The sequence below is a fragment of the Python bivittatus genome, unplaced genomic scaffold (genome assembly GCF_059951505.1).
Source record: "Python bivittatus isolate LINGU-HERP-01145 unplaced genomic scaffold, Pbiv_v1 ctg000340_np1212, whole genome shotgun sequence".
NCBI lineage: Eukaryota > Metazoa > Chordata > Lepidosauria > Squamata > Pythonidae > Python > Python bivittatus.
The window spans coordinates 10,947,669-12,090,834 of NW_028277056.1; the positions used below are offsets into that span (position 1 = coordinate 10,947,669).

General features: G+C 39.6%; 3 protein-coding genes across 7 annotated transcripts; 2 read left to right on the plus strand and 1 right to left on the minus strand.

The window, feature by feature from the left end:
• The first annotated feature begins 460,490 nt into the window (after positions 1-460,490).
• On the plus strand, positions 460,491-938,090 carry FAT3 (FAT atypical cadherin 3). 3 transcript variants are annotated; one of them, XM_088140551.1, is made up of 28 exons: positions 460,491-460,623; positions 579,753-583,061; positions 687,874-688,188; positions 767,784-767,845; positions 802,790-803,104; positions 806,750-806,960; positions 819,312-819,451; positions 829,088-829,363; positions 830,452-830,662; positions 839,480-843,553; positions 854,111-854,307; positions 856,541-856,694; positions 858,096-858,329; positions 865,990-866,379; positions 869,894-870,108; positions 870,921-871,058; positions 877,001-877,144; positions 878,963-879,160; positions 880,622-881,420; positions 899,496-899,630; positions 901,662-901,819; positions 912,948-913,416; positions 918,796-918,949; positions 920,090-920,742; positions 923,087-923,200; positions 928,223-928,282; positions 935,942-935,977; positions 936,658-938,090. In XM_088140551.1, exons 2-28 carry the CDS (start codon positions 579,770-579,772, stop codon positions 937,278-937,280), a joined length of 13,767 nt encoding a protein of 4,588 aa, XP_087996677.1. In that variant the 5' UTR covers positions 460,491-460,623; positions 579,753-579,769; the 3' UTR covers positions 937,281-938,090. The 3 variants fall into 3 exon arrangements, with proteins under 3 accessions (XP_087996677.1, XP_087996676.1, XP_087996678.1); XM_088140550.1 differs by lacking the exon at positions 460,491-460,623 and adding an exon at positions 556,046-556,299; XM_088140552.1 differs by lacking the exons at positions 460,491-460,623; positions 928,223-928,282; positions 935,942-935,977 and adding an exon at positions 556,046-556,299.
• A 62,656-nt stretch (positions 938,091-1,000,746) lies between these two features.
• On the plus strand, positions 1,000,747-1,029,892 carry MTNR1B (melatonin receptor 1B). The gene is given in 3 exon segments (XM_088140847.1): positions 1,000,747-1,000,999; positions 1,029,023-1,029,816; positions 1,029,818-1,029,892. Coding segments are annotated over 3 exon segments (1,122 nt in total).
• A 36,309-nt stretch (positions 1,029,893-1,066,201) lies between these two features.
• On the minus strand, positions 1,066,202-1,126,961 carry SLC36A4 (solute carrier family 36 member 4). 3 transcript variants are annotated; one of them, XM_088140566.1, is made up of 12 exons: positions 1,126,883-1,126,961; positions 1,119,958-1,120,101; positions 1,112,868-1,112,985; positions 1,112,666-1,112,756; positions 1,111,116-1,111,204; positions 1,107,380-1,107,475; positions 1,105,795-1,105,879; positions 1,100,384-1,100,611; positions 1,099,798-1,099,896; positions 1,093,543-1,093,712; positions 1,089,544-1,089,713; positions 1,066,202-1,069,693 (listed from the first exon to the last, which is right to left on the minus strand). In XM_088140566.1, exons 3-12 carry the CDS (start codon positions 1,112,972-1,112,974, stop codon positions 1,069,386-1,069,388), a joined length of 1,443 nt encoding a protein of 480 aa, XP_087996692.1. In that variant the 5' UTR covers positions 1,112,975-1,112,985; positions 1,119,958-1,120,101; positions 1,126,883-1,126,961; the 3' UTR covers positions 1,066,202-1,069,385. The 3 variants fall into 3 exon arrangements, with proteins under 3 accessions (XP_087996692.1, XP_087996691.1, XP_087996693.1); XM_088140565.1 differs by lacking the exon at positions 1,119,958-1,120,101 and having other exon boundaries at positions 1,126,883-1,126,948; XM_088140567.1 differs by lacking the exons at positions 1,100,384-1,100,611; positions 1,119,958-1,120,101 and having other exon boundaries at positions 1,126,883-1,126,948.
• Between the last annotated feature and the right edge of the window lie 16,205 nt (positions 1,126,962-1,143,166).

Consider the following 1,143,166-nt stretch of genomic DNA (forward strand, 5'->3'; position numbering starts at 1 on the left):
CAAAAACAACAGAATATCTTGATGAATCTGTGTAATGTTTTCACTGCTATTACATAGAGGGAGTCTGCATTTTTTTCCTACCAGATTTCAGTTTGATAAAAGAGAATCTACATTAGGAATTGTTTCAAAGGAGTAGAGAATTTCAGATATATTCTTGCAGGAGGAATATAGCCCTCTGACATTTGTTAGTTAGGGGGAGACCAAGGGTTATATCTGTGAATTTCCCATCTTTCATTGTATGATAATATCTGCAGCAGTCTGCAGACTCCCTGGTTTCCCAACCATTCAAATAAATCACAAAGGAAGAACTCCTTGTGGGGGGATTTTTCAGTGCCATTGCCACTTTCACAACTAAGGAGAAATCATGCCCTTGAGAACTGGTTGGGAGAACTTCTCTTCTCCTGGAGAAAATCATTTATCCAATTTCTCTGCTCAGAATTGTAATGTATCTATTTTTTCTAGCCAGCCTTGGCTGATCTTTAAAAAAAAAAAACCTAAGCAAGGTCAGATCTGGTTACTTCTTGGATGGGAGATTAGAGGACATCCCAGTTCTGCAGGTTAGACTGAAAAGTCAAAAACACATCACAGAAGAAGCAATGGCAAGACATTTTCCTATTGCTGCCAGGAAAACTACATAAACATTCTAAGAGAACATCAAGAGTCAAGCTTGACTAAGGAAGATTACTTTTTATCGTTTTTCATGCCAGTTTAGTTGAATGCATGTACTGAGTGCATTTTAATAGTGTGCATTTTTTTGCACAAAAGTTTTCCTTCAATTACAGTTTCCTGATAAAATATGTTGTGTGTATGTGTGTTTATTCAATATGCACTTTATTTATAAAAAATTTAAATTGTGAACTATACAATTTGCATATACAAAATGAATGAATGAATGAATGAATGAATGAATGAATGAATGATCTGTGTATTGCAGATTCTGAAAATGCAGATTTTGGTGCACAAGTATGTTCTAAGATGTATAGGAATCTCAGCCGTCAGATATGAGTAAATGTATTAAACCAAATGGCTAGCCCAGAGAAAATATTAAATAGAAGGGCAGATTTAAAAGAAGGCAGATATATACTTTTTGTAAACTAATATGCACCCACTCATAGTGAGTTTATAGGAAGACAGAATGGCTGACAAACAACTGGATAAGTTTTACAAAGTCTTACTACTGCTTTATGGTTACCAGGACTCTACTAGTTGATAGAAGAAAAGAAAATGCTGACATTTTCCAGCTCTTTTCAAGGATTTTTTTTTAAAAAATCCCCTGAAGCACTCAGTATGTAATTTAAAGACTGCCTTAACCATTTCTTTTTAGTTTCCAAGAAAAGTTGTGTGTGTGATAAACATGGCAACCTCTCAAAGCTTAATAGTCCAAAAAGATAATTCATCTGCTGAGCAAAGTAAAACTTTGCCGAACAGAGTAAAACTGGCAACCTTTTTTCTATACTTTGCCTGTGTATTTTCCTCCAGAATCCTTTAAGAAACGTTCTTTTCTCATTTTGATTGGGCTGGCCACAACGCTAACTCAAATTGCTTGTACTAATTAAAACAACTTATTATGGTTTCTCCTTTCAAAAAAGAACATTTGTATAAAAATTACTGAACATCCAGTATTCTGTGTGAAGGACTAGAGCTTAGACATAGGAATGGCAGAAAAATAATACAGATTTCATTTGAACTTGAAATTACCAAATTACATATTTTCAAACTAATACATAATTGTAATTTAATTATCCTTGAAATCCACAGCTCTCTAAATTTTGCAATATGTGTGCCAACAATTAAAAATGCACATTTAGGAAAAGAGTGTCCAAAAATGCATGCATGCATTAACTTAATAGGGGGACGCGGTGGTGCAGCAACTTAATGATGCTGTAAGTTGCCGGCCAGAAATGGTTGAGACTTCAGCGGTTTGAGCCCAGCCTTCACGTAGCAGAGTGAGCTCCTGCTTCCTCCCCAAGTTCCTGTCAACCCAACAGTTCGAAAACTCACGTGAGTAGATAAATGGGTACTCTCACTCCGGTGGGAGGAAAAATGCTGGCGGCGCCTTTCAAAAGGAGTCGGGAACAATTGCCGGTAGCGCGGAACCCGTGCTCGCCCAAAAAAGGCGCGAAGCAACGGAAACTCTGCCTCCTGTGCTCGCCAGCTGGGCTCTGCTCTAGGAAGGAGGCACTGGCAAACTGCTTCCGAAACACCCTGCCTTGAAAACTGCAAAGGACTCATCCAAAAGCAGTCACTGCAGAGTCGGTAACAACTGAGTGCAGATAAAAAAAAAAAAAAAAAAAAAATTAACATAATGTCCAGAATGCACTATATTAGGAAAAGTATTTGCAAAAGATGTATGAATTAGACAAAATGGCAAAGAAATAAATACAGACTTGGAGAAATGTGCACAGGAGGAGGAGGAGGAGGAGGAGGAGGAGGAGGAGGAAATATGCTAATTAAGGGTATACTTTAAAAAAAATTCCCAAGTTCAACAGCCCAAAGTTTGATATATTCACAGAAATTAGAATATCTGGCGAATTTAGCCAGTCTCAATGGTGTAGTTTATGCTTTGCGTGCCAAAGGCTTAAGTTCAATGTCTGGTCTTTCTATTAAACAAACCATGTGACAGGAATTTGAAAGATCTTTAACTGATGTCCTTCCGGTCACTGTCAGCACAACTGGTCAACTATGACTAGATGAGTTAGAGAGATCAACAGTCATCTGCTTATCTCCTGAATCTTGAATGAGATTTCATGCAATGGAAAGTGGCTTTCTAATTTTAGCATATGTGCTGCCAAAGTGAGTATGACTTTTAATTTCAGAGCAAGGGAGAGATTTACTTTAGGGTTTACATCTGGTTGTCGAAGATATAGCTGTCTTTAGAAGCAGCAGCGATTTTTTTATTCCCCCAGAAGTTGTTCCTAAGCAGATGATCTTAATAATTCACAACACTTAAGCTGTTTCTGAGGTTAGTGGATGGTTCATTCATATCTTATTTACATCAAAAAGAATTCTGCATTTCTCTTACTGAGCTTCGTGTATCAGTCTAGAAGACAGGAGTTTATAAAATGGGACTCCAGTTTTGCCGGAAGACAAGGATTTTGTTTTTCCATACAAATATATTTCAGGAAACAAAGCCATTTAAATATGAAACAGAAACTGGGCTCCAGATTTGACACATTTCACAGATTTATTTTACAGAATGAAGAAGGACAGTGATTAACTATGCATCTGTACACATGGAATTTTGTGTGGGATTTGGCAAAATCTGACATTTGGAACAGACTAAAATCCAGCCTTCTCCTCCTTCTCCTTCTCAACAAAATCTCTTGCCCTTGTGGTTTCTTTGCTTCTATTTTTAAAAGAAAAGGTTGTCTATGTTGTCCTTCTTTATAAATACAATCAGTAGGAGAATGAGAAAGTAAAACCAAGCAAGATTAATAATACAACAACTGAATCCTAAAACAAATTATTATTTTTTTTGGGGGGGGGGGAGGTACAGAAACATTGGCCTGGAATAATAACCACAGCAAAATAAACAAATACATAGTAATAATGGGTGTGAAAAAAGCTCTGAAATCAAATACATTGCCCCAGCAAGCATTCCACTGACAAAATCATTTTCTAGGAATAGCGAAACATCCTGGATGAAGAAGGAAACATTGCAATGAAATACTGGCAGACTCATCAACTTCCAGGCAACAGAATACATGTGGGTGAAGGTGATTTTATATTCATCCATATGCTAACATCTTCTCTTCATTTCTGCTTGGGAGAAGCCTCCCGCTATGTGAAGTGAGGCACTGGCTAACAGGAGAGATGAGTGGTAATTTTGTTATCTTACCATGTTTCTTCAGAAACAGAATAGAATGACTCGAATGTGTTGTTTTTTTTAAAAAAAAAGAAGAAAATGAATAAATGCACCTCCATCCATTAAAGCAGAGAACTTTTGAATGCATCTACATACTATTAAAACTCTCATGTCTGTAACCTTCACTAGGTAAAACGATGCATGATAGAGCAACAGTTTTTGAACCAAGGTACCTCAAATGGGCTAACTTACAGTCTGCATCCAAAATCCGGGACCCATGACTCCCGTTGGATTGAAACTTGGGCATTTGTGGCTGCTTCAGTGCTACTATGCTGCTGTGCTGCAGTGGCCAGCCCAGGTCCCACCTTCCTCTGTCCGCTGCGCCCAATCGGCTGGCAGAAAGGCCTGATGGGCGAGGGGCAATTGGCTGCTTTGGAAACAAGGCAGAAATCTGAAATCTTTTAAAGGCAGTTGATGTTGAGGGAAGGATGAGGGAGTGACTTGGATGCCTGCTAATGAGGTATGGATGGCTGGGGGGGTGCTGGTGGTCAATGGATGAGCTCTCTTCCTCCCTCAAGAGAGGGGGCTCTTGGGCACATGCCAGAATGGAGAGCGGGGTGCAATTTTCCTCGTGGTTCGCAGCTCCCTTTGTTCCACCAGCTCCAAGTAAAGTGGCAGGCAGTTTCGCTGGTCAGTTGAGGAGGAGGCAAGGGCAGAGGAGGAGGCTTCATCAGAGCTCCCCTGGGGGTTGTGAGGGGATGGCAAATGGCACAAGCCTATATTATATGTGGAAAGGAAGGGAGGAGAGGAGAGGAGAGGAGAGGAGAGGAGAGGAGAGGAGAGGAGAGGAGAGGAGAGGAGAGGAGAGGAGAGGAGAGGAGAGGAGAGGAGAGGAGAGGAGAGGAAGGAAGGAAGGAAGGAAGGAAGGAAGGAAGGAAGGAAGGAAGGAAGGAAGATTTCTGCCAGCTTCCCACTAGCAACGTCAATGGGAAGGCCAGCAGCAAGTCGTACCTCACTCCCACTCCCACTGCCTTTTTGCTCTTGGTCATTCTGTTTCTCTGACTAGGTGACGAAATATCTCTGAAGCGATGACCCAACAGGTCACAGGTTGTCTAGCAGCTATTAAAAGTCCACCTTTGAATCTTAGTGCATTAATTCAACTATATTTGTACAGTAGATATGGAATTGCTACCTCCTTTTCTGACCAGTCCTCAGCTCTAGCAGCTACATGGCAGGGAGCACCAAATTAACCTCTCTTTTGGCTGGGAATTCTGAGAGTTGTAGTCCCAATGCCTCTGGATGGCCCCAGGTTGGCAGAAGATTGACATTCAGAATGGAGGCCATTTTGCAGGTTCTAAGATTTATGGACATATTTTTAGACCCAGTAGGAACAAAGAGTCAGGGGACGCGGTGGCGCAGCAGCTTAATGACACTGGAAGTTGCCGGCCAGAAATGGTTGACACTTCAGGGGTTCGAGCCCAAGCTCTGCACAACAGGGTGAGCTCCCATCATTCATCCCTTGCTCCTGCCCACCTAGCAGCTCGAAAGCATAAGCGAGTAGATAAATAGATACTCTCACCACAGTGGGACGAAAAACGCTGGTGGCGCCTTGCACGGGAAAACGGGAATCAGTTGCCAGTTGCTGGACACAATGCAATGGAAGACACTCAATTTCCTGTGACCACCAGCTGGGCTCCGCCCTAGGAAGGAGGCAATGGCAAACCACTTCCGAAAAAACCTTGCCGGGAAAACTGCAGGGACTCATCCAGGCAGTCTCCATAGAATCGGTCACGATTGAAAGCAGATCAAAAAAAGAGAGAGAACAAAGATGTTGAATCAGTGAGAATGTTTTGATGGTCAACAGCAGGCTTGGAAAGAGAAGCGTTTCATCTTCAGATAACCTCTGAAGACTTTGATTGAAACAAATGGCATATTGAAACTAACCAAGTGGAAGAGTGATTTTCAAAAATGTTTATGGACTGCCATGCCATGTTGCATCCAAAGCATTAAAGAAAAAGGGTGTGAAACTGGGAAAGCGGATAGGTAGGTAATGGGGAAAAAAAAAAAAAAACCAAGGTGGGGAATCAGTTCTGTGAAGGGAAGCCATTTATCATCATATTTAAGAATTTCAAGTGTCAGCTTCAATAAACGGAAAGGTCTGTTGGTGAAATTCTGCTTGACAGTGCATGGCTTGAATAAGTAATACATAATTAGTTGTGCTAGATTAACATTACTGTGTAAAGTGGTTTTTTTGCATTGAATAGAATGAGCAATTTATTAATAAAAACAGTAACCACAAAGGGCTACCCAGAAACTCGTTTCAAGTCACAGCTTTGCATTGCTGTGGCAAGCAGAATATCTGAATTAAGATAATCGCAGATTTAGCTAAACTTCAGCAGATTTATGGGCAAGCACTGAAACACACAGTTAAGTATCTTTTGGACACAACTCAGTAAATGCTTCTGTAAAACAATGGGAGTGGGAAAGTTAGTTTGTATCAAAGTTGCAAACACTAGAGCTTCTGGTGAGTGGAACAAAGGCTCAGTTGTTTTTCATATAATAATGTCCAAATATATCTTTTAAAAAGTTCTTCCTCTGGATCACTGGTACCTCTCAGTAGCCGTTGATGAAATGATTGATGCTTAGGGAGGTTTTGCCTCAAATCCTGCTAGAAGCCAGTGGAACTATGGCAGGACATATATTAGCAGCAATCTTCCCCTTTCCAAAATAAATCATTATTAACTCCTTTTTGGTATTGTAAAATAGTCTGTTGTGTACATCCAGCGATGCGTCTCCCGCAGGAGTCTCTGGAATGCGATCCCTTGTACATCTCACGAAGTAAGCCTAACACTTCTCTGCCCCCAAATTATCCAGATAAAATTTTCCCTGATGTTTTAAATTGCACATTTGGAGAATAATAGTGTAGGATGAAAATCCGCCTCCAAAGCGAACAAATAAACAGGACAGATCCATTTTATTCAACCGTACTTCACCTTCTTTTAAACTGGAACTCCCGATTGTTGCTCATCCCTCATCATGCGCTTTATTTAAAAATATTGGAACCACTGATTATTTTATCTAAAGGAGAAAAGTGAGGTTTTTACTCTTTTTCTGCTGGGTGGTGGTTGGAAGTTTGTAATTAGTAATGCCAGTTCAGCTCCACCATGAAAAAACAATAGAAGGCGTGAGAGTACCTCAAATTATATGCCACACTGAGAAAAGAAAAGTTACTTCAAGTTGGGCCACCTCAGAAATAGAAGCAATTCACACAACTGAACATAAAATCAATAAAATAGCAGAATGGCCTCATAAATTACTAAGTAGAAGCAAATCAAATGCTGTGAGTTGGGTTTAGAGTGGCTCTTCATGGAGACAGAGAATTTCTTCCTCCTACATTTTTCCAGGAGAGATCCAGAAGGAATCATAAAGTCATATGAGAAGTCAGAAAAAGTCCCATTCTTGCCTGCAAGAATTGGTTTCTATAAAGGATCCTCAGTGGAACATAGGAAGACTGTTAGAAAAAATAAATAAATGGTTCTACTCTAATATTCATATAAATATATGGATTCTAAATGGAAAGCAGTCCAGTTGCTGGAATTCTTGTAATCCCATTGCTTTCCCTTCAATAAATCTTGCTAAAGAGAACCCTGTGAAAATCTTATTTGGAAAATAATTACTTTTTAGGTGGTTGCAAAGAACCTAATGTTTCAAGTATTAGGGACATTTTACTAAAGGTAAGAATTTAAGACGATAAGAAGAAGCCCTTGCTAGATTTGGTTCAGCCTAGCATTTGGTATCACCCAGTGGCCAACTAGCTGCATCCCAAAAACCCACAAACAGGGACAGAAGGGCAATAGCATAAATGTGTCTTAAAAGCTTGCCAATCGTCCAATATTATTTACCATGATAAGGAAATATAGGCCACCTTGCCTTTCCTTGTGGAGCCAGTCAAAACAGAATCCAGAAAATGGATTAAAAGAACAATTATACACATCTATACTTTGTTTGTTTGTTGTTTAACTTACATTTGGCTGCCCATCTTGTAGAACACAACTCTGGGTGGCTCACAACAAGAATAAAACCAGAATCAAGAAAACCAAGAAAAACAGGCTCCTGACCCACAATCCCCCATCCATCAGATGATACAATCCTTGGCCCCCAACCTCACTCTAAGCCATTGCAAAATGCCCAGTGTTGAAAGTTACATAAAAAATCCACACAACTTCCTCACAGTAAGAACAGTTCAACAGTGGAACCAGTTACCTAAAAAAGGAGTTTGGTACCCTCTCATTAGATTTTTTGAAACACAGTTTGGATGGTCATCTCTCAGAGATGCTTGAATATGTAGTCCTTCACTGAGGAAGTAGTTGAACTTGATTGCTTCAGTGGCCCCTTCCAGTTCCATGATTTATGATTCTATAAACACACAATAGTAAAACATAAAGGAGGGAAAACCCTGTTACAAAAAACAGTCTCCAAATATATCAAACTTAAATGGCAATAGACTTTTAAAAGATTACTTAAGATAAAAATGTCAAGGGTCAATGGGATTCCATTCAATAGAAAAATAATTTAAAATGTGGAGACAGGGAGTTTCACATATGGGCACACACACACCCTCCTCCAAAAAAAGCTCTCTTGGGCCACATTCAGCTCTCAAAAAGATTCTCCCAGGTTGGGTGACATCAATTGTCAGGACTCCTTTCTACATTTCATGTTCAAAGCATCCAGGGTAGTTCTTTAACTTCCAAACTATGCTTGAAAATGCAACTGAATAGAAAGTGTTAAAACAGCTTAAAAGCTTAATTGTAATAAAATGGATGTGGATATAGTAGGGAAATCTCACAGCCCTGTGATGAGCTGGAGTAGAAAATTAAATGGCCAGGATTGAGCAAGCTTTGACTTTCTTCTGGCAAGAATGAACTTCATACCATTCACCCATGTCTTTATAGTATCTACAGCTATAGTATCTACAGATAAACTCTGGGTATACATGGGGAACTCAAGACTGCCCTAGACAAAATGAAGCAACTATCTCAGATAACAGATACAAAAAGGCAGCAGTTGTCGTTGTGGTCTCTTAAACTGGTATCAAATATGGCATCTTGCTCGCAACCGCGGAAGAACCTTTTAAAGGACATTAAGTTCACAAATCTCACTTTCTAATCACTTTTGGAAATTAACCATTTTAAAGCTATTAGAGACCTTCAGAATGACAAGTTTGAAAAGTCTTCATTGGGTGAGTTTATCTTCAACTCTGAACAAAAGAAAATTTAATTGTAACCTTAAGAATTTAAAGAATCTGAAATAAACAAGAAAAAGCTAAATAAGATTTTGATCTTAGAAAGTTATAAACAGACCAGATAAATTTGGAATATTTAAACTTTTACAATAAGATTTTGGAATTAATTATAAAGAACAAATAGCTTCTCATGGGAAAGAGAACTATTTTGGTTTTTGGAAGATATAACAGAGATAAGTAATTTCATGATTTAAAAACTGGACTAGAAGGGACTAAATATTTTAGGTAGAGGAAAAAATGCAAGCCTATAAAATACAAAACATTATAACAATGAAAATACTGAAGAAGACTTTTGAAGAATGGAATCAGAAATTAGTAGCCATAATATCAACAATGTCAGTAATGATGTCTGCTTCTCTCAATAGACTATATCCAAAAGATGTTATTGAAGAAATGACAGATGTAGAACACATTTTATCTGACAAGATAGAGATAGTATTGAAAGTAGATTTACAACTGACAGGCCAGGATGTTTCACTGGATTTACAAAAGAAATTGGCTGATGTTTTAAAATTTAAAAGGAAAATACAAATGATAAGCCAAGAGAGTGACCAGAACATTTTTTTTTCCTATTGGATTTACAAAAGAGGCTTGTTAAAGCCTTGAAGAACTCTGTGTGACGGGACAAAAAAGAAATGAAGAGAAATCAAATCCTATGACAATATTTGAATAAAATAAAGAAGTGAAGGGAATATTTGAATGAACTGTTCAATATTTGAATGAACTGTTAGAAGTAAAGGGAAGGAATATAAATTTGGATTATTTGATCAAGGTTAAAACAAGATATGTTGTTACTTCTGGCAATCCTTTATGGACTTTCTGTTGATACCAGGACTGAAAAGATGATGCTCTATGGATTTTTCTATAGATAAGGGATGGGATATGGGATGAAGAGATAATTGTAACCTTACAGGGGATGAAGAGTCACTAAATTTGCTTATACTTGTTGTAATGAAGGTTGGAAGTCACTTCTCTATATATTTCTTTTCTCTTTCTTTATTATATTCTTTTTTTCTTTCTTCTCTCTTTTTTCTTTTTCCTTGCACCTTTTATTCTTTCTTTCTCTTCTCTTTAAGTTTAGTTTGTATTAGATTTTACTATTATAATCAAAATTCTTAATAAAATTATATTCCTGAAAAAAAGGAAAACAAAATAATGAATTGAAATGAATGAGAACTGATGGAAAAAAAATCAGGAAATGTTTTATGTGCAATACTCATGTTATTCTAGCACCAACTGGGAAGATCCAATTGATAGTTTAGATGTTTTTCATAAGAGGGGGGCAGTGGCAGGGCAGAGGGAGATCATGCCATCTTGTCCTTCATCTCAGATTGCAAAATGCCTTAGGCTGACTCAAATGCAGCTCCACTGAAAGTCAGTGCAAAAGCTGCAGTTATTGTAAAATGTTGCAGCAGATAAAGAAAGTGAAGACCCATGCAGCTGCTTTTATAGTCTTAGCTCTGAATGCCATTTTGCTTTCAAGACCCAAGTTCAGTTTAAAGCCCTTTCTCTAGGCTATATAGGGACTACCTTATCTCTCCTGCTGTCTACATTCTGTAGATTGGGCCTTGATCCAAGTCCCTTCATTATATCTTTAAAGTCATGGCAGGAGACCGTGAAAATAATCTCCTTGAGGAAATAAGTCCCCCCCCCCCCCCCAGTCACTGCTTTCTGGCAAGGGTGTAAAATCCATTGGTTCCAGAAAGCACGATGAGAAAATAATTGGGGCCCTGGTTCCCAGGGACCCAAGGACAGTGAATCAAAATGTGTTTTAAGACCTCATAATTTGCTATAAATTCAGGCTCTGGAGGCCACTTTGTTTGGAATTTAACAGTTTTATGACAATACAGAGAAACAGAATGAGGGCCTCTTGAATTTGGAATTGCCAAACTTCTGCGGGAGATCATAACTCCCTTCGAATCTGAAGCCAGAGGATTGACAGCAGCGTATTTAGTCTTACATATACTGGGATTCAGACAACAAAGATCCTTGAAGATATGGAATTGTATCTGTCTGTCTGTCTGTCTGTCTGTCTGTCTGTCTGTCTCTCTCTCTCTCTCTCTATTTCTATCATCTTTATCTCTATCTATGTATCTATCCATCTATCATCATCATCTTTTATAATATCTATTTTTGTGAGTCTCATTGCAGCTGGGAAGAATATGTGCAAACTTAAAGATAAGCTGATACAGACACCCAGCAGAATGAACAATAAATGATAGCCCTAACAATTCATTAAGAGAAAGTTCCACTGAATAAAAAAGGCCAGCTTTCTCTTCCATTGCCATTAATTTGCTAGATAATAAGTGGTATGTCCTTCGAAAATTCAAATTCCTAAAGTTGCTTAATATATTTAGTTGGGGAGTGGGTGAGTGGAATAGTGAAAGATATGGTATATGATTGCATACAACACCAAGGACCCTTATGCACTAAAAAAAATATGAGGAAGGCAAATGGTTACCTCCCTATTCCATTAATTAATTAATTAATTAATTAATAACTAATGAGCCTGTCTGGTCTAGTGGTTAAGGCACCAGACTAGAAACCAGGAGACTGTGAGTTCTAGTCCTCTCTTTGGGCCTGTCACTTTCAGCCAGACCCACTTCACAGGATTGTTGTAAAATAGAGGCAGGAGTATTAGGTGTGGTACAGGGGACATACTGTATAGACAGAGATATCATCATCATCATCATCATCATCATCATCATCATCATCATCCCCCAGTGAGGCACTAACCTGACATGGTTGTGGGGCTTGCGTGCCCCGAGACAGATGAGAGCTATGCCAGAGGTTCAACCATACATCAGAGGAGCCAGACGAAGAGTGCCTCTCCCATAAGCAATATGGTGAGATGTAATTTACAGAAACTTGTACTGGATAGGTTGTCACCCGGGTCCACAAGGACTAGGTGTTCTAGTTCCTGGACATCTAGTTCCTGGAACACTAGGTGTTCTAGTTCCTGGACATCTGGGGACAAGTGGGCAACTTGTAATAACAGCAGAAATGGTGGAGAAAAGGACAAGGAAGATCAAGAATTGGCCAGCACCAGGTGAAGATGAATTGCATGGTTTTTGGCTGAAACATCTGACTGATCTACACCCACTCATTGCCAAGCAGTTTAACAACATGCTGCAAGGAGGTGAAATTGAAGATTGGTTAACATCTGGCAAAACCTACCTGATAATGAAAAATCCAGCAAAAGGGGCAGCATGAGGCAACTACAGGCCAGTTATCTGCTTACCAACAACTTTCACCTTGCTAACTGGTGTGGTAGCTGATGCAGTCCAACAGCATCCAGTTGAAAACCAGCTCTTTCCACCTGAGCAGAAAGGAAACCACCTAAACAACAGAGAGACAAAAGATCAACTCCTAACTGATAAGATGATATTGAAAAACTGCAAGAGAAGGAATGTAGCTTGGATTGATTACAAGAAGGCATTCAACTCCCTGCCACATGATTGGATAACAAAGTGCCTAGAAATAACAGGAGTCAGTAGAAACATCAGAAGGAAATACCACCAAGTCAGTTAACACCTGGGCAATTCCAGTCATTAGATACCCAGCTGGAATAGTGGACTGGACTCAAGCAGAACTAGAAGTCCTGGATAGAAAGACCCAAAAAATAATGACAATAAATCATGTCCTTCATCCACACAGTGATGTGACAGACTCTACTTACCAAGGAGCATAGGTGGGCTTGGAAGGTTGCAAATACATCAGACAGCTGAGGAAGAAAAAAAGGGCATTAGAAGAATATCTGCAGGACAGTGAAGAAGGTGTACTGAAGCTAGTACACTATGAAGGCTTACTGAATACTGAAGAGACCAAATTGACCTAAAAGAAAAACCAAATGAAGAATAGAAAAAAGACATGGTAAGGCAAAGTATTACATGGCCAGTACAAAAAAAAAAAAAACCTGGCAGGAAAAGCAGATAACAAGAAGATCTGGCAATGGCTAAGAGCAGAAAAGTTGAAGAAAGAGACAGAGGGGCTAATTCTGGCTGCACAAGACCAAGCCTTGAGAACAAATGCATACGAAGCCAGAACTGAGAAGACAGCAACAGACAACAAATGCCCTCTGCAAAGAAACTGAAGAAACAGTGGACAGTGTTGCAAAAAGATTGCACAGACTGACTACAAACAATGGCATGACAAAGTAGCAACAATGGTGCATGGGAATATCTGCAAGAAATACCATTTGCCTGCAAGCAAGAACCACCAAACAGACAAAGTGACAGAAAATGAAGAAGCTCAAGTGCTCTGGGCTCTAAAATTCAAACAGACAAGCACCTGCCTCATAACACCCCAGACCTAACAATTGTTGATAACAAAGACAAAAAAGTCTGGATAGTGGACATTGCAATACCTGGAGACAGAAGAAGAGAAGAGAAAGAACTGGAGAAAATCACAAAAGATAAAGACCTGCAAATAGAAATAGAATGACTGTGGCAAAAGAAAGCAAAGACAGCCTCAATAGTTATCGGCGCCTTGGGTGTAATCCCAGAACATCTGGAGCACCACTCGAAAACTATCAGCATTGACAAAATCACCATCAGTCAATTGCAAAAGGCACTTTTACTTGGAACAGCTTAGATCCTGTGATGATACCTTTAACCCCATCAGACAACAACATCTGCCTATCCCAGATCCCTGGGAAAGACAACAGATGGATAAAAATGCCAAATCCAGTCTAAATACCTGGCTGACTGTGTGACCAGCAATAATAACAACTGAATGTTGGAAGGAATTCTATGTGCAGAGAAAAGTTCATTCTTACAAAAGGTCTCTCTGTAATCAGGAGGAGCTTTTCATGTGGAGGAGTTTTAGAAAGTTACATCTTATTAGCTTACTACCTGGCTATCTCTTACAGCAGTGTTGTCCAAACTTGGCCACTTTAAGATGAGTGCACTTCAGCTCCCAGAATTACCCAGCCAGCCATGCTGGCTGGGGAATTCTGGGAGTTGAAGTCCACTCATCTTAAAGTGGCCAAGTTTGGACAACACTGTCTTACAGTATTCCCTTTTGCACATCTCTACCCCATAGATGTTTCAGTGTTGCAATGTTCACATTATGTAATTTCAGTTTAGTCAATGAGCGGGAGCGCTCCCCAACAACGGGCAATTGTTTCCAGGAATCCTATAAGTAATGCTGTTTCTCAATGGCACCACATCAAATGTATGTATTTCATTATGTCTATAGTTAAGAATTCTTGCTTGATGACAGGAATATATCAAAATGTACTGTTTCACAGCCGAACATAGTGCACCATTATTACTCCCAGCATGTTTGGAGAAGGGTGCTGGAAATTGTATGCCACCAAACTTTGTAGGATTCTGCCACATCTGGAAATCTCATTGACATTTGGTGACCTCTGCGTAAGCATGAAGATATAATGCTATAGCAGCTGAGTGCCTCTAAAAGAAACCAAACCCTCCTTGTAAAACCCTGCATGATGTCTGTATTACATTACAGAAAAATATACTGAAGCAAGCGTGGTAGTATAAGATCTGAAAGAGAAGTTACAAGAACTGGATATGCTTTATCTATCACAAATGCATTAAAAACACGTTTAATTATATGTCAGACAACCTTGTATATTTGCTTATGTTTTAGATTTATACCTCTTTTTTCCTCCAGAAACTTGAGGTGCCATATAAAACAGTCTCCTTCAATTTTCCCATGACAACAACCATATTCAATAGGGTGAGTTAAGAAAGAAGGACTAGACCAAATTTATCCAGACAGGTTCAGTGGCTGAGAGCTATATAGAATATATATACAGGATGCATGATATGTTCAATATCTTCAAGTTATTGCTGCTAAAGGTGGTTCTACAAGCTATTGAATCATAAGGTGTCCTTAGTTTTTCACACATGGCTTCTCCATTTTGGCTTTCTTTTTGTAAAATAAATGATGACATGGTGTAATATGTCACGTGTTGTTGTTCATCTGAGGTTGTATTTACCTGCTTTTGAGAACTGCTAAGGACCAGATGACCTTTATTATGTCCTGATACATAAAACCATAGAACTCAAAGAGGGTGTACTTTCTTTTTCACATGACTGTACACATGCTTAGACTTCATTCTGGCATCTTCTAACACATTTGATTAATTGGGCCACTAATAAATTGATTAGACATTTCAGCTGAAATAGGAATCCAATAAACAAAGACATCCATTTGAATAAACATAGCAGATGATCTGCTTAGAGTTCAATATTTTAAATTGATTGATTTCAATGGGAGAACTAAACATATGCAGTTTAAGTGCTGTTAAATTAACTTGCTCTAACTTTGTGTCCTCCAGAAGTGTTGGGCTGGAGTGTCCATTTTCTCTGACCCAGACTGAGGACATTTGGCCATATGATGTCCTTCTGCCTAAAAAAATAAGTTGTTCTCCATAATTAGTAACGGAAATGTATCTCCATCATTCTTTGCAATTGCTAATTAGCCCAGTATTCATATTTGTTTAGTTTCACTTTGGCACTTTCTGAAGCCAGCTCATTAGCTTATGATTGCTGCTGCCTACCATGGGGCATGTGTCTAATTCTAAATTAGTTACCGAAAGATTAATTTCATCTGTTTGATTACTGAAAGATTAATCTCATGTGTTTGATTATTGGAAGGAGAAGAAAGGAAATGGCAGTGCCTCTTGTTGATTCTAAGGAGAGGAGACAAAACAAAACGAAAACATTTGAAAAATATAATACAGGAAATAAATGGCAGATACCACCCAAGATTGCCTGACTAACAACTTCATTGTTGCTGGAGCATTCTGAGCGTGATGAAAGTATTCCTGAACGAGACGTCATAACTATAATAGAATGGAGATTTATGGGAAATATAGGGATAGGCAAAGCCCAGCAGCCAACTAATTACATTCATCCAGGAAATGAGTCAAAGAACATGTGTTCTCTGTGGGGAATCTGGGAAGAAAGACAGAAGGAAGTCATCTGTGATCAGCAATCTCTTACACGAAGAACAGGCAGAGTGATAGACAAAAGAGAGACACAGAGGAAATCCTTAACTCTCCATCTACACCCTGCTGCCCCTTGCAATCAATTAATCATGAAGTGCTGAAGAGTCAGCACCACTGGATCTACATCTCCAATCATTCTCAAAGTCTACTCGCTGAATGGTGCGCCTCCATTCCTCAGTCAGGGCAAATGATTCCCAGTTGACTTGCAAAAGGGATTCATCTGAGAGGGAGAAGCGTGCCTTCAAAGATCCACAACTTTTCATAGAAGCAGCACAGAATGGACCCACAATGGAGGAATAGTTGGTGAAGATGACAGAACTTGCAGAAATGGCAAAATTAACTTGCTTGATCAGGGAGAAGACTACAAGTACATTTATTAGTGACTGGAAACCCTTTATGGACTTTTTGCTGAAAATGGAAAAAAATGAACTGGTAACTTATGGATTTGATTATTAGAAAGAAATTAGAAAGGATAAAATATGGGAAGAAGGGAATTACGATGTAACCTTAAAGAGGGAGGATAGATGATAAATTTATTTGTGACTGCTATAAAGAAGATCGGAAGCCAATTCTTTATATATTTCCTTTCCTTTCCTTTCCTTTCCTTTCCTTTCCTTTCCTTTCCTTTCCTTTCCTTTCCTTTCCTTTCCTTTCCTTTCCTTTCCTTTCCTTTCCTTTCCTTTCCTTTCCTTTCCTTTTTTCTATTTACTTTTTCTGTTTATTCTCTTGTTCTCTATTTTTCTTTGTTCTCTTTCTTTCCTTTAAATCTGTATGTTTGTTTTTATTGCTGTATAAAATCCTTTAATACAATTTATTTAAAAAAAAAAGAAGCAACACAGAATGGGATTCAGAGTAATGTTGGACTAACATAAGGGAGATTAAATTCAAGTTGGACTTAGCCATGGAAACTCACTGAGTGACTTTGTCAGCTCAATTACTGTCAGCCCAGCATATCTCACAGAGTTGTTGTTATGGGCTTAAAGCTGAAGATAGGCATGAGGTCCCAGAAGGAAACTAATAAACAACTATCAAATAATCTGCATATGTTTCTGTGCACAGGATACAACTGGAGATGCATTCATGTAGAGAAGGGATATATAATTTTTGTACCTATAGAACCTTGGGTGTGGATGCTGGGGCTGAGGGCCTCTGCATGTGGGGGCTTCAGAAAAGTCAAGATGGCTGCCATGTCTATATGATTGAAGCCCCGCCCCCTTTTTACATGGTCATAACTGCAATCTTGCCTTTTTGGACACCCCCCCCCCCCCCGCAGACCCTCTGCCTGTGGCTCCTCTTAAAATTGGATAAAACTTTTTGGTGTGACAATATTTTTAAATATAAAAACAGTAAATCATAATAATCTAAGTACATTAACGTTAATGACATCGAATTAGACTTTGTCCTGTCTCATTCACTTCTTTTGTCCTGGCCCCAGCTAATCTTTACAGTGCAGATCCCCACCCCCCACCCCCGCCACGCACTATTGGAAAATTCCTGTGGGTAATTTCCTGTTTAGTTTGGCTCCAGCACACTCCCAGTTAATCTCTATATCTGGATCAGAGCAAGCACACACACCACTCAGTTCAGCTAGCCAAAAAATAGAGCTTGAGGTTTATTTATTAAGCATCAGCAAACAGCAAAAACAGCAAAACAAGGTAACAGTCAGGCAAGAGGAAGAAGAGAGAAGAATTTACATTCTATCTATCTATCTATCTATCTATCTATCTATCTATCTATCTATCTATCTATCCATCCATCCATCCATCTGAAAAGCTCAGACATTTCCAGAGCCACTGGAAACAACACTGTGGATAATTGGCATGGATAGTCCCATGGCCTTTGGTTGTTTCAGCTTTAACCCTTTTATGTATTTAGCAGTAGCAGAATAGAAATGGAAAGTAGGACACTTGGTGATCTCTCCTCTATTCTGCACCATGAAGAAACAATTTGGTGGACAGGGATGATGTTTCCAAAATACAATACTCAAAGACTGAGTCCTTCCTCAGTCTGAAAAGGAGAGTATACCCCCAAGAGAGGGGCCTGCCCTAAAGAAAAATGGGGGTGGGGAAGAGAAGAAATCATTCATAGATTTCTTTAAGATCACATGGCTGCATTCTGTCAAAGTGGATTCCATCTGAGTCCAGACAATAACAATGAACAGAGAACCAAGGATCAATTCATAATTTACAACCAATTGCTTACTTCCAGCTGCAGAATTGCTCACATGCGTTTATGAAAACAGAAGCTAAAATGCAAGTGCTATTCATCTGCCAGATTTAGTACATCAGTTTTGCCTTAAAAACAACCACCACTCTGAAGAATTTTTTAAAAAATCCAAAATAGCAGCCCTCTCTTCTTCACCATCATTGCGTTGCAGCCCCCCAAAAATGATGAAGGAAAGAAAGAACTGCCCTGTCTACAAAAAATTTCCCCTGTGGCCTAGTGGGAAATAGATTCTCATTGGGAGTCTCTTTTAGGAACTAACAAACAAACTTGGCTCCATCCTAAGTGCATATTCATATATCATGATAGCAGTAAGAAAAGCTTTGAAAATCAGCCAAGTCTGTCATCTAGTTTCCTGGAGTCTTCAGGGGATTCAGCATTTTTAGTATGGAATGATTATCCATCTGGGTTTAATGAAAGTCCAGCCATACCTTCTCCATGGTGTCCAAACAGTGACATTTTATGGGCACAATGCACATGCACAAGAGGGGCAGAGCTTCTTGCAAGATTCCTTTTGTCACTTTGACAGCAAGATCCTGCAGATTCCTTTGTCAACCAGATTCCCCTGGAAAACCAGATGTATTGGCAATACTATTCTTGTGGTATTGTTTCCCCCCCAATTGACAATCAGGCCAACTGAGAGAATGTTTTCAGAACCCTTAAAATTTCAGTATATAGTTGCGTGCTGTCACTGTGAATATCTAATGAAGTCTTACTGTTTATTATTATTATTTAAATTTATTATGGCTGTCCACTCCAAAAGGATCTGGGCAGCTTACACATCAGAATATACAATTGATTGCTTGATTACATGCCATCAACTCATCATTGACTCTTAGCGACCACATAGATAGATTTTCTCCATGATGATCTGCCCTTCAAGTCTTCCAATGGTGACCCCATCAGCTCTGTAACTGACTCCATCCACCTTGCTGCTGGTCATCCTCTTCTTCTCTGTCCTTCCACCTTTCCCAGCATTAGAGCCTTTTCCAGAGAGCTGAGTCTTCACATAATATGTCTGAAGTACAATAATTTGAGCCTGGTCATTTGTGCCTCGAATATGCAATTAAAACAGTTAAAAACATGATAACAAACATAATAGCCTGGATTAAAAAAAACAATGATAACAATCAAAAACACAACAGGGACTCTACACTCACCCCAGTCTTGGGAACAGGGAAGATGGTCAATTATGTAGAAAGCTCTGTCTGAAAAGAACAGTTGATATATTTTGGAGAACTCTACGGATTCCTTGGAACAGACTTTGAAAATCCACCACTTTAGATGCAAAGTAACTTATAGTGGGAAAAGTTTTTAATTGGCATTTGTGGACCTTATACCTTAGAGTTCAAGAATATTGTTCAAGTCTCTCATTGTCCTTTGTGCCAAGTAGTTTCCATATCTTTTCTTCTTGTTTGCTAAAAAAAAAATCACCTTCTCTTCCGCTACCACCAGATGGGATAACTTATTCACCTTTACTGGTCTGCTACCCCCTCACATTTTCCAAGCAGATGACAATCAGTATCTGCATATAAACTAGTCCTATGCAATGATGCTCGCAGTCCTTTCTATTAAAATGTCCTGTCAGCATCTCAGTGACATAGTAATCTGACATTAAGCACATTTTCAAAGTCTCTCACACCAAAGGGCAGTGCAGGACAAAAAAGTCCTTCTCTTGGACATGAAAAAGCAAAGAGCACTAAAGGGAAGAATAGCAGGAAGGTGACTGAGTCATAATGGCCAAATCCATCAGTGCAGAAAACTTTATCTGATTTCCAAATCAGACTCTTCTGTCTTTGTTTGGGGGAGGAAAGGTAACTGGACACTTCTTTTATACACTGATGACTTTGTTTTTAGATTGTTTCAATGCTAAATGGGGGAAGTTGGAAAGTTACAAACCTGGAAGAGAAGAGAAGAATAACAGATGATTGTAACCAATGGTCACCTGCAGGACAGAATAGCGCACATTGAAAAAAGAGTGAAGAAGGAGAACTCCACCTACGCCTAATAATGGGCCAGCTTTTCCCAGATATTTGTCTTTGTGCTGACAGTAAAACCCCATGGTTTTTCAATTCAAAGCTGACATTTTCAGAATATTCAATCCCCTGTCAAATACCACAGCCCACAGTCCCAACAGAAGGGGAAACTTGCTCCCTTCTAAGCGACCCCACTTATGAAAGTTGTGGGAATGCAAGGAAAGGAGGCATAAACTCCTTCAAGAATTTGCAGGGGCAGAAGAGGAGATAGCATTATCTTTTGGTGGTGGCCAAAGCAGCCTTTCTTTATTAACCCCCCCCTCCTTTTTTCCCCCTTATGAACCTATAGCACAGGCTTCCATCTGTATCTGTGAAAGTGTGATCACTTGGCTGTTGTGGGTAAGATGATCATGTTCTAAAGGGGACAGAGAAAGAAGCAGAGTCTCTTTGCAACTGCAAGCAAATGAAAGTGTGCTGCATTGTAAGAAAATAAAGGGAAGGAAGGGAGGAATGTTAAAACAAAAACTCCATCAGCTACCTCAAGAAAAGGTAAACCACCTCCTGATTTTTTTCCCCTGAGATTCTTTTATTCCCTGTGAAAGGTGCAAGATGCCTCTTTTGTAGAAAAGAAATGGTCTCCATAGACTTAGGGAGTTGGATCTGGCCTACCTTTACTAAATTCTGTGCCTGTTCTTATCTGAGCCATCAATTTTGCATTAAGAATGATGGTGCCTATCATACTGTACAATTAAGGAAGAAGAATGCCTTACAGCTACAGAGTGTGAATACAACAGCATGGACCATATGGTTGAAAGCCTAATGAAATGAAATGAAAATCATTATCTGCATTGTGATTTCAAAATTCCTTATTACATGATAAAGGATCTGGTTGACAAGAAGAAAAAGAAGACTCTGCAGGACATCTACAAACGTGTCGGTTTAGGCCAAAACTGACTTTGAAAAAAGAATAGCATCTGAATATAATATTTCAGTTCTGGGAACTAAATTGACTGCATGAGATAAACAGTCAGTAATGACTGGAGGTTATGATTTCAGCTCAGTGTATGGTGCGTCTTAAATAGAATGGCGGTCTTGCTAAATTTCCATGAATCCAGTTGGACAGGTTATTGAACACTTCCTTGTTAATCAGAAGCAGGCAGGAGCCTGTATTTCAGAATTACTAGAAACAATAGGTTCTAAGGTTTAATTCCCTCTGGCTTCCCTGTTTCTATTCCATACTGAGAGAAATTGGAGCACCCTGAAACCATTTCTGTTTGTAAGACTATCGTATCTGTCTATCAATCACTTTCTGTCTCTTAATGAAACTCCTTTGATAAGCCAAACTAGAGATCTGGCCTTGGATAGTCCAAAGCATCTGACATTCACTTCCATTTCATATAACTCCGGAGCTGGGCTTTCATCCATCTGGCTAAGCCATTTTGTGATTGTTTCATTTTGGCTTTGTTGGAATCTAGGCTTTGTGGTTTGGAAGCCATAACTAATTATTTTTTACAGAAATGTCTAACATGAGCTCCCAGGAGAGTCCACTGGAACTTTTGCTTTTATCAGAATGTCAAAGGCAGTGCAATACAGGTAGTCCTTGATTACTGACTGCAGTTGGGACCAGCAATTCTTTTGCTAAGCGACACAGTCATGAAGTGAAAAATCATTTGACCACACCCAACTTATGATGGCAGTTCTGGCTGCGATCATTAGCGAATCATCTGCGGTTGTTAAGCGTGACATCATGTGACCATGACTTGAGACTTCCTGCTGGCTTCCCCATTGACTTTGCTTGTTGGGAGCTGGCTGTGAGGGTCATAAATGGCAATCACTTGACTGTGGGATGCTGCGACCATCGTAAATGCACATCAGTTGCTGAGTACCTAAATCACAATCACATGATCGTGGGGAAGCTGTAATGGCTGCAACTTTATAAATCTCCTTATTCAGCACCATCATAACTTTGAACAGTCATTGAATGATAGTCGTTAAGCGAGGATTACCTGTAATGTTGCATACCCTTGGGGGGCAGTATCATGCAATGTTGCAATGCATACAGGAAAAGGTGGTGTTTGCATTGCAACACTATTATGCTGCTAACATCAGTTAGAAACACAGAGCCCCTAACCCCTGCAGATGCCACCATGAGTCCCATAAAATCCTTAGCTGTTGAGTGCTACCACTGAAAAGTTCAGAAAGATCAGTATACCTTCCATGAACAATGACTTGATCAAACCAGCATAGCTCTCTTTGAAATATTATTCTGTACCTCCAGCCAGAGAGATTAGAATCCTAGTATTTTTGTAGCTTGTATCTTGGGGGTCGGTGCATTTTGTATAATTATTACCACATATGTTCTCATCATACCTGCCTTGTTTTGCCTGATAGGAGGTGGTCGTTCCAGCTGTTCACAACCGGCCCCCATGGAGTCAATAAGCAGAACAGACTGGCTGCTATTCAAAGGTTTTATTTAATGTTATAACTAGCTTCTCAGATGTGATAATTGCAAACTGCAGCATCTTTGTCATTCGTGCCATCTATCATTTGTGTTTGTTCAGTTATTGGAGAAGCAGGAAATAGTTGCAGCTTATTTGACTGTTCATAATACAGGCCCAAAAATGGTCAATTAAGATCAAATAAAGAATCTGAGATCTGAAATCAGTTTGCTATTGGAAATTCAGCTTCCTCAGCACATTTTGATATCAGATGTTAACAACAGTTGTTCTCTGAACAGATAACAGTATTTGACAACCAATGACCAGAAGCTGAATATTTTATGTAAGACTTTCATATTTGATTTTCAGAGTTTAGTAGCTTAAATTGATTGCTCAGAATTTGCTTTGAACAATGAAAAAGAGGTAATTTTTTAATGAATAAAATCCCATCTAGGCTATTTTTTCCCTTCTGGTCTCAGTGTATATATTGCTTATGAAATTTGCACTTCTTGTGTTGGTGTTTTTAAATTTGGAGATATTTTCCTACCAGACATTCTATTTAATTTGAAAGAAAATGATTTTTAAAAAAATGATTATATGCCACTAAGTCAATGTCGACTCTTTGCGACCATGTAGGTAGATTTCTCCAGGAGTGAAATGAATTGATTTCAAGGGGGAAAAATCAATAGGAAAGAAAATTTCACTGAAATGTTTATGGCTTGGTTATTGGATTCTGGGTCTTACCACCAGGATAGTACATGGATGAAACAATCACCTGAAAGTTTCAGGGGTGTAGATTGAAAAGCTGAAAACACTTGCTGGAAGAAGGCAGCAGCAACCCACTATTGTATTATTCCCAAGAAAACTACATGGGCATCTCCATGAAGTTATCAGATGTCCACCTTGAACTGAAGAGCAATTTATCTTTACCTTCCCTTCTCTCAATTAAGAGGTGATCAAGGAGGATTATGTGAGCGAATGACCTTTATTTCATTGTATGATCAGTCATCTGTACTTCCCCAGCCTCTTGCACTTCAATTAGAGTCGCTTGAGTAGATGGCATGCAAAAAAAGGCATGTTAATTAATTAATGCCTTGGAAGAAGAAAATTGGTCATGGGCTAATTTCATCCTTGAGTCTTGTTTATTTGTTTACTATATTTTTTATATTGCCATGTTTCCCATGGACTCATGGTGGTGCACAATTAAAAGCAAAGCACATCACAACAACAGTTCAGTAAATCACTCTAATAAATTAACCAGTTAAGGAATATATTGGCAGTGGAATTAAAACGGATGTAAATAGTCAACCCCCTAACCCTTTCTGTTTTCAAGAAGTTCAAGAATTTTCTTGAAGCTTTAGAGTGAAGACCCCCTCTGGATCTTCAGCTGTTCCCAAAGTAGGCACTGTCACAGAAAAATGCTCACTGCTTGCTCTCCTCCAAAATGTCCTATGGGAAGGTTCTCACAGCATGTTCACCCAACACAAGCACACTGGATAAGCTGGGATCCATTTGAAATACTGTAGGTGGTCCTGCAGGGGCCAAGCAGGGAGGGCCAATATCATAAAAATGGAAGGTATATTGGGATGATCATAATCCTGTTCCATCCCTTTTTATGTGCATGTAATTGACTGGTTGACACCCACCATTTTGATATTGTTGACCTCCCCCAATGGACAACCCTGGTGCCAAGCCATATAGGACTTTCTAGGTTAATACCACCACTTTGAATTGTATCTGGAAGTTTATTGGCAGCCAATTCAAGATCTGCAATACATGTGTTTTATGTGAATCATGGTTCTTATCTGCTAGCACATGAGTTGCTGCATTTTGTATATAATCTTCAGGAAGTATGGCTAGCTGGTGAGACTGCACAGCAGTGCAATGACTCCGATTCCTGACCATTCCTGTCATTCAGACCAAGGTGGGGATCATTCTATATAGCCAACTAATCTGCCTTCTTCTTCAAAGTAATGAAGTTGCAAATCCATGTAGGGAAGAAACTGGATGCCTGTACTATCTCCCATCCCTCACATTGTGACTGCTGGTTTCTTCACAGCCAGGGGTTTTGCAGACTCTAGGAGGAGAATTGACAATATGGTGAACATCACTGAGCAATAGAAAGAAATAAAAAAATACATACATACCAATACAGGTTACAATAACATGAGCTCAAAATGGCCTTCCAAACAAAATCTAAAGTGCTTTAGGATGAGGATGAGACATGAGATCTTCCATGGAAAAATAAATCTCCATAAATTTCAGCCAACTCTTGACACAATCCCAGTAGTAAATTGGCCAACTTATTTTTTTAGTGGAGAACATTTATTTATTTATTTATTTGTGCCTTCAAGTCACTGTTGACTCCTGGCAACTGCCTGGACTGCCTGGACAGCTCCCTGCAGTTTTCTTGGCAAGGGTTTTCAGAAGTGGTTTACCACTGCCTTCTTCCTGGGGCTGAGAGAGAGTGAGTGGCCCAAGGTCACCCAGCTGGCTTTCATGCCTAAGGCAGGAGTAGAATTCACAGTCTCCTGGTTTCTAGCCTGGTGCCTTAACCACTACACCAAACTGGCTTTCAGTGGTTCCCCAGTCCTCATTACTTTTTCACAGTGGGGATCCAGGAAAATAAGTAGTTCATGTAGGAGATCAGGTCCCCAAACAGGTATTTCATCATGAAACACTTTTTAAAAATTGAAAATAATCCCCTAAGGATTTCAGTGGATGTTCTGCTGTTATGATACAGGAGATCCTGTGCAATTCATCAACCTTCAGTTAATGGGCTCCTGGAATGCAGGTATGCATGTCCATGCTGTGTTGCTTATTTTGAGAGACAATTTCAAGTCATGGCAATATCTAGATGCCACTGCCTCATTCTGGTGGATTCTATGCATACAGAAAAAAGAGAGTTTTGTTTAAATTAGTAGTCTAAAGTGTTTTATGTTTTTGAGAAAAATTCATGTAACCAGAAAAGTAGATGTGATTTGCTTGATTAGTTGTGCCCTTCCTTCCTTCCTTCCTTCCTTCCTTCCTTCCTTCCTTCCTTCCTTCCTTCCTTCCTTCCTTCCTTCCTTCCTTCCCTCTTCCTGATATACCTACAAAGAAAAATAACATGGACAAAGGATGTCTATGCATCCCCTATTTTATTGCTCTACCTCTGAGATACCTTATTCCTAATTTGTGACAGTTGACAGATTTGCCCCTAAAGGCAGTTTTCAAAGTTTCAAAGATCTAAGGGTTAAGTTTTCAGAATACTCAAAGATGACATACTGCTAGATAAGCACCATAAATCCAGAGCTTCAGCACAACGTGCATGATGCATCACACAAATAAAGCCCGACTGGGAAATGAGTAGATCTTTGGCACACTCCTGTCCCTGAAGCACCCCAACAATGAATCCCCTAATAGCACGGCACTTATCCAGCAGTCCTTCCTCCTTTCAAATGGCTTATCCAGCAGCAGCAGCAGCAGCAGCAGCAGCAGCAGGGCTATAATAGGATGGGAGAATTAACATGAACATGCAGTAGAAAATCCAACACTTTCAGTTGTCCTCAAGATAGTGCTGGGATGGGATGAGCAATTTTCTCTCGCTGTCTCTTCCTTATGAGGGATCATCTGTTGGAAGCTGAAACCAGAGCTGCATGGAGGGAGGGGCTAAAGCAAGTAGTAGGTGGGGCAGATCCAAAGGTGGGTGGACATACTCTCTAACATCCCCTTTTTCCTTCTCTTTCTCTCCCAAGCAGCAGGTTGCTGAAGAGTGAAAGGTAGCTTTTATCCAAGATTTAGGGTTTAGTGAAACTGAGGGTTAGGGATAGAGGTAGAGGAAAGGATAAGGAGAGGAAATGATCCATAAGCCTGGGAGTAAGGGTACAAGTAGGGGTAGGGGTAGGTTAACCTTGCAGAGCATGCTTTGGGTGATGGGATGTGAGTTTAACTCAGGGAAGGGAGAGAGAACTGCTGAGTCATTACACACAGACACACACGTGTATGTATGTGTATATATATCTGAGTTCCAGGAAAATAGAAAGCATGAGGAAGAAACTCAGAACAACTCCAGCTTGATTGTGTTAGGTATAAGTTAAATACAGAGGTCTTTGACTGGCTCAATTGCATTAAAGTACATTTCAAGACTCCTTGTGACATCTACGTCCTGATATTGCTTCGAAACTGAAAACAAGGGCCACCTATAGCCTGAGCATCATAGCTCACCCAACCATGATAAATTTTGGGTGGTAGTTCTTTTATAAAATGCAGCTGCTTTTCTTACAATAATGTCTGTTCCTTTTATATGTGGCAAAAAGGCTACACCAGAGTTTCAAGGGCTGATTACTATCTGCTGCTTTGACTAGCTAGTTGAGGGAAAGAAATAATTTAACATCTAAAACAAACCATCACGTTTGTGTGCTGCTTCTAATCATTTGAAGAGTCCTCTGACTTGACTCTCTTTTACTCTAGATTTTTTCTAAGTTTTTCTAAGATCAGCTCCAAACATGTCTGGCAGCTGCTGTATTTTTCTTAACTGTCGAGACAATTGACTAGAACTCTGATGGAGCCCCCACTCAGCCATGGAAGCTCACTGGGTGATCCTGAGCCTATGTCTGTCTCTCAGCCCAACCTACCTCACAGGGTTATTGAGGGTGGGGTGGGGTTGAAATGGAGATGAAGATACAATATATGTCTCCTGGAAGAAAATCAAGATATGAATAAAATTATAGATATATTTTATTTAATACATCTATTATTACTGACGTGTGGTTTGCATTATGTTGTGAGTGATAAACTATGGTGTCTGATTTACTGTCTTTACATAATGGCACCATGATCATTTCAGTCTATCACTGGTACATAGGTAGGTAGGTAGACTGATTGATAGATTGATAGACTGATAGATTGATAGATTGGTAGACAGACAAACACCTGTGATAGAAGGTGCTAGTTACAAAGCGGCAAGAGTGTTGGATTTTGGGAACTGATTATGTCAAGCTGTCTATTCTTCTGCCCTCACACATGTTTAACCAGAAATAGATGGTAGTTGAGAGGCCTTCTAGTCTGGCTTTTGATGATATCATCCCTTGTGCCCAAGAGTCTTCCACTGACATAATCCAGAGATCAGATTAATTTTCCATTTGTCAGTGAACATCTGGGAAATCAATCATTTGAACCTCGACTATTCCTGAAGAACTATTTTTTCCCCTCTTGGTGGGGGAAGCATCTGCCATCTCACACAGGTTCCTCCAGAGTTAACAAGCACAGGAGCGATAGAGATTGGTAGAACACACCTGACAACGAATGTTTGGAGAGACAATGGAGGAGGCCATCTGTTGATCATGAACCCAGAGAACAAAGATGTGACTTTGTGATCCGTTCCAGCCCCATCACAATGAGCAAATCCCAGGATGTCCCTAAATTTTAATTACAAATGCAGTAACCAGGAATAGAAGTTTAGTTTCCATCTGCCTGAGAAAAAGAGCAATGTGAGACCTGCTATTCTTTCCCCTTATGCTTGGTCCTAAATTCCATTTTAATTCACATTATGCCTTGTATCTGCACAGGAACTGAGGTCATTATAGTTGAACTGTGTAATTACACAGCAGATCTCTCAGTGGCACTAAATGTATAATTATGAAGTTCTGTAAAGTATAAGGACAAAAACAACTGTTCACAGTTGGTAACCAACAGAGTGGGGGTTATTTTATTTTCTTTCTTTCTTTCTTTCTTTCTTTCTTTCTTTCTTTCTTTCTTTCTTTCTTTCTTTCTTTCTTTCTTTCTTTCTTTCCTTCTTTTTTTTTACTGTATGTATTTTCCATAGCATGTAGCTTACTGCCTACTTAACTTCCCATAAAGTGTAATTAGGTCCCAGATAGGATTGGAAGACACATGCTGTATAATATATTAACCGTATTTCTTATTCATAGAGTAACAAAGGCGCTGCACCAGACAAATGCCAGGCATTTCTGTTAGAAATAATACAAATAATTTGTCACTGCTCTTAGGCCTTACATGATTAGAGCATGGTTGGATCTTGAAAAGGCTCTTAAAAAAATAAAAAAAATAAAATCTGGATGAGCTGATTGTTGCCTCAAGGCATTCTGGTTTTCCCTATCCCAAAGGCAATTAACTATCTAAGCATTGCAACTGGGAGGAAAAGAGAATAGGCTGCTTTTATTAGTGGTGTTGTTTGATTGGTGATTGGGTTTGTGCATATCGCTCCGTCTAAGTCTAGTTCTTTTGTGGGGAGTACAGCAACGGTGCTGAAAGGACAGGTGATGGCAAGCCCCTGGGACAAACTGAGATTTTCTGTTTTGTTCCTGGGTAATTTGGATTTGGGGAAATTACTTCCTTTTTTTTTTTCAGGGCAGGAAGGAGCGTTCATTGTTATTTTTTAATTGTTGGGCCTGTTGCACTAAATTCTCCGGTATTTCATTCCTCAGCATGAGGACTTATCCCACCAGTTTTCATCAGTGATGGTCTCCAGAACCATCCTGGGGTTACAAGGCACTGCCTTAGTCCAGCAGACTGAGAAAAACAGAGGAGAGCTAAACATGATAAAACGCATAAAGGTAGGGCCTCTTTCAAGTTGAGCTGACTCCTACTGACACCATGAGTGCATCCCTAATGATTTCTAGGCAACACTATGGAAACAGTTTGCCATTGAATTCTCCCCATTTTTCTTTCTTTCTTTCTTTCTTTCTTTCTTTCTTTCTTTCTTTCTTTCTTTCTTTCTTTCTTTCTTTTCTTTTCTTTTCTTTTCTTTTCTTTCTCTCCTTCCTTCCTTCCTTCCTTCCTTCCTTCCTTCCTTCCTTCCTTCCTTCCTTCCTTCCTTCCTTCCTTCCTTCCTTCCTTCCTTCAGCTGAGATTGCCTGATGGTATCTTTTCCAACTACTAACCCACTCCTACCCTCTGAGATTTTTCCAGTCCATCAATATGGATTGGGTACTACCTAGGTGGGTTGAGATAAGTGAGGGCATATGCATGCTTGATCCTAAAGTCCCTGTGCTTTTGGCCCTCTGCCTGATGTTTCTGTATTCATTGTGAGTATCTGCAAAGGATATTACAGACATGACTGGCCAAACACAGAGAGCTTCTGCATTTGGGAATTCTTATAAAGCAGTTGCAAGGAGTCTGTGAGTATGTTAAGTCAAACATGCTTACAGAATTATATGCAGGTCTAGAAGAAAACCAGAAATGTGAGCCAATTGCAGGAGACTGGGTTTACATACCTCAGCTTAAGCTGTTATACCTATATGTGATGTCTGGCTAAGGTTATGGCACGTTAGCATGCTCTGATTTTAATGACGTTCTTCCTAATTATGTAAGTGGTTAGTAAATCTGCTCATGCATTGTATATTTTCCTAACAGGAAAATGTAGAGGAGGAGGGGAAATTACTTCAATTAGCGTTTTAATCCTGACTTAGTGAACTGTATACTTTTGGAACCAATATTCAAACTGAAGCAGCGTACAGTTCAAGAATTTTGCGGGAGAGTGTATAAATACAACGGAATCAGGAGAGAATGTATATAATCATGTCGATATTTCCAAAACTAACGGAAACACATCATATTGATGGGGAAATTGCTAGGGAAAACTCCAGGTGCTAGAGACCAAACACTTCTATTTAGCTAAGCTTTTCAAAAGTAGTTTTGTACAATGGTGAGATCGTCTTCTCTCATTCTTTTGCTCTTTAGTTGTGCTGTATTATTTTGTAAATGGTTATGTCACATTTTGGGATATGCAGGCCAACCTTTAGGTGGTGGACTGGAGTCAAGTCCTCTCTCTGCCATAGAAGATCACGAGGTGACTCTGAGCCAGTTACTCTCTGTCAATCTAAGACTCAATGTGGTGTAGTGGTTATAATGTTGGACTAGGAGCTTATCATCAGCCACAGAAGCTCATTAAGTAACTGATCATCCAGTGACCCAATTTCTTGTTTCTCAGACCAACTTGAGTTTCTGTTGTGAAGATAATGTGTAAGCCACCTGGACTATTCAGAAAAAAAAAAAAATTACAGTAATCGGTTAGATGGAGAGCCAATTTGACATAGTGGTTAAAGGTACCAAGCTGGAAATCATGAGATCATGGGTTCTACTCCTGCCTTAAGCCAGCTGGGTGACTTTGGGCCAGTCCCTCTCTTTCAGCCCTAGCAAGAAGGCAGTGGCAAACCACTTCTGAAAATCTTGCCAAGAAAACTGGAGGGACTCATCTAGGCAGTCACCAGGAGTGAAGACTGACTGGAAGGTGCACATACACAAGCCCATACAATTAATTAGGTTAGACACCAGGTTTGACTTTGACTCCTGGTTTCCATGTGTCCTTTCAACAATGTTGGTGAGGGGGAGTATAAAAAAACAAAACAAAAACAAAAGATGGTAATTCTAGCAACACAGTCAAAAGCACACGTACAAAAGGCTTTGACTGTGCTGCTCTGACTGCCATCTTTTCTTTCTTGACAGACCCTACCCACTTCCCCCATGGACATTACTGTGTCCCTAGCAATAACTAATGCCATATTAGATTAGATTAGATTAGATTAGATTAGATTATTATATTATAATATTAGATTATTATATTATATTATATTATATTATATTATATTATATTATATTATATTATATTATATTATATTATATTATATTATTATATTATATTATTAGATTAGATTAGATTAGATTATAATATTATATTAGATTATATTATTAGATTAGATTAGATTATTAGATTAGATTAGATTAGATTAGATTATTAGATTATTATATTATATTATATTATATTATATTATATTAGATTAGATTAGATTAGATTAGATTAGATTAGATTAGATTAGATTAGATTAGATTAGATTAGATTAGATTATATTATTATTATATTATATTATATTATATTAGATTAGATTATATTAGATTAGATTAGATTAGATTAGATTAGATTAGATTAGATTAGATTATTATATTATTAGATTAGATTAGATTAGATTAGATTAGATTAGATTAGATTAGATTAGATTATTATTATATTATATTATATTATATTAGATTAGATTAGATTAGATTAGATTAGATTATTAGATTAGATTAGATTATTAGATTAGATTATATTAGATTAGATTAGATTAGATTAGATTATTAGATTAGATTAGATTAGATTAGATTAGATTATTATTATATTATATTATATTATTTTAGATTAGATTAGATTAGATTAGATTAGATTATTATTAGATTAGATTAGATTAGATTAGATTAGATTAGATTATTATATTATATTATTAGATTAGATTAGATTAGATTATTAGATTAGATTAGATTAGATTAGATTAGATTAGATTATTATTATATTATATTATATTATATTATATTATATTATATTATATTATATTATATTATATTATATTATATTATATTATATTATTTTCCCTGTGATATAATCCAGACATTCTAATAATTCACCATAACTATTGTCTTCACTTTCTACAACTTGCCTCCACCCTGCCAACTACAATCTTTTTTTTTTTTGCCACCTGTCGTCCAGTCCCATCACATGCTCAAAGAATATTAAATAACAGTAGGAACCACAACAATCATGGCTAAGGCAAGGTTGTACCTCGCCTTCAAGGCTGCCATTACCTTCGATCACAGAGAGAAATATTTTTCAAGCACAACCGTGCTAGCTTTGAGACAAACTTATAAGGCCGAGGAGAAAAATCTATATTCACTTCTTCTCTTTGTGGGAGTTTCTAATTCACATGAGGACATTCTTCAGTAGGGTTCAAATGTGTAATAGAAATATCAAAAATAGTCCAGAACTAATATATTCAAGTGTATTCTATAAAAAGTTATTGGATCATTTTCAAAGGAACCCAAAGGGAACAAAATGTGGGATAGGAGAGATATTTGTCTGGTGCATACATATTTACACACAAATGCATTTACTTGAAATGGCATGTGAACTAAAACTGAGCTTATCCTGTTAAATTCAAGCCTCTCCCATCAAAAATCCCCACAAACCTGTAAAGAAAAACAGGAAATGGAACAATGCCTTTCTATCAGTGAAAATATTGTTGATAAATACATAAACATGTACTTATTAGAGACATATGCATAAATGTGAGTAAAAATGTTCATGTGAGCTTTAACAGAAACATTCTCCAACTCATGCAGGCATAGGACCACTGAAATTAATGGGGAAAGCTGAGAAATGAGAGGAACCAGACTGATTCATCTATCACAGTTATTCAAGAATTGGACTGGACTCTGAAAGCTAATCCGGTAACCTTAAACGAACAAAACAATTTAAGACAGTTTGTTAAGCATATTCCCTTGCTACCCAGTTCACAATGCTGTTATTGTGGGAGAAATTAGAGAAGAAAGTGTTGTGTGTCCATTTCCCCTTCAGCTTCCAGAAAGAAAGTGGTAGCTAAATCTAATCAGCTTTCCTCAATGTAGGTGCCCTTCACATGTGTGTGGTTCTGCATACATGCATTCATATCCTACATGTCCTCTAGGAACCACTGTATTATCAAGCTACAACTTAAATATCTGATACTATACTGGTTCTCCCCTCCCAGTATTCTCCAACTGATATGGGCATTATTAAGAAACCTGGGAGATGAAGTCCATACTCCAGGAAGACACTAGCAGGGAGAAGTCTTTTTCTCCCTGGTCTTCCCTCCTCCTCCTTCTCCCCCCTTCCCCTTGCTTCTCTTCCTCCTCCTCCTCCTCCTCCTCCTCCTCCTCCTCCTCCTCCTCCTCCTCCTCCTCCTCCTCCTCCTTGTTGTCCTCGTCGTCCTCCTCCTCCTCCTCTGCTTTGTCCCTCTTCTTCTAAAAACAGAACAGCCTTGAATTAACTCTCTTTTTTATCTGCTTCCAATTGCATTTTGGCATCCCGTCAAAAATATTGTAGTTTTAGTTATTGCAGCCCAGCCTTATTAGTACAACAAAAACCCTGTCAAAAAATATTGGATTGACAATTACCCAACCAACAAGGGTTTGGTGAGCACATGGAAAGGAGAAGGGGATGCAGGCAACAACCTTTATTTTCTATCCACAACAAATTCATTTCAGCAAGCCTGGGAATTGATCTAGAAGGAAGGAAGGAAGGAAGGAAGGAAGGAAGGAAGGAAGGAAGGAAGGAAGGAAGGAAGGAAGGAAGGAAGGAAGGAAGGAAGGAAGGAAGGAAGGAAGGAAGTTTCTGTAATAATGGATGCAGCATGTAACTTCTAGGTATGTAGAGTCTTAAAACTTGAGAAATTCTCTAGTTTTCCATTATTATTTTCAGCACTATATTTGTATATATAATGAACAATAAAAAGTAAAGACCCCTTCAAATAGTTCCTAATGGTGGGTAACTTCATGGACTTTGCTAGAATACCAAAGTGCATAACCACTGCCTTCTTCAGGGTTACTATTTTCAGCTTCCCAGCATTGCCTACATCCCCAGAATTCCCTGGAGGGCTGTCACCCAACTTCTGACCAGGGTGTGCTTTGCTTAATTTCTGAGTTCAGACATGCTGAGTTCAGTACGTACTGCATCAGCTAGTAGGACTGTGAAGTTTTGCATAGGACATCCCACTTTGATGAAGGTTTAGTTGAAGTATCTTTAGCAACAAGAAACAGCTGGTCAAGGCAGATCAACCCTACATGCCTATGGACATTCCTGGCAACAGGAATCTACCTGAGTGATGATTAGTAAGGCAGGTTTTACAACTATAACAGAGATACATTAGACCAATGGCAGGCAGAGTGGTAGACAAAGAAGGGACATAGAGGAAATCCTTAACTTGCCATCTACATGCAGCTGCCCTTGTGGTTAGTGAATCATGGGATTCTGAAGCTTTATTAATGGACTCACACCTCCAGCTGTTTCAGAGTTTGTGATGTAAGCAATGAGATGGAGCTTATTGCTTCTACAGGGAAAAATGCCATTGTTGAAGTAGAATATGTTGCCTCCATAATACAAACTTCCCAGTCTTATGTTCACCCTATGAAAGAACTGAGTTTTGGTGACCTTACTAACTATGAAATAGCAGTCAATTTGCCTGCTGGGACATTGCACTAAATTACATGTTCCATAGCCTAAGTCACCTTTTCCCAACCTAGGATTTTCTAAATACATTGGGACTACAATTCCTGGAATTCCTGATCATCATGACTTGGGCCTTCTGGAAATTGTAATCCAATCACACCCAGAAAGCATCAAGTTGGGGAACGCCAAATTGGCAAAGATTAGCTTCAGTCCTCATTTTGTTCACACTATTAAAAATACTGCTCCATTTGACTTTATTCACCACATTCATAAATATAATGAAAGAAAGACATTGTTTTCTTCCAGTTGGGATCTTTAACATGAAAAAAGAAAAGAAGTTACTAAACCACTTTCTGTAATGGTCCTGCTCTAAGGTAGGGCAAAGTCATATTTTCAAAGCTTTATTGAGGAGGCAGGGTTAATTCTTTTCAAGGAATCATAACTCTATCCAAAGGTTAATAAATCAGTGTGCTAACAAAATTTAATGGTAAAGTTTCAGAGAACTCTGGGGACTGCGCAAAAGAGACTGCCCGCCTGTGATCTAAACTGCATGTCTTAAAACAGCAAACTAACTGCGGTTCTGGTTGTGAACTGGCTTAGAATTTAGCTTTTCTGGCAGTAGCTAACAAAAACAAAAATAAAATATCCCCATCGTTTCTTGTCAACAGGCAGACCTAGACAGAATATGCTCAAATTCCAGTCTATGACTACAGAAAAGTTTCAGCTTTTCCTTTTGGAATTGCATTTTGAGGGCTTTTTGAGAACAAATATGCAGTGGGTGTGTGAACCAGCCTTGATACTTGGTCTTGATGGGTTTTAAAACAATGCTAAGTGTCAGTTGGTTAAATTCAATATATTTTACTTTGGGGCAAAATGTGAGCCTAACATTGCATCCTGGGGGGGAAAAATTCAAATAAAGATTATGTCCCGTTTGAGTTAAAAGTGAGAATGTTTTTTTCTCCCAGATTAGTTTTACACCTGCATGTAATCCCTTATGTGGCTGCTTCTCTCTTCTCTCTGTAACGTAGACACAGAATTTTAATTCAGTCAACAGCCATTGTCACTTTCAGGGTCCGATGTGCTGTATACCAACACTTGCATATTAGTATAAAGTCATGGTTGCTTCAAGATGCCACAATATTGTGCGATAAATCAGGGACATGATTTTTAAGTCACGTACGGTATTCAGGTCAGCAGCTATGAAGATATCTATAGTGTGAATGGAGTCTGAAAATTCTCCATCCTATCTGTAGGCAAAATTCTTTAGGCAAGAAGAAAATCCTATAACAAGCTGTTCCTTTTGCTTGTTTTGTCTGTATGCTCATCTTTTGTAGAGGTGGTAAGCCAATACTGTTTCTTTAATTTTATTTTGCTGTTGTTCTTGTTCTTGTTATTTGCTTTATAAGAAGGAAGGACAGTGCGGGAAGGGAGAAGTAGCATTTGCACCAATTGCACGGATAGCCCAGACCTTATTTTGCATCTCACTACACCTCATTCTTGATCTAGTGACAACCCGGGCATTGGATAAGTCATCATTTTTCTTCTTTCTTTTCCAAGAGGCAAGGAAACAAAATCTCTGGAATTGCCTCAGAAATATCTCATCACAAGCATTTAGCCTAAAAAATGCACGATAAGCAACACTGCCATTTAAGCCAGAAGCTTGACTAGTCCAAGCAGGAATGTCTACACATGGGAATGAGGGAGAGGGTGTCAAAAAAGTCAGAGGGTGGCTGTGATATTATGCTTTCCTTTGCTCATAGGACTGATATTCAGAAATATTCTGCCTCCCTTTACGGGCAATAGCTATTTGTATTGATTCTTCAAGAGATGTTTATATTTCAAGGTGGGAAAATTTTGGTAGCTACCATGTCAATGAATTTTGGGTGGAAAAGGCAAGTGTGCTACAGTTAGAACAATTATTTTCTTTTTCTTTTTTTGTTCCTGAAGGTGCTGGGGGCGGGGATTTTGTTTTGTTTGGTTTAATTAAGCATCTTAGGCGTACATTAGATTTTCTCCCCCAAAATGAAAGGAAGCAGGAACCCTAATTTACTTATCTATTTACTGGATTAATATCCTGCCTTTCCTGCAGGAACCCAAAGCTGTGTACATACATAGTATACATCTCTTCCAGGAACACTTCCCACCACCATGATGGGCGCTGCAGGACTTGTAGGGGATAAAGACCACTAGTGAAGGAGAAATTACCACATCATGTAGCAGCCTGTTCCATTGTCTGACAACTTGAACAGGAAGGAAGTTCATTCTGATATCTAATCTTGTAATGAGAAGAGGAGTGGTCTTGAAGGATAGGAGGAAAAGCCACTACCAAGCAGTGGTCAGATAAGAGAGGTTTGAGCCCAGGACAGGAAAGTAACTTGAGAAAACATCTCCAACAAGCCCCACCCTAGTTCACATGAGGATAAAGTGAGGGAGGGGAAGCACATTCAGACATGCAAGATTCTCTTAGTATAGCTGTTACAATAAAAGTAGTCCAGACCTATATGGCATTGGTTTCTTAGTCTAGTTTGCCTGGTAGAGAGGACAAATCTTAGAAAGAAGTTGAGTCAGTCTGATTCACATTGTTGATTTAATGTGAAGAGCTTATTCAAATGGTTGAATTAGGTCAATCTAATTCTAACCATCCATTCCATTTGATGAATATAGTACATAAGCACCATCTCCATTAAAACACAGAACAGATTCAAAAGCATCCCGTTCAGTTTGTCCCATCAAATTGGTGATTCAGTTCAAAGATTCTATTTGAAGGGGTGATTTGTTCAAAATGTCTTTGAGTTAAAATTTTGCATTGGAGCTTTACACAACTTTACATTATTCCATTGGGCAATTAGCCCATTTCTGGGAAAGAGATTTCTTCTCTGCTGCTTGACAGAACTGCAATTTTCTGATTGTCACATTTAAGTATTAACAACAACTTAGTTTTACTGTCCAATGTTCATAGCACAGAAATTCTTCTGAATGCTACACAGAGACAAATAGCATAGCTGTATAAAGGAATAAGGTTAGCATATTATTTAATATTTTGGCAAGCCACTGTAGCTGCCTGTATTTCTGTTATAATACTGATTTTTCCAGACTTGCTGATAGTGCTCCCTACATACAGACAAATCTGTATCAAGGAATTGTGGAAATGTAAAGGGGGAAGGGATCACAGAGATCATCTAGCTCAACCCACTGCAATGTGCAGGAAAACCAATGAAATCATCAGCCCAGCTTCTTCTTTAAAAGTTGCCATTTTAACTTTCTACCATATCTTCTGTCTTTTAATCTCACAGTCTTTTGGCTTATGAAGCATTTTACAAATTTCAGTTAACTTTTTAAAGCTGGACTGTAAAAAAAATCTTATTTCTTTACATATACCAGATTCAGGAAGTAAAGTTATTCTCAGTCACTTGAGGACCACAGTGTACTTGTCCGCCATGTAGCTACTTATCCCTTCTCCCCAGAGCATCCACCCACTGAAGCCTCTGTTCCTTTTTATGTGAGATGTGCATGGGGTGGGGCTTTGATCATGCAGGCACCATCTTGACTTTTTTGACCCCCCCATACACATCGCTGGGGCCATTAAAGATTATAAGCCAACCCCCATTCAGCTTCATGAGCATGACTGAATACATAGTGATTGAAACTCAGACCTTAAAAGCTAAACCAACCTGAGAATTCTGGATGTTAAATCACAAATCAGGAAGGCTGAGCAAGACCAAGCGTATCGCTCAAAACACGCTGCCTAGAGAAGGTGAATCTGTCAGCTGGGTTTCTCCCCTCCTCCCATAACTGACTAAAAAAGAAGGATTCCAGGTTCTTCTAAATGATTTATAGGAAAAAAATTATATTGTGATAAATGCTTTATTTTAAAAAATGAACAAGGTTTTATGCATGTTTTAAAAGCCCCCTTTCTGTATGTTACAATATGCAAATACTCAACTTTTAATGAAACCCAAGAATGGAGAATAGAATATTTGCTCTTACATAAGACATGTTCCAAAAAACCATTCAAAGACATTGTAGATACAATGACTGAACATCATTTCCGGTATGTCACTGATGTACAAAACTTTATGGATGATTCTTCCACCATCCTGTTCAATTCATTTTTTTCCCCTTTGGGCTGGAGTGCTTTTGCTCTTGTTTATGTGCCTATCAGATGGATGCAATGATGTAGGAACTCAAGGTTTCTGGCAGGTACTTTTGATGCAACCATTTCACAAAGTGCTTTGGGTCTGTACGCATCCCCACCCTGAGCACTTTTTTTTTTTTTTTGGTAGCTCCTAAAGCCTTATCTGATCACAAATTTCAGGGGTGCATCAAGGTTTTCCTTGTTTTGAAGCAATCACAATAATATTGTGGTGTTAGCCTTCAATAAACTTATTCAGTTTAGTAAAACATATATGAAGCTCAAGGTTAACCTGTTGGGTTCTTGGTGTTCTCTGGATGTGGTTGTTTTCCTGCAGACGTTTTGTTACCAGGCTAGGTAACATCATCAGTATAGAGTAGAATTTGCTGGTTGTTTATATATAGTAGCTTGCCCTGCCAGTCTTGGGTGGGGTGCAGTTTCTTCTTTGAGTGTTTATCGAGCGCTGTTTCCTGCTTATCTGGGTGTTGGCTGCTGGAGAAAATGTGTTCTAGGGTGTTTGTTTCCTTCATAGGCTTTTGACTGTATCTTTTAAATGATATGTAAATGAGGTTTATCTCTCATAAACCTCATGTCTACTGATGGCCAATCTGCCTGAATGCCAAGCTTCCAGATTTGGGATTTGGCTTAATCTCAAACGTTGACAGTTTCCCAGCTGAAATTGTGGTTGGATTTGTTTATGTGTGGAGAGATTAAGGGATTTTCCTCATGTCCATTGCTCCTTTTAAATGAGACAGCAATGCTTACGTCACCCACATAGTAGTGTCCGGTTCTATTTCCTGAATCCCCAAGGCAGTATTTCCACAGCATCCTCAGGGAGATGTTCAAAAAATCAAGATGGCAGTCACAGCAGTGCAATCAAAGCCTTGTATTTTGCGCCTGCAACATCAACATTTGATCATCCTGCCACCATTGCTATCTGGATTCTGACTTTTTGCAGTTGCCACTAAGGTACATTGTTCTATATATCTCTATTTGTTTTAAATTCCAATTTTTAAGACCACAGTTACAGACATTGTAAACATATCTCTTTTACCATGATTGGCCGGTGAGTACTATACCAGTCTTGGTGGATTCTTTTTTTTAATGATTTGTATTTCGGTCTGCCTCCCAAACATTTATTCCATTATCCCTTTTCAAATGAATATATTAGAACAAATAAATTGTAATCCAGAAACTAGTTGGAACAGTGTCAGTCCATTCAATCTGTTTCAGAATTTGTGAATATCTTGTTCCTTCCCCATCCTTAGAGGAGTCCAGTAATGATCCAAAGGAGTCACTCCTTCACATCATAAAACAACTCAAAAGTTATGCTGGTATAGCCAGAAAACAAAAATGCAAAAAACAACCTATGCACATTTTCTTTGGCCAGTGTTTGTTGTGTTATTTTCCACTTCAAGCAGAATTTTAAAATCTAAGATGAAAACAGATCTAGAAACATTTGAGGTGGCATTCACCGTTTTTCAGTTTTGCGGGCAGATTTAAATCAAGAGGTATCCAAGGAAAACATCATATAACTGTCTGAACAGACTTGGAACGCTTCCAGTGGAGGAAATCCTTTTGTTTCAAACCTACAGTATCAAAGACACAATGCTCAAAAACCCCTTAATGTATTTTGCACATAGAAAATCAACTTAGGAAATAGGAAGTGTGCATCTAAAATTTCATGGCTACAACTCTCAGAGACTACAGATGTTTGGAAAGGATGAAGAAAAACTCTCAAGTTTCTCTAGACAGAAGCAGCGGAGATCTTATTAGCAAGAATTTACAAAACAGCAAATCAGAGAAGCTAAATAGCATGAAAGCAGGATGGGGAAAGCAACAATAGATCCTTCAAAACATGAGTAGAAGAGCACTCTGCTGTCAAGGCCAGCTCTTGTCAAGCTTTCTTATCCACCCAAGGCCTGTGACGAGAATCATACCATAGTAGGCCAGTACAGAGTATCCATATTTCATCTTGATAAGGCACTATGTACCAGAGGGGTGATACGACTTGCTTTGTCAAGATGAATCACATCGTTTTGAGGGCCTCCTCTGGCATTTCTAGTAATCGTAAAAGACTTCTGTATATGCATTGTACATACATGTATAGTAATCTCAGGTGGTCCTCAATGAAGCATTGGAAGAGACTTCCACAAAAACCTTGTTGGCTTTAGGAGATGTCAAAAGAGGCATTCAGGTGTCAGGAAGCAAAGCAATGCAGCAGTTGCATTTAGAAATCAGGGCCGTGTTGCTTTGTAACACAGCTTTGAAGCATCAAAGCAACATTGGTGAAACAGCCTTCTAAAATGTGGACAACCATACACTATAGTCACGCTTTCCATACAGAAGGTCTTCATTTCAGTCTTTGGGATAACTTTCCAGTCTTCCTGCTTGTCTCCTTGGAGTGTTGCAACCAGCTGAGGAATTATTACAATAGATGCACCAATTATACAAGGTGTCGTTTTGGCCACAATGTGGAAACAAGATGTTGAATAAAGTTGTCATTTGGCCTGACCCAAACGAAATGTTAGATGTTGAGATGTTTCCTTGTTATTTTACATGGTTTATCAGTAGTCTCCTCCTTTAGCCAAATCAGTAAAGTATGTGTAGCCTGATATCTTACTGCCATTCATATTTCCTAACAGTCCTAAATATGTTATTATGGACTATGCTGCCATGTGGTGGTGGTGGTGGTGGTTGCTGTTTTGCATTCTTGGTACTAATAGGCCATTAAGTTTACCCTTTCTGTAAATGAGCCAGATTTGAATGATAATAAGGTCTGCTTTGGGCAAGGGGATGAAAATAATTTACTCTGAAGAGGAGGTTCAGTGGAGAATTATATACATGTAATGTTGAAGTTTGAAGTTGTCTGATAGTATTGGCTAAGATCTTCCACATACGTAAATCCCCTATCCAGGGGCATCCTTGAGGGAGAGTTTGAAGGGAACAAATGACAAAAGCAGCATTCTGCCAACATGACAAACTGTGACCCCTTTTGTACATACATAATGATGTCCCATGCATGTATGAAGGATCAGAGCTTGCATCACAATGATGTACAGTAATGCTGCTTTCATCATCTGGTAGATCCTGTGAATGTCTTTGCCCGTATCCCATTCTTTCAAAGGAGAAGAGTGTTTGGCAGAAATTCTTATGAGCGAAGAGTGAGGCTCTTGGACTTACTAGGTTAAAAAGTTGGCATAGTCATCTTCATGTTATCTCTTGGTAACTAAATACTATGGCCTAGTTCACAAAACTAAAGCTTAGCAGAATATGGGCTTTGTGTAGCATGTCCTGTCTTATTCTCTGAAGGCCACAAAATTAGTTCTCCCCAAACTCATTTGTGTAGGGCAGAGGATCCAATGTGATGGAAATGAATTTTCTGGTATTCAGTTATAGTTTAACATTCAGCAGTTGGCACTCAAAGAACTTGGTCTAACAAATAATCACAAAAATTGCTTTTTGTGATTAGAAGCAGAATGCTATGCACCTTGATAATATCTATGCATGTCTGGGTATACATCTGTGGCTGACTGGTGATGCTCATCTGGATTCCCCTAAACTGCACCAATGTGTTCTTTTGTGAGACTAATATACAGGGTGTGACTAAAGAATACCAGAAATAGTTTGGTAGAATTTTGTGGGAGCATCAAAATCAACAAATTCTGAAATTTTCTGCTGAAAAAAAGCTTTCATTTCTAGTGTGAGAATACCATAGAGAAATCTCTGAGAAAATCTCTGGGAAAATTAGTATCCCTGCCCTAGATCTCTTAATGTTATATGAGAAAAGGTGAGATTTCTGAATGACAATCTGTTCATAGGTAATCTCTATCAATGGCTAATTGCAGTTCCATTGCTTTGTTGCACAAAATTTAAGGGAAAACAAAATAATTCCAAATGTCTGCCTACCTCTTCATCTGCATATGTAAATTTGTAGAATCTGCATATAGGCTTTGCCACAAATTTCAGTATTCAGTTTTGCAACTCCTTTTTCCATTACATTTCTAAAGTGCACATTTATTTGAGAATAACATCAGGAATGCAGTTTCAACGCATACAATATATGATTTCATTTTGCGTAGCATTTTACTGATTGCATGTGTTGATATTGTTAAAATGTCAACCCCATTCTTCATAACGTGAATAAAATTACCTAAATTGCTTTTGCAATTTTTGTTAACCAACATTCATGGGTGCATCAAAAAACATTGCACAAAAGCTTAACTGGGCTAATTACAAACTCAGCAGTGGCATTTTCGCAAGATGCTAGGTTTGGTTAGTCTTATCTGCGGTTACTTTTCTCTGTGTTGCTTATAATTTAAATATTCTGAAAACTGTTCAATTCAGTAAGTAGGTTAGGGCTGGTGAGTGAATAGAACTGATAAGGGTTTGCCTCCAATAGAAGTTTGGAATGATGTTTGACTAAACTTCAGGGGCTGAAATGCATATAAAGTCTTGATGCCCTTATAACTATAGTCAGAGAAATGTTTTATCAACACAAGTATGTACATGTCATTTGTAATAGAAAGTGTGTGGGGAGAGTGGAAGAGAGAGTGATAAACGCCTCCAGCAATATTCACCTACTGGGATAGTAACATTAATTTTTGAAAGTACCTTAATGAAACAAGGTCTTTTTAATCAACATAAGAGAAGAGAGAATATTCAGTCTTTATGGTCATTAATAGAAGCATGTAGAAAAAGTCTTCCATATGTTTATTTATATTTTATTTATGTTTCAAATCTGGACACTGCCCATCTCATGAGGAAGTGACCCTGGGCTGTTTACAGGAAAAAAACAGCCAATAAATATTAATCAAAATACAATAAAAATAGTATAAAATACAATAAAACCAAATACATACATAAATAATAATATTTTCCAAGGTGCTGGTGATCGAAAAGATATTAACATATGGGAATGTCTTCAGCTGTAGCTTCAGCTGTAGCTTCGGGATACTCTTCAAGGGTAGCCCCATGTACAGCCATTGCAATAGTCTATACGGGAGATGACTAGGGCATGAGTGACTGACTGGAGGGCCTCCTGATCCAAGAAAAGGCATAACTGGTGCACAACACATAGATGAGCAAAGGCCCTCCTGGCCATGACTGCCACCTGCTCTTCAAGCAGGAGTTGTGAGTCCAGGAGGACCCCCGGATTACATACCGGGTCTGTCTGGGTAGTGCCACCCCATCCAGAACAAAAGATGGTAAACTTCTGGATATAGAGGAGCCCCCAACCCACAGCCACTCCATCTTACCAGGGTTCAGCTGAAGCCTGTTGTTCCCCATCCAGACCCTCACAGCCTCCAGGCACTGCAAAAGGGTAGTCACAGTATCACTCAGATCACCTGGGACGGAGATGTATAACTGGCTATCATCTGCATATTGATGATACCTCATCCCATGGTGGCAGATGATCTCACCCAGTGCTTTCATGTGGATGTTAAAAAAGAGCAGGGAAAGTACCAAACCCTGTAGCCCCCCACAAAGAGGGGCCACAGGCTGGACCTCTCGCTCCCTATCAACACTGATTGGGACTAGCCCTGGAGGAAGGTGAACCAGCACAAGACTGCCACCCACCCTGAACCCCCTGAGCCAACCCAAAAGGATACCTTGGTTGACAGTATCAAAAGCCACTGAGAGGTTGAGAAGAGCAAGGATGGATGCACTACCCCCATCCTGCTCCTGCCAGAGATCATCCAAAAGTGTGACCAGTGCTGTTTCTCCCCCATATCCGGGCCTGAAGCCTGACTAAAAAGGGTCCAGATAATCCTTCTTCTTCTTCTAATCATCCTTAGATTATTCTTTCCAACCAAATGGAATGTTGGAAAATTATGTAAAAGGGTCAGGATGCTGTGTCTGTTTTTCTATCAGCAAGATCACTCTGCAAAACTGAACAAAACTTGACTGAATTTGGTGTAGGGGGAAAATCCAGCAAAAAAGGGGGGAAATTGAGCTGAAAGTGGGATGAAGCAGGCCAAGGACTGCTGAGAAAAATCTCTCTCTCTCTCTTTCTCTCTCTCTCTCTCATATCTATCTATCTATCTATCTATCTATCTATCTATCTATCTATCTATCTATCTATCTATCTATCTATCTAATATTATTTCTTATTATTATGTTAACCTTAATGTTGCATTTCTGGAGACTCTAAATAGCTTACAATATTAATATCAAAAGATTAAAAAATCAATTAATGCAATTATAGCCAATCACTCTGGATATCTACCCGTGCTTTCATCAAATCCCAAAGGAAGACCTGATAAGAGAAAACTTCCCATAGGTCATTTCAGACTGGGAAATGCTGGCAGCTTCAGGGAGGCCTTAGGATGATAGAAAGATGCATAACAGAAAACACTGCCATTAGTTGCTTCCACCACTGCCTTCAACAATCAAATTCAAGCACATTGTCCAGAGAAGTTCAAAAGAAATTCTCAAGCAACCTGAGGATAAACTAGAGAAACAGAAGCCTCTTTTTTTTTCAGAAAAATTTAAAAAATGAGAATTTGCAGGGCAGACTTTGGTGTACCATTAATCATTATTCTACTTTACGTCCCCTAGATCTCAACCCTTGTGCACATTTAATATGGAAGGGCTTGTCTCTGAGTAGATTTGCATAGAAATCACACCACACTGCAATTTTCCATTTTCATTTTATGATAAAAGCATTTCCTATTATTTTCTATTAAGTGATTGTTTTAAATTAACAATAACTTCTCAGTCGCTCACCAATAATGACTTTTCTTTTTCTTTCATCCTCTTCTAGGTGCAATCCCCAGATTATCTGATAATGTTGCAAAGATATCAGTTTATGCCATACATTTCATATACTGAAAATGTTTCCATAACAGGCAGCAGATGGGAGGAAAAACGATTTCGCTAAAATCAGAGCACTTAGCACCTTTCACATCCAATTCAGGTCCTGGGAGCCTAATTAAAGATCAGTGAACCAAGTGCTTGAAGATGCAACAAGTTTAATTGACGTAATTGTATGATTTAAATGAGTAATAAATCTGCTATTAATAGTGTAAATTAAATGTTCAACTTGTGCATTAAAAGTTAATTATGAAATAAGTGTAAAGGAGTGCTATCCAGAAGTAATGAAAGGAAGAAAAGAAGTTTGACAGGAACCAAATAATTTATAAACCAATTAATATCAGCATTCTTTTTGCCCACCCACCCACCCAAAAAAAGGGAGAGGAAAAGATCTTTCCTGCTCTCCTTAGCCTGAATTCAGAATAAGCAATGCATACCTTATTTAAAGTATAAGAAGGGCAAACAGAAGAGTTTGAATTTGCAAATACATCAAATGATCAGAACCTTCAGCTGGGGCAAAAGGGGCTGGGGGTATCAAAACAACCAAGATTGTGGGAAAGACCACACAAAAAAGGGCATATGGCTTTGATATTCATGGCTGCCATCTTGACTTTTGTTCCCCCCACACACAAACACACATCATTGGACGCCCATGAAATGATGCTAATACACATCACTATTTTTATCACATCCAGTTTGCAACTGGAACTTTTTCTTCTAATGTTTTATTGTTGTTTTCTTGTGAATGGCCAGAAGTGTGAGGAAAAAACATCGCAGAAACTGAAAGAGGGCAAAAATGGGGTAGGCTCATTCCTTGTTCAGATGGAGGGGGGGCACAACGGTGATCTGAAAACAAGGACATTGCTTCAGTCATCTCCAGAAAAATATACATTTTTTCCCATAGTTAAGATTCACACACACACACACACACACACACACACAACAAGATCCTCCCACCCTAGATCTGAATGGCCCCCACTCTGCTGTTCTTTAGAAGAGCCATGAAAACCTGGCTCTCCACCCAGGCCTTTGGCAAGGGAGAGAGGGAGACCCCTCACTCCATCGTGCTTGCCATCTTTTATATTATCTTTTATGTTTTATTGATTTTATTGTAATTTCTTTAATTGTTGTGAGCCGCCCAGAGTTGTTGAGATTTGGCCAGCATACAAGTTTAATACATTCTTGTTGGTCGCACAGTCAGCCAGTTGTTTAGACTGGTTTGGCATTTTTATCCACCTATTGGGTCCTTCCCAAGGACCTGGGATAGGCAGATGTTGTTGTTTGATGGTGTTGAAGGTATCGTCGCAGGATGTAAGCTGTTCCAAGTCAAGCTGCCTTTTGCAAGTGACTGATGGTGATTTTGTCAATGCTGATGGTCTTCAAGTGGTGCTCCAGATGTTTTGGGATTGCACCTAAGGTGCCTATAACTATTGCTACTATCTTTGCTTTCTTTTGCCACAGTCTTTCTACTTCTATTTGCAGGTCTTACTATTTTGTGGTTTTCTCCAATTCTTTCTCTTCTCTTCTGCTGTCTCCAGGTATTGAAAATGTCCACTATTCAGACTTTTTTGTCTTTCTTATCAACAATTGTTAGGTCTGGGGTGTTGTGTGGTAGGTACTTGTCTGTTTGAATTCTAGAGTCCCAGAGCACTTGAGCTTCTTCATTTTCTATTCCTTTGTCTGTTTTGTGGTCTCACCAGTTCTTGCTTGGAGGCAAGTGGTATTTCGTGCAGATACTCCAATGCACCACGGCTGCTACTTTGTCATGCCATTGTTTGTAGTCGGCCTGTACAGTCTTCTTGCAGCAGCTCACTAGGTGGTCCACTGTTTCTTCAGCTTCTTTGCAGAGATGACATTTGCTGTCTGTTGCTGTCTTCTCAATTCTGGCATTGTATGCATTTGTTCTTAAGGCCTGGTCTTGTGCAGCCAGAATTAGCCCCTCTGTCTCTTTCTTTGACTTTCCTGCTCTTAGCCATTGCCAGATCTTCTTGTCATCTGCTTTGCTTGCTAGTTTTTTTGTGTCCAGAAAAAAAAATATATATATAAAGTATAATATGTCATTACAACAGTAAACAGTTACAATTCTATATATAGTTATCTAACGCAAACATTATGCAAGTATATATGTATTTATTTCTAATACACTATAATACTAATACACTAGTAGGTTAAAAAAAGCTATCATGCTTTTTTTAACCTACTATGTATAAATGAGTCTCATATTTCATTATATAAGTCTACATCTATAGACAATCTGCTCATAGATGGCAAAACATTTATCTTTCTAATGTTTCAGAATGAGTCTTTTAGCCATAATAAAGGCACAGAAAATCCATTTATGTTGTCCAGTTGTCAAATTCCATGTACTAGGTATGTAATTCAAGAGAATATTATCCTCTGAAAATTTTAGCTTTTGTCACACAGTCACATTTATATGGTCCCCTACTTTCTCCCAAAACGTAGTAAATATAGGACATTGTAAAAAATACGTGTTTTAAAGAAGCATTGTCCTTATTACATTTCCAACAAAATGCTGTCTTAGACAGCCCTTTTTTGTACAAACATAATGGAGTCCAATAAATTCTAAATCTTATTTTTTGCTATATACAGTAAGTCATAGTTTAAAGTCCATCAACACTCTTGCTATAGAAGTTAAGACACTCTCCCATTGTCTAGGCAATATAGGAACCTCTAATTCTTTATTCCACTCATCTCTTGGCATCTGCATATCAAACAGATTTATTGATAACAAATATCTAGACAAATGAATAGTAGGTTTTTTTTAATTTTAAAGGATTTAACCAGTTGTTCTAATATCTCAGGTGTCTCAGAAGCTGAAAATGCTGCTAGTCCAAACAATGTTGTTAACCAATATTGTAACTGCAACTATTGCCATTGGGTTACATCTGATAGATATTTATCTCTTAACACAGCATGTGTTAAAAATTCATCTTCATCATCTATCAGTTGGTCCAAAGTCAATATCCCTGTTTCCATCAAATTTTTCCATATCACCATCTTTTTCCAAATTTTAAAGTTCAGTTTCCCCATCAAGTCAATTTAGCATGGGAAAAAGGATCGAACCTTTTTTTATTAGATATTCCATTCCATAGCTTTCTAACTGACATAACCGTTTCCAGAGATACTAGAGTTCTGTTGTATTTAGATCCTAATACTGTCCATCCAGCCAAACGTGCTATATATGTATATTCCAAAGTTGCCCAAATCGGAAAATTAACACCACTTCCAGTATTTAATACTTGACATATTTATAATACGCTTCCAATATTTAATACTTGACATATTTAAACCTTGATGATATAGCTCCAGATTCGGAAAACCAAAATCTCCCTCATTAATTGATAATTGCATTTTCTGTAAAGATATTCTTGGAATCGAAGAACCCCATAAAAATGTTCTAAACAAAGAGTTTATTTTCTCATAATATTTTCCAGATATTTGAACAGGAATTCCTCTCAGAATATAAATTAATCTGGGAATAATGTTCATTTTGAGAGCATTCACCTTTCCCCAAAGGGGGAGCTTTAATGACTCCTGTCTATTCATATCTGAAGAAAACTCTTTATATATTTTATTTATATTATATATTTATATTAAATCCATTAAATATTTAGGAATGTGCATACCAAAAGATATAACTGAGTTATATCTTTTGGTATGCACATACCTAAATATTTAATGGATTTGGTACAAATACAGAATTGATATACCTTAAATGGATGGATAACCAAATATTCACCTACTGGCATCAACTCTGATTTGTACCAGTTAATAGAATATCCTACTATTTTGCTAAAGGCACCTATCATTTGCATCAACACTAGAATAGTAGTGTGAGGTTTAGAAATAAATAAAAGAATGTCTTCTGCAAATAAAACCCAGTTTATGTTCAACTGAATTATGTACTACTCTGAAAGTCTCCTGATATTGTCTAATAGCACAAGCCAAAGGTCCCATATAAGTATCAAAAAGCAAGGATGAAAGTGGACATCCTTGTCTAGTTCCTCTAAATAATGAGAAAGTAGCAGTAAACATACCATTAACCTTTACTTTAGATGTGGGCGACTCATATAATAACTTAATCCATTTTATAAATTTCAAAGGAAATCCAAACCTGTTTAGTACAGCAAACACGTGCTGTCTATATATTTTGTCAAAAGCTTTTTCAGCATCTAATGATAAAATTACAAATTGGTCTTTATTTTTATTCAAGTCTATTAAATCTACAACTAACCTAATGTTGTCTGCTGTTTGCCAAGTTTTTATAAACCCTGCTTGATCATTCTTAATAACAATCGGTATCATTTGCTGTAATCTATTTGCTAGCACTGCTGTTAAGATCTTTGTATCAACATTAATCAGTGAGATTGGACAGTAATTAGCACATGGAGTATGATCTTTACCTGGTTGTGGCATAATTGCAACATAAGCCTGATTAAACGCGTTTGATAACATTCCCCATCAACTATCTCATTGTACAATTGACAAAGTTTTGGCACCAAAAGATCTATAAACATTTTATACCACTCTATAGGAAATCCATCCAGTCCTAGTGTTTTACCACTTGCCATTTTTAAAATTATTTGTTTAATCTCTACTTCAGATAGTGGAGCAAATAAAAGTTGCTTTTGTGTATCATCTGAGTGTGGTAGATTTATATTATTTAGAAAGGCCTTTGTATCCTCATTCAGTATATTCTCTGGTTTGCTATATAATACTGAGTAGACCCCTTCATGGATCACTGCCTTGTCGTGGCGAAGGGGCTTGCGTAACTCAGTGAAGCCATGAGCTATACCGTGCAGGGCCACCCAAGACGGACAGGTCATGACAGAGAGTTCTGACAAAATGTGGTCCACTGGAGAAGGAAATGGCAATCCACTCCAGTATCCTTGCCAAGAAAACCCCATGGACAATGTTAAAAGGCTAAAAGATATGACGCCGGAAAATGAGCCCCTCAGGTCGGAAGGTGTCCAATATGCTACTGGGGAAGAGCGGAGGACATTTCCAAGTAGCTCCAGAAAGAGTGAAGCGGCTGGGCCAAAGCCGAAAGGACGTTCAGCTGTGGATGTATCTGGAAGCGAAAAGAAGGTCCGATGCTGTAAAGAACAATATTGTATAGGTACCTGGAATGTAAGATCTATGAACCAAGGCAAGCTGGATGTGGTCAAACATGAGATGACAAGATTGAACGTCGACATCTTGGGAATCAGCGAACTGAAATGGACGGGAATGGGTGAATTTAATTCGGGTGACCATTATATCTACTACTGTGGGCAAGAAACCCTTAGAAGAAATGGAGTTGCACTCAGTCAATAAGAGAGTGGGAAAGGCAGTAATGGGGTACAACCTCAAAAACGACAGAATGATCTCAGTGCGTATCCAAGGCAAACCATTCAATATCACAGTCATCCAGGTCTATGCCCCAACCACTGATGCCGAAGAAGCTGAAGTTGACTGGTTCTATGAAGACCTACAACACCTTCTAGAACTAGCACCAAAAAAAGATGTCCTTTTCATCATAGGGGATTGGAATGCTAAAGTAGGAAGTCAAGGAGTAATCGGAATAACAGGCAAGTTTGGCCTTGGAGCACAAAATGAAGCAGGGCAAAGGCTAATAGAGTTCTGTCAAGAGAACAAGCTAGTCATAGCAAACACTCTTTTCCAACAACACAAGAGACGACTCTACACATGGACATCACCAGATGGTCAATACCGAAACCAGATTGATTACATACTTTGCAGCCAAAGATGGAGAAGCTCTATACAGACAGCAAAAACAAGACCAGGAGCTGACTGTGGCTCAGATCATGAGCTGCTTACTGCAAAATTTAGGCTTAAATTGAAGAATGTAGGGAAAACCACTAGACCACTCAGGTATGACTTACATCATATTCCTTGTGAGTACACAATGAAGGTGATGAATAGATTTAGAGGATTAGATTTGGTAGACAGAGTGCCTGAAGAACTATGGACGGAGGTCTGTAACATTGTACAGGAGGCAGCAACTAAAACCATCCCAAGGAAAAAGAAATGCAAGAAAGCAAAATGGCTGTCTGATGAGGCTTTACAAATAGCTGTGGAAAGAAGGAATGTGAAAAGCAAGGGTGAAAGGGAAAGATATAAGCAACTGAATGCAGATTTCCAGAGAATAGCAAGGAGAGATAAGAAGGCCTTCTTAAATGAACAATGCAAAGAAATCGAGGAAAACAATAGAATGGGGAAGACTAGAGATCTCTTCAAGAAAATTGGAGATATCAAAGGAACGTTTAGTGCAAAGATGGGCATGATAAAGGACAAAAAAGGCAGGGACCTAACAGAAGCAGAAGAGATTACGAAGAGGTGGCAAGAATACACAGAAGAACTATACAAGAAAGATCTTAATGTCCCTGATGTCCATGCTGGTGTGGTCACGGACCTTGAGCCAGACATCCTAGAGAGTGAAGTCAAATGGGTCTTAGGAAGCATTGCTAACAACAAAGCTAGTGGAGATGACAGTATTCCAGCTGAGTTATTTAAAATACTAAAAGATGATGGTGTTAAAGTGCTGCACTCAATATGCCAGCAAGTTTGGAAAACGCAACAGTGGCCACGGGATTGGAAAAGGTCAGTTTACATTCCAATTCCAAAGAAGGGCAATGCCAAAGAATGCTCAAACTATCGCACAATTGCACTCATTTCACATGCTAGCAAGGTTATGCTCAAAATCCTACAAGCTGGGCTTCAGCAGTACATGAACCGAGAACTACCGGATGTACAATCTGGGTTTCGAAGAGGCAGAGGAACGAGAGATCAAATTGCCAACATTCGCTGGATCATGGAGAAAGCACGAGAGTTCCAGAAAAACATCTACTTCTGCTTCATTGACTATGCAAAAGCCTTCGATTGTGTGGATCACAACAAACTGTGGCAAATTCTTAAAGAGATGGGGGTACCAGACCATCTTACCTGTCTCCTGAGAAATCTGTATGCGGGCCAAGAAGCAACAGTTAGAACCAGTCACGGAACAACCGATTGGTTCAAAATAGGGAAAGGAGTACGACAAGGCTGTATACTGTCACCCTGCTTATTTAACCTATATGCAGAGTACATCATGAGAAATGCCAGGTTGGAAGAATCACAAGCTGGAATTAAGATTGCAGGGAGAATCATCAATAACCTCAGATATGCAGACGATACCACCCTAATGGCAGAAAGTGAAGAAGAACTAAAGGGCCTCTTGATGAGAGTGAAGGAGGAGAGTGCGAAAGCTGGCTTGAAACTCAACATTAAAAAAACTAAGATCATGGCATCTGGACCCATCAATTCCTGCCAAATAGAATGGGTAGAAATGGAAGCAGTAACAGACTTCATTTATTTGGGCTCCAAGATCACCGCAGACGGAGACTGCAGCCATGAAATTAAAAGACGCTTGCTCCTTGGGAGGAAAGCTATGGCAAACCTAGATAGCATATTAAAAAGCAGAGACGTCACCTTGCCGACAAAGATCCGCATAGTCAAAGCTATGGTTTTTCCAGTAGTAATGTATGGCTGTGAGAGCTGGACCATAAAGAAGGCTGAGCGCCGAAGAATTGATGCCTTTGAACTGTGGTACTGGAGAAGACTCTTAAGAGTCCCCTGGACTGCTAGGAGGTCAAACCAGTCAATCTTAAAGGAAATCAACCCTGATTGCTCATTGGAAGGATTGATAATGAAGCTCAAGCTCAGATACTTTGGTCACCTAATGCGAAGAGAGGACTCCTTGGAAAAGACCCTGATGCTGGGAAAGATTGAAGGCAAAAGGAGAAGAGGACGGCAGAGGATGAGATGGTTAGATAGCATCACTGAAGCAATGAGCATGAAACTGAGCAAACTCAGGGAGGCAGTGAAGGACAGGAAGGCCTGATGCAATATGGTTCATGGGGTCACAAAGAGTTGGACACGACTTAACGACTGAACAACAAACTGAGTAGAATTTTAAAAACTGACAATTTATATCCTTTGAAGTTTTATCTATTTAATCTCTTTCACTTCTAATAATTGGAATCATTGCCATCTTTCTTTTGCTTTAAGTGATTAGCCAAAATTTGTCTAATGGTCTTTCACCATTCTCCCAATATCTCTGTGGTAAACATCTTAGCGTGAATTCTGTCTGCTGTGATATTTAGTATTTAGTTCACATTTCTTCATCTATATGTCTCTTTACAAGGTAGTAGATAGGCATCTGTGCCCATAAATGTTTCAATTCATCTTTCAAGTTATTTTCCCCTTTATTTTTCATCTTATTTTTGTATGATGCATAAGCAATAATTTGACCTCAGATATAAATTTTATATGCTTCCCATTAAAAAATTTGGGCACTTGATGTTTTTGAATTCAGATCAAAGTATTGCAAACTCTCCACCCTCATTTGTTGTACAAATTCTTTATCATTCAATAAGGAGACATTGAAATATCAATTTCTTGATACCTTGACCGGTTTCTGAAACACACAATTCAAAATAATTGCACTATGATCTGAGACATAACAAACATCAATATTACATTCTTGAGTTTGATGATATAGAGTTGATGATATTAAAAAATAATCAAGCCTAAAAAAATTCTGGTGCACACTTGAATAAAATGTATGTTCTCTTTTAGTTGGTTACATCAAATGCCAAGGGTCTATTAAATTCAATTCTTCCATATAGGTCTTAATTTTTTCCCTCACTAATGATTTTTTTTTTCATACCAATGCATTTCTATCAAGCTTAAGATCCAATATTTCATTAAATCTCCTATTACTATTTTATCATAAATGCACACATTAATTTACATTAATAAAACATAAGAGGAGACTCTAAATTAGGTTCATAAACATTAACTATAGCTATTAAAGTCCCTGTTATTTTAGCACCTAAAATTAAATAACACCCATTTATATCAGTAAAAACCTGTTGTACATCAATAGGAAATCCTTTTTGAACCAAACGGCCACACCTTTAGCTGTCATCAAAGTATCTGTGAGGTAAACCTGTCCCACCCAATCCTTCATTAATAGAGATTTATCCTGTTCCATTAGATGAATCTCCGGTAGATAAGCAATATCTGCCCTTAACCATTTTAAATATGCTAAAATTGCATTTTGTTTCTTAGTTTCAATATTCTCCCAGTACCAATTCATTTTATAACCTGTACCTTTTAACAAATATCTAGTATCTCCAATAGGTTCCTACAACATAAGCCAGGGTTATCAAGTTCTGTTGTAAACTGAATAGATTGGTGAATTTAATCCCACTTAATAGTCTTTCTTTTGATTCATGATTTGTTCCCAAGTCAGGATTCAGTCATTTTCTCCTTCACATTGAAGGAGAGTCAACACTGAACTTGACTTCCAAACAACAGTGCAAAGTCAACCTTCAGGTTGATTTCTGTCAACACAACTTCTAATGCTCCGCAAGTTTTCATTCACACTTATTACCACCCACATCTTTCATCATTTCCTTCTTTCCACAGATCTTAGCCCATTCATCCATGTTGTGCATATGGGAACCATTGATAGGCTGCATGTCTTTCCCTGAACAGCAAACAGAAGATCAGTCGCTTTAACAAATTGCACATCCTGTTTTCTCCGAATAGCTGTCCACAAGCTTAACAGCAAGCCAGATCTGAGAGTCTCAATTTGCAAGCAGCAGTAGCCCCTGAGTTCCCCCAAAGAGAAATTGACAGCCCTAATTCACACAGGCTTTTCACAGACCACCTTTCACGTACATCTAAAAATAAATGTTAAAACAGCTTGAAGCACATCAGATTGAAAACTTTTGCACCTGGACTGCTGAGAATTCTTCCACCCACGTTAATGCTGCAGAACTGTTTTCCCAGCAAAGATAAAGCAGCAGTTGTAACATTAAAGACAATGGTTTCATCAAAACAACTTTTAAAGGATAGGTGTCCATTTTCATTAATATTCAGATCTGGCCAGGTTCAGATCTACCATGAAGCAGAAAGAGGCAAATCTCAGAAGGCAGATTTAGGGAGTAGGGATTGGGGTGTAGGGGTGACTACAGCCATTTCAATCCATTCCTCCTGTTCCCATTCTTGGCAGTCCTATTTCTTGGAGAAGAAAGCAAAATCTGCCACATGAGCAATCTTATAATCCTCTTCTCAGGTTTGGTGAGAGAGCAGTCCAGTTGCATTCCCATTGCATTCTACTTCTACACGTGCAGTTTTGGCTTTTTCTGGAAGCAACAAATCTCTCCAGCTTCTCTGTGCACTTAGTTTGACACAATGCCAACAGATGAGCATCTAAAGCTAGTTTTGTGCTGTCTAGCCCAACTGATGAACCAGGGCCTTAAAAGTTAGAATCAGCATTTCTACTATCTAAAGGGACAATTCAGAACCTGTCCAAGACATCCTCTGCCTTCTACTGTGTCATTACATAATCCAGAAAGTAACCCCAAGTTAAGGATGTGCAGATAAACACAAATCTGTTAGAAAGTATTCATCTGCAGCATTTTAAGGCTCCATAAAGCACTATGTCCACATTTGTTCACAATTTCCACTAATACACAAAACTTGTCTATGTAAATTCTAATATTTCAAATTCTTATGGTCCCTTAATTTGTTTAAAACTTTATTTAACTGGTTCTTCTGGGTGAGTCACGGCTGACTGAAGGTGTCTCTGAGCAGCGGAGATGACACGACTGTGAAGAACAAAGGACCAGCAAGTAGACTGGCCCTTCAGAATCCCTCTGGAGAAAGGAGAGAATGGGAGATTGCCCATGAGCACTTTGAATGGCAGCTGCTTGTAAGAGACTGTAGAACAATGGTCTCCTGTGGGTCTGAGCACCAGAAGCCGAGGGAGATGACATCTTTGCTCTCAACAGTAGCAGAGCCTTTAAAAAGGACACTAAGCCAGCCAAACTCATTTTCTAATCACATTCAGAAATGTTCCATTTATCCATTTTATGGATAGTAGAGGCCTTCAAAATAATGAACTTAATTTAACACCTGGTGAGATTTACCTTCTTCTTTGGATTTAAGAAATTTTAAACAGAGACTTAAGAGTTTAAAATAATATACAATTGGCAAAAAGCAGAGAGGGAGAGAGAGAGAGAGAGAGAGAGAGAGAGAGATTGATTTTGATTGAATAAAGTTTTGAATGGACTGAGAGGCCAAAGAGATGTGGAATATTGGTTATTTTTGCTGTAAGATTTGAAAAACAAGTATATAATTTAATAATATACCAGTGGGAAATGACTGAAATGGAACTAAACCCATATTAGGAACTGAGCCTTGATGAAGGTTGCAAATGGACATTAAACGGAACTAAAGAACTAGGCAGAACAGAGTTGAAATGGCTAAGCCAGCTATAACCTTTTCTATCTTTTTTTTTCTATAACTGGACTGAGATATTAATAACTAAAATTTCAGAAAGGATACAGATTTCAGTGGATAAACCTTTTGAAGATAACGAGAACATTTAAAAAAAAAACTTTTACCTGACACAGACATTATAGAATTAGAAGGCATAGAAGATAACAAATTTGAGATTACCAAAATGGGAATGCAAAAGACAAATCAAGAAAAGGATCTAGACATGGAATAGCTGCAACAAGAAATCCTGGACGATGCCTCTTTATGGGATTTACAAAATAGGCTGGTGAAAGCTTAGAAGTCTCCTCCTGAATGCCAAAGATTTGAAAGATCAAATCCTGCGATGCCATTGGAATGAGTTAAAGGTTAAGATCTTGAAAAGCAAAAAGAAGGAATATAAAGTTGGACTATTTGATCAGGGATAAACTATTTGATTGATATTTCTGGTAACTCCTAATGGACTTTTTGCTGAACCCGGACTGAAAAAATGATGATTTATGGACTGTGCATAGATAAAAGTTAGGCTATGGGTAGAAAAGTGTGTGTTTTTTTAATTCGTAATTTTAAAAAAGGGTGAAAAGTTATTATATTAGCTTATGCTCAGTGTGATGGAGGCTGGATGCCCCTTCCTTATAATTGTCTTTGTTTCCTTTTTCTTTTTTCTTTTCTTTTCTCTTATACTTTTTTATTTTCCCTGCATCTTCTGAACTTTTTTTTCTTTTTCTTTTTTCTTCAAGTTTAGTTTGTATTAGTTCTTACTAGGTTTACTAAAAACTTCAATAACATTATTAAAAACAAAACTTTATTGAATTAAATTCTTATTTCGGTTTTTGCCATTTATTTTATATTCTTTACATTCTTTAAACGGTTACTTTTTCTTCTATTTGGGGATGAAGTTCTACTCACCAGGTAGTTCCAAACTTGTTGCTTGGAAGACTTCTTTTAACTTTAAAATCCAAAAGTGTTTAGAAAGTGAGGTTGGATGAACCCAGTGTCCTGACAGGCTCCACCTCAGTGGAGAGCTTGATGGCTTCCCTTGTCTCCCAGTGCTCAGACCCATGGGTCAACCACTTCCTGTGGTCTCCTCATAAGGAGCAGCCATCTGGAGCACAAGTGCTCAATCTCTTATCCTGTCTTTGTCCGGAGAGGTTCCATTGGACCAGGCTCATTGCCAGTCTTAGCCGTGTCATCATCTCTGCTCCTCCAGAGACATCTTAGCTCACCATTGTCTCACCCAGAAGTCCACCTTCAGGCTAATTTTCAAAAGTATCCATGCTTTGCTACAGGGAGGAAGGAAGGAAGGAAGGAAGGAAGGAAGGAAGGAAGGAAGGAAGGAAGGAAGGAAGGAAGGAAGGAAGGAAGGAAGGAAGGAAGGAATTTTGAAGAGACATTATCCCACCTGTTAATTGCACCTGGCCTAGACTTTCCACCTACTGTAAAGTAATCACTTGCAGAGTCCCTCCAGCTGATGCAGGAAGAAAAGAATATGCCAGTCCTTGGGATCTTATATACTTTGGGGCACCTTTATAAAGAATGTCAACATCCTGACTTTTGAAATTATATAAATTTCAACATTCTGACTTCTTAAAAGCAGGTTTTTGACACTAACAAAGAGAAATGTGGTTTGAAAAGGAATGAACAAAGCATGTGGGTGAGGAGAAGCTTCAGACACATCATTCTTCTGCTATAAAGCTGGAACACTGACATGACAGATATGGGGGAGGAATGGGGCCTATTATTAGAAGAAGAATGCAAGTATCTTTCAAAGGAAGGGGAGGCTAAAGATGTAGCTATTTATTGACTGTTATTAGTCTTTAATCATCTTTCCAGTCAAACAGTCTCTCACAGCAAAGCACAAAGCCACTTTAAATAGCAAGGTTTTCAGAAACTTATCACATTAAACAAATTCATAAGGGTCTCTATGAAGTGTCAGTAAGCATCTTAACAAAATAACAGTCTTAAACTATCAATGGAATACCCAGAATTTTACAGCAGGGCTGGATAACATATGCCTCCCCAAGGACCTCCCAAAATAGCTCTGAAATGGGCAGCATTTGGGCAAGTTCTGGCAACCAGAAGGGGAAAAATGAGGCATCCATTTTTACCCCTTAAAAAAAGTCATATACTGTCCCCCCAAATAACCCTGGGGCCCTCTCTTGTAATGTTACTGTATACTCCCCAGCCACAAAAAAGTTTATCAACCATAATATATACAAAGGAGTTTGGTTGTTTGCTAACAGACATTTCATTAGCCAACTAGGGAACATCATCAGTGCGAGGGAGGGTGGGGTTGGCTCCCTGTTTATATATAGTAGCTTGCCCTGCCAGAGTTGGTGGGGGTGTGGTTTTCTCCTTGGTAGTTCCTTGATTAGGGAATTGTTTTCTGCATGATAGTTTGTCTGGTGTTAATCCCTGCTTATCTGGGTGTTGGCTGCTGGAGGGGATGTGTTCTGGTCTTTTTGTTTCCTTCTTAGCATTTTTATTGTCTCTTTTGAATGGTGTGTAAATGTGGTTTATCTCCATATGTCTATTGATGGCTAAATAGGGAGCAAGCCCCACACTCACTAGCACTAATGATGTTACCCAGTCAGGTAAGGAGATGTCTGCAAGCAAACAATGTCTTGCATGCTCAGAGAGCACCAAGGACTCCACAGGACAATCCTGAGCTACAGATATTCTCTTCTATTGGATATACAAAGGAACTTTAAAAAACGAGAGCTACCACTGTGTGCCATCATATGTTTTAGCTGGATAAAAGGGAGACTGCAAATTGAACTGAAACTGAAAAAACTAAGATTTTATCAGCATAAATGGGAGAAGAGATGAACCCTTGCAGAATCATCTAGATAGTCTTTTGAGCAGTGCACTGTTTTAGATATGTTTTTGTGTGTTTGGCAGTTCCTACACAATCATAATATGTAATCTCAATACTATAAAACCTTTCGAGGATTTTAAATGAAATAAGATGTACAAGAATTACTGGTTTATGCAGCCAAAGCTCTGTCCTGAAATCCAATTTTAAGTGTTTCTAATAAAGGAATAGTGTAGTATACCTCCATTCTGTACTTTTTTAAAAAAATAGTGAAATACAAATGAAAACTTCTCTATATTTCTTAATTAGATTAGATTTCTTAATTAATATAGAGTACTTCTTAAAAGGACGCATCACATATTTTATTAATCCAATTCAACATCACATTAAATATAATATTTCTTCCCAAAATTATATTAACATACATGCTAATTTAAAACCAGAACAAAGCTATAGCACAAGACCAAATTATGTGAGTTAAAGAACTTTCAGATTTCTTACATCACCAATATGGGAAGTTTTTAAATATTCATTGAGCCTACCTCCCTTCTGTAACTGGTGGTTTCTCTATCTGCCTCTTTGTCTCTCTCTCTCTCTGTCTCTCTCTCTCTATCCATCCATCTATCTATCATCTATCCAGATTATTTGTATTCTACCTTTCTGCTTATTGGGTACATGAACAAGGTACAACACATTAGGCATTGTATAAAATGTGTATATTTTATGTGGGATCCCTGAGGAATTAGATCTTTGTATATTTTGAGAAAAATCTATTTGACTCTTTTGGGGTCAATGGTGTGGATGAGAATTCATTATTCCCTGATTTTTCACACTGCACAACATACACATCAAAATACATTTGAAACTCCACAATTGGGGAGATTCAAAAAGATGCGTTCAGTAAAGATGAATTATAAAGAAAATAAAACACCATGGCTGGAAACTAAGATCTTATAGAGAAAACAGGGTTACGAGAACTAAGACACAATTCAACCCATCCAACAATAACAAAGAATTCACTGGAATAACGTAGAATGCTTTTGAAACAATTCTTACCATTATTGCTGTGAAGATGCTATGTGGATGATGATGGTAGTAACAATGGCAGTGAAGAAGAGGAAGAGGAAGAGGAGGAGGAGGAGGGGAGGAAGGACTATGGTTGTTATTGGAAAAATAAATTGCTCCTCCAAAATAGAAGGGTCATCACATTCTGCTGGTTATGTTCAGGCTGCTGATGTTGACTGAGGCTGTACTTTGAGTTTCAGCTTTTTTTGAAGAAAGCTTGGATAGTCAGCTGCCTACTTACCCTTCTGACGTCTTTCTGCCATTCTGAATATGGTAACAAGAAATCTCCTACCAACTTTACATTAAACTGTAGTATTTGTGAGTTTTCATTCAGCCTTTGCTGACCACAATCTTGTTCAGCAATCCCTTCTACCAAAATACTTATACAGTGTCTTAGCTTTATATATAATTATATTTATGCTTATGGACTCCATAGTGCCCACCCACCCATACCCTGTAGTGCCCGTTCACCCATAGCACCCACCTGTCCATACTTTGAAACTCTGATCTGCCTGCCTGTAGCTCTCGCCCACCGGCCTGGAATGCAGTTTCAACTGCATAAGCAAGCACTTCTGGATTCCTGCCTCTTCCCACATCACAGTCATGTGAGGTCCTCATTTAATGACCCACACAGTCCTCACTTAATGCTGGGATTGCCATCACTAAGCGATGTGGTTATGTGATGTCGCACTTTACAACCACATTGCTGAGCAACGCAAATTCCGGTCTCAATTACTATCGTTAACCGAGGTCTTCCTGTACTAAACTCACCTTTGGTGAAGATTTAATGTATGTACAAAGAGCAATAACAATGGCTATGTGGGTCTGTGAGGACAATTAAATCCCCCATCCATAGTACAGCAATGCACATAAAAGAGCATGCAAGTTTCTGAGTTCTTCAGGTGCGATGTGACAAAAGGCAGAGAAGAAGGAAGGAAATCCAATGTTTATTATTTATTTATTTTCTTGGGGTTTATATACTGCTCCAGTCCCAAAGGCCACATGTTTCAGCTGCGAGGTCTGCAGATGAAAGCCTTAAGATGGAGATTGTGAAAGAGATTAGCCAGAGGTAGGGGCTGTTGGTGGCACATTACATCTGGCATCTGGGAACAAAGAATAATGGCTGACAACCTTCCACCCTTTCAGGAACTGAAAATATGCAGGCTACTGGTTCCCTCTCCATCTTCTGCCATAGCTGGAAGAGAGAGACAGATTTAAAGACATATCTCCATCTTTGGAAACGCTCAGGGTTGATTCTGATATGGTACTTCGGAGCACAGTGGCTGTTTTAACATATGGCCACCATGTGCTGCATTTGCACCTTTTTGGAACTAAATCCAAAGCATTGCAGAACCCTAATTTTCTACCAAAGAAAACAAGACCAAAACATAAAAACTTTGAATCAGTGTTGAATCCTGGCAACTGCCTGAACTAGTCCCTGCAGGGTTTTTTGGCAAGATTTTCTGAAGTGGCTTGCCATTGCCTTCTTTTTCCAGGGCTGAAAGGGAGGGATTGGCCCAAGGTCACCTCCAACTCACAGTCTTCTGGTTGCTAGCCCATTGCCTTAATCACTACACCAGGCTGGCTCTCTCTATCATGTGAAACAATAGTACCCTAGGTAAAAAGTCAATTAAGCCAACTTGGGCGCTATTATTGAATGATTGGTGGGAACAGTATTTCAAAATATAAAGTGTACTAAGGTAATAGGAAATTATTTTTCTCTGGATGTAGATTCTAGAACGGGTGGTTGAATGTGGAATTTTCTAAAGCATGTAAATAATAATAATAGTCTTGGGTGGGAAGCACATCTATAACAGAGCAATGTCTTTTTTTTTCTTTGCAGTCAAAGCTGGAATCACATAACTTCCTATCTTCTGCACACTCCACTGAGAGAAGCATACATGGATACCCAGGGTTGTAAATAATGAAATATGTATTACAACAAAAATTCCACTCCTTTTGTTTGTCCATTGTGATATCACCCATAAGTAAGTCAAGAGCAAAGCTTGCATACGGATGGCACGGTACACATTTCATCAACCTGACAAAATCTCAGATGGCTGTAGATGTCTCAAGACTGCTACTTCTGCAGCTGGCTGTATTCTTTCCGTAATAATATTACTAAATATAGACACAGTTTCTCTGCAGCTTCAGTAACACCATCATGGCCACTACCTGGACTTTTTTTTAACGACACCCTGCAAACATCCCTGGTCAACACAAAACAGCCATTTTCCTGGGCTGGTCTTAGACTATCTAAACAAGCACAAAATTCCCAAATCAGCCAGCCCACCCTTTCCAAAAGACATACAATGCCAGAAGCCACTCTTACATTAATAGAGCGACAACGCATAACACTAAGCCATTGTTTGCTTAAGTGTTGAATTGAATGATCTCCAATTAGCTGGTTTCACACAGTACACTAAAACATGGTTTACAAACCACAGTGCCTTGGTTCATAAATACTCTAAGCCCAAAAAACAAACAATGCTAAGGTGGCATATAAACTACTGTAGATGTAAGACCTGTTTACCATGACCAGAAATGAATCATCCACATACTTGACTTTTTAAAATAATTGGCACTTAAATGTCAAATGTTAAGTGCCAGAGATATGCAGCATTTCTAGGAAGGGTAGAAGGAAATTGCTAACTCTCCACTGGACTTAAACATAGAGATATCAATTTGGAGAGGGGAATGAGTTTTAACTCCTGTATTCTCTGAAGCAGCAGCAGCTATCAAGGGAAGAAAGTAGAAAACATCCAAATAAAGAAATTGGTAGTCCATTAAAACTTCCTTTGAGCTGAGCATAATTTCTGATGACCTCATGGATATTTCCATGTAGCCTTCATGGTAGTAATATGAAAGTGGCCTGTCAGGATCTTCTCCTTGGACGTTGATTTCTCAGTGTAGCCTGGGGGTTTCCTAATGCTGTCCCTTCCAAGTATCAACCAGATTGGATCCTATTTAATTTTTTTTAGTTCAGCCAAGGTGAGCTAACCAAATACCCATTCTATAGACTGCTCAAAAAATAGAGACATACAGAGCTGTCTTTCTCAGTCTTTTACACATTTTTGTAGCTTCAGCCACTTGAACCAGAAGAACCAGGTTAAGCAGAGATCAGATAAAAAAGAAAATCTTCCAGGAAAAAAAAAAAGTCTAAAATCATTCAGTTCTTTCTTGTTATTCTGTGCAGGTTGTTTAAAAAAAAAAAAAAAAAACTTTCAGCATGTAGGGTTGTAATACCTTTTTTCAGTTCTTTTAAAAACCATTGGTCATTCATTTCATCAAAATATTAAGGGGTCAAGGAAGTGCAAGCTCTGGTCATTTTCAACAGTTCCTGCAGTATCTTGCTTGGATAAAGGAAATTACTTGCAGTCTATCATGTACAACACATACTCTTTGCTCATTTCTTTTGAAGAATTTCATTACTAACAACCTGGCTCAGAGCAAAGATCCAGACTAGCATTAAAAATAAGTAAAATGTTGGGACTTTTTAAAAAATATACAAAAGGCAGAACAGTAATATCTAACAGAAAAACAGCTTATTTTTCAGCAAGACCTCTGTAAAAACTACAGCTGGAAGGAGTCTGACTTTATCTGGGTTCCAGAGCTAAGCAATTTCAAACTGGTTCGTTCTTGAATGAGAGATCATTAGGAAATTACAGACTAGATGTGGAAATCTATCTATTTATCTACCTAGACACCTATCCATTCATCCATCCTGGAAGAAAACAATGGAAAAAAATTGTTTGGTAACGTTGAAGAAGTCAATCAGACTCAAGGCTGACTCAGACCAAACCATCTTTTCTTAGACTAAGGCTTGGTCTACTCATTAGGCCAAGCCTCAATAACATTTTAGCTGTTATTAGTACAGAAGTCTACTCAAATGCATGATCTGTTGTGTTCAATGGGCCTTGTTCCCAGGTGAGTATGTACATGATTGTGGGCTATATGGTTCTCTTACTGAAGGTAGTGAGACTGCATTTTGTAGAAATATTTATAGGATTGCATTGCCCACACAACCAGGGAGTAAGCCCCACTGAGTGTGAAGAGAATTGCTTTTGAGTTATGTTTGTAGATTTATGATTAACTGAATGGCAGCTCTAGTCATTTAAAAACTGTGTTCAGAAGCTGCTGTTAAAGTCAGATTTTGAAGCAATCAAACATTTTTGGAAAGAGTATTGGTGACCAACCAACTGAACATAAGCAACAACTAAAAATGCCAATGCAATTTTGAACTTCATTAGCAGAAATATTATGTCCTAATCATGGGAGACAGGTAATAAATAATTCCATTGTACTCTGCATTGGTTAGACTACAAATGGACTACTGTGGCAATTCTGGGCATCATATATTAAAAAGAAAATGGAGAAGTTGGAGTAGATCCATAGAAAAGCCATAAGTTGGTTAAATAAGAAAGCAAGCTTCTTGGTTCTGGGTAATGGAGCAGGGCACTTTTAGCTTGGAAAAGAAATAGCTGAGTGGAGACAAGATGCCAGTCTACAAATCTCTAAAAGGTTGTCTTGTGCAAGAGGGGGTGGGCCTGTTTTCTAAGAATAGAACAAGGGCCAATGGGATGAATCAGAAGAAAGGAAATTTGAGCTGGGTATCAGGAGGAGTTTCATGATTGTAAGAGCTGTTAAGCAGAGCATCGGTGCTTCTTAAGCAATGGTCTCCTGGAGGTTATCAAGTGGGGACAGGATGGCCTATTTCAAGAATAATTTAGTGGATTCCTCTATGAGAAGGAGCTAGACTAGATGATCTGTAAACTCGAATTCCTATACTCTATGATAAGTTTGGCTAGCTTGACATATTTTTTATATTCCTAAATTGCTACCTAATTTTATATATTTCAGACTTTTTGAAGAATTTAGTGTTCCTTGATCATCTGAATCCCTGAAGAATAACATGGCTGGGGAAAAAGAATGAGTAAGCCCAGCCAACTTCCTGCAGGGAATCACACCTCCCAAATGTTAAATAACCGTACAATTTTGCAGTGCTGTAGAGGCTTTTAATTAACACACTTGGGTCATTTTATAAAGAAACAAACACCTTTTATCCACAGCAGAGTATTTATAGGAAATATGTTTGATTATACATTCTTGATTTCAATATTGTCGTCAACAGCTAGGGCTCAAGAGACCCTTGCTTCTAAAACACCATTTGAATGCTTCTTTGGCCATGAGTAAAATGGAAATTGACTTACATCCCTGCCCACCCTCTTCATTCAAACCAAAGGCCTTTTTTTAGTGAACTGAGTAAAAACCCTTAAATATCTAAAGTACACATGCACAGTGTGACTGCACACCTTGAATCCAACCCCTTGGCTAGAGCCTCGGCATTTCTCCAAAAGTGGCTGCAGATTGGAATTTTTATAGCCATAAAAGGGAAAGTTTATCAAATACAGGGGTGTAGTCTTAGCACAAGTACTTAAGGTATTTTTAATTCAAGTGACATTTAAATTAAATGACATTATATTTCATTTCTGTCCTGACCCTGCCCATTTTTCAAAGATGGTATCTAACAGGCCTTCAGCATATTTCACCTCCACTGACAAAGATGGGGAGGACCTATATAAAATGTAAGATATAGGGAGATATCCAGCAAAAGACTAGATGAGCATTGTAGAAAGTACTCATTCTTCCCAAAGAATGTTATATTTCCAGGTATATATTTTGTTATATACCTGAATGTTATATTTTCAGTTGGACAAGATCATGGTAACTCATCTCAATCACTGGCAGGCAGCCATTTCTCCAATTAAGTATCCCCCAAATACTAATGACCCAGCTATAAGTCTATAATATGGGGAAAAGTGGAAGGAAATAAAAGAAGAGGACAACCAGCAGCAAGGTAGATGGACTTGATTACAACATGAATGGGTACAGCACTGGAGACCTGAAAGGCCAGGCTGAAGGCAGAAGATCCACCTATCTGGTTGCTAAAAGTCAACATCAACTTGATGGCACATAATCAATCAATCAAATCTTTATTAGTTATGTTCAGGAATGTCTGTTGATCCTTGTGTAGCCAAAGTAGCTTCATTCATGTGAAACATGGAGGAACCAGAGCGTGTATCTATTACTATTCTGTAGGGAATGAATTCATATTGCTGGGCAGAAAAATTTGCCCATTGCTTTCTTCTTTAACAATTTTCATTCAATGTGATGAAAGGTAATTCACTTTAGATACGGTTTCAAAACAGATAATTTCTCTGAAATTCTCATGGGTAAAGTGTGTGGTGTTCCATTTATTTTATTTATTTCATTTATTTGTTGGATTTAAAGGCCATCCAACAGTAAAATTCCAGATGGCTTACAACATTAAGAGATAATAAAGCAATAAGAAACACAACTATGCATGTCTAGAAAAGACAATTCCTCAAACAATTTATAGTGGCTTGCCACCCATCCTAATCTAGGATGGGTGGCCTGGACCTGGCCTGAGTGAACAACCAGAGCTTTTCAAATACTTTTGAGCATCATCAGAATGGGTACCATGCAAATCTCTGGGGGCAGAAAAGGGATGCAGATAAACAGGGATTAACACCAGGATTAACACCAGACAAACAATCAAGCATTAAACAATATCCTAATCAAGGAACTACCAACTCAGACAAACAGTCAAGCAATAAACAACAGCCTAATCTAGGAACTACCACAGGAAGGAAACACCGCCTCCAACACTGACAGGATAAGCTATTTATGTAAACAGAGAGCAAACCCCGCTCCCTTCTAGCATTGAAGATGTTACCTAGTTGGGTAATGAAACATCTGCAAGAAAACAACCAAGCTCAGAGAACTCCAAGGACTCTGCAGAAAAGGGATGTTTCCTGGATCCTCATAGATGCCATTTATCATCCAGAGAGTTGATCAAATGTTGGCCATGGTTTGTGTAGAAATGTCCTGCATTTCTAGAAAGAATATCAGGAGGGAGCTTCTTCCAAGGAGCTTTCTCCACAGTGGTGCTACTTGTCACTGCCAAAAAGGATTTCTGTCCTGGAGAAATTGTTAGAGAATTTCTCCTACCTCTGGAGAAATTTGGAGAACTCACATGACCAGTCTACTCGGCTTACAAATTGAACAGAGGTTTTCAAGAGGCTGTTTAAGCTAAGCTAAGCTCTAGAAAGAAATACCCTCCACTAAGTTCAGTGAACACTAAACATGCCTGGTGTCAGCTTGGGAAAAGAAAACATGGGGGAAATGAATATTATGAAAGAGGTTAGGGCTGGCAATTGACCTTGTTAGAACATCAGGCAGAAACACTTCATGTGGAATCATTTTGTCATGCATCTTGTATGTTACTACCTATTCCAGAGCTTAAGTTTAAGTTTGTTAATTTTTTGCAGCTTTTGCTTCTGTGAATGCTGTAGGCTACATCCAACCTTCAGCTAACTAGCTTCCCCTCCTTATTTACTTATTTAACCTTATTTGTATGCTACCTTATCCAACAACTCTAGGCTCTCAACAAAATGAATGTATAAAAGGAAACCACAAATATAAATCCATCGCAACTGAATACAGCAGTATTTATTTATTTATTTATTTATTTATTTATTTAACTTGTCCCCACCCATCTCCCCACAACGGGGAACTCAGGGCAGCTTACAACAAACTAAAATCAGAAATACAATTAAAAGTTATAAAAACCAAACATTACAAAAATAAAAAAGCTAAAAAATCCAAGAGGCCGATAGGGGCCACACCAGGCCGCTAAGGGGCCAGCCAACCCCATTTCTGATATCCTCCCTCCCCGCCCCAGGCCAGATGGCAGAGCCAGGTCTTCAAATCCCTCTGAAAGGCCTGGAGTGAGGGGGCCTGTCTCACCTCCGGGGGCAAGATGTTCCAAAGGGTGGGGGCCACAGCAGAGAAGGCCCGCCTTCTGGACCCCGCTAGTCGAAGTTCTTTTACCATGGGGATCCGGAGCATGCCCTCTCTGTGAGCTCGGGTGGGACGGGTTGAGATCGTGGGGGCGAGGCGGTCCTTCAGGTAACCTGGCCCCATGCCATGTAGGGCTTTAAAGGTGATAACCAACACCTTGAATTGGACCTGGAAGCAAACTGGTACCCAATGCAGCTCACGGACCAGAGGTGTTATATGGGTCCTTCTTCGGGTCCCAAAAATTGCTCGCGCGGCCGCATTCTGGACCAGCTGAAGCTTCCGGATATTCTTCAAGGGTAGCCCCATGTACAGCGCATTGCAGTAGTCTATCTGGGAGATAACGAGGGCATGAGTGACTGTTCGCAGGGCATCCCGATCCAGGAAAGGGCATAACTGGTGCACAACCTGAAGCTGTGCAAAAGCCCTCCTGGCCACGGCTACCACCTGCTCTTCAAGCAGGAGCCGTGAATCCAGGAGGACCCCCAAATCCTTGATCAGTCACCCCACTGATTCAGGAATTACCACTAATCCTATCTCTGCCTTCTCTGAAGGTTCCCTAGAAAAGGTCTGCTTCTGCTGTTTTTTGGAATGACAGGACGGAAAAGGACATTCTAACATTGCAGGGCAAGAACAGGAGGGTGATATCCAAGAAATCTTGCTTTTGGACTCTCCTCTTTCATATCCCCTCTCAAACTGCGGGTATCAGGCAGACAGATTCTACCTGAACAGGCATTCTTGAGAATATGAAGGACCTAGACCATAAAAAGCTTTATAGGTAATAAATACTTCTCCATCTTTCTTGGTTCTCCCAAATTTTTCCACAGGCTCTTCCAAATTCCTTGAGCAGTTTTGGACTTTTAGAAGGAAAAGAAGAATGAGAACTCTTTCTCACAAGGAGATACTTTTTGATCAACAGGCAGTCACATGTGGTCTAACCCTTTGATCCAAGTCATAAGCTTGTGTTGAGTGTTTTTTTAATCCCTTCACTCCCATTCTGAGCTCTTCTACTGAATTTCCATAAATCTTTAAACTCCTTCAATTAGCTTGGAGGTATTTCCAGTCTCACCCTTATCTATGCTAACCAATCCATTTCCCAGTTAATGTTCACGCCAGACCCAACTCCAGGCATCAGTATATCTTTGATTTTTATTAATTACAGTGTGGGCAAAGCAGTGAAGCTACAACTTTATCTGACTTAGATGAGCAACATTCACATGTTCTCAGTGAGCAATATCCAACTTCTGTCCATCAGAAGCCAACATGCATGAGAAGAAAAGCCATTTTAATGGATACTTTTGAAAGAAATCATTATTCCCATCAACAATACTGACACACCATGCACTCTCGGTAAAGTCCAGACTAAGAAATTAGTTATTTATAAACCAGGTTGATATCTCATCTTCAAAGAATAAACTACACATTACATTAGGGATGTTTAAATTGGCCTCTTTTTGTTTATATCAGAAAGAAAGCAGTAAACAATATGTTCCATATCAGGACCCAAACCAACCTTCCTGCTAAAAAACTTTCCTTCCGCAAATTATTTGTTCTGAAAGCACCACTTCCTACAAAGAACAAAAAGACCAAACAGCAATTTATCCCCAGGAAATTGGCCCAAGATCCTGATATGACCTTGTGTTAGATCAGAAGCTCCATAAACACTTTCTCTTTACACTTAAATAGCTAGTTTGAGCCCACTTCTTAAAAGTGCAAATAATGCAATGAGACATTTGGTCCGGATCTCTTCCTAAATCATGAGTGAGCAAATGTTTGATGGCTGGGGCTGCATTCATCATTTTGTAGGAGGCCAAAGACTACAGTTTATTTATTTAATATTTAATAGCTATTTATTTATTTAATCCATGTATATAGCCACCAACTCACTAAGCCACTCTGGGCAATTAATAAGGGTTAACAAAATCCAGAAAAGGAAAATGTATATATAATAAAATATAGTAAGGTAAAACATCCTATGCCAGGGACCAGATACAGAATTCATATCATACAGCAGGCTCATCTGACTTCCTGTCCCAGAGTTTGGAGGAAGAAAAGGGTCTTCACGACCTTCTTAAAGGCCAGCAGGATAGGATCTCTGTTAATAGGATCTCTGTTCTGCCACAAATTTAACATATAAAACATAAATATAGCATATGGAGCATCCCTGCCCCATTCTAAGCCCAATGTCCCGTAACCTTAAATCTTTATCCATTAAAAGCTCTGTGAAAGATTTATGTCATCAGGGTCCTCTAGAATAGCATCAAGGAGGGCTCAAAGAGGCATAATGAAGCAGCAGGTTCTTATTCTTACTCCTCTGATCTCCTGTTGGGGTGGCACTCTTAACATCCCCATTCTGCCTCAATATCTAGATGGATTGGTTCAGTCTAAAGAAAGTGTTTCTTCAGATACCTAGGTGCCAACACATAAAAGGCTTTATTAGTAACAACTAGCACTGTGACCTGGACTCAGAAGCTCACTGGTAATCAAAGCAGTGCACAGAAGATGGTAGTATTGAGAGCTGTCATCCAACAGCAAGCAAGCTGCAGCTTCTAGGTAGTCTTCAAAGGCAGCACCATGTAAGGTGCTCTGCAGTAATCAATATGATGGGTAGAAAATGATACAAAATGAACATAGTTCATACAGTTGGGCAAGACTAAAATTGCCTGTATTTTCATTAGATAATGAAAATTAGATAAACCATGTAGGGGTTTTTTTTCCTTTTAAGGACTACATTTAGTCCATTTGGATGGACTATATCCAAATACATCAGAGCTTTTGTGGGTTTCCTGTCTCAAAACAGCAGGAAACAATGTCTTCCACTTTCAGTAGCTGTGGCTGGAGAAGACTCCAGGAGATTTACTAAAGTGTTCAAGGCCCACACCCAGTCTTGAGGATCAGGTTCTTCCCCCGGTTGTAAGTAGTGAGTTGTTCCTTCTTTGAACAGATATTGTAAAGGAGATGACAGATTCAACGGTTCAGCATCACTGCAAATATGCAGGATAAGATATTGCTGCTTAGAGTAAAAAGGATAAGAAACCTAGGCGTGCCTATAGTTTCTATATGCAGAAATATTTATACAAATATAATAATAATTTGTTTCTAATGTTATAGTAGCTGTGGGTGTATGTGTGGTAGATAAAGAGGCAGAAAGAGAGAGAAGATGTTTCATGGTTCTCCTGAGGAGTTTCCATCATAATTCTAGATGCCAACTATGGATGTTCTATAGCAGACAGAGGAATAGTACATATATAGTATAGCACTCTGTCAACCATGATTTTCTGTTTATATTACATACAGGTGGTCTTCGCTTAACAACATTTGTTCAGCAACCTTTCAAACTTGTGATAACGCTGAATGAGTGGGGCTTATGAGGGGTCCTCGAAGTTCCAGCCATTGCAGCATCCCGTGGTCATGTGGTCGCCATTTGCGACCTTCTTTGCAAAGTCATTGGGGAAGGCAGCAGTAGGTCACAAATGGAGACCATGTGATGTCCTCACTTAATGATGGTGCAGATTTCACTTAATGACAGCAACTGGAAAATGCCAAAATTGCTGTCACTAAGTGATGCAGTCATGCGATATTGTGCTTTACGATCGCATTGCTTAGCAGTGGAAATGCCAGTCCCAATTGCCACTACTAACCAAGGACTACCTATACGTTTAGAGTTTGCATACTGTCCTTCAAAACCAGGTTCTTACCTAGGCCTTCATGTGGTGTGACCCACAGAACCAAATTTAATGCCACCAATCTTGCAAGATTACCCCTGGTCCCTAAGTCCAGTTATTTATTTGTTAATTTGTAGCCAAAGTGACATAATAAATACTGGGGTAGGAATGCCTTCAGCTGAGCTGTGGGTAGGTAAATTATTTGCAAATCTAAAACATTTGCAAATAACTAGGCTTCTTAGAATTAGATACTTTCTTGAAGGGTCTTTCAAATGCTGTTGCTTTAACATGAACAAGTTTAGTACTTGGCCTTCATATTGTCTAAATTCCTTTCTAACTTATATTGGCAACTCCTCTTTTTCCTGAAAGTCCCTTCCCTTTATCTCCTCCTATCCTATAAAACATATTTCCAAAATCTCCAATAAATGGTAGAAATCACATATCACAGTAATCCAGAATGTGATTTATTTGGATTTGATTTAACATGCTGCATGAATCAAGTCACTGATGGATAGTGAGCCATACTTTGTGGCTTAGCATTTCATGAACACAACTTCTTCAAACCATGCTTAAAGAAGCCATGGTTTAATCTGATATGAGACACAGCAATGAAGGTGATAGCCAAGCTTATGTGACACACTTACTCACGGTTGGGTTATGAGTTGGATTATGGGTACCCAAATCTCCAGATTTGTACAATGCACTGCACCATGAATTAATCATACTGCCTGGCCTCATATAACACACTAGGCAAAATGTGGCTAATTTATGTGCAACATAACCTTTGTTGAGTCCAGCTCAACTAGGGTCTTGATATTCCAATCTTTGTTTTCCTTAGTCTGAAAATCTTGATTTCAATTTTTAGAACCTTAATGGCCAGTCCTGCAGATGACCTCTCCAGTGCCTGAGCACTTTTATTCTTGACCAGTGAAAGGAGTCCCTGTATGCTGTTTCTTCTAGTTCATTTTCATCTTCAGTTAATCATCTTCCATAAGACACTTGTGAAACATATCTTATTACAGAGAATATTTTCTCCTAGCCTGGCCCATAGCAATGAATGAAAACATGCCTTCTCATGACCTAGGTCTGAAAGAAAAGTGAGATTTGTGGGGAATGAAAGTGAGTGGGGAATCTCTGATTAAAAGTTAGAACAGGTGTAGGAGGAGCAAAGATCTACATAAGAGATCAGGGGGATGGACTCAATTACAGTGGGCACTGTTGGAAGACCTGAAGACCAGGTTAGGGACAGATTGTCTTGCAGAAAATGTATCTATGTGGTTGCTAAGAGTCAACACTGACTTGATGGCACATAATCAAAAAAGTCAATCAATCTGTACAAATTAAGACTACCCAAATACATGAGTTTTCACAAGTGATCCAGCATACATTAGATATCAATGATATTTTATTTACATGGCCATATACCTCTTAAAAACAAACAAATTGATATTTATCATATGGACATGCACTATGCAAATAGAATAATTTCACCTGACTCTAATTCTGTATAATGTGTACAGAATAGGGAGGAACATGAAGGTGTAACAAATACTCAAACCCTATATCTGGAATATGAAAAATCTTATTTGATAAGTGTTATTTGCATATGTTGAGAAATGTTGCTAATTTAATTTAATTTATTCAATTTAGACACTGCCTAACTCCAAATCAACTCTGGGCAGTGAACAATAAAACCAATGGAACAAAGAGAGGATACAATAAAGGAGGAGGAGGAGGAGGGGGAGGAGGAAGAGGAGGAGGAGGAGGAGGAGGAAGTACTGATGGCAAATCCAGCTAGCCATACCCCCAAGCCCCCTAACCCAAGGCATGGGAGAATAGCCACATCTTTAAGGCTTTCTGGCATGACAGAAGGGTGGAAACCACATGTATCATTCCAAAGGGCAGGTGCCACAACAAAGAAGACACACTGCTGGGGTTCCAATAGATGACTTGATTGAAGGGACCCAGAGCCCATCATTGCTTGTACTACAGCATTCTGGACCAGCTGAAGCTTCCAAATAGTATTCAAGGGCAACTCCATGTATAGCACATTGCAGTAGTCAAGATGTAAGATGGCTAGGGCATGAGTGTTTGTCTGAAGGGCCTCCTGATATAGGAAAAGGGAGAATTAGTGCACTAGATGAAGCCTTGCCTTCCTGGCCACAGCTGCCACCTGCTCATCTAGCAGAAGCTGTGAGTCCAGGAATACCCTCGTATTGCACCCTGCTCTTGAATGGGGAAGTGTGACCCCCTTCCAAGATGAAAGATGGAACATCCCTAGATCTAGGTGGCCCCAACAGCCACAGTCACTGGGCAGTTTGTGGCATTTCTGTGCTTCTCTGGGCATCACCCTGAATTCTCTGCTTTATTTATGTATGCTCTTTAAAATGTGTTCATTGAATGGCCAATAGTGTAAGGAATATTTCCGGAATTACAATTTCAAAATTATGAAATTGACTTTCTTTATCTTTCCCCTTCTCTTATATATAATTCCAGAAGCCTAGAATACATGTTCTATTGTTTCCCCACCTCCTCAAAGTTTTATATTATTGCATCTATCAGTGTCAGCCTGCTCTGATGGTTGATTCTGATCAGGGAATACAGAACTTGTAGTCTAAAATATCTGGAGGAGCCCCGATTGGCTGCCCTTGTCATAAACATTTGGATTTTATCAAAATTAAGCACTGCAAACAGATGTCAATGCAAAAGTTAAACATGTGTTCAAGTGTATCCCATATGGAAAATAATTGGTCTGTGCAGAAAAATTCAACATTTTTTACTATTCTATTCAATCTGATGGTAACAAATTGTGATTGATTTTTTTTTCAAAGAAATATACAGTAAAATTATCATGCATGGAGTTTTGTTGTCGTTCCTTGTACAATCATTTATTTTATGCTATATCCTGATGTATCTCCTGTCACTGACATTTTTTCAGACTGGGAAGCTGGAAATGTTTTTTTAAAAAATATTTATCAAATACAGTTGGTTCTCCTATGGTACCCACTAGACTCTTTTCCCACCTGCTTTTTGCATTAAAAATGATTTAACTGAAAAATGAGAAGCTACATGCTTCAATGCTTTACAATTGGTTGTGACTCACATGGCAGCCATTTTGTGAAAGGCCAAACCTTATGCATGAGCTCTCACACTATTAGGTTCAAAATTACCAATGGAAGAGAATATATGAAGCTCAGGGTTGAACTGTAGAGTCCTGGATGCTCTCTGAGCTTGGTTGTTTGCTTGCAGACATTTCATTAGCTGACTAGGTAACATCAGTGCTGGTGAGTGTGAGGTCTGCTCCCTATATTGGACAGTAACTTGTCCTGCCAGTGTTGGTGGAGGTGTGATTTTCTTCTTGGTATTGTTTTCTGCTTGATTGTTTGTCTGGTGTTAATCCCTGCTTATCTGGGTGTTGGCTGCCGGAGAGGATATGTTCTGATCTTTTTGTTTCCTTCTTAGCTTTTTTATTGACTCTTTTGAATGGTGTGTTTTACCTCTGTGTGTCTATTGATGGCTTATGTGTCCGAGTGCCAAGCTTCCAGGAATTCCCTAGCATTTTTGGATTTAACTTGGACTAGGATGCTCACAGTTCCAATAACCTCCATGACTTTGCAACAATATAGCAAGCCCAAGAATCTCCCCCCTCCCCACAAGGAATGGTTGAATGCACTCTGAAAATAAGGAGACAGAGACATCCTTCCTTGCAGCAAACAAAACATTTTGGGAAATTAGGGAAATTAGACAAATTTTGGCAGAGTACACCAGCTCTTAGATAGTCAAGAAAAGAAACAAATGGATCATAGAACAAATTAATACAGAGTTCTCACTCGAGGCACAAATGACCAGACTCAAATTATTATATTTAAGAGACATTATGTGAAGACCCAACTGCCTTGAGAAGCCTACAATGCTGGAAAAGGTGGAAGAAAAGAGAAGAAGAGGATGAACAATAGCAAGGTGATTGGACTGAATTACAGTGGCAATGGGTGAACAATTGGAAGACTTGAAGGGCCAGGTTAGGGACTATCTATCCATATGGTCTATCTACATGGTTGCTAAAAGTTAACACCCACTTGATGGCACATAATTAATCAATCAATGTGTCTTGATAGTATATAATCAATCAATCAACCAAAATTCCAGCTCTTGAACAGCCTTTTTTAAAGTACCATTTGTGGAGAATAACCATAAAATGTCCTTGCACGAGGGCAATCCAGATGTTGGAAACAAACAGAATTGAGTATTCATGCAAGCCTTATTTTTCTTTTCAGAAATGTTTATCTAAGGCTGGAACCCCATTAAAATGAAGTAGCATGTTTTATTTCTTCCATACCTGTGGAAGATGTATTTAGAAAATTCAAGCCCTCAAATCAGGAGCATTCTGACCTTTTCTCTCAGTATGTGGAAAAGGGAACCATGGTATTTGCCTCCCAGGTGCGGTCTTCATGATCCCAATTAAGGAGCCAGAGTGACAGCAATCAATTTGAAGTGACACAACCCCTTTCTCAGTGCATGTTACGTAACTCTATGCTGAGAATATTAATTCAGGAACATCATAAATGCGGGCGTTTGTGTGAAAATTATGCATAGGTTTTAAACTCCATAAAAAAGGTAGTAAAAAAATCTTGTGCAAACTCTTGCTGATGTAACAAAAAACATTTAAATCTTCATTAAGGTCCTCTGTTACTGATTTTTAACTCATTTATTTTAACATCTATGGGATTTCTGAATATTCTGAATAAAACAAACGGCTGGGATGTAGGACTCATATGGAAGTTTTCTGTTTCAATCTTTTGGAAATATTATGATTTACGATGGGATTATTTCTGGGCTAAAATGTTTCTGGAGATTCTTTGTAGCTAAAAGTCATAGAATACTATGAGAACAGATGTTTGGTTTTGATGGTGGCCATGGTCCTTGTGTCCCTGCTATAAAACCACAGAAAAAAACAGTATGATTTAAACCCCTGAGACTGTCTGCAACTCATGGTGTTAAATTCTTCTTCATGTTTAGCTGAAATCCCTATTCTATTAAGAAAAAACAACGCCCCAACTCCTTCAGTACTCACTCTGTATTTATTTATAGCTCTACTTAATTATAGGTACAAGGAATGATAGTTATTGTCACCATAGTTAGGAATTTAGTCCTTGTATTTAGCTATTGTTTGGCTACTTTAATAGAACTTAAACAACATGTAAGAAGACATAGAGGTAGGATACATCCAGGTCTCAGAAGTCTCTTGTATAGCCCAATATAAACACTAAGCCTGTGCACATTTTAAAAATGTTTTTTAAAAAGCATTTGTACCCTAATAGTAGTCTGCTACTAACAAAAGCTACTGTGTCTTTCTCGGATTTGTGTGCCGGTCTGAAAAAAATATGGGGCAGTTTTAATGAGTTGACTCATTACAATTATTCTTGAAGGAACAGCATCTTTTTTAGGCTTATGCAGAAAAATGATGTAGCTGCTTTAATAAGTGGCATTGAAGGGCTATGTTTGCACTTACACAAGTTCCCAAGCACTTTGAATCACTTTTCAAATGGGTACAGCTCAAACTGGCACCCTTTGTCACATTTCACTCCTAAGTCCCTCCATCGCCCCCATCACGTTATGCTTGGAATGAGAATGTTTGAGATTCATTCTCAAATAAACTTTCCTCATTTTCCTTAGGCATTAGGAGTCAGTTGACTGAGACTTCCCCCAAGGTTGTTCTGCTGAGCGCTTGGTTGCCATTTTACATTTTAGATTTCAGATTTTGTATTTACATGTTGTTTCTTTGTTGTTAGGTAGTTGTCTTTACTTTTTCTTCTTTTTGATTTATTCTGTGTGCATGTTGTACTCTGCCAGAGTCACACTGTCTGAGTTGGGTAGCCTTATAAATCTTGAAATAAATAAATAAAATCATAACTGGTTTTCTGACAACCCTCCAAATCATGAATGGGTCAAAAATGGAAATGCTGTCATGCACCATCTCCTTCAGCTGTCTTACCATCTCCTGTGCTGATTAGCACACAGGAAGCATTAAATCTCGGTACAGCATAAGGACTGTGGATTCAAACCTCCTCAAGTTAAGGGCTGAGATGGAAGACATGTCTTTATGCACAACATCTGAGTTTGTGTTTTTGCATGTGAGAGTTGTATACATGGCTCCATATATGTTGATGTGCATGTGGTAGCCTTTCATGAGAAAGTGAGGAGAGCCTGGATCAGGGAAACAGCCAGCATTCTGTGTCACACAGTGGCCCAGCTAGATAGCTTCAGGAAGCTCATACAAGAATAGAGAGAAGGGTGATAGAGTTTTGTACTTCTTGTTCCCAAGCAGCTGTTATAGAAGGGATGTCACTAGCAATTCCAAAGGTAGCAAACAGGCATCTAGGCTACCACCCACTGATAGTCTCCACGAATCTGTCCAGTCCCTTTTGAAAACCCTTGATATTGGTGGCCATCACCACATCTGGAGGTCACAAATTTCATAGCCAAGCTATATTCCAACCCATTTCCCATTTAGAATATGATTCTCAGGGGCAGAAAGGTATTAAGATAACTGACAGTTTCACATATCTCTATCTCCATATCTCCAACTACTATTGAGTACCTCAGTCCTATCTAATTTTTACAAGAAGTATTCCATAGAAGCCTACTATTCTTATTGGGGGCTCCAAATTCATGCAATATGTTGTGCAAATTTTGGAGAGAAGAAGAAGAAGAAGAAGAAGAAGAAGAAGAAGAAGAAGAAGCAGAAGAAGAAGAAGAAGAAGAAGAAGAAGAAGAAGAAGAAGAAGAAGAAGAAGAAGAAGAAGAAGAAGGAGGAGGAGGAGGAGGAGGAGGAGGAGGAGGAGGAGGAGGAGGAGGAGGAGGAGGAGGAGGCGGCAGCTACATAACACTATGCCATGCTGAGTCAGGGAAAGACACCCAGTGCAATTTTGTATTTGTAAATTACAATAATTCAGTGGCTGCCTTGATTCTTTCACTCGGTTGTTGACATTTGATTCCAGAGATTGCTCTCAGGTGTTAATCCACCTCATGAGGGAGGGAAGCGCTATTGTTGTTATCCCACCTTTTAATTAAATTGATGTTTAGTATATGAGCATGATTTGCAATAAACTTTAGTAAGTCTCTGGGCAGTAATGGGTGTTTTATTATTATTTAAATATAGAAGCCAGTTTATTTTGGGAAATCTTGGCATCCTTATGAGTTGCCTTGGCCACTTTGTGAATCCTCCACAATGGATGGATGGTAGAATTTTTGCCAGATTTCACATGAAGCAACAACTGAGAATAATCCGGAGATTTCTGCAAAGGCTAAAGAATGCTGAGAGAAGCAAAAGCATTTAATGATGTTACCACCAGGCTACCACTGAACTTTTTTGTCTGAAGTAACATTTGAGTCAAATGTCTGAGATTGCAGCTCTTGCACGAACAGCTGAAAACACTGAAATACGAGATTTAAGAGCACTTCTCAGCAGAGTTTTGGACATTCTCAATAATTCCAGAGTTTCTTCACAGACAAAATCCATTAATGGGATTTTTAAAATGTACAGTATATCTGCATTCTTGTATGTAAGGATGAACACGTCTCCTTTGTTACCACTTTTATTAATTAAAACTCCATTCCACTTTATTTTAATATTCCACCTGTGGTTACATTCAGTAGCAGCTTTTGTAATTCCAGATTACAAAACAGAGTTTCTCCACCATTCCAGATTCTTCTTTGGACACTGTGTACTGAAAAGAGGGAGACTGCACCTATATCACAGATTGACTAACGATGCTTAAGTTCTCTGTCCATCTGAAGTTGGGACCTGTGAACCTAACCATGAGACCAGTTTTTGGAACTGGAAACACTCATACTGGTGAACTGGTAAAATTGTACTACTTCCTCACAGTTCATTAAGAGCTGAGTCCAAATTCCAGCAAAATGTGGATCTGACTTGTGGTAATTTTCCCCTGCCCCTTTCCTTTAAACTGCAGAAATGCAATCACAACTGCCACTTAGCAATGTATTCAATGGTACCAAAATTAAGTTTGTAATCTTTGCTGTCATTGTAGCCTTTCCCACAACTCTACATTAGTTTTTTTAGGCAGAAATCTCCATCCCTATATGAAACGGCTTGCTTCTCTCCTTATTCACCAGATAGTGATATAGCCAGGAACCTCCTGTTAATTCTTGATATTTTCTTTCAGTTGAAATTTTAATGGTAATTCAATCTCTACAAGATAGGTTTGTAGATACAAGAGTCATAAAAATATAAAGGATCTAATGGCTTGGACCTAAGGACAACTAATCCAGCATCTTAATTCTAGAGTGGCCAACCAGATATATAAACACACTGATTCTATCTCTGTGACAATGTATGAAATTTAATTTTCATTCCATACTATTGTGTTTTAATTAATTAGAAGCTTATATTGTGGTTTACAAACACCATATTATATCATTTTAGGCTTTACACGAACTGCCCACCAAGCTTTTGTCACTGGTGCTTAGGATGAATTTATGAATGTATAAATATGAATAAATTTATATTATGTTCTTGGGAACCCTTTTATGCAATATATGCATTTGTGAAGAAGTGTTGTGTTTCAATTCATATATTACTCTGCTTTCCACTTGGACTACTGCAATGTGCTGTACATGGGGTTGCCCTTGAACACCACCCAGAAGCTACTATTGGTGCAATAACGCAATGATGCATGTAGTATCACTACATGGGTGGCACACCCATATAACAGCAGTATTTTGCAAGCTGTGCTGGCTTCCTATAGGCGTTTGGGTGTAATTCAAGTTGGTGGCTATCACCAAAAAAGCCCTCATGGCACAGGGCTGGGTTATTTGGAGGACCACCAACTCCAATTATACCTGCCCATGAGATACAACAGAGAAGGCATGCTTGAGGTTCGCTCCGTGAAACTAAAGGGACTCAGGAGGCATGCCCAGAGTTGCTAGCAGTTGGGTGGCATAAACATATTATTCTTTTATTCTTATTCTTATTCTTATTCTTATTCTTATTCTTATTCTTTTATTCTTATTCTTATTCTTATTCTTATTCTTATTCTTATTCTTATTCTTATTCTTATTCTTATTCTTATTCTTATTCTTATTCTTATTCTTATTCTTATTCTTATTCTTATTCTTATTGCCTTATCTGTTGCAGCACATTCCCTTTGGAACAGCCATGCCCCAAGATTCAGATGTCCGTGACTCTTTTGGCCTTTTGTAAGACTTTAAAGTCATGTGTTGTCCCCTGAGTTCTATTCCAGGACTTTGGATGAGCACATTTGGAGAATAGTTTAGGACCATGAATATGTTGTGTTTTGGGTTTCTATATGTGTCATTTTATGTTGTACTGTTTGGTTTTTATATCATTGTTTACCTTGTCTTGTTTTTAATCCTATGTTAACAGAATAGCAGTCTGTAAGCTGGATAACCATATAAACAGTGTAAATAAACCAGAGCCTTTCACACTGAAATGTGTACTGAATTCACCTCCCTTTTCTGATCAGATGGTAGCATAATAAATGCATATCCCAGAAGCCTTTACTTTAATTTTCACATGTAAAGCTCTTCTTGACTTGTAATGAATGTATTAATTTTACAGTTTTTTAATAAAATTCCACCTAAGACTACGATGGCTGTTCTTTTCCTGTCATTTGCATCTTGCTCTGACAATCAATATTAAAGATTTGCTCTTACAGGAGTTAAGAGACCTATTCTAAATGATTGAATTACTTCATTGTAATCTACTTGCCCTGAGCTACTATAAAACTGTAGTTAATACCATTGACTAAATGGCATTTGAAAATGATGCAGCTGTATAATTCATATTAATTTAATTGCCTTCAGATAGCTAACAAAAATGCTATATCCCTGATTAAGAAAAAAGAATATTTAGGATGATGATAAACATACTTTACTGCCAAGCTACTTATTACACTTACAGCACAGCATATAGCTGCAACTTTCTTCTTCTTCTTCTTCTTCTTCTTCTTCTTCTTCTTCTTCTTCTTCTTCTTCTTCTTCTTCTTCTTCTTCTTCTTCTTCTTCTTCTTCTTCTTTTCCTTAAATTAATTATAGGAATTAAGTGACATAGAGGACCACAGGTCCCAGAGATAGGAATTTACCCCTTTCTTTACCCCTTTCTACTATCGTCCCCCTAAACTCTCTTACAAAGTTATAATATTTGTAAAGATTAGGGATGTAGAGAGCCTCAAAAGTTTGTTTTGTTCCAATCAAGCTCCAAGTGAAACACTCCTCAAGGCAAATTGACTGCTTCCTTCTAAGTTGCAAAGCAGAGTATCTGCATTTTCCTTGAGTGACCTAAATTGCTCCTAGACATGCATAAATGTCACTCTCTTGAAGGGGGCTTCCAACTGATATGAAGTGTATCACCTGTGCTGCATACTGTAAAGCGAAGAGGCAAGGCAAGATGGAATGGGTTCATTTTGTTACTAAAACAATACGGACTAGAAATTCCTTCGCAATAGGACTAACCTGAATATACCCTGCCATTTATTGTGACTTTCCACATGATTCAAAAACTTTATTTCTGTAGTCCTGTGTAATCCTCCAAACAAGAGGTTCCTGGAGCATTTTAGAGGTCAGCGTACATGTATGATGGATTGTGGTCACCTTGTTCAGTCAGAGATCTCACCAGCAATGAGTGTGATTAAAAGCTATCATTCAGCTGCAGTGTCGGTTGAGAATAAAATGAGGCATTTTTCCACTTGATTGACTGAATTCCCTGTTTTTGCCAGGGCTATTCAGAATTACTTTATATAAACTCCATGTCTCTATAACTCAAAGTTGTAAAGCCATTTGATGAAATTCTATTTCAGAGATGTCCATGGGTGTTTGCGTGTGTGCATATGTGTGTGTGTCAGGCTCAGCCCAAGAACAGCAGGGAAACAATCCAACCAAGTTAAGTTCTTTTACTGCTTACACCTTATAGACAGAATCTTGCCAGACTAAATCTGTACTACGCTAACCTAGTGGTTACCTACCCTGGGAGATTCTAGGGAGTGGCTATTCTAGGGTGTTTCTTCTTTTTCCCACGCTCCTGCTCTGGACTGTGTTGCCTCTTGTTTCTACCCCCCCCACCCCCGGAATGTGCTCCCTCCTTCCTGAGAACCTGGTTCTCTATTGTATTCCATCACACCATGTGTGTGGGCCAGGGAGTGAAGGGAATGATGAAAGCAGCACTGCACTGACTTGACTCAGGCTCCTCCCATTTTATATGCATTGTGATGTCATCAAAAGGGGCAAATCTAGCATTGCTGCTGCTGCGTTCATAATTTTTTTTTAGAAAAATAGATTATGCAAATGCCTCACAATTGAAAACTGTGCATAGTTCTGAATGTTTGGAGGATAGAGGACAAGCAGGCTCATATTTTTTAACAGAAATTACTAAGCTAAGTAATGCCATTTCAAATCTATTCAGATGCCTACAGAGTTAGAAAATTAAAAGTTCCTTATCTGATGATGTCGGCTTTCTCATGTTTTGAAACTGATAAGAAGCATCAGGATTTTATTCTTGTTAACAAACATCGACTGAGTTGAAAAGGAAACTCTCATTTTGGCCTTGATTTTTATCACGATGTTAAAATACAACCAAGGCCAGGAAATTAAAAAGTCAAGCTTTTCTGACTAGAAAGTTTTTCAAAAATCTTACCGGGGTTTAACTCAACACGACTGCTCCTTTTAAAGATGTTTGTGAAAATTTGTACTGCAGGGGCATGTCAGGGAGTGAATGAGATTTTTTGCCAGAAGTTTTTTTTTTTTTTTTGAGCTTCCCAAACTGGATTTTGCACACAATAATATTTTTGCCAGATGGAGAATATACTACCTTTATCCATGAGGTTCCCATGAAAAGTAAAACAGAAAGAGGTTGGCAAGTGGGCATATGACTGTGTTTTCTCTGTGAGCGAGAGGGAATTGACATTGTTCTGTAGTCCAGTTTGGAATAAATTTCGTGGTGTAGCCCTGCCAGGTGGATGTCTGTTTTTAGCATAATTGTCAAGGTCTATGCATTTGTTAAAACAATATTTTTTTTCTCATATGTTCAGTATCTATACAAGGAAAAAAAGCCTTCTCTCAGTAGGATATGTGCTAAAGAACTGGAAACAGAGAGAGAAACATACAGTTTTTAAAAATGAATATGACATACACTGCAAACAAAACAAATATGCACTTTTTCCTAGTCTGTTTTCTTTGTTTTCAAGGCAGATGGAACTTTTCTGTCTGTTTTCAGTGTGTGCGAGCATTGAAAAGCAAGGTTCTCAAACTTCGTCAGCGCAAGCAAACGCTCCTTGATTGTCCTGAGGGCTGCTTAAATCGCAGACAGGAAAAAAGTGTTGAACACAGTGCACACAAGGTTGGTGCAAAGGAGGAGATACCTCACTATTTCAGTTAAGGGAAAGAAATCCATGATTCTTGGACATGTGAGGGCCAGTATGGTGCACTGGTTAAGCCAGTGTTTCTCAACCTTGGGAACTTTAAGATGTGTGGATGTCAACTCCCAGAGCTGGCTGGGGAATTCTGGGCATTGACGTCCACACTTCTTAAAGGCTGAGGAACACTGGGTTAAGTCATTGGACTGACTGACTGACACCAGGAAGAATCAGATTCAAGTCCACCCACAGCCATGGAAGTTCCCTGAGTAACTTTGGGCCAATCGTTCTCTGTCAGCCCAACCAACCTCACAGGTCTATATTGTCAGGAAGAGCACTGTATACTCTTGAGCTTCTGAAGGAAAGGGAGAATATACATAACACATCAATAGATAACTGAATTATAACAAGAAATACAGAAGGTACTAACAGCTGCAAAATATACACTTTTTCCTAGGACTAAGTCCAAGCCCTGATCTCTTCATTTTGAATAAGAATTAGGGCTGAACAATTCCTTACCCTTGAGAATGCTTACAGTAAAATAGGGAGGAAAGAACTGGATCCTGAGAAATTTTCCAGGCAGGGGTGTTTTCTTTTGCTATAGGTTTTCTCCTTCTTCTACTATTCCATTTTTCACAAACACACACAAACCTCAGATACTTCCAGACAGCCAGAGATAACTTTAAATACACCCAAGGATGAGAAACGTATGACCCTCAAACCACATGCAACTTCCCAGCTAATTTGTTATAGGTCTCAAGCTTTCCCCATCATAAAGAAGAGTTACTGAAATTCAGCAGCAAAATGCCAACATCTTGAGTAGGGCATCTTCATGGGGAGGAGGGGTGGTGTCAAAAAAAAAAAAAAATCAAGATGGCAGCCATAACCATGTAATCAACCCCCCCCCCCCCCATTACATTTCCTGCAATACATCCATGGCATCATTTTTGTTCCATGTACCTTTCACACCGTCATGGATGCCTCTGAACCGGAGATAATTCTTTTTACAGAGAATTAACTTTCCTATCAGAAGTTCAATCTTGGATAGGCTTAAAAGACCTACCTTATTTTAAAACATCCATTTACCACCCCCTTCGAGTAAGAAAACCCCAAAGTTCTATCCTCAATCCCCCCTTTTGGTCATTTCAAACAGTTGCATGCATGTCTCAGGAGCCATGAAGTCCAACAGCCAACCATAAAACATTGAGCAGTAAGAGATACCTCATCAATGAACTCCAGGATGACATCATGGAGGCCGATGTTAATAAATAAACCATCATGGCATTTCATAAATACATCACAAAGAAAAGAAAAGAAAAGAAAAGAAAAGAAAAGAAAAGAAAAGAAAAGAAAAGAAAAGAAAAGAAAAGAAAAGAGACAAAACAGAGTTTGCATTCTTTGAAACAGAGTACTCTTCTCCATAGAATAGGACTTATAGGCACCCCTTAAAATGCTAGGAGATTCTCTGACAGATGGAACAGAAAAAACGTGGGCAGATGGAAAAGTCTTACCTAACCTGAACACTTGCTACAAATATAGACCAATCTGCACTTTCATACAGGAAGCAGTAGGAAAATAATCATATTAGACGTATACCCCATTCCCCCAAAGAATTTCATTATTCTCAACCATACCATTTATTGTTTTAGCTGAAGAGGGACCTCTCAATTCTCTTTTCCACCCAAGTCAAATTGGCAATAAACCTAATGATGCCAGGAGTCTGAGCACAATTCTTTTGGCTTCTCTTTGATTTTCATGGTTCCTTTGCTAAACCAGAGGTAGTCTCAGGTGGACTCTTAAGAGTATGTAGTGGACCCATTCTCCAAATGATTGACCTGAGAGACACAGCGGGTCATAAAACACCCTTTTACCAGTCCCCCAGGATGCTCTCTTATCATCTTTCTGGAATTGTAGTGGGGCCCCAAGGCATTGTTACAGATAATCATGATGCTTAAAGGCTGATGTTTTGCTTTGGAACATGCCAACTTCCTAGCTTAAAAAAAAAAAAATGAGATGGGATTGTGGGATTGTAAGGTCCTGCTCTCTGCTTCCAAACCTTGCTTTTTACTGCCTGAACAATCAAATCCTATTCAAAGTTCAGTTAACACAAGTATTGCACACACCCTTGCCACCATATTTGCAGATGTAAGGCAAAAGAAGGGGAGATCTCACATGACTTTCCAACTGGGGAGTTAGAACATTTATATTGGAAAAAATAGTCAGTGGCTTTTCTCTCATTTTTTTAGAAACATTTCAAATAATGCACCTGTTTCAGGCAGAAGCAAAGTATGCTTTTCAAGTTGATTTTGTTCATTTTTTATTTTCTTTCAGCCTTCTGTTCATTCAGTCCTGTTTCTCCATCAACGTATGCTTTTACATCTATTTGTAAGCAACTTCATGAAGGTAGTATGTGCATTTTTTTAAAAAAAAATGTTTGCAGTGTCTTTTTTTTTTTTTGCAAAATGCATGGGAAAATTTGGAAAAAAGCAGGAACCAGATTATAAGAAAATATTTTAGTTCACTTTTAGCAGGAGTGAGAAGTTTCATTTTGTTTGTTTTCCCCACAGTGTTTCACTATGTGAAGCATAATAAAATTGAAGCAAAAGAACCAGAAGAGTTCATGATATCATATTCTTTATGACACACACTTGTGTTTCTTTTCGACATCTTTCCTGTCTCCAGCCACAGGTTGTGGAGAAGGGACAGAAAGATCTTAACATGCTTCCCCATAGAGGATTTTGAAATTAAGGTCCAAGTCATATGTAACATTAGATATGTAGGTTGCCCACTTCTGAGATTAAACAAATAACTACAAGCTCCATAGGTTGGTTTTAAAATATCCATCAGTCCCATCCATTTTTGGACAGAGATGGACATTTCCTTTTCGGACCTCCATTTTCAAAGTGTAGATTGACAACTGAAGAGTTGTCAAATGACAATCTTTGCCACTTGCTAAGTGATGCTCATCTTGGCTTGTTTGTGAAATGAGGAGGAAACTCCTCTTGGCAGCACTGTTCACTGTTTGGTAAATGCTACTAAATTCTAAGAACGTGCATGAAACAGAAATAATCATACCAATTTTATTTGTTAGGGTCAGGGCCTAGTTAACAAAAAAGAACACTTGTGAGAGAAATATAAACATCTTCATTTACTGTGGCCTAATGCTCAATAAAGCATCTAATGAATTACTTTGGTTCTCATTGTTATATTTGTAGCAATTGATCATGGAACAAGATGGCAAATGAAACAGAAAATAAATGTTTTGTTCCAACTTGGAACAAAACTGCCCCATTCAGAGCATTCCATTGGAACATTCTGCCTGGATTCTGTCCAAAATGAGCTTTGTGGCTCCAGGACAAACAAATTTGGGCACAAGAGGCTCTGTCTGCATTCCTGTTGTTCCAGATAATGAATACTTGAAACAACATGGATCAAAAGCACACTAAAACTTGAGGGGTCTTGTTCTGAATTTAAAACCCTTGAAATGGTGGTTCTGAACTCAGAACATTTTGTGGTTGGAGCATTTTGTACATTGATCCTACATTCCACTTCCTCCCTCAGCAATGAGTTTTTACAAGGAGGTATTTCTCATTTAGCCAGATTTTAATGCTCATTTTTGCAGCAACCAAAACTGACAGTAACTCTAAATCAGAATTCAGTTTACCTGCCACTTCTCATAGACCTCTGTGAAAATCTTAAGTTACATTTGTATGATTTCCTCTTATAATATTCTCTCAGCACACCTAAAATGCAGTGAAAAATCTTTATGATCAGTCTGGGCCTTGATAGAGATGGCCCCCTTTCCTCTTCTATCATGTTTTGAGCCTCACAGGGGAGCTGATCTAATTTGAATGCTTATTTTAATATAGTCCTATCACTATGTGGCTGTACTTCTTTCACATCATGCACAGCATAATTTTCCTCTTAATTTCTTACTTTTCCCCTAATATTTTAGCCTCTTTTATGCCTCTTTCTGAAGCAGTGTTGACATCATTAAAGAAAAATCACATGTGACCATTTGTTTTGTTTATATACCATTTATTTTGTTTGGATGAAGCATCATCACTTACAAAAAATGCATCTACAGCATGTTTAAATCCAGGAATATGAGCTCTATTTTTGTCAGGCCCAGCTCAAGAACAATGATGAAACAGTCCAGTCGTGTGCAGTTCCTTTATTTGCTTACACCTTATAGACAGAATTTTGCCAAGCTAAATCTATACTACAGCAATTAGTAGATATACCCCGGGAGATTCTAGGGAGTGGCTATCCTGAACCTTTCATTCTTCTCACGCTCCCCCTCTGGACTGTGTTGTTTTTTGCCTCCTTTCCCCTGCTGAAATGCCGCCCCTCCTTCCTGATAGCCTTGATCTCCCACATCACTCTCCTCCTCGTAGATACATTCCACCACCCTTTTTTTCCATGTCCAGCATACCACTGTTGAACATTATATTTCTGTAAATGTTAATCATGTGTGACTCAATGAATATTTGACTTGAATTCAAGATTTGGAGGTGACAAGGTTCAGTACAAACAGATTCAATGTTCAATTTGATAAAAGATTCTCCCATACATCTTAACAGGGAAACATCAAAACATCTGCAGCTTTTTGTTTGTTCACAGAATGGCATGGAAACAGCAAGGATGGTCGATTCTTTACAGAACAGAAAGCTGTAAAGTTTTAGCTAAATAGTTTCATGAGCTTCATCAGAACCCATTTTTGAAATATTCCCTCTGGATTTTTTTTAAAGTTTTTTTAAGCTTCAAAAATCATTTAAAAAGTAAGCTTCCACTAAAAAAATCAAAATTGCCCATCCTGGGACCATTGTTTTCAAGGCAGGTAGGGTTGTTCAAATTACTCATTGGCAAGGTTAGCCTCTTCTGGAAACAACATGGAAGGATGCCAAATCACCAGTCCTTTTCCAGATAGTCTACTTTTCCACTTTCTGATCACTTGATTTTTTGGCTAACAGACTTGGTATATATTCTTTATTCTCTGGCCTTTTGCAGATAGATACCCATTCTAAGTGCCCAAGTGTCAGTATGATATAAATTCCTTGGGTTCTGACTTGCTAGCAATACTCTACATTAAAGATCATGATAGTTGCTCTACTGATAGGACATTGCCCTTTTCCAACTATATTGCTTATAGAAGCCAAAAAATGCTGGTAGGCTGGCTTGCATTGTTGTGTTGCTGTAGACATTTAGAGTGTAGCAACTGCACACACTAGTATAGACTAGAACTGGCAGATTGGATGGTAGGCAGGTTTGTGTACTAATAGAAGCATTCAGAGTAGAACACCCATATTCAGTCAGAAGAGACACTGATGAGACAGACCCTCCCTCCCGCTGTTTCTCTTTTTGATCAATGGGATTGTCCTGGCATGATAGGTAGAGAAAGAGAGCCAGGCTGATAGGTAGGCTTTGAAAATGGAAGCAGATTAGCACGTGAAAGTTGCTTTCAGAGTTGAGCAACTGCATTGAGCAGACGCAAGAGGAAGTGGTAAAGTTGTCAGAGGAAAGCTAACAAGGCTTGCTCCTCCATGCTGGCTGAGGGAATTCTGGGACCTGAAGTCCACACCTCTTAAAGTTGCTGAGGTTGACAAACACTGCTCCATCTTCCATAAAAACAGGAAGTCTTTGGGGGCAAAGCCAACTTGCATTCCTACAACCCACTTCTTAGAAGAAGAAAGTCCTTGAAGAAAGACCCATTCATACCCCTTCCACTCTTCCCAGGAGAAAAACTCCTTAGGGACAGACCTCTTATCAGTTACTGTGTTCCTAAAAGCAGTAAGTATTTGGAGGCAAGGTTGATTGTCCATCAAATCTCTGAATCATCTTCCAATCTTTCTGGGGCAATCCAAAGGCTCTTGATTCAATTCAGTGCCTCAAAATCACCTCAGAGATTCAGTTCAAAGAAGTGATTTGAAGGGATGATTTGATTTAATCTTCTTCAATTGAATCAGCCATTCTAAGCCTTATACCTCCTACTGAGCATATTGTCTGTGATATTTGATTTCAATAATTGATCTCTGACAGGTTAAATATTTTGCATTTAGTACTTGGCAGTATCAGGAGCCAGTGTACCACTTCAAGAATGTTCTGTCTTCAAGAGAAGATTCCTGGGTTAGTATCTATCACAGAATTCCCCTGCATTGACAAAAACCTTGAGATATGTTTTAAGGCAAGGGTGCCAAAAAGTGTGGCCAGTGGACCATAAGTTGCCTGCCAGGAGCTTTTCTCTGTCCCCCAGAGCCCCACCAATGCAGATGAGCCTCCAAAATGACCAATTCTATTTCTAGGTTTTTCAGGGGAGGTTTTTAAGGGCAAGAAGGGCAGAGCCTTAACCGTTATTCTAGGATTTTCCCTAAGAATCCTGAAAAAACTCCAGAATTGTGACCCTGGCTCCATTCAGTCCCTCAACATGCCACACACTTGGACCCCTCAAGCTGAAGGCAGATGATCATAGAGGAATGTCAGTAGTGATGGGCAAGGTCACCCTTTAGCTAAATTTATTTTCCTTTACAGGCTACTGTTTGCTTGGATGAAATACACTAGTGCATCATAAAATCATAGAATTCCTGTGCAAGAGCAAATTTGTCCCTGTCCATTGGGAGAAATATAATCAGTTTTCCATGTGCCTTTGCACTTCCTTTTCACAAGCTTGGTGACCTGATCTAATAAAGCGTCTACTAACTCAAAGTTATGGTAGTTCAAAGGAGAGGAACACTTTCCCTCCCTTAGTTGACCAGTCATCTGAAAACCTCCAGAAGGGTCACCAAATTCCCTTCAACAGACATTGCTGGTTGACTCTTAATAGTAGTAACTCTGGTAATGTGACAGATAGATTAGGATGGACTAAATCCTGGGTGTCCCCAATCTTATTACATCACACTGCCTTTCCATGTGATATGCAACAATAATAATACTTGGAAGGGGGTGATGTTTAATTAATTGACTTCTTCATCACTTCTTGGAAATGAATTACAGTGGAAGTACCAATGCTCTCCTTTGCAATACTTTTACTATATTTTTTCATGGACATTGTGGCAGCAGAGAGAACAATTATCTGAAAGGCAAAAAACACCACTACCATGGTCTACTCTATAGGGGCATCTGCAGAGGATGTCAAAAAAGTCAAGATGGCAGCCGAGTCCATGTGTTTAAAGCCCACTCCTGTTTTATATTCATCACAACATGTGACAGTCCTGTTAGTTATTTTGACCCCCTTGTGGACACACCAATGCTACCATATTTATTTATTTGCTGGATGGACATCACATGTCACAACCAACAAGCCATATTCAACATGGATAATAAGTCACTGTCCCAAATATAACTGTACTAGATTTTCTCCTACTCTCCCTTCTCTGAGAAACTTCTTTGTTTATTTATTTACCATATTTACAACCCACAGGCTTCCAGCTGCAACTGAAAACGTTGCTTCACTTTTGCAACTTATAAAGGGACAAGCGGACAAGAACTCGGCACTAATTATATCATATTTGACAATGCTTGCTGGGTTGGGTTTTTTTTTTCCTTCTTGACAGCATTTGGATATCCATAGTAATTAGTATTTGACATTAAATGGCTTCCAAGATTTCATATTTTCAAACTGCTAAAATCAAAACAATCAAACAAATGAAGCATATTCTCAAGATGGCAAGGGCAGCAGGCCAGATACAATGGCACCACTGCAGCATTTCCTTGGACTTGTAATGCCAGCTTAACCCAGTAAAGCACATTCTGTCATCAAATACAGATGGTGCTGGTAGGATAACATCTGACATTGGACAACACACGCCAGCATTGTCCCATTGTTCTTGTACATTTCAACAGCCAATATGAGGATAAGCCATCTATTCCAGCAAGGGCAATTTCAGCTTAAAAATGATGCAACCATTCTGACAGTGGTGGCAGAAGCTTAGCTAATAGAAATGGAGTTGCCTTGGAACAACATAGGAATGTACCACAGTGCAATGTCTGCCAGTGTGAACCTTCTACGCGTTCAGCTGAACATATGAACAAGACTATGGTGTCTATAGTTTCCAAAATATGTCTGTTTTACATATTACAGTCACTATTTGGAGATGACAGACACCATAACTTTATTCAAGTATTCCAATGTGCAGATACTGTCACTAGGTAGATTTTTCTCTCCCTCAGACATCCAACCAGAGGTCTAAAAGATAGCTGGACTTACATTTTCTTGAACATGAATACAGCTATCTGGATGTCTTGATTGCATAAGTTGCTGTATTTCAGTTTAAGCAAATGTAAGTCTACTTCCTCTTCAACATCTGGTTGAAAACATAGTCCCAGATAGTACAGTATATGCCTAGGTTTATGGGCCTGGTTTCAACCTAGTTTAACCCTTCCACACAAGCAGTTGAAGGTCTTCTCAAAAGCACCTTCAGTGAACATATGTGGTTGGAATGGGACTTTACCCAACAGCCCAACAACTACTTTGCCTGATTGTCAGTGTGGACATTGGCCGCATTCATGGGTGGCATTAGGCGTTCAGTGAAGATGGGCACAGCATACTATGATCTCTTTGATGTGAGTGAGAATATAACCAATCAAGCTTTCAGGTTTCTCAAGAATTCACAGCAACATGCTGTGTTCAGAGGTAATAGAAGCATGGAAACACAAGGGCTAGTTTCTGATTACTGAGGCTGTTTGGAAAGCCCTGGGTATTGATTATGAAATGTGGGGTGCAGTCTTGCCCAAGTATCTAGTAAAGTGAATTAATAGTTGGCATGAACTCCTAATTAAGAACACTTTTAAAGCTAGTTTGCCCATTCCAAGACACTGAATTTCAAGTCAGTTTCTGCTAGCATGACATTATTGCTTGTCAGTAGGAAAGTGACAGTAGAGCTGCAAATTAACATTGGACTTTAGACAAGAACTGCCTCCAGATCTGGTAGTTTTTCTTTCTTTCTCTTTCTTACTTTTGTCATTAGAACTAGTAAGATAATGAAAAATGATGCTTCAGCTCTTATTACTGGAGAGTTTTTTTTATTTCCCAGCAATGGGTTGAATAAGTTGTGCAATGAATATTCACCAATTATTAGCTCAGTAAACATTTGTGAATAATGGAAAGGCAACGGAAGGAGAATGAGCATGCAATGAATAATGCATACAGGCATTATTGTAGAATGAGGTGAATAAATTGAGCAATAAATACTATTCCAGTTTACCAGCTTCTGTTTTAAGAGAAAGTAATGGTCCTTTATGGGGTTCAACCACATCAAATTGGAAAGGGAAAGGGGTAGGAGAGCATCCCATTTTGGAATCCTAGAGGTTTGGAAAACTCTTAAAAGACACAACTCATCCAGGATATACTATTCATATCACAGCAAGTTTGTTGCTCATATTGTACATCTCCTCTTGTATGGGCTAACTCAAAACCGACTTAGTATTTTGAGTTTTCTGATAAAGCATTTGGAAAGAGATTGTTTTTCTGTGGTGAGCAAAAAATGGATCCTCCTCCTCCTCCTCCTCCTCCTCCTCCTCCCCCCCTCTTTTCTTTCGCCTTCTTTTTCTTCTTCCCAAAATTTGAAAATTTCTTAATTAATGGGATGGAAACAAAGTTAAGATCACCCTTGTAAAGAAGCTGGAATAGAAACATAAGATTCATATGCCCTTTTCTTGTAATTTTTATAAGGATATGAGAGCCAGAGTTATTATTCCTCTAATAGTTAAATATCCGGTTAAAATGAACCAATGGAATTTCTGACCTTTTTACTTGATGATAATTGCAAAGATGTGGTTGCATCTATTGCAAACGTTTGACAGTAGCTTTGAAGACATGTAAAAGACTAATTTCTGATGGGACAGGAATGTAAAATTGCTTTATGATGCAATATTAGTAGCATCCTACATTATAATGACATTTACAGTAAAATCATCTAAACTTGAGAATGCTTATTTTAAAAATAGGAAGAAAAAGATTGATTTATTTTGGATTGTGTTTATATTTTATTTCATCTTTAAATTCCTTTTAAAGGTAGAAGGAGAATGCACCCTGATGTGATTTGCCAAACATACTTAATTTGGTTAATGAATTAGCTTATTTTCTAGGCTGGCATAATACATTGAAATAAAATTGGGTTAGGTTTGTACAGCAGGCTAAACTACAAGGCAACAAAGTGAAATTAAAACTATCCAAACTTAGCACACTGTATCAACGCAGCCACTATATTTTTAACTGAGCTGGTTAGGTTTGTTGTGTGAACTCAGCCACTTTATATGAGCAACTCCTTTGGCAAGATTGAGTTGTGTCTGTAAGTCTAAAGGACAAGGGTATAACAGTCTTTCCTGAATGGAGATGTTTTCAGCAATGCAATTCTGAAACATTTCTGTCACTCTGCATACTTTCATTGTAGCTCAGCCTTCTTGTCAATTAGAAATCTAATTTAATATCCTGAATCATTTCCTTCTAAATTCCAGGCAAAACAAGACCTCTGCTGGCAAGAAAAATGGTAGCATTGTCCCTTCACAGTGGGACTGAGGATGATATGTGCAGTAAAGTTAAATGAACATGAGGAGCTGTTGGCTCACTTTGTACAGTTTTGGAATAAGATATTTGCATGAACAGAAGTCCTCCGGGTTTTTATTCTGCTGTCTGGAACTTGCCACTGGCTTCCATTGCAAAGCAATGTCTCCCCGTCAAGCTTAACTCATCACTGGTCTCATCATTGTCATCTGTTCCTTTCAATTTAATATTCTGGATTTTTTGTTTTGTTTTGTTTTTGAAGTGGGTTTCACTCAGGGAAATGGAAAGGTTGGACAGGGAAATATTCAGACTCTTTGTTATGAAATCAAATGCCGTGATGTGTCTATACCTACAAAGATCAGTATTGTGCAAACTCTGTGACACTCTACAGAAGTGAAAGTTGGAGAAGCAGGATAGGAAGAATTTTGGTGCTTTTGAACTTTGGTGTTGGAGAAGACTCCTGAGAATACTGTGGACAGCCAAGAAAACAAACAAATGGATCATCAAACAAATCAACCCAGAGTTTTCACTTCAGGCACATATGACCAAGCTCAAATTATCCTATTTTGGACATGTTATACAAAGACCCAGCTCTCTGGAGAAGGCTCTAATGCTGAGAAAGATGAAAGGAAAGAGAAGAAGAGGACAACCAGTGGCAAGGTGGATACACTCGGTTACAATGGTAAACGGGGTGCCGTTGGAAATGCTGAAGGACCAGGTTAGGGACAGAATATCATGAGAAAATCTATCTATGTGGTCTCTAAGGGTCAACAACAACTTGATGGCATGTAATCAATCAACTGTTATGAAAAGATTGAAATACTGTAACACTGGCATTGAAGTTTAATTCCATGAAAGGCTTGCAGTAAATATGTTGATTTCAACCATCAAGAGAACTCTTGACATGCAGCCCACGATGGGTGGGCTGTGACTTCTCTTGGCATTGGCTTGTCAGAGAAAAGGTGGAACCCTTGCAGGGCTCCATGGAACCTATAGTTCTTTCCTATCCCAAAATGTTGCCCTATCTAGATATAAACTGTTCCACTATCCAAGTTCACAATAGAGATTTCATTTTTGAAACTGAACTGATGTATCCCTTTCAGGAACTGTGTAAATCTTGCTCTGTGCATTTGTGAAATTCCCAACTCCACTCAAAACAGGCATCAAGTACAAAAATTTGCTTATTTTTCACAGGATGGGGACATTTCTTTTAAAATGCACGGGGAAGGGAAGAAAGGGAAATACACTTTCCTTGGAGAGTACCTGCAGGAAATTATTTCATTTTTCTTTAATTTTACAAAATGCCCATGTGACTGCTTGAGTGGTCTGGGGACAGCTCCTTCTCTTTTCTTTTTCTTCCGTGGGCATGAAGTGCATATGCTTACTGGATCAACATTGCAAGATCACTGATCTCCCCTTCCCCTTCTAAATCCATACTCTTGGTTAATTGAAAGGCAGAGAAAATAATATATTATGCACTCATTTAAAATATCTATAGATACAGTTTGAAGAGCCCAAACCCTACCAATATCTACTTCATCTGTCCAAGAATAGAATATCATGCTGGATGGGATTAACCACCCTGTGAAGACTCTGGTTTACAATTTGGCTATACAACTCTATTCTCCCTGGGGGGTTAGTTTTCAGCAGTGACCAGGACTGATAGTTTGTGCCAAATCTGATCCCAGCTAGCTTATCCTGATCACAGGAGAATGGATGGGATGGGACAGAGGGCACAACGTATTCTATATGGCCTTGTCTGGTAAGCAAATATGCCACATAGGAATATAATAGAAATCAAGCAAAAACTCAAGGAGGACATTCCCTAGATCAGGTGGTGGACCGAAAAGTAATGTTGAGATTGAGACTGAACTATGAATCAAATCCCCATTCTCTGAGAAACAAACTAGGTGAATGACACAATATTTGAACAATCCTTTTGATCTATCTTTCAACATTTTATGTCTCAGCAGACAGTAGCACCTGACCAACTTTGTCAGGGCTGGAAAGCTAAACAGAGTATGGCCTGCTAAGTACTTGGGTGGGAGACCACCAGGGAAACTAGTGTTGTCAGCTAAAATGGAAAATTGTGAAATGAGGCAGTGGCAAAGCACTTTTGTAACACTGCAATAGAACTGCACCAGTATGTTCATGAAGTCACCAAGAGTCTAATTTAGATTGGAAGGAGAGTTTACTTGACAGCATGGTATGGATTACTGAAGAAATCCATGAATTATATTGGATATTTTAAAAAGATTCCCTACTTTTCTGTAAAGAAAGCTTTTAATAATGCAGGAAATAAGGTATTGAACAAAGTTTTTTTCTTAACCAAAGCTCAGCTCAGCATGACTGGTGACAACATATTTAAATCCTTTAATTGCTGAATGTTTGACAGCTTCCTTCCATTCATCAAGCAGTGATTTGCTTTTTGGGCTATCCTTATCATTAACTTGTGAATTTCCTAATGGAGTGTTAACACTCCCTATTTAATTTGTTCTAAGATGAGTCCATCTGTTCCAGGTGCTTTGTGCAGTCTTAATTTGTGTTTTCAGTTCTTGTTCTTATTCTGCTTCTGTTTCTATTTCTATTAGTTTGGTACAGTATTGTTTCTTTTGGAGAACCCCAGTTTAGCAAAGACTAGCTTCCTCAATTGTTTAATATTGCACGTTCACTTTCCCTATCTCCCCACTTTTTTTTAATCCTTCCCAATTAAGAGTGTGCAAGGAATGGGAAATATGCTTTGTTTCAAGCACAGAACAAACCAAAGTTCTACCCAACCATTTTGGGTCATCCATGGTTTGAAGGAACTGAAAACCAGACCTCTTCAGCTATTCCAGGTTGGGTCTGAAACAGATTTCAGGGCACACATTACCCCTTCTCCCCTTCCCTTTAGCCACTCCCACCACATCATATCCCACTGCTAACCCCAATCTTCCCACTACTTCCATTTCCTTCCTTCTGTGCCTACCATCAGCTACCAAGTCCTTGGCTTTTCCTACACTCTCCCCAGAATGTTTCTTCCCAGATGAAAACAGCACTATTTCATTCTGTACATGGATCAAAAGAGACCCGTTTCATTCCACACATAGACCAAAACATAGATCCATGTGTGCTTCAGGCATGGATCATTCAGAAATGGTTGGTTAGTACAGGGAACAGTTCATGCATGAAAGATTTTGCACATCCCTATTCACAGTCCTGCCAGGAAGATCTCTTGTGAAAAATTCCATTTTTCTCTTTCCATTCAATTTGGTAGGCTTTACATTAAAGCAACCAACATCCTAACCCCCAATTTCTGAAAAATATTCCCCCTCCCCCCTTTTTTTTCTTTTGATTCTTTGGGGTGAAGAAAATACCAAACTTTGCTAGATGGGCTTTTCCCCATTTACCTTACTTAATTTCACAAAGTGGACAAAGAATCTTCTCTTCCTTCTCATCCTTCTCCTTCTCATTCTCCTCCTTTCCATTTTTAAGTCCTGCAATTCTACACACTAGCAGATGGCTTTTTCACCATTTTCTGTTAGCTACATTTCCCAGATCGCCTGGAGATGTGATTCAGCTTCATTGTTAAGGTGCTCCCATAAGTGCAACCAAGAGTAATCTGTGGGGACAGCTTCATGCCCCTGTGAATAATTCAGAACTTTTAAACAAAATGCTAAAAAGAAAGAACATCAGAAAATCGTTTGCAAGGATAAAGTAATTTTCAGAACAATTTCTCAGTTTTAAACATCTCAAGGAGGCAGGGGATGGTGATTTGGCTAGCCCATAGAGGAAATATATATATATTTTTTAAAAATCGATGGCTGAGTTTTTTGGTTATTTAGATGTTGAAACTCCCTTTCCTTCAGGAGCTCAGGAAACTGTGTATGATACTCCCTCTTCCAGTTTTTTTTCCCCCTATAGAACAATCCTATGCAGTAGGATGGCTGAGGATAGATTTATTTTTATTTATTTTAGTTTACAATAAAACAACAAAGATGGTAAACTTCTGGATACAGAGAAGCCCCCAACCCACAGCCACTCCGTCTTACCAGGGTTCAGCTGAAGCCTGTTGTTCGCCATCCAGACCCCCACAGCCTCCAGGCACTGCGAAAGGGTAATCACAGCATCACTCAAATCACCTGGGATGGAGATGTATAACTGGCTATCATCTGCATATTATACCTCATCCCATGGTGGTGGAGGATCTCACCCAGTGGTTTCATGTAGATGTTAAAAAGGAGCGGGGAAAGTACTGAACCCTGCAGCACCCCACAAAGGAGGGGCCACGGGCTGGACCTCTCACTCCCTATCAACAACGATTGGGACTGACCCTGGAGGAAGGAGGTGAACCAGCATAAGACTGTGCTGCCCACCCCCAATCCCCGAGCCAACCCAAAAGGATACCTTGGTTGATGGTATCAAAAGCCGCTGAGAGGTCAAGAAGAGCAAGGATGGATGCACTACCCCCATCCCACTCCCACCAGGGATCATCCAAAAGTGTGACCAATGCTGTTTCCATCCCATATCCAAGCTTGAAACCTGACTGAAAAGGGTCCAGATAAATCTGTTTCATCCAGCATCCTCTGGAGCTGCAACACCACCACTTTCTCAACCACCTTCCCTAAAAAGGGGAGGTGGGAGACTGGACAAAAATTGTCCAGTACAGTGGGATCCAGTGATGGTTTCTTGAGGAGGTGGTGTACCAGCACCTCTTTAAGGGCTGCTGGAAACACTTCCTCTCTCAAGGATGAATTCACCATCACCTGGACCCACCCACACATCACCTCCTGAGCTGCCTTCATGAGCCAGGATGGGCATGGATCTAATTGACAGGTGGGGGCATTTATAGCCCAGAGGACCCTGTCTACTGGAGGACCCTGTCCATTTTAATCTAGGATTCTCTGGTTCTGGTTCTCTGGTTCTACTCCAACAGCTTTTATTTTTGAATCACTCTCTCAGCTTCTCATGTTGCCAACTCCTCCAACTTCCTCCCCATCTATTATACCTCTTCCTCTTTTACTCTGGCTATTCTTTTTTTGTTGAGAGCCAGTTTGGTGTAGCGGTTAAGGCACCAGGCTAGAAACCGGGAGACATGAGTTCTCCATGGGAATTAGATACAAAACCAGCTGGGTGACCTTGGGCCAGTCACTCACTCTCAGCTCTAGGAAGGAGGCAATGGCAAACCAGCTTTGCAGGGACTAGTCCAGGCAGTCACCAGGAGTTAACAATGACTCAAAAGCGCACACACAGACACACACACACACACAAAGTGGGGGGGGGGGACTTCCAGATTAAGGTTAAGCTTTGCCATCTTCCTACACATAAATCTCTCTGTGACCAGGTCAATTTGCCCTCTTCTTACCCTGTCTCTCCATATGCACTTCATGTCTGCTAATATAATTTGCAAATACTGTATACTCTAATAATATGGAACATTTGGATTTGGAACATGCTGAAATATAATTTATGTCTCCCTCATCTGTAAGTATTTTACAATATTTACTTGCTGCAACATATATTTGATATTTTCCAAATGCACACCTTTAAGTAGCATTTGCTGTTCTCAAGAACAACTTTCTGCTTATAGATTTATGTAAAATATTTCTAGGACACATTTGAGGGGAAAATCTAAATTGAGCAGAATCTAAAAGTAATACCACATACCACAAATAGTAAGAATTATAAGCATTAATCTATTAGCTAATAAAACCTGTAGGAAGCTTCCCCCTTCTTAAATCAGACACTGTTTCAGAAATCTGGATACACCAGCACCCTGTTTTTCAGTGCTGAGCATTTTCTTTCTTTCTCTTTCTCCGCGTTCTTTCTTCCTTTCTGTCCGTGGGCCTTTTTTTTTTTTTGGAACTCTCTTCTGAGAAGGAAAAAAAAAAAACATTTCCACCCATTATTAATTCCACCCAGCAGTCTTCCTTCCTTCCTTCCTTCCTTCCTCCCTTCCTTCCTCCCTCCCTCCCTTCCTTCCTTCCTTCTTTCCTCCCTCCCTCCCTCCCTCCCTCCCTCCCTCCCTTCCTTCCTTCTTTCCTCCCTCCCTCCCTCCCTTCATTCTTTCCTCCCTCCCTCCCTTCCTTGCTCCCTTCCTTCTTCCCTCCCTCCCTCCCTCCCTTCCTTCTTTCCTCCCTCCCTCCCTTCCTTGCTCCCTTCCTTCTTCCCTCCCTCCCTCCCTCCCTTCTTTCCTCCCTCCCTTCTTTCCTCCCTCCCTCCCTCCCTCCCTCCCTCCCTTCCCGCTGTGCCTGAATCTAATCATCTTTTTTCTCTATGTATTTGTCATTCAGAGGTGACCACAGATTCATATGCAGCCAAGGTGGTTGCATCCAAATTCAGGAAGGAAGCAGCAGAGGATATAAAAGAATTCCTCTTATGAATCCTGCCATTTCAATCCCATCAGACATCACCATGACATGAACACTTGGTTCACACCAAGCCTAACTAGTGTTGCATGCAAACAGTACTTACAATTTTTTTTTCAAAAATCTTACATTTGGGAAATTTGCATTTTAAAGCCTGTATTAGGGAAATATACATGTAAAAAAAAAAAAAATGGGGTGATTTGTTTAAAAAAGTGGATGGGCAGTTTATATTAACCGAAGAACATATATACAAAGCCCCAAGTTATGAGATGTTGCAAATGAAATACGGAATTCCTTTTTTCTTTTTTTAGTCTGTTTCTTTGGGTGGAGGACAATACAGAACTAAAAATCCTCTGTACTGACATTTCTTTGGTTTGTTTGTTTTGTTTTTAGCAGATTATTCATTCTTAAGTAGGAATAAAATCCAGGTAACCCAAATGCCTACAGAAGCATAGCATATTTAAAGTAGATATTTAACTTGGTATTTGCCTACTGCAAAAAAAAAAAAAGAAAAGAAAAAATTGGGGGGAGGGTAGCAGCTTTTCCCCATTGCAAAAAAGGAGGTTTTAGCAGCTACACTTTCCATAAGGTGTAGCTTTTGTTAGTTTTCTGTAGCAGGTACATTAACGAATAGATTTTAAGTTCTTTAACAACTGCTATCATCCCAGCGAATTGTATGTTGAACACTTTTCTTATTTTTAAGAACATGTCCAAATATAATTTATTTTCCCCCATTTATAAGGCATTTTAAAATAATTTTGTCTATTGTGGATGAGTCTGCCTCTGCTGAAGAAAACTGACTAAAGCTACACCTTAAAGGAACGGGTGCTGCTTTTATTATTTAAAGGTTGGTATGAAAATTCTGCCTTGGCTCATGAACATCTTTGTTGCTGATAGTTGGTGAATGTGTTAATGTGCCTTTGGAACATTCAAATGGGGGAAGGAAAAAAAAATCCTATCTAATTGCCTCATACATAGGACATTTGATTGGATCCAAGAGATCAAAGACAAATGATAATGTTATTCTTTTGTTGTCATTTTCTGGGAATATATTCCAGATTTGCTCATCAACAAGACTCATACTTCAAACCTTTTGATACATTGTTATAGCTGAAATCAAATCCCAAAAGAACTTTTGTCTTGCATGACCTGTTGTATTACTCAGCACCAATTGATTGACCCATAGTAATGTCCACAAAAAACACGATACCAGGTAGATCCAAATGATGTTTATCTTTCTAAATATTGTCCTGTAACTGGCCAGGTAAAAAAGGTTTTAGGATCATAATGGCTAGCTCGATGAAGACTTGGTATGTGGCAGCTGTAAAGGAGGCAAATTCCATTCTAGAGATCATTAGAAAAGAGCCTGAAAATAAAACTGTCAACATCGTAATGCCTTTAATGGAAAATCACATCTGGAATACTGTGTACATTTCTGGGTATCACATTTGAAAATGATTACAATAGAGCTGGAAAAAGACCAGAAATAGCCAGGTGGCTCAAACACTTTTTACATGAAAAAAGGCTAGAACATTTGGGACTCTAATTTAGAAAGAAGGTGCTTGAGGGAAGATATGATGAACTGTAAAAAAATAATGCATGGCATGGGGAAAGTGGACAGGAAGAAGTTTTTCTCCCCTTCTCAAAACACTAACACTAGGGGTCATCTTACGAAGACGATTGGGGAGAGATTTAAGACAGAAAGAAGCAAGACCTTCTTCATACGACACATAATTAACAGTGGAATTCATTACATTAGACATGAAGGTGACCCATACTTGGACGGCTATTAGCCCTGAAGACTCAGTATTACTTCTGGATTGGGTGCAAGATGCCTCAAAATATCAATCTGGGAGTAGAATATGTTGCCATCTTCTGCATGTAAGCATCCCAAAGGAATCTGGTCGACCACTATGAGAAACAAAGCGCTGGAGGATTCTCAGCAATTTAACAGGTATACAGACATTAATGGCCTAATAGTATAAAAAAATGCACTTTTTAAGAATATGACGGTTATGCCTACCATTGTTTTTTGGGGTTGTGGCTATTGTTTCATTGTACATATAATGAGATGCAGATTCTGGATAAGAAAAAGAAGGCGTGCGTATAATGCACAGATTATAGCTAAACTGGGTTTTAAAGTATCTAATTAAGTGTGACAAAATACCTTTAATTTGGAATAATGGCTCAGGTGCATAGTGTCAAATACATATTACGTTTCCATCAAGCCAATGAAATAAATCCCTTTTTGAATGACAACAGTGTAATGTAGTCATTCCCTAAAATGTATCTCACTTTATCCCAAAGATGGCAATTCCATTTTCTTTCAGGTTTCATAGGTTAATAAATCATAGTGAGGAAGGAAATGCTTCTTTAATTGTCTGTCATGATAGAATTGGATCTTTCCTTCCAGATCATTGCCAGATACTACAGTTAAATATAACATTAACACAGAATTGATTTAGCACAGACTTAGAGCTGACACTGAAAGAAAAAAACCCACTGACTTTAACTTGGTTGAATTTTAAGAAGGATTTGCACAGTTTCCCATCGCTCTGCCATTCCTCTAAGAAACGTTACTACACTGATGAAACTCTTTATTTTGAAGACGATATTACACAGGACACTAAATACATTGCAAAAAAACTAAAAGGGTTTTTTTCCCCCAAAAAGCTCATTCATTCATATGATTGAGTTTTACTAGGACTGTGGTAAAGGCAATTTCACTCTTCCTTCCTCAACTGGCACATCAACAACTACAAAAAACCCTCTTTCACACATCACAGTTAGCCTTAGAGGGGAAAAACAAAGCCGTGTTATGGTTGAAATCACTTCACAGAAATGTATATTCTCACATGATCCTTTCTCAATTTACTATGACTCTGCGTGCTTTGAAAATTATATACAAAAAGTATTTTGGATGTGGTGTGAATACAGGCAGAACACTTTTCTGCATTTATTAAAGTAGTCCTCTTTCCTGCAGCTTCCCCAAGAACTTGAAAAATGTGCTTCTGCTTTAAGCATTATTTGAATCGGCTCCTTAAAGCAGCTACCCCTTTTCAAGCTCGTGCAAAAGCCTGATAAGAGAGGAGCTGCTTTAATGAATGGTAGACAGGTCCTATGCTCAAGCAAGGTCTGAAGCACCTCTTCTAAACCATTTTCAAAGTGTGCACAGTTATATATTTTGATTTAATATACGGATTTAATTGTAGCAATATGAGCAATGAAATGTAACTATTTCTCTGCCCTTCTTGCATCTGTAGAGAGTCACCCAGAGTCCTTTTTTTATGTCTGATTCCTTGTTGGGGAGGGACGGTCCACAGGATTGCTTAGTGGGTCGCTGTGAAGAGTCTTCTGAACATCTAGTGGATGAAATCACTTAGATTCGCTCAGCATTAGTGTGAATGGGCAAGTAGGTTCCGGTCTGTTTTTCTGGGATGAATTTGAGTCTGTGACTCCTGAGGAAGTGGACAAAGTTCTTGGGCTGAAGAGCTTGGCCACCTTTAGATTAGATCCGTGTCCCTCCTGGCTGGTGAACATGTAAATTGTCTTTCATTAAATTGAATGAGAACTGGCAGGGGATGGGGAAGCAACATTATGCCAGCACTAGGTAGCATAGTTCTTGGGATAGGCTCTTAGCAATAAAACTAGAGACCTGGATTTGAAACCCATTTTATTCTCAAGTCACCGGTCATTATCCTAACCTGGTCAGCTGGAACCTGGATTACAGTCAAAACCAGTCACTCAGACCTTACTTGTCATAATTCATGAATGCAATCAGTGGATCCTTGAAGGCTTCACAGACCTTTCAGGTCAAAGACAACCCACTCTTAGTTTCTTGTAGAGTCCAAGATTTCTACAGCTCTTAGTTTAGCAATTCTTGGTACATATTAAGGGTAAAAAATGAAATATTTTCAAGGGAAGATATGATACTGTTCTCTACCACTATGTGTTGCAAATAAGCTTTCCCGTATACATATAATAGGATTTTTTTTTCTTTTTTCATGCCACCTTGCATGCAGCCAAATCAACAACAATATCTACAAAACGTTTCCTGGAAAACATTTCACCTGCTATTTATGTCTGTGTATTCTTCTGTCTTCCTAGACTTCACACCAAGAGGTAGCTCTTCCTATTGACTGGCTTAAATATTCTCTTTTATGTTATCATCCCATTACTCATAATTATACCCTTCCAGAGCAATTAATATTCTTCATCTTCTTCCCTGCTTATTATGTTCTTTAATGATTTGTTCTCCACTGTACTCCTACCCTCCTAAGGGTCGTTTGTGCTTTGTTTTAGCTCTTCCACTCATCCCTCATTAGTCAAATTTTAATTGTATGTTATTTTCTATAAAGTCCATCCAATTTTTTAGTATCTTCCCAGCATGGTGTCGCCTCTGCCTCCCAGCTTTATTCCTGCTTTACTAGATCAAATGAAAAGATGCCATTGATTCACAGTGGGCTCCAAGAATGGAAGTAATGTCGTGCTAGGTCAAGCTAATGGTTCCCAAGACCCCACCAACTTTCCCTGTAATGGCAAAGAGAATATCAGCATGAAATAATGACACTGTGCAGTGATCCATCCTGGATCACTCTTTTTGTGATGGAATGGAACAGAGAAATACTTAGATGAGCTCATATGCAGAAAGAGCTGGCAGTTAAGAGCTCTAGAAGCACCATGTGCATATTCCCCTTGGTATTTCATTTCTTTGTTGATTTAATTATTTACTTGATGTAGTTGCATAAACTCTGACTTCAACCCCCCCCAAAAAGATTTTTTTTTTTTAAAGAATTGGCAGCATTACAGGCATCCAAAATGGCATATAATAGGTATCCATCAGTCAAATGGGAAAGATAGCATCAAAAGAATTGGAGGACTTCAAAAGCCAGCAGGAAGACAAAAGCTTTTACTGGGTGTCATAAAGAGAATTCAGAGAGCAATCTGCAGCCCTGTACATAGGGACTCGCAATGGTAAAGCTCCACAACTGAAAAAAAGGACTTTCCTTTGATGTATATCACTTCACTTGAAACACTGGGTGAAAGAAGACCTTTCTGTGCCTGGCCCAATTGCACAGAAAAATCGGTGCGAATGTACATCAAGAAGAAAGAACAAAAATCGTAAATACCTGTAGTGCAGGCTTGAATTATTGTTATTATGGTTGGTCGCACAGTCAGCCAGATGTTTAGACTGGATTTGGCATTTTTATCTACCTGTCAAGTCTTCCCAAGGACCTGGGATAGGCAGATGTTGTTTGATGATGTTAAATATATTGTCACAGGATATAAGCTGTTCCAAGTAAAGGTGCCCTTTGCAATTGACTGATGGTGAATTTGTCAATGCCGATGGTCTTCAAGTGGTGCTCCAGATGTTTTGGGATTGCACCCAAGGTGCCTGTTACTATTGGTACTATCATTGCTTTCTTTTGCCATAGTTGTTCTACTTCTATTTGCAGGTCTTTCTATTTTGTGATTTTCTCCAGTTCTTTCTCTTCTATTCTGCTGTCTCTGGGTATTGCAATGTCCACTATCCAGACTTTTTTGCCTTTCTTATCAACAATTGTTAGGTCTGGGGTGTTATATGCCAGGAGCTTGTCTGTTTGAATTCTAAAGTCCCAGAGCACTTTAGCTTCTTCATTTTCTATTACTTTGTCTGTTTTGTGGTCCCACCAGTTCTTGCTTGCAGGCAAATGGTATTTCTTGCAGGTATTCCAATGTGCCATTATTGCTATATTATTATTATTATTATTATTATTATTATTATTATTATTATTATTATTATTTACAATTAGATTCACAGTCAAAGAAACTTCAGTAATCTGCACTACACTGATGACATTACTCTAATAATTGAAAATGCAAATAATCTGTAAGCACTAGTTATGAAACTCAAGGAGCACAGTGAAAAAACTGGAGCTAATATTAATTTAAAAGATGACCAAACTGATGACAACAGATGCAGCTTCCAGCCTTAGAATTGACAATGAAGATAACTGAAGTGGTGGATAACTTTTAGGATCAGTCATCAACAGTAAAGGAACAAGCAGTCAAGAAATAAACCACAGATTAGCATGTGGTATGGTAGCAATGAAGGCCTTGGAAAAGATATTCAGATGCTGTAATATGTCTATAACTACATACAACTGTAACTATAACTATAACTACAAAGATGAGGATCATGCAAGCAATAGTTTTCCTCTGATACTTTATGAAAATGAAGCTTGGACTTTGGAAAAGCAGGACAGACAGAGTATTGATACTTTTGAACTCTGGTATGGGAAAGTCTTATTGCCAAAGAAGACTATGGATCGCCAAGAAAATAAACAAATGGATCATAGAACAAGTCAAACCAGAATTCTCATGGGCAGTCCTGAGGTTGTATCACAACATTGTATGTACCTTCTAGTTGGTGGAATGAGGGCAACACTTTATTTTGCTTACAAGGTAATTTCTAGAGGTCTTAACTTGCTTAAAATAATGTGAGCATGCTTAGAGTAAATCTGGGGTTTTATTGCACTTGGCATACTGACCAAAATGTGCCCAAACGAAGTGGTATTGTTAATAATTTTACACAGACACACACACAATATTATAGTCATTAATTAATAATTATCAAAGTTAACAGGGAATACTGCAGGTGGCATGGGTGTGACTAAGACTGGTAGGCTTAATGTGAAAGCCTCAATTGACCAAAGTCATGATGGGAAAGAGTGGTCAATATCTATGGGCTCATCTGATGATTTCTTCCTTCTTCACTTTTCATAAGGTGCTAACCACAAAAGGGAATGGCATTGTTTGCAGAACAGCCACTTCTTCCCAGAGGCATTTAGTCAGCCACTGTGGGAACAGAAGCTAGATGGACATCTGTAGTCACTCAACATGCTTAACCCTCTGTATAGTTAACACAATACATTGAACTATACACCAACAAATGATCTATTAAAGGAAACAAAACTGAAGTTAATATTCCAAACTTAGCATGTTGTACAAATGAAACCCCCAGGTCTTGAACTGGCATAGTTAACTGTGTTGTGTGAACACAGCTGTCTACTTATCAAGTAAAATCGTTGGTCAAGATAGGTTGTGGGATCATTATCTTACACCAGCAGTGGATGCAGCTTGGAAGTAGAATATACTCTACAAGGGATGAAGCTGACAGAAGTGAGAGACTCTAGGAATGCTAGGAGAAGAATCAAAGGGAAAGTAATGATTAAAAAATTAAAAGAGAGAAGGCAAGTCTGATGACAGCTTCTCTCATACATAGTAACTCACTGAAGCTGTAGTTAAGTCCAATCTTTATTGACTCTTTCAAGATCAACCAAGGTTGGCTACATGCTGTTGTGTAGAATTATACATTGTGTATCAAGCAACAACATGATGATCTTTATCTGGTCAAAAAAAATCTCACACAATATTTGTCATGAATGTTTAGAGAGAAAGAGAGAGAGAAGAAGGTAGATAGATAGATAGATAGATAGATAGATAGATAGATAGATAGATAGATAGATAGATAGAGCCATAAAGTCAGTGGTGACAATATAGATAGATTTTCTCCAGGATAAGCTGTTCCCAACCAGATTCTTCAGATCTTCCAATGTTGCACCCATTGCAGCTATAACTAAGTCCATCCACCTTGCCCCCAAAACATACATTTCTGAAGCCTTCATTTTAAAAATGGGTAGATATTTGGGGGAAGGCGTGTTTACACAGATGAAAGTTACATGACAAAGAATGAATTGGACTTTGAGAGAAGGATTCCCCAAGGCAACACCAAGTCAGTTTTTGCTGATCTCCAAAAGGTAAACATAGTCAGACCTGCTGAGTACTTGGTGAGGAGAGCATCAGGAAATCCCAGGGTTGAAAGGTAGATGAGCACTTGGGGGAAAAAAAAAATCCTGAAAGATGGCACTAACCAACCATCAAGAAAACCACAAGGTTTTGAAGTCACCAGCTGTTAAGCTTGACTTGAAAGATGCTTTAGGTTCCTCAGGGAATTTAAAATACGAATTACATATTTGAAAGTTAATTATTGCATACTTGAAAGTTAATTTTATACAGAAATCCTGACTGTTAGGAAAACAAATGGGTGACAAAGATAGCCATTTTCTAACCCACCCACCCCCCGCTTTTGTGTAAAAAAAGAGCTATTAAAATACTCAAGCTCACCCAATAAGTGGAAATGAACAGCCTACAAAGCAGCTACTGATAGCTTCTCAATCGCTTTCTACCCACCAAGTCACTTTTGGATCTGAGCCATGCCATAGGTGGGAGATGAGTACATTTAAGATCATGCCAACCTTTTCTTTGTGAAGCTCCTCTCTGCAGAACGCTCTGCATTCCTAAGAGGGTTGGGCTACGCTGCATAGCGAAGGCTTTCTCTGGAAAGCAATAGATTTACAAAGGGGCTGTGTAATATTGCCAAGGCTCCACCAGCTCAGGAACTGCCATCACTTTCCCATCCCTTCCTTGATCAGATGATAATTACATACCTGTCATCCTACCTACTAGATTTAGAAATTGCACACATCCCCCCATCCCCACCCCAAGTAACCTACCATTTAGTGTTCTTCCATTTGTTAAATAGTGCTGACTGGTACTTTTTAATTAAGCTCTGACAGCTGGGATTTGCATTCAAAAAGCCAGCAGAAGGCACCCTGAATTAGGCTGTCTGTTAACTTCCTTCCTCTGCAATACGCAGATTCACATCTTAAAGGAAGTATTCCCTTCCAGCACATTCCTCAGCAGGAACTGAAGGGCATGTTGGCTACTTCTCCAAGACCACTGTGAAATTGGCATTTTGCAGGTTGATGTTCAGCTAATCAAGGGTAATTAAGCATGCCATGCAATTTGTGTAACTCCCGATTAAAATAAAAGTAGCTCTTGTCAGCTTAATTCCTACCTGTCGGCTCACAGGAGTTTCTCTTACCATCTGGATTGATTGCTTGTCACAATTGTGTTATCTAACAGTCCATTTGGTTGGACAGTGAAGGACGCCCAGTCTGTACACCTCCTGAAAATGGCAAGTATTGACTTGCAGAAGGAAGATAGCAACAGATTCCTGTCATTCTCAAGCTAAACTCCCGGTCAGGGTTTGCATGTTGCTTTAGCCACATTCAAATTGTCACACTTATAATTTTGCTCCAGCAGACTCAGCCTTGAAAACAGAGGTGGCTAACTTGTAGCCCTGGGGTCAAAAGTAGATTCTGAATCACCTTTTTGTGATCCTGAACAGCTCCTCTGACTCTAGCTATTAAAAATAATAGCACCGTTTTTCACATTTTTGAGAAGGGACATATGTGAAACTGTAATAGAAGTCCTAAAATAATTTTCAAAGCAAACAAAATTTCCTGCCCTCCTCCCAAAAGGTTTGTTTGGCATTGTCCACAGGTGTGACATTTTGTAGTACTTGAAGACTTCCAAAAGATGAGGTGATGTTCTTGTTTTCTAAAAGTTGGCTACCCCCATCCAAAAGGACTGCAATGGTTGGCTCCAGAAGTCAGGGAAGATGGAGAGTAAAAATGTGTGTGTGCGCGTGCACACACACACACACACACACACAGAATTGGTTCTAAGGTTAATCAGCTGAATTTAAGCTTCACTGAAATCAGTAGAACTTAAATCATAATTCAATGATGCCTATGATTTCAATGGATTTGACTAACATCATTTAGATATCATTCATTGTCCAGAGTTGGAAGCATCCATACATATAATTACAAGGAAGTTGCCACCAATGGTCATTGGCTTGGGAAAAAAGGCTTTCTCTGGAGAATTATACAAGAAGGCAGTAATGTCAGTCTGAGTGCCTAAGAAATGTTGTGCAGAAATGTTTCTTCTAACTGGATATTTTCAAGGGGACAAAATTATTCCAAGCTTCAGCCAGGGGTCTGAGACTTACCCTGATGACAGAATCTTTTTTTCCCCCTTTCACTTGAAGCAGCCAGTTAGTACTGGGCTGGAAGGTCCAGTGGTCTGACTCAGAAATAAATAGAATAAAAGTGATTTTAAAAAAAAAACTGAAGACTTAGAGCAGGAGTTGCCAGCCTTTCTCAAACTTCACTTTTTTTTACCTGGAGCTGGAAACAGCTCAGTAGGAGATATCATAACACCACTAGAATGAAAATGACTAATATTATTCAGCTTGATTTTCCAGCTTGATTTTCCATGTCGTCCTTAATCTCAAGACATTCATTTTGTCCCTTAAATCCCCCAATCAGCCTGATATTATGGAGGTCCGGTTTCAAGGCTGAATTATGTATTACAAGCTTCTTCCAGGCTTAGGAAACCCATTTTGGCCCATCAAAGGCATAAAGGAGGCCAAAACTGCCAGATCTTCCCATCCATGATGATGGAGGACCACAGGTGGCCCCTTGGTTTCAGTTGTCCATCCCTGCCCTAAAGTGACATAAGTAGGCAATCCTTAGTGATGTTGAGATATAGAGCCTGGTTTATATAGGTATGTCCCCCCACCCACCCCCCAAAAAGAGAAGTTAAGTTATGAGGAGGATTGAAATACCATGCACAAAACTCTCTCAAACAAAATCTTCAAATGATGGAATTGCTCCAGATTGCTGATCTGAGTTGCTTAAGAGCTTCTGGGAAGTGCAGCAAATGAATCAATGAAGAAGAGATGTGTTAATTCCCACAGGGCTACAAAACCACCCGGAGCAAAAGAGCACAGATTGAAAAGATACTGTGCGAAAAGAAAGAAAAAGGGGAAAGGAAAAAAAAAAAAAAAGGCTTGCAAAGGCAGGCATAATAAAAACACTTTGGATGAGATTGTTAAAGTCAGAATGGCTTTCACTGAGTTAGCCTGGATGGAAAGGAAGCAGCAGGAAACCTCACCAAGCTTTTCAGAATTGTAAAGAGGTCTCAGGAAAGACCCATCACAGCGCCTTCTTCTTCACTCTGCCCAGATTGCAAGAGCGACGGGACACTCAATTAAATGAAAGGGCAACCTATTTAAAACAACTGCTATTTTATGTAGCCTGCAAGTCAAACCTCTGGAATGTATTGCTACAGGAGATCATTAAATCAAACACGATGGGCAGGGTTTTCCCTCTCTCTCTCTCCCTCTCTCTCTTTTCTTCCTTTAGAAAAAGAGTGGAAATTTAACAGCTACTGACAACAAAGCCTAAATAATGCCATTCTCTCATAAGTATGCCCCAGGGAGTTGGTCAGATTGTAATGATCAATAGCCCTTTTTAATTGCCCCTGCTGTTTCAAAATGATTTGTAAATGCATTGGAAACCTCACAGAGCAAATCACAATGGTCACTGATGCCAGAAACACAACTCTGCCTTTAGATCAGGCTGTCCAACAGGTTGGGATGATCAAGCACATACCAGATGACCATATCAGGGGGGGGAAAAAAAATACACATCCTACCTGAATTTAACATCAAGTCATCAATTCAGTCTCAACTGAATGCTAGTACTATAAATTCTAATCACTGTTCCTGTAGCCCTGACAAGCCAATTAACGGAGATCATGAAAATAAAGGTGGAAATATGCTGCACATGGGATGGGCAAGATGTCAGATTGATTAAATGTCAAATATCTAAAGGGTTGCTGCACAGGAGAGAGAATGGGCTTATTCTCCATTGTCCCAAAGAGCAAGACCAGAACTAAGTCTCAAAGGAAACAAATGTAGACTAGACATCAGGAAGAAATCTCTGACTGTACAACCTTTCTGATGATGGAACAGGTTGCCACGTGATGTGATCAGTTCTCCAAAGAAAGCTGGATGGTCCTCTGTCGGAGATGCTCTGGTGGATCCTGCAGAGAGCATGGACCAGATGAGATGAACTCTATAGTAATTTCAACGCTGTGATTCTATGGTCATGTTCCATATGTCCTAAGCATGTGCAGACTGATATACTCCTTCTTAGTGATGTCCCTTGCATATTTGCTGTTATCTCATTGGGCATAGCCATTTACAGATGAACATGTGCATTGGTCACAAACAGCATGTCTGAGACTTCCTCTTTAGCATTTGTGAACTTAATTTTGTCTTGACCGCACCCAGCCTCCAAGGGTGCTTCAGCACTGAGACTTTCTCAAGATCGATGTATTGTCGAAGGCTTTCACGGCCGGAATACGATGGCTGGTGTGGGTCTTCCGGGCTGTGTGGCCGTGTTCTGGAAGTTTTGTTTCCTAACGTTTCGCCAGCATCTGTGACCGGCATCTTCAGAGGGCAGGAGCACAGACAGGAGCAGTTCTCTCTGTGCCCAGGATGATGTGACCCTTTTGTGGGTATTTATTCAATTCAAGCCCCTTACCATTTTGTGGTTTTCTCCTTTCCACATGCAGTCTGAATGGGGCAACTTTGCTAACAACTTCCTAGTGAGATGGGCGGTGACCAAATTTGAAAAATAAATAAATACATACATACATGCATAAATTTGTTGTTATATACAATTTCCTCTAATATGCACTTTTTGTATGCCGTTTTTGGAAATGTTCATGTTTATATGTAGTGTTTAGGCTAAAAAAGGTTCAGGATGGCCAGTGTCAGATTCCATCAGTTACATACTGTTTGGGCAATGACTGAGTCCACTTTGGCCAATCACATCATTGCACTTGAAAATCCACCCCATGAAGGATTTCTTCTCCCTTTCTAGCCATGGATTTCTCTGAGGGATCCCCTTCCTGTTGTGGACCCGCCCAGTTACTGAGATCAGCAGAAAAGACCCTGCCTGCTTTACAGAAGTGGGCCTTCTCTTATGTCTAAGTAATATTCTTCCAGGTATGTGTGATTGGCTCCCACTCCCTCAAATTTTGAAAATTACCACTTGATTGCCAAGTTTTAAATTGTTAATTAAAGTTGTTCCTTTTATTCTGGATGTCCTTTTAGGATGTTTATATTTTGTATTTATTTTAAATAAGCGTTTGCATACATAAAAAGGCAGGATGTAAATCTAATAATAAAAACATAAAAAGCTTTGCCCTCTTGTGCTGGAAACTCCATCCCACGCATCAAACAATCCTTCACCTTTCAAATAAGGTACAGATTGGCTGCACAAAGTGGGCTTAACAACCTGGAATTCAGACAAAACTTCAGAACAGGGGTATTTTGTTCTTCCCTTGGAACAGTTGAAATGCTTGTTCTGAGCTCATATTTCAAGCTCTGAATGATTTACACATTGCTAAGATATGACCTCACATCCCCTCAATTTCTAGGAGTGTTGCTTGTAACGCCTGAACACAGAAGAAGGAAATTTTGAGAAGTTAAAAGGTCTGCAGAAGGACCAAACATAGATGCACATACCTTCTGAACAAACCACTCAGTGAGGTCTTAACATATTTGATGGCTGTGGAATGTGATCTGGCAGCTTAATAGGAGATGGAAAATGGAATGGGAAGATTCCAGAAGAGTGATTCTCTAACCTGGAGTATGAAATACAGTATCTTGGTGAAGGATAATGAATAGAAATGTCATGGGCTCATGTGAGTAAGACCCTTCAGAGAAGGAAGATTGTTCAGGAGATTCCAGCAAGTTTTCTGCACCAGTTAAACCAGGCTCTAGCATTGAATGTGGAGCAGGATCTGCACCCACTAACCCCAATCCCACTAGGGATCTAACTAGACTCACTCAGCCATCCATCCAACCTAAGTGAACAAAGCCATCACAGTTGTATATCAGAAAGCAGGGAGGTGCTAAAAGTACCCGAGAGGTTCTTGGGAATGAAAGTGTACTCAAGAGTAACCCAGCACATCAGATTAGACTTAATGAACACAAACAAAGCACAAGCAGGGGACCTACAGCTTCTAATAAAATATTCTCTGCTTGAGAGCATATAATTTCTGGAAGCAATATTGACCGGCTGTAAATTGATGGATGTTCCTGGTGTGTTAACTTTGCATTGCCTGGATTATGACCTTTGCTTTCTTGCCTTCACCCTCTATAACCTTGCCTAGAACTCAAACAGGTTTGGCTTTTGGTTGCCGGACTGACTTATCACTCCTCTGTTTGTTTCTTTGGCAGTGCATAACCCTTTGGAGAATGAGGCCTTGCATTAAATAACTACACCTTTGTCACTTCCAATCCAAAGGACAAGGAATACACCATATTGCATTCTTTTGTTAGAGGCTTGCTTTGCTAATGATTAGATTAGTTGCTGGAGGGACATGAATAGGTGGACGGCTGGCTTGAGGACTTCTTAAAAGCATCCCACTGCACCAGAGGAGCTGGAGGCATTACATTAAGTTCAGTATACCAGAGCTCGTGTAGCTCATTGGAAAGCTCAAACTGTAGTTAGTTAGGCCAACAGTAATGGAGAGTTACTCAGATAAATTGTCCATTGACACTCAGTGCACAAGTGCAGGTGAAGGTAGGGAAGCAGGAAAACATGATACTCATCCAGCAGAGGAAAGTGTAATACAGAAAGCCTTTTATCTTCCACAATACTTGCCTGACGGGCATAATGAATAGATGCTTTACTATATAAACATGCCAATCAAAGCTTTCCCCACATTTTATAAAGGATAAAAGGATGGAGAAGGTGCTGGTGGTGTCATTGTCATGTTTTCCCCAACAAATCAATCACTAAAAAGAAATGTTCCTTCAGTATCCTGTGGTCTTTTTTTACTATTCATCTCTGTAGTATGGTAAAGTGTGTGTGTGTGTGTGTGTGTGTGTGTAATGAAAACCATGGTCTCCATGTCATGGAACAGACCTCTCCTGGAAGTTAGACTTCCGATAGCCTTCAAGAAGCAAGTTAAGATGGAGGTCTTTGGAGGGGTATAATTTAATTACTCTATAGGTCTACTTTTTTTCTGCATTGCTCTGCTTTTAACATGAATGGTGGTTATTATTTGTATCATGGATGTTTTATGTTTCATTTCTGTATATCACTAAGAGTTTTATGATTGGGGCAGTATAAAAACCTAATGAACAAAAAGACCAGGAATAATAATGGGTATGTCAATGATCAAAAAAGTTGAAACCAATGCTCAGGTTTGTTTAAAGCTTGTGCCATGTTTAATTGTTTAAAGAATGTCCAGCTGATGTTCCAAGAGGCATATAAATGTTTTTGGTAAAACCCAGTTGTTTCAGGATATGGCAATAAGCTATTTTCTGTGGCTTGATGGGGTAAAATGATATACTTAGTCTGCAGACCATAACTCTTGTGACACTGTTCTATGAACTACGAAATTGGTTGGATTTCACCTTATGAAACTGAAGGGAGATCTCCATGCTATGGGAGATACATATTCTAAAAGGGGGAGACCAGAAGAATCGAAACATCTTTAATAATGACTAAATCTCCTAGATTTAAAACTATAGAAATGAGATACATGTAACCTCGGTGTATTTTGTTTGTAGCTCAATTACTTATTTATTTAGACTTCTTTGACTTCATTGCTAATGTCCTAAAGACAAATGGTCCATCTCGAAATCATTCATGGACAAGAGCATGGTATCAGACAAAAGTCCTACAGTTCGGAGAGGATCATATTGGTGGAGCAATCCTCAAAACATTTTTTCTCAGACCACTCAGGGCACCAACTAAGAATATTTACAATGCTGCAGTCATTTTATGGAGAATTTCATAAAAGCCGGTTGGTTGGTTTTGGCTTGACATGCCTTAAACAGATACAGATTAGGGGAGATCACAGTAGACCTTATAGGATATTGTTTAATTAGTCATGAGAAAGTTCCTGGGAATAAGCAGGTAAGAACCACTGGAGAAAATGAATGATGTGTGCGAGAGAGAATATTTCTGACAGCAGGAATCTAGCCTGTGTGAGAATTAGAGAAACAGGTTCATAACTTTAATAGAAAGAAGGCTTATTTAAGGAAATGCATAGGAGGAGAGAGTGTGAGCAAAGTCTCCACGTGTGCATGTCTTGGAACAAAGAGAGAAAGAAGACACTGAAAATAGCAGTCTCATAGCAAAGGAGCAAACAGAGTGAAAAGGACATCCTAGCTTTCTCTTTATATGCACTGCTCCTTGTAGTCTGTGAGGTCCTGAAGATTCAGTGTCAACAAAGATTTCAGTGCTGAGTATCTAAGATCTCTGTTAAAATCCATAATCAGAATAAAGATCTTCTGTAGAAAAGAGATATTTTTTTCAATTCAGTGGCAAACACTGAGCCTTTCTCTAAGGCATAGTCTCCTTCCTTCCCTTCTTCCTTGACACACCCACACACAAGATAAGCTTGAATGGATCATATAAAACCAGATGTAGACAACCCTTTGGTACCTCAAGCTTCCTTTAATATTTGGGGGTGGGGGGGAGGACTGAAGTGTAGAAATAACATGACATGGGTGAGACCATGGATGTCTGCAGGTTCCTACTGCTTTGGTCAGAATGACGAAACCACCATGATGCCTTCATGCCACATCCTCTGCCCCTTTTGTACATGTATGTGACATCATGATGCCTGTACAAAAAGGGCAGGGCTTGTGTTGCAACAACCTGATGCTGCTTTCACCAGACTGACCTGTTTAACTCCTCCTGCAGATGCCACTGGGTGCAGGCATGCTCCATTCACCAGAAGTTAGGATTTTCTCCCTCACCTCCCTGATTTTTGGAAGTAGTTTAGACCTTCCTTCCTTCCTTCCTTCCTTCCTTCCTTCCTTCCTTCCTTCCTTCCTTCCTTCCTTCCTTCCTTCCTTCCTTCCTTCCTTCCTTCCTTCCTTTTTCAGCTTATTTTAGTCCTTGTGCTACTATATACATGTGTTTCCTGCCTTAAAATAGAGGGAAACTGTGTTATCAGTTTTCAGCATTAAAGAAATGGATTCAGGAGATGCCTGAAGCTGTCAAATCAGAGATGGCCACCCTTGATGAAAGACTAATAATGAAGCTGATTCTCTGAATTCTTGGATTCTTAAGTAATCAAATGCAACCATCTACATGCAAAAAGGATGTCACAGCAAGGTCAGAGAAGCAGTCAGGTTTGTAAAAGTTGGCGGGGGGGGGGAATGCTGAGAAAAAAATACTGATCATCTCCCATTTATCAGAAACAAGACTTCAGGAGTTTAGCCAGTATATTGGCGTTACAAACCACCCACAACGGAGAAGAACTTGAGTATACAGATTGCTTGCATCTGCTGCAGTTTACAATCTCTGGGTGGTGGAACAGAGAATATGTGAAGAAGTCACCCTCCCCAGTCAGAAAGTAAAGGCTGGGAGAGATGTGTAGGAAATGCCCACACCTCCAGAAGCAAACTCATAAGAATAACAATGAGCACCAAGGAGTTCACTATGTCTTCTTCCCACTTTACTTTGGGTGGCACTCAACTGATGGGGCATGGTCAAGTTGAAGATACGTAGAATTCCTTGAACATGGTTGATCTCATTGTTAGATATTAGTAAACACGATTCGATACCAAGACTCAAATGCACTGCAATGTTAGCTGCTATTGCATGCCAGCTCCTCTGTGCTGTTGGAACAGCACTTAAAGGTTGAAAACAAACATTTTAATGTAATAAATACAGATATGACATGCTTAGGGAGTGTTCACTGAGTATAATGAAAACCTTCACTCTCAACTTTTACAGAGAAGGTACTTGCAATTTGTAGGGATGCATAATAATTTCCTTTCTGCTCAGAAGGGGATAGCAATGTAAATGTAATGGTGTCATGAATGCTTTTTTTTTAATTCTTTTTTGTTGTAAATTTGATCTGCCACCTGGCATGGTGCATATGCAAGCTTTCCTTGTGATGGTAGAATTGCTCTTTTTCAAGTCTGTGTGAAACATCAAGACACCCATCTGTTGAAGAGTCATATTTTCCTTAGCTAATTTTCTAAATGTATAACCTTGTGGCAATGAGAATGCTGTTGAAAAATGATGAGAAAGTTGGGTAGACTGAGCAAGATCACAGGTGGCTGTTGGAGGCAGGGCAAGGAGTCACTAAGGGGCAGGAAATATAATGGGAAAAGTCTAGCATAGAGCTACTTTGGAGGGGGGGGGGGAACTGGAGGCTTTCCATGCTGTCTAGAGGCACAGAAGGCCCAGTCCTGTTATTATTATTTTGAAACAAAAGGAGTGTCATTCAAAGAAAGGAGCATTAGAATATTATAAAAGCTGTTGGGATGTTTACATCCACAATTCATTCTACTTTGTAGGCTGCATCTGCGCACCTCCATAACAATCAGTCGAAATGTTGGCCTAGGACATCAGAGATGATATTGGTGCAAACCAATGAATCAATGGCAGGGTGGTGGGTTTTTTAAAAAAAATCTTTTAAATATCTGCCATTAATGAGTCAGAAGTAGAATAGAAATCAGGCATAGCCTCAGATATACCCACCTGTATAGGCCCAGTGGAGCAGGTAGACATAACTGCATCTGGGTTACTGATCATTCAAACTTCTCTACTAGGAAAGCACAGTCCCAGATCTCTGGCTGAGTCTCCCATGGGGCTGAGAGGGTGAGATAGGACCTCATGTCTACCCATCATATTCAGGCAGACAGACCAACGGGTTGAAGTAGTTTGAAGCCCTTTTCCATGGTCCTTGGTTTCTGAGCCTTGATTGGCAGGGAGGATGGCAAACACGTAGATCAAAATACTGGCTGGGATTCTGAAATTTGGAGCTCAGCACTTATCTTGGGGGTAAGTGGGAGATGGTTGTGATAGGAAATCAGCTAGGTTCTCCCACCATTGAGTGGGCAGATGTTCTGGGAAATCTCCACCAGAGCTTTTCAATATAATTTATCCCTTATGCATACCACTAGAAACCTACTCCATTTATATCATTTATCCATTTGTTTGCATAATTTCTATACCACTTACTCCCCAAGAAATCCTACAGAGAGCGATGATGTTTAATCAACAGTCATTGAAAGGAGGTTTAAGAGCAGATCATGATCTATGGGAAGGAAAAATAAAGCCCTGCATTCCTGTGTGAAAAGTTTTTTTTTCTTTTCTTTTCTTTTCCTTTTTTAAGGTATCTTGGGGCCTCATTAAACTTTGTTTTAGTGCCTGACAGAAATAAATTCACAGGACATTGGTACGAGAGTTTGGTTTTAAGTATGGCTGATAGGGCCACCTCTATTAGGAGTTGCAAAAGCAAGAAATGATTCTCTAAAATACATATATTCACCCGTTTTCAAGATGGTAGATGATTTATGACTGTGATATCAGTGAAACCTTCCATATGCCCCTATTCCAATGATTTTATTCTCCTGAGATGCGCATTATTTGGTTGCTCACTTGTTTAGTTGTTACATTTATATCCAATTGTTCATCCAGGAAACTTGTTGGATAAATATCTGGGTTGGAATTTCTGGTCATATCAAAGCCATAAATCATCCTTCATCTTGAAAGAAACAGGGCTTTTTCACTTGGACAAGAAATGTCCTTATTTTCTACTGCAGCCTTATCAATTCCTTGGCTTTCATTGAATGTTTAATCAGTAGATTCCCAAAATCGGTTCATTAATACTGGGTTTTTTTCTGGGGGGCGGGGTGAGAATATGGAAAGAAAGCCAACAGTCTCTCTACTGATTAAATATCAAGAAAAAAATCCTTTATTATTCTTAAAGTTATTGTCAGTCCTAACAATCAAAATACAATTATTTTCCTACAGTTTTACAGATTGCTAATGGAGGAGCAAGGAATGTATCTAAGTAATAACACCTTTCAAAAGCATTTCATAAATGCATCCAAAAGCATTTCTTTCAATAAAGATTATTAGGGATGTTTTTGAAATTTCCCCATCTGAATTTCTCACTGCAATTAGTGTGGAAGCTTAATGCTGAATAGGACATAGAGGCACCACCACAAAAGATGTTTGAACAGTTTGAGTATGATAGATGCTTACCCTAAAAATGCAATTTAAAAAATTTACCCAGGAGTAGTTCAACTAACTTGGGTGAAACTTACTTCCTGTGTCTGATTTGATAAGAGAATGTCTTCCAGAGGATTTGCAATTTAAGATACACCTACTGTAAATCTTACAGCCAAAATATGCAGTTGATAACTAGAATTGGGCCACACTTTTCGGTTCAGCTGTTTCAGTAGAAAGAACAGAATTGCTATTGTTCTTGGCTTTAGGTTTGGAGGGGTTTTTTTTAAATTAAATTTTAACAGTGCCATTTTATATGGTATTATTATTGCTGTTGTTCTCATTATTATTCTGTGCTATTTACTAATGAATGGACTATTTTTGATAATTTTGGAATCCACCCAAAGTCCTCAGATAAAAATAGGTTATTTTTGCTATTATTGTTGCTTTACATGTATATGTATCATTTCAAACTAAGCAAAATTCACATGCAAGTTAATGAAGCTGTCATTCCTTTATTTGTGCAACTGAATCAAAATTGCTTGCTCCATACAGCTTTCTTTGTTGTGTACATCAAGGATGAGGGAAGCATTCAAATGAATTGGCAGAACAGCAAACAACGCCTGCTCTAGTTTGGGAATGAATTTAAGAAATGCTACTAGCTAAACCAGGTCATGAAATGCAGAGAAAAATGTAGGGCAGAATGAACTGAAAATATTACCAAGAAATTGGAATAGGACATGCCTAGTCATGATGAAACAAAAGGGATGCTTCAAAATCAGTAGTGTGGTACTGGATATTGTGCTTTGAGTTAGCTCAGTTTGAAGGGAAGATGGCCAGATTTAAAATATAAACCAACAGAAGGTAAATGAAGCTTAAATTTGATGATGGACAAAGTAGGAGGATGTGAAGTAGGCTTCCTAATGTCAAAATAGCCTACTCACATCCTAAAGATTTAGGGCTCCTCACTCTTCCAATACCTCTCCTTACTTTTTGTGCTTACAATAATCATGGGTTATTGTAGGTTAGGCATTGTTTTGCATTGTCAGGTAATTGTTGTGGATGAAAGAAAAGAAGGAAGAGGATGGTGAGAGAAACAAACGGGCAAGGTAGTAAGGCAAGGCGATTCCCCTGCAACTGGAATTCTTACCTGAGAGAGGGAAAAGACTGGTTCCTTTTGAAAGAAGGAAATAACTCCCAACATCAGAAAGAGGTTATACCATGTATTCATGCTACCCATAAAATAACTCCCTAAGCACAAGACTATCTTCTCCTAGAAGTTCAGATTTGCTGAGGGTTTCACATTGAGGAAATAGCCATTTAGCTAAGTTATAGTAGCCAAAGAGAAGGGATGGATTAAAATTCTCTGTTCTTAAACATTTGGGAGTTGAATTGGAATTTCCAGCTCTTTTTCCAGTTAGGCTTCTCATATTTAACAATTACCTGGGAGTCAAGTCTGGCATGGTTCACACCACACAGGAATAGCTGTGCCTATTGGATTTAGCTGGAGGAAATCTATCTATCTGGTCTCTAAGAGTCAACACCGCCTTGATGGCACGTGATCAAGCTAGTATAAATGTTTTGTTTGTTATAAAAAGTTATCACAATTCATATATTGTTTAAGTGGGATGGAAAAATACAGATTTTTTTAAAAAATAGAATGTCAGAGAAAACAAAACGGGAAGATCCATACAGGGAGGATCTTAGATGTTGGTCTGCCTGAGGAAATGGATCAGAAGCTTTGATATATACTATAGGAGACCAGACTGATAACTGAAACTTACTTCAACCCTGGTTCCTCCACTGCTCCACTCCTCCTGGCTCCTTCAACCAATTTAGGAGTACAGGGCAGGTCTTGTTGCTCAGATAGTTCCATTCTTTAAGGAAGAAGAATGGGTGGTAGAAGGCAACAGTTCAGGAACTACTGCTGTTATCAACATTAAATGCTACTTGAGGAAGTACCTTACTTTGTCTAAGTAGGAATGACCCTGGATTCACTTATCCCCACTACAGAAGTTGTAAAGTTTTGTAGCTGTAAAGCAAATATGCATGGACAAATATGAGCACTGACTCACTGATTCAGGCCAAGATCTTTGTAATACTGACCGGTTGGATGTTCATAGTAGGAAGAAGAGGGTGGGTTTTTTTTCTTCTTCTTGTAGATGCTTTCTAGGTTCTGACATATAGCAGAAGGGTTCTCTTATTTTCACACTGTTCCATCTACTATCAAAGTAATCAACCATGGAGAGATTTATCTCCAAAAGTTTAGTCTCTTAGCCACAACTATATCTTGCAACAATAAACTTTATTATGAGCTATATGAAAAAAAATTATAGCCTGGAGATCACTTGTTTTATAGACTCCCTATAGCTATATTCTATTAAAATTTTACTTTTGTAGAATTATAGGTCACACTGGGAAAGGCAAGCTGTTCCCCAAATTCATTTTTCTCGTTTGAGATAACTAAGCTAAGCTAGCAGAGATGGTGGCTGCCTGCCTGTTGACTGGCACTAACTGGCTTCACAGAGTAATTGCATCAGGAGCTGCATCAGTTGCTGATAGGCTTTTGAGCCCAACCTAAAGTGGTGGTCATTAGAACCTTTTCTAGCTGATCTCCATGCTACCTTTAGGACTTTCATCTCCAGGTGGAATCTGTCACCCAGATCATACCAAGCAAGAGGAGGGAGCACTGGAAGATGGAGGAGGAGGGGGTGAGGAGAAGGAGAAGGAGAGGGAGAGGGAGGGGAAGGGGAAGGGGAAGGGGAAGGGGAAGGGGAAGGGGAAGGGGAAGGGGAAGGGGAAGGGGAGGAGGAGGAGGAGGAGGAGGAGGAGGAGGAGGAGGAGGAGGAGGAGGAGGACAACGACGACGATATTTTGGTTGCATATGCAGTGAAGGATCACTCTAACAACGAAATACTTCCCCAGTTTTCAACATTATGTTGTTTTTGCAAAAGAGTGCCCCCTTTTAGTTCCACTTTGAAATTAGTTCTACTTCACAACTGTATACAAATTAGGAAATCTGCTTTATTTTTATTTCTGAGAAAGGAGGGAATTGATCAGTACAGAGAAGGTCCTAGGTTCAATTCCAAATCTAGTCCAAGTTGCACAGCTAAGAAATATTAAGTTAACGTTTCCCAATCTTGATACACTCCAGACTTTTGAATCTGAACAAGAATTCTTAGCAAGGGCTCTACTGGCATCTGGATAAGGTTTTTCTGATGAGATGTAGATCAGCAAGTGATGATAGTTCTGATCAGAATAGGCTAGATGGACTAATAGTTCATCTTAAAATTAAGAAGTCTCTTAATAAAAGAAGGTAGGTCTCTTCAGCTTCTAATGGGTAGCTGAATTTTATTCCTTTAATATCCATATGGCTTTAAAGTACACATGGAGTCTGGTAGCACAGTTAAGACAGACCGACATAAGCTTTGGTAAAAGCTTATGTCCTCATAAGGTTGATCCATTAAGGCTCCACGTGTTCAGTCTTAAAGGTGCTACCAGACTCCACATCTACTTAGTTGTATAGCCTAACCTGGTTCTTTCCCTTCAAATAGCTATAGGTTCCTCCATTTGTTTACAACAAGGAGTCAGCTCTTTAGGGCCTATCTTGCAGAAGAAGGACAAAACATCCCTGAAGCAATAAATATGTTGTAATACATTTCCAAATCTAGCCCTATCAAGAGACGCCCCTTTCATTTGTACTGTAACAAATCCATCCATCATGGCAGTGACAGGAAAAGAGCAAACAGAGGTGATGCAGAGCAAGTGCATTAGACGTACTCACTCTCCATGTCTACATACCTTTAGAAGTCCAAGGGGATTATTTTGCAGATGGCAAATCATCTGACATGGATGCAAGCTGACAACCCTCAATTATTACATAGAATCATTCTCAATTTAATGTAGAGGCTATAGACCTGGTAACTTTACTTTGGATTATTATTCATTGGCAGCTTGAGGGCAGGAAATACTTGTAAAATTGGAAAATGCATGATTACAATGGCTAGTTTACAGATTAGGAGTCAAGGAAATCAGGTGCTTCGGTATCTTTGGCTGTTCGGGTGAAGAGGCTAATCAGTCCCTCAGTAATGCTCAATGGATGCACACAGAAAAATAATACACAGTGAATTCTTTCATCTCTCTTGGGTAGTGGTTGATTTTTCTTCATCAAGACCTATAAGCAGCATCTGGATGTCCATCTAGCAAGGATGCAATAGTAGTGGAAATGTTGTATTGGTATGAAAAGTGTAAAAAATGAAATTACAGAAATTGGGCGGGCAATTAATTATTTTTTAAAATGCTAGCAAGAAAACTATATCATGAAAGCTACTTAGTAACCATTAGTTCTACTGAACCCTACTGTCCCATCAGACTTTTATGGATTTTGGAATATGGGAGGGAGTACATATTCCAACTCTCCAGCTATCTAGATCTGCAGTCTTGTGCCTTCTCTCTATTCAGAGAACAGAAGAAAGATCTGATGGATCTACATTTATGAAACCAAATACCTATGCTGTCATTGTACAATCTTGCATTGATTTCCTAGATAAAAACTGAGGACATGGTACATTATCTGTGCCTACATAGACATCAACTCTATTCAGATATTATCTGCACAGACTTTACTGGGATCCAGTGACTCTTAGAGGATAGATAGGTATGCTGAGTAGTATATTCTTTGCTCTTGTTCTTAATCTTACTTCCCAACATATGGAGGAGAACAATTGTCACTGTGTCATCCAAGCCAACTCTTAATCCACATTGCCTTCTCTTAATCAGCCCAGTCTTCTTTTCAAGGAGAACTCATGACAGATGTAGCTCTGGTATTACAAGCCATCCAAGACCTTGGCAGCAGTTCCAAGCCTAACAGACAAAATAAAAGGCAACCACTCAATCATTCATCATTTTACAGAAAGCACCTATAGGGCTCCATAAAACTGATCACAAGATGTGACTGTAGTCAACAGCAGCACATAAAAGGGACCAGAATGTTTTGTGAATATAATCCAAATTAGCTTGGAGAAATTGGGCTGTTATTGAGCTAACAGTAAATTCTGCCTTTGTGCAATGAATTAAAATTACACTGGGTTACAGCTACCATACTTCTCTGCCATTTGAATTTAATCTCAATGCTCCACAAAGGAATATTTCTGACTGCTAGCAGAACAGCAACAAACTAACAGCAGGTGTTTCTAAATAGATGGCACTCACAGGCAGCCAAGTTGCCTCCAGGGATCCAGGAATGTGCTTCAGAACAAAGGCTAGGATAAATCTCCTGACCAACTGCAGAGAAGAAAGGAACAGTCAAAGGCAAATGGCATTGAAGTAGGTCATTATCTCCATTATGTTTCTACAGCGTTTTCAGCTTAGACTCAGATGACCTTATCACGGGGTGGATTTTGCAATCGTTGGAGCAGTAACAAATTTGCTCACCCAACAGAATCTTCTCTGCAGATAGGGGTCTCTGCTTCTCCTTAGGACACCCTACACAAAACCAGGGAACTATAAATGACAACTTGTTATCCATCAAGGCATCATTGAGTTGGATCCACACTTAGTCACTCGTCCATTGGTAATAATGGACAAGCAGCTTAACCAGGTCTTAGTGTACATTCAGTCTCCATGCTAAAGCATAAATCCACAGGAATACAAATGACAGGGGCAGTAGCAAGTTCTTGTTCTGTATCTCCTCTGTATTGCTTCTTTTGTGGCACTTTCCTCCAGTTTTCCATGTTTTTCCATCTCTTTTCTGATTAGGCAAATGGATGATCTCATCCAATCAGGTGTCCCACAACACTAGGCAGATATTAGATTTGGTATCACCATGGCGGCATGGAGATTAGGTGGATGAATGACAAGGCATAGATATATAAGTGAGCAAGGGCAATTTTCACAAAGAATGGCCAAAACAAATTGTTTATAGTATGGTGTCTGGGGAAAACATTAAATACATTTAGCTCAGTTTTAATATTAATGTAAAAACTGTATGTTTTTAAAGGTATGGTGAATGGTAAGATAGTTCATACCTTTATATAGAAATATGTCTTGCATTGCACATAATCCAAGTTAATGATTAAAAAAATAATCCACTTTTAATCACTTTCCTCCTTCCATTTCTTAAATCTTTATTTCACTCCAAAAACTAACATTCAAGGAGACAAGCTGTTTTTTCCCCAAGGGGTGACAAGTAGCTTTCTATTATATTCTTATGTTCATTTAATCTGTTGTAAGTGAACCTAAAGATAATTTCACAGACAGAAGATTATGAATGCTAAATAGATTAATTCATTAGAAGGATTATTCTGAATATTAAATAGATTGATTAATTAATTACAGCTGTGAACAATTTTAAAACTTGGTCCCCCTTATGCAAGACTGGAGGGAATGAAATTGTCCCAAAGACTTCAAAGTGCCAAGACTCACATACTGTAATGGTCTGCAGGAATGACCTTGGGAGAAAGGAGGGAAACTGGACAACTGGTACATAAAAGATATCTTAGCCCACAGAAGGAGGAAGGGCATGAGAAATGTTTCAGAAGAGACCCTCCCCAATTTTCCAGAGAGTGAAAGGAAAGGAGGGGAGAAATACTTTCAGCCTTGCAAGTTTCTGTTAATGATGCCTTACAATAAAGATGGAGGTAGTACTCCTGGTTGTGCTTCTTGTCTGGACTATCTCAAAGGGCTAACATATATTGTTAGCCCTACAGAGTAGACCAGACTAAGAAATCAACACCATATGGGTCAGGGCTACTTGTAAAAACTATTGTAAAAGCTATTGTAAAAACTATAATAACAGAATCTTGTAAGTCTGAATGTGCTTCTCTTTCCTTCGTTTTATCTTCATGTGAACTAGAGAAGGACTTGTCTGAGATACTCTCTCACATTATTTTCTTGATCCAGGCTCAAACCCCTCTCATCTGACCATTGCCTTGGTAGTGGCTCTTCCTCCTGTCCTTCAAGGCCATTCCATCTTCCCTCTACACATAGCCTCCCTCCCCCCCTTCCTTCTTCTCTTAAAAAAGGGCTGCTTCAAAACTTCTTTCACTTCCACAACTAAATAGCCCATGGAAATAATATTCCAACAAGTAACTTTTATTTATTAATAGCTTAAAATAACTATACATAGTTTGTCAGGCCCATATTCACATTCAGTGCAGTAAAAAAAACCAAAGCGAAGCTGATAACATAGTAACAGGAGTGTCTGCAAGTTATAGTCAGAAAGTCAAGATGGCAGCCTCAGCAATACAGTTGAATCTCTGCCTGCCTGTGCAACATGGCCAAAAAACTGGTGGAATTTCAATCACACCATTGCAGCTGCCATCTTGATCTTTTTTACTATATCCTGTGGACACCCCTGCATAGTAAGACTGATTGTTAAAACTAAGAACCACATGTACTGGAATATCTGTCAGGATTTTCATTCTCATGGGAAAGGATTCATCCCGTTATCTTTACAACAATAACAAATAATATTTTGGCTATAGAGATCATGTGAAAAACACCTGTTATTGTGTGTTGTGTATTGTGCTATTTACTGCCACCTATTGGCGTGTGTATGCTAGTTACCCAGTGGGGGTGGCATAGAGCTATAATACAAGGAGAGGAAAATGTTCAGCCTCTCTGAGTAGTTGTTAGTTGTTTTAGTGTTAGCCACTATGTAGGTTTTATAGGCTACGTAGTTATAATAAATTACCAAGTAGTGTACCTCTTCTCTAAGAGTTTGTAGCTAGAGATTTTGTTAAGCTTGTGTTGCTAATAAGTCTTGGATGCTACAATATAATGAGAAGATGTGTTTTTCTTTATATTTTGTATGATATTTGCATTTTATGGAGTTTTTGCATTTTTATCAATAAACACCAGTTAGTATATATTTTTTGACTGGATTTCTTTGGGAAACAAGAAATGGACATTGCATTGTGTTTGCTTTCATGGCTAATATTTTCCTGGAGTTTTTGCTGCGCTCTGTACAAACAGGAGTGTTTGTGATTATCACTCTGCACGACAATATCACCCTTCTGAATTAAAAAGGCTGGGTGAGTAACAATGTTTTCAGCTGGTCCCTAACCTGTAATCAAACTGGCACATCCTTTAGTGAATGCTCTAGGATAAGGAAGTTGCACAACGTGTGTGCTACACAGGACACTAATCTTATGTGGCTTATTTGCGGGGGGGGGGAATGTATACTAATGAATTGCTGTGATAACTTAGGTTTTTTTAAAGAAAAAAGAAAAAAAACCTTTGGCACATCATAGCTTTGTGTATTTAAATAGTGTAAAGTAGTAATAATGTACTTATTCATTGTACTTTCATCCTGTTGAATAATAGCAGTTCTTTGATCAATATACAAACCAGTTAAATCTATTATAATTTTTTTTTTAAGCCAGCATAGAGAACAGCATGTGGTCAAGACAGAAATCTTCATCAAAAATCATAACGCCAATACATTCAACATGAAGTCTTGGTAATTAGTAGCATAAGACACTAAAGCTCAAAGAGAATAAAGCTGGGTTTTAAAATGCCTGGGAAGTTTAAGAAAAAATCTTCACCTGTCATCAGAAAGACATAATGAAGGTACCAGGAAAGTCTAAGGCCTATCATTATCCCTACAAAAGGCCTTGGAATTATGGGTGGTCTTCCAAAAATCAAATCCATTTTCAGGAGGAACTTCTAACTGATGAAAGGAAGCACTTCTTCACATGTCAAGTAATTCAGCTATAGCATTCATTATCAAGCGTAGGAATGGATACTAGTTTGGATAATTTAAAAGGAGGGTAGAGCTAGTAAGGGGAATAATTACTTCTCCAGACAACATGTCACAAATATGAGATGCTGCGAATTAAGTGGCCTATCATTTGCACACCCTGCTTATAAACTTCCCTGATTTTTCTGGTCAGCCCAAAGTGTGACTCACACTGCTGAGCCAATTAGGATGGTGACCGCCTTTGGCAGCCCTATTCCTTGATCTGTAATGGAGATCCAACCTTGTTTCTGGGTTTTCATCATGATATGGAGAACTGGGTCTCTAAATTACTTTGAAAGAATCCACAGATAAGGGAGGTGCTTCAATGCGTAGGCACCTTTGGAGTGTAATGAGCATGACAAAGGAGGGAAACTGAGCTAATATCTCAACCTTTTCCCCTAAGTCTGTGTATGATAATATGTTCTTGTTATTTATGACATGGCTGACATTTGACACCTCACCCCATAGACCTTTGATCTGCCATTCACCACACGTTTCTTCCTAAACCACGACTGTGATAAAGACTATCATCTTTTTAACATAACTTTTAAATGATGTCTTTAAAAAACCCTCAGCTACAGAACAACTGCCTTCTCTTTTTTCCAGTATTAAAAACAGGATGTCATCTCTGCTTCCTTGTTCAGATTTAATGAGGTGATAAGTTTTGAACAGTGGTGGTTATAGACGATTGTTTTCCAAGTAGACTTCATCACATTTCTGGGATTACAGTGAGCCAGGCAAAAGCTATCCCTGCTGTAAGATGCCATTCAGATGATAAACTTTACTGGTTTCCATTTGGATCAGAAATAGCTATTTAGTAGCCAGCACCTCCATCTCATAACTTTGGCTTTCTTCAATGACTTGGACAAGACATCCTTTGCTTAATGGAGAAACAGCTGATCTGGGAGTAGGAGATCAGGAGTTCAGTCTCCATTCCAGCCTCTCTGTTCAATGAAACTTTGGGCTAGATCCATCTTTACTTTTTCAATGCTTGGTAGGATTATTATTCATGTGACACCCTCAGTGTATATGGTGTATTACAGAATCCTGTAAACGATAAGAAGAACTTACAACCTAAACATAGAGAAGGAGAAAGGAAAATAACCAAGGGTCACTCCAGAAAGGGAAGCAAGGATAGTCAAAGGATGAATGGCAACAAGCATGCCATTACAAATATGAGCAAATCTGTAATGAGGTTTACTTTCTATTTAGGAGAGGAAAGACTGAAGTTAAACCAAAGAGGTGGTTTTTAAACTGGAGGTTGAACCAAAAAAATCATGGCACCAAGTGAGTATTCAGAAATGGAGTTTTACAAATACAAACAAGTAATGGAAAATTAGTCATTTTAGAAGTAGACTGAACAAGCTAGGACTTTGGGTGTATGAGGCTGCCAAATCCCATCCCCGTTCTTGCTGCCCAGACGCCCAGAAATTGAACCAAGAAGTAGGGATACAATTGTCCACATTTTTCACTGGGGGAAAAAAGTTTTATTTAGGTTTTATCAATTGGGGGAAAGCTCCTCCCAAAATGGGAGGAGAGTTCCAGCTCCTTGAACTGTAGTAGCATCTCCATGTCACTGTACTCTCACCACAGCCTTTTTAAAACATGCAATATCCAGCCAATGTCCACCTCTGTTGCAGAGACACGAGATCTTCAGACAATTCAGTGGAGCTGAGCTGGTGTAGAGAGTAGACAGGATGGCCTTCATGGAGAGAAGGAAGATCTGTAACCAAGGCGACAAACAGATAAATGTGGCATAAGCCCACATCAAGATAGAGATTTACAAAAATGCCTAAGGCAGCCCCCACCCACCCCCAATTCACATGATAAGATAAAAAAGGGAGGAAAGGAAGCACATTCAGACTTGCAAAATTCTGCTACTACAACCATTCTAATAAAGGTAGTTTTAGGCCTACTTAACATCTATTTCTTGACCTGGTCTACCTTAAAGGGCTCACATCTGGAAAGTAAAAGTCAATAGTCTGGATGTCTGCAGATACTATTGATTTATTTATTTGACTTACTGTCAATGTGCTTACACAAGTCATTTAATGAAGCAGCTATAGAACCAGCATCTACATTCACACCTTAACTTGTTTAGTCTGTGGGAAGGGACTTAGCCTTTGTGTGAACCCAGGTCCTTTGGTTGATTTATGATTCATTGTATTGTTCAATGGCCCAAATAGTGTGAATTCAATAATCAGGTTAAGAGTATCCTGAGAATGCAGCCACTGAGGGCAAACACACAGAAGGTGTCTGGTACAAGCCACAATGCAATCATATGTATCACAACATTATAACACAAATGATGCATGTGATGTCAACTACTCCACTCCAGCCCAGATTCTCATGCATAAGCAATACTATATTCTTCCTTCACCCATTGATGGCTCCCAGCTCAATACACAAGGAATATGCAGCTTTCTAAAAGTTGTGCACACCATATAGGCTACCTCAATATGGGATGAGTACAGGTGGTCCTCATTTAATGATCACTTGCTCAGTGACCGTTTGAACATACGACAGCACTGGACAAGTGGTAGTTATGACCGGTCGTCATACTTATGGCCGTCACAGCATTCCCATGGTCATATGATTACAATCCAGGCGTTCAGAGCCTGGCTCGCAAGTATGCTGTTGCAGTGTCCTGCAGTCATGTGATCACAATTTGTGACCTTCCCTGCCAACTTACAACAAGCAAAATCAATGGGAAAACTGGCCAGAAGTTGTGAATTGCAGTCATGTGAGGTCCTCACTTAAGGACCCGTGCAGTCCTCGCTTAACTATGGCAACCAGGACTGCTGGAACTGCTGTCGCTAAGCGGCACGGTCACATGGTTTTTTGACTTATGACTGCATTGCTTAACAATGGAGTTTCCAGTCCCAATTAGTGCCGCTAAGCAAGGATTACCTGTAATGGTCTGCAACCCACAGATTGTACTCTCAGAAAGATAGAAAAGCAGGCACAGATATAAACAAGGAGTTTGCATATACAAGTCTATGGTTGACTTCTTTCCAAAGACTTGAAATATTGCCCCCATATGAGAATAAATGTTGATGTAAAACACAAATACGGGGGATGTTGTTTTCTTAAGAAGACCATTAAAAGGCAGGTCTCCGGAAGAGCAACAGATGCTAAAGCACTTTATACAATACACTTCACTATGTCAGTTACAAAGCTAGCATCTGCAGTCATACATGCCAAACTTGGTTAGTATTAATCTTGGTTATTTTGTGCATTTGGCATGTCTGGACTGTTGCAATTCACTCCGCATGATGCTGCCCTTGAAGTCTGTTGGGGAGTTTCAGCTAGTTCAAATGCAGCAGCCTGGGTAACGTTGGGCTTGGATAGCTTTGCCATATGACACTTCTGCTATGGGAGATGCACTGGCTAATGGTGATTTTCCACATGCAATTCAAGTGCTATATGACTTAGGGCCTACCCCATATAGAATCTGCCAATCCAGTGAACTCTGTGAAGGAAGACAGTTTAAAGGTCCCACCTTCAAAGGAATGTCACCATCAGGGACCCCATGGATGAGCCTTGTCAATGATACACCCTGTCCTCTGGAACAGCTTGCCCCCAGAAAATTTTCAAAGAGCTGTAAAGACGTAGAATCCTGAATAGTGGGTTCTAGTGCAGAAAGAGTGAAAAATCTACCCTTTAATCTTTGTCATTTTCAGAGGCACAAGGTCCACAATAAATGAGGAAATTATGCAAGGTTGGAAGAACCATGACATCCACTGAATCTCATAGGACAAAACACTCATGGTCAACTAAAGTCCCACTGATTTCAACTGGCCTGCAAAGAGTACAAAGAAGTCTGGACATTATTATTTGGACATCTTTTTTGCAGGGGGGGTGGGGATTAATGGTTTTAATGAAAGAACTTTATTTATTTTATTTATATATCAAATTTGTCACTGCCCATCTCGTTAAAAAGTGATTCTGGGGGGTTTACAGAAGAGATAAAATCAATTGAAATACAATATAAAACAATCTTAAATAATTAACGAATAAATCCAAAGTGATGATAAAATTGGTGAACAGCTTGGGGAGTGTCATCAGAGTCCCACCCCTAGGATCAATTACAACTCTTGCCACCCCATGCCAGCTGACAGAGCCAGATCATAAGTCCTTTCTGGAAAACCGGGAGGGTAGGGGCCTGCCACACCTCTGTGGGGAGAATATTCCAAAGGGCAGGGGCAGTGGCAGAGAACTTAAACATTTTGGCAGTAGCACACAACATCTTGAAAGAGAGTTGCCCTTCCCTTCTCTTGTCACAATAAAGAATCTCTCTATTGCAGATTTTGCATGCTGAAGCCCATTTAAAACCTGATGGTGATGATGATAATGATTAATTTATTTAAATTTGTTATGGCTGCCTACTCCAGATGTAATGGGCTGTGAGAATAACTTTGGGAGACAGAAGAAAATGCTGCAGCCTAGATGAGAGTCAGATAAGAGATGTCTCAGCCCACAGAAGGAATGGGGGTAGAGAAAGTGTCTCCGAAGGCACCCTCCCTAGTTCTCTGGAAAGGAAAGGCCAGGGAGGTGGGAAGTGCTTTCAGACTTGCAAGATTTTGTTAGTGTAAAACCATACAATAAAGTTAGTATTAGTACTCGTGGTTTTGGTTTCCCGTCTGGAATAACTCAAAGGGCTGGCATCAGCAGACTCTGGGCAACTTACAAAATCCAAAACAATAAAAACATAAAACCACATAAACTGCACAGACTAAAAAAAACCATAATAGAAAAAAAAACCCACCACGGGGGCCCCATCAACATATTAATCCCAGGCCTGGGACCACAGCCAGTCTTAAGGGCTTTCTGAAACCCCAGGAGAGAAAAATGCCATTCCTCTCTCTGGGGGGAATGCTGTTGCAGAGAAGTCACATTTCCTTGGTCCCTCAAGATGACAGAGTTTAATAGAGGGAGCCTGGAGCACACCCACTCTGCTGGAACATACTGGGTAAGCAGAAGCCATTGGAGACAGGTGGTCCCTCAGAGATCCAGGCTCTATGCCATGAAGGGCTTTATAGGTGACCATCGATATTCTTTCATTTCTAGACAAAATAACGACAAAGTAATTGATATCCTGATTAATTCACAACATATGCCAAAACTTGCTGTCATTTTGTTCTTAAATTGGGCTGGATTGCACACACAGACTTTTGTTATTACAGCGTTGCACAAGGTTATTTTAAGGCCCTTGCTGGTTTCTTATTGTAAAAAAAACTCAGCATTGTTTCCACTTTAATCAACCCAGATTCATTAAACGGTTGTGCAAGACTACGGCTGTTTAAAGGTGGGGAGAAAAAGGATATGGGGAATTGTTAACTAAGTGCAGTCACCACACTTACTTGCAGTCACATGCAAGATGTTAAAGGTTCAGAGGGAATGAGACCTGTGGTTTGTAACAACATCACAAATTCTGTGAACAAAAAACATCTGCCTTCCCACCTGGGAATAGATAATTTCCTTCGAGAAGTGAATGAAAGTCAAGCATCTGTCTTTAGCTCAGTATTGCTGCTGGTAGTCTTTAATACCTTTTAAACAAAAGGCTTTAATGACCTGCTTCCCCAAACAAAGGTTCAATTAATCCCCCTGCCGTCAGAAACACCAGGGAAATTTCAGGAGAAACTCTACTCTGAACTGTAAATTAAGCCCCATGGAACGTCTTACCACCATGAGACTGATTTTTAATTTATTTGTTAGATTTATATCCTGCCTTTTCTGCAAGAGCTCAAGATGATTTAAATGGAGATTATTTTTATTTTATGGGCCAAGAGATGGACTGGCCCAGAGTCACCCAGGTAATGACTTTGGGCCAATCTATAGCTGATGGTAGACTTGATTTGGGTCCTCCAGTCCTAGCCTAACATCTTAACCATTGCAACATGCTGGGTCTTAGGATGTTCCCTGTTCAGGCCAGGCCTATGACAGCATTTTTTTTCTGAAACAGAGAGGAAGATACCTTCTATATCCTAGAAATGAATGGATTGGTATTTTGATATCCATGATATTAGAGGGCTTGCTTGGCATACTCAGGATAAAGAATGCGGCATGCAGTCCTTTTCTCCCCATATCTTGCCATCAGCTTCTAGCATCTATACCCTGGATCAGCCACTTTCCCCAAACATAGGCCAGCCCTGTGTCTTCTACTGACATAAGTGACTCTGGCAAGCTTCTAGCAGTTGGCAGAAGACTAGGGGTGTGTGACTGAGCCAATATTTAATTGGAAATCATTGGAATTGGAATTTATTGTTCAGTTCAAAGAGCCAGTTCAGTCTGGAATTTCAGATCCAATTCAAAAACCCTGACTGATTTATTGATTGATTATGTGTCATCAAGTTGTTTTCTACTCCTAGCGATCACATATTTATTTACCTTTTCGGTTCAAATCATTGAATCAATTTGATTTGAAGCTTCAATCTGAAAAAGATGGTGAGAATGCATGCACACAAATTATCTTCAAATTAATTCATAGGCAGCTGCTTTAATCTGCCAGTGAAGATTCAGTTTTAAGGGTTAATTTGGTAAAATCAGAATGAAACTTCCCTTTGCTAAATAAGGAGAATAAAGCGGGAAATTAGTCCATTCTATATATACTGCTAAGAGAGCCAGTTTGGTGTAGTGGTTAAGGCATCAGGGTAGAAACAGGGAGACCAGAAGTTCCAGTCCCACCTTAGGCACAAAGCCACCTGGGTGACCTTGGGTCAGTCACTTTTCTCAGCCCTAGGAAGGAGGCAATGGCAAACCACTTCTGAAAAACCTTGCCAAGAAAACTGCAGGGACTTGTCCAGGCAGTTTCCAAGGATCGGACACAATTGAACAGTGTGTATGTATATCGGAAGGACAGTGCTGATCATGAAAGACCCTCACAAGGGAACAGCACCATCCAATTACCGGCCAATAACCTACCTCCCCACAACATGGAAAGTCCTATCAGGCATCATAGCCGCCAAGCTATAAGACCCTATGGACCAGTACATGAACACAGCTCAGAAGGGCATTGGGAACAACACCAGAGGCTCAAAACACCAGTTGCTCATAGATAGAGCAGTTGCCCAAGACTCAACGTCTAGGCAGACCAATCTGAGCACAGCCTGGATTGACTACAGGAAAGCCTACAACTCAATGCCACACTCATGGATCTGTGAATGCCTGGCGCTATATAAAGTCAACAGGACACTAAGGACCTTCCTCAAGAACTCAATGGGATGGTGGAAGATAACACTGAAAGTCAACTCAAGACAGCTCACACAAGTGGCCATCAAGTGCGACATATGATGCACTGTCCCCGCTGCTGTTCTGCATAGGCTTAAACACCCTCAGCCAGATAATCAAAAGGACTGGATATGGGAACAAGTTCAAAAGGGAATCACCATCAGTCACCTCTTCTACATGGATGACATTAAGCTGTATGCTAAGAGTGAACGAGACATCGACTTACTGACCCAAGTACCACCAAAGGATAAGACAGGTCCTGAAGAGCCAGCTCATTGGGAAGAACAAGATCCATGCCATCAACACATACACCCTGCCAGTCATCAGATACCCTGCTGGTCAAAGGAGGACATGGAAGCTGCCAATGTGACCTAGAAGCTCCTCACAATGTATGAAGTTTCCACCCCAAGTCCAACACCCAGAGATTGTACACCAGACGCAAAGAGGACGGGCAGTGTCTGATGAGTGTTAAAGCCACTGTCCTGGATGAAACCCAGGGCATCAAGGAATATATCACTAAGATGGCACCCAAAGATGAGCTGCTCAGAGAATGCCTGAGGCAGCAGCAGACATGGGAGGAAGTCCAAGTGAAGGAAATACCATGGCAAGACAAGCCCTTGCATGGGATGTACCATCGACAGATAGCTGAGGTGGCTGACATTGGGAAATCCTATCAGTGGCTGGAAAGGGCTGGACTAAAAGATCATAGCAGCACAACAGCAGGCACTAAGCACCATGTCCATAGGAGCAGGAGTCTACCACACTAGACAGGACCCAAGGTGCAGATTGTGCAAAAGGGCCTCAGAGACAGTCCAACACATAGTGGCAGGGTATAAGATGCAGGCAGGAACAGCATACACTGAATGGCACAACCAAGTAGCTGGCATTGTGTATGGGAACATCTGCAGAGTGTATAGTCATTCCCAAGTCCAGATGGGAGATCCCACAGAAGGTCGTGGAGAATAACAGGGCTAAGATCTTGTGGGACTTCCAGATCCAGACAGACAGGCAGGTACTGGCCAATCAACCAGACATCGTGGTAGTAGACAAGGACAAGAAGACAGCGGTAGTGATAGATGTAGCAGTGCCAAGTGACAGCAATATCAGGAAGAAGGAGTATGAGAAGCTGGAGAAGTACCAGGGCCTGAAGGAAGAACTAGAGAGGATGTGGAAGGTAAAGGCCAAAGTGGTCCCAGTGGTGGTAGGAGCACTCGGGGCTGTGACTCCTAAGCTGGGAGAGTGGCTCCAATGGATCCCAGGAACAACATCTGAGCTCTTTGTCCAGAAGAGTCCAGTGCTAGGAACAGCTCAGATACTGCACAGAACCCTCAAACTCCCAGGCCTCTGATAGAGGACCCGAGATTGAGGAAGACACATACCACCCAGGGGTGGTGAAAGGGGGATTTTTTTTTTACACCCTTCTTTCAAAATACATAGCACAAGGTTTAAAGCATAATATTTTAGATTTAGTTCATGGCAACTGTAAATGAGATTTTCTTTTTTAAAAACTGCGTTCCTTAAACTAGATCTGCAATGCCTTTTTCTTACGATAAATGCTGATGTTTCTAGCTGATGGCACTTCTTTAAATATTAAAAATGTGCCAGCAGATTTGATCTCTTTCTTGATGCTCAATTAACTGAAAAAAGAAACAGTAGTTTTTACACATTCTTAGAGCTCAACTTTAAATGACTTTCAGAAGGAAGCAATAGTTCACGAACACCCTAATTATTGCTCATCATGTATCCTTCCAGATTAAAAGGTTCCTAACATCAAGTTACAGGAATGAAAAGAAATCTAAAGAGCTGAAAGCCCATCTCTTTACTGTTAGGCACAATATTTAAGTGCCTAATTTAGTCTAAACCAACCTTTCTTCAATATCATAGACATACATAAGAAATAACCCATGTTGTGTTTTCTGTTACTATGGAAAGGTGGCAAAGGCACTAAGCCCAACCTGTAAAGATGCAAATGTTACTAATTTACCTTTTTATTTTTCTTGTTCATCCATTCCTGTATAAGTACAATAAAAATAACCTGTTTCTTCCATTATCACCATTCACTGGAACTCGGTCCAGCAGAAGGGGCAGGTTTCAGGCCCCACTGGTCAAGGAATTCCGATTGGTGGGGTCTAGGCAGAGGACCTTTTCTGCTGTGGCTCCCGCCCTATGGAACATCTTGCCTCCCGAGGTCCGGTGTGCCCCCTCCCTCATGGCCTTCAGAAAAGGGGTTAAATCCTGGCTCTGCCAGAAGGCCTGGGGGCCGGATGGGGGCTCGCATCTGTGGAAACGGCTGGTGGGGTGATGGGGTTGGTTCTCCCCCCAGCATCTTGAAGGTTTTAGGGCTAAAAATTACGGGGGGGGGGGTTAGGACATTTTTAAGGCATGTTTCTATTTTAATTATTTATGGATTTTAGCCGTTGTTGGAGGGATTGGGGTGTTTTTTCCTTTTTTGTTATTGTGAGCCACCCAGAGTCACCCGTTGGGGTAGATGGGCGGCAAACAAGTTTAACAATAAATAAATAAACAAACAAACATAACAATTGTCACCAAGTGGATCCTGTGGATTCCTATCTTCATTACACACTCACAACAACCTAGGTGACACCAGTTAATGTTCTCTGATGTACATTTCAGTCCTTTTATTCATAATTAAGCCTACAGTTTCACTTTGCTGGATATATTCATCAGGTCTATCCCACAAGGTCAGATTACGTTCATTTTCATCCACTATTTATTTAATTCATGTTTAATATTAAACATTATTCAATTTATTAAATAATATTCCATTTATTATATGCTTCCAATTTCTTGTAATTTTACAGATACAAATATCTATTTTTATTTCATTTGTTAATTCACAATGTTTATCACAGGTATTCTTGTTCAAAAAATTATAATCACAGAATGATGCAGGAATCTGATAGAATGCATTTATGATTCTCAACACGCAAAATTCATGCTGAATGAATTTAGGTGGGGAAACAATTCCATTATACAGTCAGTTCTAAATCAAGCTGAAGGAATCTATTTGATTGTTGATTATATTCTGTGCCAAAGAGGAATTAAATCTATGTCTATATCACCATTGGTAGCTATTGAACCAATAAATATTGGAGCTGTTTTGGCTTCCTGGACCACAAGGTCTTCTGCTGAGACTCTCCTTGAGCCTCCCCTAGTCTGAGGTTCTCTAGATGTGTTGATGTTGCAACACCTAGAATTCTCAATGTATCTAGAAGATGCCAGGTGGAGGTTGGCCCTCCTCCTTATAGGAAATACATTACAAAATTGTACTAATTCCCCAGCTTTGGCATGCCTATCTATGATTTATAGTGACACTGATTTATAATCTCCAGATGGTTTTGTATTTACTAAGGCATGTTAATAAAGATAGTCAAATCTGTCCGCTTTAGTTTCTCTATTTCTTATTTTTCTAGCATTAAATTTCATTTGTCACAATTCTACATCAGCTTGAAAACTAGTTTACAAAAGAAAAAAGAAAAAAAAAGGCAAATCTCTATCTATTTCAATGCTCATTTGACCAAAATAAAGAGACAACTACAACTTGTACTACTACTCAATGCATATTTCTCTAAATGTAAATATTTTCCTATTATTTTTGTATAAAATAAGCATCATGGTAACTACATTTCTTTATAATATTGAATTATCTTTACTAATTTTCATCTTCTGTGCACTTCCCCCTCAAGTGCATATTTCTGTAATACTTTTTGACTGAAAAGCTTCTTTTCAGACTCTAGGAATACTAATGTTACATGATAACCAAGTTTCTGTTTGTAAATTCATCAAAATTAGCAACCTTCATATTGAAACAAATTAACATTCTCCCTTCTGCTTATCTTTTAATTTGTATAATACTTCCGTCTGCTATGTAAGTTTTACCTGCTGCCTTTTCTTACATCGTTTTAAACAATTTGTTTTCTCTGCATTCCGTCTCCGAATCTGACCTGATGAAGGAAATTACAGAAATATTTAAAAGAATGAATTCAGTTATGCAGACGTACCTTATTCATTACTCATACAGCATGTTAGTGTTTAACACTATCTGAAATAAAAGTGAGGAATTAGGGTGTAAATATATGCAGCCAAAAGCCAAAATAACCAGAAGCTTATATTTTTTAAAAAGTGCATTTTACACAGTTCTGCTATTGATGAAAAAGTGCAAACAGATGTAGGAAGAGACACTATTTGGGAATCATTTTATGAAAAGAAGCCAGCAAGAGGAGGAGGAGGAGGAGAGGAGGGGGAGGGGGGAGGGGGACAAGGGGGACAAGGGGGAGGAGAGGGAGGAGGAGGAGGGAATCTGCTCCACCACACTTTGCCATATAACTGGGAGATCTTGCAACAGAATTTATGAATTCTTTGAAATACTTTGGGGAAGCTACCAAATGAAGAATAATGAAGAATTGGGCAAAATTTCTTTGTCTATTATTAGTGAGCACTCATTGATGATTATCATTTAGGGGACTTGTCTACCTGCATTTTGGCCTGCACGAATCCGCAACATTTTGTCACCTAAAGAAAAGACAAGCTGATGGCCCCATTTCACACACAGAATCCAAGTTAGCAGATAAACCTTACTTAAGTCCCAGGGAAGGGACATTTCCATCATTACACAGTGGGTAGGAAGTTAGATGAAGGAAAATAGAACAAGCAAAATGTTGAGCATCCAGCCCTTGATGGTTAAGTCAACTACTTTATTCTTTTTAGAGCCTATCATTACTTTATTACCGGTATTCAAAATCCCTTGAATTTTTTTATGGTACAAAAGGAATTATTACTGGCAAGAAAATGTATCAGTATGAAACCACAATCATTGAATTCAGTTGACGATGATGATTACTTGCCATCAAGTTGTTGCCAACTCCTAGTGACCACATAGAAGATTTATTGAATTCGGACTCCATTCAAAAGTTAGCTAGAAGAAAGGTTTGTTAAGCATCTTGTTCTGATGCGGGTGTTTTAGATGAAGGAATGAATTATTTCACTTAATTTTCCTACTTCATCTTTTGTTGCAGGTCCCATAGCCACAAAGAACCATGAGACCCTCTAAACGAATACACACACACACACACACACACACACACACAAATAAATAAATAAATATTCTCTATGGCTCGCTAGCCAGTTCGTTGATATAAACCTCTCTAGGGGAAAATAGGGAAATGTAATCTGCCAAGAGAATGTGTAGTACTTAATCAAACACTATGGAGTTAATTTAATCTGCCGGCTTACATTCTAAGGTACGATATCCAATGTTGCAATTTGGAAAAACAATTGGTGGGAAGAAAAAACAGCCCTATTCTGCTCTGGAGCATGATAAATGACCTTGGGGCAGTTGCTCTCTCTCCAAGTTACCTGTTTCATAGGGTCATTGTGACACAAGCTTTTTTTTTCCTTTTTTTTTTTATCACACCAAGCTCATTGGAGAAAGGTTTGATAAATAGCTAGTAATATCCAATTCCAAAAATTCGGTTTCTTCAAAAGGACTCAGTGATTCTCAGTGGAAATATAGGGATATGCCAGGGTTATACAATGTCTGTCTACCTAGATGTAAGTTTCACTATATTCAATGAGACGTACTCCCATGATATTCTGCAGAGAACTATAATTGATGTTATATATAGCCTCCTTGGTTTACATTCTTTGCTCTGCTTACACTGAGCAGGGAGTTGGATTCAGAAGGAGTTGGATTCAGGGGCCTAAATGGCTTCTTCCAACTGTAGGACTGTATGAAACAAATGTCTCCCTTGAGAAAAAAATGGTCATTGAAATATCTCCATTAAAGACAATTTATGTCTAGCACTGCAGTATTTTCCACCCTGTCCCTAACAAAGATAGTCTCCCTTCTATTGTATCCTCCCCATTCCATTTCAGCCCCCAGCATGTCTGTATGCTAGTATATCCACTTCACTAATATGCTAGAGATCATTCAAGTCTTTTCTATTGCGAGAGTTCTCTTGGGGAATTTAGATCGCTAGCAAAAAAAAGTGGGACCAAGCATTCACAATGCTTTCTCCAGATGTGCGCACAACGCAACTGTTCTTACCTATTTCAGAGCAATCTGAGTGAGTGATAGGACAATGGTATGATTGTTTGAAAGGTCAGATGCATTGATGAGTTATATAACAGCCCACATGTAATAGCTCTTTATTCCCCAAGGTTGTTATATATGTCTCCAAATGTCAGCATTTCTTATCCTTTGGAACAGTAAATGCTTCGGTATTACATATTGTCATTTACTACTTCTAACATTAATGACCTTAAGAAGAGGAAAAAGATCCAATATTTTCCTTTATTTTGTTTCTGCTATATGAGAAGAAGGAGAAGGAGGATATGAGCTATAATTACTATAACAAATGAAAAAACCATAAAAATTTATTCTCTAACATGGGCAAAACACTTCCCATTAGATCTGCCCATTGAACCAGTGTGACCTTAGGACAAATCCCTCCCCTTCTTCTAAAGTTCTTCTCCTAAAGACCCATTCCTTTGCCCTATGAGTGGGGCTGAAGCAAGCTTTCAGAGATATGACATTTGCAGGTATTCCCAGCTATGGGTGTGTCCTCTTTGCTTCAGTCACTGCACATTTTCCTTGGACCTCCAGGTTTTTGTGAATGATGAAATCCATAATTTCTAGAAATGAATGGTTCTAAATAGATACTGCTTTCCCAAAAAGATAGAGACACAGGAAACTGCAAGACTGTAGGCAGCAAAAGACAATCATCTGTAGGCAACCAATCAATCTAGAGATGGCTAAGAGTATGTACATTTGCAGTGAATACTTGGAACATGGTGAGACCCTATAGAAAGGGTCTGTTCAAATATGAGAAACTTTCTGTCTGTCTGTCTGTCTGTCTGTCTGTCTGTCTGTCTGTTTGATTGGTCATCAGATCATTCCAGGAAGAGAGTCCTGCACTATTATAAGGTCACACAGGCCATTTTCATGTTAGAGACATCCCTTGGTTGTTTAACAAAGTAAATTTAATGTCTTCTGAACCCACTTGGTGAAGATTAAAACAAAATATTTTACTTTTTAAAAAGAGGGAAGAGTCTTTTTCATGGTGAGCAATGAGTTTACTGACAGTCGGCACCTTCTAAACTAGACTTCACGATCTGAACATTCTGGGCTGGACTGAACTGAACAGAGTGCAATTTGCACTGAAGCTGACACATTTTGCATCACTTCAAAATATCCAATATAAAACATGACTTGAAATACAACTCATGTCACTGTCTGTTACAATCAAAAGTAGAGCTGCTGCTTCTAATAGCAAATAGATACTATTGTCTGCAGTGCTGAGAAAATAATTTATTTGCATACCACAGAAACCAGTAAATACAAGTTTTCCAGCACTTCACTGAGGGGGGAAAATGTAGATTCCTCCCTAGTTCCAATAACTGATGGGTTTTCTTGCACAAATCATGAATTTGGCCCTCCAAAAAATCCAGCCATTAAATTAAAAGGTTACTAGAAGATGAAAATGTCCTTACATTCCATGACGCTGCTTCTGATGGCTGAGTAAAGAGAGAAACAGATTTATAATAGCCTGGCTGAGCTGATCTTATTATAGATCAGTTATAATTAATGAACTTCATATTTATTTCACCAATTATAGTTATAAATGCTGCTTCATGTTATAGTGTGGATTGCAAATGCAGAAATTATTCTGAGGTTACCCCATCACAGATTAAGCAGAAATCTATTTTATTTTTCCATGTTTTCATAATGAAGAAGAGGTAGTTATTTTGTATGCAAGATAAACTACTCTGAATTTTTAAAATCTTTTTTCACTCTCTTCTTATTTGCACAAAGCTATCTTTGTACAAGGTGCCTTTAAACTAATCTTGGCTGATCTCAGAAAGCTAAGTAGGGTCAATCTGGGTTTGTACTTGGATAGGAAATCCCCAAAAAGTTCTATGCTAGCTGGGGAAGTTGGAGAAACATCTCAGAAAAAGGCAACAAGAAACTATTTTTTTTATCATTGCCAAGAAAACTATATGGATGTATCCCTGAAGTAACCAAGGAGACTATAAGCAAAAATAACCATTTTGCTATAAAAATTTGGTAATATCACTTGCAACCAAATTTTGTAAGAAAACTGTGTCACCTAAGTTTGGCCAAAATGCTTCAGATCCTTTGGAGGCTCTATGTAAATCACAGCTGTCCACATCGGCTATAGCCATATAATAGGAACTGATGTTCTATGGGTCTATCCTATCTACCAGTTTCATCTCATCACTAAATAAGGTGTCATTGGAGGGGGGTGGGGGTATTGAAAGCTCCACTGTCTCAAAGGCAATAGATCAATACTACTTTCTATGCTGAACTCTCCCAGTACAAGTGGATAAAACCCAAACCAGCACCGTATAGACTGATACTCATTCCCAGGGATCCAGAAAGTCTGTTTGGTATGGGAGAATCAACAACATCAAGCAAAGGTTGTACAGACATTTGTCTGGGATCATATGAAGATTCCTCCTCTGGGCAGGTCTTGGACTAGAAAACCTCCAAGATATTTTCCAATCTTATTATTCTATTATTGTATTTCACTACCCCAGTTCAACTCATTCATGATGGCAGAGGTGGGTTGTGACCCATGGCCTTAGGGCCTTAGGGCCACAACTAAACCTGGTATCAATTTAAGTGGCCCTCCCTCATCTCTAACACTTTTTGCTCCCTTCCCCAGTAGCCTGCTGGGTGAGGAGCAAGAGAGAGATAAAACAGGCTGTCAGAGAATGAGGGCCAGAACATGCAAGTTCATGTCAGCACTCTGCACAACCCAGGCTCCCAATAAGACAGAATTCAGGATCATGCAGAGCCCTGGATTTAGGAACAAACATGAGTATAGCTCCCCTTCAGAGTTCCAAGCTGAATGTCTAAGTCAGGAAAAGTAAGGAATGGGCTGGACGGATGTAAGAACACAGGACATTTACACTGATCTTGTGATGGAATGGAATTATGAAGGCCAGGCTCAGGGAGATAAGCATTTTCTTAGCTTGCCACAGAAACGTGGGAACTACAAGAGGATGAGACTGGCACCTCCCTGAGGAATTCACACTGTTGTGGCTGGCTGACTTGGGGGGATGGGGTTTCAGTCTGGGAAGATTCTTGCTAGAGGTTGTAGCTAATAAACATAGCTGAACTGATTTTGCATTGTCTCTTGGAGTTCCTTGGGCTAGGCCTGACATCAATCTTCCCAGGCTCAAACCCCAGCTCCCAAGTCAGCCAGCCACAACAGTGTGAATTCCTCAGGGAGGTGCCAGTCTCATCCTCTTGTAGTTCCCATGCTCCTGCGGCGAGCTAAGAAAATGCTTATCTCCCTGAGCCTGGCCTTCACAGATTCCATCACAGATCTATCCTTTATTCAGTTTCCAGGCCTCATACATTCATACAAACACCTGAAGAGGGTTATTACCTCTTCCGTTAGGACCCATTAGTCAATGGGCTCAGGACCCAGGGTTGGTTGCCCCTCCCTGAGAATACTTTCTACCTCCCAGAATATACAGGTTGAAATTAAATGTTATCCCTTCCATTCTGTTCAAGTGAACAAAGAGCACTGCCTTTTTAATTTTTGGGTCGTTCCCCAGGAGCAGAAGCTGGATATGTTTTAACTGTTCCAGACAGTGTGCCACCCACTGTGGGAATTGTGACACTTCAGATGTAGAATCACAGCTTGATGCTTGGGCCCAGTACCAAAAAGGGATAATAAAATATCTGCTTTCAAGCTTGAAATTTTAGAAGGACAGTTAGAATGCTCATTCAATTTACAATTTATGCTTCAAGTTCAGAATAACCAGAAAGACCCTTTACGCTTGTTCTCAACAGGGTCAGGAAAGGTGTTACTTAACATACAATTTAAACATTGAAGTTTCATTTAGATGCTTGGAAGAAGTGCAGAATCACCTCTACTCTAAAATCCCTTGCTTTGCTGCATACATGATGTATTACCCTTTATTTTGTCGGTTAGTCATGCATAAGATGTTACTTTCTTTAGTTGTCCTCCTCCCAGCTTGTGGTCCATTTCAAGACTGAATTCTAACTTATTTAAATGTAAAGTCTCCTTTGAAAAAGCTTGATTCCTAGTGCTTGCATCAGTATCTCTGTTATTTTCTTGGCAACAATATGGAAGTAGTTTGTCATTGCCTTTTGATGGGATTTTTAAAAATTCCCAGTCTAGTCTGGAGCCTTCGATCTCCTGGTAGTTTCCCAAAACACTAATCAAAATACTTATTCTTCTTGGCTAGATGCTGTTACCTATAATGACCTTAACTAAATTACGCTAAAATAAAGGGGACATTCAGCTGAGATTCAATCCTACATTGGAGAAAACAGCTTATGAAAAAAGAGAATTGGGTTGTACATAACTTGTGTCCATTGAAAGACACAAGCCAGTGTTAGAAATAGGGCAGGGATGCTAGATTTGCAGAGAAAAGTCATATGGTGTCCTTATTTGTGCTCCCTTTTCATGCATAAGACAGCAATCAAAGAAAGCATCATCAAATCAGGGTCAAAGCCACAAACAAAAATGGCAAACGCATTCATTTCATTTGCTGATCCAACCAAGGTGTGGAGGAAAGAGACCGGACCTTTCTTTGAAATCTCCCTGTATTAATTTCTTCTCTGTAGTCAACACCTGATTAACCACTGAATTCTTTTAAAGGGATTGGGGCAAGGGGAGAGAGAGAGAGAAAGAAGTGCAAAATACATGACAATGTGATTTTTTGTTCTATTTCTTAGGCAATGCAGATCTTCAAAGGTGTACATTCCTTTTAAGAATGGTTTGAGCCCTCTGCCTTTTTGAAGAGCTTCTGAGCAGTTCCATTATGACCCCATTTCTAACTGGCAGAGTAGAGCATCTACCTCCCGCTTCAAAAAGCAACTTCTGAGCATTCCCAGTCCTTGGAGAAGACGCTTCTGTCCACAAGCGAGTGACCGAGGCAGAAGAGTCCTGCCTTAATATTTCATGGATGTGGGGAAGCTTGAACTCCATCTCCATGGCTTAATGTGTTTCACCACATTAGGGCAGAGCAATGTGCAGGATGAAGCATCTCATTGATAACAGGTGATCTGCAGAAGGCTACTCTTTACTCCATTCATATATTCACACCTTTGGGACTATGAAACCTATTGCCCATGGATGTAATGATGTTGCAGGAGTTTAGAGGGAGACTGGGTAAATTCAAGGAGGATTGGGATAGCAATGACCACTTAGCATGATGGCAGTTTACAGCTACCTGAATCACAGGCAGCGCAGCTTAAATTAACAGCTGCTGAGGGAATGAAGATGGAAGAGACCAGCTACCTCCCTTCCATCTCTAAAACTTCTGAAATGCATCTGATTGACCTGCATGATCCAGAATGCAGGGCTAGATGAATGCTTGCCCTGCTTCTTAGAAGAAACAGCCTTTCTCCTTTCATTTTTCCTGTATATACTGAAGCAGCTCATGGTTTAAAATATGCATGTCTGTATATATATGAATATTTATTTGTGAAAGTTTGAAATGCAGTCAAATACATCTTTAAATGAATACATTTATGCTTTTTTAAAGCTTGGATTAATGCAGAAAAATAAGAGAATGGGCTTATGAGAAAAAATAACATATCCATGTGATAGAGATCCCAGCCAATATCACTACATGTCTTTGCTTCATCAATATACCCATTCTCTACATCCCAATTATCCAATCTACTCTTCTTCTGTTCTTCCTCTTTCCAGGACTTCCAATCCAGCTTGCAATCTTTTCTTCACATCTCCTTAGTTTCTGAGCAGCTTCCATCCATGTCTCTCTCTTCTTTCACCTAATCTACCATATAACTCTTCTTCTCAACTTTCCACCATCTGTTTGTTCTTCTCTGGGCCACACTCTGGGGTCTGGTGGTGGTCAGGCTGGCCTTGCATTTTTTCTTCTAGTCTGCACAGCAGTTCTTTGCTTTCCCAGTGGTTGCTAGAATGCAGTGACCACAGTCAAAGAGTTATCCATCCATGGCAGCTCGTCATGGATCTATGAAAAGCAATCTCCTTCTTTTCCATTCTGCTGTCACCCCCATTGCCCACAATCTTCTAACTTGGGACAGCCTCTGCTTAACCAACCAGTCAACCACACACCTCATCCAGCTTTACCATCAAAGGTCAGTTTTGTCAAAACCAGGTAATTTCAGTCTCACTGTTTCTTCTATTTCTTCCATTTCCCCTTCACACTGCCCCTTTTCCTTCAGTTCAGACTTTGTCAGTCTCTTTCAGTCTTTGTACTTTGAAAGATTCTTTAACAAACTTTAATCCTTAAAACTGCCCTAGTCTTCCAAATTGGCTAAAATACTTTCTCTTCTTCCAGAGTCATCTTTTTTTTTAAAAAAAGCTTCACTGGATTTTGCAATTTGCCCCCAAAATACTTGCACTCCATTCTTTCTACCCCAAGCTGTGAGTTTCATTATCAACTGACTGCATAAATAGCCAACTGGCTTTAACAGCAGTATGACTGAATTACAAAAATATTCTACCTGGGAAACGTTTTTAAACTTCCTTTATCTCTTTCTCGCTCCTCAGCAAGCATCCTTATTTGGATTTTTCTTACCTAAACCTATGTGAGTTTCTGTCAATACCATAACTGCTTCCCCACAATACCCATTGCCTTCTATCATGTCAGTTATCAATGGTGCCCTTTAAACAGATCTTCTTCATCCTGTAAAATCTGCACTGCTTAAATCTTATGTTTCTGGCTGATGACCAAGGTGGTTTGATTGATTTCTTTTTCCCCTCCATTTTTTCAAACTAATTCCCAGCAAGATCAATGAACAGCTGAAATTCACCGCTGCATGTCTCCTTTCATCTCAGTAATCAGCAAAAAGGTTGGAACACACTGCATTTTAAGCGTGGAAACAAAAGAGATCATCTTTGGAGGAAAAGATATGATGTGCAGAGGCTTCATAACGCTGGCATATTAAATAGACTTAACCTCTATGATTTGTACATAACTATTATGGCAAGGCAGAGGTATATAGCCTGAGGCTTAACAGTCCAGAAAAGCTTTGAGGGTGGTCCTGGAGCCCGTCAAATATTTCCCCAAATATTTCCTGTTTAATGTGACTGGATGAAAAATTACAGGAGTCATCATCTTATTCTTTTTTTAGCTTGGAAGAAAGAGAGCGAGAGGAGACACAATGGAAACATTCAGAGGTGTCCAAGGAGTGGTCAAGGGGGTGGAAAGTGTGATGGAATGGAATTATGAAGGCCAAACTCAGGGAGGAAAACATGCTCTTTTGTCTCCTGAGGGACGAGGGAGAGATAAGAGGATGAGGCTGGCACCTCCCTGAGGAATTCACACTGTTGTGACTGGCTGACTTTGGGAACTGGGGTTTCATTCTGGAAGATTCTTGCTAGAGGTTGTAGCTAATAAACATTGCTGAACTGAATCTACATGGTCTCTTGGAGTTCCTTGGGCTAGGCCTGACAGAAAGGATCAAAACAGCATCAGGCCAACGTGGTGCAAATTCTCCCCTTTTGTACATGTGTTGTGACATCACATGCACATATAAAAGAGGCGGGGCTTATGCTACGAGGGTGCAAAGTTCCTTTCCCATATTCATGGAAGTTTTGAATCCTGTGGATGCCTTTGGGAACAAAAAAGTCATGCACGGCATAGATCACATGGCGAGAGGAACATTTTTTCTCCTCCTTTCACAGTGTTAGAAGTGGACCAAGAAAAATAAAGCCTTTTTCACCTAGCAGCATGTTATTAAAATGTGGAACTCACCGCATTCAATTGGTCATTGGAGAACACAGATTGATGGATCCCAGCAGCATCCATAGGAGGATGGCCTCAATTTGCATCGCATTACAATTGAAGTCCCACCCCTTTTGTATATGTGCGTTGATTCAGTACAGGGCTTGGATCGCAATATTGTGCCTGCCAACTTACAGATTTTGACTCAAGCAGACTCTGTGGATACCCATGCTGAACCTGACAGGCCTACAGTTTAATCCAACAGGACTCTTATATTAGCTAATTTAATTTAGTTTTGATTACATTTCATTTTATTTACACTGAATTCTATCAGATATCATCCTTGCCTTTTTTGCCCTTGTCGTCACCCTGTGTATGTGCTGCTAGGTCTTATTCACCAAACCATGCTTAAAATAATCATAAAATAAATCATGGCTTAGGATGATCTCTGGCATTCCTATTGTAGTAGTACACTGGGCAGTGGGTTGGGTTAGATGATCTCAAATGATCTTCCAACCATTACATTCTGTGATTCTGTGACGCTGTGTCAGCCCAAATATTCTTGGGTCTTCCATCATTTTACAATACACATTTTTTTTTTGTAGATGACATTATAGTCAAAGTCACTGACATTATAAGTTCATTATATTGTTAAGTGTGCCATATTTAATGGTGAAAGTCATGCTTAATGATGACAACTTCCCTGTTAACAATGAAAGTTGACTCAGTACATAAATAATCCTACCTTAATGGAATGTAAAAAAAAATTACCATCAAAGGAAATGACAACGTAATATACTGTCTTTACATTTTATTTACACTCGGTAGCATTAAGATCAGAAATGATCAAACATTCGTACAGTGCAAACAAGTAATGCCTTATTACTGTAAGTAAGGAATCCCCCAATATTTAAGCATCTTATTTGAATGGTTTCTTCTTTCTGCTTAATTCAGCTAGAACGGTATGTCTTTATGCATCTCTGCTCAGAAGTATGTCCCACTGAGGTCAATGAGGCTTACTCTCAGTTAAGTGTGTGGAGGAGTACAACCCATTTTCTGCACAAATGGGAGTCCAGCAAATCAAATTGCCTGAAGCAATTACAAGTTCATGCCTAGGAATGGAGAGGGCATTAAAATACATCCACTCTGCAACTTACTTCCCCACTGGTCCTACGCAATGCAAACCAGATATATGAATGATCTCAGTCTTGTGAATCCTGGAGAATCTGTCATGGCATGCTTGCAATTTAGTTACAGTTCAACCAAGGGCTAAATTGCTCATCCTGTACAATAGTTAGTGGAGTCCCTGGTTACCCACACTTCAGTTCAAGGGAAATACCATCAGGGGACACTTGAGATCAGCATATATGGGCAAACTGAGAAACTGCAAACAGAAGCAGATGTCTATAAACTTAAAATATGTTCGGTAGCATCCCAAGATAAAGTAAGCTGAAAAACACTATTGCAAGAAATTTTGAAGAAATTCTAAAGCTCCCTGTGCACAAGCTCAAAAAAATGGAAGTCTCTTTTACCTGAAAAGAAATTGCTGGAAAACTGGAAGAGAAGATTTGTGCAATATTAATTTCAAGTATATTCCTTCATGGTGCCTTTGGAAATACCCTGGTTTGCAATGTGCGTCATTGTTGTCTCATTACAGGCCAGTGGATTTTCATTTCAAGCAGAAATAATTAAAAGCATCATGCAGTCACCTTAGGGTTAATAGAGAAATCTTTCCCAGTGTGACAGTTTGGGGAGGGAAAAAAGATATTCATTTGATAAGAATTAATATACAGCCCTTTGAAGATTTTAAAACCCATTAATCCACTCTTACCTGCAGTTTAACTTTAGTAAGAAAGCAAATGAAAAATTATTATAAATCATGGATTAGTGTTTCAATATAACCAAGATTCTTGCCTTCAAATAAATTGATAGATATGTTCATAAACCTAAGTATTTAATATCCTTTGAACAGAAGCAGCACCCTTCCAAGGAACAAAAATAAGATTCTTTGACACAATATTTAGAATGAAAAATATTAGTTCCAGTTTATATTAAAATATGCCATAGGACCATAATCTCATGATTCCTACATTTTAACATTTTTTCCCCTCCAAGTTACTTGGTTTGCACATTTTGGCTAACTGCCTACTATTTATTTATTTATTTATTTATTTATTTATTTATTTATTTATTTATTTATTTACTATGCACAATAAGTTATCTGTCCATCACAGGTGAAATTACATGGCAGAAGCCAATGTTTGAGCAAGCATGTTTTAAAAATAGGCATTTGGCATGTCTATCTTTTTTGTATACAAAGCTAAGTCTCAATCATGCTGCACGTAAGGACATATATGAACTGTAAATGGATGAAGTAGCCAATTTTGGTTAATTGGAATCAATAGTATCATTCTATAATTAAAGAATATTGATTGCATTATGCAGAGGGCAGCCTGGGAAAGATAACGCTTAATGCGATTTCAGTTTGGCTTCTAAAAATATGTCAAAGGTCAGCTTGAACTTGGAGAAGGAACATCCTTTTCAGAGCTGTGTTCAACATGCTACTAACCGCCTTCTACACCATTTGACAGCGCGCAGCTGTGCAAAAACAGTTGAGTCCAAGAAAAATGTAATCAGAAATCATATGTTGATGTCCAAACCTACATTTTTTGCATTAGGAATTTCTCTTGACAATGGAAGCATCCAGTCAGTGTAGGTTTCTCTTTTCTATACAAGTGAGAAAGGTTTTAGAAATAGAAATGGATTAACTAGGCAATCTAAATGATTGTAAAGGATTTTTTTTTCTCGGAATGAAAAGCACTTGGAAAAGAAATGATGAGAAGGATTTATCAGTCCAATTTGGTCTGGAAGCATATATTTTTGTGAAAGATTGAAGCTTTCAAGCCTACCATGTTTATCATACATTCCAGTTTTTTTGGCAGGTCGATTTGTAGACCAACATTTCTATCAAGAATAATGTTTAGAACCTTCTCCTAAACCATTTATACCATAGGTTCTTTGTCTCTGAAGGCACCATTACTGAGAACTAGAGCAGTATATCTAAGCCTAGCAGAGATATTCATATTTCATAAATATAAATGTCCCTGCTTTACACCAGCAATATATCTGCAAATCCCATGTGGGATGGAAACTGGATGGATTTTAGTTGCTGGAATTTGTATTTACAAAAATGGGGGCTTTACTAAATCAAGTGCTTTTATGTCTGCTTTCTTTACTAGCATGCCGTAGCTGATTAACATCTAAACTATACTTCTACAGGCTCTTTCTCGTTCCACTTAAGAATACTCCCAGTACAATAATGGCTTTAACATCAAGCATCATTTCCCCCTCCTTTTTCTCCCAATTTTAAATAATATAATCTAATGAGCATTTTTAATAATAAAAAGCTTGCAAATATTTAAAATACGAGGTGCACCTCATAAAGCTATTGCCTTTGCAGATGATTAGCACTTCTGTCTTTGATCAGCTATATTTTTTCAAACATGCCCTTTTGTGACCACACAAACAATGCAATACTGACAGATCAACTACCCTTTTTCACTCAGAAGTCATTGGGATTTGTTTTCCTATTTTGTCTTAATGCCTTGCTACTTACTTTAGACCAGCAGATCTCAACCAGGGGCCCTCTGGGTCCCTAGGATATTTCAAGGGGGCCACAGGAGAAAAACATGGGTGGAAGGGGGCAATAGGCAAAAAGGTTGAGAAACATGGCTTTAGACTATCAAGTGGGATCTTCAACTGGTTTGGACAGTTACTTGCTAAACAATAACATGCCATGTTTATGCAAATCGTAATTAAATAAATACTATTAAAAAACCCAAGTTCTTAGCTCCTTAAACCTAAGAGAAGAAAGACATAAAAACCAAGAGTTCTGCTGTGTTGAATGTGAGCTTCTTGGATGCTGGATATTGTTTGATAACCAAAAAGGATACAGCTCTTACAAGCTGCCTGTGTCTGGACCCAGGCAAATAATCATGAAATCCTCTGATAATGAAATGGGAGAATTCTTTGCTGGGAGAATTTTAGAATAGTCGTTTTTTAAAAAAACACATTCCATTCTAGGACAGGCAGCAGCTATAAAAGAAATTGTTTGTCTTTTTTGTATAGTATACAAGGCAAGTGTTATATTTAAAATATAACAAACTTCAAGAAGAATAAAAACCTTCAGGATCTTCTATAAACTCCCATCATCATCATCATCATCAAATAAAGCAGACATTCCTTTTAAAAAATAACAAAAATATTGGAAAGGAGTATCTAACTTCTAGAAGGTAAGTAATGAACATTTTTTGGGAAAAAAACAATATATTTTATGTAGGAATTTTTGGCTTCTGCCAGTCCCAGCAGAGACTGTTGGAAAAAACATTTGAAGCAGCCAAGGATTCTGGAAAAAAATCTGCTTTGATGCTTCAAGTACGGTTCTTCACTTGGACCAACACAGTCGGTGAAGTGTCGCTTTTAGACACATTGCACAGCTCTAGAATATAGTGTCTGGGTTTATAGACGCAATGCACTAACTCATAAGTTAAGCAAATGGTCTGGCTTTGCATCATACTATAAGACATAAGAAAATTACCCAGGGTTAACCAAGTGTTGAGAGCTAGTTTGGGGTAGTGGTTAAGGCACCAGGCTAGAAACCAGGGGACCGTCAGTTCTAGTCCTGCCTTGGGCACAAAGCCAGCTGGATGCCCTTGGGCCAGTCACTCTCTCTCAGCCCTAGGAAGGAGGCAATGGCAAGCCACTTCTGAAATCTTGCCAAGAAAACTTCAGGGACTTGTCCAGGCAGTGACCAGAAGTCAAGACTGACCCAAAGGAACCAAAAAAAAACCAAAAAATCCACCAAGTGTTATGCTAGGGTTCTTGTTGGTCTGGTTCAGCATGTTGTGCAAAAACTAAACAGCATTTGATTTGTGCATGCTTGAAAACATTCCCTTTTCCTGCTTGCCTCTGCAAGGACTGCATGCAGCAGGATGCTCTCTGAATTAATAAGCCAAGGGTGGTGAAGAGAGGTTTTTCCTCACACCATATCTCAACACAGACTCAAGGTTCCTGACACAGAAAATACGTCAGCAAAAGAGCTTAATTGAATGGTCTTTGTGCTTTCAGAAACTGTTTGACAAGCAAAAGGAGATGAGAAAAGAAGGAAGAAAAAAAGCACAAAGAACTGAAGGCAGACAGCCGACAGCATCCATTTATTAGCAAAAACCTGTCATGGTGGAGTTTTGTGGCCAGGGATTCTGTACACCTAAATGGGCTTGAATATATTCTTGCCAACACATTGTATTACATCCACGGGTGCATCTAATCACTGCATTCCTTTGCCTTGAAGTTTCCAGTGCCCCCATTACATGTTTTACACCTGTGACCCCCTTGAAATATCCTAGGGGCCCCAGGGGGGCATGTACCTGTAGCTTCTGGTTGAGAACACTGATGCTTGACAAACACATAGAACCATACACAATAAAAATCATGCACATTTTCAGAGAATTATTGACTCCTCCTGACACATCACTCAGCTGCTCACCAAACTTCTAACTGCTTATTCTTACTTTTCTCATACTTTCTCACTGATTTTACTAGTAGAGAAGAAAGCTTCCTGATCCCCTTTGTAAATCTTGTGCGATTCTTTTCTGGGTGACAAGTGCTGTTGTTTACACCCTGGTGACATTTAAGCTTTGGGATCATAGTATGTCTAAAGTCTGCGCTTCTAAATCATGGAGAAAGGAGGTGGGATTTAAGAAAATGTGGTGTTTTTTGGACCCACAGACTTTCTGTTTTGGCTGCACCCACTAGCCTAATGCCTCCCATTTATGGCTTCAAAAATTGTGTCATGTTTGTTTTACACAGAATAGCCTGTTTTCCTGTGCCAAAGGAGACAGTATTTTAGTCTGCTCTAGATAACAGCTTAATAGCAGACATATGCTGGGATTCAAGAAAAATGTGGTGATTGTGTTTAAGTTGAAGAAGTTCAGGAAGAAGCACTTGAGGTGTAGCCACTGGAGTGGACATTTGAAGCCATGCAAGAGATGATGAGTGCTGGGGAAAAGAATCCAGTGACCCCTTAAGAAATGTAATTTCCCCAGAGGCTATTGCCATTCCCTTTGGCTTTTGATATATGCATCCTCCTTGTATGGAACATAAAACAGATGCAACTTAACCTTGAGTCCTCAATTGAAGATCATCTTCACTGGTAATAATTTTATGGAAGATGAAATACAATTCTATAACTCAACAACTCATCTGCAAGTCTTAGTCTTTCATGGGAAATGCTTGCAATGTTCTTTTTAAGGGCTGGCATAGCCAATTTTGCAAAACTATTTCATGTGGTCTGAAGAAGTTGAATGCCAGATGCTGTTTGAAGCATTATTATCAGGAAAGAAGCCATCATTGACTGTTACAGGCATTCATTCCACAGGGTTTTTTTTTTTCCTTTTAGTTTGCAAAATGTTTTATTTTGAAAGTTTATCTAGGTATTCCCAAGCATGGAACAGAATTAGCATTTTTCTATGCTCTAGTTGCCACTACATTTGAGGAAGGGGGATAGCTTCTGACCTGACCATCCAATTTGGCCTCAGTTATTCCTCCTACACTCTGCTTTTGTATTTGCCAATACCTGTCACATTTACTGAATGGTTTCCATTGAATTAGACCAGCATTCCTCAACCTAAGATTTCCTAACCTAGCAACCTAGGTAGAATTCATAACTCTCATAATTCTGCAAAAGCAAGGTTAAAGGCTGATTCAGATATTGGTGTATTATTTTTTTGTTTGTTTGTTTGTCTGTTTGTTTTCTGGTGATTCTGTCTCAGTGCTGGCCAAGTATTCTAATTCAGCAAAAAAACTGAGCTCCTAAGATTCCAAAAGGAGACTAACAAACAATAAGACCCAGCATACAGACAACTAAGGCTGGAACAGGGAATAAATCTATGGAATAACAAACGTCTAGATGCAACGGTTGTTCAACAAGAGTTTGAATTCAGGTGAACACTTAAATAGCAGATCAACCTGGGTTAGCTATAGAATCCCTGCCTATAATGATCAACAAAATTATAATACCAAAATCTATCAGCAAAAATTTGAAGGAATTGCTCCTGTAGGGAAACCTAAGCTGACTATCAAGAAAGTTGATGAACTCCAACTTCATCTGGAAAGGCTTTGATGGTGTTCAAATTTACAGCAATGTGAACTAGAAATAATTTCTTATTTAATCAGCAATGCCATTGCCTTTCCAGTATCATAATTAGCATCATTGATTGACTGATTGATTAAGTACCATCAAGTCATTGTCATCACTTAGTAACCACACAGGTAGATTCTCTCCAGAATGACCTGTCTTCAATTTAGGCTTTTAGATTTCTCAGTGATGTATTCATTACTCTTGCAATCACCTTCATCCACCTTGCTGCTGGTTATCCTTTTCGCTTTCCTTCAACTTTTCCTAGTATTATGGATTTCTCATGGGAACTGGGTTTCTGCATGATGTGTCCAAAAGATGATAGTCAGAGTCTGGTCATCAATGCTTTGAATGAGATTTGTTCTGCAATCCACTTGTTTGTTTTCCTGACATCACATACATTTAATTAATATTAATTTATGTAATATTAATATTATGTATTCATTTAAATCATTGGCATTTTACCACATAGAAAATAATAAGTTTCTTCTTATGATTTCCACTCATTTAATTTTTTTCTTCCTCCTTTCCCTTATTTCTTCGTTCAGTGAACCTGTATCATTTGCTAGAGCTGATCTACTGCCTCTCACCACTTGCCAAACTGTTGTGACCATCTCGTCAAATGTAGCCACTGGATTTATCTTCACTGTGGAGAGGATCTAAAAGTCTTTCACCTCCCAGCTGTCATTTTGGTGTTCGTCAGTTTATCTCAATGCATAGCAGAAGGCTCAGAAATACAACATAGCTTTATGGGCTAGATCCCAGCTGTTGGAGTTTGTGCTGAAACCAGAGTTCCAGAGAGAGAGAGAGTGCCCAAGGCTAATTATAATCTTACTAAATATGTCATCTTATATCCAGAATGTACAGCCTTGTCAGATGTTTTTGTGTGTTGTTGACTGGACCACCATCTTGTTCTTGTTCTTTATTTTTCTTGCTTGTTCTTTGTTTATTTTGTTTTTTGATTATTATTATTCATATTGTATTTTGTTGTTATACTGTGAGCTACTCAGAGTTATCTGAAGTCAGGCAGCACCAAAAGTGAATAAATTAAATTTAAAATAAATTAAAATATCTGAGCGTAGCAATCAGTGAAGATAGAAAGAGACAGAATGATGGCACAACAGCTGAGATGGCTGAACAAGTATTGTAATGTATTGGATTTCATGCCAAAAGATCTGGGTTTTCATGTTGTTCCTCAATCATGAACTTACCATCTAGCCTCAGGCAATTTCAATCTCACATAGGATTATAATAGATTTTATGGGTTTGTAATATATAGTTAATGCGTATATCTGAAGTTGCTCTGAGCATTATTACAACTTTTGGAATAAGCGATGGCTCAGTAGATAGCTTCTCATACATACCTATGGTGGAATGCATATGTGATAATGTAGATACTTAGGGTACAATTCTGCCCATATTACTATATTTTTACAGAGCATTTCTTGGTCAAAAGTTGTCAAATATTGTCAGATGGAAAGTATGGATAGGAACGAAGAGATACCCCACACATATATAGCTAACATGTGAATTCATCAGTGATTACAGAGCAGCCAGCTTGAGTGCCAAGCTTCACTAGACAGATGCTTCCCTCAGATGCAAAATGGCAGCTGCTCCAGGAAAGGCAATAAGGAAGGATAAGGACTTGCCTCTGATTCAACATTCACCTCAAAGCCTTCAACTCAGAAGCTGGGTTCACAACATACTAATTGCTAACAGAGTCAACAAAACACAAACGTTGTGTTCGCATTATGTGGTCCCAATTATGGCTTAAATTATGCTCATGACCCAATGTGCTTACACAATGACTGGGTTTCCCACAACAAGCCACACAGTCCCATTTTAGTCTAATCTGGTATATTATGGAAGAGGCCACTTCATTCTGGCACAGTGTCGTAACAAGACTTTACTATTTAGTTGTATAGCTCTATCTTCCCTTGTCTACTTTCTTCCCTACTGTTTATTTGTTTTTAACTTTCCTCCAGTTGGTGTTCTCTCTTTCTCTCTGTCTCTGTCACTCTCTATTTTTCAGAATATATCAGTTCTAGTGCTCTGTTGAAATATTTTTTATTTATCTGTTTGTCTGCTTGATTTTATGTGAGAGCATTTCAATCCTCAGTCCTGAAGAATTCTGGGTGGCAAAAAGCAAAAACAGAATCTAAGCAACAATATAATTAAACTAATACAATCAGTCAATACATCATCAAAAATCTTAAGAATAAAAAAGACAATGGTGCCCCCAATCAGCTCAGACCAAAGGCTCATGGGAAGAGATACTTTTCACTTGCTTTTTAAATTCAAGGGCAGTAGGAATCATATTAAGTATGATTTCATCTGTTCTGTGAAATAAAACCTTAATTGTCTTTCTTGAGCTAATTCCACCATTGTGTTGAAACAATCCTCTGTGTGTTCCCCGCTCCTTGACCCCATGACCTCCATCCCTCTTTTTCCAGTTTTTTAGGCTTAGAGGCTTAGTGTGTTTGCATATACATGTGGATGAGGATAAATTAATTAAACTTAATTTACTTTAAAAACTTAATTTAAATTAAAGACACATAGTAAGTTAAATTTCTTGCTGCATGGAAAGGGGATTAATTTATTTAAATTGCACTCTAGTCTGTCCTACATATCCACAAAAAGGGCATTTTTTAAAAAAATAAATAAATAAAATAATACAGCATAAAATATATAGAGACAAGAGATATACCCCGATTGTGCTTTAATGTGTCATTCATTTCAAATGGAAGACCAATTAGAAAGGTAAATGTCAATAGCATCACTTATCAATCTTTACTTGAAAAAAAAATTAAAAGATTTGATTAGCTATATAACCATACTTGCAATGTCATTTGCCCTGACTGATTTATCATTGTAGGTATGCATGATACAGCCCTAATACCATTGTTTCAACTGCTCTAATATAATAACTAAAATGAACAATCTTGACCCAATCCAATGCATGATGCCATAGAATAGAAAGCAGAGCAAGGATTTGTTGAAGTATTTATAAGACCAAAGTTGTAACCTGGTAGGGGATTCCATCTGCTTGTTTACATATGGGTTCTTTCTATGGAAAATGTCTGTACTTTCCTCTTGGCCATCCTTGGGCAGCCAATTTGAGCTGCAATAAAGGAATGCAGTCAACGAATGCTGAAAGGTTAACAATATTGTGAAGCGCACATTAAAATCAAATGACCTGAATGATTGCTTCTCCTGATCAGCATGCAAGAGATATTTCACATGAGTCAGCAGAGGTGGGAATGGAGGAGAAATACAGCATCATTATATTGTTCAAAATGGATAGGCAGAATGGATATTCACTGCACAGGCAGTTTAGAAAGGTTTTCTTTGTAGGCTCATTGGTATGGAACCAATGTCCTAAGGAGATTAATTGGATGATGCTACCAGAGAAGTAAATGAAGCAAGATAACGGAGTCTGACACAACATGGGGGGAGGGGGGAGAGACAGAGGAAGAAAGAGAGAGGGAGAAGAAGAATAGTACCTATGATGCTACACCGATCTTTTCTAGAGCCAAGAAAAATTTAAAACTTGGAGACCAGAAAGTTCTTGCTTACCCTCAAGATCAGTTGGAGATCAGACTCTTTCTAACTGGTCTTGACTTAGGAGTTTCACAGTGAGCCAAGACCACAAGCCTTGTCTTGCCATGACCTCAAGGAATCTTCCTTTTCCCTTTTGAAGCAGCTTTTCCTTCCTGAAGAAGAGGACAGAAAGATGATAGTTTAGTGGCAGTTAGCATGGCTTGTATGTGGAACTTCCAAGTCCAAAGAATCAGACAGAAAAAGATGGGAAAGCTCACATGATTTTGAAATCCCAAACAATGATTACAACTCTTTACCTAGCCTAGGTGCACAACCTGTGGTCTAGGCATTGCATAAAAGCTACCAGGGATTCAAATACAACTCCTTTTAGTTCCCTGCCCCCAATTCTATTGCCTCCAGCAATAAACTCCCATGCTTCTCTGGTTCCTATGTCTGAGATGGATGGATGGATGGATGGGAAGAAGGAAGGGAGGGAGGGAGGAAATATATATATTAACTCATTCTCTCATATATAATGGGATTTTTTATTTAGTTTTTCCTCCCAAAATTAATTCATTTAAACCTGTTAATAAAGTAATATGTGAGAGAATGAGGATAACTTTAAATTGTGAATGTGTGTATGTTAACATTTAACAGTTAAATAGCTAAACTATTTATTATATATTGATCAGATTAAGTACTATGTCCAGTTCTGAGCATGACATTTGAAGGACAGGACAAATTTGAGCTACATTAGAAGTATTTATCAAGGCATGGGAAGTCATTATTCATCTCTACTTGGCATTGGTGAAACCACACCTGGAATACTGTATACGATTCTTGGCACCCCTTTTCCAGAGCGATATTCATAAGTTGGAGAGGGTTCAGAGGAGGGCAACAAAGACTTTATATGGACTTAAGGACGTGCCATTTGAAGGAACTTGGGATGTTCAGTATGAAGAAAAGAAGACTTAGGTACATAAGTTCATGAACGTTAAGACTTAGATACCATGTTTAGGTGCATAAAGAAAAGCTACAGGAAAGGTAGAGTCAGGATGGAGTCTGGCGGCATATAAATTAAATAAATAAAATAGTCATGAACTATGATCATAGAAACAATGACATAAATAATGAGTACAAATTGTAGCTACCTAGATTTTGCTGAAATATAAGGGTAAACTTCCTGACAGTACGATCTGTATAACAGTCGAACAATCTACCTAAGGAGATTGTGGGTTCCCCATCTCTGAAAGTTTTAAGAAAAACTGGACAGTTATCTCTCTGGCTTAAGTGGTTTTCCTGCACATTGCTGTAGGTTGGACTAGATGATCCTTGGAATCCTTTCCAACTCTGTGATGATTCAGACTATGAAAAAGAGTAACAGGTATGATCAAGGACATAGAAACTGAGTCCTGTGAAGAGAAATTTGGAACCTGGAAAGTTTACCTCTGAAAGGAGAACACCAGCATGTGCCAGGGCAGGGATGTCAAAATCAGCAGGGTAGTATCATGATCCAAGCCCCATCCCTATTAAGAACATAAGCAGTGCCCTGTTGGATCGGACCCCTGGCCCATCTAGTCCAGCAGTTGGTTCTCACAGTGGCCAACTAACTGCATAAGGAAACCCACTAGTCTCCCAGCAGATGGCCTTCAGAGGCATCTTCAGATGGCCATCAGGGCTAATAGCCATTGATCCCCATGGCTTCCATGAGTTGGTCCAACCATTTTCGAAGCCAGACAAGCTGGTAGCCAGCACCACATCTCATAGCAACATCAAAACAAGTACAAAAGGGCAGGCTTTGTATAACCACTTTCCATCCACCATCTTGCTCATTTTGACCCCAACTCCAGCCTTGGAAGCTGTTGGAAGAGAACACTTTCAATACCTGAAAGAATCTCCAAAAGAAGACCTGTTCTCCATTGTTCCAAAGTAAAGGACACAAAAAATGGATTTGAGTTACAGGAAGACAGATTCCAAGTGAATATAAGAAAGAACTCGCTAACAATAAGAGCACTTCCACAATAAAACAATACTCAGAGCGTTTGTGGGCTCCTGTTCAAAAGATGTGTTCAGGCAAAAGCTAGACAACCCTCTGCCTGAGATGCTTCAATTTGGATTCTTTTAGAGGTTTGACTTAGTGGTCCCTCCCAGCACTGATTCTATGAAAAAAGTGTAGTATCCTGGACCAAATGTACCAAAAGTGTAGTATCCTGGCCCATTTCTTTTATCCATTGGTTCATGATAAATTGGAAGCATTATAAATGTTTCTTTTCCAGACAAGGAATTCATCTAGTTAATGTTAATGTCCACTTCAGGTCTAATGAAAAGAGTTCTTTTAGTTTTAAAGCCCTATTTGTAGTAAATAGGGAAAATGCTAGTGTAAAACTCATGACAAGACAGGCTTGGCATTTCAAAAGTGTTCTTCAAAATGTCAGTTTTCACCTCTTGAACTTCAAAGCAGGAAAAATCCATATTGTTGATATATTGACAAGTAGCCCAACCAAAGGTGGCAGGGATGTCAAAAGGTGAAAGGGATCTGAATAAGTACTGTTGACTGCTCAATTAAAAAGAGAACAAAAGGAAGATGGACATGGAAACACTAAACTATCGGACATGCTATGGACATGATCTATCCCTCACTGGAGAAAATGAACAAAGGAATTCAAGGTTGTTCTTTAGGAAACATCTACTTAGAGCTTTGAAATAAGAACTCTGAAATCCAGATCTTAGAATATCATCAATCATCAGACTTTGATAGGTCCTCATATTTTTTTGCCCAATGCCTCAGAATTTTCTTAATTAGAAAATACTGTTGTAAGTCCATTGTTGTAGTCTTAAAATTATAATTTGCTAGTTTCTCATGATGTGCTAACGAGGGTCATTACTTTCATCTGCTACCTAGGAAACATAAGTAGCACCCCTGCCAGTCCAGCATCTGTAAAAACTGACTGGGGAGCAGCCACAGCATAAATTTCCTCCTATATATCTCAGACCACCTCATGTGGTGAATCTAGTCAGCCCTCCTCCTAATTACCCCATTTCTCTAAACAAACATTATGGCCAGATTTAGCCATAGCAACAACTACAAAAATCCACATGCCAGACTGACTTCCCTCATGATTAGCCCTACGCTAAACAAATATTGTAGAAATGATTTGGAAAAAGTTGTCCCAAGTATTTATTGGTCAATTTGAATGTTCCTCCTTGAAAGTCACTCCCATGCCTCCAAGAGAGGGAAAAAAATGTTTATTGCAATGTTCATTGCCTTCAGGTGGAATAAATAACCAATAAATATCCTCACAGATTTAGGTTCCTGGTAAATTTAGATGCTTAAATCTATATTTCGTGTTGTTGTTGTTGTTTTAAAACCAACTGAGCATTTTAGACTTCTCTTCGCTTGTTTCATTAATTGATTAATTACATTGGAAACTGGAGCTGAGTTAGTCTCTTTGACTAGCCTGAAGAATGGACTTCACCAAGACCACATTCTTGGAAGTACATACTTAAAGAGTCATTAAGAGTCAGGTTAATACAATTTTAATACACTATGATGATAACAAAACTCTGGATAAGGGACCTCCTCTATAGGATTCTTGTGTGTTCAGGACAAGGTTTATTCATAATTATAGTTACATTAGTGGTAGAAGTGTGTAAAACACATGAAAAAGCTTAAGGGGTTCTAGCTAAGCGTAACTCTGTCCTATCTCATTAGGTTGGGTTGAGAAGTTACCCAAACTGTCATACTTCTTCTAATCCAAGCAACATGGAAAAGAAACACATTATCATGGTTCCATGTTGTGGACATAACATGAGAAAAGAACCAGTTTGCTACTGTGCACTTTGTAAAAAATTTGTGAACTCCTTTTGTTCATTTACCCTTTTATCATAATTATTTTTTTCCCAAAGGATAAATAAATAAATCTGTATTCATATACCTGTCACACTTTACTTACAATAAACAGGAGTAAAAGGGGGGGGGGAACCTACCATGAACATACTGAAATTTAATTTATCCTGTTTAAAATAAGACAAAGCATTATTTAATGGAACTTTTATTAATGGAAGTTGTATTATTATTATTATCATTATTATTTCAGTGCTAGGTTATGCCAGAAAAAAAAAAAGAATTAGTATTTGAAATGTTACAATCTACTGGAGTTACATTTGAGCATGGCCTTTTGTCAAGTGCATGCTTTTATAATGAAATTAAAATTACATAACTTCCTTTGCTTTAAATAAAGGATGTTTTCCCTCTCCACACAGTCATCGCCTGAACTCTTCTCAATCCGTACTTTATTAATAAACTAGGGTGTTTAAAATTTTAGTGCAGCTGAAAATTTATGCTTAAAAAAAGGGTGAATCTACAATAATGATAGTAATTAATAAGTCATCCACAGTAGAAAGATCCCTTAGAACTCGGTGGGGGATCTGAGATCATTCAAATTCCTATCAGCACTGAAAATGTGATTAATAATTTATTCTTCCTCTTGGTATCAACAGTGGAAGCAATAACGATGCCAAATATGAGATCTAGAAAACCAGCTGGAAAGATAATATTGCACCGTGAATAAAAGATTGGTTTTTCTGGGGTTGACCTATTCATCTCTGAAATTTAGTTCCAAAAATCTTGTAATGATCAGCAGCAGTGTTTTTACTATTTACTTATTTAGTTAGCTGTTTTAGAGCAATGTGGAGATACTCATTGCTATTGCTTAATTATTCTATTTATTGGAGGAAATTGCTTAAGTAACATAGCAAAACAGAATCCGATAGAAAAAGCTTGTCTGAAGGCAACAAAACTCATTCTCTCGCTGGCATGAAAAGAACAAAAAAAAATCTGATGGTTCTCAAGCCTCTGATTAAAATCCTCCAGTGACTTCAATCCTGTAGTTAGAAATTTGTGTATTTATGTGTACGTGTACGCACCCAAACATGCATGTGTAAAAACCACTTATGCTGTGCTGAAAATTTCTTCTGCATTTTCCCAACTATATTTAATATGATGGAGAAGAAATTGCTTTAAAGAAATTAAAAGCAGAAATGAGTGAAATTTCCCAGAGTCAGGGTTAGGGTTAGGGTTAAGGTTACCCTTAACTGAAGTGCAGGATTGCAGTACAGTTATAATGAGTTGTTGTGACAACAAAAAGACTTCCAGAATAAAATTGTTCAATAATTTGAAGCAGTTTGCAATTCATCTGTTGGTCATCATCCTGGTTTGAAAATATACACAAGATCATGTAATTTTACTGTCCTTAATGTCTTCCTCAACTTGTTTTAAAATCAGAGGTATAACATGCCAAGACAAGGGAAAGTTTGGGGTTGAGGTATAATTGGGGAACTGCAATCTAATCCCAGGAGGGAACACAGCCTCTTAGAAGATTCAGAACATCCATCAATATCAGATATAATGTTTATGGCTGCCCTTCTTGAAAGAAGTGACTCTGGGCAGCATACAACAAAGATATAAAACAATAAACATGTAAAAAAACAGTCATTATTTAAAAGTTTTAAAAAGCATAAGGCACACAAGAGATTAGATTAGCAAGGAAGCCACCTTAAGGTCTCCCTAGTCCCCTGAGACCCCCAGGCCTGATGACAAAGCGAGGTCTTTAGGGACTTGAGGAATGTTAAGAGGGATGGAGCTAACCTCACTTCGGAGGGAAGAACGTTCCATAAGGTGGGCACCACGGCAAAGAAGGCTCATCTCCTCAGGCCTGCCATGTGTAGTTCCCTAACAGATGAGACCCACAGAATGCCTCTTCTGCCAGATCTGAAGGGACAGGCAGATGTAATTGGGGAGAAGTGCTCCCTCAGATAATCTGGCCCCATGCCATGAAGAGCTTTAAAGGTCAAAACCAGCACCTTGAATTGGACTCTGAAGCAGACTGGCAACCAATGCAGCTTGTGGAGCAGAGGTGTAACATGTGCTGTTCTAGAGGCACACATAACTGCCCACACTGCTGCATTTTGCACCAGCTGAAACTTCCAGATATTTTTCAGGGGCAGCCCCATGTAGAGTGCCTTACACTAATCCAGTGTTGTCCAAACTTGGCCACTTTAAGATGAGTGGACTTCAACTCCCAGAATTCTTGGCCAGAAAGTGGCCAAGTTTGGACAACACTGCACTAATCGAATTGGGAAGTGACTAGGATATGAGTGACTGTGAGCAGAGACTGTCCCAATCCAGGAACAGGCACAACTGGTGCACAACACAAAGCTGTGCAAAGGCCCTCTTGGCCACAACTGCCACCTGCTCTTTTATGCTTGATTTGTCTGTTTTCTTGGCTATCTATAGTATTCCATAGTCTTCTACAAGTGTGTTTTATTTGATTGCTTGTGTTGATTTGTTTTACAGTTTTTGGTTTGTATACTATACCATTTCCAACTTTTCCAGCACAATCACCTCTCAAATGAATTAACAATGCCAACATTTTGTAACTTCAGTCACAGAGAGATTTATTCCACTTGCCACTTACATACTCCAGAAGATTTATCTGAGTAGATCATATCCCACAGCAAGCTCTAAAATACCTTGATGTCTTATTAATAAGTTAATTGAATTCCACAGTTACTCTGCTAATGTTAATGCATCTGTGCTTTGTCACTGACTGATAGGCAAAAATATCTACAAAGATACTTTAATAGCTGCTTTCATGAACAAATGAACACCTAGAGCTAAATTATTATAGAACAAGTATTAATAAGGGGCACTGATAAGCTGGCATTAGAAAATTGTTAGTGACAATAATGAATGCATCATGGATTCTGCTCCTGTTTCATTCTGCAACAAGGAACTTAAATGAAATATATATTGTTTTAAACATCCTATTTTGCTGGTAGGTTCCCACAGGGAGGAATAACAACAATTAATGTGGTGAACAAGATGTCAGACTTGGATCAAGGAAACCCTGGCTCAAGGCTTAATCAACCTTGGAGCTTACTGATTGACCTGGAGAGAATCCTTCTTTCTTATCCCAACATACATCATAGGTTTGTTAATGTGAGATAAAATCGGGAGATATCCCACCCCAACTTGTGAACCTTCAGTTTGGATAAATGCCAATTATTATGTTATTTGATAACATTATGGTGCACCCTCTCTTATTAACGACTCTAGTTTACATCTACCTTAGCATCAACCTAAGGCTCTTCCATAAGGATAGTCTTGGGAATGCCAAGCTCAAAGTGGAGCCTAAACCTGATACAAAGGATGGGATATGGAGAAGTCAACATTCCCCAAGAGTAAGCCAAGAATCCCAACCAAAATGTAGAGACTTGCCTACATTACCTGTCTGGGCTGAGAGGCCCTGAAGTGTGAGACTTCAAGGAAATACCAAAGAAGTAAAGACATATTTGTGAAATATCCACTGTCTTTAATTAGTTCAGTGAAATACACAGTGGTATTGTGCCTGAATAGAAAAAGGGAACTTGCAATACAAAAGTCTCTGGTTAGAAAAGACTAGAATTGAAACAATGGCAGTTTTATGATCTACGCCTTAACTCTTAGACTCTGCTTCTGGACCGTCTCAGACCACATACTTGTTCTTTGCATTCTCTAAATGTAGACCCTCAGTACCCTCAGATATTTGAACTCCCCATTGTGGGGAGATGGGTGGGGACAAGTCCACTAAATAAATAAAATTAAAAAATCATTCTGCTTTGATCCCTGAACTGCTGGATGATTGCATGAGACAAAACAATTGTAGATCCACTTTTTCAGGGATTGATCATATAGGAACAGGTGATCTGCAGCCTTGTCTAAAAAGGCACTTCTGATATTTCCATTCAGGATTTATAGGAGTTCATGATTCCCAAAGGGAAAAGAAGAAATCAGTCCTGCTGCTCTGACAGAATCTTAATTTACAGTAGGCCTCTTCCATCTTTGAGGTAGTCCTTGGCTATCAGCTATTATCCCATTCTTGGCCTCTAAATTGAGTTCTTTGCCCCTAAGAAGGCAAAGGATGGGAATCCAAACAAAATCAAGGTGGCTGGTCAGGCTTGGAAGAACTGTAGTAGGATCTCACATGACTGAGCAGCTTTGCTTTAACTGCTTCATCCCAGTTCCAGCAGTTCACTTCAACTCTGAGGCTCTTATGTTATGTATGCACAGATATTCTGCTTACAGGAAAGAATCAGATACCTGCCAATAAGTTTGAACCTAACAGACCAAGATGAATTGTTGTACTTAACTGTAGCATGCTGGCCTGGAGCCTTTCAGAGAGCTTTACTATAACTCAAATAGTTCTCGATGAATCATAGGAGCATTTCAGAACAAATTTGCAAAGGCATTCTTCTCCAGTTCCTTAAATTCACATACACAAGTCTTATACATATGCAAACATGTCCATCTGGATCATTTATACTAAGGCCAAATGTTCAGTTGCCAGTGTGGCTGGGGGGGCATGACCAATGGACATTAGTCTGCTCTCCCCTTCACATGTTAAATGAACTCACGGGAGACCTAAGATGCTTGTTCTTTTCCACTTATCATAATCCTTTCTCCAGTAGTCCCAAGGCTATAGATCATCATACCACCTAGATGTGAATTGCCATACTTAATTTTCAAGAATGTTTCTCCCAAGATAATCCAGTAACTCCTGATGTTCTCAGTTAACCCTGAGCTCTGTAAACACCACACCACACTAGCTGTTATTGAGTTGTTCCATTATTGTTTCTCTGAGTCACCAAGAGAAATGTTATTGGCTATTTGAGTTGTAACTAAGGTGATATATTTATTGGGATTGAGAAAAGTTTTGATTCAGAGATTCAGTTCAGAGCACATTTGAACACGTTTTCAGATCAAATTGGCTTGCTGAACTCAATAAGAAAGTTGAATTAAACTGAATGAGGAAAAGTTCTTTTTCTGAATTATTTTGTAAAATCAAATCAAAAGCTGAATTGACCCAATTCAACTTTTCAGACTGAAGCATTGAATTGAACCAGATTTATTCAAATTCTCAATTAGATCATATCAACAATCCAGACTGACTTGATGATTCAAAGCAGATGACAGCTGATCCACACAGTCCTCATACACATCTTCTTTCAATCTGTATCTCATGAATTTATCTCTGCCATATCTCTGAATCAATGCACAATTTTAAAAATGCATGCATTTTACTCTCTATTTCTTTCAAGACATATGAATTCTATGACTCAATTTCATGCTATAGTTTATCCTAAAATGTATGTGTTATAAAAGTTCTAATTGAATATTACTGTATATACAGTAACATATACAGATTAACTTCTAAATCTACAGATTAACTTCTAAATCATCCTGCTATGTGTTCTCTGAAGAAATATAGAAAGGAACTTTCTCCTTGTCCTTAGTTTCTCTTTCAGCTTCCCCCCTTCTGTTTTGAGAAACAAACAAGAGTTACCATAAATTAAGAATTCTTTCTCTTTAGCCAGACATGGGAAAAGTTTATCCTCTTTGCACTAAGTTGTTCATTAACATTTCCTTTTCATTCATAGATATTTTACATCAGATACAGAGATTAGAAATATGGGAGCCCTCCAGTGGACAGAAATGTTCTTTCGGCATAATGTGATCTGAACTGACCAACAGCTGAAAATTCACAAGACATAGAAAGGTTTGGACCATAAACTTCTGGTTTGAGGGCAAGATTATTTGGCTGAATTAAAACAGAAATTCATATGGGGTTGCCAAACCATAGAAAACATAGGCAATTATTCTCCCTTCTTAATCAATACATAGCATTAACAGGTGAAATCTTCATTTTGTCCATAAATACCCAAGCAGGCTAATTAACAATCTCGCAGCTAGTAATGATGTCATTACAAGAGGGCAAGGAACCACCCCACAGGATTAGGGACAGAGGTTTATTTAAAATATGTAATCCTTCAACTAGATTGCTAGATGAAAATGAATTCTTATTTTATTGAAGTCAGGTATCCTTCTGGCAGGCAAATCTAGGAAATCAAGGAAGGAGGGGAAAAATAGCAATAATAAAGTAATATCTGAGGAGGATATTTCCAGGAGAAATTATCTCGTGTGTTTCCTCCAAAATGAAAAGATAGTAATCTTATCTCCTGAAAAAGATAAGAGCATATAAATGTATCCTCTCCACAGTTTATTGAGCTAGAGATTCATTGTTGTCTAAATTGGCTATTATGACCAGTGACCAGTAATGACAGAAGTATATTAGGGCGGTTTGGTCATTCAGAGAGAATGAGAGAAGATCAAAAGACAGAACAAATATAGAAAGGAGTGCCTTGAACTGAAAGGAAGGGAAAGACCAAGAAGGTTGTATTGGATGGAGTTGATGAGATCCACAAAAAGATAGAAGCTTAAAGAACAAAAGCAATTATGAAGTCAATTATATAGACTTGGAGGAAGCAAACATGTTTTGGAAGGGTAGAAAGATATGGAAAGGTATAGCGAATGGCTTTGGTGCAAACTAAATATCATTATATTTCCATTCCTTTTCTCTAATCTCATTTTATTTTGAGATAAAATACTTCTCAACTGCATTCCAAGATGTTGTTCTCCCCCTCCCCCCGCAAATAAATCTGAAGCTAAGCATATTAGAGTTAAAAAATATCCCCTTAGTAATATTTTGCATTACTTCTTAGGGCCCCCCAAAAATGAGTAAATGAGGCTGTGGAATGGAGCAACTGCCTTGTGCATCAAAGGTATTAAGTAGCAGTCTTTTTAAAGTTTTGCTTTTATTACAGTTAGTGAGCACTGAAGTAATTTTTTAAAGCCATTACCGAGTACTCCTTGCTACTTTTTTCTAAATTACAATGGTTGTTTCAGATTGCAGGTGCTTTTTAAAACAAACACACATACACATAGGCCAGAAAAACCAGAAAAATCATAGGTCATTTGTTTCTAAAATGCCAACTTTCATCAGAAATGGATCCTGTAATTCAGATGGTCTTTACTGTCCTGGTCAGAGGTGTATGAATATTGATACTAGAAATACATAGTGAAGTTGTCAATTATTTAGGAACACGTAAACTGCATTACATCAAGTCAAGCTCAGTATTGCCTGTACCAGTTCTGGCACTCTACTGCCTAGATGAGAAGATGATCTTCAAGATCCCTCCAAGATCTTACATTCTGTGATTCTAGGTCTATGAATTCTGGGAGCTGCATGATGACAATGATGACGGTGATGATTTCTTCTTCTATCCTCCCTTAAACAACCTGAATGCACTATTTTAATCTATTCATGACAGCATCTTTCATGAATTCAATCTAGGTGTCCTCCATATAACTCTGATAAACCAGCCTCCACTTATTTAGAGATAGTCAAATATGGGTTTTGCAAAAGTTTCTTTCTGGACTGGGAAGTTTGGGTAGTTTCAAATGCTAGAAGCAAACAACAACTACAAGTAATGTTCATGCACTGCCAGGACACATGGAATGATAGTCTCTTTAATGTTCTTGACCTCTTCAAGGATTTGTCCCTGTGCTTAGAAAACTTCTTGTTGCAACTACTCAGGCTGTGCTTTAAGATGCTTGGCTGTGCAACACTGAGGTATCATATGCAACAATTTAGACTAGAAGTAGATAATCTGTAGCATTCCAGATTTTGGTGAACTATGACTCCAATTTCTCTAGAAAGAATGGCCAATGGTGAGGGATGCTAGAAACTGTAGTTTAGCAACATCAGAACTGCTCATATTGCTTATCCCTCCAGCCTGTTATGATTGGCCCCAACCTTCTGAATGCCTTCTTTGTGACTGAGGAGCTCCAAATTTCATCTTTCATCTATCAAACTTTCTTGAAGGCTGTAAACTCTATTTCAGAAGCTGTTAGATAGCCTATAATTAACCATATTTAACCATATGTAATTGCTTATCATGAACACTGCTTTTAACTGTGTTCATGAAAAGCAAAGAGAGGAAATATTTTTGTTTACATTAGGTAGTCTCCTTCCAGTCACAAGCCAGATTATAATCATTTTCCCCCAATGCTTGTGAGACATTTGGGATGAAGATGAACAGTCTGTTTGATCAGTCAAAGCATCTCCTTAGCTGGGCTTGAAGCAGAAGGCTGTTTTGTAGCAATCTTTCTAGCACTGTACTGGAACTGGATTTTCCAGCATTTTTCACCTTTGGCCATGACAGTTAAGGCAACATTTGGCTACTGTTTTTTAATATTGCTTCTGAGAAACTGTTATCCTATCTCAGCTTTCTCCAATTCAGTATCCTCCATTTCCCTTCATACAACTTCTTGTATTATTAATTATTGGCCACAGCTCATGGCCGATGGGACCTGTAGTCTTAAATGTCTGAAGATCATCATGTAGTAGAAAGATTCTTTATTCTCTGGCCATCAATCTGTAAGAGATTTCAAAATTCCAACTTGTTTCTCATTTTATTTAGCATCTACATCAGTGATTCTCAACCTATGATCCATGGACCAGTAGTGGGTCCATGAATAGGCTTCAGGTTACCCTGAATTCGTTCCCAATTAATTTTTATTTCCTTTATTTTTCTTCCTACTACTTAAAAAAAATTCCTCCATGGAATAAAAACATACAAATGATGTTATTAAGGTATTGCTTCACTCCAATCAAGTGTAGGGTGGCATTGGCTGCTATATTATATGGTTGGGGTAATAGTTAATTGTCATCGTTGCCATGTTATGATATCTAGAAGAGTTTCCAGTTGATAGAAATCAGAGAACTAGATGGTAGATTCTACAAGGTGCCCTGAAAAGGTGATTTCTCCTTCATTAGGAACTTATTGAAATGTTAAATATTTCATGAATGAGCAATAGTAATTACGGCTTCCATGATATTTAAGACTACATAAGTGCAGTGTAGTGTTTCAGCATTTACCAGACTTGATCACTGCCATCAACTATGTGAATACTTCATAGTATTTCTGTGGCTGTTTTGAGGCAGGTCAGAGCTGTGATTTTTCTACAATCATCTTCATATTTCTTCACAAGTGAACATGAATTTTGAAGAATCCTGCTCAAATAGTAGATCTGTAGCACTTTGGAAGACATTTAAATTTGTTTTTATTTATTTAAAATACTGTTTTCGTGCTCAAGTGGCTAACGAAAAGGTTATATTTTTAAAAAACCAATCAGTCCATTCAAACCCAAGATTTAAAAAATAAATAAATGCCTACATATAGCTTACACATTTGAAACATCAATCCAGAAGGATTGGAATCGTTTTTAAAAAAAACAGATCCAACCAAATAAAACCTGATGTTCACTCTTCCATCTAAAAACTGAACAGGCAGCTCTTAGTTCTTCAAAATAGGGCAGTGACTGAGAAACCTCTGTTGTGAATTTTTGGCTGTCCAATTGTTCTTCCAAAACAGATGGATTCATGCAGATACAGACCAGCATTACTTCTGTCTCAAGCCATTAAAGTTTTGAAGATCCTAATGTAGCATCTCCTGTTATGGCTTCGAAGCAAACTGCTCATTCACCTGTGGCCATGAATTTCCTTCTGTTGCATCTTACTTTTTCATTTGTTTGCCATTGATCATGTTTGAGTGTCTTCCAATTTTAAACCAAAGTAACCTAGCAATTTTTTTTTTCATCCCATGGAAATTTATTAGGAAGGGTCTGAAATTTTGAAAGAGGAAGCTGAGCTCATGTCTTTGCCCGAAAACTTTATAGAGCTAAGATGTCATTTTTTGAAAGGCTGTTGAGAGACAATGATTAGGGAAGTATATACAGGAAAGGGCACTCAATCTGATTTCTACACAAAGAGTCTGTTCCAAAACTGAGGAGTGAATGACACAGATAAACCACACAAAGAAAATTAAAGTCAGAAACCATTCACAAGGGAACATTTCTTATATTAAATATGGAATTGTATTTCAAATGTAATAGCTTAAGCTCATAATTACCAGTGATTACTGAAATATTACACTAATGGCATGCAAATTAGAATGCACTCTCTTATTAGATATGATCATTAGAGGAAAATTTATTCTATTAAATTGATGTCAATTTTTTTAAAGTGCCTAAATAGCACTATATGCATCCCAGTCCTAAACAAGTTAAGATATTCAATATGAATTTTAGTTCATCTGTGCAGGTTATACGGATTTTAGACTAACTTCCAAGCCTACTTTTTGACCCATCGAATACAATGGCAGAACCTCCATCAATACTCTACTCTACTTGTACAGTGAAGTACTTGATACTGTCCAGCTAAGTTGATATGGCAACATATAGTCTTACTGAAGGTTCAAATTATTTTCTTTGCAGTTCAGCTACCATGCAGAAAGATAGAGCAATCTGGTTGTCTGAGCTTAAACATTCACAGTGGTCCTAAAGGCCATAAATGTTATTCGGGCAAAAGTGAGGATTGGGAAGAGCTCCCCCAAAATAGGTAGGAGCTAAACTGAAGAAAGATATATGTAATATACATTACAGTGATACAGGACTACCTGGGTAAAGAATAAATAATGAAGAAACAAGCTTAAGTTCGCAAAAGAGAAAGAAACTATGCAAAAAGGATATACGTGCAAGAAAGAATGTTCAACCAAATGTTTAAAGTACGGGGAGAGAAAAAGATACGCCACAGATTGAAGGGAGTAACCTGAAAAAGCAGCAAATGGTTGCTACGAAAAAAGCAGGAGTCAGCAATACCTGCTTTCACCTATCACACATTCACATTATTGGATAGATGGAAGTGGGCAGGTGAGCTTAGAGAAATACATAAGGTGTGGGATGGGCAAATCTATCAGATTTTGTTTTGTTCAATTGTACATCTTTCCGATCTTCAACGTTACACTATTCTAAAAGCATTTTAAGTTGGAATGCTGGAGCTAAACCTCAGCCCTTGAGGAGTATTGAAGCTTTAGATTTTAAATTGGTCTCCCACACTTGCATACCAACATTTATACACGCACACCGACACATTTCAGATCAGCCCTTACAATATTCAGAGCTGGCCCAATCTGAAATGGTGCCTTGATTGAGTTTTGGATTCTGGATCAGCAGCCCACAGAGTACAATTTATATACTCACATTCATTGACATCCACAGAATCTGGAGCATTCTGACATCACAATACAAATACTGCCCCTTCTATACATGCATGCAATGTCACAACACACTTACAGAATGGATGGAATTTGCATCACAATGTTGTGATGCGTGTTTTGTCCTCTGTTTCCTTTGTTCTTCTCTCTGGACACCCATGCTTGAATTGCAATCTAGGACAAGAAGCCTGTTAAAGTGACAGTTTAAAATGAAGCAGTAAAGTCTTACAGGAACATATCCACAATGCACCAAAGAAAAGGCAAAATATAATTTGCACATAGTCAGCATAGCTCCCCAGAATTTTTAGTATAGCTTCTATAGCTAAACTTCCAACCACAGGAAAATTGAGCCACAAACCAGAAAAGAGAGGTGCTAGAAGAACTGAATAGTGCAGGAAGTTTGGTGATTTTGGAAAACAAATGAAGGGTTTAATGGGGCTGCTGGGAATGTGAGGAAAATAAATTCCATTACAGTAGGGGCCCTTGACAAGCTCAGCTGAAAGGAAGGTGCCAATCATGTATAGGGTAATTTTAAAAAAATTATCTCTTTGCTTTCAAATATTTGTAGGACTTGGGAAGAAGATGGGGAAAGATGCCTTAGATACAGCTTCCCAAAACAAAGCTTGTTTTGCTGTTTAAAACAATTTTGTAGAAGAAATCAAGAGATTGGCAGAACTCCTTTGACCTCAGATCTGATCACTTTTGACCTCCATTCAGTCACCATTAGCAGTTCAAGGCCTTTTTTTTGAGGGGGGGGGGGGAACCACTGGCTTACTAGAAGCATCAGTTTCAAATTATAATTAAAAGACTACTGCAGTGATGGGGGCAGCAGACGTCCTTGCAGAAGTTGACACACTTCAAATCCATGCAGTTCTAGCCAGTTTGGCCGATACTGAAGGATGTTGCTTAGATGATACTTCAGCAACATCTGGAAGGTCACAGTTTCCCCACAATGGGAATTTTTTTCACTCAAGGAAAATTGTGAAGTTTTTAAACTGGAGCAACAGATGGTGTTACCTACTAGTTAAGAAAATGAACTATGATCCCAGACAATGGCTTAAATATAATTTTAGGGGAAAAAAATTAGAAAAAAGTCACTATCTTTCTGTCTCTTATCCGCAATGTTGAGTTGATCAAACACACATGTACAATTACCAGAGAAGTTCATCTGAAATTAAACCATTGTGAATATAGAGGTCCTGATTTGAGCACAGCTAAAAATACTTTGAATAAAAGAGAGAAGTACTGTAAGACTAGCTCCATTCCTAAGGGTAATTACAAGCATCCCCAATGAGGAAGGAATATAAAAGAAGTCCAAGAAAATCTTTTCAACCAGATTCAACATACATCCTAACCAAACATTTGCTAAGATCATTATAATTACACAATGTTATAAGATATTGGAATATTTCTTAACGTGCATATTAAGCATGGTTCCCCTAACTGGACTGTCTTGGGGAGGAAGGTCAAAAGAGGATGGTGGTTGCAGCATTATGATCACAGCATGCCTTTTTTTTACATGTGTCAAGATCATATGTACATGTAAGGAACAGGGTTTCACTCACGTCACTGGAATTGCCATCTTGTTTGTTTTGACCATGTCTTGAGGCAGCTGCTGAGTATAACCATGTTAAAAACAAAACAGTATTGAATACAATAAAACAAAGACCTATATTGATGGCTCCAGAATCAACCCTAAAAGGTCCTCCAGAATGGGAGCCATCCATGCTTCTGAGGATAAGCTTGTCTACAGGAAGGGTGCCCCTACAGAGAATGCCTGCAACCTTAAGGAGAAGTAAGTAATATGTGGTACATATGAAAATTACAAAGAAGGAATTATAATGGAGTTTCCATCAACAGGATAGTTCACAGACTTTATCAGAATTTAGCTGAAAGATTCAGTGGGAACCATAATATTTACATTAAAAGTGGAATTTAAAAAGACATATGCAAAGGTCTAATTCCCCTGAGAAGGCTGGGAAAAGTGGAAGGAAAATAAAAAGGAGGACAACCAGCAACAAGGTGGATAGACTCAAATACAGAAGCAATGGATGCACCATTGGAAGATCTGAAGGACCAGGACAGGAACAGATCATCTTGGAGAAAAAATATCCATGTGGTTAAGAGTTGACCAGTGTTGCTAAGAGTCAGCACTGACTTGATGGCACATAATCAGTCAATCAATCACCTCATTTGCAGCTAGAAATGAAAGTCCAAGCCATTTGGAGTAATTGCAGAAAGAAAGCAAACTGAAGATCAGTGCTATATGCATAGTCTACAAAGCACAAGAATCTTAAGTTTACAAACAGGAGGTCTAAGCCACAATAGTAATCCATAAAGCCAAAGACCAACTGTTTACAATAGAGAATAGAAACAGAGCTGTTTTGTCCAATAGCTAACTGAACTCTTGAATGAGAGGTTAGAAACTCATAGATCTCCTGATATTAAAGAAATACACAGTCCAGCAGCCCAAGCTTAATTGCCAGTTAACTCCTATTGCATCCTTGGAGTTTTTCATCAATGACTAGAAGTTCCTGGGTCCTCCATTTGTGTTGTAAATATTGCAGCTAGGAATGCATCATTATGATTCCAGGGTTAAAGGCTTGCTTCCTTTGCCTCAAATGCTTGCTGGCTGTAGGCATGATGCTTCATCCTGTGCTTCTGAGTCTGAAAAAATACCTGAGATCTTCAGTTAGATGGTTATCCATACAGGAGTATGTATACCCCTGATCCCTGGATTGGTTTGTTCTCAGGCAAGTAGGAAGAAAGATCATCAGGTATTTTAAATGCAGTGCAAGGTATTAGCTGGAAAGGACAAAGCTCATTTCATTCCCCAAGGTCTACTTCCAGGAGGATGCAGTAGCAGATGCTGAAGACAAGTGAACAATTAAAAATATTACCTTCTCTCATGCAACTGTGATGAGCTCTGTTCTGCTAAGGTGATCATTTTGTTCAAACTTATTTTCTGCAGCTTTCTTGTCATCTAACTATGAGTCACTTTTAACTTACAGGGAAAGACCCAACAGTTTTGTTCAATCAATGCTCAGGTTTCACTTACCTTTGCTCTCTTAATATTCTGACATCATTATCTATGTAGTAAGGTTTAAAAAAATTTCCTTTTCCTTTCCTTGGAATGATGCGAGCATGACCCAGTAGAAATTATGTCAGCAGTATGTAGTTCAAGATCAGTTCCACCATACCCAGCTGCTCTGCTGAATAACCAGACCCCATAATATATAAAAATATTACTTAAAGTGACCCATCTAAAGAGGTCCCTAAGTGTAATTTTATCTTTCCAAGATGGTATGATGTTGCACGCTGTTGATCACAATGAAATTTCAGATGTTCCTCTTTTGATTATAAGAAGCGGAGCCAGCTGAAAAAACTAAAGCCAAGGCAGAGTGTATGCTTGGATTCAAAAACTGGCAGGATCAGGGCTTCTGCAAAGTAATATGATTTTTTAAGGGGAAAAGTATGATTTTTAAGGGGAAAAAGAAATCAGAAACACACAAAATTTTAAATGTTTTCAAATATTGTACATTAGTCAGAGAGCAACATAGGAGAAGTTAGAAACTAATATCTATAATGTTTTTAATAGCTGCTGCTGCTGCTGCTGCTTCTTCTTCTTCTTCTTCTTCTTCTTCTTCTTCTTCTTCTTCTTCAACAACAACAACAACAACAACAACAACAACAAATAGTGGAGATTTTACCATTCGGCTCAGACATTCAAATCCTTTCCCACATTGCTAAAATAATTTCACGTACTTTGATTTTAATGGTGAATTTCTCATCAATAGTATACTGAGCACTAACTGTACAATCTTAGTCATTCATTTGTCCACTTATTGATTTTATATTTCTGTATAGGAGGAATAATGGAATTCTCACAGTGGAGGAATGGATTGTGAAAATGTCAGAATTTGCTAAGATGGCAAAGCTGACCTGTTTGGTCAGAGAAAAAACAACAAAAACTTTTTTGGAAGACTGGAAACCTTATATGGACTTTTTGCTGAAAGAAGAAAAGAATTATATGATGATTTATGGGTTTGAGGATTGAAAAAGATGTGGACCAAGTGAGGAACTGAAGGGATTTTTATAACATCTAAGAGGGAAGAGGGATTATAAGATTGTAATTATCTGTTGAAGAGAAGTTGGAAGTCATTATATTTCAAAACTTTTCTTCTTTTCTTGCACCTCTTTCTTTTTTCTTTTCTTCCTTTTTCTTTAGATTTGCCTTTTACTTTATGTAAAATTCTCAATAAATAGAAATAGAAAAGATCTTAAATTTCTGTACCAACCATTTTCTTTCTTTTTATCCTTTTGCTTGCTCATCCATTTTTTTAATGATTAACAAGAAAGAAAGAAAGAAAGAAAGAAAGAAAGAAAGAAAGAAAGAAAGAAAGAAAGAAAGAAAGAAAGAAAAGAAAGCTCAGAATGTAACCAGATTGCAACATACATTTTCAGCAATAGATGTTCCAGGAAGAACCCAAGAGAAGAAGGGAAAACTTGATAGACTGCTACTTTTTGGAAATAGCCACATATCAGTCTTAGTCTCCTCTACTCTCCCAGTAGATATAGTCAAGGATATTGCTACCAACAGAGTGTTAACAATCTTGTAAGATTATTTCCCACATTCATCTCAAGAGAGGAACCTGAGCATTGCTCTAAAGCTAAGGTGTGCCATTTAGCACCCTCTGAGTGCTATGGTCTACTACTATTTTTTTTACTACAGGTTAGACAGACTGAGGATCTATAGGATACAGGATCTGTACATTAAGACAACACTGACTTTGGATAACCTTAGTGCTATGTCTATGACATCAAGCATTAATATTGCAAATGCCAACTCCAGATCCATCAAAAAAGTTGCTTTCTCCCATACTATATATCTATGAGTCATGGACTTTTATTGTACAGTACAGTACAGTATGAATTTATTGCAGTTATTGGCTAAAGTTCCACTAAAAAAAAAATGAGAGTTTAAAACAGACAAAGTAAAATAAAAAATACAGCAGAAATAGTTCTTTGTTTGTTTGATTTACATAGCCACTTACATACATAATTCTGGGCAGCTCGCAACAGTTAAGAACAAGATCAAAAACAATAAACAAAATACAAATAAAAACAACAAATATACAAAACCATATTAAAACCATTATAAAAACCGTATTAAAAAAACACAAAAACATAATCATAATCAGTGGCAGAATACGATCCATATATCACATTCAATACAAGCACTGAGTAAGCTCTACGCTACAGCTGGATTCCCAAGTGCAGTGGCAAAAGCACATTTTCATAGCCTCCCAAAAGGTCAGTAGGGTCAGGGCCAATCTAAACTTGTGGGATATGATATTCCAAAGGGCAGGCCCCACGGCAGAAAAGGGTCTCTTCCTGAGCCCCATCAGATAACACTACTTAGTGGACAGGACTCATAACATGCCTCTCCTGTTGGACCTGATGGGATGAGTAAATGTAACTGGGGAGAGGTGGCCCTTTAAATAACCTGGTCTCATGCCAGTAGGGCTTTATAGGTCATTCCCAGCACGTTGAATTGAACCTGGAAGCATACCAGTGGCCAATGCAGCTTGCAGAGCAGATCTGACATCTGCACTGATCAAGGAGTGCCCATATCCATGTGATTATGTCGCAGCAAATTTTACAAATGTAAAAACAGAATTTGGCCACATTTAAAGAAACTGAATCATACTGGCTGGTACAAAATGTAGCCAGGGCTGTCAGCAGTTGTGTAAGGACCCCACACAAAGAACTGTAGGAATTTCTAGAGACTTTAAATAATTTCAAGAAGGCCTTTTTTCTTCTTAATTTCAAAAATGCTTATCCTTTAAAGCTTGAAGGAGCACAAGTGTCCTTAAAATGTCTAGGGCTGTGCAGTGCTTCAGATTCAAAAGCAAAAGGACGCTTCAGAGTAAAAGGGGCAAATTGAAAGCCCTTAAACCAAACACTTATCTTCCAGCGATTGAACAATACGGTAGCATTGGAGCAAAGAGGAACTTGATCTGGTAGTAAAAATGGTTTTAAAAATAGAAATATCAGAAAGAATATAAGATTTAAAAACACCATCTTGGAGGTCATCAAAAACACTGTTCAACAGAGAATGCAGTGAAGATAGCTTTGCTGCAGCTATCACCCCTAGATTCTCCTCTGATTTAAAATATAGATAATTTTCAGTTTATTTACTCCAAACTAGCTTTACTTCCCTTTAAACTAAGGATGATGACCAGTTATTTTGCAACTGTTGGCTACACATTTTAAGATTAATTGATTGACTGACTGATTGATTGATTGATTGATTTAGACCTCCAAGGATTTCAGAAAACATGGTAGTAAAATGGTGATGTCATCATTGCAGCCAGGCTGGATTTTTTTGCCCCCCCCCCCCCTTTCTGGGCCTTCTGTGGTACAGGAAAATAAGATTATTAAATGTCATGGAGTCTTAATAGACTTATTTGGTGATGATTTTAATTTTTAAAAGTGTCATAATTTGGGAATTGGTATATAATTTCACCACTGTGACTTTAGTGGGCTGCAAAAAAGGGGTACCTTAGAAGAATTCAAAAAAGGACCTATTAGTTTCAAGCTGATAACCCCTTCTTTATGGTTCTTGTTTGAAATGATGGCTGCAACAATTAAAAATTGGATTCATATCTAATTAGTTTCTTTTCTTTTCTTTTCTTTTCTTTTTCTTTAGGTTTTTCTTTAACTTATGTAAAACTTTTAATAAATATAGATTTTAAAAAATGATTCAAGGACTTATTCCTCATTGTTTACCTTAGTTCAAAGACAAGTCTGAAAAACCAGTGCTTCTGAAACATATTGGGCAGAATGAGAATGAATCATGTTCAAAAAAGACTCCCACTGAAAACTCTGATCAAAATTTCTATAGATCTGCCTTCAAGAGTACTCCATTTGTATCCAGCTCACAAAGAACATTTTTAATGTTCCTATTTTTAGTTATATACTCAGTGGATGTGCTTTTGTTATTCAGGGCTTGCAATGAAAGTTGATGAATTTAATGTGATATGGTTATATCTATCCAACTTCTCTTTCCGTCTAGGTGGAAAAACAGAAGGGAATATTGAGTGAATAAAAAAGATAACCTTTCATTCAAATATAGGAGCCAGGAAAAAGCAGGCATCTAGCCCCTCTCCTCAAAGAACTCTCAGTATTTTTGTATTCAGTGCTTTTATTTGATATATGCTTATATCTAAGTGTAGTACAAGACCTAATTTTTCACCCCCAAACAATAACCCTGTGAGGTAGCTTGGGCTGAGAATGGGACTGGTCCATAGTCCTCCAGTGAGTTTTCATGGCTAAGAGTGAACCAGACTTGGGTGTCTCCTCTCCTAATCCAGCACTTTAACCAATATATGGCCTGGCCTGGCCCACCAAAATCACAGATACACTGGTAAGTCTTATCTCCTTGAAAAAGGTTGCTCTAATGGCAACTCTAATGGATTGTTCAAAAGGTTTGAACAATCAATCGTAGCCCCTCATGCCCAAAATACCCAGACCACAAAAAACTCAACCAGCTTAAATTAGAGGCAAGAAAGAGTTCAAATTGTAAATAAGGTACTAGAGGGTCAAACAAACGTGGTATGAGGTCTCAGGGTCCTTACTTGAGAAGGCAGGCAAGGGAGTGGAGGAACATGGTGGTGAGGTAAATGGAGAGTTGTCACCAACAGATCTGTGAGGCACGCAGCTCTCCTTATATAGGGGCAGCGTGGCCAGGGTTTGTTCTTTTGATGGGGCGATGTTCTTTCTGGCCAATAGGCTTGCTGAGTGCCTTTGTTCAGCCCTATTCTCTTCGCAGCAGGTCCTTGCATTGGGAGGAGGTGCTAATTCTGCCTCTTCATCTTCTGAGGCCAGCGATGGTTGCCTCTCCTGGTTGCTAGGCAATGCTGCTTTCCCTGCCTGTGACTCTTCCAGCTGAATCCCCTCAGACCGATGACCCTCCTGTAACCCCTCTTCATCTTCCGAGTCTGAGCTGGCCATGACAGTACACCAAACTGGCTCTCAGAATGTCCTTGAATGACAACATGATATCTGGTCAACCGTCCTAATAGATGATGTAGCCCATCAGTAAAGAAGCGTTCCAAACACATAAGCAAGAACCAGAGGAGGAAACATACCCTTTTTTCTGCTTTAAGGTACTAATACTTTCCAAAATGCAGTTGGATGGAAGAGAATTGTAGGATGGGATGGTCAGCTAAGAAACACTCAAACTACTGATTGTGTCCATGTGGTTCTACTATTCAAAGACATACCACCCTGATTAGAGCTGTACAAGTCTTCAGACTCAGTTCCAGAAAGGTGCTTCAGAGCTGCTATGACAGCTGAGGAGAGCTATTGTAGAGGGCAACTGTTTTAAAGAATTGCCAACTTGTACTGTGTAATTCTTTGTATCCCAAAGTACCTTTTTGGAGCCGAATCTGAGGCACTGAACAGTGGTCTAGTTTCATGTTATTCCATGTTTTTTTCAATTACTCAGAGAATATCAACCTTCCTATTTCACAGACTATTGCTCTGTGTTGGTATGTTGTTCTCCATAACATTGCAGCTATGGACAGGCAAATCAGTATAAATATGGGCCCCTATCAGTATAGTGAGTATTCCCAACCTTTTTCACCAGTGAGTAGATTTGGAACTTGACTTTTATATATATATATTTCAGAAAATACAATTATACATCCAGCCCAACATTATACTTATTTTATTTCTATCTCACATTCCATTACTAATCTCTCATATTTTCCAGAAATCTAATAATTTTTAAAGATGTGAACATGTCACTTGCACAACAAATAAAGCTGTGCCATTTCTTCATTTTGTTTAACCAACATATGTTTTTTTAGAAATCTTTTCAAGCGTAGTATTTGAACAAAAAGTTTAATCAAGTATTTTTGCCTCTGGGCAATAATCTGTTTAGTTATCAATACTGAGAACATCATAATTAAAAGGACATTATGAGCATTCTCTAAAATGGTTGTCAGTGTAAGCATGCGTGGAAAGGAAGGAAGATGACCTTTACTGAGCAAGTTTCTGTTATTATAGCCAATTGCAATAAAAGTAGTTTTAGCCTTTCAGCAGATTTGATTTCACGACCTGGTCTACTGAGCAGCACTTCTTCCCAACATCCCTTCTCTTCTCCCAAAATGCTCTCCACTGGTTCACCTGACCTTGCTTTCAGTTTTTTTAGTAGGAGTCACCTTGAGTAATAGAATGCCTTTAAGGTTATATGGGTTATGCTTGAGGAGAATGTTTTTCTTTATCACATGCTAGATTACCCCCTCCTTTTTTTTTTAATGAAAAGAATCTTTAAAAATCAGGTGGGCAAGAAGCCTAACAGACCTCAACAAAGATATCAGTAGGTACACAGAAGTGCATGAACATGGATTTGGAAACGCAGGCAGTAAGATATAACTTTATTGTTTTTTGTAAGTTTTATTGATTTTTTTTACAAAGATAAACACAAAACAATATAAAGAAAGAGTTAGAAACGAGAAAAGAAAAAAGTGTTAAAGCAATAAAAAGAGAAAAAAGAGAAAAAGACAAATAGAAAAATAGTTATGGAAGCAGTTTCTGATCTTCTTCACAGCAGTTATAAACATATTTAAAACCATTTCTCCCCTTCAAAATTATATAACATGGTTCCTGGTGGCTTCTGGTGAGGAACCAGACATCCTGGTGGCTTCTGGTGTGGAACCTGAAGGAGTGGGGACAGCATTACAATGGAGATTGGCAGCTAGACAGTGAATTCTGGCTGGCGCAGTCTTTCCAGATAAAGGAGAGATCATGAGATCACCCGCTTGCACTCTGGACAGCTGCTCCTCATGAGTAGACTGCAGGAACTGAGGTTTTTGCCTCAGTTGGTTTGGAATTGTCCCTTGTTTATTTTGGTTCTTGAAATACTAAATCAAGATATAACACAAGATGAGAGGATTGTGGGAGTAAAGATTAAAAAAGAAACATATAAGTTAAGGGCTCTTGCAGGTGATCTTGGTTTTGGAAGATCCTATAAAGGGAATTGAAATATTAATGAGCAAATTAAAAGAATTTAGTGCATTAGCAGGTTTCTTTGATCTGATGGACAATTTAGGGCTGGCTGATATATGGAGACAGAAAAATAGCAATTCAAGAGAGTATACTTACTTATCTGAAAGGCATAGATCCTTTTCAAGAATAGACATAATTTGGATTTCAATGAACTTGGCTACTAAAGTTTCTAAAATAGAGATATTACCAAAGACTTTTTCAGATCATAATTCTGTGAATTTGGTTGATAAAAGGAAATCTAATTATTTTAGATGAAGACTAAGTGAAATGTCACTGCAGAAAAAAGCAATAGTGGAGGATTGTAAAAAGAAATTAAAATAATTTTTTGAAAATAATTTAGGTAAAGGAACTGATTTAAGAATAGTTTGGGATGCAAGCAAAGATTTTATTAGAGGTTATTTTATACAAGATAATAGTGAACTTAAAAAGAAGAGTCAAGAGAAAACGCAAGCTATTTTGGATGAAATAAAGAGAAAAGAAGAAGAATTAAAGAAATTTCCAGAGAAGTTAAGTATTTCTCAACAAATTAAGCTTTTACAATGACAATTACTTATGTTAACAGTGAAAGAAATGGAAATGAAAATGAATTGTGTAAAGCAAAAATATTTTGAGTTTGCAAAAAAAGCAGAGAAGTGGCTAGTATATAAATTATGAAAAGAAAAAGAAAATAAAATGATATTGAAATTACAAGAGGGAGATACTGTAGTAATGGATAATATGGCCATACAAAAGGCATTGCATCGATATTATTCCAATTTGTATAAAGGAAGTGACAACTCTCTAGAGAAAATAGATGAATATCTAAAGAAACAAAATTTTCTGAGAATTACAAAGGAACAGAGACAGATTATGAACAGACTTGTAACAAGAAGGCAAGTTTCTGAAACTGTAAAAAAGATTAAACACAAATATAAAAAGATCTGTCCCTGGAACAGATGGATTTTCAGGTTCTTATTATAAATGTTTTGAGGATGAACTTTTACAACCTTTACAAAACATGATGAACTCCATCCTACAAGGAGGAAAGATGCCAGGGAGTTGGAAAGAGGCCAATATAGCATTAATATCTAAAGAGGGACAAGATTTGACTTTAACAGGAAACTATAGGCCAATATAATTATTGAATAATGACTACTAGTTGTTCACAACAATTCTAGCTGATAGACTGAAAATAATTTTGCAAGAATTGATTGATGAGGATCAATGTGGGTTTTTACCTAAAAGATAGTTAAAGGACAACGTTAGAAATGTGTTGGACATTTTGGAATATTTGGAGCAACCTAATGAAAAACAAGCCGTATTGATTTTCTTAGATGCAGAGAAGGCCTTCGACAATTTGAACTGGGCTTTCTTATTCAATGTTCTGGAAGATATTAATTCCAGAGAGAACTTTATAAAATGGATAAGATCCATTTTACACTTGACAGGAAGCACAAATAATCGTTAATGGAGACCTAAGAAAACCCTGTGAGATACAAAAAGGAACAAGACGGGATGCCCACTGTCTCCTCTCTTGTTTATTTTGGTTCTTGAAATACCGAATAGAGATATCAGGCAAGATGAGAGGATCATGGGAGTAAAGATTAAAAAAGAAACATATAAGTTAAGGGCTTTTGCAGATGCCTTAGTGTTGGTTCTGGAAGATCCTTTAAAGGGAATTGAAATATTAATGGACAAACTAAAAGAATTTGGTGCATTAGCAGGTTTCAAGATTAATAAACAAAAGATAAAGATGTTAACAAAAATGTGAAAATAGAAGATCAAGCAGAACTGATGAATAAAACAGGTGTTAAGACTGAGAAGAAGATAAAATATCTGGGTATCACTATGACAAATATGAATTGTATGTTATTTCAAAATAACTATGTTAAGACATAAAATGAAGTTTAAAAAGATATGTTAAGATGGGAGAAATTACAACTGTCATTGTTGGGGAGAATTTCTGTGATAAAAATGAATGTCTTGCCTAGAATTTTTTGTTTGTTTGTTTCAGACAATACTTGTTTTGACAACTGATGCACGATTTAAACAGTGGCAGAAGGATATATCTAAATTTCTGTGGCAGGGAAAAAAACCACTAGTTAAATATAAGGTGTTACAAGATGCAAAGGAAAGAGGAGGATTGGGTTTACTTGATCTGAAATTGTATTTTGCAGTTTGCTGTTTGGCTTGGATAAAAGAGTGGGTGTTGCTGAGAAATAGAAGGCTTTTGGGGTTGAAGGAAATAACCTGAGATTTGGGTGGCATGGATATTTGTGGTGCAATGAAGTCAAGGTTAATGTGGATTTTAAAAATCATTATGTTAGACATGCCATATTGAGGATATGGAATAGATACAAACCCAGGTTGTGTCCCAAAACACCTTTGTGGCTCTCAGCAAAAGAAGCATTTTATAGACAAGAAATAATAGGCAAACGCAGATGGCAAACCTATTGTGAGACAATAGCGTTTTGTAAAGGGGAATGTAAAATAAAATCAAGAAAAGATTTAAAGTTGACAAAATAATGTATGGTTTTAAACATTGTAAGACTGAGTTTGAATTGCGTACAAATAATGAACATGGAATTGCTAAAATGTATAAACTTTTACTGAAATTTGAAACGGATGAACAAGTGAAACAATCTGTGATAAAGTGGGCTAAAATTTTGGTTATAATATACAGATGGAACAATGGGAAAATATGTGGCTGAAAAGATTGAAATGTATACTGTGTTATAATCTTAAAGGGAATTTTTATTAAATGATATACTGTCGGTATATGTCACCAAAGAAATTGTCAAGAATGTATAAAGGCACTTCAAATTTATGTTGGAAATGTGAACAATAAGAAGAGACATTTTATCATGTTCGGTCGATGTATAAAAAAGCTAGAAAATTCTGGATTCAAATACATACACTGATTCATAGTATTTTAAATATTAATGTACAATTGAGGCCAGAGGTTTTTCTTTTGAAAATAATGGACAAACAGTTGGAAAAAGGTTATGGAACTTTGTTTTTGTATATGATAACTGCAGTGAAATTAATCTATGGACAAAGATGGAAAGATTACCCACAATGGAGGAATGGTTGGTGAAGACGATGGAACTTGCTGAGTTGATTAAATTGATGTCTTTGATCACAGAAGAGACAATATGGGGGACATGGGCAGCATATAAATTTAATAATATAAATAAATAAATAAATAAATAAATAAATAAATAAATAAATAAATAAATAAATGAGTTTATTGTTGACTGGAAAACCATTATAGACGTTTTGTGTGAAACAGGAAAAAAATGCACTTCTGATTTATGGTTTAAATGATTAGATAAGATAGATTATAGAAAGAAGAAAGTTATGTTTTAACCACACAGTAAGAGGTAAATTTATAACTGTACTTATAACTGCTGTAAAGAAGATCAGAAGCTTCTTCTTTGTAACTTTTTCTTTTCTATTTTTCTTTTACTTTTTTCCCTGTCTTACACTTTTAGCTTTCTCTCTTTCTCTCTTCTGCTCATTCTGTCAATATATTGGTGCTGTCCATGAGCTCAGCTTAATAACACTTTCTTTAAAAATATGGAGTAATGGCTTTTATTAATGCCAAAGGGGAAAAAAAATAATGGAATATGTTATATAAGCTCCGACCCAAAATTAGAGAAGATGAGTCTTTGTAGAGTTACATCAGTGGCTTGAAAGATATATACACGTTCCCCTTTCTATCACCAGAATCCATATAAACCTGACATTTGTGAATGACTGCATAATTCACTATGGCCAGAAAACTGCATGCAAGGCGTGTTTTATTTATTGTATAGGAAGGCATGCGCTTTCTAATCGCTGTAGAAAATCCCAATTTTAGAGTAAATTATGGTGAACAAACAATAAATTAAACACTTAATAACAAGGATACATTTCCTTCAGTTGGAAAAGATTTCACCACTCTGTGGTAAACTGAATTTATTTTTCATCTGTTTATTTTTTCTCTCTGACTAACATGGGAAATCAATGATCTGGTCCACCTTCAGTCATGGCACACACTGGGTGACTTTTGGCCACTAACTCTCTCTCAACTTCATTTATCTCACAAGGTTTTCCTGGAGATAAAATGTAGAAAGAGTGGAGCTCAGGATAAAAAATGAGATACAAATCTGACAAATAACAAACATGGTCAACCCTTGTTATTCACAGATTCTGTATTTGCAGATTTGCCTACTTGCTAAAATTTATTTGTAACCAGTTGTAATCAATACTCATGGTGCTTTCACGGTCATTTGCAGACATGTGCGGAGTGGCAAAAAATTTGAGTCGCCTGACGCACATATTCCCAGCTGAGGTCGAACAAGGTGACACTGTGCCTTCTTGTTTCAACTGTCATACTGTAAACAAGTGTCCTTCTCACAGTCTATTTAGTGCTACTTTTTGTGCTGAAATATATATTAAATAAGGTGACTTTAAACAGAAACATGCATAAAACAAGGTTATGTAGTGATAGGTTGACAAAATGTGACCAGAAGCTCGCAGGAACCTAACTCTGTATTTCCCCTAGGAGCAATGGTTCAGTATTGGTTTATTCAGTGTTCGCGGTGACTTTATAGAACATAATTACTGTGAATAATGAAAATTGACTGTAAATTGTAACAATAGTTTTTTTTAAAAAAAAAAAAAGATCCATTCAGCCAATTCAGTGATCCCAGATAGGTGCTGCACCACTGGTCCAAAATGTCCCTCTTCCCTTATGTTTCTAAACTATGAAGGGTAAATAGTTTTAACCAAAGGAATGAAAAAGTTCCATCACATCATGTTCCTCCATCAGATATTGCTGCTCTAAGAATTCCAGAAGTGGATGAAATCATAATGACCTGCTCCAAACCCTGAATGAACCAATTACGGATTGGAACATTCTGTGATGGAATGTCCCTCCCCCACTTTTCTTTTCTTTTCTTTTCTCTTTTAATTATTGGGAAGCAGGAGGAAGTACATTTTGAGGAACGGGGATCATGATAACTCATTGTACTCCAACAATAATGTCTCAACTATAATCTCTAACAATCTATTTTGTTTCCTCCATAATCCACCAGGTGTTCTGATGGACTTCCAAGGGCAGTGTTAATAATTGATGCTAGAAGCAGAGAGGAGTCAAAGGGAGTACTAATGAATTTTATCCAAGTTCTTTGATTCTACCCAGCCCAAAATGCAAAAGGAAGGAGACTGACTCACCCTAATGTATTTAATCTCACCCTCTCCTCGACTTTTCATTTACCTGGCTATGGAGCACAATGCCCACAGAAACCTCTGTGTACCTGGAAACTAAGGAGCAAACTTCATAAAGAGATGTTAAATATCTCTTTAAGGCTAAAATGCAACTGAAAATTGTATTAGATAGGGAGAAGGCTGATAATTAACAGAAACAAAATAACTGTGTAAAGGAAACTGTATCCTATCTTCTTCTGCTTTGTTCCTGAGGATAAGGATTCTTCTGAAAATAATGTTTTCTTTGCTAGATTTTAGCATCCATTCAGCTTATTCAGCAAACACAGGAACAGTGGGAGGGAAATGATTACTTTTATAGAGCAATTTCATTGCACGTTTATTCAGAAGTAAATCCTATTGCATTCAATAAGCTTAATCCTGGTGTAATGGTATGTGAAAAACATCTTGAAAGACGGGGAGAAGAGATGCTGCCTAGGGAATGGTCAGATAAGAGAGGGTGTAGCCCGCAACTGCATAATGGATGGGGAAAGAGGCTCAGAAGGGATCTTCCTGGCTTTCCAAGCTGTAAAGGAGACAGCAGGGGATTTGTGCTTTCAGACTTGCAACATTCTGTTAATGTAGCCTTACAATAAAGTAGAATTAGCTCATCTGGTCATGTTTCCTATCTGGCCTACCTGGGAAGGCTGAAACCTAGGGGTATGCATATGCAGAATATGCATAGTGCAATTCTATTCTCTGCATGTGTTTGTTGATTTTCTTCTTTCTGGTCATCCTCATTTAGTGACTGCCTTGTTTAGCAACCATTTGCAGTTACAACAGTGATGAAAAAGTAACTTTATGACCAATCTTCACAAAGTAAAGCTGAAGTAAGATCATAAGTACAGTCGTGATTTCACTTAGTGACCGCTTCATTTAAGAACTGAGTTGCCGGTCTGAATTGTGGTCACTAAACAAGGCCTACCTGTATATGAGGATCTTGAATTCCTGCTCTATAATTTTTTCTTTTGATTGTAGCAGAAAGAAAATAACTGTTTGCATTGCAAAATGTCTGAAAGACTCTGGCAGTTATTAATATGAAAGCCATCAAAAACTATCAGCGAGTGAAGCAACATAAAACAAAGAGAGCAAAAAGAAAATATGTGTGAGATACAATTAACAAAAGGAGACACTGCAATGTAAACAAAAGTAAGTCTGGCTCCAAATGTTTGATTGTCCCTGAAAGATAAAATTGTGAATGTTTAAGCCTCTTCCTCTAAATACGAGAAGAAATGTATATATTATGCCACCGATAGAAATAAATTTCTATTCCTGAAGCTGTAGCCATTACATTGTTGAAAATGAGTCATACAGAATGCCTATCTCAGTGTTTTGAGAGCTAAAGAGAATTAAATAGAAATATATCTTTACTGACATCCAGAAGTAAGGCTCTGTTTTGAAAGCCTAAGATAATGCTATTCAAACTGTTTTCAAGAGCACAGAGATATGCCTTGGAAGCTAGGTTTCTAAATGCCTTTTGCCCCATTCTTTCAGAAAAAGATTTTCTGTATATCAGAAAAAGCAATACGTGCACTCTGATAAATTCATCAAAATCATACATCAGCATCTACATTCAGCCTCAAGACAGATATTTTAAATTTGTTCTTATCCACATATTTGAGTCATGAGCGGTATCTCAGTAGTGCTAAATTTAGTGAATAGCAAAAGTTTCATTCTGCTTATCAGCCTAAGAAATGAGGGGTCAGGACATTTTTCTGCCAAGAATTGGACTTCGAAAAGATCCAATTCCTTGAACACCCTGAATTTTAATTCAGTTGCCATCCACACTTTAAAATCCAGTTTTGCACACTTCATCTGCAGAGTGCTAAAATGCAAATATACCTGGTGAAAAAGAACATATTGCGCCAATACTTTTGCTACTCTGTTGGCTTTCCAACTGAGCTCAGCGAACAAATATTGTTATTAAATATTGATTTTTTAAATTACTGGCTGCACCTGACCCTTTGTCTTGTGGAAATCATTTGCTCTGCATGCTCTGAATGATTATGGCTCTCACCTGAAACCTCAGAGCTTGTAGACAGATTGGACTTACATTTTCTTCAGGTTGTTCTAATTCAGCATTTGTTATTGCTGTTGTTCCAAAACAGCTCTGCATAATTTGTGGCCAGCTACAGCCAACAAATCTTTTTGCTGCCTGAGATAAAGAGGATCTCCTCCTTCATTTCCATTCTTGAAGACAACATGCCTCAGCAGCTACAATAGTAAAGAGAGAAATCAACAAAATGTTTCCTTAAGGGTGCCCTAGCCTAAAGGATTTATTAAGTAACTTTGTTCATGGTTCCTTGGAAGGGCATTTTTTAAAATATACATCTGCCATAGAATTTCTGTTGGGTTGAGCTAGGCAGCCCACTGCCTATGGGCCATATGTGGTCCCCAGTTTCATATCTGCAACTCCAGATTCCATTACCAGAATTCAGTGGCATCCTGAATTAAGCTGAATACACTTGAAGAGATTCTCAAGCAAAAAGAGGAGCAGAGAATGGTCACCTCCTCCCATAGCAAGGATATCTCCATATCCTTGCAATCCCTTGTACAGTTCGATGAAGCAGAGAAGAAAAAGGAGGAGGAGGAAGAGAAGAGTTACACAAAACATTGGTGGTACCTTTCCAAAGCTGGAAAATTGTGCTTTACAAGACAGAATGTAGACACTTTGCTGTGCTTGAAGCCTGCCCTACAAAACCTGTGATCTCTCTGTTGGTGCTAATGTAACTCATTAGTCACATACCATGGCTTTTTTCAGTCCCTGACAAGTATGATGAGGAGTTTTTTCTGCCACTTCATTCAATTAGGTGAAAGAGAATTTGCTTTCAACATTCCTTTCCAAGGAGAACAGCATTTCAGTGAAAATTCATGAGTGGATTGGAGTGTTCTTCTGCTTGCTTAGTTACAAGGTAGAGAACAGGAGTTTGTGAAAAATGTCCTGTCTTTCATTGTACAATCATCGCTCCAGTGAGCTGTAGCCTCCTTGGTTTCCCAAGACAAGACACCATGGGGAAACTCTTCCCACAAGGCTTTTTCAAATTAGAAACTGTCAACCAGGGAAAAACTAACAACCTCAGCAGAAGCATCATCTGCCATTACCTCCCACAGTAAAAATAACCACCACTGAGAGGAATTCAGAAAGTTCAGAAAGGTAGAAAAACTGAAAACCGTTTTGTAGGCAGATTTCTGCATGGGATTATTGACAGTTGTCTTCTCCACCCTCCTGCCCAACAAATCAGAAGATATATCAAAGCTTTGGTTAGGCTGCCAAATATAGTTGGTGAATACATTTACCTGTGTGGGTGTCAGCCTTCCCAAATAGACCAGGATGGGAACCTTGGACAGGAATCACAACCAGATGACTTAATTCTACTTTATTGTAAGGCTACGTTAACAGAATCTTGCAAGTCTGAAAATACAAATCTCCTGCTGTCTCTTTTACCAACTGATAAGTCAGGGAGTTTCCTTTCAGAGTTTCTTTCTCTTTCCATTATGCAGCTACAGGCTATGCCTCTTCTTATCTGATTGCCTAGGAAGCATCGCTTCCCCTGCCCCATCTCCCAAGGTTATTCCCATATACTATTACAGCTGGCCACAAAATCATAGAAGCTTGATGATACAGCTTTGGGAAACCTACCAACTGACAGTCAACTTGCTTTTACAATGCAAGATTGCCAACCCACTGATGTTTCTCAGGACCCTGTTGTTGATTTTGGAAGTCACCTATGGCCATCAAGGCTACTACAGTCAATATTCTCCACGGATGTGGCTAATGATCTTTTAAATCTATTTATGATCAGTACATTTGTAGTAGTGAATTCCACAGGAGGGCTGTGCCCACTTCAAAAATGAAACTGCTGTGGACCTTGAATAAGCGTCAGCTCAGTTGATCTCTGTTCTTCATTAAAGCAGCCTGTCATTTTCCAGGTTTCTACATGAGCCTGAAAAGAAATTGCTTCTCCTGTTAAAAGGTTGTGGTAACTTTAGGGATATGCAGCATTTTGGATCTGAAGCCTTGAAGGAAACAAAGGCATGCATGCTGCACTTAAGGAGCCTATGTCTTCTCCTGGGAGTTCATGGAAGGCATGCAGTCCCAGGAAGAAACACATTTGACATAAGGAGGCACCGATAGAACATCTGTGCCTTCTCCAAAGCATTTTGTGGCAACCTGTCAGTGCCTCCTTAACTCAAAAACACCTTTTTCTAGGATTGTGTGGCTACTGTGGCACCTCACAAAAAATATGCTGTTCCTTAAGGAGGTGTGACAGGCATGATATACGCACTGAAGGCTGCTCTAGAGCTTTGGTTCTGAAGCATTGCATATCCCTGACTAGCTTTCACAACTGGATGCCTGAAAAAAACTACAACTTTTTGGGAGGGCGGGGCTGATTTAATTAATAGTAGAAAAGTTCTGGACTCCCACTTATGCAAGGCCCCCCAAAAGCTTTTCTTCCCCAATTATTTTTGAAGCAGGAAACGTTAAGTGCTGTATTTAAGTATACATTGGGTGAAGGAGCATTTTCTTCTATTTGTCTAGATTTGGATACCATTCACATTCATTAAGTCATATTTGATTCAAGGAATAAAGGAACCAGGAATTTTCTATTCATTTTTTCCCAAACTGTGCCTAATTTTCTGTTATAAATCCCCTGAAGTCTTCACTAGCCAGTAGTATAACCATTTTAATGGCCAGTTCTATAATCCCTTGTAGTCTGTGGATCGTATCTTTCTGTCCGATATGACTAATATGAGCCTCTGTACATGCACCTGTGTATAAATATTTGATACAGTCTTTTCCTACTTAAAAGGAGTTCTCCATAATGTTCCACAAAGCATTTTCAAGCCTTCTGTCTGCACCATTGTTGTCAAAATTACTTGGCTACCTTTTTAAGCTTGCCTTTGATACAATCAGAAGCATCGGCGGGGGGGGCGGGGACTGGGGCCAAATGATGGTGACATCACACACAAAGGGAGAGGCTTCAGTTTGATGGAAGCACTGCGAATGCCTTCAGATAAAATAACTACATCTGATAATGGTACTCACATATTAACCACATAATATCTGACAAAAAGCGTATGCTAAGATTGATGGTTTGGAGTCCATGTTATACTGCTCATATTGATAATTACTTGAGCAGCCTAGTATAAATGCACTGGCTTCCTGTTTGCAAAATGACAGCTCAGAATAACCCTGATGGAATTTTACCTGTCAACCTTTGATGGAAATGCATTCCTTTTCATTGACCCAGAAACCTAAAAACCTACCAGAAAAGTTAAAGGAACAGCTCTGGTAACCAGGGGAAGGACACCAGAGTTTTGTAAAAAAACAAACGCTAATTTATATAAAATTACATGTAACCATTTCCTAGGTGTGAGGAAATGCTGCTGGGCTGTATTTAGACAGGAATTTGTATCACTCTATTAGTCATAATTAGTCATAATAATCGGAATACATGCATATCTTTCATCACCAATGCAAATTATCCCACAAGGACTGAAGGTTGGATACTAAGTAGAATATGTTGACAAAGGCAGTATTACATGCTGCTGGAATGGACCTTTGTGGATTCTGGTCCATGATGCTTCTTAAATCAGAAACAGGATCAGATGTTTTCATACAAATAATATTCATTTGGCAATATAGTAGCCTTCACACTGAATGAGGCCAAAGTTCTTTTCAGATCTTACCGTGATTATCAACTCCCTCTGCTACTTCACCGATTAGCAAAATTCAAAATCAGTTTTAAGAGTTCCTGCTCAAACCAAAAAGCTGAAGAGGATCAACAGAAAGAAGAGGAGGTTCAATATGTCTAGCAAAACATTTGTTTGTAAGATTCTATGGTTCCTCAGGTTGCTTTCAAATTTCATCTAAGTCAGAATTCAAAATTAATCAAAATTCATTCAGAATTAACCAGGGAAGCAATGGCGGACTGAAGGTGGCTTGGCTTTTGCGGAGCCAACAACTGCAGCAGAAGCTGATGAATGGATTGGAGCCTTGAAATTCCTCTCTGAATAAAAGGGAGAACCTGGGATTACCTTTAGTGCTTCATACACATGTTCCCTGCACGGTGGTCTCCAGTGGGTTTTAGCACTCTGGGAGGTGGGAGACTCAGTTTTACCCAAGCTGCAGCTCGGAGCCTTCAAAGGGACACTGGGTTCACCTATTTCCTCCTTAAATCACCTCTGGAAGGTCTGTAAATTGCTTTTTGAATATTAAGAACCTTCACAAGGACACGTTTCATCACACTGGGTGATTCTCCCTCAATTCTCAGTGAAAGAAGTTTCATGTAAGTTTAAGAACTTTTAAAAAAAAAATCAGAAATAAGCAGCAAAAGAGTGATTAGAACATTAATTTTGGAAAGTTAATAAACAGACTAAGGGGCCAGATTGACTGGAAATAAGATTTTGAAACTAATTATAAGAATCCTTCCTGTGGTTTGTTTAAAACCTATTAGAAATGTATGAAGACTTTGAATCTAAGTGTAAGAAATCTTTCCATGGGAAATGTTGTGGATTAGAGAAAAACATGATAAGAGGAGACCTTGAAAGCTGGTTACTAGAGGCAACCAAAGAGAACTAAAGATTAGTTTAAAGAAGACCCACTAACACAGAATGGAGAAAAGAATATTTGGCAACACTGTACTCAGAACTTACTTACTTACTTACTTTATTTATTTAAATATCAAATATGTCACTGCCCATCTCGTTGGAAGCGGCTCTGGGCAGTTTACAGAAGAGATAAAATCAATTAAAATACAATATAAAAGCAATCTTAATAATAAATAAATTCCAAGAATGATGGAGAATTGGAGAATAATTCAGGGAGCATCATTAGGGCACCAGAGTTGACTAGAGCTCCTGTCACCCCACCAAGCTGGCAGAGCCAGGTCTTTAATCTTTTCTGGAAAGCCGGGAGGGTAGGGACCCCCTGCACCTCTGGGGGGAGAATATTCTAAAGGACGGGGGCAACGGCAGAAAAGGCTCTCCTTCTGGACCCCACCAGCCAACATTCTCTCACTGACGGGGTCCGCAACCTGTTCTCTCTGCCTGACCGGGTGGTAAGGGTTGATGTAATGGGGATGAGATGGTCCCTCAGGACCATTCCAAGTAGGGCTTTAAAGGTGATAACCAACACCTTGAATTGGACCCGGAAGCAAACTGGCACCCAATGCAGTTCCCACAGTAAAAGTGTTATATGTGCCGTCCTTGGGGCAGCTAATATTATCCACACAGCTGCATTTTGAACCAGCTGTAGCTTCCACATACTCTTCAAGGGCAGCCCCATGTAGAGCGCATTGCAATAGTCTAGCCGAGAGATGACCAGGGTATGAGTAACTGACTGATTGTCTGCTACTATAAAAATAGGTTTAAAAGAGGAGATAGAAGAGGATACAACTGAGAATCAGGCTGTTTTGTATATGGATTTAAAATGACAGGCTACAAGAATATTGACAAAGACCCAGGACTTACAAATGAAACTGGCTGATATTTTAATAGCTAAAAGGGACACATGAATAATAAATCGGAAGAGTGACTTGGATGTGTGGATTTCAGCTCAAAAGAGTGACTTGGATAACTTTATTTTCTTCTTTTAGATTTACAAAAGAGATAAGTTATACTTATGAAAGAGTTCCTAAGAAAAGATAAAGAGAGAATTAAAAGAAATCAGCTTTTGGGACACTACTTAAAAGGAATAAACATTAAGAATTTTAAAAACAAAAAGAAGGATTATAAAGTTGGCTTATCTGATCAAGTGATCAAGTTAAAATATATGTGATTTTTTTTTTTTTTAGTAGCTTTTAATTGGTTTTTCTTGACCAGGACTGAATGATGAGGCTTTAAATATTTGTTTATAGGTAAGATAGGGGAAGAAGAGATTTTTTTGTGGTGTTTTTAGAGAAAGTGATAAGCAATGGTGTTAAAATTGAAGGCAAGTGTTAAACTTGCAAAGGAGTTTCTGAGAGGAGACAAAGAGAAAATGATTTTTTTTAGTAGCTTTTAATGCTTTTTTTTCCTTAACCAGGATTGAATGATGAGGCTTTAAAGATTTGTTTATAGATAAGATATTGGAAGAAGATATTTTTTTTGTTGTGTTTTTTAGAGAGAGTGATCAGTTATGTGAAGGAGTTTCTGAGAGGAGACAAAGAGAAAATGATAAGAAATTAATTTGTGGGATATTATTTGAAGGGATTAAAGATCAAGATTTTCAATATGTTGTTTCTGGTAGCTCCTAATGAATTTTTTCTTGATTAGGTTGATAGATGAGGCTTTAAAGATTTGTTTATAGATGAGAGAAGATATGGGAAGAAGATTTTTTGTTGTGCTTTTATTTTTATTTATTTTTTATTTTGTTGTGCTTTTATTTTAGAGAAAATAATAAGTTACTGAGTAAAGAAAAGGAATATGAAATTGATTTACTTGTTTAAGGGGTGTGTGTGTGTATATCTTAAACAAGTAAATATAAATTTGATATAAATAAATAAATAAAATTTCTGGTAACTCTTAATGGGCTTTTGCTGATTAAGATTAAATGATGAAGCTTTATTATTTGCTAATAGATAAAAGATGAGACATGGGATGAAGAGATTTTTGGATGAAATGTTAGAGACAGTGATAAGTTACTGAAATTGTACTTGTCTTGTCTTGATGAAGGGAAAAGTCATTTCTTTATATTTCTTTTTTCTTGACACTTTTTTCTCACCCCCCCCCTTTTTTCCCCCTCTCTGCACCTTTTCTTTTTTCTTTTTCTTTTTTATATTTTTCTTAGTTTGCATTCGTTTTTATCTTTTTATTTTTAAACTTCAGCAACAATTATTGTATAAAAGAGAATTCAAAATTCATCTCAGTTGTGTTAAACCAACCTTCTGCAACATCTGGAGGGCTGGATGCTGTAGACCACAGTTCCCATAATTCCCATTCAGTAAGGCCATGTTTGGTTAAAGGCAGCAGGCTGTAAAAGGGTGTATTACATTTCATTTGCAACCTTTGGGCAAAATCTATGGAGTACAGTTAGATTTGCCTCTGAATTAACATGTGTAAAACTGTAGTGTAAGAGTGAAAAAAAATGCTTTCATTTTGGTCCAGGCCACTTACACTGGTCCAGTTAAAAGATGTGACTTCATAAGCCTAGCTATAGCCTTGTGCTGAAATTACCTGCATGGGGATGTGCGTCTAATCAAGCAAACTGATACAAGTAGGCTGATTGTGGGATCTACAAACATTCCTGCCAAAATTTGCTAGATTAATTGAAATACATCTCTCAAACTTTCTCTAGAGCATCTTCAAATTTCCTCTGAGCCTTGCTGAGGTGAAATTATGGATTTGCAGATCTTCCCATGAGAAATGTATTAATTATGGAAGTAGTAAAGTAGTGAAATGAGGCATTAAGTACCCTATTCTTGACCCTCTGAAGCCTTGTTCAGTGTCTATTTAAATCCTGCAATTTCCCCATAAGCTGACACCAATTTTCAAGCTTATTTTCATATCCTTAAACTAAATACACCTTAAAATTTCACTCAAGATAAAGCTTAGTGGTAGCCCTAACTCTAAAGTCTATATTTTTTCTGGCATTGTAACCGTCCTGTTGGTTCCCCAAATCATCCTAAAGTACAAGAAAGGGCTTTTAAAGTAATATAGTCTTCTGGATGGAAAATGGAATGAGAAAGACAGCTGAATCTTGATTCATTGATTTCTTCACAAAAGTATACTGGTTTGTAATATTGGAGCATGCCAAATCCTGGCTGTTTGGTTTCATTCTGGATATTATCTTACCATGTAAGAAGGATATGAAGAAACCATTGATGTGTGTGATAGTTAAGGATCCCAAACTACATAATGTGCCATCAGTCTATCATGGCACAGCAGAGGGGAGATCTTGTTTATTTTAAGAAAGGGGGAGGCTGAGGCAGATCTTCCTTCATTTTCCCATTGAGGATAACAAAACAAAATCAAAACACACAACAAAAGTTCTGAACCAAATAACATTAGTTACCTTCTGTTCACAATTCTGAAATAGCTGAACAACAGGCCATTCTTTATTACTGGCTAGGAAATATCATCCTATTTCTCCTGGGACTTCCCAGTAGTTGATAGATCAACCATTCTTCTTCCCTATCCCAACTGTCTCCTGATTTTTATTCCTGACCTGTCCTATATGGAGAAATGTTTACATGTCTAAGGTCAGAAGTCCTGAATGTGTTCCCATCTATCTCATCAGATATAGGTGCCACAAAACATTCTTGTTCTTTTTCAGCTGTGTAATAACACAGCAACCAGCAGCAGTTTCCACCAAAGGGGACAGTCATGATAGGTCAGCAGCTCCTGAGATGTTTTGACTTTGGCTATTTACATAAAATAAAGATTACACCAAATTGGGAGATGAATATAACCTAAGGATAGTGCAAATGCTTTTGTGAGTAAATGCTCAGATTCAGTGTCCAGTGGTATCTTTATGTAGGACTGGAACATTCTTTTTTTATATCATTAGTATTGTTGATCAGAGGAAATAAACTGAGGAAACCCACAGAGGAACCTTAGTTCATGGCTAATATCATGTTTTCATTTCATATTCTGGAAGCAGAGACGGATTATTACTATTTCTGGTCCTCAGGTTATTTTTCATAATTGGACCGAAATTGTGATCTTATGGAAGATATATACCTTGGGTAAATTGTCACGTGCTTTTTGTGTGAAACACAAAGGAATTTGCTGCATTCCAGGAGGTTGAGAAGCTTGAGAGAATTATAATGAGTCAAGAGGGCTTGCAGAATTGTTATCAAGAAAAAGTTGGGTGCTATCCTGATCAGATCCTCAGCATTCAAGTCTAACCTTAAGCACACTGAAAAATCCAGAGCTACTGAAGGTACTTCTGAAATCTTTTCAAATCTTTAGCTGTCTTCAGTGTTACTGGCCATGTCTTAGAAATGATAAATCCTTGTCTGCAATAACTATGGGCTTTTAACCTAACCTTACAACTAAGAAAATAAAACATTGAAGTTTGGTTGGGAATTTTCACCTCACGGTCAGGAAACCTGTAATCCATAATGTTTACAGAGATCCTCTAGTTACTTGGTGACTAGAAAATAAATGTTTGCCTTTCGTCAAAAGCAGTTTATTCTATCTTTACTTCATAGATTCCAGGGTTAAGCTCTCTGACACTGGAATGTAGAAGGCCTGGTCAGTCATAGCAAAAATTAAGCCTTGCCTCTAACCATTCAAATTAAATAAAAAAGCATGCTTGTCTGCTTTTTTCTGTGAGGTCTAACTTTGACCCAGGGACAAACTGTGTTAGCAATATCATCCCATTTATTTTCTAGTCTCTCCTACAGTTTGACAATACACATCTACTCGATTTTTAGCATAACATAGTTGGTGTCAGTTGGAAAGCACAGAATTTTATGTTTTAGAAGCCATGTGGTATCTATGTGAGTTTATTGCTATATTATCTCCTGGGTTTTTTGTTTGTTTATTTTTGGGTTTTAGACCTTGGTCTGACTACTGCTGAAGTCAGTGGAAAAACATTTGATTTAATTGCAGGAGATCACATCTAAATGTAGAAAAGGGAAAAGAAACGTACACTGATATTTTTTAGTTTAACTTATTGCCAGTAACATAAAATGATTCCTGAGTTATTGTGTAGAAATGTTCTAAGTTCTTCCTGGACCATCTAAGCTCATACCTTTGTTACAACTGGAACCAGTCAGACTGACATGTTTGAGAAACTCACAAGCATACCAGGAAGAATCAGAGGTATGCAGTAGTCTTCTGAAGGCAAAAAAGCAATGTTAAAACCAATGTTAAAACTATTTAGCACTGACAAATTAATTGACAGTTAAAAACATTGCTAACTGTCAAGAGTACTTTATTTTCAGTAAATGTTTTTAAGCTTTTATTTGAACAAAAAGAAAAAAGAAAAAATACAGACAACAATCACATCTAATGATAGTGAATTACATAACCAAAGTCAAATCTGTTTTGTGATAGGATATAATTTAGAAGTGAGCCATAAATCAGAAAAGAATGCAGATCACATGACCCAATGATGTCATTCCCATAATGTGGATCCCCAAATGATTCCTTTAGGATTAGCTGGGAATTTTGCTTAATCCAGGTGTTTGGTCCTAAGGTATTACCCAAATGGGCACCTTTCTTTATCAATGGTCGAAAGGAATTTGAGATTAAGATGAGAAATTTATCTATGAAAGCAGAGTATCAGACTCCTAAAAATCCAATTCTACCCTTTCTCTCATCATTTCCTTTTCTTCAACTCAACTCCTCATTTTTAACTGGTACATGTCAGTACGTTCAGCATGATCCTGTCACTGCTGGCAATAGCTATTCTTATAAAATATTGTCAGAGCAGATTGGTAAGGACATACTCATTTCTGAGAAGTTATCAACATTTGCAAAGTTCTTCAAAAATAGAATAGAAAGGGAAGGCATTTGTTTTTAGCCACTCACATTTTACTTAGAGAAGCTTTAGGACTGGTTCACATATGATCACTATTTTCTACTCCTCCTTTCTAGGCACCAGGCTGATCTTTGGAAGAGCTATCTAGAACAGCCAGGAAAATCACCAAATTACCAAATCAGATCTTCCTACACAGTTTTCAGCTCCCATCCCAACGGAATATGCACTTTGTGATCCATGGAGATAACAGATAAAGAAAAACTTGCTATAACTTACAGGATATCATTATATATTGCAGAAAGTATTGTGGAGACTACTTTCTAATTTTCTGAAGCTTTCTTAGGGCATTTTCACAAAACAGCCTAAGCTGCTTGTTTCCTATTCTACTCCCAGCTTTTTTAAAAAGGCAGAACTTCAGAACTTTCAGTCCAAATTATGGACTGGGTTGATGGTAAGATTGGGCTGGTGCTCAGTCTTAACTAAGGCCAACACAGACCTGATTGCTTGTTGTCCATCCCATATGTGCTAGGAAGTCAAATTTGGATGGCTCTGGTGTGACCGGATCTCCCTGTGCCTGCTTTTTCCTTTTGGAGAAGGCCAATGGTACCCCATGTTTGTTTTCCCTTATGGATGCCCTTCCTTTTTGCCACTATAACTTTATACTTATCTCTTCATTTATTTATATCAAACCAGCATTGTCCAGATAAACTAAGGCTGTAGATTCATCCATCATTTCTTCAAAGGATCTGTTGCTGCCCTGCCTTTCCACTGGGCATTGTTCTGACACAAGAACACAGCACAGTTTATGCTAGGTCTCCTCTTGCTATGGGCTAGGCAATATGACTCATGAACAGCACACACTTTCCATTCTCTGGAATAAACCAGAGGATGGCTCTATGGCTGAGGAAGGAGAACTTCCCCCACCCACTAGAATGTGCAGGATAGCTCAGCTCCAGATGTCCCAAATGTTTTGTATTTGAAATAACAAATATCCAAGAGTTATGGAAAGTGATAACCAATAGGTGCTTGGTAGAATTTTAAAAAGCAGCTGTTACCATCTTCTTCAACTAGGATTTGCTGGAAATGGTCCCTCTGGATCTGTGATGGTCAATCTGTTGTCCTAAGTAGGTGCCAACATGGTAATGTTGATGATGTGTCCAGGTGCTTTATCTGTATATGCCTCCTCAGTGACAAAGTATGATGCAAAAGTGTGAGGAGGAAGTGTCATATATGACTCAGTAGTATTGTATCATGCCATTTAAGGCATGATTGGGATCAACCAGGAGTGGACACTGGGGGTAAAACTTGAAATGTGAGAAACAGGGCCCTTGCTTTCCTGAGTACCTGGAGGCAGCAATGCAAGGCATGGTCCAAACAGGCATTATACATACAAACTGGATTTATTTCCATCTGGATCATTTGCCACCCTTTGTCACATGCTGAGGTGATCCCTTCAGATCAAGCTATGGAATGAAATCAGTCTACAGGTGATCCAAAAAAAAACCTACTGTAAGCAATCACACATATGTTTTGCAGTTGTTCCTTGTCTAATTAACTTCCAGGAATCTAGTAGGAATCTTAGATCTATTTAAAAGATGCTGAAAAATAAAAGGGGGATGAAGGCAAGAAGAAAAATAAAAGGGGGATGAAGGCCAAAGCAGTAGGCAGGGCTTTTGATTAAAACCAATGAAATCTTCATAAATTTGTTTTCACTTTTCCTCATGAGGAAATGGCACATAATTTATTGAGCTGTCAATACCAGTCATGGTCATAAATATTCAACTTTTCTTTAATCACTGAAGTTAGTGAATTGAGAATTTGTGACATACAATATAGGAACAACCATTCTTAGTGTGAGCACGTTCTTCCCATTATTGTTAATAAGTGCTACACCAACAAGGTAAACTAAAAGCAGGTTTGCTCTGGAGCTAGATTAACACGTGGGCATGGAAGCTATTATGGTCTACTGGATCAATAATCCATTAGAAACTAAATATATGCTAGTGACTGGATGGCACAGGGGAATTGTAAATGGCCTACTGAGATTACTTAACTACTAATTGGAATGCAGATGAAATCAATGGTAAGCAAAGATAGCCACCTTTTTAAGGAACATGGTAATACAACATGTTGTAAAACAGAGCATCTTAGAGATGACTTCAGTTGTCTTTGATAGAATATATATAATACACACACACACAGAGTATATATATATATTTCTGATGACCTTTCTGCCTGACCACAGCAGTTAAACACTCAGGGCTTACAAATATACTACACATATAGTCCAGAAATTGCACACAGATGACTACTCTAGCTGAACTTCTCTAGACTGAAATACTCAATAACTGATGTATGCAGTCCTAGAGAAATTCTCTACTGTGATGGGTACAATCTGGGTGAAAAGACAGAATGGACATCTTTCCTAAAGAGCTGAATCAGACCCAGTGTTGGAATCCCACCAACATCTGGGTTTCCAAATACTGGGTCAGGGGAAGGGTTACAATAGCCCACTTCAGTTGACCTGGATTTATTTATTTGCTGGTTGATTAAACATTACTTCAATTTATGGCTGGCACTATGAAGAGAAGCGTTATGCTAGACAGCTAATCATGTGAAGTTGCTCCAATGCATACTGTGCAGAGTATGACTCAAAGATATTGGGAATAGCCATGGTCAAAGCAAGCAGTTCCAAGCAGGTTAAAAATACTGATAAAATGGAAGGGAAGGGAAGGGAAGGGAAGGGAAGGGAAGGGAAGGGAAGGGAAGGGAAGGGAAGGGAAGGGAAGGGAAGGGAAGGGAAGGGAAGGGAAGGGAGGAACATCAGTAAGCTGTTACATTTTACCATATTGGTCAGACAATGAGATGGTAGAGTTCCAATTTCCAGATTCCAGTCATTCCAGATGGACTACTTCCCAAGCCAAGGATCCAGAAGTGAACCCAGTCAAAGTGCTCCTTGGGCAGCCCTAATATTTAAGCTTGGTATCCTCTGTTAATCCGTGTATCACCTTGTAGAAATTAGTGACATTACTTCATTTTTCTGATGGAGAATTGCACTACATCTGGAATGCCAGCACACAGTAGAACTTCTTTTGAGCACTGTCAAAACAGTTATATTTAGCTGCTATTAAAATCAAATTTTAAAGTAGCTAAGAGCTCTATCAAATAAAAAAAAATAAGCAATCAAAATTTAAAAGTTTACAAGCCTTATTTTTAAGACAACCCAAACCTTGGATGTGGCAGCAAGTGGGGTATATAGACCCCATTTTGTTTGATATCTTGATTATTCCTCGTGGGTCCGAAGTTTTGTAATTGTAATTAATTTTGTAATTAGTTGTGTTGTTTATTTAGAGTTTTTCAACTTCTCTCCTGGATTGGAATGTCATATAAACCCAAATAAATAAATAAATAGGCAGCCTCTCTTTAAAGGAAATGGCTTTTGCACATGCTCAGAGGCCTCTTTGTTCAAGAGAAGTATCCGCTCTACTGCTTGGAAGCAAAGGGGTCACTTGGCTTCTTAATTCTTCCTTGAGAGGGGGCTTCCTCAGGTCAAAACCCTCCTCAAAATTCTAGGCAACCCTAAAGGTCTGTGTGTGTGTGTGTGTGTGTGTGTGTGTGTGTTAGGGCAAGGCAAAAACCTACAAAAGAAATGCATTTCAATCCTTCTTACTTGCTCACCTTGCAAAAGCGAGCTTATATTTTCAGGCACGGGGAAAATGCCAAAAAAGAATGTGTAATTACAGCTCTTAAGAGAACTCGCTTTAATGAGGCAGTCAGATACAAAGCTGTTATTAATATTTCAGTGAAAACTTATCTGATACAACCTTCACAATGTAACCATAAATACTGAAGCAAGGTTATCTCCAAGATCACCTCATCGCAGCAGGGATGGTGAGGAGACCTTCAAAACACTTTAGTAACCGAGACAGCTGCTGGCATATTGCGGGGGGCTGAAGTGACAGCCCAATTTTAGCAAAACTATAAAATTTCAAGGAGTGTATTGTGACAGCTGATAGTTAATTATCGCTTGTAACATCTAACTTCAATTGTACAATTATGTACTGTTCCACAGGAAGTTGATATCCCTGAATGTTGCATTGCTGTTAATGTGCGTGTGTCCATGCACGCCTGTGCCCTTCTGCCAAAAGTCCAGCATGCAAGTAGAAGAATGTTTAAAGAAGAGGGATTTGATATGAAAGTAGAACACATCTTTTGATCTTCTTCCATAGCTCATTCAAAGGGGAGGACAAACCCTTGAGGAATTAGTCTACTCTCAACAACTTTTTACAGCAGTTCAGGAATACATAGTTCAGGGAACTAGGGTCAAGAAAACTTATGAGGTTCTGTTGAATGCCAGCTGCAAAATGGGCAATGGTGTAAATTTACCCTCCATGTGCCAACTGTTGTGATTCTAACATACATGCACATTAAAAGTTCTTTACTCTTCCAAGAGAATTGGGAAGAAATCCTTTGGATCCCATATAAGCTCAACACTTCTTTGTCATTCCTTGAAGCAGTCAGGCCTTTTCCAACTCCTGCACATGTCTGGGGGAGAAAAGATGCCACTGTTTGAAGGAAAGTACTCTTGAACGTTCAAGTGACTCTTAAAGCAGGGGTACCTTTTTTTCTGTCTCACCCAGAAACCTGGAAAAAGTCAAGCTGCTTTAATGAATAGGAGAGAAGTTCTGCAAGATATAAAGCACTTCTTCTGGACTATGTTTGAAGGGTTTTTTGGGGGTGGGGGGGTCCCTTCAAATCAGAGTTGACTTCTGGTGACTGCCTGGACAAGTTCCTGCAGTTTTCCTGGCAAGATCTTGGAAGTGGTTTGCCATTGCCTCCTTTCTAGGGCTGAGAGAGAATGACTGGCTCAAGGTCACCCAACTGGTGTCGTGCCTATGGTGGGACTAGAACTCACAGTCTCCCAGTTTCTTGCCAGGTGCCTTCACCACTACACCAAACTGGCTGTCTTTTGAAGTCTGCATAGACCTAATACCCATATTGCTTATCCAGTACATTTGAATGACCACATAGAATACACCTGCAAAATGGGCATATCTTATTATTGTAACTGGAAATTTAGACTTAAGACTGTGCAACCAAACTCTTCAGTTCAAGAACAAGCCCTGCGAAAGGGGAGGGGAAGGCCCAGATAGAAACAGGGACCTACACAGACAAATGTCTACTTTAACACAAGTGATTGTGGGAATATTCAAACAAAGGTATAAAATGAGGTGCCCAGCAACATGTCCACACTTCTGCATAGCTCATATTTTCTGCACCTTAAAAAATATCCTGATCTTTTCTTATGCCACTATGTGGACAGAATTATACATTGAAGGCTTGAGAAAAAAAAGCAAAGTTGCATCAATAATAAATAAATGTAATGGCTTGCAAAGAAACTAGGAAAGCTTCTCATAGACTCTTCTTCCAAGTCACTCAGTTCCACCATCACAGCGCTTGCAGACAACCTCTCTTTTCCTTATTGGAGGTGGCAGATGAGGGCAGGTGGGTTGAGAAGGAGGGAGGGGTTGTAAATAGATTTGGAGGATAAATGGCAGGGGAGGGAAAACATTTCCAAACAGATCTATCTCTGCATATATTTTCTTTTACTTCCTAAAGATTTTGACGCATTTTCCAAGTGAGGAAAGTTTGCATTCTGAGCTCTCATTTGTAAGCACCGCTAGAAATGGAAGGAGTGATGAAAAGTTTCATTTAGATGTTTGTTGGGCCCTGGGGTATAAGGAGTTGAGGCCAGATTGAATCATATTGCCCTCCCCCCCCCCACTGCCCCCATCTCCCCTGCAGACAACACTGTACAGGGGATATTTTTTAAAACATATTTATTTATTTATTTATTTATTTATTTATTTAAATTAAATTTATATTCTCAATCCAGAAAAACAAATGAGGCAAGGCTTTATTATGTGAATAACTGCTGCTTCCTGTTTTCTGTGTACGTACGTCTGTATGTGTATCGGCGTGAGTATGTGTATGTGTGTGTTTGTGTGGTCTGTCCAGAAAAATCTTTCTTTTTAAGATGAATTAAAAATATAATAACAAAATAAATAATCTCGCTTAAAATCAGTGAATTAATGACCAGGATAGCCCACTTAACAGGTAAGGACTTACGCTGTTTTAAATACATACTTTGGAGATTGGGGTTTGCAAATCATTTGAAATTTGGTACGTATCAGTATCACAAGCTCTCGCATCTTTTTATCTGTTAGATGTGTATCCTGCCTTTCCATCAAGAGATCAAAGCAACATATATAGCATTCCCATCTCCATTTTTCCTCACAAGAACTTTGTGAGGTGGGCAGGCTGAGAGAGAATGATCATCCTAAAGATATCCCCCGAGCTTCTATGGCTGAAGGTAGACTTGAACCTGTGTTTTCACAGCTCCAAATATAATGGTAGAAAACAAAAGCATATCTGAGAGTTTCTTCTTTTCAAAGCGTAAAGTCTCTTCCCCGTCTCCTGAATATGCTTTCTTCCTCTAGACAGAAAGAAAAAAAGCCTTCCAAAAGGAAAGTCATAAATTACCTGTTTCATCAAGATCAGCACATATGTAAAGCTTGACAAGTTGGTGTGACTATGAAGTAGATAAACATGAAGTGATTCTGTCAAGCCATACATCAAGAGATGCCTCCACCTACGTAGATGTTTTCTATCTGCTGACTCAGGGTTTGCAAAAAGAAAAACCTTCAGGAGAGACCCAGACATAGTCAGCAGGAAACTTGTGCTAAGTAGCTTTGCTCATCCTTGAAGAATTGCCTCAACCTTGATCATTGGAGTGATCCAACTCAAGGCAACGCTTTCACTCCCAAAACTCAACCTTGAGCAAAGCATCAAAGTGGCCTGATTCAAGCAGGATAGCAGCTTCACTCTTCCAGAAATGACATTTTGTGCACTGTGCCAGAATGAAGAAGATAAATGCTATCTGCCATATGGTTACATGACCATTTGAATATATAAATGCATGTGGGCCTGGAAACAGCTGAGCAAAGAATAGATAAGAAGTTTCAGAGAGAGAGAGAGAGAGAGAGAGAGAGAGAGGAAGGAGAAAAAAATGACTAGCAAACAAATATGGAATTAGGCATTTCAGGCTGCTGAAGAGATGCCTGAAGAGTGATTCAAGACTGCTAAAGAGGATTTAGAATAAGATAAGGATGATGACGTGGCATAGAATATGTCTAATCTGCACCAATGTATATCAGGAGAAAAGAAACCAAAGAGAAAAAAAGAGAAGCAAATCAGAAAGAAGATCCAAGTGTTGCTCTATGTGAGAGGTTACCAGCTAAGTTGAACTGAAACCCTTGATTAACTCTTCAGGGAAATTAGTAGCAACTACATTTTAGAATTGGCATGCTGTTGTTTTAGTAGAAGCAACACTATTGCTGGCAGAGGGAAGTTATCTCTGAACTGTAGAGCAGTTAGGTTATAATGTAATTTACTACAATTTAGAGCAGTTAGGTTATAAAGTAATTTACTCAAACTCCTTTGCAAGTAGAGATGTGGGAGGGCAGGGTGGAGGAGAGATAACTGTAAGTGTCTTTTTTGGATTAGCTGAAATCTACCTGATTAGTTAAAGTGACACTTTTTAGCCTTGTCATGCTAAGAATGAAGGGGAGGGGAATGTAATGGTTTGCACATTGTGCTGAATTTTGCGTGATCTTGTGACATACAAGCACACCATCTATCCAGAAGCCCCTTTCAGCTCCAAATGGAAGCAGCCTGATTGCTCTGATCTGATGCTTTGAAGGGAAGTGTCACTTCAGTCCGGTGCTTGCTTTGAAAGGAAATAGGCAAGCAACTAAATAAAATTAAAATAATACATTACAAAATGTTGGGGTCTCACCCAATTTCAACATTCTTGCATGCAGTCTCATGACATTTTGGATAAGAATACCACAATCTTATAAAAGTTGAGCTTTTTAATGAACCATGTAAGATCATGGGGTTGAGATCTCTAACAAAATAGTAAGACTGGTGATTTTGCAAGATTTGGGGGAGTCAATGCTCTCATACAGAATTGCAGGATGGCACTCTGTGCATGAAAATATTGCCACCATCTGCTCTAAAAGAAATCTGCCATGGATTAAAAAGGAATCAGAATGGCACAAGTCACTGAAATGGATTCAGTTATGGCATAAACAAACTGAGTCTTCATCTATCAAACTGAGTCCAGCATCTATCATTTTCTACTCAGAAATGCATGCAAGCAGCAGATATTTTGGACAGATGTATCCACAATACCTCATGTATTTGGAAAAATACTATATTATGGGTTGTCAATTATGGAAAGTTCCAATTCTTTATACAGGTGGCTATAGTTATCCATTACCCTCAGTTTTGCATATCTGTGGTTGATAAATGTAAACTAGACCATTATCTGTAGTAAAGTTTTTCATATATCTCCATTTTGGGACACACAGTTCTGTCTTGAGGAGGATTTTTGGAGTGCTTGTGGGTATTTATTTCACACATGTGCAAAATGGCAGATGGGCTTTAGCATGTGGGTAAAATTACTCTTTTCAAGGTCTAATTATCCACAGCTCTGTTATCTCCATTGTTAGGCTAAAAGGAACCTCTACGAATATGAGTACCACCTGTGTTAGAGAAAATTATGAAACTTTGTATATTATGGAAAGTTTCCAAAACTGAGAGAACAAAATGCTGTGTGAAAAGCTATAGCACTATAAGCAGAATAGATTTCAATTGATTTACGCATCCTTAGGTGTCAACAAGCCTAAGATATAAGTACCTGACTGAGAATTTCAATCCTTTTTCCAAAGCTGAAGCTCTAAAAATGGGCTCTTTAACATCCTCTCAAGAAGTTAAACACAATGAAAGGCATTGGCAGAACTCTTAACTGATCAAATACTTCAGCAGCACACCCCCACATTTAGCCAAGATATGAGATGTTGGAGAATTTTCTTAAGCAAATGGTCCTAATTCAAGCATCCCAAACTAATTTATGGATGGAAAACAGTTTCTTTTTGGAATGATTTTGCAATGCAGCTTTTAGTTCAAAACATGTATTTGTATTTTTGGTTAATGATTCTACTCCTATAACTGCAGTACTCTTAATGATATACAAATCCATTAAAATGTATTATAAAAAAGACAGTGCAATAGAAAAATAGCACCATAAGCAAGATAAAAATAATTGCAGCAATAAGAGTAGCAACATATACAGCATAAAAATCAGAATAATAAAAGAACCAATAAAACTGTGATGATCTAAAAATATTAAAATGTTTTATAAGCGTGTGGCAATTTGTAAATAAAGGACCGTAATGGAGGTACCAATTGACCTTCTCTAAGTGCATATAATGTTCATGTTAGCAAAATATATATGTTAGAGAGAATGCATGCAAAACCTATGCTAAAATATTCCAAGAAATTCAAACAATTTAATTGTGGCATATTTGTACAGTGTTTTTGTAAAAAAAAAAAAAAGTACAGAAAGGGATGCTGGGTTTTATTTTCAGTGACCAACCAGATGACTTCGGGGTGCTCATGAGTGGGAAGTGGAGACATAAGTCTCCTCCATTGCTGTTCTCTTGCAACTGGTATTGGAGGCCTGCTAATCCCACTTAGAGTAACAATGAAGCTTCAACTAATAGCCCTTGGAAGAATAAATGTGAATTGAATACAGAAGTGGGTGATTGGTACAAAAGAAGTACATTTTGGTGCATTGGCCATATAGACAGAATGAATAAGAAAAAATAGCCAAAGAGATATATGAAGAAAGAATTGAATAGATTGGGAAGAATGCAAAGAGTGAGAAGATCTTAGCTGAATAATGTTCATGAGATAATTAAAAAGAAAGGTGAAGTTTAAAGAACATAAGGAATGGATGAATTTGTGCATGGATGTGATGGGAACAAGTATAGTTTGCAAGGATAGAAAGTTAAAGAAAGATACTGTATACTGAACGGTATTGGTGTAAATTAGTTTTCTTTTTCTTATCTTGTGCCTTTCATTTCTTTCTCTGGCTACATCATACTTCTTTTCTGCACTCTGCATAATGTTGCTGACCCTGAAAGAGAATAGCACAATGTGGGTATGTTGAAAAACAATAGTCAAAGATTACCAAAGGCGACCTGCGGGTATGTGTGTGTAATGCGTTAAGTCATTTTGCCAATCTCTATAACATGTTCTCAGATGCTTGGCAATGACTACTAGTAAAAAGCAATTTGATGTTAAGGCATCACAGTGGCTACAGAAATAAAAGAGCAGATGAAAACAGCAATATGAGAAGAGACACAGAAATCCATCTAAGATTACTGTTATTTTAGAGTCTATCGAATGAATTGCTTCTACATTTATCGAAGATGGGTAAGGTATATTGCTCATCCCACCAAACAGACTCTTTAAAAAATATTGTTGGGGATGCAGTGAGGGGAAATTCACTGCACATTTTCTTCTGAATGTTTTCCTCTCAGCACACTACTCATTATGATGCTAAAGTTTCTGTTTCATAGATGATGGATGGATGGATGGATGGATGGATGGATGGATGGATGGATGGATGGATGGATGGATGGGTGGGTGGAATGGTGGGTGGGTGGAATGGTGGGTGGGTAGATAGGTAGACAGATAGATAGATAGATAGATAGATAGATAGATAGATAGATAGATAGATAGATAGATAGATAGATAGATAGATAGATAGATAGATAGATTACAATCCTACCTTTGTACCTACACACATTCTCAAATATAACTATAACATAAAGAAGAAAGCAGTTGTGAATCTTCTCTTGATATTTATCATTCCAAAAATGTATAAATAATGATTTATTTTCTGTGCTTTGCCAATTAGAAAGGGTAGGCTCACATATTATAATTAATGTGTTATGTTATAATTAATATAAATGGAACAAGAACAACTAAACTAAACACAGAAAATAGATAAATGAAATACACAAAAATGAAAAAATAGGACGATATAAGGCCTTCCAAAAATTGCTGGATAATCATTCCCAGCATGGTTAATGATAAGGGATGGTGAAACCGATCTGCAAACTTTTAGAAGGCCATGTGTATTATATGATCAATATAAGTAGTACACAAGGGTTACAGAACATCAACCAACCTTGACAAAGCAACAGGATTTGGGGAGAAGGACAGAAATTATATTGGGATATGGATCAGATGCCCACCCTAAGTACCCAAGGGAAAAGAGAGACTTTGTACATAAGGAATTCATTTGAAATAGTATAGATTTTCAAGCAACATGTTCAAAGTTTTGGGAGCTGTTTTGTTTATGACATTATGACCAGGCTTTTTTTTAAGTGCTATGTTTATCTCTTTTGACTAATAGTAATAGGTATAGCAAAGAGATTGTTGTTCAAAGCCTCCTGAGAAAATTATGGGTTGCCAAGGAAATAAACAAGTGGATCATAGTACAAATTAAACCAAAATTCTCATTTGAGAAACAAATGACTAGGCTCAAATGATCATACCTTGGACATATTATGTGAAGACCCAGCTCTCTGGAGGAGGCTGTAATGTTGGGAAGGGTGGAAAGAAACAGAAGAAGATCACCAGCAGCAACGGTGATTGGACACCATTGGAAGTCCTGAAGAATCAGGTTGGGGACAGATCCTCTTGGAGAAAATCGACCTATGTGGTTAAGAGTCAGCCTATTTTGCTAAGTATCAACACTGACTTGCTGGCAGATAATCAGTCAAGCAGTTCTCTCTTTTGAAATTGTATTGATCCTTCAATGCAGCATGGTATGTATTTGTACTTTTCTTTTGGTTAATTACTTGAATACATTTTTTTGTCTTTTGCACAAATAAAGAGACCAAGTACCGTAAGAGAAACTTGCCTTTTGCATCACCTTTCAAATCGAGAACCAGCTTTACCTTCCCGAATTAAGCCTCGTGCTCATGCCTCCACCCCCCTGACAATGTAAGAATTTTACACTACTTTCCCCATTCGTTAGCAGAGCTGACAAATACCACAGTTTATGCTTCTGTACATTCAGCTTTGCTTCAATGTATTTTCCTCCATGGACTCACAGATCTCAAGATATATATTCACTTCTCAGCATGGGGTGACTGAAGCTCTCATTAATATTAATTGGTGTTGTGTATTATTTAGGTTTATATAGGAAATGACTTTCAGGCAACGACAGCTGTGGGTGTCTTTTGAAAATCTGCTATGGCTCACAACAGAGGTGGGCAGCCCACAAGCTGTATGCACTCCCAGCACTCCATTTGTCCCCCCCCCCCGCCCCCCCAACCCCTGCTATATTGCATTGCTGAAATTAAGGGGCCGTTTTCATCAGCATGAGCTTCATTTCCTTCCCATCCCTGATAAGGATGCGAATGAAATGGTGGCCCTGGGAAATAAACCATTCCCATTTTCACCCTTAAGCCCTCCAACCTTCTCTCCCCTACCTGAAACAAGCTGGAAAATGGCTGCTTAAAGTGGGCAGTGAAATGGCTGAATTTTAGCAGCATGCTTTTGGATCATGCTGAGCGGTTTCTACAGGGCCTTCCGGGTGGAATTGGAAAGCAACCTTTGACCTTCCACGTGGGGAGAACCACTTGCAGCCCCACCTAGAGCTGAAAGTGACTGAATGCAAACAAGAGTATCCCTGTGCAAACCCCTCTGTGATGCCGGTGTGGAGTAGCACTTGTGTAGTGACATTATTTCCCATACATAGACTCTGCAAAGCATATCTTGTTCTTTACTTGCTGGCAAAAAACAGGCCAGCCAGCTTGTTTTCTGCCAGTTCATTGTCAGATAAGATCAGCTGCTGAGACTGGCCTGTTTTTTGCTGGCAAGGAATGATTGAAGTACCTTGTTTGTTTGTTTGCTGCCCTCTGCTTGGATTCTTTTTTTTAATTTTCCAGGAATTAAAGCACAACACCAGCTTCTAGTATAATCTTCACTTTGATAAGGATGGAAATTCACCTTTATTTTCCGCAGCCCCCTTGGGGAAATGCAAATTGTGGGCGCTGCAACCCAAAATATCTTTGAAACTTGGGCTGTGAACTGCTTTGGATTCAGACCCACGGGTCTTTCACAACACATGAGAGCATGGGGGTCTGCAGGGGGAGTAGGAGAAGGCAAATGATGACATGATACAAAGCACGCCACTTAGGTTCTTGAGTGGGGTGCTGGCATGCAGGTATAAAAATCTGGGGTTTGCATCATCATGTCCTGAGGCTCATTTTGTCATTTCGGGGTTTGTAGGCACACCGACACATGTAAGCACCAAGCAAGGTATTCAAGCACTAGTTGCAGCCCTGTGAAGAAGTCCTGCAAAAAAGTGCTGTTGCTTTAAGGTGTCACACAAATGGGTATTTTTGGTGACTGGCCATATCGGCATTTGGCGAGCAGGCAAGCAAAGGAGTTCACAGAATCTGATGATGGAATCAGTGTTGCAGCGCAAGTTCCACACCAAGGATATCCATGGGAGGATCAATCTTGGCTTTTTTATCTCCCCCTCCCTCTGCAGATGCCCTGGCTCTACCCTTTGCAAACCTGCATCAGATGTCATGATGCACATATGAAAAGGCTGAATCGTGACACCCATTTCATCTTGCTCTTGCCTTCAGTTGCCTATGAAGACTCCTCTTCCTAGGCCACCCACTGTTTCTAGGAGTTCATAACATGTTCTCAAGACTGTAAATCGATCCCTTGGCCTAAAAGTGTTGTCTGCCCAAGGGACGAATTCACAAACATTGAACCTGAACATTGAACTAGCCCATTTTCTGGATTCACACAATATTGAAGCATAAGCTAACCAAGCAGGCTGGGTTTACACAACCTCTTAAGTACAAAATACAAAACAAAACTCTAACCAATATTAATCCTAACCTAGCTTTACACACAATGTAGCTACTAGGTCTTTCATTGACCTGGTTATGTGTCTTGTGGCAACATAGATGACTTGGCTAAGTTATGCTTCAGTGTCTTATAATGCTGTAGGCACTCTCCTCAATAAATATGGTTATGTCCATAAATACTTTCATTCAGAGAGAATCTTTCTGGATGCCAACATACTGGTGGCAGGCGAACATGGAAGACTACCAAATCTGAGCTGAAGAAATATGGATTACAGTAGATGAAAGCAAAATAGAGTTTTCTGTATCTCTTTGCAGTTGTCCAGATTTTTGTGGTGCAGGCCAGGTAATCCTATCTCATGGGAGTAATTTATGCCAATGCTCTCTCAGCATATCTGCAGGTTTCCTGCTTTGTAAAGGAACTTTCTTATACCAAATTCTCAGTCTATCCCATGATAGCTTTCTGGGTCATTATCATGATCAGATCCTTTTAACTGGAGATACTTTAAGAGACGCCAGGGATTTTAGAGGGAGTGACATTGCTCAGCTGTAAAATCTTTGACTGTAGATGAAAAGAGTCCCTGGTTCAAATCCAGTTGCTCCCTTGGTGTTACTAAAACTTTTCAAGGAAAGCTGTAGCTCAACAGTTGGTTTACTCTGTGATGTGATGTACTTTTATGTGCCCTTCAGTTATATTCCCAGGACAGTTTTCAAAAAGAACAAAACAACCCAAATATAAGTATGCCAAACAGAATAAACTGAAAGCCATAAAAGCATAAGAGAAGCATTAAACTGCCTTAAAAAAAAAACTTAGGAAACAAGAGGTTTTTTTAAGGTTCTTTTTCAGGCATCAGTACAGGAATAAGCAACATTCAGCTAGCTTGGTACCCTTGAATGCCACCAGTCTCCTCACAGGTGATGGGATCTCATCACCCCAATTGCATGCTTAGAAGCAGGGATGCTGTTAGAACTTGGAGATGGGATCAGTCCAGGACCCACTGAGCCCAGAGGATCCCCAGACTCAGTGACACAAGTCCCAGTGGGTGGGGAGAGTGGGGGAAACAAGTTCTCGATGGTTAAACTCAGCAGAGATCCCTCCTGGAGAAATGAAAGAAAATAATGGGGAAGGAAGGAAGGAAGGAAGGAAGGAAGGAAGGAAGGAAGGAAGGAAGGAAGGAAGGAAGGAAGGAAGGAAGGAAGGAAGGAAGGAAGGAAGGAAGGAAATATTGCCTTACATACAGCTATACTACTTATAGAGAGGGAGGGAGGATATCTGTGGGGGGAGGTGTAAAAAAAATCAAAATAATACCACACACAGTTGAAGCCCTGCCCCTTTTTTACGTAAGACTGGGAAAGATTGGAGAACCACTAACAGTAATGTAGCCACTCCTGCTACCTGCCAACACTAATAGTCTGATTCAGTACAGAGCAATTTCCTGTTTTCTGCAGGCAATGCATGATTTCTGTCCCTGAGCATCAAGACAGCAGCTGTAAAAAGCAGGAAGAGTTACAGCCTACAGCCAACCAAAGAATCAGGGAAGGCAACAGGCCAGCTGTCCTAGAATCACATTTTCCCATCTCTAATATCTGGCACGGTCTTAGGATGAAACCCTATTCTGTCTTTTTGAGTAATTCCACAGGTTACCCATGCTACTATTATTACAGTGATTACAGCCATAGGAAAATTTTTAAATCCATACTACAGATCCCTTGGGCAAGAAAGCATCTGTTATAAGTACAGACAAGAGGCAGCTGCTGAGAAATAGAAGACTTTTAGAGTTAGAAGAACATGACCTGAGATTTGGGTGGCATGGATATTTGTGGTATGATAAGGTCAAGGTTAATGTAGATTTTTAAAATCTTATGTTAGATGTGCCTTATTGAGAATATGGAATAGATACAAATCCAGGTTGTGCCTGAAAACACCTTTGTGGCTCTCAGCACAAGAAGCATTTTACAGACAAGAATTTTTTATTTATATTTATTTATATTTCAAATTGGTCACTGTCCATCTCCCTGTGGGGTGACTATGGCTGAATAATAGGCAAATACCAATTGTTAACGTACCATGAGATACTAGAATTCTGTCAAGGAGAATACAAAATAAAATCAAGAGAACAACTGATGACAGGGGCATATAGTTGTCAATGGTTTTCCTATTTACACTTATCAGAAAGAATTAAAGTAGACATAAGGATTTATGGTATTGAATACTGTAAGACTGACTTTGAAACGGAATTGTGTACAAGTGATAAACATGTGGTTGCTAAAATGTGTAAACTTGTACTGAAATTTGAAACAGAAGAACAAGTGGCAGAATATATGATAAAGTGGGAAACAATTTTGTTTATAATATACAGATGGAACAATGGGAAAAAACATGGTTGAAAGGATTAAAATTCACATTGTGTTCTAATCTTAAAGAGAACTCTTATAAAATGATGTACCGTTGGTACACCAGAAAAATTATCTAGCATGTATAAAGGTACTTCAAGTCTAAGTTGAAATGGGAACAACAAGAAAGGTCATTTTATCATACTTGGAGAACATGCAGAAAGGCTAGAAGATTTTGGGTTCAAATGCATACGCTGATTCAGAGGATTTTAAAGATGATGATGATGATTTTAAACATTTTTTTACTACAAAAAGAAAATTATATTTTAAAGATTAATATACAGCTGAAACTAGAACTAGAAAGTTACTACTTTATATCTTTTTTTCTTTCTTTTCTATTTTTCTTCTATTTTGATTCAGAAGAGAAGTGATTCAGATCCTGAAAGAAAACCGTCCCAAAGTTCATGTATATCATTATTAACATTAATTTGATGTTAACTTCTAGTGACATATTAAAGATTAAAATAAAGATTTTGAATTTGGAATATTGTTTTTTTTTTATTGTTTTGATCACATGGTTTGCTGAAGAGTATTGAAAAATGGAAGTAAACATTGTAATCAAGGACCAGTTCTGGGTATATCTGAACTGCTGGTGAGTTATCCACCAAATCTTGCTTCTCATCTGGAGTAGGAATGGCTTATCTGAGGCCCCAGGAGAGAATACAATTCCTGAACATATGTTTGTACCCATCGGAGTCCCTTCTTAATAATGATTGTCAAAAATTGCTGAGATGTTTTCCCACTTCGTTGAAACAAGACAACAAAACTATAGTAATCCTAGCATTACAAAATGGACAAAAGAACTAAAACACAGCCTCCAAAATCAGAAGACAGGAAGGTCCTGATCCCACCTAAATGCATGACATGAACACATCTGTGGTGGCTCTTGGTCTTCTAGAAATTGAAAGTCATCAAACGATTGCGAACCTAGTTCTGTCCTGCATAACATATAAGAACAAAATTTCAAATACTAAATTTCAAATGCTATGTTGGCTTTAGGCTAATTTTGAATGGTTGCCTAAATTGTAAAATCCACTTTAAGTATTTCCTTCATTAGGCCAAATGAAGAGTTACAAAATACTTGTAACTTCATGGATTTCCAAGATTTAGTCATTTAGGCAATTTAGGTAAAATATACAAAAGAAAATGGGAAGGGGAGAGAGAAAATATTTTGGCTGACAGATCTTGTCTGTAATATTGAGGAATCTCCTGATGCCACTTGCATCTTATTAGATGTGGAAATCATGCTGGATTGCACCAGAGATTCTCCTAAGGCTTCCTGGGAAGGAGAACCCAACAGGTAATTACTGTTACACATTTTCAGAAGTAGAAGCAGAAATGTTAGGCCATGGTTACACAGCTGTTTCCAGTGGTTATGAGTTGCTGTCAGCCCAACTAGGTAGACCAGACCAGGAAATAAACTCCACAGGAAGTCTAAGCCTACTTTTATTGAGATTGGCTATAATAACAGAATCTTGCAAGTCTGATTGTCCCTCCTCCTCCTTCTAGTTCAGTGAATTAAGGAGGCATCTGCTTGAGCTACTTCCAAACGTTATCTCATCCTGGACTTTAAAAACTTTTCAGCCTCTTTTGCCTAGACAATGGTTCCTGCATATCTCCATCAAGGTAATCTTCCTTCTTCTCTACAGTTGCACAGGATGGTGGAAAACAGAAAAGATCAGTTGGGTAATCTTTGTATTATTAGCTATTCAATTACAAATTGCTTGAGATATCTGTGTGTGGGTGTGGGTGTGAATATACTGTCTTTCACTGTGCAGTGATGTCTTCAATCCTCTGTGGGTCCTATGCCTGCCCCATAGCAGGAATTAAACCCCAAGGAAAGACGTGAAAAGGGAATTCTACCATGGGCCTTTTTTAAGTGGTGTTCCTACAATTGTAAGGGGAAGTTTTGCTTTTGAGAATCCTTCTTTTCCTGGGGACAGTCAGAGAAATAATCTACTCAGTTTTTCTACCTGTAGAAATAATGAAGAATTTCTAAAGGCCATTTCAAAATTTTGGTATATTTTAGTATATTTTATTCATAGTTTGTTGAGGAAGCCATAATGATCCAGTTTACACACAAGGCTATGATGTATGATTTACAGGTTATAATAGCTGAATTGACACATAATGCTAAGCCAAAATGAAACCACATTGTAGTTTAATGCAATTTGTGAACTCAGCCATAATCAATAGTTACAACAAGGGCGTGTGTAATTTTTAAAATAGAATATATGATCCAACTTGCCATTGTCAAACAATATCTTAAGTTTAGATATCCATAGAAAGTTTCAGAAATTGCCATTGGCCTGGTTCACATATTGTACTAAGCCATAATGTGGCTTCTTTGGGACTTAACACAATATGTGACCTGACTCATTATAAGCTAACATTATACATAAGCTAGGCCACTTTGGTTTATTCAACAAACCTTAGATTAGCAAAATGTAAGAATCAGTTAATGTTGATCTCCTGGAAAAAGAGTAAATGGTGTGTGAAGAATGTTCTTCATAGGTTCCTCCCCACATGTTTAGGGGCTTCTGTAATTACTGGATGAGTATTACTGGATGAGCCCCTAAACTAAATTAGAAGTGATCTTACAGTGACATGGGAAGATACATAAGAACCATGTAGATGAAGTTAGTTGCAACAGTGTGATCCTGTTAAAAGATAAAGTGTCCTTTAAATCAAGCTTGACTCCTGGTGATTTCACGGATATTCTTACTGCAATACCAAAAGTGCATTTATCCCCAGGAAAGAAGCAAGCATGAAATGGGATGGGGGGGGAAAAACAAAAAGAATCCTCTTATTTTTATTTTTTTCATTTCCCCCCCTAACATCCACCATTCCTTGAAGTAAAGTGCTATGTTTGGTCTCTTATTCTTATATTCGCCCCCCACGCCCCCGTCCAAGTTTCATTACATGGTCAACATTCAAAGTAACTCCTCTTCGGCTGCTATTATGGTCCCATCCGAGATGTAGACTTAAGTACGTGCTCAAGTGCGTAATGCAAAAAACCTTTCCATCCAAGTTCTTGGCAGCTTTAGGATCTAATTTCTCTCAATTTATCAGTTGCTGTGGTAACAGATCAGCTCCATCGACATTTTTATTTTATTTCATGTCTATTAAGAGAAGTTTAAATCTAATGCAAGTGCAACCCACGGCATGAAATGAAAGAACAGCTGAGGATTGGAACAGTGTCAGTTGACATGTCAGACAGTAGCAGACAAAGCGACGCAGGCACTGTCTGACCAAAACGAAAAAGCAGAACAACTGAAAGCTGTCAACAAAATCTGCAGTAGAAGCCAGCTGTTCACTTTCATCAGGAAAACATTCCAGGGCTGAGGATTAAATTCATGAATGGGGGTGTGCAGGGAGGAAGGTGGATTTGAATTGGAAACAGTTTGGCTCCATGTTCTGGCTGAAACGTGCATCCTTGGACACACTTAAACACATGACTTAAAGCACAGATGCCCCAAGGAATTGCCACACAGTCTTCAGATGTGCAGCCAAGTTGATTGTGTAATTTCATTGTTATCAGATGAGCGTTATTTCTCAAGACAGATCTACCTTCACTTCATATATAAGTTATGGAACACTGGGGAATGTCTTGTCCTTCGCTGATAGATCACTTGCTTTGCACGCAAAAAGCCCCAAGTTCAATCCTTAGCATGTTCAGGTTGGGCTGAAAAAAAACTCCAGACTAACATTTTGGAGAACTGTCTTCAGTCAGGGTAGACAACCGGGCAAGATAGATGATCACTGTAAAGTTTCCTGTCTGGATTCCGTCCATTTGGGGAAATGGTGAGGAGGAATGCTATATCATGAAAGTATGGCATTTGCAGATGGAGGAGGAAATAGAGGCAAGACACACTTAATTAATACAATTAACAACATCTCATGAGGACTCATCAGAAATTGGCCCTAAAGGTTCTGCAAGTAGTTAGGCTATGTGTTAATTGGGTGAGCCAGTTCTTGGAGATGTTGGGAATTAGCCTTCATCCTAGTTATACAATTAAGATTGAACCTTGAGCCAAAGTCAAGGGTCTATAGCCTATGGATGTCCAAATGACATCCACCCAGAAGACATCCAAGGATGGGATCAGAGGCAAACCATTTGATAATGTCATCAGGTACTAAAGTTTACACTCCAAAATCACCCACACTCAAAATATTCATCCCCCTCTTTTCTCTTTATTTTTTAAAGCCACTGTTGGCAACTTTTGTTGTTGTTATATTTTACAAATTATAATATTTTATTTTATGTAATGTATTATTTGGTATGCATATAAAAGTATATTTAGTGCATAAATTTTTTAAAAATATTGTTTATTCAAACCAGAATGATAAATGAATTTACTTTAAGAAGTTGTAGCTTTTCTTACCAGCTCAGCTGCAAGATGTTGAATTCTAAGCAGTAGAGCATTACTTCAGTGTTGCCAATTTAGGAAAGATAGGGAGAAAAACATATTAAGTATAAAAACAGAAGAAACCTGTAGCAATGAAATATAACAAATAATATTTTTAAACACAAATATTGTGAAATATATCATTTTCCCCAACTTCTCCAATTCGCAGAAAAAACAGAAACAAACAAACAAAGACCCACACCCAATTTTCCCCCCAGACTTTGATTACTAGAAGGTGCTCAGACTGTTCACATACCTTGTCTCTCTCTGATCATCTCTACCCTTCCTTGCCTAATGGAACCAAGTTAATTAAGCATCACCCTTCTACCTATTCCTAGCCCATGGAGATGGTGCATAATAGGCAATCCCCCCAAAAAATTAAAAAGGAGGTGGGGATTCAATCATGCAGTCCTGGCTACCACCTTGACTTTGGGTTCCCTGACCCCAGATGCCCCAGGAGAAGAAAGGGTTTGATTTCACTAAATGAAGCTCTCCTTCCAGATTGGCTTTCTAAGTTACTTCTATTATCTTCCTTCACGTCAGCATATGAATCTCCACCTGAGCTTGCTTGCTTGCTTGATTTATTTATTTATTTATCCCATTACTTGAATGCTACCTGCTTCACCAGATTCTGGGTATCTCACAATAATGACCCAACAATATAATGCTGATTACCTAATAGCTACACACATAACTTATAGTGCCCCAGGAAACCTAGCAACCTCCATTCCTTCAACCTGATCTCCAAAGTATCTGGTTTTCACCAACTTCTGGAATGCCACTAAGGAGTGGGGCAGTCTCTCCTTCAAGGGAAGAGAATTCCATTGAGTCAACCCAGCTATGGAGAATGCTTGTCTTCATATTGCTTTCCCACAGACTCCCCAAAGAGAAGGTATCATCAACAGTCCTTCCCTCATGAGCACACACAAGTTGAGAAGGTTCTATTTGGGGAAGGTAGTCCCATAAGCCCAGACGACTTGAGACACATACGGCTTTATAGGTAACAACCAGCACTTCAATTTGTGCCTGGAAATCTATGGGTAACCAGGGCAAGATGGGCATAATTGGACTGAACTGGGGATGCCCATCAGCAATCAGCTGCACTTTGAGCTAGTAGCAGTTTCTGAATAAGCTTCAAGGGCAGCCCCAAGAAGCTCATTGCAGTAACTTGGTCAAGAGGTGATGAGGACAGTCACCAAATGTTCAGGTCAAGCAAGAGAATGATCATAGTTACAAATGCATGAGATAAAGGTATTCTTTTTCTTTTCCTCTCCTTCCTCCCATCTCCCCTCCTTGACTAATATCATAACCCTCTCCTGATCCTCTTAGGAGTGTCTTTGGTTAAACAGCAAGCAAGGCGACTGATTTAACAAGAGAGTGCATTACATGAAAGTAGTGGCTAGTCTGCATTTTTCATCTCTTACATCAATAAATGGGATATAAATCACAGAGAAACACCACATGTCAACAGAAGAAAAAAAAATCTATATAATTATTTTAAGCAAAGCAAATTCCTGGTGGAATTCATTAGTGGTGGGCAACCTCTGGAGCATCACCCGGCTGATTTACTCAGGGTTCTTCCAAGATGAAGAAGCAACAGCAGCTGAGCTGGCAGGGATAAATAACTTTTTTTGCTGACGATAAATAAGTAATGATAGTGCTATACACTAATTGGATTCTTATGATGTCTGTTTAATATTCATAAGTGACATAAGCAACAAATGACTTATATAGTAGTATATAAAGTTTCATGATTATAGCAACATATAAACAGAAGATGTTAGAAAGTTAAATAAATGTTTATTGGCAACTTTGGGTCATTAAAAAATCTAAGCAGAGTCAGACATGGTTAGTATTTAAATGGGAGACCAGCAGGATATCCCAGGGCTGTAGATTGGGAAGTAAAAAAAAAAGCATTCTGGGAGTAGGGAGTGTATCATTGCCATGAACTCAACAAGAGATCCATTCATTTGGAAGGACATGAGGAAGAAATCTTGAGTTTAAACTTGGCAACATAGGCATGTAACGTCTCCTTTGCATTGCAATGGGCAAGCAAACACTGTGTTGGTGGCTTCATTCTTTTTTGCAATAAAGTTTCTAATTTTGGCCAAGTCATATGGGGGGGGGGTGTATGCAGCCAAATCTATCCAAGAGCTGAATTTGGAGTTAAGAGACTTAAGAGCTGTGCATTACTGTCAAACCCTGGTGTGAACCTGATGGAAAGGACTCCATCACCCGACACTCTCTGAATGGCCATTTCAATGAGGTTTCCATAGCATCATGATCCAGTTTGCTCCCCACCCAAAATAATCTCTTAGGCTATGCTTAACAAACCTGTATTGGCCAGCCAGCTATGGCTCTAACCATATAAGACCAAATATGAAATATCTTTCCCTAACCTAGAATGGTCCTATCAGCTGCTGCCTTGGGTGCACAGCCAGTGTGGACACTGAAGAATCAGACAGGTAGGGCCCCTGCTGCTTATGTACCTCCAAGGCAGCCACTGATTGGTCACTGATCACTTGAGGAAATATGTTATACTTTTAAATTATTCATGTATTTTATTTTATTTTATTTTGTTCACTTTGTAAGGCTACCAACTCTATAATGACTCGGAGGAGGGGCATACAATAAAATGCTGTAATACTAGATAAAACACAATGGGAAATGCCAAGTATCTGAAAAATATTCCAATCTGCTGAAAAATACAGAGGATCCACCATGGCCTGGAGGAAGAGCCATGCTTTCAATGTGGGGGCCAGATGAATCTTAGGAGAGATGGTGTTCCAGAGGGTAAATGTGGCAAAAGGGAAGACATCCTTCTTTGGTCCTGTCAGATGACACTGCTTAATGAAGGAGATCTGGAGCATGCTCACTTTCCCTAATCACACAGTCAGGCACAAATTATGGACAGCTGGTCCTATGCCATGAAGGACTTTATAGGTTATAACTAGCATCCTGAATTGCACCCAGAATTGGTGGGTTCAGTTCTACTGGTAATCAGTGCATTTCAAACCAAATAGCCTATAATTGTCCATGTCACTGCATTCTGCAGCTTTGGAGTAGCTTTCAAGGGCAACTCCATGTAGGATGTAATGAAGTAACCAAAGCATGAGTGACTGTCTGAAGGGCCTCCCGGTCCAGGCAGGGGCTCAATTGGTACATAAGATGGATTTGTGTGAAGGACTTCTTAGCTGCAGCTGTCATTGCTTCTTAAGAAAGAGAGATGAGTCCAAGAAGACTTATATTCACAGAGCTAAAGCTTGTTCTCAGGCAGCAGAGGACAAGGGATTGTCCAGCTGTGAAGAGGAAGAGGAGGTGGCCAGACAGTGGGTGTTAGGCAGTGAAGGAAAAGCAGAAACTGATTTTAAAAGGAAAGATGGTAACTGGGAGGTGGTTGATGCATCATGAGGGAGTGAGATCCAGGACAGTAGGCACATCCAGATACAACTCTGCTCAAGACCCCTCAAACCTGCTGGTACCACTGAGTTATGGGGGGAAAGAGTTATATGGTCCTAGACCTTCACCCTTGGTCCATTCCATACATTCCTTTATTTTTTAAAATAATAAAAATCTACATGGTGCAATGCTTAATTTAAGATGCCACCTGAGCACAGACAGTAAGCATCTTGAATATGCCTGGATATTTTGTATACAATTAAAGTTCCAACCTTAACGTTCAGAAAAGAACAATCTCTTGTCCTTCAGAAAAAAAAACTGTGAGATGATCTGCACAATATTTCCCTGCAAATGGGAGACAGATCGTGCATTTTGTTGCTGACTTGAAATGACCAATGTAAGCATTTACCCTTGACGATATTTGTAGACATCCTCCTTTTTAAAAATGATTAAAGTGGGCCTCTATTTCCTTTGACTTGGAGAACTATGTGTCTTTCTAAGCTTCATTCTTTACCGTGGAACTAATCCAATGAAGAAAAGACTTATTAAGTCAGCTGGCTGGGAATCAGTTAACAATTCCATACCCTTCAAGCTAGTCCAGCATTAAAATCAGACCCCCCTGTCTAATATCCACTAGAGATGCCCGCTCTGGGGAAAGAGAGGATTTCCCTGAGGCCTCTCAATTACAGCATCACATCTGCTGTATTTCATGGTGAAAAGTTTTAAGCGTTCAGCATTCAGAATATCTCAGAGACACCTGTGCCTGGCTAAGTCAGCTCCTAAGCTACATTACATCTCATTGCCTGTTGTGTGCATTGACTTAAAAGAATAGGCAATTGCTGGAGTTGAGAATTTGTTGGCTTTTAGGAAATAGGAAGAATGGTTTGCCCAAAGTGGTGCCAGAATTCTCTGCATGTTTCTAAGTCTTTTCCCCCAAACTAAGTATGATCAACAACTGGAGAGAGATCAATGAAGGATTGCTAGGTGAATGTACAGTATTCTAATTTGGAGAGACATGGCCAATCTGTTTCTTCTAGCCCCATAATAAATATGGTTGCATTACTGTATTTGATAACAAGCCACTCAAAATGGCCCTGCTCTTTTATAATTTGGGCATTTTAATAGGGATTTATGGGAAATATCTCACTAAAAGCTAAACTAGTGACTTTCCATCTCATAAGATCTAAAAGGGATTCTGAGCAAAGCAACATACACGCATGATGTTTACTTGACAGTGACATAGAATGCAGATATATCATAATCCAGGATAACTGAGAAAACTGCCATATTTACTTTGAACTAATTTGTATGAGATGTTAAATCATTGCTTAGCACTGCATGCATGAGCCTGAAAAAATGCAAACCGAGCCTCTGGATCCCACACTGGCCCTCTCACCTGCCTTCCTATGTGATTAGAAGCAATTTTCAATAGAACTGAATTCCAGTACATACCAAAACTGGCTTGTCATTGACCACAAGCAAAGCAAGTGGTTTGAAAACAACTCTAGCTAGTTTAAAGCAATGTCAATTTAATTCAGACATGCTTAATTAAATTGGATTTATTCTGAAACAGAGCCTTGGGTTTGAACATGACCATCTGTGAGAGAGGCAAGGGTAGAATTAAGATCATATGCACATCATGACATTATGCAAATTATGCAAAATGTATCCTATATGTCATTCATGTTATGACATCGTGACTCAATTGACACAAATTGCATTATTTACTTAATGAAATCATAATTATGTGCCACCATTATGGCTTTTGCCAAATGCCTATAAGTTTGAACAAATCCATGAAAAGTGAATTTCTGTTGAAGACCCTTTTCTGGTTGTGCAGGAGGAGAAAGCAGGAGAGAATATATGAATTTAAGGCATCAGTCAGGCTTGTTTCAATTAATATAATGCTAATTATGGTTGAGCATTATGCACAAACCAGCCCATACTTCTGATCATCTCTTTGAGAAGGTAGGTTCTGAAACAGTTCAAAGAATTTCTAGTGCACAGACATTCTCATGAAGTGTTTTCTATGGCAAAAATAATTTTTTGTCGAAAGTTGTTGTAAATCAGATTTCCACTGAGAATACATGGCTGAAACACACATTTACAAACTCACGTTTTAGGACATTCACGTTTTACCTTTTTGGGCATAAAAACGTAAAGATGGTCTTGAGTAAAACCCAACCGTGATTGAATGTCTGCATTCTGTTTTCTTAGCAATCTCATACTTACTCTTTACTTTCTTCTGGGATGATTTTTCAATTCTTTATCTAGCCAAAAGCCCTGGAGTTCCCAGATAGCCTCCACCCCCACCCCCAAATCTAAATAGTAACCAGATTTCTGACATCAGCCAAGATCAGCCAGATGCCATCACCTGCTACCTGGAAACAACAGGAGAAAAGGGCTTTAAAAGTAATGTGGAAATAAATTCGGATTTGCTGCCTTAATTACAGTTACAGTTCATTACATCTTTTGCCAGTTTCAGAGTAAGAAAGTACACATCCATTGCTAAGCAATCATAAGGAAAATGGCCACAATCACAAATGAAGCCTCTGGGAAGAGAAATATTGTCCATGGCAAGGACTGACCACTTTTCTGCCATAAAAGTTGCCTTCAAGTTTCAGCGAAGACTTTTGCTTAATCCAGTTTGGCTTCTCCAGCATTACTAAGAATAATCTGCTCCTGAGTAGCCTTCATTCTTCTAATTACCTGACTGTTGATATGAAGAACGAAAGCTAAGTTTCTTGAACTGCAGACTGACAAAAATGTGCTGATCTTCAGCAAAATCTTTTGACCTTTTCAACCCATATCATGAGAAGAAAAACTAAGAAGAATTAATAATGTGCCACAATTGCAGAAACCTTTCTGCAGAGGGTGGAATTAATTAGGGCTTTGCTCCCATGAAATTACCTTTTTTTATTAGTTTTCCAGCAGTAACCACCTCCAAGTAATTTCCCTGGGGGAGTTTCTTACATGGCAAGGGAAAGGTTGCTCTTGTCACTAGACAAAGAGAATCTAGTCTTCCAATATGAAAAAGGCAGGCAGCGTAAGGAATCATTTCTCTAACAGCCAGATAGCTTGAGACAGAGAAAGAGAGAAGGAGGGAGGGAGAGACAGAGAAAGATATGAAGTTATGTTCACCTACACACAAATGTCCATGTTCCATGTTATATCCCAACCATCTTTTTTCCTTTCTTCCCACAGTATTTTTTCCTTTCCACTTGCTCCATTAGTTATAGGACATAACTGAAATATGCATGTGAGAAATAGGTAAAAATGTAACTATTTCAAGATTAAAAAGAATTCTATCACATAGAATGGTGGAAGTGAGTTCAGTAGAACAAATTCATGATGGAACCATGGCAGGATGAATGCCAACCCAGGATGAAAGCCTACCAGTACTGATCCTTCTCCAGAAAATATCTGCAGTGGGCATAGAAAGGAGTTACTTTTACTTTCTAGACTTTATGTGGAAGGCAGAAACTTGACATACTAACCACCAGCAAGAGCTCTTGGAAATGGAGAGGTTTCTTCCTGGTGCAGCTGGGATTGGCCATTGACTGTGAAACATTGCTCAACGGCCAATCCAGGAAGTGATCACATGACTACTACAGGAAGTGCTGGGGGGGGGTGAGTTTCCCTCTTCAATGAACCCAGCAGTACTCTAGCTATGCCAGTCATTTAAACAAAAATAGTAGAAGAGATTTTTTGGGCACCTCATGAAGTTCATAAAGTAAGTACAACCTCCAGCTACTTCCAGGTTGAAATGAAATTTAACTCCAAAAGTAGACAGTCACATGAATGGAGCTACCTTAATTCATTAATCCTTATCAGCATCCCACATTCCATGTTTAATCTAAACAATTAGCTTCAGTGCCCACACAATGTTGCTTTCTCTCATAGGTTTTTATTTGCTTCTTTTCAAACCCTTGCCATCTCATTTATGAACAAGCTTTCAAATTTTGTTAAGTTCTTATTTTTAAAAAAATGAATCAAATTATTTTTTCCTTCCATCCCAGTTCCAACCTGATGTGGCTTTCCCCACTTTTCTTTCCCTTATGCAATTTAGTCATTTCCAACCATTTCAGATCCAGATGTAGATGAGATCAAGGAGGAAGGGCAACCTTCTCAACTCCCATCATAAATAGCTGTTTGTACAAATGGTGAAACTAGACAAAGAGGGTCCCGTCCTTCAATATGAAAAGATAGGCAGCATAAGGAATTATTTCTTCAACAGCTAGGTCGCTAAATGTATATATAGAGAGAAAGGGATGGATGGATGGATGGATGGATGGATGGATGGATGGATGGATGGATGGATACATACAGATGTCCATTTTCCATGTTATACCTCTGCTCTGCTTACTATTTCCCAACCATTTTTTTCCTACAATATTTCTCTTCCTCTCCACTCCAGTATTTATACTGCATAACTGAAATATGGACATGAGAGATGTAGAAAAATGTAACTATAAAGCATTTCAGGATTAAACAACACAAAAAAAGGTAAATCCAACCATCTCAGGCTTACTCAAACCCTTCCAGTCTGTTCCTGCTTTTTCATACTTTATTTCTGACAGGGTTACAATAGAGATCTCTCACATCTAACTCAGAGGTTCATTTCAGCATCCAATGTAATCTAAAACGGAACTCCTACTTGTGTCAAAATGGAAGGAAACAGAATACCACACTCACTGTCTGTGGGTGTATGTGAGGCACCCAAAGCATAATTCCTGACAAACTGTAATATGGCAGGGTAGAGTGGAAAGCCACATAAAAGTTTCATATTTGTAAGGAATGCTGGTTAGATGACTTCCATATGCTTATAATTCGATTTTGGAGGAGGCCAAGTGATTTGAGGTAGAGATTTAAGCAGGAGTTAGATATTCCTGACTCAGACTGAGACATCCTGCTCTTAAACACAACTGGAGGAAGCCAGCAATGAAACAGTTTGGGAAAAGTTTGGGGTTAGGTAGCCAAACTGAAAATCCCTGGAGAGTCCAGCAAATATTAAATAAAAATAATAATAACTTTTGGATTGCCCTCAAAGCTATTGATAAACCTGTCACCCCGTGACCACTTTTTCTTTTAATTCTAAGTAAGCAATAATCATGTCTTGTGATGGTGAGTTCTACATGTATTAAGTGAATACTTATTTTGCCTGCATTAAACTTATTGCCAAAGGCAATCCTATCTTGAGGCAAATTCTGAGGCCATGGATCATAACCTGGCAGTAGGTTCTTCCTCATAATTGTTGAATTTCACTATGAATTTCATTGAGACATAAATGTGAGAACTATGAGATTGTGACATGCATTCATCAATAGGCAATATTGATTTTCTACCTCAGGTATCAAAATAATTGCTCCCGTCTCTGAATTACTTAGAATTCTAATGCTGGAGCTTCAAGATCCAGTTTGGTGTAGTGGTTAAGGCACCAGAAACTGGGAGGCTGTGGCTTCTAGTCCCACCTTAGGCACAAGGCCATCTAAGTGACCTTGGGCCAGTCCCTCTCTTTCAGCCCTAGGAAGCAGGCAATGGCAAATTACTTCTGAAAAACCTTGGCAAAAAAACTGCAGGGGCTTGTTCAGGCAGTCACGAGGAGTCAGAGTTACCCCCTGACCCTACTAGAGCTTCAGCAAAATGTCAGCATGTGGATCACTCCTGGGTAGTGTGCTGTTTTTATCCTCTTCCCTACTGAATGTTCATGTTGAATTCTTCCAACATTAAGTCAGTATAAATAATAAGGCAAAGAAACTGAATGCATGGGATAAAAAAGACAAAGGGAAGCATAGCTAAAACTAGTTTACACCAACAGTATTCACTAAACCTCTCTGTACCTCCGTATCCTTGCAAACCATCCTTGCTTCCCCCATGTCTGTACATTGCTTCATTCGTTGCCTTTTGTTTTTCAGAACTTCTCACCTCTCTCCTTTTTAGGATCTCAAATTTATATGGCTGCCCATCTCATATACATGACTCTGAGTAGCTAACAATGAAAAACAAAATAAAAACGGGATAAAACCACAGTTTTTTTTAAAAAAAACAACATCTATAGCATGGAATAGCTGCTGAGAACATTCACAACATCCCACCTTCAAATCAGCTGTGAAATGGGCTCACTCATAGTGCCAGAACTCCAGGCTAGATGGCAAAGCAAGGTTTTTAATGCCTTGCAAATAAGTGAGCAGAGTGAGGGCAAGTCTAATCTCAGGGGGGATGATATTCCAGATGGCAGACCCATGGCAGAAAAGGCCCATATAGCATGTGTTGCAATAATCCAGTTGGGAGGTGACTAAGGCATAAGTGACTGTAAACAAGGCCTCTTCCTTCCTTTATTTCCTTGCAATTCCATCCTCATTTATTTATTCTGTATACCTCCTCAATATACTGCTTTTCTGTTGCTCACTTATTTTTGTATTCAGTCCACATTCATTCAAAGCCTCTTCATTCTTGATCATAGTTCTTGTTTTACTATACACTTCTTAAAAAGCCCATTCCCACTTCATTCATCTTACTCACACTCAGTTCTCCTCCCATAAAACAAATGGGTAGCAGCGTGTTCCTACACTCAGCTTTTGGCTTTTTATCAGCATCTGCAGATCATCAAACCTCTCCATCCATCTTTAAGGAACATTCTATCAAGATACATAAATACATGTGTTTGCTCTAGTTTTTCACCACCTATATATATCTTGCAATCATTCACTCCATTTTCCCTATCAAACACAACTACCTTGGTTTTTTATATGCTAATCTTCAGGTCCATATTCCTTATTATAGCATGCAATCTATCCAACATTTACTGCAAATCATGCTACAGAATTGAAGTTGAGGATCTTATGCAGTAATGGAAAACTCAAAAAAACACAGCACAGAGAGATTACAATTGCTTAAGCTATCCACACTCACACATTCATACTCACCAAGTTCTACTACAGTACTGGCCAGGTAATACAAGCAATGTTGGAGAAGATAGTGTACTGATAGATGATTGTGTGCATGGGTGGGTCTCTTGACAAATCCTTTGGATGGCCCTTCATTTAATCTCAAGCCAATGGTCCTCCATCACAGATTACCTTAGCTGTCATTTCCTTCATGTTCATTGGCTGTTGCTGTGGCTGCGTTAAGTAAGACTTGCTGCTTGGTGGCTTGGTGGTCACTTAAATTGTAGCATTCCTTGTTGACTGTCATCTGGTGTTATCTGGGTTTAACTGGTTTCACCTTGCTTGCTCCAGGCTATGTATGCTACTCTCTCTGGAGTTTTTCTCAGTCACTTCTCATTTCTGCTTCTCCAACATGGTATCTCTTTGGTTCTTATAGCAATCAGTCAAATTCTCAACAACTAACACAGCATTATCTTCATACGAACATCCACGTTCATTCATATTCTATCACTACCAGAATTTCTTATATAGTTATACCACTAAACAATTAGGGGAACTTAATGCATCCTTATCTTACTCCCTGCCCAATGATAGACCATTGATTAAGCATTCCATTTATTCTCACACATGCTCCATTTCCATCATAAACTATTCTTATTGCATTCAGCAGCCAAGCTTCAACGCCATACTTGGGCAAGACATTTCATAATTCAAGCCTATTTACTTTGTCACATGCTTTCTCTAAAACAAAAACAAAAACACTATAACAAACTTTCTTTCACACCGTGCTGCATTTCTCAGTGATCACCTGAAAAACGACAGTGTAATCTGGCACTCCTTCTCGGTCACTTCACTTTCCAGATTATTACATTGTCACCTCACATACCCTTTAGATCAGAATTGGGCCAAGCATCTTTCCAGGCACACTTAACAGCTAATCACCCATGAGTTTTTGCATTCATTCTTGCTACTTTTTGTCTCTATACAGGAGAAAAATAACGGCATTCTTCCAGTCATCAGACACCGTGCAGTCTTTGCTCACACATTAAACAAGTTATGCAGACACTCCATGTGCAATTCACATCCATCTTTTAATATTTCTCCAGTTACACTATCTACACCTCCAGACTTCCCATCTTTCAACATTTTCACTGAGTTTATTACTTCCTTTTCATCCATTTTTCTTTGACACCCACTTTCATTGCTGTACAGACCTCTAAAATACGCCTTCTGATATTCCCTCATTTCAGATTTATCCCAAATCACTTTGTCACTTTTATTTTTAATTCTATTCAGTTTGCTGGAGGTGGTTTGGATGGGGAAGAACAGATTTCATTTCAACCCTAGCAAGACTGAGTGGCTTTGGCTTCCAGGAACTTTCCATTTCTTGCTCTGGCTTCACTACCTCAAAGAGAAATGGTGTGTAATTTGGGGTTTCTCCTGGACTTGTGGCTCCTTTGTGAGAAATAGGTGGCATCTGTGGCCAGGAGGGTTTTTACACATAGTTGCTAGTATGCTTCTGGTTCAATTCAAGGTACTGGTGATTACCTATTAAGCTCTTCATGGCATGGGGGCTGGGTTATTTGCAGGTTCACCTCTCCCTGATTGTGTCCACCTGTCCCATTGGATCTGGCAGAAGAGGCATACTGCAGATCCTGTCATTTAAAGGATTTTGGAAGGAAAGAGGAAGACAGTCCTTCCATACTATCTGGAAGGAACCAGGAAGGCAGCCCTTTCTATTGTGGGCACCTGCCCTATAGAACTTCATCCCCTTGGAGATCCGATTGGCCCTGACCCTGTTGACCTTTCACAAGACCATGAAGATATGGCTATGTTTCCAGACAAAGAGGTCAGTGTGAAGTGTTTTTGTTGACAGTTGTTTGCTGTTTTATTTCAGCTACTGGTTATATATTTATTTGGTGTGCTGGTTTTGAACTGTTGTCAGCTACCCAGAGTCACTTTATGAGATGGACATCCATAGAAATTAAATAAATTAAATAAGTAAATAAATGATAGGCACAGCCAAAAAAAGAAGTCGTCCCTCTTTTTATGTGCTTGCAATGCATGTAATACACATTAAAAAGGGGCAGGACTTCATTCAGTGTGATGCTTTTGACAGACATCTCCAACTTAGAATCCTGTTAGGATTGAAGCAGTATAAAAAATCATCTTCCATCTGCCACACACACACACACAATCAGTCAATCAGGATATCTAGTTTTCTTTCTTCTCCTTCACTTAATTCATGCTTTTTATCATTTATTCCTCCTGCATATTCCAAGTCAAATCTTCCAATTCCAGGCGATCACCAGATGGTTCCATAATGATCTCTGCAGCTCATCGTGGCCATGTCAGCTGAGGCTTTCATCTAATGCTTTTTAGTAAGTACAGCAATTAGTCTAGGTTACCAATTAAAGCATACCCATGCAGCATGATATAAGTAGAACAACAAAGGTAAGGACAATATTATTCAATTTTGGCACATTTGGGCCAGTAAGCCACAAGCATAACCAAAGACCAGTTTTATCCCAGGCACGTTCATGCTGTTCAATGCAAGTTAGGATCTGTAATCTAGGAATTCCCTTGCAAGCCAACATACTGATTCCTGCATCCCATCAGCTGAAAGGTAGATGCAGTGTACTGACACACATTCAGGATGTGACTCATATATCTCCTCTGCCCCTGCCCCCCACTTCTGGAAATCTTGGTTATTCCTGAGTCTTCTTGTATGTTAATACTGTCCTTCAGGATATACAAAGGAAGTACAGTATCCTGAGCATCAAAAGAAAGAGGGAATTGAATTTCTGCTCACCCTATGGCAATTACAAGGAAAGTTGCCTCAAGTAACGCTGAATCCTCTGAAGAAACACATTCCCTTCCTCGCCTGCTGAACAGGTGGTCATGGCTTTTCTTATTTCTTTTCCAGAGGTCTCAACCCTACAGCATGTTATGTGGAAGAGCAGTATTCATAAAAGCCCTTTAATTCCTCAGGGATTGGCTGATAGAAGATGGAAAGAAACAGGTGCCTGCCATTTTTTGAGATTCCTGTTGAGAAGTAACTTGACAATTTTCTCCCAACTTTTTTTGAGAGGGACCTTCTTATCAAGAAAGGCTGGCACATTCTTCAAGATTTTCTTCCCTTTTTGTCTCCCATTGCACTGCTATCTGCTGAGAAAATGAAAACAAGGCTCTTTCCTCTGAAAAATAAACCCACATAGAAACCTACCATCTCACTACCATACACATACCACCTACCATGGGAATTGCAGATACTATAATGGCCATTACAGCAAATATTTCAGGCATTATTGTGCAAAATAAAAATTCTGTCTAGTTATCACAAAAGGAAAGGAAATCAAGCATCTTTTAGGAAGGAAAATATTACAATTCTTCCTTTATGGCCCAAACATGGAGGGGGGACATCCAAATATGTTTCATCTGAAATTAACTCATGGTTGTATATTTCTCACCCAAGGCAGAAAAGCTAACCAGTTAAAATAAAATCCCAAGAATCATTGCAGTATTTTGACTGTCCTGATATACTCCTTTTTATTGGACCATTGACATCCATGGACAAAAAAAGAGGAGAAAATAATGATGGGGATATAGAATGCAATGAGAAGAAAGAAGGTGAGGTCAAATAAATGCTATGTTGTTAGATCTATCAGGTTTGGTTAATAGTAATGTGTGAATGGGTTGCATGTTTAAGTGTGATTGTGTATGAAAGACAAAATGGGTAAATGGCCTGTGTGTAAGAAAGAAGGATTGGAAGAATGGATGGAGCAGTTAGAGAAATGGATTATAATTAATGATACGTGTGCTTGTATGAGTGTACACAATTGCATTTTTTGGATGTGAATGAGAGAAGGAAAAGAGGGGGCATCTATTGTATCCAGTGAAATGATATAGGTATAAAAGTATATGCGGAAAACTGAGAATTTAGATCAGTGCAATGATTTTATTGAGGAAAGCCTTTAATAGAGACCATTCAAAGTCACTAATCATCTGCCTAATTATCTTGAATATACAAATAACATAGAGATTCATTTCTCTTATCTGCACATTTTCCTTTGTTTTTCTTTTTTAATTACTAAGAAGGGGTGGTATTGAACCTAGAAGATCTATTTCTGGAAAAAGCAAGAGCCCAATTTCCCACACTAAAAGGAAGTGATAAACTTAAGTTTGGTTACATGCAGCATCAATAAGACTTGACAATGTGCCTTTGAGTTTTGATAGAGCTGCAACTTTGATCTATAAATAAAGGAAAGGAAAGTTTGTGGAAAACTGGTTGAGACAAAAAAATAGCTCCTTTTTTTGAGAATTCAAAAAGAGGGAGGAAAAAAATCACAATACAATAGTTCTTCTTCAAACGTGAGAACAAAAAGAACACTGCTTTATTGAAGGAAATCAAAGTAAAGATGGACATTCTCCATGACATAAAAAGGTCAATGTTGCATTGCCTCTGAAACTTCTGCAGATGTAGATGGTAAACTGAAAATCTATCCATACATGTTGGCCAGCTTTTCTTGCCCTTTGCAAGGGCTGTGTATATGTGTGAAATGTTAATTTTAAAAAATCAATTCAACTATTTATTCATAAATTCCATATACTGCCAATTCCCAACTGCTAGGTGTGTGTGAATGTATAGAGATAGTCCTCACTTACTGACTGCCTTATTTAGTGACTTCAAAGTTATGATGGTGTAAAAAAAAAACAGCTTTGCAAGCAATCCTCACACTTATGACCATTGCAGTGTCTTGCAGTCACCTGATCGCCTTTCACACGCTTCCCAACTGGCTTGGGTTTCAGTCACATGATGTTTTGCTTATTGACCAAAGGGGAAGTGATATTGTAAGCCTGTCACAGTCATGTTATTTTCCACTTAGCAACCACATTGCTTAGCAATGGAGTTGCTGGTCCCAATTGTGGTCACTAAATGAGGACTACCTGCATGTACAATTTTTATTTTGTTTGTTCATTGAACCTACATATCATCACTTCTTGTAATTCTAGGCAGTTCACATCGAATATACCATATAGGATTAAAGTATATATGGTAAATATATAACATTTAAGGTCATAATTAAAGTCAGCACATAACCATACAAACATGGTGAGTACACAGTTAACATCCCAAAGCCCTCCAAATAATTTAGTCTTAACTAACCTCCAGAAGTCTAGGTGATTGAGCCAATCTCACCTCCAGGGGCAGGTCATTCCAGAGGGCAAGGCCATAATGGAAAAACAATATCTCCAGCCTTAGGCCACCATCCCTTCCTGGAAATGGGGCACTATCAGCACCTTTTTTTTAGGAGAGTCAGTTTGAATGGTTGAATCCAGCTGGAGAAGGCAGTCCTAAAGGTAACATGGAGGAAAGGCATAAAAAGGATTTATAGATCAACACTTTGAATTGCACCTGGAAACCCACTGAAAACAGTACAGATCCTACAATGTAGGTCTAACATAGGGATAGCATCAAGTAGCTGACAATATGCAGGCTGCTTCATTCTGGTCTGATTGCAGCTTCTCAGTGGTTTTCCAATGTAGCCCCATCTAGTTTGCATTCCAATCGTCCAGCAGTGATGAAGATATGAGCAAGGTGCTTTCATTCCAAGTAGAAGCTCAACTGATACGCTATCTGGGAGTTGGGCAAAAAATCCTCCTGCACTTCCAGCAATAGTTATGGGTCCGGGAGGAACCAAGTCATAGACTAGCTTCTTCAGAGGCACCAGTGGAGCTAACAAAAAAACCACATTGGATAAAGAGCAATTCCATTTTGCTTGGGTTCAGTTTTAGCCTGTTTTCTCCCATCCAGACCTTAAAAATCTTCAGGCACTAGGACAAGACCTTCACCTTGGCCCAGGGTAGTGATGTATAATTGACTATCAACAGAATATTAATGATACCTCACCTCAAACTGCTGGCTTCATGTGGATGTAGAGGAGAGAGAACTAAATCCTTGCAGCAATCTATAAGGCAGCAACTACTAGGCCAATCCCCCCTCCCCTACAACCATCAACTGGTACCACCAGTATGGAAGGAGTAGAACAGCATAAAACAGTGGCTCCATTCCCCAACTTTTGCATGCAATGGTTGATTATGCTGAAGGTCACCAAGAGGTCTAATAAGATCGAGCACACTATCCCAAACTAGATTGTGAAGAAGATAATCCACCAGAGTATTTAACCAGGCCTGAAGCCCAGCTGAAAAGGGCCACATCTTCTAGGGCACTCCTGGATCCCTGCCATATGGTCAACAACCTTCCCTAAAAAGTTGTTTGAGGGGAAGGTAGGAGAACAGGGTGCTAGAGAAGGTAGAAAAGAAAATAGGACACAATCTTCATTTGTCATTTAAATCCTGTTTTCCTTCAATGTATCATACTTTAAATGGAAGTTTTGGGTGAGCATCAGTAATTATTGGTCTTACCTTGGTTAACATTCCACACATGACATTCAAAACAAGAACAACAATTCTTAATAATGTCACAAGGTTCTCCTAATTTTTATTAATCTTAAAATGCAACTATTGTATTTGTTCATAAAAATATATACAAGGATCTAATTTTTTGTTACTTACAGCTTACAAATATGTCTTTCGTTTAATCGTTTTGGTTTTAAGTGTTTTGCATGTATCTGTACAGTTCCCTTGATGAATGACTTAATTTTCTTTTATTCATTTTCAATATACAAATAATTCTTTTCAAGGACCTTGACTTTCTTAGCCACTGGATATCAGGTTTTCCTCAGCACCTAGAATTCAGCATATGAAGACCCTTCATGTATATGTTCAATTTATTGAAATGTTATGTTCACATAAGCACATTTTGTAATAGTACAAAATTTTATTCTTGCAAATGTTGACATAAAGTAATTTGTTCCATGCCTCTTGGGGATGAACATGCAATCAGAATTTAATCAGAACATGACCTTTTGGATTTCCTGAATGATGCAACACACCTTTCAGCTCCGGATATCAAAGTACTTTTAAAAAAATGCATATTTGTGAGAAATTTGGATCTACAGACTATTGTGGAAATTGTACAGAATGGATTTATAAATAAACTAGTAGAAAAGAGACTCAACTGTAAACTGAGTGATCATCTATCCCTAATTCCAAATCTGTTTACCAACTTCTGGCTGGGAAATTTGGGAGCTGTAATCCCAACATATTTGGAAGGCTCCAAATTATAGAAGGCTGAATTTACATGAAGGATTAATTTAGGGAAGGGCCCCATTCAAGACAAGAATCTTACCTGTGCACAACAATTTTTAAAAATGGCCAAATTTCATAGATCAGTGGAATAACAAAAGAACATATTTCAGAATTGCCTTTATTAAATTCTGACAAATTTCTTCTTCATGACTTCTTGCAGAACATATCTCATTTGATAGTTCTTTATTTTCATATGTTTGAAAAATGGAAGCAGGATGGATGGATGGACGGACAGACAGACAGACAGACAGACAGACAGACAGACAGACAGACAGATAGATAGATAGATAGATAGATAGATAGATAGATTTGCAATTCCAATATGATATTTGGGCAAGACTGAGGATGACCACTTCAATCTCATATTAGCTGATCAGCAGGTGAGGTTTTCAGATAATGCATCCAAATTCTGGATGCTGGCTATGATGGGATGTAAACATTGGCTTCAAGTGGGGTTAGTCTGAGTATTGTTTTATGTTAATATAAGTCTATTATATTGTTTTGGCTATATTATCTTTCAAATTTGATGCATGTATTTTATTGTTATTTTACTTTTACATTGTTTTATCTATGACTCTAATAACAAGCTATCATTGTTTCAGTTTTGTGCCTCCTTTTTATCTCATATTCTGACCTCATGAGACTATAGAACTGAAATCTGGATTCCAATTGTTCACATAGCATTAATTCACAAAATTCCATAGCCCATTATGTACAGCTATTTCAGTCTGAAGACTTCCCATTTAAAAACATGCTAGGAATAAGGATGAAAGTTCTTGGTGGTGTTCTCTGAGCTTGGTTTTACTCTTGCAGACTTTTCATTACCAGGCTAGGTAATGTCACCAGTGCTTTGATAACCTTCCCCACAATGGCATATGAAAGTCCTGTCACTGATTGCAGAGGTGTGACAGTGAAATGATGGGTTGATTAAAAGAAAATGTACAGAATGAAGAAGTCAAAAAGAGTTGCAGCTTAGCTTGTACAGCCAGCTATTGATCCTGTGATCAAATGGTAAAAGTGGTAGATCCTGAGCTATCTGATACCAGCAGAGCACTCAGGCCTTCCTAAGGTCAGATTGCTCCAAGGCTTAGCTAATCTCTGAAGGATTTCAGATACAAGAGTTTGTAATGTGGATTGGTCAGAGCCATGTTATAGATAGTGGTGATTTATGCTAGATAAGATTGTGTTGTCCTGCAGTCGGAGAGGCAACAGGGCAGAACACCTCAAGTTGCCTTGCTAACCACTTCCTTTTCTTTTCCTAGCCATTTCTTCCAGGCTTGGCTTGGTCAAGCTTATCTGTGTCATGTGAAGGCCCTAGCTTCTTGCCCCTAGGCTATTTCATGCACCCACAACTCCACATCTTTTATACCTCTAATGGAAGGCAAGGAGGATACTGGAAGGGAGGATCATGGTTATCATGAGGGAGGAGGAGCATTCCAGGAGAGGTTGCAGGGGAAGCAGGGAAAGCATTTTCTCAGCCCGCAGCAGGACCGTGAGAAGATGAAGAAGCTGAGACTAGCCCCTCCCTAGAGTCTCACGGGGTTTATCCACTAGTTGCTTTAGCATAGGTTTAGTCTGGTGAGATTCTGTCTATTGGGTGCAAGCTAATAAAGGAACTATACTGGACTGGACTGCCTCATTGTCGTTCTTGGGCTGGGCCCGACAATACCCTTTCCAAGCTCTAAGCGCAATGCCACACTGCAGGCTAAGCTACTTGTCTCCCTTGCTGCTCTCAGCTGTTTCTTAAGGCAACTTCAGAAATTCCACTTTGGATTGCAGCAAATTATGAAGTGGGCTGGACTGGTGCTCAGTCTGGACTATGGCTACTGCAAGAAATGATTGGTGCTTGTAGAGTCCTCGGTGCTCTCTGAGCTTGGCTGTTTGCTTGCAGACATTTCATTACCCAACTAGGTAACATCACTGATGTAATGAAATGTCTGCAAGCAAACAGCCAAGCTCAGAGAGCACCAAGGACTCCACAGTTCAACCCTGAGCTACATATATTCTCTTCTATTGATTGGTCCTTCTCCTGCACCTTGCCCTTCCCATCTGTGCAAGGAAGGCAAACCTTGCTGGTTGGCTCCTGTGTAGACCAGTCTGATACAGAATAGTCGCTCCTCCCTAGTCCCTATGCCTTTTCTCTTCTTTCCCAGAAGTTTGCACACAGTTGCCTTCATTACCCCTTCACATATTATCTCCTTTGACACCAACACAGATCTTTTTTCTTCTTCTTATGGCATTGTTGGGTGCTACAATAATCAATGTAATGCAGAACCGGCTATTTTTTCATTCCTAATTGCTCTGTAGGTCCAGGCAAACTTTGTGGCAAGAAAGAACCTACTTACTTATTTATGTAAATGATTTATAGAGTTACACATCTCGTAGCTTATAGAAACAAAATGGCAACATTCTTATATTGCAACTTAAAGATGTTAAAGAAACAATGGAAAGGGAAGAAGGTTTTGCACTGCTTGGGCAGTCAATGGGGAAACAAGGGGAGCGTGCTTCACCAGCCTAGGCAGAAACCCAAAGGATACCCACTAGGATATGTGAGAGCTGAATAGAGCATGATCTTCTAGGGTTGAAGATAATTCATTAACTTAACAGGCCATTATTGAATGAATTGCAAGATTATTTTTTTAAAAAACAGACCTGCCAATGAGTAAGCAGCCCAGGACCAGCCATTGAAGGGGAGGGGAGGGGGTGTACTTGGCAACCAATTGGACCTGGGCAGCTACTAAAATGGAACAAGACACTGGAGACCATCACCTCTGAAGGACGTAAGATGGCTTAGGGGAGAAAACAGCAGTTTTGAATCAAAGCTGAAAAAGCTGGGGGCTGGGTACATTTGAAATGGTCTTGGAAGGGGAGGCAGATGACTTCATTCATTGTTGCATTCAGGATCTGGTGAGTGGCCCATACTGGTGCTGGGCCAAGCAGAAGGAGTGGATCTGTCCTAAGTTTCATATTCTTTTTCCTTTCAGATCTTTAGGAGATCCTCTCCCTTTCTTTGGAAGGTCCTCAGTTCTGATTTCCTTGCAAGCAAGCTCCCCTTTCTCTGCTGAGACAAACTTTATCTTAGTCTGAGATCTAAATACCTTATTTCCCCCATTTTCTATCTTACACCCTCTTTTCTCTGTTTTGATTCCTGCTAATTACAAGCCCCAGGCACTCAGATTCCAAGGACACAAGTTCTTTCCTCACTTCTTGTGGCAAATCTGTTAGTCTGTACCATTTTCACTCATTTCTCCAACTTTACTGCAACTTAAAGCAAAAAAATAATTAATTTTGGCTTAAGGAAAATTTCAGTACAATACAAGCAGCTCCAATTATTATTGACTTCTTCGTTGCATCTACCCTTTTATGGTTTGACAGGGGCAATGCATGTTGGGAAGAGAGAAAGAGGTGCAGTGAACAAGCAAACAAATAATGATTTCCTATATGCAGCCCATTTCCCAAACAATGTCCTGATTTCTGATGGCTGTTGGCAAATATGGTATTGACAAGAAGAAAAGAATCATATATAAATGGAGAATACTTTCTGCTTTTTGGAGATTGAGCTTTTGTAAATGAATCCTTGTAACTTATTTGCTGACCAAACAAGCATTTTGATTTAAACAATTTGAATGCCTTATTGGATGGTTGGTTAACCTGCTGATCCCTCACTGTTTTCAATAGTTTAGAGGAATAAAAGTTCCGTCCCAAGACCAGAGAAGGCCAACCAGCATTCCAGTGGTTCTTCTGAAGCCACCTCTCAAAATAGACCCAGCCCGCACCCCCTTCCCCAGTTTTAGAGTGTGGCTCTTAACATGCCGGGCAAACCTGGATGCTTCCTTACAGCTGTTAGAAATTGTGCAGCTAAGGTCTTTTATAAACATGGATTCATGGTTGGCTTCCAAGTCTACTGCTCTGATTGTGTTTTCTTTCTGTGAAAAGCCTGCACAGCAATAACTGTTTTAGTTAAAACAGTGTGACAGCTTGCACAGTGTGTTTTCTATCCAAAGTCTCTCTGGTCTATTAATGATACAGTATCAGACATTCCACTAAAATATGTTTCCTTGGAAAGGGAAGGCTGAAATCTTAAAGATGTCATTTCAGAAGAAGCTTAGATGGAAATTGGTCAGGTAAGATGTTATAACCTCTGTTTTAAATACTGTACCAGTATGGGATTGAGCCTTCAACTTCACTTCAGCTAGTGATTCACAGAAATTCTCCTGAATCTTTTCTACCAGCTCCCAACTGGTAGAATGAAAGAAAATTTGCTCTTGAAATTTCTTTCAAGGGGGCCAAGACCTTTTGGTGAAATTCCCATGGGTGAAGGATGGTGTTCTTGGAGTTATTTCAATCTAAGGTGACCAAGGAGGGCATAAAAATGTTATCTCTTTCATTATACCACTGCATTCTCAACAGCTGTAGTTCCCCTGGCTTCCTACATTTCTGGTAAATCCCAATGGAAGACATTAGGGTTGAATTCTTCACACTGCGATTTTTTATCCTGGAAATTATGGGCACCCAAGAAGGTTTCAGGATGATAGAAAAAGTTGCAGCAGAAAACCATGCCAGTAAAGGCTTCCCTTATCACCTCCAATAATAAACTTGAAAGACACCATGAAGAGAAATTCAGAAAGAATTCTCAAGCCCACTGAGAATAAAGCAGAAACACAGAAGCTTCATTTTTAAGTGAAAATAACTTTCGGCAAATTCTGAAGCAAATTGCAGCATGGCCTTTTACTTCCTGTCTATCATTCTGTGATTGATTGATTGATTGATTGATTGATTGATTGATTGATTGATTATGTGCCATCAAGTCATTTTTTACTCTTAGCGACCACATAGATAGATTTTCTCCATGACAATCTGTCCCTAACTTGGTCCTTCAGCACTTCCAACAGTGCACCCATCACCACCGTAACTGGGTCCATCCACCTTGCTGCTGGTTGTCCTCTTCTTCTCTTTCCCTCCACCTTTCCCAGCATCAGAGCCTTTTCCAGAGACCTGGGTCTTTGTATAATGTGTCTGAAGTAGGATAATTTGAGCCTGGTCATTTTTGCCTCAAGTGAGATTTGCCTTTATCATGCACTGGAGGGAGTCAAACTAATCTTCTAACAGAAACTTTGTTTTTCCTACCTCTTTTTCAAGAGGGACCTACAGAAGGGGAGGTACATATTCTCTCTTACATTGGCATCTGAAGGATCCACTGCTTTTATCAAAATGATGAAAGCAGCATCACACCATCGCAATGCAAGTTCCTATTCTTTTGTACCCACATGTAATGCCCCAACCCACACACCAAAGAGCAGATTATGCATCGCATCACCATGATGTTGATTTCTGTCATTTGCCTAGCCTTGCCTTGCCTTCCCCGCCCCACCCCACCACAAATGCCAGTATCTTCTCAGTTTGTTCTTCCCTCATCTGCCATCTGAAGTCAAAAAAATATATCTTGCTCCTGGAAAGTGCCAGCCTGAAGCCTCAGGTGGTGTGTCAAAGGAAATGTAGTTGTAAAAATGTTGCTTAGTTTTTTGCAGTGACTGAATGTCAGGAGTGGTGCTGCAGGTTTTAATACTGTTCAATCACCAATTGACAGGTGCCCTCGAAATGTTAATATCCCTTTCCAATGGACTGTTACTATGATGAATGAAGAAAGACGTTTAAGACACTTTTCACCTAAACATGACTGATTATATAGAGCTGATTAATAACAACTTGGGGACCCGGATACAGTAGAAATCATTGGTAATTTTTAACCATCCAGGGGTGACATTGGGACTGAAGCAGATGGATTTCCCAGGTCTTTTGATAGAGCTCAGAAACGCAGGAGTGAATTTTAATCAAACAACAACATTCAGTATACCTTAAATTCTTATACAGGAGAAAGAAAGCAGGAAAAGAGGAACTCTCCATGTCAACAGTTCTAAAAACCTGATTAGATGAACAATAAGATGAGGTGAGACAATTGATCCTAGTAAGAGTTGGGTCATGTCTGAACAGGTAAGTATGCTCTGCTGTGCATTTGCAGTAAACCAATTAAACAGAAATCTCAGCATACTAGACATTTGCTTCTGCAGAGAAACACACTTCTTTGACTCTACTTGGTCTTTGAATGGTGTGCTAGGAATTCCATCAGTCACACAGAGCAATGGCAGCTAAAATAAATGTTGCAGCTCTTCTGGAAATGATAGGGTTTTGGTCTGAACCCTAAAAACAAATGAGATAATCCTCAGAACAGTGGAACTTTCTTTAGCAAGCAAAGTTATGAGGGTAGGCTTACACCTTGTTGTAGAAAGGACATTGAATGAACATGTGGGCTGGAGAATCAGGTTACTCCAGATCACAGGATTAAGTTCCTTCTGCAAAAGGAGTACTGTTGTACCTTTCCTCCAATATCATAAAGGGCAAGATGGTAAAGTGGGCTAAGGAAAAACTCTGTAGTGCACTAGGCCAGTAGTACTGAACAGATAATTTGCTGGTGTACATGTCCTGCCAAAATCACTTATCTAATTCGCCCTGCCCTACCTGGAGAGCTTTGGCTCTTGATAGCCCCCATGGTTAGGAAGGCTTCATATGAGAACCACACTGGCATAGATCACTCTCAGTTCTGCATTTCATGAAAAGGAAATGATATCAGCCAGGGAACTGCTGGGCTGAGTCAGAAATATTGCTGACCTATGCAGGTCCTCAAGTCCAGGGCAACTCTAGTTTCTAAATACTGCATTTGGCTCTGTTTACCTGCATTTAATGTTTATTTAATTTATTTATGAGAGTTTGCAACCTGAGTTGCAATTGATTCTAAGCAGCTTACAGTCCAGGAAGTAGATCCAGTTTTAACAACTGACAACTGAAAAACAATACCATAATAAACCCAGCACAAAAATGATCATCATAACCCTCCAGCAACAATCGTTCTTGGCAAATATTGATTCCCCTTCCCCCTCCAATCCATACATTGACACCTTTAAAATTAATTAATTCACTGCCACCTCCACCCATGCACTTTAAAATAAATTGATTGTCCCTTGGAGACTTCAGAAATTAAATGGTCTTCCAGACACACAGACACACAAGCATGTAATCCACCTCTTTAACATTGATTTTTCCCATTCTTTAAAAAAAAATCACACACACACACACACAATCTAATCAGTGAAGCTGTTCTCCATTCTGCACTGAGAAGGTCAACAGCACTGAGTTCCAGAATCCTATGTGCACTGGAGGACATTCTAGCATTCGGAATCAGAAGCAGGACATTTGAACGATTGTGAAGCAGGATGGCGGTAGGTAGTGCTAGTCATCTGTCCCCAATCCAGAGCTAAGGATCAGATGAAAGGGGAAGATTATGATGGCCCTGCACTTGGTAGCAGTGAAAAAGGGCCCATCCAAGTGTACCACAGAATCAAGAGTCAGGTAGAGAGTTGGTGAGATAGGTGATGTCACAGAACTCTCCAGATACTAGTTTCCCATTCAAACTGTATGGAAATAAATTGTTTGCATTGTTTTTCTATCAACTCTCAGTTTGGTGAAAGAGAACTTGTGTTTGAAAATTCTTTCAGAGGAGAAGGGAATTTCCCATAGATGATGTGAACGGTCGTTGCCTTAGTTAGTTACAAGGCAGACCGGGGACAGGTGCCCTGTCTCACTGCACAATTAACATATCGTCGCTTTACAGTTTCCTTGGCTTCTCATGCTTCAGTTCAATCCTAAGAGAAGATATCATAAAAAAGAAAAGAAAGAAAGAAAACTCCTCAGATGGGCCTGTTATAAACTGGAACATACAGGCATACAACATGACTCCAGAGTGATGGAATGATACATGACGAAAAACAACATCTCCATCATTTCCAACAATAATCTTTCCTAAATATTCATTTTTTGTATACAACTTGTCCCAAATTTTGTACAAATCATCAAACCATGACATATTTCTGAACAAAGATGAGTATATTCCATAAATATACATTTGTCATACATTTCAGCAAATATTTGGTTCCAGGGGGCCATATTTAATAAACTTGGGAGAACAAAGGTTGCATTGTAACTTTAAGTGAGCCACAGTAGACAGGACCATTTGTGTGCTGGATTTTTAACTAGGGTAAGTCAATTTTAGGACTTACACTGTTTCTTTGCATGTATTCCCCCTGAAAATGAAAGGAATCTATACTGCTGACTTTGAGCAATCATGCCTGCAAAATTAAGCTGCGTGTTTGGATAATGGCATAGGGGACACATGAAAATGTGGTTGATGGAATCCCATTAAACACTTATTTGCTTTATTTAATTCTTCGATCTAAAACACTGCTGACAATCAAGTCTTTTAGCCAACTAAAAAAAAAAATTAAAATGGAGACATAAAAAATCATGAAAATAAAATGCAGCATTAGGTCTGTAAGTTGCCTATCCCTGGTACAGATTTATGTCTCTCCTTCTGTCCTTCCTTTTCAGCTATTCAGTTCCCTTCCTTCTGTCATCCTATTATCTAATTTTTAGGGCAGTGTTGTCCAAACTTGGCCACTTTAAGATGAGTGGACTTCAACTCCCAGAATTCCCCAGCCAGCATGGGTGGCTGGGGAATTCTGGGAGTTGAAGTCCACTCATCTTAAAGTGGCCAAGTTTGGACAACACTGTTTTAGGGGGTATTATTTCCCATCTATATAGTTAATAGCAGCCTGTAGATATTTAGTCAACATTTAGTTGTTTAATGGAACTGCACTCATTGGGGTTCGCTCTTTGTATTTCCGAAAATCTGAAGGTTATCCTAAAATGTGTCTACTGACATTTTTAGCTACATGGCAATTACAGAAATGAATCATAACTAGAAATTAAATTGCTGTCTCTACCCACTACCATAGAGACAGTCTTAACCAATTAGGACTTGCTACTACCCACTTACTTTTTAAGAGAGGATTATTATAGATTTATACAACTACCTGGAATATTCTAATCTCAAAGCACTACATTCTTTGCTAATTCTCAATGAGTTATTTGATTGTTAGTTACCCATTCCAGCTATAGCATGTTAACCCCATTTTGTTACAAGTATACCCCTTTAGTATTATCATATGTAATCTGTATTTCACAAATTAATTTTACTTTTATTGTTCATCCAATGGGGATTATTGTTATTGTCTTCTGCTCTAGGAAGTAGCAATGAAGTTATGAAGTAGGAGTTTAAAAATAAAAGCAGCCTCTCCAATCATCATGTTATTTCAATAGGGCTACTTCAGAAGCATTATACCATTTTAATAATCACTGGGAGTCAGGCCGCATATAATTTTAATATATTATTGTTGGTCACACAGTCAGCCAGATGTTTAGACTGGATTTGGAATTTTTATCCACCTATCGAGTCCCTCCCAAGGACCTGGGAGAGGCAGATGTTGTTGGATGGTGTTAAAGGTATCATCGCAGGATGGAAGCTGTTCCAAGTCAAGCTGGCTTTTGCAATTGACTGATGGTGATTTTGTTAATGTTGATGGTCTTTAATGGTACTCCAGATGTTCTGGGATTGCACCGGAGGCACTTATTACTATTAGTACTTGCTTTCTTTTGCCACAGTCATTCTATTTCCATTTGCAGGTCTTTTATTTTGTGATTTTCTCCAGTTCTTTCTATTTTCCAGGTATTGCAATGTCCACTATCCAGACTTTTTTGTCTTTCTTATCAACAGTTGTTAAGTCTGGGGTGTTGTGTGGCAGGTGCTTGTCTGTTTGAATTCTAAAGTCCCAGAGCACTTTAGCTTCTTCATTTTCTATTACTTTGTCTGTTTTGTGGTCCCACCGGTTTTTGCTTGCAGGCAAATGGTATTTCGTGCAGATACTCCAATGCATCACTGCTGCTTCTTTGTCATGCCATTGTTTGTAGTCAGTGTGTGTGATCTTCTTGCAGCAGCTCACTAGGTGGTCCACTGTTTCTTCAGCTTCTTTGCAGAGATGACATTTGCTGTCTGTTGCTGTCTTCTCAATTCTGGTTTTATATACATTTGTTCTTAAGACTTGGTCTTGTGCAGCCAGAATTAGCCCCTCTGTCTCTTTCTTCAACTTTCCTGCTCTTAGCCATTGTCAGGTCTTGTTATCTGCTAGGTTGTTGTTGTTTTTTTTGTACTGGCCATGTAATACTTTGCCTTGTCCGTGCCTCTTTTCTATTCTTCATTTGGTCTTTCTTGTAGGTCAGTTTGGTCTCTTCAGTATTCAGTAAGCCTTCATGGTGTACTAGCTTCAGTGCATCTTCTTCACTGCCCTTCAGATATTCTTCTAATGCCCTTTCAACTGTCTGGTATACTTGTAACATGCCATGCCCACCTCTGCTCCTTGGTAAGTAGAGTCTGTCTACATCGCTGTGTCGATGAAGAGCATGATTCATTGTCATTATTTTTCTCATCTTCCTACCCAGAGCTTCTAGTTTTGCTTGAGTCAAGTCCACTATTCCAGCTGTGTATCTAATGACTGGAATTGCCCAGGTGTTAATTGCCTTGATGGTATTTCCTCCACTGAGTTTGGACATTAAGATCTTCTTCACTCTCATGATGTGTTCACTCCTAACCTTCTTCTTTACTTCAGTGTGCTTGATGTTGTCAGCTTGAAGGATGCCCAGGTATTTGTAGTGATCTTCTTCCTCCAGACTCTTGATGTTGTTTCCACTGGGCATCTTGATTCCTTCAGTTTTCACTATTTATCCCTTGTTGATGGTAAGGGCAGCACATTTGTCCAGTCCAAGCTCCATTGCAATGTTTTGGCTGTTTATTTGGATAGTGTTGAGCAACAATTCCATTTCAGATGGTGTTTTTCCATACAGCCAGATTGTCCATGTAAAGAAAGTGGAATAGCATGGCAGATGTTTTTGATGTTTGATAGCCATGGGCTGACTTGTTCAGTATTGTTGATAGAGGAATCAATGCAATGACAAACAGTAGTGGTGATAGTGAGTTTCCTTGAAAGATTCCTCTCTGGATATTAACCTCGCCAGTCTATCACCCTTGACCAGCAACTGTGTCTTCCATTGTGCCACTGATCTTTGCACAAAGCTTCTGATGTTTTTACTGACTCCTGTTATTTCTAGGCATTTGATTATCCAGTCATGTGACAGGGAGTTGAATGCCTTCCTGTAATTAATCCAAGCTACATTCAAGTTGCTCTTCCTTCTCTTGCAGTTTTCTAAAATCATCTTGTCAGTTAGGAGCTGATTTTTTGTTCCTCTGCTGTTTGGGCAGTTTCCTTTCTGTTCAGATGGAAAGACTAGATGCAGTTGGACTGCATCAGCTATCACAGCAGTTAGCAATTTGAAAGTTGTTCATCAGCGGGTAATTGTCCTGTAGTTGCCTGGTGCTGCCCCTTTTGCTGGATCGTGGCAGTTGTTGTTATTAATGCAGTCATCACCCAAAATATTTATCTGTATAGCCATTGACATTCAGAGGAACAGAATGACTATGTGAAAGATCTTTATTGCAGTAGCATATCACATAGATTTTTTTTTCTTTCTGAAAATTGTCTGATTAATATCATCACTTCACAGGTGCTAAGAAACCTAGAAGAGCACAAAATGTGGCAACACTGATTTTAAATGGTATCTGAAGATGATGGATGACTCTTTCACACACCTGGTTACACCTGCAATGGAATAAAACCGCTGTGCACATTTGAGTGGGTAAAGCCTATTTCTGTTATCATCATGTGAACAAGATGTGTCACAGTTGGCTAAAAGACACAAGTCTTACCTGATGGTGCATGAATATAAGGAACTGATAGTCATCTTACTTCTTTTTTTCCAGAAGGTCACCAAGGATTATTCTTCACTCATGTTCTTATTTGATTAATTGATCCTCTAGACAGAAAATTGCCTGACACAAAAAGGAGAGTCCTAGCTTCACCTTCTCTGCATACATATTTTCCATACAGTTTTTAGAATATACTGAATAAACAAAAACTTCATTATGTAAGTACCATCCTCTTTGACATGGATTGGTTCAGGCTAGAAACAAGTTTATTACCATCATGAAAATGAAGCTAAATATAGATAAGAGGGAGAAATACTTTTGGTTAATTAAAATTTAGCACCTTTCTTTGATCTATCTTTGGATAAGCCATATTATAAATCACAGATGGGTCTTGGTTACATAGAGCACATATGAATACAAAGGGCACCATACTGCTTTTGTGAGAATTGGGGGGGGGGGGTAAATTCAGCAAATCACCATAAAGTTACCAACCCAAGGGAGAGAAATTAAAACACCAAACCGTATCATCAGCTCAGACCTACAGGAAAACAGCTCAGAACTAAGAAACAGGTCATTTCCTCCCAACTCCTCAAAAAGTGTTGCAAATGAAATTACAGTGCTGAAGATAGAAGGGAACTTTCAAATGCTGTGCTGAGCAGGGACAGCTGGGCATCTCTTTAAAATGTCTTGACCCATAGAGATGAATGGGTAAATTTCAGTTATTCTTGAACATCCATCCTCTCTCCCATCTAAAGAAAAACTGCTAAAAAGGTAGCTGAAGAGTTGGACTCAGTGTTTCATCTTGGAGGAGGCGCATAAAAGCCACCAGGAGTCTGCTTATGATTGCAGGATATAAATGTGATTAATAAATAGATAAATAGATAAATAAAACACCCTTCCCTCTTAGCTTTCTGGTGTGTATTCTTTTTACCAGCCCAGAACATTTTATTAGAAGTGTAAGAATTTATTCAATTTTAGATTTCAGGTGCATAGTTCATCAAGTTTTAAAAAAGAATAGCACTATCCAATTTCACAAACCTGAACAAATTTTTCTATTGCAACTATTTTTGTCTAGGTGCTTATCATACTGATGTCCTGTATTTCCTTGAAGATTTCTAGGCAGAAAATATTATCCACCAAAAAAGTCCTGTGGAGTAACATGAACTCCCTGGATGAGTTGTCTGGATCTTCTTGACCATAGTCTAATATTTTAGCTATAATACTACATGAGCTATTTTCTAAGGAGAGAACACATGGCATTTCTGAGAAGTAAATAACAGAGGAGAGGTTTCTATACCTAAAAAAAAAAAAAAAAAAGGCTAGCCAGAAGAAAGCTTAATTGGATAGATGTTTTATTTCTACTTTTGCATTGAAAAATGCAGCACTTTCCTCCCTCAACTCCTACAGAAGAATCAATCTGTTAATATATTGAACATTTCCATCCCTCCCATTTCTCTAGTTGGAATCTGAACATTTACAAACACTTTTCAGAGAGAGCTGGATTTCACGGACAAAGAATATGAAACTTGCCATTCTTTCTCCAAGCTTGTTGAGATCTGATCCACATCTATGAAGTTCTGTACATGCTCTGTCCAATAGAAGAAGGAACCGCAAACTGTTCCTATCCTTTCTGGCCCACTGGTAATGTAAGTAAAGAGCAATTTTTTACACTTACACCACAGTCGTCTTCAGTGGGGAGTCTAGCATTATATGTGAACATTTCCATCTGAGCTGGAACCTTCATCATGAGAGAAGCTGCTCTCTGTTCCTCCTGTGTTGGGCTGAACACAGAAAGGTAATACCTGAATAGAGATTTTTTTAAAAAATATGGTGTTCTGTCCCATTTCTTCCACTCTTATTCAGTATCTTCTTCTAAGAATTTAGGAGCCTACTACTCATAACTGATCTCTTTGGGGATAAGTCTGGACTGGATGGATCTTCCTCCAGCTGTTTCTCTATCTCCTGTTTCTGTGCAGCGCAATGATTTAATTGTATTGCATTAGTGGCCCTGGGAGGGAAGAGGAGGGTTGCATCATCTAGAAAGTTCTGCACATGGCCCCAAATCATTGTGGCACCATTTCCAAATTCCATAACTATCATTCTGAATATTAATGTGCAAGAACTGATCTATTTCTGTACCACTGAAAAGCTTATTGTGATGAAACTTGCCTTTGCTCATCATCAGTCTGTCACTGAAGTTGAGAGGCTTAACTATATCTATACAACCATATCCTGTTTTCTAATTTGGAAAACCTTTACAGCAACAGAAAGGTTGCTGTAAAGCAGTGTTGTCCAAACTTGGCCACTTTAAGATGAGTGGACTTCAACTCCAGAATTCCCCAGCCAGCCATGCTGGCTGGGGAATTCTGGGAGTTGAAGTCCACTCATCTTAAAATGGCCAAGTTTGGACAACACTGCTGTAAAGCAACCTGACCACACAAAATGCTTAATTCTCATTTTGCCTTTCTTCCTGTGTGGCTCATTCTTGATCTCCAATATCTTGATGATCTTGGAGCTGTGCTATACTTCATGGTTGTTCCATCCAAACAGAAGTCCTTCATCACTTCATCCATATATAACACTGGGGGAAAATGCCTTCACATTGTGCTGATGTAATTATACCCATACTATTAATGGCTGTATCTTTCTCCTAAATCTTACACAGGCACATCTGTGCTTCAATTCAGCAATGTAAGTTAATGAAATTCCTGTATGATTCTGGAAGCAGACTGGAATGAATAATGCAACACAATATCCGTTGCTTCCCTGCCCACCCTCCTTTTCCCCTTTGTTTCTTTCGCATGGCTGTCAGATTTAGTTGTCAGTTCAATGAACCTAAAGTCCAGGTTGGATTATATAGCCAAACATTTCTCATTAATAACTGGCTGAACCAACTGGAGATAAGACACTTAGTTTTGTATCCTTGGAAATAATAGGAAGCTCCTGGCTTTATAACAACTTATCATTACAATTTCTGTGTTGTTTTAGGCAGTTGGGGATGAATGAATTTCAAGAGAAGTGTCTGAAATTCCATGGATCAGAAGTCTCCCCTCATTAGGATGAATATTCTTTACAGCTGCTGCAGAAGCTGACACAGAGCAAGTCCTACTGATACTTAAAGTGCGTCTGAATGAATAAATAATGCCAATTTGGGCATTTGTATATTTTGTATATATATATGTGTAAAAAGAAGGTAAAAAGGCCAAAGCACAAAATTTAGGTTTTCAAGCAACAAAAAAAGGATATATTAGATATACAGTAAGTACAGTAAGATATATTGCATAGGTAAGGAAGAAAAAAAAAACAAGGGGTGGAACTGGTGCTTGGAAAAGATGACAGAAAGGTAACAGGTGGTGGGGGAAAGGAAGAGCTTCTCACCTTCTACTTTGTTTTGGTCTTCTCAGAGAAGAACTATGTTCAAATAGAGCTAAGAATAAGTGACACAAGGAGTGGCAATCTGCATACAGTAAGTATAGAGGTATTTAGGGTACCTAGTAATCCTGAGTAAGCTCAGTTACATCCAAGAGTCTTGAAGGAGTTGGTGGATGTCATCTCAGAGCTCCTCCTTATGATCTTTGAGAAATCAGGGAGGACAGGCGAAATTCAGAAAGACTGAAGAAGAGCAAATATTCCTATCTTCAAAAAGACAAGAAAAAGGGGACTTGAGTAACTGCAGGTGATCCTCTTGATATCCATACCAGGCAAAATTGGATCAGGTTATTAAGCAGTTGGTTTGTGAGCATTTGGGGAAAAAATGCACTACTTGGCAGGAAACAGCATAGGACTATGTACTGTAGATTAGATGATGCCAAACTATTTGACCTTTTTGTTTTTGTTTTTTGTTGTGTTTTGTTTTGATAAATTGACCAAGAACAAAGTGGATATGGTACCTGAATTCAGCAAATCATTTGTCAAAGTCTCCTATGAGAACATGTTACAAAAAAGAGCAGAATGTGGGGAAACTATGCTACTATTAGAAGGATGCAGAAGTAGTTGAACAGTAACACTCAATGAGTGCACATTAATGAAGGAGGATGTTGAATGGTGTATCAGAGAATCTGTAAGTGCTGTCTTTTCCATATATTTATAAAAGATTTTGTTCAAAGGTTAGAAAACATGACTTTCAAAATTGCAGATGATATAAAGTTAGGGTGACAGCAAAATACCCTAGAGGACAGCATCAAGATTTAGAAGCATCTTGGCAAGCTAGAACATTGGGTAGAAACCAGCAAGGAACACTTCACCAAGGCCAATGTAAAGTTCTTCCCCGTTTTGCATATGGGAAGCAAAAATGGGAAATGCAAAAGAGGGCCAAGAGAGCTCTTAATGCCCCAGGGGGTAACTCAGGTTCCCTGCCCCATTTGATATCACCCTTTTAAAATTATTGTGAATGATTCAAAATAACAATAAATGGAAAACCAACATGTTGTGAAGTTTCAGTCTCCAACATCGTTTCTTGTCCTAAAGAATCCCTTTGGTGCCTATATGGGCCTTACCGACGTTTTTGGAAACAAAAACAGTTGGCAGGAATAATTGGATCCATTTGTCTTCTGGAAAACAAGCCCTGCCTGTGATCAATAATTTGGCAAACTGCACTCTGACAGCCGTGTTGTAACAGTGATCATGGCATGCTTACAAAATTGTAGATACATCCCTGGTCCAATAGTTCTGTTTACTCTTGATTTGGCCCAAAAGTAGCCATGAAGATGCCAAAATGTGCACTGTAATACATCTTTGTTGGGTATTGTGTAAGCTGTCAGGAGTCTGTTAGACTGCAGGAGGGTAAAATCATTCAATCAATCATGATACAAGATCCAGCCTTTTGTACTGGCATTGTAATATCTCAGACAAGTACATAAGGGGCAGAGCTTACATTACAATGCATGTTTCACCACTTGCTACCATCACCAATGCTCCCCACAAATTCCTATGTTGGCTAGTTTCAAATATGATCAGGGATTATACGTGCAGTTTTCAAAGCAATTATTATTCTCCAATGATAAACAACTTCCCTTTTCTCTTCCTGCCCTTTCTTCAATAATTATTTCCCATTCCTCACTTTATCTTCGAGGATAAAGGAAAGCCTTGGACAGAATTCAACTGGCTTAAAGTCAAAGAGAATAAGCATTTGAACCAGAATCTCCCGACTTTGCCAGCAAAGCTCATGATCAAGAATGATGGGAGTTGTAATCCAGTGTCTAGAAACCCACAGATTCCCTCTTGCCCCATTTCTAGCCCATATGCCACATTGGCACATACCAGAAAATTTCCAACTGTCCCTACTTCTATAGTTTACTGTGAAAAAAGAGTTTGGTTACCTTGATTTTACATAGTTCATTTTTTTTTAAAAGGCAGCAATTAATTATTAAAGCCCTCAAAAGAGAAATAAAAATTGAGAGTCATTTTTTCAGCTTGCAACTTGATTGCCTTAGATAGCGTCTGGTGATCCAATGTTCTGTAACAAATGTCTTTTTGTCACTTGGATATCAAAGCTGCCTTAACAGTTTTACAACTGTGCTTCTGATATAAGTGTAAAGAGCTAAATGGGGCTGCTAAGCAGTGTTCTTCTTTGGAAATCTGTTCCTAATTGAAGACCTGAAGTTAATGAATTGAGCAGGATTTTTAATTTTTAATTTAGAAAAAAAGAAGAAGAAAGAAGAAGAGATTTGACAAGCAAGTTCAGGATTAATCTCACAGGAGAATATCAAGCTCCCCTAATTGAAAACTTGCTGCTTTTATTCAGTGGCCATTAGGTCGACACACAGACTCCATGTTAGCAATTAGATTTGGGGGCAGTATTTTTCACTGGTTTGGGCTGACAGAGGAACCAGCTACATTTTCATCTGGGGAGTAGGAGGCTCAATAAACTGACAAATTCACCTACAATGTGTGTCACATGCCCAGAAAGGGAAAAAATGGAAACCATCCATTTCATAGGAGATATAAACAGGTCATTTCAGTCTCTTGGACTGCTGAGTATCCTATCTTGATCTTAATTTTCATATCCAAAATGCTTTTGGGAGTTCACTATTGTCTCTAATCTTTGGTCTTGACCATAGTTTATAATGGACTCAGTTAAAGCAACCATTAGTTGGTAGATCAGGATCTAAGACTAAGAACCATAGAATAGGATTGATTCCTTCCTACCTTCCTTCCTTCCTTCCTTCCTTCCTTCCTTCCTTCCTTCCTTCCTTCCTTCCTTCCTTCCTTCCTTCCTTCCTTCCTCTGAGTCCATCCAAACAAGGGCAGCAACTGTTTGAGGATGTAGTATCATCTCAGACAAAGTGCATAGCCAGTGCTGAACATCTAAACATAAGTAGGTAGAAATTAAGGAAGAACTCAAGTTTTTGCTAACAAGCAGACAGGTGTGCTCACCATGTACTGAAAACAGAGGGGGGCTGCCAGCAATGTATTTTATTCTACATTTATGTAGAATGCATGAAAGGATTTTTGTCACTTCAGAATCTGCAGGGAGCCCATCACTGATCGCATGACTTTTTACACACTCCTATTGGTCAGTTGGAGATGTGGCATGTGGGGTTTTAGTGGCCTGGCATGATTGCTGTTCCACTGGGCATGAGCAGGCTATTGGAATCAATAAAGGGGGAAAAAGAAGTTCAATTGTGGCCTTGACGGGCAGCTGTGCTGTCACAAGGGCTGATGAGCTGACCTGGCTGCTAACCAGGGCTGTTATGGTGAGATGTTGAGTCCCATTGGTCCAGCCTGGTATATAGGTGTTGGGGACTAGAGTCCTGGGGGGAGACACCCACCTCCTCAGTTGCTGGGGGACATGCTGCTGGTCTGACTAAAAATTGGAGAGAGAGAGAAGAGAAGAGAAAAAGTCTGTGCACAGATGATCCAATTGGCTGGAGAGAAAAGTTGGAGAGAGAAGTTAAGTGTGCGGAGCAGTTGTCAGTTCCTGGTCAGGAAGAGAAAAGAAAAGCCCACTGGTGGCTTCCCTGGAAGAAGGGAAGTGAAGACCCAGAGGGACAAGAGCTCCACCCAAGACCCAGAAACAGAAAGGAGGGACCTGGTTGGCTGCAGGCAGTGGCTTCATCCAACACCCAAGAAGGGAAGGAAGAGATTGGCTGTCGATGGCAAAGTCCTGGTCTATGGGGAAGGTCTGGGTAGAAGACCCTGAGATACGTTCGTCCCCCAACAGAGAAGCAGTAGGTGTTTGGCTGAGTGGATCCAGGAGAAAATCAAGTCATTCTCTGCACACTACAATAAATTCCAGCCCATCCCTTTCTTTTCACTCTCTCTCTTGTCAAGCCCAGAAATGGGGGAGGGAGACAGAGAGAAGGGGGGGGGAGCAGGAGTGATAGAGGAGGATAATCTCAGGGAGGGACACTTACGAGGAAACTGAAACTGGGTGAACACCACTATTGTGTTGTATATACCTATTGTAAATACCTGCTGTAAATAATATACTGTAAATATACAGTAAAAAGCATTAAAGCCTCCACAGTCTTGTTTTTCTGTGTCAGTTGCCACCCTTGCAAAACAATACACCTCCAGTTCAAAAAAGAACTCTATCACATTGTGACAGGAGGGAGCACTGATTGGCTCACAGGTTTCCCTGCACATTCCCAACCAGATTTGCAGAACTGAGGACAATTATAGGAAAGTTTCAGACTGTTCATGAGGGATTAGGGACAGGAAGCTGTATGGTGTGGAAGTACCCTCAGGTATATGTCCAAATATCCAGGATCTCTTTTTCCAAATAATATCTCTGGAACTGAATATCAAATCAGGATGCTTCACTGAAGAGGATGAAAGGATTAGTAGAAATCCATTTTAAAGAAGGAAGAAAAAAAGAATGCATCAGAATACCCTGAAGCAGACATGGGTAGTGCCTGAACAAAGAAAAAGATAGAATTCTGGATGGTTAGATCAACTGGAGTGTCTTTAGAATTGCAAAATGGATGGCTGCCCATTGTTCTGGATGCTGAGCGAGAAAATGTTTTATATATTGTTTTAAGTGTAATGAGGTAAGTGTGTCTCTAAATTTAGTCCAGAAATTACAAATATAGAATTGTGCCCCCAGATGAGAAAGTTTTGGGAGACTCTAAGGAAACAGCATGGAAATGAAGCACTGATGTCAACATTCTCACCAGAATGTTGAATCTCAGGCACCATCTGTTAGGGTTTAAAAAGCTATTTGCAAAAATGGATGAAGATACCCATGTGTCCAAATGTTGGGTTCTCTAAGTTCATGGAGTTAAATGGGTCTCAAGAGTTCATAGTTCATGTCCCTGGAAACAAGCACAGGATTCACTAAACTGAGGATGATCCAACTGAATTATATACCTGCAAAGCAATTTTACCTAGTTTCTGGTCAGCCTATCTAACTATTCAGGGAACTATGGATATTTTCCTTACTCCTTACATCTATATAAGTTTAAAAACATCCTTTCTCCCCACAAATATAGAGAGAATTATAATATCTCTTCCAGGGTTATGACTGCCCACTCCCATGCTTTCTACCATTTTGAAAACCTAATGCTTGGAAAGGCAGCACTTTGAGGCAAGACACATGCAGTCCCCAGATCTGTTTGGTCATCTCCAAACTCTAAGAATGTGCTAACAATGTTGCAGCAAATTGCTGGACAATGGTGGAATAACTTCATATTATATTAGCAGTTAAAGAAGTTAAAGAATTGTAAAAAGTGAAGGACAGATAGGCTTAACCAATCTCGAAAAATGGGGGAAAGGATCAACCTGCCCCCATGCTCTAAAAATGGTTAAAAACTCCTGGTCCCACTTCCTCCAACAACATAACTGTGTGGCCACCTAGTTGCTAGGGTGAATGAAAAAAAGGATCACCTCCAGTGTCCCAATGATGCCCTACTGCTTGGTAAGATTGTGCAGATAAACATCAGTCCAGTCCCTTTTAATGTACACTTTGGTAGAGCTGTTTTGTTTTAATGTGATAATTTTTAAAGAGCCATTAACAGCCATTTCTCTACCCAAGGGTTGGCCACTATGGATTGGTTGAAGACCTGGATGTTCTCATGATGTCTTCTGTTTGGGGGAGCTGAATCAATTATATCCAATAACATTTAGAATCCCACAGCCGAATTGGTACTGGCTTCACCTTGCCTTTGAATTACAAGTGTCCCGTTTGGGTGAGAAAGCTCTCACTGTGATTCTGCAGCTCTTGAGGATAGACCTTGCTGCCAGCCTTTGGGGAAGAATCCCTGTCTCATCTGCTCCTGGGAATAAGTCAGCCATTCCTTTCTTGTCCCACTGAAAACCTCTAATATCCTCTTTCTCAAACTTGAGTTTCCAATGTCTTTTCATATATTGCATTGTTTAGAACTACCTTTCTTCATCCCCCTCCCTCCCCAGTCCTTTATGGCATATAGTCTGGATACCTGAGGGACCACCTACCTCCAGCTGTTTCTGCCTAACTGGTATGCTCCAGGTCCCTTCACATAAATGTTGCCATCTTGTGGGACCAAGGAAGTGGGCCTTCTCTGTCACAGCCCCTGCCCTCTGGAACAGCATCTCCTTGGGGATACAGACCAGACAGTGCCTTCTCTCCCGGGGTTCTGAAAAGCACTTAAGATCTCACTTTGATCTCAAGCCTGGAGTGATGTGTTCGTGGGTCCCCTCATTTGGTTTGATTTATTGCTGTTATGATTGTTTTAGGCAGGGCTGCCTGTGGGGCTGTATGTTTTTAACTGCTTTTACTGTTTTGTATTTGCATTTGTAAGCTACCCAGAGTCTACGGGAGTTGGTGGAAATAACAACAACATGCAACCATAGTCACAACTATTGGGGAAGGCGCTGGTTACAAAACTGCTCATATGCCTTACATTTTCACAAATCATGGGGCATTTTGAATCAGAATAAAATTGGCTAAGAAGTGTTTCAGGTATTTAAAAGCACCTGGTTATGTTGTTTGCCTCCATCCTTCCCTGACATAGTTTTCCCTCCTAGCAAAGTTTTTTGGCAAAGCATCAAACTTGTCTTACAAATGATCAGACAAAATACATGCACTGAAAATATGGCTTGGGCACTAGCCATTTATTTATTTTATGTGTGGACTAGGGATGAGGACACGTTTGCTATTTCATAGCTGATGGGGGCTAAAAGGATGGAGCTTGACTGTAATGCTTTCTTCGCATTCTCCTATTGACCAGGTAGAGAAAAAGATGGGGAGTATTGATGGACTCACCATGATAATACTCAGTAAGATGTCAATATAGTTGTAAATACTGAAGATGATTGCAGATTGATTTGCGAGGAATTGGAAGGTGGCAATCATGATGCTATGGAAGCTCTCAGTGACTCACAACAAATGATCAGTAAGTGGGGAGGGGAAGAAGATAACAATATAATCTTTTATATCCAAGATATATCTTTTATATCTAAGATGGACTAACCCTGGCTTATATCAAAAGCTAAACAGAGTCAGTCTTGATTAGTACTTGGATGAGAGACCATCCAGGGAATCCCAGGGCTACATAGAAGCCTGAGAAGTTGTCAAAACATTTTGGAAGAAGATAGTGGCAAATTGTATTGTTGCGAGAAAATCACATGGATTTGTCTGTGTATGCACCAAGAATTTAACTCAAAAGAATCTTTACCTTTGTTTCTTATGTACCATACTTTCATATATATCTATTCTACTTTAACTAATTTTTTTTTTTAATTGTAAATTGCCCAGAGTCGCTCTGCAATGAGATGGGTGGTGACAAATTTGAAATATAAATAAAATAAATAAACAAACATTTGATGCAACATCATTCTTACTTGCAATTCAGTTTGCTTCTGAGTGATTTTTTTTTTTAAATGAAGATAGCTCCTGTCAGTTATAGAGTAGGTAGAATATGTTCAAAACAGCTTGCTTAGGTGACAGTTTTCAAAAGCTTCTGAGATACTTACCTGAAGAAGGCAATGCCAAACCATTTCCAGACTCTTATCAAGCAAATTGCATGGACATGTTGATGCAGTCAGTATATGCTGAGTTTGATGTCCAAGAAATGTCATGTCCATAAAGAAAAGGGTGGGGGACCCCTGCAAGAAAAGCAGTGTACCTGGTTTCATTTACAAATGTCCCTACCTTATACAGCTTCTACTCTGATTTTAAACAAACAAACAAACAAACAAGATTTTCCTTAAAAGAACACTGTTTTGCTCCCTGGTGGCCAGCCAGAAGCCAATAGGTTCGGTGACAATAAGCTCCAGACAGGGTGAAAATATTTTGAATAAATGTTGAGAGAATTTCAATGAAATCTACCAATCTGTGTTCCACTTCTCACCAGGAACATCAATAACGGCAGTGAAACCAGCAGGTAGCAGCAGTGCCCCTTTTCTTTCCTGGACTTTAGGTCTACACGGACATTCAAAGTGTCTGGAGGTTTTTGCCACCCTTTTATACTTTTCTTAAGAGACAGGGAATATAAGCAATAAGCAATTAACAACCTGGGAATGGGTTGATAGCATTTCTTATCAGTGACTTGGCCATGACTTCAGGCCACTGACCCTCCATCAGAGTTATTTTAAATAAGGCATCATCTTCAGCAGACAACACCTGGGGGTGGTCTGATGTCTTTTCAGTAACTTAGGAACTCAGTTAATTGACTTTCTGCCAAAGATATTTTAAATAAGGTATTGTGTCTAACAGACAACACCTGGGGATGGTCTGATGACATGTCTCATTAATAACTTGAGAACTCAGACTGTTGACCCTTTGATAAGAATATTTTAATGGGAAACATTGTTTCTAGCATGCATTTGCTGCTCTTCTCCCTTCAGCGGGTGCCAGATTAGACAATTCATCCTGTCCCCTTTATCTTAATTGTTACAAGTAGGAATACAGGTAGTCCTCGACTTACAACCACAACTGGGACCACAACTTTCATCATTAAGTGATGTGGTTGTTAAGTGAGTTGCACCCAATTTTATGACTTTTTTGCCATGGTTGTTAAGTGAATCATGCGGTGATTAAGCAAATGTGGCTTCCCCCATTGATTTTGCTTGTCAAAAGCCCCCTGGGAAGGTTGCAAGTGGTGACCACGTGATGATGGGACTCTGCAATTGTCTCAAATACATGCTGGTTGCCAAATGCCCAATTTTGATCATGTAACTGCAGGGACACTGCGATGGTTGTAAGTGTGAGGACTTGTAAGTCACTTTTTCAGTGCTGTTGTAACTTTGAATGGTAGCTGCCCAAAGAGATTTCCCATCTCTTCCTTCCCCGAGCATCCATTGTACCCATCTCGCTTTGTCCTTAAGTAAATGTATTAGGATCCAAGACAGTAAAAAATCCAGAAAAAAAAATTAGTCACAGTAATAATAGTTCATCTCTTGCTTCCTAGCACTTCTATAGCTTCTAAAGTTCATAAGCCAATAACAGTAACATCCATTTAAACCCACATGTTGCTAAAAACAGCATCAGTATAAAAGAAAATTCTGAAGATGAGAGCGCTGTGGCTCTAAAGCATTATTGTCAAAATGATCTCCCTGAAGACTTATGCATATGCCTACATGTTGAAACAGAAAAATCAAGAGAAAACTCAGTCTCTGTCCTTTCCATCTGAGTAATAATGCTGATATTTGTGTGAGGTTTTCTTCTAATAGGGCTGAAACAAGTCAGTGGGGAGATGTCCATTGTACTGTAAAGTAGCTTGCTAAGATTTTTGAAGTAAAAGAAGAAGAAAGATTCTTGCTCTTAAATGTCATTAATGCAGTCCATTCTCTGCTCTTTGACCACTCAAATGCCAGGAGTGGTGTAATGTACATTCCACATTACTAGCTTCTTCATCATAGCTTCCCTATTTAGCTATGCCCTTGGAGGGGAGGATGTAGTGAGGCATATACTGTAACTTGCTACAAGATCAGGAAGACTGCATTATCATCTTCTGTAATTGAAGAGTTCTTGGATAGCAAGAAAAGCTTGATTCAGGGAATCTGTTATTTTTCTTACTGGCAAAGAACCCTCATGCTTTTCCCAGAATACAAAGGTTTTATTTATCCATATCTTCCCATTGGGAGTGGCGCTGAACTGAATTTCTAAGCACCATTCTGAACTGAAGGCTGGACTAATACTTTTTCTGCTCTCCCTCCAGATTGTTCTCCTTCAAATCACTGGAATAGGAATCACTTTTGGAGTTTTTTCAGTGAGAAGAAGATTGGGGTGAACATGTCACAAGTGGAGTATACATTCTTGGCACTTAAAAGGTAGCCAAAAGATAAAACAGTGTCCCATCTTTAATAGTCTGCAGCTTTCCTGGATGCCCATCTTTCTGTTATAACCCAAGGGAAGACACAATGCCCCTTCAGATCTAAAAATGAACGCAGCCAGGGAATCTTAAGACTGATGGAGCAACAGGTAAGAAAGGAAAAACCCAATGGGCCAACACATTACAGCAATGAAGTCACCTCAAAAATACGATCAAGTAGTTTTCAATTTGCCTGAAAATGAAGCAGAACAAGAGAAACTCTTTTCACAGGGGAAGGCAACTTGTGGGAAATCAGAGGACGGATTTCAACCCAGGAATTCTTGAAAATGCATTTTGTGTCAGATTGCCAACTTCTTAATGGAGAGAAACCCGTAGACCTCCAATGTCTATATAAAAGGCATCAATAGAGAGCAGGTGGTTTTTCTGCTATTGCAAGTCTTCTCCAATATTTTCTTTTGCTCATAACATGGCATCTCTAGGTACCACACGTCTGATCTCTCTCTCACAAAAAAAGTGTTAAGGTTGTATATTAATCTATCTATCTATCTATCTATCTATCTATCTATCTATCTATCTATCTATCTATCATCAATCTATCTATTCATCTATCAGCCAGCCAGCCAGCCAGCCAGCCATCCATCCATCCATCCATCCATCCATCCATCCATCCATCCATCCATCCATCCATGTAAACTGAAGCTTTACATGTTAGTATATATGCATTTGAGTTTCCAAAAGCCATGGTCCAGCAAGATGACTAAAAATCCAGAGGAAAACAAGATAAGGAACACTGTAGGGCACGACTTGTGGAACTTTTTCTAACCCCTTAATAAAAGCTGTGCTCTGGGTCATGTGCCTGGGAAGGAAGAGGAAGGGGGCTAGAATGGAAGGGTTATTGACATTTTGAGCCCCTACCCCACTGTTCCTGGATACATTGGATGGTTTGTTTTTTGTGGAATTTTTTTTCTCCACAGAAAAAAATGGTCTGATCCAGCCCATTTTTTGAATTCCATCTTTCTCCTCACTCCAAATTTGGTTGGTTTTGTTCATTTTTTTGGAGAGTTAGCCATGGCAGACTGAATCCTGAGCCTCTTTACGTACTTTCTTTCCAAACTTAAGCAGGATTAGAAAGAATAAAAAGGAAGTAAGGGAACAAATATGGGATAAACCATGTGCTGGCTGGGGAATTCTGGGAACAAATATGGGATAAACCATATACCCATGCTGGCTGGGGAATTCTGGGAGTTGAAGTCCACACATCTTAAAGTTGCCAAGTTTGAGCAATACTGGGGTAAACTCAGAACCCTTCTTTCTGAAGAACTATAATTTCCTGGAATTCTAGGGAAAGGGGTCAAAAACGTCAGTGTGGTTGTGGCTACCATATTGATTTTTTGACACACACACACATACCAGGACACATCTGCTGGACAGAGAATATTTCTATCTTCCTGGAGACTTCCACAGCTGTCTATTAGATCTTCCTCTTCACCAGCATGTACTTTACATACTTAGACTACCCTTTAAATGGCAATAAGACGACATCCTGAGTTCATATCCCTTATTCTTCCAACTGTTAAAAACTAGTTACAAAGTTTCCATTTTCCTATATCCAGCCAAGCTACAGATGTCCAGCTGGACTTTTCTCCCTGCATTCTTCTTTATCCCACCTTTGAAATTTGACCCTGGTTCTTCAACCCACGCTCATATGAATTCTACCTTCTAAAAATCCCTGTAATATAGTCAGCATTCAGCAGAATGAGAGCTTTCAAACTGAATCCCACCTTTTCATCCTATATATCCAGTTGTTGTGCTTAAATCACTCAAGATGCCTAGGAGTAGACAAAGAGTGAGATATATTTTTTTTCTGCAGCTTGGCAGAAGGGACTAGATAACAACCACCTAGAAATAATTAATTATAGGTGATGTCTGAATGTTGTCTAAGTCACATAGTCCCTGGTATTTTTATGGGTTATCTCATTGACTTCCTTAATTTATTGACTGAACAACTCACAGATATGCCAAAGAGGCAGAAATCTGAAGTTTCTCACAAACTGCAATCCCTTGGCTGTTACCTTGTCTAACTCCTGTAGCATTTTTTTGCTCATTATCTCTTTTTGCACAGACAAACTTTAGAGTGTGCTGCAATTTACTTGCCATCCATCTCTTTTATGCCTTAATTAAGTGTCTCGTTGAGATAAGAGTGGTTGTAATCACTTACACCCAATAAAAGGAAAAGCAAAATATCCAAAACTTCTGACTTCAACTTGGAATGGATAGATTATAAGCCACACCTAAGGTTGTTTACTTAGAAATAAGGCTCACTGTCTTTTAAGTTTACTCTCAGGTAAATATGCATAACTTAGACTCCTAACTGGGGCTCCTACTCCTTAGCAGTAACTTATTACTTCCTAACATCTAAATCAATTATCCCAATTGTGTGGCCCAGGACAATGCATTCATGCATCATTCTGTCTTTTTAGCCAGCCACCGGAACAGCTTACAGATGCTTCAGTAGGCGAGCCAGAGTAGTTGTACAGTATTAGTTTTCTTTTTCTTTTTCCCTAATGATTTATATGATACAGGAAGAGGGTTAATTCATATCTGCTTTATTTAGTAAGCTGTGGATTAATGTCTAATGCAGTATCCAAATACATAAATGACTACACGCATGAGATTTAGGCTTCATTCAGAAGCAAAGATACCCAAAGCAGCTCTTGGTGTCCAACTTCTTGGCAGCTAACTCAACCAAAAGTCATTCTTCCAAGCAAGATTTTCACAGAGCCTTTTTTTAGCAAAATGTATTGCGATTAAAAGGAGTGTAAAAAGAATTTCAGCAACTGAACTGTTTCCAGTACAGGACCAGTTTACCTCCCAATATATGAAGGCAAAGGCTGTCTTAGTTTCTTTTTAACGTCTTTCCTGAGAACTGTCAAGGAGTTGGTTCTTTGAGAACAGAGGAAATTTCAGGTGGCTGTTTACAAAACTATCTTCTGAATCCTTATAAATATGTGCCTGAGCCTGGGGTCCTGAAAGTCCCGTTACCTGATTGCACTGTTGACTTTTATGTAATTTTTATGATAATATCGGCTGCCCATATATATAATTTGTAATGGTTTTAATTATTGAAATTGTTCTTCACCCAGAGTCACTTGGATTGAGATGGGCGGCTATAGAAATTGCATAAATAAATAAGTGAACCCACCACTACAATAGGCCTTTGAATGGCTGCCAGAGGCCAAAGGCCACAAGCTGAACCTTTTTTCAGCCCCAAAGAAGTCATGTCTACTTCCTAACCAGAATTCATAATGCAGGTCTGTCTTTCAAGGCATGCAGGTACACGATGGGTTACTCTTTCCTAAAGAGCAAAGAGACAATTTTCATAGGAAAAAACAGAATGGGAACCAGAATTCATTTCCCACTTTCAATCTGAAACATAACCCCTTCTTTCTGGCTGCTTAAAAAGGCATTGGTAGAGACATGCAGAGATCCTTCATTTCATTTAGATAAGCCTACATTCATCCCAATTCAGATTATTTCAGCTGAAACAATCTGATATTAGCTAGGGCAAAATAAAAAAGGTAGAATAAGAAGCCCCATCTCTTCCTTCAAGAAGAGAGCTGGGAACATGGGAAAGGTTGGGAAGAAGCCAACTTGGCTATCACCACTTTAATCTTGTTATATCATCATCTGGACAATGAGAACTTTGGCATCTTCTCCAGTCTCCCATAGAGCATGCTGGTAGATGAAGCTGATAGTATGATTTTTAAAGATTTGGACATAGTTTGATCTATACATGTTTCCATGTCAATGGAGAGCCATTATTATAAAGCCCAAGCTGGAACATCTTCTCTTCCTTCTGAAGAAAGCAGCTTTGATATGCCCACTGAATTCAATAGCGTTAACAGCAAAGAGATGGTGTTATGAAACATCTCTTTTTAGGTTCCCAAATAATAGCTGTTCCAGTTTTACCATGACATGCCTGCCTTCCTAATAGATCCTGTTATAGCTTCTTTTGATTTTTACAGTATAGAGATGTTAAAATGCTGCCATTTGTTAGTCTTGTTTTTGTGTTGTAACAAAAATACAGGACAGATTTCTGCTAAGAAATGCTGTAGGAACAATTGCTTCCTCTCAACCTCTTTCCCCCTGGCAATCAGTGAAAAAAATGATCTCAATCTTCCTATTAAATGAATGCTCATTTTGACATAGCTTTGATGTCAAGGTTAGTGTCTGTGTGGGTGGGAATTCTCCACTTTATTGGGGCTGAACGATTTCTCTGTAAGAATCCTTGTTTGATTCTATTTTCAGAACTAACTTTCTTGCCAATGTTAAATTTCAAGGAAGTTAGAAAAAACTAAAGTGATTTACAAGTGTCAAGTGGATTTTCTTTGATTACTAGGAGAAACCTAAATACTGATTAGGTCTTATTAGAAGGTGGCAATACTTAGCCAGCCTAGGCTGATCTCCCCAAAGCTAAGTGGTTCTGGCCCTGATGAATACTTGGGTAGAAAATAACCAAGAAAATTCTAAGGCTGAAACAAAGGCGAAGAAGTTGAAAGACCATCCCAGAAGATAGCCGTGGTGAACCACTTCCAAACTGTAGCAAAGAAAAAGACATGGATGCACTATCCATAAAATCACCAGCTCAGCTCAGAGTCTTTTCTTTACAAGAGTTGAATTCTTACCCTGTTCAGTATGGTAGTCAATTCAGATATGTCCTCTTTCTGTATACTTGCTAATTTTAATAATACTTTCTGCCAATTTAGCCAGAGCAAGTGTCAAGCTAAGTATTGTCTTATTTCCTAGATCCCATTACTAAAAATTGATCTGTAGATCATACATACCAAGTAGGACATGCCTTCAGCCAGCCCTGTATTTTTATGTATTGACATCCCACTTTTCACCTCTGGTGAGCACTCAAGGTTGAAGCAACAGGACAGAATATAAAAATTAAAAATACAGATTAAAATAACCAAAAAAAAAAATCACTCAAATTATCCAGCAGTTAAAACTGTGTTTAAAAAAAAAAAATATTTACAGATTTCCTACACAGTGACAAAGAGAGGGCCCAATGCAACTCTCAAGGAAGATTGTTCCATAGCTAGGGACAATACAGGAGAAGGCCTTCTTCTGCATATCAGAAAGAGGTTGGACTGCATGGCAATTTCAAGGGAGCCTGTCCTACCTGTCTTAACAACTGGATAGGTTTATAATGGGAAATGATACAATGTTTCAATTGTCCCTGGAAAGCAACTGATAACAGTGTAGATTTTTTAGCACAGGCATCACAAGATCCCCATACTTTGCACCAATTTTACATAAGCTGTAATTTCCAGACACTTTTCAAGAAGAGTTCCATGAAGCTTCTGTTGCAGTGGTCAAGTCAGGATTGGGGTGGACCACCATAACCAAATACATCTGGCTCAGGAAAGCATGCAGGTTATTGCAAGGGAGGTTATTGGGCAAAGATGCTTCTAATCACAGCTGCCACCTATGAATCCTTCTGACAACCCAGAACCAAGCAGCATTCTCAGCAAGTGAAAACAAGCTGATTCTCAACCTTCAAGGCTAGTTACTTGTTTACCAGGCATATTTCCATCTTGCCTAGCATTAATTTCAGCTCCTTCTCACATATTCAGCCTTTTATTGATCTTAAGCAACATTCAAGAGTATCATGGAATTAAATATAATGATAATGCTCCACTCTAAAGCTCCAGATGGCCTACCCCAGAAATGTCATATATTTCTCAATGCTTCCATATCCCAAGTAAAGCACTTAGGTGGACTGTCCCACCTAGTCAATATGGAATAATGGCCAAGGAAGATTGCAACACTATGCATTTACCTGAGAATAAATCTAATTAAGGTCAATCCTATGTAAGTAGACTTACACAGGATTTCATTGGACGTTAAGAGACAAAATTTCCATAGGTTCATTGTATTTTTTTAAATCTATAAATAAATGAGTGACATAAGAGTAATTCTTATTGACCAACCAAAATAATCAATGAGTTTTGCCTATATAACAATTGAAAAGATCTGCATTTGCAACTATATATCAAGCAAGCAGAATTGTATTGGATACATAAATTACCTCAGAGAATGCAGAAGCTGCCTTCTGACAATAAATACTACAAAGCAATTTCTTCATTCCTCCCCCCTTTTTTTTTCCTTGTTCTCCGTGGAAGGACAGTCCAGGTTAACCATTTAATCATGAGCAGGATACTGAAAATGTGTGCTTTGAGAGAAACAGATAATTGAACCAGCCAAGGAGAATATAAAACATTAATAACGATGGTAACTGGACCTGATAATGTAATGGGATGGATGGAGACCAATAAACTGGAGTTGAATCCTGACAAAAGAGGCACTTATTAGTAAGTGATTTAACTGGAGAAGATATTCCACCTGGGCTTCATCTACAGCAGTGTTTTTCAAACTTGGCAACTTTATGATGCATGGACTTCAACTCCCAGAATGCTGCTGGCTGGGGAATTCTGGGAGTTGAAGTCCACACCTCTTAAAGTTGCCACGCTTGAAAAACACTGATCTACAGGTTAGCATACCATTTTCCTCACTGCCATACCATAGTTACCTGCACTCTATCGAAGGAACAAGCCACATTTTGCTCTCAGCAGTTAGATCCTTTTCCTACATTTTTTAGCCCCTCCAGCATGAAAGTGATGGAATGTTGCCCATTATGGGAGAAGAGGAAGTTTAGCTCCCATCCCCTTTGGGAGAAAAACAGACTTAACATACCTATTATGATTCTGTCTTTTTTAGCACACTGCTAAAAGTCACCAGCTCAAGACCATTCAGGCGTGACTACCCACCACAAGCACTTGGAATGATTTGGGAGACTACGGTTAGCCATCGCAGTGGCCGCGCAAGGCACAATCATCTTGAAACTTTTGAAAGCAGCAATGAGTTCTTTTTCCATGGCCTCTTTTATGGTTTATGCAGGACAATTCCAGGGATTAAATAGGTTTTTGGCAAAAGGTCATTCAGCCACACCATGACCAGATAGAATGATGGTGGAGGAAAAGAAGAAAGATATTAATGATGTCTTCAATTGCAGTCATGCATTTCTCCCATTCAGTCCTCTTCCATTAAAATTAACTACATCCCTGGAGGTTTTCAATCAGGAGTATAGTTACCTGAATTCTTGTGCTGGACCAGATGATTTCTAAGATTCTATGGTTTACCCTAGCAAACTTGGTCATTCCTGCCCCTGTTTTCCATCATAATATTTGAAGGTCTACCTTTTCCCAATTTCATCTGCCCAACCACCAGATCGGGGAGGCAGGGTATGTTACAGGTCCCTCCCATTAAGGAGGTCCATCTACTGGGACCAAGAAGAAGGGCCTTCTCCATGTTGGCTCCCTCCCTGTGGAACATCATCCCCATGGAGATAAGACTGCCCCTCCCATACTCTTCTGAAGGCCCTGAAGACACGGTTTTGCCAGCGGGCCTGGGGATCCCAGGTTGATACAGAGCCCATCAAGTGGTTTGTTTAAATATATTGCTGTTGCCGGGGGGGGGTGTAGTGGGTTTGTATTTGGGGTTTTACTTCTGTAAACCCCCCAGAGTCACCATGAGTGTGTTGGGCAGCCTTACAAACTGCTTAAATAAGTAAATAAATACATAATATGGAATGGCTGGAATGACTACCAGTCGTGGTTTTCTTTTGTTCTTTTTTAAAAGCTATCACCCATTTTTTTCCTCTTTTTTTTAAGGCAACCACTTTTTTTTCTTCATACAATGGCCATGAAATATTTTGGCAGTGCCCCATAAATCAAATCAACTTCTGTGACCTGATCCTAAACAGAAATTCCAGCTGTCAAGAATGAGGAAAATAGTTTCTTTTTAAAGGTGTTGCAGAGAAATTCAAACACCTCTTCCAAGATGAGAAAGGCTGATTTAAAGTGAAATTTCACAAGGAACTGGAAAAGTGTCTCCTCTGAAAAAAATATCTCAGCTATTTCAGAAGCAATCAAAGGGCTAATCCATATAACCTCATGAGTATGCTTTCTTTCTGTCCTTGAGATGGAGGGAAAGTATGTTGCTATTAAAACCACTGTGGTCCTTTTACTGCACCTTAGGAACAAGGCTGATAGACTTGCTGCTCTCACACAGGGGTAGCAGCTGGCATGTCGTCTCCCTTTCTGCTAAATACACAGAGGCCATTCTCAATTTCAGTGGGACCCATGAACAGGTCTGGGTTAGCAGTTGATCAGCCAAAAGAAGGGAGATTCCTATTAAACCTGAAATGAGACATTTTTAAAAGGTGAGAATGCTTACAGGTAACCAGCTTAAGGTTATCCAGATAATCAGGTCATTGTCACCTCCTTCTCCAATCTATGTGCTGAGCAACCACTGAGCCAATGTCAGAGGCTGCTTGGGGATAGCTGTGGGGGAGAGGGCTTTCCTATGATCTTTTGGTGACCTTTCCTGCTGAATAGGAGCAACACTTAATCCCCTCTTGGCAACAGGAGCGACACTGAAGCCCTCTCGGTCTCCATACCAAGCCCTCACGGTTATCACTTGCAGCAGCACTTTTCTGTCAACAAGAGGCTCCTGGGCTTGTGGATTGGGACAGCTGTTGGGAGAGATAGTAGAGCAGTTGCCTTGACAAACTGCTTACCAACATTGTGCCACACACTTTGATCATTAAGGGTCCAGGATGGACTAGGCTGGGGTCAATATTAAAAATAAACCCAAAATACTAGGGAATTCCTGGAAGTTTAGCATTCTGACAAACCAGCCATCAACAAACACATGGCACCTACATACTTTCAAAAGATATAACCAAACCTCAAGGAAGGAAACAAACAGCCCACATCTTCTCCAACAACCAACATTCAGATAAGCAGGAAATAGCACCAGATAAACAATCAGGGAAGAAACAATGCCTCAATCAAGGAACAATCAAGAAAGAAACCACACCCCAACCAGGATTGGCAGGGCAAGTTCCCATATACAAACAACCAGCAAAGTTCACTCTCTTATGCACTGATGATGCTACCTAGCCTGCTAATGAAACATTTGCAGGAAAATAACCAAGTTCAGAGAACATCAAGAATCCAATGTTTCAACTCTGAGCTACATATATTCATAACTATTGGATGAACCAGCAGCTGAACCTGCTACAGAAACACTGATCCTTAGAATCCTGAGCTCAGGATTTGGTTTCAGGGCACTACTGGAATTGAAAAGTCATGAGATTGCAAAAAAGGAGTAGCAACCTTGTGAAAAGTCTTTCACGGGGTCAGTATTTCCCATACCAAAACTAATGGCTGCCAGGAAGGTTCTGTTATTTCCAGCAGCCAAAACACAAATGAAGGCACAGAGTCCCAGATGGAAAGGGATGGTCCTGCAGTGGGTTAATTGGAACCCTGCAGGTCACCAACCCAACCTTAGTTAAGCTCTTCTTCCATGCATTAGCCCTTTGAGGTAGTCTAGACAAGAAGCAGAACCACGAGTACCAACTCCATCATTATTGTAAGTCTGAAAGTATTTGTCCCCCTCCTTTCCTTTACTCTCTGGAAAGCTAGGGAGGGCCCCTTTTGAAATACTTCCCAAGCCTCTTCTGCTTCTGTGGACTGAAACCTCTTTTGTATGATGGTTGTCTAGTGGCTCTTCCTCCTGTCTCCCAAGGTCATTCCCACATACCATTATACCATGTGACATAGAATGGTCACATAGAGAGGGCTTGTTCTGTTTTCCAGTGAAAAATACATGTTTCTTTCCAGGTCACTTTGATCCACCTTTAGCCTACTTCTGGGGCAGCTTATATCAAGATGCAGGCTGTTATGAAGACATGTCCTCAAAAATGGTAAACAGCCCATCTCAACACCAGGGTGTGTGAATGAGCCCAAACTTATAAGGTATAAGTTTAAGCTACCATTAAGGTACCATTAAGTCCTATGGAACACCTCATGAGGGCATTCCTCCCATAGGCCTCATGGACCACCACAGATATTTCAGCAGACAACGGTGAACAGAAACCTCCACCACCATCTGTGCCATTTGCCATCTCCAACAAGAAATAAATGCAGCATTCTTGCCCTTATTTAGTTTTGTAGTGGCCAAACAGTTGTACAAACGTTCTATTTTTCACTGTACCATTATGTCTCTAGCAGTCTGCAGTCTCCCTGGATTTCCAAGGGAAGATAGCATGAGAATATTCCTTCCAGAAAGGCTTCAGAAGGATGGAAATATGTGGGACGCTTACAGAACAAGAGCAGCAGAAGTGGGCAGTCTCAGCTGTGCAGTCAAACTCCCTTCCCTTTTGACATATGTGCGTTGTTGCATGCTTGTAAAAAGGGCTGCAACATTGATTGCAGGTTAGCAACTGCCATTTTGACATTTTTACCCTCACTGTGGATGCCCCTGATCCTCCACCATCCCTAACAATAAAGCAAGCTCAAAAAACAGCAACAAGAGCAATGTGCAAGATATTATCAAACATGCCTGAGGATTTGGCAGAAAAATGAAAGCCTCTTTCTCTGGGGAAGAAAAGCTTTGAAAAGTCAGGAGACAGATTTCAGCACAAAATTAACAGACCTAGCAAAACGAATAAGATATTGTTCTATTACAGTGGGAAATCTTACGTATTCTGATGCATAAGCTACAATGAATCTTGACATTATGGATGATAATATAGTCTAATTCATATTTAGGGCACAACAAATTTCATTTTCTTTCAGTTTTAGAAGCATGCTTAACAGACATAATCACATTTCTGAAATGTAAAATAGTTTTCTTTGGGGGGATGAGGACCAAGATATAACACGAAGATGTGTTTGAGTTTGGAAACAGTGCTTTTTTCAAATATGCTTTCCTCTAAACTCTCAATGGAACTAGATTCCCCAATGGTGGAAATCATACAGTTTCACTGATTTCAATCAGCTCTGCTATTCACAGCAGCTGACCATCTGGCTCAGCTAATTTAATTGGATTAGAACAGGAATGTAAAAGAACAGCCAGGGACAATCAAGCTAGGCCACTAAATGGGTCCTTATTTACAAGATACATCTAGCTGCATGAATCTGGATCCCCTGAGTTCCCAACTAGCCTGTTATTTTAATTGAGATGTCTTTTGGAGTCTGCTTTCTCAGGAGGAAGCAAACCACTGAAGAATGCCTCTGAAATTGTTAATAACCACAGCTATTTCCTAGAACAGACCAGGCTCTTCTCACATAGAGATCTACCTGCATGGAGATCTAGCCACACATTTGGGGCATGGCTGTTATTTTAATCAGGTGTAGGAAGCCTGTGGCCCTCAGCCCAGTTTCAAGAGCTCTTTGCAATCAATCAGTTCATATATTTGGCAAGTACAAGTTATCTTTTTGCTAGCAGTGGATAGAAAGAAGAAAGCCCAAGTGTCAGATAGCAAGAGAGAAAAGCAGAGATAAGGGATGTGTCAAAAAGAAGAGAATGGATAGATAGGCCTATCTACAATCTTAAAACAGATCTGTGCAAGCTTTCCTTTAATCTCAATACTCTCGTTTTCAGACCATGTGCTCTTTGAAAATGATCAGAAAGAGGTGCTTTGGACCTTGTACGAAACTCTTCAAAGTAACATAGCACCTTTCTGTTATTCCTCAAAGCAGTTCTACTCTAGGCTGAAAAAGATGAAGCTGCTCTAAGTAGTAGACAAGAGGTCCCACGTTCATGTGAGGTCCAAAACACTTCTTCCAAATCATTTTCAAAGAGTACAGAGTCAAAATTAGAATATTGTCATTTAAAGAAAGTTGATAGCTATTTTTAAATCTACAAATGGTTCCAAATATCCAATTTTATGATGGATCTAGGGTCAATAGACAGTATTTTCTCTCCATATATACACTCACATACTTCACATACATACTGTATATCCTGCTTACACATACATATGCACCTAGTCAGGATACATCTTTTTTCAGGCTATGGGCTGCCTTTGACCTTTCATATATAATTGAGCTCAACTATTCATAAGGACATCTCCATGTATGTTTCTTAGAAACAATGTTTTACCTTTGCCTTCTTCCAAGATATTCATTCATTTTTACTTCCCAATCTAGCCCTGGGATTTGGTGATCTCCCATCTAAGTACAAATTAGGATGGCTCTGCTGAAGCAATTTTAAAAAGGGTCGTGTGAAATTGTTCGTTGTCATTTAAGGCACTGAAAAGAAACAGAAATTTTTGCAAATTGTTGTAATGTTTTTTTCAAGAAAATGAAGAAAGCCTATTTTAACTTCCAAAGAAAAATACTTTGCTAAGCCATTTATTAAATTACTAGGGTAAAGATGAGGAGTTAGGAATAAGATTAGAGTTAAGGACAATTCTGCAACTTCTATGTTGCTACTTAAAAATAAATCCACTGAATTCAGAGGATCTTCTCTCTGTGAAGGGTATAATGTACTCATTTGTTATTTTACCCAGAAGTATGATACACAGAACTGCATGGGACTTTTCTAATCAATATATTTGTAATAATCATATGCCATGAATTCTTTTTTCTTTCATCTTGATTAAAAAGGAATAATTTACTTATTCGGAACTGTTTCATCTCTTCAAAAACAGCCCAGAGCTATACCAGATAATTTAACTAACATCTTTCTTATCAAAACTTGAGATCCCTTTAGGAAAAGTTTTCCTTTAGGGCTTACTGTAGATAAAATTCTCCAGATACAAAGCTTTTATCAAGCCAAAGGGGAACTCTGATCACAGTTAAAGAGAAATAAGAAAGTAATCTTAAGGAGGTGAAGTGAAGGGGTCTCCATCTCCTTTATCTGTTGACCCAGAGAAGGTAGGATGAAGACTGAGTTTTACTCCAGTGATTTCACTGATGGATTGTCATTTAATACATCTCCCATTGTTTTCAGGGCAAAATCAAAATTAACTACACTAACCTCAGATTGGCAGGTGGGGGAGCTAAATCCTGAATCCTTGCAGAATAATACATAGGATTTAGATGTAGATCTTCCAGTCCCTCCAACTGACCCCTGGAATGCCCTTTTCTGAATATGCAACATTTATTTTGCACCCGGGGCCATGCTTAGCATTTGAGTGATACACTGGAGTTACAAAACAGGTGGACCAGGATAAAAAAAGTGGACAGGACCTGGGGGAAAAAAAGAACATTTCTTATCATTTTCATTTCACTAAAATATATATTTAAATTAATCAAAAACAACTAATGGGATTATTCCTTTGTATAGTTAATTTGTTTGTGCTTCTGACATTTTTTGAAAAAAGAATAAGTTTGCTTTGTTTTGCTTTGCTTTGCTTTGCTTTGCTTGAATTTTGTTTTAAAGGGTTGCACAGCAGCACAAGAGTCTTAAAAACAGTGTGTGGAAACTGAATGCACATTTCTGAAGGGTGTTTAACAGGAAGTTACATTCAGAGCCATCACTTACACGAGCAGCGATTTACTTTTTAAAAGTCTGCCTGAAGAAAGGAACGCAACAGAGAATAGCATCAGAGACATCTGCATTAAACATGTATGTTTGTTCATTAATAGTTACATAAATTAGAGGAGGATGCAACCGCGGGAAATTGGAAATGTAAAATGTATGTATATGACCTAGGTAACTGTTTTATCTAAAGATATAAAACAGGTTACATTTCAGTTCAGTAAAAGTACACAAAACGAATCAAAAAAGGTAGAAAGTAAGAAAAAGAGAAAAGGAATGAAAAGGAAAAAAAAGTTCTGCCTTCTGCCTTTCTTTCTATTGAGTAATTCTCATCCTATTCTTTTCCCCAAAACTGGTTATATTTCTAATGGTTCATGCTTCCCTTTCAAAGTGTTCCTTCCGAGCCAGACCAAGGTTTACATGCGTGTCATTATTGACTGCTATTATCAGTAGAAATTTCCCCAGCACCATGATTCCTATGAAATGTCTCCAGTCCGGTGTAATATTAAGGAAAGTATTTGGTGCTAGGCCCTCCTTTACCAAGAGGAAGACCCCAAATTTCCTTTCAGAAGGTTTCAAACTGCATCATGATGCAAATGAGATAACCAACCTCCATTCCCAATTATTTATATTTAAGCAGGGAAATATGTGCCCTGCTGAGTTACAATAGGTGTATGGCAAATCATCAGCCAGATTGGTAGTCAGTATCTTCAGACTTCAATTGGCATGGAAATACTATTGCGCGGTGTCACAATATATATGTAGACATGTGCTAACATGTCCGTGTTGTTAAGGCTTAGAGGGAAATAAGATTTGGGGATATATGACTGGTTTAGACTGGTTTTGCCCCAGCAAACATTGTATTGTTATTTCTTGTTCTGCAATAGATCTTTTTGCAATTATAGATGGTTGAGCCCAGAAATGGGATGTTCCTACAGAATAAAGCCACACTCATAAACAGATGGAAAGTAATAAGATTATAAAAAAAGAAGAAAAGACTGAATCACATGAAGCAGACTGCAACGTTATAAGCTATATTTTAACCACTTTATTTTAACTTCACATTCCTCTTATGTACTCGTTTTTATTCCCACTCCATTTTGCTTGTGGACCAGAAGAAAATGGTTTCACTAATAAGGCCCGAGTTTTACTTCAGTCTGTTGTCAGTGCTTGTCTACTTTTAATAAACTGCTCTGCAGCAGAATGTCATTCTCATATTGTATTGCGCTAATTCCCCATAAGGCTTAGCAAAAAGGGCAAGATATTAGCCTGGGTTTTTTTTTTTTAAATAAAAAAAATATAACAACTACTCCACAGATTCAGGTGAGTATGAGAATGAAGTTCTTTGAGAGATCTGGGTTTTCTCTAATAGCCTTATTAGAGTTCAGATGAATGTTGGAGATGGCAGCTTTACAAGATTGGGTTTATAATAGCTTCCATCTTTTTCACCACTAGGAAGATTAGGAGTAGAGTTAACAAACAAGGGATTCCCATCTTTTCTCCCCCTGTTTTTGTTGGGTATGTCATCCCCATCCACCATTTTGTGTCTTTCATTGTGCAGAATAAAGGAGGGATCACCTGGTGTCCTATTTTCCATCTCTATTCTGCTGTAATACATAAATAGCTATGGCTGGAATAACCAAAAGCCGCTCCCTTTGGGACTGTCCACGCTAATTACCTGCAGTAATGTTTCCAGAGGCTCTGGAAAGTTCTGCCCTTTTGATAAATAGAGATGCACTGATACGAATAATGTAAATCCTTGCCTGATCCTCACGTCCTCCTCTCTCCTCGCTTTTGCCAGCTTTTTGTCCCATTTGGCCAGTTAACTGTTTTGATGTTTGCTGATGATTAACAAATAAACACAAAGCTCTGTTTTTTGGCTAGCTGAACTGAGTGGTGTGAGTGCTTGCTCTGATCTGAAGGTGGGGATTGACAAGGAGTGTGCTGGGGGCAAACTAAATTGAAAATCACCCCCTGGAATTTTGCAACAGTTTCTGTTCTGCTTTCCCTTGATTGGAAGATGGGTACTCTTAAGATCTCCCCCTTAGCCTACTTCCTTTCTATTCTTCTCCTGTGAGGATAAGAAACCTATAAATACAGAATTTCTATCAGAATGCCTAACTTCCTTCATAAATTTCACCACCTTTTGAACATTAAGCAACTCTCTCTAGGTAGTCTTAATGGGCCTGCTTCGATTCACACAGAACCCAGTGAAAAAGCAAATATCCCCTTTCTCAATTATTTATGTTTATGTTGGGAAACGTTTATTTTCGGAGATACAATCGGTAGATTAGCCAATCATCAGCCAGACTGACAGTCATGGATTTCAAACTCCGGTTGTAACGGAAGCTAGTGAAATGGAGAATTCCAACCAGAATTATTTTAACATGTTCATTCCCGAATAAGGGATTCTGGGAGGTGCCTATCCAAAATGTCCACAGTCTGGCTTGTCAGATTAAAATACCTATTTTTAAAAAAATTAGCCGGGCAGTTCCAATTTACAGCATTTTTCCACCAACTGAGGATATAAGAATCTGGAAATTAACACCACTGAAACTGAGTCTTAAATGCTTGGGTTAATAGCCACCCTTCAGAGGCTTGCCTAGAGAGACTCAAAAGCTGGTTCTTCTTTTAGCAGGGTGGTCTGGCTAAATGCCACCCTGAACAGAAAGGAGAAAAGAAGGCTGTGCATAGCAGAAGTTTGTTTGGATTTGCTGGCACGGAATGATGACTATGCCCACCCAATTCCCTGGTCTAATCCAACAATATACGAAACTGGCACAACTAGGCAGAAGGCACTACAATGAATCAACACACTGGCTGATTTTGAGCACTGGGCCACCCAGAAAAGAAGCCGAATGTATATTCTGCCCTGAGCCCAGCAGTCTTCGCCGCTAAACAGAAAGAGATGAAGGAGTTTGCTCAAAGTTCATTAAGAAGAAAAGAAAATCATCAGACATTCACATTTCTCTGAAGAGGTACGCAGCACCAACTGCAGCCATAGATGATCAGCTGAATTATAGAGAAGGAACAGGACAATAAAGTCGCTGATGGAGAACAACATTCAAACAAGAGATTCTGCCAGATGTGCTTCTGTCAAACACGGCAGAGAATAACAAGCCCACCAACCATGTCAGTCACAAAGTGACTGCTGGACAACCTGCCAGATCTATCCCATTGAGCACAACTTATTAATTCATTGTGACTTTGGGAATGAACTTGGGAATGTGTGAATAGCCTTTCTGCTGCCAAAATGGTTGTTCCATGTGTTTGCTGGTCTCCCTAGCATTTTTTGAAAATAACCCCCTTGGATGTTGCCTGATTCTTCCAGTAATCAAACTGAAATGGCTTCTCTCCCAACCCTTATTTTAGAAAGGAAGATACACATAAAGCTGAACCTTTGCATTGTACAAGATGGCTTTGTCTGTTCTGATATTAATCAGCAAAAAAACCCCAAAACAAAAGCAAAGCAGTTAATGCTATGATATGCTGTATGGTTATGATTTGTGTAGATTTTAAAAAATAAAATAAAATAAAATGTGGTGATATTCTTGTTAAATGTAGGGTCTATATACTGGTTTGAGTTGCTTGTTATCCTGTGATTCACTTGCATTTTTTGATTAATGGAAAAATGGAACAAGCTTGCTCATCCTATTTACTCTTGTGAGCTGTGAGATAACAAACTTTTTGCTCTAATCCCAATCAGATAATAATTTCCCTTTTGTTATAGAGCCCCGTGCCTGCCAGATACTTAATCCTCATTAATATCTAACCTTCCTTCCCTGATGCCTAAACTGAGCAACTCTGAGGGTGGAAAGGGAAAGAGAGGTTGTAGGTGTCTAAAACTGCCCAATGAAAGCAATCTCTTTGTGAGTCGAATTCCAAAGACAGTCCTTGCCATTTGGACTCACCTGGCAGATTAAAGACGGGTCCCCTGGCACTCTGAGTATATTTGGGGCCAATTTTTTAATAAACTTTCTTTAAAGTTTGTGGCTGCCCTGGCATCTCCCTTGGTGTTCTTGTTCTTTGGTATCTGTCCTGCAAATCCTAAATTAAGCATTGACAGACAAATTAGCAGCAACCCTTGCTTTCACTTTCACTTTTTCATTTAAAAAAATCAGATTTCTCCTAGTCTGTTTATGAAAAAGCATATGAACATTGGTAAGTTGTTCTTGCAAAAAAAAAAAAGAATAAAATCCTTGCCCATCTGCATAAGCCAAGCGCAACAGATGATATCTATAAGAGGCTCAGCTTCAGACAGGACATCTGCAAGGGGATCAGAATGTTAAGGCACTGGTCACAGTCACTATCTGGACTTTTCTGACACACAATTATACACACACCATGGAAGCCTCTGGTTTCAGAGCTTCATTTGACCATTTGTAAAACAAAGCAATTTGAGTCCAGCATGAAGACTTTTTGATGGTGGGATCCTCGTAAAAGGAACAATGTTGAGACAAATCAGGATTTTCAAACATATATTTCTAAAGAAACTATTATTGCTTTGTATTTATTTCTGGATGGACCTGGATGAAATTTGCAAGACAAATTGCTCCGTTAAGGGGATCCTGCCTTCAAATGTCAGTGTTCTACAAGAGCAGCTTTTAATATTTATATTAGGAACTTAATTTCAGGCTGAAAGTTTTAGTATTAATGAAGTATTGTCACAATATTTTACGCTTACCTCTAGGAAGTCTCTTGAAATGACCTTTTATGTATTTTATTTCTTGTTTGTTTGACTGATTTTGTGTTATGCTGGTCATTGAAATAAAGGGTGACAGACTGATTGGATTATTTGGAGGAAAGTTTTGGTGCCCCCTCCACCAAATGGGGCCCTTATTTTTGTTCTTCTTGGTTCTAAATTATTGCAGAAAAGATGCACAGCACAAAATACTAGCTAAGAAACCGATATAATTTCAGAAGAATACAGGAGTAATTCTTTGGAAGAAAAGGTTTAAACTTGGAGAGTGGGGGAGTGATTTTCTTTCTCTTTATTCTTTTCTGGGTTTTTGTTTTTTGTTTTAATGCATTTATTATTTTACCAAGAAGTTAGAACTCTGTTGTCAGGGGCATTCCATATTCCACTGTATTTACTGAAATACTTATTTGAAGATGAAATATTATTTAAAGTTTCCCTCCAACGTTTTTACTAAAATTATCTCCAGAGCAATTTAAAAGATTCTTCCCTCTCCTCAGGTTTAGAGTCTAAAAGTCATGATACACAAGGAAAATGGGCCAGGGAGATTCAAGGAAAAAACCAAGCTGAGGCACAAGTGATTAAAGTTTATGGCTCTTCTCACGAGTCGCACAGACACCACTTGGTGATTATTGAAAGAGGGCCAAAAATAGCTGATAGCAGTAAAATAAGTCCTCCTATTTTCTCCCTCTGAAAAGCAAAGAAATAGAGGAAGATGATTTGGTTGATACTAAACCTTTGGAGCTGGGAGAACACATTGAATCCTGAGGTCACTCTATCAGGGGAGACACCAAGCAACATTTTCACAGTCAGGGGCCTAGATCAGCTTTGGCACCTTAGAGCCAAAAGGGATGAATGATGTCCTTACAATTTCATGCAAGTGTATGCGATCCTGCAAGGCTCCAGAGGTTGCATACAGGAGGCTAAGGGCTACATGAGGTCATCAGCCTTCAGGTTGTCTGTTCTTGGCAGACAGATTCTTCATGGCATACTCTTCATGGGGGCAGGTGGGGGAGGGTTTGAAGGCTTTTCAGCTCTGTAGCCTTAAGCTGCTTGACTCTGATGTGTAAACTGACCTAAAATGAAGCTGGTTTAAGGAATCCTTTTCCAGAGGCAGATTTCAATCTCTTAATCCACTTTGGCCATGGAGATGGGCTGATCAGCAGCATCTGCCAGGGGATGGGGACTCAAAATCTGCAGGATGATGGCATCGTGATGCAAGCCCCTCCTCCTTTATAGGCATGTGCTGGGTCTGATGTTCTGTCCAAAGCAGATTTACTGGGCCCCTGAATGGTGGATTTCTCTGTTCCTTTCCTCCTTCTGCACTGAAGAAAAGAAAAAGAAGGGAATGATCATGGTTTTACTATTTTTCCTGTCATTTGGATTAGAAAGGGAAAATAGCAGAACTCCTGTCAATTTCACCTGGTTTTAAAAAAAAGGGCAAACATCGGTTCTGTCCTGTCATTCTTCCAAACAGTGAATGTGTTTAAAAAAAAAAAAAGTTTTTCACAGTTCCACTGATGAACTTATTTAAAAAAAATGATGGTGGAGAACAAGTAGCCAATTGGAGTGGAGACATTTCCTCCCACCCCCCACACACCAATTTTGAACACTTTACAGAGGTTTGCTGGTGGGCTGGAGTGGGTAGTGGATGATGATGTATGTTCTCACCCTTGAGAAATGGTTAGTGACCCAAACCTTTACAGGGCGAACTCATCATGCAGATCAACCCTTAGTGAGTCTGATCAGCAAGCAACTCAAGTCTCCAGATCTTTATGAAAACTGAATCATGGCAAAAAGTCGAACTTTCAAGAAAAATGAACGCCCTTTGCACCACTCTGCCGTCCCCCACATTGGGGGCTAGACATGCCAAGTGCGTTAATATATGGCCTGGATAAACTGTGCAATAAGGAATGTGGGATTCAAAGTGCATAAAAAGCTGTGTGCCTGTCTTATTCAAAACACCTGTTGATGCATTTAAAGGAATAAAGGCCAAGAAGGAGGGAGATGGAGGAATATAAAACGCTCAGCTTCCCATTACATCACCACCTGATGTTTTACTTTCTAGGTAAAAGGATATTACAATTCACTTAATAAAACATCTGTAGTATCAAATTAAAGTAGCAAAGGGAAAAAAAGAGGCAGTCAGCTGTTGGGAATGTGCCTTTGCTTTTTAGATCAGAAGAAAGAAATTACCTTGTTTGGGTTTTTTTTTTTTTTAAGCAGCCTATGAGCCCCACTGGACAAACCTCTTCCTCTTTAGTACGTGTTACTTTGACGTAAGCCAGGCAAAGAATGGTAATTTCAACTCCCTGTTTTCCTCCCACTCCTTCAGATTCGAAAATCTCAAAACTAGTTCTAACTTCTTGCCAGCCCCTGCTAAACTCAGTTCTCACATGTGTAAGAGCTGTCAGATTAGGTTTAACACCCACCCACCCTGTCAAACTCCAGACTTACATAATTTGTAACCCAACAGACCTAGCCACAACCCATCCAACAGTTACAATGAAGCTTGATTTAGCCTGGTAAACTCAGTTACTACTGTAGTGCTTTTAGTTTTGTACTTATGCTTTGCTTTCTTTTCTTTTCGCTAAATTTGAATTCTAGAGATAAGGAGGATTGGGGAACTCAGTCTGGCTGAAGGACTGGATAGTCCAACATATAATGAGATAGATAGCATCAAGGGAGGGTCTTCCGATATTATGTTATCTTATGCTCCTACTTCTCCTATTTATGAAACTTCAAAGCACTGAAACATATAATTCCATAAAATATCATGTTCTGTGATTTCAAGAAGCCTAAAAGGATAGACAGAACTGAGCAAATTTCCACCCAACAATCACACGTAACCCAACTGTTTGTTTTTTTTAAAAAAGCCCTCAATCAAATTCCCAAAGTCCTTTGCAAACAATGAACAGCAAAAGCAAAACTAGCCCTTTTCTCCTGGGGGCGAGGGAGGGGGGCAGTAGAAACAGAACAGAATTGGGTGCTGGCCATCTTGATGTGGTCCCCACGCAGTTTTGCTGATCTGTGGTTTATGTGTATCAGAATGTAGACCCTCACATCATCAAATACCAGCATATTTAGGGACTCAGCAAAAAGTGTCACTGAAGATGCAAGGCTCTTGAAAGATGACTCAACCCACATTAATTCTTCCACAGGATTAAATGTTTCTTCAATAGGATGTATTGAGATTAAAGGGATGGGTGTTGCAGTTATTTCTGCAAGTGGGCTATTTCCAATTTGGGGCCATTTATCCCCCCAATACATTAGAGTGGGTACTTTTTTCAGTTTCTTTCCAATAGGTTTGGAAAGGTGGCAAGGTGGTGGTTCTTTCTACTGATTATGGAGGAGGTAGCAGGTGGTGGTTTCTAAAACTGTCTCTTGAATCCTTTCTCCATCTATGAACTGACCGTTAGAGAAGAATCAACACAATAAAGTCCTGTCCAACTAAGCTTTTAGAGTTTTTGAGATTGTCAACATGTGTGAATAAAACTGATCTCTTAAAAATCCTTCCTCTGGACCTTCAAAGCTTTCACCCCACACATCCTCCTGAATCTGGCTTCAAGACGGCCCACTTGATCGTTGGGTATCTTTCCTTATAACAGAGATTCTATCACATTGGCAGCCCATGGTGAGGCATACTGAAGTCAGATCTGGGGGAGAAGTAGCATTTTCCATTGGAAACACAATACAACCTCCTATGTGAACACTGTGACTCACATGGAGGAGGAGGCTGATGGAGGTTGCCAACTTGTAGGGCTCACAGCCGCACTGTCCCCTTCCATCCAGCCATGAGGTACGATTCCTACATGATCATTTCTGCTTTGCCTGTCAGGGAGAAAAGAACCTCACGTGGCCTTCCTTCTCTCCCAATGGAATATAAGCCTTGTGGAACCCCTTTCACAAGGTCAATTTTCCCACTAGTAACCTCCAGCTGGGGAAAATGAATGAGCTCATATTACATGGCCTGTGACGGTTAAGTTGCTGTGAAGAAATGATGTATTTTTATCTGCTTGGGTATGTTTTGTGGTGTTTATTTTCACTAAAAGCCCTCTGTGGAGACTCACTGATAATGGGGGAGGGTTGGCAGGCAGGAACAGGAAGTCAGGGCTATTGGACAGAGGGAATGGAAATGGAAACCATCAGATCTGGGGAATCCACATACCTAGATTTGGCTGCCTTCTTTCCAGGATGAATTAACCTCCTTGGTTTAAAATATACCCTTTGATTAAGTGTACTTTGACAATGACAGAAAATATTTTAGGGAATATGAGTGAAAGGGACAAATGAACCAGCTCAGCTCTACACACAGCACCTGTAGTGGGAAGAAGGTTCTGCATTACTTTTTCTCAGCTCAAAAGGGCATTTGGAAAAGCAGCAGAGAACTGCTTTCTCATTGCAGATACTGTTTTTCTCCCAGCACAGAATACCAGTTGCCACACAGAAACACAGAAGGTAACATATATTCTTCAGAACACAGAAAGTAACTGTAATGGTATGTAGGAATGATCTTGGGAGACAGGGGAAAGAACTGCAGCCAAGGGAACAGTTGGATAAGAGGCAGCTTAGCCCACAAAAGGAATGTCGACATAGCAAATGTCTCAGAAAAAAACCTCCCTAGTTTTTGGGCTGTAAAGGTGATGGGGGGAGAGAAGTACTTTCAGACTTGCAAGTTTCTATTAATGTAGCCTTACAATAAAGTAGAATTAGTCCATCTGGGTGTGCTTCTTGTCTGGATGACCTTGCAAGGCTGATGGTAACACACATTACTTTCTGTGCAGATAGCAACTTTTCCAGTCTCACTGCAGGAACCTGGTGAAAGGATCTTTGTCAGGGCCACTGTTTAGAAAGTAACACACTTTCTTCCCATCTCAGGAATGGGAAGAAAGTTCATTGGTGTATATGTGTGGAGGAGCCCAAAGACAGCCAGCTAAAGCTCTAGCAAACTTAATCATGGGATGAGAGGATAGGATCAAAATGGTTATTTCTTACAGTGCAGATCCAACAAGGTTAGATCCAGCAATGATCTCAACACTTTCTATAGCTTTGAGAAGAGGAAGAAGAGTGTTTCCTTATTTTGATTCTATATCCTTTATTCTTCACAAAGTATCCGGATATCCAAAATATCCTTATTTTTTATCTTTTTGTTGTATTTTTGATGTGGTGGGGGATAGTGGTTTTTTTGAGGGATGGTAGTCATGTTCTGGAGCTCCAAACCTAACTTCTCAATTTGTACAGGCTCAATGTCTCATTATCTGAGGTTTTGACATCTGTGGTTCTATACAGAGATTAACCCCAAGAATAATAAGGTCTACCTGTACTGTATAAAATTTTGCTTGCTACATGTCAAAAAAGATATTGTAGAGAGGGTTCTAATCATAAATTAAACTTGACATAACTTTGACCTTCACTAATGCCCCTTAGCTTGGCACTTATATGCTCTGGAAATCATCTTTTATTATGTGCTTCTAATTTTGCTTCAAAAAATTGTGTGTCTCAGCTCTCAAACACTGAAAAAACATTGCCCTAGAAAAATGTTAGCAGCAGCAATTGGTAGTTAAAAATAAGGTTCCCAGGAAGGTTTAACAGACATCCATGCTCTGATCCAATTTAACTAATAGAACTTGATGGTTTGACAATTGGGGACCCACTGAGTGGAAACAAGACACATTCATTTGATGACATGTTTTGGCAACTCATCATAACTGACAACTGTGCATGGAAAAGCATGCATGCTCCATGTGTCTGGATCAGAGATGCCCCTCTTGTAGCTCAAGGGCATGACGTATCTACCTCCAAGCTGATCCTCTGCCCCCAGGTGTTGCTACCAAAATATTTTGCCTTAGTAAGAAAAGGGAATCTCTTCTTTTTCTATTGCTATTTTGTAATAGCAGTGTTCCTGGTTATGGATCAGTTATTCAACTCTTCTTCAGAGGAAGATAGTGATGACTGGAAGGCCTCACAGTAGGATCTATGAACAGTTGGCCATAAGGAAAAGAACTCTAGCTTAACCTAGTGTGTCATTTCTCCTCCAGGGCTGGGAGGCTGCTGATAGTCAGAACTGGAGAAATGTGCTCAGAAACAAGTACAAATACAGAATGGAGTGGGTGAAAAAAAAATCAGAAGATGGAATGTGTAACTTCTTCCTGAGCAAAGAATCCTGACTCTTTTGGCCTTTCGAAGATGCATCAATGAAAACACAAACTCCTTAAGTAGTCAGTGAATCCAGAACAGAAACATTGGATTTCATTTCATTCCTCTTTCCATTTGATTACATGACTATGTTTAACTTAGTAGTTAAATATAGTTTTATTTCATGTATGTTTACATTTCATTATACAACTGTATTTCATTTTAAAATTAATATTATAATTCTCCAGTCATGCATTTAACAGTTTTCCCCTTGTATCGTATTATAAATTACAACCTGATTTTTGAAGGTCTCTAATGGTTGCCTTTAAAGCCTTCAGCCCTTGAAGCCTCAGGTAGCACCCATCTGAACTGAATGAAACTATCTAGATTTGTCCATTCTAAAGGAGTCCAGGAACTGGGCAATGATCAGCTGCTATAAATTCACTAAAGATACATTATGGGAAATATTTGTTTATTTATTTAAAAGATTTGTATGGCTGCCCATCTTAAACAACTCTGGGTGGCTCACAACGGCAGTAAAACCAGTAACAATAAAACATAACCATAAAACAATAGAACAGTAAAACGATCAAACAAAAAGAAAGACCAGGTGCCTTAATAGCCCCCTTAGGATATTTTTGCATGTATGAAAAGCTTCAATTACCCTCATTCCATTCTTTCTATTCTATTCTATCCTAGCCCAGTGCCTCGGTAAAAAGTCAGGTCTTGATGGCCTTCCTAAAGGCTAAAAGGATGGGGGCCTGCTGAATCACTGGGGGAAGGGGAGGGGGTTCCATAAGGTAGGGGCAGCCACAGAAAAGGCACACTTCTTGAGGTCCCACTAGGTCAGTGTTGTCCAAACTTGGCCACTTTAAGATGAGTGGAGTTGAACTCCCAGAATTCCCCAGCCAGCCATGCTGGCTGGGGAATTCTGGGAGTTGAAGTCCACTCATCTTAAAGTGGCCAAATTTGGACAACACTGCACTAGGTGGCAGGATTTCAGGGAAGGGATCTGATGTTCTGCCTACCCTATCCAATCTATGGGATGAGCAAATACTTTTAGGGAGAGGCAGTCCGACAAATAACCAGGTCCTGTGCCATGTAGGGCTTTAAGAGTGATAACCACTACCTTGAATTGCACCCGGAAAGAAACTGGGAGCCAGTGCAGCTCATGCAATAGAGGTATAACGTGGGCGAACCTATGAACACCCAATACTATGTGTGCCACTGCATTCTGGACCAGTTGTAACTTCTGAGTAGGCTTCAAGGGCAGCCCCCTGTAGAGTGCATTGCAGTCATCCAAACAGGAAATGACTAAGGCAGGAGTGACCATGAGCAAGGCCTCCTGGTCCAGGAAAGAGAGCAATTGGTGCAAAAGATGGATCTATGCAAAGGCCCCTATGGCTGCCACCTGCTTATCAAGCAGGATCTGTGAGTCCAGGAGGACCCCCAAATTGTGCAGCTTGGCCCGGGGGAGTGCAACCCCATCCAGAGTCAAAGATGACAAGTCACCAGACCCTGGAGGCCAAAAACCCAGAACTGCTCTGTCTTGCCAGGGTTCAGATGAAGTCAGTTCCTCCCCATCCAGACCCTTACAGCTTCCAGGCACTTGGACAGCACTGCAACACCATCACCTGCCTGGCCAGGGCTAGAGATGTATCACTGGGTATCACTGGAGTACTGATAATGTACCCCATGCTGTCAGTTGACCTCACCCAGAGGTTTCATGTAGATGTTAAAGAGGAGAGGGGAGATACCCAAGCCCTGAGGTAGCCCACACTGCAGGGGCTTAGGGCTCAAGCTGTCCTCACCTACCAACACCAGCTGGAACCAGCTATGGAAAAAGGAGGAGACCACTGCAAAATGGTGTCTCCCACTCCCAGCTCCTGAAGCCAGTCCAGAAGGATACCATGGTCGATGGTATCGAAAGCCGCTGAGAGACCATGAAGACCCAGAACCTTTGCACTGGGCATGGGTCCAGAACACAGGTGGCCAAGCTCACAGCCACAAGGACCCTGCCCACTTCCTGAGGATCAACCTAATTCCTCTCAGATAACAGGACTCAGATGTGTCTCAGTCATTTGCAAAGGATCTGCTTAGCCAGAGTCTAACTCCAAGAGAAGTCAAGTGACTTTATCTGACAGATGCCAAGAATACAGGAGATGCCCCAAAGGGACCAGGCCACCCAAAACAGGGCTGCTGGATGGCTATCTGCAGATGCAATAAGCGTGAAGAAGTAAGTACACCCTTATCGTCACATGGTAAGTCTTAATATAGGCTGTTACCTGTGCTTGGTTGGCTTCACTCTTTGTCTTCCTCCACAAATGTTCTAGGTGTCTTTTGTGTCACTTCATCTCTAGGAGCTGCTCGGAAAAACCATGGCGCTCTGCAAGATCCATGTGAACAGAGAGTCCATGCAGGCACAATCCTGTCCAGTGCCCCATCACCTTCTCATTCCAAGCAGCAACAAGGGCATTGGCTGAACTGTGTGCCAGAGTTCCAGGGAAAACCCCAAATTCCTTCTGAAACTGCACTTGGTCCATCAGGTGCCTGGGGTGGACCTATCAATAGGCCCCACCTCCCTGCATTGAGGGGCAGCTGCTGAGAACTCTAGGGGCAACATGGAGTGGTCTATCCATGGCAGAGGACCGATGTTAACACCCCCCCCCCAAATCCATATCATAACATCACTGCTCTGAGGCAAACACCAGATCCAGTATGTGGCCCCCTGCGTGAATCGGGCCATGAATAAGTTGAAACAGGTCCGTGGCTACCATGCTGGCCATGAACTCCTGTGCTGCCTCAGACTCTGGGCCCAGAGATGGCAGGTGGAAATCCCCCAGAACCATAAGCTTGAGGAACTCCATTGCCAGATCAGACACAGAGTCCAAGAGCACAGGCAGGGGTGCAGCTACACTGCAGGGAGAAAAGTAAGTGAGCAGTGATCCCCACTGATCCCTATGACCCAGCCTCACTAAGAGGATCTCACATCTGGTGATGTCTGGGGCAGGCCCCCTGGAGGCCACCAGAAACTCACAGATAACAACTGCCACACCCCCACCCTGCCCTGGAGTTGCAGCTGATGCCACATTTTAACACACATACCCCTTCAGGGCCCAACCAGGTCTCAGTGATATAAGCCAGGTCAGCTCTCCATCCCTAATCAGATCATGGATGAGGTGAGCTTTGTTGCAGGTCAACCTGTCATTAAGCAGCAGCAGCAGCAGCCAAAGACCAGAGCCACCAAAGCTCCAGAAACCAGGTCCTGGGCCAGAACATGGTACTGGCATTAAACACTGGGTCGCCTTCCCCCTGTCTCCCCCCCCCCCGTACCTCCCCATGCCCATCACCGCTGCAATGCCCTCCTCATCCCCTCTCTCCTTATGTGGCTCCTCTCTCCCCGCAGCCTCCCATCCTCAAGGCAACGGGAGCCATCCATATCCAACCTAAACAATCTAGGCAGACTCTGCTCAGGTTCCAGTGCTTCTATAACTTACTCAGTGCCTCCACCTGAGCAGGCCCTCCATCCAAACACCTCACCCAAACCTTCTTTCACACACTTCCAGCACCCAAAACCAAACCTTCCTCTTTCACCCCCTGCCTCCCTGCCCCCCCCCACTGGGGAAGTAGAGAAGCCATGTACCCCCAAAGGGACTGGACAGCAGCACCTCCAGCCCAGCCCTGTCCCTCACACAACAGCTCCAGCCACACCCATCTGCCAACTACCAAACCATATAAAGGCTCCTGATCCATACAAATGCCCTTAATCCAGGTGCCAGCAACTTCAGTCCCAAGTCCTCCCAGAGAGGCAAGGGAATCCACCAAAATGGCTGCTTTACCAAGTGGCCACTTGAGGGGCAGCTGCAAGACACAAGGCAGGCCCCTTCCCCACAGGTCCGGCACCTTGCTCCTGCTCCCACTGCCACAAACTACCTGGTCACCTGAGGCTTCCACTCCACCAGGGACTCCAATGGCCAGGACCTGGTAGCCACTGCCATTTCCTCATCCCGTGATGGCCCAGCCTGTCTTTACATTCTCTATGGCAGCAGACCCAAGATGGAGGACTGGGACTAAGCTACTAGTCTGTTGTCGCTCGTGTCCATACTGCCACTTCCTCCGGAGTCTGTTCCGCACCACCTGTTAGCTGGAGCAAAGGCAGTGGATCTGCCTGCTCCCGCTCACCAAGGAGCTTCCACAATGGAGGGGCCATTGCCTGATGCAGTCCTGCTTGGCTGCTGCCCAGGGAAATGTTGGCAGGGCTCCGCTGGCCCCTTCCAGCTGCTTGCTCCACTGCTGGCGTGCTGGCTGCCTCCACTGCTGCTGCTCTTCCTGTTCCTCCCGCTGGCCCAGGTAACTGGCACTAACGGACGCAGCAGCAGGGCTGTTGTGAACAGCAACAGACTAGTGGCTTAGCCCCCGTCCTCCATCTTGGGTCTGCCACCACAGAGAATGGAAAGACAGGCTGGGCTGGCACAGTCCCACCGAACTGACCAGGACCACCAAACACCTCCATACCTCAAATTTCCCAGCAAAGTGAGCCTACCAAATAGGCTTCCACCTCTGCGCCATTTCCTGTTGCCCCTCCTAGCAGTCAGAGCAGAAAGACAGCATGAATGTCAATACCTCTGAAGAGTATCCAGAAGCTTCAGCTGGTGCAAAATGCAGAGGCGCAGACGTTATGTGTGTCCCAAGAACAGTACATCTTACACCTCTGCTCCGCAAGCACCATTGCTTACTAGTTTGCTTCCAGGTCCAATTCAAGGTGTTGGTGATGACCTTTAAAGCTCTACATGGCATGGGGCTGGGTTATTTGAGGGACTGCCTTACCCCAATTATTTATTTATTTATTTATGCCATTTCTACAGCCGCCCATCTCAGTCCAAGTGACTCTGGGCGGCAAACAATTTCAATAATTAAAACCATTAAAACAATTACAAATTATATAGGCAGCCAATAATTATCATAAACATTAAATAAAAATCAACAGTGCAAGCAGCGTAAATACATCAGCCAGTCCCATCAGGTCCAGCAGGAGGGGCATGTTGTGGAGCCCGTCAGCCAAGGAGCTTCACTGATGGGCCCAGGAGGAGGGTCTTTTCTGTCATGGCACCCACCATCTGGAATATCATTCTCCCCGAGGCTGGTCCCAACTCTGTTGGCCTTCTGGAAGGCCCTCAAAACTTGGTTTCGTCATCAGGGATTCCATGAAAGCCTGGAATGGCTGATATAAGTTTGATTGCATTCTTCCTTGTCTTTTGTTGTTATTGTTTTTAATTGTTTTAAGCTGTTTTAATGGAGAAATTATATTGATCACTTCATTTTGTTTTAACTGTGTCCACCACTCAAAGTCACATGCAAGTAAGATGGGCAGCTATATAAATTCAATAAATAAATAAATAAAATGAGATCTGCACCATGCAAGCACTGATTATCCAGCAGGCAATGAAGTAATGGTCCTTACATGTACTGCTATGTGATCATCAGCCATGCCTCTGCCCAACGCAGAAGAAATTTATTCTACCTTACCTTTTTTTTCCTATATAATTTTACTGAAAGTTTTAAAACCAAGAGTAAAAATTGATACAAACTAAAATAGAGTTAAGAAGGAAAAAAGGAAAAGGAAGAAACAAAAGGGAAAGCTAAAGTGCGAAAAGAAAAAAGGTAGAAGAAAAATAGAAAAGAAAAAAGATATAAAGGAGCAGCTTCTGACCTTCTTTACAGCAGTCATAAGTACAATGGTAGATTTACCTCTTTCTCTAAAGTTACATCATGACTCTCTTCTTTCTATAATCTATAATCTATCCATAGATCATAAATTCATTTTTTCCTGTTTTATGCAAAAAGTCCATAAGGGATTTTGATTCAGCAATAAACATAGATATTGTCTTTTCTCTAATCAAACAGGTCAATTTGGCTATCTCAGCAAGTTTATCATCTTCACCAACCGTGGTAGGTACTGCCAAATCTTTCCATCTTTGTGCATATGATAATCTTGCTGCAGTTTTCTTATACAAAAGCAAAGTTCCATGACTTTTTTCCAATAGTTTATCCATCAGTCCCAAGAAGAAAAGTTCTTTTCTTAAAATATTTAACACAGTGTAAATTTCAACCTTCCAACAACACAAGAGACGACTCTACACATGGACATCACCAGATGGTCAATACTGAAACCATATTGATTATATACTTTGCAGCCAAAGATGGAGAAGCTCTATACAGACAGCAAAAACAAGACCAGGAGCTGACTGTGGCTCAGATCATGAGCTTCTTACTGCAAAATTTAGGCTTAAATTGAAGAATGTAGGGAAAACCACTAGACCACTCAGGTATGACTTAGATCATATTCCTTGTGAGTACACACTGAAGGTGATGAATAGATTTAGAGGATTAGATTTGGTAGACAGAGTGCCTGAAGAACTATGGACGGAGGTCCGTAACATTGTACAGGAGGCAGCAACTAAAACCATCTCAAAGAAAAAGAAATGCAAGAAAGCAAAATGGCTGTCTGATGAGGCTTTACAAATAGCTGTGGAAAGAAGGAATGTGAAAAGCAAGGGTGAAAGGGAAAGATATAAGCAACTGAATGCAGATTTCCAGAGAATAGCAAGGAGAGATAAGAAGGCCTTCTTAAATGAACAATGCAAAGAAATTGAGGAAAACAATAGAATGGGGAAGACTAGAGATCTCTACAAGAAAATTGGAGATATGAAAGGAACGTTTAGTGCAAAGATGGGCATGATAAAGGACAAAAAAGGCAGGGACCTAACAGAAGCAGAAGAGATTAAGAAGAGGTGGCAAGAATACACAGAAGAACTATACAAGAAAGATCTTAATGTCCCTGATGTCCACGCTGGTGTGATCACTGACCTTGAGCCAGACATCCTAGAGAGTGAAGTCAAGTGGGCCTTAGGAAGCATTGCTAACAACAAAGCTAGTGGAGATGACAGTATTCCAGCTGAGTTATTTAAAATACTAAAAGACGATGGTGTTAAAGTGCTGCACTCAATATGCCAGCAAGTGTGGAAAACGCAACAGTGGCCACGGGATTGGAAAAGGTCAGTTTATGTTCCAATTCCAAAGAAGGGCAACGCCAAAGAATGCTCAAACTATCGCACAATTGCACTCATTTCACATGCTAGCAAGGTTATGCTCAAAATCCTACAAGCTAGGCTTCAGCAGTACGTGAACCGAGAACTACCGGATGTACAAGCTGGGTTTCGAAGAAGCAGAGGAACTAGAGATCAAATTGCCAACATTCGCTGGATCATGGAGAAAGCACGAGAGTTCCAGAAAAACATCTACTTCTGCTTCATTGACTATGCAAAAGCCTTCGATTGTGTGGATCACAACAAACTGTGGCAAATTCTTAAAGAGATGGGGGTACCAGACCATCTTACCTGTCTCCTGAGAAATCTGTATGCGGGCCAAGAAGCAACAGTTAGAACCAGTCACGGAACAACCGATTGGTTCAAAATAGGGAAAGGAGTACGACAAGGCTGTATACTGTCACCCTGCTTATTTAACCTATATGCAGAGTACATCATGAGAAATGCCAGGCTGGAAGAATCACAAGCCGGAATTAAGATTGCAGGGAGAATCATCAACAACCTCAGATATGCGGATGATACCACCCTAATGGCAGAAAGTGAAGAAGAACTAAAGAGCCTCTTGATGAGGGTGAAAGAGGAGAGTGCGAAAGCTGGCTTGAAACTCAACATTAAAAAAACTAAGGTCATGGCATCTGGAGCCATCAATTCCTGCCAAATAAAAGGGGTAGAAATGGAAGCAGTAACAGACTTCATTTATTTGGGCTCCAAGATCACCGCAGACAGAGACTGCAGCCATGAAATTAAAAGACGCTTGCTCCTTGGGAGGAAAGCTATGGCAAGCCTAGATAGCATATTAAAAAGCAGAGATGTCACCTTGCCGACAAAGATCCACATAGTCAAAGCTATGGTTTTTCCAGTAGTAATGTATGGCTGTGAGAGCTGGACCATAAAGAAGGCTGAGCGCCGAAGAATTGATGCCTTTGAACTATGGTGCTGGAGAAGACTCTTGAGAGTCCCTTGGACTGCTAGGAGGTCAAACCAGTCAATCTTAAAGGAAATCAACCCTGATTGCTCATTGGAAGGATCTATAATGAAGCTCAAGTTCATATACTTTGGTCACCTAATGCGAAGAGAGATCTCTTTGGAGAAGACCCTGATGCTGGGAAAGATTGAAGGCAAAAGGAGAAGAGGATGGCAAAGGATGAGATGGTTAGATAGCATCACTGAAGCAATGAGCATGAAACTGAGCCAACTCAGGGAGGCAGTGAAGGACAGGAAGGCCTGGTGCAATATGGTTCATGGGGTCACGAAGAGTCGGACACGACTTAACGACTAAACAACAACAACAAATTTCAACCCTTTCACCATGTATTTTTCCCATTATCCCATCTGGATATTATAACCAAAAATTTTAGCCCACTTTATCATACATTCTTACACTTCTTCTTCTTCTGTTTCAAATTTCAATAAAAGTTTATACATTTTAGCGATCACATGTTCATCATTTGTACACAATTCCGTTTCAAAGTCAGTCTTGCAATATTTAATACAATACATTATTTTGTCTACTTTGAATCTTTCTGATGACTGTAAATAGCATTGACAGCTATATCCCTCTGCCATCAGTTGTTCTCTTGGTTTTATTTTGTATTCCCCTTGACAGAATTCTAATATCTCACAGTATGTTAACCATTGGTATTTGCCTATTATTTCTTGTCTATAAAATGCTTCTTGTGCTAAGAGCCACAAAGGTGTTTTTGGGCACAACCTGGATCTGTATCTATTCCATATTCTCAATATGGCACATCTAACATATTGATTTTTAAAATTTACATTAACCTTGACTTTATTGTACCACAAATATCCATGCCACCCAAATCTAAGGTCATGTTGTCCTAATTCTAAAAGTCTTCTAATTCTCAGCAACACCCACTTTTTCATCTAAACCAAGCAGCAAGCTGCAAAATACAATTTCAAGTCAGGTAGACCCAATCCTCCTCTTTCCTTTGCATCTTGTAACACCTTATATTTAACTCTTGATTTTTTCCCTTGCCATACAAACTTAGATATATCCTTTTGCCACTGTTTAGATGGTGCATTAGTTGTCAAAACTGGTATTGTCTGAAATAAAAACATCATTCTAGGCAAAACATTCATTTTTATCATAAAAATTCTCCCCAACAATGATGATCATAATTTCTCCCATCTTAACATGACTTTTTTAACTTCATTCCATGTCTTAACATAATTATTCTGAAATAACATACAATTCATGTTTGTCATGGTGATACCCAGATATTTACTTTTTTCCCAATCTTAAAACCCGTTTTCTTCATCAGTTCTGTTTAATCCTCTATTTTCATGTGGTTTTGTTGTTGTTGTTAACATCTTCATCTGCTAGTATACCAAACTCTTTTAATTTTCCCATTAATGTTTCTATTCCCTTTAGTGGATCCTCCAAAACCAACACCAAATCATCAACAAATGCCCTTTATTTATTTCTTTTTTAATCTTTACTCTCATAATTCTCTCATTTTGTCTTATATTTCTATTCAATATTTCAAGAACTAAAATAAACAGGAGTGGAGACCACGGGCATCCCTGTCTTGTCCCTTTTTCCATCTCACAGGGTTTTGTTAGATCTCCACTGACAATTATTTTTGCTTTCTGTGAAGTGTAAGTCTATCTTACCCTTAATAAAATTCACTCCAAAATTCATAACTTCCAAAACTTTAAACAGGAAGGCCCAGTTCAAATTGTCAAAGGCTTTCTCTGTGTCTAAGAAAATCAATGTGGCTTGTTTTTCAATATGTTGCACTAAGTATTCCATAATGTCCAACACCTTTCTAACATTGTCTTTTAGGTAAAAATCCACATTGATCCTCATGAATAAATTCTTGCAAAAGTACCTTCAACCTCTCAGCCAAAATTGTTGTAAACAACTTATATTCATTATTCACTAATGATATTGGCTGAGTTTTTTGGTAAAGCCAAATCTTGTCCCTCCTTAGGTATTAATATTAGTGTCTTTCCAGCTCTCTGGCATCTATCTCCTCTATAAAATAGAATTTATTGTATTTTGTAAAGATAGTAAAAGTGTCAGGCCTAGCCCAAGGAACTCCAAGAGACAATGCAAAACAGTTCAACTATGTTTATTAGCTACAGCCTCTAGCAAGAATCTTCCCAGACTGAAACCCCAGCTCCCAAGTCAGCCAGCCACAACAGTGTGAATTCCTCAGGGAGGTGCCAGCCTCAACCTCTTATAGCTCCCATGCTCCTCCGGCGAGCTAAGAAAATGCTTATCTCCCTGAGCCTGGCCTTCATAATTCCATTCCATCACAAAAAGTTCATCCAGGCACCTTTCCTATTTTAGTCTTTTTTATAGCTTCTCAAACTTCCCTTATTGTTATGGATCCATTCATAATCTGTTTCTGTTTCTCTGTAATCTTCAGTAAATTTAGTTTCTTTAAATATTCATCTATTTTCTCCAGGGAAATTTCTTGCCCTTTATATAAATTGGAATAATATTGATGAAATATTTTTTGCATAGCTACATTATCTGTTATTACAGTATCTCCTTCTTGTAATTTCAATAACATTTTCTTTTCTTTTCATAATTTGTATGCCTACCACTTCCCTGGTTTATTTGCAAACTCATTTTTTTGTTTTGCATAAGTCATTTTTATTTCCATCTCTCTTCGTGTTAACATAGATAATTCTCATTGTAGAGGCTTAATGTGCTGAGAAATACTTATCTTCTCTGGAAACTTCTTTAATTCTTCTTTTCTTTTTATCTCATCCAAAATAGCTTCTGTTTTCTCTTGCCTCTTCTTTTTGAGTTCACTATTATGTTGTATGAAATAACCTTTAGAAAAATCTTTACCTGCATCCCAAACCATTCTTACATCCGGACCTTTATTAAGATTATTTTCAAAAAACTCTTTTAATTTCTTTTTACAGTCTTCCACTATTGCTTCTTTCTGTAATAGCATTTCTTTTAATTTCCATCTAAAAGAACTGGGTTTCCATTAAAAAGCCAAAGTCATTGGATTATGATCTGAAAAGGTCTTTGGTAATATCTCTACTATATGAACCTTAGTAGTAAATTCTTTGAAATCCAGATAATGTCTATTGTCAGAAAAGATCTATGTCTTTCAGAAAAATAAGTATATTATTGCCATTTTTATGTCTCCATGCATCAACAAGCTCTAAATTGTCCATCAAATTTAAAAAAAAAACAAAACCTTCTGGTAGTTTACCTTGTATAATTTTAATATTTTTCTCAGAAGTTCTGTCTACTTGTGGGGAGATTTACTCATGTAATTTTAATATTTATCTCAGAATCCTACTTTACTGTACATGTAGAAAGGTGTGGAATTCACCTTCTCATGCGTCATGATTTCACAGCTACAAAATTACACCTTGCTGGCCAGATTATCATCACTTCTAATTTAGATGTTAGTGCAAACTTACTTTTTAATGTAAGCTACCCTCTTCAGTACTTCATCTTCCTCATTCTCCACTTTTCTTAGAGGAAAGAAAATGTGAGAATTAGTTCTCACATGGCCTAGGGAAACAAGTTTATATCATATCTATTGGTTATTGAAACAGATGACATAACAAAACTGGGCCTGCAGAAGAGGAGACTGAACACCCTGTCACATAAGAGAAGAGGACACAAAAGGATTTCAATATTGCTTCAGTGAATAGGCTTGGCTGTTGGAACCCTGCAATCGCTAGTATTCTTTCACTATGGTTTTTTAACTTTCCTTAAATAAAAACTATTTATCAAAAATTCGTGGATTCTTCTGAAGTTCCCTAATTAGTTCCAATCCTGCCTGCTGGTTGAAGCCTGCCAGAACAAGAATAAAAGGAGGAGAAGGTGGGGGGTGGGGCTGGGGAGGGGCTTTTCCACCACTCTTAGTATCTTAATTATAAATTAGTGTTTAATAACTACTAATCAACAGTGGCACTGAATCTCTCAGAGTTCTTCACTTTTTTTTGTAATTCTTATGACAACCCTATAAGACTGGTCATGATCATTGTCGTCCTAAGCTGATGAGATACTATGACCACCATGTTACCACTTTTGGAGTTCGTGACAAAGAATCAAGGACTTTTTGATGCTGGACTCACCATCAAGAGGCATGAATGCTACATGCTTTGAAAACTGCAACTTCTACTTTCAATTAATCTGCTCAGATCTCCTTTTTTCTAAGTACACCTTCATCTCCATTGAAGTAATACTGTATGCATCCAAATTATGTCAACATTCTTGCACACGCGGATGCTTCCAAATATCTTTGAGTTTAATCTTATCAAGCTATCCAACTGAAGATAGGTGTGTGTCGTCTTTTCTTTTTTTAAGAAATAATAATCACTTGTAAAAGCATAAGATTTCTCCAGCTGAACTCTGCAGTCTTCTTGTGAATGGGCTGGTGTCATTTTAGCTAGCTGTTTTCGGTTACCATGAAAGTGAAATAATATTGTAAATAATAGCAATGATAATAACATCCTATTACAAAGTTTTTGTTCTCATGACGATACTATTTTAGTGACTGATAAATTTTGATATATTGATTGGTTGATTCTCTGATCCTGGTCTTTTCGTTTTATCTTCTGCAGTTTGATTCTCTTTTTAATCTAAGCCCCCCTCTAGGCTGAAACTCACCCAAGTATTTACATTAATTAAATCCAACGTGTTCTGCCTCTCTCCCCATTGTGCCATAATATCCTTGTGGAGAAGAGTTGTTAATATGCCTTGCTTCACTTATGAAGTGTGGAAGCTACTCCTAATCACATAACACCACCACATTTCTTCTGCATGGATGTGCAAGGTTATAGGAGATACGTCTTCCCCCAAAAGGTTGGAATAGCATCTAAATCCATGGTCCCATCTAAAAGGGACCACGCTAGCAAATCAGTTGTATTCATTTCTGAAAGGACTGTGGCTAGTCCTATCTGCCGGTTAGTGATGCCTCCTGACACATCATAATAACTACCTATTGTTCCCCTTGTTTAAAAACTAAACTCTCTAACATGTTATCCAAAGCCCTGTCTTGCCAGGCTAAGAGAAAGAGAGTTGTAAACAAAAGAGGAATAGGAGGAAGAATTTGATCAGTCCAAGAAGCATAGCCAGAGATGCAGCATCCTGGCGATGTACTCCATGATTCTGTAAGTGCCATAGTGCTTTAAATCTTAAAAGAACACAAAACGGAAGAATGTACACACCTCCAAAAAGCTAAACTGAAGTTCAACTAAAGTTTCCCCAGATTTTTAAGGGAAAACCTCAGTAAACACCAGAGTGAAAATCCTCACCCAGAAGCAAACAATGAAACAGAGTGGATTTTACTACAGATATCCTGCTGGACTGAATATCAGCCCTCAAACCCTTCCTTCAACCTGTATCTTCTCATGAGCTCCTCTCTTATACTCAAGGCTTTCTAACAACATTTGCCTTAAACTCTCAAGTTCTTTTTGACTTTGCAGTGCTCCCACTTGACCGTGGCTGTTAGTAGTTTGTTTCTGGCCCTCCTTTAGCATTAATTTACCTTCTCTGAGGACCTGTCAAAAGCTGGTGTACATCTTCTCCAAGTTATGAAGAGCAGCAGAGGCAATACAATGTCACAAGTGCAGTCTTTGCTGCACTGGATATTTTTAAATGTTGGCATTTTAGCATGTGAACTTTCCTCCCAGAGCAACCATGGCTTGGATTTAGAACCACTTAAGTGCACTGCTGGAGACAATCCATGCCATAATTGCTTGAACTCTTCACGATGGCTCTTATGTGTCTAGGAAGAAATAGAAAGAACTGAAAGATAGGGTGGGGGACAAGAGATGAAACTACCAATCACCACCCCCAAACCCTACCATATACACACTCCTCATTTTGCAGAACAAAGAAGAAACAAATTAATCCATTGGTTTTGGCTACCTTCAGTACAAACCAGACAATTATAGCAAGGCAATCACTCAACAGCCCTGCGTCGTCCAAAAGAAGAAAACAAGCCTTTGTTTGGCTTAAAAGGTTCTCACAGGGGTCAGTGGCGGACATGGGCAAAGGGAAAGAGAAAAGGAGTCCAACTTGCACAAATAAGGTATAAAGAGAGGTTGTAAGAAGGAGGCAGCAACAGGAATTGAGGACTTAGATTCAGTTTGCAATGCCTTAACAAGGGCTGTAGTGTCCTGCCTGATTAAAGGATAAAGTACAACGATACTTATTATAGGTTATCACTGCTGGGAACCAATCCAATCTAGTATTGCAGCTGGACATAGAAGGGTCAGATTCAAAGCTACCAGTGACAGTCAACAGTAAAGCAGCAGTAAGAAAAAGTATGGGGGCACAGAATTATCAATTGTCAAACGTTGTCCTCTATAGTAGATTCATGGCAATGTCAAACTATTGTAGTGTATCCATGAAACTATATTGACATGCTTTCCCTTACTTCTGCAGAATTCCCCAAGTTCTGCAAAAGTAATTCTGGCTGGGGAATTCTGGGAGTTGAAGTCAACACCTCTTAAAGTTGCTGAGGTTGAAAAGGAAAAAAGAAAAAGGAAACTAAAAAAAGAATAAAAGGCATAATGAATAAACAGTGTATTTATAAACATCATGAAACTGAATAAAAATGAATAGGTTAGATTAAGAATTTTCAGGATATTATTAGTTTGGTTTTACATAGCTAAACCTCTTTATATCATTTTAAAAACTGCAGGTCATTATAAAATCAAATCAGCATACAGTAATAAGGACAGCAACAACACAATATAAAGCAAGAAGCAAATTAGGAAGTTACAGTGTTTTTTATTAGTAAAAGTTCCATCCTTATTTAGCAGATCATTGAGGATATAAATATTACAACTTTACATTAAGAGAAGCCCAAATTTCAGATATGGTACAAGTCCATGTATGAAATTATGGTCCAAAAATGCCTTCCATGTTGAGTTAAAGTCCGAGACAATTTTTCTTTTCAAATGCAAAGTTGTTTAGATATCAAGGCATATTTTACCATTGATTTGCCATTCTTCTACAGAGAGAAATGTGCATACTTTCCAATGAGAAATGTAACATAACCTTGCAGCAGTTACCACATACAAGAGTAATTCTCTGTACTTTTTGAGGATGTATGGTTTAGTGATATTTAATAGAAAGTTAGCAGGTTGGAAAGGAAACTCAATTTTTAGAATTTGCTTTATTCAGCTATAAATCATTTTCCAAAGCAACTGAGTTTTATAACATTGCCACCAAATATGGATGAATGATCCAACTTGATCATTACATTTACTCTTTAGGTACTCCGTTTGTGTTCCACGTCAGACAGAGCTGGAAACTGTTATGGCTGCAATGTGATGAGAGTTTATTTCCAGGACCCATCCCCTTGACCTTGGAAACTTCATATGGGTCACGTTGGATTTCCCACTTTGTGTAATCCTGCCAGACCCAAAGGAACTATTCCTGCCCCTAAACAAGTCCCCCCAACCTTTCCTCGCTGAGAAGAAAGAAGCATTGCTCACCATTAACAAAGGCCAAATGAAATTGACTGGAGGCACCAAAGATCCAGCCCTGTGTGATTGACTAAAACAAGCCTAATAACCAAATGGCAGGAAGTAACTGGCTGATAGGCATCTAATCCCATCAACGTTTCTCCACTAGCTAACAAGAAACAGTGGCTATTTCCAGCACTTGCCACCTCTAAAAAGCACAGTGTTTCTTATCAATAAAACAGCTCTCCTTACACAATCAAATTTACCCAGGTTTCCCTACATGGTCCTAAGATCCTGACTCCAGATCAGAGCCCTTGGATTTCTCACCCCACAATTCAAAATCTTTATAAAAGATCTTCCCATCTATTATTCTGTTCCTCTTCCTTTGTTAGCTGGCACCAACAATCATTGTTTCACTACAGGTTGATTTTCCTCCTCGGAGTTGTGCTTCATCTTTCACATCCACAACAACCCTGAAGCTGTTCTTATTAATGAAAAAAAGAGAAAGGCCTGCCCCCCATCTTTCCAAGAGATAAAGAATGGAGACAAAAAGGGAAAAGCAAGAAAATGAGCTCTCTAAGGCTAGAACAAAGTGTAAGGTATACTGTATATTGAAATCTATATCCTACTGGAGTTATTTTGATCTTCCTTTGATGAGGTGCTTGACTGAAAATCAGCTGGTGGATGTTTAGTCTGTCAATGACAAATGCAAGGAGGGTGTGTTGCCTTCTGCTCGCCAGTCTCCTCCTTCTCTGTCTGATGGGAAAGGCCAAATGGGATCTCCATTTTGCATGAATGAATGAATGAATTAATGATGCAACCTTCCAGGAGTCTTTGATTCTCTGGCTGTTGAATGAGACCCCCGTGTCTTGACTTCCATTCTTCAGTCCAATACAGATTTGACTAATCAAACTCAATAACCACTGAGTCCAGACACTGTAAAGAGGCAGATTGTGAAGGAGGCACTATTGCAATCACTCAGTATTATTTAATTAATATGCCTCCCAATTCCATGATTGTAAGAGAATAGATAAAACACACTCTACTCCTTGGCCATAGCTAAGCAGCAAAGTAGATGCTTTGCATGAGGCAATTCTCTTTCAGAAAAGATCAGAACTGTGCCGATGCATTACAGCTAGCTAAAAAATATAGGCAAAAACATTGTTGTACTTAATCTTGATGTGCTAAATTTTATGTTACATTTTTGGCATATTAATTTCAAAATGTTTTGCAGGCTCCAACAAGCAGTAGGTTCCCTTCAGAATGCATTCAGCATAATAAGAAAGCTGGAGTATACTTGCAAATAAATAATTGTATGTAGTACTTTTACAGGCTCATCTTCCTTGACTGTGTTTAACTCTTTTCTCACTGCTCTTTGTATTGGCACAAAACATTTTATGGCCTGCAACAGAGGTCTAACCATACATTCAGATCACTTTCTGAGCTTCACAACAGGAAAGCATTCTGAACTGGAGTATCCTGGTTCCTGATTCTGGCCCTGAGTTGCTATTGTAAGGTTTTTCTAGCCCAGAATCCATAAGTTCAAATGAGACTCTAGACTGACGTTCTTCCAAAGAAAGTTCAGCTTTTATTGTTGGCCAAGAGAAAAGCAGGGTGGACCACTCTCTGTCCGGCTGGCAGAGAAAAGACAGAGAACAGCCACACCCAGAACAGTTTACAACAGCTTTTATACCTTTTTGTCATCAGGAAGAATCTAGGAGGAGGGTCACACACACACAAGTGTACCCACCTTCCAAGGTTGTCAAAACATTAGCCCAACCATTCCTTACACTATACTAAAAGAGTGGAAAAAAAAATTAACTTACCTCCTATCTCTTGGTTGAAAAAAAAATCACAGGCCACCTCAAATCCACCAGTGCCTTACAAACATTAGAAGTAGGATACCCACCCAGTTCTTATCTATCTGCTTCCCTTTCATTTCAGACAGAGAGCTCTGCAAGGGGTTAAAAAAAATCAGCTACAATCACGTGACGGAAGCCCCATCCCTTTTAACAATCCTGATGCACATAAAAAAGGGTGGGGCTTCTATCACATGGTTATGGCAGCCATCTTCACTTTCTTGACTCCCTCATCAAGGATGCACCTGATTTCAGAGGAAGACGCAGGTTCCATGACCATTGCTAAATGTAACGTTTATGTAGCATGGCCATTTTGTATCATTTCTCAAACTTAGTTTCCCTAATCTTAATTTTATAATTGAGTCAGCAAAACACCAAGTTGGATAGAAATTGTTTCAATTAACCAAATGCAATAGTTTGTCAACACCAAATAAATAAACATTGATATATTTGCAGGATCATGCAGCCATGCATCTTTAAGGATATCAGGAGAGCATAAGGAAGAAAGCAATAATGGCTATTTTTCTCACCCACCTGAGAATCATCATAACTCATTCATCGACCATGAAGTTATAAACTTACATTTGTTGTTAGGTGGCTGTGGTAGCTAAATGTTGTTCTTGTTAGCTGGGATGGAGGAGAAACTTGTTCCATTTGCATTTTAATGTTTTTAATGCAATTTGTGTTCTCTGAACCTATATACAAATCAGAACACAAAATATCTTTTATGACTCTTGGGACATAGTTGGCAACTTAAACATATGTGCAGAAAAATGAGTATATTGGGGAAAGGTGCTTGCAAAAATGTGTGTGAATGTTCACAAGGAAAGGGTTTTTTTTAATACAAATAGAAATAGGAATAAATTACTATTGTAAAAATATTTGTGAAGAGAGAGAGAAAGAAGGCAGGCAGGCAGGAGAATCTATATGAATATACATCACTCATAGACAATTCAGTTAATCCTATAAGTGTGTTCATCAAGTGTGCAATACCTACTGTAACTTTAAAAAAAGAGACCATATATGGATGATTAATAATAGGAGGATACACAGTCCACAGTTCTAAATCATCTAAACAATCTAAACTATTTTTCCAAGTATGGAAAGAGAACTAAGTTTGTCAGATCTTTGGATGTCTTTCCATCTTTCTAATATCAACTTTTTACTGTAAAAAAAGCTTGCAGCATCTGCCCTATTTGTCCTCTTCTTAATTTCCACCCCGTTGGGATACAATTCAAAAGAACAGGAGCATTCACAAAAATGAATGAGTCTTCCAAATCAAAATGGGTACGTGAAGTAACCTCTCTCTAAAAAGGAGCCACTAGAAGCCAAAACAACATAATAGAAACCAGCATTTGCATTTTAAGCACTGCATCTTCAGAAATTAGCTTTCTAATTCCTTCCTAAAATGGTAACTAGGTGCCCTACAATAATACTTTTGTAGGAAGTTGGGGGGAAAAAAATAGAAACAAAAAACCAAAATCACTTTGGACAGTTTCACCCATGCCAAGTTATTGCTAATGCTTTACTGAATCCTGACTCAATAAGAAGAGCTACTCCCATAAAATTAGTGCCAAGGAATATATTTAACTGTTCATAAGGAAACATTTTCTTCCGTCCTTTATAACCCTCTTCCGCTCAGCCACTAGGAAGGAAGGAAGGAAGTCAACTAGATATAATCCTGCCATAAACCAACACACAAAGAACATATGCAAAAGTAACTTCCTTTTTACCATTTCCTGAATGATTCCCTCCAACTGTATTGCCAGCTTCACTGATCAATATATTTATCACTTCAGCTTATCTAGATTTTAGGATTGTGGGTACCTAAAAAAAACCTCTGCTCCATATATTATCCTGTGTGGAAGTGAGGATTGGGACTTCCAATACAGTGGTACCTCTAGTTACGAACTTAATCCGTTCCGTGACTCTGGTTGCAACTCGAGTTGGGCTCAAGTCGAGGCAAATTTCCCCATAAGGTTCAGTGTAAATCCGGCTAATCCGCCCTCTGAATTTGGTTGCACCACAAGGCAAATTTCCCCATAAGGTTCAATGTAAATCCGGCTAATCCGCCCTCTGAATTTGGTCGCACCCCAAGGTAAATTTCCCCCATAAGGTTCAATGTAAATACGGCTAAACAGTTCTGAAACATATGCATTTTATTTTTAAACCTCAAAAACCTTCCAAACGCCACAAAAACCTTCCAAACGCCACAAAACACACCACAAGCCTCACCGAACGTCTCCTTGCTACCGCGATCTCACCCACAGGAAGCTGCGACTGCGTGGCAGCAGGGAAAATGGCCGCGGATCCGGTTCGTAAGTAGAGGCGAGTTCGTAAGTAGAGGTAAATTTTTGGGGCCAGAGCTGGTCATATCTCGAAAAATTCATAAGTAGGGGCGTTCGTAAGTAGAGGTACCACTGTATTTCTGTAACATTTTTTTTTCTTTTTTGTTTTTCCTACTTTAATGCTCTACCAAACAATTTCAGGAAGCTAGGAGGAACCAGTTATGCTGGAGATTAAGAGCCTTGATTTCTGTTCAGATAACAATGACAGTGTAAGGAGGTGGTTGTTTGAAATCTTTAGAACAGTGTTCCTCAAGCTCAGTGACTTTAAGATGTGTGGACTTCAACTCCCAGAATTCCCCAGCCAGCATGGCTGGCTGGGGAATTCTGGGAGTTGAAGTCCACACATCTTAGAGCCACTGAGGTTGAGGAACACTGCTTTAGAAGTATATTTCAAAAGGCCTAGCATTCTGGAAAGCTTTTAACTGTGCCACTGGGGAGGGCCAAAAGAACATCTCAGAAAATACATGTCCACAGTTGGAAAGAAATAATTATGTTTAGTTTTTCTTCCAGAAGCCTCCTTTGTTTCTGTCCAAAACAAGGAGACTTGGAAGTCAATTCAATCTTCTACTGACATGACTCATTCTGCAGAAGTGCAACAATTTGTTTTCTGGATCTCTAATTCCACTGGGGCATGTGGGAGATCTTGGTGCAAATCTTGGTAAATTCAGTTATTTCTTTAGATTATATATCTGGGAAGGTGTTTTTTTTCCCCTCCTCCTTTCCTCTGGCTGTCAGACAGGATGTATCCTATTATGTTTTTATCAACAAAATCTCACGCATCTTTACAAGTGATTTATGGTATACATTTTAGAAACTGAGATGAAAACTTTTTACGGATCAAGTGTATGTTTAGAGATAGAAGATATTTATTTTTTCAAGGGCCTGCATCAAAGAGAATTATGCTTCACGAGTTTCACAGTTTTTCATATTTTAAATGCTCACTGGCCAAATTAATCCACTATATTACATAGGAAACTCTTTATCTGAAGGAAGAAAATTAAACTATTTGTCATTTATTGGCGCTCTCGGCTTTCATCTCAGGAATGTAAAATTGGCAAATATGACATCTTCCACAGAGCTTGGCAGATAACTAGAATGCTAGACTTTTTAAATGTTCTAAGAAAACATAACATTTCTGAAATTAAAGATGCTTAATGTTTACAGTTTTTTGCCTAAAAAACAAAACAAAACTCAAGGCATTGTTTCCATTGGCCTGAATTTCAAGGATTTGAAGCACTCCACCATGGTGGATATTGTTTTCCCTAATTACCACTTAATTTTCACTTTTGCTTCTTCCAAAAAGTGTTAAAAATGAGAATGAAGACACAGTTAGGAGACAAATTATAATGCAGACACATTTCTTAGCAGCACCCAAAGCTTGTATTCAGATTAAAATTAAAAATGACAATTCAGCAATAGTTCCCTAAAATTTAATCAGGTTTATGGAAGAGGTTATTTACTTTTTTATTGGTTCCCTTGTTTTCTACCACATCCCACTCCATCTCATTGCTCACACTCAATATAGGAGTTTCTAAACATTAATAATTTTACTCTTGCAGGCGGGGGGGGGGGGATTAAAAACCAGAGATATCCTTAGGGATTTCTCCAGAATGGGGAGCAATTGACTTAGATAGAAAAGTAGCATCTGAGAACATTTAATTTTGGTGACTGACCAGTGGAAGCACCCAGTCATGCCAAACTACACTTTCATTATTTGCCAGTAAGGAAACCTAGTATCTGTCAGCACTTTGAGATAGACCACATCAGGAAACAAACTCGGTAGGAAGACTAGAGCTATACTTTATTAAGAGAAGCTATGATAACAGAATCTTGCAAGTCTGATTGTGCTTGTCCTCCCTTCCTTATACCTCAGTGAGTCTTCCTGAGTTTCTTATGAATATTAACTTGCTACTCAGAACACAAGGAATGTTTCAGCCCTCTTTGCTTATATCGTGGTTCTTGCTTTCCCTTGGACCTTCTTTCCCTCAAGGTCATCTCCCTGATTCTCTACAGCAGGGTTTCTCAACCTTGGCAACTTTAAGACAGGTGGATTTCAACTCCCAGAATTCCCCAGCCAACCTTAAAGTTGCCAAGGTTGAAGAACCCTGCTCTACAGCATTCCATAATGGCATGTGACCCCTACGCAGCCATAATTACAATGCCCAATTCCTTCTCTCATTCCTTTCACTTCCCCAGCCTTTAAATAATTGCAGGCTGCTGATTCCTATTTATCACTCCCATTTCAAACCCATTTCTACCCATCAGTAATCCATGTGATAAATTTCATTCTACTTCCATGGATTTATTTCTCCACATTCCTATCCTACCTAGAGATAACTTCAATTATTTTATTTTATTTTATTTTATTTTTTTATTGAAAGATGGCATGGGAAGTGAGCATCGAGAAGACCCCTGTTTTAAGTAACCTTCTGAAAGCCATCAAAGAAGGAGCTAGACTAATCTCTGCAGGAAAATCTTTCCACAACTTGGATACTGCCATTGAAAAAACGAGACTTTCCAGGGGTCCAGATGGATTTGAAATAAGATTTTGGCATTAATGATAAGAATCCTTCCCATGGGAAAATGCTTTTGTTTTGAATTCTCTTTAAAAAAAAAAAAAACGTTGATAGGATGAAGGTTGGACACTAGAGGGAACTAGAAGGAACGAAAGATTACAATTACAGGAGAAGAACACTTAAATTGGACTTTTTAATACAGAATGAAATAAAACATTTTAACATTGGACTTATTGAAGGATATTTTTGAACAATGGACTCAGAACTTAATTTCAAGAGTGTCTGCCTCTATAGACAGACTGTGTTTCAAAGATGTTATGAAAGAGGAACAAGTTTTATCTGACAAGATTGAGACTGATTTGAAAGTGGATTTAAAAATGACAGGCTACAAGAATGATATGGAAAAAGATGCTACACCAGGCATACAAAAGGAACTGGCTGATGTCTTAATAATTAAAAGGGATATACAAATAACAAACCAAGAGAGTGACCTGGTTAATTTTCCTATGCTGGATTTATAAAAGAGATTTGTAAAGCTTTGAAGAATTTTGTGAGAAGAGACAAAGAAAAAAATGAAAAGAAATCAAGTTCTAGTACATTATTTGAAGGGACTAAAGATCAAGATTGTTAAAAGTAAAAGGAAGGAATATAAAGTTGGTTTATTTGATCAAGGTTAAAATAGATATGTTGTTAACTCTGGTAACCCTTAATGGACTTTTGCTGATCAGGACTGAATGATGAGGTTTTAAAGATTTGTTTATAGATAAGAGATGGGATATGGGAAGAAGAGATCATTTGTTGTATTTTAAGAGAAAGTGTTAAGTCACTAAATTATTTATACTTGTGATGAAGGGGGAAGTCATTTCCTTATCTATTTCTTTTCTTTTTCTTTACTATATTCTTTTTTCTCTCTTTCTCTTTCTTTTTTCTTTTCTGCACTATTTTTTCTTTTTTTCTTTTTTAGTTTATATTAGTTTTTTTATCTTTGTAATTGTAACTTTTAATAAAATTACTATTTTAAAAAAGCACCAGATAGCCACAATGTAGGTAGAATGAGTGGGACAAAGTCTGCAGTCTCTGTTTTCCCTCTCATGGATGGATAGCTAACTAAGGGAGATCTCCTTGCCTAACCCCATCTTGAGGGGAAAAAAAGCCAGGTTTTAAGAACTTTCCAGAATCCTAGGAGAAAGGGTGCAGATGATCATTGACAGCTCAATACTGACTCAATCTAGAAGCTTGAGGGATTATTTTTTTAAGATATAAAGGCAATCTTTTCACTTCCTGCAGTGCCAGAGGGTCACAATCTAAAGATACCAAATGATTTGTAGAAAAAAAAAAAAAAGAGACCAAGTGAAGTAGACATGACATGAGAAACATAAATCCATAAATCAAATAAATGTCTCAGGGATATTACTTTTTTCAGGTGGCCACTTGCTCCGTGTTTACTTATAAAAAGTCTGAAAAGAAGGTTGGTTTGGTCAGAATATCAAGCTGCTTCTTGTAATCTAGAGTTTACAGATGCCTAATAAATCTTCATTAAAAAATCAAAGCAATTGAAGCTTTAAGTGAACAGTGCAAGTATAAAGACAAAAATGATCCTTCCAGATTCATGAATTAATGTATCTGTATTCAAACTGGTGGCAAACGGCCTTTCAAAATTCCCTCCAATTTAGTGGGCAGAAAAATTGGGTGAATAGTTTTTCTGAAATCTTGCACCAGAAAGAGAAGAGAACATTTCCAATCAGTTTTCAAAAGCAGGACTTTCCCACTACTAACAAAAAAAAAAAAACCCTGGGAATGTTCCTCCATTTGGGAGAAAAGGGGTTTCATCGAAATATAGGAAGCCAGGTGGCTGCAGAGCACCTGAACGATGTGTGTAAAGTGGAAGGCACACAGCCGTCTACTCTGCACTGGTGAGACCACACTTGGAGTACTAAGTATAATTCTGAATACCACATTTCCAGAAAGATATTGATAGGTTAGAACAGGTTTAGAGGAGAGCAACAAAGATGATATAGGAAGCCAAGGTTATGATCTATGAGGAGGCATTCAGAAATAACAGATGCCCCCTCTCCCCAACTGTACCATTAAATCACAATTTTACTGTGTGAATTAAGCACATTCTTGTCCAGCCCAAAAGATTATTGCTGGAGACAAGTGGACATGGGAATCATTTTGTTCACAATCTCACCAAGAGTCAGCCCAACTGGAAGGCACCTCACCAAATTAGGATGTAGCTGATAATGCTGATGAGACATAGATTTAACTTCTGATATTCTATATGGTTTTAAAAATTGCCGTTTTTATTCTAAACTGGCAAACTTTGTATTTTGAAACTAATCTGTCAAAGATGGCATTCAGTACCTGTGTTTCCAGCTAAAAGAATCAAGATGTATTGTAGCACTTGAATCAATTTGGAATTCTCTCTCAACAATATACAAAACAGTGATCTGTGCTACAGGCAACTTTTTTCTAAATCTCCCTACCCCGACGTGGTCTGTATCCAATGAATCATGGAAAAGTGTCAAAAAATCCAAGTACTGCTGCAAGTTTAGATTAACAGACCCCTCTGAAAAGTCTGGGCAACCAGGCCTAGCTTTGGGATGGAATAGAAAACCTTAAAAATGGTTGCAACATTCAGTGTGATTTTTTTTTTTTTTTGGTCCATTTGTTGCTACAGAATTTTGAGAAAAGTTATATAGCAAATTTGCTCTCTTTAATCTACCACTAGATAAGGAGTCAAAACATTTTTAAATGATCAGTTAAAAAAATAGTGTATAAAGCAGAAGTGTGCAACTTACAATTTTGGGCCATACATGGCCTCTAAAATTTTTTAATGTTGCCTCTCCAGAAGTTGCTACCAGATTTGAATGTTTAATGTGGCAGAAGGAGACGATTATTAAATACATGGGGAGTCATCATAATCAATGTATTTATTAGCTAAATTGAATTGAATTTTAATGTAAAATTAAATAAAATTTAGTTTTTGCCCAGCCTACTTTTTAAAATTATATTTTTATTAGGCATTTTTCTAAAAAAAGAAGAAAAGAAAAAGAAGTAAAAGAAAGAGAAATGATAAAGCAAAGTGAATGAACAAATCTATCATCAAATTAGTTTACATTTTTCAGTAATTCATTAATTAGTTTTAAGTAAATGAATATATTATATCATTTTGAAAACTACAGGTTGTTGTTAAAATCCAAACAATATATAAACATCAACAACAGTAGTCAACACAGTATAAATCAAAAAATAAGATTAAAAGTTACAGTAAACTGTATCCATGCTACTGAAGATCTATTCTGATTTAACAAAGGCTACAGTATTAAGATTTTATCTTAAGAGAAACCCAAATTTTGGATGTGGCACAAGCCCATATATAGAATTATAATCTACAAATGGTTTCCAAGTTGAATTAAAATTCTGTGTCAGATTTACTTTTGAGATACAAAGTTATTACGGATTTTGAGGTGTGCTCCCACAATTTAGTTAGCCATTCCTCTGCAAGGGGACCCAGCCTACTTTTTGGAGGGCAAATTCTGGTGCTTCAATAAGGCAGACCTTCTCTCTAAAACAGTCATGCATCCCTAACATGCACCAATTGACAAGGTTCTTGTCTTGTCCAGCAAATAACAAAGAGCTTAGATTGCTGTATTCCAAGGGAGCTGGATTCAAAAAGAGTCAATTTGTAGCTTCTATTAGTGGATTATCACAAATTGCTTGGAAGCATGGTGTAAAAAGAAGGTCCAAGCTAAACCCAGCCAAAGGCCTCTCTTTGGTCCAAGCTTGATAGCTTAGTGGACATTACAAAAATCAAATCATTGACATGTTCATCTAAAGTCAAAACATCTTGGAGTGTTTCAAAGTGTTGGTATAAACATAGGATACACTGAGCAGAATAAAGAATTAGAATACCTACATCCTACATTCTGAGAAGAGCTATCTAAAAATCCCACCAGATCAGGTCTGATCTGTTAAAATAAATGGCACTCTCATTTTGCACGCTGAGTTGGCACACACTATCAAATGCTTCATTATTCTATTATTCCAACATTTGACCTTCTTGTGCTCTTTGGCTCAGTGATCCATGGTTCCTAAGCTTTTGCAGCGAGAGATCAGAAAAGGAATGCCAGCGACAGATAATCCCCTAAATGGTGAATTGCACAGATTCCTCTCTTATCTGACCTGAAACCACAGGGGAACAGAGATTGTAATTTTAGTCCAGTAAAGTATATCTGTATCTTGCAGGGATTCTTCTCTGGGTCTGAAATCAACAATGTCAAAGTTGAAGTATGTCCATAATATTTTCATGGATGAATCTGAAGATGGCACATTGGTAGAAACGAAATAAAAATGCCATCCAAGCTACTTGACCTTCAGCCCTAAACTTATTTTTTTATATTTATGGATTTTTTTTTACACATGCCACCCTTCAAAATCATGGATTGCTAGGCTGCCTTAGAATACTTTGCACAAGACAGATTGGGGGCAGGGAGAGAAAAAAAGTTTCAGTGATCCAGAGGTCCGTGGGATATACTGTAAGTTGTGTTGTTTTGCCATTGCGTTGTTAGAAAGCAACACATAAAACACTCTAAATCAAGTTTTGAAATAACCATTGAAACTTTTATCTCTAATTTGGAGATAGGTACTTTTAAGGCCTTGAATTTTTCCTTGTCTTGCTCCAAAATCTACTGAGTTAAAGATGAGTCCCCAATTTCTCTTGTCTTCTCCACTGCCTTTACTTTCCCTAATCCAAGGCTTTCAAAACTTAGCAGTACTTACAGCTCCTAAGTATTGGTATGACCCCCCCATAAAAAAAACCCCTAATGATTTCATTGGCGTTATCGTTGAGCAAGAAATAATAAAATAATAATAAATAATAAAATATATGACTTACTTTCAATCATTACATTATATATTGCAAATTGCCCATCAGTGTGTCAATTGCCCCCCAGTTCTTGTACAATCTAAATAAAGAACAAAGCCCAGATAACACCCTGATTGGATTTTTAAAAAACTGCCAAGCTGCTTGTGAAAACCCATGGCCCCACATACTTTACAGCCAATTCATCTAGAACTGTAATGAATATTGTGTAACTGGTGCTGTCTTTGACACAGCCAAATGGCTGAAATTATCTAAGTAAAGCATTTTGTGTCCCAAAGAGCTTTAGTGTTTTAATGCATTTTGGCTGCTTCCTTTCAGGGCCATTTTTTCTTTCATTTTGAGGAACTGCTAAGCTGGAACTAAAAATAGCAGTTTTTCAGGGAAGATTTGAGAAGTACCGAATTCCTTCATTTAGAGTTAATGGATAAGAAGGACTTTAATAAAGCCTCATTCTTCTTGAGCTCAGTTGGGTTGTATTCTGAAATTTAGTCATGACTTTTGAGATCCTTCTTGATTCTGCCTGAAATACTGATTTACCCTTCAGTCTTGACTCTTGCATTACTTCTGTTTTCAAGAAGGTACTCAGTCCTGACACTGGACTTGACCTGGCTCTCCATGGATTGTGCAATCCCATTGGTTTTCTTTATTATATCAATTGTCCATACTACAATTCACCCACCTTTTCTCAACTGCTGCCTTCTATGGTGTAGGGATTCATCATGATGATGATTGTGCCATCAAGTTATTGTTGACTCTTAGAGACCACATACAGGAAATAGATTTTCCCCATGATGGTCTGTCCCTAACCTGGTCCTTCAGCTCTCCCAAGGGTGCACTCATCACTACTGTAACTAAGTCCATCCACCTTGCTGCTGGTCACCCTCTTCTTCTCTTTCCTTCTACCTACAGAATGCCCATCCAATCCTGTGAGTTTAGTTCCAGCACAGCAGATTGGAGAACAGGAAGGCTCTGACCTAATTGTAGAAAAAAATCCGAAATGGAATACCTTTTTTAAAATTTGGAAGAATTAGATTTACATGTCCTCTTGATAGACATAGGCCAAAAGTAACTCAGAGGTTCTTCGTTAATGTATAAATCGCAAGATGATATAAGTGTTTTTAGTTTAGCCTTAACGTTGGCCTTCTCCTAAAATAACACAATGAGAAATAGCTAATTTTGTATATGCCTGAAATGCAGTATACTGTATATAAAAACTAAGAACATTTTTTAAAATAATCAGGACTTGTAGAAGCCATTGGATCATTAAATTCAAATCCACATTAATCTGGATGTGCAGATCAGAACCTCAAACATGCATAGCCTTATCATTTTTAAAGTTTTTTCTTGTTTTCAGGGGTTTTTTTTCAATTGAACCACCAAATAAGGCAAACATTATGGCCACATTTCTTTGGTTAAAGCTGAGAGCTAACACAGGTTATACCCTCCTTGGGATGCACCATTGAAGACAAAAATTGCAGGTAAGAACAATGGCTAGGCTAGAAAGTTTGGCTTAAGAAACTAGTTTCCTAATTTATTTTTAAATGTGACCTAGTAGTACAGCACCGCCAGGAAAATGGTGAAATCCAGAATGATTAGTAAGGTCTGATTGGAAGGTCTAATGTCCGATTGATCCCTTGTTGTGTGGAATCAATGTATCTATTGGGTTTTGCAGGGCTTTAGGGCAGTGTTTCTCAAACCTGGCAACTTTACAATGTGTGGACTCCCCATGCTGGCTGGGGAATTCTGGGAGCTGAAGTCCACACATCGTAAAGTTGCCAAGTTTGAGAAACACTGCTTGAGAGAATGGGGATATGAACAGAGAACTTCTTTGCAACTATTTAGTGCAGCTGTGTTTTTCCTCCAGATCACTCGGCTGCCCTCTGCAGCTGCAGACACAATCCTAGGAAAAAGATGCATTTAGTTTAAGGAGTTGAAGCACTTTTTGGGCCATAAATGCAGCCCATTCCTTATATGACTAAGGGTGGCTTTGCATGCCCATACACAGAAGCAGATTTCATGACCAAATTACAACAATTGTGCTTTCTATGGGCACTTTTCCATAGTGGGAGTTTCATGCTGGCTGAAAAAAAAAATAATGGCAATGTCAGTGACATGAAAAAATGGTGTACAAGCCACCTTAGCACTTTGTTCTAAAAACTCATTTCAAACAATTCAGTGCCATAAACAGAGTGAAGATTATTATTATTGTTGTTATAATTCCCTCACCAGAATCCAGCTGTATAAAGAACTACAAAATTGCTGCTACATAAACAACCATCTCGCTAGAACCGGGATATAAATATTAATTAGAGATGAAAATAAGGCAGCATCTAAACTGTTTCTATTAATTCCTTGGCTAGGATCCAGCTTACCCACAGCATATTGGACTTTCTTCCCTATTTAAATTCTCTGAACAAGCTGTCTGTAGTTTGATTTTAGGCTGAGAAAGGAATTTGGAAATGAGTTCCTCAGCTGTACAATTTTTATTTCATTGGTGAAATGAGGAGGAATTTCTGAATGGATGTCCAGTGCTTGTAGAGTTCCCATGTCTGCCCCAGAATTCCAGTTTCCACCCAAATGTTTTCAATGGGAAATCTAAATGTTTATACTACCATTTAAAATTGTAGCCCTCCTTTAGATGCAATGGGGAAGATGCCTTTTGCAGTTTTGCAGATCAGTTTAATAAGATTGTTGCTCCTGACTTTTCTATAGCCCTATTCTTACAATTATTTATGTATAAATGTATGTGATTTATCTCTGGGGGGGAGGGCAGATCTAAGTGGTTTACAGATGAGGAGGAGGAGGAGTTAAACACTTATTACCTTTCAATAATAATTTATTAAGACATTAACCAATAGAATCATGATGGTTCCCCACTAATCCCCCAATGGCCTTCATGAAAACCAAGGATTTACTAACTTCCCGATAGCTGTAAAAGTGGGGCCATGTCTTGCCTCAGGGGAGCAGGTTCTTCTATCAGAGGCCAGCTCCCACAGAGAATCCCCACCACCAGGCTCCCTTCCACCACATCTCCTGGTAAGTTGATGCCCTCAACACATGTTCCTTGCTGTCAGGGTTATTCAGATAGTAACTATCTGGGGATAGGATGAGGCACAAATGACCAGGTTCAAATTATCCTACTTCGGACACATTATACAAAGATCTAGCTCTTGGGAGAAGGCTCTAATGCTGGGAAAGGTGGAAGGAAAGAGAAGAAGAGGACAACCAGCAGCAAGATGGATGGACTCTGTTATAGTGGCTATGAGTACACTGTTGAAAAAGCTGAAGGACCAGGTTAGGGACAGATTGCCATGGATAAAATCTATTTATGTGGTCACTAAGAGTTGACCCTGACTTGATGGAACATCATCATCATTTCTGTACTTCTCTATACAAAGAGATGCCTGACACGGTAATTTTAATGCATAGGTTCTCCACAAGGATAATCAGATAATCTCCTTTTAGTCAGTCTCTACTCCTAATGGCTTCTGGACACCTCCATACAGTTTCTCTGCAAGAGTACAAAAGTATTTTCCATTGTCTTCTTCCAGGATTTTTTTTTTTTTTTACGCTGCCTAGATTAGCCTATAACCTCGAGATACCCTGGTGATCTCCATCCAAATACTAACCATACCTTATCATGCTTAGCTTCCAAAACCACACCAGCACTTCAACTACTAAAGCTCAAAGAGGTTCTTCTCAATCTGTAAAAAGCATAGCTTGACTCTTCACATTTACTTCCACTTAAACTTCCATTTAAACTATGGCCACCAATTAAAATGGACCCCCTATTCATAGAAGAGTTAGCTTATTGGTGGCTACTAGGTTTGATCGCTGAAAGCTACCTTCAAAGTGTGGGTAACTGGCTTAAATACCAGCTGATAGGCAACAACAGTGACAGAAGGCTTTGCCTATGTTTTTGAGTTTCTCCAATGCATCTAGTAGGCGACATGGAATACTGGCCACATTTTGACTTTAAAGATGCTTTTTATTTGAAAGGGAGGACTAGCAGGACTGTACCAGTATCAGGTATCCCATCCTACCTCATTTCATTTGGACCCTGCAGGCATATTTTGAAATTCAAAGCTCAGTGATTTATTTGGAAGTATGCAACCCACCTAAACATGGTTGTGCCTCCAAGAGGCTGGTAGAATAGAGAAAACATCCTCAGCAGCCCGCAAGGGTTTTATTGTAAAAACTGATGTGTCCTTTGTAGACCAGCCTAGTGGCTGACAAATTGGATAGCTGACCCATCCCTCCCTCCCCTCCTTTGCCACCCTGAAATACATCCTATTTGCTTAACGAAAAGGTCAGGGAGGAAAAGATCACCATAGAAGGTGCAGCTTGGAGGAGCCACAGTCAGCGGCATGGAAAGCTTGCTGTGTCCTGTCATATCCAACCCATGACCTCTTCTTAACCCTGCTCTCCTGCTGGAGCTCAGACTTTGCACAAATGCATGTGTGTGGGGGGGGGAGGGGCTCAGTGGCATTTTCTGCGCCACTGAATTGGGCCAACCTTTGGCTTTGGGGTCCATTTACCGATGTTAATGAAGGAGTGTGTCATGCATGAGGTTAGAAATCCATGGAAGAATGAAAGCAAGGGAAATTAAATTATTACTGTGTTTGGAAAGAAGGATGGACGGATGGACATGTGTGTTTGTGTTGCTCTGGCTATACATCTTTTTTTCTGAGGGCTCTTTAAATTTTCTCTTGGTGGTCAAGCAACTCCCATGTAGAGATTTATATCCCCCTCCTTGCTCTTTCTATGCTGGGAAAATGCTTCTTGGCTTGACATTTCATGCTACTGAGCCCAGTAGATGGGCATTATTAAGGTACCTTTTCTTCTTTATCTGAAAAGCCTAGAATGCATCATGAATTTAGGGGCAAGACAATTATTTCTGCCCCATTATTTCTGCTGGGTCCCCCCCCCCATTTTCTGCAACGTCCTGTCATGCAAAAACAGGACGGCCACCGAATGTCTTAATCTCTTTGCTTTTAGGCAAGCTGGGTGTCAATTAGATAAGCCTGAAGGATTCCTGAATGCTCTTCTCTACTCAGTGCCTTCTCCCTGCTACATTACTTGGATACGTGCAAGGAATGTTAACTTCTACTTGTCTTTTCTGGCTTGGAGACAAGCCGATGCGAGTGGTTCCATTTGCATTTGGATGTAGCACAATCCAGCCTTGGCCCTAAACATCGGGGTATATTTGCAGTGTGTAGTGTTGATTTCATGACACGCTTTTGGGTTCCCAACATCCTACAGGGTCTTTGAAAGAGAGAGTCTGTGCAGTTGGCACAGAAGGAGAGTCACTTGCATTATATGGTCAGAGAAAAGAAAATCTGATACTGTGCTTTGAGTAACCACTAGACATTTAAAAAAGCAGAAGAACTTTAAAAAGCAATGCCTATGGGACAGGGTATCCTGGTGCTTCCTATTCCTTTGTTTGGCATTTCCTTCACAATGTTCAGAAGTAGCATTATCAAGTTTTGGCTGAGATATATCAGCCTTCGCTTTTCAATAAAAGAAAAATTATATGTAAGCATTCTTTTAGGCTTCACACAGCAACAAATAAACTAAGACCAGTCTCCTTAACCTCTTCCAGGAGTCTTGGCCCCCTTGCTTTAGTGATGTCACCCTTCAGCTCCCCAAAATAAATTAAAAATCAAGGAATGTCCTCCTGGTTACCAAAAATCACTTGGGCTTTGTGTAGCATGAGGGATGGAGTCTCTGTCTTTTTCTTTTCTTTTTGGTAGCTTTAGATTTTATCTGCTGAGGAATTTCTGATGATATCTGTCATGTCATGTATGAAAACCTTGCCACCTTACTTGTCTGAATACAGTCTGAGAGGAGGAATCTGACACCTTTTATTCTGTAGCTAGAGTTGAAACTTTGCTCTGCCTCAAGAAAGCCAAAACTCTTTTCCATCTGTTTGTCTGTCTGTGACAACATGACACTTTGGAAGCAAACATGTGCCTGAAACTGGTCATGTGATGTTTCTTTAGGTCAGATGAGGCACTGACCAGAATTTTATGATAGTCTATTATCTAGTAGAATCTAGATATCTAGATAGTAGAATCTAGATTTTAAGGGTGCTATACTAGATAAGTATGACCATGTAGCATCTGTTTAGCACCTCCAGTAAAGGACACTCCACCACCTTCTGAGGCAGTCTGTTTTACTCTTGAAGTTCTTACCACTGGGACATTTTCATGATGTTCAACCTATATCTTCTTCCATATAATAAATACACATTGATTTTTGTCTTGTCATCTGGAACTGCCAGCCCCACTAGGCAGACCAGACCAGAAAATCAACTCCACAGGAAGTCTAAGCCTATTTTTATTGAGATTGGCTATAATAACAGAATCTTGCAAGTCTGATTGTGCTGGACCTCCTCCTCCTTCCTATAGACTTAGGGAAGCATTTGCCTGATCTGCTTCTGAATGTTATCTGGGCATTCTGGACTTAGACAATATTGCAGCCCCTTTTGCCTAGGTAACTGTTCCTGCACATCTCCATTATCTTTCTTACTTTCTACTGGAACAATCTGCCTCCCCTGCTACATGATAGCCCTTAAAGACAGCTCTCCTGTTCCCCCAGTCTTTTCTTCTCCAAGCTAAACATACCATATGCCTCCACCATTCCTCATACCCAATGACTCTAACCATTCATCATTTTCAGGCTCCATACCATCTTACCTTACCATTACTAGCTTGTCAATCTCCTTTCACAATGCTGTTTCCAGAACTGAATGCAATCTGTACTAGGTGCAGTCTGAGCAACAGAAAATAAAGAAGAACAATAACGTCTAACTGAATTTTTCATATTATCCATCACTACCATCCATTTTAAAGTATTACATTGCCAGGTCTACTCATACTGTAGATCCATATGTTATTGAAAGAAGTTTCTAAACATAATCACCTAGTTAGATGCATAGTTCCACCAAGAGACTTATATGAAAGGTATAATACCGCAGAAATTTGATTCTCACCTAAGATGAGAACTTTAGGTGTAATTCTGCAATTACATTCTACTATTTTCAGTGACTGAGAAACTATTCTGACTGTGAAATTCCTTTTTCTATCTTAAATGGAGGGTGTCAGAGCTGGATTTAGATATAAGCTAAGCAAGCTATAGCTTGGAAAGGGCCTCTCAAAATGTCAAGGGTGTTTGTTGCAATTTTATTGTAATTTAATATATGAATGTCTCCATAAATTAAGCCCTCCTATATGGCTCACATGACCCTCATTACAATACAATACAAATACAATACAAAGTACTTTAATGATCAAGTATAAAATAACATACAAGGAATTTGTCTATAAGGAATTAATCCAGATATGCTTTGTTTCTGCATGCATTCACATTTTCTGTTCAAAGAGGACCCTTCTTCACCCCATCACAGGTTTGCTATGCACCTTGGCAGCATTCTTACCAAGTTTAGTTGTTACACAGCCTTCCTCTCTGTCATCTCTTACCAAATGGCACTCCTATAGCTTCCCATAGCTTAGGCCCTCACCCTGTCTAAATCCAGTCCTAAAGGATATCTTTAGCATGGATGCACCTTCAATTATTCACACCAACAACTTTAACAAATCCTCATCTGTGAAGCTGCATCACTTTTCTCCAATGTTGCTACTAATGGAGAAAAAGAATAATAAATCTAGAAAGTAACACATTATTGATGATTGGATGCCAGGCCTAGATATACAACTGGAGGCCTGCCTAGGTTTCCATTGGTACAATTCCAAGAAAGAAGGTCCTTTGGCCTTCAACCTCTAAACTTCTTTTGCCGATGGATTCTAACTTCCCCCTTTCTACCAAAACTTCCCACAGTATCTTTATTCCATGAAAAAAAAACGTGCATATTACGTTTTAAGTGGGCCAGGTATAGCCATGTAAACTATGGCTATTACCTTTGGTCCAAATAACCACTAGACATTCTTTTTGGGTGAAATCTAGTGATCATCCAGACTTTTGTAGCCAAGTTCTGATGGGCCTCGCATTGCTTCATAATCAAAGACCCTAAATAAATCATGCCCTAGCAAGTCCAAGTAAGGCTGGGAAAAATTCATATCTCAGAGAATTATTGCTCTGTCTGACCTAGCTGATTCAGGAGTTGTCAGAAGTCATGATTAACTCAAGGCAGTCTTTTATGTTTCATCATATTACAACTAGGTCCTCCAATAGTTTCAAATCAGGTTTTTCCAACTCTTTCCCTGAGTTGTTTCTCATTTGTCTCAGTCTTGGGGGAGGCATATGCTTGTAATATAGCACAATGTTTCAATTATTGCCACAGTAGTACTGTGAAGAAAAAAGTAATTATCTTGCTTGGTTTATATGCGCCATACCCATCTTCCACATCTTTCTTGTCACCAACCTAGAATACAATATCTAAAATCTATGTAACATTTGTTCCAGTTCACATTAAGGCATAATTACTTTTTGAATCAATTGCAACCTATTATTTATTAACTGCAATGTACTTCCATTGAAGTTGAAGTTGTACCCTGCAACAAGTCTTGAAATAATATCGGGTAAATTAGCATTGACATTTCTCACTCATTTCTAATCACTCCACTCACTGCTAAGAGATCTGGCAACCACATTTCCCATACCATCAAAATGCCCCAACTTACTGACATTTGTAGTCCTCTGAAAAAACTAATGTATATAAGGGGATTCAGTATTAATTCCAGGGTGTGGGCAGCACATTTCCACATTCTTGTTGCAGGAAACAATGATGGGAGAGGGGAGTAATCTCCATCTCCTGCTTGTGAGTACACCAAAAACAACTGATTAGCCACTGTGTGGAGCAAAATGCTGGACTAAAATGGGTCTTGACCTGAACAAGCAAGGCTGTTCTTATGAAGAAAGGATAGATTATGAAGAAAAGTTGAAGGAGTTGGTATGCTTAGCTTTAAGAAAAGAAGATGAAGGGGGTATATCAGAGCATTTTTAAATATCTGAAAGATTTTCACATAGAAGAAGGTCAGGATCTGTTCTGTCTTGTTTCAGAGTGCAGGACATAGAATAATGGATTTAAGTTATAGGAAAGACAAATTCTGATTATTAGGAGATAGATCATAACAGTAAGAGCTGTTGGAGTGGAATCAATTACTTAAAGGTGGTAGGTTTCCCTTCTCTGGTTGTGTTCAAGCAGAGACTAGGTAGTCATTTGTCTGAATTTGGATTCCCACACTCAGCCTTCAGTGATCTAAATGGTCCCTTCCAGCTCTATGATTCTATTATTTGTCTTGATCAGAAAATTCTTATGCATGTTTTTATGCAAGTTCTTATTCAGTTTGTTGAAAGCAAATTTGTTTTCGCTTTCTTTTTATGAGTTGCGTAATGAGTGAAAATGAACTGTCTTACTTCGTGCAATTATCTCTCTGTAATGGCTGCTACCTCCCTGGCTTCTCATGTTTCCATTAAATCCCAAGGGAAAACATCAGAAGAAAACTTTTACTAGTGGTACTCCAGATGCTTCTCTTGAGAAGTCTACAATGCTGGGAAAGTCAGAAAGAGAGAGAAGAAGAGACAACCAACAGCAAGGTGGATGGATTCAGTTTCAGCAACAATGGGTGCACTGTTGGAAGACCAGAAGAGCCATGTTTGGGACAGATCATATTAAAAAAAGGTTTACCTATGTGGTCTCTAAGAGTTGATACTGACTTGATAGCACATAGTCAATCAGTTACTCCAGATGCTACTAAAGATGAGTGCTGCTCTTGAGAAATTGTTAAAGAATTTCTCCTTCCCCTAAAAACTCAGGAAAACTTCCCCACCCAATTTCTCTGTCCAAGGATTGGGTGGAGAATTTCCAAAAGCTCTTTGTGCCCAGCTTTACAGCCATCTCTTTACATCCACAGGGAAATACACTAATGCATGTGGTCCCATTTTGCACACAGTTCTGAACACTAAAGCACAGATGTGCTAGTTCACTTCAGCTTTTCCTTCCTGTGCTCTTCGTGTTGCCTGTGAAGCAGTTCTGAATGACTACAGCTCAGTTAAAAGTGTTTGAACACATTTGCTTTTCAATAAGCTACATCTCCCCAGATGAAAACTGCCGTAAAGATAACATGTAACAATTACCTTTTAAGGAAGAAAATAAATGTCTGTTAAATAAAATCTATAGCATAAAGAGGAGTATTTGTTATCAACAGCTGGCAGGAAACTTGTATGCTCATGCTTGCAAATATATATTCCATTCAGGGGCTCATTTATAGAGCCTATTTCTAATGCTTAATTTGCAAATGCTGTTGATATTTCCAGTATCTCATTAGCATAGACTATATGCTCTGTAAATTATACAGTCTGTGCTACAGAGAAAAGAAATTGTTCAAGGACATTCTAAAAAGGGTGTTGGCACGTAAACACATATTAAGGATTCAGACGTTTGAACACCCATCCTGGTGTCAAACAGCCAAGCTCTACTCTGGTGCATTGCAATTAGGAAAAATAAATAAATAAAATCTTGAATTAACAGCCTCAAAGGGACCCAGAACAATCAAATGTTTAAAAAGTACATACACGTATAAAAATAAGTAATTTAGAAAACCTGGAAAGCTTGTGGTTCCTGCTACCATTGTCTCCAACTGTACCTGTTCCCTATGCTCTCATTAGAGATGCTGGGCTTAATAAATCTTATGGAATTTAATGTATTTCATACAGTTTTTAGTAACTCAGGACAGTTTCAAAAGCAGCTTGCAGACTAGGCCTTCAAATACCACTCTGCCAAAATGCCCTCTCTGCCATCATTTAGCAAACCATCATTATACATATCAAAATAATCTTTGCTGTATTGCTGCTATTAGGAATCCTAATGTCATAGTAGGTCAATATTGTGGAGTACTTGGTACTCTCTGAGTGTAGTTGTTTCATTATCCAACTAGGGAACATCATCAGTGCCATGATGATGATGATGATGATGATGATGATGATGATGATGATGATGGTGTAACCTAGTTGGTAATGTCTGCAAGCAAACAACCAAGCTCAGAGAGCACCAAGGATTCCACAATTCAACCCTAAGCTATATATCTTCTCTTCTATTAGGTCACTATTCTTCAGCTGACTTCCATGCTGCATTTGGCATTGTACCATCTGTTATAATGGGTGCCATACTCCTAAAGATTCCATATTTTCACTACAATTAGAGTGTGCATATCCCACAGCATATTTACATGCCCAATGAATCAAAACTATAGATAATTCAAGGACAGGGTTACTTGATCTGGGTTGCAGATCTCCAGATGACCACTTATCAAGTTTTCTGGGATCTCTTTGCTGCCATCTATTGGGTTTTTCCAATCCATATCTGAGGTTTTATCCCTGTCTTCCTTTCTACCCAGTAACCAAGAGTCAATGCAATGCACCGCTGCTAATATTCCTGTATGAGAGATTCTCTAACTAATTTGAATGCTTTTAGGCCCTTTAGATAGATGAAATTATATTACATGGTGACAGACATTTTAATGAGTTTCTATTTACGTGTAGATCTTTGTTGTTGTTCATAGAGTGATAAAAATGGTACAAGACAATAAATGATTCAAGCTTAGCACTCCAGATATATTAATAGAATGGAATATTGTGCAACTGTTACCAACTCTTATTAACTGCAGAATAATGGGAGGACCTGATATCATCAATGTTGTTATGTCTCCTGTGGAAACTTAATTTGCTGTATTCCTTCATAAATTACCTATCTGTCCATAGTCTCTTTGCAATCACGTCCCAGATCTCTTGGACTAAGGAAGATGGGTTGTTCTATTACTCTTCCCCATAGAAAGTGTCTCCACACTTTTGTTATAAATATTTCACTTGAATCAAGTTTCTGCAAAATGTAAGCATTTCTTGTTATCAGGCATTGCAAATTCATTTAGTTATGCCTCACATGAAATCAGATGCGAGGTTGCGGTTGGTCTGAGGTCACCAGTGATCTTCATGGCCTGCGAGGACTCCATCTGAGCTATTCGAACAGCCATAAATCAATGCTGTATGCAAGAGCCAGGATCAAGATAACGTTCTATAAAAATGTGAGGAAAAAAAAGGATTAGTTTTTATTAGTACATAAAGAAGAAAAGAGCAGGAGGCAAGAAAGGTTTTATGTCAGGGGTCCCAAAGGGAAATCCTAGCAGAAAAAAAGTCCTTGAGTTTGGCCATGTAAGATAGACAGCCTAAGAACTGCAGGTTGCAGCTCAGAACTTATTTATTTATTTATTAAATTTATAAGCCACCAGACTCCATTATGACTCAGATATATAAAACATTTAAACAATCCACACAATACAAAAAGAATGTCAGGAGAAAAACAACGAATCAGACAACCCATGAGGGACCCACCAGCCATTCTAGCCAAAGCCCTGGAAATGAGATTATCTAAATAAGGTCAGGGTGAGGAGCCATATGAATTTCTGAGGGAAAAACTTGTTTATGCCCTCCTGAAGCCCCTCCAAAATGCAGCGGCATGGCTTCCCACCTCTTTAGAAACACAAAAAGTTATAATAGTGATTTTATTATACATGGGCTACCAAGTGTATGGAGAAATGATCGTTCATGGGCCAGACAGACATGCCAGAAGCTCATTCTTAATCTATAGCCTCTCTGAATTTGAAGAGGCCTGAAAAGGTTAGTTTTTTTGGGGGGGTTAACTTTCTTTCCCTTCCCTTCCCCCCCCCCCCCACCAGTTTGGGAGAATTTGGCCAAAAGGGAAGGTTCCAAATGAAAAAAAAATTGTTTACTCTGCTTTATATGTTAGAATAGGTTAAATGTAAGTTCCATTCCTCTTTTCTAATCATGATAATGATGTAATGGAAAATATGACTTCCACATTTATAGTATCAGTGTCTGCAACCTGGTTCACCTCATGATCATGTTCAAAATAGCTATAATCCTCCATCATTAGAATTGCATCATTGGACTTTTGGGGAGGTGGGAAACATCACTAGGAGCTGTTTCTCATTCCCCTTGAGTAGAACTGAACATCTGAATAAGGTTTGAGGAAAATAAGACAAAACTAAATAATGTCATCTTATGCGACCTTGGAAACAAGCTTTTTCACAGTGCCTGCTCTCTGGATTACCATGCCCCCCCCCCCCGAATCTGATTGCCCCTGACCCTGTGGGCTTTTCATAAAGCATTGAAGACCTGGATATGCCCCAGGGCCTGGGAACAGGAGGTTAGATGGCCTGTTAGGCCTTTGTTAATTGTTTTGTTTGGGTTATCCTCACTGACCATTGTTGGTTTGTTATTCTTTGCTAATATTCTTTAAATTGTTTTTAAGTGTTGTTATCTGCCCAAAGTCATATCTGCGAGATGGGCAGCCATATAAATTGATTAAATAAATAAATAGGTATAAAGCCCCATCCCCAAACCATAGACATGCTTATGTAGGTGGTTATGTCCAATTTGTATTATCACCCAGGCAGGAAAGTCTTCGCCTTCCCCCACAAAGTTAAGTGTGGGTCCTCACTGCTACAAATTTGGTGGCCAAATATAGGAGAAGGTGGTTCATCAAATTATTTAGGCATAATTTAAGTGGCAACTCAACATGTAATGCTGGTGTTGAACTAGACACAAAAGGCCTCCAAACGTAGTCTTTTAAGTCATCCCCTCCTCACCCCAAACTGGGGCTTCAACAGAAAGAGCAAGAGGGTGAAAAGAATGGATGCTGAAGGAGAAAAATGGCATTCGAATAGGAAAGTAAATCACCCTCTCCCTTTACACACTTTCTCAAGGAAAATAAACTATAAGCTCAGCCATAAAACACTTGGAGGAATGCTGATTCAGGTAATGGAGGTGTTAGGAAGCAAGGACGTTTGATAACACCTAGGGAAAAGAAACACCTCCACAGACATTCTTAGATCAACTTTGTTCCATTCCAGACAGACTTTTGCCATAATCCAGTCAAATTGTTGGATGTTCTGATTAAATATATATTGTGATTAAAGTCTACCTAGGGGGTTAGGGTTAGGGTTGTCTAAATAGAAGGTTGCATCCCTTGGGCCTTGTCTTTTGGTTCTGGTACCGAAATAAACCAGTTTGTGCTTCAGTGGAATTGTGTGCTGGTGTCTGGTCCAAATGAACATCTCAAACATCTCCTACAATGCTGCCTCGTCCTTATGGAACTGGACACAAACTGATTTTCAACATTTTCTGCCAACTCTGTGGGCAAAGACATTGATTGCATGATTTCTCTGAATTTCCTCAAGAGAAAGAGAGATTCTCCAACAGTTTCTCAAAGACCAGATTTCTTTTTATAAGTGACAACAGCACTCTAGAGGAAAAATGTAAGAGTTCCCTCCTGGGGGGGCTTCCCTTGAGATTAATGAAAATGTGAGAAAGCAGAGAGGCCACAGCTCATAAAAGGTTCATTCTAGAATAAAAGCTGTAGGATAACTCATACATATAGACCATTTCTTAACTAAATAACTAAATAACTTACCCAGAGCTTCTTGGAGAGTAGACGGCCATATATAATTCATAATGACCAAACTGCCGTGAATATCTTGGATATTCTCTGCTTTTTAAACAGAAGTTTTAAAATGAGAACAGGTAGAAAAATAATGCAGAAGAATTTGTTTGCCAGCACTACACTAGCTGGTCCTACTGTCAAAGATGCAAATTTATTTCACTTTACAGCATATCACCAGTAGACAAGGTTAAATGGTCCCCAATTTTTGCTTTTATGTACTATTCCCTGTAATATGCCAAGGAGCTGTTGTTGTGTTGTGTGTGTGTGGGTTTTTTTTACTTTTTACTTTTGCTTTCTTCCCAACTATTTAATTACATTTGCTCCATGTTTCTGAGTCAGACATTTTGACACTTAAAAAAAAATTAAGTGTATAAATAAGTATGATTTTCCCCCCTGAACTTGTCCTAACCTATCTTTAACTGACATCCAATTCCTTGTAACATCTATGTGCCAAGCTGTTTCATATTGCAACTTGTCATAGCAGCTTGTTACAAATGGCAGAACAAGATGTTTTACAACCTGGAGGTATTTCTGTTTGCAAATTCATCTACGTTTGCTTTTTGTAAAAATATATATATATATATATTGTTAATGAAAAATAGAAGAAACTAACTAAGCAACTTTCTGAGGGCAAAATAACTTATGAAAGACAGAACAAAGAAGAACCTTCTTGACTTTCTTGAAGAAACCCTGCCTAGAAAATAATGATTTGTATCATGTTGCATGGATGTTATTCTTTTTCTTTCAATGTATCATTTAAAACAGGCCTTTTTCAGGCCAAAGACTGTACTTGGCATCTGAGTGATCAGAGATGTCAGGGGGTGGTCCAAATCAGCAACATGGTGGAGCAGGATGGCATGGCAAGCCCACCAACCCTGAAGGAAAAATCTGCCCCCTCTCCCAGTTTCTCTGCCCACAAATTTGCTGAAAAATTTCAACAAGCCATTTGTGATCAGCTCTTACTGTCAGATAGGACTGCAGAGAAAATCGATCACAATGACAAAAAAGCCACAAGAACTCTTCCATGTGACAAACACTTAGAGGGCTTGGAGCATTTAAGTTTGCACAACAAAATAAACAAGCAAGGGAAAACATGATCAAGTTTAAAACATGATATGTGGTGTGGGAGAATAGATATCTACATTGTCAACTGCCTCATACTGTGTATGTATATTTCATCTAAATCTTAAGAATTTAGACGATGCTCATCTTTAAGGCTTCAGAACTAAGTCATCCCAGGTCATTCCCAACCATAGACAAGTTAGCCAACCCAAATTAGGGCCTATCTGAAGACCAGGGTTGCCCACAAGGGATGTCAAAAAAAATCAAGATTGTGCTTACATGATTGAAGCCCTACCCCTTTTTTGCAAGCATTACAGACATGTGAAAAGGGGGCAGGGCTTTGATTACATGGGTGCGCCCACCATCTTGACTTTTTTGACACATACACACTCCCTGAAGATGGCTCTGCTGAGGCCTCTTTATAAATCCTCCCCTGGGTCACATGCCCATAGTTCAGTTTAAAGGTTAAGGTTCTTAAATGGAGGTAAAGCAGCCTAAAGTCTTCCTTTGTTGTTAAACTGTTCTTAATGTTTTAGAACAATGATTTTTTAAATTAATTTAATTTGGGGGGGGCAGACTTTGTTTTATAGAGTTTATCTGCTCCAACATTGGTTAATAAAATAGTTTGTGTTGTTTTTGTTTGTTTGTCTTTGTATGTGTCCACCATATTGACACATACACACTTCCTGAAGATGCTTGGCCACTGCCTGGACCAGTCCCTGAAGTTTTCTTGGCAAGATTTTGGAAGTGGTTCATCTTTATCTCCTTCCTAGGGCTGAGAGAGAGTGACTGGCCCAAGGTCACTCAGCTGGCTTCGTCCCCAAGGCAGGACTAGAACTCACGGTCTCCCACTTTCTAACCTGATGCCTTAACCACTGCACCAAACTGGCTGTCAATAAAATAGATAAAAACCTCTAAATACACAAAGGCTTTCAGGCTCAGAGGAAACCATGAGACAAAGATAGAAGGATTCCCAAAGGAAATGATTGCTTTAAACCATTTGATTTTCTTAAGCATTAGTCCAAGCTCCAAGATATGGGAAGGAGAACAGGAATAATGGCACTGAGGGCTTATCCATGCTGCCAGGTTGCCTCATTGCCAAAATGGACTACCAGCCATTTTTGGGCCTCGGGAATGGATAATGTCATCATGTACTCACCTCCAGCCCCAGTGAATGCGCCATCTGGGTACATTTTCCTGCTCCACTCTCCACTCTTCCTTACTGGCTGGGGAATTCTGGAAGTTGAAGTCCACCCGTCTTAAAGTTGCCAAGGTTGAGGAACCCTGTAATAATGGGTTCCACACTGATTTTTCACATTGAAAAGGGTTTCTCAGGTATCTGAACTTTGAAGACACTGTTCTAGGCCAACTCCTACACTTCATAGAGGCAGGAATGCAGAAAAACATCTTCTGTAGAAGCAGTTTCATCAGATCTTCTTTACTGATGTCATGTAATACCTGTCAGATATACAGAATATCCCCAGTTCAAAACCCAGCAGAAATGGGTTTTTTTATGTTATTATTTTTCTTTCCCTAAGCTACCTATTTTCTGCTGAGCTACAATTATCATTTTTAATAGGACCACCAGATGCACCAGTGGAAAAATTATAAAACAATGCAACAGTGGACATATCAAGAAAAATATGTATTTTAAAAGGCCAGCAGACTATTAGGAGGATATGGTAGGTACAATACGGTAGACTGAATATCTTGCAATCTGCAACCAGTGGCTCAATCCAGAAAGGATTTTCTTAGCCTGACTTGAGTCAAGCTTGCATTAACACAGGATAGGAGCAGCTTAAGAGCATGAATATACTCTAACTATCCAGAAACCATCACTTTTAAGCACTTGTATTGTACTTCTCATACACTTTCTACTTTGCAATAGAGGGGAAATATGAGAACCGCCATCCATAGTAAGTGTAGACCAAAACACCTATTCTGGAAAATGCATGGGCCTGCTGAAAATCCTTAGAGTTTGCTGTAAAAAAAAGTAATACTTTTAATGTATTTTACCATTTAAACATTACTTGGAAAATGTGCATATGCTAGGAACGAGGTATAAAAAATATATAGATAAGAAAGCACGCAAGACCTTGAAGATAAATAAATGCAAACAAAGGCCAAAGAGAACTTATCCTTGGAGAATTAAGAAATCTGGCAAAAAGAGATTGGATGAAATTCCCATTTCCTCGGCCACTTCAGACTTGAATAATCTTGGAAATGGTAGCAGCCAGTGATCATAAAGAAACGTCTTTCTCCCCAAAGCACTTCTCTTTGGGTCAAGTTGGTCATTAGCCATGGATATTTCAGGCACATTAAGTTTTATGGTGGCACTCCAAGCTAACCCTGGTACATCTATCTTCCTCTGCCCAATAAGATCTGTGCAGAGATGACACCCAAGAAGAGAAGGTCGATGTTTTATAATGGCTGAACAGTTTAGACATTACAGAACGTTGGGACGCATGTGTCCCTAAGATGGATAGGAGGCCTAAGGTTACGGACAGCTGTAGAAAATGTAGCGTCTCATAATTCATGGCCGCCTTAGTTGTTCAGCAGGCTGTCAGGATGGAGTTCATTATCCCAGAGAATTTTGGGATAACTTGAAAATGAAAATACACGATAAACCCATCTTTTATTCTGTCGAGACATTGTAAAACAAACTTTCTCCTTGAAGAACATTCCCCTGCTGGCCTTCTTTCTATCTGTTGAGTAAATGTGGTGGCTAATGTATCTTATGTTCATTGACAGAATCAACAGAGAAGCTATTGTTTTCATCTTCTTCAGCATGAAATTGTGGGTTTCTCTCTCACTCTCTCTCTCTTATATTTTTTCTTTCTCTTTAAACTTCTATCCGAGCATTCACAAAGAGTTGGACATGAATACAAATCTCATAATAGAGCCCTTTTCCCTTTCTTTTTTTCATAGACAGGATTAAAATAATGTCAATACAACAACGTTGAGAAAGTCAATCATTCACTGGAAAAAGAACTTAAATAAAGCTTTATAGAGCTACATAGATATTTTTAATGAGCAAGAGCATTATTCCATCAAGACTTCTACTGTGGTTAAAAATATAAAAGATAATTATATCTACCTATGTTGATTCCTCTACTGGAGGCTGTGATCTTTAGAAAATTTGGTTTTCATGAATTCTGATATGAAATGGCCTGATCTGTCATTTCTGGATTAAATCATTGGCAGCAACTTAATTATTTACCCAATTTGGTATTTTCTGAATGTTCTGATGCAGTCTTGGCTTAAAACTAATCAAAATACTGTTTAACATATATATTTTAGAACAACTATATTTTGGAAAATATATATATTTTGAGAGGAAACAGATTGGAGACAGAATTAGTCATGTTTTAGGGTAAACCCACCGGAATCAATGAGCTTTTAATTATGCAAGACTAATTTATCCCACTGTTTTCAAGGATCCTATCTGAAACCTGACAAATCCAGACCATATCTTTAAACTTGCTTATTTCAACATGTATTTAAATGCAAATTTTCATGAAATCTTATTCTTATTGAAATGGGATACAGTGGATTTTTGACTGAAGTTCTTTAACATTCATTGATGTATAGCCTTAAGCATCAAACAATTTTGGCTGATTTCAAAAAAGTTGTGCAGAGTTGGAACTGGCTAGGACCTAGATAGGAGACCACCAGGAAGTCCTGGGTTATAGGCTTGATTGGAAAGTTTAAAACAAAACATCCAGAGAGAAACAAAGATAAGCCATTTCTGGCATGAAATCTACAAGGATACATTTTATTGCAGGATCAGGAATCAGGCTTCATGTTGAGCTAACGGAAAAATCAAAGGTAAATTTAAGAACCGCAGAAAAAGTAAGGATTAAGCAATTGCTGGCAAATTCAATACAAATATGCAGAATCCTCAGCTTCTTTTAGATTCTTAAAAGCAATGGTGGGATCCTATGCGTGACTGCATATTTTGCTGCTTAGAGTAACAGCAATGAAATGGGCGGACAGATAAATGGTATGTGCACGTCTACGTATATATGAATGGATAAATAAATAAATAAATAAATAAATAAATACATACATACATACATACTACATCTAATCTGGTTATAGCTATTGGAAAATCCCTGTGGCTAATTTCCAATTTAGTCTGCACTCAGCACACTCCCAGTCAATCCCCACATCCAGATCACAGCAAGCACATGCGCCACTCAGTTCCACTAGCAAAAAAAAAAAAAAAAAATAGAGCAAGATTTATTTCTTAAGACAGGCAAGAATTTACTCTATCTATCTGTCTCTCTATCTGTTTGGAAAGGGGCAGGACTTTCTGGACTCATTGAGAATATTTCTGTGGTTAATCAGGATGGACAGTCCCAAAAGAAGTGGTCTTTGCTTATTCCAGACTTAACCCTTTTATATGTATAGCAGTAGCAGACTAGAGATGGAAAGGAGGACACTAGGTGATCCCTCCTTTACATTCTGCACTTTGAAGAAACCATTTGGTGGATGGGAGTGATGTATCCAACCACAGCTACACAATGTTTGATCCATTTGCTTTTTGGTTGCCTGAACAGAATGGCAACCAGCTACAGCCACAGTAAGGAAGCAAGTGGTCCTGAGGGAAGCAGATTTCTTTTCTTCAGAGAAGCGAATATTCAAACAGGCCTCAACGAAAGAAGACTGTACAAACCAGAGGAGCCAAGCATTTGGAAGATAGCCACACTTAAACTGAATCATTATCTCTGGTTGATCTGGGTAAAATGAGCATACAATAGAGATGGAGGAGACATTTGATCAATCATCATTTATTTATTTATGGAATTTATATGGCCACCCATCTCATTTTAATTGCAACAAGCAATAAAAAGGGAAAAAACAAAAAGTCCCTTCCCCCAGGTGCCAGACCAAACAGTTTCCCAGCTCAGCCCCCATCCTAGCCCAATGCTTGGAGAAAGAGCCAGGTCTTCATGGTCTTCCAGAAGGCTAAAAGGTTAGGGAACCCTTGGATCTTAGGTGGGAAGCTATTTCAAAGGGTGGGGCAGCCACGGAGAAGTCACCCCTCTGAGGTCCCCTCAGGTGACAACATTTAAAGGAAGGGACCTGGAGTGTGTCCACCATATCTAACCTAGTAGGATGGGCAGATGCTGTCAGGGAGAGTTGGCTCCACAGATAACCTAGCCCTGTAGGGCCTTAAAGGTTTTGTGGAGCCCCTGGTGCTCTCTGAACTTGGTTGTTTGCTTGCAGATTTATTACCCAGCCAAACAAGGGTTTGCTCCCTGTTTATATACAGTAGCTTGCCCTGCCAGTGTTGGTGGGGGTGTGGTTTTCTCCTTGGTAGTTCCTTGATTAGGGTATTGTTTTCTGTTTGATTGTTTGTCTGGTGTTAATCCCTGCTTATCTGGGGGTAGGCTGCTGGAAAGGATGTGTTCTGGTCTTTTTGTTTCCTTCTTAGCTTTTTTATTATCTCTTTAAAGGTTTTTCATTTAATATACACATTGCTGCTGTCATTTGCAAACATCCCAAAGGCACCTGATAGGCCATTGTGAGAAGTAAAATGCTGAATTAAGATGAACTTTGGCCTGATCTGGGAGAACTGTTCTTATATTCTTAAGGAATTGAAAAATGAAACTACTGTGTCTCTGGATCCTGCCTTGCCTAATGACCCGATGCATAGCCTGAAGCTTGGAGAGAATTCAGTCCCTTCTACCTCCAAAGACCCTGCTACTCTACTTTCTAAGCTTAAAATAGCTCTACAACCTCTGAATCCACAAGGACATCACTAAACCATCATTGAAGGTCACTGAGGATCAGAGGGTGGAATGATACAGAAATACCAAACTATGAGACTACGTTCTCTGGAAGCCATAGCCTCCTTTGAAAATGCTGATAAATCAGGCTGAACCCAAGAATTTTATAAGCATCTTTTGAAAATGGTTGAGACGAGCTTTGGATTCTGGTGTGTATAAACGGGAGAACAAATACATACATAATGCATACATTAAACAAATTACACATTAAAATGTGAATATAGCAGAAAAGGTTGCCCAAAACACATTTCCAAAGAAAAAATTATTTGCAAAAGATGGGCACTCTAGGAAAAATATATGTTAGACGAGATATGAATATTCATGTTAATCTTTCATGCCATCTTTATAAATAGTAAGGTTGGTCATAACTTGTAGTTGGCAAGATTTGAAATTCAGCAAAAATGAAATTGACAGAATTGCCCATTCAAGGAACAGTAGCCTAAAATTAATTATTTACTGTACATTTTTCTGATCAGATATAACTTTTTATTCTAGGTCAGTGACCTAGAGTAGAATTTTCTCTTGTATGCTGGATGGTAACCATAGTTGAAAGCACCAAGCTATGGAATGTTTTTCAAAAGCCATTTTCAACAAGATCAGGACTTTTATCAAGATATAGCTTTATCCACTTTTTTAAGGCAGCCTGGGTTCTTTCTCTCTACAATATGTTAAATATTTCTACACTTTACAGTAGGGTTGTGCAAATTCTGGAAATTGAGGGGATGCGCTTTTTGACATTTCAATGTCCTCACCAGCATGGCTGGGGATATTTTGTTCCTTAAATCTTTCCCAAATAGAAAAATCAGCTGGAAAAAATTGGGACCCCCAGAGGTGCTAGGGGGATGCAGAATGAGTGAATGTGCCATGAGGTTCCAACAGCCCTGTATTAAATAAAGGATCCTTAAGCATTAGGGATGCATTGTTGACATCCTTAAGTGTCATTTAATGTGCAGGTTCTCAGTCATCTATTGGAGCCCATGAACTTTAGAGGATTTCCAGTATTTTCAAAGGAGAACTAATAATCCATTGTTCCTCTGGCTTCGTGATTTGATCTAGCAGTGGCCGTATTCCTCTCTAATTAAGATGGAATTGGAGTCATCATATTGAATTCTTCCAACACATACATGTACAAAAAGATATTTAAACAGCTTAGCTGTGAATAGTTTCATAATGAGCATGCAAGAGAGTTGTAGAATGGTTCCCATCTCCATGGGTTGTATAGCCTTCTCCTAATGCTTTTGCCTGACACCAAAGTTATGGAGAAGCTAGCATTCCAGTTGTGTTTCCAGTCTGGACCGCATCTTGGATTAGAGAAGAGCAAACAGGTAAACAGTACGAGAACTATAGTATAGATGGGTATTGCAGTTGGGACAAATTCATAATTGCAATTGGGTAATTATAACTTTAGAACATGATTGATGAAAGGTCTGCTCAGCTAAACATTTTTAGGAATCATCTTCCCAAACTTTAAATACTTATCTGATTCAGAAATCTAAACCCACTGAATATGATCACTGCCTTTATTGCAAATTCAGGGTTGAAAACCTTCATGATTAATCACCAATGGATAATTATGTCTAAAGTCTCTCATTAGCTCTCATTAAATCTGCACTAAATCTCTGTGAGATTCTACTATCATGGGTTTCTCAACCAGATCATGTTCCTCAGTTCTTGGCTGGACTTTCCCATACATCCATCATGTACTTGCAATGCATTTAATATTTTGTCAGCTTGAGTTTGCTGCTCTTTGCATTATTTCCCACATACAAAATACCCTGGATCTATTTGTCCACTGAAGAAACAAGCAGACTTATTTTAGTGTTAGCGTTCAAAAAACATAATGGGCATGATCCAGTCAAAGTTAAATGCAATTTTTGTATCAGCAGCCATGTTAGCATGAGTGCTAGGATTTTTTTTTTTAAACATTAAGTTGTGTCTGGTCTGAACCCATCAAATAAATTTTTAGATCTCTGCACTGAAGTCTCTCCTGTCTCCCCAGCTGGTCAAACAATGGGTTCCTTTAAAGTTACAAAATGTGGTGCGTGAGCTAGAGATTCACAACATACACAAACATTGCAGTAATATTTGAAAGATTCCCATGCCTTTCACATTCTAGGTCACATTAAGTGTAAGTTTTTGTTCTTAGGAATAATCCAAAACTGGGGGGTATGAATGAGGAACCCTTGCATGATCCCTGGCAATGCAGAAATTTGACAGCAGAGCAGAAAATTGAATGTGTGTAATCTATCCAGCATAAGCAGGCAGTATGTATGTATATATGTATGTGTGTGTGTGTGTGTGTGTGTGTATACATACATACCAATATTTGTTCAGGAGTTCATGGCAGAGTATATCCTCCTATTTTCCCACACAACCACCACCTTGGACTAAAAGTCAGTGAGTAGTCTGAGGTCACCCAGACAGCTTCCATAGCTGAAGGTGGATGAAATCCTGGGTCTCCCTGGAGCCAGTCCAATACCTTAAGCACTCTGTCACGCAGGCTCTCAGGAGCAAATTGGGACTTCAGATTCCAATCAGAAGATGGGACTAGAAAGGCTCCTGTGGCCCATTTTTGCCTTTGCATCTCAAATCTCACAGGAATCAGGTCTTGCTGATCCAGACCTAAACTACTAGTAATATAGCCATGATGACCAGTAATGTCATGACAGTGCCAGATGAGCATAACTCAATTTTCAGTCCAGGAAATGTAAGGGACAACTGATATTTTGCTGTTGTCTACTCCAGATGTTCCTTGGAGGAGGGCTGAGCCTTTCTTGGAACTTCAGGAGAGTGTTAGAGGCAGCATGTGGTTGACCAGCATAGTTCAGATTTCCCCATCATAGCTATGATTTCAGCCAGCTAAAATGACCACTTCTCTGATTTCAGCCATAAAAATACCAGCACAGGATCTTAATGGGAAGAGATCTGCTATCCTGTTCTTCAAATGCTTACTGAGGTGGCTTGTGTGGAAGATGGATACACGGGGTTGCACCTGGGACTGAATTCTACTTAGTTATACTAATCTCATTTTCTCTCTGAATAAAGAAGTCACTTAGTCTCAGGCAGAAGGTTAACGTACCTTTGGAGGTTGCAGGATATAGCTAACATTGAAGGCAAGCAGTAGTCACTGTTATTGCAAGTGGAAGAATTCCTCAAAAGCTAAATGCTAACTGTCCTAATCACAAACAGGAGACTTTCTAATTTTTTTAGTAGTGGCAGGAAGAATGAAACTGACTAAATTCTCATGAAAGCCAATGCAATTTCTTCTTCTGCATTTCCTTGAATCTGAACCAACTTTATAAGCTTGCTTGACCATGTGCTTGAGGTTTTGCCCAAGGAAACACTGTCAAATGGGTCCTTTGTGTGCTTGACCAGACTGTGTAGACTCTTAATACTTCTTATGTATCATATTCAACAGAGCCAGTTTGGTGTAGTGGTTAAGGCACCAGGCTAGAATCCAGGAGACTGTGAGTTCTAGTCCTGCCTTAGGCATGAAACCAACTGGGTGACCTTGCCAGTCACCCTCTCTCAGCCCTAAGAAACAGGCAATGGCACACCACTTCTGAAATCTTGCCAAGAAAACTGCAGGGACTTGTCCATGCAGTCTCCAGGAGTCAACATTGACTTGAAGACAGCAAAAATCATATTCAATATTCCATTATTATCCACAAAGCAATTTGTTTCACCAATATCCTTGTGTAATGTTACTCCATTATCTAAATTTAAATAGTGGTATTTTTACTTGTAGTCAATGTCAACTGCTTTTTGCACATTCATCATTTAGAACACTGGAATCCCAAAACAGATCAATAGCTTTCATCTGGTACCCTCAAGAGAGTGTGCTTCAAACAGTTCCGTTATGTTGCGGTCCAGAACAGTTTTCAAAGTTAGTGTAATGGACTCTGTGAAAACGGATGTTGAGAATACTTGCCTTCATGCATTCCAGTCTTTATGGTAAAAGACATAAAAAGCAAACACAGTTCTGATGACTATGGGGGGGGGGGAATCCAAAATACATATTAACATAGTATTTTTATTACGACAACTGAAGTTTTGTTTCTTGGGGGTGGGAATAAGAAGGCAACTGCCTATAGGCTGCATATGACTTCCAGATCCCTTTTACGCCCTCACTGACCCTCCCATAATCCACCTCCCAAAATTTGGGAGCAAGTATTCTGCAGGAGTTTTTGTTTGTTTTGCAAAATGAGAAGTATTACCATTTTATTAAAGCAATTTTAAATTTAGAAAAAATAAAGAGGAAAGGGGAAAAAATTAGAGTTCCATCAGCAGAAAGGAGGAGAAGGAGAAGGAGAAGGAGAAGGAGAAGGAGAAGGAGAAGGAGAAGGAGAAGGAGAAGGAGAAGGAGAAGGAGAAGGAGAAGGAGAAGGAGAAGGAGAAGGAGAAGGAGAAGGAGAAGGAGAAGGAGAAGGAGGAGATGAGTACAAGTCTCTAGAACAAAAAAGTTGCCTGCCCAATTTACAAAACAGTGTATGAGCTTTTGAACATCCAAGAACTATTTACTGGGCAAAATGGTTTGAAAAAACATATTTTAAGAAGAAAAAGAGTGGCAAATTCACTAGCCATATCTTCCATATGATGCAGCTTCCAATAACCTTTCACCACTTAAGTTCTTATGTTCTTTTCTCTCATGTTATATAAGCATTTATAAAGGCTAGTGTTGTGTTGCTAAATATTCCAAAGTGGTGCTTCATAACACAGATGTGTTTATGGAACCCTTTAAAAAATAATAATAATAATAATGCAGCTGCCCTTATTTGCATGGCTCACACAGTTGTTTCAAAAGCTCTTCCAGCTGTCTCTGCACATGTGTGCTTGCATAGATACTTTGCATGTGCAGACAGCAGGGGACAGCTTTGGAAGCAGCCTTGTGAGCATTACAAATGACATAGCTGCTTTCATGACGGACCTCTTTGGAATGCTTTGCACAGCCACAGTGAAATCCCTGAGAGATCTGCGTGCCCAGTTCACCCAAATATCAAAATCAGTAGGCAGTGAAGGAGATTTGAGGTTCTTGTTGGGTATGGGTTTTGAAACAATTTGCCATCGTCTGCAATTTGCTTCATAAATGGGAATGAAAGAACTTGAGATTTTTTTTAAAAAAAAAATCCATTGTGAGAAACATTGCTAGATTTATCATCTGGTAGTTCAGCTATTTTGAATCCTGAAGTCATGTAAGCCCGGTGTTGAATCTTCGGCTATTACCATGTTTGTGGTATTACATGAAGGTTGCCATTTCTTAATGCCAACAGGTTCTTCTGTCTTATTAACTTCCCAATAGGCAGTTTCCATATGGCAATTGCCATGTTGGGAATAATTGCTAATTGAATTTGGCTGGCATAGATGGGTGAGAATTGCATGATTTTCATTTTTTAAAAATAGAACTTCAAAATTTTATTTACAAAGAAAGCCAAAAGAACCTGGTGCAAGAAATAAACAAAACTTAGAGATGTATTTGTGCCTAGTTTAAAGTGCTTAGATTTCCCAATGTCCTGCGTTAAGACTTGCTTTGATTTTGACAGCAATTTTACACCAATTTACTTGGGAATATAACCCCCCAATCTCAAAGAAATTTCCTTCTGCGTAGACATATATATTCATTTTTTACAATGTGTGAACTGTCTGAAAGTGATGGTAGTTGTTTACACTAGCAATTAAAAATCTTGACTTATCTTTTCAATTTCTAATCTGGTTTTCCAGCTAGAACACTCAAGACAGTTTAGAATGTTAATGAAAACCATCATATTAAAGCATAATTAAAACGCAATTAAAGCCATCAGAATAGTAATACCATGGACTTATCTGTTCCAATTTATAGTCAGCATTTCTGAAGTACTTCTCAGCAGCAAGTTGCTTAGGACTTTTTTTTTTTTTTTTTAAACCTCTATATTTATAGCATATACACAATGAATATAATGGCAAAATTTATCCAGGTCACATTTTAATTTTTTTAAATTTTACAGGATGGGTACATTAATGTAGTGTAGAAAAATAAAACATAAAAAAAGAATGCAGAGATTTATAAAAATGAATCAATAGCCAAGGAAGAAGCTATATTATAGAGTCCACTATATGTGTTTCTATAGTCCAGTGTTTCTCAACCTCAGCTACTTTGAGATGTATGGACTTCAACTCCCCATGCTGGCTGGGGAATTCTGGGAGTTGAAGTCCATACATCTTAAAGTGGCTGAGGTTGAGAAACACTACTATAGACCATTAACCAAGAAAGCCCAAGAAAGCATTTTCAAAAGATTGGTACCTAAAAGGCTTCCAGAAAGAAATATCAACATTTGGAGCAGCACTGCAGAAAAGGCCATGTACTTTAGTGAAACTTAAAGGACTTCACAAAGGGTAAAAGAAAAAGTTGGTCTTCTTTGCAGATGAAATATCAGCTCATTTCATTCACCTTATTGCTTCCTGAATTGATACAGAAACCCCGAATGTACTCATGCTTCAATGTTTGCATTTGTCTGCATATGCAATGCATACAAGGAAATATATATTACATAAAATAGGAAGACAAAGAATAATCTGAAATGCACCACATATTTGTGACATGAAATGCCACATGTGCAATGCACAGGAATACTTCAGAATCTTCATGAGAACTTTTTAAAAACTTGCAAAATAATGCAAAATATGCGTAAAACAATTGGATTCATCCATTCCTATGAGTAAAACCAATTCACCGAAGACGTATGCTTCAGGTACCATCCGCTAAGGAGTTCCATCTGGCAGAACCCAGGAGATGTGCCTTTTATGCTGTAGCCCCTGCCTTCTGGAACATCATGTCCCATGAAGTGAGGTTAGTCCCATCTCTGTCATCCTTCCAGAAAGCCTTGAAAATGTGGTTCTTCCATCAACCATGGGGATCCCATGCAAGCCTGCAAAGTGGTTGAATGAGGCTAAATGATGGCTATCCTGGGTTTTTTTATGTCTTTATTCTTTTATGTTTTATGTTGTTGTTATTTATGTCCAATTTTTTTAATATTGTGTTATGGTTTTAATTGTTATTTTGCTTGAAAGCCACCCATAGTCACTTTTTTGAGATGGGCGGCTAAATAAATTTGCTAAATAAATAAATAAATAAATAAATCAGGGATAGATGTGTTTGAAGCTTCTAGGTTACAATTTGGCCTCCTAACCTTCTGGAGAACTATAAGAAGCCACACTGATATCACAGATAACTTATCTGGCCCATGGGTTTTTTTGGTGGGAAGCGGATTAGATACAGTTTCTCCCCTTCTATGCCCAGCTTTAAATTTGAAAAACTGCCCCAAATTAGCCATTGTGTCACCAAATTTCAGCAGTGCTGAGGAGACAGAAATGGGATGCTGAGAACATATATGGGCCATGGGCTGCCTACATCTGACCTAGACCATGTGACCACCATGCTGAATTTTAATTCATAATATAGGTATGAAGTGCATATTTTGTTAGCAGCCTTCTAGCACATTTTGTACACCTCCAAAGTGACTTCTTAATGCAAAAGACATCAGCTACATTGCAACTATTGGTGTTAATGAGCTGGTGGAATTCAACCATTGTGCCATGGTAATCACAGCCATGATTGAACTGAGAAGCTGTGTGTCTCTTCCCCAGTTCTGGTAACATCTCAGCCTGACTCATATGTAAAAATATGGAACAGCCTCTTGGCAAAGAATTAGCTTAATGAAAATAAAATCAGTTGCAAGCAGTAAAACAGAGTAGCCAAAGAACCAATTGGGCAAAGCCAAGGTCTTTGGTTTCCATTGATCAATCCGTTGCAGTGATTTAAACCAGGAGCAGACAAATAGAGCTTTGGCATGGCTCCTGAAATCATAATGGATTGATGCACTTCAAAATATGTTTTAAGTTCACTCAGTGTGGAATAGATGGTCTGCATATGCCCTATTGCCAGTACATAATCTTCAACCAACTTTAGCTCTGTTATGTAGCTCAGGAATTCTGCCTTATTCCAAAAATATATGTTTGGTAGTTTGTTTTAAAGTTGGGTTGAAATACCTTGGTGAGAAAAGAAATGAACTGAAGTATTTCCTTCGGTGATTGACAGGCCTATCTTCAAATCAGAGTGATACTTCTGATCAAACTACCACTTTTTATCCAATCATAGAATTTGGGGGCTGGGTGAAGAAAACTTGAGAATTTTTCTGTTTCTCAGAAACAGACCATTTGCATCCTTTCCAGATTTCCATGGCAAGAAATAAGAAGCGTAGTGAATTTTTAATATAGCGGACTGGCTTGAAAACTGTGTGTGTGTGTGTGTGTGTGTGTGTGTGTGTGTGTTGAAGAATTGTGAGAGTTAATCTCTTATTTTATTTCTCTCTGCTTGTATTTTTTATTTCCACCACATTCAGGGACTGAGAGCACTTTCCCTTGATCCACAGTCCCATCCCATTTGCTCAAAAGGTTACCAACCTGACTTTTACCTGAAATTTGTCAAAGATAGTTCTTGCTCTAGAAGCCATTTTGCTCAAATGTCATTACAGTATACAGAGTTCTTCCTAATGTCTGAATTTAAAAGATCATATGAAAACTCCAATGCCATTTTTTCTGCAATTTGCCATGACTCATCTCGGGACAGAATACTTGTACTACACATTTCATATTGTTTTGATGAAAACCAAAATGTTACAGCAGATGTTTTTAACAAAGCATTTTAAAATAGTCCTACCACATCTGGGCTTCAAAAATCATGGCAACCAGTTTGTTGCCAACTAGTGGTTATCTGGATCTTTGTCACTTAGATATGGTAAGCTAAGTATATTTAAAGGCATGTAGTTCAAATTCCTCTACCCCAATTTCTATGAAACTATTTTCCACCATTCATAATGTTCTACCTTTCTTGACAATTGCATCCAGTTTTGCTTAAAAAAAAAACCCAAAGATTATTGTAATTTATTTACATCTTTTCCTCATGCTAGATGGTTGGTTGGTTGGTTTCTATATTTATAAGATTTATATAGCCAGCCATCTTACACAAGTGACTCTGGGTGGCTTACAAAGATCAAAACACAGAAAACCCACCACATAGAACCCCTAGTACAAACAACAGCTCCACTCACTGAAAAACACATCAAAACAACAGAGCTCATCTACCCACTTGATTCAAATGCTTGGGAAACAGCCAGTTCCTCAATGCCTTGTGAAAGGGGAAAAGGGTTTGAGGCCATCTGAATCTCCAGGGATTGGCCTCCTTTCTTCTCTGATACACATTACAGAATTGGGATGTGCTGTGTTCAGATTGGCCCAAAGTGGGTTGAGAATGGGTTCATTGCTCAGGATGTGATCACTGTCCCTTGTCCAGCTCTACAGACATTTCTGCATCTGGGGAGGACCCACACATTCTTTGTGGAGGGCCAAATCCAGTGGCACTGATTCTTCGGCACCTCATGACTTATTACATTCCCAGTGGAATGTAAGGAGAGTTAAAGATTTGTTCCCCCTTCTTGTCTATCATTCTGCCTGCTCTTTATCTAATCAATTGCTAATCTGACGTCCCTTTCTTCATGTGCCTCCTGGTAGGATATAGCTAGCTAGGTGCTAGGTTTTGCTAATCTCTGTAATGTAAATAAATACATATAAGTGCATTTCCTTTCTATGATAGTCCTAACACCTGCTTCAACAATCCTTGTTCAGGTTAGATTACTGCTCTCAGCAATGCTCCTAGGGACAGACGCAGTGCTTCAACTTTCAACTTCCTTTTGATGTCGAGGCAATTGTCAGTAGTCTCTTGTGACATGGAAGCGCTTTGCACATTTCTGTTAGAAAGTGCAAGCCAAGAGGACTTCTGCCAAAAGCACACTTCTTGTCTGCAAGAGAGTGGTGGAGAGTTGCATTCATAAATTATATTTTCACAGTCGGATGAAACCGGTTCTTGGAGGGAAACATTTCTTCCTTTTATAAGATGCTTTTGAATGGAGAAGCTGACTTAGTCATCCATAATTAGACATTATAGTTAAATACTGTTGATAGCTGAGGAAATGTAAACATTTCCAGATAGTGAAACAAAATCTCTGAATGCCCTTTTGTAGGGTGATTCAGTGTACTTCTAGTTTCTGAAAAGAATGTTTCTAAATGGTTCTAAAAGTTGACATTGATAAAAGGAACGTTTGGGAACATTCAGATAATCTGTGCCTTCTGGGGTGCTTGGAGTATAGCAAAGGGAAAAATGAAGTCTATTTTCAGTTTTCTGATTCAGTTTCAGTCCGTTAAGGCTGCCTTTTCATTGGACAATTTCTTTTTCTCTCTCTTTCTTTCTTTCTTTCTTTCTTTCTTTCTTTCTTTCTTTCTTTCTTTCTTTCTTTCCACTTTTATGGCTAAATTGCTGTTCAATAGTAAGTATTAAGAACTCTGTAAATAATTAGTCACACAGGAAACCAATCAAAGAAAAGATGGGTCTTTCTCAAAGAGGGGTACAGCTTATGTTCAATTATTTTCTTTATTCTTCTAATTTTCCATTTATTATTCCGGCTCAAAAAATAGTAAAATTTTCTGACTTTCACCTCATCCACAGAAGATCTATCTGTTCATCTAGCTCAGCAGTATATATCATCCTTGTTTTCTGCTATGAAAACAGCAAGCCTGGACTCACAGCCTTGTCATATTTTTATTAATTCGTTTAGCAAATTGCTATAGCTGCCCATCTCATTGAATGTGACTCTGGGTGGCGTACAGCCAACAACAATTAAAACAAAAGAACAGCCATTAAAACAATTAAACATGAATAAAAAATAAAAACCAAGTTTGCAGGAGAATAACAATCACCTTGGATCCCCAAGGTTGTTGGAAAAACCACATTTTAAGGGCTTTCTAGAAGGCTAGCAGGGATGGGGCTAATATCATTTCAGGGGGAAATGATGTTCCAGAGGGCAGGAACCACAGCCAAAAAGGCCCTTCTTCTGGGTCCTGTTAGATGGAACTCCTTAGCAGACAGGACCTGCAATGTACCCCTCCTGCTGGATCTGATAGGATGGGCAGATGTGATCAGGAATAGGCAGTCCCTCAAATAACCTGGTCCCATGCCATGTAGGGCTTTAAAGGTCAAAACCAGCACCTTGAGTTGCATCCGGAAGCAAACCAGCAGCCAATCCAGCTTGCGGAACAGAGATATAACATGCGTCATCCTAGGGGCACACATAACTATCTACGCAACTACACTCTGCACCAGCTGAAGTTTCTAGATGCTCTTCAAGGACAGCCCCATGTAGAGCACATTACAGGAATCCACTCTGGAGGTTTACAGGGCATGAGTAACTCTGAGTAGGGCCTCATGGTCCAGGAAAGGGCACAACTGGCACACAACATGAATTCTGCAAAGGCCCTCCCAGCCAGGACTGCCACCCGCTTTTCGAGCAGGAGTCATAAGTCTAGAAGGACTCCCAGATTGTGCACTGAGTCTGTCTGAGGTAGTGTCACCTGGTACCCAGTACCAAAGATGTTAAGGTCCCAGATCTTGAAGGCCCTAAAACACACAGCCACTCAGTCTTGCCAGGGTTCATCTGAAGCCTGTTGTTCCCCATCCAGGCCCCCACAGCCTCCAGGCATTGGGGCAAGAGATCAACATCATTGTCTAGTTCACCAGAGGTGGAGATATATGATCATCATCAGCAACCCCATCAAGGATAGACTACTGTAATCTGCTCAGGGTACAGCAAAACACAAAACTGAACAAACAGAAGTAAGAGCATTTATTAAAGATTACACAGTTGTGATAAGAGTAGTAAAACATGATTATTTTTCTGTTCTTATTGTACCTATGGATCGTTGCATTTTGTTTTGTATCTGTACTCTGCCCTGAGTTGTATCTGATTGGGCAACTATATAGATCCATCAATTCATTAAATAGAGCTTCCTGTAAGGCTATCCACAAGCTGCAGTTGGTACAAAATATAGCAGCTGGTGTTTTGGAGGGCAGTGGCTGCTATATGCCTCTGACATGGGTGTTGCAGGCTCTACATTGGTTACTAATGGACTTCTGAGGACAATTCAAGGTGATGTGTCTGAACAATAAAGTCACATGTGGCTTGGCCCTCAGGTTCCCCCAGGATCATCTGCTTTGGTCTGGTCTGCATGTCCTGAATGCAGAGATGTTAAGGCTTACATGAGGTTTGGGAGGGGTGTCAGAAGCCACTTATAGCTGTACTCTCTTGGAACAGTCTCCCTTTGGAGATCTGTCTGATGGACTTTCTCCAGACGTTTCGGTTGAGAACAAGCTGTTCCAAAGAGATTTTGATGGTTTGGTCATCACCAGAGAATAGACAGCAATTAATGCTTTATGGTATTGTGAATTTTAACTATATTGATTGTGTTTTAGTTGATCTTAATGTACATTGAACAATATGGAGGTCTTATATGAATGTGGCAGTCTATAAATATAGTAAATAATTTATTTATTTTATTTATTTATTCATCAAATTTATCCCCCGCCCATCTCCCCTCAATGGGGGACTCTGGGCGACTCACACAAAACACTGAAACCATAAATACATATAAATACATAAAACATCCAAATTTAAAAATCTTACTCCAAAATTAATTAATTAATTAATTAATTAACAAACAAGCAAATAATATGCTCTCCTGTACCTTCCTCCCTAAAATTCAGTCCAGCTATCCAGGTCCTGGGCCATTGCCAAAATCAGAAAGCTTAGAAAGAAGTTCCAGCCACTGAATGATGATCAATTTAAAACCAGTAGATCCCTATGACCATTATCATGGAGACTGATTTTCTAACAGCCTTCCTATGATCTGCTGAGGAGACTCTTCACTGATCATGGGGAATTTTTCAGATGGCTGTCACATAGCCATCTCCTGAATCTTTATCACTCTGGGAACCAACTCTAACATCCACAGAACCAGCAGGAGATATGAAGGGAAATAAAGGCAGGGGAAAAGATAGAAGCAAAACAGGTTTATTTTACCAACCTATATTTAGGCTAAGGGTTTTATTTATGTGTTTGTTTGTGGGTTGGCTGGTTTTGTGGTATTTGCATCCCGACCCACTCTAAAGACTCCCCAGTGGGCAATAGAAAGGCATGTTAAGCAGCCATCGAGATTCTAGGCGCAGAATTCAAAATGGTGTCCATGACATTGTTCAGCTGTTCCTTTTCTTCAGATCCCTTTCTTGGAGAACTAAGGAGATAAAATATTGCAAGTGACTGATGGACGTTAGTGTTCTCACAACTTGGCTGAAAGGGTGGCGTTCATTATATAAATTGAATGAATGAATAAATAAATAAATAAATAATTTCTTTATATATCTATTACACAGGCTCTGGGCAACACATGGTCGATAAATAGAGTAAATCCAGGTCTGTGAAATGTTATGCAAGATTCGGTCCACTTTGAAATAAATCTACCCTTGTTGGTGTTAATGGGCTTGGTCTGTTGTTTCCTTTGGCGGTTCCCTCCATTGACTCAGTAAAGCCAATAGTGGCAAGTGCAGTGTTAGAAAAAACAAGGACAACAATTGAATTGGCTTCAATTTAGTTTAAAAACACATTGGAGGGCTGTAAGCCCTTGGGGAAAAAAATTGGGCTACATTAATGAATATTAAAGAGATTCTGTGGTTCTGCAATATATAAAACACTGCTTTGGAATAATTTTCAATGCCTGCACAGTCCTAATGGATGTAGTTCAAATTAAATAAATTGAATACTGTTAACATGATTTTATTAGATAGATTAGCATAGTTGCTCCTCATGTATTTAATAATTTTCCTTTTAAAATTAGTATTTAGTGGTAAAGTCATCAGGGAACATACAACCAACTGTTGATGCAAGATTTAGAGCCCTAATCTTAACTATAAAATTTCCGCCCATTTATGGACTTTTATACACAGTTTTCCCAGTTTTTTCAAAGGGTATTCCTTTCAGTATCAATTTTAAATTGGTAAACAGAGAAATGTCTGGAATAATTGCACCCCAGGTTGCATATTGATATTGGAAGGGGAAATGAGATCAGTTTGTATTAAAATGTGAACCAAATAAATTATAATCAAATCTGTAATGGGAATTAGGAACTTTTCTTGGAAAATAATTTGGGAGGGAGGGAGGGAGGGAGGGAGGGAGGACATGATAGATAGATAGATAGATAGATAGATAGATAGATAGATAGATAGATAGATAGATAGATATTTACTTACTTACTTACTTACTTACTTACTTACTTACTTACTAGATTTTTATGCCACCAAATCTGTCAATTTCACAGTGGCTTGCAACAATACAATATAAAAATTCAACAAACCATCCTTAGTAAAATTACCATGTGCAACACAATGTTATAATTCAAAATAAAAACAAGATGCAGTATATTATATTTTAATCCCCTGAGACACCATATAAATCAACATACAGCATGTATCATGGAATGATACATCCATAACATTTAAATGTCAACATATTTCATTTCTAAGGAAAACTACAATATGATTCTCATTCTTTATGAAAGCAGCACTCTCCATAAGGGTGCCAAAATTATTTAAAATATAAATATAGTTCAGCAGAGAATAAACACCTATAGCAGATAAATCAAACTTTGCGAGTTTCAATTTCAACCTAAAAAAATAAAAGTTGCAGATTCTGATCATCCATAAAATAATAGTGAAATGCAAGGACGAAACCCCCGAAGCCATACCAACCATTTCACAGGGCTGATTAAAATGTAAAGGATCAAACAAATATTATACAGAGGGGCTATGAAATACAGAGATATGTCCAGAGTAATAAGGAAAACAGCAGGCACATCACCAGTAGCACCCATTAATATTTTTATTAACATATGAAAATGATACCAGAGACAACAAAGATGCTGAATTAAATTTTAATGTTACTTACAGCTTAGACGGGCTTGATAAGAGATACCAGGAATCAGACAAAGACAGAAAAAAACTGTTATTTAAATTATGTATTGGAGCAATAATATAAAAAAGATCAATTGTATGGATATAACAGAAGATAAATTGCAAGTTTCTTTAATGATAGAAGCTAGCTTAATTATTCTTATTTGTCCTGTTTATGAGAAAAAGAAAGAAAGAGGTTTAATATCGTTCCAGGAACCTTTACATTGGTTGGAATTTCTTCTTCCAAGTCAGAGAAGAGCTCCAGCATCGGAGGAGGAAATCTGACGCTTCATTTCCTCTTCTGATTTTTTTTTCCCAGTCTGGAAAAAAATACCATGAAAAGGCAATGTGGTGGGGATTGGGATGAATCCAAATTGTATTCCATAAACCCTCCTTAGGAAATAATTTAGAACAGCTCCCAACCTTTGTAAGTTTCATAACAGGAATCCTGATGTTGGAATTCTTCAACTCAGTAAGAGAATTGCTCAGCCAGCGTTAGACCCAGATCTTGTCATCTTTCAGGAAGAATCACTGTAATCAGTAAGCCCTAAATTAGAAGCAATCACTTTAATTCTAACTGATGTTATTGGATCTAAACAAACATGACTAAGTCTGGATCCAGTAAGTTCAAATATACATTACATTATAGCCTACGGACTTTTCAAATTCCACTTTTTGTTCCTAAAATCCTAGTAACATGAAAATGGATTATATGTTCCTGATTGATAACCAGCTGATAGGCAGCTGTTTATACCCTAGCGTAAAAGCAATAATATACCGTTACAGGTAGAAGGGACCATATTTGATCTCATGTTAGGCCTAGGAAAGACGCCATCAGTTATCTTGGAGGGTAGACTAAAATGAGCTAGCTAGTTCAATAAAAGGCAGTTACTGGTGTTCTACAAAGTTGCGCCTCCATTATCTTGTAGCCTGTAGAGTTTCAGACAACCTGTGTATTTGAGCTAAGCTTGCTACCAGAACCAAAACATCTTTGGTATGCCAAGATGAAACATCTCTCACCAGTGGCTACAGAAACACAAACAAATTCTAGCACAATGTCTCCTCCAGGGAAATCCACCGACATTCAACTACACACATGCTTCTTTCTTTCCCATGTTCAATATGGATTTGGGGTCACATCCTAATATATAAGGTGTCCCCCCCCCCAAGAAGTTACTTTCTTTTAAACCCATTCTGCTGGCTCCTTTTTCTTTTCACATTCAAGAGACAACAACTATTGCTAAGTCAGTTTGCTTGCTGTCTGCAGACCAATTACACTGGCTTCTGAAAATGCTGGCACAGCAGTTGTATAAACAAGCCTGCTGGCTATTTGCAAGAGGGCTGTGCAGGATTTTGGTTTTGGTCTTCAAAAGTTGCTTTGCAGCACAGATGTAGCGCTTATCCACATCTGAAAACTGTTCTGTATTTTCCTGGAATCACGTAGCAGCTACGAACGGAAGCTCCTACACATTCTGGAGGACCACATTCCACATGCTCCACAGCCCTAATTTATTTGACAAATCTTAATGGGGAAGGCAGGTATGGGGAAAAAAATGACCAAAGCAGTGTTGCACCATTGTGATGCAAGCCCCACCTTTTTTATACATACTGTAGGTATGCATATACGTGAGACACAGATGGAAGGAACATCTTGCTATTGCAGTGTGGTTTCATCATTTTGACAGAAGCCTTCGATCTTGCAGATACCTCTGAACAAAGTGGAAATAGCCTTAATTTTACATCTAATTGAAAGGTGAATGAATAGACGTTGCTCAGGCTGGGATAACTATATCCTAGTCCTACGGTTCATTTTGCTGATAAGAAAAGTGGGGGTCCAAGAATCAGGAGCAATTTGGCATAATGTGTCTGTGGTTGCTTTTCATCAAAACAAAAGATGCTGAGCTGAAAAGATACATACGTTAACCACCAAATAGCCATCTGTTATGGTAATCATTATACCGCTGGTCCTCCAGATATTCTATGTGCTATAGAGATGCAGTTTGTCAAGTTTTTAGTAGTTCATTTCTTCTCATCTTATATCGAGGCAAGCTTGATCCTTAAACTGGCAGGTTTATTGGGCTACCGATTGTCAGATGTACTGACTGTCGAGTTTTTGTGGGGTTTTTTGGCTTGTTTTTGGTTTGGGGACCCAGCTTTCATAGCAGCAACAGGTGAAGAAAACCATCTGGCTATCCCAGGCTAACCAAATAGATATGAATATAAATGCAGATACAGATCTTAGGCCCAGTTGAACCACACACCTCATATTGCATGACTCTGAGTGAAATCAGAAGCCACTTTCTAATCCGGGAGTTCTTCAACTGCATTGGTCCCATGAACCCCCCTCCCTGCCTCCAAATGACAAACAAATCCTCAGTTCCCCGTCAGAAACCAAGCCAATGCTTTCGCTGAGGTCAGGCATGTCAAGAAATAAACATGCCACCCACCCTCAGTAACCAAAGTTCAGTCTACATACCAAACAGAACAATGATAGAAGCTTCAGGTTCACCAAACAAAATTGTTTCTGCCCATCCAGTTCTATCAAGCAAGAAGGGTACATTCCAGGTCCCACTGATCAAACAGTGTCATCTTGCAGGACCCAGGAAGCACACTTACTTTCTTGTAGCGCCTGCCCTCTGGAATAATACCCCTCACCCGAGATTTTTGTGACTTACACCCTTATGACATTTAGGAACCTGTTAAGAACCTGGCTCTTCTCTCAGGCCTTGAAATAGGATGGTTTGGGAGCCCCTTTTAATTATCTTTACTTACACTTACCTTATAGCTATTGTATTGTTCTCCTGGTCACCCAAGATCCTTTTTTACTCTTATTTATATGTACTGTTCTTTTTTATCTATATGCTGCCAATAATCAACAAGGAATCCAGCAGCCTCAAAATTGGATGGATACATACATACATACATACATACATACAAGCATACAAAATTATTTCATTGGAAACAAGCTGCAACATCCAAAACCATATTTCTCAGTGGTTTTGAGGATGAGGTCACCCAGCCCTCAAATCAAGATAGTTACTTTCACCCCACTCATCCACTCTTAAATAGATCCTTGCTTCCCCAACAGCAATTGAAGAAAATCACAACCATGGAGCCTCCAGGCATCACAAGAACGTACCCAGCAATCATGTGTTTTCCTCAAATGATTTCTATACTACATTTCTATGTTGTCTTTCCTCCAATAAACTCCTGATAGCTTCCCCACTTCTCTGCCCCTCTTTCCTACTGGAATGTCACAACAGCCTTGTGAGATAGATTAGTCTGGGAGATAGTGAGTACAACAAACTCCACGGCTGGGATTTGAACCTGGTTATCCCCAGACAGACCTCATCACTCTATATGCACCGTACCCCAACAATCCTCAAAGGTTTTAAAAGAATTGTGCTCTTATCACTCTTCCATCTCCAGCCAGCCTGTTGGTTTGTCCAAGCAAAGTGAAAAAGAAAACCGTAACATGGTCTGACATAATTCTGGGTTTTGCAACACTCATATTTGCCTCTAACACCCCAGCCTACAATTTGAGAGCCCTGGCTCTAATCGGTCACTCCCACAATTCAAAGCCAAAATCACAATCCAGCCCTGAAGCACTAAAATTCCCCTGCATTTTTTTCCTAACCAGTTCTCATTTGATTTCTTGATTTGATCAAGAAATTCTTTTAAAGGAGAAGATATTTTTGGAGAAATTCTCATGAGTGGAGCCTTTTGTACTTAAATTTATTTAGTTCCAAAATGGCCAGGTTATGGGCATATGTTCTACCTTTCATAGTTGGGTTGTCTCTTCAGCCTTTTCCTCAGCTTCCTATCCTTTAATTTTATTCCCAGAGAACATAACCACCCAGAATCATGTACTTGAGATGGGAGGCCATATACATTTAATAAATAAAGTTAATAATAATTCACAGGAGAATCACCTTCTCAGTGGGCTTTTTCAGCAACTGCTAAAGAGGGATCCTGCTCTTTGAGAAATTGTTGGAGGATTTCCCTTTCATGTAGGAAGAACTCAGAGAAATCATCCACTTAAGTTACTTGAGAACATGGAGAGAAAGCTGTTGAAGTAGATAAGCATTCTGGATTCAGGTATCCCAAATTAAGGGCAGATCAAAATAAGATGGCAAGAAATCCATAATGTCATCCTCATTTGGAAAAGGAAAGATCAAATGGGGCAGGGGGGCTACAAATTGGATCAAGAAAAGTGTTACAAGTTGAAGCACTATGTGAGATCATTCCTGAGGCTGGGACTTCACCCTGAACAATGATTAGTGAAGTTGGTTTTAAAGCAATAACAAAAAGGAGACTTACTTACTGAAATATATTATAGGGATAGATCAAACCCACCATGTAGCTAGCTACATCCTACCAGGAGAATTGCTCAAGAGTATCTGCTCTGTGCTTGAGTACTTGGGAAGAAGGGAAGCAGGAACTGGCTTCAGATTAGCAATCCTTTAGACCAGTGTTTCTTAAAGTATGGTCCAAGGACCCCCAGGAGTCCCCCAAGATCCTCTCAGGAATCTGAAAAACCAAAATGATTTGCCAGATATTGAAAATATTTGCAAAAATGTAAAACAATGTCATTCTTCTCATTATTATTTTTACTTGTTAAAAAAGATAGGTCTTTTCATGAAATATATTTATATTAATATCGAATGGGTTTAATATTGTTAGTTTTACATGATTCAATAAATAAATATTCTACGAATACTTCAATTTTAAATTTTAATATGGTAAATATTGATAAATGTCACTGATACAAACAAAAGTTCTTTGGGGGTCCTCCATAATTTTTAAAACTGGCAAGTGGTCCTGAAAGCAAAAAGTTTAAGAAACACTGCTTTAGACAAAGAGGAGGAAGAACGATAGACAAAGATGGGATACACAAGGATAAATCCTTAACTCTTTATATACACCCTACTGCCTCCTGATGATGAGCAGGTCATGAGGTATTGAAGGGTCACACCTCAAAAGTGTGAGAAAATGCACCCAACTTTCCACCCCCACCCCAAAACTCTTTATGCAAAAGTAGAACTTTAAATATAAACATCCTTCTCTTGTCCTTTGTTCTCTAGTGACAATTACCATATCTTACAAAGCCACTGTCTCTGCCAGAAGTTTATTCTGGAGAGCCTGCTTTAAAAATATCACAGATTTAATTTAAATTAAAAAAAAAAAAACTCAGTTGAAAATGAAAAGCTAAATAATTTAAAGTGGTTAATAATTAACTACACGCAGCATTTTCTAGTTCACACTAGATCTGCTCGGTCAAGAAAGCTAAAGAGACTGTGGAAACCACAGAAGTTATCCTTATTTTCGCCCAAATTGGCAAACAGGAGCTATGCCCATCAAGGATGTAGATTGGAGAGTCATGGAGAATGGCTAAAAACCTTGTTTATAATGCATCATTAAACCTCACCCGCTCTGAAGAATTGGGAGAAGGAACTTCTTAATTGCTCCTGAAAATTGTTCCTATGTAATCGTTCCATTACTGTGTTGGTTCCATTTCACTTTTGCTGGCATTTGTTTTTAATTGTTTGTAAAGTTTTAGATTGCCTAATAGTTCCTAAACTGATTGTTATATATCTTGGTGGTGTTTTAGACCAAAAGCTGAGGCATCCATGTTTCCATTATAAAAAAGGAAAAATAAAAAGTTAATCTTTCAGCAAACAAACCTTTAGACTGAAGCATGGCTGGGAGAATCCTTAATTAGTTTTTGTGGTTGATTTTTTAAGTCTTTTTCTTGATTATGGGAAACAAAGCCGCTTGATTAAGACAAGTAATACAAAATCATATTATTGCATGAAAATATACCAACATGTATTATTTGGATGTCACTTAATTAAATGCATAAATCCTCTAACTAGTGTCAGGACTTATAATTAAATGAGACAATAGGAAAAAAAATCAGTAGGAGCTCAAACTACAGACAAATGTGGGGAAGGAAGGAAGGAAGGAAGGAAGGAAGGAAGGAAGGAAGGAAGGAAGGAAGGAAGGGAGGGAGGGAGGGAGGGAGGGAGGGAGGGAGGGAGGAAGGAGAAAGAGAGAGAGAGAAAGAAAGAAAGAAAGAAAGAAAGAAAGAAAGAAAGAAAGAAATAAAGAAAGAAAGAAAGAAAGAAAGAAAGAAAGAAAGAAAGAAGTAAGAAAGAGAGAGAAAGAAAGAGAGGGAGGGAGGAAGGAAGGAAGGAAGGAAGGAAGGAAGGAAGGAAGGAAGGAAGGAAGGAAGGAAGGAAGGAAGGAAGGAAGGAAGGAAGGAGCAAGCGAGCTTCTAGAGTGTAAATCCAAATGAGTCACTTCTTTACATTCTGTGTGGGAGTAAGCTTATTGTCTCACTTTCATACATATGAAAATTCAATTAAACTCTCAACACAAATTACTGTTGAACAAATATTAACGGCAGATACGATGACCTAATTATGCTGAAGACTTTCTTTCTTTCTTAAGATGGAAAAGGTCAGGTTTCAGATATCAAAAATTAACAAATAGCTCCTCTTCCTATTATTTTTTTTCCTCCACTTTATCTTGCAATGCACTTGCCAAATTCACGCTCCTTCCCAGTAAGAAGCACAGATAAAGATGGGGCTGGAACTGTTTCTCCTCTCATTCAAATAAATGAGAAAAATACTCTCTTCAGACTTCGCATATGGCAAAGTCTGAAATAAGAATTTGGAAGAATGATGAAAGATACCCTTCCTCAACCTTGGGCGGACTTCAGCTCCTAAAAAGGGGCAAGCTGAACCCCCTTTGTATGTGCATTGTGATGTTGCACTCATGGACATCAGAAGTGTAGCTTGTGTTGCAACATCACAACGTTCATTTCATCATTCTGATGAAATCTCATTCAGATGAGATTCTGAAGACATTTCTGTTCACAAGCCAACATGGCTACTGCTGAGAGCTCCGGGAGAGCTTTCCAGGTTGAGGAAAGGTGATACAAGTTTTCAGTTAAGCTTTCTAGTCCTACCAGGTTCAAGCCCACACAAGTACATCAGAACAGAGTTTCTGGCACATAAAGAAAGACGAATCAAAGTGCAGACCAAGATATCCCCAATTCAGAAATAAATACTTTTGAATAGGATTTATTCCTAGATCAGTATGTATAACAGTCTCCCTAACTTGGCATTGCGTTGGTTGAACATTTTGACCCTCTGAACATAGTCTTGCTGGGTTGGGAAAGGCCAGTGTGAAGAACTGCAACCTTGCTCTATTGCCAGTGTCTATTATTTTTCACGTGTTCAGTCAAATCCATTCTATTGTGGTCATTTTAGAGGGACATCCAGTTCCTACCTCATCCCATTTTCCAGCAGGTTAGTCTAAAAACAGGAATCAGTAATTCTGTATTCAAGATTTTTTTTTCTTAAATCAAATTACCCAGGTGGATCTATACAGTCCATTCACTCCCATCTCCATGATATCTGTCTCAGTCACAAAACAAGACTTATGCTCCAATCTTCTTCTAAATTGTGTTTTGTTTTGTTTTCCTTTTGGATCATCCAGTGTTGAGAACAATGTCATCCAAGAGCACAGTGCTGTACTTTTTATCTGCAAGAATGATTTCTGGATCTAGGTGCATGGAGGGTTTGAAACAGCCAAACCTCTTTTCAGCATCAAGGAGGAACAAAGCATGGCCGGGAGGGAAGAGGGGAAAAGGAGAAACAAATCCTTCTTTCTGCATCATTGGGGCCAAGAAAGGATTGCTATTTAGAAAAAGAGATGCTAACATGTACTGTGTTTTAAGTTGTCTGAGTGGAAGTGAAATAGAATTATAGCCAGAGATGAAATTAGTCCCTTTTTGAAAGAAAGAAAGAAAGAAAGAAAGAAAGAAAGAAAGAAAGAAAGAAAGAAAGAAAGAAAGAAAGAAAGAAAGAAGGAAAGAAAGAAAGAAAGAAAGAAAGAAAGAAAGAAAGAAAGAAAGAAAGAAAGAAAGAGGGAGGGAGGGAGGGAGGGAGGGAGGGAGGGAGGGAGGGAGGGAAAAAAGGGAAGGGAAGGGAAGGGAAGGGAAGGGAAGGGAAGGGAAGGGAAGGAAAGGAAAGGAAAGGAAAGGAAAGGAAAGGAAAGGAAAGGAAAGGAAAGGAAAGGAAAGGAAAGGAAAGGAAAGGAAAGGAAAGGAAAGGAAAGGAAAGGAAAGGAGCAGTTTTACACTGTATGGCAATGAAACTGCAGAGCTGTGATCAAATGAAAAATAAAACTTTATTTGAATTCACAATGTAGATGTGTACATTCAATTATAGTTTACTGCTGCGAACTGTCACAAGTCATATGATTTAACAGTATAGAAATCAATGAATAAGTAAGTGTGGGGAAGAAAGCCAAGTGAATGGCAGTGATCAAATCTCAGATCACTATAAGATGCAAGATATCTACAGGGCTTTTAATATGCCTTCTGCTTCTTCTGCAGTTATTCTTCCTTTCTTCCTTCCTTTTTAAAAATTATTCTCTAGATTTATGTCCCATAGAATATTCTACAAGAGTCCTAAGCAACATACACAGCATATCCTTCTCCATGTTTTCCCCACACTCCCAGTTAAGTGAGGCAGACTGGGCTAAGAGATTGTAACGGGGCCATAGACAACTAATAAACTTCCATGGCCAAAGGAGGATTTCAACTGCACTTTCTTTGTCCAGTACTTTCAGCACCTCACTAAATTTGCTGCTTAACTTAGAATGGTACACAAGGCTGTGTCTTGAGTGCAAACAATGCAGATACTGTCCTTTAGTCATTGAGGTACACTCATTTAACTGTACTGCCCTTGCAGTGACTTACATACAAACTGGATCCTAACATAAATCTTGTCTGGACATTTTTCTCCTGCTCTTTCAGACCTTGGGACTGTGGTGGGAAGAGTCTCTTTGGATCCCCAGAGATCTGCAGGTTGTTGCCATCTCATTCATTCATTCAGGCATAGCAGATCTTCATGCCATCTCTTGCATTTTTCTCTGCACATTCACCAAGGCTGATTCTGTGTTGGAGTTCTTCTGAGTGCACTGCTGACACCAAGACCAAAGAATTTAAATACATATTTAAGTTTGGATTTTGAAAATGTAATTTCTTCATGTTCTGAAGTGAACATTGTAGCAGAAATCAGACTAAGGGAGGTGAAGATCAGGGCTGACAATTTGCAAAGACTGAACTCCTACAATACAGCTATAGGCAGAAGATTGGGTCCCAAGTTGCTGACCACACAGGTGAAAAGCAAAAGAGAAAGAGGCTGGTCCTGATCAAGTAGGACAAGCCAATATAGAATTAAAATTAGGGTCACAATTCTGTGAAGCCAGCTGACTTGCTTGGTGTTAGAATCACAAAGCACTGAATCATCAAGATGGAAAAGGATATTTAGGACATTAAGTCCAACCCCCTATTTAGTGCAGGGATGCATCCCACAGAGATGATTGTCTAAGCATCTCTTGTACACATTCAGTGTGGGGGCGGGGGGGGACCACCTCTGTCCATAACTGGTTCCATACTTGTATCATTCTTACTGTTAGGAAGCTTTTGCTGATATTCATTTGGAATCTCCTGTCCTGTACATCTGTGTCCTGTCTGGAGCAGATCGCTACCTTCTTCTGTTTAACATTCTTTGGGGTGTTTGAGACTGCTATCATATCCCCTCCCTAAATTAAACAAACCCAGCACCTTCAAGCTCTCTTCAGTTTCTATCCCCTGATCAATTTCATTGCCCTTCTCTGAACCTGCTCCATCATCTCTGAATTCTTATTTAAAGTGTAGTGCCCAGAACTAGTGCCCAAGGTGGAGTCTAATCAAAACAGAATCATGTAGAATGATTACTCTTCTTGTGATTTCGAATTATATTTCTGCTATGCAGCCAAAACTTGCCTTTGTCTTTTTTTTTTTTTTTTGGTAGCTGCATCACAGTGCTGGCTTGTATTCACCTTGCAATCAATTACGATTTCAAGGGATTTTTCCCAGGCCAGTTGTCCCCCATACTATACCTGTGCATTTGATGTTGAAATCTGTGCTTGTCTCTGCCAAATTTTATTCTGTTCCTTTCAGCCCAATTTCCTTAGCTATCACATTGTTTTCAATTTATTTCTGTCTTCTAAGGTTTTAGTTATTCCATCCAGTTCTATGTCATCTATAAATCTGATAAGCATTCCTTCCACCTCTTCATCCAAGTCATTAATAAAAAATACCAAAGAGTTAAGGATCCAGGGCTGAACATCGTGCCACCCCATTTGATATCTCTTGCCACTCTGATGAGATGTATTAGCTCTTCTGGCTACTATAAGCACAGATAAAGAGTTGGCAAACCTTCTCATCTCCTGGCTCAAAACCTTAGAAGTGCAGAACTCATTTCAAAGAAACCCATAAATATGTCATATACTAATCCTACTACTGAACCTTCTGTAGGTACCAAAGAAACAGTAAACAGTGAGGAACAGAATGATACAAGCCCACGTTCAACTGGAACAGAAGATGGAGGCCGAGATTATTATAGATTACTTGTTAGATGCATATCCCTGCCTTCTTCCAGGAATCCAAGGTGGCTTATACTGAAGTCTCTCTTCCTGTTATCTCTGCAACAACAACACTGCAATGTAGTTGGGCTGAGAGAGAGAGAGGGACTGGCCCAGAGTTACCTCAATTTCCATGGCTGACTGTGGACTTAAACTTGGATTCCTCCCACCCCAAGGCCTAACCCAATACTTAACTACTACAACACATTGACTCTCAAATGATAGATAGCTGCCCTTTGCAGCCATGGATCTCAGGACTTGAAAGGACTGCTTCTTAAGGCCTCCTTCTGGCAACTGCATTCATGTCCTGCTTGCAAACTTCCTTGAAGCATCTGGTTTACTGTTATGGGAGCAGGGTGTTGGACTAGATAGGTTTTAAGACAGAGGTAGACAGCCTTATATTCATAGGCATGGCATTCCTTGCCTATTTACCAGAACCCATCCTTGCCTATTTACCAGAACCCATCTGATCCTTCCTTCCTTCCTTCCTTCCTTCCTTCCTTCCTTCCTTCCTTCCTTCCTTCCTTCCTTCCTTCCTTCCTTCCTTCCTTCCTTCCTTCCTTCCTTCTTAAAGAGGGAGCTGGCAAGCTGCAAAGGAAAGCACTCAGTGGTTTACCACCATATTTATTTCCAAGAGACTAACCTGGGCATTCTTAGAAAACAAGAGTGTCATCCAGGCCTTTATTTGGCAATGCCACAGCCAGCTTCGGATGAAAGAAAAGAGATAAAGGTAGGTTGAGTGTCGGAGATCATGGTGGGCAGGGAGTTATTAATATTCCTGATCCAAATCACAGGGGTAAAATCTTGAACAGGAGCAAAAAATATCCATTGAGTTGTCCTATGGTGCTTTTATTGCATGTTCCCAGTGACATTTGGGAGCCATGTAAGGATGAGCTTAAAGATATCAGAGATGCTTTCAAGAGGTTCACAACCTGTATTTCTCTTGCAGATATGCTGTGTGACTAGTCTAGCTGAACAGCTTCCCAAGGCACAATGCAAGTGAGTCACCTGGTGTTTCAAACATAGTTCTGAAGAACACTCCCAGATTACTTAGGGTGCATATGGGCAGAATCAGTACAACCGCTTGACCATGCAAGAATGAAAAAAAATATCTAGAAAAGAAAGTAGAGAAGCAACAACATCTCACTTAACTTGAGATATTGTTGTCCAAGGATGGGCTACATGGAGAGAATGACAAAGGGTTATGTTAGAACTGGCTGTACATCAATCTGTATGTTATGATAAGATGCAATTTCAGCAAACCGGTGTCTCCTCTGCCTTTTAAGAAAACCTTGCTAAGCCATCAGCAACAGCAAAAATTGGAGATAAGCTGTCAGCTGCAGCTCTCAGTTGTTTGACACTAACAATGCATCTGAGAACTATAATGGATTTTCTCTCTTTTTTTTATCACTTCATTTATTGTCAAAGTTCTCATCTGGTCTTGCATTTTCCATCAGGCAGTCCAGATATTTCAAGTCAGTGCAGCATAACTATGTATGGCCTACATTAGCGAGACTGATTGTTTATCCATGTCAGTTGGCTGCTATCGCTTGTGTGTTTTGGAAGCTGACTCAAGATATCTACTAGACATTGGAGAATTTCTTTTCTGTTGCATAACTGGAGCTTTGCACATTATGAAAATTGCTTGCCTTTCCTGACATCTTTGTCTTCTAAGGGGATAAATGCACATTGGAAGAACCACATGCAGTATATCATAAGGATGGGAGAAATAACCGATATGAATTAAGGCACTCTTAAATGTTTTGTCTCAAGAGGAGTAATAAAGAGTCATGATTTTATAAATAGCTAATGATATTTTCTTAATGGGTGCTGGTGGATGACTGAATATGTTCAGATGGCTCTTGATGGCTGTAGATTGTTGTGTCTTTTCTAGTGACCAAACAAAAGTCACAAAAGTAAGGAATCGGTTTTTCCACTGCTTGCTTTACTGAAACATCTAGACGGACTAACCCTGCTGAGTCTACAAGAATTATACCCAGGCAGTCCAAAGTAATCAAGCAATAGTAGAAGTTCATAAGCATGCCTAATCAATCAGCATGAACAATAGCTCAGTATAATCCTCCCCATCAAGATACAGGCCTTATTATATTTACACATCTAGCTGCTGTGGTAGTTTTATTTTGCCAATGGGATAATCTCTGTCACCACAGACAGGAAGGCTCACCATGTCCAGTGGTACTGGTGACCATGGAACAAACACTGGTTCTGTGCCCACTTTGGGCATGGGTGCTATTGCCAATGCTTCACAATTAGAGTTGAATTTACAACTAAGTCAGATACAATTTCTTCTTTCTGTACCTCTGTTCTCTTCAGCTGGTCAGTAGCAATGTCTACAGAACATGTCCAGTTCTTTCTCTAATTTTCCAGTTGTCCACCTGCACCTCCTCTGTAGTCTTTTGCTAATAGTTAGTTCAGTGGAGAAGTGTTGTGTTTCAGCATGAGAAGATTGCTGAACTTGCTTCAGCTGTTTGTCCTGATCACTTCTTCTCAAATCAGATTTGAAAAGATCCATCCTTGAATATAAGATATGACCTAAGAACAATTGTTGGCATTTGATTTGTTGTTGCATGTACTGTGTTGTGATATGAAAGAAGAATATTTACCAGCTTTGCATTCAGTGTGCTGTTTTTTCCAGACATTCCAGGCATAGTGCTCACAAAGGGACTGTGAACAAACCTTTTAGTCAATCCATGACATGGTACTGATGTTTTGTGTCTGATTCCATTCTTCTTCAGAAATGTCTTGAAACTTTTCCAATACAAACTGTGGTCCACTGTTACTCACTAATACTTCAGGAACACCCAACGTCACAAAGAGATATCTCAATACATTTATGGTATGTATGGCTGTTGCTGAAATCATTTGAGACGCCTCTAGGCAATCTGAATAGCTTCTCTCAAAACTAAAAAGGTTGAGCCCTAAATGGTCCCATAAAGCCTATAAGACTCCTTTGCCGTGGCAAAACAGGGCCATTCTAAAGAGTGAAGTGATGTTGTTGTTAGCAACTTGAGCAACTTACTTCAAGCCACCAAGTACAACCATGAATTAGCTTACTACTCCAAGATGCCCGACAGAGAGCTCCTCCGACAATCAAGCATGACTAGTACGATGTTTCTAAGTCTCTATATACTGTAGCACCACCATTTTTAATGTGCATTCATCATGGCGCTGATCAAATTTTATAAACTGATACTTCTGCGGTGTATTCTAGCCATTCTTAATCACTTATGCAGACCTGAGACAGTCTTGGGTGTCTTCTAGTTTCTCTTTGAAACATGTCAGCTGTGATGGGAAGACTCTTGATTTGGATGGGGAAAAAACATGTAAAAGGAATCCCATCTGATATGGGTTTTTCACAGTGTTCACCATCTAGAAGAAACGAGTCAATCAGTCGTTCACATTTGCATGATTGTGTCTCTTTTTGAACTCTATTTTGTTCCAACAATGCACATGATTAGCTGCTGTACGTGGAATCCTTTTTTGCAGATTGGAGATTGATAGTAGTAGCTGATGCGATAAACTCCTTCTTTTCAAGTACTGGATGAAATGTCTACCTCCCCAAATCAAGCTTAGCATTTCCCTGTCTACTTGTGTATAATTCTTCTTTGCAGAGCTAAGTAGGCGTGATGCAAAAGCTATTGGCCATTCTCTGCCATCTTTCAAGATGTGTGACATAACTACACTGATGCCATATTATGAAGCATCACAAGCCAATTTCACTGATACATTTGGGTTATAACTACACCAATGTCACAATTTTTTATTTTTTATTTTTGTTTCTGTGAAAGTTTATTCACACTGTTTTGTTCATTGCTATGTACTCCCCACTCTTAGTAAAATGTTCACGTGGTGGAGCATGGTAGCTAAATTTGTCAAGAATCTGTTATAACAATTAATGCATCTTAAGAAAGATAGTAACTATGACACACCTTGTGGCCTTGGGGCATTCAGGATTGCTTGAATTTTCTCTGTGCGTATGTGTAAGCCATATGCATCAATTGGATAAAGACAATATGTAATGCTAGGTTAAAGAATTCACATTTGTTGCAATGTGCTTTAAAGCTCCCATCTTTCAGTCTCTGCAACATTGACTTGAGATTCTGCAGAAGCACCTCATCATATTCTCTGGTGGTAATTATTCATCTCAATAGCTTTGGATGCCTGGGCACTCAGTCCATGGTTTTCTGCCAAAACGTGTTGGAGATACTACTCCAAAAGTCATGTTAAGATGATATAAACTTTTGTGTGTATTTATTTTGAGAAACACCTTGGAATCTTCCTCCGTTTCCATCTGCAAATAAATCCCCGCTAGATCTACTTTGAGAGCCAGTTTGATGTAGTGGTTAAAGGCACCAGGCTTTAACTGGGACGCTGTAAGTTCTAGTTCTGCCTTGGGCACAAAACCAGCTGGATGACTTTGAGCCAGTCACTCTCTCACTTAGGAAGAAGGTAAAGGCAAACCACTTCTGAAAAGATTTGCCAAGGAAAATAATGGACTTCTCCATGTAGTCACCAGGAATCAAAAGTGACCTGAAGGGGCAAACACAGAAACACACTGTCTACTTTGCTGAAACATTCCCGAGCAGCATCAGTAAAAATGTCCTTAATTCTAGGCAAGGGATACTGCTTAGCCTGTAATAGGGAATTAATGGTAACATTAAAATCACCACAGATCCTGACAGTTCTGGTGTAGGAACTGGGGCCAAAGGGGTAGCTTGAAGGTTACTTAGGGGTTTGTCTTTCTCATGTTCTTTCTGCCTGACTGGTGAGCTCTGGAAGAGTTGGTGTGTGGTGCATTCTATATAGAATATTCTATATATATTCTATGGTGTATGGTGTGTTGTGTTGTTGTGTGGTGTGGTGTGGTCACCTTTTGGGATCTAGCAGATGTATCTTCTCAGTAGCTTCCCTTACCTTGTGGTGCCCGCTGAGAATCATATGGCCCCAACCCTCTTAGGCTTTCATAAATCTGTAAAAACCTGTCTCTTTCATCAGGCCCTAAGGTAGGAAAAGAAGCCTGCTCCCTGATGTAATGTTAGGTGGAGGATATGTTCGTGTCATTCTTGTCCCTGATGTGTGCCCTGCGCTTTTCTGTTCTCTGTTATTTTCTTGCTCTTTTTAACCTATGGTGTAAGCCACCTAGAGTCACTCTGAGGCAGCATACAAGTTGACAAATACTGTAAATAAAACATTCCTGCATTTTTTAACTAGCTCTGCAAAGCTAAATTGCAAGGGTTTTTGTGGGGCAGCTATGCTTCTCATAAGTTGTATGCTTTGCCTCCTGTAATTCTCAGGATAACAACCTCTTTTTTTCAGCAACCATCTCATTTGCCTCAAGGTATTAAGTCTTTCCATATATAGTGTCCAATCATCTGTAGCACTACTAAATATATGAACCTTTCCTATAATGACCTTCAATAGGGAGAAATGTAAAGTATTACATTTCAGATGTGGGAATTTATGGCTTGGAAGCAATACATCAGAGAAGGAGTTGGGTGTAATCATTAATAACAAGCTGAACATGAGCCAGCAGTGTGAGAAAGCTGCTAGAAGGGCTAACCGTTCTGGGCATCATCAGATGCCACATTGTCTCAAAAATGTGTGAAGTCCTTATTCCCCTCTACTCCATACTGGAATACTGTGTGCAGGTCAGGACATCACATTTCCAGAAGGATATGGATAGATTGGAAGAGGTTCAGAGGAAGGCACAAAAATGATACAAGGACTTGAGAACATGCCCTATGGGGACAGGTTGAAGGAAGTTTGATGTTCAGTCTGGAGAAAAGAAGACTGAGGAGAGGCAGGTTATCAGTGTTCAGGATCATCAAAGATGCCATACGGAAGATGATCAGGAACTGTTTTCCACTGCCACAGAAACTAATGGGTACAAGTTAAAGTGATCTACATTTCACTTAAATATATAGAAAAAACTTCCTGACAGTAAAATCTGTACAATAGTGGAACAGGATACTTATGAAGATTTCTTCAGGTTTTTAAGAAGAGGCTGGTTAGCCATCTCTCAACCATTGTATAATTGGTTTTCCAGCATGCTGAAGAGGGTTGAAATTGATGGTCCTTGCGGCCCCTTCCAACTCTACAATTCTATTATTTTAATGTCCCATAATCATCTAGATATGTGAATGCAAGTCAAGGCTGGGAAACAAAAAGGCAGCAGTGATCAGAGCGCAGATGTTACAGGGTGCATTCTGTAGGGATCACTTTCATTCTGTAGGTGCCCACAGCAGTTGTGTCTGCTGTCAAAAAGCGATGGAAGGGGATCCCTCTAATAAAAGATACTCTGGGAGTTCATTCAAAATACAGACCTAATTAGGATCCCATGCAATTAGGAATGGCTTTGCAATTAAACAGAACTTTTAAAATGAAGTTGGCTTCTTGTGTGTATAAAGAAAAGGCTAGCATGTCCTTTTTAGGACATAATGTGCTATACTGTATATAGTCTTTGTGAATATTGGTTTCTTTTTGTATAAAATGTATCCTGATTTGCTTTACTTGAAAACTGATTTTGTTGGCTTTGGATCCTTTGACTCAGTAGAACCAGATGGAGCTTTCCAAGTTCTTCATTCACTGAATTCAGTCTTATTCAGCGACTGTTGTCTAAGGGCTGGAATAACTCTGGAATAAGAGTGGACTTAAATTCAGTAGACAATAGGCATATATTCCCTCTCTCCCCCCCACTCCTTTCCACATTCCTGTACCCGTTCATTGTTGCATCCAGATTCTTCTGGACCTCTGGTTACCATACAGATTAATAGATCCAGTTCATGTTCCTCAGAGATGCTACACATGAGCTCTCTTGGCGACCGTGGCTTCATCATACAACTGTGCCAAGGCATTCTACTGATTATTTACTGTACAATATGCTGTGTGTTGCTATGCCAACTTAATGCAGAATACTCTGTGGAACTTACTGCATAATGAGTTCAAAATGTCAAACATTAGTTAAGTTGACTTTTCCTCTCTTGTTTCCAGGTCTTCATCAGCAACAGGGTTCAAACTCTGATTTCCAGCATGCCATAAAAAGCAATAGAGGAAAATAAATCTGCAGTAATTTAAGAAGGTTTCCAAACATGATACTACATTAGTCATGTGTGGCAAGGTTGAAGTCCATCATTACCCCCCCAAAAATTGCCCGTCAAATCATTCCCACTCCTGATCAAGCTAGGATTCCTCAGCCAAAGAAAAAGTTCAACTAATCTTTACAGGATTATTACCGTTTTGGTTTGGAGTATGTGTATTATTTGTTAAATGCATATCCCTCCTTTTCTTCAAAAGTTCAAAGCAAGGTACATAGCTCTTCTTTCCCCACAACAACAATCCTGTGGGGAAGGCTGGGGCCAAGACGGAGTGATTAACCCAAAATTAGCAAAGGGAAAATTAGAATTTAGTTCTGCCTGATTCCAGTCCAGTGCTGTAACCACTACATCACACTTATTTCTCTATTACCAATTTTTAAATATGTGGCAATGCCACATGCATTAGTTTTGTTCCCTGTACCGTACTTTAAATTATTATTGAGAGAAAATAATTATTTGTAATTTTGATCATCTTCATCATCATCATCTGAAAAATAAAACATAGGCTGTGACCTGGTATAGATTTTTACATGTTTATGGGTTAGTTATGATCTCTGTCCATTTGCTCCATGGATTATCTTACTGTAACTTGCTGGTGGTTCCCTTGAGATAATAATCAGCAAGTGGAAAGTCATGTACTTTATGCATGAGATGTTGGTGAAGGATGATCAGAAATAAATAACAATCCTTGGCAAGGATAAGAACACAAGAACATAAGCAGTGTCCTGCTGGATCGGACCCCTGGTCCATCAAGTCCAGCAGTCTATTCCCACAGCAGCCAACCAACTACACAAGGAAGCCCACTAGGTTAAGGGAAGTGGAAGGAAGAGAAGATAACAGATATAGTAAATGAACTGGATCAAAGAATCATGGAATGTCCTTGAGATTGCTACAAGTTACTACTAAAGACAGGCACAGATGATAAACACTTGTTAATATGGTCAGGAATCAAATTGAACTCAGTGGCAACCTGAAAAACTAACAGAACTGAGCGATGGCCCCAGTCCTTCCACTTAAAAATCCACTCCTTATTACTACAAGCTTTCTTTATTTCAGAGGTATAATTTAAGTGTAGTGGCTGGAATTAGGTTGCGGCTGCTACTATTAAAAATGTCTTTCAGAAGTTCTTATTCATCTACCATAAGTTACCTTGAGATTTACCAGTATAATCAGATTTATTTTTGGCCCACTCAGAAAAGGCAGCACTGATCAACCTTGATTGTGTGAAGTTGTACAAACACGATATTGGATGGACATATTGGCCAAGCTACAGCCACATGACTTGGGGAGGAGTGAGGTTTTTAGAGGTTCACATTTGCATGAAAGCCTGTGACTCCCAAAAGGGGAGCTTGCTCAACCACAATAGTCACAAATGGCGGGTGTTGACTGTAACAAGCAGCTTTATTATTTATAAAAAGAGAATTGGAAAAAAAGAAACAGACTGTGGGAAGCAAACATTAGGTTATATACATATAGTGAAATTTCATTCAAAATATCCAGCTGATAACAACAATTCTTTTGATTCTGCTTTGAGGTTGAAGTCTAACTGCAATGCAACATTGCTATCTTCAAAGGAACGTCATATCCCAAATCCAGCTGTCTTGAAATGCAATACTCAATGAGAAGCCATTTCAAAGTAGTCTACTTGTGAACATCCAGGCTTAAAAGGAAATGGGCTCTAGCAAATATAATCTCTATTCTAAAAATAAATAACAATAAGCCCCCCGCCCAAAAAAGGGAGCAGGTATGTTGAATTCATTTTTTTTAAAATCCATAATAAAACCCAGTGTCTCTCTTTAAATGGAATTCCAAATAATGCAAGAAAACTCATTACTACAAGGTACATCAACTATCATCATCCTGCAGGATTGCAGGACAATATAATAATAGTAATAACAATAATAACAGTAGTAGTAGTACTTTATTTGGTCAATGACCAGCAAAAATTTAAAAAAAAATACAACACCAAAGTAAAATTGAATAGATGAGATAAAATACTAGCATAACAAAGATAAAACAACACATAAAAACATGACATACACTGCTACAATGGTGCATTAATTACTTATGCAAGTGTAAATCTAAAATATCACAGACCATGAAGTAAACTCTACTGTATATCATCTAAAAACAAGATAGCTTGTATGTGTTAAATCTAAAGTGATAAATGAAACAGAAATGATTATTTCTGTAACCAGTTATGCCTTATTTTCATTGTGGCAACACAGAATTTAGTACTGCACAGGTGATAAACAGTTTCAAATCCAGAAGATGGTTCACATAGAAATTGGCTGGTCTTCCTGGAAATTTACATATTAGGGGCAGAATATAAGCAGCCATTATATCTCTGTAGAGTTTACAATGTAATATTACATGCAAAATGGTTTCCGTCTACTTGTCACCACATGGCCAGGTATGCTCAGTTAATGGGGTTTGGGAGTATCTGCCTTGCAGCAGTGCGGATAGTAAGATGTTATTGGCTTTGAAAAATGCTATTCTCAGCTTGGAGAAAGTTAGATTTTGTAGATATCTTGCTGTTCCCAAGGGACCTTATTTTTCCAATTTCTAGCGTGTTGGATGAAATTCCATATCCCTTATTCTTTGAGTGAGTAGTTATTTGGCTTGATCATATCCTGAAGAAATTAGGAATGGTACAGAAAGGCCATATAATGCCAACTTCTGCTTTATGTTTCCAGGAAGAAGGAAAATTGTCTATTAAAACTAAAGGGGTCAGTCTGACTGGGAAAAAATGGATTTTCAGCCAGTAGTTTATCATCTTCCTCCAAGTCCTCCCCTGGATTGCAGGCATTCCTGTCTCAAATCTTAACTGGGCATTTGCTGTTCCATTGGGTGCAGCAAGGATTGGTCTCAAAAAATTTGTTGGCACTGTTTCCAGTGCATCCTTCTTCGCATAAATTCCTACTTGTGCCCCATAAAGGATTTGGGCCATTGGTTTGATCAAGCCAAGTAAATTTTTGAGCCTCCAAGGGCCATATGGGTTATGCCCAGCAATACAATAGGTAAATGGTAGATAGATGATTGATAGATAGTTGATAGAGATAAATGATAGAGATAGGTGATGGATGGATGGATGGATGGATGGATGGATGGATGGATGGATGGATGATAGAGTGAAGCTTAGATAGGTAGATGGGAGTAGGGTGAAGGTTAATGCAGCTATGTGTACTCTGGTTGCTTTTGCCACTGAATTTCAGCAGCATGGTTTAAGGGTGCCCTGGGGGCTGCAAAAAAATGGGACTGAGCTCTACGTAACAATCAAGGACCATACAATGAAACCCCAAAATTTGAAAGGAAAAAACAGGTATTCAAAATTGTCTGAAACATCTGGTTTTACCATCAGGACAGGTGTGGGGAGAAGGTTCTGCCAGACCATGGATTTTGATTGTGGGATCCTCTGCAAGTTAGTACCAAACTATAGTTAATGCTAAGCTAAGTGTCAGATTAATGCACTAGCATCTCTTTGCCTGATCTGTACCATAGGACTATTACAAAGTATATAGGAGGGGATGAGGGTGGGCAAGGAGACTCTTATTATCCTTTCTGAACGCCTTGGGGGAAAGGTGAAGTATCAGTGTAGGAAATAAAATAAAGAACACTTAAAACTTGTAGAATAATATTATGCATCAATGATTGCGAGGTTTCTAGGCAGAAAATCCGCTAAAGGGAAGCCAGATTCTTTAACAGTTTCTCTTCAACAATTTAACGTAACAGAGTGTAGCTCTGATCTTTGTACTTTTATCTTCAGGTCATTTGGGGGATGCACAAGGAATAGCACAGCACAACAGAGAATAATTCCTACTTGTGCCCCATAATTCTGGAGCAATACTACAATGGGTTTGTGGTTACCATTAAAACATCAAGAAAAGTAGGCAAAATGGTCTTTTATAGTGGGAAAAGAGAGGACAGGAGGACTTCAGAAAATTTCTTCTGAGAAATTTCAGCTCAATTTTTTATTACTACTACTACAACTGCAATTACCACTGGATTGGAAGAGGAGAACCAGGCTGTTACTCTCTTTCTATATCGAAAAGTAATGCATTGCAGAAAAAGAAGGAAGGAAGGAAGGAAGGAAGGAAGGAAGGAAGGAAGGAAGGAAGGAAGGAAGGAAGGAAGGAAGGAAGGAAGGCAGGCAGGCAGGCAGGCAGGCAGGCAGGCAGGCAGGCAGGCAGGCAGGCAGTTGTAAAAAAGAAAATAATGGATCCAATATAATGTTGTCTCTTAATTTATTATTCCAATATATAACTAAAAATCAACAAATTATTTGTCAATTTATTTGTTATCTTTTTTCCAGCTCTAGCTCTGAGATAATAAATGCAATACTTGACTATGTCAATAATATTTGCTCCCACCCCAAAAGCAGTATTTTTTCCTTACATGCATGCCATGTCTGCTGGGAATTTTAATTTGCAACACGGTTGCATGGAGAAAGGAAAGTCCTCTGCCCCCTCATAAGACACGTATCCGTTCAAGCATTTTGATAGTTAAAAAAGAAATATGTTATTAGCTGGCTAAAGCAATCTAGAATTATGAATATTTATATTTATATCCCCAACCTGACACCCATAGCAAGACTTTCTCAGTATTTTTATTTATTTATTTATTTATTTATTTATTCGATTTATATCCATCCAAGAAACTTTTGGCAGCAGACAAGACAAAAACAAAGAATTCCATTAACACCCCCAACCCCAAAATGTATCACGGCTTAGTGAAGTCAACTTTTAAGTTTTGCTGTCTTCTTTGAATGCAAATGTTGCACTTTCTTTCAAGCCACTAGACTTAGGAGTATTCAGTGACTTTAAAGGAGAATTAGTCAAGTTCACCAGGATAAGTGTCTAAGACTAATCTATTCAGAATGGCTCCAGGATCAGAGGTCAGTGATAATGTCAGGGCTGAACTTCAAGGTCAAAGTCCAGGGCCTTGAAGCCCAAGGGTGATGGTGGGGGACCAAATGATCACCCAGATTGGTATCTCTTCTTTTTTTAAGTGTATTATCACAGTTTATTTTGCTGAGCAGGTCCATATTTACATGTGCCCATTTTATTAATTCCTTTGTAAAATAGAGTGTCTTTTCCCACAAGATAATAGAACTCATTCCCAAGTAATATGCTCTCAAGTTCTATTCACTTCAACTTAGCCTGTTCAGTGAGCCTTAATTATATTTTTGCCTGAACAGTCTGTGTTTCACAGAATGAATTTGATTAAGCTGATATCAGCTTCCATTAACTCTAAGTTATAATGGTTTTATTATCGTTTGCATTGCACAGCTTTCACTTTGCATTTTGCATATGGCCAAGGCTAAATGCTAGAAAGTCTCAAAAGAAGGAGTCACCCCAGGTGTTAGAAAAGAGGTTGCTTGATAGCGCTAAAATAGGAAAAGGCTCAGATCCTTATGACTCTATAATTAAGGCTAGGTGGAAAAATGAGAATGTAGGCTGAGTGTTGAAACTGTTGCAGACTGTGATGTTAACCATGCTGATCATATTTACATTATTTACACTGCTTTCTCAATATCTGCTCATTTGTGTATTTTTTTTCTTTGCACATTAGAATGGATTGATTTCTTAATAAAGCTCCGGGTGGTTTTTACAAATAATGGTTTGTTATCAGTATTTGCTTCAGTCAAGCAGTGTTTTGTTAGTCCCATATACACATATATAAGGAACAAGGCCCAGGATTTTCTGTGTCTTCCAACATAAATTGGATAGGAATTGGATATACAGTCAGAACCAGCAGGACGTAAGAGACTAAATCTCCTGACAATACTATCTAATCATCTGAAGCAGGGACCCATAAAAACATTAAATCCAGAGTCTAAAGCAAGGATCGGAATGAGCAGACCACAATGCAAAATGGGAAGAATCACAAAATGCACATTTTAAAATTATGCTAAGCTGATTTGTGGGATTCACAATAATATTGTCCTGCATTGCCCAATTTGTTCAAAAGGAACAACAGCAATAGAAGGGAGGACAAATTGTACGGTATGTTAAAAAATATCCAGGGGCTAAAAGAAGACACAAAAGGAATAGCTATCCTTGACCTGATATTAATTAACAGGGAAGACTTTGTTAAGGAAGTAGAAATAGCAGGAACACTGTGTCCATGAAATGCTGGAATTCTTTATTATAAGGGAAACTACAATGAAATATAGTCAAATGTATTATCTTGGACTTCAGAAAAGCAGATTTTACTGTAATAAATTCAGAGCAATGAAAAGTAGGTCCCAATGGGTGAAGACACTAATGGGAAAAGAAACTCAGGAATGGTAGAAGCTCTACAGAAGGAAATACTGAAAGGATAATTGCCAGCAATTCCTATAAGGGAAAAAATGAAGCCAGTGTTGTTACACAAGCCACTTACTGAAGATCTGAAAACAAAAGAGGACACCGACAGCATAGAAGACAGAAAGAGAGTTAGATCACCTCGGAAAAGACAAGAAACTCAGAACTGTATAACTGATGCCAGGAAAGCAAAAGCTCAGAATGAGCCGAGATTAGTGAAAGATGCTAAGAATATCAAAAAAAGTTTTCTTAGGTTAAGTTCAAAAGAAAAAGAAAAGAATCGGTACACCAGCTGTTATACGAAGACGGGAACATGTTAACAGATAGCAAAGAAAAGGCAGAACCGCTTTATTTCTATTTTGTTCAGTTTTTCCAACAAGGACCAAAAAAAAAAAATGAATTCCACTAGGAAATTGTGAAGAGCAAGAGAAAGGGGGAGAACCGAAGCTTGAGATTGACAGAAACACAGTTAGGGGATGCTTGCTTGTTCTGAATGGGTTTCAGTCTCCAGGACTAGACAGTTCTCTGTCAGAGATGTTTTAATTTGATTCTAGCAGTGAGCAGGAGACAGGACTCACTGCCCTAGATGTTCCCTTCCGACATGATGATGCTAAGATTCTGAGTGAAAGATCTAGGTGACCTCATTATTGAAATCTGTGCTGGCAGACTGATGCAGATAAGGGTGTGCATACATACACAAAACAGAGTTTTATAAGAAATTGATAACAACCTCTGGATCCAGAAGTAAGCCTAGGAAAGTTTCCGTTTTGTCAAATCATCATGGGGACATTTTTGACTGGATTTGTCTTGGTGCTTGTTTACTAAGGCAGATAGTCCTTGGGTTATGATGGCAATTGGGACCACGTCACTTAGCGACGGCAATCCTGACAGTCCTGGTTGCTGTTGTAGCCCCAAGAAATGTGGGTCATTAAGCAGGAAGTGGAGGGAGTCCCAGGTAAGGAGTGCAGGGATGTTGCAGTGGGGTGGGGGAAGCCCTGGGAGGCCTGGCGCAGGCACGCATGAGTTGAGGGAGGCCGGGGGGGGGGGCTTGGGAGGTTTGGCACAGGCTGTGCACGAGGGCAGGAAGGCCAGGGGGATGAAAAGCGTGGGGCAGACAAGTGCAGGAAGGCTGAGGGGAATTTCCAGAGCTACTTGCATCCTTCCCTGACAGTTTCTCCATTGACTTTCTTGTGGAAAGCCAGCTGGGAATGTTGGAAATGATGATCACATGGCCATGGGATGCTGCAACCATTGTTAGTTTGAGCCAGTTGCAATTATGTTACCATGGGGATGCTGCAATGGCCAGAACTTTGAGGACTAGTCATAAGTACCACTCATTCAGCACAGTCACTCCTTTGAACAGTCGCTGAACAAGTGATTGGTAAGTGAGGAGTACCTCACTTTGCCTCTATAACTCCTTTCCCTCTGTGATCAACCTAGGTTCATTCCCTTCTGCATTCCTTTATACCTGGGGAAATTCTTGCTATATTTCTTTTTACGTTCCTTTAAAGGGTACGTAGAAATTCTCAGGGCCTATTCTAAAGCAGCAGAAGTTGTACTTTCTTGTTAACCAAACTTTACCCATGATGGATAACAGAAATCAAAATCAAACTTCTTTTATCACAAGCTTGGGGAATTTTGCTATACTATTTTCTTAAGAACATAAGAAAAGCCTTGCTGGATCCCCTCAAAAATTTCCATTGCACTGCCTCAACTGGGGCTAAGACTTGGTAGTAATAGATCTGCACCCTATAAAGCAAGTGTCTGAGTTGACCTGAGCTCTGAACATTTTCTTGGAGCACAGAAATGATCGTTGCTATTATGATTGGCAAAATAGCTCCCAACTTCAAGTGGCAGAATTCTGAGGTGGCCAAACCCTGCTTCAAATCTATTAAAGAATAAAAGACAAGTAGACAGGCTGCCTGGAAAAAAAATTATAACATGCAAATGTTAGAAATATATAAATACAGTGGAATTTATATTTGTGTGGGTTGGCATCTGTAATATTAATTCAGATGCCATGGTTGGCCTTCCACTCTAAAAGATAGTTAACCATCCTGTAGCTCCTGCTTTACTGACCTTTTCTTATGTTTTGGTGTATCTCACCTACCTGTGCTTAACGGATGTTTGGCTCAGATGCGGCAGAAAAACTTCTCTAGAACTTGCCAATGAATTGTTAGAAAGCCATTAGGCATTATATTAATTGTTCCAACAGTTTGAGTAGAAGCATTTATACAATGAGATGGCCAGAAGCATTTATACAATGAGATGGCCATTCATCAAAACCATGAATAAAATATTGATGGAAGGGTGGGTGGATTACAAATGGGAAAACACTTCCGTGTGTATACTGAGTTACTTGGTGTTTGGAGGTGGTTTTCTCAGCAGTCACACTGACACAGAAAAATGGTGCTGATGAAAAAAGGAGTGAAAAAAAGGAAGATTATCACCTTGACGCCTACTGTTGGCAAAATTATCAGCATCACCCAAAGCTCTGCAAAGTTTTCAAGGCTGTGGAGTGAAATTGAAGGTGTCATTGTGAAATGGGTACCAAACCCCACCTCAACAGATAAGTTAAAACAAGATAAGAAAAAGATATTTAAATGCTCTAGTAATTTTATTACTTTTTTCAGACATAAGGAAGAGAAGGTGACGTTTTCCCTGTCAAGCTCATGAAGGTCACAGAGGAGACATTACTGAAGCCAACACAAATGGAGACAATTTTATTTTCTCTGAAGCTTCCCTTTTTTTCCTCCTCTCTTTCTTGACACCATCTTTCCTCAACAGGGAAGGGGCAATATTTTTTTACCAGACCTTTTTCTAGTAAGAAATAATACTGACCTCTTAAAGACAGATATTTAAATAAAGCTTCAGAGCCTTTACATAAAAGTGAAAAAGTACAACAAAAAAAGTGAATATATCATTATAATAGTACGCTTTTATGTATTTTTTCCTTCTTTTTTGTAATAAAAAAAATTAATATTAAAAAAAAAAAGCTTCAGAGCCAGGAAGTATTTAGGGCTGGACCATGACCAGAATATCACAAAGCATTTCCTCTTCTAGAGGTTGTTCTGAAGAATGACCAGTCACCCCAGAATGGCTGGATTGGTACATTTTGGGAGAAAGCAGAATATTCCAGGATACATAGAACATTTGGAACATCAAGTTCTGCAGCCAACTATTGACTCACATTGATAACCCTTCTGTTCACATCAACATGCAAGGGTGTGTGCAGGATACAGGTCTTCACATAATGTGTTCAAACTTGATAATTTAAGCCTGTCATTTGTGCTTCAAGTGAGAACTCTGGGTTGATTTGTGCTGTATCCATTTGTTTGTTTTCTAGGCTGTCCGTGGTATTCTCAGGAGTCTACTCCCAAAAGTAGGGGCTTTTCAAATGACAAACGATGGCATGCATGAACAAAAAAGATGAGCTGTCAGTTGTGAAGCATCACCCACCATCTTGCAGATTTTGACACTCTTCCCCAGGAACCCCCTCTTTCCACTGAGATAAGGTGGCTAACTACAGCAAAAGAGAAAAAATACAAAATGCAAATACAATCCCATCCAATTAAAAATATGACTTAAAAAAAAAAGATTGATTGAGGTAAGATTGGCTTAAAACTGATATGACTTAGGAACATATGGTGGATGTTCCAGGTTTCTGAGTGGCAAAATGTTATTTGCATTTAGCTTCCCGCAAAATATGTTTAACAATTCACATGGGAAGAACTACATTATTTTTTTTTCCCCAGAGATGTTCTTTCTCTTATTCTGAAGCATTATGGAGGAATATTCCAAAACCATTTATTTACCTGCAGCTCAAACTGCCTCATTGCCAGCTCATTCTGAATCAAACTCGCTCCTGATGGCTTTATGGACACACCCATGTAGTTTTTGGCAAGTGGTTTACCACTGCCTTCCTTCTTTAGGGATTTTTTCCCCCTCAATTTGCTAAGCTAGTTTACAGCCCTAGAAATTTTCTGATGGCGTCCCATCCAAGTGCTAAGTCCAATCCGGCTTAGCTTGCGAAGATGAGCCAAAATTGACTACTAGGTTTAGTTGCAAAATAATGTATTTCTTGAATAGAAGAGAATATCTGTAGCTCAGGGTTGAACTGTGGAGTCCTTGGTGCTCTCTGAGCTTGGCTGTTTGCTTGCAGACGTTTCAATACCCAACTAGGTAACATCATCAGGGCAAGGGAGGGTGGGTTTTCTCCCTGGTTATATACAGTAGCTTGCCCTGCCAGTGTTGGTGGGGGTGTGGTTTTCTCCTTGGTAGTTCCTTGATTAGGGTATTGTTTTTGGCTTGATTGTTTGCCTGGAGTTACTCCCTGCTTAGCTGGGTGTAGGCTGCTGGAGAGGATGTGTTCTGGTCCTTTTGTTTCCTTCTTAGCTTTTTTATTGTCTCTTTTGAATGGTGTATAACTATGGTTTATTTCTATGTGTTTATCAATGGCTGATTTGTCTGAATGCCAAGCTTCCAGGAATTCCCTAGCATTTTTGGATTTAGGATGCTCACAGTTTCCCAGTTGAAACTGGGGTTGAATCTGTCCATGAGTTGTGAGATTAAGGAGTTTTCATCACGTCTTCAGGCTGCTAGTTAGTGCTCATGGATGTGCTCTGCTAGTCTTCTGCCATAGTAGCTGTTACATTGTAGATGACTCCTGTTTTTAACATATTTCTATGCTATAAGGACCAAGAAAATTACTGAAATGAGACAAAGCTTCTAAGAAGCCTGGATCAAATTTCTCAATTCATACAATTGCTGAACCAATAATACCGCATCCTTTCATAGCTAACAATCTACTCCAGGTACTTTTATGTTTAATCTGCCTGGTAGATGGCCAAAGGGTAACATGTCCCGCTTCAAAACATTTTTGAGAGGGATACCAGCTGCAGCAGTGAAAAAGAGAGAGAGAGATGAAAACATATTAAAGTAATAAAGATCCCCAAATCAGAGGGAAACAGCCAAGGCACAACCCTATGATTAATGGTGCTGAAAGCAGCTGAGGTATCCAGTGACTTTATCCATTTCTTATCCCACATTATGATTTCTCCCTTCCTGGCTTCATGTAAAAGCATCATCCGTTTGAGAGACCTAGCTGATCCAGCTCCTGTTCGGCTTTTGCAGCAAGCAATCTCCTGGCAACCAAGAGATTATATGACAAAATTTGTTCCTCTGAGGTAGTGTTTCTCAGCCTTGACAACTTTAAGATGTGTGGACTTCAACTCCCAGAATTCCCCAGCTAGCATTAAAGTTGCCAAGGTTGAAAAACACTGCTCCAAGGTGTGACTTTGCACTTAGGGATGGATGTTAATACATGTGAATGTGTACCTTGAAGTTAGGTTTCCAGAAGTGGCCTTTCCTTTTGTTTTTCTTTCCAAGTTTTGCATTTTTTCTCAACTTTGTCAGAAACTCAATTGCTTTGTCAACAACAGGTAACTTTACAAATTAAAGTTTTGTATTTGTATTTTGTATATAAGACTGTTTACAGAGTCTGTCACTCTCATGAGTTTTATCTTGAAGAGCAAGTGGGGAGAAGGATAATCAGGGGAGAGAAGGGAAAAGTTCAACTCTTCAGGAAAAGAGGAGGTATATTTTGGGTATACCACAAGGAAAAATATATCCTTCCTCTCCTTCAGATCAGTTGCATGTCTGCTTTTGGGAGACAAGGTTGTTGGTCAGTCTGAAATGCAAACATGAACATAGGACAGAAACCGTACAGTGATTTACAGGAAGTGCATTTGAAGGGGAAATATGATAGAGGTACCACAAATGGGATAGAAATAGTGAAAAGAAGCATTTTCTCTCCCTTTCTCACAATATTAGTAATCTGCTGGACCTCAATGCAAAAGAACTTGGAAAGAAAGTATTTCTTGATGCAGTGAGTAAAGTAGCATATCAAATATATTTTATACTATATAATTTACTACAACTATATGTGATGATGGCCACTTTAGATGATTTTGAAAGTGGACTAGACAAAGTCATGAAGGATTGGATTATCAGTGATTACTAGACTTGATAGCTGTTTGCTAATTCTGGATTCACAAGAAAATAGTAGGTCTTGAAAACCTAGTCCTAGCAAGCAATGGTGGAAAAGGACTATATTTGTCCTTATTTGAGATCTTTCTGAATGTACCTGGGTGGCCATGATGTGGTCCAGAATGTGAATTAGAAGGTCTAACCTGATCCACCAGAGCTGTTATGTTCTCACAGTACTGTGTTGTCTACATCTGACAAAGACTTGCCAAGTCACTATTGTATGTTTCGCACTGTTAAACATGTAAAATGTGACACGGAACTAAGATATAACGAATAAGACAACAGTCAATGTGATGGATACAATTGGCTGAAAATTGCCAGAATATGGAGACATGAGGCTGAAAATTCCATAATTATCCCCCCCCCCCTCCTTGGCAGGGAAATTCCAGTGACAAAAAATTTAATCATAGCTAGGAATAGCCATCATTCTCCACTTTAGGTGTCTAATAGTAGGGCCAGTTGGGTTTCAAACAATATTCTGAGCAAAGCTACAGAATACTGAGATTTTCAACCTCCTTTTTTCCTTTACTTTTTACCAATTTCTTTTCACTGATACTTACAAAGTGTCTGTTTATTCTCTGATCATTAATGCTTCTTAAGCTTTTTCCCACCATGTCAGTAAATCACTTTAGAGAATCGATACTAAAATATCTAAATTTAGAATCTCACCTAAAATAATGCATGGGGAAGGCTTTGTCAACATTCAGAAGGAAATTAGGACAACCTTTTGTATAGATATATTTGCCAGTGAGTTATTCTTACATGACAATCTTATTTCAGGGATATCCTTTCTGATGATATTACTTTATTTAACTAATATGATCCACAAACCCATTCCTTTATTGCACACTGTAAATTATGCAGAAGAAAGGAACTGTAGAATGTTCAAATACTGATTCTGTTTTTAAAGCATAAATATAAACATTATGATCCGTTAAATTTTACAGAAAAGTTTCCAATTGTAATATATTTCCAGTTGTACAATTGTAAATATAGTCTGTATTCACTGCAGCAGAGTACAAATTGGATAAAACAAGTAACTGAATGGCAACATATTTTCAGTTATAAATAATGGACTGCACTCCTTAGCTGATGGCATCCAGAGCATGCCTTTCCTGCCGGACTGGGTTGGATGGGCAGAAACAACTGGGGAGAGATGGTCCATAAGTAGCCTGGTCCCAAGCCATGAAGGGTTTTAAGGTAACTACCAGCACCTTGAACTGTACCTAGAAGCACACTGGAAGCCAATGCAGATCGGGGAGCAGTGGTGTCCCATATGCCAAAAAACCAAGGCCATTAACTGCCTGTGCCACCCCATTCTGCACCAGATGAAGCTTCTGAATGTTCTTCAAGGGCAGCCCTTGTTGCTGTTTGTCTATTGGAAGAAAATGGCAGGTGAAAACTAGGGGGAAAGGAAGAGAAGAATAGAATAGTGGCAATCAACTGGAAATATGGACAAGAATATTCTGTGTTATGGCTGTGCATGCTTTGGAAATAATTTGGAAGTGCTTCAAAACTTGCATGAGTATGAGAACTGCAACTCTTGCTACTCATTAAAGCAACCTTGTCTTTTCTTAGGCTTCTATTCAAACCTTACAAATGATATGAGGGTTTTAAGGAGCTGCATTACATGCTTACAGTCCATTGTTCTATCTAGTGGATCCCTGCAGGAGGCAAGGGATGGGACTGAATCTCCATGGTCCTTCCAACCTTTGAATCCTATGTGGTTGCTTTAACTAGACTGCTGCTGTTCTCACCTTGGTACAGATGCCAAAGCAGTTCTTCCTAACCATTTTCAAAGATGGCATAGCCATAACTCTATACGATGGGTATAGGCCAAGTGTGGTCTACTTTCAGACCCCAGTATTGAGAATCTGATCTAATTTCCAGACATCCTTACTAATTCTTAACCCCAGCCTTCTGTAACATTCTGCTTGGTGAGTTCTGGAGACTTCAAAAGGTTTATATACCCTTGTGTTAATTTAGTTAACTCCAATATAACCCTAACTATGGATTTGGGATGTTATTTCTATTGGAATTTTTCAAGTAGTAAAAATATACAGAACAAACAAAAACAAAGATAGAAAATAAGAAATAGAGAAAAAGGAAAGAAATAAGAAAAAGAAAAAAAACATACATTTATGCCTTCTGCTTTTCTTTCTACAGAGTAATTATCATCTTAAATTTCTCCCCAGTCTCTTCGTTGTTTTTAATCCCCAAATCTTGAAATCATCAATTTGATTTTTCCTTCTTTCAACAAAAAGTCTATATAAGGTTTCCAGTCTTTCAAAAAAGTCTTCATCGTTTTTCCTCTGACCAAACTGGTCAGCTTTGCTATTTCTGCAACTTCAGTTAATTTTATAATCCAGTCTTCCACTATGGGTCTTTCATTGTTTTTCCTGCTTTTTGCATCCAATAATTTTACTGCAGTTACCATATACAGTAATAATTTCCCACATTTCTTTCCTAATTCCTTGCCAGTAAAATCCAGTAGGAATAATTCTGGTTTCATCCTGATGTTAGCCTGCAATATCAGGTTTGCATTGTTGTATGGAGGATTTTGGATTTTTTTTCTAGAACCTTTTCAAAAGATTTATTTTACAGTGCTTATAGACCATTCCAATTACAACTGACTCTAATGTACTAGATGCATTTTCCTACATAATTTTTGAATCCAAGAGGATTCAATCCTATTTCAAGAGGAAAAAAAACTCTGTTAATTACATGGGCCATGCAGATAGATTTCATTGGGGCTGTTGGAGGATCAGCAATGCCTTTCTTTCGTCTCTCCAATGGTATTTCTTTAAAACCTTTTACAGCAACAGGTACCATTGCAAGATTTCATGAAGTGTTATGAGCACCACGTATTTAAAGAAATGAACATTGAAAACAAACTTTTTTTTAAGTTGGAGTCAATTAACATAGAATCTGTGGATGCTGAATTGGTGAACTCCAATTTAAAAAGTAGTTTCTAAGATGCCTTTAAAGGAGAATCCTAGTAGTTGGCATTGAAGCTTTATGAAAATACAGTGGGATGAATCTCTGAAGACATCTTCTTTCCACTGCTGCTCCAGCATTCATAGGACACCAGAGCTGTACTACAAATGGCTTTTTTTTTTAAAAAAAGTAATGCACTCAAGTACAAAAAAAACTTCTGAAAAACAGAAACAGTTAAGAAGATATAAAGCAAGCCTGATCCCAAACTAACCGCACCCGCACACACACACATACACATACAAAATCTACTGCTGTCCAATCTCATTTAAATTTAGACTATCGCACCATTATCATACCTGCATTTGTCTTCTCACCTATTAAATTACATTCGCTGGGAACACTGCCAAGCAACATCTTTTGGCAGTGCCCCTCTAAGGAACTGCTTCTACTTCTTTAAAAAAAAAAAAAAAAAACTTTGGTCACATCACTGCATTCTTCCAGTTTGGAAAGGAAAATATCATACAAGCAATTAAAGAGATGACACAGATTACCAGGGAGCAAAACCTGTAGTTAAGTCTTTAGGGACTGGATTCATCCAAGAGAAGTCAAGTTAAAACCCGCAGAAGAATTCCTTCTGGACGGTTGACAAATGGTGGGAGGGAGGAAATCTCTTGTAAAGAAAATATGAAAATCCCCTGACTGAAAGGAGCACCTTCTATAAAACCACCTGTCTTTTTTTGCTCATAAGGTAAGGAAAGTAGGGAGGGAGGGAGGAGGGAGGGAGAGGGAGAAGAACGGAGGCAGGGCTCACAGCCAAAAGAGGACCACCTTAAGCATTCTGAGGAGCTCATTATCTAAATGAGACGAAAGCCATCAGACTAATTACAGTAGGGTACCGAAGGATCCTCAAAAGAGGACAGCTGCTTCTCTTTCTTTTTCCCCCAATCTCAGTTCTTGGTTTTGTTACTTCCTCCAGTTTCCAAGCCATTTTCCTTTTGTTCTCTTGCAGTACATACTTAATGCCATTCAGACATTTCAGCAAATAAACAAAAATTAGAAACATTCAATAGTCCTCATGACTTGACTAGGACCCAATGTCAACCTATCTTTGGATTAGGGATAAACAATATTTTTTATTTAACTAGAGTTTTTTGTTTTTTGTTTGTAGGGAGGGAGCTACAGAAGTTGGGCTATGATGGAAAGGGGTCAAAGCCATATTATTCACAGGAATAATGGTTAGGGTTGTTAGTCTTTCTCCTGGTGTTTCAATGAAGATTTGGGGGAATTTTTGTGCTTTTTTCCCCTCAATTTCTGTTCTGTTATCATCATGTATTGCATTTCAAAACAGTAGGAAGTGGTGTCATGAATTTTCTGCTATCATGGTGGTGTGACCTGGGAGTCACCAAAGAAGCCTTGGCGTATATGGTATCCTGGGGTGCAGATTGCACACCCCTGCATTAAGCAAAGTGACTCAATTGCCTTAAGTGACCAGTTCTGGAAAGAATCAGTGGGTTATGGTCTTATGACAATTGTCCTAGGCAGCAAAGAGCAGGACCAGGAGAAGACGTCCAAGAACCTAATTCTGTACTTTCAGACCCAAAACATTCTGACCTAGACCAGGTATTTTCTCTACCCAACCTACCCAATATGACCATCTGACAGTCAAAAGCCAGCAGAGTGACATAGGAGTACAAACCACGCAATGCTACTTGTTAAAGAAAACGAGGTCTGACCCTGATTTGTGGTCAGGCAGGGTCAGAAACCTCTGGCACTTTGTGACCAACCTGGATATGACAAAGGCTGCTGGAACAACATCAGTCCATGAAGGCCTCCATACCGCTCAATTCAACAACCCTTAGCTACAAAAACATCACTGACATTTGACTTTGGCTGAACTCCTGACTTCCCAATTCATTTACTCCTTTGCACACTGTTCTCCCAGTGAGCTTGCTTTTGTGCTCTGAACTTGGACTGAGCTTGTTTTTGTGCTCTGAACTTTATGACCACAAGATTAGCTTGAAAGATTTATTATGGCAATAACCCAGACAACAAGCTTCCATTCGTGAATCTAGGACACAGTGGCAGCAGTGTTCCTCTCTGTGAAAGTCAGAACTGAGTATATCACACAACCTATCCCTTTCCCCATCCCATACTATTCTGCTGCCTAAACCTGTGGTGGGATCCCATCAGTCTTGTTGAAGGAAGAGCCAGCTGCTTTGATCAATTAGCTTCAGAAGATGACCTAGGAAAAGGAAGACAAGGTCTTAGGCTATTTTTGCATAACCAGCAAATATCTTAGGCCAGATTTTTCAGGGCCAGACTCAGCCCCTGACATTCTTGAATAAGTGCTAGAGTACCTGGTCCTCAGCAGAAAGCATTAAAGTTGATGCCTGCCCCAAGGTGGTCTCCATTTCTCATCACAAAGTTTTCTCACTCTAGGGCATTGTGCAATTAAAGTATCCATATATTTCTGTCACCACCAAGCAAATCTTGATGGAGCCCTCTCGCACAGGAGGAAATTACCAGAGAATTCTTTGCCAAGGGCCACCTAAATCTTGGATGGGTATGTTAATTGTATCATTCCCCGTACAAAATCTTCTGAAGCCAAAGATTAAATTCAAATGCAAAAGGTTGCTCATCTCTGGCAAGACTCCATTCCTCTGGATCTTTGAATGTGTCATCTATATCTGAATCTTGGTCGTGTTCTACACTGATGTACAGAAGGGTAGAGAAATCAACCATCTTTCAGAAGTGATGAAATCTAGCAAGATTGCTATCTGATTGCCTTCCCAAATGTACCACACTACTTTAATGCAGATGTCACACAGGCCTGTGTTCAACACTTCTACTTTCTACCCTCTCACTGTGGCTTAAGAGGACTTACATTAAGTAGACTTACACCCCTTCTAATATGTTTAAAGCCAGTATTGTTAGCCATCTAGCTTGCAACAATCCTTTTAACATTTTAAAGGAAAGACCATAGAAATAAAGTTGTAGAATGTACCAGGGATAAAAGAAGGGGATTTCTGAAATCATCAGCACCCACCAAACAATATTATACACAATCAGCTTATCTCACAAACTGACAGACTAGATTTCTAGCTGGGGAATTATAAATCTGAACTCAGCCCATTATCCTGCTTCAAAACTGGCTCCGTTACTTAAACAATGCATGTCTATTAGGCCTGGATAAGGCAGCTTTGATCTGCTTCAAGGTAGTTCACTTTATGAAGACAACATAATTTTTGCACTGTCTAGCAACCTCTTCGCAGTAGCTCCAGTAACTACTGGAATAAGGTTCCTGTAACTGACAGAAATAGGTTTCTGAATCTCTTCTAGCTTTTGTGAGTGCCAGAGGAGTTTGCAGAGAAGGGAGCCGAGAAGATGAAGGGAAGCAATGTGATTGCTTTGCTTTACTCTTCAAAGGCTTCAAGTGAGGACTTATGGTGGACTAGATGTCCCCGAAGGAATGGGGATGCCATTGTGGCAAAGATCAGTGGCCAGAAGGTGAATTCTGGCCAGTGCAGTCTTTCTGGATAAAGGAGAGATCACAAGATTGCCCATGTGTACTCCAGACAGCTGCTCCTCCTGAGGAGACTGCAAAAACTGAGGTTTTTATAGTCGACACATGAGTTGGGTGGCTGTGAGTCAAGGGGCTTCAACCAAGCTCACAACCATAATGCAGCCTATATGGACATGAGGTTGGTACAAGCCTCATTTCTTGAACACTTTCAGATGCAATTAATTTACAGCTAAAGAGATTTTCTGAGCAGCAGGATAAGAGAACTCCACTTGGTGAGTCAACATTCTTTCTGGATTAAAAAGGAAAAAGAAGAAAAAGGGTTTCAAAGATTTAAATGGCAAAAAGCTTAACAAGGAGTAGATATAAGAAATTGAAAACGGATAAAAGGGATAGTTATTTTGAAAGATTATTTTTGGGTGAAAGTGCTTTTGAATGAATTGGAATTAAAATAGACAAATGAACTGGACCTTTGTGGGAATGTTTTTTGTTTACTCTTAAAGAGTGTAGACAATTGGTGAGTTTTACAAAACAAAGGATAAAGATAATATGAGCCACACTGTGATGCTGACTGTAACTATGGAGTATCATTTGAGACAAAAGGATTAAGAACACAGGCAGACAAAACAGAAGAAAAAGCGGGGAAAGCTTGCCTTTTACTCTTTCCCTTGTAATTGAGACACTTTTACTTTTCGATTATAATATTGCAATCACAACCACAAGCAAAGTGTTCAAAATAGCAGAGGGGGGTTGAGGATCCCTAGAGCAACCTGCAGAGAGAGGAATTACACCAGATTTGTTTCAGAAAATGTTTGAGGAATTGGGCAATAAGTTAGCTGAATCACTTGATATTAAATTGACAATTTTTGGAAAAAGAATGGATCGAAGACTTGTAAAGCTGAAAGAGGAGATGAAAAAAGAAGGAAAGAAGATGGAAAGCTCTTTAAAGCAAGTGTCTGGAGATGTAAAACAAATTCATGACAATTCTTTGAAGAGAAACATGTTTCTTCGCGAAGCAACTTCGAATTCTAATCTGTGTCCAAGCAAAGCATCTCCTGAAAGACCTGCAATACACACACCCACAAATAAATAAATAAATAAATAAATACACCTTTAAAATCCCTCAGTACTCTGGAGTAACAATTAGCCGAAAGACAACAGTCTGGATTTTTCTATAAATGCTTCAGCTGAATAAGCACAAGAGATCCAATAGCAACTTGGTTGGCCCAACAAAAGAGGAAGCGTTTTACTGCAAAGTGTTGCCCTTAACAGCTGTCTTAGGCCATTTTTCACACTTACTATATTATGACAGATGCATAGTACAAGTGATACTTACCCTAAAAGGCTCCTCAGGTACAGTAGGTCACAAGCATTCACAGGTCTTCTGTCTAAAAATTAGGATGTAATGTCACCCGAGAAGATATTTTTGTATGACAGTATAAAAGTTATCATTGGCTCAACCTGGTTATCTCTGCTCTGGCTAAGCCAGAGTACCAACATCTTTTCAGAAGTGTGCAATAAAGTTTGCATCTCCAAAACTGCCTGTCAAAAACTGGTTTGTAAGGGAAATGCAAGAACACATGTGCATGAAGACAGAGTGTGCACCAGAACTCGATATTAGGGAACAATTGATTTCACAAGATTTCTAGAGGAGAAAAAGTACATGCAAATATGTATATAAATACGTAAATATATGAAAAAAATATATGTATAAACAGGCACAAAATATAAATGAATGTAGAAACAGGCTGAAACAAAATCATGAGGATCACAAAAAATGGACAGAGAAACCAACACTGAAGATTTGTGCATCCCCTATTTGGAAGTTTGGTGTAAGAGGGATGAAAAGAAAAGAAAAGAAAAGAAATTGAGGATAATTTTTTTTTCCAGCTCTGGTTAAATAGGCATTAGGAATGCTTGAGGAAATCAATCATGGAAACTTATATACAAAAAAGCCTATTCCATCCATCTCAATCTAATATGCTGGTTGAAACACAACTAGCCGGCAAATTCCGCACTACCCAGAATGTTGTAATGTTGTTCTCAACATGGTATAAAACCACAGTATTAATTTCAATAATGTTTGGAGAGGAAATAATGTACTTTAAAATGTTATTTTACCAGAGTAATAGAATCACTGAATCACAATATTGGAAGGAGTCATGTGGGCCTTCTTCCACTCAGCATTATTTTAATTCTTTATTGTTACAGAAGGTGTTTAAATGCATAATTTAAAAACATGGATTCATACGGGTATTCCGGTGCTCACTGAAAGAATATAGATTCATCAATCTGTCCTCCAAACTCAAGAAGGCTTTGAGTTTCCTAATACCTGTCTTTTCTTTCAGACAAGCATTTTAATTTCCCTGATATACTTCCCAAGCGTAAAAGTTTGAGATTGGCATCATTTCTGCTCAAATCCAGCACAAAATAAACCATTTCACTTATTCAGTTTGCTTTCTCTAATGATTGTCTACTTATCCAGGCACAGTTGCATCTGAATAATCCTTCCCAAAGGGAAAATACCTGCTTAAAAGTGTCTAGCAGCCCTTTCAATTTGTAAATCATTTTATTTTATTTTATTTTATTTTTTGGAAGCCTTCATCCGTTTTTTTCCTGAAAATATATAATCGGAGGAAAATGAAGCAAATAAAGTGCGGTCCAAATTGCATTTAAGAGGGAATAAATCATATTGATCTCGTATTTGATCCTTGCAAGTTCTGCTCATAGATTTCTTCCCCACCCCACCCCCTTTACAAAATTATATAATTTCAAGGCAAAATTCCAAGAGAAAAGAAAACATTACATCAACCTTGGCCCTTCAACATGCAGAATGACTATCTCTATATCATGTCTGGAGGTTGAGTCATGGCAACTGGACTTCTTTTCCTTTTGGTTAGAGATGTTTCGCTATTTGTCCAAGCAGCTTCTTCAGTCTAAAAAAGTTGGTTAGAAAGTTAGGGAGAGCCATGGGGTCCCCCTAACCAACTTTTTTAGACTGAAGAAGCTGCTTTAGACTGAAGAAGCTTTCTTCAGTCTAAAAAAGTTGGTTAGAAAGTTAGGAAGACCCATGGGGTCCCCTAACCAACTTTTTTAGACTGAAGAAGCTACTTGAACTTTCTTAGACTGAAGAAGCTGCATTAGACTGAAGAAGCTTTCTTCAGTCTAAAAAAGTTGGTTAGAAAGTTAGGGAGAGCCATGGGGTCCCCCTAACCAACTTTTTTAGACTGAAGAAGCTACTTGAACTTTCTTAGACTGAAGAAGCTGCTTTAGACTGAAGAAGCTTTCTTCAGTCTAAAAAAGTTGGTTAGAAAGTTAGGGAGAGCCATGGGGTCCCCCTAACCAACTTTTTTAGACTGAAGAAGCTGCTTGGACAAGTAGCAACACATCTCTAACCAAAAGGAAAAGAAGTCCAGTTGCCATGACTCAACCTCCAGATAGTTCCACCTGGATGACTAAGAATCTTCATAAACATTCCAATATCATATGAAACACAATTGTATCAGAAACCAGAGAAACTCCAGCTATTCATTTCCTTCAAGTGGGTTTCAGGCATTTCTCATGGCTTTTTTTGTTCCGAATGTAAACCATCTAATGTGAAATAAGATAAGCTTACGAGAAAGGCCAATGTTGATGGGGGTGGTTAGAAAATTCCAGTGGGTAATTCCAGTCTAGTTTGCACCCAGCCCCCTCCCAGTCAATCCCTAGATCAGAACAAGCTTCCATGCCACTCCGTTCAGCTAGCAAAAAATAGAGCTTGATGTTTATTCATTAAACATCAGCAAATATCAAAACTGTGAACTAGCTAGGAGGGAGAAAAGACTCGGAAAAGCAGAGAGGGAGAGAGATGAATAACAGGCAAGATTTACATTATCTATATCTCTATCTATATACATTTCAAAAGGGCAGACTCTGCAGATAGATCTCAGTACCGTCTCTAAATGTCAAATGAATTTAGACTAAATTTATTTCCTACCATTGCTTCCAATGAGAAAAACCTACCCGCCCCTTCCCAAAACAGAAAGTATACCAAATATTATTTCTTCTTCTTTCTACCTGGCTGATACAAAAGCCATTGGATGTATCTTCCCCATCCACCAAATTGTTTCTTTAAGGGTGCAAAACAGAGGCAGGATTACCTGGTGTCCTACTTTCCATCTCTGTTCTGCTATTGCTATGGACATAAAAGGCTTAAAGCTGAACCAACTGAGCGATGCTTTCTTTGGGGCTGTCTCTGCAAACTACCCATAAAGTTGTTTCCAATCGTTCTGGAAAGTTTTGTGTCTTTCGGTATAGCTAAATAGCTAATGCAAATTCTTGCTTGTTCATGTCTCTCCCTGCCCTTGCTTTGGCCTGCCTCTTTTTGCCCATTAATAGGTTTTGATCTTTGTTGATGTTTAATAAATAAAGCTCAAGCTCTATTTTTTTTTGCTAGTGGAACTGAGTAGCGTGTGTGCTTGCTCTGAGCTGGCTGTAGGGATTGACTGGGAGTGTGCTGAGTGCAAACAAAGCTGGAAATTACTCACTGTAAATCAGTGTTGTCCAAACTTGGGTACTTTAAGATGAGTGGACTTCAACTCCCAGAATTCCCCAGCCAGCCATGCTGGCTGGGGAATTCTGGGAGTTGAAGTCCACTCATCTTAAAGTGGCCAAGTTTGGACAACACTGCTGTAAATTTTCCAACTCCAGCTCACAGAGTGCATTCTGACCAACGCTTTGAATTCCTTTGCCAGTAGGACCATATAATGGAGGTATCTAAAGTACATCTATTGCCAATATGATTAATGGTATAAAAGAGGAGCTGAAATCCCTTGCGGGTTTACATTTTTTCTATACTTTTCCCAAATTGAGAGCTTTTGGACAGGGCAGGGCAGGGCAGGGCAGGGCAGGGCAGGGCAGGGCAGGGCAGGGCAGGGCAGGGCAGGGCAGGGCAGGGCAGGATAGGATAGGATAGGATAGGATAGGATAGGATAGGATAGGATAGGATAGGATAGGATAGGATAGGATAGATATTCAAGCTAGCTTTTTAGCTTTTTAGGATTTCTTTCTTCCTTGAACATAATACTCTTCAGATGTCTTAAGAAGGTTGATTTTCTCACGCATGCCTCTGCAACTGAACGGGGAAAAAAAGTCTGTCTGAAAGGTATTCAGATGTTGAATCTTTATACGCAAAGAAATGAATTCGATGATGATGATGATGATGATGATGATTCGATAGGTGGATAAAAATGCCAAATCCGATCTAAATATCTGGCTGACTGTGCGACAAACCATAATCATAATAGTTGGAACAGGTGGCTATATCTTATGAAAAGAGATGTTAAGCCTTTCCATCTTCCATATATTTAAAACTGCAACCTGGAAATGCTCTGGTTGTGGAGTCCCTGGAGTTCTCTGAGCTTGGCTGCTTTCTTGCAAACATTTCGTTACCCGGCTGGGTAATGAAACATTTGCAAGAAAACAGCCAAGCTCAGACAACTCCCTCCACAGTTCAGCCTGAGCTACACATATTCTCTTCTACTGGTAATGCTCTGGTTGCATGTAATATTTGTTTGCAGTATGCATGAATGTCGGAGGGCTAATCCCATTTATGTCGAGCATGATCACTCTCAGTCCACGAGAAAGGGTTAAAAAACTGTGATTGCAATCTGTGCTAAGCTTGTCCTGGCTAGAAGGCATTCTTTGCATAGCTTTGCAGTGTGCATAATTTTCCCCTCAAAAAGATGAAGTCAGGAAGAAGCCCACTGAAAAAGATACATCATGCTTTTAAGGGAGCTATGTTTACGTGCTGGAAGCAGAATTTCTCCTCTTAAACTCTGACTTCATGATTCAGATATAAATATGTTGCTCAGGACAAGGGCTTCCAAAGGGCCAGGCAGACCGACTTAAGAATCCACCATGGATTCCTTTCCTTGCTAATTTCTATTCATCAAAAGGAGCTCAATCCGCAAATGTATGTTTGTGTGCATTTGACCAAAAAGGAAAATGTTACTAAACTCTTTAGTCTACTAACATATCGTTTTTTCAGGCAAATTTACACACACACCCCCATACTTTTGAAAAAAGTAGACTTTTTTTAATTGCCTTTTTGGGTATGTTAGATTCAAGAAGTTTCCATCTGAGCAAATTGCAAAACAAAGAGGGTCATCCTGAAAAATTGATTGGAGGATCCTGGTCAAGATGACATCTGGGCCAAGGTTCTGCCTTCTTTTCTCCCAGTTTTACTTGCTCATTTTTCATTCTTGCCTTTCTTTGTCCATATTTGTTTCTCCCACCACCACTGAAATGAGTCACACACCTTCTGTCCTATTTTCTGGAAGCCTACACTCTCTTGACCCATTTGCACACTAGTAATGTACCTTTCTTCCATGATTGTGTTATTCTGCCCTCTCTTTCTCTCTGTCTCTGTCTCTGTCTCTGTCTCTGTCTCTGTCTCTCTCTCTCTCTCTCACACCCCCCCCCCCATATACTGAGTTTTTTCTCACTCCCTCTTTTAGAAGCAAAATTCACCATGTTAGGGGAAATTGTGAATGAAAACAGACATGCAAATTGTTTTGGTATTATATGTAATCCATTAAACACTAATCTTCTGCCATATTTTGCTAATACCTATTTTGATTTCTGTATTTCAATATATATAGGCTATGAATCTGAAGTCAACCAGGACTTCTCATTCAAGGCACAAATGACCAGGCTCAAATTATCCTAATTTGGACATATTTTATAAAGACCCAGCTCTCCAGAGAAGGCTCTGATACTGGGAAAGTGGAATAAAAGAGAAGAGGATGGCCAGCAACAAGGTGGATGGATTTAGTTTTAGTGGCAATGAGTGCACTGTTGGAAGACCTGAAAGACCAGGTTAGGGACAGATGGACATGGAGAAAATCTATCTATGTGATTGCTAGGAGCCAAAAAATGACTTGATGGCACATAATCAATATCAATTTGAGGGGACATTTCCTCCCCAAAACTTCCTATTCCTGACCTCACTCTGATTTGGCACCAGTATGAAACTAGATCAGAGTGAGGGAAGAGAAGGAAACACTTCCAGTCTTCAGCCTGGTATCTTCTGCAGAGCAAATTCTAAGAAAATTGTAATAGCAAAGGGGATAGGGGATATAAACTATGATTTCTGAGAAGGGAACTGCAAAAGGCAAGGGAAATGGCTGGTTTTTATTAAACTTTTACCTTTTCCCCCATCATTAAAAAAAAAAATGGGTTCCAACAACAAAAATGTAATTAAAGATTATTTCTTAGGCTAGAGGATGGGTGATTGGTTATGCAAAAATTAACAGCATTTCCTTTTTTTAACTGAATGGGGGCAGCTGACCTGAAAAAAATTGATGACTCTATTTAGAGTATCTGCATCTTGATTCAGGAAAAACAATTTCAAAACTGTTTGCTGTCACTAGAGGGAGAAAGCCAGAGGGGTGCAACCTTGGCCAACTTCCCACACAGATCTTCCTGCAAGGTCCATTAGCATCCTTAATTCAGTCCAGTTGTTATCATCCATTTCCCTGAAAGGCTATTGATATTTTAGGTCTTGGGACCAAGCAAGCAATAATCAGCCCCATCCCACGTTCACAGGGAGGACATTTGTAACTGCATGCTCTTGCTATACAAGATAACCCAGCAGCATAAAGTAAACCAGAATCCAGGTAGTGCCCTAGAGTCATTCTTAAGATTATGGTTTCCAGAGTTCCAAGCCTTCATGACCATCAGGTGGAATCTCTGGCTAGGGCTGATGTTGAAGGGAAAACCATCTGCTTTGTATGCCCAACATTTCAAGTTCTATCTAAGCATTTCCAAAAAGGGCTAGGAAAGACCTTTTCCCGAACCCCAGGAAAACTGCTCATGGAACCCATCAGCTGTTCCAGGAGATAGCCTTTTCCAAGGTTCCTGGGTATTTTCTTGGATCAATGCCCTCCAAAGACCTTTCTGGCAACCTTCAAATCAGTTTGCCTCTTCTGGGGAGAGACCTTTAGAATTGACGCCTATAAACGGATGCACAGCTATACAAATGCAATGACATTTCTTCTTAATTAGGACCATTGCTATGCAAACAAGTGTTGGTTCTATCAAAACATACTCTTGTTCAAATTACAGTCTCACTGCAAAATTGAAGCAGGGTTCAAAGATAATTGCCTTAGACCGGCTGTTCATGAGCCACGTCTTGCGTTAAAGTAGGCTGAAGCAAGAGGCCTGCAGACTGTCTTCCCTGTGTCTTGTTTATGAAATGACAGAAGCCGAAGCTTATGCCCAACAGAAACTCTTACCCTTTGACCCAGACATGCAGCTATTCCCAGATTCCAAAGGCATGAAAGAGGCGGTCTTTGCTTATTTGCTGTATGATCCAGGAGGCTGTAGCTCAAACAACATTCCACAGAAAGTTGAGATTCTTCCAGGGTTTCTTGAAACTAAAGCAACAATGAAGAGCCACCAGAGGCTGCACATCAGAGGGAAGGAAGAACGTATTGAATGAATGTCCCATGCTTCTCTCTCTTTTCCAGCTCAAATCCCAAGTTCATATCATATAATTTTACTCACTGGAGTAGAATTATGTGAAGCTTTCAGATCTTGCCCACCATGGAAGAAAGCTTGAGTTCAGATAAAGGGTTGAAATGACTACTTGCCAATCACTCTTCTTCAGTTGTGCAGAAGGAACCAGGTGAGGGAGTATCTGCATGGGTGGTATGGTGGGTGGGTATGCTTTGAAAACCAGGGTTGATTCAGAATGTGTGTGGGAATACAATAGCACATATTGGAAAGAGCCCAAAGAAGTTGCATATTACCTGATCTACGGGGCGTTGCCTCATACTAACTCAGGAAAAGTCAGGTTTAATGCTCCTGAAAGGGGCTACATGCACGTCCGCATGCGCTCTGAATCCCATTCTGCTCTTTGAACCTGGGACATTGCTCATCCTATTGCAAAACTCTTGTTCATGGTGAAATGTCTTCTGTACACATTACTTGAGAAGGCCCTTAAAGTTGGACACTGAGCATTAATGTATATATGCATGGAGCATCAGACAGAGAAGAAAGGATAATTCTTTTTTATATTATTAATTACTTTCTTTCCAGGCTCTCTAGGCAGCATACGTCACATTCCCTCCTCCAATTTTTCCTGCAGCATAGGGCAGGTTGGCCTCAGAGAGGATAAATAGCGCCGAGCTTCTGTGCTTGAACCAGAGTCTCCCTGGGCCTAGTCCACCACTTAATCTCTATATCGCATCTACAATAGTTATTATTCTCTCCTGTCAAATTAAGTATGACAAGAATTTGGGGTCAACGTTGTGAGAAGATCTTGGGATAAGCCCATTGAAGGCCTCTGGAGGTTTCTTTTCAGAATGTGCATCTCTTGATTGATCAACTTGGCTCAAATCCTGACAGAATGTTGGGGGTCTGGCTAGCTATTTGCACACAACAGAACAATGGAAACAAAAGCAATATGAGGCCCAATTGATATGTATTTCATTTCAAACTGTATTCCCAGTGTGTCTTGCCAGCTTGAGCACACCCATGCTTTGTCTGCCATTTTTACAGCACTCTCCCCCGATGAAGAGGTTTTCCCTTAGAATACATTGGGACCTAGATTGGAACAGCCCTGGATTAACCACTAAGCAAAACGAGCTCATGCTTAGGGCACCAAGGGAAGAGGGGCACCACAGTGTCTTTTCCCCTAGCTACCATGCCCTTAACTCTTTCACTGCCACACTTGACTTTAGTTTTCAGCACTTACTGGGTCTTAATGCCTTGTTAATTAAGCAATGGAAGGGCTGAGGAGCACCACTGTTGGATTGCGCTTAGGTCATCAGTTGGCTTTAATCCAGTCCTGGTTTTGAATAAAGTATATATGTACCCTATTGCCTTATTTGAAGAAGCTAAAGTGCTCTGGGACTTTCAAGCACCTGCCACACAACACCCCAGACTTAACAATTGTTGATAAGAAAGACAAAAAAGTCCAGATAGTGGACATTGCAGTACCTGGAGACAGCAGAAGAGAAGAGAAACAGCTGGAGAAAAACACAAAATACAAAGACCTGCAGATAGAAGTAGAACAACTATGGCAAAAGAAAGCAAAGATAGTACCAATAGTAATAGGTGCCTTGGGTGCAATCCCAAAACATCTGGAGCACCACTTGAAGACCATCGGCACTGACGAAATCACCCTCGGTCAATTGCAAAAGGCAGCTTGACTTGGAACAGCTTATATCCTGCGACGACACCTTTAACCCCATCAAACAACATCTGCCTATACCAGGTCCTTGGGAAGGACTCAATAGGCAGATAAAAATGCCAAATCCAGTCTAAACATCTGGCTGGCTGTGCGACCTACCATAATAATAGAAAACCCCTCTCTATACCAGAGAGATATAGTTATCTCCTCTTCCTTTGCAGATATTCACCCAAACCTGCACTTTCATGGCAATTCTGCTCTGATGTCACAGACTCCTCGAATTGCACAGACAGTATGCAACGTTTGCAAACAGGTAGCAAAGTACCAAGATTTCACAGGCATTGTCAAGACTCCATTTGTTTATGGATCAGTTGAGCTGTTTCAGTGCCCTGGACAGAAACAGGCAGATGGATGAGGCTTGCTGTTTATAGAATGCAGCATTTCTACCTATCTGCTTCTTGAGGAGACAAAATAAAATAATTAAAAGCAATCTGGGCTATTAGTTGTATAATCACATGAGAATGCAGTGTCTCACATCCTCAGCTGTGATTTATGCTGACTAGGTGTGTGTTATATTCCTTGCTTCATCAGTTTTGCCAAACCCTTAACAATAAATCTAGCAAATGTTGCAACTTGTAATATTGCAAACCCTGTGTGCCTTTATATAGACAACTGAACTCGGAATGGCATCGCTCCGCCAGCAGAATTCTTGGCCAGGTGCCTCGCCTCCGTCTTTTTAAAAATTCTTAAAAAAAAAAAAAAACTTCTATTTTTCACATGTCTTAATTCGACTCTTTTTCCCTCCCTGCTCCCTCCCTCCAGCCCTGTAAATTCTTAATTGTTTTTAAGAGGCTGCACTTTGCAAGTCACAAAGACCAAGCAGAATCTATCAAAGAGACAAGAAGGGAGATATCCGCAGAATTTAACCAACAATCAAGGAAATGTTTATCTTTGGCTTACGACATACATCTGATCTAATTACTGCTATAAAGGTGTTGGCATAGGACATTTTTACAATGGAGGAAATACTTCTCCAGCAGTGGCAACAGTATATGTGTGTGTGGTGTGTATGCGTGCGTGTGCATTTCCCCACAGTCATATGCTATTATAAAGAAACACGCTTTGAAGCATCCTCATGCTGAAACCTCATCAGATCAATACTGCAGACATTTCCATTGTCCCCGATCATTACAGGGAGCTTCCTGCTGCTGGCTGGCATTCCCCTTCCTCTTTAATTGCACTCCCATTTAAAATTCTGCTGCACCTACAGAGGTGTAGCCAGTTGTGAACAATGAAATTGCCCATCCCCCACTGTCCCCCCCACCGAAGAGACACAAGCTATAAATCATCCATCAAGAGCATCATTGTGAATTGGCTTCCCAGGCAAATGGCACTGAAGATGGAAGGAAAAGGCAGTTATCACCAGCTGACACGAGGAAATGAACCAGGTTCTTATTTCCCCCCACCCCATTTCCCTTCTTTCAGGGCTCACCATGGTTCCTAGCTTTGTAAACCCACAGATCCAGGGAGGCATTATCTGGTTTGGGGGCTAGCTAGCAAAAATTAGGTCAGTTTGAAGAGATGTTAGCAGTCTGGTTAGAGAAAAACAGATTCGGAAGAAGTATGGGCCATCTTTCTGATTTTCCTTTTTTTTTCCTTTCCTTCCTTTGATTCGTTTGACTTTAAAGAAAATAGCAACAAATAACCCTCCTAGGAGTAGCCTTACTACTGCCAAGTAGATGCGACATGTTTTGGAGACCCTGCAATTCAGGAAAAAAATCCAGAGAACCTCCAGAGAACAGCAGTTATTTTTCAGGTAGTCCTTGTCTAACGACCACAGTTGGGATCAGAAACTTGTAGAGCGAAGTGTTCATTAAGTGAGATGCCCACACGACTGCTTTGCTTAACTGCAATCCAGGCACTTCTGGTTGCGGTCATTAAGTGATCTCCCAGGTCGTTAAGCAGATGGAGCAAAAGAGTAGACAGCTCTTTCGCTCTGTCCTCTTTCCCCTCCCCTCTCTCAGTGGTGAATGGAGAACCTGAAGATCTCAGGTCCCTGCCTTTGCACTGATCAAAGGAGAAGGGAAACCTCACAGCGGTGTGAAGGCAGCGACCTCAAATTCTGAAGTTTTGAGCTCCAAAACTGCCCACTGCCACATCCCCTCTGTTTGCAACCTTCCCTACCAGCTTCCAATGGGGTGCTTGGCAATCGATGGTAAATGCGAGCAGTTGCCAAGCACCCAAAATAAGGGCACGTGACCACAGGGGAGGGGGACATTTTACAATGGCCAGAAGTGCTTTACGGGCCATAAAGCAACTTTTCTGAGACTGTCATAATTTTTGAACCGTTGTTAAACGAACAGTCGTTAAGCAAGGACTACCTGTATAAGAAAGAATTCACTAAGAGGAAGTAGCAATGTTGGTGGCAGGAGAGGAAGAAGAATTGGCAGTAGAAAAGGTACAGAAAATCCCACTGAAGTGTAATCGTTAAAGTGCTTTGGATTTGGATCAGTGAGACTCAGATTTAAGCCCCTACTCCACCACCAGAGCTAATTTGGGGCCAGTCAATCTCTCTCAATCCAGCCTACCTCATAGGACTATTATTCTGGGCATAACACTAGAGGAAAACCCCATTTAAGTCTTGAATTTCTAGAGAAAAAAGTGAGATAGAAATGCAATAAATAATAAATCACTTAGATCACCCTCAAACTTGGAGGAGAGGACATGAGATCACCCACAAGTGCTCCATACAGTTGCTCCTCACAAGGAGACCACAAGACAGTGGTCTCCAGAGGGTTTAGAGCTCTGGGAGACAAGGGAATAGCCATCTTCACTCAAACCGCGCCTTTATGGACGTGGGATTCACATACTTCCTTTTCTAATCACTTTTGGAAATTGCACGTTAACTGCTTTTCAGCTATTAGGAACCTTTGAATCAACCATTTTTACAGCACTGGATGAGTTTCCTTCAATCCTTAGCAAAAGAAGTTTTACATATTTGTTTAATTTGATATGCAGCATTAAGGGATGAGTGGAATAAAGAATTATAGGTTTCTATATTGCCTAGACATGAGAAGGCGATAGGTTACTAAAATTGCTTATACTTAAGATGAAGGGAGAAGTCATTTCTTTATATATTTCTTTTCTTTTCTTTGACTATACTCTTATTTTTTCTTTCTTTCCTATTTTTCTTTTTATTTATTTTTTTCTTCTCTGCGCTTTCTATTTTTCTTTTTTTCTAGTTTCTATTCGTTTCTATCTTTTTAGCTGTAATGCTCAATAAAATTACTATTAAAAAGATTGTATGGTGATACGATGATCCTGTTGAATCTGTGCCAATAGTGTTTCTTATTATTGTTATTGATACGGTTACAGAATTTTGATAAATGTCGATGCATGATATGTATTGCATGCTTCGCTGTAAGCTGCTTAGAGTTGTATGAGTGAAGAAGTATAGGAGCATTTGTAATAAATAAATGACTTTAATGCTCCAATATCTTGTGCAAGTTTCACTTGCAAGGGATGATATGAAACATCCCTGGGCACCTGATCGGAACTCCGGATAAACTTGCCAGACAAGCAGGCATATTGTCAGAGCTGCCCTTAAAATGGAAACCATGGGCCATCCACTGCTTCCTTTTTATTGTCTGAAACATCTTCAATAACACCCTGAAAGGATTTCTGGCATTTGGTATGGAAAAGGATTGCGCTCTCTATCTCTTCCTTCCAATAGTTGCTAGAGAAATAATTTGCTAATGATATACCTTGTGCTTCTTCTGGTCTTTGAAAATTCAGTTGATTTCCCTGCCCTCCGCCGCCCGCTATCGTATATCAATTCCATGATTGCAATAAGGACCAAACACTGGAGAAATATCGCAATGAACAATTAAGTTGATGCTGGAATCTATTTTCCTGATGCTGGAATCTATTTTCCTGTTCAGTGAAGACTGAGTTTACAATATGCAAGCACCCACAGTTCTGAAACACTGGTCAGCGCGAATAATCCTGGTTTGGAAATGTCTGTTTTTATTCATTTTAGTTTACTTCTCAAAGAGTATGAAGAATAAGGGGAAGGAATTATACTAAAGTTTCTGCTGCTGTATTATTATTATTATTATTATTATTATTATTATTATTATTATTTAAATATCATAGGGAATGGAGTATGGAGAAATTACTGAGGTGGCATGGAAGACAAGCAAAAACAAATAAGGATTTAAAAAGGATCATGATCTATTAGGATTAGGTTGTTTAAATCAATGGACTGAGGGCAAGACTCACAGCAGATAGGGCTAATAAACAAAAAACCAGCCACGCTATGGATTTTTTAGAAAAAAATTCTGTGGACTTGTTTGGAGATGGGTTTGGGCTTCAGTGAAATCAAAATAGACAAATTTGCCTATTCCTAACAGCTTTACAATTGTGCCTCACTTTTTCAGCTTTATACACCTTGATGAGTAAATCGAAGTGAACAATTTGTAATGAGGAAAAAAAGATGCAGGAGCTGAACGTGCTTGAGTGTGCTGTCTGTCATTGTACAATTACCCCTCCCATGGTCTGCAGCTGTCCAAGTTTCTCCTCCAAACAAGCCCACAGAATTTTTTTTTTAAAATCCATAGCGTGGCTGGTTTTTCGTTTATTAGCCCTATCTGCTGTGAGTCTTCCCCTCAGTCCATTGGTTCAGTCCCATGGAATGAGAGGTAGAAGGGACAGTCACTTTGAGATTTTGAAGGGTTGGCCCATGAGGGAGGTTGCTGAGCGATAGCGAAGTTGCAACAGAAGACAAGTGCCCCAGCACATCTACAGTATCATCTTGCAACAATAATGAAAATAAATTACCAAAAAAAGAAAAGAAAAGAAAATCAGAAAAAAAATTTCAAAACTCCCCTAAGAATAACAGATGGAAGCATCTTCCACGAAGATGGAACTATGAGGCGAAATTGTGAGACAGATTTTAGTACAGGAGTAATCCCAACACATTGGAGACTATAATATTGGAGGGGGGGGAGGGAGAGTCTGAATTAGTCATTATAGAGAGGGTCAACAACATTTTAAGGCTCTGGGTGACATTACACAATCTCACGGAGCAATCCATGTGCCAAAATACAAGGGAAAACATCACAAAAACCTCATGAGATCTTGTGCCACTTGCCAAAATCTAACATGAGATTGCTGAGATCTTCAGAGATGTCCTCATTCTTACGCAAGATTTCACAAATGTTATCAGTCTTGCAGAATCTTGCAGGAAATTGCTGAAACCTCATGAGATGTTTTTTTTCCAACCTTACAAGGTTTCAGAAAATATTTTGGGGGGGAGGTGGGGGAGAGATTGGGGGTATGGGAGGTTCTGGTAGGCATGGCCTGATCCAACCCTGCATTATATCGTATAGCATATGATATATATTATGCCATGGTGAAGTCAATATGACTTCCATATTCAGCCGTTTGAGCCTCTTTGACTATGTTCTATTTTTCTGAGTCTTTGCTTTCTCGGCTGACATTTCCCCTTTCCTCATAAAACCAGGGCATTCCTACAGGAATTCCACTGGAGATGTTTGCCACATCTGTCTCAAGTAACTGAAATGCAGATGAGATGCAAAATGAGCCAATAGTGAAGAATAACCTCATTCCTGCTGCAGGGGGCTCTCCTGTAAACCCTAAACCAAGCTCATTAGTACTTTCTTGTAACTGCAAGACTAAGGCTATTGTTAGTGCTGAAACCGCCACACTGTTTCACAAACAATGAGACGAGAAGTGAGCAGAAGGAACAGTGAACTGTTGCTTGAAACATTCAGAATCTCTTAGCTCCCTTATGTGCTTCCCTTTTTTGGGAAGGAAAAAGAGCTTTTGGAGCTGTTGCAAATGGCAGTTAAGAATAACAGAGTTCTGTAGCCTGCCTGTCTCCAAGGACACTTAATGTATAGGCAGTTTCAAGGAGAATTGTCAACGGAAGCTTGCTGTCCATAGAAATCCTTTATTTTGATTTGTAACGTCTGTGCAGAGGATCACGGGTAATCAGAGGAGGACTCTCCCCCTTTGTTACTTTCTTGATCAAAACTAATTGGTGCAATGAATGCAGGGTGGCTCCAAATAGACAGATAAAAAAAAATTAGAATGCTATTCATTTTCCAGCAGGAAGCCCTGCGGAATTCAGTGGGGCTTTTAAGAAGACACTTTAAATAAAGAACATACAGTATTGGAAAGTCCTCCTCCCAGGCTGGATTGCAAATTTGGGCATCTGCTTAGGTTTGTCTGTGCAGACAGTGTGCATTTTATCATGGAATGGTAGAATTCTGCAGGGAGCTCGCAAGAGGACAAGAGGCAGTGAAAGAGAATCGCTGTCCCCCATTTGGTGTGAGACACTCTTCTGGACTTCAGAGTGACCGATTCTGACTTGAGGGCCCTTAAAATGAAAGCTGAGTAGTGTGGCCCCCCTCAAATAAGATTATGGCTTTCATAGCAAGTTACAAAATTAGATCTTCCACCAATGATTTGGAGAAAGGTTACATTGATCAGTAACGTTCATCCATGAGGCAGTATCCATGCAGGAGTCGAAAAGAACTTTCCCGAGGAGAATAAGCAGTCACACTTCCTATTCCTTGTCCAGAGAGGAATTATGAAGAGCCAGTCTACTCACTGGTTCTTCATTCCGTTGTGGTCACTGGCTCTGCTTTTAACAGAGCCATCTTCAGTTCACCATTTCTTCTCCAAAAGTCCATCATACCATCATAACATAACATCAAGCAGTCAGATTCAGCTCTGCTCAGTTCAGGTACATCTCTCAACCTTGACTCAGTCCCCAAGTACAAGTTTTTAAAAACTTCCTGCGTATTTCATTCATTCATTCATTCATTCATTCATTCATTCATTCATTCATTCATTCATTCATTTATATGTCACATTTATATAGCCGCCCATCTCACACAAAGTGACTCTGGAATGAGGGTTCAGTTTTATATCTGGTGGGGGGATGTTCACAAGAGGGGAGATCCTACATGGAATGCTCACCTCTGAGTCTCCTTTCATCACACCTCATTCAGGGTGGGGGCTCCTAGCAAGCATCCTCCAGAGGCATATCTTGGGAGGGTAGGTTCTATTTGGAGCAGGTGGTTTTGAAGATAGCCAGACTGAAAGCCATGTAGGACATTAAAGGTGATCACTAGCACCTTGATTTTGCAACCAGACCAAACCAACAAGCAATGCAGTTCCTACAATATTTGTGTTATATGACAATACGAGTTGCTAAGCAGCCCACTGCATTTTGTACCAGCTGTAGTTTCCAGCTGGCCTTCAAGAACAGCCTCATGTAGAGCACATTATGGTAGTCCACTTGTGAGTTGACAAAGGCAAGTGTGACTGTAGCCAGCACCTTGTCAGCAACAGAATTGCTCCTGTTCATGTTGTTACCTGCCAATATTTTTCAGGATACATTCTCTTCATGTTCCCCTTCTTCTCGTCCCTCTCCTCTTAGTAGTCAGACAATGTTTCCTGCCAGCAAGCCTGTAAGTTTCATTACATTATCTGGCATTTTTCCTCTTTCCTCTTTAAGTTCTTTTTATCTCTGTAAAATACTATATGACTCAAAAGTTTGAGTTCCCCAAGACTGCTGAAACTTCTCTCTTGGCTGTAGATGCTGTTATTTTGGCTAAGGAAGTAGTCAAAATCAACATGGTTTTAGTATATAAAAATAATAAACAACTCTGTCTTCAGGAGTTCAGTGGATCTGGACAAAAGCCCATCCAGCAACAGAATAATGGAAACCAGGAGAAGGAGAAGGAGAAGGAGAAGGAGAAGGATCATCTTCCATTTGTCTGCTTTTGAATTAATTGGTGACTCCATATTAAAACTGTTGAAATAATCATTGCATTTGGAAAGAGGCATTTTAAGGGGTTTGTATAGTTAGAGAGGAAAGGGTCATAGGAGAAGAGAAGGCTGCTGAGTAATAGAAAAGGAGGTTAGCAATTTTCATACATTTAGCATATGCTAATATTGTTACATAGGTGCCAATGTAGAAATCATGAATATAAATAGAGCTACTATATACCTTACCACAGCAGAAAAGCTCTTACTTATGGCCTGTGTGTTTGCTTACCCTATGGCTAACTCTTAATAATCACCTTCATAGGCCACTTCTCTCTTTTTAAGATTCTGTATCTTAGCATCAGCTTTGACCTCGACAGCTCTTCATGCAATCCAGCCTTCCCCAGCCTGGGGTCCTTGTATTTCAGGCTTCAGTCCCATCACCTCAGGAAGATACAAGGTTGGGAAAGGTAATGATGCTTTTAAATGGAAAGCACTCTCTTCCAAACTAGGCTACGTGACCTACCTAGGAGCCAAGGAGCAACTGAATGCAGTTTTTCCCTCCTGCTTCACTGTCAGGGTTTGGGAACTTGTTATGTGTCCTCAGGCAATTTCCTTGTTTCTCTTACTTTCCACCCAGAGAAATGGTGGTGTCAGCTTGAACTTAAAGCTGTTTCATTCTTCTTCAGCAAAATGTCCTTCACCAGAAAAAAGAACCCTTTGCTCAAAGATGGATTCAAAATTCAATATGAAAAGACCTCTACCATCCCCTTATTCCCACTCCTTCTTCTTCAGATTGCTTTCCCTTTTCTCTTCTGAGAAATATACATAGGATCTTTTATGCACATTGTTCCACATGCACACAATATACCTACCAAAAAGGGAGAAAAGAAGAGAGATGGAGTGTGTACTTTTCTCCTCCAGTGACCAAGAGGGAGAAAGGGAGATTCCAAATAGTTCTTTGTAGGAGAAACTCAGATTTTTCAATTCCAAGCATCCTTCTTTGAAATGGTACACAGGTTATGGTACTTGTACTGGCTTTCACAAGTTTTCACACTTTGTTCTGGCCACACCCCTTTCTTTCTTGTTTTAATATATCCTTTCCCTTTCCTTCAAGGGAAAAGTTGATTAGACCGTTATGTTATTTTATTTTGGTTCCATTCCTCAATTCTAAATGGTGCCAGTTGATAGTTTAGTCTTCCAGCTTTCTTAACTAGTTCTTCCTTCTGCTCCCCTTTTTGGGTCAACTAGTAATAGAAGGATACTTACAGACCAGAGTAGGATTCAGAGACGATGTAACAGAAGGATACAGAGAAGAGAATAAAGAATGAAGAGATTATATAAATAAAGAATAACAGTATTATGTATCAGCTGTAGGAAACTGTTGGGCTGTTTGGCCACAGCAGACACAGTGCTTGCATCTCCATAGTTTTCTCTACAGCCATGAGGGCTGGGGACTTAATAATAACTCATGGCAATAAAAACAAAAAACAGCTGGCACTGTGCTGGCGGCATGACGTTCAGCCACAGGTGTAGAAGGGGCTGACTTGAGAAATGAGCCCTGACAATTAAAATTCCAGCAAATATCAACTGAGATCTCAGATCACTTTGCCTTTCTTTGTGAGATATGTGCAACAGCTGGTGGAAACAGGTCTCTGAAATGGTTTTTCAGCTGGCATTTGTAGCGGAGTTAAACTTCAATAGGCACTGAACTATTCACAGGAGTATCATCAGGATCTACTTTATTCTTTTCATTTTTACTGATGGGCTGTGTTTATGCTCCCGAGGGGCCTTCAACCACTCAGAAATAAAGCCATCACTGTATAGTTATTTCCCAGCCCCATAAAATCAACAATTGCATAATCTCAAAATCATAGATGATGATGATGATGATGATGATGATAGATAGATAGATAGATAGATAGATAGATAGATAGATAGATAGATAGATAGATAATAGACAGACAGACAGACATGTGTGTGAGCATATACATATACATACCAAGGTTTGGAGCACAATTAATTATCCATTTTTCCTCATCCTTTCACTTCCAACAAAGTAGCATGACCCACTCAATAAGCCTGCAGAGGTTGTTGTCTGTGGTCATATATATGGATGGACACATTCATTAGATGTTTTAGATCTCACTTCTAATGTATCTTTCTAATGCATTTCTCAGAGAGACTTACAGCATTTAAGATTGATTTATAATGTTTTAAAAAAGAGAGAGAAGCCTTAAAAAAACACCACTAAAATATTTCATTAAAACTATAAAGAGGCAGAACATCACACCTTCTGGAGGTTAAGGGAAGTCACGATCTCTCAAAGGAGCAACACCAGATAAGATATTGGTCTATCTCACTAACTTAAGTACAGTCAAAACTGTGTAACAGGAAACAACAACTCCACAATGCATCTTTCACACCCTCTAGCAATAAAGCGGGCTCCAAAAGAATTACAGAAAAATGCAACAGAAATTCTCAAGCATCCTGTGAATGTGATAGAAGAACATGAGGAGAAGAAAACATTTGAGTAATTTCAACAATAATGTAATTACAGTGGTACCTTGGGTCACAAACTTAATTCGTTCCGTGACTCTGGTCGCGACCCGAATTGGTCATGACCCGAATCAAATTTTCCCATAAGGTTCAATGTAAATACAGTTAATCTGTTCTGACCCCTCCGAATTTGGTCGCCAACCGATTTTGGTCACGACCTGAATCAAATTTTCCCATAAGGTTCAATGTAAATACAGTTAATCCATTCTGAACCATATGTTTTTTTTTTTTAAACCACAAAAATATGACACAAAGTACAGTACAGTACAGTACAAAGAGAGAGAACACTAACCTTGCTTGAGGCGTGAAGGACAGGAAGGCGGGTGGGGAGGTGGTTATTGTTTGGAGGGAGAGTCCCCCTCCCTACAGGAAGCCACGACCATGTGTCACGGCAGGGAAAATGGCCGCGGATCCTGTTTGTCACCCGATGCGGAGTTCGCAAACGAAAGCAAAATTTTGCGAATGGTGCTGTTCGTGACCCGAATTGGTCGTGAACAGAAGCGTTCGTGACCCAAGGTACCACTGTATTACATTACAGGTTATCTGAGGAGCCGTCTCACCCCAGTTACTTCAGCCCACCCCACTTGGTCCAACAGAAGGGGCATGTTGCACACCCCACCAGTCAAGGAATTTTGACTGGTGGGGTCTAGGCAGAGGGCCTTTTCTGCTGTGGCCCCTGCCCTATGGAACAATCTGCCTCCCGAGGTCTGGTATGCCCCCACTCTCATGGCCTTCAGGAAAGGGGTGAAATCCTGGCTGTGCCAGAAGGCCTGGGGGCCGGATGGGGGCTCGCACCAGTGGAGATGGCTTGTGGGGTGATTGACCTCATTCCCCCCCCCCCCCAGCGTCATCTTGAATGTTCTTAGTATTTATGTATAGGGTTTGTTTTTTATACTTGATTTTTAACAGATTAATGTATTTTAATTATTTATGGGGTATTTTTAATTGTTGATGGGGTTTTTGATTTTAACTGTGAGCCGCCCAGAGTCACCTGTTGGGGGGAGATGGGAGGCATACAAATTTAATAATAAACAAAATAAATAGATGATACAACACGCTCACACATATGCAGATAGGCGCAGTTTTCACAATATAAACAACCTCACCATCTCTTCTCCCTTTCAACTTTCTCACCTTTGTGCCATGTTGGTAGACAATGCCGCCTGACCTGGTCAGGCATTTTTTTTTAATCCTTCCAGCTACCCCAAAGGAGGCTGGAGACTATCACATCCCTTCCCACTGCCTACCCTTTATATGTTTTTCCACTCTAGAAAGGGAAAATAATTAAATTTGGGTGGGGTACCCAATACCACCACAGATATGTTTGGGAGATCCATAAAAATACCTGACCCACTTCTATTACACATTTACCAGGGTTATGTGAAAATCAACATGACCAAAGAAATAAAAGTTCTAGAGAAGCTTCAATCTAGTGTGCGTGTGGGGGGGTGCTCTCTAAGATTTCTTCTCAATCACAAACAAGCAACGTTAGTTGACTGGGCAGTGTTGGGTAGCTCTATTAGAGTGAAATCTCACCATTAAGACATTTGCAATGTAGAGGGAATAGGGAACGGCCTTGAAGGACAGGAAGAAGAACCACTACCAAGGGAAAGGTCAGATAAGAGGGGCTTGAGCCCAGGCCAAGAAAATTAAGTGAGAAAACATCTCAGACAAGTCCCTCCCTAGTTCACATGAAGATAAAGTGAGGGAGAGGGAAGCACATTCAGACTTGCAAGATTCTGTTACTATAGCTTTTACAATAAAAATAGTCCTGGCCTATATGGCATTGCCTTATAAGGCTGACATGCTAATTAGATCAACTGATTCTCTTTTACCTCTCTCGCCATGATGTATTAACCCTGTCTCCCATTATTCAAGTTATGGGAGTACAGGAACTTAAGCCTGTACTTATGTATCATGATCTTGGTTTATGACTATTTCTTCAGTCAAGAAGAGGAAAAGAATAGGTTTCTAGACAGACTGTTATGTGCCTGCCCTTGAGCCCATTGACCTTGCTCCCACAACTCTGATTTTGAATTAGATACCAGGCCATCTGGCCACAGGAGCATTGTCAGTTCCAGGTAGAGAGCCAAAAAATTCAAAAAAGGAAGTGTACGCATGTGGTCTTGAAACACCAGGTTCTATAGCTAGGATTAATAAGCTCCAATCGTACTTATTTGTGTTCTATTATGGTGAAAGCATAGAACCTATGTGGTAAAGCATTATCCAAGGGCGCTTGGGCGCTGGATCAATATTTCCCATTTCCATATGACTCAGTTAAAGTTGCATTTCACTGTTAGAACATTTCTGGTTTGTTCTGATCATGTCTCTGCCTTTCCCTGCAGATCCTGCTGCTTCGTCTCTGGAGATCCTTACTTCTGTTTTCTTTCACCAGTATGTGATTCATTGATACCCTCTGCCTTGATACAGACTGAATAAATGTTAATGACCTTGCCTTGCAAATTAATGGAAAGTGGCTTCTTACTTTGTGAGTGCTTATAAAGGCAACAGGCTAAGACACAGACAGACAGAGCCTCTGCTAGGATCTCTTCTTTCTCATCTAAGAAAATGGATGAAATCTGCCCTATTTAGTGGTTGACAGGGTGGGGAGATCAGCTTTCAAAATCATGGTGGCTAGTGTCTGACTGCCCTTATTATCTGGGGTTATCAATAAACCAGCTTCAAAACATAGTGTAAACAAGATATTTGGATGACATGGCAGATAAAACTAATTATTATAATGTGTCCAAGATTGATCTCTTCTGAAAGTTTCCTGGAATCTTCAGAAGTTTTGGACTTTGTAAGATTGGCTTTATATATGGTAACTACAACAAGACTATTATATGTGCAAAGGTGAAAAAATTCAGAACTACCCATAATGGAGGATTGGACTTTGAAGATGATAGAATTAGCAGAAACGGCTAATTGACCTGTTAGATCAGGGACAGAACAATAAGTACTTTTTTAAAAGACTGGAAACCCTCATGAACGTTTTGCTGAAAATGGGTAAAAATGACCTGATGATTTCCGGATTTGCTGATTGAAAAGGGTTGAATATGGGAAGAAGTGAATTATGTGATGTAATCTTGATGGGGGACGAGTGACAATAAGTATGTTTGTAAGAGCTCTAAGGAAGATTGGAAGCCACTTCTTCAAATATTTCTTTTATTTCTCTTTTCTTATTCTTTTTTTCCCCTTTTTCTTAACTCTGCTTTCTATATTTTTTTCTATGTTTATCTTTTATGTTTTAAAAATTTCTAATGAAAATTATGATAAAAAGCAAGTTTTGGATATTTTTTTGCAGGGAAACAAAACTTTTGAATAATTGCACAGCACAATTTCAACATTGTCCTGCACATAAATATACATGAATATATGAATACAATTATGTCATACTGTATACAGATAGTCCTTGCTTAATAACAACAATTGGGATTGGCAACTCTGTCATTAAGTGAGACATCGTGTGACCATGACGGAATTACTACCTAACTTCTGCTGTGGTCGTTAAGTGAATCACCTGCAATCTTTAAGTGAGACATCATGTGATGACAACTTGCCATTTTACTGCTGGTTTCTCCATTGAATCTGCTTGTGAAGTGCACAAATGTCAATCACATGACTGATGGTCATAAATGCCTGCTAGTTGCGAAGCACCCGAATCTCAATCACCTGACTGTGGAGGCGTTGCAATGGTCATAAGTGTGAGGACCAATTGTAAAGTTACTTTTTCAGTGCCATAACTTCAAATGGTCACTGAACAGGGCAGTCATTAAGTGAGAACTACCTCTATACATAACAATCACATTGCCTAGAAGGACCATATTATAGTAGAACAAAAAATTGCTTTGGAACTGTTAGACACAATTCAGGATACATTTCTTAATTCACAGCCTGAGAAACTATCTAGCTATGGGCTATGTTGTCTCTTATCTGACCCTTTCCTAGGCAGCATCTCTTCACTCCATCTCCCAAGGTCTTTCCCACATTCCATAACATCGTATTTGTACTAATTGCTTTTCATAGCTTCTACTTTTCAGCAGTTTATCATTCATCATATTGTCTGGGCTGTTATTGGACCTGCCTGAGGAACTAACACAAAGAATATACTTGTGTACCCGTTGGCTTTCCAGCTCCTTGCTGAAATGGTTGACTTGAAAATAAATTAATAGATTTTCAGAAAAAAGATGTTTCCAACTGAATATTTAAGTGCAAATACTGATGCCGATTGTTTAAGACTTCTGGATTAAAATGGGAAGTAGAGTTCTTGAGATCTTCAGGGGGATACACTTCAACAAAGTTTTGAGTAAAGAATACCCATGATATAACTTCACAAAGCAACTTCTTATGGTCCCCTCACTTACAGGACCTCCTTGAATTGCCTTTGGCATTTGCAATAGTTGGAACATTCACAGTATTTTGTGCAACATATCCACAGCGACTGTTCTTTGCAAGCAACAAATACTTCTAGGAAGAAGCAATGTGAAATGCTTTGTTGAGATGATTCAAAGGTGGCTGATACTGTCCTAGTAGAAACATTATGGAGTGGCAAGATGATATAGAAATTGTCTGATGCACACAACACTAGTTTTTAACACTGACTTTGTTTTGTAAGCCACTTCAGAAGCATTGCATGTTTTTAAAAAAGAAAAATCCCACAAAGCAATACATGTCCAGTCCATAATTCTGTACCAGCTGATTTTCAGTATTGATTTTTTCCCCCACTTTCAAGGCTACAATCTCAGTGTGCCTTTTGGAAGCGAGTCCTACTGAAAGCCGCAGAACCAGCTTCTGAGTCAACATGCCCAGGACTGAGTGGAACGCCATCTTCCTGTGCAATGCACATTTCACCTCCAGAGGTCTGCAGGCTCCTGAGTGTGATACTCTCTTCTCCTGCCTGTGATGCCACATTCCACATATTAACTGTGCCACATGTGTAAGGAATTCCACTTAAACCCCCTTGAAATGCTTGCACCCTATCTGAAGTGCTTGTGGGTCCCTGCTGTTCTTAGAGCTGACATGAGCTAATAATAACCCTGATGGCATTTATCTTTCCTGCTCCCCTTATGAAATTGTGTTTACTTTAATGAGGTACTCTGTTCAGCTCTTGATTTTCAAAGAATTCATTTGCTTCCCATCCCCCTGCCCCCAGCCTGCCACCATTATTTTTCTTGAAGAAACAAATATTCTGCCTCTCTCCCCCTCTCTCTCTTTATCAAACTGGTTGCCTTCTGTTCTGTGTTTTCCATTTTTAGCATACCATTTGTTAACTGGAACTGAATACAAGATGTCAAGCTTGCCCTCAATGTCTCTCTCCACTTTGAGAAAGAAGAGCGTTTTTCTTCCAAACTGCATGCAGGCTCCTTTTTCTATCACACAATCAGAGCAAATACGCATTTGCTTTCAAAGATCTGAGAGATTTGTGCACCAACCACTTGCCAGACACCTTCTGACAATCTTTACACAGTCCCTTTCCATCCGGGATCTTTCAAACCAGACTTTAGCTGAGATTGATAAAACATTGGTTGAACAGCTCAGCAATGGTGGGATTGCTAATGGGAGATGTTTGGCCACTAGAGGAGAGGGCAATGTAGGCAAACAACATAGTTTAAAGGTTAAAGAATAGGACTCTGCAAATATTCCATCTGGAGATTCAATTCAAAAGTGATTTGCTTTAATCTCTGAGTCAAATTGGATTCTTGCACTAATGCAGTGATTTGATTCAGATGATCAACTGGAAACAGACTTTTTCAAACTGATTAGATTCTCGATGCCCTGCCCACAGGTCTTTTAGGATTTGAATTGAACCAGGTTGATTATTTGTGTATGCCTTTTACAGCATTCATATGCTCCTCCAGTCATAAGTCTCTGATTTTTAATCAATATTTTTTAAAAAATCAATCAGCAGCTTGGATCAAATTAACTTGGCAATCCAAACTGGTAGTCAGAGCAGATTGGCACAGGCCTGTTAAACATCTATTGGCACAAATATACTGTATGAGTATCTCTTGAGAAATATGGCACACTGAGTTCTTTAGTGCAGGAACCAGAAAGTCCTCAGTTCAAATGTTACTCATTAATCCTAGGTGAGCCACCTTCTTAGCGTCCCCCTGCCCAGTGCTACAGGCTTACCTCCCTGAACTGCTTTGAGAAGTCCAGGGAGAAATTATGTCCTCTAGATGTTGTTGAACTGGTCATGCTACCTCAGAAAGGCTACTGGTTCTAAGCTGAAGAACTAAGGATGATCATTAGATGGCAGGACAAGAAGACAGAAACCCTTTATTCTTTGCTAAATTCTGCAGGTCATTTGGGTTTTTTGCAGCCCAAATCTGGTAGCTCTAGGCTGAAAGCTGGGATTCAACAAGATCTGGAGGGTGGCAGGTTCTCCAGCTTGGTTGTAAGGATTCTTTTATATTTTTAATTTTTTGTGCCTTCAAGTCAGTGTTGACTCCCGGCGACTGCCTAGACTGCCTGGACTGGTCCTTGCAGTTTTCTTGGCAAGATTTGAGAAGTGGTTTGCCATTGCCTGCTTCCTAGGGCTGAGAGAGAGTGACTGGCCCAAAGTCACCCAGCTGGCTTCGTGTGGGATAGAACTCACTGTCTCCAGGTTTCTAGTCTGATGCCTTCACAAAACTAGCTTTCTTTCAAATTATGGAGTTGAAACAGAGGTGCAGTCTAAGAAGGAAAAATGGGGACTTCCAAATCAGTAGAAGAGAATTATGGGAAATGAAACACTCTTTTTCTGATTTCTGATCAATGTCACTTTCAAATGTCACTTGTAAATAGCAGAATGGCAATGGCTGGTGTAGTATCACCATTCTTTCACTTGCAATGATCAGGGCGTGGATGCCATTCTTTATGACACCACCCAGAGGCAGAGACACAATACAACAAGAGAGCACTGAAGAAGCTTGGGGGAAAAACTACATTTGCACATAAAAATATTTAGAAAGGAAACAAGTCTAAATAAGGAGGAAATAAGAAACCAAGACTCTGCAATGGGAATTCTGGACTCAGTATACAGTGAAGCTTGAGGTTGGGGAGAAGCATAGAAAGCAGGTGGGGAAAGGAATGGGATGCACAATGGCTAGAAACATTCCATGCTGCAACATTTTATTACAAATCCCATTTTTTGTAGGCTCAGGGAACACTATTACAGAATCTATTACCCAGATGTACCAGTTAGAATTAGTCACTGTGCTTGTATAAATCTACTTCTCAACTCTGCAGAGTAACATCATAGGGTCTTACCCTTTGAGTAAAGGCTGGGGTACCTATTGTATAAGTTATCTTCCAACTCTCTATACCAGTGTTGTCCAAACTTGGCCACTTTAAGATGAGTGGCCTTCAACTCCCAGAATTCCCCAGCCAGCCATGCTGGCTGGGGAATTCTGGGAGTTGAAGTCCACTCATCTTAAAGTGGCCAAGTTTGGACAACACTGCTCTATACTCTTCCTTTGGATGGCCTCCCACAGAAATCTTCCCTGGATTGTTAAATTTAATCCAACTAAAAATTTTATCCGGTGGTCAGTCCAAATGCATTCTGCCACAACGTTTAATACCAATACTAGTAATGCTTGGAATTGCAAAGTGTAGATTTTCACAGCTACTAGACCTGCAGGTGATGCTGTATGAGACTATGAATATGTGGGGATGTTTTGCTGCAAGCTTCTTCTGAGCCAATCTGAAACTGAAAAATGGCCAGACAGTCATCGCTGGCTGAACACTAATCACAAGGCCAAATAACAAAATAGACCATTAGCATTCTGGTACAATGCAACAGGGGTTTGTCCAGAATTATTAAAGAGGCAACAGAAATCTATAAACATCCAAATAAGTCAGGGAGGAATGATATCAACTGTCATCTATGAAGCTGTGAGCAATTGGCTATGGGTATTCTGTTCCATTGAATGCAGGCAGTATACAAGGACAAGACAGCAACTGCCAAGTTCGGTTTCAGATCTGCTGGGAAGAAACTTAGAGCCCCAAAGACTGGAACTGTTTGCACACAGCCCTTCATCCTCTTTTTTGTAGCCTTTGAAAACCTTTCTGACCTGGTCCATAGTATACAACATACCATTTTGAGTAGGAACCAGATGGAAGCTATAATACAAATCCTAAAATGGATTTATAAGAACAAATGACATCTCAAAGCCATCTCTGAAACCCAGTCCAACCTACTGTTTTGGTCCTCAGCTCCACCAAAAACGTTACTTCCTACCTACCAAATGTTTGCCCATTCCTGCTTTACTACATGTTTTAAGAGAGGGTTCTATGCTAAGTAATTAATACTTACTAGCCAGGTAATTGTTTAGAATAAAATATATGGAAGAGTCCAATGAACTACCTCATCTTTATCTTTATTATGGCCTTACAGTCAGAAGATGCAATATATATCCAAAACATATAGAAAGGCCCACCTAAAATCTATAGGTATAATAAAAAGTCAGCCTAAAAGACAATAACATAGCATAAAAAATAAGCAACATAATAGTGGCAATCACCAAGGTTAATACAATTCCTCAATTATTAATAAGACAGATAGAACAAATAGAAGCATAAAATTGAGCAATGTGAGTAGATGCATCAGAATCCTGATCAGACAGAAGAAGTGATGAATAAGCTTCATACTCTGCCATCAAAGTCATTTTTTCAAGGCAAATTAGGCATGTTTCAATACAGTCCATACAATGCACCAAAAATAATTACACACAATGCTCCAGCATCTGAGAACAGGCACGGTTATTAAAAAACAAGAATGCTTCAAAAAGTTAGCACCATTGTGTAATTCAGACAAGGATAACCTATTATCACTTGATAAAAGATGAACTGCTTGTCCTGGTAATAATGGTAATAATGAAAAATATCTTGGAACTGTAACTGATTATTAGGGAGTATGAAGGCAATGGGACAAGTCCGCAAAAAATGAGAAAGGGAAACACAAATGTAAGCTGTATCAACAATAGCACCCAAATCATGAGGAGTCACAATTTCACTTTACTTGGTATTAGTCCCCCACCTCAAGTACTGGGTCCAATTCTGAGCACCACTCTTGAAGAAAGATTCACACAAACTGGAACAATTTCAGAGAAGGGAAGCTCAGATGTTCAGGAGACCTAAAATGAAATCATGGGAAAAGAAATTGAGGAAATTTAGCATGTGTACTGTATATGTAAGGAAAGCAGCTGAGAAGTGAATATATTAGCACTTTTCGAATATGTAAAAGGGTATTTGAACCACACAGGAGAATGACAAGACCTATGCTCTGTTATCTCAGAGTGCAAGGCACAGAATAATGGAATTAAATTATAGGAAGATAGTTCAGGCTAAATATTAGGAAAAATATTCTACTGGCAAGAATCAGATAAAGAGTGAGTTTGGTGTAGTGGTGCCAGGCTAGAAACCAGACTATAAGTTCTAGTCCTGCCTTCAGCACCAAGCCAGCTAGGTAACTTTGGGCCAATCACTCTCTCACAGCCTTAGGAAAAAGCCAGTAGCAAAACACTCCTGAAAAATGCTGCCAAGAAAACTGCATGGACTTGTCCAAGCAGTCGCCAGGAATCAAAACTGGCTCAAAGCGACTCCCCCACCCCACCCCGCAAAAAAAATCAGATCTACACAAAACCTTCCATTCCAGGAATGGGGTATTCTGGAGAATGTTTTTGAAATGTTCCATTTCTCCTCTGAACCACATCTATGTGGCCAGTCTGGTCCAGTGGTTTTTAGAAGTTAAATCTCCAAACCAGAAACAGTTGCTGGAGGATGAACTTTGGACAATTAAATTTTAGAAAACTGCTAGATCACCCAAAGAACTGCTGGATTTCTGTAATACAGAGGAGAAATAACAGGCTCATAGATTTCTGGAATGATCTCCAGAATATTCCATTTCTGGAACAGGAGGTTTTGCACACCCGTAGTAAAGAACAGCTTGACAACAGAACCAGTTAGTGAAGAAGATGGGCTCCTTTTCACTGGAGCTATTCAAGCAGAAGCTGGAGAGCTACAGGTAGCCCTTGACTTATGATCATTTGTTTAGCAATCGTTCAAAGTTACTGTGGCACTGAAAAAGTGACTTACAACTGGTCCTCACACTTATGACTGTCACAGCATCCCTATGGTCACATGATCAAAATTTGGGCACTTGGCAACCAGCATGTATTTACGATGGTTGAAGCATCCCAGGATTACGTGATCACCATTTGTGACCTTCCCAGCTGGCTTCCAACAAGCAAAATCAATGTGGAACCATGTGATTCACTTAATGTCCACGTGATTCTCTTAATGACCTCTGATTTGCTTAATGACTGCACTGCTTAATGATGAATTTTCTGGTACCTATTGTGGTCATAAGTTGAGGACTACCTGTACTTGTTGAGGACATTTTAATTTGGTTTCCTACAGTGAGCAGGGAGTTGGGCCCAATAGCTTAAATGGTCCTTTCAGCTGTATGATTCTGTGTGAACAGTATCCTGGAATTTTTTAGCCTGAAAAACAGCTAAAGAAGGCTGTAAGCTGGAGCAGAGAAATAGGAAAGCAGAAACAAATTTGCCTTTTCTTTCTTCCTATGGCCCTCTCCAGCTGCTTTCTTCTGCACAACAAAGAAGCTAAGAACGCTTCCTATGTCTTTCCTGTAAGTTGAACAAGTTATTTACGTGGTTTGCTTTCAGCTGCAAAATGTGCTATAGCAAAGAGCTAAACAGTTGCTCCCTCTTCAGTTCCTGATCACAGGATCTAATGCTACTTCTCACTTCAGTTCCTTGGAGTGAGATAGTGGGGAAGCAGTTGGCATATCTACACATCACCTAGTTTGCTCTAAGAACTGAAATGCGTGCACCATCACATTATAGGCTCTATTCTGGGGTTATATCACATTATAATGGTGAGACGTTCTCCCACCCAGAAGTACTCCTCCATGCTGCAAATTCATCAGGGGGGGAAAAAAGGACAATGTTAAATTTCCCCCTGAAGCAATAATGTTTCCATAGGAAAAGGAATGTATTCTTTCTTCCCTTCCTTTAACATAAAATAGCATTCAGACAATGACCCCTTCAAGACAAACACTTCCTTAGAGGGGTCTAGAAAACAATAAGCAGACATATTTGGGGCCTGATCAAAACCCACATGTTGATCAGTCCCTAAGGTAATGTTCTCAAATTCATGAGCCATACAATCTTCTTCTTTAGTTGCAAAAGTCTGTGGAATGTTCAGAATATAAAAATTTTATGGCTGAGATAACATAGCTGATCAGGGTTTACAGCCATTAATTCAATAAATGAGGTTGAAAAGATACTGCTGATTTAAAACTTCTAGATTTTTGATGGAACTATTTTCAGTCATTTCTATCCTATAAAGATTGGCATCCATGCAAAACTAAGCACACGACAAACGTTGTGTGAGTAATAATAATGATGCCAATGAAAACTTAGAAGTGTTTTGCCAACTTTAGCTCTTTTAAGTTATTGCATATATACCCACACATGTGTTACCCTATCCTCTTATGGGATAAGCAATATGATGAAAAGTGCAAAAAAAGGAGTAGGGAATAGAAACCAAAGAAATTAAAAGTGTGAGATTAAAAAAATAGGAACTGGTGGTTTTTCTGAACTGTGTCTTCTTTCTGTATTTGGAGATGCAGAGGTTCCCTCTAATTTTATTTCAGGAACATTAAATGTGACTTCATAGTACTGCGTTGCTATGTAATGCATAATTTTGTTGACTGTATGGAAATCTCCACCATTATCACCATTCTTTTTTAAAATATAATTTGAATAATCTTTGGAACCATTACAGTTAATATGCCCCGGAGGAAATTGATGATCTGGATCCCTTTCCATCAGGTTTCAGGACAGGGCATATACTGAGACAGTTTAGTTGCCCTTGTTGATGACCTCTAGTAGAAATGGGTAGTCCTGGTTCTCCTTGACCTCTCAGGAGCTTTCAATATTATCAACCATGATATCCTGCTGGCCTGCTGGACCTCCCTGTGGGGAATGGGAAACAGGGTATTGTGATGGTTCTCCTTTCTCTGTGGTCAGGTCCTACTGGTACTGACAGTAGGAGAGAAACCAGTCCGAGCTCTTTAATGTTGGGGTACATAAGAACATAATAGGATAACATAAGCAGTGCCCTGAACCCATGGCCCATCTAGTCCAGCAGTCTGTTCTCACAGTGGCCTCCAACTGCACAAGGAAGACCACTAGCCTGCCAGCAGTTGGCCTTCAACCATTGATCCCCATAACTCCCATGATTTGACCTAACCTTTTACTGAAACCAGCCAAGCTGGTAGTGAGCACCACATCTTGTGTAGTGAATTCCAAAGTTGAATTAGGGCTCTACACTCTCATCCCTTCTGTTTAAAATCTACAGGTGGCTACTGAGGGATATCACCTGTTAGTTTGGGGTCAGGTACCACTAATAAGCAGATAATATCCAAATGGACATCTTGACCCCAGATCAACCAGATGATGCTCTCAGGATCTGGAGTCTGGAGGTTATAGTGGACTAGATGGGAAAGAATAGACCCAGGCTCAACCCTGATACGGCTAAGTAGTTGTGGGTCTTACCCCAGACCCCAAAATTCCATGAACACATAATCATTTTTTGCAGCAGTCCAAAATCAATTTATCCACATTTATTCACAGAAGGAAAGATTCCAGATTTTTGCAATATAGTTTACTATCTTTAACCTTTAATTTCCATTCAAGAGCCTGGTTCGCTGTAGTGCTAATATATAACCAAGTAAAAATTACAAGTGGACACACCCAAAACATACTTTGCAAAGTTCCTTTAAAATTACTACAGCTCTAGTATAGAAAGGATGAGACTCAGCCTTTCTTAATGTACTTTGAGAGGTCAGAAAATAATTTCTTGCTGAATTAAATTTACTTTTAGGCCATAAGAAACATATCTAACATTCCTTAAAATCTGATGTCATAGATTAATGTAGGACACTCCAATTCTCATATCCCAATTTTCTATAAATTGCTCATTTTTCATTTTTAAAAACTCTTTGGTAATAATAAATTGACAATTTAAGTAAAGTAAATCTTCTCTAATACTCTCAACACCTTTGAGTTTCAATGGCTGTGAGGACATTGGAGCCAAACAATGTATGGTGTTTTAATTATAAGTGTTAGTATCACCAAGCTTTGCAGTGGGGTACATTCTAATATTTAAAAAAGTCCATGAATGTTTATCTGTCCCCAATAAAAAGTCTGAAAAAGATACACTATTGAAAATTGCATGCAAATAGTTGTGAAGTTTGTAAAAGGAGCTTACATCAGAGGAATTTACATTAGACAAGGCTATATCAAAGATGTGAGCACATTAAAGAACGTTAGTAGGAAAATGTGCATTTTTTAAAGGTGCTTGGGCCTTAACATAAATCAGGGGAAGATGCAATAGAAGCTTGTCTGGGTTCCCTAGGGTTAGTGTGTTTGTGAAGCCCCTGTTGTGTTTTTTGTTTTTCAGTCTCAGCTGTTATGTTTTGCTGTCATATTTTAAACTATTTTAATTGTATAATCTGAAGTCTTTTGGAATGGGATATTCCAATAATATTATTAATATTAATATTAATGATGTTACATTATTAATATTATTTATACTGTAATAATAGGTTTCTGTGAATTATGTCTCACCATATTGTTTATGGGAGAGACACTCTTTGTCTGGCTCCTCTGATGAGACTTGTCCAGTATGGCTGAACCTCTAGCAATAGTTCTCAACCTTCTTGGTGTACAAAATTCCCACAACCACATCAAGGGAGTATCTAACTGGGGGAATGTTATTAGATAGTGCTAATGTAATACTTGGGAAATTTTGTAGACTTTTGTTTTTAAAAAAATCTGTTTCCCTAAAATATAGATATCCAACTGAAAATACTGCATTAATATGAATAATAATGCTAACAGGATTTTTGCAATTTCTACACCCCCACCAGCCATCGTATCACTAACTTTTTTACATTAACTGTTCAGCTTTATATGCCAGGCAGTGAATCCTCTGAGTGCATTCTCTCAAACAAGATCCAACATTTTTCTTTGCACAATCTGTCCACTGGGATTGTGGGGGTGGGTGGGTGTAAGCCCAACTCAGCTGGAACCCCATAATATGTGACAGAGCGTTCATTTTCAAGCTGTGCTCCAGAAAATCATTGGAAGCTTAGCAGGGGTTCCTTAAGGAGATGATCAGAAATGGTTGGCAAGTTCCTTGAAAATAACAGCTTGTCTACTACTCACTTATGATCTTCCCCTGCAACATGAAACCTCAGGGGAGGGTTGGAGTTGTTCCAGAGTGCATTTTATATTCTCCAGGGATTAACATCAAGGACTAATAGACCTGGGCATCTCTCTGCATGGAATAATGTGTTCTAGAATCATCTGCAGTGCTCAGGGATTCCACAGTACGCATGGCAGAGTGGGGAAATTATATTTAAAAGGTCCCCCTTAAGTTATGAAGTATAAAAAAATCTAGTTTGTGTGTTTCTCATGGAATTCATTAATTTACCAAAGAGTAGTTAGGAGAGGGGGTTTCCTTTACAATGTTAAGCATCAGTAGAGAATACTGAGAACGTAAGATAGACTGAGACTTTTGAGGGTCACAGAGAATTTCCACATTGCCCATTGTTTTCATCCCCCAATTCCTCAATTATAATTTGAAGCCAACCCAGAACAGTCTTCACTTCCACAGACCTTGAAAAACTGAGCACAACAGTATGGCAGCTGAACCTCAGGGGGAAGAAAAGAGCTGGGAGGTAGGTTCTGGCAAGAGTTCTGCCAATGTAAGAAGAGACCCCCCTCAAAATCTCTGCAGGGCTTCAAGACCTCAAGTAAAAATGCCAGTTTTGCTACAGTTTTTGGGATACACCAACAGATTGACTTGGCTCCCAGATCCAGCAAAAAAATCATGTGATCAGATAGGCCCAGAGTTTATTCTGAACTGACCTAATTAGCCTGATTGTTCCATTAGTTGCCCAAAAGAAAGATGAGACAGCAACCCAGTCACCAACCTTGGCATTCTGAGCATCAAGATTCCAGATGCGTCACATTTCCACATCATGGATCCAGAAAAAAACAGGGATCCAAACCAAAGAGAGGGTTCTATTCACGTGAAAACACAGGTATGCACCCTGATGGGGGTTGAAGGCTGTCACACTTGACCTCAGACTGATAGGCACTAAATGAAATGCCCCAGGAAACAGCAACACGAAGTGAATGAATGCATGCATGACTTGATTTAAGCTACACTGTAAATAAAATTGATTCATCCCCATTTACTGCTTGCTTAAGCCCTGCCAATTATGCTACTTCAAATAACTTGTTCTGGAGCAAATGCAACTCTGAGTCCATATGGACCTAAACTTTTCCCCTACCTGCCATTTCCCACTGCCACTTTCTCCAGTGTAAGGTTGGGGAAGAGTTTATTTCAGAGATGTATTTCACAATCATCAGTTGGAAGTGTTGTCAGAGAAGATCTAGTCCAACTCCCCCATTGTAGGATTTGTTGAAATATTCTGAACTGATGGCTAACCAACTCTGACCATCATGAATTTCTTCCTAATATCTAACCTGAATCTACTTCCCTCTAACTTCAGCCTACCAGTTCTTCTCCTGCCCTGTGGGGCAACAGACAACATATTTACTCCATGCTCTGTATGACAACCCTTTAGAGGTCTGTAGACTGCAATCATAACTTCCCTTAGTCTTCTCTTCTGCAGCCTAAACATATCCAGTTTCTTTTAACTATTCCTCACAGAAATATGTTTCCACTCCTCTCACCATCTAAGTAGCCTTCCTCAAAACTAATTTCAGTTTGCTGATGCTCTTTTTAGATTCAGTGTCCAGAACTTGAGTATTCCAGGTGGAGCTTGACCAAGTCAGAGTAGGATGGGACAATTATTTCCCATGATCTGGACTCTATGCTTCTCTTAGTGTATCCCAAGATAACATTTTTAGCTGCTTCATCACATTGTCAGATCACAATTTAACTTGTGATCTACTAAAACATCAAGACTTGTTTTTTACATATACCATATGCCTATATTCACCATTTTATTAGTGATGACATCACTGAGAGACTTTATCAAATGCTTTGCTCAGGTCAAGGTATATTATGCTCATAGCATTCCCCCAATCTATCAAGTTAATAACTCTGTGAAAATCTGATAATTCAGACAAATCCCTTTTGTTCTTGAAATGGCATCCTTCCTTCCTTCCTTCCTTCCTTCCTTCCTTCCTTCCTTCCTTCCTTCCTTCCTTCCTTCCTTCCTTCCTTCCTTCCTTCCTCTGAGACAAAATCTGCTGTGTTCAAGTGTGATTTGGCTTTGACAGGTTATTTCATGAAAAAAATACAGCTGTGATGTTGATTCTATTGTGAATATTTGTATTTACCACTTGTATGTATTTACCACCCATTTGTGTAGCAGTAAACAGTGGTATTAAAAGTTCTCATCCCATCTTACTGTTTGTTTAGGGCTTTTTTTCTGTCTCTGAAGAAGTCTTGATGCCTGGTGACTGACTGGATAAGTTCATGCAGTTTTCTGGGTAGCCTTTTTTTAACATGGTTTGCCATTGCCTTCTTCCTAGGGCTGAGAAAGAAGGATGGGCCCAAAGTCACATACCTGGTTTTGTGCTTAAGGCAGAAATAGAATTCATGGTCTCCCAGTTTGTAGCCTGGTAGGCTGGTGCCTTTAACCACTAGACCAGAGTGGCTCTCTTCTAAGTGTAAATGTGTTTTTTGTATAAATATTTCATTAGCAGGTATCACAATATTTCTCTCTTCCTGATATATACTTTGATGGGCTGGTATTCCAGGGAGGGAGGGAGGGAGGGAGGGAGGACGGACGGGCTAATTGGGAGTGAAACATATCACTCCATGTGACTTGACAGTTACCTGCACGTATCCTCAAAACTGGTATGCTTAAAAGAGACATTTGCACAAACAATTAGAGACTATATTGCAATAATGTGGCATTGCAATCTGTTCACTGAGCACATGGCTGATGCTCAAATAAAAAAATGGAAAAATATAAAAAAGCTGATTGAATTCTGTATGGAGTGGTCCAGCTGTCCCTGTTTAGCAGTAACTAGTTTATTTGTTTTTCTCCTTTTTTGCCTCAGTTGGTAGTGTATTAGACTTTGCTGCCCACAGATTCCCTTCACATTATTCTTTAGCATCAATTGTCATTTAATAAGATAAAATAAATAGGTCTGCTCTGTTTGCCATGAAATCTCTGTGCCACATAGCATTCACACTCATGGTATTTCATTTTGCTTAATAAACGAAAAATGCAATTCTTCTGCCAAATTTCACCTGCCTTTAACTCCACTTTGCTATTTCTCTTACTCACTGTTCCTTGCCATTTTTGCATTCATATTTCACATTTTAATAGATTTATCAAATATTTAACATATATTTTATATATATTGCCATCAAATAGATTAAAAATTGTAGATTTGTAAATTCAGATTAGGATTATCTTTCCCTGTGGTAAATATTTTATGATATATGATATTATAATCAATAATTTAATGAATGTAGGGCTATGTATGCTTTGAAAATGATTCAAAATCAATGCTTTCAGAGTTGCCTGAGCATAGCAACTTCCTGCTGTTCACTAATGCATTAAATTATTTATTAAATTATGTATTGGCTGTATATACTGCCAAATGTAGGAGACCTCCCGAGATTAACAATGTCAGTTAAAATGTCCACTGTAAATAAAACAATTATAAAAATAGAATACAAAGATAAAAAGGGAAAAAACAACAATCTGACCCTACAGGTGGCATGAAGGAATTCTTCTGGCTATGGAAATGAAAATGAACATTTCTAAAATATTGCAGAATAGGAACCGATGGGCATTTTTGTGTTAACAAAAGAGCAATTCGCATCTTTAACATTAAACTAAGGCTCAGAAAGAAGATCAAACAAGGAGGGCTTAATATTTGATTGATTTAATAGTTGATTGATTGATTATGTGCCATCAAGTCATTTTTGATTCCTAGTGTCCACATAGATTTTCTTCATGATGATCTGTCTCTAACGTGGCCTTCCAGGTCTTCCAAAAGTGCACTTATGAGTTCATCTACCTTGCTGCTGGACTTCCTCTTCTTCTCTTTCCTTCCACCTTTCCCAGCATGAGAGCCTTCTCCAGAGAGCTAGGTCTTTGCATAATGTGTCTGAAGTAGGATAATTTGAGCTTGGTCTTTTGTGGCTCAAGTGAGAACTCTGATTGATTTGTTTAATGATCCATCGTTTTGTTTTCTTGGCTGCCCATGGTATTCTCAGGAGTCTTCTCCAACAAAGATGTCAGTGATAAAGGAAGCCAAGCCAAGCCAAGCCCAAGGTTTCCAGACTTCAGTATCCTAACCCTTACACAGTACAGTAAACCTTCAGACTCTAAATCCATGAGAATCTTCCTTTCTTTTTTATGAACTGCTGTAAGGGGTTTGCCCAACCCTGGATTAACCATTAAGCAAAATAAGCCCATGTTTAGGGCACCCAGGGAAGGGGAGCACCACAGAGATTTCCCCCCTAGCTATCATGCCCTTAAATCTATCACTGCCACACTCAACTTTAGTCAAACTTTTTATAATTGTCCTTATCTGCCGTGTTCAACTTTTTCAACATTTGCATTTTTTTCTCTTGCACAATTGCTTACTGCTGTTTAGTGTTAAATAAAGATTTTTTAAAAAAAAAATAATATAGTTGTGGGGTCTGGCCTGGAAGAAAACTGAACTTTTAATCTCTTATCTCACCTTCAGCAATTACTGAGTCTTAATATTAGAGTTTTTTCCCCTAGCTATCGTGCCCTTAAGTCTTTCATTGCTACACTCAACTTTAGTTTTCAGTGTTTAATGAGGCTTAATGTCTTGTCAGTTAAGCGATGGAAGGGGTGTGGGGCACTCTTGTTGAGCTGTGTTTAGAGCATCAGTTGGCCTTAATCCAGCCCTATACTTGCCATGTGCTGTAGCAGCATCACACTAATTCCCAAACTGCCCTGTGGGACAACTCTCTTTTGACTAGTTGCCGGAAGGCTACTAAGGAAGGAACTAATCTAACTTCCAGTGGGAGCAGCAGCATCTGCAGGGGGTAAAAAAAGATGGTGGTCACTGCAGTGTGATCAAACCCCCTCTCCTTTGTATTTGAGTGGAACACCAACACATGTAGAAAAAGGGTAGGGCTTCAAGCAGGCCGTCTTGACTGTTTTTCACTGTCCTATGGACCCCGCTGAGCAGGAGGTTGTTCCAATGTTCTGCCGCCCTTTCTGATGATCCAACAACAAACTGGAAAAGAAAAAAAACACCCACATAGCTTTGATTATACATACCTCTGTGGCGGTATAATGTTTCTACAGGTCAGTATTATTATATTATAACAACATTATACTATTGTGACATAATATTACATTATACTAACATAACATAATATAAAATAAAATAATACAATATAATATTGGGGTTTTGTTTTTTTACTTTTGGACCAAAAGTAAACCAAAACCAACTTTTGGACTTTCCTTCATCTCCAACAAGAGATTCCTTAAGTCTTCTCCACTCCAGCCATCAAATCCTATCAATAGAGTATCTGAGGGTGGTGATGCTTCTAACAATTTTAATTCCAATTTCTGTCTCTTCTCATCCACAGTTTTTTATGCAAATAACAAATATGCTGCAAATATAAGGTGATAATATATATCCATAGCACATTCCCTTTTACTTCTGAACCATTTGGTTGGTCAATATTCCAATCTAACTGTTGCTTCCTGATCATCATTAAAATTCTTCAATAGGCAGATAAGGTCACTATTACACCCACGTTCCTAAGGTCTAACCGTAATTTACTGTGGTCTAGAAATCTATGTTGTATAATCAATAAAGCAAAGTATTGTTGAATTGTATAATCAATACAGCAAAAATAGGCATATTTTTGGAATTCACTTGCCTTTTCCATTATCCCTTGGATGTTAACAATGCGATCTTGGGTGCCTCTGTCTCTTCTGAATCCACCTTGTACATTTCACAGTTCTTGCTCTGATTGAAAAAGCTTGGGCATGAACATAAATTTTGGGTCAGATAGGTAGATGAATTCTGCTGTAATCAATGTGCTTTTTCTGTGAGTAGAGTTACTGTTTTTCCTTGGGTGCTGGGGGTCATACGTTGTGTTTTTTTCTGCATTTTAAACCTTGTAAGCCACCCAAAGTCACTTGTGTGAGAAGCATGGCTATATCAATCAATCAAATAATTTGTAAAATATTTTTCAGTGCTTTCCATACCTGCTTACAAACCACAAATAGCAGTTTAACTGCAATATCTTGCACTATTTTAAAAAGTTTGGCTGGTATTTCATTGACTCCTGTAGCTCTGTTGTTCGCAATATTTTCTAGGGCTCATTTAACTTCACTTTCCAAAATGTCTCTCTAGTTCAGTGATCAACCCTTTGTACGTGTCATCAATTTTGGAAACTTTTTTGTACTGTTTTATAGTATCTTTACACCTTCTCTTCTTTACATCTTATTTCTCCACTAGTTCTACGTCTTCTTTCTCTCTTGTTGTGTTTATCTGTGGATAAATGTTTGTCCTGATTTCTGTACTTTTCGTAAATCTCATGCCCTTCCCAATTGATTGTTATTTTTAATTTACGTGCATTGCTTATTTAGATATAACTCCTTGTCTCCTCATGTTCTTCTCTGGAACACAACATTTCATTGGGCAAATATTTCTCTGTCTCTTTTCTTTTGCTTTCGGTCTTTCTTCAGCTATTTGTAACTTATCAGCAGGCAGACATTTCACTTTCTTTTGCTTTTAGCATTCTGCAATATGTTTGCTTTACCTGTAATATATCACAAATTTCAGTTCATTAATCCAGTGAATATACGGCTAATTCCCAGTTTAAGAACGAATTCCATTCCCAAGGTCTATTTTTAAGTTGAATTTGCATGTAGACCGGAACAGTATTATTATATAATACTGTATAAGTAGTGTTGTGTAATGAACTAGAACCATCGTGCATTTAACTTAAATCATTGTGTATTTAACTCAAATTTTGCTACAATAGGCTCAGTTTTTAACTATGGGTTGTCTGTAACCTGGGCATTCTTAACCCAGGGACTACCTCTATTCTTTACCTTAACCAGAAAATCATACAGAATACTGCTGAGGTCATATCCTCTTGGACTATTTTACCTATTTTCTTTAGTTTAAGTTGTAATTTTGCAAAGAATTCTTGAACTGAACCTCAGTCAGCACCAATGTTTTTGTTTGTTTTCTTGTTCATTTGTTTTCATTGAGCAGATAGAACTTCTCCATCTTTCCTTCAGACTGTATAATCAATCTGATTTTGGTGTGGTCCAACTGGTGATGTCCATGTATAGAGAGTCTTTTAGGTTGAAATAAGGTATTTGCTATAAACATTTGCTTTTCTTGGCAGAACCCTGTTAGTCTGTTTCCTGCTTCATCAAGGCCAGGTTTTCCCATTATTCTATATGCTATTTTACTCCAAACTTTAGATTTTAATCTCCTATAATTAGTATGATGTCTTTTGTGGGGGAGGCTGCAAGTCACTGTACATGTGTTCAACTCTCACTTCTTCTGCATCTGTGCTTGGAGAATAGATTTGGATCACTGTGATATTGATTGGCTTGCCGTGGACACAAATTAAGATCATTCTATTTTTTTTTTTTTAGTTCTACCCAAGTACTGACTTTTGTTAATAATGATGGCTATTACATTTCTTCTATAATTTTCTTGTCCACAGTAGAGGTTCTGATGTTTCTCTGATGTGAAATGACCCATTCCAATCCATTCCAATTCAATAATTCCCAGAATGTCAACATTTGGCCTTGACATTTCAGCTCTAACAACTTTGCCTTGGCTCATGGTTTTGACATTTCATATACCGATAGTATACATATTTTTTGCATCTCACAGACCTGCCCATTTTTCATAAGCCTTTTCAATCAGAATTCAAGACTGGGCATGGGACAGAAATTACATTAGTCGCTCAGGTGGATGATTTTTGCTAGGGCTTCAGTGGGGGAATGTGCCCTTCTAGATCCTTTTGGATCTCTCAGTGGCATCATGATATTCTCTCTGGTTTGCCTTCAGTGATTGAGATTTAGGGACACCATTCTGCAGAAGATTCCTTTCTTCCCTAAATGGGCAGTACCAGTGATGGAGGTACGGTTTTCTATCACTGTTAGAGTACATCTTTCATTGTTGGGGCACTATAAGAAACTCCAAAACCTTCAAGAATTCCACTTTGCCAAATATACCTCTCCTACAAATGAATCCCCTACCCTTTTGGGGGGAATTTAGCTCTTGGAGCAGAGAAAATATTAGAGACAGACTTTTTGAAAAGGATGCCAATAAGGATGTTGCTGCAGTGACGTCTTCCAAATTTTCATATTTTCATTATAAAAAGCATTGAAGTCTCTCTTAGTATCTGGTTATTATTACCAGTGCCCCACTGAGAAAGGTTTTTATATCTCTTCACTTGTAGACTATCTCTTCAGCATATCTTGAAGGGAGATTTTGTAAGGCCCTGTTGAACACAGCATCTCTGTTTTTGTGATGTTCATCAAGTGGAGAACATTATTCACTATGTCTTCCATTGCACCATTTATGCTAAAATCTGGGCCAAACTATTGATGGTAGTTGAATTCAAGGGCTTGGACCACGTGTGATTGAATGATTTTCTTGCAAATGCATTAGTAGTCAGGTTCTGCTTTTGCTCTGTTGTCATTTAAACCTAGAATGAAATATTTCAGTTCTTAATCACAGCCCTTGCTTTATTTTGTTTTGACCTCTTTGCATCCAACACATTTTATTACTTTATTTTATTGTTATTTTGTTGTATTTTATGCTATGCCACATTGTTATGGCCTGTGGTTACAACAATAAACTAACTTACTGTTCCAGATGGTGTTGGTAGGGGATGAGCGGGTATACCCTAGGGTGCCACAAAATTTGATTCTTTCTCTTATGCTGTTTAACATATGCATGAAACCATTGGGACAGGTCATCTATCGTTTGGGGGCAAGGTATCATTACTATGCTGATGATACCTAGTTGTATATCTTCTTGGCAGTGTTGGAGATGCCACTGAAGTTTTGACTCATTGTCTGGAGGATATTGCAGCTTTGATGGGGTAAACAAGTTGAGAATCAACAATAGCAAGACAGAGTTGCTGTTCACTCTGAAATCATCTGTTTATTTTTTTACTCCGGTTGTAACTTTGGATGGAATGACATTTCCCCTGAAGGGGAAAGTCATTGACTTGGGAATTCTCCTAGATTCATGATTACTGCTGGATGTCTAAGTGGAGGCTGTAGCAAGGAGAGCCTTTCCGTAACATCAGTTGGGGCATCAATTGTCACCTAACTAGAGGAGACAGCAGTGACTTACTCTTATTACCACTTGTCTGATCTACTGCAATGCATTTTATACGGGGCTGCCCAGGGTTGGATTAAGGCCAACTGATGTCCTAAGCACAGCTCAACTGTGATGCCCCCTATCCCTTCCATTGCTTAACTGATAAGACATTAAGACTCATTAAGCACTGAAAACTAAAGTTGAGTGTGGCAATGAAAGATTTAAGGCAAAGACATTGTGGTGCCCCTCTTCCCTTGGTGCCCTAAGCATGGGCTTGTTTTGCTTAGTGATTAATTCAGGGCTGGGGCTGCCTTTGAAGGTCATCCAGAAGCTACCATTGTTGCAGAATGCAGTCTCCTCATATGATAGTGGATGTGAACTGCTACAGCCATCTGGCTCCAAGCCATTTTCCAAAGGGCTCCAAGTACAAACATCTATCTTGGCTCCTAGATATGTTTAAGTTCACATTCTCCAGATGGAAATCTTCTGATACACTGAGCCCAGGGGGAAAGCTTAGGACATAGGGAGTAGGGGCATAAAAACTGTCCGTTATATACCTTGGCCTCATATGGAAAGGCCTTGAAAACAGCTTTTTCACAGAGCATCTGAAGCCTCATGTTTATGAATGATTATGTTGTACCATGGCTCTTATTTGTATTTATTGCTTTTATGTGACTGTAGGCCACCAGCAGTAAACAAAATTAATAAATAAGCACAATGAATATAAACCATCCCCAAAATACTGTCAAGCTTCTGACCACCAGAATATTACTCAACCTTGATGCGGTTCATGGTGCCCAACCTCTGCTGGTTGAGGGCCACACTAAACTTTGTGTAGCATGTTGAGGGCTGAACCCTGAAAATGGGTCAGGTCAGGGCCCATTTTGCAAATGTTTTAAAAGAGTTTTTAGGAATAAAATGGGTAAGGAAGGCCAAATGCAAGAATCTCTCAGATCCCCCCAAATGCAAGAAAATTCTCAAGGTCTGGGGCCCACTCATTCAGGGTCCTTCAGGGCCATAGAAGGCTTGCTGGTGGGTTGCATTTTTGAAACCAGATGTAAGCAATGAAGCCTATATTCCATTAATAACTTATTGTATAAGGTTTTGAGCACAGACGCAATCTAGGTCTAGACTTCATAGGAATTAGCCTTCTCCTTTCATATCTCATATTCTAGTATCAGGGGAAATTGTATATTCAGCCAGTCATTTAGCTATCCATTACAATGGAGCTGCTCTTAATTATATCAGAAGTGGAACCTTTCACAGGTAATCAGAATGCAGGACTAATATGTAATTATTTTTCCATCAATATCTAATAGACATTATTAATCAAATTTAGCATTTCTGGTATGGAACGATTATTTTCTAGAGGGAAATTATTCTCTTTTTAAAGAACTGAGAGTTCTACTTCTCGTTATACAGATAGCCTTTCCTTTGTTTATCAGTTACATTGTTTAATAAAATTATTTTCCCCACAGAAATGAAGAATATGAGTGGTCTGATACAAGCTACAAGTAGGAAGGCATTGATTGTTTTCTCACCATTTCTGTTAACCCAGAAAATGAGGGAGGGAGGGGGAGCTCATGCAAAGATGTAGAAACGGGCAACCAAAAGAATTATGGAACTAGATCATCTGCCCCACAGAAAAAGACAACTACACATCTTTCCTGCTTCACGAAACAGGAAAAACGGCCCATCTCCTGGTTAATTAGCCACTTCCTTTTCAATTAGTACATTCTTTTAATCAGCACTTAAAAAGCTACCCTCCAATTTTCCAAAAGTTTTCCTTCCCTACAAAAGACAGTTCTGCTTTAAAAAGAAAAAAGAAACCTTGTTTCTCATGTTTTTTCCCAATTTCTCCTGATATTTTTTACCTTATTTTTAGGACTATAAGGAGAGTACTGATGTTTTTGGGGGGGTTTTCTTCTTCTGTTACATCTCTCTCTCTCTCTCTGGCTATCCCTATTTCTTACTTTGAAAAATGTGTGAAAATGTGTGAATTCAGGAAAGATGATGATGATAAAAGATGTATGATAAAAGACAGGGCACTCACACTCACTCACTTTGGCTATTGTTTAACATGCAAGAAATCTGTACCCCATCTCTGAGAACTTCATCAACATTTTCTTCTCTTTGGAGGAAAAAAAGTTTTTCCATCAAAATGAAGAACGGGGAGGAGGAAGAAGAGGAGGAGGAGGAGCTGTTGTTTTGTGCAGGCTAGTTTTGCAATAATTTTCTAAGAAAATATATTTGCTCTTTCCCAAATCCTGTAAGTCACATTTCTGGGCCTTTATGTTACTGGGAAGTTACAAGGGAAAGTCTACCTCAGGGCCTAAATGTAGGTCTCCTTTAACTTAATGCCCAATTTTTTTACATCAAGAAGTTGACCAATGATTGTTGGAATCTTAAAAAAAAAAAAAAAAAGATGGAGGACTGCTTGGCAACTATCTGCCCATTCTGGAACAAGGCTGTGAAAAATTAAAATGTAATGAAGACATTGAGGAAATTTCAGGGAAAACTTCTTTCAAAGACTGTCTCAGTACAATGTCTCAAATGTAGCCCAAGCAACAGTAGGTTTTCTGAGGTCCTAAAGCTGCACCTACCTTTCCAACTTCTTTTCTGTACCCCTCATCCCCCTCCATCACAAGTGCCCCAAACTAGTGGTATGGCTTCAAGCCATTTTGAAGTGGTAACACCAAAACATGTAACGTATACCCTAAGACAGAGCTATTGCAGTATAAGAAGTAATAAAGGAGATCCATTAGAAACAACAGCAGAAAATTCTGGGCTCACCTAGACATGAGTGATGACTCCACCTAATTTCCATTGTTGTCCCTCCTGCGGTGGGGCTTCTCTCCACACTCAAACAACTAAGAGCAACTTCCTGGCCACCAACAAAGCGGTTTCTTCCTGAGCAAGAGTGATTAATATTTATGATAAGAAGTCTCATGGCACTACTGGGAAGACTATATTTAATAGAGCCAAAGCACATACAAAAAAGAGATTGTACATGCAGATTTAACAGCTCAGAAAAGGAAAGAAATGATGTTCCATAACAGGTTTCTAAGTGCCAGGTCCCCTCTGCTTCTTGAGCTGGAGCATATACAACACTTGTAATTAGGCTATTCCTTGTCTTCCAACCAATTAAATCTGTAGCCTTTCTCATCCAAACCCAGTGCTAAGATTTTTATTCTGCACAGATCAGGTTCTGATTAAAGTGCTCGTTATGTTTCAATAGCTAATTGATCAGACCAATTGTAAAATGCCAGCAGCAGAATGATTAAACACATTTCCTACTCAGTGCTTTGCATACATCTATTGTTTGAATTATGTGTCTGTGCATTACACTATTGGCATTAAAATGGTCATGCACGTGGCCTGCACCTACACACCTAGCACTCTCATGTTGGGATAAATTCCAAAGCCTGGTCTTCTAATATCTAAGCTATACTGTAACAAGTGCCATATATATTACTATTAATTTTTAAGGGAGAAAGAGTGGAATGTGTTTCCTGCTTTTTCAGTTTCTACCTGAGGATTTTTGGCAATATTATTATTTATTGTATTAAGAAGCACATTAAAACATTGATTGATGGCTGCTAGTTAAGTTGCTACCATACTTATGGAATTGCCTTCCACCTTCTTGCCAACCAGAGTTTTTGTTTTTGGGTGTTTTTGGAAGTGTGCCCACCTGCCCAGAAAAAAAAGAGAAAGGTAAAGGGAGGTAGTAGAAAAGTAGAAGAAGAAGAGGAGTTTCTGTGGAGCATCCTTACAGGTATGCCTTTTAATTAATAAATGGGTATTTAGCATGGAATTCATTTTGTGAGGGCAGCCATGTTACAGTCTCAAAATAACAATATGGCCTCTGCCCAGAAGAGTAGGGAACTTCTGTTACTGAGGAAGGAGCTAGTAATTACTTCTGAGGCTTCTCTACAAATTGGAAAGAACATTGGTATATATGGTCAAATGAAGATACTATGAGGAAACTTAAGGAAGTTTCATTGCCTAAGACTGTCCAAATCAAGTCTTCCATATATAACTAATGTTGTCATCTTCCTCTGTTATTAGGGATTCATGGTCATGGTGCAGCCAACAACCTTATTTCTCTTTCCATTTTACCCAAAAGGATACCTTCTCTTTCCGGCTGAACGTAAGAGATGGCCCTGCCTTTGTCCTTCTGCAGCAAATAATGATGCTCATTTTCTCTTCTTCTGGGTCAAATGTCAAGATCATGTTCTTCTCTGTCAGGCCGCCCTAATGAGAGAAAATACAATCCAAGCTGCCTTGCTTTGGGCCCTCAGAGAATCTCCTGGGCAAGAAGATATCTCGATGGCATGACTTACTCTTGTTCAGAAGATTCTAACCTACTTTTCACTCTGTTACCAGCTATTTAAAAGTCTACCACTATTCCCCCTCCCATCTTCAATTGAGTGATGTGCCTTCCGCCCCCCCTCTCCCCCCATCTCGTATAGCATAGAGATATGTCAAAAATGTGAGCTTTTTCTTCTACTGGAGGTCAACAGTTCATTTTCCTTTTGTTTCAGAAACTGATGAGGAGCAGCTCCTCATGGAAAGGTATGTGGCAATAAAGAATTCAATAAAAAGTAAAGGACTTGCCAGTTTCAAACTAGCATTAGTGAATTTGCAAAACAGCCATTTCCCAGCATTACATTCTACTTTCCCAACACTCCACTTTATTTTCCCAATATTCCACTACAGCAATAGTCCAAAATTCCATCATACTCAAGGTTGATCAAGACATAGAAGTTAGTTTGGGGCGAGCAGCTAAAAGAGTGAAAGTGTGCAGGTAGAAATAAGGGTGCTTCCTACTCATACTGGGATCACTCAGTAAAGTAGGGAACTGATTTGCCACAATCTTGTTGGTGAAAGGAGTGCGTTAGTGTGCTTATTGCTTTAGCCAGACAACTCTAAGCAGTGCATAAAAATATAGCCAGTGCAAAAATAACAATAACATATAATTTATTTTTTATTTATAAGACAGGGCTGAAAGGTTGTTCCAATCAACCAACTCTGAGTGGCATATAGCTCCCATATATGTAATTTGCAATTCAAAGCACCTAGTGACATAACAATAACATACAATGACAGAAATACAATATATAATTACAGTAAAAATACAATTGATATAATATTCTTAGCAACAGGAGCCCTACAATGTAAAGGCCTTCAGAAGAGCCAAGTTTTTTACAAGCTGGGAGGTTATAAGCGTGGGGGCCATCCTCTTCTGGAACATCTTTGGGGCAAGATGTTCCAGAAGAAGGGAGCTCCCACAGAGGATTCTCTACCCCTCAGTGAGAGAACATAGGCTTGGTGAGCAGAGGATCCCAGATAACACGTTTAATTGGACAGTATCTATCATGGAGTGTAAAGGTTCCATATCTTTTGTCCAAAGACAGACCTTCATTCTCCCTCAGATAAGGGAATGGTTATTGTTTACTACTATGGATAAAAAAATAACCACATTGCATTTGTGAATTCTATTCTGGGACAAGCACAATCTGTGCATATTCCCAGAATTAAGTTTATGAGAGGATGGTCATGGAGGCAGAACTGTCTCTGTCCTTCTCTTTCAGGTCCATGCCTTATTTGGAGAGTTGGCCCCTGATTATTTTGAAGTTTTGTTCTCAGCTGCCATTTCTTTATTCTTTTTCTTTGATTGTATGTTGTGTTTATAGATACTTGTATTGTTGTTTTAGCTTTAAATTCTGTTTGCCTCTGCACGGGCAGCAGTAGAAAGTAGCTGAAACATTTTTTTTTTTTAAGACACAGATACTTCAATGAGGAAGGCTGGGTGGCAGGGTTGCACTGCCAGAAAGAAGGAAAAAAAATAGAAGAAGAAGGAAGAAGAGAATAGAAAAATGGAAGAGTTGAAGAAGGAAAAGTTTGGCTTGCTGAGGCCAGCCATTGCCCTGAAAAAAACAGAGTTGCTACCAGGAGCTCCAAAGGCATCTAAAAGAGGGTGGCTTGACAAGGTGGCACTTACGGTGAACCAAGTATCAGCAGACCCCTTATAAGCCTCCCAGGTGAGGTCGTCAGCCTTCTCCACCAAAATGGAGAGGTGGACTGGGTTCTGGCAAGTAGTCCAGGGCTGGCAGACCAGAGTGGGAGCTGGGGAGAAGTTGAACATCCCAGAGCACTGGCTGGCATTCAGAAAAACACCTAAGTGTTGACACTTGGTGGATTAGAGCTGAAGAACATGGGCTGAATCAGTGGACTCAGGATGCTAGCAGAAGAGACAGTGGCTTGAAGGCCCAGGACACCAATAATCCAGGACAGCAGCAAGTATTAATGAGGAAATTAATTGTATAATTAATTATTATAAGTAAATTATTTAAATTAATTATTAAAGAATAGCCACTCAGCTCCTGAATTCAGCAACCAAAAGGAATGTTGGTCAGCAGTGGGTTGGATGAGGCTGAAGGTGAAATAGAATAGTTTTGGGACAAGAGCCACATAAAGTTAAGATAGAGAGGAGAAACATAAGTATGAGAAAATAGAGAACAGAAATAGAGAAAAGTATTTCAAGTAAGCATAGAGATTGGGCTAAAGGCAAGTATAGGGTGAAACATAGAAATACAAATGTAAAACAAGGTATAGAATTACAGAGTTAGAGAATAGTAGAAGGAATGAGACCTTGGAAAGGTGAAGATAGACTAGAGATATTATGGTTATGGCATGAATAGAGAAGAATGTAAGATGATAAGAGAAATAAAACCCAGAAATAGAGAATCAAAGAAATCACACCGTTCTTACAATGAAACAAATCTCTTTTTGCATAAATTGGTTTTGTAATAAATGCTCTTGTTCCTAGCAGGAATTGACCTATATCCTACCTGGGTTTGTACCATCCCTGAATCTATGACAACCATGGCCTTCAACAGAAGGAATATACTGTAGTTCTGTACACAGATCACAGAAAAGCAGGGTGCACATTTCTATGCAGGCAGATGTTCTTCATACTGTTGGGTGCTTAATTGGCATACATGTTTCAAACACCTTGTCCTTGAGATCCTGTCACATGCTAGCACCCCATCAAGAAACAGAAATATGGGGATGACTTCATGGTATCTTACAAAAAGGAATTTCATCAAATTATACAGGACCAAACCTCAAAAATATTCGCTCTAAGTTACAAAAACATACAAGGGATTCCTTTTTTTGCAGATGACCCATCATGAACTCAGACTGAACTCTGTGTATAAATAACAGCTCTCCAGTGTGGTCTCTTCCTGGGGTGGGCTAACTCTTTTTTACGGCACTTTTTCCTTCTTATCTGTAAACTTCACTGACATCATTCCCTTTCTTTCCAATGTCCAAACTTCAAGTGCCATTGCCCAATCTACGTACAAGAAGCAGATGACAGATGGCTTGAGGGACACCCCAAGTTTGCAGATATAACACATATTAGTAAAATATAAATAAAAATCCCTAAAGTATGGGGAACCTTAACAATACCCTCTATTAACTGAAACCCAAATGGGAAGGGAAATATTATAGGGCCAACAGAAACACTCTACCTGCAACTTTTTGAGTGGTGAATCCACTTGTCTTTTTAATATAGCAAATCAAGAACTCATACTCATAATTTCCACTGCTGTTAAAAGATCTTGATATCATACAATTGCTTAAAGCTACAGGAACTGGGAATTATATTGCTGAAGCATCTTGAGATCCACCTAACGTAGCATTTTCTCCAAGGACCCAGTAATCAATAAACTTTAGGTGGTCCATCAGAAAGAGACTAATAATCTATTAATGACTTGTCTTTTACCCAGTGGTGGCTTATTCATATAAGCACCAAATTTAGATCTTTTTTATCCAAGTTCAGAATAGCAATTGGACGATGCAGTGCTTGGCATTCAAAGGCAAAAAGGCATTAACATAGTATCTAACTGCAGCTCCTTAAAATAGCCATACCTCTTCCTGTTTGGTTTAAGGAATTGCAGACAGTTGCTACATTCATGCCTCCACTGACAGCTTTTTGCCTCTGAAGTCCAAGCATTGCACCGTCCTACATTTTGCTTTGATAATAATCACCCCAAGAGAAGTTGCCCCATGAAACCCTGAAGAATTGCTCAGCAAGGCTTTAGGACCTGGACAAGATTTACTACTGGCTACCCTTACCACTGCACCACTCTGCCACTACCATTTCCTTGACAGTGTACCAGCAATCATGTGCAGAAAGAAACTGGAAGAAAGAGGAACAACAGTGGAGAGATTTAATGACATTCATTTGTGCGTCAGTTTCTGTAGGCAAGGAGATTACAACCCTAGTATGATACCATGCTTATAAAGGGTTAAATGTTCTCCAAAATGTAAATATTTTCAAGCAAAGTTTAAGCATTGATTCTTGTATATAAGGCTCTTAAAACCAAGGAGTCAGGCTATCTCCTTGGAGATGAGTCTTCTTATACTTTAAAATGTGATTCAGAACCTTTTCTGGATGGCCCACTAGCAAGGGAGACTAAAAGAGTAAGGATAATGAATGTAACTTTGAGTCCAGTTATATAACTCTTTCTGTAAGAAGTTCAGACATTCAGAATAAAGGAAGTGTCTGCTATGCTTGACTTTTGAATGGTTATAAATATATTAGGCCATTTTTTTTCTTTCTTTAAAAAAATGAATATTCTCCCATTCTCAATTTGTTGTGATCTGTTATTGCTTTAATATTTTTAGAGGCTGCTTACATTTTTAAATCATAAGTTGCCTTGGAGTCCAAGAAGCACATTAGAAAGAATAAATGAATGTACAGATAAAATTTTGCAAGGGGAAGGTCAATACTGGTGAGCAAATTGTATTTTGGGGCACTTCATTTGCTATTCCTAATTTCCTTAATTACAACCTCTTTATAAGTTTCTAGAAACTCAAAGGAAATGTAATTTCAGAACCACTGGAATTGGCAAGAGATAAAACAAATATAAAGAGGAAACCAATAAAACGAAGCCAGATACTTTGACCAAGTGAGCTTAAGACAGAAATATTCCAGCCGTTCCCCCAAATGTTTCTCACTGTATCTTCCTGTTGAAATTATTTTCCTTTCCCATCTTTGTGGCACCGAATTAATTGAATTACCAGGTAGATGTCTCTGTAAATAAATCAAACCTGAGCCGAGGCTGTAAAAAGCTTTCTACTTGAGCTGCATAGGACTATTTTAGGAACGAAAGAAGCATTTTTCACTCACAGTAGAGTTCCCTGCAGACCTGTTAGATGAGTCTCCTCCTTACATAAAACTAGCCCTGGGCAATCTGACATTTAGTGATACGTGGGCCAATACAGTGCTCCTCCGAGGTAGACATGGAACTATTCTTTCTTTCTTGTTCCTCATATGATCATTGGCATGGAATATGTTGTGAATGAGACATCTGGTTAGCCCAGCAAATTTTTCAACCACACTAGTTACTGTGAGAAATGGGCCTTTCAGAAAAGGGAAAATTATATATGCTCATGTTTAACGGTGCATACCTGTTTACACTCAAATCCTAAAGACCAGCCAGCACTGCTGAAATATGCTGATGGCTGAAATGGTTATTCATTTCTACCTGTCAGTTTCAGCCCAAGAATCACACGAGACAGTCCTGAAATCAGCTCAGCTTCTTTATTTGCTAGCACCTAAGAGACAGAATCTCACCAGACAAACTCTAATTCCCCAATGAGAGCAACTATAACCATTAAGCTCTTAGAGAGGGGCCAGTCTCTTCCTCCTTTCTTTCACACTGTCCATCTGGGGGGTGAGGAGATGCTTGGAATGTCACTTCCCCCTCCCTGTAACCTTGAAGCTCCATTCCAGAATTCTCCCCGCTCATGCCTCCCAACACACTACATGAAATATTGCTTGTAGGTCTACCACAATGGTTGGGAAGGATATTTGCTTCTAACGGCTGTATCAATAATAATAACAACAACAAAAATGAAAGGCAGCTTTACTTGGAACAGCTTATGTCCTGCGACGATACCTTTAACACCATCAGACAACAACATCTGCATATCCCAGGTCCTTGGGAAGGACTCGATAGGTGGATAAAAATGCTAAATCCAGTCTAAACATCTGGCTGACCGTGCGACCAACCACAATACGCCGATACATTACAACATCCTAGGTTCTTGGGAAGAACTTGATGCGAAGGAAGGCCAACACCAGCTAAAGAACTGGCAGCTGGGATTTCCTGTTGATGTGTATATCATCATCATCATCATCATCATCATCATCATCATCGAGTTGAATGGCTAAATTGTTGGTAAGTACTGTATGACCTTCTCCTTTAAGTGAGGACAAGAATTTGGTCACAGATGTAGCTGGGAGTAGCTTTGAATTTTTTGAATTGAATAGCTTTGAATAGCAGCTCTATGGCAGGAGGAACCCTACCAAGAACAAAGAGTAGTTGGTGTTCCTCCTTCCCCAGAAAACAATATATAATCTGCTTCATTTTTTGAAAATGTGTTGAGATTTTGCTTTTTCTTTCTTTCAACAACAGAAATCCCACCACCACCCCACCACGTCACACATACACAGATTTGTAGCAATGTGAGATTCTTCTGAAAGGTTGACTTTCCTTGATCCTTCCTAGAAATCCTACATAGGAAAAGGAGACAATTGTATCAAATTCCACCCTGCTAAACAAACTGTGATTGGAAATGGTTCCATGTCCACATTCTTGAAACAAAATTGAGACTTTCAGCAAACACTGCCTGATTGCTTTTCAAAAGATTGGTATCTGTTTACATCTCTTCTTAGGCCTGCCCTTTGCCTTGATAAAGCACCAAGCCTTTTCCTACTTCGGAAGTTAGATTTTGATTTTGGCTCGTAACTCTCCTAACTTTGAAGGAACGCCTATGTGTTGTGAAAAGAAAGTAAAATCCAAACATCCAGGCCACCTCATACATTTTAAAGAACAACAGATTCCCTCTTCCCTAAGGAAATCAGCAAAATTATCTCCAGATATTCCATTTAAATCCTTCCTTTTCTTTCTTTCTTTCTTTCTCTTTCTTTCTTTCTTTCTTTCTTTCTTTCTTTCTTTCTTTCTTTCTTTCTTTCTTTCTTTCTTTCTTTCTTTCTTTCTTTCTTTTTTCTTTCTTTTTTCTTTCCTTCCTTCCTTCCTTTCTCTTTCTCTTTCTCTTTCTCTCTCTTTCTCTTTCTCTTTCTCCTTCCTTCCTTCCTTCCTTCCTTCCTTCCTTCCTTCCTTCCTTCCTTCCATCCATCCATCCATCCATCCATCCATCCATCCTGGCTTTTCTTCAGGAGCTCAATGGGGCATACACAGCACTTCCTCTTCTAATTGCCTCCCACAACAGCAGCCCTATGAGGTAGGTTGGTCTGAAAGACAGTGACTGGCTCAGTGTCACCAATGAATTTCCATGGATGAAGACAGACCAAAACCTGGATCTCTGGGCTTCCAGTTCAACACATTAACTTCTGCACCCCAAGAGCTCTTGGGCTGAGAGAGAACAACTGGCCCCAGATCATCCACTGAATGTCCATGGCTGAGGGTGGAGTAGAACCTAGATCTCATTGATCCTAGTCCAACATCTTAACCACTACACTGCCCTGTAGTGGAACCATGAATTGCATTTAAGTCAAATGTTGATATATCTTCTCCACTGCATCAGTCCAGCTATCAATCTGCCAGAGTGAAAATCCACCCAGCAAAGCAGAAAGTAAGGCTGAATTTATACATCCCCAAAAGTCTAGGGGACACATTCTCCCTGCCACCCTACAAAATGTCTTGTGGCTACCTAGTACCCCAACGTGTCCAAAAATGGGCAAAAATGTTCCTATATGAACCTGGCCAACCCTCATTATGGTCCATTTTTGAGAAAGCTTCTGCATTGAGGAGCATAGTAATAAAAGAAAGGGCCTTTTCAATCTTGGGAATATAGTCTAAGCTATATCATAGGTGATTTGGGGAGAGACCATAGCTCAAAGTCCAAAGCACGCAGTGCCCATATAGAAGGTCTCATGTTCAGTTCTTGCAAGTACATATCAGACTAGGAAAACCTGTGCCCCTTAGCTCTGATTTGAATGTGAAGTGTGCGTGTATGTGCTCGTGTGTGTGTGTGTTTCTAGTTTCTGTTGGTTATTAATTCTGTACCAATTGATTTCATTTTTGTTTGTATTTTTTTGCCAACCGCCATGAATATTTTTGCGAGAACGGCCAAGATATGCCTGTTTCAAATAAATAAAGGATGGGTGGGGACAAATACATTAACCAAAAAGAAAACATTTTCACATTTACAAGGAAGCGTCTTGGGGATTCTGTTTTGCTAAATGTTAAATAGAGAGGGTGGTGTGGTGTGTCCCCCCACCCTTTATAATGAGCCTACGTGTTCAGGTATATAAGCAGCTACAGTTAAAAAACTAACAACATGTCCAGACAAATGTTCAACCTTACATTTGTATGTGACCATAAATGTATTGATTTTCAACCTTGGTCTTTTTCAAGGGCCACATTCTACAGTTATAAACCCTTCCTGAAAAGTTGTAGAAGATTAAAAGCTCTTAATGAGCTATAAGTATTAATCAGACTGGGCCAGTAATCAGAAAATATTTTTCTTTGTTTCTCTCTCTCTCTCTCTCTCTCTCTCTTTCTCTGTTGCAGGCAATCATATCAAATCACACCCTGCTAAACAAACAGTGATCGGAAATGGTTCCATGGCTACATTCTTGAAATGAAATTGAAAACCGCCAGATTGCTTTTCAAAAGATGTAGATCCGTTTACATCTCATTTTAAGACAATTCTTTGTCTTGTAAGGACTTTCCTGTATCAGACGTTAGATTTTAATTTGATCTCCACCCCAATTTTTTTTTTTTGCAAGCGTTGAGAAAAAAAAAATCACGTCCTGATTTAATTACAACTTTGCTTCCACTCTTGAGGGATAATTTTATACAAACTACAAGGTTGTGTGTGTCTGTGTGGGTATTTTATTTATAGAACTATACAGAGACATCCTTTCAAAATGCTGGAATTTGTGAAATGGCTGCCACATCTACCAAAAATTATTGACATTTAGAAAGCTTTTTTTTTTCCTGAGGTCCTAGAATGGATCTCAGTCTTTCAGAGTTTGATTCATTATTTTCTGCTGGGGTCTCACATAATCCTAGTTGAAGGATATCTGAAATAGATAAATACTTAAGAGATAAAAATGCATCTCCAAGATTACACCTAGACTGACCTGCTTTGGCTAGAATAGTAAACAATATTAAATGTTGGTCTGAGCCTAACCAAGCTCATTGATCATGTCCTGTCCTGTTCTCTTCCTTACAATATTCTACTGTTTTCTACTGTCTCTTCTTAGTTGTTACACTGTGCAATTACACAGGAGATGAACACACACACATACAGACACAACCATATGCACCCAAGGTATTCTGAAAAAGAACACATCTGGAACCAGATGGAGGTGGGTGGAAAATGAATAAATAATGTAGCCTTCAGTACCAAACTGTCACTTGTACAAAAACAGAAACTTTGAATAGAACAAGAATGAAATATACTGAAATCAATATATGCAGTGTCAAAACGGTTTCTGCAAATTATCAAATTCTAGATTTCTGTTCACAGCCTCTTTGAAGAAGGAAGTCTAAGACAAGGATGAGACTTCCTTAAGTCCCTCACTGAGAGATGTCTCTGCTAATCTGAGACGGCAGCTACAAAGTGAGTATAAACATTGCTATTTTGAAATACATTATTTATACACATTTTGGGAAAAAGTGGGAAAAGGTACTATGCACTGCTGAAAACCTGAAATAAATCTTACAAAAACCTGATGACTTTTCGTCTTAAACCAAGCACTATAAACTATTCCAGCCCTCCCCAACCAGGTTAATTCTGCATGTTTGAGATGTCAACTCCCTAAACACCCCAGAATCACTGCTTCTGGTAGGAATCTTGATGATGCCTCACACTGTTATCACCCATGATGCCATGAATTGTGTATTGGGTATCATTTGCATCATTTGTGTTACTTGGTGTCCCCCAAGGATCCCCATGCTGCTGCTGCTGCTGCTAATGATGATGATGATGATGATGAAGAAGAAGAATCCTGCCTTTATTATTTTGCTGGCTGGGAATACGGGAAGCAAAGTCCCACACATCTGAAGGGCACAGGCTGGGTGGGATTTTGTTTATCAACATTTAAGACAGCTCTCCTAACGTTTATCCTGATTACAGTTCAGGCATTTAGAGGTTGTTTGTAAAAAGCATGGCTTCATTTTCCAAAATCAAAGCAGGACTGTTAGAAGAACATTTCTCTCGGTTAAACATTGTCCTATGTATTTTAGAATAGGCTCCATAGTTGTTGTTTGGGGTCTTAGGAATGTTCTTTAACAAAATTATCCAGTGGCCATTAAATGAATGCAAGTAGTGTCAGCATGTGGAACTGCCTGCCATTAATTGTGTGTGTGTGTGTGTGTGTGTGTGTGTGTATATATACACATACATACATACATACATACAGTATATATATATATTTGTTGTTGTTGTTGTTCAGTCATTAAGTCGTGTCCGACTCTTCGTGACCCCATGAACCACATTGTGCCAGGCCTTCCTGTCCTTCACTGCCTCCGAGTTGGCTCAATTTCATGCTCATTGCTTCAGTGATGCTCTCTAACCATCTCATCCTCTGCCGTCCCCTTCTCCTTTTGCCTTCAATCTTTCCCAGCATCAGGGTCTTTTCCAAAGAGTCCTCTCTTCGCATTAGGTGACCAAAGTATCTGAGCTTGAGCTTCATTATCAATCCTTCCAATAAGCAGTCAGGATTGATTTCCTTTAAGATTGACTGGTTTGACCTCCTAGCAGTCCAGGGGACTCTTAAGAGTCTTCTCCAGCACCACAGTTCAAAGGCATCAATTCTTCAGCGCTCAGCCTTCTTTATGGTCCAGCTTTCACAGCCATACATTACTACTGGTTACATACATACATGCTATGTTCCTCTGAGATTTCACATGTGTTGTCCAGTTTGCACCTCCCTCTTCTATGTGAACTGGAAGATACTCATCCACAAACATTTGCAGAAATTGGGGTTGGAATTTACAATTTTGAAAAAGTACAGTAGAAAATATTATTAGGGAAATGTTGCTTGCATCCTTTAGTATGTAAGCAAACAACACAGATGATTAGGAGAAATGTGCACAATAATATCTATTTCAAAGGAGTTCATTTGTTTATTCTCAAACTGAGAAAGCAAAACTGACACATTTCATCCATCTCTCCTTGCATCCTTCAGAAACAACGTAGGTAGGTAGGTGGATAGGTAGATAGGTAAGTACGTAGGTAGGTCTTGATCTCTTTCTCTTTGCGTGCCTTGTAAAGGACATTTATTCCCTGCCTCCGCCCCAGAAAAGATATTTGTTCATTCTAATACTATGATCACTTATAGTGCATTCAGAAAAGTCCCATGAAAGAATGCACAGGATCTCAGCTTTCAAACACATCTATAATAATAAGTATGGCCAAAGAATGTGTGTGTGTGTGTGTGTGTGTGTACACACACACATACACATATAACACATATACACGCACACTCTTAATAGGAGAAAAATGTAGGCAAATGATTATCATTCTTGAATCAAATGCAAAGCCAATTTGTGGAAAACCAATTATCTTTGCAGCATCATTTTTACACGTCGTTCCCAGAGGAAGGATTTGAATTAATAGATCATTTTCATTATGCAAATGCTTTCCCTGTTCTGAAAAATAGCAGGGTATCTAACATTTGGCCTGTCATGGAAGTAACGTGCTCCACCACATCCCTTAAAGAGCCCTTTGCATTAATTCAACGTGAAAGGTCAGTTCTTCATAATTCATGATAGCATGCTAAGATCTACTTTCAACACTGCTGCTGAAAGACTGACCAGGATTGTCTCTGAAACCAAGACAACCCACTCTTTCCTGAAATGTCTGACAGCCTCTTCTCTGTCTCAGATTTTAATTTCTGGGGTTATATTTTGACTAAGCATTTCCAGATGTTTTTTCCTAATCTGATATTAGCATATGGCACTATTACAGCTGATCCCTACTTTTTATACTTTCAAGTTGAGCTCAACTTCTGATGATTACCATATTTTTCTTGGCAGTAGTGTAGAAATGGCATAAATGTTTCTTCAAGTTCCCAGTCTAGCGTATACAGCCCTAACTCAAGCCCTCAGGACCACTGGATTAGACCACTGCAAGGTACTTTATATGGAGCTCCCTTTGAAGACTACTTGGAAATTGCCATTGGTGCAAAATACATGGCCCACGTGTTGGTGGGTGAGAGCCACTGCATTCACATAACACCTGAACTGTGGCACTACATTGCTTCCCAAAAGATTTTGAGTAAAATTCCAAGTACTGGTTTCAGCTACGAAGCCACAGATGACTTCTCTCCCATATATCTCCAAGACCTCCTCCTCAGGTAGAATCACCCCATCCTGGGTGCTTATCCCAGCTGGAGATGTTTAATCTTTCCCACATATAGAAAGTGAGGAGGCGGAAGTCCAGAAAGAGCATTGTTCTATAAGACTGTCACAGAACCTTTCTATAGAACCTCTGAAGGTCAGGTTAACCCAATGAGATTGGATTGGTACCTAAGGTTGTCTTATTTTTTTAAATGTTTATATTACTCTTTTTCTGCTTTTCATGTGTATTACTGGTTTATGATTTTATAACTGTATTTTATGCTTCATGTGCTATAGTACAATATATTAATTTTATATTTATATCTACATTTATATTATATTGTGAACCAGATTGGGTGGTACACAAGCATAATAAACAAATAAATAATCAGGGAACTGAGCATTTTGGTATCCATCATGTAATGGATAGGTAGTTTATGCTGTCTATTTATCTTACTAATGAGCTGAATCAACCTGTTGTTTCTGTTGAGAAACAACTCTTCCCACAACTTTCTTCAGATCAAGACTTATTTATTCACAGGGCCCAAAGTAGCCCAGTCTCAAAACCAGTCCTGTGACGTGCAGTTCTTCATGTTACTACTATAAATGTATTTATTTGATTTGTAAACCACCTTGTTCCAGAGGCTCAGGAGGTGAACAAAGTCAAACATGCTACAAAGAACAATGTAATAAAAAAACGGTGAAAAACATAAGCAATTGCAAACAATAATGGTGTGGATCTTTTTTGTCAGGATATTATTCACTTTCATTAACTTTTTATGACTTTAACTTTTGAATTCTGTATAATTTTACTGGCTGCTGTATTTTCGGGTTTATATCCTGCCTTGAATTCAAAGCAGCATAAATAATAATAATAATAACCCCCAGATTTAAAAAATGTTGATAAGAAACACAAAAGTCTGGATAGTGGACACTGCAATACCTGGAGACAGCAGAATGGAAGAGAAAGAACTGGAGAAAATCACAAGATACAAAGACCTGCAAATAGAAATAGAACGACTGTGGCAAAAGAAAGCAAAGATAGTACCAGTAGTAACAGGCACCTTGGGTGCAATCCCAAAACATCTGGAGCCCCACTGAAGGCCATCAGCATTGACAAAATCACCATCAGTCAATTGCAAAAGGCAGCTTGACCTGGAACAGCTTACATCCTGCAATGATATCTTTAATGCCATCAAACAATAACATCTGCCTATCCCAGGTCCTTGGGAAGGACTCGACAGGTGGACAAAAATGCCAAATCCAGTCTAAACATCTGGCTGACTATGCGTCCGACCATAATAAATTAACTTTATTTGCTGCCCAGTTCCCAGTGACATAGCACTCCCTCCTCCAGTTTCCCCCTTCAACAGTGTTTTTTCAAACTTGGCAACTTTAAGATGTGCGGGGTGGGGAATTTTGGGAATTGAAGTCCACACATCTTAAAATTGCCAAGTTCAAAAAACACTTCCCTACAACAACCTTGTGAAGAGACAGCTGGCTTAAGGAGAGACTGGCTCAGTCATCCAGGAAGAATCCATGGCTAAGGGTGATGCAAACCTGGATATTTATGGTCCTACTCCAACAACTTAGCCATTATGCCACTGGCTATTGTACTCTACTTTGAGATTACTTTGAATAGAAATTCAAAATATAACTTTATATAGGATGTCTTGAAGAGCAATCATATTTTCCTTCCTCCCATCTTCTATTATCTTGCCTGATGATGTTTTTGGAAACCCCAAAGCTTTTATTAAACTTTAGTGGGCCTCTATAGATTTTGGACTTTTTAGATATGGCTATGCTAATCTTTCTTCACACACAATCATTTAGCCTCTTTCTCCCTGAGAACATTCAAGTATAAAAGATTCACTGTCTGAATGGACCCCACTCCTCCATAGTAATGTCAGTTAAAATAAGTTGAACCAAGATGTTACTCTTTGCTAAATTTCATTTTTCTTCCTGCCCTGATATCTGATATTTCTCACATTTTGGATACATATCAAGGATGAAGGTCACAGGTTGCCCAAACCATAACCTGGTCTGTGATTTAGTGCATTATGGGAACCCTGCGAAGTGTGACATTCAATGAAGTATGATTAAGGAAACCACAGTTCACCAGTATTTGTTTGTCAATCAATTCTATAGTGTATAGATTAGCCACTAAGAGAGACAAGGACATGTGTAAGCCAAGCAAGCTTTTATTTTAAGCTTGTAGCCTAAAAATCGATGTCTCGAACACTCTAGTTTAGAAGTAATCCCCACTGGATATGTTAATGATAGTAACTATAAGATTACCTTTTAAACCAATACTTTATATCTCTTTTCATAGCAATAAGTGCCATTGAACTGCTGAATTATCATCTTCATCTTTATTATGTAATATTTATTTACATGTACACCATACTTTTATTGGGGCTAAACGAAGAGTACACAACATCCCTTAACTCCACAACCTTGTGAAGTAGGTCAGGTTGCGCAGTTGTCTGGCTCAGTCAACCAGTGCATTTTCATAGTTGAGGGGAGACTTGAACATGATGTTCTACCTTCCTAGCCCAACATCTTAACCACTCTACCATGTTGAGTCTCCAGGATGCAGGAAAAAGGTTAATATCTTCTTTTTCTTAATAGAAAGCTTACCAGAGACATACTGGGAAGGAGACAGTTTGCAGGGAATCCATCTCCCATTCAAGAGAAGTTGCTTCTCTGAATCTTCACCTTATGGCCAAGGAACTACACAGAACAGTATTCAAGGAATGTGCTGCAGAATTACTTATCCAGAAATCGTTTTGCTTTTGCATCACAGATCATCTGCTGATGGGTCCACAGTTGCTGTGAAAAGCAGCAGCTAGATATTTACTTTTAAAAATAAGCATACCATGCTCAGTTACATATCTTTAAATCAAAAGGCAATTAAGTAACTTTCAACAACTCTGCCTATCTTTGTTTTCCAGCAGTTCTGCCATTGTTTCATCTTTCCCTTAGGCTTGCTTATTGCAAGATATCGGCCTGGTGATGACCATTTCCGTTTGGTCAAAGACCGCAGGATTTCATTGCAGGGAAAAAGTGCAACATATATGTTGTCGTCGACCCCCCCTTGCTTTCCCAGGAGACATCTCTATTAAGGGTGGGCTTTCTTGAACCACTTAATTTTTTTAATTGATTACATTTAGATCTTGCCTTTTATCTGAAAGCTCAAAGTGATGTATGTGGGAATCTCCTCTGATTTTATGTCCATCACACAATCTTATGGAGGTGAGCCCTGCTGTAAGAGAGCAACCAGCTCAGAGTCTCCAGGGAATTCCACTGCTGATCAGAGATTTGAATCTGGGTTTCTTCATTTGTCCAATAGCACTACCCTACCCTTAGAAGGGAGAAGAATGAAGTAGATCCACACCTTCCAATGCCAATCTAAAGAAACTTATTTTTTAATGAGTGTTAGAAATGTGGTACATGTTGGCACTTCATAAAACTGAGAAGATGGGAGGGTTCTTAAATGGCATCTAGTCCAGTCCAGGGCTTGGTGTAGAATGTTTGCAATTGTAGTATTCCTGACAGATGATGTCCCACCTTGCTTACTTACAAGCGATTCCAACTTGCAGGATTTCATGTGGTGGGTTGCATTTCTGCACATGTGCAAACGTGGTTGAGTTTTTGTTCACGCATGATGAGGTGCCCGTCATTTTTACGCATGCACAAAAAGCTGGCCATTTTCCTCATGCCAATTCTTTGGGTACAGACAAATTTACCTGCTCTATAGCCCAAAAAGCCACTTGTTCATTGTGGGGCAGAATCCCCACCATCCTCTTGAAGTGGTTTGTCAAATACTGTAGCTCTCACCATTTGGATGTTTCTCCAGTGTTTTATCAAAATCTCCTTCCTTGAGGTTTCTTTCTCTTGATGGAAGTTGCAGTAGATTAAAATCTGATATCTTGCCATTTCCATCCATTGATTCTAGGTCTGTCCCCTGGACCAGTATCAAAATATGTACACAGTGTCTGTTCCATCTTTTGTATAAACAGTCTTTGGGGTTTTGAAGATCACTATCACGTTTCCTCTTCAACGTAACCAGCATTGCTTTTAACCTTTCTTATAACTTGGTTTCTACGATGTTTCATAGGGCTTTACAGGTTTTGAAGACACATGGAAGGAAATGTCAGAATATTCCACTGTGAATAATAAAATAACAATAAATGCTCACATACCATATCTAGAGTCAGTATTTACCGGTAAATGACATTTTCCACATCATCGGCTTTCAATATCAAAAATAAGCCTTGGGACTTATTTTGTTGTTGTTACATTTGCCAACAGACCTGCTAAAAATCGTAACAGTGAATATTGACATTCACCAAATTTCCATCATTTACTGCAAAGGACATACTCTCAACAGGTTTAATTCTCATTTGGGCCATACATTTTATTTATTTAAAGATTGTTCTGGGTGTCCTGATTACATCTGAAAGCATGAAACTGAGCAAACTCAGGGAGGCAGTGAAGGACCGGAAGGCCTGGCGCAATATGGTTCATGGGGTCACGAAGAGTCGGACACGACTTAACGACTGAACAACAACAAATGTATAAGTAGGACAACACTCTGAGGAATGTGGACCTGTCCCCGCTGACTTAAAAAAACAAATTCTGAACAAGATTTACATTTTTTATTCCTGTTGAAATTTCCAGTGGCAAATAATTTTCACAGCATTTTAATCTATCGATTGCTCCTACACCTGTCAGACTTGACAACAGCTACATAACGACCTGACCTGACTACTGCAGTGTGCTGTATGTGGGGCTACCCTTGACTGACTGGAAGCTTCAATTTTGGATAAACGTGCCAGGCAGGCCGCTACCTAGTATAACATCACTGATTATGGAGCATGTTAGGACCTTTTCAAAAGATGTGCAGTTTTTAAACTGTTTTTCAATCCCTGTTTAAGGTTATTGGTGTTAACCTTTAACATTCTTCACACATCAGACTGTAAAGACTTACTGGCAAATTTAGGTCTTAATTGCCAGAAATTTTATTTTTTTAAAATTTTAATTAACTTTCTAAAACTCAAAAGGTCTAGGACCAACCTGATTTTTAGGGGAAAGTTACTCTAGAAGAAGGGGTCAGCAACATAGAAGGACCAACCCTGTGGACTATACAGATGGCACTTCCTAGAGGTAGAGGCCCAGAGGAACATCTCCTCCCTCTCTTAATGGACAGGCAGAAGCCACTTGGGTAGGCAGTGGTGTCCAGCAGGGTTGGTCTTCAGTTCAAATGTGGGACTGGCTGAGATCCTCTTCTTTTCATTTCAGAAACATGTCAGAGGAAACTCTTTGCCAGGGCTTTTCAGTTTGAATCAACCGATGGTCAATTTTATTTTTTTAAATAAATCTTGTTATATTTTGTTTTGCATTTTTGCCTGATAGCCACCTTTTCAGATGGAAAGGGTGTTCGTAATAATAAAAAGTTGATGATGATGATGATGATGATGATGATGCTTACTGCATTGCTTAGTCAACCTTACCTCTTCTAAATCTTCCCTCATTTTCCCTGCAACCATCATTAAAGGTTTTCTCTAACTAAGGATTCAAATACCACTTTTTGTTTTTGCCAACAATAAACGGGAACAAAAGTTGAACCTTTGGTCTGGGTGTTTTGGAAGGAGGACATGATGAACATGTGTAGAAGGGATTATAGGTTTAAAACAGGGATTAGATGTCATTACGAGAGGTCATCCAAAAGTTACACTCTCGATCAGAGAACAGGATTCAGTTTGGAGTCCCTTGGTCCCCCAAAAGTCACTGAGTGGCCTCAGGCCCTCACATATTTTTTTATTTCTCTGAACAAAACTATGGTTTTGACAAGGACATGTCGTCTTCCTATCTAGGGGTTTCTCCAGCCAACTCTAGTTTGCTGTTCATCTCAGATCAGCAAACCAAAGTTGTATTGTGCTTTGCTATTCCTGACTGAAGGATATGAGTAAGACATAGTTTTCCAGTGTGAGGGCAATATCAAACCACAGATCTGTTACCATGAGATTTCAAGAAAAGGAAGGAGTGCAAAGATGCGACACTTGGGCTGCCACAGGTATGATTCTCAGCCACAGGTGTGATTCTCAGCCCTACCTGACAGGTACAAGGAGATACACTGGGGGTGGGAATACACGGACATCCTTATGTTACGCGCTGTACTTTGGCCAAAGGAAAATACAATGTGGATTTCAAATGGAATGTTCTATGGGTTACAGGGAAGGGAAAATCAGTATTTAAGACCAGGAATCTTAGATTTAATCTAAAGGAAGCCTGCAAAAAGAAGTTGATTTTGGAAAGAAACCAAATTAGATTTGATCTGACTCCTGCAATCTTTTCTTAGGTTTGTATGTAATTGGTGGGGGTGGGGGTGGGCATTGCTGCCTCTACTCTAAAATAACACATTAAACATTCAGAACCAATTTTGGCCCAAGATTACTTTGTGTGAATGGCAGCCTGGTTAGCACAAAGGAAATTTCTAAACACAAAAAAGGGAGCTGATGGGAGTCAATTGTCTATTTTTTGCTGCAATAGTTGATTAGGTGATCTGCTATAAACAACACCCCTTGCCCCTTAATTTTGGACAATTACTCTCTGGCTGGGGACGCACAACCAGAATAAAATGAACTTGAGTTGTTACTGGTATACATTCATATATGAATTCGGCATGCTGTGTGAATCAAAGTCAGCACATTAAGGCAGAATGTGCTTTATTTGTTTGGGTGCGGACTTCCATGAACATAGCAGGAATGTTTGTTGGTCAGGGTTTAATGTGTTGTATGAACCCAGCTATTTTCTGACTCCCCCCGTCTCTGAGCCTAGCCTACCACACAAGGACTTTGTGCCAAAAGAATCACAGACTCTTAAGAGTCACAAAGGGCCATTTAGACATTGAATCCAACCTGCTGTTTAGTCCAGGAATCCGAATTCTATGACCCATGGCTGTCTAGACTCTGTTTAAGTGGTGGAGCAGGTTCTACTGTCAAATTTATAATTCTATTAGGATCCTCCCCACCTACAAAGTCTGTGAGTACGTTCACACAATACAGGTAGCCCTCACTTAACGATGGCAGTTGGGACTGGCAACTCCATCGCTAAGTGACGGAGTCGTAAAGTACGTCACATGATTGCCCTGACAAGGCAGTTGCGGCAGTTCCAGTTGCTGGCATTAGGCGAATCCTGCACAGTTGTGGCCGGCTTCCCCGTTGACTTTGCTTGGGGGAAGCCAGCTGTGAGGTCACAAATGGTGATCACCTGACTGCAGGATGCTGCGACCATTGTAATTGTGAGCCAGTTGCCAAGTGCCCAAATTGTGATCTCGTGATTGTGGGGACACTGTGACAGCTGCAACTACAAGGTACGATCATAACTTCAAACGGTTGCTGAACAAGTGGTCGCTGAACAGGAACTATCTGTACACAAGAGGTCTTGATGGGAACTAGTTTGATGTAGTGGTTAAGGCACTGAACTAGAAACTTGCAGACATGAGTTCTAGTCCTCCCTTAGCATGAAAAGTGGCTGGATGACCTTGGGCCTGTCTCAGCCCAATCCACCTTGCAGGTTTGTTATTGTGGAAAAGGCAGGAGTATTATGTATGCTGCCTTGAAATGTACAAAATAAAGGTAGGATATAACTCTAATAACAGAGAATTAAGTACTTATGCCCTTAAAGCTCCTTGTTTTGCACTCAATGGGACCTTGCCATATGACTGCGGGAAATCAGTACCGAAGTCCTGCTATTTTGAACAGCCAAATTAAGAAAACTACTCTTAAAAAAAAGAAAAAAGAAAAAAAAAGACGCGAGGTCGTTAAAGCAAAGCAAAACTTTAAAAGGGGACAGAGAAAACTCCTGCCCCCTTCTCCCCGTGCCTGGCATGGCTCTACCCCCTTTGCATTATCTCCCCACCAGGATTCTCCTTCCCAAATCATATGCCAAATTATCCCCGCGTACTTTTGTCAAATGGTTAAACCAGCCATTGTTGCTTTATACACATACAGCGCACACGCGCGCGCACCCCAGCCATGGCTTGTTCTGTACATCTAACAATACTAATGTGGTTCCTTTCACCCTCCGAGGCTCAGCCCGACGGGCCGAGCCAGTCCCTGCGCCTTCGTCAGCCAGCCCCAGTTGAAGGAGCCCACCGCACCCCGGCTCGCTGCGCCGCGCCAGCCCAGCCAGCGGAACTACAGGCAGGAACTGCACGTGAGAAGCCCAACGCAGCTCTCTGAGCACGGCTGAGCAGGAGGAGGAGGGTCTTCCCTCCGGCGGCCGGCGAGCAAAGGGGGCAGAAGCCGGCCTCTGCGGAGCCGCGCCCGCCGCCCTTCCGTGGGGCATCCTGCCAGCCGCGAGCCGCGCGCGCCCCTCGCTCTCTCCGCCCGGCCGGCCGGGAGCAAGACGCGGCGCCGAGCCTGGGCTGCAGCCGGCTGGCTGCCTCCGCCTCCCGGTAGGCTGCGCTGTGCTCAGCGTTGCCGGCTGGGAATCGCCCCCTTTTCTTCTCCCCTCCCCTCGGAGGCCCCCTGAGTCAGGAGTTGCTACCGAGAGCGCTTCTCTGCTCGGCACCAGTCCCGCGCTGCATCGGGAAGGGACGAGCCGCGGCCACGGCTGCGGCGCTCGGCTCCTGGCTCCCGCCGCCCCCCTCTCGGTCCATGGATACCTTATGCAGGGAGGAAGCCGCCAAGCTCCGGAGCTGATCTGCCGGCTGGAAGGAAGGAAGGGTGTGTGACTCCTTCGCGGTTGGCCGAAACGCGCGCGGACCGCTTCGGCCCGCCCGAAAGCGCGCGCGGGGCGGGCGGTGGATGGAGACGCGGGAGCGGGGTAGATCCGGGAAGCGGCTTAGCAAAGTTTGCCTCTTCCCCGACCTTTCCTTTTCTTAGATCGCTTCTTTCTTTCTTTCTTTCTTTCTTTCTTTCTTTCTTTCTTTCTTTCTTTCTTTCTTTCTTTCTTTCTTTCTTTCTTTTCTTGTTTTATTTTTGCAAAGTTGCCCCACGGGTGGAAAGAAAGCCGCCGGCCTCCCCGCTGCAAGCGTGGGAAGCGCCGGAGCTCCTGATGAGCCGCGTTAGGGGAGCCGAGCTGCGCGGCTCGATTTTTATTTCTGCTTTTCCTTTGCAAGTTGTAGTAATAATAACAATAACAACAACAACAAAAAGTTCTTGCGGAATTTCCAGACGTCTCCTCTCCGTTGCCCCCCCCCGGCCCAATTAGCGGTAGTTTCGGCAAGCAGGTCCCCGGCTTTTCTCCTTCGCCCCCGGGGCGCGCGCGCGCTGCTCTCTGCGAAAGACGGAGCCCCCGCGGTTTTTGCATTGCAAGGTGCAAAGCAGCGGCGGCGGCGGGTTGCGCGCCGCTTTATACGCGTCCGGAAGCTTGAAGGGCTTACTGTGGAGTACAGTATTCGGGTAGGAGCAAGGAGCGGGGAGATACTAAGAGCTGGTCTTCGCCTGATGGGTTAGGAAACATTCCAGCCCCGGGCGCTGGGGCGTGCAGAAGAGAATGCCTCCTGGCTCCCGCTTTCCTTGGCGGGGGGGAAGCAGTGTTTCCCAAGGCATGCAAAAAAGCACCGCCGAAATGGGGAGGGGCGGACAGGCAGCCGATTCCCACGGTGGCAGATCCGTGCTGCGGGCTCCTGGCGAGCGGACGCGCGGCGGCTTGGCTACCTTGCGTTGCGGGGGGGGGGGGTCCCGGGGATGGGGAGGTGTGGAAGAAGCAGACGGCTGCGGCTCCCGCGGGCGAGCGAAAGAAATGTTCATTTACCGGAAATTCCCTGCGGGAGTCGCGCGGAGGGAAAAGACTGTGTAACCGGAGCTCCCGTGATTACCAATTCAGTCCCCCCCCCCCCGGCACACCATTGATGGTTAGGATCCGGTGCCTTCCATGCTGTGGGCTGGGCTGATTATGTTTGGGAGGAAGGGTCTAGAAACTGCTCTGGATTGGCTTTGATCTGAAACGAAGACTTTCTACCTTAGAACATAACCCCAACTAGACCACGGGGTCCCTGAGCAGGTGCATAGCACTGCCACCTCACACCAAATAGCTAAAGAAGGCTCATGTAATCTTCTAGATGGAGGTGAGGGAAGCTTCTGCAATAAGGGGTGCTTCATCCCCCCCTCCCCGCATTGCTAAAATTGGTATGTTAACTCTTAAGTAAATGTGGTTGGGACCGGGTATGGTCTGCTGTGGCTGGGTTCACCCAGCATGCTTACCCAAGTCGCAGAAAGACCTAGCGGTTGATGATCTCACAACATGCAAGTCTGGGAAATGTTAACCATGGTTGGGGCTATGTGGCTTGGACTGTTCACCTGGGTTGAGTTTATGTGACTTAGATTGCTAACCTTGGTTGGGTTTAATGTGCCTTGGGTTGTTCACCTGGGTTGAGTTTACGTGGCTTAGATTGCTAACCTTGGTTGGGTTTAATGTGCCTTGGGTTGTTCACCTGGGTTGAGTTTGCGTGGCTTAGATTGCTAACCTTGGTTGGGTTTAATGTGCCTTGGGTTGTTCACCTGGGTTGAGCTTACGTGACTTAGATTGCTAACCTTGGTTGGGTTTAATGTGCCTTGGGTTGTTCACCTGGGTTGAGTTTGCATGGCTTAGATTGCTAACCTTGGTTGGGTTAATGTGCCTTGGGTTGTTCACCTGGGTTGAGGTTACGTGGCATAGATTGCTAACCTTGGTTGGGTTTATGTGGCTTACACCCACCAGTTTGGCTGTGCAGTCTGTAACCAGGTCAGGCATGTTGTGTGAATGTACTCCGGGTGTCCATAAATACTGCATGTAGACTGTCAAATTCTATAAATGATGACCCGCTCTGGAGGGTAATGCCGTGTAACGTGTATACACCATCACTCCAAGACGAGGGGAGAAAGGCTGATTCCTCTGCAGGAGAGCCATCAGGAGCTGGATGGGGGGGCTGCAAAACCTCTGCAGCTTCACTGCTCCTCCAGCAGTGCTCGGTAGGCACGTAAAAGACCATATAGTGCTTCCTCTGGTTAATGATTTTACCAGAAAAGGTCTCCCGAGTCCTCCACTTCCATCCCCTTCCAACTTGGATAAAATTCCCTATCAGATGGGAGAGAGCATCTCTCCCCCCCCCCCACCACCCCCTAAAATAACTAGCTTTCCAGATGGCAGTGTTGTGGGTAAATGTTGGCTTAAAAGGAGCTCAGACTCATTAGGAGCTACCGTAGTTTCTCTTTGGGGGACTTCGCCCAAAGAGCCTTTGTGTGTCTGCCGTCCTGAGTTTCATGGAACTTGGTCTCTGGATTGGAAATCTTTCTGAGAGAGGGAGAGAGAGAAGAATGCGTGCCGGCGGGGGGCAGGGGGTGGGGATAAAACTTAGTCCTTTCTCTTTTCTTTCCCTATCGGCAAAGCTTGTCTAGTGCGGAACAGTTGTCTAGCAGCTCGGTCTGGCTGGGGATAATGGCAGCTGCAGTCCGGCACATCCAGAGGTTGGAGAGGACCGGTCTTAAGCAAAGCAGGCTTGTTTTGTAGAAATTTGCTGTTCCCCACCACCTTGTTCTTTCTCCACCCCCCTACACACACACACACACACACACACCGATTTCTTTGTGTCTTTGTTTTGTGGTTCAGAGGATCTCCAGCGGCTGGGATTCTTGGTTCCAAATCCAATTAAAATAAATGCAAGCGCCAGGGACCGGAAGGCTGAAGAAAGGTACCGCAACGAGTACAACCAGACTCACCTGCTTAAAAAAGCTGCCGCGTGGAGAAAGTCCCCATCCTTTCTTCCTTGACTTGTTTGCTCGGTTCCGGAAGCTGTGTCTTTTTTGTGCTGTCAAGCATCTGAGCCAGCTTCAGTCCAGCCTTCTTGCTGCCCGTGCAAAGCATTTAACTTCCTTCAGGGTTTCCCTCCTCTGCTCTTCGGCCCCTCTCTGACTTTATGAATGATTCACAAGGCTGCTGGCAGGGCCTTGGAACATTGTAAGACAATTTGACCAAATTTAGCAGGGGAGAAATACCTCAGCATTCAGAAATAGCTGACTGCAAGCTCCAGCGTTTCTGCAAAAAGTCCAGCCTTCTCTTTGAGTCCAGAAAAGAAACAGAGATGTATTATGGCTGCTGTTAAGCTTGGGCTTGCTGTGTTAGGAGAAGCCAACCGTTGGGACTTGTGCATTGTTTATAGCTAAATGAAATGCAGAGTGTAAACTCATTATTCAAACCTTGGTTATAGCCAGCTACAGCTTACAGCGATGTGTGAGCTTGATTAATAAGCCATGGTAAATTATGGTTTGTTTAAATGTGATCTGCAGAATAAGTCATATTTGGCTGCTTTGGTGCGATATGGAATGCTGTAAAGCAAACAATTGGTGTGTTGGCTTCAACGTGATGTACAAACTCAGCTTGTGTGGTATAGAGGTGGATTTCTGGCATTTGATCTGGCTAGGGTTACCTGTATCAGGGTTTCAAACATCCTGATGACTATTAGATGAAAGCAACAAGCTTAATTTTTCTATATCTTTACTGTAGATGTGGATTCTTGCATCCTGGGTGTGATAACCTTAATCCCAGGACCCCAAGTTCACATCTTGACATAGGGACAAGTTTGGGGGTGAACTTAAGCCTTGCAAGGTAGTAGGAAATATATGTTTCAAAACTAATGACTTTGATCCAAGTTACCTTGATCTCTTCAAATAAAAGCTAGCATAACAATGGCTTTAGGATGATGCACAACATCATCAACCAGGACAAAAACAAAATTGGGTTTGGGGTCAGTTCCTCTGTCATTTTGTCAATTTCCCAACTTACGTAAACTTATTTGAATGTGTCTACCTTATTGTGAGAAATATATGCTTTAGAGACCTCATTCCAGCCACCAGTTCTTCAGGGGCCTAAGACAAGTTCAACACGGGTTCTATAATTTGGGGGTGGTAAAATGCAAATTAATCTGGTCATTCCTGTTTTGAAAAAAAAAATGGAAGAAAAAACAGAATAACTTCTCTGTTTTGTCACAGAAGGTCTACTACGGTGTGTTTTAATTTCCGTTTTTGGGGAAAGAATATTAAGCATCTAATCCCTGCCTGTGGAAATTAATTTCCATGGGTTAACTTTGATTTGAGAGTGAGTTGGGCCTCAGTCACTGGGTGAGTAAAAACAAGATGATGATCTTTTCTGGAAAGTGACAATATATTTTAAATGAGTTGTGTAGTATAGGACATCCCGAAGGACCACTTAGTGTAGGATAGAAGGACACCCAGTTGCACCACAACATTGAATCTGTATGCTCATATTTTGCACAGTCTGGTTATTCCTGTTTGACTTTATTTTTAAGAGAGTGCATCTCTTGAATTAAGTAACGACCAAAGGGGGTTTGATTCTACATTCTGCTTCAGTCCTCTTTAAGGCCAGACAGTATTTTTCAACCCCCAAACCACCTGCTATGAATTTCTACTGAGGTTCTACACAGTAGCCTTTTTCAGATACAATAACCCCTGATTGTATAGCTTAATGGGGGGAAAGGGGTACATTAAAGCAGAATGTCCACTAAATCCTCATGGAATGCATAAAATGACAAATGGGAATTGACACCTTCATAGAAACATACAGGGTACAGGTGAGTTTAGATTGTTGGAATTGAAGCTCACTAAATAGAGGTCTGTTAAATCAAGAATTGTGATGGGAAGAAGGAAGAACCTTGAGGAAGCGGAGGAAGAGTTGCAACCAAGACAATGGTCAGATAAAAGGAATCTGAGTCTGGGGCAGAAATGTAATTTGAGGAAGTGTCTCATACATGACCCTCCATAGTTCTCATGAAGATAAAGGGAGGGAGAAGGGAAGCACATTCAGACTTGCAAGATTCTGTTACTATAACCCTATAATAAAAGTAGTAATCACTTGCATGTCCTTGGTTTCCAACTTTGGTCTACTTTGGAGGGCTGACATCAATCTTGCGGCTCTTCCTCCTATTCCTCAAGGTTATTCCTTCTGTCCGTTAAAAGAATTTACTGCATTAGAAAATGAAAACGTGGAAGGTCCTATGTGCTAAATTCCCTATCACTCGGGTAACCATGGTCCACATTCAGCCAAATACAGTTACAGTTTTCTTTCAGACAGTGAAGGAGTTGGAGGAGGAGAGACTGATTGCATGCCAAACTATGACTTCCTAATGCCTTGATAAAGCTTAGTTAAGTGGGCATCATTGGGGGTAAGTGGGCATGTTACAGACACCCCTAAAATGGCTGCCACGGTGAGCAAGGCTCACCAAAATGTAATCCAAAAGCAAATAGAAGAACCTGACCTTGGCTTTTAGGGTACTTTCTCTTCCTCTTTGCTGGAGATGCTGACCATTTTTAATTTTCTAAGCATTGCTTGTATGGAGCTTGGAGTCATTCTTGGGTATAGAATCAATGGTAGTAGCTAATGCTTCATCCCAGGGGCTTCCCATTTTTTAAAGTTTAATTAAATTTGCTTTAAGTAGAAGAGTGGGATTATTTTCAGTATAATTCTTTACAAAAAAAACCAAGTAATGTCAGGTGAGGCAGGATGAGAGGCTTCTGCATAAAGGAGCTGAACACAGGAAAAATGAGAGCCAGTATGATGGAGTGGTAAGAAGTAGGACTTGGAACAGCAAAACTCACCCGTAGCCATGGAAGCTGACTGGATGACGTTGGGCCAATCTCTCTCTCTCTCAAACTAGCCTCCCTCACAGGATTGTTGTGGGGAAAATGGGGGGAAGTATACCACCTCGAAGTTCTTGAGGAAAGGGGAATATTAAATACATACAAACATACATGCCCTGTAAGTGTGAATTTCAGGAAGGGTTTCCTGGACTTTTCCTATTCTACTCAAATTTTGGCCCAAGGGGAATAAGAGTTGAGATTTATTTTTTTATATATATAAACATAGCACATAAATGGGGAGGGGGTTCATGTGTCTATACACACAGAATCATTGAGGGCAGGCTAAATTCAGGATGTGAGCCATTGAGGCCCATCATGAGATGAAAACTTCTGCAACTCTGTATATACATTCATTATTTTTAAGCCTCCTTTCTTGATGGGATTTTGTATGCAAGAGAAAAAAAACAACTTTGCTACCCACATAAAAGAAAGAGCACCCAAGAAAAATAAATTTAGAGATGTGAGCATCAGTAGCACACTTTAAATATACAGGTAGTCCTCAGCTTACAACCATTTGTTTAGCGACCGTTCAAAGTTATGATGGCGCTGAAAAAAGTGATGACCAGTCCTTGTGCTTGCGACCATTGCAGCGTTCCCCATGGTCATGTGATCACAATTCAGGCGCACATTTACAACACTTGTAGCATCATGTGATCATCATTTGTGACCTTCCCAGCCAGCTTCCAACAAGCAAAGTCAACGGGGAAGCTGGCAAGGAAGGTTGCAAGTTGCGGTCATGTGATGTCCTGCTTAATGATGACCGTGACAAAAAAGTAGTAAAGTTGATGCCTCACTTAGTGACTGCACTGCTTAACAATGAATTTTCTGGTCCTTATTGTGGTCATAAGTCAAGGACTACCTGTAAGACCCTTTAAACTATATGGACAATGATATGTTTTAATCTGATACTGGAAGCACAGCAAGAAGTGTGAGGAACAAATGCCAAAGATAGGGTGTTATCGCTTAGAAGGCCCTTTTGCTTCTTTTCCCCCCAAAATTTAGGCTGGAAAGTGAAATTCAAACTACAGCCTCTGCTGGACAACTTTTAAGAATGGGCAGGCTCGCAATGAAAAGGGCAGCCTTTAAAAAAATATTGTTCTGAAGGTTGCCAGAGGTATGAAAATGATGAGGTAATGTCACAAGAGGGATCAGGGCATGGTATATTACTTTTTTTAAAACCCAAAGCAAAATAATTGTGCCACTGAAGAGCTGGTACTTTGCTGCTGAATTTTGGGAGTGTTTGTTGGGCTGGAGAAATGGACAGCGTTATGAAAAAAGTGATCCTTCAGATATCTGAATCCCAGATCAGCTTCTTGTGGGGGGCATAACAGTGAAAAGAATCCAGTGTAGCCTTTTAAGAATCTGTACTAAGATTGCATTTATTACAACATGTGGGTTTTTGTAGGCTTTAGCAGTTCTCAGATTTTGCAGCGCCACGACCCATAGACACCTGCTAGAAGCTGTGGTGATGTCACTTGACCCACTTGTGTGACGATGCCTATGACATCACATGACTCCCATTGCCACCCTGTGGATACCCATCCTATGAGCCCCCAAAACAATAAATGGATTTGTATAAACCTCCCGCCCCAAGTCAAAGTAATGATTTCATTGCATTTAACGGTGGGCAAGAAATAATATCACTTCTAATAATTACATTTTAATCTATAAATAAAATTAAAAATGGTACTACTTTATGAAATAAAACATTTTCATTGGAAATAGACAATCCAAATCAGTTTTGAAATCATTTTCTTAATCGGAAGGACAAGCTTGCTTAGCTTGCATTATTTTTGAGACAGCCACTCTCATTCTCTTTTCTTGTTTATTTTGGATCAATATACAGTAGGTAGCCCTTGTTTAGCGATTGCCTCGTTTAGTGACTGTTTGCAGTTACAGTGATGATGAAGAAATAACTTTACATCCAATCCTCATGTTTACGATCTTCACAGATCTGTAAAGCAAAGGAAAGCTGAAGTAAGATCATCAGCATAGTCACGGTTTCACTTAGTGGTCACTTTGCTCAGCGACTGAATTGCTGGTCCCAATTGTGGTCGCTAAATGAGGACTACCTGTATTTGCTGTTTAGAGAAGCAGCAAAAGGGAATCCTGATCTAGTTTCTGGCTTGTCCAGGCATGGTGGAAGTAATCAATTTTTACAACAGTAATCAATTTTTAGGTGTGTAATACAAAGTAGGGGCCCTATCAGAACTCACTTTCCCTTTGCTTCCATTCTGCATCTCCTGGCAAAGTGGGAATGAGTTCTGAAAATGACCCAGATTTGGGTGCCTGTGCAATGAGTTTTATGTACCCAAAGCTGAATCCCAGTGAGAACTGGCTCTGGATTCTGCTTCAAGAAGCCAGCTGTTAGCTTGTCCAAGCAGAGCAGGAACAAATGTTGATATTGATCTTGCTTTGCATGAGAAAGACCTCTGAACTCTGCAGTCCCCCTCAAATTTTCTCTTCTAGTAGACCATGACCCAGAATTTGAGAATCCCTGTTTTAGCTGCTTCCTTTGAGGACTGCAGAAAGCTTGGAAGCTCTGCCCACTTTGGATGACAGTAATTTAGGTAGGTGAAGCACTGGAGCCAGTTTATCACCGATCACAAATAATTGTAACTGGTTCTAGATAGTAGAAGGTCCACTGTACCGCTCTGTGATAGTTCAGGATGTACAAATATTCACAAATGATTTATATTAAAGAGGAATGGAACTCCATCTAGAATAAATTATCACCTGAAAATGAGAATTGCTTACTTAACAGCGCTTCTGTTTTATCAAGACTCATAGCTCTCTCTGAGTTTCATCCACTCCAGGTGGCACTCGAGCTCTTGTAGAACCTCATTTGAGTCATGCTGCACCTTCTGATAATTTCACCTGTGGAGCAACTCTGAGTATGGGGAACAAAATGAGGACTGCATAGAGTTGATAAGTGCAAAACTACTTTATGATTCCAATCTTGTATGTAGTGGAAGCATTATATCACCATGCATCTTTCTCCTGTGTCAGAAACATTGATCCTGGAAGATAATGTGATTAATGGTATCAGAGACAGCAAGAAAGATTAACAGACTGACACCATTTGTCTTCCAATGAATTTCACCAGGCTATCCAAGGCTCTCTTAGGGCCAAATCTTGAGCAGGGTCTATTGATATGCTCAAAAATAGTCTACCCTCCTAGTTGAGATGTCCCCATCTTCTCAAGTATTTTGCAAACACGGATGAGCAAAAGTTGTTATGATCTTATTCCAAAGAAAAATTGTAAGGAAGCATTTGTAGTTTCTTCTTAGGCACAGTTAGTTTTCTCAGGCTTACTGCTAGTGGCATAAGTACAACGACAAGCTTTGTGCAAGAGATAGGAAAATGTTCTTTAACTGAAGGGCTGTGCTTTGTTTGCTAGGGGCTGCATTTAAACCAATGGGTGGCACCATGGAAAATGCAAAACACATTCCTTTTTGAAATCGGATAATTCCAAAGCATTTAAACATGGGTTAAAAAGACATTGTCATCTAATTTTCATGTCAAACTGCACCAAGACATTTTAGCAGCAACTCTCAAGAGGACTCTGTGGAGTGCACTAATGTTTCAAGGTACAGGGCACATGCCTACAAGGTGCTCACCCTAATATAATATCTGCATTGGACTGCATGGATTTAAATTAATCTTGTATAAGATTATACAAGATAATATAAAATAAACAAGCAGCCATGTGGCCTCCACTGAAATTTAAGGCAGATTTTTGCACCATTTAACTTTTTTTGGGGGGGGGGTAGCTGCCAGTTTGAGCATGGCTACGTTGCTGTACCAGCTGGTCATCAGGATTTAAAGTTTAAAGAAACCTGGCCAAGCCTTTGCCTTTATTAATGCAATTATTCTTCATTGGGTTTGTATCTTGCATTTCATCTAAAGAATGGTACATTTTTACATTCCAGTGATGGAAACGTAAAGAGTTAAAAATAGTTGGAGTCCACCATCAGCTGATTCAAATGGAAATGGTTGGGCAGAAGAAGGAAATCTAGACTCCTTTCTTAAAGGGAAAAGGTTGAGCAAGGTCATATTGAAATAGGCAGTCCCTCAGATCATCAGGTCCTAAATTGTGCAGAGCAGTGTTTCTTGACTTTAGCAACTTTAAGATAAGGGGACTTCAACTCCCAGAATTCCCCAGCCAGCAAGCTTCCAGATATTCCTCAGGAAAATCCTGAGCACATCGAAGACATAGGTCATGTCACTGTCCAAATACGTTGTTTACTACCTAGGAATCAAGAGGTAGCAGGAATTCAAGAAAGATTTTCAAACTCTGGGCTTGGTTTCTCAGATGGAGTGCAACTCCAGTCTCTGTTTACCAAGAGCACCTTTGGTCTGAATTTAATCTCAGGCTGTTCAGTCTTATCTAGCCCATTATTGACTTTAGATGCCAGCGAAGGGAATCAACTGCTTGCTTCAAGTTTGATGGCAGAAAAGAGTTAAGCCAGAAGCCATCAGCCTCCTGTTGACATCTTCAGAATTCCAGTTTATTTCTTCCTATCACTTTTGTGTAGGTATTAAACCGTTTAAAGGAGAAGATGGAAACCTGGGGTCCCCACAGGCCAGAGATCTAGGTACCAAATATTGTTAACCTGGACACAGCTTAACAGGTAATACCAGAACAACTGTACAGGATATCCCCAAGGTATAGCCCTGCCAGGTGGTTCAAAAAAAAATTATGATGGATGATATTGAAAGCTACCAAATGGTTGAAAGCAAGAGTTGCCTTGGAGTCCCTGGTGGGTTTGCAGTAAAGAAATAGGATAGGTTGGATGAATGGATTGATAAAAGTGTAATCTGCTAAGAGAACCCAGAAAACTCGTTAATTTAAAGGTTTAAAAGGAGAGACTGCTTTCACTTTCCTTCTAAGCCAGCTGTGCTCCTGGAATACCTGTGAGAGAATATCATGATGTAACATTTTCTGCAGGTTGATGTTCAGAATCCTTGCAGATGGGAGAGCAACTACATGGCTAACACAGCATCATTCCACCTTGCAGAATCTTTGTGGGCATTGGACCTCCATGCACCACATTTCATGGCTGTTCTGCTCTGCATGAGAAATGTTGCTTTAGAATGGATTCTCAGAGACTTTTGCTCTTTACCAGTAATTATTATGTGAACTATGATTGCATTAATATCTGAAAGTAACTTGAGTATTTCATTAGTGTGTGGTCTTCAGACTCGGCAGCTTGTATTATCTCAAGGGAAGAATTGCTGAATTACGTAAGATATGATGAACTGGGTAATTAAAGAAGTGTCTGTGTGCCCGCCTGTTCTTCGAGCAGCCATTCTCAACTTTTCATATTCCCTGCCCCACCAGTTATTCTGTCAAATGAAGTGGGTCCTATTGTGGTGGAAACCAAAAGGTTTCTTTTTCAAAGGTAGATCTTTATATATGGGTGTGTGTGTGTGTAATAGGGATTCTGTTGTTATATTTATCATTTACAGTAAGATTTTAAGTTTTAAGGGCTTAAAGTTTTAGGACTTTAAGGATTTAAAGGTTATGGACTTACCATGCATCCAATCAGTACAGGTCCTCGTTTACCAACCATTTGTCCAACAACTGTTCAAGCTTATGACAGCACTGAAAAACGAGACTTACGACCAGTCCTCAAAGTTGTGGCCATTGCAGCATTCCCGCAGTCACATGATCATGATTTTGTTGCTTGGCAACCAGCATGCATTTATGATGGTTGCAGCTTCCTGCGCTCACATGATTGCCATTTGCAATTTTCACAGCTGGCTTCTGACGAAGTCAGTGGGGAAGCTAGTAGGAAGTTGCAAGTTGTGGTCACATGACATCAGGCTTAACGACCATGCTGCTAAGTGATGGAGTTGCCAGTCTCAGTTGTGGTTGGTAAGTGAGGACTATCTATAGTATGCATCTCAGTGGTTGGGAATCACTGCCTTAGCATCCTGAACTGATATTTCAATCTCAGTCTCTAATCCTTCCTTTCTTCTCACCTACATCTACATGCATTCATTCTCACACAACATCCTTTGCCAAGAGCAGAGGGTCAGTCCACTCCTCTGTTTGATTTTCCTGTTTAGTATATTCCTGAAAGGAATTCTCAGTTAAGACACAAATGGTTTCACCCTTACCTTCTTTGGCAATATATTGCTTGTAGTTAGAAAAAGACATGCTCAGAGACTTGAACCGTTAACCATCTCTTGATCAGCCATTCCATATTCCCTGAGTTGAGGAAGCCTACTCTCAAAAAAAAGTTGTTTGGGGTATCCGTTGTATATCAATGGAGTGCTTGATGTTATATTTTCACTGGTGGGTTTTGGGATACATCAGATGATTGGCTGTGAAAGCCAGTTGGAGAAGTTTTTTTAAAGATACATGGTGAGGCCCAAAGCAGAAGAATAGATATTTCCTGATGCTTTATATCTTTTTTTTTTTTTTGGCCTAGAGACTGAACTTCATTATCATCAGTTAGTTGCTGTGTGGGTCTTCCTGCATATGCAAAAAGCCCACCCTTGTCTTGTCACGTTAGGGTTCTTTCTCTTCTGTGTCAAGCTTTGGATGAAATCCAAAATGCTCTGGGTTTACAGTGAGAGCAGAAAATAGAAATGTCAAATCAGGCAGTTGGCCAAGCAGAGTGAGGGTACATGGATCCCATGAGACCATTGCAAGTGAATGCAAAGCTGCAACTGTCTAAACAGGACTGCTCTAATCTGCATGATTTACATGACTTACTGTTACAAAATTATTCGATTTTAGCACAGTTTAACAAAATGAATACCATCTGCCCACCAGTAGTCTGAAGCAGATCTACTTGTCACCAAGCAACTCTGCTAAATAATGCCTTCACCTTTCCCTCAGTGTCTTTATTCATAAAAACAGTTAGAAACTTGGCCCATCCACACATTCCAGCATTTCATGCCTCACAAGTAGAATTGGATGAAAAAAAGCTGTGCCTTATCCCAGGAATCAAACACTGTGGCTACTGAAGCAATCTACGAAGGTGTCATGAAGGTTAATGGAAGCCAATCTTATTAACATAAGCCAATGTCCCCAAAAGCTTTCTGTCCTTGTGCCAACACTACATTTCCTGGTTGTCTCCCCGTGATGGCTTCTGAATAATCCAGCCCTTCTCTTCAACTGGCTGGTGTCCTTTCCTGGATGGACAGATAATATTTTGTCCCTTTCCTATTATTTTTTAATTTAGGCCCAGTCAGCAAAATCGACTGGCAGCAGATTTATGACAAAAACAAAGTCATTCTGTACATAGCATGCTATTAGCTGCTGTAAGATGTGATCATGGCCACTACCTTGAGTTCACTTGAGATGTGATGAGTCAGTCTTCTTGCCTCATTTACATGTTTCCATAAAGCAAAGAAGTGCATTGAGTTTTAACCCTGAAAGGCATGCTCACATGAAGAGAGGTAATTTTGCCAGACCTTCATTCATTCTGTTGTTCTACTTTTAGCATTCTCATCTGTCTGGTTTATTGCCCATGTAGGAGTTGGATTCAGGAGAAAGAGTCCGGACTGAGAAGGTGTGGTAGGTTACAAGTGAGTTTTAATCAGCTCCTCTCACATACATACACTTTTTGCTATATAAATTAGACCTCCTCCAATGCCTGCTTTGGAATTTGAACCTGGGAGAAGCATGAATAATGAAAATGGTTGACTTTAGCTCATCCTATTGGCTTAAAAAAAAATCTGGGTATTACCTGACATGATGAATCCTTGTTAGATCCAGCCCTTATTGGAGAGCAATCAAGATGCAAAGAAGTGTCAACAGATAAATGGATGAAATAATATGTATTTTATTTACCCTGTCCTAGTGGTAAAACTGCACTTTGTGTACCATGTTTACTATTTTGTCTTAAAACATAGTTGCTGAGTATCTCATTACTACATACCTGAATAGGCATGTACAGCTTTTGTGTGTGTGAGTGAAAGCTTTATTGGGCTTCTACCCAATGTGCTGGGAGGTGTGGTCCAAAAAAGTAAGTAGGATCAAGACAGACAAGAGGTCTGTCTTCAGCTAAATTTGAAGTAATTGAAATAAAATCAAGATAGTGATTATAATTAATGTTGATTTCATGGGATCTTGTTCTTCCTTGAAAGAGAAGTCATCCGAGGAAGCCATGATACCCCTGTTTTGGTAGCAAAAGTAATCTTCCAGGAGAACAGAATGGAAATATCAATGGGGGTTCATGGTGAACCAGAATTCACATGGTGACATCATTGAAATAGGGATAACCTTATCAGACTGATTTGTACAGTTGGGTAGTGCTTCAGACTTGATGTTCAAAAGTGTTTTTGGCATACATAGGAATATAATAGTAACATCTGCACTGTAACAACTGAAACAGCTTTCTTTTTGGTGCATGCATTCTTAGGAAAAGATGCAGCTGCTTTAATGAGTTGCAGACAGGTGCTAGGTTCATACTGCCTCATGCTCCGAAGCATCTTTTGGAGATAGAATCCATGTCTTGCACAGCCCTATTGATTTATGAATATCTAGCCACATGAACACGTTTTATTCATTTCAAGAACTATTTGTGAGATTCTTTTAAAATATTAGTGCTAAAAATATGTCATAAAACTTACTAATACCTAGTATAAGCTGCTTAAAAACCTTTTCAGCCATTTTTGATCAGATACCCGATCCACTTTTTCTCTCTTTGGAAGATAATTTCAGTTATTGAAGGTAGTGTGCTTAGATGGTAAAACTGCACAAATTAATTGTAACTTGAGGATCAAGTGAGAATTGAATTCCAAATAAACTGATAAAAAATCTACTTGAATATTATTAGAGGTTATATATGATTCCTTTTTCCAAGCTGTTAATTAGCATTCTGCACTTTTTTTAAACAATAAATTGTTTTATATTAAGTTCCAAATTAACATTGTATCTTGTCTTCTAACTGCTTGAGCCCTTAGGGGCATAACGTGGATTAAATGTATAACTGGAAGTGCATATAATGAGAGGATAAAAGCCAATTTTGCCATTGGATATGATGGTTGTGCCATTGCAAGCCTTTCAGTAAATACTACCTTGCTTTTTATATGAATTATTAATGGTATTTGGGTACTCTTAAAAAATGAAGAGGATGTTATCCTCAGGTCAAAAGTTTTCAGTGATTAAAGCTGGGGATTTTGGATACTGTTCAAAATGCCCATTGCCATCTTCCTGCCCTTTTTGCTGGAATTGCTAGCCAGCCCTCTTCTTGGCATTAATTTTATCTATTTCCATGACATAAAACAGTTGTAACCCGTTAAAAATGTATAAACAGCTGCTAAAGCATCATGAACTATAAAAAAAGATTAGGTTCAAGAAGGAGGTATTGACTTGTAGGGCTCTGCACATTTCAAAAATGATTTGGACCAAGTGTTTTGGACCTTTCAGAAACGCAAGGACGACGTCTTTCTGCTGGTCGTAAAAGCAGCTGGTCTTTCTCCATGCGTGAACCTGAACAAAGGGGGTGATTGCTTTTAAGCATTGATTCCTTAAAGCTGATGCGAGTCTTAAAGTAGCCACACCTTTTTTCAGGTTGGTGCAGAAGCTTCTGGAAACACATCTTGGAATCATTTTTGAAGCATGATAGCCCTATTGACTTTCTTCCTAAAGGGAAAAGAGGCAGGGTGACACGGAATTACTGTGAGACATGGCTATGTTGGAACATATTGATGCCTAAAAAGTCCTATGGGAGAAGTAACATTGACTTTGGAGGATCAATCACAGAATTTAGATTAGCCATGGGGATCACTATGATAGGTGCTAACCTGCATTAGGATTAAACATAAAATTAAGGACACAGTCCTTAAAAAAATTTGAGGACTCGGATTGACTCAAGGAGTGAGTTGACCTGTCCCTTTGAGACAGGAGAAATCAAGAAATGTTTTCCTTGGATGGGACTACGTTCTGGATGGGTTTCATGTTTTGCAGACATATTTTCAGCACCATCCTCATGGATAATAAGTATGCATGCATTAATAAAAAGACACGGAGGTCTCTTCTGCTCTTGTTTCTATTCAGAGATGGGAGAAGAATGATCCTTCTGCTTCTTCAAATCCTGGCTGATTTAATAGGAAATTAGTTTGCGCTGGTGAAAAGTACTGCAATCTTGCAGAGTTCAGTTCCTGAAATCTTGCTGATGTTGGTGGAATTTAAGTAGCCTGCGTACAGAATTGTTGCTGAAAGAAGGATGGCTGATCTGTGCTAGTTGATGGTTGATTTCCACCATTTCAGAACCATAATTTCCTTTGACGCTCCATTAGCAAACACACATTTCTTGAATGTCCTTGATTTGCCATATTAGTACTATTTTTCTTAAACAGTTGGGTATCCTCTTTGGTACCATCTGTGCATTGCATTTACTTTGGAAATACTATGTTTTGCACTCCATAATTTGGACTTTCATACTTTTTGGAAAATGGTATTATAGTTTGTAGGGCAAGTATCTTTCATTTGATGTGAGATTGCCCATGTGTTAAATAAAATATTCCATGAATCTGAATTGCTGGTGAATGAGCTTTTCAAGTTCCCTTTCAACAGAAAAATCAGTATTCTTCATTATCTAATGAAAAAACTGACATTGTTTTCACGTTTATATCTCAAACTATCTCACGGGACATTTTTTTCCGTACTCATTGAAAGATCATGTTAGTAAATCAATGGAACAGCAGCAGTATTTGTTCAAATGTATAATATTTGCATACCCAAACTTATAGTAAAGTTTAGCAGGTTTGGCAGACGATGGCAGTGGAACATCAAAGAATAAATTCAGTGGAGTGACCAAATAAATGGAATTTTCCGTTTGCTCATGAGTTGAAATTAAAACAACTGTCAGTGGAAGAAAATGTAACTATACAGAAAAATTATTGGGAAAGCAGCTTGTATTCCAATGCAGCCGTTCCAGTCATTTCTGAGAACAAGTATGCAAATTCTGAAAGAGTATTTTGCTTCTTTGGCATTTGACATATTGTACATGTTTTCCGTAGTTATTTTAAGGAGAGAACCATCTATTTCTGATTACTGCTTCATGGAAACTGTGTTTAGAGGATGTGCATAAATAGTATTTATAAGATTCTTGTGCAGTTTTAATTTTTAGTCATTTCTATTTAAGATGTATCAGAGAGGGAATTTATTTAAGGTTTAGCATATTGTAGGAAAGTTAACTTCCACCATACCCAGCGTCATTTTAGATACAAAGCATAGTACAATTTTGATGTTCTCCAAACATGCCTGCAGTTGTGTCTGCTTATAGCACTGACCATAATTTAAACTTTTATCCACTATCCATTTTATTTAAATCGTGAATAAATTTCCTCCGTGTTGCATTTTGCCAGTTATTTGTATCTTACATTGTTCTTCATAGGATTTAGCCTCCAAGCCCCTCACCATCTTCGTTGCTCTCCTCCATACTCTTTCCAGTTCCTCAACATCTTTTCTGGTATTGTGGTGAGTTGTGATTGTGACACTGTGCCTCTGTTGATGCAGCCCAAGATTGCATTGGCCCTTTTTGCAGCTGCAGCACACTGCTGGCTTATGCTTAACCTGTGCTCTATTAGGATGCCCAGATGCTTCTCAAAAGTATTACTGCTGAGCCACTGACTGGCTATCTTGTAGCTGTACATTTGGGTTTTCCTAACTAAGTCCAGAATCTTACATTCCTCACCTCTGAACTGCATATTGTTGTATAGGACCCAATATTCAAGCCTATCGAGATCCTTTTGTACTTTGAGTCTGTCTTCTGAAGTGGTAGGAATGCCCCCCTCCCCAGGTTTATGTCATCTGCAGATTTGCTGAGCATCCCTTTTGTCCTTTCTTCTAAGTCATTTATGTAGAGGAGCACTGGACTCAGGACCGAACCCTGGGGGAACTCACTGCAGACCTCCATATACTGTATATAGACCTAGATTTATCATGGACCATGTGTTGGTTATGGTTGCAAAACCAACCCATCTGGTAATGGGACCATCCATCCCACATTGTTCCACTTTATTAAGAAGGAGACTGTGGTCAACTTTATCAAATGCCTTACTGAAGTCTAAATACATGACATCCATAGCGTTCCCTTAGTCTACTGATCTAGTCATCTTGTCAAAAAAAAAAAAAAGCAATAGAATTTGGCATGACCTATTTTTAACAATTCTATGCTGGCTTCTAGTAATCACCTTATTTTTTTCTAAGTGTTTGCAAGCCCACTTCTTGATGATCTTGTCTAGAGTTTTCCCAGGTACTGATGTCAAAGTGATTGGCTTGTAGTTTCTTGGGTTCACTTTCCCCCTTTTTTTAAAGATTGGAAAAGTGTTAGCTCTTCTTTAATCTTCTGGCACTTCCCATGTACTTTAGGAGTTCTCAAAGTTTAGAAGTCATGGTTCCAAGATCACATCTGCCAGTTCGTTTAGTGCCGTGGGAGGTAATCCACCCAGTCCTGGAGACTTGAATCCATTCAAAGCAGCTAGGTGTTCGCTTATAAATTCCTTGCATAGTTTGACATACATTTTCTTCTGTCCTTCATAGTCTGGCTTCTGACAAGTTGGACCACCCTTTCCTTTTGTGAAAAGACATACACAAAATAAGAATTAAGCTGTTCAGCTTTTTCCTTGTTGCCTGTCAACATCTTGCCATCTTCTCCGAAAAGGACTGACCATTTCTTTGACTTTCCTCTTGTTTTCACACATACTTTTTTTGTTATTTTCAGCATTCATTGCATGCCCAGGTCATTGTGAGCTTAACTTTCCTAACTCCATCTTTATAAATTTGGAATATTTGTTATTCTGCTTTTGTTATATGCCTGTCCATTTTTAAAAGTTGTCTTTTTTGTTTCTCAGTTTATCAGAGAGCACCTGATGCAGCCAGGCTAGTTTCCTCAGGTGTCTCTAGTTCCTTCTTCCACTTTTTGGAAAATGAAGCTGTCTGCAAGACATGACAAGAACTTTTCAGCTCTTTTACTTCCTGAAGAGTTGATTTCCAGTTGATGTCAGAGTAATTGAAATCCCATATTATCAGAGTGGTGTGCTTTCTCTACACTTCAGCCATCTGATGTATAAAGATTTCTTCTATATTTTCTAGTTGGTTGGGTGGTCTTTAGTACACACCCACAGCAGTCACATTTTTCCCCTTAATTTTCATCTAGGCACAGGGTTTTCATCCTTGGTGACAAGGAGTTCCGTAGTTATTCTTTACATGTAATGCAACCCCTCTCCTTTTTTGTTAGGTCTGTTTCTTTCAAACAAATTATAACTTTCCACTACTATATTCCAATCGTGAATTCCACCCAACTGTGTTTCAGTAATACCAACAAAGTCATATTTGTCCCTCCATACTAGGACTTCAGTTTTTCCTGTTTGTTCTCCAAACACTATTCAACCATCTGCGCTCTAATACTGCTGTTACTGCATCTCCTGAATATTCTTGAGCATTTCTCCTATCTTACCACTTCCTTCCTTGTGAGGTTTACTGAGTTTGGGTTTATACTTTGAATGTGGTTCTGGGTATTGATTTCCCTCCACTTTGATGCTTAGTTTAAAGTCTCTACCTTAAAGATGGCCTGAGAAATACAACTTATAAACTCATTCTTCCCAGACTTCGTGAAGTACAGCCTCTCTCTCATCAGAAGCTCTTCCCGAAGGCAGTGTAAACCATAGTCCAGGAATCCAAAGTTTTCTTGATGACACCATCCTTGAACTAGTGGTTCACTTCCAGAATCCTTTATTCCTTTCTCAGGCCATGATCTCCAGTTGGAAGCATGGGTAAAAATGCCACCTGTGCTCTGAACTTTTTTGCCTTCTGCCTAGCTCTTTATAGTCTTGCTAAATCTTCTGCACTCTTTCTGGCAGTTTCATTTGTTCCAACATGAACAGAAAGAATGGATAGTGGTCAGTAGGTTTGATTAGCCAGGTCAGGCTCTCCCAGCTTCTGGGAGACAGCATAATTTCCTTGATATCGTACCTGGTCTGCGGATTGCTGATTCTAATCCTCTCAACAGTGAATCACCCATCCCCGCCACACACCTTTTCCTCTTTGGGACAGTTCTGGGTTCCTCATGCCAGTAAAAGTCCAAAGTTCTCTCTTGCAAGTCCCTTAGAATGCTGGCAAAAAAGATCTTCTCCAGAAGTCTGTGAGTCACCTTTCAGCTGGAGGACCTGAACCTGATTCCAGAGCTCTAGCATCAGGGACTGTCTCTTGGTCTCTTGATCCTTTGAGTTACATGCTGCCAAACCCCTCCTCTGGGGCTGTGGTGGTACGTGGGAATGACCTTGGGAGACAGGGCAAAGAGACACAGCCAAGGAAACAGTCATATAAAAGGTAGCTGAGTTGCAAGTTGTTGTCCTGCCGCTGGTTGAGGCAAATTCTGCCCCAGCTTTTGCGTTAGTTGTACCGTGGCATTCTGCAGGTTGGTCATCTGTGCATCTACCTGCTGCTGGGGTTGCAACAGTGCTGCTGCTAGATGCTCGGCAGAGAGCAGAGTCCCCTGGGGATCGGAGGCCATTCCTAAAATTCCTCTCTTTGGAAGACAGTTTGTGACTTGCAAGATTGGTGTCAGCCTTACTAGGTAGACCAGACAGGAAACACGACCAGATAAGCTAATTCTACCTTATTGTAAAGCTACATTAACAGAATCTTTCAAGTCTTGAAAGTGCTTCTCTCCCTCCCTCATCCTCTTTACAGCCCCAAAACCAGGGAGGATCTCGTCTGAGCCTCTTGCCCCGCCCACTATCTAGCTGCGGCCTATGCTGTTCCTTATCTGACCGTTCCCTTGGCAGCATCTCTTCGCCCAGTCTCCCAAGATCATTCCCACATACTGTTACAGGGGCTCCTGCTTTCTTTGTGATAGTCTCTTCCTTTCTGTGTTCTTTTTGGAGACATCTACCTACCTTCTCCACAAACTCCTTGTCTTCTCTAATGAGTTTCAATGTGGCCATTGTGCCTCCAGACCCTCTGCTTTCTCCTCCAGCAGTGCAGCAAGTTTGTACTTGGTGCAGGTATAGTTAAAATCCTCTTCAGGCAGGAACACAAGCATCACACATACATATCTTGAGGTTTCCTTGTCCATGTCTCTCTGTTTCCTGAAGATTATGCAGCTCTAAACAGCTCCTTCCTTTGTATACCCTCTTGTTTAGATTCTCTTGGGAAAACACAACACAACAAAACAAAAAAACCCAGAAACAACAACAAAAGATGTGTCCTACATGCTGAATAAGAGAAAAAGAGAGGAAACTAGTAGATTTGTTAAGTTCTGCATGTTTTTAACTCCCCTGGACCACTCACTTGAGCGGATGAGGTGAAGTCCAACTTGCCTGCTGTTTGCTGTGATGTTCTATTTGTATGGGAATTATCACAATAAATTCATCCTTCTTATTTCACAATAGCTTTGTGGCATTTTAAGTGTCACAGGATTTATTTTATTTTTATAATTCTTTTAAGGTTTCATATTTCCTTTAATATCTTTGCGCATCCATGTTGTGATGTATCACTGATTTCCCCAGCCTCTCCTGGTGCATAAAGATTATTGGACCACTGTGGAATCTATTCCACCTATTAAGACCCAGGCCAACTATTTTACATATGATAGTTTTTTTGCACAAGGTTCAATATCTTTCCTATATGCTCTGTCCATCAGCTTGCCTCTAATATCAGCTGTGCTAGGTGGATTGTGGCCTGGTCAGAATGAGCAAACCATAGCAGCGAACTGTGTCTGTGATGTTTGATCAATTTGTTGCATAAATAATAACTCTGGCAGTTTTGCCATCAGTTAAGTCTAGCTGCAATCTTTTGACTCTTGCAAGAAATTCTTCTCTAACTTTTCTGGAAAACAAAGGGGTATTTGTGCGCTTTTAAAAATGGAAATAATACGTGGCCTGATACAGAGTTTGCCTGAGCATGTATCAACATATTATTTTGAAACTGGAGACTTTTAAGATGATGGATATTTAGAATCCTGTTTATTTGTTATTTCAGCCTAGTCTCCCTCTGGCTCCTATGGATTATTGTTTTTTGATTCTTAGTTGCTCTGCTTGCGTATTGATAATAAGTTAGGAATCTTCTGGTTCCAGATGTGATTTCCACCACAAGAATATTAGAACCGTCCTGCTGGATTTGGTCTACCCCTTCTAGTCAGCATTCTGTCTTACCTGGTAGGCCACCAGATGCATCTAGGAAGCTTATAATCAGGAGATAAAGTCAGCCATGCTCTCATTGTTGCTCCATGTGCCTAGTACATACAGGAACATGGTCCCCATGCCTGAAGGCAGCACCAGTGATGAAGACTAGTAGCCATTGATAGACCTCTAGGAATTTGTCTGGTTTCTTTTTGAAGCCCTCTAAACTAACAGCCAACGTCAGATCTTGTGACAATATATTCTAAAGGACGATTACAGGCTGCATGAATTCATATTTCCTCCAATTAGTTTTAAATCTTTTAGTCAGTTTCATTGAGTGGTCTCTAATTCTACTGGGAGATGGAGAAAAACTTCTGTTTGCCCTTTCTTTACCAGGCATAGTTTTATAAGCATCAGTGGTATGTGTCTTTTCTGTAAGCTAAACAGCCCCAGCCATTGCATCTTATCCTCATAGGGAAGTATTCAACCTTGGACTTGGTTGACAGACCTGGCTTCTCCCTCAGATCCCAGGACCAGGATCTTAGCTGAGTCTCATATATATTGCGATGAGCTGTGAGATCGTTTATTAGGAGCCTCAATTGCATTGTATTACGGCATTATATTTTGTTATTTTATGTTTTTTATTTATTGTTAGCGGCTTAGAGTCACTAGGTTGAGATGGTTGGCCCTTATAGATTTCGTAATAAATACTTCTCCGCTTGTTTAGGGTTGTGTCAGCTGTAATTGTTTTTGGAGAATGTTTGATTGTTTCTTCAGATCTGATTTCACTTTCATTAATAGAGGACTTGTTACTGGGGGATGATGTGACCTCGCAGTGGTTGGAAAAAAATGAGTGTTGGAGTCTTGTAGATTATTCCTGTGGTCAAACTCCTGGTCCTTTGTTCATTTTGCCAGCAGAAGAAGGGGCTCTGTTTGGGGTCTTATCAGGGTATTGCTAGGCATGGAGAAACTCTGAATATGATGTGTATTACACACTGGTAATATCTCCTTATTCACTTGATTCCTGTTTGTTTCTAATGTTGTTGTTGTTCAGTTGTTAAGTCATGTCCGACTCTTCGTGACCCCATGAACCATATCGTGCCAGGCCTTCCTGTCCTTCACTGCCTCCCTGAGTTTGCTCAGTTTCATGCTCATTGCTTCAGTGATGCTCTCTAACCATCTCATCCTCTGCCGTCCCCTTCTCCTTTTGCCTTCAATCTTTCCCAGCATCAGGGTCTTTTCCAAAGAGTCCTAATTGTTCTAATAGATTGAATCAAAATTCTTTATTTAGGCTGAGCAGTGATAGCGCTAGATATACAGAAATTTGGTTTTTTTGTCAAGTGATAATTTAATGTTGGCATCTGGTATTCCAGTCCCTAATAATACAGTGGTACCTCTAGTTACGAACTTAATCCGTTCCGTGACTCTGGTTGCAACTCGAGTTGGTCTCAAGTCGAGGTAAAGTTTTCCATAAGGTTCAATGTAAATACGGTTAATCCGTTCCGGCCTCCGAATTTGGTCGCACCACAAGGCAAATTTCCCCATAAGGTTCAATGTAAATACGGCTAATCCACCCTCCGAATTTGGTTGCACCCCGAGGTAAATTTCCCCCATAAGGTTCAATGTAAATACGGCTAAACAGTTCTGAAACATATGCGTTTTATTTTTAAACCTCAAAAACCTTCCAAACGCCACAAAACACACCACAAGCCTCACCGAACGTCTCCTTGCTACTGCAATCTCGCCCACAGGAAGCCGCGACCGCGTGGCAGCAGGGAAAATGGCCGCGGATCTGGTTCGTAAGTAGAAGCGGAGTTCGCAAGTAGAGGTAAATTTTTGGGGCCAGAGCTGGTCGTATCTTGAAAAATTCGTAAGGAGGGGCATTCGTAACTAGAGGTACCACTGTATATTAAAAGCAGTAGCATGTGCAAGAAGCCACGAGGAACGAAAAATTAAGACATGTGCCATGATGTCATGGAGCAAATCCTTCCCTTACCAATGCTGCAAGTACACAAGTTGTTATAAAGTCGTTGACTCATGTTTTGTCCCTGGTCTTCTGTTGACTCCTGCTGTGGACACCCATGACTGGGAGCAATATGAGCAACATCTTTTGCCCTGTGAGTACTTTTTTTAAAAATCCCATTGGACATGATAGAGCCAAACCTCTAATCCCAATATGTTTAAGTTTGTTGTCCACTTTAAGGCAACAACAATAATAAAGAAGCATTTGAGATCTTTGGGTCTTTTTGTCAAGCAGGACAGTATAACATGCAAGGTTTTGAGCTGTACAGAATCTTCATCAAGCACAGTATAACAGAAAATGAAATGGGGAGGGATAGAGACTGAAATGGCTAAAGACAGGGAGTCTCAAAGCTACCCATGAAAGGGTAAAAGCTTCAAGTGTACAAATTAGGTTGTGTCATAAGAGTGGGGAACCTTTTGATAGCTTTGGGCTGCACTGAAAGATTGTTTTTGCAGACTGCAAGACCTGTAGTGGGCAAGACCCTGAGACCCAAGTAGTCAGAATGCACAGGTTGAGTGGTCCGGGTTTTTCCATTTTTTTTCTGGGTGGATGGATCCTTCTTTCTTTTATGCCTGTTAAGCTTGTTTAAGGATGGATACTGTTTTTGCAAATATCCTGTCCCAAAAACTAGGCTGCTGATTTTGGGCCGTTGTGATTGGAGGAAAGTCAAGAAAAAGAGGTTAAAGGCTGCATTTGATCCCAAGGCCTAAGGTTGTGCATCAAGGTTGAGATGGTTTCAGGTTGGGCTTGGAACTCTGCAGATGTGTTTGGATGAAGACACCAATGGCTGCTTTTGCAGAAGTACAGAAATACAGACATGCATTTTAGAATTATCTCTATCCCTTATCCCATCCTTGCCCCACTAGTATAGGCTGCAACCCAGGTAATACCTGGCCAGGTACGTACACACTTAATTTGGGTGATAGATGGAAAATGCATTCAGTACTTTCAGACCATTATTACCTAGCTGTTAGAACTTCATCATGCTGGCAGATCTTGCTGGAAAGCTCTAGATGAGATATTTCTTTCTGCTTCCATAGGCATGATTTAGCACGATGCCAGTTTCTTTAATCTTGAAATTTACACAGAGCAGCTTCCTATTTGTGTAGTTTACTCAGCCGGCATTTCAAATCCTCCCTGTTGAACTTCCATGTTGTTCTCTGCCTTGCCGAGATTCTTTGTGAGCTTGAGCACGAATTTATGGGCTCTGTCATATTTTTATGATATTTGGAGGGTTGACCTTACAACTCTCCTGCTTTCCTTAACGTTTGTGATTTCCAAGCAATTTGCTCTCCTGGTAATGCGTGTCCTCTGCTCCCATCTCAGGAAGAATGGATAGATGCTTAAAAAAGCAACCAAGGGTAGAAACCAGAGGTCATCGAACGGGGCATGATATAAATTATGTAAATAATTAAAGTAAATCAAATAAAACACTTCCTTGAACTTTTATAGGTCTGTACCATCTTGGCACAAGCTCATTGTATCTGGCGTCTTTGTTTTTTTTCTTCCTCTGGGAATTGTTCTTTCTTTTTTTAATTGGTATAATCAGGAAGTGGCTTTTTAAAATATTCATTTCCTCTAGTATTTAAAAACAGTAGGTTTTACAGGGTGTGCAGCCTGCAACTGAATTCCCACATTGTGCGAAAACATAATTTTAGTGCTAAAATATACAGGGGGGGTTTAGGACATTTTTAATGTTTGTTTGTATTTTAATTATTTATTTATGGATTTAGTCACTGTTGGAGGGATTGGTGTGTTTGTTCTTTTTTGTTATTGTGAGCCGCCCAGAGTCACTCGTTGGGGGAGATGGGTGGCATACAAGTTTATAAATACAGTGGAACCTCGGTTTACGAACTTAATTCGTTCCGTGACTCTGGTCGCACCCCGAATTGGTCGCAGTCTGAAGGGAATTTCCCCATAAGGTTCAATGTAATTACTGTTAATCCGTTCTGGCGTGGAGGACAGGGAGGCGGCTATTGCTTGGAGGGAGAGTCCCCCTCCCTACGACCACGTGTCAGGGGCAGAAAATGGCCGTGGACCACGTGTCAGGGGCGGAAAAATGGCCGCGGACCACGTGTCAGGGGCGGAAAAATGGCCGCGGACCACGTGTCAGGGGCGGAAAATGGCCGCGGACCACGTGTCGGGCAGAAAATGGCCGCGGACCACGTGTCAGAGGTGGAAAAATGGCCGTGGACCACATGTCAGGGGCGGAAAATGGCCACGGACCACATGTCAGGCGGAAAATTGGCCGCGGACCACGTGTCAGGGGCGGGAAAATGGCCGCGGACCACGTGTCAGGGCGGAAAAATGGCCGTGGACCACGTGTCAGGGCGGAAAAATGGCCCGGGACCACGTGTCAGGGCGGAAAAATGGCTGCGGACCACGTTTCAGGGGCGGAAAAATGGCCGCGGACCACGTGTCAGGGCAGAAAAATGGCTGCGGACCGTGTCACAGGAGGGAAAATGGCCGCGTATCCTGTTCATACCCCGAGGCGGAGTTTGCAAACCGAGTAAATTTTTGCAGCCGGAGCTGGTCGTAACCCGAAAAGTTCATTAACAGAGGCGTTTGTAACCCAAGGCACCACTGTAAATAAATAAGTAAATAAGTAAGTTTGTTTGGTTTTTACCTTACTGCGTTACATGAACCCAGCTGCTGTGACTTGATAATCATGATTTATGACTTGGCATTTTGTGTGATTCTAAACAGTAATTAGAATTTATTCAGTATACCATAATTAAGCAAACCATGGTTTAGTGCAATATGCAAACCACTCCTGTGTTTTTTCAGTCTTGGCTCAGCATAAAAGTCATTATTTTTACCTGATGAGTAGCTTCCAGATTGATAACTACAATTACTAATTAATTGATCCTGGTGACTTTATGACATTATGTTTGTGTGTGTCTGTGTCCTTGACTGGTGACTTCATTTTAAATTTTCATCTGATTTTGTATCTTACCCATGTATTGCATGCTTTAAATTATTTTTAACATTTTATGTTAAAAATAATTTGTATTGTTGCTTTATTTGGGGGGGTTGTACTGTTTATGTTTTAATTGTAAGCCCCCTAGAGTCACAAATATGATATGGGCAACTATGTAAATTGAATGAATGAATGAATGAATAACTGGGACTTTAGCAAGAGAGAATTGTGTGTTTCCTGGGCCTGCCAAGTCATTGAACAGGTTCCTGACCATTGATGAGGTAATTATTTGTATCCTGAATGATTGATAGTGATTAAATCTTACTTTCAAATATGGACAGGTCACTCTCCACCAAATTCATGATTAGCTTCAGAACATTCTGTACCCAGCTTGATGTAATCTGAATTTAAGGCTTGACCAATTATAATCAAAAGACGTGTGAGCCAAATCATCTAAGAAAAGGCCTTCTTCTCAGGACCTCTTCCCCCTGCTCATTGGGGGGATCTGAGGGAATTCATCTGTAGTACCTTTGGGCTTCTCTGGCAGTAACCTGGCTTCTACTTTTCTCTGTAGCTGCCCCAAAATTCATTCCCTAGTTCAGAAGACTTATGGTCATTATTGGTTTTAGAGATCCTCAAAAACATATTTCTGAGCAGAAAATTATTTTAATTATGACTTTTAAAGGCCATTCTTATTTAGTATTTTTTTCTTGTGAATTGTAATTGGCAAGGTAATTTCTATAATAAGTAAGAGGAAGCATCAGTGATACAAGTAGTCCTCACTTAATAATGGTAATTGGGACCAGAATTTCCATTGGTAAGTGGCATGATCATGAAGCACAATGTTGCGTGACTGCTCTGTTTAGTGACATCAGTTCCAGCACTTCTGGTTCTCATTAAGTGAATGCTGCACCATTGTTAAACAAAGATGTCATTTGGTCACCATTTGTGGCCTCCTGCCAGCTTTCCCATTGACTTTGCTTGTTAGAAGCTGGCAAAGAAGGTCACAAATGGTGACCATGGGACGCTGCAGCAGCTGAACTTCGAGGACCAGTCATAAGTACCACTCATTCAGCGCCATCATAAGTTTGAATGGTTGCTGAATGAGTAGTTGTTAAACGAGGACCACCTGTAGAAACCAGCTGATGAGATTGTCAGTAGATCTGTCAAAACTAATACTTTCCTATTGACCATGAATAATGTATGTGACCATGAATAAGGTATAAAGCCTTAGGAATATAATATCATTTGGGATGTAGAGCTATACAAAGATATCTAGTTCATATAGAAAAAAGCATATGTGAAGATACATCTACATCTTGTAATTCCTCAACATAAAAAGAGAAGCAGAATTGCAAGAACGTGGCTACACAGCAGTAGGACTGCCTTCCTCCTTCCCTCCCCCACCCCCAAGATTTACCAGAAAGTGGATTTATTCTCAGAATCTTCTTTACAGTAATTCCCAGTCTCCGCTCAACAAAAAATCAATCAATGATAAGTAAAGGTCCCTGTAGTTCCAAGCATCCATTCCTGGAGATGCTCCTGGCTCTGTTTGCATCCTTTGCCCTCATCCATTCCTCTTGCTGTTTTGGCTGCATCTCTGATGTGATTTGCCTATCCAACATTTATTGGCTGGCTTTATGCGATGCAGAAAGTTAGAACCAAACAAACCATATTTCAGATTGGTGAGCTTAGCCATTGACTCATTCCAAATGAATTGCCTTCAGTAGAGGAACATTCAGAAACACTCCGGGAAGGGACAGATGGTTGCAGATCTTCCAAATTCTTGTATCAGGAGGTCAGGCATAAGGATGATTTTTGCCTCCTGTTTTTAAGTTGGGAAAAGTAATGTTCTTGGGCTCTTGGCTGTGGGCCAACTATTGCTCTTACAGAATCTGGATTCAGGGTTTGAAACGATTTGCGTTAATTATAAAGTGTATTCCCTGCCTTTCAGAATGCTGAAAGCTCTGGAAGGAAGGGAGACTGTCCTGTTAGAAGACATTCCCACTCCAAACCTATGCATAATTGCAGCAATCATTCAACCAGGCAATTCCTCCTCTCCCCCCTTTTTATTTCCTCTCTCTCAAGAATCCTTATAAATGGGGTATTGTCAAGGTGAGTGCTCTTGCTTATGTGCAGAATTCTCCCCATCATTTCCCCCTCCTTCTTTCCTAGCCCTGGTCTTTTTGCTGCTCTCCAAATACAATTTTCTTATCGCTAATACCTTTTTAGAAAAGCAAGTACTGTACTGGCATTCTGTCATATCTGTCTGCCAAGACGATGCTTCAGAGAGTACAGAACCAGTCTATTGCTTGAGTCCCAGGCTGGCTGATTTGAATGTGTCTTAAAAGAGAAACCGGAACAGGACTTAATCAGGAACATCCTTCGACCAGCTCTTTGTGTGCCTTGTATCGTTCTCCTGGTGGCTTCATGCAAGCTGGGATGCCTTTGATCAGTTTAAATGAGAATTCTGATGGAGGAAGACAGTATGCCGATATGGAAGACGAATGTCCGTGCACATTTAAAAGCAATTTGGTTCTTCATGGGTAAAAGCTCCTGGAATGATATTCATTGGTTTGACTTTAATGGGAGACAAGAGAGGGCAGTTTTCTTAAGCGGTTGCTGTTTATTAAAGCAAGTGAGCTGGGTATCATTCATAGGGAGGGATTATTTATCAGCATATAGGCAATACTTGAAATGCCAAAAATTCTTAAGTTCAATTTCTGGCATCTCTAGTTAGAACAGGACTAGAAAACCTCTTCAGACCCAGGGCTCTTACAGCTGAATGGATCAGATGTTCAGATGTGTGTATGCACCCACATTGTTGCAAATGCACACCACACTCCCATGCATCCATATTGCTCTTTCACACTCAGAGTGAAGTTGGGGAAAAATCAGTAAGCACCCCATAGTTGTTCAGTCTGCATTTTCACTTGATTACAGACTACATGTGGTCTCAATCTCAACCATGTTTCATGTGGTTTCAGTATGGGCCTGGTAGCATGGAATGGAAAAGTCTTCTTTTTGATACCTTAGAAATCTGTTCCTGGTCATTATGAACAAAACTGGTCCAGATAGACAAAATAATAATTGCTTTATTAAGGTGACTTCCCAAGGTCATGGTCATAGAGTTATCAATAACGGCTTAATCAGGGATGATTGCAGTTGCAATCAAATGCATGTGGAAAATATCAGAATCCTGTAGAGCATCTACATAATCTGCTGTAGAACATCATGAGCTCACAGAGTTTCACTTCTTGGAGGACACAGGTAGGCTTCTTAGATGCATAGGGGACAACAGTTCTCATTACTACTAACTGAGGCAGAATAACCTTAGCAGGCTGCAAAGTAAGAGAGGATAGAGATAGCACAGTCAAATTGGGTATCTAAACTTTAGGTCTGTGAATTGAATTCAGGTGCTTTTAATCTAGGTTTTTGTTTGTTTGTTTGTTTGCCTGTGGACTTCAAACCTGATGGAAACATGTGAGGTGGATACACTTCTGAGGGCTCAGAATTGTTAAGATGTTGTCCATATGTACCTCCATCCAGGTCCAGTTAAAAAGTGGGCAGAGAGACATTGGCAGAGGAATTGTGTAATTTCAGGTATTGTGGCCTACTGCTAAACATATCACTTGTGATAGACTATAGGAAGGGAGAAAGGAGGAATGCAATCTAGGTGAGAAGAGGTAACACACACCAGATGTGAGAGCCACTGGAAGGATATGTTTCAAATAGGCTCCACTTTAATTAATCCATATTAATCTGCCTGGGAAACTCTTAAGAGTTTTCAAGATTATGTTTTTATCCCAGACTAGAATTAAAGATGTCTTTCTGAAATCTGTGTGGTTCTTGATTCTTTGATTTGCCAGCTACATGGGCTTGATATCACCTTCGTGAATAAACATGCGCTTTGTCTTTCCCAGCCCTGAATAAGACACAGTCATTGGCTAGATTCACCCAGCTTCAATTATGATATTTTCTGGGGTTTGTACAATATTGATTGATTATGTCCCATCAAGTTAGTGTTGACTCTCAGTGACCGCATAAGATTTTCTCCATAACAATCTGTCCCTAACCTGGTCCTTCAAGTCTTCCAATAGAGCACCTGTTGCCATTGCAATGGAGTCCATCCGCCTTGCTGCTGGTGGAAGAAGCTCTTCTTCTCTTTCCTTCCACCTTTGCATCATCAGAACCTTCTCCAGAGAGCTAGATCCTCAGAGAATGTGTCCGAAGTAGGATAATTTGAACCTGGTCTTTTGTGCCTCAGGTGAGAACTCTGGGTTGATTTGTTTGATGATCCATTAGTTTCTTTTCTTGGCTGTCCATGGTATTCTCAGGAGTCTCCCCCAAAACCAAAGTTCAAAAGTGTGAATACTCTTTCTTCCATAGGGTGCCACAGGAAATACCATGGCTTTGTAGGTATAGACACATCAAGGTGCCTGGATATCTTTTCCAAGGCCTTTGTAGCTGCTCCACTAAGTGCTAGTCTGTGGCGTATTCTTGACTCCTTGTTCCTTTAACTATTGTTGCTTGATTTTGAAAGGCAGAAGCTATCTATCATTCTGATAACTTCACTGACCATTTGGACGCTGGTGGTGGTTGTACAATATACTGAACCATAAGTTAAGCGAACAGACAAAATGGGACCAAAAATAAACCAAAGTTAAAACAAATTAACCCCTTCATGGATCACTGCCTTGTCGTGGCGAAGGGGCTTGCGTAACTCAGTGAAGCCATGAGCTATACCGTGCAGGGCCACCCAAGACGGACAGGTCATGACAGAGAGTTCTGACAAAATGTGGTCCACTGGAGAAGGAAATGGCAACCCACTCCAGTATCCTTGCCAAGAAAACCCCATGAACAATGTTAAAAGGCTATGAGATGGTTAGATAGCATCATTGAAGCAATGAGCATGAAACTGAGCAAACTCAGGGAGGCAGTGAAGGACAGGAAGGCCTGGCGCAATATGGTTCATGGGGTCACGAAGAGTCGGACACGACTTAACGACTAAACAACAACAAAACAAATTAAATGTATTAGTTGCTAGAACTTTAACAGACTTGATCAAGCATGTTGTGTGAACATAGCTGTGGCGTCAGGTCTTCTGTGTTGAAAGCATGCAAATTGACTTTCTTATATTTTACTGTCCCTGATTCTAGACTTGGGGTATGCTGTGTTTTGAAAATAACAATTATGTTGGCCACACAGTTGTGATTGGAGAGGAATAAGCATGGGGCTCTTAACATGGAATTTTGATAGTGACCATCATTGTAATTGCACAGTGTTTTGAGCCCTTGAGACAATAAATCAAAGGGGTATGAAACAGTGCATATCATAATGAGATTCCCTTCTGCCTCAGATCATAAGGCATGTATGCAATAAACTCTACTACTGCAATAAACTGATGCCTGTAAAACGTAAGCAAAAACTATACTTACGTTTTAAAAGTCAGTGTCAGTGTATGATCTGAGGCAAGCCATGTAGATTTTATATGAGAGTTTGTTTCTCTTTTTACAAGCACATATTTCTGGTATTTACAGTTGGTTTTACATGCCAGATTCTGTGTGGTATACATCTTTTAGCCAACCAACCACTTAAGTTTGCAGAAAGAAGTTTGGCAACCACTGAGCACCCTCTTCCAGCCCTTGCCCCTACTTAATTTGAAATCAGCTTGACTCAATTTGATGTTCCCTACAGTGGGAACATAGGTCTTAAACTCCATTCCAAATACCACACTCCCAATAACTATATAAGACGTATAATATGGTCCCTTCCTTAACAGTGGCATTTGAAAGGGAAATGTCAGGCCTAGCCCAAGGAACTCCAAGAGACAATACCAATTCAGTCCAGCTATGTTTATTAGCTACAACCTCTAGCAAGAATCTTCCCAGACTCAAACCCCAGTTCCCAAAGTCCTCCAGCCACAACAGTGTGAATTCCTCAGGGAGGTGCCAGTCTCATCCTCTTGTTCCTCGCACGTGGTTCTGGCGAGCTAAGAAAATGTTTATTTCCCTGAGCTTGGCCTTCATAATTCCATTCCATGACAGGAAAGTTGACACGTCCATCACTATTCGCTACTGTTCTGTATTCTGGAAGCTGTACAGGTAGTCCTTGCTTAATGACCACAGTAGGGACTGGGAAATTTGTTGTTAAGTGGGGCAGTTGTAAAGCGAGTCACACCTGATTTTATGACCTTTTTTGCACCAGTCATTAAGCGAATTATCATGGCCATTAAGCAAATCACATGGTCGTTAAGCAAATCATCAAGTTCCCCATTGATTTTGCTTGCCAGAAGCTGGCTAGGGAGGTTGCAAATGGCAATCACTTGACCCTGGGATGCTGCAACGGTTGTGAGTGTGAGGACTGGTTGTAAGTCTCTTTGTTCAGCACCATTGTAACTTCAAATGGTCACTAAATGAATGGTTGTTAAGTGAGAACTATCTGTATGTTGAATGCCATGATGTATTGGGAGTATAGTTTGATGATCTCCTGAAGTCCTTGCTGTTGACATCTTTCCCACGTTGTATGGGAAAGGGAAGTTGGTAAATGCTGTGGATATTAAAACATCACTCTGAACCAATCCTAAATGTGGGAGGATTTGAGCCTGAATTTGGAATGCAAAGCATTTATACCCTGCTTTTCAGCTTGAAAGGCTCTCAGTTGTTACTCTTTGACTTGTAATTGAAAAAGACACATCATAAAAGGAGAGAGGAGGAGAAGAGGGATAGACTATTCAAATACTGATTCTTAATTTGACATGGATCTCATACCAAGTACTTGTAATGCAGAAATAATGTAGTGGCTCTATCATTACAATGGTTGTTAATATTTGTATCCCAACTAGACGGAACAGAAACAGCTAAATGGGAGAAAGAACAGAAAAAAGGCTGAATTTTCATTCTGGTCATGGTGCTTCTGTGTTTCCTATCTTCTTCTGCTATAGCTTGATGGGATGACTTTTGAAGAAGTAAAGCTGGTGAAAGTGATTTCTCAGGAGGGTTGAGAATATCCTTGCTTTCCTTCATTTCAGCCTGCAGATCTCAGAATTTTTTCCTGAAATGTCACTGCTTTGGCTATTACAGGAATGCGTTAAGTATTAGTAATGACCACAGTGCCTCTAGTCATGCATTTTCCCTTCACCATTGAGTAATTCCTAAGAAATCTGGTCTCAGAAACTTGGCTTTTACCTTACTTGGAGTGATCCCGTTGTGAAATGCCGAGATTTCATGTTAAAGCTCTTAATTTCTCACGCTTGGAGAATTACGATGTCTGAACATGCTCTGGAAAGAACCAGTCAGGTGGATCTACAGTACTTCTGGGGTTTACTGAAGGGTGACAATTGATAAAGGGTGGTAATAGACCTCCTTGAGTTTTCCCTCTATATTAAGGCTAATTGCAAGGGCACCTTTATGTGAGATGGGCGGTTATAGAAATACAATAAATAAATAAATAAATCTGCAGGGGGATGCATGTATGTATGGGGGGGCTTGTGCACTCACACCCACCATCTTGGGTGTCCCCCCCAAAACTCCTAGACAGTCTACCACTGTTCCCTCCTGCATGTTTTTATGTTCATTCTCCTGCCCGTCACACTTTGTACAGATGGGCAATTTGAATCTAGCTAGTGTGTTCTCAATAACCTTCCAAGATAGATTAGTATCTCTTGTAATAAACGTTGAGATGGAAGAGAGTTGCTTGAGAAAAGTGTGTTACATCTTAACGGTGCTGTAACTAAGAACGTGGCAGTTCATCTTTTTGCTCGTGAAACGGGGAGACAAATTACATATCCGTAAAAGCAACAAGAGAAATAGTTTAAGGTCATTGCATATATTATTTTCTGAGTATGAAACCAGCCCATTTCGTTGATAAATTGTTTGGCAAATGCTTTATGACTCGTGTCCTACCCTACCCGAATAAATCTAATTGATCAGCTTTAAAAAGGCAAAGAGAAAAGATGGTGCATATCCCCTCTATAGAAGGTTTGCAGTATTTGTTTTATTTGGAACTTCTTTACACATTTTTTTTTTCAGTGGCTGATCTTAAAGGACAAAATCCGTTTCCTGTTCTACTTTCAGTTTCTCCAATCACTTCCACCTTTGTCCAGTGACTTTTCCTGTTGTCGAAGATATTCAGAACCCTTTGGAAATGCATTTAAATAAGAGAACGCTAAGATGATATTCACACTCTTCTCTTATCCATTTGTTACATATCATTGCAATGCAGATAATCTTTTGTAATATCAGGGTTAACTACTTCACTCCTCTGTTTTGACTTTTCATATATACTGTTCATATGACAATGTTCAATTGGAAAACATCTGTTATTGCAAGCTGGATTGTAACTACAGTACTCTAATTCTCTTAAACACTAAAGTCAGAAGTTACTTGCTCTTAATTTTAACTAACTGATTATTCCTTTGCTGCTTTTATATCTTGCCTTTTCCTTCCAAGCTTAAGGTGGGCTACAGCAAGTCTCTCCACGTGTTATCCCTCAGTACAACAACCCTGTGAGGTAGGCCAGGCTGAGAGAGAGCGATTGGCCCAGTGCGGCTTCCTTTGTCCAACTTAACAGCATCAAACCACAATATGACACTGGTTCTCTTTGCAGAACCCCACACCATCTAACAGAATTTCCCAGTCTTTCTAGAAATTGGATGTTATAGTTACGCCAATTATAAATGTTTTTGTAATATTTATAAACCTGTGTAGCAAAGCCAGTTTAAATGCTAAATTGTGGCTATTAGAAATAAACTATGTCTGTTAGTCACCTAAAGAACAAGGGAATCTTCCTTCTTGGCACATGTGATATTGTAGTCTGTATTGAGTTTGTTTGCACCCTGATGATTGAAGGAGATACCACTTCTTGGCACTAGGATGAGCAACTGAGGGTGGTTGTGTCTTGGCTACACAGTTAACTGGGTGATCAGCAACAAGCAATGGGGGAAAGCAGAACTATGATATTGGTGGGCTGCTTTAAGCAAGCTAATTAAATTAAACAATTTAAAATAGGTCTCCTATTTCAGCCTAAGGCTTGACAATCTACCATATCAGTGGCTCCTTAGCTTGAAAAATATGAAGCATGTTATAAAAAAATGTATAAGCTCTGATTTTCAGAACCCCTATTTGGTGAGATATATTATCATGAGATATTGAAAACCATGTATTACTCTCAGGGAAGGGGGGGTGGGGAAGGAAAATAAACTTTCAGATTCCAGTTCTTTCTGAAACGAATTACTGCTGAAGGAGAAATAACGTTCTTAAGATTGGTGGGCTTGAAATATTCATGGAAGTATTTGTTTTCTTAGAAATGCCTGTGAACTTGAGATTTGTGAAAAATGGGCCACAGAAAGGAGGAGAAACATTTTACAGGTGAAATTCAAAAGAAAACATTAAAGCCTATAGCATTAGAAGAACAAGGGTACATATGTGTATCCTTTAGTCTGCTCAGCTTAGCATATCCCATTCTGTAAGTCTAACCAAATACAGCCTGCCAGAAGCCTCAGACAGAGGTCTTGATACGATTTTAAGTCTAAGGGAGAGAAGATGCACAAGGTCAAATACTGTCAGCCCTTCAAGGTAATCCAGACGAGAAGCACAAACCATGAGTACTAGTGTTACCTTTATTGTAAGGTTACAGTAACAGAATCTTGCAAGTCTGAAAGCACCTTTCCCCTCATTTACAGGTAGTCCTCGCTTAACGATTACAATTGGGACTGGCAACTCCATCACTAAGCGACATGGTCGTTAAGCAAGACATCATGTGACTTTGGCAGACTTATGAGCTCACTTCCGCTGCGGTCATTAAGCAAGACATCATGTGACTGCAACTTGCGATTTTACTGCTGGCTTCTCCTCTGCTTGTTGGAAGCTGGCTGTGAAGTATGCAAATGGTGATCACGTGACCGCAGGACACTGATGGTCATAAATGCCTGCTGGTTGTGAAGCACTTGAATCTTGATCACAGGATGCTGCAACAGTTGTGTGAGGACAAGTCGCAAAGTTACTTTTTCAGCACTGCTGTAACTTTGAACAGTCACTAAACATGGCAGTTGTTAAGCAAGGACTGCTTGTACTTTTACTTTCCAGAGCTCTAAGGACCCTTCTTTTTTTTTAATATAATTTTTATTGAATAAATTTTTAACAAGATAAAACAAATATTAGAAAAAAAACAAAGAAAATAAGAATACTGAATAAGGAAGGAAGAACATAGAAAAAGAAATAGAAACAGAAAAGAAAAAGAAACAAAAAGATTATAATGAAGTGGCTTCCAATCTTTTGACAGCGGATATAAAGGCATTTATAGTTTACCCTCTCTCTCTAAGGTTAGATCAAAATTTCCTTCTTTCCATAAGCTGCCTTTTCTAATTTTCAAACCCATAAATCACAAATTCATTTTTCTCTTTTTTCAGCAAAAAGTCTGTAAGAGGTTTCCAGTCACTGATAAATGTAGTTGTTGATCTTTGTCTAATCAAACAAGTTAATTTTGCCGTCTCTGCTAGTTCTGACATCTTCACCAACCATTCCTCCGTTGTAGGTATTTCAGAGTCTTTCCATTTTTGCGCATATAACAGTCTCGCAGCAGTAATCATATATAAAAATAATCATCCATGGCTCTTTTCTAATTGACTGTCCATTAATCAAGAAAAGTTCTGGTTTTAGTTGAATATTGATCTTCAATTTTTTTTGTATCATTATATGTATTTGAACCCAGAAATTTCTGGCTTTTTTTACAAGTCCACCAGACTTGAAAAACTAGGGACCCTTCTGAGATGCTTCCCAAGTCCTTTTTTCTTCTGTGGGCTGAGAAACCTTTTACATGATGGTTACCTAGTCTGCAGCTCTTCCTCCTGGCTCCCAAGGTCATTCTCGCATACTATTACAATTACATATCATAATTCTGATATATGATTTGCAGATTAGCTCTACTATATCTGGACTGCAAAAATTCAGCCAACCACTAGATTGGATCAAAGAGATTCAAAATATTCTCTGCTGCCATCTGCTGGCCATTTGGGTGTTTTGCAGTGCAGATACTGCAGTCCTATTAGAGATTCCATTGTTACATTTATACCAGGCTGATTGGTCACATAGTGTACAGTGAAAGCTAAAGTAGACCTCCATGTTTGTTATATCCCACTGGTGAGATAACTACTCCTTGAACACAAGGCACCATGTTTCAGAGTTTTGGTATTGCCAGTTTAGCTTATGAGGAAAATATATCTCATATAAGCCGGGAAAAAGCAAATGAGGGAATTTGGAGCACAGAGATTATGAAACAGATCTCTTTGATCAAATCTGCCCGTGTGCATTTCTTCTGTCTGGGTGAGTCTTGGGTGAGCCATTGCTGATGGACCATGTCATTTTGCTCTATGAGAAGTGAATGGCAGATAATGTTATCATCCTTAATTCTGATTTTTGAAATCAATCAATCAATAAAACTTTACCGATTATGAGCGTTGGTAATATGGAAAAATGATTGTAAGAAAATTATTTGGTTACTTTTTGATATCTTCATTATCCTAGCGCCTGCCATGTTAGACGTTCTGATTTGTTATGTTAATTGCATTCCATAAAGGTTTCCTTTGGTTTTCCATGTACTAAATCTTGCTTCAAGAAGAGAGTAAAGGGCATATGTGGAAAAACTTAGTACGATTAAATATGTAGCTGTGTTTTCCTCCAGGGAATGTGGGCATTTGTTCCTTCTACTTGTGCATTCCTTTTCTTGAGAGCTATTGTCATCTGTCACTAAGCTAGCTATTTGTCATTGGAAGTTAGCTTTATTTCTTCTTCTACCATTAAAAAGAAAAAAAGCAAACACACATAATAACATCTTCCACTTATTTAGAAAGATACAGTGCCATCTAGATTTGCATATGCCCAGCCAGGATCCATCCATACATAAGTGTCCAATTCAAGGGCCAGTTCTGCAAGATACATGTAATGAAATGTCTCATTCCACTGTTGGTTAACATAATAGTATGTGCGAATGACCTTGGGAGACAGGAGGAAGAGCCACAGCCTAGGCAATGGTCTGACAAAAGAAATATGAGTCCGAAGGAAGAGGAGTGGAGAAAGCGTCTCAGAAGGGACCCTCCCTAGTTTTCAGGAGAGTAAAAGCAAGGGACGGGAGAAGTACTTTCAGACTTTCAAGATGCTGTTAATGTAACCTTACAATAAAGATAGTTATTATATTCATTGTCATGCTTCTAGTCTGCACTACCTTGAAGGGCTAACAGTTAACTCGTGAAAATATTTCATGCAAATGTGTAGAAACAAACCAACCAGTATTGCTGTAGCTCTTGGGAAAATTACATTTATTTTTATACATTTCATTTTTATTCCATCCATACACCGCCCCACTCCCAAAGTCTACAAGAATGTATGTGGTGTCGTGTGCTAGCTAGAAAAGAGGAGGAGGAGAGAAATCTGAAGGTCCCCAGAATGGAAAAGATTCAAGCTTTTCCATTATCGGTGAAAAGACCTGTCTCCCTACAGATCACAGGAAGACAATTAGAAAGCAAATCAGGAAGGCTCTAAACTAATGTAGGAGGGGATATATTGGGTCTAGATGGAAAATAATTCAGCTGCTAGAATCCTTGTCATCTCATTTCTGGATTCTTGGTGATCTCTGAGCTGGCTCATTTGGTTGCAGACATTTCATTGCTAACTAGGTTACTCCGTCAGTACAAGTGAATGTGGGGTTTGCTGTAGCTTGCCCTGCTGAGGAGGAAACCACACCCCCACCCAGAACTCCACAGTTCAACCCTGAGCCACAGATACTCTTTTCTATTGGACTCTCATCTCTCTCATCTCAGTGAATCTTGCTTAAGGCTGCAGGAGAATGATGCTTGGAGAGAGCCACTCTCAGTTTTAGGCAGCTGCCAAGAACCTGACAAAGCACTTCTTCTGCCCTCTTGCTATGTTCAGGGCACCAGTGATGCTGGTGCTGATGCTACTGCTGCTTCTGCCATCCATGAAGGTACAAGAGAAGCATAATTAGGTGGTACCAAAACACAGGAATTGGTACATTCCAAAGTAACAACTGATAGAAGGCAACAGCCCAGTTTAGCATCTGTCCCGCCATACTGGATGGCACCTAGCACGAACCCATGTGCTACAGAGCATTGCTCAGTTCTGTTTTTTTGTAAACTCTGAGTTACCAGCAGCTCCTTGGACTTTGCCCAGTCTGGTGCTCTTGAAAAGGCCATCCTAACTGGAAACCATAGTTCAAAAAGGTTGCAGAAGGCTGAGCCAATAAAACAAATTAAGGCGGTGTAGCATGTTGACTTGATCTCAGAAAGATGTATTGGAGAGCACAGGAGTGCAAACATCATATTTGGTTGTGACACCTAAAATGCCTGTGATTTTGGGGTGGGGGGATTGTGGACAAGAAGGACCACTTGTTTTAAGATACTGTAGGGGAGTGCTGTGTTTGCAATCCTGAGTGCTCCAAAGCACTTTTCAGAGATTGAACTGAAGTACTGCACAGCCTTAGGACAAATCTCCATGGAAGATTAAATTGGGTGTCAGACCAATCAGACCTGCCTTGAGGATATTTCTAAAACACTGTTTTTAACTTGTAGCTGGGCTTGTGTACGACTGACTGCGTCCAGCAATTGGGAGTTCCTAATGCATTAACTCGGCATATTGCATGTGTTTTTTTCTGAGAGAGGTTTGAAATGGCAAGGAGAGAAAATGAAGCACTTAATACTTTCTTCATGAAGTTTTTCTTAATGACCTTACGTTTGGCTGTCATGCTGTAATTGAGTCTAGGAGGGTGAATTTTGAAGGCCCTTCTCTCCTCTTTTTTCATGACATGATAATCGCAGTGTTTCCAAGCATTCTCATTCATTCTCATGAATCTTTAACCAAAATAGCAGAACCAGAGAAATGTTAGCTCCTACCATAATCTAAGTGGGTTAGTCTCTCAAGAATTTTGCCAAAGTGACTATAGGAATGTGAAATGTGCTGCAGATTATGGGAGGACATTGGAAATTCTCAATTCCATCAGATTTCAGCGAAAGGAAGACATTGGCTCATTTTTCTACTGAGATTGTTGGACTTGAAGAGGTTGAATTGTCTGCCCCATCCCAGCAATTTCTCCCATTCCACTTTAATGCCGCCTTCCGAGGGATTTAAACACAATGGTTGGGCTTACCCAGAACTTTTGGCTAGAATAAAATAGAGTTAGGGAGTTTGTCATTGAGCTTGTGAGAATTCAGCCATTGATCTAATACATTGATTGACTGGAGCCATCACTAAGACCTAATGGGATTGATTTGGGGGGGGGGGCATTGCATTTTATGTGAACAAAAAAGCCATTTTGTTTTGTCAATCTTTTGTGGGTGGGTGAGTGCCTTCGAGTCAGCATTGACTCCTGGTGACTGCCTGGACTAGTCTTTGCAGCTTTCATAGCAAGGTTTGTTGGAAGGGCTGAGGGAGGCTGACTGGCTCAAGGTCACCCAGCTGGTTTTATGCATAAAGCAGGACTAGAACTCATGGCATCCTGGTTTCTAGCTTGCTGCCTTAACGGCTATACCAGACTGGCTCTCTGTTGTTAATCTCAGCCACTGAAAATGACCAGATTCACCAAATAAAGATATGGATCACCAAAACAAGATGGAATTTATCAATCCAAAACGGGATTGACATGCTCAGCCTCTTGCTGCTTCAGTCGTGCATCTGATAGACCACAAGAAGCGAAAGTATGAATTCTGTATGAAAAAATATTAGAAGACACTTATCTCCAACAGAATGAATGGAAAATTAAGGAAACAGGATGTAGAAGTTCCTTGGAACAGAGTGAAAAGGATTACATTACAGAGTGTTGCATGAGAACATGGAGTTCCATTAATATCAAATCTGAAAAAGGATAATTGAGGATTGAAGTACAAAACAGATATATGAAGGGAGAGTGAATGGGTTGAGAGGAAGGGAAAGACCATGAAAATTGCTATCCTCAAAAAAAATGAGAAGGCAACATATGAAGTGATGTGTGCTTCCTTCCTCCACGTAAGAAAGAGATGGGGAGATATAGCGAATAGTGTTATAAATTTTATTAAGCTATAAAATATTTCTTTTTTTATTTCATGCCTTTCATTTCTTTGGCTTAATTTTTTGTGTCATGTTGCTTACCCCTAAAGTGAAGAGGTTGATGGATACGTATGGATGTTCTCTTTGAATGAATGAAAAAATAGTAAGATCAGAATGCTTATTTGAAGAAGCACTGGTTGTGAATGGGTAGAATAGTTCTTCTAATGGAGGAAGAAAGGCATTCATATAATACAGCATACTGCAAATTGCATTTCCCAGGACTCTTGAGTCTCCAAGTATTGTGTGGTTGGGATGTGTGGTTAAGCACTTCCTGTGTCCAGGTTGTTTTGCTGTTCAAATCCAGTTTGCTCTAGCTGTCCTGTCCTTGGTAATAATAATTTTGCATTGATCACTGCACTGGGGAAACAATTGAAAAAGCAATTCTGCTGAAGTATCAGTTGGGAGAGAGGATGATTGCTTCAATTTGCCCCAGTGATAGCTGATGTAATGCTATTATTAGTTCAAACGGAGCAGCAGTTTGAGATCTATCCGAGTGATATTGTACAGTTGAAATCCAAAGACAGTTTCACATAGCAGTGGTATCTATAAGTAGAAAGTCTAAGGGAATCGATGGTAGACTAATTTCTGATGCTTCTCTGGAGATCCCTGGCTTGTTGCTGCTGTACGTTTCTGGTGTTGGGTAAACCAAGTTTTAATACAAAAAGCTTATTTGCATGGCCTCTCTTAAAATGTTGCAGTTTGCAGGATAAGGGAAATAAGTGAGTTCACAAAGAGCCTGGAGGCTCCAGAATTTAAAGGAGAAAAGGGGTGTGTTCAAATAAATATGAACTCTTCATAGAGTTTCTAGTATCCTTAAGCTTCCAAGTTAGGTCACAGTGTTTTGAACATGGTAGGTATTGTTACAGGCGGAATTCCTGTTTTTCTAGATTGGGTTCCCCAACCTTTTTATATTAACACTCTCACAAAATGTCTGCTGGGGGAGAAACAGGTAGATTCTGGAACAAAATATTAATTCCTAACCACGCTATTCCTGTTCACAGTGTCACTCAACTATGCCCTGTTGTAGGAATATACAAACTGATTCTCCTTCTCTCCAATTCCACCTTCATTTTTCCATTTTTCCCCATCTTACTAATATTCGCTGTATCTTAGCTTCTGGTGGTTCTTAACTATCCTAGTTGTTATGGTAGGATTCTTGTTTTTTATGGGGGAGGGCATTGTTCCCCTTTTATTTCTGGAAACACTGGGACTCTCTCAAACCTAACACCTTTTTCTGCTCTGGTCCTCTCTTGATTCCATTGTGTTGGCCCCAAAGCAGGGGGCTCACTTATAATTGGAAGGCTATATAATCCATCTCAGAAGCTGCTTGACTAAATGTCTATAAAGATTAGCCATTTCAAATGTGAAGTGTGAACTTGCTTGGGAGGTGTCTTGGGAATCTTCTTAGTAAGAGTTTGCAGAAAGTAGAATCTGGAGAAGAGAGAAGAGATACCTGAAGACATAACCAAGAGAAGTTGGATAAAGTGTGGGTAGAATTAATGATCTGTGGAGATATTCTAAGGGATGGGGAGGAAGAAATTAGAAGTGGTACAATAAGCTTCCCAGAAGTAAAATGTGAGCTCTGGCATCTGGTGAAATATTATTTCACATAAGCTGATAAACATTTGCATTTCCAATTTACAAGACCAGGTCCTTCATAAAGCATGTGGAAAGTGTCATGTTGCTTGTTTAAGCCATTGCTAATGAAGTCCTATAAAACACACCCAGGAGCATTGAAAATATACTTTCAAGAGCAATGGTGCTAATTAAGCAATAAATAAATTTTAAAAAATCCTATGTAAGTATGTCTCCATGAACAAACAAAGGAAGAAACATTGCTGTATTATGTTGTGTGATTCTTTCACTATCTTGATATGCTTAGAAATTAGAGCACGGTGTAGTTTGGCTGTTAACTCCATGGTTTGTTTCATGAAGGCCTTTGTTTCCATTTATGATGTCTTGAGCCAGGGGAAAGTTTAGGCTGAAACAGATAACTTGGTGGGCAAAAATAAACATGTTGATGATGTCTCATGTTGAATCTCTGACTTACAAAGCACCATGGTAAAGGTGATGGAATCCTTCAACTATGTACAGTAGGAGTGGCCCTTCAGATAGATTCATTCTGTCATCCATTCAGTTTGTGTGGCTGTCCACTCATCATGTAATTTCAGGCAGCTATTGAAAATTGTTATTGAAAAATAATCCCCAGTGTGGAAACTGGGGCATCCAGTCTCATCTGTGGAAGTTCATTGAGTGACAGGGGCCATCACTCTTTTTCAGCCCAACCTAGCTCACAGGGTGTTGTTTGTGGGGAAAAATCAGAGGAGAGCTTCCAGCTAGCCTCTATCTTAGAACTAGATGCTTAAACATTTGTAGGTGGCAGTGTTCATCTATCTGTCAACCTTCATCTGCTGCTTCTGCGCATCACATTGTGAAGTTCCTGTCTTAAGACAGATCAAGCTAGTTCACTAAGTTAGTTCCTGTTGGGAGTAGAATTTAGGAATGGGTGAAATGGTATGTCCCAGTCTCATTTGATTTAAAAGCTGAGAATGTTGGGTGATTTTTGGGGGGCGGGGGAAGAGTGGTGAACCTGCTAGAATACTTCAGAGCTCTGTTGGAGGGCTAGTTGCCATTTCTCTGGAATAGTCATAGTGGCATCCACTGGTTCTCACTGTTTCCATCAGAATGACAAAACCAGCACCCTTCTGGCTTGCATGCTACATCTCAATGCACATAGAAAAGGAGGGGGTGGGTTCTGGAGTTTATACTTCAATCTGATATATAGCTCTCACATTACTATAGCATTCTTTTAATGTATTGTTTATTGTTTATAACTTTTCTTTTTCATCTTATCAATTTCAGTTGCACCAACTAAATATTTTTACAGTTCAATAGGGACATGTTTAGACTAAACATTGGATGTGAAATGTGCTATAATGCTCCAAGTTCTTAATAGAGTATTAGAATATATTAGCCATATGATACTTTAGATCTGCTGATTATTCAAGATTTGTCAGTTATCCACCTGAATTTTAAGGCTTACACTTTTTTTCTTTTTTCCTTCTTCATTTTTTTTCCTATACTCTTTTAAATGTGTATTTGTATCAGCACTACAGGTAGTCCTCATTTAACTATGGCAATTGGGACCAGAATTTCTGTTGCTAAGTGACACAATCATAAAGCACGATGTCACATGACCACACCACTTAGTGACAGAAATTCCGGCACTTCTGGTTGCCACCATTATGCGAATTGTTATGGGTTGCTAAGTGAGGACATCACATCCTGCTGGCTTTCCCATTGACTTTGCTTGTAGGAAGCTGGCAAAGAATGTTGCAAATGGTGATCATATGACCTTGGGACACTGCGATAATTGTGAACTGAGCACTGAGCACCTGGATCATGACCACGTGACCTCAGGGATGCTGCAATCAATGTAAGTACGAGGACCAGTCGTAATTACCACTTGTTCAGCACTGTCATAAGTTTGAGCAGTCGCTGAACGAGTGGTCGTTAAACGAGGACCACTTGTATTTCTTTTTCTTTTTTCTTGAAATTATAATGTAATAATAGGGAAGGAAGGAAGGAAGGAAGGAAGGAAGGAAGGAAGGAAGGAAGGAAGGAAGGAAGGAAGGAAGGAAGGAAGGAAGGAAGGAAGGAAGGATTGATTGCTGGGAATGAGGCAGCATATACATTTAATAAATTATTATTTTCATCATTATTATTATTATTATTATTTATTATTATTAGAAAGGAAGGAGTTGGGTTGTCTCACCATGCTGTAACACTGCTTACATCACTCTGCCACATATGCTGTTCCCCTTTGGACACTGTTAAATAGTCTTTCCCAAGGAACATGTGGGCTGGGAATTCTGGGACTTGGAGTCCATACATCTTAAAGTTGCCAAGTTTGAAAAACACTGAACTAGAGCCAGTGCAGCTTTGGGGGTGATAAGGTTGCCTACTTATGAGGTTGAAGAAGGTTGGTCTACTCATCTACGATGTTACATACAGTGGCACTGAAAAACATTTTGAAAGAAAGCATAGGTAAAATATTTCCTTATTGCTGTCAAAAAAAGAGCATAGTTCATGTTCCCACCCAGAGCTGAGCTCCACCTCGGGGCATCTTCGTGCCTTTTAAGTATCTATAACCATGGGTGCCTAGTACAAACTGCAATGTCAAAAAAAACCAAAAATGTAACATGCATTGTGACTTCATAAAAGAAGCCCGTTTTTCATTCTTGTGAGCTAACATGAGACTCAGGCACGTAAGTCTCATGGTTTGTGTCGTGATGTTGTAACACTCTTTTCACCAATTGCCCCCAGCAGTAGTAAAAGTGGTCAACCAGTAGAATTCATACAGAATCCACCAATCTTCTGAGGGCCTGAAAAGACTGAATTTTGGCATACAGGTAAGTATTTTCTCCCAGTGCCATCCTTAATCCAATGCCATCCAAATCCATGAAAACAAAGAAAAAAGTAGGCCAAAAACTTGCAGCTTCCTTCCTTTCTGGTGACATTTCCACACCATCTGATGGTCTCCTGCAGTGTTCAAAAATTTATGAGTATGAGTTGAAGTTCTTGACCTTTTAGAAACTGCCCATTCCTGGTATTTAGTGGGTATGTAGTTACATTTTGTTTTTAATCTCTTTATATTAACTAAAAAGGCATCATGACTAGGTGAACAGCCCATTACAAGCACTTGTTTATTTTTAATATAAGGCCTTTAATATCTAAGAAGAAGCATTTTAACTTCACTGCCACTGATAAATGAATGTGTTTCTTAAGACAGAGTTTGTTGCAGGACAGGAATTCAGCATTTAAAAATGAAAATACCCTTACCGCAAAGCAATTGCTTTAATCATATGCAAATTTAAGTAAATTAAGACATTTCATTTTAATTGTTTAGCTGACCAAGATTTGTTTAATTGAGTAACTTTAATCAAGCACATTTTCTTTAATTGGACAAAAGAGTTTTGGATTTAGTGGGCCAGCTGCCAAAGCAAATTGAGGAAGTTTTTCACCAGTGGGAATCAGATATGGGGCAGTATAAAAGGTTGTCGACAACCTTCACATTCTGTTTGTGGCCTTCCCATTGGAATCTGCTTGATCACAGTTGGCGACAGTCAGCTGGACTGGGTAGATCTTTGATCTGATCTAGCAGAGATCTTTTTATGTTCTTACAGTTGTTTAGATTTGGGTTCAAAATCCCCAGTAAGCTGTTCATCCTAACTTAGTGATTCTCCTTCATCTTAGCCTACCTCAAGGATACACAGTGTGGATCATGGTTTGGGTGGTATGTTGACAATATCCTTTACTGATCTTGGGCCATAAATAAATGATTGGCTTTGATAATATCCAGAAGTGGATGGGATCAGGTCCTACATAAGGCAGCCATTTTGATCCCTCAATCACGCCCACCCTGCAGAATGCAAAAAAGGATGCTAGTGTGACATTGTTCTTTCTGCATCCCTGGCCTATCTCATGTTGTTTCCCTGCAAAGGTTTCAATTGTGCCAACACCACCAGGTTGTTATGGGGAAAAAGCCCACTTAAATTTACTGGCATACACCAGTACAGTGATCACTGGGCTTCTCATCAAAGGAACATAGAAGAGCCCAAGAATTATAGATTATATACCCTGTGGAAATAATACATAGGACTTATGAAAGCAGTGTAAACTATAATACAACCTTTATTGTAGGAAAGTAGGTTCTGATAACAACATAGGGTGATCTTACTATGTATTGACCTGGCACCTCTACATTCTGTTCTTCTAAAGAGACCCCAAGCCCACCCTTTCTATTGATACTAGCCCCTTCTAACATAAACAGTGTCCTTATTGTAGCCCTACGTTGACTCCCTTCAGCCTGGTTTTTGACATCTGTCTCCTTCCCTTCCAGGGAAGTCATCAGACCAGACAGGAAACACAACCAGATGAGTTAATTCTACATTTATTGTAAAGCTACATTAACAGGATCTTTTTGCAAGTCTAAAAGTACAATTCTCCCGTTGTCTCCTTTACAGTCTGAGAAACTAGGGAGGGTCCCTTCCTGAGCCTCTCGCTTCACCCACTATGCAGCTGCAGGCTATGCTGTCTCTTATCTGACCATTCCCTAAGCAGCATTTCTTCACCCCATCTTCCAAGGTCTTTCCCACATACCATTACAGTGTGTTGTAATGGATTCTGGGAAGTGTTTTGGGTAGTACACTGTCAGAACCTGTAGCTGGATTTTCTTTTCCTCACCACCAGCCACCATCTCTACCCCAGGACCAAAACCACCAAATGTCAAAAACCACTAACAGATTTAATCAATTAAAAGCTGTGTTCATGATTCTGAAACTGAATTTTTATTGTTGTACGTGCTTGCAGGACTTTTTTTTAAATGACTGCTGGTGGCAAAGTTGAACATTCTGATAATATGTAAACATAGCATTAGAAGGAAGTGAACAGAGGTACCGTGTGTCATGACATGTTGGGGCAGTAATTTTTAACTGAGAAAGGGATGGACTTCTCAGAAGAGATTAGACAGGCTAACAATTTTTTTCACTTTTTCCCCTCAAGTAGCAAGGATGGCATTGAATGTAAAAATAACATCTTATCTCTTCCACCATGGCCATTAAAATAATCAAAACGAAGCCTTGCGTTTACTAACGGCAGCTAACCCCCTTCTCTAGGATGAATGAGGGATTAATCAACGGTCATCTAGAGTGCAGGCCTAATTTCTCTTTAAGCAAAAGTTCAGGTGAAGGTGAAAGTTCTTGAAAGCTTATGTATTCAAGCCACATGATCTGCCATTATGTTCTCTCCGTTTTCTTGAGGAATATTTATTTACTGATTTATTTCTTGTTTATTTATCAGATTTGCAAGACTGCCTGAATCCATGGCAACTCGGGGCAGTATCTGGTATTAAAAACAGTGTGAAACCAACATGTAGCAGACCCTGCTTCTGTCTTGCAGGATGTTCTGTCACATGCATTGACCATGATTTTCTGCAGAACCTTAATCCTCTTAATGTACTTGGCAAGCAAGCACACGTTTCTCCAACAATATGTTTATCAGCAGTGTTCAGGATAAGGATGGGGTATAACTCTCCAGCCCCTTTTTGAAGAACCCCTGGAGATCTCTAAGATTACATGGCCAACATTGGGTACCAAACTGTCATATTATGACCACACCATTTTTGCTTTAAAAAAACAAGCAGTAAAATAGATGTATTAATTCCCCAATGGCCTTAATACACATATTTTATTTTATTGTATTCCATTCCCAAAGGGAGACACCAGTTACTGTCTGATGAAATCACCACATTGTCACCATGTTCTCTGCAGGCTTCAGTGGCCTCCTTCCCAAGAAAGGTTTAAAAAGTGTACTTCTTGGCTACAAAAGAATAGCTCACTCCCGTTTCAGAGGCAGCAGAAGGGATATCATAGAACATTTCCCAGTATTCCCATTTCAGTAAAGCTTTGACTTCAGGGACCCCCATTTAGTGGATTTTGGATGTATTGAACCAAATTTCCATCCAGACACACCCCCCCCCCATAATAATGGGCAAGTTCATTGCTTCCAAATTAATCTGGACAATGTAAATTTACATTGATTTACAGTATGTTGTGTCATTGTACAAGTGACACTAATTACGTCATTTACATCAGTTTACATCATTTGCATAACGGCATCATGAAGCAAATGGTGCAAATTGATGCAAAGGACATCGTTATGTAACTGACGTAAAATCATCACAAACTATGTATGTAACAGTGTAATTTTCATTTTAACAGACATTTGGAGATAACACATCCCCAAAGGATGCATTCAATCAACTGTTCATTGCATTTGGCAGATAATGTAGGGATTTTTCCTTTAGTGGAATAATTTAGACGAAGAGTGTTCAAATGGAAAGGTGTAAATGGCTATGGCCACGTGTAGGTCAACACCACTATACGACGTTGGCACATATCAGCTGCATTCATACAGTATGCTTTACTTGCTTACTGATTCCTGGATTTGCATAATACATTGAATCATAAACTAACTAAGTCACCAAAAAGAAAACCAAAATTAATACTAAATTAATACATTGTGTGAATGTAGCTGCTTTTATTGTCCTGATGAAGCATATTGTATGAACCCAGCCGTAATATTGTTGATATTTCCCCCTTCCTGTTTCAGAATCTCAGTTTGTTGCACTGACATTGGGGTTATTATTTCTCTGCATCTTTAGTTTGTAGATTTTGATTTATTTTTATTTTCAGCCATTTGGTGGGTCTCCTGGGAAAATGTAGTAAACTACTGTAGCGGTATGACTTGAAGAAGATACACCTAATATGCTTGATTATTGTACTTCATAGCAAGTATAGAAAGATCTTCCTCTTTAGTCTGAGGAAATTGTGCATATGTCCACCACATATGGGTTTTGAATTATTTCCTCCTGCACATGGATTCTGGGAATTGTAGTTTTGTGAGACAGGAGGTAGTGTGCTAGCCTCAACTCTTGTACAAAATTGTACTCATATCCAGGATTGGAATTACGTGCACTGATCTACATGATAATCTGATTTGCCCTTCCCCATGGAAAGTTATGGAGCCTTCCTGCATAATTTACAGCTCTGATTTCCAAAAGTTCAAAATTTCAGATTAAATCTCTGGGGAAAGAGGAGATTCTCCATTGCAGACAGGTGCCCTCTGCAGACAAAAGTTATGAAAGTGCTGTGGAGGATAGTCACTGCTCTGATTCTTCAAGAGTAGATCTGACACCTTCACATCCTGACCCAACCAGCCTTCACAAGATGTGAAGAGAACTTACACATTTTGTAGGATTCTTAGGGAGAAGTCCATATGAAAAGTAGGCTGGTAAGGAGCTTTGAATAAAGCTGTTGCTCTCAGATGGTACCAAACCCTTTGTATGTATGTAATGAGGAATATGGAATGGGAGAGGATGGGGTAAGGGCAATTTTAGAAGTGGGAAAAGGCCCATTTTTCAGAAGTATATGAGATAATTGAGATCTTAAAGCTGCTCTCCCTCTCCACCCCACCCCTACCCCCCCAATGTGCCCCAATATGATGCTTGGTTATTATACAGTTTTGCCTAAAGAGCTCCCAAGGCCTGGGTGTTCACATATGTTAAAGCTATGGAATGATTCGGAACAGAATTCTCAACTGCTGGCACTGAAGCTTCTCCTGGGTGAAAATGACAGTCTGGAACTCTATGTATGTGTAATGGCATATTTCGAAGTACGCAGCAGCTGTCCTTGTGTCTATAAAAGGATATCTCCGTGTGTTTATTTCTTTCCGGAGACTGTGTGAGAGCTGTGCTGTGCTATTGAACAGAAAATGCACAACTGGAAGGAAAGAAAAGGAGAAGCAACATGCTGCTTTTGTGAAGGGAATTTGCATTTGGCAAAGTTAGACTGACACAGATTCTGGAAATATCGAAGAGTTGGGGAGCAAAATGATATTTTGAGCTATACAGTATCAGAATCTGATTTTAAAAATTGGATAGCTTGACATGAGAAATACTTAAAGAAGCGATAGCTTGGTATGTGAAATACCTTTTTCTTTGTTTGGTTTGTTGAAAGAGTAGAGCCGGGGTAGAAAATAATGTGGCCCTAACCCTTCCATGACCAACTAAGGGTAGTGAGCTTTCTGGTGATGTGCTGACATCATCAGGATGAGCAAGGACAATTTTGGCCTCCCCCTCTCCATTTTTTAAAGGGTCAGAATGAAAATGGTTTGCCACCCAGAAGTGTCCCATTTCCACCCCTTGAAGAAAACCAGGAAAATTGTACCATTAAAATTCAGCCATCTTGCCTCTCTTTTTATGTTGTAGGGGAGGGGTGTCTGTGGGGAGGGGTCAAAGAACGTCAAGAGGTATGCATGACTGCATGATCAAAGCCCTATCCCCTTTGTTACATACATGCAACATGTGTGACACAGATAAAGAAAAGGCAAGGGTTTCAGTTGTGCAGTCTTACCCATCAGCTTGATTCTTTTTTACCCCTCTTTCCTTGGAGATGCCTCCGTTAGGAAGCCATAAATAGTATAGCTGGGGAGCCATATGTAGGCCTTTGGTTGCCTGCTTCTAAAGTAAAGCAACAGTTCCCAAGTTAATGGTCTTCGGATCTGTTGGGCTACAGCTCCAGTCCATCATGATGGAAATTGCTGTCCCAAACTTCTGGAGAACCCCAGTTTGGGAACCTGTAATTAAAGACTGGTCATGTTCCACAAAGGCTATTGAAAAGGGCTATGGTTTGAGATAGGAAAATTCCATGTTCCTGCAGCAGTCATCTTCATGCTGTATTCTGGAGGAATCTTGTTTTCCCCACTGAATGTGCACCTGGTAGTTTTTCTTCACCTTCAGGGATGTCAACATATAACCATTCTGACTTGTTACCTAGCAATGCAGCACCCACATGTTCAGTACAGGGTCTCTGATGACGTGTGACCAAAAAAAAAAAAAAAAAACCCTGATGCAAAATGGATCTAAGTTGAAGAGATGAAAAAGGTTTGAAGCGCTAGCAGACCAACCAGGCCAGAAATAGTTGCAAAAATATCTGGCAAATGTTCAGTCTTAACTCTTGAATTATTGCATATTGAATTGTACAGAGATGGGCATGGTATAAGTCATGAATCCATTTTAGCATTGGAAGGTAGCTAGGCCCACCCTCTTCTTTTCTTGAAATGTTTGGTTTTCTTAAGGCGGAAAGGAAACCAAAAGCTAAAAAAGAAACCAGAGTTTGTTAATCTCCTCCTTTGATTCTCCCTTCTTTTTTTAATGTATTCCCCCTTGTTCTTTCTTCTGCAAAAGTAGCGTTTTAGGACATGCTCAAGAAATTGCTTTTAGCCTTTTTCAACCTGGTGCTCTCCACAGGCATTGGTCCTGCAGCCTAACACTCGTGATAGGTACCAGATTGGTAGGCTGCTCTGCCACAAAGAAATTAACTAGGAGTTGCCATGGGTCTTTCCTTCCCCTCCCCCATCATTCCTACTGTGGGAGTTACCATGGTCTATATTTTTATGCTGGAGTCGATGTGGAGATGCGTGTAAGTGTAGCATCTGTAGATTCTATTTCTTCACTTTTGTTTCATACACTACATATTTCCTAGGCATGCTTGGAAGCCAAGTAGCTGTAGGTCCCAGAATGGCAGCGATTACCCATTTTAGAAACATTGCGAAAATTCACCCTGTTGCCAGCACATTTGACCTACAGTTTTGCTCTTCAAAGAAAGAGATGCCTTCTGTTTCACAAGGGGAACCTTCATTACTGAAGAGTTGAGGTAGCTCAGGAATTGGGTTGTCCCCTTCAGCTGCCGCCTCCTCTTTTGTAAAGTCTCTCTCCCTCCCTCCCTCCCTCCCTCCCTCTCTCTCTCTCTCTGTCCCCCCGCCCCTCTCTTCTAAACAAGATGAAGGCTCGAAGATGTTGATTATAGAGTCTTTTATGTAAGGCTCCTGGAATGGAATGCAAAATGTGGTGCCCCTGACCCCCTGCATTCTCTGAAGTGGGAAAATAGCCGTGTCTTAAATAGGCCCGGCTTGGAGTACATTAGCTGAATAATTCAGAACTTTGAAGTAGGTGAATTAGAAGAGATTCATGCTAGACTCAGGGAGGTGGGGGTCAGCAGTTAAAATGTGGTGGCGCTACAAAATGATTCAGAATATTGAGAGAGCCCACACACCCAGAAACAGTTGGTTAATTCACTAATGCATGGTTAGAGGTCTCATCTCTCTCTCTCTCTCTCTCGACTCCCCCCGCCCCCCCCCCCCCCGGTAGTGTAGTGACCTGAATTCTAATTACCTCTCTCTCTGCACATTGACATTTGACCAGGGCACAGAAATGTGCATAAAGTAAAATTGGCACTTGGGCGGCAGTGCTTTTTAGTGGTCCCCGCTAAAAAGGGACTTTTACTTTACACAAATCCAAGAAAATGCTCTGTTGTCACACACACACACACACACACACACACACACACACACCATGCCTCCCTCTCCCAGATCTGTGACTCCTCTGGTACATAAGACAGTCTGAGCTTCATTTCCCTCTAAGAAAGAAGCAGCATTATTTTTTTCTTGCTCATTTGATTGATCTACAAATAGTTGTGATGTTCCTTGACATAATGTTAATAGAGTTTGTGGCACATAGTTATAATGAAAGCAGGAGAGAGGGGGGATGGTGAAAGAAAAAAGCCTATTCCCTAAAAGTAAATACCATTGATTTCCTCTACACCATTAAAATGAATGTGAAGTGTATGAAAGAGACAATTAAAGAAGGACTGTGAAACATTTACTTGAGGAATGCTCTGTCCTCTCCCTCCCCAGTAGGATCTTTGCATTGACATTATGGGAGAACTTGCCTTCCTGGTCTTACAAGAAGTCAAAGCATGTGCCTGCTTTAATAGGTTTGTGATACATCTGCTGCCATGCTGACTCCAGAGGACAATGTGCAGAACAATACAAGTGGGTCCTGGGCATGCCCTGTGCTGGAATTCAAGCTTGAACGTTTCTCTGCCCAAGTAATTCGGAATACTGCATGATAAATGTCCAGCAATTAAATATGTATTCAATGTAATGGTTTCCATAATGTGAAAGAATGTAGATTTGGCCTTGGGAATGGGGAAGGAATGATCAAAAAACCCTGCCTTGATTTTCATTGGTATAAGATGGAGTAGAGAGGAACTCTGAGAAACTGTCAAGGTTCTGTTATTTTACCCTACAATAATAAAGACGTTCCTGGAATCCCTACTATGTCTGTTTCTTGAACTTGCCTACCTTGAAGGCTGACACATAACCACTCCTGCTGTAGATCACATTTATATGAATTATCAATTAATCTATCCAAACACAGAATTTCCATCTATGCTGATGATCTAGCCATAACATCCAGGAATTTATCTAAATTCAAAAGATGTTGACAACATCTGGATAGCTGATCCTGGATAGCCTATTATGCTGCCAGTCAGTTGAGACCAAGTGGAAAACTCAGGACATTCTCTTCAATTTGCACAAGTGAAACACAAATAATTGAATATTAACTGGAATAGGACATGGTAGGATCACAATAGAAACTGGATATACATCAGAGCATCATTGTATGCTTTTGTTTAAAATACAGAGAAATTGAGAAATAAGGTCAGTGCCCAGAACACCATTATTCCAAACTTCTTGGGGGACACGCTGAATAACTACTAAAAGCTCAGTCTTGTTCTTTTGTTACTCTTTAAATATTCATCCCTAGTATGGGAACATTCCATTCATGCAAGGAAAATTGACCCATTATTGAAGAACAGCTGCCAAATTATCACAGGTTATTTAAAGCCGATAAGACAAATAAATTGTATATTCTCACTGCAGTATCTCTTCCAGACATCTGGATAACTGTAGCTAGTCAGAACGAAAGAAGACAATTGGAGGATACTGTATATAACCACACTGTGCAGCAAAGATGTTTGAGCTCACACTAAAGCTTTCTTAATGCAACAAAAGCATTAACTACCAATTCTGCTGGAGAGGAACTATGGAGGGCATGACTAAAATATCTCAAAGATAACATGGGCATTAAATTTAAACAAAAAACAGCTTCCTGGTAAAGCAGGGGAGAAATGGGTCTTTTAGAGATCTGTGGGTCAGAGATTGTGACTGTAGCAAGATAAAAATATGCAACTTCCTACTTACCCTTTGCTTGGGGCAGACTGTTCATAACATAGGACCTCAGTGTGGCTAACCAAGAAGCAGTGAAATTAGAAATACAATACAGTGAATGGAATCAACAAGCAAATGGATTTAGTCATAATCCGTTGCACAGGAGTGGCCCTTTCCAGCCTGAAGATGTGCTTCATCCTCATGATAAGCTCTTCTACACAAGACTTTGGCCAATTTCTCCATGGGTAGATTAGCTCTATGCCTATCTCAGGAACTGGCCTTCTTCCTGGATGCACAGAAAGCATGCCACAGTTGCATCAGTGTGTATCTTGACTGTGTCATTATTCCTAGCTTAATGTAAAGAGGACTTCTTCAGACTCACACGTGTTAAGACATTTTAGATGTAGCATGTGATTTTATTGGGAACTGCCTATTCTGGAAAAAAAATAGTAATGTGCCTCATTCCCTGGGTTCCTGGACACTATCATATTTGGGTTTCTACCACAAGAATGTTAATGTAAAGTAGAAGGAAAGATACATTTTGGCTGTATTTATATGGGGAAAAAAGAGGAGAAGATAGGAATGCCATTTTTGGCAGCATCAGTAGACCCATTCAAGCTTCACTGTCTGGAGCACTCAATATGTGAGTGCTCTGGATGGTCCCCCTGACAATATCACTTATGGCCCCTGAGTGATATTGTCAGAGCTCTCTTCTCCCTAAACAAATGACACTTCATCCTGCTTAATTCATTTAATGATGGGGTAAAGCACTTCATTTTATAAAAAAACAAAACCCAGAAAATTCCTTGAAGAAAAGAAAATTCATTTAGTTCCTTATTTTTAAATCCATGCCAGATTTTTGGTGGGTTTTTTTTTTTAAAAAAAAGCTTTAACTTTTACCAGAGAACTTGCAGAAGTCTTTCATAGCCTATGATGCATTTGGGTGAGGTCATTTAATTAGTATAAGAATTATTGGGTTTATTATTTTTCTAGATGAAAATGTTTGTTTTCCATTGAGGTTGTATGATGTTTGATATTGTAGGCTTAAATATTTCCAGTTTATGATCATGATTACACTGGCAAGTTCACATATCATGCTACATTATGGTTTGTTTTAACCATAGTTTGTTGAATTAGATATGATCAGTATCATATTGCAATATGCTTAGCCATAAGCCAAGGTTTACAAAATATAGTGGCTAGGCTGACACAACATTTTAAAATATAAACCGAGTGACCAACCACACGTCACAGTTATGTATAACCTGTTCATTCTGTCTCCTTGTATCTACATTCTACCCAATGTTCCTCCAGCAGTTTTAATCAAATTTCCAAAGCATTGGAAGAAAAGCAAGGCAGGAGGGTAGGAAATAAAATGTAAACCAGAAAAACAAGGTAGTGGGTGCAAATTCTTGCATCTCTGTTCCTAACACATCCTTTGAGAACTAGGTTGAGGAATTGTGGCTGTGACCATGGCTCTGGGTTATGTGTGTAACAATATTCTATATTTTTGTTGGAATTAAGTCCAATTGACATCAAAACAATGGTGTCTGCAGGGAAGGACATGGCAGGGCCAACTGATAAAAGCAGCATTGTGTCATCATGATGCATGCTCCATCTCTTCTGTACATGTATCATGACATCACATTTACACTTAAAGGGCTGAGTATCATGACACAGTGACACTTTCATCATCTTGAAGAAAGCATTGAACCTGTGAGACCACTGAATCAGAGGAACTTATCTGGGGAAGTAATTGGTAACCTTAGGGTTAGGGTTAGGCATATAATTTTGGGTTGATTTCTTGAAGGTCTTCAAAACCTGTGTGGAAGAGATCCTTTCAGATCCATCCCTTTTCTACAATTTGCCATGTGGAAAGAGAAAAGCCTGACCATGGATGGCTTAGTGAATAAACTTGAGTTGGGTGGCCAATAAATTTAAATAAATAAAATAATAAAAAAAAACTACAATTAGCTTGATTCACACAAAACATATATTTAACAAATTACAGTGGTTGGGGTCACAGTGTGCTAAAGCAAACACCACATTATGGCTCAGTGTGACATGGATAGAGCTAATTTAGAGGAGGGATCTTAACTGCTATCAAGAACATTTTAGCAGTCTCAATCCAATAAACTCCTTTCTGTTCTATTCTAGTATAGATAAAAGGTTCAGGCAGCCTGAGTGGGATTTGAACTCAATATACAAGATTGTAGAGTTGAAACAATGCTTGGATCAGTAAGCCCTCCATCTAGACAACCTTTTTGGAAAGATCACTTATAGATGCTGAGCAGCTGACATGGAATCCTTGCCTTTAGGGCTCCTTCTATAGGTTTTTTTCCATCATATTTAGGCAGTCATGACCCTCGTGCACTATTTCCCACCTGGTGTTTTGCACAAATGTTATCACTACTCTGATTTTTTTCCTGTGCTTGTAAGGGATTGTCCAAGTCATTCCTTGGCTGTGCCATTGTTAAGTGGTATTGTAACAACTAAGTGAGTCAGAAAGTTGTGAGTTGAGATCTTGCTCTGTGCCATGAAATCAGTAACATAAATCTTGGTTATATATCATTGTTCAATCCAGTTTATGGAAGTCTAGATTGAAGAAAAACATTATTTAAGTCAAGTTATCTTGAGAACCATTTTTCTTGTGGACAAGGAGTCTTGGTGGCACCTGAAAAAAGGCTAACCCATTTTATTATCATTTAAGGGTGTGATGAACTTGACAAAAGCGTAGGTGTTCATAACATTGATGGACTGATTATGTGCCATCAAGTTAGTGTTGACTCTTTGTGACCACATAGATGGATCTTCTCAGAATGATGTGTCCCCAACCTGGCCCTTCGGGTCTCCCAGTGATATACCCACCAACACTGTAATCAAGTCCTTGTTGCTGATCCTCCTCTTCTTTTCCACCATTCCCAGCATCATGGGCTTCTCAAAGATGCTGGGTCTTCACATAATGTGCCCAAAATAGGATAGTCTTTAATATACCAGATGATTCTTGAATGGGTTTGGGGGAGGGTGGGGTGAAATTGTGGCCTCAGTCATTTATTAATCACTGCCATATGCTAGGACTGTTAACAATTCATCCATATTGGTAGAGGATTTAAGTGAGTCACTGCTACAGGGGAAGGACTTCTGCTTTGAAAGACGCCTTCATTCTATTGCCTGCTTTGCCAAGTTTTTTTTCAATCTGATACTTTTTGTAAGGTCTGTTTTTAAAATGCATTGGAAATGCCAGCCTTGATAGGGGTTGCACCGATTTCTTTTGACAAAGCAGTGTCTTAGTTTTGTTAAAACTAAAACTTTATAAAGTCTGATGCACTTAGACCAGTGCTGTATTTTTTGCAGAGGTATTTCTCCTGTCCAGCACTTCCTGGAATGACTAGATGGTCACATGATATTGAGACATGGAGTAATGCCAGCTGGATTTCATTTTTAGCTAGTACTCAGCACACCATGAATTCTCTGTTACTAGGCATGGAAATTCTTGTATAAACATATGTACCAATTATTTTAAGTATTAAAGTCATCCAGATATTTTTGGATTTGCATGATCAAGGAAGATTTGTGACCTGCTGTTCAGCCATTTAATATGAGGCTGAGATATTAATCTAGCAATACATTTATAGACATAAAGAGGGTGGCAAGAATTCTGTAATATTTTTGTCCTTTTATTAATTGGAAAAGATCCCTACACAGTTCATGAACACATTTGCAGAAAATCAGCTATAAGAAGTAAAATGAGAATGCGAGGGCAAAAGTATTGTGAAAGCATGCCTTTTAATTTTGAATATGAAAGTATGTACAGTTTTCATAATCCATATAAGAAGAGACAGGATGCCATTACTTATTTGGGCTGTGCATACTTTGATCATGATTTGGAAGTAGTACTTTGAACTTCATGTGAGGTCAACTCTTTTCTGCTGTTCATTAAAGAAGCTTCACTTTTTTGAGGCATCTGAGCAAGGCTGAAAAAACTAAGTACTCATTGCTTTAAGTTTAATAAATGGATTTCTTGAAACAACACCAGCATCTTTTACTTCTTCCCCAAGTTTGTGCAAAAGCTTGAAAAAATCTATTACTAATAATTTCTCTTACTAAGGTTGTACAAGATATTTTGTGCATGAACCGTTCCATGTACAGAACAGCTAGTCCATAACCAAATTAAAATATGCATGTTTGGGGTGTTTGGGTCTGTGCACAGTACAAAATGAGGCTGTTTTGTTCTGTGAATGGACAGAAGAACAGTTCAGGCAGAAGAACTGCGGCTGGACCAATCATTCTGGATAATTTCATCCAGTCTCCAACCTTTCCTTTTTGGGAAAGTTGCCGAGAAGGTGATTATAGAGGACACTAGAATAAATAGATTTTCTGGACCCTTTTCAGTCAGGTTTCAGATCTGTATAGTACTGAGATGGCATTGGTTTCACTTCTCAATGACTTGGGGCAGAACTTGGATGAGGATGGTGCAACTTTCCTGGCCCACCTCGATTTCTCAGCAGCTTTGGATGTCACTGATCATGGTATCCTCCTGGACTATCTGTGGGAGTGGGGAGCATGATGTTACAGTGGTTCTCCTCCACTTTTCCATAGCCAGTTCCAATCGTGGTTGTACTTTGTGCTCTCACTCTTCCTGATGAACATCTACATGAGGCTACTGAGGAGGTTGTCTGTCAGTTTGGGACCAGGTATGCTGGTGATACCCAGTTGTATATCTTGTCCCCTGGCTGACCGAGCATAGTTGTCAAGGTGTATTCCAAGTGATTTGAGGCTGCTGGGGACCGGATGAGGAGAAATAAGCAAGGCCAAGTGGTTATGGGTGTTTGGTCCTCCCAGTTCTGGGAATTTCCACTTTTGATCCTGAACGGGGTGTGCACTCTGGGGATCTACCTGGACTCTCAGCTCCTGCTTGAGGAACAGGTGGCAACTGGAAGGCCTTTGCTAGTGGGACAATGAATTGGTGAAGACCAGCTTTTGGGATTGTGCCCACAAAAAATGGCAGAGTCCATTAGGCTGCAGCACCAAGTTGTTTGATTATTCTTCCTTTACTTTTTGGACTCTGAACTGAAAACTCTTAGCGATGATGGAAATAACCCATTTCCACTTCCTTCCACGGCCCCCCAAGTGAAACATAGTGTTTTCAATTCCCCATTTTTGTGCTTGATGATGATAATAGTGAAACTCTTGGTGGCAGTCTGTGAAATGTTTTACAGTTTTATTGAAATTTGAACTCTGCCATGGATTTTTTTCTCTGTTTCTATGCCTGTGTTTTGGCTGTATCATCAGCATCAATTGCTGCAACCACTGAGAGTTTCTTCAACTGTGGTGGATATACATGTGATAAATGAATAAATAAAATGGAGAACCCATAGGATGACTGTTCTCTATATCTGTTGCAAGTTTCTTCTCCACCCCACTCCCCATACCCCATAATCTTAAAAACAGGATACCTTTTGGCATGCAACCTTGATTGCACCAAACTGTCTCTTAACTGTGCAGTTTGAATGATTCCATTTTACACCTTTAGCACCGTGACATCCCTCAGTCTGCACACTTTAAAGAAGTGCCTGCTTGCCATTGCAGCATTCTTACAAATTGGTTAATTTATACTTAACTTATGAGATGTTTGTGTGTGTGTGTGTGTGTGTGTGTGTGAGTGAGTGTACGTTGAGGGTAAGTTGCAGATGTTGGTAACTGAGCCCTTTTTTTGGGGGGGGGTATTTCATTTATTAAAAACATCCTTTTCATTCTCTAATACTTTCTTAATCTTCATTGTCCAGGATTTACTTTGCACAGCACAAAAGGAGATCACGAAAGGAGAGTATTTCCCCCTCTCCTTTTAAAAACCTTTTCCATTTTCAGTGCTAAAGTGGTTCTTTTAATCTCACTTCTTCCGCTTCTCTCTCCCCCCGCCCCCACCACTTTAAACTAAATTCTTATGGCTGGTTCATTTCTGATGCTAAGAAATAATGAATCTAGTGGTGTTCAAGTTTCTTTAAATGCAAAGACGATGTGGCTCCTCTCAGAAGAAAGGATGCCTCTTGGGTTTTATCTCTCTCTGGATTGTGGGCTTTATGAGTGTAGCAAATGCACACTCCCCAGTTTGTCCGTTAATAGCTCATATTCACTTTGAAGCAGAACTTTTGTTGCTGTTTGTCTCTTTCAAAAGGTACAATGAGCTGTCAAACAAAATGATTTCTCCTTAAGTTCTGCAACCCACTGCTAGTTACTTTTTTCTGTGGGGCCCTTTGAAATGACTTCTGTAAATGCCTTCAGTGTTGCAGCGTCATTCACAGATCTGGGGTGTTCTAGCAGATTAACTTATTCATGCCAACGGTAATGTCTTTGTGGTCCTGAAGTAGAGTGGAATCGGCAGGTGGTTCAACTCATCTCATCCATTACAGAGTAGCAGGAGAGCTTGCACTTTTCTCAACAAGGAGGGCCAGGGAGCTTGCCCCCCAGATTGTGTAGAAGGCAGGAGGAATGGCCTTGAAGGACAGGAGGAAGAGCCGCTACCAAGGCAATGGTCAGATGAGAGGGGCTTGCTCCCCAGCTAAGAAAGTATCATGAGAAAATGTCTCAGACAACCCCTTCCCAAGTTTACATAAAGATAAAGTGAGGGAAGGGGAAGCACATTGAGACTTGCAAGACTGATGTCAGCCCAACAAGGTAGACCAGAGTAAGAAATCAATGCCATATAGGCCAGGATTGCATTTATTGTAAAAATAAAATTATTTCTGGAGTGACTGGTGTGGGTCTTCCGGGCTGTGTGGCCGTGTTCTGGAAGTTTTGTTTCCTAACGTTTCGCCAGCACCTGTGACCGGCATCTTCAGAGTGCAGGAGCACAGACAGGAGCAGTTCTCTCTGTACCCAGGGTGATGTGGCCCTTTTGTGGGTATTTATGGAGATCTGGGGGGGGGGGAGAAGAAGACCTAGAGAAGTTCCTGAACCACCTAAACAGCGTCCACCTCAATATACAATTCACCATGGAAAAAGAAGTGGACAGCCAACTTCCATTTCTAGACACGTTGGTCATACGCAAACCAGACCTCAAATTAGGACACAAAGTCTACAGAAAACCCACCCACACAGACCGGTACCTACACAAAAACTCCAACCACCACCCACGTCAGAAAAGAGGCATTATCAAAACCCTTATGGATCGTGCCAATCGGATCTGTGAAACCCAATTCCTAAACTCTGAACTTAACCACCTTAATTGGGTCCTACAAGCGAATGGCTACTCCAAAAATGAAATAAAAAGAGCCATCAAACCAAGAAAACAACATGTGACTAAAGAAGAAAAACAGCCACCCACCAACAAAGTATCATCAAAGGGGTCACAGACCGCATGGGAAAACTGATGGAAAAACACAATTTCCAAACAATCTTCAGACCCACCAGAAAAGTACAAGAAGTGCTAAAATCAGCAAAAGACAAAAGGGATCCCCTCACCGCCGCAGGAGTATACCACATACCATGCAGTTGCGGGCAAGTATACATCGGGACCACAAAACGCAGCATCCATACCAGGATAAAAGAACACGAAAGGCACTGCAGACTACAGCAACCAGAAAAATCTGCAGTAGCTGAACATGCTCTCAAGCACACTGGACACAAAATCCTATTTGAAAACACAGAGATACTGGACAACACCAACAGCCACTATACCAGGCTATACCGGGAAGCCATTGAGATTCACAAACACCAGCACAGTTTCAATAAAAAAGAGGAGAGTCTAAAAATCAACAAAACCTGGCTACCAATCCTGAAAAATACAGCCTGCAAAAGGTCAACGAACTCAGCTCAACCACCAGGACATGTGAACAGTTCACACAATGAACTTGCTAATCACCCCCAGCAGCCCCTCATTAACAATTCAATAGAAGAAAAACCCTGCCTAATCCCCAGGAAGATACACACAGATGCTGACACCAAAACAAGCAGCCACTCGTTAACCCAACCCCCACACACCCACCCAATCCCCCTTTCCCCCTCAGTTCTCTATAAATACCCACAAAAGGGGTCACATCACCCTGGGCACAGAGAGAACTGCTCCTGTCTGTGCTCCTGCCCTCTGAAGATGCCGGTCACAGGTGCTGGCGAAACGTTAGGAAACAAAACTTCCAGAACACGGCCACACAGCTTGGAAGACCCACACCAGTCATCGTATGCCGGCCGTGAAAGCCTTCGACAATACATTATTTATGGAGTATTTTTAATTGTTGATGGGGTTTTTGATTTTAACTGTGAGCCGGCCAGAGTCACCCGTTGGGGGGGAGATGGGTGGCATACAAATTTAAAAATAAATAGTAACTTGCACATCTGCATGTGCTTCCATTTCTGTCATTTTATCTTCATGTGAACTAAGGAGGAGCTTATCTGAGATGTTTTCTCACATGATTTTCTTGGCCTGGGCTCAAGCCCTGCTTATCTGACACTTGGCTCGGTAGCATCTCTTCCTCCTGTCCTTCAAGGTCATTCCGTCTGCCCTTTACAGATTGGAAGACCATCCTGTGTTAAATACGTAGGTTTGGAGTCAGGAATGGGCAAGAATGGATGCAAATATTCTGAGAATTAGCAAGGGCCAGTTTGGTATAGTGATTAAGGCATCTGGCTAGAAACCAGGAGACAGTCAGTTCTAGTCCCGCCTTAGGCACGAAGCCAGCTAGGTGACCTTGAGCCAATCATTGTCTCTCAAGATAGAAAGGAGTCACTGGCAAACCACCTCCGAAAAAGCTTTTCAAGAAAACTGTAGGGACCCATCCAGGCAGTCCCCAGGAGTCAATACTGATTCGAAGGTATCAGAATAGATAGATACACAGACAGACAGATTTCTGAGAACAGTCTGAATCATTTCAGTAGCAACGTTTAGGAACCAACTGCTTCTTGTGAGAAAGGAACAGCTATCAGTCTGTAACTACATAAGAGCAGGAGAAAGATGTAGAATTTGCATCTTAGGACTGTTCTGTGTAGAGGGCTTGAATGTGAGGGTTTGTAGCAACTGCTATTCTTTGAAAATAAAGGCTTTCCTAGAACATTGAGACCTTGATTTAACAGACCAGTTACAGAGAGTGGATGTCAGTTTCTCCCAAATACCTGGTGAATTTGTGACAACTCACATCATGCCATCCTTACACAAATGACCCAAACTACGTCACTTATGATAGTGCACGTCATTTGCATAATGGTGATATCATGCAAATGATGTAGATTGCAGTGAATGATGTAATTCACGCCATTACTTCATTACATTACATTACATTAATGTAAACTTAATGTCAGTTTAATTGCTTTCTCTGGACTACTTCAAATGCAACAATCTCGTCTGTTATTCCGCAAGGTATTCATGTCTGGGCAGACGTCTGCCTCATTTCACTGTGTCTGCAATACAACTTATTTGATCAAAGCTGCGTTTTTGAATCTCCGTATCAAGGATCAGCCAGGATAAAAGTTGAACCCTCTGGTTTTATTTTTGCTCATGATTGAAAAGTGAAGGCTATACTTTTGTTGGGGGGGGGGGGGTGCTGAGGGGTTTAGGACTCCAGTGCCATTTAGTTTTGTCAGCCTACTTTCTCTATGCAAGATTTCTATCTGCATCATTGGATGGACCATGTGCTAGTGTGAGCCGGTATAATAGAGGAGCTAAAATGTTGGACTCTACCAAGGTTATTCTCTCTCAGCTCATCCTATCTCCAAAGATTGTTGCTGCAAGAATGCAATTGGTGAAGCTTGCCTAGATGCTGTTGTGAACTATAAATACAACTGAAAATTAAATAATAACGTATAAAGCAAAGAAATCATGCAAAGAAAAGCAGAAGGGCAGCTATATGCTATGTATTTAATATTGTGAAGCTTATCTCTCAGTTTTCTTCCAAATATCTGCCTAAATATTTCCTCCAATGTAAGCCTCTTGGTTTTGCCTCTTCCATTTCAGTTTCTGATTTTTATCTGTAATGTTTCTAATCCTTTTCTTGTTCCATTTTCGTGCCTTATTTTTATTTTGGATTTTTTTCCTCACCTTTAACCCTCTCTCTGATCCTTGGTATGGAATCCTGTGATAAAGGAGCTTGTCAATCTTATATAATAAAACATTTCTGTAGTTAGATAAGTACCCTGCCTTCCAAAACTGCTGTGGTCTTTCAGAAAATAGAATCTGGAATTCATAGTTGCTGTGATTTCTGATCTCTAGAAAGCTTTATCATCAACAACATGCTAGGCTCATTTGCCTGCGTTACCTATTTTGCACAAGTTTTGGAAAATACGAGCTCTTCTAGATCAGGCAAAAGATCTTTCTAGTTCAGCTTGCACAGTGCCCAGTAAGATCCCCGTTGAAAATCAACAAAATGTACAAACAGTGTCTTTCTATCATGGTTGTTTCTAAACAGCTGGTATTCTGAGACACATTGCCTATAATTGTGAAGATGATAGACAGTCATAATTAGGGGTATGAATATAATGAATAATTTGTTTTGTTTTGAGCTCTGAACAAAACAGTCTTACACCAAACTTTCTATTGGAACATTGCAAATTGTCTGTGCTCTGCTGGAACAAAATTTGACATGGGTTGAATAGTTCCAGCTTCCAAACAAGACATCCCTAGATATCTGCAGGGGGGCAGGCAAGGGGTGACCGATGTGTCATGATCATCATTGGGGAATTATGTGAATGATGGAAGTTGCGTAATTACCCATTTGTGTCATTTGCCGGATGATGTCATGACATGCATGACATCATTGCAGCTTGTATTGAACACCTACAGGTTGTAAAAGAAATCTGGTAAAGGTTCTGTTTTGTTTTTTCAGGCAAAATGATACGACCCACTAAAATGAAATTGCTCATGTATCATGGGAGCACTGTTTATTAAAACGATTCGTGCATCCAAATATTTCTTAAATCAGAATTCAAAATGCATATATTTGAGGAAGTATGCATATTTTAGTAAGCGATATTGGAAAAACATTGAAATTGTATATAGCATGGTTGCATACAGAAATGAGCATTTGCCTAATGTTAAGAATATTGTATTCCTACTTTAGGAAGTTTTTGAAGATTTTTGCTTTACACAAAACAGATGAATATGTGAATGCATGGACTTCGATTAATTGGCATAGTCCTGAATGAGAGTATGATGGTGAGTTGATTTCTTCTTTTTATGTATTCCAGATCTGGTGCTGCTTGTCTGAATGTGTTTCTGTAATAAGCAATGGGCTATAAGAAGCTGAATACTCAGTCCAGACCAGACAGTGTGCATGACAATTAGCAAGTTGGTGGGTGGGCTAGCTGAGGAAATGGTGTTATGGATTGGATCATGCTTTTCCCTAAGGAACAGAGTTATTGTTTGGGGTATCTTTAGAAGTTGTATAGTGGCTGTGGTCCAGACTGATTTTTTTTTCCCCTTGAATCTTGGCTCCTTTGGCTTCTGTTTCTTGCAGGGGCCAACCACATGTGTCTATCCTGCTGTTATTCCCTCCAGCTGGTATTGGAAACTATGCTACCCCTAAACTGGAAGGAACTCTGAGGAGAAGACCCACTGTTCTTGATATATGTGTTCTCTGAAAATGTATCCAGTCCTGTTTTAAAGCCATCCACGTTGTGGTCCTCATTTCATTTTGGGCACGGTGTAAATAAGGACTTTCTTCTGTCTGTTCTAAATCTCCTTCCAGTCATATTGATTGGAAGACCCTTGTTCCTAGTGCTCAAGGGGGAAAATTGTATTCATTTTCTCCATGCCATGCATGATTTTACACACCTTGATCATATCTCCCTCAGTTTCCCTTTGATCTGAGCTAAAGAGTCCCAAATGTTCTTGTCTTGTGTTATAAATAGAGTTGTTCTTCCAGTAGCTCTGCTTGGAGTGTTGGTAACAGCTTTGGGAAAGAGGAAGGACCTCATCCCTGTGCTACATGAAGCTTCTGGACCAGAGCATTCTCCTTTGTGCTCCAGTGATCAAATCTAGAACTGCAAGCTTGGCTTGGAAATGAACTGGAGAACTGCGCAGTTTGTGCTGGATAGATAAGCCGGCATCCTAAATATATTCAGAGGGCTGAAGTTTTAGAGTAGTTCATTTCTTCCATGTACCTCAATCTGTGCTCTTTTTCTCCAAGTTCAACAGGCCCAATCCTTTTCTCATAGGATCTCTGTTATACCCTTTTTCAAATGGGGCAACCAGAGCAATACACAGTATTCCGGATGCAAATGTATCATAGATTTGTATAAAGGCATTATAATCTTGGTAATTTTATTTTCAGTCCTTTTTCTAATGATGACTTGGCTTTTTCACAGCTGCCACACCTGGAGTCAAACATCTTATTTGAGCTGACCACTATGACTCCAAGATCTTTTCTCTAGTTAGTTACAGCCACTTTCGGTATATATGTGAAATTAGGGTTTTAGGATTTTTTTGGTTTGTTTTTTTGCACCAAACATGCATCACTTTACCCTTTCTTAAATTAAACTGCATTCTGCCATTTAGTTGACCATTTCCTTAGTTTAAAGCGATCCTTCTGGTGCTCTTCAAATTACTTTTGGTTTTGATCACCCTGCATAATTTACTTGATTCTGGTTAGTACTTTAGAATTGCAATTGTGAGGTGGGTGGCTAGATAAATCCATATAATAAATAAATATTTGGATGTGAGACTGTCAGTAAATTCCAGAACTATATTCTCGATTGGGAAGTTGAAAAACACTCAGGAAGAAGGGAATGGCAAACAGTTCCTATTGTTGCCAAAAACCTCAACATGGATGTGTCCATGAAGTCAGCAGCAGTCAAAACTTAAGTTGAAAGTGACATAGCCTTTTATTGATTCCTTTCCATGTAACACCTATGAGGGGCTGGATAAAAATCTTGACAAGGTTTAACGCTTATTCTTGGCTCCACTCCAGAATAATAATAAAAATAAGGGCATTTTGAATAAATTGCACCAAATTTGCTACTCTTCCCCTCCCCTCCCAAAAAAATTCATTGGACTATTCCTCAGAATATTGGCAGATGGGAGGGGAGTATTTGGCCAAGAGAATGCCTATTATTGAACAGTAGAAAGCAGTGTTTCTCAACCTTGGCAACTTTAAGATGTGCAGATTTCAGCTCCCAGAATTCCTCAGCCAGCATGTTGGTTGGGGAATTCTGGGAGTTGAAGTCCACACATCTTAAAGTTGCCAAGTTTGAAAAATGCTGGTATAAAGTAAAACAACATTAGTAAATATTAGAATATTTTGGCAGTGCTGGGTTTAGAAGAATATGCAGTGGATTTAAGAATAAGAAACCAAAGTGGGCTTTTCTTCATTCCTTCCATCTGGGTCAATGTTGTCAATGCAGAACTGAGCGCAAGAAATGTATGCGACTAGCAAACATCTCTTGTAAAGAAAGTTAATGGTTTATGCTGTCTGTTGAATGTGTGGAACAGGTGGGTTGGCCGAAAAGAATGTCTGGGAGAAATAATGGCAACACGATCCCCTTCATTTCACCTGTAAGAGATACCTGGAGGAGGGCTTCTGAAGGTGATTGAAATGTCCAGGCAGGGATGTAAGAGGGTCATTTCTTCCCTATTTATCTGAAGCACTGGACTATTCCTATTCTATCGTCAAACTTCATGCTTTTAGAACCTTCCTTTACCAGATGGTACAAGAAGTGAATAGCCTCTTTTATGTATAATTTATGCCTCCATACTCAGACAGAGCAGAGGAGTTCCACCACAGTTTCTGGGAAGGATCTCCAAGGACAGAAGGAAAAAGATGTTCTAAGCTAAACTTTTCTCTCTCTCTGTCACAACCCACACCCACACCCTGGCTGTACTGCCTGAAGGGAAGGATCTCAGAAATGTGTTTGCATATTTGTTTTTAAACTGTATGTATTATCCCCCAGAATGGAACATAATTAACTGCAATTTGATGTCTTGATCTTGGTATTATATACAGAGGCCCTTGTCTCTGAGAGCACATAATGCCACTACTGTGGGCCCTGTACTGATTACCGGGAATAATTTAAAGTGCTGGTTTTAATTTATAAAGTCCTAATGCTGCTTCAACCTGGAACAGCCCAACCTACCAGATCAGTGATGGCGAACCTTTTGGGCTTGGCATGTCAAAAATTCAGAAAATTTCTAACTTGACTCTGCTGGCGTGTCACCCACCCACCCACCCAAAAGAGAAACAGTACTTTACATCTTCATTTGTTTTTAAAAAGAATACAGTCTAATCGCGTGTGGTGCTATGTATTATATAAAGAAACATCAAATAATTACAAAAATGAAATACGAGTAAAACAAAATCAGTTTCTTTGGTAACTCAGACAGGGAGAATAGTTGTCGTTGGGTGTTGGTGAACACTGGTGTGTCACCCGGAACATCGTGGCATGTCACCTTTGACATGTGTGTCATAGGTTCGGCATCAATGTACTAGATTGCTCAGGGAGAAACTCGTTCTAGTCTCTTATTTCTGGGGGCTGTGGGGAGCTGAAGCTAAGAGGTGCTGCTGCTTAGCGTCAATGCCACTGCTTTGGAACAGACTCCTGATAGAGATCGGGCTGGTCCCTTCAACTGCTTTCTGGAAGACGTTAAAAACCGAACAATTTCAGAGGGGGTGCCACTGTTATTTACTGCTCCATCTTCTATCTGTATCTCTTGTCTCTGTCTCTCTATCTATGTCTAGGTATTTGGGTTGATCTTATTTTTGTTATACCTATGGTTTTTCTGATGTTCTGATTTCATGATTGAATTTTAATTTTTAAACATACCGTGGACGTTTTAATGTTTTCCTTATATTGTGTGATCTGCTGGCAATTGCAGCAGGATATCAATGCAATAAAGAAATAACCCACCCAGCCTCCAGTGCTTGCTTATGGAGCACGAATTTCCACACATTGTTTGTGCAATGTGAGAGCATCAGGGATGGAAACCAAACCTGCATTTTCTTGAAGGGGAGGGCGGGGGCTAGCATCTGAACTCAGAATTTACAGTTTGAACTATACAGTGCCTGACCTGTCCCTGTTTGCATCCCTCTGTAGAATTGATTATGATTTCCTAAATATCTTATCTACCTACACAGTTCCTATTTCTCCATTTTCAACCGGTAAGGTTAAGAATCAGAGTGAAGCAAAATAGAACATCTTTAAAAATGTCTGCTCCCTGCCGAGGCTAGCACGTAGAACCTAACAGCTCACTCCTGTAAGTGATTATTGAAAATGCCCTCTTTCATGGCAGTTGGGTGAACGTTAAAACTCGGTCTGGCATAGAATACTCAGTACATCATCTTGACTTAAAGTTGGCTACGTTGGTCTCGAACGTTGGTCACAAAGATCTATTGCTGTTTGAATTTGGGCCTGAAAAGAAAACTGACCTTTCTGTGGTCTGTGTAAACATGGGTGGCTTGTGGATGGCATTACTTTTATGCACAGAAGAACCATTTTGTTGAAACAGAAGAAGTAGAAAAGCTTTAACTAAAGCCAGTTGGGTATGATCCCATGATTTTGTGTGAAGCTACAGACACCCAAGTGATTATTAAGAATAATGTAAAATGCCTAAAATTTCAAAGAATTGTACCTAAGAACATACAGATCTTAGGAAAATTGGCTGTTTTATTAATGTTCAGCCATTTTAAATTAAATCACGTTCATAAGCAATAAACTGATATAATTGGACCGGGTACAACCTCGGCTTTGTGCAAGATTCCCAATTAAAGTATTCTTGACAAATGGCTGCCCAGCATCTATTTGAAAGCGTCTTATAAAGGGGAATCTACCACTTCTCGAATAATTGGTTCTACGCTCAAACTGCTGTGTTAGACATTTTTGGAGGGCTAAGTTTAACTGGAACATGGCTATATTAAACTAAACTATAACCCAGGCATTACCTTTAGGTATTCAACTCAGTGCAAGAGCGGCTTCCCTTATCTTAATGATGACATAATTTAAAAGATGATGTCTATGCATACAGCGTGATTGGGTGCAGCAGGACCCATAACTCTAAAAGCAATTGCTGTCATGTAAGTTGGAATCCTGAAATGTGATATGTAAGCTGGAACCCAGATGAGTTTCAGCTCTTGTAGGAGTGTGCATGTTTATACAGAGAGGCTACCTAGCAGGGATTGTTATGCACTTATCTTCTAATACATTTTTGCATGTTTTTTTCCTAGTGTAGTCACCTTGTTGGAGAACATTTTGCACAATAAGAAGCAGCCTTGGGTGTATTAATAGATAGATAGATAGATAGATAGATAGATAGATAGATAGATAGATAGATAGATAGATAGATACTTCTGGATTCTTTTCTATATACATTTTCATGTACTGTTCCTTCATGCTCTTTTTTTAAAATATCACTTATCTCTTTCTATGATCCTTTATGCACAGGTAGGCAGCAAACAAATAAACCAATACAAGACAAAAATATGAAATAACAATTCCAGGAAAGGAAGAGGAAAACAAATAGTACTGAATTGTAAACCAGAAAGATACAACAGCTAAAAATAAGGCCCCAAACTAAATAAAATCTACACCAAATAGTAAAAAATTACTAAAAAAATGCCACTCTAGACTCCTAAGGCAGATTGTTCACCAACTTAGATGTGGCCTTTTTCTTGTCTTTTTCAACTTAGATCTTTATGATGGTTAGGAATTAGAGAAGTATTGATCTATCAGATCTTAGGGCATGGTCAATTCGGTATGGGTCCATAAGGTATCTGGACCTAAGCTTTTTAGGATTTTAAAGGTCATCACCGTGATGTCACATCATTAATGAAAGCGAATTAACATGTAACCAGTTTAGTTCTTGGACAACAAATATAACATGATTCTGCTGGGTGTGTCCACTAACATTCTTGCAACTACATTCTGAACTAATTGCAGTTTCTGAAGAATCTGCCAGTTTCACCAACTACAGAACATCATGGTAACCATTTGTGCAGTTATTTCTTTATTTCTTTAATTAGATTTAGACGCCACCCAACTCCGGAAGAACTCTGAGCAGCTCACAATTTAAAACAAGCAACACTGTAAAAAAATACACAATGTAATATAAATAAACAAGATAGCATCCATCCAAACAATACACTATATATACAAGAACACATCTAACAAGATCATGTAACCTGCTCAGGAATAGTTTAAGCTAAGAAGAAGCTCTCATAGATGGAGCAGTTAGTTGAGTTGGATGAACCGTGAGACTGCTGATCTGATTCTTCAAGAGGAGTTGTAACCTATTCCAGCCAGGTCGAACTGGCAATCCAGAATTCTGTTCCTAGGCCTGGGTTAGTGTGGGTGTGATTGATTGGTCAAGCCCCTGTTGTATTGTGGCTGGTGTGGGTCTTCCGGGCTGTGTGGCCGTGTTCTGGAAGTTTTGTTTCCTAACGTTTCGCCAGCATCTGTGACCGGCATCTTCAGAGGGCAGGAGCACAGACAGGAGCAGTTCTCTCTGTGCCCAGGATGATGTGACCCTGTTGTGGGTATTTACAGAGATCAGCGAGGGTGCCTGAAGGGGGTGGGCGGGGGGGTTGGTTTAACGAGTGGCTGCTGACCCCAAAACAAGCAGCCACTCATTAACTCCCCCCCCACCCCACCCCACCCCTTCAGGCACCCTCGCTGATCTCTATAAATACCCACAACAGGGTCACATCATCCTGGGCACAGAGAGAACTGCTCCTGTCTGTGCTCCTGCCCTCTGAAGATGCCGGTCACAGGTGCTGGTGAAACGTTACGAAACAAAACTTCAAGAACACGGCTACACAGCCCGGAAGACCCACACCAGCCATCATATGCCGGCCGTGAAAGCCTTCAACAATACCCCTGTTGTATTGTTTTTTGTATGGTTTGTTGTGTTAGTTGTTGTAGTCCAGGCTGCCTGTGTTGGTGGGTTTTAATTGTTCGCTTTTTTATGGATTGTGCGAGCTGCCCTGTGTCTTCTGGAGTGGGCATCTATATTATATTGAATAAATTTAATTTAATTTAATTAATTCTGCTTCTTCAGCAAGGCTATCTCTGGCTTTCTGAGTTAAGTTTCAGTTTATCCATCCCATTGTACCCTCTAGGCATTGATTTGGAACATCAATGGTATCTATTATGATAGATGGAAAAAGAGAAGTCAAGCTATGTTTCATCCACAAACTGGTGACAATGCTTTGTAAATTTTGCATTTTTTTTTCATCGTGGTAAATAATAAGAGGACAAGATCCATTTTTAAATTGCTTAATGTGCATTTTGGGTTCTATACTTACATTTGAATATGGCTGCAGGTGTTTTAAAATTATTTCAAGTGCTTTGGATCTTGTATGAAGACAACACGTCTCTATTATTGAATGAAGTAGCACTACATTTTTCAGGTTTCCATGTAAAATAGGCGTGGAAGTAATTTGTTTAAAGTTACTGCAACTTCAAAGCTTGGGGGGAAAAATCACACTTCTTTAATGAACAGCAGAGAGATGTTGGGCTCACGTCAGATCTGAAACACTTAGACTAGATCAGTGTTTCTCAACCTTGGCAAGTTTAAGATGGGTGGACTTCAATTTCCAGAATTCCATAGCCAGCAAGGCTGGCTGGGGAATTCTGGAAGTTGAAGTCCACCCATCTTAAACTTGCCAAGGTTGAGAAACACTTAGTCTGGATCATTATTGAAGGACAGATAATCATAGTAGAAAACTATTTATACGTATAACAATTCTGATGCCCTGAATTTCCCATCCATTACAAAATGTTTAATCATTTACAGTGACATTGATTTCAGTGAATCAGTTTAGCTATTTGGTCTTAAGTTGATTATGTCTGCTCCAGGAAGAAAAGAATTTATCGATTACTTCTTGATACCCTTCTTAATGTAAGATAAATGTTTGGCACTTGGTTTGCCCCTCTTACACTGTACTGGCTCTGTATCTGGCTGAAGTTTTGATATCACATCATACATACCAGTAATACAATTTAACCATAATTTCCATTTAACCATAATTTTGTAACCATATCATGCAACCATGACAATAAGTACTTGAGTATCGTAGTGAACATCAGGACACATGTAACAGAGCAGATGTAGGCAATTCTTTTGGGATAATGAGCAAAGATGGGAGAGCTTATTAGAATATTTTCAGAAAATAGTTACTACCATTCACAAAATAAGTACTATAGTGGGAGAGATTAATCACAAATCACCCACTTATGAGAAAGCAAAGTGATGAAGTTCCTCTGTGCTATCCTACTTTACCTTCATCTTTTTTTTTTTCTGGCTGGATGGACATATTCCAAACAGTTGGCTGAAGCCATCTACCATTTTTAAGTTAAACTTCGAAGCTGTATACACTCAACAGGGAGTAAACCGCATTGCATGCAGTGAAATGTTGAGTGGAGTAATTTTAGAGGCTGCTACAAATGGCCAGAAAAAGGCTACATGTGTGCATTCGGGAAGTTGGCTTTTGAATAACTAACCCTGATTTGCAGGAAGGCAGGATATATCCGTTGTGTGGCTTAAGTTGGCATTTCAGTAACTCTGCATAACTTCCCATCTTGAGAGGCATTTTAATTTTAATGAGAGGCAATTGAAGAATAAAAGGCAAACAAATCCAGAGCCACAAGATTGCAGGCGTATGGATCAGAAGGTTCCCCCTTCCCCTGTACAAAGCGAAAGACAGGGTCTCCAGTCTCCAAATGGAGAATTTGTGCATACATTTTTAATCAGCTCGATGCAGGGTGTAAGTGATGATCTCGTTCTTGTGGGATAGGGAACCATTTAAGGGCTATTTCTGAAATAGTGAAAAGCTCATTCTGAAAGGATGAGAATCCCAAATAAATCTGCAAGAGAAGATGGGCCAAGCATTTAGTGCCTCTGAATGTTGGTATGTAACATTAGGTGCCACCTGCTTTTGCTCAGTGGTCTTCCTTGCCGATGGTGCATCAAGGGCCCTCACGGTTCACTGGGGGGTGATGAACTCTTGCCACATCCTCTTGGCCCCACACTCCTCTACTCTAGATTATCCTGCCAATGTGACAGATTGGCCAATACATTACCAGCTGCAAGAGAGCAGTTGCTGTTTTCCCTCTGCCTGGGCAGTTGAGAGCTGTCTGGCCTCCATTCCCCTCCCCGTATCTTCCTCTCTTTTAAAAAAAAAAAAAAAAAGCAAGACCACCCAACCTTTGCTGTTGAACAATGCAGCTCCAGCAGCCTAAGATGCCCCTCTTTTATGGAAAGCATCCTCTTGGTCTGTCAACATTCCAAATATCTGGATTCTCAGTCAAAGTTTGAAAAACCAAACAAATGCCAGGTTAAAATAGAATCCCCAGATCCGGTTCGACTGGACTTAATTTTTAAAGATGGCACGTTTTAATTTCTTTGATTTAATCATACTTGTAAATTGGGATTGTTGACAGGGGCTGGGTTCATCCATTGCACCAAACGTAGTTTGTCACATTGTTTTTGACATAGCATGTTGTGTGAACTCAGGCATTGTTCTTCGTTAACTGGAATGTATGATGCAGCTTTAGCTAACCTAATCTATTTCTGGTTTTCACCAATTGAACAGTTTTTCATTCTTTGTACTACTTGATTGCATCTTGTACCTCAGAATATAATTTCATGCGTTTGCGTATTACAGCTTATTTTGATATGCATTTAATGGCATTTTTCTCTTAGACTGCATTTCCATTAATCTTAAACATTAATGTTCTTTTAAATGTTTTCTCTGAACATGCCCTTTCAAGATTTATCTGAAATACATACCTGAAGCCATATTCCAGTACCTTTGAACTAGAAATAATTGCATTGCAACGTTTGAGTAAGGGCAACGGGAACTGAGTCTGAGAGATGCTGATCCAACCCTTTTCTCTAGAATTTCATGCAGAATGAATTCTTCAAGGATTACTATTTGTGGACTGTACCTACGGTCGCACACCTTACAAGAAAGGAGCTTGGTACACATAAGAATAACTATATTCCATAAAAGCAGTATTGAAAGATATAAACATTTGGTATAGCCTTTTTTTCATATTACTCAAAAAATGATATGCTTCTTCTTCCATTGCTGTTGGAAGTTTAAAGTCTAGATTTCCTTTGCTCCTGGTTGCTTTTATACTTCTACGCTGTCCACCACCCTCTGCCCTCTAGTTTCCTGGCAGCAGATAACTCCCCAATAATGGTTGCCGTGGTCCTCATTATGGGTAGAGTAAGTCAACAGGCAACATTTTCCAAATGTTTCTTTATGTGCAGCTTTCCAGCTATGAAAAATAGTATTTGAAAGCATTTAGGCTTTACACAATTGTTTAATGAAGGCTGGAAATATTTGCAGGCTTAATTTGCAAGGCTGTTTTACCAAATGCTTTTCAGCAGTAGGAAGCCATCTTTTCTCAGAAAGTCGACCTTTCTTGACAACCTGGGGTTTAAAGCCAAGAACGACCTGCTGCTCACTCTTGTCTATTTCTCTTGCTCTGACCTAGTCTGTGTGGTCTGTCTTGTCATACTTGTCCTTGACCCACTTTTCACATCGCAGTCCTCACTGTTCTGCCATTGGAAGGGTGACGTCTCAATTCAGCTCATTTCCGCAAGGGACCCTTGTCATTTCTCATCAGTCTTCTTGTGCTTTGACTGCTGATGATCTACCACAGTCAGAGGTCAACAGGGCACATGTGCGCATAACTGGAGCTTTCTTTCGATTTTTTCCACCTTCTCCTTTCTTCAGAAGCTGCAGGGTTTGGGAAGATACTGAAAAGAGCAGCTGAACAGCTTAGGGGTTGACAATAGTGGATGTTTATTTTTTAAAATTTTGCAAAGAACAGCTCAGATACATAGTTGGGAGTTTTTAGAGCTGGGATTTCTAATGTTCAGTTAGTGGACACTTACAGAGATTTCTTTTGGTGCCCACATATTTCTTTATTTTTAAAAGTTATTTCATTATTTCTCCTTTTTGTTTGTTTGTTTGTTTGTTTTGGGGTGGGGTGGGACATTGTTTTGTAGGTATGTGCTTAAGTTCTTTGTTGGTATCACCAGTTTTTATTCTGATAAGCTACTGGCTTGATATCTAGCTACACCCAACATGGCAATCACTTTGGGACTGGGTGAGATTCCCTTGGCAGCCAGTTTGAAGAATGCCCACATGCCCTCATTCCATCATGGGGTAGGTCTGATCTCATCAGGAACATGTTCAGACTATGAACATAATTAAAATATATACTGTATGTATGTATGTATGTATGTATGTATGTATATATATATATACATATTCCATCCAAAATAGTTAAAGTCTGTCTCCTGATAAAGGGCACCTCTGTCTTGCTTGTATTAAGCCTCCATTGCTTTGTCTTCATCCAAATGATGTAATGATTACAACTTCCAAACACTGATTCAGTATATGAACTTTTTAATATATCTTATAACTCTAGGGATCTCCAAACTCTTCAGCTCATCAACCCTTTCATGAAGTTTCAGATTGCTCATCGACTCCCAAACATTTATTATATGAAAATAATTTAATAAATACTACTTTAATTAATAGTACTATGAATAATAACAGCAACAGCAACAACAACATTGGCCTCCTAGATAGTCTCATTGACCCTTGGGGTCAATATTGACCACTTTGGAAAACCCTGCTCTAGACCAAATTTATATCATATCATAGCTACCACATTACCATTTCTGTTGGATAATGATGTTGATGATAGGGACTTACGCCAATGAAATCTTGTGTATGCTGGTTTGATCTATGCAATTCTAAGCTAGTGAAGTTGAGCATCAGTTGGTTCTTACATGCATAGGCTCTTTTCCTAAAACAACATCTTGTACTGGTGACTGTATGTGTGCTGTGCTCGTTCGTGCATTCCATGTAAACTAATCAAAGTTGTCACGAAGTAAAGGACAGGCTTTAGTTAAGAGGAAGAGGGTACAAGATAACCTCTGAAGGGATTTTTTTTTTGATGTTATCAATAATCTTCTAATTATTTTGCAGCAGAGACTGGGCATAAAATTGATTACCTAAGATTATCCCTGTAAAGAACTTAGTTAAAAATGTATTGGACTGAAAGTGCCTCTGGGACTTGTCTTCCTTCATTTTTATAAACAAAATTTTTGTTTTTGTAGTGCTGGTGCTCTGAACCCTAACATTGAAAGGAACATTTAAACCAAACTGTTGCTCAGTACAGGAAGTCATGTTAAACTATCCCCGAGCAATGTCTCTCTGGCCTTTCTGAAGAGGACCCCACCACTGTCAAACCAGTCTTCCCATTAGTTTATCCTAGGTTTATCCTAGCATTCAGTTGAAATCTTCCTGTAATTTAAGCCCATTCTTAAATACTATAGAATGGTAGAGAACAGACCTTGTTCTTATTTGCTCTTTAAGATCCATTCTTTATTTGATGAGTCCTATTGTATCTTTTGCCAATCTTTTCTCAGTACTGAACGTAGACTTTCTTTATAAGATTTAATTTCCAGTTCTTCATAATTCCCATTTTCTTTCTTTGCCCATCATCTAGTTTATCAGAGTCCTTTAAATTAATTTTGTAATTTTTCTTATGTTGTTATTTTTAACCAGTAATTGGTGATTTTGCTTTTATTTATTTATTTATTTGTTCAACCTGATGCCCTCTATATATGGCAGGCTACAACTTCCAGAATTTCCAGACAGCATGGGAATTGTAGTAGTTTAGTTTAATATATTTGAATTGTGCCAGGTTGAGGAACCCTGGAATAGAGTTTTAGTTCTTGGAAAGTTCATGGAAGTCTCTTCAAATTTTGAAGTATACCATGACAGCTTTCTTGCATCTGTGTATTTTTTCTAGTGTATGTATTAAATGATTTATTTGCATTGTGCTAGGCTAATATCTTGGTATGTGTTTTCTTCAGCCCCCTCCCCTACATCATTTTTCTCTCCTGCATCTGACATCTTTTACATTTTTCATGGATAAAATGGGATAAAATAAATAAGCTTCCAGAGCAACATCGTGCAATATAGCTTTGGCTCATATGTTCTCAATGCCCCCATGTGGTAAGCAACTGTAGAATCTTCTTTCTATTTGCAGTCAAGTCCTGGATTTCCAGTAATGCAGAGCAAATCAAGAAAATAGCCTGATTTTGCTATTTAAGTCTTACTATGGCTTTTATATATCAGATGTAAGTTAATGCTTTAATAACTGAAGCAAATGTTGATGTTATCTTCTTTCAAGGAATGGTTTTCTTCTGAAACCACACTTGCCATCAACCTATGTTAATGGGTTGGCTGAGCTGAATGCTGGGAATTCTTAGCCTGACAATTTGTTTTGATAAGGAGGATGGGACATAGTTCTGTGACGAAGGGAGATCAATAGACACATAGAGATAAACCACATTTAAACACCATTCAAAAGAGACAATAAAAAAGCTAAGAAGGAAACAAAAAGACCAGAACACATCTTTTCCGGCAACCAACACCAGCAGGGATTAACATGAGACAGACAATCAAGCAGAAAACAATACCCTAATCAAGGTACTACCAAGGAGAAAACCACACCCTCACCAACACTGGCAGGGCAAGCTACTATAAATAAACAGGGAGCAAACCCCACACTGACTAGCACTGATGATGTTACCTAGTTGGGTAATGAAATGTCTGTAAGCAAACAACCAAGAGAGCACCAAGGACTTCACAGTTCGTATGGTTCTTCAGGATAATTAGATAGAGCATAAATGCCTAACATATCCATTTGTACTCTTTTCTCCTGGTAAAAGTTCTTCCTTTCTCATGTTCTCCCTTTAATTCTTATTTTTGTTCCCTGCAAACTTAGGTTTATGTTTTTCTTCTGCTTGGCAGCTTCTAGACTGTTTCAGGCCATCTCTGTTTGAAATCCAGCTTTTTCTTTCTAAAAGCTCTTGGAACATTGTGTAAAGACCGGATGCTTTATTGGATTGAAATTGATCACTATGAGGAGGCAGTAGTCCAGATATCTGTTATTTCTGGAATGGTATTCCAATATTACGTTGCACCTTTTCCAAAATGGTCTTAATTTGTGACAGGAAGTAGATCTTCAGGGACTCAAACCATCTGGGGTCTCTTCCTAGCCCTGGTCTGTATGATCCTTTAGCCAGATGATGATGTGAATTTGGCTGATATTATGCCAAAGTCTGTTTTCTGATTTCCTAAAAGTTACTAAAAGCAAAAGGGGCTTCTGATGTTCTTCATGATTCTTTTGAAATTTTTAGATTTTCTGCCGCTAGAGTTTTGGAGTCACTTTATCATTCCAAGATGGTGGAAGATGTTATTTATTTTTATACTACAAACTTCTCCATCATCCTGCAGCCTCCCTAGGTGCCTCTGCTTCCTGGACTGAAAAAGCCTTACGGGAATAACTTCCAATAACTTATTTTGGCATATAATGGAAAATCAGGAAGGGGGAGACTGCTGAAGAATATGAATTACCCAGTGTAGGATAGGTCACTCAACATATAAGGGTGCACTAGGGTAAATTCAGGAGTTTCAGTAATACCAATAAAACAAGAAAAATAAAATGATTTAATTTCCATCAGATTCAATGATAATAGAAAATAAAAATGCATAAGCCTCATTTGAACCTGGTCAGCATATAAAGTATCCAATCCATAGTCTTTCCTCATCAGTTTGCAGCAACTGATACAGCTTCTGTCTGATACATCTAGCAATGTAATACTGTGAACACTGATATTGAGTGATTCTAAGAATTTGACCACTGTGCACCCTAATCTTCTTTCCTACTAAGGAAGACATCTTGCCCACCACGTGTAAGAGAATGAGAGAAAAACAAAAGCAGAAACAAGCTTCAGATCTTAGATACGAATATTCTCACTCCATATATGCCTATTTTTAATTAAGTTGATTTTCAAAGTTGCCGTAGATAGAATAATGTGCTTTTGTATGCATATGTTCACGAGAAGGGGATGGGGGAGATAAAAACTATCCAGAGTACATAGAATTTGAGTGACAGCTCAGCTGGTGAAGATCAGTAATTGGAAATTCATTGCACATAAATCTTCTGTACTTATTAGGAGACACAGGGAAGGAGAAGAGCTAAGCACTGAAGCATTTAACTCTTTCTGAACATTGCAGAACGTGTCCTCTTCCTAATCTGAATCTAATTTAATATTAAAAAATGATATTGTACATTTTTTTCTCCCATTGCATTATTAACAAAGAAGAAGAGATAGGAAATGACATTATGAGCTATCATGTCAACAGGACTGGGAAAACTTCTTTTATTCCAGAGTGCCACCATCTAATATGTATGGCCAATATATAAAAAAGATTGTTTTATAAGTACTGGATACAAGCGCTGTTCTTTATTTGCCCTGTCAAGAAACTCAGTTATGAGTTTGAATCCAGAAATGAATCCAGGTTTTAAGACACAAAGAAGAGCCACAGTTTAAATAATAACTCCCATTTGTAAAGCTTTCTGGGAGATTTCTATCTTCTCTACTATAAATTCTGTAAGTTAATGACATGCTATGTAAAAAAATAGTTCTTGTTCACCTTTTTCCTTGGAAGATTACCTTTCTCACTCTTTCTTGAATGGGTCAGATACAGGAACAAAAATATATCTTGTTCCATGGTCTTTAGAAATGCCAAGACATGTGAAGCATTCTTCTTTGTCAAGACCTGATGATGAGGATCCAAGGTGACTGGGATTTGGGTCAGGGCATGGAGGTTGAGGTAGAACCAATCATTTGACATGGCTACAGGTCCAACCTCTGAGCCCCGATCTCTGAGCCCTAAACAGCTCTGCTGCTGCTGAATAGAGAAAAGGGTGGAATAGTGGAGGAGGACCAGATTGAAAGGTGAAGCTTCTGGAAGAAATAGCCTTCTTGGGAGAATCATAATGAACGTGCTGAACCTGTGAGAAGCTTTATAAGGCAGTATCAAAAGTGAAGATAATTATTGGAATACAACTTCATTCAGCCCATCTTGAAGCTCCCCACTGGAATCCAAGATTGTGATCTCTTTCTCTGAATATCTCAACTTTTCGCTGGACCAAGACTGCTCCTGCTCATCTGCTCCTTCTCTCCAGCACTATACTCCTGGATTGGCTTTGATAAGTTTGACTCTAGCACCTTGATTTCCTACTTTCTATTTTTAGTTGATATTCCTTCTCTCTCAATCCCTTCAGTTCCATAGAAATGGAACAAAGCTGGCATCTGTCCATGCCACTCAGGATGTTCAGGGGTGTTTTCTAGGAAGAGAAAGCCACAGTGATGATGTGAAGTTGGTGGAGTGAAGACATAAAGCAGGTTATGAAATACCAAACACATGGGCATAGTGAGAATTGACAGTTTAACTACACTATGCCTAGTTTAGCTTACATTCCAATTTTGTCATGTTTTCCATCTCAGAATTGTAGGAAGCCTTCCATTGATTTGAGCAATCCCTGAAATTCAGTGAAATGATCAAAGAAGCTTGGGGCATTCTGGGAGTTTAATGAGTGATTAGTCCAAATACATACATTAACCGTACAGAGGCAATAACAATATACTTATTCTGCAGTTTATTTTGTTTTATTCACACATAAGAATGAAAAAAAAAAGTCTTTTGAAAAAATTGCAGTTGTAGTGCTGAATTTCAGTGACTGTCTTTAGGAGTCTCTGGGACCAGAAAATAAAAGGATTGAAGGTTGCATATGACCTATAGTAGTTCATTCCTGCTATGCAGCATACTACTGTTGGAAAACCTGAAGGACCAGATTAGGCACAGATCATCATGGAGAAAAATGATCTATGTATCACTAAGAGTTGATACCAACGTAATGTCACATAATCAATCAAGGCAACATTCCGTATTATATTTGAAGGAAGTAAGGAGAGATGTTCAGAAAAATACCTCTCAGTTTATCATCTTGTTGTTGTTGTTGTTTAGTCGTTAAGTCGTGTCCGACTCTTCGTGATCCCATGAACCATATTGCGCCAGGCCTTCCTGTCCTTTACTGCCTCCCTGAGTTTGCTCAGTTTCATGCTCATTATCATCTTATCTTTTCTTTTTCCAATTTTGTTGTGGGCACAGTGGGTTTCCTTAGGAAGTTTGTTAGGAGATCTCCAACAAGAAGTGGAGAAATAAGAGAGAAGCTTGTCTACCCCAATTAGTCCTTGCAATATCCAGAAGTTGGAGTAGATATCACGTATTACATGTTGGCTTTTTAGTCTACCGCTGTCAGGTTTAGCCCAGGGAACTCCAGGAGACCATGCAGATTCAATCCAGCAAGGTTTATTAGCATCTTCCCAGACTGGAACCAGTTCCCAGGGTCCGTCAGTAAACACAGCCTGCATTCCTCAGGGAGGTGCCAGCCTCATCCTCTTATCTCTTCCCCTCGCTTCGGGAGATGAAAGAGCATTCTTCACTCCCCGATTCTGGCCTCCACTATTCCAGTCCATCACAACCTGCTGTGTTATGCCACAGTTTAGTAATCTTTCCCAAAGTGGCATCTAGAAATGTGGAGTTCTCGGTGCTGACCCTTCATTACCCAACTAGGTAACATCATCAGTATGAGCGAGTGTGGAGTTTGCTGGCTGTTTATATGCAGTAGCTTGCCCTGCCAGTTTTGGTGGGGGTGTTGTTTCTTTCTTGGCGGTTTCCTTGGTGGTGTAGCAAGAAGAGCACCAAGAACTCCACAGTTCAACCCTGAGCTACAGATATTCTCTTCTATTAGATCTACAGATCGGCTGGATTTACAGTTCTCAGGATCTCCCAGCTCATATGTTCTTGTCAGAAGTTTTATTAAAAATGCAGGGAAGGAACCAATGAATGGCACCTCTCCAGAATCTGCTGTGACCTTCTGGCATTCCTCCGCCATCATGTTTATGCAGAGGGTTCTGTAAAGATAAAAAAGTTCACTGCCGTTGCCAACCGCATGTATTTATTTAAACATAATTAACAAAGTTAATTGCTCCATTTTAATTTTGCAAGGCAGTATGTCTTCCATTCATCATTCTCGAGTTTTATAGTTTTGTTATTTCTGGAGGACATTTGCAACCAGATAAAGGAAGTAGTGCGGTAACTCTTGATGCTCTTGTGTGTTTAAGTGCAAAAGCTTTAAAAGAAAGTCAAATGGAGGTTCAGCCATTGCTGGAAAACAAGTTGGTGTGGGCGGATCTCCCTGTGGTCTGGCATATAATTAATGCAGGGGAATAGATTAATTAATAGGATGCTCACCCAGCTCCTGAAAATTAATGAAACTATAACTGTTTTTTAACGCTGGTATACAGCTGACATATGTATATGTTACTGTAACTTGTGTTCCTAGATCATGACTACACATGAATGCCCAGCAGTGTCCTCATGATAGGATCTCTCCTCCTTGTATGAAATCAACGAAATGAATGTGAAATATATTCTCCTACTTTTCTGAATTATTTTTGTGCCTCTTACAGATTGACATCATGAGTGCTCATATTTTTATTTTCCTTTTCTTTGCCTTTTCGTAAAAGTTTATTTGGCACTGCAGATAATCCACACTGCCTGTATGAACCCTCACACAATAACTGGCTTTCATAACTGTTTGGCTTACATCTGTACGACACCTTTATCCTCCAACGATCACAGCAAGGTTTATTGATTTAAAAGGTTTAAGTGTCTGGTAGTTTCCTAGAGTTTTGAAGGGAAAAGCAAGAGAAACGGACTACAAAAAAAATATACTGAACCCAAAGGACTAAGTGGGCAGAAGAAGCTGGCTTACCCTGAGCCATTTCTAGGAGATAATTGCAGTCCTCATTAATCAGGAGACATTTGCAAGAGATACACTTTTCTCATATGGGATTTGATTCTGCCTTGATCTCCTCCTGTAGTAAAGAGATGATTTCCTGGCAGGCACTGAGCTAGAAGTAGCATTTGTAGCAATTTAATCTGCCGTTGATGGTCCCACCAAATTTCAGGTAGTGGTAGAAGTATATATGATAAAAAGGGGAATTTTCTTTTTCCAACCTGTAAGAAATATAGAAATGACACATTCGACTGCCATCTTTCTCTGATTTTATCTGTAATATGGAACAGTGATGCAGTATTTTGTGATTTAGCTCTTTCAATTATTTGACTGTAATTTTCCCTTTGGGGCAGGGGTTGTGAGAAAATGGTGGTCCGGCAGTCCTAGACATTTGTGGAAGAAATAGACTGTCTGAACCCATTCCAGCCAGGGGTGAAGCCAGGATTTAGGGCCCAGAAATTAGGGTTTGTCCTGCTTGGATTTGCCCCTTGTGCTGTGTAACATTTGTATGAAGCCAGAAGGTGACGTGAGATCATTTGGGATTGGGCACCATCAGTATGGAGAGATGAGATACCAATGATGTAAATAATTTTTTAAAAAATAAATACATAAGGGTGTCTTTAGAGTGGAACACATTGGAAGGGGATTTGCTGACTGTGTGGAACATTGAAAAAATAGTTCCATCCTTGTTCTTTTGTCACCCTTATGGACATCTATATCGGTCTACCTAAAATTACAGAATTTTTTCCAGTCTTGGAACCATCAGTTGCATTTTGAAGCCTGGCAGTTTATGCAGGGAACAGTTTATATGATAAAATGGCCTTCTTAAAAGTGTGGATCTAAGTTCCAAGAAGAGATAGTTGACCAGATATAAAGGAGGGATAAAAATCTAAGAACAGAAACAGCAGCAACAACAATTGATTATGTGTGATGGTATGTGGAAATGACCTTGGGAGACAGGGGGAAGAGCCACAGCCAGGGGAACGGTCGGATAAGAGGCAGCTCAGTCCATAGCAGGAATGTATGACAAACGTCTCCCTAGGTTCTTGGACTGTAAAGGCAACGGGGAAGAAATATACTTTCAGAGTTGCAAGATTGATGTCAGCCTTGTGAGATACTCCAGACAAGAAGCACACCCAGATGAACTATTTCTACTTTACTGTAAGGTTACATTAACACAGTGCTTCCCAAACCTGGGTAAATTACCCCAAATTGGAAAAAAGTGGGGTTTTTTTAGGTAACGACACACCCATTACCCATCACAACAGGGACATTTAAATTGACTTAAGTAAAAAGGACTTTCCGATAAGTGGTTTTGGGTATTGAAGAAGAAAGTTTGGGAAGCACTGCATTAACACAATCTTGCAGGTCTGGAAGTGCATTTCTCCCCCGTCATCTTTACAGCACAGGAAACTAGGGAGGGTCCTTTCTGAGATGTTTGCCATGCCCCCATTCCTTTTGCAGACTATGCTGCTTCTTATCCGACCGTTCCCCTGGCCACGGCTCTTCCCCGTCTCCCAAGGTCATCCCCACATACCATTACATTATGTGTCATCAAGTCGTTTTTGATTCCTAGCAGCCCCACATTCTCTATGACGATCTATCCCCAACCTGGTCTTTCAGGTCTCCCAATGGTGCACCCATTGCCACTGTAACTGAATCCATCCACCTTGCTGCTGGTTGTCCTCTTTCCTTCCACCTTTCCCAGCATTAGAGCCTTTTCCAGACAACTACTGAGGGTTGCACATATTTTATACCATATAGCAGAGTGGTTTTTCCTGAAACAACTATGTAATTTATGAACGACAGGTTTATATCCTTCCATCCATCTTACACCCATACAGTGGTGGATGTAAAGGAGCTCAGATGTTATTTCCTTATTCTTATTTGGTGATTTTTTTCAAGTGATGCTTGTTGATTTTCCTGGATTCCCCCCCCCCCCGCCTCTCCCCACCCCGATGTTGAGGAAGAGTGAGAAAATTCAGCAACTCCTTTCTGAAAAGTAGGATGCCTTATAAGATCTCAGAGGAAAACAACAGTGCCTGTATCCAAAGCACCATCGCAGCCACATTGATGGAAATGACATGTCTGGTCAGATCTGGTATATTTTTATGTCTGTTTTAATCCTGTTCAGGGAGGGAACAGCAATCATGGAGTCTATGAGCAATTCCATTTCCTAACATTTTGCAGTTATCTGGAAGTCTCTGTCCCATCAGGGCATTAACAAGCACCTTGTAACGTTCTGAGTTGGAAGGATTTGTCAAAGAAAGAAAAAGGAAAGGACAATTAGTGTTTACCGCTTTAGGGCAAGAATTAACGACCAACCGTAATGGAGCCATGCTGTCATACATGCCAGAACTGGCAAGATAAACCCTGTGGGGGATTTCTCGGTATGCCCCTCTTCCAAGACTTCAAGCCCTTGAAATAAATGCCAAAAGTTGTAATTTGTGCACATGCTTCCAATGAACCTTTGACCCAAATAACAAATGTTCTAGATTAAAGGGAAAATAAGGGAGCTACAAATTATCTTAACCCCATGCAGCAATTAATCCAATTTATTCAAGCCGACATCAACACACCTCATTATCTAAACCTTTTCAGTAGCAATCCTTCCATACTTTTAAGGTTTATGGCCTTCGGCAAATGCTGCTTAGTTAACCTTGTAAGTTTGAAATTTATTTTGAGGGCTTGAAAGAAAGTGAAGGAGAAGGGGTGATTCTTTTTTCCTTTACTTCTTAATGAACCCTGGGGAGCTGCAAAGTTTATTCCCCTACCTTACCCCAAATCAAAAGAAAATGGGGAAGGAAGGAAACTTACATCGCATGAACCATGGTAGTTCAAGGCAAGTGACACTTCAAAGTAATAAAAAATGGAGCATCCACGTTGATTTATTCCTTGTTATAAAAATGAGAACAAGGACTTTTTTTTAATAAGTATTTTTCCTGGGTTGTATGCTTTTTTACAGAGGCATTTTTAGGAGGATGAACTTTTGTTTGCACAGAATATTCATCTCTGAAATTTTTACAGTGAAATCAAGCAAATAATTGCAGAACAAGATTAGCCTTCCCCCCCTCCCCCACCATTGTTCAAACCTTGAGATAGGTAGCTGGATAATTATAATGTATGACCAATAAATCCCTTCACACTTCAGATGACTTAGGATTTTGGATCTATTATGTTAAGGACATTCATGGATAGAGGCCATTTTCTCATTTTGAGTTCAGTTTTTGGACTTGGCAAATGGAAACCCGTAGGATGGGAATTACATTGCAGATTATTGCAAAGGTATCTTTGTTAATTAATTAGTCAAGTAGTGGGGAACTGTAAGGAGGCTATTAATAACAACAGTGCTAGTAATTATTAGTAACAGTACTCTGTAGTAATTATTAGTAACAGTACTCTGTTATTACAACTTAACGTAGTAATAGTTTCTAAGCTGCCCACTAAATTAAATTTGCATTCACCTGTTTCACCCTCCCACCGTCTAGTTTTCTTTTTGGAGGTAAAGATTTTTTTTTCTTTTCTTTTTCAAAAACTGACCCACAAGCCAACAAAAATTACTATGCTCTCTCAACTACTGGGGCTCATATTCTACATGTATGATAGTACATGTTGTCAATGTGATTAATCACTTGAACAGTTTTTCAGAAGAACAGCGTCCTGCTGACTGGCACCATGGTTGGGTTCATCCATCACACTCATAGTTTGTTGGACTAAGGTTCATTGAACATAACACAGCTGTTGGGTCCATACAGCATGCTGAGCCAAAAACAGAACTTGTCCATCATTCAGTCTTACCCAGTCTACTCTAACCTGCTGCTCTCCACATGTGCTGGTTAGAAACTGGGGTAAAATCCAACACATCTGGAAAACAAAGATGTTTCTACATCCAGTTTCTAACACAAGCATTGTAGGCTTGATGTTTTGAGAAACACATGAGCAAGGTAAAAAAAGCAACAGCCTTAATGTCTTATTTGCTTCTACCCCCTTCAACTCTTGCTTGATCATAAAGGCTTCATATAGCTTTAATTGGCTAACAACTGTTGATAGTTTCTACCATTTTGAAATTGGAAATAGATGAAAACTATTTTGTCATTTACAAAAGAGGCAGATTACCGTTAAAAAAAAAAAAGAACTCTCCCAAACCTAATTCCACATGAGTATGTGAAGAGCCTGCACTCAAATCAAATCAGATCAGTGTTTATTATGATCAAGGACCAGCATAAGTACCCACACTCACTTTGAGGCTTCCGTCACCCTCCCCGAGATGACCCTTTGCCATCAAAGGTTGCTATTCCTACTCTAGGGTTATAGAAGCTTAGATGTATATTATCTTTAGGTCTCTTTCAAAATTTGGGTTAGTCATTTTGGCTGGGTTCATACAGGTAGTCCTCGACTTATGACCATCTGTTTAGCGACCATTTGAAGTTATGACAGTGCTGAAAAAAGTGACTTATGACCGGTCCTTGCACTTACAATCTTTGCAGTGTTCCCCATAGTCACGTGACCAAAATTTGTGCATTTAGCAACTGGCATGCATTTACGACAGTTGCAGTGTCCCGGGGTCATGTGATTGCTATTTGTGACCTTCCCAGAGGGCTTCTGGCAAGCAAAATCACTGGGGAACCACATGATTCATTTAACAACCATGTGATTCATTTAATGATTGCCCTAAAAATGTTGTAAAATCAGGTGTGGTCACATGACCCCTTGCTTAATGACCACACCACTTAACAACGAATTTTCTGATCCCTATTGTGGTCGTAAGTCGAGGACTACCTGTACACTGTAACATAACCTGTTACATTGGTTTTGACGTAATTTTGTGAACCTTAACTTGTGGCTTTATAACTTACTATATTGTACAAGAGAATTATGCAAAGGACTGTGACAAATTCAGTGAAGCATATTGAAGCTGCCATGCTATATCGCAATGTGCAAAGCGTGTCTTTATCTCAGCCTAATGTTGTTAACAAAATACTATATAAAGTGCCTTGATTTGCTGAAGGAAAAGTGGAATATAAATGTAGTACACTAAATAGCAGTTCTTAGTTGTTCAATATGGCATGTCAATTCACTCCAGTTGTGAAATAGGATGGCCTGGATGGTCATGGCCAACTCTGTTTGCAGTTATAGTCAAGCACCAAAATTAAGACGCTGCTCAAGTGTGTCATTTTCAGCTTGGCAACTCACAGATTCAAGCTGTATAGTGCGTGACTATTCCATGCAAAAGACTAAATGGTATTTTTAAAATAATATGTATCTGTATTCCAAGCCAGCAGACTCACACCACATAGCCTTTTAATTTGTTCAGTTTTTTTCCTTGATTTAGTATCATTGCCCTGAAAATAATTTAAACATAGACTGTTAATATTCATTAATTTAACCCCTGTGTGCCTTCAGTAGCTTTCATCCGTTAATGGCATCTTCTTCCAGACGAGCATTTTAAATTGACTTTATTCTTATGGAAATGTGATCTCCCATTAATCCAAGAAGATAGATTGGAGTCTGGTGTAAACTCAGCTGTTCTGTCAATGAATTTGCTGAATGTTTTCTATTTTTATTTTATTGCTGATGGGTCAAATTGTATGGTGTCCTCCCCCATCTCTTACAGTGGTAAAAGAATGAGATAGGAAACAAGTAATTTTTTTTTTTGGAATCACTGTAGGAAATTCCTTTTCTAGGTTTTGCACTAGCAATGTAAAGGTTTTCTTCCCTCTTCGGCTTGCTCTTACTTTTTCTTTGAATACTCATAGAAAAAGAGAGAAAAGATTAAATGTCCGCAGATGATAAATTCATTAATTCTAAGATTCTGAGTGGAGAAGGTGTGCTTAAAGCTGACACCTGGGTTACTTTTGATAATCATGCAGGCTATTACGGCCTTTCCGTTACATGAAGAGATGCAGTAGGATTGTGGGCCTGAGGTGTGAAACCAGTTTGCACAACAGAGTGTGCATTCTGGAAAATCAAATGCAGATTTAGTTACTGGATTCGTTGATCCCTCGTGGCTCAGAGAGGCTGCCTGTTCTTTTTTTCAATATTTGATTTTGAAATGGCTTCATACAGTTGTGTGTGTGTGTTTTATTTCACAAACTTCCGTTCTACTTTTCAACTATCCTCAAAGTGTCCTCAAAGAAAACCATGATAAAAATAAAAAGCAGTGGCCCCAGTTTAAAGAACAGTACTTAAAGTACATTATTTGCTTGCTTTCTCTCCTTGGGTTCTTTTTAACCTGCCAGTTGGTAGTGTGATGACACAATGGAGAAAGGATTATAGGATCAGGATAATTCCATTCCACTTAATTGTTAGGTTTGGAGGAGAAATTCCAAGTCTAATAATGTTTCATTTCAATATTTTATTAAAAATGCAGGTGAGATCTGGGGGAAGAGGGAGATTGAGTTTTATAGATTGTACAAAGTGGCTGAGAAATGTCTTATCCTTTGATAAAACTGCTTCAAGAGCCATTGTACTACTTCCAAATAATGTGGGAATAACTTGAAAAATAACAGCTTGCTTCCAGCAGCATTCTGGAATGCCAGTTGACCACAACACGTTGCCTGGTATGAGATGGGAGGAAGAGGCATGAATTCTTCAATATTGTATGTCCATATAGACCAATTCTCTGAGACTCACAGGGATATGTAGAACGGATATGCAGAGTACATTTTAGATTACAGAGTAATATTAAAGAATTTCATGTCTGTCTTGGGTTCCCTCCTTAATGGAAGAATGGGAGATCCCTTTGGATGCAGAGTCTGGGGTCTGGGATTTGATTAAGAGCTTATGTCAGGAGTAGAGGCTGAAACAGATCCAATTCCTGTGGTATGTACAGACTCTGCAGCTCCCTGATCAGTCCCTGATCCTGTTCCATAGTTTCTGAGCTGTGAACAAGATCACTGACCTTGAATGGAGAAATAAAAAGCTGAAGTCCTGCTCGTAAACCCTTGCTAGGCTTCCAAGATTCTTGAAGACATGGTTCTTCAAGGAAGCATTTGATGACAGTGAGATTGCCCCGTCCCCATTTGGTGTCACCATTATGATGTCTTATTTTTTTGACTATTATGATTTGTTTTTAATTTTTTTGTTGTTTAATGTAAGCCCTTCAGAGCAATTTGGAACTGAATGGCTTATAAGCCATTGGATGTGGGTAAATAAATGAATAAATAAATGTCAGATTACTAGTTTGGGTTCCCTGGAAAGTTAATTTCATTAAGCGCGCCAGAACCTGGAAGAGATTAGCTCCCGGGAAGTTTATACGATGGTATCAGAGGCCAAGACAATTACTGGAGGCAATCTTTCATTCTGTCTTGTGTTGGGCACTTGGAGTTCAGGTAACATCAATATTTGTAAGAAGAAAACCAAGTTCAGAGAACACAAAAGCCACAACAATTCAACTCTGAGCTACTTATATTCTCTACTACTGCATCTTAATTGGTGCATTAACACAATTAACCTTCCACTGTGAATCTCTTATCTAGATGCCTTGACCCTCACCTGAATCATGACTATGCTTTTAGTTCAACTCTTCATAAATATCATAGAATCATAAGTTTGGAAAGGACCTTAGAGGTCTGGTAGTCCAACCCAGGTCTTCTAGTCCAGCAATCAAGTCTTTCTTATGTACAGAATGGCTTTGGATAAGTTTTTGTAGCCATTATCTCTGCTCTGTTCTGTTAGTGCAGCCATCTGATTATTTTTTTTTCCATGCATCTCTGGGCGGGACTGATCAGTGAAGGTATAGAATTCCATCCTAGAAATAGTTGTGTCTATTGAACTTGGCCAGTGCAGTTGAGTTGACAACACTGCCTGTTTCCCATTTTGATAAAAACTTATGAAAAGGTCAGAAGAACTTGAGAGAGGGCAAAACTAAATGTGAGAGAAAGGATTGTTATTAGATACATGCATCTGTAGAACAAAGAAGAAAAGGTCAAGCACCTTTCTATTACTTTTGTAATATGGAGCTGAAAGTCAGATCATTAATTTGTGAGCTGATATAGAGATAGGAGGATTCTGGGAAGCAGTTCCCCACTCAGCTGTGAGATTATTGGTCATTTGCGTATTTACAGTTAAAAGCTGGGTCCATTTTTGAAATGTTCTGCCAAATTTGCGGCCAGAGAAATGGGGCGCACACGTTTCTCTGAATGTTACCAGGAGAAAGAAATTCTCCAACAATTTCTAAGAACAGGACTTCCTGTTAGTCCTCACAGAAGCAACACTTCTAAAAAATTCCCATGGGAGGCAGATTTCTAAAGGAACTACGCTTTTGTGAAATTGAAGAACTGGTAGGAAAAAAATGAAGGGAAATTTCTTTCCTTGGCACTAAGGAAAGGTCTCCAAGCAAATGTTTCCAAATATGTTGGTTTACATATTCTGGTTTCTTTTCAGATTGTATAAATCTTTTGTCTTTTACATATTCTAGGTCTGTGAATAGTTGGTTTTTCACAGAGCTGTTGCAATTTCAGAAATGCTTAGTTGAACCTCAGATGGAGGTGCCATCCCCTACAAACGCTAACCATACGAGCCGGGGGAGATTGAGCAGTGTATACATTTAATAAATAAATAAAATAAATACAGACAGAGCTTGGCCAAAGACCTGGTGATGTTCCTGAGTTTAAACAATCTCTCGGAAGTCTATTTCATCCAGGCTAGAACATTAAATGATGAGCACCCAGGATTGGATTGTGTACAACGGACCAGCGAGATGAGTTAAAACCATTGTCCTTTTTTGCTACCATTTCTTTTCATTACTGTGGTCGAATCATCAGTCTTCTTTTTCCCGTGGTAGAAACCGAGGTAGTGCTCTTGGGAGCTAGAGATTATCTTCCTGGAACGGTGATGCGTGTGGGTTTTTTTTTTTTTTACTTAATTCAGGGATGCTAAAACACAGTTTATTTTTAAATCAATCGTGCGCTGAGCAGTCAGCAAAGCAGAGTGTTAATTGGGTCCAGTGGAATTCCCATCCCCTTGGGCTCCAGAGCGCTTCATTGAACCGAGCGCTGGGTTAGGAGGTGCAGGCGAAAGAGGGAAAGGAAACGCATGCCAGTGAAGCTGCCTAAATCCAAAGTGCGTGTAACGTGAACGCTTCAGTGTCCGATAATGAGTGAAATAAAGGATGGCGATGTTTCTGCCCCTCCTTTCCTCCCATGCAAGTTGGTAAAATTCTTTAACCCTCTCTGCTCGTTTATTCAAATACAAGGAACAATTGTTATCATCAAAGGAAGAGAGAAACAAAAGGATTGTTTGTAATTTGCACAATGCAGTCTTCAAGGTGACTCTTGCATGCAAACTCCTACCGTGGAGTAGAATTTGCTACGCCTGCCCTTGCAAGCATTGTTCTGATCCTGATCCTGTACCTACGTCACATAGGAGATATCTCTCCCTTCTCCCCCTCCCCCAATCCATCCCTGCATCCGTCAGTCCCCCTCCCCCACATTCAAGATTGTTCTCATCCCCATCTCTTCCTTCATGGACATCCCGGAGGCAAGGAATGTCAAACTTGAACAACTCTCTATGGTTGCCTTGAGTTACTTGGCAAAAAGGAGACTTACTTTGTGATTATCCCATCATCTCAGCCCTCCTCCTTGCTTTTCTCATCTCTCCCTCCTTCTCTATTTATAACCCAACGCTTCTCAGCGAAAACTAAGGCCGGGCCATTCCCTTTTTTGCTTTCGCTGGTTACCGTGGCAGCATGCACATCTCCTAGCTTGCTGAAGAATGAAGGAAGCTGGGAGCAGTTGTTTCTGGCTGTTGCTTTTGAGATTATGAGAGGGAAGAGTCCTCTGAGATCTGCTTCACAGCAAGGGGAACCGGCTGAGTTTAGAAGGCTTTGTTATGTGTTACTTATTTGAGCTTAAAGGTGAGAGAGTTTGTTGAAACGTTCCCTCCCCTCTCCAGCAAAAGTCTGCGGGCATTGTTTTGTTGCTAGCGCTTGCTTGTTGTGAATTTGCTCGTGAGAGAAAGAGACAGTATGCAATGGGTGGGGTAAATACGCATCTAGGTGGACTTTGGGCTCCGACTCTGTTAAATAATGAGCTGATTAAACCATTGCGTGGGTGGAAATTGTCCGTAAGTAAGTCAGACAGGATCATAAGTGGCTTCCCTCCTCCCAACTATCAACAGTGGAGGAGTATCCCTGCTCGCTCTTGATCACAGTCCCAAGGCACATGCACCTGTGTTTTATCACACCGTAGAGGTATCATTGTGTAAGAACTGAGACAGGGCTGTGTTAGAGGGCAGATATGACTCATGGAACCATATGATTTCAAAGAAAACAGCATGAAGAAGACCAGATCATTTTCATCCCGTTTGTGGTAAAGTTGGATGCCCTCCACACTTCTTGCAAGGTAAGATCTCATCTTAGTTCTGCAGGCTCAGAGTTTTAGAATTTGCCATGCACAGTGTAAACCATGTGGTGGGTGCTTTTTAGTTTCCACAGAGCTCTGAGAATTGGGCAAGATATTTGCCCTGGTTCACTTTGTCTTGTGGTGCCTCTTTCAAGGGTTTCAAACCCTGGGTGGCCTTGGGTTTCAAAGTTATGAGTCTTGGTACATTTATTGATGAGTAAGAGAAATCTCCAAACAGATTCATTTATACCCAGGTGAATGTAATAATCCACGAGCACCAGCCATGTGCCAAGAAGCATACATGAAATATTTCTATCCGGAAGTTCTGCACATGTAGTTTGTACTTTGGCATTATCACAGAAGAACAGCTTTTTCCTTTCAAGGCATTCTTAATGGAAAGCTAATGTGATTCCCCATCATATGGTGCTTTTCCTTGATCTTTCTGCCATGCATGCCATTTCCCCCCTTGCAACCTTTTAAAAAAAAATCTTTTCAACCCAACATGTTGGGAGGAAATTATGAAGGCTTGGGACTCTGTGCATCAGCAGGATAACTGTCAACAAAACTGGGCCAGATTTGGTGTGGCAGAAGAACCCCTCAAAGAACGTTTAATTCAAAATTGAGCTATACCCAGCTAAGGGTTATGGAGAGAAAAAATCCAGAATAATTTCCCCAGTACGTCTCTGTGGAAGAAGCATTTAGGCAGTGCTTGAAATGTTGCTGACTCTTCCGGTCTGAGATCTCCATCCTTTTCCTTCTCTGTCATCTGATCCAAATGGAGCTATTTTAAGGAATTTGAATTCTAGAAGCCAGATTTTTCCTCCTTTCCCTAACTTGTTTAAATTGGTATCTGAAAATTAAATTTACAATAAAAGATCAGTTTGGGAAGATATAGGTTTATGCACCATTTCCTTTGCACAGTGGGCTTTTGAGAAAGCTTTCAAGACCAAGAGGACAATTTTACCAGAAAAAACATCAGGAGAAACTAATACCCCAGTTTTTAGTTGTGGATTGCATTGAAAACTTCATTGTGTTCAGTTAAAATAAAAATTATGAGGGAAAGCACATTAAAGTAAGAGTCAGATAATTTGGTCCTTAGCCATGGATTGTTCTGGACCCCTCACTTTTAGATTAACTGTATCACAGGATTCATCAGGTCACCATACGATGCAGCATTTATTCTGCCTTCTAACTTGAAGAACTTTTTACTTGGGGAAAGAGCAGAATGAGGATGGAACAAAACTAAGTTTCATTCAAATAGCAAATTTTGGAATGTGTATTATATTCCCACAACATGTTTGTGATTGCGTTTTTTCCCAACTGAACAGAATGTTGGAAATTAAGTAATGGGGGTCAAGATGCTGCCTCTGTCCATCAGTACAATAACTCTCTGAAAACTGAATAGAATGGGATCAAAATTGATGTGGGGGCTGAAGCAGGCAAAAGAAGGATTTAGTTGGAAAATAGGCCAGATAAGGCTCAGGGCTATAGAGAAAAAGCATTTTTTTTAAAAAAAATCCCCATTTCTGTGGGACAGTCAGTTGGGCAGGAGCTTGAAATATTGTTGACAGTCCCATTTTAAGTCCTTCTCTCTTTATCCTCCTGGTTACAAGATCTACACCAGAGTGTATGTAGCTTGTCTTTGCTTCCCAGTGCATATATGCACACAGACACACCCAGATGTATCACAAAAGCAAGTACAGAGTAGGCTGCATATACTTTGCCCACGTTTGTTTGGAAGGACTACAATATACTTAGAATGAAATGGAAGAGAATATATGAAGCTTAGGGTTGAACTGTGGAGTCCTTGGTGCTCTCTGAGCTTGGTTGTTTGCTTGCGGACGTTTCATTATGTGACTACGTAACATCAGTGCTTGTGAGTGTGGGATTTGCTCCCTGTTTATATACAGTAGCTTGCCCTGCCAGTGTTGGTGGGGGTGTGGTTTTCTCCTTGATAGAGAAGCAGGAACTACCAAGGAGATCAAGGAACTAATCAAGGAACTACCAAGGAGAAAACCATACCCCCACCAACACTGACAGGGCAAGCTCCTGTATATAAACGGAGCAAACCCCACACTGACTAGCACTGATGATGTTACCTAGTTGGGTAATGAAATGTCTGCAAGCAAACCACCAAGCTCAGAGAGCACCAAGGATTACAATAAAATGCTTCTCTGAGTGTGCTGGAATAAGGAAACTGTATGGATTTGCTAATCGTGTCCACGTGGAGACATATTCCTTTCAAATAATCTCCTTTAAGATGGTAAGGAGGAAATCCAGTTGAGAACACTCTTCTCCTAATCTGGTTTTGACTTTGTCTTAAGGTTTGCCTGTTACATTCTTTAATTTAAGTGGAAAGTGTACAGAAGCCCAGAGGTTATGGGAAAGCTCTAATTTGTGACACTGTCAAATTCCTATTTTGAATTTCTTTATATCTGTTTCAGTTTAGTGTTATGTGTAAGACTGATGAAGTGTTTTTCCTTTTTGTTTTAAAATCTCATGAATTCATATATATATATATATATATAATTCATGAGATTCATTTCCTTAATATTTTTTTTTTTTTGCTTCTCCTTTTCCTTCTGTTTCTTTTTTTCCCCCTTACAATAAAAGAATTAAAGAAAAAAATGAAAACTTCCAAAGTACGAAGGAAAATATTTTCTCTGAAGAGCACGGATTACTTCAGTGCCACAGTTACTAATCCTTGTACCGACCTAGGATTTATCAGTGCACTTGCATTAAATCGAGGTTGCACTGTTGCCAATGTCACTTGCCAAATTTGTGGCATCATTCCATCGAGGTAATCCATGTGTGCTTAACTCTTTTGCAGTTTAATGAGTGATGGTAGCAAAGGAAGCGTATTCCAGAGAAGAGAGTCTGGTTAAGTGTGTTTTGAAATGAAGGTATCTTGAGCCATGGCCAAGATAACAAATCAACACTCCAGGCTGAGCTACATATCCCAGGAATTTGCAGTGGATCAAATGGGGAGAATATAATACTAGAGATATACTGGTAGCAGGAACAAGATTTGGAACTGTCTGAGAGATATGACATGAGTTAGAAAACAGGTCCAGCAGTGCCCTATCTAGAAAATACAGAGCTGTGTTACTCATTAGAGAAAATGCATGGTGGTTGTACTTTACCATGACAAAGTACTTTGCAACACAGAGACAATATCATTTTTTATTGAAGTGCTTTGAGTTGCTGTGAGGCTCATCCAGCAATTCCAGTAGTCAGAAGAGGCAACTCTTCAGGCTAGCAGAACTGTCGTGTGAAGCTTCGAAGCAAAGCCATGCAACCCTATCACATTGCTCTTTGAATCAGGGAGACCATGGAGCTCCACAAAGAACTTCAGTAGGATGTCAATGTGCAAGAGGATGTCAATGCGAAGCATCCTTTGGAAACTTTGCATAACTCTGTTAGCAGCCTTTGAAAATGGCAGTTCGTCAATTTTGAGATTACTCGGTCTTTCAGTTTCACTGGCAGCAAGTTGGATTCATCCTTGGTTTTGCATCCCTTATAAATTCAGGACAGGGAAGGGGATTGGGTGGATTTTGTATTACCTTCACGCCACTCTTGTTTGGGTATCCCACTTTTATATACACTTTAAGTAGCATGTGCACTTTTTGCAATTTTTTTTTAAAAAATACATTTTGAAATGTATTTTGCCCTGGTGCCTGCAGTTAAATGAACATTTTCTCTTAACATACACACGTATCCATGGGGTTATGAATCATATGAGATGTATATGTATTGCGGTTCATCTTTAATGTCTAGGACAGTGTTTCTCAACCTTGGTGAGTTTAAGATGGGTGGACTTCAACTCCCAAAATTCCCCATGGCAAGTCCACTCATCTTAAACTTGCCAAGGTTGAGAAACACTGGTCTAGGATGTACTTTTAGTAGGCTTGTATATCATGGCCTATTCGGGACAGTGATACAACAGTGGTAAAAATCTCTATGAAGGAGCTGTTATTTTGATGGTTGACTGATCAGATCATGTATATCTCTTGCCCATTTCACAAGGTCCAGCTTAAGGTGGAGGCAGGTGAGTCTCTGGGTAGCTGAAGGAGGATTAAGTCCTTTTCTATATGTCATCTTTACTCAGCGCAGTTTGGAATTGCAGCTTTCAGAATACCCAGTCAACATGCTCAGAAGAAGTCTTGTTAGGCTAATCTACCTTTCTTGAACTAAAATGTGGATTTGAACTGGGATACCTGGATTTTTAATCATGTACTGGCACAATTTAAATGTATTGAACTATGCATATATAGGCACTCTGAAGTGCAAAAATATAAATATACACACACACATACATACACACACAGGTAGTCCCCGGGTTAAGAACACCCGATTTAAGGATGACTCATAGTTAAGAACAGCGCCTATTGTAGCAAAATTCAAGTTAAATACACAAATGATTTGAGTTAAATACACAATGGTGCAAATTCATACACAATACTACTTATACAGCATTATAAAATAATACTGTTCCAGCTTATATACAAATTTGACTTAAGGACAGACCTTGGGAATGGAACTTGTTCTTAAACTGGGGACTATCTATATAGGTGTATATGTGAGTGTGTGTGTCTGTGTGTATGCTATATATACCCATATATATATATATATATAGGTATATATAGCATACACACACACACACTGTGTGTGTGTGTGTGTGTGTGTGTGTGTGTGTGTCTGTCTGTCTATCTATCTATCTATCTATCTATCTATCTATCTATCTATCTATCTATCATAAATTACAGATTTATCCATACCAAGTAGAGGCGCCAAGTGCCTCTAAAGTCCTGTGCTACTTTGAGGACAGTCTTTCCCTCCTCCTCCACCACCTTGAAAGAATGTCAAGGGCTGATTTTCGATTATTGATGATCCCTGCAAACTTCAAAGTGTTTCTAGAAAAATATTTTTCTCAACCTTCTAATAGCTGAAATAGATGTTTGGTCTTGGACCGTAAATACATTTTTATTGATAATAACCAAAAAGTTTCTCCCCTGTTCCACCAAATTAAAAACACAGGCACATTTCACTTATGGGCCCCTTGTAGTTTACCATTTGAGCATTAGAATTGCGTATCCTAAAAAAACAAACCGTATGCATGAGTTTCTGTTTCAGGCATGTTTCCTGAATGCAGAAATGCAACAGAATAGTCTGCTGTACTATTAGGTATTTTGCTGTATCCCTAGATATGGAATAACCAAATTATCCAATCATACTAATGCAGAGATGGGACACATAACACTCCTTCCTTTTCTGAGCTGGACTGAGAGTAACAGAAGGACAGAACTATTAATCACTCAGAAGTGCAGTAGAAGCATTCTGCTTTGATGCAGAAACAGGGAAAATTCCTCTCCCTCTCCAGAGACTGATGGAAAGAAAGCAAGGGTTAGAACAGTAGTCATAAAAATTTTGATTTAAGAAATGTTCCTTATGGTGAATGACTGAAAATCATTCAGTTTTCTCCAGTTGATTATTTACTAATGCTATTCTGCTCTAGCAACTTCTGTTCTAGAAGCTGATGGGTCAAACAGATCAGATTTGCATTTGGGTTGACTATCGTAATGGTAGGAGATGGACAATTTGGTGTTATGTCTGATCCATCATTATTACAGGTGGCACTGAAGTTGAGATTAACAAGGTGAGGATGGAGATCCTTTCATAAACTGGTTTCGAAATCTCAGTGCACTGATTGAACCTCACCTGTAATAAAGTATTTTACAGTCTTTTGAATAAAGAACATTTTTTTTAAGTGAAACAAGTAAAGTTTTCATGAATGAGCTTTAGGGAACTTTCTTAGTTATAATGTGGCTGAAGAACGTGTGTAAATAATCTCTCTTTCATTGTTTACACCACCTCTCTAATAATCTCCACTCTATGGCTTTCTACTCACCTGTTAAATTTAGGGAAACTCCTTCCGGTAGACTTTTTCAGATGGGGAGCCAGAAAGACTGCAAACTGAGGGAGAGATGTGGGATAGAAAAACACTACCAGTAGCACCTTTTCAAGCAGAAAACATGTTTAAAAACACCCCCAGAAGAAATGTAAAAGCATCATGGTTTGTTGACCAGTACCTGTGATAAATCTTTAATACTGAATTCAGCACTTGTCTGTGACATTCCTGAGAACTTAAAGAAGAGGAGGACTTAACTTACTGATCACCTTGTTTCCCTCCGTGTGAGTTAAATCCATGAACCCAGAAAATAATTATTGAGAAAATTGGCTGGAAACTAGATGGGAGATAGTGATAGTGAATAGCAATAGTGCATGAAGCTCTTTAGGAAATATATTATAATTTTGTGGCTGTATATTACCCCCCCTGCCCCCGCTTTGGTTCTATTTTTCTTTGCTTTCCCATCTCCCCCAATAAATGAATAAATCAAGATTCACCACCACCACCACCATAGAAATGACAAAGAGGAGGATAAGTGATTCTAAAAACAGGCTTACCACCCAACGGACAGAAAATACAGGGCTCACTTGTTTGAAAGCTATTAGCATTTGAATGAAGTCCCACATGATGTGTTGGTTAAGGTGGCCATGCAGAACAAGGAGGAGAGGGGGAAGGGAGCCATAGCACAATCATTCTTTGCAAAGTTTGCAGACCATTGAGGCTCTGACATGGGCACACCCTTTCTCCTGCAAATTGTAGCTAGCGTGCGTCTGTGTTCTTTTTTTTCTCTTGCAAAATTGCATAGGGAAGCTATAAGCAATTTCATCTGCCTTCTAAAGTATCAGCTGAAGAAGAGAAAGACATATATACAATAGCTACCTATTGTGAACCCTTGGTGCCCATTTTCTCAGGCACTTTTTTTTCCCTTCGAAAATGTCAGTTTAGTGAATACTTCTCACTGAGCTAATCAACAAGAGCAAATGAACTGTAGCAGTTAATATATCATATGGGAAGCGTCAGCTCCTGCAGTTCTTCCCATATAGTTCCTTGTGATGGAGCTGGGAAGCACAGAGGCTAAGACAGCAAGTTGGCAAAGCAAAACAATTGGCTGGCAAACTGCAAAAAGTGAGATCTGATCACAGAATAGGCTGATTGGTAGAATCCACAACTTCTATGGCTATGGGGAACTCTGACCCCTCTGACTATGTCCCTCTGTGCCATATCTGAGGCACCACCTCTCCTTGGTTACATCCACCCATCCCACCAGGTCTGGCAGGAGAGGAATGTTGTGAGTCCCATCAGCCAGGAAGTTTCATCTGCCACAGACCCCGCCCTGTGGAACATCATTTATTGTGCGTGCTGCCCAGAGTTACTAAGCAGGATGAGTAGCTATACAAATGTGATAAACAAATACGTTAAAAAATAAATATTTCTTCTTCTGCAATTCTCAGGTTCTTTTTTGAAATGCATCTTCAGACTTGACGTCGGTTCCAAAACTTCTCGTCACATTTTACATCTTTTACTTTCCAGATTGTTTTCTTAGAAATCTCTGATGGAACTTTTGGTCTCCAGAGGATTTACTGAACTTTGGGATTGAGTGTGCAGACTCTGACACCAGAACTAGTACTGCTAAGTGTATTTTGCTGGAAAAGCTTGTTATATGAGGTGTGTTTTTTTTTAAATAGTGTATAGTTTTGAGTTTGAAATGGAAGCTGATGTGAGTAGCCAAATGTGACAGGGAAGTAGAATAAATGAATAGTAAACTAATACTATTTGGTAGATTGATGGCCCAGCGTGGGATGGAAAAATAACTGTATGGAAAAGGATTAATAAAGATTTAACCCTGTCCCTGCCTTCTTAATAAATTCTAGCCTGTATCATCTTCTGTTGACCTTTGACATAATAACTTGTGATTCTTCTTTTTCTGTTCTTCCTTTCAACTTTCTTGATGATGATGCTATCCGTTCAATCGTGTCCAATTCTTAGCGATTCTGTGGACCAGCTCTCTCCACGTTTTCCGATCACATACAGTTTCTTTCAGTTGTTTTATGCTCTGGTTGGTGTCAGCTTTGATAGTGTCTCGCCACCATGTTTTTGGGCAGCCTAGTTTCCTTTTCCTGCTGACCATTTTGAGCATAACTGCCTTTTCCAGTGAGTTTGATTGCATGACACGGCCAAAATAAATAAGGCGGAATTTTGTGATTTTGCCTTCTAGAGATATGTCTGGTTTTAGACACTCCTTTGCTGCCCAAGGAATGCACAGGGGCCGTCTCCAATACCACAGCTTGAACGAGTTGATTTTCTTTCTGTCTGGCTTTTTCATGGTCCAACTTTTGCAACTGTAGGTAGCTGTGGGAAACACAATAGTGCGGACCAATAGTGCATTTAGTTGCCAGGCTGATGTCCTTGCTTTTCCATATTTGATTCATGCTTATCATTGCTGTGTGACCTAGTGCGATTTGACGCTTTATTTCTGGCCTAGATTCACTGCTTTGATCAATCTGCGATCCTAAGAAAGTGAATTCTTGCATGCATGCAATCTCTTCACCGTCAATTGCTATTTTGATATTTCCAATCCTCACAGTGGTCATGAGCTTGGCCTTTTTGATGTTCAAGAAGAGGCCAAATTTCTCACTATCATCTTTAATCCTTTTGATCAGATGTTTCAGGCCTTCTTTGGTTTCTGAGAGGAGAGTTGTGTCATCAGCATATCGAAGATTGTTGATGTTCCTTCCTCCGATTTTTACTCCAATTGTTGATTCTTCAAGTTCCAGCTTCCTCACAATCACTTTGGCATACAGGTTGAATAAGAAAGGTGAAAGAATGCAATCTTGCCGCAATCCTCTCTCTATCTAGAACCAATCAGTGTCTCCATATGGTGTTCGCACAGTGGCTTCCTGATTCGTGTATAGTGACTGCACCAACTTGGCCAGATGTGTTGGCACCCCCAGGTCTTCTAGGGCTCTCCACAGCTTGTCATGATCAACAATAATCAACTTTCTTAGATTTAGAAAAAACTTCAAATATACACTCAGGAAAATATAGCTTGAACTTTATTTATTTGCCTGCTTGCCTGCTAAATTTGTACTCCACCTTTCCTCTAGGACCTCTAGGTGACATAAATGCTCTCCCCATAGTAATGCTGAGAAAAGACATGGGTGCTTTAAAAAAGTTACAGGCAGGAGATGCATTTTTGGTTTTATGCTCTGAGAATCATCTTTTGAAATTGAATCTTAAATCCATTATTTACTTCATGTACAGTGGTACCTCGGGATACGAACTTAATCCGTTCCGTGACTCTGGGCATATCCCGAGTTGGTCGTAACCCGACGCAAATTTCCCCATAGGGTTCAATGTAAATCCGGTTAATCCGTTCCGCCCTCCGAATTTGGTCGTACCCCGAAGCAAATTTTCCCATAAGGTTCAATGTAATTACCGTTAATCTGTTCTGGCGTCCGCGGACCACGCATCAGGGGCGGGAAACTGGCCGGGCGCGGCGGGGTGGGAAACCGGCCGGGCGCTGCGCGGTGGGGCGGGAAAATGGCAGCGGACCATGTGTCAGGGGCGGAAAAATGGCCGCGGACCACGTGTCTGGGCGGAAAAATGAACATACCCCGAGGCGTAGTTCGCACATCGAGGTAAATTTTTACGGCCGGAGCTGGTCGTAACCCGAAAAGTTTGTTACTAGAGGCGTTCGTATCCCGAGGTACCACTGTATACTGAAAGAATATTGCGAGAAGTTATAAAATTCAGTAGAAAGAAAGTTAAAATGCACAAAGTTACCAAGAAAGAAACAAGCAGGTTGCTGGAGCATACTGTTGAACTAGAATTGTGGAGAAGAAATAATGCAAAACTGGTCAAGTGTTTATTTGAAACACAAGAAGCATAGTTTAAATTACCTCTTCATAGTGGCAGATAGATTAGATCTTGTTTTTCATGTGGTTTTTTTTTTTTTTTTGCTTTTAGTATGGAGGCCTCAATCTATTAGCTGTGCCAACAATTCAGTGAATAGAAATCCCCCTCCCAAACTAGTGATGTTGTATCCTACGTAGTTTTGTAATCAATCAAAATGTATTTACAGTCCAAGACCAAACACGTAATTTTGTAATTGTTTGCAGTTGTTGAGATATAACCTGGTTTTTCACCCAGGCCTTTAGGGAGGGGGAATGAGACCCCTTGTTTCATTCCATCTGGTCTGCTATGCTTGCCATCTTGTATCTTTTATTGATTTTATTGTAATTTTGTAGTCACTTTGTCCCATTGTTGTGAGCTGCTGAGAGTTGTTGGGAGTTGGGCGGATACAAATTTAACAAATTATTATTGAGCGTGCCACGTATCATTAGCAATGACATAGTTATTTAGTGGATCCATTTTGGGGAGAAAAAATGGCCCTCTTCTAAGACTTAACAGCTTCTTAAATTATCCCTGCTATCACAACTGTTTTGTTGCAAGAAATACTTCAGTGGTTTACACTGAGGGGAGATACAATCTAAGCCTAAGAGGTTATGAAAATAGACAATTATTCCAGCTAACCCAGTAAAGTCTGCCTTGGTAGGCATCTGCTGGAGATTATTTAACTCAGGGTGGAGGACTTCCTTGTGAAGAGGGACTTTATTTCAATGTTTTTGGCTTTCTAGGGCCTTCAAGAGGCAAGGTTATGATAGTCCAATGTTCTACCACTATGCTGTACTTTGGTGAATGTGAATGTCCTGGGATGAGGTTTATGTAGTCCGTAGGACACAAATTACCTACATTTGGCTCAACTGATAATTATGACTTTTCAAACTCTTTTCCATTTGTAATCCCAGATTGATAAATGGCATATTTGCAGTCAAGTAAGAGAGAATGGCTTACCTTTGCTTAACTTGCATCTACTATGGACTTACCTATTCAATGCACTTGATTCTAGTTTTTATATCTTTATAGCACTTACTTGTCTTGTTATAGATGGCAAATCTATGACTTACTTGTTATGGATGGCAAATCTTGATTGGCAGAGAATGTACGGCTTTAATGTTGAACCTAAGATCCTGCATGCTCTATCACAGGCTCTTGACTCCAAATCCCACCAAGCCACTTGTATTTCTAACAAATAATATTCTACAGCGAATGCAGAAAGTGAGAAAAACTTTTCCTTTGCTTTCCTACTTGGCTTCAGGAATGCAACACTATAGAAGTTTGGTTCAACTGGTCAGAAAAGGTCTTAAGGAGATTTTAAAAAAGAAACAACCAAAACGAGCAGTACTTCTTAGAATTGGAAAGGTTGTTATGATCATGAATGGTTGCCTGTTGTGAGCTGTGAGCGAACGAAATCATGTCATTTTATTTTTTTCGCTGCTTTCTGGGGATTGTAATTACTTATGGAAATGAAACATTTTTAAAAATAGGGGAGAGGGAGAAAACACTGTAAAAATGGCAATAACTTACATTTATGCATTTACAGTGTGATATTTTCTATCCTTACTCCATAACAAGATATTAAGAGGGGACACTTCTGCATTATAAGCTGTAGGATCAGCCTTGCAAAGCAGCATACCATTTCTCTTACCCTAGATCTCCTGCTTTCCTAGGCTCTAACATGTTTAAGCTATAGCAGCATCGGCGACATTGACAGTTTTCACGGGGATAAATGATCCAGAAGCTTTAGAAATTCAGGGTGGTAATCTAAGAGTTACAGGGAATATCACGCTTTCTAATTTCACCATTACAGTTTCCTTGGCTACAGAACATTTTTGCATACTGGTACAAGATGCTTTTTTGCTATAATTATTCCAGTAATTTGGGGTTTTAGAAGAGGAAAACATTACCAAAGAGGGTAACTAGAGAAGGAGAATCTTAACTTCATCAATTAACCCATACAATTTGCTTTAAATTGAGAGCAGGCTGCAGTTTTGAGCTACTGTGGAAAAGCTGCACTTCCTTGAAGAAGTCCATGCGCTCTGGGTAATGTTACTGAATTGACATTGATGCAGCCAATGTTGGTGGCATTATATACTTCTGAAAGTCTTAACTTCAACCTATATTAACTGCATATTTGTTTTTAACAGAAACAAGTTAAAACATGTATGGGGAGGTGAAATAATATGTAATGTATCCCAGAAGGAGCTATTGGAATGACAGGGGATGTTCAGAACCTTCTGAGAAATTTTCACTACTTCTTCTTTTTTTTTTTGCTGAGTTCACACTTCGTGCTTACTTGTAATGTGGATTTGGTTTTGGCTTAAGGCAATATGGAAACCCAGCCATTACTGCTTGCCCATCATACGTGAAATTTCACCCAGATTGTCACTCATATTTGAAAGCTATCAGGCAGAGATTCAAAGACCCAGCTCTTAGATAAGCTAGCTCTATTACTAATAGTAGAAAAGCTATAATTACAGCAGAAAACTAGCAACTGCCAACACTAAGTCAATCCCCAGGTTCAAATCTTACATCTTTTCCCTCCACTTTTGCACTGCAGTAGACTGAGAGCTGGTCCTTTTTCAATAGGAAGGATGGTTGACATCTGGGGCAATACAGTATTACTGTTGATCCTCTCTGGACTGAAGTTCTTTGCATTTACCTTAGAACCTTCTACCCCACAGTGGTTTGTGGCTAAGCATTATATGTGCACCAAGCCACTACAGGTGAACCCAGTCTTTCCTCTAACTAGCTGTAGACCTCAAGGTCTTTAGAGAGGATTTTTTTCCAGGTCAATTTGGAAATAGGTTAGATTGAATCAATTAGTGACCACTGAACTATTTTCCTTCCTTATGCCTTTGCTTCCTTGATGGTTTGCCTTAGCTATGGGACCCAAGCATGAACTTCTGTTATTGCCTCGGAATTTAGGTGAACTTCAGCAGCTGAGTTCAGACATCCTGCTAATGTGGTGTCCTTGTTTTTGCCTAGCATAATGGTTAGGCTGTGAAACCTGATTTATGACTGAACATTACCTGTAAACCTAGCCATAGTGGAATATTCATCAAACCATGGTAGAATATTCATCAGAGCATTAAAACATTACTTGGTAGAGCGGAGGCTGCTAGAATCCCAGATACCTCCAGAATTTCTTACAAAATTATAATTTGCAAGGTGAAAATAATATTTATTTATTCAGTAGATTCAATAGATGTTACGACTTTAAAGCAAATTTATTTATTTGTATTTTTTAAATTATTTAATATCCTCTCAGTAAAACATGAATTAGACCCTAGAAAGGAGGAAAATGTTAGAAACAAACTTAAAAGTGGCTCTGTCTTAGCTCTCTTTGGTATAAGAGAAAGGGAAAGGTCAGGCTTTCGAGATTTATGGAATCTGTTTCTTGACCTGACCTACCTTGAAGGGCTGACATCCTGTGAGGTTCTCTGGCTGAGGGTGGACTAGATATCAGGTTTTCCTGCTACCAGTCCAACCTCTTAACCACATATGACTGGACAGTAATCATAGGAATGATATTTAAATTTAGTTAAATGTGTTTTCATCTTGACCCATCCCACTGCTTTCCTCAAAGAAGGTATTAATATTACTACCATTCCTTTTTGAGTGTGGGCCTTAAATGATACATAAATGCAGAATTATCATATTAGCATATAAGATCTAACACACACACAAACATGTATTCAAGATGGTAGCTTGATAAAGATAATTGGGAAGCATAGTTCTATTTTGCTTTAATACCTAGGAAGTCTTCTTGTGTCTCCTTTTATTCACCCCCTTTTTTTAAAGACAAGTAATATAATTCTCAGTTCATTTACTAAAATAAAGTCTATGGCTCAGAGGCACACAGACCACAGATAATACTTCCATAAATTCCTGGAACAGGTGCAAAATGGAGCCCTGCCTTTATTGAAATTCTGTTCATTTGAGCTTTGGGATGCCAAAAGCTGTTTCAAGCTCTTTTTTTCAGAATGACATATAGAACTGTATTATGCCCACAGCAGCTACTCTTTTCAGGCACAAGAGATACCCTTTGTAAGGAAGCAGTGACACTTTGTGGAGGTGTAATATGGCCAGCTTGACTTTAAAAAAATACAGTGATCATGTGTTTCTATTTCAATGACATACGTAGTGTAAGGTTCGCTAGCCGGGATTCTATAATTTCCAATGAGATTCCAGACAGAGGTTTTTCAAAAGCAAATACAGCTTTTATTACTGGCCAGAAGAAAAACAGGGTGGACTGGTCTCTGTCCGGCTGGCAGAAAGTAGACAGGGAACAGCCACACCCAGAAGAGTTTACAACAGCTTTTATACCTTTTTGTCATCAGGAAGCATCTAGGAGGAGGGCCACACACACAAGTGTGCCCGCCTTCTAAGGTTGGCATAACATTAGGTTAAGCAGTATAAACTAATAGTCAAGTCTCCAGTCCTCACTTGTTCCAGGGGTTCCTCATATAAGGCATTGCCATCTACCTTGCCCAAATCGTGCAGAGGATGTGGTTGCAGAGTGTGGTTAGAAGCAAGAGCAGGTGCAAAAGTTCATGCATGCTCAGGAAATGTGTCTAGAAGCTGGGAGGGGGAAAAGATAACCACACCTTTCTATTTCCTTGATGTCCCTTTGCAATCGGCATAACTTTTATATGCTTAGCACCTTATAACTTTTATAAGATTCCTACTTGCAAACACATTCCTAGTTTCTTTAACTGACCTTCAGCCAAACAGTTCCTATGTCAGCAGAAGCTTGAGGTACAGAAGCAAAATAGGCAGTTAGTCTAACCATACCTTACAGTAGCTTATCAGCAGGAACAATATCTTGGAAGACGACAACGTCTAGTTTCAGTATGCTGCAAAAAAGAGAAGATGGATGGTTGGTGTGTCTGCTTTTGCTGAAGTCAGCTTGAGATTCTCAAACTTGCTGTGTGCCCAAAATGCCCATCATACTCATCACCACCAGATTATTCTTTTGGTTGCTGTAATTATGTAATTATGAGTTTATAAGCCACTTTACTCAAGGTTATTTTAAGCAGTACAGAAAAGCAACAGCTGCAGCCGATGTAGTAATAACTATAAAATATGATAACATGCAATAACTGAAATACAATATAAAATTAAGGTAAAATTATAATTAATATAATTAATATTCGTGGCACCAGGAGCTATATAGTTATCTATCTATCTATCTATCTATCTATCTATCTATCTATCTATCTATCTATCTATCTATCTATCAAATCTATATAGCTGTCCATCTCACCAAAGTGACTCTGGGTGACGTACAACAATTAGATAAAAATATAAATATAAAAAAGCAGAAAAAATATTTAAAAACCACATTAATAAATACGATAAAAAACCAAAAATACAAACCATAGGGGAAGGGAGAATAAAAATGCCCCCCTCAGCAATGGAGGTATTCAAATCCCAAAGGTCTTCTCGAACAACCACATTTTTTGAGCTTCAGGAAGAACAGGAGCAAGCTCTCCCAGAGAAGGGAGACACATGGATACATTAATTGTGTGCCAAACTCTTCTATTTTGGGGATGGATATTTTTGTTCCAGAATATCCTAATCTGTCTGTTTCCACAAATCTTCCAGAAAAGGAAGGGGTTTATGGAAAACTACCAAACCACCACTGAAACAGCCAGATCTGTGCATTCCAGGAGAAAAACAGACCATTCCAGGTGGCACCATGATGCTTTTCCTCTGGAATGGTTTGTTCTGCCAATATCTCTTAGTAAGCTTTCATCCAAGTGTCTAGAGCACTGAATAAAATAAGATGTGCACATGGCTATATAATCCTGAAATGTAAAAACAGAGTGCTTATATTTAAACCATTTAAAAGATAGCACACTATAAAAGAAGAAATTGACCAGCTAAAATTCTCCAAAAAGGCAAGACTTTTAATTTGGCTCCAATCACATTTCTTTGGGGAGGGAATTTTGCAATTTAGGCACTGTTGCAGAGAAGACTGTCTTCATTGTTGTTTTTATTAGACTTTCTACACCATTTCCTACTGAAGACTTACTGGATCACAAAACTGTGGCAAATTCTTAAAGAGATGGGGGTACCAGACCACCTTACCTGTCTCCTGAGAAATCAGATCCACACAATCAAAGGCTTTTGCATAGTCAGTGGAGTAGAGGTAGAAGTAGAAGTAGATGGCCTCTGTACACCACCATATTAAAGTTGAAAGGAAACACACCCAGATGGGAGCAAAGTCAGGACTTTCAGCTTTAATTCAAGGGGTCTGACAAAAGTGGGGCACTAACCATTCTGGAAGTACAGCCAGTGGACATGGTCTCCAAGCCCAAATACTTTTACTCTATTGCATAATCCAAGAAAAAATATCATGCTTCAGTACAACATGAGGCATCCAGACTTCATGTATCATTATTGTAAACTACTAAGACTTCAGATCCGCATAATCAAAGCTATGATTTTTCCAGTAGTAATGTATGGCTATGAGACCTGGACCATAAAGAAGGCTGAGCACCGAAGAATTGATGCCTTTGAACTGTGGTGCTGGAGAAGACTCTTTAAGAGTCCCTTGGACTGCTAGGAGGTCAAACCCATCAATCTTAAAGGAAATCAATCCTGACTGCTCATTGGAAGGATTGATAATGAAGCTCAAGCTCAGATACTTTGGTCACCTAATGTGAAGAGAGGACTCTTTGGAAAAGACCCTGATGCTGGGAAAGATTGAAAGCAAAAGGAGAAGGGGGTGGCAGAGGATGAGATGGTTAGAGAGCATCACTGAAGCAATGAGCATGAAACTGAGCCAACTCAGGGAGGCAGTGAAGGACAGGAAGGCCTGGCGCGATAGGTTCATGGGGTCACAAAGAGTTCGGCACGATGTAACGACTGAACAACAACAGAGGCCAAATGCCAAAACAGTTACTCTTGTTCCAATATTTCTGGTCCTGACTGTAGTTACTCAGGCTGTAAAGGAGACAGCAGGAGATTTGTACTTTCAGACTTGCAAGATTCTGTTAATGTAGCCTTACAATAAAGTAAGAATTAGCTTATCTGGTCATGTTTCCTGTCTGGTCTACCAGGGAAGACTGACAGAGAGTTCTAGAAGATTTGCATGTAGACTTGTGGAATTTAGACACTGGGTGTCCTTCTGAGTTATGTGGGGCCTTCATCTTGCTTTGAGTTATTAATGCCCTAGCATTGGACAAGGACTTAACATTCTACAGATTTTCTTCATTCTCTCACTAGACTTTGTAGGACAGTAAAGTGAAGTTCCCAGGTGTTATGTTTTAAATTATTGATTGTGAGAGCCTGGTCTCAGAAGTTAAAGACCATTTTGAGAATGTTAATGAGCAAAGAATGAGTGCCTTGAAATCTTAATGACAAAATAATAAGGTTTTCTCCAAAGACAGATGCTCAGTCTATCCGCCCCAACTCATGAGAATATCTCTGTGCTTTAAGAATCGTGTTGCAAGTAAAAGTTGGTAAAAACTATTGTTCTTCGTATAAGGTTTTATACTTAATCAAGACTGTCTTGCCCGGTATGATTTGTCCTGAATACCAGTTATCCTCTCAGAACCTCAGGCTGCAATTTGGTCCCCCAAATTCCACTACATCCCAAGTTGTGTTAATAAAATTTGGTGGCAGTGAAGCAGCCATTTCTGCCAACATCCCCCCTCCCTATTTTTGTTAGCAAATTAAGGCTTAAAATAGTTCTGCGATGCCTCTGAACATTTTCTGTATTAATCCCACTACACCCTAGAATTAAACGAAGAGCTGAAAATGTCACTGCTGCCCACTGTGTTGGCATTGTTAAATAGAGAGAACCACAGAAATGACCTTGGAGAAGGAATGCATGGTAACAAAATGTGAATTAAAGCAGGGAAAGGAAGAGAACATTAGAAAGAAACGTAAAGTTGACTCCACCTTAATTCTCATTCGTTTAAGGGGAAGGGAATGGAAAACATTGTCAGACTTCCAAGATTTTGTTACTATAGCCTGTACCAATAAAATAGAGTTTCAGGATTTCTTGTGGAGTCTGTTTCTTTACCTGGCCTACCCTGAAGGTCATACCTTCTATGGAGATTGAAAAAACTTATTAAAAGATATGCTCTCTCTGAGGAAAAACAGGCCACTCATCTCTGACTTAATGATTCAGAAACCAATGCTGGCCAAACAAGTGAAACATTCATTTCACACGGCCCCATTTAGGGAACTTGAGATGTAACAGACCAGATTTCTGTCTGGAGATTCTCCCCAAATTATAGACAAATCTCCTGTATCTGAAGTAATATACATGAGGCAGTTACATTTATGTTTTTTTTTTTGAGATTTGCATTGATTTGAGTCATTCACGTAATGATGCCATTATGTAAATGGTGTAAATTCATGCAACATTTGTGCCAATTCGCATTGCTTGTGTACGCAGTATGCCTACACGTCATTTGCAAATGACGCCAATGGCTGCCAATCATTTATGGCATTTGCACAACGATGTGACTACACAAATGAGGTAAATCGTCAGAAGTGACATCATTGGCATTTTAACGGACAGGCAGACAAACAGAACCCCCAAACAAAACTGGTCTGTAAAAATTTAGACTTCACTGTGCATGATTTGGGAAACTATGGTCTGCTACAGAAAATGAAAAAAGGAGAGTGGGAAACACATTAATCTGAGATCAGTTGCTGTTGCTTCTTCTCAAACCATTACACCCTAATTGAGACAATCGATTTGGGCAGGCTGTCCATATCAGCATCTGAAAGCTGGCTTGTGTTTACTCCAATTGCTCCTTGATGATCTTTCCTCTTTTGTCTGCGTGCATTTCTTGTAACCATTGGTAAAGTTGCATGCCAGTGCTCTGCCAAGACAAGAAGAAAGTCCTAAATATCATCAATATGGTAATGAAGTATTTGTCTTGGGCCCAGGAAATTTGCATTTACAAGGTGAACGATGCAGAGATTACTTAATCCTCCAAGAGTGCTGGTAGTATCTATTGTCAAGGAAGCGCTATGTGTAATGAAAAGTCACCTTGGCTGGTGGATTTGGAGGGTTCCATTTTCAGTTGGCACCATTGCTCAGAACAGATCCTCTTTCCCTTCTCTTCCCCCTCCTGCTTCTGTAAGCAAAGCCACTGGAGTTCTCTGTGGCTTCCTTCTTGAATGTTTCCAAGCTGCACACAAGTAATCACATTCTTAATCTTCCACTTGAAACCATAATATTCATTTGAGTTCTTTGGTTCTGAATGAGACATATTTACTGGGTGAGTTTTGTTCATTTGCACTCAGTTCTTTTATGATTGGTTACCTCTAATCTCATTAGATTTCCTACCTGCTAAGCATGAAGAAAACAAAGCTGATTCTTGTTGCATCCAAGAATGCCAGTTGACCAGCTGCTAAGCCAAGAATTCAGAGGGGGGAAGAAGGCTATCCAAGAACAGTTTCTAATCTAATTCTTGCTTTCAAAGCATATGTAATGCTACGCTAATGTTTGGCTAGTTCAATAATTTTTTTTCTTCCCCTACTTTGAACTCACCTTTTCGCTATAGGAAAAGTGTTCCTATGGCAGATGATCAGCCACAATGGTAATTGGAAGAAAATGAATTGAAGACCATTATATTGTGGAATTTCATTTCCCCAGTTCATATTCTTAGCAACTTCAGGGAAGGTCTGTGGTCTGTGTGTTCCATGGCAAGAGAACAAATAGATTTATAGGATATTTTCAGCAGTGTTCCTTGAGCACATCTAATGTGTGGTCTTATCCTGAGACGGGTATTCATTGCAGTAGTTTGGGCTGTAACATGTGACATGCATGTATTTGCATGGTTGGTTCTTAACTTGTAGCCATACGTTGAAGGATGTGACTGAAAAGCATGATCAGATGCTGAACTGCAACAACTCAGCTGGAGTATCTCCTCAGTTGGGATGTTGTGCTTCTTCACCATATTTGTTGTGACTTGAAACTATGGACTGTGTAGGGCCAGCTTGAAGACAGACAAGCATCAGAAACAGGAACACTCAAGTCAGGATATTCCAGAACCGAATTGTTGATTGACCTAAGGAAAGCATTTGTAATTTCTTTATCCTCTTCCTTTTGAGTCTCAGTATATGACCGATTAAAAACTGCAGGATCCAGAAAGTTACTGAAGAAAGTATCTATACATTACAGGTGAAGGCAAAACACTTCAGAGTCACTGGTCAATCTGATTCAGGATGTTTTTTTTTTCTTTAATGGTAGATATAGCAGTCAATTTTCTTACAAAAGAAAAATCCATCTAAACATATCCAGACAGCTGTTTTGCTGTGTTCCCTTCCCATCCAAAAGTCAGTGAGAACTTATCCTATCCCAGATTGTGCTGCCCCCATAACATGCACTTACCAAGCACCTGGAATGAGTTTCTGCTGTGTTACTGTCCATAACACCTTTAATATACAACATTCCAGCTGCCATGATTTGAAATTCCAGTTTTGCCCAACGTCATCCATCAGATGAAAAGGTTTCTTCTGATTGCCATGCACAATGTTCTGGTAACTCTGTGCACAGCAGGTTTTTTTTTTCCTTTGTTCTTTCCTGTTGTGTCACTGATTGATTGATTTTTTTTTTTTTAAATCCTTGCAAGTAGTCCTCGCTTACCAACAGTAATTGGGACCGGGAACTCAGTCGCTAAGCAATGGAGTCATAAGGGGTGATGTCACGTGACCACACCAACTTACTAGGGCAGTTCCAGCAGTCCCAGTTGCTGTTATTAGGCAAATCCTACACAGTTGCAGCGTCCTGTGGTCACATGATTGCCATTTGTGACCTCCTGCTGGCTACCCCATTGCCTCTGCTTGTCAGAAGCCAGCAGTGAAGGTCACAAAAGGTGTTCATGTGACCGTGGGCCACTGCAACATCGTAATTGCAAGCAGGTCATCTAGTGCCCAAATCATGATCTTGTGACTGCAGGGACAGTGCGATGGCCACAACTACAAGAACCTGTTGTAACTACCCCTTGTCCAACACCATCGTAACTTTGAGTAGTTGCTGAACAAGTGGACATTAAGCGAGGACTACCTGTACAATTTTGGGTTGATAGTTCATTCTTTCAATTACTAGGTGGCAGCAAAGTGTTAGCGTTTTTGTCTCTCTACGCTTCCATCTGGGGGTCATCTGGATTTGTCTAGCTGAGATGTGGCCAGTGAACTTCCCTAGGAACAGTGGCTACTGGGAAGGGAATTCCCTGCTAGGCAAGCTACAGAAGTACCAGAACCAAATCCTTTCAATTACACTTCCAGTTACATGCTGTAAGTCAGGCACGGGCTTGTCAGTTTCAAGTTTTCCCCACTCTAGGTTCAGCAGCCCATTTTTTAAAAAATGAAGAGGCTGTGGGAGTCAGAGTTATGGTCTCCTTTGTAGCCAAAAGAGCTGAGGGTCTGGCAAAGAGGAGGGGGACCAGACTGAAAGGGAGAGTCCGTCAGTGTCCCTCATTTAGGAAAAATGGTATTTTCCTAATATATCACCCAAAGACCCTTATACATGTGCAGGCAAATAAACAATCAATGTACATTAGAAAGGTGGCCTGAAATTATGTGACCTGAACTAATTGGTGCCTCAGTGCTGCGAGTTTCTTATTAGGAAAATACCATTTCCAGGATATAACAGTACAAGCTGTCCTTGCTGTCTCAGCTTTGGGAAGACAGAAGTGGAGACATGTAGACGTACCCTCAGAAAACAGTTACAGGGGTCTCCTCATGCAGGTCAAGGGAGCTGTGTGTATTGGCTCTGTTCCACACTAATCTGTGTTTGTAGCCAAATGTGCAGGCATGAATGATTTCTGCCGTTACTTGTTCAGAAAACACTAATAACAAATGAGACTTGCTAACTGGTTTTATCTTAGACGGGCTTGTTAGCTGTTGCATATGTTTCTACCATATTTTGTATGTTTGCAGATGTGCAGGCATGTAGTGCGCAAGTGTGTTTAATTTGTAAGGTTTTAATTATTTTATTTTATTTTATTTTATTCCATTTGGATGCCAGCTGTCTTTGAAAGTGGCACTGAGAATTTTATTTAAAAGTTGTTCCTTACAGAAACAAACAGATAAATCAACAGAACTGTATATTATCCAATTCTTACAGTTCTATGACTGACTTCTGAGCAGTTCTCCATTCAGTTTAGGTTGGTTTTCAATCCACATTTCTTAAGTTTAATTGACAAAATCTGCCAGATCTTAATTTTGTCCAAGTTTCAGCCCAGACTTTATTGCAAACTGGGGGTGGGGGGGGTGTGTGATCAAGTTTGGAAAATATTGGCTACTTCTCCTGAAAATGAGTATTCTGTCTAATCAGGAAAGTAGGTTTTCTCATGTAGGAGTATGATTTGGGCATGAAAAATCCCAAAGTGGACATTCTGCTTTAATAGACACCCCTATCCCACCTATTATTCTATTAAATGAAGGCTTTACTCTCTTGTAGAAGGCTGAATGTTACACCAACTCGTAAAGCCTTCCTTTAACAAATCTCATTTCAGGCTTCTATAAGATATGGAAATGATTTGCCACTGGCTCCTTCTGGGAATTTTACATTTCCAATATAGCTATAATTTTGGTGTTCCTGGTGGTGTCCCATCCAAGTAGTAATTAGGCCTGATCCTGCTTATCTTCCAGTCTTAGAGTATGTCTGACACATGCTAGAACCTGCTGAAGTCCTTGGAGCAGGCTGTATTTGCAGATGAAATGAAGGGGTGGGAACTGTCTTGGCAAAATGTTGGATCTACTTTAAAACATAAATAAAATGCAAAACAAGTTATTTTGTTTTGCAGGCTTTAAGATGCCACTTTCCCCAGTATTATTCACTGGATGTTGAAGATGGGCAAGGTAATAGCGCTCTGATGTCATGTAATTTAAAAGGCAGGCAGCTAGAAACGCTCATTCCTTTATAAAAATTAGTCCAGGAGGTAGATGTGGAATGCGGACCTAGGCTTTGACCTTGGTGGGTTCTCTGTATTTAATTGAGCAGGGTGATTGGATATGTATTGATATGTATGGTGATTGTATGTATGGATGCATGTATTGTGGTTGTATATGTATGGATGCTATAGCATCCATGGCATTGTTTAACCAATGCCAGGTTAGCAGGTAGAATCTACTAACAGTAAATGTTTGCCATTCATTTACAACAGAGGGCTTAAAGGTTGCATCTGAGGAGTGACCTGTTGGTTGGTCAAATTCTTACAGAGCTCTTTAACACTATCCATTGTAGACTATTAGTAGGCAATCTATAACTCTTTAATATTGCTCTTGAACTTGGAGAAATGCTAAAACAGGCTGGAACCTTACCCACCTTACTGATTACAGCCTACCAGTTGTAGTTGTCCACCTATCAGGCACTCTGATGTATTTTTACCACTGGTCTGAGGCTATAAAAAGAAGTTTATTATTCAATTTTTTATAGTCGCCTAACTCATATACATGACTCTTACAAACAATTGTAATTTGAGAATTGTAAAGCTTCTTTCTGGCAGATAGGTAACTTTCAGCTTGGTGGAATATAGCTTCTGTTAGAATTTGGTAGGTGATTTGGAAAGCAAAACTGATTCCATTTATACAATTTTAAAAACAATTTCCTAGGTCAAACCATATTTCTTGCTAATCAGTGCCCTCTTTTTGCTTATTTTTAAAGGATGAAAGAATGATGTGATGGAGAAGAATATGGGCCACTGGTCATATCCTTTGGCCCCTGCATCTGGCCTCATCTTCCTGCTTGTTCAGCTTCTGGCTAACATCTGTCATGGCCTTCAAGGGAATTTACCACTGGGCTTCCACTTTACACATTCCATTTACAACACCACAGTGTACGAAAACTCAGCGGCACGGACTTACTTGAACAGTCAAAGCAGAATGGGCATTGCTACAGCTGACTTTTCTTGGGACATCAAGTACAGGATAGTATCTGGTGATGATGAAGGTTTTTTCAAAGCAGAGGAAGTTGCAATAGCTGATTTTTGTTTCCTTAGGATAAGAACTAAAGGAGGAAATTCCGCCATACTGAATCGAGAAATCCAGGACAATTATTTATTGATAATAAAAGGTTCTGTCCGGGGAGAAGACTTGGAAGCATGGACAAAAGTGAACATACAGGTTTTGGACATGAATGATTTACGGCCTTTATTTTCACCTACCACCTATTCTGTAACAATAGCTGAAAGCACACCTTTGAGGACTAGTATCGCACAGGTTACTGCAACAGATGCTGATATTGGTTCTAATGGTGAATTTTATTACTACTTCAAAAATAAAGTTGATCTCTTCTCAGTCCATCCCACCAGTGGGGTTATCTCCTTAAGTGGCAGGCTAAACTATGATGAGAAAAACCGATATGACCTTGAAGTTTTGGCTGTGGACCGTGGGATGAAGCTGTATGGTAACAATGGAGTAAGCAGCACTGCCAAACTTTATATACATATTGAACGTATAAATGAGCACGCCCCAACTATTAATGTAGTAACGCATGTTCCCTTCCCTTTGGATAAGGAGTCTACGTATGCTGTTATTAATGTTGATGATATAGACGAAGGTGCTAATGGTGAAATTGAATCTGTTTCTATTGTTGCTGGAGATCCCTTGGAGCACTTTCAGTTGGTTAAGGAGGGGAGATGGATGAATGAGTATAAAATCAAAGAGAAAAAGGCCATTGATTGGGACAGTGTTCCTTATGGTTACAATCTTACTTTGCAAGCCAAAGACAAGGGGTCTCCTCAAAAGTTTTCAGCTATGAAACTGGTCCATATTACCAGTCCCAAGAGAGACGTGAGTCCAGTCAAGTTTGAAAAGGAAATGTATGATGTAGCAATCAGTGAATTTTCTCCTCCTGGAGTAGTTGTTGCCATAGTTAAATTAACACCAGAAACCCAGGGGGAAGAATATAAATTAACTCCCAATGAAGATGCTGAATATTTTAAGATAAATCCCAGGACAGGTCTACTTACCACAGCACATCCTTTAAAAATTGTTGACAAGGAATTGTATGACTTAGAAGTAACAAATAAAGACGGGGACTTAAAAGCACCTGTTACTGTAAGGATTGAAGATGCCAATGATCATATTCCAGAGTTCACCCAGCCTTCATACAGCTCCTATATCAATGAAAGTGTCCCTGTGGGGACTAATATTCTATCAATTTCTGCCTTTGATAAGGACCGGGGGGAAAATGGCTATATCACATACAGCATTGCTAGTTTAAATTCACTCCCCTTTTCCATCAACCAGTTTACTGGGGTTATTAGCACATCTGAAGAACTGGATTTTGAGTCATCTCCAGAGAATTACCGATTTATTGTGAGGGCTTCCGATTGGGGCTCACCTTACCGCCATGAAAGTGAGGTTAATGTCACAATCATCATAGGCAACGTGAACGATAACAAGCCACTGTTTGAAAAGGTGGCTTGTCAAGGAGTCATCTCATCAGATTTTCCCGTTGGTGGGCATATCACAGCTGTGTCTGCTATAGATATTGATGAAATGGAGCTTGTGAAGTACAAAATCATTTCAGGTAATGAATTGGGTTTTTTTTACCTGAATCCAGACTCAGGAGTTCTACAGCTTAAAAAGTCTCTAGCCGGTGCTGGCATCAAGACCAGCAATTTTGGACTTCGGATAACAGCAACCGATGGGGAGTATTTTGCTGACTCTATGTTTGTCAACATTTCGGTAGTTCATGGAAAAGTCTCTTCCAAGACCTTTAGCTGTAGAGAGACAAGGGTTGCTCAGAGGCTGGCAGAGAAGCTGCTGAAAAAGGCCAAAGCCAACGTGAAACTTAATTCAGAAGATGGCTTCCTTGATTTTTATTCTGTGAACAGGCAGGCTCCACATTTTGATAAATCCTTTCCCTCTGACATATCAGTCAGAGAAGACCTTCCTGTTGGTGCTACCATATATCGAATCAAGGCCTATGATGCTGATTCTGGCTTTAATGGGAAGGTCCTCTATACCATATCATCTGGCAATACTGACAGCTGTTTTAATCTTGAAATGGAGACTGGTCTGCTTAAGGTCCTTATGGCCATGGATCGTGAGAAGACAGAACTGTATCTTCTTAATATTACCATTTATGATTTAGGCAACCCTCAGAAAGCCACATGGAGATTACTCACCATAACTGTGGAAGATGCAAATGATAACAAGCCTGTTTTTTTGCAGGAAAGTTACACAGTTAATATTTTGGAAAGTACAAGTATTGGTGTCGAGATTATCCAGGTAGAGGCCAGGGACCGAGATCTGGGAGCAAACGGAGAAGTGAGTTACTCTATCTTGACAGACACACAACAATTTGTAATCAATAACTCCACAGGGATAATTTACGTAGGAGATAATTTGGACAGGGAAGCCAAGGCAAATTTTACATTAAACATAGAGGCAAGAGATAGAGCAGAGAATGGGCACCAGCAATTTTCTGTTGTCCCCTTGAAGGTTTTTTTGGATGATGTCAATGATTGTGCTCCAGTTTTCATACCACCCAGCTATAGTGTGAAAGTCTTGGAAGATTTACCTGTTGGCACAGTCATTGCTTGGCTTGAAACTCAAGATCCAGATCTTGGTCTTGGAGGACAAGTACGCTATTCTTTGGTGAACGATTACAATGGGAGATTTGAAATAGACAAATCCAGCGGTGCCATCCGTCTCAGTAAAGAACTTGATTACGAGAAGCAGCAGTTCTACAACTTAACAGTACGAGCCAAGGATAAGGGACGTCCAGTTTCCTTATCCTCCATTTCCTTTGTGGAAGTCGAAGTGGTGGATGTGAATGAAAATCTCTACACTCCTTATTTTTCTGACTTTGTAGTCATTGGATCCGTGAAGGAAAATTCACGGATTGGTACAAGTGTTTTGCAAGTTAATGCTAGGGATGATGACACCGGCAGAGATGGTGAGATTCAGTACTCCATCCGGGATGGCAGTGGACTTGGACGTTTTAACATAGACGAAGAAACTGGTAGGTGGATCCTTCTTCTCTCTGCAATGTATAAGTAAAGGTGTTCCATCTGAGCCAAAGCCATGATTTCTGTCCGCCCTGCAGAATGACAGAAGTGGCATTGTCACCCTTGATACGGCAGTTTATACAGGAGCCCCATGATATAACTGAATTGGAAATTTCCCTAAGGGGCAAGTATGTATTTGAATCTAGCCTGGCTGTAGGGAACTGATGCATAGACATGTTTCTGTGTGCTTGTCTCTCTCTCTTGGTTATAGTAGGAAAGCTAGGTGCTGGTTGATGAAAGTGTTGTTTAAGTTTCTGCCTGCATATATTTTCCAATTGTAATGACAGTGATTGACTGTTCAGTTACATCTGCCCCGGCAGAGACACAAAATTGCAAACTTCCCTTTGCCACCTCTCTGTTCTAAGCAAAAAGCAAATGGTGCCTCTGTGTGACTCTATTACTACGGGGTATTATGGGGTGACAACTGTACATTATGCAGCCCAGTCTGTTAGACAGTCTGTACGCTCTTGACCCCATCAAAAACATGAAGTCTGATACAGCAAAATTAGAAGCGCAGAGTGGACTGTCAGATTGATGGACCAAAGATGATTACCTTGGCTGATGCATTGTTCTTTATTATATTACTAGAGGGGCTTTTTTAAATAACCAATAAAATATGCAGAATAGGAATATGGTAATTCAGAATCAGCATTGATTAATCTAGAATTAAGTTAAGTGTAGAAAGAAGCTAGACATTTGAACTTCGTGCTTCTTTTATTTTTTTTAATGCAAAAGGTATTGAACGTTCTCATTTTCCAGAGGTGATTAAGGGTCTGAAGGCTTTCAGATATTTAAATTATGATTCTTCCCCACTGCCATTACTGAACATTATCAAAATCAGGGGAGGGAAAGGCAGAGAGGATGCATCCATATGATAAAATTGCAGCTAAACAAGCTGGTTGTTAAGTATCTAATAGGTGCTGGCATTAATGGAGTAGCTGTAACATTAGATTAAGTGAGGAAATTAGAAGTCATTACTTTGCATTTTGAAGAAATTTCATTAAGAACTAGCTTTGCATTAAGCTCTGCCCTAAGACTGGGAGGGAACAGAGGGCACCAATTCATTATTATCTCCTTTCTCTTACTGTCTTTTTTATGCCAAAGACATGATTGAAAGCTTTTAAAACAGGAAGACATATCATATGGTGGTTCTCAGTGGGAAATTCAGTTGTGTTTCTTGGGGCCTAGGGAAAATTCAGAGGCTCAGCCATTCCCCAGGCACCAAGAAGAAAAGGTTCACTCTGTATTTCTGGTGTCGTGATTTTTACATACAAAAAAGGCAGGATTTGGATTGTGATGCTTTGCTGATCGTCTTGCAGATGTTGACATCTCCACCACTGACCGATACCCATCAAGAATCTTATTGATCAGTTTTTCTACACCATCTGATACTGAAGAACTCTACCATCCTTTGGTGGTGCTCTTAGGAATCTGCATTGCCAACAAAATCTCAGCCACATTTTAATTGCCTATCCTCTTCTATAACAATTAGGCAAGCTGACATCTCAGGTTATGTGGTCTCCTAACTAGGGGTTTGTTTGTTTTTTTTGGCTGCTGGAACCCTTCCAACCTTTTTAAACATGAATTTTTCTATCCCAGAATGGCTCTTCACCATTTTGTGATAGAAAACATGCAACACGGTAGGCTAAGATAGTTCAAAAACTAAGAAAATCTCCAAAAATACATCACCCCCAAATGGGGGAGAAAATCTCAACCCTGCTCAGATGTGTCATATGGCCATATCAGTTACAGAGTTGCTTGTTGTTGTTTTTTATTATGATTTGTTTTGGTTGCCTACTCCAGTAGACTCTGAGTGGCTTACAAAATCCAAATAAAGAGTTAAAGCAATTAAAAAACATAAAAACAGTACAGGCAGCCCAGGCTTAAAATAAAAACACAAGAAGGGCCCATGAACACATTAACCCCAGACCTGGGAACAGGGGCAGGTCTTCAGGGTTTTCTGGGAGCCCAGGAGGGTGGGTGCTGTCCATATTTCTGGGGTTGCTGACAGAGAAGGCACACTTTCTTGGTCCCACAAGATGACATTGTTTATCTGAGAGGACTGGAGTGTACCCATTATGCTCAGACATACTGGGTGGGCAGAAACACTTAGAGATAGGCGTTCCCTCAGATAACCAGGCTCCATGCCATCTTCAAAACTTTCCTCTCTGCAAAGTAACAATATGATAATTATCTGCAATGTAACTATCAGATGTTGTTGTCTTTTTGAAAAAAAAGATCTTATGTGTTCTGCATCAAGGACTATTTTAAAGCAACATATAACATACATAGAAACTCTCAGGAATTACACCATTAAAAAAGGTCCCGTGTACTGTTTGTAACGCAGGGGGTTAATATGGCCTAGAACATGTTTCTTAAATAGAGGAGTAGATAATGGCGTCAGTATGGTTGATGGTAAAGATGCATTTTGTTCTCTGAAGGCCTATAATTTTTCTGTTTGGTCTAAAAGTACGAAAAGTCTCAAGCTATTTAATCAGACACCAATATTCAAGGTTGATTATGAAAGCGAGACAGCTGTATACACTCTGGGGTCTGGTTTATTAAAAAAAACAAGTGAAAACATATACTGTAAAACCTCTTTTGAGAGGCTGTGTTAACCCTTGGATTGTGTATTGGCAGCACAGTTAGAAATCCCACTGTCCAAAAATCTAGCTTTTGGATGACAAAGTCTTTCAAAGGCTTCTGCGTTTGAAACCCAGCAGTGGTCAGAATGGAAATGTGTTTCTCTGCGTCATCTGGAGAATGTTTTCAAGAAGTTTGTACGTATACATAATGCACGAACAGACGCATATATATCATGTGACTCTGGAAAAGGAGTAGAAAAGGGCAGCCAGAATACCTGAGAAGATTTAACAATACATGGAACTCTAAGTTTAAGGGAAGGGTCAATACATGCCCTCACAGTCATTGTTTTCTCAATTATCCCAAATCGGGGGGGCTTTTTTTATGTCTCATAAGTGTACTTCTGTTGGTGGGGAAATACGAACCACATTGCATTTAGGAAGTGAAGGATAAGCTCCTTCTGCCTATAAATTGGGATCATCATAAAAATGGGCTTCCTCAATTGAGAACGAAAGACCCATGCAGAGAGACACGCACGTAGCTTGTTTCTCAGAAAGAATATGGTTGAAGTTTATAGAATTACACACAGCAGGAGATGGGGGGTAGTGAGTTATTCCCTCTATATTCATATTGGAACCTGGGATCCCCCAAAGAAACTGCATGGTGAGAGATTTAGGGAAGGGAAGAGAAAATGCTTCTTCACACAGGGCATCATGAAGAATAAGGCTATCAATGGCTAATAGTCATAATGGATATAAATTACCTCTATGGTCAGAGGCAGTATGTCTTTGGAAGAAGGTTACTGGTAAGTACCAGTGGGAGAAAGCTAACACTGACATGCTCCACTGCCTTTGGCTTTTGGCAGATATCTGATTCACCACTGTGAAGACACACTTTTAAATTGCTCTTTGACTTATCTCTCAAGAGATCTTCTTACATTATGCTTATTTATAGTCCTTATATATGCCTTTTTTCTCAGAATTGATCTTTTAGAATGTGTTGCTGTGAATCAAGATCTCTGAAGGACAGTCTCCTATGCAATCCTGCCCATTTGCTGACTGGGGAGATCTTGCTGCTGTATTGCCTTTTGAAGGGTGGTTGGTGGGTTCATGAGACATCTGTAACTGTAGAGAGTAAGGAAGATGACAATTGGTGGAAATTGCAGGAACCATTGCCTAGACAAAAGGGAATGAGGCATTTATTAAGTCCAGAACAATGAGATAACATTCAGAAGTGGATCAGGCAGACACCTTCCTAAGTCACTGAACTATAAGGAGGAGGAGGTACAGCACAATCAGACTTGCAAGATTCTGTTATTGTAGTCAATTTCAGTAAAAGTTGGGCAGGGGGTTGGACTAGGAGACCTCCAAGATCCCTTCCAACCCTATGATTCTATGATTCTGTTAGCCTCCTCCTTTCTGTGGAGTTGATTTCCTGAACTGGTCTACCTAGTGGGGTTGACATCAGTCTTGCAAGTAATATCGTTTCCCATCCCTGTTGCTCTGCATCATGTTTTAATGCAGAGGCTCTCAGATAGGAGATAGATTCACATAAAATAGGAGGTAGGATTGGAGATTAAACAGGATTACATCAGAGAATATCTCCTCCAGTATAATCCTGCCCGTTTACTGATATCAACCAGAGAGGCTTTTCTGCCCTATAGTCTTTTAAATTGTGGTTGATTGGAGCATGACACACAACATTGAGGTATCCATCCAATATCTGAAGCATCCTTCCACATCCCGGTAGCTCAATGTTTAGACACAAAGATACTCAGGATCAATCTCTGATATCTTCTGATAGGGCAAAAGAAACGCTTAATGAAACATTGTCAGTCGGTTCTGAACTACATGGATAGTCGTTTTGACAAGGTTCCTGTGGCATTTGCTTGAAGACTGAAAAAAAAAAATCTGTCTTGGAGAAGTTGGTTTTGAAAACCTTGTGCATCACCAAGGATTCTGGACAATGTTTCCTTCAATGTGGGGCACCATCTAGGTTTTCACATATTACTTGAGAAAATTGAGAGTGAATTCTAGAATATATCTAGCAGTCCTTAATTGCACATTCCAAGGGAAGATAACTCCGCTTAATGGGCAGAAATGATGGGAGAACTTCTTTTAAGATAGTGGCAGACTGAAAACCCTATTGAACAATAAATCAGCTGTAAAAGTCACTGGCTTGAAATAATTGTTAAGAAGAGAGATCTATTTATTTTATGTGTTGCTCTTTGGAACTACTTGGAACTGACCTTGGCTGCGGCTTATTTATAAGATTCCTGGAAACTTGTGCAGCTAAGCAAAAATGGGAAGGGGAAATAAATAAAAAAAGTAAAAGCAATTTTTATTATTCTTACTGTTACAAAAAGTGGGCTGCAATAACCATTTCTGTTAAACATATTATCTCATATTGAGGTCCTCTTTAATAAGTTAGTTGCGGAAGGCCATACAATTTTGTGTTGGCATATGTGAATGCACCCATCCATATCTGGAGTCTATCAGGGCAATTTCTTCAGATATTATCTCAGTCTTCTGAAGCCTGATATTTTCTAGGTAGGAATTTGGGCAAATTATTTGGAAATAATGGGAGTCCCATGCATTTTGATTGTACTAGATAAAGGAATAAGGCAGTTTTTCCTCAATCCTTGTGCACACTAAACATTCAGAAAATGCCAGGGCCATCTACTTAAGCAAATGTTCCCTTCGTCTGTTTCATCCTTAAGAGAATATGGGAGTTCAATTTTTGGCAGATAAGTTAAATGATTACAACTGCATTTGTGTATGCCTTCCTATCCCCTCCATTTTTAAAGGCTTTTAAAAAGATAACTCTGTCACCACAATTTTAATTCCAAGTTGACTATTTCTTTACCACTTGAATTAATTTTGTGCCCCTGTGATTTTAATAATAACAACTCTTACTACAAACTTGCTGATGAAGAATATTTTTCAGTAGAAATCTCTTGAAGTACTAAGGAACTAAAGGAGAGTGGTTTTCGAGCCCCAAAGACATGAATGGACCTATAACAATAATGGAACTTTCAGAAGCTATAAAAAAGATTAAATTGGGAAAAGCAGCCAGGCCAGATGGACTACCAGGGTCTTATTATAAATGTTTTGAGGATGAAATTTTACAGCTTCTTCAAAATACAATGAGCTGTATTTTACAAGGAGATGGGATGCCACAGTCTTGGAGAGAAGCTAATATTACATTGATACCCAAAGAGGGACAGGGCTTAAACCTATGCAAAAATTACAGACCAATATCATTACTAAATAATGACTATAAATTATTTACAATGATTTTGGCAAATAGACTAAAAATAATTTTACAAGGTCAGTGTGGATTTTTACCTAAGAGGCAATTAAAAGAAATCCTGCTTTTTCAATAGCCATTGCCATATGTTTTGTTCTTTGGGGGTGAGATCATGGTTTAGCATAGCCAATATGGCTATGCTAAACCATGGAGCCGCATAGTCAATAACTGCTCTTGAAACCCATTCATATTGCTGCTTGTACTGGATGTGTAAGTGAACCAGTTTTCAGCAATTGATCCGTGTTTTCAAAAGCAGTGATTAGTGATGAATGTGGGGAGGTTGCTAGCAAGTGACTCTAGTTTGGCCAATTGTTGTACGCTGCCCAGAGTCACTTGCGTGAGATGGGTGGCTATATAAATGTGACATATAAACAAGCAAACTAACTGGCAGTGAACATAGGGAAGGGGTGGGCTGAACAGGTATGCAAGCTCTGGCCAGGGAAAGGGGGGAGGGTGGTCCATCACCAATCCACGATCCACTAGTTTATCACTTCTAGGGAAGAAGCTGTGCATGGAACTATAAGTCAGTTTGCTTCCAGTCCATGTCAGTTCCACATAACTATTTAAAAAAAAAAAAATCACTTTTTTTTTTGCAAATAGCATTTTTTTGCATTTGTTTTATCCTGAATCTGTTCAAATACAGATTATTTTTTTACACCAAGAATTATATCATGATGTTTAAGGGGATGCAGTTACTAAAGAATAACGGTAATCCAATTCACATCTGAGGCTAAAAAGTGTTCATTAGGGCTGTTCACTCCCATAATCGAATCTAAGCACGTTTCTTGAGCAAGTGAATTTCAGGGAACTCTGGCCAACACTGTGGTTGAACAAGGTCCCAAAGAATGACCCATCTCTCCCTCTGCAACTCCTGTTAGGGTTAATGACTGCATCATTATAGCATAGCACCCTTAAATATATATTTATGTCAAAATAATGGGGAGAGAAGAGCAGTTACCCAAACTTTTGGTCATTGTTGAGTAGACTATTATAGAGATGTGAGAGAAGTAGTATGGGCTGTTTTACAGAGGAGTTTGCAGATATGACTGTGCAATGCTTTAGATTTGAGGGAGAAGAGGTCCTTTAGAAGGGGGGTGGGGGAATATAGCACCTGTCTATGACTCAGCACCCATACACTTTTCCAGAATTGCATGGCTACTATTTTAGAAAACAGGTTCAGTTGTTTTAAGGAGCTCTAGACAAGTGCCACTTTTCTGTTCCTGCATCTTCTGGATCATCTGTTTCCAATGAAATCCGAAGCCTTGCAAAACTGTATTTATAAATGTGACTTTGCATAGCAAGAAGCCTGTGGGCAACTGTCTTTGCTAGGTTCTAACTGTTGTCATAGCGTTGTCTGTGAGATTCCAGGATGTTTCTTACATTGGTCTTGCTCCTCTTTCCTGTCTCGGTGCTTGAGAGTAGTGATGCTGCTTGAAACAAAATCTAGATTTCATTCCTTTGATTTCTTCCATTCCCAATGTTATCATTCATGGGCAATCAGTTGAAGCTTTTGTTACTGAAATTCATGAGAAGCCCCTAGTGAAGCGCCTGCATTGGTGATCTGTTAGTAATCTGATTTGAAAAAAAGTCAGTAGATGGCAAACTATTTAGCTCAAAATTTGTCTCCTTTGTTTGCAAGGAAGACTTCAGTCAGCTCTCCTGGGATTATTCAGGTTGATCTAAAGGTATTTCATCCTGATTTTTTAATCACTGACTACCTTCTGGCTTTAAATAATTATTTCTCCTTCTTTTGTAATAAACAGGTGGAAATTCCTTTAAGTGAAATAGGACTTTAGATGCAGATGGGAAGGATTACATCTCTTAATGCATGGAACAATTTGATAAGACAATTTTATGTTTCAAGGACATGTTTGAAGGAGTTCTACAAAATAATTTGTTGGACTCCAAAGAGAAAATTACAATTTCTCCTTCTGTCAGCCTTGCGAGGTAGTCCAGACAAAAAGCACACCCAAGAGTACTAGCTTTATCTTTATTGTAAGGTTTACATTGACAGAATTTTGCAAGTCTGAAAGTACATCTCTCACCTTTACAGTCCAAGAAAGTAAAGAGGGTCCCTACTGAGACTTTCTCATACCCCCATTCTTTTTGTGGGCTCAGCTACCTCTTAACTGACCATTATCTAGTCTGTGCTCTTCCTTCTATCTCCCAAGGTCATTCCCACATACCATTATAACTTGTCTTGGCATGACCAGAGCAACCATTTATTTGGGGTGGGGGGGGAGCTTTCATTTGGATTCCTGCCTAGGATTCCTACCTCAGTCACCCCCTTCCAACTCTATGATTATAAGCTTGGATGTTGAAAAGGGGGAAAGTGGAAATATCTTAATTGTGGTTCACAGTTATTTTGTACACGGAATTGAAACTGCCAAGAAACCTGATAAAATGTCTACCTCCTGTTACAATTCTATTTCAGGGAAATGAATAGACTAAATGCATTGCCTGAAACAGACATGGCCCATTTCAGTCTTTCCAAATACTTTTGCATTGTACTGAACATTTCTGAATTAAAGAATATTTTTATGTATATCTTGCTATTGCTGAGTTAGTGTTATTGATGAGTTAGTTTCATTGAAAGGAAAATGAAATAAAAAAGGAAAAAATACCCACAATCTTATATTGCTATGTTTAGCTTTTATTTTTTAATGAAGGTATGCCTTATTTGTAAAGCAAATCTGTTGCAAAATCACTTTTGTAGTTCATCTGAGTTTATATTAAACTCTTGGTTTGTGATATAGAAACTATAAATAAGAACCTGGATTTATTGTTATGCTGACCAGTTTTTAATTATCTACTCCTCTCCCATTCAGGTAAATTATTTAAAATATTTTACTAATGACTTTTAAGGCACTGCCTCCTCCGGTTAACACCAGCCTAAAATAATCTACATTTAACAACAAGAATGAAAATGGTATCTCTCTACAGACAATCCCCTACTTAGGAACAGGTTACGTTCCAAGAGGCTGTACGTAAGTCCATTTTGTTCATAAGTCAAATCAAGTAAAAAGTTAAAAAAGAGGAGGCAGGGCAGCAGTGTGGGCAGAGGAGCCCTATCTTCTGCCAGTGCATCACCACATGAGGCAGGAGAGGGGATGGTAGTGCAGGAGAGGGGAACAAAGAATGAGCCAGTGGGGCATGGAGTGCTGTATTGCCAGGCGAAGCAGGAGAAGTGATGGTGGCTTCTTGGGTGAAGGATGAGCCGGTGGGGCGCAGCATGTTTCATTGCTGGGTGAGGCAGGAGACCTCCGCCCTCTGTCCTCTACCACCGCCCCCTGTCCTGCCTCCCCCAGTAATGGAGCGTGCCACATAAACTAACCCTTTCTGGGAACTCCAATTCCAATGCAAATCTCAAATGCAGATGGAACGTGGGAGAAGGCAGGAAAAGGTTAGTTTCCGGCGTGCTTTCCCACTTTCTCCTGACTTCTGGTTCCGACTTCCGGTCCACCTTCCAGTTCTGACTTCTGGGTCCATCTTCATATTGGTGAAAGTTCACAACATGAAGTTTGCAAGTAGGGGACTGTCTGTATGGGGAATGTTTTGAAATAATTCATTTCATCACTTATTTCTTTCTTTAGATTTGCTTAATTGTTCAAAGTTAATGGATTTGTATGTACTGTACATTTTTGCATTCTTCTTTTTGGGTTAGATGTTCTCTGAGAAGTTCCTCAGAGGTGGTTGGAGTCTAGCCCAGTCCTCTAATTGGCTCAGGCCTTCTCATTGTTAGCTTCAACAAGGGGTAAAAAAAGGAGAGAATGTTGTTCTTTCATCTTTTATTTCTCCCTTTTTCCATTCTCTGTAATAGAAATGCAAGGAAAAGAAATAAATTCAGGAGAAAAGAGCATCTTTATTCTGTAGTTGAGAAGAAAATTCTCTTTTAAGTTGAATGGCTGTTATTTTCCAGTATCTGTGGATAGGATTAAAATTGTCTAGTGCAATGCTTCTTAAAGTGTGGTCCTAGGACCCCTGGGGGTCCCCCAAGACCCTCTCAGGGGCCAATGAAATCAAAATTATTTGCCAGCCTATGTTGAAAACCAATAGAATATTAAAATCCCATCAAACAGTCATGAGAAGCAGTAGCGGCAGCCAATGCATCAATTTTAATTTTTAATATGGTAAATATCAATAAATATAACCCATATAAACAGAAGGTCTTTTGGGGCCCTCCATAAATTTTAAAAGTGGGAAGGGGTCCTGAGAGGGAAAAAAAAAAAAGTTTAAGAAACAGTGGTCTAGTATAATCTGGTGCTGGAGTGGTAACTGGTGCTGTAACATCCAGTTAGATGGTTAGAGATTCTGAGTGTTGTAGTCTCAATGCATCTTGAGGGTGTCAGACTGGAGAAGGTGGGACTGAGGAATAATTTAAAGAATGGGTAATAGGAAGCACATACTGTGTCCCATCCATTATATCACATTAAATGTGATTCATTGTACCACATTAAAATGATAAAGTGTACTTTGAGTTGAACTCAACTCCTGGTAGCTTCAGGGATATATCCAGATTGTTTTCTTTGCAATGGTATGGAAGCAAATACCTTCTGGAATTTTGTTTGCTTGTTTTTTAAAAATCTTCTAAGTCTAATTTGCAGCCTTTGGTGGAATTTCTTGGTGATCTCCTATGAGCCAAGGTCAGCCAAGGTCACTTTAAAAAGGGCTTAACTTGGACTTAAAAGGGCTTAATTTAATAATAAAGATCATGAGATAACAACAGTGGGTAGTCTTTCTTTGAAGTAAATGAAGACAGGGCATCTCAGGATGAATCAACAGTGGATATTCATCTACACAGATAAGCAAAGGGAGATGGTGTGAGCTGGGAGACTGCATGGAGTTACAGTGAAGTGCATGAAAAGAGCAAAAAATTGGTAAGGCAGAGCAAAGGCAAAAAATCATCAGAACTGAATTGCAAAACTATGCATGACCACTAGATGACAAAAACTCTTAACTCTTTGCTTCCATCTAGTGGTTATCCAAATTGTTGTAGCTTATATCTGGTAAACCCAAAAGAGCAGACCTTGTTTGCTTGTTCCTAGCACCAGGCAAAGGTAGCCTCCATAATGTTATGTCTCATCCCTGTAATGGGTTGAACATACAATATATAAAGCCTTAACATATGGGGCTGTCTATGTCTGATGAGTTCCAGCAGCAACAAAACCAGTCCTATGGTGCCTCCTAGTGGTCAGTGGTAAATATAATGATTCTAATACAAAGTTGTATAAATCGTCCTTTGGAGGAGGTCTTGAGACTTCTAGTATCAGACCTTTCTAGGCTGAGAGTAGAAACTAATAAAAAAGGAAGGTATATTTATAAAAAATAAAATCAGGTAGGACAGGCAAACTTATGAGTACTGTGTTACCTTTCCTATCTTACACCTGTCTTAGATCTTATACCTGGATTTGTAATCCTTATTAATTGTTAACATTAGAAACATATAGGAATGAGTTGCCAAGAGCCCTCACTGGAACTCCATTAGAAAGAGTCACTGCCATCTAAATACAAACCAATTGGTACTTATGTGTCCCCTGATTATCTTTCTGATTAAGGAGTTGTCCTTAGACCCTGCATCTCTCTTTGGAACAAAAGGAACAGAAAGGGAAAACCTAACTTTATGAAAGTGCTGGGGTTCAATTTTTTGTGGCTAGCCTTCCCGTTAACCTTCATTGGGCATCATGGCCACATAAACCAGAGAAAGTAACTTGTATCCCAGGCCTTTAGGAAAGTTCTCATACCTTCAAAAGAAGATGCTTGATTCAGCATGTGACTAAGTTGCCTGGCCTTTGCAAGATGAAGGGGAAAAAATCTGTGGAACTGATAGAATTAAGAACATGCATGGCATTAAAAAAAAAAAGATAGGGTTGGTCTGTCTTATTTAAAAAAAAGGATGTTCAAAGAGAAATGCAAATCTGTGCTTATAGACTTTGATTTACTTTGTGGGTAAGGCAACATATTCTAGTGTTGCTGGTTATGGCTGGTTATGCTTAATAACTGGAAGCACGTTTAGTGTTGGGGAGAAATGAGGGCCATGGTGGGTGTGGTGATCCTTTAAGATGCTCCCATCAACTCCCTGGCTGGGGAATCCTGGGAGTTGAAGTGCACACATCTTAAAGGTGCCAAGGTTGAGAAACCCTGGTGTAGATAGTTGAGGGTTAGGTTTTCCTTTTTTTTTCTCTTTTCCAGTTTTGTGGTGGTTCAAGATAGTCTTTGTTTTTCAAAATCAATTAAGTGTTAAATAGATGTTTTTTCCAGACTTTAATTTAGTAGAATATGGGACATTTAAATGGCAAAATGCATCAAGTTTAAAAAACAGCAGCGAGGCAATGGCAAACCACTTCCGAAACACCTTGCCTTGAAAACTGCAGGGACTTGTCCAGGCAGTTGCTGCAGAATCGGTAACGATTGAGTGTGGATTAAAAAAAAAAATTGTTAATTAGCAGACCCCTTTCTTAACCTACTTGAAAGGTGACATCAAAGCGAAAATGGTAATGGAATGCATGTAAAACAAGTCTACTCAATTCTTCCTGTGACTTTCACCCACTATATAAAATTATTTCCCTTGGAGAAATCAGCTTGGATCTTGCATTGTTGGAGACAGCTTTTGGAAACAGATTAAAATATTTTATTTAGTAAAATGTTTGTGCTGGCAGACGACGACTGATAGTACATGCAGAAGTGAGCATTACTTTATAATTAACCACTCTTGTCATTTGTTTTTATGCACGTTGTAAATATCATTGCATGTTTTATCATTACTATTTTGCACTTTTCTGTTTATCTGTTTGTCAGTCCCAAGATCCTGTGTGTTGACTGGGAGGCAGGAAAGTAATTTTAAAGGATCATAAATAAAATTTGCAGGGAGCTAGGTCCTAATGTCTTTTAAATACATTCCTGAAGGAGCTGGATATTTATTATTACTAGTCTTAAAAGTAATGAAGTATATTCTTAGTACCATGTTTAAGAAAATAAATCGGTTTTCCTATAAAAACTCTTTTAAATATTTTAATACAATAGAGTAGTCCTGGACACATTGATCAGTGCTGTATCCACCTCTGAGTGTAACTGAAAAAAGATGTTTGGTAGGAGATACGGTGGTTGATCTCTAAATTCACTGCACAGTCTTTTGCTATAAGGAAAACTTGTTTATTTCCATTCTTGTAGAAATAGTGAAGACTGAGTGATGTTAAAATGCAGAGGATCAAGGAATGAAATGCCTGTGCTGTTAGTTTATTGTCATGAGATCTTCCCAATGTATTAAGAAGAATGGTAAGATTACCTAGGGCATCTTTGGACAGACTGAATAAATAAAAAGGTCAAACAGCCATGATATGCAGATGATTATTCACAACCCTGAAATCCCTTCTAGAGTTGGAGAGAGCAGACATTTTTCAGGACTTCTTGTAAAATATAGGGTGATTTTCAGCCCCATAGCAAGTTTTACTCCCTGGAGATATTTCTAAACATTGTCCAGAGGAGGATCCATTTCAAACAAATTGCCACCAGTTCATTTGAGGAACTGTGTGACACTTCCCACCCGTCTACCTGAAGAAGTTCCTTTTCCTTTTTTAGATTCAGCACAGGATTCCCCTGCAGCCTCTCCTGCTTCATTGTCATGTGTGAACACAAGGCTGAAGAATCCGTGCCAGCTCTTTAATATTTCAGCAGTTTTCCCATGGGAGATGATCTGCTTGAAAGTCAAGCCCAACTGATCTTCTTAACAGGGCCATGCAGCAATCCAGACACAAAGGGAAGCACCTGTCCACGCTGCCTTTAAAGCAGATGCTTCTTTTCTTGGGTTTGTGTAACGTGGCTCCTCAGACTGACAAAGATTCAAGCCACTGCTGTGGGAATAACTCACCGCAGCAGACTCTTGCTTTATGAGAGGAAAGATCTGCCTCCTTTCCACATGCCATGAGGCTGTGAAAAAAAGGCCTCAGAAAGTCAGTTCATTGATTTTACTAGGGGTGTACGCTGCTTAGAGTCATTTATGATTGGAGCAGCATGGAAATAAATAAAACAAAAATAAAATGCTCCCCCCGTTTACACCTAAATACATTGGCCCTAAATTGGAAATAGTTCACTTGGTGGAATTATTGTATCACAACTGCTTCCATCTCAGTGAAGCTTGATCAAGAGAATTTTGGGAGGTGAAAAAAAATCACATTCAGTTCAGGCAGCTACCAAAAGCCTGAGAGATTGAACTGCGCAAGCTCAGGAACGGGCAACTTCTGTAAGGAGTTGACAGTAGGTGGAATGTGAGTGTCATACATGCCTGAAGCACCTTTCCCCCTTCTCATCTGAATCTTTCCTAAGTCATTAAACTACAGTCTTTCAGTGACAAGATTTTTTAGAGACTCAGCATTCAGAATGGAGCTGGAGCTATCCATGGTGCTGATTCAATTTACCTTGTTTCTATGCCACTAAGCTGTCTTGACCTGTCTAGTTGTTGCAACTGAATCTGCCTATTTAACCTGGCTCACTTGTCTGGAACTGACATACTCTGGTGTGACCTGTTCTGTCTTGACTTGTTGGATTCTTGCAAAACTCCCCCTATACTTAGCTGATTTGACTTCCTTCAAAGCAAATCTGCTCAGCTCACTTTTACCTTGTGTGCCTGAAGCCCAAAGAAAATGCATGTTTACACCTCCTTTTCGTACTTCTGTGTGCTTTTAATATTTTTGGCTCTAAGTCACTGTTTTAAGAGACAATACACTGGCTTTCTTAGAATAGAATTTTTAAAAAGGGATATTTTGAAGATGTAAATTTAATGAAATAGTGAAAGGGTCAAATAAACCAGATTGATGCTTCAAGAGACTGCATGAAAAGAAGTGATGCACATGATAGTGAATGCTTTGCACACCTTATAGTGGTTGGCGGCTTCTCTTAAAAATCAGCTGGCTACCAAAGCTGCATACGTTTTCTTCCTAGAGTTGGGGAAGGCCACCATAAATTAAATTAGCCCAGAATTCTGCAACCAGGTGCACCCCAGATTTGTTTGTACTGTTGATCCCAGAATCTTCTGTACTATAGTTGGACTTGCTACCTGCAAATTTTAAAAGTGGCAACACCAGCAGAACTAGAGGGAGAACTTTGGAGAAAGCTGGATTAGATGCCTGACAACTAGAGAACAGCTAAATCTTCAGCCAGATAGCATGTCATTACATTCTCTTTTTAAGTAATTTTCCTGGCATTATTGCTGAAGCTTCATATTTCTGAGCTGGGGTTCATTTCAATCAGGATATTTCCACAGCTGTAATCTGATAGACAGGACTTGAGCAATCAGTGGGTTGGATCTGATTCAAAAGTGCAGACGTTCATTCTCTATCTTTCTTTTTTTATTATTATTTTTGGCATCTTGTTTGGACTCCGCCAGGCAAAAGAAAAGGGACAGATAGCCCTTGTCAGAAGCCTGAATGAAGCCCTTGTGTAGGGTTTTTTTAGATAGACTGAGGAATACATAAACTTAGCCTGAGGGCCAAATGTTAACATGAGCAGATGTAGAAAGAGGACAAGACTCTTATACCATGAAACAGGGATACTATTCCCACAGTGGGGCACTACCTTGACATGGTTGTGTGGCTTGCATGCTCTGAGGAGGATGAGAGCTATGCCAGAGGTTCAACCATACTGGACAGGTCTCATCAAAGGAGACAGACGAAGAGTATCTCTCCCATAAGCCATATGGTGAGATGTAATTTACAGAAACCTATACCAGATCGATCATCACCTGGGTCGACCATGCTAGGTGTACTAGTTCCTGGACACCTGTGACAAGTGGGCTACAGGACTCAGGACTTATACAATGAACAAGGATATGATGATGATGATGATTGGTCGCACAGTCAGACAGTTATTTAGACTGGATTTGGCCTTTTTATCCACCTATCGAGTCCTTCCCAAGGACCTGGGATAGGCAGATGTTGCTGTTTGATGGTGTTGAAGGTATCGTCGCAGGATGTAAGCTGTTCCAAGTCAAGCTGCCTTTTGCAATTGACTGATGGTGATTTTGTCAATGCCGATGGTCTTCAAGTGGTGCTGTTATTGCTGTTGTTATTATTAGATTTTTTTTATCCCACCTTTTGTCTGTCTGTCTGTCTATCTATTCATCCGAAGGTGGCAAACATACCTAATATTCCTGCCTCCTATTTTCCCCACAACAACAACCCTGTGAGGTGAGTTGGGCTGAGAGAGAATGACTGGCCCAAAGTCACCCAGCCGGTTTTCATGCCTAAGGGAGGCCTAGAACTCACAGCCTCCTGGTTTCTAAGCCAGCACCTTAAGCTCTGCACCAGACTGGCTTTCTGTTTTAGCATATCTAGCTTGAACAACAAATTAAGTTGCTGAAATATGCTTTTGATGGAGTTATGAATTCTCCCTTTTCTTCTTCTTGGCAACTCCATTCTATGTAGTTAATATTCCAGGCATGATTCTATATTACGTAATGAAACTATGTCCCATGCACCTTACACTGATCTTATTTTTGCCTGATGCAACTCTAGAAGCAGGAAGAAATAATGTTAGATAACCCTTAGGTGCGTTAAACGGCACTCTAAAGATAATGTGAGAAATTCTTGTTGAGATGGTGCACTTTACAACTCAAAGTGCAAAACATTTCCTGCATTAAGTGTTCCAAGCACAGAAGATAAAGTTTAATGTCCATGTCTAGTCCCAAAAACATGTGTTACAGGTGTTTAGATCCATAGACAGAAGGAAACAGACTGTTTATTCAGTGTGTGGGCTAAATGTGATAATTCTGGGCTGAAGTGATCCGGGGGTGGGGGGAAAGTGAAGTGTGGGGAAAAAAGCCAAATACATTGGCAAAGGTGGCTGAAGTGATACAGTGGAACCTCGGGTTACGAATTTAATCCGTTCCATGACTCTGGTTGCACCCCAAATTGGTCGCATCCCGAAGCAAATTTTCCCATAAGGTTCAATGTAATTACCGTTAATCCATTCTGGCGTGGAGGACAGGGAGGCGGCTATTGCTTGGAGGGAGAGTCAGGGGCGGAAAAATGGCCGCGGACCACGTGTCAGGGGCGGAAAAATGGCTGCGGACCACGTGTCGGGTGGAAAAATGGCCGCGGACCACGTATCAGGGGTGGAAAAATGGCTGCGGACCACGTGTCAGGGGCGGAAAATGGCCGCGGACCACGTGTCGGGCGGAAAATGGCCGCGGACCACGTGTCAGGGGCGGAAAATGGCCACGGACCACATGTCAGGGGCAGGAAAATGGCTGCGAACCACGTGTCACGGGAGGGAAAATGGCCATGGGCCACGTGTCGGGGGCAGAAAATGGCCGTGGATCCAGTTCGCAAATCGAGGTAAATTTTTGGGGCTGGAGCTGGTCGTAACCCAAAAAATTTGTAAGCAGAGGTGTTCGTATCCTGAGGTACCATTGTACAGAAAAGGGGAGGTAAGAAAAACAGGAGAATTGGGGAGTTAGGTGGAACTTTGGAACACATTGGGGTTGAGGCAGGGGAGGAAGTCTTACCTTCCTTAACCTGTAAAATCATTCCAAGATTCCTCTGGATTTTATTTTGGCTGAAATCTGAAACAGCCAGAATGTCCCTTTTTTTTGTTTTTGTTTTTTTCTCTCCCAAATTGCAGGCAATCTGAAACAGTTTGAAAGAACACCTGGAATGCAATTTTTTGTTCCAGAATTGAGAGAAAACATACTTTTCATTTTATGCGCACCCTTTAAAACTACCTATTGATCCATTGTTGTCCGTTCTGGTATTCCACTGAACAAGCCTTTTTTTTTTTAGTCATTAAAGGTCAAAGTCTGTATGTGGGAAATCATTTTAATGAATAGGATACCAGTATAACTAATAGTCTTATGCCTATCACTCTAAACATTTGAAAACATTCTTTTCTCTCTCAGTCTAAGTTGCGTCTTCCTTCTTCTGATTTACTTTTTCTAGTTTCCTGCTAAGGTAATAACTGGATGGATGGATGGATGGATGGATGGATGGATGGATGGATGGATGGATGGGTGAATAAGGAGTTTGGAGTGAACAAGCTTGGTGAAATACCTCTGGAGACAAAGCCATTGCTGATAAATAGTGGATAAATGATCCATTGTTATTAGCTAGGGACTTTTGTTGAGATTTGTGAACTCAAGGTTGCCTTAACAGAACTGCAGGACAGAAAAGAAAAAGTCTGTGTCAGCTGAAATGGGTTGAGAAGGACCATACTTGGCTTTCAGCTGTAAAGGTTGCATTGGTAAAACAGAGTGTGATCTGTAGAACTCCTGCAAGTAGACTTCACTAGTGCAATCTACATTGCATTGCAACCATTGCTCTGGTTGAGAATATAGCTTCAACAACTCTGGGGATGATGAATGAGGACTTTGCTAATGCAATGAAGTTATTCTCATTAGAAAGGCAATTCTCTTGTCCCTTATCACAGAATTATAGTGTTTAAAGTGTAAAGAAAGTTAAGGCTATCCCTTCCTAAATACAATAGCAGCTCTGTTTATTCTCCTAATGGGACAGTCAGGCAGCAGATGGGCATTGCACCAATAACAGAAAATGTGGGGAAAATGCCTACAGTGGTATGACCACATTCTACATGCAGCATCTCACGCTGTTACCTGCACCACCTACCATCTTAAAACTGGTGGCAAATGCCCGTGCGGAAGACCAAAGCAAAGGTGGCAGGACACAATTAACGTGGACATGAAAATCATCCAGTTGGACCCAGTTGTTGCATTCAACATGTGAAATGGAGTCTGTCGATTCGAAAAGCGGATCCTGCACCTTCGGGAAAAACATGAAGATGATGAAGATGATGAAGATGATGATGATGATTTGTGTGGCTTTAGCATCTAGCTACTATCTTCTTCATTTGACTGGCTTTAGCATCCAGCTGCTATAGCTAGTGTAGGTAGTGATTGGACCAGATAGGATATATCAAGGTTCACACTGCTGTTTCATGTTGAGTCATGAAAATGGCATGTGATTCAGTGCCAATCTCTTTATTTCTCTGTCTCTCTCATACATGGGAACAAAAGTGATGGCCTGAATCCTTAGAAAATGTTGGTTAAGTAAATTAAAATTATTGTTATTAGTACCAAGTAACAGTAGATGAAAGCTCTTGATAAAAGCACGAGAATTAAAGTGCCTAGTAGATGGGGCAACTATCAACATTCTTTTGGGTTGGCCACAAAGACCACAGATCCAAAGTTTTGTTGGTTTTGACTGATCGAGTGATATTATGTACAAAAAATAAAGATTTCCCTGCCCTGGGGATGTCATGGGAACTTTGACTTAATTTTTTTGTTGTCTATTTCTGTTCCTGTTTATATCTACCATACTATTTCTGAGTTTACCTCTCTCCTTGGTTTTCTATCTCTGTTTCATCATGTCTAAGTTTTGAATGTAAGCCTTACTCCAGGAATGGGTATTGGAAAAAGCAATGGCTTGCAGAGTTTGGCCTCTCTGGTGACCCAGTTTTGCTTCTCTTAACTACCCTCTCCCTTCCTTTTCTCTCTTGTGCTTATGCATAAAGGGGAAATTGGAAGAATTCCTGCTTATCTATCTCTGCTTGGACAAACAGACCTACTCGGGAGAACGTTTTCTGTTTTTCTTTCACTGGAAAACATGTTCTTTTGGGAGTAACATTGCCTTTGCAATTCCTCTCTGTCCCTAGCTGGGAGAGTTTCATTTTTGCTTGTTCTTTTATCAGAACATAGCTAAATTGACTTTCATAGTCCTTGTCTGCTTGAAAGTATCAAGTTACCATTCCTTTGTCACTAGCTAAGTCTTCAGGAGGTTGTAATCACCCTCTTCTGTTCTCCTGGATTTTACTAGCTTCAGGCCAAGGCTGCAGTCCTTTCTTTACTAGTTGCTCTCCTCCTCAGCATCTCCCACCACTCAGTTGGTTTTCTTTGCTTCATTTAATCTTCCATAAAGCTGACAGTTATACTCAACCACATCTGCTAAAAGGGTTTAGTATGCAGTCTAGAATCTTTGACAATGACAGACTTCAATTCATATCTAACACTGTTCAAAAACTTCACTTGAACTTCAGTGGATTCTGAGTTGGCTCCTTGAGAGATGTCAGGAAGAAATCTTAAGATTTTTGCCAGCAAAATATAGAGAAGCAGATTTAAACCACTAGGAAACATTTTTACACTAACTGGCTAGGATGGATCAAGTGGCTTACTGTTTCTAGCTATCTCTGAGCCACTTTTGCTTTTGGGGATTGTTTTATCTCAGGAAGAGGGGTGTGTACGTGGTGGGTTTGAATAGTATACGCCTTTCTAACTCCTTCTTTATCTAAACCCAGAAAAATCAGGCCCATCAACCAATCCAAACTGCAATGACTTAGAGATAACTGAGGGCTGAACCAGAGACTACAGGCATGTGTGGCCTACAACATACACCAGAGATATTTTACCAGAGAAGGAAAGAAGAAACAATGCTTGTTCTGTAGCTCTCTTGAGGTTCTCCATGCCAAGGCGAGCAATGTTCACATGTATGCTATTTGTACTGAATGCAAATAGACCAGAATATGGGGAATGAAACTTAATGGTATCAGGGTAAACGTGGAGAGGAAATTTACTTGTTTTCTCCTTTCTCTTTTCTTCTTTCCCACTGTCCCCAGGAAGCATGTACCCATTCAGTAGAATGTTTTACCTCAGGGTGATAGAACAGTAGAAGAAAGCTCTATGTAATTTTCTGCTCCAGTTAATATCTCCCTCCCCACCCCCTGCAAATTTAATTGTCTACTCCCTCAGCATGTTAGAAGTAAAGACACATTTAATGTCTGTGGTAGTTTGGGCATGAATGTTCCGTGCACAATGGGCTTTGCAAGCAAATGTCTGGAGAACACTTGTTTTGATACCTCCCAAGAGCTTCTAATAGGCCAGGAAGGATGTAGATCTGATAATTAAAAAGCTGAGAATGAAAAGAGTTGGAAATTACAGGAGCTTCCTTAAGTCTTATTTAACTCTCCTCTGTGCCCTCAAAGGGCTTTACGCCCACTCTGAATTCACCACCATGGCAATCTGATGAAATGTTCATATTCTCCTGCGGAGGAGAGGAAAACTTCTTGTCAGGTTCTTGTCATCACCTAATTCCTCTTGCAGACATCTGCAAAAAGATGTCCAGGTTGACTTGCTATTTCATTTGTATCAACAAATACTTTCTTCAGCCTGTATCTGAACGTCTGGACACATGCCATGCCTAGGAATGCTAAGGATCCTGTTTAAATACTATTTTTACTGCTTCTATTTTAAATGAAAGGTTGACTTCATTAAAGTCAGTCTTTGATCAATTAAAATCTGGTTGTTTCTTTCAAATTTTGTTCAAGAATGAATGAATGAGTGTGTGTGTGTGTGTGTATGTATGTATGTATGTGTATGTGTATGTATATGTGTGTGTGTGTGTGTGTGTATTCATTCCCCTTTCCTGGATGAGAGTTAACACAAGTAACCAATTTCCTGGTTCAGGGCTTCAAGCCAGTTTTCTCTCCCTCCTACTCCCCCCGGCCCCAAAACAGTGACATTAGAGAAGTTGGATTAACATGGCCAATACTGCTTGATGTTTTAGTCTGGAATTAGAAAAGGAAGTCTCGCCTCCCTGCACTGGCACGTGCCCAGAAAGAAGAAATTGCTATAAATAAATGTAAAATCATCCTGGAACAGTGCAATAATTCTGTTTAAAAAGTTGCAGGTGCCCTGATAGGAACAGGAACCTGACTGAAGTTTCACTTTACCAGTTTATAGACATAATAAAGTGACCTTACGTCAGCCTTCTCCAGCAAGTGTGATCAAATAGCTCCATTACTGTCCAGAGCAGATGGTCCTGCTGTTCTTCTCGCAGGACAGTTATCATTGACGGCCTCTTTGAGAAGTAGGAACAAAGTGAATTCTGCCAAGAATCCTCTTGAAATGAATGTATTTCAGTCCCAGTGGATTCATGGTGGGAAGAATAGTAGTAGGGACAACGTTTGGCAAATATTTGTCATGGTTTTTTTCCCCTTTTTCAAAACCTGCCTAACTTGTATGAAGGATTAAGGAGCTACCCTTGTTCTTTTCACAAGTCATACTCCCTCACAAATTCATAACAACATACAGTTCTTTGCTTAAGGGCTTTTTTGTTTGCTGCATTTCCTGAATGATCACACAACCATGCAGTGCTGCATAGTCACCTAGGAATTCCAAGAAGTGCTGCAAAGGAAAAAGGAATACTGTGAAAACGCTGATATTATGTGAATGGAGGCCTTTTTTTCCCCTCTGCATTCATATGTTTTGAAAAAAAATATCTAACCCTTCCTTTGACCATAAATGATCTAACAAATCTTTATCTGGTTATTAAAATTTAAAATTAGTGGAGAAAATGCCAGACCAGAAATTTGCCTTACAACGTAGAGGGTAAAATTGATTTGTCCATTTTTTTTGTTGGATTCTCTGGGCTTAGGAAGATCAATACCAAAGTAGAGATCACATTTTTTTTGCAGTTGTTTTGCCTTGTATTCCAGCGAGGCATCCTCAGCACAGCAGTTCAGAAGTAGGGATTGTCTTGCAGAATTTGATTTACACTGATCTGCACATATTTAGTGAGATGAGAGAAAACATTTCCATCCCAATTTGTCACTGCATGAGTATAGTGAGTATAGAGGATGGTCTTGAAGGACAGAGGGAAGACCTGGAAATTTGCAAGATTGATATCCGCACTATAAGGTAAACCAGACTAAGAAACATATACTGCGTAGACCTAAAGCTACTTTGATTAGAACAGCTACAGTAACAGAAATTTGGAAGTCTGAATGTGCTTCCCTTCCTCCCTCTTTTATCTTCCTGTGAATCAAGGAAGGGGGTGCTGTCTAAGTAGTTTTCGTAAACCACTTTCTTGGTCTAGGCTCAAACCTTGTTTATCTGATTGGTGCCTTGGCAGCAGATCTTCCCTCTGTCCTTCAAGGCCACCTTCTCTATTCACTTTAATCAATGAGTGGAGGTAATAGTTCCTGTCTATCTACTTCTCCTTTGTAGGGCTGATGGTATAGATGACTCACTTCTTTCAGGCCACAATTCAACTAGCGGTTAAATTCTGAGGGTTTTAGTCAGAGGGGGAGGGCAGTCTGGCTGCAGCATTTGTCATTCATTGATTGACAAGTTTGATTCAGCTGATCTAGCTGACTCGATGTGTGTCCTCTTTTTCACTCACTGGTTCATTCATGTCCCTCTCGAAGGAGCACACTCAGTGGAAGAGGTTGACTGTTCCAGATAGAAGGACTGTACTGTAAGAATCTTTTGCAATTTTAGTCTAACACATCTGACGGTGTCAGATTGGGGGACCTTATGATAGGTTATAATGTTAATTCCAATCATATAGAACACTTTCTATTCTGGAGTCCTTGGTGCTCTCTGAACTTGGTTGTTTGCTTGCAGACATTTCATTACCCAACTAGGTAACATCATCAGTGTACATGAGGGTGGGGTTTGCTCCCTGTTCATATATAGCAGCTTTCTGTTGCTGTATTGGGTCATACATTATTCTGGACTTGTGACAGTCCTATCTTTCTGTTTCCAGAAAGGTGGTAATCTTCCATATGACAGTGTATCTAACTGGCAGAAGCTGTAGTTTCTTTTTCTTATTATGTAGAGGTCATCCTCATGATTATTGTCAATTTATATGTATAGCCTTAATGTGTACATTTACAACTGGTAACAGTTTTGTTCGTAAGCTTTCTCCCCACCATCCTGTTCTTATTTTTTCCATTTCAGTGGATTGAGTGTCTGATCCTTTGAATGTCAGAACAATTTAGCAAACTATTTTCTGTTTGGCTTTTGTGCTTAAATAAATAAACAAACCTAACTGGATTTTCCAGCATTCTGAAATTAACCAATCTGTTTAACCCTGCATAGTGGTAAATTTCAGCGCATATAATAATCTTGTTTACAATGTGTATAAAAAAGCTTAGAGGGAATTAATTGAATTGACTGAATATATTTAGTAATATATTCCCTTCTGTTACAAGCACTCAGTGTCATGTACAGTTGTTATACTTTCTTTTTCCTCTTTTGATTAACCATTAGTTTCCTTCAATCCTGATTCCTTCCCCCACTCCATTTCTCTTAGAAAAGTGTTTTAGCCACTGACACCTGGTCATCCCTTTTATTCATCCTCTATAGTTTGTATTCACCTCTTCCTCTGCATGCTTGCTGTGGGGCACGGGCTCAGTCAATTTTGCTGAGTATTATTTACTCCAGTGGCTATAATATTATTTTCATAGAAAGCTTATTTCTATATATGTTTATACGTTTCTGAAGGTGCACACATTTTCGCAGTGTAAGATTCAGGTTGTTGCATTTCACATGCAGGTATTGTTGAATCATCTTTATCTAACCCAGGTTCAGCACCACTTGTATTCAGCCGTTAGTTTATTCGGCCAGTGTTGTATTTCATCTGCAAAATTAAACATTACATGCACAAGAAAATCCATATCGATTTATGTATGCTGCATTCTTCAACCTACCCCATTTTCTAGGCAGCTTATTTATTCATTTTATTTATATTTATTTATATATCACATTTATACAGCCTCCCATCTCACACAAAGCGACTCTGGGTGGCGTGCAACAATTAAATAAAATAACAAATGGATAAAAACAGTCATTATAAAAAGAAGAAAAGTGATTATTAAAATAAAAACTATTGATTTTTTAAAATTAGATTTTAAAATATACAAACCCCACGGAGAGCGCAGAATATCAATTAAGTTATAGACATTTTCAGCTAATATGTCTCTTTTTATACGGATATTTCTCTAATGTACACAATTCAGCATGTAACAGTCCCGAAAGTTGCACATTTCTGTTTGTACATAATATAGAGTGTTCATTAAATGAAAACTAGTATTGTACATAAGCCGCATAGGATCCAGTCTGACTTAAATGTGGTTCAGATCCTTACCTGGATGGAAGATTATGTCCTACGTTAGGGAGAATGGTCCCTATAATGTCTGGTGGAATATCCTAATGCCAACATGTGGTTCTTCAATTGTTACTGGATTGCTGCCCTTACTATCCCTTGTCACTTGGCATGCTAACTAGAGCTTAGAGGAGCTGTAGTTCAACAACATCTGGAGAGCAACATGTGGCCTATTCAAATATAGACACTAGAACTGGGCAGTGCTTTGGATTCAGTTTGGAAAAGATGGTTCAATATGCACAGGTGAGCCTAGCATCTGTGACCTGTTTCACCAGCCATGTCTGTTTCCATGATCAGCGCTTCCAAGCTTCAGGGATCTCAAAAGGTCAAACAATGTTTAGAAGTACAGTAATTTTGGAACCATGCCTGCAGCCTGCCATGGTGTCCAGAATTGTCATTGGGGGGTTGCTTTAAGCTAGTTTTTCTATATGAGCACACTCTGTTCTAGTGTCTATATTTGAATAGACCACATGTTGCTCTCCAGATGTTGTTGAACTACAACTCCTCTAAGCTTAGTTAGCATGCCAAGTGACAAGAGATAGTAAGGGCAGCAGTCCAGTAACAATTGAAGAACCACATATTGGCATTAGGATATTCCACCAGACATTATAGGTACCATTCTCCCTAACGTAGGACATAATCTAGAACCTGGCTCTATGAAGTACAGCGGCAGCTGGATCAATGATCAGAGCAGAACTGATAGATTCATAATCTATAGCTGGGTGGTACTTTTCACCATTTACAGAGTACTTCAAATTCTCTGTTAAATAATGTGGATCAAGCCAGCCTTGAGGGTTGCTTGAGGGACCGCCTCTCCCCAGTTACATCTACCTGTCCCATCAGGTCTGGCAGGAGGGTATACTGCAGCTCTCATCAGCCAGGAAGTGTCATCTGGCAGGACCCAGGAAGAGGGCCTTTTCTGGCTCTTTGGAACATCATCCCTCTGGAGATCTGATTGGCCCTGACCCTGTTGGCTTTTTTGAAGGCCCTGAAGACACAGACATGCCAGTGGGCGAGGGGACCTTGGACTGTGGTGGACCCAGTGCCGTACTGATGGTTTTGATGAATGGGACTACCTCAGTTGTGAGTTCTATGTATTTCATGTTTTTTTTTTTTATACTTTTATATTTTTTCTTGTTTTTAAATGGTTGTATTGTTCTTTTCTGTGGTTTTTATATTTGTTTTAATCCTTTGTAAGCCACGCAGAGTCATATATATGAGATGAACAGCTATATAAATTTGAATAACAAACAAAAGCTTGTACATCCAGCACACAATCCAGACAGCTCTGCACTGAGAGCTAGATCACTGTCAGTATGATCTTCCACTCTGTGAAATGAATAATTTTTTTTGGAAGTCCTGGCACTGCAGAATTTGCAATCACTGGTATAGGTACACATACATATACGCATATACAAATGTGGCATGTACAGACCTTTATTGCAGAGGGAGAAATTTACAATAAGCAACCCTGAGTTGACAAAGTGGGGAAGTTGTAGTAAATTAGTTAACAGAAAAACTGCCAGGTTTTTGGTGGGCCCCTGTGCTGTCCCTAGATGGACCACTACTCCCCTTGAAGGGGCAGATCTGCAGCCTGGATGATCTCATGTATTCCTAGCTCTTATTAGATCATGAGGAAGAGGACATGTCCAGGGAAGCCTTTGTTCACCTTTTGCTGGTCTGACGGTTATGACTCTTTTTAGAATGGGGGGCCCAAGGACAGTTAGTCATGCCCTCCTTACTTCAAGATTTGATTACTGCAATTCTTTTCTATCTGGGGCTGCCTTTGAAGACTACCCTGAAACTTGTGTTGGTATAGAATGTGGAGGCCTGCATGCTAAAGGTTGAAAGCAGCTTTAGCAAGTTTATTCTCATATTGCTGGTACGACATATGGCCACCAGTATGCTTCTAGGTAAGTTGAAGGTGCTAGTTCAGACCTCCAAAGCCTTATATAATTTGAGTGCAGGTTATTATGGAACCATCTCCTTCAGGTATCTGTGTATCCTGCCTGAGCAAAATAAGAAGAGATGCTTCTGGTAGTCTCTCTTTAAGACGTTAATGGGATAGGCACCTGAAAGGAGGCCTCCTTCTTGGTGGCTCCATTTCTTTGGAACACATTATCCCCTGAGATCTGGATGGCTATTTTAATTTTAATTGCAACTTTCAACTTCCATTTTTGATTTTAAACATTACGGTTAATTATTGGATAGTTTACATGTATTGTTTTTGTGAATTTTTTAATTTGATGTGAGCCTCCCAGAGCAATGAGATGTAAATCATGTAAATAGGTAGAGTGGTTGGTTAGTTGGTTGGTTGGTTGGTGGATAGGTAGAAAGACAGAATTCTGTTAATCCAAACTACCACAATGATTTGAATGTTATTCAAAAACTTCTATTTTGTTTTGTTTTTTTCTAATAGAGACTTGGATCAAAGTCTATCTTAGCAGGATCTATCCACAAAATCAGATTTACACCCTCTTTAATAGATGCCAAGCCATTATACCATTTTCCTGTGCCAGTTTGGCAGATCCATTGTGGACGTTTGCTATGCTGAACAAAAGTTCATTATTTGATATTTAGTCATAAAAACCCTGAGACGTTCCTTGCTGACATTCATATAAACTTGGTGTTGTCAGATAAAAAGATTAAACTATTCAGATAATTTTCTTCATCTCCAGAAAATCATCTTACTTAGCAATTATGCTATCAGTATGCTGGTTGTTAGAGAGATAATGGGACATGAAACACAAAATTTTTGCAATCAAAAAATTGGATGTTATTCTGGGACTATTCAGCAATGTTATAACTATTTCAATTGAATGCAAATTTAAAAAGTGGTGGGAGGAAGTATGTAATAATGCACTGTTGCCCAACTAGGCATTTAAAACCCCAGAATACCCCAGCTACTGCTGACAACGTTCATACACTGAGAAGGCACATAGGCTGGGGAAGCTCGCAACAATATTTTTGCAATTACTTTTCTAATCTCATTCACTATATGTGTTGAGCCAGTAAAATGTGGCGTCATCTCCATAGTTTTCCTAGTGACCAAGAAGTCCAAACTGCTCTGGGGTTGGAAATTGCAGGCAATGAAGAAAAGGGATGGGACAAAATTAAAGCAGGAAAAATGAGAAACCCTTATTACTATATTTATGTATACCTAATGGGGTGTTTCATAACAGGATTGTACTGTGCTGCATCAGTCAGTATTGAATTATCTACCTGCTTTTGATTTTGCTCTTTATTTAATATTTTCATAACCTATGGGGTTTTTTTCCCCTGTTCTGAATCATTTAGGAAATAGAATTAGGACTGCACAATACAGGTGAAAAAGGAACTTTTTCCCTATAAAGAAGGGACTTTCCTGTCTTGACATCTCCTTCCTCATTGAGAAGCCTTTGCAGTATGGTAGACCTTCCATTGGTAGAACTCTCAGCCTGCATAGCTGAAGACAGATATGCCCAACTTTTTCTTGAAGCAGTTTCCCATAAAACTACTCTAGTTTTTTCATTTCCATATTTGATCTAGATTTTGATGGAGGTTAAGATTTGCTAATATGTACCATAGCATGAAGCAACATTCCTCTATCTGCTAGTTTGGTCAATATCCTGTTGTCTTCCTTTTAATCCAACATTCTATTTTAGGAGAAATCTCAAAACCCACTGGGGAAAAATGCTTTAGCAAAACACATGATCATTCCTACCTGGTATCAATCATACCAGGTGTCTTCACAGTTGAACCCTGGTATGTAAATGGATGACTACCGTTTACTCTCTAGAGTGGAATTTTGGAAAATTTTGGTTTAGTGATGCCTTTTCTCTCTTTGGCACTGCAACTTTTTTGTAATTTTTCTTGGTGGAAATGTTTCCATCCCATCAGTCTGCAGAACAGAGGGAAAGAAGAGAAGCAGAGATGTTCCAGTGTGGGAACCCAGCAGCTTCTGTGTTCTATTCAATGATAACTTTTCTGGCAGCTATTCCATCAGGCTATCTGAATTGTTTTAAAGTACCTGATCATAATAGTACCATGTAGTTTAAACGCTGGTATCTGAGCCCGTATATTTCCTCTTCCATTCTTTTTTTTTTTCCTTTTATATTGTAAGGTTGAGTCAGAAACTAGTTTATTATGTTATTTAAAAAATACAATAATTCAATGATATTGTTCTTTAATAAATAATATGTATTAAATAATAGTAACAATAACCTACACTCTGAAATAATAATAATAATAATAATAATAATAGTAATAATAATAATAATAATAATAATAATAGCAAAAGGCTGCTTTACTTGGAACAGCTTATATCCTGCGACAATACCTTTAATACAATCAAACAACATCTGCCTATCTCAGGTCCTTGGATAGAAGTGCCAAATCCAGTTTAAACATCTATCTGTGTGACCACCACCACCAACAACAATAATAATATGATGGTGATGGTTGAGTATGTATGCCTGCCTTCAAGTCAGACCTGACTCCTGGCAATTGCCTGGACTAGCCCCTTCAGTTTTCTCAGCAAGATTTTGGAAGTGGTATGCCATTGCCTGCTTCCAGAGGCTGAGAGAGTGACTGGCCCAAGGTCACCCAGCTGGCTTTGTGCCTAACGTGGGACTAGAACTCATGGTCTCCCAGTTTCTAGCCTGATGCCTTAACCACGACACCAAACTGGCTCTTTTAGTTTCAGAGCAGGGTAAAAATAACTAAGCAGGGCTGAAATAAACGTAAGCATATACATTAAAAATAAACCTTGTTCTGTGTGACCACTACTCCCAGGAGCCTACACAAGGGCCTGATAGTTAGGGTTGTAATGCAACCAGCCAAGTATTGTCTGCAGTTGCAGTTCTCTTGCAGATGTGTTGACCTGGTTTGCTGAGACAGAAGCCATTTCTCATTATCTTGCTCCTTATTTTAGTTAGAGGTTCCAGGGATTCAGTCATGTGCTCCACCTCTGAGCAAGCGTCTCTTCCCTACCCACAGTTCATCTTTCAGAGCTTTGGCTGGAAAGAAAAGCTGTTCACCATAAGGTAAATGTAATGAAATGATGAGAAAATGTAACCATGCTATGAACTAATTTAATGAAAAAAACCACCCAAATGAGAAAGTGTGTAATTATGCTAAATTTCATGACACGTGGGGTCACAAATGGATTTCTTCCACATGCTCAGAATGACATCAATTAATACCAGTTCTAGCTGTCTGTTAAGCCATAGAATTGATAATGTTTTATATTAAATGGATATTAATTCTTACTGAATTGTTACGGAAGTCGGATGAATTAATTTTTATGGCTGGGCACAGTTTTTAAAAAGTCTATTTTGTTAGTTAAGTTGTAATATTGAACAATGGATTTTGAAAAATTACAGAACCCTACAAAGGAGGAATGTCCACTGTGTATCCTAAAAAAGAGAGAGAGAGAAATTCAATGTTACGTAGGCTTGTATTCTTATCTATGTATCTTTATTATAATTTGAAGTTGCTTTTGTTTTTCCTTTGTTGCACGCAAGAAAAAATATGTTAAAGGCTAGGTGATTTGTGCAATGTCACCATCATTCCTGAATAAACACATACTGTATGAGATTTTGAATTGAGAATGCAAGACATCCAAATGTTAGCGATTACTAATTACAGGCTAAGAGTGATAATACAATTGACTGAAAGACCTGAGTAGTTACGTCCTGTTTATTTGGGCAAGCCAGTGAGGTGATAACGAGGTTTTCAAATTTTACAAATATTTGTGACAGTTTAGCACAAAAAAATGACCAAGTCCACATTCATTTTCTTTGGTCAGATTCCAGCTTTACTCTAACCCTATGTTGTAACCCTGCCTTTTTAGTTGATTTTAATTAAACATTTTGCATGTTAGCTGGTTGAAAATCTTAGTAAGTTTTCAAGTTGAACCTCTGCAGTCTGAACTAGGCCCACTGAAGCTGATCCTTCCCTTATTCTTAATTATATTAGTGCTTTGGGTTTTTTTTAAGGTTTCCCCTTTATGATGGAGTTGCTAAGCAGCTCCTTGAATAAAAAGCAAGTTCATGATGGCCTCTACCTCAAAGCGTTAATAGCATCTTTTCTGTAATGTTTAAAAGGTATTTATAAACAGGCTTAAATGCCTATTTTAATATTCTGTTTGCTGATTAATTGGACAAAGGATTATGGTTTCATATCCACTTTGATGAGTGTAATTAGTTTCATGAAAGAATCCTGGATTTTTATTATATTTTTTGTTAATTTTAATTTTTACTAGTTCCAGAAGGAAAAATGGAGGGACCTTACTATTCAAACAGAAAAGGGAATATTTTTCTTCCCCCTTTTTTCTCTTTTCAAAAGAAAAAAAAGCAATATTATTTCTTACTTTTAAAAGTTCTTGGCTTTGATGGTAGCTTTGGCTATCCTAGCTTTGAAATTGTAAAGTAATGCCTCTTCCACACATAATTTTGACCATTGTGTCCTCAAATTTAAATGAAGGCTCAAAGAGAAACAAACAAAGATGATGAATTAGCACTGTGATCTCAACCAAGTGCTACAAATAAAGCTGGACAGAAACCATTTCACAAAATTCTCCTCCCAGTTTGTCAACAGAGAAATTGGGTGAGTGATTTGTCCAAATGTTTCCAAGGAAAGGAAAAATTCCACAACAATTTCTCAAGGTTCAAACTTCCCCTGAGCAATGATATTAGTATCATTACCAAGAAAGTCTCATGGGAAGAGATTTATTTGTCTGACTGTCTGTCTGTCTGTCTTTCCATCCATCCATCCATCCATCCATCCATCCATCCATCCATCCATCATATTTATATAGCTGCCCATCTCACACAAGGTGACTCTTGATGTCTTCTCTTGGACTTCTGTAGAAGTGGGGGAAGACAGGGAAGCAAGCCAACATTGGAGAAAGGATTGTACAATGAAATAAAGAACTGTATAATGAAATGCAATACAGATATTGCTCACTTTATAACTGATAAGCCCACCCTTCCTCCATGAGAATTTCATCTGAACGCTCTTCTCCTTTGAAGGTGATTTTGGAAACAGATTCAGATTTATCAGACTGAGAACTGGTAGGGGAAAACACAGGAGAATTTCTCTGCCCAGCATCAGACTCAAAACATTTCAGGTAGGATAGGATAGGAAGAGGGAGAGAGGGAGGGAAATCTATGGCACTAACTTGGGAAGGTCCAGTCATAGAAGCCTATTATTTTCTTCGCACAGTTTTCAACTAACCCATTTGCTGTGTGACTGAGGTTTCATTAGTATATTCATTATCTCTTCACCATGTATTTCAAATACTTCCAAAGTCACATGAAATTATGTAGCTCACATGAATTATTCATGTAAAACCTTTTAAGACCTTTTGAGATGCGGGTAAAAATAAGGGAAGAGAAGAATGGTTCCTGATACCTCTTTTCTCAAATCCAGTTACTGTATAAAGGCTGTAACGGTCAACCTCCTGGTCTTTTTTCAGCTTTAGTATTTTATAATCCTCTAGAAGGGTGGCTTTTTTCTCATTAGGCATCCTCCCATTTCCATCTTCTTTCCTTTCCTCATGCATTGAGAGTTTGCTGATTTTAAATGAAGTGTTGCTACCCACATTTCTGTGGTTTAGCCAGACACACACACACACACACACACACACACACAGACCACAAATGCTATGCCGTGGTGGGATTCCTTATTACATTTAAGATATTCCTTAAATACAGTTTAATCTCGTGAGGTTCATTTTGGAGCTTTGGAGGTTTCAAGAAAATGCATTTCTCATTTCTGGCCTCCCCCCCCCCCCCCAATATCAAGAAGGAAATTTGGCATCGCAGCATGGCTATCTCTTCTCAAACAGGGTATGTAGCTTGTGGTTAAATATTCAGTTAATGAGCTTCTACTGCTTGGCAATCTGATGAGTATCACACCAGTTTCCAGTTGCATCATATCTCTGCAGTTTTCTTAGCGGGGAGGGAAGCTGCATCCTTCCAGCATGTAGAGCTAAAACGATTCAGAGTTAATGCGATGAGCTGAAATAAAAATAAAAGCATCCCCAGTTCTGCATGCTGTCGAATTACCACTTTTTAGCTCTCAGTTCCTGTATTATATATTAAAGGAAACCTTTCATTTGAGGGCATTTCAGGGGAAAATTAGATCACTGTTCAAAGACAATTACTGTGTTTTCTGCCTGCATCTCACTTTGATTGCAGATTGTCGTAGATAGAGAATTAACAGTTCTTTTCCCTTAGCTTCTCTCTTAGATAAACTGAATCTGTTTTCTTTATTATGTTGACTTTTCGAGGAATGCAGAAATTAAGGCTTATTTATTATTTATATATTCCTGACATTTCTAGGCTGCTCCACTCCAAATAGCTGTGAGTGGCATTCAGTGAAAATAAGGATTAAAAACAACAGGCTGAAGACAACAGTAAGCCATAAAGGCCAAGTCCATCTCCCAAATTCCCTCTCCTGGAGCTAGGGTTTTGATTTGTGAATCCTCTCTCCTGGAGCTAGGGTTTTGAACCAGGGTCTTCTGGAACCAAGGTCTTCCCACCAGGGAAATGAGGGTCTCTACATACAGAGGTAAGGTATTCCACTGGAGGGGTACCCCCATTGAGAAGGTCCTTCTGTGAGGTCCCTCCAGATGGAAACTTGTTAGAGGACGGGATCCTCAGCAGAGCCGTTTTCCCAGATCTTAAATGATGAGCAGACTCATTTTAGAGCAGGGATCTTGAAGTTAAACAGACCTGTTACGCAGTACTCTGAATTGCACCTGGAAGCCATCTGGAAGCTGATGGGCAGCCAGTACAGCTCCTGGAAAAGGAATGTTATGTGGAGAAATCTAGATGTGGAGAAAGTGGTATGATGAACAGGCAGTGACCAATCTTTAGTCACACATTTATGTGCAAGAATGCCTCTAGATCCCCTCATATACTCCAAAAGTACTCTTAGTCAACGGATGGATGGATGGATGGATGGATGGATGGATGGATGGATGGATATGAGGGCAAGGGGGATGATGGGTTACTGCAGGTCCGATGTTGCATTTAGATGTTTGCTCACGTGCCTGGGAGAAAAAAGAAAGGTACGGTGGAGCAATGGTGTGGTTAGATGTGATAATGAGGACCAGTGTCACTAGTTTGCAGGGCTGTGCAGTGCTTCAGATTTGATTCCGAAAAGATCCTTGGATTGCATCAGAGCATGAATATAGCCCCTCTCTGTGACTCATTAAAGTAGCCACACCAAAAGCAAATCAGAATCAATCAAAATATTTTTAATATGATCAGAGATCAGAAAAAAGTAGCCTCATCTTTTGCCAGGGTGGTGGGACGATTGCATCAACAACAGCAGTGCAATCCTGGAAGCAGATACAACAAATAGTTCTACAAGGATTAAGAGAAAAATGCACCCTTGCCCAATTTCCAGAGCATTTCTTTCCCAAGCAAATTTTAAACTTAATAATTGAATGTATACAACAATAATATAATTTAATAATTTACCTTATAATTTATTTAGTGTAATAATTTAATTCTCATTAACTTAAGAACAAGGAGAAAAAAAATTGCAGGATAATTTTTCTGCATGACACTAATGAAAACTGGAGAGTGGCATATGCAAAATAGTTGCAGTAAATTCTAACTCTGTTAAAGGCCAATGTAAACAAGTGAGATGTATAGGTTTAACCTGGTAGGAAACTTCTCGGTCAGTGTTTCTCAAACTTGGCAACTTTAAGACATGTTGTCAGCTTTCCCAGGTAGACCAGACAGGAAACACAACCAGATGAGCTAATTCTATTTTATTGTTAGGCTACATTAACAGAATCTTGCAAGTCTGAAAATACAAATCTCCCATCGTCTCTTTCACAGCCTGATAAGTTAGGGAGGTTCCTTTCTGAGTTTTTTTCTCTGCACGTTATGCAATTCTGGGCTATGCCCCCTCTTATCTGATAGTTCCCTAGGAACTCTCTTCCTCCCTTCCTCCCAAGGTCATTCCCAAATACCATTGTACATCTGGATTTCAACTGTCAGAATTCCCCAGCCAGCATGCTGGCTGGGGAATTCTGGCAGTTGAAGTCCACATGTCTTAAACTTGCCAAGTTTAAGAAACACTGTTTTAGGTACTGTAGTTACTTGAGCTTAGCAAATTTCTACCAGTTTCAGATAAATTTCACAGCTGGTCCAATCCAGATTAACACATTATTCAACTTGAAGTACCTCTTGTTTTGGGTAGACGGTAGATACAACTAGTTATAAGACCTTCAGGTGAACTCCTTTCTTCACCAGAATTGTGGCAAAATTTATACTGGAACCCCATTTTATTTTGGAGACCCAACCGGGCCCTCTACATAAATAAATACGGGCATGTATATCTGGGACAGCATTCTAATGAAGCAGCATTGTTTTCCCCATGTTTAAAGTGTATTTATTTAATTTATTTGATTTATGTTGCCACCCATCTTACTATAGCTACTGTAGGTGGCTAACACCGGATAAAGAACAGAATCCAAATCCAGAATAGAATGACATTAAAAAACTTATGAAGGCAGCCAAGTTAAAAACTGACTTTGTAGTAAATTCAGCCCCAGTGTCAGGCCCAACCCAAGAACAACAGGGAAACAGTCCAACTGAGTTCAGTTCTTTTATTGCTTACAAAACCTTGCCAGACTAAATCTGTACTATTGTAACTAGTGGATATACCCTGGGAGATTCTAAGGAGTGGCTATTCTAAACTTCTTACACTTCCCACGCTCCTGCTCTGGACTGTGTTGTCTTTTGTCTCTCTGCCCTTCCTGCAATGTGCTCCCTCCTTCCTGAGATCCTTGCTCTCTCCTGCAGTCCACCACATCCAGGCACATGGGCTCCAGCCAACTACCTAACATCCAAGCCCAGAAAGACATCCATGTCTTCAAAGTTTTTCAAAAAGCCAGCAACATCAGGGCTCGTTGAATCTTGGTGGTGAGGTGGGGGAAAGGTATGGGGGCCAAAGGAAAGGTGGTGCTGTGACAGAAAAGGCATGCTTCATTGGACCTGCAAGATGTCATTCCCGAATCAGCAGGTCTTGCAACATGCTGCTCCTTCTGGACCTAATGAATTTGAGCTTAAGTCTTCCACCAGTGCGTAATGTGCTAATTGAAGAAGTGGGCAGGCTTAAAACACTGACTTTGTTTTATTATTTATGCTTGCACTGAAAGCACTGCAGTTTTGACAATTGTAAATGGTGGCATGGTTGATTACTCCATCTGCAAGTGGCTTTTAGTGGAGTGTAATTAGTTCAGTGTTAGTTTTCTCTCCCCAGTGGGTCCCTGGTTTTGGTTGTTTTACCATTAGTACTATAATTTCAGGTTGTGCATGTTTGTTTGAAGTCCAGTGGCTGCCCACACACATTTACAAGAATGCAGGCTTAAACGTAATATAATAATAATAATGAAATGATGGTGTGATTATTCACAGCTGCATAGCTGTGTAAGTGAGCAGTGAAATGCAGACTCTGGAAGCAGAAATGGTACCCAGGATTTCCAGCCTACAAATCTCTTTACCCTTGCCTGAGTTAGTAGAGGAAAAGACTGGAAAACAAATTCTACGGTTTTATAAATCCATTAGGAAGAGTCGCAGCATTGCTCAAGTCCACAGTAAAAGTAGAGAGGGAGAAACAAGTGTCAGGAAAACAGATTGTAGAGTGTGCCATAGGCCATGTGAATGAAGAGATGTCACAGTACTGGGATAAAGCCGTAGGTATATTGACCAAGAGAATCTAAACAGAAGAAAGGAAAATGGAGATCAGAGATCCCCACCAAGATGCTGTCTAGGTACCTAGATTCTATCTTCAGTACTCAGTCTTTGCCAACCTGCTATATTTACCTAAAAAGAAGTCTAATTTCCATTCCCCAGCCAACTATATTACTTTTAGAACAGGATATCATTGCAAATGATAGAAATGGAGGCACACCAGTTTTTTTGTTCTGTTTTGTTTTTTCGTCTAATCTTTTGGGGGATTCATCTTCAATTCAGGATGGTCATTGTATTGGATGAATGTGGAAATTCCTTGTGAAGATAAGATGAGAGGAATGTTGTAGGTCAGAAAAAGGCTTATCTGGAATGGAAATGCCAAAAACAAACAAGCAACCAAAAACAACCAGAAAGGAATCTGGCTCCTGAATTATAGGAAGAATGGAAATGTCCACGCTCTTTAATATACTTTGCATTTACAGCTTGATCCTAAGTTAAATATGGACTTCTGCCAGGGAAGAAAAGGTGAGCAGATTTGCTCTGTCTTATTTAAACAGAATAGTTGGTGTCTTGGCAGGGTATTGGAGACCCGACTGTATTTACATTTCCAAATGGTGCGCTCTTTGTTCGTGCACATTCCTTCCAACTGACTTATGCCACACGTGAAACTGCCTTTTCAGTTTATGCTGCTGCAGAATCTGCCCCAGACACATTAACCACGTGCGGACAAATTGAGCTTGGCTGTTCAGAAGCTCCCAAAGGAACTCTTGATTGCCAATTATACTGTTTCTCCTTTCTCTCAAATTGCTAAGAAACAGCCACTCTCTTGATTTAAGATTATTTCCATAGCTTGTGGTCTGTACACTAAGCAATTGCTTTATTATATTTAGGTGTGCAAGCACATTTTGCTTGCATGAATTGTATTTTTCAGCTTTAACTTGCAACGTTCTCAGTTGGACTTCCATTGATTAGCCTCCCTTGTGTGCTGCATTAGCTGTGCATCTGATCAGATCATTCTTTCTGCCTGCTGTTTCAAGAAAGAAGAAAAAAAGGAACAAAGAAAACCAGGAGAGAAAGAATTGGGGATTTTCTTGCTTTTTTAGTATGAAATGAAATGAAATAATTCCTTTGCCATAGAAATAAAGCCATCCCTAAAACATTCTAGGGTTATGGAATTAGAAAAGGCTAGGGCACTTTTCATGCTCGTTGGTATCAATAGTTTATGGATTTCATTTATCTTTCTTGTTTGGAAGTTCACCAATCATTGAAGGAGGAGATGTCAAAGGCGCGCTTCAGAATGGTATATACAGTCCCCTCTTCTCTTAGGTTCTCAGAGCAGGGAGATATGGATGTTACATTATGTTATGCCTTATGTATGGGATTTTACATGACTTTCACCCCCACCCTTGGGTGATGTTTCAGCTACATTGGCTACCAGGAGGCAGGTATGTGATCGGTTTTGCCCTATTTGGGACTTGACATAATGTAACATTCATAGTTACCTGTTCTGGGAGAATATGTGGAGGTGGGCTGTAGATACCATTCTGATAGATTCTATATAACCCTTCCTGCAACTGGAGAGTGCCAGGGCCTGGAGAGCTCCTAAAACTAATATACTGTATATGATCATATAAAGTACAAAGGTCCATGAGTGCAATTCCTGGTAGAGGGTCTGAATGCAATAGAGAAACATCTGGCTGCCTACATTTGATGAGTCTCAAATAGGATGAAACTGGCCGTGTAATGTCTGCCTCCTCGTATTCAGTTGAAAGGTGAAAGTCTCCCAGTCTTTTCCAAGGCACATGCAATATTCATGGCAGTGGGGACAAGGACCTTCTTCCTGGTGGGAATGAGTCAAACTGACCTGCTTCACACAGTATGCTACCCCATAAACTAAATCAGGAATCTGGTCTGCTTGTGCCCCCCAGTACTGAGTTGTGGAATGTTTAATATCAAATCACTAAGATAAAGCAGTTCACTAAACCTCAGTGAGGCAAAACACATCCATTCCCATTCTTGAATTTCCTCCGAAACTCCAGCAAAATACCCCATGTAGGATGTCAGCAGAAAGTCTCCTGTGGCCCCCTGCACCCAGGAAAAATATATAATGCATCCCCCGAGCTGACTGCCTTGTCTGGGGATTCCCATCTTGCAAATCTGTATGCAGCTCTCTTCCTTCCCACCATTACATTTTCCTCCAGTAAAATATTTCAGAACTGAGTGCAGTGGCAAATAAAAGACTGAAAAAAGAAAATTCTGTGAGATTTCAGGAGAATTTAGTCTCTTCAGAATGCTTAGATCTAACTTCAGAACATAATGAGAGGGTATTAGTAGAGGTAATGTACAGTGTAGATAGAGAGGACGTCATCAGCATGAGCAGAATTGAAGATGGGACATAGGAAAAATATTTTCTTCCAACACTGGAAGTCTCCTGTAATTCTCCTGTAAAATCAGATTTAAAAAAAATACAAATTTGCATAAAACAAATACAGGGAGATAATATGAGATGGAAAATGGATTTTGTGATATATATTACATATATGTTAAGTTCAATAATGCAATATTAAATGCTCAGCTCTCAAGAGGTGGGTAGATGAGAATGAGTTAAAGAAAATAACCAACAAATTAATAGATTCTTTTTGAAAAGGTTAAGTTATTTAGAATTCCTGCATTCATTCTGTACTTTATTTTAAGTGTGTCTGGGGAAACACACTTACATTGTAAACGCTTTGTAGCATGTTCTTTCAGATTTGTTGGTGTTACAAACCATTTCATGTCCTTGTTCTCTTATCAGTATTCCCTTCCTCTCATTTGCACTTCTTTGCAGAAGCAAACAAAAAATAAGAAGTACATAATTAGGAAAGAAGGAAATATATTCATGTCCTTTGCTGAGCTTGTCAACCTAACAATAGGGTGCTGATACTTACAGGTATAGACTCCAAACTGGCAACTTCTAGACCTTTTGCACTCCAGGTGTTGATTGCTCTAATTGGCTTATTGTCTTAGCTCCTTTGGATAACTCAAGATAATACAAAATCAAAGGAAGGAATCATCTACAAGCCAATATACCTACTTTTGTGAATGTCACTGAAGTGACATTGATTGACATGGACATGATATTACAGTGCAATTTGGAACTCTGTAATTTAAGGAAGAGAAGCTTATAGCTCTGTGGCACCCTGGATTCCCCTTTTCTAAGCCTTCGGAGTCCTCCTACAACTTTTCTTGAAAATCAGTGGTATGGAAAACTTGTTATCTCTTGTTATCTCTTGCAGACATATTAATTTATGCCGTACCTTTCATTCTGGAGGTAATGGCACTTTCCCATCCTTTTTTCCCCATAGCTTTTTTCCCCATAGCTATGACCCTGTGAGATAGGTTGGGCTGGGGAAGGATGGCTGGCCAAAAGTCGCCCAGTGAATTTCCATGGCTCATGGTGAAGTTGGGTCTCCTCATTCCTAACCTAATACCGTAACTTCCTAACCTAATAACTCATACCACACTCATAGGTGGGTATGAGAGGCTGAGAGTGAGTAACTGGCCCAAATTCATCCAGTGATCTTACATGGCTAAATGAGGACTAGAACCTTCTAGCCCAATACTACACTGGCCATCATATATACTAAAACAGGAATATTTGCAGAGGATGACATTTCAACAACAACATCACCAGGGACGGAATTTATCTGGTGCCCTTGTGGGGTCATCACTCTGAATTTTAGAATTTTAGTATTTTAGTCTCTTATAGTAAATAAATAACCATTGACTGCCCCCAAACCCAGTGGGGGGGGGGGAGAACCACTGAAAATGCTGGAAGTACATTTTTAAATTTTATGTTCTAAAACCCCACCCTCCCTTGCCCTGATGATGTTACCTAGTTGGGTAATGAAACGTCTGCAAGCAAACAACCAAGTTCAGAGAACACCAAAGACTGCACAGTTCAACCCTAAGCTACAGATACTCTCTTCTATTAGATTTTATGTTCCTTATGTGCCTTTGTGGTAGAAAGGATTATTCAGAGTGACTGACAAGTAATAAACTACACTGCAGCCATTGTCATCAAAAGCTTGTCTGCTTCCTTAATGGTTTTAGCACATTGGCCTTTCCCTTTTATTTTTAACTGTGCAGTGGTTCTTATATGCATTTTCAGGGCAGAGGGGACCACAACAGGCCAAAACTAATTTAAAACCTGTGGTTTTTAAATTTTTTTTCCTTCTTTTTTCCCTGCACACACACGCTCTCTCTCACACACACTCACATGCTGATCTACCAATTGCCAGAAAAAAAGTTTAATTATAAATGTTTATAGCAATTCCATGAGATGTACTTTTCATGGCAGCACAAGCCTCTCTGATGAAGCCTGTTTATCCCTTTGTGTATATACTATATTGAGCTTTGTTTCTTTTGCCTAATGAGCTACTTAATTTTTATCCTTTCTGTTTGACAACTTGTATAACTCACGAAGTTCCAGGCTTCTTTGCAAGCATAGTGGTGTGACACAAGCTTGGGTCTACATTAGGCTTGTCCCCCTACCCTTTGCTTGGCTGAAGTCAGAAGCCAATGAGGAAGATTGGTAGCCAGTGATGGGTAATAATACAAACAGAATATGTGGGTTGCTTTGATTCAAACTAAGCTTGGCTTATAGGCTTTGATAGGCATGAGAGAACCTTGATTCAAACTAAGTCTGGCTTATAGGCTTTGATAGGCATGAGAGAACCTTGATTCAAACTAAGCTTGGCTTATAGGCTTTGACAGGCATGAGAGAACCTTGATTCAAACTAAGCTTGGCTTATAGGCTTTGATAGGCATGAGAGAACCTTGATTCAAACTAAGCTTGGCTTATAGGCTTTGATAGGCATGAGAGAACCTTGATTCAAACTAAGTCTGGCTTATAGGCTTTGATAGGCATGAGAGAACCTTGATTCAAACTAAGCTTGGCTTATAGGCTTTGATAGGCATGAGAGAACCTTGATTCAAACTAAGTCTGGCTTATAGGCTTTGATAGGCATGAGAGAAGCTCATTCTCTTGCAGTGTTAATAAGCTTTTCATGGGGGCTCATTCTTTTGCTGACACTAATCTTTCATATCTGGTTTCCTTCCTTTCAGGTATTGATTAGGGCAGTAAACGGCTTTACTGAATATTATGCACTTCTTTAATATTAAGTGCTTGCTTATAATTAATTTAAATTTACTTTGATGGCTGTTTTGCCATCTTTTATTAATGGCCATTTGTTTCTTAGAAGTTGCTCAGTCTTTGAAGGCAAATTATGACCCTAGGTTGGGAAAAAAGTTATGTATCCCTTGCTTAAAATACATGTAAAAAGAGAACTTTCATAGAATCCTATATGTAGCCTCTGCTGGGCACCTCTAACTTAACTGGTGGGGCTTAAGTACAAATGCATAAAAATAAGGTTTCTCTCTCTCTCTCTCTCTATTTCTATCTCTACCTATGGTTAATTTGTGTTGCTAAAGAGTGTATGGGTTGGGTTACTTGTTCATTATTCCAGGGGGAAATACATTGGTGGCTGGCCATGGGTGGTATGCTTAAAGAAACATGAAAAGGTAGGAAATTGCAGTTTAAAGCAGTACACATATGCTTGTATTATAGTTGGTCACACAGTCAGCCAGATGTTTAGACTGGATTTGGCCTTTTTATCCACCTATCGAGTCATTCCCAAGGACCTGGGATAGGCAGATGTTGTTGTTCGATGGTGTTAAGGGTATCATCGCAGGATGTAAGCTGTTCCTTCTGCAATTGCTTGATGGTGATTTTGTCAGTGCTGATGGTGTTCAAGTGGTGCTCCAGAATTTTTGGGATTGCACCCAAGGGGCCTATTACTATTGGTACTATCTTTGCTTTCTTTTGCCACAGTTGTTCTACTTCTATTTGTAGGTCTATGTATTTTGTAATTTTCTCCAGCTCTTTCTCTTCTCTTCTGCTGTCTCCAGGTATTGCAGTGTCCACTATACAGACTTTTTTGTCTTTCTTATCAACAGTTGTTAAGTCTGGGGTGTTGTGTGGCAGGTGCTTGTCTGTTTGAATTCCATATTATTATTATTATTATTATTATTATTATTATTATTATTACTGTTGTTATTAATGTTCTGCTATTTAAGCAGTTTCTTTGCCTCTAGGTGTCCATCTAGGCAGATGGGCTTGATAGGTTTGTCCAGTAGAGTTTCTGCCTACTTTTGTAAGTGAGGAAACTTTGACAGTCTCAAACTGTGGAATGACAGTACCTCTTCTATGGGAAGAAGGCAAATACAGTGTCTCAATGTATTTTATTAAAATGGAAACCTCACATATGCAATCGTATGTGATCAGAAGATCTGAAATCTGGGGCATGCTAGGTGAACAAGGTGATTATTGATTGGAAATAATTATACCCCCACCTATTGATTAAAACTGGGCTATATTTAAAATCAGGTTTTTGATGGCCCATCCTTCAGGAGGTTCCAAGCCAGGATTGCTGCCCATAGAACTCCCATTGTTATTCCACTACAGCAGTTTGTCCAAACTTGGCCACTTTAAGATGAGTGGAGTTAAACTCCCAGAATTACCCAGCCAGCCATGCTGGCTGGGGAATTCTGGGAGTTGAAGTCCACTCATCTTAAAGTGGCCAAGTTTGGACAACACTGCACTACAGAATTTGTGAGCCTCAGGACATCTCACAAGAAATAATCCTTATCTGAAAAGGGTTGGTGATGTTGCCATCTCAAAGTAAGCTCCCAGAACTTTGTATAAAGAAACTCAGTCAGGCCTCTGAGAACATTTCCAAGCAGGTTGCTTTCTGATTTGGTGGTTAGATTCACTCATCACACAAATTCCAAATGTGGTTTGTTTGATTTTGGCTTATCATGTTTTATCAACCCCACCAGTTGCAATTAGTAAATCATGCTTTATAACTGCAGTGCAAAGGTGTCTGCAGGGGAGAGGGTCAAAAAAAGCCAAGATTGAGGTTGTGACTGCCTGATTGAACCGTGCTTGTTTTGTACATGTGTGAAAGGGTAAGATGTGATCATATGATATGACTTTTTAAATCCTCCCTATGTATATCCCTGTTGCTTTGTGTGATTCCATCCAATTGTGGTTCATTCAATAAATCATGGTTAAAGAAACCATAACTTGATGCAGAGTGTGAACATAGTGGATCAAGAGAAAAGGCTTTGGTTGGTCATAGTTGATCATGATGTGTGGCTGTCCAAAGTAGGAAAGTCCATAATTCATTCTTACTTTTGCAAGTTTACTCCATCATAGCTTCTAAAGAATATAAGATTGTGAGAATTGCCCATTTGTACCAATATTGGACAGGGAAGGACAAAGTTGGGAATGGCAAGAAGAAATAGCTGAATTTCTTTGTACATCAGTACATGAATTGATGTACACATTGTGTTATATTTGGCTTGTAACTCTATGCACAATTTTCAAAACAGTGTCACAAGTTCTAAGAAGAACCGTTAATCAAGAGTCTTTCAGAGCTATGATTTATTTTATTCATCAAATTTATAGGCTGCCCATCTCACTGTATAAGTAACTCTAGGTGGCTTACAAGTAAAATTTACTGGTGCTGTTCCTCTGAAACAGTCCTACATGGAGTGTTTAATTACACTGTGGGTATTTCATGGCAAGAGAGGTTCTGAATATTTTTCCAAATAGGAAAAGAACCAACTGTCTGGTTTTGAAACAAAGCTCTGTTTTACATAGCAATAGTTGTTAAAAATAATTATATATATCTACACACACACACACAGGTATACATATACAGTTCTATAATTGCTCAATAACATATTTACTTATTTATTTATTAGATTGATTTACATGGCCACCCATCTCACAAATGCAACTCTGGGCAGCTAATAACACATTAAAACCAAAAGCAATGTTGGTAAAGAATTAAAAATAAAAACCACAGTGATCACCGAGGATGAACCCAACAAAATAATAGACAGAAACCTCTCAGTGGTCCATCTATATTCTCTGAGAGGCTGGCTAAAATCTTAAAAACAAAGCATGCAACGTTAAAATGCAAAATCGAACAGTGAGAAAGCAATTTGGCCCAACTGAAGTTTCTGATAGAAGATGAAAAGCAAAATTAGTAACGCAGCATATGATCTTGTACTTGGCATATGTGCCTGGGTGAGAGAAAATGCATCCCGACTTTAAAACCATGTTAATCTCAACAGCTTGGATTCTAGGTTAGTCTCCTCCAACCTGACGTCTCTCTAGGGCTGTGCTGTCTCAGCGTAAAGAGAGGTCTAGTGCAACCCATTTGAAAGCCACCAGATTGGAGAAGGCTGTTAAAGGTTGTCTGGGCTCTCTAAATAAACTGTTCTTTTGTCATTATATTGCAGAGAAAGAAGAGAAGAGAAACTGTCAAAAACCACGTGCTATGGTGTTATAATGTTTAACATAACATTTTTTTCCTTTTTCTTTTAAAATAAATATTACATCAAAAGTTACGGGCTATTGAAAGTGCAGTGCAGCCCCAGCATTTAAATAAAAAAGTAAATAAGCGAGCAAACTGGTGTAGGATGAAGATGGTGATGGTGGGAGGAAGAGCTCCAACCCACTGCTAAATCTTGCAAGGCTGCTTTGAAGAACAAAGCAAAAATAGGAAAGTTAAAATCTCCAAGGTCGTAGCCCTGAAGGTGTTACCTAGGTGGGGAATGAGATGACCCAAATGAAACACCGAACTCTTTCAGCCGAACGCTCCAACCCTGAGTGATGTTTATGCTGTGCCGTTGCAAGATTAAAATCCTTTTGGATAAAGGAAGGTTTCAGATTGGAAGCAGTCATCGGCAGCAAGTGAAAGGCTCAAAAATTCAAACCTGCGTTCACAATGTCTCTATTACAGCCTCTTAATAAATGCTGTTCATGAACTTGCTGCTCGTGAATAAACAAAACTATCAAATACTTGTGTTCGGAAGAAGATGCTGGAATTGGAAGGGAACATTGTGCACTTACAGAAATAGTCCCAGAAGCTTTGTTGAGCGTCATCAGGGAATGCCAAGCTGGGAATATGCATCGAGGAAAGGAAGCATCCTTGAATAGTTTCCCCAGAAAACTCTCATGAAATGTAACATAGAATTATTCAGATCGGTTGGGGGGATCAGGATGGAAATACCTGACTACCTACACATGGTGTTTTTAGTATGCTAGGAACTCCAACAAAGATAGAGCCACGTATGTTGTTAAAAAGGGGGCAGGAAATAAAAGGTTTTCAAATATACTCATCATCTGGAGGGTGCTGTATTTGACGTTCCTGTCATGCAAGGAGATAAGCTTGTCCAGGGCTATCTGCACAGGGTGTCAAAATCAAGATGGCAGCTGCAACCATGAGATGGAAGACCCACCTTTTTAAAGGTATGTTGCACAAATGTAAAAAGGGGGCAGGCCTTCATCTGTGTGGCTGCAACCGCCATCTTGACTTTTCTGACACCCCCCAGAGGCTTCTGCTTAGCCATTTCACTCCCCCGCCCTTCAGTTTCATCTATTTCACCCATTTGTTATTTTTGACTCCTAAAATGCATTTGCGCTTCTGTGAACCTCAGAGTTTTTCTGACCTTGTTAACATTTCCTTCTTGGTTTCTCGGTGATCCATTTTCACTCTTAATTGCTGTTGTCATTCGTTACCCAAATTGGCTATTCAAGGGAATTTTTAGAAAAATAATTATGGTACTTGCTAGTTTGGAAAAAATATATATATTATGGACAGCGGTAAGTTTTTATGAGTTGGGTTTGGAGAGATTGGAATGAGGTTGAGAAAGCAGTTGGCTGAAATTGTTTTTTGTTGGCTGAATGATAGTTTGAATCTGGATCTGTTTTTCATAATTCACTTTGTTACGCAAACTGGTCTCTGTAGTTCCTAGTAGTTTATTGCCAATGGGCCTATCATTTTGGTCAGCCATCTGAATATTTTGCTATTAGCCCATTACTGGCTTGTATTACCAATACAATTGCTGATTCCAGAAGAGGGGTTGGGTAAAATTTGGCAGGGGAGGTTTTGCAAATCAGGCCTCTATAAACTTAATTTGGGGAAAATAATGAAGAATATTAGCATAATGATGTGCAGCCTGTTAAGGCCTCACATTCTTTATTGCAGGACTACAAAAGGCATTTCTTCTGGTGCCCAGAATGGATTTTGGACCTTTTGGGGGGTGAGGATGGTGGTGATATTGATACGATTTGAAGGAACAAATGGATCTTAGACTGTTTCTTGATTCTCGTAGCAAGAAAAGGGAGGGGATGTATGGATCGTCTCCAACAAACGACCACTTTGGACAGTTGATCCAATATAATTCAAGGCAATTCAGTAAATCAAGTCCATTTCAGTAAATCAAGTCCAAATGATTTGGGGGGGGAGGGAGCATGCATCCATCTCATCCGAATGGCCAAATTGATTTAGAGGCATCCAATTCAATTTGACAACTCAGTTCAACTTTCTGATTCAAGTTGACGCTTCGCACAGTCTTGTTCCTATCTCCCTCTGTCCTCCCTCCACCCAGTGTGATTTCCTTCAGGTTTTGCACAGAGGACTGGTTAGCTTCAGCCAAGTTGTAGAGAACGATAGTTTGAATCTGGATGAGTAGAGAGAAGGTTTGCATTAACGGGGCCAAGTGACAGGTTCTTACATGAGCCAGGTTCTGACTTAGGGTTTTGGTTTCCAACCTTTAAATAGAAATTTCCCTTTTGAGTACAATGATGGAATCATTGAGAACATTCAGTGCAATGTTCTGTACCAGCTACCTTATTCTGCACCCAAATACTCCAGAATGGTAATTCTATTAGGAATCTTTAAAAAAAAAAAAAGGCCCAGATTTGTCAGAAGTGACACATGCCATGAAGTAACAGAACAGAACTAAAGAGAGAACAATTCCCAAACATTTTGGGGGAATGTCCTTAGAGAACATCTACTTAACACATCCGTGCGGATACACAAATGCGAACTTGAACTGACTTTTCCCTTCTTCGTCTGTGTCATAAGACTCAAGGATGAAACAAGTTTCTTTCCTGTGCTGTTCTAAATATAGGAAGGAAATGCAGTTCGAAGGAACAAAAATGGAAAAATCAGAAAAAACTGAAGTGGCATCTTGCTCAGATCTTGCATGATTCTGCAGCAGCCCTGAAAAAGTTGCAAAGGGAACGTTTGACAACACAATTGAGAACGGATGCTGCAAAAGCTCAAAGCCTGTTCCGCAGCAAGAGAATGCCATCTGTTCCTTTATGGCAGGCAACAAAGTTTGTGATACAGCAAATGATCTGAAATGGGATATAGCGCTGTTAGTGGTATTTGGGGGACAGGGTCTGTATGCAGTAGAAATGCTGCAAATATCTCCAAGCAGAATCAAAAGAAACTGCAGTGTTGTGTAACTTGGAAGATTCAGAATGGGGACACAAATGTCAGTAGTTTTGAGCGGCGAAAACAATTGTGCAATTAAATCACTTAGAGCGGTGCTTAAAAGTTTATGAATCCTTTTGAATTTTCAATATTTCTGCATAAATATGACCTACAGTACTTGGTGTCCTTTCCATGCATCCATATAGAGCAAGCTTTCTTTCATTTGGGCTTGCCAAGCAATGCAAATAGGAAAAAAAGCAATTGGAAAATAGAATATTGAAGGAATGGTAATATTTAATCCTCTGCAGTGCTTTGCATTAGATCTCCAAAAAATGGTTCGAAGCACATGCAAATGCAAATGTAACTCTTGTCCAGAACTCGTTAAAGCAACTGCATGATCCTGGGAAAAAGTGAAGCCTCTTTAAGGGATTGCAGACAGATGACAAAGCTGTACTCCTGATTGTTGCTCTGAAGTATGCTTTGGAGGTCGAATCCAAAGTACAGCATAGCCCTATGAATTGACCACATTAACCACATGTGCATAGGATTGAACGTTTCAGTTTCACTCAGAATTTTGAATGGTCGCTGAACGAGTGGTCGTTAAGTGAGGACTACCTGTAGATGCATGTTAAAAAAACAAAGAAAAAACTTGGTGAATGTAAGCTTAAAATATGGCAGGAACACAAACACAGATACAGAAGGAGCTTGCTCTTTTTCCTTGGCAGGAGACAGGAGACAAAGAAAAGTCACAATATTATGTAGTTTATATAAGGCAGCTAGCTTATACAAGTGTTGATCTCTTGCAGTGGTTAGATATCTGGGTTGGGAAAAATAGGAGTATGGTTTACAAGGGACCCTGGACTTGATAGTAGGTTTCAACTTAACCTCGCCAGAAAAACAAAGAATGTTAAGAGTGGAAAATCCTTGTACAAGAAGACCCACCTTTTACATATACATTTCTCTCTGCCATACATATTTAGCATGTGCATTTCCCTAATTAATGGGTGTCCTTGGGCAACTCTCCTTAATATGTGCACATTTATATACAGATACTGTATATAGCTTTCATCATTTTTCTCAATAAATCAATGAACAAGTATACTGCATGGCATGTATGGCATGGATCCATGTTACCTGAGGGACCGTCTCACCCCCCATCACATCAACCTGTCCCACCCAGTCAGATTGAGAGGGCATGTTGCGTACCCCGTCAGTGAGAGAATATCGGCTGGCGGGGCCCAGCAGAAGAGCCTTCTCTGCCGTTGCCCCCGCCCCAAGGAATACTCTCCCCCCAGAGGTGCGGCAGGCCCCTACCCTCCTGGCCTTCCAGAAGGGATTAAAGACCTGGCTTTGCCAGCTTGTGTGGGGTGACAACAATCTTACCCAATCCTGGGGGTCGCTGGTGCCTTGATGATGCTCCCTGAGTGACTGCCAGTTTTATATCTATTCTTGGATCTATTTATTTTCTGTTATTAAGATTATCGTATATTGTAATTCTAACTGATTTTAGCTGTTTTGTAAACTGCCCAGAGTCGTTTCAGTGAGCTGGGCAGTGACAAATTTGATATATAAATAAATGAAATAAAATACTGATGATGTTACCTAGTTGGGTATTGAAATGTCTGCAAGTAAACAACCAGCCTCAGAGAGTAGTAAGGACTCCACAGTTCAACCCTGAGCTACATATATCCCCTTCTATTTGACTCATTTGTTCACTAGGGTTCTCTATCTAGTTTTAGGACTTGCGTGGAAAACAGATCACATTTTTGGTCATATCTATGGAAAAATATTGAAAATTCAAAAGGGTTCACAAACTTTTAAGCACACTGTACCCCTAATACATATTCATTGGCATGCAGTCAAATCTCATGATCTTATGTAAGCAACTTTCAATTTGGCATCCAGGTTTCCCTATGTAATTTTTGAGTTGTTACCTGTATTGCAGAATAGCTAATTAACTTTAATCGTTATATGCCCATTTATGCTGGGATAAATTCTGTTTTCACACATTAGGCCATCTTGTTGGGGGAGCAGGCCTACTCGGTTTTTCCAAGATTTCTATGAAAGAAGGAATGTCACCTAGCTGTTTGTTTCTGTGGGAGTCACTGTTCTGAGTTTATTGCTCCAAAAAGAAGGTATATCCAGAGCAGCAACTCATGCAGTGATATAACTGGGAGTCTCTTTTATGGGTGGCCAGTCATGTAGCCTCTCAGTATCACAAGAGCTAGAGTGATCCACAGCTATTGTAGTTCTCCAAAGATGCTTTTCCAATCTACACAGTAGGCTAATAGAAAGACCGTATGGTCAGAACTTCCTTAAGAGATCAAACACTTGGTCTCCTTGGCAGATGCCTACTTGGACTTTAGCAGCATTTTCAGTTTCACTTGGCACCGGTGCAGTTTTCTTGCACGCTTTTCACAAGTCCAAAGTTACACCAGCCTGCTGGCACAAGCTGAAAGTGGGCTGTCTTCTGTTTTTAGTGAAAGAACATTTAGAGACGTTCAATATACATAAAACCAGCCAGCAAATGCAATTGTCAGTTTCTCATTTCAGAAGAGTAGGAAATTTTGAACCAGGAAGGGTGGAAGCTGACCCCCGGAATCAAATTCTTCCTCCCTCGCACCCCCTTAATCTGCCAGTTCAAAAACAGCTCCAGATCGTTTTGTGGATAAAAGGTTATCATTTCCGACTACAAAGGCTGGAAACATCATTTCTCTTTCTGTAAATTAAAGTTCTAAATTCCGCAGATGGCTTGGGGTAAATAGGCTGGTGGAATTTTTCTTTAATCTTATGGTTTATTATTACTGCGAGGTCAGAAAAAGGAGCTAGAAGGATGAGTATTAAGGAGGTGGAGGGGGCGGGTGGTGGGAGATGTTTCAAAAGCTGGAAAAAAAAAACGCTTAGCAAAGCTGGTATTCATTGGGATTTTTAACATCAAAGTGGTTTTGATAGGAATGATCTGTTTGCATTTTCAATGTGAGCACTTTTTAAAAAATCTTTTCATTCCACAGCCAAAGCACATTCTCATGTGATTTGCTGAGCGCAGAGCAGATAGCATTTGACAGTAGGCGAGCTGGGTTGAAATCCGGCCTCACCTGTGATGCTTGCCTGGTGTCTTTGGGTGAGCTGTGTCTCTTCTAGCTTGGAACAATCCAGCAAAGTCAGGCATTTCTCAATTCTCTTGGTTTTAAAAGGGAAGAGATTTATGCAGACTTATCTTTTTTAAACAGTGTATTCTAAATATTCCCAGCTTTCCAACTCTCAGGTTAGAGGGTTTTTTTTTTAAGCCTAGGAATAATAATAGTAGAAATAATAATCATAATCGTAATAACAACAATATCTGCCTATCCCAGGTCCTTGGGAAGGACTCGATAAGTGGATGAGAATGCCAAATCCAGTGTAAACATCTGGCTGACTGTGCGAATAATAATGATGATGATGATGTTAGTTACGAATAAATATATACCTTCGTTCATCCTGGAGAAAATCTATCTACCTGCTAAGAGTTGACATTGACCTGATGGAACATAATCAATCAATATGCTTCTTTTTTGTAGAAAAAAAATAGTTTGGCTAATAAATGTTGATTGTGCTGCGATAAGGATGAAAAATAATAACTGGAAGCAGCAAAATTACACAGACCAATACTAAAAAGGCATAATAGAGTTGAGAAGAGATTACCCTGGCATTTATGTAAAAAGTACAGATTTGCAGTTAATAAGTGAATTGCAATAAATAATAAGTAAATTGCACATTCCTGGAAACATGCAATCATAGATGAACTATTTGAAAATGACCGAGCAAAAATTTTGCGGGATTTTAACATTTAGATTAGGTGCAAGGACTTAGAGAAAATAGGAGAGCCTAGATTTGGAATAAATTATGACAGGCCAACCCTAAACAGCAGCCCTGTTTTGTACGTCGTATATAATTTACGGTTTCCAAGCCCGGGTGACAGCTGGTATCATGAAGAAGAAAACTGACCAACATCAGCTGTGATGTTCAGTGGAACTAGAATGAGGAGGAGAGGGAGAAGAAAGTAATGTATTGTAATGTAATGTATGAAGAAGGTAACTTCACATTTACAAAACTGATACACGGGGTGGTAAAACTGGAGAAGCAAGCTGCCACCCTCTACCACCTTCTCCCAGCAGAAAAGCAGAATATAGATGTTAATAATGAACCCATAAATAATGGTGCCTAGCTGACTCGTGGGATGACCCAAGTGCCTAAGTGTACAGATGTACCCAAGGGTAGATGCCTCTGTTGGGACTCCCGCTACCAGTTCTCTGCCTCCCTTTAAAAAAGGAAGACGTGTTCCATTCCATTCCATCCATCTCTGTCATCAGCTGTGGTGGCATGGTGTTATGAAGGCCACGCTCCGGGAGATAAGTGTTTCCTTAGCCCCCAGCAGGAGCGTGGGAAGTTTAAAAAGATGAGACTGGCACCACCCTAAGGAATTCACGGTGTTGTGGCTTGCTGGCTTGGGAATTTAGGTTCAGTCTGGAGAGATTTCTGTCTTGTGGTGGAAGCTAATAAATGCAACAGAACTGTATCTGCACTGTCTTGTGGAGTTCTTTGGGCTGAACCTGACATCAGCCTTGTTTTCAAGACATTTCTTAGCCTTCCACAAGCTTTATCACCTTTCTCAGATAATCAGATGGTAGGTGGGGTAAATGGATGTCTCATGGCTGCTGTGACCAACCTGGAGAGCCGTGCTATCAAAATTCCACATGGGCCACTGGGCCAAAAACGTGGCTTAGCCATGGCCTATGCGTTGGGGTTAAAACAAGGCAACGTATGGAAAGTACAGTGAGGAATGGTGCAAGATGTCATATTTCACCATGGCCAACACTTACAGGCCTTGATTGTTTAATAAAGTACTCTCAAAACAAGTAGTCACAGGGTAATTGATTGATTGAGCTCAGGGGAGATGATTGCTTTTTTACATCAGCACTTTACAGCTTGGGTGACTTTTTTAATGAAATGAATGAAGCAAGGACCCAACTTTGGTGATTTTTGTGAACTTCATATGTAAACAGCATCCAGGGGAAACCCTGATAGCATTCACCAGCAAAAATAGGCAAACATTCAGAAAATTTGGAAAGGGCTAATACGACTCCTGCTACTCCTTCCTCCTCTTTCTTCTCTTCCTCCTCCTCCTCCTCCTCCATTTTTTAAACAACTCCTCCAAGAGGACATGAATGACAATAGCATAGGAGAGCCACCTCTGAAGAAAGTCTTGGATAGCTGTGAAAACTTAAGGATAATATTTGCTCTAAAAAGAAAAGGCCAAGAGCTCTAAGGTTTCAAACTTAAGTTTTAAAAAAAAAAAAGACCCTTCTCAAAATGTAACTGCAAATTTATGTTTTATTAAAATATTTTTTATCCCGCCTTTATTATTTTTATAAATAACTCAAGGTGGCGAACATACCCAATACTCCTTCCTCCTCCTGTGTTCCCCACAACAACAACCCTATGAGGTGAGTTGGGCTGAGAGAGAGGGACTGGGCCAAAGTCACCCAGCCGGCTTTCATGCCTAAGGCGGAACTAGAACTCGCAGCCTCCTGCTTTCTAGCCTGGTGCCTGGAGTTTTATTCAAACCCCGAAGAAGAAATGTGTTCTTTGAAAAGGAGAGCAAAGCAAATGTAAAGTGAATTTTTACCAATCTCTACCTCTTTTGTATCTCTGACATTATTCTGGGATCTATAGAAAAATATTATTATATTGAGCATTTTAGTTTTACAGGATATCATCACAACTTCAAATGCTACTATTGCTAGCAAAGGTGCGGATTGTGCTTTTTATAGTAATACTAATTAATATGGCTAGACATACATTCCAAAAGATTTTAATCTTCCATTTCATTAAGAGGCTTAGTCTTCTCAATATATATTTAATCTTCCTCATTCTCTCTTCTCAACCTGTGTGTGGCATGGATACCCTGGAGTGCATTTTAACTGCATCTCGTTTATTTCTATTTAAAATTAATGACACAACCCAAAGTTTAGAAGAACAGCAAATGCCTGCCATTCCAGGGCTCTACCTTTGTCATCTCAAAAGCTGGATTAAATACGTTGTGTTTCTTTTAAAGGAACTTTTCAGCCAATAAATATATCAAGTTAACCAAAAATAAAAAAATATGCGCAAAATGGCTGGCTACACTACTTTGAGGCCCATATCTCAAAGCCCACAGTGATATATGCCTATACATAAAGGACATGTGAAAACTCAGTGAAACTCATCAAGGTAACCATCTTTCAGCCTTCCACAACCTATTGCTCTCCTAGTGTAATGGGATTTCAACAGGGAATTTAGGTTGTCTCCATGTCTTCTGTGGGTTGCCATTTATGTGATCTTTGGAATTTTGGTACACGTTGGGGGTGTTCTCAGAAAAGAATAGTGAAGAAGAAACGTAAGCCGCTCCAGAGCACCAGTTGACCAGCTTAACATCTTCCTGCCCTCCCATCTCCCCTCTTGAGCCTATTTTTGTCTTTTATTCTCGCAGGTGGGCATACTTCCAAACAAAACTCTGGCCTGTGCCTGCTTCTTGTTTCTCTTTTCTAGAACACTTGCACGCTGGTAGCTAGGACTTTGCTTTGCACTGTACCATCTTCCTATTGTTCAAGGTGTAAAACACTCAGCTTGGCAAGGGATGTATAGTATGGTGGAGTCCCTGTCCCCCTTTTGACACAAGTGTATGCCTTTCCTGTTCTGCTCACATCCTAGCCCAGTGTTGTCCAAACTTGGCCACTTTAAGATGAGCGGACTTCAACTCCCAGAATTCCCCAGCCAGCCATGCTGGCTGGGGAATTCTGGGAGTTGAAGTCCGCTCATCTTAAAGCGGCCAAGTTTGGACAACACTGTCCTAGCCAATTATATGTATCAATGCTTAGCAACCACATACTGTACATGCACCTTCTCCAGGATGATCTGCTCCCATCCTGACCTTTTAGGTGCATCCATTACCACTGTAATTGAGTCCATCCAAATCGCCTTCATTTTCTCTTTCTGTTCACTTTTCCCAGCATTATGGACTTCTCAAGACCACCAGTTCTTTGTATAATATGTCCAGAATACAATTATTTGAGCCTAATCATTTGTGCCTTGAGTAAAAACTGTAGATTGATTTTTTCTCTGATCCATCTGTTTGTTTTCTTGGCTATCTATGATATTCTCAGGAATCTTCCCCAAAACCAAAGTTCAAAAGCCTGATTATTCTTTCTATCCTGCTTCTTCAAAATCCAACTTTCACTTCCATAGAATGTCGCAAGGAAAACTGTTCCTGCCCAATTCCGTATACCTTTGTAGGTATAAATCATTTTTGTTTTTTGAGTTTCAGAAATGAAGTCTCTCTATTTCTTGACCAAACTGATTCCACTACCCACTTCCTCACTACAAAAAAATTCAGAATTGTCTTTCGTACATATTGTCAAGAGGTACCAATGCATTTTACAGTCCTAGCCAGTTGAGATGAACTCTATAGGATTGCATGTTGGAGGATCAACCTGATCTCTACAGAAAGTCCCTTTAGCTTCCAAGAAGGATGAAAGTATTGTGTAACTTAATTATTATTATACACACACTGTTACTTTGGCTTGAGTGCTAAATAGCTACCAGTGGAAAGGTATAAGAAATATAGCCATTGCTGAAGAAAAGTTCATAGGTTTATTTCATTTGAACACAGCAGTAATACATTGAAATGAAAGTGTGATAAGAATCCAACCATATATGCTAAATGCAGGCCTATATTATTAACTATGATAGAGTGATTGTCTGTGATGATAACCTGATGAATCTGGGTGGCAGTGAATAAATAAATATATATTCATTTCATGTAAATGGCACAATTATGGCTTGGTAAATACCATTTATTAGAAATATATTTTAAAAGCTCCATTCTAAGTAGAAAAATTTAATATGCAGTAAAGAATTCTGCCAGAAATAAATCAGTGATGTTAATAAGAAATAAAGGGATAAATATAGCAAAGCCAATAATATCTTCATTCTTTTGTGCAAAAAGAATGTAATTGGGAAAAAGTTTAAGTTAAACAGCAGCCAATTTAACATCACTGATTTTTTTAGAGCACAAACATATGCCAGGCATTTAAATTTTTATTTTATCAGGGTGTTCGTACAATGCCATAACAATAATGAAGGTTTTTTTTGTTTTGTTTTTTTTAGAATATAAGACAAATTATTTCCCATTTAGATGCCAGGCAAACTTGTCTGCCTTAAGGAGGCCGTGAAAAAGTCTTTATGAAATTCAATCACCATTTTGTATGTCCTCATCACTTTATATGACTTAATCCCAATACTATGCCAAATCAAACTAAAGGAAAAATCAATTATGGTTTGGCATGATGCCTGGCTTATTGGACCATAATTACGGTTACAGCTCTATCTCTAGAAATTGTGTGTTGTGTGCATCATGAAGACAGACAAGCAATGTAAGAAGCCGATGGCCAAGAGGTTTGGAAAATAAAATGCAAGTAGGGTTGTCTGTACCAATTGGTCACGGCACAGAAGGATCTTGATGCTGACTTTTCCCTCAAAAGGAATTATTGACCGAAACAAGGCTGCTGAATGACAGCCTGCTAATGCAATAAAGGAGGAAAAGTGGTGCTGCTCCTCCCTGCCCCCCCACTTTTATGACCACACTGTAGGCCTGAATGTGGTCCTCTCCCTGTGCTTGGTCAAATTCACATTTTGTCTTCTTCCGTACCATGAGTTGTTTCTGTTGTGAGGTCTACGGAAAAACAAGGGATGATCCAGCAGAAGGAGGTCACTTAGGAGCAATCAAGTCTAGTGTTAAACTTGCCTCCCATTACCATTGACTCACTAGGCACTGAATTGAGTTATCTGCTAGAATGCTGGGAAACTCCAGAATAGCTCTCTGGAAATGATATAGATTCAATAGGCACCTGTTATGGATTATCTGATTAGGACCCTGAGGAGATTATGGGTGAAATTACATTTGGATCAAGACATGATCTGACCACAGCAGAGGGGTGATGGAATTCTCTTCCATATTCAGATCACATAACATCTATTCAGGGACGAAAACAAAGTCTAATGTTAGACTGCCTATATAAGTCAGGCCAGAGATTACTTGAGACAAGCTCATGGAGGCCATGAAATTCTGAGCCTTACCAGAACCAGCCTCCACAACCTAGAGGTTGAAGTCCCCCATTATCAAGAGTTGGGGGTTCCCCACCAGCAGCCCAGAGATGCAGCTTTTCTATACAGTCCAACTTACCCTATTGATATCCATACCTCCATGTCTCAGGAACAGAGTTCCTGGTCATAGTCAAAGTATCATTAACTATCACTATCACTGCCACACACACACCCCTCTACTCCCTTTGTGAAGTTAAGGTGCTGAAGGACTCAAAATCCACCTGGTTTGCAACATCACTCCTCTCATCAGCCATGTCGAATCTGCTACTGTATATGCACGTGATTTAACATTTGTAAGCTGGACTACCAGTATTTGGAGATGCAAACTAAATTAATGGAAGAGTCTTGTGTTTAAAAATTTAGGACTGTTGTATTCATGATACAGTCTGGTGGGAGGGGCATTTGCAGTATGTCACAATGGTGCAAAAATGCTGATGTGTGCATCATAATATTTATTTATTTATTTTATTTATTAAACTTGTCCCCGCCCATCTCCCTACAATGGGGGACTCTGGGCAGCTTACATCAAATTAAAATCATAAATACATGATTAAAAGTTATGAAAAGAACCCCACTTACAGAGATAAAAAGAGATTAAAAGATCCAAGAGGCCAATAGAGGCCACACCAGGCTGCTAAGGGACTAGCCAAACCCATTTCTGTAAGGTTCTCCTCCTTACCTGCTCTGTGCATGACTCTCTCTCTTTATTTCTTTATTAATTGAAAACATGAATGTTGCAAAGCACGACACTAGCCTCTATAATTCTTTAAGATGTCCCTGGTCGCAATATAGGCTCTAGAAGCAGCTTAAGAAAATTAAAATGTTGGGTGGTGACAGCCCAGACTTTGCAGAAAAATGACAGAGGAAAGCTTAGGTGGTTGAAAGCATCCATGGACATACTGTAATGCAGATATAGATGTCTGAAAGAGAGACCAGAAGAGGGCAAGTGATGTCATACATGTTATGACATCAACACTTGGATGATACAAATGACACTTTGTACATAATTTGTGTCATTTTGTGATGCCATCATGATGTGCGTGGTGTCATCATAGCATTTACTGGATACCTGTGATGGAGAACAGCTTCTCCAATATATCTTTTGCATGCACTCTGACAGCTGTATGCTACTGTCTTTGATTACCAGCAGGTACCACTTTTTGACCACACCTTTATCTCTGAAGCACATTTTGGGGATTGACCCCAAAGTACAATGTAGCTCTAATATGCAATCTATTTAAATTGTAGCATCTCTTTAGATATACCTGTACAAAGGCACTTAGTAGAGTTGCCCCATTATTCCTCACTCCTAGTGATTTGCTTCGTTCTCTTTCACTTCAGCCTCATAACTGTTGGTCAGCTGGTTTAATATCTCCTTAACTTCGTCAAAACGTTTGCTTTGTGGTTCTGTTTCAGTTGAAGTATAGAGCTTTTCATGCAAAACATTTAGGACCATTATTAGGAAGTTTTTGAGAGACATTTTTGGCTAGTTGAATTTTGAATGCAAAATTTGAGGGCGTGGGACCGTGCGGACCTTCTCCTTGGATCTCACCACTGCCCTTTACAACTGCTGCAGGATTGCAGGAAATGGTGCCACTGTTTTAAGGCATTGGAGACTTGGCACTCTGAAGCACTTGCTACAGATGGAATCGAAAGCGTTGCACAGTCCTCTTGCATATGTACATAAGGTAAAGAATCCCTTAAGGTGAGCTCATCTTTGAGTGACTGGACACATCCATGCAGTTTTCTTGATAAGCATATGAAAATTTGCCACTGCTTGCTTGCTTGCCTCTTCCTTCCTTCCTTCCCTCCCTCCCTCCCTCCTAACCTACAGCTCCAGGTTTCCTATATATCCAATGTATATTCAAGAACGATATTCACTTTACAACATACCACAATTCTGTGCTAAGAGACCCCCATCTTTCTATAAATGTCTTCTTTCGTATTTCAGATACGTCATCAACTTCATAGTTCTAAGAAGCATTCTTTTGCATTTAGAACTGTATTTTGTTTTCAGAGTTTGATTTTATGCCTTTTGTTAGTAATCATCGTGTTAAAAAGCAATTTTTCCTTTAGGTATTGCAGTTTAACAAGCCTGTCTTAATGCTAAAGGCTAAGAGCCAAAGAAGCCCTAACATTTGCTGTAGAATTTTCTTTTCCTGTTAACCAGGGGAGAAAGACCCTTTGCCCCCATCGCAATTCATTTAGGACCCCTTTCCTGTGCTTCCTCCATACTATGGGAAAAGTTGAGAATTCCTATTATTAAAAATATTATTCTTTGCAGTTTGGAAGGCATGTGGAATGGAGGAAGTAGTGAGGTGGCTCCCTTATTTTTAACATCCTTTTATTCTCTATTTTGGTTTTTATATTTTTAATGTATTTATTGACTCTGGCTGGTGTGGGTCTTCCGGGCTATGTGGCTGTGTTCTGGAAGTTTTGTTTCCTAACGTTTCGCCAGCACCTGTGACCGGCATCTTCAGAGTGCAGGAGCACAGACAGGAGCAGTTCTCTCTGTGCCCAGGATGATGTGACCCAAACCCCACACACCCCCACACACCCCCTAACCCCACCACCACACCCCCCAACCCCCCCCCCTCAGATCTCTATAAATACCCACAAAAAGGGTCACATCACCCTGGGCACAGAGAGAACTGCACCTGTCTGTGCTCCTGCCCTCTGAAGATGCCGGTCACAGATGCTGGCGAAATGTTAGGAACCAAAACTTCCAGAACACGGCCACACAGCCCGGAAGACCCACACCAGCCATTGTATGCCGGCCGTGAAAGCCTTCGACAATATTTATTGACTGTTTTTAGTTTTGTGTACGCCACCCAGAGTCGCCTGTAGTGAGATGGGCAGCTATATAAATTGATTTAATAAATAAATAAGTAAATGTTGTGGGTGGCACACGTGTCACTTTTCTGTCCATACCATGCTCTCAATTCTCCTGACTGCTTCCCCCAGTGTGAAATCAGCTCCACCAAGGTAAACTAAACATCCCATCTAGGTGAGTCTTAAATATTTAAAACAATAATTTTCTTGCTCTTTGTTTCTCATGGTGCCATGAGAATGAATAAAAAACAGAACCCAAAGCCTGCCCTCATAGCTCAGGCTGGTTGTCACTTCCATGCATGAATTCCTCTTCCTAGTTGTCAACCTTCAGATCACTCCAGTCCCATGGTAGAGAGCAGATTGACTTCCTTTCTGGCAAACCCAGATTAATAGTGAGAAGCACAGAGAACAATGTGTTAGAAAGACGGGCTGTTCTCGTTCTCCTCCACCTCCCCCATGTTACAGGTAGATCTTCTGCAGCTTAAGAATGAAAAGTGACTCCAGTTTTAACTCTTAAAACGGGAACAGTAGAAACCTTTCAGTTACAGGTACTTTTCGGTATAAGAAAACAACTTTCTCTCTTTTCAGACTTCCATCATCATTCTCTATTGCAATGCGATGTGCACATTCAAAGAGTCATGTCTGAAAAAGGGCATGCATTTGCCTTCTGCTTGGAGAAGAAATTAGCTTATGCCATGTATGACTGTTGGCAGGAACCTGGCATGGTTTCCAAGCCCTCCCTGCCCTTTCAAGGGATTCAAGTTGAGATGTACAGTAAATCAAGAAGTAATTGTCCCCCTCCACTCTGCCTTGGTCAAGTGCCACTTGGAATTCTGAGTTCAGTTCTGGATGCCACGATCTAAAAAAGAGACAAATAAATTAGACCAAGTTCAGAGGAGGACTACCAAGATACTGCAGGGTCTGGAAACCAAGTCCTTCAAGGAACACTGAAAAAAGCTGGACATGTTTAGCCAGCAGAAGAGAAGATTGAGAGGAGATAGGATAGTAGTCTTAAGATATGTAAAGGGTTATCATGTAGAGGAGGGGTATGGAATTTTTCTCTGTTGCTTTAGTGAGCAGGACCAAAACTAGTGGGTTGAAGTTAAAGGGGAATAAAGTCAAATTAGATGTTAGGAAGAACTTCCTGATGATAACAGCTGCCAAGCAGTAGAATGGATTGTCTCACCTAGTGATATGGTCTTCTTTGATGGAGGTCTTCAGCCAAAGGCTGGATAGCCATTTTTCTAAAATAGTTTAGCATTTTCCAAAATACAGCATTGAATAGGGGGTCAGTCTAGATGGCCTTGGTAGCTCTTCCAACTGTGTGATTCTGTGTTGAAATGTGCAAAGCATGTGCCTTGCCACTGAGCATAGCCAGGCTTGTACATAACTTGTGCAACCAAACATTTCAGCTTGATGTAGAGCTGTTGTTAATAAAATAAAATAAAATGTATTTTTAACAATCAAAATGTAAACTTTTAAAAATTATTACTATATTACTTTTTGCCTGAAGAGTCTGAATTATTTCTGGGCTAATACAAGGCTGAGGATGTGTGTGTGTGTGTGTATGGTGTGTGTGGACTAATACAAGGCTGAGGTGTTTGTGTGTGTGGGTATTGATTGATTGATTGGGTTAGGTTTATGAGATCTGCCAAAAAGTATTAAGTTTCAGCAAAGACCACTATTTTTCAAACTGTTATGCAGAATCCTAAGATTCCACCAGAGCTTCATAGGTAAAAGACTTAACAGCAACAATTGTAAAAAGAGCTCATTCAAAAACAGCCAATTTTCCATCACTAGAGTTTTACCTCTTGATTAAGCGTTCTGGGTTTGTTTGTTTGTTTGTTTGTTTGTTTATCTAACTAACTAACCGATTCCAGAATGTGAAAATGTTTGAAACCCCCTGGCATTGACTTTAATATTGAAGAAAATATTTTACCATTCACTTTCTCTTGTTAACAATCGTCCAGAAAGGTAACATTTGCTGGTGAGAGAGATGTCTGGGAAATAACAAAGAGCTTACATCTTTGTACTATTTCTTTTTTAAAAGTCTGATCAGGAAATTTTAAAGGAAGGAAGGAAGGAAGGAAGGAAGGAAGGGAGGGAGGGAGGGAGGGAGGGAGGGAGGGAGAAAGACGTGAGGGAGGGAGGGAGGGAAGGAAGGAAGGAAGGAAGGAAGGAAGGAAGGAAGGAAGGAAGGAAGGAAGGAAGGAAGGAAGGAAGGATGGATTTAATCTATGTTTATCAGGAGTCAGTTGCCTTACTAACACAGACAGTAAAATTGACCAGATTTCCAAGGATCCATATGATACAGATCCTGAATCTCATTGCTTTCACAGAATTAAGTAGGATGGCAGAATCATAGCTACTTGCAAGTGTGATGTTTGTATCAGCTGCCCCCTCCCCTCCCCCATTCACACGCATCTAAGAGCAGTTCAGTAAATTAATCTGTGGCTGAGTTATTAAAATAGGCAGGGCCAACAAATGTGTTTTCAGTTTGCATTAAGTACAACATTTTTCTGTCCTGTAATGTCAAGTGGAGCAGTGAAGTAATGTGGTTCCCATAAATAACAATGCATCAGTATGAATAGCACTCAAGTACTCTTGTCTCCTGCAGCTCACTTCACTTTGAGAGGGCTGTTGGGCTGAGAACATTGCTTGTGGTGAAACCAGGAGTCCTCTTGTGGCTATAACACAAACTCTGCATTTTTCAATATTCCTGCTGCTCTGTTAATTTTTAGCTACATTTTGTTTGGTAGACATGTTTAGTGGGTTTACACCATATTACATCAATGTTTTGTCACAGCATGAAGTCTGTATGGTCTAGCAGTGAGCCATCTGAGAGAAAGAAAGAGACATTGCTCAGAAAGCTACGTTTTCCAATAAATGAGTCGTACATGAATTTATCATGAATTTCCAGGTTCCTGTCTATCATTCAGGCTAAATTTGATGCTGGGTTTGTCAACACATACTTTTGTAATTCTCCACCAAATCTGTGGGCAGAGCAATTGGGTGAACAATTTCGTCAGATTTCTTCAAGGGAAAAAGAAAGTCCCCAGTGATTTCTCAAGGGTAAGTCTCCCTATCTGAGATGGGGGTTTAAGCTCTCCTGAAAATGCCCTTCTGCTGTGAATGTTTTTGGTTACACATACTTCTTTTCAATGTGTTTTTAAAGAAAATACGTGGCCCAGTGACAGACGTTTATGCTGATGCTACCATTGTTTTGTTGGCAATCCTGCATATTTTTGGAACACCTGATGCCTTATAATTTTGAATCCCCTGTTTATTTATTTCTTTGAAGTAACACTGAATGAAGAAACATGCTGGTACTGCATATTGTTCTCCATTGTTCTGTCTCAATCTTTGATTTTATTCCTGCTTCAGAACCCCAGAGAATATTTCACTGTGGATAGCCTGGATGCTTTGCAGACTTAATTCCCAAGAGCAAGATTCTTGGTGGGTGGAAAATCTGGGTTGACAGGCAGATCTAGATAAACAACAAGAAGCTTTTTCAGCAGACGGCATGCCAAACTCCCTGGACCTGGAAACAATTAGTAGCACAGGGGCCCAATGCCTTTTCTTTCAAACAGGAGAGGAAATTTTAGGTCCTGAGACAAATGAAGCCAAGGACAAGCAATTAGGAATAATATGCAGGCAGATGGATCTCCCAGAGACCAATTAACAAATTAATGGTTTCTTCTAACAGACCTTTTCCCAGAAATATTTTTGTGTGGGCTCAGGTCTATCTAGGAGTACCTTGCTACAAAATCTATATTCAACTTTGTACAGGCAAAAGATGGCAGCTAAGTTGGTGGTGACTCTGAGTATTGTGGGTTCCTCCACACGGTACTAACATTTGCCAGCAGAGAGCTTTGGGTTTTTTTAGGTTGAGAAAGGAACAGGAGAAATTGGCACCCGTGAAAAGGAATCAGGTACCATGGAAGGATAATTTTGAATTACTGTTTGTGAACTGGTTTCTAGTAACTGGCAGTGACCATATTGACTGAAGTCTAATCCACTGTAAATATGAGAGCAAGACTTAAATAAATAGTACAGCATATATGCTGCCCTAGTTTCTGCCATAACAACACCAACTATCACAAACTTCAGAACATCGTATGATAATACTGTCACCTCTGTGTGGCTTATTGCTAACTGTATGTCATCTGGTAGACTGAAAATGTTTAGGGAGAGGACACTGTTACAATCAATTACCTATTGTTTAATTTCTATGGAATGTTACATTTTGCAAATGAATGTGTGTGTGTGTTTTAATTCCCTGTATCCTGCATAAACAAGACAATAAATAAACAGCAGATTAAAGGATAAATTCACTTAAATGTTCTTGGCTTTTTTTATGCCCTTACTGCTGGCACTGCAGACCAGCAAAGAACCATTTATAATTTGCAGTCTGTAAAGTCAGTTTCCAGAGAAGGCTTAGAACTATTTTTTTTAAAAAAAATTCAACCAATGCTTTTTTCCAAAAGCTCTTCTTGGCAAGGGCACTGTCACTAGATGATGTAATAGGTCATCTCCCCTTTCTAAGGTTTACAACAGCAAAGCCACTGAGTTTGTTTTGCCAACTTTCCGACAAGTGCACCTTTGTTTCCCTCCTCCTTTCTTCCTATCCTCTCTTTTGAAAAATAAACAGAAAGCTGGATCTCTTTTTAAACTGGCAAATGAATGCAGTGTCCCCAATATCAAAAGTGGATATAACTGATAACTGATTATTCTGCACTCCGTACTCCTCTGCTGTGAAACATTCTAGGGACAGTTACACAGATTTTACTTTCCATTTAATTAGAGCGTGGGACATTGGGGGATTCTTTATAGTATTTATTTTATTTCCAGCTATCCAAGCATGAATGTGGGATTCAAGTGGGAAGACTTTCATAATGCAGGAAAGGTTCGACAACACATTCTGTTCCAGGACTAGAGGTCATAAAATCATAGCATCACTGAGTTAGAAGAACATCTCTGACAAATGACAATCAATCTTCTGTTTGAAGATCTCTAGAAAAGGAAAACTCAGCATAACATGTGGCAAACTGTTGCATTGGTTGAAAGCTCATATTATCAGGAAATTCCTCCTGAAGTCTAACCTGAAACACATTTCTTGTTGTGTTAAGTCACTGGTTCTGGTCCTGCTTTTTGGGATGATGATGATGATGTATTAAGTCGTTTTCGACTCCTAGGGACCTTAGGATAGTAGAGGATAATTTTCACTCCCTTTTTGGTCTGACAGTCTTTCAGATATTTGAAGACTGCCCTCAGTTGTCTTTTTTGTAGACTAAACAGACCCTGAATGTCCTTTACCTGCTCCTCAGAGGACTTGGTTTTCAGACCTTGGTAGTCCTCCTCTAACTCACTCAGGTTTATCACTGTTCTTTTTGAACTGTGGTGCCTGGAATTGGACACAATACTCAATGAGATCTGATAAAAGTTCTTGCAGTTCCACCTGGAAATTTATGGTGTCTCTGCTTTTCTCCTTTTCTCCAGTTAAGACCCTGCTAATTGTTGTCCCCCCCCCCATTAATGGTGTTTTCATGTGTACAGGTGTGTGCTCTTATCATGTTCATGCATAGATAAGGTTGTGGAGTCGATGAAAATTCCTTAATCTCACAACACATGGACAGACTCAACCATAGTTGGGAAACTGTCAACATTTTAGACCAAGCTAAATCCAAATATGTAAGAGAATTCTTGGAAGCCTGGTATTCAGACAAGGCAGCAATTAACAGACACATAGAGATTAACAGCATCTACATACTATTCAAAAGAGACAAAAGACCAGAAGATGGCCTAACCAGCAATCATCTCCAGCAATCATCACCCAGATAAGCAAAGGTTACCACCAGGCACACAATCAAGCAGCAAACACATGCCAATCAAAGAACTACCAGAGGAGCAAAACAAAACCCCCACCCTTACCAGCACTGTCAAGGCAGACCACAGCACATAAATAGAGAGCAAACCCCATCCCATTTTAGCACTGAAGATGTTACCTAGCCAGGTAATGAAATGTTTGCAAGAAAAGAACCAAGCTCAGAGAATCCCAAGGACTCCACAGTTCAACCCTGAGCTACACATATTCCCCTCTATTGGTAACAGATAAGGTTTTTGTTTTTGTTTTTTACAATATTGTCAGAAGCTTGGTTGCTCAGCTGAGATAAACTTCATTCTGGAATGCCAAACAAGATGCATACCCTTTCTGATCATGTAGCATAGTGTTTCTGCCCCAGGATGCCTTTAACTGTTAGGATTCAGAAAGGAGGAGGAGAAAGAAAACATAGAAAAGGCCCCTGTCCATCATAAATAGGGAAATGAGTAAGAAAATGTTTGCAAAACACATGCAAACCACACTGAGCAATGCAACTACAGGAAATATAAAGCTGATTTATCATAATGTTGTAAAATATTAACCCACCAGACATAGTAACAGTTTGCAAGGAGTGGGTGTTCAGGACCATGTGTCTCAAAAGACAAAAATGGAGGTGGGAGATTTGTGAATTTGAAGCAGATGTAGAACTGGCAGATGGGCCTGGAGGACACAGAAGGCTGAGTGGGCAAGTTTCTGGGCTACAGTGTTAACCATCATTGACTGCTTTCTGCAGCCCAAAAACAACATCAGTACCTACAAGCAATACTCTTATTGAGTTGGCAATACCATCTCAAAATTCTACTTTCTTCTCATGTACACACACATACAGTATATTGATCGATTATATGCCATCAAGTTGGTGTTGACCACATAGGGAGACCTTCTGCAGGATGATCTATCCCCAGTCTGATCCTACAGATTTTCCAGTAGTATACTCATTGCCAGTTTAATCAAGTCCATCTATCTTGCTGCTGGTCGTCCTCTTCTTCTCTTTCCTTTACCTTCCCAGCATTATTGTGATGGAATATATCAATGAGGAGGAGAGTGATGTGGGAGATCAAGGCTATCAGGAGGGAGGGGGTACATTCCAGAAGGGGAAAGGAGATAAGAGAGAACACAGTCCTCAGGGGGAGCGTGGGAAGCATAAGAGGTTCAGGATAGCCACTCCCTAGAATCTCCCAGGGTATCTCCACTGGTTGCAGTAGTATAGATTTATTCTGGCAAGATTCTGTCTATAAGGTGTAAGCAAATAAAGGAACTGAACTCAACTGACTATAATTGTCAGAACCAGCCATCGTTCTTGGGCTGGGTCTGACAATTATAGGCTTCTCAAGAGAGCTGGGTTTTCCCATAATGTGCCCAAAGTATGATAATTTAAGCTTGGTCATTTGTGCCTCAAGTGAGAATCCTGGTTAGATTTATTTTTGTTTATTTTTTATTTTATTTTTGTTTATTTTTGGCTAGCCATGGGATTTTCAGGAGTCTTTTCCAACACCAGAGTTCAAAAGCATGAACAATCTTTCTATCCTGCTTCTTCAGAGTCCAGCTCGTGCTTCTGTAGAGTGTCACAGAGACAGAGGGAAAAGCCTTGCCTGCACTGATCTTTGTAGGTATAAGTCCATTTTATTTTTGAGCTCCAGAAATTAAACCTCTCTGTTTTTTTGACCAAACTGACTCTACTGCCTCTGCTTGCTACAAAAAGTTCAAATTATCTTTCATTCATTTTATCAAGCAAAGCCAACTACATTTCAGTTTTAGCCAGCTAGGATGAATGCTATAGGATTATCATGTGCTGGAGAATTGATGTGATTTTTATATCGAAAGTCCCTTGGGCTTTCAAAGATTATGATCACTCCTTATCCCCCACCCCCACCCCCCAAGGCTAGGCTTATAGCTTCTTTTAACTCTTTTCCTTATTCCAATCTAGCCTACAGCCCTGAGGTCACCCTGGATGTGGTCTCCCATCCAGGTCAGAATCTGTTGAGCCTTCTAAAAATCATCCAGGGCTGGCCAGTGCTGCCTCCTACTGTAGACCAGTGTGTATGTATAAGATAGTTCTCATTAGTGTGTTAGGAAGAAAACTAAATTGAAATCTTTCCTCATGGGCATCTTTGGCTGGGGAGAAATGTTGAAATGTACCTCACAGTTTTTTTCAGGCAAACGTCGATATTTAGGTACATTCAGCAGATGTCATGTCACCAGTATGTAATTGTGGCATTTGTGTGGTAATGTCATTGCACACACATCTTCATTTTAGCATCATCATTTTTTGTTACCTATTCTACCTGTCTTGCCCTGTAGGAAGGGTGTGTCACTTTTCATTCATTTATCATATTTTTAATTGAAATGTTGCATGGTATCATGAGATGTAAAGATTAATAGAAATGGGACAGGAGATGCTGATTTAAGGGTGACTGTAGTTTTACAAGAACAGCTTTCCCGTGTGTCGTTTCATGTTGCTTTCTTAGGCTTTCTTCTAATGTTTTTTGCTATCACATTCAAATCAAGACTGTAAATAAGGGAAGCATTTGGAAGATGATCTAGTTTTGCTGGAGAACATTTTGTTATACTTCCCTCCTTCAGTGAGATGAGGTGATAACAGTCAAATAACTAAGGCTTTATATAATGGAAGAATGCCTTGCAGAGAAGGAACAAATTGTACTTTATGTTTCTATAAGAATAAAGTAATAGCAACTTTTACAGTTTTGATTCAGCTTCCAGAAAAGGAAGGAAGTATAGCCCAGGAAGGCTAGTGTCCAAAGTTTAGGGAAAAAAACAAACAGTACTTTCTTAGTTCAAACAGCCATTGTGATTTGACTATGGAATACTTTACCTTCTAGACAGCTGGAATACTTTCTGTTAAAACTATCACTGTTTTCCAGAAGACTGATTTTTCATAAGGCCTTGAGAGTGTTCACAGTTTTGGCTATTATCACTCAGAGCTCCACAAATCTGGAAGGAAAATAGTGATTTTTGTCTGAAAAGCAAGTACAGTAAAATCAGACAATGGTATGGTTGGCATTGATACTTTTTTCTCTTTTCCTTTTTTATTGTGCTCCTCTGCTTCATTATGGCTCCTTCAGAGAGTTCATAACTTCTAATTAAATCAGAGAACCTTGGACGGGCTTTTAAAATCCTATTATTGTGCCCTACACCAAAAGAGTAGCATTTCTGGAACCCCGTGGTGTCTGTTTCTTAACCTGGCCTATCTTGAAGGGTTGACATCAGTCTTGCAAGCCTAAGTTTCTCTTGGTCCCATCTTATATAGGCAGTCCTCACTTAGCAACCACAACTGGGACCAGCAACTCCATTGCTAAGCATCGTGGTCACTAAGCAGAAATTATGTCACTTCCCATTTGGTTGTTAAGCAAAACATCACATGACCATGACTTACGATTTTACTTCCGTGTTCTCCATTAACTCTGCTTGTTGCAAGCTGGTTGGGAAGCATGTGAATGGTGATCACATGACCACAAGACATGCAACAGTCATAGGTGCGAGGATCGGTCACAAAGCTGTTTTTTAACATTGCCACTTCAAACAGTCACTAAATGAGGCAGTCGGTAAGTGAAGACTACCTGTACTAAGCAAAATCAAGGTGAGGTTATTCTGAGTTTTTCTCTCTCTCTCTTTCTCTTTTTTATTTTTTTATTGCTTTTAAAATAACAGAAAAAGAAAAAAGGGAACAAAACACAAAAATACACATGTTGTCAAATAAAAATACATAACAAGTGCTTAAAAAAGAAATAAGTAAAAGAATACAACAGAATATATATAAAAAGAGTAGACAATTCTCTCTCTATATATATATATGTGTGTGTGTGTATGTTAAATCTTTAAAAATCAAAAAGTTTATATCAATATTAACTAGGATTTCTGAAATGTCAATTTTGATAAGCATAGTGTTGTTTACATTTTACATCCAAAGCTAAATGTGGCATTAATGAACAACTACAAAATACATCAAACTATTTATTCCACAATAAAGGTTTCTGTCTTAAGCGTAATACTAAGGTCTCCACTGTATTGTTACTTATTATTGTTTGTATGTTTAAAGAAAAAAGACAAAGCAAAATAAGGTAGAGAAGCATGAGTTTCTTTTTTATGCTTCCCTATAACCCAGGGTGGTCTGACCTTTTCAGTAAGTGCCCCATTCACAAGTGCCTCATGCTTTTCCTGAGGTCAGCTCTATGATCCTTTTACACCTAGGATCAAAGGCACAATGGAACAAAAATGGTCTGAACTGCTTGGCCAATAAGCAGCGAGGTATGTGTGCTTCTAGGGAAAGCTACTTCCAAAGAATTGGTTCCACTACGGAGAAGAACTGCCCAGAGCCTGATCATGTCATCTGCTCCAGGTGCTTCCCATTCTAAGATATGGCGAAGTTCTTCTTGGGGCAGGCCTTTTCAATGGTGGCCTCCATCTCCAGAGAGCCCCTTCCAGTGAAGTGCATTTAAGGGCAACTTCTTTTCTTTTTTAACACCTTTTCAGCACCACGTTAACAGGTTTTTACTCTCCCAGGGATTTTCACCAAGTCATGGGTTAATTTTTAACAGCCTGTGTTTTAGAAAGGTCAGTGCCTTTCTTAAGGTTTCATGTTTTAATTATTGTACGCTTCAATTGCTTTAGAATTCTGTCTTAATTTTAGACAATTTTAGAACCAGAGGGCACCCAATGAAATTGAATCCTGGACAGAAATGGAAATATATATATATATATATATATATATATATATATATATATATATATATTTTACACAGCATGTAATTCAGCTGTGCAATTTGCTGCCATAAGATGTGGTGCTGGCTACCAGCTTGAGTGGCTTCAAAAAAGGGTTGGACCAATTCATGGAAGTCATGGGGATCAGTAACCTTGATGGCAGTAGGACTACCTCTGAAGGCCATCTAGTAGGCTTCCTTGTGTAGTTGGTTGGCACCGTGAAAAAAGACTGTTGGACAAGATGGGCCAGGGGTCTGATCCAGTAGGGCACTACATACGCTCTTTTGTTCTTAGTCTGTCATAAGCTGCCATAGGAGTCTTGCTTGAAGAACACCATTTTTGAAACTAATAAATAAATAATACAGAAGCCCACCAGTGATTATCCACAGGGTAACGCTCTCGGACAATCTTACTTGACTGAACAGGTTTGTAATGGTTAAGGTGGTCTGTCAAGGATCAATATGTAGCTTTATATGGGGCCTTTCCTCTGCCTTCAACCAAGACAAATGGATGCATACAGCACAACAACCCATGACATAATTTTGGAATTTAAAATAGACATTTGTGTATGCTGATCAAGCAGACCTGTGTGCGCTTTACTGGATGAGGGCCAAACATGAAGTATAAGGCTGCCCTCCTTGGACACAGGGGGTCCATAGAGGGAGTACTGAAATCTGCATGATAGCAGGAATTGCACTGCAATTGAACCCTTCTCTGTTTTGTACGCACACACAAAAGGTTTCAGTTGTAAAGCCATACCCGCCCTCTTGCAGATTTTCTCACACACACACATCTCGGGCTGCATGTCTTCAGGCAGCTTTTGAAGATGCTTTCACTTGGATTCCTGCATGAACAGGACATTGGCCTCAGTGGCTTATGTTACCTCCTACAATTCTGAGATTTTGCTTGATGACGAGAATGTCAATTAATCATTTGCTGCTGATCAGTGATGAAAATTGATGACATAGTCCTGGGAGAATGTTAAAAGGTTGGGAGTTGTCCACTGTGGATATAAAGTAAGAATGGTAGCTTGGTAATTTTTCAGACAATGGAAAGTTGTAGTCATTGACTCCCAGATTTCCCTAGTCAGAATGGCCGCTGCTGAGAATTCTGGGCATTGAAATCCACATATCTGAAGGCAGCCAGATACGTTCAGCCATGGTATTGAGACGAGAGAGATCCAGATTCATATTCACGTTCAGCCATGCAACCTAGTTAGGTGATTTGGGGCCCTTCAATACAATCTACCTCAGAAACTGCTCTTATAAAGGATGGGGGTGGAATTTAATGGAGAAAATGAACTACAAATAAAATCTTGTCTTCCATAATACCATCAAAACTTTGACCCAGAAATACACTTGTCCTAAACGTTACCTCAATGTCTTGCAGCAGCGAGATCTGTGGGGTGCTAATGAAATGTCCTGTTTCTGCTGGCTTTGTACCTGATTCTCTGGGTGAAGCTGTGATTCCAAGTATTATGACTTAGTGAATGCTTCCTGTGGTTGTCTTCTAGATTAGACTTCCCAAGCAGAAGTTAAGCCCAAACACAACAAATCCAGTGAATATAGCAACTAATGCTGGGGACGATGGGTGGAATGCTATTTCCCTTGGCTTGTTATGGTCTCCTTTGTGTCTTCCCTCTGCTTTTAAAGTGCAACCCTTAACCTTTTTTCTCCCTCACTTCAACCTCTTGTCTAAATTTTCACTGCTTGGCAGACTTTACGGGCCCAGATTATATATTAGGCGACAGCTTCAAATGAGTCTTGGGAGATAGATTTTCTTCTCTTTTCTCTTTTTTTCTTCTTTCCAGGGGTGAGAGAAGGGCACAAACATTGTGGTTTCGACTTTGTTAAAAAGGGTGCAGATAATTAAACAGTTGCCCACCTCCAAGCCAGCTTGTTGATGTGTTTTCATTTTGCCCTGAATGAGTGATGGTCTTCAAAGAGAGCTGTCACCAGGGGAAATCAAAGACTTGCTGAACCATGGCAATGATCCCTGTGTTGTCATGTTCAGAGCAAGTCCAAAGCTAATACAAAAATGCTGCTGGGCAAAGTTAATATTGTGATTGTCAGAGGGAAAAGCATGTTCTCCTTGTCCCAGGGTTCCATATGTGGTATTTTGCCTTGATAGTATTAGATTTTAAAATGTTTGGAGAGAAGGAGCAACAAAACCCATATTTAGTTGAGTCTGCCCCCTCTGGTGCCATAGAGTAGAGCAGGTCTATCAGTCACAGGGCCTTGTCAGTCCCATTGCCACATACCACATAAATTACCAAATGGGTGTCAGGATTTTTTTCTCTTACAATAAGAACTGTTCAACAATAGGACGCATTGGCTGAGGAGGTGGTGGAATCTCCATCACTGAAGGTCTTTAAACATAGGCTAGATGTCCATCTCTCAGGGATTCCTTCAGCTAGATGTTCTTCAAGATCGCTTCTGACCCTTACTTTCTGACTTCAGGTTGCCTAGATTCAAGATAGCTAATAAAAAGGTACCACATCAATATACTCATTTTGTTGTGTTTTCTGGCTGTGGGTTATAGAAGAACAGTTTATAGATTTATTATGGTATGGCTATTTATAATCAGGACAAATGCAGGGAACTGAACCTGACCAAAAACTGGATTTATTTCCACCTCCCACTCCCTTCGTGTTTCCAGTGACATATAAAGGAAGGGTTGTCAGATAGAGGAAGATCTCCTCCTTTAAGCCCCACCTTCTATGTCCCTTTGTTCATCTCTTCACTGTAATTGGAAGGATCTAAAACTACAGGTAGTTGTTTCCTAAAAGCTAGCTGTGGTCACCAAAGCTCCCATAGGAGTAAAGACATAACTCTCCCTGAAAAGGGAAGATTAAGTAAACACAGGGAAGTAATGGCAAAGAAGGAGAAGAAAAGACCTTACTTAAGGTCCATAGGCTGGATGAGCAAGCCAGAAGGGTGGGATAAGTCCTGTGGGCTGGAGGTTCTCCATTCCTCCTTTCATGTATGGGAAAGTTATGCCTGGATTTTGCTACATTAACTTGGCATGGTCCCCACTGTATGGTTGGGCTCACACAACATGCTAGTCTAGGGAAAAGACTATTCAGTCATTGTCTTAACATGTTGCATAGGCGTATTGATTCAGGCATTTCACATTACGTGGACACAGCAATTGTGTTTTGTTACCTTGAGTTTAGAGCTTTGCTTGCTGTGTGAACCTAGACTCTGTCTAAATGATTGTCTTCACCATTAAATGATTATGCCGTTGGTAGGAGGAAGCCTGATGTATGGATGCTTTCTGCTATTTGCATCAGTATTAATGTCTCACCCCTTTCAAATTAAATGACCAGTACAGAAGACAAGAAGCGTGGAAGGGAGATTTGCAATTTTTCCAGTATCTGAAGCCCAAAAAAGTGGATCTGCAATGGCTGATTGTGGGTTTTTGTTCAGTAAGCAAAGTAAACATTGGATATTTATAAGTTGGCAGCCTGGCGGAGGCAGCTGTGGTGGAATACAAGCTTATTTAGGAGGTCAAATAGTGGCATATGGGCAATGAGTTGGATGGTTGAAATGCTGGGTTTTGCTGGGAAGATATTCTTGGCAGTGGTGATGCCAGTAAAGGAATGTCAGTAAATTAGAGGGGGAAGTGTTTGCAGAAAAGTTATAGAGGTTAAGTAATTTTAGAAGCTTAAAACTGATCCAATTGCCCAGCATTAGAACTGGAGACTTCTTGGTCGGAACATACTTATTTACTTACTTACTGAGGCTGTTCAATCAATTCTAAGTACCTCGCATTTCCCACTTACAGTAAAATATTAAAATAGTAGTTGTTATTCTGTGTTGTAGGACATAGCAAGAATACTCTCCCATCATAGCACACCAGGGAACAAAAATCCATGTAACCATAACCTTACCGCAGGAGAAGTCCAATTGTAGCAGCTTGCAAAAGATTTCTGGAAGAGCTGGGTTCTAAAAGTTTTCCTAAATCCACCAGGATTGGTGCCAACATAATCTCAGGAGGAACGCTGCTCAGAAGGAAGCAGTGACAAAGACAGCCCAACCATGTGCCTCTGATGGTACCAGTCCTTTGGGTATGGTCCCTGAGCTCATTTTATTAAGTTAAAAAATTGTCCCTTCGAGTTGAACATTTTGAAATAGAGGAAAGGAGCCTGAGAACTAGATAGCTTTTCTGCCATGTAACACGGACAGTGTTAATTCAGCTGTGGAGTGCAGATGTTTCATATGCTTGATGTGGCTAAAACCAACTCCAGGTTGCCTTTAGCCATATGCAGTGTCCCTGTGCAGACACGCTCTGGTTTAGCACTCACATTCCAGGAGGGAGCAACATGGGGTATTAATCTTCAGACTCTACCACTTCATCATCTCTTATCCTCTGGATAGAAAGATGATGAAGTAGTAATGTCCCAGTAGGCAGGCAGCCTAAAACAAAGCTTTTGCTGAAGTCCCACGCCCCTACCCCATTTGTCCATTAGATACATCTCTCAGTAAGTGGATAGCAAAACCTGTCAAAGACGCAGCTTCTGGAGCAGGTCACAGTGTTCTAGAATATTTTGGTTTTCTAATGAGTACAGCGGAGCCAGAGATGCTGATCTGGCTATGCAAGCTGCACAGAAGAAACTAGGGGCATCTTCATTCTGAAGTGGTACATTCCCAGGAAGATTTCAGTGTGTGTGAATGATCTGAATGTCTAAATTTCACCTACCTTTGAAACTTAGGCAGGATTTGCTTTTGGGTGATGATGAGGAAGATCTCTTGTTATTTCAGTTATCTTAATCATGATTGGCTTTTCAAAGGTAGAGGGTGCCCATTTGAAGATAACTCTATTATTGCCAAGCTGGCTCTAATTACCCATTTTCATGGAAAATGCAGGAGCCATCCAAGCAGCCCTTTCCCAGTTGCCTGCCTACTTTCTTATTTTGGTTGCCAACGTCTTCTGCACTGCTTGCATAGCCAGATCGGCATTTCTAGCTCTGCCATACTCATTAGAAAACCAAAATATCCTAGAGCGCTGTGACCTGCTCCAGAAGGACAATGCTGTTGCAGGCTCTGCTAATGAGAAGTCCATGGCATACATATGATAAGCTTTGTCATCTCTTTGTCTGCAGATTGTAGACCCTGCGTTTTAATTTACATTACATAATGCTTTCTTAATGAGTTCCAGTGGATAACCATTGAAACATGCTATTGCAATTGCTGATGTGATTACAGCAGAGAGCCCATTATTTGATTTACGTGATAGTCCATTATGGTAACTTATATTTGTAGATGACATGCAGTTGATGAGGTGGAGGGAAGGGGAACCCTTCATTTGGATTTTGGTTGTAAAGGAATGAGATGCTAAATCAATTTATTTTGTCTGGCTGCGTGTGAGCTGCTAATTGAAATCTGTGGGTATCATACTGGATACTGAAATCCTTGTGGGATTGCAGTTCATTTTGTTTCTGGAAAGTTCAAGCGAAGCTAATAATGCAAGAAGGTTGGAGCCTATGTCTTTCTCTTCCTCTCCCACTCCCCAATGCAAATTACTTTTCTGTTTCATTGCACAGAAGCCCTATTACTGTATAGGGCTGAAAATGGAAGCAGATGGAATAGATAAAACAGCAAAAACAGATGGGGAGAAGTTGCACTAGTACAACAAAAATAATGTTTTGATGATGTTTTGGGGGAAGCTTTTTTGGATCGGCTGTTTTTATTTTGTCCTCATTTGGCAATGCAATATAAATTAACCCCCCCCCCCCCGCATACACTTGTATGAATCCACCTTGAAGTGTGAGCAGTTCAAGAAAATCACAAGCTAAGGGAGTGTATGAAACTTTTCTTAAGGATATGCAGAGTTTTCCATTTCCAGTATATCTTCAGCACTGATATTACATATGCAAAACAATTTTCACACAAGTCTGAATTCCATAGTTTATGCCAATGGTTATTAATGCAGTTTTAAGTGGTGAAAATAGCAGTCATAGTTTCCAAAATAGAATATATAATAGCTTCTTAGCTTCTTAGTATGCTTTGCATTAGTCAGATCGCTTTTGGAATTATACTGGCTACCTTACTTTAAGAAGAACACAAAAATATGCAAACAGTGTGTTTATTAATCCACAGAGATCCACAGCATTTGCAATCAAAATAAATTATCAGTAACAACAACATACATAAAACATCCATAGTCTACAATAAATATTAAAGTAGTAACTGTTGTAATCCCAACATTAAATATTAAAATGCCAGTGGTAGGGCCATCCATAATAACTAAAAATGGTAATAACCAATAACTAAAAAATTCAAACATCTCCATCAAGATAAGTGTAAATCATCAAAGGTCCTCTAGAACAATTCTGTTTTCACTGCTTCCTGGAATGCCCATTCTATGGGAGAGAACTTAATATCTAGAGGAGGACTGCTCCCTAGAGTTGGTGTCATTGTGGAAAAGTGCCACCTCCTCATCTCAGCACCTTGGGACCACCATATTATCATATTGGGTAGATCTATTCTGGTTGAAGAAGGTAGTTCTGGAATACTATGGTACTAAGCTAAACAGAACTTAGGCCAAATTAGCACTTTGAATTGCACTCTGAAGCATAGCAGTAAACAGTGGAGGATATTAAGCCCAACTGTAATATATTATTGGCAGTTGACACCCGCCAGCAAATAGGCCACAGCACTCTGCATCAATTGAAGCTTCCATTGGATCTTCAAAGGTGGCCCCATTGCAGTAATCCAGGCGTGTGGTGATATGAAACAGGAGTCACTGTTTCAAGATCCTTCCATCCCAGAAAAGACTGAAGCTGGACAAAAGGCCTCCTTGGCCACTGCTGCTACTTGCCCTTCTGGCAGAAGCCACAAATACCCCATCCTGCCCTGGGGATGCCAATGGTAGGGCCATCCATAATAACTAAAAATGGTAATAACCAATAACTAAAAAATTCAAACATCTCCATCAAGATAAGTGTAAATCATCAAAGGTCCTCTAGAACAATTCTGTTTTCACTGCTTCCTGGAATGCCCATTCTATGGGAGAGAACTTAATATCTAGAGGAGGACTGTTCCCTAGAGATCATCCAGAAGCGCAACCAATGCTGCTTCTGTCCCATACCTGGGTCTGAATCTTGACTGAAAGGGATCCGGACAATCCCTTTCAGTCAAGAGTACTTCATTCAGTCAGGTGTTTGACCATTACGTAGAAGTTTTATCATTAACTTGTCAATATTTTTAAGATATCTAAGTGGTAGGACCATAAGCCGAACTCTCAGTGTGTATATCAGTCTTGAAGCCATATTTACTTTTATATTTGTTCTTTCCCAGAGACTCATAGATACTTTCATACACTTTGCTTTAAAAAAAAAAAAAATCAGAGCTATACAAGTTGACATACTCATGTCTACAAACAAGAAAATCCTTCTAGCAATAATTATTCCCAGGTATTTAATAAATAAAGACAATGCTTTGTTGGCAATTTTATTTCTGATTCCTTTTTTGAAAATGATGCATAGCACGAAACAACCTCTTTTACCTAAACAAGATCAGTGTTTCAGAGAAATAACTGTTCAACTCTTTCTCTTCTGATTTTACCATTATTGTCTTCTGTGTCAAACTGAATCTCAATCTAGTTATTTTAGGTCACCCTTTAGTCTTTATTGCTCATTTTAAGATCTGTTTGAAAGTAGATTATTCCTAGTTGAACTTTGTATTTCTTCATCACAATTGGAACAGTTGGCTTGCCAGTAAATGGGCAATGGGCTGCAACAGATGAGCAGGACCCAAGGATTAGAAGTGCTTAAATCATACTCTTGCATATAATTGTGTGTATGAAACACAGCGCTTATTGCATAAATAATAATTGCTGGTTTGACTTCTTTTTATGGTTTGGGCACTCAAAAAAAGACACATCAGCTCAAATGTTAACATAATATGCTTTTAGCCAATAATGTGATTTAAATTGAGAAGCCATAAAACATATTTTGATGGAGAATAATACATGGAGAGAGAGAGAGAGTGTGAGATAACACCCCCTTGGTTTTAGCTAATGGAATGAATTGAGTTGCTAAATTATTGCTGTTTATTGTTTACAAAGGTAATTACGAAAAGATTGCTTCACATTAACCGTAGTAAAAAATGAGAGCTCTTTATGCAGTCCACTTTACACTTATTTGCCTACCAGAATTATTTTGTGGCCCAAGTAGTCATCTGTCTTCTTTCAGCAAAACAAAGCTGCGAGGAAAAACAGCTAGACTTTGTATGGAAGTAATTGTGCTGTCTTGTGGAAGAGAAATGGAAGATTTCTGTCTCCCCCTGCTTGTGTGTCCTCAGAGGGCTGGAACCTGAGTTCTCTAGTTTGAAAGTTTGCCCTGTTTATAGGAAGTTTTGATCTTTAAAGGCAACTGCAACAGAAGGAGAGAATGGGCTTCTTCCTTCGTACAGATGTAGAACAAAGAAAGTGATGCTGGTAAACTCAAGATATTATGAAATAGATTTTAGATTGCAATTGTCAGTTTGCCTGCTTGGAAGTAAATCCTATTAAAATTAATGGGGTTACATGATGAGCATTGGATTTATTTAGTCAAGTTAACGAAAATATATTTTCAAGAATGTACGGCATACGGAAAATAAATATTGTAGTGTTTTGGGATACATTATTATATAAAAATAGACTCAGCTTCATATCCTCGAGCAGATATTACCTTTCATCATAGCTTGTGGGATGATCAGCAAATTTTTTACCAATAACTATTTAAAAAGTTCAGAGTCTGTGACTTCAGGTATCACTATTAATTCCCCAGCTAAATGGCTGCATCTAGCTGACCTTTGCTGTTTCCCAAAAGCTAAGCCAAGTTTAACTTTACTAATGCTTGGATTGAAAACCAACAGGGAATTCCAAAGCTGTAGGCTAAACTAGGAAGTCAGAAAACCATCCCAAAGAATGAATGACAGATCATGTATACTGTATATTGTTGCCAAGAAAGCTTGTGTGGGCTTGTCCATAACGTTACCAAGGTTTGAGGTCAATCCATAGGTGACATTATCCCATCACTAATAATTAATAAAATAATTCAGGTTGCTTCAACTTTTGTTTCCTATGCCCAAGATGCCACACTGCCCAAGATGCCACACACGGTGGGAAAATTTGTTCATATTATATAGCAGGAAAGGATTGTTATACCTCACTGAGAAAAAGTTGTTTCAACTGTCGGGAAGTGGTTATTTAAAGCATCAGACGTTCCCTGGTCAAAGTAATGAATATAGTTCAGAAAAGAAAGGGAACCGTTCTCTGGATATTTATTGTTGTTCTACTGAAAATAACACGTTATGCATCGGAATCGTCATTTTTGTTTAAGACAGTTTTCAGTTCAGACAGTACTGAACTGAATGTTGCATAATTAAAAGTCAGTAAATCCAGAGACTGTTCAACCATTCCAGCATTATTGCTGAATATGTGAACTGTTCCCATTGAAAGGAAGAGAGAATGAGCTTAGGGGAAGAGTATGGCAATATACAGTCTGTTCTGTGTGTATGCTAGAGACTCCCATTTTATTTATTCATTCATTCATTCATTCGTTTGTTCATTCATTCATTCATTCATTCATTCATTCAGTCAGTCAGTCAGTCAGTCAGCTTGGTATACCACCAACTTACCAAAGTCTCTCAACGATTTACGATTAAAAAAAAAATAACAGAGGTATTAAAAACGGCTAAAACAGCACATCTCAACTTTACAACTGGTGTGTTCCAAAGAGCTGGAGTGGCAACAGAGAAGGCAAGGCTTCAGATCACTGCTGACAATTTTTCCTCCTTACAGTCTAGACTGGAAACAGTTAAACCAAAGAACAAGAATCTAGGGTTAGTTGTATTTATTAAACTTTATCCTGTGGCTAAGTTACGACACAGGAATTCCAGCAAGTGCCTTACTTTCAAATGAGACAAATTTATATAGGCAAAGTATGGTGGAATTTCTCCTGCTTTTTCGGTGCAGAAGGCTGGAAGTTTGCCCCTTTTGTGAAAGTGGGACAGGCTGCATTGTTTCATTGCTTTGGTAACTACTAATCATTTTATCAGTGTGAGAGGTAACTCACACTTTCACACAAACTTGTGGCTACTGTAAGTGAACCTCCTCAGCTCATAAAAGGTGCTCCTGGCTGTTGCTCCAATCTGTGAAACAAGAGAGAAATTCAGATTTAGAGGCATCCCCAAAATGCATTCATGCTCCTCTGGGAGAGCATAATCACATTCACCACAGGTCTGTCTACCAGCTTTCTGGAAGTATGGCTCCTCACAATGAATCTTACCTAGGTTCAGGTTCAGTTTATTCTTCTTCATCCAGGCCATTACTCACTGCCTGAAGGCATTCAGGGGAGCCACAGCATTTCTTGGAGATGTCACAGAGAAATAGACCTAGCACCCAACTCAAAATCTTCTGAAGATCTCTCTCAGTAGTTTCACGTGGATATTGAAATATATTGGAGATAGACCAGAGCCCTTTGGGACACTGCATAATAGCTTCTGTTTCAAGCAGCAACTGTCTCCGAGCAACACCATCTAAAATACACCCCATAGATAGGAATGGAATGACTGCAAAGCTGTGTCTCCTATTCCCGAAATGCTACAAGTCGATTTATATTTGAAAATGCAATAAACAAATAAATAAATTCTCCAATCTCCCAGGCAATTCAGAAGGCCAATGCTATCAAAAGCCACTGAGAAGTCAAGAAAAAGCAATAGAGTCACAATATCTCTCAGTTCATTTACCCAGGTATGGAAGGTTATACACTGGCTATAATTATTAATTTCAAAGGGAAATTATTTTTTATTTTATTATTTCAATTTTGAGGCCCCCTGATTCCACAGCAGTTCTGGGCAGTTTACAATTTAAAAATTGAAAAGAAAACCACATATATCAAAGAAAAAGAATACAGCTGGCCAGAAGACAGGAACAAAAACCGAAGAGGCTCAACCATCATTCTAAATCAAGACCTGGGAGAATATCCAAGTCTTTAACAATTTGTGAAAAATCAAAAGATGGGAGCAGTATGGATCTCCAGGGGGATGTCATTCCACAGGGCAGGCACCATCACTGAGAAGCCACATTTCCTGGTCCCTCAGATTGACACTGCTTAATTGACAAGACTGAGAAGGTGCTTCTTCTAACTGACCTCACCAGAGGGGTGGAAACATATGGACATGTTGATCCCTCAAGAAGCCAGGCCCTATGCCATGAAGGGCTTTATAGGTGTTAAGCAGCACCTTGAATTGCACCCAGAAGCTAACTGGCAGCCAGAGCAACTCTTGAAGCTTCAGGGACACGTGCGTACTATGACGTGCCCATCACCAACTGCACCTATGAATTCTGGACCAATTGTAGCACTCAAGAGGTGATCAAGACCTGTGTGACTGTCTGAAGGGCCTCTCAGTGTAGGAACAGCATGAACAGCTGGCACACCAAATTAACCTATGCAAAGGCCTTCTTAGCCACATCTGCCACCTACTCTCTGATCAGGAGCAGAGAGTCCAAGAGGACCCCCAGACTGTGTACTAGTCTCACAAGGGGAAGTGCAACCCCATTAATGACTATAGATGGAATATCACCAGAACCAGGGGGTCAAACAGATAGAGCCAGTTGTTTCATCAAGATTGAGCCTGAGTCTGTTCCTCGCCATCCAGGCCTGCAGAGGACTTCAACAGCATTGCTTGGTTGGCCCAAGGTTGAGATGTATAATTTGGGTATCATCAGCATATTGATGATACCTGACCTTAAACTGACAGATGACCTGATCTAGCAGTTTTATGTAGATGTTAAACAAAAGGGGAGAAAAGGTCAAGCCCTGTGGCACCCCACAAGTGAGGGGTTGCAAGCATAACCTCTTACCCCCATCAACATCAAATGAAGCTGACCATGGAAGGAGGAGAATCACTGCAAAATATGCCTCCCACTCCTAACCTGGCTCAAAAAGATGCTGTGGCCAACAGTACTGAAAGCTGCTGAAAGAACACAGCACTCCCATCCCTTTCCCTGCCAAGATTTACTTTTGCACAACTTCTTGTCCTTTCAGTCCTGCATTGGTCAACATTTGCTGCAACAGTCAAAATGAAAAGGACTGATGTGCAAAGGTATGCAAGCCTTAATTTCCCATACTGCTGTGGGAATATGTTCTCAGGAAGTATAACTTCCTTGAGCTCCTGGGAAATAAAAACACAAAAATTAAACTTAAACTTCTTACGTCCCAGGTAGAAAGTCATAAGCACCCATTTATCTCTCTAAAACAGGATATTTGCTTTATCTCTGCCGTAATCTTTTTTCGCAAATCACTCTTGAAGATCGTCCATTTTGAACTTCAGCATATGGGTGAGCGTGGCCAGATACATCTGCACGCTTGGTTCAATTATCTGTTGATTTTAATTCATAAAAGTCCAAGGTTACAGAGTATGCCAGTATTGATGTAATGAATCTGCTATTACCGTGGCAGATGGAGTTCTGTAGGTTTTTCATGTTCTCTAAGCAGTAAAAACTGACTGCACGAGTCTGGCTGTTCCCCCCACCCCCAAGCAAATAAACAATATGGTATAAGTTTGGTTTCATTGAAGTTTAGCTTCATTTACTGCTTAGAATGTAGGGGGTTTTTTACCTCTTCCATGGGAAACCTTGTGAAATGTTTTAGAATGTTTAAAACATCTTAGAACTTTTAGAACAGTGAACCCAATGTTTAAGGCAAAGATTCTGATACCGTAGTATTTTGGTCCCCCCAAATGATCTCTTTAAAAATGATCCATCAGGAAGACTTTGTACGCAGAATCATAGCTGTTCCTGTGGAATGGGTAGAGGTTGTCCTTCTAAGCACAAGATGCACTATCCCCTTTTTGTGGACTTTCTTGTTCCCTTCTTAGAGTTTGGAGGATCTATCCCTGTCTTTTGATTAAGCCTCAAAAAGACCATCGGTGCTGTGGATTAGAATGGGTGGCAGTCCATTATTCTGTTACAAAGTAGATTAGAAATAAAGAATAAAGAAATAAAGCAGTTCTGCTGCTTCAGAAGAGTTTAAAAAGTCAGAACATTTTGGTGTTGGAAGTCCTTCTCCTCTTGGCTCTGTAAAGATGCCCTTGAGATTCAGAAAAGGACTAAAATTGCACGAAGGAGGAGTTGAATGTTTTATTTAAAAAGAAGCATTCTACAAAAAGAACTTTTTATTCTCTTTTGAAAACTCTTAGAAGTGGGTTGTTTATCAGGTGAATTGTTAACTTAGACTGTATAGTTTGTCTGGATTTTCCATCATATTGAAAGATGAATTTAATATTTGTATTCTTTTTCGTTTGCACCATCATTATATTTTCAGTATTATTGTTACTTTTTCTTGTTTAATAAAGCAAAACACATGTCAGCAAAAATGTTCTGAACTCAAGATTACCATTCTACTTATTCTAGTTCAAATAGTCTTGTAGTATATTTTAGTAACTGTGTAAAATATTATTGGATTTTTTTTCATCAGGTATTTTGCAACAAACTCACTAGTTGGGTGTGAAATGTTCCATGTTGGTGTGACTCTGCTCTGGAATATCCCATTGTCCCCCATGGTTGGACCAATCTGAGTTTCCTGGGTTGGACTGCAAATTTCCGGAAATGGGACAGTACTGCTTCCCCTTCCCCCCCCACCCAAAAAAACCTTGGATCAATCCATGTGAGAAAAATAGAATATTCCAGAGTTGGATTATTTCAACATAGAGTATTTTACGTATAACTAAAAAGCATCTACAGATTTAACCACACTGTTAAAGTTAATATAGCAAATATTTGTCACATTTCTTTTGTTGTTGTTCAGTCGTTAAGTCGTGTCCGACTCTTTGTGACCCCATGAACCATATTGCGCCAGGCCTTCCTGTCCTTCACTGCCTCCCTGAGTTTGCTCAGTTTCATGCTCAGTCACATTTCTATCCTGCCATAATCTGACATCCCTGCTAAGTTTAAAATAAATACAAAACAAGTGCATCATAAAATCAAACCCAATAAAATACAATAAGGGAAGGTAATAAAATAAATAAAAGATGGTGGAGTTCACTGCTATGATGATTTTATGAACAAACTAGGTTACACATAATACAATTTGTAAAATATGTTATTTCATTTTTTCCTCCCAAATTTCTATTCTTTTCCTCCTCAAAAAGAAAAACTGGCTTAACTTTTTTCAGACTTCAAAGTAACCCAAATGTTACATCTTTATCTCTCCTAAAAGTGTATCCATGCTAACAAAATAATAATCTTAGGTATGCATTTGAAATGGTGTCTCTTATTACTGGATCATAGCTCTTTAGTTATGAAGTTAAAATCCTCCTTCTCCCACTAATTCCTAGAAATGTTTCATTTTAGAAGACTTCTTAGAGAGTAATAAAACTGTGAATGCATAGGGAACCTTCATCTTCAAACCAGAAGGAAATATGGAACATCTTTCACCAATTAGAAGATCACTAGTACCTTGAATATTGCATGTGGGAAATAGCTACTCTTATTGCTTCATGGAAACAGGCTGCTTTCCTAGGCTTAGAAAGACAATTCGTCTGTAGCATGTTCACCTTATGAGAAAAATGACAGCTCAGGAAGCCCAAAATCACCATATGTTCATGTTTAATAGCAATTTATAAGAATGTGAATTTCGCCTAGGGGAGATACCCAGCAACTCTGGGGTCATGTAAACTAATACAATGCTAATACGGTGCAGCTTGTTTTGCACATATAAGAACATTTAAATACCTTGAAAGAAACATCAGGGGATCCTTCAGCTTACTGGATGTAATAAATACTATGTAACCGAAGGGGTACAATATTAAAATCATACCCATCCAAAGCTCGTATGTCTGAGTCCATAAAGGAAAGGCAGACCGTCATACTTTTAATGAAGAAAGGCTGTGATCCTATTCATTGTTTTGGGGGAATAAGCTACAGTGAAATCAAAGGGTTTTTTGAACAAAGGAGCATCGGATTGAGCTGAAGACTTTTCAAAGGGAGTTTGTGACTCCTGTCGTAATTGCAAAGGTTGTTGATGGGATCTGTTTGCAGCTATTTTTGGCAAAAGACTGTGTGAGTGTGTGTGTATGTGTGTGTGTGTGTGTGTGTGGATGGATGGATGGACGGACGGACGGACAGACAGATAGACAGACAGATAGATGATAAAGATACAGTGTTTATGCACATATCAGAGTTGAGCACCATGGAAATTGTAGGCCAGATCTCTGTAAAAGTTGCAAGCAACCCTTTCACTAGTTACCTTTGCACAAACAGATGCACTCACTGCTTTTTGGGTTTTTGTTACATGATATCCAAATTTGGGATTATGCCGTATAAGTCTGTAACAAAACCTGACTAAACTCAGGTTTACCATTCTTGTTTCTTTGGGTGGACTTAATTCCAGGTTTGTCTAGGCCAGAAAGGGCACATTTACATGACATATTGCCATATTTAACCTTACTGTCATGTCTGGAAGTTACTCTTCTCAACTTGCAGACCTCAAAAATAGCCACAGCTGAGTCATTGAAGACGTATCCTCACTGCCCATGGTTTCTATCCTCTGCAAACTAGAGAAACAAACACCCTATCGGTTATCTTCAGTTTGTTACTCTGCTTAGTAACAGCAGAAGTTACTAGAAGACCACAAAATAAATCGTATCCAACACAAATGGGTCTACTTTCAAACCATATAGATCAGCGGGATGAGCATCTAACATGCAATTATGCATGTTCACCATTAAGGATAAGCTTTAGTTAGGGTATCCTGGCAATGTGGTCAAAGATATCGGTTTCTCAAGTTGTTTACTTGCTTGGGTAAAGGAGCATGCAATTTGTTCAAACTATAGTTTATTGAGCCAAAATGTCTGGGTTAATTTTGTAAGTGTGGGCGGCCATTCTGAAATGAGTGGACTTATCCTGAATTATTGTGGTGATTTGCATAGGCAGAATTTAGAAACCAACCTGTTTGGATGATTAGTACATTTTGTTTGTGACTGATCACCTTTAAGTAGCGGGGAACGGGGTTTTTGGCAACGCTAAAAAAGAAAACGGTACAAAATTCATACATTATAACCACTGAATGCATAATAACTGAAGCTAACATTCTAAGCACGTATAATATAGAACAGTGTTTCTCAACCTTAGCAACTTTAGGATGAGGGGACTTCAATTCCCAGAATTCCCCAGCTTGCTGGGGAATTCTGGGAGTTGAAGTCCAGAGGCCTTATAGTTGCCAACATTCAGAAACACTGATATAGAAATATCTATATCTGATATAGAAGTTAGTACATCAAAATCAATACGTTGGTCTTCCTGAGTAAGTGCACATGATGCCAGAATGTACAATAACATATTTTTGTTTTTATGCTACTTGTGATATTTCCAAGTTGGTCTTCTTCCTGAATTCAGAGAAGAACTATACAATGTAGAATATGCTCCAGCAATGTGCATCTGAAATGCTTTGAAGCAGATATAACATTAGACATGTAAGTTCTCTGATGGTGGAATTGTCTTCCCATTGATACAACATCAGTTCCCAGGATAATGTTACGCATGCCAGTGAGTCATTGAGTTTGGATCAGAAACAGAAACTATCATCCCCTGACTTCAAAAGCTTTTTCATGGCAGTCGGTTGATGTGCTTCATAGAGAGATTGCAAAGTGATAGGTCTCAACATCTTTCTTCCTTTTTTAATAAAGATCCAGGAAGTCCTGTTGTGGTGGCAATTAATACTGGATAGTGAAGTCCTTAGATAAGAAAGGGGGAGTCATTTAAATATGTACAACAATGAGAAAAGCATTACGTAATACACTACCATTGGAACGCAGCCATTAATATTACAGCCACCAGCTGATCGCTTGGATATGTTAATGATAAACGCTTCCAAAAACCGGCCACTGTTTTAAAAACTTGGCTATTCCATTTAAAACTTGGCTGATAAAAACTTGGCTATTCCCTGAGGCATTAGACCAGGATATGAAGTGAATCTGGTTGTATAGTTGTAGGTTGAAGGTCTTTTTGAGGACTGCAGTTGCATTATATTAAAGTTACCATGGTGTCTGCTTTTCTAAATGTTGGGGCTGTTCTTTCATTTTCTTTGTTTGTTTATGTTATTTTATTTATTTAAAATTAGGAGGGGAGGCTGTTCCCCAAAGTAGGTGCACCAACAGTGACTGTGTTTCCACCCTCACCACCTCATTAAGTGAGGACCTGCAAACATACCAAATACAGGAGGATGTGTGCACAATTCACTCTCTGTAGATAGATGATTTGCTCATGCTCATGAAGCGGGTGAATATTGATTTATTGAAACGTTTATATGGCTGCCCAACTTGCTTCCAGGATTCTGGGCAGATCAACTGGAGGGAGGGGGTCTGTCAATACCTGACTTCATAAATGGCTGCTAAGTGCAGGTGGCAGGAAGTGCAAGTGGCAAGAAGCTCATCAAAGCAGAAAGACTCAGGAAGTTTTGAATTTGTCCTCCTGAGTTTCTTGCCACCTGCACTTAGTAGCCATTTATGAAGTAAGGTATTGACAGACCCCACCCCACCCCAGTCTATCTGTTGTTTATGTCTCAACGCATGCTTTGTCTTTTGACACACACACACCCATCTTCAGTTAGATATATACTTTCTAAGAATTGTGTATATTTCAGCAGTTGCTTTTTAAAATGTCCTCTGTCAAAATATATATGCCCAGCTGTTCTTGGGATGACTAAGGAAATAAGAGTCATCTAGACTTTAGTAAGGAACTTTATTTCAAGAATTAGGGGCAAGGCACAGAACCTTGGAAACTGATTAGGAACCTCCAGCCCTGATTAGGAACCTCTTTTATTAGGGAGTTTATTAAGGTGGGCTTGCTTTGAAAGTTTTGAATATCTTCCCAGACGTTCTACAATTTGGACTTTTCTAAAATAAACCATTCTCATCTTCCTCCCAGTCTTTCACCCCGAAGCATGCGCAAGGGCATTATGCATATTATCTGGCAGGATGCATACATTTTTATTTATTTATTTTTCAAATGTATATGTGCCTCCCATCTCACTATACAAGTGATTCTAGGCAGCGTCATGCTCATTTTCTTGGTCTCTGTTTCAATGAAGGGCATCTTATGAGCATTGGCATAATTCACTTATGCACACTAAATATCAGATTCAAAAACATAACATGAGTCTTGTATTTTTCTACCTAGTCTGTTGTCTGGAAATTCCAAAGACTTTTCTGCCATTGGTGTCCAACTGCTGGAAATGCAGTAATGATCAGAGCCATCCAGCAATTACTTCTATCTGTGAGTGAGTCATTATCACAGCATCATCACAGATAAAATGTTTGTGATTTACATGAACTCAAGCAAAGGGAATGTTTTCTAGTTCAGCAGTTCACATATTCATCTTGAACTTTTCAGGTGTTGACAATAGAACTGATGAAATATAATGTTAGTGACCTATTTATCACAATAGTTAAACCAGCTGAAAGAGGCTGTTGAATATGTCTGGGTGTTTTAAAAAAAACAACATGGTGTTATGGTAAATCTAGGTAAATCTTGTTCTTTCGGTTGAGAAAATTGCTTCCACGTACATGTTCATACATAGGCACTTTGATTGGCTGGCAAATTTGCTCTGAACTTTTTCCTATTGATCTGAGACTTTCTAAAGTGTAGTGCCCAGAACTGGATACAATACTCAAGTATTGTAAATATAAGCCAACATTAATGCCTGTTTTCATCATTGCTCACTTCTTATATACTAAGCATATTAAAATTAATAAAAGAAACATTCTTTCATCCACAGCAGTTCCAATGAATTCTTGCAAAACAATGTTTGATGTACATTGGCTGGTTTAGATAATAAACCTGTCACAGAATCCATACCATACTCAAAATGCTAATTAAAACATATTAGTGGGAATTACTGATAGATTTTCTATACATCTTTTGGCTTATTTTTTTTCCCCATCCCAGAGAAGATACCCAAATCTACACTCCTGGGATATCGTTGCTGGCATTTACTTTGCTGAAAGTTCAGCTATATCCTTCTGGAATGATCAGGGACTAATATTCTGTACCTATTTAAGAAAACAGAAATGTCAAAGTCTTTGGGCCTCTGCACATTGATTAAATATCAAATTGTGTGTATATTTTTGTGTTTGTGTGTGTATATTTTTTCATGTATAGCTCATGAATATGAAACAAAATTCCATTCCCACTATGCAAACAAGTAGAATACCATATTAAACATTGGAATCATCTTATCATCACAATTACTGGTTGTTGTATTTCACTACCAGTATTGACTGATGTACAGTCAATATATGTTTAAGAGAAGGAGAGGTACGTGCTCGGAGGAACTTAAAATTTCAGTTTTGTCAGGGTGAAAACAATCAAGAAATACAGGAAGAGTAATTGTATATGCAGTTAACACCACTTGCAGCACAACTTGATTTTTCTTTGGAGCTGTCCAGTTGATTTATGAGGGACTTTGGCCATAGTAAGATTGCAGTCTTGTACTCAGCCTCTACAGAGATTAAAACTTTGTATGTCCCCTTTTCGCCATTATTGGCTTCAGATCAGAACCATGCCCACTCAGTTTATTACTTTATTATAGCCCCTGGGCTACAAAATCCCCTATTATTTCACAATAATTATCTTGGAGTTCCCTGTTCATCTTTCTTCTCCTTAGATCATGTCAAGGCCACAAGCATTGGCACTGCCATTTCAATGATATTTCCGATAGCTGGTCAAAAGATCTCACTTGCTTCTTTGAGCAGAATACTAGCCTTTGTGAAAGCTGATCTCTGAATGAATGAATGAAGGAACGAAGTAATTAAAGGAAACCATATGTTCCACAACAGAGACATCAGGATTCAGGTGTGATGTTGAACAGAATGCGCCAACTGTTACTGTGAATTGCCAGATGCAACTTGAGTAGCCAGTGGTGCAAGAAAAAAAATCATGTTAATTTACCTCTGGGTAATTCAGGAGTGGGGGAGCAAGAAAGAGTTGTGCTTGACGCCTTCTGTGTAGCATCATTCTAATAACACAGCAATAATAAAGCCTTTATAGTACCTGATCTTAACAACAAGGAAATGGAGTCTCTCACATTAGTAAATTAAAATCAGAAATACATTGGGTTATTTTCTCCTTCATCTTTACCATTATAGTCAAGGGAAATGATTGAGAAATCTTGGGCTCCACATAACAAATGGTAGTTTATTTAAACTTGGCTCTGCCCCAATCAGATATAAAACATGTGTATTTGGAAGGTCTGCTTTGAATATCAAGCAAGGGCAAACTGAAAGTGATGAATAATTACTTACTTGCTTCTCTTAGCTCCACAATGTAGTATCTGGAATATATTTATCTATCTATTGATTTGTCTGATTTGTCCCATTTTTTACTAACCACAATCCCAAGACTCTAATAAAAACAAGAATTAAAAACATCCATAGTGTGTGTGTTTGTGTGTGTGTGTGTGTGTGTGTGTGTATGTGTGTATGTATGTATGTATGTATGTATGTATGTATATATATATATATATATATATATATATATATAAAAGAAAAGTACATAATAATAATCATAAAGTCAAAATTACAATCACGTTTCATTGAAGGCCCTCCAGAACAATTCTGTTCTCTTATCATTTCCAGAAGGACAAAACCTCTGGGACCAACTCCAATTCAAGTGGGTGGGTCTTTTGTGGTGTAGGCACTACAACAGAAATGCAACACCTACAAGGTTCCATGCTATGTAACCCACAGAAAGTGGGGGGGGGGGGCTCCAATAGTTTCTCCTAGACCAAATGAGTCAAGGGGGTTGAGTCCAATTGGAAGAGATGGTCTTAGAGATACTTTAGCAGCAAATCATATAAGCCTGTATAGATAATGACCAGCATGTTGAATTGTACCTGGAAGAAACCAGTGCAGAGCTCAAAACACAGGTGTAGTATTTTTATTTCTTTCTGTTGTACTGATATCAGACTTCAGCCAGTCTGAAGAAAAAGGTTCTGAATGTTGACAGCAAGCATGCAAGATGATGATAATGATAATGATCATAATCGTTATTGTTGTTGGATCTTACAACAACATGAAGCAGAATAAAGTACCCAGATAAAAGTAAAATGATCCTTAGCCCCAATAATAACATAATTTGATTGGTTGATTAATTTATTGATTGATTTCCTTCTCCTGTCTGATGCCTAACCTCAACCACTTTGGGCAACTAACAGTTTTGTCATAAAATAAAACTATATCTAGAAAGTGAAAAAGAACCCCAAATATTCATAAGAATGACAAAATCAAAATGTAAAACCCCCAAAAATACAAAAGTCATGTACACATGAATGCCACCTTCATTCATAACATGCCTTCCTCCTGTGCTAGATAGAACAGGTACGTTTCCTAAAGTCTCAGAGTTGGAGTTTCCTAAAGTCTCAGGTGTTGACCAAATGTCCATAGAGAGGGATTCCCAAAGTGTGTGGGCAGCTATTGAAAAAGCCAATTTCTGAGGCCCCATCAGATGGCAGTTTTGTAAAGACTGATCCAGTTTTGTAAAAGGACTTGATGCTGTTTGTTCTTGGTGAACAAGCTGATGAAGGTGGCAGAAGATGATAACATTAGATAAGCAAGACTCCGAAACAGCAGTTGTAATACATAGCAATATATAACTAATTATAAATAAATCATAAAACCAGATCCATCCAAAGTACTCACACAAGACACAAATGCCTAGGCTCAAATTATCACATTTTGGATACGTGCAAAGACTAAGCTCTCGTGAAAAGTGTATACTCAATGTTCCCTCTAAGCTGCATCCATTTGTGATCATGCAACAACCATCACACAACTGCACACAAGACAGAATGTGTTACCAACAGCCCCTGTCGCTTGGAAACAAATTCTCACACCTTGAGAATAAGGGAGAAAAGAACGACACGTTTTTTCACAGAAGTAAAGATACATTTTAGCATATTACTTTTGCTTTCAAGACCAAATGGCTCCATTTGGATTTTGTAGCATCACAAGACCAGAAGCCACCCAGCATTATGCTTTATGAGCTCAAAGACTGGGAATTAATTGCACCAATGCATTTAAAAATAGGGAGAAAATTCTGAGGTGTGGACTAGAGAATATATCATTACATGCTTTCTTGGAACGCTCCACATGTAAAAATAATTTCGCACAAGTAAAATGAAATTAGTAACAAGAATGTAAGGAAAGGGAAGAGGTGATTGCCACAATTATCTGCCTATTGTGCTAGTAGTTGTTTTTTGCAGGGAGTCTTTCCACCTAGCAGAATACTAAAAAAAGGGGACAAGACACAGAGAGAGAACTTCTGGAAGAGATGTTGTCTGTTCTGCTGTTCTAGCTTAGTTGGCTATGTATGAAAGCAAAGCTCAGTAAAATCCTTAGGTAGTAAGGTCAGACCTTAGAGATCTCATTAGGTCTTGAAGAGAACTACAGAATGTAAGAACAACCTTAGCTATTGGCATAGAGTTTGAAAGCTATCAGCTGGCTTTGGTGTAAAAAATGGGAGCCTTGGCTGGTCAAAAACTCCTTCTTGACTAAAGGTTGAGGATGATGACGACAATGACAGGATTTGTGTGCCCTTTTTGGGGGGTAACCATCTTTCTGAGGTTGATGTTCTTATCAGTAAACTGGCTGTGGGGGAAAGATAAGGTTTAATCAGCATTTTGCTTTCCTAACAGTGTCTCTTTTATTGATGAGGTCAGAAAGTGTAATTTTGTTTTAATTGTATTGTATCATTTGATGTTGAAGAGCCATTTTTACTAAATGATTATGGTAAATCATGATCATGTTGCATCAACCCTTGAATTAATTCTGTTACAAAAGAGACAGCCGATACAATCAGTGAAGTATTACACTGCCTCCTTATGCTGTAACTGCCTATAGCAAGTCAATTCAGGCCAAGGAATCATTTGCCTCATACTTAAAATATGAGATCCTGAATCTTTTAATATTACCTTGCCTGTGATTACTGTAGAATGTTTACAGAGTATGAGTCCAATTTGATGATAATGTTTTAAAAAATAACTTCATAAACAATGTATTTATTTCTGCTTTAATATCTCATCCTTTTTAATGAAAACTCTGGCCAGTGAACATGGCCATCTCTCCTAACATTATCCCCCTGAGATTGTCTGGGTCAAGGGAGTGGCTGATCCAGTGTCACTGAGTCACCTGCTTGGTTGAATGAGAACTTGACTCTGGGTCTCCTAAGAACTTAGTCTTATTTGTAAACTTGGAGCCAAACTTATTCTCCCCAAGGGTGAATTGACTTAAGTATGTTTTTCATATCTTTAATGTTAGATCTTTTCTACACATTTGCAGAAGAGACAGAAAGCCACAGATTTCTCCAGTGTTTGCAAGTCATTATGTGTTGAACTCATTTCTCTTCTAACAATGCTTAATTGAATTTTCTCATCTGCATATTAGATCAGCCTGTTCACTTAATTTTTCTTCCTATGAATTTGTATCAATACCTGAGGAATACTTCCAGTTCCTTCACTTTCATTTTAGATCTCAGTTAAATAACATGGCAATAGAGTGCTATCACAAACAGCTATTTGAGATTGATTGCCTGGGATATAGTGAAGTAGTTTAGCTGATTACGTGAGTGTTTTTGGCAGCTTAACGTGGACACTAAATGCTAGAAAAACAAAGCATGGGACATTAGAGAAAAGAAAAGCCATCCCTTCCCTCCAGCTACTTCTAAAGTATAGTACAACTTCCCTTCAGTTCCAATATTGCTACTTTTAGCATGCAATAGATGCTCTAACAAAACAGTTGCCATGGTGAGGGGTGCTAATTTTTACTGGTATAGTGGGATGGCAAGTCAGAACATTTTAATTTACCAGAAGGCCAGATCCTTTAGCCTCCCAGGATACTCCTTACCAACCCAAGTTTTTTGTTGTTGTTGCTGGAAAGATGAGAACATTTACAAATAAAGCACTGGGCTGAAGCCACCCACCCTTTTTGTGTTTGAAAACTACTTACAGGGCTTCTTGAGGTCAGCAAAGAAGGTGTCTGCAGGAATGTTGGTACTCATGGCCTATCCTACTGTCCCAGTCAAACAGAATTCAACTAGAACTATCCATCAATTGATGCTTTCCCAGTATATCTGATCAGGCATCTACCTCTTGAGTATCATTTGAAAGGGACAGACGTGTGGTCTCCTTTATATAAAATCACATCAAAGTGCATCAGGCATACATTTGGATTATATAGAGGGGAGATTCATGAGATGCCTCTGATACAAATGGTGAAGATATATATGTATATATTTTTGTATATATACTCACATATATACCACACAATGTATATTAGCATGTATTCATTCATTCAGATTAATTCTAATTTTCATTAGCTACAGCAGACAGACTTATCTATAAGACATGACAGGACTGTATTACCTTAAAGTTCCCAAATGATGCTTCTAAAAAATAGCATGTTTCCTCCAAAGTCGCAGACCTTATTTTCTGTAGGGACTCAAACTAACATAGATGATGGATTGACTGACTGGCTGACAGATACATTGGTGAAAAAAATCAAATTGCAGATACTGGGCTGTTTCCAATGGCTTTTATCATAGTAGATTAATATTGCAACCCAGCAGGAAGTAATGTAAATGTCTAACTATCCTTTCCTATTAACATTAAAAAAGAAACAATTGTTTATAGCAGATTTTTTAAAATATTTAATATTGTTAAATATTAGGTCACCTGATTTTTTTTTTAAAATCCAGACTACTTATATGCAGATATTTCAGTTTAGAAACACACACAGAGATGCACTGCTGTCATGTCTAAATTATACATTTGTAGAAATAATTCTCCTTTTCTTTGCCTGCTAAACACAAACCGGAGAGAGATTTATCTGCTGGGCAATTCCATCAATTTGTAGGAATTTGTATCCTGTGCCTTTGTTTTGGTGTGTTTAGACAGCCATGTGGTTAAAGTTGCTGGCTAATGATGTGCCAGATTTTGCACTGATCTCCTGGCATGTTCGTAGGGTTTGCTCGTGTCAAAAATGTGTAAGTGGCGGGTAAGGCTATGGAATGTCTTTCTGTGCATGCTTTCTTCTTTTCTGTTCCTTGCTGCTAGTTGCAAGAATTAGCAGATGTTTCAGCTGATTCACAGTGCTTCATGCCCCCCAGTGGAACTAGCCCTTTAATTGCCTGGCATCAGATGTTTACTGGGTAACACATGCTTAAAAAACCTACCCTTGCCAGCTTCAGCCTTTGCATGTCCAAATATACATTTGTCAAAACCCTGGAACCTCCATTCATCAGTGTAACACATCCTAAGCCAATATAATACCACCTGGAAGTTTTAGACTAGAAAGCTGCTTATCTTTCATCATTGACCAGGCATGCTAGAGCCAGTGTGAGTGTGGGTCCAAAATCAGGTTGGGGGACAATGGTGTAGTGACAGTAGTTCACTCTGTTTATTATTTATTTATTAACCCAGTGTATACACCTGCTCATTTATCCAAGAAGCTCTGGATGGCAAACCAAGTAAAAACAAGGCATCTCATAAAACCTAAAACCCCAAGCTGAGTCTTGGTAAAATCACAAAGCCACTAATCACATATAGAGCTCCCATAACTACCCTCTCAGCCCCAGTGCTTGGGGGAAGAGCTAGAGCTTCACAGCCTTGTGAAAGGGCAATAGAATTGCAGCTGTCGATATCTGGGGGCAGGGACCACGACAGAGAAAGCATGCTTTCTGGGACTTACTAGGTGACAGTGTACCCGGGACATCCCCACTTTGCCAGATCTGGTGGGATGGGTGGAAACTACTGGGGAAAAGCAATTTCAAAGTGACAAGTAACCAGGTCCCATATCATGTAGGGCTTTAAAGGGGACAGCCAGCACTTGAATTTCTTGTGGAAGCCTACTGAGCTCATGTAGCAACAGTGTTAATGGGCATACCACAGTGCCCCCAAACTGCATATGCCACTGCATTCTGGACCAGCTGAAGCTTCTGAATGTTCTTCAAGGGCAGTTCTGTGAGCCAGTAGACATAACAATTTTTCAGTGTTTTATTCATATACACCCAGTTGATGTAAAACATCCTGCATTTGTATTCATTTGCACATTCAGTAGTACCTCGGGTCATGAACTTAATTCGTTCCGCGACTCTGGTCGGGACCCGAATTGGTCGCGACCCGAATCAAATTTTCCTATAAGGTTCAATGTAAATACAGTTAATCCGTTCTGACCCCTACGAATTTGGTCGCCAACCAATTTTGGTCGTGACCCGAATCAAATTTTCCCATAAGGTTCAGTGTAAATACGGTTAATCCGTTCTGAACCATATGTATTTTTTTTAAAACCACAAAAATATGACACAAAGTACAGTACAGTACAGTATGAAGAGAGAGAACACTAACCTTGCTTGAGGCGTGGAGGACAGGAAGGCGGGTGGGGAGGTGGTTATTGTTTGGAGGGAGAGTCCCCCTCCCTACAGGAAGCCACAACCACGTGTGTCAGCAGGGAAAATGGCCACGGATCCTGTTCGTCACCCAATGCGGAGTTTGCGAACAGAAGCAAAATTTTGCGAATGGTGCTGTTCGTGACCCGAATTGGTCATGAACAGAAGCGTTCATGACCCGAGGTACCACTGTATTTTGTGTCCTAAAACTGACGTTCTTTGCTTACAACATTCTCTGTATGAGCACTTGCCTAAATATTTCTGACTTTAGTAGAGGATGAAGCAAAGTGATTCGAAATCAGTGCTGCTGCAAATTCCTTTGTGTAGATTAGCAAAGATTATAAACATTTATCTGGAAATAAGTTGCATAACAAGAACCAGTTTGGTGTAGTGATTAAAGGCACCAGGTTAGAAAGCAAGAAACTGTGAGTTCTAGTCTTTCCCTAGGCATGAAGGTGGGCAGGTGGCCTTGGGCCAGTCCCCCTCTCTCAGCCCTTAGAAGTATGCAGTGGTAAACCACATCCAAAAATGTTGCCAAGAAAACTTCAGGGACTTCCCCAGCCAGTTTCCAGAAGTCAAGACACACTAATAAATAAATAACAATTAGCACAATTCTGACTCTTAATATATATTTGTATCATTTAGATAACATCATTGTTATCTCTCTGTGTGTTTGGGGGTCAATAATATCAAATGATAAGTGATCAAGGCCCCATTCCTTTCAACATGCATGTGAAGTGTGTAACACACAATAGAAAGGCAGGGCATTGCTTACCCAGTTGCACTCATCCTTTTGAGATCATTAACTCCTCCTGACTGCACTGGTGCTTTTGTGTGACACTTAGCAAGAGCTCATAGTCTAAACTACAATACAGTAGTAGAGGAAGAAAAAAGAGGAAGGGAACCAGGTGGAGGAAAGAGGCACAACATGAGGCACAACATGTATAGCTATTTCATGAGCTATACTTGATGAGGATCATATGTAGATGTTTGCCAAATTTAGTAACTTGAACCTGGATCACCACAGTTGGTCTTTGAACCTGTACTAGCTTTTTGTCCAACCCATACAATAAGTCAACGGGATGAAGCGATTGTGACAGACTTCAGTCTTGCATAATCTACCTGTTTTTTTTACAAAACCTTTGGTTCCCATCCAGTGGAGGAGACCCAAACCCATGGCCCTCAAAGTTCCATACTGGTGGAGACCTGGCTATAGAAGAACAAATTCACATGTGTATTACTACAATGTGGAGGTTCAGTGCATTCCTAGACTCAGCCGTCTTCAGATCTCCTGTTGATCAACCTGTCACTGAAGATGAATGTTCTCCCTAGGGCAGTGACAAGGCAGAAAGAGAAGGCAGATCCATATGCTGATCAATTGCTTTGCTACTTTGGTTCCCTCCTGTTCTAGAAATCTTCAGCGTAGTCTAAAAAGCAACGAATTGTAAAAAGCAACAAATAGTAGGTAGAACCTTGACAGTATAGAATTCTATACATCAAGATGGTATCTGGCATTTTATTCAGCCTGCTCTACCTTAAAAGAAACTAAATCCCTACTGCAAGCACTTCCATTTTCAGAGAACTTTAATTAAGTGAAATTTTGATCTAACTGACCATTTGGGGTGTGGGGTTCGTCATCCCAGATAGCAATAAAATATTAAATTACATCATTCACCTTGATTTACATAATTGGTGTAATGACATTACACAAATGAAGTAAATTGATGCAAATGACATAATTCACAGAATTTGTGTAGTGATGTCAATTAAGCCTCTTTCATTTCAGCCCACATCCTGAGTTAACAGCTGAAACTCAGCTGCATACTCCCACCCCAAACACTTTCTGTGTTGGAGGCAATGGATTTCATTGTTAGCAATCGTACGCTTGTCCAGTTCATCAAATTTAGCTCTTAGGCATGCCACAAAATTAGCACAATTGTCCATGTCTGAGCTGCTTCAAATCAGAAAGGTTGTAGCTCCCTTTGCCATATGCCAATTATAAATCCTACGTCGGTATTATTGTTGGGAAAATCTTCAGGTCTCAGGGAGATGTCCAATTCAGATTACGCGAAGCAGGCCATAAATTTGCTTGGATTCCGATCCTATTTGTCAGGCAAGGATGGAGGTTACTCAGTGTTTGAGAGTTGCAGCTTCTGCACTTTCCTCTCCTACACCTTTATTACCTTGGGCTGGAATTGGTATAGGTCCTTTGATTATGGTAGATTCCAACCTCCTTCTGAGCTAGATGGTTCATTGTCTAGGTTAACTGGTCCATTGGGGTAAACAGTTGCATCTGATCCTGGAGCATAATATTGGCAATTTGATGGTGATATTAAGATTGCCAGAGCACTTGAAACCATAGTCTAATCCTTGGTCACTAGGGAAGAGCTCTCTTCTTACAGTGATGGGGGTATAAAAGGATAAATCTAGCTGTCAGGCTTCACAGAGGCATAGCTGTAAATTTCAGTTCTTCTGATATTTAACCCCTCATTTAGGAATCGGCTTAGTCAGCACAATTATTCTCCGTACTGCAGATAGGAATGAAGCCATGTACTCACAGAAGATTTGTTCATTGCAGTATGCAGAAATCGAAGCCCTTAGAGTCAGTAGGCTGTGTTCCTGGGTTTAAATTCTAGATTTTTTTCCTCCCTGCTTTTAAAGTCAGCCAACATTTGGTCATTCTCTTAGTGGCCTCAGGAGGTGCCTGATCTATGCTTGACATAACAGGTTCTCTTCGGTGTGGGAGCTGTTCTACATGGTGTAAGAACAGCTCTCCTTTGCAGATGTGCCTGAATCCACATGGTTTTTCTGGAGGACTCAGCTTGCCATCCATCTGGGTTTGGACAACTTGTTGGATTGTGGCTAAGGCAGTAAACCATAGTTACAGACTGTTATTGAGGTGTTCCTCCTTAGCCATAGCCTGACCCAAGATCAGAGAACCCCAAGGACTCCATAGATAACACAGTAAATCTATTAACAGTATGGCTTAGCCTTGGATCTGTAAGCTCCACCTTGCCATTGCTCCTCTTCTTTTTTGAGACAAACTATAGTTGCAAACTAGTATTGAAAATAGCTTTTTTTGTTGTTTCCACAAAGCCTGGTGGAATAAAACAACAAATCATGCTTTGTTTAGAGCTGTAAGGTTTTATAGCCCAGAATCTATACTTTCCAATGAGACTCTAAACCGAGTTTTTTCCAAAGAAAGTTCAGCTTTTATTTTGGCCAAGAGAAAAGCAGGGTGGACCACTCTCTATCCGACTGGCAGAGGGAAGACAGAGAACAGCCACACCCTAAAACAGTTTACAACAGCTTTTATACCTTTTTGTTATCAGGAAGCATCTAGGAGGAGGCCACACACACAAGTGTGCCCGCCTTCTAAGGTTGACATAACATTAGCTTAAGCAGCATAAACTAATAGTCAAGTCTCTAGTCCTCACTTGTTCCAGGGGTTCCTCATATAAGGCATTGCTGTCTAGCTTGCCCAAATCATGCAGAGTATGTGGTTGCATTGTGTGGTTAGAAGCAAGAGTAGGTGCAAAAGTTCATGCATGCTCAGGAAATGTGTCTAGGAGCTGGGAGGAGGAAAGGGGAAAACTGCAGACGTTTCCCCTTTTCAGACCTCTGATACGAGCAAGCAAGACTTTTGGCCTTTAGCTTAACCACATCTTCCCATTTCTTTTTGCAACTCTGCAAACTGTTAAAATGTCCCATAAATTTAGCATAAATTTATGCTAAAAATCAGCATAACTTTTATAAAATCCCTACTTGCAAAAGCATTCCTAGTTTCTTTAATAGCATCTAGACTGACCCTTAGCCACACAGTCACTAGGTCAGCAAAAGCTTGAGGTACAGAAGCAACGAAGCAACAGGCTGTTAACGCTCCCTCCAGAACTATGAAATAAACGTAGGCATCTCTTTTTTGTGAAAGGAAAAAAGGTCATGTGAATATCTTTCTTCACAGTATTCACAATATTAATCATAAATAAGGCAGTCTATTTGTGCATACATCCCCTTCCTTGGAATGAAATTTTTTGTCCTTTAGCTCTTTTCTATAGTCAAGTGTTAGGAAAAAAAACTTTAGTGAAAAGAAAAGAACAAGGAGAGAAGCGAAGGGTGGGGGGAGAGAAGAAATTTGTATGGTTCTGTCTTTGGACTTCTAGATGAAGCAAGTTCCCTAATCTGAATGCATTTTAGTAAGCCAGCTACCTGCCCAGCTCAGTCCTGGACAAGAGGGCATACTGTATCTCAATTCGGAGCAAAGATAAATGTTAGCTCAGTAATGGGGTTCATTGGGTGATATTATTTCATAGAGAAACTAGAAATAGAAATTTGAGAGTCATTCAGAAAACCTTAGAAATGAGAAAGAGGGGAAATCTGATTAAAAGACTTGATGAACTGAAAATGGAAGCCTGTATTGTGCCCCTCCTGATATAATATTTAATAAAGGCCAGGGAATCTGGTGCCCTTAAGTTCTCTTGGATTCCAGCTGCCATAATCTCTGATAATTGGCCACACTGACTGGAAGTTTATGGGAATTGGAGTCTAAAATGTCTGGATGCCATCTGGTGCAGTATTGTACCTTCATTTGGTGTAATGGAAAATATCTGTAGTCTTACATTATCAGACTGTGTATTGTCCTTTCTCCTCTAGCAATAGCTATTATTTTTTGTGAAGTGGGCTAGAAGAACCACATAATGAATCCACAACACCTGATAAGTTGAACAAGAGCCTATAAAAACAGAGACAAAAATTCAGCTTTAGATTATTTTTCCGAATACAGATAAGTCCAGACTTACTTGGTTAAAATATTTGACCAAGTCCATATTGCAAAACTGTAGTTCAGCAGCAATAGTTGTAGGATCTCTTCTGATCAGCAACCAGACTTAATTTCTTTCATTAAGCCAATTCATGTTTTTGGGTGTCCACCTAGTCAACCTTGACTAATCTCAAAAGCTAAGCAAGCTCAAACCGAGATAGTGTTGGGAGGGAAGGCCACCAGAAAACTCTAGGGCTGTAGCTTAGACTTAAACAAATCCTAGAAGTGAAGGTCACACAGTTTCCATATTGTTCAGAAGAAAACCATGTGGAAGTAGCCATGAAATCATCAGGAACTGAGCTTAACTCAAAGGAAGTTTTACTTTAAAAGCTATAAAGGAAAAATAATAAGTATCAGTTGGTACTAGCAATTTGCTAAGAATACTTGAGTCCTTTCACGGAATGTAAATTAATGAATTAAGTTCTTTCTTGTCATCCTTCCCTGGTTGTAAGCCCATTGACTCTTGAAGTCAACAAGGTCCTCCTTTGTTCCAAAGCTCATATTTTCTGTTTCTCATTTATTTAAGTCTTATAATGTTTGTTTTTTTCATATATAAAGAAAACATGACAGTCCCTGGATTATCTTCTGGTTTAGCTTTTGCAAATAAGGTAATAAAAGTAGAGAATGGATGCATTGATGTTACGATGGCGTTCCCGTTGATTTGGAAGTCATTTGCAGGTAACCCAAAGTTTTTCCCAATTTTAAGACAAATGGTACCCTGAAACCTGAGCCAGTCCAACTCAAGCTTGAGAAATATTGATCACTAGTTTAAAAAAAAAAAATCTTTAAGCACTCAGTGCCATTTCTAATAAAATACTCCCAGGAATGAGCCTTATTCACCAACCCGATGCTGATATATAATTGCATTGATTAAGACGTTTTTCTGGGATCCTCCTGCTTCTCTCTGAAACTTGTCCGTGTCCATTGTCTCCTTCCCACTAAAGCCCACGGGCAGCTGGAGATGTATTTATGTACTGGTAATCAGCTGTTTTGATTAGGACTGTGTGAAAGCTTTTGTCTTGTTATTGCCTGTCTGAATCGCTTCATCTGCCAACATACTACATGATAGCATTGTGCATTGTGTGCTCCTTTGTTATGCAATAAAAATCCCAGTTCAGAAATAATCTTCAAAGCAGTATAACCCATAGCAAAATCATTGCTGCATAACTGACCTGTACCCTGGGTTTCACCGATTGTCATTTGCTATTCAAAGCCTTGGCAGTTCAGTGCCATTCTGAATTACTGATAGGCATTGCTTCTCAGGTTGGCTTAAATAGCTCAGTTCACTCTCCATTTTTTCTTCCCAGTGAAAAAGGGAAATGTTAGAAGAGGATTTTCTGCCTAATGAAAATAATCACATATTTAAGATCCTTGTGTACTTTAATATCTTAGCCTGCTGACTAAATGCTTCCCGCTTTGTCTTTTGGCCTGAATTTTGTCTTTAGTCTTCACTCCTGGGGTTGTCCTATGGTTTAAAGCCTTTACCACCAGGGAATAGGAATAACTCATTCTGATTAGAAAAAAATGTATTTATGGTATCCTTAATACACTGAAACAAATATGTATTGAAAATTTAGAAGAAGCAGCTTATAGAAAGCAGTGAACAGATCACAGTCCTCAATTCCCTACCATGCGTGAGAGCTACATTGGCATGTTGCCAAGAGTCTTAAGAGTGTTTTGAACTTGTGAATAGGTATATGTTGTATTTGAATCAGGTATGAGTGGACCCTGTTGTTTTTCACATGCAGAGTATTTGAAAAGTGCATCAACGTGGTAGAGCTTTGCCACAGGGACGGATGGGATATAGAAAATGTAGAAAAATTAAAACCTGTGCCCTACTTTCCAATTCAGCTTTAACTAATGATGTAGAGGAATATTCTGGACCATTATGTTACTTTTTTAAACTTTTTTTTTTAATTGAGACCCATAAAAAAACAAATCTGAATGTGTTTCCATTTGCAGTGTTCCCTAACTTACAGAGCTTTTGAAACAAAAGATAGGGATTTGGGTTGTGGGCCGGGTGGGAGAGATGAAAGAGAGAACACACATGGTGAGAAAGAGAAGAAGCCAAAAGTATGTTGATGAGGGGGTGGGATTACAAGTACATACAGTGGATGGGAAGAAGACAGTATGTGCAGTAGGTGGGAAAGGAAGTGATTGAGCATTATGGGTGGGTGGATGAGAAAATCCAAGTGAGAAGGTGAGCGATGTTGCTTGCTAAAAAAATGTATGTCTTATTGGAAAAAAAAATAGCTTTGCCCTTTGGGAAAGTGATTTCAGTTATGGAAACATTACTGTTAAGGCCATGGTTCTCAGAACCAAGTTTCTGCACTGATGTGCAAAGCTAGTTGCAAACCTGTGCATTATTGATGCATGGATCCAAGACTTGAATCAGGGACCTTGTGATCAGAGACTGTGAAGAAGTCATTGAGTTGTGCAACTCCGACATTGAAGGAAATAGGTTGCTGTAGATCTGCTACTTTGGTTGGAATATACAACACTTCGACCAGAGTGATTTAAAACTAAAGTGACAGTTCTAAGCTTTGCTCAGGCATTATCTATGGGATACAGAAGATATTGAGTAGAAGGAGGCTTGGGGGGGGCTGATAAGTACTAATCTTTGGCTTAAATAACAGGTGAGCAATTTGTGGCCTGTGGGATACTTGCAACCCATGGGCTTCTAAAACCATAATTTATGAAGATCTTTGGGGCTGAAGATTAGAACCAAAATGGTCCTAAGTAGGAACACTATCTCGCACTAGGAGATTGGTGGAATAGCCCAATAAAAGGATGCTCAGGAAAAAAAACCTAAAAGAGAGAATGATCCCAGAAGCCTTTTGCTCCAATAAGGTCTGGGTTTTGCACACCAATTTGAAATAATCAGTTCATTCTCTGGATTCAAGCATCTGGTTTCACAATATGGCTTCCAAAATGCTTGCTCACAGACTCCTTTGTTAGGAAGCTTTGTACCTGAAATATCTCACTGTTGTTTTCTGCAATTCCAAGTGATTTTTTTTCCCTTTTGTTTCTGCAGGAGTTATATATACAGGTGATATCCTTGACCGAGAGACTACTCAGTCCTACTGGCTAACTGTGTATGCAACAGACCGTGGAGTTGTTCCACTTTATACCACCATTGAGGTTTACATTGAAGTTGAAGACGTAAATGACAATGCTCCCTTGACTTCTGAACCCATTTATTATCCATCTGTTTTGGAAAATTCCCCCAAGGATGTTTCAGTTATTCAGATACAGGCACAAGATCCTGATTCCAGCACTACTGAAAAGTTGACGTACAGGATTACAAGTGGAAACCCCCAAAACTTTTTTGCCATCAACACCAAAACCGGTATGAGATATTTTCTCACTTTGCACATTATCAAGAATAGTGATATGCATGTTCAAAGGTTTTCTTTGCATACATTGTTTTTCTCCAATAGTCTTTTTTCTTCTGCTTCAGAGAATGTTCATGGTTAGTTGTGGTTAGTTTTCAGGAAGCTGGAACACTAAAACAAGGTGAAAGTTGACACAAAAATGGAAAGAAGTAGAAATTTGTGCCAGATTCACATATATTTATGAAGCTTGATTTGCAAGCCATAACATGAATGGAACAACTGTTCCATCTGAATTGCTCCCCATATTTTTTTCAATGTAAAATACATGAATTGGCCTTTTAATAATCTTCAAAGCAGATAAAGTTCCAGTATTATGTCTTTTGTTGTTTGCATATAATGTTAATTGGTTAATAATTGTTTATATGTAAACAGTTCACATTTTCCTGTTGATGCTGTCTTGGGAAGATTTGGCAAATGTTTACATTCTATAACCAGGGATTTCTTCATTTGACAGTCAATCTAGCAATTAGGGTTGTCCCTGATGCAGGTACAAATGTTGGCATTTCTATCATTTGAACTGTAGTTGAATTTGCCATAATGCTGTTTGTTATTAGCGTTGAGGGAAGAATAACACTAATTCAAATATCTCTCTTTAATAGGTATGATTGTAGCACACACAAAATGGTCACATATAGAAATTGCAGCTTAAGAGTGGATGATATTTTGGTGCCTGTTTTGTCAACGTTAAATTAAATCTTCCAATTAATTATGTATAAAAGTGAAAAATTAATCAGGAAGCCAGATGAGAGATACATCTGGTGGGGGGGATCTCTGATGTGACGATACTCACATCGTTGTGGGCTTAAATATCTTACTGTACTTTAGGTCAAATAAACTATAATTCAGAACAAAAATGTTAAGGTCAATAATTTTCTGAAACTAGATACTTTCCAATGTTTAAAATATTTTATCAGCCATAAATGCATATGTATATTTATATAAGACACAGAAAATACTTCATACAAAATATGAAGGAAGGAATTTTAACAAATATCAGTGATATAAATACAATTTTGTAGGGTAGTCCCATCAGACAGACATACACTTCAAAACTCAAACAGGAATATTTGGGGAAACTGAAAAGAGGAAGAGTAAATGCCACTGAGAAAATCTAGCCAAAAGGCATTTAAGAACTAATTATTACAGAGTTTGAAAGCGGAATTAAATATATGTTTTAAATGTGTGTTATTTCCAATTAAGGACTCTGTTTTTCCTTAACAATGGGTTACAAGTTTCCTTCTCATCAAAATATATTTGTTAACATTTAGGTAGCCCCAGCACCATTGGATGGGCTCTAATCTTTATATTTTGGGTATGCGGATTCCGTTTGTACTGAAATTCTGATAATGTGAATTCCATATGTAGCTTTGTCTAATGTAGTGCCTTCCAGCTGTGGAACTGAAAATTTCCAGTATCACTGGAGAGTGCAAGTTTAGAAAAGGTGCCCTTAATTATATTATTGATATATTACAGATCTTAAGCTCGGATGCTTATGCCCCTAGCAGTTACTCTGTTGGCAATGATATTTTTCCACCTTCATGCAGTCTTCATTAATCAATAGCCTTACATCTTGTAATAGTTCTTGTAATGTGACATTTTTTGCAATGGCCAGAATATCATTCATAACAAGCCATTGCCTTTCAATTTTGCAGTTCCTGGAAAAGGGGTTTGTTAGGGAAGGGAAGGGAAGAAAGTAAATAAAACAGATGATGGAGTTACATACATTAAAGCAGATTGATTGCTGCTATAAATTTTCAGTTTTATTTCCCATATATAAGTGTTAATTTCACAGCAACCCATAGCTGTAATTTATTGCTTCGATTTATGACATTTTTGTGTGGTCGGAGGGAAGTGATGAATTTTAATTCAGACCATTATGCTCTTCAAAATAAAAAGGACAAACTGCTAACGGAAGAACTAACAATCACATTCTGGAATCATATTGATACATCAAAGGGTTCTTTGTACATAGAAACCTTTATTCAGTTGGCTCTACTGCCTTCAAATTATCAGGGTTGTGCAGTCATTGAGAAGCTGGATGAGAGCCCATAACGTGAACATGAGGACAGAAATGGTGGAGTTGCTAAAGGCTGTTCACTTAATGCCATTCCCACTTAGTGCCCACCCCCTCTATTTAGAACAGGGGCATCTGCCACAGGAAGTTCAAGGAGGTCAAGATGGTGGCCGTGATTGTACCTGTTGGTACCATCTTGGCTTAATTGACTACCACCCATCTATTCCTCCAGGTGGCCCTGGAGGACTGTTTAACAGGATGTGTTTCTTCTTTTTTTTTTATCAAGACTTTTATTAAGATATATAAAAAGTACAATTAAAATACAAATCAGAAAGTATAGAAAAGAAAGAAGACAGAACTAAAAGAAAAAGACAAAAACTAAAAGAGTGAGATCAAGTAGAAAGATAAAACAGAAAGTGACTTCCGACTATCTCCAATACAGATATGAGTACAAATTTAAAAAAAAATTAATCTCTTACCATTATTTAATCCTAATTCACATTATTTCTATCAACACAAACCATCTAATCATTAAATCCCACAATCAAAGCTTCATTTTTTCCCAACCCAACACATAACCTAGGAAGGGTTGCCATGAGGAGACAAATTTAGAAACAGTATTATCTCTTATTAAAGCTGTTAGCTTCACCATTTGAGCCAAGTCCATTAGTTTAATAATCCACTCTTCCACTGCAGGTATTTATGAGAAAAGGAGGTGTTTCAAGCATACATAACATCAAAATAAGAATTAATCATGCAACTCACCTGAAAAGCCCAAATCTCTATTTTCTGGGCTCATTTCAGGCATTTTTTTCTGGGGTTAGGGATGGATTTTAAGGTGGGAAGGGAGTTTGCCACCTTCTTCCATTTCCACACTTAAATCTTCCCCAACTGAACAAATTAAGCTAAAGTTGGCCCCCAAATAAGTGATTTAGAGCAGTTTGGTGAGTTTTTAAGGCTGAAATTGGAAAATTTGAGCAATTTCTCCACTAGAGGATTTCCTCTCCCATTCCCTTCTGAAGGGAGGGAGGGGGGTAGGAAGGAAAAAGTCAGCTAGCCAGAAAAGGCTGTACAGTTGAAATTTGGCTTGTTTTATCACAGAATTTGTTGATACAGTCTCAATTTGTTGGGGGTGCAGAAACGAGATGTTGCAACCTACAATTGGTGGGTTGCACAATCTTATGCTAAACTAAACAGAGCAGACTTTAGCAGCACAATAGAAGGTAAATTCTCCTTTGAATCAAGCTCAACGTCAGGTGACTTCAGGGACAGGCCCACCATTGCTTTTTTTAATAAAGTTTTTTCCACTTCCCAAACAGTTTATAGTCCTGCAATTTCCTGAAGATCCTCCATCCACAAACTAACCAGCCTCTCCCCTTTTCCAGGCCCAGACAAGGTTGACCAGGTGCTGCCACCTGCAGAGACAATAGCCTGTTAAGTTGGTATGATCATACAATGATCCTGATTCAAGAAAAAACATGCTTCAGAATGTGCATTAGGTACATGCCACACCTGTAGGCAAGACCTTACAGAAGCTACATCTTTTCCAGAATCTCTGATTTAACAAGGTGCTGCCCGTTGGCTACAAAGCAAATCAACATTCTGAGCCTAATTTTGGGGGGTTTCAGAACTTGGAATTTGCATCTTCTGGTTTGGACCTTCTCCTGCTGGAGACTGTGGTGGACAACCAGTCCCACAATCACAAGAACAATGGTGGCAACAGCACTATGTAGCATATACAACAACTTGTATAAACTTCACTGAGTACTCTGTCCTCCTTTAATATTAGACATGTAAAATTTTGTCACATTAGGTACTCATATGTAAATGCATAGTTACAGCAAGAGAAAAAAAAATCTGTGGTTTTCCAAGGGTCCCTCCCCCCCAGAAAAAATGGTTTTACAAAAATATTACTACTTCTGAAAATGATATATGATTTGAGTAAAAAATGTTTATGAATGCTACCCTAACCTTCACTCCTCAAACTTATATTTTAAAGGAATGAATAGGAAAGCTTATGTAAATCTGTTTACAGTATCAGATCATTACAATTCCGGTATGCAGAGGAGAAGTTAAGTAGTACAACATTCAAATGCAAGGACAAGGGAGTATTTCTCCAACTGGGGATACAGATATTTATTTTTATAGGTGCAGGAAAACTCAGTATTCTTTGCTGATGGTCTGGCTTCTTCCTGTTGACTTTTAATCTTGAAATCTGTTCCTGTCTTCTACTGTGTCTCAAAGCATTGGGAATAGAGCAGACATTTCACTGGCAACAATATCATTTGATCTCTAAGGTGTAACAGATATTCCCCCTGCTTTTTTATTTCTGAAAAAGAGAACTTTTTAATTGCTGCAACATGTTCATGAAGGTTAGATTTCTACACATGTAATACAAGCATCTGTATAAACTGCATATGGAGGATATTGAGTTCCTTGGATGACATGGATGTCAGTAGAGCTACAACTGTACACACAAAAGCTTCCTTGGTGTACTTGTATGTACACTGAACAAAGACGGCAATAATGTACAGGCAAGACTGAACTACAGATACTTAGTGTGCTCCTGTACATCCTTTGGATAACATTCTTCGGAGAATGCCTGAAGATGTCTATAATAGAGGTGTCCAAAAGGGGGCCAAGAGGACCACAAAATAAGTGTTGTGCCCTTGCAATGCACGTACACAATGCAATGCTCATTTCAGCAGTTTGAAAAACCATCAGCTCCTGCAGGTACCTCTGGGCTATAACGTTACAATATCCACTCTCGTTACACCCCAGCAGCACAGTTTTCCATGTCATGTTAAGACCAGCAATTCAAGACATGTAATGGGATGAAGAAAATGGATTCATTCTTTCTATAGCCAGAAGGTTGTCCCAATATTAGCTAGGTGTACAGGAGATGCGTGCTTCGAATCACATAGTGGGTGACAGCCCATCATTGCTTCTTGAGTCTACCTGTCACTCTGGGAAGCGTGGACCACACCCGTCCTTTAAAAAAAAGAAACCTAACCATTGCCTTTTTAAACAACGTTCTCCATTTGCTAGCTGTTAGGTTTCTTTTTTTAAAAGTCCAGAATGAATGTGAGAGCCTTATTAGATTACTATTCTTCAACTTTTAAAGTGTTCAGCTGCCATATCCACATTCATGGATTAAAGTGCTTCATCATTTTGTTGCCTTGATGTAATAGCTAAAAAAAACCCTTTTGAAAGAAGGTATTTTTCACATATTGTTATGTATAACATCTGTCAGGCAACCATCGGCTCAAGAAAGTATACGGACTGAACGCAGTGGGTTAGATATCAAAGATTAACACAGCATTCTGCCAGCCAATTTACTGAAATTACAAGTGAGGGCTGTATTTATAGTACTTAAAGTATGTTCCATCAATCTTGGGTTATATTCTTGTGAATCCAAGCGCTGCATGACCAAGAATATCAAGTAGATATCATCTACAATCAAAGTAAAGTTTTTTGTCAAGTAGAACTTGATTCCTAGAGACTTCATGGACATATCCATAGAGTGTTGTTAGCTGCAAAATGGAAATGGTTGTCATTGCCTTTTGGGGGGAGGTTTTGTCAAACTTACAGTCTGTCTTCTATCCCTGGGATTCCCTAGAGATCTCCCATCCAAGTACAAGCTAAACTTGACTCTGCTTAGCTTCTAAGCCCAAACTAGGGCAGCCAGTGACGTTACATAGGCATTTTAAGGGGCATCAATTTGCAATCTTCATAACATAGATTAGAAGAACTAATTTCAACCAATTTAATTTGGGTAGCCACAGCAAATCAGATTAGCCAATTTTTGGTACAGATAGCTCTCAGTCAAGCAATGCTACAAATAAGGGAAGATTTCTCATTACATAGGCAAAATGCTTGAACACATGGCCTCAGCCTAGAAATGATGTAGGGCAGTAGTTATAACTATATGTTTCTAAATAGATGTTTCTTTTCCTTTTTTGCATATTTAATTGTATCATCTAAACACAACCATCAGTCTGCATGATTGATGAAAGGAAGCATTTTTAAGAATATATGTATATATGGAATGACCAGAATAGTTTATGTTATTGTAGTCCACATTCTTCTTCTATTTGGTTTCCTCTTTCTGGAAATTCTGGGAATTGCAGTCCCAGCACATCTGAAAAATACATTCTGGTGAAAATTCCTTATTGCCCTAATCCATCACAGGAAGTATGTTTTTGGAAGTGGATCACTTACATGTTTTGCCATCTGTGTATGCTGTGGCCCCAGTTTATTAGCTAGATGTGCGTAGGGCACCACTCTTCTCAACAAGAACCCTTCTCCTGGAATTATCTGTCAATCAGGGCTATATAACCTAAGAAGATCATGCTTTTTCTTTTTTATAAAATGATATACTAAAATAAATGAATCATGTCCCTAGGCATATGTTATACCTCTTTGAAAATCATGCTGTCTTTCCATAGAAGGTAATAACACCTAGAGGTACAGAAAAAAGTCTTCTCAGGCTTTTTGGCAGCTACTGAAACCAAAAGTGATTCTTTTCCAAGAACAAGTTCTCTTTAACAAGATTTATTGAAATGAAAAGGATGAGTTACAAGATTTCCAGAAATGTAACAATTTTCAGTTTAGAACCAATATACTTTCATTAACATTACAGCAGAGACTTTCTAATTTTTTTTCTAACAGTTTTCTTATAACCTGGCAAGGTGGCAGGTTTATTCACTGGTAATGGGGAAGTTTGCAGCTAACTGCTTAGATAGGTTTTCTTCATCTTTATCAGCCTAGGAACCAACTCTTACAGAGCTAATGGTTGTGCAAAGCTTTATTCTTCTTATTTTAAGTAAAACTCTCCCTTTACTAAAGCCTGGATAAACATCTTTGTCTATTGCTGCTGCAGTGGTTGTAAGACTGGTGGATAGTCAGAAAGTTGTTCTGAGTGGTGGATGGGACTGAAAGTTTGCTTTGCAGTAGTTTCTGTTTGGAGTTGCAGTGGTTGGTGAGGCCAATAGTGAACTCTTAGAAGTATTGGATTATGGATGCCATCATCAGCCAGCGTGCTCAGTGATCGTGCTGATTGCAAAGTATGCTTTTATCTGAAACATCTAGAAGTCATACTGTTGGGGAAGGCTCTTACAGTGGAAAGATTATTCTACTAATTTAAGAAGCACTAAGGAATAGCTAGAGAGCCCGTGTGGTATAGTGGTTAAGGCATCAGGCTAGAAACTGGGAGACTGTGAGTTCTAGTCCTACCTTAGGCAGAAAGCCAGCTGAGTGACCTTGGGCCAGTCCCTCTCTCTCAGCCCTAGGAAGGAGGCAGTGGCAAACACTTCTGAAAACCCTTGCCAAGAAAACTAGAGGGACTAGTCCAGGAGTCAATATTGACTCAAAGGCACAGGAAAAAAAGGAGTAGCTAAGCTAAATGTCTGTAGGAAAAAATATATAGAAATAGATGGGGGATCCTCATTGGATCATCTTTATCCTTACATCTAGAGGGTATCCAATTTGGGAAGGCTGATCTTTTAGAGTATAGTCAGCAGATCATACGCTATATTTATATGTTCATTATGATCTAACTTTCCATATGTGGAGACTTATATTTCCCCAATGGAGGAGTGATATAATAGAAGCAAGAGTGCCATTCCAGGACTTTATTATTATTTTCTTTTCCCAGAGTGGGAAGGTGAATCTTTAGCCAGAATGCTAAGATAAAGAAAATATCCGGTTTGCTCTGGCAAGTGAATGAGGAAATAATGGGGCTTTCAAATATGGTTTATGGCAATTTAGCACAGCAAAAGATGGAAAATAATAAAGAAGAACCTGGGCATTCTCTTCCTCTTCTTTGTGCAGCTTTATTTCTACTTCACACTATTGGTTTAAATGGTAACACTTCTTTTCAAGCATTTGACATTTCTTCTTAAAAACTAAAGGTTGTTGCAGGTCACTGGTCTGAGGATCTTTTATTTAGTCAAACCAACCAAGTAATAAATATCACTGAGCTCATGGCAGCTTACTTCTATGTAAGTATTTGTAGGATTGCTTTCACACTGATAGAGTTAATGTTATCATTTGATTAAGAGCTTTTGATGTCTTTGCGAAACGGAGGAGTACAAATCAGGGTCTTTGCTTCTATTGGTATACAGTGGTACCTCGGGTCACGAACTTAATTCGTTCCGCGACTCTGGTCGGGACCCGAATTGGTCGCGACCCGAATCAAATTTTCCCATAAGGTTCAATGTAAATACGGTTAATCCATTCTGACCCCTACGAATGTGGTCGCCAACCGATTTTGGTCGCGACCTGAATCAAATTTTCCCATAAGGTTCAATGTAATTATGGTTAATCCGTTCTGAACCATACGTTGTTTTTTTTTTAAACCACAAAAATATGACACAAAGTACAGTACAGTACACTATGAAGAGAGAGAACGCTAACCTTGCTTGAGGCATGGAGGACAGGAAGGCGGGTGGGGAGGCAGTTATTGTTTGGCGGGAGAGTCCCCCTCCCTACAGGAAGCCACAACCATGTGTCACAGCAGGGAAAATGGCCGCGGATCCTATTCGTCACCCGATGCGGAGTTCGCGAACGGAAGCCAAATTTTGCGAACGGTGCTGTTTGTGACCAAATTGGTCGTGAACAGAAGAGTTCGTGACCCGGGGTACCACTGTATTTAATTCCTAGGCATAGAATTATGGGGGAATTCAGGGAGTATCCCGATAAACTTCTGCCCTTAAACATTTTCCAGTGAAAGGGAAAATTCTGCAGGTTCAGGAAAACCTTAAGTGTCGGGGAAGAGAGAATGGCTAGCTATGTCCTTGAACAGGAACAAGCTGCGCTGCAAGATTTTGTTGTCGATTTCACACTTATTCTTCAGTAACAGATGCAAGGATGAATCTAGATTGAAGACTGAGCAGAATTCTTTCAACAGGACTCTTCCCTCTCCATCCCTACCCACCTTAAATTGTCCTGTTGAGTGGATCTCAGGATTTTGCAGAATATCCCATGCTAAATGCTGAACCACTGTTCTGCACGTAAGAATGGGTTATCCTGAATACCCAGAAGTGTTCAAGATGCTTTTTCCATGATAACTGTGTAGAAGGTTCCTTGTCCATTGGTGTTGGATATGTGGTCTTCTTTCTGTCTTTTTTTTCCTGATCTACTCCCTCTCTACCTGACATTTTCATGCTATTTGTGTAATGTTAATGTATCTGTTCTGGAACGGAGCTGTAGTGACTATTTTCTGATATAAAATAGTCATGTAAATGTTGAGTACTGTCTAAGCAGCTGCCTTCTAGCAAGTTAAAGAATTTATTCGTTTAGAGCAGCAGGACTATCAAACTGACTGACCGTTTTGTGGGTTTTAAAGTACCACCTCTGACTTTTCATGGACCAATCCAATCTGTTAAATCCAAATCTGTTACTTTGAAGTCTCATTTCTACAGCAACCTTATACATGAAAACCAGAAAACCACAACATTTTTTTGTTTTACAAGATTTATAGTCCACCCCACTCCAGCATAATTCAGATATCGTTTTCAGAACATAATATTTCAATACAAAATGAGAAAGAAATAAGCACCTCTGTACTCCTTTATGGGCCTGTTTGTGGCTTTGTTATGTATTAGGCATATCAAGAGTGTTGTCATAAATAATGGGTCACCATAAGCTTCCAGAATGCCACGTGGTAACTTTTTAAACTAGACATACCTCTGCTGCAGCAATCTTGGCAGAAGTGGACATAGTGAGCTAAAGGCAGAGGCATGGCATGCTAGGGCTGTGCACCACTTTGGACTGAGTTCTGGAAAGCTTCAAATGTGAAGCACCCCATAGCCCTACTCCCAATATGAATTTGCTTTGTGGCTTTCCTAGAAGAAGGCTGGGGAAGATATTTGGTCAAGACTAGAGAATCTTACATTTGGAGGCCTATAGTCTTGGTCACAGAACTACAGAGCTCTATGGTGCAAGGAACTAGCTAGGTAGCTAGGCAGACAGGCAGGAAGGATTGATTTTGAACTGGCATAAGACCATAGCTCAGGTATCCACAAAATTTTGTGAAAATGTTAAGTAGTTGTTTGAAGATGAGGCAAAATAAACAAAGCACCATGTTCGGAATTTTTAGAGAAGCTGTGAGTACTGTAGATGCTAGGGGGGAGAGAGAGGTTTCCCTTTCACAGGTAGATGCTGTGGTGCTATGGTTTATCTCAGATCGAAAAAGCCAGGCGGAACATGGAATCTGGAGTGCACCAAAAAAAGGGACCGGACAGACCACACAGTTTTATTTGATTTGATCGTAATTCCCATTTGTAATCCTAATCGGGGGATTCAATTCAACGTACAGAAAATTACAAATACATCATAAAATACATCATAAAACCAACCAGTCCATAAAACCAAAGCGTGTCAGAAAATACAAAACATAAAATATATTAGTAAGCCGTCTTTAAAATGCTCTAGCCCAGCGTCTGTCAGAAGAGGCAAATTTTGAAAGTTTTATTTATTTATTAAATTTATATGTGTGTAAATTAAATAAGTTTTCCTAAAAGGTAAGGCTAGGGCCTTGCTAATTGGGGTGGGTGGGGGGAGTATGTTATTCCATAGGCAGAACTGGTGACAGAGAAGACGTACCTCTGAGGTCCCATGAAATGACGTTCTTTAGTAGGTGATCATGCCAACCCTGCCAGAGCTTATACACTTAGAAGGTGATGGTCCCATAAACGTCCGTTGGCAGTGAAATATACATAGCCTTGCTTTTCAAGCCACAGTTTTCAAATAATATATCCATGAATTTTAATTCCTGTGTGAAATACTTACATTATATATGTTGATTAAACATCAGACTTATTTTTTTTTCCAAAAGCAGGAAGAATTGTATTTTTATACAGCATTTTGTACGATTTCATATACTCTGAGATATTCACTTGACTTCTTGGTATATTTTAATTTTTCATCATTATTCAAGCATGCATAAGCACAGAAATCTACAGCAGGGCGTAAACAGATGGATTAGCAATTGTGCATGTAATTAGAAATAACCCTGGTTTTTTTTTCCCCTAGGTTTAAATAGTTAGCTTCCTTTATGTGGGAAAAAAAATTAAAAGTCATCTTGATGGGAACCAATGATCCATGGTATTAAAATAAATAAGAACCTTTCTGAAAGTCTGTCACTGAATATAATCTTAACATATAATTTTCACTTTAAACAAATTGCTGGAGTTTCAGTGATCCTGGGAATGATCCAATGGAAGCATGAACTTCTATCACCCTTGCTCTAATGATCAAAGGAAGAAGGGTGAAGCTAGGGATTATCTACAATGTGATGGCAGATTGTGGATTAACCAAAGTAAAACAAGAAACTCAAAAATTAAACCCAGATGAAGGCATTGAAAAACTCACATCTCTGTTCTTGCCAAGAAAATTGGATATGGCTACATTGCAATGTTTAGATAAGGTTGTGGGCCACACAGTGAGACTACCCCAGGTCAGAAGACACTCCTCTAGTTAGTGGGAAGAGCACTGAAACCTTCACAAGCAGATCTGAAGTTGATGATATGGCCAGTCCAATCTGTAAAGATGTCCAATGGTGTTGCTATTAGAAGAGGAGCTCATACAAAATTGGTACTGGAGTCTGAGGGTCATGAACTAAAAAACCTTGCAATTGTCAAAGCAGAAATTAAATGCACTAAATTATATGTTTTAGGGAATAAGTGAATTTAAGTGGATCAAAGTGGGCTGCTATAAATCAGGTGCTTATGAGCATGAGACCATATGAAGGAACTGAATTGCAATGATACTCAGAAATGGCAAAGTTCAGTATCTGCTTAATCCAGTAAATTGGATTTATTAACCCAATAAATGACTGGCCTATCAGAATTAATGGGTAGACAGTGAACAACAGTATTAGACAGTGCAAAACAATAAGGAATTCTGTGTCAGACTACAAGATCTAGAAAGAGCATAGTACATTGGAATGGGACACTGGAATGTAAAAGTTGAAAATATGGAGAAACTTGGAATTACAGGAAGAATTTGTGTTTTGTAAGCACAGTAATGCAGGGGATAAATCAAATGAGTTTTGCAAATTGAATTTTTTGTTCAGTGGCAACACCTGTTTCAAGCAACAATAACACAGGCTCTACACCTGAGCTTTATTGGATGGAAAACATCAAAATCAAGTTGGCTACATATTAAGAAGATGGGGAAATACAATTTATTCAGCCAGGACAGACCATGAATCATTTGTATCAAATGTAGAGATTAAACTTGGAAAATTAAAGAAAGTAAACATGATTTGGCTGATCAATCTGTAAAATTACTGCAAGGGACATATTCTGTCCACTTACCTATATGAAAGAGAATTTTAGGAGCTATGAGAAGATATTAGAGACATCGTTCAAAAAAGAAAGTGAAAAAAAATACTCTTAGAATTTCAAAGAGAAAAAGATTGAAGAGGCTTTCAGGACAAACTATCATGATAACTAAGAAAAGACTGTGGATGAAAACATTGGGGAATAAGACGTTTATATGAAAACCTAATGCAACCTTAGCGTGAGGCAAAGAAAAAAGAAAAAGGAAATAATCAATCAAGAAAAAATAACAAGAAAAGGAAAATAAAATAAGAGATGTTTTTAAAATGACATGAATTATACAACCTTTTCTTGCTAAAATTAGTTTACTTAAGAGAAACCATGAATGACATCTAAAAAGGGAAATGTGGCTCAAGGCTACTTGAAAAAAAAATCTACCCTTTACAATTGGATTTATAGAATGACAGATATATTTATAGAGAGGGAATATATTCAGGAAACAACTCCACTAGAAAGTGAGGTACAAGAAACAATAGATCAGCTGTCAAACAGAAAAGCATCAGGTGCAGATGGAATAACCAGTGCACTATTTCAAGGGTATAGGAGAAGAGGCAATAAAAGTGCTAAGAGCTGTATGTCAACCTATATGGAACAAGATTGTGCAGCCTAGATATTGGAAAAGATTGGTGTATACACATAAGGTGAAGAAGACAGGTACAAGAGAACATGCAGATTACCCAACCACAGCATTAGTTCCTCTCACAAGCCTGTTTTGATTAAAGATCTTACAAAGATGTAGAGAGAAATGTCAGATTAACAAAGAAATCTCAGAAAAAGCAGATCAGACAGCTAACAGAAGATGGATAATCTAATGGGCAAGAGAATTTAAGAAGGAGGTTTGCTTTATTGGTTACGGCAAGGCCTTTGAAGCTGCAGATCATACTAAAATTTAGAATACATCAAAGATAATACGTGGTCAGAAAATCTGATTAGCCTTCTAAGGAACCTTTGCATTGAGCTGTACTGCATTTGGAGAAATGGAGTGAAGGCAATGAGACAAGGTTGCATGCTGTCACAATATCAGTTAAATTTATACCACCAAGATGGCAGGATTGAAGAAGATGACAGCTGGAATCAAAACTGGAGGTCAAAACACTAAAAATGTGAGATACACAGATAACACCACTTTGAAAGTAAAGAAGATTAAGAAGAGCTAATTAGGAAAGCAAAAATGGAAAGTGGAAAATCTGAGTTAATTTTAAATATTAAATGAAAAAGGTAATGTCAACTAACATGAAGCTGATGTTGAAGAATGAAGGGAAAATATAGTTTTGTTTTCATGGGCTGGTGAAGTTAAGACTGGAAAGATGGGGATATTTGTCTATACAGTCATCAATGGTCAAGTCCAGCTTAATGAGCCCTAACAAGCTAATTAGATGGAATTAGTTTATGGAGTATTTAATTTTTTTAATAATAATTTTTATTGAAGTTTACAAATACAAAGATAAAAAACTAAGGCTGGTCAAACACTGTAATAAAGATATTTGATTTGACTTTATACAAACTAAGAAGAATATAAGAGTAAAAAATAAGTGCAGAGATAAAGGGGAAAACATAATAAAGAAAAAAGATATATAAAGAAATGACTTCCTCCTCTATCAAGTCAAACTACTTCAGTAACTTATCACCTTCTCTGATATTTCAGCAAAAGATCTCTTCTTATCACATCTCATCTCTTATCAATAAACAAATTATAAAGCCTCATTCAATCCTAATCAGCAACAGTTCATAAAGAGTTACCAGAAATAATAACATATATATTTTAACCTTAATCAAATCAGTTTTATATTCCTTTACTTTTAACACAGTAACTAATCACTTTCTCTAAAAATACAGCAAAAAATCTCTTCTTCCCATATCTTATATCTTATCTTTAAACAAATCTTTAAAGCCTCATCATTTGGTCCTAGTCAAAAAAAAAAAAAAACTCCATTAAGAACTACCAGAAACAACAACATATATATTTTAACCCTGATTAAATAAATCCATTTTGTATTCCTTCAGTTTACTTTTAAGAATCTTGATCTTTAATCTCTTCAAAGAGTGTCCCACAAGTTGCTTTCTTATCATTTACTCTTTATCTCCTCTTAGAAACTCCTTCACAAGTTTAACATGTCTGTTTTGTAAATCCATATAAGGAAGCTATCCAAGTCACTCTTCTGATTTATTATTTGTATGTCCCCTTTAATTATTAAATGCTAATTGTAAATCCAGGGTAACATCGTTTTCCACATTGGTCTTGTAACGTCACATTTTTAAATCTATTTTGAGATCCACATTTAAATCAGCCTCAGCCTTTGTTTTATGCAGTAAAATCTGTTCCTCTTCCATAATTTCTTTTGAATCCATTTTTATAATAGCAGACATTCTTAAGAGTAATTTCTGAGTGTATTATCCCCAAATATCCTTGAATTCTTCCACAATCAAATAATATTGCTCCATTATGCGTTAATGGGTCTATTCTAATTATAATATTTAGTTGTCTCTGGTTGCTTCTAGTCAACCTTCAAAGTCCCCTCTTATCATGTTTTTTTTTTAATCGACAACACTTTCCCATGGGAAAGTTTCTTACAGTTAGTTTCAAAATCTTCATATATATATTTTATAAAATTTTAAACAACCCACAGGAAGTATTCATGTAATTAATTTCAAAAACTTATTTCAAGTCCATCTGCCCCCTTAATCCATATATAAGTTTCCAAAATCAACATTCTAGTCACCCTTTTGCAGCTGATTCAAAAAAATTTCAAGTCCTTAAACTCGCATAACATTTCTTTCATCAAGGATAGAAGAAAACTAACCAGTGTAATGAAACGTGCCCTTCTGAAGGTTCTTAACATCCAAAAAGCCATTAACAAGCAATTTCCTAAAGTGGTTAAGTATGCAAACCCATTGTCCTTTTGAAGGCGGTGAACCACGGCTTAGGCAATATGACTTTCCCCCAGCTCCCAGAGCTCTAAAACCCTCCAGAGACCACTGTCCTATGGTCTCCTTGTGGGAAGCCACTGTATGTAGTGCTTGTGGGTGATCCTGGTCCTCTCCTTGCTCCAGAGAGGACTTCAAGGACCCGATCCATTCACCGGCTCCTCTTTCCACTGTGGTCATCTGCTCCGCTCTCACATAGCCATCTTCAGTCTGACATTGCTTTTCCGGAAGTCCAGTTTATGAAATATTTAATTGCTACTTTGTAAAGAAAAAAAAATTGCACAGTAAAATTCAAATTAAGTTTAGGTTTCATGTTTTCAATGTAGAAACGTAAGAATCTGCCATAGCAAAAGGGGAGGTCAGCATTTGTTGAGTGTTTTCAAATGAAGTTTTGTACAATGCAAATAAAGTAGACAGAGAAAGGTAGGAGTGACAATTTTACAGAGTAGGAATGGCCACATCTCTTAACTAGCTGCAGATCAAAGTCTTTGTCACAGCAGTGGGCAAATGTGGGCTGTCATTATTATTATTTTTTTTTAATTTTAAAAAAGGGCCCATGAAGACCAAGGACAATGTGACAGTGATGTGATATTACTGAATAGGATGAAGTAAAAAATGTTGGGGGGGGGGTGTTAGAAGACTCGAGCAGTATTTCCCAACCATGGCAATTTCCATGTGTGTACTTCAACTGTCAGAATTCTCATCAGTGGCCATGCTGGCTGTGGGATTCTGGGATTTGAAATCCACACACCTAGAAAATTGCCAAGGTTGGGAAACACTACTCTAGAGATACTTTGTCCAATTCTGAATGATATATGAAAGGATGTTTCACATTGAAGAAGACCAATACCTCATCACCCTAGAGAGCAGAACATGGAATAATTGATTTCAGTTACAGGAAGGCAGATTACATTTGAATGTTAGAAAAAAAAATCCTAATAGTATAAGCTGTTTAACAGTAGAACCAATTATTAAGAGAAATGATGGATTACTCTTTGCCAGATGTGCTCAGACAGAAACTGGATGTGCCAGGGGTGCTTTAATTTTGATTCCTGCATGATCAGGTGGGGGGACTCAGTGGCATAAATCTCTATGATTTTATGATAGTTTCATGCTCACTGTCCGGATGCAGTGATTATCTGGACCCAGGTTATTTAAACAGACATAATTCTAATTGTCATCCTTGATCACACAAGATATTTGTTTCAACCATTTCTCTTTATTCGTCCGTGCCACCTTTCTCTTCCTGTGCTTCACCCTACCCAGGGCACCACAATTGTGAGATTTAGCGGTAGCAGTTAATAAGACTAAAAATAATGCTGTATGAAGTAAAATTGAGTTATCACACTGTGGTTAATATCATGGTAGTACGTGAGGCTATCAAAACTTCTCGAAATGCTCCACTGGTTTCTTCTGGTTATTTCTTTGACTGTGTGGTCATACACATACAAAGTCTGAAGGAAATTCCAGTGTTTCAAAGGAGCTTGCTCCAGACATGCGTTTAATCATCACGAAGTATTTCAGTGTTCATAGAATCACAGGGTTGGAAGGGACCTCAGAGAGGATTGTTCAGGTGAACAATAAAAAAAAAAGTTTATTCCTATTCTGATAGCTTCCCTGCCTTCCAGGTGGGTGAAAATTAAAACCTGCTCCTGATGAGAAGAAAGCTCAGCTTAACTTCCCTATTTTCTGTGTTGTGTGGAGCAGAAAGGGTTTCACTTTCAGATGGCTAGCACCAGGCTGCAGAACAGTGGCAGAGGAGAAGCAGGATGATCTGTTTCTCTTTCATCAGCAGACTTGGCTTTCTTGCTCACCAGGAAAAAAAGCTGACCCATTTCCTGTACAGTCAACATGGAAACATATCACAGTTTCTCCTACCACATGCTGCTGTGCTTTAATAAATGCAGAACCATTGGTTTATCTGCTGTTTAGTTAAAAAAGGGATCCTTCACCTGAGCAAAACTCAAGTGAGTAAAAATAATTGCAGGCTAAAAATAATTTTGGGAACTTTTCTGGGCACACTTCCAAAAATGGATATTTTATATTCATTAAAGTAGCAACTATTGAACATTATGTATTCTGACACTGCACTTGCCAAGTGCTGCTTTCTTATAGAAAATATAGTGTGATAATAGGGACTAGACCAGGGTTTCTCAACCTTGGCAGCTTTCAGAGGTGTGGACTTCAACTCCCAGAATTGCTCAGCCAGCTTTGCTGGCTAGAGAATTCTGGGAGTTAAAGTCCACACATTTGAAAGTTGCCACGGTTGAGAAAACCTGGTCTAGACTATACAAATGTAGATCTTCCTGTATTGTGGTTGATCATTCCTCACTTACCTATACTGTGGTGTTTATTTCCATTACACTGAATATGTCCAGTTCCACATCAAGGTCTAGAATAACTTGGTCTAAAACAACTAAAACCAAGCAGGCTAAAAGCCACCAAGAAGGCACACTTTGTGGATCCTGCAAGATAACATTGTTTTATAGACCAGCATGCTTTTGTTAATGAAACTTCAGACAGATAGTGGAAAAAAGAGAATATAACATTCAATAGGTATGATAGGAATAGAAAGAATCACATTGTTTTATTTGATTTATACATTTTGTTATTACTGATATTGTGCCCTTTAGGTGTTGAATGAATGGGAATCCTTCTCCTTAATACAAAAGACCTGTACTCTCAGTCAAATAGCTTAAGTAGACCAAGAATCATTGGGGTTCTACAGATTTTTCATTGTATGTATGTATGTATGAATGTACGTATCACTGGGAATCTTTGAAAATTCAAGCCTTTATTAGATAATTATATCCACCTATTCATTTCTTCTGGTTATAGTCTATAATCCTGTGCAGCTTGGCCATTGATTCACTTCAGATTGGAGATTCAAAAAGGGTGTGATTTGATTTGGATCTGTAGTTAAGAATCAAGTCAACCTGAGTTGATTCAAGCATCTTCTTGATTCAATTAGGAAAACAGATTTGCCTCAGGTTACAATGGAGAAATGTCAAAACTCCTGAAATTACTTCATTTTTGACAAAATGGTTGAAAAGAGCAGTAACATTGATCCTTCCTAGTTTTGGTTGGATACCTTCAAGGGTGTTACTGAAATATATTTTTAAAATATCCTTGAGTATATCTTTTAGGGCAATGTAGTGGGGGACATGAAAGGATAATGTAAGAACCTCCGAGATATATAGCAAATAGCTTACAGAAAAGTTGGAAATGTCCTTTCTGAATGCAGTAGTACACATTTTCACTAAATGTATTAAAAATAAACCCTTGATTCTCCCTTTGCTTTTCTGGGGTGCTGGGCTTAGCATGACATTGAAACCACCAATTTCCCCTTGTGAGGTGAGGTGCTTTGCTGCCTCTGATCATTGGTGTCTGTTCCTTACAACAGGGATGCTGAAAGGATGGGAGTTGCACTGCAACGCCATACCAGACTCTCTGTGCTTTCATGTTTGTATTGCAATGTGTACAAGCATGTGCTAGGTAGAGTTTGCATTGTAACAATGCAATGCATGTTTTGTCCGTGTTCGTCAAAGGCTCATTGAACAGTTGCTTTGCATAGCTTAATAGTGAGGCATATGACTTGATAGCGTTTTTAATACTGCAATCTGAAAAGAAGAAGATTGGGCATTTGATCATTCAACTATTGTCCAAAAAGAGCATAGTGTTTTCAAAATGTTACTTTTTTTAAGTGTTACTCTTTTTTAAGTTTTATTTTAATTTATCAAACTTATATTGCCAACCACCAAAGGCTTCCTGCAATTTAAAATAAACCATAAAATCAGCACTAAAAGTGAACATATTTAAAACAGTTGAAAGCAAAAGCAATTAAAATCAACCATTAAGCCAGCAATTAAGAGCCAGCAATTAAAAGTTGTGTTTTCAGGGCTCTTTAAGGTTAAGAATTTAGGCCCCTCAACTCAGCAGGGAGTGAATTCCAAAGAACTGGGGTGGCTTCCGAAAAGTTGAACCAAGTTGAGCTTGTCTCTGCCAGAATGGTAAATACTGTATAGTATATTGAGCTCTCAGAGTAGAGAGATACAGATGTTACATTATGTCACACCCCCATGTTCAAACTTTTATATAACTTCTATCCTCCTTCTTGGGGGAGCGGAATTTCTTCATTTTTACATAGTGTATATCCTGTGTGATGCTTTCAGTAACATAGACCACATAGTATTTGTCTTAGTTGATATAATTAAGGTCAGTAGGTGGTTAAGTGTCAGTTTCAGATGAACTCAATGAGTGGAGGGGATCATAAAAAAAGAAGATTCCCGTAATTACGAGAACACTGCAGGAGTAAAGTGTATGTGTATAAATAAATAAATAAAAATCTGGAATAGCGGGAAATATCCTTAAGCTTGGTGTTAAGTTGCTTATAGTAGCCTATATAGCTCCCCCAACTATTGTCTTCACAGCAGCGCTCAGAACATGCAGTCTGTTCAATGAGGTTGTTGTTGGAAAAATTGGACTGGGTCTTCATTCAAAAACAGCTAGGTATCCTTCTCTGTTTTGGGCCCTATAATTCTTAGAATTCTTATTGGATCTTATGAGAATTATGGACCTTGTCCACCACATCTCAAGGGTATCAGACTGGAAAGGGTGAGCTAGGCAATGTCCTTTGTTATAGATGATTGCTTAGATTCCTGTTAGGGAAGTCTGGATTTGTAGAAGAAATTTATCAGGAGTTGAGATGATGAACAAGGTGCCATTTTGATCCTGCAAATTTACATTTTAAATATATAATTGCCTTGCACACAGATTATCACTTTCACTGTTTTATCATTCAGCAAGCAGCTATAAGGATTGCAACTATCTTACATAAAAATTCAAAGAGCATCTCTGTTCTTCTCTTCTGCTCCTATAAACCCACTAAAAATGAAAAGAATCTCGTAAGTCTTTAAAGTTCTTCAGAGTCTTTTAAGTTCTATAAAAATTAGGAATCCAAGTAGTACTAAGCTTCAAAGTCCAGCAGCACACATTATGAGGTGCTTTAATACTGAATATCTTGTACGGTAGATGGGAAAACAAATATCTTTTTTCAGATTATAATCATATATACTATGAGTCATGCCTGCTAAGACAAAAGCAGCAAGGATTTACTCTGATATAATAGTAATTGGTAGTAAAGTGCCCTAGGACTTCATGGCTCAAATTTTGTCTGCCTTTGTATCTTCTGGCCAGTTTATAAGATTAGGGTGCTAAAATATTTCATTTCAAGATAGAGGAACAGGTTGACTAGATAAGCTTATCCAGTTTTCCCAATTAACCCAATTTTCTGGAGTTGCATGGCACATTGATTTATAAGCTAACTACATGGGCTAAGTTTGCATAAAATGCTAGACTGAGATGGGGTTGACTATGTATTTTGTGGTTCAGTATTTCAGGCAAATAAACCTAGTCTGTCCCAATAGCGTGATCTCTACCCTGCCTAGGGACCTGATTATGATGGTGGTTAATTTTATTTCCCTGTTGCTCTTCCTCTTTAAAGAGCCAGATGGTATACAAAACAACAAGAGAGCATCGTTGTCCAGCAGATTAAATAAATACAACATACATTAGCCAAAATAAAACATATAATAGCTATGAACAGTAATGTGATAAGCATTAACTACAATTGCATATTGATCAAAGGGGAACAATAACTCACAAACCCCAGGATGAGCAGTCAAGCGGTTTTTAATGGTCCAAATCTTGTTAGGAAAAAATGTCAAGAACGGGACTTACTGGAGGCCCTGTGAACTATTTTGGGCACCATGGAAAATCAGAACTGTTCCTACAGCCAGTGGTTAGCTACAGTTATTCAACAAAAGCAATACTGATGTTTTTGGGGTTCTCTGAGCTTGGTTGTTTCCTTGCAAATGTTTCGTTACCCGGCTAGGTAACATCTTCAGTGCTAGAATGGAGTGGGGTTTGCTCTCTGTTTATATACAGTGGCATGCCCTGCCACTGTTGGTGTCTGTGTGTGTTTTCTTTCTTGATAGTTCTTTGATTAGGGTATCAACCCTGGGCTACATATATTCTCTTCTATTGGTAATACTGATGTTTACATGAATACATGACATTTTTTTATATGGAAAAATAGATACTTCAGATAAATCTACATGTTAATTTTTTTTGCCATCCAGCCAGTGAAGCCATGAATCACAGATTGAGATGAAATGAATCAGAGAAATTATTTCAATATAGCAGAAATAAATAAGAAAGGATCAGGATGGTTGTGCTATAATCAAGTTCAGGTTGAGGTAAAAACTGCCAGTTACTTAAAATATAAAGCAAGTCTTTCCAAGCAGGATAATCACAGAATTTTCTTTAGCAAAATTTATTGAGAAGAAAGGAACAGGGTTATGAGAGTTCAAGCAATTGAACTATTTCCTATTTAGAATGATTACAGCTCCATGTATATTAAGACAGTACTTTTTTTTTTTTTAATCTGCTTTCTAACAGCCTTCCTGTGATCCAGTGAGGAGGCAGGTCTTTTCACTAATAAGGGAGAAAATTGTACCTGACTTGCACCTGTTAATGTAATATTCTCCTCCCTCTATATCTTTGGGAAACTACTCTTACAGATACATACAGTTCATCTATGGAATGATGCATATGTAAAATCGATTTTTATCCAGAAATCTTCATGAATCCTCTATAGAGAAAATTGGCTACATGGACCCATCCAGGTTGCCTTCTTAGCAACAATACAGAATTGGTTTGCCATTGTTTTCCTTTTGGATTTCTCAGCCTAGTCTCAACCAAAGTCACTGATGCTGCCAGCATCTGTATTAAATAGCATATAGGTGCTTTCCTGCCCTCATTCATTCATCCATCAATCCATTCTTTCTTCAGTCAATCAGTCACATTACAGTAGGTAGGCAGACAGGATTGAAATGATGTTGCAGGACCTTGGATAGCTCCAGGCAGAGCATTTGTACAGCAGACTATGGAGCTCCTTTTAGAAGATTCACTGTTCAAAACAATGGATTTATTAAGGGAGTTCAATTAATATCAGAAATGTCTAAGATGTGTATGTAAATAAGAATATTTCCTTAAAAGCAACAATATAGAACACTCCAGTCAGACCACTCAATGCCATAAAATAGCAAAAATGCAAGATGTGTTGCAGCTTCCACCCCTGACCGTGTAGAGCTCAGGTAGGTTAGATGACAAAATGGGCTATCAGTGATGGAAGAAAATTGCTTGATTGTTCATCAGGATGCTAATGTGAGAACAGTGTTAAAATCAGTCAACAGAGATGGGCAAAAGTGTTTACACAGAGACAAGACTGTACATTTTCATCAGTGCCACACTGGAAGGTATACAAATCATGATGATGATGATGATGATGATGATGATGATGATGATGATGATATAATAAATACTAATACAAATAATATATATACATCTATAGTAATGATGGTATAACATGGATGATGGAGGAAAAAAAGATTAATTTAATCCTTCTCTCTAGGATGCATAAATACTCTTCATACGAATATATATGCCCTCATCCTATACCTCCACTATCCTCCTCAAACAATCTCTATGTAGAGACCCAGTTTAAAAAAAAAGGAAATTCCTTCAGTATCAGCCCTCTCTTTCTTTTTAACCTGACTTAAGATCTTACTGTCTTGTTAGTGGTCTGTGTATTAATGGGGATGGGCTATCTAAGAGATCACCTTTCCCCGATATCATCTGCCCATCCTGCCAGATCCAGCAGAAAGGGTATGTTACGGGTCCCATCACTTAGGGAGCTACATTTGGCAGGCCCCAGGTGGCGGGCCTTTTCTGCTGTGGTGCCCACTCTGTGGAATCTTCTCCCCCCTGAGGTAAGGTTGGCCTCGTCATTGTTGACCTTCCAGAGGTCCCTTAAGACCTGGTTATGCCAGCAGGCCTGGGGACCCCAGGGAATGGGGGAATTAGTGAGGTAGTTCCTTTATTTTTAATATCCTTTTATTTTTTGTTCTATTTTGATTTTTATATTTTAATATATTTATTGATTGTTTTTAGCTTCGTTGTACACTGCCCAGAGTCACCTGTGGTGAGATGGGCAGCTATATAAATTGGTTTAATGATTGATTGATTGATTGATTAATTAATTAATTAATATTATTAGCAGTAATATTACTATTATTATTCATCATAATTTTCCTTTCTGGAAATATGTTGAAACAAGCAGCAGAGAAATTATTGTAATAAATACAAATCCAAGAGGCATAAGCACTTCTGGTTAGACCCCACCCCTTGTTCCTAAAATCAGCTTTCACCACTAAGCCTGTGTGCCTCTCCATGCAGTACAGGTGGTGCATGGATAAGTGCATACCTCATCCTTGGATTGAGGCAGACTCAGCTCTCCCACCACCTTTTCTGGGCCATATTCCTAAGACTATTTTAATTCCAGCTCAGTCAGGAAGGAGGCAGGAGCTGAAACTGCTGGAATAACATGGCACCATCTTCATTGGTGAAGAAGACATCCCTTTTCCAAGAGCTGAAGAACATTTGAATCCAGCTCTGGTGGCTATGACCCCTTCAAAGTATTGGAGATATAAGCCCATTCCCTCCAGATATACAGTCAAACCAGCAAAAAGCTGAGAAGGAATCGAACACATTATTTGAGGTGGATTCCAAAGACTGGGTGAAATGGAGAAATTAAATATGGAACTTCAGTTGTGATCAAATTATGCATTTTTGTTGTATTGCTCTATACAGCTTGATAGTAGTGTTCTATAAACACACCACATTTTGGGGAAACTTGTCCAAAGACAATCTTCCTTAGTTTTCATTTTTCACTCCTCTGTGACTCCGTTTTTCACTCCTCTTTCTTTGCTAGTAAAGATGAGACATCAGCAAATGTAGGCTAACTGGGGTCACTCACATCTCTGTCAACTTCTGTATTAAAAACAATTTGTCATGCAAGGATGCAGAAATACAGGAAATCAATTCCATGCAAATACCAAAGTCAGCACATCTAAGCAGCTAACATGTTGTATTTTCTATATTTCTTCCTCTGAAGCAAGAGTTCTGCTGTTGTATTTTAAATGAAGACAGAAACTTTAGGTATTGAGAAAAGATGCACAAAACACACACCATTTGTTGTGACATAATTGGGAGGGATTTTTTTACTAATCTGGAACAGATAATTTTGTAAGATATTATTCCAATGACAATGTAAATTAAAGGGTCTTATTACTCATTGAGAATTAATCATAGGGATAAAATTTTTAAAAACGGATACATGAACCAAAATACAGTTTCTCCATTCTGCTCCCCTTCCTCCCTCCCTTCCCTTTCTCCAAATTTTGTGACAACTAGGAGAAAAATTGGTTGCAAAAAACCAGGTTGATAATTACATTTTAATCTGCACGTGAGTCTGAAAGATGTGAATCATTAGTTCAGATTCTTTAAATATCCTAACACCCAGCTGGGGATAAGCCTTTCTTCCTTTTGAACATGGTCTAGAATTATGCTGAGATTGGGAAAAAGGAAATTCATGCTCTCTCCCTCTTTTGGTGTTTCCTTAGAAGATAAATGCACTTATTATGAGTTTTCCTTTTACATGGCAACAGGTTCTAATGCTAGTCTATTAAGATGTTCCCAAGCCTGTCTCTAAAGGGACATTTTGGGTGGGGTTCTCAGACGTTCTCCAAAGAAGTTAGTTTCCTTTATCCCTTCCCCAATTCTTCAAAATTTTAGACACATCTCTCTCTCTTCCAATCTCTCTCTCATATATATATATAAATAAGTTATTGGTGTATTGATGATGACAATTTATTGGTTTTTGTGCTGTTGAAGTACCATACTTTGAAAAATAAATGATTTTGTCCTGAGGGGAAAATGGTAAAAATTGTTCACTGAGTGTTTTGAAATGTTTCTTGTTTAAATGGTTTACCTATCTGTCATTATCCAGTGATGATCTATTTTTGTCTTATTTTTTTATAGACTTCTCCTGAACCTTTGTGCAAGTCTATAATTTTGAATCATTTCTTTTCTTGTTATCGTGATAGTATCATTGCAGTTGTTCTTCTATGAATGATTTGTCTCACCGGGTATCATCACCAGTAAAAAAAAAATCTATTCAAGGTCAAACAAATACTTGAGCAGAAGATTATCTAAAGCAAAGATTGGTGGCCCATGATGCTAATTAAAGCCAGGCAATTAATGAATGCTGAAAACAGGCATCACTAGACCAGAATAGATATGTTGAAAACTTATAAATGTTAGAAGGAATTCTAACTCCCAATTTATTTTTATCTTCCTAAGCAAAATTTTTCTTCTAAAAAAAATTTATTACCAATGACACACTTGCCAACTTCTACATGTTTTTCCATAATTTACGGCATTTCCTTCCAGCGTTTTTGTTGAATAAATTCCCTCAACCTTGAAAGACATATTTTCACATGAATCTATACCATATTAAGGATTTTGTAGTCCTCAAGCTGTGTATGCACTTTTTCCCGAGCATGTGCATTAAAGTGAATTGTGTTCTTTAAAATTAAGAGTTACAGCTTGACGTAAAGATATTTAAAGAGCCTATCAGCCCATTCTGTAGTCTTTCAATAACTGTACTGAGGAGGCATCTTCTCATGCTAAAAAAAAACTAACAGTAAAAAGTATATGTGTATATATTCTTCAGATATGTATATATCTCATAGTAAATCTCACTGGATTCAGTGGGACTTACTCCCAAATAATTGCTTACAGGATTGCAACTTCAGAGTTTATCTAGCAAGCGTTACATTAGAAAATAGCAAAATAAACCCACTATTCCAGATAGCACAGAAATTTGGTGGAAAACCCAGAATTTCAGTAATGGGTGGCAGAATTTCAAAATCCCTATAGCTGCTTAGTTCTCCATATATTTTATTGATTTTGTAAGTAGTCCTTAAGTCTTTTTTTTTCAGCAGCTCAAAAAAAAGAAAGGCAATAATATGGAAGCAACCCAATTATCCCTATGGCATATAGGAGGCTGTTTGAGCTAAGAGGAGAAAAAGCGACAGATTTAGTTACTAATACAGCTTTCCTTCCAGACTTGTGGGCTTCAGTTCCCAGAATCCTTTGCAATGGCCATGCTGGCCGGGGAATTCTTGCAAATAAAATCATTATACTGAAGAGGACTCAGGTTGGAGAAGATCGCCCTGGCATCTCTAGTCCAGAAGAACTCAGAGAGCAAAGGAAGAGTGAGATTCGTGTTTTTGATAAATTAAAAAACTCACTGCCGGTCACAATAGGCAATATCGGAGGATAACGACCAAGAGTTGGACTCAGTAAATGGGCTTTATTCTTTAACTACTCGTACTACAGAATAAATATGATCACACGATTGTTCCTGCTTACTGAACTAAGATGCCTCTCATATTTCTTTTTTTTTGTTTCTGCACATTAGCACACAGTATACCTGGAACCGCAAGAAGTTTCCTTCAAGCTTCCACAGGTCACCTTTAGCAAGAAAACTCTTTAATGTTCACGTCAAAGGGCAGAAGGAGTAACCGTTGTGTCTGCTCGTTAGAAAGGTACTGACAAAGTAAAGGACAAAATCATTTCCATCGTTTTAAAACAAAGGCCATTCAAAGCAGCCGCTGACAGCGACACTCATAATGGCTTCATGATATTATTTATAGCCGCAGAGCCTCTGAGCCACCCATAAATGTTCAGTAGTGATTAGCTAAATTGGAGCTTTGTGCTATAGCTTTTCTTTACCATGTCTGTTGAGTTTTTGCTGCAGCTCCATCAACACATGATCTGAGTATACTTGGACTAGAGATATCACAGCATTCAGAAAAAATCCTGTTCAAAAACAAGATTTGACCATTTGTCCTTTATTCTTCAGTTTGTAGCACCTCAGGGTTCCCACACTCCATTATATCCTAAAGAAAGCCATCAAACAGGGATACCCTCTCATAGGGTTTGACAAATTATTGGAGAATTTCTCCTTTCCCTCCAGAAATGTGCAGAAATTTGATGAAGGATTTTCTTCCCAGCTCTAACTTGAAACTTAAAACTTTGGTATGGCCAAATGCCAGCATAGAACAGTGCAATACATTGTTTTTTTTTTAAATCATGCAATGAAGAAGGGGAAACTTCCAGAACTAATCAAAACTGCCACAGTAGGTACTAAAAACTAAAATAATAAAAACTCAAAGCTGTAAGAATATATAATGGGCAAACTAATCTTAAATAGAGATAAAAATCAAGAGAAAACTAGAACCATTACAAAATTACTCTATATAAAATATACTAGACAATGCATAAAAAAGGAAAATATCAGTTTATAAAAGGAGTGTGTCTAAAAACCCTTGCTGAAAACAGAAAGTATACATATAAAAAGTGATTAACTATTCCAAAAATGTTACTGCAAAGGAGCTTAGGAGGAAAGCAGGGGGAAAAACCCTGAGGAAAAAGCAGTTACTGGTAACATTTTAGAGGAACCAACAAGTTCTTGATCTTACATGGCACCACACAAAACATTGCTATAATATACGTTATGGTGGAGCTTTTGTCAGACAATAAGAAAGAAGTGTAGAAATACGTGGAATGACCTGGGAAGTCTACTAGCAGTGGCGTAAAATAAGTTATTTGTACATGGGTGTAATATTGACAAGTAGCATGTAGAGGATACAGGGGTTGGCCTTGAAGGGCAGGAGGAAGAGCCTCTACCAAGGCAATAGTCAGATAAGAGGAGCTTGAACCTGGGCCAAGAATTTACAGTTGTTTGAGTAAACATCTCAGACAGGCCTCTCCCTAGTTCATAAAAAGATAAAGTGAGGGAGGGAGAAGCACATTCTGTTACTATAGATGTCATAGTAAAAGTAGTCCTAACCCATGTGGCATTGGTTTTTTAAGTCTGGTCTACTTTGTTGGGCTGACATAGCACATGCTCAATTGTTTCTACCTTCCCATCTCCACAAGGGTGCAATCATTCTGGATCATAGACTTTTTTTTTCATATCTCCCCTCTAGCACTGCTGAAGGAAGGGCACCTTTCCATAGTAAAGGCTCTTCTATGCTTGAGTGAACCAATTCGGTGAGGTATTAGGCAGGTTTTAGAAGCTACCTTATGCACTGGTCCACCGGCAATTTAGGTAGACTAGATCAGTTTAACACTCCACATCCATAATGTTTTCTTTAATGAGTGACACTGCCTGAACATAGCCCCTTTTTAATATTCCTTGTGGAGAAAGACCATATACCTGTAATTTGCTTACAAGGGAATTACCTTACATTACCTGGCACTGAGAAAGGTCGTCAGGTAAGAAGACAACTTGCAACCGGTAGGTAAAAATTAAGTAAAAAACTCTGGCCTCTGCCTTTATCACTCCTGATTCAAGGTGTAAGGTCACTTTAGAGACATAACGGTACCTGAAATGCCCTGAAGAATTTGGACTGGACTCAGCCCAGGAGCAAAGCTGGGGAATTGTCCAGTCTGCATTCTGTAGCTGAACTGAGTCAAAGATTTGACTTGGTATAATTTGAGGGCTGCTGGAAGGAAACACCCCCACTTTGTCCAGTAAAAGTGCAAGATGGCTATTGAGCTCTTTTGTGGACCCAAGGAAACATAAGTGCCAAGGGCTCTTTGACTGTCTGATAGATTGTCATTCAGCTGAAGGCAAAAAGGAAAAAACAATGAGATAATGAAAGCAGTCCCACCTCTTCCTTGTGAACAATGTCATATGATGAAAACAACTTATGGCATGGTATTAGTCTAATGGGAATTTGGAAATACAATGAATGAGGGCTGCTTCCTTTCCCCAATATTCTCCATCAAGAACTTAGAACATGCCTGTCACCCTTCTGAAACTCTCCCCCCCTTATTATCAAATCAAGTTGGGGATGATGTGAATCAGCTATTTTTATACTGTTCTTTCTCCAAACTATACTCCCCCCCCCTTTTTTTTTTTGGATTTTTACCACAACCCTGAGATAAGTTAGGCTGAAAGATTGTGTTTATGTAAGGATTTTAACCTGAAATTCCCTGGTTTTGGTATAAGTGGCTAAATCCAATACCATTTAGGTAGCTTTTTTCCTATGAGAGGCTACATTCCTTCAGGGACCATCTATTGGAGGCTCTGAGCTCCTTTTATTGTTGACATGATAGGCTGAATTAAGCAAGAAATGACATCTTCCTTCCTTCCTTCCTTCCTTCCTTCCTTCCTTCCTTCCTTCCTTCCTTCCTTCCTTCCTTCCCAGACAGCAGATAACAAGGAAGGGATAGATCTCCTGTTTTTAACATGGTACAATGAAAATGGTCATCACTGTGTGTTGTCTTATTTTTTTAAAGAAAGGTAGTTTTAAATAGTCCTGAGTTCTGCTCTTCAAACAAAGAGTTAATAAAATATAGGAACTGGGTGACATGCTATTGATGGTCCTGTCCTTCTAGATTTATTCTTCTCCCTGGACAGCATCAGCTATTAAATGCCTTTTTTTTTTGCTCCTCATACATTGTACACGATGTCACTTCTGTGTGCTGCTCCTTTTCATTGGTGTATATCATAACTTGAGTATGTCATTGATTTAGCACTGAACAATTTTCTTTTTTCTTCGGTGGAGAAAAGGTGCTGGGAATAACAGCATGTTAAGCCAAACCCACCTCACCAGGTGAGTTGGCGCCAGTACTTCAGATGGTTTTGTCAGTGGCTGCACTATTCTCTGAGCTGTCAAACAAGTTTTGTTTTTTGGCCCAGGAGAGCAAAATATAAATCAACATGTTAGTTTAATAGGCTTCCATAAAACATCTCCATTTTCTATTTGGTTGTTCTTTCATAAGGAACTGTGCAGCTCATGAGTGTTTCATGCCCTAAGCAAGGCACACAACATACTTCTATGACTTAAGATGTGGCTTCTCAGACTGCTAACCAATGTCATGAGAAGATTAGGGTAGGCCCTCCATTTGTATGGAAAGCCCACCATGCTGGAATTGGTGCAAGAAAGCTAACTTGCCTTGTTACTTCCAAATGTTGGATGTTCCTTAAGTTGCTACTTAAGATTGATTGGGTTCATACAACATACTACACTTAGGCCTGAGTTACAAAACACGCTTCCTAACATGTGAGGCCCAAACAAATAAACCATATATAATCCATATATGAGAAGAGGCATGGTGGATCAGAAAAATTTGGGTATCCAGATTCCACTAAAAATCCACATGCAGGACTTCAGCATAAAAATTCTGGAGCATTGTTATCTGTCTGAAGCTGAATCAGTTGTTGTTCTGAACCCAGATGTTACTTATAGCCATCTGAAGTAGAAGTACTGTATTTATTGGCATACAACATGCACTTTTTTCCCTAAAATTTGGGGCTGAAATCCTAGCTGCGTGTTATACTCTGATACTCAAGCGGCGGCCCTGGGAGAGCAAAAACCGGCGCTACCCTGAGCTCCACAGAGCAGGAGGTGAGCGTCGGTTTTTCCTCGCTTCCCCCCCCCCAGCTCACCTCCTGCTCTGCAGAGCTGAGGCTCGAGCACTGGGGAGTGCTCACACTCTGCTCTGTGGGGAGCTCAGGGGAGCACTGGTTTTCGCTCGTTCCCCCGCTGCTCACCTCCTGCTCTGCAAGCTCAGGTGCGAGCACTGGGGAGATTTTCTTCATTCAAAGAGGTGCTTTTTCTTTTATATTACGTATTTACCTTATAAGTATATAAATATTAATAAACAAAAAGTTCAGAGCTCCCTTTATTTTGCTTCCGAGTCATTTATTTTAAATTTAAGGTTTTTTTACTCAAACTTCCCTCTTAAAATTAAGGTGCGTGTTATACACCTGTGCGTGTTATACGCCAATAAATACAGTAATCAAGGCCATGCACCTCTTTTAGATTTACTTCTTTTGCTTTGTTTAATAAATGGTGCTGATTGTTTTGATTGGCTGAAATTCTCAAGATCTTTGAACAAAGGTTCACCTTTCTGTGACAAGGACCACAGAATTCCATTCTGTTCAGTTCTTTGAGAGACCTGCTAGCAGCGCTAGCTGAGTGGGGGGCAGAGCAAGGACTACATTTGATTTTAGTTACATTTGCATTTAACAAAAATAACTGTTATTCTCCTGTTATTCTGAAGTCATTTATTTAATCATGCCCTACTTTATCACACCAAGAATTACAAATCAATATCAATTAAGGAGCGTGTAGGGACTGGACGCAAGGAATTAAGAAGCCAAAGGATCTGCCTTAGACAGATATTCTACCCTTGGGAGGGATGTATAGGGATTGCAAACCTGTTGAATTCTGTTTTCTAGAAGGCAGGTTTCCTTGGTCCTATCTCCACTTCTGCTGTCCTATTTAGTGAGGAGGAAAACGTGCATTCAAAAAATTTACACACATTTTTCAGTTTGTTTCTGCTTCTGTGCTTGCTTTTTCCCCTGCCTGCGCTTTTTTCGAGTAATAGTCCTGTCCTCTAACGTAATGGATTTTGACAGTATTTTTCCAAATATAAGCACTTTTCAGGCATATTTTCCCTTAATATACACATTTTTGTGCACGCCTTTTGATTTGCAAACTCTGTTGCTTAATTCTAAGAAGTGCAAAGCCCAGCACGCTGCTGTCTTATTTGCATGTAGGTTCAAGTCATGCAAATTTAAAAACCAGGGTAAAAATTTCTCTTCCATAGCTAGTTTCATGTTGTATCTCCAGGGGCAGTGCTGACCAGTAAATAAATAAAATGCTGCAGTATATTATATCCTTTTTAAAAAATCCTCTCTCTTTCTCTTTTGCTGTCTCCCTACACCCCTGAACAAGAATCAGGATTTCAGAATATCTCATCCTGCTGTTGCTGGGGAAAAGTTTCATTCACTAATTTCCCTGAGTCATTTTTTTGGACTTTTGCATCTTTTAGAATTTTTCTGAAATGTTTCTCTCTGATGTGTGGTTGGCATTGTTTGGCAAGGGAAGGGACTGCATTAATCCTTGAACATCAGACATTCATTTTACTTAATAAAATAGAATCAAGTGTAAAAAGAAATGTAAAAAACACAAACACAAAAAGAGGAAAGCAAAAAAGCAAAAAAATTATTTCTGTGTGTCTGAAGTTTTATGCTTTTATACAACACTTTCAATAATGGCCACATTTCACCATAAAAATCTTTCTCTCCTTGTACCCCAAAAAAACCCCACCACCTTTCAGATACAGATAGAAATCTTCCAGATACAAATAGAAATATATTTAATATATCATTGTTCTTCCTAGAATTTAAAAAAAAAGAAAAAGAAAAAAGAGTTCCCCTTCAGCACTGCAAGCTCTGAAAAAATTACTGTATTTTTGCTTTTGAGTTCATACATTTCCATCAGGTTGTTTATTCCACGTTGAAACTTAGCACCCACAGCTTCTAACATCACAATGAGCTGCTGCTGGGATAAATTTGAATTCCCAAGGGCATTCTTATGACTATAGGTGAATGTGAAAACAGAAGGGGAAAAGACTTCCTAAGCAGAAATAATCAATTTTTCTATGTTAGTAAGGGGAAATAGTGCCATGGGTGAAAAGGATGAGGAAAAGCAAGAAAATGTGATCGCTCAGCAGAATTTCTTAGTGTGCTGTTCACAGTTCTCTCCAAGATTTACTCCCTTCTCCCTGTGTGTGTCTTTTCTTTGAAAAATGTGGCCAGCACATCACCTGCAGCATTAAATATTTCATTATATTTAGCACATTATCCATTTGGAAAATGAAGTTCCAGTGCAGTATATCATTACTGTTCAAAAGCGGGAGTGTTTTAAATGAAAGCCAGCTTGTTCCTCCTTGGAGGGTTTTCTGATGGCAGATCACTTCGAATGGGGTTGGGGGAGGACGACGGAGCAGCAAAGGAAGGGCCATGTGTTAGCCCTACAATGTAGTCCAGACAGGAAACCAAAACTACGAGAGCTAACACTACCTTTATTGTAAGGTTACTAACAGAACCTTGCAAGACTGAAAGCATGTTTCCCCTCTCCCTGCTTTTACGTTTCAGAGAACTAGGGAGGGTCCTTTCTAAGATGCTTTCTCTAGCCCTATTCCTTCAGTGGGCTGCGATATCCCTTGTCTGACCATTGCCCTGGCTGCAGCTCTTCCCCCTGCCTCCCAGTGTTATTCTCACAGCCCTTTATATCATGGGATTTTGTTTTGACAGTTAGGACCTACAACAAAATATGAAGAGTGAAATGTCTGCATTGAGTATTGCAGTCAGCCCTTTTCCATCTTTCATTCCCTTCTCCCTTAACAGCCATATGACATCCTATGCCAAAGTGCCCCTACAAAATTCCAAGATGCCCATTGCACTTCTCCCCCTCCAGTCATCATCATCATCAACATTGTTGTCATCATCATCTGATTGTTGAAAAGCAAAACTGCCTCTTGCAGCTTGGGCCACTCTTTTTCTTTCCCTCTGGTACCATTTGGGATGCTGAGAGATAGCAGGTAGTCCTTGTTTAGTGACCACAATTGGGACCAACAACTCTGTCGCTAAGTGGAGTGGTTGCTAAGTGAGAAATCATGTGACCATGACTGCTTTCCCACTCCCCCGCCTTTGGAATACTCACCCTGGCATAATTCCCTCCCTCCCTCCCTCCCTCCCTCTTCCTTCCTGCCTGCCTGCCTGCCTGCCTGCCTGCCTGCCTGCCTGCCTGCCTGCCTTCCTTCCTTCCTTCCTTCCTTCCTTCCTTCCTTCCTTCCTTCCTTCCTTCCTTCCTTTCTTTCTTTCTTTCTTTCTTTCTTTCTTTCTTTCTTTCTTTCCCAAGCTTATAAATTGTATGGTCAAAGATAATTCCAAATAAGACTTTTGGGAAAGACAAAAAAGAAAGAATGGCCCTTGTCTGTTGCATGGTCCCAGGTGTTGTCAAGCCAATCTCTGTCTTCAAACTAATTATGGTTTTTAAACAGACTCAGAGGACAACCCCATATTGACAAGTCCCAACTCCAAAACTTTGTATTCCAACCTTGCCGGAAGTCTCCCAACACTAGAACAGGCTGTTCCAATCTTACTGGAAGTGGTCCACCTTTAAATAGAACATTCTGGCCTCAGTTTTATAGTCAGTATGGTTAGCTTTGTGATCCATTTTTATTTCTGATAACAGCACATCAAAACACTTTGGAAATTTTTGCACACCTCTGCTAACCAGATGTGATCCTGACATGGAGAACTAATGTCACAATGGAGCCTGAATGCCAGCATCAGTTGATGGGAGAGCTTTTGTGCAACTGAGCAATCAAGACCATTTAAAAGGCCATGTTATCATACAAATATACTTATTGAAGTCTAGGATTTGCAATTTCCTATCAAATAAACACTTGTCACAGATCTGGTTTTGCTGTCAAATAATGGTGAATAGACATTGTCCTTGTAGAATGAGAGCAGCACTCTCCATGTTCACTTGCCAAAAGCAAGACAAAGAATACAGCTTCCTCATCTAGTCATCCCAATAATCAAAACCTTTTTTTGGTGTTCAATGTGCCACTTGCTCTCTATTGAAAATTCATTGTTGTTGCTTTTAATCCAAACAAAGCATCTTCTTGTAGATAAACAAGGAGCGGATTGATGCTGAATTTTGACATGCTGTGTTTTCTTAATTGAGGATTTGCTACACAATCTCTGTACATGTAAACCAAACATGTATTTATCTCCCTGGAGTGAGGAAGGGGGGGGCGCATTGGATGAGCCCAGGCACTTTCTGCGGTTTATCTGCAAGCCACAATGTTTTAGGAAGGTCAGAAATGCCAATTTTCAAAGCAACTAGGAAAGATCCCACCTTTAAGTTTTCATATTATTAATATATTATCCAATACCGCTGGGAATTCTGATAGTTAAAATCCAACCCAGTTGGAAGGCACCAGGTTGGGCCAGGTTATTCTATTCCTTCAGTGAAAAGAATCTAAGACAACATTATTTGTCTCCATGTGCCTTTTTGAGACTGGTGGACCCGTTGCTTTCAAGAAGAAAATACGTGGGGGGGTGCTTTTATTTAATTTGGAACATTCCAAGTTTCCAGATTTGCTTTATTGGAATGAGCTTAGGAGCATGGGGGTAATTTTCTAGACTTCTCTGTCATGGCTTTGTTGAAATGAATGGTGCATGGGAAGGAAGCGGAAATGGAATGAAATTTACTGTTCTTTATTTCATGGCTCTAGCCTGAGCCAAACAGTAGGAACTGTTCTCAGTCTGGGATTTAGGCTATAATTCTCCTGGATTCGTTCTGGATCAAAATAAATTTGTAAAGGCAACATTCCACGAGATTTGTATAGATTTTAACTTGCAGATTTTTTAAAAAGTTTAACACTGGTTTCTGACTCTTATACTTCCCAGATAAATAAATATGTATGTTTGTTTGATAGTAGTAGAAAGTGATAGAATTATTTGGAACAGTAAGTAGACTTTCCAGAAATTGGGTCTCCTTGTGCTTATACTCTTCATTCTTCTCCCCTCAGATAGTTTGCATGTTTTTTTTTAATTTCACTGGCATTTTCTTGAAGTAAAAGAGCAGTTTTAAAGATGGCCACTCAAAAGTAATTCCGTCTTAAGTTTTGTAAGGTTTATTTCCAAGTAAGTGCATATAGGATTTCAACTTAAACTTACTTCTGCATGCCTTTTCTTCTATTAAATTAGCATATAGGCAGTCCTTGCTTACCAACTGCCTCGTTCAGCGACTGTTCAAAGTTACAATGGTGCTGAAAAAGTAACTGTGACCAATGCCCCCATTTACAACCTTAGCAACATCCCTCAGTCACATGATTGCCAGTACTGTCAGTATGCATTGTCCTGTGCCTGACCTTTTGTTTTTCTTTTTTTCCCCCTTGCAGAGTGGACAGATTGGAGAGGAAGGGATTGCAAGAGAGCAGGCAGGCACACAATGGGGAATACACATCAGAAGCAATGGGATGGCACCAGCAGCCACAAGTGTACTACACAAACAGCCTGGTGTATTCCCCATTGTGTGCCTGTTTACTCTCCTGTAATCCCTTCCTCTCGAATCTCTCTGTTCTCCAGGAGGGAGAAAAGAAAGGGTCAGACACAAGAGAGTATGCCTACAGCGATTGCTTGTTTTTTTGTTGTTGTTGTTTTTGTTCCCCCCCTTGCAGAGTGGAGAGATTGGACAGGAAGGGATTACAAGAGAGCGTAAGCAGTCACACAATGGGGAATACACCGGGCTGTTTGTGTAGTGTGCTGCCAGCGCCAGTGGATTGCTGTCGATGTGTATTCCCTATTGTATGCCAGCTTACTCTCATGTAATCCCTTTCTCTCCAATGAATGTAAATACAAACTTTAATTCCTTCTTGTTAATTATCCCAGCACCAGGGTGAGCATTCCAAAGGGCAGGGGAGTGGGGAAGGGAAAGCACAGTTGCAGTCATATGATTTCCCACTTAGTGTCCACTTTGCTTAGTGACAGATCTGCCAGTCCCAATTATGGTCACTAAACAGGGACTACCTGTAATAAAATTCCATAAAGATGTATAGTTCTGATATACAGTCTGCTTGATTCAAGACAGTACATGGTTTCTGCTGGGGATGGGTGGGTCAAAATCTGCAAGATGGCTATGCATGTATAGAAGAGGGAGAGCTTTGATTGTGGCATTGCACCTGCCATCTTGCAGAATTTGACTCTCCTGGGTGCCACTGAAACAGTGGTTGTTTATTATTATTATTGTTGTTGTTGTTGTTGTTTTTATGCTGAAAGCAAAAATTATACTGTTCAGAAATGTATTTTTCTCCCTTTTTTTTCCTAGAACAGTAAAAATGGATTAAGTTCTAATTTTGTCACTTCTATTTATTTAGGTTTTGGATAGATTTTGATTAATTTTTCCATTAATTGAGTTCACTATGGTGCTTTTATATGGCATGTTTGGTCACATTATCTTCCACATTAAAGGCCTAAAACCAAGAGGACTGATGTGATTTGCTTAAATATTTACCCCCTATACTTTTATACCTCCTTTGTGGGATACATGTTACCTATTGGGGTGGATTTAAAAGTTAATTAGAACGAGTGCTGTTTCTTATCTCATTAAAAGAAATTACCAGCCGTTCCTTATCTCATAGGCAATTACTACTTTGAGCATAGGAGAATTTACAATATGGCAGCATGCCAATTTTTCAGTTAGATAGGAAAACAGTTCTTGGTACCTTGTGAATTAAAATCCAGATGGACTGGATGATAAAACACTTTCTTATAACCTAACATCCTTCCCTTAGGGTCCTCCAGCTCTTGACTATATTTAAGGAATTAAGGATGTACCATGACAATAGGCAGATCTGTGTGTATTAGTAGTGTGGTAGTCAATCCTGAGTCATTACTACCACATTTAGATTTATGGGATAAAAAGAAAGTCTACATAAAGCCAAGGTCAACACTGAGGTGCATCAAAAGTTACATCCTGCCCTGATAATCATAGAATGCTAGAGTTCGAAGGGATCATGAAGTCCATTGAGTCCAACTCCTGTTCAGTGCATTAATCTATATGGAAACATTCTGAACTGAAACCCACCATTTCTCTGGGTAATAGGATTCTGTGACCAATTGGTCTAACTGTTAGGAATATTTTTCTAATGTTAGAAATCTGCTTTGCTATGAATTGAATTTGTTATTCCATGTCTTACAGTCTGAGAACATGAGATCCCCTTTCATTTATTTGAAGAAGTCATATACCTCTTTATTTACCATATACCTCATTTATTTGAAGAAGTCATATACCTCTTCAGCTTCTCAGGGTTTGGGAAGGAGAGTAGATCTGACCTTGGGAACAGGGAAGGAAGGCGCAAGTGTTAAGGAGGGACTTTCAAAAGATTACACAGTCCTGCAAAAAAGGAAAGCATGACCAAGAAATTCAAAATAACTCCACTGATTTTGTTTAGTATAAGATGGGACACAGAGAAACTTGGACAGGCTTTTAAGATTCTGTTACTCTACCTTATTTCAATAAAAAGCATTTCTGGAACTCCTGCGGTGCCTGTTTCTTCTTCTGGTCTATATTCAGGGGCTGACACAGTTAAATGTTTATTTATCATATTTGTATGGCTGCCCATCTCACAAAAACGTGACTCTGGGTGGCTTATAACACTCAATTCCAAAGAAAACCAGTACATACATATAAAACAATCATTATTAAAACTATAAAAACTATTTAAAAGCACACAGAACAAGAGAGGATGATGTTAACTACAGTAAGGGAGCTGTCACAAAATCTCCCCAGTCCCCTGGGATCCCCAGGGCTGATCACATAGCCAGGTCCTGAGGGACTTGCACAATGTTAAGAGGGATAGAGCTAATCTCACTTCTGGCAGGAGTCACAGCAGAGAAGTCCTGCCTCCTGGGACCCGTCAAATGGAATTTCCTGGCAGATGGGACCCAGAGCATGCCTTCTCTGCCAGACCTGATGAGGTGGGCAGATGTAATCAGGGAGAGGCAGTCCCTCAGATAACCTGACCCCATGCCATGAAGGTCTTTAAAGGTCAAAACCAACACCTTGAATTGGACCCAGAAACCAAACGGCAACCCATGAAGCTCGCAGAGCAGAGGCGTAATGTGTACCCTTCTAGGGGCACACATAACTGCCCACGCCACTTCATTTTTCAACAGCTGAAGCTTCTGGATACTCTTCAAGGGCAGCCCCATGTAGAGCACATTACAGAAGCCCAAACAAGAGATGACCAGGGCATGAGTGACTGTGAGCAAAGCTGCATGATCCAGGAATGGGCACAACTGGTGCACAGCACAAAGCTGTGCAAAGGTCCTCCTACCCACTTGCTCTTCAAGTAGGAGCCGTGAGTCCAGGAGGACCCCCAGATTGTGTACCACATCTGTCTAGGGCAGTGCCACCCCATCCAGCACCAAAGATGGTATAGTCCAAGCACCGGAAAGCCCCAAAATCCAAAGCCACTCAGTCTTGCCAGGGTTCAGCTGAAGCCTGTGGTTCCCCATCCAGACCCTCACATATATAAAATATATGTATTATATCTGTTTATCTATATATATAAATATATACAGATCCTTCGATTTTTTTTTTTTCCTAGAGCTTAATTTCTAGACCTGTGATCCTCGTTGCCCTTCTCTGAACCTGTTATATTCTTCCTGAATTCATAAAGTATGTTGCCCACATTGAGACAAAATAGGTGGGTTCTGGCCAATGCAGAATAATGTGACAGTATCGTTTCCCATTATTTGGAAGCAATTCTATTCATGTCGCCTAAAATTACATTTGTCTTTCTTGCAGCTGTATCGCATCCAGGCTGATATTGAGTCATAATCAGTCACGATTCCCAAATATTTTCATAACTGCAATTATCAAGCTGATTATCCCCACCCTATAATTTCGCGTTTGATTTTTGTTTCCTAAATGAAGCATTTTGCACTTGTCTCTGTAAACTTTTATTATGCTAATTTTAGCCCATTTCTCTAACCTTTTGCGATAGTTTTGAATGTTGTTTCTGACTTCTAAAGTATTAGCTATCCTACCTAATTTTACATCATCTTCAAATTTGAAAAGCATTCTGCCAAATTCTTAATAAAAATACTGAAGAATAGAGGCCCCAGGATTTGATGAGGAAGCATCGATGAACACTTTTTGACTATGATATTTGAGCCAGGTTTGTATCCACTCAGTTGTCGTGCTAACCAACCCACATTTAGCCTGCTTGCTAATCAGACACTGATGGGGCAATCTGTCAGATGCTTCATTAGAATCAAGTCACATCTGTAGCATTCTCACAGTCTATTCAGAAAGGGGAGGGAGGTTGCTTGTATGTCAGTGTGTTTGTGTATATGCGCCTTCAGGTCAGTCTTGACTCCTGGCATCTACATGGAGAAATCTATGCAATTTCCTAGACAATATTTTCAGGAGTGGTTTGCCCTTACCTTCTTCCTAGGGCTGGGAGAAAGTGGCTGGCCCAAGGTCACCAAGTTGGTTTCTGTGCTTAAGGCAGGATTACAAGTGAGGTCTCCCTACCCCTAGTCCAGCTCCCTAACCCCTAGTCCAAACTGGTTGTCATTAAGAAAGTTACCAGATTTTAAAAATAATGTAAGGTTGGTCTGGCAAAAATTGTTCTTGACCATCCATGTTCATTTCTGCTGCTTACTGTACTATATTACATTGTTTTCAAGTTGGTAACAGATTCTTTATGATCTGTCCTGGAAATTTTCCAGATATCAGTGCCAAACTGACTAATATTAGTGGGTCCAAGGAAGACAGCCTTCTCTGCCATTGCTCCAGCTCTATAGAACCCAGAAGTGAGGTGGGACCCCACTCTCCTGGCCTTCTGGAAAGGTGTGAAGGCCTAGCTTTGCCAGCTTGTGTAGGGCCCGAGGAGGGGTAACCATCCCTGGGGGTGGTTAGCACCCTGAAGATGCTCCCAGAGGTCGATCATTTATTTATACCATCTGTCCCTTGGATGATATTATTTATTTCTGATTACTGTTTTTATTATATTTTAATTGGTTTTTATTCTCATTTTATTGTAAACACTCAGAGTTGCTAATTGAGTGAGATGGGCGGTGACTAAATTTGAAATACAAATAAATAAATAATTAATATGTACATCCCTGGATCATCTCCCGCTGCCTTTTTTTTGAAGATAGGGACAACTTTGCCACAGTTCCAGGGGTTCTCAGAAATAATGCAGAAAGGTTCAACTGTACCATCATCAAGTTCCTTCAGGACCCAAGGATGCAATTTATTTGTCCCTGGATCCATGTAGTTCATTCAAAATAAAAAGATAGTCCTCAGGCTTGTGTCTTTGAATGTCTAGTTCAGTCAGAAAATGTTCACATTTTCCTGGTATAATGCGTACTCTCTGGTAGGGGAAGACTTACCCAAAATAGGAATGGAGAAGTTTAGCCTTTTTGGTGTTTAAATTTGGCATTTGGCTGCAATACAGATGATGTCAACAATTCAGTTTAAAGTCATCACAATTACATGCACCATACAGATTTTTAGTAATTCTTGGGGGTGCAAACCATCTGTTGCCAGCAGTCCATCATCTAGATAACTCAGAACACGGTCCAAGAAAGCAAACATGAACATTAGTGAATGGCTGTGAACTTTACGTGCTAATGTTGTATTTGAATTTTCATTGAGGTTAAGAGGCAATACTTCCAGTTGCTTCTACAGAGTCTAAGCCTTTATCTGAAATCCTTAATTCAGGTTTTTTTGTTTTTTTCTCCAGTGCTCCACAGGATTCAGTTTAAAGCCTATCTGTAGTCAGGCTTACTATACCAAACACCTTCTAGTAAGTTTTTCTAAAATGCAGCCTTTCTTTCAGAATGGTGCTAATTGCAATTCATTTATTTCAACTTGCAGAACTAAATAGTCTACTTGGACTGGTAGAAACAAGTGGTCTTGTTTCTCTTTGCTGGTACCTCCCTTTCATCTGCATAGTCCTCTCTAGTTACATTGTCTTCTCCTACCTGATACCCTCCAAATACGTTAGAAGTATAACTTCCAGAATTCCTAACAAGCATTTCCAAAGCACATCTGCGAGAGCACTAGGTTGAGGAAGGCTGATCTACATAGTTGACCAGACCAACAGAACATAGTTGAAGAGGCAGAATGTTGTATATTGCCTCTTGCTTGTTATCCTGTTAATTAAAAAAAAATAGTTAATGTGATTCCCCACAGTCACAGTCTTAGCTATCATATAGAAAATAATCCAGTGATTATCAGTTAATATGTATTGTTTTTAAATCTTTTTTGTTAGAGAACTATAAGGTGAAAGTTGCCACTATTTTAGGCATTATTTTAGAAACAAGGGTTAGTTTTGCATGGGCTCGGTGATTGCACGGAAATCATTTTAACGTGACATGCTATTTCTTTTTCTGCTGAGTTATTATTTGTACCATCTTCTCCAGCTTTTTTAAAAATTAAGCTGAAGTTCTCTTCCAATCATTTTTTCCCCCGGAAAAAGACTCCAGTGAAGAATCCTTAAATTGTAAAATAAAATATTTTTTTAAAACTTAATTGCAGTTTAGACTTCAGATTTATTTGAAAAGGAGATAATGATAGTAATTACCCAGTTTGAGTTTTGGAGAAGGCTAATTAGATCCCCAACACATTTGTATGCACAAAGCAACCCATAAATACAAAAGACCATCTGGTCCTTATCAGCTTACAACACTAACACTGTCTGTAATTATTTTTTTTCTATATTGTTTTGATGTTGACATTTGATGCACCAATACTTTGGGCTTCCGTAAAGAAATAACCTGCAGTGCCATGGGGTGGGAGGCTCTTTGTACTTTTCAACATACACATATACACACATTTTTCTCACTATGTCTCAAAAGAGCCAGTGTGTTTTTATCAGAAGTGAAAAGGACATTTGCTAATTTTCCTGTGTAGGGCAATCATCTATTGAATCTTAAAGAGGGCGGTCATAGGTTCAGTTTGAGGATGGTGACAGACTCGGGGAGAAGGTGAAAGAATTCCTGTTACCTGGGCTTTTTTATTGCAACAAATAAATCCACAAAATTAAAAAGAATAACCTTTAATCTGAGGTTCCAGCCTCATTTGTTTTTAGACAATTTGCTTAGTGCTTAACCTATAACATTGCATCTGATCTCCTGTAGGCTTTAGGACTTTACAGTCTAGTTGTTATTAGCCAAGATAGCCAAAGGCATGAAAATATCCAAAATATAGTCTGGATATAGTCCAAAATATCCAGAGAGCATAGGCTGTCCAACCCTGTTTTGTAGGATAAACCCTACTTTAGAAACTTTGGCCCTTCCCCAATTGGTGTGTAGAACTTCAAAATGTTTGGTTAATTAAGCAAAAATGATTAACCCAAGAACATTTCTTGGAAATCTGTTTAATGGGAATCAGTAGAGCTTTCTTTTAAGTAACCTTTTATTAACTTTGGCTAACAAGTGGTACAGCAGTCTGTTAGAAGATCCTTGTGTTGTATGTGGGGCTGTCTTTGAAACCAGACCAACACTCAAACAGCCCAGCAAAGGTTAAGTTTACTGAGGATCCCCAGAATGATGTATTACAGTTGAGGGGCAAATAAAAAGGAAAACAAATCAGAAAAGCTGATCAAGGAGAAAAAGTGTTTCTTAACTTTGGAAACTTCCAGTTGTATTGACTTCAACTCCCACAGTTCTCAACAATGATCATCCTGACTGGGGACTTCTGGGAGTTGATGTCTACAGATCTGGAAGTTGCCATTGTTGGAAAACATTTGCACAGAATATCCTGGGAAAAGTTATTCCTGCCTGGCTGAGTCCCAGGTTCATCTGGTTCATCATTCTGTGTCATACAGTAGCCAACCTGGATAATTCAGGAAACTGAAACCACCTCTTTCATTGTTGTTTCCCATAAACTGGCGTTTCTCAACCTTGGCAACTTTAAGATGTGTGGACTTCAACTCCCATAGTTCTCAACAATGATCAACCTGACTGGGGAATTCTGGGGGTTGAAGTCCACACATCTTAAAGTTGCCAAGGTTGAGAAACCCTGCCATAAACTGTTACTTAAGGTACTCTGTCTCTGACTGAGGCGTAGTATCCAGCCATCAAAATTTGTAGCTGATCACAACCCAATTTTTCATAAGTTTGTCTAGGCTCCTAAATTGGTGGCCATCACAGATCTGATGGCAATGAAATCTATAACAATCCATCCTCTTCCTATCTCCCAGATCACCCACCTCTGTCCCAACCTTTTCTGCATCCCAGTTACTTGCATTTCCTTCTCTAAAAAAGAACTTGGACTCTTGTATAGGAAGTGTGTCCATCCCAGCTTACACCTACGATCCTGAAACTTTATGGGCCACTTTTTTTCTCACTTCCTTTTTCTGCTTGCATTTCAGTTCCTGAACCTTAAATAATAACATTCTTCTTCTCTCTCTCCTCCTTCATAAAAAAAAAAACCCAGCAGCAATTTGCTTCTAATTTGTGAGATCCTCACAGCTTGCTGTTAATGTATTACAATATATGAGCGTTGTGTGCCAGGACCTATTATTGAGACAGGAATGATACGATGATACCTTCAACCTGCAAGTTGACACAGAAAAGAATTTTCCGGTTCTTTCAGCTTTGTTGCACATTGGGAAACAAAGGAGAGCTGATTTAGAATGTTCTTTCTCCCAAAAGCTTTTACATATAGTTGTCAGAACAGCTGCCCTTTCTTTTTGTGTATTTAGGGCTAATGTAATCCAGCTCTATTTGCTTTTTTAAAAAGCTGCAACCATGATCATGATTCCAAGTCTACTTTCTAACTTTTCCAAACTTTTGCACCTTAGCTGGTCTCTTCCTTGGCCACTTGTTTCTGTTTTATTAATTTGGGGTTGGTAAATAGGGGCAAGATGTTATGGAGAACATGACTACTTTAAGCATTAGACATATTTTACTTCTGTCTCAGGATAGATGAATCTGAAGCTCAGTTCTACTTCTTGTTCTTTCCAACTGCACCCAAGGGTAAGATGATGCTATCCTATTTCTGTATCAGTTTGTTTCTCCTAATTAGTGAATTTTATGTGCACCTTTCTGCATTACATACGTTTTCCCTATACATAAACATTTGCAAGTCATCTTCCCAAATGTATGGATCTTTTGAATGGCAAACTGCATTCCAAACTTTAAAAAATAAGGATTTCATTGCCAAATTGGATTCCAATTTGTACATGGCTTGAGAAGTACAAATTCTGGGAGTTAAAAAACAAGCAAAAATCAGAATGAGGGTTCAGTTTCACTGACTCCTCAAATTGTTACCAAGCATGGCACTTATTAAAGAGAAACAGTTTTCCTTCTCTACCCCCCCCCCACCCCCCAAAAAAGTGGGCTTCATCTCAGCCTCTTTTGAATAGAGTTGACCAGGAAGAAATGAGGAAGGAGTACTGTTTTCAGCCGTAGCCCCATATATCTGACAATATCTAGCAAGGCTTTAAGAAATGTTGGAAAATACAAGTTAAAATTGTTATTTGGTTTTATTTTGTTCTACATCTGAAAGTATCTTGCAAGCTTAATTAAAACTAGTGTGCCTGCCTTTTCATAAATGTGTCAGCCATGATGAAAAATCATATGGTCTAAATCAGAACTGAAAAGTCTACTTGTGGACTCCTCCTCCTCCTCCTCCTCCTCCTCCTCCTCCTCCTCCTTCTCTTTCCCTTAACTGGAATAGAAGGTAGATGAATTTTAATGCTTTTATTGTGCCAAACTGCTTCTGCCATTTTTTTTTTCCCCCAGCTAACAGATAAAGCTCAGCATTATACCGGGGATTGTAAAGATGCCTTGACTTTCCTACATTTTGAAAGGAAAAGTTACACATTCTTTTGAGATTCTACATGTGTGCAATTTCCCTTAGAATGTGATGTTTGGCACAGCATCTGATTTTTGTTTAGTCTTTCAGGTAAAGCTGGTTTTATAGATCTCATAATCTAGCAGTCTTATGGAGTTCTTTCACACAGGGACACATGTGTGCATAGATTAATTTGCTCTGTTGAAAAAGTCACTATGAAAACCCCACAGTGTTACGAATCAGGATAACTAATCCTGAACCGGTGGATATAGCAGATAAGACAGTAGGCGAGGATTGGGAAAACACGCATTTAAGCCCTATTTAACCATGCCTCAGTCACTGTCTCTTAAGCAAAGGAAGAACAGTTCCTTTGTCACAAGGGAGAAAAAAGGCTGAGTATTCTAACTGAAATGTCCTCTACTACTTTCTTAAACTTCTTTTCTCCTACAAGCTGAGTACTACCAACTTTGGCAGAATTTTGCCAAACAGGCTGCTATACCTCTGAACTCCAGCTGATTTCTTACTTATTTTTTAGTTAAGGTGTATATTTATCTGGGACAGTGTTTGCATTTTGATGTCTGGCACATACAGCTACAAGGTCAAGCCACTGAATAACCAACCTTCTAGCAGTATCTTAGTCCAGCTCTTTTTTCACCAAAAAAAGAACCCAACATGAAAAACCCTCATTTCCATATAACTAGGTTCACACATCACACTAAGCCATAGTTTGCTTAAGTGTGGTGGTTTGAATAATCTATACTTGGTTTCGGGGCACCACACCCTATGCCATAAAGTGTAGTTTGCAAACAAGCATGACTGGATTCACATTCCCACTAAGACTGAACCAGATGAATCTCCTTGTGGCTTAGTGTTACGTATCCCTCCCCCTATTTCTTCAACTGATTTCCTCCCACCCCTCTCTAAGACCGTGTTTGCCTTCAAGGAGGCATTTATGTCCAAGTCACTTTAAAGCACAAGAGAGAGCAACTGTGGCCAGCATCCTTGTCTCATTGGAGCTCCAGGTCTCAATTGTTGGCCATTGAAAGAAGCATTGAATGGGTCTGTATAGCAGTCATCCTGATTAATGAGCCAAATAGAATCCCAAAGAAGAAGGCCAAAGATATGGAAGGGTGATGTCATCCATAGCAACAGATGGCCAAGGGCCTTTTCTCTCTTACTCTCCTAGCATTGCTGGAGTGTCAGTGTTTGCGAATATATGTGACAATAAGGCTACCACTGGGTTAAGCACTGCTTTATCTGGGCCTTTTGTGCTGTCTCAGCATTTTCTCCATGGAAACATCATTTGCTGAATTGCGTGTTTGCTTCTCCCTCCCTCGCCTGTTTTTCCCCCTTTCTTTCTTCTCCCCCCCCCCCTTTCTTTCTTGGTTTGGCTCTTCAGCTATACACAAGTGGTTGCAAGTAACTTCTAACTCTTTTGGACATAAGGCATAAAAATAAAAAGCGTGTGAATGGGGGAGGTGAGATCCCACCATCCAAGTTTGTTGCTCCCGTGTCAAAACCAGCTGAAGCTGCATTATGGAGATTTTTGAGAGCTCAGTAATGGAATTGTTATGCGTCAGTCATTCCTTCTGGTTAAAAAACATCAGCAACTTAAAATTGTCTCTGTTAATTCCGTTAAGGAAAGGGGGGGGGAACATAACAGTGGTCTGGCAAACGGCCTGCTAATTGAAAGATGGCACGTGTAATGAGTTGGGCTTCTGTACACATTTGTGTAAGGCCTGCAGACTAGTTGCACATGCATTGTGGTATCACATGCAACAGTGTGTGCATCTCTGCAAGCAAATGAATGCAGAATAATTTCATTTTTCACATAAGCTGTTTTTCCCATCAATCTTGTGCAGATCTAATCCCTTCCCTTCCCTTCCCTTCCCTTCCCTTCCCTTCCCTTCCCTTCCCTTCCCTTCCCTTCCCAGTTGCACATATTTTCAGCCACTGAGATCCTTCTGAGAAGCTTGCTTGCTGTGTTCCATACCGACTCTTAATTACTATTAATTTTTGCAATGATTTACCAGTGCTTTTACAAGTAGTGTATTTTTATGGGAATTGCGGCAGCATTTCAACCAACTAGTCTTCTCACATCCCCATACACCCACTGTGTATGAATGGAGGTTTGTATCCCCTCCAAGCCAACCCTTGGTACTCTGTATTCACAGTGTATGCTTAGTCCTTCACTGAGTTTTTGAGTATTAGAGGAAGAAGTTTTCATACATGTTATTTTCTTTAATGATTTTGTTTAACTTTTGCAAAACCTGGAATTCCTGCAAGCTATTTATACTCCCTTTGTGCTTAGACAGTATTCTTTTATCAGTTTAAGGGCTAGTACTCAGAGAAGGGAGATTATTGTTAATATAGACTGTATCACTGCAGGCAAGGGTGATGAATGGCCATGCCAACATTTGGGACAGTAAACTCAAAATGTATTCAAAAAGGTCGATCGAATTTCAGCTTAGCTTCTGCACACAAACAGCTTAGCTAATTTCAAAAGGGGAGTTGCACTCTGCTACTGTTTCGCTACACCGCCCACCACCCCATCCCTTAGGCTTCACCTTGTGGCCAGAATAAGATGAGTAAATTTAAACTGTTATCTTGTACGTCCTTTGGTAAGTGACATTGCTAGCCTGCCTTTTAGCTGCAAATAATACAGAACTGAACATTTCTTCACTGAAATCATAGGCTGGTTTCCACTGTTTGGTTGATGAGCCAAAAATCAGCCCTTTGCATCTCTTGTTGTCAGGTTGGAAGCCCTCCCATTTCTTTTTCCTGCAATAAAGTAAAACCTTTGTAAGCTTGTCTTACTTGCACTAGCTTCCATGTGAGCAAGATCCTGCAGTTATTAGAGTCCTGGCTGGCTGGCTGGCCCATTGTTAGTTGTTCATGTCCCTCTGAGGGTAATAAAGAGGACCTTTATGATACCTCCAGTTTTTTTTTTAATGCATAAATTCAGGACACATATAAACAAATGCAGGTTTACAAATGTAATTGTTCACTTTCTAACTGAAAGCTGCATATGTTCAATACCTATACGTATCCAACTCAACATCTACCTGGCCAGGCTAGGTTTGAATTTCAGAAGAGTTGAGACAGGGCACCTGCCATTCGAGTATTGTAATGGACTGTGAGAATGGCCATGGGAGACAGGAGGAAGAGCCGCAGCCTAGACAAAGGCCTGATAAATGAAATCAGAAGGAGGTTTTCTGGAGAGTAAAAGTAAGGGAGGGAGAAGTGCTTCCAGACTTGCAAAATTGATGTCAGCCCTTCAAGGCAGTCCAGAAAAGAAGCACAGACCAGGAGTACTAACACTACCTTTATTGTAAGGTTACAGTAACAGAATCTTGCAAGTCTGAAAGCATCTTTCCCCTCCCTTACTTTTACTCTCCAGAAAACTAGGGAAAGTTTCTTCTGTGACACTTGGTCTACCCCCATTCCTCCTTTGGACTCAGATTTCGTTTATCAGACCATTGTGTAGGCTGCGGCTCTTCCTCCTGTCTCCCAAGGTCATTCTCCCAGCCCATTACAAGTATCTTGTTCTGTGTCATGACTCCATAGGACTACAGTTCCTCTTGTACTTCTATAACTTGAGATAAAGGTTCGACCATCCCAGATTAGAATGCTTTCCACACTTCCTCGCACTTTTCCACTTGAGTGCCATCTTGTTATCCACTTAGCTTGAGAATGCTCTCTTGTTTGGGGCCATGTTGTCTTTTGAGAACCTTTTGTTGCTGTGTCTTCTTAGAAAGCTTCCTTCTGATAGTTTTTCAGTTGCAGCAGAATCTGAAATCTTCAGAACATAGTCTGAGCGGTTCTCATTTACTCGTTCATCCATTGACCATTTGTACCTTCACATATGGCACAAGGCAAATTCATAGGAACCCAATATATATCCACATATTAATATGGGTAACAATACAGCAACAAATATTTGAAGGCTCTCATTCTGGAGAGAGTTGCAGAGAAACCTAACAAGTCTTGAAGAGGAACATTTTAGGCCAACACAGGACGACAGTAAGGCTTCTTGGGAGTGGTGAATAAGTCCTGCGTTCACCCACAAATGCTTGGATTTGAGGATGCTAGAGCTTATGTCTCTCATGGGAGATATAGGCAAGAACTTTAATTGCTAGTCCCTGTTCAGCCAGCCAGAGAAGCTCATCAGAATCTTCCCCATTCCCCTATCATTTGTTGTGTTCCCTTCTCCACAGGAGCTTCAAAAATGATATGGAATATGTTTGTAGCCTGATTGCTTATTGGACTGGAAGTCAAGATGGTACTTCTGTTTCTCTATTTATTCCATCCATCCATCCATCCATCCATCCATCCATCCTGCTGCTGCTGCTGCTGCTGCTGCTGCTGCTGCTGCTGCTGCTGCTGCTACTACTGTGATGGGGCCTCAGTTTGAAAGCTGTAATCTTGGCGTAATGGCAGTGGAATCTATTTATAGCATAGTGGTAGCAGTAGAACTGTGTTCCAGTAATATCCATGAAGTATTTTAGCAGGTAGAAAAAGTTGTTGAATTCTTCACAGGTCATAATCTCAGCTATTTGGGGGGGGGGAATGTAGTTATATTCTCTCCATAGTTTTGTTTATTTATTTTGTCTTATACTAATACAGAATACAGAGGATCTTCCTGCAGATGGAAACTTTTCTGCATATAGCTGACATGGGCAAATCAGCCATTCCCACTTTTTGCCTTGTTTTTTCATTAGTGTGTTATCTGTTTAAAAAGGAAATCCATGAGGAAGGTTAGGGTTAAATTACTTTATCCTATTTTTTCACTAAATATGCATCTCTAAATGTTTTTGTTTGTTTCAAATATATATGTGTAAAACCCTTTTAAAAAAAAAAATCAAAGCCTTTAGGAAATTATAAAGTTGTTTAATGGCACTATGTTCATATTACATGCTTAGTTGTTAATTCACTAAGCTACTTACAAATTAGTATATTTTATAGGTTCACAGAATACATTGACCCATCATATAACCAGAGACTGGGTTCACACAGCACACTGTCACACCAGGGGAGAGGGTTAGCCAAGGATAAAGCTAACCAAGCTTAGTATGTTGTGCTACTAGTTTTATAAGTTGACATTGCATGATAAGATATGATTGCCAAGACATGACTGATAATGCTCTATTAAATGTGAATATATGCTAGATAATAGGTTCTCCTTTTAAAAATGAAAATATGTTAGTCAATAGCCATAGTATTATGCTTCGTCCAATTCTCCTCTTCTGATTGCATAGTTTTAGTATATAATGTTATTACTTTTTATTATTAATTATTATTATTTATTATTCCTTATTTCCTGATGCTGTGCAAACACACTGAGAATTTTTTGCAAATTCCTTGTATGTCTCATACTTAGCCAATAAAGAATTCTTTCTTTCTTTCTTTCTTTCTTTCTTTCTTTCTTTCTTTCTTTCTTTCTTTCTTTCTTTCTTTCTTTCTTTCTTTCTTTCTTTCTAACCTAGTTAAGCCTTTGTTGAACTCAGCCTGTTTAAAACAAATTTTGATCTGCATAATATGTGCAGAATGGAACATTCATTTCAGAATGTGCATTTCTGTTATGGAATGGAATTATGAAGGCCAGGCTCAGGGAGATAAACATTTTCTTAGCTCCCCAGAAGAGCGTGGGAGGAACAAGAGGATGAGACTGGCACCTCCCTGAGGAATTCACACTGTTGTGGCTGGCTGACTTTGGGAGCTGGGGTTTCAGTCTGGGAAGATTCTTGCTAGAGGTTGTAGCTAATAAACATAACTGGACTGAATTTGCATTGTCTCTTGGAGTTCCTTGGGCTAGGCCTGACATCAATCTTCCCAGACTGAAACCCCAGCTCCCAAAGTCAGCCAGCCACAACAGTGTGAATTCCTCAGGGAGGTGCCAGTCTCATCCTCTTGTTCCTCCCACGCTCTTCTGGGGAGCTAAGAAAATGTTTATCTCCCTGAGCCTGGCCTTCATAATTCCATTCCATCACAATTTCTCAAATTCTTACTCCTCCTGCACTAACATCTTTGGATACAGATTATATGTTGTAGGCTTAAGTGACATATCCCTACATCTTTACACATTAATAGGACAGAAGTATGAAAGAATCAGCTTGAAATAAAGTATGGCTCCTTCTATCAAAGCAATTTTTAATGTATTTTGCCATGATTTGGGATTGGGAGATAAACACAGCTCTCAAATCTCTATCATATAACTGCAGAAAAATACATTCCCTGTGAAATTATTCATATTTTTAAAGTTGGATCAGATAACACCATGGCACACCACCAGACTAGGGATGAATAGTTAATGTTAACAGAAGAAAGATGTTTAGTATAATCTTAAACTGGAGCTTCTAATAAGTGCAGACCTGTAAGAGATAATACAAATTTACTGAAATACGTGAAACTGTAGACATGAGTGAAGTTTAACTGTAGCAGTTATAATCTGGTAGTTACTGCATTTGAAAGAACTTTGATGAAGAGATTGTGTAACCACAGATGGCAACTGTGTGTTAGACACTACTTTGGGTAGAAGTATAAAGAAGGTTGTCAACCCAAATTTTTCACTAGAGGCACAAATGATCAGGCTCAAATTCTTATACTTTGGACACATTATGTGAAGACGTAGCTCTTTGGATAAGTCTGTAATACTGGGAAAGGTGGAAGGAATAGGAAGAAGAGGATGACAAGCAGCAGTCTGGATGTGTTCAGTTAGTTCAGAGTAAGGAAGATGTCCTTGATGGAGATATGCAGGGTCTCTTACCAAAGCGGGGGCGGGGGGGAATATCTTAAGTCCACAACAGACAGAAAATATGCAGAAGCTCAAACAGACACCTCCGTAATTCATTGGAGTATAAGAAGTGGGAGGAGGTACAACACAATCAGACTTGCAAGATTCTGTTATAGCCACTCTCAGTAAAAGTAGTTTTAGCCTTCCTGTGGAGTTCATTTCCTGGTCTGATCTATCTGGTGGGACTGACAGCTACAGGGGTGATGGGTCCACTTTTGGAAGACTTGAAGGACCATGTTGGGGACAGATCCTCCTGGAGAAGATCTATCTATTGCTCACTAAGAGTCAACACTGACTTGATGGCACATAAACAAACAATCAGTGAAGAGGATTGTCTTCTGTGTGTCTTCTTTGTTCATTGACTACAGAAGGGCATCTGTGGCAGTCATATGAATTGGGGAGCTGCCTATCATGAGGCATTTTCTCAAGTTAGTTTTTGGGAATGGACTGAAGCCACACTTGTCTGAGCACTGCCTTAGTAATGGATCTCCCCACTGTTCTTCAAGGCCATTCTCTATTTCTTCTACATCTTTACTGCTACAAAGTTTCATCTTATATCTCTTGATCAGTCTTCTGAAACCCCAGAGGTCAGAGTGAGGGGAGAAAAAGGTGTTGCCTCTATCAGGGAGGTAAACGAATTATTCAATGAATTCTGGAAATGTATTTAGGCATTCTGCTTCCACTAGTCTCCTTATTGGGGTGAATATTAGCTAGCCTCAAACAAAGTCTGCTTTTTTTTTTTACTTTATTCAAGGAAGATTAAAAAAAAATTTATTTAGAAAAATACTATATACCTGTACAGCTGAAAACGCTGTGCAAATCATGGTACTTGCATTTAAAATGAGAACTTACATTAGGAACATTTTCACATTCACATTTCCCTTCACTGTCTCTTAGGGCCCATGAAATGTGCTTTCTCTGTTGCAATGCCAGCCCTCTGGAATGCTGTCCCCCCAGAGATCCATGTTGTTCCCATCCTGATGATGTTCCAGAAGACCTTAAAAACCTGACTTTACTCCTGGGCCTTGGGATAGGGTGTTTATGGTGCCCTGCAGGTGACGTTTTTGTTAATGGAAGTGAGTTTGTCCAAACACATGGGATTTTCTTCTTGTTTTTTATTGTTTTCTTGATCTTATTTGATGTACTGTAATCTGCCCATTTAGGCAGCCTCTCAACCTAATAAATAAATAAATATCACAGAATGAGGGCAGAATGATTTATTTTAAGATTGCTTCTTGGGCAATGGGCTTTAATAATAATGCCAATTAGGGGAAGATTATAGTAGTACTATACTTTATTGATTAGTCAATTGACCATATCAAAGCAGGAAGATTATAGAACTTGTCAATGTGTTACAAAGCATTTTGAACATCATTTCAAAATTTTGTAGACATTTTTTAAAATTTTCTGTGAACTAAAAAGTTCTGTACAAAAAGATTACTGGACTGAAAAATTGACCCACTAATCTGGACAGAAAGATAGAAAGGAGTTTGAATGATTTTCACATTACCTCACTGAAGTTGCTTAATGACAGCACCATATAAACACAAAGAGCAATGGAACGTTGAAGATTCCTCCACTATTTCTGACAATAGAAGAGAGATTGTTCCCAAAAGGGACAACAATCAGGCCAAATCTTGGGTTCCAAAAAGTCAGTGAAGACAGTGAACAAGGAAGAGATTTTGTTTGCCTTCCTGAATTTTACCAATTGGATTTAAAAAAAAAAAAAAGTTGTTTAGGACTTTCACTTCAGTTCTACACTGAGATCAAATGCTGGATAAAATTGGCGGTATGCATTCTTAATTTGGTACAAAAGAGCACAGTTGAAATGATCAAAGGGTTGCAGTCCTGTTTATTTTATTTATTTTATTTATTCATTAAATTTCTCCCCACCCATCTCCCCCCAGTGGGGGACTCTGGGCAGCTCACACAAAACATTAAAACCGTAAATACATATAAATGCATAAAACATAAACATTTAAATAAAACATTACTAAAAAAGAAGAAGAGAGTCCAAGAAGATGATGAATCTGGGGCTGAAGATAGGCCTCTATGGGGCTAGCCATCCCCATGCTTGAAGTATTCCCTCCCCACCCCAGGCCAAGTGACAGAACCAGGTCTTCAAAGCCCTCTGGAAGGCCAGGGGTGTGGGGGCCAATCGCACCTCCGGGGGCAGAATATTCCAAAGAGCAGGGGCTACAGCAGAGAAGGCCCGCCTTCTGGACCCCGCTAATCAGAGTTCTGTAACCGAGGGGGTCCAAAGCATGCCCTCTCTGTGTGATCGGGTGGGATGGGCTGAAGTCATGGGGAAGAGGCATGGAAACCTGGTCCCATGCCATGTAGGGCTTTAAAGGTGATAACCAACACCTTGAATTGGACCCAGAAGCAAACTAGTACCCAATGCAGCTCGTGGAGCAACGGTGTTACATGGGCCCTTCTTGGGGCTCCCAAAATAGCCCACGTGGCTGCATTCTGGGCCAGCTGTAGCTTCCAGATGCTCTTCAAGGGTAGCCCCATGTTCCTCTTTTAAAAGAAAAAAAATCAGTCTTTTTAGATTAGAAAAATGAGATGATTGAAAGGAGAGATAATAAAACTGGTAATAGTGCAAATGCTACAGAAAGGATGAATAACGCTAGAAGTTAAGGTTACCCAGTTGATCAGAACTGTAGTCAGAATAGGTAGAAAGAACCTCTTCACACAAACCATAGTTAACTCAGGGGACTCACTAGCACAATATGTAACAATGGCCACTACCTCCTACAGTTCTAGAGAAAGGTTATATAGATTCACGGATGATGTCTTTATCACCAGAAGTAGACAGTGACGTTTCCATCCAAGTATACAGATGCTAGATACAAAGCACACAAGGGCTGTTTTTCTTGATACTTTCCTTCATGGCTGAAGAATTCAGCATTTGACAACGCAGTTACAGATTCTCCTGATCCACACCTTCCAGACAAAAAAGCGATCAAATGCAGCTTCATATCAGATTTCTTATTTCTCTACATATTGTAGTGCTGTTTGTAGCTCAAGTCATGCATTATTATTTTTTTTAAAGGTGCATTTTGAGATATGGTCAAAAATACGTACCTGAATATTTAAATGCTTTCTCCCCCTACTGTATGTTTCCTTTAAAAGAAAAGGAACTTGGATTAATGTGGAAACACAAGGAAAAGCACTTATAAGTGAAGACATGCACAATGCAGGGTTAATTAAGGATGATGTTCATCCTTTTAAGAAGGATGTTGGTCTTCTGAAATTCTCCAAATACAATTCCAAATTCTCTCTCATTGTCTGTCCTCTAAATGCAGGAGCTGCTCAAAAGAGTAGGGGAAAAGGGCCTTTTATGCTCACCACTGAGCTGTATTCGTTGCCTAAATGTTTTGCTTTAGTTCATTAGAGGAGCTGAAAGGGTGATACTTTTTTTTTTTACTTGCAACCCTCACGGGAGTTTAACCTCACATTCCCTTTATCATCCTCACTAGGTTCACCTATCCCTTTAAGCCATAATATGTTTCATTGGTTTTGGCTTAATCATGTTATGAGAACTCAGGCTTCAGCTTATGATTTAATCAGTGGTTTATGGCATAGCAATATAGTTTGGAAATATAGATTCCAAATCATATGAAGTAATACAGGTAGTCCTCACTTAACAACCATTCATTTAGCAACCGTCCAAAGTTACAACATCACTAAAAAAAAGTTACGACTGGTGCTCAAAGTTACGAGTGTTGCAGTGCCCCTGCAGTTATGTGATTGCAAAAGGTTGCATGGTACAACGGTTGCAATGTCCCAGGGTCCCGTGATCACCATTTGTGACTTTCCCAGCTGGCTTATAGCAAGCAAAATCAATGGGGAATTGCATGATTCACAATGACCACATGATTTGCTTAACGAACACTGCAAAAAAGGTCATAAAATCAGATGCAGTCACATGATGTTTCATTTAATGACTGCCCTCCTTAATGAACAATTTTCCAATCCCTACTGTGGTCATTAAGTGAGGACTACCTGTAGATCCATTGTATTCTCCTTTGGTCAGAACTTAGCTTGAGTACTATGTCCAGTTTGAAGCACCACAGTTTAAGGAGAGAAATTGCAATAGGCTCGGAAAAGAGTAACAAAGACTAGAACTAGATCCTGTCATGCATGTTAGGCTTGATATTAGCCAAAAAGGTCCTATGATGAGAGATTGAATCAATTACAAATGTTTATCTTGAGAAGAGAAGTTTTATGATGGGGATAAGGAGTATGTTATCTTGAAAATGTTGAAAAGTTGGCACACAGATATAGGTCAAGACCTTCATAAATCAAGAATGCAGGAAGTGGAATAATAGAATTAAGTTTCAAGAAACCAGATTTCAACTGAAGTTTGGAAGAACTTTCTTGTAAGAGCAGTGACAGTAGAACCTATTAGCTAGAGAGGTGGGCAAGTCCCCTTTACTAGAAATGGATAAGCTTGTTTAAGTTAGATTCTTTCCTTCAGCAAAGGGGTGGACTTGAGAGCATCAATAGATGCTCCAACTCTAGAATTCTGGTTCAGCAATCCATGGTTAAAAGCTTAGCCATATACTATAACTCATAAACTACAGTTTTCCAAAACACATTCAGAGGGTTCCTGAAGATAACTCAGCTAAAACCAGATAGTCCAAATTATTGTGCATGAACCTGTTTTTTCTAGGGCATTACAAATATAATGTCCAACCGTAATAGCTAATAACTGACCTAAAATGCAGATTTGATAAGTGTGGCTTGCAATACAGTGCCTAGGACTACACTTTTCTCCATTCCATTCCATCCCTAAGATTATTGTCTCCACATTGTGCATTTTAAACACCTGCTGAAAACATGCTTCAGGGTAAGAACTACTCCAGAACCAGACTGCCTTTAGGAATGTATTTTAAATTGAATTTTGTTTCCATTATTTTTCCTTTATTGTTTTCTTTCCCTGTGTTGTAGCAAACTGTTTATGGCTTTATTTAATAATTTTCAGTTGAAGATTGCTCTATCACTTTATTCATTCGTTCGTTAGTTCATTGCATACATATGTGGGGAAGAGCAGCTGTTGTCATGATGATGATTACACTGATGATGAATGAGACAGGTGATAAGGAATCACAATGGCCCGTTTCAGGATTTAGCTCAAAATTAGACAGGTTATAAAATGTTTGACTGGAATTAATGAGTTTAAAAATGTTTCACCACCCGGAGTCACTGGGAGGCATATACAGTTACATCATCATCATCATCATGTTGTTTTCTCAAAGTAACAGTGCTGGGCAAAGGATCCAGTTCAGAACAAGAGTCTGTGATTTGTAGAATTAAACTTATGATTTCCTCTAAGAAGAAAGTTATCAATTGCGCTAAAAGCATTAGAAGTTTGAAGACTGTAGTGGAAGAAGGCTTTATTGTGCTCTCCTTGTCTTGCTTCCTGGAAGTCCAAACCCAGTGGAACCATCTGCAGCTACGTTTTGGTGAATGAGTTCAAAGTCACATTTAGTTTGACCCTTTACCTTTCTCTCGAGCTCAGTTCATCCCATTTTACCTTGTTTTAGCCTTAACTGCTATCAGTAGCTTGAAAAAGACTTAGGAAGCCCTCTGTAAGCTGCCCAGAGTGATTTATAGATGGGTAACCTTAAAAAATCAATTAAGAAAATGAATAAAAATGACAGAATAAATCAAATTCATGTGGGCTACTGAGCACATTTGGACATTTCAGGCATATTATGGGCACTTTTCATATAATGGCTATTGTGATGGACTAAGTGGGTTAAAAGAAAAACAGAAGAACGTTTACAAGAAGGCAAACTAGTATATACCTCTCCAGCTTGTTCTTGTCTTTTATCAGAATTGGAAGGGTAGAAAGGATGCACACTTCTGAACAAAGCATTGACAACTACTGATGATGATGATGATGATTAATAATTTTGTAATGCTTCCAAAATATATGTAGAACCCTGAAGCATTCTTGCATGTAGAGATTAAGCTTGATGCTAGCAGTTTACATAATGTTAATTTCCCTTTAGTTTATTTCAATTTAAAGAATCTTTAAAAGATCGGGTGAGGCACGATGTAAGGGGGAATCAAGGATAATATAGGTGCCATGTGGGGAAACCAAGAACTATAGTCAGTCCCCCCCCCCTTCTCTTTTTCGAAGTTTAACACACTCTTTGCAAACTAATATCAAGTAAATAGGATGGAAAATTAATATTGGCCAAGCGTGACATGTCTTTCATAGCTTTTATGCAGATGGAAAACAATTCTTGTTTCAGTTCTTCCATAAGAGAGCCCTCGGCATGGCTCACACTGCTGTAATTTCATTTCTTATTACAGATTTGCACATGATAACTGGGAACTAGAAGGGGAGACTTTAGACATGGAAAATGGGATCAATTTGACCACTATGCGAAGGCCATTCATTACTCAGCGGAATGCTTTATAAAAGAGCATATCCAGATCTTTTCAGCCCCTTTCCACCACTCAAGGCAGCTATTCTGCAAGGAAACAACCTCCAGGAGGTAGACCGTGCAACCTATTGAGATGCAAATGATCGTTCCAAATGTGCCACTTTGCTGCAGATTTGCTATATTACAGATTCCTAGCTAAGGTAGCCATTACTAAAGCTAGTTACACAATGATGAATGGCATATTCATCATTTCAACCACGACATTCAGGACGTTTTTTTCTCCTCAGATTGAATGCGTTCCACTTTTCCACACTAAAAGATGTTCAGAGTAGTTGTACAGCCTGAGATCTTAGGAACAACCAGAGGAAACTCGGTAAAGCTTTGTATAGCCCACCAAATTCCTCCCCAAATTGCCCCAAATGAAAAGGGAAAACATGTTTTAATTCATGGCAAATAAACTCATTAACTGCATCTAAATAACTTTGATTTTAACGATATTTAAATCTAAAGTGAATTAAATTCAATAGAGCTTTTGTCCTATCCCTTCTGTTTTTAGAGTACTGTCACCATTCAAAGGCCAAATGTAACCTTCAGCCTTAACAACTGTTGCCAACCTTCTTTTCATGGAACTGTGTTTATTTACTGACAACTACTGTACAGCACAACAAAATTTAGTTAGGCAAATCATAAGAAAAATAACACCACTCTGAAACTATCTACTACTACCTCATACTATAGTCTAAAACAGAAATAATGAAAACACAACACAAATATTTTAGCAGAAGCAATTCTTACTTTCAGACTGAGTGGATAACAGTTTAATTTAGGAATCCTTGGAGGTTGTAGTCAAACATCTGAAGAGGACAAGATAGGAGAAGACTTTTTGAAAATCTGGTGGGGGTCTGTTTGCATGATTACGCAGCTGACAGATATCTTCAGGAATAGGAGAAGATTTAATCCTCTTCTGGTTACTACATGGTTCACTAAATATGCAAATTTTGCACACATTGTAGTGTTTCATTCCAGTGAAAGTGATGGATGGCAAGTGTGAATTACAATGTGCCCTAGGTGGAGATTTTGTGACTGAGGCAGAGGGAGGTAGAGTATCATTTTCAGTAAATCGGGTCTGTTAAGCCTGTTGGAAGGATTACACATCTACTTTATTCCTTTTGAGGGGAAAAAAACCCACAAAAATGTGTTCTAATTTGGCTGTTCGTAAATTTCAATAATGTGATCTTGAAGGGATGGGAAAAGAATTGAAACAGTTTTTCCTACTGTTGCCTGTAGTCCAGAGATCCCAACTTCAGTATGTGGGTGTGGCTGTCATACACAGTAATTTGTGCTTTATGGCACCACACACAATATTTTCTTGTTCCTGTAAAGGGGTTTCCATTTTCCCAGTGATCTGTTACATCACTGACTAGATTGATGTGTGATTGTGTTAAATATGCCGAAGTCCCTCTTTTCTAAATAATAATAGATAACCTGAACATGACTGGGATTTATCATTCTGGGAATTTTATCTCTCCTTTGCCAAACCCTACATGAAAAACTCTCTTCCTCAACCAGCCCAGAGGACTAAAATTCAACTGTCAACAATTTAAAGTGACTTGACATCAGCAGCATATAAGCATTTTTCATGTATTTATTTTCATGTGTTTATTTTCTCTAGAGATGCATCACATTGCTTTTTTTCATGCCTCTGGCTGCAAAATTGTTCGCATAATTGTAAAATGTGGAAACGATTGATATAACAGATCTTGCCTAGTTGTTTCTGATTCTCGTATCTGTTTTGCTGAATTGTACGTGCTTCTGTTTTTTCCATATGTATAAAGAATAAGGACATAGCACCCATGTACTGCTAGACAAATACGGTCATCCCAAAAAATAAGAATTCTCTTCAAGCAGTGCTAAGGCCCAATTGATCATTCATACCATGGGAAGTTATCAAGGTTGAGACAATGGTGCTTACATTACATGCTGGATTCTTTCTCTTGTTGGTTGGACAATTTGGAGCTTTTCCAACATGAAGCCCTCCAGATGAATTTTCATGCTGGCTTGGAATTGTTGGATTTATAGTCCTGAGACATCTGAAAGCTCCAGTGTGGAAAAAGCTGGCCTGCAGCTTTACATGAGTAGAGAATGAGCTTCTTCATTTACACAAGAAGGGAAGGGAAGATGGGTGCTTTGATTTTGCCAGCTGTAACTTTTGTATAAAATATTCTATTGAAAGACTGGCAAAAAAAAGTTTTTGGATTCTTAAGTAGCAACTGCAGATGTTGTAAATTAGGGATGGAGGGTTTTTTTCCTTTCTCTTCCCTCCTACCCACCCCCAAGTTGGTCAAGTAAAGATCCACATATTGCCGTACTGAGACTGGTGGATACGTGTAAATTTTTTTCAAAAGGAGACTTCACATCCTTGTTATGTTTCTTAATGTTTGTCAAAGGCTTGCGGGGGGGGGGGGGGGGAGAGAAGTTGAAAGGTAGGGTCTTTTCTTAACCTTTTGCCTCTCTGAATGCCACACCCACCTCATACACATAGTATATGGGTGTGCTTTCTGCTAAAGATCCAAGCCAATTAGTAGAAATTACTCTGATCCGTTTCCCAAGTTTTACTCAGTTTCCCCTGGCACCGATGCATGGGAAAAAAAAGTACGGAAATGATATAATGATTGTGCTTGTTGGATACCAAGCTAGCCAGCAGTTAGATAAGTATTTATAGCAACTGCTGGAAGTACTAATTATATGCTAATTGCAAGCAGACTAGAATACCATAATTTTCACTGAAAATGAGAGAGTGACACAGTTGTTTAAAACTGCGAGGAGGGTCCATATTAACAATTAGCTGTTTAGGAGACACTGAATTTTCTCTGAAGAGGCAGACAAAAAAGGACCCAAATTTTGTTTTACATCCATCTGTGTTTCATTTGTCTTCAAATGAGTACATTTTGAAACCTTTTAGATATCAGGGGAAAGGGGGAACAACCCATTATTCACTTGTCCTCATCATTCATGCTGGTGGTCCCATTCACATTGCAGTTAGAGCCTCTCCATATTGGGATTGTCCACTTATCATCTGAGGTTTGTAGAGATGTTTTTCTCCCCTGTTAGGTCTCCATCCTCTTATATCCCAGATATTCTGAAATTGCATCAGCCAGGAGATCAAAATCCCTAAAGGGTCAGGATACCTTTTTGCAATCAAGGGCTACGCTTTTAAATGTTTAACTAAAAATGGTTTTCAAGGACAGCAGGAGGCAGGGTGCTGATGCTGTGATGTTGCCATAGGGACAACATCACAGTTTGGCCCAAATTTTAGAGTTGGGTGTTTTTTTGTTTTTGTTTTTTTTATATTGTCTTGTGGAGAGTTATTTTATTTCATTTTATTTTTATTTATATATCAAATTTGTCACTGCCCATCTCATTAAAAAATGACTCTGGGCATTTTACAGGAAAGATAAATACAGTACATTCAGAAAGTATTCAGACCACCTTCACTTTTTTCAATTTTGTTATGTTGCAGCCTGATACTACAATAGTTCAAATTCATTTTTTTCTCATTAATCTACACTCAGTACCCCATAATGACAAAGTGAAAACAGAATTTTAGAAATGTTTGCAAATGTATGAAAAAGGAAAAACTGAAATATCACATTGGCATAAGTATTCAGACCCTTTGCAAGGACACTTGAAATTTAGCTCGGGTGCCTCCCATTTCTCTTGATTGTTGCTGAGCTGTTTCTACACCTTGATTGGAGTCCACCTGTGGTTAATTAAATTGATTGGACATGATCTGGAAAGGCACACACCTCTCTATAGAAGGTCTCACAGCTGACAATGCATACTGTATCAGAGCAAAAGCCATAAGTCAAAGGAACTGCCTGCAGAGTTCAGAGACAGGATTATTGTAAGGCACAGATCTGGGGAAGGCTGCAAAAAAATTTCTGCTGCACTGAAGGTTCCCAAGAGCATGGTAGCCTCCATAATTCTCAAATGGAAGAAGTTTGGTACAACCAGGATTCTTCCAAGAGCTGGTCGCCCAGCCAAACTGAGCAATTGGGGGAGAAGAGCCTTAGTAAGAGAGGTGACGAAGAACCCGATGGTCACTCTGACTGAGCTCCAGAAATCCTGTGTGCAGATGGGACAAAGTTCCAGAAGGACAACCATCACTGCAGCCCTCCGCCGATCTGGGCTTTAGGCAGAGTGGCTAGACAAAAGCCTCTTGGAGTTTGCAAAAAAGCACCTGAAGGATTCTCAGACTGTGAGGAACAAGATTCTCTGGTCTGATGAAACTAAGATTGAACTGTCTGGCCTCAATTCTAAATGTTATGTCTGGAGGAAACCAGGCACTGCTCATCACCTGCCCAATATCATCCCAACAGTGAAGCATAGTGGTGGCAGCATCATGCTGTGGGGGTGTTTTTCAGCAGCGGGGACTGGGAGACTGGTCAGGGTTGAGGGAAAGCTGAATGGAGCAAAGTACAGAGATATCCTCAATGAAAACCTGTTCCACAGCACTCAGGACCTCAGACTGGGCCGAAGGTTCATCTTCCAACATGACAACGATCCTAAGCACACAGCCAAGGCAACACAGGAATAGCTTAGGGACAACCCTGTGAATGTCCTAGAGTGGCCCAGCCAGAGCCCTGACTTGAACCCTATTGAACATCTCTGGAAAGACCTGAAAATGGCTGTCCGCTGATGGTCCCCATCCAGCCTGATTGAGCTTGAGAGGATTTGCAAAGAAGAATGACAGAAAATCCCCCAATCCAAGTAGGCAAAGCTTATTGCGTCGTACTGAAAAAGACTCAAGGCTGTAATTGCTGCCAAAGGTGCTTCAACAAAGTAGTGAGTAAAGGGTCTGAATACTTAAGTACATGTGATATTTCAGTTTTTTCTTTTTAATAAATTTACAGACATTTCTAAAATTCTGTGTTCACTTTGTCATTATGAGGTACTGAGGGTAGATTAATGAGAAAAAAAATGAATTTGAATTATTGTAGTATCAGGCTGCAGCATAACAAAATTGAAAAAAGTGAAGGGTCTGAATACTTTCCAAATGCACTGTAGTAATTAAAAATACAATATAACAATTTAATAATTTATCCTAAATAAATATTAAATATCTTCCAAGATAATTGATGGTAATTAAAATTATAAGGCTCAGGGAATGTCATCAGGGCACCAGCTACCCCCAGGGTTGGTTAAAACTCTTCTTGCCCCACGCAAGCTGGCAGAACCAGGTTTTCATTTATTATTCATTACCACTTTCATTTTCATTAACATAGGCAAAAATCAGCCCCCCCCCATGGTTGTTTTACTGATGAATTTCAGGTCCATTATCCTTGGGGTCTTTGTACCCATAGGGAAGAACATGCTGTAGGCTTTGGAATGGCCATAACTGAATTACTAGAAGAACCTCATTGCAGGGGGAAGATCAACTTGATGGGGAAGAGAAGGAAAAATAAAAATAAAAAACAGGCATTGTAATGAATGTCTGTATTCATTCTGCTATATTTTTTGGATAGTTTCTTTATCAAGGAGAAATCTGTAATTACATCTCTTTTTTTTCCTTGAACAGGAACCAGCTTGGGCCAGTAAATCATTCAGAAAAGGGGCGACTTAAGTTTTTTTGTCCCCTAGATCTCTAGATAGGCCCAAAGGACTAAATATTTATTTTAGAAAACTTATAGCCCCACCACCACCACCACCACCATCTTATATAACTCTGGACAGCTCACAAGCAACAACAATAAAACCATGTATTCATTTATGGTGTCTCAATGTTTGGGTTAGGGATAAACTTATCTGTCATCTCTGGTTTATATAAATTTTTCCTTTATCTAGTCTTAGGTCTGGTTCATTTTCATTCCATAGTTAGTTTGAGGGTTTTTTTAAAAAAAGTTTGTACTAAACTTTGTATTTTGAATTCACATTTTTATTCAGAAGTTTGCCAAAGCACTACAGTTTTGCAGACAATTTTTCTCATATGATTTGTGCCTATTTTCTCTAACATCTGTACTGTTTTTCTGACTTAGTGACAACATTTGAAATATAACTGAGTTTCAGTTCATTAATTGGTTTGAAATGTGTGAAATTAGCTAAATTTGCATTACAATGCAAACCAAATGAATTTTCCCCATTCCTCATGTGTATTATTACAATATACTTTAAACTACCCTGAGGCACAATATAAATCTCCAATATTATGATGACTTAAAAATAAAGTCTCCTTTATGTCAGAGGAGTTTTCACATACTTCTTTTGACAGTCACACAGATGTGGTTTGTTATTATCCTTCGGGAAGTTGGTTTGACTTCCCAGTCTACTTCATAGTCCTGATATTCCATGGTGGTCTTCTATTAGTATTAACCTGATCCAGGCCTACTTAGACTTTTGAAATAAGCCAAAGTCAACTAGATCCTCCTATTTGCGAACCACTTTAATGGGCCAAGGGAACTTCTTTAATGCAACGAATCTTAGACTGTAGTTAAGAAATGTGACTGGACATCTTACGGTTCCTTCTTCGATATAAAGTAGGGTAATATTGCAGATGATGACATTTTACCCAACATATTATTGTTCCTACTGAGATTTAGCAAGTATAGATGCTGAAAGCTCTAATTCTCCAGAATACCTTTTACCATGTGAAAGAGAAGAGCCATTGTTTGGATTATTGTACAAGAATCCCATCCTGTGTTCATTCTTGATGTATATGAGTAAGAAAGGAATCTTCTGGAGAGCATCAAAGCAAATCTCTGTGTTAGTACATGTTCTGTAGATACATACATGCTCTGTACAAATGAGCACAATTATAATGCATGGAAAAAGGTGGTCTCTCTTTTATACCATTTTCTCAGGCAAAATCATTGTCATTTTTAGAGAATCAAATTGTAGTTATTTAGGAGAATCTGCAAGATTTGCAGAGATCCCTCTGTAAATCAGATTTAGGTCTTTGTCCCATGGAAGGGTGCTGAATCCTTTCTCCCCAGATGTATAACTAATCTCATTTCCTGTTTTCCCTAGAGAAGAAAATTAAAGGGGTAATGCAGGTGCCTATGTTTTCCACTTCAGGACAAGTCAGATGTGCAGAAGGAAGCCTTCAGAGCTACAGCAGTTTCATGCTCATTCATCTTCTGCCACACAGTGATACATTATCTTCTTAATATCAGCTTAATACAAAAGTACTCACAACCCACACTTCATAACACACACATGATGCTATTAAGACACTCTGCTCGAGGGGATATTCAAAGCAGTGGAGTCCTTGGGGTTCTCTGAGCTTAGTTGTTTTCTTGCAAACATTTTGTTATCCGGCTAGGTAACATCTTCAGTGGTAGAATGGAATGGGGTTTGCTCTCTGTTTATATACTGTAGCATGTCCTGCCAGTGTTGATGGGGGTGGGGGGTTTGTTTTGTTTTTTCCTCTGGTAGTTCCTTGATTAGAGTATTGTTTACTGCTTGATTGTATGTCTGGTGGTAATCTTGGTGTTAATCTCTGTTTATCTGGGTGATGATTGCTGGTGAGGAGATGTTCTGGTCTTTTGTTTTCCTTTCTATTGTCTCTTTTGGATAATGTGTAGATGTTGCTTATCTCTATATCTCAAGCTTCCAAAAATTCCCTCACATTTTTGGATTTAGCTTGGTCTAAGAGGCTGACAGTTTCCCAGTTGAAACTATGGTTAAGTCTGTCCATGTGTTGTGAGATTAAGGAGTTTTCATCATGTTTTCTGACTGCTAGTTGGTGTTCATTGTTGTGCTCTGCTAGCCTTCTGCCTGTCTGTCCTACATAGTGGTTGTTACAGTCCTTACTCTGTATGTTGTAGATGACTCCTGTTTTTTCTTCTTGGGCTACTGGGTCTTTTGGCTTGCTTAAGATGTTTGGAGGGCTCTAGTTGGTTTGTGTGTTACAGAGATGCCGTGTGGTTGTAATAGTCTGTTGGTAGTTTCTGAGACGTTTCTGATGTTTGGCAGTGTTATCCTTTTCATAGCTTATGTTGGTTGTGATGTAGTAGGTTGAGTGGTCAGGCACTTTTTGATAAAGTTGCATGGGTATCCATTTTGTTGGAAGAAGTTGTATAGGTGGTCTGTTTTCTTTTTCTGCTGTTCTGTTTTGCTCGTTTGAATAATGATCTTACACAGCTCCTCTTGTGGGAGTTTGGGTTGTTATTCTGGTAATGGAGTACTTGATGGGGTTGTCTTTTGATAGACTTGGGTTTCTAATTTGCTGTTATTTCCTCTACTGATGAGGATATCCAGGAAGGGTAGCATGTTGTTGTTTTCTTCCTCTCTGGTGAATTTTATTCCTTTGAAGCTGTTGTTGATGGTTTCATGTGTCTTTTCTAGTTGTTCCTTTTTTATTATAACAAAGGTGTCATCTACATACCGGGTCCATGCTTTAGGTTGTATGCGTGGAAGTGCTATAGTTTCTAGGCGTTGCATTACAGTCTCTGCTATGAGTCCTGAGAGTGGTGATCCCGTGGGTGTGCCTCTGATTTGTTGGTATATTTGTCCATCAAAGTGAAAATAGGTAGTGAGGCAGAGGTTGATGAGGTCCATGATTCTGGGTATTTCAATCTGGGTATATTTGGTTAGGTCGGGTGTGTTGTGTAGTATTGCTGATATGGATTCTTTTGCTAGTTCTGGGTTTATGGATATAAATTGTTACTCAAAGCAGTTTTAAGAGTTTCTCTTCAGGTCCAGAATGCTTCAAAATCAAAATCAGAGACACGTGGAGGGCTACTGCATCCTGGTTCAGAGACTTGCAGGGAATCCCCACACAATCTTAAGCTGTCAGCAAATTCTGTTAGTAATGAAATTCAAAGCAAATGTGACAGTTCCTATTAGATGAAACATAGGAGGAGGCTTCAGAGAATAGATCTTTTAAAAGGCAAAACAGGTGTATAAAAGGGAGGGAGGGAGGGAGGGAGGGAGGGAAGGAAGGAAGGAAGGAAGGAAGGAAGGAAGGAAGGAAGGAAGGAAGGAAGGAAGGAAGGAAGGAAGGAAGGAAGGAAGGAAGGAAGGAAGGAAGGAAGGATCAATTTAAGCATCCTTTCAAAAATGTATATGAGCCACATCATGTATAACATGAAAATAGTTTAAAAATCAATTTAGAGGACATTGGAAGGCACTCAAACTGCACTAAGATTTAAGACTACCCTAAGATTACCTTTTCATCCTTAGTTCCTTTTGCAAGTGGGAATTGTTCTTCAGGTTCATGTGTATCTCAGTGGGAGGAGGAACAAGCACACTCCGGAATAGTAGACTAGCTACCGCAAAGCCTGTAGATTTGCTCTGGCTTATTATCCATATCTTACCATTTGGGAATTCCACAGAGCCTTAATTGTAAACATCTGCCATATTTCAAGCTTACCAAAAAGATTACCAACTAATAAGGGCAGTAGTGAGTTCCCCTTCTCTGGATGTATTCAGACAGATGCTGGATGGCCATCTGTCAGGGATGCTTTAAATTGGGCTCCTATGCAGAGCAGGGGTTGGTCTAAAGAGTCTTTTCCAACTTTGTGGTTGTGTGATTCTACAATTTATAGTAATTTATAGTAATTCCATTTGGCTTATTATTGTTCTTTTACAAAATCTTAACTTGTTAAACATTGCATTAGCTGCTAAAGACTTCTGGAATGGATTTCTCACCCTGGAAATTTTATTTGGGGTTTTTTGGTCCCTGTAACCAGTCAAAACCTGTCCTTCGAATCAACAAAAGGTTTATAGTCTTTTCAGATGCCATTCTCTTGTGTTTAATATGGTGCAAATGTGGAGGTTTTCACTGCCAACAGGCTTACTCCCCTTCCTAAACTTTTTCAAGGATTCTAATCTTGCACTTTCAAATCAAAGATTTTTGATATATGGGAGGATTTGAGGAAATTCATGCCTAGTCACTCCCAGTGGACATGCCGGCATTAAATTGGTGGAGTGATAGTGGGTGATTCTCATCAGGTTTGAGGTTTGACCCCAAATGAAGCACAAAATAACCTTCAACATAAGTATATTCACAGATAATTCCCATCCTGCTTTCTGAACAGCCATTTCTTTGTCAATAAGAAAGTACTATGAATATTCAATGCAGGATGTGTGTGTGTGTGTGTGTGTGTGTATTGTTTGTTTGTTTGGCCAGGGGTGTTAACATATATCTGGTACCCAGAATGAGTTAGTACATAAAACATCAATGGTATGTTTTAGAAGAGTGGAAAACAAGAAGCTGTGTGATGTCTGCTTTAAATTTTGTCTTTATAAATCTGTCGGAGAGTTGTGTTTGACACCATTGAGCAATAGTACAGTAGTAATACATCATGTGAATTTGTATAGACCTGGATTTAAGAGACTATTCAGGGGAAATTATGTCTGTTACTTCCAAGTATCCGTTAAATCCATATTTATTTCATTTACATTAATTTATGTCATTTGCATAATTATATAATTGAGATGTGGCATCATTTGCAGGAAAGCCTCCATTTAAAGGATAATCCTTTGATTTAATAGGGAAATCCTCAATTAAACAGACATCAGTCCTTTAAATGAGGGTAAAATCCAAATGAAAAATTTGCCCGTTATCTCCAAAGTTTCTTAAACTGAAATCGGCTGGACCATATTTATACTGTATTGTTGTGGCAACACTGAGCCTAGGAACCAGGTATGGTTGAAGTCCTTTGATAAGTCATTTTCTGTAAGCTTCAAACTCCCATCTACAATATCAATATTTTCATATAATATCATATTGGTATATCAATAAAATCTACATTACTGTCTTGTTCTTGGGGTGACTGAGATATTTGCCTGAACATTTTAATATTCCATAGCACTACATTGATGATGGAAATAATGTCCAACTACTTTTTACATCCTTTTGAAATGGGAGTTGACTTTGAAGCCACATCAGTTCCCTGCTCTCTTAAAACTTTTTGAACCTCCAGATTGTGGAGACTGTCAACCTCCTTTCAGTTTTCATATTTGAGAGTTGTTGATGTCACCAGAATTGATGGGTCCTCAGCTTTCTGGCCAATTTGGTGGAGATTAAGGGCAGTTGAAGCAGGATGACATATGACACAGTGATTTGGTCAAGTAATCGTTAATTTAGATGTATTTATTTGTTTGTTTGTTGGATTTATAAAGTTGCCCAACTCAAACAATGTGAATCTGGGGTGGTATATGATAATAAAACAAACAATACACTGGAAAAAAATACATAACAGTAAAACATACTCAAAATGTAAATTTGAAATACAGAATATAAAATGGTGACCAGGCACTGTAATAAAAAGAACCAGATGGGGATTCCCCTTATGCATGGGGGAAAAGCCAGGTCTTAACCGCTTTCCTAAAGGCAAACAGAACTGGCGCCTGTTGTATGGGGGTGGTGGGGGGAGAGGTTAACCATAACAATTTTAAAAGCCCAAAATCTCACTGTCCTAAATTCTCATTTGATTACATAATTGCAGCGGCACCATGCTGGTAAATCCTGAAAGCTGCAAAGATGGATTGGGCTGAAGGATGTATACAGTTGATGGTCTCTAGCTTGACAAACGTTTTCTCCATTAGGGATGAAGAAATGGTATTGATGCCGGCCTTACTAGGTAGACCAAACAGGAAACACGACCAGAGGAGCTAATTCTACTTTATTGTAAGGCTATATTAACAGAATCTTGCAAGTCTGAGAGTACAATTCTCCCCTCATCTCCTTTACAGCCCCCAAAATTAGGGAAGATCTCTTCTGAGCCTCTTGCCCTGCAAGCTGTGCTGTCTCTTATCTGACCATTCCTAGGCAGCCTCTCTGACCCCAGTCTCCCAAGGTCTTTCCCACATACCATTACAATAGTAGAGAAGGCCAACCTTGGCATTATGCAAAAGAAAGCTCAAACATCTTCCCTGCCTTGTTCGGCCATGCCACAAACTCTTCTGCCCGTGCCCACTTGTCGCACATGATCGAGTACCTTTATATCCTCACCACCTACCCCTTCATTCCCCCTTGCTCCTGCATTATCCACTATAATCCAAGATAGAGTTGCTTTCCATTTACGCTTAGCCACTGTTATATCTCCAGCTCATTATAACTCTAACATAACTAAGCTTTCTGCTGCATATGGTACATCTGGGAAAGGCAATTATATAGTGATGTTTGATTTATAGGCTATCTTAATGTATTCAGCACAAGGCACTTGGTTGCATTAGAAAAATAAAGAGCTGGTGTTGTTTCATTTTTACTGTTCTTTGGGGAAGAACAAAATATATCTTTAGCCTTTGCTGGCAGTTCAGTTGGTGGTGGTTGTGCATAGCAAAATTTGTAAATAAGATAATTTATGTTCTTTTCAACTCTCAGGAGGTGCGTAAAGCATCGCCTGGAATAGACCGCATCCAAATCGGGACAGGAGAGCAAGCGCTCATCCACACGCCAACAACGACAGGCTGTGACTTGGATTGCAAACAGCCCTGTCTGCACTATGAGTTTTTATAGGTTTTATATCACTATCATTCTCATGGTTTCTTCCTAAGTATCCTGGGAATTGCATTTTGGAGAGGATACCCAACATTCTTTATTACAAATTCTAAGTGTTTCTTCTTTCAGAACTGTGGCTTCTAGAGGTTCTGGGCAGAAGAAATTGGCTCCTGGTTCAGTTCAGTGATGTGTTTAGCCCTCAGGGTTATTACAAATGCATAGTCTTCCATTTTGCTATATTGTCGAAGCCCAGTCATGCTTCCTTAGCCAGTTCTAGAGATGCTACAGACTGTTTAGGGGACAAATTGCTTTGTAGAGATTTATTACACGATGGCGCAATTGTATGCCTGCCCTTTCATGAGTAATTCTGATCAATGGAGCTTGTTCCAATTTAACTGTGCATAGAATTTCAGCCTAGATTTTGGATCACCAAGTTGCCATTCACACTCTATTTCTCAGGGATTAGCAACATGGCGACAGCAAGATCTCTGCAGCATCCCCCTAGTGGCATCCTGAGTTAAAATTAAAATATTCGTTTTAGAATGGAAAAAATCTCTAAGAATTTCAGCTGAAAATGCCACATGTCACAAGATTTTAGCTGAGAAATCACAAGATGTTGGCATTTTCATTTGAGATATACAAGACCTTGGGGATGAGTTCACAAAATCTTTGGGGATCTCTGTAATTTTTAAATTTAAAAAATTGGGGGGGGGCATGTGCTGTCCCTTGTCAGGCTACTTAAAAATAGTAATTTACAAATGTATATATTTCATATATAGGGAACCCCCTGAGTACAAAATAACTACTAACTCATTTGGGGGGTATTTGTTTTTCTTTGAAATTAATAGACCCACGTTCATATACATATTTTGCAACTCCTGAATTTTCCTAGTTCACATTGACATCATATTTCTCAACCCATTTTGCCATACTGATCAAAATTACTAATTCCACTGTTTGTTAGTCTTCCTGAAGGTAGTGTTCTCCAGATGTGTTGGGATATCAGAAATGTCCAGACAGGATAGCCTTTGGATCATTGGAATTCTGGACATTGTAGGCCTAGCACAACTGGAGCAAGTCAGGTTTGGGTAGATTAATATTATGTGAACAATCAGGTGGCCATTATGATCTTACAAAAAGAAAAGCATAGAAGAAATTGAACATAGAAAATGAAGTTCACAATCTGTTTGTAAACAAAGTTCCAAGAAGCTTTAAAGTGTAGTTCCCTTTGAATCCTCATCAGTTCCCAATGAGTTCCATAGTTTTCTTGGTAAGATTATGCAAATGTTTTGTAATTGCTTTCCTATGGAATTTTTTCATTCCAACCTCCTCCTCATAATATTTCTTGGTGGACTTTCATCCTGGTACTAACAAGACCTACTACATCTTATCTTCCAAATCCAGACAAGTTCATCCAGGTACTGCCATCTGCTAAAGCATATTTCTCTTTAATTTTATTCAAAAAGAAAGAACAAGGGAAAAGGAATAAAGTAGTGCTTCCCAAACTTTTTCCTTCATTACCCACATTACAGGTCCTAAATGCAAGCTAGTTGCCAAGCACCCAAATTTTGTTCACGTGACCACAGGAGTGCTGCAATGGCCAGAACTTCAAGGACCAGTCGTAAGTCCCTTCCTTCAGTTTTGAGAACCGTAACTTCAAACAGTTGCTGAACGAATGGTCATAACTCAAGGACTACCTGTATTATAAAAACAATATCACTGAATGATCTTTATATCATTCCAACAAATTACCAATGGTAATTTCATCAATTTTTTTCTTAATAGGAATACTTTGGGAGATTTTCAAATATATTTTAGTACACATGGCAATCTTTAAGTCAATTTAAATGTCCCTGTTGTGGATGGGTAATGGGTTTGTGTGTCATTACTAAAAGAAAAACCACTTTTACCCAATTTTGGGTAATTTACCCAGGTTTGGGAAGCATTGAAATAAAGGGAAAAGGAAAATGCTTCAGTCCTAGCTGTGACTTTATTATTTGGTCACATCTGTAACAAAATTTCATTTCTTCTAGATCAGAATAATCCATTTACAAATTAGAAGATTACAAGAATAATAATAATATCACATCATATGCTTGCTTACACCCCATAATACTGACTTAATTTTTTTTTCTGTTTGATTTGTCAATTTCTAATTTACAGTGCTAGCTACGTGAACATGCTGTTAACATTTAAAAGACATCTTATTTGTGGTGGATAATAAAACTGCCTCTTATTATCATGATGGGATTTCCTTGTGCCTGTGGTCAGGATGACTAGAATGACTTGGATGTAATCTTTAAAAAAAGAAAATTGTGATTTATTGTTTTAGACTGGATAAGAGCTATTTTAACTATGGAGAAAGTGAAAAAAAAATGAAGAAAATAAGGTCAGGCCTTTCTGTGGGAAAATTCCATGGACATATCCATGAAGTCATCAGAAGTCCACACCGATTGAAGACTTGACTTTGTGATCAAAATTATGGATACTAGAGAAGAAAATGACTGCCATCTAATACAGCTCTAATTAATGAAATAGAAATACTCTGTGTTTGGGCAGTTCAACTGTATCAACACAATGCTACATTGTGGCTTCATTTCATTATATACATGCTTTTCTGAGACTAATGTCCATTAAAGATTCTAAACATATTATAACACTGCATTACACACCTGGTGATCAAAAATAACTGAAATTCAAAATGGGAAAGAAAAGAAAGCCCATTCCTGATGTCCATGCATCAACATCAAAGTGGCTGTGGGTGTCACATGGCCAAGACCACCATCTTGACTTTACCTCATCCTCCATGGATACCCCTGCCACTGGGGACGGCATTGTTGACATCATGAAGCACTCTACTGGTGCAAGAGCGCATGGGGATATTTTTTGGAGAAATTGGGCATGGACTTGGTATTCCCAAAGGGCCAACTTACAGTAGGATGGTGTGCTGCCAAAACTACTAGTCAAAGCTTTCACTGGGTTAAATGTGTTGCGCAAATAGGCTGATAGAGTTGAAAAGGATCTTTAAGCTATTGAATCCAACCCCTGCTCAGTAAAAAAAAAAAAATTAAAGCATTACCAGGAAATATCTATCTAGCTTCTGCTTCAACCCACCCAACAAAGGAGAGCTGATCTCTTAAACAGAAAACTGGTTCTGCTATTGAACACCTGTTATGGTGCCATTGAACACCTGTTATGGAAAGAAAGTTTACCTTAAGGTTATTGTACTTCACTTTGTGATTACTGTCAGTAGAAAACAGGCTAAACAATATGTATATATGTGTATCAATGAGACACTTCCTTCCTGTAATTTAAGACTATTATTTGTCTTGTGCAGAGAACAACTCATAGTCTTTTTTGTTTGATATCCATTGAAGTTATTTGAAGAGTTCAATTATATCTTCTCTCAGCTATCTTTTCTCAATAGAAAGCGTTCCCAGTTCTTTCAGTCATTCTTCATAGACTTAGTTTCTCATGTCCTGATTGTCTTTGTTGCCCTTCTCTGCAGTTCTGTTTTGTTTTTAACCCTTAAAGTGTAGTCCCCAAACTGGACACAATTCTTGAGATAGAATCTGACTTTTCAGTCATCTGGTCTCTTCATCAAGTTCGTTAGATTTTTTGGAGAAACTCTTCTCCGATTCTTTATCCACTTTCAAACATATATCCTGAGTGAGTCACAACATGTTACATATACCTCCTAGCTGATAGGATGCAAGCTACAGTAAGTTGGCTTGCAAGAAAATATCTAGAGATTCAAGTTAGCTTAAAATAGGGTGATACCTTTGCGGTAAAACTGTACTTCACTAATAGCCAAGATGTGTCCAAAGTTACAGTACTATCAGCTTTGGTACATTTGCTTCATGTGCTTTTATTGACCAAAACCATGATGAATGGCAGAGATAAATATCTGTGAAGCCAGCTGGTGATATCCTGGAATATGGAGAATTGGGACTTGGAATATAAATTTGTTTCTTTGCTTGGCATCTTTAAAGTTGATAGACCCTACTTCAAGGGTTCAGACAAACTGGAAGAATTGCAACCAGTGGCAATGTGAACTGTAAGAGGAATGGAAAGTAAGTCTTATGAGGAGAGATTGAAGGAACTGGGTATATTTACCCTTAAAGAAAGATGACTGAGAAGAGATACGCTAGTATTTTTCAAATACCTAAAAGGAGCTTATACAGAAGGAGGTCAAGAATAATTCTCTGCCATCCTAGATATAGAAAACAATTACTTGCTTGCCAATTTGTGTGTTCATTTAGAGTAAATGTATGATAAAAATGAATAGGCTTGAATTATGGAAAGTTTTGTGTCAAAATGTAGTTGAATATTGGTTGCTGAATGCAGTAAGGGTGGTATATGATGTAAGTAAAGCATATGTGAAAATAAATGAAATGGGAGTAGTTCAGTGTGGAGCAGAAAGTAAAATAAGAAATTGTGATATTTCCTTGACTGTTGAGTAGAATGAATATATAAATTATGCCTGTGGCAAAGTTGAAAGTGTGTGTTTTGTATGAAGATGATGTTATGTTGTTGGTTGAAAATCCAAATGATTTGCAGCAAATGTTAGCAAGACTGTAGGATGCAACAAGGAATATACTACTGTATCAATTATCGAGATTGTTGTGTATGACAGGGAATAGTGGCAAATTACACATAATACTGAAAAACTAGAGCAAATAGATGAACTTATATACCTTGATAGAATTTTTACTAAAGATGGGGAGATAGATTGAGACATATTAAAACATGTAAATGCTGGCAAAAAAATAATGGATAGTATATGTTAGTGTGTGGCAAGGAATGAATGAATGAATGTTGAAAAAGAGGCTGTATGTAAAACTGTACTTCTGCCTACTTCGTTATAAGGAACTGAATGTTGGGTACATCAGTTCAATGGAATGGGAATGGAATACTTCAGAAATAAGGAGAGCTAGGTCGATTTCCGCTGGAAGAACGGCAAACTAAATACATCTCCATGGACAGCAGAGACAATGACCGTGGCAAAGACCAAAGAACCAGTGAGTAGACTGGTTGTCGAAGGCTTTCACAGCCGGAATACGATGGCTGGTGTGGGTCTTCTGGGCCGTGTGGCCGTGTTCTGGAAGTTTTGTTTCCTGTGACCGGCATCTTCAGAGGGCAGGAGCACAGACAGGAGCAGTTCTCTCTGTGCCCAGGATGATGTGACCCTGTTGTGGGTATCTATAGAGATCAGCAAGGATGCCTGAAGGTGGTGTGTGGGGCGTGGGGGGGGGGTTGGGGTTAACGAGTGGCTGCTTGTTTTGGTGTCAGAATATGTGTGTATCTTCCTGGGGGTTAGGCAAGTTTTTTTCTATTGGGTTGTTAATGAGATGTGTTTAGTTTACCATTCTTCCATCGGAAATCGACTTGGCTCTCCTTATTTCTGAAGTATACCATTCCCATTCCATTGAACTGATGTACCCAACATTCAGTTCCTTATAACGAGTTGTTAACCCTCAGCAGCCATTCCTTAACAACTCAATAGAAAAAACCCTGCCTAACCCCCAGGAAGATACACACATATTTGACACCAAAACAAGCAGCCACTCGTTAACCCAAACCCACACCCCACACACCCCACACATCCCCTTCAGGCACCCATGCTGATCTCTATAAATACCCACAACAGGGTCACATCATCCTGGGCACAGAGAGAACTGCTCCTGCTCTCTGAAGATGCCGGTCACAGATGCTGGTGAAACGTTAGGAAACAAAACTTCCAGAACATGGCCACACAGCCCGGAAGCCCCACACCAGCCATAGTAGACTGGTTCTTCATAACCTTTCCAGGACAAGTAGAAGTTGGGAAATTGCCCACATGTGCTTTGGTCAGCTGCTCCTCACAAGGAGAATGCAGGCAATGGTCTCCTGCGGGTTTGAGTGCTAGGAGAAGAAGGGATCAATCATCAAGCTCACAACCACAGCGGAGCCATTAAGTTCACTAACCTTGCTTCTAATCACCTTCAGAAGTTCCTTATGTAACCATCTTGAAGCTATTAGAGATTTTTGGAATGACAAGTTTGAAAAGCCACCTGGTGAGTCTGTCTTCATTTCTCAACAAAAGAAAAATTAACTGTTAGTTTAAGAACTTAAAGAATTTGAAATAAACAGCAAAAAGCTAAATAAGATTTTGAACCAAGAAAGTTATAAACGAATTAAGGGTCCAGACAAATTTGGGATATTGAAACTTTTACTATAAGATTTTGGAACTAATTATATAAAATAAACAGCTTTTCATGGGAACCAAATTTATTTTGTCTACTGTAAGTCATAATAGACATTAGAGACTTTATTATTTAAATTAGACACTAGAGGAGACTAAAGATTCCAGGCCCCCTCCCCCAAAAAATGCCTTTGGTTTTTATTAGGAGTGGGATTTACAAAATTACACAAAACACTACAACATTTGAAATATTAATGGAAATCTTCGAAGAATAGGGCCACAGATTAGTAGCCACAATATCAACGATATCAGTAATGATGTCTGTTTCTATGGATAGACTATGTCTAAAGGATGTCAATGAAGGAATGACAGATGTGAAACAAATCTTGCTGGATGCAGAAGTAGTAGAATCAGAAATATTGGATAAAAAAAACTGGATTACAAGACAAAGAAGGCATTTAACGTGGAAATACAAGTGACAGGCCAAGAGAATGACCTCAATAAGGACTCTTTACTGAATATACAAAAGAAGTTTTAAAAATTAAAGGGGAAATCCAAATGAAAAACCAAGATAATGACCTGGATAATGGCTTTTTATTGGATTTAGAGAAGAGGCTTGTTAAAGCTTCGAAGAAGGCTATGCAATGAGACAAAGAAGAGTTGAAGAGAGATCAAATCCTATGACAATATTGAATGAATTAAAGATTAAGATTTTAAGAAGTAAAAGGAAGGAATGTAAAGTTGGTTTATTTGATCAAGGTTAAAATAAGACATTTTTAATGAAATTCTGGCAACCCTTTATGGACTTTTTGCTAACATCAGGATTGAAAAGTTGAAGTCTTATGGATGTGCTTATAGATAAGGGATGAGTCATGGGAAGGAATGATATCTGTAACCTTGTAGGGGGTGAGGAGCTACCAAACTTATTTATACTTGTTGTGATGAAGATCGGAAGTCGCTTCTTTATATATTTCTTTTCTTTTTCTTTATTTCAGTCTTTCCTTTTTCTTTTCTTTTTAAAAACTTTTTCTTTCTCTGTACTTTTTACTCTCTCTTTTTACTTTCCTTTCTCTCTCTGAATTTAGTCTCTATTAGTTTTTATTACTGTCATTAAAATATTCAATAAGAGAGTAGGGGGAGGGAGAAAGATCAAGAATGAAATGTTGACTGAATGCTAAATTGAGCAACCAGGGTGAAATAATATGCTGAGATGGTTTGGTCATATAGAGAGAATGAATGAGGATCAAATTTTAAAATAAATACATGAAGGAGGAGAGGATGCATTAAGAGGAAGGGATCACAAGAAAGTCATGGTTGGATGGAGTTATTAGATCCTCCAAAGAGAGAGCTGATGGGTTTCAAAAACAAAGGCAGTTTATCAAGTGGTGTGTGGATGTCATGGAGGTGATGGTTTGCACAAATATAAAGGTATGAAGGGGCAGAGTGAATGGTGTTGGTATAAACTAGATTTTGCTCTGTTTCCTTTTATTTATTTTAATGGCATGCATTTACTCTCTCTGGCATACTATTGCATACTCCTTTTCTGCATATTATCCTCCCTGAGATTAGACTTAACACAACCCTTTTGCAAATTTTTAAAAACTTGGCTTTGCCATCTAGCCTGGGGTTCTGGCAGTATGTGGGAGCCCATTTCATGGTTAATTTGAATGCAGGACATTATGAATGTTCTCAGCAGCTCTTTGTTTTTTAAATTTTGGTGGTTTTATCCTGATTTTATTTGTTTTTAATTTTAGTCGTCCAGACTCATATATATGAGATGGAGGCCATATACATTTATTTATTAAATAAATAAAGTAACAAACACTGCAAAATCCAGAATATTACACACTTTCTTATATAACAGTGCTTCAATCTGGATATTTGTCCAGGACGTGTGAAATCAAACTGTGAAATTTAAACTGTGTGTAAAACAGGGTCTCTGGAATCTTTTGTCTAGTTTAGCAGTTGTTTTAAGTCAGTGGGATCTATAAAGTCATAGCTCACTTCACCTGCTGATTTCAAAGGAAACTGAGTTCCAATGTGAGTCCATCACAGTCTTTTTAGATGCGTATCTGTGATCGGTTAACCAAATGTAGGTCTATATCGTGTGAATGCAATAGAACAATTCCAGTTAGTGCACAGCCCAACTTTTTAATACTAATCACAGTCAGATGAAACAGAAACATTTGCTATTTGAGCTAGATATGCTGTATAAGAGACAACTGACTTCACAATTACTGAAAATATTTCTGTTTTTTCTTACAGGGCTCATAACTACAACTTCAAGAAAGCTAGATCGTGAACAGCAGGCAGAACATTTTCTTGAGGTAAGATAAAGATAGTGAAGGGACGATCCAGTTTATAGGTTTTGCACAAATGAACCTTCCCTTCTGTTCATCACTTTTCTTCAATTCCTTAAACATAGTTCCTTTCCATTCTGATTCTGCTACATACAAAAAAGAGTCAGACATAATTTACCCAGAGATCACAGTTGCAAACCATCAAGATGTGAACTGGATTTGAAGGTCCCAGTTAACCATTAAACTATGATCTATTATTTAGTTGTGGTTTAGGATGGGTACAGTGGTAAAATACTGATTTTGTTGAAATGAAGCTACTGTTGAATAAACTATTCTTACCTTGATCTGCCCACACACTAAACTATAAAACTTCATTTACAAATTAACAGAGGCTCAAGTCACATACTGTGTGCTAAGACAAACCAAATAAATTACATTGTGATCTAGGAGATTTATGGACCTAGTCAAATGGTGAGAATTTGGTAGTGTAAATGTTTCATGTAGGATTTGGTATTTGAATGAGTTACTGTTGACATACGACATTTTTGTGATGCATAGTTTATTTAGACATAAGTATAAATATAGATAAAGATATAGATATATAAAATTGAGCAAAAGTGGAAACTCAGAGCTTCACTGTGCTTCAGAAGACCCTACTGCTCCTTCAGATTCCTAGGAGAAAATCTAGCATCATGGAGTTCATGCAGAAAGTAACTCAAAATTCTTTGTGTCCATTTTCCAGTCCCTTCCAACTGCATCCATTTTGTACACTAATTTTCAAAATGGAAATAAATTGAGGAAAGCAGAGTCTCTTCAGTATAATCAACCAGTTTAAACATTTGGGGACATTCTTTAATCCTGAAGCTTTTATCATCAGTCATTAGGTCAGGATAATAAGCTTTTAGAATTTGGAAGGTTCAACGATTGCAAGAAAGAGCAACAACAGGGAAAAAAGTTGTTTTCAAGGGCTACAGCTGATGATGCGGTGACATTTGCAGAGAAATGAGACTGGAATTTTTAGTCCCTTTATTCAGATGTTGGGGTTGGGGGAGGGAGTGATTGTATTCCTTACTTTTAAAAAAGCAGAAAATTGTACCACCGTGCTTTTGTGTTTTGCTACCAAATTTTGGCGATATGGTTTTGAATGGTGCTAAGGACCTCAAAAAAAGAGACTTGTGGACCTATATATACAAGCTCTTTTTCAATGGATCCTTGGACAAACTTCAAATCTCAGAACAATATGATATATAGCCAAGTTGAAAATGAGGCAGGAAATTGGATGTCATAATTTTATATAGGGCCTGCATGGATTTTACTGATTGTGCCGGTCAGTAAATCAAATATTTCCTATAAGTACCCCCTAAAATGAAGAGGGAAAGCATCTATATGTAGTAAGAAGTGCCAACTAGCTAAAGTATTTCACAAGCACCCCTTAAAAGAAAATCATGTTGTCTATTTTTAATTGGAGAAGAAATTGCAACGTTTATTAGACTTACACTAAATCAGTAGCATTGATTGTGGGATTTGGGAGATGGGAATAATGGAAATGAGCACACAAAACTGTCTTGCTGGCCATTTAACTATGTGATTGTAGAGGGAATGAATTAGTTACAACAGTGAGTGGACTGCATGTTTTCAGGAGCTCTGTTTATTGTTCATTGTTTGTGTTGTGTTGACACAGGGTTCGGTTCTCAGGCTAGTATGGATTTGGAAGATGGAAATTGACACCTATAGGCTCACCCATTATAAACGGCCCTGCCTTTATGGTTTAGAATATAAATTGATTCTGGTGGGAAATAGTTTATTTGCTGAAATTCTTGTAATCCTGTCCCTTTCACTTTAGTAAATCTTGTTAGGAAGATTTCAGTGATTCATGTCAGGGGAAAAGCTTACTTAAAGTGAAAGTAAGCTTTTCCCCTGACATGAAGTCTATAGCTACAGTTTGGAAGCCAAGATCCACCAACTTGGACCTGGTACAAAAACATTCAGTTAGAATTTTAAAGTTTTAAATTTACCTCATAGCTTTTCTGTTTGGGCCATGGGTTACCATAAGCTTTGTTTTAGAATATAATTTATGGTGTTGATTCTAAGAATCTTGTTTACCTCCTGTGACTTCCAAGAAGAGTCCTGCTGGAATACACAGAAGGCAATCTTGTTGCCAGCCACATATTTCTGGGAAACCACTATCAGATCCAGATAGTGCTGGACAGGGAAATTGTCCTTCCCCTTTTTCCTTCAGCTGGATGAACAAGAATTTGCTTTAGTAATCCTTTTGAAAGAAAAAAAGAATTTTAGCCACAAATTCTTTCTGGTGCTGTAGTGGATTTTGATTAACCCAAAAGAGTTAAACCTGTCCTTCTATATAGTGAGCAGAGATCATCAGTACCCAGGAAAATCCAACTCTGAAGAACCAATCAAATGTAGGTGGCCTTCAAAAAGATAATGGGAAAGCTCCATTTTTTGCCATTGTTCTTTTGCCATCCATCATGGTAGGAGATTGTATCACTTCTCAGTCTTGCTTCAGCCAGGTAATTGAACTGTCCCAAATCAGAAAAGGGATTGGGGAAATAGAAGAAAATAGCTATCAAGTGGGGCTACAAGCAGATTAGGATCCTTTCATTGAGTTACTTTATGGATTGATCTCAGCTGCGCCTTGGTATCCTGAGACCTGTTTTGTTCTACCTGTATTGTGTCTGTGTGTGCGTGCATGTGTGTGTGCAAATGTATATTCCTACATGGAAGAATTGCCACTGAGTAAAGCCTGCAGGAGTCATGATATTTTCTTTTCCTTTTTTCCCATTGTCTTCAAGTCTCAGTTACATTATAAAAGTCTTCTATCCTTTTCTGGAATTCTGTGGAACCCTTTCTCTGTTGTTCAAGCAGAGAATTTAGCCTCTCACGCATCCTGGCCACTCTGCTGAGCTACAGGAAGGGCAAGAAAGCCAAGAATAGAAGGTTTTCCACTTTTCCTCTTGAGTAAAGGGGCAGAGGGGAATTTCCTCAGGAGTAAAGGATTGAATAGTGGTCATCTACAAAACAGATTTTCCCCAGGTGACTGGGAGGATGCAACAGCCAGGATTATGGGGGAAAGTCTTAAGTATCCTCCCTTGAGGGAGCTGGAGAGACCAATCTGTCTCCTCATTACTGGTGGAGTATGAGATTCCTTTACTTATTTAACTATAAGGTGACCAAATGTTGAATCAACACTCTGTCCTTCTAGCTGTTTGCACCCTCCATGAATTAAATCCCAAGAGAGGGAGTCATCATAGAACACATCTCCTTGGGCTTTTTCAATAGGGGTGTCGTTCAACAATTTTTGGAGAATTAAATTTTCAGTACATGATATTAGAGACACCATTTATCTATTTTATTTTTTCCACAAATTTGCTGAAGAATTTCAGAATGCCATTTTTGCCAAACTCCACAGCCCAACCTATCTCCTATTCTCTACTGTTTCAAGACTTTCACGATTAGTACAAGTCAGAATATGGACAGATAGATACCAGTTTGGAGGCCCAGATTGATTTCACCTCTTCTTCCTGCCCTGACAGGTCCACTTAATACATGCCTAAAACATTTACTCCTTCAGTACTTTTTTCCCAAACAACAAAACTCTTAACAGTTTAGCCCTAAATTGTCTGGAGGAGACAATTCTTTCTTTTATGACATTTGCAAGTAGTTTCTGAAATGTTTGGCTCTTAAAGTGATTAATTAACCTCCTGGGGGAGCCCTTAATTGTCAGTATTACTATGGTCTCCCTGTTTTACCACTGGAACTTTCCGGATTTTTTTTCATACTCTTCCTCCCATTGGTGTCTGATTGGCATTAAAAGAAAATAAAATTGGCTCCTTTTGAAAAGATATCTAATTGGTGATGGACCTAAAAGCTTCCGTTTTCCGTTCACATGGGGTAGGAATGTATGAAAGGAATGGAGGTGGGTGTTGATGGGCCCCAGTGAGGACGGAAACTTTTAAATTGTTTCTCATTTGCTCTAAATTAGACAGTGATGTAATACTCTTAAACATCTATTCATAAGAATTTGTACAAAGCTCAAATAGGTTGAAAGAGCTGGAAGCAAAACAGAAAATCTGAAGATGTCTAAAAAGAATGAACATATTAACTTAGTGAGATTTTTGTTTATTGTTCATTAAGGTGATTTTGGAGGGGGGGGCATTCACGATAATTTCCCTGGATAGTAGGAGCCTGCTAACTCTGTCTGTGTTGTTATTTTGCGTTCCAGTATATATCATCTCTGTATTTATTTACAATGAATTTGCTGATAATGCTATCATCATTGTGTCATGGGTTCTTTTTAAACTATACTCAATTTGATTGACTCAGATGCAAAAGATCCATCAAAAGCATTGGCCCCTAGACACTTGGATTTGTATATCTCCCTATAAGGATTGGGCAGATGTTTTATTTTGAAAAAAATATCCAAGATACAAAAGTGAAACATAGAAACATATGAGTGCTTTCTATAGCTATTATCATGCTGGCTGGGGAATTCTAGGAGTTGAAGTCCATACATCTTGAAGTTGCCAAGTTTGAAAAACACTGGTTTAAACCATTAAACCAGTGGTGTCGAGAGGAAGGGGTGTCCGATGGATCAGTCTGATAAAGCAGCATCTCTCTGTCATGATGCCAGCCTGACTCCTTTTGAACGTATATCATGACATCATCAAAGGGTCCAGGCCTGCAGTACAACACTGTTTTTTTTGTGTTTTTTTTTTCACAAAAGCAGCAGGAACTTACAAATGCCCATATATTAAATTGTTACTTTTGGAGGTGCAGAATATACTCTCAACACCCAAATATTTCTTTTTAACTCCACCGTCTGTTACGCTCACACTCCCTATTCTTTCTCTGGAGCTTTTCAGTACATCCAGTATATTTTCCATGTTGTTTTCATGTTGGTTTTTTTGTTACGCAAATTGCCCTAATGCAGATTTTTTTTTTTAAAGATGCAACTTTCCCAGTAGAAACATCCAAGCAAGTTACTATATATAAACCACCAGCAAAACCCACACTCCCCTGAACGTATGACGTTAGCTAGCATGGTGATGAAATGTCTGCAGGAAAATAAACAAAACTCAGGGGATACCAAGAACCCAACAAACAGTTCAACACTAAGCTACATATATCGGAAGGATTGGGGCGGGGGAGACTATGTTCGCACACTACTTTCATAACTGTATTTTTTCACTTGCATTTCTCACAAGCAAAAGCACAGAACGTTGCTAGAGAACAATAGGTATTATTTGACTCCATTCATTCAGTGTTCTTCTTGGTTCCATAGTGGACTCATTTTGATAGCTCTAACAAAGCTCAGCCTTAGAAGTCCATGACAGATTTTGTTTTCTCCCTTTTGTCAGGGATTATTTCTCTCTTATTTTCAGTAGCAGCCCTACCTTTTTCTGCAAAGTGGAGATATGCATTAGCGTTGACCACTATAACAATATCACTGTAAGCATGTTATGATGTAGCTTTATTGGGAAGTTTTTCTTCCTGCGATGCTTAGACAATTAGTTGTCTGCTTTCATTCAGATAGCAAAAGGAATGACAGCTACCTGATATGCAGACTGGAATATTCTCAGATATGTATATCCCAGATTTTTTTCCCCCCATCAGCTTACTTTGAGCTTGAGAAAATATAAATTATGGCTGTTCTGCTCTGCCAGTCTGCATGTGCCGTTTGATGGAAGTGAAATGTTTAATCCAGTTACAGCTCATTGACTTGCACACTGATGCTTTAAAAAGAAAAAATAGATCCAAACTGTTATTCTCAGTTCCAGTATTGAGCAGTTTTGGAATGAGGTCAAGCAAATGTTGAGCCATTCATATCTTCTTAGACAAGCAGGCAATTCTAAAAAGAATATTTTTGTGCCCACTGAGTTTAGGGTTGTTGTTTTTTAAAAAAAAATCTCTAGTCTTCAAAAGCTCTTCACAAGAACACTTAAAAGTAATGGAAGAAAGCTTTGAGTTTGCATGTACAGCTCTTCATCAGGACCGCCCAAACCTTAGCCTTCTTTATTTTGCATGTCCATGGGTTTTATTAAGAGCAATATTTAACCCTTATGTTCTTTAAAGGATTGGATTGTCATGTTAGACAATTTGATGTGATGCTAAAAATATACAATAATACTTCCCTTCCCTTCCCTTCCCTTCCCTTCCCTTCCCTTCCCTTCCCTTCCCTTCCCTTCCCTTCCCTGTTAAATAGGTCTGACCACAGTTGACTGTAATGGCCAAGAATTTTGAAATTGCCCAGATACATCTGGAGGAGGCCAGTATGAGCAAGCACACTGTAGATTTCTTGATCATTGCTGCAGGAAGCTCTGCGAGATTGGTATTTTATCTGAATGTTACTTTAGATCATTTGCACAATCTGGCAACTCCAGATGAGCATGGTGACAACTCTGAAAATGCCCAAATAACATGCTATCTGGGATTTGTGTCCCATACATATATGGATGGTTGCAGGTTGGGATAGCTGAGAAGGAGGCTTATGGTTTCCCCAGATGCATGTCTGGTAAAACGTAACTTGTATTCCACACAGTAGCTCTGTAGATATTCCCTAAGATAGCCCCTATGTTTTCCAGTGATGGAGCAGATGTGTCATTAAAGCTACATCCAAACTCTGTAATCTAGACAGTCCAGATAAGCACCACAAAGGACAGTTGAACAAAGAGTGAAACCCTCACATAACAAAAATGATAGAGATTCAGAGTTTCACCATCTTGTCATCACCATATGACATATCAGCCCAGCAAACCAGCCGTTCCAATGGTAATTTTCCCTGGTGATGCAGTATAAGAAAGCAGGGTCCAACTGCAAGGTCAGTGCTTACAGCTGAGTGCCAGCCAGATAATTCAGGACTCTAATTCTCAGCATTCCTGCTAGTATGCTTATTTGGAAGACACCAAGGTGAAGAAAATTCTGATATAATCAGATATGGTCCTCACTTATTAAATACATATTTCCTGTTTTCTTTTTCTCCCTAAGACTGCCTGGTCTTTGTTTCTATTAGATTTATATTTCAGTTTTCCTCCAGGAGCTCAAAATGCCGTACGTAGTACTTCCTCCTCCAAATTTTCCTTCTAACAAAACCCAGTGGAGTCAGTTGAGCTGAGCTGAAATGAGTGCTCCAAAGTCCAGTGAATTTGCATGGCTGGGGATGAACTTGCTGGGCTTCATTTCTCCTGATCCAGCATCTTGGCCACTGCACCCTACTTGGCTTTGTCAGCTGGGCAATTTTAGATACAGCCCATCGCAAGTTCTGTGATGGTGGCATGCATTTGAGTTCCACAAAGAAAAGTCCGAGAACTAGAAGAAAACTGAAATATGCTTTCTGGCCTGCTTCATTGTACTTAGTCTCTGTACTCCGAACACTAACTAAACGAAAAAGCATCTGGCCTTGCAGAGTGAAAAACACTGCTAGCTGTCAGAATTATCTCCTTGAAAGGATCAAAAGAGATGGAAAATTGCCAGCGACATTGCCGAGTAAGCTGCGTTTCCAGTAGTGTCCTTTCCGTGTGGTCCATACAGTGAAATTCTTCGAGGAGTTCATGGCGCTGCATCGGGGTGCTGACTACAGTTTCATAAACTTATTCAGACAATAGAAAAAAACAGCAACCAACTCTGTCTGTTTCTCTTTTGAAAACAGGCAGAGAAGACATTTTAATGATTTATCTTTTTTTTCCTTTACATTTCATACATTAATTAGGAATGTAACTAGGATGCATGGCACCCTTCAGTATTAAGATCGAGATACGTTAATGTTTTAGAAATGATGTAAAATTCGGTCTGTTTCAATGTTTGGTCTTCTTGGTCTTGAGTTCTGAAAATCCATTTTTCACAAACATGGAAAAAAGAAGCAGGCCTTTGAGTGACTTCAAGGGTGCTTCTGGAAACCTTGAAGTTTAATTAATTCATTTATTTGTAGGTCATCTTACTGGTCTGCTTAGGATTCTTCCATATTGCAGCCTTAAGCTGCTTGTCTCCTGCTAGAAATGAAGCTGGCTTAAGTAATCCATTTCTGGATTTAAACCTTCCTCTACGTTGGCCACAGTGATGGCCTGGTGTTCTGCCCACACCAAGCTCCATATACTTGCCTACTTGCGTACAGTACAGCTTGACTACAATATAGTATTTATTTGAGGCTATGTATAGGCAACAGATTTTTAGATATAAGAAGGCAACGTGTAAACACGTTCATTTTTATGGCTCAGTTGTCCAAGCCACAATTAGAAGAAATAAAGTAAGCTACAGTTGGCAACACTTTCTGGCCTGGGTGACATGACACAATCTTTTGCAATGGCCTGGATACCTCACCATACAAAAACACTACCCCAAATTCAGTGAGATTGCTAATTTTTTATATTTATGTTTGTTAGCTTTCCATTCCACCTTTCCTCCAAGAGCTCATATGGGGATTTCCCTTTATTTTATCTCCACTGTGAAGTGTAGGGAGAGAAAGAGACACTGGCCCAAAGTCACCCAGTAACTTTCCATGGCTAAGAACAAATTTGGCTGTCTAACGCTTTCACCACTATACCACATTGGCTGTCTTGCTGGATTGCAGTAATCTGAATAACGTATTACTTGCTGAAATTTCCTGAGTGATGATAATCTCACACACTTCCATCCTTTTGGCAATAGAAAAGATTTCCAAAGTAACTACAACTGCACAGTTCTGTCAAGAGAGAGAGAAGAAAGACGTTGAAGACCTGTTCCCACTTGTAGGATGTGGACAAACCAGAAGATACAGCTTCTGAAAGTTCTACCAAACTGTTTTCAGTTGGCAGAAACAAAACTCAGAGGGATCCCAGATTATTTTTACGTAGTGAGTTGGTGTCTATCACCCCCTCTCTTCTCCTCCTTCCTCCTGGTCTGCCCATCCTCTGATCATCTGAGCACCTTCCCTCCTTTGTCTCTTCCCAGCCTGGCATATCCTGCTAACCCACCCTCACTTGCTCATCCTTGTTCCTTCTCTTTCCTTCTTCCCAAGGCACCACTGTCCCCAACGTCCACCGACTGTTGTCCACAAAAACAAAGTCTTCACCCTCAACTTCTTCTCACTCTTACCCCCACTCCACCCCCATCACACTCATGCTGAAAATAACCACATTTTCGCCCGTATCCGGAACAAATGAAAGATTCCAAACCAACAAATTTGGTTCAAACATGGGCCACTCAAAATTAGCATGTGGACGTACAGAATGTACATGGGACATTTTTTCACAATTTCTATTCACTGGTGTGCAGGACTAGTAAGCCGATGAAGGCTTAGAGGAAGGCAGGGATAAATAATAACGAATAAAAGAATAAAAATCTTCCACTGTGCAAAGCTAGTTAAAAAGTGGCCACTGCAACAATAGAGAACATGTATAGATTTTTCTTTAAATGATCATTGATTAGATAATTGGGCATCACCATGGAAAACATTGAAAAACTGATTATTGCAGCCTCACAGCTCTTATGATAAGAGGATTGAATTTATTCAAAGGATAACGGCTCATGAAAGATGAAACGGATTCAAGCATCTCTTTGGCACAAATTCAAGTTTTCTTATAATCCTTTTGACAAATCTGTAAGAAGTTTTCAGTGGATAAAGCATGGAATTTGGCTCTGCCAACTAGTTTGGAGATCCATTGGGGGTTTGCAGCTCTGGGGGATGGTTGGCAGCTTGAGGACTCTGTCTCTCTGTCTTTTAACTTTGTATATTTGTGTAAGATTTTTATTGTTTTTACTTGTGAGCTGCCTAGAGTCACTTATATAGCGAAATGGGCAGTATATAAATTTGAGGAAGGAAGGAAGGAAGGAAGGAAGGAAGGAAGGAAGGAAGGAAGGAAGGAAGGAAGGAAGGAAGGAAGGAAGGAAGGAAGGAAGGAAGGAAGGTCTTATTTCCATTTTTTTTTTTTTCCTTTTCTTGAGAGTTTTGCCAGTGTTGATTTCATTCCCCTGGAAGTTCCATGGGTATTTCCTCTTGCTTTGTTCAGTATTGTTTGATCTTCAGCGTGGTGCCTGCTCATTGAGCAAAAATAAGTATTTGCCAAAACAGAGAGCCATCCAGAAGGACAGTGCACACTTATTAAATGAGCTTGTGGTCTTTCTCCCCCCCCCCCCAAATGTTGCAGTACTTGACAGATTCACAAGCAGCAGGGTGTATTTCACAGTTTTCCTTCGCAAGCTTTTCGTGTTATCTGAAGTGTATCTTTAACACTGCATTATTTTGTTAATGACGGTTAAAGCCTGTAAGCATTGCCAAGGCGTCTAGCTTATTCTTGCTATAATGTTTCAGTCAATGTAGCAGACACACAAATATGGGAAGCTTTCTGGGGAAGAACTGTGTGGGAAGAACCACTCTGGTCTCATGGTTATTTCCTCTGATTCCAGAACTGATATCTAGATAGGGACATGCCACCGTCTTGGTCGGCACTAGAACGGCAGACTCATCAGTGACATTAGCCAAGGAGCGCCCACCACTAAATTCCTGCACACTCCAAATAGAAAGTGTTTCTATCAACCAAGGGTATTCACCTGAGCTTCTCTGTTAACATTGTGTTTTTAAAGCAGCTGTTTAAGGCAGATCTCCATAGAGGGTTTTCTGACTTAAATACGCAAAGATTGAAACCAATAGCAGGAAACAGGTACATGCAATTACAGGGAAAAATTAGGAGCCTATTGGTGTTTTCCCCTTCTTCCCCAGTTAAACAAATAGCATCATTTTAGCAAAAAGCAGAAATGATGCATAAGCAAAGTATTAGAATTGACCATAATTTGTAGCATGGTGTTAATAAAATATATAGATAAGAGTTGGCCTGAAGATTAAATATAAAGTAGCCTTCAAGGTTTCCTTAAAATGTTTTTTAAAGACATTTGAAGGAGAGAGGCTACCCTGAAAACCATTTGTAGAACTGCAGAATAAAATTGGCATCCATTTCGTTCATAGCAGAGTAAGCAACTGGGTGCTGTGCAGATCACAATTCACATGGTGGCGACTCTGGCTTGTTAGATTAATATCCCACTTTTCCCACTGGGACCTCAAAGCAGTCTACAGAGGTTCCTTTCGGTTTTCTTTTTTCAGTGCACAACAGTTCTGTTAGATAACTGAGAGCAAGTGACTGTCCCAAAGGTACTCTGAGAATTTCCATGGCTGAGGATAGACTTGATCCCTCCACTCTTTGTCCATCACTTTATCCACTACTCCATGCAACTGTGATTGGAATTGTATATTAGGTTATAAACTCGGGGTGAACAGATAGGTACATTTGCACTCTTTTCATAGATTGTCCATCCTGATTCACAATCCTCCTAAATTATAGCCTATTTAAGACAAGGATGGACTCATGGGTTTTATTTGACCCAAACCTGCATTTATGGGACCTTGATTGTGTGACGGCCAAAATTCCAGAATTTCCAGCCCAGATGACCTACAGTGGAAAAATGCTTTTTTTCATATTGTGTTAGAATAGGTTTAAAATAGTAACCTCTCAGCAAAAACTTCTGGCAATACAGTTAAAATTAAAGGAGAGGTAACAACATTGGTGTTGGTGAGGAAGAAGAGATAAAGCCCTAAGCTCCCTCAGTGTGTGGTGTCTCATGGCTCCAGCCCTCCCTCTTTCATATTTAAATGAGACTACTGGGAGAGGTTATCCAGTGGCATGGGGTACAATATCATCAATATGCTGATGATACCCAGTTATACATCTCCACCTCTGGTCCATCAAGTGATGTTGGCCCAGTGTTGGCCCAGTACCTAAAGGCTGTAAGGGTTTGCATGAGGAGGAACCAGCTTCAACTCAACCCTAGCAAGACAGAGCCGCTATAGGGTTTTGGCCCTTCAGGATCTAGAGATATCTTTGACTTTTGCCAGGATAGCACTCCCCTGGTCAGAGCTGATGTGTCATTTGGGGGTCCTCCTGGACCCATGGCTCCAGCTCCATGGTGGCAGCCATGGCCAGTGGGATGTTTGCCCAGATCCATCTTGTGCGCCACTTGTGCCCATTCTTGGACCAGGAGGCCTTGCTCACAGTCACTCACACCCTGATCTCTTCTTGATTTGATTACTGTAATTCATTTTACATGGGGCTATCCTTGAAGACCATCCAGAAATTACAACTGGACCAGAATATGGCAGTGTGAGCAGTTTGCCTGTATTACACTGCTGCCAAATGAGCTGCACTGGCTTCCAGTTTTTTCCCACATGCAATTCAAGGTACTGATGAACATTTTTAAAGCCCTAAATGGCACAGAACTAGGTTACTTGCAGGACCGCCTACCCAGATAACCTGTCCCACTAGGTCAAATGGGGTAGGCATGCTCCAGAGCCCTTCCCTTAAATGTTGCCCTCTAGTGCGCCTTCTCTGTAGCTGCCTCTGCCCCTTCCCCCTGAGATCTGGCAGACCTCTACCCTTCTGCAAAGCCTTGAAAATAGGGCTTTTCCCACAAGAATTGTCGTAGTGTGTGTCTGGAGCTCAGGAAGATGGTAAGATGATATGTTGGAGAGTATTGCCCCAGGGCACCACGAGTTTTAATGTGGTTGTTTGGCGGGGGGGTGCTGTTTTTATTGTTTTGTGAGCCGCCCGAGGTTGTGGTTACAATATGGGTGGCTGTATATGTCTAATAAATAAATAAATTACACCACCTAGAGCAATGTTTTTCAAACTTGGCAACTTTAAGATGTGTGGACTTCAACTCCCAGAATTCCTCAGCCAGCATGCTGAGTCCACACATCTTAAAGTTTGAAGTCCACACATCTTAAAGTTTAACAAACTTTAGAGAATCATAACATTCATTCTGGAATAACACACGTATGGTATGATTTTACGGGTTTGGCTTGTTCCGTTAATGGGCATTCTTTTCATCTTTCTGTTTTCCAGGGTATTATCAAAAGCAAAGCAAATGCGAAGACAGTAACAAGCAACCAGGTTTTTTTTTTTCTTTTTCAGTAATCTTAAGTAATCTTTCCATATTCTGCTGAAAATGAGTAAAATACCACACAAAAATATTCTTCATAGCACTGTGCATAAAAACAGGCATACTGTTTCATAGTCTATTCTGCACCAGAAGTATCTGTAAAGAAATTGGACAGGTTGTCATGACAAAATGACATGGGATGTGTCTTTTGCGAGGGTTGTTTTTTTTAAAAAAAAATAATAGTATTCATTTATTTATTGCAAAGTTGCTACATTTTAGTTATGTAATATTTGGCAGCCTGTAACAACTTTATATTTTAAGTGCTGTCTGTAGCCAGCTGGCGCTGTGAATTAGAATTTAATTTATAATTGTAGACCAAACGTTGCATGTATTAATCAGAACATCTTTTTCTAGGAAGAAAGGATACCAAATCTCTAAAGCGTCAAGTGCAGCGAAGTTTGCCCTCCAAAAGCAATCTCTTCCTTGTAGCCTGAGGAATTTTAGATGCCAAGAAATGGAGAGATAGCATGAACTATAATATCATTTTCTAACATGTCACATTAGAAAGATAATTTGTAAGGTACATGTTGCTCTTCCTTCCCTCGCTGTTTCCCTTGTTTGAGAAATGTGCTTATTCCGAACATCCCTGTAGGAAATCCATGATGAAGATATCAAAACGAATCAAAATGTCACTGTTGAATTAATCTTTTCTTTCCGTCAGAATCACTCAGGAGAATCATAACGCAGCGACATTTGCAATACAGTCAGGTTTCGAGTTATCGTATCTCTAAATCCTGTCCCTTTTTTAGGTTAGACCTTTTCCTGTTTTTGAATTAGAAAGGAAATACTGGGAGAACGCTAATTGGTGACTGGAATGGGAAACTTTCAGCCCCAGGGGGCCCTATGGGCCCTCAACTTTCCTCCCCAGAGACCTTTATCAGGAGCAGTATCCTTACTAAGAATCAGTGGGGCAGTTTTTATCTTTGCATGGAACTCTCATAGGGTTGACTTTGGACCACTCTCCATCTCTCAGCCCAACACACCTTACAGCAGTGTTCCTCAACCTCAGCGAGTTTAAGATGTGTGGACTTCAACTCCCAAAATTCTCCAGCTTCTTCCCCAGGTTCTTAGGCTGTTTGATCCAATTACCCCTTTTCCTGATCTCAAATAATGTCATTAACCTCACAAAAAGAACTCCCAAATTACGTTGTTGTATACAAGCATCTTAGCAGTCCCAAGCTGCATACTCAAACAAGCAAGCAAGTAGAAATTGCTCTATAATCTCCAGGGTATGATACCCCCAAATCACCCCTTTGAAGGTAATTACCCCCAGTTCAAGAACCATTGTTCTAGTAGATAGGGAGAATATAAATCTGATAAGTTAGTAAGTAAATAAATGAATGAATGCATAAATAAAACCCTCTACCCATATCCAGAAGGGGGGGGGGGGACTCAGAAATTTCTTGTCTTGCTTATATGTGGTTCAGCCCCCCCACGTCCCACAGACACCCCTGTCAATTCCAGCAATCCTGTAAGGCAGTGTTCCTCAACCTCAGCGACTTTAAGATGTGTGGACTTCAACTCCCAGAATTTCTTCATGGCCTGTTGCAGCTTTCAAGCACACACACACACACACACACACCACCATTAAGGCACACCTCCCCTAACCACAGGCACCGTCCATCAAAGTTTTGCCCGTTCTCTGGCCTGTGGAATCTGGATCTTCTTCTTTCGCTCCTGTGTTTGATTTTATTTTTTTATTGAAGCACTATTACAGCACAAAGAAAACATTCAGGATGCTCCAGTATCCAGCTGGCCAATTCGAATGACTGACAATCAGGAAATCATTTCGCACAGAAAATAAATAATTTGTGGTTCTTCCATAGGAGTTGAGACTGGAGGTGCTCTGTAATCCTTTCGTGTAACATTTAATAGTAGTTCCAAAGCTTAGTGATTTTGGAAAATAATTTATGATGCAATGAAATAAAATTCCAAAAGTTGAATTACCTTTCCAGCCTGCCATCTTTCTACTAAATATTACTGAACTTTATATTTCTACAAGGTATACTGAACTAGCTTTGCATGTTAATAACTGTTAGGATACTCAACGTTTCTCACTAGAAAATACTACTGCTTCAGTAGAAGAATAGCAAAGTTAAGTTGTGGGACTATGCCTTGATGCTTCTGTTTAAAAAATAAATCTGATACAGAATTTAATTTAATATGGAAACCATTTTGGGGCTCTAGTTCCACCTATGGGCTTGTATCACATCTGCCATCTGAGTTTGTCTTTCCAAAAAATGTTAATGTATAAGTCATGGATGATTCTTTAAATAGGGATAGATTTCTTACTGACTAGATAAGGCTGCAATTTTTCACTTTAACTTACATTTCATACTGTGCTGGTTACTGTGGTTGATACTTGTATAGCAACTAGATTTTAATAATGATCTGTAGTTTTAAAATGATAAAAAGGTCATCAAATACATAGAACTAAATTAGCAATATTCCGATAATTTGTACTTAGTTTACTTCATCTTATGTGCTTGTAACTGTCCTTTGTTTGGATTTTTATTTTTTTTTATTCTCTTTTTTTTTCTTTTAAAAAAGTTGTGTGTGTGTATTAGTACGTTCACCATCCTCTTTTCATCTTAACCTGAGTGTTTCAGTTAAACCAAGATTTCTTTTCTCAGGATCTCTTGGAAATAAGAAGAATCAGATCAGAATATTGGTGTTTGTATTATGATTCTAAAGGTGGCCTCCCAGTTGCTTCTAGGAAGCCCCAAGTAGAGTGCAAAGAAATAGCTTTCTCCATTTTTGATCCCCAACATCTGGTTCTAGGAATGGATACAACAGTCTGTTTCTGATATACACCAGTTTCATCACAATTCATAAGCCACTGCATCCCATTTCCAAATCAGTATGTAGTGTTGTGAAAAGCATGAACATTTTACAATTATTATTTCCTCCACAAAATATCCATGTCAACACTGAGAATACACATTTTAAAGCATGTTAACACAAAATGCATATCTTTCATTCATATTTTCGTAATGTTCTTGAGTTGAGCGTTTGTTTGTTTTATGAGCTGACTCACAGAAAATGGGAGAAGATCACTGGATTCATCCTGACCCACATATCCCTCTGGAATAGTATCCCTCCAGGGATCCTTATGGCTCCCACCCTCCAGTTGTTCCAGAAGTCTTTGAAAAACTGGCTTTTCTCCCAGCTTGGAGTTAGAGTGGTTATTAGCCCTGATAATTATTTTTTGGGGGTAGGGGGTGTTGTTTTGTCCAGGCATGCATGGTTCTTTCTCTATCTTATTGTTACAGTATTGTGTCTTGCTCTTGAGATGTAAGCCGCCCAATGAATCCAATGAAATAATATTTGTTTTGGAAGTGCAAATGGGTCCAGTCAGTTAAAAATGGAACAAAATCTCCAGCCGCCTCTGTCTGGTACTGAGAGGCAAACTACCTCCAAATGTGGCGGTCCCATTTAGCTGTCACAGCCAGCAGGTATTTGCAGATCCAGCCTGTGTGACTTTGATTACCCTTTTTGGTCTGACCTGAATCTGTTGCCCAGAAAGCAGAGACCGGGTGTGTAGAGGAAGGTTTATTTTCACTTTATCCACACTATTTAATCCAAAGCATTATTCATTAAAGGACCTTGGTCACATCTCCAGAAGAATGAGAAGAGATGACCTGAGGAACTATGGCCCATGAGATATAGGATGCAAAGTCAAGGGATGCAGAGTCATATCCAGTCCTGGAAAAGTTTAAATGTATTTAATTGGACTTAAACTAAATCAAATTAAATTTACTCATCAACTTGGCCAGCTTGTTTCTCTGCCTTAGAGTATATTTCCCCAGGATGCAAAATGTGGTTGTCCCCAGAAACCTGTGTACCCCACATGTAGATGTAGTAGTTAAGTTTATTACTATAACCAAAGCTCATAACACAAGTTTAATGTATATAAAATACAGCAAAAAAAAAAAAGCTCAAATGCAAATAAAATTACACCAAATAGAAATGTCTGTCTAGAGTTATAGCAGGGTTATGGCCATCTAAACTCTGGCTAAAATCTACACCCTGGGCAGAGATCTAGAAAGTCTAACTGGTCCATATTTCATTCTAATTTTAATAAAAAATAAAGATGACCACTTGATAACCAATATAAGGAAAGACATCTACCAGCCCCCCCCGCCCCAAATCTGCTTCACAGTCTGAGAAGTTGTCAGTAATCTATTTGAATATGTTTCTCCTAATCCCGTCATAAAAGAGGCAAGTTAGGATATAATGTTTGACCTCTTCCACCAGTCCCTAACTTCAAGGGCAAAAATGCTGTTGTGTGGACACTTTATAGAATCTCCTTCTAGGAATACAGAGAGGTTTGTTTTGTTTTTAAGTAAGCTGGTGAATGACTTCCTTCTTTGGTGTATGTGTATGTGTGTACGTGTATTTAACACGAGGATATTTAACATGAGAATACCTAAGGGAGAACTTTCAGCATTGAACTAAGCCTATGTCTTGGCTAGTATCCTACTCAGGAGCCAGTTGAAGATCTTTTTCCTAACCCTAGATTTCAGTTCTTCTGGATAGGACAAGAAGTATATTTCTGCATTAAAAACCAATACATTTGTCTCATTTTATTGACCTAAGATTTAAGAAGGGAGTCATCTGGGAGGCTGTGGGTTTCGTAAAATATTTTAGCCGTGGTGTGTGTGGTGGTGGGGGTGTGACAAAGTTTGAGACGAATCCTGTCTCCATTCTTAAATTGTGTGGCAGGAGTATCCTGTGGAAGACTCAGGAAAATGTTTTTAGTTGGGCAACAACATTTCTGTACCCCAAATCTCTGACCCATACAAAAGTTACAGAATTGCTTTACCTTGTCTGGAATATTCTGAATGCAAAGGCAATTAATTGACCCCCCTATAAATACTTCAGAATATCCCACTGTGTTGGGCTGTTATTAACAATAAATTAAGATGCACTTTTCCAAATAATGATTCCTGGAAAGAAATACCCAAGTATTTAAAGGAGGGCCATTGTTTTATTAGCTCCTTGTTTTTGGTTCTGCTATGACCAAGGTCCACTATTTTGATTTCATCATCATTTAATCCTTTCTCACAGCCATTCTTCAAAGCCAAGTTTTGACACATAATATAAGTGGCATATCATCAGCATATCAAGATCATTACCTTATATCTATCAAGCAAAGGTGGCTGTGATTTTGTGGCCAGAATAGTATCATTAATATAAAAATTATACAGGATGGGAGCCAATAACAATCTGCTGTTGACTCATCATCAACTACCCTTATGGTCAGAATGCAGTTCCATCAATAACCTGAAAATCTATCTGTCCATATTGGTTCACTTAGGCCAGTGTTATCCAAACTTGGCTACTTTAAGATGAGTGGACTTCAACTCCCAGAATTCCCCAGCCAGCATGGGGAATGGCTGGCTGGGGAATTCTGGGAGTTGAAGTGCACTCATCTTAAAGTGGCCAAGTTTGGACAACACTGACTTAGGCTTTTCTCACAATTTACATCTATTGACAAAATCAGAGATTGATGTAAGGTCAATAAATACAACATAAGAATGTTTTCTATGGCCACTAGTATATTATGGGATGTTCCAGCTAGCAGAGTCAGTGGCCAGGAAAGAAGGAAGTTGGTCAGGGAAGATGGGAGAGCGGTCAGAAAGATAGGAACCATAATTCAGCAAAATAGAGAGAATCATACCCCCAGACCAGACTTCACTGGGCTAAAGGCTCCAATTATTTGACATGGTAGAAGGCATCTCCTTATACTATCACAAGATGATGTGGGAGTTACTTTTTGTAAACAAATTCCTGCTTATCTCACCTGTATGTTATGGCACCATTATTTCTTTAGCTCATGATATTTCCATTTTTTTTCCCCTACGCTAAAGATTTATTTCACAACAGTTATTACCAAATAAACATGTTCTTCTTTTGCTGCAAGTATATTACGAATCCCTCTCTTTGAACAACAAAAAAGTCATTCTAACAACACAAAAAGGTTCACGGAGCACAGAACGTATTTTGCAATCGGTGACATTTCAAATCTCATTATTCCTAACCAGTATGCCCTTTCCGACATACTACCCATCATTATTTTTCTATATATCATTATTTCACCACATTGAAGGGAGGAGAGAGGGGGAAAATACCAATGCTAAAGATGGAGAAACAGCTCCCACTGAATTCAACTGCTGTTATGAGGAAATATGGGTAGGGTTCCAGCTGAGAGGTACAGTTAGAAGTTAGATCTCAGTTAGATGACCTGAGTCCCAGTGAAGGTCACTCGATGCTCCTAGATGCAGTCACTATCTCTCAGCCTAGCCTCCACCACAGAATTGCTTTGAGGATGTCATGGGAAGACATCTCATTATGCCACCCTGAGTTTCATAGGAGCAGGAGGAAACTTGGGATAAATACGTTCTACCCAAAGAATTACAGAAGGTATACAAAGAACCTCATGAATGTCAGTCAGCTTGAGAGGTTCTGGAGTAACCCCCATTTTAAGATTGGACAAACTTTTGAACTCTGAGCTTGCTGTATTTTTTACTTTCATTTGCCTACCTTTGATTGGCTTTGGTTTCAACAGAAAGTGATCCCAAGCCAGTAGGTGATTATTTAGCAAACCTAAGGCCAAGGATAAGCAGCTTAAGTTAAGAGAGTCACATCAAACTCCCAAATCTCTTTCACAGCTCCCAGAACACCTTTGGTAATAAGGTTTCTTCCTAGTTTGAAGCAGAAAATTCACAAAAACTGTAGAGTGAGTCCTAAAATAGGCTTACTTTAAAAACAAAAAATCAGCTCCAAAACCCCTCCCCTCCCCTTTAAGAAAAAAATGGTAAACTTGACCCACAGCTATGTGTGACACAGCCTTGCTCATTTTGCTGTTGCAGCCCTCCTTCAACATATGTTGAAAAAAGCCTACTTAATTGGCTCTTCAACCACAGCTCTGAAACCAGGCCAGAACATTTTGAGGTCAGCAATAGAGTGAGAAATGGTTTTTCTTTCTAAAGCACAGATGCATACAATAAAGGGCATCTGGGGGGTCAAAACAGTCAAGATGGCAGCTGCACAGTTAAGGTCCTGCCCCTTTTTACATGTGCTGCATGTGTGATACGCATTAAAAGAGGGCAGGGCTTCTATCATACAGTGCAATGATATGTGGGAATGACCTTGGGAGACGGGGAAGAGCTACTGCCGGGGGAATGATTGGATAAGAGGCAGCTGAGTCCTCAGAAGGAATGAGGACATAGCAAACATCTCAGAAGGGACCCTCTCTAATTTCTTGGGCGGTAAAGGCAAAGGGGGAGAAATGTGTTTTTAGACTTGCAAGATTGTATTAATGGAGCCTTACAATAAAGGAGAATTAGCGTATTAGTTCATCTGGGGATCAGAGGTCTTTTCTAAATTTTGAGGGGGATCTTATGCCTCTCTTTGGAAGAGAATTTAAGACTTGCAAGATTGATGTCAGCCTTGTGAGGTAGTCCAGACAAGAAGCACGCCCATATGAACTATTTCTACTTTAGTGTAAGGTTACATTAACACAATCTTGCAAGTCTGTGAGTACATTTTTCCCCATCACCTTTACAGCCCAAGAAACTAGGGAGGGTCCCTTCTGAGATGTTTGCCACGCCCCATTCCTGCTGTGGGCTAAGCTGCCTCTTATCCGACTGCTCCCCTGGCTGTGGCTTTTCTGTCTCCCAAGGTCATTCCCACATACCATTACTCACTCCGGTGGGAGGAAAAATGCTGGCGGCGCCTTGCAAAAAAGGAGTTGGGAGCAGTTGCCGGTAAGCGCGAAAAACCGTGCGCGCCCGAAAAGGGCGCGAAGCAACGGAAACCCCGCCTCCTGCGCTCGCCAGCTGGGCTCTGCCCTAGGAAGGGGGCTCTGGCAAACCACTTCCGAAAAACAGTTGCCTTGAAAACTGCAAGGACTCGTCCAAGCAGTCATTGCAGGGTCAGCAATGACTGAGCGCAGACAAAAAAAAAAAAACCCTCTTGACATCTTTGTACTTCACCCACAATTGCCTCTGCAAAGGACCCTTGGCCAGTCAAATGCACCTGTTAAACTGAATATCACAAATGCTCCTTTTTTAATACTTACAGTAAAAAAAAAAAATACAGTCGCAAGACAAGCTCACAGTTTTCTGGCCCAGCAGCCCCCTTCTTCTACCTAATGGTAGTTCTATCCCTAGCATTTCTGTATACTCTTACTTCATGCTAAATCTATCAAACTGAGTGACACTTACTTCTGAGTAAATGCACTTCAGTTCACACTGTGGAGCAACCAAAGAACGAATCTCAAATCCTTGGACGTTTGGTTAAATGTTTACCAGCCTGCTAAATAACACGCTCTTAACAAATATGCAAAAATGGAAAGGGAGATAAAAATCCATGTTTTAAAAAAAAGAAAAGATTATTTGAACTTGTGACTGTCTTCCCTCATGCAAGACAAGCTGCAAAAGGTTCCCTCTCTGCTTCTCTAGATGTCACCCCGACAGCTTATAAAAGAGGCAATTAGAATTCTGTAGCAATCACTGCAATTTTAAGGAAACTTTGAAAGGAAGGTGTTTAGTTCCTGCTGGCTGGGGAGATTGGAATCAAGCAAGTTGCGTGAATAGAAAATAAATGGTGGACGAGGCTGTGAAAAGATGGTAATGTGATGAGCTTTGTAGCTGAGCTTTTCTCTCAGCAGGCACAAGGACTCTAAGAGGAGTGAGAATGGAAGATACTTTATCCCCTGAAGTGAGCAGACAAGAGGTTTTTGAACAACCATTATCCACCAAAGTAAAGTCAGTCCAAGTTAGAGAGGAATGTCTCCCTCATATCAATACTGGCAATAAAGCTTTCCAGAACTAGTTGTGGGAAGCATGGAAAGCAGTTAAAAAGCAGAGGGAACATTTCAGAAATAAGAGAACTGTAAGGGGATTGCAGTTGAAGGCAAACTATTTACTGGACAACGCAGGAAGCTGGGTTGTGTCACATCTGATCACTGGTCCATCTAGCTCAGGGATGGTCAAATTGAGGCCCTGGGGACATTTGTGGCCCTTGAAATCTCCCCTTTCCCTAGAAACCGCCATTTTACAAGGAACCTTCATTCCATTTTTTTTTTTTTTTTTTACTTCCAAACCCATGTTAAAATATAGTATCAAGAGCATGAGTCCCAACGGTTTGGGGGCCAATGGACGCAACTGAAATTTTGAGGATGTTTTGTAGATACTATCGACAAAGCAGATCAGAATTCAGTATACAATATCTAGTGTTCTATAATGGAATGGAGCAGGATATAAATGCCATTAATAATAAGGAATATAATAGAATTGATAGCAGATTTTGCGCAAAGATAAATGTTTAAATGAATTTGGAGGATCCTGACTAGATAGAGTATTGAAAAACATTGAGGGAATAAGCTCAAGTTCCAAACATGAATCAAACAATAAATTTGGGTGCATCATTTCAATCTGAGAAGAGTATTATTTATTTTTATTTTTTTGAAAGATTAGATGAGATCTTCAGGTTAATTTAAGCAAATTTGCAATGTTTAACTGATGAATCAATTGTATTATTAATCAAATTAATTTAAACAGATATTTTTAGCAGTACATAAGCTAAATCAAGAATGATTGATTAGTAGATAGAATTGAATTACTAATAAAAAAATAAAACTTTAATGGAAGACAATTTGTCATCATGAAATCTTCATCATGTCTAGCTTCCTACATTGATTTTAAGGACAGCTAAGGTAGTATGGGAAATAAGGAAGATGACCTTGACAGAGATATGCAAACTCCATTGCCAAGGAAACAAGGGGTAGAATATATTCTAAGTCTAAAACCTCTAGATACCATAATGGAGGGGCTCAGATAGACACCTTTTTAATTCACTGACCTATAAGGTGGAGGAGGTAGCATAGAATAATCAGATGTGCAAGATTCTGTTGTTATAGCCAGTCTACGTAGTGGGACTGACAGGTAGATTAACTTAATTTTGATTTAGCAGAAAAGTGTACCAGTTCGGGGTGGGTGGGGGGGAGGACCATTTTGAAGAAAGCTGTAATGACAGGACTGAGCTGTATAGACTAGAAGCTTGGAAGTCTCAGACCTGGGACCTGAAGCAGTTTGGGCCTGTAAAGTGTACACTGCACACTATATACTGGCTTGGTAGTTACTGCTGCCACAACCTATCTTCCAAGAGATGCTTTACCTGGAGTTCTCCTTCTAGACCCTGTAAATGAAAGAAATAGGGCCCCAAAACTTTGTCTGGCAAATTAACAGGAGAAAATAAGGAAAAAATGAAATAAATTCTTTAGTGCCACCTCCTGGTCTTTTAGCGCTGAGGTGTGTGGCTAGGGAAATCAGACCTTCTTTCTCTCACCTTTGGGAGATAGATAGATAGATAGATAGATAGATAGATAGATAGATAGATAGATAGATAGATAGATAGATTTATTTATTTATTTATTTATTTATTTATTTATTTCTCGTATGGCACATTCACATTGCAATTCAGTAGAATAAAAACACAAGAGATAAAATACAAATATAAAATATATAATATAAAAATTATAAACATATGCCTAGATTACAAATATAATTTTTTTACTTCATTTGTCATAGATAAACATTCCCACAAGAGGTATATAAAATCAAACTTTACTTTAAAAAAAAATGAAAAGAAAGAATGTGAAATCACCTTTTAGTTTTCACATGCAAAAATATATGGTGAGGTAGGAGTTAAAAATGTAGTGCTGTGCAAATCACAGATAGTGTTTTAAAAGAACATTCTGTAGAAAAATATTAAGGAAAATATAACGCTCTGGGTAGACCATAAAATGCTCTAGTCTGCTCATAATTAGAGGAACTTTTGCTGTAAAAGAAATTCCAAAGGACAGAAAGCACACAATTGTTGTGTTTGTATAGAGAAGATCTATACCAAATAGATATACCAAAGACAAAGTAGTAAGGGGCACACAGTTACCAAAATTAAATGTAATGCATAATTTCTAGATTTACTTGTTGTTTGTTTTTTAGAAAGATCTGATGACTGAAGCTTAAAGCCTTTGCTTGCTTTTCTAGACCTTTTCCAGCTTCATGTAGATTTTCCTTTCATCAGGTTTGGACAGGACATGGCTCTTCTCCTTTTCCTAGCCACAATATTAAGCTTCAGCCTTTGTTCTAAGGGGACCAAACCTTTGTTTTCTTTTTTCCATTCAGCCTAAAGATTGGAGTTTCCCTAACGATGTTGTCCCAAGCCTGCCTTAGTTGGGGAGATCCTGTTCGAAACATAGCCATGCATATTCCCTATTTCAGAAGCAAGCTGTCATTATGAATGCAGAGTAGCATCGTAACAGAGGCGTTCCCCTCCTTCGCTGACCAAAGGAAAAATGCACTTTTTGGATGTTCTGATATCGTTATGCATCATCTAAAAGCAAAGCATTAGATACAGTAATGGGGGGAGCTAAAGTTCTCACACCTCTCTATCCTGCTAGTTTTCAACAAAGGGTGTGTGTAGGTTCATAGATGGCCAGGTATGTTTCCTAGCATCTGTTGGCAAAGTTTGTGCGTTCATGCACGCCGATGTGCGTTTGTGCATAAGAGTGTTCCCCCTCCTCAGGATTCAGAAGATTATCCACCCCTTATTTACACTAACCGTGGCAATACTTGAGAGGGACTGTTTTAGTACATTTTTATAAGTTACCGGATTTTGAACTTAAAGCAAAGAAAACTATGCGTTTACCCATTTTGAGCGGGTTTATGAGTGTGTGGATTTTGTTTTCCATTTTATGTTGTTCTCTTTTTCTCTTGGTTTGGTGCCACCTTTTGATTTTTATGCTTTAGATTCGATACCTTCAGGGAGGTCCCTGGGGAGGTCAAAAAACTCAAGATGGCAGGCACAACTGTACAATCAAAGTACTGCCCTCTCTTTAAGCACTTTATATACGTGACACAGGTAAAAAGAGGCAGGGCCTCAATCACAAGAGCATGGCTGCCATCTTGACCCCATTCCAAGGCCATTGGGTACCTTGAACCATTTTAGTTGGTGCTATAGTTTCATTCTTCAGTTTTATTCTGGCTTGAAGGATGGAATAACTTCTGCTTATTCATTGTTTATTTTTGCCATGCTACATCCTTCAAATTCTTGAACGTTGTCTGCCTTTAGAGGTTATTGTCAGCTCAGTTTCCTCTTGATTAATGACAGAGACATGAGAACAGCAAGAAATGTCCTTATCAATTAAAAAAAAACCCTGCTGAGTATGTTATAATTTTGAGGATGAAATTCACACAGCATTTTATAAGCCTCCACTTGGGCTCTTGGTATATGTGTACAATATATATATAGTCTGTATTAAAGTTTATGAAGGATGTAGAGGTAATAGAAAATCCTCACCAGAAAAGCTTTAGGAAATGACTTCCTGTAAAAGTCATTTAAATTTACAGATGTTCCTTGTGGTGCAAAAAGCCTTGTGATCTTTATAGGTTTTGCTTTTCATTAAAAAAGAAAATCCTGCTCAGCTAAAGTCAGTTGCTGGTCAGGATGCCCATAGGTGCCCTCTCAGGGAGGGGACTTATGAAATATGGGACAAGGCACAACACCCACAATTAAACATTGCAATGCAAGTATATAAGATGGGGTTTGCACCATGATATCACTGTGCACGTATCATCATTCTGACTCAGTCTCAACATGTTGTAGATGTCTATGTGCTAAGTTCTTCCCATCTCCAGAATAATCTTCTGCCCATTAAAGATCACTTTCCCATTCTGATTTTGCCATGGACCAAACACTGGTTCCCCAGGAGACCATATTTGTCCTAGATGTTTGAGGTGCAGATTTCTAATCTCAGGTCACTTCCTAACTAGACAATGAAATCAGCTTCAGCTTTCACATTATTTATTTGTTAGATTTATATCCTGAGTTTCATTCAAGAGCCCAAGGTGGCTACCTTGTGAGGTAGACCAGGCAGGAAACATGGCCAGATGAGGTAATTCTACTTTATTGTAAAGTTACATTAACAGAATCTTGCAAGTCTGAAAGTACAAATCTCCCCAATCCTCTTTACTGCCCAAGAAACTAGGGAGGGTCTCTTCTGAGCCACTTGCCCCACCCACATTCCTGCTGTGGGCTAAGTTGCCTTGGCTGCATCTCTTCACCCTGTCTCCCAAGGTCATTCCCACATACCATTACAGTGTCATACATAACACTTCCTCCTGCTGTTGCTTTCCATTATAGCAACCTTGTGTGTTAGATTGGACTGAAAGAGTGACTGGCCCAAACTAACCAAGTGAACCCCCATGGCTGCGAGAGAACAACTACTTGATCCCCACTACTTGTCCAACAATTAACCACTACACCTAACTGTCTTTTTAGTGCACCAAACTGGGGGAAAATGTACAGAGTCTCAGTATACTGTAGCAGCAGCCTAGATCAATGGTGGACAATCTGCAGGCCTCCATGCATTCCTGAATTTCATGCCAATCCTCAATTTGGTGCCCTCCAGAAATGTTCTGACTTTCCACTTTCAGTGGGAATTCTGGAAGTCCAAACCCAGCATGTCTGAGGAGCATCATGTTGCAGAAGCTGGTCTGAGGTATTCTTATCTTAATTCTTTAGACTTTTCCCTACTCTTATTTGATAGTTCTCTGTATATCATACTGGTCACCACTCATGCATTAGCCAGAGAAAACATTTAGCACTGAAATTATAACATTTTTTTCATTTCATTTTTCTGATAAATAAAATAACTCTTTCATGGTTTGGGTGAAGCTAAAGAGTAGAACTGGGCTTCATTCAGTTCACTAACCCCTGTTTTCCACTGTAGCTCCTGTTTTCCAAGATTCATTCAGCAGAAAACCATTGAATTATAGCAGTGCAATTTCCCTCTTTTAATTTTCTTCTTAAAACAGAAAAAACTCAAATCCAACTTCATTTTAAACAAATGGGGAAATATTCCAACCCTGATCCGTGGTTTCACTGCTTTGCTCCCTGTCATCGTCAGCCCTACAAGGTAGACTAAGAAACCAAAGCCATATAGGTCAGCACTACTTTTATTGTAACAGCTATAGCGACCAAATCTTGCAAGTCTGAAAGTGCTTCCCCTTCCCTCACTTGATTGTCCCGTGAACTAGGGAGGTGCTTGTCTGAGATGTTTTCTCAAGTTCTTTTCTTGGCCTGGGCTCAAGCCCTGCTTATCTGACCATGCCTTGGTAGTGGCTGTTCCTCCTGTCCTTCAAGGCCATTCCCTATATCCTCTACAGCCACCCTCAACTTCTGAAAAAAAAGGGGGGGGGATTTTGCTCATCCCTGTCCTTGAGAGAAAAGGTGGGATTTTGTTGTTGCCTTCCTTCTCTGACATAGGCTGAATCAGGTAGATTTTTTAAAAGAAGAAAAAGTCCTTCCTTAAGCTTTTTATTTAAAAAATGTGTAAATTCTTACTTCGTTTGACCTTGAGTTGGGCAACATGGAGTGTACTCAAGTTTAGAAATGGAAACCAAACTCAGAAAGTATCTCTTGATTAGCACTGTGCATCATAATGATCCTTATATACACACATATGGACACAAGTATTACACCTCACTGTGCTTCCTGCAGTGATAAACATTTTGCAATTAATGAACTGTCAGATTCCAAGTCCTTAAAAAGAAATATGTTAGACTTTCTGTGTACACTAAAAGCATAACATTCCTTGGTCTGTTGATTCATTGGCATGAATACTCCTACCCCATCAGAAATTTATCAAATAAAAAAAATATACTACCTTATGCTCTTGGCTTGGCCAGAATCCTTCGGCTTAGCCTCTAGTTTTCTATATGCAGAGGATTTGTTTGTAGGAATCACTTGAATTCTCACCTACAAATTAAAAACTAAACCAGGTAAATTTTTGCCAACTCAATTAAATCTAGACCAGATATTTTTTTTAAAAAAATGGCATCACTTTCTATGGGTATATGTAATACAGTTTGGCAAATACTCAAGAAGCATTATTTTGCATGACTTCTCTGGTTTGCATACATGAGTTATACACCTGCACAAACCCTGATCAGAATGAAAGAGTTAGAAGGACCTTTGTGGCCACCACCTTCAACTCTGTTGTCTGTGCAGGAATCCAAATGCAAGTATTCCAGACAGATGGCTGTCTAGCTTCTGTTTGAGCACATCCTGTGAAGGGAGCCCACCACTTATTATTAATTGATTCCACTTTTGAATGGCATTCACTGTTAGGAAGCATTGCCTAATATTCATCTGGATCCTACCTTCCTGTTACTTCAATTCATTATTCCATGTCCTGAACTGAGCAAGAGGGACAAGTTCTGACCTTCAGTGAGACATACTTTCAGATATTTGAAGAATGTGGTCATATAGCCCCTCAGTTTTCTCTTCTGAAAGCTATGCCTCCAGTTCCTCCAATCTTTCTTTATAAGAATTAGTTTCTTGTTCCCCGATCATTTCCATTGCCTTTGTCTGAATGTGTTCCAATCTCTCCGTGTCCTTCTTAAACTGTGGTGTCTAAAACTGGACACTGTACTTGAGATGGGTTTTGAGCAAAGGAGAATTGAGTGGAAATATTACTTCCATGATTTCAGAATTTTCTGGTATTTACACAATTCTTGCCAGGATTCCTGCCTTCTATGAATACTATGGCATCACTGTGACAGGTTTTGGCTGGCACAACACAATGGCATCCAAATACTTAAGAATCCAATAACTCCTGCTAAGTAGTTTATATTGTAGAAAAGTCATAAAGCCATAATGAAAGAATTCCAACAATTAAAGTTTCAGGTACAAAACTTATTTTGGTAAACAGTTTGGTCTCAGAGTCTCTCTCTCTCTCTCTCTCTCTCTCTCCCCCCCCCCACCTTGGCCAGCCTATACAACACACCAGTTGGGCTCCACTTCTGGAAAGGGAGAGACCCTGTTTCCATCTGGCCCTTGTTTAAAAAATGGTCTGATGGGTTATCATGTTGTCATTCTGTGACTTTGTGAGAATTAACTCTCACAGATCATGCATGGCTCATGCTAAATCTCCTCAGTTCATTTTTGATTACCACAGCAATAGATTGTGAGCCCATATTGGTCTTAAAATATTCCTTCTTCTTCCTTCGTCCATTTCTCTTAAAATATTTGTTCATTTTCCTTTATCTATTTTATTTTATTAATTTAATTTAATCATTTATTTTTGGTTTTCCCACTGAAGAGGTTTGAATAAGGTCTTACTGTTCGTCTTCTTTGTAAGCCTTCTGGTCTTGATCTTATGGCTCCAATGGCCCCATCTTGTAGGTCCCAGCACTAGGGAAACAAATTTCCCCTCTTGAATGGGCATAGTCTTTGTTTTTTTCTGTCTAAAGATAAGTCTCTTATAAGCACTTCCAAGTGTCTACTAAACAGGTGACATACAGGATACAGACATACATCCTGTTTGCCACTATTTGAGGACTGGTTCTTACAGAAACAAACTCTGAAACTATTAAAGGTCCTTTGTCATCTTCTAAAGTTTTGTGGGAACTCTCATCTCTTCTCAAGTGCTTTTATGCTCCATGTTTCCTATGGGGGTACCTCTACCATACTGCTGCTAGCATCAAGGGAAATCACTGTGTGGTGTGCTGCTAAATGTTTAAAACTGACTCAACCAGCTCCATTGCCACATCACTAGCTGCAGAACACCTGACTGGTGCACTAGGCATGGAGGCTCACCTCTGCTGTCAACTAACTTACAGAATTCCAAAAAATTTAACAATCACCTCTCACAAGCTGGTGTGAGCCAGCTCCAGCACACAAGTGAAATCCCTTAATAAACAACATAGCCTTCTAAAAGGCCTATCCAGTCAGGGCAAAAAGAAGGGGGACAAAAAGAGATAAAAACCCTGTGGTGTCCCTGCTATCAGCTCTGTCACCTGTGAGTCCTTCTCCACATTAGTTGTCTCCATCTCCACTACCATTGGTTCCACGTTGTTCGATTGACTGATGAGGACCATCCGTCTCATTTGGGTCAATTCCTTTTGTTTGATGTCAAGGAACCTCAACATTATTTCTTGGTTCCACTGTACTGGAACTGAGATGATCCAGTAGAAGCTGAGCCTGGGGGAACAGGCACATGGGACACAAGGAGGATAGGACACCTACTATCATTTCTCTAAATTCTAGAAGATTCCAAAGAGGCTCCACGCAGGCAAATTTGCAGATGACCACTCAGAGAATTCCAGTTATCAGTTAGTAATCAATTTTTCTTTTTTCCTTTCTTCAAACATGAGAAATTCAACACATTATTTTTCAGATTTGGAAAAGTTCCCTGTAGTATTACTTTGAATCTGACAAGTCGTTAATTGCAAAATTGCTTTTCAGGTTTCAAGAGCCATGTTGATACATTTATCAAAACAGGAAAAAAAAATCGTAGTATAGAACAGAGCTAATAATTTGAATAGGGCTAAAAGAGAGCTGAATAAGTTACATTTATAACTGAACTGCAGCCTAACATGGAATTGCTGATCATTTAACTGTGGATGGTACCATGGAAATAAATAATGCAAGATCAGGAGAGAAATAATAAAATCCATATATTTTTCAAAGTTTTTCTTTCTTATTTCAACTTAACATTATACCATTACAGAGGAGAGGCGGATATGGATTTTTACTAGCTTGAAAGTAGCTTAGGTTCTGCTTTTGCAAAAAGCTGCTAATACACCAATTCCCACAGTGACAGTGTTTGATGGTTTCAAGCCAAGATCTTGTATTTTGTTCTGTCTGGCTCTGTTGACCTCCCATTTTATATTGATTATTTTGTTGGTTAACTGCTGTGTTGGTTTATTTAGTCGGTACTTCCCACATATTTTCTTTTCACTCTTGTAAAAAAAAAAAAGATGAAATTGTTGGTTCTGAATCATCACAAAAATGAGAGAGAGAGAGAGAGAGAGAGAGAGAGAGAGAGAGAGAGACTCTTTAGGCATATAGTCATTTTGACTGATCTTAGAACTTTAGGGTAGACAACTTCCCCACTCTACAAAGCAGAATAACTATTTTTTCCCCCGTGATGTGGCCAACCTACCTGAATGGCGTCCCACTGGAGATCTGCTTGTCTCCAACATTACTGGCCTTCTGGAAGAAATTGAAAACAGAGCTCTTCTGGAGGGCTTTGGGGATCTGATGCCCTGTATGGTTTTGAGATGGTTTAATGCCTTGTAAGATTTTTTTTAATTACTATTATTGTGTTTTGCTTACTACTGCGTGTCACTGAGACTCTGCTTTGATTGCAGCAGTATATAAATGTAATTAATAAAGTCAATCAATAAACAAGCATACAAACCTTTAATTAAATTCACAACATAGTCAGTCGCCTTTCCTTTCTTGACTTACTCCTGAGTAGTAGAGGCTGATCCAAATAAGTAGGTAGAATTGTCCAGGTACTCTTACCTAGAGCACATGCATATTCTCTAACATTTTTTCTTCCATCTAAAACAGAGTTAGGTGAGAGCCCCTGTGAGCCCCTATGCAACCAACAAAGCCTCCTTTTGCATCTGCTGGTAGTTGTTGCCACTAAATTTATATACCCTTTTAACACAGACATGTAGGGGAGGGAAAGAAAGGGCAAGTGGCAAAGCACACCTTATAGTGCAAAAAAATGTGATTAACGCATTTGCATCAGACATCAGCCTGTATGCATGTAAGGGTGGAATTTGCATCATTATGTTATCTTACAGGTCGTCATTTTGACATAATCTCAGTTTGCTACAGCCGTATATGAATCTGGCATCCTGCAAAGCAAATTTGCATCATTTGGGGTATATGTGTTATTTTCTGCAAAGCTTCTGGGGCCCATTTAGGCCCCATAAGCAATCTTGGGGGGGAGGGGGAGGCAGATGACTGAAAGCCAGTTCTTCTTTGCCTGGGTTGGGGGAGAACCAGGAACCAGGTCATCTGGAACAGTGTTTCTCAGCCTTGGCAACTTGAAGATGTGTGGACTTCAACTCCCAGAATTCCCCAGCCAACATGCTGACTGGGGAATTCTGGGAGTTGAAGTCTGCACATCTTCAAGCTGCCAAGGTTGAGAAACACTAATCTGGAATAATAGAGAGTATTCTGGGAGCTAAAGGGGATGGACAATCTTATCTTGAGTAAACAGGTGTTTTTTAGAGCTATGGAAAACCTGTCATGAATCTGAAAGATCATTCTATTTTATGAGTAAAATGGCTGTTTCAAGCATGAGGCTCTCCTGAGGACTCCACAATGTCCACTTCAAACCCTAAATAGGATCTTCAAATTTGAGGAAGTTTAAGGTCAAATCATTAGGGAACTGCACATCCCTAATGTTTTTTGAGTGACTGTGTTGAGAGCCAGCTCATGAGTAGGCTCATGAGTAGGCAATCTTCTTCTCATGGCAGCTATTTTGTGGAAAGGCCTGCATAATATCAACATTTCCATCACTAGCTCAAATGTTTGTAAAATAAATATATTGTTTATATCCTACTTACTTTCTGATAGCATGAATGGAATTCCCAAAGGATCTTTAATCAAAGTGACTAAGCCAGTTTAGATTCAACCATGTTACAGGTAGTCCATGGGTTAAGAACTCCCGGTTTACAGACGATCCATAGTTAAGAACAGAGCCTTTTGTAGCAAAATTCGAGTAAAATACACAACGATTTGAGTTAAATACAGAATGGATTGAGTTAATTACACAATACTACTTATACAGTATTATACAAGAATACTGTTCTGGCTTAAATACAAATTCGACTTAAGGACAGACCTTGGGAACAGAACTTGTTCTTAAATGAGGGACTACATGTACAGCCTTCAGACCTTGCTGTGATTTTAAAAAAAAAATTGAATTGAGTTTCCTATAAAAATAATAATGCATTTTTATAAAGAATTGATTTAAATGCACCTTAGGGAGTGTTTCTTCATACCAGAAATGGAACGGGCTTGATTAGTACACAATCAAAAGATTAAAAATGCCTGTCTTAAAACACATTGTCAAACTCACATCATTTGGATTTCAGTTGTTTTCATAATTTACCCAAACTTGCATCATGGCAATGTAGCCAGGCAAATAACAAAGTGCAAAGCTAACCAGAACTGGGCTAGTGAAGAAGGTTAATTTAATCTACATCTGAGAAGCCAAATTTAAACCTTAGTTTCTAATAAGTTCACATAATAGTTTGCTGGCCCCAAACAAGCCGTAGTTAGTTGTCATATGTAGCTTCAAGCTTGCAATTAAATTCAATCCAACTATGCAAACCATGACATGGTTAGACCATAGTACATAAACCCACTTTCTTAACATGTGTCCAGGAAGAGCTAGAGGAGGAAAATGAATTGATCCAATGCTCCATTTACTCTTTAACCTCCCCTTCCCATATTCTGCCCATTCTGAAGTTATTGTTTTACTTGGCCTTAAAAATATAGTCAAAGAATAAAGAATTACAAAAATATATGGAGCATGTAACTTTACTGTCAGATGTTAGGACAACAGAAAATTACCTGTTGAAAGACCAGATATCTAGAAGTTGTTGGGAGGCGCCTAGACTGACTGACTGACTGACTGACTGACTGACTGACTGACTGACTGACTGACTGACTGACTGACTGACTGACTGACTGAATGAATGAAATGCAGTAGTGAGGTATGGCTGTAGCTTCAATTACATGTTAAATAATTAGAAAAATGTATAGTATACAAATCAAGTAGATGTTCTCTCTTGCTATGCTACTTGATATTTGTGACTACACAATAAATGTTTGCTAGAATCTCTGTCCTTGCGCTGTGAGATTAAGGTCAACTCCACCATGAACAGACTGAGAGCCCTTATCCATTCCAACTCATTCAGATCTTTCACCCTCATCCTTACCCTTTAAGCACTGGTAGGTAGATGCAAAGTAAAAAGGAGAAAGATTGTGCTTCTGGAGAAATCTCACTTTTGCATAAGTCTTTCTAGGACTTGCATTAAAAAAAAAACAGTTAACCATATAGTTGCATTACACAGTTGACAATGGGATGGGGAAGGAAAATAGGTTAGCCCCAAACTAACCCTCTCTAAATTAATTGTGGGGAGTAAAGTGACTGGGCTGGAATTTTCACATATCCCAAACCAGATCTGTGTGTCTTGCAAACAAGGCCATTGTTTGTTATTTTATTAGTTTATGTGTACAGTCATAGACCAAAAATGGAGTTAAGATACATAACTCTCATTGTTTTTCCAAAGAGAGACATTGACAACTGTAAACTGAACTGTCACTGTCCTACCACCTCAAACCTTTACAATTTTATTCCCATCTTGCATATCCACAAATTAAATCTCCTAGGTGGATACTTTTTTAATGGGATGTTATTCCCATTAAGGGAAATCTACAAAGCAAGCCTACATTCCCTTAAAGAATAATAATTAAAATGTTATTTCACAGCTTATTGTAGTCTCAGAGCAGTTTATTATAATAACCTATAACCAAAATTAATAACATATTAAAATAACAGTTGAAAAATCAGTTTTAAGTCAATCTTAAAAGCTATTTAGGGATAAAGGTGTCTTTGAAACCTTTTTGACTGCTAGCAAGGTGGTCACATCTCTCACTTTGATGCGGAGTGAATGCTAGAGAAAGGGATGAATATAGAAAAGACTGCAGCTGTCTCAAGAAAGGGTTCTATATTGGACAGCCAGCATTTGATTCATCCCTTGGAGGTGAATGCCTGGTATTCCCTGTCCTAACATATAGCTATAAGAATAAAGTTATATATAAAGTTATATAAGAAAAGGCCACGGAAGGAATTATAGTAGGGTGGATGATATATGTGGATGTGCAACATATTTTGAGTTCTAAGCATCTCAAATTTGAACCACCCTGCTTTGAGTTCAGATCTCCCCATTTTGAGGTTCAAAAGTTTTGTCTTCAACTCTAAACAGGGCGTTTGAGGTGGTTCACTGTTTTGTTCACATTTATTTATATTCCATTCAACTTTTTACTAGTTATGCTCTGCACAGTTCTAACCTTTTTTTGATGCTATTGTTACTCTTTCCACTTCAGGTTACAGTAACAGATGGAGGGGTCTCTCCCAAGCAGTCTACAGTATGGCTCGTGGTCCAGGTTCTGGATGAAAATGATAACAAGCCTCAGTTCCCAGAGAAAGTCTATCAGATCAAGTTGCCAGAGAGGGACCGAAAGAAGAGAGGGGAGCCCATATACCGAGCCTTTGCCTTTGACAAGGATGAAGGCCCCAATGCTGAGATTTCCTATAGCATTGTGGATGGAAATGAAGATGGCAAGTTCTTCATTGACCCAAAGACTGGAATGGTTTCTTCACGAAAGCAGTTCACTGCAGGGAGCTATGATATCTTAACTGTAAGCATTCATTACTCAAATAAGCCCATGCTTTACTTCCCTGTTTTAAGAGCAGTTTTATTGTTTTTAAGTTGCTTTATATAAGTTCATTCAGTCAGAAAGCTTCCTCAAGCATTTCATGAGGGAAGGCATCTGCTCACAGTTCACAACAAATGGATTAAAAATGGGTCCTCCAACTTCTCAAAAGTAAATATAGGGTGTTGTTTGTTTGTCCTTGCTTCCTCCCTCTCTCCTTCTTCCCTCCTTCCTCCCTCCCTCCCTCCCTCTCTCCCCTCTCCTTCTTTCCCTCCCTCTCTCCCCTCTCCTTCTTTCCCTCCCTCCCTGCCTTCCTCTTTCCCTACTTCTTTTCTTCTTCCTTCCTTCCTCCCTCCCTTCCTCCCTCTCCCTTCCTTCCTTCCTCCTGCCTTCCCGTCCTCTTTTCCCTCCCTCCCTCCTTCCGTCCTCCTTCCTTCCTTCCTTCCTTCCTTCCTTCCTTCCTTCCTTCCTTCCTTCCTTCCTTGCTTGCTTGCTTGCTTGCTTGCTTGCATGGAAATATCATTCCCAACTTCACTCTTGTAAGGAATGTGGGGATTTCTGAAAATATTCTTGGCTATGCCAGTACAGCTTTCCATTATGCAACTTTTTCATAGATGTTTAATTTTTAAGAAATCTGTATTAAAAATGCGTGGTATGGAAATGAAACTCCATTGGGTAGCAATGGGAATAACTGTAATCACAGCTAAGCATATGAGATGGTCGAGGGCTTTTCTGTCTTCTCTTTACATTTTAAGTACCCTATATCTCAAAAGTGGCATGTAGCGCTTCATTGAGAAATACTTCCCAAGTCACCCATGTGACCGTCATTGCACAAAACAGTTCCTGGAATGGCCGTATTTGTTCTTGAGTAGTCTTAAATTGAAAGCTTCATGCTTGGGCATCCCTTCCTGGATGTAGGAATGTAGCCATATCATGTGATCATATGACCATTCAAGGGAGGACAGGTGGGAAGAAGAAATCTTGAGGATGAGCATAGTGCAATTCTAAGCATGTGGTACATTTAAAAGTAACAAGAATAAGAGAATTGGCCACTGTGTACATTTATAAGTGATTCCACCACCACTCATTTACTCTTTTTTTTTTTTTTTCCTTTTCTTTTCTTTCTTGGAGAACACAAAGCCAGACTTTGTTTGTGGAAAGTATTTGGCTGCCATGAATTCTGCTTGAAGCAGATTGCCAAAATTTGCTCCCAGTAGAATCCATGGCCAAATTCTTGGACGTGCTTTGTATGGACTTGGCAAAAATAAGGAGCAGCAATCTCCAGTGGAGTAGGCTTGCCACTCTGCTGCATCCCAAGCAATAGGGAACCTTGAAGCACACTCAGAAGTACTAGTTCTATCTTTATTGTAAGGCTACATTAACAGAATCTTGCAAGTCTGAAAGGACATTTCTCCCCCCTCACCTTTACAGTCCAAGAAACTAGGGAGAGCCCCTCCTGAGATGTTTGCCATGCCCCCATTCCTTCTGCAGACTCAGGTGCCTCTTATCTGACCATTGTCTAGTCTTCAGCTCTTCCACCTGTCTCCCAAGGTCATTCCCACATACCATTACAGAGCCACGTAATTATGAATGCATGAGTTATTGTGAATGGATGAAGAAATTATTAACTACAGAGGTTTCTGCTGTAATAAATATATATGTCTTCAAGAAGAAGATTCTTAATTGCTGTCACCATTGTTTACATATTTGAAGCTTCCTTAGTTACTGAGTTGCTTAGTGCCACGACTGGAAAGTCTGTGTAACTTCCCTCCCTTTGTCCTGACTTGGAGTTAGGAAGACTCCTTTGTTCTTTGGTTCAAGGTTGATTATATTAATATATGAATCCAACTCATTTCTTGTGAGTCAGGCATCTTTCTATTTCAGTTCCTTTTGATTGGAAACCCAAGGATTGGTTATACAGCTTGTATAGATGCAACAGTGGGCAAATTATCTGACTTTACTCAGTAGGTGCTTCCTTTCCTATGAATAAGGCAGCTGAAAGTCTTGGGTTGCTTGAATCAGATAGCACACATTTTCATTAGCAACAGCTTTCTTGCCTGAACCCTCAAATTAAGAACTGGATTTTCAACTAAGTTGAATTCAGGTATCTCCATTCAAATCAAATGTATGTAAGACTCCGTATTGTCTGACTCTTACTGAATATAAAAATACTTGGCAGGGTGGCCTATACATGAAAGATTAATTGGAATCCGCCTTCTTTGTTATTGGAAGGAATTCATAGGGCTTGGAAAAGATTCAATGGAGGAGGAACTTAATTGGATGGCAAACAGTGAAGGGTTGAGTGGGCACAGGTATCTGGTGGTGTGCCACGCAGGTTGATAGCATGCTTCCTTTGGCACATCTGATTTAAAAGCCATAACAGTGGTTGCATGGTGGCAGCAAATTACAGTATAAGCAGGTGGCTTTTCACAACTCACTCTGCAGCGAATAAACTTTGCTTCTTGGGAACTAGTTTAATGGAAAGCAACAGACTGTTTGCACAAAGTGCTTAACCATGTCTGATGAATACAGGTAGTCCCCAGGTTAAGAATGCCCAGGTTACAGATGACCCATAGTGAAGAACAGAGCCTATTGTAGCAAAGTTTGAGTTAAATACACAATGGTTCAAGTTCATTACACAAGGCTACTTATGCAGTATTATACAATAATACTGTTCTGGCTTACATACAAATTTGACTTAAGGACAGACCTTGGGAACGGAACTCATTCTTAAACTGGGGACTACCTGTACTTAGTTGCTGTTTCACACAACATGTGAAGTGTGACAGGTGTTGACCTTGATTAGGGTTTTCAGGGGTTTTTCCCTAAACTAGTGAATTGTGTAAACCTGGCCTATTTATGAGTTTAAGGTTGAGTATGCTATATGAACCCCCAAAATGGGTTATTTCAAACTTAAACGTGATGTAAAGAAGTTTAGTGCAGATCTGTCCTCCAGCCTTGATTCCCATAAAGATTCAACCTTTAAACAAGTTTTTGGTTTAAAATTCAGTGTCTTCCAGCTCCATTTTATTCAGACTTTGTGGTGGGATAGAAGGCTTGTTAATGAGAATAATACCAACAAAGGAAAGAAAACAAAGTTTGGGCACCCCCCAGATCTTTATCATTGGTTGGGCTTAGTCTCAAGTTTTAAAATGTAATAATGTAAATACATCTGAAGGGCAATGTGTTGTGCAGAAGTGTTTTGCAATCCTATCCCTGTCCCCCCTTCAGCAGACAAATAAAAAAACCCAAACTAGTGGTATTTGATTAGGTTTAAATACCAACTCTATCTACCAAAATTATTTACCCTGGGAGTCCTGATTCTACACACTTTGGGACCTCATCCACATTTGTTACCCATTGTGGTCCTCGTTTCTTCCAAAAACATTTTAAAAAGAAATTCTGTATCCCCTCTTTCGCTACCCACTGGTCATCCATCCTCCTGCTTTAAATATTTTAACCAAAAATACAAAATATTACGCTTACAGTGTAATGCAGAAAAACACCACTCATCTCATGATTCTAGGAATTCAAAACCAGGGACTATTTTGAAAGCAAAACAGTGGTGAAAGCTTTGCACAAAGCAGTGTGCTAAAGTGTCCTGTGTTCTCTCTCTCCTCTGTATAACAGATCAAAGCAGTTGACAATGGCCGGCCCCAGAAATCTTCTACTGCACGCCTCCACATTGAATGGATTAAGAAACCACCACCATCACTCATCCCTTTGACTTTTGATGAACCCTTCTATAACTTCACCATCATGGAAAGTGACCGAGTGACAGAAATTGTTGGCGTGGTCTCTGTGCAACCTGCTAACATCCCCTTGTGGTTTGACATAGTTGGTATGTTGGACCCATATGCAATCTTGCCAAGAGAAGAAAGGAGTGTTGTGTAGATTTGGGTTAGAGAAAACTAACAAAGGATTAACTCTCTGGCATTGAAACTGCTGTAACAGTGCTGTACTGAATGTGGCTAATTTAATATAACTACTTTTTCATGCTTTGGTTTTGATGCCTTAGCTAAGCTATATGGCTGGATTGTTTCTTTCTCTTCCATAATATGTGATCGACTTGCTAATGTTGTCTGTCATTTAAATTCTCTGGCCATAATTTGCTAATCTCATTTCTAAATGTATTTTGATGGCGACTTAAACCAGCTGTCCCTCATTTCTCTCTCTCTCTCTCTCTCTTTCTCTTTTCTCCTGGTGCTTTTTATTTCCTTTTGCATTCTGTTACCTTGGTTGTTTTCTTTTTTCTGCTTCCGACTGCTCTGCTTGAAGGTGGCAAGCATGCTCGAGAGATGTTCTATATCCTACAGACAGCTTGTGGGCAGAACTGCTCAACCGAAGGTACCTTCAGTGCAAACACATTTGCTACAGTTTTATCAACTGCCTTTCTGGGTGGTCTTTTTAATTTATAAAAAGAGATCTGTGAAGTCAACTGCATTTGTATCTTTCTAGCTTTCCAGGAGACATCACATGGACTTTGAGCATCCATTTATCAGCAGTGTGCATACTTGTGCCTAATTTCAATCTTCCTTTGTGATCGTCAGTGCTTTATCCACCAGAATAGCTTTCAAATTATTTGGAATGCCCAGAAACGTTGCCAATTTGGAAATATTATGCTCTATGTGATGTTAATCTTTGCAGTCTGCACAGAAATTACATGATTCAAGATCCAGCAATTAGAATGTTACCTAATCCAGTACAGGTGGATTATATCATACCACTTCTGCAAGTTGGCTCCCAGTGCTGGCTTTGACCTTCAGAGCTCTAACTTGCCTTACTCAGTTTGGTGTCCTCCAAAAGTATTAGAACTGCAACCATAAGAATTCCATGTTGAGAAGGCCGTGCTGACCAGAAATTCAGGAAGTTGCAGTTCCAAAATTGATGGAAAGTGACCAACTGGGAAAACTGAATAGTCTCTCAGGACCTTCTGCCTTCTCAGTGTATTCTGTTTGTTGAAGCCTCTTCATCTGGTTTGAGGTCTAAAAAATTATGAGTGGCAAGGCAAGACAGGACCTTTTCTCCTCTTCAAGAGAGTTTGTCTTGCTTCTTCCTTACTAGTTTTGAGTTGCCAAACAAAGGTAGGAGTTTTTCTGGAGGGCATTTGGATTACTCTAATTAGCTTCCCTTCTAAGTTAGTATTCCTTTTTGCTGATAATGAGTATACAGTGCTTCATTTTGAAAGTTTTATGAGACATGTAATTATTTTAGTATGTCTTATTAGCCATCTCAGAGATAATTGGTTGATAGGCAATTTATATTTATATTATTTATATTTACATACACACACCCTAAATAATAGTGTGCATCTGTCAGCAAATTGTATTACAGGTCGAATTGAATTAAATCTTTTATATGAACAGAATTCCTTTGGCTGCCTGGAATTCAGCTTAAATAAATTCTGTCAGCCCCAATGATCAAGAAAGTTTCTTTTAACAGTGAAAATGAAAACCACAGGGTGGGTTTTTTAAACAAAGGAGGAAAATGATGGGAGAGGAATCACACTGTATGCCAGATTGGCAGGTGTGTTACAGATGATGGAGGCTGCCAATCGGAAAGATTTGTACACCCATGAATCTTTCTTACTGCTTTGTGTCTCAGCAAGCACTCAAATGCGCTGAGAACAGCAGCAGATAATTGTTAAATTGTCTCCTCTTGAATGGATGCTGCATCAGAGAACCAAGCAGGTGTATGTCTGCTTTCTATCTACTGAATGCAAAACCAGCCAAGATGAGAGAAGAATTCCAGATCAGAGAACAGCAATCAGTAGCTTGTATAGATATTTTTTTTCTATAATGTTTTGCAGTCAATCTCTACGTGAACCATAGCTCAGGAGCCGAGCATCTTCAGCGTAGAATGTCCTAGATTGAATCTCTGCACCCCCCTCTCCGTTGGTCATATTAGCCATAGATGCTGAGAGTTTTGGTTTAGCAACACATAGAGGTCCATGGATTCCCTATTCTAGCTTTAAATCTTCAGTTTTAGGTCCCAAATAATATGGTCAGACAGTTTTCTGGGGTCAGTATGAGTCATTTCTTAAAACAGCTTTACTGGCTATTGATATGTGTCTAGGAATGATTCATTTAGATCTATAAAGCCATATCAGGACTTCAGATCAGACTAGTCAGTGCACACCAGGCCTTTCCTCAACAGCAGATGTGTCTACATAGACCAGCTTCTGCAGCTATTTTGTTGCATGATTTGGAAACAACTGTGCACTGCTGTTGCACCATACTGTTGTTAATGATGTGTCTACATTTGCCTAGCAGTGTCTCAAAAGTTTTCATCTACAAAACAGGCCTCTATTTTTCTAACTTATGCTCAGGAATCTTGAGATCGATTGGTTGGTTGGTTGGTTGGTTGGTTGGTTGGTTGGTTGGTTGGTTGGTTGGTTGATTTGCTTTTTAAAAATTTCTCTTGGTGGACCTTCTGAGCTGACATTGTTGGAAGTAGCAGAGAGTAGGCTACTATAATAGTACTGTTTTCTCCTGCACATCCCTCTGAGTTCCTCACATTGTCCAGTCTGAAAAAAAATGAAAGATATTTTCCCTTGGGATTTGATGGAAGGGAGGCTTTCAAAATGAAAGATGATTTCACAGTGAAAGAGTCTATTCATACATACATACACACACAAACACACACACACCTCTTGATCTTTTCTAAACTCAGTAAGTGTAAGAATACCACATTACTCCCATGAGAATTTCTCTGCAGTTCCCTTTTCCTTTAAAGGAAATGTTGAAAGCAAATTCTCTTTCAACAAATTGAATAAGAAATTGTAGAATAAAAAGCACGAGATTTTTTTCTCCACAGTACTAGTAGGTCATACTGTGCAAACCTCATACATCAGGATCTTCTGGAGAGAACAAACCACAGAGTATTTCCCTGGCATGTTTTCAGTTTGCTTATGGCACCCTATTCAACTATCAAATATTTGCACTTATCCCATATGCTAGTAAAATAATATTCAAGATTTTGTAATTCAGACTTCAGCAATGCACAGGACAAGAATTGCCAGATGTACAAGCTGGATTCAGAAGAGGCAGAGGAACCCAAGATCACCTTGTTAACTTCCAATAGATGATGGAAAAAGCAATGGAGTTCTACAAGGATATATATCTTTATTTTATTGATCATACTAAGGCTTTTGACTCCATAAACCACAATAAATTGTGGATAGTTATTAAAGTGATGGGTGTATCAGGTGATCACATCCACCTATTGCAGAATTTGTATGATGATCAGGAAGCAACAAGATAGAATATGGAGCATTTAAATGGTTTAAAATGAAGAAAGGAGTATGCCAAAGTTATATACTATCACTTTATGTATTTAATTTAGATGCACAACATCTAAAGGACTAGAAGAAATAGAAACTGGTTTTTAAAATTGCTGGAAGAAACATTAATAACCTCAAATATGCTGTTGATATCATTTTGACTGCTAGAATCAAGGAAGACTTAAGAAATCTCTTGTTGAAGGTGAAAGAAGAGACATAAGGCAGCTCATTTTTTAAAAAACATCTAAGATTATGTTAACAAGCAATGCCAACCTAATGCAAATAGATTGTCAGGCCTAGTCCAAAGAACTCCTGGAGACCATGCAGGTTCAATCAGCAAGGTTTATTAGCCAGCGCCTGTTTACAGAAATCTTCTCAGACTGACCAGCAGTTCCCAGGCACAAGTCTCTACTATCTTCTGGAATGTTTAGAGATGCGCCAGCTTCCTCCGCTTATCTCCAGAGTGTTGCTCTGGAGACGAGAGCACTGTTTTCACCCCCCTTCCTCCATTCCAGTCCATCACATAGATGGAGAAGAAGCTGAAGTAGTAACAGACCTTATCTTCAGAAATTCACAGGGACGGTGACTGTAGCCATGAAATAAAGTGATGTCTGCTGCCTTTGGAGAAAGATTATGACTGGTCTAGTACGGAGACATCAAACCGACCACAAAGGTACATAAGGTCAATACCATGGTTTTCCCAGTTGTAAGATAGGGCTTTGAAAGCTGGGACCATCAGAAATTATGCTGGAGAAAATTGTTGTGAAACCATTGTACTCAGGAAGAAACAGTCATTCAGTTCTAAATGAAATAAAACCAGACTTCTCACTGGAAGTACAAATAATGAAGCTAAACCTTAAATATTTTCAACACATAATACAAAGGTGAACCACGTGCCCCCCACAAGGTTTAGAAATATTTAAGAAAACACATTAATAGTGGCTTCCACCCTCTCTGAGGCTCATTCCACCCTTACAGGGTGCAAGAAATTCCAGACAAGTCCTGCTCCTTCCGCGTACCTTTGGATCACAGCATTATCACAGTTGTGAATTGAGGAGACCCTTCCAAAATTCACCTCATCCTCATTTCTCCCCAGATTGTTGTGTTTCTGAATTGGCTTCCATTTGTTCACTCTGGAATTTCAGAAGGTGGTTGTTGCTCTTTCTGTTTTTAAAGTCCTGCATGGAGCAGTTTGCTGCAGCTTTGATTATATTTGAAGTGCCCACGGCTACATTGCCTGTGCAGAGATACACTAATAAAATTCTGCCAAAAAGCAAAAACAAGGAAAAAGACAATCTTGCATGCATGACTAGCTATACTAAATTAATCCTGATGTAGTCCCAAAAGCTACAGATACCCTTCAGTCAAGCTTTGTTTCAACAAATCTTCCATCCCAGCTGATTGAGAGATGGTGTCTGACCTGGTTATTAGAAATCTGTACTGTCGGTTTTATACTTTAGTCTCTCAGCTTTGATGATGCCCAGCATTCTTCAGGATTGGGAGCAAGTTATAAATATTGTCCATAAATTAAATAAATTGCGAAACACCCAGGGATTGCATGGATATAAAAATGCAGTTTTTTAGACAACAAGGGAGTCATTTGCCATTGTGTTTTTCCGTATGTATGTATGTATGTATATATATATATGAATGATTTTTTAAAAGAAAATTAAAAAACTAATACAAACAAATATATAGTAAGTAAAAAGAAAAATATATAGTAAGTAAAGTAGAAAACTAATATATAGTAAGAAAAGGAAGAGGAAGAGATCAAAGAGAAAGTAAAAAGTGCAAAAAAGAAAAATAGGAAAGAAAGAAAAAAGATACAAAGAAGTAGCTTCCAATTTTCTTTATAGCAGTTATAAGTACAATTATAAGTTTGCCTCTTAGTCTATGGTTGCAATATACCTCTCTTCTTTCTATAATCCATTCTATCTAATCATCAAAACCATAAATCATAAGCTGATTTTCTTCTGTTTCACACAAAAAGTCCCCAAGAGATTTCCAGTCAGCAATAAATGTAGATATCATCTTTTCTCTAATCAATTTGGCCATCTCAGCAAGTTCCATCGTTTTCACCAATCATTCCTCCATTGTGGGTAATGCCGCTGCAGTTATTATGTACAAAAACAAAATTCCATGACTTTTTTTCCAGCTGGCCATTGCGTTTTTCCAAGAAAAAGTTTTTTTTTCATTTCCCAGTCTATCCTGCATCCCTAGATTTCCTGGTGGTCTCCAATCCAAGTACTAATGCCCAGCCATGGCACCTGCTGGCCCCTCAGGAGGCTGCATGGAGGCCTCGCAAGGCTTCGGGGAGGCCTTGTGAAGGGCCAGCAACTGCCTCAGCCAGGTACATCTCATCAGCAGTGGGAGGAAGAAGGTGGTGAAGGTCAGCTGAGGGTGGCAGGGATAGGTGGCAGCCAAAGGGTGGAGATAGGGGGAGATAGCCAGGTGGGGGGAGTTGAAGCAGAGGCAAGTGCTGCAGAGCAGGAGAAGCATGAGGTCCTGGCCTGAGGACGGCGCAGTCCTTGTATAACGACTGCAACCAGGACTGAAACTGCTTCGCTAAGTGGTGCAGTCACGTAATGTTTCGCCTAACGACCACTTCACTTAGGGATGGAAATTCCAGTCCCAGTTAGGGTCATAATCCGAGGACTACCTGTATTATGCTTTTGCATTCAGTATTCCTTTATTCATTCTGAAAGTATTGATCGTAGTTTATTCTTCAAAAGGTCATTGCCTTGTTCAGTTTTGGAAAAGTGAACCATGTCCTATCCTAGGTCAAGGTTAGGTCCTGGAAAAGGGGAAAGCATGGCTGTATGTTGTGAACTCTAGTTTCCAGGAAGATTACTCATACCCAGAGATGCATACAGAAAAGTAAATATAACACTAGAGGGTAAAGCCACACTAGTCATTGTCCAGGAAGAAGTTCCAGAAGTAAAGCAAGACACCGAGTGTCATAGTCAATGTGGTGTAGTGATTAAAATGCTGATCTAGGATGGAGAAAACCCGGGTTCAAGACCAATCTTAGTCAAGGAAGCTCACTGCATGACTTTAGATCAGTTTCTTCCTCTTAGCCCAGCCTGTCTCACCAATTTGTTTTGGGGGGGAAGTATTGAAGAAGGAAGTACTCCATATGCTGCCTTGAGCTCCTAAGGAAAGGAGGAACATACATCTCACAAGGAAACAAAGAGCAAACAAGTCCAAGTAAGCAGGGTTTCATTGGACCAGGGAAATCTCTCCAATGGCCAGGATCCAAGATGCAAAAGTAAAGGTCACATAGGCTTAAAAATTAGACCAGGATTACCTGACCTATCTTGTTCCTTTAAGGAGTCTTCCTGAGATAGCTGCTGGTGGCCTATCCCAAATGACATGTTGAAATGAACCAAAAGAAGTTCATGGAGAAGCTCATAAAAAAAACAAACTTGACCCAAATAGTTGAAAGGGGAACTTAGTGAAGCATGTTGGCCCATGACTGAAGCATTTGTCCTTGAAGCATTAAAGCAGCTACATCCTTGAAAAGACTCAGTACAGGTATTCCTAAGTCTTTCCCTAGTTGTCTGCCTCTGAATGTACATGCAAAGGCACTACTGTTGCTGGGGTCATCGTGAAACAGAGTGGCTGTTCATGCACACACATCTGCAGATAACCAGGGACAGCCTTTGATGCAGCTACACTGAACTTTCAGGAGGATGTGGCTGTTTTAATATTCTCAAGAGAGGTCATTCCATGCCAACCCGCATATTCTGCAAAGTGCTTCTTGCAAATAGTTTGCCCTCAGACAAGATTTTAAATGATTCTGGGGTTTAATTCAAGCTAATCTATGCTTTAATTACTAAGAAAAGGTGCATTTAAAAGCACCGGCTTGCTTTTTAATTCCTTCTAACTTTTAATTGCTTCTAACTTTTAAAATGCAGAATTTTCAGTGCTTCTGCTTTTACTATTAAGCCAAGAGTACTCTGATAATCTTTCTGTCTTCTGATTTCCAATTATGATTCCAATGAAGCACATTCAATTAGTATCCCTCCTTTCCTTCTCAGGGTTATCAGTGAAAACATTATCTTCAAGGAAGCACCCCTGTCCCACGGCTAGCCTCATTTTATCACACATTTCTCCATGAGGAATAAAACAGCCATCAAATCTTTTCTTTGGAAAGGTTTTCCTCAGTTGAAATTAGTGTGAGATGGTCTTCCTTTTTCCCATAGAAAGCAAAGGGCAGGGTCTGCTTTGAAAAAAAAGCAATAATGAAAAGCGTATAATCCTATAGAAATATTTTAATGCATTAATACCATTATGGCTTTAATTAAATGTCAAGAACAGTTATGCCATTGCTTACAATTGAACGCTATTAAGTGTGTGTGTGTAGCAGTTCAAAAGAGTTCAGTTGCTAAAACATGCATAGAAGGTTGCATGGGGAATAGATATATGTTTGGCATAAAATCAAATTAACGTCAGATCCAAAGTGCAATATTCTTTTAAAGGTGGAGGTGGACCTTTGGGAAAAGCCAGGCTTAGCTTGATGTGTCCAGAAGTTCTTCTTAGACCAGCAGAGGGGATGTGGCTCTTTGTTAGAACATCTGTTTGCATTCTTGGCCATCTACATTCAAACCCTCACCTCTCAGTTTGAAACAAATCAAATTGTGCAGTACGAAGAGGTGGTTGCAGAGACTATAACATCAATCTGCAGATGAAGGAAAACACATTATTGAATACTCCCCTGTATATACAATCTGCCTGTATATGGGGGGGGGGACCTTTTTGTATAGAGCAAATCACCACTTTGGGGAAAAGCTGAAGCTATCCTTCTTGCAAATGTCCTGATTTTTATTTTCTAAGAAAGCTTAGAGGGCCATTTGAGACCCAGAGTCAGTCCTGGAAATACAGATGAGGCCAGAGGCTTGCTCTCTTTGTTTAGTTGTGTATCTTTTTCTTTTCAATAAAAATAATTTTTAATCATGAGAAACCAGGTGTCACATGGAGCCTGATAGCACTATGACGTGAATTGAGGAAGTCTCTGTGTACACTGGCTTTTTCATGTCTTATGTTGCTGACCCCAGTTTCAGCTGCTGGCCTCCAGCTCGTGAAAAGGGAGAAGGTTAATTTTTATTTAGTTCTTAGTTTCAGAAGCTCGACATCATACAGAAGCTCCAAGTTTGACTTAATTGTGTTTGGTGATTAGAACTGTTTCACTTAATAATGGGATAGAAATAGTTCTTGGTATTAAAGCTTATGAATCATGTGGATCTGGTAGAACTTAATGAGCCTGCCGGATATCCACTTACTAACCCAGGATGCGTGGCATACTTCCATTTCCCATGTTTCATAGTTAGAGTGCCTTACATCAGGGATTCTTATTGTGTCACGCATATAGGTGGACGCCGTCCTTAAGACCCATTCTACTTTTATTTTCTCAGATATGAAACGTAAACAAATTGCAAACTAAAATGGCATGCTGTAAAGCCACATAACATCTTTCCAGACAAATCCTGATTTCCAAGAATGTGGTTAGATTCCACATAAGCATTCCTAGAAAATGAAAATGGAGAGTGGCTGTGATCCAATGCTTTGTTAAGTAGCAGGCCCACCAGCCCAGAAGAGGAGGAGGAGGAGGAAGGAGAAATGATAAAGCTGTGGATTACACAGTGACTACTTTGGAGGACTAGAGAAGGTGGCAGGGAGCAACTGTGCCAATTTGCTTTCTGGCAAATTGGTATTCTGCTGGTCATACCACATTCTCCCCCACAGCTATTTTTTTGAAGCACCCATGACCTTCTCCTATGTGCCCAAGGCCTCAAACTTTGAAGAGCTCTGTGTCACATTTTGAAAGGAGAAACGGATCACAAGAAGAGAACAAGCATCATTCTGGCCCTAGCAGTTTCTTCACTGGAAGCAATATGTGGTCACTTTGTTAGAGGTATGCATGGAACGGACAGTAAGTTCTGTCGCTCTGTTCCAAGCTCAAGATTTTTTTAGACAGAGCAGCTATAACTGTTTGCCTATCCCAGGCACCATCAATCTAGAATCTGGAGCAAACGCAGATTTAGCAAACAGTGGGAAGCTGCAGAGTTCTGTGAGGACCACTAGAGGCAATAGAGAGAAACTTGGGGGGGGGACCTCTCTTTGCTCCCATCTACTGATCATTGAAAGGAAAAAGCTGGGTTCTTTAAAACACCCATCCAGATATTTAAAGAAAGGATACTCTGCACCCATTTCTGCAGAGCCTAGCACTGGCTAGCTGTCTCCCCAAACCCCTCAAAAATTGATTTACAGTTTGTACCCCCCCCCCAAAAAAAAGCAGGGGGAGAAGACAGATCACCCTGAGAAACTTACAAAATATTAAAAAATGTGACTGATCACTGTGTTGAACCAGGGTGTTAGGAAATTACTCTTTCTGCTTAAATAGAAGAAAGGAACTATGCAATATAATTAGAGGCTATCTGGAAGTTGAAAGCCAATTGGTTTGTTAAGCTTCAGGGGTGCTAGATCTCCTGGGATTGAAACCATTCTGTGATTCCTTATTATACCAAGAAAATTTAAAACCAATCATGTTTTCCCCATGCCCTAAATATGTTCAGGATAATTGTTTGGGGAGCAGAGGAGAGACAGTGAAATTAATCAGTTTTTTAAAAAAAAACCTCCCACCCCAAGCTCCTTCTTGACCACGTTGTGAACATCCTGGCACACCAACATCACCTTCTGTGAAAACTGAAGATACCTTGGCTCACTCATTAATCTTCTTGACTTCTTCAGTTAAAATGGGACAGAAACCTTTAGGCAGCCTCTGTCCTCTTCCTTTCCCCATCTCCAGAAAGATTTTCTGTAAGTTGCAATTAAAGTGGATTTACTTCATCAGAAGGCAGAAAGGGGCAAGCAGGGCAAGCATGGTTCCTTTTGATCAATGACATTTCTGAACATAATGACCAATTTATTTAGTCACAAATTATTTATGACTCTCTCAGACCGGGGGTGGGGGGACGTCCCTAGTCTTACCAAACCTGTACCTTTTAATAAAGCAGTAACTGGGGCGGGGGGGGAGAGTCATCGTATTGAAGAAATGTTTAATTTACGATGGGGCAAAAAAAGGTGCAAAGCAACTGAAATGGCAGGGAATTTGTGGTAAAATAAGAAATAGAACACCTGGGTTTTTACTCAAGTATGAATATTTTGAATCACAAATAACTGGAAGACTGGTGCTTCTAAGAGTCATATGTTTTGAACTTTCTGGTTCAGTATATGTATATTGTCATTATTATGGGTATTACATAAATGAGGTTTTGTATTTTGCAAAGATCAGCTGTGCAAATCTTTTGATTCCTGCCGGGAGAGAGTCACTGTGTCTTCCTTAAGGAATCCCTGCCAACCATAAGGGGAAGACAGGTTTTGCTTTCAAAAGAGCCTTCATTGATTAGACTACTGATAGACACCTCCTAAGAAGTCAGGGGCTCATGACTTTTGGATGACCACGGAAGACCAACTAATGACTCACTTAAGGGTCACAGAGATTTTTGAAAGGGGTAAAGGGTGGAAGACAAACCATTTCCATTCCTACTCTTAAACCTCCACTCTCCCCCAAAGCTAAGACACAACCAAATTAGGCCATTTTGTAGTTGCGTTTTGGCAGTGCAATCCTGGGGAACTGCAACAATTCACAAACAGGTTGCTGACCCTGAGTTAGATCCTGTCGGTGTCTGCAGGGGCAGGATAAGCCTTTCCGTTGCCTACCAGCACCAGTGCAGGCAGAACCAACCAAGTAAAACAGATGTCCTTGGTAGGAGTAGTTGATAATCAAGAAAGGAAGTGTTCTCTGCCAATAGCTTCCAGAACGTAATTGGAGAGCAGCATACTCTCCTTTTGCACTATCAAGGCAAAATAGAGAAAGCTCACAGTCATAATCATGAGCAAGAAATAAGCTAAGGACAACCATTGGCACTTCCCCTTTGACAAATCCCATATGATGCCCACCCTTCCCTCTTTTCCATGAGCCTGACACCTCTTCTGATTTCCCTCTCCTGTACCACCAGAAGAAAGTTCTTTTCTACAATCAGAAGAACTCCTCTCTCCCAGATCAATGGAGGCTCTTTTAAAGCATGGGAGACATTTCTGAGCAGAGTTGCCTACTAACTGAAAGAAAGCAAAATATTTGCCATCAGGTATACTACCATGGAGAGAGTGGGGTTGTGTGCATTAGACCTTCTTTGTGCTTTCGGTGATCCTCACACATGCTTTGCAAACAGAAGATCCTGGGTTCAGTGCTAGGCTACCCTAGGTAAAATTGACTTGTAACAAGGAGAAGTGGGAGTGTGTACGTTCTCGACTTGGGGAGCCAGTCCAGTTAATGTAGGCAGTCTGGGCTAGTTAGCCAATGAGTTGGACCTGGTTTAAAGGAACTTTCTATGAGAAATGATATTTATTTTTGGGAAGTGGATTGTTCATTAGAGGAATCAATGATTTTTAAAAACATGCCAATAGCCATGTTGATGCTGGTTGAGAAGTGTGACATGGAAGTGATGCTCAAATCTTGATCCCAAAGGCATATGCAATGAAGATTTTGGGGGGGGGGGGCGTTCATACTAACAAGGGCACACATCTTTGTAAGTTAATAGCCTGATAAAACATTTTAAAGATATCAATTACACTCTGCTTGGATGCATTGCTGAATCTTTTGTCTGCAATATTGGTTGCTGTTTCCTTCTCCCCATCCTGTCCCTTGTTATGACATCTATTTAAATGATGCTCGAAAGGGAAAAATTAGCTTAGAACAAAGACCGCTCAGTGATAAGTGCACGTTTTGCGTAGCGCCTCTTTGTAAATCAGCATATCCTGGTCTGTGGCTGTTGCATTGGGTTTTTATTGTCTTGAATAAATACATTCTGGGAATATAATTGTACCTTCTGTTGTAACAACAACTAGGGGGGAATTTCGAGAGCTCTTTCGAAGCTGACAAAGGTGTGGGGACTATTGTCGTCGCAAAACCCTTGGATGCAGAGCAGAGGTCGGTGTACAACATGACAGTGGAAGTCACCGATGGAACCAATGTGGCCAGCACTCAGGTAGCATCTGTTATCACGTCTGTCCCAATTCACACTTAACATTTATTAAAATGCACCTCTAGTTCATGAATAAGTTCATCTTGTTCTAGGAAAGGAATCTCTGAGAGTAAATCAGCTAAATTGTGTATTTGCTTCTTATGTACCGTTATTACATGTATATCTCGCCTTACTATTCCAAGGAATGGGGTTCAGTGTGTCAAGTCCCTCTCCCTTTCCTATTCACTTGTCCCATGAAGGAGGTTGGGCTCAGACAGTCTTCTCCATGTGTCGGGAGCGCAACATTTGGCCATGCTGAGTGGGAAATCTGGAGTTTCCAATCTCCACTTAATAACACTGGGCTGAAAGATAGGAGCAAAGTGAAAATCACAAGGCTGAGTGGGAACTGAATCTAGGTCTCCCCAATCCTACTCTAATAATCATGGAGGATCATGGTTACATCACAGTGTGGATCCATTGCTGAGTCTTTTGTCTGTAATATCCCGTCGCTTCATTGGTTCTGGGCTGAGTTTTGTGAAAGACTGTGGTTGCGACAGAGCTTTGTTCATCAACAGCACCCCTCCTTTGCCTCTGCCACATGCCATGCTGTGTATCTCACACACTGCATCATCTGCTGTGGCATGGGTAAAAGAGATCAGCAACAATTCACTGTCAGGGACTGCGTACTCAAAGGTAGTGAATATATCCCTTACAAACACATGTTTCTCCATGCTTCCTCACATTTTCACGATTGGAACACACAAAAGAAAGTGGGAAGCATACTAAAGTAAGCCCTTTCTCCCTTGAATTAGTGGAGGAGGTGGAGAATACTGAAGGTCAGAAGAAAATATCCAGGTCCAAACACATAAGACTGAGGTCCATATTCTCATTGTTAAGTGCATCTTTAAAATGCCCAAACTTACGGGATTGCCAAATCGTTTTGAACTTGTCAAATCTTGTGAAATTTCAGGCTGAAATAGATAAATGTCACCGTTCTTATGTGAGATCAGATTATGCTTTGCTGAAATAGGACATTTAACAATCTCAGACGATCTTGATTAAAGGGTAAAAAGAATGAAATAGAACAGAGGGGGTATACTTCGACCATTGTGCAAAATTGTCCAGTGTGAAAAGACATTTAGTCCTTCAATTAAACTTGCTTGGATGAGGGAGGGGAGGTTGGTCAATCTGACCATCTGTTTTTCCATTCATGTCCAGTATAAAGTACCTACTTTCTGGCCAACTGATCTAGGATTTTTACTTACTGGTACTTTCTGAGGATGATCTCTGTAGCGTCTGTGCATTCCAAAGAATATGTTTCTGTGACCAAAAACATTGTTTCGTTGTTTTTTCCCCCCAGTGGATTCATGCTACGATTAGGAACAATGCCAGAGAAGAGATTAGCCATTTCCTTATGACCCTTACAATATCTCATTTCCCATCCCGACAATGTAGCCTTTTGCTTTTTATGCTCAAATGCACCTGCATTTTTTCCTGATACTTGCCAAATTGGGGTGGGGGGTAATTCTAGAAAGAATGGGTAGCAGTAAAAAAAAAAAAGAAGAAGGATCCAATAAGTCAATAGATTTGTAAAGCCTTAAATTCTCCTGTGGCATTCTGAATGTTGGCCACCAAGCAACCGAGCTCCAATTTGTGGAATGAAACTACATATATATAATTGGATAGGACTTGCTGATCCTTTTCTTTTTTGCCCTGGCAGTGTGTTTGCTATGCTGTTGGAGGAGGCAAAAGACATTGTCAAAATGCCAGAAATGTTTTCCTACAGTAATGTGATCAGTGAGGTGGATCTGTGAAACAGTTTTAGTTTCTGTAATGAGATGGCTGCCACCCAGTTACAGGTTTGGGTTTTCTTTTCTGCCTGAAGACCATGATGATTTCCTTCTCCCTTTTCAGCCACTGCTTATGGTCCATTACTACTGTAGTAACGGGAATCAAATGATGGTGGTTTACAATTCACACAAGGGTTAAGTTACTTGTGTATTAGCTTTGATGGCAGCTGACCAAAAGAACTTAAGGGATCTGAGTGGGCTCTGAGCCATCCTCGGTAAATTCAGGGAGTTATCTCAGGCATTTGGGGCTAGGAAAATGTGGAATAAAAAAAAAATGGATTCAAGCTGACTCCCAAAGCAACAGCTTTGCGGTATTGCATTATTGGTCCCAATCATCTGTCTTCAGCATTCTCAGTCTCTTGGAGGGTAGAAAGCTACTAGTAGTGCTTTAATGCTAGCAAAGTTCTATTTTAATGCCTCTTTGCAAGGACTTCAAGCTGAACAGTGATGGCGGGGGTGGTAGTTGTGGGGAGAACGTTGATTTATGATCTGAGAATGAGTATGAAGGAACCTGTCAGGTTGATTAACTTCAACGAAGGTTGAGTCAAGAAGACCATGCCAACAAGAGGCTTTGCCTGCTTCCTCTGCTTAATTCTTAACTTCTTTCAGTCATGTGGCAGTTTACAGATTTGTATATGCCATCTTTTTTACAATTGCCTCAGTATGTTTGTATTAATCTTTCCCTCATCTGAAAATTCAGGAAATGGAGCATCTCCTCTGCTTAAATTTAACTCATGGATTGTGAATGCAGTGGTGCATTCACGTATGACGCTTAACTATGCCTCTTTCCAGCATCATAAATTCTCCTTCCCTCCCATACCCAAGAGGAGCAATTCAGAAGCCACTTGTTTTAGTGTCTCAACCTCAAACTGTGATTAATACAAACCATGGCTTATTTAGGCCATCTTTACTGATTGAAAATGGTTTGTTTTAAATTAACTGTAGTACAGTAACCGTAATCAAACTTTGCAGTTTGAATTAGGGAACAAACCACAATCAATCAGTAGTAGAGGTCTGTGTACTTTTCTGCCCTTTTTGCAAAGAAGAAGAAGAAAGGCATTTAGAAAACTCCAGAGCTCATTAGATGTCCATGATAAACACACATTATGTAACATTATCTAGTATTTTTATCTAGTATTATTTTTTCGCTAATTTAATATGGATATTTATATTTTTACTGTTTTTAATGTTTGATGTTAATTGTGAGCCGCCCAGAGTCACCCACTGGGAGAGATGGGCGGCATATAAATTTAATAAATAAATAAACTGGACTGTATTCTAGTGAGAATCACATCACCAGACACTGCATGTGCGTGTATGGATATGCTCCAAACTTTTGGGATCTGTATATTACAAGAGGTGTAGAAATTGAAATTGAAATTAAAATCAGAAAGCCTTGTTCTTGTGTTGATGATATGTATATGAGTTTGGATAAAGATTGATATTTATTCTTTAGTAACATTTGTCAGAGTAACCATAATCTAGAGCAAACTAAGACTATTTTTGATGGGCACCATGGGTTTCAGATTAGGAAGAGACTTGCTTGCCTTCTATTTTATCTGCTTGGATTTAATTGTATTTCTTCAGGTCTTTCAAAGTGTAGTTTTTTTGGGGGGGGGGTTGGGTTTTTTTCCCCAATTCAGTACATCACATTTGGAAATGCTTTGAATGTTGTTGCCAAATTTAGAAGCCAAAAAGGTTCAAAGAGTCTTTATTGAGATTGCTTTAACCATGTGAAATGGGAAAGGAGAAGGAAATACTTCAAATTGACGCAGTGTCTCTTGGCTGTAAATAAGATTGTTTAGGTGTAATGCCCAGAAGGGCCAATGAAGTAACAAAGTATATCATGGCTACCTCCCTTGTTTTTCTGTGGGTGGCCTGGGGAGAATGGAAGATAGAATGCCAGTGAAAAGGAGATGTAACAACAGCAACAAAACACATGTCAACAACAAGGAGGTGCTCAAACCCTTATTTCTGGCATTTATTTTCTGTGGGTAAGAAAGTAACCTGGGTGCCCACCAAGGAGACCAAAGTGGCGTAAGACATCTTTATAGTATGATACGAAATGGACAAATGGAATAAAACAGATCACTGTTCACCTTAGAAAAGGTTTGTGATTTAAGAGACGTCTTCACAGCATTGCTTAGTAAGAGCATGTGAATGAGAAGAGGTTCCAGGTGTCCAAACAAACTCCCCTTCCTTTATGCCTTCCCCCTAAGGAGAGGTTCCCAGCAGAACTTTCTCGTGGGGGCATTTGTCATGACACTGTTCTACAGCCCTATTCTTTCTCCTTCCTTTCCTTGATGTTTAAAGCTTCCAGACACAAAATGGCAAGCTGCAGAATCAGTCCCGTGATTTGGTGCCTAGGCAGTCATTCTGATGCATGGAAGGAGTTGTGCAATAGGATTTTGTGGAGCTGAACCTTTCATGTCCTTCTGAGGTACAACAGATGTCTTTTTGTATCATTTCTAATAATGTGGCAGAACCTCAGAGATACAGAACGTAAAGCTGCAGGCAACTGAATTCATTATCCAAAACACCCACTGCTTGATGGGTTACCCATAGTACGGTCTGATCTTAACCACCTTGCAATTTACCAACAAAATATATAAGCCAGTTACAGTATTTTTTATTACTCAATTCATTGCCAGCTTTTCTCAGTCATGGAAGCTTGTTGTGGGTCTCACATCCACACAGCAACGCTAATATTAACTACTATGACAGATAAATTGGCTTGCCTAGGGCCATGATGTCTGGCTAGGATTTTTTCTCCAGTCTTCTTGAGTTCAAATCCAACTGTCTAATTGATCAGTGTGACTCTTTTGCTACCACTGGTTTATCTCTTCAGGTTTATAGGGCAATCCCCCTTAAGGTTTGTGAAATGTGATAAAAGTAGGACAATAACAACAGCAAAGATCTGCTTGCAGTCCCTCATTCTTTCCCCTGCAGATTGTCAAGCCAATCACAGCAATATGTCATCAGATTAGAACATAACTGAGATGTTGCTGACTTATTTCTGAACCCAAGTCATGACCCAAACAGGCAAGGTTTCCAAAGGTTCAAAGGGAAGGATCATCTAACAAGATCAAACCTATATAAGCCTAACCAATACATAACAGTGTTTATTGCCAGGAACAACAATTCCCTCCTGCAGAAAAATAGCCTTAGGGTAAGTTATATTATTTAGGACCTAGAGGAAAAAAAAGAATGGGAAAAAATTGCTGGGATTTCACAAATTTGGCTGACTTGAATTGTCAAGGTCATTAGCTGCCCCTGTTTTCCTTATGCAAAGAACTTCAGGTCTAAAGAAGGGTTTATTCTTGCATATAGTTTGTGTAAATGCTACTGTCAGCATTTTCCTCCTGATGTCTCTTGCAAAAGTCCAAGGAGAAACAATTTCTTTTTTCCAGAGAAAAATTGGGAGGGAAAGGGTTTTCTTTCCCATTTTGTCCTCCCCTAAAACACAGGATAATCTCAGTATCTTGTTCTATTTGGCTTCTGCCATCTTTTGCAAAATTCCAACAGGAAGGAAGAGGTACCAAGTTCTCAAGGGGGAAAAAAATCAAGCTATTTTCTTTCCTTCCCCCCACCCCCGCCAAATGTTGGTAAAAGTGTGTGGTAGCTAGCATGTTCAGCAAATAAATAATTCATGGGGGGGGGAACAGATTATGAAAAGAAGCTACTTCCCCTTTCTCTATTGAGTGATTAGAGAGGAAGGAAATATACTTTTTTCCTTCAAAGAGAAGGGAGAAAGAGATAGTCCCTTGTCCAAGAGTTGGGATATTCCAGAAGAAGACATGTACCTTCAGAGGGGGAAAGTATTTTGATACCTTGCAGAATAAAGTAGGTTTTATCACTAGGCAAAGCAGAGTGAGAAGAATGTTCTATGTCCCATAGAAACCAGTGCACACACACACACACCTTCTCCCTGACAGTCTAACTCCCCAAGTCCTTTCCTCTTGGACCAAAGCAATGCATGAAAAACTGGAACTCTTGAATTTTTCTTCAAGTGCACATGAAGCATTTTTCACATTACTTTGGTCACCTAATGCGAAGATAGGACTCTTTGGAAAAGACCCTGATGCTGGGAAAGATTGAAGGCAAAAGGAGAAGAGGAAGGCAGAGGATGAGATGGTTAGAGAGCATCACTGAAGCAATGAGCATGAAACTGAGCCAACTCAGGGAGGCAGTGAAGGACAGGAAGGCCTGGCGCGATGTGGTTCATGGGGTCATGAAGAGTTGGACACGACTTAACAACTGAACAACAACAACAACAAAGCACATGAAGCATTTAAGCAACACCTTAAGGACATCACTATCCAGTGAGTTCTGATGTCCCTCCCTAAAGACATATTCCTAAGTAGTTCTCACACTCCTTTCAGACCTGCCAGACATCTAAACCAAATTACTCTCCCCAAACTAAGGAGAGCTTTAACTTTGGCATGTTTCAATACACTCCCATCAGCGGTTTTAGAATGGAGATATGAGGGCATCCCATTCAAATCCAGACTGTCTCCATGCAGAGAAGGAGTCACTGAAACCATCAAACATGTTTTATTATTCTGTTCATTTTATGCTGACAGTCACCATGAACTGTTAACCCCACATTTAACTAAATTCCCTGGTCATTCTGGTCAGTTTTATTTACAAATCTTACTTTCAGACTCAGATGGCTGTGTTTCTTTTAGTGTGACCAAACTTTGTCATACAATATGTAAGATGCAAAGCAGTTTGATTTATATGCTTACCTAATTAATGAACTAATCAGTATTAGTGTTCTAAGTGCAATGTGTTTTATGGACCAGACATTGACCATAATAAATAAATAAATACACACACACACACACACACACACATATATATATGTATCTTTGACAGGCATGCGTGCGCACACATGTACACATACACATCAAAAGGAACCAAAATAATCTGCCTGCATTACAATGTAAATGTGAGGAATAAACAAACAAATATGTAGTGAATCAAAATTACCTTGCCCTCAAAATGGTAAATAATTAGGTGGGAGGGAACTAGTTTTTCTTCCAGATAAATAGAGTATCTGTGTGTGTTCACCCTTGCATACAGTGAGTCTGGGACTAGGTGTTTTTTTAGAAAATCTTTTTTCCAGGAATCATGACTTTCATATTGCCTTTGATTCCAGACTTCAATCTTCGGGGAATTTTAATAAAAGACATTGTGCTGTGCTGGCCAACCTTGTATAAACTCCACAATGAAGAATTCACACACCCCCTTCCCCAAAAGACCATTGGTACTTGGCAGAACTCATTACATTAATCTGATGTTGAGATCTCATTGCCTGCCCTTACTAAGACCCAAGAAAGCTCTTCAATCTGTTTGGGAATCAGAATGTTTACTCTTGGAGGAACATTTGCCATGCCCCTGAGAGTTCACAACTCCAGTTGTTGTCATTATATAGCGAAGTGATGATCTTGGATGGTATAGTAAACTGCCAGTTCATTTAATATTTGGACAACAAATAATCCAAAGTGAACATATGTTGGGGTGTTTGTTTTCCCATACAATGATAGCAAATCTGCTTTCTTGCAAAATACAAGAAGAAGAAAATTCGAAAGGATGCGAGCAATGCCATTCAAAAGAGCAAAAGAGAAATAAGGGTTTGGTTGCAGGGGTTTCCATGGTAGGCTTCATATCTGATATAAAATATTTCGTTTTTTCTGATATAAAATATTTCTGTGCTGTGGGAGAGACTTTGCCCAATCCCACAGTGTGATTTTAAGTAGCCTATGCCATAACACTGCTACTCATTCTTTTTTGCATAAACCATGATGTTTGGGTGCACAAATCCTTTGACAACGTTCAGATGATAGTCTGCAGCTTTTAGATTACAGTCTGTAGGTGCTGCATTTGGGGACACACATGGGTCCATGACAAGGTGCCTACTAAAAAATGACTCCCTTTACATACAGAGAGGGACTATATTCAATGTGTAACTCAACATTGCTCCATTCAGGGTTTCTTTGGGGGAAAAAATCCTTACCACCTTGAAGAAGTAGAAGGGAAGATAACTTATTATGGGAAAGCAAGCGAAATCTCTAACATCGTTCTCAATTTCAAGAAATTACACTTCAGTTATTTTTCTTAGTAAGCAATAATAAGCAAAAACTGTCAGCTTTGGCATTATAGATTTTGCAGGATAGCTGTACTCAGCTTTTAACAGATCTGAGTATCACTTCTTTCATTCCCCCAGCCTTACAAAGTAACTCCTCCCTAAGGCTACCTCAGCTTCTTAAGTAACATATAACGACCGTAACTTAAAGAGAGTTTTATTATGACTGCCTTCTAGACTGTTCCCAAGATGGATCATTGCAGACTGGGGGAGGAAAGGGACAATTGTTTGTGTGTTTTCTGATAAAATATTCAACAGAGGTCATGAAATTTTGCTAATGTCATGAAAAGCTAATGTTTTGTGTTTCTTGGAGGCCTAACTCTTTTCATAAAATAGTGCTCTAATAGCACATAAGAAACTTCTTAGATAGCTATCCTGCTTCTCCTTGCACTTGTCTGTTGTAGGGGATAGACTACTTACATCTCACCAACAGAGCCTGCTGGCTTGTTCTGCTTGGAAATAAAGGACAAATAGCTTCTTTAGTTGATATAAACAAGGTAGTGGCAGACAAAGAAATCCTCCATTTTCCCCTAATAGTGCAATAAAAGAGAAAATGCCCCAGAAACGTTTTCAAAGGACATGAAAAATCTGAAGAAGTGTTCATGGGTCAATTGTGATGCTGTACTCGTTATATGGTTAAGGGGTGGGTGGGTGAATCTCCTATCCTTTGTTGTACATTCATTTTCCGGTGATGTGTCAGCTCCTTGGGTTCCTACTCTTAAGTTAAATCCCAAGAGAAGGCACCAGGAGAAAACTGCTCCTGTGGAGATTTTCCAGTCACCATTAAGTCCTACCCCTGAGAAATTGTTGGAGAATTTCTGCTTCCATCAGTTAGATGGAAAATGTTGAAAGCCAGGCCTTTGGATTTTATCTAGCTACTAGAGCTCTCCCAGAAAATATCTGGAATGATGATCTTGCATATGATTTATTGAGCCAAAGAATTGGAAATGGTCTGCTTAGTTTAACCCCTCTGTTTAATTAATGAAATCTGACGCTGCAGCATCTTCAGCAGATGCCTGTTCAGCCTTTTTATGAAGGTTTCCACTCAGGGAGGGAGAAAGGAGAGATCCTTACCCGTGGGTCACCAGATGCCACTCAGGATCATGTGTAGCTCCTTGACTTTAATTTTTTGCCTCTTAAAGCTCTCTGTCAGCCATTGTCTAAAATGATTCCATGGTTTCCTGCTATTTTGAGGCGCAAAATCATAGTATAACAAATACCCTGTAAATAGGATTAATGTTTGACATAAATCTAACCTAACTTAAGCCCATCAAATTGAGCCTTGCTCTCAAGTCTTTTCCCTTTTCTGATTGACTATCCCCTTTCAGATATTTGAAGAATAATATCACATCCATTGTCAGTTGTCTTTTCTTTTGGCTATACACACACAAATCTTTCCATAGAAGCAGTGCAAGACCTTTTTGGAAGAAGGAATAGAAGATGTGGATAGTGATGGGTTCAGTGGACAGTTAAGTTCAGTAGACCTTTTTCGGTTGTAGATAAGTATGAAAAGACAGGTGACTTTCACACATACTGTACATCAGAAGCTCTACATCTGATAATTAACTACTGTTTTTATGCAATCATGTGTCTTTTTGACAAGAGTCTGTATATATTGTTCTCTCTTCTCTTTTTTTTTTTTCCTTTGATCCTTAACTAAAGGTATTAATCAAAGTTTTGGACAATAATGATAATGGTCCAGAATTTTCCCATCCAAGCTATGATGTAATGATTTCTGAGGACATCCTACCTGACACTGAGATCCTTCAAGTAGAAGCTATGGACAGAGATGAGAAGCACAAGCTCAGCTACATCATTCACAGCAGCCTTGATTCCATCAGCATTCGGAAATTCAGGATGGATCCCAACACAGGAGTGCTGTATACTGCTGAGCGCTTAGACCATGAAGCTCAAGATAAGCACATCCTCAACGTAATGGTAAGCACAGAATATTAATAGTGTTGTGCTCTCCAACACTATTGCCAGCTTTAATAGGTGCATGCTATAGTCTTCTGATAAGCAAAAAGGCTTTAAATTTGGTAAGGAAGCAGTAATTAGTTTTCTTCCTGGCACGGCAATGCATTTATTCATTGTGGAGGCTTTGTAAGGTTTAGTACGAAGGAAGGATTTTTATCTTACAAACTGCTTGTACCATCTTGAAGGCGAACATGTGGAAACATCATCATCTCCCAGTGTCTGGGCCCTTTTATCAGAGGTAACTTTTTGAAAGTGTTTCTTCAGAATTTTAAAATTCTTTTGGAAGCTGTTAACAAAGCGATTATCACTTTTCTTGCTGTGCTCAGCTCTTGAAAGCCAAGTGGTCTGCTTTATCGCATATTTCTGCCGAATCCTCTAAAGGCAGAAGATACTGATTTGCTGGTGCCTAATTACATGGTAGGAATTGCCCCACTGTGAAGTGTGTGCTGAGTGTTAATGGAACAATACCTTTTTTTCAAATTTGATTTTTAAGAATTTCCAAACTCGTATTGAATTTCATCTCTGGGGCCAGAAGCCCTAAGAAATGTTATTAGCATTACTGGAATTGGATTCACTCTAGTGATTAAAAGACACCTACCAATTAAAATTTCTCATCATACCCTGGAGTGATGATGTGTAAGGGCATTCTCAGAAACTGAACATGATGAGCACCTTGAAGTGGCCGACTATAGATGGTGGAACTGCTGTCTACCATTGTTTACCTGGTAGGGTGAGAAGTGATAATGTTCTTTCTGAGTGTAACCACACAACACTCCTCAAACTAGGAGGCCACTTCACTTGTATTTCAGCTCACAGGACCATGTTCTCCTGTATCCAGAGCTCTTCAGTCTGCAACAGGACATCTTTAACACATCAGTTGAGTACTTGCACAAGAGTCCTATGATTTACATATATCCTGGAGCACATCAGGAATTTTAAGAAAAACAAGAGATACAAACTTAAAAACGAATCCAAATTCCACTTGGGCAAAAGAATGACAAATTCTCTCACAGTGTCCTACTCAAGAGATTATTTCTTCTTTCCTCCAGGTTCGAGACCAGGAGTTCCCCTATCGACGTAACTTGGCCAGGATCATTGTAAATGTGGAGGATACCAATGATCACAGTCCCTACTTCACCAGTCCTTTGTATGAAGCCTCTGTGTTTGAATCAGCTGCCATTGGATCTGCAGTTTTGCAGGTCACTGCCCTGGACAGAGATAAAGGAGAGAATGCAGAGTTGATATACACCATAGAAGCAGGTTAGCAAGCAGATAATTGAATAAGCTCTAAGACATTATGTGCTCAGACATTTCATGCATTAAGGCACTGTATGTGATGTAAATGCAATTTTTTAACTTTATAAAGTTAAGGTTTAGAGAAATGTAATCTTAAAGAAGCTAGGTGTGCTCAGTTCCCATAGAAATCAATGAGTTGTAGTTACTTAATTAGCCCTAATAATTAGCTCATTGGCTTTTATCTGTTTTGCCTTCAAGTTTGCCTTCCGGGTGCTTTATTAAGCAGCTGCCTTTATTTGCCTTGTGATGTATATTATCCTTCTAAAAATTGCTAGCATTATTTTTGTTGGTGATATGGCTGCCTTCTTAAAGCTAATTTACTAAGAAATAAACCATCTGGAATGCAATGGGATTTCAGACTAAACTATTTTATGAGTCACTTCTGAGATGATAGTTCCCTACTTGCTTCTAAAGCGGGAGAGAAAGAAATGGCCAGGATCGAGTCAAGGCTTTTATTTATTTAGAAGTCTTAAGCCAAGGGGACAGTCTTTCTGCCCCCTTGGCTCCTAAGCCCATCCACACTGGATGGATAGACAGAGACATATATATTGTATATGTCCGTGGTGAGTCCTCTGACATTTTATGGCTGATTTGGTAGTTTTGGGTTCTTAGAGAGAGTGGACTTAGAACTATGATCAGGTGGGCATGGAGTTCTGTTTCTTTGGTATTATTATTTGATCCCAGGCTAGCTGCTACTGCATTCTAAATCTCATTAAAACCATTTTTAAGATGAGCTTACAAGTCACAGCAGAAATGAACTAACTAAGCAAGGAGTGTTTTATCATTCCCTACCTGTACTTCCATCCTTCAGTTTCCTCCCCCAAGCCACCAGTCCTGTGATGGTGGCAAGTATATATTTTCCAGGCAGCTTGGAGAAAAGTAGTTGGTATGGGTGAAGTAGGGATTAAAGAGAATTCCACTAAAGATGCTCCTGGGGGTGATTTGGGTATTTTGCTGTTAGTAGTTCCATGGTGATGAATTAAGTATATCTAACTTTCCCTCTTGAAAAAAAAAAGTGCAGTGATTATGTTTACTTTTCTCAGTATATGTGGTGTCCAGGGGGATCTATTCTATTTTTATTACTTTTTTAAAGTTTGGTGTGCTACTCTGGGCTCTCTGAAAAATAGAGACTTCTTTCTTGGGATTTCCTGGAACGATCATGTGAAGACTTTCTGATTAGCAAACTAGTTAAGTAATCTGAATGGGACAATTATTAGGTAAACCCACAGCTGGCTTCCAAACCAGCACTCACTGAGGAATCATCCAACTGAAAGAGCCTCATTAATGATGTGATTATTTGGGTAGGATGTCTACTGTTCCAGAAGACAAAAAATGAAAACACTATCTTGATGAGTTGGAAAGGTAGGCCGAAAAACAGAGCGGCATGTAATAGACTCAAATGCAAAGTTTTTCACATAGGAAACTAAAATCAAATGTGCTTCACAGGATGGGGATGTACCTGGCTCGGTAATAATGTGTGTTATTGGAATATTGGAATCCTAATTGATCACAAAGTGCAATTTTCCAGTGCCCCCATGGAATAATATTTTTTTCAAGGTACAGGAAGTAGCATTGTGCTCATTGTTGGTTAGATGTCACGTCAAGTACTGGCATTGGACTTTAAAAATATTCCAAGAAAATGGAGCAAGTTCAAAAGAGAGGGTCAAGGTCATGGGACTGAAAGAGAAACCAAGGGAACTAGGTAGAGGTTAGAAAACTGGGGGTGTTAGGTGTATATCATAGCGCTCTTCAAATAACGTAAGAGCACTTTTATGAAAAAGATCAAGCTTCAGAGTTCAGGACAGAAATTGCAAAGAACAGATGCTGATAAAAATTTAGGAAAATGTTCCTAACGTTAAGACACTGGAACAATGAAGCAAAGAAATAGTGAGCTTTATTTCACCAAGTAAAAGGCTGAACAGTCATCTATCAGGAATGCTTTAAAATGGATTCCTGCAGTAAACAGGGGTAGCCTCTCCCAACTCCCTGGCTCTTCCAATTCATGATTCTGTAGATCAAAAAAACATTGGACACCTGGCTCTTCCAGGAAGCTCCAGAGAAAGGTACCTCGGTGCTTCAAGGAACATGGTGGCATTACAGGTTGGTTTTTGTTTTATTTTGTTTACTTAAAGAGGAAGAAAGTTGATCTTCTGGCCATTTCGTATGATTTAGAAAATGAATGCCACTTCCATCTTCCCAAGTCTGATCTGCAGAACTTTTAAAACCGATTTTTAATTTTAAAAAGCAGGATGAACGTTTGCCCGGTTAGAAATCTCTTTTAAAAGGAGACAAAGAACTAGAGCAGCCTTACCTCGATCACTAATCCTGGTGGGTTGGAATTACAGACATTTAAGCTCAAGAGCCCTCTCCCCTCTTACCTCGTCCAAGATGCCCCCCCCCCGCCCACCACTTTGCAGCTGAGCACTTTGTAGCCAAATGACTTGCTCATCTCTGTGGTGAATGGACGGAGCGATGCCATGGCCTCAGTTCAACATGGTAGAGAGAAATGATAAAATGGTTCTAATAGTGAAGGAGGGAGGCCTAGGATAGCAGCCAGGAAGTGGGTCAGTGTGAGGCTTTCCTCCAGCACAATTGTGCAGAAGCTTGAAACCTTTTAATGAGACTTTATCTCTCCATGACTATGACTGGTTTCTTTTTCTCCCTCTCTCTGCCAGCAATTTGAAGCTTCAAGCCTCTGTTTCAGATAAAAATGTGAATTCCCACTGTTTCATTATCCACAGATGCTCCTGGATGCGCCCTAATATAGCTTTTTCAGGCTGCCATTTCTCTGATCCATGAAAGAATGTGCAGAGAGGATGTTAATTTTAACTGATGTGTTCAGCTTATATGCATGGCTTTTTACTTCCCAGGGCATTCAGTTAACATGAACACTGCACTGGATAATAGAAACCAATAATTTCACACTTAATAACCTCTGAGAGGCCCCATCTTTTATAAATGCATGATTTTGTGGGCTGGCTCAAACATCCCATCTGAGAAATACTGTACAAGCAGTACAGTAGTCACATTGACTAGGTGGATCATGGATTCTCTCTTTTTCCTTTTAACTCAATCCACTGTTAACACTTTTTAATTTATAATCCAAATGTGCACCTTTGAGGGGGACATCAAGGACTAATTTGCTGTAATGGTATGTGGGAATGACCAGGAGGAAGAGCCTCAGCCTAGACAAGGGTCTGATAAACGAAATTTTAACCCAAAAGAGGATGGGTGGTGAAAGTGTCTCAGAAGGGACTCTCCCTAGTTTTCAGGAGACTAAAAGTAGAGGATGAGAGGGTACCTTCAGACTTGCAAGATTCTGTTAATGTAACCTTACAATAAAGATAGAGCTAGTGTTCCTGGGTGTGCTTCTTGTCTGGACTAGCTCACAAGATTGACATCTGCTCTTCAAATGGCATATCAGTTTCTGCATTGCAAAAAGTAAGTGAGTTCAAGATAAAAGCTAAATTGGATTAAATTTAAATCTAATTAAAATTAAATTCACTTCATTCTAAATGGCTAGTATGTTTTTATGAGGTATTTTGCCCTTCTGCCGTATTAAGAATTCAAATTTGGTGGCCACTTTTAGAGAGGTCCTAGAGAGTTAAATCAACTCTGGAACCTCATTATTACCCCCACCCCCATCATGACCGCATGGCAAGAAACAGGATGAGTTTGACTATAAAGGCAATCCTCGTTATTCTCAGGTTCCATATTTGCGAATTCGCTTCCTCGCTGAAGTTGATTTGTAACTCCAAAATCGACACTCGCAACGCTTTCACGGTTGTTCGCAGACATACGCAGAGCAGCAACAATTCTGAGTCATCACTCTGGGCACATCTGCCTTCTTTCGGTGATCTTGCTACTTAAAATGGTCATCAGAATTAAGATTTTTTTTATAAAACTTTACCTGCTTAATCTTTGTTTATTTTTTGTTCAGGACTTTATTTGTAAGAAATATATACACATTAAATAAGGTGTCTTTAAACAGAAACACATATAAAACAAGGTTATGTATTGATCAGTTGAAGAAAATGTTGTGACCAGAGGCTAGTGCGAATCAAACCCTACATTTCCCTAGGAGCATTGGTTCAGTATTCACGAATCTGAATACTGTATTCACTATTTGCGTCAATTTTATAGAACATAACTACCACAAATAATGAGAATTTACTGTACCTGTAAAAGAGAATAGAGATACACCTTCTTGGGTATGTAGTTTCCAGCAGGAACTCTTAAATCTCTTGCATAATTCTGTGCTTCTCCAGTGCCTTTTGTTGGAGCAAAGTTTTGTTCCAAACTTATTATATTCTCTGGGTAACTCATACAGTCTCTCTTAGAAAGAAAGATAGATCCTTATTGAATAACAGTTTATCTTGCTGCTTCCCCATCTACAGAGTTTTGGCCATGGGAGATGCATCTTGGGCGTAAAAAATCTGGACTAGCAGACAGCAGCAATGGAAATTAAAAACCTCTAATTCTTTGCTGACATCTGATTTTCTGTCCCAGACCTAGTAGCCTTGCTTCCTTGAACTGATAGTACAACCGTTTGCCCTAAGATCGGTATTCAGTCCAAAAGAGCTAGAAAGCCTGTGATTTCTTAAACAAGACACACATTTTTCAAAACACAGTTTTTTCAATCCTGGGCAGCAGGACAATGAGGGAATAAAAGGTAAATTAATTCCAGTCATTAAGAAGTTATTTTAAAAATTATTTAAAATAAACCTTTCTGAATCTATGTTCTAGATGTGTTGTAGATGCGATTCTGTGTTGTAGAATCTATGTTGCATAATCCTAACCTTGCCAAGAATCATGAATCATCATGAAAATTGGCAAGCAGATTTATAGGAAGGGAGGGAGGGAGGGAGGGAGTGGGGGGAGGGAGGGAGGGAAGGAGGAAGGAAGGAAGGAAGGAAGGAAGGAAGGAAGGAAGGAAGGAAGGAAGGAAGGAAGGAAGGAAGGAAGGAAGGAAGGAAGGAAGGAGTGGATGGACAAGAGGGAGAGAGGGAAGGAGGAAGGAAGGAAGGAGTGGATGGACAAGAGGGAGGGAGGGAAGGAGGAAGGAAGGAAGGAAGGAGTGGATGGACAGGAGGGAGGGGGGGGAGGGAGGAAGGAAGGAAGGAAGGAAGGAAGGAAGGAAGGAAGGAAGGAAGGAAGGAAGGAAGGAAGGAAGGAAGGAAGGAAGGAAGGAAGGAAGGTTGGTTGGTTGGTTGGTTGGTTGGTTCTTGGGAAACAGAAAAAAAGCCTTCCTACTTGCATGTCAGTATTTGTATCCTAAATGTAAATAACATTTACATCCTTAGTATCAAAGAGAACAAGAGAGTAATAATGAGTCAAACACACCCTTTTTCAGCAAAGCTACTGTCTATGTGTGAAATGCCAAAGGGACAAAGAAACTACAACGTACAGGTCACGCCAGCAGGTTGAAACATGCCTTTGCCTCAAAATGCATCATGGTCTGCACCAACAATGCACAAAAGCATGAAGAGACTGCACAGACACACGCACGCACGCATGTACATGCTTAGCAGGCCAGCCAGCATAAAGTCTTTCATAAATGTACACTCAAACAAAAGGGACAAGACAAGGCAGTCCAGAGAATGCAAGACTGAATGACAGACACGAAAGGAAAGAACTCCAAAACCAAACCATATCAGAGCAAGCCAAACAGAGAATTTTTGGAAGGGAAAAGAGATAGCCATAATAGCAGTGTACTGTTATGATGAGTTGCTGAGTTGAGCTGTGCCTCCGCACTCTTTGTTCTGTTGATTGAGAAGCTTTCAAAGTACCTTGAAGACAAAGATGCTCACTGCATATGGAAAGCCTCCTGAATCTCAATATAAACAGAACAGCCATGCACAGAATGCACACACACCTAAGGAGCAGATTATCCATGGCCACGTGCACTAGTACTCTTTAGATTTCCCTAATTATCTGTGATGCTCATTAGTAGGGTATGCTCATGCACAAACACACACCTTTAATGTTACAAGCTTTGCTGTTGAGGGCCACCCACCTGAGATCCAGCTTCTCCACAGGAATGTTTGCCAAAACTGTTCCAGGCCATCAAGTAATGGCACGATGAATAAGAGTGAGTCACTCTTTCATTGCCTTGTGTAAATCTGCCCAAAATCGGCTGTTCTCTGCGCAAAATAGTTCAGGCACAAACTTTTCTGAACATCCCAGCTCAAAATCCTTGTTATTTAAGAAATAAGTAGTTGTTCCTGCATTCAGCAATGGACTTGTCTTTTTGTACTACGTTATGTCTATTCCCTGATTTTTTAAAACTTTTGTGTCTATTCCTTAGTGATAATCCTCTGAGAAACTTTGAAAGCTCTGTTGCTTTCAGAGTAAGATCCATTATATAAAAGAGGTGCAGAATCAGAGGCCAAGAATATCATCTTATGCACACCTGTTTAGAAGAAAGGCTTATTAACCTTAATAAAAGCCAGATACGTTTAGAGCAAGACAGCAACCCCATGAACTTTTATTTGAAAGTAAGTCCTATTAAACTTCTCAGATATAAAATAACTTTGCAGCTTAAGTTACATCATTCTACAAAGAAAATTCCCTTTATAAGCTACAACAAGCCACTGCATGTTGGGAGGTACGGCTCTTTTTGAAAGTCATGAATCAGCCTAGCATGCCAGCTTGGTTATTCTTGATCTTGGGTGGTTTTTGTGGCTTAGTTTGTAGTGAGAACCCAACCTGTTTGTGTCTTTTACAGTTCAAGGGTCTTGAATGAGCCCAGCAAACAAGTTAGCTTGGTAATCTAGTTAAGCATGTTCAGTGAACATAGCCTATGATTACAGCCAGGGTGGGCATTCTTTAGTTGGCTGTATTCAGTCTTGTGTGGGACGATCAGAGGAAAAATTAGGTGCTTAAAGTGGAAGGAAGCAGGACAAAAGCAAAACAGGAAACTGACATTAGTATGATCTCCTGTTATCTCTGCTGTTCCAACAAGATCTGTTAAGGTTGGCATGCCCCAGCCCCCAACAATTAAGCAGGGCCAGGAGGTATGCCGACTCGGTCACCATGCCTGCTCTATAGAAGAACATCTTCTCCAAAATTTAGATGGTCCTCACCTTACCAGCCTTTAGAAAGACTTTGAGACCATTTTTAATGTTTTCAGTGTGAGTTGCCTCCAACACAATGTGTTTTTAATGATTTCTGTTGTATTTCTATGGTTTTCTTAAGCTCTCTGTTAGCTTCCAGAGTCACATGACAAGTGGGTAGCCCCACACAATAAAAATATCCTATCCTACCCTTTCCTATCCTAACCCAGTTAATAACAAAATGAGAATGTAGAATAGCATAGCATGTGCTATACTGCTCCAGGAAGGTGTATTGTGACTTGTGCTTGCAACAACCATATGTTTTGTGACACTAAAATGTGTGCAAAAGGCTGGTGGATTCAAAGGCAGTAAAGACACAAATTAAATAAAAGTGAAAGCATTTATTAAGCCGAGCATAGCAAAAATAGAATTGCAAAATACAATATAGATACAAAATATCCACACACAAGGTAATAAAACAAGGCGTTGTAACGTTCAGTAAGGAGTGTAAAAATCTCAGTTGCAGTTGATAACTAGGAGTTATCCATCCTTCTGAAAGACAGCTAAGGATGTTTCCCAGATTATTTCAGTTAGTGTATATCAGGGTTTCTCAACTTTAGCAACTCTGAGATGTGTGGAATTCTGGGAGTTGAAGTCGACACAGCTTAGAGTTGCCAAGTTGAGAAACACTGGTGGGTATCACTGATCCCAGATAGCCCTATACTGAGTCTCAACCCTGAAAGCTCATTTAATATTCTTCAGTAAGTACTCGTCCTTCTAACTGTACCTATTTAGACTTCTTGCCTAATGATTATCAGAAGTTTATGTAAGATAGTATCAGCTCATCCATTCTGTCCTCCTGATGGGGTGGCTGGCCTTAGCAAAACTTTAAAAAAAGAGAGAATATTCAATGACTAGTTGAGGTCACGAAGCGTAGATGCCTCTGTACTTTGGGGAAAAGCTAAAGTTTTAACTAACCATGTAGAAGAGAAGGCATGTTATACTGGATAGTCCTAGGTAGGAACTTATGAAAATAAATATTATTTGAAGAAATGAATTTCCATTTGAATATGTCAGTGTGATTTTAAAAAAACTGTGTTTGTTTGTTTATCAAGATCTTTCTTCAGAGAGCTCAGAGCAATACCTGAAAATCCCGACCTGGGATTAGCAAGGACATGCTGAGCGATATTTATGTGGCCCCTGAATTTTTTTTCCTGTGGTTGGGGGAGCACTGGGTATGCCGTGCCAAATTATGACCATGAAGCTCAAACTTTGTTTAACTAACACAGTTTTTTCAAGTGGGGGGAGATTTTTTTAGTCTCCCCCCACTTAATTATAAAAAAGGAAAATCCCTTTATTACATATTATGCAGCCCCACTTTGCATCAACTCACTTTCGCACACACACAAACACAAACGTGCCACTTGGGCACTGAAGGTTTGCCCACTCTTGATTTATATAATACAACCATACTTAAAGTATCACCTTTATCAGATGAAAACCCATTCCCAAGAAATGAGCCTCAAGATTCAAAGAAAGGAAATAGGTTGTGAATTGGTAGCCTAGAAATGTCAGGATTGGTTTGGTTTTATGGGTCACATATATTGAACTCCTAATGTGACATCAGCAGGGGCCTATTGAATGTTCTTCAGGCTCCCCTGTTAGAGTTCAATTTCTCGTGTTTAAATTCCACATTTATTTATTTTTTCCTATTTTATTCTTTCAGGGAACACTGGAAACACATTCAGGATTGAACCAGTTCTAGGTATCATCACCGTGTTGAAAGAACCGGACCTGACCACCATGAGCCAGTTCGTTCTATCAGTTAAAGTAGCTGATCAGGGTTCTCCCCCATTGTCAGCTACCGCCATTGTCCGCATATCTGTGACTATGTCAGACAACTCCCGCCCAAAATTCACACACAAGGAATGGCAAGCTGAAATAAATGAAAATGTTGATTTTGGGACTTCAGTTATCCAGGTCTCAGCAATCAGTCAGTCTACATTAGTCTATGAGGTTAAAGATGGCAACGTAGATGGAGCCTTTGCGATCAATCCTTATTCTGGAGTCATCACTAGCCAAAAGCCTCTTGATTATGAACGCACTTCCTCTTACCAGCTCATAGTGCAAGCCACGAACATGGCAGGGATGGCATCAAATGGCACGGTAAACATCCAGATAGTTGATGAAAATGACAACCCACCTGTTTTTCTTTCTTCTCAATACTTGGGCAGCATCAGTGAAGCTGCCCCTGTAAATAGCATAGTCCGGAGTGTAGGAAACACTCCACTGGTGATACGAGCTACAGATGCTGATAGTAATCAAAATGCACTGCTTGTCTACCAAATTGTTGAGTCAACTGCTAAGAATTATTTTACAGTAGACTCCAGTACAGGTGCAATTAGAACGATTGCTGATTTGGATCATGAAACCATCGCACATTTCTACTTTCATGTTCACGTTCGAGATAGTGGCAGTCCGCAGCTTACTGCAGAAAGTCCTGTTGAAGTGACCATTGATGTAATGGATGTCAACGATAATCCTCCAGTGTTCAGTCAGGCAATGTTTGAAACCATCTTGCTTCTACCAACTTATGTTGGAGTGGAGGTTCTTCAAGTCAAGGCTGTGGACCCAGATTCAGAAGTCCCATCTGAAATGACTTACAGCCTGATTGAAGGGAACACAGAGTATTTTCTCATTGATTCAATTTCTGGGGTGTTAACTATAAAAAACAACAGCCTTTCCAGAGACCATTACATGCTGATAGCGAAAGTATCTGATGGGAAATTTTATAGTAGTGCTATAGTGACAATAATGGTCAAGGAAGCCATGGATAGCGGTCTTCACTTCACTCAAAGCCATTATTCTACATCTATCTTGGAGAACAGCACCAATGTCACAAAGGTAGCAGTGGTCAATGCAATCGGAAACCGTCTTAATGAGCCCTTGAAGTACAGCATATTAAATCCAGGGAACAAATTCAAGATCAAACCCACCTTAGGTCTTATTCAAACTGTAGGCCTCCCGTTTGACAGAGAAGAACAGGAATTATATGAACTGGTGGTAGAGGCTAGTCGTGAGCTGGATCATCTGCGAGTGGCCAGAGTGGTTGTCCGAGTTCTCATTGAAGACATCAATGATAATGCTCCGGTGTTTGTTGGACTTCCTTACTACGCTGCTGTTCAAGTTGAGGCTGATCCTGGCACTCTGATATACCGAGTGAGGGCCATTGATAAAGATAAGGGTGCAAATGGTGATGTAGCTTACCTACTGAAGGAGGACTATGGACACTTTGAAATTGACAGCCACACTGGGAGCATCACATTGAAAGCACCCTTTAATTCTGACTTATCTAATATAGAATATTTAATTATTGTCATTGCAAAAGATGGAGGCAACCCATCACTGTCTGCATCTGTGGAATTGCCTATTACAATAGTTAACAAAGCCATGCCCATCTTTGACAAGCCCTTCTACACAGCCTCTGTAAATGAAGACATAGAAATGAACACCCCGATTCTGAGCATCAATGCTACCAGCCCAGAAGGTCAGGGCATCATTTACATAATTGTGGATGGTGATCCCTATAATCAGTTCAACATTGACTTTGACACAGGAGTCCTCAGTGTCATCAGTCCATTAGACTATGAAATCAATCCCATTTTCAAGCTGATGGTGAGAGCCAGTGATGCTCTTACTGGTGCCCGAGCTGAAGTCACAGTGGACTTAATTATCAAAGATGTCAATGACAATGCTCCAGTTTTTGATCACTTTGCTTACAATGCCACCTTATCTGAAGCCTCTCTGATTGGGACCCCTGTCTTGCAGGTCATTGCGACAGATGCGGATTCTGACAATAACAAAATCATTCAGTACCAGATAGTCCAGGACACTTTCAATAGCACAGATTATTTTCATATTGATGGTACAAGCGGCCTGATCCTAACAGCCCGCTTGCTGGACCATGAACTGATGCAGCAATGCGGCTTAAAAGTAAGGGCCACTGATAATGGATTCCCACCTCTAAGCAGTGAAGTTCTAGTTAACATCTACGTGACAGATATGAATGACAACCCTCCCATTTTTAATCAGTTGATATATGAATCGTACGTCAGTGAGTTAGCTCCTCGAGGTCATTTTGTGACTTGTGTCCAGGCTTCTGATGCAGACAGCTCCGATTTTGACCGATTGGAGTACAGTATCTTGTCTGGAAATGACCGTACCAGTTTTGTAATGGATACCAAAAGTGGCATCATCACACTGTCAAATCATCGGAAGCAGAGAATGGAGTCAATGTACAGCTTGAATGTTTCTGTTTCTGATGGTTTGTTTACCAGCACTGCTCAGGTCCATATCCAGATTCTGGGAGCTAATTTGTATAGCCCTGTGTTCACTCAAAGCATTTATGTGGCAGAAGTTAGAGAAAACGCTGTCCCAGGAACCAGACTTATCCATGTCAAAGCAACAGATGGAGATTCGGGCATATATGGGCAAATCAGTTACTCAATCATAAATGATTTTGCCAAAGACAGATTTATAATTGACAGCAAAGGGCAGATCATCACTACTGAGAAACTTGATAGGGAACTCCCTTTAGAAGGTGATATCACTATATTTTTAAGAGCTCTTGATGGCGGAGGGAGGAGCACATTCTGCACTGTCCGAGTCATAGTAGTGGATGAGAATGACAATGCCCCACAGTTTATGACTGCGGAATATAGAGCAAGTGTCAAAGCAGATGTTGGGAAAGGTCATTTAGTCACCCAGGTCCAAGCATTTGATCCTGATGATGGCGCGAATGCCAGGATTGTCTATTCCCTGTATAGTGAAGCCTCAGTTTCTGTTGCGGATCTCCTGGAAATTGACCCAGACAATGGATGGATGGTAACCAAGGGGAATTTTAACCAGTTGAAAAATACAGTGCTATCCTTTTTTGTCAAAGCTGTGGATGGTGGCATTCCTGTAAGGCATTCCCTTATCCCTGTATATATCCATGTTTTACCTCCAGAAACCATCTTGCCTTCGTTTTCTCAACCCCAATATTCCTTTGCAGTGTCAGAAGATGCACTAATAGGGAGTACAATTGATGCTCTGCATGTTTTACCTAATCAGGGAGTCATCTATAGCACAGTTAACGGTGAATTGACAGGAAACAACAAGGATGGAGTTTTCATTATAGAGCAAGACACTGGCATTATAAAACTGGACAAGAGGCTTGACCATGAGACAAATCCAGCCTTTCATTTTAAAGTGGCTGCAACCCTACAGCTGGATAAGGTGGATATTGTGTTAACGGTGGATGTGGACATTAAAGTTATAGACATTAATGACAACAAGCCTATTTTTGAGGCAGCCAAGTATGAAGCTATCATAATGGAGGGAATGCCAATAGGAACTAAACTTGTTCAAGTTAAAGCAACTGATGCAGATTCTGGGGCCAACGGTCAAGTCACATATTCTCTCTTAACAGAATTGGATGTTGACAGGATCTCTGAGGTGTTCACTATTGACAGCAACAGTGGCTGGATCAGCACCTTGAAAGATTTAGACCATGAGAAGGATCCCACTTTTGCCTTCACTGTGGTTTCCTCTGACCTGGGAGAAGCCCTGTCCCTCTCAGCAACCACCTTAATCTCTGTCACTGTCACAGACATCAACGATAATGCTCCCATATTCCAGCATGAGATGTACAGGGGGTCCGTGAAAGAAAGTGACCCACCGGGAGAAGTTGTGGCTGTCCTTAGCACTTGGGATGAAGATACCTCTGACATTAACCGCCAAATTAGCTACCATATTACAGGTAAGGTTCCTTTCAGAGCTGGTGTTATAAAAGGAAAGTGTTTTGGGACAACTTAAGCTTTGTGTACAGATGGTTCCTCATTCCAGCCCTGGTTTCTCTGGTTGGGTAGCAGAAATGAGCAGGCCAAGATTTTTCAGGTGGTCCTTGTTTAATGACTAAGTAGATTCAGATTCAGCAACGTTCAAACTTGCAATGGCACTGAATGAGTGGTACTTATGACCTGTCCTCAAAGTTCCAGCCATCGCAGCACCCCTGCAGTCATGTGATTACAATCCAAGCACTCAGCAGCCGGCCCAGATTACCGACCATTGCAGCATCCACAGTCACGTGATCATGATTTGTGACCTTCCCTGCTGACCTCCCACAAGCAAAGTCAATGGGGAAACTCACAGGAAGTCAGAAGTCACAATCACATGAGGTCCTCGCTTAACAACAGTAACCAGGGTCTGCCAGAACTGCCATCACTAAGCACAGTCATGTGACATTGCACTTTATGACCACATCACTTAGCGACAGATATTCCAGTCCCAAATGCCATTGTTAAGTGAGATCTACCTGTAAGACAAAACAAGAAAATCCAGAGTGTCTCTCTCCATCTCTAGCCTCCTGAGATACATATGGGTAGAGAGAAATTCACCCCTGGTGTTACAGGTACAAGGCAGAGAAATGTAGTGTGGCAAATAAGGAAACAGAGACAGGAACGAAGCTAGAGAGAGAGCAGCAACTGGGTACTGGCATGGTTTTACCGGGTAATTAAGGTGAAGATCTAAGAATGAGAAGCATTGTAGGGCTAGATCAAACCATATTATATGAATTACCTTCTCCCTTAATACCATCTACTTGCCATTTGTCGTGGTGTTCTCCAAATCCTCCAGAGTGCAATTTAGCAGCTCTGTCAACAGGGGAGATGGCAGAGTGGCGCTGAGAGTAAAGGTTCTGGGTCAAGCCGGCTAAAACTCAAGACCCCTGGGATCACAGCTCAGATTCACACATCCTATTTTTCTCTTAGGGTATTTATTCAGTTTAACCTTTAAATAGTGAACAAAGGGAAAATGGAACATTTGTAAGGAGGTTTTTAATTGGTTGTGTTCATGCTGTGCTGCCATGTAATGGCTCTGTTACCCATTATGATTGATGAGCAGGATTGTAACACTGTGCAGTAAGCAGAGACAATGAAGAAATTTGTTCTTCGAGATTGGCTGAGGCCAGGGAGGGTGGATTTTAATTAAAAACATCCTTTGAATTTCTAGATAGCAAACATCAGTGAAAATACTCATTTCTTAAGGACCAAAACTACCAGTGGAAAAGAATGGATGCTCACTCTGTGTAGACAAAATAATAATCATAGTTGATCTGCAAGGTAGGCTGACCTTTATAAAGATTGTGGCCACAGAGAAATGGTGGGCAGTCCCACCACCCCTTCTTTCCTTCCTGCTCTTTGTGCTGAAGAATGATCGTACAACTGCTTTTCATATTTGCAGATTAATATGCACACTTTGTGATACAACAAGCTGATTGCAGTCCAGAGATAAATTTGGGTATCTGCCTACCAGGTGTCGATAGTTTTTTGTAGACCAAGGCATGCAACAAAAATAGGGAAATTTATTGTGTGTTTCTGGAAGTGTGGGCAAGGGCAGCGAGTAACATCAGATGCATCATGATGCCATCATGCAAATTATGCAGGTTACACACACAGGCACATAGCATCATTTTGTCATCATGGCAGTTTCAACCAGAGGCCTATGTCTATGCATAGCTTTATTACCCAAGTCTTTGGTGCAGGTTTTTTGGACACCCTTGGGCAACTCCTGGTTTGGAAGACCTGTGTTGTATAAATGGTTGCTCAGCCCAAATATCACTGTATGACCTTAAATAAAAAAGCTGATTTATTCTCCCAAGATTTCAACCAAGAATTCTTCCTACAACACTTGGAAAAGTTGGGTATTGAACCTTCTGCCCTCAAACTGGAAGTCTGTGATGGACATCTGGTTTGTCTACCTCAAGGTTGGCAACCGTTGGATGGCTGAGGGTTGGACAAAATATTTTGGGGACGATAATGCAGAGTAGGGGGCATATCATACTTTCCAAAGATGACTTTTTTTCAGATGTTTTCCTGCCTTTTTCTTTAGCCTGCATTAAAGCCTCTGTTATTTTCCTTCTCCCAATCAGTAAATACCTCGCCAACTTTTTTCAGTCATTAGATTCAGCAAGGCAGTTGGAGCTCCATCGGCTTCAAAAAAATAGTTTGGACACCAAAGGCATTCCTAAAGCCTTAGGCTGCCTCCCTCTCCCCACTAAGTACCATGTAATCTCCTTCATCAGCAGTTCCTAAAATCAAGCAGTTTTCCTGTCTCTTCCTAAAATTCCTTGTCCCTTTCTAAACCTGAAGATGCCAGGCACCTTCCAGTTCTGTGTTTTGTGCTCATCCGTGTTCTTCTTAAACCAGATACAGTAATATCTCTCCAACCACCCAGCCTGTCTTCTGAAGTTTGCTTCTTCGTTTGTTTGAAAAAAGGATGATGGGCTATTATTAAATCCCTTGAGAATTCATTAGCCTTTGCCAGTCAAACTTAATAAAAAGGGGAAGGAGAAAATGACAGGTGCCATTCAGAAATCTCTTTTCCAGTGGCACAGGACTGTCCTACAGCTGGCCATTGAAGTGAATGGGGTAGCTTCACTTCCATGGCAGGGAAGAAGATAAATAGGAGTTGTCAGAGTTGCATTTCCTGTTTATTCCAAGATGTTGTTTCCAAACACAGGAGCGATTGTGCACCCAAAGCAAAGAATAATAAAGGCTGTGTCATACAGCTTTCCAAGATGGGTGGAAGCATCACTATCCCACTGAAACATCTGCTTGCCCTCATTAAACAGAGGCCATTCCATGCCAAGCTTGAGTCATGCGGTGCATACAGATGAAAACCACAGCAGCAGACCTCAGGACATTTTTACTAGAGAATAGTAAGGCTGCCCTCATTTACTCTCAGTTGTGATTTTAAAAAGTGCATAAACTCCATCCATATTCTTAGCAAACTCACAATGTGTAGGATATAATAAATGTGTGTACCCTTCTGAGAACAAACTGGCTGCTCAACTCTTGAAAATAAGCAATGGATGGTGCAATAAGGTTTCACAACAATCCATATATCCGGAGCTCTCAGAAGTCACATACAGTCTAGTGGGACTTTGCTTCCAAGTAAACATACAGAGGATTTAAGGACAAATCTAATTTAAACAGATTGGAAGGAGGGGTAGTGAATTCCAAGCTCCAACTCCTCTCATTGCTATTAATTCAAATTTTATGCTGATTGCGTTACAGTTGCTAAAGCAGGTTAGATGGGGATCTCCGAACAGTTCATGTTCAAAATACTGCCTTCTTCAAGGGAATGGATTCATTTAGGTCTATTTTTGTTTTTCCCCCAGAGGAGAATCTTATTCAGTGTGAAAGTAAAATCTTTTCAGACTCCTAATGTTCTCCCTCTACTGTTCTTGCTGCCGTTTGCACATGTTGAAGAATTGATTTTAAGCTCAGATGGAAGGACAATCATGGAACTGCAAGCAAAAAAATTGGGGAGCAAGGAGTCATGGCTGTAAATTTGCTGTCTGGTGTGGCCAGTTTCCTTTTGCGCAAAAAGGGCCATAATCTTGGGCTCATTCCAAAGGTATATTTTTGCTCTGCTAGTGTGACCCTGGCACATGCGAATTGCACACAATTAAGGATATCTTGGGAAGGAAGCACATTATCCAAAGAGCTCACAGTATGTGTCTGTTGTGTCTGCTGAACAAACACAGACAAGCAGGGGACTTAACTCTTTTCTTGCCACCTAGAAGCTGGGGCTCAGCTTGATATGAGTCTGGGACTTACCTCATTTTGTTGCTACTTTTCAACCAACTAAAACCAACTTATGAAAAGATGCTTTGCCTGGAAAAGAATTATCTCTCACTACTTGCCCTACCTCTTTCTACGGGGTTAGTTTTTTTTTTTTTCCTTCCCCCTTTTAGGAGAAATGGAGAAAACTGGCAAAAAAGACATGGGTGAGCCTGTTTGGCCTGAAGGATGCATGTGATCTTAAGTATTGTAAGAAAGTGGCTGTAATCAGGGAAATAATGGGTAGGGCCAGAATGGGAAAGACAGGATATAAATTAATGTTGATGCATGAAGTATGATAATAAATAAAATACCCTCTGTATTTTTTTTTTCTTTTTAAGCTCTTGGAAGCATCTGACTGCAGTAGCCAGTCAAATGCTTCCAAGAGCTTAAAAAGAAGGGCATGTATAGCACATCCATCTGCATGTCCTTAGCTTTCCTGCTGGTCTTCCTGTGAAACCCATAGTTCAGTTTCTCTGCATGGAAATATGAAGTCTGTTCTTCTGTCCCCCCTTCAAAAGTGCTGTGGATCCTTCATCTCAGCATCTCTGACATCAGCGCTTTAGCCAAAAAGGTTGACCCACACTTCCCAAACTCAGGTCACCCCACACTGGAAACACCAAATCAGTCTTTCACTTCTTGGAATATATTAGTATAATTCTAAATATATGTCAGCCCTTTGAGGTTGGCATGGTCATGAAAGAAGAACAGCTGGATTTCAGGAATGTTCTTGATTGCTGTAAGAGTATTATAACTGAATCTTGAAAGCCCATCAGAGTTCCTCTCTACTACCACTTAACAAAATCAAGGCAGAGTTGTCTTGAGTTTCTTTCTCACAGTTGTCCTCTTTCACAAGAATCTTGTTGCACTTCCTCCTTTAAGGGCGCTTCCTTCCCTTCCCCATTCTCAAAGGGAGACCAACATACCTTCCCAAAATAATACCTTCCTGAGTTATATTGTAATGTTAGATCACCATTTCCAAATTCATTGCTTTGTTGATCCATTCCAGTTGTTTCGTTTGACTATGCGTCCTATAGGTCTATCGTATATAGTTGTGCAAGTTAGAGGGCTTTAAATTGCCCCTCAAGGCTTCATTTGTCTGTTTGTTCTATTTTGGAGATGACAAAAGGGGACTGCTTTTCAATATATGGGGAGTAATCGTAATGTTTGGATTATATTGAAGGGGGGATTGGTTTTTTGGTTGTTGTTTTTTTGGGGGGTGACTGGACCTATTTTTAGAAATAAGGCCTCCAGCATCCAAGTGTGGCCTTTGGCTTGAAAAAAAATATACTGTGCATGACATTTCTATGACACGTAGGAAGGACACAGAAAGTTGAGTTGTTCACGTAGCCATACCTGTATCTTTGATCATAGGAACATAATATCATGTCAAGGCCCATCTTAGTCCTGCAGTTTGATTCTTCCAGTGGTCAACCAGATGCTTCTGGGCGTGTCTACCAGCAGATGGAGACATACCCTTCTTCCATTGTTGTTCCCTGACAACTGGCATATGGAGGCCTGTTGCCCCCAACCAGAGGTAACTGACAAAAACTGAGTCTTTGAGATTAGTAGCCCTTGACAGACGTGTCCTCCATGAATTTATCAGAGTTAAGTGTAAGCACCAAGAGATAGAGAAGGGAGATTCCTGAGAACCTTTTCTTGTGTGCCTTAGTTCATTTTGCATCCCAGTTCCTTTAGCAAGACACAGAAAATATTCTGGGATCTGAAACATATTTCACTACACAAGAAATGCTTCTTACTCAGATCCTCTTTCCCATCTGTCCAATATCAGAGGCAGATCCTCCAACATGGCATCCTGCAGGTGTGCATCCCCAAATTAGTGTACTTGACAATTCTGCCAGTTGGGAAATTCTGGGAATTGCTTTGCAACCCATTTGAAGGCCCAAGATTTGGCATGATTTGGAAGAACACTGTTGGTAAAAATGCACCTGCAGTCACAGGTGACCAAAAGATACAGCCTCATTCCTTCTAGCTCTTTCCCCATGAGCCATTTAGCATCGGTTGGGCTGGGGCTCTGTTTGTCTCCCTTTTATAACTGTGGGATTCACAGCAACAAATAATGTTGTTATCAGTTTGAAGTTGAATAGCTTCACATGGTTTACTTAAGGTCTGTCTGATATGATCCTGGCAAACAAGTCTCTTGAATAAATTATTTGAAGACTGTAGAGCAAGCATTTATATTTTGTCAAGCTTTGTATATACATAGCAGTCTGTTGCTGATGTTCCTCCTTGGTCTACAGTCAACTAATGCAAAAGTATCAAATGTCACCAAGCTGCATTTGCTTTAGAAAAAGCTGAGCAAGGTGAAAGCTAAGATGGGTTTGGGCTAACCCATTGCTTTCATATTGGTTATTAAGGTATAAATTCTAGAAAATAATTGCATGGGCATACCACTATATTGATTTCCTAGATCATTCAGAAACCGTACATTATTTAAAACCCTTGCAGTTTGAGGATTTCTAACTATGATTTTTCTACTGGCCAAGCACTGGGATCACAGCCCGCCCCACAATGAGCACATTGTATAAGCTACAACATTCCACTGGGATCAATTTGTGTGTTTGGTTTTTTGTTGCCAAAGCCATTCTGTCATTTTGAGGCTCAAAAGGCTGTTCTGTAAATACAATCATGCATGAACCATTTACTTAACGAAGTCTGAGTTGAGTAAGTGGACCACTGAATTAAAGGGGGGAGGATAATTAATGAGAATGGTGCTTAGTGCACTCTGAACACTCTATTAGATTTACCTCTAAGGAAAAGCAATGGCTATGTACAAAATGTGGAAAATCCATCTCAAGCAAGAAATGTAAAATCATACAACTGCCTACTGTGCTCTTGGGAGAACTTATATTTGCGGGGGGGGGGAGGTATTCATTCTCTTCAGCATTTTTATTAGAAGTTTCCCATTCTCTTCTGCCTTAGTAAAATATATATATATACTCCCCTTTTAGCAGGTGTTCCTAAAACCCATGGAATCCTTAATGCTAATGAATCAGTTAATCAGCATGTTCCCATCACTGGGATTAATAACGGGTCAGATTCTGGCGAGATGGAAGTGCCTTCTCTGTTACACATTCATAGCCTCCATTCACCATGAGATGTTTGACCAGCTCCAGACTTAATACTATTGTAAATTCAACTTATGATCCATCCATTCTCCAAAGCATTCCAATAATAATGTAACCTTTCTCACTCCCTCTCTCCCATTCTGATCCTTCGAACAACTCTCTCATTTTGCTCACAAAGCTGGCTTAGCTTAGTTTCTGAAACAACCCAATGTCTGGGTTTGAATAACACCCTGAACTATAAACTAACCAAAGGGTAGGGTCAGCACAATGTGCCAAGCCACAAATAAGCCAAGCAAGTTAAAAATAACCATGTTTAGTGGGTACAAATGGGTCCTTCACAGACCTGGGAAATACAGTTTATGGAATAGCTTAGGCTGAGAACACATGATGGTTCTAAAGGCCATCCTGTCAGTTAATTTCATGTCTGAACATAGATTCAAACCTGGGTCTTCCCAGTTTACATTTATTCATTGGATATTATATATGAGGTTATTGAATATGACATATTTCCCTACATATTCAAGGTATGGCTGTACACCGCCCAGAGTCAGTCACTTCTGGTGAGATGGACAGCTATATAAATTTGATTCATTAATATTTGAGACATTGGTTCTTATTGTCATAGTAGTTCCTTAAGAATTCTTTGCCTATGCAGTGCTTCACATCATTAAAACCTTCCATGTATGATGTGAAGTGTATGATGCACAGATGATCACCAGAGGTAGCAATAATCACCATAATGGCAAGGGGGGGAAAATCATCATGCTGTTAATCTACGAACTGTAGGGACTTACAGAAAGTTTCACAGCAGACTTTCAGGACTGCCATCTCTTGACCTTTTAAACTTTCTGTGTGTGGTTTACTCCTGTGTTTTGAAGAGTTTATTTTTCTTGGGGATTTGCACACTCCTTTCATGTAGCTGAACATGTCTAACTTTTGAGAGATGCACTGTTTGGGGGGTATTTTTCAGACTCGAAGTAAACAAGAATGAGAGATTAGAGAGGGAAAAATGCAGATCCTGTGAGCTTTAAAGCCTTTGAAAAAGTTGGGCTTTTTTTTTTTTTTAAATCTTGGATGTTGTAATGTAAGCAGAACATAAGAAGAAAATTGCCAGTAAATTTTTTTTAAGTAAAATATATTAATATTTGCAGTCAGGATTCTTGTATTTAAAAAAATGCACAGAAAAATGAATTAATTAGAATGGTTTTAAGACACCAGTACTGCTTAATATGTTAGCAGAAAAGTTAATCACCACTAGATTTACAAGCAGGCATATATAGGACTGGGGGAAACAAAAGACTTGAGTCACAGATTCCCATGCCTGCACATAACACACATATGCGCGCGTGCACACACACACATTTCTTTTAACCTTAAGACATTTAAACCACATTACACAAACAGGTGATTACTTGGAACAACATTTCCCAAACCAATACACTCCAGAGGTGTTGGGCCAGTTGCTCCCAGAACTAGCTAACATGGCCAATGTTGAATTCTGTTTATTATTTACATCACAGCATGTAACAGCTGAGTTGCTGCCATCATTGGGGTCAGAGGTCCAGATAAAAGGTTGAACAAGCTCTTTTTGAGATGCTTATGGGAAAGCCAAACCAGAATATCTTTATTGCAGAGGATTACTCTATGTTGCAGACAAGGAAGTGTAACTTTTAACACCAAAGCATAAACAAATACTGGAAACATTAATGACTATGGATCAGCATCATTCTTTCCTGCTTTTTATTCTTTGTATATCCCAGTGTGGGAAATGGCCCTATTTTTCTTGCAGAAGATGGTAAAGACAAGCATTCTGACTTGATTTTGTCACCATGCAATTTAATGATGTGGAAAAGTAATATCATTGTGTTCAGAGTCACACTTCTACTGTAATAGCAAGCTGATTAGCTTCATCCCTTCTCTCTTCCTTGCTGGCTTTTTCCTCTTGTATAAATTTACTCTAATTGCCAGCCTTATCTTGAAGCTGCTCTTTAAACGACCTCTTGTTAGGTCTACTTAAGGATCATGTGTCTTTGCGTGTTTGGCAGGCTCTGGAAATCTGCACTCACACACATACACACCCCCAACAAGAATTGTAATGAATACAGAAACATCACCGACAGTGAGAAAAAAAGCTTCCATTAACAGAATCTGCTGCACTCCCTTGATTGCATAATCAACGGCTAATGAAATTGTCCTGGTAACCAGAGTGAGCGGGTTGTAGCACATCCCCTCGAGACTGAAGTGGAAAGAGAATTGTGCCACTGTAACGTGAGGCCTATTGATTGTTCACTGTTTGAATCTGATTACCCTTAAGAGGAGCAAAACAAGGATATCATCTCCAAACTTGGGTCACGTGATTGTTATTTCCATAGAAAGTTGCCGTTTGGATTCATTGGGGGAAATAGACGCATCTCAATAGGTTGTCAAGATGAGATCAGGAGGATGTGGACTATAGTTAGCTAACTTGTTCTCAGTGGGCTAGAATAATGTTGTCAGTCTGCTGTGTTGTATTTTCTGACCAAAGAAACATTCTTTAAAATCGGGGAGGAGCTTGAGAAGCATCAGGAGGATAGGTTGCAAGAGAGAACATGCCTCCTGCTTCTTTAGAAGTTGTATCAAAGACAGGATTTCAGCACTGGGCTATCTTTAGAGGGCAATGTCTGGGTGATAAAAAATATATAGAGAAAGAAATCTAGAAAATAAGATAGAACTGTTCGCGTGCAGAAAAGAATATTGAAGACAGAAGCCATTTCACATGGCTCAGTTATGGCATAGTGCTGACATAACTCATGATCCAGAGTTTGGAAGATCCTACAGAATCTCATACCATGTGTTTTACCATCTTTATTTTTATTTTTAGTTTACATGAATTCTCTTCTACTTTCTGTTATCTGTGAGTCATCTTAGCTGAAATTACAGTGAGCCTATGTTTGCAAGAATGAGTTTCAATGGATCATGGTTTGTTCGTGCACATATATTAATGATAGCTCTATAAAGAAAACCTATGCATGAGAGGTAGGGAAGAAAGAAGAAGCACTGAAGCTTAACAGAGAAGTTCCTATTGAGTCCCTAGCATACCGAATTTGCTAATTATGTTTAGATTGTTTATTGCTAATTTAGATTGTTTATTGCTAATTATGTTTAGATTACATTACATTACATCTTCTCTGATCTTACAGAAAAGAGTAAAATATAAGAGAAGGCAAAAGTGCTAGGGTTATTTTTACAAGTGAAGATGGATAACATCTGGGCCATGCTTGAACAAGCATCTAGATGAGAACTTGTTTTAAATATGACAGTTCTTAAAAGCGTTTGGATTCGTTTTGCAGATCAGATTTTTAATTTCCAGTTGCCTTCCCACCAGCCCTTCCTTTCCCCAAAATACAATTTTACTACTCTTCTATACCTTTACCTTTTGAAATGGCAATAGCAGGGTGTGGTGAGGGCTATTTCCTCTATTCTTCCTCTCTATTCCCTGTTATACTTCCTATGAACTAACAAGGATCAGTTTTAGCTCTTTTGCTTAAGCAGAGGGCTTTCTGAGGAACCTTTATGGGACTTCTTAATATCCTTCCTGCAGATTTTTTTTTTTTCTCCTCACAGGAGGAAACCCAAAAGGGAAGTTTGCCCTTGGCCTGGTTCAGAATGAATGGAAGGTATATGTCAAGAGACCTCTAGATCGAGAAGAACAGGATGTCTACCTGCTGAACATTACAGCCACTGATGGGCTGTTTGTAACACAGAGTGCAGTGGAAGTGATCGTCACAGATGTCAATGACAACAGCCCTGTTTGTGATCAGGTTAGTTGGCAGCTTTTTTAATTGATGGAAATCAAGATAGATCAGACAGACAGACATATAGGTGATAAAACTGAAGAACTGTGTTGGAGCTATTGTGTGTCATGTTTCCAATGACAACCCATCTGAAGATGGCCAGCATGGTCTAGAAATGGATGAGGGATGGGGTGGCACTTTTGAGCTGTAGCAACTGCTATATACGTGGCATAGGAAAGATAAGCAGCCAGATAGCAGTGAAGAATGAAGGCTGACATTCTATACAGAAGAGAGATGAGGATCAACATAAGCTCTGAAGGTAGATTTATTGCGCTGTCAAAGCTTTGTGGTAAGCTCACCTTTTCCTAAGGCAAGATCAGTGTTGGGAGAGGTTTAGTTAATCTGAGGACTGCAGAAGTGCTCAATAGAGTCTCAGCAAAAGGGTTATTTAGCCCATCCACTTTTCCAATGGCACATTCAGAGCAGTCCCTGAAATTACTATTGGCTAAAATTGTTACATCATCGCCACAGTGTGAAACTGTCACAACCCATGAACCATCACAAACCAGTCTTCCCTCATTTGATGCCCTCCCAAAGTGCTGACCTGCAATTCTTGTCATTCTTAGTCACTCCCTTCCCACTCTTCTACTACTACTACTAATAATAATGGTAATAATAATAATGATTTATTAAATTTATACGCCGCCCAACTCCCAGTGACTCTGGGCAGTTTACAAATTGTTAAAAACATTAAAAACAAGAAAACAACACAAAACAAAAAAGAACAAAAATGGCAGAGATAACAAACCCAGATAGGAACCAAGAAAAGAGGGTATTAGTCATCCTTGCCAAAGCTTTGAAGCACCAGCAGGGTGGGGACTGTTTGACTCTCAGGGGGACCTCATTCCAGAGGGCAGGCACTGCTATAGAGTATGCACACTTCCAGGGTCCTGATAGATGGCATTGATTAATCTAAGGAACCCGGAGCATGCCAACCCTGCCAGATTGGATCAGCCAGGCAGATATTATGGGAGATAGGCAGTCCCTCAAGTAATCAGGCCCTGTGCCATGTAGGGTTTTATAGGAAACACCCAGCACCTTGAATCTCACCTGGAAACAAACTGGCAACCTGTGCAGCTTGCGAAGGAGAGGTGTTACATGGCCTGAAGCATGCTCATCACAGCCTGCACTGCTGTATTCTGAACCAGTTGAAGCATCTGGGTGGTCTTCAGGGGCAGCCCCATGTAGAGCACATTGCAGTAGTCAGGCCATGAGTTGACCAGGGCATGAGTGACTGTCTGAAGGGCCCCCCAATCTAGGAAAGGGTGCAAGTGGTGCACCAGATAAAGCTCTGCAAAGGCCTTCCTGGCCACAGCTGCCACCTGCTCATCAAGCAGGAACTGTGAGACCACGAAGACCCCCAGATTGTGCATCACCCTTGAATGGGGAAGTGCCACCTCATCCAAGGTCAAGGATGGAATATCCCCAGATTTGGACGGTCCAAACACTCACAACCACTTGGTCTTAGTAGAATTGAGTAGGATCCAGACTTGCCAGCCTCCAGGCACTGGGACAGGACCTCAACAGCCTCATAGAGGCTGGTCCAGAGTCAAAAGATATAATTGGGTATCATCACCATACTGATGATACTGAACCCCAAATCAGCGGATGACCTCTACTACTATTTGTGTCAAAAGCAGTGAAGTGCCATTCCCTTAACTTGGCTTTGACCCATCCTATTTTGCTTTATCTGTCGCCCCTTTATATCCAAATCAATGTTCTCATCTTCAGATCAAGAGTACTAAATGCATGAAAGGAGGAGACCAATCTTGTACACCATCCCTACCCTCTATAAATTACATGGAAGGTGTGAACAGGCTTCTGTGTTCATACAGTTGTCTACATCCATATTTTTCCATACAATTGAATCTTTCCAGTTGAAAATGCTGAGCTTATGAGCATGCAGGTTCTCTATGTTGGAAGTCCACTCTTATTTTCTGCTGAATATGCAAAGCTGGGAAATGAAGTGAGTGAGATCATCTCACTCCATGTGTTCAATTTTCCAGGATTTGAAAAAGAAAATAGACCTCCCATGTTATTTATTCTTTCATAAATGTTATTTATTTTCAATAATAAAATGTTATTATTGGTATGATTCTCCGTATCGCTGAGCAACATGGTGAATCAAGAAAGTTGGAATTTTAATTGACCATCATTTGCCCACCTAAACTGGAATAATCTGTTCTTTTTTGGTCTTAAGGTTACATATATGGCAATATTTCCTGAGGACATTCCTCCAAATAAAATCATCCTTAAAATGGGCGCACAAGATGTAGACATTGGATCCAATGGTGAAATTCGCTATTCTTTATATGGTTCTGGAAACAGCAAGTTTCTTCTGGACCCCGAAAATGGTAAGATGATGATGAATTTTTACATGGATAATTTCTGTATTTATTTACTGTTGAAATTAAAGCTACTTAGGGAGTCTGCTGATATCTCTCCCTCAATCCCTAGGTGCCTCCTTCACATTGCTGCCAAAATATGCTGGCTGCTTCCAACATTTTACTTCCCTTGACCAAACTACAAGTTGCCTAGTAGTTCTCAAAATAGAGCTTACAAGGGAGATCAGCATCTGTCCCACTTACGTTGTACCTTTCCCTTCCTTTCCCTGTTTGAAGCTTCTCTCTGTGTTTGGTGCTGAGGATCTTTTACATTTCTTTCTCTAGTTAATGGTGGGCAGAACTCCCAGGCAGGCAGGGCCTTAACTCTGAAGTGAGCCTGTGGCACTTGTTGCTCGTCTGCTTGCTGGTGTAATTGGCCACATGTATGACTTACCACAATCCATGATTATTCTTCTGTCTGAATGAAGCCAATATGTTACTTCCAGTCTCAGAACTGCGTGCCTATCAATTAGAGCCATGCATAAAAAATGCTGCTTCGTTTTTTTTTCTACGAGGTCTCATTCAGTTTGATGAAAGAAATGTAACTCGCAACATTGCCTTGAAAGGAAGAGAGGATTTTTCTAGCTGGAGGGTAGTGCCTTGGCACTTATTTAATGATGAAGTGGCCAAGTGTTCTCTTGAGTGTCTAATCTTCCACTATATAATCATCTCTTTAGCAACTTACCACTTTCCTGGCTCCTGACACTTCAGTTCCCCTATTACAGTACCTTCCTCCATCACAAGCTGCTTATCAATGCTACGCAGTTTTTTTAAACAGTTTAGGAGGAGACACAGGGAGGGGTTGCAGTGAAAAGGAAGACTTCAGATAATTTAGTAGCGACACCTTGTTATGTCAGAGATAGAAATGTGCAGATTAGCTAAAGTTGCTCCATGTAACTTGGCATTCAGAGATCAGGGAGTGCTGAAAAGAAGGCATCATCTTGGTGAAGAACATCACGTTTCTATCAGCATTTGCTTTTGTGAATTAAAAAAAATATTGGAAGACTTTAAAAATGATAACCTCATAAATGGTACATGGAGAGTGGAGTGGGTATCGAATGCAGGTCCAACTTCACTAGTTTGTGCCCACTGCGGATCCACTGAGAGCCAAATTCCCAGATTCTCTCCCATAAAATTCCAGGCAGAATTCCTTTTGGTCCCTAGTTAATGGTGAGCAGAGGGTTATATAGGGTAAGGGAGGGGGGGGTTGCACATTCTCTCCTATCCGGGTCTCAGGATCCCAGCCCTTTTAAGATAAAATTACCTTGTAATTTTAAGATAAATTACCATGTAAAAACAAAATAGTAGAGCTGATAATGAAGGTAATAACAATGCATTTGTTTTTCCTTGTTTTACTTTAATTTATTTTAGGGGAGCTCAAAACCTTAGCTCCACTAGACCGTGAAAAGATCCCTGTCTACAATCTGATTGCCAGGGCAACTGATGGGGGAGGGAAGTTCTGTCAATCAGAAATCCATCTGATGTTGGAAGATGTCAATGATAATCCTCCAGTGTTTTCCTCTGACCACTACACTGCTTGTGTGTATGAGAACACTGCCACTAAAGCTTTGCTGACAAGAGTTCAAGCCAATGATCCTGATGTAGGTGAGTATAGGACACTGAAAAGAATACTAATGAAAAACAAATAGATAGAACTTGGTAAGGGGTAGCCTTTATTTTCCTTGCAATATATGCATTAACAGCAATTATAAAACTCAAAAACAACACAAGAAACTAAAGTTCTCAAGTCTGGATTTGATCCCCAAACCCACAGCTATATTCAGCTCACGTTCGTTGGTTAAATAGTATCTTACCCCCAAAATAGAAGAAATAGAAGAAAATCCATGGGAATCAGTTGGACCATAGATGGGCTGTACTCAAGATTCCAAGGCAGAGAATGTTACAAGAGATGTATTTTCATCAACATTTCCTGGAATCCCAAGAAAGGAACTTTATGATTGTGTAAAGTTGCAGTGCAGCATAAGGGGAGGCTTTTATTAGGAGTGCCCCAACTGTGATTTTGGGAGCCTCTCAGATCAGTTTTCTGCCAGTTACATTTTGGTCATCTCATAAACTTTGTAAGGTAAATGCAGTTCACCTGTCTCCTGGAGGGTTTTTGCTAACAAAAGACAAACTCTAGGCAGGGTTCAGTTGATGCTGAAGTTCATCCCATTGCATGGTCCAGCCATAGCAGAATGTCCAAGTTCATTCCCATCAGATTTGCCACAGAATTCACTTACTACCCTAAATAAAATAAAATATAATAAAATAAAAATAAGATTCATCCTTGGAATCTTAATTTTTCTTTAGGATGTTTGAAAAAAAAACATGGAAATTCAGCTTAACATGTTACTGCTCAGACTAATTGAAGTGTGCTGCTAAAAATGTTTGAATTTGCAGCGAATTTTAAAATGCAGATCAAAATTTGAATGAAAATAAAAGATGTATAGATTTGTCTGCTTTTTCCATCGTGCCATACTCTCCTTTTGTGGCTACTTCACGTCAGAAATAAGGGAGCACGGCAATGAGAAAGAGAAACAAAGGATCAGCAGATTTTATACTAATGATGAATAGTGCAGATTTCATTTTCTAACTTTTGACTTGTAGTTAGCTATTAAGGTCAAATGCAAACACAGGATGCTAGTAATAAAACATGACAGTATTGATATGTGAATATTAAAAGAAAGATCTCTTGATTCAGCAGTGTGTTAATACAGCTATAAATCCTTCTGTATTGAAGACCGGAAACTCTCTGCATGCATGTTCATCTTTTGCAAGCATGCCACTTTGCACAGTGATATCTGCTTTAAGGGTATATTTTTATGGGAAGACAGCAGGAGAGAAACAGATTGAAGAGGGAGGCAGTTGTTGTATGCAAAATTCTGTATTCTGCTTGCTGAATGCTCTAAGGGTGTTTCCAAGCCAATCAAGTCCAAAATACCATGAACATTTCCTATTCCAGAAAGAGCACATTCCAGGAGAAAAACAGAATAATCTGAAGAACACCACCAGATAAAAATTTTTGCCAAACTTGAGAGGCAGGCTTCTAATTAGTATAGTAGTTTACCAAATGTTGGGTAGATTTTTCAAAAACTCTGACACTGGGAGATAACCTTCAATTTTATGCTTTTTTGGGGGGGGGATAATAACAACAAGCCCCCTCCCTCCCTCCCTCCCTCCCTCCCTTCCGTAACCTACCACAATTCAGATCTGTAAAAACTGTAAAATATCCATGGTGAATATGAAGAAGTATCCAAAATCAATTAAAAATATATGACAGATATTGTTTCAGTCACCACCATGGATTCTGCCCATGAAGACTCAAGACTCTGATGAACCTGAATGACTTTATTAGTAAGATGCTATGCAAATTGATCACAGTGGTCAGGTGGGAAATGTTGATGTCAGATCCCCCCTGAAAGGGAATTAGCCATGCTTGCCATCACAATGAGAGGAGAAAATGCCATGCTATAGATTTGAACACAGGTCAGGTTTACTTTTCATTTTCCTCCACTGGTGGCATTACTTTTGCCACTTCAAGTCTTAGAGGTCCTTGGTAAACCAAGAATCAGCCAACTGAGAGAAGGAGAATCTCATCAACTGCCCAGGTTTTGCCTATTGCTAGTAGCTCACTAGGCATTTGATGGAACTACCTGCCAGATTTCCACGAAAGTTCCCAAGTGCCTGGTGGAAACCATTTATATCCATTAGGCACCTGAGGTATACCATCTGAATGGGACTACTCACCCTACAGAAGTGCTAAATGGTAGTCAGTTTCATCTGGACCAAGGCATGATCTGACCACAGGGAAGGCATGATGGACATCCTTTCTGTATCCAGATCGCACAACCACAGCACAAATTCAATGTAGTGTGTGACCACTTATGGTTTGGGCCAGATATTGTCTGGGACAAACCCATGATTTTCATAAGTTCTACAAACTTTATTGCAGTCATTGATCAGAGCTGGTTGCCTGGACTTTCCCAAACCCTGGCCCCAAGGTGTGGAGGTTGTAGTCCCCCAACATCAAAAGGCAGGAGATACTAACAGTTAGTGACTTGGACAAAGTCTATCTAGTACTTCCACAGCTGAGGGTAGAACTGAATCTTGTTCTCCCAGCTCCTAGTGTAACATCCTTCCTAATTACCTCACCAGATTTGCCTTTGCAGTACAGCATGAACTAAGGAATTTGAAGAGTATAAATAAAATAAGTCAGAGGTGTATTCAAGGAACCACCATTTCCAGTGGATAATGTTTCCCAAATGAAGTAGCTGTTCTTATAAGGAAGATAAGTCTAATTACGGAAATTTCATTTTTTTTTTCTTCTTCTTAGGCTTTTTAGTTGTACACTGGGGGAAATGAAGGCATATTCATTAAGTAAAGCAGCAAATAATGACACAATATACCACTGAGGAAATAACCATAAAAGCTGTCATAATCTGCAAGGAGTGGACAGCATATCTTGAATTTAAAGGAGCAGGTTCTCAATTGGAGGGTCCTCCTGGACTTGCATCTCCTGCTGGAACAACACATGGAAAATGTGGCCATCACATTTTCAGTTGCTCAGTTGTAGCCCCCACCAGGAAGCCCTAGCAGTGCAGAGGAAATCATACCAGTCAGTCTTATATCACAGTGCACGGACCAAAGGGGAGGAGAGATGCAAAAGAGAGAGATGCAAAAGTAGAAAGTCGCATTGCGACAGTACAACACGAAGCTAGTATTGTGCCAGTGTGACGCAAAGGTAGCATTGAGACAGCACCACACAAGCACTTCTGCTTTCGTAGTGCATCATGGGGCAGAGCTGACGATTTGATGCAGCAGAAGTCTGTCAATGCCTGTGCTTATTACCATAAATTGCAAAGAGTTACAAGCTCTACATTTGCCTTTGAAAACAATTTGGAAGCTGCTCTAGGTATGAAATAGAAGAGCCAAATTGTTAGTGGGTAAGAACTCCGGTGTCAGTATTACACCTGTCCTCCAGTTACTGCATTAGTCGTTAATAGGCTTCTGGGCCAAGCTCAAAGCACTGATGTTGATCTATAAAGCTTTATACAGTTTGGCTGCAAGATTGGAATCTGCCTTGTCTGTGCACGCATGTAGGGAGGGAATGCTGTAGGCCCTGGCCCAATCTGAAGTTAAAGGTATTGGTAGTGCTTCTTTATTTTGGTTTCCATGCTGCAAAACACCTTACTCCCAGAGTATATCTGGCACCCTACATAAGTATTTAACGGTACTGCTTTTATTGACTTTGGTTTCTGTTTCTTATGGTAAACCACCAGAAGTCATATTGAGCTGAGTGATATAAAAATAAATGTAAGAGATAAAGATAGACAGACAAAAGGATGCATATATTTATGAATTATTGATTATGTGCCATCAAATCTGTGTTGACTCTTAGTGACCACATAGATAGGTTTTCTCCATTACAATCTATCCCTAACCTGGTCTTTTGGATCTTCCAATGGTGCAACGATGGCTGCTGTAAGAGCCTCCAGAGAGCTAGGTCTTCACATAATGTGTCCAAAGTAGGATAATTTGAGGCTGGTCATTTGTGCCTTGAGTAAGAACTCTCAGTTGATGTGTTCAGTAATCCATTTGTTTATTTTCTTGGCATCTCCATGGTATTCTCAGGAATCTTCTCTAACACCAAATTTCAAAAACATCAATACTTTTTCCATCCTTCTTCAAAGTCCAACTTTTGCTTCCATAGAGTTTCAGAGGGAATACCATTACTTGTATTGTTCTGATGATCTTATTGGTGTTCTGATCAATCAGTTATGGGGGACAAAATATCAGATGATGATTGTCTGAAACATTTCATTAGCCACATACATTGGATTGATTGAAATGCTAACAGGTAGTCCTCAACTTAATGCCACAATAGGGACCAGAAAATTCATTGTTAAGTGGTGTAATCATTAAACAAGGCATCACATGACTGCACCCAATTTTACAATATTTTTTGCAGTGGTCGTTAAGTAAATCATTGTGATCATTAAGTGAATCACATTATTGAGTGAATTACTTGGTCATTAAGTAAATCACACAGTTCCCAATTGGTTTTCCTTGTTGGAAGCTGGCTGGGAAGGTCATAAATGATGATCACATGACCCTGGGACACTGCAATCATCATAAGTACATGCCAGTTGCTAAGTGCCTACATTTTGATCGTGTGACCTTGGGGACACTGTAACAGTCATAAATGCAAGGACCAGTAGTAAGTCACTTTTTTCAGTGCTGTCATAACTTCAAACGGTTGCTAACAAATTGTCATAAGTCAAGGACTATCTGTATACAGATTTGAATAAATATTTTGAGGTCAAATGCATCAACTTTAGTTCCCTGTTAAAGGAATCATGAATTCTTCAGTTACTGATAGATGCTGAACTAGAAACTACGCTTAATAGATTTGGGACAAGCTGACTTCATATGGATTCTTATGGATCCATTTTGACTTCAGTATGGATTCTCATTGTGGTTTGTTCCAATGCTCCAAATCAAGAAATGGGAAATTACAATTAATGAAAAAAGTCCTGGCTTATTTGTTCATTTTCATAAAAGGATAAACATAGCATCTTCCCCTTACAATACAGTATAAACACTCACCTATGAATAGTAATTGTAGCTATTTGTTACTCTGATTTATGTAACAACTCACCAATAACTTACCTGACATTGGGGCCAGGGGGAATTCATACTATAGGAATAAATAATAGTAATGATGGATGATCAAGCTATTTATTCAATGACTTGAATCTGTAAAGACTTTAAAATACCAGTGAATCAAGTAGTCAGATAATAAAATCATAATTTAAATACTACTTATCTTTAATAACTGCAGAACGTTGGGAAATATATCCCGTGTGTATCGACATGTAGATTCTAAATGGTAAAATTATAATTGAAATACCATTTCTTCTTAATGACTTTTTCAAGGTTTCATGTCATCGCCTTTGGGTAAATCAAAAAGGGTTTCAGACAATATCCCTGTTCCTTGGAGAGTGTCATCTAATCTTTTGTAATATAATTTAAACAAGTGTTCGTATTTTGTTCTTATGATTGCTTTTTATGAATATGCCTAGACAACAGAGCATCCTTCCCCAGGCCTTCCTAAGGAAGGAATTGTGCTCCTGCCATGTCAAGCGGAAAATAAATGTATTCTACATTCTGATCCATGTTAATTGATTTTATACAATACATTTCTGTCATAGGAAAGAAGAATTGCCCAGCTTGATGGCTGAACCTATTTGATCTTGGTTGAGCTGATAAAGGTGATGAGGTTTAAAGCAGATTTAGGGCTTCCAAGTTTGGGCTGCAAAATCTGGATGACCACTTTCTTTTTTTTATCCATTCAGTTGTGTCCGATTCTCGGAGACTACCTAGACAAGTCCCCGCAGTTTTCTTGGCAAGGTTTTTCAGAAGTGGTTTGCCATTGCCTCCTTCCTAGGGCTGAGAAAAGTAACCAGCCGAGGTCACCCAACTGGCTTTGTGCCTAGGTGGGACTAGAAGTCATGATCTCCCAGTTTCTAGCCTGATGCCTTAACCAGGACACCAAAAATCCAGATAACTCTAACTCTTTTAGTTCCCATCTAATGGTTGTCTGAATTTTTGCAAGTTATATGTGGTAGCCCTTCCTGATTAATATGTGAATGAAAGACTCCCAGGAAATTCCAGGCTAGAATGGGAAGTTTAAAAAAAAAACCACAGAAGAAGACATTGAATCATTTTTGTATTGATGCCAAAATATATGGATGGCCATGAAATCATCAGAAGCTGGGCTCAGCTTGAAGGAAGCTTTATCTTTAAAGAAGCACTAAAGTAACGTCACCAAATTTTGAATTAATGAAGTATAACTAGAAGCAGGATGTGTAGTTTGTGTTTGTGAGTGATTGATGTCAGGCAAATAGTTCTGGCTTGAAGACAAACGCGTTTCTATTTCTCAGTTGGCTTCAAAGGAAGGGAACACTGACTTTAAAGGAGTGTTGCATTGTTCTTTGTTTCTCTTTGCTATTGCTAAGTTGTACAGATAAAGCAGCAACAACATGGAAATGTGCATAGTTTAGTTTTTGCATTTGTGCTTAATTAGGCTTAAAGTGGTCCCCTGCTGCAGTATAAAGGGAATTGCCCTGATTTCACTTTTAGCATACAGATCTCTATCATTCCGAAGTTAGCTCAAGTTGGCTGTCTTGGTGAGCAGATATTTCCCTCGGGGGTGGGTAACCCAGGAGCCCACACATGGCCTCTGAACCCATTTTCTTTCAAACCCTTTCCAGCTACATTTGCTGAAAATCAGTGGTAGGGCTTCTCGTCGTTCTCAGGAAGCTTTAAAATAGGGTAGTGATCGTGGTTTTTTTAAGAGAGAGAAAAAAACAGCTCCTCTCTCTCCCTCCAAATAGGAAGAAATAGAACCTCCTGGTCCCCCTCGCCCCCCACATAAGAGGCATTTCCCTACTGAGTCCCCCATCCATCAGAAAGTTGGCCACTGCTGCTATACACCAACCTTTCCCAACTTGACAGTCTGACAGTATTCTGGGACTTCAGTTCCCAGATCTGTGGGTTAGAAAGGCTCAGAGATGCAGTTCTAGCACATTGGACCTACACCAAATTATTGCAGACTGCTTTCCAAGGACAATTACCAGGGACAACCTTCTGTGAAACAATGGCAATTCCAAATAGCAGCTGATGGTGGTTGACCCAGACAGGAAATGGAGCAAGAAGTATCTCACAGGTCTGCTGCTAATAGCACTGAACTTTGAGCAATTACAGGTAGTCCTCACTTAACGACTGTTGGTTTAGCAGTCATTTGAAGTTACGACAGCGCTAAAAAAAGTGACTTACAACCGGTGCCTGAAGTTAAAACCATTGCAATGCCCCCGCGGTCATGTGATCGTGATCTGGGCACTTGGCAGCCAGCTTGCACTTATGATGGTTGCAGCATCCCGGGGTCACATGATCACCATCTGTGACCTTCCCAGCTGGCTTTCAGCAAGCAAGATCAATGGGGGACTGCATGATTCACTTAACGACTGTGTGATTCATTTAACGACCACTGTGATTTGCTTAACAACTGCTGCAAAAAATGTCATAAAAATCAGGTCCAGTCACATGATGATTCACTAACAACCGCATTGTTTAGTGACCTAAATTCCAGTCCCAATTGTGGTCATTAAATGAGGACTACCTGTAAATTGTTATCCCATGTTGGGATCTTGGTCTTTTCTGCATCACTGAATTAAGAACTGCTGTTCCCTCCTTTTTTTTTCAGGGGTGAATAGAAAGATTGTATATTCCCTGGCAGACTCTTCAGAAGGCTTCTTCTCCGTCGACAAGTCCTCAGGCATCATCATTTTGGAACATCCTCTGGACCGAGAACTTCAGTCTTCCTATAATGTCACCATTAAAGCTTCTGACCAGAGCATTGTACAGACCCTGTCATCATTTGCCACCGTTACCATTACAGTTCTGGACATTAATGACAACCCCCCTGTCTTTGAGAGGAGAGATTATCTGGTTGCGGTGCCTGAGGACACCTCACCAAATGCCAAGATTCTTTTTGTTTTTGCGACCAGCAAAGATATTGGTACAAATGCAGAGATCACCTACTTCATCAGATCTGGTAATGAAAAAGGGAAATTCCAGATCGATTCTAAAACAGGTAAGTTTACCAAAATAAGAAGAAGGCTTATAAAGGAGGTTTAAAAAGAATCCTTTCATTTTATAGTTGGGAAGGAAATAGCAGGTTTTTTGCACTGCTTACATCGCTGCTTATATTTAACTTTTGTTTCTTTGTTACTAATTTACACTTCTTCATATGAACAGCAACAGAACAATATTACAAAAATACTGAAGAATCTCCATGGTGCCTATTAAAATTCAATATAGAACTTAATGGCTGTAATCCTCATTTTCACTAACCTGGGAGTAAGCTCCATGGAACTCTGTAGGACTTACTTCTGAAAAAGGACACGTTGGATTTTGCTATAGAAAAATATCATTTCCAAGCCAGGTATATCTCCCCCGCATAAGATTTCTGTTTGCCTAAGTGAAGAACCTGGCATCCATTTCTGTTAAACTTCAGTCACTTATTTTCAGACCATTTCTCTAACCTTGTTTTATTACTTTCTGGGTTTTAGCTACCCCACCCAATTGTGTGTCATCTGAAAATTTGATAAGCAATCCCTGTAGCTCTTCATCTCAATCATTAGAGAAAATATTGAAGACGAGAGGACCCAGGAGGGGATCCTTGTAGCACTCCACATGATACTTCTCTCTAGGTTTGATGAACAACCACTGATGAGTACTCTTTGAGTGCCATTTTCAAGCCAGCTATGTACCCATTTAATTCTCATACCATTCATCCCACATTCAACTAGCTTGCTAATCAGCTTGTCATGAGGTACCGCTAAGGCTGTTTGTATGCAGTATTGATGACTGAAGGAACACTAAAATGGATCTACTAATACTTGTAGTTCAATAGCCATTTCCTTTCTAATGCCTTGTCCAAGAAAGGGATATTTGCAACTGGGTGGTAGTTGTCCAAACTCAAGATTTAAGGAGGGCAAGATAGGCTGTGCTACTGCCTCTTGTAAAATGTTGTAGAGAGACTAAGAGTGGGAGAAACAGCCAAGATCCAATTCTGATTTGTGAATTATTAGTTGAATTTGCAATTCAAAGTGTTGGGTCCATCTGAGTCAAAGATATGTTTCAGTACCTTGTCTGAAGAGTCAAATCAGTTTGATTTCAGGATTTGATATGACAAGATAAACGCATGTGTACGTGTGCACAAAAGTCTGTCAAATCTCCAAATCAATTTGAAGGCCTTAAGGTTTTGTTTTCGGTCCAGAGGAAAGGGGTGGAGCATGGAAAATGGAGTGAGGTAGTTGTGCCAGTGATGGAAAATCCACCCTTAAGAGGGCATTCTGGAAAGAAGGTGCTACCAGTGAGAAGATCCTGCTTGTGGTAGGTTCCCATCAAATTTCATGCAGATTTGGAAAACCTACTTCTAATATCAAAGAAGTCACAAGGGAAGCAGCATACAGAAGATGGTATTTGTGTCTTTCATTTCCTTTAGATTCATATACCATCCGTGTTTGTGCAAAGACTCTTCTCACTGACATCAAATCAACTGAACAAAAACAAAAAAAATAGGTCTCTTCTATATTCTCCCATTGCTCTCAGTAAAAAGAAGAAATAGGTTCAGTGAGTTAATCTTCATTCATGCTTCCGTGCAGGGTTTTCTTTCGTTTTTCCTATTGCCTTTCTTTTCTCTCAGGTCCTGAAATCTCATTTCTTAGTGTGGAATCAAAACACAGGACACAAAGGCAAAATAATCAAGGCTTCACTGCAGTGTTTATTAGGCAGTACGTACTGGAGGGGGACCCCACCAAAGGTTAGTGGGAGACACTCCCCTGTAGGCAAAATGGAAGCCCTGATATTTATACAGCTCTACAAGGAAGGGGAAGGGAAAAGAACACATACGTATACATATTCATCTGATGATGCAGGCACTCCTAAATGAGCAGTACTTCTCAAGTTACTTTCTGTCCCTGTTCTTGGCCGCTATCTACAAGGACAGAACAACTGCTATCTATAAGGAAAGCAGTAGTGTTGGAGGGGAAGAAACAAATTGTTCAAGGTGCCAACTGCCAGGAAGAAGACATCCTCCCTTACGTTGCTATGGGGATGTTTGTGATAAGCGGTTTACAGTCAACCTAGTTCATGTCAGCTTCAAGGGTGCTGCGCATTCCTTTATGTTTCAATTTTATTAAGGCGATCCCATTCATCTGAGGCCTCTAAAACTTGCTTCTTTCACCCAAAGATTCACCCAAGGATATATTTTTCTCACAGTAGTTAGAAGAGATTTTAAAATATCACTCAAGGGCACTTTAAGTTGTAATATTTGAGAGAGCTGGAATGGCATTAGCATATTAAGACTCCCAGATATAGGAACAAAAACAATAGTTAAAGCTCTATTTTAAAGGAAGGCAAGAAGGTAAATCAATTAAAAATGGTGACATTTAATCACCAAAGAGGTATTTATTATGTGTTAATGAATGACAGCTTCCCTATCAACAAATCAGCAGTTGGCACTAAAGACTCTAAGCAATACTGTAATTATGTAAAATATCTGATGAATTTATTATTATTTTTTAAAATCTTACCATGGACCTAGTCTTGATGGATGCTTTATGTCAGTGCTTGTCCATACTGACAAATGTACAGTAGCTTTTTTTCCCCCCATGAAGTTGGAAAGAACTACATCTAAGTTTCCCAGGACAAATGGTTGGGGAGAAATAAGACTTTTGGCCAACAGTCTGAAATCAAGGCCAACCTTCAGTGGTTGATATGAAGATGCCCAAAGGAGACAGGTGAGAGTGGGGTGGCTGAACCAGACGGTCTTTAGAAGCTTTTTTGTTTTGGGTTTTTTTTTTTTTCAAATTAAGTCATAAGGTATAGGGCAGCTTCTTGGAGATTGCGAACACATTTGGAAGGTGATGTTCTCACCAACTGTCTGCTGTGAGAGGAGTGGCCTGTTCACAAAATATCCATATACCAGAAGTACACTAATGAAATTATTCTATTCTAAACCATTTAGCTCCCCAGGATGCTACCTGCCACCTCAGCTTATCTTTGTCTTTTTCTGAGTGCCCCTTCCTAAAAATGTATTAGGGTTTCGATACCACCATTTTTATTTTCCAAGAATCCATCTTGGAAACGAAGTGGAAGCTAGAGACTTGCGCTTTGCAGTATGTCAAGTTCCAGTGTTTAATTTTCAAGGAAAATAACGTTAAAAAAATATGTCAGGTGAGGCAGAGCCTCATAATCATCTGTTTAGTCTTACAATGAAAAGATATGGATCAAGTGCAGGTAACATCTAAAGAATCATGTTTCCGTGAAAACTGTATTTCCATTTCTAATGTTGCTCTGCTTTAGTAAAAGGAATTCGTGAGTTTTGTGTTGGCACAGATCTCTTCTTTCATTCTTACCTGCTTTGCTCCTTCCAACATGAAAAAAAGTATATCAGAAGTGGCTTTACTATACAATTTGGGTCGTCATTGTTTGCTTTGTGTCTTTCTTCGGTCACTGAAGTTGCTTATATTTGTTTTCAAAGAAGAGTCTGTGACCTTAGGAATGTATATGATGTTCATCTTCTGTCTTCTGCCTCCAAGGGTCCATATCTGTAATTGAAACTTTGGACTATGAAACGTGTAAGGATTTCTTCCTTGTCATTGAAGCTAAAGATGGGGGCAGCCCCGCTCTGAGTGCTGTGACCACAGTGAATATAAATGTGACAGATGTTAATGATAACGCACCCAGATTTAGCCAAGAAGTCTATAGTGCAGTCATCAGCGAAGACTCATCCATTGGTGATTCATTAATAATGGTGAGTTCTGAGTTTTTCTTCCCATATCACCAGGATAAATGGTTAATTGTAAGTGAATACAGGTTGAACTTTCTTAGTGGTAACAGATATTGATGACATTGGCAGGGATTATGCAGACAGCACCTATCAGGAGAAATGTAGTCAAATATCTAGGGGTCTTCAGCAGGGATGTAAAAGAAATCTAGTACTGAGATGACAGACAGAATTCTTGACTGGCGAAGTTAAAATTAAATACATATTCATGAAATTTTTACAGGGACAGTGTATCTTTTGAAAGTTTTGTTAAAATGCAGGTTGCACGAGCCCAATTCACTTATGGTGCTAAACCATAATATAGTTTGTTTAGTTTGACATAGCATGCTGCGTAATCAAGCCAATTATAAATCATGGTGAAGCAAAGCATGGGTTAGTGTGATGTACGAAGCAAGTCTTAATTGCAAGATGACAATTGAATTAACTTCCCAAAGTTGAGAATAGCTCCCCCATTGGTTTTCCCATTTGGACTTTTCTGATCTAGCATGTATTTAATCATGGACCTTTATTCAGATGAGACCCTGATGGATCAAAATATTCTCTTTGTACATTCCAAGGGGAAAGTACATACTTATATGCTACCTATTTCAGATACCTATCTCTATGGAATTCTGATAGACCATCAGTGCCAATCTGATGTATTTTTAAATATATCATGTAATAGCATTTAACCAAATGTACATTTGTGGTGATCTGGTATACCAAACAATTGGTGATTTGGTAATCAGTTCATTAGTCATCATTCTCCCTTCTATTTCTAATTCCTCATCTTTCCAAAGTTGATAGCTGAAGATGTGGACAGTCCTCCCAATGGACAGGTTTCTTTCTCCATTATCAGTGGAGATCAGAATAATGAATTTTCAATCGATCCTGGCTTGGGGCTGATTAAAGTTAAAAAGAGATTGGACCGAGAACGGGTAAGGTCATCCTATTTCATTGCTTTTTCATTGCCTTTTTCATGCAGCTAGTATTAATAATTGATAAATACTTACAAGTTTCTATTACACCGGTAAAGTTTTTCCAAGATTATTCTTTGGCATTTTCCTATTGCATTGCTGATTGAACCCCCTCCTTTCCCAGTGTCCTAATCCCATTTTGAAGTATTTGCCCCATTGCTGACATCCTTCATTGTAGAAGCTTGGAGTTCCTATTTTTCAGAAAAAGAGACAAAAAAATCTATACTAATGAGATAAGAGATTTGTACAGGAAAGAGATGATTGAGGCAAAAAAAGCATGCAACTTTCTGTGATGTGCTTTCTCAAAAATTAGTAGAGCTCACGTGATATCAAGTGGGGAAGATGTTGAAGCAGAACTGAGAAGACCCAGGTTCAGGTCCATCATCAACCACAGAAATTCACTGGGTGACTTTAGGCCAGTCTCTCTTAGTCCAATCTGAGGATAAAATGTAGGTATATGTAAGCTACCTTGAGCTTCTGAAAAATAGGTGGAACATAAATCTAAGATATAAACAAATGATTTAAAATATTCTGGGAGTGCAAGTTCTACTGACATAACCCATCCCCACTATTTTTCAAGTTTATGTGCCTCTGATTATTGCGTGTTTTATATTTACTTTATGAATGAATTAGTTTATATATAGAGCTGGCTGAGGACCTCAAGGAAACCTGCCGAGGATAAATACAAGGAATGGGTGAAGCCAGCAGGAAAAAATATAATCAGGACCTTGGAGAGCTCAGTGTATGGAAATACAGGCTTAATTAACTCTCAACTCAACGTGAGCAACTTTCCTTCCAGCACTCATCTAAGCTCATACTAAGGCTTTAATAAAGCTGAAGAGCCTGTGATTCCTTAGCTCCAGTCCTGCTTACTGCTGATTTTGGACTGAAGAGCACATGACCCTTTCTAACATTTGAGACTCCTGCATAGCTGGGAAATTGCAGAAACTATAGAAGAGTCTGAAACAAAGATTTCGGAAAGCAAACCATAAAATCATTATAATGGATATAGTAGTACGGTAACCTGGGTCCTTTGTTAGATGCTGAACCCAGGGATATGACAAGACCCCTAAACTCCAGAATGAATAGAAGAGTTGGCTATTTGGGGGCATAACACTGAACTGCAATTTATTGTTGTGGGAACAATCACAGATACCTCTGACTCTTCCTTCCTCTATTGCAGTTTCAGGTCAGACATGGGAAGTTTTTCCTTCTCCTTTGAATTATTCCAAAGAAAAAGAAAAAAGTTATTAGGATTAAATGTGTTTAAGGCAGAGGCAAAACCTCCCAAATTGCACCACTGAATATCAGGAGCATAACACTGAACATTGGTGAATGGGGTTTGCTGCCAACTGCTCAGCAGGAAACAGTGGAAACTGATAGATTAAGCCTAGTGTTGGTTTAACATCCTTATGAAAGTCACAGTCCCGCTCCAAACAACCTCCAAATAAGACCAACTTTTTGAATTAAAAAATTTACCTTTATCCCTCTGCTGAAAATGTTATGTTGCTATCCATTTCCTGCAGTCTTTGGTCATCCTGTCATCATATTTTAAAAGGTACAACATTAACTACAAAAAGAATGTTTGTTCCTAAGTTTAAGAAAACAAGCCGGCACTGTAAACCAGGAATCAAAGTTCATGTGCTCCTTTGGCCTCATTCTAAATGCTCTCTAAAAGCTACCCATTCATACTTCAAAGCATGAGTGTCTGTTCCTCAGTTTGGCAGTCCATTCCATAGGGAGCAAGCAAGAGAGAGATGTAACAAAATTAGAGAAAAAGGAGGACAGATGAAAGAGGAAACTCTGAATAATTTTGATTTAGATCTCACTTACAGCTGCCATCACCTTCACTTGTCACCTGCATGACACTCACTGAGATCATTCAAGAAAATTAGTTAGCCACAAATATGTTTTAAAGCTCCACTTTAAACCATTGTTAACTTTGTAATTTGTCTGAGTTCAGGCAGGAAGTTTAAGAAAGTCAAAATGTTCCAGATTTCTCCTAGTGGGTGTGTTGGAGGAAGACCATGATTATGCATACTGACCTCTGCGTCAAAGATAGCAACCTGATCTGGCTGCAGAGCACCAGGTCACCACTAGATGGTGGCAGAGAGGCACTGAAAACTATATCCTGCAATGACGCGGGCATGCCAGTGTTTCCAATCCTAATATGACAGTGCTAATGCAATAGACATTGGCATTCCATTAACACAGATTCAGTACTATTGTGCCAAAATGAAATTTATTGCTGCATAAAGTCTATTTCATCCCCTCATTTCTCTGCATTGTTGATAAGGCCATATAACCTCCTTAAAGAACAAGTTTCCAACCACACAATGCTAAGACAATGTGAAAAACCACACAAGCTAAAACTGTCAGAAAGTGATCCCACTTTTTTCACACAAAATAAATTTTGCATGGGAAAGTAAAGCTTCATTCTCACAGAAGCTTGACTCCTGAAGGTGATGTGCACACATCCACATAATTTTCTTTAGAACAGCATAAAGGGGTTCTTCTAGGATGATGATGATACAATCATCATGATCATGATCATGATGATTTCCCAGTCTACTCTGCAGTTCTGGCATTTCCTGGTCATCCATGTACTGATCCGGGCCAACCCTGTTTAACGTTTCTGAGATCAGCCAAGATCAGCTAGGTGCTCTGTTTTCTTGAAAGAAGAAAAATATCTCCACTTGGAAAAAAAATACTCTATTTGCCTCAAGGCTGCTTAATGCAAAAGAAAACATACTTCCCATATTAATACCACAGCAGGCTAGAGCTATCAATATTTGAATCACCATTATAAATAGTTTGCCAGCAGAATGCAGGCGAAGCAGAGGGTGGGTGGATCTGTTGCCATCTGTGGACTATGGGAAGACTCTCGAGGAAGAATTAGGCGGTTACATCGGAATTAAGTGGGATGTCAGCAGAACCTCCAGTCTGATGGTTCTGAATGAAACCTTGAAATGTTGCAAACCCTAATCACGCATACCTAAGAATATAGATTCAAATGACAACCAATGCTGTTTGCACAAAACAGCAGTGTGGGATCCCAGGCGTTAAGTTGATTTAAAGCGATGTAGACAGATGGTATGTTCACACCCTTGCATGCTCCAGAGTATACTTTTGCCTTAAAAAAATGGGAACTGGCCCATCATCCTGTACTCCACCCACCTTGCTTCTCCCCATTTGCCAGTAATATATATTTCATAGAAGTAACCTCGTCAAGTGTGTTTCTCACTACTCTGAGCATCCCTCACTTCCATGGCTGCTACCTGCAGAATAATGGTTGCAGGGTTGCTTTTATCCAAACTGAAGCTAACCCGTTAGCTTCCAAATAAACAAAGACAGCACCATAATGCATTAATGTCTTTCTCTCGATTGTCTTCTTAATGTCTTCTCAGGCAAGAAGTCTAAGTGCTGCTTGCCCAAAAGCTAGGACATCAGAATGAAGCTCTTCCCACAGATTTGTGTATACAAGGATCTTACAATCGTTATCCATCTTTTTTTTTCCTTGGGTTTTTTTTTTTTTTTGTACCTTCGATTCAGTCTTGACTCCTGGCAACTGCCTGGACAAGTCCCTGCAGCTTTCCTGGCAAGGTTTTTTGGAAGTGGTTTGCCCTTGCCTCCTTCCTAGGGCTGAGAGAGAGGGACTGGCCCAAGGTTACCCAGCTGGCCTTGTGCCCAAAGCAGGACTAGAACTCCCGATCTCCTGGTTTCTAGCCTGATGCCTTAACTACTACACCAAACTGGCACTCTCTATCTAATAAGTATAATTAAATAGAAGATTTTTTAAAATAGTACACTTACCATCTTACTTCTCCAATCTATTAAGAACCTTGAATTTTCTCTGAATGTTTATATGTTTTAAATCTAGGAAACTAAGTGTTCTATGGGTATGAGATACTTCTTGGGCACAGTTGTTCACAAGGTTGGCTTAAGCCTCCTGCTATCACAGGAAGCACTGAAGCCACAATGTGGTTTTTAGAAATAAATTTTGGAATCCATTCTTGTAATACAACTGATTGTGCTGCCTAAGTCTATATTTGATACCTGTGAAGGTTTGAAAGCATGTTTGTGCATAGATATTTCTTAAAACTATAGTGGCTGATATTAAATTTCTTAGGTAAGATGCTTAGATGTTTATTTTTTTAAGTACTGCATTATGTGCAGCATCATCTCATGGAGTAATTTTAATGGACTGGAGCCATTATGTTTATGGATTCCTTTCCTAAAAAAGAAAAAGCATTTGAGCCACATTGCAGCACAAAATGCAGAAATGCCATTACACAAAACCCAGGTAATGTAGCCCAGACTCTTCTGTTAGACCACCTGGTGCTTTTTGAACGTTGAGCACTATGGTTGCCACAACCTTTGCCTATAATGGTTGAGGATGATGGGAGCTGAACTCAAAACACCTTGAGGGCATCAAATTCTCTTTCACCTGGTAGAGGATTTGACCTATCTATGAATTTCTATGGTAAAATCCTAGAGGAAGAAAGCAAATTATACTTCATCAGTCTATTGAGGGTCTTATTTGAATCTTCCCCCCCAACTATCTGCTGTGTGTGATAGTGAGAGTGAGAACATAATGGAGCAATGGATGTGCGTCCAAGTATGTCCCATCAGTTCTGGCAGAAGAGGTGTGCTACAGATCCTATCTGCTAGGGAGCTACACTTGGTGGGTCCTCGGAGCAGGGCCTTCATCTGCCATGGCGCCCACCTTATGGAACATCCTCCCCCCCCCCCCCACAAGGTGAGGCTGGCTCCATCCCTGTTCACTTTCTGGAAGTCCCTCAAAACCTGGTTATGCCATCAGGCCTGGGGGCCCCAGGGGACCAGCGAGGTACTAAGGTGGCTCCATTGTTGTTGACATCTGCTGTCCTTTCTTAGCCTTCGTGATTTTTAAAAATTTTTTAAATAATAATTGCTTTTTTTACGTAAACTGTTTTATCATTTTATTGTACACCATCCAGAGTAACTGTTTCATGAGATGGGTGGCCATATAAAATGAATGAATGAATGAATGAATGAATGAATGAATGAATGAATGAATGAATGAATGAATGAATGAATATACATTTATGGGCTGTGGTACCACACTCATCACCAGTCCTTTCCATTTGCATGGCCCCCAAAGGCTCCACAGAGGTCAGTAAACTCTCTACTCCAAAAGGTGGGTCATCCCTACCTTACTAGAATCTCTACAACTCTTCCTCTGCTAAAAGAGAGAGAGGGAGGGAAGGGAAAATAAAATAGACATAAACTATTAAGCAAGTGTTATAATTAGTCTCAGGATGGAGATTGGAGACCAGATAAATTAAGGTGTCAGGAACTCTTGATAGGAAAACTGTATCAAACAGTCCATTCTTGTTCCTGGTTTCTTCCAAGTTCCTCTTATTTTTGGACTGTTGCAGGATTTATTGCTTTCTATTCAGCAGTGCTTTGTCATTAGTGAAAAATACACCCTGCATCATTCTCTTCCTAGAAATGTGGCACTAATTGGAGTTAAACTTGAGGATAACATAGGGCCCTTTAGTCACTATTGGAAAAATTTACAAACCAATTCAGGGTAGAAGTTCTTGTGTCCCTTGTTTGAAACTTCCCTCCGTTGCCAAAACACCACTGAAAAAGACAGTGCTTTACAAGCTGACAGAAGCTTCATTTTTTTTCTCTTCTCTTTACCTGCTCTTTTTCTGTCATGCATTTATTTGTTTGTTTGCTGTTATAAAAACAATGTGAGTCTTTGCTTGGAATCGGAAATGGTAAATCCATTCTGCTACTTCAGAATTTCTACCACAATTTCTGTATATACTGATTGTAAAAAGAGAGAGAGAAGGATGGAATTTGGAACCTTTCCTAGATTAATTTAAGGTTTTTGTTTAACATCATTTGTGCAGGTTTCAGGATATTCATTAGTTGTACAGGCCCAAGACAGTGGTAGTCCTCCTTTGTCAACCACAGTGACGGTCAACGTTGACATTTCTGACGTGAACGATAACAGTCCTGTCTTTACGCCTGCCAATTATACAGCTGTGATTCAAGTAAGTTGATCCAGAACATCCCAGAAGACCTTCCCTTCTGACGTTTAAGATATAAAGATGTTTGCATACAATTTCAAACACAGTTGATTTATCAGCCTGGGGTGCATTATCTTTCTTTACAAGGAAAGGATTAAAATGTTATTTCTTAATTACCTGAGTAATGCATTTTCTATTTATAGGGATAATTAAACACCAGGTCCCACTATACGATAGTAGGATGGTACAAAAGGGTGCTCTGAAAAGACGTGCTAAGTAGCCGTTCAGTAGCTGCAGTTCTTTACGCACCTAACTTGGGAGTAAGACCTGTTAAATCAGTGCAACCTACTGCCAAGAAATTTGCTCTGCAGAATAAATATATCATGTAGGATGTCATTATCAATTCTAGATTTTATATTATGTGATGATTTAGACTATTTTAATGGTATGTGGGAATGACCTTGGGAGACAGGGGAAAGAGCTACAGTCGGGAACGGTCGGATAAGAGGCAGCTTAGCCCACAAAAGGCTTGTGGGTGTAGCAAACATCTCAGAAGAGACCCTCCCTAGTTTCTTGGACTGTAAAGGCAATGGGGGAGAACTGTACTTTCAGACTTGCAAGATTCTGTTCATGTAACCTTACAATAAAGTAGAATTAGTGTATGCTTCTTTTCTGGACTACCTCACATGGCTGACAGCTATTCAGAGTTTATCACGTATCTAATCTTGGTCATCTTTACAACAGCACCATAGGGTGACTCACCATTATTCCAAATTGGCTCAGACTAACCATAGTGAAGAACCCATCCCACACTGTGGGATGATCTTCCAGACGCACAGTGTGAAGACTGCAATCTGAAGTAGTTTGTCTCCTTTTGTTTTCCAGTATGTCAGCCCTCATTCTCATCTCCAAGCATTAGCTGCAACTGTAGTTTATCAGCAGTGAGATCAAACGTGCAACAAGCCCCATCAGTTACCATAAGCTGGTTCATAAATGAGAATGAGACTCAACATTTTTGTTTGTTTAGGAGTTCTCTGCAAGGATTCCAAGTCTCAGACACTTTAGATGGTGGTGTTGCTTTGTACTGGAATGCAGTGTGTCCTTACATGTGGACAGTAGGATAAAGTGTGGTCAAAGAGAAATTCGTGCAGATCTGTCTTCTGGAGTTACTCATTCCTTTGTCCACATTCACACATAGATTCTCAAATAGTAATAAAACACTTTGGTACTACCAGCATTACCAACTGCTCATACTTTATGGTGCATAGCGTAGATCAGTATTTCTCAGCCCTAGCCATTTTAAGACGTGTGGACTTCAACTCTCAGAACTCCCACTGGGAGTTGAAGTCTACACATTTTAAAATGGCTAAGGTTGAGAAACACTGGCATAGATAGACGAGAAGGGACATACACACTGGAATAAACTATTTCAGAAAGTTGGCAAAGATAATTGAAACCAGGCTGACAACCAGGAAGGATACCCCTCCTGTTTCTTGCTGATAAAATATAATAATAACCTAGAGTAGAGTTTATTAAGTAGAAGAGGCTATTGGAGATGGAAATAGAAATGCATCCCTAATTAAAGATTATAATTCTTGCTCTAAGTGGTCATCTAAACAAGTCTACAATATAGGTTATGCTAGCAGTACAAAAGTGGGAGGCAAATACACATTTTACAACAGATGGCAGATAAGAAAAAAGAAATGTTGCTATAAAAATGCTGCATTCTCACATGTTGTTCAGCAATGTGCCAAGATATAATTAAAATTCTGCCTCTCTGTCTCTCTCTCACTTTCTCTGCCTCTCTCTTTTTAACACTGCATTATGTGCTTATGTACAAAGGAAAACAAACCAGTGGGAACCAGTATTCTGCAACTGGTGGTAACTGATAAAGACTCCCTGCACAATGGCCCCCCTTTCACCTTCTCCATCGTGGCTGGAAATGAAGAGAAAGAATTCATGCTTGACCAGCAAGGCATCTTGCGATCCTCTGTCATCTTCAAACGCATGGTAGCCACTGAATATGTGCTCTGCGTTCAGGTACCAATTGATTTGTCCATTGGTGGAAAATGGTAGAACATCATTCCTAAGCCAGAGGTTTTTCTGTCCCTGTAACTATGATCACTTGCATGCAATGTTTCTAACAATCTTCCTTGTTAAAAGGAAAGAAGTATATTTTGCAACACGTTCTAAATGTTATTGAACAGGAGCGAAGTCCTTTGCATGAAATGAAACTTTGGAACTGATCGTTTTAATTCTGTAACTGTTTTTCCCTATAACCCACACAAAAATACTGTTTTACTGTATAAGCAAAAAAAATTCCACATTCTGATGGTTATCCAAGTTTAAATTCTGTGAGCGTTTCATGATCTACATACATAAAAAAACATACACGCCACTCAAATCCATTTTGCCTCCATAAACAATTATATCCTGTTTTGGAGCTTGCAAACTCTGGCTGCAGCTTTTTCCATTTGGAAAATTGATCACAAAGAGAAGATTTTCTCTTGTGAAAGAAAGAAGGGGAAGGGAGGAAGATACCCAGCTGTTCGCTACCTCCAAATTATGCACAGGCCACCTGTTATAACTGGGTGTTCCATTTTTAGTAAGAAATAACTGGAAATGTGAAGGTCTTTCAAATTCAACATTAGCAAACTGGCATGCTTGCCGCTGAAGTCCTTTGGTTCTACAGTAGACACACTGCTGAAAGTCTAAAGGGCTTTTCTTAAGTGTTTTTTCCATTATTTTTATTATAGTCTGAGGCACAGCCTGAAAATGATCAATGACATTTTGAACATTTGAGTGATGTTCAGGCATCTAAATCCAATCTTGATCCTTTGTTCCAGAAGCTGGGTGAGGGAGGGAAGTGTGACTACACAGCACCGTGGTTTATGAGGAAAGAGCATTTCAATGCTAGAGTGTATATTTTACTTGCAGAAATGCTCAGTTTCATCTCGGTTCATCTCAGGATCTCCACTGACAAGGCAGAAAAAGTCCTTGGCTTGTGATAACAGAAAGCCAATTGGCACAGATCACATATATCTCGATATTCAGCTTCCTATTAAGATGGAGATCTGGTTAGACAGTATTATTTCTCCTCCCATGCACCTTAGTTGCAGATATAATGGTGAGAATAACAACACCTTGCTGATCACGTGTATCCAGATTCTAGTTTCGCTGAGAAGCAAATTCTGTTGAAAGCATAGGATGCAATTTTATCTTAAAAGAAAAAAAGTAAATTACAGATGCTGGTGGGGGAAGAGGTAGGAGAAGGTTTACGTTTTCTACCTTTCCTTTCTCTTTCCCTCATGCTATGCATGAGGGGTTTATTTGTGTGTGTGTTCTGCTATAGATTTGACATCTGAGTTTTTGCTATGGAGCCTCTGAAATTCTTCTGAAGAAAGGGCTGCCCAGATATTTATAGACTCCCTTATTGGGCAGCATTTAAAGTGATTTTTGTGTTGCATCATTGGGTTTTCAGTTTCTCATTTCTTGAATTAGGCAAAGGATTCAGGAAAGCCTCAGCAGGTTTCCCATACCTACATTCAGATCCGGGTGATTGAAGAAAGCATTCACAAGCCAACAGCCATTCCCCTGGAGATTTTCATCGTTACTATGGAAGATGACTTTCCAGGAGGTGTTATTGGAAAGATACATGCAACAGACCAAGATGTATATGATGTCCTTACCTATGGCCTGAAGTCAGAACAGAAAAGTTTGTTCAAGGTTAACAACCATGATGGAAAGATCATTGCCCTTGGAGGTTTGGACAGTGGGAAGTATGTCCTGAATGTGTCAGTCAGTGATGGGCGGTTCCAGGTACCCATGGATGTGACAGTCCATGTTGAGCAGTTAGCGCAGGAGATGTTGCAGAATACAGTCACCATCCGCTTTGAGAATGTCTCCCCAGAGGATTTTGTGGGACTTCACATGCATGGATTCAGGCGCACTCTGCGCAACGCTGTCCTCACCCAAAAGCAAGATAGCTTACACATCATCAGTATTCAGCCTGTGGCAGGTAGTAATCAACTTGACATGCTATTTGCGGTTCAGATGCACACTGGTGGCTTCTATAAGCCAGCTTACTTGATTCAGAAGCTCACCAATGCAAGGCGACACTTGGAAAATGTGATTCGCATCGCTGCTATCCTTGAGAAGAATTGCTCTGGACTGGATTGTCAGGAGCAGCACTGTGAGCAAAATCTGTCTATTGATTCCCATTCCCTGATGACTTACAGCACGGCCCGGATTAGTTTTGTGTCTCCCCGATTCTACCGAAACGTACGCTGTTCTTGCAATGGTGAGTGCGACTTCCCATTTCCACCACTCTTGTTCTCCTCCATCCTCCCCATTCAAAGCTACTTTTTCTTCCTGTGACTGTGTAGCCAACCTAGGCAGCTCAGGTCAGCTACTTAAAAGAGCCTTTGTAAAGCAGAGTGCTGAGGATCTATTTCTCATGCCCAACAGGAACATTTGATGTTGCCTGAGGTCAGAGGAAGCTGGTGAACTATGACCTCTTGGGACAAAGCTAGCCAAACTTTCAGGATATGGCCCAATCAAAGAGGTCAACCAGCTTCATGCCATGGAAAAGGTTATGGGATTTTGGGGCCCAAATTTGAGGCCTTGAGTAAGAACAATCCCAGACAGTCTGCGGTATTTCAAACTGACGAGGACATCTGACCTGAGCGATAAAGTTTAAAAAGACTTTGACTCATTCTCTATTTTGCCAGAGTAATGAAAACCAATAAAGCATGTCATTAAGTAATTGAGACCAAGGGGGTTCTTGACCTTTCCCAGAGCATATTCAATATTGTATGGCCCCTCATTTATTTTTGTTGTCTTTCATTTGCGGGCACACACATAGAAAAAATGATTTGAAACTTCTGTACTATTTTGAAGGGGGCATAAATGACCAATGCATGCAATTCTGCAGAGTTTGCCTTTTTGCTGTGTTAGGTGCTGTAAAAACATAAGAAGAGCCCTGTTGGATTAGACGAACGGGCCATCACTGTGGTCAATGAAATGCAGGCGATATTTTTGGTGTGCTCCTTTCCTAGAATTTATACTTTAAGAAAATAATAGCAGAAGAAAATACCCTTGAGCAGAAATCAGTCCACAAAACCAAATTTTGCACAGCTGAAGAAAGGCTGATGTGAAGGAGGGGTATTCATTCTTAAAATATGTATCTTACTCAGAAACCTATTCCCACTGACAGATGCTGTGGAGAGTCATTGTTTATGCCTGCCAGCTGTGGAGCAATTCCACCTAGTTTACCTTGATTAGCGGACATAGTTACCAAAACTCAAAATAGGCTGAAAGCGGGGGAAGCAACGGGTGGGGGATCTCAAGGGGTTTGGACCTTTGTGTGGGTTTGGATAGCATTCAAAGAAGTAGATGGAGCAGTCCAGATCCTTTTACTTCCGTCTGTAAAGTTTAAGTTTCAGATTACCTGAGCTAATCTCGCAGACTTTAATGAAATTATTCAGAAGCTTACAGAATCAACCAGATGCCCCAAGCAAAAAAAGACGAGTACTGTATTTTTTTGCCCTGCGGAAAAAACAATTCCCCATTCTGGAACGAAATTACTGCATTGAGCTTTAACGTGCTAAATGCCACAGGTTTTGCAAAGTAGCCTTATTAGTGATTCCCTTCTCCAGTTGATTCTCCTCCTTTTAACCCAGTGGTTTTCTTTTGTTTCCACTCAGTTTGTGATCTTGCCATCTTTACCCTTCTTGTTGTTTCTTGTCGTTTTTAATGTCTCGTTTGAAAGGTCTAAATAATTGTGAGTAGTCCAGAGTCATTGTGAGTTGGGCAGCATAGAAATTTAATATATTATTATTTATTCTCTGTGTATACCACTGAATCAATAAAGAATCACAGCGGTTTAACAGCAGTCCAATAAAAATATACAACCAATTAAAACATCTACAGTAAGTACCCTTTATAGACTTTTTGCTGAAAATGAACTGCTGATTTTGGGATTTATTGATTAAAAAGGTTGTTTATGGGAAGAAGGGAGCTATGATACGCAATATGGGAGGATGGAGATGGTAATTATTAGGTTTGTAACTGTTGCAAAGAAGATCAGAAGTCACTTCTTTAGATACCTTTCTTTTCTTTCTTTTTTTGCTTTTTTTGTTAGTCACTTTTTCTTCTACCTTTTTATAATCTTTTTCTATTTCTTCTCCTATGTTTGTGTCGTTTTTTAAATCTTCGTAAAATCTTCTTTTAATAAAAATTATTTTTAAAAACATCCACAGTAAGCATCTTAAAATCAAAATTGTGAACAATATAGAACAATAATAAGTAATATTAGAAGAAGAGGGGGGGAAAAAAACAGCACAACCCAAATACAGTACAAAAATGGAATACAATACAATGAAATTAACCAAGGGGAAAAATTAACCAGTCAGTAAATAGTTCACAGAAGGGTTCTTTCTTAAGCAGCATAATTACTAGAGTTTGCACAGACCTTTCACTAATATACCTTGGATTCTTGATTGGGAAAGAATGAATGCTCGTGGATTTCATTTGATTTTGATATTAACGTTTGCCAAAATTATTTCTATCCCTAGTATATACCCATTTGAAATATTCTTCAAGTCAGTCTTTAAAACTTCACATTCAAGTCTCATGATTTTTATCCCAATTAAATTGTTCATGATACTGTGTATGTTCGGTTTTAGTCTCCTTTCTCTTCTTCTCTCCCCTCTTCCTCCTCTTAAAAATCGTTTAAAAGAATAAATGCAGACAGACAGACATAGAGATTATAGCATTCCTTCCAAAAATAAAAACGGTCCTGAATAAAAATGTACCTAATCCATCACAATTGATTTAGATGGGAAACCACAGTATAATTAATCTTCTTTTGTGATGCAAAAGTGACCTTTTATAATACAGTAATACAGTTTTCAAGTGTGTTGCAGATTATATTTAAATGAAGGACTTGACCAAGTGTTCTAATTTGTCTTATTTTGCCATACAGGCAGAATACGGATAGATGTAACTCCACCTCCGTGCAAGCAGCTTCAGTTAAGATACCTCCTTCCATCTCCCTGCTGACCCCTCATCGCAAATAGCACCTTCCCTTATTTATTTTAGCCATGATTTATCTTTATGTCACTACTGAGGAAACTGTTGTGTATCCTAACCTAGTTCTTTCTGTGTGTGTGTGTGTGTGTGTGTGTGTGTCTGTGTCTGTGTGTGTGTAGCCATAGTCCATATTCAGGTATACAGTGGTTTTGAATTCTTTATGAAGAATTATTTCTAACATTTTTCTTACTATTTTCATCATTTTATTATTATTTTCATCATTTTTAACATTAAGAATCATCTAGCATAATGTTGAAGTTAACTCTGCAGCTTAGGTCAAGAAGATGTAAAGTCTCCAAGATGAGCTCAAATGAAGCTTTTTCAGGTTGAGCTCTTGGTAACCATGTGTACTCATCCATCTAGGTTTGTTCGGCAACACTGGTTTTCTCTTGTCTTCTTCTGGGATTTTTTAAACTTCCCAGCCTATTCTGCAAGAACCAGTTTGATGTAGTGGTTAAGGCATCAGGCTAGAAACCAGGAGGCTGTAAATTCTAGTCCCGCCTTAGGCACAAAGCCAGCTGGGGGACCTTGGGCCAGTCACTCTCTCTCAGCCCTAGGAAGGAGGCAATGGCAAGCCACTTCCAAAAAACCTTGCCAAGAAAGCTGCAGGGACTTGTCCAGGCTGTCGCCAGGAGCCAATCCTGACTCAAAGGCATGCGTGCACACACGCACACACAAAGTCTAATCTGCAGCCCTTGAATTTCCTACTGGTCTCTTTCCTAACTACTGACCCTCCTTAGTTTCCAAACCCAGATAAGATAAGCCTGATGCTGCTATCTACTGAGACCATGTTTCTAATCCTGCTTAGCTATGATGGTTTGGATGGTGCTGGTCTTCCGTAAGGCTTTTGGTTTTTCCTGAGTGCTGGATTAGGATGTTGAATGAGCCTGTCTGGAAAATTGGTTTAAAAGTGCTGTTTTTTTACTTCTGTTTTAGTGGTTTTAAACTATGTTGTCATAGTGTTTATGTTTATTGTTTATCTTTTATTTTGAATCCTCTGTTCACTACGTAGTGTCATATTTTGCGAGTTGGGTGGGTATACAACTAAGAGAGGGAGAGAGAGATCACTGGCCATTATTGGTTCAGCTAATGTGTTTCAGCTTAATTTTATAATATTGTTTCAAGGACAAAGGGCTGTTCAGAAGGAGGGTGAAATATCAATGTGAACAGATGCATGAAAAAACATGGTTGAAATTGCTAAGAAGGGAGCATTGTGTTCATGTGATCCTAAGTTGGCTCTCCATTTGCAAATGATGGTTTCCAGGACCACCATTAATCCTGGTTCGTGCATAATGCTAAGCCATGATGTGGCATGTTGGGTATTGGCATATCTAGAACCAAGCCAACTCATCCATTGCAGCATGGGAGAGGTGCACGTGATCCCCAAGCTGCAGTTTTGCAGCTGCAGAATTACCTGCCGAATTATCTATCACAAAATCCCAGGGTCTTGATTGCTATCAGGAGGAGCTTTATGAATCAGTCTGCTAACCCAATTTACCTTTTGTAAGGCTCTTAAGAACTTAATGTTGGGCACTGGGCCAGAGTTTTGAGTGAGCTCACCTCTGGGAAGCATGGTAGGCTCTTCAATTGCCAGTTTGTCTGCTGTTTTGTTACAAATTGTTTTTCTTTTTGGGATTGTTTTTAATTTGTTGGCTGTAGTAGTTAGCCACGCAGGTTGAATAAATGAATTAAATACCGGCTTTCATAGATGCTCCATAAAAATGGGAGATTCCATTCAAACTAAAATAACAGTTATGTTAGAACTAGACTGTTTAAACCTTTCAGCAGTAAAATCTTTAAAATAGGTTTTACGCAGTTGAAGACAAAGAGGAGCTTGAACTCCTTCTGTCACCCAAGGACTCAGGAAAAAAATTGAAGTTTGTGGCTCTCATATAGACGCACACAGCAGCTGTGCCTTCCTTGCATCATCATCATCTTCATCATCAACACACACACACCCAGTGCATTCTTCAGTCCCGCACATCCTGGCTTAACATTCTGGGTGAACTTGAATTGTGACTCCCACAAACCTCTAGGTGCTATGTCAGCTTTTTAAAACCATTCTCTAGCAATTTTCTAAACCACTGCAGGAACATTTAGAGACTTGTGGTTATGGTCAGCAGGATTTCCATCTCCTAGAGGCATTTCTGAGAACCACAGTTAGTGGTGAATTTTCATGGTAATGGGAAGTAGGGAGTGGCAGTATATGACAGTGATTTAACTGTTCAAGAAGTTTGCTGACACTGCTGCACAGGATACAAAATAGTTTAAATACTGGTTGTCATAAGTCAACGTTAACACTGACAGAACACCACTTTCTAGCATGACAGCAGTTGGTTTTACTGTCTGGAAAATAACATAAGATATAATTGGTCGGGTGGGGAGGAGGAGAAGAGAACAGACTCCGTGCTTTGGGTTTCTGCTCTCATTTTCTAGCATGACACTTCTAAAAAAAGCCCTGACTTGAACCCAAGGCTTCACTACAACACCAGTAATCCAGTCATAAATATCATGTTTTGAGAATTCTCTCTCCTCTATGTTTTAGTTGGCTTTTTCCTGCAGTTATTGAGAAAAAAAAGCATTGCTCTCAGATCTTTGGAGCACTCCACCCACACTATAAGCAAGCAGTTGAGGGTCTTCTTTTGGCTGACCCTGGGCCAAGGCTGAAAGTGAGAACCTCAAAACCAGCTGAACGTGTTTGGAGTTGAGCTAAAATGGGGTGTGGGGCTTGGCAGGGCGTAGTCGTAATAACTGTCCTGTGTTATCTTGGACAAAGCAAGGGGTAAATGAAGGATCTTCTGAACCAGCAACACCATCCTTGGGGTTGAAGTATGCAGCCATGTTCTTTCTGATACCATATGGATCATCACAGCTTTTTGAGGTTGTGGTCAAACTTGGAGTGACATGTCAGTTGTTAGTGGCATCCATGGGGTAGTGTCAAAATCAGCAAATGGATTGTTGTGATTCAAACCCTGCCCATTTTGAACATTCATGTAAGGTATGTTAAGTTACATGTTTTATTGCTCCATCCAGACATTACTGTTCTTTCTATTTTATTATGATGTTTTCATACTGTTCTTAGTGCTGCATGCCACCCAGAGTCTCTAGAGAGGGAGGTCAGGTTATAAATGTGACAAATAAACCGTTCAAATTTTGAACTCATCCTGCAGTGGTAATCTATATCAGTTATCCCATCATCCAAGTAAGTTAGGACAAAGAAGAGGGTGGACCAGGAGAAACTTAATTAAATCTATCCAATAATTTCAGTTATAATTAAATGAAAATAATCCAACCACTCAGTTGCTCAATTCTGCATAGTCCAGTCTTAACCTTAGTTTACATTCATAGTAGAAACAGTCAAGAAAGACTCATTCTGTGTACTCACCTACCTCCTTTCTCTCTATCTGTTTCTGAGAGCTCAGGATGCCATACACAGAAATCTCCTAAGGGCCTGCAAAATAATTGTTTTGAACTGTTTTGAGCTTGACATTTCATAGAACATCACATTTTTTAGTGTACAACTACTATTTCAAGTATGAAATGGGCCAGTCATATTTTAGAATGGTTTTGAGCCTGGGATAGCTCTGAATCATTTCCATGATGCTCAAAGAACCAATTTTGCATTCAGAGTGGTCGTTTTTCACACTCAGGGCAGGGTATTCTGCCAGGTTTCTAGCTTGAAATAGTTTGAAACAAAAGCTTTTGCATGCTTCTACAGTCTCCTTCCCTTAACAACAAGCCTATAAAGTAAGTTGGACTGAAAAAGCTAGTGGCCCAGAATCACTTAATACGTTCAGCTGTTCAATGAGGATTTGAACCTTTATTTCCACAATCTAGATCCAAAACCATAATCATGATGTTGCAATGTTGCACAAGCGGGAATTTGCACACCCAGTAGGACTTTTTATTAAACTCTGCTACTGCAGCAGAGATGTCGATAAACACAATTCTTGAACATCTCCAGCACTGCCAACAGAACCATTGTTAAGGGTATGCATACAGCTTTGGGGGAGGGGAGAATCCTTCTCCTGGTCCATCTGATGGAAGAAATCCATCCAGGGCCATCGATTATTGAGAGTTGCTTTTTAACAAGATGGGCGATGACAAATTTGATACATAAATAAATAAATAAATAAAGCTACCCTTATTACCAAGATATTCTCAGAAGTCCCCCCAGTTCTACTTCAGTGCTACATCCTGGAGCAGTATAATATTTTGGCTAGATTTATTGGGGCTTTTGTGCTTATATGTCTTGGAAATATTGTAATGAGTAGTCCCTGTGCACATTGATTTTCTACTGCTATTTGCGACGTGCTTGCATGTGGGTTTTTTTCCCTTTCTCGCAATGCTAAATCGTTCCCATCTGAAGCCAGTGCACGTTCTGGAAAGCAATTAATGTCATCCTTTTCTTGTTCTGCATGTGATCTTACCTGTAGTGGCAACAGAGAATCAGCCCAGGATGAATGGTGTAGATAGGTGTTTTATAGTTCAATAATCAGGGTTGATAATTGAGTCACCGCAGGGGAGGGAATGACAGCTAAAAAACACGCACGTGCGCGCGCACACACACACACACGTGTGACTCAGCAGCCCTTAAATGCTAAACTGATCTTGGGAATCTGTTGTGTTCAGCTTTAGTCCAAAAGAAATTAGGGATAAGCAGTACAGACCTTTATTTTGGATGTGCCAAAATTCTGATTTTAGCATCTACAAATGTGTGTGTGTTTGTGTTTGAATTTATTAGCTGCCCAACTCCAATGGACTCTGGGTAGCTTGGCTACAGTTTATGTAGTTGATACAAAAAGTGCATACGAATATTCATACATCTGGGCAGCCACGCATCTTTCATATGCACAATTTGCATACATGTGTTCCAGGGTGCATACAAGTGGCGTGCAGATTTTTTTCCGTAGTAAACTGCAGTTTTGTGTGTAAAGATATGTATGTTTAAGTGAGTACCCTATTGTCTTCTCACAATAAAAGAAATAACTGAATTTTACTGCAGTCACACATCTATATAGTGTACTGTATTCTAACATAGATATATTATTTTCCCATAATATACACAGTTGGTACATGTTTAAAAGTGTGAACTGAGCAGTGCTAATTTCACTACACCTGCCATTTTGAATTTGCCTATTTATTGAGGAGAACAGAAATCATTATTCATATTAATGCATGCCTAATGCATTTCTCCTACATTACACGATCATATATTTTCTCCAGCTCATCTCTTTTAGCCCAAGCAGGACACATCCATTTTCCTATGTTCTCCAAGTAACTATTTTTTGTTTCATTTCCAAAATAAAAAATGAAACACTGCAGTAATACTGTATTTCAAAAAAGGTTAAGCGTATAAATAGACATCTCATGCATATGTGAAATTAAGAAGAAATTGTGGTATATATGTTATTTGGCCAACCTGCTCTAACCCCACAGCAATGGATTATTTTATTGTCATTACAACATGGCATAAGAGCATAATCCATATAATAAGGATGAATTATGACAATCTTCTTCCAATTAGGTGGCGTCTCAAAGAGTAGTACTGTGCTGCTATGCACTGGTTCTTCTGTTTTGTTCTGGAATCAGATGGAGCAATTTCATTGTGTTTTGAAATTTGATTTATTCATTTTTTTACTTTTTTACTCCAGTTCCAAAGAACAGCACATTCACATAACACTGATTAAATGATTTAACTTACAAGTCCGTCAAGACCCATTTCATTTCAGGAAGATTTACTCCCAGGTAAAGAGGCCTTAGATTGGATTCTTCCTCCTTTTACTCAGGGCCCCAGAGAAAAGCCATTAATTTTTTTCCAGGCTGGTCTACCAAGAGTAATCCTACCTCCATTCCGATAATGAACATTGCTTGGTGAAATAAAGACCAGCAGAAAACCACTGGACTTCAAAGTAGGTACTCAAGCCTTGGCCATAAATCCCCAAAGATGGATAACATCCTCCTGAGTGCTTTAGTGGTTTTCTAGTCTGTGCCATTGTGAAATCAACCTGAAAATGCAGGTTAGCAGGGAGCCACAAGATTTGTAGCTCGGGGCCCACAAAAACAGACATAAAATACTCTTTCCAAAGCTTTAATATTTTAAAAGTTTTTTGTGATGGCTATAAAATTCACCTACAGGAGCCTGAGTACAAAAAGTGAAAATGTCTCCATTGTTTCTCTGTCAGGACCTACTCTTCATGCTTTGAGAGGACCACCAAATGGTGGCTTTGTGTAAAGAATAAGTTGGTTAGCAAAAGCAACATCAAAGTTTGGGCAATGGGGTGAAGCTATGGATAGGGTCCCAGGTACGAAACAGAACAGCTTTTGAGGATATCGAAGCAGGACAAGGAGAGAAGTGGGGGCATGTAGTTATACTAACTATCTTGGCTCCTGAGCTTCTCTAATTGCTCGAAAGAGGAAGCTGATCCTATGTCTTCCTCTGGGTACCTATCTGCATTCTTAGTAATAATTCCAGATATTCTAGTTCTAAATTTTCCATCCTAACATCAGTTTAATGGCACCACTTAGAACTGAATGGCAGACAAAAATCACAAGGCACGCACAAACATTTACTATTTTGAAAAATTAATTTTGTGCATTTCTTTTGCAGAGCTCAAAATGATGCACTGTCAGTCCTTCAAGGCAAGATCAAGAAACAGGAGTCACTAGGTGTCTTGTAATGTACTTCATTGCGATCAGGGCCTTACACAGAATCTTGAGAGCCTGTCAAAGACTCTCTCTACTCCAACTTATACCTAGCAAAATCAAGGCAGAGTTATTTTGAGTTTCTTTCTTATGCTTCCTACTTTCTCAGGACTGAGATATCTTTTCGGTAGCAGCTCTACAGTCTCCTGACATTCCAACACACACAGAGAGTTCTTCCCCCTTCCCCCTTTTGTTGTCACAATAGCCATGTCAAGCTTATGTTAGCCAATTAGCATCAGTGGCTAAGTTGAGAAGATGGCCAAACTGAACCAACCTTTGCTATCTCAAAAAAGCTAAACGGGGGCAGATTTGGCTAGCACTTGAATGGGAGACTACCAGGAAATCCCAGGGCTTAGAAGCTCAAAAAAATATGACAGTGGCAAATCATTTCTGATTTTTCACAAAGAAAATAATATATCCAGATTCATGTAAACAAAATGAGTTGAGTTCTATTCAAGGAAGACTACTTTTTCACACATCTGACTATAATCATCCAGCTACTCCAGGTTTAAGCCTGATTCGTGGACAGATTTCTAACTCACTAAATGTTCATGATAGATCAGACTGGTATATTTCAAAAATCTACAACATGACCAGCAAATCTCTTTCACATTCCCTCAAATTTCTTTGAGTCAGATGTCCTTACAACAGGACCAGAGTCTTTGAAAAGTTGAAGCTTTTTCCTCATGCATCATTGCTCAAAATCTCATAAATGTGTCCATCTCAAGCAAGCCTCCGCTACTTGGTAGAATGCTGCTGGCTTACTCAGAAAACATAAAGGCACAGCACAGAGGTGTCAGAATGGCTGGTTTCTTCCTTGAACACCTCAACCAACCACATTTCACAACCCTTCATGCAATAGTCATAGGAGTATCTTGATAATAATTAGTCAAGCTAAATCTTTAAGGAATAGTTATTATTTACTAAACCATGGGGGGACTTACATAAGATATTTGGGGCTAGCATGGAGTTTTGTGGTACATGTAGAATTCCTTTGCTCTTAGAACTCCAAGGAACTCTACCATCATAGAGATTACTTGTGACAGATTGCCTGAACAACTGTTGGGCTCTGTGGCCATTGTACTTTAGGTCTATGCACATTCTGCCTCAGCATAGCCCATGAATGCTTAGTTGGAGGCCCACTAAAATCTTGGCAGCATTTCCCCTCACACAGAGGCTCCATTTCTGCCTTCTGCCTGAAATGATGAAAACATTGAACAGTCAGACACTTGGGAGGTGCCTGTACATGGTGATGGTTGTAGTGGAATGTTGTGTCATACAGAGCTGTCACATTAAATTACTAGCTTCTTCCTATATACCTCTTGGCTTCATAGGAACTCACTCTGTCTCAAGTATGAAACAATCGAAACCTGGCAGAGATTGATTACAAGGCAGCATATTGATTTTATTGCTTGGTGTCAAAGATTTTACCAGAGGTTAAAAGGTTGTAAAAACATGTGGTGCTTTGTTCCAAAATCTCAGCAGGGTTGTCTTCCCACGAGCCAGTGTATATGCATGACTCTTGGAGCTTTTTTTGGTTCACGTAACTTGTCTCTCCATCAACCACAGAGAGACTTGTTGAGAATTATTGCCTGACATGACATAAAATGTAATTGTGTTCTGAAAACAAATATCCTGTGCATACAGAACTGTGTGCAGTGCTGATGTGATACCATGATACATGAAAAGTGCCAGCAGAATCAACTGGATAATCAGAAATTTCTAAAGAGACTATTTTAACTATTCATTGTTGGGTTTTGGAACAAATACATTTTAACCCTGCTGCTTAATTCCCTGAGCATTTCAGAAACACATGGTGAGAATAAGGATTGTCTCCACATTTGGAAGAGAGACCATGATGTTTAACCACTGTGGTTGATAATATTTGCAGGGAGAAAGCAACCTTGATAATGAGGATAAAATCTGTTTATTGACTTTATTAGATTTCTATGCCCAGCTTAATGGCAGCACCAAACTGATTTGATCTCAAAAAGCTAAACAGGGTTGATTTTGTTTAGTGCTTAGATGGAAGATACTAGAAAAGATCAGGCTTGTATGCTAAACTGGGAAATCTCTCCCCTAAAAAATCAAACAGTACAAAACACTTCCATATTGGCCCCAGGAAACATGGAATTGTCCATGAAGGAACTAAGAGTTGAGTTTCATTCAAAGAAGACTTTATCTTGACATTCCTATGTTGCTGTTCCTCTGTTAATCCCCCCCCCCCATTTTATCTTCACACCGAACCTGTAAACTTGGCTATGGTGAGAGATAACGAGGGATCCAAAGTCAGCCAATGACCTTCTGTTTTTAAACAGAACCACCAGTTTAAAGCAATGTAGTGTATGAGGTAATACAGTTGGAGACTCTATTTAATTGGATTAATTATTTGGGCTACGCTCTTATGCCATCCTGTTCTGATAATAAAATAAATACATATATACTTATTCGCCTCTATTGGTAACATATATACTTAACATTTTAAAAAATACAGTATTATTTCATTTTTATTTTGAAAATGAAATACAATATATCATACAGTTTTTAAATCAGAATTATAATATTTAATTTTTAACCCATTTTTTTAAAGTTCTGAGTATTGTTAGTTACTCAGTATTGTTGCACCAAAACATAGGGAGGCAACAGTTTCCTTTTTTAATGAAAAATAATTGAGAAGAAAAATAAACTTAATGCTCAGGTCATAATCCATCTTCTTTAACAGTATGCTAAAATATTAACCATTACATCATTCTGATGTTGTAGCGGATGATTTGCCTTCTATGAAAGGTACTACATACTGAGATGTACAAGCAGTCATCGTTTAGCAACTGCCTTGTTTAGCAACCATTCACAGTTACAACAGTGATGAAAAAGTAATTTTATGACCAATCCTCATGTTTATGACCTCCACAAGTCTGTAAAGCAAAGGAAAGCTGAAGTAAAATCATAAGCACAGTTGCAGTTTCACTTAGCAACTGCTTCGCTTAACGACCAATTGCTGGTCCCAGTTGTGATCGCTAAACATGGTCTACCTGTATACATCTCTCTGAGCTGATATTATCAAAGCAGGATGCTCTTAATATGCACTGAAGCAGACCAGATAAGCTTGCTCGGTGGTGGAGCACCTGTTGTACATGTACAAGATCTTAGACTGAGTCCCTGAGGTAGGATTGGAGAAAACAATACTGGGATAGGTAAATAGTCTAATGTAGTAGAAGACAACTTCCTATGGTCCTTTGTTGTGAGTTCTTTTTTGTTCCACAGCAATCTCGTTTTGTAACATATTGATCCCCCCCAAAAGAGTGCCAACTCTTCTCCCACCTGCCAAAGCCAAGGCAAAACAGCAACAGTAATCATCAAGGGCACTGAAGCAATGGGACATAAGGTGGGATGTCACCTTGCATAGTCCTCCCCAAACGTAATTGCTGCTTAAAGCCCTTTGTTGTGATCCACTTTTCTGGCTGATGACAGGTGCTCCCACAATCTGTAGGAGGTATATGGAACACCTAAAGCCAACTCTGATGTAAAGCAGTGTATTCATATCTTCCCGTTACGTTACCCAATACTGTAAATTGCTTGTAAGAATTTCTGTGCATCATTTTGCATAGCCTGACAGGCAAATATCTGACAAAACAAGGTGAATGTTCTGGAAGATTAAATGGAGCTTCATCAAGCAGAGGCACTGTTGTATTTGCTAGCAGATTGTCTTCCTTTTGAAACCTATAGTAGTAATGCTTCTGTTTCCAGGGAAAGACCTTCAATGCAAACTCATCTGAACTTTGCTGTGAGCAAGCCCATGCTCCCCATGTATGAAAGCACATAGGACTAAATGTCTGTTGTAACCACAAAGGATGTTTGCTCCCACATGAATTCACAGCATCTTTTATAGAACAGCTGATTACTATAAATAAGGACTTTTTAAAGCTAATTAGTTGACTGTTCCCAAGTTCTCTTTACTGAAGAAGTTGGGCACCTTTCCCCATCCTGATACTCTCCATGTGTATAAGGCACCAAATCCTAGACTTCAATTCAATTCAATTCATTCATTCATAATTTGGATTTGTTAGGCTGATGATGAAATGACTCAAGGCAGCACACAGGACAAGATGAAAACACAACAGTAGAAAAAGAACCCAATAGCAAACAACTGTCTGAGGAATATTTAGACAATTAAAACAATCATACTATATTAGCAGGTTTATGAAACCCTGGGGCCTGCTGGAAGAGCCAGTTTTATGGCCTTGCTGAAGGACAGCTGGGGCAGGGCCATGCAGACCTTGAGGGAATGCTGTTCCAGAGAGCAGGAGTGTTGGTGGAAAAGGCATGCTTCTGGGGTCCCATAAGATGACATTTTGTAAACTGATGGGACTCATCTGGGAGTGTGCAGTCTGTAAGAAGGATAAAATAATTAGTCCTGGCAATATAAATTAGATCAGCATGCCTTGAAAACAGCCCAAATGAAATCTGACACTATCTCTATCCTAACCTCCCCAGGAGGTACTGTCACAGTCAGGAGACCCCTACCAAAAGGATTCTTGACTAACCATGTTGATTGCAGAGGGACATGGAAAAGGATCTCTGAAGACATATGGGATTCCTGCAGGTGTGAGTGATAGTGTAAAATATTAATGTAATGGCACTCATGGTGCTTTTGTCTGCTTACCATTTCCTTGATCCTCTGGCATTCTCCCTGCCCATTTTGCTCTAGATGCAAGTTGACCAATGCAAATACATCTGTTGCTCAGGGAGTTTTCTCCTTCTTTCTTAATTTGCACTTAAATCTGTGAGCTCCCGAGGGGACCTACAAGCAGTACATGGGTAGAAGTTGGCTTTTGCCTGCATTTAATTCCCCTGAGTTCCTTTATTGTTTGGGAAGTTTGATGCCATGTGTTTGCATGGCTCGTTGAGGTCATATGCTAGGTAAACATTTTAGCATTAACTCGATAGCTCAAACTATCCAGATAAACAAAATTGAATTCATTCGATAAAAATTCTCAAAGCAGCAGCCATTGGTTTAATCCATCTCCCAGTGGACAGTGCATAGTTACAGTGACCATCTGTCCTTTATTATAAAGGCCAGTTCTGTGGAGTCCTTGGTACTCTCTGAGCTTGACTGTTTGATTCCAGATGTTTCATTACCCGACTAGGGAACATCATCAATGAGAGTGAGTGTGGGGTTTGCTCCCTGTTTATATACAGTGGCTTGCTCTGCCAGTGTTGGTGGGAGTGTGGTTTCATTGTTTGTCTGATTGATTGTCTCCTTGGTAGTTCCTTTATTAGAGTATTGCTTTCTGCTTGATGGTTATCTGGTGTAAATCCCTGCTTATCTAGGTGTAGGCTGCTGGAGAGTAGGGAGTAAACCCCACACTCACTAGCACTGATGATGTTCCCTAGTCGGGCAGTGAAACGTCTGCAATCAAACAACCAAACTCAGAGAACACCAAGGACTTTAGACTTAGATTTAGATCTATTTATTTTTCAAAAACTCACTTTTGTCCTTTATTTTGGTCATTTAACCTCTACCATACAAATAGTACCACTTAATGCACAGTTTTACACATTGAGTTTTCTTTTTAAAATTAATTTTCATTCATTTTGATTTTAGATATTTTATTAGAATATGCGTTTTTGTAAAGTTTTACTTGGTTTTGGTTTTGCTCTTTGTAAAACAAAGCCATAAACATAAACATTTTTTTTTTTTTATTACTCTTATGAATCTCTTTCAGATTTGCACCTTTTTCAGGTTTTCCTTTATTTTTTCCAAGAAACTATGGTCACTGTATACATACTACAATTTACTTTATATCTCAGAATATTATGGTGGTGAATTTCCTACTTCTGAGCAGCCAACGATGTGGAGTTGAGACCTGTTCATTGTCCTTCCCCATCCCTACCCCTTCAGTTATATGCAGTGATATGGATCCCATTTACAATATTTACCCAGATTCTTTAATTCTCCCATTTTCTTTTAGTTCCCCTAAATAAGAGTTTTAGCCCAAACTTGGCCCTTTTGTAGCATAACTCTAAAAAGTGTGCTGTCAGGGTACAGGCATGAGAGGCTCAGAGCAGACACTAACTTTGCTTTAATTTAAATGTAAACTAATTACATTAAATTAAAATATACTTTCTGTTATTACTCCATATTTACTAAAGCATGTTCATTTCTTGTAGCATTAAAAATCATAGCTTGGTGGCAAGTTTTGCAGGCATCCTGGGGACCTAAGTTAGAATGTAGTGCCTGTCCTTGATTTTAACCCCAATTGTGACCCACCATAATGAACTCACATACGGGAGTTTACAGGCAAAATCGGAAGCCTTGACAAACTCATAGCAAGGATCAAGATAGAAATGACTACATTCAGCTTTGTTGGTCAAAAAGTTTAGAAACTGTTTCGCTCTTGACCGAGTCGTATTCATGCTGTTTCTCATTTTCATTTAATTTTGATCAAAATGAATGAACATAGTGCAATCCCCATCTGAGTTGCACATGTTCAGTATGTTGATCTATTCTAGATGGCTTTGGGGAAAATTAGTAAAATTTTGTAAATTAGTAAAATGGCTTTGGTCCCAGGCCTGGGGTTGATGTTTATGATTTGCTTAAGGCCTCTATTTTTTTACGTTGATTTTGTTTATTGGATTATCTTAGTCTAGGCCAGTGATGGCGAACTTATGACATGTGTGTCAAAAGTGACATGCCATGATGTTTTGGGTGACACACGAGCATTCACCAACATCCGACAACAACCATTCTCCCAGTCTGAGTTACCAAAGAAACTGAGTTTGTTTTACTCATATTTCATTTTTGTAATTATTTGACGTTTCTTTGCATAATACATAGCACCACCCATGACTGGACTGTATTTTTGTTAAATAAATGAATATGTAAAGAATTGTTTCTCTTCTGTTTGGTGGGGTTGTTGACATGCCAGCAGTCAAGTTATGCATTTTCCACATTTTTAACACACCGAGCCCAAAATGACATTTAAAAGTCTTCCTTTTTTCACAGTCATGTTAATCCTTGTTTTTTTTTTTAAATTGAAATAGTACTTAGACTTGTAATTAGTATTACTATTTTGTTACAAGGATGTCCCACTGAAAGCAGTCCATTTTCTCAGCTTTTTCACTCTTCTTCACTTTACAGTCCTGTCCACTTATTCTCTCAAATTATTTTTCTCAAATCACTAATTTTAGGATAGCATCCAATCAGAGGTCACAGTGATATCAAATTGTCAAGCTACTATTCATTCATTCATTGATTCAGGATAATTCAGAAGGAGGACAGGAAATGGTCTTTCATTCTTTTTATTAACGTAAGAGCCATGTTAGGGAGGTAGCTCACCTTGGGCTCTAATCATACACCTTCCTGAAAGATCTTTATTTTGCTGAACTCATACATGCAAAACGCATTTTTTCATTTTTGCTTAGCCCTTGATAGAAGAGCTATGGTTTCAATTTGTCATGACTGTAGAAAGCTCTTGTTCAAATATCGCTCCATAAGAAAACTCAGGTAAAGGAAGGAGACAGGAATTAGCTCAGTAGAGATGGGAGGGAGGCAGGGAGGGAGGGAGGGAGGGAGGAAGGAAGGAAGGAAGGAAGGAAGGAAGGAAGGAAGGAAGGAAGGAAGGAAGGAAGGAAGGAAGGAAGGAAGGAAGGAAGGAAGGAAGGAAGGAGGAAAGTGCATAGGTCTGAAGAGAGGATAAATCAGAGCACCAAGGACAGATTTCTGAGTTGGATCTGAATCATGACATGCATATTGGGCCATGTGGTGTATACACCAACCTAGAATTGTTGAAGTAGGAAACTAAGAGTTATGAGGTTCTTCCAGACCAGAAATCTGAAGACAGTGAACTCTCCCACATCCACCAGCCACCACTTAAGTTTTATTTTTCTTCAGAGGCCTTTTTCCAGTTAGATCCACCTTCTTGGATTAGGCAGGGAGTTACTGGAGAGCACAACTCTCCAGGAGTAACTTGCAATGTACCGAACCTTTTTTATTGACATCTGGCATCTTCCATTCAATCTTACAGGCTCTAGCTGTACCTTCAGGCTCTTGCTCTTTTATTTAAAGATTTATTGGTTCTTTTATTTAGATTTAGGTTCTGTTATTTTAATCACAATTTGATTGCGTGTTGCTTTTCTGTTGTATGTGTTCTTGCTATGGGATCTCCAAAATAGCTTAGATTTCAGGTTCAGTTCAAATTGATGATGGAGAGTCAGCTAAGACAGATGGTGGGGAGGGAAGCACCCTGTTGTATAGCTTTTCCACTGATCCAGACTTTGCTGCCCTTAAAACAGTGTTTCTCAACCTCAGCGACTTTAAGGTGGGTGGGCTTCAACTCCCAGAACCCCCAGCCAGCATGCTGGCTGGGGAGTTCTGGGAGTTGAAGTCCACCCACCTTAAAGTCACTGAGGTTGAGAAACACTGCCTTAGAGACTGCTCATGTCTTCAGAGGAATCAAATCATGCTTTTGTCTGTTCTGAGGATCACGTAAGAGAAACATTCATTGATGTCTTAAGAATATCTTACTTTGTATGTGAATAATTGGGTCCATTTCTTTCCTTTTTGTGTGTACAACAGGAGGATTGTGCCCAGGCTCTAATGATCCTTGCACAGAAAAGCCTTGTCCAGGAGACATGCAGTGCGTAGGCTACGAAATCAACCAGAGACTGTTCATCTGTCAGTGTCCACCTGGAAAACTTGGAGAATGCTCAGGTAGGCCAATTGCTCTGCTGTTGTATCATTTTGGTCATGTCTTTAAGCCCTGTCAGTCTTTTCTTCTAAACTCTTTTGAGCTCAACATCTCAAAATGACCCATTATTTACTGTATCTAGAAGACTTATACAGCCAGCTATTGTATACAGTGCAGTAATCCTAGGTGACTTACAATAAAGTCAATAAAACAACCCCATAAAAACACTTCATACCCTTTCGACCATGGTGCCATGATAACCCATAGGCCATATTCACTGGCTCATCCCCATCCTTGCCCAGTTCTTGGGGGAGAATTGGGTATTTTACAGCCTTTTGTTTCTTTATATCATATTTAAGAAAGTTTGGACTGATAATTCTATAATTGGTAACAAGGGTTACCAAAAGGCTAAAAACTATGTCTTTGCAAAAAAAATGGAAGAAACATTTGTCCTGACTGTCTAGGATGGCAATAAATATATTAATAAAGGAAAAAAATGTTTCATTATTTTTCAAACTAAAAAATTCCTGGAATAGTGAAGTGTATTAGTAATTCTTAGGAGGAAAAAAGAAACAGAAGGAAAAGGGTAGAATGGATAGGCCTATCTGAGTTGGACTTGAGATGAATCTGACATTAGACGCTTATCTTCTGTCCAGCTGCTGAAGAGGTCTATTGTGTGAGGCCATGGTGTAGAGCTGGTAATCTGGAGATGGTTAAGTAAGTAAGTGGTTCAAAATACTAGACTCATCTAAAAGCTGGCTTAATGAAATGCGTCAGCTCTTACCCTTTGATTTAGCTTTGTATCACAAGGGAGCAATGGTTCCATATAGTCTAAGTTCAATCCATTGTTTAAAACTGAATCATCACATTGAAACTGAAGAAAGATAGACAGTTTTAACAGCCAGAGAGAGAAAGAGAAGACAGATTCTTCTTCATATGGGTTTTTTTTTCCTTTATTTTGAGTGTTTAATATTTCGTTATTTTGCTTTTTAAAAAAAAAATCTGGGGGAATTGTTTTTCTTTCCTTTTCCCCCCTCATTTCATATTTCTTTTCATATAGTAGATTTCTTTTTTAAAGTCTATAGCTTTTATAGCATACTAATATAGTTCTGTTGCTATTTAGTTTATATATACCATTACAAATGCATAACTAAGGTTTTCTAAGAAATGTTAATTGTAATTCTTGAAAAACTTTAATGACACTATATTTTAAAAGAAAGAATACAAGGCTTCAGTGAGCCAGTGGAAATCTATTGGACCATTTCTTCATCTAATCCTGACGAGGCTCAAACTTGCGGGACATGGTGTGACCTGCTACAGTGATGTTCTGGCCAGCCCCTTTGCTTGCAGGCTGCCCAGACCTGCCATGACTCTCAGTGCCTTATACGAGACTTCACAAAATATCCCGGTTTCATTATTATTTGGAATTGCAAAAGCCAGGAGGGTTGGGGACCTACTGGTAGGACATAACATCTGGGCAACAGGCTGTGCCTGGTTTGATAGGCCACAAGTTATATAGGCCTATCACAATGGTATCCTCAGGGAGTTGTGGGGGAAGCAGAGTCACAGTGTTGGAATGCAAGCCTTGCCCGTTTTGATGCGCATCACAGTGTCACATGCACATCAAAAAAGGGTGGAGCTGGCGGCAACATTGCTTTTGTCACTCTGATAAAAACAAGGGCCTGCAGATGTTGCTGGACCACCACATGTGTGCCAAAAGAAAAAATCAATATTTTACTTATTGTCTTGCTTATTCAGTACAGATCGGTATTGTTTCATGCGCAGTAATAATTCTTACTAAGAAAGAACAGTTCCTGCCTTATTAGTGCATTAATCTTCGTTAGCGTGAGGTGTAGATACTACAGGGACAGGTTTTTAAGCTGTCAGAGTTGTGGTTTGTTTTTAAGATTCGTCCTTATCAGTCTTGTTAAACGTGCATCTTCCTTAATTAACTTTCTTTTCCCCCTTGGTGAGGGATAAGATAATCTCCAGTGTTTAGCTTCAGAAGGCATAAAATAAAACACTGTAATCTGTTTTCTAAATGGTTATTTCAGGACACACTTCCCTTAGCTTTGCTGGGAATAGTTACATCAAATACCGGGTTTCTGAAAATAGCAAGAACGAAGAATTCAGATTGGCTCTCCGTCTGCGGACTCTGCAAAGCAACGGAATTATAATGTACACCAGAGCAAATCCCTGTATAATTCTGAAGGTAATTAAAATCAGTTTTATCTTTTCCCCCAGGTTGTGTTTTTTTTTTTTTTTTGATTATATGTTTCTCTCTCTTTAGACCCTATTGGAAATGTGGTTCCTGTTTTAGCAGGAAAAATCCAGCCTTTTCAGTTTTGAGAGTGATAAAGAAAGAAACCACAGTTTTAGCAGCAATGATGGAAATGCCTTGTTTCTCTGAATTGCATTTCTATTGAAATAAGCTCCCGGATGAGTAAAAGGGCAACAGCAAGACAGAATAACTTATTTTGTACCTTACTAGCAGTATCTGCCAAAGCCAGGGGTTTGGAAGAATTTTTGGAAATGGATTTTGCTGCAGGTAGATTTGGGCTTTTCATTCTAATGGACCGGTGATGCAGTGAATAATACAAAAATGAAGTCTGGCTTCTGTTCTTCCCAAGGAAAAAAGCCATCTCACTTTTGGAAAAATATGAGATGGCCAGATTTCTTGGCCATTTCTTTCTTTTCGCAGCCAAAATACTCTTCATGCTAATAGCAGCACTAGGATCTCATCCTTTGTGTAATGACCATGTAATTAGTCTTTTTATGTATAGGATTTTTTGTATACAGTCTGACTTTTTAACTAATGAATGTGGGTATTTATATTTTTAACCGTTTTCAGGTTTTACTTTAATTGTGAGCCATCCAGAGTCATCCTCTAGGGGAGATGGGCAGCATACAAATGTAACAAATAAATAAATAATTGTTTAACGGGTTTGGCTGCCTGGTCAGTTCAGCAAGGGCCACAGTGCAGAAGTAGCTTCTAGGAACCCCTGCATTGCTAGGAGCATGCAGAAGGTGGGGTTGCTACTGACTGACTGACTGACTGACTGACTGACTGACTGACTGACTGACTGACTGATACCCAGACCTCTGTCTAATTGGGGTCTTGGCCCTTTGATATGCAAGATATGTAAAAATGACCCCTCTCTCTAAACCCCACTTCAGAGAATTAGAAACCACAGCAGGACAGGGGGGAGAAGTAGAGTGCTTCTGTGTGGGATAGACTGAAGTCGCTTTTTAACAACTATTGCAGTACATGTTTTAAAACTAGGATATAGAACGTGCCTTTTATGCAGAAAATCTGAGTTTAAGTCCTTGGTCTCTCCAGTTTCATAAGGATCAGGTAATAAATGATGTGAATGATTTAGACCAGTGTTTCTCAACCTTGGCAACTTTAAGTTGCGTGGACTTCAACTCCCAGAATTCCCCAGCCAGCATGTGGGAGCTGAAGTGCACACATCTTAAAGTTGCCAAGGTTGAGAAACGCTGATGTAGACCATCTGAGGAAGAGACTAATAGAGTCCCCAAGTAGTCTATGCTGAGCTAAAGGAACAAGTAGTCCAACTTGGTATAAAGGAATTTGATATACTCTGATGCTAACCTCCTTTGAGGGTTTTGGAAGGCAGAGATCTATAAGGGCTTATTTTTTAAAAACAGCAGTTTCAGATCATGTGATACAGATAACAATTTGCATGATGTGTCCTAATTCACAAATACCACCAATCGTAATGTGGTTGGTCTATTTATGGCTGAGTATGATGTTTGAAACCACCATTGTGGTTTAGTGTGATGGGTCAACTACACTACTATGGTCGAACCATGATTAAAATGCCTGGTTATTTATCACGCATGAACTAGGTTTGGGTTAATTCAGAGTCAGCCCATGCTGATGTTGAATGTTGTATTGTTACTCCTATCATCTGTATCCTCAGTATCACAGGGACTGAAGCTGTTTAAACATTTTGCCCAAATATAAATGTGCCTTCCAGGAAAAGAAGCATTGACATTTCCCGGCTGCTAAAACTTACTCCAATTAAGAGACCTTCTTGCATCTGTTCTGGCAGAGACTCAGAGCTGACTCAAACACTCTTTGGGCCACGTGGTACAGCCCCACCTGGTGGAGTGCTAATTTGCTACCACAGTGGGGTCAACTTCCTCCAGCGTATGGTTTAGTTCAACTCAAGCCTATTTGCTGTAGCCACAGGCTAAAACAAAAGCAACATTCAACAAAAAGCAAAGCCAAAATAGTCACAGCAGCTATTGCAAAGTACAGAGCAGGCTCCTAATTCTCACTCCGTTTGCTCCGGGCACTTTTCTTCCTTCCACTCATTTCTAGAGAAAAGCATCTGGAGCAATAAACCAAAAGTGTAATTTTCAGCAACCCCATTATTACGTGGGTATGCATTCCAGGTCTCTGCTCATTTATCCTAACTTTAAGGACCAAGCTATTGCAGCACACTGAATTTCCCACTTGTAGAGCAAAGTAGAGCATGGTCGGATATTAAAAAAGGGTAGATTATGGCTTTCTTCCCACATGCCTACTTTTGTTCTCCCCATGAGCAGATGGCCTCTGCAAACCTAGCTCATTCAGAAAAGTACCCTTCGGTGGCTTTTTTGGCTTTGCTTTTCTGATCAGCAAAATCACTCAGATGTTGGGGGCGAGGGGAGAGAGTTCTTATTATGCATACATTTTGACTGAGTTCACACAATGTTGGATAGTTTGTTATTTCACATGTCGTAGGAACCCAGCTACTTTCTTAGCATCTTGTGGGAACCAGGCTATTGCATTGCATTGCATTATATGTTGTTTGGGCACTTCACTTTATGTGAGCATAGCAGTTGTGTTGAGTAAACGAGGGTTTAAGATTTAGCACATGAATTATTTTGAAATCAGAACATCCATGCCACCGTACTACATGTTCTCTCACTAAGCTGGTTCCATATTTCATCATCTGGAATTTCTGCCATTTCATTTGCCTTAGCCTTTCTCATCTTTCTCTGACATACCCGGGTTGAGGGCAACCTAGCAAGTTACAAAGCATAGGGCAATGCCTTAAAGCAAACCAGACTTTAGCTCCATCTTGTCCAAGATTGTAGATGCTGACTAACAACAATCCAGTAAGAATTTCTCCAACCCTATTTGAAGGTGCCAGGATTTAAACCTGGAACTCTATGCAAGGCAGGAGCTCTTTCATTGAACCAGAGGGTTAGCCAAGAAGGGTGTCATAAGAGGTCGATGGTGTCTTTTTCTGATGTCTAAAGCTCACACATAACTCTACTCTCTTTGCTAATCATAAGGGGTTCGCTTTGCTAATCATAAGGGGTTTGCTAATCATAAAGGGTTGAGAAACCAGTGAGCAGTCCAATGCTCTGGTGAAAGTTGAGTTCAAACTCAGTTATCCTGTAGGTCCTGTGTGTTCTGGTAAGAGATGGCGAAGGATTCCAGCCAGCAGGGGAAACCAAGATAGCTAGAAGCATTGTTTCTGTGAAGAGACTAGTTTTGGGTTGCTAGACCCCAGAATTGTACTTCCTGGTGGAAAGAGCTAAGGGAGTACTGAAGAACGTTTAAGATTCTCCTACTGGATACTCAGATTTGATTCATGTTCTCCAGAATTTTTGACTTTCTGGATGGAACTTATGCTGACTGTGTAGTGAGGTAGGGACAGAAATCAAACATATCACAAGTTTCCTCCCTTCCTTCCTTCCTTCCTTCCTCCCTCCCTCCCTCCCTCCCTCCCTCCCTCCCTCCCTCCCTCCCTCCCTCCCTTCCTTCCTTCCTTCCTTCCTTCCTTCCTTCCTTCCTTCCTTCCTTCCTTCCTTCCTTCCCCTCCTCCTCCTCCTCCTCCTCATTATCATCATCATCATCATGCCTTTATTATTTTTTATAAATAACTCAGGGCGGTGAACATACCTAATACTCCTTCCTTCTCCTATGTTCCCCACAACAATAACAACAACCCTGTGAAGTGAGTTGGGCTGAGAGAGAGGGACTGGCCCAAAGTCACCCAGGCCCTTTCATGGCCTAAGGTGGGACTAGAACTCACAGTCTCCTGGATTTTAGGCCAACACCTTAACCACTACACCACTCTAACCACTGATAGGATCTGGTCAGGTTATTCATTCATTCATTCATTCATAGACTTATCCCCACCCATCTCCCCACAATGGGGGACTCTGGGCGGTTTACATCAAGTTAAAACAATAAATACATGATAAAAATTATACAAAGACAAAGACATCTACACAGATGGAAAGAAGAGAAGAAAATCCAAGAGGCTGATGGAAGCCGCACTAGGCCTCTAGGGGGCTAGCCAACCCCTCATCTGATTACCTCCCTCCCCACCACAGGCCAGATGGCAGAGCCAGGTCTTCAAGTCCCTCCGAAAGGCCGGGAGTGAGGGGACCAATTTCACCTCCGGGGGCAAGATGTTCCAAAGGGCGGGGGCTACAGCAGAGAAGGCCCGCCTTCTGGACCCCACTAGTTGGAGTTCTTTTGCCGAGGGGGTCCGGAGCATGCCCTCTCTAATACTGTGGTAATAAGTATATTGGTCAATATATACTGTATAAGTATATCTGGTCAGATAATAAGTACTGTATATTTACATATTCAGTAAAATTCAATACAGATGAGTGTGGGGTTGTCATCTGTTACACCAATCAAGCCTTGCTTGAAACATTCATTGCTGAAACAGCAGAAAGCCTTGGAAGTGATCCCAGTGTGGCAGGAGCTGTAGGAAGTAATATTTTAATAAATCTACCATTTTGCTCAAATGAACCTGAAATGTAATCCTCCTAACTAAATATTCCCTTGGATGGGTGGGTAGCCAGTCTTTTGCATTCAGGAACTGTGACTGCAAGTCTAGGAAAATCCCTAAAGGACCATTTGATGGTTTTATTACCTGTGCTGATACGCAGATATGGTTGACATCCAAGCACCTTTGCTAGGCTAATATTCTAAAATGATTTATTAGAGCCATTCATCTCATTCTGCCTATTTGGTGAAGCAATGAAAGTGCACCAATTTGTGTATTAAAGTTCCTTCCTGCCTTCCTTCCTGGCCAATTTAATGACTGTGTGTAGGTGTGCGTAGGTGCATGTATGTCTATATGAATTATTGATTGGGGAGTTTTAATTTATGGTTTGGATTTACTGCACGTGTCATTCTGAGACCTTAGGCTAAAAAACAGGGATATGGAGCTTGGTTCAAGGAGAAGTGACACAGGAGTGGAACAGCTGCGCTCCCCAAAGTAAATGTGGTGGGACAAGATGGCAAGATGGTGGACAGAAAGTTGCGGTAGGAGCCCCACTCCTTCTGGACAGGGGTAGATCACACCCACACATACCCTGTGGATACTGCTAGCCAGAGCCAAGGAAAAAGAAACCCATTTGCTTACATTTAACATTGCCGATGTTATTACTCCCAGAATATTTAACCATTCTCCTTCGCTGTCATAATAACCATTACAATTCCCTAGCAACTTTTGGAAGGGATTTGGAGGAGCACACCTAAACTTTTCAGCATCTGGATGTGGCTTTGGGGCCTCGGTCTGTGCACTCCTGCTGTTTGGGTACTGTAGAAGTAGTAGTCCTGGCCTCCAGTGGTACTCTCTCCCCAAAGTTTGGGACCTGAACCCCTGAGTGGAAATGTGCTAAATCCTTAAAAATTTAATTTAATTTATTCAATTTAGGCCAAACTCCAAACCAACTCTGGGCAGTATACAATCAACCTAACGGAATAAAAATAGACTGTAATAATTATGAAAGAAATAAACAACAAGAATCAGTGGCCAGTCTGGCCACCACATCCACATACAGTCTGGCAGGGGCTCTAAGGCTTTCAGAATGCCATCAGGGTGGGAGCCACACGGATCTCAGGGGGAATCTCATTCTAGAAAGTAGGCATTGCGATAGAGAAAGCGCACCTCCTGGGTCTCAATAGATGACACTGCTTAACTGAAGGAACCTGGAGTGCACCAACCTCGGATCATTTGAACGTTGATACCCTGGGAGATAAGAGGTCCCTCAGGTTACCAGGCTCTATGCCATGTAGGGCTCTAAGAGTCATAACAAGCATCTTGAATTGTACCTGGAAGCATACTAGTAACCAGTCCAGCTTGCAGAGCAAAGTTGTCACACGGGTATGCCAAGACATGCCATCATGCCTGTGCCACTGCATTCTGGACCAGTGGAAGCTTCCAAGCCCCATGTAGAATGCATTGCAATAGTTTGACTATTGGACACTTCGGTTGCTACAAAATGTAGAAACTTGGCTATTTACCAATGCAAAGTAGAAGGATTGCATGATGCTTGTGTTGAAAATCCTACAGTGGTTGCCAGCTGTTTTCTGCACTTAAAGTGTTGGTTTAACGTTTAAAGCCCTAAATGATTTCAGTCCTGACTATTTGTGAGACCACCCCCTGCAGACTTCTAAGGATGCTCCCCTTGTGAGAAGCTGGCACACACTCCTCCTCTCTCTGCCAGGAGCATCTGCAGGAGGGGCTCCAAAAAGTCGAGATGGCTTGCTCAATGGCAGAGTCAAAGCCTTGTCCCTTTTTTATACGCATCACAAATGTGATGCAGGTAAAAGAGGGGACAGAACTTCAGTCACACAGTCATGACTGACATCTAGACATTTTGGATGCGCACCCCTCCAGGGGCGCTGCTGCTCTCTTCCTTTAAAACATCTAAAAACATGGATCTTGTTCACCAGCTGTTTAGCAGACAGTGACTTTTTAATTCATATTGTAATGAATAGTGTAGAAAGGCGGGGGAGGGAGGGAGGAAGGGAGGGAGGGAGGGAGGAAGGAAGGAAGGAAGGAAGGAAGGAAGGAAGGAAGGAAGGAAGGAAGGAAGGAAGGAAGGAAGGAAGGAAGGAAGGAAGGAAGGAAGGAAGGAAGGTTACTGATTTCTCCCTGTAATCCCAACATGCTCAAAGTTTTCTGGCCATTATAGCTAAAATCAACAGGAGTATTTGAAGATAGTCAGTACAACTCAGTCCAGATAAGTTTCCAGATTATTTGATTATTTATTAACTTGTCATTTCTGTATCTCCTTTTGTTCAGGAGCTTATGGTGGTGTGCATAATAGTCAGTAAGCCTGTATGGCTGAGAATGGACTTGAAGAATGGACTTGTCCCAGCCCTAGTCCAATTCTGTTGCCACTTGACTACCTGACTTATCATAACTGCCTCTAAAGAAGCCAGCATTGCAAGGTGTAGAATTCTTCTCCAGCTCAGGTTCAGATTCAAACTAGAGAAAAATACCTTCTCATAAATCAAGGACAGGCTTTCCATAATATCACTCCCCCAGAACAAGAATCCTTACTTTAAAAACACATGGTTGTGTAGACATTGTCACTTGAGAGTTAGAAATGTACGAAGGAATGTTGGGTCAGTATGGAAATTTAAAAAATCAATCCAATTTGGAGAAATAATCTCTTCTTGTTCAGCAATAATTAATAATCAACTCCTTGTGCGGTTTTTTGGATGGACTCCACCTGGTGTCCTATTATGTACACGGTGAACTATTGATTCACCATGTACTATGTTGTAAAATAACAAAGACAGTATTCAGTAACCATTTTAACTTTGCAACAGTAAAATTTTAGCAGGATTATTATAGAAATTCTATAGAAGAAAATAGAAAGAGGAATCAGGGTGGGAAAACCATTTGCTTTTGGTTTGTGTATTTCTAAGAATGATAAACAGAAATGCACGTCCTATTTTGCACTCAAAACGGAAGCATTACTGGGGAAATACTGTATATGCGTCAAATAACTCACATTTGTAAATGCATCCTTGGCGTTTCATTTAGGTAGACTTAAAAGCATATGAAATCTGTAGAGATATACGATGCACTTAGCCAACCTTGGCTGATCTGGAAAAACCTAAGAGTTATACCTGGTTTATAATTGGTTGGGAGACCACAAGGAAATCTCACAGCTATAGATTAGACCGGGAAGCTGAAAGAACATCTCAGAAGAAGGCAAAGTTGCAGAAGTTGCCAAGAAAACAATATGGCTATGCAGTCATCAGGAATCAAGCTCAGCTGAAAAGAAACTTTATCTGCTTTCAGCATGAAATAGACTTTCTGGACATTTTCTGTATAAAGCATGCAGGAGAGTTGATAGTGATACTAAAATCCTGGTCGTAACAGTTGCTCCGACTGTATTTCACAATTTACTGCTTTCCATTAGATTTTACAGTTAAACGGGTACCATGAAAACCCTGTTTCCCCTTCAGAGCTGTATTTTTGCCACTTTTGGACATGGGGGAGAGAAACACTCCCTCTTTTAACAAAGTCACAGGGTAGCTACAGTATTTGTGTTCCTACATTTAAGCTTTTTAAAAAATGTTAAACCTTAGTTTACCTGACCTCAGTGCAAGGGTCTTCATATGCAGTGAATTAAACTTCCCTGGTAGGGTATGTGATAACATCATTGCATAAATGTTGCATTTTCCCTGTGACACAGAGTACATCACTTGTGTCCATTTACATAATCTGCATAATGATCAGGCAAATCCTGTAATTTGTATTATTTGCATAATAACTTCATTCAAATGACATACATTGTCTCAATAAACTTTCGTATTTAACAGACATTCTTGAATAACAGACAGTCCCTCTCCCATTAGTCCATTAAAACAAGATTTCATTGTGATTTTCTTGAGTGTGTTGCCACGGGGCTGTTTATAGATATAGATATGGATATATATAAATTTTATTAAGGATTTTAACAATAATAAAAGTTAATAAAAACTGAAATCAGAAAGAGAAAAGAATAGAAAAAAGGAAGAAAAAAGTGCAGATAAGAATGGGGAAAAGGAAAAAGGAAAAAAAGTAATATTTAAAGAAGTGACTTCCGGTTTTCATCATAACAAGTACAAACTTCTTATTTCTCCACCCATAAAAGGTTACATACATGGATTACTTCTTTCCATAACCCATCCCTTATCCATTTGCAAATCCATGAATCATTAAGTTTCTATCCAGCTGTCAGCAAAAAGTCCATAAAGGATTCCCAGAATTTCATAAAGATATGTCTTATTTTAACCCTGATCAAACAAATCAACTTTCTATTCCTTCCTTTTGCTTCTAACAATCTTAGTCCTTAATTCATTCAGATGCTGTCAAAGGATTTGATCTCCCTTTGATTTTTCTTTCCCATCTCAAAGGTTTCTTCAAGTTATTAACAACCCTCCTTTGTAAATCCAGTAAAAAGTCATTATCCAGGTCATTCTCTTGGCTTATCATTTGTATTTCTATTACGACTGTCATCTCTGTCTTTTAATCCAGAATTTCTTTATTTTCCAGTAGTTCTGCATCAGGTAATATTTGTTTATCCCCTTCATCCTGTCGTCTTCCAAAATGTTCTCTTTCACATCTTTCATTTCTTCTTTAAAATCTTTTGCAAATAATACATCCATATAAGCAAACATTGTTGCTGACACTGTAGCTACCAGTGTATTGTCGAAGGCTTTCATGGCCGGCATACGATGGCTGGTGTGGGTCTTCCGGGCTGTGTGGCCGTGTTCTGGAAGTTTTGTTTCCTAACATTTCGCCAGCACCTGTGACCGGCATCTTCAGAGTGCAGGAGCACAGACAGGAGCAGTTCTCTCTGTGCCCAACTGCTCCTGTCTGTGCTCCTGCCCTCTGAAGATGCCGGTCACAGGTGCTGGCGAAACGTTAGGAAACAAAACTTCCAGAACACGGCCACACAGCCCGGAAGACCCACACCAGCCACTGTAGCTACCACTTTCTGACCCCATTCTTCATAAATCTCCTGAAATGTCTCCAATGCCATAGCACTGTCTGTCATTTTATAGGTCCCATGAAAGACAGGCTGTTCTCTCTTTTTTGTCCTTCCATTTTTCTCCTGCCTGAAATCTTTAGTCCCCTCTAGTATTTCATTTCTAAAACTGCAAAATCTGAGTTTTCTATTGTTTATTTTTCAATAGACTAAACAATTTATATTCCCACAAAAATTCTGTTTTGTTTATTTTATTATTTCCCAAATCTTTTAACAAAAATCCTAATGCTCCAAAGTTGTCTGGTCCCTTAATTTGTTTGTAACTTTCTTAGATTTAGTTCTTATTAAGCTTTTTGCATTTACTTCCATTTCTTTACATTCTTTAGGCTGTTAGCTAATTTGTCTTTTTATTTATTTTTTATTTTATTTATTTATTGTTAAAATTGTATGCTGCCCATCTCCCCCAGAGGTTATCAAAGGTTAACTCACCAGGTGGTTTTTCAAACTCTTTGCTTCAAAGATCTCTTTCAACTTTAAAGTAATTACATTTCAAAGAAGGTGAGGCTTAACAAACCTAGTGCCCTTAAAAGGCTCCACCGCAGTTGAGAGCTTGATGGCTTCCATCATCTCCTGGCCCTCAGACCCACGGGAATCCACTGTCCTGCAGTTTCCTCACGAGGAGCTGTTGTCCAGAGTACAAAAGGGCGATCTCTCACCTTCTCTTTTATCTGGAGAGATTCCATTAGACTGGGCTTGTCGCTGGTCTGTCGGTCCTGGCCACACCGTCTCTGCTTCTTCGGAGATGTCTAGTTTGCGATTTCCTCACTCGGAAGTCAAAATCTCCTTCACCATTGGGCTGTTTTAAGAACATAAGAACATAAGCATTGCCCTGCTGGATCAGACCCCTGGCCCATCTAGTCCAGCAGTCTGTTGTCACATGGCCAGCCAACATGCACAAGGAGGCCCGCTATCTCCCAGCAGTTGGCCTTCTGAGGCAATCCCACTGCCATCAAGGCTAATTTTTCTCATGCCAAAGGAAATACATCGCAGTGTAAGGTTTTCTACTGGGCCATCAAGGACCTGGGGGATTCCTGAGTTTTGATTTGCAGACCATGTTCCTCCTAAGGGAGAGAACAGAATGTTTGGCATCCCCTCCCCTCCAAATTAAAGGCATGTTTCCTAGCACAGATAAGGAAAGAACGATCTTTGGAAGTACACATTACTAACATCCTAGGGCAAAGGGTGCTATCATGCAGAAGACTTGCTCCCATGTTTCAGCCATCTACGCTTCTCTAGGACGTGGAGCAGCCCGTGTACCCATGAACTGAGAAGCATGGGGAATCATGTGAAAGGCAACACCCCATTTAATGCTTGAAAAATAATAAGCAAACCTTTGGATTGATTCAGATGTAAACCAGGGAGCAAAGCTTATATTGTCAGTTGTCTGGCAAGACACTGTATGTGACTTCAGCTTGGTAAAATGAGAGTTTAAATGAACTGGAAGAGTTCAGAATGCTAGGGCAGTGCTAGCTCTACTGTTACAGGCTCTGTTTTCCTGACATTTCATTTTCTATTTGCAGATTGTGGATGGTAAACTGTGGTTCCAGTTGGACTGTGGCACTGGCCCGGGCATCCTGGGAATTTCAGGCAGGACGGTTAATGATGGGAGTTGGCATTCCGTCTTCCTTGAGTTGAACCGGAATTTCACCAGCCTCTCTCTTGACGACAGCTACGTGGAGAGGCGCAAAGCCCCCCTTTATTTCCAGACACTCAGCACTGATAGCTCAGTTTATTTTGGAGCCCAGGTACAGGTGGATAATGTCCGAAGCTTAACAGACAAGAGGTCCACCCAGGTCTTGAGCGGCTTTCAAGGCTGTTTGGACTCCATCATCCTCAATAACAACGAGTTGCCCCTCCAGAACAAACGCAGCAGCTTTGCAGAAGTGGTGGGACTAACAGAACTGAAGCTTGGTTGTGTGCTGTACCCTGATGCCTGTGAACGCAATCCTTGTCAGAACGGAGGAACTTGTATCAGTGTGCCATCTGGTGGTGAATATTCTCATATTGTACTTGGGATTTTTCAGGGCGGGGGGTGAGCTGGGTTGTGGCTTCAGCTTCTCATGCCAACCCTCAGTCCATTTGTCGATTGATTTTGAGCTGCAGGGAGAGATTGGAAACATCCTGCATTTCTTTCTGCGTAGCATTAATTCACAGAGCCGTCAATTTAATAATATACTCCATTTGTCTTCGGTCAGACATATTGACTCCCTGTGCGTTGGGCAGCATTCCCCAAATTCACAATAATTCTTTGCACTTTTTTTTTTTGCACTCTTAATTGGTCTGAGTGCCCCTAAATCACTCTTTCTCTTGATGATTGATTGGGGTTCTGCGCTGCAATAAATCATTCCAGTGATCTCCTAACCTGTCCAAGATGCTGTGCTGTGGACCATCCATTTGGGGGGGTGATGATGATGATGATCACAGGGACAATGATTTGGTTCTCTGATTTGAGGACAAATCTATTGATCACAGAGTCTAACCCTCTTCCTACTGCTACTTTCTCCTGTTCCTTGGTGAGATTATACACAAATGCTGAAGTATCATGGGGAGCAATAATTTCCTTTTATCCTGAACCTGTTCTGTTGTTCAGATCTCACCTTGAATAACATCCTATGAAGAGAGATAAAATATTTAGCCTGGAGAAGGGAAGACTGATGGGGAGTATGAAACTGTAGAGAGTTAGGAAGATGGAATATTACTTGATGGAAGTATGCAAGAACCATTTCCTAGGGGAAAGGGGCTGAAATGTTTTTAAGTTCAGAGCAACCAGATAGCATTTGGAAGGGGCTCAGGCAGACATCTTATACTCAATGGAGTATAAGGAGGAGGTACAACACAATCAGACTTGCAAGATTCTGTTTTTATAGCCAATCACAGTAACAATAGTTTTAATCGTCCTGTAGAGTTGATTTCCTGGTCTGATCCCTAACCCTTTCTTCAAATACCTAAAAGAATGTCACACAGAAGAATATCAAAACCTGTTGCCTCTCATCTCAGAGGGCAGGACACAGAACAGCGGATTACAGGAAGACAAAGGCCCATTGAATCCTAGAGAATATTTCCTACTATAAGAATAGTTCAACAGTGAAGCCAATTATCCAATTTTGTGGTGGCCTCTTCCTCATTATATACATTCAGGTGGAGACTAGATAGCATCTTTCAGGAGGTACTTTATTACACTAAGCAGGAGTTTGAGTGGACCTTTCCAAATCTGTGGTTTTATGATTTTTGAAAGTCCCTTAACCCCCTTTTTATGATCTTTGAGGAGTGATTTGATTCATATCAGGACAGATTTTTAGAGCCACCCGCTCCCTAAGGTACATTATAGTCCATTCCTTGTTTACTCCAAGCCACCTTAATATTGGAATTCATGTAGATTTGTACCATGTCCCTGTTGCATATACAACATGGAACATAGAAGAACAGTCCAATGGTTGGGTGGGTCCTTGCTGAAAGTATGTGCCTCCACTTGTATTTGAAGCTCATGCAAATAATTTTGCATCTAATTCTACTGAAACAACTTTGTGGCTCTCTCCTTGGGAAAAAAAATGAAATGGTATTCTACTGGATAAGTTGCTTTGTGGTTAATCCCACCTGCTAGAAATGAATTCTTGGTGGAAAATGCTACAGGCTATCCATGTAGATAACCTAATACTGTACATACATGTATGCGTGCATATCATACCAATGAATATATTGTAACCCATTCTACTATTTTTCCCACTGTATGGCCATCCTGCACCATCCCAGTCCTACCTTTTCGCTTGTCTCATTTGTCCATTCAGGCTTCTTTGCAGCCTTCGTATTAATACTGACTGTCTCCTAGATGACTTCAGTCTTATGGGATATGAGCTGAAGGACGTGCTTGGCCGAAAAAAAAAAAATGATAGAGTCCAGAAACCTGAACACTAAAGCATTAGCACACTTGATATGCAACATCAGGACGTATGTCCATGCAAAGTTGTATGTGTAAGAGTTTTTCATTTGCAAATGTAAAGTCTGGGCGGATGAATGCTTCTGATCCAGCAAGGAAAGCAGGATCATCATTCAAAAGATGCAGAAGCTTTTATGAAAATAGCTAAATACAATTATTTATGTTTCTGAGTAATAAAGATAAAGCCAGTGCCTAACTTTCACTTGGCGTATTATAAATTAGTGCAAGCGTTCCCCACATAAATAAGCAAAGTAAAAGGGAAGCTATCTCGTCTGCTATCGATCTTGCTGGACTCTGTTTATAGGAATGCTCAGCAAATAGCATGATGTTCAAATTGAAACCTTTCTACCAAATCACTTTAAGCTAATTGTCCTTTTACTCCATCCCTCGACGGATTGAATGCCTCACATTTACGTTGGCTGCTGGAAGGAAAGAACATCTTCAAATTAGGGTTCATTTTATTAGGAGAGACACACAAGCAGTTCCCATCCGAATGTCTTGCTGCTCCATTTTATGTTCTAATGCTAGTTAGCCTGCCCTACGTTACTGCTGCTGTCGGAGAGTAAGTGCCCCAAGGGGGTAGTTCAGCGTCCTTACTCGCATTTTGCTCTATGTCTTGTGCGTGTCTCTCTCTGTTGTCTCTTGTTAGGAAATCTATTTCCTTGGGCTTTTATTTCACGGTCTCAGCAGCGTATGTAAATAAAGGACTGTAATGGTGCCATAATTCTAAAGCAGCAGCCCTTAACAATATATCAGCCCATCTATAAGACAATCAGCTGCCTCACCAGTACAAGACTTCCTTTTCTTTCCCCCCTCCCAAACAAAATAATTTATTAACCCAAGCAGTCCTCTGTATATAAAAAGGGTATATACAATTAAACTGAGTTCAACAGAAGGCCTTATATTATGTCAAATCATAGATCAACACGTTGGCTGAAAGAACTGGCTGTAGTTGGAACAGGTCTTTTCACACATTACTTGGTGACTGCCAGCTGGGTCACCCACTGAGAGTGCTTTGGACAAGGAACAAAGCTAACTGTGGGCCAAAGAGTCTGTTTCCAGGTATGCGTCCCATTGTAATTTGCAACTAAAATCCATGTGACAGTGTACATTTCAGTAGGCAATTTTAAATGTAGTTTTTCCTCAAAATATGCATCTCTGAATAGTTTTTGCCCCAAATCCTTAGGTTGTTACTTTTTAAGCAAGAATGCATAAGAATGTTTGGGAAGGCATTTGGTAATTAATGCCATTCCAAGGCATTTCGGTCAGATCAGCAGGAATTTTCAGAGATCAGTAGGAATTTTCAGGGATCCCTAAGTCTTAATCATCCCTGATTTCTCTGTGGACGTGTATCCAGAATACACACATTTATGAACTCCAGTTTACTTTTATTTCTCCTTCCATTTTTAATTCAGTACATGCAACCCATCTTGGATGGATGGATCGATCCCCTCTCACCTCTATGGGTGGTATGTGTCTTCCTCAATCTCAGGTCCTCTACCAGAGGCCTGGGAGTTTGAGGGTTCTGCACAGTATCTGAGCTGTTCCTAGCCCTGCACTCTTCTGGACGGAGAGCTCTGATGTTGTTCCCGGGATCTGTTGGAGCCACTCTCCCAGCTTAGGAGTCACAGCCCCGAGTGTTCCTACAGTCATCCTCCTGGCACCACTTTGTCTTTACTTTCCACATCCTTTCTAGTTCTTCCTTCAGGCCCTGATACTTCTCCAGCTTCTCATACTCCTTCTTCTGATGTTGCTGTCACTTGGCACCACTACATCTATCACCACCACCACCAATTTGTGTGTGTGTGTGTGTGTGTGTAATTTTGATTGAAAGTTTTAACAACAATAATAACTAATAGAAACTAAAATAGAATGAAAAAAGAAAGAGAAAGGGAGAGAAAAAAAGAAAAAGCTAAAAGGAAGGAAGGAAGGAAGGAAGGAAGGAAGGAAGGAAGGAAGGAAGGAAGAAAGAAAGAAAGGAAAGAAAGAAATAAAGAAAGAAAGAAAGAAAGAAAGAAAGAAAGAAAGAAAGAAAGAAAGAAAGAAAGAAAGAGAGAAAGAAAGAAAGAAAGAAAGAAAGAAAGAGAGAAAGAAGATATAAAGAAGTGGCTTCCGATCTTCACAGTAGTTATAAATGCAATTATATTTCAACCTCTGTCTCAAAAGTTACATCATAACTCTCTTCTTTCTATAATCTATCCTGTCTAATCATCAAAACCATAAATAAAGTCTAATGTATGAACTACCCACAAAATAAACTCCAGGAACCAAAATCATTGATTAACTTCAGCAGGGCAAGGAAGTTTCCATTCCTTTCAGAAAATACTTGCATTTGGAATCTAAATTAAATAAGTTTCAGTCCCAGGAGATGAGTTGTCGATCTCAGAAACCATTGGCTGCTCAGTTTTTTTGAAAAAGAGAGACATAATAATTGACATCCTGATGGCACCATCCCATTTATTCTGGTTATTGTTAGCAGGTAGATCACTGGAATAAGTTCTGTGTGATGTAGCAATTGGTCCCTGATTACTATCTTTAATACCTACAATTCAAAAGAATCAGCATCTTTGGAAGCTCATTAAAATAGAAATGTAAAAACTGGCTGCAGTTAAACAGCCTTTTACCAGAGATGCCAAACATTTTTCTATCACTACCTGAAAAAAATGATGATAGAAAAGTTGCCAGTTGCCCCCAGTTGCACGTGTTCCTTTTGGCATGTTAACAATGCACAGCACCGAACGTAGAAATAGCAATAAAAATGATGGGTGGTGCTGAAGCTGTTGCTGGGTACAGTTGCAACTGAGGATTAAATCTGCATCCTCATCTTCTTCCATACCTGTGAAATTGAACGTACCATGAAACAGGGTGTGAATTCAAATTTAAAGGGCCTCGCTTTTGCTTCTTTTCATCTCGTATCAAGACGCAGGCGTTCTCCAAAACTTTCGAACATCCTTGCAGCCTGTCTGTTCCATGCAACGTATAGGACAAGTACTGAACTTAGTCATCCAGCCAAATAAGAGGTCCAAGAGAAGCTTCATAGGTCTCCAGCACTGTGCTTCCTCACACTGCGTAGGCTTTAGGGAGGTAACTTAGCTGATTGGAAGAACCTTTTTCATAAGTACGGCAACACTTCTGCAATGTTTAGAATCCGTACTTCTTATGGCTTTGATTTTCTTTCATATTAAAGCCTTTATAGAGCCTTCAGACTTTTCAATAAACCAAAAAAGGTCACGATCCACAATCTGTGCTTGACTGATGTAAGATTTGTAATCCAGGGATATCCCTAAATTGGCCACCAGAGGGTGATAAAATACCACTTTATCTCTGCTAACTTTCCCAATGCAAATTCCCTATTTGAAGAATTATAGTTTCATTTATCCCTTAAATTTATACTTATCCTTCCAATTCTCCTTCTCTATCTCCTCCTAACTTAGGTTACCAGTGCAGCTGCCTTTCTCAGTTCACTGGGCGAAACTGTGAATCAGAGATCACAGCCTGCTTTCCAAATCCTTGCCACAATGGAGGATCCTGTGACCCCATCGGCAGTGCCTTCATCTGCACCTGTAAGAGTGGATTAACTGGAGTGACGTAAGTAAAGTCATCCTGGGAAGACCTTGTTAGGGTGCCAGAGGTCCTCCGAGGTTTTGGACATAGCATCACTAATTTGCAGCATAATATAGCAAAAAAAAAAGAACTTTGGGGAGCTAATTCCACTGATGATACAAAGTTATGGTAACCGTGAGGTTATACAGTAATAATTGGAGGACACACAATGCTACAGAAGTTAAATCAGTTATTTTTTCAAAGCGTTGGTGAGAAACAGCTATGATTTGCATCTGTCCTCTCACTTTCTCCATGCTGAAATCAAGGTAGCAAGCATAGGATTGGCAGGTAGTCAACCATCCATGGGAACACTGAGATCTGCACTGACCTTCAGACTGAGTTCTTGGACATGTAACTGAAGTCCACCTTAAGCTATTCTGAATTTTCTCTGTCCTTATGTATGGAGGCAGCCACTCCTTGCAGCTTATCACTGAATTATAGCTTTTAAGTGAGATGTTCTTAGACAACCATTGACTGCTTGATCCCACCGAGGCTGGATATTAGATCTTCTCAGACAGGAAAAAATTTAAGAGGGTTTTTTTCCTAGCTGTGCCTTGCTTAAGCAACAAGATCTTTCCGAGCTCTGACATATTTCAATATCCTTAATTGTTCTTCATCTAGATATGTAACCTATCCCATGATTGACTGGCCATCCTGTGTTAGCAATTTCAGACAGGCAGCAGATAGGCAGTTACTGAACTGTATAGTTCAGGTAATTCCTGGGTGTATTGTTCCTTATGGAGTTGTTTTAATTTTATCCCTTCAACCTTAATCTGTATTGAATTATTGGGTTGCATTGAACAAAGGCAAGCATATAGTAAGCCACATTAGAGAGTGGTTTGGTGGTTGAGATTGGACCCAAAAGTAGCAGAACCAAGTTCAAATCTGTCTTCAGTTGCGGAACCTCATGGAGTAACGTTGGGCTTGCCGCTTTCTCAAAGCCTAACCTATTCAACAGGGTACTGGTTGTGAAAAAAATGGAGAGAGTGCTATGTATAGTCTTGAGCTCCTAGAGGAAAGATGATGTATAAATCTAAGGCTTAACTGGAGAAAATATCTCGAACGTAAAGGTAAAGGCATGTAACTGCTGAAATCTCTCATCTACTTTGATTTTCTTTCTCGTAGGTGTGATGAAGATATCAATGAATGTGAAAGAGAGGAATGTGAAAATGGGGGCTCTTGTGTCAATGTATTTGGCTCATTTCTGTGTAACTGCACTCCTGGATATGTGGGCCAGCACTGCGGGCTAAGACCAGTAGTTGTTCCTAATATCCAAGCTGGCCATTCTTATGTGGGCAAAGAAGAATTGATAGGCATCGCTGTTGTTCTTTTCATCATCTTTTTGTTAATAGTCCTCTTCATCGTCTTCCGCAAGAAAGTTTTCCGGAAGAATTATTCTCGGAACAACATCACTTTAGTCCAAGATCCAGCTACTGCCGCTCTGCTTCACAAAAGCAATGGCATTCAGTTCAAAAACATGAGGACCAGTGGGGACAGCCGCAATATCTATCAAGAAGTAGGACCTCCTCAGGTCCCAGTGAGGCCAATGGCCTACACCCCTTGCTTCCAGAGTGAGTCTAGGAACAATTTGGACAAGATAGTTGATGGACATGGAGTGGAACATCAAGAGATGACAACCTTCCATCCTGAATCTCCCCGGATCCTAACAGCAAGGCGGGGTGTTGTAGTGTGCAGTGTGGCTCCCAACTTGCCAGCTGTATCTCCATGCCGTTCTGATTGTGACTCCATCAGGAAGACCTGGGAAAATGGCACTGAAAGTGAGCAACTTCCCCCACCTTTCTAGATTTTTTATTCACATTTCTTTCCCCATTGCCATTTTAGCCTCATAACAATCCTGTGGTTATGACTGGTACAAGGGTTATAACTGACCTGCTTCTATAGAGAAGTGACCATAGCTCAGAAGATCCAAGATTCAGTTCATAGCATCTTCAGATAGGCTTGGAAATATTCCTGCTTAAAAACCAACAGAGCCATTGCTGCTTTTAATATATGGGCATTAGCTCACCATAGTATAAAGCATAAGAGAAGAACAATCTAGGTTGGTGCAGCTATTTGAATCTCAAGCCAAAAAGCTTCTTTGGAGGGTCAGTATCTCCTTACAGCAGCTGCATCTTTTCCTGTGTTGGTACTATAGCCAAACAATCCCAGGAAAGATGTAGTTGAATTAATGAGGCATTGAGTACAATGAAATCACAGCACCAAAACAAGAAACCCAACTCATAAAACCAGCATTACCAATATAGCTCACCTAACCTCCAGGCCCAAACGTCTAGGAGTGTTTGGTGCCTTACAAAAAGCTAACAGGGTTGGGGCCATCTGGATTTCTGGAAGGATGCTGTTCCACAGGGCAGGCACTGTCACAACAAGATGATGTTGCTTGATGGAAGGGACTTGGAACATGTCCACCCTATAATACTGATGGGCTGAGCAAAAACAATGGGAGATAAGTGGTCCCACAGATAGCCTGGTCCAATAACATGTAGATAACCAGCACCTTGAGTCATGCTGGGACGCCTACTAGGAGCCAGTGCTGTTCGTGGAACAATGGTTTTAGTTGGGTATAACAGAAAACACCCAAAACGGTCCACATCACTGCATTCTGAACCAGCTGCAGCTTCCAAATGCTTTTCAAGGACAGCCTGGTTACAGTAATCCAAAAGGGAGGTTGTTAAGGCATGAATCACTGTGAGAAAGACCTCCAAGTACATGAATAGGTACAGATGGTATGATAGAGAAGGTGTAGATTGGGTTACCAGCTCAAGTAAAAACAGTCCCAGTCAGTTTTGACACATTTTGACCAGTCTGCTACAAGGATAACTAAAGCCCAGTTTCTCCCCAAGCATGCTCACAGTATTCCATGCAAGCTAGGAACTCTATCCAGAAGCTGTTTGGCAGGCCAGCACCCTGTTGCCTGTATCCCATCAGCTAGGACATACATGCAATGTACTGGCACGTATTCAGGATATGCCTACTACTTCTGTGGCATACCAATATCTACTACTGCTCGTCAGTCATTTAATCAGTGAGCTATCAGCCACAGATTAACTGAATGATCTTTTAATCATGTGACAGCCCTGAGATATAGCCACCCAAGCATATGCACAATGTTATTAATCCAGTAATTGGATTGCATTTAATTATACAGTTCTCAATCATGATAAAATTAGCAATTTGGAATCTTTTGTTTTTGTCCCAAATAACATGTCTTGCCCTATCATTAAAGGAATGTAAATAAATAGGTGTCACACATATATTTGGAATCATCTTCAGATGATATATAAATCAGCCTTTAGACTTCTCCAACTTGTGTCCTGGAACCTGAAGATTCAAGACATCTGGAAGGCACCACGTTGGGAAAAGCTGCCGTACAAAGAAAATAAATTTCTCAATTTGATAAATTTATTTTGTTTTTATATTTGTCACATTTATATAGCCACCCGTCTCACACAAAGTGACTCTGGGCAGCATACAACAAATAAATAAAACAGCAAATAGATAAAAAAAAACAATCCTTATAAAAAGATAAAAAGGAAGTATTAAAATGAAAATATTATCAAAAATTTTAAAATATAGAATATTTTTATTCTAATTTTAATTTAAAATCTATCATTTAAAATATAAAAATAAATAACAAGCAGCTGGCAGAATTTTTTCAACTTGCCAGAGCTACTGAGAACAAAATGTAAAGCTAACAGTCTGTTTATAAGACTTCTTAGAAGAACTTGATGCTCAGAGATGGGGAAGGGGGAAAGAAAGAGCTCGCTGCAAAGAGGCAAGAGCTGACTCTAAAATTCCACAGAGCCCCAGCATTTTTACCTCCTTCCTCCTGTACTGCACTTGAACCAGAACCAAATCATCTCAGGTGCTGAAGTCATATGAGAACATGGAGTCACAGGAGCACAAGCCATTCCTGAGGCTGTGCAAATCCTTTGTCTGAAAGTGCGTTCCATTATGAAAGTAGAAGGTCTTTTGACATTTAGATCTAGCAGATGTAATGGTGAGCCATTTCTGAACCAAGAAGTCCCATTGGATGTCATGTGATCTAAAACACAGGTCTGTGTATCCACACCACCCATTCTCTTCTCTTTTCCATGTGTATAGGCAAAGGAATTGATGATATGGAAGAGGTGACCTGTTTGTCAGGAAGCAATAAAGGCAGCAATTCTGAAGTTCAGTCTCTCAGCTCTTACCAGTCAGATTCGGGTGATGATAATGGTAAGAATATTAATAATTTTTATGTTATTACCAAAAAGGGCTTGGATACTAGGATTCTAGCAAATCTTTCTGTACTAAGTGAAATGTTCAATAACATGTAATTGCTATATAATATTGAATCGTTGTATAATATTGAAGCTACACAATTAACTTCTACAGGTAGTTGGGATATGGAAATCAGCTGTTGATAGCTTTGTACTAAATTTGATATATGCAAAGAATATCCCAACACCCATAACTACTGAATGTTATTGTACTGAAGGCTACTATCTTCGGCAAGCCCTCTTTAAAAATATATATATATATATATTTTTCTTTACACTACAGTTGCCATTAGGGAGTAGTGTGTTTAAAATTGCTGAAAAAATCTCTAGGAAAAGGATCTGAAACTCTGTAGCAAGGCCTACCTTGATGTTTCTATTCTATTCTCAAACGTTATATAAAATCACTGAACAAATGAATAAATCACATAGTTGCTATGATACAGACAATGCTGTAGCAGATATTTCCCCTTCTAAACAGATCTTCATATAGTCTTGGCAAAATAATGTTTTCCAAACCTCCACAGAGGGTTCCATGGGTAGGAGAGAAGATGCCTACTAGAAGAATCATTTCTGGAGCCAAGTACAATGGCCTGGGCATAAATCCATCTACCCTGACCTAAAATTTTGAGCGATTACCACATTTTGTGATATTTTTGGCAAATTCAATGTGACATCTTGAGAGATTTCACTCCAAGAGTGCCCAAGTGTTGCAAAATGTTGGTAGTTTTGAGTGTTGCAAAATGTTGGTAGTTTCAACCAAATACCATGTGAGACTTCCCACATGAGATTTGTTAAATGACTAACATTTAGATGTTGACATGCCTATTATATCATGTATGTTGAACTTCAGGTCAACTTAAATGTGCTATTGCTATCACTGCTAGGGTCTCTTCTGACATCTTATTTGCTCTTCTGCTTGTGGCACAGGATAGCATCTATCTAGTGACTGACATGGCCTTCCCTATCATTAGGCATTGGAAACATTTAATTCTGTGCTGCCAAAGAAGCATAGTATCTTCTTAGTTACTTCATTGAGTCCTGTATTTTTACTTCTTAGAAGAAAAGCAGGTGCTTATGGAATTTTGTTCCCCAGATGCTAAAATAATTGAATAGAGTTTTTAAAATGATAACAAGGCTGGACTCAGGAGTTGGAAGGACACCATTCATTATTCTCCTTCAAGCATGGAAAACCTCCTGGCATAGTCCTGGTGTCTGTTGTTTGTAGGCATGACCTGCCTCAGCAAAGGAGTTCAGATATGATAAAACGTCTACTCCTTTTTATTGTTTAGTTAACATCACATTGGCTTTCATGGCATTTTCCCATCCTGACTTCCATCTTCATTTAGCCATTCTTCACGTGCTCTAGTAATGCATATGGTTCACAAGACTAATAGAAAAGTTATCATGCTCCCACCCACTTTGTAATTCTTGGTCTCCCCATGCCAGAACCTCCAAGCTTATACAGAGCCATTGGACATATTTGGAATGTTGAGAAACTGCCAAGGATGCCAGCACAAAAGGGTTGCCATGGAAGGCTCCCATTCATAAAATGGCTGAGTAGAGTTTGCAGTCAGTCACCCAAAATTTATTTACACCCCCCCCCCGCCCAAAACCCATACTGGTTAAATAGAAAGGATTTGCCCCCAACCCTGAATTGGGTCCAGGCTTCAAAATACAAAAACAGTTTTGACCACCATGTCTACTAGATTATGCACACCCAGGACTATCTCCATCCTCTCTGTCTTTCTCTCCCACATTCTCACACAAAATTTCAGATCACCTGGTCAGTCATTTTCTTTCTCATTCTGAATCAACCATTCCCCAAATATTCTCCCACGCTAACACCCCAAGCACACTGACTCATCTTTTATCCTTTCTATTTCTATCCGTACCTTCTGTCCATACCTACTCACATCCTATTTCCTGGTTTCTCATCCTTCTACTTGGGTCAGACCCTCTTAGGTTTCTCTGCTCTTTCTTTCCATATTAGGTCAGTCACAGTTCTTATCCATCAATCAGCCATACTCTCATCCTCAAATCTCCAAATTTTCCATGCACTCACCTTCCCTTTCTTTTCATTTCCTTTTTCTGGGGAGTTGGGAATGGTTCAAAGGAAAGCATTATCTTTGGTGCTGGATGGGTGGCACTGCCCCAAACAGACCCCGTGTGCAATCTGGGGGGTGTCCTAGACTCACAACCCGTGCTCAAAGAGCAGGTGGCAGTTGTGGCTAGGAGGGCCTTTGCACAACTTCATTCCTAGATTGAGGGGCTCTACTCATGGTCACTCATGCCCTACTCATCTCCCGGTTGGACTATTGTAATGCACTCTACGTGGGGCTGCGCTTGAAGAGTGTCCGGAAACTTCAACTGGTACAAAATGCAAAGGCACAGACAGTTATGTGTGTTTCTAGTAGAACACATTACCCCTCTGTTCTGTGAGCTGCATTGGTTACCAGTCTGTTTCCAGGTCCTATTCAAGGTGCTGGTTTTGACTTTTAAAGCCCTACATGGCATGGGACTGGGTTATCTGAGGGACTGCCTTTCCCTGATGACAGCTGCCCATCCCACCACATCCAGAAGAGAGGGTTGGTCCCATTGACTGGGAAGCTACATTTGGCAGGCTCTAAGTGGCGGACCTTCTCTACTCTGGTGCCTACCCTATGCAATATTCCTCCCCCGAAGTGAGGCTGGCTTCATCACTTTTGACCTTCTGAAAGTCCCACAAAACCTGGTTGTGCCATCAGGCCTGGTGACCCCAGGGGACTGGTGAATTATTAAGGTGGCTCCACTATTATGTGAACATCTCTTCACCTAATATTCCTTCTTTTTAGTTTTGTTTGTATAATTTTTCATATTTTAATAATTATTATAATAATAATAGTTTAGTATTTAGTAACTAACTTTTTTAGCTTTGTTGTACATCACCCAGAGTCACTTCTTGTGAACTGGATAGCTATAAAAATTGGATAAATAAATAAATAATGACCCTCCAAATGTCTAAGATTCCCTGGGACCCTTTGTGGCTCAGAACAATTCATGGCAAATGTTTTGAGGTCAGTGCTTTGAAGCACTACCCACTGTCTTTTAAAACTATATATAACTAAATGAATACGTAACACATGATAGCATTTGTGGAGTGGTGAGTGTTTGATCTCCTGGGGTAGTGGTTATTGGGGCAAGGTTGAAAGGCAACCACCTCTCATCAGATAGCTAACATTGATAAGCAGGTGATCTCTGAAGGTCGGATTGTCAGGTCTAGTTGTTCTTTCGACAAGCATTTCAGCCTATGTATTCCTGTTCCTATTTTAACGGTATGAAAGAGATTTTTCTTTGGGGTATCCTTTTGAAATTCTTTTCCCGGTGTCATCACAGGATCACAGCATTTTGGAGGTATCAGTCCCACTGGTTTGGAAGCAGATCTGGGGAGGGATATTGGCTGGAGACATTACAGAGCCCTTTAGGCACTCTCCAGATGTGTTGGACTGCAATTCAAGATCATGTTGGCTGGAAATTCTGGGACTTTCAGCCTGAAAGGGTCCCCAGAAACCAGGAAAAGCAATAAAAGGACATATAAGGATTTGGGGGACTTCTCAATAAGTCTTCAATGTAACTGCTGTCCAAGAAGAGACAACCCAGGCTTGAGAATATTTATAGCTAGATCAGGGGAAACACATTAGCTGCCTAGATGGGTGGAGTTTGTTTGTCCATAGGAATGTAACACTGATTCAGCCTTCTTTCTGCACCAAGGGTGATGGTTTACCATGAGGAGCATAGGATCATAGACCTCAGCAATGGGCAATGCTTTGCATGTCAAAGGTATTGGGTTCAATATCCAATTCCAAAGTAGAAAAGCTACCAATTCAATGATATTTGTGGACCTTTCAAAGCTTTGTAGGTGCCCCTAAGAGCTTCTTCAAAAATTGTCACCAAATAATAATTTTTACCATGACACAATAATGGAAGAGGAAAATAATTAAATGCATAAATATTAACTGAATTTAATTAATTTAAAATATGTTTTATTTAAATTATTTTGTTCTTCTGCTGGCCCTGCATACCGCTTTGTCGTGACCTTTCCTTCCTTCCCCACACTACCCCATATACTATTAAAAAAGCTTCATTCCAATAATTGTTGCTTTTGAGTTAAAGGTTCAAGTTACAATCGATAATTAAAATCTACTGGTGATCCTGGAATAAATGCTAATCTAAATAAATAATTCTGAGCTAGATGAACCAATGATCTACAAAGGAGGTCTTATTCTAACATTAGTCTACTGGTTGTATTCTCATTGTTAATAATATGAAATTCTCTCTTTTGACACACTGATAAACCCAACATTGAATAAGTGGCCATCACTGGCTTAAAAGAATCTTAAAAGTAATTAAGGAACGGTAGCCATTAAACGGAAGCTATTTAATTAGCAATGTTAATCTGAGACTTCTACCATTCTTAAATGCTTCCCTAGCAGAATTTGTAGGTTTTGTGTTCACTAAGCAGTAAGAAGCAAGCAATCCTAGTGGGAAAAGGTTTAGCCAAAGACTTTTCAAACCACCTTGTATCATTCTGGTTGCCTCAAAGATAAGGACCACTTCAAAGGTAGCACTTAATCTCAAGAGGTTTTAAGCAATAATCACCTAGAGATGAGTCTCAGGTAGATAAAATCCTCTTCTGGTTCACTGAATCTTCAAGGCTGAATTTATGAACTTGTAGTAATCATCTCATAGGACCTTTTGAGTGTTGCTCCCATTTGGTTTCCTGTTGTAGTGGGAAAAAAAGAGAGAGTGTGTGTATGGGATTACCAGGAGTTGAAATTTTCTTAAATCATTGCATAACTCATTTGTAATTGTCTATCCTTCCTTAGTCCACCTCTTGCAGCTAATCTGAGATTACGTCATTGATAATCTTACAGCTCTGTGTGTAATCAATAAATACTAACTTGAGACTGTCCTTCCTTTCCTGCTTTCCTCCTCATGCAAGCTTCCATTGTGACTGTCATACAACTTGTCAACAATGTAGTTGACACAATAGAAAATGAAGGTATTTAATCTTTTTTAAAATATATAGATATAGATATATAAACTTTTCCTCCTGCACTGTTGTCTATTGTTTGTTGATTGTTTGTTTGTCTGGTTTTGTTCTTCTATATGAAAGATCACAGCAGAACTTTGTTAACTCACACTGACTAGCCAGGACTCAGCAAACAACTATTTTGCAAAGAAGGAAGATCTTGAAAGATAGCAATAAATACTGGTCAAAAGCAAAGTATCACCCTTCATTTATTATGATTACAGACATTAGAGAATTGAAGCCAACAAGGTTTTGTTTCTAATTAGTTTTGTCTGGTGGGGGGATAGACTTCCCAGACAAGTAGTGTCCATTAAACCTGAACAAGTGAACTAAATTAACAGAAAGGAGCTGGATCAGAAGATGGGAAATCATACATACACAGTTCTTCTCTGTTTTCAGGGATATTTAACATAAAGTGTGTATGTAGCAGCCTTAGCTTAACACAGTATACATTTATAGTTCCATACAGACCATTTTTTACAGTGTCTTACCTGTTTCACTCCCTCCCTTTCTCACTCACCCAGCTTCCTTCTGTGTGCTTTCACCCCTGGGGTCACATCTATACTGGGGAGAATAGAAAGAGGGAAAAATGCTTTTCTGGGATTCTTAGATTCTGGCACCTTTGTCGAGCTGTCTTTGCTGACATCTAGTCCACTGTCCAAACACTGTAGTCCTTTCCCCCAAGCAGGTCACTCTTTCCCTCAGGTCCTACTGGGCTCCAACTGCAGATTCCTCCTCCTTGATACACATAGTATTGCCAGTCCATGCTGTACAAACACAACTCCAAAAATACTGAACAATCTCCCCTTCCATTACTGAATGCTTCTGCCCTTTTATATATTTACAGCTAGAAGGCAGATGTTTTAATTAGGTAGGCACAAAGCTTCTTGACCTCTCCATGATACTGAACCTGATTTTGGTCCACAGGAAAAAACCCTTTAACCTTGAGACCCAAATCCATCAGAGCAACTCATCCTGCCACACATCCCCTTCCTTAAGATTCCAAGAAGGCCAAGTCAAGAAACAGACACTCACAGATTCCAGGAATGCTCCTTTGTTGTTTTAGGGTATATTAACAAAATCTAGAAAGCCCATTCAAAACATTCAGTGCCCCATTTTTAAGGATAATAAGGTCAAGGCAAGGATGGCCCAAGTCTCTCTCTCACACTTTCTACTTTCCCAGGACTGAGGACCTTTCCTCTTTCCTCTCCTCCTTCTCAAGGCCAGAGCTAAATTCCTCTACAGATAAGGCCTGGGAAGTCTACTCAAGCCTTGAATGCCCTTTGTTGTTTTCTTTGTCTTGTCTCCTTTGTGGTTCTGAAGTCTTCCTCACTCTTTCCCAAAGCTGATTCCTCATTTGAACTGCAAACATTGGTTTTCTCTGGGCATTTTCCCTTGAACAAATTTAGGAGGGCTTGCAAACTAACTTCAACCTGCTCCAACAGTTCTTTCTCCACTGGTAATGGGCTCTCTGCTTTTACACTAGCCCCATTTCTGTTGTGCCTTAACCTCTGGTTACTACTTATGCTTTTCCCTTCCTTGCTCAATCTCACATCTTGGGATTTAGGGTTATTACTTCCTAATTCCTTTCATTTGACTTTGTTAACAATAGCTGCTATGTTTCCTTCTCCTCTAGTCCCCTTTGCTTATTAAATGATAACATATTGAGATATTTGTGCCCACCACCCCATCACAAGGTAGATGAGCTACAATCCTCCAATAACGTATTTTGTGATTTATTGCTAACTGGGCCTTCACCAAAAGGGTCTTCCCCAAAATACATGTGAAGACTTGCATGCCTATTCTGGGAGAAACTCTAACAAAATAATGGTGAACACCAGTGTTCATGCTAGCTGTATCATTAAATCAAGCATTTTTATTCCATTGATCCTTGCTTATATATATTTTTTCTTTTCAGCTTAGCTGAACTTTGGAGATTAACTACCAATAAACTTTTCTGGGTCTCACTTGGGCAGGTTTGGGCTCTGTGACCAATCTTACTGCATATGATACATTTTCTCCTACTTATATCCCCATCTTGACTTTTTGCTGTTCTTTTTATCCTACTGACCTTCTTACTTAGTCTTCTTATGTTCCCCAGTCTCCACTTTCTTATGAGCTTCTCTTTTCCCTGGCGCTTTCTAACAACCAGCTTTTCCTTGCATTCTCTGTCCTTCAGGTAGCTAAATAATCCTCCATCAACTGAACTGCACAATTGCCTGTCTCTGAGTGGTGCTCTTCTAACCAGAACACACAGATCTTGGGGGAACCATTCTAACTTGTTCCACTATTTCCTCTGAACTCCTTTTCTCTGGTTGTAACCATTTACGACCTAGATCTGCCAGTCAAGCCCACAATTCTCAGATTCCTTCCTGAGCTACATATAGGCATTCCCTAAATTCTACCTGTATGTATATTTTATTACCTTATATTCCTGTAAGATTGTCTCCTTCACTTTGTTCCTATGGCTTTTCCTGTAAGGCTCAATGCTGACTTGGCAACCCATTCTGTTCTGCCCACGCACATGTGGTTGCCAAACGTTGTAAAAAAAACCTCAAAAAAGGATTCTGTGTTGTCCCCTCCTGCTAATTTTGGAATTTAATATCCTTAAGCTCTTCCCTGATACAAGGTGAAGAAGAAGATCTCATTCCCATATCTAGCACAGAAGCTGGCACACTTTTAAGAGCCACTAGCATCTCTTTAAATTCCTATAAAGAGTCTCCCTTTCTAATCTTCACACTCCAATCTCTCATATCTTTCAGGTTCCCCCCAACATCTTATCTTATTCTGGGTGTTGTAACATTAGCTAGAACATCTTTACCCCTGGCTTAGAGGATTCTTCCTTTGATTCCTCTTCTCTTCCTCTTCCCCCCAGACTTAACTGGGGACTCTCTCCACCATCATACCCTTCTACCCTGTAGGGAGTTTCTATTTGCTGTTCACCTTGCCAGGTGTAAGCGCATGCACAAGATCCACAATCCTCTATCTGTGCATCCTGTCACAGGTTGCCAAGGAAACCATTATAGCAAAATTCCTCTCATAGCATCAGTTCCTGCAGATCTTTTGGAGTATTTCAACCTATTTGGAAGTCAGAGGGGTGATAATAAGTCTTCTCCAACACATCAAGAAGACACCAGGTTTGGGAAGGCTGCCTGGGATATCAATCAACTTAATTTAGGACAGCGCCCTGTGGTAGACCTTCTGACAAAATCCGATGCAAATAATTCAGTTTGGAAAATCAGTTCAGTTCTCATAATCAAATTGGGTCCATTCAATTCAGATTTCAGAATCAGTAAAAAAAGAAGACATTTCCAGGTATATCCAACAGTATCCCAATCTATTTGAGGCAACAATTTGAATTGACTTTCCAATTCAGTTCAGAAAGGTAATTCACAGTGATCAAATCACCTTCGAATTTAATCTCCAAAGTAAATATTTGCAAAACTCTAATGAACATTTAAGGAGAAGTTTGCAAAGCTGTTAATATTTCCTCCCCGTATTTGTGGAAGCAGTTTAATCATCGGCAGATTGTCCTTTTGTGAGGGTTGAGTGTACTTCCAATCTACTTTCTCAACTGAGAGCTCAGTATCCTCACTAAGATTAACACTATGAATTTTAGGGTTTTTCCTCTCTCTCTGTTTCATGAACCAGTAATAATTATCATTGTTTTCACATTATGTTTGTAAAGGTAGTCACCTTTTACAGCCTTACCTACCCAAGAGGCAGAGGCTAAGAAATGGTTCTATGTCTAGGGCCACCATGAACATTTATTTATTTATTTATATTATTTATATAAAGCTTTATTACCACCTTTCCTCCAGGAACTCAAGGTGGCATGCAGAACACTCCCCCTTGCAATTTTTTTTCCCCCAAAGCAACAACTCTGTACAATAGTCTGGGCTGAGAGGAAGTGGCTGGTACAAAGTCACCCCATGAGCTTCTGTGGCCAGAGGTGGACGTGAACCAGGTCTATCCGGTCCTAGTCCAGCACATGAACAATTAATACCATGCTACATTACAAGAGTGAGATTTGAATCTGGGGAAGGGATCTTTCCTTTTTCCATATTCACATATTTTAATCCTTGATTCCTCTAGATGTGATCTTTTGGTCTCAGATTCAGAGCAGGTACAATGCAGTCTCAGGTGGGAAGAACTTCCTGCTTTGCTTGTACCATCATCTTTAGTGCTACGGTAAATAAACATGGCCCAGGAGGCTCCTCTAAGACCATCTTTGCAAAACCTTTTTCTAAAGCAGAATTAATGAGGGCTGTTACTTCAGAACAACATCCCCGGAATCACTCTAAAAGTTGTTGCTGAATTTCTGACGTAAGTGTGACACAAAGGGGAAATCACTCAATACATATGGAGTAGATCTAGCCACTGCATTTAAGTAATGTAATTATAATTACATTTAAATTAATTCATATATTTTATGCAGCCCTACCTCCCTTTTGGAATGCAGTCTCAAATGCAAAGTGCCACCTTTGGCTTGAAAAGAACTGAAAACTAATGTTTGACTCTACAGTCAAGACAGTCAAGAGCAGTGGTTGGCTCTATGTCATTGGATGTGTTCAAGCAGAGGATTGACAGCCAGATAGGTTTCTGGAGATGCTTTGGTTAAATTCCTGTGTCAAGCAGGGAGTTGGCCTTGATGATGTAAAAGGTCTTTTTCAACCCTATGATTTTATGGATCCCACTTTGCCCCCTCTTTCTGCATGAATGCTTCCTAATTGCCACCATACCAACTGAAAGAATCACAATAAAACAGAACAGAACAAAGTTTATTGCAGTGAATGATCAGGGCAAAAGAGAGAGACAGAAAGAGAGAGAGAAAATACAGCAAAATATCCATGTGCATATGAATGAATGGATCAATAGGTGGATTTAAGATAGTATAAAATTATCGACATAAAACCTATAAAACCTGTTGAGTTGATCTAGATTTATAAAGTCTATTATCTAAAAAACTTACCTATTTTATTTGCTCCTTTACAATTTTTGGTTGAGGGCACATAAGTCAGAAAAGTGGAGAAAGTCAATAAATTTATGACATACAATATTTGAGAGCATGGGAATATCTATCTGAAACTGAAGAGCAGCCTTCTCCAGCCTGGTCCCTTCCTTAATATTTTGAACTGTAATTTCCATCAGTCCTAGCCAACATCACCAGCAGTCAGGGAATGAGAGAGTTGTAATCCCAAACATTTCCAAAATTAGTAAACCTGAAAAATAATTGACAAGTCCCCACCCAGATGCTTCCAGAAAAGAATATTGTTTGAAACTACCTTAGTGGGCAGAGGCGTTGGTGTGAAACATTTTACACCTTGAGTCCTTGGAAGTACCCAAAGTAACCAATTAAATGAACATTTCCATTCAGAAATGTGTGAGACCTTGCTTGCGTGATTCTTGCTTCAACCCAGGAAGGGAAAGTCAGTGGTTGTATCTTGCAGAGCAGGCAAGTTAAGAGGTTAGTGGAGTTCTGCTGTGTTGTGTAAAGATAACCGTGGCTTGCCCAACCTGGCATCTTTCAGATTGTGTGAGCCCCTAAATGCTCCAAAGTTCAAGCTGGCATGGCCCCAAACTAAGAATGCACCATCCCGACACATCTAGAGAGTGCCAGGTTGGGGAGAGCCGCACTGCAACGAGTGACACACAAAAGCTCCTTGCACCTGGTCAAGAGAACGTTTGGAGTCTGTGATTTTGTTTTGTTTTTGTATAGTCAGGGCCGGTTCAGACAGCGCTACCTGAGCTGCAACCACTGGTAGGAGAGAAAGTCTCTTCCTCCTGCTAGCCTAGTTTCTTTACCCCCACAAAACATGCAGTGCACTCAGGAAACGCTTGCAAAAAGCCTGTTTATCTAATCCAACCCAATCCTGTCGGCTGCTCTACCCAAAAAAAAAAAATCCTGCTGTAGTCTTGCAAGTTTTCAACACTTGCCACACTACTTGCAACTCTTCCACAATAGCAACCCAACCATGCAATGTGGAAGTTGCTACACTGAGCAGATTCTTGCACCATTTGAGGCTTGGCCATAGGGAAGAGTGCCAAAATTCTACCCCTAGTTGAAATCTGGAAGGGGTTGAGCCCTTTCTGGCACCATTTCTGACCTGTTCCAGTTCTGCTTTTTGACTGAAGCAAAATCTGGTGGCAGCTCCATTCAAAAACACCCCCAGCAACAGCTGTCATTGCACTATGCATCATAAAAGTAATGAGGGCTACCAAAAGCCCACCAATAGATTGCACTGAGACCTTGTGTTTCACTAACCCGTTGCACAGCAATCATGCAATTTGCATTACAGAGAGAAAGACTTAAAAGAAAAAATATATATTCTGTCATTCTTTCTCAACTGCTGGTCTTAACCTTATGTATTTTTTAACATGTTTCTAGCGCTTATATTTAAAAACAGACGAACCATGTTTCCCCAGAATGACAAGGATCCTACTGGATATATTCATAGGTTATTTTCCCCCACTTGAATTGTCAGTGTCTGTTACTACCTGCCACTTCTCCTCTACCTTTACTGGCAGCTTAATAGAGGGATAGTAGGATACACTTATACTGCTGTAGCACGGATTACTAAATTTCTGCAGAATAAGTTGTATCTCAAATGATCCGTATAGAAAATGTTTTGCCATTTCTTATTATGGCTTGGAAAAGGTCAACTTTGAAAGTTTGGAGAGCAAATACTCATATCGGCCAGGGAACGCAACCTGTGGCCTCCGCCTCCTTTTCTGCAGCCCCTTGAATCTTCTCTGATTGCCCTACCAAATATTGGTTTCCCATCGTTTTGACCTAAGAGGCATGTGAAAGTTGTGGTGTCAGTCCAGAATCATTGCAACAGAAGATCCTGGATCCATCCACATGCAGAAGATGGTTCCGTTAATTTTACATCATTACCTCCACTGTAACCCTTGGCATCCTGAACCACCAGCCTCTCAAACGTTTTCCTAACTTTGGTGTTGACAGTACTAAGTGAGAAGGACTAGGGAGCTGACTTGAAATGGGGGAACACAAGGCAGAAGAGAGACATAGAAAGCCTTCCTTGTCCCTCATTAGCCAGTTAGCCATCCCATTCCTCAGATGGAAAGCTAGGGACAGATTCTGTGGTATTTGCTTCTAGTGGCCCAATTGACTGCCTTTCTATTCTGTTCTGTTCAGGTTGTTATACCGTGCCCCTCACCGTGGTATCTGAGCGTACTTGGGCCCAGATTTGTTTGAACCGGCCCTGAAAATGGTAGATTCTTAATTTTTTTTTTCTGTTTCACAGTGAGCAAGAAAGAAATACATCACAATCTTTTTTTAAAAAAAGAAAAGTGTATTGACTTTTGTGTTAAATCCAAAGTCAGTTTTGCATGTCTAATTCAGATAATTAAAGTCACCCATTCTATTCATTGGTGTAAAGTGCTGTTTCCATTTGTGTCTCTGTAAATCTGATTAGGAGAAAAGCAAAATAATGTTTAACCTTTAATTGAAGCATGGCTTAAAAGTAATTTTAATCATACTTTACATCAGACGTGTTTAGAAGCATATACCATAGTTTTAAGATGTTTTGCAGGGCTCTGTTTGACTCTGCTGGTTGCAGACTTGAGAATTTCCATTGTTGCTTTTTTTCACTTTGTATTTAACAGTCTCTGGTATGGATGAAGGACAGAACTACAACAGAGGTGACTTGCATCTAACTGCCATAGGGGGTGGGAATGGGTGACCTTGACGGGATCTTCAGAATGCTACTAATATACCTCATTTGGACTCAGTGTCTTGGGCTGAATTTTTATCTAGATTTTGCATGTTGGAGCATGTTGCAAGACATTTTTCCTGCTGAAAATACATGGGGATTGCCTTCCTTTTTATTTCAGGGTTTTGCTAGTCCTTTTTCTTTTTCTGCCTGTTATTTTGTTTGCCTATGTAATGTCTTTTCCCCTTCCTAGACCAAGAACTCGGAAATGAGCACAACTGCAGGAGCATGTTGACTTTTTCTAATGCCTCTATTGTGAACACTTTTTTAATGAAATCATCAATTGCCCGCATCTTCCATGAGCAGAATTAGACTTTCAGCAAGTCTGATTTCTTACTTCCTTTCCTTTCCTTGGATTTCTTATTTCCTTTACTTTAGAGATGGCTGTGTGGTGTCAGTTATTCCTGTGATGTGAGGTTGCTTTTCTTCACTTGGGCCAAAGCATGCTTGGCTGGGGTTTCATAAAAACCAAAAACTCTTCAGATGCATGCTGGCGATTTGCTTAAGCAACTTCATCCCATAAAGCCTCATATGCATGTGGGTTTTTTTGCATCTCCCTTAAAGATTATGCCATGTTTTCCCAACACAGTGATCTATTTCCTTCTACAGCTTATCATTGGGACACTTCTGACTGGATGCCAAGTGCGCGTTTATCTGACATTGAGGAGGTACCCCATTATGAGACAGCAGATGGCGACTCAACCCATCACGGGAGCACAAGGGAGCTTGAGACAGACTACTACCTTGGTGGCTATGATATCGACAGTGACTACCCTCCCCCGCAGGAGGAGGAGTTTTTAAACCAAGACCAACTGCCCCCTCCCCTCCCAGAGGATTACCCAGACCAGTATGAAGCCCTCCCGCCATCGCAGCCAATCTCCATGGCCAGCACATTGAGCCCAGATTGTCGAAGGCGGCCACAGTTTCACCCAAGCCAATACCTCCCTCCTCATCAATTCCCCAATGAGATGGACAGTGGTGGGTCTCAGACTGGGAATGAATTTAGTACTTTTGGTGTTGGCCCAGGACCAAATACGGAAAACAACGTGGCCAAGAAACCCTTATCTTTACACAATTCTCTGGATGCATCCTCCTCTGATGTTTCAGTGGGCTGTGGTTTTGATGACTCTGAGGTTGCCATGAGTGACTATGAAAGCATTGAGGAGTTCTCTCTGGAACACCATCAGGTTCACATTCCTTTTGTGGAGACCCATCAGCAGACTCAAGTGTGAAGGAGCTGTTTTCATGGACTTTGTTGCTGTTGTTTGGTCCCAATTCATAGCATAACTAACTGTTCTCTTTTGCTTAAAAAAAATAGAGTTCTGTATACGGTGCAGGGTGGAAATCTAACTGAACCCATTTTAAGCCTATCAAAAAGTTTGATGTTGTGCATGCACATTACAGAAAGGAAACTAACTATAGGTTGTCTCAGAAAATCAGTACCCAAGGTCATCCATTCGTCTTTGGAGTTGGCATTTGCTGTTTCTTGCCAAAAGACAGATTTCCTGGGGAAAAATAGTTTGATGACAGACCGACCCTTCCACTTCCCAGCATTGCTTGAGTGTTTTAAACCCTAGGCCAGTTAATCAGTAAAGGAAGAGATAGGTGGTAAATTCGTTCTCCCCCCGCCCCCAAAACCCCTTTCTAAATCAGTCCATTCAGAATTGCTGGTCCATTAAATGAAGTACTTCTACATTGCCCCATATGCTGTCTGACTACAGTGAATGTGCTCATAAATACATTATAAACCAATCTTCCTCAGCTTGATACTCTCCTGGAGTATTAAGCTACAATTCCCATAATTGCTAATCTGCATGCTCGTTGGTCATTTAGTCTACAAATTATGGGAGTTGTAATCTACCAAGAGGACATCCAATTAGGGATGGTCGTAACTCATGGCTGCAGCTCTAACTCTAAAACAACAGGGAATTGAGAGTTATTGGCCATCTTTATAAGCCAAATTTCAGGTGTCGAGATGGTCCCCTTAGTCCAGTGTTGTCCAAACTTGGCCACTTTAAGATGAGTGGACTTCAACTCCCAGAATTCCCCAGCCAGCCATGGCTGGCTGGGGAATTCTGGGAGTTGAAGTCCACTCATCTTAAAGTGGCCAAGTTTGGACAACACTGCCTTAGTCCAAAACATATGGAACTTGCCACTGAGCAATCAAGTCTTTGCTCTCATTTAGACAATGGTGTGTCAGGGTGAAGCTTGCACCTAGCTGACCGTGACTCAGGGCTGGTACCGCAGCTTTGACTGAGTCAGTAGAAAAATGGAATGGTCCTGGTGGGTGGGTCTGTTTATTTATTTATTTATTTGTGTTGGGGCTTCCCTGTCCTCTTCTGAGCCTGGATTCTTAGGATTCAGCAGCAGCAGCAGCAGCAGCATTTTTTTAAATTTCATTTTTAAATACCGTTTAAAGAGAGCGCCATTGTAGGTTTTGCTTTCTGACACAATTGCCACCGTGTATTTTAGGGCTGAGCAAAAGAAACCCCAAGCAGATTATCTTCTTCGCCGAGTATTTTTGCCACATTTCTCGTCTAATGCAGTTCAAGCTTTCACCGTGCATGAATGCAAAATGGGGAAGAAGATGACAGAAGAATTCAGCCAACCAGCAAGTGAACGGAACAAGTACATTATTATTGGTGGAAGGAAATCATGGTTCATGGATGTCCCTACAGGTCTTTCGTAGGAGTGTCTGCAAGGGGGGGGGGGTTGGAAAAAATCAAGATGGTGACTGCAACTATGCGATTGAAGGTTCATTCATTTTTCATGTGTGTTGCACATATGACACACAAAAAAAGGTATGACTTCAATCACATAATCACAGTTGCCATCTTGACTTTCACGGATCACCCCCTCCCCTTGCAAGCCCCCTGTCTCTCATAGTCTGTCTTGTTTCCTTGTCAGCACAATGTTGAATGAGTGCTTCCATCCAAACTGAGGTAGATTTTTTAAAAAATCCTTCCATTAAGTGAAGATTTTGTTTTTACTTGACTTGATAATTAAACATTTCTGGTGTCCTCACTCTAATCAGCACTTATTTCAGCCTCAGAGGATACTTGTTAATAAATCATATCAACCCAAGTGGTTCTCTAAAGTGTGCCATGTAATAAGCAAGGGAACAGCTTTATTTACAAAGGAAATCTGAATTCTACATTGGAAATTGAATGATTTGTTGATTACAACTCCCATTTTAGGCGATAAAAATATTGGAACTAATGGTTACATTGTAAGAAATGGTCTGGTTAGAATAATGTGACGTGTGTTAAGAATTATTTTTGAGCCAAGACATTACACTGCCTGTATGAATATTCTGAATAGTACAAACGTATGTGTGCTTCCTGTTCAGTGTTTTTTTTCTTGGACTTCACCCCCAAATATGGTAGGCATCCATTTATAATGCATTTATATAATGCTTGCTTTCGTCAGCCTTTCATGTACCCCTTTCAAAATATTTTGGGATGAAGGAAACATGTACTTGAAAGTTGTGTTTGCTAAGGATGCTAAGGTATGGAACTGAGTAAGAAGCTTACTCAACAGAGAAACTAGCTGATGTGTGGATTGGCCTCCTGAGTACCATGTGTGAGTGTGTGTGTGCATCTATGCACATATGCACACATACATGCACACACAGAAGAGTTGCCGTAGTAATCAACATCTGCTCCAATTGTTCACGCTCACAGCTATTACATACGTTGGGGTTGTTTTGAATGGATACCAAAGTTACGCATTTGAATTTTGAACTATTGTTCAGTTGCACTTATGAGTCCCCACACAGACACATGCATACACACACAAAGTTATTATGAAGTAATCCTTCCTGATTTTTAAAGGGAAATTTCAGATAATGCTTCTCTTGGACATTTATTGCTATTACCTGCACTTAGCGAGTTACCTTTTCCCCCCTATTTTCTAATAGTCTTCCATAGAAAATAACCTGAAAACCTTTGGTAGTTCTAAGAGGCGTTTTCCATTTTTCTCCTATGTAACTTGCTTGTGTATTCTAGAGACCGTTAAGTTTTAGGCTCTTCCTGTCTTGCCAGATCCTATGCAGTCACCACTTCCTTCTCCTGTCCTTAACCCCCCTCTTCCAGCAGCTGGCTGCTCACTGCCCCACTGAATCCACGTAGTTGCCCCACTTATTCCAGAGCATAATCTGCCTTGCTAGTCTCAGAATTAATTGCCCACTTATACACTCCACTATGTTTACTTTTGGGCTCTCTTGTGATCTGCTGTTATGTTTTAGCTTTTCATGTATAAACCATCCTAAATGATGTAGGCTAAATGCATTGGCCAGACTCCAGAAGATTGTAAACATCCACAGTTCAGTCACGAACACTTTTTCTGTGCTAGCATGGATTTCTTTGCGTTCTTTTGCCATGAATCAGGCTGAATTTTCCATCTTCATCATAATAGCAACTCATATGTCCATTGGTGTTGATGACATGGGATAAAGGATTAGTAGTAAACAAGATGCACATGGCCAAATTGCATTGAAGCCAATGGAGCTTCAGACAGTCTTGACTCAGCCATTCTACACATAGATAATTACAATCCATTCAGAGATTCAAAGATGGGGAAGCCTGTATTTCTGATTGCTCCTATACATAAAAAATGTCAGCGTATAATCAAGTGAGACAGTCTGAAAAGAGCTGTATGGCCAATTTTTTCAGCAGGTGGGGTTTTTTTGAGGAGAAGAAACGTTTGGTTAATGTGGAAGAGATTTCAGAAAATATCGCCTCCCCGCCAACAATCAGAAATGGGACATTTCAGAACTATTTCACTCTGAATAATGTGTAGCCATTGGTGTGTTAAGGAGGCAGGGGGATCAAGAAAGTCAAGATGGCAGCTTCAGTCTCATGGATGCATCTGCCATCTTGACTTTTTTGGTGCCCCTACCTTCTGCGGGCACCCTCGTAGCCGTGGACTGCTCCATTGCCTTCGGTATGACTCAGGTTTTGTTCTATGCAAAAGGGTCTTATTCCTTCTACTACATCAGATGGCAGGCTGGAGTTCACAGGAATAAATATTTTCCTTAAAAAAAAATTTACACTATAAAGCTACATATGGAGCCAAAAGGTCCAGACTCAGCATTTTCTCTTTGTTTCCTATTTGCAAGATGTAAGAATGACTATATACTATCGTGTGAGTCATATCACACTTGAAATAGTACTGCCCAGATGCAGTACTTACTACTTGTGTAAATACTTGGTACATAGGTAGGACTTGTGATCACAATTGCATACAAATGAAAAAAAACTGGGAGCATTGACTTCCACATAATATTTATAGCAAAAAGATTGAATTCTGTATTAATCTACTGGTTTTATTAGAAAGTTTTTCACAAGCTAAAGGTAAATAATTTCAAGATTACCACAGAGTACAGAAATCTTCCCAAACATTCAATGGGGCTTTTTAGCTGAACTGCACCTTCCAAATTAATTTCAAATAATTGGGAGTGGAAGAAGATCTCTTTGTGATTATGCAAAAATTGGATTTTTGGCATTTTCCTTTCTTTGCTCATTGTGTACCTCCAATACCATTCACAGTAAGTTTACCCATGAAAGACCATTATTTCAAGCTTATATCTTTCAAGGCTATGCACCAAACAGAAGAGCACTGAACATTTTTTTTTTTATTTAGAGAGAAAAGAGGCAGTGGGATGTAAGTAACTTAGTTTCATCTTATTTTTTTTAAAGAGCAATAATTTACAAATGTTGTATTACAGGCCATAACCAAATTTCACCACTGGCAGTGTTAAGAGAATAGTTGAACTGGATAGTGGGAATTCAAGCCCTCACTTAACATAGCTTAAGCATATCATTGAATTCTTACCAGAACAATTTTTCAAACCCAGGATAACTGCTTTTCAGGAAGTTTATTTGGGAAATCCAAGTTCTCCTTGAAGCACTGTATAAGAAAGATAATTGTTGTGTAAATTTTACCTGTTGCAAGCAGGCTGGTTTGTAAAGGATGTATGTTTTTGGTGTTAAAAAAGTTTATAAAATAATGTATATAATAATTTTGAAATTACTGGGCTTTTGTAGATATTCAATGCCAATCAGGTTGCTTTTAATTTTTGTTATTTGTGTTCATTTGTGTAAAGTCATCCGTGTCAGGTTAATCATGTAAAGTAAAATCAACAAAAAAGACTTCTTAGTTGCTTGAGGAGGTTCTTCAGTTTTCATTTGGAACAGCTGTTTTCTGTTAACTTCTGTTTCTGAGAAACTGCTTTCTAACTTTTCTTTCTTTCTTTCTTTCTTCAGATGAATGTGTTTTTTGTGCAAATGCAATTACAGACATTTTCTAATGTCATTTCTGTTGGCATTTAAAAGATTCCTCCATTATTCCACCCTATAACAAACTTATGCAAAGGGAAGATTATCACTTGAAATGAATCTTATCCCTTATTGCCTAACACATTGGTTGTTCATATTTCCTGTTGGCAGTATTGTCTTGTGTTATTTTGCTATTAAAAAAGAAAAAAAGAAAAAAAGTGTACAGGTTTGTAACTGCCAAAATTTGCTAAATTGATCGTTAAAACCAGTTTTCAATTAAAAACACACAGTTTTTGCTGACTCTTCCTTGATTTCTTTCATTGGGATACATTCTCACTTTACAGTAAAAGGTTCTCAGTGGAAAAGTTGACATGTTGTTACTAGTTGTTTTAGTTGTCCAAGATTCTGGAGGTCTCTTTGGTACCCTCAGCTTTTCACTCATTTTCTAGGTATCATTTCTCTCCCGCAGCTAGACCCTAGCTTATCTATGAAGTTAATACTTTGTATGGAAAGATCCTAGGTTTAGGCTGGAGCATTTCCAGTTGAAATGTTTTGATGATGGGAAAAAAAATACCAGGAGCTCATGAGATTTAATGATCTCAAGGTATTTTGGCCATTTAATCCATATAGGCACTGTAACCTCAAATTATACAGTAGTCCTAAAATGCTTTTGACAACCATGCAGGTGGCAAAGCTTAGCTGACTTGGAAGTTCAGTAATTTCAATCTTGTTTAGAACTTGGATGGGAGATTACTTTGGAATTCCATGGTTGTTGGAAGTCAATATCTTGGAAGAAGGTAGTGGTAAACCAAATCTGTAACACTTCTAAGGAAAATATATGGGAATAATCTTCAGGAGCCAAGATTGACAAGAGGGAGTACACTGGTACCTCGGGTCACGAACTTAATTCGTTCCGCGACCCGAATCAAATTTTCCCATAAGGTTCAATGTAAATACGGTTAATCCATTCTGACCCCTACGAATTTGGTCACCAACCAATTTTGGTCGCGACCTTAATCAAATTTTCCCATAAGGTTCAATGTAAATACAGTTAATCCGTTCTGAACCATTTTTTTTTTTTTAAACCACAAAAATAAGACACACAGTACAGTACAGTACAGTACAGTACACTATGAAGAGAGAGAACACTAACCTTGCTCGAGGCGACCTCTGGCGCGGAGGACAGGAAGGCGGGTGGGGAGGCGGTTATTGCTTGGAGGGAGAGTCCCCCTCCCTACAGGAAGCCACGACCATGTGTCACGGCAGGGAAAATGGCCACGGATCCTGTTTGTCACCCTATGCAGAGTTCGCGGACGGTCAAAATTTTGCAAACGGTGCTGTTCGTGACCCGAATTGGTCGTGAACAGAAGCGTTCGTGACTTGAGGTACCACTGTATTTATTTCAGTATTCTACATAAAAAGATTAGAAAACGGTGATATAAACCACACTCATTTCATCACCATTTTTAGTTTTAAAATGTTTAAAATTCACCAGTACCTTGGGAACTATGGATTCTTTACTCCTTGTTTCTAAGTTCTGTTTCCTTAGTAGCAAATAAGTCCATTTGAATTCACTGGCACAAAAAAGAATGCCCGAATTACATAAACAGAAAGTAAAGGATTACCATAAGCACGAATACACAATTTAAATAATCTTTCTGTTGCAGAATATTGGCCTTCTAATTATTTCTGTGGCTGCAGGTGCAGTCAATACACTGCCATCGATTGGAAGCATTTTCGTTAATAATAAAATAGCATTATTGGTGTGCATGGTTGTTTTTTAGGAGGTGCTGATTATTCAGGCTCAACAGACCAAAGAAAATAGGTCGAAGAAGCAATCTTCTGCAAACAATGGTATGCAGGGCTGAATAGCCCCATGTCCATGGAGATGAGTATTTAAATGAAAGCACCTTGCCAACGAAAGAATGAAAACAGGAAACATCGCTAATTTGGAGGTCCAGATTGTATCGTATTTCAAAAAATGCTCTTATAAAAAAAGCATCTGGACTAAAATGTTTCTCAAAGGAACATGTATTTTCTCACTAATTGTATTATGCAAAAGAGCTGAATCCATGTGTCTTCAAATATATAAAAGGATGTTTTCCATACTCAAATATATAAAAGGATATTTTCCAGATTTCAGTTAAAATCGGCCTTGGTGATCGTTGATTCTGATTTTCAGTACTGTCATGCCTTGCTGTAGAATTTAAGATGAGGGACACCCCAACAGACCTCCGAATACTGCTGATCCCCCACCAGTGACCATGACAAAAGCAGCATCATGCATCGCAGTGCAAGCCCTGCCCCTTTCATAAGAGTGGGCAACATCACAACTGACATACAAGAGGGGCCAAGCTGACATTTCATGGGTGCAACCCTGCTTTCATCTTTGCCTCCCATTGCCCCCACTACAGAAGCCACTGATCCCCACCTCCGCTTTAAAGTATTCATAAGTCAAAATCTGTGCACATATTTTTAAGACAAATGTACTACCCAAGCGAGCCCAAAACACTTCGTTACCTGAAAAGGAAAACAAGATGGCGCCCTTCTATTTTCCACACAAAGTATTAACTTGTCACTGCCATCTTCTGGATGGTATCTCAACTACTATGTTTTGGTTGATTTCAAAAAAGCTAAGCAAGGTTTGATCTAAATATCTGGATGAGAGAGAAACATATTGCCAAAAATACATGGACACGTCCCCGAAGTCACCATGTTCGTCTTGAGGACAACTTTACCTTTTTTTATTTCCACATTGCCTTACTAGCAGTTTGTTATTTATCACTGTTTGCAAAAGAGACATGAGAATATAAATTCTCATCAGTGTGGCATGGTTCAACCCGCTAATAATCTCAATATCTGAAGTGAAATTTTGTCAGCCCCACTTAGGCCACACCAAAAAAAAAAGAGCTCCACTACAGAAAGGTTAGAACTCTACTTTATTGAGATAGGCTATAATAACAGCAAATACTATCTTCCTTCCCAGGATTTAAATAATGTTTCAGCCCTTTTTGGTTAAGTAATGCTTCTTGTATACTTCTGTCAAGGCCATTTCCCTTACTCTCTACAGGTTGGACCAGTCTCTTTCTAGTAGGGTTAGAAGGGGAGCAAAATTACTTGATCTAATAAAATGCACTCTATTGTGGCATGAAGAGATAGCAGTGAATGAAATCAGTGGGTGACCATACTTCATAGGACGACAGTGTATACAAGGAAACATATTTGGGAAAGATGCATCTGAAATAAAGTGTACAAATATCAAAGATGTAAATTAAATTTATTGAAATGCATAGTCGTAGACCAAAAAAGCAAAGTTGTTTGGGTGTGTGTGTGTGTGTGTAAACATTTCTTAGAGTGTGTGTAAACATATCGCTTTTAAATAGTGAATCAGAGGGAATGTTATGTAGGAAATTGAATATTAAGAAAAGATGTATATATCACATTCTGAAAAAAGTATATAGTAGATGTTATAAATATAACATAAAGCCTCCTGTGAGTCAAACTCAACTCCTGGTGAGTTTCATGGACACATTCATGTAATCTCCTTGGCAACAATACACAAGTGGTTTACCACTGTTTTCTTCAGGGATGACCATGATAAACATTTCCAAGTATAGCCAACAGCCCTGATATATTCTAAAAGTTGTCCTCATGGGCATCCTCAGGAGAGAAGGGCCAAATGATGGATCAACATTATCATGCAACTGCTGCAACATACATATGTACATAAGACATCAGCACACCAGTACATATTAATAGTACTTATGACATGATATCATCACATATATGATGTCATCTGGCATCATTGGGGTTCACTGTGGATGGCATTGGGGGTCTCCCATCCAAGAACTAACAAGGTTCTACTTTGCTTGTCTTTTCAAGAGCCACCATGATTGACTCGGTACTCCCATCTAACAAATGTACAATGGTCAGTAGAGTAGGAATGCCAAATGCCTTGTAATTCAAATGTAAACAATAAGCCATTTTCTATCTCAGTTACCCAGAGAAATGAAGGAGTTTTCACTACATATTGAAACCACTTTCAAATTTGGTTAGTTGCCATGTCCTCTAATAATGAAAACTGGGGGAAGTTTCACATTAAGTCTGGCAAGAGTTTAGAAGGGGAGAAAAATGCACCACAGGATGGCAATGTCAGATCAGAAATATCTCAGAGCTATTGGAAGGCTAAACAGCTGTTCTAGAATACCAAGTCTGGGAAAATATGATTAAAAGGCACAATAGATTGCTTACATTTGTAGGAATAAGAATCTGATTTCTTCATTAGTGATGAAAGTGCATGTCTCTGTGTCTGAGGTTCAACGCATGCTAAAGCTGCAATAGATACTTGAGACAGAAATGCTGGTTTTGTAGGCTTCTGGGCAAAATACATTAAGCAGCTGTGATTGGATGAAAGCACTGCCCATCAAAGTGTGGTGATAATAAAGGTATTTTAATTGGAAAATATTTTATATTTTGGAGATGTTATTAGGTTATAGGCTCATAAATATCTGTTGAGCATGAGATAGAAAGAATGAAGTAATTAGATTAGGAAGAGTATTAAATGGAACTCATGCTGAAGAAAATTCAGCTATCCAAAATGGATAGCAATGTCAGTTCTTTCTGAGATTTGGTTTAGGTAGACCTGTTGAGCAAAAACTTTATAAGCTTTGACGTAGAAATGAGTTAGTGAATTGATTGTGTTAATACTGTGCCATACATAACTCTGTAGTCTTTTAATACTATGTTTAGTTTTTTAAAAAATTAGGAAAGTCTATAGAGTGTGGTTCCTGGAATTCTTTCCAACCTCTTCTCATGGCACAGAAGAGAAGGGGAGACTTAGAATGGAGGAGATAGGTTTTTTTCTGGATTTTTTTTTTTTTTTAATCAACAGCCCTAAGCTAGATCTGGCCCATTTTTCAATTTGGTCTTTCTTTTGACAGTTTCTCCTCATACACCCAAACTGGTGCCATTTTGTTTAGTTTTCAGAGAGTTGTCCTGTTATGGGTGGGAGACAATGTCTCAAGAGCCTTTACATACTTTCTAACATTTTCTAAGAGTAGGAATAATAAAAAGAGAAAGTTTTGAAGATAAGACTATGTGTTGAAGACCCCAGAAGAATAGTCTCAAGGGACATTTGTTGATAATCCTAAATAAAATCCAAATCTTTCTCTAATCTGTTAAGCAAATGGTTTAACTCAGTGGTTCTCTAAGTGTGGTCTGTGGACCCCTGGGGGTCCCTGAGACCCTTTCAGAGGGTCCTCAAAGACAAATAAATATTTTAACCTTTCTCAGTTTGAATTTCTAATATACTGTAACCCACATAAACCAAAGATCTTTGGGGTCCTCAATCATTTTTAAGGATGTAAAGAGGTCCTGAGAGCAAAATGTTTGAGAATCGCAGATTTAACTAAAGCAGACTCCAAAGAGGATTTTTTTTATATACAGCTATAACCCACAAAGTCTTTTTATTTTTAAATTAGAGTTGCTTACATTTTGCTGTAAAGTATTGGAGAAGTAGTCTGTAAAACAAAATCATACAGTTGGAAGGGGTCAGTTAGGTCTCAAGGCCAACCTTCGACTTAGTGCAGGAATCCCAATTAAATCATCTCCACCAGATGACCATCTCTGGTGAAAACATCCAACAAAGGAGAGCCCACCATCTCACTGGCTTCTACTGTTGAACTTGTTAGGAAGCTTTTCCTCAAATTCAACCAGTAGCATAATTCCATTATTTTGTGCCTTGCAGTCCAAGTGGACAGAGATGAAATCTTGTACGTCTTCTGACTGACGTTATTTCAAGTATTTGAAAAGTGCTCTCATGTCCCAATCCAATCTTTTCTTCTCAAAACTCAAATTCTGAATTATTTTAATCTGCTTCATAGGACTTAGTTTCTAATTCCATGATCATCCTTAGGGGACCAGGGGATGCAGTGTGAAGGTAAAACCTTCTCTTTGCAACTGGCACAATATGCATGATAACTGAATAACCCTCCGATAAGGGTTGTTTGTTATTTATGAATTGAAATTGTCCAATACTGTAATTAAGCAACATCTTTTCAGTGATTGGGATGACATGACAGAGGACCAGAGTTCATTCTTTCTCTCTCTCTCTCTCTCATGTTACGTATGTTACATAGGTTAGAGACTAACTCATTCGTTCCACCAAACCAGGGCATACAACATACACACAGAGAGCTCTATTTTGCTTTTCCAGACTTCACTTCACATATCATGCCTATTGAGCATGTTCAACCTTCATTGGAATGTTATTTATTTATCTATTTCCCAATGTTTGTCACCCATCCCAACCTGGGGGACAAAAAACAGAGGAAAACTATAGATTAAAACCAAGAAATAAAAACATGTAATTTGTAGGTCATTATCAGTCTTTTGAATGGGCCAAGAACCCTACTGCTAACCAGTGTTGCAACTTTAATGGTAAAGTTAAGCTACTATGATGGAATTGTCCCATCAACAGTCTAACCATCACATTTTGGATCAGTTGCAGCTTCTGGGTCATCTCCAAAGACTGCTCCATTTAGGGCATGTTACACTAATCGAACTGAGTAGTGAACGAAGTATCAGTTATTATTGACAAGGTATCCTGGAAGTTATAGGAAGAAGTCAGATTGTGTGTGTATGTGTGGATTTGTCTCTCTGTGTGTGTATTTCTGCAAACATTCAAATTTCTTCCAAGTATGCTTAAAATTTTTTGTTTATTTCTCTTAGCCCAGATTCTGTTGCAACCCAGGTTGATTTGACCCAGCCTGAAATTACGATTAGAAAGTGGGCTAGAGGGTCTTTAGATATAATTTTATTTAGACATTCCATACCATACAATCACTGCATAAAGAACACTCCAGTGACAGAAAATTGTCCACTACTGTCAGACCGTTAAGCACACAGTAATAGAACAATGACTAAAATGCTCTTTGGTTCTCATTTCTCTCCTCTAGAGAGCTTATACTGGGGTGGGATGAACTTTAGGAGCAAAACACAAATGACTTGAATGAATGAGTCAGTATACAAACTCTATGAATGCCACTTTAGAAGCCACAGACCCTTAAGAATGGAAAATATTAAAAATTTATGTTCTACATGAGGCATGTTGGTCCATATTTTTTTCTCAACTTTGGAGACCTCAACTCTACTAAAATACAATGTTTTAAAAAGAAAGAATCTGTTGCCTTCTCCCCATTTGTTTTCTTCCTCCTTTCCTCTCTCACAACATTCCTTTCATGCCCAACATTTGCTCAGCAGTTTAGAAGGACAAATTTATGAAGCAAATTATATATTCTGATAAAAAGGGAAGAAGGAAAGCATAGCAAGTGTCTTCCCTTTCATTGTCCTCCTCCTTTGGGGTATGTTAGGGAGCAAAGCTGCAGTATAAAGCTTCAGTAGCTCTAGGCATCCCGTTTTTCCAAAACGTCTCTAGGAAGTCTCATGCAAGAATGTTTAGAAGCTCTCTGAAGAAATGAAAACACCGGTTGTGACTGTAGCTTGGCTCATCGTGGGCCACCATTATTTTAAGAGGGAAAAGAAAACAGAAGACAGCAAAGTCCCAGGATCTGCTTCTATTAGAAATGCTTTCAATACACTATTTTTGAGTATTGTAGAAGCCCACTACATGATTGTTATGCATACTTGGAAATAACATTTTCAGAGTGATTGGAAAAGAGGATGCTCCCTTATATAGTGAGTGAAATCAATAGTCCATTCTTGCAAGAAATAAAATATTGGGAGAGAGAGGTGAACAGAATTTGAACCCAAGGAAAAATGTGGATGTGCAGAGGAGGATGAAAAACAAGGAGGCCACTAGACCAGGTCTAGATAGCAGCTACCAGAGATACTCATTGTCATGGAGCAAGTAACAGGGTAGCAATCCACCAAGATCACCCAAGGATTGGAAGACAGCAACCAGAGATAAGAAAGTTGACATCATCTGGAGGGAACAGCAACTAACTCTGTCCTCTACCAGCAGAGACTAAAACACATAAAAACACATCCAATCATACTAACCCAATGCCTGGGGGGAGATACAAGATTTTAATGCTCTTTTAGAGGCTGGTAAGACAGGATCCTACAAATCTCCTGGGTGTTCCAGAGGTGTTAGAACTGAGAAGGCTGGCTTCTTGGGTCCTGCTAGGTGATATTGCTTAATCGATGGAACCAGGAGCAAGCTGAGCAGGAGCTGAGTCCACCGTTGCCTGCAGGATCCAATGTTTTCATCTACATGATCAAAGCAACATTGCAGCATTGCAGCACTAGCTCCATGCTTTTCATATGTCTATGCAACATCTTGACACATGGACAAAAGAGGCGGAGCCCGTGTCATAATAGTGCAATGCTGCTTTCATTATTTACCCCTGTGGTTCCCTTGCTCTGCAGTTGGACTCATCCATCAGAATATTATAAATTCCTTGACTTATATTCCTTGACTTATAATTATATATATATATATATATATATATATATATATATATATATATAATTATCTCTGCCTCTCTAAAGAAGTGGCAGCGTTCATACATTGATAGTCATAAACCTGCATACCCACTAATTTCTTGAAATGACACTCAACAGCAGCACAATGGCGTAGGGCTTACAATTAAATTGCATGGTTATATATCCATTTTAAATCGTTTTTCACTTTTCAGCAATGGAGCATATTATATAAAGTTTGGCATTCACCCAGACTTTACTCCAAAGTGTAGCAATGTAACACCACCACTGAATATTTCAACTCCCCCAGTGGTTCCTCCTGTTTCCAGTAAGTTCAGAGCAAAATCCTTCCCCTTCACCTCCCGTCCAAACAATGCCTCCCTTCATTCACATACCCCTGATGCTTAAGGTAGACAATCTTTCTAGAGCTGGCAACTCTACTTTTCTTTTTAATGTAGTCTCCGGCTCAAAAAATAACCCGATTCCCAGCTAACAGCCATTTGGGAGAAGGGGAGAAATCAGTGACAGGCTTGTTAAGCTTATTGGCAACTTAATGCATCTCTCTGCCATCTTTCTGTAAACAAAACAAATCACACACAGAAAACTGCACTGCTATTATTCAGTGTGATACTGCAGTAAAATATCAGGTGCAATCTTGGCAGGCTCTGAGAGTCGCACAGATGGATTTGGAGGGTGGCTGTGCTCCCAAGGTCACAGTTCCTGAATCTTGCCTTAATGTAGTAAAGTTTCTTGTACTGGAAAATGTTTTAGATAGAGCCATCATGATATTCTAAGCCCAAAGCAGTTGGAAAGCAGAATTACTTTTAGAATTACAGCTTCAAAAGGATGCTTTGTCATTTCTTGGGTAAATGTGTTCATGACGGATAGCAAGTCTCTGCCGAAGTTTCTGGATTTTTAGTTTTAAACCCCCATTTTCAAAAGAACTGTGTTTGGAACTTCCTTTTTGAAAAATCTCTTTTCATTTTAAACAGAGAAAGAAAAATAGAAGGAGAAGAAAAAGAAGAGAAGAACAATTGCTTGGGGTTTAAAGGAATGATGTTCTCTTTTAGCACCATAATTGCTCTTTTACTGCATATTGTACATCAGCAGTGAAAAATCCTGTCTTTATACTTTTTGTGACCTTGTGTTCTCAAAAATCATTCCATTTTCTTGAAACAAAGGAGGAAAACTTTAAAGGGTTGGAGGCACACCAGAATTTGCAGAAATACAAAACCTATTCTTAGGAAGAGAGGAAGAAGTAGGGAACAGGAACCTGAAAGATTGATTGATTGATTGATTGATTGATTGATTGATTGATCCATTCATTCATTCATTCATTCATTCAATTTATATGGCTGCCCATCTCAAATTCATAATTTTTTCAAAGTTAGGAGAAGGCCACTCAGATCTAATTAGCTTAGCAACTAGGTAGATTAACAATGTGTGACTTAGACTCCCTATGTGTACAATGAAGGAGTTTAGCTCAACCTTCTGCAACTTATAGCATCCTCTAGATGGTGGATTTCAAAATATGCCGCTAGGAATTATTCAAATATAAATCCATCCAGATCATAACAGATTAGGGAAGAAAGGCCTAGCATATCATATTCCATGATAGACATTCTTTACTATCCTATAAAAGGGCTATATTTAACACTATTTTGCTACTGTTTTACTTCTATACCAAGATTTCCAGGTGTTAGCAGACAATCATTCATACTCAACTCTTCTAAGGGCTTGAGCAAAGTCTACCAACTGATCTCCCCAGAATTTACCAGGCTGTATTCCTCAGCATATGTATGTAAGTGTGTGTGTGTGTGTGTGTGTGTGCTGTAAGTTCCTTACTTACAAGAACCTCTTGTACTAGATATATATATAGATATATATATATATATATATATATATATATATCTCCAGCTGATGCAATACTGAACACATAGTCTTCAGGATTGGACACTTTCAGTCAGAAGATCACATCTTTTCCTACTCAGGATATGGCAAACAAAGAAGAAATCGTGTTGCTTTTAGAGTTAAGAAGGGTATAGGAAGGTTACAATGCAATCAATGACTAAATAATATTGATTAGAATTCGTGGATAACCCTTTAATATGACGATCATTCAAGTTTATGCTCCATCCACCGATGCAAAAGAAGAGAAAGTTGATGAGTTCTATGATCAAGTTCAATTTGAAATGGACAGAACACGCAAACAAGATGTGTTGCTTGTGATTGGAAACTGGAATGCCAATGTTGGAAACATGAAAGAGGAAACTGAAATGGAGCAAGAGACTTACCAATTTCTGCCTCTCCAATGATCTCTTCACATCTAACACTGTCTTCAAACAACCAAAATGATACCTCTATACATGGACATCACCAGATGGAGCATATAGAAATCAAATTGACTATATTATTGCTAAAAGGGGTGAAGGAACTCAATTATAGCATCAGAGACATGGCCAGGTGCTGACTGTGGAACAAATCAAAAACTGCTCATGTGAAAGATCCAAGTTAAGTTAAAAAGAAAAAAGCCAGTCAGTTTCCATAATATGATCTTGAACATATACCCACCCTTTTCAAGGAGAATATCAAGAGTCAGTAGAGATGTCAACATCCAAGATACCTTAGAAGTTGTTCCTTACTTACAAGAACAACTAGTACTAGAAGATGAAGTTATATCAGCACTCTGGTCATTACCAAATTGGAAAGCTACAGGAACTGATGGAATACCCACTGAAATATGGCAAGCAACAGAAGAAGAATCTGTCAAGGTTCTAACCAACAGTGGTCAACTGATTGGAAGAGGTCAATCTATATTCCAATACCAAAAAAGGAGACTTAACAGAGTGTGCAAACTATCATGCAATATCCTTAATTTCACATGCTAGCAAAATTATGCTTAGCATCATCCAATGAAGATTAGAGTCCTACATGGAAAAAGAGATGCGAGATGTTCAAGCTGGCTTTAGAAAAGACCGAGGAACATGAGACATTATAGCTGACGCACACTGGATAATTGAGAAAGCCAAAGAATACCAAAAAGAAGTCAATATGTGCTTCATCAATTATAGAAAAGCCTTTGATTGTGTCAATCACATCAAGCTGTGGAAAGTGCTCAGAAAAATGGGAATCTCAGAACATCTCATTGTCCTCATGAGAAATGTATGTACAAGTCAGGAAGCCACAGTACAGACAGAACATGGCAAAACAGACTGGCTCCAGGCTTACAAAGGAGTGTGACAAGGCTGCGTATTCCCACAGCCCTCATTTCTTCAACCTACATGTGGAATATATATTAAGGGAAGCTGGATTGGAAGAAGATGAGCATGGTTTTAAAATTCAAGGAAGAAACATCAATAACCTGTGTTATGCTGATGATTCTACCAATAGCCAAAAATACAAAGGAACTTCAAGCTCTAGTGCTAAAAGTCAAATGGACAGTGAAAAAGTGTGACTAAAATTAAATATAAAGAAGACCAAATTAATGACAACAGGCAGAACAACCAGCCTTAGAATTGACAATGAAGATATTGAAGTGGTGGACAGCTTCTGCCTGTTAGGATCAACCATCAACAGTAAAGGAACAAGGATTTAAAAAATACACCCCACACTAGCACTTGGTAGAGGAGCCATGAAGTCCTTGGAAAAGATATTCAAATGCCATGATGTGTCTATACCTACAAAGATCAGAATCATGCAAGCCATAGTATTCCCTGTGACACTCTATGGAAGCAAAAGTTGGACTTTAAAGAAGCAGGATAGGAAGAGTACTGATGCCTTTGAGCTTTGGTGTTGGAGAAGACTCCTGAGAATACCATGGACAGCCAAGAAAACAAACTGATGGATCATTGAACAAATCAATCCAGAGTTCTCACTTGAGGCACAAATGACTAGGCTCAAATTATCCTACTCTGGACACATTATGCAGAGATCTAGCTCTCTGAAAAAAGGCTCTAATGCTAGGAAAGGTGAAAGGAAAGAGAATAAAAAGACAAACAGCAGCAAGGTGGATAGACTCAGTTACAGATGCAATCAGTGCACCATTGGGAGTCTTGAAAGAGCAGGTTAGGGGCAGATGGCCATGGAGAAAATCTATGTGGTTGCTAGAAGTCAAAAACAACTTGATGGCATATAATCAGTCAATGAATCAGGGACTGATCCACAGTTATGCTCTCCAGTATGAACTCTTGCACCTCCATTGCAGATGGCACTGACTACCGACAACATAGCTAATGACCCCAACAAAGTGGTGTCAATCCAGATCATTCCCTTTCTTGCAAGGCTCGCTTGTTATCTTATGTAATGGAATGTGAGAATGACCTTGTAAGATGGGGGGAAGAGATGCTGCTTAAGGAATAATCAGATAAAAGGTGGGGGGGAGCTCCCAACTGAGTAATGGACATTGAAAGAAACTTAGAAAGGACCCGTGCTAACTACTCAAGCAGTAAATAGGGATGGTGGGAGTTTTGTACTTTCAAACCTGCAAGATTGATGTCAGTCCTCCCAGGAAACAGGAAACACAACCAGATGAGCTACTTCTACTTTATTGATAGGCTACATTAACAGGATCTTCCACATCACGTCCACATGAGTATACAGTGCATTTACCTTTAGAGTTCTGGATGCCAATAGCTTACAGGAAGTAAGGAAGGGAGACCAACACAAATCACAAAATGTTCTAACATGAGAGCATATAAAAAAAAAAAAAAAAGGAAGGTGTACCTGCATAGCTTCTGTAAGACTTCCCTTCCTGCAATTGGCTGACATAATAGCCAGTTGCTATAATTTGACCCCGATTTATTACCCTAAGAATTATTTTTATACTTGGATGCTGGAGGACAGCAGGGCTGCCTGTGCTAACCCTAGGTGCTAGTCAGATTTCTAATTAGGTAAAGAACTTTCAGCTTCGTGAAATTGGGCTTAATATCCACTAGCACATTTCATTCACAGCCTCCAAACATCGGATGTCTTTACTTGTGATTAATATTGATTTGCTGAATCCACACTACAGACGCCAGTAATTAGATGCTCAAATAGGCATTCAGAACAGGTATGAAATGTAGCCTGGAGGAGGAATGAAATCGACATCATTCAGGCACTGTAATTATGATTAGTCCATTAGAAACCAGTTTCTCAGTGCACAGGGCCTAGATGAATTGATTGTCACCAAGGACTCCCCTGCCTAAAATGAAACCTTTACCAGGGCTTGAAGTTCCTTATTTCACCATCATGCAAAAGGTTTCCCAAATTCAACTATGCTCGTTCCAATGACATCATGACATTACTGTCCACACCCATAAAATCAGGATGGTCTCAAAAGCAAAATGCAGCCCCCTCAAGCTGAAGAAAAAGATGCTGACCCAAATTCAAATGCATCTGGCAGTGATGGAAACAGCACTAGAAAAGAGAGGAAAAGTTCCTCTTTCCTATTCTCTTGCCATGACACCCTACGGAGATGTACATCAATCTGCAAAGTCCAAGGAGATAACAAGCTAGTATTTCTAAACTTGCATCGAGACCTCTGTGGATGTTTCAGACTCTAACTCAACTGCCCCCCCCAACACACACACAAGTTCCCAAAAGCTTGAAATAGAACCACTATCAAGTTAGGCCTTCTAAATCACAAGAGTGAGGTTAATTGGTATTTAACCTGCTTGGAGATCAATTTTAATTCACTGGGCCTGTTTCTCATTGTTGTCTTGAAATCATGTAACACTCTCCCACAGAGCAGAGCAAAGATGTCAGCAGGTAAACAAGGTCAACTTGTTTTATAGTATTAATTCCTATTAGAACCGTCTTTGTATGCATCTGAATATGTGCACTCGTCGTAGTTTGACCTCATCAAATTACAGGGAACGGTAACACTCGGTTTGTGTTCAGATAATTTGCTACTATTATTCCCATTTTAGCTACAGTCCTGCCTCAGAAGAGTCCCAAATCACCTTCACCCTGGACCACTTTCCTGGCAGGATGAAGACAAGAAAAGCTGCTTTGTAGTGAAATGGCCTTCTGCCCCTAAAATAAAGCCCATTATATTCTATGTTGTTAGGTATTTAAACATGAACCATTTAAAAAATGTTCCTGTTCAAGTGTCTAATAATATAAAATGCAATAAGCCTTATGAGATTTCAACAATCTAACTCCCCTTTGGGATTTCAAGCTCAAGATCTCACGTGAGAACGCCTGAGAGCTCATGAGATTGCGGCATTTTCATGAGATTTGATGATTCATAAGATTTCTGTCATTAAAAAAATAATAAAATAAAATCTATAAAGTATACTATCTAGTGATGTTATGAGCATCATATTACTGACACCTGTTTAAAGCAGAGGTTGTATCATCATCATCTTCATTATCTGGAGTAGCCTGCTCTTTTTCCCACTATAATTTGCTATGTGATAATATTATCCCATATTCTAGATTTGACCTATAGCAGACTTGCCCCAAAGATAGTCACAATTACTTTACAGCCATAGTATTATGATTATATGACAACCTTGTTGCCATTTTAGCAATATTGGGTAGACTACAACCTGTCTAAACCAATCTGCCTGTTAGACCTGTGAAACAACAAATGCCCTGAGATTCATGAACACCTGCAACCAGGTTCTCTTCTTCAGAAACTCTTCTCCCCATAGCCTAACTTTTATCTATACACAGTCCAGAAATCATCATCTTTACAATCCAAGTTCAGCAAAAGGTTCATTAGGAGTTATCAGAAATATCAAATCAATAGTTTATCCCTGGTCAAATAGTCCAACTTTATATTCTTTCTTTTTGCTCTGCACAATCTTGACCTTTAACTCATTCCTATGGCATCACAGGATTTGATCTTTCATCACTCTTTGGCATTCAAGGGGAGTCTTCAAAGCTTTCACCAGCCTACTTTGTAAACCCATAAAGAGGCATCATCCAGGATTTCTTGTCGCAGCTGTTCCATATTCAGATCCTTTTCTTGATTTGTCTTTTGTATTCCCATTTTGGTAATCTCAATTTTGTTGTCTTCCATGTCTTCAAACTCTATAATGTCTATGTCAGGTAAAAGTTTTTCCATTTTTTTCTCATTGTCTTCAAAAAGTTTCCATTGAAATATGTATCCTTTCTATTAGTTATTAATATTTCAGCCCATGTAAAAAACACTTTAAGGTAAGAAAAAGTTATAGCTGGCTTAGCCATTTTAACTCTTTTCTGCCTGGTCTTTTAGTTCCCTCTTGCAACCTTCATCAAGCCTCAGTTCCTAATATGGATTTAGTTCTGTTTCAGTTGCTTCCCACTGGTATATTACAGTATTTAATTATATACTTGTTTTTAAAATCTTACAGCAAAAATAACCAATATTCCAAATCTGTCTGGTCTCCCAATCTGTTTAAAACTTTCTTAAATCAAAATCCTTTGTTTTTCTTTTTGCCAATTGTATATTATTTTAAATTCTTGACATTTAAGACATTCTATTTAAAATGTCTTAAATCCAAAGAAGAAAGTAAAGCTCACCATGTGTCAAACTGAGCTTGCCGTTTTGAAGGTCTCTAATATCCATGAAGTGGTTAAATTGGACATTTCCAAAAGTGATTATAAAGTGAGTTCACTGGCTTTATGTTCTTTTGAAAGGACATTTGCTGAGAGCAAAGATGTCATCATCAGCTCCTGGCACTCAAACCCACAGGAGACCACTATTTAATTGTCTTTTTGCAAGAAGCTGCAATTCAGAGCACTCATGGGTGATCTCCCAATCTCTCCTTCTCCATTACTTGTACAGTAATGCTATCAAATCCTTGAAAGTTGCAAGCTTCATTATCCAGAATGACCATTTAAAATGATATCTCTATGTTTTGCTAACAAGGAGATATTCCAATTTTCAAATGATTTACTTACCTTACAATATCTCAGCTTTGGAGCTGACAAAGTGGCTATCAACTTGACCAGGTAGTTGACATGATTAATTATTCTACCAAAATGAAGACAACCAAGCATTGTACATGACTAGCTCATCTGAATCCAATTGTGTCCAATTATTGTGGAATAATTAATAACTATTTGTATATATTATTATTTTCAGGCATGATGGAATGACCATCAGCAAGGAATTAGGTCATACTGACCTTCTCTATAATTAATTAAGGAGTAAGGATGGCTCTTTAGCTAGTACCTTTCTGAATTATTTAAGATGGAAAGTTAGAAGACAGGATAGTCCTCTACCGCCATTTCTACCCCACCTTAGTTGCAGACACATTAGGCAACCTTGAATATAAGCGAACTCTATACATACCAAACTTCATCTGATAAAGCCTTTTTTCAATATTTAACAAAAATAAACAATTTGCCCTTAGCATTAGCCTTTGTACCAGATAAATAAAGATACAGATAAATATTTACATAAATACTGGGAAAGAGCCAGTTTAAAACCTCTTTTTAATTGTGGGGCAGAATCTTGAAAATTATGGAGTGGTAAGTCTAATATCTGTTCCAAAGACATAGAAGATAGAAAGGATTATTAAATATGTAATCATCTATAAAAGATTACATCTTCTTGAAGAAGAATCAGCATCACTTCCATAAACAGGATGGAGGGATTTTTCAAAATTCCTGAAAATATCAATAAGCATGTGGCTAGGAATATTTCTGTAGTCAATGTATATTACAACTTTTAAAAATTATCTTGTTGAAGTCCATCATTTGAGATTCCTGAATAAATGTAGTTGTCAATGTGATAAGAGGCCTCATACTAATTACAAATCAATAATTATTTGTAACCCAGGAAGCATTAAGCAGAATTAAATAGAGAGTTCCTCTATTGAAATGGGTTCCTTCAACACCCTGCCTTAATACCAGGGTTTTTAAACATTTTCTTAAGCAACTGGAGTTAGGAGTCAGAAGTGACCTCTGACCATGGATGAGAGCATGTAAAACTATGCAAATTCACAACCATATGTGCCAAGACATGTGTTATTAAGGTACAAACTCCAGAGCTTAATCTTCTCATTGAAAGAGGAACACTTGGAAAGTCCCTGAGACTATTCTACCATTTCATATGCAAAATAAAATTGATTAAAATAAATCCTAGGTCCCAAAGCAAAGTTGTGCAGTAGAGGTATTCATCATAAGTTCTACAACAATCATATAGTCAGACATTCATCCAGAAATAGTAGGAGCCAAACAGTTAAAGAGATATTCACATTTAAAAGCACTAAGCAATGGAAATGTGCATAAGTTCATGGTTCATGAATCAACATTTCAGTAGACATTAAATGGAAGCCCATAGCTCTTTTTGACAATTTTTTCTTCTATTGATAACTATTATTTCCACTGAGATTGGTATTTAAATTTCCTTTTTTTATCCAGGCAGTTTGTTTCTACAATGGAATTAAAAGACTGAATTACTATTGAGTACATCAATGTTCATGTTTGTTCACACTGACTTTAAAAAAAATGAATCAAAGACAGAATTATATAGCTATGAATCAAGCTATAGAAGATGCCATCAACTGTTCATTTTATGATACAGTTTTCTACCATTACCAAATGTTTCCATCAACATGCCTCCTTTAGGGTGTATTAGTAACGTTCTACTATGCATTGCCAAGTTGAATTCAGAACTATGGAGTTAAACAGTGTGTTGTAGATCATCTACAGCATTTCTCAACCTCAGCAACTTTAAGATGTGTGGACTTCAACTCCCAGAATTCCCCAGCCCAACAAATACACATAATTTTACTGAAAACCAGGTAGTACTGTTTCTTTTCTTTGTATGGAGTGGTGAGCAGATTTTCGTAACCGCAGGAGCAGTGACAATTCAAGCGACAGGATGCAGATGAAATGATTAAAATAATGGTAAAATTGCACCCATTCAGAACAATTTCAAGAATAAATTTTTGGAATTCACTCAGGCTCATTTTCCCAATGTACTGTTTAATGGCTTCCTGTGGCAGAAATACCCAACAAGGTGACAACTCCTAACCAACATGGTTTGATCTTGTACAGCTAGGCAAGATTGGATCTGATTAGTACTTGGATGAGAGACTACCAGGAAAGCCAAGAGCTGTAGTCTAGAGTGGGAAATAAAACACATGCCTACATATACAAACACCCTAGAAGAAGGCAATTGCAATCCACTTCCATTTTGCTGTTAAGGAAACTAATGGACAATGAAGTCACCAGGAATTGAGCTTGACCTGGGAGAGATATTAATTTACTCAAAGACTAGGTCAAAGGGGAACCCTGTGACTTCTTTTTGGCCTTATACCTATAGAAAAATAAGGTAAAGTGTATTTAACCTTCAATATTACTATTTAGCAAGAAGAAAACCACAGACATGGCGCTACGGTGATTAACATGGGCAATCAACCTGCTATTATTTCAGAATGGAATTTCATTTGCAAGGCTCTGGAAGATGCATAGCCATTCATGACTCAACCCAGCTTGACCAAGCATAGAGAACAAAGCTAAATATGACCAAACTGAAACTTTTCTAAGCTCTTCCATATACTGTATGTTATCAATCAAAAGACATGGTGGTGCTTTCTTTTTCAGGCAGTTGGGAAATTTAGTTCTGATATAGACAAAGCACTTTCTGTAAGCAGTACTGGATCCTGTGTTTGAACCCTCCATCTCTCCATTTCCATTTTAAAACTGGATGGTATGATTTGATTGGGTTGCTATTTGAAAATGAAAGCAATGCACAGGATTTGTCCATATTAATGAATGCAAAATGCTCTCTAGGAACATATTTCTAAGATATACATTGTATCTGGCTTATTCTGTAAAAAACAGAAGGTCAATAATGGGTTTACTGAGTCCTTGATTTGTCCCTAAACTGAAATTAGACTCACTCAGAAATCACCAAACAAGCACCAGCTGGTAGCAGATGCAGAGAGGAACTTTTCTTGACATTATATATGATCTTACATTGTGTTCCAGTTCTTTCTTGCTTTCTTGCTTTCTTGCTTTCTTGCTTTCTTGCTTTCTTGCTTTCTTGCTTTCTTTCTTTCTTTCTTTCTTCATTCATTCATTCATTCATTCATTCATTCATTCATTCATACACTACATTTATATAGCTGCCCATCTCTCACAAAGTGACTCTGGGTGGTGTACAACAATTAAAATAATAAGTGAATAAAAACAGGCATTATAAAAATATAAAAAGTTATTATTAGAATAAAAACATTATCAATAGATTTTAAAATATGCAAACCCCACAGAGAGAGCAGAATATCAATTACAGTGGAGCCGTCTAAGAATGTCTCCGGTTCCCAAAGACCCCCAGGCCTGATGACATAACCAGGTCTTGAGGGAATTCCTAAATGACAGCAGGAAGGGGTGAGCCTAACTTCAGGAGGGAGAATGTTCCACAAAGAGGGAGCCATGGCAGAGAAGGCCCACTTCCTGGGACCCACCAAATCCAAGTCCCTGGTTGATGGAATGCGTAGCATACCTTCCCTGCCACATCTTGGGAGTTCTTACTCCCAAGGCATCCATACTCACTGTTCATTAAAGAGATCATCACATTTAGGTAGAGGCAAGAAAAAACTACCTAACAACATCCATGCAGGAAGCTCAGATGTGTTCAAATGGTAATAAATAATCAATTAAGTTAAAGCTGATTGTACTGATTTTATCTGGAATTTTCTTTCTGGGATTATTGACTTCCCTTGTTGTTCTTTCTTTTCCCCTTTCCCAGAAATTTTTCTCTCTTGGGATGTAACTTCATTATATCCTTTAATAAGGAAAGGATATATAATAAGGATAACTTCCTTATCCTTTAATAAGGAAAGGTCTTATTAAAATGTTTCCAATATGCTGACTCCTGGTGATCAAACAATGGCAACAAATAAGTATTTTCCCCTCTAAATTAGATGCTGAAAAAGAACTGGGGGCGGGGGGGGGGGAGCAAAATGAGAAGTCTTAGGTGTCTAATCTGATACCAATCATAAATTCCTGAGGAATCCCTTTTTTTCTATTCACATGTGTTTGACAGCCTAAGCTGTTATTTTGCGTCTAGCCTTGGTTGGTGGCTTTGGGATCTACTGTATTGCAATAACAAAATTGTTCTTGCTTGCCTGAAGTATGTCCACCCCTGCATCAAAAAGGAAAAATAAACCATTATTCACTAGCTCTTTCATAATACTTCATTTGGCACTTCCAAATAAATATTCCAGACCTTCTTATTCTAGAAAATGTAATCTTTGCAGTAGCTGCACTCTCTACTTTTAATCAACAGGACTGAAATACACAAACATACAAACAATGACAGGGATATATTACCACAATTATTTTAGTCGATGGGCTGGCAGGTACATTGAAAATTAAAATAGCTGAGGCCAAAATCAGAAAACAATTTTAAGCACAAGGTCATTGGCTGATGTGAGAGAGTCATGTCCTGTGAATGGTAAATGTCAGCAACCCATTTTTTGCTCCTCATTGATGGGGCTACTTATGAAGCTGCCTTATATTAAGTCAAACCACTGTCCCCTCTAGATTTATAGGTTCTACTCAGCTGAGAGCTATTCATACAGAAATCTTCACCAGCGCTCTCCCAGTCAAAACCAGCCCTCTTTGGACTCACTTCTTTCCTAAGGCAAGGGTGTGCAGCTTCCATTGGCTTGAGATGTATATCAGAGCCAGTACACCATGCTGAGAGCCATGTTTCAAAGGCAGATAGGGTTTGATCACATGATCGGTAGCATCATGTTCTGCTCCCCTGGTTTACTTTTGATTTCTAGGAATACTCCTGGAATTCAGAGGTATTCTGGGAAGTCAAGATGATGCTTTGGGTTTCAGCACAAAGAAAGAAAGTGGAGGAGGGAAGGGAAGGGAAGGGAAGGGAAGGGAAGGGAAGGGAAGGGAAGGGAAGGGAAGGGAAGGGAAGGGAAGGGAAGGGAAGGGAAGGGAAGGGAAGGGAAGGGAAGGGAAGGGAAGGGAAGGGAGAGACAGAAATAACTTGAAGTGATTTCTTTGAGACTCTAAAGTGCATGTATTTCATGCAGCCTGAGATTTTATAGCCTAACTATAAAATACATTAAAACACAGGGCTCCTAAAAACAATCTTGTCATTTGGAGAACTGTACCAAATAATGATCAGTTTTATGACAGTTTTATTGAACAACCCATAGAAAACTTGCAGCAAAACATCCTGAGTGTTAAAATGCATTAGAATAAGGATTTTTCCATTCAGGAGGTACACTTCTGATGCCCCCAAAGAGAGTGAAGCCAAAAATACTGGCTTGTTTGGAGGTAGTGGGGAATTTGGGTGTTCTTGTTTTATAGTGCTTAAATCAATTGCAGCTGAAGCAGTTCATATCTCTTAATGATGAACAAAAACATCAGACAAAATCAACAACAATCGTTGAAGTTGGAATACTTTGTGTTCTTCATATCCAGACAGAGTTGAGTATGATGTAATAGCATATTAAAGACTGAACTGAAGGGGTGCATAACTTTCTTCTGACCTTTTCAGAGCAACTAAAGTGAAGAGAGTTTTGCAAACGGAAATTGAGTAAGGGCCAGTAGATGGACATGCATGCTGAAACAAAATTTGAAAAATCAAACCTTGTAGTGCTGTTGAATGATATGTCAGAACATTGATTCATCGTGGCCAGCATTATCCATTGCAGCAAAATTATTCTGAGGGCTCAAATGGAATATCTTTTCAACCTCTACTTGTGACTTTTTAGCTCAAACAAGGATGTCTCTGGAGGGAGCTCCAGGGGCCAACAGTTCAGAGGACCCCTCAACTGATGTTCCTCTCCTCTCCTTCTGGAGAAATGAAAATGGCAGAGAAGTCTGCAGCTTTCCTATTTTAAAAGATGAAAGAAGCAAAAAACTAATATTCCAAGGTCATTTTACAAGTACTATTACCAAATCTGGTAATCGACATTTTATATCTGTTTATTTGATTTTTTTCTTAAATGACGTTCTTTGTTTTTGTCCTATTTCTTTCAGTAAATTTCTTTAACCTATCAAAGTAATTTCGGATGTATATATTTCTGTCTCCTATGGTATTAGCTATCCCATCCAATTTTGTGTCATCTACAAATCTCATAAATATTTTCTTTACCTCCTCATCCAAATTGCTAATCATTACTGTTCTCTTCAATTTGTTTGAGCTTCTGAAGAATACATTCATCGACACCTGACACCCTGCAATTACTAGAAGATTTTAAAAATAGATTTGGGTTTACTTCTCCACACTTTTTGTCAATAGCAATGCATCCTTGCATTAAAACAAACTTCTAACTTAATTTTGTCCTTTCTACCAAGCACAGAGGATCACCAACTGATGAAAGAAGCAGCACCAATGCTTCAAAAGCACTTTATAAGTTGCAGAAAAGCAAACTCATGAATTAGGTTAAGCATGGGGAGAGGTATCAGCCTCACCTACTGAATATGCATTGGATGGCCGCTCTCCAGTGGCCTGTACAGGGTGGTGAAGTCCTTGCTGGGAAGGAAACAGTCTTGTGGTCTCCCTCCAGCCACTGTGACCAGTTTATGCAGCATTTTGCTAATAAGGTCACTCAGATGCACTGTAGCTTGGATTTCACATGGACAGAGTCTTTCGTGATGACTGGGGCATCCACATGCCTTGATATTTGGGACTCCTTCTAGTTTATGACCTCTGAAGAAGGTTCAACAGGTTCAATTTCTTTGGAGGTTCTGGGAAGTAGGAAAAATGTCAGTGGTAGATACCCCTGAAGCATTAAAGGCTTACTATACTGAATACTTTTTCACATTGACACATCACATGATGAATGAAAGAGTCGCTCTGCAGTGAGATGGGCGGTGACAAATTTGAAATCTAAATAAATAAAAATGACTTTATGATATGTGTGAAAAAAGCACCAAACTTTGGTGTTATTTGCTCATTCTGATTGCCTTTACATATCTGTAGGTACTATAAGAAGCTTTGATAACTTGCAGTGGCAAAGATTAAAACATTCACAAAATCCATGTACTTTTTCACAGGATTGTAACTGCATGCTATACATGTCATCTCCTACTCTCTGCTAGTTGAAAACTAAAAAGAGGAGGAGCTGTTATTCATCAGGCCAAACTCTTTAATCTTGGGATTCTAATTAACATTTTAATTAGCTCATTCTTACCTTTTTAGACAACACATTGGGATAATGATCTGTAACAGTCAGTATTACTAAGTCACACTATACATAGTAACAATTAGTCATAGTTGTACTAGCACTAGCATAATCCTTAAAAGATCATTTGTAATACAGGATAAATGAAAGTTCTATAATTAGGGTTTAGCATCTGGACATTTAAAGAATTGGAAAATTCAATTATTTATGGATCAATTCACACTTCCTATTTTCTTTTGTGGCTGAGCTTAAATTACAACTTGTGCCAGTGCCAACCCCACACCTTTACTGCTACACCATACGTCTTCCATCGTTATTCCTTAGCAGCTGATAATTAAGACGTGTGATTTATCTTTCAAGAGTGAATAAACAGACTTCTAGACTAATAACCCTGGATAGAATTTGTCTGATTTCCATCTAGATTAATAGCTATCACCCCATCTAATGGTGAACTCTGCAGAACTGGAAGGGTGCTGTGGAGTCCTTGGGGTTCTCTGAGATTGATTGTTTTCTTGCAAATGTTTCATTACCCAGCTAGGTAACATCTTCAGTGCTAGAATGGAATGGGGTTTGCTCTCTGTTTATTTTTTTCCTTCTGGTAGTTCCTTGATTAAGGTATTGTTTACTGCTTGTATGTCTGGTGGTAATCTTGGTGTTAATCTCTGCTTATCTGGGTGATGATTGCTGGTGAGGAGATGTTCTGGTCTTTTGTTTTCCTTTCTATTGTCTCTTTTGAATAGTGTGTATGTTGTTTATCTCTATGTGCCTGTTGATGACTGCCTTGTCTGAATACCAAGCTTTCAAGAATTCCCTCACATTTTTGGATTTAGCTTGGTCTAAGAGGCTGACAGTTTCCCAGTTGAAACTATGGTTAAGTCTGTCCATGTGTTGTGAGATTAAGGAGTTTTCATCATGTTTTCTGACTGCTAGTTGCTGTTCATGGATGCGCTCTGCTAGCCTTCTGCCTGTCTGTCCTACATAGTGTTTGTTACAGTCCTTACACTGTATGTTGTAGATGACTCCTGTTTTTTCTTCTTGGGCTACTGGGTCTTTTGGTTTGCTTAAGATGTTTGGAGGGCTCTAGTTGGTTTGTGTGCTACAGAGATGCTTGGTTGTAATAGTCTGTTGGTAGTTTCTGAGACGTTTCTGATATATGGCAGTGTTATCCTTTTCATAGCTTGTGTTGGTTGTGTTGTAGTAGGTTGAATGGTCAGGCACTTCTTGATAAAGTTGCATGGGTATCCATTTTGTTGGAAGATGTTGTATAGGTGGTCTGTTTTCTTTTTCTGCTGTTCTGTTTTGCTCGTTTGAATAATGTTCTTACACAGCTCCTCTTGTGGAAGTTTGGGTTGTTATTTTACTAATGGAGTACTTGATTAGTGTGGGTTGTCTTTTGATAGACTTGGGTTTCTAATTTGCTGTTGTTTCCTCTACTAATGAGGATATCCAGGAAGGGTAGTGTGTTGTTTTCTTCCTCCCTGGTGAATTTTATTCCTTCGAAGATGTTGTTGATGGTTTCATGTGTCTTCTCTAGTTGTTCCTTTTTTATTATAACAAAGGTGTCATCTACATACCGGATCCATACTTTAGGTTGTATGTGTGGGAGTGCTATAGTACAGTATAGTATAATTAGTATTCCTTACTCCTTGGTTTTTACATTACATCTGAAACCTTTATGTGTTTTTCCGCTTGATACAACATATTCCTAAAATGCAATTATCTATTCCTGTAAAATGCTCACAATCCCATAAACTTCACACTTTAATTATCTTTGCCAATGCCTGCTGTTGTGTCGTCACCCAAACCAGCCAACTTTGGCGCAAAAACATCCCTTGTCCCCTCCATCCAGCAAATGCTTTTTCTCTGCATTTTTACTTTTTCTTTTGACCCATGAAATCTTCATAGGATATTTTTAGTCATCTGAAGATCACTAATGAAAACATTTTGTACATACTGGTCATGTTTATTATCAGCATTCTCTCTCTTCCCCCCCCCCCCCTTCAATCACATAGCTATAACTAACAAATGGCAGGAAAAAAACCTCCCCCAATAAATGATTGAAAGTGATATCTTCGAGTGAATGACTCATTTGCTTATTTCTTCTGTAGCCGATGGAATATTGATTTATTTTATTTACTTAGAATGTTTATATGGCGCTCATTGATTAACAATAAACAAATACATTCCAAGCTCCTTAATTGTTATAAGGAAAGCACTTCACAGTTTATTCCACAATATAGATCTCACCATGGATAAAGCAGAATTAATTGTAGATGTCAAACTTATCTGTGATAGGACCTCCAAAATATGACCCATTGATGGTCTGGGGTAGACCGTGTGTGAATAGGCAGTTTCACATGTAACTTGGTCCTAAATCATGGAAAGTTTATATACCTCTGTGAGCACCTTGAATGGGGCTGGAAAGAAAACAAGAACCAGTGAATTTGTCCCAACACAGGGGCTATCATCTGAGGTTTCCATGGGACTGGGGTGACACTCCCATGGAAGTGACCTCACCCTGCAGATGTCCTTGATTATCTTGCCCAGATTATAAACATTTTCCTCTAAGCCACAGAATTGTAGTCAAAACTGGGAAAGGGAACAGGACAAAAATAGCCAGATATAATACAGAAATAACAAATTAGCAAAAAATGGGATATTAAAGATATAAACCCTCTATTCTAAATCTCATTTATAGTGCTATAAAATGTAACCCATGGCCATTCTCATTGCCTTCCTAAACCCATCAAATCTTTCCACAGTCCAGATTTTTTTCTTTTTCTTTTTCTTTTCTTTTCTTTCTTTCTTTTTTCATTGTCTCATTCGATGAAAGGGGGGGAATCTAGGTTTTCCAGTTCTGGGCTTGCAGAAATCCAGAGGATTATTAGATTGCAGCAAAGGGATACAAACACTGTTTCTTTTTTTAAAAAAAAGTTATTTTAGTTTATTTTGGTCTTAGACCAGAGCAACTTAAAACTGAAATAATAATAAAATTGATTTACTAATTATGTGCCATCAAATCAGTAGACTCTTAGCAACCGCATAAATTTTCTCCAGAAGGATCTGTACACAACCTGGTCCTTCAACTCTTCCAATGGTGCACCCATCACTGGAATTATAAAATGGATAGGTCAAAATTGAAACATAATATAGCTGAAATAATATACAAGAACACATATAAAGTTATATTAACATAAAACAACAATCATACTTACCCCACATGAAGCCAATGTTTACATCCCATCATAGCCAGTGTCCAGAACATGGCTGCATTATCTGAGATCTTTGCCTCCTGATCAGCTAATACAGTCACTTCATGTAAAAACTCTTCTGGTATCATGTGCCTTCAAGAGAATTTTGACTCTTGGAAACTTCCTGGGGAAGCCCCTGCAGTTTTCTTGGCAAGGGTTTCAGAAGTGGTTTGCCATTGCCTCCTTCCTAGGGCTGAGAGAGAGGGACTGGCCCAAGGTCATCCAGACAGCTTCATGCCTAAGGTAGGACTAAAATTCATGTTTTTCTGGTTTCTAGCCTGGTGCCTTAACCATTACACCAAACTGGCTCTCATCTTCTCATTGGGAAAGCATAGTTAAGCTGTTCCAATCTGAACATCTGATTGCTGGATATTTGTGCAGAAGCATCACTATACATTTGAATGGTAAAGCTGGTTTCCACACTTGCAAACATTATCTGTGTATAATCCTTGAGTTATATCATTTAATCAATAGCCAGGGAGGAGTTGTAGCAGAAAAGGAAACAGGAAAGTAGGGAATACATACAAAGAAAATAATTTGAGGCAATAATGATTTGAAGTCAAGTCAGTTTTATCAAGTTCAACTGCCACATCTAAACTCTACCATTAAATTAGGAGTTGGCCACCATTTGGAGTCAGTGGGCCCAACTGGAATTCAGAGAGCATGTTGTATGGACAGAATGGCTGCACAGTTGGTCAGGGACAACTGCAGAGGGGATCAAAAAAGGCAAGATGGTGATCACAACCATGTAACTGAAGTCCTGCCCCTTTTAATGTGTGGTGCACATTAAAAAGGGATAGGGCTTCAGTCATATGGTTGAGACTGCCAACTTGACCTTTTTAATCCCCCCCAATAGAAACCCTTGTGGGGGGATGAACTAGCCACAATACATCCTTTATCAGAAAGCAAACTATAAGGTTGTTTCTCACCATCTCCTTTAGTCCTTCCAGAACCTTCCTTATTCTGTAGCTTACTTTATCCAGGCAGATGGACAAATTTCCAGACCGAGTACGGGGGATTTTTATTTTCCAAAAATACCTTGCGATCTCATGTGGGGCCCAAGAGGCATTCTTTAAAGGAAGATGATTCTAGAAGGTTGATTTTATTTTGGACAGCTCCCATCTGATCCCTATCCTTGTACTGAATTACAGCTGTAGAGCAGAATAATCTACAGGCAATGAGAACAACAATTCTCATTAAAAAGTATTTTTAAAATTAGGGAAGAAAGTCTGTCCAAGATAGGCATGGGTTTCTGTGTGTGTGTGTGCATCTAAAAATTTCTAACATAAAATTCAGCACAAGGAGTCTGCCCTTCTCCAGAGATCTGTCCATGTGGCACAAGTTTGTTCCTGTGATTTAAATGATGTAACAAAGTTTAGGTACATGTTGCCACCTGAATCAATATAACATTAACCTCCCTTCTGGATCTGATCCAGAAGGGAGATCATAGATCATGATTGTTTATGACTCCATTCTTGGAAACAACATGCATATTTAGTCAATCAATGAACTGTCACAGTTTCAGTAATATAAAAATGAATAAACAAATGAACACTTTGCATTGATACTATCATCAAGGGGTAATTGGATCTCCAAGTACTCAGTAGCTTAACTTGGTGAGTCGGTTTATCTGGATTTAGACAGAGGTCATTTCTCCCTTAGTCCCTATAGCACTTTGTAACATTACCCAGCCATCATTATCCTCTTACTGCTATATTGGCACAAGAATGGTTGGATGTCTCTAAAAGATGTTTCACGTGACTAGTAGATCCTGCTGGAGCTTCCTTGGAATTTGCTGAATCATATAAACCAAAAATGGAATGGAATGGAATGGAGTTTATGTGAGGTCTAGTTAGTATGTGAATGTGAGGCTGCCAGGAAGTACTATGGCTAGAGTGACAAGTTAACAAACATCTTATATAAATTGAATATAAATAAATAAATAAATAAATAAATAAATAAATAAATCTCATAAGAAGACAGTGCCAAACCACTTTCTATTGTTGCCAAGAAAGCTACATTCATAACTCCATGAAATCACTAGACTCAATGGCCTAAATGGTCCCATTCAACTTTGTGATTCAATATCTGTAAATCTGGAGAAAATTAAGAAGTTTAAAGAAATATTTAGGAATAACAGCAGATAACAGCAACCCTCCTCCACAAAAATGCATTCATGAGGATTGGCTTTTTGAGAAGGAAAATGAAAAACCAACTGGGCAGCAATTTTTTTAAAAATCAAGCACTTTTTAAGAGGACTAGACTACATGCTACCTTACTTCCTCAATGAATAAATCTAATCAAGGAGGAGAAGAACCTCATCCTAGCCACAGATTGGATGTTTTGTGTTATTATAACCTTAAGGGACCATAAGACTCTTTGTAGTTTTAAATATGCCTTTCTGATCCGACTACAGAGCAGTTCATCCCAGCATTCCATCTAGGGCCAGATTAATGCTCCCCCTTTGCACTTACTATATAAATACATATCCTTCACGTCAGTCTTGATTCCTGATGAGTGCCTGGATTAGTTTCTGCAGTTTTCCTGGCAAGTTTTTCTGAAGTGGTTTGCCACTGCCTTCTTCCTGGAAGTGAGGAAGAGAGACTGGCCAAAGTCATCCATCTGGCTTCATGCCTAAGGCAGGACTAGAACTCACAGTATCATGTGAATTTCAAGTGCCTTTAACTGCTACACCAAACTGGCTCTCACTATAGTTCACAGGGCTGTTGTAAAGATGAAATAGAAAAACCCAGGTTTGCCATTTGTGCTCCTTTAGGAAGGAAATATTATGACTATGATAACAAAGAGATAGCAAAGAGACTTGCAAAAATAAGTTCTAATTAAACCAATGTTTCTCAACCTTGCAGCTTGAAGACGTGTGGACTTCAGCTCCCAGAATTCCCCAGCCAGCATGCTGGCTGGGGAATTCTGGCAGCTGAAGTCCACACATTTTCAGGTTGTCAAGGTTGAGAAACCCTGAAGCAAACTGTAGGACAACTTGCCTACTAGTTCAGTCCTGATGCGACATAGAGCAATTCAGGATGATTCGGTTTTTTTAGTTCACTCAAGTCTGGATGGAGTTGCCCAATGCTGTACCACCAGTACAAAGTCTGTGATGGAGCTCTTCCTTCAATATGTCATTGAAGAGTTGAGCACACTAAGCAATTGGTCTGCCTTAAAATTAAAATTAAAATTAAGCAGCGGCTTAATGACGCTGAAAGTTGCCGGCCAGAAATGGTCGACGCTTCAGCGGTTCGAGTCCAGCCTTCACGTTAACAGGGTGAGCTCCTGTTCCCTCCCCAGTTCCTGTCAACCCAACAGGTCAAAAACTCACGTGAGTAGACAAATGGGTACTCTCACTCTGGTGGGAGGAAAAATGCTGGTGGCGCCTTGCAAAAAGGAGTCGGGAGCAGTTGCCGGTAAGCGCGAAAAACCGTGCACCCGAAAAGGGCGCGAAGCAACGGAAACCCCGCCTCCTGCGCTCGCCAGCTGGGCTCTGCTCTAGGAAGGAGGCTCTGGCAAACCACTTCCGAAAAACAATTGCCTTGAAAACTGCAAGGACTCGTCCAAGCAGTCACTGCAGAGTCAGCAATGACTGAGCGCAGACAAAAAAAAAAAAACTTTGGAAAGTACTTAATTAGGAAAAACACCTTGGTGGGAGGAGAGGAAGAAAGGAGTATTGGATTCAGGGTGGACAGGTTCATTTGAAATCATAGTGGCTTTTCCCATCAATTGCAGCCTTCAGTGATGTATGGAGGAAAGAAAGAGAGAGAATCAAACATTCACTTGTCATTACAATCACTGCCCAGACTCACCTTTTCTTTTGTTTGTGATGAAACTCTCTTGCAAATGACCTACTGGTTTATTGTTGTTTCAAGGCAGCATCTTCTTTCCCATTCTTCCCTGATGTTTGTCAATTGATCTCCATTTAGTTTTCCTATCTTGCCCTTCTTTCTTTCCCAAGCCTTCCCTTTCTCCCTTTCAGAAGACATACAGTATATAACATTCAGCCTTTTATTTTGATTGAAGACAGTGTGTATTCAGATGTGCTCCTAGTTCTCTTTCCTTGTTCCCTTTTGAAAACCGCCAATTACTTAGCTTCTATTGTTTATTGTGGACAGTTGTCCATAACACTGTTGTATGTGTCTCTCTTTTTCCTGTCTTTTGTCTCCCAATTCCTACATGTTCATCCCAATTTGGCCCTATTTACAAATGTTTAGCATGGGTGTTCATATCTTTGCAGTGTCACCAGTGAAATCATAGCTAGGGGAGGGGACTCAGTTAAATTGCAGTGGCAGAAGGTCATCGGGAGCTTTGGGAAGAACTGCAGTATTGATCTGAATAAGTAGATGCTATAGTCAGAATACTATAGTTTGAAAAACCCAGTGTTGCATTCTAGAAGGTTGGATGTGTTTCATTGCTGTACAATGCTATACCTTTTCTCCTAATTTGTCCCATGCGCATTAAAAGTGTCAAGAGTGCTTAATTTTCCCATGCTATATAACTGGAATTTGGGTGTCTGTTTTTCCTGATCCACCATCCAGAATAAGAAATAAGTAGATGGGCTAACTCACCCAGGCTATCACAAGCTAGTTCTGGAAACATGAATCCAATCACAAAATAAGTTGGATGTTCCTTGTCCAGCTCTGATCCTTTCTGATACTGGTTTGATAGTCCATTAAAGCAGGGGTGGGCAATTTGAAATCCCAGAATTAAATGCAACCCCATCCCCTTTTCTTTCTTTCTTTCTTTCTTTCTTTCTTTCTTTCTTTCTTTCTTTCCTTCCTTCCTTCCAGCCTTCCAGCCTTCCAGCCTTCCAGCCTTCCAGCCTTCCTCCCTCCCTTCTTCTTCCTTCTTCCTTCTTCCTTCTTCCTTCTTCCTTCTTCCTTCTTCCTTCTTCCTTCTTCCTTCTTCCTTCTTCCTTCCTTCCTTCCTTCCTTCCTTCCTTCCTTCCTTCCTTCCTTCCTTCCTTCCTTCCTTCCTTCCTTTCTTTCTTCTGAAAGCCCCTTTCAACTGCAATTATCAAAGATCAGCAGCATGGTTTCCTGTCATTCTGAGGCAGGAAATGCATTAACAACTGTACTGTAAGTAGTTTTTTGGAGAGAGAAACTCTCCTTTCCCTTCCCCAAACATGAAAAATCCTGACTTGCCCTTAGTTCAATGAAGGTGTCAACATCTTCTGTAAAAGATGTAAAAAACATCTGCTGTAAAAAAAAGGCCAATAGCAAGTTAAGAACAGTAAGACACAGTACTGAAAATAGAGATGCCGATATTATAATGCCCTTAGGTAAATCAATGGTGTGATCTCATCTGGAATATTGTGTGTATTTCTGGTCACACCTCCAAAAGGATTCAGTAGAGCTAAAGAAGGTTCAGAGGAGGACAACTAAGATGACCAAGGGTCTGGAGCAGCTTCCCTATGAGGAAAGGTTGTGACATTTGGGGCTTTTTGGTCTAGAAAGAAGACAAATGAGGAGGGACATGATTGAGGTATACAAAATGATGCATGGTGTGGAAAAAGTGGAGAAGGAGGAACTATTTTCCCCTTCCCAAAATACTAGATCAGAGGTTACCCAATGAAACTGATCCCTGGAAAAATCTGGAGAGATGAAAGAAAAAACTTTTATACAACTTTGGAATTCGCTACCATGAGGTGTTGGCTACCAGCTTGGCTGGCTTCTGAAAGCAATTGGACCAATTCATGGAAATCATGGGGATCAATAGTTGTTAGCCTAGTCTGACTTCCTCTGAAGACCACCCCCTGGGAGACAAGTAGGCTTCCTTGTGTAGTTGGTCAGCCATTGTGAGAACAGACTGCTGGGCCAGGAGTCTGATCCAGATGAGCATTGCTGATGTTCTTATGTGTAATATGGTCCAAGTCACATTGCATTATCTTAGTATCCGTTGCAGTCCTTAAAGTCAACTTGAGCTATAAGCTGTTTCCTATGATATCTGGCAGCAAAGTAACACTGAATGTCTCTCAGCACACAGCACGGGGTCAGGTTATTTGTGGAATGACCAGCCTCCAATGGTTTCTGCTCATCCCACCTGATCCAATAAAGGGGACATGTGCCAGGTCCCTTGGTTAAAACAATGTCATCTAGTTATGCCGGTCTAGGACTACAATACAGATTGGATTGGATTGGATTGGATTGGATTGGATTGGATTGGATTGGATTGGATTGGATTGGATTTGGATTTGGATTTGGATTTGGATTTGGATTTGATTTGATTTGATTTGATTTGATTTGATTTGATTTGATTTGATTTGATTTGATTTGGTGTCATATCATGTAGCGGGACCCAGAAGACGTGCTTCCTCTATTGCAGTGCTTGCCTAGGGAACAGCCTCCCCCTGTATACTGCATTTGATTGGCCCTGACCTTGTTAGCCTTCTGAAGGCCCTTGAAAGCTTGGCTTTTCCCTCAGGCATTGGGTCAGAATGTGAGTTAAGCCCTGTGTAAAGTTGGTTTAGTTTCTTTTCAGATAGTTTATTAGAAGCCTGTTTATTAGAAGTACTGTTTATGTTTAATTATTAAGTTTTTTCTTGGTCACATATGATTTTCCCTCCTCCTCCTCCTCCTCCTCCTCCTCCTCCTCCTCCTCCTCCTCCTCCTTTTATATTGTGTTTTGTTACATTTTCATGCATTGTTAGCTATCCAGAGTCACCATACTGAGATTGGCGACCATAAAAATCATATAAATAAACAGATTTCAGCCAGAACTGCCATGAATGTTTCATTTAACTCTAATGTTGCACCCATATAATTTGCAGCAAACAAATCAACTGTGGAACTTATATTTACATCTTGGATACCAAGGTGGAGTGATGTAGGAAATGCCACCCTAATGCAATTGGCCAGCTGCCAACTGACAGAATTAAACACAGGTAAGCAATGTGAAATATTCAAATTGTTTTAGAAGGCCAAAATAGGAGATTGCAGTGCAGCAGTCAAGACGTATTGGTTGCGTATGACCCCCAATTCTTTTTAGCATCCCCAGAAGTCCCCCAGAATGGCATTGCTGAAGTTTGATGGCAGGTTTCCAGTACAAAACACAAGAAGTAAGATGTAACCAATTAAGCACCCCACCCCACCCCATTTTCTCCCCCCACTTGTGGCATGCCATTATATTAGCATTCTGCTCCTGCAGGACTTGGCTGCTGAAAATAGTGCTTAAAAAGAGGTCTTCTGACTGCAGTTGGACTCAAAAGAATCTTAAGCTTTACCTTAAGCGGAATACCATTTTCTTCCCTTAAAAAACCAGCAGTATCTTAAAGGTACCTGGTTCTTCACCGAAATTTTGATAACTAAAAAAAGACTTGATATTTTGTTTTATTCAATGGACTTTATTGGCCTTTTTTAAACTTCAGGATCACACAAAAGCAACAGCTTATGAATGATTCTGTTTGCTTTATTGTTGATAAAAAGCAGAGCCTCTGCCTCCCAGTTTATTGACCATAAATGCATAACACCATCTGTTCATCCAGGAAAATCTTCCAATAATGCATACAATTCAAATAAATTGAACTTCCTTTGATGGCTGATTACCAGTCACCTAAAAGTTGATGTAAATTATATTGAAAAGGGTCTATGTTGGTAAATGATCAGCTTTATATTTTAATATGGACAAGCTGATGAGAGAAATGAATATAGCATAATGATAGACTTACACTATGATTGCATGTAGAAGTTCTTGTTGGACGCATGAGTTCAGTGGTGTTGACTTTTCAGCCTTCATGACCCAGCAATCATCACGGACAGTGAGGTGTAGATAGAAAGTTAAGGATCCACTCTGTGTCCTCTCTTTGTCACTCTGCCTCCTCTTTGTCTATGAAATCGCTAACCTTGGATCACCAACCTTCTGCTTTTGTTCCCAGAGACTTGCTCTCTGATTCTCCTTCTGGTAGGATGTAGTTACCATAGTTAGGTATTAGGCTTTGTCCATCCTTAACACATATTTCCAGAAATTTCCTTTCTTTTATATTCATAAACCTGCTTCACTAATCAGTGCTCAGGTTAGATTTCCATTCTCAAAAACACTCATAAACACACAAATGCTTTCCCTCCTACAGTCCCCAGGTTCAATTCTGAGAATTTTCCGTTAGAAAGATCATGCTGGAAATCATGGAACATTTCCTTGCCTAATTGCTACTGCTAGTCAGAATAGACAATATTGGGCTAGACTGAGGAACATCAACATGATGTCTTAGAGAGGCAGGGAATCTATCACTTGCCCCACCCTGAAAAATACGGCAGTCAACTAATTAATTTAAAAATAAAAGAAGGATTTTATTTTTTAAAAAATGCCAAAATTACACAAGCTTGGCAAGTTTACAACATCTCAGGTGAAGATACCAAAATCTTATGAGATTTTGCCAAGATCTCATATTTGGGATCATGCATAACATTCTGCTTTCTCAGCCAAGATTTCAGGATGAGACTGCCCCAATCCACTGAGATTTGGTACTCTTGTGAAATTTGGTAGTTTGGGTTGGTTTTGTGCCTGGATCATGATGCAAGATGTGGGCAATGCTAACCCCAGATATAGATGAAAAAATGAAAACATGCTGAAGTAATTTAAGCCAGGTTCCTCTGATATTAAACAAAGAACTCCATAATTGACTGACAGAAATGTCCTTTCAGGCAGGCCATATTGCTTTCTCACCATGGATGGGTTCCATGCATAAACTGAAGTCTCTCCCCTTGTTGTTGTTGTTCAGTCGTTAAGTTGTGTCTGACTCTTCGTGACCCCATGAATCATATCACGCCAGGCCTTCCTGTCCTTCACTGCCTCCCTGAGTTTGCTCAGTTTCATGCTCATTGCTTCTCTCCCCTAGTTTATTATTTAAAAACAGTCTGAAAACATAGATCATGTACTCCAGAGATAGGGAAGCTGATGTCTTCCAGATATTTTATGCTATAATTTCTGTAAGCCCCAGTTCATATCACCAATGACCCTGGTAACTGTGCTGTAAAACAGTTTGAGGCCACCAGGTTTTCTTCAGTGTGATATCACCAAGAACCATAACAGTTTGGTCACATGGTACCTGTAGGTATCTGGGGGCAAGGGGATGAACAAAAGCCTAGTCTGGCTGGCAAGAAAAAGTTACTCTGAGATCTTAAGAACACATAAGACTGTAGGCTTATTAATAGTAAGTACATCCCTGATTCATCTTTGTAATGCCATGCTTGTGTCAATGCAGATTATCCTAGCTGGCCAAGGATGTCCACTCAAAAACACGTGTAAGCTGCTAGGGTTTGCATAGGGGTATTTTTGCTCACTTGACAGTGATACATACCAGCTTTGAGATACTGTGATGAATGGAAGGAAGAGGAGGTCGTGGTGGTAGTCAATTCTTGAGTCCTATCATAAACTTACTTTCAGATAGCATACAAAAAACAGAGTACAGATGTGGAGAGCATTGGCTCCTGATCTCTGTATCCTGGAATATTTTTTAAGATGCAAAAAGGAGTTTTTGTCTACCTCCAATCCCTATACATACGCATTGTTTCTGTCTTCCGTTAAATTCAGTTTTTGCTTGCAAATGATCAATGAGCTTCAACTTGAAAAGAAACTATGAGCATCTCTCAGTTGTCTCTGTTATGTGACAATATTTTTCCGATCTATTTTGCTTAATAAAATAGATCTTGTCTCTACTTTAGTCTGTGGTTCTGTCATTCTGTAGGTGGAGCACACCAATCTGAATCTAGTGAAGCGTAGCCTCTGGGATAATTGTTATAAGGGATTGTCTTGACCAGTGCTAAAATTAAGCAATTCTATTCCTATATTTCTCTCCTAGAGAATGTTCCAGTGAATCCCCCCTGACTTCTTCTGAATATATCCATTTTCTGACAAGGCAGACAGGCTGATGACTTCATGGGATGTAAGCTTTCACAATCTCATGCCTTCCAAATAGGTTGGGACCGCGATGACCAGAATAGTGCCCAGCTCAACCCACTTTAAATTGGACTCATGGCTTATTGAAAGAGAATTATCTGTGACTTCCAGGGACAAGATTATCCAAACCACAGACAATAAAACTCTTAGTCAAGTAACTAATCTGTTTCCCAGGAGACAAAAACAACTAAACACAAATTACTGTTATTAATAAACCATCCTATTAACTTTCCACAAGCAAGTGAAAATAAGCTATTTAACCAAACATTGAGGATGTAGAGGATTGAGGTGTTGGATGGACAACCATTTCATTGCACCATGATTTTTAATATTTATTGTACCATGCCAGATTTCTAACCAAGCTGGGTGTTATAAGAGTCCTCTAAAATATAAACAGACAAACAAATCAATAGGCTTTTTGATTTCTTGTGAAAAAAATAACATGCACTATGGACTAACATATTTATCACCACACAGACTTTAGTGGATCATAACTACTTCATCCCATGAAGAATGTCCTGTGATCCATGAAAGCTTAGGAAATAATAAAATCATTACTCTTTAAAATGTCTCAAGTTCCTTTATTTTTACTAAGGGGTAGTTATTACTGGTGGGACTAATTAGGAACATTTCAAAAGAAGCTTTCCAGCTCTTGAACTGTTGTTTCATTTAAAAATAGTTTGGACATATGGGATGTGTTGTAATTTCCTTTTCAGAATATCTTGATATCTTAATAAATTGAATATATCCTAATTATTACCAAGCTGATTGTTGGGGGTGGGGGGAATAGCATGCTTATATCAATCATTTTAATACACAATTGAGGATTGACTGAGTCATCTCATTCAAAACAGGATGTTAGCTGGTGAGGGAACTATGGGAGCCCTTGATAGGACATTTGGTGATTTGCAAAGGCCATTCTGCTCAAATTACATTTCAATGAAAATATTCCTTGTAAATTAAAAAAATGTGAATAAACTTCCATTATAAAATGTTTTCGGCAATAAAATTCCCACACCTACACCCACACATACTTTTTGGGCCAGAGAAATCACAGAAGTAGGGAGATATCTCAAGTCTCTTTTTCCCTTTAGAGTTTTTCATCATTAACAGATAGATAGCAAGCAGGGACCGGAGGGCCTTCTCCATGTAGACAAAGTTCTGTTTCTACCTCTTTTGTTTGGTACAAACCAGTACCGATTTTGTTTGCTGCATGGTGGATACGAACTAACCAACACGCAGCCACCGAATGGAAAGAACAAGAGGTTGTTAAGTGTTTTTCAAAAGTGGGAGAAAACTTAACCACAGATACTTGGGGACCTGCTAACTTTGATGTTGCCTGCTTCAGGTGAAATTTGCCTGCCCAATATAAATCACCTCAGAAGATAAGAAAGGTGGGAACTCAAAAGCAAGAATTCTTTGCTACAGCTTCATTTCTACGGAACATCTTGACCCCTGACATGGTTCTCCCTAGAGCTTTGGGAAGTAAAGAGTGAGGTACTGTATTTAGATAATGATAATTTTCCTGGAAGTTTAGAAGGTATTGCTGTGCTAATAATACGATGTTAGTTATTCATGTATGTGCTTGGTTTACATCATATTTTGGTTATATCATTTACTGAACTGTGCAATCCAGGGAGACTCATTTGAATGAGGCAGCGTGTAAATGCTAGATCAATAAATAATATCTGAAAAAGGAGGTTCTATATGTATAGATATCTAGGTGATTTGCTTCTCTAGGAGCTGGAAATTTGTCCTTGTTGATCAACCCCAACGGAAACAGCAATGATGAACAACACAATTGTGTAAAGGTAGTCCTTGGTAAATTACAGTAATTGGGCCCAGCATTGCTGTCGCTAAGTGATGTGCTTGTAAAGTGCAACATCATGTGACTGCATCGCTTAGCGACGGCCATGCCAGCAGTCCCTGTTGCTGTTGTTAAGCAAATCTAACCTGGTTGTTAGGCAAGGACCCACCCTGATCCAAGCCATTCCTGGCTTGATCCCTCCCAGCCTCGAGCCTCAGTAAACCTCAGTAAGCCTGTCTTCTCTTGAGCTCCACCTATCTCTCTCTCCATCTCTGCCCTTTTGGCGGCCCTGCATAGTGGCACTCCTTGGCAGAGGTGGCAGTGCCAGCAGTCCTGGGGCTGAAGTAGAGGCCTGGGCCTTCAGCAGTCTCAGCTGGCCACCACCACTGCCCCCAGACTTCTACTTCAGCCCCAGAGCCACCAGCACTGCCACCGCTGCCGAGGAGTGCCACCTCAAGCCCCATGCTGTGGCCAGCTGCTCCAGCACCCCAATACAAAGCCACAACCACTGCTGCCCCAGTGCAAAGCCCTAGCCTCAGCTACAGCCACTTCCACCACTCTGCACTCTGCCACCCCCAGCTGACCTTTGCCATCTTCTTCCTCCCACCACTGATGAAGTGTGCCCAGCCTGGTCCTTCATGAGGTCTTACACACGTTGCTCCCAGGTTCAGCTTACGGTCACTCACTCACACACTCACAGCCTGTTGAGGCACGCGGATCTTGTCAGCTCCCCTTGCTTTCTACCTGGGTTTTCCAGATAGGTGCGGCTGGAGCAGACAGACACACAGCCCTGGTCAACAGCTGGGAAATAATTAGAGATACACACAAATCACTTCCAACCGAACACTGAGGCACAAGAGGTTCTTTGTAATACACGGAGACCCAATGAATTTAAAGTAACAGCAAAACTTTACTGGTTGCAAGGTACATTTGCTCTTTCTCATACACACACACACACACACACACTCATCCACACTTACCCACATCCTTCCCAACTAGGCTGCCAGGCACTAGCTAGAGGGCCGGAAGCTGCCAAGTCTGGATCCAAAGGTGACTCAGATGACTCAGACAACTCAGAGTGGGCGGGCTTTGGGACCCCTTTTATCCCCAAAAGTCCTTGCTTTGTTGATTCACAAGTCTGGCAGTTGTTGATGGGATTGGGGTTTCCATGTGCTCAGGCCCAACTTCTTTTGTCTGGTTCAGGTCACATTTTTCCTTTGTTTCCTTAAGGACTTACTTCCTTCTTATCTACCTCCCCAAGGGATCTCATAGACAAGATTCCTGGCTTTTGTCCTCTCCACTTACATGCCTGCTTCATCTTTAGGTTATGGCAGCTTCAGCCTAGTCTCACAGAGGCAGTTGCTGGCTATGTGAGGCCTTCTTCCTGAGGCTGGGTGCGCCCTTCTCCAATTCATGCACAGCCTTCTCGTGAGGCTTCAGAAGGCCTCAGCAGCCCATCCACTGAGATTATTCACTTTGCGCAGCAATTTAAACAGTAGTCCTTGCAATCCAGGACATTTCTTGAAGATTAATAACCAATGGGTGGAATACCCCACAGTCGCATCCTTGGGAAGTCAAGGGGGGAAATGCTGACACATGGAATAACATTGTGGAAATGCGGCAACTTGCAAATCTGCATCAGACATCCTGACCCAAGCACATATTCTCAGCATTTATCAATCCCTCTAAACAGCAATTGAGAAGTTAGAATCTCACAAATCTCATTAGCCGGTTTTATTGCAAGAAAAATGGATTAAGTTAAAGAACCTTGGAAACTAGAAATGTGTGTACTTTAGCTCCTCTTATATAAGCATGTATGTTAAAACAGGTCCTTTCGGGTGCCTCTTATCTTCTAACTTTCTCTTTATTTAAGGAGCAGCTGGCTCATTATTTATGAAATATAAATGGAATGCCCATCTGTTCTGTATTATTTTGCAAACATCTATTCTTGTTTTTAGGGTCAGAGGCTTCCATCACAGCACTTGTGTGATGACGTCAAGACACACATGTTGTCATTTTGATATCACTGAGGTTTCTGATGGATGCTGTTGTCTGCCAGCAGGCCCCCATCCACCAGGAATCAATGAATAATCACTTCAGCCATTCTCGCTGAGAATAATATGCAATCCAAGGACTCTATCTTTTTTATTCAATGAGTCAGTTGCAACAGATTGATAAAATAGTTACCTCTTGAAAAGTCCTGATGCTGGGTTGGCTAGTTGTCAGGGCATGGGGAAAGGAGTTTGCTTAGGTGAAGGACAATAAGAAGGAATGTGGAGAATGCATAGTTTCTACAACCTAGCAGGGAGGCAGCTGGGAGAAATACAAAGTTAGACTTGGATTGGCTAGAGGAATATGTGGGAATTGTAGTAGAATGATTTAAAACAGTTTATATGTTGAAAGTTCTTCAGTGTATCCTACTTTGATAGGCACATGAAATGAAATCTTAGCTCTCTGGAGAAGGCTGAAATGCTGAGAAAGGTGGAAGGAAAGAGAAGAAGAGGATGACCAGGAGCAAAGTGGATGGACTCAGTTACAGCAGCAATGAGTGCACTATTGGAAGACCTGAAGGACCAGGTTAGGGACAGATCATCATGGAGAAAATCTATGTGGTTGCTAAGAGTCAACAGGGACTTGATGGCACGTCAATCAATCAATCTTCAGTGTAAGAGTTGATCAGTTGTTTACCTGGCCACTCCTTGTTTGCAATAAACCTAGGCATTAGCTGAGTGTTATTCCTGAGAAAGTCCCAACTGCTGAATTCTTAGCCTGGAAGGTTGCTAAATATGCTAGGAACATGACTCAAACTTGAAATCTCCTCCTAATGTATATCTACTAAGGCAGGGGTACAGAAATCATGTGCAGCTGATCAGCATTCCTTTGTTGCCCCAGACCAATGACCTCAGATTTTTAAAAATTATTATTATTGCAATTATAATAAAAGCATGCATGCCTTAGATCTTGCAGAGACTTAAAACCCCAACCCCCTCCCAATGGAACTTGCCCTCACCCAATTTTTGAGTACAGGTGTGACAGGCTGGAATGATCCTTGAAATGACCAAAGTTGTGAAATACCATGTCAAAGGAACTTATATTGCTTTTAAAATGCCTTCCAGTTGTTTGTCATGCATTTCTCTTTATTCCTAATACTGGGTTTTTTTAAGCATAATGGTTTCCTTTGTATTCCTCCAGTTCCCTGCTACAAGCACATATGTGCCCATAAAATACAGTGTGAGATCTCCTATAATATGTACAATAGGCACCTCCTCTACAGAATATTGGAAGCATTTATCCGAAGACCATCTGGTGAGATTGCTCCCCATAACACACTATAACTCCCCAGAATGCTCTTTGCTAGAAGTATGCAGGATTCGCATGAGAAACCAACAACGGTACTTCAGATCTGCCCTGGGCACCTTTTCTTTCTCTATCAGCTATTTCTCAAAGGTGCCAGGTCTCTTCTCCCGTTCGTCATGCAATCTGACAAAAATATCCGTTTGAGTTAGCAAGACATTAAAAGGCCCACAGTCAGTGCCTCCTTAACTCAGATTTGTATTTCCTTGGCTACTGGGCAAGCCCAGGATGTAAGGTTTGCCCCGTTCGACAGAGAAACTCTCGTGACACGTGTGGTTCACAAAGAAGGTTTACTCATGCGTAACGTAGTAGTCACAAGCAAAGCCAGGACTGGCTTGGTACAATTGCATCACTTGTTATATTCCCCCCTTCCCGCGCTTTTTTCCGCCCCGCGATCACGTTGCAGCTGCGGATTATGGGCCCCCAATAATCCCCCTTGATTGTTCATGATGGCAGGATCGGTCAGGGTCTATTGTCCTTGATTGCCAGTCCCCCTCCGGCTGGGTTGGTTCCTCCCCGTTACGTGCAAGCCCGCGGGTTCTGTGCTGCGTTGCGATCTTGTTTCGCTGCCTGCGGCCCCGTTCATTGCTGGCTCGCGCCGTTATCAGTTTATAGTTAAAAGCTCCCGTGCAGTTTTCCGGTTTGGCTGGGCGCAGGTGGCCCGTTAATTAGCGGCGCTTTCAGTTCCTCTTTTCCCCGCTAGCTACCGCCGGTGGATTCCGCGTGGTCTGGCTGCGAGCTTCCCTGAAGCCCCGTGCTGACCGAACCTGACATACCGCCCCCCTGAAGACAATTCCCCCCCCCGGCTCTATTTCGGCTTCCCGGGGTATTTCTTGTAAAAGTCCCGCACTAGGTCCGGTGCCCTTATGTGGGTTTTACTCACCCATTCGCTGTGGGACTTGGGAAAATGTTTCCATTGCACTAGGAGCTGGGTCTGCCCCTTGTGCCTCCGGGCGTCCAGTATCTGGTTGATCTCGAAATGCTGCTCCCCCCCGACCATGATGGGTGGTGGCACTCCCTCTGTCTTGTGCCAGGCGTTCCCCGGCTGGTGCAGCTTTAGCAGGCTGCAATGAAACACCGGGTGGATCTTTCCGAGGCTTTTCGGGAGCGTCAGCCTGACAGTTACTGGATTGATGACCTCTGCAATGGGGAACGGCCCCACAAACCTCGGGCTGAGTTTTTTCGATGCCTGGTGCATTCTTAGGTTTTTGGTTGACAGATAAACCTGGTCCCCCACTTTCCACTGCTCCTCGGGGAGCCTCTTGTGGTCCGCGTGTTTCTTGTAGTCAGCTTTGGCTCTTTGCAATGCCGCGTGCGCCGCTCGCCGGGTCGCGTCGATTTGGGCGAACCAGGCGTCCAGGGAGTTGATCTGGGATTCCGGCTGAGGCAACTCTGGCATGGGGACGAAGTCTCTCCCGGTGGCTACTTTGAACGGAGAGAACCCGGTACTCTTGTGGACGGCGTTGTTGTATGCCACTTCCGCGAATGGTAGTAGCTCCGCCCAATCGTCCTGTTGGTGCCCCACGTAGCAGCGCAGGTACTGTTCGAGCCCCCCGTTCAGGCGTTCCGTGGCTCCGTCCGTCTGCGGATGCGCCGCGGAAGAAAGGGCTTGTTTCGTCCCCACCCGCTTCAGGAACTCCCTCCATAACCGCGCGATGAAGTTGCCGCCCCGATCGCTGACGACCCGTCGGGGCGCGCTGTGGAGCCGGTAAACATGTTGCACGAACAGTCTCGCCAACCCCTCTGCCGTGGGGACTCGCCGGCACGCTACAAAGTGCGCTTGTTTAGAGAATAAGTCCGTAACCACCCAAATGGCGATCTTCCCCTTACTCTCCGGGAGCTCTACTATGAAGTCCATGGCGACCTCTTGCCATGGGCCGTCGGGTTCCGCTACCGACTGGAGTAGCCCTCTAGGTTTGCCTTTGGCCCCTTTCGCCGTCGCGCACACCGGGCAACCCCCCGAGTACGCCTCCACGTCCTTACGGAGCGTGGGCCACCAAAATTGCCGCCGGATTAAGTGGAGCGTCTTTACGAAGCCGTAATGCCCCGCGCTCCGGCTGTCGTGGGCTCTTTCCATGACCTCCCGTCGGCAACCCTCGGGCACGTACAGCTTTCCTTCGTGCCACCACAACCCCTCTTGGCCGGTTAGCGCCTCTCGGTTCTGCTTGAGCCAAGCGTCCCGCTCCGCCGCCTCCGCGAACCCTTGCCTTACTTCAGGCGCCGCGTCCCGTCGCTCCTCCTTGGTCTGGCTTCGGGTCACCGCCTTTGCAGCCAGTCGGCTGGCAGGGATGATGGAGTCCACGATCTCCTCCCGTAGGCTGGCGTGCTGGGGCATGCGAGACAGTCCATCTGCTAGGAAGTTGCGCTTCCCGGGGATGTGTTTTAGTGTGAACCTGAACCTCCCGAAGTACTGGGACCACCGCGCCTGTTTGGGGGATAGCTTACGCGGGGTCTTCAGGGCCTCGAGGTTCTTATGGTCCGTCCACACCTCGAACGGTTCAGCTGCCCCCTCCAGTAGATGCCTCCACGTGGCCAGTGCCCACTTGACTGCGTACGCCTCTTTCTCCCACACCATCCATCTTCTCTCCGTCTCGGTGAATTTGCGGGAGGCGTAGGCGCATGGGTGGATGGCCCCCTCCAGGCTGGGCTGGAGCAGGACTGCCCCCGTTGCCACGTCTGACGCATCTACTTGGATTATAAACCGCCGATCTGGGTCAGGATGGCGCAGGATCGGCTCCGCTGTGAACTGCCGTTTTAGCTCCTCAAACGCCCCCTGGCATTCTGCAGTCCATGCAAGTGCCATGCTAGGCTTGGGGGGTTTCCCAGTGCCCTTGGTCTTCAGCAGGTCGGTTAGGGGAAGGGCGATTTGGGCGAAGTTCGGGATAAACTGTCTATAGAAGTTCGCAAACCCTAGGAAGCTTTGGAGTTGCCTCCGGGTTCGCGGCGCTTCCCAGCCCAGGACATCGTTTACTTTCACAGGGTCCATCTCAATTCCCCGGCTGGATATTCAGTAGCCGAGGTAGTCTAGTTGCTCTCGATGGAACTCGCATTTCGATAGCTTCGCGTACAGCTGTGCCTTCAGCAGTCTCTGGAGCACCGTGCGCACCAGGCTCACGTGCTCCGCCAGGGTTTCGGTGTAGATGAGGATGTCATCCAGGTAGACAAGGACGCCCCGATAGAGTAGGTCGTGCAGCACCTCATTTCTTAGCTGCATAAATACCCCCGGGGCCCCTTTTAATCCGAACAGCATCACGGAAAACTGGTAGCTTCCGAGCGGCGTGTTGAACGCCGTCTTCCACTCATCTTTTGCGCGGATCCTGACTCTGAAATAAGCTTCGCGCAAGTCCAGTTTTGTGAACACCCTCCCCTTAGACAGATGCGACATCAAGTCCTTCATCAGGGGGAGGGGGTATTTGTACTCCGTGCTGATTGGGTTCAGCCCCCGGTAGTCCACGCACATTCGAAGCGAGCCATCCTTCTTCTCCCGGAATAGTACCGGGGCCGCTAATGGTGACTTCGCGGGTTGGATGAATCCCCGCGCCAGGTTCTTGTCTATGAACTCCCGCAGTGCCCCCATCTCTCTCCTTGACAGGGAGTACATTTTCGGCTTAGGCAGGGTCGCCCCTGGCTCTAACTCGATGGCGCAATCACTGGGCCGGTGTGGTGGGAGCTGGTCGGACTCCTTCTCCCCGAACGCTGCCGCCAGGTCTCGATACTGCCTCGGGATTCCGCCGCCCGTCATGGGTTCCCGGGCCCGGCCTCTCTCTTTGCGGTTGTCTTGCCAGTCGCCGCTGCCTCCCCACGCCTCGGGATCGTTGCGGGTCTCCGGGGTCCCGGTGCTGCTGCTGCTGCTGTTGCCGGCCGGGTCTCAGGCTCCGTCTGCTCTCGCCCCGTCTCCCGGTGTCCCGGACCCTCCACTTGCCCGTCTGTGGTTGCGGCCGCACCCGTCTCCACGGCTCGGTCCCCTCAGCTTTCGCATTTCGCCGGCCTGTCGACCCCGAACCGCACTGCCTCCGCCGTCCAGTCGACCCGTGGGTTCCGTCGTCGCAGCCACGCCAAGCCGAGTACCACCGTGTAGTCGGCCACCGGGACCACCACAAATCTCAGTTCTTCCCGGTGACTCCCGATCGTCATCTGGACCGGCTCGGTGTAATACTGAGCTGGCCCCCCCCTGCCAGCGTGCCGTCTAGCTGGCTGAATGCAATGGGCTCCTGGAGGCGCCTCAGCTGTAGTCCGAGCCCCGAGACCACAGCTGGGTGCATCAAGCAGTGGGTGCAGCCTGAATCCAGTAGCGCCCGCAGCTGTGCCTCCCCTCCGGATCTCACCCCCTGGATGTGTATTCTCACCCGGAACGGAGGGCAGTCCTCATCTCCTATTGGGTCCACGCGCCTCGACTCCCCTGCTCGCACTGGGATGCCGTTCAGTGCGAGCGCGCCTCGTTTCCCGCCGGCTCCGAGTCCTCTCCGGAGGACGCCGTCTCCGGGGTCGACCACCCCCCGCGTCCTTTCTCGGTCACCGCCGCCACTGCCCCCTTCCGCGGTCGGTCGCCGGCCCTTTTCCCGGTCGCACGCGGGGGCTTGACTTCAGGCCGTGGTGAGGCTCCTTCCCGCTCCGTCGGGCACTGCGCCGCTCGGTGGCCTCTGCCTCCGCACCGGAAGCACAGGTTCGGGGCTCTGGTCGCCTCTCGCACCCCGGTGGACTGCCGCCGACTGCTCCGCCTTTCCTCGGGGGTTCTCTCCCTCGGCTGGTCCCTCGTCTGGTCCCGTCGCCTCGCGCTCTGTTGGATCTGCCGCCATGCCGATTCCGCCGTTCCGGCCAGCCAGATCCAATCTTTCACTGTGGACGGGTCGTCCCGCCCCAGTGCCCGCTCCAGGATCTCTGGATTGAGCCCCCTCTTAAAATACTTCACCCTCAGGGACTCCGGCCAGTCCGTGAGCTTCTCTGCCAATCTCCGGAACTCCAGGGCGTACTCTGATACCGACTTGCCCCGCTGTCTGAACTGCAGGATGTCGTCCTCCGCCCGCTTGGCGCTCAATGTGTCCTCGAATCTGTCCCGGAGCGCCTGCATGAAGTCCGGGAAACTCCGTAGTTCCGCCGCGTTGGCATCGTATAGTCCGATCACCCAGCTAGCTGCTTGACCATCTAGCAGCTCGGCCACGTAGGATACTCTATCCTCGTCCCTAGCGAATAGGTGACCACCCCTCTGCATGAACCCCCTAACGTGCGTCAAAAAGTGCGGCAGCTGTTCAGGGTCCCCTGAGAACTTCCCAGTGATACCTCGAAGTCTCAGGGCGTCTGCCGCCCGTCGGTCCACCGACCGGGGCATCGTGGGCAGTGCCGGCTGAGGTGCCGGACCGCCACCCCTGTTGCTCACCCCCTCGCTCACCGCAGGTGGTCCCACTCTCTGTAGCAGGGTCTGGAGCATCGCCTCCATGGCGTCTAGGCGCCGCTCGACTCTCTCCTCTAGTCGGGCGAACTTCTCGTCCCACTCGCGGTTCCGGGACCCTGAACCTCGGGTCATCGTGACGCCTGAACCGTCTGGCCCTTGGTTCATGCCCATCGACCACCGCTCGGCTGGAGGGCGCCCAGTCCTGGCCGCTGTCCCGTCGCTCCTGGGTGGCTCCGACCGTCCCTCCTCGAGCCTGGGTTCCTCGTGCTCCAGCTGACCCACGGATTCCTCGTCGCTGGTCATGCCTGTATTGGAAAAGGAAACGCTCCTCGGTGGTACCGGGTAGCGCTAACGGTGAGTCCTGGCTTTATGTAAGGTTTGCCCCGTTCGACAGAGAAACTCTCGTGACATGTGTGGTTCACAAAGAAGGTTTACTCATGCGTAACGTAGTAGTCACAAGCAAAGCCAGGACTGGCTTGGTACAATTGCATCACTTGTTATATTCCCCCCTTCCCGCGCTTTTTTCCTGCCCCGCGATCACGTTGCAGCTGCGGATTATGGGCCCCCAATAATCCCCCTTGATTGTTCATGATGGCAGGATCGGTCAGGGTCTATTGTCCTTGATTGCCAGTCCCCCTCCGGCTGGGTTGGTTCCTCCCCGTTACGTGCAAGCCCGCGGGTTCTGTGCTGCGTTGCGATCTTGTTTCGCTGCCTGCGGCCCCGTTCATTGCTGGCTCGCGCCGTTATCAGTTTATAGTTAAAAGCTCCCGTGCAGTTTTCCGGTTTGGCTGGGCGCAGGTGGCCCGTTAATTAGCGGCGCTTTCAGTTCCTCTTTTCCCCGCTAGCTACCGCCGGTGGATTCCGCGTGGTCTGGCTGCGAGCTTCCCTGAAGCCCCGTGCTTCCCTGAAGCCCCGTGCTGACCGAACCTGACACAGGAAACAATGTGGCTTTTTAAGGATTCCCATGCCAAATCCTTGCCCGCTTCAGGTCCATGCTTTTCCTGTCTAGCATCCTAACCTATGTTAGTCTTTTCTGCATGGTAAGTCAAACTTCCAAGCAAAGCAGCACCCATAACTTTTATTTCTAAGAATATATGATTGGTTGAGAGGCAAAGTTGTCCATAAACTAAAGATTAAGGATTGGCATATTTGGCTTGCCAATTTCCCTTCTTTTTTAATTTTTAACTGAAGGAATCCTTTAAAAATGAAGTTTGGAACATAAAGGACGTGATGGGCACCAAAAATGATGTGTCATGAGTATACCAATGCCCATAGGTTCAAGATAGCTTATCCTTAACATGGTCAATAAAAACTATTGCATTAATAACACTGAAGACAAATGAAGACAATTAGCAGTAAGTTAGGGCCTATTTCTGTTTGCAGGAGTTGGTCCCTCTCAAAAAAAGAGAAATAATTAAAAGAAATGTATATGTAGAAAAGTTTCTAATTGGCCTTTTTGAATGCAGACATACATATTAACCTATCAATTATCACTGATTAATTATCATCTATGCAAATAGGAAATTCAGGGTTACAGGATGCTCACTTTTAGCAGTAGGGTCTGCTTTCTACTCTTTATGAATGTGAATGAATTTACGTGAATGAAAGAGTTGGGAGCTTTTTGATAAAAGGTTTGCCCTGTATTTGGAATTAAAAATCAGTCATCAAATGGAGAAGCAGAATGGTTGCTACCCCACAAATAGCTGTAAATCCACAGTGGAAACGAAAGAACAAGTTGAAAGGGACAGAGCTGGGTGGCTGATGGCTTTAATAGAAGGTGTTAAGACCTCAAACACAAAGATTTCAAAGCAAGGCAGGAGAATAAATCAAAAATTGATCTTACCTGCCTTAAAAAAAAAATGCTGAATCCTTCCTCAGAAGTAAAGGAAGGGAAATACCCATAACAATTATTCTGAAGGAAATTGGGCTTGATTTTTTTTTTCCTTTTGCTTTCTTTTGAAGGATGAAACCTATGCCTTGAAGATGTGGCATCAGTAGATTTCTTACACCTGACTCCAAACCTGGCACCTTCCAGAAGTGCTGGGATTGCAACTCCCAGAATTCATAGCTGACACAGTGGCTAGAAATTCTGGGAACTGTAGTTCCAGCATATCTGGAGAATATCTGGCTGAGGTAAGCTGTAGACTTACTACTAAATAAGTACCTTTTGTCTGATAGGGACAATGCACAGTTCAAAATCTACTAGGATCAACTCTGTTGTGTCCGTGATGCTACAATTGCCCAGATTGCATTCTCTCTGTATTACCTGCTCTGTTTTGTCCTCATTTGTCCCACAATTTCCATTGCCACAAAAACTCAGACCATTTTTGATCCATTTTAAAATGGATTACTGGATCATTTAAAATGGACCACTGGATCATTTAAATTGGATCATTAAATGGTTGCAAAGAGGTCACACATCTTGCATCTCTTTGTTCCTTCTTCGATCCCACTTTGAGGAGTTTTGATATAACCCAATCCTGAAGGGTCAGAACATTTGAGGATTTTACTGCTTTTATTTAGTTGTTTATTGAATTTTATTTCAGAACTGCTGAGTAGGATACAAAGTTAGTCACGCTTGGAAGAAATCCATTCAAATCAGTAAGTCCAAATATAGTCATGATTAAATTCCATTGTTTCAGTAAGTCTATTTGAAGTAGACTAATATCTAGAGTCAACCAGCTGTGTACCAAATGAGAAGACAGGACCTCCTCCTCCTCCTCCTTCATCATCATCACCATCATCCTTATTATTTTCTATCTTCCATAGGAAAGATTTTGAGTTTCTGAATCCAGTATCTTCAAGATATCTGTGCAGATGTGGGATACAACTTGATGACCAGCATTCTCGTATTTGCACTGAAGATTTAGATGGATGATAAATCACAGCTCAAACTCAACTCAACAACCAAACTAGGTTCTTCTTCCCTAGGAAGATAGAAGATAGATGGATGCCTAAACTAAATGGTTGCCCTTTTTGTTCTTGTTCCCCAGTTATCTGGAGCTGGCACCTTCTGTTCTATTAGCCCTCTTTAAGTCTTCATACTGCTTGACTAACCACACACCAGTGATTTTCTTGAAAACAGCAGTTATTTCTTCAGTTCTGTGATGACTCCTCCATAAGAGTTGAGAAGGAAAAGTAAACTTGTGCTTTTTGTATGATTAATACAACTGCAGCAAAGGCCTTTCCTCTAGGCTCATCATCATGACATCAAACATCTCATAATTTCTATGCCTCTAAAGAAGCAGAGAGACCTTTCAAAGTTCTGAACAGCCCGTGTGTGGGGGGGGGGGAGGGGTTCTTTTCTCATGGCTAGCACAATGTGAGGCCAAGCTAGTCATCTTCTGTAATTCCATAATAATATTTTTATGACAGTCAGGAACAGGGAGAAATGGAATGAAGATACTCTTTGGCTTACCTGCATATTAATTTCAAGGATCAGGTTGTTCCTAGCTATACTCCACATTCCCCAGTGCTCTCCTCCCACCTTTTCTATCATTTGTATCCAGACATGCTTGTATCCCAATTTTTCTAACCAGCCCACCAGGTTTAAATTCAGGTTTATTTATGTTCTTGTTCTCAACCTGATACTCTACTTCCTCCATCTTGGCTCACAGAGTACATTGTTTGAGTTGAGTGACCTTATAAATCTAATAAATAAATAAATTTTATAGCATTGGCACAGAAATACCATGCCTTTCATCACATTTATATGGCTATTTATTTATTCATCAATTGCCCATCTCACAAAAAAGTGACTCTAGTTGGTGTGGCACGACTCTGTTTCACTTCCTGACTGACATGACACTCATTTAACTCATTCCCCAAACCTACCCTATTCCTTATATTTCCTGAAATATTGGCACTCTTCTGAATCAGATGCTGCCTGTCTGTAAACTAGCCATCTCTCTCCACTAATCCTCTCTCAAACTGCTGTTTCTACTCTGTCAGCAGAAATGGGAACACCTGGATCTGTTCTGTGATGGCCAGCTGATGTTGGATCACTTGGGTTCTTGATGTCCTCTGAGTTTGCTTCTCTTCCTGCAGATGGTAGCTAGGTAACATCATCAGTGAAAAGCAAGATCTACTTCCCCACAACTTTACCCAGTGATTTCATGTAGATGTTGAAGAGGAAGGGAGAGAGTATCAAGCGCAAAAGTAGTGGGTTACATGCCACATTCCTAGGGAGCTACCTTTCCTCTACAGACAACACCAACTGGAACCAGCCCAAAAGAAGGAAAATAGTGGCCCCAATTTCCAACCCTTGGAGCCAGCCCAGAAGGATACCATGGTCAACAGTATTGAAATCTGCCAAGAGAGCAAGGAGCACAAGGATGGACTCACCATCTCCCTCCTGGCTCTGGCACAGGCCATCCACAAGTGCAGACTCCATAGTGAATCCCTGCCTGAAACAGGTCTAAGTAATCTGCTTTCTCCAAAAGATTATCCTTCCTACAGATTTTGGGGAGAAGGGCTGCTTTGAGGTGTGTTTTTTGAGATTCCATGTTTCGGGGAAGGAGAAAGTGCTGGAATGTGAAATTCATAATATAAATATGGTCCATTTATTTCAAGTTTTTTCAAGGATGTTGAAAATCAGTAATAGATAGGAGTGGTTCAGTGAGTAATCAGTTAAGCAGATATAGGCAGGAATAAGAAGTTCCATAAATGAGGAATAAACCTGGAGGGATTGAGTAGCTCACTATGTGCTAAAAAGTGTCCAATTACATGAAATGGGAGTGAGTGAATATATCTATTGTTATTGATGAATTGCTTCCCAAGAAATGTTTGAATCAGTGAGTATACTAACATGCATATTAGATGAGAAAAATTCACAGCCATTAAAGCTAAAGTAACAGTGCTAATAGATTGTGGGATTTATCAGAAGATTGTATCTTTGCAACTTGTCTTCACTCATGATCTTCAGAATATCCCAGATGTCATCCTGCGGTGGAGGCAAGGAGAATGTTGCTATTCCTTCAACTGTAAAAATGTGAAACGGTTGTTCTCATCACTGATACTGAACAAGCAGACCTGCTATTTGGTTTACCAAGTAGTTGTGCTCATAAGAAAATCATGGTTTATGGCTTAGGGCAGCAAAGTGTTGGAACGAGGGCTTTACGGTTTGCTTGAGGGGTGGGGTTGGAAAATGACTCTGCCCTATCTACGTTGAAGCACAATTTAACTGCTAAAGTCATTGCTGGAAAGATCTTTCATGCCATTAAGTCCAGCCCCCTGTTCAGTGTAGGACTCCAGCTCTCTCACTCTCGCTCTCACTCTCTTTTCTTTTTTGGTGCCTTCAAGTCAGGGTTGACTTCTGGTGGCTGCCTGGACAAGTCCCTGCAATTTTCTTGGCAAGATTTTCAGAAGTGGTTTGCCACTGCCTCCTTCTTCCTAGGCCTGAGAGAGAGTGACTGGCCCAAAGTCACCCAGCTGGTATTAGTGCCTAAGGCAAGACTAGAACTCACACTCTCCTAGTCTATAATCCGGTGCCTTTAATCACTACATCAAACAGTGTAGTACTCAACTTCCTTATGCTATCAACTAAAACTTCATTGCAATATAAACAATCCAAAACTTCACTCTATTTTTGAATGATCGAATGATTAATGAGCTTCCTTTTTTGAAGGGCCTGCATTTGCCAGTTAAGGCAATCAAGGGCAATACACAGCCCATTAATAATTCAAATAAAGTCCTCCTTTTCCATAGAATAGCCCTCTCAATAGATGAATGGGGGAAACCACCGCTCTATGAAATCTATTATCCAGGATTTTGCTCAGGTAATAAGCTCTCTTGATGGAAAAAGCTGCCTGAATGTAACTGTCATGAAAGAAGCTTATTTGTACCATTAATCTGAATATTCTTGGAACACACAGTGCCTGTCTCTCGTCAAAAGGGCTGGTATTCCCTTCTTTTCTCCCTCCCCCAACACAAGGAGTAATTCAATTCTCTCTGCTTCCACAGTCACCAAGTATATGAGAGGATGGCAGATGGCACTTTTTCAGGGGTTGAATTTCTGCCCACCTGAAAGTCCAGGCTCAGATTCTACCCAAGATAAGAAAAAGGAAATCATGCTATCCAGAGAGCATTTTTTTCCTTTTATCATGCAAGCTCCTTTCAAGATTACAACTGCAGCTGGATATATCCTGCCTTAAAATGAAAAACAATAATCTTCAGTCCAAGCTAGAAGCCAAGACGAGTTTCATTCTCTGCTTTAATGAAGTATGTTACACATCCTTCTGTATAGCTGACTGAGAAGGAGGGCTAGGGAACTTTGCACATAGAATGAGATCCCAAGTCTGATGACTGGGAATTTTATTTGGCAGCCCCACTGACATCTGAGTTGCCATGCTTCCCAGCAGCTATATATTGTAATCACAAGGGCTAGAAACATGGTGTTTTTCCAGAAGGAAGAGGAGAAAAGACAAGAACAGGCCAAGAATCTCTGGATTTTGATGTTCTGTGAAAGTTAAATCCATTCTGTGCTTTTTTTGGAGAGACGGGGCAAATAGCAATTTCAGTATTTATTCAGTCCTGACTATGTACCTGTCTTATCCTATGTACCAGGGATGAAAAATGTGTGGTCCTCTAGAAATTGCTGAACTACAATTGACAGCAGTCCCAGTAGCCATGTGGCACAAACTAACCACAAGAAACAGGCATTTCTTGATACTATGAACGCTCAGCATGGGGTCCAGTGCTCAGCATGGAATCTTTGATGCCTCCCCAAGACATTTAGACCTTGTAATCTTCAGACACCTTGTAAAAATACAAATGTATGAATGTGTTCATAGCAAAATATAGGAGAATATGGAGCACCATAGCAATATTGTGAGGCTCAATTTATTAAGACACTGCCTCTCGCTCAAGATCTAATGCAGACTTTAATCCCTATCTCCCAAGTCACCCCTTTATACAAGCAATGAAGAACAACTGGAAAACCTCTAGCTTTCCAGTTGTTGTTGGGCTGCAATGCCTCTTACACCCAGCCAGTTTAAACATTGGTCTAGATTGGACTAATAATCCAACATCTGGAAAGCAACAGATTCTTCATCTGTAACATCTACTGTCCATCATTGTTCCCCAACCTGATGTAGCTAATGTGTTGGCTTTCTAATTCCCACAATTTCCAGCCAGTTGAAATCCAACATATCTGGAAGAAGAAAGCTGTCATTTGAAGAAGGTTATCCATGTGTGTATGTGTGTGTGCGTGTTTCTCTCTCTGAGATCTCAGTTGCAAATCACTCCACTTGTATCAGCTGATCAGATGGGTGACTTTTCTTACATGGTTTCTGGTAGCAGCTTTATGATTAGAAGTTAGGTTAACCTAACTTAACCTGTAATGGCCTATTTGATGGATCTAACTGGTGCATGGAGGCACTAATAGCTTCCTCTTGGAAACTGCATGAGAAACAGCTTTAAATCATCTAAGTGCTTGCCAAACATATTAGGGCACATCACCATAAAAATGTAATGTGACATCCAGAAATAACTCTCATAATTTGGCATCCTCCCTCCACCGAGCTGTTATAGATGAGAAACAAGCAATGATGAAAAGGCTAGTTTTGGCCTTGGAAAGCCAACACTGCACATTAAAATAAAAATTGCTTCTGCACTTTTTTGGCTCCTTTTTTTGCAAACTGTGCCTGATGCGAAATTACATATCACCATGTTGTCTGAAGATGCTGAATGTGTGGTGGGATTCTTGTAAGATGGATAGATTACCAGCTCCCCACCAGCAGTATCATTTCTAATGCCTAAGTGGGAGATTTCTAAAAGGAACTCGTGTATATCATCTTGGATTGCACTGAAAAAATGTGGGAAGTGAATAAATTTGATGAATCTTATAAAGCAGGGTTTTTCAAATTGTGTTTCACAGAACCCTAGTGGTCTGCAAGAACTTGATGAGCTTCAGTGGGAGACGAAAGAAAAACAAAAATTCACTTGAAAGCAGCCAATTTTCTACCACTAGAGCTTTGCCTGCTGTTCATGGATTCTAGGATTCTTTTTTTTTAAACTAATAGGTTCCACAACCTGAAAAAACTGGAAAATTCCTGGCCCTTTACTCTGACACAAAATAATGTTTTAACTTTCTGCCACAAGGAGCATTAATGGCTACATTCTCACAGGCTACTAATGCCACTGGAGCAGAGACCCAAAGACCTGAACGCAAACATACCAGAGGACAGCAGAACCACTCTATAGACCCATACAAGCTCACATAAACACAATATCATCATGTCATCATAGATCGATCAATGATATATTAATATCATTAAATATTACTAAGCCATTGACCAGCTGTCAATACCATGATCCAGAGTCTGGAAGCTCTTTGGGTCTGGATAGGGAGGAACAGACTCAGGCTCAATCCTGCCAAGACTGAGTGGCTGTAGCTGTTGGGGCCCCTAGATATTGGAATTTTTCACCTTTGGTCTTGGTTGGGGTAGCACTTCCCTATTCAAGACTAGTGTGTAATTTGGGGTCCTTCTGGACTTGCTGCTCCTGTTCTAAGAGCAGATGACAGCTGCACCAGATGAATCTTTGCACAGATTCATCTTGCATGTCAGTTGCACTCATTCCTGGAACAGGAGACACTTCAGAGAGTCACTCGTGCCATGGTCCCCTCACAGCTTGACTACTGCAACGTGCTGTACATGGGCCTGCCCTTGAAGACCACTCAGAAGCTTCAACTGGTCCAAAATGCAGTGTTAATAAGTATAACTCAAAATGCCCAGGTGTAATCACTGTTCGATGAGCTACGCTGTTTGCCAATTGGCTTCTGACTGCAATTCAAGGAGCTGGTTATCACCAACAAAATCCTTCATGGCATGAGGCTGGGTTATTTGAAGGACCACCTATCTCCAGTGGTCAAAATCAAAAGAGAAAAAAACATGTACACCCAGATAAAATCACCCAATACCTTACAAAAACAACTTAATGCCAAGCCTGGGAGCAAAGCCACATTTTTAAAGACTTGCAGAGCCTCTCTAGAGGAGGAGCTCTAGAGAGGGGGACAGAGAAGGTAAGACTGGGCAGAGTGCAAGTGTTCCAGGTTCCTCAATTAAACAATGTCCTCTAGTGGGATTCCAGAAGTGCACCTTCTCTGTCCCCCTCTCTAGAGCTCCTCCTCTAGAGGGGCTCTGCAAGTCTTTAAAAATGTGGCTTTGCTCCCAGGCTTGGCATTAGGTTGTTTTTGTAAGGTATTGGGTGATTTTATCTGGGTGTACATGTTTTTTTCTCTTTTGATTTTCTTCTAACTATGAAAGCTCCCCAGAGTCATTTTGGCCTTCTAAATCTAAATAAATAACTAATTGGAGGCAGCAGGATGGCTGCTGTGCACATTAGCTCACACACACACATACGCAAACCCTACCAAAATTGCCCATTCTTGTTTTATATACAGTATTACTTAGGTAACTCAACATTATCTACTCTAATTGAAAGCAACCCATCAGCTCTCCAAGGTTTTTCTTGTTATCTGCTACTGAGCAGGTCCATTAGACCTAGAACCATCCCGATGACCATCTGATGGCAGTGGATAGTTTACTATTTATTTTTGCTGCCATATCGATTGCTGCATCCTAAATCTTGCATCTCTAAAGGCAAGGGAAGGAAGTACTAGACTTCCTCCGCCAAATGCCAGCAAATGTTGCAACAGTTGTCACCTTTCTGCCAACCGGCAGATGGGAATCCAAAACACCCAGAGGCCACCAAGGTTAGGTAAACTAGATGAATTCCAGATGCAGAATGTCTCCATGACTTGCTCTCTTGTCCTATCTAGGAGTTACTCAAATACCCAACTTTTTTTTTTCTTTACTTCTTTTTTGTCCAGGAAGACAGCAATATAAGAAGCAACTCTGTTTGCTGTGTGTCCCCTCTGCAGCCATACCTGACCTATTACTTATTTGTTAGGTTTATATCCAGCATGTCCTCCAGAAGCTCAAGGCAACATACAGTACATGGGAATCTAAATCTTCCATTTATTCCTAGAATAACAATAACTGAGAAGCGAGCGACTGAACCAAAGTTACCCAGTTGAGTTTCTGTAGCTGACGGTGGATTTGGACCTGGATCCCCTCAATCCTAGTCTAACAGTCTAAGGACTACACTAGGATTTCAAAATCCAGGTATTTTTGAAAGGAGCTTGTGTTTCACTTAGTACTTTCCAGTGATTAGGAAGGGCATCAAATGAGGTTTCCAAACGTACATAGACATTGGCCGCTGCAGGCCATCTCCTGGTGGTCTGTCGCCCAGCACCTTTTGCGATGTTTCCACCCAGCCCCGCCAAGTTTCCATGCTTCCCTCCATCCCTTCTTCTCCCTCCTCCTCCTGATAGAAGATTTTATATAATTATATACAATTATATTTCATTTTTATTTATTTATCAAATTTGTCACCGCCCATCTCACTAAAAAGCGACTCTGGATGGTTTACAGAAAAGATAAATATGAATTAACATTCAATAGTCCTAAATAAATAAGTATATTCCGAGGATTGATGGTAACTAGAGAGTATAAGGCTTGGGGAGCATCATCAGGGTGCCAGCCACCCCCAGTTTTGGTTAAAACTCTTCTTGCCCCACGCAAGCTGGCAGAGACAGGTCTTTAACTCTTTCTGGAAAGAAAGAAAAGTATTTACTCATACATACATACATACATACATATTCTCCTATACTGTATTTAGTATTGAAGCATTTAGACTTTCATTAAGGATTTCTGTATCCTGTATCTCCTCCAAAGCCTCAGAGCAATGAACGGCAAGGAAGTTACTTTGGAACCCTGGAAACCCCGCCTACCCGGACAGAGGAGGCGTGGCGTACCCCGAATGGGCGGGGCTCGGGATTCTTTCCTTCTTTTCCCTTCCAGGAGCAGAAGGAAGAGGGTGGGGATTGGGGGGTCTTTCACCGCCTCCCCATGACCGAAGCCCCGCCTTCCTCCTTTCGCGCCTCTTGTTTGGAGGGAGAAAGGGAGGCGGGCCCGCGGACGGGGGGAACAGCAACCTCTTAAAGCCCCTCGCGGTGCGGAGAGCGGCGGAGGAGCGCTCGTGGGGCGAGCGGGCCAGAGGGCGGGGGGCCGGACAAACTAGGCGCTCCGGAGCGCCCCTTTCCAATGCGAGGAGGAGGCAGAGGCGGCGGGCGCGGGGCAGGAGGAGGAGGAGGGCGGCCGCTCTGGAGGCGCAGAGGGGCTGCTCCGAAATGCTGGGGAATGGCTCTCTGAGGAACTGCTGCGGGCTGGGAGGGCGAGGGGGCTTCGCCTTCCCCCAGCGCGGGGAGGAAGACGGGGAGGCGGCGGCGGCAGGTTCGTCTGCAGAGGCGGCCGCAGACCCGAGGCCGGGCTGGGTCGTCGCGGCGCTGTCCAGCGTCCTGATCTTTACCACGGTCGTGGACGTGGTGGGAAGCCTGCTGGTCGTCGTCTCGGTGTTCAAGAACCGCAAGCTCAGGAATGCAGGTACGAGGGGAGGCGGCCAGGCATGCGCCCCGGCGCGCGCGCCCCCCGCCGAGGGACGGTTTATGGGGCTGTGAGTTCCACCGGGACAAGAACAGGGGGCGAGGGGAGCGGGAAAGCACGCCCGGTGCTGCCTCTCCCTTGGCTTGGTGGCTCGCCTTCCTCGAGGCAAGAAGCCAGTCCCCTACCAGAGGGGGAACTGAGGCTCAGAGACCGGGGTTACGGTTGGGCACTGAAAGCCAGGCGTCTTTGCTGCAAGGAAAGGAAGGCAAGGTTTAGAATCGCAAATGGGAAGTTTGCAGTTTAAATAGTATGTGTTTTTTTTCAATGGGGGACCCAAAATGGACACCGCGCTTTCTAAGAATTTTACTGAGAATCGCAATCTCTGCTCCAGGAACGGTGAGATCCATCCTCCCTCTAAGATGTAAGCAAAGGTCTTGTCAGACCAAAGTGTCCTTAAGTTTAGGATCCTGCTTCCCAGAGGAGCCAAGGAGGCGCCTTCCCCAGCCACGAAGACTCATGAAAGATGCACTTTCCCTGTTGTTGCTCCCCAACAACTAGGTGTTCTGATGTATTGCCTTTGGCATGAAATCTCCATTTATTTAGCACGGCTAATAGCTGCTGAATAACCTATCCTCTACAGCAATGTTTCCCAAGATTAGCAACTTTAAGATGTATGGATGTCAATTCCCAGAATTCCCCAGCCAGCATAGCTGGCTGGGGAATTCTGGGAGTTGAAGTCCACACATCTTAAAGTTGCTGAGGTTGAGAAACTCTGCTCTACAGACCTAGGCTATTGGCTTAAACATTTTAAAGTTCCAGATGATTCTGGTTGCAGCATCACTGAGTACCTCTTATTCTCTCTGTTCATGCTCAGAGGCCACCAGGCCATATGCGCAAGATACATGCATGTCTATTGCACTTTTCCCATTCAGGGTAAGGAACCTTATGCAATGCAGAGAAAAGGATAAGAAATAATAAAGAAAAGAAATTAAAGGTATGAGACTGAAAAAGGAAACAGAGTGAAAGCTAGTTTACACCAACACCATTCGCTGTCCCACTCCAGATCTTTCTATCCTTGCCAACCATTTTCACTTCCACATTCATAGATTACCTTTTGTTCTTTAAATTTCTCATCTCTTTCCTTCTGAGGATCTCATTAACTCTATCTAACATGGAGTACAAGTAGCCCTTGGTTAATGACTGCCCTGTTTAGTGACTGTTTAAACTTATGATGGTGCTGAAAAAGTAGCTTTATGACCAGTTCTCACAGTTGCAGCCATCCCAGCATCCCTGCAGCCACGTGATCACAAGATTTGCAAGCTTCACAGTCAGTTTCTGACAAGCAAAGTCAATGGAGAAGCTCTCAGGAAGTCACAAGACATGGTCATGTGACATCACATTTAACAAGCAGAGGTGATTAGCTTAATGACCACAGTGGGACTGACATTAAGTCCAGCACGGTCACGTTATGTTTCACTTTATGATCATGTTGCTTAGTGACGGAGTTGCTGCTCCCAATTAGGGTCATTAAATGAGGACTGTCTGTAATGGTATGTTGGAATGACCTTGGGAGACAGGTGGAAGAACTGCAGACTAGACAATGGCCATATAAGCAGCAGCTGAGCCCTCAGAAGGAATGTGGGCATGGCAAATATATCAGAAGGGACCCACCCTAGTTTCTTGGATTGTAAAGGCAAGGAGGGAGAGATGTGCTTTCAGACTTGCAAGACTCTGTTAATGTAACTTTACAATAAAGTAGAATTAGTTCATCTGGGTGTGCTTCTTGTCTGGATTACCTCGCAAGGCTGACACATGGCTCTCTTGATCTTCCCCTTCCTCTCCACTCATTCATTCTTCTTCTGATATTTATTTTGCGACTTAATTCTCATTCTTTCTCCATCTATGACTAAACCACTTCAGTGCATTTCTTTATGCCACTCACTTTTGCATGTGCAGGATTCAACTTAAAACATTTTCTGTGGCTAATTCCTAGTGAGCATAGTCATGCCTGCTCCACACACAGGGCTTGATAGATTCCAAAATGCAGACCATATGAGCTCAGCCCCCAAAACGTTTCCTGATCATGAATGAGATTGGTATGCCATCTCTCATAAACTCCCCCGAGTCTTTTTTTCTTGCCTATTTGCAACTTTAATGTCCATAGCAAACATAGTACAGGTAGTCCTCACTTAACAATGGTGACTGGGACCAACAACTCTGTTGCTAAGCAACATGGTCATAAAGCGTGACATCACATGACTGCATCAACTTACAAAGGCAGTTGCGGCAGTCCCAGTTGCCATCATTAGGTGAATTGTGCACAATCACAGCATCCTGAGGTCAGGTGATCACCATTTGCAACCTCCTGCCAGCTTCCCCATTGACTTTGCTTGTTGGAAGCCATCGGTGAATGTCCCAGATGGTGATCATGTAACTGTGGGACACTGCAACATCATAATTGTGAGCCGGTTGTCAAGTGCCTGAATTGCAATCACATGATTGTGGGGATTCTGCAATGGCCACAACTATGAGGACCAGTCATAAGTCCCTCTCATTCAGCACCTTCGCAACTTTGAACAGTCACTGAACGTGTTGTCATTCAATGAGGACTACCTGTATGTAGGACTACTTTCATTGGGTCTTAGCTTCCAGGCTAGCTTGGATCTAAATGATGTCCATGATCTATCCTAAGAATTGCAGGACATTCTGTGGGATTTCTCAACTTTGCTTTAAAGTGTTGAATGCTCTACTGTATCCAAAATTAAAACAGCTTTCAATTGCGTCAGTCTTCATTCATCTATAATGCATTACACTGATGGAGTCTCATCACTAGTTTGAGTTAAAAACTACTGGGCATTTTCAGCCTTGTTATATCAGCATGGATATAAATAGACATTTATGAACCTTTTCAAAATACCTGTGAAAGAACAGCTTCTGTTTGTTAATCTTCCTGTGTGTGCTCATTGAATTGGGGTGGGGAAGGACAGAGAAGAAGAGGGAAGAGTGACTGTTACTTCATCCTCCAAAGATTTATTTGGATCTTTTTTCTTTTTACTTTGAGGTGAATTATCTTCCCATCGTTTCTTAGAAAAAGTAGCTATGTGTGAAAGTTCTGGCAAAGTAAGAAGAGCAAACAGCCTGGAACCAGACTAGACTCTTTCCATTACAAGGGATCTAAAATAGAGAAGTACTTCATCCCACACAGGTGGGAGAAAGACACACAAATCTAGTCCTTGATCTCACTGCAAATAGGGCTTGCATTTGACATATAGCAGTAGTTGGAACACCTCAGGCTACTGAGCAAGCTGCTAACACCTTACTCCTGTGTCAAAACCAAGTAGCCCAGCATCAGAACTAGGTGATGATCCAGACAGATTATTTGAATCATATGTGCAGTAAATGGGCACGCACAGCAACCACTGGCCACAGTAGTTTCGACACCATGATGCTACAATTTCCCAGTTGCTTGCCTGTCAAGTATGATGGGAGTCACAAAAGGTTTATGACCATCATTCAGTGTGAATTGTGCATCCCTTTGAGAACAGGAGAATTTCCTACAGATTGCTCCCAAGTCCAGCTTATAATTGGCATTTTGATGGGAAGCTGCAAAATGGTGCCTCTCTTTCAGGAACACCCTAAAGATAGACAATTATACTAATTTCATAACTGGACTTAGAGCTGCCTTCAGTGTTGCCCCCAGATGAGCAAAAGCCAACTATGGAATCCAGTGCTTACAACAAGGCAAACATAGGACATAGGTGAATGTATAAACTTTTTGCTTAGGATGTGGGCTGGAATGAAGTACTCCAACAGGCTCTGGGAGATTTTGGGAGCCAGAAGGCATACCTCTCACTTCACCATGCAATTTGTACTCAGGCAGCATCCATATATACAAGCTTGAATAGATGATCTTCAAGCTTGAATAGATGATCTTCTCAATTTCTTGGGAAATGAGAGAATTGTGCCACAATGTCCAACTGTACATTCCTCTTTCACCAGGGAAATTTTATGGCTTTGTTGTGTAGCCTTCTAACTGAACATTCTGGGAAGCTCAGAGAAACAGGGTTAAGGCACTGTCTAGGCTTTCATCAGATTTTCAGGAAACATGAGGAGACAGAGCTGAGATGACAAACAAGATCTCATCAGCTGACTGTCAGTATATGCAGGGAGGTGAGACAGTGACAGCAAGCAGACTCTCACCAGATGACTCTCAGTGCACAAAGACAGCTGAGGTGGTAGCTGAGCTCTGGCTTGTGAAGATGGGAAGGTCGCAGCAGATCATCTAGTTTTCCACAGACCATATGTTGGCAATCACCACTGTGAGGAGTAGCAAATGTATTATGATATAAGTTGTGATGGACAACAGCCCATGTATTTGTTAAAGTAAGGACAAGATTATTCATTCAGATGTAAGGCCCATTGTTTTTAATGGGACGTAATGTTCAACCTTCAGTCTGTTTCATCAACGAAGTTCACAGTATCCTTTATCTGTCTTGCTTACCATCTCTCATCCCTTTGCTTGGCAGTCAGCATGAAGAAACAGCAAGCTAGCTATGTACAATTAAGTTGATCTGAGAGCTTTTTCTATTCAAGGGGAGAAATGTGTGTTCACCCCTCTGGTTAAAACCAGTAATTGCAGATGGCTGGAATATACAGAGGAACCAGTGTTCTTTTCAGCACCTGGTAGATGGACAGTTCCCTTGTGTGTAATGTGGAGATGCACGGTAACTAGAATGCTCTGTGTGTCAGCATGCCAGAGGAATTCTCCTTCCTTCCTTCCTTCCTTCCTTCCTTCCTTCCTTCCTTCCTTCCTTCCTTCCTTCCTTCCTTCCTTCCTTCCTTCCTTCCAACACTTTCTGGTGTCATTTTGCTTTATTTTTATTTAAGTACGAGTGTTAAATTTCACCAAAGCTGGTTAATCTCATGTGAATGCTTTAAGCTGCAATTCTTTACTCACCTTATCTGCAAGTAAACCCCATTACTTCTCCATGGACATGCATGCAAATACAAAAGGTATTAGTGTCTGTTTGTTCAATAAAATACTCTCTAGTTCTCAAAGCTTTTTCTGTGATCAGTATTTTAGTCTTAAATTTGGCAAATGACATAAAGGTGTGCATGCACACTTGTTCTCGTGGTTGACTTTTTAGAACAACAACAACAAAAAGCAACTACCACTGCTAGTAGTTTGATGAAGTTCTAGGAAGTTGAAGTACTAAAGAAAATGATTTCAAGTTTAGGACATGACCTTGATCTAATCATTGCCTCTCAGATAAACCTTGCTTAAAGGACTGTGACTTTAGAAGGAACAGGTGATTACAGATATTAACTTGATCTCATGGGATAATCAGTATGATGCTACAATTAAAGCTTCAGGACAGACCTTAAGAGCTCTAGGTTCTAACCTCTCTCCAACCATGAAGCTCACTGGCCCCCTCGTTCAGCTTGACCTACTGAGTAGTGTTGTTGTAAGGATAAAATGAAAAGGGAAGAACCATATTTGATATGTCCTGGATCCTCGGATGTAATTAAGTAAACAAATAAAATAATAGATAGGATACAAAATTAGTAAGATTCATAAACAATCAAGATCAAAAATATTAATCAGCTTGCTTTGCCCAGGACATCTGTTTCCAGTGCCTGGAGTTGAACATTAAATATATAAAGAAAACAGCCAAGCTCAGAGAACTCCAGGGACTCCACCGTTCAACCCTGAGCAACACATATTCTCTTCTATTAATTTATAAAGACTAAATGAGTCTGTCTTACTCACTGAGTAACTTTTCAGAGCCCCCATCCATCAAGGATTAGAAGGGAATTATTCCAGATCTGAGTATTTGGAGACAGATTTAAATCTCACAATATCTCTTTTTAGAAATGAAGCACTGTCTGGAATCTCTTAAAATGTTACCAGTGTAAAATTAAAACACCCAAGAAAATATTTTAGAAAGAGTCACGGAGCATGATAGAATTACATCCTTGCTTGTAAAATAAAGATGAACTGGGAAGACTTAAAGGCATCAAAGACACTAAGGAAAGGAATCATTCTGCAAAATCATCATCTTAAAAAGTAAAATGAGCAATTATGCCTTACCTTGTGAATTTTTGGGTTATATGTAACATATAAAACTTGATCCTTAACAATCCTGACCTGTTTCATGGAATTGCTTACAAAGATGACATGAATTCCTTTGCCTTTATTGCTGAAATAAATATACATTCTTATACTATAATAAATGTTAATTTTGAAGGTACCACAAAACCTTTTGTTTTTATTTACTCTGCTTATTTGTATTTCCATATTCATCAAATTGGCTCTGTATTTTGTCATTTGCAATGCCTTCCTCCCTAAACTATAGTTTACCTCCAGGGTATGAAGCTGTTATCTAAATAAATCTCATAGCTGAGTAAACTGATTCTGCTGTACATGAACACAATTATTGGTTTAAAAAAAGAACATAGTAAAGAACTAAAGAAACTCCCACTTGTACTCCAGGCAGTGACTCTGAAATATACAGTACTATGACTGACAGTAATAAAAGCTGCTAAGAGATCCAGGAGAACAAAGAATATCACAATTCTCCTCTGAGTTCTTTGACGTACATCATCTATGAGGATAACCAAGACTGTTTCTATCCTAACCCAGCCCTAAACCAAGATTGAAATGGTGGCAAATAACCCATGTCTTCTGAGATGACCAGGTTATGAGAGGTTGGGATAAGCTGCAGAATTTGCTAAAAAATTAAGGATAGACTCAAGTTAACAAAGATTGTGGAGCCTAATTTTTTCTGTATAGGCCTAAACACAATCTCCTGAATGACAAGCATTCCCTCCCTCAAAGAAGCATTTATTACCAAGATCCAGACACTCAGTTCTACCCTAGCAGATTTTGAAAGCCGCAGTGGGGAAGGTTCTAGGAAATAGGTGATGGCCCTCAGGACTCCCAAAAAGTTGATCCACATCCTCAGTTTGAAAGGTATTCAAAGCAACAGGCCATAAGGTGTTCTCGCTGCTCCTGTATCTGATTCTGTTAACGATGTGGGGGTTTAGTGCAGAATCACCATATGCAGTGCAAATTGATTCCTGAAAGCTCTAGTTTGGTCCCCAAATTAACCAGAACCCTTACCATCTGAAAATGAAATAGTTCTGAAAATTGGTGTCACGTAGATGAAATAAGGGCAGAGAAATAAACTTTCTAGGCCTGTGGAAATCAACACTGGTTCAGTTCAAACTGGAAATTTGAATTTCAAAGAGGGCATAGTTCAACTTGAGTTTTTGATTCAAGATTCCAAGTCAAACTACAGTGGTACCTCTAGTTACGAATGCCCCTCCTTACGGATTTTTCAAGATACGACCAGCTCCGGCCCCCAAAATTTACCTCTACTTGCGAACTCTGCCTCTACTTACGAACCGGATCCACAGCCATTTTCCCTGCTGCCATGCAGTCACGGCTTCCTGTGGGCGAGATCACAGTAGCAAGGAGACATTCGGTGAGGCTTGTGGTGTGTTTTGTGGCGTTTGGAAGGTTTTTGTGGCGTTTGGAAGGTTTTTGAGGTTTAAAAATAAAATCCATATGTTTCAGAACTGTTTAGCCGTATTTACATTGAACCTTATGGGGGAAATTTACCTCGGGGTGCGACCAAATTTGGAGGGCGGATTAGCCGTATTTACATTGAACCTTATGGGGAAATTTGCCTCGTGGTGCGACCAAATTCAGAGGGCAGAACGGATTAACCGTATTTACATTGAACCTTATGGGAAATTTTACCTCAACTTGAGACCAACTCGAGTCGCAACCAGAGTCACGGAATGGATTAAGTTCGTAACTAGAGGTACCACTGTAATTTGATTCAATCCAATTTGAGATTCAGTTCAGAAAAAGATAATGTCCTTTAGAGAACATCAACCCTGTTAAACTTCAGCTACCCACTTTTAAGGGTTTCACCACATTTAAAAACTATAAACTTGTATGATGCCTACTTATTTTTCTGGAGTGCTAGCCTTTGCATAATACTGAAGAATGAACATTGATTTGCCTTGATGGGGTAGTATGCTTTGCTGCTTCTGATCCCAGATTTTTGTATGGATGCAGGAGAGCTAGTATAGCTGGTTGGCAAGCTTGGACCCTCCCAGGAAGAACCTATTATCACTGGCAGAGTTCAGTCAAGGTTATAGCTTGCTGGCAACATTCTGGATAAGTTAATTAGCAGAGCAGCAGCCTCAGGCTAATACAGTAAAACATAAAGACTTAGGGGTAGTAAGCAATAGAGAAAGAGGCTGGCAGAGAAAAAAATGGCATTCATAAGCTTAGCATCACCATTCTGTTTTAAAGGAAATGTTTAGGCCAGCGGCTCCCATTCACTCATGGCTGAGAGACTTAAATCTGCCCCAATCATGGGTTTTTTAAAATAAAAAAGAAACAGCATTTGACCCAAGAGTAGATACTACACTCATCAGTCTTGATCCCACATTCAGAGTGCTGAAAGCTGAGCTGAACTCCCCATTCTGTTGGCAAGAAATCTTTCGTTACCTTCTCAAAGGTAAGGCTTGTGGCTGGTCATTTGTGAGTGTAGGGATTAAGTGGATGAGTTTTTAGGGGTGTCGTTCTTGAATCTGGTTGAGACCTGAATTGAGAGTGACTCGCTTTCAGCTATGTTTGCAGAACTAGTTGAGAGCTGAGGAAATGAATGACGTCTAAAGCGGGCTTACAGAGTTTTTGGTAGGCATGAATCTCATTTGGCCAGCTATTCACATCAATGTATAACAACCCCAGAAGCTGCAGGAAAACCACTGAACCTGTGAAGCCCTTTGATGTACTACTTCAGAGCAGTTTGTGGTCCACTTTACAACTCTGCTTCAGTGGGGTGATTCAGTCACAACTTCATTGGACTGGAACACACTTGGACAACTTTGAACAGCCCTAAATATTTCTCCTCTATTATCACCACAACAGAAGCCCTGAAAACAGACCCCCATCTATGCTCATCCAGTGGCTCCCTGACTCATATATTCTGCTAGCTCATGAACTCATGATCCTTTGGGGAATGAGAACCACATGTGGATATTGTTAAAAGTATCAGAGACCGCAGTTAGTGAGATAAATGGAAAGTAAACATGGTTAGAACATAAGTATGCCCGGAGCAACAATCTCAGTAGAAAAAAATGTTATCACCTTTTTTCCTAAGTTAATTTCTCTACCCTATCCATTCTCTCCTAACTTCTATGTCTTTAAAATCACCAATGTGTATTCATTAAAAAAAATAGCATCTGTGATGAAGGGAAGCTGACAAGAAAAACACGGATACTGTATGGGATTCCTGCTGCAAGTTGGGCTTCCATTTCACATTCAGTGTGTTCTGCTTGATTAACTTTGATAGAGTTTGTGACATCTTGAATCATGCCAGTCAAGGCAGCCCTTAACTCCTACTCCAAGACTGCATTCATCAACTCAGAAAGTGATGCTGTTGAACAAAGTAATGGATGGTACGCCAATATAATCTTTATCCTGTCCCTGATACTGAGCACCAGGAACTGGAATCTGAAAATGGTGGGCTCTTGGAAAGTGGTTTTGATTCAGCAGCTGATATATCTCTGGAGCAGGAGATACTGCCCCTCATCATACCTTAAGGCAGTGTTGTCCAAACTTGGCCACTTTAAGATGAGTGGACTTCAACTCCCAGAATTCCCCAGCCAGCATGAGTTGAAGTCCACTCATCTTAAAGTGGCCAAGTTTGGACAACACTGCCTTAAGGCATACTCCGAAGTACAACTGCTGGGTACATCTGGGGGAGATTTACATTCCTCCTTTCATCTAACCAAGTTTCAGTAATACAAACCAGATCAGCATGTTCTTTCCTGGTAAGCTGAGAAGTAGCTTAAGTTTTTTTTCCATAAACCAACCTCTAAATTAATGTCTTCACCGTGCATTCACATTCCTCTTGATTGTGCGCTGGCAGAATTCAGATGTTTTGTAAATAGAAGGTTAGGCAGAACTACAGTTTTGGTTTTTTTTAAGTAACTCACAAGGATAGAATTTTGCTTTGTTTGTGAAGGCCAAAGTTGAGCTTAAATGTAATGTGGAAGATATGAATCAGAGGGGAGTGAAAGTTGTGAAAACAGCAAAAAGAAGCAGAGAGAGCTGGGAATAAAAAAGCTACTGGGTTACTTTTAAGTGGATTTCTTGGACAATAAGAAAGAATTAGAAGACAAGGGATGTGAAAACATAGTATATGATGAGAGACAAGAAGGAAGGGAGATTAGAGATAATTTCCAAAGCTGAGTAACTTCTTAATGGAACTAGCTTCAAGGTGGCACTGGACCCACATCTGCCACATTGTTAATACAATGCTTTATGAAGCCAATGGACATGCACATTTTCTTCCAACTCACAGTAGATATAAAGATAAATTTCCTTGGACTGGAGTTTGAATTCTGGTGTATGGGAGTCCCCTGAAATTTATTATTACCATATATGGAAGCGCATTAAACATAGCAACTGGTAGAAATGTGCCACAAAAAATGTACATCAGGAGAATGCAACCTGTGATTTTAAGAGACACATGTGACTCTCGACTTCACACACACACACACACACACACACACACACACACACAAACCCAGACCTTCTGTCAAAAGTGACCCTGGTCCTACCCACTTTTGACATATGCACCTCCACAAGATTGCCTGTTGTAGCCATAATAAGCTGCACATTTTGGCTGCCTTTCCAGCTTCCTTTGTTAGCACTGAAAAGTAATGCTAATTGATTTACAGTCTTTGAGAAAACATCATGGCAGCCAGAAGGGTCAGCACAGCTGATAAACTAAAGGCATCTTTTGATAATGGTATAACAACAAAGCCAGCATACAAGCTAATCCAAAAACAGTTAGCAGTTATTGTTTTGAAGGTCTGGACTTTAGGTCTGGACACCATTCATGTATCCTGTTTTATCATTTTCTGATAGAGTAGAGCTGATGTCTTGGTATCAAGCTGTTATAGTATGGAGAAATAACATGTTGTCCTGTTTGGATGAACAATTGGGAGAAGGGTGGGCAAAATCCCAAAGGATCTCCTGAGAAATATGAGAGCGATCTCCCCAATTACTCTCCTCCAAAATGAGATACAGAGAAAATCTACAAGGGAGATAAAAAAAGGTCTTTGAGATAAGTAATCTCTGCAAAGTTGAAGATTCTATTTGTTCCAGACTCTGCACTACAATTGCTTAGATAGTAGCCATTGCCAGCCCCTTGAGATAATCCAGACAAGAAGCACACCTAGGATTATTAGCTCTATCTTTATTGTAAGGTTACATTAACAGAATCTTGCAAGTCTGAAAATACATGTCTCTCTCCTTGCCTTTACAGCCCAAGAAACTAGGGAGGGTCCCTTCTGAGACATTTGCCATGGCCACACTCCTTCTGCAGGCTCAGCTGCCTCTTATCTGACCATTGCCAAGTCTATGGCTCTTCCTCCTGTCACCCAAGGTCATTCCCACATACCATTACAGCTATTTTGCAGTATCGTTTGAGCTGCATGCCATCTTTAGATATTTCAGTTGGCACAAAGTTCTCAATCTATTCTTGCAAGCTCTCCTTTGGAACTGAGGGAAGAGGAAGCACTCAAGTGTATTGCTTCCTGTGTCACTGTGTCACTGCTTTTCTGTCACTGCTCCTTCTGTGTCACTGCTCCATCTGACTAACCAGAATGGGTTGAAATCCCAGACACATTAACTTCCTTTTCCCACTGCTGAGTTGAAATGCTTTCTACCTGTTTGACTTGGCAGAAAACTATACCAGCATGAAATGTTTGTTTTTATTGCTGATCCCTTTTTGGTCTCAAATGCCTCCCAGTCCTTACTAGCCATCAGACTTTTTTCCAAGGTATTGGATGATAAAGCTTAATATTATATACTGAGGCTGTCCTTGGATGGTATAAGAATAAGGGGGAAAATATTGCTAACACTGACTCAGGTTAAGGACAACTTAAGCCTGTCCCATGTATGGGCTAGAGATGAAATGAAGACAAGGTCGTGGGACACAGCAGAAAAAAGAAGTTGCCAAGGCACATTGGTTCTGTAGTAAGATTAAATGAAGAAAGTTCATAGAAGGAAAACTTCCTCATAGTATGCCATCTGCAACCACCTTCCCTGCAAAAAGTCTCTTTTGGAGGTCTCTCTTTGGGTTGAGATTTATGGAAATGGGAGTTGGTGTATCATGGGAAACTTAAAATGGAGATTCCCCAGACCTGCCTGTCTACTACAAACACTTATGAAAGGGGGTCAACAGAGGTAACTTAGAATTATGCTGGGGCACTGGGACTCTTCTATAGACCAAATATGCATAAGAGGGTTGGGAATGTTGGATATTGAAAGCTTCCTTATATTATCATTGCTCAGTTACAGTTCCTGTGTTATCTGTGGTTCTTCAAAGTCTTTAGTAGAGGTTCTCTCCCCACCACACCACCAATCCCAGGTTCAGTTTGGGACCATTTGTATGCAAAGGGTATGATCTATTATTAACTTAAGGTCCAGTCCTTACTGATAGGACAACTGGATAGATAAGTCTAGGAATCAAAAAATGCTTGGGTATGACATGGGGACCTCAGATGCTGATGGACTACAGCTCACAACATCCCCAACTGGCCACAACTCCCAAGAATGCTAAGAACTGTAGTTCAGAAATGACTTGAATTATACAAGTCCTATGCAAGAATTTTTCATCCTTGGAAATTGGATTGGTTGCTGATATTCTGTTAATAAACCCTTGCTTTTAATAATGAACATGTGGGCAAAAATGTTATACAAAAATAACCTTCTGGATCATCTCAAGATTCTCTAAGTCTAGTCTGATTTCAGATAGACAAATTGGTTATTCATGAAACCTAGCATCCTATGGCTTTCAGAGAAAGTTCATGTGGATTCAGGATTGAACCTAAAAAGGAGAAATTGAGATAGCCAGCTTGCAAATATGAATACTTAATTCAAGTCAATTAAAACATATCATGAAAACTATGACTCAGGGATTATCTCTTCTAGAAGTCTCTAAGACAGAAATCCTGGATTGAAATAGATGAACAATGAACAATCTTCTGAATCATCTCTGAGTCTCTTTTAAAGATGCAGAAGGCAGCAAGAGGGGTGAGCTCAACAGTCAATTAGTAAGCAATAGTTTTTAATGATTAAATAAGAGATGGGAGGACCCCTGGGAGGCTTTCAGGTGACTTTAATTCTTGCCCCATACTTATGTTAGGCTGCATTGAGTCTGATGGAATGAAGATCATCTGAAATCTCAGGTTGATCCATCAACCAAGCATAGCATAGTGCAAATGCAGCCACTAGGTCTACAACTGGGCAAGTGTGTTCTGTTAACACAGTGAATGAGATAGACCAGCCTACAAAAATGATGAAGTGATTAATTCAGTTAAATTAAAAACACATCATGGAAACCACACTTCAGAGATTACCTCTGCTACCAATCTGAGTCTGAAATGCTGGGCTAAAATAGATTAGCAATTAGCAACTGTGTGAATTTCTTTAAACAGGGAGGAGGCAAAAAAGGCCCTAAGCACAAAAGGATAATATTAATTCAATTAGTGGTTGCATGAATGGTTTTTAATGAGAAATAACAGATGCTAGAAATGTTCAGAGATTTTCAAGAGGCTTCAATCTTTTGTTTTGCAATGCAGTCCTGAGCTGGATTGGGGTCCCTGCATCTGCTTTTTGAATAGGAAAAAAAAAAAAACTTGGTTCCAAAGAGAGTTTGGGGATGTAGGGTAAATAGCAAAATTTACAACCCCAGTGAAACCTATTTACCTGTATCTCACCTGTTACTTACTCCTGATATCCAGTCACATAGCTGCTAATTGAGTGGCTGATGTCAATGTTTAGCCTGGCCCTCCACACTTGACATCTAGGGTGGAAAAAAGGTAAAATCTCCTTCAAGCTGAGGAGGGGGACATGGGTGTGATGACGTCATCATGCAGACAACGTGACTTACAAACTTTTGTCAGATGTTTTACATCTTTACATGATCATGCCACTTGTATAATGATCATCAGTGTCATGTTGACATCATCACAACTTGTTACAGAGGACATGATTGTAGTCACTATGGAACATGGATTAAAATCAGAATACATAATTAATTTTTAAAAATGGGACAATATAGGGGAAATCTCTGAATCCGACCAGTTTAAGCCTGTTCTTTTGGCTTTCTTAAGGCTACTAAATCTGGACTACAGAAATGCAGATAACCACTTGATGGCAGCCAAGAGAAACAGAAAACTAATGTTTGTTACCATCTAATGGTCATTCATCTAATGGTCTAATGGTCATTCAGATTTTTGCAGCCCGGATCTGGTGATGTTAGCCTTCCTCCTTTTCCAATAGTGTTATAATGGCAGAAGATGGAAATGGGGGTAGGTGAATACCTCTTCAAAGGCCCCTATATGTATACCATGTGGAAACCTTTCTGTACAATCTCTGGATCTGCTCTACACTCCTTGAATTCAGCTCAGAAGATATATTGTCAACCCCTTGTAATCTGTTAAAGTAACAGAAATAGTTTCAGGGAACCGTGCTTGATTTTTATTGGGTGAAGAATAGAATATATTTTATCTTCATTTTGCTACATAAGGTTCCAACAGTGAGCCTACTCCAGTTAGTTGGTTTGACTCAATACCCAAGAGTCTGTGAGTAGGCAGAAAGTAGGAGGTTACTGTTCGGTTTCAAGTGGGTCCCTTCAGGCCCACCCATGTAATTTGCTTTTCAAAATGGTTAAAATGTTTATGATTGTTGTAATTTGCTATAATGTGAGCATGCCAGTCTAATAATAAACAAGTGGGCAGTTCATTAATGTGCTGGCAGGTAGAAGCCCACCTCCCTCCTATGCTACTGCTTCATTCCAAAGCTACTGTTTTTAGCATTTCCAACTCCTTTTTTCCAAAAGCTTTTGGGGATTTTTTGTACTCTTGCAAATGATGACCTTCCTCCCAAGTCTGCTAATATGTCTCCTTTATGCATAGATGAGGTGTGAGCCCCTTAGTATTGTTAGACTGCTGTTCCCATCATCCCAAACTGTTGGCTATTCTGGCTAGGGTGGATGGGAGCTGGAATTAAGGATGCAACAGAGATTAATGGCATTAACCGCATAGTAAGCTGCATCGCTGTGAGAAATTGTAGTGGTTCATTCTCTTTCAGCTCAATAGAAAGTATCAAGGTCAATGAAAAGGTAGTAGAAAGATAGAAAGATAGAAAGATAGAAAGATAGAAAGATAGAAAGATAGAAAGATAGAAAGATAGAAAGATAGATAGATAGATAGATAGATAGATAGATAGATAGATAGATAGATAGATAGATAGATAGATAGATGCTAAAAATGAACTGCCAAGGAAATGCCATCTACAGGGATGTGACAGTCAAGACTTCTTGGAACATCCTACCCCCTGAAATTTTGGGAATACCCCCCAATTACTTGGGAGGCACTTGGGGACCATTGAAGTATGCTACCTTCAAATGGTGGCCCATAAGATTTCTTATTGTTGTTTTGTTTTGAGCCCTATTCAAAACCTCTTGTATATCTTGTAAGCCTCTTGGAGTTTCCAGAAATGGAGCAGCATATAAATAATAAATAAAATAGTATAAATATAAAATGTTATGGGCCAAAGACATTCCCCTGGAATGTCCATTTTAGGAATGGAATGCACAATAAAATATGTTGCCCCTAGAAATACATTTGGCTTTGACCTACCTCTCATTCCAGAATGCCCTGAAGGCCATCCCATTTCAATAGAACTTTGGCCCATAATTTGTTTTATTCATTTATCAAATTACACCCTTATGTGTGACTTATTTTTTTATGAGGATTGCTATTTTAATGAGGTTGGGGTTGGGTTGTTGTGCTTTGTTTATGTATCTTTGCTGTGGAATTATTTTTAAATAATTCAAAAAAAGATTGGAGTAAGAAGCTATCTAGCTGAAACATTCAGAGAGTAAATGTATTCTGAAAAGTCTACTATCGCAGCTATTTTCATCCATTGTGCTAAACAATTAAGCAACTGCAGGACTTTTTGATACTTCCACATGACAGACCACGTTCAAATCTTTTATCAAATCAAATCTTAAACTGGTCTGAAGGGGATCTCGTGCCTTTGCATTTCAAATCTCAAAGTCAGATAGACTTTGCCATCTTGTTGTTGTTGTTGTTTAGTCGTTAAGTCGTGTCCGACTCTTCGTGACCCCATGAACCATATTGCGCCAGGCCTTCCTGTCCTTCACTGCCTCCCTGAGTTTGCTCAGTTTCATGCTCATTGCTTCAGTGATGCTATCTAACCATCTCATCCTCTGCCGTCCTCTTCTCCTTTTGCCTTCAATCTTTCCCAGCATCAGGGTCTTCTCCAAAGAGATCTCTCTTCGCATTAGGTGACCAAAATATCTGAGCTTGAGCTTCATTATCGATCCTTCCAATGAGCAATCAGGGTTGATTTCCTTTAAGATTGACTGGTTTGACCTCCTAGCAGTCCAGGGGACTCTCAAGAGTCTTCTCCAGCACCACAGTTCAAAGGCATCAATTCTTCGGCGCTCGGCCTTTTTATGGTCCAGCTCTCACAGCCATACATTACTACTGGAAAAACCATAGCTTTGACTATGCGGATCTTTGTCGGCAAGGTGACGTCTCTGCTTTTTAATATGCTATCTAGGCTTGCCATAGCTTTCCTCCCAAGGAGCAAGCGTCTTTTAATTTCATGGCTGCAGTCTCCATCTGCGGTGATCTTGGAGCCCAAATAAATGAAGTCTGTTACTGCTTCTATTTCTACCCCTTCTATTTGCCAGGAATTGATGGGTCCAGATGCCATGATCTTAGTTTTTTTAATGTTGAGTTTCAAGCCAGCTTTTGCACTCTCCTCTTTCACCCTCATCAAGAGGCTCTTTAGTTCTTCTTCACTTTCTGCCATTAGGGTGGTATCGTACGCATATCTGAGGTTGTTGATGATTCTCCCTGCAATCTTAATTCCGGCTTGTGATTCTTCCAGCCTGGCATTTCTCATGATGTACTCTGCATATAGGTTAAATAAGCAGGGTGACAGTATACAGCCTTGTCGTACACCTTTCCCTATTTTGAACCAATCGGTTGTTCCATGACCGGTTCTAACTGTTGCTTCTTGGCCCGCATACAGATTTCTCAGGAGACAGGTAAGGTGGTCTGGTATTCCCATCTCTTTAAGAATTTGCCACAGTTTGTTGTGATCCACACAATCAAAGGCTTTTGCATAGTCAATGAAGCAGAAGTAGATATTTTTCTGGAACTCTCGTGCTTTCTCCATGATCCAGCGAATGTTGGCGATTTGATCTCTAGTTCCTCTGCCTCTTCGAAACCCAGCTTGTACATCCGGTAGTTCTCGGTTCATGTATTGCTGAAGCCTAGCTTGTAGGATTTTGAGCATAACCTTGCTAGCATGTGAAATGAGTGCAATTGTGCGATAGTTTGAGCATTCTTTGGCGTTGCCCTTCTTTGGAATTGGAACGTAAACTGACCTTTTCCAATCCCGTGGCCACTGTTGCGTTTTCCAAACTTGCTGGCATATTGAGTGCAGCACTTTAACACCATCATCTTTTAGTATTTTAAATAACTCAGCTGGAATACTGTCATCTCCACTAGCTTTGTTGTTAGCAATGCTTCCTAAGGCCCACTTGACTTCACTCTCTAGGATGTCTGGCTCAAGGTCAGTGATCACACCAGCGTGGACATCAGGGACATTAAGATCTTTCTTGTATAGTTCTTCTGTGTATTCTTGCCACCTCTTCTTAATCTCTTCTGCTTCTGTTAGGTCCCTGCCTTTTTTGTCCTTTATCATGCCCATCTTTGCACTAAACGTTCCTTTCATATCTCCAATTTTCTTGTAGAGATCTCTAGTCTTCCCCATTCTATTGTTTTCCTCGATTTCTTTGCATTGTTCATTTAAGAAGGCCTTCTTATCTCTCCTGGCTATTCTCTGGAAATCTGCATTCAGTTGCTTATATCTTTCCCTTTCACCCTTGCTTTTCGCATTCCTTCTTTCCACAGCTATTTGTAAAGCCTCATCAGACAACCATTTTGCTTTCTTGCATTTCTTTTTCTTTGGGATGGTTTTAGTTGCTGCCTCCTGTACAATGTTACGGACCTCCGTCCATAGTTCTTCAGGCACTCTGTCTACCAAATCTAATCCTCTAAATCTATTCATCACCTTCACTGTGTACTCACAAGGAATATGATCTAAGTCATACCTGAGTGGTCTAGTGGTTTTCCCTACATTCTTCAATTTAAGCCTAAATTTTGCAGTAAGAAGCTCATGATCTGAGCCACAGTCAGCTCCTGGTCTTGTTTTTGCTGTCTGTATAGAGCTGCTCCATCTTTAGCTGCAAAGTATATAATCAATCTGGTTTCGGTATTGACCATCTGGTGATGTCCATGTGTAGAGTCGTCTCTTGTGTTGTTGGAAAAGAGTGTTTGCTATGACTAGCTTGTTCTCTTGACAGAACTCTATTAGCCTTTGCCCTGCTTCATTTTGTACTCCAAGGCCAAACTTGCCTGTTATTCCGATTACTCCTTGACTTCCTACTTTAGCATTCCAATCCCCTATGATGAAAAGGACATCTTTTTTTTGTGCTAGTTCTAGAAGGTGTTGTAGGTCTTCATAGAAGCGGTCAACTTCAGCTTCTTCAGCATCAGTGGTTGGGGCATAGACTTGGATGACTGTGATATTGAATGGTTTGCCTTGGATACGCACTGAGATCATTCTGTCGTTTTTGAGGTTGTACCCCATTACTGCCTTTCCCACTCTCTTATTCACTATGAGTGCAACTCCATTTCTTCTAAGGGTTTCTTGCCCACAGTAGTAGATATAATGGTCACCCAAATTAAATTCACCCATTCCCGTCCATTTCAGTTCGCTTTGCCATCTTGCTTAACATGTTTACTAAGTTAACTATCTTTTGGGTTCGTGTAATATATTGAATAATAAACTAAGCGAAAGGGAAGGGGATGCTTAACATGCTAAGCAATGAAAAAATAACCATGGTTAAAACCACCCAAGCTTGGCATATTTTACAAATTCAGCTGGTAGATTTTAACTAATCTAGTTAAGTGTGTTGTGTGAACCTAGTTGGTCTGTCAGTTAAGCATACTGTAAGTATATAGCTTCACAGTGTTTATGGCAGGACTACTCACAGAGCCTGTATGCAGGATAACCGAATCAAATGGATAGCATGTTGTGTGAACACTCTAACCCAGACAACTCAGCCCAGAACAGCTTGGGCCAACTGTATCATCTAAATAACTTACTTCAGGGTTAACTGTTCCTGTTTTCCCCATTCCTTAAATTAGCCATGTCAGATACATTTGGGGAAAGAAAGGTAGGAAGTTCTCCCTGCCACCACCTCAACATCATTCCTGTTGAACTAATATCGATTGATAGGAGGCTGTGGGAGAAGGAATGTAAGGAATTTGGTGTGGGGTTTTGGGGGGAGGGGATTGTTGTTAAAATCCAATCTTAAATCCTGGTGTCCTGTGCATCATCATGAAAAATAGTTAAGATTTCTGTGATGTAGACACAGAGGAATGTAGGAATCTAGATTGGTGATCTTATAATTCCACCACTCTACTAAACCTGCTCACTGAAGAGATTCATCCAAGCTTTAGGTGAAGGCTACCCCATCATTAACTCCTCTGTTTGCTTGCTGTCTACCAAATCTCCGTGTATTGTGATAAAGATGATGTATTAAATAGGCTCTAATTCCTCTTTCTAATAGGAGCAGATGGTGAAGACCGGCAATGGCTTATACAGACACTTGACCCTTCAGCACACAGTGGCTGAATCCATGCCTTTTTTATTTACTAGTGGGAGAACGGTCTAGAATTTCAAAAGCCTTTGAAGCTTCAAGTTGGTTGCTATGGACCCATCTGGCAATTGAGAAACCAATTCAGAGGCTGGAAAACTATAGTACAGCCAGCTTCTAAGAACAAGTAAAAAATGTGCTTCACTGGGATGGAATACAAGTCAGTACTACAAGGCAGGATAGGGAGAAGCAAAGCAGGAGAAATTAAATATGCAGTAGAGAAGCCATAGCCTTTCAGAAACCACCCATCCAATGTTGCATAGTCTATCTACTCTAGGAACCAGATCAGTGTTTCCCAATCTTGGCAAGTTCCAGATGGGTGGATTTCAAAACTCCAGAATATTCAGCAGTGGCTACGTTGGCTGGAAAATTCTGTGAGCTGAAATCCATCCATTTGGAATTTGCCAGGGTTGGAAAACACTAAGCTAGACTATCAATGAGAAACTTACAGCCCTAAAATTATATGCATAATCTAATTTCATGCAACCCTCAGTCTATTTTCAGCAAGCAGAAGGTTCAAAGAACTTGCAAGAGCCAATTTGTCTGCACTCAGTATACTGCTGAATAGAGAGTAAGAGAGAAAGAGGGATGTCAGAGAGGGGAGTGAGAGAGTCAGAAAGGAAGTTATAGAAAGAACATATAAAAGGCATATGGGACTCTAGGAGTCAGCAGTGGATAACCTTGGCAGACGTCACATAATGTAGGGACCCATCACCATGTTTATGAAAAAGTAGTCAGTAGAATACTAAGTCTAAGACCATGGTGCCCCCAAGGAATCTAATCATGAGCACTTCCACACAACCAACATTTCAAATAATCTAAATAGGGTCCATGATCATCTTCACTTTGGCCAACTCAAAATGTACAGGGAACACCAATCAGTATTCTCCAATCAATATTCTTGAGTTGCCGTTGGTCTTTCCCCTTACTCCTAAAAGAATTGGCCATTTCCCCCATTTTTCTACATGCAATTTTGTGTGTTGTTTTGCAAAAAAAATACAATAAAATCTGAGCATAGGCGAGGAAGGGGTGGCTAATTTAGTTACTTGCACTGACTGAGAGGTTGATTGACCTGGTGGTCTGAATGGCCTCTTATGACTCTAGGATTCTGTGAATCTAAGCTACCTGAAAATCAATCATAAAAGATGTAAACAAAAGAACTGAAATCTCCCAGAGACTCCCATCTGCTTTGTCAGCATTTGCCTGTTGCATTTGAGCTGTGAAGATTAAATTATTGCAATTTTGTATTCAGGTGTTTTTGTTTTTGTAAAAAAAAAATAGTCATGACCATGAGGTGGATAAATTTGAAACAAGGGAAGGAGGGGGAGATACGTTCCAAATGATGCATGCAGAAAAAGATAACCTCCAGGAACAAGATGCTGAATTCCATGAGGGTGGAGGAGAGTAATTAATGACTTGCTTTAGCCAAAGAGCTATAAGGGGACAAGGCAAGAGTTCTGATTAATGTGGAAATGAAGCATTGGCAAGAATTGCAGCCACAGCTATGAAAAAGAAATATTTGCAGTGAATAGAAAAAAAGAACGCAGTGAAAAATAAATTGATTTAACTCTTGAAAACAGGTAACATTGTGATATCAGTCAGAAGCAGTGGCACAAAACATAGATATAGAAATGCTCTTTTTTTAAAGAGCAGCCCCAAATACAGGACTGAGCCACCATTGCACTAGGTGTCCACCCTGGAGCTGTCTGTGGTGCTGAAGATTACATTCTCCTCTTCCTTTATCTTGAGAGCCGGTTTGTTGTACTGTAGTAGTTAAGGCACCAGGCTAGAAACTGGAAGACCATGAGTTCTAGTCCTGTCTCAGGCGTGAAGCCAGCAGGTGACCTTGGGCTAGTCATTCTCTCTCAATCCCAGAAAGAAGGCAATGGCAAATCACTTCTGAAAATGTTGCCAAGAAAACTGCAGGGACTACTCCCAGCACTTGACAGGAATCAAGACTGACTCACAGGAACATTAAAAAAAAATCTTTATCTTATCTCTATTCATTTCCCAACCTAATGGTCTTCAGATGAGTTGAAGTACATTTCCCATAGTTCCAAGCCAACTTTGTTGTGCTGGATGGACACTATGAGAAATATAATTAACACACCTGGAAAGCACTATATTTGGCATATCTCACATCTGGAAGGACCAATCTGGGGGAAGCTGCTTCATTCTTTAAAGCAAAGACACACAAAATACAAAAAATACTTTTTTTTTAAAAGGAGTGGTAAGTATAGATTCATAAACTGCAAATTGTAAGGCACATTTTGTCACAAAATAGCTGGATATTAGTGAACAACAAAACAAAGGAAAAGTGGAGAATATCTTACAGAGCAAAATATGAACTATGGAGTGTTTGCTCTGTTTTGTTCCACAGTCAGATTTTTAAAAAAGCAAAACAAAACTCACTTACTGCTTGTAAATTTAATCTCAGATGTTGGCTAGGTCTAATTAAAACATGAACCGAATGAAATTCTGTCTGCTCAGATCAAATTCTAAATTCACAGCATGATGAGAACTGGGCGATGCATGCATGTTATACAGTTGTTAAAGATAAGGCATCATGAAAAGGGTGGGGGTAAACTTTATTCAAATATGTCTGAACATGCAGAAATCCAGATCCAGGTTTTTGACAACTAACTTTTCAAATTCCTATGCCTGAATGGGCAAACTTGCCAGTTTCATTATTATTTTTCATATTGGAGAGGGGGGAACTCCTTTTGTCCATTTACTATGAGATCATACACACACTCTGTCTCTCTTACACACATCTGCTCACCAACCACTCACACAAAATTCTAATCTCTCACTACTCCAAATATAAGTCAATGTAACTGTGTAAAGAACTAGTGAATGGATGCTGGGAGAAGGTTTCATAATCTCTGCTATATTTTATACTTTCCCTGAATTCCTTTGATTAATGGCTGTTTAAGAAGCTGTGATGAAGAAATCTCTTGCACACTTCAAGAGTGTCTAGATGCTTGCTTGGAAGCTTCATCAAGTCTAAAGGCTTTATTATTATCACACTTGTGAAACATTTCATATGATCAGCAATATGTGTCCTTTGTGCCTGAGGCAGAGTCACTTAGTGGCTGTTTCATTCAATATCATGATCATTGCTGTGATGGTAGATTCCTGTTCTGGGCAGATGATTGGACAACCTGGCAACTTGAAGATGTGTGGACTTCAACTCCCAGAATTCCCCAGCCAGCATGGCTGGCTAGGGAATTCTGGGAGTTGAAGTCCACACATCTTCAAGTTGCCAAGTCTGAGAAACACTTGACTAGATGATCTATCTGAACGTTCCAACCTGATGAGACTCTCTGAATTCACAGAAATTCTGAAAGAACCTAGCTTGGATTGCTTTTTGTCTCCTTCACATCAAAGATTCTCTGCCTATGTGAAGCTCGAATCAATCTGAATATAGATTTCTCAGCCCACTGATTGTCACTAATAATATCCTACCTGGAACCCATTTACAGCTGTTCAGTGAATATAACCCTGAATGGTATGATTAAGAAACAAGGGAGGAAGCAAACCGAGGCCCTTATGTTTGGTTGAGGAATATCTAGCGCTGATCACACAAATGTAGCAGAATTTGCCTTTTCTGACCATGTTGTCACTATTCTTTTCAAAAAGAGGCTCCAACCTTTTGAGATTAAACAATGGCTTGTTTCTCCATCTAAAAGCAACAGTAAGCCTATTGTAGAATCAATGTATTTCGTTTCGGTTCTTTTAAAAAATAATATTTGTTTAATCTATGCCTATAAAGACAAAAAGGACTGTGGAAGTTACACAGATAGTTAACAAAGGTGCGGGGGGGGGACTGTTTGTTCTTTTTTAATAAACACAAGATGGCAACAGAGAGTCATTTTCATCCCCTTTATTAATATAGAATGGAAAGATCAGCTAGGGAGACATAACTGAACAACTTTATATGTGGGGCAGCAGTTCATATTTCTCTATTAAGAGAAGGAAGGAAAAGAGCATTTTATGATCTGCAGAAAGTTTGGAGGATTTATGGATAGCAAAGTGTCATTGTTGCAGAGGGTTCATCCAGGCCTCCAGAACAGTTACAACTACAATTCCCATCCAGCACAACTGAGGGCAGCAAGTTGGGGAAGACCGGATTAATCTGCTGGCTACTAAATGAGTGCATTGGCTGTGGTCAACAGTCTCAGAGTTACTCAGTACAAACTCAGTTTCTTTGGATATCTTGAGTGAGACGGTAGGTGGGTGTGTGGGGGAGTGCTGCCCCAGGGCACCATGACTTTTTTTTTATTGAGTTTTTATTGAGTTTTTATTCTGATTGTTGGGGGGGGCGTGTTTACTGTTTTGTGAGCTGCCCAGGGTTTGGTTACAACAGGGACAGCTATATAAGTCTTCTAAAAATGAATAAATTAAAAATACGGATGCAGCCTTGTAAATAAGCCCACAGACAGTCAAAACCCCCAAGAGGCTAGCAATCTATGATTCTGTGTCGGATATGGCAGAGAAATCCTTTATTTGAGACCAGCATGTAAATCTTCGCAATTTAGCTTAAAAAAAAATGGGCAGGCCGCCTGTGAACTGGCTGGGTCCATTAAGATTAGTTTAGATTCAACTCTGACCTGATACAAAACAGAACAGAACATATTGCAAGGAAGATACCATTATTCCCCATAACATGAGTAAATCTGACTTTTGATCAACACCAACTTCCTGGCAGAGGCCTACCTGTTTCATTTTCAAGATGGGCAGAGCTGTCTTCCACAACTTCACAAAGCAACACAGAAAGGAGACAAAATACTCTGCCCTGTTTTTGTTGGTCTGTTCACTTGTGCGCAATGAAATTCATGGTTACCAAATGAGTTATTAAGCTATAAAGCAGCATTTGCATAGCTTTGCATAGGTTATAATAAATGGAAGATTAAGGAAATTGCATTTTTAGAGCACTTGACCCAGGAGAGATAGTAAGACCAAGAGAAGATGGTGTTGTCATTCGTTCACAGATACATAACTTGGAAATAACCCCATAAAGTCATACAAACATAAATCAGTCTAAAGCCACTATATATAAAAACAGAAAAGCATAGCAGTACAGAACGCACATCCTCTTGATGGAAGAGGATAGTCTTAACCTCTTTGTGAAAGGATAACAGGAAGGTGTCATTCTAATCTTGGGAGGGAGAGTATTACACAGGGCAGGGGTGGCCACCAAGAAAATCTGTCTTGAGCCACCACCTGCCTGACCTTAAAAAGGGGGATGAGAAGCATGCTGTCCCAAACCTAACACACAGGAGACTCAGAAGACAGTCCAAAAGATAATTAGACCCCAGCCATAAAGGTCACTGAATTGTACCTGATGCCAAAACATGGGAAACCATTTCATGAATCAAGGCCAAACAGAAGAAAGCAAATGCCCTGATCTTACATAGCTGTAAAATAAAAAGCCATTTCCTTTTTAATTACTTGTAGCATCTTCATTGCATCAGTTAGAAGTGATATAAAGCTTGTCCTCATTACTTGTGCTCCAACAGATGGAAGTGGGACATCTCTCTATAGAGCAGTGTTTCTCAATCTCTTGCACACTTCAAGAGTGTCTAGATGCTTGCTTGGAAGCTCATCAAGTCTAAAGGCGTTATTATTATCACACTTGTGAAACATTTCATATGATCAGCAATGTTATGTCCTTTGTGCCTGAGGCAGAGTCAACTTAGTGGCTGTTTCATTCAATATCATGATCATTGCTGTGGTGGTAAATTCCTGTTCTTGGCAGATGGTTGGACTATATCAGTGTTTCTCAACCTTATCTACTTTAAGATATGTGGGCTTCAACTCCCAGAATTCCCCAGCCAGCGTGGAAATGAGCCCTCCAATCAAATTCAGCAGGAATAAACCAGGACAAAAGCCCCAGGATAGGAAAATACCAGTTTTAATCATGGCTACACCCATTAGAATAATGGGATTTGGTTATATGGATTCCCAGGGTGGGTGTTTGTGTTCTCAAGTATCTGCAGCAGAGTGATCAAAATGCTGATGAGTTGCTTTATCTCATCAATCCTATGCTTCAACAGCTCACTCACAACTTATTTTCTCTGAAGTAAACCCTTTTGATTTCGATAGAATTACTTTTCAAAACTTCATGCTAAGGATCCCAACTCTATTTTAATTTTCAGATTACAGTTAAAATACATCCACCCACTCCCACCCACAGACATGTATAATATATAATATGAAATATTTTTCTTTCAAATGACTCTATTAAATGCAAGAGAAGAAATGTACAAGTTTGTTGTTTGCAAGTTTCTTGCTCTTACTCTGATTCAAAAAATGTATATAGAAAATATTACACTTATTCAAGGTACGTTATATAATTACATAACAAGGTATTAACCATCTGCCAAAAATACACTAAAAACTGATTAAATGCTAAATCACAGTTTGTATAATCTACTTATATTTTTAAAAATTGTGAGATATCCTGCCTAGCTAGGTGACAGCTGCCAACCGGTCTTGGTTGATCTCAAAAAGTTAAGCAGGATAGGATCTTGATGGGAGATCACCAGGAAATTCCAGAATTGTTGGGTAAAATATAAATTCCAGAAGATAGCAATGGTAAATCACATCCATACTTTTGCCAAGAAAATCACACAGACATGGCCATGAAGTCACCAAGCCTCAAACTCAACTCAAAAGAGATTTTACTTTGCTATAAGACACTGTAAGATAAACATCAAACTACCTTTCTAGGCTCCCATCTCAGGAACAATAGGAGGTATCAAATCTTCCCCTCCAAAATCAGAGAGGGCTGTAAATCTGAAGGGGAAAATCCATCGTCAAATAGCTCTGTTGGGCTTCTTAAGAGTTGTCTATGGGGTTCAAGATGATGCAGCACTGGAAAGAATCAAGAAGAAACATGATTGGAAGGGCAATGAATCTGAATATCCTTTTAGGCCCCAGAACAATTGGTAAGGAATTAATATAGATAAATTCCCTCCCACTGCTTACAATGGAAAGGAAATACTTACAAAGAAGAGAAGCCATGAAGAGGAGGGAAAACATTATTTCTGCTCACTGTTGGAAGGATGCAATACCGTTACAATAATTTGATTCTGATTCTGAAATCTATCAAAGATCTGGCAGGCCTTTCTTGCAATCTGCTATTTGGATGACAGAAAGGAGTTTCAGAATTTGAATGAGACAGAAATGAGACAGAAAGACAAAGCATGGTGGGAAAAGGATGAGAAAGGGGCTACCCAAAAAGGGTCTATCCGCTTTAACCAGGATCCTTCTCTAGCTCTATTCAGCCTCACCCACTAGGCAGCCTGAAGGAATGCAACATTTGAGAGAGAGAGAGAGGAAAAAAATGCTTGTTTCTGGTTTAATAGACAGTGTGTCAACATTAGTTCTTGGTACCTCTTACCCCGATGCGCTGACAATTGTTGCAGCAGTTCTGTCTTAATGAAGAGGTCTGCTGTGAATGTTTCTGGCTAGTTATTTTTTGTAACATTTTTATTTTCTTTTAGTTTAAATAATTAAAAAATATTCCAGCAGCTCATTTTGTCATATCATTTGTTTTACATCTATACACCTATAGATGAGCTAGAGAAGGATCCTGGTTAAAGCGGATAGACCCTTTTGAGACAAGACTACACTGCATAGCCTATAATTTAACAATTCATAACAAAACAATTTTGCATATGTATTTATTAACCTGCAAAAGTAAATGAAGCTTACATACATTTAAGTTCCACTGAATTGGAGCATAATCCAGAAGAGGAAAAAGTATACATGACCTCTGACTTTATCTAACTGCAAGGCTATGTTTTTCATTTCATTTATTTATGTTTAATTACTTATTAATCAGACTTATATCCTGTTGTAATCATGAAAGACTCTAAGTGGTTCAAAATAAGGAACAGAACTCAATAAGGTTCCTTACTAAGAACTTTGAATCCAGCCCTGTGTCTTAAATCAAGAAGTAACAGAAATAATAAATATAGGTACAGATCCCAACATTCAGCTTTTTAGGTGCAATGTTCTAGAGTGGTTTTTTTTAATTGAAGCATGCATTTGGTCTTGAGATTTGTTGTTCAAATCTGAAAGAGTTTCTCATTTTGGATATCCAATACATAACTCTTGACTTTGTTCCTCTCTCTCTTTTCTTTTTCAGGCAATGTCTTTGTGGTTAGCCTGGCACTGGCAGATTTAGTAGTGGCCTTGTACCCTTATCCTTTAATCCTTGTTGCTCTTTTTCACAATGGCTGGTCATTGGGGGAGACACACTGCAAAGCAAGTGGCTTTGTGATGGGACTGAGCGTTATAGGTTCCATCTTCAACATCACCGCCATTGCAATAAACAGATACTGCTATGTATGCCACAGTTTTGCATACAATAAAGTGTATAGTTGGTGGAACACAATGCTCTATGTCTGCCTCATCTGGGTTCTGACAGTGGTCGCAACCGTACCAAACTTTTTTGTGGGCTCTCTCAAGTATGATCACAGGATCTATTCATGCACATTCACTCAAACAGCCAGCTCCTGTTACACCATTACTGTTGTCGTCATCCACTTCATTCTACCAATCACCATTGTGAGCTTCTGCTACCTGCGGATCTGGATTCTGGTGATACGAGTAAGGAAGAAAGTCAAATCAGAATTGAAGCTGAAGCTAAAACCAAGTGACTTCCGAAACTTTCTCACCATGTTTGTTGTCTTTGTGATCTTTGCTTTCTGCTGGGCACCTCTGAACTTAATAGGTCTGGCTGTGGCAATTAATCCTTCAGAAATAGCGCCCAAAATTCCTGAGTGGTTGTTCGTTGTGAGCTACTTCATGGCCTACTTCAACAGTTGCCTTAATGCAATAATATATGGACTTCTGAACCAAAATTTCCGGAAGGAATATAAACAAATCCTAATGTCACTGTGGACACCCGCGCTGTTTTTTCAGAACACTTCCAAAGCAGGGGACAGAAATTCAGACGAGCAAACCTTCACCTGCTTTAAATAATAATGACCAAACCCATACCAATACCTTGTAAATAGATGAATGTGAATTATAAAAGTGTGTCATTGCGTGGAAACAAACCAAGTTGTTTGTAAGTTTGTATGCTTAAATTTTGTTCCCCCAGTTCTGGACTTTCCATTTAAATGGCACATCACAATAACACGGAATTGTGTTCTTGACAAGGAAGATTCTGTTTACATCTTTATAACTGATTCACTAGGAACAATTTTAAAAATGGCTTTGGAGTTTGGAAAGGACAGGTGAATAAATCATCAGTTTGTTTGTTTGTTTGTAGTTCAAAAACCTATCTTGGACTTGGATGTATAGACAGGACCAACCAGTATCTTCTTTGAGTTTGTCCAAAATATGACTCTTAAGGACTGGAATGTGTCTCTAAGGAAAGAGGATTGGATGCAGTTTAATGACATTCTTTTTCTCTTTCATGGTGGTTGTGGTGATTATTTAAACTCCCTTCAGCTGAATGCTGGTTCCATCTACGTAGTGCTAAAAGAGTAAAATAAGAGTAGTAATCCCTATTCCTCGGAGTTGGCTTAACTGAATGGTCAGATCAAGATAAGGTTCATTGTTGCTTTGTGCATTGTCAGAATTATAATCAAAATGATGGTATTACAGCCAGGAAGATGCAACTGAAACCAAATTCAGATTGACCTTTCTCACCCCATCCCCAAACTCTAGTTACTCCATACATAATTGCCCATAAGTGAGTTGGGCAGTGGCTTCCTTGGTGTCCTCCAACAAAATCATAGCCCTCCCACAAAACAATCAAGGGGATCCCTGTCTGCCCCCATAAGTCTTGTTCCAGAATTGCTGTAAGCTTGCTGTGATGGGAAATCCAAGGAAATTATAAACACCGGTCCTGAGAATACTTGGATGTTTACAACTCTTGCTGTGTTTGTATGTGCTCCGTAGGAGGGCCATCCCCTTTCCTAAATGGGTGTGCTATAAATGCTTCCATGAGTATCTTAAGTCCTCCTAAGTTAGTAATCATTGCAACCCCTTATAGACTTTTTTCATGAAACAGAAAAACATGAACTGATGATTTGTGGTTTGGATGATTAGAAAAAAATCCTAGATAACAGAAGAAGAGAGAGCTTTTCTTTTTGTAACCATAGAGTAAGAGATAACTTTGCAATCATACTTGTATTTGCTGCAAAAAAAATCAGAAGCTTCTTCTTTATATTTCTTTTTATCTTTTCTTTTTGCACTTTTGATTTCTGTCTTTCTCTTTTCTTTTCTTCTTTATATTAGTTTTGGTTAGTTTTTATCTTCTTTTTAGAACTTTTAATACAATTTATATAAAAACATTACATTAGTAATCATTGCAGACAGAGGGAAGGCTTTGCTATAAAAATATATAAGAGAATTTGTTTTTGCACATCAGGAGACTCAATGCCTTCCACCTGTCAGAATGAAATGCAACCTTTGTGCTGATCAAAAGGAAGTAAAGGAATTGAAATGTTAGAGCTCCATAAATGAAATGTGTTCCTGTTCTTACAACAAGATAAAAGTACTGTATTTTTCCATGTATAAGACGACCCCATGTATAAGATGACCCCCACTTTTCCAACCCAAAATTAAGAAATTAATATTTTAAAGATAAAGCAGAACACATTTTTATTTAGTAATTAGGTAACATTTACAAAATACACTCAATGGGAGGAGGTCCAAACTGTCTCTCTGCAGCTCTATTTCCATGCTCTTTTGCATAACTGATTACATTCAATCACGAGTGAAACTGCCAATAGCTTGTCTCTGCAAACAGACTTCCTCCCCTTGGTTTGTTCAGGATCAGCTGACGTCAGTTACATCAGGCTCATGATGGGAGGAAGCCTGTTTGCAAAGACAAAGTATGGGCAGTTTTGCAACCGTGCTGTTCTCTCCTTGGCTGACTTCCTTGCATAAGACGCCCTTCAATTTTTAGTGTAACAATTTTAGAAAAAAGTATCATCTTATAGATGGAAAAATACAGTATGTTTGTGCTCAGGTTAGGCAATTAAAATCCACTGTACTAAACATGCTCCTTTTTTCCCATCGGCTGTACCAGTGGGATTGAGGGACATGCTATCTCTTATTCTAAATGTATTGGGTGCAGCTGTGCCTCACTTTCTTCTTTAATGCATGAGAAGCAACCGTTTATATCTTCTTGTTCCAGCAAGGATTAGGATGAACATTGTCTTTTCCCCACATTGGTATCAAGGGGAACTTTTTAGAAGTCTCATAACCATTGGGTGTATACTCCTCCTGAACACAACTTGGGTAGGAAGAGAAAAAGCTCTTACTGCACATAAGAATTCCAAGAGGATCCCCTTTCCTTTCCGCATTCAGTATATCTTGGCTCAAAGAGCATTACCGTTTATGCTTATTCAAAGGTAAACTCCATTGAATTCAACTGGACTTCATATGGAATGTGAGTATTTATTGTAGCCTTTGCTAATGCATTCAAATATTGTAGTTCTAAAGACAAAGGCTAGAGAGGGCTTTGCTTTTGAAGAAAGACATTTTGAAATCTTCTGTAAGAGTCTATAACTTTGGATGGATCCTATTCATTTTATTCCGCAATGAATGTTCCCCCTATTGGCATTATTTCTTCCAGAATAAATAAGACATTGGATTTTATATCATTATTATTGTTATTGACATTTTCCATTTCCACCCAAAAAAGAATTCTTAAAGTGGCTGACACAAAGGAATGAAATATATAAGACAAATTAAAAATGTAACTAAAGTAAAACATAAATCATAAAATATTAGTGGAAGTTGAAATGTGGGCTGCATTATTTCTTCATCAAGGCACTTAAAGCTGCAACATATTTCATTTTGCCAATTTCTTTTATCTCTTTTTCCTGGATTTTTTTTTCACCATGTAATTCTATTTCCCTTGGAATCAATAGGAAGGAAACCATTATACCTGCTTGAGAGCTAGTCAATGTGATTGCTCTTTGGGGGCCACAGCAAAGAATATGGAATATGATTGACAGTCTTTTGCTTTCAAAGTTATTCCCATTCCACTCCCTGTCCAGCCCTCCTCATATCAGTTTTTAAGCTAATACTGGGAATTTCTGAGGCCACAAAAAGCCACTCATCTAGGCTGTGGGGAGGGGAACAGGGAGAGATATTGGCTTTACATCTTTGATTACAGAAGAGTGAATCTGTTCAGTTTTTATTTTAAGTTGTTTTGTTCTTTCTATCCTTTTACTTTGTACTACAGCTTATGTTTAGTCTGTGCCAGTTTGTCATGTGTTCATTAATAAATCATTTGCATCTTATTTTCTCATTAATGTATGAGTTCCCTTAAAAAAAACCTAGACAAATATACATACGTTAATGTATTTTTCATTAAAAATGGAAGAAGAGATTTCAAAACATATTTTAGCTGGTGTGCATTATTATTTGCAGGTTGAAACTTTTAAAAAGTGAACTGAATCATGAAATCCAGAACAACCCAATTTTTTTTTTAAAGGTATTTCACCCATTTTGCATTCTGATCTGTAAGATAACAAGGTCAATTCTTATCACATTTTAGAAAGATTGAATTCCTCAAGTACCCCTTTTGCAAACCTGGAAATATCTATATTCCTTTGTAAAGAAATTATAATTGTAAAAGGCAATTATTTGTGATACAATAAAGGGAAACGATTTTACTAATCTTTACTAGTTGCATGTTTTTAGCATCCTTTAAAACAAATTCAGGAAGGATGTATTCAGGCTGTGATAGAGCCCTGTATGCATCTTCAAGGAAATTACCATGCCAGTTTCAAATAAAGCTGATAACAGCATATAAAATATTGATGTATTAATATTTCAAAAGATAGCAAAGAAAATGAATCTATAAGGGTTCATCTATAAAATATTTGGAGAAAATGATTGAAGACAACCATTTTGGAAAGCAATCATTTTATTCTTTCTTATCCTACATATTTTTGAAAAGCTGCTGCATTTATTTCCAATAAATAATATATACATAGGTTACATGGATTACTTTCACTATGTGCAATTCATAACATTGGGGGGGGAAACTATGACTTCTTAGGGTTCCAATTTTGTCTAAATGGGAAGAAACTTGTCTGCCCCTAAAATCATTCCTGGAGTGTAGGAATGATTGAGTTCATTCCAGAAGCACACTTATCCCAAAAGTCTGCTCATTCGAGGAAACCCCAAGGGCTCAATTAAACTAAACCACTTTGTTAAGCTGAACTCCAAGATGATGTACCATCTGAGACCAAGGGCAAAATGCCACCATGTATTTACACATACAGAATAACCAAATTAGCCATTATGTTTTATTCAATTTTGACAATGGAGCAATGCTCTTCACTGCATTGAGAACAATAAGCTATCTTACAGGGTTAAGAGCAAACCATACAGCTCACACAATCCTGATAGCCAACAGGTCACCATCATTCATTCACTTCTGAATCTGCCGTTCAGAATCTGATCTGTACTTCGGAGCCCATATAGAGCTCTGATTCAGAAGCTGAAGCTCACTTTGATTGATTGATTGATTATGTGCCATCAAGTCATTTTTGACTCCTAGCAACCACATAGATAGCTCACTTTGGGGTGCTCAAAAATATAAGATGGGAATCAGGCTTTGGCTATTGCATAATTTCTGGATTTTTTCTTGAGTGTGTGGCAGGATTCAACTCTTACTTCAGAATGTTACAATTTAATGAATTATATAAAAAACCAAAATCTGAACTCTATGAGCAGATCCTTCTCATTATATGAGGAAAATGTTGACAGCTGCTCCACAAAAATTCAACAAAATCTTCTAATATTTCACTAGGGCATGCTTCTGTAGCTTGAAAGTTCTTCTAGACTTGTTATTAACTGTTACTGTTACTGACTACAGAATCTCAGTTTGCTTTGGTGATCAGAAATGCTCCTTTAGCTTGATTTAAACTGTGGTTTGATTTAAAGCCAACTGTAGCTTGATTTAAAAAAGAGTGACCCTGCCTCTGTTATCTATGTACTAATATTACCTTTAAGCCTGGAATTACTTGTGACTCCACCAGTACCTGTTTGCTAACTTCATCTGGCTTGTATTTTAAGGTCTTTCATGTTTCCTCACTGCTGAGTGCAGCCAGATTGGTGGACATGAGCGAGTGGGTCTTTCCTGAAGTGCCCCACGTCTTTGAAACATATAATCACCACTACTTCCTCAAAGTCCATCACTGTAGACTTTCAGAAAATGCTAATAGATTTCTTTTATCTAGCCCTTTCTGATCTTGTAAGCTCTAGTTATTAATGAAATCTAGGATCACATTTATGCACCTTTGCCTACTCTCTTTGACGCAAGAGAAACAGTTTTCACCTGTTTCTTGTTCTGGAAACAGACTGATCTGATATTAGGTTGTTTGTTGTGGCTCTCATAGCAGCCCTAGTTGCTAGATCAGGCTTGGTATTTGCATAATCATTCCCCACTTCTGCTCATGATTGCTGCACCAACTGAGCTATGTGCAGCCCAGCTGAATCATGGAACACGTGCACAAGCAATCTGAACACATATGGGCAAAAGTGTTATTTGGAGAACAGAGTAAAACTGAGAAATCCCAGTTCCAATGCATGAGCAGTCACTCCACTATAGCAGCTAAAAGTCCATGTTGGATTGTGTTCAAACAAATTAAGTATCTCTTCATTATTTATTGTATACCATTCAGCCAATGTTTTTCAAGAACTCTCTTACAGTTTTTTCTACACAATGAACCAATCATTTAAATAAAATTGTTTTTTTTTTCTCCAGAGGGTTGGGTTTGAGATTCTGTGAAATGCATAAGAATAATTCTCATTTTGACTTTTAATCAAAGTTACACTGAGGGATTTGGGGATTTGGTTGGCTGGTTGGTTGGCTTTTGCTACTGATGTTCAATTTGCCTTCTCTTCTGTGTAATATTTTGCCAATTTCATTTTTCCTTTCCTTTTTTTGTGTGTGTGTGTGCATGTAATTGTTCTTTATGAACTAGAAACAAATTTGCTTTGATCTCTGGCATTATCCTTCTCAGCACATGTAATCAAAAATTACTTCAAAAACTTTACCATTCTTTCTTATATTTGACTATATTTTAGTAAAGTAAAAAAATAAATGCAAGCAGAATTTGAACCATTTAAAAAAAAATTATACAGGTGAAAGGGGATTGTCCAGGTCATGCCACATTCGTTGCTAAAAATCTGCTGCTACAGCTACTATGTCCAATGTGGGTCATTACTCATTCCAAAATTCAGGGGAAAAAAAAGGGGAAATAAAAAAACTCAAAGGCTCACATCTCCATGGTTGCATGGGAACAGAAGAGGGCTGATGGATAATGCCCATATATTGCCTGAGTGTCAGGTTCAGCCCAAGAAACTCCACGGGACGGTTCTGGAATTGCTCAGTTACTTTATTAGCTTACACCTGCTAGACAGAATCTTGCCAGACTAACTCTAACTCCCAAAGTCTGCAACTAAAGACTACAACTTAGAGTAGTGCCAGTCTCATCCTCTTTGCTTTCACACGCTCAGGCTGTGGGCTGAGGAGATGCTTGAAATTCTTCTCCCCATGACCTTGAATCTCCTCATCCAAGTCCTCCATCACACTGAGTGAGCTAAATCTTATACAGATAGTCCTCAGTTAATGACCACTCATTCAGTGACCAAAGTTGTAATGGTGCTGAACAATTTGCACTTATGAGTGGTCCTTGAAGTTCCACCCCTCCCAGCACTCCCACAGTCACATGATCATGATCCAGGTGCTTGGCAACTGACTCACGCTTACAACAGTTGCAGCGTTCCATGGTCACATGATTGCCATTTGCAACCACCTCTTCCAGCTTCCCACAAGCAAAGTCAATGGGGAAGCTGGCAGGGAAGGTCGCAAGTTGCTCCTGTAAGTCACTTCAGCCACTTTTTCTCCTGAGGAGCCCACTATGGAGTACAAGATCCCAGCCCACCTGCAGCACCCCTCCACTGGCACTCTGTAGCACACACACAAATGCACTCTCATGGCACTGCAGTGCCTCCTCCCTGCCCTCCCACCCACACACACGCCACATCACAGCACCCCTTCCCACGCCCACCCACACTCGCATGGTCCCACAGTGCCCCCACCCTGGCTGCACTCCATAGCACTCACCCATCCACCTTGTTTGACTTGCAACCTCCTGCCAGCTTCCCCATTGACTTTGCTTCTTGGAAGCTGGCAGGAAGTTACAAGTGATGGTCATGTAAGGTCCTCATTTAACAACCCATGATTCTCGTTTAACAACAGCAATGGGGACTGCTGGGATTACTGTCAAGCAATGTGGTCATGTGACATTGCACTTTATGACCACATCACTTAGCGACAGAAATTCTGGCCCCAACTACCGTCGTTAAGCGAGGACTACCTGTATACAGGATAAATGGGTACTTTAAAAAAGCTGAGGGAAAAGCCTACCATATATACTCACAGATAAGTTAAACTAAAGCCAATTTTGGGGGTGTATTTTAGCATCTAAAATTCTCAGCTTATCCACAAGTATATATGGTACCTGCTCCAAAACAGCCTGACGCCCATCCCTTGAGGATGAGAAAATAAGCTTCAGTTTTCTAAAAGCCGTGGACAGTATTTGGAGCAGCTTTTCCAGGAGGCATTGAAATGAGTCATGATCTTTCGAAATATCTGACAGCATTTTATTAGGTTATTTCCTGAAATCTCACAAGACATGGATTCCACCTCAGACACAGTCTCTGACACCTGAAAAAGTAAATAAAGACAAAAATGTGTGGTGAGGAAATGCAATGAACTAACAATTGGGATTAGGGGAAAAGACATCCATCACATTTATGCTCACAGGCGACCGTAGGAATTCTTCCAAGGGTGGACAAAGCTGTACTGGAAAATCAGATCTGCATGCACAGTGCACACCATTAAAAATATCCATTTACATTTCTGGTAGGCATACTATTGCATATTTTCAAATCATTGACAAAACAATGTGATTTGTCATGAAAACTGCCCCATGTAGGGCTATGTAGCATCATGTAGCCAAAGGCAAAAATGTGTTTCAGGGTGCAATGGGACATGCATGTAACACTTGTCAGGAACACTTTAAACCAAATGTATATTTCCCCAGGAGGCCATTGCTTTATGAGGGCCAGTCCTGGTTAAGGCACCAGACAAGAAACCAAGAGACTGCAAATTCTAGTCTTACCTTGGGCAAGAAGCCAGCTGGGTCACTTTGGGCCAGTCACTCTCTCTCGGCCCTAGGAAGAAGGCAAGGGAAAACCACTTCCAAAATCTTGCCAAGAAAATTGCAGGGACTTATCCAGGCAGTTGCCAGGAGTCAACACTGAAGGGACAAAAAAATAAGTTGCTTTATACCAAGTCAGAATATTGGTCCCCTTAGTCAGTATTGCCCACATTGACTGGGAGCTGCTTTTCTTAATTTCAGACTGGAATCTTTCCTAAATTTACCTGAGACCTGGAGATCAAACCTGGAGCTTTCCATGTGTAAATAACAAAATTTGTTTTGTTGTTAGTTTTACTTAAGGTTTTCTTGTCCAACAGGTAATCAATTTTTGGCTGGCTTGATGGGTTGAGTAATGTAGGAAGCCATGGAGATAACCTTGGAGGAGCCATCCAGAAGCCATCAGGGCAACAACAGATGCTGAAGCGTGGAGTCTTTGGGGTTCTCTGAGGTGATTGTTTTCCTGCAGACATTTCATTACCTGACTAGGTAACATCATCAATGCTAGAAGGGAGTGAGGTTTGCTCTCTGTTCATATATGGTAGCTTGCCCTGTCAGTGTTGGGGGAGGTGTGGTTTCCTCCTTGGTAGTTCCTTGATTAGGCTGTTGTTTACTGCTTAGCTGTCTATCTGAGTTGCTGAATTGCTGAGATGCTGAAGTGTGTGTTAAACTCAGAGAGGGGGGGAAGTATGAGAAAGAGATTCACACTGGCTCCTCCCTAACTCCCCGGAATATGAGAAGGAGGGAAGGGAAAACCCAAGCAGGCTTGTAGGATTCTGTTAGTAGAGCCTCTCTCAATAAAGTAGAGTTCTAGTCTTCTAGTGAAGTCAATTTCCTGATCTGGTCTCCCTTGCAGGGCTGACAAGTAGAATCTGTGAGCCTGGACTCATTCTGTTTTGTTCTTTTGTTTTTCTTTTCTATCTTCTTTTTGTGATGTATTAGATTAAATTCCAGGGTGTTTAAGATATTACAGCTATTTAACTAACTTCGGGGAGCAGTCAAAATTGGCTAATGAAATAAAGTAAAATGAAAGTAAAATCCCTTGAGAAATCCATAATGCTGAGAAAGGTGAGAAGAAGAGGACCAGCAGCAAGGTTCCTTCCTTCCTTCCTTCCTTCCTTCCTTCCTTCCTTCCTTCCTTCCTTCCTTCCTTCCTTCCTTCCTTCCTTCCTTCCTTCCTTCCTTCCTTCCTTCCTTCCTTCCTTCAAGACAAGGTTGGGGAAGATCATCCTGGAGGTTTAAGATGTCACCAAGAGTCAACATTGATATGATAGTACATAATCTATCAATTAAAATAAGCAACAAAATGAAACATGGAGCAAATGGATTGGCCTGTATGTACCTTAGCACCATCTTGTCCTTCCACTTTCAGAGAGCAAATCAAAGATTCGTACCAAGGAGATACAGCCCTTCTCTGCAACTTGGGAACATTGGGGAACATTCTATAGAGAGTGGGGATGAAGTTTGCAGAAAGCATCTTCTATAAAGGGAATGGAGAGAAATCTGGAGCATGTGATACTGCACATTGTTGATCAACCACTTGTTAAATTAACTCATATAACTTCTACATGACTTGAATTTTATACCACACCAATGCACTTGGGACTTTGTTACTGGAAGTGCAGTTGTTGTGTCTGCATTTGATTAAGAACTGGAAGGGATTTTACAATGTTAAGCAAGGCTGTAACTTTTTATTCATTTTACCTCTGGGTTGGGGCTCTCCTCTCTTCATGCTGAGGCAATTTCACAGGTGGCTGTTCAAAAATTATTATCTTTTCATGTCTTTTTTAGAACTCTATTGAGAAGGGAAATCAAAGAGAAAGTTTTATAGCTTTGATATTGTCCATATTGCTCTCAAAGCAACCAGAGAATACCTACCAAGAACATTAACATGAGGGGCACAAAAGATTAATTATTTATATTTATATTTATATTTATATTTTTACATATATATATATATATATATATATATATATATATATACACACACACATACACACACAAACACATACACTGTGTGTGTGTGTGTGTGTGTGTGTGTGTGTGTGTATATATATTGTACTCAGGTTCTGTCCTTCCAGAGAACATATAGCAGCATGGCCTCTGTTCAGTAGCTTCCTGACCATGTAGCTCTTCAAACACCGATAACATCAGTTAGCATGGCGACATGGTCCAACAGATGTTTGCAAAAAGTTCACAAGTGAATTATGAAAGCTATAACCTTACCTACTGTTACTGATAGAGTCAGCATTTGATTCAACGTATTTTAATAAGACTCATATTTTATCCCTGTTGTTCGTTGTTTTACTGCTGTTTAGACTCCTTCACTAAGGTGTTTTTGTTGTTTAGTTTTGTTTTTCTCTTTTAAACTTACTATTACAAGCTCTCTTCAGATACTGCTATTCTGGAACATTTTCTTGGAGAACCATGTTGCTACACAATGTTGCGTGGTCACATGGTCAGTTTAAGAAGCGCTTCAAAGAGAACTCACTTCTGCTTCTCTGCCCATGTTGCTGGGAGCATGCCCAGCACTTCTGCCACAAAATGAATGAAGAAGCAACACCTCCTACCCTTCTTTTCTGCCATGGAACTACATTGCGTACATACATTGCATACTGTACATACCTATCATTTCTGAAATAAGCAAATCTGTGCAAAGCATTGAAAAGGACTAAAAATAGTAACCCAAAGAAATTAAAGGCATGAGGTAAGGCAAAGAAATTGAGCGAAGTCTAGCTTACACCAACACCTTTTACTATTCCTCTTCATAACTTTTTCTCCTGGCAAACCATCCTGGCTTCTACCATTTTCATATACTGCTTCGTGCATTGCTTTTTATTCCTTACATGTTTCACCTCTCTTTTTGAAGATCTCATCAGTTCCATCTAACCATGCCGTTCTTAGTCATCCCCTTCCTCTCCATCCATTAACTCTTCCTTAATATGTAATTCAATCTTCCTTCTTCTCTCTATACAACCAGATCACCACAGTCTAGTAGCAAAGAAGTCACTCACTTGTCTATTCGGTCCATGTTCATTCAGCACCCATTCATTCTTGATCTTCTGTCGTCTTATACCAGACACATCTTCAGTACCCCATTCCCACTGCATTCAATTTCCTTTCTCCTGTCATGCCCAACTCTTACTTCCATATAACAAAGGGATCATACAGAGGCATCTTTGCTGTGTATGAAAAAAACTGTTTTTTCTAACCTAGTGACCACCTTGAAGGACAACATACAGTTGGCTGCATCCTACCAGTTAGAAGGTACATGTAAGATATTGTATAAACAGTGGAATAACTAAAATTGCCATGTGATTTAAAAAAAAAAATTGCATGCCTTCTCAGTGCATTGAACCCCCTCTCTTCTCCAAGAAACCAGTGAGACCTCTCTGTCCATCCGATGCTAATTTTGGCTGCTCAAAAGATTTTCTTGTGTTTATGTTTTAAATGAATAATTTTTAAAAGGGTATTGAACTGATTCATGGCTTTTCATCAGCAATGACTACATGAGATCAACTTTTTAAAGAGCAAATATGCCACTGAATAATACCTCTTTCTGAAAGCAAATGCCAGTTAGGATTTTATCTCCAGATTTTGAAAGTCAGCTTGCTGAACGTGATGGTGAGCTACACAGGACTGTAATATTCCTATAAGAGATTCTGCTCCCTTCTCATAAAATGTGGCAGACAGGGCCTTCAATAAATGTATATTTCCAGTTTCATGTCTTTCTGACATTGTTTAATAGGCAGTAGGAATAACCCTGAGTAACAGGAGGAAGGTAACAGTCAGATAAATGAAATCTGAGTCCGGGGCAGAAATGTAATCTGAGAAAGCATCTCAGACTGGATCCTCCCTAGTTCTCATGAAGATAAAGGGAAGGAGGGGGGAAAGCACATTCCGATTTGCAAGATTCTATTACTGTAACCTTATAATAAAAGTAATATTAGCATTCATAAGTCTGGTGTCATAATCTGGTCTACCTTGAAGGGCACAAATTGAGACACAAATAAGAAAGAGTGGTATCTGCATCATGACATCACCATGCACTCATGTCATCATGATGCATGTTTTACATCACCATGGTTAGATACAGAGGCCAATGCTTGTTTTTTGACTCAGGCTTTGTCTCAACAAGGGGAGACTAAGATAGAATGCCTTGCAATTCCCATCTCCCATTGTACAGAGGAGGAAGATGACCTTGACAGAAGTAGGCCAGCTCAATTACCAAAGCAATGAGGACAAAAACATACTTAAGTCCAAAACAAGCATAAAGTATGAGTAAGCAGCTCAGACAGACACGTCCCTAATTCACATGGGTATAAGAAGGGGTGGAGGCACAGCACAATCAGACTTGCAAGATTCTGTTGTTATAGCCACTCTCAATAAAAATACTCTTAGCTTTCTTGTTGAGTTGATTCTTGGTCTGGTCAGGCACCCATCTCCCATCTATGAGTCCAAAGCAGCTCGCCACTGGTGAGTGGAGGAGCAAAGGGCTAAATGGTGGAGAAGAGCCAGATTGCAGGATTGCTCTTCTCCACCATTCAGAGAAGAGAAATAACCTCCTCAATAGTCTAAACCATAATAAGCCCCAGTTGACTGTAGGAGGCAGTGATTGCAGGGGACCTTTAGGTAGAGATGTTTGTAAGAAACATTCAACCAACTTGTGAGCTCTAACACTGAAACCTAAGACTATGACCTGTTTCTCTGAATATATCCACCTTTGCCCTGCAATCAATGTTCTCATCTACCCTTTCTTATATTTGGTACAACATTACTTTGGCCTTGGACCCTGGACTACCTTAGGACTTACCTCTTTCATTCTAGCATCTCAGTAGGACTGATTATCTAACTGGCTCTTCTCCCTACTCAACTCCTGCACCTTCACAGGATAGACTACTCTGCGAAAATCGATTCTATGGTAGGACTTTTTCACACAAGTCAACTGATCTCCCAGTTTTCATTTTATACATCCTACATTGCTTACACTCACAGTTCCCAAAGTTCTCTCACGCTCCAGTGAGACCAAAACACAGAATCCAGAAGAGGACACTGCCATAAAGGAGGCAGGAATACGCAAGCAATAATGGGCCTGATCCTCAGCAGCTGAGATCCCATCCGCATTCTTTTTGCTTTTCTTCAATATTACACAACCACCCAGGAGTTCCCTGTTAAGATGCAAGAAATACAGCCAACTTCGTTTATTGAAGTATAATAGAGACAGATTAGTTCCATGTTGCACGGAGTGTCTGAGATTCTTAATTATACAAGAAACTGCTTCTAAATTTAATTTTATTTGATTCTTTAGGAATCATGCTAATTCAATCTGCTTTTGCTCTGTCTCACACAGATGCGCCGTCTGGCTGATGTCAAATTTCCACCAGACCTTCCCACACAAAATGCTCCTTTTTCTCACACCATCTGGAGGGTTTCCCAGTGGGAAAAATGTGCTATTTTGCAGTGATGAGGTAAATTAATCCAAATCAAACTTTACTGGATACAATTTTGGAAAAGAAAATGAAGACAAATGGAGGTATTCTCTGGGCACAGTGCTGCAGCTTATCTGTTGTGTTATTCTGGTTCTAGCTCACAAGGGTGGGGGAGCTTATAATCAATGTTGTGAGTTTTCCCATCACTCACTGTTACCATGGATTACTTCTGGTGAGTCACTCAGCAACAATGTTATTAGGCAATTTTCCATGTATTTGTCTATTTATTTTTCATGTACAAAAAGTGTCACAAATTATATATAACATGTTACATATAATTAGTGAGGGGAAAACTCTCTACAGACTTATAATTTAAAAGACATGACGGAGAAGAAAAAAAGGACACATTTAGGACATTTTCACATCACTCCCACTTCATCCCCAATCTGTGATTGCTTTCTCTTCAGCTGATCATGCAACAGTGAGAACAAGGATTCCAGATTTTGTCTTGCCCTGCCCTGTCACAGGTCTGGAGTAGCAAAAATCCATTCACCTCCCCCCCTCAAATTCCTTCCTATATCGTTTGTTTCATGTTGAATTCATTTATGGCGCCATATGAAATAAAATCCCAACAGTTCCTATGAGTATGAGCTGAAAAGCTGTCCAGCTACCATTCCACTTGAAAGACCTGGTAATGCACCAGATCTAAGAAGCCAGCAGTTCTCATGAATGGGGAACTCGACAACCCATAAACTCTGCAAAGTGGCAACATTCAAAAAAACAAAAAACCATCACCTCGAACTTGTTTTACTGTGGTTTCAAACACACTGCAGCTAAGCCAGAATCAATCGCCATATCTCTCAAATACAGCCTGTACCGTGAGATCACAGAGGTGCTTTTGAACTGGTTCAAGGTCTTTGTGTGGAACAGCTATTCCTAAAAGTAAATAATGACCACCTGGATATAGTTCAGGGACAGAAGGAGCTGGAAGAGCTCTTTTTCCATTACCTTCCTCTTCTGAACCAACTACCAGCACTAATATTTCAGAGCTAGATCAGAGAGGCATTTCAGTTCAACTAGAGTCAATAGTCACTTCTGCCGAGATGCTCTTTTTCAGCCAGTACTTCTAGGAAATGGGGATTCCCATTCCTTTTTAGGTCTGGCCGGGGAGAAATGTTTCAGAGTCTGCATGGAAGATGGTTTATTCCTTTTTATCAAACTTTCCCTGCAGCCTAACTTAACTCACAGCCTAACCCTAAGCTCTTAACTTACTCACACCTGCTTCTATTCATACCCATCCTTTATTTTCCTAAGATTTGATTTTGCCATGTCAAAAGAAAAACCTGAGGAATGGGTTGAGCTGCAAAAGGAGCTAATGCATGCCTCAGATATGAAATCCTCTGGATTAGTTTTTGCTTTTGTTTTTGTTTTTAGATAAGAATCTATGAAGCATTAATCTCATTTCCCACTTAATACATAGACAGAGGTCACTGGCCCAATAGAGAGACAGCTTGTGATTAAATGAAGCAGGTGGGATTAGCAGTGACAAGAAAGGACAACTGCAAATCTCGTAGTGTCTAGAATATCTCATCTCCAAATCCTAACTAATTAATCCACTCTGAGCCATGCTGCTTCCATACTCCTGTTAACAGCAAAACTGACTAGATCATAGGGAGAGGAGAATCATGTATTCTTCTTCCATTGACCCTGTTTTAGGTCACCACTAGAACAACTCTCCCGGGGATCAAATGGGAAGATGAAAGGCAATGTTATCTCAGCTGCATAATAGTTAACACTAAGCTAAATTGGGGCCTAGCATTCACAGAAATCTTTATTCCCCAAAAATAAGACAGGGTTTTGGGTTTTTTTCCTACCTTGTTACAGCAAGTATAAAAATTCCACAAGGAATGGTGGGGTAGCAGGGGGATTGGGGTCATTAGGATTTTTTTTCCCTTTAAAAAGGCATATGGAAATTTTCTTCTACCCCTCTCTATCTTTAGGACTACCAGATCTGGGCTGCAAACATTTGACCGACCACTAGATGACAGCAGAGAAACATGGAACAGTGTGACTCTTGCTGCCAACTAGTGTTCATCTAGATATTTTCTGATCATATAGGTTAGCTCTATCCAGTTTCTCTTCCTAGTTACTAAACAGTCATCTGACCATACAGCTCTATTCTGTATCTTTAATTTTCAGTGATATATTAGCACTTCAGTCTACAGATCTCTTTCTGCAGGATCTGGGCATTTGTAATGTGGCTTGGTATGTTGAGCTCTCCATAAACTCATCTGTGTAATAATGTTCGGAATGCAATATAAATACTCAAGTATTTCCATCAGCCTTTGTTTCCAGGCTCATCAATCTGAACTGCACACCCATAACAGATCCTTTGGATTTTCAGCATTCTCAATTTAGCAAACATACTGAAATTTGCATTGAAAAGGCAATGGTTGGGTATCTATAGTATTATTAAGAAAACAACATAGACACTTCAGATAGTTGACAGGAACTGAGCTCAACTTGAGAGATTTGACCTTAGAATGCCCTTTAGGGTGGATTAGATAGTTAGACAGACAGAGAGACAGACAGATATTTCTGAAATGTAGATTTGCATGCAGATTTAAGTATGGCTTGTGCAATTTTTTAAAACACAGATTAGTGTGGAAACAGGATAGCATAAATATAGGAAGGGATGCATGCAAAACTGACTCATGCAAATACATCACCTAATGAATGGTAATACAAGCCATTTCTATGGAGTTTTCACTCAGCAATTATATTTACCTTCGTTGAACCAAAATTCCCTATGAATGAGCAGGAATCCTATGTCTTCCAAGAGCAGAAGCTTCTTAAGGTCTTAGAAACTAATGCTACAGATGAATCTCTTCTTAGGGGCACATTCAGTTTAAGGAGCTATTGTCCGTAAGAACTGTATGGTTTCTTTTACAACTAATCTTCATTACAGGTGCATTGTTATATTCCTGGGACTGTTAAGTCTAATATACGATGCGTGTGATGCTGCCGAATGAATAATGATGAGGACTGGTGTTCAAGGCTACTTTTTGTTTGGGGGCAAGTTTTCAAGAAATCAAAAGGTAAGGATTTTATTTTCTTTTAGTTTATTTGAGGTTGGGTCAGGTTGTATTTAGAAGGCTTTTTTAAAGTTTTGTTTTGTTTGATACTTTGGATGAAGTGATTGATTTTGCGCTGGACTTTGTCCTATCCAGACTGGATATGTGCATGTGACTTTTGCTTTGAGGTTTTCTAACACAGATTTCCACTTTCTCAGATTTATGTCCAGAATGATGTCTGAGTAGCATTTATCGTCCTGTAGACATGTGGTCATTCCAGACATAAATCTGCTGGTCTGTTTAGTGGAAACAAAGAGTTTTACTAAATTACATGTGATGTGGCTGTGGCTTTTGGGTCTTCTTTCTTTAAACAACAAAAAATCCCACATGATCCCAGCAGGATGGATCTCTCCTGGGGTTGCTTCTACTTTGCAGAACTTCCTGGAATGACCATGTGTCTTGCAGGAGGTTTAATACTATGTAGACTTCATTCTGCTAGCTTTTCTCTTGTGGTGATTCATGGAGGGCATCACCTACCACATTTCACAAATCTGCTTCCGAAAAGGTAAATTCTTTTCTATCTGTGGAGTCTTTGGTGCTCTCTGAGCTTGGTTGTTTGCTTGCAGACGTCTCATTACCCAACTAGGTAACATCATCAGTGCGATGATGATGATGATGATGATGATGATGATACCTACTTGGTAATGTCTGCATGGAATCAACCAAGCTCAGAGAGCACCAAAGACTCCACAGTTCAACCCTGAGCTACAAATATTCTCTTCTTTTCTATCTCTATTTCAGACCATCCCGAAACCTATGCTTTTCTGCTTCCAGAGTACCAACCACAGATCTACCAAAAAGCATTAAGCAAGTCCTCTGGATTTGCTCTAAGTTCTACTTCTAGTCTAGGCAGGCACTCAAAAGTTTGAATTCTGGTGACTCTGAGCAATGGACCATGCTTACATATTAAATATATTATTAATCACCTTGGGAGTGTTTTTAATTTTAAAAATTCAATAAATACATAACAAATAATATGTTTCTTCCATTCTAACATTAGTAATTTGGTTATGAAAAACATGAGTCAAAGCATGGTGCATTGAGCAATAAGAAATGACCAGCTAAAAATATTAATAAAGAAAGATTGCTTTTAGAAAATGGTTACCAGAGGCTCATTAGTATTTGCAATATTTGTATTAAGATACAAGATGATAGATTGATACCCTCCTCTTGTGCAATTATTTAGCTGGCAACTAGCTTTTGTTTTTCTACCAGATTTGTGGATCTTTAGGGAAAGAATTGTGTTCTTTTCTTTATTAATAAAACTTTAAGCCATTGCCATATATTGGAAAGTTCCTTGAAAAAGCAATTAAACCATATATTAATTTGCAAATATTCTTGCAAATTTCTCTTGTGGTGATTCATGGAGGGCATCACCTACCACATTTCACAAATCTTGTGTTCAAGTCACAACTAAATGATGACTCAGTCAAGGTGATTCAATGCTATCAATAAATCCCCCTTAATAATTGCAGGGATTTAATGAGCCTACAAAGGAGCTGCATAAGAAGTGGGAAAACAGTAGTAAATCAGCAGCTATATGCTCTGAAGCACTGAGATCTCAAGCTGTAGGGTTTCAAGAAGTCAGAAGGTGAAGAAATCACTGTAGTTTTCACTGTCATAAGGCAGTGACGTCCAAAATCAGGCTAAGAGGTTCTCAAGATGCATGACAGAATCAGCTCTTGTTACATCAATGATGTGATTTATTTTACCTATTAAATACAGAACTGGCAAACTGATCACAAAGGAAAACCTCGTGATCTGGCAATACCTGCCTCTTATGATTCCACTCCACAATTTTACAGAGCAGAGATTCCAAACAAAATAATTAAGCTATAGACTGCATTTCTGAAAAACAACACACTGCCATTCTTTTCCCCTTCTCAAAGTCTGCGATTTATTGTTGCTTTTGGCAGTCAAAAGAACCCGATATACAATTAAATTGAAGACAAATTTTGCCAGAAGCTTGTCCAGACACATGGATCTACCTAGAGAGAAAATGCAAATGCATTTCATTTGTAATATTTTCCATTCATTCTGGACAAAGTGCCACACATATAAATATCCAGAAAAAGTAACTTCACAAACTGCTGTTAGGACTGCATGACCATAAGGATTAAAATGATAACAGTCTACACCCAATGAGAATCAAGAAATCTGAGAAGGTACAAGGGAATAAGAAAGCAGCAGGGGAGATAAGAAAAAAGGAAAGTCCAGAGAAATTTGGCTGGGTATGTAAGTAGGTAGGTAGGTAGATAGGTAGAAAGATGGATGGATGGATGGATGGATGGATGGATGGATGGATGGATGGATGGATGGATAAATGGATAGAGAGCCCAATCAGCCATCAATATCATTGCATCCACGAACATCAACTGGCAGTCAGAAGACATGAAGAAAATTCCTTAATCTCTCAACACATAGGCAAATTCAACCGCAATTTTAATTGGGAAGAGCAAAGGATCTTTTGGAGTACAAGGGGTGTTTTTTTGTCTAGTTGCTGATGTTGTCACATAGGAAAAGAAAATCTGAACCTTCAAAAACGGAATTACAGTGGGAACATGGAATGTAAGAAGCATGAACATGAGAAAGCCCATCCCAGTGAAAGATGAATCAACTATGCATTTACATCATAGACATCAGTGAACTGAAATGGATTGGAATTGGACACTTTCAGTCAGAAGATCATACTGTTTGTTACTCAGGACACAAAAAAACAAAGAAAGAAAGGCATTGCTTTCATAGTTAGGAAGCATATAGCAGACACAGCACTTGGGTACAATGCAGTCGATGACCAAATAATATCAATTAGACTTCGGGGACAACCTTTTAATATGATGTTTATCCAAATTAATGCTCCAATTAATTACTGATTAACTACTGATGCAGAAGAAAAGAAAGTTAATGAATGTTATGACTAAATACAACCTGAAATTGACAGAACGTATAAGCAAGGTGGGCTGCTTGTGGTATAAAACCAAAATGTGCAAGTTGGAAGTAGTGAGATGGAAAACCTAGTTGGAATGTATGGCCTATGAAATGACATGAAGCAGGAGGATGACTTACCAGTTTCTGCCAATCCAGTGATTTCTTCATTGCTAACACAGTCTTCAAGCAATCAGAATGATGCCCATATACATGGTATTATATGTAGTTACTGGGTGGTCAAAGATATGATTGTGAATTAGTGCCATGCAAAATTTTGTATTCTAGTCAAGGCATGTTGCTATGTTCCTTGAAATATTTTTTTTTTCTTCCAGAATGCCTTGACCTGGCCATTCTGGGGACAGTTGTTAATTTCACCAAAGTCCTTTTTGGATGCAATTCATATTGAATTCAGGGAGTTTTACATCTAAATCAACATACAGAATCTAGTAGTGAGGCCCCTTATAAAAACTTGGTATCTGTTGGGGATATTGCCAGCCCAGAATGAAGCTTTTCTTTCTTAACCCCCTGTTGCCAAAAGTGATTATTTCAAATAAATAAAAACTTCATATTCTATGCGCAGAACTGTGTAGGCAGATGCATAGGCTGGATCTAAATCAGTACATCTGAAGAGAGAGCATTACACAATAAATGTTTTTTGCTCAACTACCAAATAATACATAAAAACAAACCCCATTTTGTGTCTCGCATCTCTTCATTTAAGAAAATGCGAATCAATAATGTGTTGCCCTCTTGATCATGCAGAAGAGGATCAGGTGTTGATAAGCTGCTTGCTTTACAGAATCAAACTATTGGTCAACCCATCTAATCATTGTTTGCCTCAACTGTAGTGGCTTCCATGTTGCCAAAACAGTCTATGTTTAAAGCAGAGGCATCCACAGCAAGCAAAATGATGAAATGGGCATTGTGACATGACAGCACAAGTTCCACCCCTTATGTGCATTGCAATGCAAGCACAAAAGGGGCGGAGTTTGCATCACAACATCACAATATTCCTTTTGTCATTTCTCTTCCCTTGTTCCCTCCCCACTTTGTGGGCACCCAGGAAAATATCAGGGGTTGCCCTGGAACATTTTTGATTCAAAATATTTGTTCCACACCACGCAATGGTCTTTCAGCCCTGCAACTGGGCAAAGGCATTGCTTTGGTTAGATATTATTCTCTTCTTCCACAAAATGGCTTTGCAGTAAATTAGTTCACATATTTTAACTGTTCTATCCTGCCTTACTGTTAATAACATTGTGTGTGTGTGTGTGTGTGTGTGTGTGTGTTGATTTAAAGATAAGAACTGAAGAGGATTAGAGACAAATGAGATTAAGTCATAGAAGATGATCTCACTGATGGCCTGAACTTTCATGGGTTCAGGGAAAATGGGCAAATACCCCAAGATTAATTCTAAGGAAGGTAGATTCTCACATAGAGGAAATCTAACTCATTTTTCCACATTTCATTCTCCAAATTCACTTACAAAAAGGTAGTAGCAGAGATAGCAATGGGTCTCAGAAGAGGGCCAGGCAAGAAGCAAAATGTCAATGTTTCCTTAAAAAATAGCTCAGTTTAGGAGGAAGAAGACACTAGGAATACTTCATAGAGTTGGTGGAAAGAGTAAGGCAACTAATTCTTCATATGAGTTCCAGCTATTGCAGATACAGCACTACACGGTTCAGGTTCTCGAAACTGTTTTAGAAGGCTTCCACGCTCTTGAAGAAACTATCTGAAACACCAGGCCAGAGGCCATACGATTGTCACCACTATCTTGACTTTTTTGACACACACACACCCTCCTCAGATACCCCTGGATTGAGCAGTGGCTCATGCAGGCAACATAAGTGATTGTTAAAGCCTAAACAAAATGGATAAAACAGATTCTGATAACTCATTTTAAAAGTGCAGAAGAACATTCATGGCAACTTTTTTGCCAAGTCATGTTGCTTGTTTGGTTAGGAAATGTCTCCATGAGTAAATCAAACTTCAGAGCTTACTATGTCTGTAAAACACTATTTTTTCTCCCATTTTCTTGGAACTAGTTATTTTCTGAGATTAAAGGGAAAAGTTTAAGTTTCTCATAAACTATAGGATTCTAAGCAAACTTTTACTAAGACCAACATGATTTTGAAACCCAAACTGTTACCGTAACAGAGATACTGATATTCTATCTATTTTTTCTTCCCCTGACCAAAGTAATATGGGTTGATTGTTTTCCATCAGTTTTCTCATTTTTTTATTCAGAATTCATTGTTGTAATGATGGGAGTGGGGGGGGCGTGGGAAATTTTTGCCATTTTGTCTAGGTACATCAAACCTTTGACAGCACTAAGTAGGAACATCTTGACAGCTGTGGAACTATTAAATGTACTGAGATTAATTAATTTGCTTCTTTTAATCATTTATATCTTGCCTTTTGGCATAAACATTGCAAGGATGGCTTGAATGAAGTAAATCATAAATAGCTGGGGAGAAAAAAAGACAAGAAAATTTTTTTGTGTACAATCTCTATCTTTCAGTCCTACAAGTCCATGACCTTTCTTTGTCCATATCCTTCTGTGCTATTCTGTATGGCCTGGTAAGTGCAATCTCTTAATTGATGTCATTAAATCAAATACACTTTGACTCTACTTATCAAAGATAGGGACCTAAATGTCATAATTAATGAACTTATAATCATCATTATGTTATCACCACCTGGACACCAATCATTTTGCTTAATGGGACTTGTTGATCTGCATTTAATCGGCTTAAGCATCTGTCCAAATGGATTAATACCACCCGCTGCCAACCCCATGAGTGGAGCAAGCAAAGGAAACAAATAGATGGATGACATTTCTCTTTGCATTGTCCCTTCTTTAGATGTGATATTAAAGCAACATTTTACACTCCTCCCTAATGTCAGGGAAAAAACCTCATTAAACACGGGAGACAGACACACCAGAACAAGAGCTACTTCAAAGTTCTAAAAGCGTTATTAAAATTGTTAGTTTATCAAGCAATAACCATAACTCAATAACACATAAGGTACTTACGTAAAATCACATTGCAATGAGGACCAGTATGAGCAAGCTGTCAGGTAAGACAGCTTGGCCAAGTGGCCCCGACCCCTTTGTTGCAATCCCTTTTATCCTTAAAAACCACACACCACAATCATGACTCTCAGGATTTGCAACTGAATCATAACGTTCCCAGTGCTAATTTTACCACACTTCCCTGTTCCATTCGCCCTTGTCACGTCTTTTCCAATCAACAGTTTGCTTAGTCTTGCAAGTTTACTTATTTCCTGTTATTGCCCAAAAAAGTCATATTTCAGCTAGCTTAGCTTTTATTAAAAGCAATTAAAATGATCATGAAAACATATAGAAAGCTACTAATAATTTTCCTCTCACACTAATTCTAATAAGAATATTATTCTTACAGGATAATATTAGACATCCAAGAAGTACTTTCTGCTCTTGCAGGGATATTTTTTATCAAAGCAGCTCCAGATTCTAAAACCTTGTGATGCTATTTCAGCTCAGTTTTGTGGAATTTCCATGAGTGCTCGCCAATTGCAAACTATTGTTTAATGGTAGAGTCACTAGCACTGATGATGTTACCTAGTTGAATAATGAAATGTCTGCAAGCAAACAACCAAGCTCAGAGAGCACCAAGGACTCCACAGTTCAACCTGAGCTACAGATATTCTCTTCTGTTGGAGTAAAGTCTCTGCCAAGGAGCTTGACACCTATCCTGTTATCTTCCTGGACATATCCATGTGGATTTATGGGGGGTAGTTTGTGTTGCCTTCTTTCAGGAAATCTTTTTCCCAATTTCCCAGTGTAACACATCATCCTTGGCTTTCCGGGAGATCTCTCATCCAAGAATTAACCAGGTTTGACTCTACTGAGCTTTTGAGGATCAATTAAGTATTGCCATCACCTGATAAATTAACTTTTCAGTAATGGGTATAGGTTGCAGTTTCCCACATTTCATTTAAATAAAAGGTAAAACTTCTTGAGAGTAAAATGTGTACAACAGTGGAACAGTCTTCCTAGAGAGATTTTTAAGAAATGGCCTGATAGCTACCTCTGAAGGATGGCTTAATTGATTTTCCTGCACTTTGCAGAGAGTCAAACTGCACAATGTCTGTGGTCCCTTCCAGTCACAATTCTATGATTCTACTGTATGATTAAAGGACACAATCGATGCCTTAAGCCTTCTAGATCAGTGGTTCTTACACTGGGGGTAATTTGGCATACTCGGGTGGTAATGGAGCAATTTGTAATTACTTGTTTGTGAATTGAGGATCCAGTTTGAGACTGCCGCTGTAGATACGTGTGTAAAACAACAGTCTGCTCTTTTGTGTGGGGAGGGCTAATTATATGATTCAAGTCCAGAAAAAGGGAAATGGCATCAAACAGTTTAAGTACCACTGTTCTAGAGGCTTAAACACTTCTTGCACCTCTAAAAGGGAAATAAATCAAAGCACTCCAAATATCAGGCATTTTTCCCATTTTGAGTAGATTTTAAGAGATAAATTGAGGGCCCAAACCTTGCCCAGCTACATCTCAGCAACTCTTGCAATATGGTGATATCCCCTTTGGCCTCCAGAAGAAGGGCAACCACCAGTTCAAAATCAGTTTTTCTTCCTACTCTATCTTGTTTTTTGTTTTAATTAGAATTTTTCAATACAAGGAAAGTTTACAAAATTAAAAGAAGATTAAGAAAGAAAAAAGTATAGAAAAAAAGGAAAGAAAAAGGAAAGAAAACTTTTATGAATTATGACTTCCACCCTTCTTTCTATCAGGTAATTGATATCTTATTCTTTCCCTTTCTCTTTGACCTTTTTAATCCCCAAATCCATAAATCATCAATTCAGTCTTTTCAACTTTCAACAAAAAAATCCATAGGCGGCTTCCAGTTTTTTCCAGAAGCCTTTACTGTTTTTTCCCTGACCAAACTGGTTAGCTCTGCCATTTCTGCAAGCTCCGTCAATGTTATAACCCATCCTTCTACTGTGGATCTTCCTAGTTTGTCATGATGTGTGAATACAACCAACCTTTTCTTTGTCACCTGCATTCTCATTCTCTCTCTCTCTCTCTCCCTCTCTTTTCATATACTCTCTGCTCAGCAAGCATCTAAGAAAGGGGAAAGGACTTCATGTGCCTTATTTTTTCCCCACTTCCGTATGTGTCCTCAGCATGAATGGTGCTGTACAAATCTCTATTCTCTGAAGTGTTATAATGTTCCAACATGGAGGTTTAAAGGTTGAATATACTTGGTTCAAAGCCAGTTCTGATTGAATTCAAGAACCTTCTGGAGCCTGAGATCAAAAGATGTGACTGTTTGCCCAAAGCCCCTATTTCAAAATGATTGCTTTGTTGGCAAATCAGTAGAGTTTTTATGAAGAGGGGATCAGAAAAGCATCCGTTTATATGCACGGCAGTAAAATTCACATCTCATTCAAGGAAATATATGCATGGGTTCTTTGGTATATACCAGCAACTTTTTTGAAACCCCAGGTGTTTACTGCAGCTGTATGACCCTCTATCTGGGTTCAAATCCAAGAACCTTCTGTTCAGGATTCAAGAGCAATTATTTGTATATGGGGAAAGTCAGAGTTTCCATTTCTATTGCTTTTGTTGACCTGGAAAGAGATGTATAATTCTGAACCATCTGGTACATGGTCTTGCCAAACTTCAGCCAGCAATACTCTTATGGAATAGTAGCCCGTTCTATGATGCAGGAAAATGGGCTTGAAGGTAACCTGTCACCATGGACATGTTCTGGAGAATGTGAGGCCAACTACCCATCGCCCTTCAAAATGGCATGGAGGTAGTGGCTTTATTAGTCTACCTATCTAGACGTAGCTAGAGCTTTTTATATGGGTGTGTGCTTGTGTACCATGTGAATCCAGGGCATAGATCCTTGTGTTGTACAATTCAGAAAATGGCTTCATTCAGTAACCAGTTCAAGTATATTGTATGAAAGATACAGTCAAAGAGTCACACAATAAACCAAGACTTTGACTTGCTTATTAGTGGTTAGCAACTGGAGACCACACACATCAACTGTGCAATCTTTCCCAGTATGGTAAAATGTATTATTTGTCTATGTCACAGATAGATGATGATGATGATGATGATGATGATGATGATGATGATGATGATGGTTGGTCATACAGTCCGCCAGATATTTAGACTGGATTTGGCATTTTTATCCACCTATCAAGTCCTTTCCAAAGACCTGGGATAGACAGATGTTGTTGTTTGATGGTGTTAGAGGTATCGTCGCAGTATATAAGCTGTTCCAAGTAAAGCTGCCTTTTGCAATTGACTGATGGTGATTTTGTCAATGCCGATGGTCTTCAAGTGGTGCTCCAGATGTTTTGGGATTGCACCCAAGGCACCTAGTACTATCTTTGCTTTCCTTTGCCATAGTCATTCTACTTCTATTTGTAGGTCTTTATATTTTGTGATTTTCCCCAGTTCTTTCTCTTCTATTCTGCTGTCTCCAGGTATTGCAATGTCCGCTATTCAGACTTTTTTGTCTTTCTTATCAACAGTTGTTAGGTCTGGGGTGTTGTGTGGCAGGTGCTTGTCTGTTTGAATTCTAAAGTCCCAGAGCACTTGAGCTTCTTTATTTTCTGTTACTTTGTCTGTTTTGTGGTCCCACCAGTTCTTGCTTGCAGGCAGATGGTATTATTATTATTACATTTACATTTGTGGACGTATTATGTTTATATGTGCCTTCCCATACAATCACATCCTGAAGTGGCTTGCAGTAAAAACAATTAAAATCTCATAATTGAAACAGTCAGTAGAAACAATATTTTTAAAAACATATTCATTAAAAAAGATGGGAGGGAAATATATTTGGTAAATATCCATTCCAGTTAGAATATGCAAATGTTACACGAGTATATGTCTTTTTGCATGCATTTTGGGGTGATGCAGTGCAGAACTGCCTGCAGGGAAGGAAGGATCGAAAAAGTCAAGATGACAACTGTAATTGGGTGGTCAAAGCCCCGCCCCTTTCTATGCACTTTACAGATGTGACACCCATAAAACAGGGGAGGGGGTTTGATCACACAGTTGTTCATGGTCAAAACTTTTATTAAGAGATATAAAAAGTACAATTAAAATACAGATCAGAAAGTATAGAAAAGAGGGAAGATAGAACTAAAAGAAAAAGACAAAAACTAAAAGAGTGAGATCAAGTAGAAAGATAAAACAGAAAGTGACTTCTGACTATCTCCAATACAGATATAAGTATAAATTTTAAAAAAGTTAATCTCTTACCACTATTTAATCCTAATTCACATTATTTCTACCAACACAAACCATCTAATCATTAAATCCCACAATCAAAGCTTCATTTTTTCCCGACCCAAGCACGTAATCTAGGAAGGGTTGCCATGAGGAGACAAATTTAGAAACAGTATTATCTCTTATTAAGGCTGTTAGCTTCGCCATTTGAGCCAAATCCATTAGTTTAATCATCCACTCTTCCACAGTAGGTATTTGTGAGTCTTTCCATCTTTGCACATATAACAGTCTTGCAGCTGTGATCATATCTAGAAGCAAAGATCCATATTGTTTCTCCAATCCTTTCTCATCAAACCCAGTACGAACTATTCTGGTTTTTTTTAATATTCACTTTAAGAATCTTTTGAATAGCAATGCATATCTGGTCCCAAAATTTTTTAGCCTTTTCACAAGTCCACCAAAGATGATAAAAGTTTCCTTCACCCTGTGATCATTTCCAACAAACATTTGTTCTACCAGTATACATTTTTGATAACTTATCAGGAGTTAAATACCAGCAGTACATCATTTTATAAAAATTCTCTTTTAAGTTATAATTCAACGTAAATTTCAAACCTTTGTTCCACATATTTTCCCATTGTTCCAACATGATCTTGTATCCGAAATTTTTAGCCCATTTAATCATGCAATCCTTGACTTCTTCTTCTAAGTTCAGCTGTAACAACATCTTATACATTTTAGCAATAGCATGCTCATGATTTATACAGAGTTGAGTCTCAAAATAAGATATTTCATTAACAAATCTGTAATTCAAACAATTGCATATGAGTAAACCAGCGACATGTAAAATCTTCTAATTCGAACTGTTCTCTTGTTTTAAAACTTGGTTCACTCTCCTCAAAATTTAATAAATCTTTATATTTTAACCACTTCATTTCTCCCACATTTTCTCTTCTAGTAAATGCTTCCTGAGGTGACAACCACAAAGGTACATTAGGAGACAGTCTTACCTTATATTTATTCCAGATCTGCAGTAAGGCATTCCTAATATAATGGTTCTTAAAATCCTTATTAACTTTAACTTCATCATACCACAAGCAGGCATGCCACCCGAATCTTAATTCATGACCTTCAAGTAGTAATAGTTCTTTATACTCCAAGGTTATCCACTCCTTCATCCAAAGCAAATAACAAGCATCAAAATACAGTTTTAAATTAAGCAAACCCAAACCTCCTCGTTCCTTGGCATCTTGTAACAATTTATATTTAATTCTCAGTTTTTTGCCTTGCCAAATGAACTTAGGTATATCTCTCTGCCACTGTTTAAATGGTAAATCTGTAGTCAAAATCGGTATAGTCTGAAAAAGAAACAACATCCTAGGCAAAACGTTCGTTTTAATCACTGAAATTCTCCCCATGAGAGACAAATGTAATTTTTCCCATCTTACCAAATCTTTTTTCACTTCATTCCAAATTTTTCCAGTTATTCTGGAACAACACACTATTTTTAGTGGATAGAATCACCCCTAAATATCTCACCTTTTTTTCAGTCCTGAAACCCATCTTGCTCATCAGCAAATCTTGATCAGGCACGGTCATGTTTTTAATTAACATTTTTGTTTTTGGTTTATTTATTTTAAAACCCGCCAGTGAGCCAAATTCCTTCAGTTTCTTCATCAAGTGCTCGGCAGATACCAGAGGATCTTGTAGTATCAAAACTAAATCATCAGCAAAAGCCCTCAATTTAAAAACCTCTGGTTTAATCTTTAAGCCCTTTATTTGTTCATCCCTTCTCATGTCTCTATTAAGAACTTTGAGAACCAAAATAAAGAGCAGAGGCGACATGATCCCACAGTTGTGATGGCCATCATGACTTTTTTGACCCCCTATGCAGTCGCTACTGTAAGTAGGTATCTTTGAAAGTTCTGACACAGCTGCTGCAAACAAATAAAACTTAGCAGCAAATTCATTGGCTCTTAATGGATATGATGAACTAACTGAACAGTAAGATTGGCTGTCTGACCTTTTAAATCCCCAGCTTTGCACTCTTGCTGGGCGAAAGGCCAGCTCTTTATGCTGCTTCTAGAGATTTCCCCGAATCATTTCGTTAAATTTTGACACAATATCAACGTAGGAAACAATTTTAGAAATCAGTCTGCAACCAGGACCCCATGGAGCTTGTATGAACATTAAACTGTTATTATCCACAAGAGCCTTTGCAAGCAGATGGCAATTTGTCTCAGTATTAATAGGCGGAGAGCATCAATCTAAGCATTTTACTTTTCAAAAGGAAACATGTTATTTTTTGAGAATACAATAGGAAGGGAGAGAGGTTTGCTCTTGGGTGAGTATGATATTTGTCTCAGCTCTCTCTACTCTGGGCTAGTCAAACTGGGTGGAGGGAAAATACTGTTCCTCCTCCTCATTTTAATTTTGTTTTTATTGTGTTTCATGGATTCTATCGTACATGTGGGTGATGTTGCAAGATATCTGGAAATAGAAAAGGAAAATGAGACATAGCAAAGTAGTCCCTACAAAGGCAGTCATTATAAAGTCATCAAATGGACTGGTCTATGCTTTAACTATCCTTGGGTTACAACCATTCGTTCAGTGACTGTTCAAAGTTACAATGGGCTGAATGAGGGGGGCTTATGATGGGTCCTCAGAATTCCAGCCATCGCAGCATCCCCGTGGTCATGTGATTGCAATGTCCAATGTTTCCTGCTGGCTTCCCACAAGCAAAGTCAATGGGGAAGCCAGCAGGAAGTCATGGTCACATGAGGTCCTCTCTTAACAACAGCAACAGGGACTGCGGAATCGCTGTCACTAAGCAACGTGGTTACATGACATCACACGTTACAACCACTTTGCTTAGTGACGGAAATTCCAGTCCCGATTGCCATCATAACCCGAGGACTACCTATATACCTACCACAGTCCGTGTCTGTGTCTGTATTTTCTACATCTCTACCCAGCTGCAATCTAGAGACTCTCAGTATCTTACCTAGATGATAAAAATAATAAAACAATCCAGGGCATAACCACCATAAAAACAGTAAACCACACACACATATGCACGCGCAGGCGCACACACACAAAATGTAAAACTACGAACCATAAAAACCAAAAGTAAAGGTGTCACAATAAAATCAGAAGCAGGCTCTCAGGAACAATTCTGTCTTTAAAAGCTTCCGAAACATTAACACTATTGATGATTCTGACCCTGACCGACTGTTGACTTTGGGAAATGGGATCCCTTTCAGCAGCCAAAAAAGATGGCTGAAAAAGATGGAACCAAGCAAATTGTAGCAAAGTGTTCCTTGAGTCAAACTCAATTCACAAAGGTACAAGAAATGGTTTGCCATTGCCTTCTTTCAGGTGGTGTTTTTGACTTCCCAGTCTAGCTGGAGCTCTGACATTTCTTGGAAGCCTCCCATCCAAATACTAACCAGGCTCAGACCTGCTTAGCTTGTTATGATTGATCAAGATTATTAGGCAATGCACATTCATTGCGATGATGCAGAAGAGTTTATTAGTAGTAGTAATGGTATAGTAATACTCCTCCCACTGAGACCAATACTAGAAATTGTTCTATCAGGGTTCTTTGTCAGAGAAAAACATTTAAATTTCAAGCAGGTGACCCAGCCCCTCAGTTCTGGCCTTGACGGTCTGAAAGTTTTCAAAGAAACAGAGACACTTCCTTCATAACGTAAGACCTTGTACCTTTGGTTGATCCAGGTGCAAAGAAAACTGTGATCCAGCCCAAATTCAGTCTGGCTCTGAAATGTGTTATTACTGCAATCCATCTTGGAGGGAATGTCAAACCCCTGCTGATATAGCAATGAAAACCAGCCTTGACCATTCTAGCTGAAAGCTCTTTATTAGAGAGGCAGATTATGAATAGCTTAATCATGTCTCTCTTTAAGTTTAGGGTGGCTGGTCATGGATTGCTTTTCAAAAGGTTTAAAAAGGGAAAGTGAACTGCGAAGGGAAAGTGGGTTTTTTTTAAATCACAGACTTTCATACAAAGTGCAAAAATGAGAGGTTGGGGGGAGGGAGAGAGAAGATATTCCAAACACAGCTATAATTTTCATGTACAGCATGAAGCTGTGAACTTTGCTCTCAAGGCACTTCATTCCCGCTACGATTTACGTTAAAATTATTATTCCTTTCTAGTTAAAACATCTTGTTTTAATCATCCCTTTCATGAAGGGGATCTGGGAGCTAATATCTGAAGTGGGCTTGCATGCAACAGAGAGAGGAGACAGCGTTCCCTATACTGCATAGACTGCCTATCAAGGCTATGAATGAAATCAAGATACAGTTTATAGTCCAAATAGTAAAGATTCCCACTAGTTAACCTTGTTGTTTTCTTATCAACAGAACAAGAATCAGCTTGCTTTCTTCCAGGATGTTTTCCAATTTCCTAGACCTGGTGTTTCCAGCTGGTCTCCCATCCAGCAGCATCCAAGGGGACAAGAACAATGGAAGTAGTGTTGCAATGTAAGCCATCATAATATGCCTGCATACATAAACAGAAGTTCCTGCAGATGCCCATACTCCCATCCAAGTATTAACCTGACCCAACCCTGCTTAGCTTTTTAGATCTAGAAGAGGCCCTCAGCCCTGACATTTTTCAACTGTCCTGTTTCCTAGTTGTTGATCCTAGGACTACCTTCTAAGTTGGCATTTTTGTCATTCTTGCAAATCAATCTTATGCCACTGGTTGTTAGGCTTGTACAGATCACGCCTTTTGTAAAGGAGCAAATGATCACCCCTCAAAGGTAAGCAGCAGTTGCAGCGATTTAAAGATTCAGCATGGCTCCTTCAAGTCTTCTGAATATACACAAACAGGCTGAAAATCCTTCCACTGGAACAACTGAGGGAACAAAGCAGTAGTCATTCCCGGTGCCAGATGAAGGCCAACTGATGCCCTAAGCCAGTGTTTCTCAACCTTAGCAACTTTAAGATGTGTGGATTTCGACTCCCAGAATTCAGTGTGACACTGATGATGTTACCTAGTTGGGTAATGACATGTCTGCAAGCAAACAACCAAGCTCAGAGAACTCCACAATTCAACCCTAAGCTACGTATGTTCTCTCCTCTTAAATCTAGTTTATACCAACACCATTCACTATACTTCTCCACACTTTTCTAACCTTGAAAAACTCCTTGCTTTCACCACATCCATATACTAATTCATGTATTACTTGTTCTTTACATTACTCATTTCTCTCTTTTTGAGAATTTCAAAACTAGATTCTCAAACCTGATAACTGCTTTTATTTATCACTTTATTTTCTCCATGACTATCACCTTGAGGGCCTCAACATTTATCTCAGTGGCTTGAACAAGTATGAAATTGCTGGTCAGGCACTGCGTAATATCATATTCAGGTCCACAAACAGCTCAACGCTCCCTAAGCTTAAGACAGGCAAGCAAAATGTGCATGGATGGACATCTTCCTTCATCATGGTCTCTTCTGGGCTTATGTTCTAGCCAGGAGCATGGAATGAGATCAAGCACCATTTTAATTTCCCACAGTAGCCCTGAAGTAGCACCGCATTGGAAGCTCTCAAGTGATTGACACAAGCATGAAACTGTGGCATTAGTCCCAGGCTGGGGTTATGGGTGAGCCATATATAGAAGCTCAAGTCTCAGCTGCTCAAGAATGATGGGAAGATTTCTCTGATTCCCTCCAGACCTCTACCCAACCTACCTTTCCCTCAATGGATTTGCCTATATTTCTTAAAAATCTGTTTTAAACAAACTGGAACTTTTTCCAAATCATTTTTGAAACTTGGATAGCCCCACTCTGAACTTCTCCATTCAAGTAAGGTGAAAGGTAACCTGCAATAAATTGGGAGCATTCGGTGTTTTGTTTTTTAACTGTAAAACCTGTGATGTAGAAATTACCACAACATATTAGCTAACGGCTTGCAAGTACCTAATTGCTTACCACCCTCAAAACATTAATTATGTTGTATGCTTTCCAATTAAATAAGATAAGATACAGCATAAATTTATTTCAATTTTCCATTAAGGAAGGAGCCCATCTGCAACTACAATACCTTATGGGGGAGGCAAAAATCTTATTATGCAAGACAGACTCAAAATATGTTTAGAAAAGAACAAGTATTGAACTTCTGAACATTTCCATTTTCATTGCAATTCTTCATTCTGCCATAAACATGACAGCACTTCATGATTCAGCTGGATGAATCAGAGTAACTTATCTAATTTGGTTTTCTATAGAAGAACAATTATCATTTGATCAGGACTGCAATCATTGTTAATAATCTAGTCTACCATCACAGATCACTGGCACTTAATTTTGGTTATTAAGATTTCCTTGAATTTTCCAGTACTAACAAACACAATACAGTCTATCTTCTGTTCTCCTGTCCATTAAGTCTCCAATAGTGCCAAGAAATGATTAAGTCAGAGCAGGGCTCTGTTCTTTAATTATGACAGCCTTGAAGAAGGCAGTGGTAAATCACTTCCATGTTGCTGTGAAGAAAACTACACAAATGTCTCCATGAAATTACCTGGAGTTAATCTATATGCTACTAAAACTCTCATTGCATTTATCTGTTTGTCTGTTTGTATCCTCAAGTTAGCCCAAACGGCATTATACCGCAACAATTTTTGAATCAAGGTACCTAAAATCCACTAACTTAAAGAATGCATAAAAAATCCAGGACCCATTACTCCTGTGGAATTGAAATTTCCACAATGTTCAGGCCAGTTTATTCACAAAATTGTGGCCATTGCAGCATCCCCAAGGTCACGTGATCATGATCTCTGATGCTCCCTGCCAGTTTCCCACAAGAAAAGTCAATGCGGAAGCCGATAGGAGGTCGGAAGTCACTCCCACTCCCACTGCTTTTTTGCCCGCCTATGGTCATTCTGTTCATCTGTTTAGGCAAGTAAATATTGACTTATTATTGAAGTTCATTTGCCACTACACTTATCTTTCTATTTATGGTATATACTCTTCTTAGATGACCACAGGACCGTCCAGCATTGGGGTAAAAAAAATATGGTCAGCCTAAAATTTAATGTTCATTCTTGTCACATCAGGCTGCACTACCTTTCTCTCAAAAGATGACCCAAAGGGCCACAGGGTTGTCTAGTCTTTACTTAAGAGTAACTTAACTTTTGCTCAGCTCAGTGGCAACACCTGACTTTGCCTAATCTCAAAAAACCTAAGCAGGATTAGATCTTTGTAGCATTTGGACGGGAGCCATCAGGAAATTCCAAGGCTGTAGACTAGACTCAGAAGTTGAAACGAGATCTTGGAAGGATCCCATGGCAACCCAAGACAACCACAATATCTGGAAAAGAAGTCAAGAGCCCTCTCCCCAACTCCTAAAATGCCTTATAAAACAACATGTTTCTGGAGATCTCCCCACATACACGCACGCGCACACACACGCACACACAAAAGGTTACAAATCTCGTCACTGAGGGAAAATGAGATTATGCAACAATAGGTTTACACACAGATAATCCTAAGCAGCTGGTCCCTGGTAGGTGCAGTCCTAATGAATCTGGTAGCACTGGATTGGGGAAGGCTGAACTCCATTTTGCACCTGGAGAGGTGGTTCATTCCTCTTTGCTGGATGCATTCAGGCATTTGGTGGGGAGTCTTTCACTTGGATTCTTGCATAAGCAGGAGGTTGGATTTAGTGACTTGAATGGGCCCTCCCAACTCTATGATGATAAGCCTGCCTTTTTTCTTCTTGGTTATAGTCCCTTGTGCAAAATATTGATATATGGAGGATCTTTCTTACAGAGACCCTCTTGAAAGGAGAAAAGAGAAAGTCCATGCCACTTGGAGACTAAGAGCTTGATGAATGCCCAGCCCAACATTCCCAGAATTCAAAACCAACCTCCTGAAAGGATCTAGGGGTGCTTGCAGCAGCCATTGGCCACTTAACTGCTCTTACTGCCCAGGTCTGCAGACAGAGGCTTCCTGGGCAGAACTGCTCTGCACCAGGAAAGGCTCCACATCATCTCTACCAGCCAACTGATGCACCTCACCAAGTCTTCTATCTAGGGCCAGGTTCTAGGACTGGTTCTGATGCTGCCTTAGAGTGTCCTGGGCACGTTCACCCAAGGGAAAGTGGTTGCTCTACCAGCAGAGAAGGCTGTCCTGCAGGCTCAAACTCTCCAAAAGGTACTTCTGGCTGCAGGTAGGCACCCAAAGGCTAACTCTAAAAACAAGAAGAGGAGACAGCCTATCCTGGCCACTCCAGACCAAAATGGTAAAATAACTGGAGTGACACCATCCAAGAATGTGTATTCTAATACAGCACAGTCTGACAGTTTTATTCATTGGGGGAGTCACACCAGTTCATTTACTATTTTAGACGGTCACAGCACCACAAAACGAGAACCCGTTTGAAACAGGAGCGCAGTTCATCCCATCTGCATATATTTTCAGATTTGCCCATCCACCACTCAGTTCTGTATAGCTTTAAGAGCAAATAACCACTTGGGGAACAGCACAGGGCTTGGTATTTATTCCTATTCAAATGTATGCCACTTTCACAGCAGAAAACCACCTGCTCTAAATAATACGTGTAGCATGACGTATTTTCCAAGTAGGCAGATGAGAAGAGGGTAAAAGGAGTCAGGTACCAGCAGTCAGGTTTAGATCCGCTTATTGAATCTAGCTGCCAACAGACCCCCCACCCCACCCCATCTCTGAAAGGCCACCCAGAATGATGTGTTGAAGAATTCTGAAAGAAAAATGCAGAGTAATTATATTGCAATATTTTTATTAAGTTAAAAACTCCATAGGCAACTGGACACATGGAACAAACACAGGGTTTTTCACACAGAGCCTGTGCCTAAGGGAGGTCAGTAATGAGTAAGTGGCCCATTCTTTAATGCAGCCAATGTATACATTGCATTAAAGCCGCCCACAATATAATCCACTTGAGGATAAATTCACATAATGCATATAAACATAATTGCATTCTATTCTTTGCTTCATAAACTTAAAACATCTACAGGAATTCCTTTTAATTTGCTGTTGGTTGCCACGTTTGATGGGCATTGTTGTTTTAAACTCTGTAGTCATTCATTTTCTCCAACTGTCTTCATTGGAGCTTCCCATCCCATTCCTATCCATCTCCAAAACCAACATGATACATTATTATTATCCTTTTTCAATCCTTTTTAAGACCTTTGGCAAGCATCCTCTGGAACTTTATTTCCTACAATGCAACTGCTCAGATTTTAACCTGATGTTAAATCTCTAGGCCTTTGTCCTAGAGAAGTGTTTGTCAACCTTGGCAACTTCAAGATGTGTAGACTTCAACTCCCAGAATTCCCCAGCCAGCATGGCTGGCTGGGTAATTCTGGGAGTTGAAGTCCACACATCTTGAAGTTGCCAAGGTTGACAAACACTGTCCTAGAGAATTTGCTTCCTTAATTTTTTTTTTTAAATAGACACAAAAATACATAGTGCCATAACACTATTTGAATTCTTTGAGTAGTGCTACTGAGGTGAAGGCATTCTACTTCACCTCATAATCCAATGTGCTGGATCAGCCACCTTGAAGTAAAAAGCTCCTACATGGTAGGAAAACACTGAAAAATCTACTGTGCAATTGATGTACATGTGAAACATCTGGTTTTATACTGCTTCATGTCCCTTCAATTACAGCAATTGAGTACATGTTGGGAAAGGAAAAGGAGAGTAATTTTGTACCCAGGAGAAGTGTAGCAACAAATCTGGCTAGTTGCTAGGAGGGCGAGGTAAGAGCAACTGAACTTGATAGTAAGGTTGAATGAATTTACATATACTTCAGAGGACAGGAATCCAACAGCCACCCAATGGCATTGACTTTTTCTTGACTTTTAAGAAAAAGACCGTTTCTGTTTCTCTTACAAAAGGCACATAATAGACTTTACGAGAATAATAAATAGTATTCTGTCAGCCTTGTCAATTGGGTGGGTCACAAATTAGGGCCGCCCAGCAACCTTCAGAATACTGGCAAAGATTCCAAGCACAAGTCAAGGGACAAATAATGGATCTTCTGGGTGCATTTGGCAGTTCTGAACCCTCTAAATGGACCCAGAGTACTGGCAAAACCAAAAGGGGAAGAGAAATCAGAATTGGTGTTCTACTGACAAGACCAATTTGTTAAATGATTCTTTTACAATTGTTCAAGCTCAGAGCCAATGGAGATGTGATCCTTGCAGAACCCTCAATTGGAAGATATGCCTGCTCCAAATGGGTGGGAAAGGAGGGATATCTGGTTAAAGGACCAAGTCAGATATTGGGGTTCAGAATATGGCTCTACACCAACCATTTACCCACTTGCAGCAAACTTGAAATATACGTTCAGAGGGTGACAAGTGATACTGATCAGAAGTATCTTGCTTGCAAATTGGAGCTCTTCCTCCTCCCTTATTTCTACATGACTACAGCAGAGTCAAGCTTAAAAACACACTAACACAGCTCATCACATCTGGTGTAGCTCTCAGCTATGAGCAACACTGTTACAACAATATGTATTTTCCCCCTTTCGGTGCAGTGCAATTTGTTTGCCAAAAAATCATGATGCATAGCAAAAAGTAACCTCAAGTTATTGTTCACAAACCAGTCAGGAAGAAGAATACAGATGCTGGATCAGGAGAAAAAAATATATTCAAAGTTATGCTCTTTACTTTAAGAACTGCAGCGTCATTGGCTCATTCTGTTAAAGCTGCAGAGTGAACACAGCTCCCATTGTTTTTTGCAGGCAAGAAAAACTGGAGGCCTTGAATTCACAGATTCGCCAAGTCAGCAATCAAAACCAAGAATATAACATCCTTTCCACAACTTTTAGGAAAAGAATTATGTCGCTATACATTCACTTTCTTCCTCCCCTTCTCCCTGCCTCTGGCTAAGGTGGAATATATCTGGGAAAGAAGTACAAGAAGGAATTCAAGACTTTAGTGAGGGAATACAGATCCCAGGCAGGATAAGGTGTGAAGTTGTATGACATACAGTATGTTGTATGTTAATGTTGTATGACACATGGATATACAGATGAATGAAAACACAAAAGGTAAAAAAAGGTCTGCAATGCAAACTCCACAACAGCACATAAGTGCATAATACAGAGAAGAACTTCCTACTTTTTTGTATCCCTCGCATCATAAGACCTGCTCTTCTGCTTGCTTTGAATTATGAAGCTCCGTGGAAACAAAGGGACCCAGACAATGACAATCTCTGACAATTTCAAGGTAAACTATTATGGCCTAAAGCAAGCAAAACAGCAGATACACCCACATTTCTTATTATTCAAGTCCTCAGCAAATTAGACAGTGAGAGAGGTTTAGGAAGAATAGGTCAGCTCCAAGTTATGAATCCCTTAACATGTAAGGTCCAATGGATTGTAATGGAATTCAAAATGATGGGTTAGGACCAAACTTTGTCATGCTTAGAATATACCCACTGAAATTTCTAAGTGGAAATCATGGCTATAATTAAGTCTAATTGCTTTCAACTGGTCTATTCTGAAGATGAATAAACTTGGATCTAACCCATTAATTATTCCAGTTTCACTCAAGGCATCTCCACATTATCAAAACTTGTTTCTGTTAAAAACAGATGAAAGCATAAAGGGTATATACATGTGATTTCCATAGAAAGTGGAATTCTGCAGAAATATTTTCATTTGCAATCCAACAGTGCTAACATACAAATATAAAAGTGCTCTATATAGTTAGAAATAAATAGAAAAATACAGCTTTTGGTAGAACTATAATATTACTCTTATGCACGCTGGGGGGAACTGTCTGTGACAATCCATAATTGTGGCTTGCCTCTGCTACAAAGTGCTAAGCAAGGTATTGCCTCTCCAAAATTGCATCATGTCAAGATTGCATCACTTTTGTCCCTTTATAGCATGTAAAGAATTTGCATGACTAAGACCTAAGTCTCAAGACATATTTCTTTGCAGACATTAGGAGAAATTACTAACATAATCAGTTTATCTTGCTCTCCTGAGATCCTGCCATAGAGGCTGTTAATTCAGCGACATCAGCGCTAATCTCATGGAGGAAAAAGTGCAGCGATGGAACTGCCTCAAGTCCTTGGCCACCTGGGGAGTATAACCCACCTGGAACCGTTTGATTTGTGTTCCATAAAACGTAAAATAGGATTTACACATACACACACAGACAATATGCATATTTTTGCATAAAACTTGTTAATCTCTGAAGTTATGTGAAGAAGATCTCAAAAGGCTCACTAAACTTTAAATAGAGAAGTTGGCATAAATTATTCTCTCAATGTGAGATGTCCAAACATGATATCAAGAAGTGTTTTTGATTTCTGGTCCCATTTGCAAATAAATACATCGCAATCCATGATGGATGCTTGAATGGAAAGGAAGAGAGATCTTGAATACGTTGCATCTACCACAGGAACAGATTCAGATGGGGGGGGGAACCCCTCTCTCAAAACCTTTCCATTTGGAATCTGTCAATCCTCTTTGGTTTGCAAACACATCCATATTTTGAAGTTCAAGAGGCCCCCAATCTTCTGACATTAATTGGCACCCCTGGCCAAGTGTGAAGTGTTGAAACAGCTTGATGACCCATCCGTAGCATTACCAGAAAGCAAGGTTGTGGGACAGATGATCTCTTTAACACTTACATATGTGCCAGCTATGAAACCGATCACACCAAGGGAGGCTATAGAAACGTCTTTGAGTATCACCCATGCGCTTAGTTTCTCCTTGTAAAAGGTGAGAATTTCAATCAGTGGTGGCATGATCAAAGCCAAAGTGCTGCTGCTTACAGCTCCGACCAGCGAGATCACGATATCCAGACGGGGGATTGATATCGCTATGGCACCTGAAAAAAATAAGAGTTCAGAAGGGAAGGTTTGTTATTACTTAGGAAATGTGGTGTCTGTATGAAGAGAAGTAGGCATCTTTGAATGAGTTGTGGCACCAGGCTGGAGGTGTTTGAGGGTCTGAAAGAAAAGCGCTACTTTGGTTTTTAGAGGTGAACAAACCTCTCCCTTCAACAGCTAAAAACAAATTAATCTCTCCAAAGGAAAGTGGGACCATGCAAAAACTTGAGCAGCAGAGGAATATGCAAGGCATCCAAAGGCAAAAACCTATGTCACCCGTTGGGGGAGATGGGCGTCATACAAATTTAATAAATCAAATCAAATCAAATCAAATCAAATAATCAAATCAAGTCAAATCATTGAATGCAATCTTCCTGGATCTCTTCATTATGTTGACTTGGAAGTTGTAGTTCCATAACTCCAGAGGCTGAACAATGATGTTCTAGAACTAATCCTACTAAGAAAAGAAATCAAAGCATTACGGAGCACAAGTTACCTTTCCTTCTTTTTTTAATGCCTGTCATTCTGTTTGATGACCTTACTGCAACTTGACACACTGTGGATCAGGCTTTAGACAACACTGGTTAAAAGGCATTCTGATTTTCTTTCATTCAAGTGAATAGTGTCCAGTCACAGATATGAAAGAAAACAGCTTCTCTCTGAAGAAAACATTGTGGATTGGAGAGGATGGAATGAATAGGAAACTCTTCAATACAATGTTGTATCCAGGCAGACATGAGATCTGCATGATATGCAATCTCTTCCCCAATTAGACAGGCCAAAAATCATACCGAGGCTCTTTCCTCATCTTGTGTCTTATCTAAGCATTAGAATATATTTTTACCACCCTGCATCTCTATCTCATACAACTTTGCAAATTAAATATAATCTAAAGTAGTTATTAAAATGGAAGGTCCTACAGTACAGATAGCTCAGATCCTAGCCATACAAACAGCTATGCCTTCTTCTAATAAATCACATTCCATTTCTTCTCTCCCATTTCAGTTTAATTCATTTTTTTTTCAACTACAGCATCTATCACTTATTAAGCATGCTCTATTCTCAATGGGCAGCTGGATTCTGAGTACCGGCCTCTTGCATTCTTCTAAGCGTATAGAAGGGTTGCCCAGTTTAAGAGCTCTTCACATACCCTCATCAGGCCTTGAAATTTGGAGGGAAGTAACTGGAATTTTCAGAAGCTGAGCAAAATCTCCCAGGGTCACTTTCTACCTCCCAAAACTGGGGAAAAAAAACACTTAATATAAAACGCAAAGCAAAAATGGAGATTCTTAACTAAAATATAGATGAAAAAGCTTGGAGAAGTAGGGAGTTTTGATGACATATCAGGAAATTTAGGAGACTTTCTATAATCTATTCATCATTAATGAAATATATCTTATTCTCTGTTCCAAGCATACTGTGGCTTGGGTTTTGTAGGTTCATCTGCCATGGAGGTGGGAGGACAAGATCATGGAGAACTTGCCTTATAGCTTATAGACAGTCTAAGTGGCCCGTGGGTGGTGGTGGAGGACGTCCTGCCATGTTTATTCTAAGGAAAAAAAACAGTCCCAGTCCAGATGCATAAAGCTCTAAAGCATAGAATTACTGAAACTTTCCAATACAGACACAAAGGATGGTGATAAACACCCCAAATATATGTATTTATTTGAACATCCTACTTATCACAATGTTTAGGGATAAATTACAATCCTAAAAAAAGGAGGAGACAAACACAGAATCTCACCAATGTTTTGTTTTTCGCCATTCTCTGGAATAGCATACCTCTGGAAATTGGAGCAGCCCTGGCTTTTCCAGATGGCCTTCAGAAGAAAGATGAATTTTGGCCCCTGCTGGAGAAGAGCATCTGCACTGATAGTTGTTTGAGTGCTACATTATTTCACATTATGTTAATTATGTTTTTAATCTAGATATTGGAGTGTAAACTGCTCAGAATCATGTGGAATTGGAGGGGCATATGCACATGTGCATTTGGCTGCATCAAAAATAAATCCTAATCATCACATCCCTATTTTGAGGCAACCAGTTTTATTGAATCACAGAGTTGGGAGGGGTTATTGTGTCCAACTGTTTGGTGCAGGAACCCACATTAAAACATCCCAGACAGGTGGCTGTCCATATGAACAAATTCCAACAAAAGAGATCCCACCATCTCTATGATTAAGAAGTCCCACTGTGGAACTGTTATGTTAGGACACTAGGGGAAAAATAGCTTCCTATCTCTGTCTTCCCAATATGTAAGATCAATATTCCATATCCTTTATTCTATGATGGAGAACGGTAATGGCTTTCTTCTGTGGAACATCTCTTCAGGTTAGTGAAGGGTGCTGCCAGATCTTCCTAGCAATTTCAAAAATACAGATGCCCATACCAGAAACATAAATACATCCAATTAAGAAGTCATCCTAACTTTCTTTAATTAGACATGAAATCCAAGTCATTTTATAAAACGCTGAGTCTGAAATATGTTTGTGTTGTATGGCAAAAACCTAGTTAATGAATATATGGAAAGCTGTAGCAACTGAGAAGCATTTATTTCAATGTAAGTTACGTGGATATGGTGGGTGGAATCATTAAACATCAGTTTGGGGCTATAATAGACTTCCTTCAATTATTCTCAAGCAATTGCAATCAAGCTGGTTTATTCATTAATTATGTTGAATTAATATACCTGAAATTTATGCTGATTATAAAAACAGGGATTTACTTAGGTGATTCTGAAGTTCCTGAAATGTAATGACTGAAAATGACCAAAAATGTATGCAGACCCATTTATCTAAAAAGGATAACAAAAACATAATACACAGTACTGAGAAATTATCTTCCAAAAGAATGTCTTTTGCTGCCTACAAAGCTTGGGGTGAGTGAATATTCCATCTTCCTTCTGTTGATGGCAAATAACTAATGCCTTCTCTATCATGGTAGCTCTCCAGCTGTGATGGAACTATAATTCCTAAAGTTCTTGGCACCATGGGCTGGGAAATCTGGGAGCTATAGTCCCAAACTTATCAAATAGTTAAGGAAAGTTGTTTTACTGCTTTTTGTTTAGGAAACTTACTATGGATTAAAATATTAATCTAAAACATGCAAGTTCATTTCATAAAAAGTCTGCTGTTAAAGTTATCATGTGTCTAGATCCTCCCAGACAAATCTAGTTTTTAGATTCTGAACACCCTGTTCCACTAAACAGCTAAAAAAAACAGCTAAAACATCTGAATGGCTTGCTGGTCTTTCAAGAAGCTGGAGCAGTCAAGACTTGCCACCACACCTTCAACCTTCTTCCTCTTCTGTGTCCACATCCTCTCACTGCTCTTTCTTCCAGTATTCTGCAATCCTTCCTCCTCTATTTGGCCACCCCAAACTAGGATCCAACCTCATTCACCCTTTCATTGTCCATTGACCATTGACCCAGCCTTCCTCCATCTGTTGTTGTTGCTGCTATTACTCAAGGGTATGGTGTTCAGGAAGAATACAGTGAGGAGTATTAATGTGTGTGCAGAAGTGCATATGAATCCTATATTTGCATATACAGTATGTATGTGGACTTTGAACAGGGAGACCCAGGTTCAAATCCCTACTTGATCACCAAGATGAATTTGGTGTCATTTCTCAATAAATAAATCTATGCTTCAAATATTTTAATACTTATTGTTCTTATACATAAATACCCCCCACCCCACAAGATGCTTAGAGGATAAACCACATTTCTTCAATGAACAACAGAGGCATCACTTTAGGGTCATCCAACGTCAATTAAAAATGTAATTTTTGTATGGTTGGACAGAAATTGCCACTCAGGATGCATAATTCTACATTGGAGAAAACTTTTCATTTTGAATTAACCCTTTCTCAACAAAATAGAAGGACTCCATCTGGACAAATGTTAGTTTGTTGTATAAAAACCTTTCCCTGTGGCATTCCCCTCTTCTGAAACAGGATATCCCCAGAGATGAAAGGTGGGGGGCATCCTTGCTATTATTTCAGAAGGCAATTTAGACCTGGTTTTCTGGGGTGGGGGGAGGCTCTGGGAATTTTTAAAAATTATTTATATTTCAAATTTGTGACCGCCCATCTCACTACAGAGTAAAAACAGAGTAAACATATAAATAAATAAATAAGCAAGCAAGCAAGCAAGCAAGCAAGCAAGCAAGCAAAAAAATAAACTTCCTGTATGATACTTCCAAGAGATGGATGTTTATTAGGTGTTAATAAACTCAGGGAGCATCGTCAAGGAATGACGTAGACAATAGGATTAGCTTCCACCAAATGACTGCAGAGGATTAAGACTATGATGAGCATTTTATTGTCAATGATTATGATTATAACTGCTATTATGTTCATTGGTTTTATTACTTGGGGTTCTAGTTTGTATTTTAACCTGATTTCTGTAATGAGGAATGTGCACCACTCAGAGATTCTTTCTGAATGGAGCTGCATATAAGCTCGAATAAATTGGAGAATTTCCATGATTCCTTAACCATAAACGATGCTGGCTGAGGATCATGGGAGATGTCAGTCTAAATTTTGAATATCCACAGGTAGCCTACCAAATTGTGGTATACAATGTAACTGCAATGTAATTGCAGTGTGATGTATGCACAATCTTTTAAAAAAAAAGACATGGCAATTGACATGCATGCACACTGACATGCCCACAAAGAAAAAGACAAAAAAATTAAATTGTAGAAATGTTTGGCACTTAGAAATTAAAACTAAGTCATGATACCAAAATCCTGGTAAAGTTTGAACAGTAAAGGTACCAATCTTACGTGCTCTGAATTTGAGTAAAATTTCACAGACATCACAACCATGCAAGGCTTGAGTTTTTTGGGGCTTTGAAGAAATTGCAAGCAAGAAAGATGTTTTAGGAAAGATCTGAAAACTTACAAAACTAACAAATATATTTTAAAAGGACTTAGGTTAAGAGCCTTGCAGAAGGGCATTCTTGGGTGGTATTCCCTGCATACACTCCCTCATCTTCCTCACCAACAGCCTATAGTGGAGTACAGATGTGTGAGTGCGTAGGAATCAAAAAGTTGGTAGACCTATAGACTTAGACTCCTTGTGCTAAGAATCTGAATCCCTAGGAGAGAATCAAAGATGTTCTTCAAATGGTCATGGTAGATCGGAGCCCAACTTGGAGGAGTATTCTCATCAAAAAGAGAAAGGCAACCTTGATTTAATATATTTGTACCATAACTAGCCCTCCACTCAATGGAAGGCAAGCATGAATAAGTTATTCATGGTATGAAAAAAAAACCCAGCCATTGTCCTTGTTCATTTTTAGGACAAAGGAATTCCTTCTCTATGGAACAGCATGAAATGAACCTGATAATTTCAGCCAATATATTTACATACAGCTGTGGTGTTCTACACCAAACATTTTTTTTTTTAAAAGATATATTTGGAGAGGTAAATATAATTCTCCAACTCACCCATTCTGTGTCACTTTATTCTTCATGACTCATATTGTTTATTTTTCAATTGCAATGACTTGCCATAACAACTCCTCTCCAAAATTACACATACCACTTGAGTTTTGCCGACACCCCAAGCTGACAAGGAGAAATATTTTATCCTCCCTCCTCCAGTATATTTCTTTCAGAGGACTGAATGGGTAGCTCTGTTCCTGAGCTGTTATTTTCTCAAGAGCAACATTAACCTTTCCCCAAGTTAATGTCACTGAGTACTTCCGCAGTTGTTAAAGCATTTGACACCAACAATGGTTGATGTTCCTGGTAACAGAAATTGCCATCAATCAATCCTTTTGGACAGTCAAGTGATATATTAATGGCTAGAGAGGTTATAAATTAAAGCAAAAGGGGCAACCGAGCGTGGGTGAGGGCACAGAGAAAGATCAGCCCACAGGAACCTTCTTATAAGAGCAGTTCAAAGATGAGGCAATCATCAATAATTTCTTGATGGGATTCCATGCAAAGCATAGCTGTACTGAGAGTAGGGGGGGGAAACACAACAAAATGACAGGCCTTTTATTAAGAAAGAATGTAAGTTGAATAAATCTCATAAGCATCTCATAAATAACCATCTCCTGATGCTGAGATATCTTAATCCCTTTCAGATAGGTATCCAGGCCTTCCTTGGAAACCAATGGATTGTGTTTTATTACTTAAGTGAAATGGCTTGAAATTTCAAACTATTTTGCAGATTTTCAAGCTCTGAGGCTTTTTTTTTAAATAGATAAGTAACATCAGAATATAGATAAGGTAACATTATAGCTACTGGTCTATAGCAGGTAGCAGCATCCAACTGACTGTGGCTTAACTCCAGAAGATAAGGAGAATTAGAGAGTGTTAGCATTTAGATTAGAAATCAGCAGGAAAGGCCACGGGTGTGGGCTAGACTAGGAAGTTAAAAAAATTCCCATTGGACAATGGCAAACCACTTCCATAATATTGCCGACACCACTGCCCTCAAAAAATAGCTTCTGGACGTTTAGACCATAAAATATAAAAACATGGTGAAAACATAAACACCAATAAAAAATAACAAAAATAAAAACTGGAGAGCCAGTTTCGTGTAGCGGTTAAGGTGCTGGCCTAGAAACCAGGAGACAGTGAGTTCTAGTCCAGCATGAAAGCCGGCTGGGTGACTTTGGGCCAGTCCCTCTCTCTCAGCCCAACCTACCTCACAGGGTTGTTGTTGTGGGGAAAATAGGAGGAGGAAGGAGTATTGGTATGTTTGCTGCCTTGAGTTATATATGAAAAAAAGGCAGGATAAAAATCTTGAAAAACACATACACACACACAAAATGTCCATAAAACAATAAACATAACGATGACTCCTTAGCTCCCCAAAGGTCTTTTATAAGTCTTGATAGTTTAAAACTTCTAAACTGTAACTATTGTGGGCAGTGCAGAAATATAAGACAATAAGAAAAGCAGTTCTGTTTTTCTGAAAGATACAGTTGGCTGCTTTTCCCATTCTTCTTTGGTTAACTCTTAAATAGTTCATTATTTACAGTCTAACAGGTTACTTTAGATATGACTCTCAAATATTTAAATATCTCTTCAAAGGGCCCTGACGTCAAGAAGAACAAAGATGGCGGAGGCGACCCAAGGCTGGCAGAGGAGGATTTAACAAACAGAGGACTTCCAATGGTTCAATACAGCACACTTCCAGCATGCTCCTTAACAGCCCTGTGGGTGGAAGCTCCTACTGATGCTGCCATCTATAACCCTAGTAATTAAGGAGAAAAATGGCAATAGGACAGGCCAGTGTTTCTCAACCTTGGCAGTTTTCAGATGTGTGGACTTCAACTCCCAGAATTCCCCAGCCAGCAAGGCTGGCTGGGGAATTCTGGGAGTTGAAGTCCACACATCTGAAAACTGCCAAGGTTGAGAAGCACTGGGATAGGCAGACCATCCTCCCCAGTCATCTTTCCTGGGCCCCCTTAGAGAAGCTACAGAAATGCCAGTTCAGCCATCAAATGGTTAGAAAGCAAGAGAACATCAGTAATACTGAGGAAGGCTACTTGAAAGTGAGAAAAGCTATAGGAAGCAAAAGCAGGCCAAGCGAAATAAGGAGAAATGACATACTCAACAGTCCCCTTTGTTCTAAAACACATAGCCTTTTGTTTTCTCAAATCATGTCTCTGTCGTTCCACCTTCCTTATCTCCCTCTTCCTGACCTCACAGATTATACTTTGATATGCATAAGCCAGTATAAAAAGGAGTTGCATCTTCATCCATTTTTAGGTGGGCTACTGTGTGGCCTCCAGGTATCAAAATAAACATGAAATGCGCTTCAAAAAAAATAGGTCTGTTACTACAAACTCTAGTGGAGACATTTCTCCTATACCAACAACGGCAAGCTTAAAGTCACAAAATGGATCATTTGAATATACATGGTTGGTCTGTTTGTTCAAGCAACGCCACTCTGAGCCCATCTTGAACTGGGAAACGAATTACCCTCTTGCTTGCAAGAGGAGAAAGGATTTAAAACTCAAAGGTCCAGTCATGTGAAGTGGTAGGCTTGCAGTGCGCTGTTTCCCAGACTCGCTCTTCTGGAGCAGCTAATTTGGAAATATTCTGTTGGCTGCATTCTATAAATGAGAAATAACTAGTTTGTCCAGCACGAATGTCCAAAAATCTCCTGTCAAAGCTAATTAAAGGGTTCTCACTTCTCCAGCAATGACATCACTGTGAGGTACCTAGAGATGTCCTAAGAGTCTCTGGATAAGTATTTCAACTGGTCCACGGAGTCCAAATGTCCATAATACCTTCCAACTGCTACCCACTACTACTACATACAGTGGTACCTCGGTTCACGAACTTAATTCGTTCCACAATTCTGGTCATGAGCCAAATTGGTCGCGAACCAAATCAAATTTCCTCATAAGGTTCAATGTAAATAAGGTTAATCCGTTCAGACCCCTACAAATGTGGTCGCCAACCGAATTGGTCGCCAACCGAATCAAATTTTCCCATAAGGCTCAATGTAAATAAGGTTAATCCGTTCTGAACCATATGTATTTTTTTTTAACCACAAAAATATAAAACAAAGTACAGTACAGTACAAAGAGAGAGAACACTAACCCTGCTTGAGGCGACACCAAAAAGCTTCACAGCAAATGTCTGTCTGCGACCGTGATCTCGCCGAGAGGAAGCCACGACTACGTGTCAGAGCAGGGAAGATGGCCACGGGTCGTGTTCGTCACGCGAATGGAAGCAAAAATTTGCAAACGCTGCTGTTTGCGAACCAAATTGTTCGCGAACAGAAGCGTTTGTGAACCGAGGTATTACTGACTTATGGATAGCATTAGGATTCAAACCTTTGAAATACTGAATTAAGACCAGACACAACGTCCCATATGAAGGAGCGCAGCAGAGGCCTCTGGTAGAAAACTGCAATTTTGTCGAAATGACAGAACATACAATGGCATCGCAATGCATGTGTGGCATTCTAATGCAAGTGTGTACAGAAAGGGGTGGGGTTTGCACTACAACACGTGTCTGATCATTTACCAGCCCTGCCCATCTGCAGATGCCCATGAGATCCCAGAACTTTGTCTTCTGAGGCTCCATGTCCTAGGGAGGTGACAGAGAAATTCCTCAGAAAAATGTATTATGCAATAGGACTCAGTTCTGGAACAAATTTCTTCTTTGCCGGCCTCCAGGCAGTAAGTAAAAAGTAAATCCCTGAGAATGCTGTATCTTAATATCAAAGGATTCGCCTTTTTTACTATGATGTCTGTAATTTGGGTGCTGTCTGAGTTCTTGGAGAATTTGTCCAGGTTCTTTTCAAGGTATTATTGTAAATCGCCCTAAGGGCAGAGGGGGAACTGAATAATAGGGGGAACTGAATAATATCCTAAATAAGCCAATTAAGATTACAGCATCTATATGGAGGTCTTACAACTTACCCAGAGCAGATTATAAAATAGTAAAATAGTAAACATATATTTCAACAGTCCAGAGTATAAAAATATGAATTATGGAATTATCCAATAGGCTAAAATAAAGTTCCTGCCTCACCCCTTTAAGATTTTACTTATTTCTCTTCATAATTCCACACACACACTCCTTCTCACTCTTTGAACTTTATCATTTCCCCACTGGTCTTCATTCTAATTCTACTGATTCTTAGTGCCTCCATTTCCACCTCTCAGTTACACTGAGTTACACTGACTCTTCAGCCACCATTTTCTTCTGACAGCGTGGGTTATCATTTGGCAGCCAAGTGCCACACTGCATGGTGGGCTGAGGGCTGCAAAATCAATGAGGCCATGTCCTACTCGTGAGCCAGACTGGAGTTTTAAGGGTTTTTTTTGGATCCTTTGTTTTTTAATTGTAATATGCCTCCTTCTAGTGCTTATACTACAGTTTTCATGTTTCCCGCTTCAAAAGAGCAGGAAACTTAGCTGCGGGTTTTTGTTTTTTTTTTAAGCAATTGTGGTCCAGGAAGACACCAAGGACCATAGAGATGGGACTCAAGAGGCTGCAAGTCGCTCACTCCTGCATTATGACACCAGCTATTAATTTTTCTTTCACTCTCTCTACTGTTATAGACCCTAAGTAAGAACTGCTTCTGACCCATCAAAACCTATTTCTGCAGATGGAGCACAACCTGGTGATCTCTCTGGCATCCTTGCTTATTACTGCTGGTAGGGGTTCCAGCTAACCACAATCCAGTTCAGTCCGTGTCGATTCCAGCACTACTAATGCAGGTGACATTGAAGAGCATCATTAGGTAGGCAGTGACTGACCTGGAGAGGCATCTTGGGGTACTGATGGAGACCTCATTTAAAACATTGAACCACTGGCTTGAGTCATATATAGTACCAAGACATGGTTCAACTATGGTTTTGTTGAATAAGCCACAAAGGGGGGTTCTCACATCATGCCAAATCACTATTTACAAGCTCCAATGGTTGAGCTAACCCAATCTACTCAGGCAAAACCAAATAAGCCATGTTAAGGTTTTGTAGCAATGGATGGACATAGCCAATGTGTGGCTGCTGTAAAAAGAGCAGGCTTCATGCAGTAGACAGAGAAGGGTTCAAAAGTCGTTTCACATAAACACTGATCCACTTGAAAGAAAACTTAGAGCCTATAGTCTTTTTTGTCAGCATCTGGTTTCCTCTAGGCAACAAGTACAATCAACCATGTGATTTCCCAAAGCAAGTGGACCAAGAAGGGTTCTGCAGTGTGATTTCACATTGCCAACTTTTAGTGCCTGAGAAGTTCAGCTAACTTTCATGCTTAAACATTTTCTGTGGTTCAGTTGAGGTTTTCTATGCAAGCATCTAAGCAACAAAATCAAGACAAGGTTTAATTTCCTCCTGCAGCAATATATAATTAAAAGAAGACACAAGGAAGAATTATCGGAGGAGTTGCAGAGACAGCAATATGATGCTTCCTGAAGAGTTACCAAAGGACTTTAAGCCTAAATTATTGCACTAACCATTCGGATCCTATAAAGATTTCAGTTTCCCCACTATAAAAATTTCTCAATGCTCTAAAACATAATTCTCTATGCTTTCTCCCAAATCTTTTAGTGTAGTTATCATAATAAACCATGGTTTATCATTATGGGAATGAGCTAGTCAATCTTGCCCATTCCCTGTCTGTTCTCTCCTCTTCCAGTGTGTCTTTAAAGAGATTTTTAGCCAGAATTCAGCTTGGTATGCCAGGGTCAGAGAAACATCAAGCCTCAGTTAATGGGAAAGAATGAAGATAAAGCTTCAAACTAGTATTTTTGGCTGTGTGTATGAATATGTATGAATTTGAGGTTCATGCTATGCCTTAATTCAATTTGTTTCAAACAAACTTATTCAGATCCAGAAGTAACAAAATGCGGCTAATGAAAAAGATGAAGTGCAAGTTTTCAAAGTGCTCTTCATGGGGAAGAATGAGAGTGTGCAAGCCTGATAATAATTTTAATTAATTCCCATCCAAAGTAAACTATGGCTTCTTTTGCCATATGAATGCAATGGTAGTTAGAAGGCAAAACGTGCCATGCCAACAGCAGTTTGCAACGTGAATCCAGCACAAAAGTTTGGGAACTTGCCTCTTCTTTCTCACTGGAAGATCTGAAGCCCTGTTTTAAAAGTCACACAGATAGAATTACGCACTAGCAAGAATCATGCCCTTTCCCAAACTGATTTTGGTTCAGAAGGCACTCATTGTTGAGATTTGCCTATCTAGACAAGTATTCCAAAAGCAACAAAGGAAAAAACAAACGTCTTTGCTTCTTTCTCCCTGTTTCTCCAGAGAACACTATTTCTACAGCTCTTTCAGTCACACAAGAGCTGAAGGCCTATTTAGAACTTTAGCTAACACAAAGCTTCTTTGGCACTTCCAAAGAGCAAATAAAAATTAAACCTGCGTGAAACACTTCTGCTCAGGGTTGCAGTCAGCAAGACTTGTTCTCCTCTAGGATATTCAATTCCATTTCTTCTCGCTTCATTCTGTCCCTCCCTCTGCATGTCACTTATGGCCAAGTACAAGCCACCAGTGTTCCAAACCTACATCCCACTTGCTTCATTACCTTCAGCTCTGCTGAAAAACAGGAGATAGGCCAAGCCTTGTGTCGCAGAACTTGTGAAAAATTCACTGTTCCCACAATGAAGCTGGGCCTTGACAGGAATGCCAGTCATTTCAACAATAAAATTACAGAAAAGTTTCAGGAATTGCTTATACTGTATTCCATTAGAGTCTGGTGGATGGGCCATCTTTATCAGCCACCAATCTTCCCAACTTCATCAGCTCCTAAAGGTCAACATACTGGAGTTAAAATCACAACATTCACCTGTTCCTTTCTCTAACCATTGTTGAAGGACCAGATTCAAGGTAATCTAGAATGATTAAGGTCAGGATGCACAGAGACAGTTTCATAATTGCCATGACAGTGATAAAATATTCCCAGGTTCCTGCTATGCAAAAACTTGGGCACAGAGACTACAAGTGTTTTACTGACATCCATTTTCTACCTTCCATAGTTTCCCCTCAAGAGATAGGCCCAGCAAATCAGATTTTGAATTGGGGGGAGGGGTTTCAGGAATAAAATGGGTGTCCTGCAGATGCTTAGAGCCTATATCACCTGCTAGAGTGTAATGGTATGTAGGAATGGCCTTGGGAGATAGGATGAAGAGCCACAGACTAGTCAACGGTCAGACAAGTGGCAGCTGAGTCCGCAGAAAGAATGTGGGCATGGCAAACATCTCAGAAGGTTCCTCCTAGTTTCTTGGACTATAAAGGCAAGGGGGGAGAGATGTACTTTCAGACTTGCGAGACTGATATCAGCCTGGAGAGGTAGTCCAGACAAGAAGGACAAAAAGCACCCCCAGAAGTACTAGCTTTAACTTTATTGTATTGTAAGGTTACACCAACAGAATCTTACAAGTCTGAAGACCTAGCTCTCTGGAGAAAGCTGTAATGCTGCAAAAGGTAGAAGGAAAAAGAAGAGGATGACCAGCAGCACGATGGATGGACTCAATTACAGTGGCAATGAGGGCACCTTTGGAAGACCTGAAAGACCAGATTAGGGACATAATATTATGGAGAAAATCTATCTCTGTAATCACTAAGAGTCAACACCAACTTGATTGCGCGTGATCAATTAGTCTACAACTACTCCATCTTCTTGGTGTTACATTAAAGCCTCTTTCTCCCCATCCAGACCTTAATAGCCTCCAGGCACCAGGACCAAACTTTGACCTCATCTCCACCTTAGCCTGGGTAGAGATGCATAACTGGATTATGGGTATTGATGATACCCCATCCCATGCCAATGGATGGCCTCCAGTGCCTCCAACCTTTTCAACCCTCAGATTCCACCCTTCACTGAAAAGTTGTGTGGCTCCAGAATGTTCATATCACAATCCTCTAGGGAAATAATCCCATATTTAATCATACAAATCCTTTCAGATTTCCCAACTAAAAGTTCCAGAGCTCATCTTAGAAATTAGAAACTGCTTCCTATAAGGGGAGTGCTTTATAAACCAAGAACAAATATCTTTACAATCTATTTTAATATACATTATTTATATGTTTACCCAATTTTGCAATTAAAAATTCTAAGAGTAGTAAAATGCCAGTGATCTTTATCACAGTTTTGCTATTATTACATTGATATTATTATGTTGGGATTATTTCTGTTGGCTCATATTTTTGTAAACTGTCTAGAGGATCTTGGCAGTTATAACTAAATCCTTTTAAGCAAATAAAGCATGAGGAAGTCTGCCAAAAAGAAAGATACAACATTGAAAATATTTACATAGATTACAAGTGAAAAACTCAAAAGGGAAAACAGAAACTTTTTACAATACCAACCAAAGAAACAGAAGAAAAATTATAGCAAATAAAAGAAAAGCAAGTCTGGAATTTGAAATTACCAAGCAAATTTACATAGCAGAAAATAAATTATGCATTATATTGTAATTTTCTGCTATTTCCCCCAGCAGAATGACTAAAATGAGAAAGAGAGAAATGAAAGTGGACTAAAAAGTGAATCCAAAAGACAAATACTGTATAATCAAATGACACATAAGGAAGGCCTTCTTCAACTGAGAGTCACAGTGACCTCTTCATCTTCTCTGGCCTGCAACCTAATCATATGAGATTTCTTCCCTGTCTTGCTCCTTCTTTGCAGCCATTGTGGTTTTTAGCATCAGCAATGAAAGGGAAATTAGAATGCTTAGCGAATAGCTGAGCTGAGCAGCCTTGTTAACAGGTTAACCTCTGAACTCAAGTTAACAAATCGGTTGCTGTGTTCACACAGTAAGCTGTGTTCCAGCAGTATTCACAACAAGACAAGAGCACTGCTGCACTTTCCTTTTGCAGCCTCACCCCTTTCGAACGTGAGTTGTGGTATGCAGCACCGCAGTGCAACAGTATGATGTTGCTTTCGTCATTTCAACTAAGCAGGAAGCTTCCACAGACACCCATAACAGGCTATGCTCAAACAAATCTTATTAGAGATGAATGGGATGTCCTAGTTTATAAAACCACACTAAGAGAACGGCCGTGTTTCCTGGGTGACTCTGGGCTAGTCACACACTGTCCAACCAACCTACCTCACAGGATTGCTCTTCTGTGGAGACAAAATGAAGACAGATCCTTAGGTGAGCTGCATTGAGTTCTTGAAGAAAGGACCAGATATAAATCTAACAAATGAAAACATGCTGAACCACAAACTATACAATCCAATTTTAGGCTAGTTCTAGTGTGCAGTGTGAACTTGGTGTTTATGACCTGGGTAGGGTTCTGTGTGGTTAGTCTAAAAAGGCTAAATGATACAGAGGTGAGGGTCATCCATGATCTACTTTTACCTCACGAAGGCAGATAATGAAGTGAGTTTGATCTACCAAAATGGATTCTGCTTCCATTTCAGAAACTTATAACAGCAGATGGGAGAAATTCTAACCAATCTATTCATAATTCAGAAACTTTTTACCAAGGGATGAAAAGGTTAATATAGTTTAAGTCAATCTAAGAGAGGCAGTATTATAAACTGGGAGGTCACATACTGTATGAGACAGGAATTGCTTGTGGATTTAATATGCATTTTTATAGGTTGAATGCAAAACTAAAATGTTGATTGCTTTTATATTTGATCAATACAAAATAATATATAAGAAGTATTATATATTTTAAGTTACATCTTTTTATCTCCATCAAAATGAATAGCTCATCCAGAACTTTTGACTCCATTTTTAGATAACTTGAAATAGAACTATGAAATAGAACTACGCAGGAAGCAAAAATAAGCCATTAGAATGGGGAAAAGGAATAATAACGCCTTGGGAGCACAAAGAAGTTATGAGTAATAAATATAATTTTGTTCCCAAATCTTCCAAGTGCAGTTCTAATCCAGCCAACTCAAGATTCCAGGTCATTCAAGATCATCTGCCATGTTAGTTGAATATGATCTCACAAAGACTGCTCTTTTGTGCAAAATGAGGCATGCTTACCAATAAAGGAATTATATGCATTTCTCACTGCACATTCTAATTACATGCACTTCATTTACATCACAACATTTGGTTTGCATGCAAATCAAAGCATGATTGCTTTGCTTGGATGCAAGCTTCTCTGTAGTCACCTTAGAATTTTCACTCTGCACATAGTTCAATTTTTAGAAAGGTGATGGACCACACCATAAAAAATATTTAATTTCATGGCTTTGGGATGTTCCACACCAAGGGTGGCCTTTAAAATATTGGAGAACCACAACTTGGAGACCAGTTAAGTTGCTTACACCTATGGTATTTTTCCAAGAATGCCAAAAATGATTTTTCTCCAACATCAGTTCCCTGGAAAAAGTCCCTTTGTTCCATCAGTACACACTAGTTTACATACATATAGATACTACATAATCCTATTAAATAGGATTTGAATATCATGTCCCTTACCAGCATCGACTGTGCAATTTGCTAATTAAAAATGCAAGAACACCAGAACTAAATTTAATATTAAAATTTCTGCCAAGATAAAAACAACAGTGAGTAACTTTCACAAACTTGGTAATTCTGCACAAGTCACATAGTTGCAAGAGACGCAAACTAATTTAGGTTCCTCTTTCCCCAGGTGATTGTTATTCAATATTTTTTTTTACACTGGTTTCATTGTAAAAAGAAAATCTCACAAACTTCTTTTAACATGAATTATTCAGGTGTCATTTTTAGAATAAGCTATTTCTCAAACTCTTGCCCCCCCCCCCAATTTGATCTGCAAAGCATCCATTTTTTTATATTTCAAGAGTTGTCTTTTTTAAAAAATAACTGTTTATGTTTCAGAATGTGAAAATGAAAGTTTGAGAAACAAAGGAAGGAAGAGGAAACAGACATGTGAATGTATGTGGGCATACATGTATGTTGAAAAATGATGGTGATTGACAGATTGATTGAATTTCTAGGCTGCCCAATTCCAGAACAACTCGGGGTGGTTTCACAAGGTCCAAACACTTAACTGCTTGACGTGTTTCTAGAGCAGCTTGGGTGATCTGGTTTGGGGATCAAACTTCTAAAACAGCACTTCCCAAGCCTTTTTTGAATGCAGATCATCCAACACATGACAGTGAACATACTCTAGATCTAATTTTCTTGTTGGAACAGAGGCAATGTGACCTGAAGTTGAGGGAAACCACTGTCACTCTCTGTTGGCCCTAGAATTCTCTGGTGCTCCCCCACCGCAGGGAGGCTAGACCTATTCGATCAATCTGCCCAGGTGATGGATGGACCCAGTAAGGTTCCAGAGGGAGCTTGGGGTTCTCCCTGAAGGTTTGGTGCATGGCCAAACCAAGGCTTTGGTTATTGCCTGGAATGAGAGGGCAATGGGTCTTTGGACTGGATTTCACCCATGCAACCTCTCTTTTCCTGCAGGTTTCAGAACTCCCATTGGTTTACCAAAGAGGTGAAGGAGATGAAACCATTGAAGAGACATCTAAATGGTTACATTCACCAGGCAAACACCTCTCCCAAGTTAACCTTCAGGCTAGAAGTGATATCTGCAGCAATTTGCATCTCCTGCTTATTCCTGTTTCCAACAGCTTCTTTTACTTTTATTAGCAAATGTGAAATGACTCACCCAATTCGCAAGTAATAATTTAGGAATATTAGGCAAATAATATGGCATAAGTAATTCTTGCTGGTCTTTTAAAAAGCTATTAAAACCTGGCCTTGACAACAGGCCTTCAAAATGGATCTGTTATGAATGTCGTTCCTGCTGGTAGTGTGTGGTTTTATTTGTACGTTCTTGTATTGTTTTTCTGAAGGGAAGTGTAATTTGATGTTTGTTATATATATTTTTTACCATATTTATGGAATAGGGTACATGTTATTCAGACTCTGAAATGATTGAAGCCGCATATAAGCCAAGTAAGAAAGCAAATGCAATGCAATATGTGAGAGTGAAGACTTCAGGCAGACTGCATGTTTTAAAAAAACAAAAAAGAATATTGTGAGGAATGGATTCTACAGCATCCATTCCTGAACTCAGATCTGCTCAATATATTGCTATTAGTTTCAAGAAGATCTTAATACATCAAGTTCATTGGCTCACCAACACAACAGGCAAAGATCTCCTTCCTCATGATCATTCCAATTAACCACAATATAGAACTTCATCCTTAACATACGGACATAACATAATAGAGGGAAGCCATGCAAACATGAAAAGAAGGAAAATAGTCCAATAAAAAGGTTCCTCCCCAATGAGCTTCACAGATGTGATTTGCGGAATTTAAACAAGCTGAGGAAATGCTCTGACGATAGCACTACCAAATGTGCCCCTCCCCTTTCACCCCTTTGTGGACACTGCTACGGATCAACAATACTAGGAACATGGAAGAAGCATGGCAGAACTTCGAAACATCCCCCAACAGCTAGCGGCCAGGGACATATCCTACTTCTTGCAATCAGACATCAAGGAGCCAAGTCAACAGATACTCTGAATTTGTAGGCAGCATAATACAAGGCCACAATGGTGGAAGAACACACAAAAACCATTCATACTTCAGAGCACAGTGTGCTGTCCTTTGTTAAGAAGCATGCTGTCTTAATTTCTCCAGCTATTAAGTTTAAAAAATGGAAGAAGAGAGATTAAATGAACTGGCCCAAAGGTTAATATGTAGTATACAACAAGATATTTCTAAGCTATCCAAATGTGCATAACTATATACTAAGTATTCTGGCCCAATAACTTTGGTTATTGGTGCATCAGAAGTAGAACAGATGCTTTCATGCCTTAAAGAGCTGTAGAGCTGTACCTTTAGCCCCACCCATGAAAGCTCTGGCAAAGCAGCAACCAACATTGCTCAGGCCAAACAGAACAACTGTGTAAACAGGGAGTCAGTGTATTTCAGCCTCCAGACTGGGAAAAAAATGGCCCAAAATCCATTGACTCAAAAGGATGGGAGGAAGAGGCTTAAGTTTTAAACTGTTAAGGCTGAATATATATAGGGTTTATCACCTGTGTTTTGCACCAGGCAGATCTTCTGAGTATATGTGCCTTCTTTCCTGTCTGCAATAAATTAAGTTTCTAGTAGTGTTGAGTCTGGAAGCCTCTGCTATTATCTAGTTCCTGAATGGAAGGTTTTGTTCCTGGGGAGTAGAGGTTAATAGTTGCACCTCGCATGAAGTCTGACAGCAGGTGACTTTGGGCCAGTTATGATCTCCCAGCCCAGCCTAATCCACAGGGTCATTATTGTCAGCAAAAAAAAATAGAGGAAGGAGTGTTATGTGTGGCACTTTAAGCTCCTGAAGGAAAAGAGGGATGTAAATCCAATGAATAAATAAACACAGTTCATCACAACTACCATCATAGCAGTAACATGGGCACATGAGGTAGAAATACTAATGGATATGGACCTCCACCGATACCTTATTGGCCTACAAGAGACTCCACATATTAGGTCCACACTACGGCTTTCCTATTTCAGACTTGGAGCAAAACTGCCATATGAGATTAGGCCCTAGACTATTAATGGCGAACCTACAACACATATGTCAAAAGTGACACACGATGCTGTTTTGGGTGACATGCCAGATTCACCAGCACCCGACAACTATTCTCCCTGTCTGAGTTAACAAAGAAACTGAGTTTGTTTTACTCATATTTCATTTTTGTAATTATTTGACGTTTCTTTATATAACACATAGAACCACACGATTGGATTGTTAATTTTTTAAAATAAATGAATATGTGAAGAATTGTTTTTCTTTTGTTCACGGGGGTGTGTGTGTGTGTGACATGCCAGCAGAGTCAAGTTAGGCATTTTCCGAATTTTTGACACACCAAGCCCAAAAGGTTCGCCATCACTGCCCTAGACGAAAAGCCTGACTCTATAGCTTCTTTTTACACACGTGGCTCTTTTCAGTGAGCAACATGGCCTCACGATGACACAGTTTAAAGTTGAGCTAGGTTTAAGTTCATAGCCATCTCAGAGATTACTTACTAATGATTCCTCATGCCTAAGCTGACATTCCTCATAAGCATTGAACTACAACTCTCATCTGCCTCAACCAGGCAGCTGGCTGAGAATACTGGGATTTGTAGTTCAGCCAATGGCTTGGGAAAGAGTCAGATGCATGAAGGTTGGGAAAGGATCTATTGTAATATCATCCTGTATACAGTGAAAATGTAGCCAGAGATATAATGAAAATGTCCCAGCCTACAAGAGACAGGTAAATAATATGAATTTTAATAAATCTTCCTCAAGGAGGTCAAGTTCATATAGCTGATATGTTAGGTACATTCACAGAGAGAGAGCGAGACAGAGGGAGAAGACTTGAACTCTACATTTAATCCATTTTTTTCCCCTTTCTGCCCATCGCACCTGGAAGAACCCCACATTAAGCCTTTGTACTTACAGGTTGAGCAGACCAGAAGCACTCGCACAATCAACTCAGAGATCATCTTCAGCTTCTGCTGCACTCTGGCTGCTACAACTGGAATGATGATCTCGGCTGGAACGTAGAACTGAATCGAATAGGTCACAAAAATCCCAAAGGAATAAAGTATCTTGACCATTTGGTACAACCTGTGAATAAAACATATTCACAGATTTGAACAACATCTGTATCAGTCTAAAGATGATGAGGACAGTCTGTTACAAGGAAAAGGAACTATTGCAAATTATATTTGGTGGACTCTCAAATAATTTGCTCCTTTGGTTCACAGTAGGGATGTGCGCAAAGCAAAAAATGTGTTTTGCTCTGCCTTTATGCAAAACACATTGGGGCTTGGAACTTCAGCCAGACCATTCCATGTGGTCATCATCATCTCTCCAGAGCCAAACCCAGATAATTTAGGGTAATTCAGGTTTCAGCCAAAACAAATTGGGAAGAACCCTAAAAGGCAACTAGGCAAGGTTGGTATGTTTCTCCCCTCCTGTTTGCAAAGCCTATGAATCAGCATGCCCACCAATCTTCCCAGTGCTTTTCTCCCCTTAGTCACTGCTGACCTTGAATTCAAGCATGGAAATCTGGCCCCCCTGGGCTCATCCAACCCAATCTTCCTTTATCTTCCTGCCTGCTACACCACATCCATCTGGTGCACCCATTCAATCTTTCTGTCAATGAATATTTTACTTGTTCACTGCTACCCATTAATCACCCAGCACACCCAACAGATCCACTGCCCTATCTCTTCACCACCAGGTTTTGCACTCACCTGACCCATTTCCCTGGTGCCACATGCATTCATTACCCATCGTTGCCCTGCCCCAACCAACCCACCTTTCCAAAACTGCACACCTTCCTTTCCCACCACTACTTCTTTATTGCCTACCTTTTCCCCACTGTTTCCCACCACACAACACCTCTGCCAGAAGATGCATATTCCAGGTCCATGAATGGACAAGGCATACATGCTTCACTTTGGGGCTGGACCTCCCAATATTGTCAAATCTGCCGAACAAAAACTAGGTCTGGAAGAAAACAACCTAGATGTGTATTTTAGTTTTGTGTGCTTTCTGAGACATATAGCTGCCTTACTGGTTCTAGTCAACCTTTCTGCTCTGACCCAACAAAGCAACTGTTTCTTGAAAAGCTGTGGACTATGGATGTGCAAAATGTTCCATGCACGGATCAGGCAGTATTGATAAGAGAGGATTCCCACACTGATAACCTGGCTAGAAACTCTTATGCAAACAAAATCCAAAGGCAGATTGGTTTGCCTTCTCAGAAGAGACTGAAATCGTTCCCATTCTAGTAAAAGTGCAAAAAAAAGAAAAAGGCCAGAATCTTTTTAATTGTTTATAAATAAGTTCCATATTTAAAAGCAGGTTACTTGCTGGAATTCTTATCTTCATTGTTGTCATTTTGGTTGTTATTATTTTGGAGGGAAGGGTATCATTCCTCTAAATCAGCCCATCTCTCCCTCCTCATTTGTTTAAAATCAGATCTTCTTTTCTTCCCTTTACAAGACTCAAATCTGTTTTCAAACTCAACATCTTGAAAGAAATCAATGATGTATAAAAATTAAAAACCTCTAAAGCAAATATATAAAAATGTTACAACAGTGATATCATTAGGGATAGAGCAATTAATCATCTTCTCCTTTTGGGGGGGAGGTCTAGAGTTTCTTCCCCACAACCCCCCCCCCAAAAAAAATAGAGACCAGTGAATGGAATCCCCATGTCAAGTTTTAAAGTATTTCAGAATTACTAGAGTAGCTTAAGTTTTATCACTGCTTGTAGAGAGCCTCCCACAAGAATACTGTTGGCAACTATCAGAGATAAAAAGGTCCTCTTATCTGTGCATGGAAGTGCTACAGTACACTCCTACGCACCATTATTCAAAAGTGTCCCACCATGCTCAGTAAGGCTATCTGTGGGTTTAGGATTACAACCCAAAGATGAGAACTTGCATATGCTGGCTAAGTTACACTGAGAATAGAGAAAGATCAGAGCTGGCATATCTAGATTTGAATAGCAAAATGTGATTTGAAGTAAGAATGAGTGTTTGTCAAGAATGCCTTAAACACACCAGCTGCATAGGCCCAGTGTGAGAAAAATATATCCTTGGGTGAATCTTTGGGTGAAAGAAGCAAGTTTTAGAGGCCTCAGATGAATGGGATCACCTTAATAAAATTGAAACATAAAGGAATGCGCAGCACCCTTGAAGCTGGTATGAATTAGGCTGATTGTAAACCGCTTATCACAAACATCCCCATAGCAACGTAAGGGAGGATGTCTTCTTCCTGGCAGTTGGCACCTTGAACAATTTGTTTCTTCCCCTCCGACACTACTGCTTTCCTTATAGATAGCAGTTGTTCCGTCCTTGTAGATAGCGGCCAAGAACAGGGACAGAAAGTAACAGCGGCCAAGAACAGGGACTGCTCATTTAGGAGTGCCTGCATCATCAGATGAATATGTATACGTATGTGTTCTTTTCCCTTCCCCTTCCTTGTAGAGCTGTATAAATATCAGGGCTTCCATTTTGCCTACAGGGGAGTGTCTCCCACTAACCTTTAGTGGGGTCCCCCTCCAATATGTACTGCCTAATAAACACTGCAGTAAAGTGTATTGTCGAAGGCTTTCACGGCCGGCATACGATGGCTGGTGTGGGTCTTCCGGGCTGTATGGCCGTGTTCTGGAAGTTTTGTTTCCTAACATTTTGCCAGCATCTGTGACCGGCATCTTCAGAGGGCAGGAGCACAGAGAGGAGCAGTTCTCTCTGTGCCCAGGATGATGTGACCCTGTTGTGGGTATTTATAGAGATCAGCGAGGGTGCCTGAAGGGGTGGGGTAGGGTGGGGTGGGGGGGGGTTAATGAGTGGCTGCTTGTTTTGGTGTCAGCAGCCACTCGTTAACCCAACCCCCCCCCCCCCCCGCCCACCCCCTTCAGGCACCCTCGCTGATCTCTGTAAATACCCACAACAGGGTCACATCACCCTGGGCACAGAGAGAACTGCTCCTGTCTGTGCTCCTGCCCTCTGAAGATGCCGGTCACAGATGCTGGCGAAACGTTAGGAAACAAAACTTCCAGAACATGGCCACACAGCCCGGAAGACCCACACCAGCCACTGAAGTAAAGCCTTGATTATTTTGCCTTTGTGTCCTGCGTTTTGATTCCACACCAGAAAAACATGCAGCTGCTTCAAGGTATTCCCCCCAAATGCCACCTGCATACCCACATACTCTTTCAACCACATTTTTCCATCTGGATCTCTGAACAGCCCTAATAAAGGTAACTCTCTTATATGTTCCTATCATTAAATTCCAGAAGAAAAAGAAAAAGCTCTGTGGGGCAGCAACATTTCAGATCATCTGCTTTCTCACACCAATTATGGAAAATACCTTGGAGTTACAGGGATAGTAAAAGAACCAGGAGTTGCAGATTTAAGTCTGCTGCGCTTCATCTCTTTATTGGGCTCCCTTTGACAGGAACAACCACTTTGTTTTATAGTATTTCATGCATTTATAGCCATTTCTCTTCCATGATGAAACTCAAGGTAGTATACACGGAGTCCTGGATAGCTGTCCTTCTAGACATGATCTGATTCACACTTGTTTTGATGAAATGGATACATTATGTGTTTCTAGCTATAGTACTTCACTAGGAAAGGAAGCATTGCCACTTACTCCACACCACAATAAAACCTATTTGTCTCAATAATTTCTTCCCTGTTTTTTTTAGGACAGATCTCTTTTACACAGCCTTGGCTGCTTCCTCAATCACATAAAATTCTCAAGCAACAGCCAGACCCTTTGTGAGTTTTCCTCTCCCTTACAGGACTTGCTTACATTAATCATGTCTGATGGTTAAAAACCAGACCACAACTATCTTCTTTTCTCTTAATGCCATCTATAGTTTTCTTCACTTTTTGTTCAGAAACCCTATCAAGTCTTAACATGCCTTTACTGACCATTGATCTTGTGGCAGATTGAGAGTGATGCTGGCTTTGATTTCGTCCCCAAAGCGTACATATCCCAGGGTGGCTAATGAAATATACAAGGCCATCACAATTCCCATGCCAATGTTGAGTGCCAGTGGGAAGCGGTCGGCTTCTTTCATCTTATTCTGGAGGGGGAGCACCTGAAAAAGAGAAGATACAGATACGTAAGATGAGGATAAGAAATGATGAAAGAAGAATTTCATGTCTGAACAGCTTCTTCCTACAAGTTTTCAGAATGATTTAAATCAGCGTTTTCCAACTCAGCAGCTGCAACCTTTGGAAAAATTGCAATCATAATACAACCTCACAGTATGAGAATTAGGTAGGCTCGCTTATACTACTCTTCCAAAGTATCCTAGACATCAGATACAATTGACTATGCTATCAGATTTCAGCAGGTTATATTGAGGGCTCTGGGCTTAGGAGTCAGTTGCATCCCACTGGCCATGGATTGTTCACCCATGCCCAAAGAGATCGTGAAAAATAAGGCATGTAATAAAGAGTTTTAAAGAAATGATGCCTTTAGCTGCACACACAAATAAAATATGTGATGATTCAAATGCACCATACCCAACTAGCAATAAGCAGTAGCCATGTTGACTTTATCAATGAGCACTTCTGAGTTTTAACAGGACTGACCTCAAATATTTGCAGTCTGAGAAGGACAAAGTAGCCAGGTTGATATATTATACATTTATAACTTTATAAATCACAATAGCTGAGATCACACCTGAAGGGTGGATGTGCTCCAGGTCGCATCAATTAAATGTTGTGATCGTATGGTACCAAGAAAACATGGCTTCTGTGTCACAGCCCCTGCCCTCTGGAACAAAATACCCCCAGAGAAACACACAGCTCCCATTCTCCTTGGTTTCTGAAAGTTTCTTAAGACCTCGCTCTGTTCCCAACCCTGGGGTTAAGTGGTTGTGGAGCCCCTGTTGAGTTTTCTTGTATGTTGGGGAGCGTTGTTTCGGTCTGGGCAGTCAGCCAAATATAGTTATTTCTAATATATGTATTGGACTTATTGTATGCCACCCAGATTCTTCTTGGGGTTGGGCAGCCTTAACAAATCCAATTTAATAAATAAGAAGTTTAAAAAAATGTGTGCCTTCAAGTCAGTATTGACTCCTGGTGACTACTTGGACTAGTCCCTGCAGTTTTCTTGGCAAGATTTTTCAGAAGTGGTTGCCACTGCCTGCTTGCTAAGACTGAGAGAAAGTGATGGTCCAAGGTCACCCAGTTGGCTTCATGCCCAAGGCAGCACTAGAACTCACAGTCTCCTGGTTTCTAGGCTGATGACTTAACCACTACACGAAACTGGCTCAACAAAAGTGGATGAACCAAATTACATCTTAGCGCAGGCTGTGTGAAATTTTCCCATGTATTCAATCCTGTATCAAGCAAGAACTGCTATTTTTGTGGGCCCTGTTTGCAAGGTTCCCCCAGATACACTGGAGAATTCCCTTGAAGAGGGTCTCATGAACTACTACAGTGTAACTTTTTTGTCCTTCAATAACCATATTTTTTCAAGTGTAAATGGCTGAAGAAAGCTGTGGAAAGAGACAGAGCCAAAGATGGGTGAGCTATTCATTCTCAGATCTTTAGGTGCCCCTCTTTATTCCCTCTATTTCTGAGTCTCTCTTCTCTGCCAAGAATAGGACCAATCACTCTTTGCAAAGATGTGAATTGATTTGAGTGTAGAGAACTTTTGGGAAAAGGTCCAAGGCTTAAGACCACAGCCTACAAATAAGTTGACCAAAGACACTGGGTGGTGGGGATTCTGATGTAGCACATGATGTAGTCAGCATTTATAAAACTGTACAACTCCAAGGCCTCTCAAGATAATATTTGAAAGTGGTAATTCAAAAATAAGAGAAGAAAAACATTTAACAGCTAAGGATTTCTATCCCAAATTGTTATGTTCTTTGAAGGGCAAAATGCATCTCAAATGGCAGCTTTGAGAATGGACCAATTTAAAGAAATTGGTTAAGGAAGAAAAAGCCTTCTTCACTCTGAGTTTTACAACTGAAAAAAAAAATCTCTCCTTTCTCCGTCAATTACAGGGGAGAGTTAGGGAACTGCTAAGACTACAAAAACTTGCTTTCAAAGCAAGATTCGCTTGATTTTGCTTCAAAGGTTTAATTTTTTTAGCAATACCTAGAGAACATTTAATACTAGCTTACAAAAGAGAACCAAGGTGGTCCTTACTATCATAAAATACCACAGCTGTTAGGTTTAAATTTTGTCTGTATAAAAGGGTTCAGAAAGTTAGTATCCGTAGACCACTTGCAATATCCCTAGATGGCATCCGCAAATCCCCAAATTAAGTAACAGATTATTCAGATCAGTTATTAATTACATGGCACAAAATCACCCAATGTCAGCAGTTGTGCAGGAATTTTTGCCTGAGTTTGTGCAAGAATTCAGCATTTCGCACAAGATCCCCAAACGGAAAATCTTTTAACATTTTATGATAGCATAACACTCAAAAGATGGCACAGCGTTACCCACTGCCTGAAAAGTCTGCCAACAACTGCTGTACGAGATTAAGACAATTTAATGAAGATGTATTTTAAATGGAGGATAACACTTTCTCCAAACAAAGTCCAAATCCTAGGAGGAAAATCCACCAATAAGCAAGGAAAACACTTTATATTTAAGAACATATTAAGTTATATTAATTTTCACTTTTTGAGAGCTGCAGTGTGAAATGGCACTGCTACAGCAAATTCATGCATGTAATTACACAAACTGAACAACTCTGGCCCTCTTCAAACGAAAGAATAATCTTATGCAGGCATCAAATCTTCAGTTGTCAATGGCTCCCAGTGAATTTGTGGTGAAGGGAAAACACCTGCCTCTTTGTGAGTAAGCCACTGCTCCATAAGTGCCTGCAGACTCAGTCCTTGCTAAGTATAAAGGTAGCTCTGAAGAAAAGGCAGGTGTATGGGGTTTGAGAAGGTATTTGAGGGAGATGCTGGAGGACAACAAAGAAAAAGTGCAGAGAAAACACCTTCTGGATTATCTTTATCAGGGCTGTATAAACAAACTCCCCTATCTTCTGTGCTACCTTATTGGGACTCAGCTCATTGCTCAGACAGAGAAGAGAACTGGTCCCTTGTATTGGAAAGCCTTACTCAAAGGGAAGGAAGAGGCCAGAGACTACTCAAGGAGTTGCCTGTATGTTCACAGTTGAATCTGGAAGGCTAATTGAGATTGTTGGTGCTAGATCAGGAGAACAATCCTCAAATTGCTGTTGCCAGATCCATTTACTTTCTTGGTTAGATATTTTATTCTGAGAGTTACTTTGAGTTCTTGGTTTTGACAGCTAAGGCTTCAAAGAGTCTGTTTTTATTGTCAACTCTTGTCCCTAAATGCTCAAGGGACTGGGAGAATAAACTTCAGGTTTTCAACATCTTTGGAGAGTTCAGTGTTTGCTTTCTGTTACTCACTAGTCAGCTCCCCACCTCTCTGGCTACAAGGGTCTCTGCCACAGAATTCTATCAAATTGCCTTCCATTTTTGGTGAGGGACTTCCATTTCCATGGAACAGATTTCACAAATTCCTGCATACACATGCAGACTAAAGAAACAAGTATATTGTCTGTTGATTTGCAGTACCTAGTGAGAGAATAAAAGCATTAAGCAGTCTTTACTGCTTATGTGAATTACATAGTATGTCCAATATGTTATATGATTGGCAGACAGAAGACTGCTGTGTGGTAGAAGATCTCTAGATGATTTGCTAAGGATTTTTTATTTCTACCTGTCTAAGAGTAGCAATAGCTGAAAAGCTTACTATCTTCTCTTTGGTCACAGAGAGAGTGAGCGAAGCACCTCAAGACAGACCATTCCCCAAATCTTCCTTATATAGCTATTTAAAAAGACAAGTTAGATTTTGACTCTGTTAACAACATACACACCACAATGTCTGGTCTTTTAGGCAATTCAAAAAATTCTTGAATTTCTACAACCCCACAAATAAGGCAGGGTCAAATATAAGGATAAGAGCCCACCATCCTATACATAATTGTTTCTCAGTATGGTTGAAAATTTATGTTTACAGATATTTTCTTTTTGCTTCATTTTTCCTCCCCTCCTCTTTATCTTTTCCTATTTTTCCAAGCATAGCATGAAAGATGACTGACCCATGTCTATCCCTTATATTCAGAATCTCACGTCAATATCTGCAAAGTAATTAGCGACCTGCTGTTATGACATCTAAATGCTGCAAGAAGTTAAAGTTGGCAAGTAACCTCTGCCAGTCATGCTGAGATGTTCTTCTCTAGATGCAACTCAGATAGGAAGAGCCTCCTCTGATTAACACCAATAGAGGCACCCCATTTTGAGGTGGGAAAAAAACCCAGAAAAAATGGTAAGGTTACTTCAGGAGGCATATCAGAGTTACACAGACACAAAAAACAGCTGTGTGCCACACGTGCAAGTTAACTATCCACTTTGCAGTCCAAAGCCCTGGCAAGAAATGTGAAGTGTAGCCTCTAGCAGTTAAAATGTTGCCCACCTTTTCAAGAAGCAACAGTGCTGTGGCCCAAATAGGAAAGGGGAAAAATTGTTGAAAGTCAACCTCAAAGGCCACAGAGCTGCAAATCCACCCATTTGGGTAAGCACCAAGCCAAAGACTGCCAATCTGACTTGCCCTTTCAGTTCTATCTCCTGTGTCCCTGAAGCAAAATTTAGAATCAGTTATTGCATAAGCAGGACTCTATGCTCTGTGCTAAAGAAAGAGTGTTGTATATGATTTATATGCAAAAACGCAATTGTGAAACTTCTCTTTATTTTATTAATTTGCTTCCCCAAATATGTATCTGTTGCCCAGCTCAAACAACTCTGAGTAATTTACAATAATGAAATTAAAAATAAACTCAATCAAACCATGAAAATTCTATATCTAAATAGCAATTTTGCAATGTTAGAACATTTACAACTGTTTAATGCAGCTCATGTTGGCTTTACTAGTCATTGGAAGGGGGATCTACAAGGAACTGTAGACCCTTGGCTACATGTTGTAGAGATTTCAACAAGCCCTACCATATTCTCACACTGCACATAACAAACAGTGGAGCTTTGATCATATTGCTCCGGCCACCATCTTGACTTTTTTTACCATTTCTCACAGACACCCCTGCTTGAGAGTATGTTCTTCTCAACCACGAGGGCTAGAAAATACTTTAGTTATTGTTTTAAGTGAAAGCTAAAGGAAGATTTCACATTCAAGACAACCTCTTAAGCATCTTTCAATGAATTAAAGCAGACATCATCTAGGCTGACAGGTTAAAAGAAGGATTAATCATTTGTGTCAAAGTTCATAATATATAAAGAAAGGCAGAAAGCAGAAGACCATACAAGGTAGACTGGCATTCAAATATAACAGCCTTAGAATAAAAGCCTTTTGTGCCTTTATCAAAAATATCCTGGGGACCAATTGAGAAAAGGCCCTACTGTGTTAAGATGCATTAAGTCATAAATTTTTGAAAACTTTTGTATGGAATCATAAACTCAGATTTAGATGGTAGGAAGAGAATTATAGAAGAAATAACTGCAGCTTTTTCATCTCAGGTTCTTTTTCAAAGCCTATTTTTAAAATTTAATCTTATAAATACAATATTCAAAGTAAATCTCTCTTATGACTAAGCCAGAAAGAACTTCTACCTGCATGTCAGTTATAGTGAAAGACTGAAGCTTTCTTTCCCAAACTGGGGTCTTTCCAGATATATGGACTTCGGCTTCCAGAATTTTCAACAATAAGCCATGGTGACTGGGGAATTCTGGATGATGATGTTCACACAACTGCAGGGTGCCCAGGTGTTGGAGAACACTGAAAATTCTGAGTTTTGCAGGCAGCAGAATGATACAGCAACGTCCATCCCATGCCCAGAGGTACTAAAGGGGCAGAGCCAGTGGTAGAACATTGGAGCATGGCTTTTACCATTGCTTGCAGGCCTCCAACAGACAATCTAGGTTGGCATGAAATTTGTGCATCACCTTGTTTCTGCTCCCCCTCCCACAACAATCCTTGCGTATATCCCGCCCAGCTCAACCTTTTTCCTTCCACATACCATAGAGATATGACTTCCATATCAGTTTTTTCCAGATATCCCTAAAACTGGGAATCACGTTTACAGAACATCTGTTCAGCTAGTACAATAAAGGGAAGAGAAACTTATCTGAATTTGAGTGATTCGGGCAGATTCTTAACTTTACTCACCACTCCTATTCCTTCAAATGCAAATATAGCTGTGCCAAAGAAAAGGGGATACCTGCTCCATCCAGCTACCAGAATTAGTTTCCGTGGCTCAGATAAACCCTGTGGAGAGACATTAAAGAGTTGATATGTATCTATATCAAATTTCGTAATAGTATGAAGAGCAGCAATGTCTTCAAAGAAGCAAGGGCAGGCTGCCTAATGCCTAATAACCAAAATCACATCCAGTGAAGAGACCTGACCATATTAGTACCATATCCTACAATTTTCAAAAGCAAATGGTCTTCTATGCAATCAGCAGTGGGTAGGAGGAAGGATTTCTTTGAAAAGATACTGTTGTTATTTAGACTTGCACAGCCACCAAATCAGAAAATCTCAAACCAGCTTACATTAAAAACTCAATATGGTAGTTTGTCATTGCTTTCTTCTGGAATGTTCAACTAAGATAGTTTCAACCACCTTTGGTGCTTGAGTGAAGGTGCACAAACACAGAACCATAATCTAGAAAGGATCAGGGTCTAGATGGTAGAACACAACCAAATGTGACACTGAAAACCAAAACAGTGTGGAGAACTAATTCCTGACTCACCTGTATGACATACTGATAAATAATGATCAAGCTGACAGCCATGGCTAAATTTGCAAGGAACGAGAACACAGACAGATGCTTAAGATCTCGAATGAAAACCAAGAGGATTACAAATGGAAGGAAGCATAACATATATAATCTCAAATCAATGGTCCTTTTTTCTGAGGGTCCAATGCTTCCTGTGGTATTCGTAGCAGCTGATTTAGTTTGAACATATCCTTCATAAATCTGCCATAAGTTAAAAAGAGAGAGAGATTAGTACATTTAGCATTGTTAGAACTATAGGTAGTCCTCGCTTACCAACTGCCTTGTTGAATGACTGTTCAAAGTTATGATGGTGTAAAAAAAAAAAAAGCTGTGATCAATTCTTGCATTTACCACCATCACAGTGTCCCACAGTGACATGATCACCATTTGTTTGCTTAACGACCAAAGGGGAAGTGAGGTCATAAGCCCGTCTAAGTCACATGTTGTTTTGCTTAGCAACCACAGCACTTAGCGAAGAGTTGCTGGTCCTGATTGTGGTCACTAAGCGAGGGCTACCTGTGTGTAAAATGTAAGCAGTGGTTCAGAGGAAAGCAAACCTAGAGGATTATTTAGTTTTCCCTGCACATTGCACAGGGTTGGACTAGATGATCCGTGTGGTCCTTTCTACTCCACAATTCTACAATCCTATGGATCCTAATAGCCTGTTACAAGCCTTCACAAAACAGCTTGATGTAGTGACTAGAAAATAAACTGTGAGGTTACTCCCGACTGCACAGCCTGACCCCTTAGGATGCTCTCTCTCCTCCCAATTGTCTTCTGTAGCAGGGGGGCCCACTTCCAAACAATGCACTGGGCTGCAAACACAACCATTTTTTATTTCTTAACTACAGAAATGCTGTGTTTTCTTTTTGTTTTCTACATTCTTGCATCAAATGTCATGCAGGTAAAACAGCACTAGCCACATCAGGAGGGAGGTATTGACAGGTTTGAGGCTCCCCCCAAGATTTGAACGGCCCCCACCCTACTGGCATTTCAAAGGTGCCTGAAGACCTGGCTCGTTGCCCAGCCCTTTGGTGAGTGTGATTGAAGCCCCCTTTTCTTCTTTTTCTTTCTTCCCACCTGGGTTTGTTATCTCTGCCATCTTTGTTCTTTTTGGTTTTGCATTGTTTTCTTGTTTTAATGTTTTTAACCATCTGTAAACTGTGGAGTCCTTGGGGTTCTCTGAGCTTGGTTCTTTTCTTGCAAGAAAAGAACCACGTTCAGAGAACCCCAAGGACTCCACAGTTCAACCCTGAGCTACTTCGCCTCTATTGGCATCTGTAAACTGCCCAGGATCACTGGGAGTTGGTTGGCATATACATTTAGTAAATAAATAAATAAATGCAGAGATTAGATTACAACAAACTGAACAACACACAGAAATGAGACAAAGGCTTAGATCTAAAAAAAAAAAAAAAGGCCGCTGGACAAGTGGTGCATTCTGGAGCCCCCCTGGATACCAATATAAAAGGCTATGAATGAAACTCTATTCTATGGTCCTATGCACTGAGGACAATAAAAAAAGGAGCATCAAAGTTTTCTGTAAAAGCCACCAATATTCCTACATTCTGGCACCAAATGTCATGCAGGTAAAATAGCATATCCACAAACAGGAGAAAGAGACTGACAGGTTTGAGGGGGATCCCAAGATTTGCAGAAGTTAGAAGAAACTTAGAAAACACTGTGAGGAGCCAAAATAATTCAGTGAGGACAGGGTTTGCTCACAGGCACGTCATGTTATCTGTAGGGGAAAGAGAAAACCAAAAGGGAGAGAAAGAAATGGGAGGCATTGGTGCACTGGAATATTCCACAACAAAATGACACATTTTATTTCCAGGTGTGGGGAAAATGCCCACTTCAAGAAGGAACCAAAGCACTTGGAGATGGATGCAACCACCTATATTTTATTGACAACTATAATAATCACTGGGCTCCTGGCCAAAAGAATGTAAAACACTCCCAGCTAAGCAAGATTATGGGTTATATACTCCCAGAATTGTTACAGGAGTGATAAAGAAAACACTGCAAATTGTACTGTGACATTTACAGATGGAATGTAACATTTGATAACACTATGGAATGACCTTAGTATGGCGATCCCAGCACCTCTACATTCTTCTCTGCTAACAGGACTGTAGCCCAGCCTACCTACAGATACTCACACCATGTAGCATAAACAATGGCATTTATTGTGCCCATATACTGCCCCTCTTCACACCAGAGGAAAGACCACGGTCTGGTTTCTGGCATCTGTCTCCTCTCTCTCCAAGGTCATCAGGTGGCTTTAGCCGGCCTGCTCCTTTCCATTGCTCTACCATTCTCCATGATTATGCCCTGTACAAGCCATCATACATGACAATCCTCCACACCAGCCTATTTGATTTCCTTTATTTTTTGCAAGGACCATCAAGAATGGACAGAGTTTGCTTTCTCAACACAAAGCAAAGTTGAAAAGGAGAACCACTCCAATTTAACAAGTAGTTGCTTTAAGGCCATTGGGGGGGAAAATACTGATGAAGTTAAATGAGAGGAAACAAATGCTATTTGTAACATCAGGGAAGCTGCATACAAAGTTAAACCATACCACCTGTTTCAATGTACAGAAAAAGAACGCAAGATTGAAATTATATGGTGAGAGAAGCTGCTATGGAATAAGATGTTGCATCCTGCAGTTCTCCAAGCACTCAATGGATCATAGAAGACCTCCCCTCAAGCACTCAGGCTGATATAATATTTTCTCTTTTGTTTGAAGCAGACTTTGTCATTACATATTCACACAAGAGACTACAGTTTGAGCAATGTGCCCAGGTTAAGATTGCAAGCCAATGTTAATAGCATAGCACATTATGACTGGAAATCAATTCATAATTCTCTCTAAACCATGACTTGGAAAGCTGCCTGAATGTAACCAATGTTACCCAAAGAGAATACCAGGATAAATCTAATCCTTGGTGTAATACAAACTCTGGCACAGTGATTAAACAACTGAGTCAAAGAAACTAGATGGATTTTGTAATAGGATGAAAATAATCAGACCAATTAAAACCAACCAATGGTGAATTCATGCTATCTATTAGTGAAATCTCAGTATGTGCATTATAGAGGTGGGGACAGCAGCTCAGCATTTGAACCAGAGGAAGGATTTAGGAAAGTCAGAGGCAGGTGAATGCTTCAGTCTGTATAAAATTCCACAGAACCCATGGTAAGCAGAATGAGGAAAGCATGGCCTAGATATATTGCCCCAACTGGGCAACACATAGAAACCTTGCCTGATCATTGGATGGGAAGCTACTAGGAAGTCCCACTAGAGGCTAGATTGGGAAATGGGGGCGGGGGGGCTCAAAAAGGCAATGTATATTTAAAAAGCAGGAAACAGTAAAAGCAAGGGTACCAAATGCAGACGTTCCCTCAAACAGCCAAGCGCCATGTCATGAAGGACTTTAACAAGCACCTTGAATGGCAGCCAGTGATGTCATGTGGTTATACCGAGGCATGGCCAATTACTGCCTGCAACCCTGCATTCTGGACCAGCTGTAGCCACATAGAGCACGCTGCAATGGTCCCCTCGTGAGGTAATTAGGGCACGAGTGACTGTCTGAAGGGCCTCCCAATCTAGGAACAGGCACAACTGGCACACATATGAATCTGTGCGAAGTCCCTCCCCTCTTAACCACAACTACCACTCCCATCCCCCCAAAAGAACCTGAAATCTCTGTTTTTCAAGCTTTAAGGAGCTTTAAGAGTAGAAATGGGATCAAGAGGCTTCTGGGAGACAAGCATTCCCATTCTAACCCTTAAGCCTTGGTAATCCTGAAAACAGTTCAAAACTGGCTCTAAAATAGCAATTTCAGACAACAATAATGGGCCAAAAATATTTGATCCTAATTCTTCCAATGTTGTCATCCAAGGAATTTCCAACCGGTATGGGCTGTAGAAAAGCTAGCTGAGGATTATGAGATCTGAGGTTGGGTTCACCTTCTAGGTACCATCCTGAGCAAAATTACTCTAGGAATATGGAATATCATTGCTGAAGCCCTCTAGCAATGATATTCCATATTCATAGAATAGTTTTGCCAGGATGGATTTGAACGAAAACTTTCTATGTTATATTTAAAGTCAGAGTGAAAAAAATCAGGCCATCCTAAATGTCCTATCTAGATATGTTTAGAAAACCCTCCAGATATGTTTAATCCAAGCATTTACAGGTAGTTCTCAACTTACAACCATTCATTTAACAACTGTTCAAAGTTACAATAGCACTGAAAAAAGTGACCTACGACCGGTCCTTGCACTTACAACCATCACAGCATCTCTGTGGTCACATGATCAAAATTGGGGTGCTTGGCAACTGGCATGTATTTATCATGATCCCAGGGTCATGCGATTGCCATTTGCAACCTTCCTAGGGGGTTTCCAACAAGCAAAGTCAATGTGGGAAGCTGGATTTGCTTAATGACTACATGATTTGCTTAATGACCATAGCAAAAAGTTCATAAAATCAGGCACGACACACTTAACGACCACATTGCTTAGCGATGGAAGTTCCGGTCCCAAATGTGGTCATAAGTCGAGGACTCCCTGTAAAGCTTTACAAGTGAAAGCCAACAACCACCTCCCTGAATTATAAAACTGTATAGTTGCAGGGAACTACAAGTATCATCTAGTCCAACACTCTGCAGGGCAGAGGAAACCAATTACACAATCCAAGAGAGGTGGCTGTCCAGCCTGTACTAAAAAAACTCCCACAGATCAAGAACCCACAGCCTCCATAAGCTGACCATTTCCCCAGAAAGTTTTTCCTTATATTTAAATACAATCTAAGTAGCTGCAGCTTGGACTCATTAGTTCTGGTCCCGGTTTCCTGTAGCCACAGAGAACAGTTCTTGGCCATCTTCCCCACAGCTTCTCTTCATATACCTAAACACAGCTATCATGTCTGCCCTCAGCACCTTTTCACATTAAACATCCCAAATTCCTTCAGTGTCCCCTCCTAGGCCATGTCCCCAAGTCCCTGTACCATTTTTGTTACCTCTTCTGAACTTCCTCTAACTGTCAACATCCTTCTGGAAACGGGATGCCCAGAATAGCACATAAGTGCTCCAAGTATGGTCTTTTGGGCATCCAAGAAATAAGGGAATCAATCAGAACCATAATGCACCTTTTAGCAGTTGGGCTATTCCTTTCTATGGAAGCAAGAGCAGTCTTTTGAAGAGCAGTCAAGGGCATTTAGAGTGGAATGTCATAGCTTGATCATGAAGAGGAACCACAGATGAGATGCACAGGCACGCACAAAGGGTTTAAACAGGGAAAACATGGCTGTCATGCCAGAAGAGAAAAAGGGCAAGAACACAGCACACATCCAAACAATTTTTTGTTGTACTTACTTGTTTCATATTTTCAGCTAAGAATACAAAATAAACGCTACAAAAGCCCAACTGGGTAATCACAAGGAAGAAGTCAACAATATATCTATGAGGACATAATGAGAAGAAAAATAAACATGTAAGTTAGCTGTTGCTTGCAATGCAGAAAAGCAGTGATAATGAAAATACATCAAATGCATCAGAGGGAGGGGTGCACCGAGAAGGTAATTCTGCGAGACAGGAATTTATTTGTTTTAATAGCATCTACAGGTTTATATCTCCAGCGGATTAATTAATAATCTTCTTTAGATGCCCTGGTTTCATCCTGCACTAGGTTAGCAGACTCATGTAAGCTGTTCTAACCAAACTGAAATGGTTTGTATTTTAAAGGCAGTATTTTAATTGGAATTTTGATTTTCTGCTGCTAACCAAACTGGGCTGTTTTCCATTCATTTTTAAGCTGTTTAATCCCCCTACCCAAGGGCTGCTGACTGGAGGATCAGACTGGCCAACGGCATCATAATTACACTACAGTAGACAGAGTCAAAATTTCACAGGGTTGGAGCAAAACGGATTCTTCAACCCTGGCAAAACTCTTGGAAGATACAACAGGGGCCCTGGGATGCTGAACTTGGCTTGTGGGTTGTCCACCCCATGCTAAGCCATCGTGCGCATAAGTGGCTTAATTTTGGTTCACTGTGACATGTGATTTGTGAATTTTGGTTTGCGAACTATGAGCACAGAAGTGGCAGGATTCATACCTTCTTAATCAGCAAACTTAAACAAAAAGCTAAGATTAAACAAAGCCTATTTATTTATTTATGTATTCGATATATCTCCGCCCATCTCCCCCTAATAGGGGACTCTGGGCAGCTCACAAAATCCATTAAAACAATAAATATATACAACATAAAAACTATACAAAACATTACCAAAAAGAAAAAGTCCAAGGGGCTGATGTCTTGTCTTCCCTTTCTCTCACATTCCAAAGTTATACCATTTGATGATTAGGGCAGACTAAATATACCCAACTAGCAATGCTGCTAACGGTCACATCCCTTCTGCTGGATCTTAATCAGTTTGTGTTCACAGCTTACTGATTAGGCTTATACACTGCAGTAGGCCATACTTGCTTGAATAAATTAGACTCACACAACCAGAAGATAGCACCTGTTTCCAGGTGGCACTTTATTTATTTTTATATTTTCAGCCTCAAGGGGTGCAGAGAGGTTGTTTAGTGACAGAGAAATGCTACAGAGCAGGGGTAGGGAAAAGGAGAATATTTATGGTCTAAATTCCCAACATGACATCGTCCAGTTGTGTCAGACCTGCAGCACTTAAGCCTTCTGAGAGAGGGCATAACGGATCATCCTGATTATGGCAATGGAGCAGGAATTTTCCCTTCCAGACAGGGGGGCTTTCTGGGCAGGCCCACCCATTCTGCTCTGTTATTGTGCAACCAGCAATACTTGGTTGAAGTATTGAGACTGGGGGGTTTTCTGGCCAGGCCAACCCATTCTGCTCTGTTACTGTGGAACCAGCAACCTACAGGCTACTTAATTCTCTGCATTAAAAATAACTGACTTCATGCAAAAATAATTCTTACCTTCCCCAAGATGATCGTTTCTGTAATAAGTTAATGGGACATGTCTCCATGGCATGGCTAACTGTGTCACTATACCCTAAGAAAGGTATTTTCAATCTATCAAGAATGAAAAAAAGCAATTATTTCCCCTCCAATTGAAAAAGACTTAGTTGTGCCTTTGTTTACCGCTACAATTTTTCAGAGATTCTGAGCAGCTCACAGGATTAATATAAAAAGATTAAAAACAAAAATGTACTAAGAGGGAGAAGTCTGGCTATCCAGGAGTAAGCTGGACCAAGAGAGGGGGGCCATCAGCAGAAAGGCTTGATGCCAGAGTCCCTGAACATAGCATTCCCTAACCAGACCTCTCTCCCAGATTTTATTCAATGCAGAGAAGACAGTCCCAGACATAACCAGGCCCTGATCCATGTAGGATTTGAAATAGCAACCAGAACTTTGAATTGCACTTGGAAGCCAACTGGCAGCACCACAGCTCCAGTACTAGTGGTACTACATGGGCAAGCCTCAGTGCACCCATAAGTATCTGGGCCACTGCATGTTGCACCAGCAGAATCTTCCAGATAGTCTTCAAGGGTTGCTCCTTGTAGACTAAGTTTCAGTAATCCAGCTGTAAGGTTACAAAGGTATATGCAACTGTGAGTAAAGCCTCTTGATCTAGGGATGTCCACTACTGACACACATGGTGAAATTGCACAAAGGGCCTCTTGGCCATGGCCTCCATCTGCTGTCCAAGCAGGAGCCTTAAGTGCAGAAGGACCTCCTGGTTGCGGGCCAGCTCTGCCTGGGAAAGTACTATCCCATCCAGAATTACAGATGGACTATCTCGGGACTCAACTGGCTTTCGAATCCACAACTACTCTGTCTTGGTAGAATTCAGTCTAAGCCTATTTCTCCCCATCCCAATCTCCATGCAATGGGTGAAGCTATATAACTGGATATCATTAGCATATTGATGATACCTCACCCCACACTGGCAGATAACCTCTCCCAGTGGCTTCTCATAGATGTTAAACAGTACAGGAAAGAGGACCAAGCTCTGCAACTCCCCATAATAAAGTGGATGAGACCTTGACCTCTTCCTGCCCACCACCACCACCTAGGGTCCCCCACTCCAAACCCTCACACAGTCCAGGAGGATACCATGGTTAATGGTATTGAAGGCCACCAAGAGGTCTAGCAGAACCAGGATAGTCACATTCCCTCTACCTTAGTTTTGCCAAAGGTCATCAACAAGATGATCAATGGGGTTTTAGTCCCATAACCCGGGCCAGAATCCTGACTCAAAATGGTCCAGATAATTCATTTAATCCAGGGCTCTCTCCAACTGTGGTCCAACCACCTTCTCAGTAACTTTCCCTAAAAAGGGATGGCTGGAAACCAGTTTATAGTTATTCAAAACAGCTGGGTTTAATTATGGTTTCTTGAGGAGGGGATGCATCATCTCTTCACTCAAGGATGTATATAGACAGAGGGGGTTGTTTGCTTCAAAAATCCCATAAAGTAGAATTGACTGACAAAATTTCAAAGTAAGCCATTAAGAGCAAGAGAGATGTGGTGGCTGGATAAAGTTAAACCATTATTAAACTTTTGGAGAAAATACAAGCTTCCTCCTGAGAGTAGACATAGTTTCATAGAAAAAGAAAAACAGAGTCCAGAAAAAGTTAAGCATGCAATACTCATATTTAACATGGTAATCAAGCACAAGGTGATCAGGAATTCCATGCAAGTAAGTGAACAGACTGGAGGAAAAGGGACAGAACCCTGAACTTCTTTTGCCAGCCTGCATGGTTTCTGTATTAGCAAATCCCAGAGGGGAAAATGTTTCCTCTCCTACAGCCAGCACAAAAATATGGCATGCACGCTGACTCCATTAATCCACATAGTACAGAGCAAAGCAAAACAATATACAGTCAGGTCCAGAAATATTGGGACATCGACACAATTCTAACATCTTTGGCTCTATACACCACCACAATGGATTTGGAATGAAACAAACACAATGTGCTTTAACTGCAGACTGTCAGCTTTAATTTGAGGGTATGTACATCCAACTCAGGTGAACGGTGTAGGAATTACAACAGTTTGCATATGTGCCTCCCACTTGTCAAGGGACCAAAAGTAATGGGACAGAATAATAATCATAAATCAAACTTTCCCTTTTTAATACTTGGTTGCAAATCCGTTGCAGTCAATCACAGCCTGAAGCCTGGAACGCACAGACATCACCAGATGCTGGGTTTCATCCCTGGTGATGCTCTGCCAGGCCTCTACTGCAACTGTCTTCAGTTCCTGCTTGTTCTTGGGGCATTTTCCCTTCAGTTTTGTCTTCAGCAAGTGAAATGCATGCTCAATGGGATTCAGGTCAGGTGATTGACTTGGCCATTGCATAACATTCCACTTCTGTCCCTTCAAACACTCTTTGGTTGCTTTTGCAGTATGCTTTGGGTCATTGTCCATCTGTACTGTGAAGCACCGTCCAATGGGTTCTGCAGCATTTGGCTGAATGTGAGCAGATAATATTGCCCGAAACACTGCGGAATTCATCCTGCTGCTTTTGTCAGCAGTCACATCATCAATAAATACAAGAGAACCAGTTCCATTGGGAGCCATACATGCCCACGCCATGACACTACCACCACCATGCTTCACTGATGAGGTGGTATGCTTAGGATCATGAGCAGTTCCTTTCCTTCTCCATACTCTTCTCTTCCCATCACTGTGGTACAAGTTGATCTTGGTCTCATCTGTCCATAGGATGTTGTTCCAGAACTGTGAAGGCTTTTTTAGATGTCGTTTGGCAAACTCTAATCTGGCCTTCCTGTTTTTGAGGCTCACCAATGGTTTACATCTTGTGGTGAACCCTCTGTATTCACTCTGGTGAAATCTTCTTTTGATTGTTGACTTTGACACACATACACCTACCTCCTGGAGAGTGTTCTTGATCTGGCCAACTGTTGTGAAGGGTGTTTTCTTCACCAGGGAAAGGATTCTTTGGTCATCCACCACAGTTGTTTTCCGTTGTTTCCTGGGTCTTTGGGTGTTGCTGAGCTCACCGGTGCGTTCCTTCTTTTTGAGAATGTTCCAGACATTTGTTTTGGCCACACCTAATGTTCTTGCTATCTCTCTGATGGGTTTGTTTTGTTTCTTCAGCCTAATGATGGCTTGCTTCACTGATAGTGACAGCTCTTTGGATCTCATCTTGAGAGTTGACAGCAACAGATTCCAAATGCAAATAGCACACTTGAAATGAACTCTGGGCCTTTTATCTGCACATTGTAATTGGGGTACTGAGGGAATATCACACACCTGGCCATGGAACAGCTGAGAAGCCAATTGTCCCATTACTTTTGGTCCCTTAACAAGTGGGGGGCACATATGCAAACTGTTGTAATTCCTACACTGTTCACCTGAGTTGGATGTACATACCCTCAAATTAAAGCTGACAGTCTGCAGTTAAGGCACATTGTGTTTGTTTCATTCCAAATCCATTGTGGTGGTGTATAGAGCCAAAGATGTTAGAATTGTGTTGATGTCCCAATATTTCTGGACCTGACTGTAAAACCAAACCAAACCACAAATTTAACCTGCTGGGAGCCTAGATTTTTTCATGCTGGCTGCAAGAAAGGGTCTACCCCTAAACTTTGATATCCTACATAGAAATATGGGTAATAACATTTGGCAGACTTATTTCCAGGGCAGAAGTGACATCAACAAACTGAGTTAGTTCCATACTAACCTGATGGATAGATACTGGCTGCATCGTACCAAAATGTGCATGCAGTGAACTGATATAATCCCAATGAAGAAAAGACTGATTGGTCCAAGCTGCATGGAAGAAGGAACAAAGATAGTAACTAATTTACAAAGGGTAAAATGCCTCCCCCTTTCTGTACTGATGAGCAGAAAGTAGATCAGGATCTCCTGCAAGATTTGCAGCATATCAGAAAGGATGTCCAACTCTTAATGGTTTAACAATACAAATAAAATAAGGCTTTGGTCATCTCTGCTAGGCTCCTAAAAATACAAAAGCTTGGATTTGTACATGAAAAGCTTGGATTTGTACATCATTCCAATTCAGGATGAGAAAAAATAACCAACAAATCTTGTCCCCAATTCCACATCTGTTCCTGAGTCCCTACTCCAGTTGATGTATTTTGGAGTTCTAGTGGCAAACACATTCAAGGAAACAAGTCTCAAGCTTGTCTGCTTTGCTGCATCTCAAAACCCAGTGGAAATTACAGTGAAGCCTTGATTATCTGGACCTCAATATAATGGGCTTTGCACCCAACAGACCAGATTTATATCATTTGCCTGTAGCCCGAGAGCTAGACAATAAGTAAAGGAATTAAAAAGCTGATGCATCTCAGAAAAAGCTGTTAAGCTAGAATTACAAGATGTAAAGGAAACAGGATACTCAGATGGTAAGATATACAGAAGTAGACTGATGGAAGTGATAAAGCAGCACTTTATTTGACTGATGTCCAGGATTAGAGTTTAACCAGCTTTTAAGCAGCTCAGGTAATAGAAGGAGGGATAGAATGAGAGATAATTTAGAAACATATAAAAACTCCAGATTTGGGTATGATAAGGCAAAGGAAGAAGAGAGGGAAAAAGGAAAGGAAGATGATTAAGAACCAGCAGAGCTGCCCCCCCCCCCCCCCACACACACACACTTCTACTGGGAAAGAGACAATTCCAGGGTCAGCAAGAGGTAAAGGGAGACAGCATTTCTGCACATTTTGCCTACATGGAATCCACTCCCTGGAGCTAACAAGAGGAGAGATGGAGCTTGAGGGAACACAAAAGAGGATCTTTGGGTGGGGTGGGGAGGTAACATGGATGTAGAAACACACAATATGCTAAACCTGGGAGACCAAATCACCATGGGGTGTGGGTGTGTGATATGGTGACCAGATTGCTTACAGAAGTCTCAACTTAGATTTTTAACTGACTTGGATTATGTGCTATGTTTTTATCTTTCTTCACCACCCAGAGTTCCACTGGTTAGATGGGCGGCCATATACATTTGACAGACAGACAGACAGACAGATATTCTTGTCACATAATAAGCTATACCCAAAGAAATAAATCATATTCTGGCTTCATATAATGGCCAGGTTCACAGAATATGGAAAGACACTGGCAGGTTCCCACAACATGCTGAGTCTCTCAGAGTACCCAACTAGTCTCATGTATTGTGCGAACCCAGCCACTTTGTTGCAGGCATCAACAGCAAACTCTAAACAGCTTATTCTCCTCCACAGCTAGGGTCTGACTAACACTTACCAGAATGCCTGCATTTTTCATTGCAAGCGGGAGGCCCAGAAGTCCCGTCCCAATGTTCCCCTTAAGGAGGTGAGTGAGCGTTTGGACAAATCTGAAAATGCAAAGAAAAGCACAATATATCAGGGGGTAAATCATGTCTATCCTTATGGAAGTCTGGAAAGGGCTGAAAGACATCGTAAATATGTGGGAATACAGTACATACGTAATGGGCTCCTGACTATCAAGCTGATATTTCTTCTCTGCCGGCAGTAATTCTGTTTCATTTTCATCATCAGTGTCTGAACTCTGTTCTTCTATTAAAGGCTTCATTACTTCCAGGTCTATTTTAAAACATAACATTCTCTATTACTGAATATAGTACCTAAGAATATCTTCAGATCACCATCAGTTTTCTTATTAGAACATTAATACAAGTCATCATTATAAAATCATTGTAACATTATAAAGCCCACATACTTCCCTTGTTAATTCTGCTTTGAAGCGCTATTTCCTAATCAAGTTTAATTTATTTTGTATCAGTGCTATGGAGTTTCCTCTTTATGTTCCCCTAAAGTCAATGAAGCAATTGATTTTGGTTCATAGAGCAACAGATGAAGTGGGAAACTCCTATCATTTGCAGGATTTACAACTAAAATTTGGGTGATTTAGATTCCCTAGATGCTAAAAGACAGTTGAAGGTATATTAACCTAATTCCTTACTGAGGAATAGAGTTTGGGTTTGGGGGTGGGGGTTGTGCCTTCAAATCAGTCTTGACTCCAGGCAAGTGCCTGGATGAGTCCCCACAGCTTTCCTGGCAACATTTTCGGAAGTCGTTTGCCATTGCCTCCTTCCTAGGGCTGAGAGAGAATGACTGGCCCAAAGTCACCCAGCTGGCTTTGTGTCTAAGACAGGACTAGAACTCACAGTCTCCCGGTTTCTAGCCTGGTGCCTTAACCACTACACCAAACTGGCTGTTAAGGAAAAGTTTAGTCAGAATTATTTTCCAAGATTTGCACATCCAGGAAATATTATTTTACACTCACTGCAATCAAAACAGACTCTCTGCAGTTTACAGAAGAGCAACACAAAGCAAGGCATAGGAGTTGAAGGAGCCACAACTAAAAGCAGTAAAATCAATAATACCAATAAATCAAAATCAATAATCACAATGAGCAATCTTGGGCATCCTATCATTCATCATAAGCTTCCAATTAGCAAAGTTTCTAATTTCCAATAAAATCTATTCCCTAACATAGCTGCCGCCACGAAAAAGCAGCACATACTTGAAGAAAACGGAGAACTGCTAACTTTTAAAACTTTTTTTGCAGTTCAAAGTGAGGGCGATTAATTACAGAGGCCGAAAAGGGATCCAGGCATTGGGGAAGGGGTGGGAAGTCAATTACATGAGCCTGTCTCAACCCCTTTAACCAGTGTTATCCAAACTTGGCCACTTTAAGATGAGTGGACTTCAACTCCCAGAATTCCCCAGCCATTCTGGGAGTTGAAGTCCACTCATCTTAAAGTGGCCAAGTTTGGACAACACTGCCTTTAACCATCTTCACTTGTGGGAAAGGGTAGAGACAGAAACAGGAGAAACACACATGGATTATATGTATGCCTTCTTCAATTTGAAGATTCCCTTCAAAAACTAACAGAGGGAATTTGTTTGATTAAATAATCAATGTATTAATACAAGAGAAATATAACCAATCCAAGCAATACGATCACATCAGAGGGGGTTGAGAATGAAAACCTTTTCTCAGGCTAAAAGATTATAAAGTGTTTTTAATTCATACAGGCAGTCCTTCCTTAACAACCACAATTTTGTTTAGTCGTTAAGTCGTGTCCGACTCTTCGTGACCCCATGAACCATATTGCGCCAGGCCTTCCTGTCCTTCACTGCCTCCCTGAGTTTGCTCAGTTTCATGCTCATTGCTTCAGTGATGCTATCTAACCATCTCATCCTCTGCCGTCCTCTTCTCCTTTTGCCTTCAATCTTTCCCAGCATCAGGGTCTTCTCCAAAGAGATCTCTCTTCGCATTAGGTGACCAAAATATCTGAGCTTGAGCTTCATTATCGATCCTTCCAATGAGCAATCAGGGTTGATTTCCTTTAAGATTGACTGGTTTGACCTCCTAGCAGTCCAGGGGACTCTCAAGAGTCTTCTCCAGCACCACAGTTCAAAGGCATCAATTCTTCGGCGCTCGGCCTTTTTATGGTCCAGCTCTCACAGCCATACATTACTACTGGAAAAACCATAGCTTTGACTATGCGGATCTTTGTCGGCAAGGTGACGTCTCTGCTTTTTAATATGCTATCTAGGCTTGCCATAGCTTTCCTCCCAAGGAGCAAGCGTCTTTTAATTTCATGGCTGCAGTCTCCATCTGCGGTGATCTTGGAGCCCAAATAAATGAAGTCTGTTACTGCTTCTATTTCTACCCCTTCTATTTGCCAGGAATTGATGGGTCCAGATGCCATGATCTTAGTTTTTTTAATGTTGAGTTTCAAGCCAGCTTTTGCACTCTCCTCTTTCACCCTCATCAAGAGGCTCTTTAGTTCTTCTTCACTTTCTGCCATTAGGGTGGTATCGTACGCATATCTGAGGTTGTTGATGATTCTCCCTGCAATCTTAATTCCGGCTTGTGATTCTTCCAGCCTGGCATTTCTCATGATGTACTCTGCATATAGGTTAAATAAGCAGGGTGACAGTATACAGCCTTGTCGTACACCTTTCCCTATTTTGAACCAATCGGTTGTTCCATGACCGGTTCTAACTGTTGCTTCTTGGCCCGCATACAGATTTCTCAGGAGACAGGTAAGGTGGTCTGGTATTCCCATCTCTTTAAGAATTTGCCACAGTTTGTTGTGATCCACACAATCAAAGGCTTTTGCATAGTCAATGAAGCAGAAGTAGATATTTTTCTGGAACTCTCGTGCTTTCTCCATGATCCAGCGAATGTTGGCGATTTGATCTCTAGTTCCTCTGCCTCTTCGAAACCCAGCTTGTACATCCGGTAGTTCTCGGTTCATGTATTGCTGAAGCCTAGCTTGTAGGATTTTGAGCATAACCTTGCTAGCATGTGAAATGAGTGCAATTGTGCGATAGTTTGAGCATTCTTTGGCGTTGCCCTTCTTTGGAATTGGAACGTAAACTGACCTTTTCCAATCCCGTGGCCACTGTTGCGTTTTCCAAACTTGCTGGCATATTGAGTGCAGCACTTTAACACCATCATCTTTTAGTATTTTAAATAACTCAGCTGGAATACTGTCATCTCCACTAGCTTTGTTGTTAGCAATGCTTCCTAAGGCCCACTTGACTTCACTCTCTAGGATGTCTGGCTCAAGGTCAGTGATCACACCAGCGTGGACATCAGGGACATTAAGATCTTTCTTGTATAGTTCTTCTGTGTATTCTTGCCACCTCTTCTTAATCTCTTCTGCTTCTGTTAGGTCCCTGCCTTTTTTGTCCTTTATCATGCCCATCTTTGCACTAAACGTTCCTTTCATATCTCCAATTTTCTTGTAGAGATCTCTAGTCTTCCCCATTCTATTGTTTTCCTCGATTTCTTTGCATTGTTCATTTAAGAAGGCCTTCTTATCTCTCCTGGCTATTCTCTGGAAATCTGCATTCAGTTGCTTATATCTTTCCCTTTCACCCTTGCTTTTCGCATTCCTTCTTTCCACAGCTATTTGTAAAGCCTCATCAGACAGCCATTTTGCTTTCTTGCATTTCTTTTTCTTTGGGATGGTTTTAGTTGCTGCCTCCTGTACAATGTTACGGACCTCCGTCCATAGTTCTTCAGGCACTCTACCAAATCTAATCCTCTAAATCTATTCATCACCTTCACTGTGTACTCACCAGGAATATGATCTAAGTCATACCTGAGTGGTCTAGTGGTTTTCCCTACATTCTTCAATTTAAGCCTAAATTTTGCAGTAAGAAGCTCATGATCTGAGCCACAGTCAGCTCCTGGTCTTGTTTTTGCTGTCTGTATAGAGCTTCTCCATCTTTGGCTGCAAAGTATATAATCAATCTGGTTTCGGTATTGACCATCTGGTGATGTCCATGTGTAGAGTCGTCTCTTGTGTTGTTGGAAAAGAGTGTTTGCTATGACTAGCTTGTTCTCTTGACAGAACTCTATTAGCCTTTGCCCTGCTTCATTTTGTACTCCAAGGCCAAACTTGCCTGTTATTCCGATTACTCCTTGACTTCCTACTTTAGCATTCCAATCCCCTATGATGAAAAGGACATCTTTTTTTGGTGCTAGTTCTAGAAGGTGTTGTAGGTCTTCATAGAAGCGGTCAACTTCAGCTTCTTCAGCATCAGTGGTTGGGGCATAGACTTGGATGACTGTGATATTGAATGGTTTGCCTTGGATACGCACTGAGATCATTCTGTCGTTTTTGAGGTTGTACCCCATTACTGCCTTTCCCACTCTCTTATTCACTATGAGTGCAACTCCATTTCTTCTAAGGGTTTCTTGCCCATAGTAGTAGATATAATGGTCACCCGAATTAAATTCACCCTTTCCCGTCCATTTCAGTTCGCTGATTCCCAAGATGTCGACGTTCAATCTTGTCATCTCATGTTTGACCACATCCAGCTTGCCTTGGTTCATAGATCTTACATTCCAGGTACCTATACAATATTGTTCTTTACAGCATCGGACCTTCTTTTCGCTTCCAGATACATCCACAGCTGAACGTCCTTTCGGCTTTGGCCCAGCCGCTTCACTCTTTCTGGAGCTACTTGGAAATGCCCTCCGCTCTTCCCCAGTAGCATATTGGACACCTTCCGACCTGAGGGGCTCATCTTCCGGCATCATATCTTTTAGCCTTTTAACATTGTCCATGGGGTTTTCTTGGCAAGGATACTGGAGTGGGTTGCCATTTCCTTCTCCAGTGGACCACATTTTGTCAGAACTCTCTGTCATGACCTGTCCGTCTTGGGTGGCCCTGCACGGTATAGCTCATGGCTTCACTGAGTTACGCAAGCCCCTTCGCCACGACAAGGCAGTGATCCATGAAGGGGAACAACCACAATCAGGACCAGCAATTCCACTGCTAAGCAACACAGTCATTAAGTAAGACATCACTGACCATGACAGACTTAAGGCCTCACTTCCGCTGCAGTCGTTAAGCAAGTCACTTGCAGTCGTTAAGTGAGACATCACGTGACCGCAACTTGTGATTTTACTGCCGGCTTCTCCATTGACTCTGCTTGTTGGAAGCTGGTTGTGAAGCATGCAAATGGTGATCACGTGGCCATGTGACACTGCGACCTCTGTAAATGCCCACCGGTTGCGAAGCACCCAAATGCTGATCATGTGACTGTGGGGATGCTGCAATGGTCGTAAGTGTGAGGACCGGTCATAAAGTTACCTTTGTAACTTCAAATAGTCACTAAACAGGGCAGTTGTTAAGCAAGAGCTACCTGTATTTTTAGGGGATAAAAACTTTCAGAGACAGCAGCTGGGGGAGAAGGGGGGACAAAGTACAAAAGCAGCAAGTCAATGTATTGCAAGCCCCACCCCTTTCCTAGTATGTGCCTTGCAACATCACACACATGACCCAGAGAGTTGCAGTTTGCACTGTGACAACATGATTACTCTCTTCATCATTCTGTGGATGCTGCTCTACATCGCCGAGGCATCCTAAAAAATTAATTCCAATTAGATGAATGGAGTGGTAGTCCCACCATCACCCTGCAACTACTCAGCAGAAATAACTGCACACATGCAGATGTGCCTCTACATTAGTTTGACTGGAGAAAGCACTTTCTACCTCAGAGTCCTCCAGCCCTGCAGGGCTCTTTGCAGGAAGACTTACCCAGGGCTAGGAGCCAGTGACCTACACATCTGCAGTTTTAAAAAATACAGATTTTTTTTCCCATACCCTTGACTGTTTTAAAGAATAGGGTTCTGAACATTACGGATCTCATTAGAATTCTTTGTGGCAGAGAAGTGCTCTAAAATCTACTTCAGTAAACATCAAGAATTCACCCCAAGGACAATCTACAGGCAAAACAGTTCACTAAAATAAAATGGCCACTTGCAACTTTTCTAGAATCTGTTGGGAAGACATATATATTTATATAGTAAAGTCTCCCTCAAGTGAGACACAACTCTTGATGATTTATGGACACCTTCATATCATTTATTGGTAACAATAAAAAAGTGGATTTAAAAAAAAAATTCCATCATTAGCTTTGCAGTTTTGGATAGAAATACTGAAAAGCGATGCTTAAAATATTCACGTTTGTGCATATATATATCCCAGTTAATATCTTTTTTAAAAAAAAAAGCTTTTTGTTTTGCCTTGATTGCTTCTCTTTTAATTCTTTACTATTCGCTTTTGATTTTTTTTTTCTTTCGCTCTGCAAAAATAATGATTAAAAAACTTATTTTTAAAAAGCTTGAGTTGCCCAACTTCCTAGCCTCACAAAGTAATGACTATAACCTCCAGGAATGTAATGGCTTTTTAAAAAGAACGTAATTTTGTATTCTTTCAGATATTTGATGGTTTAGGACTAAGAAAGAAAATGATTTTAAATGAAAAGATTGGTTCAAGCTGGAATAAGCTCCCGATCAGCAATGTGCAAAAGGTTTTGAGTCGAAGAGTTTCAGATATGAAACAACCCATTTTGAGAGTGTGAACCACTTGAATGTGAAACAGCTTTCGAGTATGAAACATCTATGTTTAGAACACTGTTTTGCATCTGAAGCAGAGTTTCACACTGGAAGCATGGTATTTTGAATTCAAAACAGTTCCGCACCAACCATTTTGCACAGTCCTACTCCTGGTCATATACTCATTATTCTAGACCGTTGCCCCTTATAAAGCCCAACACCCAGTGGCATCTGTGGGAGAGTCAAAAGAGGCAAGAGATGGTGGTTGTGGCACCACAGCTGAAGGTCTGCCCCTCTTACACATTGAGTATATCGTCAACCCACTTACAAAAGGGCCATCTTGCCTCTTTTAAGCCCCCTATGGACGCTGGTGCCAACACCTCCTCCAGATCTTCTCCCTTTATTTTCCCAAATTAATTCCCAAGAAGCTAAATTAATATAGCAATAAGAAGTTGACCCCCTGTTTCCTTCACACCACATCATCCTTTGATGAGTTAATTTCATTGCTACCTCTCTGTGCTTAGCACATAAGCTGGGTTAAGTACTTCTCATCAGCACCTGTGAACATCACATGTTAAGTGGACAGTTCTTTGCCATAAGGAGAACCCAGAGCCCTACAATGGGAACCCAGACACATAGTGCTGCTTCTATGGTTACCAGCTCTGAATGCAAAAAGTCCTCACCCACTCTAGACAGGGGGCGGGGCTTGATGGAACATGGCAGGCAAGGGGGTGGAGCTTGATGGAATCTTCAGGTTACGGGCCACAATCCTGAAAGGAGAGTTTTACTGGTTGGCAACTGAGCTGCTCTGCTCCAGAAGACCAAGCCTGTAAAATACAAAAAAGGATATACTCAAGTGCTGGAGTACAGCAAGATACAATGGGGCAACGATTAATCCCATCCCTCGACTCACTCAACAAGTTAAGCCATAATGTAGAGTTAAGTTAAGCCCCGGGGAGTTGAAGTCCACACATCTTAAAGCACTGGCTTAGACAATCGCGTGGACCCAGATTGTAAAACATGACTTGTGGCTTAAGGTGTTGTGTGGAAAGGCAGCCAAGTGTGGTTTAATAAGTCTAGTTTAAGCAAACTATGGCTTAACACGTTGGGAGAACACATCCCACTGCGGTCGGCAGTTAGAAGCTGCTGAGAGTCAGGAACTCAAAGGCATTCCCAGCTTAGTTGTTACCTGGACTGAAAAGTCACCTGGATGGCTTCAAAAAAATAAGGAAAGTCTCGTGGCATCTTTAAAAAAAAAAACACACCTAAGTTTGTGGTTAATGAAAACTTAAATTTGACCAATATTTTGAATATAAGGTTCCTTGTTGCTTTTGATGCAACATAATGAGATGACGTCCTTCAACATACAACCTAAAAAAGGGACATAATGCAAAATAAAAAGACACAGGATGAGTGGCCAAGTAGAAAGCAACTCATGAGAGTATTATTTTAATTGTAAGGTTTGAAGACAGACCAGTAGGGATGAAATCGTTCAGGAAATGCAGAGCTAAAAACTAATAATCTCTAAACCAGTGTTTCTCAACCTTGTCCACTTTAAGATGCGTGGACTTCAACTCCCAGAATTCCCCAGCCAGCCTTCAACTCCCAGAATTCCCCAGCCAACTCCCTTCTGGGAGTTGAAGTCCACACATCTTAAAGTGGACAAGGTTGAGAAACACTGCTCTAAACTGAGTCCTTCAAAACGAAAAACCTTCCCAATTCTCCAGCTGTGCAGCAGAACCAGAGGTTTCCCCAGGGGGTGTCAAAAAAACTCAATTTGGCAGGCACAGCCCTGGGATCTCTTTGTTAATGCAGTACCTAAAACCAGCCTCTGCACACACTGTATGTGGATAATTGATTCAGGCCCATTAATTGAACACAATTTAGCTATTTGCAGACACAGAGGAATGGTGGAATTGCACAAACCAATATGACACAGTACTATTTAGAAACAGGACTTGAAGCTGCCCCCTTCTTCCAAGCAATACTTATCTTAAATCAGTAACTTATCAAGGCAATCTGTAATACAGAGCTCCAATTAACTTAAACTGGTTCGCTTTTTCAGCTCCTTTCATCTTACAGCTTTCTATTAGATGAAAAGGCATGTAAAATAGAGGAGGAGCTGCCTGTTTTCTGGTGGAGACTAGAGCTGTGATATAAATTATAGGTGAGCAAATTTTTGCAGCTGGGAATTGTAAAGTGATGACTCCTTCTTAGATTTATATCCCACCTTTCAAGATAAGCTTGAAATGTCTTGATTTTCTCTGCATTTGGGAGCAGGGCAGTGGAGTTCAGCAATGACACCCAAATGTTGACATGTGCCATGGTGATGTAATTAAGAAAATTCCAACCTTACATACAGTACTTGCTTCCTGATCTCTAGTGCAAATGCGTAAGTCATATCACTTGGCCAATAACATCATTCACATTTTGTCATTCGCCTTTCTCCCTATGGACTCCCACAGGGGAAGAGTTTTAAAGTAAAACAGGTGCATTAATCTTGAGGACACAACAGGTTGTAGCACCTATCTGATCTTGGCTGATCTCAAAAAGCTAAGAAGGACTGAACTTGATTAGTACCTGGATGAGACACCACAGGAACATCCCAGAACTTCAGTTCAGACAGAGAAGTTGAAAGCTCATCCTGAAGAATGCAAATGGAAACCACTTCCATACTCATGTCAGGAAATCTGTTGTCTATACCACAGTCACTAAACCCTGAAGCCCAACACTGCCCAGCACTTCCGCATTATTGCCAAGAAAGCTACCTGTAAATGCCAAGAAGTCATCAGGAGTCAACCTTGACTTGAAGGAAACTTTGTTTTTTAAACCTAACAGAGATTTAACACATAATCTATTTAAGCTATTTTTTACCTGAAAGCAAACAAACAAATCTCATTGTTCAAACCTGGCAACCTGATTTAAGTGCTTGGTATGCTCGTAGCCAACTACTCTAGCCTCACTGTTGAGAACTCAAGCAAAAGTCCACAATGATCCAGGATGAGCAAAGTTGAGACATCAAATCTCCATCTGCTTGACCTCTATATTTGATGAAATTCCTTCCTCTTCCAAAAAACCCCTCCTTTGCAATCAGCTGTGGTCAGACCTTTACTTAAACATCAGGAATCAAGAAGATGACTCCATGAAATGCTTTAAGAATTGCTAGAGAAGCAATCGTAATAAAGTTCATCCAATCTGTTAATCTCTGGTGGTCGATGCTTTTTAAAATGTTTGCTCAGCAGTGTGAAACCAGTGATTATGCATGGCTTGCAACTTAATGCCACTGTGACATATTCAAACCACATTCAAACCATGCATAAAGGACTCCATAAAACAAACTATAGTTTAACACAGTAGCCCATCAGTATGGTAAGCTGTGAGTAAACACATTTCATTATTTTGCTGTTATCAGTATGAAAAATATACTTCTAATCACTTTGATTACAGTTGTGTGGTTTCTCTATATAAAACTGAAAAGTTACCTTCCTATTTGTCCAAGTATTTACTATGTATGAGATATGAGAGGAGTCTCTACAGAGTATAGGAAAAAAAAAAGTCAAGTGTTTTGTGCAAAAGAAAACAGCAGAGCTTCAATCACACAGCTGTGATTGCAACCTTGACTTTTTTATCATATCCTGTGGACACCCCAAGAGACTTTCTTCAGATCCATTTGACTTCTAATTCCTCCTTTTCAGGCATCTGTCTTACCCTGAAGCAGATATACAACAAGTTCTTTCCATAGCACAGAAATGTATCTCCTTAGTGAATTGTTAGATTTTTTTTACATCCCTACTCAACTCAAAAAGTATACTTGTGTTGTTAAAAGATAAAGCATTCGTCAGTGTGAAATCAATACAAATACAGTAGGTTTCAAACCACAGTTGCAAACCTTAATTGACCAAGTGTATTCATTAGAGAGACAGATCTTAACCACAGTGTTCCTTTTATTCAATAAAGTTTTAGGAACAACCTTTGATTTCAAATGGTGGGAGTCAGGAGAGCAGAAAAGAAAACTATCTGAATCTCTAGCAGGGGAAACAAAATCAAGGTGAACTTTCTGCATCATAGTAGTTCCAATCATTAGGATTCTTATTCATCAAATAAGTAAAACCAATAGTTCCATTATACTTTGTGGGAGGTGTGCAGATATATCTCCTGAGAAACACCCTGAAAATATTTTGTTCTGAGCTCACACCAAATCAGCCCCCTTCCAAGTAGGTTCTGTTCCAATAAAACAAAATTCAAAGTTAAGGTAGTACAAAATGTCTAATTCTGTTTTTTTCGTGGATCAGGACAATTTTGACTGTTCAATGGATGGTCCAAAACTTTTCCAGAAGTAAACAGGAAGTGACTTATCCACCACCCAAATCCCATGAACAGCTTCGCATTCTGGATTATTTTGTTCCAAAAAAAATCCTTGGAGCACCTCTGGAAAGACTGCCTTGCCATGTTTTCATTTCTTTCATAAAAGGCAAAGTACATCTTCTTGTGAAAGATGTCTTCTATTTTGGGTCACTCCTATGGGATGGGAAAAAACTGTGCTTAGGGGAAGAGGAATAAAAAAGGGTTGCTACTGAGCAGCTGAGGAAATATACTGTTGAGAAAACTGTTGAGCAAATATAATTAGGAACTTATATTGGTAGCAATCACATAAAGACATGAAAAACCAAACCAGATGAAATTTCCAGTTACAGAAGGAAGACCAAGGAGATAATAGTGGAAAGGTCTAGAAGAAGGGAAGGTTACATATATTTGGCTATATGTATTGTATACCCAAATTCCCCAACTGGTTCAACAGGTAAATGCAGTTATTAAACCAGTTAGTTGCTCATAAGGTGCTGATCATCAAAACATGTAAGTTTAGTATTGCATACCTGAGAGAAATTGAACACTGCTTCTAGAGACAGATTCTGAAATAAACACCTGATTGCAGAATTCAGATTTCTGAATTGCAGAAATCAATACTGATTATTTGATCAAGTATATAATTTCCAGTTCTGCACTCCACCTGAAGTATTACTGCTGGTGGTGCTGAAGACCTAGGATGTTGACCTCTACTATTCCCCATGCTGTTCAACATCTACATGAAATTACTGGGGACTTCTTTTGGAGGCTTTGAGTGAGATGCTATCATTATGCTGAGAATTTTCTGCTCTTCTGCTTCTTCTTAGCATCCAGCTCCAAAGAAACAATCAGTACTGTTGCATGTTGCCTAAATTAGATAATGGGCTGGATGAGACAGAACAAACTGAAATTAAATCCAAACAAGATGTTGATCAAGGTGAACAAGCAATGTTGGTGTGCATATCCAATTTGTTCCTATTCTGCCCTTTGGTCACACAAGCAGGGAGCAAACTAAGAACAGAAGGTTTCATAATACATCTGAACTCATGATTACAAATCAGGATTTGTAAGTTAATAATCCTTAGTTAAAAAATGTCTTATGATCTTGGCTTGTTTGGGAACAATTAACAATCCCTAACTTAGTAACTTCATCCTGGAGAAGATCTATCTATGTGGTTACTAAAGGTTGATGCTGACTTGATGGCATATAATAAATTAATTTTACTAACTGCATATTCATATTTGTTGAAAAAGAGACAGGAATTTTCCAGATATACTGTTCTTTAAATTACTGTGATTTTCAAGTAAATAATTTACATACTCAGCCATGTAATTGTTTAGAAACAGACCAATACAAGAAAGTAGAATGGGTCTGCCAAGAACAAATTGTATCAGACTAACTTATCTTTCCATGACAGAATGCCTATTTTAGTAAACCAAGGGAATTCTGTGGATACAAGTGTACTTTTTAAAGCATCTTACAAGGCCTTATATGATACCACTGTGGACAAGACAGATAAACGTGGAATGAAGGATGCTATAGTCTGCTGGATTTGAACTGGCTGAACTACATTCAAAAGGAGTTCATAAACAGTTCTGCATTAATCTGGGGGGAAGCACTGATTCCACCCTCAGTCCAATGCTGTTCTACATCTTTATAAATGACCCAGAATACGGAGTGAAAGAGATGCTTATCAAATGTGTGGGTTACACCAAACTAGAGGATTTAGCTTCCACCTTAGAGGTCACAATTCAGAATGACCTCACAGGCTTCAACACTGGGCCCTATCTAACAGGATGAAGTTTAGTGATGACAGTGTAACACTTCCTACACCTGAGTAAGAAAAATCAAATGCATAAGTACCAGTTTGGGGACATCTGGACTGGCAGTAGTGCATGTGAGAAGAATCTGGAAACTCTAGTGATCCGCCAACTGAACCACTAGTGCAAAATCACGTGAGCAAGCAGTGTGAAGAAGCACCTTAAAAGTCCATGTGATCTTGGGCTACATTAACAGAAGCACTGAGTCCAGACTATGCAAAATAATAGTTCCATTATTCTCTGCACTGGTTAGTCCATGTTCACAGAGAAGCTGGAATGACCATGGTCAAGGATCCAGAAGCCAGGTCCTACAGGGAATATAGTTCAAGGAGGTGCACATTTTTCACTTGCAAAAGAGAAGACTTAGGGGCAACATGACAGCAGATTACCAATATCTCAAAGGCTGTCACGGGTAAAAGGGAGCAGACCTATTCTCTGTTGAAAGGGAGGACAGGAGAAGGATGAATGGTTTGAAATGAAAGAAGAAAGGAGACACCGGCTGTGTATTAGGAAGCGATGGCAAGCAGTTTCTGCCTTGATGCCAAGAAAGCCACACCACCTCTTGGTTCATGAAGTCACAAGGAGTTACGTTCAACTCGACAGAGCCGTTGCCTTTTAAAATACACACCCAGGTGGTCATTATTAAAGAAACAGGTTGTAGCACTATCAAAAAACACTGCACAGCGGACCTTGGGGTGGGGCCCCAACGGAAGGGTTTACTCTGCAATTGCCTCTTTCACAGAATTTTCCAAAGGTCCGAGCGATTACCTCTTTCCCTGTATTTTAATGCCAGTATTTTTCCACTGAGTCCCTCACTAACCAATAAAATAAAATAAAAAAAGCATCCGAACAAAAATCCATTAACGAGGGAAGGGCAGAAGAGTTTCGCAAACTATTTCTAATGACGCTACTCACACCAACAAAAGTATGTATTGGGCCACTCTGCCTCGTTTTCAGGAAACGATGTTTTGCCCACGTAACACATAGGAGTTAAAGTTTAGGATCAGTTAAAAGAAGGAGGAAGAAGAAGAAAAAAACAAGGAAGGCAATGGCTAACATTGTCTTAGACCTCCTCCTGGATTGCCTCCCAGCACGTAAAAGTCGGGGGAATCGACGGAGTTGGCAAAGGAGCCAAGATGCCCGGCTGCATCGCTCAAAACGATTGCACGGCGACCCGCGCCTCGTCTGAAAGCGGTCCCGTTTTGCACCGGGCGCGCCTTGCAGCTCTGCAGCGCCCGTTCTGCAAACCATCTTTGCAAGCCGGGATTCCGACCGACTTCGTCCCCCCAGTGCTTCTTGCAAAACCTGGGCTGCAAAGCCCCGACACGGGGGTAAAAAGAAATAAAGCCCTCGTCGTTTTCCTTCTTCTGGAGCCACCGCCCGCTCCCCACGTCCACGTCCAGCCTCCCCAACTCGCGAGCATCCGTTTGCAAAGTACGGTACCTAATTCTTCTCTGGCCGGCGTCCCCATCGCGCCCTCTCTATGGTACCTTCCTCTCCCTTCCGCCAATGTGGAGTCCGAGCGCCAAAGGAACAACGGCGCCTGCGCGGGCCAGGGCTGCCCGACACTTGCTGTTCGCTATACTGTACAGTACTGTACTCCTCGCCTTGGGTATCATAGATGTGCTGAGTGCTAGAAGAGCCCGAGAGGCGGCTGTTCTCCCATCTAGGGCCTTCCAACGGCAGGAGGATTATGGGAGTTCCAGCAGATCTGGAATCCTCAGGCTAGGGAGTGGCCGCTCTTTGGGGAAGATGAACTCCATTCCGGGTACTAGTTCTGGACTGCTAAATCGGGTCCACCGCTAGAGGGCAGCAGAGAGACAGGGACATTTTTATTCTTCACTGCCCTCTAATACTAGTCTGGATTTTTGCAGCCTAAACCTAGTAACTCGGGTCTGTTGTGTTTGAGGTTATAAAAACGATTTTTAAAAAGTCTCTACTGAATTTTAGAAGGGAACTCTAATGATTCAGAATCTATTTTTATTTTCTTTCAAGTTTTTTATTCTCAGGAGCTGGGGTTTGTTGTGTCATACCAATTTTTCAAATAAAAATATGTCTTATTCTATATGCAACTCTCTGTATACTTGCAATAAAAAGTTAATAATTGCAATAAACAAAAGTTGGTTAAACCTAATGTTTATTCTTCAGCTAGAGTTCTTAATCCATACCATATGTTGTGTACATATAGATTTACAAATACAGTTCAAGGAATGAAGTCATTATTAGTGTGATGCTACTGTTTGAAGACTAGCAGGAGACACCCAAGCCGAGGTACGCAAGGAACATGGGAACAAATATAATTGTAGACCCCTCTCAGATAGGTCTGTTATATCTGACCTACCCAAATGTGGAAGAGCATGTGGTAACAACCAGATTAAATCTCTGCCCAAACAGCAAATAAGCTGAACTCCAAGCTGGCAAAATCCTGCCTCCTAAAATGCCTTTTAGTAATTTTATTTCATTTTTTAAAGTTAAACACCCAGAGACACCTTAAAAAACCCTTTCCTGTTGAAGAATTGAGATAAACATGAGATTACTACCCAACTTTCAGTTGAGTTAATGTTCCCAAACAATCATCCTCTTTAAAACACGTGAGTGAATCCTTTTATTATCTAAGACAACTACATTTATAGGACAGAGATCACCAACTTCTCAGCTGGGCTTTCTCTTTGAGAAAAGATCTAAAACTCAACTGGATTGGAAGGCCGCACACCCAGATACCCATTTTTACCAACATTCTTCTCCCATATATATTTAAACTCCTTTCTCACATCCTAATGTCTCCTCCAAAATCGTTTCAGATGTCAAACCGACTTTCCCTTTTCCTGCCTATAAATTAGGTCAGCAGAGAGGCAGGAAGCAAATGATCTGCCTTTACAATACAAGAAGGAAAAAACCACAGTCCAGCTCAACCAGTAGAGATCCTTGTAGGCTTAGAAAGCTCGATTGTATGGCTTGCAGTACTGGCCTACACATCATTTTTATACAATGTTCATCAGCGCAACAGACAAGATTATTACATAATATCTTGATGTGCCAATGCAGAACACCCTCTGCTAACATTCTTATGTGTGGAAGACTAGAGTGTCAGGGAAAAGTCTATCAGGGTATTACTTTATTTAGCATTTAACCTTGTAATTCCTTAGCTACAAAAGTAAAAAAAAACCCAAGTTGTAGATTACCAAATTATCACTTCTCTCCTCAGGTATGAATGCATCAGATTTTTCTAGCTAATGACCTCCAGATTCCAACTGTCATAATGCCCATGCTAAGTAGGGACCATAGGAATGGAAGTTCAACACATCTAAGGAGGATCCTGGACGTGGATTCTGGAAAGCCGTATCTCTCACACTTACTCCCCACTCCTGTAATCTGGGGGTAATAACATTAAGATTCCTTACAAAGTTAATGAAAGGATTACGGTGAAATGTGTAAGCAATGCTGTGTTACCAGCCAAACAAGAATGTTGTGAAAAGCCAGTAGAACAGCTAAGTGCATAGCTAGAATAGCAGAGGCCAAGTTTCAAAACTCTGCACAGACCTGTATTGGAGAAGACACTTATTCAATTGTGGGTGGAGGTGAACTGGGGTTCACCCAACTCAATTTTCTAGATTCCCATGATACACTGAACTATAAACTAACTACATGGACTGAGCGTGGGCAACCTGCTAGACTAAAACATAGCTGGCTAAGTTAGCTGGCGGTTCAGCGTGGTGCTCAAATATAGTCAGCGGAGAACTTCATCCTGGGAAGCCGTGGGCTGTTTCCATGGCTGCCCTCCCACACAGAGCTTTTGAGAGTAAAAGGTGGGTGGAGAAATCTCTTTATCTTCAAGAAGTTCAGGGTAGTGTGCAATTAAATGACAATTGTACCTCATCTCATAGTTTAGAACTCTGGCAAAAATCCTACGCAATGCCCAGTTTTCTCACCTGATCAATAGGTTTCAATTCCAGCTGAAACTGAAACCCTGAAGTCTTTCTCCTTCAAATAAATAGGTACATCTGTCACACTGGTGTGTGCAGATGTGCATCTGCCCAAAGCCACAATCCAAAACTCATTCACTGAATGGAGAACTCCTCCTTAAAATGCACGAAGTATACTATATATAAAAATGAACCCCCTACTTGCATACACAAGCCTTTGTTTCTCCCATAAACAGAAACACACAAGTATTCACACACACACACACACACACACTCCCCTCCAGGAGTGTCCACAGAGGCAGTGGTCAAAAAAGTCAAGATGGCAGCTGCAGCCATGTGATTGAAGCCCACCCCTTTTTAAAAGTCCATCGAAGACACATTGAAGGCTCATATCATGCACCTAAAAAGAGGTGAGGCTTCAATCACATGGTTGCAGCTGCCATCTTGACTTTTCTGACCTTCCACAAATGCCCCTGCTCTCCTCCTTTTCTAATAGAAGAGACACTTACAAAAACAGAGATATAGAGATATCTAGGTTCGAAATGGGGAAAGAAGGGGAAGCAACAAAAGCAATACATTATCGCCTCCAAGTTTAGACACTGGAGTTTTCTATATCCCTTTTCAGCCTAGTTCTGGTGGATCTAAAAATGAAGGAACAAAAGCGAATGGAGACGAGGTGATAAGAAGACAGGGAATAAAAGAAAGAAAAGTGAGTTTAAATTTAAGCAAGTGGCTTTTCCTAAGCAAGAACTAATCTTCAAGCTAATCTTCAAAGCCGCAGGCAATGTCATTATTTGCTCTTCCTGTCCATTAAATCCCATCATAGTCCATAAGCACACACAGTTCCTTGTGTTCTCAAAACAAACAGATCGTCCTTCTAGAATATAAGCATTTGCAATTCTACTCACATCAATACCTGTTGCAGGTAATAATACAATGGCTTGCTTTTAAGTTTCCTTAACAGTTTTTGAAATCCACAATAAGTTGCCAAGGTTGAAAAACACTGATCTATAGGGTGATACACCATTTCATTTATTTCTTTTTTAAATTAAATAATTAAAGAGGCTTCTGCCTGATACTTGGAAGAGCTAACAGCAGTTCTCAGGATAAAATAAATATCTAAATTCATAATATTGGACATCAGTTGTATGTTTAAGTAGTTTTATCACCACTGTATTTTTAAAGTTTCATGTGATGGCTTATAGTGGCCTCTGTTGCAGCTGATTGCTGTATTTAATTGCTGTTCTAATTGATTATTTTATTGTTTTATTGTTTGATGTGTGTGATTTTGTATTTAATTATATATGGCCCTGAGAGCTTTTAGCTTTAAGGTGATTGCATGAATTTATAAATTAATAAAACAAAATAGGTATACATGTACACAATAAGAAAAAAATATATAACTGCAAACTAAAGCCATGAAGCAATTAATTTGTTTGGAAAATATTAATTTTTGTTCTTAAGTCACGTATATAATTAGAAGAAAGCATCCATTTCGCTCTGAATCTGAACTTGTTCAGTTCATTAATCTAATGCAGTGTTTCTCAACCTTGGCCAATTGAAGATGTGTGGACTTCAGCTCCCAGAATTCCCCAGCCAGCATGGCTGGCTGGGGAATTCTGGGAGCTGAAGTCCACACATTTTCAAGTGGTCAAGGTTGAGAAACACTGATCTAATGGGTAAGAAGTCAAATTGTGATAGCACTGCAAAACACAGAATCAATAGCTATTTCACAGGTGTCCATCATCTATGATGGACATTGTGATCTGTCTGAATCACAAAAATAAACATTTAAAACTGAATAAGAGCCCAATCTTATGAGTCATTGCAACAGAAAACATAGCTGTGCTTCTGGTTTCCTATCCCCATGAACTCTGGTGCTCTGTTGTCATAAACCAGGCACACAACTAATGCATCACTGGCACTGAAGCCCCTATTTCTGTTGTGGTATAACAGGCAGTGGGCAGACATAGTATTTTTATTTTTATTTTTTGCACAGTTACAACAGCTCACCACCTGTGCTATCTCAACCTGTTGTCTGAGTTTGCCAGAGGAATCCATGAATTTCTGACTCAGCTCTGTTTTACCTAGGTTTGAAGGAAAGGTGATACTTGCCTGGCAGGGCTAAGGTTCTGCAAAGTGTAGAATGGGCCTTTCTCCGATTAAGGGGAATCCTCACCTCACCCCGATTCTGGTTCCTGGATTTTAGCAGCCATTCCCTTCTTTCCCATAGAGCCGTGTTCCTCAACCTTGGCAACTCTAAGGTGAGTGGACTTCCACTCTCAGAATTCTTTAACTGGCTCGCTTCATTATTTGTTTTACAGATAGCTTTCAGTTAATGATGGCAATTAGGACCAGAATTTCCATCACTAAGCAAAGCAGTCGTAATGTGCGATGTCACGTCACAGCATTGCTTACCGACAGCAATTCCAACACTTCCAGTTGCCGTTGTTAAGTGAATCCTGCACCAACGTTAAGCACAGCATAATGTGGTCGCCATTTGCAACCTCCTGCCAGCTTCCTGATTGACTTTGCTTGTTGGAAGCCAGCAGTGAAGGTCGTAAATGGTGATCATATGACCGCAGGGACACTGCAATGGCTGAAACTTCGAGGACCAGTCATAAGTAGCACTCGTTCAGCACCATCATAAGTTTGAATAGTCACTGAACAAGTGGTCGTTAAGCAAGGACTACCTGTATTAGATTTAAGAGCTGCAGAGTGATATATCGGCCGCTTACATTTTAAAAGAGTAAAAAACAAACACAGGAAACCATGTGTGTCCAGACAAGAAAAGCTCCATATATTACCAAAAAAACATACCCAAAAGGAGCTCAGCAACCAACCCATCCCAAGGTCTGGGAGAACAGCCAGGAGAACCACCTATAACCATCTCTGCTATACCATCAATGCTGGTCGTCTAGCTAGCTACCAATGTTTATCAAGAAGTAGGTTCATTCTTCCAGTAGGAAGAACCACCAAGAATAGATTGAACAGTGCCACATGAATTCAATTCTTGTTTCAAGTGCACTTTGAAAAAGAAATTAGGGCATATTAATTCACAAAGCATATTAATTTCTGAGGCACAGCACACACAGAAACACACATTTATTTAATCCATCCCAGCTGTCCTCCACAGAAAATTTGAGATCCGTTGTGAACATAATGTTTTGCACTCACTGACTACTTTTCAAGAAATCAAATGAATTTGAAAGGTCATGTGGACTATAATATTTCTGGATGGATTGAGAGAGTCTGCTAGTTGTAATTCAGAAGGTTTCACTCTGGAAAAATTACACTGGTGATCATTTTCCATTTACTGTAAGTTGGCATTTTGTGGCCCCTTTTAAAACTACACTGATGGTGCCCAATTATATCTGTCAACCTTAGGTCGGCCAATTGAGGCTCTTGAGATTCTGTGCCAGTGTTTGAAGGCTGTGGGGGCCTGGATGGGGAGGAACCACCCACATTCAATCCTACTGAGACTGAGTGGCTGTGGGGATTTGACCACCTAGATCTGGGGATGAGAGCCAGTTTGGTGTAGTGGTTAAGGTACTTGGCTAGAAACCAGGAGACTGTGAATGCTAGTCCCGCCTTAGGCATGAAAGCTGGCTGGGTGACTTTGGGCCAGACATTCTCTCTCAGCCATGGGAAGAAGGCAATGGCAAACTACTTCCAAAATCTTGCCAAGAAAACTGCAGGGACTTGTCCAGGTACTTGTTAGGAGTCAACATTGACTCAAAGGCACAGAGAGAGAGAGAGAGAAATCTTGGGATATTCCATTTAATCATGGGTGGGGTAGCACTTTTCCATCCAAGCGTAATGCACAATCTGGAGTCTTCCTGGACTCACAGCTCCTGCTCAAAGAGCAGGTGGCAGCTGTGGCCAAGGGGGCCTTTGCACAGCAAAGTCTGGTGCACCAATTGTACCCTTTCCTGGATGTGGAGGCCCTTCAGATGGTCATTCATACCCCTAGTTATCTCGCAGCTCAACTACTGAAATGAGCTGTACATGGGGCTGCCCTTGAAGACCACTCAGAACCTTTAACTGGTCCAGAATGCAATGGCGCAGGCATGCCTTGGTATACTCAGGTGGTACTTCTGCTTCACAAATTGCCTTGGTTACCTGTATGCTTCTGGGTGCAATTCAAGGTACTGGTTATGACCTATAAAGCCCTACATGGCATAGGGCCTGGTTATCTGAGGGTCTGCCTATCTTCCTTGGCGTCTGTGCAGCCAGTATGGCACATTATGGTTGGTTCCCTTCAATTAAACAGTGTCATCTACCAGAACGCAGAAACCATGCTTTTTCTGTCCCAGTGCCTGCCCTCTGGAACGAGGTCCCCCCTGAGATCCATGTGGCTCCCACCCTGTTGGCATTCTGAAAAGCCTTAAAGACGTGGATGTTTTCCCAGGCCTTGGTTGGGATGGTTGGGCCCTAACTGAATATGTCTGGGAGCATGGGTGTTGTTAGCCAGACTCACCATCTGTTACTTTTTTTTATTCCTTGTTTTATTCCTTTTCTTTTTATAACTTGATTGTACTGTATTTTGTTTGATTTTATTGTACAGCACCCAGAGTCAGTTTGGAATCGGGCAATGCCTAAACTGAATAAATTAATTTTTCAGTATTCCACTTTATCCTTTTTTAAAGCAAGTGCTGCAATCTCATTGTTATGGACTCTGCTGCCCCCATGTGGAATACCAAATTTTGCTCATGTTTGTCACTAAATAATACACAGGTTTTATAGCCTGGGATTCAGATATCTGCAGAAATACCTGAGCGTTGCCTCAGCTAATGGCAGCATCTGATTGATTTTGGCTCACCCAGAATGGTGAGCAGGGATGGCCCTGGTTTGTATTTGAAGAAAATATCACCTTGGAGGAACAGGACTTTAAGCTAGATTTGGATGTGTGTATATGTGTACCTTTGAGTCAGTTTTGGTTTTTATTTACTCCTGCCAACTGCCTGGACAAGTCCTTGCAGTTTCTTGGGCTTTTCAGAAGTGGCTTGCCATTGTCTTCTTCCTGGGGCTGAGAGAGAGGGACTGGCCCAAAGTCACCCAACTGGCCTCATGCCTAAGGTGGGACTAGAACTCACAGTCTCCCAGGTTCTAGCCTGGTGCCTTAACCATTACACCAAACCAGCTCTCTAGATCTAGGTTCAATTGGGAACATAAACAAATCCCTAAAGATGGAATGGTAAGTCATTTCTGTATAGTTGATAGGAAAACAACATGGGTCCAACCAGAAGTCACCGGGAATCAAGCTTTGAACAGCAAGCCTGAAAGTCTGGGATGAGATTTATGAACTCCACACTCCACATCTGCATAAGGAAGAACATCAGGGCAAGGGGAAGGTCAGATTAGGTGCTAATGTTCCTTCTCCTGGGGCTAGAAAATGGAAGAGCAGCGTGCTGAAGCCTCATCCATCAGGCTCCCAGGGGCTCCTGGGAGGTTGCACCCCATGTATCCCAAAGGGACATCAGAGCAAAGTGGAGGCTCCATTTGGCCCCTCACATCAGATGAACAAAGAGGAGCTGTAGGAAGCTTTTCTTCATCTCTCCCTGAGAAATAGAGCTTTCAGCCCTTCCTGTGACTGGAGAGCAGAAGGACAGCACACCCTCCTTCCACTATTTAACCAGGAGCCCAAGGGCCACCAACAGTTATTGAAACAAGCACTTCATCCAAGGAACATGAAGCTAACCCCAACAGGACACAGGTTTCAGTGTATAGCTCACCACTTAGTCCTGGTCTTGAAGACGTGATTTCTCTCCTTTGTCCTTTCTGTGTTGTCTTTTTACGTGGTGACCCACAATGTCCTGGCTTTGTTGTTTAATTGATTTGAATCCCTTTGGGATTCTTAGTTGCTCTTCCATTAGCAATACAAATGTACCCTGGCAACAGTTTTTTCTGCCATATTCTAATGGTCTTGTCTTCTTTCGATCCTCAGTCCTTGAGGGAGGCAGACTTAAGTTGTTCTTGGTATGGTATGGTATGGCATGGCACAGTAAAGTATACTGTAATGTTTTTCCCCTTAAGCGAACAGCATCCAACAACATCTGGAAGGCATGAAACATCTGATACGTTTCTATATTTCCACGAGTATCTATTACATTGGTGGGAAAGTCAGGTGAGCAGTAATGCATGTAGTAGTGTATCCTGTTGTTGACATGCTCAGGTGATTCCTAGGGGTTGGTATCAGCACAGCTTCTATGAGCCACTTTAGGCTGGTACAGGCATGGCCCTTTTCTTCAGTCCCTGGCATTGTCCCCCATCCTGCAGCAGGAAAGTTCAGTTCTTTTAAAACGAGCTGTCCTTCTGTACCCAACGGGTCTTCAAGCTGATCCTTGGCTTAGAGACCTGGAGTAGCATGAACATTAGACCACCAGCAGACAGGAGGCTGCATGGTTCAGCAGAGGAAAGAGGGCTCTCTCTCTACTAGTTCACAACATAGTCCTGCCTACATCTGTCAGCTGTTGCTGGGGCTGAGCATGGGTTTTGGAGTAGCACTGAACCAATTCAAGCTCTTTTAGAACACAAAGTTAATGTTCTTCTGGAATAACTCCTGGCCGTGTTAGCGACTGCTGTATATCTCTCGCTGCTATGTATTTTAATTTTTGTAGCTGTGATTGGAATTGCTTTAACTTTTATTCTAAATATTGTTCGACACCCAATCATTTACTGAAATGGATGGCTATATAAATTGACTAAATACAGTAAATAAAGAGCACTCAACCCGTGTCAGCTAAGAGGCTTCCTTGGAAAGCACCCACACAGAACACTTCTCTAGCTGTCTGCCAAAACTGGTCACCTCCTCAGCTCCAGCATATCCCACCTCAGGCTTTCCTGCCAGCTGGTAATGTTAGTTTGGAGGGGACAGAAACAAAGGTGTGGGAATCCAGCAATTCTTCTCTTTCACATGCTTTGGGCATTGTAAATAAGGACAGCATTATTTGCCAGCATGCTGCCTGTGGCAGTATGGAAATTGCGGGGGGGGGGCTCCTCCTCCTCCTCCTCCTCCTCCTCCTCCTCCTCTTCTTCTTCTTCTTCTTCTTCTTCTTCTTCTTCTTCTTCTTCTTCTTCTTCTTCTTCTTCTTCTTCTTCTTCTTCTTCTTCTTCTTCTTGCCAGCTGAAGGAATGGTGGATAGCATTTGTTTGTGAGGAAGAACACTATAACTTAGCAATGGGAAGAGCCCAGTAATTGTCTGAATTAAATTTCAGCAAATAAAGAAATAAATAAGAGGATCTTCTTCTTCTTCTTCTTCTTCTTCTTCTTCTTCTTCTTCTTCTTCTTCTTCTTCTTCTTCTTCTTCTTCTTCTTCTTCTTCTTCTTCTTCTTCTTCTTCTTCTTCTTCTTCCTAATGCTGGACAAGAGCAGTTGAAATGAAGCATGTAGAGAAGACAGTCAGTGTGGTATTGTGATTAGAATGTTTTGCTAAGGAAGATTACAGACAGCCTGGTTCAAATTCCACCCCTCTGATCATCTCGGCTGGGTTTGGAAATTGCATGAAGCCACTGTTTCAGCTATTTGTTTTTGTAAGATTAAAGTGAGAGCGGGTAGAAAATCATGCATATCCTTTTGAGCTCACTGGAAAGGCAAACATAAATAAAAGCAAAATTCTGATATGGGTCTCCCTACCCTGCCACATTACGAAAGATAAATAATGTTAATTTAGGGAGGGGTGATTTTTCCTCCTCCTGAATTCATCAGACTGATTCTTAGTATTGTTGCACTTAACCGTCATCAATCCAAGCCCATGTTAAGTCTGTTTAATTCTTGCTGATTATAGGAAAAGAGAAAAGCTAAGCACATGTTTGCTCCTGCTGTTGTCTACATTTATCTATTTAATCCTGCAGGCTTCTGAGTAGGATATATAAAATTGTATTGCACTTCTCCCACTGAAAACTTTAGCGCTCAGAACTTGCGTGCTTCTGTTTAGAAGCCCAGTGTCTTAATACTTCCACTCATTCTCCCAAATGTCAAAAGCATTAGTGTTGTTGTTAATGTTATCAAAGCTGTGATCATGTAATAGAGGATGGGGTGAGGAATGATCCTACTTCCTTTTTTTTTTTTTTTGGTGCCTTCAAGTCAGTGTTAATGTCTGGCAACTGCCTGGACAAGTCCCTGCAGCTTTTTTTGGCAAGGTTTCCTAAGTGGTTTGCCATTGCCTCCTTCCTAGGGCAAAGAGAGAATGACTGGCCCAAGGCCACCCAGTTGGCTTCGTGCCTAAGGCAGGACTAGATCTCACAGTCCCCTGGTTTCTAGCCTGGCGCCTTAACCACTACCCCAAACTGGCTCTCCACATCTGCTTCTCCTAATAATAATAATACATTAAAATTAAATACTACCCAATCCAATGAATGAAATCAGAAAACCCATTTCACCATAAACAATTTGTAAACCACACCATTACATTTTGGCAATCGCTGCCCAGCATCAGCAGCTTGATGGGAAGAAGTCCACGAGATACACAAGCACCCTTGAGCTGTGGGATTTCCATTTATTTATTCATTATTTATATCTGCCTGCTTGCTTGTTTACTTAACAATGCGTGACCAAAGACCTCACCGTACCATGCCCCAGATGTACTGATCCCACACTCCTCTAGCAACACCAGGAGATTAGGTACTACTTCATCCACATCCGTTGGAAGGATGAGGTGCAGGCAATGTAGGAATCTCACACCACTTTCCTTGATAGGGATCATAACAGGAGATTTATTGTTCACCCAGTTTCACTCAGGGCCTGTCTTTCCCTATATGGAAAACTGCATGCCAAGTGAGATGGATTTCACTAATGTGAGAGATGGATAAAATATCTGTTATTATTGACAAAGAAATAGTAACTTGAGCATGCTAAGAGTGCAGCTGCGATACTAGGTACCTAGCTGCCAAACGCTCTACCTCAAACTAGGAGGAGATCAGGAGACATTGCCATGGTAACCAAGGGGCCTCCAAGCGACAGGAAATGAGGAGGGGGAGATGACTCTGGGATGAGGTGAGAGAAAAACCAGTTTGGGGTGGCTTGACCTGTCCAAAGTGATACTTAGCAGAGATCTTTTAGGAATGAGTGAACTCTTGCCATCCCAACCTTCATTACCATAACAAAAACCACACCCTGCATAGCTAATCACCTATTTACCATGAACATGTAATGTATGTAGTATGTAGTATGCAGGGGTCTGTAGAAAGGGGGGTGACAAGGAGTAGGCAGGTGGCTAAAGATTGTGACCTCAAGAGTACCTCAGCCAATGGGGGAAATGGAGAAGTTTGAGCGTCGGCCTAGGGTTGTATAAAATGTGCTGAAATCTGTAAGAAGTGTGGCTTCTTATTTGCAACAAAATCCACCAGCCTTTGCAAATGCTTCCAATAAAACTTTACTTCTGATTGACCCAGAGAAAGACTAGTGAGTGCATTTCTCACACTGAGAAGGGAGACATGGAGAATGAGGCCTTCCCCATGTTCTCATCTGCAGAAAAATGTGCCAGTTGGGGACAGCACTTAAATATTACAGAAAGACATCGGTTACACCCTGTCCCTCAGATTTTCTAGCCTACGAGTTCAGCAAGGGGTTAGATCTGAGCTTTTGGCCAAATCTCGTTCCCATCGATGATGAAGAAGAATGGCATCATACCTGCACAGACCAATTTGCAAGTTAAACATTGATCCAGAAATAACTTTGTTTTCAATTGTGCACTCGGGTCATCAGATCTAAGGTATCACTAAAGTCCTTCTGAACATTGGTGTTCAAAACACAACAATTACTCGTAAATTGCCAGTTCTCTTCGTAATCATCCATTCATCTCATTGCTTCTTACACCTGCTTGTATAAAACTTCATTTTAATGGAAAAACAGTCTCCCTTGTTGCCATGATGTGCAACCTTGGGGTTATTTATGGTTGCATACTTTCTTTAAAAGTATCTTCTCTGCCATTTAATTGCACGCTTAGATATGCAGCTGTTTCAGCTGCCATTCAAAAATATAGAATTACATTGCATCTTTGCCATCTGACTAACAGAATAGAATTGAAAACACAGCCCCTTTAAAATACAGAAATGCTGATTCTGTACTATTGGAGAAAATGTGAACATTCTACTGGATGAGAAAGAAAGGAACAAGCACAGGTAAAATCTACGTTAAATGGACATAATTGTTTTAGAAGTAATGAGAGACGCAACCACATAATAAAAAATTGTATCCCAGTCTAAGACAAAATATTTGAGAAGTAACTGGATTCGTAACTTAAAATTTGCACATTATTCTTAGTGGTGATATCTGAACATGATGTCTAAACCCAAGCAAGCAAGCAGATCACACTAAGGCAAAATGTGAATTATGTTGGTTTTGTATCCAGAACATCATGGTGTGTTAGCTATGGTTTGAGTATTATTTATTCATTGCAGTTTATTAACCCATGCATAAGCCAATCACTGCTATGCATGATATAGGAACCAGATCAATGTATTTACCTATTTCTTTGTCTAAAATATCATGTTGAAGTTCATGCAATAGCTGGGCTAGGGTGAAACGGGATCGGTGATTCAATGTGTTTTAAGTAATCTATCCACTGGCATTGCACCCCCACCATTACATTAAACCATAATATGGTTTATTGGGGGGGCATTGCATAATGTGTGAATGCTGCACTTGTGTGTACTTGGGTTTTGTTAACCTGGATTTAAGGTTTAGTGGGCTGTGTGAATTCAGCCACACAATAAAATCGCTGAGCAAAGCTAAATGTATGGCAAAGAACTGGGTTAAAAAGTATGTGAGAATAAATGTTGGAAATATCATGAAACAGAAGGAACGTTTTATCACATGTGGTGGGCATGTAAAAAAACCCAAAAGTACCAGAAAGACGTAAGTGGCATGATGCAGAAGAATTTGGAATTTAAATTCAAAATGAAACCACAGCTTTTCTGACTAGGTATAATCTCAGAAACAATTGACAAGAAGCTTCATAATTTAATGAGATATGCACTGAATAGCAGCGAGAATAAATTTTGCTCAACACTGGAAGAAAGACACAATTCTGACAATATCTGATTGGGAACTTAAACTTAGAGAATATGCAGCAATGGCAAAACTAACAATATACTTACACAATTGACATTCAAGTAAATTTAAGCAAGGATGATTTCCATACATACAACACACAGCATGGCAAATATAATCACTTACAGTTTGACTTCTCAGGGGGCCTAAATCTCTATCAATATTGAAAATTAGCAAATGTGTAAAATGGGGAAGTCAGAAACCTAATTGTTTTCTTTTTTTTCTCCTTTTCCTTTTTCCTTTTTCTATTTTTTGATATTTTAATTCTTGTTAAATTTGTTCCATTCATCTATTTTTTTCCTTTCATTAACATTAGATATAATAAAATGGAGATTTTAATATTAAGTTATTAGTTTAAGATTGAAACCTCTATTATATAACAAATATTTTGAAACAAGTCGTAGTGCTTTTTTTTCAATGTTGAACTCAACTTTGAAAGAAAAAGCCAAATAATTTTAATGCTGGTAATATTGATATACTAAATTGATATACTAAATTGTAATTAATTTGATAGAATATTTTTCTCTTCCCTAATTTCAATACTGTAAGTTATCTAAATAATAGAATGTCAATAGTCTTTAATTATATAAACATCACTGCACTGAAATAATACAATATCTCAAGATTTATAGCAACACAATAAAAAGGAAAAATGTATATGAGAAAGTATCATTTAAAGGAGGAAGTTGTCACTAAGATAGAACTCCTTCTTGTTTTCCCCCCACGCTCACTTCCACCCAGGGCTTTTCCACCAACTTTGCTTAAATGGCAGGGATATTCAGTACAGGAAGTCCTCACTTACCAACTGCGATTGGGACTAACAACTCAGTTGCTAAGTGATGGGGTCATACAGTGAAGAATCATGTGACCGCACCCGATTTACAATGGCAGTTCATCAGTTCTGGCTGTAGTCATTAAGTGAATCACCATGGGTTGTTACATGTGATGTCACATGACTGCGACTTGGGACTTCCTGCCGGCTTCCCCATTGACTTTGCTTGTCGGAAGCCAGCTGTGACGGTTGCAAATGGCGATCACTTTACTCTAGGATGCTGTAACCGTCATAAATGCAGGCAGTTGCCAAGGTGCAAATTGCGATCATGTGACCATGGGGATGCTGCAACAGCCACAACTTTGAGGACCGGTGGTAAGTCTCGTTATTCAGCACATCGTAACTTTGAATAGTCACTGAATGAGTGCTCAGTAAGCGAGGGCTACCTGTATATAAGACAATATATACACATCCTCATGACAATATGTTGACATCCATAGCAAACTGTGATGACATTGAAATGATGATGTGTGTGATGACATCATCATGATGTGGCAGTAAGGCACAGTAAAAAAATACAGTTTCTGGCAACTGTGCAGTAAAGAAGAAACACCTCTGTAAGGGTTCACTAAAAGTTCAAGAGTTTGCGCCACCCCTAAGTGGAGATTTAATATTGTAATTAGCTGCTAGGTGGAGATTTAACATTATAATTAGCTTTAGGCACAAGTGCACAAGGAAAATATGCTGATGCAGCTTGTAAGCAGTAGAAGTGCGCATGAGTAGAGAGATGACGCAACTTAGTAGCTAGGCGACCGATAAGAATGGTATGCATCTGAATTTGCAAATCACATAGGTATAAACAAAAAGGTAATGTAGGAAGGCAGCGCACACAAGTGTACTTGTGAACTGAGAATTCCACAGTTTGCATAGTTCAGTGTTTCTTAACCTTAGCATCTCTAAGATGTGTGGACTTCAACTCCCAGAATTCCCCAGCCAGCCAAGCTGGCTGGGGAATTCTGGGAGTTGAAGTCCACACATCTTAGAGTTGCCAAGCTTGAGAAACACTGGGACAGCTTATCACTTCAAGGCTGAAAGCTGAAAGCTGTTTTCTACTTTGTATCTTGTTGCAAGAATGTATAAAAACTGTTAACTTAAGAGCTTGTGTGCTCGCTCTGGAAATTATTCCCATGCACCTTCCTTCTGTGCAGAATAAATACTTTATTATCTCCACCCTTGGAGTGTTTTATTGGGCGAATTGCATAGCAGGCACGAACCCCAGTATTCCTGGGACAACAAATGCCACTATTCCATGCTTGCATGAAAAACCTGACTCCAGCGCCTCTATGTAGGTTGCAGGATTTGTGTGATCGCATCCTCATGCATGCGTTATCATCTGCTACCCCTCGTCCCATGCCTCGCATCCCCACAGCTGCTTTGAAGTGGACCGTGCTGACTAAAGTGAAATAAAATAGCTTTTATATGTGTCAAGTATATTTTCTTCTTTATAGATCTGAAACTGATCAAATGTTTAATAAGAGATGAGCAGTTTCAATGAAACAGCATGATGCCTCTGAAACCTTATGAAAAAGGGCTCTTAGTTTCCATCATATTTACTTCTTTACATTTGAAAACCAAAGGGATACACATTTCTCTCAGACATTATCTTTACTTCTTTACATTTGAAAACCAAAGGGATAACACAGACACAGACATTCATGTATCTTCACACATTTCTCTCATTCAGACATCCTGTCTCCATAAGGGTCGAGGCCATAAAGAAAAAAAGGGGGGGGGGTGCCCTGAACTCTGACTAGCATCCAATAGGTCATCAGGAAGATAAATTTCCCCCAATAATAAGGAGGATCCAAAACTTATGCCAATTTCAACCAATCGTTTGTTAATTGCTGTATCTCTTTGTAAGAAACATGTATAAAATTGTCTTCTTTGGGTGTGGGAGGGGTCTCCTCTGCCTTAAGGGG

Bases quoted from the DNA above. Each gene is read 5' to 3' on its own strand.
- FAT3 (XM_088140551.1), top strand. From the start codon at position 579,770: ATGGAGAAGAATATGGGCCACTGGTCATATCCTTTGGCCCCTGCATCT. The intron at 829,364-830,451 runs GTAAGCACAGAA...TCTTTCCTCCAG, and splicing joins AGCACATCCTCAACGTAATG to GTTCGAGACCAGGAGTTCCC. The intron at 843,554-854,110 runs GTAAGGTTCCTT...TTCTCCTCACAG, and splicing joins AATTAGCTACCATATTACAG to GAGGAAACCCAAAAGGGAAG.
- SLC36A4 (XM_088140565.1), bottom strand. From the start codon at position 1,126,910: ATGGGGACGCCGGCCAGAGAAGAATTAG. The intron at 1,099,897-1,100,383 runs GTGAGTCAGGAA...GTCTCTCCACAG, and splicing joins TTTATCAGTATGTCATACAG to GGTTTATCTGAGCCACGGAA. The intron at 1,093,713-1,099,797 runs GTGAGTAAAGTT...TCTCTTTTTCAG, and splicing joins CATTTGAAGGAATAGGAGTG to GTGCTCCCCCTCCAGAATAA.